The sequence below is a fragment of the Lutra lutra genome, chromosome 10 (assembly GCF_902655055.1).
Source record: "Lutra lutra chromosome 10, mLutLut1.2, whole genome shotgun sequence".
NCBI classification, from domain to species: domain Eukaryota; kingdom Metazoa; phylum Chordata; class Mammalia; order Carnivora; family Mustelidae; genus Lutra; species Lutra lutra.
The window spans coordinates 41,927,850-43,025,786 of record NC_062287.1 but is presented as its reverse complement, the minus strand read 5'-3'; the positions used below and the strand labels follow the sequence as shown (position 1 = coordinate 43,025,786).

The 1,097,937-nt window shown below is 37.5% G+C and overlaps 3 protein-coding genes and 3 long non-coding RNA genes across 10 annotated transcripts; 3 read left to right on the top strand and 3 right to left on the bottom strand.

Annotated features, from left to right (window-relative positions):
• Positions 1-70,573: 70,573 nt before the first annotated feature.
• LOC125078920 (uncharacterized) lies at positions 70,574-119,972 on the bottom strand. Its single transcript, XR_007121013.1, has 4 exons — positions 119,903-119,972; positions 113,763-113,817; positions 73,957-74,015; positions 70,574-70,991 (listed from the first exon to the last, which is right to left on the bottom strand). It is a non-coding gene; the product is annotated as an uncharacterized LOC125078920 (long non-coding RNA).
• A 50,441-nt stretch (positions 119,973-170,413) lies between these two features.
• Positions 170,414-874,874, bottom strand: GRM5 (glutamate metabotropic receptor 5). Of its 3 annotated transcripts, XM_047692184.1 has the most exons (16): positions 874,775-874,874; positions 861,596-861,710; positions 854,487-854,517; positions 766,471-766,554; positions 749,179-749,308; positions 714,713-714,877; positions 713,594-714,104; positions 696,095-696,956; positions 505,342-505,591; positions 317,407-317,642; positions 271,934-272,180; positions 258,307-258,475; positions 252,074-252,200; positions 227,355-228,294; positions 194,151-194,246; positions 170,414-176,065 (listed from the first exon to the last, which is right to left on the bottom strand). In XM_047692184.1, the coding sequence occupies exons 8-16, from the start codon at positions 696,753-696,755 to the stop codon at positions 175,141-175,143; spliced, it is 3,651 nt and encodes a 1,216-aa protein (XP_047548140.1). In that variant the 5' UTR covers positions 696,756-696,956; positions 713,594-714,104; positions 714,713-714,877; positions 749,179-749,308; positions 766,471-766,554; positions 854,487-854,517; positions 861,596-861,710; positions 874,775-874,874; the 3' UTR covers positions 170,414-175,140. The 3 variants fall into 3 exon arrangements, with proteins under 3 accessions (XP_047548140.1, XP_047548142.1, XP_047548141.1); XM_047692186.1 differs by lacking the exons at positions 713,594-714,104; positions 714,713-714,877; positions 749,179-749,308; ... (2 more) ...; positions 861,596-861,710; positions 874,775-874,874 and adding an exon at positions 711,432-711,702 and having other exon boundaries at positions 696,095-696,617; positions 696,916-696,956; XM_047692185.1 differs by lacking the exons at positions 713,594-714,104; positions 714,713-714,877; positions 749,179-749,308; ... (2 more) ...; positions 861,596-861,710; positions 874,775-874,874 and adding an exon at positions 711,432-711,699.
• LOC125078921 (uncharacterized) lies at positions 175,395-196,371 on the top strand. The gene is made up of 3 exons (XR_007121014.1): positions 175,395-175,500; positions 178,126-178,244; positions 196,284-196,371. It is a non-coding gene; the product is annotated as an uncharacterized LOC125078921 (long non-coding RNA).
• Positions 198,255-205,051, top strand: LOC125078922 (uncharacterized). Its single transcript, XR_007121015.1, has 2 exons — positions 198,255-198,759; positions 204,837-205,051. It is a non-coding gene; the product is annotated as an uncharacterized LOC125078922 (long non-coding RNA).
• On the top strand, positions 806,100-903,302 carry TYR (tyrosinase). Of its 2 annotated transcripts, XM_047692189.1 has the most exons (6): positions 806,100-807,553; positions 807,650-808,221; positions 816,875-817,091; positions 848,180-848,327; positions 893,773-893,954; positions 902,720-903,302. In XM_047692189.1, the coding sequence occupies exons 1-6, from the start codon at positions 807,403-807,405 to the stop codon at positions 902,947-902,949; spliced, it is 1,500 nt and encodes a 499-aa protein (XP_047548145.1). In that variant the 5' UTR covers positions 806,100-807,402; the 3' UTR covers positions 902,950-903,302. The 2 variants fall into 2 exon arrangements, with proteins under 2 accessions (XP_047548145.1, XP_047548143.1); XM_047692187.1 differs by having other exon boundaries at positions 806,100-808,221.
• Positions 903,303-926,663: 23,361 nt separating this feature from the next.
• Positions 926,664-1,094,700, bottom strand: NOX4 (NADPH oxidase 4). 2 transcript variants are annotated; one of them, XM_047692755.1, is made up of 19 exons: positions 1,094,671-1,094,700; positions 1,094,111-1,094,253; positions 1,093,348-1,093,443; positions 1,067,997-1,068,107; positions 1,066,345-1,066,429; positions 1,063,236-1,063,333; positions 1,059,324-1,059,351; positions 1,052,154-1,052,226; positions 1,047,284-1,047,364; positions 1,021,693-1,021,909; positions 1,018,745-1,018,909; positions 1,018,369-1,018,431; positions 998,672-998,732; positions 973,551-973,632; positions 949,907-950,026; positions 947,787-947,895; positions 941,166-941,234; positions 939,642-939,742; positions 926,664-928,736 (listed from the first exon to the last, which is right to left on the bottom strand). In XM_047692755.1, the coding sequence occupies exons 2-19, from the start codon at positions 1,094,165-1,094,167 to the stop codon at positions 928,616-928,618; spliced, it is 1,737 nt and encodes a 578-aa protein (XP_047548711.1). In that variant the 5' UTR covers positions 1,094,168-1,094,253; positions 1,094,671-1,094,700; the 3' UTR covers positions 926,664-928,615. The 2 variants fall into 2 exon arrangements, with proteins under 2 accessions (XP_047548711.1, XP_047548709.1); XM_047692753.1 differs by having other exon boundaries at positions 1,094,627-1,094,696.
• Between the last annotated feature and the right edge of the window lie 3,237 nt (positions 1,094,701-1,097,937).

Below are 1,097,937 nucleotides of genomic sequence, written 5' to 3'. Positions count from 1 at the left end.
CTTCTCATTGGGCTGTCCTTCTGATAATAAAGCTTTCTTTGCTGCGAAACAGGTGTTTCAGACATTAGCTTACTGCCCATTGGATGCATAGACAAGTTTGAGTCTGATAACACCAGGAAAACTGAGTACCTCTCCAAAATGGCCAAAGGCATCACCTTAAATACCATCTTCAGCTGAAGACAAAAGATATTCACGACGGGGAGTCAGTGATAGGAGGTTACTAGGAAAAGCACAGTAAACACGAGTAAGATTGTAATGGAGATTTAAGTCCCTGCCATCTCCACTGATAACAGTTTCTAGAGATGTAGAGTCATCCCCATCTTCCTGGTACAAATGGAGATTTCCCTTGTTAACTTCTCCTCTAACTTCCACTGGGTTTTCAGAACTTTACCTTTATCCGCTGTTTCTTAAAAATGGCCAGCTTAAAATAATGGATAGGCCAAAGAGGCATATTTTGGGGGAGGTATAATTGGTTCTCCTTCAGTTGCTATTGCTGATTTTTGTTCCTTATATTTAACCATATTTATCATATTATGTAATGAAATAGAAAATTCAATAAATTTTGTTTAAAATTACACCAAGTACATTTTGCTATTGTGCTACAAAGTTTCTTCCCCACTTCCACCCCTTTTCCTTTTCCTTCTCATCCTCACCCTGCCGTGCAAGGTAGTCTGTGTTTACTTCCTGGTGAGTCTGCTCCCAGATCTTTTACTAAACTTACCAGCCATTTACAAACATGCATAAGAAGCAGGGCCCATGATTATTAAGCCACAGATTCTAGATCCTGAATGCCATGGTTTGAATCCAGGCACCACCTCTTACTCTCTTGTGTGACTTTCCGAAGCTACCTTCTCTGACTCGGTTTTTACCTTAATAAAACTGGATCATAGTAGTATCTACATCACAGGGTTGTAGTGAAGTTTTGAATTAGTGAAAATGTGAAATGCGTTTAATAATGCTGTCACAGAATAAGCACTATAGATGTGCTAGGTGAGTATGGATTCTGAGGTTTATTTTTATGACATAGAAGCAGACTGGATATATTTCTCCTCGATCCAATTTCATTTTTTAATAAAAATTTTTTATTCTTGAGGCCTGAGTTGGTCTCTGGTCTGGGTATGGAGCCTGCTTAAGAGTCTCTCTCCTCCCCGTCCCCTACCTGCTTGCACGTGTGCATGCCTGCTCTCAAAAAATTTTGTTTTTCATTCTTAAAAATGAACTACAGAAATCTCTCCACATCAAGAAATTGAGTTTGTTTAAGGAAAACGGAGGCATGGTACTTAAGGCATATAACAACCAATGTAACTGTTATTTAATGGGCAGTTGGGTTGTTTTTAGGTATTTTAGCATTATTACTTTTTTACCATTGCAAAACATACTGCAGTAAGAATTTTTGAACATAAATCCTTCCTACAGCTGCCTTTCTTTCTTCTTTCCTTCCTTCTTTTCTTTTTCTTTCTTTTTTTTTTTTAAGATTTTTTATTTATTTGTCAGAGAGAGAGGGAGAGAGAGCAAGCACAGGCGGACAGAATGGCAGGCAGAGGCAGAGGGAGAAGCAGGCTCCCCGCCAAGCAAGGAGCCCGATGTGGGACTCGATCCCAGGACGCTGGGATCATGACCTGAGCCGAAGGCAGCTGCTTAACCAACTGAGCCACCCAGGCGTCCCCTTTTTCTTTCTTTAGCTGCTTTTATTTCTGTATGAAAGTGACAGCAACTCATTGCTGGGTCAAATAGATACTGCAGCACTGGATGTCCAGGAGAGCCCTAGCATATAGGACTTCTCCCAGTGTCGCCAGTTAGACCCCAAGACCTGACCTTTACTGCCCGTCTGTACCCACTGATCCTGTCACACTTTCCCTTAATCTCTCCTTTGTAGCTTATTTCTTAACTCAAGCAAAAGACCTGTTAGCCATCCCCTGATGGAAACCAGCAAGACCACCCCTCAAGCAATCATGACTACTCTGCGGAAGAGCTCTGGAGGCCCCGATCACCTCGGGCAGTTTGTGCTCAACCCCCAACTCACACCTGCTCCGTAGGTCCCTGAAGTGACTCATGGAGTGCCCAGCACTTACCTTTACCTCATTATAATCCTAAAATCTCTACCCAGGAGGAACACAAACCTCATTTACATAATATACAATGCAGGTACAGGCATGTTTCCTTAAGATGCTTGCATCACTGATGTCTGACTCTGTATATGATGACCAGGCTTCCTGTTCGAAATATCCATCCTACTCCTAAATAAAAGTAACCCATTCACAGGGAATCTTGGCTTTTGAAGTTATTCCTTGTGATCTCCTTATCTGCTGCAGATAACCTTTGCTTTGTGTGACAGTCCCACCTACCATAGTTTCTGTGATTCACCAAGGAGCAAACTCAAGTTCATTCAGTGACACCAGCAACATCAGAGAATCATCCCCCTCTCCAGTGCCTGGCCTGCTCCTTGCAAACTTCCTCTCCTCCCTGAATTATAAATCTTTTAAGTTGTTTTAAATGTAAATATTTTAAGCTGTTTTAAATTGGTTGAAGTACTTAAAATAATTATTATTTAATTTTAACTGTGTATCTCTGAAACACACCTAAGGTGTGTTTTTGTATATTGTGTGATATAGGAGTTCAGTTGTCTTTTCATTCAGGCAACGGGTACCAATGCTTTATTAAATCTTATTACCTCTAAATTTAAACACCGAATTTTAATATAGTCAATTCCCATAAACAATAGAATGCTTTGTTTTATTTTGTCTTACCGATTGACTTTAAAACAAATTTGATCCTTATTCTTTGTTTTCATATTTTCAGCTTTCTCAGGCATTTTCCCTCCTTCATAATGAATTTTAAGAGCACTTTATTTGTTTTAACATTTTTTTGCCACCTTCAAAATTCTATTTTGCAACCCATCACCTTTGGTTTACTTGTTTGTTTGTTTTCTTAATGGAGCATTCAATGGATATTATTTTATTTTTTACGTTTTTATTTTAATTCCAGTTAGTTAACATATAGTGTTATATTAGTTTCAGGTTCTCAATATCATGATTCAACAATTCCATACATCACCCTGTGCTCATGAGGACAAGTGTGCTTGTTAATCACCAACACCTATTTCTACTATCCAACCCCTCTTCTGGTAACCATCAGTATGTTCTCTTTAGTAGAGTCTGTTTCCTGATTTCTCTCTTTCTCTTTGAGTATTATTTTATCTCATTTTTAAATTTTTTATTTAGAGAAAGAGAGAGTGGGGTGGGGTGCAGGGGGAGAGGGAGAGAGAGAATCTTAAGCAGGCTCCATGCCCATCGCAGAGCCCAACTTGGGGCTTGATTTCATGACCCCGAGATCATAACCTGAGCCTAAATCAAGAGTCAGATGCTTAACTGAGCTACCCAGGCAAACTTGAGTATTGTTTTAAAAGAATTAACTTCGTATTTATTCATCTACCATAATATTCTTTGGGTTTCCTTTTTCTTTCTTTTTCAATTTGAGGATCTACTTGGCTTTATTAAATGGTATACAAATTGGGTAGCATCACATCTAGCCAGTAGAAGAAAGCTCTGAGAAGTTGTACAAAATAGGAGGTTTTTATAAAGGAGGATGGGGCAAGAAAATTATTAGCAAAAGGAAAAGATTTTTCCAGGCAAGATTTTTGTTTGCTTTGGTTAAACGTCAAAATAAACTCTTATTTTACCAGCAAAATATGGGTTTATTTGGGAATAACAGAGAACTAAGATCTAAGACCCAGCAAGCTATAGCAAAAACCATAGGCAAGTCTGCAGAACAGAGAAGAGATATGTTCTTTTATAGGGAAAAGCAGGAAGTTGGGAAAATTGTTATAAATAAAAGGTCCACTGGGATAAACTGGGAGTTGGAAGTATAGTGGCTTCTCTTTGGCTAAACTGTGGCCTTCTTTTATTGGCTGAGCTGTTGCCTGGAGAAGAAGTAAGACTTTCTTCTTCCTGCTGGGATAGTAAAGTAGTACCCATGAGCAAGGTCCCTGTCTTCCTGTTGGATTTGCCATTGATGAAGAGTGGTAGGGCATAAGAGCTCCCCTGCCAAACCTCCCTACTCCATTTTGATGAGGTTTCCCTTAATTAATTTTCACATTTCCCCATTTTGATCAAGATCTTTCTTTTAAAAGTATTGCTGATTAATAGTTGGATTGTTTATATTTAGTGATTTTGCCCCTCAGTACAAGGAAGGACCTTTTCTGGTTGTCATATCCTCTGTTAGAAGGAAGTATTTAGTAATTAGAAGCCAGTTAAGGTCATATTTGAATAACCAGAAAAGTTAGGAGGGAGAAACACTGAGGTATTCTAGTCTAAAGTCTACATCTTCTCAGGGTTGTAAGTGTTGGAGATCATCTTGAAGCCTTGAGCCAACCTCACCTCATTGGGTACTTTTTTTTTTTTTTTTAAGTTCAACAGTCAACAAAATACAAAACTTAAAATCATTATACAAAATAGACAAAGTAACATAACAATTCCAAATTGTATGATAGTTCTCAACCAGGACTCTAGGTCTGAAAGTAGCCAGCTCATTATTGGCACTTATTCCAACTTAGGGGAGAAAGGATCTCCTTATGAAGGCAAACCTGGGATCTCTGTGTCTAGAAGTCTCTGCTTAAAGCAACCATGAAAGCAGATGAGTGGATACAGCAAGAGCACACAGAAAGAATTAACGGACTGCATTTGGGAAGGTACAGCACAGGTATAAACATGAAGCAGTAGCTGATAAACCTTGCTGCAAAACAGCAAAACTTCAAAGAATCTTTTAAAACAACTTTGCCATCTCAGAGGTGTCTGGGTGGCTCAGTCATTTAAGCATCAGACTCTTGATTTTGGTTCAGGTCATGATCTCAGGATTGTGAGGTCAAGCCCTGTGTCAGGCTCTGTGAGAGTTTGCTTGAGATTCTCTTTCTCACCCTCTGCCCTTCCTGATGCTCATTATCCAAATAAATAAATAAAACCTAAAAAACAAAGCAAAACAAAACAGTATTGTTATCTGAGAAGAACTGTTTGGAACCAATTGTGTTATTGGTAATACAGCTTGTAAGATTGTGAATTCAGAGACCATGAATTTGGATATGCTTCCAAAGTCAGTTAATAGTTCAGATGAAAGATGACTTGGGTGAATTCTGAACCTTCTAACCCTTCAGAAAAAGCAAGTAAAAAATTAACTTGTCCTGAGTTCATGATTGAGGCTATTTGAAAACAAGAGCCCCCCCATCCCCACCCCTTCACAAGGGTTTGGGAAATGCAAACAAGGGGCTTCTCTTTCGAAGAAACAGAGAAGCAGCAACAGTGAGAAAAAGGTATACAGGCCTGCTCTGGACATTTTGGGAAAAGTCTTTCATCAGATGTCATCTGCTCCAATTCCAGGAGGTCTTCACTTTCAGGTCAGGAGCTGGTGGGCGGCTCCAGTCAGGGTTTGGTGCTCTCTTTAGATTTGCCCCGTGAACCCAAGAATCTGTTTCCTGGAGTTGACAGGCAAAGCGGTTGGTTTGCAGTTCTTCATAAAGGCCTTTTCAGTGAGGTTGCAGAGAATGTTTCTGGAGGTGTCTATTCCAATAGATGAAGTCTCCACTTTGCCAGGTGTGATGTTAAGGTCATTGTCTCATGGCAGTGCACTGTGAAAAGACCTTTCTACCAAAGCACAATTATTTCTAATAGAAATTTGTGCCGTGGAAGTAGATCTCCTTTTATCAGCTGTGGTTCAAAGGAGGCAGGGGCCAAATGCATTAGATGGCCTGTGACTATCTCAAAATCTAGGAGTCTTATGAGTTCCCAAGGGGGTAGATCTGAAATTAAGAAGGACTAACAAGAGGTGCCTGGGTGGCTCAGTGGGTTAAGCCTCTGCCTTCAGCTCAGGTCATGGTCTCAGGGTTCTGGGATCGAGCCCCGAATCGGGCCCTCTGCTCAGCGGGGAGCCTGCTTCCCACTCACTCTGCTTGCCTGCCTCTCTGCCTACTTGTGATCTCTCTCTCTGTCAAATGAATAAATAAAATCTTAAAAAAAAAAAAAAGACTAATGAGAAAATGTTGTCAGTGGAGTCTTAATACTGTCATTAGTGAGTGCACCTAACTCTGAAGATTAAGGATGTTATGTATGTTGAAATATTACAAAAATTTGCCCAACAACACAGATTTGAAGAACTTGACTGGTAAAGGGGTTCCCCACTTTTGAGAGGCATTTCCTAGGTAAGAATAATCTTCTCAAAGAGAATTTTAGCCATAGGAAGTGTTGATCTGTCTACAAGGGAAAGCTTTGGTCCAATAAAAAGGAAACACAAAAATGACTAAAACATTTATATCCATGATATTGGGAAAGGTATATGAAATCCATTTACCAAACCTAAAATGATCCATTGTTTAATTTAAAATGTTGACAAGTGGTTCCCAGGATTATACCTGATTAAGTGGGACAAGCAAGATAGGCACTTTTTGTGGCCTTCTCAAATTTCTCCACCAATACTGGTTCATAAGCATGATCATTTTTCAGTAGAAAAATGGTTTAATGTATGTACAGTGGTTAAGTAGTGGGAATTTTAGGATTTCCGAGAGGTCTGGATTGTTATTTGGCCCAAACCCGAGTTCTCTTTTTATTGAGGCAACAGTTACTAGATTGCCAATATTGTTTCTCCCACCCTGGGGCCTATTTTTCAATGTCTTTTGTCAATTTTACCAAATTCTCATTTGGGAGAAGATCTCTTTGGCCCATGACGGAAGTTCGGCTATTAGTTTCCTTGACAGCAAGCATTTTTGGTGGAAATATCAGTGAGGTGGATTAGGTCTCTAGAGACTGCCTGGAAACCTTAATAACCAGAGAAGCCAACAAGAAAATGGCTTCTAATGTATTTTGGATATAGGAGCCATTTTGAATTTTATCCTCCTTGGAGGTAAACACATCTCACAGTTTCCCTAATACTCCAATGTCAGGAGCTACCCCAAATGTATACCAACTATCAGCATAAATGTTTGCTATTTTACCCTTTGATGTATAATTCAGCATTTTGGGCTGAAGTACCAAAAGTAAAGGAGCTGTCTCAATGACTTCATAAGACTTAAAATAGCATATCCAGTATAATATTTACCATGTTTGTCCTTTAAGTAAGAAGCATCAGTAAAGCATGAAAGATCTGCATTAGTGGGTGCCTGGGTAGCTCAGTTGGTTAAGTGATGGCCTTTGGCTCAGGTCATGATCCTGGAATCCCAAGGTCCAGTCCCACATAGGGCTCTCTGCTCAGCAGGGAGTCTGCTTCTCCCTCTGACCGTTCCCCCTCTCGTGCTCTCTCTCAAATAAATAAATGAAATCGAAAAAAAAAAAAAAGATCTGCATTATTAGAGGAGTTTCTCTGTAATTGTCACAGAGAGTCAAAAGGTGAGCTGTCAGTATTAAGCAGCCATGAGGGGTTTTGTCTGACTCCAAATGTAGTCCCTGTTTTGAGATCAGATGCCTTAAGTATCTAATCTGAGCTTCAGCAAACTGTAATTTGTCTTTGGAGACTTTATGTCCCTTTAAGGCCAAAAGGTACATGCTGCCTTCCTTGAAGAAGTTTGAAAAAGGGGGTAAGGGAAACAAATCGTCTATGTATTAAAGCAAGGTAGAGCCTACAGAAAACTTTGTATCATCCAAATCAGCTTTTAAGGTTTGTGAAAAGTAAGAAGGACTCTCTTTGTAACTCTAGGGCATTACTTATTGTCCAGCTTTATTTCTCTTCTTCCCAAGTGAAAGCAAAAAGATATCAGCTATCCTTCTCTACAGAATACTAAAAATGCACCACCTAGATCAATTACAGAGACAAATTTGCTTTCATGGAACGGATGTTAGTAGCATGTGGGGGTTAGGAATGATAGGGTCCCTAGGGATAACAGTATTATGTATTTCTCAGAGGTCCTGCACAAACCTCCATCCTCAGTCACACATTTCTCCTGTGTAAAATTGGGGTATTAGAGGGGCTAGTGCAGGGGATATTGAGGCCCTAGGTCTTATAATCTTCTATTATGGGCTTAATGCCCTGAAGGAATTCTTTATTTATAAGGTATTGATTAATTACAGAAAGGGATTTTGGGGGATCTGTTTGAATATTGATGGGAGGTGCACTGTGGATTCTGCCAACATCAACTGAAGATTCTGCCCTTAAAAAGGATGGTGGCTGATTCAAAAGGAACAAATGATTATTGCCCCAGACTCAACTATAGTGTCATTAGAGACAGAGCATAGAAAGATGTCAAATTCCCCTGGTAGGCTATTTTGATTACTACTTTTAGCCTACTGAGCCACCCAGGAGCCCCTGATCACTACTTTTAAATTATAGAATCATTTTCTTCTTTCAGGAGAAATTCTGACATGATACTTTTTTTTTTTTAAGATTTTATTTATTTATTTGACAGATAGAGATCACAGGTAGGCAGAGAGGCAGGCAGAGAGAGAGAGGAGGAAGCAGGCTCCCTGCCGAGCAAAGAGCCCAATGTGGGGCTCGATCCCAGGACCCCGAGATCATGACCTGAGCCGAAGGCAGAGGCTTTAACCCACTGAGCCACCCAGGCGCCCCTGACATGATACTTTTTAAGAAATCTCAGACCGATAAATTTATAGAGGTGGAGGAACTAAGGAGAAAAAGGATGAGTGTCTCTTGAAAGACCTAGACAGAGGGATTAGGTTCAGAGACAGGGAACTGTTGCAGTTGATTCGACTCCCACTATTTGAGCAATTTTTACTGCTCCAATGCAGGTGCTGCTTTATACCAGTGGGGTTAAGCACTATGAGTGTATCTCCATTGTCAATACGGACAGAGATTCATTCCCAATCCGAGGAGTGGTTTCTCCAAGCTGATTAAGAGAGAGAACTGGGAAAAAATCCTCAGTTCCTAATGGAGTACCTGAGAGACATTCCTCAAAGCTCCACCACTGGGAATTAGGAGGACACTAGAAAGGTTGGTTAGAAGGTTCCTGAAGCACTTATAACAATCCTTTTTCCAATGTCCTGTCTCTTTGGAATAATAGCAGAAACTAGAAGGTTTGGGAGTTTATTGGGGGCTCCATTTGCCAAAGTTGAAAAAGGGATATTAGCGGTCTTTCTTCTTTTAGGTGGCTCATCTAGGATGCAAGTAAGCTGGTTTGCCATATTAACTATATCTGGAGTGGACAATTTCCCATTCCATCCTGGTCCTTTTGACTAAGAGAAAAGATTCTAGCTCAGCTCATTAATAAATAGAATTATGTGCTAGCAGGTAGAGAAAACATCCAAATGAAGACCAGAATATTCTTTTTTTTTTTAATTTTTTTTTTTTAATTTATTTGACAGACAGATCACAAGTAGGCAGAGAGGCAGGCAGAGAGAGACAGGAGGAGGAGGCAGGCTCCCTGCTGAGCAGAGAGCCCGATGCGGGACTCGATCCCAGGACCCTGAGATCATGACCTGAGCCGAAGGCAGAGGGTTTAACCACTGAGCCGCCCAGGCGCCCAAGACCAGAATATTCTTAAAAGACAATTTGGAGTTGATTATAATAGTCATGAAAAGACAGGTTCACAAGGCTTCTGTGTGTAAGCCTGAATTTTGTTCCTATCAACAGGCTTAGGAAAAGCTATTATAATAGCTCAGCAGAGATTCCCAGTGAGTTTTCTAGCTTTTTACCCAAAAGTTAGGAGTCTGTTTCTCTAATTCCCTTTCAGGATGTTCCCTTCTGGGTAGTTTCATAGAATGTTTGTCCTGATCCTCACCAACTGGTATGCAGACTAATTGATATAAACCTGAGAAATAAGGCAGATAAATTTCAATAACTATGCTAAATTCTTCAGCAAACTTATGGGGGTTCTCAGTTACTTGAAGAAACTCCTTAACTATGAGTTACAATCTAGCCTTAGTCCAGGGAACATAAAATATATAAGGTTTATTTAGATCTTTAAAGTTAAGAACTTTAACTTTAAAAAGGCAAGTTTCAGTAGGTTCAGAAGAGGAGTGAGTGGGAGAAATGCAGAAGAAAAGAAGAGTTCAGCAGAGACAATAGAGGAAAATAGTGCTGGACGTGGAGCCTGAGCACAAGATGGCCACCATGTGTCTACAGACAGAGAAGATGGAGGGGGACAAAAGAGGCCCCAGAAATTGTTTTGACTTATTGCAGTGGTTTGCCTCAGTTAATACAGAAATGGTATTTTGCAAAGACACAAACAGAATCCTGAAAACATCTGTAACTTTCAAGGTACCATTTAAAAATAGGCATCCCATTCAGTTGCTCCCCCCACCCTTCCCCCAACCACAGCTTTCTAATTTAATTTTGAGTAGAATAAGTTTGGGGAAATCTAAAGTTCCTCATAATGGCCACTGAAGTTCTAAATTGTTTTTGGCTAAGTTTTGGTCCACTTAGTGAGAAATTCACATGAAGAGGGACCATAGTTTTTGTTTTTGTTTTTGTTTTTGTGCAAAAAGATGTTTTTTGGGGGGGGGGATTTTGTTTTGTTTTGTTTTATTAATATATAATGTATTAATAGCCCCAGGGGTACAGGTCTGTGAATCGCCAGATTTACACTTCACAGCACTCACCATAGCATATACCTTCCTTAATGGGACCATAGTTTTTTAAACATAAAACCAGCCCAAGTCTGAGTTGCCCAGGAGGCACCCTCAAAGCACTTGGTGACCGAGATCCCATTTTTTAAGAGTTTTTTCTGGAGAAAAGACAAAAATTTCCAAATACCAGTTTCAACAGAAACAGCCTGGTTCCAGAAGAAATCAGACCAAGTGCTGGAACAGGGCCAGTAGGAATAGCCCAGTTCTGAAGAAAGTGGACCAAAGGCTGGCATAGGTCCATCAGGAACAGTCCCATTCTGAAAAGAAGTTGGGCCAAACAATGACTCTGAGATTAAAAACACAAACAAAAACCAAGACCTTGAAAGAGATCCCCAACAAAGGCTGCCAAGCTCAAACACAAAGCATGGAGCTCAAAGCCCAGGAGAAAACATAACCTCAACTCCACGGTCAGTGAGAAAGGAGTGAGCCCAATAGGCTCTGTGGGCACCATCACCTGTTTGCTCTCCAGCCTTGTAGTTGTTGGAGGTCTTCTATGGATCCCACTTCTGGTCACCAAATAATATTAATATTACAAGTAAAATTGACAGTTATTTTATTGGCAAAAATGGTTGTTTTGGGGAAAGAGCAGAAAATTGCCATCAGGGACAAACTACAGTGAAAACCTCCTGACTTCATTTTAGTGTGGTTTCCCATGATTAATTTTCACAATGTTTAATGAATTAATTTCATATTTGTAAGAATTTTTCCTCCCAACTTCATTTGGTTCGTTTTGTCTTTCTTTCCTTAATTTATTAGCATGAGTACTTAGCAGCTATTTTCACTGTTTTCCTTTAATAATTAAGGTATATTAGGTTCACATCTTTTTTCCAAGTATCCCACAAGTAAAAGTAGGAAGTCCTTTTTTTCTTCCTTTTGTAATTTAAAAGCTTGTAATTTAGATTTAGTTTCCAGGTGCCTCTATAGGTTATTTAGGAGTCTCTTAATTTTGAGTAGTTAAGTTCAAATTTAACTTGTTTTCTTCTTTTATTAGATTATGTTCTATAAAATAGCAGCATTTAAAATTTTTTTAGTTTCTTTGTGGCAAAATTTACGGCTGAGATTTATAAAATAAATATAAAAATTACATTTTCTTTACTCAAGGCAACTGATACACAAAGTGATTAATTCTTCCTGTGGTTATGATTGTTATTTATTGTCTCTCATATCTTTCAATTATGAAGAGTGACTGAAATATCTCAACGTAACTTCATTATAATACAGTTCTGAGTTATCTAATTATTAATATTTTAATTGTTTTGTTATCTGGTACATTTCCATGTAAGTATCTTATATCTTCTTTGAAACCTATGCTTTTTGCGTGTTCATAGATGTTCCACAGTAGCTCTTGCCTCTGGAAATTCTACCTAAACCTGCAGACTCAAAAGTACCTTCTAAAACTTGCTAGCTTGCCATTCCTGGGTGTTGTTTTGCTTTAAGACTTAGTTAACTTTGAGCAAAGAGGGAGAGAATGCTTGGGGTGAAAATCCACACTGCTATTCGACGCTTTGGGTTTTTAATTTAGTTTTTTCTAATTGGCTCTTATGATTTTAATGGGCCTTCTCACCCATGTAGGATACAGAATATTGATAAGAGTTATTAGTAGTAAACTAAGAGGAACAGAGAAATCGAATTAAAAGTGACAGCATGGAGAGAAGCAAAAATGTCCAGGTATAATTCCTTTTTATGATAACAATGACCATTTATGATGTCCACTATGTGTACACATTATGTACACTTGCACACTGTTTAATCCCCATAGCTGCACTATAACATAGGGATTATTCACTGCATTTAGAAATGAAAGAGTGTTTAGAACAGAGAGATTAGGTATCTTGCTAACTGCTATGCAAGTTAATAAGTGGCTGAACTAGAAAAGTCTGGCTGATTCCCAAAGTATGTCTGAATCCCAATGCCCATTTCTATCCATTGTACCCACTGCCTTACTTGTATGAAAATTAAGAGGATATCTGAATAAATGGTCATCCACAGATAATAAAAGAAGTCTAATACTTAACCACAAAAATTGCATTTATTCAGTAAATATTTGTTCAGCATGGTACTAGTGTTGCAACCACTAAAAGCAAGAGGAAATAATGGTGGAGTAGGTGTTTTGGGAAGAAAGCCAAATGGAAACGTGTTATTTGAAGTACCTGTGGAATATCACAGTGGAGATGTCTACTGATAAGCTGGGAATATTGGTATAGGACTCAGGAGAGAGGCCATTCAGTCATTCAACAGATATTTATGGGGCATCTTATCTGTTCAAGGCATAGGCAGGCTATGAAAATAGTTGCAGGTGTTAAGACTACTATAGGTATTACTGAACACAGTTTTTATTACTATCTCCAAATAAATGACAGTTGGCCCTTATAGGAGTAGAGAAGATCATCCAAAGAAAGTCAAGAGAATGCAGGGTGTGCAGGCATAGTTAACAAGGAAAGGCTGAAGACAGCTATTACAATAATTACCAAAATTTAAGAGATAAGCTCAAGAAAAAAAAATTCATGAAAGAAAAATTAAAAGAATCAGAATGAGGACCAAGAAAGATAATAATATTTTGAAAGTCAGAAAGAGCCACTTTGGAGTCTAAATTTTAATGAGTGGAATTTTGCTTCAACTATCTGTAAGTCACGATCAACTGTGTCTTCCTCTTCTGGGTCCACCACCAAGTTGGTGCTCCATTTCTTGGACTCAGGGCAAAGACTCCCAGCTCTCTGGGAAACTGATCAGAAACCTGGGGTTTGACAGTCCCCAAATCCCCTAGAAAACAGAGGGCTCCCTGAAACTGTAGCATGGCTACTCCTGATGGACATTACTGTAAGTATTGTTTATATGTTGTGGTTCTACGGTATACACATTGAGTAGTGTCCTGAACCTGCTCATTTCCATTATACCATTCTACTACAATGTGGCACATACTGACAATTGCTTTAAAAAGTAAATTTCACATATGAGCTTATTTATCATTGGCCTCCCCTTATAAAAGGATACAGATACATTACCATAATTTGCTAGTTGTTTAGAACCTGAATAAATAGGAATTATTGTGATATGTTTCAATTTTTTTATTGATTTTTTTTTTGGGAAAAACTTAAGTTTAGTCAACAGACCTGTTGCATCATTGCAAGAGCTAATGAAAAAATTCATCTGCATGATTCACATGACATGTCTGAAAGTCAAAAATAAGTATTTCATTTTCTGTACAATGTGACATTCAGCGTGGCTCCCTAAAGACCAGAAAAACAACTCGAATAATTTCTGATGGGGTTCAACTGAATCTGTTAATAGGAAGTAAGTGATATAGAGGTATTAATATCTCTATAGGCAGAAAAAATGATGTATTTAGAGAATCGTTGTAATTATCCCTAATTGAGAAACCAATTTACATGAATGTTCTTTTTAATAATAAAAATAATCAGAATTTCCCCAAAGTACTGACTGTATTTAAGGGGGAAAAAAAGTATCTTTTAAGGGCCAGGAAAGCTGGGTTATAACTGTATCACTGCCATTAATTCACTTGGGGAGTTTGAGGAGATTAATTCTAACTATCCCTGTGACTCTTCCCTTGTTCCTCTTCCCTTGTTCCTCAAATTAGGAACAATTGCCCTACCAACCTTAATTTGTTGTTATGAACTTTGAAAAAGATGAAAAAAATAAAAGGAAAAAAAAGATGAGTTCACTCCGGTAGTATTTACTAAGTGTTTACTGTGTGTCAGTAGTATTTACTGTGTTCTAACACCAGAGGTTCAGTGAAGAACACAGCAAATGAGGTCCCTGCTTTCCTAGAGCTTAAATTCAAGCCAAGAATAAAATCATTACACAGTTACATGAGGATGAGTACCATGAAGGGAAGTATCAGAGGTAACAGCAATGTACAGTAGTTTGGGAAGTCAGGGAAGGACTCTCTAAGGAAAATGACATTAAGGTGAGGTGTGCAGGGTAGGGGTTGTATATGTTAATGGCATTCTGAGTAGAGGCAAGAACATATATAGAGGCTGGAGGAATTTGAGGAAGTGTGCAGAGTTCGGAACAGCAAACACAAAGAGCGACGGGGAAGAAGTGAAAAATAATGATTATGCAAACACACTGTGACATGGCTAGTGAGAACATAAATTGGTTTAACTTTTGGAAAGCATTTTGGTAATATGAAATAAGAATGTCAAAAAAGTATTTCTAGCCTCTGACTCAACAATCTCACATCTGGACATCTATCCTACTAAAAACCAGATTACATACAGGAAAAAACTAAGAATAAAGATATTCATTAAAGTAATAGAGAATTTATAACTGAGAAAAACCAGGAAAAAAGTATCTAACTCTAAAGAAATGAGCAAAAATATGGTGTGTGCATATTAAGAAATATACATAGCTATTGTTTGCTTTTGAAGAGTTCATAGTAATTTAAGAAAACATTTGACATAATATAATTTATTTAATAATACTAAGAGAAGAAGGGTCAATGAAGGAGTGGGCCCAGATAAATACTGCTCACACCTGGATCCAGATCACAGCCGAGGAACTGTCAGAAGAGGGTATCCCAATCTTATATAATACAAATCAGCCTCACACCCCTCCAGAGAAATAAATTATCTTCATTACCCTGGAATTTCACTGAGAAGAAGAAGGAAAGAGCTCATCTTTCTTATTCTGATCAGCAAACCCCGTCCTTTTACCTGTAGAGAGACCCAATTTCTAGCTTCCAAGGCTTTCTGTTATAGGAACAACCTTGCAAAGATAGTCCACAACAAATGTGTAGAAAGGCCATGGGGTGGGATAACTGGCTCGCTCAGTTGGTGGAACATGTGACTCTTGATCTTGGGGTTGTATGTTTGAGCCCACACTAGGTATAGAAATTACTTTTAAAAAAAATGCAATGGAGGATCATCTCCCTATAGCCCCAAACTTTTTATGATTTTTTTTATTATTTCTACTGCTAGTATTTCTTTTTTAAAGGTTATTTATTTTATTTGGTAATCTCTACATCAACATGAGGCTCTAGTTTGTGACCCCAATATCAAGAGCCACATGCTCTCTCAAATGAACCAGCCAGGTGCCCCACTCCTAATGTCTTTTTTTTTTTTTTTTTTTTTTTTTTTGAGAGAGGGAGGCAGCCCAATGCTGGGCTTGATTTCAGAACCCTGAGATTGTGACCTGAACCAAAATGCTTAACCAACTGAGCCATCCAGAGGCCGTGAATAATAATTCTTCATGCTGTTTTAGCAAGAATTATTATAATGAGCACATGATATTCATAGTCATGTGGAAAATGGAAAGTTGGCTACATAGTGACATTCCTTCCCATAAGTATTAGTCAACCTATGGAAGTTTCTGCCATTAATTAGCTGTTAAAATTTCTCTGGGTTCCATTTTTGATTAAATGATTTTTAGGCTAGTTGGTCATCTAAACTCTAATCTACTTTAAATTCTATGATTTTATTATTCCTTAAGTAGAGACAAAAGAAAAAAAAAACACTCTATAACCTAATGAATGAAAACATATTCAAATCACTTTATTTGAAGGAAACTGTCCAGTTATAATCACAATAGTATAAAGTCAAGTTAATCAAGTCAAGTGATCTAGTACAGCCTCCATAAATAGATTTTAAATAAAATTCAGGTAGGTTTTTTTTTCCTATGCAGAAATTAAATTCACGGACTATTTATAGAACAAAACAGAGCTGTGGTATTGGAGACAGATATTAATAAGATGTGATAAAGATTATGGAAAACATAAACATATAACAGGCAAAGAAACAAAAAAGTTGAAAATACACAGCTTATTATTTTCTCGATTTAGACCCAGTATGATTTTTCTCAATCTATAAGATGTTATATAAAGAATTTGGTCTCATTGTTCTCTTGTGGAAAGAACACTAGAGTTAGAAGACCGAATTTTGGCATCTGTTTACTATTTTTTTTTTTTTTTTACAGAGTTAATATTTTTAATCATTACCTTTAATTTTTAACTTTTTTAAAAACAGTTTAACTCAAGAGGTCCTGAAACAGATAGACAAATATTTCTTTGCATCTCATATTCTACCCCAGAGGGCATATCCTTTACAAACTTATAAGAGCCAAGAATATTTTCCAATAATGTATCAACACTGCATAAGTTTCTGCAAAAAAACAGAAACTTATTCAACTAATTTAAGCAAAAGAAAATAATATTGGATGACAAGGGGGCATCTGTTTACTATTAAGCAATGTACTATCTTGGAGAATTACTCTGAGGTTTAGATATACTCATTATAAAACAAAGACAATTCTTACTTTAAAGAGCTGTATTAGGATCACATGTGATGATGATATATGTGACAGTGTTTTGTAAAGTATAAGATCTACAGTAGAAATGTAAATAAAGGTTAACTGGGTGGTGATGACTCTCATAGAGTTCTCTGAGAAGGGATGTGTGAAGAGAGCCTGAAGGGAGAGACCATCAATTCTTCTAAGGGCAAGGAAGGGACCTGAATCAGATGAGATGAGGTTCTGCTAATCCTTGATGGTGGCTGGCTGTATTTAAGGAGAGACTTAAGGGGAAGACTGAGACTCACTGACTTAAGCAGTACACCTTAGGCAGGAGGAAAACTTATGCAGGCAAAAGAGGCATGAAAGATGCTACTTTGTTTGGAAAAAGTTTTGACGTGATAAGAAAACAGAATTTAACTTCTTGGTAGCAATTTCCCTCCTAGTTCATCACTGATGTCTGAAATTTTACTCACGTGGTTAATTCTAAGTCCTCCCTGTTATATCAACTATACTTAATCATTCCTTCTTCTGCACAGCTAACTGCCTCATAATGTACCTGCTTCCACCACCATACCAATCACAGGGTTCATTTAATTCATTTATATGCCTGTGTTCCTGAGCATCACCTGGGCTTGGGCCTGGTACAGCGGAGGCTGTAACTAAGTACTATACAGGAGTGGAATCGGTTTCAAGAAAGGATTATTGAATTGAATTGCCCCTGGTTAAGATGTAAACACTTCTGAGAACTATAACTAAATATGCCTAAATCATGACCTCTCTACCAGTAAAATTGTATTTTAATTTTTTTTAAGATATTATTTATTTATTTGTCAGAGAGAGAGAGTGAGCACAGGCAGACAGAGTGGCAGAGGGAGAAGCAGACTCCCTGCGAAGCAAGGAGCCCGATGCGGGACTCGATCCCAGGACGCTGGGATCATGACCTGAGCTAAAGGCAGCCGCTTAACCACCCAGGTGTCCCACCCACCAGTAAAATTTTAAAACATCACTTCTAACTTCACAGTGGTTAAGATTATTTTTTTCCCACAACCTCTTTAGTAATAATAGCAGACAAAGTGATGAAAAAGGGATTCATACTTGGATAAGGCCCAGAGAGAACATCGTAGCGGGGGAGGGGGGGCCCTCACGTGTTGGGGGTTTCCTGAAAGCTAACGAGAAGGAAAGGGGAAAGCAACAGGAACAACATTGGTCTTCATATTTTTTCCACTAAACTGCCCTACCTGCCTTCAAGAAACTCACAGTTCTTTTGAGAAGAGTGACATGAAAAACAAACAACAACAAAATGAAGAACTGTATATAAGATTTCCAAATACAGATCATGTGAAGTTGTTTTATGGGGTTGGGGGAGCAAAATGCAACAAAACACACACACATGGATATTATGTCTCATACTCACATGCATGGCTCTTTTTAATAAGCATGTTGTGATTAAGCTACAAATTCATATAAGAACATGTATAGAAATATATAGTCAACAGAGAGGGAGAAAAACCATGAGATACTCTTAACTATATGGAACAAACTGAGGGTTGCTGGGGGTGGGGTGGGGAGAGGGGTAACTGGATGATGGGCATTAAGGAGGCCACATGATGTGATGAGCACTGGGTATTATACACAACTGAAGAATTACTGAACTCTACATCTGAAACTAATGATGTAGTATAAATTGGCTAACTGAATTTAAATTAAAAAAATATTTAGTCAAAATGTATGGTAACAACTAATTCTAAAGGTAGTGAGATGGAGGTGAAATAGAGATTGACAAGGACATTAAGAAAAATCATTTGGTTATTTTTACTAGAAAAGGTGGAAAGTACTGCTGCACAGCATGTTTGAGAAGCAGCTGCTGGCATTCTTTGCCCAAGAGGCAGGAAAACCAGGTTTCAGGCCAATATGACAACTATCTGGCTGATGATACCGGGCAAGTCATTCTGCTTAACTGGGTATGCCTTGGTTTACCTTTTATGTGTTAATCAGAGCAGAGAGCCTGATGTGGGGCTCCATCCCAGGACCCTGGGATCATGACCTGAGCCGAAGGCAGAGGCTTTAACCCACTGAGCCACCCAGGCGCCCCTATTTTGCATTAATTTTTAAAAGACACAACCCTCATAAAAACATGAGAGAGGAATAATAATACGCACATTATCATCTTGTAAATAATCCACAGCTTCTAAGTAGTGGTGTCAGCATCCAACCTAAGTCAACACCCCATCTATGCTCTTTCATTATAACACATGCCTTATGTACCCAATTCTTTTTTATTATTATTATTTTAAGATTTCATATATTTATTTGAGAGAGAGAGATCACAAGTAGGCAGAGAGGCAGGCAGAGAGAGAGGGGGAAGCCAAGCAGAGAGCCCGATGTGGGGCCCAATCCCAGGACCCTGAGAATCATGACCTGAGCCAAAGGCAGAGGCTTAACCTACTGAGCCACCCAGGTGCCCCTACCCAATTCTTTATTGTATAAAAGCAAACGGAAAGTTTCCTGATTGCCAAGGCCTGAAAAAATCTAACATTACCACAAGCCTCTATGTCTCTCTGCAATTTGTCCCTTAAGAAACTCTAACAGTTCAAGAAGCATTTATATTAAACAAATACCTTCTTCATTCGAGAAAGCTTCAGATTCAAAAAGCTAAACAGTTTGGCAGAGCTAGCAAAACCACAAGTCAAGATCTCTTACTTTTTGGTGGGTAGTGTCGTTTTTAACTTCCTCTGTTTTAAAATCAGAGCAACTACCATTCTGCAGCTCATCAGGGTCTACTGTGGGATATGAGAAGGGGTGAGCCACTCTCAAAAGTAGAGTAGTGAGAAAGGGGAACCCTCTTACACTGTTGGTGGGAATGCAAGTTGGTGCAGCCACTTTGGAGAACAGTGTGGAGATTCCTCAAGAAATTAAAAAATAGAGCTTCCCTATGACCCTGCAATTGCACTATGGGTATTTACCCCAAAGATACAGATGTAGTGAAAAGAAGGGCCATCTGTACCCCAATGTTCATAGCAGCAATGGCCACAGTCGCCAAACTGTGGGAAGAACCAAGATGCCCTTCAACGGACGAATGGATAAGGAAGATGTGGTCCATATACACTATGGAGTATTATGCCTCCATCAGAAAGGATGAATACCCAACTTTTGTATCAACATGGATGGGACTGGAAGAGATTATGCTGAGTGAACTAAGTCAAGCAGAGAGAGTCAATTATCATATGGTTTCACTTATTTGTGGAGCATAACAAATAACATGGAGGACAAGGGGAGTTAGAGAGGAGAAAGGAGTTGAGGGAAATTGGAAGGGGAGGTGAACCAGAGAGACTATGGACTCTGAAAAACAATCTGAGGGTTTTGAAGGGGCAGGAGGTGGGAGGTTGGGGGAACCAGGTGGTGGGTATTGGAGAGGGCACGTATTGCATGGAGCACTGGGTGTGGTGCAAAAACAATGAATACTGTTACGCTGAAAAGAAATTTAAAAAATTAAAAAAAAAAAGTAGAGTAGTGATTCAAAGAAGAGTAAACAGACACTGGAGTGGCCCTATAGAAGAGAAAATGGTTCTACAGCTGCTGATAAAAATCTCACATGCTCAGAGTATATATGACATCTGGGCGCCTGGGTGGCTCAGTGGGTTAAGTACTGGGCTCTTGATTTCTGTGGCTCAGGTCATGATCTCAGGGTTCTGAGCCCTGTGTTGGGCTCTGGGCTGGGCCTAGAGCCTGCTTGAAACTCTCTTCCTCTGCCTCTGCCCCTTCCCCACTCCCTCTTTCTAAAAAACAAAAACAAACAAACAAAAAAACATACACCAAAAAATGATATTGAAACCCTGTAACAATTTCCCCTTCACTTATCTTTATTCCTTCCTTCATTTTTTATTTTATTCAAACAAAAGGTTTGAAAGAAAGGGAGTAGAGTGTTTTGAACGGAAAAGAGTTTTAAATCTTTTGAGTCTTGCTTTCTTCTAAAAGGAGAGAATTCGACTAAGTTTATTCTTTTAGTTTTGGCATGCTAACATCGTAGTTTCAAATTTAGAAATTTATTTTAGGTAGGGATTTATAAAACATTTTAAAACATTTCCCATTTTTAGGGATAGACAGAAATAGGCTTAATTCTTCAAACATGGAAAGCACTAAGGATCTATCAGCTTTTCTGACAACTTAATACACCTAAAGAGATGAATACTGCTATAAGAACTGTCTCTCCCTTGAATGCAAGCAACATCTCTGGAATGGGGTGAGGAGAGCTAGGGAGGTTTAACCCACAGAAAACTGAGCCAGATGAGAGAGAAAAAAACACAGGGACTGTTTTTGATGAACTTTGCTAAAAAACTAATAGGAAATAATTCAGTAAATGAATAATATGTTAAAGTTTTCATTGTTATATTCGGTAAATAATAGCCCAAACGCATGTTCACCAACCCTGCATCTTTTGTCGTTCCCCATTCTGACAAAGAGTTTCCCCAAATGTACCAACCTGTATACTCATCCCTGTCCACCTCTGCCCCTCATTTACCCCCCTGTTCTTACTCCTCATCCTCCACAGAAGACAAGGAAGAAGAATAGGAGTTGTTTCTCTCTCAGGTTTACCATCATTTTAGTGAGGGCAGTTACAATGTCTGTTTTGTCCTGTTGTACCCCATTAACTAGCAATCACCTGTCGAAGGGATGAACTGATATCCCTTCAAGCTGAAGAATGTGTAGGACCCACAGAAGCTTCCTTCCGCAGTGGAAAATTGAGAGCCCCATCTAATCCTCAACTCCCTGCGTTTGAGCTTCATGAATAGAGAGTTTCCTCTTCTTATGGGGAAGGAATAATGGCAAAGCCAGCTCTCACAATAATTGTCAAGTTTGAATTCTCACTCTTTCTGCTCCCCTCAGGGTTTTTCTTCTTTGCACAGCTGTAAATGATTTATTTCTCCCAGGGAAAAGACATAAATTTAACAAGGCTCTTTGGTGATTGCATTTCAATTTTCCTTTTGAACAAATATACATTCTTCATTAATAATGAAAGAAAATCCATAGAAAAATGAACCAGGGATATGAATTAGCAGTTTAAGTGAAATAAAAATATTTAGATTCTTACCAGTTAATTCATGATGCAAATTAAATGGAGATATTTTGCCTAGAAGTGATAAAAGTGTAATAGATTGAGCATATCCACTTTGGGTAAAGATGTGGGGAGATAGATATTTTGCTTTCTTATTGATGGGCACAACAATGGAAATAGCCCTTCTCAGGAGTAATTTGACAATATTGATAAAATGTAGTGCTTTAACTCCCAATTCCATGGGTTATGGGTCCATTATATTATTGTTTATAAAAGTGGAGTTGTGAGTAATAGGAGAGTGGCTAAGTCAATTAAGGAAAATCCATAGTAGAGAATATTTTTGGAGCTGTTAAAAGAAGAGTAAGATAGACCTTTCAATATAGACATGGAAAGATGGCCATAATACAAGGTATAAAAACAAATTATGTGGTAAAAGAATATTTATAACTTCGTGTTTGTATTTACAAAGAAATAAACTGTGCGGGATAATCAGAAAATTCTTGGCAGTCATTGCTTGGAGGTGGAGGTGTGTGTATGGGGGGTGGGGGCTGAGATACAAGCACTGCAGCAATCCAAACAGAGGACTCTAACATTCTAGGAGGCGAGGATTTTTGTCAACTACATTTTTTAAAAAAAAATTTTATTTATTTATTTGACAGACAGAGATCACAAGTAGGCAGAGAGGCAGGCAGAGAGAGAGGAGGAAGCAGGCTCCCTGCTGAGGAGAGAGCCCAATGTGGGGCTCGATCCCAAGACCCTGAGATTATGACCTGAGCTGAAGGCAGAGGCTTTAAACCACTGAGCCACCCAGGTGCCCCAGTCAACTACATTTTTAATTGTAAACTCAATAGAGAAAATTTTAAAAGTAAATTTCAACCTTAATTCGTTGAAGACAATTGTTTTTTATGTTTTTATGTTCCTTTTTACCCCCTGCATATATTATTTGAGTACTTTGTGCCCTGTGGTTTGATGGTGAATTCTAGTGAATGTGCTAGCACACTTGCCCACACATTCAGGTTCCTACTTTTATAGAGCTAACAGACTTTATCTCTGTGCATACATGCTTTTCTTCACTGTGGCACAGAACTTATACCTCCTATTATTTTGCTTAACATCGTATCTTATTCCTAAACACAATAGTTATTATTTTGAATAGAGCATCAAACACAAGCCCTGAAATATACATTATTATTCCCCTATAAGTAGACATTTAGGATATATATGCATCGTTTCCCAATTAAGGGATCTACCATCTAGGAGGTGTTAGTATCTACACATACATTTTTGAGGGTACTGGAAGGAAAATTACAGATGGAGTCCAAGAGATGTTGCCTGGTACTGCACAGGGTGACCCTAGAACAGAAATAGTTACATTGATACCTTTTACTTCTTGTGCACCTCCTATGAGCCAACCTCTATCCTGTACACCTCTTAATTCTCACAATAAGACAACAGTATCAGTATCTTTATTTTACCAATGAGAAAATTGAGTTCCAAGAGATATTGTGACAAGAGTGTGATATACCATCACTTAATTAATTTTTTAAGATTTACTTATTTGAGAGAGAAAGAGGGGGAGAGAGAGAGTCCCAACCAGACTCCCCACTGAGCACAGAGCCTGACTTGGGCCTCCATCCCATGACCCCGTGATCATGACCTGAGCCAAAATCAAGAGCTGGTCGCTTAACTGACTGAACCCCAGGCACCTCTACCACCACTTAAAAAAACACTTTTAGGGGTGCCTGGGTGGTTCAGTGGGTTAAAGCCTCTGCCTTCAGCTCATGTCATGATCCCAGGGTCCTGGGATCGAGCCCCACATCAGACTCTCTGCTCAGCGGGGAGCCTGCTTCCTCCTCTCTCTCTGCCTGCCTCTCTGCCTACTTGTGATCTCTGTCTGTCAAATAAATAAATGAAATCTTTAAAAAATAAAAAAAAAACAAAAAATTAAAAAAAAACACTTTTAAAGATTTTTATTTATTTATTTGACAGAGAGAGATCACAAGCAGATGGAGAGGCAGGCAGAGAGAGAGAGTAGAGGGAAGCAGGATCTCCGCCGAGCAGAGAGCCTGATGCGGGACTTGATCCCAGGACCCTGAGATCATGACCCGAGCCGAAGGCAGCGGCCCAACCCACTGAGCCACCCAGGCGCCCAAAAAAAAACACTTTTAAATTGCCTCTTTCGAAGGAGGAAATTGACAATCACATTTAATCCCCCCCAAACTCCAACAAGATATGTATCTTTATCTTAAATTTGCATTTGAGGAAATTCAGAAAACATAAAGCCCAGGTTTTTCAGGACCTAAATTGGTAGACAGGTAGCAAGGGTGTCAAGCAACACTAGTAAGTGATGGCATCTCACAATGAGAGTAGATTCTCCTAGTACCATCCCAAGCATGGGGTAAGGCAGGGGGACTCTCTGTTCCAAGTTTTTCTCAATTGTTGTTTCCACTACACTGTCTATCTCAAGTTATTCTTAGGTAGATTCTTCCTCCTTAATATGTCCCCAAGTTTCCCTTTCCATTTTGGTTGAAACCAGAAGGATGAAAAGAAAGCAGGACCAGTCATGGCTGAGTACTTGATGCATATGGAGCAAAGGCAAAAGCAAGGTGACTTTAATGGAGAGGCTGAAGATAAACATATCTTTGACATTGCATGGTGATAAGATCACCTGTAAATAAACGCTCTGCTGTTATTCACACAAAATACCACATATTCTGCCTCTGAAAAACTCCCTGCCAGGACAGGGTTTCTCCCTGCCAGAGGCCATAACCTAGAATGTGTGGTCTTTTTCTCTTCTGCAGAACCCCTGTGTTTTCCAGTCCACCAAAGAGAGCTCAGACTGCCCCTCACCCCCCTGTGTCAGGAATCCTGGAGTTCAAGCCGCACTTACTCCCTTATTCAAATGACAGTCATGTCAATCATTTCAGTTGTGCCTAAGGATATAGACATGTCCTCAGGCTACTTTACTCCTGCAGAGTCAGGAGAGTGGCAGTTATGAGTATAAAACTTCAAGTTAAAAGATTTTGATTAGAACAACCAGTCTGTTCCTGACTAGATTTTGGCAATTTATTACACCTCTCTGACCTGGTTTTGTAAAATGACAAAGCCAATATTATGTTTTTCATAAAATTATTGTGGAGAGTAAGTGTGGCTACCTAGCGTCAATGGCCGCCATCATCATCATCATCATCATCATCATCATCATCATCATGGTTGCCATCATGATTTTATAGGTCTAAAAACCTTTACAGCTTCCATGTTGGGTTATACTGTCTATTTTTTTCTGATCCCCAGGCTCAGAATTTTCTCTCAAACCTTTACTCATTTCTCACCTCCCTGACTTCCTTGGGTGTACCCCAGGTATTCTGGTCTTTCTCCAGTCTTCAGACAACCTTGTTTTCTCATTGCCCTTTGACACCTGGATGGCAGTGCCTCTGCTGAGTCCCACATGGACCCATAAGAGCAAGCCTCTGTTTCTAGCACATGGTCCAGGAAACGTTTCCAAGAAATGTTTTTCTCTTTTCTGTGTGCTAAATTTTCAACCTTCTAACTCCATACTTTCTCAATTGCAAGCTTTCCCCAAACTTTAACTGTTGCCTTTAGTTTATTCTGACTCAGGAGTGATCTATGGTGAAAATTCTTTGGGAAATACAAAGTGCTATAGAAATGTCGAAAATGTTACTGCTTGTCTTCTGGCCAGCTGTTAGTACAAAATTCCAAACATTAAAACTAAAGCATTAAAAATCCCATTCACATTTTGATTTCTTCTATACTTTTACATGTAAAGCAGACAGAGATACATTTTTACTTTTATTCCTTTTCCAGACATTTGAGGACATATGCAGTCTGCTTTCAATTCAGCAAAGCCTCTTTAGCTGTGCAAACCTAAGAATAAAGTTGGGCTTATGAAAAAATTGTACTTAATATTTTACCAAGAAAAGCAGTTTAATTAGTTTCTATTCATAATCCCAAGCTTATTAATCAAGTGCTGGCAATCCAGGATCTTTAGAAAATTACTGTGATGAATAGATATAGTTTATAACTTATTACAGAATATTTTTATTTTATTTTACTTTCATTATGACAAGTGCACTCCTTAATCCCCATCCTCTACTTCACCCATCCCTCCACGAACTTTCCCTACTCCCCCAACCATCAGTTTGCTCTCTATAGTTAAAAGTGTGCTTCTTGGTTGATCTCCCTCTTTTTTCCCTTTGCTCATTTGTTTTGTTTCTTAAATTCAACATGTGAGTGAGATCATATGGTATTTGTCTTTCTCTGACTTATTCTGCTTAGCATAATACTCTCTGGCTCCATCCCTGTTGTTGCAAATGGCAAGATTTCATTCTTTTTTATGGCTTAATAATATTCCGGGGTGTGTGTGTGTGTATACACCTAACTTCTTTATCCATTAATCTATCCATGGACGCTTAGGCTGTTTCCATAATTTGGCTATTATAAATAATGCTGCAATAATAATAGGTGTGTGTGTATCCCTTTGAATTTTAAGTAAGTGTTTTTGTATTTGGGGGGTAAATACTTATATGGTAGTTCTATTTTTAACTTTAGGAGAAACCTCCATACTGTTTTCCATAGTTGCTCTCCCTGTTTGGATTCCCACCAACATTGTAAGAGGGTTCATTTTTCTCAGCATACTAGCCAACACTTGTTTCCTGTCCTGATGATTTTAGTCATTCTGACAAGTATGAGGTGATATCTCATTGCAGTTTTGATTTACATTTCCCAGATTAGTGATGTTGTGCATTTTTTTATATATCTGTTGACCATTTGGATGTCTTCTTTGGAGACATGTCCATTCATATATTTGGCCCATTTTTAATTGGATTATTTTTGGTTATTGAGTTGCATTAAGTTCTTTATGTATTTTGGATATTAACCCTTTACTGAATATGTCATTTGCAAATGTCTTCTCCCATTCAGTAGGCTGCCTTTAGTTTTGTTGATTACTTCCTTCCCTGCACAGAAACTTTTTATTTTGATTTAGTTCCAATAGTTTATTTTTTCTTTTATTTCTCTTGCTCAGGAGAAATGTTGAAAATCCAGAAATCCAGAAAAATGTTGCTGTGGCCGATGTCAGAAAAATTATTGCCTGTGCTCTCTACAAGGATTTTCATGGTTTCAGGTCTCACAATTAGGTCTTTAATCCATTTTGAGTTTATTTTTGTGTATGTGTAGGAAAGTGGTCCAGTTTCATTCTTTTGATGTAGCTGTCCAGTTTTACCAACATCATTTGTTGAGGAAACTTCTTTTCCCATTGTATAGTCATTCTTCCTTTGTTGAAGATTAATTGACCATATGATTGTGGGTTTATTTTTGGGTTTTCTATTCTATACCTTTGAACTATGCATCTATTTTTATTCTAGTACTGTATTGTTTTAATTACTACTGCTTTGTAATATAACTTGAAATCCGGAATTGTAATGCCTCCAGTTTTGTTGTTCTTTTTCAAGATTGCTTTGTCTACTCAAAGTTTTTGGTGGTTCCATGCAAAGTTTAGGATTATATGTTCTAGTTCTGTGAAAAATGCTGTTAATATCTTGATAGGGATTGCATTAAATGTCTAGATTGCTTTGGGTAGTATACGTATTTTAACAATATTTCTTCTTCCAACCCATGAGCATGGACGGTCTTTCCATTTCTTTGCATCACCCTGAATTTCTTTTTTGGTTTTATAGTTTTCAGGGTACACGTTTTTCACCTCTTCGGTGAAGTTTATTCCTAGATAATTTACTGGTTTTGATGCACTTGTAAATAGGATTATTTTCTTAATTTCACTTTCTGATGCTTCATTATTAGTGTATAAAAATGCGACAGATTTCTATACATTGATTTTTGTGTCCTGGAACTTTACTGAATTCATTTATCAGTTCTAGTAGTTTCTTGGTGGACTCTTAGGGTTTTCTATGTATGTTACCATGTCGTCTGCAAATAGAATTTTCCTTCATCCTTACCAATTTGGATGCCTTTTCTTTCTTTATGCTGATTGCTGTAGCTAGGGCTTGCAGTACTATGTTGGATGATATTTTAAAGCATTTTATGCAACAAATGACTGTTACCAGATCAAAACCTTTTTTATGGGTCAAATAATATCACCATAATATTATTTCAATTATATTTTGTTCTGTTAGCTCATAGACATAGTAATTCAATATCCATTTCACATACTAATAAAAAGCCAAACAATGCTGTAGAAAAACTGAGAAAGTATAAATAGCCACTAACAATAAAAGAAATTTAAATAATCAATAATGCTTGGAAAATGCTTGTAATTTGAATAAAACATCAAAATTAAAATGAGACCTTGATAAATTAGCATATTGATCAAAACATATATGATCCATAACATCCAATTTTTGGTTGTATTTTGAAGTGGCACTGTCTAATAGAATTTTCTATGATGATGGAAATGTTCTACATCTGTGGTATCCTAAATGGTAGGCACTAACCACATGTGATTATTGATCACTGGAAATATAGCTAGTGTGACTGAGAACTGAATTTTGAATTCTATTTAATTTAAATTTAAGCAACTATATGTAGGTAGTGGGTTCCCATATTGGAAAGCACAAGTTTGAGAAGATGGGAAATTCATTAAATCTTTTGTGGTGGTATAAATTCACATACCTTTTTGGGTGAATGATTTGGAGAAATCAAAATTTAAAAGGCAGACACATTTTGACTTAGCAGTAGTAACAGTTGTGATTATGAGCACATTAATGAATACTTGAAAATATGCAAAAACTCAAATGACATTTACTGGAGTATAATTTTTAAGAGTTAATAATTAGAAACCCAGTTAAATATCTATTAGTTAAAAATAGCTTAAGTAAGTTATGATAGGTTTGTAGCATGCATTTTATAGTTGTTCATAAAAGTTTATGTTAGATTTGAAATATTGATTTGAAAAGCTATCCATGATAGTCTGTTAGACTAAAAAATTAATGACATAGCTTAAAATATACATAGTATAGCAATTTCATTTCCCAAAGAAAAGAATGTGTGTATATGCTAGTCTATGCGTAGAAAAATGCATGATAATATATTAAACCAAGTGCCAGTGGTGGTTTTCAATGGAAGATGGTTTTATATGCTGATGTGCTACTTAAATATTTAAAAAAGTGTGTTTTCTTTTTGAAATTAAACGTAATCCATAGGAGAAAGAAAAAAAAAAGTCTACTGATGTGCTCATTAGAATTCAAATTATGTGAAATTTGTATTCTACCTTTTAAGATTTTATAATTTCAGACATGAAAGAAATGCACTTATTAACAGTTGTGAATGCTGGGATGTTGACTACACCAACATACAAAATGGAGAAGATACATGATGGTATACTTACTCTTGATGTGTGCAGGCGGTATTACTGAAGGTAGTTGGCAATCTTCGTGCAGAAATGTGGGTGAAAGGTCACTGTGAAATCAGCTGTCTTTGAATGCCAAAATCATGTGGTATTTATCCTACATATAAGCCCCAGGGGGATGCCAACCAAGCCTAAGCCTAGACTTTTGCTGATTGATATCTTTTCTTTTAAGCTTCTGGTTATCACAAAGTGTTGGATCAAAGGAAAGGCTTTTTCTAAAATATAAATTTGATCTCCTCAGTCTTTCAAATAACAATCTTTAGAAGTCTCCACGTAGGTTACAGAATATTGTTTAAGTCCAAACTCCTTAGCATCATGTACCAAGACTTCTGCAGTCTGGCCCCAATTTTATTTTTTCTCATTTATCTTGCACTGCTTATCCATTCTCCTCCCTTATACAAGAGACTATGCATTCATTCCTGAAATATGCCACCCAAACCTTTATGTTCCTTTCCAGATAATTTTTCTCATAATAACCCTGATTACACCCTTCTGTTCTTATCTACCTACTGAACTCAAGATCTAGCTTAATGTCACCTCTTTGAGTCTCTCCCTGATGCCCCTAGGCGAACTAATCTCCCTCATGCTCTCTGTTTTCTGAAACTCTCTGTAATTACCTCTATCCTAAATTAGAGATGTTTACATATTAAATTAGAGATAATTATTTGCATTACTCATTACCATTTTCCCCTCTCATTGATGAGTTCCTCAGGCTGCTATCATGTCTTATTCATCTGTGTATGAGTTAATGTATACATAACTTGGCAAAGTGTAAGCCCTTGATATATAGAGTTATTATTTTGTTGTGTATATTCTTAGTGCCTCTTCAAATGTATATTACAGATTTCATATTTAATTGATTTTGCCTGAATTAGTGAATTCCTCATAGCGCATACCTGAATGACTTGTATATCATCTAAACCCTAGCTGAAATTGTACTGTCACATTGCTCATCTATGCTTCTGTGAATGCTAAAATTTTCTGATCTTCCCTGGTTTTAGATTACCATCTTTCTCCTTGTCTTTATATCTTCATTTAATTTGTTCATTTCTTATAGAAACATGTACTGAACACCTGTTTGAACCAGAGAGCTTACTAGGCACTGGGACTATAGAAGTAGATACAATGAAAATTATTCCTGCCCTCATGAAACTTCAGCATCTAGCATAAAACATAAATATTCAATAAAAGTTTATATAATTAAAACTTGTTATCTGCAATGTAGGTAAATCAAAGGATATTAGGAATGCTTATTTTAAAAAGACTAATTTCATCAGATGAGTTAAGAAATACTTCTTTGAGGAAGTGATATTTAGGTTGATATCCAAAGAAAAGATAAGAATTATGTAAAAAAGGCGGGGGAGAGATTGAGAAAATGGGGAAAAATTTCGGACAAAGGGACCTAAACTCAGAAAAATAGATCCTGAGTGAGAAGAAGGCAGTAGGCTTTATAGGGCCCAGTTGTTCTGTAAGGAGTATGACTCCCTTTGCTGGGATTTTATGTATACATAACCATGCATGATATTAATGGAACAGTCAGGATGTAGCATCAAAGGTCCATGGAGTTCAAAAGCAAAACTGTTTATTAAAACTTTGGTTTAGTCAGGAGTTAGGTATGTATTTATCCCATTTATCACGTTTAGTTTTAATCTCCCCAAACAATGAATCATAAGGAAGTCCATCCACTTCCCATGAGCACTCTTACAGATGAAGAGGATAGATTTATAGCCTGGTACTCCAGTGTTTCCCACCACAATGTATACATCTATCATGATAAAGACATATATTTCTATCAGTTTTTAAATTCAAATTCTAAAACTGAGTTTTAAGTTCTTCCCCACAGAGGTCTGTTTTGCTGAAGCTGTAACTGTTCTTTTCTGGCATAAAACTTATCTAAGTCTGAGCAATAAATAGAGTCTTTTTGTCCAGGCCCAGAGAGGCAAGTATAATCCCCACTCTGGGTTCTGGAACCTACCTATTTTCCTGAGTCTACTTGAAAAGAGATATTAAAAGAGCTGATTCAATCATGATCTTCCCCCACTTAAATCATCAGTACCTTCCCTTCAACACAATGCTTTACTTTTCTTTGGGTAAATTGAGGTACTAATATCTCTCTGGAGTTAGAGCTTATGGAGACAAAATATGTAGTTCAGGTCTGGTTAGTATTGATCTTGATGAGTGAAGACATGGTATTTCCACAGTTTGGTGCCTGCAAAAGTCCTTTTGCTATGCATATAGAGAAAAACTAATCTGTGGTCACGGGATGAACTGCTAATCTTAGTTGGCCACCTTACAAATGTGGGCCCTTGGTCACAAGATTGTACAACAGGAAAACCACGGATAGTGGATCACAAGTGTCATCTTTATGGGGGGAAAGGGCAAAATATTTAAAATAAGCAAGAGCCCTCTCCAAACTCACTTCCCACTCCTGATAAAAAAATTATGTGCCAAGATATTTCCATCTTTCTTTGAATACAGTGCAATCAATAAAATTGAAATGAAAAGAATATGATGGAGGCAGGGATGACTAAAGTAATTCCACTGAACTCATTCAAATTATACTGCCAGTCACTGGGTAAGCAGCCAAACTGATTAGAGTTGATTCCTTTGTGATTCAGTTCGCTGAATCACAGGAATACCCAAAGAAGGATATTGTCTTAGAATGATACTTCACATGATCACAAGAACAGGAAATGCACTGGGCCTGGGTTCAGATTACATCAAACGGTTTATACTGAGATCTAAACTGATTCAGAATTAGTCTTTGCTCTCCTGCTGCCAAGTTCTATCTCTTCCTCTGTAGGATTAAGCATGTTCACTTTTCCAATTCAGCATCTTTTTCCTGAACCAGAATCAGGAAAATGTCTTATTGCCAGATAAGGGAGATATAATTTCACTGTTGCACTGCCCTTATTTAAAAAAAAAAAATTTTTTTTTTCCCAAGAATTTTACATGTATCATCAAATGTGACTGAAGTGTGAGTCTTGCTCATGTTTTACTGGTGTTTGTTTAGAAGTGGAAACATGGAGGAAAAAGAGCCTAGAACCCACAGCACTCTGAGAGAACATCTATTCATTTGTCTGTCTTCACTGTGGCCTGTTTGCTCCTCCAGAGCAGGGTATGTAGTCACACTTGCTACCGAATCCCCAGTGCCTTCCTCAGTGCCTGGTACAACAATGAATGTTTCTAGAATACATAAGCTTTCTGGAATAGGAAAAATAGTTGAAAGACCTAGAGATGTTTCACAGGACAAGGAAAGACCTAAAGGGGACACAAATCTCATCTATTAGTTCTCTCTCTCTCTCTCTTTTTTAAAAGATGTTATTTATTTACTTGAGAGAGAGCAAGGAAGTGAGAGAGAGAACACAAGCGGGGGAGAGGGGCAGGAGGAGAAGCAGACATCCCATTGAGCAGGCAGCCCGACATGGGGCTCAATCCCAGACCCTAGGACCATTACCTAAGCTGAAGGCAGCTGCTTAACTGACTGAGCCACCCAGTTGCTCCTCATCTATTTGTTTCTTAAGAGTGGATAACTAGAGGAGAGAAATGCCTTGTCTGTTTTACTATAAACAGTAGAGTCTAGAGTCAGGACAAAGAGTTTGTTCATGGAAAACGATTTCTGTTCCAAGGAGCTAATGCTTTTTAAAACTATCATCAAGACACATACATCAGCTACATCTGCTAATGTGAGTAAAGCATTTTGAGAAAATGGAAAGGAAGTCAGCATTAGAGTGTGATTATTATCACTCGTTTCAAAACGAGTGATAGATTTTATAGCACTACAGGCTCATTTGCCCTGTGTAGCTTCCCCTAACCTCCTCCCCAACTGGGAAGAAGTGATATCTCTGTGTTTGGATACATCTTTTGTCATAGCACTGCACCACTTATACACATACTTCACTTGCACTAAATCCAGATCCTTGATGGAAGGGAGGATGGAAAGGAAACTAAGGGTTAACTGGAGTTATTATGCTATCAGACGTAATACTAGATTTTATTCTTTCTAAAGTCTGTATTTTCATTTAATTGTTATAATAGCTTAATGGCATAGGTATTATTTCCCCCATTTTGCAGATGAAAAACTAAAGAGAGGTTAATAGAACCTGACCAGAGCCACACAGCTGTTTCCAGGTGCTGTTTCCAAGTGCTACTTCCAAGAATCTCAGGTCTTGCTGACAGCAGAGTCCAAGCCCGTTTCCCCCATCACACCTAGAGGGACTGGTTCTACAATAAGACTGAATGAGGTAGACCTCAACTCTTCCTCCCACAACCTGCATAACTTTTATTAATCTCTGTTATAGTTAACTGAATTGTAAATGAAAATATAATAATGGTACATACTTCATAGGATTGCTGTGAGGGACAAATAAAATAATACTTACTAATAATTTAGGAGAGTTCCTGGAAGATGGTAAAGGTTGAGTGAAGGTTAACTCTTGGAGGATGGATAAAAGGTTCTTTTCTTCAGAACTCAGTGTGGTGCCTAATTCAATGACTACCACTTAGCAAAACCTCAAAAAAAAATGATTATAGGACTTAATTTTATAATGATAGCATAAATTAGCAGAATTATCTGGAAGCTATTTCCCTGGTATGCTCTCAAATGTAAATTTTTCCCCCTCATAGTTCATATGTCTCAGGAAACACAATGTGAGGTCCCCTACTTATTTCTTGGCACTCCTAGTCTTTTTCACCTGTTTTCTTTTCTTTTTTTTTTTTTAAAGATTTTATTTATTGAAAGAGAATGAGTGAGAGAGAGCATGAGAGAGGAGAAGGTCAGAGGGAGAAGCAGACTCCCCAAGTTGCTGGGAGCCCGATGCGGGACTCGATCCCGGAAATCCGGGATCATGACCTGAGCTGAAGGCAGTCGCTCAACCAACTGAGCCACCCAGGTGCCCTCACCTGTTTTCTTTTAAAACAAGCTTTCAAATATCAATTAACAAATGTGGAAGGAATGATGAAATTAGAAAAATTTGTGAACATGATAGTTGTAACTATTTCAGGCAAGAACCATCAATTGATGCTAAAACTAGTAGATAAGGCTTTCCATTTCTGCTTAGAATGTAGAAAGTGGCAAGCAAATGTCACTTTTGTAGCAATGAGAAAGGTTAGATAATCTGCAAAATCATAAATTTTCTTGAAATCATAAGAGAGCTGAGGTGGCAAGGCAAACCAATTCAATTTCAATGAATGGCGTGCCCCTCTGAGAAGAGATGGGATTAAAGAACTATTTGATTTTTGACAGAACATGAGAGGAAAATATTGCTGTCGGCAAATCAGGTAAGAGGCAATCAGCTACAACATTACACATTCTTAAAGTCAATGAGTAGGAGAGCTTAGCATTTTGGAGTGATGTGAGAACCTTGACACAAGCAGAATTCACCCTAACCCACAGTTTCTTTTCCACAGGCCTCCAAAGATGTTCTGACTGAAGGCTGGATGCAGGGCTTCAGGCAGCATGGAGACGCCTGGGTGACAACAATGTGCAGGTGTTTCGGTAGTGACTGCTTACCCAGGGAGGAAGTTGGAAATCACCCCTCACTTCCCAAGATCTGTGTCTCATATATCACAAATTCTTAAGCCACCGGGAGAGGGGCAGGAACCACTCCAACACGTAGAGCCCTGGAAAAGGTCCTCCGCTTATGTGAAAGTGATGATGTAGATGTATCTTTTTCTGAGGAGGATTAAGAAACCTTCCCATCCCTGCACCCAGAGAAAAATCTACTCCTTCTGGGGGAAGGGTAGAATTAGAAGGTGAAAAAAGGGGCACCTGGGTGGCTCAGTAGCTTAAGCATCTGCCTTTGGCTCATCATGATCCCAGGGTCCTAGGATCCAGCCTATGTAGGGCTCCTTGCTTAGAGGGGAACCTGCGTCTCCCTCTCCTCCCTGCTCCTGCTTTCTCTGTCACTATCTCTGTCTCTCTCTCTCAAATAAATAAATATTTTTTTTAAAAAAAGTGAAGGAAAAGCTCCTGGGTCCAGGGTCCAGGACTGATACAAAGTAGAGATCAGCTACTACTGAGAGATGGATAGGAAATTCTTTCCTGCCCAAGACCTGAAGTAGATAGCAGAGGAGCCATAGGGAAGCAACAGGCATGAATGCTGAAAAGTTGTGGCTCCAAGGCCAGGTATATAGCCCCTTCTTAAGACTGAGGTATGAAGTTTATTCATGATTATTAATCATAGTAGTGACACTCTAATGCTGTGATCTTTTTTCTAATCACTTAATTCACATGTAACACATGGCCAAGTTTTGAGCCCTCGTTTTGACTTGCAAAATTCATTAGACTTATAGAAGTCATACCCAAGGTCTATAATCACACTGACCCACCCTCAATCATCATAGTTACTTTCTACTCTACCCCAACCAAATCTAGCTTTAACAAGCCTTCTAGATACCAAACATCACATCTTTTGTGATATCTTTCCTTACCATTCTGGGCTGAATTAATTTCTTTCTTTACTTTAGAAAATGACAGTGCCTCTCACATTGCAGTATGATGTCATTAATTTTGTAAAGCGAAGGCTGATCTCAAGCCTAGGATTCTGTAGTATTCAAATACTATCTCACCATAGAAATACTCAGAGTTCTTTCTTACTTTCTTAAAGTTTTACCCCCCACTGAACTCATTTAGATCCAAAAAAACTTGGGAGATAAAGACAAAATGTATTATTCTTCTTACTGTTTTCACTTTGATTTCTTTGGGATCAGAAAACAAACTGGGCTTCTTTCACATCTGGTTTTCATTACTCTAGCCAAACTGAAATGAAATTACTTTGTCCAAATAAATAATGCCAACAACTTTTATATGTATATACCTTTTATATTGGTTGGATATTGATATCCCTATCCAGAAAACTGCCTACTATAGCATGACAACAAGATATACGGGAGGAAACAGATTGCTTGGAACAAATAAACTTGAACAAAAGCAAAGGTTGTTGGATCAGACTGCAGGGTATTTTACTTAGACCAATGTTTCACAGACTCTGTCTCTGTTTCTCAAGCTGATAATAGATTTCCCCTGAAATGAATAATTAATTTCCTGATCAAGTGCATTGGGAAAATGCTGCACAGTGTGATTTGTAACACAAGTTAACTATTCAAAGTTTTTCAGAAGTCCTACTGAAAAGAAATCTGTTATACTTAAATACCTTTTAAACATCCCTCAGATCACTAATATTTTCAGATCTGTCTGGAAAACTCTATTTTCACAACTATTCCCAGGCATATTTTCCCTTTTGTTAATCATTTCTGTCAGTCAGCATTTGGTTGCAGGGTACTGAAATAGAAAGAAATTTACTGATGTGTAGTAAATGACCTACAGAATTTGGAGGAAAAATTAAGTAACAAGACATGAGGCTGAACTTCCATCAATGACTCCTAAAGCTACACCGAAGAACTCTAAGCACTCTAAGGGTGCTTCTGTTTTTTATCATGATCAGGAATACATCTGCTCAGTCAAGAGGCTGCTGCTTCAGATAATTCCATAACCACTCTGCTCTGCTGTGATCGACAACAGCAAAATAAATGCCTCACACCTGGCCTTTCCCCGCCACTTAACCTAATTTAAATTCAGGTTTCTCACTTGTGCATCTGACTGGTGAAACATAAACATATCCAGAGTCTTTGCTTCAAGGGAATCTGGAAAATGTGATTTTCAACTTTCCAGCCTCTGCAATACTAGTAGGTGATAAGAATAGATGTTGAAAGATTTCTGTTTTCTCCCAGAGGTTGAGACATTTCACCACTTCTGTTTACTCTCAGCATATATTAATTATATTGCAAGGTAATGAGATTTCTGATGATGCAATAATGAAATAATAAAAATACATATGAGTAAAGCTAGGTTCATGACGGCAGGAACTACCTAGCTCAGTGCCTATAACAGAATAGCTGACCAAGCTATAACTCCCCAATCAAATATGGGCCTGAAATGATTGCATGTTCAAAGAATGGCCCTCCAAAACCAAGTAGCTCTTGAAATCCCGACTGCAGTTCAAGGAGGTCCAGAAATATATGACTGTCTCCTAACAGGACCCAGTGGCTGTGCATTCCTAACTTGTGTCCACAGACTCCCCCAGGCTGGATAGGCCACTGTACTCTGGGTTTTGCCTGGATGCATGGACTCTACTAAAACCATCACTAACCCAGCCAACCTTCCAAATTTAAACAATGGTGGGCACAGTTTGTGTTACATTGGTATTACCACCTAGCATCCTCTTTGAGACTGGAGGATGTCTGGCACATGGAAACTCTTAATAAGTACATGGTCAAAGCCCTAAATGACCCTCAAAGTAGCATTTCTCTATTAAATGCTAAGGCAATACAAATGTGTAAAGCAGCTTTACAAAACAGAATGGCATTACATGTTTTAACTGTTGTACAAAGTAGACTGGCATTAGCATAAACAGCAGGCTGTACATACAGTCCAGATTACCACAAAATATTTCTGGGTTTCTACCTGACAAGAATCCTCAACTTGGCACTTTAAAGTGATCTCTTTCCTTTTAATGAGTGCTTTAAACTCCTGGACTGGAGGAAAATTATCAAAGGTCAACTATCAAAGATCTTTTATTCAGACCTCTCTCTCATAATATTAACTGTATTTTGTTGTCATTTCTGGTTCTCCCTGCCTAGTGCCAAGGCTCCTTCATTGCCATTATTTCCAGCTAACAGGTGATCCTTTCTACTCAAGGAGGTTCATATGCTGACCACGTTGGATTCAGCTGCCTCCCCACTTTGTAACTCCCCTATACATTCCCCAACTGACCAATATTGACCCATAGGTAGGGACATCTCTATGCCCCTATTCAGCAGGAGGACGTTACAGAAGATGAAACCTTCCAACTTCCACCTTAAAGATTTAAGGGTTCAAATTGTTCAGGGGAGAAATGATGAGGGCGCGGAAGGCTGACTGAAGACAAAGCACAAGCTAACATGCTGCCCGCTCCCCCTCCTCCTGGGTGGGACAGGTGTGACATTCTTCCATGAATCTCCCAACTATCTTAATGTTAATGTCTTGCTAGAGGGGAAAAACAACCTTAACTTGACAATGGCAAAGCCTCTGTTATCTTGCTGGTCTTCTTTAGCATATGAAAGTTCTTTTGAAACCTCCTTTTTCCTTACTTCCCCCAACCCCATAGTACATAATCAGGCGCCTCTCACAACCCCAGTGCAGCAGTTCTTTCTGCCCAGCAGTCCTGTCCCCACACTTTAATAAACCACCATTTTGCACCCAAAAAAAAAAAAAAAAAAAAAAAGGATAGCTGATCTAGAAAATGGCGTCATTTTAATGACTGAATGAGATTATAGGATCACCTTAACCAACCTCCCTGTTATCCTAAGGATAAAACTGAGCTCCAAAGAGATGAAATGATTAGTTCATATTCTCCAGAATGGAACCCATCCAAAGTCTCCTATCTTAAGCTTGTGGTCCTTTTATTGTTTCAAGGTTCTGATATTGTAATTCACCATATCAAATAAAGTAATTTGCCCTTTTTAATGGATTAGAGGGAGACAGCAATCTGTAATCAAAAGGAAACAAATCGAATCAATAAATACTACTGAGCTGTTAAAATATGTAGAATACTATGCTAGTTATTGTGGAGAACATAATTAAGAATATAAAATCCTGACCCTCTAAAGTATCAACAAAATGAAGTTCTCAGGGTAGACTTTCTCTCTGTTCTGTCACATGCAGAGTGTTAGAGCAAAATAACTATGCAATCCCTACAGCCACTTCTACATACACTTCCCAAGACCTGAAGGCCCAGGAAAGAAACAAACAGAAAGATAGTACATTTAAACCTAAAGATATCGATAATTACATCAATTCTACATGGTTCAAACATCTCAACTAAAAGAGATCCTAGTCAGAGATTTTAGACTTGATAAAGAAAACAAGGGGCGCCTGGGTGGCTCAGTGGGTTAAGCCTCTGCCTTCGGCTCAGGTCATGATCTCAGGGTCCTGGGGTTGAGCCCCACATTGGGCTCTCTGCTTGGCAGGGAGCCTGCTTCCCCCTCTCTCTCTGCCTGCCTCTCTGCCTACTTGTGATCTCTCTCTCTCTGTCAAATAAATAAATAAAGTCTTTAAAGAAAAGAAAAATGAACCAATCAAGTACCAATCTATAAGAACCCAAGTTTAAATTTAAAGATAGATTAAACGTACAAGGCTGAAAAAATATATAACATGCAAAAACTAATCAAGAGGAAACCAGAATGACTATGTTAGCATCAGACAAAGGGGATAACAGAACAAGCAATATTACTAGAGATAAATAGGTACATTTCATAATGAAAAACAGGTCAATTCATGAAGATGACATTATGATCCTAATGTGTAAGCACATTACAAGGCAAAAACTGATAGAATTGAAAGGAAAGACTGGCAAATCCATAATTAGAGTTGTAGATTGAACTCCCAGTGATTGATAGGACAAACAGAATCAGTAAGTGTAGAAGATTGGAATGACACAATTGGGCAACATGACATAACTGACATTTATAAAATAATATATCCCCATAAAGCAACATATACATTTTTCCCAAGTATACATGAGAGAATCACCAAGATATAACATGTGCTAAGCTAAAACAAATCTTAGCGAATTAAAAAGATTCCAATTAGTCAAAGTGTGATCTGGGAACATAAAGAATTAAACCAGAATATTAACAAAATGTTATCCAGAAAATTCTGAAATATCTGAAAATTAAACAACACTCTTCTAAATAATCTATGGATCAAAGAAGTATTTCCAGGGGGGAGATTATGAGATATTTTAAACTAGATAAAAATAAGAACATAACATGTCAGTGTTAGTGTGGTGCTGCTCAGAGAGTGCTTAAATGAAAAACTATAGCATAATACTTACATTAAGAAAAGAACAATTGTCTCATATCAATGGTCTAAATTTCAACTTTAAATATTTTTTTTAAAAGATTTTTATTTATTTATTTGACAGACAGATCACAAGTAGGCAGAGAGGCAGGCAGAGAGAGAGAGAGGAGGAAGCAGGTTCCCTGCTGAGCAGAGAGCCCAATGTGGGGCTGGATCCCAGGACCTTGAGACCATGACCTGAGCTGAAGGCAGAGGCTTTAACCCACTGAGCCACCCAGGTGTGCCAACTTTAAATATATTTTTTAAAGATTTTATTTATTTATTTGATAGAGATTACAAGTAGGCAGAGAGACAGGCACAGAGAGAGAGAGAGGGAGAAGCAGGCTCCCTGCTGAGCAGAGAGCCTGATGCGGGCTCGATCCCAGGACCCTGAGATCATGACCTGAGCCGAAGGCAGAGGCTTAACCCACTGAGCCACCCAGGCACCCCCAACTTTAAATATTTTTAAAATAAGAAGAGCAAATTATGTCCAAAGTAAGGCATGGAAACAAATAATGGAGCAAGTAAAAATTATTACAACTGAAATGGAGAAAAAAATAGAGAAAACCAGTAAAACTAACAGCTGCTTCTTGTCAGAGCTTCAATCAATTTATAAAACTCTAGCCAGACTACGCAAGAACAAGAAGAAACAGCACAATTTACCAACATCAGAAAGGAAAGAGGAGCCATAACTGCAGATTTTTCTGACATTAAAAGATAACAAGGGACTATTTTGAACAGTTTCATGCTGTAAATTCAAAAACATAGATTAAATGAACAAATTCCTTGAGAGGAAAAAAGTAACAAAGTTTACTCACAAAGAAATGACCTAGATAGTCACATATCTAGTTCACATAGTTTTTAATCTTAAAAGTCTGTTGAAGGGCACCTGGGTGGCTCAGTCCTTAAGCCTTCGGTTCAGGTCCTGATCCCAGGGTCCTGGGATCAAGTTCCGCTTCTGGCTCTTTGCTCAGCTGGAAGTCTGCTTCTCCCTCTCCCTCTGCCTCTGCTTGTATTCCCTCTCTTGCTGTCTCTCTCTATAAAATAAATAAATAAAATCTTAGGGGAAAAAAAAAAGACACACTACAATTCTGATTTATTTGTCAGATATTTTACATTTTTTTTCTTCTTATTCTTATGAGGGATATTAGTGTTCAGTTTCAGGGGGATGTTAGGTTTTGCCAGCAGGATAACGCTGACCTCATAAAATCACAAGTGTTATCTACTATACTAACTTCAGAATTTCAGGATAAATATGAAGAAAAACACACTTCCACAATTTATAGTCAACTTGCTAAAAAACAAAGATAAAGAGAAAATCTTGAAGTGAGAGAAAAAAGCAATATACAAATGCGAAAAATAGGCAGACTTCTCTTCTGAAACCCTGCCAGCCATTAGACAATGACTGGCTTATCTGATACACAGAAAAAAAAAAACCACAACTTCCCACCCAGAATTATGCCCAGTGAAAGCATTTTACAAATAGGAAAGCAAGGTGCCTTTTCAGACAACTAAAGGTAAGATAAATTATTTCCAGCAGACTTGCATGAAAAGACATGATAAGGACAATTCTTTTGACAGAGGAAGTATGATATCAGGTAGACTTCTGAATCAAAACATGCGCGTGCACACCCCAAAAGCTGGGGGTAGGGAGGAAGCAGTGGCAGCAGCTTGACATGGTAACAATATGAGTAAATATAATACACTTTAATTTTTTTAGTCCCTTTAAAATAAATTTGACTGTATTTATCCTGCTTTATGAGTTTCTCTGAGGCTTTTGGAACTGTGGCTTATTGTATTTCATTATATTTGAAAAAGTCTTGGCCTTCACCTCTTCAGATATTTCTTCTGCCACATTCTCTTCTTCCCAAAATTCTAATTATGGGTATTTTAAACCATTTGGTATTGTTTTACCACTCAGATGTTTCTGTTTGCTTTTTCACTTTTTTCCCCCTCTTTGTGTTTTAGTTTGGATAATTTTTATTGAACTATCTTCAAATTTACTGATTCTTCCCACTGCTGTGTCCCTTCTAATAAGCCTGTTGAAGTAATTTCTTCATATATTTTTTCTAACATTTACATTTGAATCTTTTTTGTACTTTACTTATTTATTCTGAGTCCTCCCCATCTTTTTACACAAGCTGCCATTTCTTTCACTACTAAATTCTTTAACAGGTTAATTGTAGTTATTTTAAGCTCCATGCCTGATAGTCAATCTTTGGGCCATTTCCAATTCTGGTTCTATTCATGCTTTTATTTCTTAAATGTAGGTTTCTTTTTTTTCTTACTTTGTGTGTCTCATAATGATTAAATAAATGCTAGACATGGTGACTGGAATGTGAGTTAAAGCTAGGTAAATAAAATTTATGCCTGGCAATGGGCAGCCTTTTCTTCTGTCAGACAATTTGAAGAGAAAGGTTGAGTAAATCTGATCTGTAGCTGAGCTAGGTTTAGGTTTCCTTTAGTGGTAGGGCAGTATTACCTTAAAGTTAGCACAAGATGCAGAGTGCTAGAAGTTTTCCTGTTGCATCCTTGGCTCTCTGTGGGCTTGCATGCCTATGACACATGGGTGTGGTTTCTCTCCTTGCTTTTGTCTCTTCCTTGGTGAAACAAAGACTGCTACAATTTGTTACTTGTTGTAAGAGCAATCCTTTCTTGGTTCTGCTGCTTTAGCCTCAATCTTAGGTAGACCCTGTGCACAAGTGTCTCAGTGGTAGGATTTTCCAGTGTTTCTTTTTCTTCCCAAGTGATAGCCAATCGCTACCTTATGATCATACAGAACCTATACACAGGTGGACTTCTCCAAGTACTCTTCCACTCACACACCCAGGTAGGCCCAGCATGCCTGTGCCACTAATAGGCCTCTTTCTGGTCCTGCCCTGTCCCCAGTTTTCCTCATGAGCCCCAGACAGATGCACACAGAAAAGAGCTGTGAAAGACAGTGGATTTCTTTGCATCTGAGACTCCCCGGAATAATAAACTGTCATGCTGGTCCATATACCCAGTCTTTAAGAATTAATTAAAATATTTGTTATATTCTACTACCCACTTTTATCATTAATTACCTTATCATCTTTTTGGGGGTGAAAATTCATTATCTGAAAATAATGAAAGGATATGAATGTTTCAACATCTATGAAATGCATTAACCATAACAAAGATATGATCTTATATTGCTTAATTCATGACACATATATATCTGGAAAGATAAGTTTATACCAACTTTATAAAGGAAGGAACTGTAAAAAACTGACATAAACTGTCACCATATAACTAACAAAAGGTGAATCCAGTTCTCACTATCCAGAATTACTTCAACCTTCATGTATCTACTCTCCTGGAAGGTTTCTTCCCAAATATTTACAGTAAGTGGACATTTGAGAAAATAAAAAACAAAACCATTAACGCCTATTAAATGAGGTGTGGAAGGAGGAGTGAATGATGTCATGTTTCAGAACCTGCCTACTCATATGATCTAAATAAGGGACAGAGATTGTTAGATGATCTTGCATTAAAATCAGTGCAGCATATGGGCTTTAGAGGCTGAATAAGTTCACCCTGGCCACATTTAAGGACATTTTTGAAATAACCAGCAGGGGGGCGCCTGGGTGGCTCAGTGGGTTAAGCCGCTGCCTTCGGCTCAGGTCATGATCCCAGGTCCTGGGTTCGAGCCCCGCATCGGGCTTTCTGCTCAGCAGGGAGCCTGCTTCCTCCTCTCTCTCTGCCTGCCTCTCTGCCTACTTGTGATTTCTCTCTGTCAAATAAATAAATAAAATCTTTAAAAAAAAAAAAAAATAACCAGCAGGAATAAACTTTGCAGCTTAAACCTAACCTTCTATAGAAAACCTTTTCTAAAACCCCTAGACTGACCTCTACACTCTTTCTCTGGGCTCCACAGTTCTTTTTCCCTTTTATCTTCATACTTGTACTGACAGTGTTTCATGATTCTTGCTTTTTGTGTCTCTCTGGATAGAGAATCAATTCCCCTCTTAGAGGTGAACTACTTCTTATTTTTCATGTACTGAACATACAGAAAGAACATGACAAATATCTGTTAAATGAACTTAATGTCTTTGTGATGTGAAAAGATATGTGTCACTATACTTCACCTTAAAAAATAAGCTATAGCTATAATATTTGTCATAGATAGCACGTCATTTTCTAAACATCAATGTTTGCAAAATATTAGGTTTTAGGAAGAATGACTTTTTAAAATTTACCCTTTGTATGAAAGAATGAAGCCTATTAACTTTGTACAAAACATAATGAAATAGTATGCCTTACTAGATACAATATAAATAAGATCGGCAAGTTGGAGTGATTTTTGTTGCACTGAAGAATGCTTATGTTTCTAAAAGAACCCTTGAGTATTTCTAGAATTTACCTTGATTACAGTAAAGGCCAAATGTAATAATTAAGAGAAGCAAAATAGTATAATACCATGCTTTCTCATCATTTTTAAGTCAGAAATGTCTTTTAATGAAATAGTACATGGAGGCCAAATATAAAAAATATATTTGGAGTTTTACTCTCCTCTGGTTGAAGTAAGAGTGGGGTGTGATTCACAAGGTGGATCCCTTTCTACCTCCTTTTTCTTTTTTTCTTTTTTAAAGATTTTATTTATTTATTTGACAGACAGGTCACAAGCAGGCAGAGAGGTGGAAGGGAAGCAGGCTCCCGGCGGAGCAGAGAGCCCAATATGTGGCTTGATCCCAGGACCCTGGGATCATGACTTGAGCCAAAAGCAGAGGCTTTAACCCACTGAGCCACCCAGGTGCCCCAGCCCTTTCTACCTCTTTTCCATTTACACACACAGAAACATATTCCCTGGAAGCTTGAGAAAACCATGGGACTCTGTGAAGGACAGACTGAAAACACCAGTGTACTAGAATGAGCCTTCAACAGGGCATTGGGAGACCTGGTTAAACAATAGCGTTTTCACCAAGACATTCAATATCTAGGTTTTTAGAAGTTCTTCAGGTGATTCTGATATTTAGCAAGACTTAGGGATCACTAGGTATGTACTCCTATGGTCTTTTAGAAATTTACTTTATTATTTTTTCCCCATATCTTATATGTCTTCTCTTTTCCTTCCTTATTAGTTTCTATTTTACTTGTCTCCCCACTTTACTTCCTTTCTCTTTTCTTCTCTTTCTTTTTCTTCTTTTTCCTTCCTGAATAATACAGTCCAAAAAACACGAGGTAGTATGTGTCTGTGGGGCGAGGAGGGCCACTGTAGCAGAGTGCAGAGTCAGAGCTCAAGGGAGTTAGGAAGGATGTCTATGCAGGAGGGTATTACAATGATGGCATCAGAATCCAAGAGTTGGGGGAGATGGCCCTGAATACTGTGCTGGAGCCAGAGCAGGGTGAAGAGGGCATACACATGCCAGGAGTTGGGAAGCAACAGTTCTCAGGCCAATATGGGAACCACAGACCCTTTCACACCCTTTCTTGCTAGACAGGTTGCCTAATCCCAATCCCTGGACAGTACAGCCCAGGGTATATAGTCTGAGTGGAGTTAGGGCAGTAGAGTGAGGAGGGTGTCCATATGAGGCGTGGAGGCAGGTAAGGGAGTATGTCAGAGCCCAAGCAGAGAGAAGAGGGCATCTGCAAGAGGGCAAAGTGGGCATTCGTACTGGAGGATGGTTGACATTCCTGGGGCTTGGACAAATAAGTAGACAAAGGATAATGTGAGCCAAGTTTATGCTCTCAGAAAAGAAAGTTACAAATATGGAAGGAGAGAAAACTAGAATGTACCTTTGGTGTTAGACTGGACTTGCAATATCAATGTGACCTTATGATAGTCAGTGTACAGGCAGATACAAATACAGATGTAATTGTGAGTATGTATGTATATCTATATCTATACCTAAGATTCATTTATTTATTATTTTGAGAGAGAGAAAATGTGGGGGGTGGGGAAGGGCAGAGGAAGAGGGAGAGACAGAACCTCAAGCAGACTTGATCTCATAACCCTGAAATCATGACTTGAGCCTAAATCAAGAGTCAGATGCTTAACTGACTGAGCCACCTAGGCACTCCTCTACATCTATATCTAACTCTAAATCTTTATATCTGTGTTCTTACCCTGTCCACTGAGGGGCCTAGGGCCAGCAATAACTCAACAGAAGTGAATACATCTAGCACCCAGATCTTAGTTTGTAAGTATCATTATACTTCCAATAAAAAAAGCAAGGAGTTCATGGAGAAATAGCTGGTTCCAGGTCTGGGGAAGGGAAAATACAAAATGAGTCCAGAATATAGATGTATATGCATGCAGAAATTGAAAGTTTCATGAGGAATGGAATATTAAAAGTTCAAAGTGTCTACTCACAAAATATTTACTGATTATGAAGGGAAAAATATAAATTTACAGTGGAGAAGCTTGGTGGACACCACCCTAATCAAGTGATTGAGGTGCACATTACCAGTAATGGGACAAATCAAAATTATTTGCCCTGTGATAGGATGCACTCAGCATCACTGCTGTTATTCCTGCAATAAATGGATTACTTGAAGCTAATTATGAGGAAATGCCAGATGAACCCTAGTTGGTGGAAGTGCTACAGAGTAACTAGCCTGGAATTGTCAAAATTATGGAGTCATAAAAGTCAAGGAAAAACTAAAGAACTACTGGGGATTGAAGAAAACTGACATGAAAACTAAACAGGAAACACGATTATGAGCTGGGTCTTTTTTGTTATTAGAGATCGTATTGGTATAATTAATGAATGTTAATGGGATCTGAAGATTCATTAGTGGTGATATTCCAATACTTAATTTTCTGACTTTAATCATTTTATTATAAATATATAGAACAATGTCCTTGTTTGTAAGAAATACATGCAAAAGTAGAGGTAACAGAGCATCATGTCAACAACTTACCCCCAAAAAGATCAGGGAAAAACTATTCCTATTATACTTACAACTCTCCTGTAATTTGAGGTTATTTCAAAATAAAAGTACATAATTAAAATGTATGTATTTCCAGACTTTAAGTTCTTGAAATGACAGAAAATGTTTCACTTTCTTTTAATCCCATCCAAATACCTAGGACAGCTCCAAGAGGTACTTAAAAAAAAAAAAAAGGGTTTATCAAACAAATAAATTTAGAAGACTGGATAGAAACCAATGATAACTAAAAAGTGACTGCTATTATCACTTCAGAGAACACAACAATTAATACTGATTGTTTTCACTAGCCTCTATATACTAATGTAATAACCAATAATATATTTTAAAGCGCTGAAACAAAAATGGTTGTTGATAAATCCTAAAACAAAGAATTAAACACAACCTTCCATTTCACTGAGCATTTCAATTATTTAAGATTTTACCGCACACAAATAATTCAAAGAACTGCTTTAATGTTATGGACTGGGGATAAGATATGAATATTTAAACACAATTTGCATTCAGAAGATGTAATGTATAGTATGGTGACTAAAGTTAACAATACAGTATCATATATTTGACAGTTGCTAAGAGATTACGTCTTAAAACTTCTCATCACAGGAAAAAAAATAAAACCACATGAAGTGATAGATGTGAATTAAATTTCTTGTAGCAATCATTTTATAATATACACATACATCAATCATCATGTCATATGCCTAAAACGAATATAACAGTAGTATAAATTATATCTTAATAAAACTGGAAAAAAACACAATTTGCAGATATTTTTGGTAGAGATAATTATATTCCTATCTCTACATCCATTTCCACTTTCTTCCTTAGTAACAAACCTCTGGTTTTTGAGCTGAGCACACTGCCACTAGAAGAAAAGACTGTATTTCCCACCCTCCTTTATAGTTAGGAATAGTAACCGAGTTTATGCAATGAACTGTTAGTGGCTATTGTCCAGAACTTCATGAAAGGCTTAAAGCAGCTATTCCAACCCTAGACTACCTAATGCTAGAGTTCTTTACCTAAGAGCATAAGTTTCCATCTTATTTAGGCTTCGGAATTTTTCTGTTAGATGCAGCTGAATATAATCTTAAGAAATACTCCATATGTTAACAAAAATTCTCAACTGATCCAAACATCTGTCAAACATATGTAAAGCATAGTTTAAATGTTAAGTCCATTATTTATTAGTTCTATAAACTTGCAAAGGATATTTAGTGTCTTTTAGCTTCAGATTCCTCATTTGTAAAAAGGAAATAATAATAATAATAATATCTACTTCTTAGTGGTTGAGTGGATATTCAATTAGATAATGGTTACTTCAGAATGCCTGAAACAGTAAGGATGCAATAAGTGCTAATAAATCATGCTGGTTCTTCTTTTAATGCACATTATTTTCTTTCCCTGTTTTGTAAACTAGGATTGTTAATGCTTTACTAGGTTCTTACCATGGATTTTATTTCTTCTTTAAAATTTTCACTGATACTCATGATATAAAAATTCTTTCCTTAAATTCTAATCAGTTTAATGCTGATTTTCTGATCTACACTTTTTTTCTTTTCTATCTAAAATCTGAATCATCAGTTTACCTTATCTGTAAACCATTTGTCTTAAGAAACAGGTGTTGTTGAGCTGGAGTTGGTTAAGTCAAATGAGGTCGGGGCAGAGGTGTGTTTTGGTGTTGGCCAATGCACTAACACAGCTCTTGGTTTGTCCTCTTCACTAAGGAACTGCATGCAGGATGGATTACCATGCAAGATTTTGATATGGCTTAAACCTATAAGCAAAGTTTGTGTGTCTCTATTCCACTAGTGTTCTTAGTATAAAATTATCATTCTTACTTCTCAGTGAGACCACCATTTCTATGTTCCTCCTCAAAACTGTGTGACACATACTGGAATGACAAATAAGATTGAAGATTCCTAACAAATACAGTAGACCAGGTCAGATAAGTTACATATGATTCTCAAATGGTATCTCCCACTGAAGGTGGGCTGTAAGTCCCATAGCACTTCCCTGCCTTCTGAGTAGATCTTGATGTTCTAGGAAGACTGAGCCAGAGCCCAACTCCTAGGAAGACTAAGGCAAAATCCTGGCAGTAGTTTCATCCAATCATAATCAACCCAATCAAGCTTTTGTTCTATTGTGAAGATTGCAAAGATGAAAAAACAAGATCTCCTTTTCTAAAAACACTTATAATTGGTTAGAGTCCATGGCAGCCATGACAGAGTCTAGCCAGACAGCCAAAGTGAAGTCTTTTAAGCTTCTAGGAATTTAAGAGATTGAAAACATGCCATGGAATTCAATATTAGATGGTTCATTAGGATCTGTTGTGGCTGGCCTTGGACATTTTTGGCTGATTCTAATTCATTTTGGACATTTTGGCTGATTCTAATTTGGCTAATCTAATTCTGGCTGATTAGCAGAATTAGAAGATCATGTGATGTTGGAGGATTTATCTTTGTGACTTTAAGATGCTGGTTCCAGGGGCGCCTGGGTGGCTCAGTGGGTTAAGCCGCTGCCTTCTGCTCAGGTCATGATCTCAGGGTCCTGGGATTGAGCCCCGCATTGGGCTCTCTGCTCAGCAGGGAGCCTGCTTCTTCCTCTCTCTCTGCCTGCCTCTCTGCCTGCTTGTGATCTCTCTCTGTCAAATAAATGAATAAAATCTTAAAAAAAAAAAAAGATGCTGGTTCCATTGCAGGTATAATTATATAAAGCCAAGAATCTAGGAAAGAATTGCCAGAGGAGGATTTAAAAGTAAGATTTCATATGAAACTACCTGCCTTAACCCTTAAAGAAAACAAACCAATGGCAACAGCAGCAACTGAGCAGAGACTCAAGCATAGAAAACCCAAATACAACCCACTGGAGTTAGTGTGAACAAAGCTGAGTTCAACTACATTAAATATCATATGTACCATAAAGTTTTCAATCAAGTAAATAAAGTATGTGTACATTTTAAAAAAACAAAACAAAAACAAAAAACTTGCAAGTGAAGGTCTTATTCCTTTTTGTATTTCCCATTCTTAGCCTAGTAAATGACAGGGCATTAAATAAATGTTTAATTAACTTAAAAAACACAAACTCATTAAGCTATAGTAAGAGGCAGAGTTCTTACAGAAATCTGTTCCTTAAGAAATGAGGCTAGGTTGTTTACAATTTTTTAAAATAAGATGGGATAGAAATTTCAGGGTATAAAAGAAAAAAAAGTCAAAGAATTCTTCTTTTTTAAAGTCTTCACCCAAGGAAATACTTATCAGTGTTCAAATGCCATGTACTTTGCTTTAAGTTCTCTGCTAAGGGGAGGTTTATTTTGCACACTTGAGCCATCTAGACATTTGAGCTGGTATATTTCCTTTGGAAAAGGAAGCAAAAATTAAGTTTGCCCACAAGTCAAAGTCCACAGGCAAGACTGCAGGATGCTTTTAAGTGAAGTATGCAAATCCTTTATAATCAGCTCCCCTATGGCAGATATGTTGGTATTCAATCCAAACTCTTTTAAGTTACTCAGGATGGTAAGCAGCATGTCTCTCTATATTCCTTAAAGAAATAATTCAAAAGCAACTTAAGACAATTTTTGGCAAGACAAGATTTCCCCCTTGGAATTCGGAAACACATAAAAATTTAATGTGGGGTGCTGAGAATGGAGATGATTTTCAGGACCCTAAAGTGGAGTATGTCAAAAGGTGTTCATCATGTCCATTCCACTATAGCTAGCTATAGCTAGTTGCTTCCTCTGTTGTTTCCTGAAAGAAACACAAGACTTCCAACTCTTTTTCAGATCAGGAAAATATTCAATTCCTAAATCTTCCTAAATTCCTCTATATAGGTATTCAAACTTGTGATATTAGATTAACAACTTTATAAAATTGTATATGTCTTCATAAGACTAATTTCCCACAGGGCATGAATCAATTTTTATAATGATAGGTATAATCATCATGGCTTCTCAGGAAATTTCATTACTTTACATTAATTAAATGCTCTGGGAAGAGAGATATAGAGAGACAGATAGCAAGATACACACACATACAGAAAATGGAATGATATTAACAGTGAAAGAAAGAGAAATTCAAAAGCCATCTGCTCTACTTATTGAATGAGCAAAAGGATTTTTGGACCCCATATAGTCTCTTTCCATATACTTAGCATAGGATGATCATCTTAGTAAATTGGAGTCATTTCAAGATTTAAAAACTTGTATGTTTTTGATACAGCATGGTCTCAAATGTAAACCAATTATTCTGCTGAATCATATAAAATTGTCATTTTTATAGGTCCAAACCTGTCAAATTCTAGCAACTGCCTATTGCTCAACTGTTCATATAATCTCTTATTCACTCTGTTGGTGAGGGAGGGATGACCCCCCAACTCCCACAAATAATACAAGATGATCAATCATATGACATTCAACCCTGGAAGTAAGGAAGATTGCTTGTCATGTAGGGCCACAAGGGGTTGTATTTGAGAGCACAGTGAACAAGCAGGGGCTGTGGAAACCAGGCTTTAAAGTAACAAGATGATGAGGTGCCCTTGGCTCGTATAGGAGAATGTAACTGGCTTGTTTAAATAATCCAAGGAACTGAAATAGTCAGGTTGAGGTACACTGGTAGCTGCTAGCTGAGGGATTCTGCTGGTTAGGAAGCGTATCTGGTGAGAGGAAAGATAAACCACCCTTGGGACCCTTTGGAACCCAGTGACCCATGTCAAAGTAGCACACACAATTTTAGATACTACAATACATCAACCTAACTTCAACTGATAATTCAACTGGGAAGAACTTCAACTGGAAAAAAAAAAGTTGATATGTTCCATTGTTGGAGAAAATGTAGTTATGTTGTGTACATATCTTTGATATGGAGCCTTCCCAATCATGATTTTTAGTATATATGATTTTCTGATTGCTAAGACAGATGCTACTAGTTGTCTACTCAAGATTGGTTCTTTCTTTCTTCTTTACTAACTTCAACTTTATTCAGGCAACAACATACTCAGTTAAAAAGTGTGATGTCACAGACTCCATTATATTTGTAGTGACTATGTGACATAACTTTGGCAAGAAGATATTAACAGGAAGCTACTGGGTGGGACTTTCAGAAAAGCAATGTTTCCCTGATAAAATATAACAGACTCATCTGGCACACATCTTTTTTTCTTAGCATCTTTGTCTTTTTCCTTTCTTGCTCCCTCATATGAACACGCAATGTCTAGAAATGGAGAATCATGACCATAAGACGGATGTAAATTATACATATATACGAAAAATTTCAGGAGTTAGTGTGGCATAAGGGTATACCTAAATTTAAAGGTTGACTTCCAGTCCAAGACTTAGCCAGATAAACATGAAAACAACATATAAATATATATATTATTATATATTATATATATATATATATATATATATATATATATATATAAATAAATCATTTTAGCCACTTTGGTAAGGATGTTGTAGTATAGAACTAGTTATAATTTGCCTTTCTTTAATAAACAATTGTTTACCATAGACTGGGTGGCATTTATTTCTCACAGTTCTGGAGGCTGAGAAGTCTCAGATCAAAGCTCTTGCAGTTCTAGTGTTTGAGGAGGGCCTGCTTCCTGGCTTATAAAGAGCTACCTTCTCCCTGTATTCTGACATAGCTGAGAGAGAGGAAGCACGCTCATTCTTGTGTTTTCTTATAAGGGTACTAATATTATCCTGTGGGCTCTATCCTAATGACCTAATTAACTCTCAAGGGCCCAATCTCCAAATATCATCACACTGAAGATTAGGGTTCCAACATATACATTTGGAGGGAACATAAACATTTAGTCCATTGCAACAATGAAATTGAGCGCTTTTTCATGTGTATATTTTTTATTTGGCTAGCTTCTCTTGTCTATTCAATTCTGTGACCATTTCCCTTTTGAGATCTCTCCCTTTTTCCTTAATTTATAGGTCTTCTTTGCATATTCTGAATATACTGCTTTGTTAATATATGTATTACAAGTATTTATAGGTGTTTTCATATATTCTGAATACCACTCCTTTTTTAAGAAACATAGAATACACTTTATTCATAAATAAGTCTCCATAAAGTTAAAAGCAGTGACAACCTCTTTTTGGAAAAAAGAATATAAGAAGACAACATATCACTTATTTTATATATGTATATATCTTATCACCGTCAGTGAGTTGCTTTTATCTTTCCTCTCTCTTAATGGAGTGTTTTGATAAAGAAAAGTTCTGGAGAAGAATTTCCAAGTTATTATTATGCATGTGTGGTGATTTTGGTGTCCTGTGTAAGAAACAGCTGCCTACTACAAGTTCATGTAGATATTTCTCTATGTTTTCTTCTAAAGATCTTTTTCCCCAGTAACTTTCAGTGAAGTATATTCTGTATGAACCAGATAGAGCTTGTTTACTTTGCCTGCAACTAAGAATACTATTATTTATAATCACCTAGATATACCAGTCACCCCAAACTCATCCAGAATAAAATAGAAATTGTTCTATCCTCAAAAACTAGGTCACTGCCTATATTCTCTGTAAAAGCATGTCAAAGTAGCTACAAAAGCCAGAAATCTAGGAATTATTTGTGATACCTTCTTTTTCACTTACCATATTTAATCTGTCTCCCTATTAATTACTACTGCTATGTGATACAGTGGCTTGAAGCAACAGTAACTATTTGTTATCTCTCACAATTACTATGGTTCAAGAATTCAGATGTGACTTGGCTAGGCAATTCTGGCAAGTAGTGTCTCTTTTTTTTTTTTTTTTAAAGATTTTTTATTTATTTGTCAGAGAGAGAGGAGAGCGAGCGAGCACAGGCAGACAGAATGGCAGGCAGAGTCAGAGGGAGAAGCAGGCTCCCTGCCAAGCAAGGAGCCCGATGTGGGACTCAATCCCAGGACGCTGGGATCATGACCTGAGCCGAAGGCAGCTGCTTAACCAACTGAGCCACCCAGGCGTCCCAGTAGTGTCTCTTAAGTAGGATGAAGTCCCATATCAGCTAACACTGCAGTGCTCGGAAGGCTTGGCTTGGGCAGGAAGATCTATTTTGAAGTTGGCTCATACACATGGCTGGCAAGTTGGTCCTGATAGTTGATTTAATGCCCCAATTCTCCTCTACACACACCTCTTCAAAGGGCTGCTTGAGCATCCTTATGGTATGGCTCCTGGCTTGCCCCCAGATGAGTATCTAAGATACCGAGGCAGAAGTTGCAATGCCTCATTTGATTTAACCTCAGTAGTAATTGTCACTTCTGTAAATATTTTATTGGTCACAGAGGTTAGTCTGATTCAATGTGGAAGATTTTATTTATTTATTTGATAGAGAGAGATACAGCAGGAGAGGGAACACAAGCAGGAGGAAGCAAGAGGAAGAAACGGGGAGTCTAGGCAGGGGATCAATCTCAGGACCCAGGGATCATGACCTGAGCTGAAGGCAGATGCTTAACGACTGAGCCACCCAGGTGCCCCTCAATGTGGAAGTTTTTTCAACAGGAACATGAATAACAGAAGGTGAGGATCACTGGGTACCATCTTGGAGGCTGGATACAACAATCACAGAGTTTTGTCCATTTTGTATGAGAAGTATCTCTCAACTCTGCGACTGCTGTGGTCTAACGCACAATCATTTATCTCTTGTCTAATGTGACATATCTTCTTTAAAACCCCTTACAAATCTTCTCACCAGGAGCCAGAGTGATTTTTCCAAAAGATAATCTGATCATGTTAGTCCTCTGCTTTTAATCATCAGTAGTGAAAATACTTACAATTTATAAAGATTATATTATAAAATATAAAGATTATATAATATAATCAGCATTATAAATATTTCCTAATAATTTTAAGAAAATATCTAAAGCCACTGAAAGACATATTGGGTCTTCCATGATTTGGCTCTGCTTTCTTGTACCTCTCCTTCTATCTACTGTACTATTGCCTCACTAGTCCTCTCTCAGTTACTCCAGTGCTTAGATACTTTTATTTAACTCTAATGCTTCGTCCTGGAATACTCTTCCCCCTCACCGTTTCTCATCTGACTAACTCCTAATCACTCTAAGATGCCCAGTTAAATACTAAGTCCTGGTCTATGGGAGACAAGATGGCGGAGAAGTAGGAGGAGGCGCCCTTTCAACCTATCCCCTAAAGTGACCTGATTATCTACCAAATAACTCTGATCACCCATGAAATCAGCCTGAGATTAGAATTATACACTTCTGGATCTCTACAGGGGCAGAAGACACCCATGGGCAGGTAAAGCGGAGTGGGAACATCAGACTGATGTCGGAAGATAAACAAAAGGGGGAGGGGGCCACCAGAAGTGACCCACTGGAAAGTAATACCCCAATACGAGAGTGCCCTGCGACTGGGGACCAGCATTAACTTGGAGTCTGGTCGAAAGCACTCAAAAAGAGCAAAGGATCATAGGGGGAAATTGGGGGAATCAGGATGGTTAGGGACAGGGGCTTAAGCCCGCCAACCCTGGACAGCCACCACTGGCACTGAGCTCGAGAGTGCAGCGAAGAAACCAGGTCTTGGTCCCTGAGCCACTGGCATGCCTGAGAGTGTCTGGGTGGCAGCGCCCGTGAGGCTGAGAGAGCCTTGCCAGCTGGCAGAACCACAGCCTTTTGCACTCTCCACGCTCGCAGCCTGTGACCGGAGTCTGAGTCGCGCCCCACACCCTCCCCTAAGAGAGGTCTGTGCAGGCGCCAACTGGCCCTCTCTCGGACACAGAGAGTCTGAGCATGTCCAGCCCAGGGCCAACAGGAAAATTTCAGTGTGCTATCGCTGCTTGAGACCTCTTTGGCGGTTCGGAGTTGCCCAGATAGCCGCAGCTAGTATTCCTCGTGGTTTTGGGTACAAGCTGAAGTTCCTGTGACCCCAGAGACCGTGACTACAAACGTGCTCTGCCAGCGGCAGAGGGGGAATTTATGTGCTCTGGAACACCCAGAGGGGAAAAAACTGAGGCTTCTCTCTGAGAGGGAGGTCTGGGTGTAGTTTGCTTTCCTCTAAACCTCCAAAAACTATCAAAAGCTGCCAAGGGGAGAGAAAACAAATGAACAAACAAACAAAAAAACTTCCAGAGAACAAAAACCTGAAAAACCGGTTTCCTCAGACCCCACCCCCTTGATGGGGGCAGGAGGACTTAACTCAGGGAACACTGCCTGAAAAACCATGTGGCAGGCCCTTCCCCCAAGAAGCCAGCCCCCCCCAAAAAGACAAGAGGACAACCACCATTAGTTCATAGATAGAACTTTTGTTTTTAATTCGTTCCCACTATTCTGGTTCTTTTCATTTTTTAAATATATAACTTTTTAACCTATTTACCATCACAATGAGATGTTCAGTGCATCAAATTCCATAATAACCTGAACTTTTTGATATATATACCTGTGTTTTTCTTTTGCTTTTCTATTTTTTTATTATTATTTTTTTAATATTCATATAGAGATGAGCTTCAAGGTAATCCTCTTTCCCCAATCAATGCTACCTCTATAGGTAAACCAGTTTTAATCCTCCTTTATCTCAGGAAAGTTGAGTCCTTTAACAAAGATATCAAGATACATCCAGGAAGAATCAAAATAAACTTCCTCGCCCATACTGAGAATTTATAACCACTCTCCCATCTTTTTCTTCTATCAGTGTTTCTGTGTATTTTTTCTTATCCTGGTAGTATATAAATCTTATACTTGGGGTTCTTTTTGTCGAGGTTCTTTTTTTTTTCTTATGTCATCTACTTTTGTCGGTTTTTTGTTTGTCTGGTTTTGTTTGTATACTTCATAAATCTTACCTTTGGGGCCCATTCAGCCTAGGCCTTCTCTTTTCTTTTCTTTTCTTTTTTTTTTTTTTCCTCTCTCTCTCTTTTTTTCTTTTTTCTTTCTTTTTGGTAGGGACTCTTGATTGCTCAGAAACCTTCCAGGGTACACCTTGCCTGCACCACAGTTGATACATTCAGCTACACATCTGTTCAACCATCTCTCACCAAAATGACTAGGAGGAGGAATGTCCAACATAAGAAAAATTCAGAGACTGGGACTTTTGCATCAGAGCTATTGGGTATGGACATAGACAGTATGTCAGAAAGGGAATTCAGGCTAACAATTATCCAGGCAATAGCTAGGTTGGAGAAAGCCTTGGATGACAAAATGGAATTGATTAGGGCAGAAGTGAAATCCACCAAGGATGATGTTCACAATGTTCTCAATGAGTTCCAATCTAATCTAAATTCTCTAAAAGCCAGGGTAACTGAGGCAGAAGATAGAATTAGTGATCTGGAGGACAAACAGATAGAGAAAAAGGATCAGGAGGAAGCCTGGAACAAACAGCTTAGAAGCCATGAAAACAGAATTAGGGAAATAAATGACGCCATGAAACGTTCCAACGTCAGAATTATTGGAATCCCTGAGGGGTAGGAGAAAGAAAGAAGACTAGAAGATATAGTTGAACAAATTCTCCATGAAAAATTTCCCAGTCTCACGAATGGAACCAGGGTTTATGTACTAGAGGCAGGAAGGTCTCCCCCCAAGATCACAGAATCTAGAAAGACCTCAAGACACCGGATAGTGAAAATGATGAATCATAATTGTAGACAGGAGCTCTTGAAAGGAGCTAGGGTGAAGAAATTCCTTATGTACAGAGGAAAGCCCATCAGAATAAGGTCAGACCTGTCCACAGGAACCTGGCAAGCCAGAAAGGGCTGGCAAGACTATTCAGGGCACTAAATGAGAAGAACATGCAGCCAAGAATACTTTATCCAGCAAGACTGACATTTAAAATGGATGGAGAGATAAAGAGCTTCCAAGACCGACAAGGTTTAAAAGAGTATGTGACCACCAAGCCAACACTGCAGGAAATATTAATGGGGGTTCTATAAAAGAGGAAAAATCCTAAGAATATCATTGAACAGAAATATATGGAGACAATCTACAGAAATAAAGACTTCACAGGTAACACGATGTCAATAAAAATGTATCTATCAATAATCACTCTCAATGTGAATGGCCTAAATGCACCCATAAAATGACACAGGGTTGCAGATTGGATAAAATGACAGGACCCATCCATATGTTGTCTACAAAAGACCTATTTTGAACTAAGGATACACCCAGACTGAAAGTGAAGGGATGGAGAAGCATCTTTCATGCCAATGGGCCTCAAAAGAAGGGTGGGGTAGTGATTCTCCTATCAGATAAATTAGATTTTAAACTAAAGACTGTAGTCAGAAATACAGAATGACACTACATAATTCTTAAAGGGACTATCCACCCAGAAGATCTAACAATTGTAAATATTTATGCCCCTAATATGGGAGCAGCCAATTACATAAGAAAACTGTTAATCAAGATAAAGAGTCATGTTGATACAAATACATTAATAGTAGGAGATCTTAACATGCCACTCTCAGTAATAGACAGATCATCCAAGCAGAAAATCAATAAAGAAGCAAGAGCATTGAATGACACATTGGACCAGATGGACCTCATAGATATATACAGAACGTTCCACCCTAAAACAATAGAAAAGTCATTCTTCTCGAGTGCACATGGAACCTTCTCCATAATAGACCACATACTGGGTCACAAATCAGGGCTCAACTGACACCAAAAGATTGAGATTATTCCTTGCATATTCTCAGATCACAATGCTTTGAAACTGGAGCTCAACCACAAGGAAAAGTTTGGAAAGAATTCAAACACCTAGAAGCTAAAGACCACCTTGCTTAAGAATGCTTGGATCAACCAGGAAATCAAAGAAGAAGTTAAACAATTCATGGAAACCAATGAGAATGAAGACACTTCGGTCCAAAACCTATGGGATACAGCAAAGGTGGTCCTAAGGGGGAAATACATAGCCATCCAAGCCTCCCTCAAAAAAACTGAAAAATCCAGAATATACCAGCTGTCTCTACACCTTAAGGAACTGGAGAATCAACAACAAATTAAGCCAATTCCACACACAAGAAGGGAAATAATCAAGACTAGAGCAGAGATCAATGAGATAGAAACTAGAGATACAGTAGAATGCATCAATGAAACTAGAAGCTGTTTTTTTTTAAAGAATCAATAAGATCAATGAACCATTGGCCAAATTAATCCAAAAGAAAAGAGAGAAAGCTCAAATTAATAAAATTATGGGGGCACCTGGGTGGCTCAGTGGGTTAAAGCCTCTGCCTTCAGCTCAGGTCATGATCCCAGGGTTCTGGGATCGAGCCCCGTGTCAGGCTCTCTGCTCCGTGGGGAGTCTGCTTCCTTCTCTCTCTCTGCCTGCCTCTCTGCCTACTTGTGATCTCTGTCTGTCAAATAAATAAATAAAATCTTAAAAAAACAAAACAAACAATCAAATTAATAAAATTATGAATGAAAAGGGAGAGATCACAACTAACACCAAGGAAATAGAAACAATCATCAGAAATTATTATCAACAGCTATATGCCAATAAGTTAAGCAACCTAGATGAAATGGATGTATTCCTAGAAAAATATAAACTTCCAAAATTGAACCAGGAAGAAATCGACAACCTGAATAGACCGATATGTAGTAATGAGATTGAAGCAGTGATCAAAAACCTCCCAAAACACAAGAGCCCAGGACCTGATGGATTCCCTGGGGAATTCTACCAAACTTTCAAAGAAGAAATAACACCTATTCTCCTGAAGCTCTTTCAAAAAATTGAAGCAGAAGGAAAACTTCCAGACTCTTTTTATGAAGCCAGCATTACCCTGATCCCCAAACCAGGCCAAGACCCCACCAAAAAGGAGAATTTCAGACCAATATCCCTGATGAATATGGATGCTAAGATTCTCAACAAGATCCTATCAAATAGGATCCAACAGCACATTAAGAAGATTCTCCACCATCACCAGGTGGGATTCATCCCTGGGTTTCAAGGATGGCTCAACATTTGCAAATCAATCAATGTGATAGAACAAATCAATAAGAGAAGAGAGAAGAACACCATGGTCTTCTCAATTGATGCAGAAAAAGCATTTGACCAAATCCAGCATCCGTTCCTGTTTAAAACACTTCAAAGTATAGGGATAGAGGGAACATTCTGAACTTCATAAAATCTATCTATGAAAAACCCACAGCAAATATCATCCTCAATGGGAAAAAGCTGACAGTTTTCCCGTTGAGATCAGGAACACGACAAGAATGCCCACTCTTGCCACTCTTGTTCAACATAGTATTAGAAGTCCTAGCAACAGCAATTAGACAACACAGAGAAATAAAAGGTATCCAAACTGGCAATGAAGAAGTCAAACTCTCTCTCTTTGCAGATGGTATGATACTTTATATGAAAAACCCAAAAGACTCCACCCCCAAACTACTAGAACTCATACAGCAATTCAGTAATGTGGCAGGATACAAAGTCAATGTACAGAAATCAGTTGCTTTCTTATACACTAACAATGAAACACAAAAAGGAAAATTAGAGAATTGATTCCACTTACTATAGCACCAAGAACCATAAGATACCTGGGAATAAACCTAACCAAAGAGGTAAAGGATCTATACTCTAGGAACTACAGAACATTCATGAAAGAAATCGAAGAAGACAGAAAGATGGAAGACCATTCCATGCTCATGGATCAGAAGAATAAACATTGTTAAAATGTCTATACTGCCTAGAGCAATCTATACTTTTAATGGCATTCCAGTCAAAAATTCCATCGGTATTTTTCAAAGAGCTGGAGCAAACAATCCTAAAATTTGTACGGAATCAGAAGAGACCCCGAATTGCTAAGGAAATGTTGAAAAAGAATCATGTTACCTGATTTCAAGCTTTACTACAAAGCTGTGATCACCAAGACAGCATGGTACTGGCATAAAAACAGAGTAGAGAGCCCAGATATGGTCCAGATATGGACCCTCAACTCTATGGTCAAATAATCTTTGACAAAGCAAGAAAAAATATACAGTGGAAAAAAGATAGTCTCTTCAATAAATGGTGCTGGGAAAATTGGACAGCTATATGTAGAAGAATGAAACTCAACCATTCTCTTGCACTGTACACAAAGATAAACTCGAAATGGATAAAAGACCTCAATGTGAGGCAGGAATCCATCAGAATCCTAGAGGAGAACATAGGCAGTAACCTCTTCAGTATCAGCCACAGCAACTTCTTTCAAGATATGTCTCCAAAGGCAAAGGAAACAAAAGCAAAAATGAATTTTTGGGACTTCATCAAGATCAAAAGCTTCTGCACAGCAAACGAAACAGTTAACAAATCAAAGAGGCAACCCAAGGAATGGGAGAAGATATTTGCAAATGACAGTACAGACAAAAGCCTGATATCCAGGATCTATAAAGAACTTCTCAAACTCAACACACACAAAACAGATAATCATTTCAAAAAATGGCCAGAAGACATGAACAGACACTTCTCCAATGAAGACATACAAATGGCTAACAGACACATGAAAAAATGTTCATCATCATTAGCCATCAGGGAGATTCAAATCAAAAACCACATTGAGATACACCTTACACCAGTTAAAATGGCCAAAACTAACAAGACAGTAAACAACATGTGGAGAGGATGTGCAGAAAGGGGAACCCTCTTACACTGTTGGTGGGAATGCAAGTTGGTGCAGCCACTTTGGAAAACAGTGTGGAGATTCCTTAAGAAATTAAAAATAGAGCTTCCCTATGACTCTGCAATTGCACTACTGGGTATTTACCCCAAAGATATAGATGTAGTGAAAAGAAGGGCCATCTGTACCCCAATGTTCATAGCAGCAATGGCCAGGGTCGCCAAACTGGAAAGAACCAAGATGCCCTTCAATGGACGAATGGATAAGGAAGATGTGGTCCATATACACTATGGAGTATTATGCCTCCATCAGAAAGGATAAATACCCAACTTTTGTATCAACATGGATGGGACTGGAGGAGATTATGCTGAGTGAAATAAGTCAAGCAGAGAGAGTCAATTATCATATGGTTTCACTTATTTGTGGAGCATAAGAAATAACATGGAGGACATGGGGAGATGGAGAGAAGGGAGTTGAGGGAAATTGGAGGGGGAGATGAACCATGAGAGACTATGGACTCTGAAAAACAATCTGAGGGTTTTGAAGGGGCAGGGCTTGGGAAGTTGGGTGAGCCTGGTTGGTGGGTATTATGGAGGGCATGTATTGCATGGATCACTGGGTGTGGTGCCTGAACAATGAGTTCTGGAACACTGAAAAGAAGTTTAAAAAATTAAAAATTAAAAAAAATACTAATTCCTAACTTATTTTTTTTCTAAGCTCCCAACACTTCATTAGATCTTACTGTTATCCTAGGGCGCCTGAGTGGCTTGGTTAGTTGAGCATCCGACTCTTGATTTTGGCACAGGTCATGATCTCAGGGTCATGGGATGGAGCCCTGTGTGGGGCTCTGTGCTCAGTGGAGAGTCTGCTTGAGGATTTTCCTTCTCTCCTTCTGCCCCTCTCCCTGTCTAAAATAAAATAAATAAATCTTTTTAAAAAACTAGACCTTACTGCTGTTCTTTATCACATCATATGATTCCTTTCTACCATAGCCCTTAGTTTAGTATATTTAACTATTTAGGTAACTACTTGATTAGTGTCTCTCTTTTCTACTAAAGTTCTGTAGGAATTGGAACCATATCTGCTTTGCATTCCATAAGGAAGTGCCTAACATAGTAAGTCAATGCATATTCTTGAATAGCTTTGAATAAATGGATGAATAGACACATGGACAAATAGATGGGTGGGAGTGACTGAGTACCTGAAAGGCCAGCTGAGTAGAGAGCCTTAAATATTGGGACATGATGAAGAAAAACAAGGTGGTAGATTTACCTGGACATATCTTTTCCCCAAGATAATTGGTTCCAGAATTTCTTTTATGGATATGTGTGTCTGCAAAATGGTGAAGGGATTGATGGGAAAGTTGTATTCCAGCCAATAGGGAGAATCTATAAACAATCCATACTTTATGTCATGGTTATCACTGAAAGAATGCCAGTTCATACATGCAAAAGAGTGACCACTTTGCAAACACATTTTGCCCTGTATGTATTATTGTTCATTATCAGAAGCTACTTCAATTTAATTAAAGAAATGAATAGTCCTGATTCTCTTGCATTGTGTTTAACTACAGAGCACCTAGAAGACTTCCCTAGAAGACTTCCCTTGAAGTCTTTAAAACTGAAAGGGCTTCTCTCTCTTCTAATCTTTATATAACATAATCAGAAGCAACCTAGATTCCCTGTCAGCTTAATGCTCTACAGAATAAAATGTCAATGACAGAGTACTTTCAACTAGAGCCGTAACATGAATTCTTTTTTTAAAAAAACAGTTTAGGGCTTCAAAAAATGAGGGCATGAACTATTTATAGTTGTCTTTATTTTTTATTTTAGCCCCAGTTCTTAATTCCACATACATCTCAGTAAGTTGTTTCTTAGAAACACTAAGGAACAGTAACTCAAAATGATAAAGCAACTTCTAAAAAGTAATTTTGGAAAGAAGATCTTAATATGAATACAAAGATGAAAATTACATACAGTCGATGCATTTGGTATATTTCTTTTTGTCAGTTTTGTGTGTGATGGGAAAAAAATTTGTGTATATAAAATACATAATATGCATCACAGACCACTCCTTTGCTGTAGACCCTCATTTTCTAAATCTTGTCTAGTTTCTCTCTAGTATCATGCATAATTGATCATATGCTGAAGCTTTTCTCTATTTGCTTAAACCAGATATCCATGGGCGTTCCTGAAGTATTTACAAAGAAGAGCAGCTACAGAGCTGTATTTGGTTCTATCAAGCAATTTCTTGGTGAGAATGAACAATGAGTTTAATTTCTCTCAATAGGGAATCATTTTGCCTTACTTCCTAGGGAAGAAAAGCAATGAAAGAAGAAGTTATAAACTGGAGAACACATAAAATTTTAACTTCAATTTTATTCTACTTTGTAATAATAATCTTTGCATTTGTATAACATGCTACATATAGCACTTTCATGTTTACTAAGATATATTATATGCTTGCTTATACAGGATTCTTTCTTGTTAAAAGTCTATGTATTTTTTATACTTACCACTTAGCTTAAATCTTTTCATTATCTACTTTTTTTTTTAATTGGTCTGTGCCATGAATAAACATGCTCAGTACTATTAAGAATTCACACATAGGGTGCCTGGGTGGCTCAGCAGGTTAAGCCGCTGCCTTTGGCTCAGGTCATGATCCCGGGGTCCTGGGATGGAGTCCCATATTGGGCTCCTTCCTCAGCGGGGAGCCTGCTTCTCTCTCTGCTTCTCTCTCTGCCTCTCCCTGCCACTCTGCCTGCTTGTGCGCTCTCTCTCTCTCTCTCTGACAAATAAATAAATAAAATCTTTAAAAAAAAAAAAGATTGTCATCCTTGTTTTTAAAAAAAAAAAAAAGAATTCACACATATACACACATATGCTTAAGAAAGAACATCTGCTCATAATCCAAAATTCAATGACAAGAACAGGACAAGTGCACAGACACCAATAATACTAGGGAAAATGTGGTAATGTGTGAAAGGATTCATAAAATGAAAATACTAAAGAAGTTCTGAGTAGAGTAGAAATTATCACTAGGATTCTTGAATGTTATTTACACACTAGATACTTTGTACTTTATTCACTAGGTTGAACATTTACCATTATTCTGTGAGACAACTATTATTTCCATTTTACTGATGAAAGAAAAAGATTCTCAAAGTTCTTGAGTTCCCAATCCCAAGTCAAAATAAATAAATGGAAGATCTAGAATCAAAAATCATGTCAAGTGCCTAGGTATTTGGCTATCATGAAAAGCTTCACATGGAAGTGTCATTTGAATTAAGCCAAGCTTTGAAGAAATCAACAGAATTTTGAATAGACAAAGAGAGGGACAGGAGAAACCAAACATTTGAGCAGAAGTATAAATCAGACCCCAGGCAGCTGGAATGGGTATCTGGAGGAGTGAGCTCAAGCACAACAGTGAGTTCTCAGCACAAAGCTGAGAGTTGACAGAGGAATATGAACTCTAGTGTACAACTGAGAATAATGCCAAGGATGAGGTAAAAATGAAGATTGGGCACTAAGTGCTCATGATATTAAGGAGGTAGGGGCATGAACTAGTTTTCAGGGGGAGAAATGAAAGATAGGATGGATAATACATGTCATTACATAAACTAAACTTGAAAAATTCCCATGTCTCTGTTTTTGACCCCATACTGAAAAATACTGTGGTATCTGATTTTTGCCATGTGTTTCAGAGACTGAAAGTAGTCACCAGTATCTTCAACTTCCTTATTATCTTCATCTCCCAGGAACCGATGATTTCTTTATCCATTTTCCTAACAATTAGATAAAGCCAATGACTAAGTCCTGGCCACTATCATGTGAGTTAAGTGATAAGCAGTACTTTCAGGCCTAGTATAGGAAAGCCCCCTGAATCTGCTGGATCAATGATGGTGGGGGGGACACCATCCACTGATGTATATTACTTGTCAAGTGGGAAACACCACACCCCCTGTCCTTTCTGTGGTAGTAAACCACTGGAATTGTGGGATTTATTGTCTCTGCAGTTATCCCACCCTGATACTCTTTGCTTAATATGTTGGCATGGTAACTACCATCTGACTTGGTCCCTAATTCTCTCCTGATTGCTATTCCTGAGACTGAATAGTGCTGGAGAAATTATGCAGCCCTATAGGATAATGCCTCAACTGGGCTCCCAATGTTGCTGGGTAATCCTTCTGTGTGCTTCTGGTCACGAACTGTTCTCATTTCTTTTATGGCCTATTTTGAGGATTCACCTCTCTCCTTAAGATCCTTCCTATTCTCACTTTCAGCAGATGAATCAGCCTTCTCTTTAGTTAAGTGTTTATTCAGGAATTGTGTCCATGCTTTTGTTGCCCTTTTCTTATTAATTTAAGCAGTCCTTTCCATATTATGGATATAAGACCATTATGTGTATAAGATTTTTAAAAAGGCTAAAATTAAAAAGACTGACCATACCAAAAGTTGACAATGATGTGGAGGAATTGGAACTCTTGTACCCTCTTGATGGAAATGTAAAATGCACAGTCACTCTGTAAAACTTAGGGTACTTTTTCAAAAAGTTCAGCTTCCATGTATTCTATAATCTAGACATTCCACTCTGAAGTAGTTACCTAAGGTAACTACTTCTACTTCTACTTCTACAGAGAAGATCCCCAGTAGTAGTCTGGCTGAGAAGAAGCTTTATACAGAGGATTTTTTGTGGTTCTGTGGCAGGGAGTGAGATGTAAATACTTTTCTCTATTTTCCTTACAAACTCTTCACTAAGGTTAATGTCTGTGACTAGTTACTGTGTGTAAACTGTTTTTGATGAAAAGACTGCTGATAATAGGGTTATATTAGCAACATCTATTGATTACTTACCTTGGTCCAAGTACTGTACAATCCACATTAACATATATTACCCTTTTCAAAACTTACAGTTACCTTGATTAATTATTCTTCTTCTTTTAGAAATGAGAAACAATGTACCTTGTACTAAAACCAAAATAAAACAAATAACAACTAAAAAGTTGCTAAGAATAACTGTAGTACTGGGTGATCCTAATACCCTTTGCCATCCAATTAAAGATAAAGCTGCTTATTATTATCTTTACTTGGAACTTGATTTTATTTTTAATCTCAGTTTTTGATTTGTCAATCTCAGGTTAGTATTAGTGGGAACTTACTTTGGGCTAGGCTTGAGGCAAACAAACAAACAAACAAACAAAGAAACTTAGAGGAGTGAGCTGAAAATAAAACATAATACCTACATTTGAAGCTTTAGAGAGGATGGAGAATAAAAAGATATTGCCTGGATATCTATAGTGAAGTCAAGGTCCAAAGAAACACAGAGGAAAAGTACTGATGGTGTGAAAAAAGGAGTCTTCCTAGAGGAAGTGACACTTCAACTGAATCTTAAAAGATATGTAGGTATAAGAGAAAAAGCAGGGGGAAGGGGCCCTGAGCTACTTCTGACAGAGGGAGTAGATGGTACAAAGGTACTGACATTACAAATCACAAAGTCACCAGAGAATAGTGGGTGGTTCAGAATGGCTGCAGTCTGGAACAGGGATTTCAATACATGGCGCATGGCAATAAATATGGGGAATGGTACAGAGAACACCAACTCCTAGGAAACTACTCTTGTGTTTAGCAGCCAACTGGACCTAAACCAGAATCAATCCCCCACACTCTATCTACAGGAATTTTATAACCATTTTTCCTTCCTAGACATACAATATGGAACACAGTATTCTGATTTTCATTTATTTTTATATATACACTCAGTTTAAATCAGAGAAGAACAGATTATTTCATGGCACAGAACTTCTTATATAGACAACTATTGTAAGATACCCTGATTTTGCCCTCAATTTTGTAGGTTCTTTAATGGGATTTGATCACCTTCCCCAGGGATAAGAAGACCCAAGAGCCCCTAGTGGACTGCCTCACATTAACCAAATTTACAACCACATTGGCAAATTAAATGTCCATTTATTGACTGATAACATAGGAATGCCTCTCCATTGGCCAGAATATTAGATCTGGGCATTCTTGGTAAAGGGAATGGCATTTAGTGAAGGACTACTCCATACAGCAGTGAGCACTTACTTGTATTATTTCAATTAGTTATCATCATAATTTTGTAATGTAGTTCAAATGAGAAACCTTAAATGATCTTCCTTGTTCTTACAGCTATTAAATCTTGAAGCTAAGATCCAAACCTAAGATTCTTTGATTTCTATCCCATACAATGGACAGAGCGCATCCACACTGGTTAGGGAAAAATGATAATAATCTAATTATTTTAATTTTAATTTATTGGATGCTTCCTTTCAGCCAGGTGCTTTTACATACATTATCTCTCTCTTTTTTTTTTTTTTAAGATTTTATCTACCTACTTGACAGACAGAGATCACAAGTAGGCAGAGAGGCAGGCAGAGAGAGAGGAGGAAGCAGGCCCCCTGCTGAGCAGAGAGCCTGATGTGGGGCTCAATCCCAGGACCCTAGGATCATGACCTGAGCTGAAGGCAGAGGCTTTAACCCACTGAGCCACCCAGGTGCCCCTTACATACATTATCTTATGTAATCTTCACAACACCTCTATTAGGTGGGAAACTACTTTCATTTTAGAAGTAAGTAGATGGATGTTCAGAAAGATTAAGTAACTTTTCCAACCTTTCAACCTGGTTAAGTGGAGGGGCAAATATTTAAACCAGGTCTTACTGCACTCAAAGTTCTTTCCACTGCTAGTCCAATAAGAATATTTGATGAATGAGAGTGGAGAGAATTTATTAGTGAGAGTATTCCATCTGGACTGGGGTAGAGGATAGAAAACCATTGAAATTGCCCTACTAGGGACTGATCATGTGTTTATAACTTGATGTAGCAGACTGAACAGTTTATACTAACAGTTTTTGCTTTTATTAAGGAGTCTTATTAGTCACAAAAAGCTCATCACCATCTTTATTCATTGTAGGAATTATACAGTATAATTTTCAGTTTATATATCTTTTTTCTCAGAAAAAATTTTAAGGATGACAAGGAAACAAATTTTCTCCAACCTGAGCAAAAACTTAATTACTTTTTGATAATATCCTAGAGCAATTTTTCTTTACTAATTGGTAGTATATCTGTTTAATGACCTGATCAGTGAAATTATAGTTTAGCCTTAAAAAATGGATATATATGTGATGGTTTTATAAACTTAAAACCTTTAAGCAGTCTTGGGACTATATCAATAAACTTTAACAGACATTCTTTTCTAACATCTAGACTAACAATCTTATCAAGACAGTGCTTTTTGTTTTGTGGGGGTGTGTGGCATTTTTTTTTTCTATAAAGGCTTTTTGCAGAAGTAAGATTTGAACTAGCTTTCTTTGAAGTTAGTACCCTTATGGCAAATTAGAAATAAATCTAAACCTCTGCTCAAAATCAATACATCTGAGAAAGTTCCTTCAACATTCTTTTGTCTCTTGAATTCAAATTCTTGAGAAAGTTCTTTTTTTTTTTTTTTAAGATTTTATTTATTTATTTGACAGAGAGATCGAAAAGAGCCAGAAAGCACAGGTGGGTGGAATGGCAGAGGGAGAGGGAGAAGCAGCCTCTCCACTGAGCAGGGAAACCATTGCAGGTCTTGATCCCAGGACCCTGAGACCATGATCTGAGCCAAAGGCAGGTGCTTAACTGACTGAGCTACCCAGGTGCCCTGAAAGTTTTGTTTTTTTCCACTGTAGTTCAATTATCTGGTGTGAGGTTTGGTACAAGTGAACATGTTTTCTAAATGTTAGCTGAATAAATGAGTATTTGAATGAATTTACCAACTATGGACTTGGCTTCATTTTTAAAATGCTTAGTTTTTGGAAAGATATCCCTGATAAAGGAAATTCATGTACAGGGACCCACAAAACGGAGGGTGCTCCAGTGGCCCAGATCACACTCCAGATCTAAACCAAAGTTAGCACACACTTAGGGGAAACACTTCGCTGTCTTAGAAACCTAACATATACCAATCACAATCCTCCAATTCAGATTTAGTGAGCTCACCTTACTACAGAAAACAGTATTTCTAGCCAATCACACTTTGTGTCTGTACTGCCTCCTGTAAATTCCATAAAGCTTGCTCTTGCCCGAAATCCCATGGGAAGAGTGCTTCACTACTTGTGAGGCAATCCCCCAGTCCATGGATTGTTTTCCCTTCCATAAAGGACATCAAACTTTGGGACCTCCTCTCCAGATTTCTCAGGTGTGCCCTGTCTTACCTGGCTTAGAGTTTTCTAGGCTCTGGTATTTTCTGACTGGCCTGGAACAATGCCCTCTCCCTCCAACCAATTAATTCACATCATATTCAAGGATAGTTTCCAAACCCCCTGTTCAAAACAACAACAACAAGATTTTTGTTGTTGTTGTTCTGTTTTACTTCTTAAATTTGAAAAGGATGGTGGAAATTTATTTAGGTAACTCAGAGAATATTTAAAACAAAAGAGAAAAAATAAAACAAAAGAGAAGTAGGTAGAAGGTTAAGAAAAGGTCACTATAGTTAGTAAGAAGAGTCTGACTCACTGAAAAGAAAAAAAAAAAGCCATTAGCTGAAAAAACAAATCAGAAGGAAAATAATAAGAACATTTTGGGTGTCTGGCCAAACCAATACCAAAGCTGCAAGTGATGAGAATGGGAAATTAGTCAGAAAACACCACAGGCACACCTCTGAGATACTGCTGGTTCAGTTCCAGACTACCATAATAATCTGAGTATCACAATGAAGCGAGTCATGAATTTTCTGTTTTCCCAGTACATATAAAAGTTATGTTTCCACTATACTGTAGTTTATTAAGTGTGAAATAGTACATCTAAATATATCTATACTTAATATAGATATATTTCTATCTAAATATATCTATATTTAATATAGATATATTTCTATCTAAATATATCTAAATATTATATCTAAATAGCATTATATCTAAAGACAATGTACATACCTTAATTAAAATATACATACCTTAATTAAAACATATTTTATTGATAGGGTAGTAGATGCTGAAGGTTGGGGTGGTTGTAGCAATTTCCTAAAGTAAGACAACAATGAAGTTTGCTGCATCAGTTGACTCTTTCATGAACGATTTCTCTGTAACATGCTATGCTGCTTGATAGCATTTTACTCTCAGTAGAACTTCTTTCAAAATTGAGTCAATCTTCTCAAACTCTGCCACTGCCTTATCAATTAAGTTTATGTATATTCTAAATCCTTTGCTGTCACTTCAACAATTTTCAAAGCATCTTCACCAGGAGTAGAGTCCATCACATGAAATCACTTTCTTTGTTCATTCATATGAAGCAATTTCTCATCTGTTCAAGTTTCATCATGAGATCACAATAATTCAGTCCCATCTTCAGGCTCTATTTCTAATTCTAGTTTTCTTGCTGTTTCCACCACATCTGCAGTTACTTCCTTCCCTCAAGTCTTGAACCTCCAATTTGTAAAAAAACAAAAAACAAAAACCAAAAACAAAACAAAACAACAACAACAAAAACAATGTATCTGTGAAATACAATAAAGCGAAGTTCAATAAAATGAGGTATGTCTGCTCTCATGAGATGGAGAAATTTGCATGGCTCCTAAAGGGGGCTCTATGTGTAGCTTTGTGTTGGCTGGCTATGTGATTTTTCGGCACCCTCATTTTTAAAAATATATTTATTTAGTTTATTTATTTATTTGAGAGAGGGGAGTGTGGAGAGGCAGAGGGAGAGGGAAAGAGAGTCTCAAACAAACTCCATGCTGAGCATGGAACCCAATGTGGGGCTCCATCTCACAACCCTGAAATCATGACCTGAGCTGAAACCAAGAGTCAGACACTTAACCAACTGTACCACCCAGGCACCCACTGTGCCCTAAGTTTTTAAAGGAGGAGATTGGATTAAATGATTCATAAGATCCTTTCCAATTCAAACATTTTATAAAGGACTAGAATTTTCTAGCAGATTAAATAGATTCTTACGTTTTAAGTCATACAGTCATATTTAGTCTCATATAATTTGGTCTTTATTTTTTCTTCATTATTTAAGCCACAATTATTGAGTGGTTGCATGGTGTTTGAACAGTGTTTTAGGTAGTAAGCATACAAGATGGGTAAGATAAAATAACTGCCATCTACTGCCTCACAGTTTTACAAACAGCAACAGAGCAATTGGATCAGAGAAGATAGCTGGGGGAGGGAGGCCAGGATAGAGACAGAGCGAAAAGGTTAAGAGCAAAAGAAAACATTTTGTGATTTTCTCAGACACAAGTGAGGCCACCACTTTAAAATAAAGACTGGGGGGAAAAAAACCAAAAACCTCTCCATCCCTTACTGTTTCAAACTGACTTTGGGTCAAAAGACAGCAGCAATATCCCTCCACTGAAAGCTCTGGTAAAAAGGCTCTCTGGAGACCACAAACTCAGACAACTTCTCAGACATGAAATTTTACCCATATTCCAGGACAGAGAGAAGTCTAAGTCCATGGTTAAGTAGGCTTCGCCATTCAGTATCTGTCTATGTTTCTTTTTTCAATCAACGTATCATGAAGTGAGGTTTCCCAATCACTGGACTTTCAAATTATCAAAACTCCTACTTAAGAGACTTCAAGTTCTTCCAAGAAATTATGCTTTTGCATTACTACTGGCTTGGGACTGAGCTTTCCTCATCAAGCAGGGATCCAAATAAAGGCCCTTCCCAAACAAAAATAAAATAAAATAAATAAAGACTGGCTAGGATTTTCATTTTCACTTTGGTTTTATGAGGATGGTTAGTGCTGTATGACTTCAGCCACTTAGAAGGTTAATTAGGGATTCACTGGACTTTCCATACCTTCTATAAGACAGGATAGCTGATTCTTAGTTGTGTTGATGTGGTCACTACCTAGCCTGGCCTACAGATTTGTGTTCAATGCACAATAGCTACCTGGAGATCTGGGAGGTTGCTCAGTGGCTCTCACGGAGTTTGCTGCCGACATGGAAATCTGAATTCCAGATGGAAACCCTGAGAACAGAAGAGCCTAGACCTGGCTGGGAATTTGGCCACCCTCTGAGGCCTGTGCAGGTGGATAAATGTGTGAAGCAAGTGGGCACAAGAGAATAGAAAGCAATGTGATTAGCAATTAACCAGAAAATATATTTCACTAAAAATCTTCAAATTCTCCTCTCTCTCTCTCTCTCTCCCCTTTGAACTCAATGCCTGGAAATGGCTCAGGCAGTCCCAAGTCTCAGTCTGAGATCTCTGGTGGCCAATAAACTTCTCCCCAGCATGATGACTTTTGATCTCAGATGCCTGGTCCAGTGCCTGGCACACTGTAGTACTTAACTAAGGAAGCTATTTCTGTTGTTGTTGCTTACTTGTTTGAAAAGGTATTTAAAGTGGCCAAAGGGTAAATACTATTACTAGGATAACTATTATAAGCAATGTAAGAGATTTAGGGCCAAACATATATAAACATTCGTTAAGTTAAAATAGTACATATGGACTACAGAAATACACAAAAAATTATAAAGAAAAATATACATAGATATACAAACTGAGTATGCCTACATCAAGAAACACAACATCATCAGCATCATGGAAGCACCAGGCTACTTCATGCTCATTTCTAAGGATGATGCTTAACATCAGTTAACCCTGTCTGCCTCCTAGAATGATCAGTGTAGAATCAAATTATTTTACTTATCTCCTCCGTCAGACTGTGAAAGACTTTAGTCAGGGAACCAGTCTTTCTCTCTGGTGGATCCATATTATCATTTCAATGGCTTATAGAGTCATCTTAAAGTCCACAGAGCCCAGACTAAGAAACCACAGAAAAATCCCATTTCCAGGTCACATCTCAGTTTCTGATTTTATATGTCAGATTTAGCTCTTTAGATGTACTTAGAGGTCTCCGAGAAGAGACATATTCTAAATACAGTCTCTCTGGTTAAGCATTAAAAACTGGAGTAGAGGGTGGTCATAGCAAAAGGGATTAATTAGCATTTTGTGTACATTAGATAACATAGCTGCTTCCAGTTCAATGACCAACATCAGACATTCTCTAGAAATGTGTTTGATGGAAATTCCCACTTACTCTTGCTTAAGTGGGTTGATAAAACTTTAGTTAGCAAGTTGCAACACTGGGATCAGGGGAGGAAGGAGACAAGTACCCACAAAGAAATTAAACTCAAGTGCTTTCTGGTACACCAAATAACTATGGGAAATTCAAGGCAGGATTGGAGGTTTCTGGCAAGCAGCCCCTCTAATCATTTTCCTGTCCGTCTTTAACTGGATTATAGCACACATTTTTAAATGTAGCTATTTCCTTTGTAGACCATTGTCTTTAGCTTAGGTTTACCTCTAATCAATTCAAACTATCCTCATGCCAGACCTGTGTTGAAATGTTACTGAGTACCAACTGAAAAAGATCATACTTTACTACAAGATGGGGATCCAGCAAACTGTGAAGGAAAGGTGCAATAGTCAGTCTGGAAACATCTGTGGGAGTAACCAGATGTTTTATTTAGAAGAGACAGGTAGGCTGAGTAAATGACAGAAAAAGGCAAAAGAGTAGATGACTCATCTCTGAGCAGATGAGAGCACAAATGCTCATGGATTTTCTTTTTGTTTAAAGCACGGTACTTGGATTAAGTGTCTGAAATCATCCCCCTCATACCCTGTACATTTTCAAACTGTTGAATTAAGCTTCTTGGTTCATGGCTCCTACTCAAGGATAACTGCCTTTGCATAGCAAATTTCTGATGCCTGGATTGGAAGAATCAGGCAAAGCCATCCCTGTTCATAAGCTGTGGTGGTGTTACTTTCAGGTCACTAGGAAAAACTTCATTCGTGTTTCTCTCTCCCTGAAATTCATAATCCCACCAAAAAGGATTCCTTCTTTGGACAAAATCAACCAGAATTTCAAACTTAGTTTTAAAATGTAAATCCTGATACAAGGATTAACAAGTAAAATTCTGTCTGAATCTCTTAAAAAGCAAATTAAGGGCCTAGGGAAAAGCTAGAGTTGAGTGAGAGAGAGAGAGAGAGAGAGAGAGAGAATATGTATGTGCGTGACTTTCTTGAGAATGTAGTTTATTAGGCACCTCTCTGACCCTGGATTTTGACATTCTAGCATAGCAGCAAGCAGAATAAGGAAAGCATTTGAGGAAGCAAAAAGGAAGACAAGGGTTCAGAAAATGAAATGAGGGAAGACAAATTTTGGATTTTGAACTGATGATTTGACTTTTTTGAGTCTCAATTTTCTCATCTGTAAAATAGAACCAAATATTTTTTCCCCAGCTATTTTTGGTCAGTGACCAGATGGGACTCTTTTTCCTTTGCCAGACTAATTAATTAACTAATTATCTTGTTCTTTCTACAAAACAACTAGAGTAAGATTTGGAATTTCAAGAGATGTATATAATCAAAAGAGTCTTTTCTGTTCTCTCCTATATTTGTTTCTTGGCCCTTCTCTGGTGAGAATTCTTTCTTACTATTTTTTTTCCCCCCAAAGGCATATTGAAAGAATAGTCTTTCTATCTTGGGTTAGAGACTGGGGACTAAAAGAAGTTGGTCCAAGTTCATGGTTACGGACATGATTTGATCAGTAATTTGAAAAGGTCACATGATTTTGTGTTTTTATTCTTTACTTATCTAAGCAATTTTTTGGAAGGCTTCTTTGATACTATCCTCTAGGTTACTTTCACTACTGACAGTTGGCCAAACCCAAGATTTTTCAGGAATGGAAAGATTTCATATCAAATGTCCATCAGTTTTGGCTGCACAGGTTTCTAGAGACAGCTCAGGATCCCTGCAAATTATACCTCTAGATTGAGAAGAGTAAACATGATACTAAATGTAAAGCACCTAGCAGAGGACCTACATGCAATATGTATTCACAGCAATTTACATGCTGACAATTTCAAGAGTAGCTTTCCTGGATTTTTTGGAACCACTCTCTTTTATGCTACAAAATTCTTTATCCTTTTTCATTGATTGAAGGGGTAAAACATGAGCTTACAGAAAATTCAAATTTCAAGACACATGATACATATTTCTATGGGCACCCAGAAGTATTGTTACTACTGAATTATCAGTGCATTGGCTATTAAGGTATTAAGGCCCAGGTTACCTGTTTAAAAAAAAAAAAGCTAAATGATTATGACTGGGGACTTAGGATATCATAAACTTTTTCATTACCAGTTGGTTTGGAGCCAATTCCATCACTAATTTAGACTTTTTCTGAAGCAATTTTCAGTCTCTACCACCACTTGAAGTAATGAGTTTCACAAGTGTGCTTCATAATATAAGTCTTTGCTGCGGAAGTCTTCCTCCTTCCCTTCCTCCTCCTCTTCCTTCTTCTCTGTTTATTTATTTTTTTCCTCTTATTCCACTGCCTCTTCCTCCTTTTTCTGCTTCTTGAGGTCAAATTAACTATCAAGCTCAAAGCAGAGTTTCCTAGCTCTGATAGACTAGAACATCCAAATTATGTTTACCCATGAATAAAATCAGATTTAGGGAATACCTTTAACTATTTGGTTGTCAACATCTCCAGGCTATTGACAAATATTTCATTTCTTATCCTGTCACACAGAAAAATTGTGTTGCTCATCTACTTTAATATGGGGCATATTCATGTGACTTATTCTTCCCAATGAAATCTGAATGAAAGTAGCATATGGCCACTTCTGAGCAGAAGTTTTAAGAGCCATGCTCAATTTGTCCCATCTCTTCCCCTGATGAAATAACCGTTGACAATTAAACCCTTACCAGCATAGTTCCCTGACTATTATGAGCAGTGCTGACCTGCACTGGAAATATACAGTGAAGAGAGAAATAAATCAGCTGTTAGGCCATTGAGATTTGGAAGATGGTTGTTACTGTGGTGCATAATCTAGCCTATTGTAATAAAATACAATTGCATAATAGATTCTTAGCCTTTATCTTCTCAGACTGCAAAGTTAGTTTCTTTTTTCCTTTTTAAGACTTTGTTTATGTTGAGAGAGAGAGAGAGAGAGAGCACAAGCAGACAGAGAGAGAGAATCTCAAGCAGACTCTAGGCTGAGTGCAGAGCCCCATGCAGGGCTTGATCTCATGATCCTGAGATCATAACATGAGCAGAAATCAAGAGTCAGATGTTTAATCAACTGAGACACCCAGGAGCCCCTGAAAAGTTAGTTTCTAATGATGGTTTTCAAGTCAATGTAAACATATGCCATACATTGATAAGAAGATCTAATACTCATGGCTGGTAAAATCCTGACTTGAATCCCTTCACTTTTCTTCATCTTCATCATCATCATCATCATCATCATCATCATCATCATCATCATCATAACCAGCATTACCAATGATGTACTTAATAGTAAATTACAGACTTTAAAGTTAAGAAATAAAATGAGTTCTCTTTCTATCAGTCTTATTCCAGAAATGAGAAAGCTCAAATTTTCCAGAGATAAGGGATTTCTCTAGGATGATATAAATGTTTCTTTTTAATTTTAACTTGTAATATTTTTCTAGATCTTTGCACTTTTAAACTCATGCCATTCATTTGTGTATCCAATTTTTCAATTAAATTTTTAAAAAGTGAGTATTTCCTGATTAGTGGAATAACCAAGATTAGTCTTAATATCTTTTACCAGAGACCAATGCTAATTCTACATGTATTAATTTCTTAGGGCTGCCATAACAAAGTACTACAAGACTCAGTGGCTTAACAGAAATGTATTTTCTCATGGTTCTAGAAACTGGAAGTCCACAAGATGTTGGCACCTCAGATTTCTTCTGAGGTCTCTCTCCTCATTGTGAAGATACTCTTCATTTTGTATCCTTTACATGAACTTCCCTCTGTGCATACACACCCCTGGTGTCTCTGTGTTCAAATTTTCTTTTTTTTTTAGAGAATACCAGTCAGACTGGATTAAGGCCCACTTTCACAGCCTTATTTTACCTTAATCAGCCTTTAAGGTCCTACCTCCACAAATAGTTACATTTTGAGGTACTGGAAGAGCTTCAACATATCAATTTGGAGGGGGGGACTGGATTCAGCCCCCAACACTAAGATGACAAACTGATAGTATTTTATATTAAAAACAAACTAAAACAAAAGTTATGGTTAGAATCCCACTGTAATTTTCACTAGCAGTGATGTTTACAGAGTATCAGGTGGAGGAGTTGGACAGAAAATATCTGGAAGACTAATATATCTGCCCACGTTACAAAAGGCATTCTACACCAGTGCTGAGACTGTACCCCAGTTTAGTGCAACTGACAGCTGAGCCATCTATAAACTATGTAAGATTGACCACACCTCTGAAGGGGAATTCTCCCAGACGCTGAATGGAAAGAATCTCACTCCCAGTAATAAAAGTCATAATACTTCTCTCTTCTCTCTCTCTTGGTCCCTCCCTTCTTTCCCTCCTACCCTTTTCCCCCCGGCATATGGCTCCTGTGAGTACAATGCCAGTTTCAGGTACTATGCTAGGAATCAAGTTTGGGTAAACCATAACCCTGTCATCCAAGGGCTCATAGGACATAAAACAGACAAGAGATCTCACAATTAGAAATAATGTAATATGTGCAATGCTCCAGGCTATATGAAACCATGGAGGAGGATTTTCCAAGTCACAATTGAAGGAGGTGGGAAAGAGTTTTATCCCTTTCATTTCTACCACTGTTTTTTCTTTTTTAAAAGATATTCCTATGTTATTGTCATTATATACCAAGAGATAGAGCATGTCATATCAGGCACATATGCAAAGCATAGGACAAAATTTCTAACTAATGAACTGGGAAATATGCTTCAAAAGAAGTTAGCCCCTTTAAAGTTATCCCTTTGAGGAGCTACCCTATAATTCCAAAGATGCTGCCTTTCCTTCAAGTATTTGGAATTTACATTTGGTGAGACTGTGAACTCTTCTAGAACACAACAAAAATGAATTTAATGTATGGTGCATGATTAGGGTTTATAAAACAAGTCAATAAATCCAGAGACAGTGGCACATTTTTTGTATCATGTCTGGTGGATAATACTTGTTCCTGCATGTTCTGGGTTTCTAGAGAGTTAAGACATCCAGATTAAACAAAATCATGATCAGGTGAAGAATGTTTAGAGTTCACAATGAAGTATGACTTACAGTAACAGAACTGGATTCCTTAAGCAGCTCTGAAGAAAACCAGAACAAAGGCAGGAAGACAAGAAAGCAGGGTTTGGTGAATAGCGATGTCATTCTCAAATGTGAAGAGTGCTAGGTGTGATGTAGGAGGAGATTGCTATATAAAACCATAAGTACTTTTTTTTTTTTAAAGATTTTATTTATTTATTTGAGAGAGAGACAGTGAGAGAGAGCATGAGCTAGGAGAAGGTCAGAGGGAGAAGCAGACTCCCCATGGAGCTGGGAGCCTGATGTGGGACTCGATCCCAGGATTCCGGGATCATGACCTGAGCCGAAGGCAGTCGTCCGACCAACTGAGCCACCCAGGCGTCCCCCATAAGTACTTTCTAAGAGAATTAGATTGTATTAGGGATATAATTTCTTCTGAGAACAAAAGCGCCATCCCAGGATTACTCAAGCCCTGGATGATTGTGAACAAACAAAAGTGCCCTAGAGTCGAATTTCTGGATTGGACCTGGAGAGTACTGCATTAATATGCATGGTGTTAAAAGAATTTGAAGTTCTTAGGAGCAACCCAGAGGAAGCCCATCAGGAAGGAGAAGAAAGGAGAGATACCACCAAGATGAAGAAAGTACAAGTGACACCACTGTGCCTGGGTTACTAGGGGGCAAAGGTAGATTGGTTCACATGGCGATTTGTTTCTTTGCTGATTATACTGTTGTTGCAAGTATGAGCACCATACCTGCATGATTTTATTGTTGGTGTGTTTTAAAGTCAAAGAAAAGATCTGAAATCTTATAATTGAGTCAAAGTGCTACAAATCAGAGACATCATGCAAAGAAGATGAGATAAATAAAATTGATGTGTAGGAATAGTTCAGAGCTAGAAGTGACAACGGAAACCTAAATTCTCCAGGATTCATAGAACCCTCAGAAAAGGCTTTCACTGTGGCATGGGAATTCTGAGAAGTCTCAGCTTAATGAAGGAGTAGGGTTACTGCAGCTGACATGTGGGTTTCATGTAAAAGACAGTACTAGACAGACTTTTTTTTTTTTTTAGGGAGAACACTTAATTTGAACAAACAGAACTGCATACTGTAAAGTTTTGCAGGTGAGGTAAACACAACACCAGGAGAGATAGTCACAAGGCAAGATTTATTAAAGGTGCTCTCCGGTGAAGTTTCAGGGCTCAGGAGAAGGGGAGCCAGGAAAGTAGCACCGGGAGGAGGTGGGCACTCTCAGGTGAGGTTCCCCAACTCCCGGAAAGGGGAGTCGGGGGAAGTCACAGTGGGAGGGAGTCCGTGGGGTCTTTTATTGGGCCACGGCAGGGCAAGGGCTCACATCCATATATGGTAAGGTATTTGGTGATCGGAAAGTATGGGGGGGGGGGCTCCTCATACTCCTGTTTCCTGCATAGGTATCGGGTTACCTATGGAGCCGTGACCTAGCCATACATCCTTTTGGCAGGAGAGTCAAGGGTTAAGGAGGGGGAGGTTGCTGGAAGATGGCATTGTTCCTTCTGCATTCCCGGAACCGCTGACCAAACACATACCTTCCCTTAAATCCTTCTGTTTATTTTGTACATTTTGTTTCCAAGAATCTGTGGTATAATCTGATCCCAATGAGGGATATGATACCATGTGCAGAAAAAATGGGATGAACTAGACATAAGATCTGAGCACCTCAGTTCGGTTATAGAAAAGTGATCCCAGAGCTCTCTCCCTCTATCCCCAGAAATGTCCTCCTTTTCCTTCCTTTGCTTTATAAAGAAAGTTTCCCATCCAGCTACTGCCACTGTTACAGAACTGAACATGTCTGCTGGCATCCCATTGTATTCTCTCGAAATTTCTATTTTTAGCACCTGTATAATTTTAAAGAACTTATGTCTTTACATATATATTTTTCTTCCCCTTTAGAATGTGAGCTACTTGAGGGCAGAGAACATATCTTACTTATTTATGTTTACCCTGAACCTGTTATTTATATGAATCATCCAGGAAATGTTTACTGAATAAATGAAGGAAAAAGTATTTAAATGTATGCATGCATAAGTACATGAATGAGAATGGGTATCTATATTCCTAGAACTTACAATCTAAATATAGAAAAATCTGAGTAACAAAGGATGAGTGAGACTGCAAACCAAGTCAAAACTTTACAAAAGTCAAAAAGAATTTCACTTGACTTCCTTCTTAGAGACTATCTCGGTTTGCATGTTTTAAACATATTTCATCTCCATGTCCTTTTCCTTAGAATTTCTGTAAACTATCATCCTCACAAAGCAAATCGTTTCCTGAGAAACAAAAGAGGAAATAAGTGAAATTGGTTTACATGTCTTACTGAATTCTTAAAATGAATAAATAACCTGGAAACACTTTCCCTTACACTCAGTTGATTATTCTCCAATCTACATAACCCACTAAATCATAAGCTTGATATATTGTTAAGAATGAAGCAAAATCCAAAGAACCAATTACATCTCCAATCAGGGTTACTGGCAACATGCTCAGCAGCTGGTAAGAGAAAAAAGGAAGTGGCTAAACCAGAAGATCTCATCAGCCTGTTGATCATGTGAGGGAAACTCATAAGCTTTCTTTCTGTTGTTCTCATAGATGCTCTGTGTCACCCAAAGGGAGACAAGAGACCTCTTTAAAGAGATCACATAAAGCTGATAATAGGAGTGCATGGGTAAATCTGAACCTCGGGGAGGGATTAATGACAGAAAACTAGAATCATCAATTTGCCCTGTTCCTGGTCTTCTTCAAAGACCTGTTTCGAAAGGCAGCCAGCATGAGCTATTGTTGCTCTGCAGTCAACCAGAACACATTCTATTGCTGGAGAAAAAGCGGTATAATATGTGGGAAGGAACCCAGCACTCTTTTGTGGGCCTTGGCTTGTGACTGCACAGCAGAGGACCACAAAAGGAAACTAGCTTGCTTCAGGGTTTTTTTTTTTATTATTTTTAGGAAGAATTGATTTGAACAAACAAAGCTATGTATCCTCCCTTAAATCCTTGTGCTGATTTTGTGCAATTTGTTTCCAAGGATCTATGGTATAATTTGATCCTTGTGAGCATGTGATGTCATGTGAGCACACACACACACACACACACACAAAAGACAAAGTAAAAAAGAAAGGCTTATATTAAAAATTATTTTAAGATTGGAAATAAATGTGGGCTAGAAGGAAAGGATGTGGTTTGGTAGCTAAGAGGACCAGGAGGAAAGAGGGTGTGTTAGGTAGAAAGCACATGACATTTGAAATACCAGAAGTTAGAGGGCCTAGTGTTTGGGATGGGCAAATACTGGAAACCACTGTTGGGGGGACGGGTGATTATACCCCCAGACAAGAGATGGGTAGAGTCTCTAAAATCCAAGGTCAGATCCAGAGACCTTTGTTTCATTTTTGGCTTTGACTATATACTGAGATCATTTTAAAATGACCAATGCCCTGATATTAGAGGAAGCTCTCTAGGTGATTTTAGCATACCACGAGCTAGAGGATGCACCCTCACTATACCCTGGGCAATTTCAGTCTTGTAATACTCCTGACAGTATTTCCTGACTTCTTTTGCTTTAATGACCATTTGTAGTGCGTCGCCTGCTGGTCCACCTGCCCTCTAATCATGTGGTTTTTCAAATTTAAGATACAGAGGAATTTCCAGGGTATTTTGTAAATTAATTTTTAAAGGACATATTTTGATTTAGTAAATCTGGGGAGAGTGTGAGCCTTAACATTCTAACAAGTTCTTTGCTGGCCCTTTGAACACACTGAATAGCAAGACCTTAAATTATACCTACTCACAGCCTTGTTCATACTTCAATTTTGCCGTAGCTTTTAAGAGGCCAGGCTTTGGTTTCTGACCACATTGACTTCTACCCTTCTACTCATTGATTGAGTCTAAACTACTAAACTAGTTTCCTCACCTATGAAAGGATAAATGGTTTTCTGAGGATTATAAAAGATTTCTAAAGTGGACTTACATGCAGGGCATAGCACAAAGTTAGTGTCTAATATATATTCAATATTATTATCTCTAACTCCTTAAATACTTTCTCTCATCAGAGCTTCTTTCATTGTTTTTCCTCCTCTGCTCACTCACTTCCATTGAATCTTACAGAAATTCTCAGTACACCGAGTTGATCTCTAGTTAGATGAATTCCCCCAACTTCCCTAATCCGCCGCTTCTCCCTTGGCCTCTCTTCCCTTTCCACCCACATGTGTTCTCTGGTCAATCATGAAGACCAGGCCTTCCATCCATTCACTCATTAAACAAGTATTTTCTGAGTACCTGCTATGTGTCAGGCACTGCAGTAAGCCCTAGGAGTATATTTGGTCGCCCGCTGGTAAATTTTAATGGACATAAACATGTATATGTACATATGCATATATACAGACATACATGTTTTTATATTAAACACTGATACAAAGAATGGCAGCACATGATGTTCAATACTCTTTATTGTAAATTTCATAGAGCCAATTTGTTCCCAAACAATTTTTTGGGGGGGGGGGGAGGGGCAAACTCTTGTGTCTTCAGCCAATTTATGGCTGTAACTGATCAATAAAATAGACCATAGAAGAATGTCACTTGAGTTTTTCAATATATATTAATGAGTAAGATGAAAGCAAAATGAGGACAAATGTTGTAACTTCATTTGTTTGCCAACAACAAGCTTCCTTGCTAATCTCAGGTTTTTGTTTGTTTGTTTTGTTTTGTTTTAAAGATTTTATTTATTTATTTGACAGACAGAGATCACAAGTAGGCACAGAAGCAGGCAGAGAGAGAAGAGGAAGCAGGCTCCCTGCTGAGCAGAGAGCCCAACACGGGGCTCGCGCTGGGCTTGATCCCAGGACCCTGGGATCATGACCTGAGCCGAAGGCAGAGGCTTTAACCCACTGAGCCACCCAGGCGCCCCTAATCTCAGGTTTTGAATACCAGAAGAACATTTCCTAAAGATTTTGTGTAACAGCTATAAGCACAGTCCATTTTTAAGCTTAATCTGTGTTATTAATATTTTCACCTTTTTTTAGAAAATAAATAATAAATCAAGTCATCAACTAGTGTTCACTAATTTCTGTGGTAGAAATACTTCCACTATGGTTTATTTCAAGCTCTCAATGTGACATCACTGAACAGGCATTTGAATAGAGATGTACAGTAGCACACCAATAGTGTTTCTACTATACAGATACAATCAATGAAAATAACCTCAAGAGAATAGATAAAGGGATGCAGGGTATGATAAATAGGAAGTGATTATTTACTAACTTTTGAAATTATACTTTATGGGACACCTGGGTGTCACAGTTGGTTAAGCGTCTAACTCTCGGTTTCAGCTAAGATCATGATCTCAGGGCCATCAAATAAATAAATAATCTTTTTTTATTTTTTAAGATTTTATTTGTCAGAGAGAGAGAGAGACAGGGGGAGAGAGCACAAGTAGGGAGAATGGCAGGCATAGGGAGAGGCAGACTCTCCACTGACAAAGGAACCTGATGTGGGACTCCATCCCAGGACGTTGGGATCATGACCTTACCTGAAACCAAGAGTCAGACACTTAACTGACTGAGCAACCCAGGCATCCTAATAAGTACAAAAATCTTGAAAAAAAAAAAAAAAGAAAGAAAGAAAAAGAAGTAAAGGTGGAAACGAGGTAGGTCCACTTATGAAGAGTCTTTTAAGCCAGGAGAATATTTTGAACATTTTCCCCAGAGCAAAGGGAATCAAATTATTTAGCATGATCAGTTTGCATTTATAGAGAATAGATGAAAGGAAGGGTAGACTGGAAGCAGGAGGATCAATTAGATCAGAGGAGCATGGTAAGTTTGGGGAAAAGTGGACTGGGGATGCCTAACCCTGGATACAGACTATCACCTGCTTGTTTGTTCTTTTTCACTTCCATTCCTCAGTTCAGGTTAACAACCACTTGTTTGGTACCAACTCTCTGCCAGGTACCATGCCAGCAGCAGGATATCCACCCCAAGCTTCCAATCTCAGCACTGTCATCCTTTATCCGCAGTCACATGGGGTAAGATAAATAAGTTTATGGATTCCCTAAAATCATTCTGCCACTTATTAAGTGCACAATCTAGGGTGAGTCACTTACTCATTCTGAATTTTCCTCTCCTGATATGTCAATAATTTTAGAGTTATTTCAAGAGGCTATTCTGGGAATCAAATATAAAGTATACAAAAACTTAAAAAGTCATAAATGATTTATTCAAATGATTTATTTCTTCTCTTTTATTTTTTTATATCCCATGTGCTCTAATTCTTACATTCTTTTTTTTCTTTCTTTAATTAACATATAATGTATTGTTTGTTTCAGGGGTACAGGCCTGTGAATCATCAGTCTTACACAATTCACAGCACTCACCATAGCACATACCCTCCCCAATGTCCATCACCGAGCCACCCCATCCCTCCCCCTACCCTCGTCCCCTCCAGCAACCCTCAGATTGTTTCCTGAAATTAAGAGTCTCTTAGCCTCCCTCTGTTTTCTTCTTGTTTCATTTTTCCCTCCCTTCCCCTGTGATCCTCTGTCTTGTTTCTCAACCAATTCTTATATTCATTTTAAATTTCCTCTAGGTCATATTTCTCATTAAACTAGGTCAACAAATAATTCTTGAGAGCCTGTTATATGCTATCCACTCACCTGAATTTCCCTCCGTTTTTGTTTTATATATGAGTTCTACACACACACTCACACACACACACACACATATAAACACAATTCTTGTCCTTCACTGGAATTTATTCTCTGAACATGTAAGTATATATAACAAAGCTCATATTATGTTTTTAAATGGAAAAGAGAAGTGATTACAAAATATGTTGGATTGGGCAAGCATGTTTGTGTGTATATGTGTGTGCTATGTGAAGGGAAACAGGACAGAAAATATATAAATTTATGCATGGAACCAAAGATTGGAAAAATATACTTCAAACATTAGTAGATTTCATTGCTGGATGATTTCATTTGGCTTTCTTTTCATATTTTCTAAATTTCCTGTAATAAATACATTTTACAAATTGAGAAGTATCACCACACATTTTAGTTAAGAGTATAAAGTGCAAAGTCCTATGAATAACTTATATATAGGATGTTATAGGAATGGATATTTCCTTTTTTTCTCTTCTTTTTTTTGTGGGGGGGTAGGGGTGGAGTAGATTTTTCTAAATTAAATGATGCTTGACTGGAATCCCATGCTCAGCTCTGAGGGATAGAAAGTTTTTTAGGAAAGAACCTAGGGAATGACATTTCAGAAAGAGGACCCAGGGGGAAGAGAGGCTCAGCATGGAGTGCTCAGAGGATGATATTTTTTTTTTTTAAAGATTTTATTTATTTATTTGACAGAGAGAGATCACAAGCAGGCAGAGAGGCAGGCAGAGAGAGAGGAGGAAGCAGGCTCCCCGCCGAGCAGAGAGCCCGATGCGGGGCTCGATCCCAGGACCCTGAGATCATGACCTGAGCCGAAGGCAGCGGCTTAACCCACTGAGCCACCCAGGCGCCCCTCAGAGGATGATATTATATGTATAGTTCCTACCACCTGAAGTGTGCCTTGGAGTGAAGCAGGAGATGGGAATTGAATGCCATGTTATGGATCTTAGATTTTATCCTTTGAATGCTAAGGCATTTGAGCACAGAATTCACTCAGAGTCAGACCTTCACTTTCAGTAGATTATAATGGTAGCAGCATGAAACATGTTGAATAGAAAGGTTAGAGGCAGATGGGAAGCGTGGAGACTTGTCAGGAAGCTAATGTCCGAGTTAAAAGAAAATGATAGAGGTCTGGACCAGGACAATGTAGTAAGGATGAATAGAAACATTTTATAGATAATTAAGAAATATCTTGGGCTTATATCCTACTCTGCCAATCTCATACTACAGTGCTAAATTAACAAGACCACTATTCAGATTAAGAGAACACACGTGGTGCCTACATAAAATGCCTACATGATTTTCTAAGTAAAGAAGAGTGTCAAAGCAGATGGGAAGGCCAAGACTGAAAGACCTTGGAAGAGCTCATAATCTGGGTGAGGGCTAACTTCTGCAGGCACAGAGGAAATATTTAGGGTTAGAAACTGCCATACTCTGACCCAGGACGAGGCCACAGAGAGATGGGAAAAAGCATTGAGCCTGAGAGACTCCTGAGGAAGACCCAACAGGCCTCAATAGCAGATGAGGAGTAGAGCCGCTGTGGTCCTGTGGGCCGTCAAAGGACAGGCTGTGCAGATACGAGACTTGGAAAGGGGGAGAGGGAGTTCTGTTTTTGAGTCATGCTTAGTTTTTGTGGCAGCACGATTTCCAACTGGCGTAAAGTGAGTCAGGAATTAACAGAGAAAGCAAAGAGCCCAAGTATGCATGAGAACAGGATGTCAAGACATGTTTGCTGGCAGTGAGAAACAACTTGGCTGTCCATGCTAAGGAAGGGCAGAAGGCACAGGGAGGGATAGATTCTCAAACTCTCTTTGGCCCATGCTTTACCTCATTCAAGGTCTGCTTTATGTTTGTGCCAAGAGAGCAAAAGCTTTCCTGGTGTGATTTTGAGGCTTTCTCTTCATCATCTCTCCCTGATCATACACGTGGGAAGTGTCTAAAAACTGTCCAATTAAGAGACAAATCTTCCTCTTCCATATAAACGAGTGAATGTAGGTGTAGAAATACAAACCAAGTTGTGACTGATCACTGCCTTCCTGCTGGCAGACCTTGATGAGTGTGAAGACCGGGGTGTGAGAGGGGAGAGAAGCCCTAAAGCAAGATGTCAGGAACACAGGGAGGCTTTACAGTAGAATGCAAAGAGCCTGATATCAGAAGTCAGGGGCACCTATGACACATGCCTTCTGAAGTGATGCCCAGAGAGGGCCACAACCTCATGTCTCTGAAGAACCCGCTGAATTCTGCTACTGGGGGAAGTCAAACCTTGAGTGAGGTCTGAGGGGGTTAGATAACCTGACTTAGATAATCCCTAAGATTCCTTTCATTTTCACATTTAGATTCCATGGACCGGAAGGATTGAAAATAACAATTATCTGAAGCTTTTGCTGAGAGGAAGCTACAAAAGTGACCTTTCCACAATAGGATAACAGAAGGTTTTAACTGAACCAACATAGAAGGCCACAGGTAAAAATCACAGGGCTGCCCTTTTCAGTGAGGCCTATTTTGAGTTTCAAAGGTATGTGCCTCACACTAGCCCTACATTAAAATACATTTGGGATTTGGCAGGGTGGTGTGTGTGTGTGGGTGTGTGTGCGCGTTTATTTCTTTTTACTCAAGTGAAAATTTTTTCTTCAGCAAAAAGCCCCAAGGTACAGGAAATATAACGAGGAAGCAGTAGGTGATGATGGGGTATCAGATTGGATACCAGGAAATGACCTGTCACACGACCTCCAGGAACCTAAAGACTTGTGGAACGGCTTTTCTGAGAAGACTTGCCCGGCAAACACTCACCTACAGCTTCCTCTTGCTAGCTAGTCCTAAAGGAGTTCACTGTTAGCAATGCAAGAGCGGCTACCCTGATGCCCTTCTCCCCAAACTCCAGTGTGGCTCAGAGAAGGCCGCCTATTTCCTTTACTCCTCAGAGGGGAGCTTGCTCCTGTGGTAAATACTTCCCTGGGAGCTTTTTTTCCCCCCCTCTGGTTTATTACAATCTTCCTAATCCTTTACTGTCAACAGATTTTCTTCTTAAAATGGAATTGTTGCTGGGGCACCTATTTGGCTAAGTTGGTAAAGCATGCAACTCTTGATCTCAGGGTCTTGAGTTCAAGTCCTACAGGGACCCTACTTAATTAAAAAAAAAAAAAAAAGGAGTCTGTAAAATGGAATTGTTGCCAATGAAACAAAATGAAGCTTGCTTTACAATTTCATCACTGGTTAGGCCCATGGTGATACACAGTAACATTTCTGAGGCCTTCTATTTCTTTCATAAAAAAAAAAAAAAAAAAAAAAAAAAAAAAGTACTTGTTTGGGCTAGTTCTTTTTTCTGGGAGGAGATGTAACTGCCCTGGGGATGGATGTGGATGAAATAAAGTCGGAAAGGCAGAGTAGGATTTCTGCACCGACTGGCAAGAAAACTTTTACCTGTGTGTGTATGACCTTGATTTGGGGAAGGTTACCACGTTTCCAAAGGTTAAAAGCAGAGCAGATGATTCAGTGAACAAATTTCAAACTGAATTTTGATATTCTATTTGAAATTTCCCTGGAACAAAAGCTTATGGGCCAATTCCTACACTGACTCTAAAGGTCCTAGTCTGTGAAATGCTGAGTACTAGACAGACTAGAAATCTTCAGATTACTTTCCCTTGCCTTCCTCCCACTGTTGTCTCTTTCCTATGGAATTCCATAATAGAAGTCGTAAGGTCATCCGAACTTTTCTAGGACAGTCAGCTAGCAGAGTGTGTCTGTATTCTTCTCTGGGCAGAAGAAAACTCTGCCATCCTTCTCTTTGTCTCTCTATGTCCACCTAGCCTTCAAATCACAGAATATACTTTCTTCATCATAAATCCTCCTTTAATTCTTCCAAAATAAATTTTGAGAACTATAGGTAAAAGATTTCTCTCTCCTAAACTTCCAAAGAACACAAAGCAGTGTTTTGTTCATCTGTAATTAGAATTTAATGGATTCCAAGCTATCAATTAAGCCCTTTACAAGTATTAATACTGTAGGTAAATACACTTTGTAACTGATAAAGAGATGAAAAGATGATTAGGTGACTTGCCCAAGGCCACTGGTAACTGGTAGAGCCATTTCTTTGCTGTATTGATACAGGTAAATACTCTTTAACTTTACTGATGTTTATATTAAGTCTTATCTACTTTTTTCCTTGCAACAATAATTAACATTTGTAAAAGGCTTTTACATTTTGCCCATTCATGAGCTCATTAACAGCAAGAACACTATTGTGATGTGGTATTACTATTTTCCTCATTTCATCAACGAGGGCTCCCCACTTTCCATGTGAAGTTCTGTTATAGTGCCTAAATTGAGCCAGGTGCTTTGATTATAGATTTCACTCTTCCTCAGACCGCTGAACTCTCTTACCTAGTCTCATTTGAGGCCCTTTGTAGGGCCAGGCCTTTCTCCTCATCATAAGTGCCTGAAGACCAAAGTTGTGGGGACAAGGGAAGGGGCGTGTCCAGCACTGGCTCAGGGTTCAGAGAAGGCCACATATTCCCTTTACCCCTAAAAGCTGCCTTAGGGAGAGAATATTCAGATCTTTCTAAAGTTGTATTACTTCCAACAGGATTAAGGGATATCACTTTACATTGGACCATTATAGGAGGTCATAGAATGTTAAGAAGCCAGGTCAGTATGACCAGTGGCTTTATATGACCAGGTCAGTAAGTAGTTTATACCAGCCCAAATCTGGATATTGGTTTACAGAATGGTTCCTTCTCTTCTCTGAGTTTAGAATAAAGCTCCAGTTCCATTTGGCCAACACACACTAAGAAAAACTAATGTGGAATAAAGAGTTATTTAAATGAATCCCTACATTAGTTAAAAGACATGTTATAGGGGCACCTGGGTGGCTCAGCGGGTTAAGCCGCTGCCTTCGGCTCAGGTCATGATCTCAGGATCCTGGGATCAAGCCCCACATCGGGCTCTCTGCTTGGCAAGCAGCCTGCTTCCTCCTCTCTCTCTCTGCCTGTCTCTCTGCCTACTTATGATCTCTCTCTGTCAAATAAATAAATAAAATCTTTAAAAAAAAAAAAAGACATGTTATAGTTCGTTTATCCTTTTAGTCAGTCACCAACTTGAGCACTGTGTGCCAGACTCAGTGAATTTTAGAACTTAACAGGGAAAACAGTGAACAAGAATATGTCCACACCCTCAAGGATTTCATAATCTTGTGAGAGAGAGAGAGATACAAGACAGTTATGGTTTATGCTTGTGATGGTTGCTCACAATGACAAAAGCAAGATGCTTTGCATCGAGAAGAGGGTCACCTACATGGCAGAGAGTTGGATAAAGCAGAAGGTGACAATGGAGAGGAGGAGAGTGATCTAAAGAATGAGATACAGGGGACAGTATTCCTGGCAAACGGAATAGCATGCACACGGGTGAGAGACAAAAGAGGACACGCAAGGCTGGAATTCAGCACTTGAGGAATATATTTGTATAGTAGGACTGGAATGTCTTCTGCCTCTTGGGAGGTTAGAGCGACTGCTGGTCTCTGAGGGTTATATCGCTTCACCATTCACTCACCTAATAATGTCATTACACTTTAAAGGAATTCTCTAGGCCTTGGGGCAAAAAAGTTCCAACTGTTAAAAAACAACTTATGCTCCAGCGCCTGGGTGGCTCAGTCACTGAGCATCTGCCTTTAGCTCAGGTCATGATCCCGGGGTCCTAGGATTGAGTCCCATATCAGGCTCCCTGCTCGGCAGGAAGCCTGCTTCTCCCTCCCCCACTCCCCCTGCTTGTGTTCCTATTCTCACTCTCTCTGTCAAATAAATAAATAAGTAAAATCTTTTAAAAAACAAACAAACAAAAAAACCCAACAACTAATGCTAAAAGGGCCTAGTATCTTGCTTCAGAAGTAAATGGATGGAGGATAGTGTTTTCTGGTTACTATACTCTGTAATAAACTGCCCCAAATGTAGTGGCTTGAAACAACAAGCATTTTATTATGCTTAGATTGTGTAGGTCAGAAGCTTATGAAGGACCAATGAAGAAAGCTACCTCCCATAAAATATAAGAATACGTCTTGCGATGGACCACTGGGACTGTGTAGTATGAGTATGGCAAGCCAAGGCTATGTAAGAGTCTTCTTGGAGGCAGACTTCTTCCTCTTGTTTCCTTGGTCAAGTCCTCAACTAAGCCTTGGGTGTCCTTCCATGGCTGGACTCCTGGCACCAGGTGATGTACCTCTCATTCTACACAAGATTTTACAAATGGACTTTTGTGAATGGATGATCTGTTGAGGCCACAATGGCCCCTCCTGACTACCTTTTATCCTGTTTGGCCTCACCCTTTTTCTGTTAAGCTCAGAAGTAAGCCTGAGTTGAGATATCCAGATTCTCTCATAAGGACTAGAGTCTGTACCCCTGTTAGACTCCTGAGAGTTCTCAAACCCTCAGGTTTTTTTTGTTTGTTTGTTTTTCTTTTTCAACCCTGGTATAATTTGAAGGAATTTAACAAAGCTATGGGTAAGAACCATATTTCATTGATTTCCTTTTAAATTTTTAGTTAAGAATGATTTTTTTTGAATAGGCAATGCATTCACATAGATAAAAGTTCCAAAATGACGAGATAAATAGGTTCCCTTCTACACCATCATGTGCCTCATAAATGTTTCCAATTTTTCTAGTATAGGACCTCAAAATACTTATTGAATTTTAGCAGTCAAGTTCCTAGCAAAGTACACAAAGTACATGAGATGGATTTAGCTAATGAGCCTTAAGCTTCAGGGCACCTCACTTGTCTGGGCCCTGTCCTAGTTTGTTTGGGCTGCTATAACAAACTTCCATAGGCTGGGTGGCTTGTACACAACTATTTCTCACAGTTTGGATGCTAGGAAGTCTAAGATCAAGGTGCCAGCAGATTTGGTGTCTGGTGAGGACCTGCTGCCTGGTTCATAGTTATTTTTTCACTGTGTCCTCACATAGCGGGGAGCTCTCTGTGGTTTCTTTTGTAAGAGCACAGATCCCATTCATGAAGGCTTCACCTTCATGCCCTAAACATCTCCCAAAGTTCCCACTTCCTAACACCAATACACTAAGAGTTAGGATTTAACCTAAGTGTTGGAGGGAGACACAAACACTGGCTACAGCAGGTGCCTTCCAAGTCACCTTCCAGGAGCACTATCAAATTGTCTTTGCAAAATTTGTAAGCGTAGTATGTTTTTACCACATTATTTGAGTCTATTGACTCTCTCCACTGGTACCTAGTGGATAGGGGGCAAACTCCCCTTGCCAAAAGGTGGAGTGGGAGAGTACCTGTGGGTAATTTTAGGATCTGGTCAAGGAGAAATTGAAGTGGGAATATATTTTGTTTATGTTTAGGGAGAGATGTTCACAAGCTTTACAGTCTCTTCTGTAAATAGCTAAGTTATTGTTAAGTGTAGCATTGATTTTCCATTATATTCTTAGTGCTCACTCACCTACTGTCATAATGTGGCAACTCACCTACTGTCATAACGTGGATCTGTGAGGCTAGAGTTATCTGTTATATAAAAATGTGTAATGGCACCTGGAGTTGGACGTATGTGTGAGAAAAAAAAAAGTATTATAGTGCTGGGGGAGACCATTTATTAAGGAGAACATTGTGTTATTTTTCTAAACTTTGTGATGTTTGTACTGTCAGCACTGTTACATTTGTAATTTTTTCCCAAGTCTTTTGTCAATTTAAAAACATGTGTTTACACTATTTTTTGCTATTTTGTGTTCTCTTCCTTAGTATCCCCAATTGTAAGAACTTCTGGCCCCACAGACTATTGATCCTCTCCTAGACAAATAGCTCAGCAGGTGTCTCACTACTTTCCTTTACTCCTCTGCCCATTTGTCCCCAGGGAATGACCCAACAATAAAAGGATTGGCTGTGTTTCCCACAATATAGTCTTAGCACTTTCTCAGTCCTTGCCAAAGTCGCCAGATCATAATCTCCATTATTATCGTTCAGATTAAAATGCAATCTTTACAAGTCATCTTGGCTATGCCAATGCCTGAGTTAATGAATTGAGAAAAGGACAAAAAGGAGAAACCTAAAGGCAAAGTGAGGTGAGGGTGAGAGACAGCATCTCCTCTGCTGCCCATTCTCCACAAACTTTTCTAGTTTTACTTCCAGTTTAGTCAGTGTGTGTTCACTCTTTCTCTGACCTTGAGAGGACACTGTCAGATATGCACAAGGGAGGAACATGAAGAACTCCAGGTAAACTAGACACCGACACAACACACCGAATCGGAGTCATTTGTCTTCTTTGACAGTGCTTTACCGCGCTGGATGGAAGGAGAAGAGATCGTCAATAAAGCAAATTGCTCAAATGGAGTTATAAATCAGCTCTGTAGTCTTCAGAGGATGTATTCAGCTAAAGACATGTCCAATCCAGGCCCTCATGGCTTTATTATTATTATTATTTTGCTTATGTGGAGAAACAGTTAATACAGTTAACTATCCCAAGGCAAAGGAGTAGTATTAAAAAAGAGTATGTAAAATGTTATTGATTTCTCAAATATTTTAAGGTTTGGATTTAATAACATATAATACAATTTCTTTTTATGGGATCTTTATGTTTTCCCAATCTTTATTACACCATGTGTTTCATATTTCAAAATCCTAATAAGATCAGTTGAATGGATCATGATCTGAGTTACAGAAATCTATGGCCTTTAGAGTCACATTCCCCCAGTCATTTCTTTCTACATGACTGAATCTACTTTACGCTTATTCATATTTTTCTATTTATTAAATATACACAGTAAAATGTGATATGTTCTATAAGAGGAAGGATCGGAGTCACAAGGATTCCCACGCTGCTTTGCGGAAATGGGTGAGGGAGAGAAGATGAGAAAAACTTAGAAACGCATCTAAACTGAATTTATGCCTTTTTTTTTTAAAGACCACATCTGTTTTGTTCTCCATTCCTTGCCCAGTACATATGAGTTCCTGGCATATGGGAGTTATTCTGGGTGTAGGGGAGGGATGTGGGAGAAGAAAAAAAAAATTGTTTCACATGGAGACAATAGATATCTTCAAAGGAGTAGGAAGCACAGAGATTAACATTAATAATTTACTGAGGCCCTAAAATGTGCTAAAATTGCTATGTGGATGTGGTGAAAGATACATCTGAAAAGTGATGATCAGTTAGGAATAATATTTAAAAAGAGGTCATTTACTTGGAAAGAACCAGGTAGTTGGCAACATAATTGGGGTACAGCTGAAGCCATCAAACCTCTGAACTATGATTTGTATGAGGAGATAAATTCCCTTTGTTATTTAAGCCAGTTTCTTCTATTTGCAACTGAAAGCAGCTGAGCTTTATGTCAGAGGCTAGATGGAGGGTAAATGCAGAAAAGGGACCTGCTCCCACCACACTGCTCTAAACGTTCTGTACAGCAGCCTCACTGGCAGTGTCACCATGGAACTCATTAGAAAAGCAAATTCTTGGGCCCCACCCCAGGCCTACTGAATATTTGTGGCAGGACCAGGGATCCTTTTGAACAGGCTTTCCAGGTGACCTTTATGCTTGCTGAAATTTGGAAAACCACGGCTGTCCTGAGAGGTCTCTCCTATGCATCTCCAAGAAGTAGCAGGTACTGCAGACACCCCTGGAAGGTAGACCGGCCTTGAGGAGTACAGCTGTAAAATATTCTCTTTCCTAAGTGCATGTGGAGGTACACACGCCAGAGTTTCAAGGGATGCATACTAAGATTTTGTTCTTACCAGAGGTTTGTTCCCAACGATTTGAGAATTAATTCCAGCTGGTTTCATTGCAAAAGAAGGGTGAAACAACTGGAAGAATATTTCTTCTTTACTTAAACATTTCTTTATATAAAGAAAAGTATATCCTATAGTTTCTTTGGCTGCTAGGAATAGTACAGGTCTCTAATGATTTTATTTTATTTTATATTAAAAATTTTATTTATTCATTTGAGAGAGAGAGTACTAGCAGGGGGAGCAGGAGTGGGAAAAAGGGAAGCAGCCTCCCTGTTGAGCAAGGAGCCTGATGCAGGACTTGACCCTAGGACCCTGAAATCATGACCTGAGCCAAAGGCAGATGCTTAACTAACTGAGCCACCCAGGCATCCCTCTAAGGATTTTAAATAAGCTGAAGATATTCAGTGGAAGGACTGCCTAATTCACAGAGGATTCTGTAGCAGCAGAAACACGGACCATTCTCTTTTGAGTGTTGCCACTGGATGAGGCAGTTAGAACAATCTTATACTCCTCTGTCTTCACTGAAGTGTGTACTCAAGTGTCATTCCCACTGTAAAATGACAGAATGGCCTACTTTTGGGCCCCATGATCACACATGTGTTCTATGAACGATTGGCAGACTCATAACAATCACATGGATGGAGTTGGTGAGATGCCGTTCCCCCACAGGAAAAGCTGCTGGATGTAACAAAAACACAGATACCGTGTTAATGCTTCCAATTCAGAAAAACGAGGAAGAAGAAGAAAAAAAGATTGTATAAGAAAGTCAAACGTGGGGCGCCTGGGTGGCTCAGAGGTTTGGGACTCTGCCTTCAGCTCAGGTCATGGTAGTGGGGTCCTGGGATCGAGTCCTACATAGGGCTCTGTGCTCGGCAGGAGGCTGCTTCTTTCTCTCCTTCTGCCGGCCATTTCCTCTGTTTGTGTTCTCTCTCTCTGTCAAATAAAATTAAAACAACAACAACAAGAAAAAAAACTTAAGAGAAAAAAAAGCCAAATGTGAATCATGAGAATAAAGTTTGAAAAGTTATGAATCTTTCATAGATTCATAGAATGAATTCATAGAATGAATTCACAGAATGAATGACCTAAAGAGATGTATACATTTAATAAGCAACAAAAATAGTTAATCAGCATACGCTAGTTATTGTGCATTCATGGCAAGTATGAGGCTTGCTTTATATACAGCAGGGTTTTTCAATATCTGTGCAATGTACAATCATTCTCTGTTGGGGGTGGGGGATGTAGCCCTGTGCATTGTAAGATGCTTAGCAATATCTCTGGCTTTACTCCAAAGGTACCAGTAGCTGCCCCCTCTCCCTCGAGACAATCACAGATGTCTCCAGACATTGTCAAATGTCCTCTGGGTCAAAATCGCACCTGGTTTAGAACCACTGATTTAGAGATTTCAGAGCTTCTGGAAAAGACATGATCCAGTAAGGATGATTTTTAAGCACTGGGGAAAAGGAAAGCTTGCTGTTGATCACAGGAGACAGGGATAAATTGGCATGACTATTGTACTTTCTACTGATTCATTTAGATATGAATGAATGTAAACATCCTTATCAACCAGAGATGCTTTGTTCTTCCAAACCATGCATCATATAAGGGAAGGAAAGTTTCAGGAAGATGGCTAACCATTTCTCACTCCTGCTGACTTGTATCAGGATTAAAGACATTTAAAAATAGAATTCTTTCTAAGTGTTGAGCAGAAAGTTAAAGTAAGTGAAGGGACTACAGATCTCAAGTGGTATTTTTGATATATCTTCCCAACCATGAGACTTAAGAAGAGAGAAAAATGGCCTCAGAATTGAACATTTGGCTACACAGATGGTACTGGCAATCATTTGGACTTCTGAACAATAGCCCAAGACACTGGAATGTTGGGATCTTGGATGACATCTATTTCCCTAAAGCAGGAACATTTGTCTGTGAGGAACAGTACTTCTCAAAGCGTTGTCTCTATCAGAGTTATTACCCAGAATACCAGAGTCTGGACCTTAACAAAGACCTACTGAGCCCACTGGGAAAAGGAGATTGTAAGTTACTGAATTTGCAACTCAAAATTAGTGCTATAGGTCCTTAGACATTGTGAGCTTTGAGAATTTATGTTCTACTAGATACGTTATCTGTCAGTTAATTACACAGCATCAAACCAGGTAAAAAGTGAGGAAAAATATGATAAGAAACTTCTAATGTGGGGCTCCTGGGTGGCTCAGTTGGTGAAGTGTCTGCCTTCAGCTCAGGTCATGCCCCTGGGTCCTGGGATCAAGTCCTGCACTGGGCTCCCTGCTCAGTAGGGAGTTGGCTTCTCCCTTTCCCACTCTTCCTTCTTGTGCTCTCTCTCTCTTTCAAATAAATAAATAAAATCTTGGGAAAAAAAAAGTAAGTTCCAATGTGAAGAAAGGAACATATATCAAGTATCTGGTAATTCTAAAAACAAAAAAAAAAGCAGAACTAAAAACAGTAATAAAGAGGACAAGCTAATGTATATCTACATATTAACTTATAAAATTGAGATTATTACCTCAAATAATAAGCATTAATCTTATAAGGATTACTGAGACTTGCTGGGTTTAAGTGTGAGCCCTATTTAAAAAACAATCTATGTTTTAGGCTAGAATTCAGAGATTTATTGTATATTAAGAAATGTACTGCAAAAATCTGCAAATTAGACTTTAGAGTCCATTTTCATGAGGACAGAGGGAGGGAAATCAAAGTGATATCACAGTGGAGATACATTAGAAGCAGCAGGGACCAGTTATAAAACTGAGTAATATATTGGGGCACCTGGGTGGCTCAGTGGGTTAAGCCTCTGCCTTCGGCTCAGGTCATGATCCCAGGGTCCTGGCATCGAGCCCCGCATCGGGCTCTCTGCTCAGCAGGGAACCTGCTTCCCCCCCCCCCCCCCCCCCCCCCCCGCCTCTCTGCCTACTTGTAAAGCCAATCCTGCAACATCTGCCAAAACACTACTCTGGCCCAAAGAAAGGTTTCTGATGAATTCTTTACTACCTTTTGGATAACTGCACTCCTGAGAAGGAGGTAAAGTTTCTAGGGTAACTGATAAATGGGGCCTAAAGATATAGTGAAATGAATGAGATTTGCGTTGGGTAGAAAGCTGCCATGTTTGTTAGTTTATTATAGCCAGGAAAGGAAACACCAAGCATAGTCTGAAGTTAGCTTTGCAAAGCAGATTTCAAGTTCAGAGGAAAAAAAAAAAAATCAACAACGCCATGACACAGCATTCTGAACATCTGGAAGGGAAGTTTACTAGAGAGAATGCAAAACTCTCAAAAAAAGCAATTGGCATTGTATGGTTGCAAGTGGCCTTAACAAAGAACAGAAGGGCATAATTTAAAAAATCAGTGACATTGTACAGAGTGTGTGCTGAAGTGACCAGATTTTCAAAAAAAGTACTACATGAGTGGCAGAATAATTTATCAAACCATTAATATGTTTACTCTTTTTCATCTCTTATCCCTAATTCACTTCCTCATAAATTTTTCTAGAGTGGGAAACAGAAGCTTCTTTCGTCTACGGATCTTCTTTATTTTTCTGTAAAAATCCCTTAAGATTATTATAGAGATTATACTAATGAATGTCCCTGAATGTCAGGCCTGAAGAGTGTTGTAAAAACACTGTTAAGAGATTTTCTCATCCTGGGAAAGGGATAGAGTTTAATGGGTTCTGAAAACAACTGCATCTTCACAACATCCAACAAAAGACCCCTGTCTAGTAAGTTTCCCAGACCACAGAGAAAATGCCTGTGTAGTACAGCTAAAGAACATGGATAGCAACCACTGTCATTACCCACACTAGAAAAGATACCTGTGCCTTAGGGAATCAGCAAGGTGGGGTCCTGTGTTTCAGGTCAAGGGTTTGTCAAAGACGTTATCAGTATGAACTGACAAACAAGGACTGGAGGGGCATTCCTAATCCTTTGGTGCCCTATGTTGGAATCTTTGCACAAATTTTGATCGAAGACTAAAGAATTCCAATAAGACATTGTAATAAATTCCCCCACATGGACTAGGTATGTGATACTGGGAAACTTAATCTGTCTCTTTGTGCTTCAGCTTCTTCTGTGAAGTAAGGAGGGTCCATATCATAAAGGAGTAAAGAGATTAAATGAGACAATCAAATACTGTGGCAACACAGTGTCAGAGATGTATAAGGACTGGGTCAATAACTTCACTGTTCTTTTTTCTTTTCCAAGTTAAAAAATATAAGCATTCTTGAGATTTCTGACTGGGCTGACAACAGCAGGACTATTTAAAAGTCTACAAAGGAGGACCGACTTAGTCTACCTAGGTCCTTCCTTCACCAATGAAGGTCATTGGAGGTATATGTTCCTGAAAAATTAAAGCAGAGAGGCTATGGATTTGGGGACACCCAGCAAAGAGGTAAAGCTCTGTACTTAAAACAGAGTGATTACTGGGAGTTATATATTGGAAGGTAAGATTTCTCATCCTAGCCTCCTTTGTCTATCTAGCTTCAAAGTATCAGTAGCTAGACTTATAAATTCCTGATAGAAGTTTAGGGGATTATTCTTGAGAGTAAATAAAATAACTGATACAGAAAAAAAGACCTGCATATATTGAAAATTGGAGAAGTCTAATATAAAGGCTGGGATACTTTCCAATTTCCAGTTTAGATTGATGTGTATCAGTTAAGAAGCCCTGAATATGTACATAATACTTCCAACCAGCTCTTTAGGACCCCACTTTTAAATATGAGAGGGAAAGAAAGGATTATTAAACATTATAGGAAATATCTAAAATGAAAGAGAGAAAATAGAAACAAAAAAATCTACTTAGAAAAATAAGAGACAAGAAAAGAAGAAAATTTGTAAGAGATCAAAAATTAATACCACAGAGATAAGGAAAACTACTTTAGCCATTCTGAGAAGTGAACAGGAAGCTTTAAAAAATGAACAATCAGGGATGCTTGGGTGGCTCAGTTGGTTAAGCGTCTGCCTTCAGCTTGGGTCGTGATCCTGAGGTCCTGGGATTGAGTCCCACATCGGGCTCCTTGCTCGGTGGGGAGCCTGCTTCTCTCTCTGCCTCTGCCTGCCACTCTGCCTGCTTGTGCATGCTCTCTCTCTGACAAATAAATAAAATAAATCTTTAGAAAAAAAAAAAAGAACAATCAGAAAGTAAGGAAGAGTTGCCAGAAATTAAAATAGGATATCCAAAGTAAAAGAAAAATGCTTGTAAGATAAACTCAATGAAATCATCCACAAATACAAAAAAAAAAAAAAAAAAAAAGGCAAACAGATAAAAACAGAATAAATAAAATTTAGGGAATCAATCTAGAAGGTATTATTTTTAAAAAATACAAACTTGGGGGATAAAACAGGAACTGAAAAGAAGTAAATTATCAAAGACATAATATAATGAAATCAGGATATGGATTTCTAGTTGAAAAGGTCCACTGAGATTTCACCAAAACAAATGGTCATGAATTTGCAAACACCGAAGATAAAATGTTAATTCAAAATTGATCCAGACAGTCAAAATAGTATATATAAAGATTTTGTGTTAAGAATGGTAGTTTGCAGATAATGGACTATTGCCTCCTAAATACTGAGAGGAAATGTTTTTCGACATAGAATCATTATGTCCAACTCAATATTCAATCAGGTGTGAGGGTGAAGGACAAGAAGTTTCAGTTAAATACAATCTCAATCTGCATGCACCTCTTTACAGAAAGCTCCTGGAAGATGTGCACCAGACCAAAAATGGGTAGATATGTCAGGACACAGGAGAACATGGTTTTGTGGGAATAGATAACCCAGAGCAGGAAAAAGAGGAGGTGAATTCCTAAAATGGTGACAGAATCTCCAGGACCTCCACAGTGCAGCAGGATTTCTGTAGACCAGCCTCCCAGCCTCCAGAGTGGAGTACAGGACAGAGAATCTCAAAAAGACTCCAAGGAAAAACTGGAAAAAAGAAATGGATTTGGTTGAATGATAGATTTTATATGTGCAAAGTTGTAATAGAGCTATTTAAAAAAGGGTAGGAAGAAGGCTTGGCCATATATTCATGTAAGCAAATGAAAAAAAAAAAAAAAAGAGGCCAATTTTAACTCCAGTAAAACAAGAAACTTGTATAAGAAATGTAATGACAAGACACTATTTGGTTCAGCAGTAATATTTGTGTCATCATAACAATAAAAACACTATACAAATTTAACCAATAATAATAATGATAACTATAATGGGGATAACTTGGGATAAAAGGTAAAGGAGAATGAAAAAAAGCCAACATCTTCATTTTCTATATTAGGAAGGCAGTTGAGATTGTATAACCATGATGATATACAAGATAATAGTAAATGTATATTTTTAAATGTTTTTGCTTTGGAATAATAAATTTATATAAAGTTGCCCAAAAATGTCCAGATCAGCTCACTCTTTTTCCAGATCAGCTGACTGGTTTACATTTCCACCAGCACTGTATGTGATCCAGGTTTTCTGCAACTTGTCGCTTGTCGGCATTTGTTGTGGCAGCACTTTTAATTTTAGTCATTCCGACAGGTGTGTGATAGCATTTCACTGAACTGTTTTTTTAAGTTTTTTTTTTTTTTTTTTTTTTTTTTTAGATTTTATTTATTTGTCAGAGAGAGAGGGAGAGAGAGCGAGCACAGGCTCGCAGGCAGGCAGAGGCAGAGGGAGAAGCAGGCTCCCCACCGAGCAAGGAGCAGAATGTGGGACTCGATCCCAGGACGCTGGGATCATGACCTGAGCTGAAGGCAGCTGCTTAACCAACTGAGCCACCCAGGCGTCCCTTTTTTCTTTTCTTTTTTTTTTTTAAAGCAGTCTCTACACTCAACGCGCAGCTGGAACCCACAACCCCAAGATCAAGAGTTGCACGTTCCAGGCACCCTTCATTGAGGTTCTGTCTTCTTTTAATGTCTACAGATGTTGGCTATCTCTGCCTGTGCTTATTTGCCATCTGTATATCCTCTTTAGTAAAATGTCTATTCGTGTCTACTGCCTATATTTTAACTGGATTGTGATTTTTTTTAAAGATTTTATTTATTTATTTGACAGACAGAGATCACAAGTAGGCAGAGAAGCAGGCAGAGAGAGAGAGGAGGAAGCAGGCTCCCTGCTGAGCAGAGAGCCCGACGTGGGGCTCGATCCCAAGACCCTGGAATCATGACCTGAGCCAAAGGCAGAGGCTTAACCCACTGAGCCACCCAGGCACCGCGTGATTTTTTTTTTTACTGTTGAGTTTTAAGAGTTCCTTATCTGTTCTAGGTATTTGTCTTTTATTGGATATGTGGTTTATAAGTATTTTCTCTCAGCCTGCACCTTATTATCTGTCTTTTCATCCTCTTAAAAGGATGCAGAGAAGTTTTTACTTTTTTTTTTTAAGATTTTAAAAATTTATTTACCTGACAGAGATCACAAGTAGTCAGAGAGGCAGGCAGAGAGAGAGAGAGAGGAGGAAAAGCAGGCTCCCCGCTGAGCAGAGAACCCGATGCGGGGCTGGATCCCAGGACCCTGGGATCATGACCCGAGCCGAAGGCAGAGGCTTAACCCACTGAGCCACCCAGGCACCCCGAGAAGTTTTTACTTTTACTTTTAAAGAAATGTAATTGATCAGTTTTCCACTGGAGCATGTTCTTCATGTCAAGAACAGGAAGTCTTCACATAGCCCTAGTTCCTGCAGACTTCTTCCCTATATTTTCTTTCTTTCTTAAATTGAGAGGCTTGTGTGTTTGTTTGCCTACAGATGTTCAATTGCTCTGGCATCATTCATTGAAAAGACTACCATTCTGCCAATTAAATTTACTTTTGGATCTGTGTCAAAAATCAGCCATATTTGTGTCAGGTTTATTTCTGCATTCTCTATTGTGTACTATTAGATTGTCTATCCCTTTGCCAGTACCATTGTCTTTGTTCCCAAATGTTATAATGTTTTAACTTCAAGTTGAGTTACTCCTCCCACTTTATTTTTTTTCAAAATTGTTTTAGCTATAATAGGCCCTTTAAGTTCCACATACATTTTATTTTTTTTTTCCACATACATTTTAGAATAATACTGTCTATAGCTATAAAAATTTTTTTTGGTGTGATTTTGATGGGACTTTTGTTAAACCTGTCGATCAGTTTGGAAAGAATCAATGTCTTCATTATCCTGAGTCTTGCAATCAATGAACATAGTATGGCTCTCCACTTATTTAGGTCATCTTTGATCTATTTCATTAACATGCAAGTTTTAGTATATAGCTCCTACACAGCTTTTGTTAGATTTATACTTAAATATTTTATTTTCTTTGGAACAACTATAAAAAGTATTTTTTTTAATTTTGATACTCACAATGTGTTTATTGCTAGTATGTAGAAATGCAATTGATTTTTAAGTGTTGATCTTGTACACTACACCCTTACTGAATTTGCTTTTTAGTTCTGAGAGGGCTGATTTTGTTTTTGCTTTTGTTTTGTTGTTGTTACTTGTTTGTTTTTGTAAATTCTTTGGTATTTTCTATGTAGACAATCATGTCATCTGCAAATAGGGACAGTTGTATTTCTTCCTTTCCAATCCATATTGTAATTTGCTTTTTATTTCTTTCCCTTGCCTTATTGTTCCGGCTAGAATTTCTAATACTATGTTAAATAAGAGTGGTGAAAGTTTATTTTAGTTACTATATTTTTCAGTTTTGTAACTTTTATTTCTTTTTTATATCTTTTATTCATTTGGTGGTATTTCTTTTTCTTAAATTTTCCAAGAGTATTTATAATATTCTTATTTTTAAAATTCTGGCTATAAGTCTGTGTCAAATAATTCCAGTATTTGATTCATCTCAGTGTCTTTTGATTGTCTTCTCTTTCAGGTTGAGATATTTTTCTGGTTTTTGGTTCGGCAGGTGATTTTTGGTTGGATCATCAGAATTTGGAATATTAGAGGAGATTCTGAATTCTATTTATTATTTTCGGTAATAATCAACCTTTTTAGTCTTAACAAACAGGTCATAATCTACTTTTGTGGGCTGTGTTTCCAATGACAAATGAGTTTTTAGAGCTCTCTCAGTGTGATTTTGGTCTGCTTCCCTTATATGGTGCTGAAGGAAGGGTCTTTGTTTCATTTCTACCCCTGGAGTGGGAGACATGCACTTCCTGGACCTGGTAACTCCAAGTGGAGAGCAGGAGAGATTGGGCTTATAAGGGTAGAAAGTTTTTCCCGTGGCCACCAGATGCCAACAAGGCCTTTCAGTCTCTGCTGGTGTGCCTCGGCAGTCAGAATGTACTGCCCAGGCCTCCCTCCCTGGTTCTGTTCCTGGGAGAGATGGGAGATGCCAGGCTACTATCTTTTCCTCAAGGCCTGTGGTCTCTAACAGCTCTTCTCTCTTTCCACATTTCAGAGTCCTCCTATGCATGACCATCCTGCTCTTTTATTTCCAGGTTTCTCAGTTGTTCTTAGTGGGGAGGAACAAGCAGAGATGAGTCTATTCCATTGTGTCCCAAACTAAAACCCCAATTATCAGTAAATGCATTTTTTTAAACATATGGAAGCAAATTTTAGAACAAATAGCAAAATAACTGAAAATAGTTGGTCTGGTGGAACACAATGCAGAGGAGAAAGTCTTTAAGACAGAATACAGGACTTCCCCCCACCACCACCCTTAGTCTTCTGACACTATCTGACTTTTAAAACTATTTGCAGCTACTATTTAGGTGTGGTAAGCAGAATGATGGCCTCTAAAAATGTCCTGCCCTAATTCCTGGAAACGGAATGTGATGAGATACCCTTTCGTGAATATATTAGTTACATGGCAACAGGGACTTTACAGATTTAATTGAAGCTACTAATTAATTGACCTTAAAATGGGGAGTTTCTCCTGGATTATCCAGATGGGTCCAGTATAACCACACAAACCTTTTAAAACATACGGCAAGGACGAAAGAGAGCAGTAGAAGACAAAGAGACCTGCTCTGCAGATGTAGAAGAAAGCAAACATTCATGTGGAAAACTGCGAGTGCAGAGTGCCAGCCTTCATTTTAAGCAGCTAGGAGTGATCTCTAGCTGACAGAAAAGAGACAGGGACCTTAGTCTCTATAGCATCCAAGAACTGCATTCTGCTAATTCTGCCCAGAGGTGGATTCTTTCCCAGGGCCTCCAGATAAGAGCCTGGCTTGCAGACACCTTGATTCTCTTATGAGATTTTAAGCAGAGGAGTCATTCAAGCATACTTAAACTTGATCTACTGAACTCTGCTGTAACAGATGGGTATTGTGTTAAGCCACTAAATAAATAATAAATAAATAAATAAATATTTATTTATTTATTTATGTCAGGAAAGAAGACATTGGTTAAAAATTCATTAAAAAAGAAACATGCAAACAAGAGAAAATAAATTGCCATACCTTTGTATATAGTCCTCTTATTATATTTAACCCACTATATAATGATTAGTTCTATTTATATGGCTCCCGTTCTAGATTATATGTTTATATCCTTTAAGATGATGCTAATGTCCATGACAGTGCTAATGCATGAGAACTGAAACAACAAATTCTAACATGGAATAATAATAAGAGCTACTAATTATTAATATATTTTCTAAATGCTAAGCTGGGATTCAAAGACTAAAATTAGTGAGTTCCCTACTATAACAAACTTACCTCTCTTATAAAAAAGCACTTGATATTTGGTTTCTAAATATTCTTTCTTGCCAAAAGAATTTTGAAAAAGAAAACCAAAACTGGAGGCATCACAATCTCAGACTTTAAGCTCTATAACAAAGTTGTAATGGTATGTCAGCTTGGTACTGTTATACCAAGGAAATACCAATGGAAAGATAGTATGGTACTGGTATAAAAACAGACACATAGATCAATGGAACAGAATCAAGAACCGAGGAATGGACCCTCAACTCTATGGTCAACTAATCTTTGACAAAACAGGGAAGAATGTCCAATGGATATTCACACAACAAATGGTGTTGGGGAAATTGGACAGCCACCTGCAGAAGAATGAAAGTGGACCATTTCCTTACACCATACACAAAAATAGACTCAAAATGGATGAAAGACCTCATTGTGAGACAGGAATCCATCAAAATCCTAGAGAAGAACACAGGCAGCAACCTCTGTGACACCAGCCACAGCAACTCCTTGCTAGACACGTCTCCAAAGGCAAGGGAAACAAAGGCAAAAATGAACTATTGTGACTTCATCAGATAAAAAGCTTTTGCAAAGCAAAGGAAACAGTCAACAAAACCAAAAGACAGCTGACAGAATGGGAGATTATTTGCAAATGACATATCGGATAAAGGGCAGTATCCAAAATCTATAAAGAACTTACCAAACTCAACACCCAAAGAACAAATAATCTAATAAAAAATGGGCAGAAGACACAAACAGACATTTCTCCGAAGAAGACATCCAAATGGCCAACAAACACATGAAAAAATGCCCAACATCACTCGGCATCAGGGAAATACAAATCAAAGCCACAATGAGATACCACCTCATATCAGTCAGAATGGCTAAAATTAACCAGTCAGGAAATGACAGGAGTTGGTGAGGATATGGAGAAAGGCAAACCCTCCTACACTGCTGGTGGGAATGCAAGCTGGTGCAGCCACTCTGGAAAACAGTATGGAGGTTTCTCAAAAGATGAACATAGAGCTAACCTATGACCCAGCAACTGTACTACTGTGACTGGGTATTTACGTCAAAGATACAAATGCAGTGAAGGGGCACCTGCACCCCAGTGTTTATAGCAGCAATGTCACAATAGCCAAACTATGGAAAAAGCCCAGATGTCCATCAACAGATGAATGCATAAAGATGTGGTATAGATAATACAATGGAATATTACTCAGCCATCAAAAATTGAAATCTTGTCATTTGCAGTGATATAGGTGGAACTAGAGGGTATTATGCTAAGCAAAATAAGTCAATCAGAGAAAGGCAACGGTCATATGATCTCACTGGTATGTGGAATTTAAGAAACAAAACAAATAATCATAGGGAAGAAAGGAAAAAGTAAAAGAACATGAAATCAGAGAGGAAAAGAAACCATAAGAGACTCTTAATCATAGGAAACAAACTGAGGGTTGCTGGAGGTGAGGGAGGTGGAAGGGATGGGTAAGTGGGTGATGGACATTAAGGAGGGCATTTGATGTAATGAGTATTGGGTATTATATAAGACTGATGAATCACTGATCTCTACCTCTGAAACTAATAATACATTATATGTTAATTAACTGAATTTAAATTTTAAAATATTTAAAAACAGATAAATAAATATTCTTTCATGAATTTGGCTAAAAATCTTTTCCTCTGAGGAATATGGGCTTTTTACATATAAAGATTGGATTTATAGGGACTCGTGTGTAGCTCACTCCACTAAGTGTCTGTCTTCGGCTCAGGTCATGATCCCAGACTCCTGGGATCAAGCCCCCATGGCAGTCTCCCTGCTCAGCAGGGGGCCTGCTTCTCCCTCTCCCTCTGCCTGATGTTCTCCCTGCTTGTGTGCTCACTCTCTCTCTCTGTCAAAAAAATAAATAAAATCTTGAAAAAAAAAAAAAAAGAGTGGATTTATAGAAGTCTGTGTTAAGGGCACTTTGTAACGATCTCCAAAGGCATTTGTTTGGTTTCATAAAAATCTCAACTTTGTCATAGTGCTTCCAAAGAGAAACTGATTATTAAGGGACAGGATTTTCTATCTCACAGGAAAAGACATGATATGTATTGGTTTTTCAAATCAAACTGCCTAACATCCATTTTTGGCCCACCATTTACTAGCTGTGCGACACTGAACAATTTTCTTACGCTATCTCAGGTTTCTCATCTGTTGAATGGGAATATTAACTGTACTGTCTTTATATGGTGCTTATTAAAATAAAATTATGAAACATGTAAAATCTATCACAGTGCCTAGCACACAATAGATTGTCAAATATGTATTAACTAGCTGTTATTTTGATATAAAATTTCATTCTGCTTAGATGTACATAAAATGTTAACATAAAATGAAGTTGAGTCTTTAACAGCTATTTTCACCTACTTAAGTCTTCTATGTGTTATCTCAGATGGCATGGCTTGCCTATATAACAGCTATGTATCTCTCCTTTTCTTTGAAACTACTGTATGCCTTCTATGAGAGAGATTTAACATTCCATACATCCACGTGGCCACCCATGCTTACACAGAGAGCATGAAGATGTGACACACAACTAACCAATGGGACCTGATGACCTTCTGGGGGACCTAAAGCTAAGTTTCTGTGCTGGAAAAGGAATTTTTTTTTTTTTTTCTTAAAAAAGAGGTACACCAGGAGAAATTATCCTCTTTTCTCTTTTTGATATGGCAGGAGATGATCCTTAGGACTATAGTAGTCATTTAGTAGTGAGTATGCAAAGGGACTGCCATAAAGAAGAAAATTGAGGATGGCAGAGTTAAAAAAACATGTAGTAGTTTCCCAGCTATGGGCTGCCATAGCGAAGTACCATAAATTGTGGGGCTTAAAACAACAGAAACCTACCATCTCACAATTCTAGATACCACAAATCTGACATCAAGGCATTATAGAATCATGGTCCCCCTGAAACCTATAGGGGAATCCTTCCTTGCCTGTCCCTAGCTTCTGATGTTCCTGGCAACCTTTGGTGCTCCTTGGCTTGCAGATACACCTCTCCAATCCTCTATCTTGACACAGTGGTCTCCCTGCATTTGTTTATATTTTCCTTCTCTTCAAGTTCATCTCTATATCCAAATTTCCCCTTTATAAAGACACAAGTCATATTGTTTTAAGGCCCACCTTACTTCAATTGGATTACCTCTATTAAGATCCTATTACCAAATAAGGTCACATTCTCAGGCACGGAAGAATAGGGCTTCAACATATCTTTTGGGATGGCAAACTCAACCCACAACACAAGTGGAAAAGGCATGGTCCCTACGGACATCAACAGGACATATAGCTCTAATCCTAATACCACATTTACCCTTGATTTCTCTGTTGTAAAGACATTATGTTACCATAGCTTAAGCCATTTTTAGATGGGTATTCTCTTATTTTCAGCTGGAATCATCTTAACTGAGCCACATACTTTAGCCTTTTTATTTTTATAATAACACTAAAGTACGTTACATAGAACAATGGAAAATTCAAGTTATGAATCCACGTCTATCTGGCTCCAAAGCTCTAAAGCATGTAGTTATTCTTCTACATTGCCTCTTTCATTTATTCATATGACTTCATCTGTCCTTTACAATTCCAACTTGGCACAGTAAGTTACATCACAGTAAACACTTAATAAGTGTTTATAGAACTGAATTTTCTTAAATTGAATCCTTCATAATACAAAGTTCTCCTCATCCCAGAAAGATAATGGAGAAATAAAAAACAACCATCAACTTAAGATTTTTGATTTTCATGTCTTTTGGGATGTGTTCTTCCCCCCAAATCTAGTTGTCTGGATAAGTACCCTTCCAAAGGGAAGTATGCTCTGATAGAAGCAATGCTAGATCAAATCCAGCCTCTTTTACTCTTTACTTGCTCCCACAAGGCAGACTAAGTCATCTTTCTCTGGGAGGCAACTTAAAACCATTTCTTTAACTCTATTTGGTGTCAGAAGCAAGTTGCTACCTACCCCATATCTCTAGCATTTTGATCTAAAGTCCTTTAGCTTCCTCATCCTTTTCTTCTAGGCAGGTGTCCCTCTTATGGATAGGTAAAAAGAACATTTTTGTTATAGCTATTTTAAATCAGAAGAAAACATTCCCAGAGGTTATTTAAAGTAAAATAAAGCAAAACAAAACAATACTTAATGTAGAGCTCTATTTTAGTTCTTTGGATTCAACCTATGAGAAAGGAGAGTGTCTTTAATAGGTATTGATCTCTCCCTCAATCTCTTTCTCATACATTTAGTGTATTGAGTAAAGGCACATCCCAAACCACCAAAAACTCATGGTGTAGTGTGGAGACAACCACATTAACAAATAATAATGGTATGCAATTATGTGATATTTCTTAGATATGTGTAAGGTCCTATAGAGACACAGAGAAGAAAATTAACTGTGCTAGGGCCCAAAGAAGGGCCCATTCAGCTTTTGAAATTGATTTCATGTCAAGGTATCAAAGGTTGAAGAAAAGTCTGTCACACTGGAGAAAAGAAAGTCTACTCCAGAATGGGGATAGTGTGAGCAAAGTCACGTGAAATGACACAGAGAACTTTCAATATTTCCTTTCACTGAAAGAGAATAGCACAGGGGAAGGCAAGTTACAGGAGCTGAGGCTGGAAAGGGAGGCAGTGTAGAGCCCTTCCTGCCTCCCTTATATTCTCGCTCTGTCTCACCACAGGGTCAATGAAGAGCTCTGCCCTCACTTTATACAACTGTCCTCCTGAAGCTTCCTTGCTACCCACTCTTTGCACCGGTTCTATCTGTTCGGTTCAGACCTTTCCCATTTGTGTCTTTGCTTTTTTCCTCAACCCTTCCTATTTGATGCTAGGCACTTCTGTTAGCTTCTATACACATCCTATTGTATGTGACTCCTGTTCTCTCTCCCAAGAGCATTTCTGAGTACTTCAGATAAAGACAACTCCCAGTTTTTGTAGGTTTTTCTCTTTAGGCCTTCTACTGGTAACACTCCCTCAGGCCATACTGCAAAAGGCTTTGTGCAATATGCTAAGGCATTTGGATTTTACTTTGAGGCCAACAGTGAACAATTAATGATGTGTCAGCAGAGGAGTAACACAAGCAGATCTGCATTTTGGTAAATACCCCTCTAGTTGAAGTGTAGAAATGAATTGGAAAAACAGGCAGGAAAATCCATGGAGAGGTTCATAATGATTAAGACATGAAGAGTGACAGGCAGATGATGGAGGAAGACGGGGAGGTAGATTCAAGAGTCAGTCAGTAGATATCATGTCATGTTATCACCAGTCACTATACTCAACTTAGGTCAATTTTCTCTTTTATTTCTTTTCTTTTTTTTTTTTTTAAGATTTTATTTATTTGACAGAGAAAGACACAGAGAGAGAGGGAACACAAGCAGGGGAAGTGAGAGAGGGGAGAAGCAGGCTTCCTAATGAGCAGGGAGCCCAATGCAGGGCTTGATCCTAGGACCCTAGGATCATGCCCTGAGCCGAAGGCAGACGCTTAATGACTGAGTCATCCAGGTGCCCCTTCTCTTTTATTTCTTAAAAGGACCTGCCAATGCCTATAGGTTTATTCTTGTTTTATCCCTTAAATCCTTCTCTCCAACTAAAATAAACAATTATTAATCCACAGAAATAAACTTAGAGCTGACTTTGACATCATTGAGGCAATTGATGACAGAATGGAGGTCCCACTGTGAGAGGCCACATGTATGGTTGTTCTCCTGCTTTCTAATCTAATTTTCATGCCATTACATAATGACTTTTGTTTTTATTTCCACTCCTTATTTTCACTTAGGTACATTCTCAATCAAATAAAAGTACACATTGCTTCCATACTCTACATTCTTTCTCTAGGGAGTACACAGGGCTTAGAGAGGAAGTTGGAAGAGGGACACAAAATCCACATGTGTGCAGCAATGACACTACTTATCCATTGAGCCCCATCCCCAAGTCACTGGGCTGGAGAACTCTCTCCTGTATTATTAGGTTCTGCATTATAATCTTGCCTGCTTCCAGCCCAATTGTTATGCCTCCCCTTGGAAAGCTCACACTATCTGTTTGGGGGTGACTTTAAATGGAATGTCACTCCAGTGGCACCTTTGTGGCTTGCCATCAGCATCTGCCATTAAGTACAGCCAGAAGAGTGTCTGATGGACTGTATGAAAGAGGCAATTTCCCAGTTATAAGGAACTTCAATTGTTTTAACAGCCCCAAGCCCTGTCACACACTTCTACTGAAGGAAGATAATGCTTTTTAGCTTGTCACAGAGTGTGATTCCCTTATATGATAGCTTTATGTACCTCACTGTTTACTTTTAAAAGCCCACCCGCTACTTCCATATCATTGGCAGCTGTTGTTAAATTAAATTTCTAAGTAAAACAACCATTTTGAGGGAGATTCGGACTGAAGAGTTTTGTGAATGTCAAATTACTTTTTCTGAGTTCACTCTAGGAAGCGCTCATTTCTTTTTGTCCACTGTCTATAACTAATTCCAGACTATGAAGATGTCTCAAAAATCTGTAATGAATCTATATTGTCTATATTCCATTGTCCTTAATGCACTTTAGCATTTCTTTAATCTCTCCCACAGAGAAGAAATTCCACTTAATCTTATTGTTTTCTTTCAGTGGGATCTCTGCTTTGTATGAACTGAGACACATGAACAATGCAGTAAACAGCATTTCTCTTTCACAGCTAAATACATTTACAGCTTGGGGGAGGAAAAAAAAAAAAGGAAACGTTGCCAAATGCAGCACATTAGTAAACCTCAGGATCTGGAATGGACTTTAGAGGTCTTGCCATCTGATATTTTGCAAACCAAATCATACTAAAGTTTCAGTGGTCACCATCCACCAGGTAAAATCTAGAATGTAAGATAGGAAGAAAGGGAATCTGAGCCTCATTCCCAGAGGGGAATGGTGAAAGGAATAGTCACAAAAGGGCAAACAATTTGCCATACTGATCAGTAAATCAGCAGATGGGAACTATAGATCTAATCTGCAGATAAGGAAAATGGGACACAGAAAGAATAAAGATTTGTTCAAGGTCACACAGCACACCATTGGCTGTTTGAAGATGCATCCCTGAGTCTCTTTACTGTACTCCTTGTACATGATACCATAGCTGCTATTTGACCATTTACTTACACTAAGTACCTTGTCAGTAAAGAGAGATCTTTCCTTAAGAGAATAGTTACTAGAGTCTGAGAGGTTTAAGTTCTTCTACACTCTGTGACTTGGGGTAAGTTAAGATGTTTTAGCTTTCTAAGCTTCAATTACTTCACATTTAATATCGTAATACTGATAATACCTATGTTACCATACCAGGAATACGTGGACATTAAATAATAAATGCATGCAAACGTTTTTGCTGAAGCCTGACACTGTGCTTAATAAAAGCTAAGATTATTAAGATTTTTAAAAATTATATGTAACTTGTCCAAGACAGTGCATAACAAATAAATGATAGTAAATTACTGAGTTTCCACCTCATTTTATCTCTAAGTTGGAAGACTTCCATTGCTTCCTTCATTCTTAGGATCCTCACCAAAACCTGCTTTTCCACTCTCACTTTGGTGCTACCAAAAAAGGCAATCTTATCAATAGACTCTTTGAAATTCTCTTGAGAGTCTTCACATTTCCTACTAATCCATCATGAGATTTTCTTAGAATATAATCAAATATCATCACTCTAAGAAAACATTGCCTAATGCCTACATTGTCTTCTAATAATACAATCAATTATCCTTAAAATCACACTTCTGTCTTAGACATGAACATAATCTTCCAAATACTTGGTAGGCATATTTTCATGTATGTATCATTTTTTTTAAGACTTTATTTATTTATTTGACATAGAGAGAGAGATCACAAGTAAGCAGAGAGGCAGGCAGAGGGAGGAGGGAAGCAGGCTCCCCACTGAGCAGAGAGCCCGATGCAGGGCTTGATTCCAGGACCCCGAGACCATGACCTGAGCCAAAGGTAGAGGCTTAACCCACTGAGCCACCCAGGTGCCCCGGTATTTATCATCTTTATCATCTTAACCATCACCCAGTTTTATTAGGTCTTAAGCTCCTTCCCTTCAATGTCACCGTTACAGTGTTTTGTCATTCACTGTTTATTTTTCTCTTACCTCTAGTGCTTCTCCTGGAAAGTCAGGTCTTCACACTGGTTCCAGAGTGGTCTTCCTGAAATATAATGATAATCTCATCATTTCCTACTTACAACTCATCAGTGACTCACTGTGGGTTGTCTCACTATCCATACTTCAGAGCTCACTTTAGGGTAAATATCAAGACCCTTTATGAAGACTAACCCCTTATGTCTAAAAGCTGGCCCATGGCCACCTCTATAGCTTTGTCTCTTGCCATATTTCTTGATATCTGAGCTCCCATCTAGTCCCCTACACCACTGTTGAAAATTATGTTTTATCTGTTTGAAAGGCCTACAACTCTATTTATAGCCATACTCCCCTCCTTTTCACTTCTGTCTTATTTTACTCCATTCATTCTTCACATTTTTAGATCTTCACTGTGGTAGGCAGAATAATGGCCCTGCAAAGATGTTCACCTGCTAATCCCTGAAATCTACTTCTATGTGTGATGGTTAATTTCATGGGTCAACTAGGCCAGATATTTAGCCAAATATTATTCTACATGTTTTTGTAAGGCATATTTTACATAATATTTAAATTTGAATCAGTACACTTTGAATACCCTCTATAATGTGGGTGGGTTTCATTCAATCAGCTGAAGGTTTAATTAAAGACCTTCTCCAGTGAAGAGGGACTACATCTATAAATCTATTTCTATATGTCTATTGGTTTTTGTTTCTCTGGAGAACCCTGACTATATACCACGTTACCTAACCTGACAAAGGAAAAGGAACTTGGCATATGTGATTAAATTAAAGATCTTGTGATGGGAAGATTATCTCAAATCATTCAGTATGTCCAACATAATCACAGGGAGGCAGGAGAAGCAGAGTCAGAAAGAATTTGAAGCTCCTGCACTTGGCTGACTTTGAAGATGAAGGAATGGGCAATAAGCCAAGAAATTTAGGAGGCTTCTAAAAGTTGTAAATGATAAGAAGACAGATTCTCTCCTAGAATATCTGGAAATACAGCCCTGCCAACACCATGATTTTAGTCAAGTGAAAGCTATTTTAGATTCCTGGCCTCCAGAACTATAAAATAATAAATTTGTATTGCTTTAAGTCAATAAATTTGTGTCATTTTGTTATAGCAGCAATAGGAAACTAATACAGATTTTGGAACCTAAAAGTGGAATGGTGCTATGTGAATACCTAAAATGTGTAAAACAGTTTAGGAATTGGGCAATGGGCAGAAGATGTAAGAATTTTGAACAGCATGAGAGAAAAATCCTAGATTGCCTTTAATAGACTGTTAATATAAATGTGGACATTAACAACTCTGCTAGTGAAAACTCAGAATGAAGTGAAAAGCATAGTAGAGAAAAATTATATTGTCTTAATGCATGCATAAATCATTATCATCAGATTATTGGTAGAAATATGGACATTAAAGAAACTGCTGGTACGGGATCAGAAGAAAATTAGAAATTATTAGAAATTGAAAGAAAAAAGATCCTTGTCATACTGTGGTGGAAAGCTTAGCTGAATTAAGTACAGCTATGTTGTAAGCAAAACCTGTAAGCAATGAAACTGGATTATCTACCCAGGTACATTCCAAGCAAAGAATGAACAGTGTGACCTGGTTCCTTCTTGCTACTAAGTTAAATAAGGAGAAAAAGACAGACTGAGGGGAGAACGGTTAAGGAAAAAGGAACCAAGACTTCATGATTTGGAACATTCTCAACCTAACCAAACAGCAAAAGATATAAAAGTTAGAAGATTCATTGTCAGGGAAGTGTACTCTGGACTAAAAGTCAACAATATACCCAATAACTTTTTTATAGTGGATAGGAAGGATTTAAAAAGTCGGCATATTCAGTCACACAGAACACTTTTTGAAGAGGTTAGGCATGTGACTCCTGGATTCCCCTCAGCCATCTAAATAAAATCCAGGAATAAAGATGGGTTTACATAAGGAAGATTTGCAGAAGCACTTCTTGCTTAAAGGAGTGAATCCCTAAGAAATACATAAAAGACCCCTGAAGTTCTTGAAAGTGTTGTAATCATCAGAAATCCTGATGGCCTGGACTGAAGGAAAAAAAATAAAAACAAAAACAAAAAACTCCAGAAGGAAGACTTTTAGATTCACAAAATTCTCTGAGAGGAAACAGGCAAATTAAAATTTACTAAGGGAGTAGACTTTAAATGTTCATACACAAAAAAAGAAAGGAAAAAAGGCAAATATGTGAGATTAAAAAAAAGTATATATACACACACATACACACACATATTTTACATATATGTAATTTCCAAATCTGAAAATGTGTCAGGGGAATATAAAGAGAAGGTAGACACCCTTGAGATGGTTATTAGTGTTTTGGAAGAACAAGGAGAAATATATGACCAAACATATAACAAAATATACAGAAATGGAATCAAGAAAAGAAAAGATAAAGGACTTGGGAGAAAACCTGAGGGAATTTTATTTGCTAACGATGAGACTTATAGAAATGAAAGGAGCTAGCATAAGAGTAATGTTTAACAAATGACAGAAGAAAATCTCGATGAATTTAAAAACATTTCAGTCTTCTAATTTAGAGTCCTCACAATGTTCAGGCAAGATGGACAAAACAAAGATACATATATATATATATATCCTGGTAAAATACATGAACACTAAAGATAAAGACTTTTTTTTTTTTCAGATAAAGACTTTGAAAGATTAAAACATAAAGATTAAAATTTAAAAGTTTCCTGACAGAAAAATAAGTTTAAAAAAAAATAAGTACTAAAGTGATATCAGATATTTAATTTAAAATAGCAGAATCTAGAGGATAAAGAACAACAGCTACCGATAATGGATTAAAGAACTTCTATACTGGACTCTTTTTATTTTTTTAAGATTTTATTTTTAAGTAATCTCTACACCCAACGTGGGGTTCAAACTCATAATCCCGAGATCATGAGTTGCATGCTCTACTGACTTAGCCAGTCAGGCACCCCCAGAGCTATTATACTGGACTCTTATACCTAATCAGGTACTATTTAATTGTCAGGATAAAAGAAAAAAGTATAGATATTCAAATATTTAGAGAATATATATCTATTTGATAAAAAATACTCCTGAAGGGATTCTAATAAATGAAGAAATGAAACCAATTAGAGAATTAAGATGGGAGAAACTGAGGTGGTTAGCAATGACTCAATCTCTCATTCTTAACCTCCATGTGTATAAATGGATAATGATAGTGTGTGAATGTATACAATTCTAAACAAGACCTCTTCAACTAATATAATCATATTGCAAGGGGAAAATTTGATAATCACCTGTGATTAAAATTTCTAAGTTAACTTAACAAATACCAGGTATTCAGGAAGTTGGAGACTGGGAGAAATCTTAAAACTTTCTAAATTTCTTATCCTGGGGTAGCTAAAGGTTAGGGAAATAAAATACACTAAAATGTTTATCATAACACAGAGTAAAACAAAGCAAGAGAAATAGGAAATATAGAGATGGAAAATACTTGGTATCTTGCTTTCATATAATACTGAATATACAGATTTATAAATATAGAGACACATAGATGTCTGAGTTTTAGGAAATGAAGGGTAAACACAATAGTTTGGAAGAATACAAATATTCCCTAATAAAAAAGGGTGAGATGTTGAGTCAAAACCAATTAAAACCAAAATAAAATGAGGAAAATGAATAAGAAAAACGAGCATGAGGAACATAAAGTAAAATGGAAAGAAAAAAACCAAGTACATCAGTTGTTACAGCAAATGTGAGATAACTTATTAAAATAAAAAGCAATGGGGAAAAATGTACTTTTTAATAAATGTTTTGGTCAGTTGAATATTCATAGGGAAATAAATAAAAGTGGATGCTTCTCACACATAGAACAAAATCAAAAACATTAACTTCAGGTAGTTTATAGACCAAAATATAAAAGGAAAAACTACATTGAGAAGATCACATGATAAAATATCATCATGTAGTATTATAGAAAAACTGCTTAAACAAACAAAAATTAACCATTTGCTAATACATTGACATCTACAGAAAGTGATAAAAAGAAAAAGGTACGTGCAGCACATATACCTAGCAAGTGGCTTGCACTAGACTATTAAAAAAAAACAAGTGAAAAAGTAACAAGAATAAAAGAGAAAACTCAAAAGAATATTAGGCAGAAGACTTGAACTACTATTTCTAATAACAGGAAATCCAAATGGTCAATAAACATTTAAAAGTATACACTATCATTAGTAATCAGGGGAAAAAAATTAAACCACAGCATTATACCAGAGTGGCAGACACACAAAAATAAGAAAGTCTGACAATAGTAAGTGTTATCAAGGATATCAACTAGAAGATATTTATATTCACTGTTGGTGATCTTGAAATTAATTCAGTTACACTGGCACATGGTTTGGCATTATCAAGTAAAGTTAAAGATGCACATGATCTATGATGCAGTTGATTTACTCATGTTATACATCCCAGAAAATTCATGCATATATGCTCTAAGATACATGATAAAAGTGTAGGGCAGCATTGTTCACAATGGCCAAAACTAGAAAAAAAAGTCCCTCAACAGGAGAATGGATAAATAAATTGTGATGTATTCATAAAAGAGAATTCTGCACAGTGATGAAAATGAACTTGAGCTATATGCAAGAGCACAGATGAAACTTACAAATATACTGCTGTAAAAAGGAGCAAGACATGAAATAATGAATATAGTAAAATTCAAAAGCAGGCATGACATTTCAAACTTAAGGGTGTTAACAGTGGCCTCCCTCAAAATCTCACTATACCCTGTTCACATGTTTACAGTATAAACTCTTCTCAAAATTAGTAATTTTTGTATGCCATCTCTTCCTGATGTATTTCTATCTGATTCAAAAGTCAAAGTTATGGTAAATTTGGTTTGGAAACACTACTATTATTGATTGTATTTTCCAAGTCAGCCACAAAATTATTTCCCACCACACATGCTCTTCCTACATGAGATTCTTCCCATAGATAGGTGAGATTTAGGTTCTCTCCTCTTAAAACTGTTTGGGTGTGTAATGATTGGATGGAACTAGAGGGTATTGTGCTAAGCAAAATAAATCAATCAGAGAAAGACAAGTATCATATGATCTCACTGATAAGTGGAATTTAAGAATCAAAACAGAGGATCATAGAGGAAGAGAGGAAAAAATAAAACAGGACAAGCCAGAGAGGGAGACAAACCATAAGAGGCTCTTAATAATCTCAGGAACAAACTGAGGGTTGCTGGAGGGAAGGGGAGGGAAGGGGAGAGAGGTCAAGGGAATGGGACAAGTGGGTGATGGACATTGGGGAGGGTATGTACTCTAATGAGCACTGCATATTACATAAGACTGGTGAATCACTGACCTCTACTTCTGAAACCAATAATTATTATATGTTAATTAATTCAATTTAAATTTAAAAATGTTTAAAAAAAAAACAAAAACAAAAAACTGGTTGGGTATGTGCCAGCTAAGTGGTGCTACATGACCTCCAAAGCTAGGTCTAAAAATGTGATACAGCTTCCTCCTTATTCTAGTAGGACCCTCATTCCTAGAACTCAGTCACTATTCATGAGAAAGCCTAATCGGCCATATAGAGTGTCATTTTTAGGGGTTCATATGTAGGTATGAGGTCCCAGTTGATAGCCAGCAAAATCCACTATGCAAACATTCAAATGACTCTAGATCTCAGTTACTAAGTCATTCCTAGCCATTGAGTCTACCCATCTGAGGTCCCAGACATCACAGAGGAGAAACAACCTAGCCCCACATTATATTTATGACTTCCTAACCTACAGAATCCATGAGTATAATACAATAGTGGTTGCACTACGCCACTAGGTTGGGGTTGTTAGGAAGCAAAGGAATAACTAGAAGAGATTCTGGTACCATAAGTTGTGTGTTACCATCACAAAAACCTAAAATAGCTATCACTGACTTCAGGACTATGCAGTGTATGAAAGCCAGAAGGCCTCAAAAAAGTATTAGTGAAGCCAGCAGAGTTTGAAGAGGCCATAGTAAGAGTTTGAAGAAAATAAGTAACATTTAATTAGTAGTTGGAGTCACAACTAATAAGTTGTTACTTATTAGTGAAAAGTTTGGCAACACTGTCACCTGCAGTATAGAAAACAAGATACATACCTAATAAACTTGATGACATAACTTAGATTTCCAGGAGAACCACTCAAAGTGCCACCTGGCTTTTTCTCACTGCATAATAAATGTGAGAGGAGAGAGATGAGCTCAAAAAATATTAAATCTAAAAGAACCAGGACTTGTTGGGTTCAAAAATATAACTATCTCATTCTCACCTTCTCCAGGTGTCAAATTATTCTGAATTTAAGAAATGAGCTCCAGTCAAAGATCAAAATTAAAGTAAGGCTGACAGATCTTTTGTTAGGACATCAAAAATATGTAACACAATGTTTTACAGAACCTCTCAGACTGACAAAAAGTTCATCTGAAAGAGGGTGCCTTGAAGATTTTCTCCAATAAGGTTTATAGACATACTGTGATTAAGAATCTTTTCCAAATTTTCATTTTTTTGATTGTTTTATTACATGAAATTGACTCATGTTCTTTTAAATAAATTATCCTCATTAATAACTATACATATTCATCTAATCCACAAATTTTAAACAAAATATAAGTACTATTCTCAAAGAAATAGTAAATGCTTGCTTTCAGTTACTAACCATAAAACTTTGGAGTATCGGGGCGCCTGGGTGGCTCGGTGGGTTAAGCCGCTGCCTTCGGCTCAGGTCATGATCCCAGGTCCTGGGTTCGAGCCCCACATTGGGCTTTCTGCTCGGCGGGGGGCCTGCTTCCTCCTCTCTCTCTGCCTGCCTCTCTGCTTACTTGTGATTTCTCTCTGTCAAATAAATAAATAAAATCTTTAAAAAAAAAAAAACTTTGGAGTATCACTATAACCAAACTTTATGTTACCAGCAATAATAAGTCACTCATATTTTTCATTGAAAGAATCAGCTTTTCTTTCCTCAAAAGGAAGTTACTGATTTTTATTTTGTACTCTCTTCCACATCAACAAAAGACATTCTAGGCTCTTCTAACTTTTGCATGGTAACAGAAAAATGTATAGACTACAGTTCATTATTAATGTCATTTTGTTCTCCCCTATAGATTCAGAAGAATCAATCTAAACTAAGAATTATCAGTCACATCATAATTCAAGGATAATGACAAACTAATGCTTCATCTAAAGAGCAATGTGCTTCATAAACAATCCTTAGAGCAGCCCTGCAACTCATCATGACTTAGGCCACCTGGAAGACAGTGCTGCGTATTTTGCAGATGCAACCATGATGGGAATCCAGTCCCATAGTGGTCTTTGTGGTATCCTAAGACAATCAGCATAAACCAATAAAATTTGGCTTTCTTATTAATATTGCTGCTTACAATTACCATTACTATTACAATTACTACTACATGAAAGAATCTCAAGGAAAAAAAAAAGAGCTGTGCAATCATTTCAGTACTAAAATATGAAAATGAATTTTTGAGAACTTAAGAACCAAGACAATACATGGGTAGGAGCAGGTAGACTTAGGTGGCTATATTGAGTCCAGGCAAAAAAGAAAGACAATTACCATATGGTTTCACTCATATGTGGAACATAAAGAATAGCGTGGAGGATCATAGGGGAAGGGAAGGAAAAATGAATGGGAAGAAATCAAAGAGGGAGACAAACCATGAGAGACTTGACTCAGGGAAACAAACAGGATTACAGAAGGAAGGAGGGTGGGAGGATGGGGTAACCGGATGATGGGTATTAAGGAGAGCACATGATGTAATGAGCACTGGGTGTTATATGCAACTGATGAAGTGCTGAACACTACATCAACAACTAATGATGTAGTGTTCAACGATTCATCAGTATGCTGGCTAATTGAACATAATAATAAACAAAATTATTAGAAAAAAGTAAAAAATTAAAAGTTCAAAAAAAAGGAAAAATATAAGCATTTTCTTCATTTGGCAATACATAAATTTTTGGGTAAAACTATAAATGAATTATAGTTCTAAATGGATACAATGCAAATATTTGTGTATGTAATTGAAACTTATAGTGAAATACATTTTGAAGCAAAAAAAATTTTGTTGATACCAAAAAAGCCTAAACAAACAAAAGCAAAAGCAAAACTAAAAAACAGCAAAAAGGAGAGAATATAAAAACACTGAATTTATATTCAAACATGTTACTCCACTCTTCTGATTTATTAATCCTCATTATGTCCCTAGGACACTGAGGTCAATAAATGCAGAACTCAAGTAGACAAAAGTCAAAAATTTTTATAATCTTTAATATTCCCTTTGTAAACTTAGCTCCACATACTTGGAACTGAAAATACATATGGTACTTCTGGAAATGTTTAGGATTGTTTTTCAAACTAATTGTTAGGAACATAACTAGATATGTTAGAATTCGGAGAATAATATCCAAAATAACCAAACAGCACAAGCAGAGCTATGAGAATATAAATATGCTACCATGAGATTAAACTTTACATTAGGATCTATTGATATTTCACCTATAAATCAACATACTGTGAACTCAAAGTTATGAAAATAATTCACTGCAGTCAGTGAGCTTGGGACCACTCACCATAATGTTGGCACATATATATTCTGATACAGATGAGCACAGGTATCAACTGGTAAATGAGTGCTCCCAATACTTACTGCATCAAGAAAATTACTTTAAAACTTGTTCTAAATCTTTAAAAAGGGGGGGGGGGCTCCTGGGTGGCTCAGTGTGTTAAAGCCTCTGCCTTTGGCTCAGGTCCTGATCTCAGGGTCCTGGGATCGAGCCCCACATCAGGCTCTCTGCTCAGCAGGGAACCTGCTTCCCTCTCTCTCTGCCCTGCCTCTCTGCCTGCTTGTGATCTCTCTCTCTGTCAAATAAATACATAAAATCTTAAAAAAAAAAAAAAAAAACTTGTTCTGACTCTTTATACAACAATAAAATCAAAGCAATTGTTAGGATGGCAAAAAAAAAAAAGAAAATATATTCTATGTGGGATGGGATAAGTGTTACAGAGAAGTAAGAGGAAGCAGGAGTGCTGGGGTACACTGAGACTGAAGTTTTTGTTTAATACGGAATACAAAGGAAAAGTTTTCAAAAATACTGGGGGCACCTGGGTGCTCAGTTGGTTAAGTGTCTGCCTTCTGCTCAGGTCATGATCCCAGGGTCCTGAGTTGAACTCTGCATTGGGATCGCTATTCAGTGTGGAGCCTGCTTCTCCCTCTGGCTGTGCCCCTGCTCATGCTCTCTCTCAAATACATAAATAAAATCTTAAAAAAATATATGTGTGTGTATCTATCTATCTATATATAACAGGTTCTTCTGTGATAATTTATAGAGCTATATTCTATGCACCTTTCTGAATGTGTTTATTATACTTCAAAAATGTTTTAAAAAATCCAGTCATCATCAACAATGTTTCAACTACTTCATTTATTTTAAAAATGTACTTAAATGTAAAATTTATGACTTCAAAATTATTTTTATGGCTTATGTTGATCCTCTGGACTAGAAGGGACATTATCTTAAATAATATACTAGTTTTACTATTTATGACTAAGAAAAGTGGAGTTCTTGAGAACTCTGAAAACTACATTAAATCTTTGTGCAGATGGTACAGTGTAATACTAAAGAGGGAGACTGAAGTTTCAGCCAAGATTCTGAAAATTTCCAGATGTTTTAGTTGGGACTATCTCCAAATAAAAGTATCTCTAGATAATGCAATCACTGGTAAATTATTCTATTATTCTAGTCACCTTTTTTCAATAAACTTTCAATTTGTTTTTAGTCAACACATAAGTATCAAAGAGGATTAAATAATACATCTGAAGATCTAGAAATCAGCAAATGAAAGAATATACGTGCAAGTTGAGCTGGCAGCAACTTGTTTTCTAGCTGTGGAAGTAGTTTGGACATTCTGTCAGACCTCTGATAGTCACTCGTTGGAAATAATGAAATGGAGGTCACTAAAAATGTTTTATGAAAATCTTAAATTAAACTTGGCTTTTCTAAATGATATTTTAACAGAGATGTTAGTATTTACTTTCTTTTTAAAAAGAAGGAAACATATCAGTTGTAAAGTTGATATATTAATTCAATAAAAAGAGTGATTGAATGTATAAACCAAAGCAAAGAATGCATGAAAGAGAAGTGGAATTCTAGAAATGAAGAAATATGACATACGATTTGAAACAAAACAAAGCAACAACTTCTAGAGGCTTAGATCAATAATTAATTATATGAAAATATGCTTGTAAGATGACAAACATGAAAGCATAATAAAATTTTGTATTTCTTCTAATTTATTGAGTCTTGAAAGTTGGCCCAATAATGTCTGCAAACCTCTATGAATCAGTGGTAAAAAATAACTTATTAAAATTGGGGTAACTAGGGATGCCTGGGTGGCTCAGTTCGTTGGACGACTGCCTTCGGCTCAGGTCATGATCCTGGAGTCCCGGGATCGAGTCCCGCATCGGGCTCCTAGCTCCACGGGGAGTCTGCTTCTCCCTCTGACCTTCTCCTCGCTCATGCTCTCTCTCACTGTCTCTCTCTCAAACAAATAAATAAAATCTTTAAAAAAAAAATTGGGGTAACTAAGTATGATAATATAAGGATCATCCCTTAACATAATCTAATAAATGATTTTCTTCACTTAGTCAAAAGTAGAGAGATTAATACTACCTGAGATTTTAATATGCTCAAAGGTAGTAAAAAAAATCATTTTGAAAGTAACTTTTTCTATTCATCTTGGGTCTATTATCACCTTAAACATTATCTTTTCTTTTCTTTTTTTTTTTTTAAGATTTTTATTTATTTATTTGATGGAGAGAGCTCATAAGCAGGCAGAAAGAGGAGGAAGCAGGCTCCCCACTGAACAAAGAGCCCAATGCAGGGCTAGATCCCAGGTCCCTGGGATCAGGACCTGAGCTGAAGGGAGAGGCTTTAACCCACTGAGCTACCCAGGTGCCTTTTTCATTCTCTTTTTGATAACTAGTTGATTTGAGTTACATTTTTTAGGTTATTTTTTAACATATTTGTTAGGAAGTTATTAATTTTTTTATTTGAATTTTTTCCCTGAAGAGTTGCATATAATATTTATTTAATATGTATTTTAATTTAATTTAATTTTTTATAAACATTTGATTTATTTTTATCCCCAGGGGTACAGGTCTCTGAATCGCCAGGTTTACACACTTCACAGCACTCACCATAGCACATACCCTCCCCAATGTCCATAACCCCACCCCCCTTCTCTCAACCCCCCTCCCCCCATCAACCCTCAGTTTGTTTTGTGAGATTAAGAGTCACTTATGGTTTGTCTCCCTCCCAATCCCATCTTGTTTCATTTATTCTTCTCCTACCCACTTAGCCCCCCATGTTGCATATCCATTTCCTCATATCAGGGAGATCATATGATAGTTGTCTTTCTGGTCTGTTGGCCATCTGGATGTCTTCTTTGCAGAAATGTCTGTTCATGTCTTCTGCCCATTTCTTGATTGGATTATTTGTTCTTTGGGTGTTGAGTTTGCTAAGTTCTTTATAGATTTTGGACACTAGCCCTTTATCTGATAGGTCATTTGCAAATATCTTCTCCCATTCTGTCAGTTGTCTTTTGGTTTTGTTAACTATTTCCTTTGCTGTGCAAAAGCTTTTGATCTTGATAAAATTCCAATAGTTCATTTTTGCCCTTGCTTCCCTTGCCTTTGGTGATGTTCCTAGGAAGATGTTGCTGCGGCTGAGGTCGAAGAGGTTGCTACCTGTGTTCTCCTCAAGGATTTTGATGGATTCCTTTCTCACATTGAGATCCTTCATCCATTTTGAGTCTATTTTCGTGTGGGATGTAAGGAAATGATCCAATTTCATTTTTCTGCATGTGGCTGTCCAATTTTCCCAACACCATTTATTGAAGAGGCTGTCTTTTTTCCATTGGACATTCTTTCCTGCTTTGTCGAAGATGAGCTGACCATAGAGTTGACGGTCTATTTCTGGGCTCTCTATTCTGTTCCATTGATCTATTTGTGCCAGTACCATGCTGTCTTGATGATGACAGCTTTGTAATAGAGCTTGAAGTCCGGAATTGTGAGGCCACCAACTTTGGCTTTCTTTTTCAATATTCCTTTGGCTATTCGAGGTCTTTTCTGGTTCCATATAAATTTTAGGATTCTTTGTTCCATTTCTTTGAAAAACATGGATGGTACTTTGATAGGAGTTGCATTAAATGTGTAGATTGCTTTAGGTAGCATAGACATTTTCACAATATTTATTCTTCCAATCCAGGAGCATGGAACATTTTTCCATTTCTTTGTGTCTTCCTCAATTTTTTTCATGAGTACTTTATAGTTTTCTGAGTATAGATTCTTAGCCTCTTTGGTTAGGTTTATTCCTAGGTATCTTATAGTTTTGGGTGCAATTGTAAATGGGATGGACTCCTTAATTTCCCTTTCTTCTGTCTTGTTGTTGGTGTAGAGAAATGCAACTGATTTCTGTGCATTGATTTTATATCCTGACACTTGACTGAATTCCTGTACAAGTTCTAGCAGTTTTGGAGTGGAGTCTTTTGGGTTTTCCACATATAGTATCATATCATCTGTGAAGAGTGATAGTTTGACTTCTTCTTTGCCGATCTGGATGCCTTTAATTTCCTTTTGTTGTCTGATTGCTGAGGCTAGGACTTCTAGTACTATGTTGAATAGCAGTGGTGATAACGGACATCCCTGCCGTGTTCCTGACCTTAGCGGAAAAGCTTTCAGTTTTTCTCCATTGAGAATGATATTTGCGGTGGGTTTGTCATAGATGGCTTTGATAATATTGAGGTATGTGCCGTCTATCCCTACACTTTGAAGAGTTTTGATCAGGAAGGGATGCTGTACTTTGTCAAATGCTTTTTCAGCATCTATGGAGTGTATCATATGGTTCTTGTTCTTTCTTTTATTAATGTGTTGTATCACATTGATTGATTTGTGGATGTTGAACGAGCCTTGCAGCCCTGGAATAAATCCCACTTGGTCATGGTGAATAATCCTTTTAATGTACTGTTGAATCCTATTGGCTAGTATTTTGGCGAGAATTTTTGCATCTGTGTTCATCAAGGATATTGGTCTGTAGTTCTCTTTTTTGTTGGGATCCTTGTCTGGTTTTGGGATCAAGGTGATGCTGGCCTCATAAAATGAGTTTGGAAGTTTTCCTTCCATTTCTATTTTTTGGGACAGTTTCAGGAGAATAGGAATTAGTTTTTCTTTAAATGTTTGGTAGAATTCCCCCGGGAAGCCATCTGGCCCTGGGCTTTTGTTTGTTTGGAGATTTTTGATGACTGTTTCAATCTCCTTACTGCTTATGGGTCTGTTGAGGCTTTCTATTTCTTCCTGGTTCAGTTGTGGCAGTTTATATGTCTCTAGGAATGCATCCATTTCTTCCAGATTGTCAAATTTGTTGGCGTAGAGTTGCTCATAGTATGTTCTTATAATTGTCTGTATTTCTTTGGTGTTCGTTGTGATCTCTCCTCTTTCATTCATGATTTTATTTATTTGGGTCCTCTCTCTTTTCTTTTTGATAAGTCTGGCCAGGGGTTTATCAATCTTATTAATTCTTTCAAAGAACCAGCTCCTAGTTTCATTGATTTGTTCTATTGTTTTTTTGGTTTCTATTTCATTGATTTCTGCTCTGATCTTTATGATTTCTCTTCTCCTGCTGGGTTTAGGGTTTCTTTCTTGTTCTTTCTCCAGCTCCTTTAGGTGTAGGGTTAGGTTGTGTACCTGAGACCTTTCTTGTTTCTTGAGAAAGGCTTGTACCGCTATATATTTTCCTCTCAGGACTGCCTTGGTTGTGTCCCACAGTTTCTGAACCGTTGCGTTTTCATTATCATTTGTTTCCATGAATTTTTTCAATTCTTCTTTAATTTCCTGGTTGACCCATTCATTCTTCAGAAGGATGCTGTTTAGTCTCCATGTATTTGGGTTCTTTCCAAATTTCCTCTTGTGATTGAGTTCTAGCTTCAGAGCATTATGGTCTGAAAATATGCAGGGAATGATTCCAATCTTTTGATAATGAGAAATGTCTTATTAGAGATTTTCTCCTGCCATAATTTTATTCATTCATTCAGTCATTTATTCAGCATCTTCTACTGTGCTAGAAACTTTGGGACTCACCAAAAATTTTAACCTAACAATTTTTTATGAGTATTAATTTAGCTAACACATACAATGAACCCTAGGTGAATATCCCTTCTACACAAAAAGAAGCTAAAAATCAGATCAACTAAGTTATTTGTCCAAAGCTAAACAGGGAAAATATCAAGGGCAGACAGGAATTAGGCTTCTCTGTTCTCAGTTCATTACCTTTCTTAGGAAGTTTCCAAGGTGGGGGCTGCCTGGGTGGCTCAGTGGGTTAAGCCTCTGCTTTCGGCTCAGGTCATGATCTCAGGGTCCTGGGATCGAGTTCCGCATCGGGCTCTCTGCTGGGCAGGGAGCCTGCTTCCTCCTCCCTCTTTCTCTCTCTCTCTCTGCTTGCCTCTCTGCCTACTTGCAATCTCTCTCTTTCAAATAAATAAAATCTTTAAAAAAAAAAAAAAGAAGAAGATGATGATTCCAAGGTGGTTATGCGTCAGAATTCTCTGGGAACCTTTTTTCTAAAGCACAAATGCCTGGAACCTACTCACTTTCATGACTCAGTGAGTTTGGGAATTACCACTCTACCTTTGGTATTCAACATGGTAGCCACTAGCTATATGTGGCTACTTATATTTAAATTAAAATAAAATGAAACTTAAATTCAGTCCCTCAGACACACTAGGTAGCTACATTTGAAGTGCTCAATAGTTATATATGGCTAGTGAGTACTGCATTGTATCACACAGATTATAGAATATTACCATCATTGCAGAAAGTTCCATTGGAGAGAACTCTAGTCTATCTCATTCTGCTTCCTAGGATTTTGTAGTCAGTCTTACTGGGTATAAATAAAAATTTTTTGCTAACATATGCTGATCCAGGGGAGAGTAGGGGGTGGTGGTAGTGGAGCACAATGAATTGCTCAAGAACTTGGAAATAAGATGTTCCTTTGAGAAGAAACCTATAGAATCAATGCCATCTCGATCATATCAGAGAAATGAAATATCTAGTGGTAGTGGCTCACCAGCCAATGAACTTAACTATAACTTGCTTGATTATAGTAACATATTAAAGATGGACTATCAGTCACTAAAGAGTAGAGAAGAAGAATCACAGAGATGAGCTTTGGGCCATGACCACTTAAGTACCATCCAAGGAGTAGGAACTTTCATCAAGAAAAGACAAGACCGAGGTGCCTGGGTGGCTCAGTCATTAAGCATCTGTCTTCAGCTCAGGTCATAATTCCAGGGTGCTGGGATTAAGCCCCACATCAGGCTCCTCGGGAGAAGTAGGCCTCCCAATTGCATTCCCCCTGCTTGTGTTCCCTCTCTTGTTGTCTCTCTCTCGCTTTCTCTCTCTCTGTCAAATAAATAAATAAAATATTAAAAAAAAAAGACAAGACAAGACCTTCTCTAGATGTTTGCAGCATGTCAATATATACAAATAATGCTATACAGTTACATGTTGTTGATTCTATATAATTCCTGTTTTTAATTTCATGCTTTAAAACAGCATTATTAATATTTGTTTCATGAAGGCCAAGGAAGAGAATATGACAGAATTTCTCCTTCATATTCAATTCTCATTGATTGCTATGTCTTTCTATAGATTAGAATACTGGAATTGTTTTCTTTCCTGTTTTATTCACTTGTATATGTAAGTCTACCACTGAGAAATGCATCTGTCTCCTCTGTGCTGAGCCTATAAAGCTAAGGACCAGACTTTGACACATAGTAAATTAAACACACCAAAGTGGTGGTGAACTGTGATATGATTTCTTGGCACCTGGGCCCCCTTTCCTTGCTATAGACACCAATGATGCACCCTACATAGTCCCTGCATGTGCTAGCAAAACTGATCAGCAGACAATGAAATCATTTCTATCTGCAGTGTCTCACTTACTTTCATCACAGAATCACAAAAGTTATATTTAGGATAATTTGACAAGGAAATTGAGGTTCAAGGAAGTATAATGATTTGACCAGTCATGAAATTAGCTGGAGAGCTCAAACACCTAGTTTTTCTAAATCCCAGCTAAGTACTTTCCCCATTATTTTCTTTTCAATCTGTCAGAACTTAACAACTAACCTACAACCATGTCATATCAGAGTTCTGTAGCATTCAAAATCTGTTCTGGAAATTAACTTATAATTGACTTATCGAGTTCATTTACTCCTCACAGTGAATTTTTGTTTATTTCTCTGATGATCAAGTACAATAGAATTCTCTGATGTGTGTGTTTTAATTGCTTTGAGGCTCATTAACTAGAGCATTTGTCATTGTTTTATGCAGCTCAATAGGAAATCATCATTTGGAAATTATACTACGGGCTAGTTGAATATCAGAAACACAGTATCATCAAGATTTCCTAAAGCTAGTAACAGACCATTGTATGTCAAATGAATCCTTGCTACCCTAGACCAATGTTAAAATCATATTCTGTCATGCACATGTTAGATACCTCCAACATTTATTTACTGGATGGATGCATACCCTCTATCTCTTTTCAGCCTAGAATTTTTACCCAATCATATCCAAATTTCGCCCAATGAAATCAAATCTAAAAATCACCCCTGATGATATGTGAAGTTCATGACTCCAAAATTTACACCTCTCCTTGGGTTCCTAAGTACAAGATTGTTTTAAATCTCAAGCTGTATATTTATGTGAATATCCTTTATATACCTTAAAACCCACCTAGTATGAAGCAGACATGACTTCCCTCTGCAAACCTGCTCCCCATTATTACTCAACTCACTTTCTAATATTTAATAAGAAATGTTGGAATCATCTTTTCTTTTTTCATCTTATGGCATCAAGTCTTTTTCCCTAAACGTTCCACTAACTCTTTCTGAAATGTCTCTTCATTCATCCCATCTTTACACTACCTTTGCCAATAAGGTGGTACTTGGCTATATGCAATATAAATATATACATTTATATACATAGATATATACATTTAATCCTCACAATACACCCCATGAAAGTAGTCAGTAGCATTATTTTCATTTTTTCAGATGAAGACACTGAAACAGTTTCAGTAACTCCCTGAGCCCACATACTTACCAAACCCTGGAGAAAAGATTCCAACCAGGCAGTCCAGTCCTAGACAGCAGGCTCTTAAAGACTGACTGCATGATGCTACAGTCCTTCTGCCTGCCCACCCCAGGGCTGCTAACAAGATTTGGGTTCTGCAACCTCCCAACTGGTCTTTCTGCTCTAGTAACTCTCATTTCTGAACCACTCAAAAAAAAGCAAGGGGACAGAGATGAAAGAAATCCTTTTGCTCTTATTATTTTGTCTTCTTCCCACTTAAAACCTTTTTAATTTTTTTTATTTTTTTCAGCATAACAGTATTCATTATTTTTGCACCACACCCAGTGCTCCATGCAATCCGTGCCCTCTACAATACCCACCACCTGGTGCCCCCAACCTCCCACCCCCCCACCCCTTCAAAATTCTCAGATCGTTTTTCAGAGTCCATAGTCTCTCATGGTTCACCTCCCCTTCCAATTTCCCTCAACTCCCTTCTCCTCTCCATCTCCCCTTGTCCTCCATGCTATTTGTTATGCTCCACAAATAAGTGAAACCATATGATAATTGACTCTCTCTGCTTGACTTATTTCACTCAGCATAATCTCTTCCAGTCCCGTCCATGTTGCTACAAAACTTGGGGATTCATCATTTCCTTCTTTTTTTTTTTTTTTTTTTTTTACAGCTTTATAAACATATATTTTTATCCCCAGGGGTACAGGTCTGCGAATCGCCAGGTTTACACACTTCACAACACTCACCATAGCACATACCCTCCCCGATATCCATAACCCCACCCCCTCTCCCAACCCCCTCCCCCCATCAACCCTCAGTTTGTTTTGTGAGATTAAGAGTCACTTATGGTTTGTCTCCCTCCCAATCCCATCTTGTTTCATTTACTCTTCTCCTACCCCCTCGACCCCCCATGTTCCATCTCCTCTCCCTCATATCAGGGAGATCATATGATAGTTGTCTTTCTCCGATTGACTTATTTCGCTAAGCATGATACCCTCTAGTTCCATCCACATCGTCGCAAATGGCAAGATTTCATTTCTTTTGATGGCTGCATAGTATTCCATTGTATATATATACCACCTCTTCTTTATCCATTCGTCTGTAGATGGACATCTAGGTTCTTTCCATAGTTTGGCTATTGTAGACATTGCTGCTATAAACATTCGGGTGCATGTGCCCCTTCGGATCACTATGTTTGTATCTTTAGGGTAAATACCCAGCAGTGCAATTGCAGGGTCATAGGGTAGTTCTATTTTCAACATTTTGAGGAACCTCCATGCTGTTTTCCAGAGTGGTTGCACCAGCTTGCATTCCCACCAACAGTGTAGGAGGGTTCCCCTTTCTCCGCATCCTCGCCAGCATCTGTCATTTCCTGACTTGTTAATTTTAGCCATTCTGACTGGTGTGAGGCGGTATCTCATGGTGGTTTTGATTTGTATTTCCCTGATGCCGAGTGATATGGAGCACTTTTTCATGTGTCTGTTGGCCATCTGGATGTCTTCTTTGCAGAAATGTCTGTTCATGTCCTCTGCCCATTTCTTGATTGGATTATTGGTTCTTTGGGTGTTGAGTTTGCTAAGTTCTTTATAGATTTTGGACACTAGCCCTTTATCTGATATGTCATTTGCAAATATCTTCTCCCATTCTGTCAGTTGTCTTTTGGTTTTGTTCACTGTTTCCTTTGCTGTGCAAAAGCTTTTGATCTTGATAAAATCCCAAAAGTTCATTTTTGCCCTTGCTTCCCTTGCCTTTGGTGATGTTCCTAGGAAGATGTTGCTGCGGCTGACGTCGAAGAGGTTGCTGCCTGTGTTCTCCTCGAGGATTTTGATGGATTCCTTTCTCACATTGAGATCCTTCATCCATTTTGAGTCTATTTTCGTGTGTGGTGTAAGGAAATGATCCAATTTCATTTTTCTGCATGTGGCTGTCCAATTTTCCCAACACCATTTATTGAAGAGGCTGTCTTTGTTCTATTGGACATTCTTTCCTGCTTTGTCGAAGATGAGTTGACCATAGAGTTGAGGGTCCATTTCTGGGCTCTCTATTCTGTTCCATTGATCTATGTGTCTGTTTTTGTGCCAGTACCATGCTGTCTTGATGATGACAGCTTTGTAATAGAGCTTGAAGTCCGGAATTGTGAGGCCACCAACTTTGGCTTTCTTTGTCAATATTCCTTTGGCTATTCGAGGTCTTTTCTGGTTCCATATAAATTTTAGGATTATTTGTTCCATTTCTTTGAAAAAAATGGATGGTACTTTGATAGGAATTGCATTAAATGTGTAGATTGCTTTAGGTAGCATAGACATTTTCACAATATTTATTCTTCCAATCCAGGAGCATGGAACATTTTTCCATTTCTTTGTGTCTTCCTCAATTTCTTTCATGAGTACTTTATAGTTTTCTGAGTATAGATTCTTAGTCTCTTTGGTTAGGTTTATTCCTAGGTATCTTATAGTTTTGGGTGCAATTGTAAATGGGATGGACTCCTTAATTTCTCTTTCTTCTGTCTTGTTGTTGGTGTAGAGAAATGCAACTGATTTCTGTGCATTGATTTTATATCCTGACACTTGACTGAATTCCTGTACAAATTCTAGCAGTTTTGGAGTGGAGTCTTTTGGGTTTTCCACATAGAGTATCATATCATCTGCGAAGAGTGATAGTTTGACTTCTTCTTTGCCGATTTGGATGCCTTTAATTTCCTTTTGTTGTCTGATTGCTGAGGCTAGGACTTCTAGTACTATGTTGAATAGCAGTGGTGATAACGGACATCCCTGCCGTGTTCCTGACCTTAGCGGAAAAGCTTTCAGTTTTTCTCCATTGAGAATGATATTTGCGGTGGGTTTTTCATAGATGGCTTTGATAATATTGAGGTATGTGCCGTCTATCCCTACACTTTGAAGAGTTTTGATCAGGAAGGGATGCTGTACTTTGTCAAATGCTTTTTCAGCATCTATGGAGAGTATCATATGGTTCTTGTATCTACTACTTTGAGGGTCTCTCTTTGCTTAGAGGACCCCTTTCAATATTTCCTGTAGAGCTGGTTTGGTATTTGCAAATTCTTTCAGTTTTTGTTTGTCCTGAAAGCTTTTAATCTCTCCGTCTATTTTCAATGATAGCCTAGCTGGATATAGTATTCTTGGCTGCATGTTTTTCTCATTTAGTACTCTGAATATATCATGCCAGCTCTTTCTGGCCTGCCAGGTCTCTGTGGATAAGTCTGCTGCCAATCAAATATTTTTACCATTGTACGTTACAGACTTCTTTTCCCGGGCTGCTTTCAGGATCTTTTCTTTGTCACTAAGACTTGTCAATTTTACTATTAGGTGACGGGGTGTAGACCTATTCTTATTGATTTTGAGGGGGGTTCTCTGAACCTCCTGGATTTTGATGCTTGTTCCCTTTGCCATATTGGGGAAATTCTCTCCAATAATTCTCTCCAATATACCTTCTGCTCCCCTCTCTGTTTCCTCTTCTTCTGGAATCCCAATTATTCTAATGTTGTTTCGTCTTATGGTGTCACTTATCTCTTGAATTCTCCCCTCGTGGTCCAGTAGCTGTTTGTCCCTCTTTTGCTCAGCTTCTTTATTCTCTGTCATTTGGTCTTCTATATCGCTAATTCTTTCTTCTGCCTCATTTATCCTAGCAGTGAGAGCCTCCATTTTTGATTGTACCTCATTAATAGCTTTTTTTATTTCAACTTGGTTAGATTTTAGTTCTTTTATTTCTCCATAAAGGGCTTTTATCTCTCCCGAGAGGGTTGCTTTAATATCTTCCATGCCTTTTTCAAGCCCGGCTAGAACCTTGAGAATCATCATTCTGAACTCTATATCTGACATATTACCAATGTCTGTATTGATTAGGTCCCTAGCCTTTGGTATTGCCTCTTGTTCTTTTTTTTGTTGTGAATTTTTCCGCCTTGTCATTTTGTCCAGATAAGAGTTTATGAAGGAGCAAGTAAAATATTAAAAGGGTGGCAACAACCCCAGGAAAATATGCTTTAGCCAAATCAGAAGAGATCCTGAATTGTGAGGGGGGAGAAAGGGGATAAAAAGGGGTTCAGAAAGAAAGAAAAAAAAAAACTATTAAAAAAAAGAAAGCCGATAAAGAAAAAATATAAAAAGAGGAAAAAATATATATATATTAGATAAACTATTTAAAAAACGTTAAAAAAAGAAAACGGTAAAAGTTAAAAAAAATTTAGCAGAAGAAGAGAAAAAGAAAAAAAAATTGAAAAAGAAAAAAAAATTAAATTAACTGCAAGGCTAAAGAATCATGTGGAGAAAGCCATGAGTTCTGTGCTTTGCTTACTTCTCCTCTGGAATTCCGCCGTTCTCCTTGGTAGGTGAAGTTGGTCCTGGCTGGGTTTCCCGTAGATCTTCTGGGGGAGGGGCCCGTTGTAGTGATTCTCAAGCGTCTTTGCCCCAGGCGGAGTTGCACCGCCCTTACCCGGGGCCGCGCTGAGTCATCTGCTCGGGTTCGCTTTCGGGAGCTTTTGTTCCCTGAGCGCTTTCCGTAGAGTCCGGAGGACGGGAATAAAGATGACTGCCTCCCGGTCTCCGGCCCGGAGGAGCCGAGAGCCCGGGGCCCCACTCCTCAGTGCGCCCTCAGAGAACAGCGCCAAATGACTCCCGTCACCCTGGTCTCCGGCCGCGCTCCGAGCTGACCGAGCCTGCGACCGGTTCAAGGCAACCCCGAGCTGAGAGTCACTCCTCGGTTCTGTCTCTGCAGCCGGCTTCCCCGTTCTAATACCGGTAAGCTCTGCGACACTCAGACACCCCCGATCCTTCTGCGACCCTGCGGGACCTGAGGCCGCGCTGACCCCACCTGGGCTTCCAGTTAAGCCTCTGGAGCGATGTCCCTCAGCGGAACAGACTTTTAAAAGTCCTGATTTTGCTCGGTTGCTCCGCCGCTCGCCGGGAGCCGGCCCCTCCCCCCGCGGTCTATCTTCCCGTCGCTTTGGATTCACTTCTCCGCCAGTCCTACCTTGCAGAAAGTGGTTGATTTTCTGTTTCTGGAATTGCTGTTCTTATTCTCTTCAATCTCCCGTTGGATTTGTAGGTGTTTGCAATCTTTAGATAAGCTATTTAGCTGATCTCCCGCTACCCGAAGTAGTCTCAGCCTGCTACTTCTCCGCCATCTTGACTCCTCCCCTCCCACTTAAAACCTTTTAAAAACTCTCATCACCTACCCCTCTCCTTCCCCTCTCCTTCACAATTCCCACAACTTAGAAATTCCCTCCGTAATATGATCCCAACTTGCTTACTGTCACTTTCCTTGAAGTAGTCTTATGTCAGTTTCACCTGTGTACTCTGTCCTGCTTCAGTGCTCCTCCTTATGCTGTTTCTGCTTTTCAAATGCCTTTTTCCACATCTTGCCCCATGTCCAGGACCAGTTCTTCAGAGTCAAGTTCATCTTTTATAGCTCTCCTCCAAAAAAAACCCCTCTCTTCATTCCCAAATAATTTACTCCCCAGCCTGCCACTTCTCTTTCTCTCTCCTTTGGGTGCTCTCATGGTCCCTCATTCTGGAAGGTGAGGAAAGATAGGGGCACACAAAACTAGAAAGAACGATTCAAGGTAGGACATGGACGAAGTATGGAATGCCAATGTTAGGGAAGTTATTTACTTCAAACACCTCATTTTATAAGCAGGGACCTTAAAAACTATGAGAGAAAAGGACTTTGCTTTGACAGAAATTGCTGACTCTGAGTTCAGTATGTAATGAGCACTATTAATATGACTCATCAATTCATATGATGAAAATGTTAAGCAGTCACTAAACATGATAATGGAAAACTTGGAAAGATATCCATGGAAACTTGCAAGAATGATTAATAAAGTGTTACATATGTTTGATTCCATTTCTATAGGATGATGTGAGTGCATGCATGTGTGTGTTTGTATGAGAAGACAGAGACACAGAGGGGATGTGTGCAGAAGAATGTTCATCCAAGTGCAAACAATGTTTATGTTTAGATGATGACATTTGTTCTGTATAATTCTGATACTATTTAAAGTATATACAACAAGAATGCATTATTGTTATAATCAGTAAAAGCGCAAAAGGGCTGAGTGAATGCTTAGAACAGAGAAGGAAATGAGCTCCTCCAAATATTTGTTTGGGAAATACATCACAGATTAAACTAAGGGATCCCTGTCATTTTCTTTCCTTTTACAGTTTCCATTTTTATATTTTTTCCATAAGAACTTTATTACTAGGTTGTTTAGACAAACTGCCTAGTTTTTCTACTCCTTTGAAATTCAACTTTAGTTAAATTAACAAAGTTGCTGTAGCTCTACTCCCAACTGAAAAAGAAAAGACATCATTTCCCAATAAAACATGTTCTCCCCCCCTGAGGTATTCTATGACCATATTAACTGAGAGGGCTGGAATTCTCCTACATGCTTCTTTTAATAAGTCATGTGACATTTTTATAAGCAATTTAAGAATACTGCCAAAAAGGACACTGATGGACTGAAGGGTCATACTTTTTTTTCTTTAAAGATTTTATTTATTTCTTTGACAGACAGAGATCACAAGTAGGCAGAGAGGCAGGCAGAGAGAGAGGAAGGGAAGCAGGCTCCCTGCTGAGCAGAGAGCCCGATGCGGGACTCGATCCCAGGACCCTGAGATCATGACCTGAGCCGAAGGCAGCGGCTTAACCCACTGAGCCACCCAGGCGCCCCTGAAGGGTCATACTTTAAATGAGGCTCACTTAAAGGTCACACTATACTTTCAGGGTCTTCCTGAGACCGGGCATACTATAACTCTTAACAGCATTCCTGATGGCCTCACTAACTATTTCACTAAATCTCTGATGCTCCTCATTATAAGAAAATGCGGCTTCTATTTAAACAAAATGTTTTAACATTTTAAGAGCAACAGATTTTTCTTCTCATGAGCACATTCTTTGATTGTTTGTCCTGGTTTCCTTCAGACAGTACACATACTTCTGCCTCCTGTCAGCATCTGTCCCACCCACTTCACACAGCCCATGCCAGTCTGCTTGCCACACCTCCACGTTATGTTAATTTGGGAAGCATCTGTTGCATCACATGGTTGAGGCAGTGCCACATGGTGCAAAGAGCATGAGCCTTGCAGCCAGACATACCTGGGCTTGTGCCTTGGTCCTACTCCTTGCCAAGTGGCCTTCGCTAAGATACTTAATGTCTATGAATCTCAATTTTCTCATGGGAAAATGTGAGCAATTCTAAATGCTGGTGTTTGTGAGGATTTAGTGAGTCAGGAATGTGTTTGTAAAGTGCTTAGCAGTGTCTGGCATATTGTAGAGTCTCTATAATGTGTAGCTATTAAGAATCAAGTTAAAACCACTCTGGCTTCTTTCCTTAGTGATGCCACAAGGCTTCTCCATAGTCTTTTCTACAGGAAAACTAAACATTTGGATTTTAAAAGCATTTTATTTTACACAGTACCTCTGCAGGCAGAATGTTACCACAACACTACAAGATATATGTATACAACATATCCCCATTTAACAGTTTAGAACACTGAGGCTCAAAATATTAAGTCTTGAAACTCCTTAGGTAGGAAGAGAGGAAAGCAGTAATAGAACCCAGGTGTTTAGAAATGAAGATATATTTTCTTTATGGCACATCCATGCTGCTTCCCTGCTTTTAATTGGTGACTTACAGTGACAGCCACTTGCTTGAGCCACAAACACAACTACCTACTTATATTCAAAATATATACAAACCTGAGTCCCTACTATATGTCAAAGCATACTACATGGCTTTTGTACAAACTTCATACCAGGTAACCTGGGTAGTAGTACTCCCTGGGGTAGCAGTAACCTCTACTTCACAGAAAGGCCGTCAACTTGCCTGTGGTCACACAGTCACTAAGTGTTGGCTGGATGACAAAAATGTTTGAAAAATATTGGATCAGATGGTTGGTAAATCTTAATGAGCTCTAAACTTTAAAACTTCTCTCTTAAGACAATGTTTCATGTGAAATTCTCTTTTCTTCTTTTTTTTAAATTTCAGCATGTTTCTTCACATGACAAAGTTGGAAATATTTCAAGTGTGCTATATACAAAACTGACCAAGGCATTAATTCGGGTTAATGGAATTAATTGTTAAGAGTAATTTCTCATCAATAATGTACTGGTACTCACATAATTCTGATTTAAATGCTTATAACCATTAACACAGAATCAGAATGCTTTTAAAAACAACTATAGGAGGGGTGCCTGGGTGGCTCAGTGGGTTAAGCCTCTGCCTTCGGCTCAGGTCGTCATGATCCCAGGGTCCTGGGATCAAGCCCCACATCTGGCTCTCTGCTCAGCAGGGAGCCTGCTTCCCCTCTCTCTCTCTGTCTGCCTCTCTGCCTATTTGTGATCTCTGTCTGTCAAATAAATAAAAAGAACTCTTTAAAAAAAAACTACAGGATTAAAAATATATTCACTCTTTCTCCAGAACAGAGTAAGATTTTGATTAATGATCTTTGAACAAGTAAGTGAATATTTAAACAGTGTGATGTTTGTTCATCATTTTCTAACTATAAAACTCACTAATTAAAATGTGAACTACAAGGGAAGATGGAGATACCACCATGGACAGAGATACTTATTTCACTTTAAGAATGAGGTTGAATCTGAGTAAGGATTTACTGTAAAATAAAAAATATAATCATACCTCAACTGCCTCGACTTAATGGACCCAAAATCCCCATTTGAGAAAAATCACCCGAAACTTGACAACAGCAAAACTGAATTTTCCATCTTTCAACTATATTTGGGTGACAGCCACAGCCTAGCTGTTACAGTTTTTCAGTTCTGCTTCAGTTAAAATTATTCATTTCAAAAGGTAAAATCCTACTAACACTGAATTGCAGAGGGACCTTGACATAAAGCCCTTGTTGTCCATAGACACTTCCACTGGAGCAGATTTTTCTAGGTTAGGCTCTCTATGAAGAATGTCCACTTACTTCCAGTGGAAAACAAGAGTTTTGCAACCAGGATCAAAAGGAATGTGTATTACAATTTTTTCTGTTGGCTGAAGAAAGAGGCTTAAGAGTTGGAAATATTTCTTGGTAGACAAAGGTAGTATTTTGGCAGGAAAGAGCATACTTTATTTTTTAATGTAAGTTGGCTAAAATGACCTTTTCTGCTATAATCTAGATATATGTCATTGGTGCTGTACTCTCAGAGTACACTTTACTCTGTGGGTGAGTAACAAACGTTTCCCTTGGGGTAGGGGGAAATGAGGCTGGCATTCATCCTAGGTAACTGGGCTTTGTTCCCCATCACTCTCATCTGCTCAGCCACGACCATTAATTCAGTAGGTCAGCCTCTGCTGGGAGGAGCCCCAGTTAGTAAATCAATGCACAATAAAAGAATTATGCATTCTAAAGGAAAACAGTCAGCAGTTCCATGCCACACAGGAGTGCCTTCAATTTTGAGATAGCCAAGACTTCATTCACTAAGGATGTGAAAGAGCCTGATGTTAGACCTGTTTCTTTTCTCTATATCCATTGGAAATCAGGTGTCAGAAATGAGTTAGGAAAAAAATACAAAGGAACAAGAAAATATATGACCTGACTGTGTCATTAACTGGGTTATAATCAGGGCTGTAAGTTTTTCCTATGTTCTGTCATTCAGAAACTTACTGAAACGTATTTGTCCTCCCAACCCTCAGTTTCTAAGCTCTCTGTCACTTCTACTTATGGCATAAAGACCTCAGAAGTATCACTGATGCATTTTGTCTTATCTTCATTCTTTAGAATATCATTATGTTAGTTTCTTCCTTTCCGTGCCCTGCCAACAACCTGGACAGGGTCCTCAATAATCCACACCAAGTCTGTGACCATTTTCTTCCAGCTGGCATCTCTGTCTCCTGGTTCAACTCTGTCTCAGCTCAATTTGCCTTCTTTCAATGCTAATTTCATCATGACATTTCTTAGTTTATGCACCTTTAATAGTTTTCTGTTTCCCAAAGTCCCATGGCCTGGCTTTGGGGCTTCTCCATATTATGGCCTCATTTTAATGTTGCCTCTTCTACTGTTCTTTAACACATTTCTCCTAACTTACGCAGATTCATCATCCATCCATCCATCCATCCTCATAAACCTATGGAGTGCCCATTCACATGTGTACACCCAGCATAGGGTCTTCCACATAAGTACAATTATTACTTTCATAAATGGGTCTACGAATCTAAGAGTCCTTTCCCACACTTTCCTCAGTGGACTGGCCACAAACCCAGTGATCCTTCCATGCCCAGGATGGTCCAAAGCTCCTTGGGAAGCCCTTTCCTACTACTCTGGTCATTGGGCTTTGTTTTTCTTTGAGTTCTCAAGGCATCTACTGTTTTTACTATACCACAAAGTACTCCATTAGACTCCAATTTCTTTTCACTCTATTTTATTGCTTTTTTAGATAGTCTGATCTTCCAAAAGAAAGCCCAAGTTATCTGAAGAAAAATTATTTGCCTTGTGCTATTTTGCATCCCTTACATATACCCACAATAAGTCAGGACTAGTGAATGGTATTGGAGAGGTCAGTGTGTCTATCTAGTCGCAACCTCTTCTAACAGAACATTTTTTTGTTCACAGTTTTGGCAGAGTGACCCATGTGTACACCTTGAATATGTCCATAGAAATAGCTTGCTAGCTCAGGTGAACACCTGGATCAAATTCTGGCCCTCCAAACTACTGCAGAAAGATAAGCTATAGTTTAAATTTGGCTTATATATATTGATAAATTAGCTGAAAGCAGAAAAGAAAGAGGGAAATTTGTTGCACACATAATCACTGAGTGACATTAATGGAGGGCTTGTGGTAAAGACTCTTCCCTCTTCTAAGATCTCTAGTCCTAGCTTCCAGGCTGCCCAGCTATCCCACAGGTCCTATATTTCATTATGCAAGCCTCGCCCAATCCTGACAACACTCCCTTCCTTTTGCTCTAAGTTAGTTTAGTAATGTTCCTAAGAATAAAAGAGTCTTGATTAGTCTTTTCTGAGAAAGCATGCTCCTTTGGGAAGTGACCAAGATTCTCCTCTCCTCCCTGGCTCTCTGCCAGAGTCCTTTGGCCCTTTGTTCCTTGATGCAATCATTCTCACCATTTTTCTCATGCGTTCCTTTTCTTTTGTCTTGGAACCTTACTCTGGAATTAGAACTGAGTAAAACTGAGGGCCCAGAGTGCCAATAAATTATAGTACACATTTTATGAGTCATGACACTGAGTGGACCCAAACGAATTATGAATTTCTGATGGAGGCATCAAAATATTTGTCATAAAAACCAAACAAAATGTTTTCCGAAAGACTCTCATGGAAAAATTTGAGCCAGAATTGAGTATGTAGCTTTCCTATTAACTATTGAAGTAGAACAAAACCAGAGTTCCAAAATTTGATATAAACAAAGATCCAAATATTCAATCATTATTTCATTTGATCCTCTTGATCCAACACTGTTTTCTGGTGTTAAAATACAGTGCTTGACAGAAATAACAATATCTTATGTTTGAATTGTGCTTTGTAGATTACTAAGTGTTTTCACATCCACATTAGAAGTGGCTGAGAACATGGACTCAAAAGCCATGTCCCTGATTCACTGCTTATTGCTGTGTGAGCTTGGACACGTTTTTCTTAAATTCCCTGTTCTTCAGTTTCTCCATTTGTGAAATAGGAATATATTAGCTTCTGTATCATGGGGTCAATGAATAATATGCAAAGCCTTTAAAATAGTCCTTATGCATGATAAGCACCTTATTAGTCTTAACTACACTAACCATGGATGGATGATGAATCTGCGTAAGTTAGGAGAAATGTGTTAGAGAAAGTAGAAGAGGCAAAATTAAAATGAGGCCATAATATGGAGAAGCCCCAAAGCCAGGCCATGGGACTTTGGGAAACAGAAAACTATTAAAGGTACATAAACTAAAAAATGTCATGATGAAATTAGCATTAGCATTGCCCTCTACTTGGTTTCCACAATCACCCTGCAAGGTAGGCTGAGCATGGATAATTATAGATACTTTACTTTTGAGGAAACCAACACCAAGAGAGAACTAATGACTTGTTAATTGTAGTTGTTTAACAGAAATCTAAATTCAGGCCTTTTAAACTTCAACTCCAAGGATGTTTGATGATAGAACTGTCTTCATTGGAAGTGTCTATTCAATTCACAGTGATTGCCAAGGAATAAATGCTTCTTACATACAGAGATAGTCCCTCAAGCAGCTGTATTAGTAGGCACCCCATCCCCAGTGACAGGCCAGAGTTGGGCATATAATCATAGCTCAGTCAAAATTCCTTGGCTAGGAATTTGGAATCCAGAAGGAAGGAAAGACTAAAAATAAATATAAAATTGAGAGAGAAAGAGTGAGAGATCCACTGTGGCTTGAGCTCAGTCATGTGCTCTTGGGAACTCTAAGCAGCCATTTCCTCCAGCATCACCATATTCCACCAGGGGGCTAAGGAAGCAGAGATCAGAGGGAAGAGGTGAATACAACTTTACTTGCCAACAGTTTTCCCATCTCTATTTGTAGCCCTTCCTGAGAGCTGGCCATATTCCTTTGGAGAGGGGGAGTATTCTGAGACAAAACTTAGCCATGGCAAGGAAATGTTCATAATGAGTTAATAGCACCAACTCTGTTTGAACTCAAATCCTATCTCTACCACTTACTAGCTATGTCACTTTGGTTAAAAGCTTTGGTGTCATTTTCCTCATCTGTAAAATGGGGATAACAACTGTACCTACCTCATCATTACCACTATGAGGAAAAAATGAGATAACTATAATGGTTTTAGAATAGTGTAGGACTTAAATGCTCAATAACTATTAGCTGCTAAATTCCCTTCTGGGGTTAAGCCAGGTCAAAATAGTTGGCATTGAGTTGGTTTAGCATATTATCATCTTCCAAGCAATCCAACTTGGAAAATCATAGTCATATGACTTCTCTTTTTCCTTAATTTCCCAAATCTAATCAGTCACTAAGTCCTATTAGGTCTAACATTGTGATTCCTTTTGCTACAGCCCTATTCCTTAAATCCTCATTTCATCGTATTTAGCTCTCTGGATTGTTAATGTGTTTATCTGTTTTGTACATTGGTTCCAGAGTAGATGACTGCAGGCATAGAACAGCATTGTAGAATGGGGTTGATTGCCATATCTGAGTAACAACTATTCATTTTAGGTAGGAAATATGCTGTCCTACTCTCTTCAATCTCCACTTAGAGAACAGATGTCAAATATCACAATCTAGAATTCAAAATCCTTTATTATCTGGCCCCTATATGGTATTCAATTCTCAATGTTCAATTCGTGCTTGACATCACTTACACTCTATCTTCACTGAACTGATTATTCATTTTCCTTAAATTTACATAGTCCTTCCATATTTTGGTAACTTGTTTCCTCTGGAATCTTTCCTGCCTACCTATTGAAATTATCATTCCACAAACCCAAATCAAGGACTTTGTTTTCCAAAAAGTCTTTCAGAATGTCCCAAAATGTTGCCTCTCTCTGTTTGCTGATCTAACTGAACTTGAGAGGAGAGACCTTCTCTGGGTTAACTCTGCTGCTCCTTACCCAGCTCCAATGCACATTTGTCAGTTTCTTCAAGCAGTGGTATTCAAAGTCCCCCAGAAAGCAGATAAATTTAGATGAGTAAAAAGGCTGTGTGGGGGGAAGTAAACAATGTGGAAGGTGACATTCTTCATATGCCAGATTCGGTATTAACTAAAACGACAATAATTTGGGTGGAATATATGAAGAGAAGAATCAGTCCCTAGAACATCCCATTCTTCTGCTGGCTCTTATTTGCTTGCTCTAGGCTGCAAACATGCAGACATTAGGTAGGTACATATCACTCAGGTAGTGTGAACTGACACGTTGCTGAAAGGCTACAACTGAGGGATTCAATTTTTTTAAATCCCAAAACAAATCATGAAAGAAAGTTGCAAACAGGTAAACATTGGATAGTTTAAACTATGCTATTTTCTACTTAATAAAAAGAGAGGACTTCTGCATGTGTTATCTTCAGGTCAAATGCTAGTTGCCTGAAAAGAAACCATAACTCAGACATGTTGAACAAAATAGAGATTTGAAGGCAAGTGCTTTTCTCCCCAAGGCATGAAGTGTGTTACGTGTGAACCATTATCTCTGTCCTTTCCAAGGATCTGGGTCACATTCTATTATTTAAGAGAAAGAGGCAGTTGGGAAACTGCTCTTGTATATGCCTTGGGGAAAACCATTTTATCTATCTACCTTTTATTTTATGCCATGCAAACATTCTTCTTGCACTATTAATTCTCACTATAGCCCTGTGAGGAAGGCACCATTGTTATTTCCATTTTGTAGTTAATGAAACTGAGTATTAGGTGAAGTAACTGGCTCAAAATCCCAGTTTAAGTAGTCTGTCTAATACACGGTACTATACTAAGTGGAAGAGCAGAGATTTTAATGTAGGTTTGTTTTACTCCAAAGCTGTCTCTCGTAGAGGTCCCCCACATCTCTCCCAAGTCTTTTATAGTCTACTTATGCTTAATATTTAGGCAGACATGGAGAGACCATTTAATTATCATCTAAACTGGGATATTTTTGAGACAGAAAGTAGATATAACCAGAACTTGTGCTGGGATAACAGGCATGAATTGGGACTGCCCCCAAGGGAAACCAAGGTGTGTCATCTTGGTTCTGTATCTATTTGGGGAAGAGCACAGATTTAGGAATGAAATAATCTTGGGATCAAATACAATTTTAAAGGCTCAGTTTTCTCAGCTCTAGGATGACCATAATCAAATCCATACATGATTTTTATAGACTACCTGGCATTATCAAAGTTCACTGTAACTAATGCAAAAAGAACACAGGACCTATTTATTGTCCCCCTTTCCCTTCATATGTTATTTTTTTTAATCCTGCATTTGCATAAATTATTTACATCTCCATTTACATGCCCCCAGAATTTAAGGTGTAAATCTTATAAAATCACATTGCCCACTCCCAAAGTAAATAAAAAGTTCACTGGCACTCAACATATATTTGATAATTTGACTAATGGGGAAATAAATTACATGCAGGTTTTGACAATAATTATCTTTCTTTTTTTTGAAAAATGAATTATGTCTAGATTTTCTTATAAACAAACAGACTCTTGCCTTTTTCTATATATTTTCTATGTATTTCTATATATATTTCTATATATTTCTTTTCTATATATTTTTGGGCATTCATATGGGGTCACTTGTCTAACTTGTTATATCATTAGTATCCCATAAATTTCTCCAGCATCACCATATTAGGATTAGTTTTTAATAGTTTAAAAACTATTAAGATTAGTTTTTTTAAAAAGAGAGAAATATTCAGTAATCCTTAAATGGTCCAAAATGTTCTTTTACACAGATTTCCAGCAGACAGCATCAAAATCACCTGGGTTCTCTAATAACTACAGATTCCTTAAGCTCTATCCCTGAAGATTCTGCTTCCATAGATGTAGGGAGTAGTGCACAAGGTTTCTTTCTTTCTTTAAGCCCACGAGCTGATTCAGACAAGCAGACATGGTTATAAGTGACTTCTTTAAAGTTTCCTCATGGCTCTTCTAAACCAATTATCACAGTAGTTCAATCATTAAAGAAACATGTATTAGGCATCTATTAAATGGTAGGCGCTAGGTACAGAAGATACAGCTATGAATAATATAGGTCCTGATTTCATAGCAATTAAAGACAGTAGTTTCCTTAAAGCCTAAATTTTCAGATAGTTCTAATCATGGGAGAAATACTGTCCGAAAGAACCTTATGATTCATATGGCATGAATTTAGATTTTCACAAATTCCCAAAAACTTGGAAAGAAAACAACAAAGTCACAGTGAGAACGACTCATTCATTCAAACATCAGAGACCTTCAAGTAAATTATGAAAGAGCTGAAATCAAGACTATTAAATTTGTGAATGAAAATTTCTATTATACTCACAACAAAATAAGAGTTTGTCATCAACTCATCTCTCCCCTGTCTATTTTTTGAGTACCATATAATCTCATTCAAAGCATGTGTTTCTATAGTTGCAATTTTCCTACTGGTATGTGTAACTGATAAATTTATCTCTACCACTGGATTAGATGACCCATGAGGGTCATGGCCCATGTTTTCTTTCACTATTATACCCCTAGTGCCTAGCACCATACTTCATATACAATAGATAATCAAAAAACATTTCTTGAATGTATAAGCGAACGAATCCATGAGACTTTTCTGCTGGCCATACTATAACATTCATGTTCTAAAGGACTGTACAGTATTTCTAGGTAGCCTCCTGGGGGAACTTCACATTTTCCTGATAATCTAGCATTTCCAAATCTTTCCTGGAAGTCTAGAGAGCCTGTTGTGCATTTTGTTAAATAAATATCTACAGTGGCAATAAATATCCATAATTTAAGGGAGGCTTTCATTTTTTTAAAAAAGTGTCAAAGGTCACAGTTGTGAAATATCTGAAAAAAATGAAAATACTTGCGTATAAATTTTGCTCTGAATTCTTGGGTAAATAGTCATTGCCCAACTTTTTTTTTAGAGAAGCTGTATATTTTATCTTCCCACCATCAGTGTACAAAGACGCTTGTTTAATTGCTTTTCTCCTAATATGAAACATTATCATTTAAATATGTTTGCTAATGTGTCAGAAACAATTACCTATCATTGCAATTTGTAATTCTTTTACTTCTCATAAAATTCAACTTTCACCTATTGTCATTTGCATTTTTCTTAATAATCAAACTACTGATTTTTTTCCCTTCATAATCTCCTAAGCTTAAATCGTCATTTTTCTTCCTAGTTTTTTTTTAAGATTTCACTTTTTTTTTTTTTTTTAATGCTCAACAGTTTAATTGTACTTAAATATAGAGTGGTGTATGGTGTTTTTCAAATTCTCTAATTTTGGTTTTTACATGCTCTATTTTTATGTGAGGAGTATGTGTTTGTGCCTATGTATTTCTTCTTTATTTAACCTTTATTTAATTATTAAACAAAATGCAGAGTTGCTGCTTTGTATGAAAAGCATTTCTCTTTTTTCATCTCTTTCCTCTGGTAGGAGAGCTACTTACTTCTGTTTTATCCTGTTTTTAAGGAGTCTTAAGGTTTCCCCCATATGTGAGTGACTTTGAAAGGGAAGCAAAAGACAGGAACAATTTAGCTTGTTTAAAACTCATGTTTATGAGTGTTTATCAAAGATAAAGAGATTATTTTCTCCCGTGGAGCTGCCTGAATTGCAGAAAAGACCTCAGTCAACCCTTGGCTATAGATTATCAAGTGTTTCCTGATGGACTATAGGAAAAGGTCTTTGGTTTGGGTTCATAGAGATGAAAGGAAGAGAGAATTTACTTAAATCACCTAGTTTTTAGATACAGAGAAACCCAAGCATAAAGGATAAATGAGATAATTCAGTATACGTGACAATATCTAGTACAATGCCTGGTACATAAAAAGTGTCAATAGATACAAGTTTGTCTGGTCTACACCAAAGGAAAAAGCAAAATAACTTTTTTTTTTTTTTTTTGAGATCTTATAGCATAGATTCAAAAACAGTGGCCTTAGAATTGTATAGCCAGGTAAAGAATATCTCCTCAGTACTTAGCATAATATCTCAGTAAGTTATTCAATCTCTTTGTACTTGATTTCCTGAATCTAAAATGAGAATCTAGTTCTGTAGCACTTTCGATTATGTTTAGCAGCATATAATTATAGTAGTTTATTTATTATGTAAAAGAAATCACAGAGGGAGACCATCCATGGAATATATAGTGTCTTTTAATACCCTCAGAAACCTAGGCTATTTCTATTCTGCATGCTTAAGAAGTGGCTTCCATCCCCCCCAAAAAACTGTAGGCTTCATCCTACAGTTGAAGAGAGCAGATAGAACTCTAGTCATTTTGTTTACAATTTGTGCATCAAGAACCTGAAATTAAATTGGGGCTCTCTTTCTAAGCACAAAGGAAAGAATTACTAACCATGTAAGAATTTAGTAGTATCTGCCACATAATAACTCTTTTGCAGGGTTGGTGACATCATTAAATAGGATGAGTTATGTAAAGGTGTCAGTGACAATGCTTGGGGCAAAGGAATAGAGTATTATAAGTGGTATTTACTACTGATCAACATTACAAAGAAAATCCATCAGAATCAAGACCCGTGTGTAGGTCTCTAGCTCTTCCCTACATTTCATTTCTCAGGCATTAAGGATATATTGATGAGTAAAATGTAGGGGGATTTTTAGAAGTTTCCACCAGCTACTAACGAATGTGTTTTTAATGAGATGTACTTCTGCTTGGTCCTTTCTTCTGCAGCCTGGGAAGTCTGCAGATTCAGAAACCTGATTTTGTTGACATAATGATAATAGATGTGTCTTAGAAGAGACCCACGGTAAACAAGCCTACATAGGTTAATGTATAGTTACTAGGATGTCAACTTATTGATTTACACTGAGAAATATAACTTCCAAAGGAAAGGATACCATAATCTTTTGCCGATATACTCATTCCCTGAGAGTGATCTAAGCCTAAACCAAAATTTTATTTTAGAGTTATTAGTGAATATAATGGCAAGAAAAAAAAAATGAGCTTAACCTGGAAAATCACATCCTCTAGCTAAGAGCCACCTTCTTTCTGGTGCCATGCTAGGGCCATACTGACAACTTTCCACATTTGCTTTCCCTTTTTTCTTTTCCCCCCTATCATGTATAGTTCCCATGTTCTCCTAAGAACTTATTAAAAATAGCATCTAAGTCTGTTATTGCCAAACTTTGCTGATTATTTGATGCTAAATCTTATACCTAGGTCCTGGCCTAGATCTACTTAACCTGAATTTCTAGAAACTTCAAGAGAAGTAGCTCAGGGATCCATGTATTGAAAACTATCTCCAGATGTTTCTGCTGAATGACACTCCCTAGCCTGCTACTAGGAATCACTGCTCTAATCTATAACTTTCCTAAGACAGCTCCGGCACTGAAATGAGAGCCAGAAGGAGGCAGCTGGGAAAGGAAGAACACAAACATTTTTACCCTACAGGGAAGTGCTTATCTTCTCCCATCCCCATTTAATTTTCAGTCTGAAATTCTGAAGGAGCTTCTTCCTACCTGCCTGGAGAATTCTATTATAATAAGCCACTGTGACTCATTCTGTCAAGGAAGGGACAATCTATCAGTACTTAGCAGACATACTTGGTAGATTAAAATGCAGAAAATGATTCATAGGCTAAGCCAGAAGGAGAAATTTTGGTGGGGCAGGAAAAGGAACACCCACTCTTGACTGGATGGATTAGGTAAGGATCTAAGAAGGCAATGATATCTAAATGCAGCCTTGACCAGTGGGTGGGATTTTGACAAGTGACCAATAAGAAGTATCAGTCCAGGCAAAAAGAATACTGTGTACACAGTACACAGAAGTCTGACACTGCAGTATCATCTCTTTGAATTTACACCAGAGGTCAACTCTGTTCCCTCCCTCCACTTGCCTGTAAGATAATTCTTAACTTTGGAAAATTCCCGTGGGTATGTGATGCTGCCCATGTTGAAAGGTCAGTTTCCAGAGCTTTGAGAACCTGATCCAAAGCCGTGTCTTATAAACTAACAAAGAAATAATAACAGAGAAGATGAAGCCAAGCCCTATGGAAGGTTAAAACTAGAGGTGAATGGTTTCATTGTCTCTTAGGTAGTTCAGAGATCCAAGAATTGGGCTGACATAGATGTTCTGATTCATTAGCAAAATGTCCTTAAGGTCATGAGAAGACCTTGAAGCTATTGTAAAGATTTAGCTTTTAGTCTTAGTAATGTGAGAGGGTCTTGGAAGGTTTTAAGCAAAGGAAGGTCAGGATACAACTTAAATTTTTAAAGGGATCACTCTGGCTACTATGCTGCAATATGCTGGGGTGGGGGGAAGGGACATATGGTGGCGGCAGGGACCAGTTAGAAGAATACTGCTAAAATCTAGACAAGAGACAATTGTATCTTGAACCAGGTAGAAGTAGAATGCTGTTAAGTGTTCTGATTCTATGTTTTGAATGTATATCAAATAGTTATGAAGGTATTGAAGAGGAAAGAGAAGAAGCAAGGGTGTAGTTTTTGACTGAGCAATTAGAATAACAGATTTGACAGAAACATTTTGGTAGTTTAATGCTTAGTATAAGAGCGAACAGCTAATCATTTTATAGTCCTCTGTACAAGGGAATTTGTAATGTTATGACATTATTTTATCAGCAGAACCTCCTTGAGATAGGCTTCGCACTATTATCAACTCTATTTTACAGAAAATAAAACTATGGCTGGCTCAAGGAAATAAAATTATTTGGCCTTAAATCTCACAGCTAGTTGGTGATGGGACTCAAATTTTAACTGAGGTCTGACAGATCCATCCAAGTCATACTCTGGCTGTTTGCCTTTTAATTTACTATTTATCCAGTATTTATTCAGTCTAGGAGTAATGCTGTTTTCACACTGATTCGTTATACTCCAATCTATGTTACCAAAGCAGCTACAGCTAATGCCATTCTGGGGAGATGCAGACACAACAGGAAAGGTGAGAGAAATGCTTAACTGTGTTACTGTGCTTCTCTAACACACACACTTAGCCATGTACACTTGGGACCTTAAGTGGTGGCAACTTCTTCTGCAAATTGCTGAGATACAAAGGAGTTCAAATAAAAGGAGGCAGTAGGGTGTCATGAAGAAGCCCGCACATCAGGACCTGATAGAAGACCTAGTTCAAGTTTCAGCATTCCAAAAATTAGCTGTCTGATTATGTCCCTATCAAAAAGCTAATGAAATTTTATTTAGGATGAAACATTATTATTAATGTTAATAAAAATAATTAACAACTTATGAATGGCACTGACCACCAACATTACTTTGCTTTAGCCACCATTAATCCTGCAAAGAAGGATGTCTTATTGATGAGAATTCCTACATTGTTAGTAAGCAGAGCTGGGAGTGTTAGTAAAGAGAGCTGAGGGCATGTTAATTCCATTGCTCTTTAAAGAGTAGGCACTCTTTTTTTTTTTTTTAAAGATTTTATTTATTTATTTGACAGAGAGAAATCACAAGTAGGCAGAGAGGCAGGCAGAGAGAGAGGAGGAAGCAGGCTCCCTGCTGAGTAGAAAGCCCGATGTGGGGCTTGAACCCAGGACCTGGGATCATGACCTGAGCCGAAGGCAGCGGCTTAACCCACTGAGCCACCCAGGCGCCCCTCCATTGCTCTTTATAAGACACTTTCTTTTTTTTTTTGTCAGAGAGAGAGGGAGAGAGAGCAAGCACAGGCAGACAGAATGGCAGGCAGAGGCAGAGAGAGAAGCAGGCTCCCCGCCAAGCAAGGAGCCTGATGTGGGACTCGATCCCAGGACGCTGGGATCATGACCTGAGCCGAAGGCAGCTGCTTAACCAACTGAGCCACCCAGGCGTCCCTATCAGACACTTTCTATAGGGTCACCTGGGTGGCTCAGTCTGTTAAGCGACTGTCTTTGGGTCAAATCATGATCTCTGGGCTCTCGGATGGAGCCCCACATTGGGCTCCCTGCCCAGTGGGAGCCTGCTTCTCCCTCTCCCTCTGCTGCTCCCCCTGCCTATGCTCTCCTGCTCTCTGTCAAATAAATAAAATCTTCAAGAAAAAAAAAAAAAACTTGCCATATTGAGTCCTCTGAAATGCCTGGGCTAATCCTCTATTTCTTCCAATTGCCAAGAATTTTGGCTTGAATTCATGAATCCTTGATCTAATAAAAACCCTAAAATACAAATGTTAGTTAAAAACTTGCTAAGCTTTCTCCTTAGCTCTTCTTCCTCTCTGTCCATTTGCTATCCCAAAACAACTTGTCACTTCAGTCAAGGACAGATGAATGGCACGGTGAATTTATATTCAGTTGTTTGCCTGATTCAGATAGTTGTATGTTTCTTAGCACTCCTAGTGTCCCTCTGAAGTTTTGCATGTGCTTCCTGAGCAACAAAAGGATGTGTTGGTTAAAAATGAGTTAAAAACAAAGTAATCAAAATGGTCCCAAGTAGGGGAGGAAGGGGTATGATGGAATAATCCTGAAAGAGGACCATTTTCCCTGGGTGTCTAGATGCTATCACATGCAGCCTTGACCATCTGTCAGCAGAACGGATTTTTAGCATATTGTCCACAGATGGATGATGTTAACAGTGGCTACAATCCCTTGCCCAGGGCTTCTGAGCCAGAAGTGTGTCAGACTCATCTCTGGAGAATGCCGAGAGAAATGCTGTTATATAGCATGTCTCACTCCTTTGCTGCTAGTGTTTTCCAAGTTGGCAACAGCATAAGCACATGATATTTGTTATTTAAAAAAGAAAAAAAAAAGTGAGAGTCATTTGGGACCTTCCTAAATTATTCTCTCTAGGAAAGAAGCTGGAAGAAAGGTTTTCAAATCTGATTCCAATCTTCCAAATCATTTAACCTGAGTGTCTTGCTGACTTTGGCCAGCCAGCTGCTCTGTTTTGTCTCTCCTGAATCCCATTCATTTATGATTTTCAAGCCACCTGTCAGTACAGTAAGCAGGAGAGAGGCCACAGTAAGACAGCAAATTAGATGTGAATGTCTCTGTGAGCTTCTCTGTCATTGGAAGCTAATGCAACTGCATGTTGAGCAAGCAGAGGATCCAAACCAGAGAAGCTGCATGCTGGAGCAGAAAGCCACCAGAGTGGGACTAGGAAATGGGTTCTAGTATAATTCACTAGGCTTATGCTGGATTAAGTGACATTACATATGTTCTATGCCCAGTTATAAACACAGAGCAGATGTTCAATCTTTCCCTTTCCTGGTCCTGACTCTTTCATGAACTAACTGTGGCACTGGACAAATCAGCCATACTCTCTGCAATTTCATCTCTAGTGGAAGAAGAGCTGAGAATAAAGGATGCATATTTAGATACTCTGTTGCCAAGAACTGTGCTAGGTGTTTTAACATAAATTATTACATTCAATCTTCATAACAACCCTTTTGGTAGGTATTATAATCATGAGTCAAATGAGTCATGCAACATAGAGTTTAATGATTTGCCTAAGTTCATGCAAACTATTTTTTTAAGTTATTATTTTAATTCCAGTTAGTTAACATGGAATGCTATATTAGTTTCTGGTGTACAATACACTGATTCAGTAATTCCATACATCACCCAAAGCTCATTCTGACAAATGTACCCCTTAATTCCCATCACCTATTTCATCCATTCCCCTCCACAACTGTCAGTTTGTTCTCTATCAAGACTGTTTCTTGATTTGTCTCTCCTGTTTTCCTCTTTGCTTGTATCTTAAATTCCACATATGAGTGAAATCATATGGTATTTGTCTTTCTCTGACTTATTTCGCTTAGCATTATATTCTCTAGCTCATCCATGTTGTTGCAAATGGGAAGATTACATTCTTTATGGCTGAATAATATTCCTGTGTGTGTGTGTGTGTGTGTGTGTGTGTGTACCACCTCTTCATCCATCCATCAGTGTGTGTGTGTGTGTACCACTTCTTTATCCATCCATCAGTCCATGACATTTGGAATGTGTCCATATCTTGTAAATAATGTATGCTTCCCTTTGAATTAGTGTTTTTGTGTATTCTTTGAGTAAATAACCAATAATGTGATTGCTGGATCAAATGTAGTTCTATTTTTAACTTTTTGAGGAATTTCCAGAGTTTTTCAGAGTGGCTGTACTGGTTTACTTTCCCACTAACAGGGTACAAATGTTCCTAGATCTCTACATCCTTGCCAACATCTGTTGTTTCTTGTGTTGTTGGTTTTAGCCACTCTGACAGGTGTAAGATGATAACTCATTGAACTTTTGATTCACATTTCCCTAATGGTAAGTGATGATGAACACCTTTTCATGTGTTTATTGACCATCTGCATGTCCTCTTTTGAAAAAGGTCTATTCCCGTCTTCTGCCCATTTTTTTTCATTAGATTGTTTAATTTTGGGGTGTAGAGTTTTATAAGTTCTTTATATATATTGAATACTAACCCCTTGTTGGGCATGTCATTTACAAATATTTTCTGCCATTCAGTAGGTTGCCTTTTAATTTTGTTGTTTCCTTTGCTGTGCAGAAGCTTTTTATTTTGATGCAGTGCCAATAGTTTATTTTTCTTTCTCCTTCCTGAGGGGACCTACCTAGAAAAACGCTGCTAAGGCCAACGTCAGAGAACTTACTGCCTGTGTTTTTTCCTAGGATTTTTATGGATTCAGGTCTTACATTGAGGTCTTTAATACATTCTGAATTTACTTTTGTGTATGGTATAAGACAGTGGTCCAATTTTCCCAAAACAATTTGTTGAAGAGACTCTCTTGTTTCCTGTTGGATATTCTTTCATGCTTTGTCAAAGACTAAATGACCATATAGTTGTAGGTTTACTTCTGGGTTGTCTATTCTGTTCCAAGGATTTATGTGACTATTTTTGTGCCAGTACCATACTGTTCTGATCACTATAGCTTTGTCTGAAACTGTGACACTTCCAAACTTTTTTCTTTTTCAAGGCTGTTGTGACTATTTGGGGTTTTTTGTGGTTTCATACAAATTTTAGAATTGTTTGTTCTAGTTTTATGAAAAATGCTGTTGGGACTTTGATAGGGATTGCATTAAATCTGTAGATTGCTTTAAGTAGTATAGACATTTTTAACAATATTTGTTCTTCCAACCCATGAGTATGGAATGCCTTTGCATATCTTGTGTCATCTTCAATTTCTTTCATCAGTGTTTTATACTTTTTAGTGTACAAGTCTTTCACCTCTTTGATTAGGTTTATTCCTAGGTATCTTGTTATTTTGGGTGCCATTGTAGATGGGATTGTTTTCTTATTTTCTCTTTCTGCTGCTTCATTCTTGTTGTATAGAAATCCAACAGATTTCTGTACATTGATTTTATATCCTGAGACTTCACTGATTTTTTAATATCAGTTCTAGATTTTGGGTGGAGTCTTTGAGGTTTTCTCTATATAGTATCATGTCTTCTGCAAATAGTGAAAGTTTGAAATGTTAGTTACTGTTCTGGATGCCTTTTATTTCTTTTTATTGTCTGACTTCTGTGGCTAGGGCTTCCAGTGCTATGTTGAATAAAAGTGGTGAGACCAGATATCTTTGCTTTGTTCCTGACCTTACCGGAAACCCATTAAGGATGACAGTAGCTATGGGTTTTTCATACAAGAGCCATGTAAACTTTAAATAACATTTGGGATTTGTGGACTCCATTAACAAGGCCAATGAGAGAATTGGAAATAATGCTTCTCAAATTTTTCCTTATCACAGAGGAATGTGAATGCATGAAATTACTTCACATCTTCTGTTTTACCTTTAAAACTCACATGGGTTTATTTTCATTCTATCCTATAACACATATGTGATTGTTTTAATATAAAATGAATGCCTTATAGTTTTGTTTATTCTCTGTTCCATGTGTTCCCTTCATAGTGTTAGTTCCTAGAGACATGCATATTAGAGATGTGGTAATAATCAACTTTAGTAGATAATCTCTATGGTTCCTTCCATTTTAATGATTTACAGGTTTAACCAACTGCTCTGATATTAAGCAATTAGGATTATATAGATAAATAGTTGTCAGTTATACTTAGAAATGTAATGTTATATTATTCCAAAGGTAATTGGTTAAAGTATTGCTAATATTAGCTTAGTCTCCATAGGCTGATGCAAAGGACAAGCTATTAGAGTTGACTGGCTACCCTTTCCTGAATAAGTGTATTTTATACAGTCATATGTTAAAGTTCTAGGCAGCCCATGTGAGATGTGTAAAGCTTTGAAGAAAGGGAATGTGCCATTTCCCAGCTCCCAAAGACCATGGTGCCCTCAGGAGGCCCCCTCTTACAGATGCAGCTCTTACCCATTCAGGACTCTCTTTCTCCTCTATCTCCTTAGGTCCAAAGATTCATGGCCACTTTCTACGATGACTAGGCCCCACTAAGCTCTAGTTAGTTGTCTAACCCTGCTCATACTTTAGCAAATTTTTCCTTCATTAACACCTTTTTAATTATCTTTTTAGGTAGGCAACCTGTTTCCTGCTGAGATTCTATTAGTTCTGCCCCCATTATCTGTTACCTACTGGACTTGTTGACTATAGTTTCAGAAAATTCTCAACTCTCAAACAGAACTTATCACAAATCTGCTCCTCCCAATGTTTTGCCTGACAATGTTTCAGACATCCCAGTCCTTTCCATCTCACTCACTTCAGTTAGCCAGTCACTAATTTATATCAGTTCTCCTTCATGTTTCCTGAATTTACCACTTTTTCACCATCTGTACAGTTTCTCCTCTCATTATTTGTCAAGTAGTTTGCCTCCTCATGGATCCATCTGCCCCTAGCTTGCCTTCCCCATTCCTTTTCCATTTTTCTTTCCTATCCCAATCATATTTTACAAACAAAAAAATCTATTCATGCCAATCTACTCTGTAAGTCCTTTCAATGGTTCCTTATCACCTTAAAGATAAAAGTCTAAACTCCTTAGCAAAGCATACAAGCCTTTCTTTCTTTTCTTTAACCTTCTTAGTCACTTTCTTGATACTTCATAAGAACTCTACACTTGAATACTGCCAAATCCCTTTATGTTTATCACAGATGGCTGAACTTCACACCTATATGTTGTACATGCTATTTCCTTTGCCAAGAATATCCTTTGTGTTGTAGTCTGACCTCCAACATCACCTGCTTTAGGAAACTCCCAGATAACCTTAACCCTCACAAGTGCTTTGGGTATATCTTAAGGATTCCAAAGGCCCCCCTACCAGGTGATGACATGACCTAGGCAAGGTGCTCTATTTTGCTGGATAAAATACAATCCCTGTGTCTGTCCTGCTGTATGCCAAATGAATACCAGAAACCTTATGCTTGCTCTTCTCCTTAAGATGTTGTCTCTTGACTGGGCTTGGAACTCAAGTGTGGGCTGTGCTGGAGGGCAGCACTTCAGTCAAGTCTCATAGGGTATGTGGGAATCACTGAGAGACTTTGGAGTCAGAGGTGGTGTTGAACGCCAGGTCTCCTGCTTTTAAGGACAAAAAGTCCAGAGAGTGTTATGCCAATGAATAACTTGCTTAATAGTTATGCAAAGGTCTCAAGTTAGAGTGCAGTTTTGAGAACTCTTATAAGTGAAACAGGCTTACAATTTTGCCTTTGAAGTGTTAGGCCCATCTCACCTTATCAGTGAGATAAGTGAGAAGTTCCCTTTGTTACCTGTAAAATATTACTGGTCAGGCAAATGTAATTTAAGTTTCCATCCATACTGTAAAGTTCATTAATTTTTAAGCTAAAACTAACCATAGGAATAATTTAGGAATATATTAGGAAAATATAGTATTTTTCAATCTTTGATTTGTGAAGTGGTATATAAACTCACAATTCCCCCTAGGAATTAAAAAATCAAAATTTTTAGGTAGCAAATAAGGAGGAATTTTTAATTAAATAATTTATTTTTTATCTTTACATATTCTGCCTTAATTATGTATTTTTTTTATTTATTTTTTTTTTTAAGATTTTATTTATTTATTTGTCAGAGAGAGCGAGGGAGAGAGAGCGAGCACAGGCAGACAGAGGCAGAGGGAGAAGCAGGTTCCCCGACGAGCAAGGAGCCCGATGCGGGACTCGATCCCAGGACGCTGGGATCATGACCTGAGCCGAAGGCAGCTGCTTAACCAACTGAGCCACCCAGGCGTCCCTTAATTATGTATTATATACAGTTGTCCCTTGAACAGTGTGTGGGGCACTGACCCCACATAATCAAAAATCTGTTTATAACTTTTGATCTCAAAGAACTACTAATACCCTACTATTGACTAGAAGCCTTACCAATAATATAAGCAATTAACACATCTTTTGTATGCTATATGTATACACACTACATTCTTACAATAAACTAAGCTAGAGACAATGTTACTAAGAAAATCATAAATAAGAGAAAATATATTTACAGTACTATAAAAAATCTGTGCATAAGTGGACTCATACAGTTCAAACCTGTGTTGTTCAAAGGACAACTGTAATAGCATTTACTCTTATATTATCTGTATTATCTTCTAGAATTGATATATGTTTTAAAGCTCTAGCTCAGACTTCTTCCCTGAGCTCTAAACCCTAATACCCACCTACCTTCCCTTAGAGACATCTCAAATTCAGTATGTCCTGATTCACCTTCAAAAATTTGTTCCAACTGCAGCCTTTCCTAACTCAGAGGCTGCTCCATCCTGGTCTAAAAATTTTGGACTCATCATTCTCAATTCCTCTTTCTTTAGCAGCCCACTTCCAATCCATTATCAAATCTTGATGATTCCATCTTAGACACATATACAAATTATGACCTCATCTCATGACCTCCACTGCTACCACCAGTCTACAAGTCACTCTCAGTTTCTTGTCTGTTAATTCCAATAGCTTCTTAACAGCCTCCCTGCTTCCTAAGTCTACCTCCTAAAAATTTATTCCAGGGCTTCCAGACTGGTCCTCTTAAAATATACTACGTAAATTAATCTTTTGCTAAAAACCCTAAGAGAAAAAGCCAGTCTCCTTATTATGGCATGCGAGGCTCTATAGGAGTTGACTCTGAGCTTACTGACAACAGCAGCTACTCCAGGATCAGTCCCTTAGCCACACTAGACTTGTAGTTCCTTGTAGTTTCAGACTTGTTCCTCAGGGTCTTTGCATTTATCATTCCTCTGCCTGGTGTATTCTTTCCCAGATATGTTCATGATTTGTTTCTGTACCTCCTTCATGTCTTTGCTCAGATACTACCTAGAAGTAAAGTCTTTCCTGATGAATTTATTTAAAATTACTCCCCCGGGGTGCCTGAGTGGCTCAGTGGGTTAAAGCCTCTGCCTTTTGCTCAGGTCATGATCCCAGGGTCCTGGGATTGAGTCCCACATAGGGCTCTCTGCTTGGCAGGGAGCCTGCTTCCTCCTCTCTCTCTCAGCCTGCCTCTGTGCCTACTTGTGATCTCTGTCAAATAAATAAATAAAATCTTTAAAAAAATAAATAAACAAAATAAAATCACTCCCCTTTAGGGGTGCTGGGTGGCTCAGTCGTTAAGCATCTGCCTTTGGCTACAGTCATGATCCTAGGGTCCTGGGATTGAGCCCTGCATCAGGTTCCTTGCTTGGTGGGAAGCCTGTTTCTCTCTCTCCCACTCCCCCTGCTTGTGTTCCCTCTTTCGCTGTGTCTCTCTGTCAAATAAATAAATAAAATCTTAAAAATAAAATAAAATCACTCCCCTTTCCTGATATTTTCTCCTCTAATTTATTTTTCTCCACAGCACTTAATACTTTCTAATATATGCTAGACTTTGCTTTAAATTTTCTCTCTTCTATCAACACACACACACACACATTCATATGCATAATAAAAAGGCCCCAGTAAACATAATTTTTGTTTTGTTCATTGCTAGACCTCCCAGAATCTAGAAAAATGCCCTGGCACATAGCAGGCACCCATTAAGTATTTGTTGTTTGGATGAATTACATATATATAAAGACAAACCTCAACTCTTTTCCATTTATCAAAACATTTCTTAAAATTTATGCTAAATTATATCTGGAAGAAAAATCCATGTTTTGATGATGAAATAAGATGAGATTATTTCATGTTTAGCTTACATATTAAATGTAATTTAAAATAGGTTGAAATAGACTACATATGATGACAAAAACAACCTGTCTTCATGATCTGTGTTAAGAACTGTATTTGGGGGGCGCCTGGGTGGCTCAGTGGGTTAAGCCGCTGCCTTCGGCTCAGGTCATGATCCCAGGTCCTGGGTTCGAGCCCCACATTGGGCTTTCTGCTCAGCAGGGAGCCTGCTTCCTCCTCTCTCTCTGCCTGCCTCTCTGCTTACTTGTGATTTCTCTCTGTCAAATAAATAAATAAAATCTTTAAAAAAAAAAAAAAAAAAAAAAGAACTGTATTTGGAATTATGGGGCGCCTGGGTGGCTCAGTTGTTTAAGCCACTGCCTTCGGCTCAGGTCATGATCTCAGGGTCCTGGGATTGAGCCCCACGTCAGGCTCTCTGACTCTCTGAGCCTGCTTCTCCCCCCCCCCCCCCCCCCCCACCCCGGCCCCTGCCTGCCTCTCTGCCTACTTGTGATCTCTGTCTGTCAAATAAATAAATAAAAATCTTTAAAAAATTTTTTTCAAAGTAGTATATTTGGAATTTAAATAATCAATTTGCTTATATTTCTAATGTTCATGATTTGTTTCTAAGTCCCCACAAAGGCAGAATTGTGGAACAGACCACCAGACCGCCTCCCCTGACCTCACCATCCTTCTCCTGGTGTCGGTTATTCTGGGTTTGACACCAGCGTTGGGGTAAGCCTCTGGCAGGCGACCCTGTGTCCTCGCCAGTACATTTTAGACCAGTCATTGTGTGGTCGCCTGCCGTGTTGCGCGCATTCCGTCCCCTCCCGGGACCCACCTCTGGCGGGAACCAGGACAGGCCTGCCGCCCTCTTCCAATCTTTTTCTTCCCTACCTCCCCGGCACACCCCGTTGACTGTGAAAAGGGCAGTAAACAGGTTCGGTTTTGAACTGGCCCCAGGGAAATGGGTCAGGAGCTGTGCGTGCGAGGGACGCTTCAGAACCACTGGACGACTGAGAGTGAACTAAAATGAAACAAACTCAGTGGAAACAACTCTTTCGAAGAACCCGCAAGGTGATGTAAGTGAAACAGTAGAAGAGGGCGACTTTTCACAAGTTCACCTACCCTGTCATGGAGCTGGACCAGTGGCTGGACATGGCGTAGGGGCGTCTGAGGCAGCTGAGCGCCAGGTGAGCCGGAAGCACCTGGGCGGGAAGCAGAGGGCCTGCTGGAGCGCCTGCGCACTACGCGCAAGGAGGCATCACCCATGGAGACGCCCAGGTGGTGCAAAGGCATCTGTGGGCCTACCTGGTTTTCCTACCGCAGGTAGAGGGCTTCTGCAAGGACCCGACCTTCAGTGAGGTGGAAAGCAAGCCTGGATTGACTGGCCACTCCCTAGGTGAGTTCTCCATCACCTACAAAGCTGTGAAGCACATCCAGGCTACTCGGTACAGCTGCTTTGTAGCCTGCATGCCAATAAAGGCATAGCCTTCTCTTAAAAGGAAGGAGGGAAGGAAGGAGAAAGTAAGCTTCAAGATGGGTGTTGGGTCACATGGATCTATATACTTAATTTCTCTTTAGTTATTTACAGTAGCCCGGATGTGGAAACACCCTAAATGTCCATCAACAGATGAATGGATAAAGAACATGTGACATAAATACAATAGAATGTTCTTCAGTCTAAAAAAAGAAGGAAAGACTGCCTTTTATAACATACCGGGTGAACCTTGAGGACCTTATGCTAATTGAGATAATCAAGTCACAAAAGGTCTAATGCTGCAAGATTCCACTTATATGAGGGATCTCAAATAGTCAAACTTGAAGAGTAGATTGGTGATTGCCAGCGGCAGGGATTGGGAGAAGTGAAGAGTTGCTTGCTATTCATTGGGTATAAAGTTTTAGTGTAAGGGCCTATTCAGCCAGAGCAGCCCCACCCCGGTTGAACTGCCATTTTGTTGTAAAACTTAAATTGACCTCGCCCACCCCCCCCCCCCCCCCTCGCTCCCAGGGGAGCTTATTTAAAAGCAAGTCCGGGAAACCAGTCCTAGGTAACAAAGTCCAAATACAAGGGTGGGTCAGGCCAGCTGGAGGTATTCAATCAGTGGGGGTGCATACTGTCTCCTAGCTACCGAGGAGTATGGGCTCCACCCTTTGGGCACCTTTTGGGTGCCAATTCTGAACTAGGTGATAGGCTGGTTCAAATGTCTACTAGGGTAAATTGTAATTCAGTTGGTCGCCTAGCATCACTGTGGGGTTTCCTGTGTGTGTTACAATCTCATTGGCCATCTGTGTGTGGCCAGGCCCAACCACTAGCCTTTGCTCTATAAAAGTTAGTCTGGAAAGCAGGGAGGGGTCGTCCTCTCTGTAGGGGTGGCCCGACCGGTCTGTTTGACGGTCAATCTGATTCCTGATGCTTGGTGCAAAATAAAGCTTTGCTTGACCTTTGCTTTGTATCAGTCTCACTCCTTTAATCACGGACCCATTATTGGGGTACCCAATTTTGGGGGACCCAACATTAGTAAGGCAAGATGAAGTTCTAGAAATCTGCTGTACAACATTGTGCTTATAATAAAAAAGACCATATTATACACCTAAAGACTTTTTGAGAGGGTGGATCTCATGATGTGTTATTGCCGCAATAAAAAAAAAAAAGGGAGTTAAAATGGATGTATCTACTGTCTTAAAGTGCCTTAAAGAAGGCACTTGCATAACTTTGAAAATCTTAGAAATATTAATATAAGACCACTGTTGCAGCTCCCAGAAGAAAAGAGAAAGTATAGGGAAGGGGGACTGTCTGAGTGGAGGAAACTCCAGAACTGAAGGAGGCTCTCGTCCAAAGTCATACACAATGCAATTTGTATTCTTCTAAAGTGCTTCCTTTTTTGCCCTCCCCAGTTCTAAATATCCTTTTGTTTTAAAGATTTTATTTATTTATTTGAGACAGAGAGAGAGGGAACAGAGTGGGGGGGAGGGGCAGGGGAGGAGAAGCAGACTCACTGCTGAGTAGGGAGATCTACACCTGGGCTTAACCTAGGACCCTGACCAAGATCAAGACCTGAGCCCAGGGCAGACACTTAACCAACTGAGCCACCCAGTCCCCCCAATTTTAAATATCCTGATTCAAATACTGCATCTTTGTTATATTCTCTCTCATTTGTTGTTCTTTTTGAGCATTATTTATCTGTATTAGTTACTAACCAGAGGTGATTTAATAGTTCACTTTTTCATCTAATCTAATTCGGTTGTAAATGTTTATATCAACTTCTTTCTCACATTTAGTTCTGATATTTGCTATAGTAAATGGTTGTAAGCCTGTGGTGTGGGTGAGAGAGAGAATCATGTGTGTTTAAGATTCTGAATTCTGATGGGTTGAATTTATTTATGTACCGCCTGTTCAAGGAAGATGCATAAATGCTCAGGAATAAAAGTAACAGTACCAATTTTGCATCGGTGTATTATTATGTGCTTCATATTTTACATAGTATTTTATTAAATCTGGATACCCAACACTACTATCACTATATGACTACTGTTGCTGTAGCAGCTAACATTGAGGGAACATATTCTGTGTGCCAAACACTGTGCCCTTCACTTTCTGTACATTTTCTCATTTAATTGTCCCAGTGAGTTCTAGTCAAATCAACTAATGGTGAATACTCCTGAACATACCATGCACTTTCTTATGTCAGTGGATATGCTATTCCCTATTCCTAACCATTTTCTTCTGTATGCATCTGGTCAGCTCCCACTGATCCTTTAAAATTTTGTTCTTTGGAAAGAAAAATTATTTTCTATATCTTGGAACATATGGATCTCGCCCACATCTTTCCCCTTTACTTCCTCTTTGTCAGGCATAGTTTACTGTTCCTCCTGCCCCACAATTAAAAAAAAATTACCGTGTCTATGTCTTTAATTTTCTCTGCTAGCTTAGCAGATTTTACAGTGTTCACGAGCAATCTGTGACGTGAAATTGCTTGCCCAAAGTCCAAACTCATCACTAATTTTTCCCTTTTTGTTTTTTCATTACACTTCCTTTAATATTTTATTCCTTGTTTTATATTTTATAGGTTGATGAATCTGCTTATAGTAGATTTATTTCTTTCAATAAAGTATTAAAATCTGCTTTCTCTTTCTTGACTTATAATTTATCTAGCTCTTCAAGTATCATACAAAATAGTTGTGAGTTAGAGTGAGCCTGTTTTGGTTTGCCCAGGAAAGTCCAGTTGTTAGTATTTGCCCCAGGTAAAGCCACTTGTCTCAATATAACTAATGCTTACACTTTAATCATAGTCACACTTTAGAAATTGTGCATATATGGCGTATTTCTCTCATTCCTGATTTAATGGGAATTCTAATATTTTTCTATTAATATCATGTTGGTTATAGGTTCTAATAGAAGTTTTCTCATCTTAAGAAACTTTCCTTCGGGCGCCTGGGTGGCTCAGTGGGTTAAGCCGCTGCCTTCGGCTCAGGTCATGATCTCAGGGTCGTGGGATAGAGCCCCGCATTGGGCTCTCTGCTCGGCAGGGAGCCTGCTTCCTCCTCTCTCTCTGCCTGCCTCTCTGCCTACTTGTGATCTCTCTGTCAAATGAAAAAAATCTTTAAAAAAAAAAAAAAGAAACTTTCCTTCTATTTTTAGCTGCTACTTTGTTTTACTTTATTTTAAGATTTTATGTATTTATTTCAGAGAAAGCAAGCATGAGCAGGGAGAGGGGCAGAGAGAGAGGGAGAAGCAGGCCCCTCACTGAGCAGGGATCCTGATGAGGGGCTTAATCCCAGGATGGGGAGATCATGACCTGAGCCAAAGGCAGACTCTTAATCGTCTGAACCACCCAGGTGCCCATGCTACTTTTTTTTTTTTAAATTTTAATCAGGAATTAGTATTGACTTATCAACTGTTTTTATCATATTTATTATATAGATTATAGTTTTCTCTTATGTTAATATAGTATACTAAGTTAATAGATTTTCTAATGTTGAACAACACTTAAAATCTTACAATGAACTATGTTTAGTTATGAAGAATTACTAGTTTGTCAAATTTCACAACTTGATGTACAGTTTATTTGGAATTTTAAAACCTATGTTTATGAGAATAGCCTATAACTATTTCCCTCCTTGTCTGATTTGTCTTCCAAGGTTATAAAAGCCTCAAAAAATTAGTTATAGATATTTCTATGTTTTTCCATGTTATATATTTATATTCTATAATAAAATTCACACATAAAGTATTTAGGTAAATGCTTTTTAAGGTAAGATATTTAAAAAATTTCTCTCATGATATTTTATCATTTTTGGCTTATCTGCATTTTCTACTTGTTTTTGTTTCAATTGATTTTATATTTTCCTAGAATAATATTCATCGATATTTTCAGGTTTATTAGTAAAATGCTTTACTTAGTATTTTCTTTTTTTTTTAAGATTTATTTTTATTTTTATTTTTTATTTATTTGACAGAGATCACAAGTAGGCAGAGAGGCAGGCAGAGAGAAAGAGGGGGAAGCAGTCTCCCCGCCGAGCAGAGAGCCAATGTGGAGCTCAATCCCAGGACCCTGGGATCATTACCTCAGCTGAAGGCAGAGGCTTTAACCCACTGAGCCACCCAGGCGCCCTACCTAGTATTTTCTTATATGTACTCTCTATACATGTAGCTGTGACTCCTTTCTTATTACTAATATTCATTGCAAATTCTTTTACTTGATTAAATTTGACATGTGTTCATCAGTGTACTAGTCTTCTCAAATTAGAAGACTTAAACTTTAATGATCACTTTTAACTTTCTGTGAGATACTTGTATTATTTTTTTGGAAGATTTATTTATTTAATGGGAGGGGGAGTATTAGAGGGAGAGAGTCTTTCAAGCACTCCCCACTGAGCACAGAGCCAGCCATAGGACTCCATCTCATAACCCACCAAGATCATGACCTGAACCAAAACCAACAGTTTGACGTTCAACCAACTGAGCTCCCCAGATGCCCCAGATATTTTTATTTTTGTATTAATTTTGTTTTAATCAGTATTTGTATTTTCTTTCTTTCTTTTTTAATTTTTTTATTTTTCAACATGTTCAGTTGAATGTTTAATTAATTTATCCTCAGTCTATTTTTTGATGTATACATTTAGTGTAAAACATTTTCTTTGGAGTACACTAGTGGTTATACAGATTTTAATATGCAGGATTTTCACTAATGTTCATTCTGAAGTAAGTTGTAATTTTAGTTTTCTTCTTCATCATAAGAAAGCTCTTAGAAAAGAGATCCCAAATTAACACATTTCTTTTCCATATCTTTTTTTAATTTCAAAATTTATTTTTTTAGTCAGTGAATGTAGACTATATGATTTTTACTTTTTGGGATTTGTTAAGATTTCCTTTGTGGTTAAATCTAAGTTTAATGCTTATAAATATTGCGTGGATGATGAAAAGAATGTCTGTTATCTGTTAAGAAGAAAAAAGCTCTAAATAAATTTGATTATTTCTGGTATTAATGTTACTTGAATCCTCTAAATTCTATTTCTTTTTTTTTTCTTTTTCCCTCAGCTTCTTGTTGTATTTGTGAGTTAAATATATTAAAAAGGTTCATCGTGATTGTGGGATTTTTATGTGTGTATATTTCTATTAGTCTTTCTTTATATGTTTTGAAGCCATATTGTTGAGCCCATATAGGTTCAAGATTGTTGTGTTTCCCAAGTAGATTTTTATCAATTCAAAATGTCCCTTTTGGCCCTCTAAATTAATTTCATTTTGAATTACTTCTTGTCAGACAATATTCCTATACCCACCTTTGTTTATTTAGCATTTACTCTCTCAGGGTTTTTGTATATATGAGGGTTGGGTTAACTGATGGTGCTGGTTAATATCACTCAGTAACACAATTGCATTATTTTTTTTCTAGGCCTTAGCTTCCTTTAATCTTTTATCTGTTGGCCTAGTCATCATGATTTCTTTTTCTTGTGTCCCTCATTCCCACTTTGTCCATTTGGAATGGCTGTATCTCGGCTCCTTCTTCTTCTTCTTCTTTTTTAAAAATTCTTTTTATTTTTATTTAAAAAGATTTTTTTATTCATTTATTTGACAGAGAGGGGGAGAGAGAGCACAAGCAGGAGAAGTGGCAGACAGAGGGAGAAGCAGGCTCCTCACTGAGCTGGGAGCTTGACACAGGTCTCTATCTCAGGACCCCAGGATCATAGTCCAAGCTGAAGGCAGATGCTTAACTGACTAAATGAACCAGGCACCCCTTGGGTCCTTATTTCTTAAAAATTGAATTTGGGGTTCTTTGTTATAATACAAAGAGCAAGAAAGCATTTCTACTGGCTTGTCTCTTACTGACCAGATAGAACTAGCTAGGGTGTTCTCCTAATTTTGCTGCTCAATTTCTCTGAGATCATTAGGGTGGGTACTTGCCTTCCTAGAATAAGAACTTTTCTCTCTGTATACATTTCCAGTTTTTAATACCTCCTTGGAGTGTGGGGTGAGGGGTATATACTAGGGTTAATGATATGATTTGAGCTCTTCAGAGACAGAAAGTATGTGACAGAGAACCACAATACATAGGGAAGTAAACGTTGAAATCATTATTCTGCATATGCAGGAGTAGAAATGCATTATTATGGTACATGTTATAGACACACCCATGTAACTTTGCTTTTTTAGGTAAGTTTGAAAATAGTTTCTAAAATAACTTCTGGATAACACTCTTACAGTCATCTACTGCTCCTGGCATACAGTTCACTGGTTCCTTAATATCTCCCAATACTATAGTGTCACATCCAAAGCTGTTGGAACTGAGAAAGCTGTCCAACATATCCGATGAAAACAAAAAACAAAAAAAAGAAAGAGAAGAAAAAGAAAAAAAACAAATCCTCAATGTGACCCCTGAGAGTAAAGTTAATGTGCTGGTAGAGACCTGAGGAATCAGAAAATAGAAGGAAAGTGGATAATAAAATTGAGTAAGACTTCCCATGGCTCAATAAAATGGCTCTGAAGGTGACACTACCAATCCTTTTTTTTCCTTCTCTAAAAGCCTTAGGAGATCATTATGGAAATAGCAATTAATTTTCAAGACTGAAGAAGAAAAGTGTGTACAAATTATAAATTTTATATCATAGTATTTTCAAAATTCATTCTATGAAACTCTACTCAGAGGAGACTACTCATAAATAGTAATAAAAAAAATCTTCTAAAGTTACTGTACATTAACATATTTAAAGAGTGGCAAGTTCTGGGGCTGCCTCGGTGGCTCAGTCATCTAAGCATCTGCCTTTGGCTCGGGTCATGATCCTGAGGTTCTGGGATCAAGACCTGTGTTGGGTTCCCTGCCCAGAGAGGAACCTGCTTCTCCCTCTCCCTTTGCATGCTTCTCCCTCTGCTTGTGCTCTCTCTCTCTCTCTTCCTGTCCAAAAGAGAAATAAAAAGCTTAAAAAAAAAAAAAAGAGTGGCAAGTTCTGAAGCAAATGTAGTCATTTAACTTAGAGTTACTGTGTTTTCCAAACTTTTAAAACTCTAAAATCTTTTATTTTATGAAACACCTATTACTACTTAGCAGTTTAGAAAAGCCAATTTACTATATTATGTAATTTTCATAGACATACCATTCATATAATTTATTATTTAACATTTGTCCTATTATAGAAACACGATAGCTATGTAAAGCTTTCTTTTATGTCAACTGGTAAAAATACAAGCTATATATAAATAAGCCAAATGTGTCTGATATATATACCACATAACTAGTCTGCTTATATAACTGTTTATATGGGTCATGTCCCTCAAAAGACTCATATGTCACAGCAAAAATAAATGTCTTTGGTCTGGAGTAAAAGCTAATTAAAAATATTGGCTCATGTGGCTGTTCTCCTATAATACTTTTTGTTTAGGACTCTAAGAATAGTCAGAGGCTGAGTCTACAAGTTTCCCTCATAGAATTTACTAAAATCCTCTTTAAAAAATAACGAACAGGATAAAATGTAGTAACTAATTCTGAATTTCAAAATACTTTGAGAAAAAATAAAAATATTGTATTTAAGAAGATAATTTCATTAATATAATTCCATCCATTTACCTACTTATGTATCTAGCTGACTACCCTGAAACAGTAAAGGTTTGAGACTTATTTTTAAAAACTGATCATTCATGTATAGTATAACCAAAAAATTGGCCAGTATCCAGCATAGATGATAACAGAAGAAAAGCATTCTTTCTGTGGTGTTTAAGATCATTTGGCTAAGTCATCTTAGATGGACAATTCCAAGGTTGCATGAATTCCAACCTCAATAGGCTTCCTCTCCACCCCTGCCCAGTGACATATGCTATAAGTTGGACAAGAATTTTTTATAGTTCCACAAAAATATGAGATATAACATATCTAAGCTGAATATTAACTGTATAATAAATTCCATGTTGCCATGAATAAAAGCTCTTATCTACTGACCATTTGTCCTGTACCAGGAATGCTGGAAATGAAAGAAATCCTACCAGTTATCGTAATTCATTTCTGCATTTAAAAAAAGAGGAACTGAGTTATAGAGAGCTCAAGGTAATTTTCCAAGGTCAAATGTACCAGGGTGATGGATTTTTTAATTCACTGTTATTTCTATTGCATTGGCTCGTTTTGACTGGCCTACCATGAGTCTATGGAGTCTTAGAAGACTCATTTGGTCTTTAGAAAATGATTTGCTGTATGTGTTCCAGGTATCTCACTTCCACCCTAAGTTTATATAAACATATGCCCATTTATATTACTTCAGAATAGAAGACACTGAAGCAGTAGAATCTGACAAATCACACAAAATGGTTTTCTTTTTTAAGATCAAACATATTTTGTATCAATTTCCATATGTATAAGAATATATGTTATACATATTATATGTGTATAAATAATACAATGTAGGGAAGCAGAGAGAAGCTATGTTTTAAAATCTACATTGTTTTTCTCTTCCACACATCATGCTTTTATGTTTTAGATAATCTGTGTTCAAGGAGTGTAAATTTGCTTAAGAATCCATCAAAGTAGAAAGTGATTTGACAAGTAATTTTTTCCCGTAAAATTATACAGATATGCCCATACATGCACACACAAACATACACACATAGACACATATATAGATGGACTCAAAAGTAAAATGTCTATATAGATGTGTGTATGTTTGTATACACAACCAGACATACACAGATATATAAACACCCATAATCTATATTATTTTTATGATGTAACCTCTATCAACACAGATAACTGTGGAACTATAATTTGTATTTATATTTCCAGACACAAAGTCAAGGTTTAATCCCTACATGCTTCATGGTTTAAAAAAAATAATATGTCTTAAAAGATGTTTGTAGATGTCTTTGAGGACAGCATCTCTGGTTGGTTTGTGGTTGGTTTACATTTTTAATTTAATCTATTGTCCATAGGCTACTATCTAAATCCCATAATTCAAATGTGTAGATCACTCAGCATTTAAAGATGAATTAATAGTATGGCTCTCTGGGTCTTGGAAAAACAGTATTAAGACAACATTCTAAACATTTAAGGGGAAGAATCTTAAAGTCATACCATAATTTCTTTTTTAATATTTTTCAAAAAGTAACTGACTTCACAAACACCAACTATAACATGATTTAGACAACTGAGAAACAGGCAAAGGTACTTTCAAATGCTAAAAGAAAACACATTTATACAAGTACAAAGCAAAACAATGCTGATAAAAATGTTAAACTTTATGAAAAAAATCATTTGCAATTCACATCAAAATAATTTAACATTCTCTATTGTTTTAATAGTACAAGCTGCAACAACAGAAAAAGAACAGATACGCGCACACAATTTTAAAACCAAATCAGTTAAAGTGCAGAAAAAAGTAAATACAAGCACTTGTAGCCCACACAAATCTTTTAGGATTGGCACCATCTTTCTAAAACATCTATATTCTATATAGATTTCTAATTACAACACCACCAGCAGCTGCCATTGAATTCTAGAAGTACACACAATATACATAGTATATTTGTTCACATTGGGAAGATCAGTGAAATTCAGCCAACTATTTTATACATACCTCATTCTTCAACAGATAGTAGAGAATCTCCCAGGCCTCAGACCCTCTTGAGAATGAATTTTGATTTATCTTTATGCTTTTCACTGATCTGTATTTTTTCACAGTATAAAATTGTAAATGGTTAACTATAGAGATTCTGCCAGCTCAAGGGTTATTAAGAAGCTGTGGCTAAATGTGAACTCAGATAATACTTTTGAAGTCTCCAAAACATGTACATTTTGCTGGGAGACTAGCATAGGAAGTGTTTTTTGGTTTTTGTTTTTTCTTAAAAAGTGTTTAATTCCTGGTTTGGAAGTCCCAGAACTGCAGCAGAGCCATTGTAACAACTCATTCACAGTCAGAAATAGCTCCTAGTCTTCCTGATGGCTTGCTGGGAACAGCAGAAGCTTGGGAAAGACTTTAACTAACAAGGATTAGCACATTCGGGGATTTACTGTTTTTCTTTGCTTCTTTCAAATCTCATATGGTTTTCCTTTGCGTCCTCCCTCTCTGTTCCCCACCCCTCACCCAGAGAGATGCTTCTTCCCAATCCACTTAGGGTCTTCTCTGCCCCTACTCCTCTCCCAAAACAGAAGAGTGAGTGGACTGCTTAGATGGTCCATATAACTTGATCAAACTGGGTCTTCTTTCTTTCATCCTGGGACCAAACTGTCCTGTAGGGTCACTTTTCTGAATCTTAGCATTTCACTGTACTTTCCCCTTCCTTTTGGTCATGCTGGTCCAACTGAATTATCACTGGACACCAGGAACAGACTGTTTTCAAGGAAATTCAATGAAAATAGGTACCCAAATGAATTGCGAAGTTCATATCCTAGCCCTAGAATGAATATTCAGTTCTCCTTGTAGATTTATTACTTGGAACCTGGTATTAAAATTGGCAAAGAGACAGAGCTAGCATCATTCCAAAATAAAAGATCCCAAGAATGCATTACGAATAATATTATGTATTATACAATGTACTGAATGAAATGGCAAAGGGTGCAGAAACACAGAGAAAAATACATATTGTTCTCCTTCAATTGGATAAATTATTTTTCTTATTACAGTTTATCATAATTTCATATAGAATTATCAGATGGAAATTTAATTTTGCATTAAATTTTAATTTCTGATGAATTTTCTCATAAGGTAGTGTACTTTTTAACGAAATACGTCACTAAAAATTTAGAAGAGGAATTTGCTCATGGAAAAAGTTTTTAAAACTGTTTTTCTATTGGTCAGTACAGAATAAAATGGAAATCAACCGCAGGGTTTAAGAAGCAAATTTAAAATTTAGACAGTAGAGTATATTTGCAAAGGTTTCAATGTTTAAGAAATCAAGATGGTAATCCCCAGGTGAATGCCACCCTTTTCAAGAGGATTGAGGGGTGTTAATGCTTCAAAATATTTACATTTGTTTTTGAAGTAGAGGCAGACATTCGCTTTCAATGAAACCACAAAGTTTGGCTAAATTCACTCTTTCAAGAGTCTCATTAGAACATGTGGGTTTCAGGGTGCTCTGATGACGTTATTTTCAAATCTGGCATGGGAAGTTTGATTTTTGAAAATTTATATTTTACTAAATTAATGTGTGCTTTTAATATTTTATACTGGGAGATTTGATTTAAAGATTTAAGAACAGGTATCAGGAAAGTCAAGCAGTATACATATTATAAATTTTAAAACTGGGGAATGATAAGTTATGTGAATGGATATATTTCCATTCCTCAATTCCTTTTTTAAAGTAGACGTACAATAAAAAATACATGCCAAAATAAGGATATTGAGCTAAAGAAAAAGGTTTCATTTATTTTTCTTCCTGCTAAAAATATACTTCTGCCTCAGCAAATCATTTTCATAAGGCTATCTTTAGTATAAGGCTAGATCAACTAAACTCTAAATTTATAGGATACCTCCTCCTTTTATTACTATCCTTATTTAAAAATTAAAAATGAAACCAAAACCAAACCAAAACAAACAAACAAACAAACAAACAAACAAAAAGAAACATTTGGCACCTGAGGATAGCTGTAATGGGAAGAAGAAAGAGATGACAGTGGATGCAGGTCTCGAGCTATGAATACTATCTATATGAGCCTATTAAAGCACATGTATTTCTATTGTATCTTTAAATCTCTTTTCTGCAGTATTTAAAAAGTGACAGTATGAAGTGCACAAAATCATATTAATTATTTTAAAAAGGAAATATTAATAATTGCTTTGCCTCTTTTTGGAATGGCTAAGAAAGACTGTGTGATTTATATTCATTAAGGTTCCTCTGTTTTAGTATTCTGTATTGCTTTGAAAAATCTACATTTGTCATAGTTCATAGCTGCCCTATTTAAGCAGCCGAGAAAAGTTAAAATCACTGCTCACTGGCATAGCTAAATCTCTGCTAAGCCGACTTGACACAGTTTAAAATTTCCAGTGTATTAAGATTGTGTTAACTTTTTGAACAACAGTCCCTTCAATCATGATGCTGTCTTCAGTGGGTCTATAGACCATTCTTCCAGTGGTGGGACTTGAAAAGAACAGAGGAGCTCTTTGTGCATCAGGTTCTCAAAGAAAAGGAATGAAGAAGCCCAAATGCATATATTAATATTTTAGCTGGCAATGCTAATGGAACAGCATTCGTAAGGAGGAGTGACCACATTTCATGAAAGAGATAGCCAAGCTGGAGCTCAGGAATTGTTATTGTTATTGTTATTATTATTATTATTATAAAGAGAATTTCCAGCTACACAACGTACCCCAGTGAGGGAATTACAAAACAGTATTCCAGAAAATATTTTTTTGCTACTCCAGTATTGATTGGCAACATGGTGAAATAGTCAAGAAATCTTCCACTGGTTTTCTTGGTTAATGGAGGTGAATTGAAATAACTAGGTGGACTCCTGGATGCAGGCTTCTGGAAGAGGATTTCAAACCAAATCGGAGAGGAATGTCTCTGGTAAAAGTCCTGCACACGTCAGCGCAGCACTCATTATCCCGTTGTGTGTTATGCATGGGACACACTCAGAACAACGCCTCAGTAAATACTGGGCCCAAGGTACTGCTTTTCAAGGTCTTTACAGGACAGAAAAAAGAAAGAAAAAAAGAGAGAGAGAGAAAGAGAAAGGTTGACGTTTTGGTCCCAGATTTTGAGTTTGTTAGAAAATGTACATTCATGTTTGGTGAATCAAAGAATCTTCTGGGAAAAGAATTAAAGTAAACAAAACTTTTTACAGTTGCTTATTAACTATGCTCTTCCCCCTCCATTATGCTGTTTCACGCTCATTGCTTCCCTAGAGCAAAGCACTTGGTATGGAACTGGTTCAACAGACTCCTTGTCAGCCCTCAAAAAGATAAGCAGTGTTTCTTAAAAGCCCGTGTTTTCTAAGGCCACTAGAAGAAAATCTGCCAGAAGATTTGTAGTTGGTGTCTTCGTCGGTTCATGTGAAATAGCACTATTAATCTCATGTTTCCGTTGCGGGTGCACTTGGCATCTTCCACCTCGGGTCTTAACCAGGCGACTATGCTTGTCACTGTGTCTGCGTGAACGCGGGAGGTCTCGGCTCCGTCAGCGGAAGCCGGCGTTGGTTTCCGAGGACATTCACAACGACGAGGAGCTCTGGGTGTAATCTCTTATGATCAGTGTGTCATATTTGGGAGACGATGGGATACAGAGGGCCGACTCCGACACTGGCGAGTTGGGGGTGGTACTCCCAGAGTCCACCGAGTCTCTAAAGGGGGACGGCGGGGTGAGAGCCACCAACTCTTCCAGGTCCGCCTTCCCCGCCGCAGCCTCGGGCCCGGCCGCCGCCGGGGGCTCTTCGGCAGCGCCCCCTACCGGCGGGGCCGCCGCCGCCACCGCCGCGGGCGGCGGGCCACCCGTGACCTCGATGGCGGGCAGGGGCTGGATTTCGGCGAACGTCGTCATGGTCGTGGGCAGCTGGATCTCTTTGGGGATCAGGTAGGACGAGCAGAGCGGGGCGCCCACGCCGGGGCCGGGCGCCGCGGTGGACAGCATCATGGAGTTGAGCTCGCTGATATTGGCCGTGAAGCGGGTCACCACGCTGCTGATCTGCTCCATGAGCGAGCCCTGCGAAGAGCTGCTGCGCGCCGCGGGCTCCGAGTGCAGCGACGGCACGTCGTCGTCCGTGCGGCTGGCCGAGCCCGCGCGCTGGCTCAGCGTGCTGATGGGCGACGGCGAGCGCGGGCGCGCGGGCGCGGAGAAGTGCTCCTCGGCCTCCGCCACGTCGTACAGCGCCTTGGGGCCGGCGTCCGGGGGCTCCGCGCCCCCGGGGCCACCGCCCGCGCCCCCCGCGCCCCCGCCCGCGCCGCCCGCAGCTCCCGCGCCGCTGCCCGCGCCGCCGGCGCCCAGGCCGCGGCTCTCGGTGCTCTTGGGGAAGGGCTTGATGACGGCCGTTTGGTTGGGGTTCTCCTTCTTGTTGATGTGGATGGACAGCCGCTGCCACAGGTGCTGCCCCCGGCTACTCTTCTCGTTCTGGGCCCACGTGACGGATTTTCCGTTGGAGCTGCGGAGAGAAGGGAGACCAGAGGTAATTCGGAGGTTCCCCAGTGCTGGGTGATGGGACTCGGATCGGGAAGGACTTCTCCTGGTCTTTCAGGAAAGAAGGCTTCAGAGGACACCCCGGGCAGAGGTCTTAAAAGAGACCTTCGGGGGCGCCTGGGTGGCTCAGTGGGTTAAGCCGCTGCCTTCGGCTCAGGTCATGATCTCAGGGTCCTGGGATCGAGTCTCACATCGGGTTCTCTGCTCAGCGGAGATCCTACTTCCCTCTCTCTCTCTCTGCCTGCCTCTCCATCTACTTGTGATCTCTCTCTGTCAAATAAATAAATAAAATCTTTAAAAAAAAAAAAAAGAGACCTTCGGTTTATCATTACCGCGGAAGTGTGTGGCAGGGGATGGTAGGAAGGATAAAGGATGGAGATTATTGGAGATGTAGCAGCAGTTCTGAGCCCGCTCAGGAGCGCAAGGGCTGGTTATGCCGCAAAGCTGGAAACCAAGCCTTGCAGTATTGTGGCGGTGTGCAGAAGTGCCTGGTACTGGGCGCGGGCTTCCTGAAGTTGGCGGCCTCTGAAAGGAAACGGTAGAACTAGGACCTCAACTCACCAGCCCAGTCATCAGAGGGAAGGAAAAGGGTGGGAGTCAAGGGTTACCAGGAAATAGACAGTGGTTCCGGTTCACTTTTTATCCCGCAAGCCAACTATTGGTGTATTTGACTAGGGATTTCTTTCGCAACTCCAGACTTTGAACATGGTTTTAGTTAGCCTGGCTTATCTGCTGGAAAATAGAAATTCATTGAACACATACACACATTTCTAATTAATTAGAGCGTTTCTACTTCACCCAAAATTTCCTCCCAAATTTGTTTTTAGGCTTATAGCTTGAATCACAGTTCTATGAGACAGCATATTGCCTTTGGCACCTCGCATATTGATTTCCAATTAGGGTCTTGATGAGTGTTTCTGGCTCACTCGACTTCTTAGGACCTTTCTTCCTCTTCCCTTTCTCCTTAGCAGTCCATTTTGGTTTCCACCCTGGGGTCTGAAAGCGCCTCTGATGAAGATGGAATTGGTGCCTCAGCCTCAGGTCCTGACTGTGTCCTCCTTACCAGTAAATAAGACACAACTTCTGAAACCACAGACCCTCTCTCAGGAACCTCACTAGGGGTCAGAGGATGTGGCCAGACCTTCAGGAATGTTCTGTGGAGAGAGTGTGGGGGATATTTGGCATTTCTCATGACAAAGGAATCCGAGATCTCTGTAGGGAGGGGATCTCTTTCTGTCCCAGGTGGTATGACCAAGTGATAACCTTGAGCAGTCTATGAACAAAAGGCTTTGGCCACCCAGTTTTCTCATCTCAGCCAGGGTTGATGAAACTTAATCATGCCTAAGACTCATATAGGGCATTTGTCCGCTATTCCAGGCAGGACCCCCGGAAGATTCTGATGGTCTGGATTGGGTTCCAAGGATCTATGCATTTTACAGCACTCCATCCCCAAAGTGATGACACTGCAGGTGTTTCCCAAACCGAGAAACTCTAGCAGGAAGCTCTCCTTTCTTTCTGGGTTCCCACTGCTCCCTTGGCCTCCTTGCTGGAGGGCTGAACTGCTTTTTCCAGGAAGGGGTCTGAATTGTATTTGGAGCCCACCTGCCATGGGCTGCCAGATCCACTCTGCCTGAGACACCTACTCCTTTGAAAATAGACCCCTGTTTCTGCAGCTCCTATGACAGGAATCTTCCTCTTTCCCATCCTGCTTCTCATTTTTTACATCTGTCTCTTTCCTCTTTGTGGTCTTCCTTTTTCTGCTCTTCCTCATTCTATTTAGTCTACCCAATATTTTGCAACCTGGTGTCGTTCAGAATTCTGGAACGAGATAGGTCCACCTCCTCCCCTGTCCCTCTTCCTGCAAAGGATGGAAAATTCTTTCCAGGTGTGGAGGCTGACGTGCATCCCCAGTAGCAGAATAGGCCCTGCCAACCTAACTTTTCCTTTGCGGATTTGTTTCTACATTTTGCATTAACCTGACCTGCCACCTTTTATGTTTTTAGTGCATTACTTTCTTCTTCCCAGGTGTCTACTAACTTCTGGAACATGACATAGAAGAAATGGGCCAGACTATTTATGGGATTTCATTGGGAGGATTGTTGCCAACAATCCCTTTTCTCTCCTACCGGCAGGATAAAAAACAGGTATGTTGGAAAGGACAATTAATCTTTCAGGTTGCTGAGGCCACTTTTAATACAAAACATGGGCTAGAAAATAGAAGCCTAACTGGATTTATCCTACCAAGCTTTACTGTAGAAAGATTCTTGCTTCCGACATAGAGAGGTTTTGATGGAACATCACTCTGGCTATTAATGGTGACAGGAATCACATGTAGTGGTGCCTAAAAACATGATGGCACATTGAAAAGCCTTTGGATGAATGTGCGAGAAGGAAGCTATCCTACCCAGCCAGTCTGCACAGAGTACTGACATTGCGGCCGGCCATGCCTTTGTCTATGTGTCTATAGTCATATGGGAGAGAGAGAGCACCAGACAAGCTGCATACCAATGGAAATGGATGCAGGAGACACCAGAGAAATGGAGGCCAAATCTGAACACTTCCTTTCATTCCTTGGGTCATGACAGGGTTTTTGTTTTTGTTTTTCCCTCCAGAAAGGGAAATTTTAATAAGCTCTTTTTGGACAAATAGGATTTTCTTAAGCTAACAGGACCATTGCGTGGTGTCCTTAAAGTTCAGTAGACAAAGGAACCTAAAATCTGGGTTCTAATCCTGGATCTTCCAGCCTGGATGTTTGGAAAATAATAGTCTGAAAGCCTTGGTCAAAAGCAGAGAGGATGTAATTTAGCAAAGGTGGTTGTGAAGATTCAATGAGACAGACTGTACAGGTGTGAAAGGTTCTTGTAAGGAGAAGGTATCTAAGAGTGTTAGTTTTTTCATTCCATGTGAATATTGCATTTCAGAAAATAAAAACAATATACTCATGTGGTTTTGAGCTCTGGCTGAGAAACAGGGAATTCAGTGTAAAGTAAAATATTTTATGTGGTAAAGCCATAAGATATTTTTGGTTGTTCCATCGGGTTTGGTCTGTGGTCTTTCTCCATGCTAAGTTGTCTACTTAGTGATCGCATCCACTTCACTAAATTCTACAATATTCCACAGTTTACTTCTTCCCGAAATACTCTTTCATAGTGCTCCCTCCTCTCCGTCTCTTCCTTGAATTTTGACTAAGCTCTTCCTATCAGGTTTTTTTTTTTCAGATTTTACTTTGATTGCTTTTTCTTGAGATGCTTTTCTGACCCCGCCTCGACTAGGTTAGAACTAGGGTTCTTCATATCCTGCTATAGCCAGGGTACCCAGTGCATGCGCTCCATAATATGTTTGAACTAATAATTGAGTGGATACATGCATTTCATTTCAAAAAATCTATACTGATTGTTTTTGTTAGAATTACTTTTTAAAAATAATTCAATATTAAAAAACATTCAATATTAAAAAAACCTATTTCTTTTGTTTTATGGATCGATCTACTTTTCATAGAACTTACTGTAATCAGTAGTGCTCAGTGTACGCAAATAAAAGATATTTAATTAATTAAGTACAAAAACACAGATCTTCATATCTACTATGAAAATCACAAAGGATTTGTTTCTTTTTTGTAATTTATATACATATATGTATATATGTGTACGTATATGTATGTAGGTACAATATGTGTGTGTGTGTGTGTGTATTTGTTTTAGTGAAATTTCTCAGTGATGGAAATTTATGGAGGCAGTATTGATAGTAGCCCCAGAATGTGGGTGTATGATCTGGCCCTGAGTGATGGTGGCAAATCACTTAACACCTTTGTGCCTCTTTGTTCTTTCATATAAAAAGGAAGAAATAAACCTCCCCTTGCTTACCTCACATGATTTCTGGGAGGAATCCAAATGGTAGTACACATGAGGATAATTTATAAAGCACAGCACCTCTACAAACTTCACCATCAAATCTTACAACCAGTTGAGATAAAACCATTATTGTTGCTGTTGTTGAGATTTTTTTTTTTGGGGGGGATCAGGATTATACATTTGCCTTAAGGGCCCTGAGGTAAGACAAGAGAAAGCAAACTTTTCCTTACCTGTCTATAGCACTTGACCTTCCCCACTGAATATTTTAGGCATTAGAGAAAAAGGAGGAGAGAGGAATGGAGAGAGACAGAAGAGATGGTTTGCTACATCTGGAAAGGATAGTTTGGCCAAAAAAATCTGTAAAAAGTGTGCTCTTTCCAGGCACCAATTAACCCTTTGCTAAATATAAAACTATGTTTTCTAATGTTCTTTCTACTATACAATTGGTTCTTTTCTGGGAGGGAGAAAAGAACATTTTGATAATGTTATTTGAGGATTGCATTTTTTGTTTTTGTTTACAGTTTGTGTCTGCCAAAATGACACCATCTACCCTTATTCTCAGAAATTTATTCTTCCTTTTTCTATTCCATGCATGACACATAAATAATTTATTCACTTCAAGCAGGCTCTGAATGTCAGCTCAATGACCTCTCCCAGTTTCTCTATTCATCTGCCAAAACCTGTAGGAATTAGCATTCTGCCATGGCAAACCATCATTAGGAGGCAAATGTTAATAAAGAGAGTTTGACCATTCAAAAAGTCTATGGAATTTAGAATTTTTGTGTTCATTTTATTTTATTTATTATTATTATTTTTAAAGAATTTATTTATTTATTTGACAGATAGAGATCACAAGTAGGCAGAGAGGCAGGCAGAGAGAGGGAGGAGGAAACAGACTCCCTGCTGAGCAGAGAACCCGACGTGGGGCTCGATCCCAGGACCCTGAGATCATGACCTGAGCCGAAGGCAGAGGCTTAACCCACTGAGCCACCCAGGCGCCCCTTTTGTGTTCATTTTAAATGGCTGTTGAATTAAAAAAAAAAAATTAAAAATGACTGTTGAATGGCTGGTGTGGTTTTTTCCTGAAAAATTGTTTAGGGTTTTATTAAGGTCATAGAAACAATTAAAATCCTCAGAACACTTGACTGAATGAAAAAACTATGCCTTTATCCTCTCTTTTGGTACATGGTTTAGTAGTACCTTCATGAGTTGTACAGATTTAGGGTATCAGAATAATCAAATATATCCTTTGAAAATTTGCACATTCTTTTCATGAAAAAATTATCTTCATTACTACACCTCTCTTGTTTATGATTTTGAGTTTAGAGGTAGCCAGGAGAAAGGAATAGTAAGATTATGAGCTTCCTAATACACAAAATATATATTTTTAAAAGGTTTTATTTATCCATTTGACAGAGAGAGAGAGAGAGCACAAGCAGGGGGAGCAGTAGAGGCAGAGGGAAAAGCAGATCTGCTGAGCAGGGCGCTAGTGCGGTGCTCAGTCCCAGGACCTTTGAGATCATGACCTGAGCTGAAGGCAGACTCTCAACGACTGAGCCACCCAGGCGCCCCTACAAAAAAATATTTTTAAAAAATTTTAAAAAGCTTGTAAATGTCTTTAGCAAATATGTCTTTGGAATGACTTCAGAAAATACTAGGCCAGTAAAAGAATTTCATGAATTAAGAATATTATAAGCAGAAAATTTCCAATTGCAGTTCATTTTTCTGCACATTTTCTTAAACTTTTATCAGTATATTTTGCTTGCCATAATTTGCTTTGAATTACAAAGTATGGAAATACGTTTTTAAAAAGATAATGAAGAATTTGATATTGTTTACATTCAGACACTCTAAATTAGATGGAATAATTTCTTTCTGAGCCTTGCCTAAAATCTGACATCTTGATTTTGACAATTACACTGGGAAATACACCACATATAAGAAAATGGCAGAATCATCCATATAAATTTCCCCAGTTACAGCATAAATGGATGTAAATAGCTATCTTGCTGACAAAAACAAGTTAAATGGCTGTGATGATGTATGCATTAGAAATACACATATAGACAAAAACACTTGAGTAAATGGAAATGAATTACCTACAGTGACACAATAATTGGAAGCACTATCACCTTATATTTGCATCGTGCTTTATAAAGTACTTTAGGAACACTGATTGTCAAAGTTAGATAGGATCCATGTTTTGGTCCTTCTTTCAAAAATAAAACTGAGGCTCTGTGAGATAGGCGATTTGCCCAAAGTTAAGCAGTGAGAAAATGACAACGTGGAACCAATACCATCTCATGATTTCCAATTCACTTTTCATGAAAGTACACCACCCATATTTGTTTTTTGAAGTAAGCTGTCCTTATTTCAAGCCCTCAGATATTACCTGGTAATGATACGCATTTTTAAGTCGATAAGTTAGTCATTTGATTTATGTTCTCTATTACCATATGTCTTCGTTCTTCTTAATCATATACTTTGAAGTCTCAAGAAAGCACCTTATATCACTCTTTGGTTGTTAACTCAAATATCACAGGTTGACCCGAGCACTTACACTTGGCAAGGACAATATTGGATGCCTCGATGACGAAGGCACTTCTTTATACCACCATATAAATAAAGAGCATAGAGAAATTTTTAGCCCCTCTTTTTCCCTCCATGCTATGATCTAGTAAAAGACAGTTGTCTTATGTGTAGCACACTTATTTTCTCTCTTATTTTGGAATGCCACTGAATGAGAATGGTGTAATGTCAAGGATAACTATTTTGCAAATTTTGACATTTTAACTGATTGGTAATAACTGATATGTGATACCTTGGCAAATGATTGTGATTGATCAGTATTTTTTGGTACTTTGGTGGAGAGTTGCTGACATGAGACTTCCCTCAAAGAGGGCAAGAGAGAAGATGCACGTAGAAGGCTAGGAATATGAGTTATTTCTAGTATTTTTTTTAAAGATTTTATTTATTTATTTGACAGATCACAAGTAGGCAGAGAGGCAGGCAGAGAGAGAGAGAGAGAGGAGGAAGCAGGCTCCCTGCTGAGCAGAGAGCCCAATGTGGGGCTCGATCCCAGGACCCTGGGATCATGACCCGAGCTGAAGGCAGAGGCTTTAACCCACTGAGCCACCCAGGCGCCCCATTTCTAGTATTTTGATAGAAAGAGGTTGTTTATCTTTTCCCTAGGTCCTGGAAAGAAGGAAGCAGATGGACAGTTGGAAGGGTGCTGAGGACAGGAGAATGAGAGATTGTGGAGCATGGGAGCAAGTAGTCAGTTCATTGGATAACTGTAGAGTTCAGAGCACAAGGGATTCAAAACTTCACAAGAGGAAGAAATCATTTCTAGTAGAAGGGAAGTGGCCAGGGAATGATGCTTGCCGCAGGAGACAGATTGTATCTACACCTGGAAAAATTAGTAGATGATGGCGAAATCCAAAAAGAGCAGTAGGCATTGCCCTCCAGGAAAGACAGCAGTGACATAAGTTCAGGAATCTACGAAGGATATTCTAAGATAAGCAGTAGTCCTATATGGGGATGGATAAAGCATCAGCTGGTTAAGAGTTTGGACTTTCTTGTTTACTATAAAAATGTCTTGGGGCACCTGGATGGCTCAGTGTGTTAAGCCTCTGCCTTTGGCTCAGGTCATGATCCCAGGGTCCTGGGATCAAGCCCCACATCAGGCTCTTTGCTCAGCAGGGCAGCCCTCTGCCTGCCTCTCTCCCTACTTGTGATCTCTCTCTGTCAAATAAATAAAATCTTAGAAAAAAAAAATGCCTTGTGGCCACCCATGACCTACAAGGATCTTCTTTCTTTTCCTTTCTTTTGCTATTTTAATAACTCATTAATAATTAACCTCGGACTTCTTATCAGTATAGAGAGATGGTCTAATATATTTAACCAGAGAGATATGGTCTAATTATTAGATACATATGTAATCTACATACTCGATCAATAAATGAATGAATATTTAATGAAATACTCATGGGTTCTTTTCTGTGATATTCTTCAACTGTAAGAATTCTTTTGTGTTATTTAATCTTTTAGGTATTCCATATTTCTGGAGCTCAACAAAATAATTAAATGTAGAAAGCCTGCCAAAATCTGCTTTAAAACCTCACTGCAGATTCATCAATTCACCTTATTCCTTGTCTGCTCCAGTCCTGGTCGTACTTCAGGAATATGATAAGGCCTAATTAATATCTGTTAAGTTAATTAGTCCTTCAGGCAATAAGGAATCAAGAAGATTGAAACAAGCAAAAGAGTGGTGTCCAGGGTAGATTTAAGAAGCTGTTTTCAGGGGCGCCTGGGTGGCTCAGTGGGTTAAAGCCTCTGCCTTCAGCTCAGGTCATGATCCCAGGGTCCTGGGATCGAGCCCCGCATCGGGCTGTCTGCTTGACAGGGAGCCTGCTTCTTCCTTTCTCTCTGCCTGCCTCTCTGCCTACTTGTGATCTCTGTCTGTCAAATAAATAAATAAAATCTTTAAAAAAAAAAAAAGAAGCTGTTTTCATAGTGCGGGGACACAGTGTTAAGATGATAACAGGTGTGGAAAAAAATGAGGACGGAAAGGAATATACCGATCTGAAAACTTGTGAAAGAAACGACATTTGTCCTTGCCTATTGGTATCAGAGGAATGCAGAGAAAAGGTTGCTCACTGGGGAAAGAAATTTCAAGGAAGGATTTGCAAATAAAGTGGAGATTAACAAGGCCTTAAAGGCTGGGGAATGTTAAAATAACATGTATAAACAAAATTCAGTTAATATGTGTGTTGCATATGTGGCAAAACAGCTAATGCCACATGCTCAATCCCAGGAAACTCTTCCAACAACCTTGTGGAGTGGACTTTTGCCTCCCTTTTAAGTAGCTGGGAGTGAGCTACTGGCTGCCTGCTTCTATGATAATTTCCTCAGAGATCATCTCTTACTAGGCATTTAGTCCCTAATAAAAATCCTTGTGGAACAAGAACCACTTAGCTCTATTTTAACTAGGCTTGGGTTCAACAGGATGCTTTTTTAACAGGTTACAGTCCATGGCGTTCCCCATGCTTCTAGGTGCTACTCCCCTCCCCACCATCCTCATAAGGAGAAAGCATCTAACGAAGGCCATAAGGGCCGTAAAGCAGGAACATGTGCCAAGCAGAGGCATTCTGTTGGATCACCACAGTCTCTTCTTTCTCAAGTGAAACTATTTTTTTTAATTTAAAATTCAGTAACCCGGGCTCAGACCTCAAACTAAACCACTCTTTGTACTGAGATATAATTTCTAGACTTTAGTTGAGGTGCTTCAACTAAGATTAGAGGATTTTTTTTTTATCCAAACTGGAAATTATTTTCTTCCAGCAATTACCATAAAGCCCAGATTATAATTTCATAAAGAGGGAGCAACAGAAGACATGGCTATTTTGCACCCGTTGGCTGATACCACCAAGATGACTTGGTGGAGGAATCCAGCTTGATTTAAAGCTTGAATAAAACATGGGATTGGGATTGATGACTAAGAAGAGGAGAATCCTGGGAGGATAATAGCTCTCCTTGGAATAAAACTTTACATCTCACAAGGTGTTTCCATCTGTTTTATTATATTTGACCTTCACGACAGCTGTCTAACATAGCACTTATTGCATGGTATTTTTAATCACTTATTTACAAATCTGTTTCTGCACGAAGCCTTAAACACTCCAAGGGCAATGACTATGAGCATTTCCTATGCTTGGTTTGGTGCCTGGTGAAGGGTAGTGGGCTGGGAGTATTAGGGAAATGAAGCAAATTCTATATTTGCCTTGAAGGCCTCATATAAACATATTATTAGGGATGCCTACGAGGCTTGGTTAAGCAGCTGACTTTGGCTCAGGTCATGATCTCAGGGTCCTGGGATCCAGTCCGCATTGGGCTCCCTGCTCAGCGAAGAGTCAGCTTCTCCCTCCCCCTGCTCCTGCTCTCTCTCTTGCTCTCAAATAAATAAATAAAATCTTTAAAAAATAATCAGATATTATTAACCTGCACTAGATGCAAAACCTGAGGCTTATGGAACCTGTGCCCAAGTCAAATTAAGGCAAAACACTGCCTTAAATCGGACCTCAAATCCAGAGTCATTGCCAACATGTGGTATTGTTTGTGTGCTAAGGACACACAAAAACTAAAGGGCTAACAAGACACATCCTAATGGAGCATCCAGGGAAATGAAAACCCCCAAGTTTGTATCCATAAAATGACCTGATGATAAATGCCAAAGCTCTCTATTAACATTGACCTGAACATTGCAGAAATGAATACTGAGGGAGTGGAGAATAAGACATTTGTCTCAGGATTGTGATAATAGTTGTTGAAGAAATGATTTCTGCTTAGAAAAAAGATTCCTTATGCTAAGTGGTGAAGTAACATTTTTTTTTTAAGATTTTATTTATTTATTTCACAGAGAGAGATCACAAGCAGGCAGAGAGGCAGGCAGAGAGAGAGATAGAGGAGGAAGCAGGTTCTCCGCTGAGCAGAGAGCCCGACGCGGGACTCGATCCCAGGACCCTGAGATCATGACCTGAGCTGAAGGCAGAGGCTTAACCCACTGAGCCACCCAGGCGCCCCGGTGAAGTAACATTTTTAAAAATAAATAATTCTTATGTTAAGGAATCCATTCAAAATGACTCATGAAACATTAGGTGACACAGTGATTCAAGTTTCCAGAGCACTTAGCTCTGCTGAATAGTTTGTCCTTATTTTGATATTATCCACCTAGAGGGAATATGGTGATAAGATTAGGTGGACATTGCAAGATTTTATCAGTATTTTGTGGCGGGAATAAAAGCAAGTATGCCTCTAGTATTGACTTCTTCCTCTAGAGTTCAAGAATTTGAACTGATAACTCCAAGAATGCTCCCTTTGTGGCCTTTGTTCTATGAGATAGTTCTGGTTCCCCTTCCTCCCTTTTATAAGAAATTATAAGCTATTGGATCTTTTGTCTCAATATGTATATAAATACTAATATTTGTATATAACTACTAAATTATCATATATATGTATTTCATGGGCAAGGACAGCAGCCTTACAAAAGATTTTGAGCAGCTCCATTTTTTTTTTTTTTTTTGGCCAACGAAAAGGATGTTAGACAAGAAGAGGACTGAGGGAAACTGAGAGCAGAGAGCCAGGGAACCCAAGCGGTCCTGTTACTAAGTCATACTATGCCACATATGTATTACGTATATATTATACCAGGCTGAAAGAAGAAGTAGAATATACTCACAGCAATTAGTGATTCTTCTGGAAAAACAAGCAAAGGAAATTAAGAATCTGGTTTATATGCTTTTATATTTGTGGCAGTTACTGAAGTTAATCATTTCTAGTCTGATCACAAGACATTAGCTGAAATCAGTTTTTGTCAGACTTCCAAAATATTTCCCTAAGAAATTCTTATAATAAGATTCCAGGAAATTATTATAAGTTACTCAAAAATCTATAACTTTGTTCCTTTGCTTTTTTAAAAAAAGATTTTATTTGAGAGAGAGTGAGGGGAGAGAGAGAGAGAGAACAAGTAGGGGAGGAGCAGAGGCAGAGGGAGAAGCAGACTCCCCACTGAGCAGGGAGCCCGATGCGGGGCTCTGGGATCCCAGGACTCTGGGATCAGGATCTGAGCCAAAGGCAGATCTTAACCAACTGAGACACCGAGGTGCCCCGTTCCTTTTTTTTTTTTTTTTTTTTTTTCTGATCTATATGCTTTTATAAAACTGGTTGGCAAACTATAAAAAGTGAGAATGACACCATAGGTTGTTCATGAATAAATGGCTCTATGGTCAGATAAGTTAAGTAGATTTAAACTGCTTTCTGTGGAGCTTCTCAAGTCCGTCTGTCTGTCTGCCTGCCTTCCTAACTTCCTTCCTTCCTTCCTCCCTCAGAGAGTGCTCACTGGTTTCCCCGGAGGTGGGGTTGAAGGAGAGGGAGAAACAGAATCTTAAGCAGGCTCCATGCGCAGCCATCCAAGTTCCCCTCGAGTCTTTGTTTTGTAAGGATTTACTGAAAATCTCCAAGAAGAGCATAGAGCATGTAATGTTGGCTATGCTAATTTGATCCAAAATGTCCACTTCTGCCTTTTCTTCTCTCTTGCTCATCTAACATTCTTTGGAATATATTTTGTGACATTTTCTTCCAGGGATTCTAAAAACCTGAACTTGAAACATGTTGCTTTCTTCCTCCCTTATTCAAATCTGGGCCTTATTATCTGGATCATAGATATAACTATACCTTAATATAGCCGATTGCTTCTGCAGTTTCCATCAGAATGAATATTATACCTTTATTAAGATTGTCAGGAGCACATGGATGGTGCAGTCAATTAAGCGTCCATTGTGATCTCAGGGTCATGAAATTGAGCCCCATGTCAGGTTCTACCCTCAACGTGGAGTCTGCTTGAGACTCTGTCTCCCTCTCCCTCTGCCCCTCCTCTCCATGCACTCTCTCTCAAATAAACACATAAATCTTTTTAAAAAATAAAAGAAAAAGACTCTCAGTTCTTTAGGGTGGAGATTATTCCATATTTTCTGGAACACCCCATGGTCCCTAAAACAGGGCAGCCTACATACAGAAAGGTTCTCCTTGCCCTCTTATTGATTGACTTACTGAATCTGCAGTCCCAGAGCACTTTTGGGTACTGAGAGTGGAATATTGAACAGGACATGTTTTTGTCTTCAAAAACTTCCAGTTTAGTAGGAAGAGACAGGTGATGAGATAATATGGCAGTATTGGAGGTAACTCAAAATACTGTAGAACTATGAGTTTGGGCAGATGTAAAGTAGAATGTAAGAATTTTGGAAAGGTTTCAAAGAGGAATTGACATTAGATTTGGGTTTTGAAAACTGAGTAAGAGTTTGCCAAGTAGAATAGGAATGGGGGTTGGAAAAGATGGATTAAAGGAGCAAGGAGGGGCAATTCAGGGGGAGACACAGCATGTGTTAGGGAGTGAAATTGTAGGAAGGAGTCAGCTTTGTTTGGAGAATTGTAAGAAATTTGGGGTTTTGGAGAAGAGAACATATGTGACAAAACATGAATAAAAGGTCAAAGAGTTAGAATAGGGTTAGTGTGTGAAGTTCCTTGTATTCTGAGTGTGTGGGTTTGGATTTTATCCCAGGTGACAGATATCATAGTGATTAGAGCATGAACTCCAGAATCACACTGAGTTCGGCTCCAGTGTGGACTTTATTGTTTACCTTTTTAAAGATGAAGTACGAGACCATATAGGTTAAGACACTTAAAGCCAGTGTCTGGTGTATCTAAACACCAGGGAGAACCATGGGAGAACATGAATTTTAAGGCAGAGAAATTATATCATTGAATTAATTTCATTGATACTACTAGATTTTGTTCTACATACTTTTCCAGAATTGGTTGTTGAGAAAACAAGGGTGATGGTAGGTGGAGAATGGTAGAAAAGACCCCATAAAAGGACCTTCTAAGATGAGTAGCCTTGGGGAACAGTAATACTAAATAGAATCTATTGAATGCCTGCTAAGTGCTTTGCTTGCATTATCTCATTTAGTTCTCACAGCACCATATAGGAAGGGAAATGCTCTATTATTATCTTCATTTTACAGACAATGGAGATTAAAGAGGTAAAATGGTGCTTCAAGGTCACACTGGCTAGTGCTAGAATCAGGTTTTAAAGTCTTTGACCTCAGAATTTTCACTAAATCACTCTACTGTGTAGTTTATTTAATATCCCTGAGCCTCATTTTCCTCATCTGTACCATGGAAAGATCATTGTTGGGAGAATTTAGTGCATAACCAATGGGAAGGGACCGCTGCAGTGTTTGAGGCATAGTAATTACAGCAAGGGGTAATGAGTGATTATTTTTACTTGCTTTAGAATATCTCTAAATGTAAGTTAGAACATTAATCTGAAACTGACTCTGGGGAGGAATGAAGAGAAGACTACTGCAGCAGTTCTATCACTATGAAACTAGCTAGTTTCATACTAGAAAGATAAATCCTTTCTCTCTGTGGCTCTGAATTTTATATAACTCTGTGTGTAGTCCTTTCTGAACACTCAGTTCAGGTGACTATTACTTAGTTTATATTACTCTTAATATTATTTGCACTGGCTTAAGCTGTAGTTTTTGATATCAAATGAGGAGTTAATTGGACACATAAATTTTCCTTTAGGACAGGGGTTTCTCTTGCATTGCAAGTATCTGTGTTTTTTGTTTGTTTGTTTTTGTTTTTGTTTTCTGTTTTTTGTTTTGACTCTGTTCTCCTGTGGACTATGGATTTTCAAGGACATCAGTCAAGTCATTGTTACCCATTTATCTCCAGAGTCTTGTAAGTGCTTGGCTCATGGTAGTTGCTTAATAAAATGAGTGTTACATGAAGGAAGAAATAATCGAATCAATGAAAGGCAAAACAGTGTTAACACAGACATCACATTTTAGGATTGCTTTACAAATCTGAGTTCCTCATGACTATGACGTTACCATTACCAGATTCTCTGAAGGCTCTATGAAATATTTATACCCATTAAAATTAAATGCTACACCTACTAGGTGAAAATCAGTTACTCAAGTGATTGAGGATTAATACCTTACGTAACTGATATCATGACATTGCAACAGTAAAAATAACCACGTACCACCCTCCTTCCTTCAAGCACCGGAGGGGGACTATAGATCTATCTATTTCATTTGATTAGGGAGCCCTTTTCCAAAGAGAGACAGGGAGACTCAGAATGTTTTTACTTCTTCATGGGGTATGACATAAGCACTTCAGAACGCAGACTCCAATGAGGATTCGGATGGAATGGCCCTGATGAGACAGGAAATAATAACATTCATTGTTGAGGTTTTAGCCATCTCAGAGGTGGACCATCTTGGTATGAACTCACACGATAATAGGGTTTAGAGAATTTCCGGTTCTTAGAGCACCTCCCTGTTTAGGACTGTCTTTCACTTCTCCTGCAATCAGGAGGTCTCTGCTCTGAAACACACTTAGACTGTCCACTGTGGGAATATGAAAAGATGACAAGTTATGCTAGAATCTGACAGAAGGGAAAAAAATTCGCATAAAAGGAAAACAACAACATAATATTTCAGGAAGCTAGAGTGTTAGGGATACATATAATGTTCTTATTCCTTTCCAAATGTTGGAGTAGAGGGAAAAGGGAGAAGTGAGGGAGTGTCTCTAAGACCCTGTCATCATTTCAGGTGAGATGATAGTGTTCAGCTCTAGGGCAGCATGCCCCAGAAAACTCCCTCCCCTGCCAGGTAACTTGGCTCTGGAAGAATCACCCCTGATGTGAATTCACCAGGTCCTGTCCTTTGCATAGTTTCAGCATAGAAAACATAGGCAAATGAGATGCAAGGCAACACTCCAGGTTTTCTGCTGTTGTTTGAGCTTCCTTTAGCCCCTCCCTGGGATGGATTATTTAGTTAAGGCTACAGAACCAGCCCAGATGTTTGCAGAATAAATATGCTTGACTCTGACTCTAGGAAGCAATGAAGGGGAGGGCAGTGGGAGCTCATAAGAAGGAGGGCATCCACAGCTGATGCCAAAAGTATCTGTAAAAGCAGAGTAGTGATTCTTTCCCCAGCCCTTCTATTCAATTCCAGAGGAAGCACACTGGAAATAACTACTGAGCCGTCTTATTTAGAAATGGTTTACATTGCCGTTGTCTCCTCTCTGATATCTTTTCTCTTAATATTCATTTTCAACTTATTTCTCCTGGATAAATATCATTGTGTATGTATGTGTGCATATTTGTATAAACAAATATGAGGCTGGAAAAAAAGATTTGACAGTCTTAGACATTTTGGCTTCTCCTTTCATGTGTCTCTAGGCTTTTTCTCCTCCCTAATGGAAAGCTCTCTTTACAACACTGAAGGACTTGATTTCCCTCCCGAGTACTTTCACTCTCTTCTATCTTGTTTTATTTAATGCTAAATAAATGGGAAGGAAGAAAAAGTAGGACAGGAAGACCATTTGTTTCCAGTGAATTACATTTATCCATGGAGCTGAGGTGGTCATTCCAAGAGAACTCTCCTTAATAGGGCATGCAGTAGTCCCCTGGGCTTCACCTGGATGTATCAGTGTAATAAGCCTTGTCATTACCTTGGCTATATCCAAACAAGTGAGGGAACAAAAGCTAACTATTATTTTGCTGTTATAGAGAAACTTGGACTATTCCCAGTATAGATACATTGAATTGCTATCTCTGAAGATTTGGACCTGACCCGAGGAATCTTGTCTCATTAACCTAGAGTCCCCTTACCCTCTGTGTCCCACTTTCTCTTTACCCATACTCAATCAGGACAGCCTTGAGCAAATGTAATCAATCGCTGGGCTGCTTGGATCGGAGATTTCCAAACATTGACTAAACACTGCCAAGACCAATGCATGACCCAATGGAGACCTAACGTTTACCATGAATAGCTCCATGTCATCTCCTAGACAAATGGATTACTCCACCATATCAATTTATAGGTTTAAATTAGAATGACCTAGGACAATTGCTACAGTACAGATTTTGTTTCAGTATATTTGATAGTCAGCCAAGTTTGGGAAGTCCAGTCCTAGACAATTGCTTCAAATCAGAAGTCACTCTGGACAGAGCCCCATATTCATTTAATACAGTCATTTCATCTTGTCCAGCCAACTCCAGTGCTGTCTGACTGATTTTCAAGAACAGGAATTATGGCACTTTGTCATATCTGAATGAAAGGAAACCAGAAGGCCCAATAGCGGTCTGTTGAGTTACTCCCACAAAATGATCCACTGAGGCTTATCTTCCAGACAGACTGAGATCCAAAGATGGCTGTATAAAGGGATCACGGGCATAAGTACATCAGATACACTAATGCATAATGCATATATATATGTCTACACAGGTACACATGTTCTCAATGCCTTGTCCCTGGGAGCCATGGATGAAGCTGGCCAACCTCTCTGCCAGGGCTGCTATAAAAGATTGGCCAGACTGTACACTACTCAGTTCCAGGCACCATTTTCATAGACTGCAACATGAATTCTGCCCCCCTCCAGAAGTTGTGCAATGTGGTGGTCCTTGAAGAAAGTTAGACATTATTTTGAAAACCAGAAGGAGTCTACTACAGAGAAGCCTACAGAGGAAGCAAATACAATATTTGGGGTGAAAATTCAACAGGGCTTCACAGGATCTTCTTCTTGCTGGGGAGCTGGATCCCAAGCTCTGGTCTCTGCACACGCACACACACATGTACATGCTGTACTTCCTGAACTTCCCCTTTCCTTTTTCACCCAGGCTGACTTTCAGGAGCTTCCCTTCCACACCTTTGTACCACCGATGGATGGGGGAAATGCCACAACAAAGTAGAAGTGGAGAGTTAGTTCATGGTGAGTGATTCCCCAGCTCAAGACTCCTCCGAAATTCTGGAACTGTTTGATGCCAATCTTGACAGTATTTATCTCCAGAGCCCTTTTCTTGAAACGCGGTCCCATGCAATAAAGCACGTTCACTTCATGCAACACAGCTAAGTTGATGCTTATAGTTCTAAATAACCCAGTTGACTGGGCACAGCTCAATTGGGAGTGCCTAGTAGGAAGGGACATGCACAGCGCAGCAACAGGGGGTGTTGGCCACCAGACACAGAGAAAGAAAGGAGCTGCAAAGCTATGGTAGCTAGAGGAGGACTAGCTTTCCTGATTTCAGTTCATGAAGAGCCTCTTGCCTCTACAGCTTACTAGTTTGGCATGGCATTTGCCCTTGGCTGTAAGATGATGTTATACTGAAAAAAGAATAATACCCAGGTTTGTCTGGGATCAGGGCTGGAATCTTCCCTCATTACAGTCCTTCCCTCAGAACCAGTCCTAGGCTTTTACATTTGTTTTACTGATTGGTCAGTACTGAAATGTGAATTTCCTCCAATCTCTTCCACTTTGCAAACTCCAGAAGCATTTGACCAATAAGCTAAACTCCATGGGAGAACCAAGTGTGAGCTAAGGCTTCAGACATGCAAAGCACACGACCCTGGGAAACAGCAGCATCTGGGACAGGAGGCTCCCATCACTTCACATAAGGGTGGCATGGGTTTTGCAAATCAAACACACACAGAAAACCAGTGGTGGCCCCGGTTGGACACACTGCATGGGGTACACAGTGGAGCGAGGACCTAGACCAGGGAGCCACCTGTTCCTCTAGCTTGCGGACATTGAGTTCACACCACCTCAGGCCACTCACAGTTTGCTTACCTGCTCATTGTTGCTCTCCCACCATTCCCCACACTCCCTTTGGGGGTGAAACACTCTATTTCCGACTTGTGCTGGGCCAGTCTCCTGTCTTTGTACCTGGTGAGCATGAACAAGGACAGGAGCAAACAGAAAGATATGATTGTGTGCTTAACTGGCCAGGCTGAGGAAGGGCGGTGGCTGCAGAGGGCGTTCCCATGGTAAAGCGGGCTTCTGCTCTTCCCTGCAGTGGCTGACCTGTAACACTCATTAGATGCTTGTGATGGCACGTGGATCATGTCGGGCATGATTTTGTTATGCTTTTAAATCACACATGATCTGCTCTTCTATATGGCCTATTAATCTAGGATTTCATCACATTTTTTTTTAAGATTTTACTTATTTATTTGAGAAAGAGAGAGCATGAGAGGAGAGAGAGGTCAGAGGGAGAAGCAGACGCCCTGCTGAGGAGGGAGCCCAATGTGGGACTCGATCCCAGGACTCCAGGATCATGAGCCTGAGCCGAAGGCAGTTGCTTAACCAACTGAGCCACCCAGGCGCCCCGGATTTCATCACATTTAACTGTCAATGGTAAAAGGAAGGCAATTCCTAACCTCTAAGGAAAAGAATAATATCAATAAATTAGAATTCATTTAGTGTTTACCATGCGCCAGACATGGTGTTAGGATTTTACCTATATTTAATCCTGGCGACAACCCGTGGCAGAGGCTCTGTTATGATTATATCCATTTTACTGAAGAAAAGAAACCGAAGATTGCAAGGATTAAGTAGATTGATCAAGGATTTTGAACACAGGGAATCCCAGTTTAGAGCTCACAATTTTAGTCATTGTAATGTGCTGCCTTCCTTTGTGTGTGTGTGTTTCCAAATTGTTCTTTTCATTAACAAAGCTTTGTTGAGCAGCATTATGTCTGAACATTCTGTTAGAGACTGGTGGTGATGCCGAAAGAGAAGAGAGGCTTCTTGGATAAAAGAGGTTCATATACCATTAAGCTGGACAGTCAGTATTGGACTGTCTGCATTGTGGAGGATAGCTCAGACAGCTTTTGTATCAGAACTGGCGATTCACCACACCTAGAAGTTACCAGATGTTTCGTCCAAGATAAGTTATAAGAGTCCCAACGTTAGTCTGCTCCATGGTGAATCAAGACGAGCCTTTATATCTGAATGACCGTTTTCAGAGCCAACACGCTTTCACAGAAATCATCTTTTTTTTAATCCATCAACTTATGCCTGTGGGTAGCTAAAGACAGTGTTGCTCATTTGCCAGATGAGGACCCTGAGACTTAATTTAACTGACTTGACCAAAGTCACAAGCCTCACTAGTAAAGAATAACTGTTAGTAGAGCATGCAAGGCCCAAGACTCTTTTTTTGTTTGTTTTTTAATTATTTTATTTATTTATTTATTTTGGAGAGAGGATGAGAGAGAGAGCATGAGAGGAGAGGGGTCAGTGGGAGAAGCAGACTCCCTGCTGAGCAGGGAGCCTGATTCGGGGCTCTATCCCAGGACTCCAGGATCACGACCTGAGCCGAAGGCAGTCACTCAACCCACTGAGCCACCCAGGTGCCCTAGGCCCAAGACTCTTAAGGTTTATTTCCTTTTTCCCTTCTAAAACTGGAACCTGAGATGATGTCATTTCCTCATGCCCCTGGTGTTCAATAGGCAGTGATAATAGGGACTTGGTATCAAAGACTTGTTTACCCCTGGAACAATCATTTTTTCCCCTAAGTTTCTTTTTTTGCTGTCCCAAAATGAATATGAAATAAAACAAGGTGCAACAAAAGCAAATTTTTTTTTAGTCCTGGATAGAGGTCTTCCTCTTAGTTTTCCTTTTTTAAAAAAGATGTTCAAAATATTTAGTATTTGAATAAAAATGGCTCATTAAATTGAGCCAAGTGGATGGACTGGATTACCTTATTCAATAGACTTTAATTGAGCATATGTTTAATTCTAGACAATGCACTTTGGCCTGGAGATAGAATCCACAGGTCCTGCCTCACAGAGTTCACAGTGTAGGGGAGAAGGAGGGGAGGAAGGTTCGTGTTGTTTATCAGTTTCGGCCAATTATCATGAGAGAGGGTCTTCTGGAGATTTCTAAGAACAGTTTTTTGTTTGTTTTTTACCCTTGGCAAAGAAAACACTGGAAACCATGGTGTCTTTTTGCTATGGACAATTGTCTGGTGTGGTATTTAACAATGCTACAGCCATGTTATAGGCACGAGAGAAGGAAGGTAAGCCGACATTCTAAAAATTGGTGTCATGAAAGATTAGAAGAATATAGGTCCTAGACAATATCTCTGAGAGATGGAATTAGCCTGTTTTGTCTCAGAACTTCTTTTTATGTGAGTCTTATCACATCAGCCACTTTGAATTAGGTTTTAAATTCTCTGATGCCAAAATCCTCCTAGCCTTTACTTTGCTTTTGTTACTTTTTCTATCACAGCCCAGTCTGCGAATTTCTAAGGTTGTTTACAGCATTAGGTCTGGATATTTATAAGTTCTCTCCATGTGTGTATGTGTGTGTATTTATGAAGATCCTAAAGAAGCAAGTTACTAACAAATGCTTTAGTCTTAACTGATCATTTGTCTTTTAAATATTGTTCCTTTTTATACATACTATTATATATAGAAAAGTATAAGAATCTTCACAGAGTTAAATTTTGTATAGGAAGAAAAAGAGGGAGACTGACTGGGTAAAACAAATGATTATTTTCTCAATAACCCACATTTAGAGAACATCTAAACAATAGGCTCTTATACCCATGGTACAAACACCACTGTTAAGTTATTAGAAGCCATGCTAATTACAGTTCTAATCCATGTAATATGTTGATTTAAAAGACAAATATTTGGTTATTCAGATGACCAAATATAAATAATTTAGATGACCAAATATATATGAGAATATATATATTTCTTTGATATATGTGGTCTTCTTCCACTCTTCAGGCTCAGAGTTCCCCAAACCCTTGGAATTTCCTAAGTATTGAGGGTCATAAAGATGCCTTTTGTTATGTTAATAAGCCAAGTCCGGAAAGCACTTAAGGATGGAGGCTGGTTACCAGCGGATTAGTTGGAACTTCCAGTCCCACCCCCTTGCCCGCTGGGAGGGGAGGGGAGGTGGCCTGGAGACTGAGTTCAACCACCAGCATTCGATGATGTAATCAATCATGCCTTTGTAATAAAACCTCCATAAAACCCCACATGGACGGGTTTGGAAAGTTTCTGGATTGGTGCACACATGGAGATGCCAAGAGGGGGGCTCACCCTGAGAGTGTACAGAAGATCCACACACCTGCCCTATGCGTTTCTTCCATCCGGCTCTTCCTGAGTTATGTCCTACAAGAAACCTGTGATCTTGTAAGTAAAATGTCTCTCTGAGTTCCGTGAGCGTCTCAAGGAAATTACTGAAACCTGAGGAGGGGGATCACGAGAATTTCTGGTTTATAGCCAGCTGGTCAGAAATTTAAGTAACAGCCTGACTTGGGACTGGCTAAGAAGTCCAAGGAGGGGGTTGTTGGACCCTCCAACCTACAGCTGGTTGGTTAGAAGCCCAGGTGATAGCCTGGGCTTGTGACTGGCATCAGAGGGGGTAATGGAAAGGAGGGGCAATCTTGTAGGACTGAACCCTTAACCTGTGGCATCTCCAGGTTGAAAGTGCCAGAACTGATTTGAATTACAGGACACCCAGCTGGTCAAGGGAATTGCTTGTTGGTGTGGGAAGTGCCCACACCCCCAGCACACACTTGCACCAGAACTGGGTCCACGAAACCAAAGCAACCAGTTACTCTGGGTTTAGTGTTGGATTGTCAGAATGATTAACTAATGGGAACTATCACAAGTCAGAGCGCTGATAAGTGCTTCAATAAAGCTTTTTGGTTATATGTTTGCAGAATCGGCCTCGGTCTGCATGGATTTCCCAAAGATTTTCCTCAATCACCTTTCCTGTCACTATACTAAGAAAGTATCAAGAAAAATGAAATGACGAATACAAAGCTGTGTCTCTGTGCTCGTCTCTTACGTAGTCCAGTTCTAGAGCCATGTAAAGGTGGCCCTGGCTCACTGATGATTTTGGAATTCTCTTCCAGATGCCATCATGTCTGAGCTTGGGGCCAGATTTTATTTCCTAGTTTTCCCTTTGCCTTCCTGGCTTTGGACAGAATGTTTTTGCCTTTACTTTTCAGTCACTGTTTCCCTTTCCCTCTGTCCCAGTATGGGCCTTCCTAACCATTCCCCTCCATCCCAATATGGACTTTCGTAATGTATATTAAAAAAGTATAAGAATATTCAACTCTGTTCCCATGCTGGCTCCTCAAATACCAGCCTACCCTTGGCTTTTGGACTCCAGACACAGCTCAGATCAGACACCTACCCCTGGGTTACATCCTTCATGATCATCCAAAAACAGTTTCTAATTTTAAAATGTATGAGGCAGAGTGCAACCCACTGCATTTTATTTTCCAGATTTATGGCCATGTCGCCTTTAAGATTATCCTAATTTTGGATGCTGACAGTGATAAAGTAAGGAGAAAAACTGATATACATGTGAAGAGCATTTCCAATATTGGAGACAACTTTCCCTGTACCATGTGATTCTCTCAACAAACAAAGTAATTATTATCCTCATCCTTTAGGAGAACCTGTGGCTCAGAACACTTTACAGCCTGGCCAAGTCTCCGTAGTGGCCACAGAAACAGGGCTAGAAGCCACATGTTCTACCTCCAAACATCATGCTTTTTTTCTTTTTTTTTTTTTAAATACCTCTCTTCTTAATGTCATTTTACTCTGAAAAAATAAAAAAACAACAACAAAAAAAAACACAAAACCTTTTCTAAATAATCTGATAACCCATTTGAGGGACTGAAAAATGTCATCCATGAAGGGAATAGTGTGCGCTTAATACACCTGGGCTTCTGACTATACCATGGCCAGGGAGAACAGATCACTCTCCGGGCTGCTTGCTAACATGGAAACAGACTGCCATTCCTCTGACTGGAGTTTAGCGACAAGAGAATACACAAAAATCTGAAGGTCCAAGAGGCACTGCTGAGAACACCTGTCGGTCACTGTTGATGTATGGGATATTGCACAGTATCAGAAGACACACAGGATGAGGGGGTGGACTTTTTCAACAACTCTAAAGTGTTACAAAGAGAACCAAAGGAAATGTCAAGTCAGTCTTTCAAGTCAGATTGCTAAAGGGAGAATTCTAGGGGAAGACAGAAGGGAAGTCCTTACAGATCTTCACTGTAGAGGGGAAGAGGAAGGCCAAATCTAGTTCATGGTTACAAAGTGATTCCCTGCTTCAGTCTCATCCTTTGCCCCCTGTGTGTCTGTACGCAAGTAAATATATTCAAATGGTTTACTACTTGCTCCCACAGATCTGGTGGCCCCCGTACCCAGAAAAAAATAGTTTTTGTCCAGACTTGCAATGTCAAGCTGATTCACTCGGAGATGTCAGATTAAACACAAAGAAATAAGCATGACTAATAGCCTGAGAAAATAATGCCAGAGATGAACGTAAGTTGGGAAAGTTTATTTGAGAAGCTGCCAGGGAACATACTGCTCTGTCCTCTATAAAATAAAAAGAAGGTGGAAGTTGATAGGTGGGGAAGCAATGCAAATAAGCAATTAAAATGTAAAGAATCAGCTATGTTGGCCCAGTAACTCTTTTCATAGGAATTTATTCTAAGGCAATAATTCAACAGAAGCTCAAAGGCTTTTGTACAAAGATTTTCCCTTTCAGTGTTATAGAAAAATAGCAGAAACTAAGCAAAACAAGAACAAACCGCTGGAGAATGGTTTAATAAATTATAGCATAGCAATATTATGGAAATGTGTTAAATTTTGTATTGAGTAAAACCTTCATTTGGCTTCCAGAAAATTCCCCAAGGATGTATTTTAATCCCACTTATGATGAGAACTTGTTTTCAGATATGAATCATGTGACGTCATTGCCTTTTGCCATGCTTTTTTTTTTTTTATGTTATTTGTTTCACAATAGAAACCCAGGAAGATACAGATTTTAAAATGAATTCTAAGGTGCTTTACAAGCTTACACAACCTCCTCAACGGGGAAAACTTTTCAGGGAGGAGCACAGCGTTGACTGACCAGAGGGAGGATCTTCAGAAGAGAACAGGATGAGCCTAAAGAATTGTCGTGGCAGGGGCACCTGGGTGGCTCAGTGGGTTAAGCCTCTGCCTTCGGCTCAGGTCATGATCCCAGGGTCCTGGGACTGAGCTCCGCATCAGGCTCTCTGCTCAGCGGGGAGCCTGCTTCCCCGCTTCTCTCTATGCCTGCCTCTCTGCCTACTTGTGATCCCTCTCTCTCTGTCAAATAAATAAATAAAACCTTAAAAAAAATAAAAAGGAATTGTCGTGGCAAAGCATTAATTAAAAGTTGCTGGCTTCTCTCTTAGGACTGAGGGATTTTCAGACAAAATAATTTATTCTTCCTGAAAACCGATGAGTTGTTTTCCAACAGGAATTTTTCCTAACATTTTTTGTGCATAAACAGCTGGAAAAGCTTTGGAACCAGACAAGCTGGTTAATGACAAGAAGAGCCAATATTTACTGAGCCCTGGGAATATACCAGACAATATACCGGCAACTGCACTATTTTTTGAACCCTTTTATGTTTTTTTCTGATCTCCTGGTTTAAGCCCCTGCCTCTGCTCTTCTTTGGACCCTTTTCATGCTAGTGGACAGGGAGCCTGTTCCCTTGTCTCCATCCTGTACTGATCTCGGTTACAATCTGCACTTAGTAACTTCATTTTCTCAGCCCAGGGTCCGTTGGAGCCCAAACCTCAATGCTTCTCGGTGGAAGCAGATTTGCTCTGAAAGTGGGTTAGATGCAGGGGACCTCACAACAGTCCCTTGCAAGGCCCTGTTACTATTTTTGTATTCACATTTTGTTATCTTTTCTTAAATAGAGTCCCTTCCCCAAATTGTATGACCTTAAGTCTCACAAAACTTGAATCTACTGGGGTGCCTGGGTGGCTCAGTCGGTTAAGTGTCCGACTCTCCGTTTCGACTCAGGTTGTGATCTCATTTGTTGTGAGATGGAGCCCCCCCATGGAGGGGGGTGTCTATGCTCAGCAGGGAGTCTGCTTGAGATTCTCTCCCTCTGCCCCTCCCTCCTCACCTGCTTGCTGGCTTGTGCTCTTTCTCTCTCTAAAACAAATAAATAAATGAAGAACACCTGGGTGGCTCAGTTGGTTGAGCCTTTGGCTCAAGTCATGATCTCAGGGTCCTGGTATGGAGCCCTTCTCCCTCCATACCTCCTTCCACTCATGCTCTCTCTCAAATAAATAAAATTTTTGAAAAAATTAGAAGTAAAATAAATAAGTAAATCTTAAAAAAAACCCAAAACCCAAAAAACTAAACTTAAGTCTACTGCTTCCCAGAGTTTGCCTCCCTCCTCTCACTCAAGGAAACCATAAACCAGCTGCATTGTATTAGTGGACATGCTAATACTCTCCGAGTTATAATTGCCCCACCCCACCAAACGGGCATGTTGGCGATCAGGTGAAGGAGTTTATAGAAAATCCTTAATCTTAACAGGTGTATATTAGTGGTACTTTTATACCTGTCACTTTTTTTTTTTTTTTTTGCTTCTAATAACATCCATAACCAGACAAGTCTGATTCAAAATATTTTGTCCTGTTTTCTCTACATGCCCCGTAATACTTAGGAAGACATGGGTCCTCCTATGGGACAGAAGGTGATCCCGATTACATCTAGTGGGTAAATGAAGCTTTGATTTTTCTCATCGTCCAGACTTCGTTCGCAGGACCTGGGTGCTCCCACATGCCCTAACTCAAGCTGCGGGAATATAGGCTGGATTTGAGAATGGAACGCAGACAGAAGACATTCTTTTCTTTATCTTAACCCTTCTCTCCTGTTGGTCTTTGGTAACCTCCTGTTCTCTTCCTTCAGAACACTTATTTCCGATTCTAATTAGGTATCAGTTTGCCTACGAGCTCATTATGTCTCTCACTAAAGTGTAAACTTCACAGGAGCAAGGGCACGCGTGTTCCTTTTGCAAGCACCTAGTACAGGGCCTGGCATAGGGCAGCAACTCAGTGGAGGCTTTTTTGTATGATTGCAGCTGCAGAAATGGTAAAAGCAAGAACAGTGAGGCGGTACTATTTATGCAAACCTAGCTCCATCTCACCTGCCTTTCCCTTTCTGTTGTACACACACAGGGTCATGGTCATTCACCGATCCTGATAGCAACAGACTTGCTCTGTTGGCCACCCTCCTTTCTTCCTCTGTCCTCTTCTTTCACCTTCGTTGTTCCAGTCCCACAGACGCACACAAAACTTTTCCTTTTCTTTCTTTCTCTGTCTCTTGACTACTGAGGGATAAATAAAAAGTGTTTCCATGTATGGCCAAAAAGTCTTAGTTCCCCTTCCTCGGGTTTAAAAATCACTTGATTTTGACAGGACCAAAAGGAGGTAGGGGTGACGGAGGTTGCGGTGTTCCTGGTCCCTGTATGCATGTGAGGGGCTGAGGAGTGCAGGGAGGTCATGCTTCAGGTGACTGTGACAGCTGTCTGTGAGTGGGGACAACCCCCAGAGAGAGGGGAGCAGTCGTGGCAAGTCTGAGTTTGCTGAGTTGTGCTCTGACTCACGTGAGCTTCACAAAAATCACCTCTACTCTAGTACACTGGACAGAATGTACTAAAATCACAAGTCTTGGACGTTTCTACCTCCTTTCTACCTCCTTTAAGGTCTTCGTTTCATTGTTTTAATAGTATCATTTTAATAAAGGCAATTCTGCTTCTCCTGGTTTTAAGATAATGTCTTATCGTTTATTATAATCACATATAACTACAACAGATGGATACACTAATTTTGCCATTTCTGATCAGATTCCACATTGTTCAATGTCTGTCACAATAAATTGAAAGTGAGATTGCCTTAATTTCATAATGGGAGACACCCGAAGAAACATTTCATAAAAATGATGCTACGAAGTCTTGTCTTAGGTACTTGTGTCTTAAGTACACATTATACACCAGGTACTCAACTAGTAGTTGCATGGTGATCTAGAAGTGTATGAGTTTATCATGGCAGAGTGTGATAAATGAATGTATGCATTTACATAGTGTCATATATACTACATACATACATACAAACACATATATGAACACACACATACATACATACACACAATTGCACACACATCTCTAAATAATCATATACAAACACACACATAGAGCTAGATATACAGTACGCCTCCAAATTTTTCTAAACATGTTGGGTTTTAGTTTGTTTGAGATAGGCAATCAGTCGAGGTAATTAAGTGTACTGGCTTTGGAACTTGTCAACATGAGTTTGATTCCTAGCAATACCACTTACTAGCTGTATGATTTTGAGTAACTTATATAACTTTTCTTATATTTTCTCTTTGAATAATGGGAGCAATGCTACTTAACTCATAGTGTTGATGTTTTGCATGAGGATTTTAGTATTTGATTTCACAAAGACATTATGAGATAGGTACTGTTATCATCTTCATTTTACAGATAAAGAGACTGAGCCACAGAATGGTTAAGTAACTTGCTGAAAGTCACACAGTAAGAGGAGGCAAAGCCATACACATATCTGAGCTGTTGAACTCTAAAGCTTGTACTCTAGAACACTAGAACTAAAATTAATAAAGGGATGATGGAAGGGAAAAGAAAACACATTTTAAAAAAATCAAAGAGAAGCCAAAGAATAGGAAGAGGAAAGGGAACAAATGTAAGTTCTAGGCACTGTGTTAGGAGTTTTTATATATTGTCTCAAGCATCCTTACATCCCTGGGGAGGGGTAGTGATGACTTTATTCAAAATGAAACAAGATGGGATCCAGGAGGCAGACAAACCATAAGAGACTCTTAATCTTAGGAAACAAACTTAGGGTTACTGGAGGGAAGGGAGGTGGAAGGGATAGGGTGGTTGGAGGATGGACACTGGGGACAGTATGTGCTATGGTGAGTGCTGTGAATTGTGTAAGACTGATGAATCACAGACTTGTACCCCTGAAACAAATAATACATCATATGTTAATAAAAAAAAAAGAGACCAGTGTTCACATGGCTGATGAGTATTGATGTTGGAATTCCGTTAGGTCCTGCTTATAAATAATATCCTCAGACACATATTGTGTGTCTTCTAGATGCTTAGCATAGTGCTTGGTTCTGTAGCTGACAGTAAGAAAACACATTTCACAGCCTCTGACCTCAAAGAGCTTATAATCTAATGGTGATGACAAACATTGACACTGTAAACAGAGAGCCCTAAATCCAGGGCGAAGATAACACCACATGTGGACAAGACTGACTGAACATAGAACTAAAATGGTGAATCTCGTGATGGGTTCTAATTTAACCTGGGCTGGGAGGCACATTGTGCAGTTGTGGGCTGTTGTGTGCATAAGTAAAAAGACATGATGTTATTTTTTTTTTCCTTTTTATTTATTTATTTATTTTTTTAGTTTGAGATAGTGTATGCATGCACGTAAGTGAGCTGGGGGAGGGACAGAGGGAGAGAGATCATCTCCAGCAGACTTCCCAGTGAGGGCAGAGTCCTATCTCAGGACACTTGAGGTCACGACCTGAGCCAAAATCAAGAGTCAGATTCTTAAGCAACTGATTCCTATTTCATGATATTTTTTTCATTTCCTTTCTTCTCACGCAGGACCTATCAGAATGGAGGGCTTAAGCTCTCTCCATCCCTAGAAAGAGGGTGAATTGAAGGGGAGGAAGAGAAAAACCAATGGGGGCAAGACCATTGCTCTGCCTGTTAGCTCCATGTCAGAGCCACATCTGTATCCTGTGCCCATGACGGTGTCTAGAACCTGGCAGGGTTTAATGAAAGAAATGTGCTGGTGGAAAAAAAAAAAAAAAAAAAGATGATTTCAGGGAAGATGTAGAGAAATCACAAGGAAGCAAAAGATAAACAACACTACAACCAGGCCCATGGTACCGTGTTGTCCTTCGAGGCCTTTGCTGTCTGCTCTTAGATAACTATGTCCTTTTCTGTGCCCCTGACAAAGACTTGAAGCACCTATACAGCTCTCTACTGACATTATCTGTTCACATCTCTGGCTCCACTTTGAGGAGAGGCATTGTACAGGGAAAGGACAGTATTATATTCATCTTGATTACCTCCAGTACCTAAAATACCATCTAGCTCACAGCAGACAAGGTGATGAATCATAGGCTCTCAGCAAACGCTACCTGTGTATTACTACAGTCGGGATGATAAACATGCACTGAGCAGAGAACCTTGCTTTCCTGTGACTGACTTCCGCCCAACTCGTTCCACCCAACTTGTTTTTGCTGTCTGGTATACAATTTAGAGCCTCCTACCTCTACTGACTTCAATTCATTAAGTTTATTTGGATCCCATTCTGCATAAAAGCATGCATTGCCCCCTTGTGTCTCCTCTAGTGAAACACCCCATGACCCCTTTTCGGTATTTCTCCCCCTTCCTGTGGGGCTCTGCTGCCCTCTAGGGGGCCTTGTTCATCTCACACTTCTCGGGACCCAGTTCGATCTGCATTTGGCAGCACAGTCCTTGAGTGGGATGGCCATGCTCTGGGCGGGGCTGCCAGCTCCCAGGGCTCCCGTGCCTGCTCTTCTCATCCCCATCTTGTAAGTGTGTGGCTCTATAGTGTAATCAGTTTAGGGGTATGGTACTTGAGCTTCGGCAAGCAAGGAGGATGTCAAGAAGAGAAACTCATCACAAGTGGAGGTTTGGAGAGCGCTGCCATGGGGTCTCCATTCGGTTGGTACCAACAGGGTCCTCAGTTACGGGTATCCCACTTGTGTCACAGTAGTTTACATATTGCATCAACATGTATTCCATGGAATCCAGTAGCCGACTAATGGAAGTGTTCGACCTGATGAATGAACAATGATTTCTGTCTTTGTCTCGGCCTCTGGGGACAAAGAACTTCCTCAAAGCATCTGGGGACTCCATTGCTTTTTGTCCAAAGCCCAAAGTAACATCTGGCTGCCACATCCAGTTAGGATGACCCTTACTTCTACCTAGTTTGACTGTACTGGAGCTGCTGACCACTTCTTCGTTTATGAATCACTCTTTTTCCTTGTGTGTCACCACTTGGATCTGGGGGTCTGGGGTATATGGTCTATTCTTCCAGAATTCTTTGGTCTGCAGACTCCCTTTCCTTATCTAATTTCTGGTTTTGCCCTTGGTTCTCCCACATTGTACTTCAAACACTAAACTCTCCTGATTTTCAGGCCAGTATTTCCAGCAGCTTCTTGGACTTGTTCACTTAGATGTGCTCTTGGGAATCTTGAATTTAATAATTCCAAAACTAAACTCGTGTTTTCTTCAAACTTTCTCTCCTTTAACTTGGGATCATCTCTGGTTCCAAATTTCTTTTAGTTCATCCTTTTTTTTTTTTTTTTTTTTAAGATTTTACTTATTCATGAGAGATCGAGAGAGAGAAGAGAGTGAGGCAGAGGCAGAGGGAGAAGCAGACTCACTGCTGAGCAGGAACCCGACATGGGGCTCAGTCTCAGAACCCTGGGATCATGACCCAACCCAAAGGCAGATACTCAAGCGACTGAGCCACCCTGATGCCCTCATTTCATCCTCTTATCATCATATGTGGATGGCTCCCCCCCAGGCCTTTTATTTTAATTTCCAGCCTGGACTTCTCTAAGCTTATAAGACATAGTATTAATGTGTCCAAAACTGAATACTTGATTTTAACCTTCAAAACTCTCTTCCCCAAGTCTGAATTACAACACTCCCAATCATCCCATTTACACAGATCAAAAACCTGGAGCTCATGTTTAATTTTTCTCTTTCCTTTATATACAACTTAATGATTAAGCCGTCTATCGTTACACTTTCTACTTGATATCGTCACAGTCTCTCAGCTAGCCTGTCTCAGTGAATGTCTGATTTCTTTCTTTCCTTCTCTTCTTCCCACTCTACATTCTATTCTGTCTCTAGAAACCAGAAGGGTCTGTTTAACATATTAGTCTCATCATGTAACTTCTTGAAACTTCCAAAGTTCTCCATCACATTCAGGACAAAAAAACAACATCTGTACTTCACCTAGTCTGATCCTCAAGTGCCAGTTCACAATTTCTCTTACTGTTCACCCCACTTCTTATTTTACTCCAACCACAATGGACACATGACAATCTTGTTCCTGCCTCAAGATCTTTTTACCTGCCGTACCCTCTGCCTGGAACACTTAGCTTTCACCTCCCAGACCTTTATGTATCTTATTTTCTCACTTCATTGTGCTCTCTGTTCAATTGATTGAGAGAGGCTCTTCATGACACCGTATCTAAAAATATCTAAAATAACTTGCCAAAGCTCACTGTAGTCTCTCACCTTTTCTCACTTTTCTTTAAAGAAATTATACCTACCTGGAATTATAGGATGTATTTTTTTTTAGCATCTGGAACTATGCTATGTATTTATTTACTTTTTGTTATCATTCTCTCCAAATATAATTGAAATTCTGTGAGGATTGAAATTTTGTTTTGTTTCACATTTATCCTCAAAGCTTAGAGCAGTTCCTGGTACATAGTACATTCTCAATTAATTGCCAGATGTACTCAATTAATAATTTCAGGGTATTGAAATATAATCTGAGTCCTCATATAACTCATATAACTTGGACTTGATCTTCAATGGGGTGATGTATATAAGATGTATTATGTATTAGTTTGAAAATATTTTAAAAATAGCTTATAATATCTCAAAAGCATCTAATATCTGATTAAATATGTTTAAGTTGAGGACAAGGACAAATTAAGTATGGCTACCATTTTGAGACTGGAAAGTGGCATTTGTTACATTTAACAGAAAGACAGAAATAGTGAAACTATTACAGAAGAATTTATTTTATATAAAGAGTGAGTTTTGGACATGCTGAGGTTGAGATGATGCTAGTTATGAAGATGGTACTATCCAGTTGCCATGTGAAGACTAACAACTAGAGCTTAAGGAAGAATACTTGAGAATTGAAAGTGCAATGATGGTTGGGTTTTCCAAAAAAGAACACAAGGAGAAAGGAGCCAAGGACCATGGACTGATCTTAGAGAGACAACTAAGGACAGGAAGTGGCCCCACGTAGCCCTAAACTCGGTACCTTTGTGCCTGCTGTTACCTCTTACTGGAATGTCTTCCCTAATGAGCAACTCAAACATGTCTACTTAGCTTTCTTTTTAGTGCTACCTCCTCTGTGTATTTTTTTAGTAGATCATTGAGAGTTGAAATTGATAACTGATCCCCCCTTTTGAGACCAACAGGAATTTTTTTTTCAGCTCAAGAGTAATGGAGAATATAATAAGGCAGAGTACAAAGAGCATGAGGAGTAGCCTGGTAGTCATGGGTTTCATGGGTTTCAGTCAGCTCAATCATAAGCTAAGTGTACGATCTTGGAAAAATGATTTCATCTCTCTGAGTCTTCATTTCTACAGCTATAAAAATTAGTGTATCTTTACTTTTCAAGGCTGTTGTACAAATTGAATGGCGTGTAATAGTTCAGAGCACACTGAAGGAGCTCAAAAAACATTCATTTTCTTCGTGTGTGTGTATGTGTTGGGGGTAATTGGGAGGAGTGCTAGAGTAATCAGTGGCCAAATGACTCAAAAAAGGTGGAAAACTATTTTAGCCAAGAAGCTAGAGAAAAGGATATTCTTATCTTCCCACTGTTTATTTCTTTCTCAATAATTCCATCTTTACCAAGGGAATGGAGTTTAAGAGGAAGAATCATTAACTCACAGAATTATGCCGAAGGTGTACTTTCTTTTGGTATGAAGTGTTACGTTCTGAAAGAGATATGACTTGTATACCCCAGATATGGTGTAGCTAGCTCACTTACAAGCAAGGCTACTACAAATGAAAAGAACATTTCTAGAAACAAAATTTTAAAAAAGTGCTTAATTTGCCCTACCACCCAATTTATATCAATTAATTGAAAATATTTTTATCAAATTCAAGTAGTAACAAATGAAATCACTAATGTCATTTGCAAACTAAGATTCACTGTAATCACAGCATTCAAGAATATCAATTCATTATACAAAGGGAATGTTTTAGATGCAATTCATCAAAATCATCCAGACATAGTCTTTTATAGTTCCACAAATATACTTTAATTATTGCAGAGCCAAACAATTTAATTAATCATTTCAAAGCATTTCTCTTCCCCCAAAATAAATACCTGAATCATGTCATTCGTACAACCCACCAGATCTAAATCTTCTTAATTTACCTCTACCTACCTGATGAGATATATTTAATTTCTGTCAAATAAAACAGAAATATATTTAATCTCTGTTAAATATAGTAAATATATTTAAATGGTATATTATCAGGCAGTGGTAGAACAGGACTTGACAAATTGACTTATTCTGTTGGAAGATAAACTACTATTGATTGCTGATTCACCATTAGGTGAGGAACCAGATCTTCACGAGAGGCTAGAAAAGTGAATCTTTGCTGGTCACTCACATATTTATCAGAGAATTTTTTTTTTTTTTTAGTTTGGGAGAAAGAGAGAGAGAGAACACAGAGGGAGAGGGAGAAGCAGACTCCCTGCTGATCATAAAGTCTGAAGCAGGGCTGGATCCCAGGACCCTGGGATCACGACCTGAGACAAAGGCAGATGCTTAACTGACTGAGCCACCCAGGCACCCTTAGAGAACCTTTTATTTATTTCTACTTTTTTTTCAAGATTTATTTATTTATTTATTTGACATAGAGAGAGAGAGAAAGAGAGAGAGAGAGAGAACATGTGGGAGTGGGAGAGGGAGAAGCAGGCTTCGCACTGAGCAGGGAGACAGACATGGGGCTCGATCCCAGGACCCTGGGATCATGACCTGAGTCAAAGGCAAATAAATGCTTAACAACTGAGCCACCCAGGCGCCCCCCTACAGAACCTTTTAAAACAGTCACTGTGTTAGTTGCTGATGATGAAGACCTAGAAAGCAATGCATACAGGAAACTTACAGTCTAGCAGTGAGAAAAGCAAATAAATAAAACACAATTTCAGGGGTTCTATATGAAGGGACCCAGCAAGTCCAATGGAAATGCAATTTATAAAAGAGGTATAATATTTGGGTTAGGGATTGGAGGGTAAGAAGGTATTTTTTAGGTAGAAGGAAGATAATCACAGGTATTAGTAGAGGCAAAAAGAATAGAATATACACAGGCAGGAGCATACCAAACAAAGAAATAGCTGAAGCCTTTCAGCACTGGTGGAGGGGACATCAGGAGCGGGCAGGATATGTAGTATGTGGTTGGAGGAGTGCTGGTGGAGGGGACCTTTGGGGATTGGTGGAATAGACTGGTGGCTGGCCCTCAGGTTGAGAAGGTCAAGTCTTGAAGGGCCAGGTCTTTAAGGGCTTAGTGAGCTATGTAAAAGAGTTTTAGGTTTTTATATTTTATGGCTTATAGACCTACTATTTGAAGGTTGGGTAATGTGATCCAATTTGTGGTTTGGGAAGACGGCTCTGGCAATTGTTGGGACAGGTTGGCGTATCAATAATAGAGATTTAGGACCTTATGTTAGTAGTTCAGACAATAGGTTATGGAATTCGGATCCATGGCGGTATCAGTGAGAACGCAAGAGATAAGGTAATGTCAGTAGAGAATGTGATTGATTGGATGTGAAGCATCAAGAAAGTAAAGAGTCAAGATTGACACAGGCTTGGGCAGCGAGGTTGAGGTGTAACTTTTATCCAGAGAGGAAATGTAAAAATAAGAAGAGCCTGCAATGAGAATGTTTAGATAAGGGATAATGAGGTTATTATTTAATTTCCTGGTCAAAATAATATTTTCCTCTCATGTCCTGTCTTATACATTATAATTATCCAGGATGTCAAAAACACTGAATTCTAAAAATGGACTTAAATGTTTGCATGCAATAAGTGCTTGAGAAATATCTAGTGAATTTCAACCGTACCTGACCACTTTTATTTTTATTTTACAGATTTTATTTATTTTAGACAGAGAGCATGAGCAGGGGTGGAGGGAGGTAGGGGATGAGGGAGAGAGAGAATCTCAAGCAGACTCTGAGCGCAGAGCCCCACACAGGGCTCAGTCTCGGGACTCTTAGATGGTGACCTGAGCCAAAATCAAGAGTCAAACGCTTAACTGACTGAACCACCCAGGTGCTCCAACCTGAGGACTTTTTAAAAAGATATCTTCCACCATCGCACATAGTTTTAAATGACTAAATTTAGAAACAGTCTTTATTTGAAGAAAGGAAATAAAGATAAAAACATTAAAAAATTGTAACTGGTAAAAATGTAACCATGTTCTTAGTCTGCTGCTTCTTTTAAGAAATATATCCTATTCCTTGCATTAATTTAGTTCAAGTAAGTGCTGTCTGCATTATGTGGCTATTTCAGCCAAAAAAACCCTAAAATGCTTTTTTGTGCATACTTGCTTTGATGACCAAACCGGGTTGACTTAGGACCTTAACTAGATCCTAACTCAGCAAAGTACTCTAGACAGTGGCTTTAAGTTTCACAGTAAGAGAAAATACTAAGGGAGAGGGTTAACAAAAGAAAATGGGGCAATGGTTATCATTTCATTTGTCAAAGGGGTTTAAACGGGAAGGTATCCAACCTAAATCAAAATACAGGGAAGATGACACTTTTTACAAATCACTTTTTTCAATCCTGACCTTTCACTGATGACTACAAGCTCTTCACTGCCCTTTCAAATATAGTATTAGCATTTATAATTTCTGGTAGTTAAGGTCTAAAGCCAACTCTGGGATTAGAATTGAAGGTCCAACTCTTTCTAGATATCTATCCTTAAGCAATTTGCTTTCCTTGCCTGTGCCTCAATTCTCTGGTTTATAAAGTGAGGCTACTAATGTTACCTGCCTCATGGGGTTGTCTTAGGATTTGACGAAAGTTTCTGAGGCACTGATAATAGCACCTGCCACATTATAAATGCTGGTTAGATTTTAGCATCAGCTTTATCATTCTGGTCATCCCACATCCACTTCCTACACTCCACCTTCTCTTCTCTGGTTTCCACCTGTTTACACTTTGGGCTGGAGGGCTGAAAAGCTTGATTTTAAATCTAGCAGTGGTGACTGCCTGATCCCATACTTGGCGTCCTTTCTCATCTGCGTCCTACTGCCAGTCCGTAGCCTCATCTTACTTGCACTGTGTGCTCCACGACAAAATGCTGCAGACTCTGACTCGTTAGGTTTTATGGAAGTAAAAGGCTATCTGCTCCTTCATCATGCTTTGGTGCGCTCTGGAAATGGGATGACTCAGGGCAGATTGGCTTCTCAGTCAGGAGGTCAAGCTTTTGAGAAAGCCTTACATTTACGTCTAAAGTTCTTAACTGCAACAGTGGTGTTCAAACCCTGGTTGAGCCACTCACCTCTTTGGGCAAGTGTCTTCATCTTTCTAAACTTTGGTGTCTTCATTGGTATAATGGGCATGAGAAGTCTTCCAAGCAGGATCATGTAAGAAATGTAGTGGTCTAACAGAACAAAAGACAACTTACTGAATGGGAGATGTTGTTTGTAAAGGACATATCCAATAAGGGGTTAGTAATCAAAATATATAAAGAATTTATGCAACTCAACATCAAAAAACCTCAAATAATCCAATTAAAAATTGCCAGAAGCTATGAACAGACATTTCCCCAAAAATGACATCCAGATGGCCAACAAACACATGAAAAGATGCTCAACCTCACTCATCATCAGGGAAATGCAAATCAAAACCACAATGAGATACCACCTCACACCTGTCAGAATGGCTATAATCCATTGATTATAGCCATTGATTATACTTTCCACAAGAAAGTACAAGTATTGGGCAGATGTGGAGAAAAAGGAACCCTCACATGCTGTTGGATGGAAATGCAAACTGGTGCAGCCACTGTGGACAACCTGGTGTAGCCACTGTGGAAAACAGTATGGAGGTTCCTCAAACATTAAAAATAGAACTACCCTATAATCCAGTAATTCTACTACTGAGTATTTACCCGAAGAATACAAAAACACAGGATCAAAAATGTATATGCACCCCAATATTTATTGCAGCGTTATTACAATAGCCAAGATAAGGAAGCAGCCCATCTATCCATGGATAGATGAATGGATAAGGAAGAGGTGAGATACACACACATACACACACAGACACACAGACACACACACACACAAAATGGTATATTACTCAGTCATTAAGAAAGAATGAAATCTTGCCATTTGCAACAACATGGATAGATCTAGAAGGCATAATGCTAAGTGAAATAAGTCAGAGAAAGACAAATATGTGATTTCACTCACATGTGCAATTTAAGAAACAAAACAAGTGAACATAGAAAAAAAAAAAAAAGAGAGACAAATGAGCAAACAAAAAACCCCAAACTCTGAACAACAGAGAACAAACTGGTGGTCACCAAATGGAGGAGGGTGGGGGGATGGGTGAACTAGGAAAAGGGGATTAATTTAGGATGAGCACTGGGTAATGTATGGAAGTGTTGAATCACTATATTGTACACCAGAAACTAACAGCCCTGTATGTTAATTATACTGGAGTTAAAAAAAGAAAAAGAAATGAATTGGATTAAATACATAGTATGCATGGGCACTTGTATCCCCAATAAATTAAAGATCTTGATAGAAGTTGGTTTGATTCCTGAAGAATAAACTCTGGAATCCTAATCAATTGAATTCCAAAAGGCAATTTCTGGTGGCAGAGTGTGTGGCAGGAAAATATTTAAGCAAGGCTCCTCTACAGCATATAACAATATGTATGTTTTTAAAATCTAGCATCGCTATTCTAGGAAGTGATGCTGATTTTTCCCCCCAGTTTTTTTATGTCACACCATTTTTATAAGCATGGAAATGTGTTATCAGTGATGATGAAAAAACCACAACAGTACATCTGGGAATCAGCACATCTACTGTTCGCACTGCTTTCTACAAAAGTTTGCCTCCAGCTGCTCGCATCAAGCTGTCCGTGTAAGCCCACAGTGGTGGTCTGCATTGTTACCGCACAAGCTCTCTGAAACCCTCGCTCCCCTGGTGCTGCCCAGAGAACCCCGCCTGCCACCTAGTGGCCAGGAGAGGGACTGGTCCACTGCTGCCTGGGGCGGGCATGGAGGGTTATGGGCGCAAGGAAAAGAAGAGAGAAGAGGCGCAAGGAAAAGAAGAGAGAAGAAGACAGTCCGTAAACAGTTGACGCACTGAGCCCGGTTCTTCACTAGCATCACTGAGGATGGTTAGAAATGCCCCGGAGTTAAAGGTTGTCTGCTCCTTTCAGCTCACGACTTGCTCTCTGTCTGGCACTGTTCTCCCTGGAGATGCAGTTGCAAAGCAGTGTCTGCACAGTGAATACAATTAAATGAAAGCCTCTGGAAATGTCCAAGGGGAAATTAGATAACATGTGCTTTGATGCAGGGATTTGGAGTTTGAAGGTGAAAAAGACAGGCAAGACATCAGAAGTCTGCATCTGCTTAGCCCCAGTTCAGCCATTAGCATTCTGCTAATGTGTCTTTGTAAGTTCTTCACTGAAGTCAGTTTGCTCTGTTTCTCTCAAATATCATCAGACGTTTCAAACATCTTTTAGATTAAAAGAAGTCCTAAAGTTAGTCTTCTGTGATGAGTGGATGCTGAGATCAATTTTTTCTTACATTTTTATTAACCAACAAAAGGGAAAAAGTGCTTGCTGGTCCATTTGGGCTGGAACATTTGGTTCCAAATATGCTGTCCTGGCAGCCATTAGAGCAGTAGAGATGTCTACTTTTGCCCTGGTCCATTCTTTAGTGGGCTGCACTCTTGGCTGTACCCCATGGCCAGACAGTCCCTGGGAGAAGCATCCTGAACTCAAATTCCCTCTTATTTCCTTCAGATGTTCCTTCGGAGACTTTTCCCCCTCACTGTTATAATGTGTCTGCCTGAGTCAGAATACACTCTTGGGAGTGCCTGACTCCCACCAACAGGTCAGGTGTTCCCTGCTGTCTTCAGTTTCTGACCAAGACACTGGTGGGACCCAGAGTGAAATGAACAGGCATATCATAGAAGTAGTTGAGATGGATGATGGAGGACAGTGGGAACCTTCTATCCTTTGAGGAGCATAAGTAGGCGGGATCAGTAGGGCTTGATTTCCTTTTTACCTCCTGTATCCCCACAATAGCAATTTACTGAGCTCCTACCCAGAGCCATCCTAGGGATAAATAAGAAAATGTTCTTGCCCTCAGGGACTTCTGGTAGAATGTGTGTGTGTGTGTGTGTGTGTGTGTGTGTGTGTGTGTGTGTGAGATATGACCACAGTAAACCCTCATAGAATGAGGTTTATGAGGATTTACTGTGGTCATATATCATACACACACACACACACACACAGACACAGAGTAAACCAACACAGAATGTCATGGAACCTCACCAGAATTTCACGTAGAAAAGACCAACATCTCCTCTCTCTCTACCTGAGCCAAGATATCTTTTAGGGAGTGTAATGGTCAAAATAGAATCATTTAGTTGAACTCCAGAGCTTACAGAGTAACATCTTCAAATCTGTCTCTGACTCTGATACCCCTGCCTTCCTGTTATAACACTTGTTGTTATAACAACCCTTGTGACTACCTTGGTTCCCCCTGAATAATCCAAGATAATCTCAAGATCCTTAACATAATCACATCCACAAAGTCCCTTTTGCCATGGAAGGTGACATATTCAGATGTTCCAGGGAATGGACTGTTTCCATGCTTGAGGGTCATTACTCTGCCTACCAAAGAGGACCATCCATGTTGATATTACACTACTCTCCCTTGTTCTGCCCATGCCATCTAAAACTGAAGAAAGTGTCTTTGCTGGTTTGGTTTTGCTTTTCTTTTTATGGCAATATTATACGGTGCCTTTCCCAGTCTCCTCCATTAGTTCACCATGCTCCCCCATGTTGCACTGACATCACTGTTGGGGGATGAGTATAGGGGAATGGCAGATGATCTCCTCACTGGACACTGGCTCTAGTGAGGTAAAAGTGTATGCCCTGCAGTCACTGAGGCAGAGAGTGGGAGACTGCTGTAGAATTTATGAATGGAGTGTGGGAAGTATGCTTCATAACCCAACCAATAGCAAAGCTCCGGTAATAGCAGTGTTATTACCTTATGCCCAGGTGGGCAGGTGATGACATAGAGTTTGAGTCCACAGAGCAAAAGTCCTGATATGGGGCAAACAGGAAGGAGGAACAATTACCCACTTTATATATCCTCTTGAAAGCTTGTCAGTCATGTTATTGTGGGGAAAAACATGGTGTTTTGACTTTGAATCCCACCTGCATCCCTTATGAGCCACACCATCTTGGACAAATCATTAAACCTCTCTGCACCTAAGTTTCCTCACCTTTAAAACAGAGAGTAATAATTATATCTAATTCATGGGGCGGGGGCACCTGGGTGGCTCAATCAGTCCATCATCCAACTCTTCGTTTTGGCTCAGGTCCTGATCTCAGGGCTGTCATGCTCTGCACTCAACAGGGAGTCTGCTTGTCCTTCTCCCTCTGCCCCTCCCCCAACTTGCACGTGCTTTCTCTCTTCTCTCCTCAAATAAATACAATCTTTTTTTTTTTTAAAGATTTTATTTATTTATTTGACAGAGAGAGATCACAAGTAGAAGGAGAGGAAGGCAGAGAGAGAGAGAGAGAGAGGGAAGCAGGCTTCCTGCTGAGCAGAGAGCCCGATGTGGGACTCGATCCCAGGACCCTGAGATCATGACCTGAGCCGAAGGCAGCGGCTTAACCCACTGAGCCACCCAGGCGCCCCAATAAATACAATCTTTTGAAAAATAAAATAAATAGGGGTATCTGGGTGGCTCAGTGGGTTAAAGCCTCTGCCTTAGGCTCAGGTCATGATCCCAGGGTCCTGGGATCGAGCCCCACATCGGGCTCTCTGCTCAGCGGGGAGCCTGCTTCCTTCTCTCTGCCCTGCTAGTGATCTCTGTCTGTCAAATAAATAAATAAAATCTTAAACATATAAGATAAATAATATCTAATTCACATGGTTGTTATTGGCTGAGAACATGTAAGCCTGTGGTTCTCAACATGTGATCCCTATGTCACCATACATTCATCAATATGAAATCCTTATCACCTGGGAGCTGGTTAGAAAGGCAAACTCTCTGGCTCCACCCCAGACCTGCTGTATCAAAAACTCTGCAGTTGGGGAGCTTTATTCTAGAAGATACTCATGTGTAATCCACGTAGTATAGTGTCTCACACATGACTGGGACTTGCTTAGCAGATGTTGACTGGAATGATCTTTACCTTCTCTGGGAGCTTCATTGGGGTTACCGCACTTTGGTTTTTAGTTACCATTCATTTTAGAAGAACAAGCAAGGTCAGTGACAGCTCTGTTTGTTTACCGAGTCATGATCTCTCTCTCTCTTTTTTTTCCTCAAAGTAAAAAAGCCACCTGAGTTACAGAAAACAGTGCTATTAGTCTGCATTTTGGCCATGCCACTTTAACTCAGCAGAGGGAGAGTCACAGTTTCTGGCAACTTCTGTCATCCAGAGTGTGCAGAGAAGGAGCCCAAGAATAAGGCCAGGCAGCAAGCTTGTACACAGGAGGGATGTTGTGACTCACTCTTTCTCTCTCTCTCTCTTTCTTTCTTTGACTAAACAGAAGTGAGCAAGTGAGTACGCACATGCCTTCCCAAAGAGAGCTTCAAATCATGTGATGTATAAAATTGACCACAGTGATTCATCACTTAGTTTCTAAACATTAAGTAAAATGGACCCATCTGGGCCAAGTTAAAAATCAAAATAGTTTTTTCATGAAGAAATATAAACGCACTGCCAAAACCACAAGGGGAATGAGAAGAGTGGCTAACACTTACAAATCTCTTTTAAACTCTGAGGAAAGCCTAACTTTTTTTTTTTTAAGATTTTTATTTATTTTTTTGACAGAGATCTCAAATAGGTGGAGAGGCAGGCAGAGAGAGAGAGGAGGAAGCAGGCTTCCCACTGAGCAGAGAGCCCGATGTGGGGCTTGATTCCAGGACCCTGGGATCATGACCTGAGCCTAAGGCAGAGGATTTAACCCACTGAGCCACCCAGGTGCCCTGGAAAGCCTAACTTCTGAAAAAGCACTGTCACAGAGACTCTGTAAACTTCTACTTAAGAATATAATGGAAATTTTGAGGACCATTTGCCCCCAGGATGTAGCCATGAGTTACTAGTAATTCAGGCCAGGTTCCCAAAGTCAAATGTTTCCATTTCAGTAAATTTCCTGAAGACTGATGTCATGGAACATCATATTAGGTCACCAGAGCTATATATTAGGTGGATGGGAACTGAGATCACCCCATGATTAGGAGAAAGGAAACTCATATCTCATGAACCTGCCTGTGGAACATACTCTGTATAATGCTCATGATCCTATGAGCATAGCGCACAGTGGAATACAGAGTATCATCCTCATCTTCCAGAGGTTCTGAGAATTAAGGGATTGGTCTCAAGTCCCAGCTGGTGAGTGGCAGAGCCAGGAATGGAATCCATATCTTTGCTGACTAGGCTCCCTTCCTACACCACAGTATTCTGTCAAGTTATAACAGGATTGACACCGACAGCCTTGTTCCATGATGTCACCTTGACTGACTGGCCTATATGCCAAACAAACAAACAAACAAAATCACCTTTAGGGTCTTTTCTCTGGGAGTAAAAAATAGAATCAAAATACTAATCAGTCAGACTTTTTCCACACAAACAAAATCTATATAGATAGTTTAAAATCACCATTAAATAGGAAAGCTATCAGGCAACCCTTTCAAGTTCAAATTTTACCTCAGAGGCTTCTGAGATAAAACACAAGTCAAATCAGGCTCAGCTGAGGGAATGACCATGGCAAGAAAGTACAGGGCCATAAAGATCAGGGAGCAGTTTTCAGGGAAACTCCTAGAGGCAAGTCACGTCCTGCACCCATTCAGTCTCAATTTTCCTCAGCTCAGGCGACAAAATAAGAGCTGGGATGGGGACCATTGTTGGATGGTTATCTGCATGTGCCTGGAAGCCAGCGTGTCTTTATGGGAAGCCTGCCTCTTCTACTGACTCTCTTCATGGATTTGAGCAAGTAAATTACCCTGGGATAAGGTATCCCAGTTGCCTTATCTAAGAAGAGGATTGTTTGGAGGATATAAAGAGTTAATCCGCATAAGGCTCAAAGGGGCCATCACCAAATGCTCAATGAATATAATTATTCACAATCCTCCATCCTCCTTTGTGTTCACTGTCAAATGCCAGTGTCATTCACACATCAATATTCATCTACCACCGGCCCTCCCCCCCCACAGCTATCCATTTATTCAACAAACATTTTTGAGTGCTAACCAGTGCCTGGCACTGGGCTGGGTTCCAATGGCACAGGAAAATGAAGACATGGACCCTGTGCTTAGTAAGTTCATGCGACAGTGTGTGTGTGCATGTGTGTGTGCACGTGTGTGCCCTCATGCATGTATATGCATGCATGTAAAGGAGTCTTACAGTTAAACATGGAATTATAACACAGGATGATGAATGTGCTAGAGGGAGAAGCACATGGCTCGCTTGGATCATGAAGAGTGGGACCTAATGTGGTCTTAGAGGGTTAGGACAGGCTTGCCAGTAGAAGTGGTATCAAAGTTGAGTGTGATTTGGCCAAGTTGAGGGTGGTGGGGCAGGTGTATTTTGTAACACATTAGCTGCACTGATAGCAGCCTGAAAGCAAGAAAATTGAGTGTGTCCGAATGGAAAGTCAAGCAGGGAGTGACCAGATCCCAGGCTGGCTGGGAGAAGGCCCCTACCCCCAGGTATTCTGTAGCCTTTCCTGCCACAGAAGGGGAAGGAAGTTTGGCTTTATCTTATCCTCGCTGGTGAAGCCCTGAGGATGGCTAAGCAGGCATAAAGTATTTAAATAGTATCTACTGTTTAAATTGGATCCTTTGGGCGGTTTTCCAATTCTCCACATGTAGAATTTTGCTGCTTCTGCCTCTGGGTTCCTCTGTTCCCCTGTGGACTCCTATCACAGCACTCCATCACGTTATGAAACCTAACCTGTGTCCCGTTCTGTTTCGGGAGACTGAGAGCTCCTCAAAGAGTGTTTCTTACTTATCTCTGGATCCCCAGAATCTACTTGCACTCTGTGGAAGCTTGATGAAAAACAACAAGTTTGCTTGTAGCATAAAGCATTTTTTCTTATATTTTTTGAACCAAGTATTATCAGAGAAAATCTGGGCAACCAAGTCAACAAAGTGAGTAGCTCTTCTTCTTGTTATGGCAGTGTGAGCCCTAAGAGCTTTGGCCCACCTGCATCAGAATCTGTCACTGAGCATTGCTGTGTGTCAGGCACGGTGCTAGGTGCTGAGGAAGACAGAAAAGACAGCATTAAGATAGTTATGGAAATAACACATGTCTACCCAAGACAACCCCCTAGGGCCCTTAAGGCCTACCACAGTGCCTGACAATGTTCAGTTTGTTCATATAAATAATAAACAAAGAAGATGTGAGGCATGTGTGCTAAATGTTCTGAGTTCAGATGAGGGAAAATCTGTGAGACAGTCTCTCTGACAGGGTTTCAGTGGGGAAGCTGCACCCTGGAAGAGAAGAACCACCTGGAAAGACAGAAGGAAGAGGCAGGGGATTCTATTTTTTTTTTTTTTAAGATTCTATTTATTTGACAGAGAGCGATCACAATTGGGCAGAGAGGCAAGCAGAGAGAGAGAGAGAGGAGGAAGCAGGCTCCCTGCAGAGCAGAGAGCCCGATGTGGGACTCGATCCCAGGACCCTGAGATCATGACCTGAGCTGAAGGCAGAGGCTTAACCCAGTGAGCCACCCAGGTGCCCTGAGGCAGGGGATTCTAAAGAGGAAGAGATACACGAACGTCACCTCATATGGACTCATAACTCCTTAATGGTATCTAAGCAGATGGAAATCCTCAAAGCTCTGAGCACACTTGGGGTATACTGACCCATACTGACATACAGAGAACCAGTTTTCCAGGCAAATTATAATTTGGGCAAAGGACGTGAAAGGGTTAGCCATTGCTTTAGCAGATAGTCTGACTGGACTCTCATGACCATGTCAATGAAAGCAAAGTTCATTAGTTAATTAAAACAAAAGCGGCAAATGATAGTTTCTAAAATTAAGGTGGAGGCAGTGCTGATGTTTCTGCCTCCTGAGGAGAATCTGCAGCGAGGCTTTTACCTTCTGAGAACATGTATGATCTAGAGCTACAGCCTCTGTCATTCATTTAGCCATGAAATGCCCATTGCATCTGAGAGCCTCATCCCCAAGACGCTGGAAATTCTGAATCTTGTAGAACCAGAACTTTAGACTCAACACGTTCAGTGCTTTATTTAGGTCAGAAGTGGTTTTGTGTTCATTTGTCAATTTGCAGCTGAAGTGAAGGCCTTACACGGAAGCATGGCATCATCTGCTTGACAATGATTTGATGCTGTGCCATGTCGTGCTGGAGAATTAGTGTCTAGAACCAAAATGTTAATCACAGGGACTGCTATACATTGATGGCATAAATAGTACGTTTCTATATAAAAAAAAATCTATAGTGACTCACTCCCGTTTAAATAAAAATCTCCCTTTGCAATTTCAGTGAATTGAATGACTGACTCTGAGCACTTTTCTTTCTGGGGCGCTAGGGTGAGCCTATTTCACTTTCCAGAAAGCTGCTAGATCTCTTGGTCTTGGCTCTATTTTTCCCTTAGGCGCTTAGAGGACACAAGTGATTCTCTCTCCATGACCAGAGGTGGAAATTGGCTCTTTCTGTCCCCCTTCTCACTGAAGAAAGGAACGACTCTTCAGTCTCCCAGAAACAGATCTTCTCTTTGGCTGTGATATTTTCCATCGTAAGTCCCCTTTGTAGTATCAATGCTCCAGAAAGTTAAGAGAGTTACCTGGAAGTAATAGTCCTATGTTCAACAAGCTTGGGGAACGATTGAAAAGAATGAATGAATGAATGATTGGTTTCTACATTGCAAAACTTCTCAGTGTTTATCCCTAAACACAGTCACACTATTCTAAAGGAATAGTCAGCATGCTTTCAAATTTGTTTGACCAAATACCTTTTCTTTTTTTTCCCCCATGGAACAATTTATGAGACTAGCTCTCCAAAGAATACATTCTGGGGAAGGCTCAGCTCTAAGGCCAATGAGCTAAGGTCTGAGTTGGTAGCTGAGTGTAATTGACTGGTCACAAGACTGTGGGCGAGGGTTCTAACCACGATAACCCAAGTTCCCTGTTTGAAAAATGGGAAAGATTATTGCTCCTTCTTTCAATATTTTCAATAATTACCACTAGGTGATTCTCCTACCATCTCCACTACCCCTGCCACTACGAGGTACTATCACTTTCCATGGTAAATGCTATTCATGGGCTTATCCAACAAGCACTTGACACCCCCATCTCCCCCTCAGTTTACATTATAGAAGATGTGAAAGGTAAATGCACGCTTTTTTTCCTACTCTCTTGCACCTAGGAGACAGCAGGAGACCATTTTGGCCAATGAGACAGAAAGGGGTCCTGAGAAACCATTGTTTTCCCTAGTGAAAGGATGCAACACATAGAGCCATTGTGCAACCATAAGTAAAAAGGCCTGGAGAGGATGCCTGGGTGGCTCAGTCGGTTAAGTGTCTGCCTTCCGCTCAGGTCATGATTCCAGGGTCCTGGGATTGAGCCCCACATCAGACTCCCTGCTCAGCTTCTCTCTCTCCCTCTGCCTTTCCCCCTGGCTTGTACACTCTCACTCTTTTCCTCATTCTCTCTCTCTCTGAAATAAATAAATAAAATCTTAAAAAAACAAAAGGTGCAGAGAAGAGCAGAGATGTTGACTCTGGCACCACTGAGAAGAGGAAGACCATGTCTGTCCACATGTTTCTTGTAACACGAGGGAAGTGAAACCCGTACAAATCATATAAGTCTCTGAAAATCAGGCTTTCTCTTACTTGCAGCTGAACACATTTCTAAACATTTATCTACCATTGACTGAGTGCTATCTATACACTAATACTAAGCATTTGACACACATCACTTCATCTACTCTCACAATAGGGATCATTGTCTACCATTTTACAGTTGAGGAAGCAGACTGGTGTACCTTATTCAAATTCACACAACTAGGTTTGAATCCAGGAGTGGCTCCAAAGCCAGAACTATACACTAGTTTGCTATATTTCCATCTACTCTCTCCACATCCGCTGCTCCAAGAATGCGTCCTAACTTTTGGAAACATAGTCACTATAACCTTGGGAGGTATTACTTTCATTCTAATGTGTGCAATTAGTGTCATCTTTAAAATGGAGCCCTAGCTGTCTGCCACGAGATGTATAGGACTTTTCAAAAATAGCCCAGACCCAGTCTGGGTTTATAGGAAAATAAAAAGATGGAAAAAAAACAGAACCAGGCTGGGAATAGCATAGTAGCTGCTTCTCTCCAAAGACCCAGAGTCAGATATTTAAGCTAACTATTTAAGGCCCCTGTAGATCCCAATAAATGGGCTCATTGGCATATTATAGAATTCAAGCCCGAGAAACCCAACTAATGAAGGTAATTCAGAATAAAACATGAAAATATTAGAAGCATCCAAGTTTACTTCTTGCCCACTAGTCCCATTAAGTCCTGGAGATAGATAATGTGATACACACTGGCCTTTATAAAGTAAAAAGATAAATCCATATGTAACCAGTTATATCTTACAATGTGATAAATACCACAGTAACATTCTGAATGTCTTGATGTTGGATCACAGAGAAGAAATACTCAGTGTGAGAGCTCATGGGAAACCTAGAGGAAAATAATTTTAGTTTGGATCTAAATTATTTCATAGAGTTATAGCTAGAAGAGGATGCTGGTAGGGGATGTGTGTGATGCAAGGGTATTAGAGCTTTTCTGGGCTTTCTTCTCCACATCAAAAGCAGGGTCCAGCCTGAATATGCCAGTTAATGACAAAAAATAAGTCACTCTCTCAGCCATAATCACTAGACCAGCATTTGCCACAACTACATGTAGGAAACTTAACAAATGCCAAAGGTCCCTCCTTACCATCTTCAATATTCTAATACCTAAACTGCAAAATCGAGGACTACATGGCCCTGTAGTGAAAAAGGTTAAAATATTGCCAAAAATCTCAAGAATTTCTATTTTCTATTGGCCCAATTAGTAAATTTTGTTATTTATGTTGCCCCTTATTTATTGAAGTAGAGATGAAATAGTTGAAAAGAGTAACCAAATGTTACTAGAGATAGGTTAGAATTAGAGCAAAAATATGAGGTCAATGGATGGGAATGATGACTTTATTCTTGAGCATAAACTGAGGGCCATGGGAGTGCAGGGGATATTTGTAATAGAGATCACAGTAGGCTTCATGTTATAAAAGGCAATAAAACCACTAGGGGATAGTAGTATGCATACCTAAACACAAGCAAGAAATACCCACCACATTCCTACCTTCCCAAATTTATTTGCTCAGTAAATATACCAAAGATTATTAAGTGTCTTCTATGCATCAAGAGCCCTTGTTGACACTTGCAGGCACTGGAGGCACAGTGATGACAAGGGAGACAAGGCTCCCACTCTGAAGGAGCTCACCTTGCTTAAATTAGGCCAAAGGGTGTGCTGTACAATCTGACAAGGAACCAGACCATGTCGAAATGGAGATGCTTTGGAAAGCTCAGTCTGTGTAATCAATGTGTCTATAGACCTCTCCTGCCTTTTATGGTGCTCTCTCTGTTATTAGGGTCATCCTGGTTGCATTCCTGATACAGAGACTTACAGGGGTGGAAGAAGATTGACAATTGTTAACACCGTTAGAAATAGCAAATATAGATTTAAAGTGCTTACTACATGGCATATACTTTACATGTATTTACTCATGTAGTCTCACAACCCTGTCTGAAGGCTGTGGTTCATTATCTCCTCCATTCATCGGAGGAGGAAACCAAGGCATAGGGAGGTTAAGTGATTTGCCTACAGTTCCACAGCTGGTAAGTGATGCTGCCAGTATTAAATCCCAGAGCCGCCTGGTGCTGTACTCTGACACCTTCTTCAGTAAAGCCGCTACTGTGTACCTGGCCTTTACACATAATTATTTCTTTCACTCTTTACAATCTTCTGAGGTAGGTGATCTGATCTAAATTTGGCAGATAAAGAAACTCAGGCTCAGAGAGAAGGAACGGCAGTGCCAGGGTTCAGACTCAGGAGAAGCTGGCCACAAAGCCAGTGTTCCTCCCCATTGCTTCACACTGTCTAAGGAGCCTGCCCAAAGCAAGTTTTCAGGGTGCTTAAGCTAGGCTCGCAAGTCTGTCTTTCTAGGAGCCTGTTTTACCTTTCAGGAAAGGTTTTATTGGGAGAGAGTTGGGTAAAAGAAAAGTCTGAAAAATAGATCTGCTTAGACAAAATAAAAGGCTGATCTTACAAAAGTTTTGGAAAAAGAATATTCTAGAGAGGTGTCAGGAAAGCAGATGGAAAATATTCTGGCAGTTTAGAGAGATGAAAGGCCTTCTGTGGCCAGACCATGACATTGCCACGATTTACTGAAGAAACTGAAGACATAGTTGTTTGCCCCAAGATTTATAATTTAGTTAAATACCTTGCTTGGTGTACATGGAAAGAGATGAGAGGCATACAGGGATTAGAAAAAAATTAAAAGAGGCAAGGATACAAGTTAATAATGCAAATGAATTAAGCTATGTGATTAATTAAGTATCTTGTGTTTCTCAATCCTTAGAAGCACAGTACCTTTACCATCACCGTTACTCAGGCTTTGAAGAATAAGGGCTGATAGAAATGTGGGACTTTCCATGCAGGCTAAATTATGGTATAAGAGAATTGTTCAAGCAATAATATTTAGCTATTTATCTTCAATTCAAAAGATGTTTATCTTCCATTTATGTATCTAGACTTCAGGAAAATTGTAAAATCTCTGTAGAGTAAGCAGATGATATCTTCACTAGCTCTTTCGGTATGTACTTCTTAAAAGGAAGGAGTCCTTATTCCCAGTAATAACCCATGTAGCCTTTTTAGTACCTCTAAATTTGTTCCCAAGCCACTGATAAGATGATCTCATTTCCCCCATGTTGGGAAGTTATTAGTTGCACTAATTTCACATTGGCCCCTCACAGAGGCCACAGTCTTCTCTTCCCCAGAGAAGCAGGGAAGGAGAAAGTGGTTAATAGCCAGGCTTACCACTGGCATAAGTCTGAGCAGCTCTATGGGGTGATCGGTTACACTTTAAGTTCTTAGAATTTATCATATTCAAACAGATTTTAAGGAACCATAGGTCTCTGAGATAGCATGCAATATAGCAATCTATACTACCAGTATTCTCTAGATGTTTATTGAAGATACAGCTCTCAATTGGCTAAAAGAGAGAGAGAGAGAGAGAGAGAGCAGCGCTCCTTGCCTTCCGAAGTGCCTTGGAGGTATTTATCACAGAAGGAGGTCCCTCATGGTGGGGGAATCACTGGCTGTTGGCTCCAGATTCTTTTCAGATGGAAATTACCCACAAGTACTACCTGGGATACTGAACTTGAAGGGTGGGAAGGGACGCTGGGCAACAGAGAAGATGGGAAACTGGCTGGTTGTTGTGGAAGATTATATGCAAGGTCACTTTTGGAAACTTAGACATTTCCCAAAGAGTTCAAGTTGCCCATTAAGAACTAAAACACAGAGTCTATATTCACATGTCTCTATGGGATGGGCAGTCGAGGGCTCTTCTGGGCTTGGAAAAGTTCAGGCACACAGCGCAGCCAGATATATAAGGCTCGTGGTACTCTGCTCAGCATAATCTTCTGTGTTAACAGTAACCTCTACTCTGTTCTGGTGAATTAGAATTTGGTCCACGATGTATTTCTGTCCCCTCAGGACTTGGCTTAATCACTTGCCTTGCCTTAGCTTAATGACTTAGCTGTGCTCTCCCTGCCCTTTTGGACCTCATCTCCTTTCTGCTGAAACTCTGCTTTTTCTCTCAATCCCAACTTCTCTGTTTCTGGCTTTGGCTTAAGTAACTGGGGCCACACCCAATTAATCCCATAAAAACCATTCAATGAGAATGCCCAAGGCCCCTTTCCCCACCCCCACCCCTCCTCCCAGAGTTTGATTCATTCAGATATTTCCCACTTAAAAGACCAGGAAGCAAATACCATTGCTTCAACTATAGAGGCCAGTGCCCCACAACTCCCCATTACCCCATTTTACCTTAGGGTTTCCCCAGAGGAGCCCCTCCTCTTCCACAGGTTGACCAGGCTGCTGGATCTGCTGGCTGCCGAGGATGACTTGCCGTCCCCCACATGCATGCGCACTACGGTAGACGTGGTGAAGGCGCTGCGCACATTCCTCTCTGGTTTGGCCAGGATGATGTACACCTTCGGCACAAACATGCAGCCCAGCGCCACTGTGGCACTGAGACTGACGGAGAAACACATGGTGATGATTTTGTAGTTGCTACCAAAGTAGATTGGCACAAAGGCCAGCCATATAATGCAGGTGGTGTACATAGTGAAGGCAATATACTTGGCCTCGTTGAAGTTAGCTGGAACGTTTCTCGTCTTGAAAGCATAGAAGGTACAGCTCAAAATCAGCAAGCCGTTGTATCCAAGAGGCGTGACAACCCCCAGGTTGGTGGTATTACAGATCAGGTACACTTCTCGAATGCTTGGGTAGTCGTGCATTATATCAGGAGGCTCCATTATAAAGAGGGCAACAATGATGCCCAACTGAATGCATATGAGAATGAAAGCAATCACCAGCTGGGCGCAGGCACTCATGAATCTGGGCTTTTTGGTACAGATCTTCTTCTTGCTGCCGGCCAGGATCCTTGCAATACGATTGGTCTTGGTTACAAGGGCTGAGTAGCTCATGGCTGGGGAAAGACCGATACCAATTCTCTGAAGGTAGCAATAAATCTGTTTGGGCTTTGCAATGAGGCAGAAGGTACATAAGTAACCCAGGCAGATGCCAGCAAGGATGATATAGCAGAGTTCCCTGCTGGAGGACTTGACTACTGGCGTATCACGGTAAATGATGAAGACTGCAGTGACAAATAGGGTGGCCAGTAGGCCAAGGCAGGCAAACACCACAGCTGCAATGGGCTCAGGATCACCCCAGCGGAGATACTGTACTGGGATCAAGTCACAGCCTGCAGAGACACAGACACATTGGAAAAAAAAAAAAAAAAGGAAACATTTACTTGGGTCACCTAAGTGAACTGCCTAAGTTACAGCAGCTGCTAATGACCCTTTTCAGGACACTTTTACTCCAATCTACCTTTCCAATCTCAATATCCCATGTTACTCAGTTCTTCATATATTCATTCATAAAATATGTATCTTTATAGTATCACACATCCTGTGAGAGGAGCTGTTCTAGGTTCTGAAAACAAAATGGTGAAGAACATGCGCCCTGCTCTCCTAAGAAATAATTGGGGAGGGAGTGCTTCTAAATAATTACTTACAACTGTGATAAGGGCCATTAAGAAGGACAGCATGGTTCCTAATGCAGTCTGTGGGAGCAATCAAAGCCTCCTTCAACAGGATTGAGCAAATGGAAGTGTTGGTTCGATGACTGGGCATTCAGTAGGTACAGCATATGGGGATTAATTATAAGGAAAGCTAGGGGGCACTGGAGCCATGAAAGGAGGCCACCGTACAGGTGCAGTGAGTGGCCTAGATAAGGCTGGGAGGTAGGAAGGAAGGGCTCTTGCAAAGCAGAGAGGCCTAGACCAATAGGAAATCATTGGAGGGATCTATATATACAGGAAAGGAAGGACATGGTCACACCAGTGTTAAACATTCCTTTGGATGCTGTGTTGATCTAGGATGAGATAAAAGTGTGGAAAGATTTGAAAATTATTTGAAGCAATAGAGAGAGTTTAAATGGATGTGGGCTCCTTGAGAGTTCAAGACATCAAGGATGACCAACAGTGGATCCATCTATGCTGTCCTTGAATCCACTGTATAGAAAGGTTAGGATTTTCAGAGAACCACATGGTTCCATTGTTATAAAAGAGAAGATTCTTAATAAAAAAGGGGGGGGGGCAGCAGAGGCAAAATGACCCCAAAGGCAAACAACTGGTCTGTGTGGGAAGTACCCACACTCCACACTCCAAAAACTATTCTTAACTCATGGCTTGCATGTTTTTATATCACTTCATTACACATCAGGGAAAAAAAAATGACAGAACTTGGCATCATTTGGGGTATGCACCTTGTTTTCACATTTCTTTATGATCGTGATTCTCAAACTTGGCTGCACACTGGAATCACCCAGAGGCATTTTTAAAAAATACTGTGGCCTGGGTCTCGCTCTCGGAGTTTCTGATTTAACTGGTTTGGACATCAGGATTTTTAACAGACACTCCAAGTGATTCTAAAGGTACAGCTAAAGTTAAGAACCACTGCTCTTAGAAGGGTCATTTCTCTCTCTCTCTCTCTTTCTCTCTCTGTGTGTGTATAAAGTAACATTTGTTACATTTAACAGTAATAAAGAAATAAAGAAACTGTATTGAGTGAGCAGGAAAGGAGTTAAACAATCTGGAGCACTGGACATTTGAGGAACATGGCAGAGATAACTAATTGCCTGCAAATATCCATTCTCCCTTTTATTCTCAGCAGCAGATCGCTAATTTCATTTGGGGCTGGTAAAGACTGCAGCCACACTACATTTTCCAGCAACCTTTTCAGTCAGATTGCTATGTGACTAGGTTTTAGCCAGAAAGATATAAACAGGGAACTCCTTATAGAAAAATGACTAATCTTGGAGAATACCCTTTTTGTCCTTCTCGGCTTTCTCCTTCCCCTTCCTGGAATATAAAGATGGTGGTTAGAGCTCCATCAGTTATCTCGGAATATAAAGTAACTTTAAGAACAGAAAACGTGTCCTAAGTTTTGGAAGAGAATCCCCATTAACCATGGAATCACTCACTAGCTCTAGACTACAGACATCACATTTATCTTGTTTAAGCTACTTCTTCCCCCCTCCCGCCCCCGCCATATATGCTTCCAACCCTAATCCTAATTGTTACAGGTGTAAGATTTTCCAATTAAATTCCCATATCTCACAGTCAAGGGTGTTGCAGTAAGAGGCTTTGAGTATCAAAGGTTACTTGGAGGTAAGGGAGACAACAATAAGTAATAATAGCAAAGAAACATGTGGTTCTTTCAAAATATGTCTAAGGGCAGCTCTTGTAAAAAGGCAAAGAAATATTTTTATTTCTGCCTTGTCAGTCTCTTCCTTCAAGATCTCAGGCTTGAAATAGTACCATTAGTATTACTGTTAAATTCATTATGGGTTTAATGGGACTTGTGAGTTAGCCTTGGATCTTTGGTACATTTTACAGAATTGTTTCTATGGGAAAAGCAGTCTTATTTTAAAAACCTGTGTATTTAGAGACACCCGGGTGGCCCAGTCAGTTACGAGTCTGATTCTTGATTTTGGGTCAGGTTATGACCTCAGTGTCATGAGAACAAACCCAGCTTAGGGCTCCAAGCTAGGCATGGAGACTGCTTAAGATTTTCTCTCTTCCTCTCTCTCTGTCTCTTTCCCCTGCTTGCTCTCTCTCTCTAAAACAAAACAAAGCAAAACAAATAAGAAACTCCCGTGTATTTAATATTGAAACAAGGTGTTTTTAACTTAAAAAAATGTGGATGGCCCAGACTAAATATGAGACCGTTATTTTACATAATGTTATTAATTATAAATAAACACATATCTCATTGCTAATGAAGATATTGTATCCTTATTTTTAGGCATCTGTGTTCACATATGCGGCTTATATGTGGGAATTCCATCTCTGAAATTTTAGTATACCACGGGGTTTTGCTTCATATTTATAGATTTGTTCCTGGTAGAGACTATTTTATATTAGGAAAATAGGGATTAGTCAATTATTCCTATCTTTATTCTTCCATAACTGTTTATTTAGAACAGTGATGTGACAATGAAATCTATTATCTATTGCAGTTAATTCTAACGGGGCCTGTTTCCCCTCATAGGTCATGAGTTGTGAATACCCACAGTAACTTACTGGCATAGGAAACAGCTTATGTGGTGCATGAAGTGGGAATTCTTTCATTAGCTAAAAAGAATCAACTGAATAAAATGTATAAATGTTTACTTTAAAGGCTCTCATTTTACTCCTTTTTCTCTGCTGTTCTGCTAAATCTTAATTGTTTCTATTTAGATGTAATTAGCACCCTAATCCTAAATGTTTTGCATATGATAGCACTCACCACTATTTTTACATCAAATTCTTGAACTCTTCCCATGTAACCCATTAACATCATGTGTGAAACTAAAGAAAATGCCATTAGATATATTTGTTGGAAGAAATGTGCATGAGGCATGCCTCTAATGTGATGTGATTATTGTCACAAATTTGCCAGATTTTATACATTCAAATGTGTGTTTTTTCTTTAATGTGAACCACTCAGAAGGCTTTATGTTTAGTTTAATGATGCTGCCATTGCACAAAATACTTTTGTAACTATTCTCTTGGAATAGCAAATTGGATTCTGATTAGAGTGTTATAATCACTGAATCTTATAATTGGATAAGTTCTTAGAGTTTCCAAAAACGGATGTGCTTCACAATCACTTGCAGCGTCTACAAAAATTCAATCCAAGGGTCTAACTCAGATTTTGAATCAGTGCATTTTGAATCAGGACAAAGGAATCTTATTTTGAATAAGTAAGCTTAATGACTATACAACTGATCCTTGGTCCTTGGTTGGCAGCCCAATCTTACAGTATCAGACTGACTTCTTATCCAGTCTGTGAATGCCTTCTTTGATAATTCCAAGGTGTGATCATCCACACTGTACCTAAGACTTTGTTTCAAAGATTTTATTTATTTATTTGGCAGACAGAGATCACAAGTAGGCAGAGAGGCAGGCAGAGAGGAGAGAGGAGGAAGCAGGCTTCCTGCTGAGCAGAGAGCCCGATGCGGGGCTCCATCCCAGGACCCTGAGGTCATGACCTGAGCCGAAGGCGGAAGCTTTAACCCACTGAGCCACCCAGGCACCCCTGTACCTAAGACTTTGAACTATATCTCAAGGCCAAGATTAGTGGTGGGGGAAGATAGATCAGAAAGTCAGGAGGTGAGGATGGCAAGTGGAGACTGGAGGTGAATAAACTGATCAGAAGGCTATCACAAGAGGATGATGGGAAAAAACTAAGTCATTGTACTGAAGAAGACATTGAGCTGGGAAAGACATTTTAGAACTGGAATTGAAAGAAATTATGAGGTAGACAGAAGTTTCAGGAAAGGGGCTTCTAACCAAGTTGATAGCAATGCTAATAAAATAACTAAGACGAGTTATTATAATAACTAAGACGAGGAAGAGTATATGTCAGGAAGGAAGATATAAGGTAGAACAGATAGAAGGAAAGAAGAGTATCAGAAGCCAAAGGGAAGTCGTCAGCTGGATGGCCCTCCAACAATATCACTGGAGATTTTCTTTAAAAAAAAAAAATCCTTACCCAGAGGGCTGGCACAAAGTTGTGAGCTTCAGGTTTGCAGATATCTCTTCTGGTGGTTTATCTTTCTCTTATTTCTTCCCCCACTTAGTACTATTAGATCTATTTCTTTTGAACAAGATGGTTTCCTTCTATTGTTATATTCTTATCATGGAACATATTCTTCCAAATCTCAGAATAATGCTAATCTTATTATGATATAAATTTAAATTCCCATTAACTACCACCTCTGCTGTGTGACTTGGTTTACAAACATCTGAATGCCCTGTTACTCTTCCTAAAGCCTTCTTTATTTCCTTCTGTGAATTACTGTGCATTTTCTCCCTTACTATTTGTTTGTTTTTTAATCCCTGTTTCCTTCTTAGTGTAATGGTAAGTTATTGGAAGTACTCTTAGTGTACTGGTCAATTACTGCATACTGAAAGGGTATATGGAGGTTAACTAAGAGTACAGTATATATATTTTATCATTTTAGTATAAATTTAATCAATTTAACATATATCTTGATTAAGGAATCTTGATCACGAGAATGAAGTTACTTCCTAGCAAGCATATTAGAGCTTCACAGATGACACACAACAACACAGTTCTTTCTAGAAATGCAGATGATTGACAGAGTAGAAAAAAAAGACCTATTTTCTGATAAAATCTATTTAAGTAGCTACCCATTTCTCATTTTTCTCCTCTTTCATGCTTGATCCTTTTTCTATTGTTCTCTAGTATAGTTCTCTAGTTCTCTCTCTCTATATATATCTATATATAGATATAGATATATTAGTTCTCTAGTATCTATGCTTTCATAGTTTGGAGTGATAAATACTGAAAATACAAGATTTTTTTTTAAGGGAAAGTGAACTGCCAAAAAACTGTATTATCCACATTCATCCTGTGATTCCACCAATATGCTTTCCATAACTCTAACGGGAGAATGGATGGTCCACTGATTTCCTGGACACCTAAAAATGATATCATTGCTCAGTAATAACTGGTACTCATGTTTATTTTTCAGGTATTAGTCTTAAAGGATTAATATTCCTGTAGTTAATAGTTCCTAGACTATTACATTTCCACATCCTTTTCCAGGTGTCTGTTTAGGTAGAAGGAATTGAAGAGTCAAAGATCCTGGATGGATGTCTGATATTCTATAAGTCAGCGAGGCAGGAGCTCCCTAACAAGTTCCATATGTACGTGTCCTCGGCCATTTCAGGTGTACAACACTGATGTGGGGCTATTGTGGGACTATCCTTTGATACCTGAGCAATAGATCTGCCCAGAGTACAAGGTGTTGACTGGTGACTAACATCATGCTTCCTTTCAGTCTGTTCCATGCATAGACCATTTTTCTGTCTTTAGTCTAGATTTTGGTTTCTAGGATGTTGAGCCCAGATAGCAGAAGAACGCAGACTCAGAATTCTTCCTGCATTGTTCATACCCCTGAAAAGAATCTCTTCACATAGCCTGAGCTAAAGGTGTTTTCTTTATCACTTCCATTGTTCAGAAGAATTGGAAGTGGTGAGTGCATGTGTGTGTGTGTGTGTGTGTGTGTGTGGTATTTAGGTACCTTATTTTTCTTTGTAGCATTTACTATAACATCACCTATTTTGTGTGTATGAGAGAGGGAGTGAGAGAGAAAGATTATATTGTTAAGGTCTATCCTCTTTCCTTGACTATAACACTCTAATGTTAGGGAATTTGTCTCTTTTGCTCACAAATGGATCCCTGGTACTGAGCATGTTGCCTCACTCATATTAACATAGCAATTCACAAATTAATATATACACCATACAATCAAAACTTATAATTTTCTTCCTGGTGTATGGATCAAGTTATTCACAGCAAACATTTTTTGTTGGCTTTAGGAAGTTCCAAGTTACAGAATTCCTAGTTACCATTATAGATAGAAGTCTAAATTCAGTAATGATTCAGTAAATAAATTCAGTAAATGGAATAAAGATTCTGGTAACCAGAGAGAGCAAAACTAAATAAATACCTCAAAAGCTTACTTCTGCATAGAGGTAACCTGTTTCACATTAGAAATATTCCTGGTACTAACTTGGCAATGATAAATGTTTTATATTGACAGACTAATGTAGCTCTGAGTAGTTCATTGGATCTGGGAAGCATGGGTAGAAGAAAGAGAAAGGCAGGAGACAGAAGTCATTCTTTAAGAAGTGCCATCTAACTATAAAGTTCAGGGCACTCTTCTCAAGAAGGCTATTAATTGCAACATGTTTTACTTTAGGCCAGGAAAAAAAAAAAGTCCTCAGTGGGGAAGGCTTGTCTAGAGTTGATTGATTTTTACCACTATGTCATCATAAAACAAAACATACCATGATTACTCCCTGATTTAGTTGGTATCCAAAATGTTGGGTAAGTTTTAACTGAAGCTGCCTCCATAGGAAGTTACCTCATTCCTACTTATGCGAGCATTACAAAAAGGTCCAGGAAACTAACATTTATTGAGTGCCTACTATATGTCAGATGTTATCCTAGATATTTTATTAAACAAGTCAGGTAAGTATCATTAACTCTGTTTTATAGAGGAATAGTATAAGGTTTGATATGCTAACTTATTGGGGCTGAGATTAAAATCCTGTGGGATTTTTGACTGCTTGATTGATTGATTGATGGTGTATCAGGAGAGGGAAATGGATCAAGTACCCCTTTGAAAGGGGTCTTGAGTCTTCTTAGTAGGAAAGAGAATCATGAATGATTAACAGTGTCTGCTCATGGGTGAGGAGGGGCTAGTGGTAGCATACATATTTGATATTAGTTATCCTAACAGAAGGTCATGCCTCCTTCTGAGAAAATCTCATTGGTTCAGAATCATCAACAATGTCCTCATCCTGGCACGTATGTCCTGAGTTGCTGGGCAGAGACACCAATTGTTGCCTTTGTGTCTCTAAAGTTTTCTAGTGTAGACATTTTCCTGAATGGGCACCGGATCCCCACAGGTGACAAGAACAAGGATTGACTGTGGGACATTTCTAACATTGCCACACAGGAGACTCACAGCCATTCATTTTTCACTGGACCCAGCCTATATCATGCCCTTCATAGTTTATTAAATATTTGTGTTTTAGATTCCCTTAATCAAATCCCCTCAGAGAGCCGACAACACAGGGCTGTAGCTTTCATTCAAAATTTTCATTTTTTGTTCTTTTTTATTGGTTACATTTTACAGGGGAGTTTGAAAATGTATGCAAAGATTTATTTCATAATTAAAGCTTAAAGGATGGTTTAATGGGACTGCAGGGTGCTAAGGGGAAGGATTATCACAGATGTACATTTGTAGGGAACAGCTTTGAAAAATATGACTTCTGGTCATACTGCAGATGAAGAAGAGAGGAAAAACACAGCATAGGGATTTCAGTAGTAAAACATTCTGACTAAAACATTTTGGTCCATTTTTATCTTTCCCTTTCCCTTTTCCCTAGCTGACTCCTCCTTCCTCTTTCATATGCCAGGTTTTTCTGATCTCCTGAGCCAGAAGAACAGGTCCCTCCCAGGTGGTCAGCCTCTGGGCCTGGGTCTATCACCACAGCTGCACACCAGTGTTTTTTTTTGCACATAATAGCACAACCGTCATGCTCACAGTGAGTTTGCAGCATCTGTCTTACCCGGTGGACTGTGAGCAAATTTGAAAGCAAGAGGCCATGGCTTTGCTTTTGTACTGTGCTTGACATGTAACAGGGAGGGAAACAGGTGAATGAATGCATGATTACATTAAAGAAGAGGAGGGACAATTGAAGAATCAGGAGAAGGCACTTCATTTTCAGCTTGCACACATCTTTTTCCTGTTACTGTGAAGCTTTTACTCTATTTCTGTCTCAATTTTCCTGCATGTGAAACAGAAATAATGCAGAAATCCATTCCTTTCTCGTCCCTATAATGAGAGCTTTGATCTCGAGAAACCCTTGGAAAAGAATTCACATGTGAAAAATTAGACTGATTACCTGAAAAGCATGAGTGAAGCAATTTCTCAGGACTTGGTCTATAAAAAGCTTAAGACTATTTTTGTGTTTCACTAGAATAAAACACTACAGTCATCACTTTATTCTTTTCTTTTTTTTTTAAAATTTTTTTATTTTTTTTTTTAAAGATTTTATTTATTTATTTATTTGTTAGAGAGAGAGAGGGAGCAAGCATGAGCACAGGCAGACAGAGTGGTAGGCAGAGGCAGAGGGAGAAGCAGGCTCCCCGCTGAGCAAGGAGCCTGATGCGGGACTCGATCCCAGGACGCCGGGATCATGACCTGAGCCGAAGGCAGCTACCTAACCAACTGAGCCACCCAGGCGTCCCTACAGTCATCACTTTAAAACCAACAGACTCTCAATAAAGTTTTACACAGATATTTTCACTTCTAATGAGTGTTTTTACAATTAATTTATATTTCTTTCTATTAAAATTATGGCTAGCCAGGTCCTTTGGCTTTAGTCAGACTCTTATAATTTTTTTCAAATACTCTGCGTACTAAAAGGCATTTTCTTCCTGTCTTCCATCAAAACATTCAGAGGCTTTTTGATTTTATGACTTGGGAGTTTTTGCAGACCCCACAGTATTCCTTCTGTGTTCCCACAGTCCCTGTTACATGATCGTGATTTTTGGGGGCGGGGGAGTGGCTCAGAGACATAAGAAGAGTATTCTAAGGCCTGGGTTTACATTACCTTGCCTAAGGCTGATTGCAGAATTGTATGTATATTCTGCCATAGATTTTACCTCTCCTTTCTCTTCCCAAGACTACTAATTCCTGAATTTTACGTGTCATAATATTTAAGTATTTCTTAATTGAGCCGCTGTTATATATGTTATTAACAAAATGCTCTTATTTACTATAAGAAGAAAATATAGGAACACCCCCCCCCCCACATATAAATGTGTAAGGGCCAAGATTAATACCTCATTTTACCATTAAAGAGATTAAAAATTTGTTCATTTAGCCCAACTAGAGCACGTCACTCACTTCTTAGTTGAGCGCACATTAGGAAGCACCCACTCCATTCAAGATACGTGGCCCACACCACGATGACACACAGACAATCATTCATTCCTCTAAAATGGTGGCTTGGGCTCAGTTTGTTAAACGAGCCTTCAGCTCAGGTCATGATCCTGGAGTCCAGAGATGGAGTCCCACATCAGGCTCCCTGCTCAGTGGGAAGTCTGCCTCTGACCCTCCCCCTTCTCATCCTCTCTCTCTCTCATTCTCTAAAAAAATAAATAAAAAAAAAAATAAAATGGTGGCTTGGTCAAAAACACTCAGGCTCTGTGACTCTATTCTTCTAGGCACTTACATCTTCTGCAGGTCCCCACATTCTAGTAGGTGGGCACCATTACTTCATGGATTTTTAATAAAGAGAACTGAGGTCAGATTGGATGTGGAAAGCATCTGAAGGAACCACAGGAGGAGAAGAACAGATGTGGAAAACAGAAGAAATGTAAAGAAAAGTGTGAAAAGCAGAAGTCAGATGTGCAGAGGCCTATCTCTATAGCCTCATGACAGAATGTCGTAAGAGAATTCTAATATTTCTGGCAATTATTGCTGAGAGTTCCAATGGGAAGTTGATAACAGCTTTAGGAAGGAAGATAATAGTGCCTTCCTGCCTACATCTCAAGGATTCGACCAAGGGCCATATAAAAAAAACATGTAACTTGAAGAGTGGCATGATAATTATGAAGTGAGAAAAGGAGGAAAAAGAAAATCTGTGTATAAAAAGGCAGTGACTCAACATCTGTTAAATTGTCTTTGTGTTTTATTAGATTGTTCTATGTTCTTCTAGGGAAAAGCCAGGCCTATTTCATCTTTCTTGCCTGTTTATATATACACAGCCCCAAGTAAATGGTATTATGTTGTCTTAAATTGTTTGTAAGTACAAGGCAGCACATATGCTCTCAGAATTTTTCACTTGACTTAATGTGATTTTTAAGAGGTGGCAAGTAGGAGACATTTATCTATTTCATATTACTCATATACTATACCACTGCCTTATGAAGTATTTTCCAAGTGGGTTAGATAGTGTAGTGGTAGGCATTGTATTCTAATGTTTTATGTTATTGGGGGGAAATGCGATAATTTATTTTGGGTAAGCTCTATTTATCAAGAACTGAAATCAATGAAACCACATTATTTTCTTCAGTCTGGTTATATCAGAGTGGTTTCTGACCACGAGGACATTGTTTTTAGCCAGACCACAAATTTATCACTGCGAAGAATACAGGACACATTTTTCATTGCATGGTTTCTGGCAAGATGAAAACTGGCTTATGTTCTCTTTGAGACTTGTTTTGAGAAGGTCCATTGAGAGAGGGCCTTTTAGCAATTTTATTTTTTCCTGGGCACAAATGGTATTGTGCTTATAGATATATCATCTTTTTGACTTCTCTGGTGGGATAAACAAATTTATCAGTTAATGAAAATTGAGAAATTGGAAGAGTAAGAAGGCATTTTACAATTTTTTGATGCATGAGCCCTGGAATTTCACTTAAAAAAAACAAACAAACAACACAACGCATTGTTCTTTCCAGCATTAACTAAAACAGCTTTATCAAACTTGCTATTTGAAAAAGACCACTGTACACAATTTTTCTTTGCATTTTAGAGATCCTTTCAGAAGGAATCCAGTGATTCATGTTCATTTCCATATTGCCTATGGCATCGTATCAAGGAAAAAGTACAGAGTTTTACATCAGGGCTTTTACAGTAAGGCTTAAGCCTTTTTTCTTTTACTTACTTTGTGACCACAAACACTAATATTTTACATTTTCAACCTCAGTTTTCTGTAAGATGGAGATAATGATTCCAATCTTTGGATTAGTTAGCAGAATAAGAAGTTCATATTGCAGTGGGTGACAGACACTCTCTACATAGGGATTTGTTTTCTTCTATTCTGTAATTTATTTCTTCAGTAAATATTTATTATCTATTATGTTCTAGGAACTTGATATTCCAAAGTGAACAAAACAGACAAGGAAAAAAAAACCTAATTTAGCTTTTATTCCAAGTAGAGATATTGACAATATGCAAATAATGAGTAAAAATAAATTAATACATAAATAACATAATAGAATAAAAGTTAAATATGAAATGGAGAAAATAAGAGGTAGAAGAGGGTAAGGAGGGACAACTGGTAATATTAAACAAGTTGCCCAGGCTAGACCTTTGAGCAAGGACTTGGAGGAAGGAAGATTAATAGTATGTGTGTCTGGGCTAGAGCAATCCAGTATAGAACAGCTAGGGCAATGACCCTAGGATAAGAACCTTCTAAATGTTTTATCAGAAATAAATAAGGACAAACGTGTTAGAGGGAAGGGAAGGTGAAGTGAAGGGAAGGTACTTCAGAGACATAACAAAGGACCAGATTATACGGAACATGAATTTGCAAGGACTTTGACTTTGTTTTTTGTTCCTTTGTTTGTTTTTATTTTTGTATTTTTTTATTATGTTAAGTTAGCCACCATATAGGACATCATTAGTTTTTGATGAAGTGTTTAATGATTCATTAGTTGACTTTGAATGAGATAGGATTAAAAGGATTATCTACAATGACCAGGTGGGATTTATCCCTAGGATGCAAGGGTGGTTCAACATTTGCAAATCAATCACTGTGAGAGAACAAATCAGTAAGAGAAGAGAGAAGAAACACAGGGTCCGCTCAGTGGATGCGGAAAAAGCATTTGACAAGATACAGCATCTGTTCCTGATTAAAATGCTTCAAAGTATAGGGATAGAGGGAACATTCCTCAACTTCATAAAATCTATCTCTGAAAAACCCACAGCAAATATCATCCTTCCAAAAAAAAAAAAAGGAAAGCTGTCGGGGAAAACCCGACAGCCTTCCTTTTGAGATCAGGAACACGACTAGGATGTCCACTCTCACCACTCTTGTTCAACATAGTACTAGAACTTCTAGTAACAGCAATTAGACAACAAAAAGAAATAAAAGGTATTCAAATTGGCAAAGAAGTAGTCAAACTTTCTTCTCAGATGACATGATACTTTATATGGAAAACCCAAAAGACTCCACCCCCAAACTACTAGAACTCATACAGCAATTCGGTATTATGGCAGGATATAAAATTTATGCACAGAAATCAGTTGCTTTCTTATACACTAACAATGAAAATATAAAAAAGGGAAGTTAGAGATCTGATTCCATTTACTATAGCACCAAGAACCATAAGATACCTGGGAATAAACCCAGCTAAAGAGGTAAAGGATCTGTACTCAAGGAACTACAAAACACTCATGAAAGAAATTGAAGAAGATGCAAAAAGATGGAAAAGGATTCCATGCTCATGGATTGGAAGAATAAACTTTGTTAAAATGTCTATACTGCCTAGAGCAATCTATACTTTCAATGAGATCCTGATCAAAATTCCACCGGCATTTTTCAAAGAGCTGGTGGAAACAATCCTAAAATTTGTATGGAGCCAGAAGAGACCACGAATTGCTAAGGAAATGTTGAAAAATAAAAACAAAACTGGGGGCATCGTTTTGCCTGATTTCAAGCTTTACTACAAAGCTGTGATCACCAAGACAGCATGGTATCGGCACAAAAACAGACACATATACCAGTGGAACAGAGTAGAGAGCCCAGATATGGACCTGCAACTGTATGGTCAACTGATCTTCGACAAAGCAGGAAAAGATACACAGTGGAAAAATGACAGTCTCTTCAATAAATGGTGCTGGGAAAATTGGACAGCTATATGTAGAAGAATGAACTTGACCATTCTCTTATACCATACACAAAGATGAATGAGATAGAAAACCATCATAGGTTCTCAGACAATGGAGTAAAATAATCTGGCTTACTTTCCAAAAATATATCTCTGCCTGAGGTGTTAAGAAGTGGCTGGGTGTGGTGCATAAACAATGAATTTTGGAGCACTGAAGAAAAATAAAATAAAATTAAATTAAAAAAAAGAAAAAAAGAAGTGGCTATAGGTAGGGGGCAAGGGTAGAATCAGAAGACTACTTAGGAGGTTATTTCAGTAGTAAAGGTAATTAATGATGATTACTAGGATAAGGGATCTTGCAGTGGAGGTAGTGAGCAGTGGTAGAATTCTGTTTGAAGAGTCAGTGGGATTTTCTGATCGACTGATTAAAGGATATGAAAGGAATCAAAAGATGATTCCAGGGTCCCTGGGTGGCTCAGTTGGCTAAGCAACTGCCTTCGGCTCAGGTCATGATCCCCGAGTCCTGGGATCGAGTCCCATATCAGGCTCCCAGCTCCATGGGAAGTATGTTTCTCCCTCTGGCCTCCCCTCTCATGCTCTCTCACTCTGTCTCTCTCTCTCAAATAAATGAATAAAATCTTAAAAAAAAAAAAGAAAAGATGATTCTAAAGTTATTGTCTTGTGAAAGAATGGATTTGCCATCAATAGAATGCTACTGATAGAGCAGCCTTGGGGATCAGGAAGGTAAAGACCTGGTTTGCATCTCTGGAACTATACAATTTGAGATATCTATTAGACATTCAAATAAATAAATATTAGACAGTTGAATATTCAAGTTTGGAGATTAGATGAGAAATCTGAGCTATATATTTAAACTCAGAAATTTCTTCAGTGTGTAACTGAGAACAATAACATGAGAGTAGGTAAGATCACCAATGAAGCAAATGTAGATAGAAAAGACTAAGTCTTGGGACACTACAAAACTTTATCTTTAACTTAATTTCAAACACATAGCTGGATATAAATGTAAAAATACTGAGGCAATAGATGCTAAATCCCTTTGGGAAGAAGATTAAAAAAATATTTTTTCCTCTTGTGATTGAGAAAAATAGCAGAAGTGGATAATGATGCCCTCGATGGAACCAGAAAACTCTTGATTACAGAGAGTGGTTTAAAAAAATGGGTGGGGGAGGCTGGGTGGCTCAGTCGGTTGAGCATGTGACTCTTGATCTCCTCTCAGGGCTTAGTCTCAGGGTCCTGAGTTCAAGCCCCAAATACCTTTTAGTATTGTTATAGATCATGACTACTTTTCTGGAGTTTCTAGATTACTGTTAACCTGAATAATCCATTCATTTAGAATCAGAAGGCCTAAGAAGATCATCTGAGTGACCTTAAAAGAAATATTCAACAGATAAAAATTCACTGCCCATTCTGTGCCATTCACTGGGCTAGACAGACCTTGACTTAAAGGATCTTACTGTCAATCGTGGAAGACACTAAATAGAGAGAGTTTCGAACTTTTTCTGGATTTTCTCATTCATTCATCTTTAATCAATCAATCTCCATATTCATTTCTCATTACTATATATTTTTAAAAATTTTATTAACATTAGAATGATTATATAATTGAACTGTTAACAGGTACTAAACTCCTTGTACACTATTTCATCTCTCTAATACTTCTTTGAATTAGTTACTACTATTACCTTCATTTTATGTAAGAAGTTGAAGCTCAGACATGGAAATTTGTTTATGTAAAGTCTCACAATGAATCAGCTACAGAGTATAGATTTGAACATGGATATGTCTGAGTCCAATTCCTTTTGATTTAAACCACTAGCTACTGCAAGATAATAAAGATGAATTGTTACAGACACGGCCTCATCTGCATTTTTTAAACTACATTTGTCATAAATTTACCTTCCTCAAATTCTATTGGTGTTTATGTAACAAATTTAAGGAAAATCTAGAAAATGCTCAGTGACCTGGGAATTCCATTGTTAAACAAAGTTGTCTCTTACACCTGGTCACCATTACGATGTTTGGTCTTTAGAAAAGGATAGTCCCCAGCACTTGGATGGCTCAGTTGGTTAAACGTCTGTCTTTGACTCAGGTCATAAACCTAGGGCCCTGGGATGGAGCTACCCTCAGGAGGGACCCTGCTTCTCCCTCTGACCCTCCCCCTGCTCATGAGTGTGCTCTCTCTCAAAGAAAGAAAGACAGAAAGAAAGAAAGAAAGAAAGAAAGAAAGAAAGAAAGAAAGAAAGAAGAAAAGGTAGTTCCCATAATACAAGCTTTGTTAGAAGGGTGAATGTGAAATAGTGCTTCCCTTGCCCCTGAATAGCTTTGTGATATTAGAAAAAATATTTTCAGACACATACATTCTTTGATAGGACATGTAACATTCCTCAGGGTCTTTTTTTTCCACTTAAAAATTCCTCTCCCTTTTACCTGGTTAACTTCTAAATTCACATTCATTGATTCCATTTCCTTCCAGAAGGTACCACCAAACTGCCAAGACCTGGTTAATTTTCTCTTCTCAATGCTCCTATAGTAATCCCTACTTCCTCTCATCCCAACACTTTCTTTCCTCCTTTGTTCCTTTCCTTTGTTTATTCATTCATTCTCTTATTTCCTTCTCTCTTGTATTCTTTCAGTGGACAAACATTAAATCAATTTCTACTATATGTGGGGCATACTTAATATATTACATTGAAATTGCCTTTTTATTAGTATGTTTGTCTGCCCAGGCCCTGAGATATTTGAGGGTAGGATCTGTGTCTCCATGATCACTGACTGTCTGGTGCCCAGTGCTATGTTTGCACCTGGTTAGAATTATTCACTCATGACTACTATCCTCTGTACCACCAGTGAACCTGGCATAGGTTCATTTGTAACATATAGCATAGGTAATACTTTCAATGCAATTATTTCTTTAAGTCAGCCCTCTTCTGTTATAGACAGTTGAGTCTATATAAATGAAAGTCAGGTACCTTCCATTTACATCTCTATCGATAGAACTTTGCACAGTTGACAACAGTGTAGCAACCTGATGAACTTTTGTTGAATGAATGATAGAATAACCAGATGGTATAACATCTGTTCTTATTCAAATTTCTACCTAACCTAGAAGCCAAGAAATTAGAGGTCACCATTTTTGAAAACCTGTTGTGTTTTTATTAACAGAAACTATTATAATGACAATGATAAAAATAAACCGATTTCTCAACTAAACTCATAACAGATCTCCCCTAAAGAATCAGAAGCAAATAATATTTAATACATGGCAAGGATCTTTTACCCCTTTCCTCAGCCAAACTGAATTGGAATAAACAGGAAGCATATTTTAAGCACATTTGAAATGAAAATATCACAGCAACTTGGAATAATTAACATGTGACCAGCTTGAAACCTGAATTTTTTTCTTTTCTGTAATTTCTGGATAATATGGGACTCCAAAATGTGATGGTGGAGAAAGGAAGGCAGTGTAGCATAAAACAGTGAAATCACAGTAGTTAGGCTTGATTTTCTACTAGTTTTGTCAGTTAGTCACTAGTTTGAACAATTTACAGAATCTTCCTGGGTCTTAATTAACTCAGTTATAAAATAGTAATATCTATCTCATAGGATTCAAAAGGGTAATGCTTAAGATAGTTATAATTTTTGGTAATGAAAGTCAGTCTTCCCTATATATTTTTTAAATGTACTTATTTTTTATAGGACAAAAAAAAAAAAAGGCCCAAGAAAAGTGGGACAAACCTAGGAACACAAATGAAGTAATTATTTGTAAGAAGAGAGTAAAACTGAAATGCAGGGAGTTATAAAACCTGAGTGGTTAGTCCCCTTGGAGCTCATCCTCCAATCCCTCCCAGGTTCCCACCAACTCCCTTTTGTTTGACTCTCCTCTTTTTTTCTTCCTAAATGAAGATACAAAGGTTCCAATCTCCAAAGCAATTAGGTAACTGGGGGAACCAAAGAAACTTCCTAGAGAATGTTCCTATTGACATTAAAATGTTGATATGCCCTGCCTTCTTTCTATTTTACAGCTCTGCCTTGAAAATAAATAAGATACATTTCCTCATAATTGAAAAGCAGGAAATCATTCTAACTTCCTGTCATAAAGCTTCACATTGAGTTACTTTCTGGAAAGTCATTTTGTTTTTGCTTTTTCCTTTCAGTTAGGTTTGTTTGAAGGTTGCCAGACTTGGCAAATCCACCTGAAAGTGTTTCCCATGGCTTTGGCTTTCAACAGAGGAGCCAAAGATCTGCTACTTTCAGCCCATCCCAAATTCTTTAACAGAAACAAATTAAAGATTCTTTCTAGGCAGTTTTTATATTTATCTGGTGGGGAATAGTGTGCAATGAAACAGTTGTCTTGGCAGAAGCTTTTAAGGAATTCTCTGAATACTGAACCCGAATTGTTGCTTTCCACTATTTTTTTCCTCCTTCCTTGCTCAAACCACATTAGACAGCAGTTGCATTCTTCTGTCAGGGAAACAATTACCTTCTCCTTTTGATTTTAATTCCTAACCAGATCTCTTCATTGCTCTTTTTTCCCCACCACATCGTCATAGTCTAAACCGCAAATAGCTTCACATTGTAATCTGCAAAATTTCATTACTGTGGTTTTTCTCTTATCCTCCTTTTAAAATCCCCATTTTAATCTTTATTTTTAAATTGTATCTTTCAGGATTCAATATTTGAATAGCTCAAGTAGTGTGAAGTATTTTCAGTTCTAATAATTGTAAACACACACAGAATTATAGAACAAACATAAAAAATCCAGGTTTGATAAATGGCAATATTTTGTCATACTTATCTCAAATCACACACACACAGCTTACAGACAAAATTAAAACCTCTTTTGTAACTCCCATCTGACTCCCTCCCTTCTCTCTCTGCAGATGAAGCCACTGTTCCGAAATCATGTTTTTAAAAAATATTCACTCTTTACATTGCAACTATTTGAATAATATTTATAGAGTAGTCCACCATGATTGCATTAACTTCCTTCAGTTTTTGGGCATTCCTGGAGGTGACAATTGCCTTGTTCCAAACTATTCTTTCCACTAGAACATAAACATCATAAGGGCAGAGAATTTTATGTTTTAGTCATGGAAATATTTTCAGCCCTTAGAACATTGCCTGGGGCAGAAGAAGTTCTAGGTACATATTTGTTGAACAAATGACTAAATGATTCAATAATTATTTTCAGTTTCCCTTAGAATAAACTTCAAATTACTTACCATGGCTCACAAAGCCCTCCAAGCATTGGCCTCTGCCTCACTTGCCCCACTCATTCCCTCCATCCCATAGTCTCTGTTCCTTTTAAATTCTTGTATTCTATGCCCCAAACTCTTCTCTCTCATTTTAGTTTGGTCAACTTCCACCTTTCCTTTAATTCTTGTATGACCAATGTTCATGGAAGAGGCAAACTTAAAACTCATCTAAGTTGCTTCCACTGATACAGGATCCTATGCCCTTGGGTGTTCTCTGGTGTTAACACTCAGCATTTCACTATCCTCTGTCAATATTTAGATGATCGTCTCTAAGAGGGCAGGGATTCCAGCTATCCTATTCCCTGCTAACACAGACATCGGAAGAGTGTTAGACAAAGAATAAAAACTTGCTGTCTCCATGAGAATAAGTTGGATTAGGGCCGTTGTGTTCTGCCCTCCCTCATCCTCCATTTTTAAATCTTTTTCTTCTTCTTCTTCCTGGTTTTCATGCCAGATTCTCTTTCTCACTTTTCCTCATCCTGGTTCCTGCCAATTTATGATAGCTATTAAGAATATAACTAGCTTTGGGGCGCCTAGGTGGCTCAGTGTGTTAAGCCTCTGCCTTCGGCTCAGGTCATGATCTCAGGGTCCTGGGATCAAGCCTCACATTGGGCTCTCTGCTCAGCGGGGAGCCTGCTTCCCTTTCTCTCTCTGCCTGCCTCTCTGTCTACTTGTGATCTCTCTCTGTCAAATAAATAAATAAATAAAATCTTAAAAAAAAAAAAGAAACTGGCTAGCTTAAAATTTATTTTAATGACCTAATTAGTAGAAATACATTCTCATAACATACTCCAATATTGTATGCATATATGTTTATACACACCTATGTGTGTGTGTTTATGAAAAAGTCACCCACAATCCCAGCACTCACAAACACCTTTTCCTACCAATGAGTCATCTACATTTCAACCATCTATCATATGAATAGACACAAATATACAGATATATGGATAAATATGTAGACAGATATTTTCTTTTAAAGATTTTTATTTATTTATTTATTTGACAGAGAGAGATCACAAGTAGACAGAGAGGCAGGCAGAGAGAGAGAGAGAGAGAGAGTGAGAGAGGGAAGCAGGCTCCTTGCTGAGCAGAGAGCCCGATGCGGGGACTCGATCCCAGGACCCTGAGATCATGACCTGAGCTGAAGGCAGCGGCTTAACCCACTGAGACACCCAGGCTCCCTGTAGACAGATATTAATGTCAGTTTATTGCCACTTTTTGTTGTTTTTCTGAACAATTATTCAATTGTTAGTTGGCTCATATCTTTTGACCATGCTACCATTCTTATAGAATTGGTATACAGGATTAAATAAATTAACACTTGTAAGATTTCAAACAGTTCCTGAAACATAGAAAGCATCATGTATGTGGTAGTTGCTATCTATTATCACAATGAGGGTACTGACCCAGAGGTGACCTGAGCTGTCATGTTATGGGGCTGCAGTAGAGTAACTACAAGCCAAGTGGGTGGAAGGAAGACTTAAAATATTCCCTGAAGCTAGCCTCAGGCATCTCTGTGGTGGCTTTGGAAGAGCTGAAGTCATCAGAGCAGTTTTCTGGCTAGAGAGCAGCCCCAAGGGATCTGCTACTTTGATTCAAAGTCAGTGAGACAGAGTCACAAACACCTATAGGCTACTTGGAAAAATGCCGTAGATCTCAATTAAAGGTTAAACTTCACATGATATCAATGCAGAGACCTTTCCAAGTTTGGCAGTTATTGCTCCCACCTTCTCCTCCCCTACTCCCACATACCCACCCACTCACATGTATGCATGCAGCCAAAGGAAAAGCCTCTCATTCTGCTTGAAAACCTCTACTGGCCCTACACTGATTACAGGATAAAGTCCAAACTCTTTAGTTAAAGCCTATTGTCACAGGATGGCCCTAATATGTACTTTCATCTTCATTGTTACACTCTCCACAATCTTCCTGCTGGTTGACATACATTGACTGAGTTTCTCCCCTGTGCTAGGCATCATGTCAGATGCTGGGAATGCAAATATGATTGAGATAGAGTTACATCCTTGGAAAACTAATGATTCAGTAGGAGAGGAAGATAAAAATAAAGGCCATTAAAATCCAGTTTGAAAACTGACCTAAAGAGGGAAGGAGAATTTGCTTTAGAAATACGGTATAGGGGACTTCTCAGTCTAAGTACATCAACAAAGAGTTCAGAGAGAAGGTGACATTTGAATAGCATAAGAAAGGATTGAGTCAGAATTACTCAAGTAAAGAAGAGTAAGTGCCTTCCAAGCAGAGAAGATAACACAGGTATGGACATAGAGGAATAAAATGGTATTGTGTATATATAATGTATTATAAACAGTCCTTGATGCTAGGAGGTAAAATGAGAGTTGCCAAGTGGTAGTGACTAGAATGAGAAAGGTTATAGAAGGGTGGAGATGAGAGGGAATTTTGTATGCCATGTTGAAAACCTTAGAATGTATCCAGTAGAGATACAAAAATTGCTAAGTGTTGAACAATGAAGTAAAAGGACAACTCTATTTTGGATACATTATCCAGCAGTAACATGAAAAGTAGACTTAGAGTTATGTGGCATACATTTGGGAATAGGGAAGTACATTGGGAAATTACTGCAATGCTCAGATGTGAGATGATGAGAACCTGGTCAAGGGAAGAGTTGTACAAATGGAAAGGAGGGGAGGGAATAAGAATATTTAGAAATTCAAATAGCCAGGCTTGACAAGTGAGTGGATATGGGTGGCCAGGCATAAAGGAGTCTAAGATGGTACACTTCATTTTGGTTAGGGCACCCAAGAGAATGGTGGTGCCATTTAAAGCCTTGATGTTGCACACACCTTCCAATATGAACCTCTTCACTTTTTAAAAAAAGTGAGTTGAAGATTATGCCTCAAGATTATACTTTTTTTTTTTTTTTTTTTTAAATCTCCCCACTGAGCAGAGAGCCTGACGCAGGGCTCGATCCCAGGACCCTAGGATCATGACCTGAGCCAAAGGCAGAGGCTTTAACCCACTGAGCCACCCAGGTGCCCCAAGATTATACTTCCTCCAACTCCCCATGTTAAGTATGCTCTCCTTCATTTTTCCATAGTACTTTGTTCATTCCTCATCTACCTGCAGCACAAGTATACTGTGTTGTTACTATTTATATGCTTTCCCTCCACTAGCTTTTAAGTTTCTTGAAAGCTTTTACTATATTTTGTTTTTCCAGCTCCTATTACATTTTCTGGCTCAAACCAAGGAGCTTGTTAAATTAATTAATTCATACCTGAAAATCTCAAAGACATGTCAAATTGATCTAAGACAAACCAAACTATTGATCTTTATCAAAGAATGCATTTATTTCTTCAGTCTTCAAGGCAGAAAATTTGGTACCTTTACATAATATCTACTGCAGCCAGTTCACTTGTATGTCTTGTCGATTCTACTTCAAAAGTGTATCTCCAACCTTCCAATGTGCTATTTAGTCCAGGACACCAAGAACCCCTGCCTGCAGTAGCCACCCAACCTGTATCCCTTTCTCCCACATTCCATCCCTCTCCAAATTATTCTCTTGGACAGCTACCAGAACTATATTTTTGAAAATATACATCCAGTCATGTTGGTTTTTTTTTTTCCTACTACACTCCCTGCAATGGTTTCTCATTACACTTCATACCAAACACTCAAATCCTAAACATGTTCTAGAAGGTTATATATGATCTAGTTTCTGCTACCTTTCTGATTGTCCCATTTGGTTACTCATACACAGACTGTGCTTTTCTCTCAGCCAGAAATGCCCTTCTCACCATGCTTAGCTAGCTATTTCTATTTCTTATTTAGGCCTCAACTAATTTCCACTTCTTCAAAGAAGAACTGCAAATTTAAATTATTTCTTCCCTAATGCTTTTATTTTTTAAATTCTTGTTCTTTTATTTCATATTAAACACAATTTGTGTGTGTGTGTACGCTGTAACTCATCCATTCAACTAAGTCTATTGAAGGCTTGTGTTCAGCGCTGAGTTGGCTCTGGGAATACCAGGATGTATGAGTATCAGAAAGCTGATGGTCTGATGGTGAAAACAGGACTCAAATACTATTAGAAGGCACGTGGATGTTTTATTTATTTATTTTTTAAAGGAAGTCTTCCATATAAATACTAGTCACTGAAGCAAAGTCATTAATGTGAACTGATCTCAAAAGGTCCAGGATCACAGGATTTGTAGAACCAGGCTTTTGGAATTGCTAATATGACTACCCTGGTTAAGCTCTCACCCTGTGAGGGATGGAGTTTAACACTGATTTTTATAGTCTCTCAGCTTCTAGGAGATCTATGTTAAATGTAAAACCACTACATGACCTGACATCCCACTCAATGGGTCCTCTGCCTGGACTGTTTTTTCTCTTACTTTTCTTGAAAACCAAATTGTATAGGTCCTTTCCTCATATTCCATGTCCACAAATCTTCCCTTTTATTATAATTGTACTAATATTTTTACCTTTTTGCCTCCCTTATTAACTTCTTTTTAAAAAAGATTTACTTATTTATTTGGGGAGGGGTAGATTCTCTACTGAGCATGGAACTCAGTGTAGGGTTCAGTCCAAGGAGCCCGAGATCATGAGGCAAAATCAAGAGTCAGCCGCTTAAATGACTGAGCCACCCAGGCACCCCCTTTTTAACTTCTTTAAGATAGATGTTAAGATAGATGTTAAGATAGATGCAGCTTTATTTCTTTATATTTATTTTAATGGTAGGCAAATAGGCATGTAACATATGCATTTAACAAATGTTTACTGAATAAATTGGAAGAAAAGATGAAGGGTATTATATTCTGTTTTTGTACTGTAAAAATTAGAAATAGCTATGAAATATAATCTTGATAACACAACGATGTATCCCTTTACATGTTTGTGAAATAACAAGAACCCAAACCAAAATAACACAAAAGCCAAACAGAGAAGACAAACAATAGTGGCAAAAACAAAACAAAACAAAACAAAAAAAAAAACAAGCAGAGATGAGTTTTACCTTGTGCTAACATTATTCAAAAACTCATTAGTTAGAGCTTCCGGGTTTAGACTAAGGAAAAGTATGAAGAGTATCAAAGTTTTAGACCAACTTCCACCCAACTCCATGCTACGTTTTTGCTCTTGGATATGTCTTTTTTAGTCTTTTCCTGGCTAACAGCTCTCCCACTCCACTTCAAATGATGGTTAACTGGGGCCCTGCTTAGGACCTTCTGGGAAAATCTGGAGAATGGGGTGAAAAAGTCCAGTAGAAAACCTAGGAATTCTGATCTACTTTGGGGGTGAAGGTGGGAATATTGACCAATCTCTTCCTGAGATGTTTTTATGATTAGCCCAGGCATTGGGAAGGCTTCTGTCACTAAGGGAATTCTTCATCACATGAACAAGACAACCAAGATGAGAAATACTTGGAGTTGTGACCCCATCCACCCATGTCTTTGTCCTTTTGCAGTTGATTTTGAGGTATGTACCCAAGCTGACAATGTGATACATGTACCTGTAAGGTCATCAGTGGGCCACGACCCCAGCTGGCATGCCTTGCAGGTGTACTCATCAAAGACATACTCATTTTCTTTACAAGGTGTACAGGTCCAACAACAGCTGACTTCCCCCTTCCGGATCACCTAAGGTAAATATTTAAAATTTTGATTATTTTTTTTGTATAGAGAAAAATCCAGCAATCTGTTATTCAAATATGCTGCTTTGCAAAACAGAAATGGCTTTCACATAAATTATTTCAAAAGATATCAGATAGACAGGATAAGTATTAATATTCTCATTTTATAATCACAGAAACAGAAGCTGAGTTTAAGTGATCAGTTCGCATCATAAAATTAGTTGGTGATAGGGTCTGGAATTAAATTAAATGCAAGTCTTTGGATACTTAGCTTTAGATATCTATATTTAATTAAGTGCCTGTGTTTGTGCTCATATATAAATACAGTCATTTACATATTTATGCGTGTAACTGAATTTTCCCCAGAGTCTGTGTCCATCTTTACCTGAAATTAAGAAATTTTACTCTGTGAATTTACCTTGACTTCCCTCCAGTAGTTGAATAATTGTTAGCAAAAAACATCATATACCTGCTACAGTTCAGAAATCTACCCATATCGATTAAAAAATCATTAAGAATTTCTACTGAATTAAGAGGTAGATCATGATTTTTTTTTTTTCTGGAGTTCATCTCTTGGTCTGTTTCTACTCAAAATCTGCATCAATAACTCACCGCTCATTCTTTCCTACTCTAGTAGCTTTGATTTGCTTGGGATGACAGTGGATAAGGTCTTTGAGGCTATTATATACCCTTCATCCATTAGATTTTTTTTAAGGCAATAGGAAATAATTGAAATAATTTAGCAGCTGAAGGAGTCCCAGATGTTATTCTTTAGAAATGTATGTCTTTTATTTTTTTCCACCACTGGTGCATGCATAGCCTCTGTGGAGTAGAGACAGCATTCATTAAACATTCCTATAAATAATTAAAACTGTGATTAATCACCAGCAATAACCAGACACAGCGATGATTATACCATAGATTCCTTGTCCTCCATGCTGACTCTATTACTGACAGTAACCATGTCTGGATACTGATAGCCAGATACCGTTGGAATCTGGCACCTCTTTCTTTACATTTTCTATCCCTTTTGTTGGCTCTTGACACTGCAAGCACACACGGAGAGAATGATGATGAAAGGGTCTGAATGGTCCTTTCTTTAAAGTAACCAGATAAGTGAGGCAGAATCACTAATTAGACCTGCTTAATCTATCTAAAGTATTCTTCATAATACTACTATTCATTGACTGTTTTCTGTATGCCGCATGCAGTTATCTCATTAAAACATTACAGGGGCTCTGTTTAAGGTGGTTGGTTTTATTTTGTTCTTTTTTTTTTTTTTTTTTTTTTTTTTTAATTTTTTTATTTTTTTCAGTATAACAGTATTCATTATTTTTGCACCACACCCAGTGCTCCATGCAATCCGTGCCCTCTACAATACCCACCACCTGGTGCCCCCAACCTCCCACCCCCCACCCCTTCAAAATTCTCAGATCGTTTTTCAGAGTCGATAGTCTCTCATGGTTTACCTCCCCTTCCAATTTCCCTCAACTCCCTTCTCCTCTCCATCTCCTCTTGTCCTCCATGCTATTTGTTATGCTCCACAAATAAGTGAAACCATATGATAATTGACTCTCTCTGCTTGACTTATTTCACTCAGCATAATCTCTTCCAGTCCCGTCCATGTTGCTACAAAACTTGGGGATTCATCCTTTCTTTCTTTCTTTCTTTTTTTTTTTTTTTTTTTTTTACAGCTTTATAAACATATATTTTTATCCCCAGGGGTACAGGTCTGCGAATCGCCAGGTTTACACACTTCACAACACTCACCATAGCACATACCCTCCCCGATATCCATAACCCCACCCCCTCTCCCAACCCCCTCCCCCCATCAACCCTCAGTTTGTTTTATTTTGTTCTTTTTTTTAAGGGAGAAAACTGAAGTATAGTGAGCTTACAATGGGCACCAGGTGATGTATGGAAGCACGGGATCACTATACTGCATACCTGAAACTAATATAACACTGTATGTATAACTAGCTGGAATTAAAATAAAACTTAAAAACAATATAGATAGGGTTCATGATATTTTGAAAGATGTAGTAGAGAGTCCTGGCCTTGAGAATCAAGAGGCGTTATGGTTCTAGTCTTTCTTGTCGCCACTAAATAAATAGTTGTGCAGCTTTGAACAGTCCCCCAGCTGACCCCAAGACCAATGCTTTTAAAATAATATCTAGCTGTATAGGCTTTCCTGAGGATTAAATAAAATAGCACAGTGATTTGTAAACTGTAGGACACTCTAAAAATGTTAGCTGTTTTATTTGTAATATGCATATAAATATATACATAGAGAAATAAATTTGATTTTAAGGTAACTTCAACCACACTTGGTAAAACTATTGTTGGACAATTACTAGCTTTGTAATGCAAGCAAGCATTTGAAATACCGAAGAATTCTCTTTCTTAGCAAGGCAGGGCATAGAAAAACAGTTGCATTTTTCTTTCTAAAAATATGCTCACTTCCATGCTTTAGTTTGCACTGGTGTGTAAATTTCAGGATTTTTTTCAGTTTTTTTTTTAAAACCAAAATAATCTCATTTCCTTTTCCAAGTAATTCCAATATTACAGGTTTTTTTTTTTTTTTTTTTTTAAATTCTGGTGACAGCTCTGTATGTCTGCTTCTGATCATTCAGAATTGATTTTTTTCACTTGATATGTATGTTCTGTTTCACATTGATTTTGAGTATAAGAAGTGATAATTCTGTTACATAGTGATTCCCATTCTTTTTGAAGACTGTGGAAGTAGTGATGCTTCCTTTATGAATAACCATATGTAACACATTTGAACCTTTGCCAGACCAAGTGTACTTCCATCGACACTGTTAACAAATCTGAACAATGGCATGAGGTGTTGACATCTTTAATGAATTTGCTCAATGACACCCTTAAACCATATTAAGAAAATGTTGTCAATTGTATATTTAGTGAAAAATGATATATGGTTAGGAAAATAAAATTTGGGATTAAAAAGACTAAATAAACATTACAGATTAACTAGTATTAAAAATATGATACTAGGGAGTCAAATTCTTCCATCATGTAAGTTATTCCCCATAGAATGGGATAGAAAAGTATGTATTAAAATATCTCCCAAATCAGCCATTCAGCATTTTGAAGTTATACGTTCAAGCTGTCTTGCTGTGAAAGGTCAAAACAAATAATGTCCAGGTGATAATTTACACAGGCTTTTCTTTCTGCATGAGGAAATGGAAATTACAAACAATCAATATTCTGAGTGAGTCTAAAAAGAATTTCACATACAGAGTGTAATTGCAAGATGATTGGGCAAGATGCAGACCGTCACTGAATATTAAGGGTTGGCAAACTTTTTCTGCAAGAGACCAGATAGTAAATACTTTTGGCTTTGTGGGCCAGATAGTCTCTATTGGAATTCAACTCTTCAACTCCATTCATTATAACATGAAAGCAGGCATAGACAATACATAAAGAAATGAGCATGGTGTACTTGAATAAAACTTTATTTTTAAAAAGATTTATTTATTTATTTGAGAGAGACAGAGAGAGAGAACATGGGCACATGAGTTGAGGGAGACAAAGGGAGAGAGAGAGAGAATCTCAAGCAGACTCCCCACTGAGCATGGCGTCCAATGTGGGCTTGATCCCAGGACCCCTGAGATCAGACCTGAGCTGAAATCAAGAGTCAGACACTTAACCAACTGAGCCACTCAGGCGCCCCTCAACAAAACTTAATTATAAAACCAGGCAGCAGACTGAATTTGGCACATGGATTGTGGTTTACTAACACTTGTTATGTACCATAACAAAACATACAGAAATTTTTAGCTATTCTATAAGCTACTGTGCCATTTAGCAGATACTAATAAATTTATATTTATCTTTATTTATCTTTCTTCTTTCTGGTTTTATGCTTATCAAATCTTCAGAACTACCTCTTAAAGATCTTACAATTAATACCGAATTACTTCAGTTTCATTTGTAATCATTGATGAATGAACACCTCAAATGTTCCAAACAGGGTAAACCCGAGGTTGACTGAAAAGAGTAAGTCCAACCTCTCTAGGTGTATACACTGCCTGAAATGTTGTACTGTAATATTTAAATAAGTATTTGATGCATAAATAATGGTGATATCATTTTCCTTCCCCTAGGTATTATACCCCAATAACTAAACTTACTGTTTTTATTATATCTTCATTCTTTCTTTTCTGACTTTTTATTTCCTGTAACTGTGGCCAGAACTTACTCAGTCTAAAAGTAACTTTTCAATGCCCTCAAGCTACCAGGACTGCCCCTTACCTGCTTCTTCTTGCTGCTCAGTTGCCCTTTTATCTTGTTTAAGATCCAAGTTCTATTTTCAGAAGGCTCCAGATGAAGGGCTAACTCCAATTTTCCTGTCTTTCCCTCAGTTCTTGTCTTCCTTGACCTCTCTCTTCCACTGATCACCACTTAACATAATAGTGTGCTCTCTCATTCTATCTCTCCCTGGCCTTGTTGTCTTTCACTCTACCTTTTCTTCTTGCTTTATGCTTTCAAAGCAGATCTTCAAGATCTATTCTTGGTCTACTTTTATTTTCTCTTTCAGGGTCAGTGACTGATCTACTTGAACAGCTCCAACTGCAGCTCTAGTCAGTTAACTTCTAAATCTGTATCTTCAGCCTTCTCATTGTTGTAGACCAATGTTTCTATCATTGGCTAGATATCTCAAGTTTATTGATATAAACTAGCCCATTATTTTTCTCTAAAACCATTCCCATTTTTCTATGCTTGATAATGACACTTTCTAGTTACTAAGATGAAATGGTGATTGATTGTCATAGACTTTTTTTTCTTCTCCAACACTACATGCAATTGGTATCCAGGGCTGACTGAGAATACCTGTCTATATAATATTTCTCTCAAACATCTCCCCTGCTCCCTCTCCATTCTCACTGCTCCCTCCATAATCCAAGCTTCTTGTCACCATTATCACAATGTCCTTACTTGTCTCTTCTTTCTCTATTTATGTTTCATAGCTACTCATACCTCTCACCTACTATAGTCTAGCTTATCTCAACATCTTTGTGAAGATTACTCTGACTCCTGGTTAATAAAAATTAAGTTCAACCTGCTTAGTATGACATTCAAAACTCTCCACAAATATGGCTTCAGTCTATCATTTTGACTTTTTCTTTAATAATGACTATTTAAAGCAATGAACCCTAGATTATTCAGTTATTCCAGAACAATCTTCAATAGACTACTTCTGTATTTTTCCTATTACTGTTCCTTCTATATAAGTGATCATTTTTCCACATCTCTCCCTGAAATCATATCAGTTCTTCATGGTCTGATATTTTACTCAGAATAAACCTTTTCCTTTATTTTATATGAACTTATATATGTGTTTTTTTTCTTTCTTAATGAAGTCATTGCATTTTATATGATGTTGCTTATTTGTGCCCACTTTTCCCTCAGCTAGACTATAAATCTTCTGGCAGTGAATGTGTGTTACTTATTTTTGCCCCATTGATATAAACTATTACATTAGCAGGAGTCTGATAAATATTTGTTAAGTTAATTAGAAATTAATGTGGTTTCCAACTGTGAACTATTTATCCCCAGGAAACACGTCTTTAAAAGGCTTACATGAGTATAAAGGGTGTGGGGAAGCATGACTCAACAACTGGTTCAATCAGTCTGACTATTAAGATTATTGTGGGTCATACTATCAGGAGGAATTAAGGAGAGAAAAGTAAACAAAACAAAAACACCCCCCAAACCCCACAAAACACAATTTCTGACATTAGAAGCTTATAATGTAAAAAAGCAAATATCTAAATGTGTTAGAAATAGCCAGTAATGGGGCACCTGGGTGGCCCAGTTGGTTGAGTGTCCAACTCCTGGTTTCTGCTCAGGTCATGATCTCAGTGTTGTGAGATTGAATCCTGTGTCAGGCTCCATGCTCAGTGCAGAGTCTTCTTGGGATTCTTTCCCTCTTCCTCTCCCTCTGCTCTTCCAACCTCCCTCCACTGCATGCACACCCATACATGCATTCTCTCTCAAATAAATAAATCTTTTTTTAAAAGAAATAACCAATGATAGTGAACACTTTTGAATTTATGACAAAAATTTAAAAAAAGACTCCATTTTACCTTTATCTGGCCTTTCTCACATGGTTCACTGCACACGGATCTAATGATGTTGTTTTTCTTGGACCATACTTCATCATCATCCATTTTTAATTCTCCATTGTCCCAGCTTCCAACATTGATATAATCAAAATAATCTTTTCCCATTTCCTTGAAATTCATTATTTCATACCTTAGGAACAAGAATATAATGATAAGTCAGCTAATGATATAAGTTTTCAGTGATGAAAAAGCAATAGATTTCATTTCCCAAAAATGTATCTACTGTCATATTAGTGACACTGGAATTTTCCATGATACTAAGCTGAGAATAACAAAAAAGCCTGTTTGCTTCACTTTCTCTTAAGAGACTTTTTTTTTCTTTTTACAATCAAGCTTATACCTGAAATAGAAGATAATCCCATGTGAGAAGGTGACTTGACCTCAGCAGGATGAAAGACAGTTTTGAAATAACTTCAAGAAGTTTAAACAAGTACTACTGTTAGGCTTCTAAAAAAGGTAGAAAGGTTTTGTTTTTTTTTTTTTAATCTCCACTCAAATAAAATGACAAAATTTTCCTTTACTAACCAAGTAAGAAATTTGGTAAACCTCTAATCTTGTCTTCAGCTTTAAGGAATGTGGATATAATCTGGATAGGGCCTGATCTTACTTTTCCTTTTATCAACAGCAAAACTTATTATATAAAAGATACTTTCAGGAATGATGTTTACAGTAAGTCTGAAAAGAATTTATGAGGTTGGAAGATGACAGCAGAGTAGGAGGATCCTAGACTCATCTTGCCCCTCAAGTACAATTAGATAACTATCAAATCATCTTAAATACCCTAGAAATCAATCTGAAGACTGGCAGAAGAAATTCCACAACTAAAGATAAAAGGTAGGAAGCATGGAGACTCAGTTTGGGAGAAAGAGGTTATGGCTGCTGTGGTGAGGAGGCAGCCACTGTTGCAGAGAAGGGTGAGAGACAGACTAACACACAGGGGACTGCATGAGGAAAACAAATCCCCATACCAATGGACTTGAAGGGTAAGAAGGCATGAATTTCATGAGTTCTTGCAAAGGGTGGGGTTTAAAGCTTAACGTTCTAAAGATCAGTGGGCTTGGGCCCAGGAGAACCTGAAGGATACTGGGGCTACTCTTGTAGAAGAGGCAGGTAAATAACCTGCAGACATGCAGCATGGAATCAGATAGCTGAAGAGTGTCTGAGGCACAGAGTGGTGAGGTTATCTGCTCATTTTGGAGCATGTCTTAAAGAAGCACCATTCACAGAGAGACTCCATGAGGAATGAAGGAAATGGGAAGTGCCATTTCCCTGCACTGCCCTTCAGCATAAACACAGAGCTACCTGTGGTAACCAGCCCAACATGGACCACTCATTACCTAACTTTCTTAAGAAACTCCGACCCATGCTTCAGTGCAACTGCCCTTCCCAGTCAGTCTTGCCTAAATCCCAGCATGACAGGCCACTTCCTCAAGAAGACTGGACAAAACCCCAGCTCATACCACATCTCCCAATGCAGGACTTTTTTGATAATTTGATAATTGACTTTTTCTGCTTGACTTATTTCACTCAGCATAATCTCTTCCAGTCCCATTCATGTTGATGTAAATTTGGGTATTCATCCTTTCTGATGGCTGAGTAATATTCCATTGTATATATGGACCACATCTTCTTTATTCATTTGTCTGTTGAAGGGCATCTTGGTTCTTTCCACAGTTTGGCAACCCTGGCCATTGCTGCTATGAATATTGGGGTACAGATGGCCCTTCTTTTCACTACATCTGTATCTTTGGGGTAAATACCCAGTAGTGCAATTGCTGGGTCATAGGGTAGCTCTATTTTTAAATTTTTGAGGAATTGCCACACTGTTTTCCAAAGTGGCTACACCAACTTGCATTTCCACGATCAGTGTAAGAGTGTTCCCCTTTCTTTACATTAAAGGGGAGTGTTTAAGTGGAAAACACAGCTAAAGGTGAAAGTATAATGGAAACACAAAAGAAGTAAAAATTAATATTCCCATAAAAATCAGTCAAGGAACTCACAAAATAAAAGGATGTACAATATAATAACATATATCTATCTAAAAATGGATTCAATCTTAAATGGACCATCGACTCGATATAGACTGCTATATGAAGAAGAGGTTATATACAAACCTAATGGTGACCATATATCAAAAACCACTAATAAATATGCAAAGAATAAAAGAAAAGAAATCCAAATATATCTCTAAAGAAAATCAGCAAAACATAAAAGAAAGAAAAGAAAAAGGAAAATTTTCAGAAACAACCACAAAACAAATAATAAAATAACAATAAGTACATATCTATCAATAACTACTTTAAATGTAAATGGAGTAAATGCTCAAATCAAAAAACATAGGGTGACAGAAGGGATAAAAAACAAGACCCATCTATCTTCTGCCTACAAGGGATTCCTTTTAGAGCTAAAAACATCTGAAGATTGAAAGTGAGGGGATGGAGAAATATTTATTATGCAAATTGATGTCAAAGGAAAGCTGGAATAGCTAATACTTATCTCTGACGAAATAGACTTTAAAACACAGACTATAAAAAGGACAAAGGGGACATATAATAATAAACGTACACCCAACATAGGAGCACCCAAATACATAAAACAGTTACTAACAAATATAAAAAACTAATCTATAATAATACAATAATAGTAGGGGACTTTAACACCACACTTTCAACAAGAAAATCAACAAGGAAACAATAGTTTTATATGACACACTGGAGCAGATGGATTTAACAGATGTATTCAGAACCTTCCATCCTAAACAGCAGAATACAAATTCTTTTTTAAGTGCACCAGGAACATTCTCCGGAATAGATCACATATTAGCCCACAAAACAAACCTCAACAAATTCAAGAAAATCAAAGTCATACCATGCATCTTTTCTGACCACAACACTATGAAACCAGAAGACGATTACAACAAAAAGCTTGGAAAGACTATAAATACATGGAGGTTAAATAACATGCTACTAGAAAATGAATGGTTCAATCAGGACATAAGAGAAAGAATAAAAAAAAATATGGAAACAAATGAAAACGAAAACACAACAGTCTAAATCCTTTGGGATGCAGCAGAAGCAGTTCTAAGAGGGAATAGCCATATAGGCCTCCCTCAATAAGCCAGGAAAGCCTCAAATAAACAACCTTACACTGAAAGGAACTAGAAGAAGAACAAACAAAACCTAAAACCAGCAGAAGGAAGGAAATAATAAAGATTAGAGCATAAATAAATGATATGGAAACTAAAAAAAAAAAAAAACCCACAAAAAAGAAATCAATAACAACAACAACAACAACAAACAAATTAATGAAAGCAGGACCTGGTTTTTTGAAAACAATTAGTAATATTAATAAACCTCTACCCGAATTTATCAAGGAAAAAAAGAGAAAGAACTCAAATAAATAAATTCATAAGTGAGAGAGGAGAAATAAAAACCAACACACAAGAATGCAAATAATTTTAAGGCCATATTAAGAAAACTATATGCCAATAAAATGGACAACCTAGAAGAAATGGGTAAATTTCTAGAAACATATAAGCTACTAAAACTGAAGCAGGAAGAAATACAAAATTTGAACAGATCAATAACCAACAGAAAAAGTGAATCAGAAATCAAAAAGTCCCAACAAAGAAAAGCAGAACCAGATGGCTTCATTGACAAATTCTACCAAACACTTCAAGAAGACTTAATACCTATTCTTCTCAAACTATTCAAAAAAAAAGAATAGGAAGGAAAACTTCCAAACTCATTCTATGAGGCCAGCATTACTCTAATACCAAAACCAGATAAAGAAACCACTAAAAAAGAGAAGTACAGGTCAATATCCCTGATGCACATAGATGTAAAAATTCTCAACAAAACACTAGCAAACCAGATTCAACAATATAGTAAAAAAATCATTCACCATGATCAAATGGGATAATTCTGGATTGCAAAATTGGTTCAATATTCCCAAATCAATCAATGTGATATATCATGTCAATAAGAGAAAGGATAAAAACCATATAATCATTTCAATAGATGCTGAAAAGGCTTTTGTCAAAGTACAACATCCATTTATGATAAAAACCCTCAGCAAGGTAGCTTTAGAGGGAACATACCTCAACATGATACAGACCATATATGAAAAATCAATAGCTATCATCATCCTTAATGGGGAAAAACTGAGAATTTTCCCCCTAAGATTAGGAGCAAGACAAGTATGTTCACACTTAACACTTTTTAAAAAGAATTTTATTTGGGTTGTCTTGATGGCTTAGTTAGTTGAGCATCTGACTCTTGGTTTCAGCTCAGGTCATGATCTGGCAGCAGGATGGAGACCTGCAATCAGCTCTGCATACAGGCAAGTCTCGTGGAGGTTCTCTCCCACCCCCATCTCCCTCACCTGACCCCTCCCTTCTACACACTCTAGCATGCTCTTTAAATAATAAATAAATACATAAATAAATAAGATCTTTAACTAAAAATTAAAACATTTTTTTCTAACCAATCTCTTACACCCAACATGGGACTCAAACTCATGGTCCCAAGATTAAGAGCCACATGTTTTACCAACTGAGCCGGCCAAGCACCCCACATGACTTTTGTTCAGCATAGTACTGGAAGTCCTAACTACAGCAATCAGACAACATAATAAAACAACAACAACAAGGCATCCAAATCGGTAAGGTGGAAGTAAAACTTTTACTATTTGCAAATGACATCATACTATATAAAGAAAATGCAAAACATTCTACCAAGAAACAGCTAGAACTGATAAGCAAATTCAGTAGAGTCATAGGATGCAAAATCAATGTACAGAAATCTGCTGCATATCTATGCCAATAAGGAAGCAGCAGAAAGAGAAATTAAGAAAACAATCCCATTTACAATGGCACCAACATAATAACATACCTAGGAATAAACCTAACAAAGAATTTAAAGACCTTTACTCTGAAAAGTATAAAACACTGATGAAAGTAATTGAAGAGGACACAAAGAGATGGAAAAACTTTCCATATTCATGGGCTGGAAGAACAAATACGTTTAAAATGTCTATACTACTGAAAGCAATGTATACATTTAATGCAATCTCTATCAAAATACCAACAGCATTTTTCACATAGCTAGAACAAACAATGCTAAAATTTATATGAACCACAAAAGACCCAAAACAGCCAAAGCAACCTTGGAAAAGCAAAGCAAGTTGGATGTATCAAAATTTTGGACTTTAAGTTATATGAAAAAGCTGTATTGACCATGACAGTATGGTGGTAGCATAAAAATAGACACAGAGATCAACATAATAGAATAGAAAACCCAGAAATAAACCCACAACTATATGGTCAATTAATCTTCATAAAACCAGGAAAGAATATCCAATGGAGAAAAGACATTCTTTTCAGCAAGTAGTGCTGGGAAAACTGGACAGCAATATGCAAAAGAATGAAACAGAACCACTTTCTTTTACCGTTCAGAAAAATAAACTCAAAGTGGATTAAAGACCTAAACATGAGACCCGAAACCATAAAAATCCTTGAAGAGGGGACAGGCAGTAATTTCTCTGACATCAGTCATAACAACAGTCTTCTACATACGTCTCCTGAGGCAAGGGAAACAAAAGCAAAAGCAAACTGTTGGGACTTCATCAAAATGAAAATCTTCTGCACAGTGAAGGAAACAATCAACAAAACCAAAAGGCAACCTTTTGGGAGAAGATGGGAGAAGATATCTGCAAGTGACATATCTTATGAAGGACTGGCATCTAAAATATATAAAGAACTTATAAAAGTCAACACCAAGTAAACAAATAATCCAATGAAAAAGTGGCAAAAGACATGAAAAGACATTTCTTCAAAGAAGACATTTAGACAGCTAACAGACACATGAAAAGATGTTCATCATCACTTGCCATCAGGGAAATGCAAATCAAAACTACAATGCAATATCACATCACACCTGTCAGAGTGGCTAAAATCAACAACGCAAGAAACAACAGGTGTTGGCAAGGGTGTGGAGAAAGGCGAGCTCTTGTGCACTATTGGTGGGAATGTGAACTGCTGCAGCCACACTGGAAAATAGTATGGTGGCTCCTTGAAAGGTTAAAAACAGAAGCGTCCTAAGATGCAGCAATCACACTACTGAGTATTTATCCAAAGGGAAAAAAAACACACTAATTCAAAGGGCTACATGCACCCTTATGTCTGTAGCAGCATTATTTACAATAATGGATATTGCAGATATAGAAGCAGCCCAAATGTCCATTGATTATATTGATTGGTAAATGGATAAAGTTTAATGTGTTTGTGTGTGTGTGTGTGTGTGTGTGTGTGTGTGTGTATGACACATACACACACTGGAATATTATTCAACCATAAAAAAGAACAAAATCTTGCCATTTGCAATGACATGGATGGAGATAGTATAATGCTAAGTGAAGTAAATCAGTCAGTGAAAGACAAATACCACATGATTTCACTCAAATGTGGAATTTAAGAAACAAAACAACTAGCAAAGGGAAAAAAGGGAGAGAGGGAGATATAAATCAAGAAACAGTTATAGAGAACAAACTGATGGTTACCAAAGGAGAGATGGGTTGGGGGGTGGGTGATTTAGGTGATGGGGATTGAGGAGTGCACCTGTTGTGATGAGCACTGGGTGATGTATGGAATTATTGTTACTATACTGTACACCTGAAACTAATATAACACTGTATGTTAATTAACTGGAATAAAATAAAATAAAATAAGTCTGAAAATAGTTTCTAAAGCCCTCATGCAATGTAAAAATACTGGAAGATAATAATACCTTGTGAGTTCTCAGCTTTATTAGCTATTGTTCTCATTTTGAGTATGGGGATAGAGATGTAAAGAGGAAAAATTAATGCTCTTATTTGTAAGATTTTTCTTGTGTGCAAGAACATTTCCAGAGAAGCATTTTTGAGATAATTTCCAGGACAGTGGATTGGCAATACCATCACTATCAGTTCCTGTAGACATAAATATGGGTATGTTTTAGGTACACAATGTCTTCATGTAGAAACCTATGCTTTTACCTCCCAGGATTTATAGGATTGACAGATGGGCTTTGATAAATGCCCCCTCCGTCTTTTTTTTTTTTTTTTTTTAAGATTTTTTATTTATTTATTTGACAGAGAGAGAGATCACAAGTAGACTGAGAGGCAGGCAGAGAGAGAGAGAGAGAGAGAGGGAAGCAGGCTTCTTGCTGAGCAGAGAGCCCGATGCGGGACTCGATCCCAGGACCCTGAGATCATGACCTGAGTGGAAGGCAGCGGCTTAACCCACTGAGCCACCCAGGCGCCCCGCCCCCTCCGTCTTTACATGTTCAGCATAGTTAGCTATCTGGAAATTGACACGGATGGAAAACTTTCTAGCTTTTGGGTTCCAGTGACCAGATTACCATATTCAGACCAATGCTCAGTAAGGAAATGTTAAGAAAAAATCTGACATAGTATTTTTGGATCTACACCATAAAATGATACCATTCTGTTTTTACTCCCAATCACAATATTTTACAGTAGTGTCTTTTTCAGAACGTTAATTCATTCTTAAATTGTGTTAGCTCTTCAGTAGCGTAAGGATCATCCTAAAATGTTTTATTTGCAGTAAGTAACAATTTTGAGTAGATATCTCAAGTTCACTTCTAAACCCAAAATACCAGTCTACAGGATACATAACTGAGTCCTAAACCTTCCCACTTTATCACACTTTCCAATGGCTACTATGCATACAATGAGTTGAGATATTCAAAAATAGAACACTAATGCTAAAAAAGAAACTTATATATATGTCACTGACTACTTCAAATATATGGGCTCCTGAGACTTTCAAAAGAACTCTGTGTGAGCCAATAAAGACTCTGTGAGCAAATAAAAGCTTTGAACTTTCTAGGCTGGGAAAAAGAAAGAATTATTGGTGTCAGCAAGCTTCTTTCTTTGCTGCTGCTGATTTGAAGGGCTGTGGAAGTTTCACTGCTCACGCCAAAGAAGCCCTCATGCCACTCCTACCCATCTTTAACTCTCGCAAGGTCTACTCATACTCTGAATTTTATAGATAATGGAACCGAAGCTTGGTGAGGTCATTGAATGGTACCATATTGTGGAGTGTGCAAGTGACAGAGCGAAGAGAAAATCAGCCTTTAGACTTCCAGTCCAATGTTCTCCGTTAGACTGCTCTGTATCTATCTGACAAAGTGAGGAATCAACTTTCATTGCTCCTTGATTGCAGAGCTGTTTTATGTACGAGAAACGGTAAAATGTGGAGAGATCCAATTTTTGCAAAATAAATATGAAAACTGTATAGAGTGGAAAATGTTATATTTGACAGGAAGGGATTTCAAGAAAAGTTAAACCTTAATTTTGGTTCAAACCTGTCAACCTGTTTTAACTGTGTTAGAGGTAATGAATCCTCCTCAGGGAATTAGCCTTTAGATCTCTGGTAATTATCTCTTATCTACAAGAGAAATACCGAGATGGTATCACTAGTCATTCTGTCAGTGAAATTATAACACTGCTGTAAAAAATCTCTGGTCACTGTACATTAGAAAAAGAAACAGATAAAAATAATTCCCCATTAAAAGATTTCTCCCTTCACTTGTCAATTGGTATGAATCCTTTCAATTTTCAGAGATGGGATATAGATTTTATTCTCCATCATAAGTGAGAGAAAGTGAGTGTTGAAAAATACTCTTAGATTCATAAGTGAGAGAAAGTGAGTGTTGAAAAATACTCTTAGATTTTAAGTAAAAATTTTTTTTTTAAAGATTTTATTTATTTATTTGACAGACAGAGATCACAAGTAGGCAGAGAGGCAGGCAGAGAGAGGGGGGGAAGCAGGCTCACTGCCGAGCAGAGAGCCCGATGCGGGGCTCGATCCCAGGACCCTGAGATCATGACCTGAGCTGAAGGCAGAGGCTTAACCCACTGAGCCACCCAGGCACCCCAGATTTTAAGTAAAAATTAAAACACATAATGGCTTCCTGTAGTTGTTTCCCATTATTTTTTCTCACTGTCTTGCTCTCTTGCTCTCTTTCACTGAGCCTCCCTGTTTTCTACATCTTTCTGCTCTTGAAACTTCCTTCTCAACACTGTGTGATATGTGTGACCTGTCTTCTGTAATATCTCTCTTTCTCCTTTCTCTTTGCCTCTCCTTGTATCTCTTCCTTAACTGGCCATAGTTCAGAGTCAAAATATACTGAAATTTTTTAAAAATGAATTTTATATGGCATTCAAACCAAAATAAAATAGATAAAATCTGTTTTAACCCAAAAGAAAAAAAAAGTCCTATTAAAGCACTAAATAGAAACTAGAGGCAGGCAGGTTTCAGTTTAGCAGAACTAAAGAACTTTCTAAGTGGTTAAACTCTCTGAAAATTAGAATAGGCTTCCTTCCTCAGAAGATAATGAGTTTTTGTTTTGTTTTGTTTTATTTTTATCCCAGGGAGCTGAAGCAATATGTAGCAATGAGGGGGAGGGGCTATGCAGAAGTTTAGATTTATATAGCTCTTAAAATCCTCTCAGTCGATAATTCTAATGCTTAGGGGTGTGTGTGTGTGTGTGTGTTTTAAAGTTTGATTCTTAAATGTGTGATAAATTGTCTGTTGGTCAAGAAAATAGACACTTCAAGCACCAGTCCACGCAACAAAACAATTATAAAGATCCGTGTCTTTGGGGTTGGATTATTGGAGATTAAAGAGAAAGCACAAGGTGGCTTTGACAAGTCCTTTAATGGTAACTAATAATGAAATCCTTTTCCAGGATACACGTAGAACCATTTCATGTGTAACATAAAGAAAACGGTAAAAAAAAGAAAATTAAGTTACATCCTCCTCATTTGAATTTAATGATTGTGCCTGGGAATTGCTACTGTCCTTGTTCTGTTATTGACTACTTGAGAGTGGGTGCAATTCTTCCTTCCTCTGAGACTCCAGTTTTGTCCCAAGGAAAGTTAAGAAATTAAAAAAAAAGTAATCTCTGTGATCCTTCTGTGGGCAGAGCCACACATTAAGAACCTTCGTGCAAACCAGCTCAGTATCTTCAAATTTCTGGAGTTCTAGCCTTACTTTCTACTTGTCACATCTGCTCTGTCCACCCATTCCTCTTTTCTTGCCTCTTGGATTAATCAATTCTTTAAAAGTATTCTATTGGCTTTTTAGCTATTTCTCTTGTTAGGGGATTAAGCATACATTCTTTCTTTATCTTCTTCTACTTCAAGTTAATGTTTCGTCATTTAATGTAAATTATACAAAACTTGCCATTGTAGAATTCTAGACCCCCTTTCTTTATGCTGTGTTGCCAAATAGTTTACATGCACATATTTATTAATCCCACAATATAACGTTAAAATTCTTGCTTTAAATTGTTAGTTGTACTTAGTCTGATGTTGCCCTGCCCAGTTATGGTCAGTCCCAGGCAGTGGACTCTCTCTAAGAGGGTCAGAAATCTTTTGCTGTGAAGGGACAGTCAATATTTTGAGGCTTTGTGAGATGGTCTTATTTGAAACTCCTCAACACTTCCCCTGTAATGTGAAAGCAGCCAGAGACAGGCTCTAAATAAGTGGGTGTGACTGTGCTCCAATAAAACCTGATTTATGAAAACAGACAGCAGACTCCATTTGGCCTGCAGACCACAGTTGGCTGACCTGTGGTCTATACTATTGGTGGTAAATAGTCAAGGTCCATATTTCTTATCTGTAGTTCTGAAATCCTTAGAGCTCTGAAGATTATATTTTTATGCCTCACTTGGCAGCAAAACATGACCCAATCTGAACTTCTCTGATGGGAGAACTTGACCTGCCCTGTAATGAGGCTTTGCATTGCCTATTTATCACACTTGGGGTGACTATTGGTATGTTTTACTACAGAGATATTAATAAGTTGATTAAAGAGTCCTGTTCCACAGCATGCTGGTGGCATTAGAGGACTGTGTTTCCTTTTCTAAATGGAAAAATGCTCAATTCTGAAACACACCTGGCCACAAGGGTTTCCCTAAAGAATGTGGACTGATGGTGGTCTGATTCCCTGTGAGGTTTAAGGACAGTGGTAAAAAGGAACTCTGTAACGGTCTGTGAGAGCAAGTTGCTACCTGTCCCTATTTCCTCTGTTTAAGACCTTCCTCCTGTGCCTCTGGCATTTTAGGGGACTCCCTAGTCACCCCAGGAGTCTCTGGTTCATTGCCCAGTTTGGAATGTCTTTGGCCCAGTAGAATGGTAAATTTTACTCCACAGAAATAACAATAGAATGTCTACCAATATATTTCTCAGAAGACAGTGGCTTTTTAGTTTTTGTCTGGTCGATTAATTGGCAGGCTGGTGTATAAGGTTAGGAGTGAAGTCCTGGAGATTGAATTAGAAGCTTGGGTTGTCATGTATTATACTGTATCTTTGGGGAAGTCACTTAATCTTTGTAAGCCTCAGTTTGTGAGGCTTTAGCTGGAAAAGAGAATGGTAACATTACCTCATAGGATTAAAAGGTAGAGTATTTAGCTAAGTGTTTGGCTCAGAACACATGTTCAATAAATATTAGTTTAGTTATTTTGTGAATAGAACTGGATTAATTGTAAGAATAAAAAGCTGCAAACCACCTTCCGGAGTCTGGTTCATGTCCTCAGAGGCCAATTAAGATTATTTATTAATGGGTTACTGTAACACCCAGCCTTTGAAATATGTGTAAATTCTCTGAACAATTGTGAATTCTTGGAAATTGTTTGCAAAATTTTATGCCTGTTGTCCTTTAGAGAATATCTATAAATTTCATCTGAGTCTCACAGAGCTTCATGTTCTAAAAAAGTTAAGAACCAAAGTCCTAAGTGCACCCCATTACAGCATATTTGGAGGATTATGAGTGAGACAGTGATGTTCTGTCTGATCCATTAAGGTTTCCCATTGGAATAGAGGTGAGACATTTCTTCACTATCTGGTTTTATGGAACTGGCTTGGGTGATGACATGAAAACTCTTTGAATATTTGGAGCTATAGTCATCAAAGTTTATGAGAAAGCCCCAAGCTGATGTCAGTTCCTTAGGTATGCTCACAGGAATAATAAATCCATGTGTACATATAAGGGACTAGGCCTTGACTTGAGCCTACAGACTGAGCTCTTTGGTTGACCTACCCTATGAAGCCTTATGACAAATGTGAAATTTTCTGTGGCTCTGATGAAATGCTTGTATTCCCTGTTCCCCATGGGTATACTAAACAGCCAAAAAGAAGAAAACTATATATGAAAAGTCAGCTTATCTTGGCAGAGAACCTGCTTGGAGCAATATTCTTCAAGTCTCTAGAAGAGAGAAAATATATAGCTTTCCTCTTGGCTGCATGACTTGGAACTAGCTGTCACTTAGCAGTTCAGCTTGTGACATGGTAACAGCTGCCCCAGGGACCAGCTCCAGCTCACCTCAGCAGTACAGAAACCAGCTAGAACCAAGGTGGCTGGTACGCGGGTGGGCACGTGGGGTGTGAGTCATGGAGGGAGTCGCGAAACTTCTCTTGGCAGGGTCTGCTGCAAACAGAGTGTAAAGACACCCTCTCCAAGCATACATGTCGAGCATAAACTGTTACTGGAAGAATACTTGTGATTTTTATAGTGGGAGACCGCAGGACCCTGATTGTGCCGACGTAAGGCAGCGTGAAGAGCCAGCCCTGCTACAGCTCAGAATATCATTTCAGTGACAATATCCGTCATGGATTAAAAGTCTCATGTGTAGGGACGCCTGGGTGGCTCAGTTGGTTAAGCAGCTGCCTTCGGCTCAGGTCATGATCCCAGCGTCCTGGGATCGAGTCCCACATCGGGCTCCTTGTTCTGTGGGGAGCCTGCTTCTCCCTCTGCCTCTGCCTGCCACTCTGTCTGCCTGTGCTCGCTCTCTCTCTCTCTCTCTCTGACAAATAAATAAATAAAATCTTAAAAAAAAAAACTAAAAAAAAAAAGTCTCATGTGTAGAGTCACTTAAAAATTTAGAGTATGAGATAGATGTGAATTCTGGTAAGTTCTAGTTACCTAATGACTTCCCTGGAGGCTGATCTGTAATAATGAGTAGGTTCCTATTTCTGAGGCTCCTCTATAAATAACGAAAGGTGGAATTTCAGAGTAAAAGGCAATGTAGTTCTTGAGAAAGGAGAAAGTCCTCTAGCTAAAAGATAATAAAATAAAATGACTTATAACTTACTATAGGTATGGCAAACAACCTAATAGCACCTCAGCCAGATTTCTGAATTCCCAGAAATGGAATTGTTCCTGTTTCAGAATAGATCTATGGCCCATGAAGAGATCAGAGTACAGGGAATAACATGGAAAACACGTACAGAGAAACTATAGAGCTGATTTTTGAGTTTCTACCATAACATGAGGCTCCTGTCTCTAAGGGTGGGTGTCTGAAATGGGATGATTCCAAGAGCCTGTTTTGGAAGTCAGCATCAATATGTATACCTGGCCACAGAAAATGGGGCTCCCCTTCTCAATCTTTAATCCTTTTGTGATGTCAGAGTTGGCCAAAGATGACCAGTAAGACTAGATAACCACAGAAGAGAGAAACAGGCATGTCAGGATCAACGGATGACTGTTCACATGCTATTGTCTAAAGGAAAATAGTAACAGTACCTTCCTGGAGAGTCTCCATTCTCATCAAAGAGGATCATATCTCCAGAAACCCCAGTAAAATTGGTTTTCATCAGGGAATCCAAAAGTTTCCGTCCATCGATTGGCTTCATTGCATCACAGAGGCCCGCATAGCCTGGACAGAGGGACATCTGCATGTTGTGGAGTCCATAGGCCATGGAATAGATCGCATTGATCACAAATCCCATTTTGGAATCCTGAACGTGATGTGTTCTCAGAGTCAGAGAACCTGTTAGGAAACAAATTATGGATTAACTATGAGATTTAATTCTACTCTAGCTCTCTCCATGGATTCTGAATAATTGGAGAATTCACAGGAATAATTTATCACAGTTAGAACCAGACTAAATGCAAAGATACAGGTGCCAGCATAGTGTGCTTACTAATTGTCTTCTATTTCCAGGTTTCTCTCCCCTGAAAACCTTGAAAAATGACCTGAATTCCCAACAGTAACAAGGTTTAATTCCTCTATTACCAATCTCTGGAGATAGATGCAGGAGAACACTGTATTTCTGGACCAGAAAATTTATCCTAAGGACAGATTAATCTCCTTAGTACTCAACAATGATAACATATTTCTTTGGTTTAGAAATCCACAACAAATCTCTAGTTCCCAAATTATTAAGTTCTAGCTTAGCAAATGCGATTTTCTACCATCTTGCCTCAACTTACCTGTTTAGATTTATCATGCACCACTTCCAACCTCAAAGCATATGCTCTCCATAAACTAGCCTATTTGGAAATTCTAAAATATAATCTAACATTTATGCTCCATTAATTAATTAATTATTGGAGGCTGACCTTAAGGAAAAGCTGTGTGGTTGATGATCTAGGAACAAAAAGATGAAGTGGGTATGAATTCTGCACTTAAGAAGAAAGTTGTTCAATAATAGAGATAAATTATTTAACTCCAGGGAAAGGTCAAAGGTGATCAATCTGTAACACATGTGGAGGTAATCCATGGAGGCCCAAAGAGGGAGAGACCCCATCCAATGGAGGGCTCTTGGGAAAGTTTCATTAAAGAACTACCATTTGGTCTGGCTTACTGAGTCACTAAGTATGGAATGAGTGCCTATTACTTCTGACTGCTCAGAATGTGCTGGAGTTAGGGACATAATGTTGACCAAGATAAATCTAATTCTTGCCCTAGAGCCTAGACGGCACAGGAGCATCTAAGTGGGCCATTGCAGTGTGGTTTGATAAGTGCTGTGGAGGACTGAGTCAGGGGAGGGGCACTAGACCCAGAAGCTCACTGACGCTAACTATTATAGCTGAGTATCAGTTGAGTGAAGAGTGGAGGGAAGAGTTTGCTTGAAGGTTCATAGATGAGATAGAGCATACTGTGCTTGGGAAATTTTAGGAAGGGTGGCATGACCAGAACATGACATGGGAGATGCAAGAATGAAGAGAGCTAAAGGAGCAGAGAAGGGAAGGACTACTTAAACTACATTAAAATTGCTGCATTTTATCATCAGATCCTTGGGATCCTTTGAAGTTTTAACTAGCAAGGGGCGTGACCAGATTTCTATTTCAGGAAGACCAGTCTGACTATGGTGTGGAGAAAGATCGAAAGGCCCTGCCTCTGGGTCCTGTACTTGCTGTTCCTTCTACCCAGAATGCTCTGCCATAGAGATCTGCAGAAACTGTTTCCTCCTCAGTGCAGGTATTTGCTCAAATATCATCCTCTCTGTGACACCTTCTGGGGACATCCTGTCTAAATCTCATCTTTACCCGGTCCCCTCCACACACACATACTCCCTACCTCCTTTCCCAACAATATTTTCCTCCTTACTACCATTAAAATCCTACATGCTTGTCTTTTTATTGTCTGTCTCATCTACCCACTGAAATATAAACTCCATTGAGGCCAGGGATTTTATTCCCACTTTTATTCACCACTCAGCACCTAGACCAGTGTCTAGCACATAGTGGGTCCCCAATAAATATCTGTTCAATGAATAAAAGAACTGTCCCTTCTAACTAGATTATCCCTTCTATTTTCTCTTCCTTCTTGACCCTACTAACACTTATTCTATCCATTTTCAAAGGTTCCAAGAACATTTCCTTCATGAGGAACACCATGATTGCAGGTACCACAATTAATCTTTCTTTCTAAACTCCCTGTCACTTTCTCTATATCTCTCTCAGTCATCCTGCCCACCATACTATAGAAATGTGGGCATACTTAGGGGAGGGAGAATTTGAAAAATCCATTCCCAAGTCAGTCCATCCCCTACCTTCCTCTAACTCCCTAAATGGATGTGTGTTACTCACACATCACTTCAGCCTCCCAACCCACTATCAGAGGTCAGGAAAGGTTGCTTCTACAGCTACTGGATAGGTGGTGGTTTGATTCTCATTACCTTACTTTTTTCTCTTATGAGCAGAGGAGGGAGATGTAGCCATAAATTCTTGCTTTATGTCTTCCTAGCTCTGTGAATTGGGCAAATTACATAAATTCTCTAATATTCTGTTTAATCACCTGTTAAATGGTGATAACTCATAAATACCTCACACAGCACCAGGCACAAGGTAGATGCTTCATAAATAGTCACTGTACCAAAATGTAAATCATAATGACCTTTAGCCACTGTGTTGTGTGGTCAAGACTGTGGAGAATGAAAGCAAGCCAAAGGTCTCGCCTGATAGCATGTGCAGTAGAGCTCTCAGGCAGTCCTCTTTCAGGTTCCGTCTTAATTTTTTCTTTATGCCTTGTCTGTGATAGACAACAACTGTCACAAAGGCAACATTTGAACCTTATTCATTTGTAAATCAAATCCCAGTGCTTAGGGCATGGTTACTGCACTGTTTGTTGAATTGAATGGAGCAAGAATGAAAATTTGCATTTTTGTTTGGCACTTCTCAAAATAAATTTTGCATATATCAGTGATGTGCATCGATACTGTATTCATACTGCAGAGATAAAGATGCTGAGGTATACACAGTTTAAGTACATTTTTCAAGGTTATGCAAAAAACATCAGAAGTAGACAAGAATTTCTAACACCAAGACTGGTACCCTTTTTGCTATACTATATCACTTTCGCTAGAAGTAATCTCTGTACAATATTACTGTAATTTTCTAATTAAGAGATAAAGTGAGGGAAAACAAACCCACAACAAGATTGGATCTTTCCTGGAAAGTGCGATGTTTCTGTTCCCTTGAGTAATGCCCACTAGTGTTGCCTAAACCCTGGGCCCAGGGATATATAAAGGGGCTGACCAAAAGGAAGGGCTCAAAACGAAAGGGCACACTGGTTGTGCCCAGCCTGTTGAGTCATTTGTTGTTACTGGGCATCTGGAAACAACTGGCCTGTTTGGGCAGCTTTTGGTTCTTGCTGAAATCCCTGGTAACTGTTTTCCCTTGTCATTTGAAATACCAAAAGACTGCAAATTCAAAAACAAACACACGAAGCCTGCCAGAAGACAACTAATGTAAATTTAACCTTTGTAATTTCTCCTTAAGTCATTTTGATGCAAGAAAAACATCTTAATCTGTTTTAGCATTCTGGATGCAACAGGGGGTCAATTAATAGAAATTCAAGATTAAATTCTGCCAACACCACTTCACCTGGGTACCAGCCTTTTTCCTCCATTAGAAGCAGCAGCTCAAGGCTGAGTTATCACCTTTCGGTACCTGAGAGAGCTCCGGTGCAATGTGTGACAACAAAATAAATACTTTGAAAATGCTTTAATTTCATAAAACTCAATGAGCTTTAGGATTCTTTCCATGATAGATGAAGAAATTAAGGAAATCAAGATGCTTGTTAATAGCTGGCAAGCCTAACTTCTTTGTGCAGGGGGTAGTGGTAGCTGTATTTGAAAGCACTTATGCAATAGACTCAGTATTTGTATGTGTAGGGGGGATACTTGGTTAATTATGAATTCTTTTGCCTCTCATCTCTTTAGGCTTTGAGCTCTGTCTGTATATACCTGCTCCCTACACAAACACATCCAAAGGAGGTGAACCTGCAAGGTACCTTACTTTGTGTTAGAGATGCATATGCCAACTACTAGGAACAGCAGAGCATAGAGGATTTAGAGTACAGATTCTGAAACAAGGCAGCAGGTTAGGATCACAGCTCTGCCCACTACTTACTAGCTATGTGACTTTGGCCTAGGTCATGAACCTCTCTGTGCCCAGGAAAAAAAAAAAGTGTTTTTTTTTTAAATATTTTATTTATTTATTTGACAGAGACAGTGAGAGAGGGAACACAAGTAGGGGGAGTGGGAGAGGGAGAAGCAGGCTTCCTGCTGAGCAGGGGGCCTGTTGCGGAGCTTGATCCCTGGACCCTGGGATCATGACCTGAGCTGAAGGCAGATGCTTAACGACCGAGCCACCCAGGTGCCCCCCAAAAATGGGTTTAATAATCCTATCTGATTAATAGATTTATAAAAGTATTAGATGAGTTCGTATTTAGAAAGCACTTGATAAAATGATTTATGTTGCTTGGTCCCTGATCCAAGTTCTGTTACAAATGATCAGGTTTGTTTCTTCACATTCAAAATATAAAGATCTGGAAGAAGAGGAGGGGAGAGGCATTTGCTGGAGCAAGTGTGTCTAGTGTGTTTTTGAGGAATAAAAGAAAGGCCAAAACTGTGAGTAAGGGGAAGACAATCAGGATATGAGCTAAGGGAGCTAGACAGGAGCTGTATGATATAGGACTTTGGGGTGTTTCTATCAGAAAAATATCATGATCTTTTTATCTTAAAAATTTTAGTTTGAGGGGGCGCCTGGGTAGCTCAGTGGGTTAAACCTCTGCTTTCGGCTTGGGTCATGATCTCAGGGTCCTGGGATGGAGGCCTGCATCAGGTTCTCTGCTCAGTAGGGAGCCTGCTTCCCCTTCTCTCTCTGCTTGCCATTCTGCCTACTTGTGATCTCTCTCTGTCAAATAAATAAATAAAATCTCTAAAAAATTTTTTTATTTTGAGGATGGAAGATGGAATAAGAGTGGGAAAACCTAAGGAGTATGGAAACAGCATCTCAGAGAAATGGTGCCTTAGTATAGGATAGGATTCTAAGTATATTTAGGAAGCAGGGAGAATAGGATATGAGCTACCAAAGAAAAAGAAGAGTCAAGGGTTTGTCCAGGTTTTCATTTTAAGCAGCCAGATGGATCAGAGTGCCCTTGAGGTGTAAGAAATAGGGCGGTGGGGGTGGGGAATCCAAAATGCTGTCAGGGGGAGTTGAACAGGGAGGAGTCAGTGGCCAGAGTGACAGACCAGGCAACAGACCCTGGTGGCTTACATGAGGGCGACAGCAATAGAGATGGTGAGAAGAGTTCAGATTCAGGGCACATTTTGAAAACTGATATGAGTTTCATTTTGAGAACTGATATGAGCAACTGACAGATTGGATCTATCTCATTCATTGGACTCCTTCTTGAGTTCCTGGGGCTGCACTATTTTACTAGCTGCATAGTGTTTCCTTATGTGGATATAGCATGATTTATTTTTTATTAGTCCCAGAACTAATTACATAATTTCTTACTTGCATTATTACAATAGCCTCCTAACAGGTCTTACTGCCTCCCAGCTTGCTCTGCTGGAATCTCTGTATTCCCAGTGTAGAAAACATAAAAATTGGCCTTTCTAAAGCACAAAACTGATTTTATTAGTCTCCTTTTAAAACCATTCAGTTGATAACCAAACTACACCCTAAATACTTTGCCCTGACTTTCAAGACCCGTCTGTTCTCTTGATTTACCCCTCAATTTGGATCCATGATCATACACCAGGTATTTGGAACTTCTTGTAGCCACATAATAAACTCTTCTCCCTTATATCTGGGCCTCTGTGCCTTTCAGTCCATATATCTGGAGCTTACTTTCCTGCAGATTTTCTAATTTTTAATTTGTGTAGGTCTAAGACTCATCTCCACTCAGAAATCGGTCATGACCCTCCTCCAGTATGGAGTTAAGGATTTGCTCTGCTCTCCCATAGCAGTGATGCTGGCATTTATCACACACTGAACTCCCAAATACACAAATTGCCTGTTTACCTGTACATCTCTACTCTAGACTTAAGGCTCTGCTTTGTTCTCTTGTAGCACTGGTAGTGACCTCTGGCCGGTTTCTAGTACACTCTGGACTGCCCAATGACAAAGATTCTGTGTCATTCACACAGGTAGCCCTTGTGCCAAGCACAGTACCTGACACATAAATGACACAATTAATAGATGTTAAGTACATGAATGAGGCTTGATGAGTGACAGGATATCTCATGGGCTGTCACCAACTACCAGGTCTGGACTTTAGATCTAGTAGACTAAGCAATCATTTTTTTGTAGAAGAGCACTCAACAAAACCAATATTGCCAGTTTACAATAAGATTTACCAGGTGGAACAGGCAATCCCCTCAAGCAATCTCATGGGTTTTCCCCATCTCATAAAACTACATGAGAAAAATTCTGGCCCAGTCAAGATGGAGTAAGTCCTCTCCATCCTGGTTCTCCCACTGAGCGCAGCTAAAAGCCTGAGGCAGAAGGAGTGGGGCAGCTTTCAGAGAATTCTGAAAAGCAAATGGTAAAAGTTGGGTTGGGGAAGGAAAGCAGAATTTAAAGCACCACTGAAACATGCATGGGATTCTTGGATACTTTCCCTCCCATATTTCCAGGCTCAGCTGCAAAGATGGCCCAAAACATGGAACTGTGCACTAGTTTGAGGCATGGGCAGAAAGAACTCCAAGAGAAGTCTGAAGTGTGGAAAAGGGCACCTCATAAGTCAGAAAGAGTGGGAGAAATTCCATTTTTGTTTGTTTTCCTGTGTGAGCCTCAGGGTAGCCCTGCAAGGGTGCTGGTGACAAAGGCCAACAGTGGCTGAGCAGGCTCCTGACCCTTTTGGGATGTGAGCCCTTCTCTATGACCAAAGGAACCATGTCCCAAGAGTACAGGCAAATGCTTTTTTCCTTCCTCTGGCCTCTCCGCATGTGGCTCCCATGGCAATCCAGCCAAAGGAACAGAAGGTAAGAGACTGAGGTAGAGACTAAGGCCTCAGATTTCTACCCACCAGGACCAGGATAGGATGGGAGAGGCTGAAAATTGTCAGGGAGACTGGGGAGTTGGGAGAGACTGGTGTAGAAATGTCGGTCTCTACAGCCAGACTGAACTGGGGTTGGGGGGGTATGCAGGACAATGATCCTACAAAGTTGCATACGAACTGCTGGACTCCCACCTGACTTGGACAGCCATGGATTTGACCCTAATTAGCTGACCAAAGTTCAGAGACGTGACCTATGGGGTAGGACACTGCCTGGGTTCAAGACTGGCCACTCGGTGAAGCACGTGAGCAATAAACTCTGAGAAAGCACTGCAGAGGCTTTGGAACTGGGCTGAAGGTGGAACCACAGCCCACAGTAGGTGGGTTCCGACTTGCAGCCAGATGCTAACCAGGCTGATTTCCGGTAATCAACATTCTCTAGAAGATAACATTATATATGAAATGTCCAGATTCATGGGATGATACCTGGGCTATGGGACTGTCTGTGATCATTTGCAAGAGCTGTAAGGGTCCCAACCACCTTTTACTGATCTTTTGTCTACACTTTCAAACTCTTTACTCTCTGTTGGTTGACGCTACCTTTCCTCAGATGTCTTAAGAGAACTTGGAGCTCTATGTAATTCCTTTGTTCTGGCTGCTTAGGCCCTAGAGAGAAATTCCAGTTCTTAGTTAATTTATTCATTGACTCATTCAGAGATTAATTAAGTTATTGATTAAACAGACATTTATTGAGTCCATACTGTATGTCAGACCCTGTGATGGATGCTGGTGATACAAACATGAGTAACAGCATCTCTGTCCTCAGAAACATTCAACAGGTAACACTGGGCTCAGTGATACACGTTTGTGGGGGACCAAAGAGTATGACCTTATCTGGGAAATGTTAAGGTCTGGAGTGCACATAGTAAAACAGCTCACTTTATTTAGACTTCTTTTCACACTCACAAAGCAGTCGGAAAGAGAGGGCATGTTAATTACTTGGCATGTAGAGGCACGAAAGAACTGGACTCTATTCAACAGTATTTACTTTGTTCGAGGATTATTTCTTAGGGTCTACTCTGGGCCAACTCAACGTGGGCATGAGAATTTGTGCCAATCCAAACTGGCCAGCTGCTCTCAGGCTGGATCCACCTCACAACAGGCTGGAGAGAAGAAATGGAAGCAAGGGAAGAAAGGTGGTTCCCTTTTTATTTCTCTTCTCAAAACTGGATCTCAGATTTAGAATGCTTAATATTGAATCCTAATTTTACTATTGTTTAATTAAATGAGAAGACTCCAAAAGGATTAGCCAAACTGAAATCTTCCAATATATGATAACAATTTAGTTTTACAGTGCTTAAAACATGTTCTTTGATTCATCTGGGGAATCAGAATATTGAACCTTAGTAGCTTCTAAACATAGGGAAATCAGACTGTCTTCACAATGCAGAACCAGAGAAGATGCAGGGACTTTAGGAAGCATCTAATCTAGAAGGGACAGAGAGGAAGCCCTTGGGATGAACTGGCCTTTAGATATGTTTTGTTTGGCTAAATGCAATTTTGTAGAAATTTTACAGGAGAATCCAGCTTAGTAGACTCTCTTGAAAAAGAAAACTAGAAAATGTCACAATACTGGCTTCACATTCTCACATGGTAAATGCTTCTCCCTTCTTTATCATCTCTTTGGCCCCTATGTTCCTCTGATCTTCAGAACTCCTGATTTGGTCCAGTAAAATCATTTTATAAATGAAGAAATAAGGCCAAAGGAGGGGAAATGATCTCCCTAAAGGCACAGCTTTGGTTATGGCAGCTGGCCTCAGATCTCTTGTGCTTAAATTTTTGGACTAGTGCTATTTTCATAGGGGAGGCAAAGGAAACCATGATTTAAAATTCTTTTAAGCAGGGTGCCTGGGTGGCTCAGTGGGTTAAAGCCTCTGCTTTGGCTCAGGTCATGATCTCAGGGTTCTGGGATCGAGCCCTGCATTGGGTTCTCTGCTCGGCAGGTAGCCTGCTTTCTCCTCTCTCTCTGCCTGCCTCTCTGCCTACTTGTGGTCTCTGTCTGTCAAATAAATAAATAAAATCTTTAAAAAAATTCTTTTTAGCAAACTAACTCATGACCATAGAGTAATGAAACTGACAACATTTACTTAAAAAAAATTTTTTTTAATCCCAAGTCAACTCTTTGCATTAGTCCTAAAACTACATACTGAAATACTTCTGGATTGTCCTCATTATTTCCTTTCTACCCACCAGCAGGGGAAGGATAGTAGAGAGAAGGAAGATGTAAAGAAGGGATTCAAATATTTTCTAGGAAGGAGATTATAAATCTGGAAGATGCCACTTAATAACATACTGTAACATTGCAAAGAAAAAGAAGTAGTAGGGAAACAAGTTCTCCCTAACTTCATTTATTTTCTGAATCCACTCACTCCTTATGCATATGGTAAATGGATTCCAGTTATACTCAGTGCCTGACATAATCATTTGCTTTTACTGTGACAGAAGGGCAGAACATCCCCCAAGCCAAAATTAATCTTTTGTTTTTACGTGCTCCCACAGAAATGTGTGTATACCTCTATTAAAACACATAATACTTTCTGCCATGCATTAGAATTACCTATGTGCTTGTCTGTGCCCATCACAGAGTATTAGCAGCATGGCTAAAACTGTCTTGTTTACATTGTATGTTCCATAGTTCCTAATGCTGGGGCATAGAGTGAGCAAACCATTCCTTCATTTAACATTTACTCAACAACTATTTTGTGCAAAAAGTCTCAAAACAGACCAGGAGATTCAGAGATTAGTTCATACGAGGCAATGAGTTCTATGGAGATGGGGCCCACATCGATCTTGTTTTCCAGCACCAAGAACAGTGTTTGTAATGTTGTCAGGGATGGTGGGTCATATCAGTGAGGAAAGAATACGAATGGACCTTCTATATGGAACTTAATATATGGTGGACCAGACAGAAACATGTATGTTCTAATGAAGATGAAGCTGGCTTCTTGGGAGCAGAGGTTAACATTAATAAAATAAAGGACAGGTTAAGTGATCTGGTGCTTGAATCAGAGATTAGTGACATCAGGAAGGAAAGAAAGAGTCTGAGAAAGGCCTGGATTGACCTCTGACATCACATAACTCATTCACACTCTCTCTTAACACTGTGGCTTCTCTGTGCCAGGAAGCTTGGTGACACTGACACCAAGAGCCATTTCCGTACACCAGTAGAGACACAAATTTCCAATACCTGCTGGGACTCCAGTTTATAACTGTGCCTGAAATTCAGGCAGTTGACCTCTAAATGTTCATATTGAAATGCAGATGAACACAGCAGCTGCAGAAGGAAGACATGTCTTCAGGGAGCTACAGAAATTCAACAGGGATTGCACACTTCTATGTGCAGAACACCAAATTTTAAATTTAAATGATTCCCCGTGAACAGCTGGTTGGCAGCCCTCTGATGGATGTGTTATTTCAGATAGTGTATCTCTTTCATTCACATTACAGTATTTTGAGGAACCTCCATATGGTGTGTAAATGAAGGAAGACTTCCAAAGGGATATGAAGGCTGGTGGTTATATTATTTAAAAGAGTACATGGCAAAGAGCCATGGCATTACATTCTCCTTACTATACTAAGACCAGACTCCTGGGCTGGAGCTTTCCACTTGGCCCTACCTGTCTATCCATCTTTGATGCCACCATTCTTTTCCATTTGAATTGTTTCACAATATTTCCGTAAGATGTGGCATTCTTATCTCTATCTGCTGAGCTTCTGATCACATTTGAAAACACAGTTTAGTGATCTCTCCACTGTGAAGCCTTGCTAGAGTTTCCCAGTACAGTTGAATAATTCCTTTTTTCAGGACTTCCCCATTTGGAAAACAAGTCAAATAATACCTTCTTGTCGAGTTGTGAGAATTAGAGATAGTACATATTGACATCGTGACCTCATAATAGCTACCAAAAACTTGGAAGCACTTGGTTGGTGGTGTTGCTTATCTGGTACAATTTACAAGAAGTCACCAGATCATTCAAAGGTATTTATAATATTAGTGCTCCCCATCTTTGAAAATTTGAAAATTAGTATACCTTTTAATTTACAAAATGTTCCAGAGTTTATACTTCTGAAAGTAAGAGATGCTAAGAATTCAAATTTCATTAAGCCTTTTATGTCTAATTAAAAATAACTAACATGCTAAATGGAAACCCCATCTCCTATAATAAGCATGGTGATGGAAATGAAATAGAAAATTGAAAAAAATGAATTACAATTTAGCATACAAACCTTCTGTATATAAGCAAAATGCACAGGTCACTAATTGTCCATGTGAAAGATTAATTATCCTGTCTAATACTAGATATTTGATTAGAATGGAAAGATTTGATAGATATTGGGCCATGTTTATCAGAAACTATGAAGCTTCCTCTGTGAGTGCGCCATTTACTAGCACTTGCTTCTTCATTATAGATATTGCATTAAAATCTCATTTATGCCACTTTCAACCATGACAATGATTATTTTCTATAAGCCATTTTATTTTGAAATAATTTCAAAAATAGGCATTAATGGAAAAGAGACGGGAAAAGAAAGTATCCTACAGATGCTGGATACTAGGTGCTTTATCTTCATTATCTCATTTAATCCTCACAGCAGACATATGAGCTAAACATTATTTTCTGTTTTTGTTTGGATAAGAAACTTTGGACTCAGAGACTAAAATGCCCAATGACATAGAGCTAAAATGTAGTAAGATGGATTTCAGACTCAGTTCAGTCTGGTGCTATTAGATGGACTTTTTTATACCAGTATCTCCCTTAATTTTTTATGAACATAAGAAAGCCACTTTTGTAATTGCCATCTTTCCCTTGAAAATGAGACTCACCATCCCTATTATCTTTGGAGGGTTAAGACTTAAGGAGAAATGAGAATGTATATGTAAAAGTTTCAATCAGTAGTAATGAGTAATATTGGGAAATTACAGTATTCTAATTTAGCTATTACAAAAGCCCTGTGGGTAGACATTACAATTAGCCGCATTTTTATACAAGGAAACTGAGGTTCATTTATGTTAAACAACTTTTCTAAGGACAAACAGATTGAAAACATCAAAGTGTATAATTTCAGAAGGTAAAATTCTGGTATGCCAGAAATTAGGAAATTCCTGCCTCAATAATGTATAATTAGGACATGTCTTAATTAGAAATATATTCCTAATTATATTACTATGAGCTTAGTCTAAATAATAATAATAATAATTATGACATATAAAAGATTAAAATATAAAAATAAAGCAAGTTTATGTATCCACAATTTGGGTTGAGTCTAGATATATTATATAAAAGGGTAGAGGAGAAAAAGGGAAGAAAAATACAAAGTTATCAAATGCCTACATGTGTCAGTTTCTAGGTTTTTAAAAAATATATACATTTTTAACACTTTCCTCTCACTTCTTCATCCTCTAAAGTACCTATATCCAAGTCCTCTTGAGTCACCTCCAGTCTCCATTCATGTGTCTATATCTCTACCATCACAAATTTAATCCAAATGACCATAACCCCTCACTTTTGCTATCACAGTTACCTTGCAACCAACTTAGCTTTATCCACACTGGCCACCAATCAATTTGTTCTCAATATACATAAAGAAAGTGTCTTTGAAAAACAAATATGATGATGTTATCATATTGTCTTCCTTGATTCACCTCACTCATAAAAACTTTGAATGAATTCCCATTGTCTTAAGATAAAAATAAATATGTTGCTCATTCTCCGCCTTCCTTTCCAGGCTCATCTAAGGTGACTAACCTATGACGAATCCCAATATTTATTAGATTTCTATAGTATATAAGATGCAACAACTGTAATTGAAAATAGTTGCTAGGTACCCTCATGCACTGTTGGTGGGAACGCAAACTGGTGCAGCCACTGTGGAAAACAGTATGGAGGTTCTCCAAAAACTAAGAATAGAACTGCCCTATGAACCAGTAATTCTACTACTGGATATTTACCCAAAGAATACAAAAACACAAGTTTGAAAAGACATATACACCCCTGTGTTTATTGAAACATTATTTACAATAACCAAAGCATGGAAACAACCCTCCATAGGACTATTACTGAAGCATCCTTCAAGATGTGGTATGAATATAGAGAGAACAGAACATTACACAGCCATAAAAAAGAATGAAATCTTGCAATTTGGTATGATATGGGTGGAGCTAGAGAGTATAATGCTAAGCAAAATATCAGTCAGAGAAAGACAGAAACCATATGATTTCACTCATATGTGGAACTTAAGAAACAAAACCGATGAACAAAGAAAAAAAAGAGACAAACCTAAACACAGACTCTTACCCATAGAGAACAAACTGGCAGTTACTGGAGGGGAAGTGGGTGGGGGGGGTGGGTGAAAGAGGTAAAGGGGATTAAGAGTACAGTTATCTGAGGAGCACTGAGTAATGTACCGAATTGTTGAATCACTATATTGTATACTTTAAACTAATATAACACTGTGTGTTAACTACAGTTAACTACAGTTTTTAAATTAAAATTAAAAAAAGAAAGGAGGAACATAACTAAGTGGAATAAGAAGCTGAAAGTGACTAAAAACGAAACAAAGGAAAAAGCAAATGGTGAAGCACTGTTAGTATCTGGACTGAACACTGTTTCAGATACTCTTGCACTGTGTTAACATAGAGAACCATGGAAGGGAACACTCTAAGAAACCAGCCTCTGGAATACTAAGTGTTTTATCTCCTAGGCTTCCTCCCAACTTTGTGTCATCTTGCCCTCATACCCTCAGAGTCCCAGATACCACACACCATAGGCCCTTCCCAGTGGACTCATATTTAATGCCATGTGTTGAAGACAAAACCCAATAACATAGAAACCATGAAGCTAAATCTCCTTGAGACAACTCAGGGCAACACTGATATTTCCTGTTTTCCATCATTCTGCAAAATTCCAAACTGCGTTCAACAGTGGCTTAATGTTATCAGCTAGCTAACTACTTACTAATTATTTGAGTTCTAATTCATCTATTACTTTTTAAATAATTATTGGTTTGGTTCTACCTAGTGTGCTACAGATGTGTTTTGCATTTATAGAAGGCAGCACAGTATAATAAAAATGACAGAATTTTAGAGCGTTGGATTCAAATTTCAGCTCTTTGTCGGTGATATGTCTGACCTGGGCAAGCCAGTAAGCCTTGTAGCCTTAGTTTGTTCATCTGTAAAATATCAACAACGGTAATAATTTCTGAGGGCCAAAGCAGAGCAAGCGAATGAAAGAATAAGAGGAAACTGTTTTATAATTACTACAAATTAATATTACTATTTTATAATCTATAGTTGAGAGAGCAGGCTATACCAGTTTTCCAAAGAAATGTGTGAGTTCTCCAAAGAAATGTGTCTGCCTGGTGGCAAGATGACACAAAGTTGGGAGTAAGCCTAGGAGATAAAACACTTAGTATTTCAGGCTGGTTTCTTAGAGTATTCCCTTCCATGGTTCTCTATGTTAAGCATGATATCTGTAGTGAGGCAAATGAAAATTGAAACATTTTTGTCATTTGAGAAGAATCCCTGCTTCTTAGGTTTAATTATTGCTGGAAGTCAAGGTGGGACCTGCCCTTGGGTATATTAACTGTGGCCCACCTATAGATATTTCTGTCCTGGGCCCAAAATACTCCTCTTTCCCTGCTCTGTCTCTAGGGCTAATCCATTTTTTTTTTCTTAAAAGATCAGAGTAGAAAATGATGGAGTTAAAAAATTAAATGATTCACAAAGACATTTTAAACTGTATACAATTTCTTGTCTAAAAAGAATATTTTCTAAACTCTTATCCTTAGAAAGGATAAAGATAAGTTACTGCTTAAAATACACAGTTCATCTTACCATTGTGAATATACATTGATTTCATTATAACCTAGACTTCGATCTCTTTAATTCATAGTCTCACCAACTCAGCACAAAGCTCAGAGCTGCATGCTAGGGGAAACTATGGTCTTTTAATAAATATGCAATGTACATTCCTTTCTTTATTTAAAAAAGGAGTTTCTTGAGTACTGACTATATGTCAGGGCTGTTCTAGCCAGGGTTTTCTGTAAACATTTATTAAGCCCTGACTGTATTCAACAAGCTATACAATTGCTCGTGGGTAGCAGAGAAGTTGTGTACATGCACATGAGTTAGCTTATTTGGAACTGTACAGCCTGAGGTTTGAGACCTCTTTGCTATTTACTAGCTGTGCGATCTTGGGCAAGTCACTTAACCTCACTAAGCATTTTTCTTCCATTGTTTTATAAAAGGACTCTAACCTTAGCCCTCTCATGAGACTGATGGAAGCATAACATGAGATCATGCTGGGCAAGTGTGGGTAAGAATAAAGCCTAGCAAGCAAGTAACTGCCAGTCAAATGTTAATTATGATAATAATGATGGTAATGAGACCCTTATGGTATTCCCAGTTGTTGAATCAATTTGTCATAATCATCATTATTTGGCCTCAGAATCAAAATCCCCTTCCCAATTTTGATGAACTCATTATACCAGGATTCTGGTATGCTTTATAAAGCTCCTTTCATTAGGGAAGTTGAAGGAGCCTTAGTCCATGGCATTCTCTGGGCCCTGGTTGCCAAGTAATGGGAATGTAACTCAGGCTCAGTAAGTTTAAGCTTCCTCCCAGGAATCTGGAGAAAGTGAAGTAAAGCAAAAGGATAGCTGGTATTGATTCATAATGAAGTGAGCAGTGGGGGTCAAATGCAGTTAGACTCCAGCCGAACTGTTAAAATAGGTGCTTCTTGTTTTGTGGCCTTAGGGAGCTGGTCCAAGTTTTCAAACTTGGCCCTCCAGCAACCAGTAGATCCTGAGAGGCCTCAATATTCTTCCAAATCATAGTATTTATTTATATTTATATTTATTAATTTTACCTTCGAGAGCCAAACTAACATTGGCTTCCAGTGATTACAACCAAAACCTCTGACATGAGTCAAACTGTTTGCAAAGCAACCTGTTATCAGCAGGACAACTACTCACTAATTATATGAATTCCAATTCTCTGTTAATTTTTATAATAATTACTGGTTTGGCTCTACCCAGTATTTCATGGGTTTATGTGGGTGCCTACAGTCCAACAGAGGCAAATTATTTAATTTTAAGATTGAAGGAGAGCTACGGACCAAAACATTGCCCGAGTTGAATTATTAAACAAAGAATGCAATCATCAAATTTGGTTCCCTACTCCTGTGTTCCATTGTTGGGGAGAGCAGAAGCTTTGCACCCCGGAATCGGCTTTCATAAGAGAGAACACTCTTTAATTAGCTGTGACTTTATGAACAAGCTGATGCAGTTTAGAGAAAAAAATCACCAGATCAATTTTCTTCCGTTGGTGTGTCTCATTGCAGATGGAGTCTTAATTAAATATTACCTGAAAGCACAGAGGAAAACCCTCTGGTCCTTGCCTATTTCTTTCCCTCCTCCAAAGAAACTGAGAAACGTGAGAGGAAGGGAAAATGACAACAGAGAAACTGGAATAAGAAGCTGAAAATTTCAGGCGTCAAGGGAACTCCTACTAAAGAAAACTTGCCATGTGCTTCTGAAATAGTCTGATTGAATACCAATTTTGTTTTCTAACTCTTCCACGTGATGACTGGTAACAGCTAATTATCCAGAATTTTTAAAAACACCCCCCCCCCCCCACTTTGAAGCAATTTACTATATGGCAGATAAGGTCTTCTAGAACCATAAAACACTCTTAAATATTGTTTTAATATTTTGCTAGAATTTCCACATGTAGCATATGACAATTTAGCAGAATGTGGAAAACATTTTGACCTGGAACATCCCTGGAAGCAAGAGTTTGCATGCAGTTTACAGATGCACAAACCAAACCTTTTGTGTTGTTCTCTACTGCGGCCTATCGGGGCTTGTGATTTTGAATTGTATTTTTCATACAGTGTTATTTTCAGCTGAACTCTTTCTTAGAATCGCATTCTTTTTATTTGTTCTGCAGTGTTGGGATTCTTAGCTCTGTAATGTTGCTAGAGAAAAAATGTGGTGTGGAGGAAAAATACTGAAAATGATAGGATTTATTGAATTTTAGTAAAGGCCAGAGACTGTGTGCCATGGACTCAAATATGTCCTCTCAAAAGTCCTAAATGCCCACATGATATTTGGAATAAGGCCTTTGGGAGATAGGCCCTTTGTAGGATATTTGGGATAGGGCCTATGAGATCATGAGTGTAGAACCCTCATGATGACATTAAGGTCCTTACAAGAAGAGACACCAGAGAGCGTGCTCTCTTTCTCTTTACCACGTGAAGAGGCACCTGTGTGCAAACCAGGAAGAAGAGATTCTCACCAGAACCTGATCATACCAGCACCCTAATCTTGAGCTGGCAGCTTCCAGAACTGTGAGAAAATAAATTTCTGCTACTTAGACATCTTAGTCTACGGTATTTTGTTATGGTAGCCTCAGCTAAGACACCATGTTAAGTGCTTCATAGGTCCTATCCCATCTTCTTCTGTAAGATCTCTAGTAGGTAGGCATTTAACATCATCCTAAATTTATATCTGGAGAAAGTGAGGAAAGAGAGTTTAAGCAACTTGTCCAGTATCCCAGAGATATAAAGTGGCAGAACCAGTATATAAATCTAACCTGTTGAATGCCAAAGCTGATCCGTAACCACTCTACCTTAATGTCTCCAGTGTGTACAAATTTTTATGTAAAATTGCCACTCATCAACCAATTTGATAACATCTGTCATATTTATTAATTTGTGAGTTTATATCCTATTTCCCTGTAGAACAGTTTTAGGTTGAATGGTCTGTGCTATTTTGCCATTACTGTCTGAATGATGGGCACTAAAGACAACTGTCAATGGCCTCTAGCCTTGAGTTCTCTATGCTTGTGTCTAGCCTCCAATCTTGAATTTACTATAATTTTATATCAGGACTTCCTCATTACCACAGCATGTCACTAAGCTACCAGCCCCACTTCTAGTTGTCCCTGCACCTGTGTAACTTCAAACATGAAATATTTTAAGGGAAATTCATCTTCTCTTCCTAATCAATCCTCTTTTTCTATTTTCCCCAATTCTCTATCAATAAAATTTTCTCAGTCACCTATAATTGAAGTCTTGAAATTACCCTTGACTCTTTCCTTTTCCTCAGCCCCACAGAGGGTCACCAAGTTTGTATCACTCTCCTGTCATCCAACAGTAGCTGCTGTGACATCCTCAAATTCCCAGTGGATTAAAACAATTAAAGCTTATTTCATGCTCACTTCCAATATTAACCCTTCCATTATCCCACAAACTCCCAAGGATACTGTCAGATTAAACTTTTTAAATATGATTTTTTATTATATCATTTTATTGCTAAAAAAAACTTCCAAAAATAAAAATAAAAAGAAAAATATTCAAATCATGGCCTAGCATGCGTGATCTTTAGGAAATATTTCCCCACTTTCATTGACAGTGAGTCTGTTACCACGTATGACACTTCCACTCCAGTTGAACAAGGTCATCCCCTGTCACCTGAAGAGGCCTTGTATTTCTTAACTCCGTTCTTCAGCTTCCCTAGGCTTCAGTGCTTAGAATCAGACTCTCCCTCTCAACTGAACTTCTGGTCTCAACTCAAATGCCGGCTGTATCATTAAGCTCTCGCCTCCCCAGACACAAGCAATCTCTACCTTTCTAATGCCTAAAGCTCATAAGGCCTATTTCACTAATTTTCTACTTAACAGATATAATGTTATATTAAAAGTATCCCCAGCTGAATTATAAGATACCTGAGGGAAGAGGCCAACTACTAACTAATTTTTGCATCCTCTCTTACAACGTTTGAACTAGCCCAAGATCTTATTTAATCGATGTTGAAAAAAATGATAATTTGATAAAGAAGATATAATAAAAATTTATATAAATGCCCTGAAGTTGCATCAGTACATTATTTCTTGAAAAGAAATCATGGGCCACTTAGGTCATAATATCACCTCTGATAGTCCCAAGGCTTTGAGGTAATCTGCAAGATTTTTCAAAAACAACAGCTCAATATCCTAGATATATTTCAGAGATTAAATTGAGAGGGTCAGTGGGAATCAACACAGTAACAGATGGAATTTTTCCCCCCCATGGGTGTAGCTTTTTTTTTAAATTAAATTTAATTTTTTTTCAGTGTTCCAAAATTCATTGTTTATGCACCACTCCCAGTGCTACAGATGGAGCTTTTAATTCTTGTAGTCACTTTGGAGTCAAGTAACATTTAAACACCACGACAAGAATCAGGAGCCACTGTCCATCAGCAGCAGTAGGTGGTTGTATCAAGGTAATTAAGGTTATATCAAGGCAATCAGGGTAATTAACAGTACCTTCTGTGACAACTCCTGAATATCTAATCATGTAATTAATACAATGGGCTTATTCTTGCTCATACCACAGTCTGATATAGATGGTGAAGCTGTCCTGAGTCTTCCAAGTAACTTGGAACCAAGCTCTTTCTATTCCATTAATTGTGAATTGGAATGCTGTTATCGTCCATAAACAAGTAGAAGCCCTGTTCATAAGGGACTCTTCTACTCCTTCTTGCATGACTTTCCCATTTGCTCAGGCTCATCTCTCTGCTTGACCTTTCCTCTCCACTTACCTACACCAAGGCCAAGCCATCCCTTCCAGTGATCCCTGAATACCCTGATTTGCACTGATTTCTCCTATCCATAGACCTCCATGATTCTTTCTAGTTGAGTCACACATTCCAGCAATGCTTTAAACCTGAGAGACTTTGTGGCAGAGTGGGTAGCCTGGGGACTGTGGAGTCAGACTGACTGCAGAGACTTGCAGTGTAACTTGTCCTGGCAAAACTAGTAAACCTCTCCAAGCTTTAGTTTCTATTGAACACAATAGTTGTACTACTATTACCCAACAGAATGATAGGAAGAATAAGTGATACAACTGTACTTGAGTCTCTCTTCCACAGTGCCTGGCATATGGAAGTAGTCAATAAATAAAGGTTCCCTTTGCTTTACTTCCACTAGTTAAAAATACCCAGTGCTTCCACTGCTACTGCCTGGATCTCAGCCATCATCTCTCATTTTATTACTGCAATAGCCTTCTAATTATCTCCCTGCTTTCTTCTCTGCCCACACTTACCATCTATTCTTTTTTTTTTTTTTTAAAAGATTTTATTTATTTATTTATTTGACAGAGAGAAATCACAAGTAAGCAGAGAGGCAGGCAGAGAGAGAGGAGGAAGCAGGCTCCCTGCTGAGCAGAAAGCCCGATGTGGGACTCATACCCAGGACCTGGGATCATGACCTGAGCCGAAGGCAGCGGCTTAACCCACCGAGCCACCCAGGCGCCCCCTTACCATCTATTTTTAACATGACAGCCAAAGCGATCTTTAAACAAAACAAAACCAAATAAAAAGCCAGTTCAAGTCCTTCCTTTGCCCCAATCCTTTAATGGTTTCATGTTTCACTTGAGTAAAAGCCAAGGTCAATGCTATGCCAACAAAGCTTACAAGATCTCTGCCTCTATTACCTATTTGCCATCATCTCCTAGTTTCCTCCAATTAACTCTGCTCCAGCCACACCTGCTTTCCAACTCTTGCCCCTCTCTGGACTTTTTACCTGTAATTTCCCACTGCTGTGGTCATCTTCCCTCCCATCCACCTGCATTACTCCCTCATCCCCACCTGGGGTTTGTAGAAAGTCACTTTTTTAGGAAGGTTGTCTCTGCATGCTCCTTAACATTCCAAATCCTGCTTCCCTACTTTCTTTTTCTCTTAGCAATTATCACCATCTAATATAATACATAATTTACTTATCTATTTTGTTTTAGTTTGTCTCCCCCTAATAAGAATGCAATCTCCATGAAGGCAGGAAATTTAGTTTACTGTTATAGCTCTAGCACCTAAAAAAAAAAAAAAAAAAAAAAAAAAAAGATTGGCACATAGTAGGCATTCAGTTAAGTATTTTCTGAAGAGATAAAGTATTCAGTTTTAATAGAATATCTTTTATTCTTTTATGTTGATATCCTAAAGTCAAGTACCACATCATATGCTTCCCATGAATTCCACCCCAGTATTACCCAGTGCTATAAGGGTACACCAATAATTTACCAATGTGAATTATCTTTTAATAGTCAAGCACTTTCACATCATTTTCTCAGTGATCATATCTTTGACAGAAGGCTCTCTTGTCACCTCAGTGCCACATCACAGCTGTGGGGGACAGTAGCTTCTTTATTTAGTAGCCATCTGGCCTGGGTGTCAGTTCTCTACAATTTTTAAAGGTTGTGACACTGGCAATTACTGAAATGTCAAAACACTAGGCCATCCATGCAGGCTGTGACAACAACCATCCCACATAGTTACCATGGTGACATGGGTAAACTCATATATAGCATCTGACACTCTGACATAAAATTAAAGATAGCTCTATATATTGGCTCAAGGAATGGCCCCTGTTATAAAGCAGGTACACTAGACTAACACACCTAAATTAATATGAAGACTAAGGCCACCAAAACACAGAGGAAATGTGTGTGTGTGTGTGTGTGTGTGTGTGTGTGTGTGTGTATGTGTGTGTGTGTGTTTCAATATGCTTTTAATCATCATTTCTAGCCTGGAGATTATTGGAAAATATGTTTACTAATACCACCTGGTGCATTTCATATTCCTTTTCAGAATAATGTAATACAAATACCTTTAAAGCAAAACCCAAATTGATAATTTGGTTAGCACAAAGTTTTAATACAACATTTCTAGAGATCTTTTTATAGGACTTCTACATGCATCATCTTATCTTCATAATGAGTCTAAAATAGAAATATTATTTAAATTGTGTAAGTGACAAGGCAAGGCTAAGTAACTGGCCCACAGTTACAGAGTGAGTGAGTGGTGGAGCTGTACTTAATACAGTTTCCTGCCCACCACAAAGCTCTCCTGTCCACTGCACAGAGACTACTGAGCCATCCGAACAATTAGCACAGAAGGCTGCATGGGACGCTCAAAGGGGATGAGCTTCAGGATTAAAAAAAAGAGGAAAAAAATCCTATATAATGAATATCTGCTTGGTTATGGCATCCAAAATTGGAAGAGATAGAAGAGATAAAGAATTTGGTTATTTGCTAGAATTCTCTGAAGCTGAGAGTACATCTGGCAATATATATTTATATATTTGCACTTGAAAACTTAAAGTATAATTGACATAGATTAAACTACACGTATTGAAAGGGGCCAATTTAATAAGTTTTCATATATTTATACTTTTGTGAAACCATTACGACAATCAAGATAATGAATGTATCAATCACCTCCAGGAGTTTCCTCATGGACCTTTATTTAATCCCTCCCATTCCCAGGCAAACACTGATCTGCTGTCAGTGTAGATTGCTTTACATTTTCTAAGGCTTCAAAGAAATTGAATCATGCAGTATGTACTCTTTCTTTTCCTGGTTTCTTTCACTCAGCATAATTATTTAAAGATCTGCTACGTTGCTAGGTACACCAATAGTTCATTGCTTTCTGGTAATGAATAATATGCCCCTGGACCTACAAGCTATCCAAATCTTCCAGTGCCATTTTTTAAAAAGTCTATCTTTTCTCCACTGAATTGCTTGCTCATCTTTGTTAAAACCAGTTTTCCATATATGTGGGGTCTGTGTCTGAATTCCCCATTGATCTAGGTGCCTGTCTTTATGATGATACTACACTTTTAATTACTCTACTTTTAGACTGAGTTTTAAGATAATGTAGTCTTAATCCACCAACTTCATTCTTCTTTTTCAGAGTTGTTTTGGGTAATTTAGTTTTTTTCCATTTCTATACAAAATTTTTAATCACTTTGTCAATTTCTACTTTAAAAAAGACTGCTAAGTTTTAATTGGAATTCTTTGAAACTATGGATCAGTTTCAGCAGGATTGACACATTAACATTCTTGACTCTTCTGATATGTGCAAACATTGTCTCTCTCCATTTATTTAAATCTTCAAATTTCTGAGCAACATTAGAAATATATGTGTATGTATATAAAATATGTTTTCAACATAAAGATTTGGATATTTGTTGCCAGATTTACCCTTAAGTATTTAATATCTATTTTTAAAGATTTTATTTATTTATTTATTTGACAGAGATCACCAGTAGGCAGAGAGGCAGGCAGAGAGGGAAAGAGGAGGAAGCAGGCTCGCTTCCAAGCACAGAGCCCAATATGGGGCTCGATCCCAGGACTCTGGGATCATGACCTGAACCGAAGGCAGAGGCTTTAACCCACTGAGCCATCCAGGCGCCCTGAGTATTTAATATTTTAATATTATTTTAAATGGTACTAATTTTTACTTCACTTTCTAATTGTTTACTATTATTATATAGAAATACCATAGATTTTTATTTATGTTTCAAGTTTTTATTTAAATTTTAGTTAACAGGTAGTGTAGTATTTGTTTCAGGAGTAGAATTTTGTGATTCATCACTTATATATAACACCCCCTGCTCACCACAAGTGTTCTCCTTAATACCCATCACTCATTTAGTGCATCTTCCTGCCAACCTTCCCCCTCACCAGCAACACTGTTTTTCTCTATAGTTAAGAGCTCCTTATGGTTTCTACCCTCTCTTTTTTCCCCCTTTCCCTTATGTTCATATGTTTTGTCTCTTAAATTCAACATATAAGAGAAATCATATGGTATTTAACTTTCTCTGACTTACTTTGCTTAGCATAATAACTCTAGTTCCTTCCATATCATTACAAATGGCAAGATTTCATTCTTTTTGATTGCTGAATAATATTCCATCACATATATATATATCCCTCACATCACATCATCTTTTTTTTTTTTTGATATTTTATTTATTTATTTGACAGACAGAGATCACAAGCAGGAAGAGAGGCAGGGAGAGAGAGAGAGAGAGAGGAGGAAGCAGGCTCCCCGTCGAGCAGAGGGCCGGATGTGGGGCTCGATCCCAGGACCCTGGGACCATGACCTGAGCCGAAGGCAGCGGCTTAACCCACTGAGCCACCCAGGTGCCCCACATCACATCTTCTTTATCCATTCATCAGTTGATGGACATCTGCGTTCTTTCCATAATTTGGCTATTGTTGATAATGCTACTGTAAACATTGGGCATGTGTGACCCTTTGAATCAGTATTTTTGTATCCTATGGATAAATACCTACTAGTACAATTGCTGTGTCATAAGGTAGTTCTATTTTCAGCTTTTTGAGGAACCTTCCACCAATGGTGTAAGAGGGTTCCCTTTTCTCCACATCCTCCCCAACACCTGTTGTTTCCTGTGTTGTTAATTTTAGCCATTCTGACAGGTGTGAGGTGGTATCTCATCGTGGCTTTGATTTGTATTTCCCTGATGATGAGCGATGCTGAGCATCTTTTTATGTGTCTGTTAGTTTTCTGGATGTCTACTCTGGAAAAAATGTCTATTTATGTCTTCTGCCCATTTCTTGACTGGATTATTTGTTTTTTGGGTGATTTTGATATGTTCTTTATAGATTTTCAGATACCAACCCATTATCAGTTATGTCATTTGCAAATATCTTCTTCCATTCTGAATGTTGCCTTATAGTTTTGTTGATTGTTTCCTTTGCTGTGCATAGCTTCTGATTTTGATGAAGTTCTAATAGTTTATTTTTGCTTTTGTTTCCCTTGCCTCAGGAGACATATCTTGAAAAATGTTGTACAGCCCACATCAAAGAGGTTACTGCTTGGGTTTTGTTCTAGGAATTTATGGTTTCAGATCTCACATTAGGTCTTTCAACCATTTTGAGCTTATTTTTATGTATGGTGTAAGAAAGTGGTCCAGTTTTATTCTGCATGTTGCTGTCCAGTTTTCCCAGCACCATCTGTTGAAAAGACTCTCTTTTTCCCATTGGATATTCTTTCCTGCTTTATCAGAGATTAGTTGACCATACAGTTGTGGGTCCAAGAAATACAATAGATTTTTACACATTAATCTTGTATATTACAAACTTAATAAATTCACTAGAACTTTTTGAAGATCCCACTGGATTTTCTAGGTAGTGATTATGTCATTTGTCAATAAAGACAGTTTTACTTCATCATTTCAAATATGGAGATTTTTATTTCTTTACTTTAGTTGCTGTAGTCTAGTTTCATTGACAGAAATTGGTGGTAAGAGCCAAACTTCTTATTGCCTGATTATATGGGGAAATTTTACTAGGTTGAGGAAGTGCTGTCTATTCCTAGTTTGCTGACAATTTTATCATAAATTAATATTAGATTTTGGCACTTAACCATTTTGTAGACAAGTTTTTTTTTTTTTTAAGATTTTATTTATTTATTTGACAGAGAGAGATCACAAGTAGACAGAGAGGCAGGCAGAGAGAGAGGGAAGCAGGCTCCCTGCTGAGACGAGAGCCCGATGCGGGACTCGATCCCAGGACCCTGAGATCATGACCTGAGCCGAAGGCAGCGGCTTAACCCACTGAGCCACCCAGGCGCCCCAGTAGATAAGTTTTTAATACAATAAATCATACTGGCCAATTTTTGAATATTAAATCAAACTTACAGTTTGGGATAAACGTTACTTTGCCATGATATAGCGTATTTTTTACAACTAATTGGATACAATTTGTTAAAATTTTCTTCAAAATATTTACACTAATGTTTCTGAGGTATGTAGTTCTTTTTTGTGATATCTTGGTCTGGTTTTATAACAGGGTAATATTGGTCACATTGATTGAATTGGGAATTATTTCTGCCTTAATTTTCTGGTGGAGTTTATGTTAGAATTTCTATGAATTCTTTCTTAAATATTTAGTAGTGATTCTCAAATGAAGTCATCTGGTCCATAGTTTTCTTTGTGGGAAAATTTTTAACTACAAATTTAATTTCTATAATAGATATAGGACTATTCAGGTTGTCTATTCTTCAGAGATCTTAGGTAGTTTATGCATTTCATTTTTTTAAAAAGATTTTATTTATTTATTTAACAGAGAGATACACAGCGAGAGAAGGAACATAAGCAGGGAGAGTGGGAAAGGAAGAGGCAGGCTTCTTGCTGAACAGGGAGCCTGATGCGGGGCTCTATCCCAGGACCCTGGGATCATGACCTAACGAAGGCAGACACTTAACAACTGAGCCTAGTTAGTGCTCCTAGTTTGTGCATTTCAAGGAATTTCTCTGTTTTCTCTAAGTTGACTAATTTATTGGATAGAATTGATTAAAAAAAATTTCCTTATTTTCCTTTTTGTATTTGTTGACTCTGCAGTGATGCTCTACAACTCTCAATTCCTGATATTTGTAATTTTTCTTTATTTTCCTAATCAATCTCTTTTTTCTTTTTCTTTTTTTTTTAAGTTTTTTTTTTAAGATTTTATTTATTTATTTGTCAGAGAGAGAGGAGCGAGAGTGAGCACAGGCAGACAGAGTGGCAGGCAGAGGCAGAGGGAGAAGCAGGCTCCCTGCCAAACAAGGAGCCCGATGTGGGACTCGATCCCAGGACGCTGGGATCATGACCTGAGCTGAAGGCAGCTGCTTAACCAACTGAGCCACCCAGGCGTCCCTCAATCTCTTTTTTCAATTGTATTGATCTTTTAAAAGAACCAGACTTTAGTTTCATTGGTTTTCTCTATTGTGTTTCTGGTTTGTATTACATTAATTTTCTTTTCTTTTTTTTAATTTTTAATTTTTTATTAACATATAATGTATTATTAGCCCCAGGGGTATAGGTCTGTGAATCAGGTTTACATACTTCACAGCACGCACCATAGCACATACCTTCCCTAATGTCCATAACCCAACCACCCTCTCCCAACCCCCTGCCTCCCGGCAACCCTCAGTTTGTTTTCTGAGACTAAGAGTCTCTTATGGTTTGTCTCCCTCTTGATCCCATCTTGTTTCATTTTTTCCTTCCCTATCCCCCAACCCCCCAACTTTGCCTCTCAACTTCCTCATATCAGGGAGATCATATGATAATTGTCTTTCTCTGATTGACTTATCTCGCTCAACATAATATCCTCTAGTTCCATCCACATCATCGCAAATGGCAAGATTTCATTTCTTTTGATGGCTGCATAGTATTCCATTGTATATATATACCACCTCTTCTTTATCCATTCATCTGTTGATGGACATCTAGGTTCTTTCCATAGTTTGGCTATTGTGGACATTGCTGCTATAAACGTTCGGATGCATGTGCTCCTTTGGAACACTACATTTATATCTTTAGGTAAATACCCAGTAGTTTGATTGCTGGGTCATAGGGTAGCGCTATTTTCAACTTTTTGAGGAACTGTTTTCCATGCTGTTTTCCAGAGTGCCTGCACTAGCTTGCATTCCCACCAACAGTGTAGGAGGGTTCCCCTTTCTCCACATCCTCACCAGCATATGTCGTTTCTTGACTTGTTAATTTTAGCCATTCTGACTGGTGTGAGGTGGTATCTCATTGTGGTTTTGATTTGTAGTTCCCTGATGCCGAGTGATATGGAGCACTTTTTCATGTATCTCTGTTGTCCACTTGGATGTTGTCTTTGCAGAAATGTCTGTTCACATCCTCTGCCCATTTCTAGATTGGATTATTTGTTCTTTGGGTGTTGAGTTTGATAAGTTCTTTATAGATTTTGGATACTAGTCTTTTATCTGATATGTCATTTGCAAATATCTTCTCCCATTCTGTCAGTTGTCTTTTGGTTTTGTTAACTGTTTCCTTTGCTGTGCAAAAGCTTTTGATCTTGATGAAGTCCCAGTAGTTCATTTTTGCCCTTGCTTCCCTTGCCTTTGGCAATAAATTTCTAGGAGGAAATTGCTGTGGCTGAGGTCGAAGAGATTGCTGCCTGTGTTCTCCTCAAGGATTTGGATGGATTCCTTTCTTACATTGAGGTCTTTCATCCATTTGGAGTCTATTTTTATGTGTGGTGTAAGGAAATGGTCCAGTTTCATTTTTCTACATGTGGCTGTGCAATTTTCCCCACACCATTTGTTGAAGAGACTGTCTTGTTTCCATTGGACATTCTTTCCTGCTTTAAGATTAGTTGACCATAGAGTTGGGGGTCTATTTATGGGCTCTCTATTCTGTTCCACTGCTCTATTTGTCTGTTTTTGTGCCAGTACCATACTGTCTCAATGACAGCTTTGTAATAGAGCTTGAAGTCTGGAATTGTAATGCCACCAACTTTGGCTTTCTGTTTCAACATTCCTCTGGCTATTTGAGGTCTTTTCTGGCTCCATATAAGTTTTAGGATTATTTGTTCCATTTCTTTGAAAAAAAATGGATGGGATTTTGATAGGGATTGCATTAAACGTGTAGATTGCTTTAGGTAGCATAGACATTTTCACAATATTTGTTCTTCCACTCCATGAGCATGGAACATTTTTTCCATTTCTTTGTGTCTTCCTCAATTTCTTTCACTAGTGCTTTATAGTTTTCTGAGTACAGATTCTTTGCCTCTTTGGTTAGGCTTAATCTAGGTATCTTATGGTTTTGGGTGCAATTGTTAATGGGATTGACTCCTTAATTTCTCTTTCTTCTGTCTTGTTGTTGGTATATAGAAATGCAACTGATTTCTGTGCACTGCTTTTATATCCTAACACTTACTGAACTCCTGTATGAGTTCTGGCAGATTTGGAGTGGAGTCTTTTGGGTTTTCCACATAAAGTATCATATCATCTGCAAAGAGTGATAGTTTGACTTCTTCTTTGCTGATTTGGATGCCTTTAATTTCTTTTTGTTGTCTGATTGCTGAGGCTAGGACTTCTAGTACTATGTTGAATAGCAGTGGTGATAATGGACATCCCTGCCATGTTCCTGACCTTAGCAGAAAGGATCTCAGTTTTTCTCCACTAAGAATGATATTCGCTGTGGGTTTTTCATAGATGGCTTTGATGATATCGAGGTATGTACCCTCTATCCCTACACTCTGAAGAGTTTTGATCAAGAAAGGATGCTTTAGTTTGTCAAATGCTTTTTCAGAATCTATGAAGAGTATCCTATGTTTCTTGTTCTTTCTTTTATTAATGTATTATATCACATTGATTGATTTGCAGATGTTGAACCAACCTTGCAGCCCTGGAATAAATCCCTCTTGGTCGTGGTGAATAATCCTTTTAATGTACTGTTGGATTCTTTTGGCTAGTATTTTGGTGAGAATTTTTGGATCTGTGTTCATCAGGGATATTGGTCTACAATTTTCTTTTTTGATGGACTCTTTGTCTGGTTTTGGGATCATGGTAATGCTGGCCTCATAAAATGAGTTTTGCAGTTTTCCTTCCATTTCTATTTTTTGGAACAGTTTCAGGAGAATAGGAACTAATTCTTCTTTAAATGTTTGGTAGAATTCCCCTGGGAAGCTGTCTGGCCCTGGGCTCTTGTTTGTTGGGAAATTTTTGATGACTGCTTCAATCCCTTTATTGGTTATGGGTCTGTTCAGGTTTTCTATTTCATCCTGGTTCAGTTGTGGTAGTTTATATGTCTCTAGGAATGCATCCATTTCTTCCAGATTATCAAATTTGCTGGTGTATAGTTGCTCATAGTATGTTCTTATAATTGTTTGTATTTCTTTGGTGTTGGTTGTGATCTCTCCTCCTTATTCATGATTTTATTTATTTGGGTCCTTTCTCTTTTCTTTTTGATAAGTCTGGCCAGGGGTTTATCAATCTTATTAATTCTTTCAAAGAACCAGCTCCTAGTTTCATTGATTTGTTCTATTGTTTTGTTTTTTGTTTGTTTTTTGTTGTTGTTGTTTCTATTTCATTGATTTCTGCTCTGATGTTTATTATTTCTCTTCTCCTGCTGGATTTAGACTTTCTTTGTTGTTCTTTCTCCAGCTCCTTTAGGTGTAGGCTTAGGTTGTGTATTTGAGACCTTCCTTGTTTCTTGAGAAAGGCTTGTATTGCTTTATATTTTTCTTCTCAGGACTGTCTTTGTTGTGTCCCACAGATTTTAAACAGTTGTGTTTTCATTTTCATTTGTTTCCATGAATTTTTTCAATTCTTCTTTAATTTCCTGGTTTACCCATTCATTCTTTAGTAGGATGCTCTTTGGCCTCCATGTATTTGGGTTCTTTCCAAATTTCCTCCTGTGATTGAGTTCTAGCTTCAGAGAATTGTGGTCTGAAAATATGCAGGGAATGATCCCAATCTTTTGGTACCTGTTGAGACCTGATTTGTGGCCCAGGGTGTGATCTATTCTGGAGATTGTTCCATGTGCACCAGAGAAGAATATGTGTTCTATTGCTTTGGGAGAGAATGTTCTGAATATATCTGTGAGGTCCCTCTGGTCCAGTGTGTCATTTAAGGCCTTTATTTCCTTGTTGATCTTTTGCTTCGGTGATCTGTCCATTTCAGTGAGGGGGGTGTTAAAGTTCCCTACTATTATTGTATTATTGTCGATGTGTTTCTTCGATTTTGTTATTAATTGGTTTATATAGTTGGCTGCTCCCATGTTAGGGGCATAGATATTTAAAATTGTTAGATCTTCTTGTTGGACAGACCCTTTGAGTATGATATAGTGTCCTTCTTCATCTCTTATTATAGTCTTTGGCTTAAAATCTAATTGATCTGATATAAGGATTGCCACCCCAGCTTTCTTTTGATGTCCATTAGCATGGTAAATTGTTTTCCACCCCCTCACTTTAAATATGGAGGTGTCTTTGGGTCTAAAATGAGTTTCTTCTAGACAGCATATGGATGGTTTTTTTTTTTTTTTTAATCCATTCTGATACCCTGTGTCTTTTGATTGGAGCATTTAGCCCATTTATGTTCAGGTAACTATTGAGAGATGTGAATTTCATGCCATTGTATTGCCAGTAAGGTGATTATTACTGTATATTGTCTCTGTTCCTTTCTGGCCTACTACTTTTAGGCTCTCTCTTTGTGTAGAGGACCCCTTTCAATATTTCCTGTAGAGCTGGTTTGGTGTTTACAAACTCTTTTGGTTTTTGTTTGTCCTGGAAGCTTTTTATCTCTCCTTCTATTTTCAATGATAACCTAACCAGATATAGTATTCTTGGCTGCATATTTTTCTCATTTAGTGCTCTGAATATATCATGCCAGTTCTTTCTGCCCTGTCTGGTCTCTGTGGATAAGTCTGCTGCCAATCTAAAATTTTACCATTGTATGTTACAGACTTCTTGTCCTGGGCTGCTTTTAGGATTTTCTCTTTGTCACTTAGACTTGTAAGTCTTAGTATTAGATGATGGGGTGTGGACCTATCCTTACTGATTTTGAGGAGGATTCTCTGAGCCTCCTGGATTTTGATGCTTGTTCCCTTTGCCATATTAGGGAAATTCTCTACAATAATTCACTCCAATATACCTTATGCTCCCCTCTCTCTTTCTTCTTCTTCTGGAATCCCAATTGTTCTAATATTGTTTCGTTTTATGGTATCATTTATCTCTCAAATGCTCCCCTCATGGTCCTGTATTTTTTTGTCTCTCTTTTGCGCAGCTTCTTTATTCTCTGTCATTTGGTCTTCTATATCACTGATTCTCTCTTCTGCCTCATTTATCCCAGCAGTAAGAGCCTCCATTTTTTTATTGCACCTCATTAATAGCTTTTTTAAATTTCAGCTTGGTTAGATTTTAGTTCTTTTATTCCTCCAGAAAGGGTTTTTATTTCTTCAGACAGGGTTGCTCTAATATCTTCCATGCCTTTTTTTTTTAAAGATTTTATTTATTTATTTGACAGAGAGAGAGATCACAAGCAGGTAGAGCAGCAGGCAGAGAGAGAGAGGAGGAAGCAGGCTCCCTGTTGAGCAGGGAGCCCGATGCGGGGCTTGATCCCAGGACCCTGAGATCACAACCTGAGCCAAAGGCAGAGGCTTTAACCCAATGATCCACCCAGGCATCCCCTTCTACGCCTTTTTTGAGCCCAGCTAGCACCTTGAGAATCGTCATTCTGAATTCTAGATCTGACATATTACCAAAGTCTATATTGATTAGGTACCTAGCCTTTGGTAATGACTCTTGTTCTTTTTGTTGTTGTTGTTGTGAGTTTTTCTGCCTTGTCATTTTATCCAGATAAGAATATATGAATGAGGGAATAAAATACTAAAAGGGTGGAAAAGACTCTAGAAAAATGTGTGTTCACCAAATCAGAAGAGACCCCAAATCATGGGAAGAAGAAAGGGGTAAAAAGAAGTTAAAAAAAAAAAAAAGTCTGGTGAATAGAACAGAGCCACACGGGGTGCCTGGGTGGCTCAGTGGGCTAAAGCCTCTGCTTTTGGCTCAGGTCATGATCCCAGGGTCCGGGGATCGAGCCCCACATCGGGCTTTCTGCTCAGCAGGGAGCCTGCTTCCTCCTCTCTCTCTCTGCCTGCTTCTCTGCCTACTTGTGATCTCTGTCAAATAAATAAATAAAATCTTAAAAAAAAAAAAAGAACAGAGCCACCCATTTGGTTTTGGGAGTATTTTGGTCTCTTAGAAGAACCTACCTCCCAAAATTTTAAAGAAAAAATATATATATACACACACAAAAATAAGGGTAAACACGATGAAGGGATGGAATATGACTGTAAAGATCTGGTCTGGATTTTTTTTTTGATCTTTTGGGAGAGGGGCCTGTTGTAGTGATTCTCAAGTGTCTTTGCCCGAGGTGGAATTGTACGGCCTTGCCAGGGGCCAGGCTAAGTAATCTGCTCGAGTTCACTCTAGAGAGCTTTTGTTTCCTGAACGCTTTCTGTAGAGCTCTGGAAAAAGGGAATGAAAATGGCAGCCTCCCAATCTCTGGCCCAGAGGAGCCCAGAGCTCGGGGCCCCACTCCTCAGTGCACCCCTGGAGAAAAGCACTCAATCACTCCCATCTCCCTGGTATCCAGCCATGCTCTGAGCTCACCCGGCCTGTGACTGAGCGTTTCTGTCTCTGGCACACAGCCCCATTTGGAGTCTCTAAACCCAGCAGATACCCGAGCTCTTCCAAGGGTGTCTCCCCGGATCTTGAGAGGTCCCTTCTCAAAGAGCAGTTGCCTGACTATGCCACGGATCACAGTTTAAGGTAACTGGAAGCTGAGAGCTCACTCTTTGGCTCTGTCTCTGTAGCCGGCTTCCCTGCTCTGTGACACTCAGACACCCCCAATCCTTCTTTGACCCACATAGGACCTGAGACCATGCTGTCCTTGTGAGGGCCCACCCCCGCTTAGCCTCTGGAGCAATATCCCCCAGTGGAGCAGACTTCTAAAAGTTCTGATTTTGTGCTCCATTGCTCCGCCATTTGCTGGAAGCTGGCCCCCTCCCCGCCGTGGTCTATCTTCCTGTCGCTTCTGATTCACTTCTCCGCAGGTCCTACCTTGGCAGAAAGTGGTTGACTTTCTGTTTCTAGAATTGCTGCTCTTCTTCTCTTCGATCTCCTGTTGGATTTGTAGGTGTTCGGAATGGTTTGATAACTATCTAGCTGAACTCCTGCTACCTGATGTCCTCTCAGCCTGCTACTTCTCTGCCACCTTGACTCCTCCCTCTATATTGATTTTCATGATGGTCTATTACTTCCTTTCTTCTACTTACTTTGAGTTTAATTTGCTCTTCCTTTCCAGATTTTTTAAGGTGGATCTCCGGTCATTAACTTGAGATATTTTTCTTTTCTGATGTAGTAAGTTAATGCTATACAATTTCCCCTGAATGTTGTTTTAGCCCTCTGAACTGTAAGTTTTTCTAGTTAGACAGCTGTGTACAGACACTGCTCCTTGTCCCATATGGGTGGCATACTGTTCTCTCTAATCTTATGGCTCCTTCCCAGGTCTGAAGTATTATCCTCATACACGGGCAGTGGTCAACACTCAGTTGCATACTCAAAATGGAGCCTTGCTGATCTCCAGAGTTCTCACTTCCTGCACCTCTCCACTCTTTGTTTCTGTGCTCTGAGATCTCTAGCTTCCGTGGTTTCTCTGAACTCACAATTCCATCTTCTTAACTCAGAGGGCTCACCTCATTTATTTCCTATTTCTTAAGAATAACCATTCTTCATTCCCTGATATCCAATGTCTTGAAAACTATTGTTTTATATATTTTGTCTTGTTTTGTTTTAGTTGCTATTTTAAGAAGGAGATTCAAACCAGGCTGTTACTTCACCTTTGCTAGAAGCGGCATCCCTTCACATCTTCAAGTGTCTTCCCATTAATCATCATACTTAAGCCTCTCTCGAGTCCTCTGCCAGTTAGATATCCAGTTTTAATACTCATCTCATCTCACACATGAGAAAATAGAGATCCAGAGACAACCAATAGTGGCCACAGGTTGAATTTTTTAATATAGATCTTTTGGGTGTAAATCTAATGCTTGTTACAGTGCACCTGTATATCTTAGGTGACTGAGTCACCAAGCTTGTCTGGTCTCTCTTTGTTTTATCTTAAATATCTTTAATACATCATGCATTCCATTTCCAGTGTCTTAAGAGTCTGAGCACCTTGACAGTTGACAGTTTCTAAGGCAAGGGTTTCTTCTGGGGATCTCTTTGAGTATTTTTTGATGGTAGCTACTCATCATGAAAAATTATATACACTGACACTTACTTGGATGGATAATTACTCTTATTTCTTAAGCTCTGGAATTCAAATAAGAAATATGACAGATTATGTTTCTTAAAAATTTGATATGTTAATATCTGGGGCCTTGATCTGGCTCTATGTTCCCTTTCCTTAAAGCAGAGTCCAAGATGGTGAAATTTTTCCCTCCTGGCAATGAAAAGTATCAAAATGTAACAAATCCAAGAATTGAATTAAGCCAAAACTGACACATCAAATTCTAATTAACTTAGTTCTTTGGCTGATATAAAGACAGAAATGGGCTTCTGCTTAGCAGATTTCATCACATACTCTATGATAATGTGGTCAAATTTCTTTTTCAATATATGGTTATTAAATTGTCCTAGTATAGTCTTTCCTGAAGTATGGTGATAATAAATGTCATATCAGATGAGTTCATAGTAAAACAAAACAACAGAGGAGATGCTGAATTAAAGAAAGGTATTTACATTTTTTTGCAATGGGATTTGTCCTTTTCCAACATGTAGATATACATTATGAATCTCTAAAAAATGGATACAGAATATAATAACTCAATATATGCAACCTGGAATCCTTTTTTCACATTGGATTAGTTTTCAAGTGCTATCTTGGATATGTTGAACAAGGATGAGAAATCTCTAATCTAGGGGTTAGGTATGGTATTTCATTTATTTGGCCATTGTGATGCCTCTACTAGAGTTCAGCTTCTCTTATCTAGATAATTATTTCCTCTCAATTTCCAGGTTTACTCATTATGTTTTCAGAAAGAGATGATGAAGTGTTTTGAACAATGTCTAAACAACGAATAAGGGTTTTTTTCCCCCCCCCTTAAGATTTATTTATTGGGGCACCTGGGTGGCTCAGTTAGTTAGGTGTCTGACTCTTGATTTTGGCTCAGGTCAAGGGCTCAGGGTTGTGATATTGAGCTCTACCCCTGGCTCCACACTGGATGTGGAGCCTGCTTGATATTCTCTCTCTCCCTCTCTCCCTCGTCTCTTTCTCCCTCTCTCCCTCTCTCTCTCTCTCTCTCCTTCTCTTAAAAATTTTTATTTATTTATTTATTAGAAAGAGACTGAGACAGAGTGAGTGCCCACAACACGGGAGGGGCAGAGGGAGAGAGAGAGAAAATCCTCAAGTAGAACCCTTGGTAAGTATGGAGTCCAATGTGGGGCTCCATCCCAGGACACTGAGATCATGACCTCAGCCAAAATCGAATCAGCTGCTTAACTGAAGCAAACAAGATGGAAAAAAAAAAATCTCTGATGCATAAAGAAGTATCCTTTAACTGGCCCACCTCAAATACTTATGACATGTATTCATCAGACAAAATGTGGACACCTTGGCTGGAAACGCTGTAACAAAAAGGGAAAGAGCCAACTCCAAGCTAGTGAAATTAACCTTTTTGAATACAGGAAGTGCTTTTAATGTAAAAAAAATTTCACACACCATAAATGCGATTTGTACTGTTAGTGTCTTTTATGTAGAAAACGTGTAATGGCAATAAGCTACCATGATTTGAGCAATTTAAAATTAATTTGTAATTTGTTAACTGTAACAGCTTGTGCATGAAAATAAGGTACTTATGTCTACAAACACACACATGTTCACAGAGGATATGCAAGGCACAGTTCAGCTCACTGATAATGCTAAACCACATAAGAATTCTAGATCCAGGCAACAAACCAACAGTGAGTAGCCTTGGGACCTGCAGCCCACATATTGGGATCCACTGTTTTAGGTCCTCTAGCCTTATAACACTACTTGGGTCTAAGGGAAATGAAGTTAAATTCATTTAACAATATTTATCACATACTAGCTCTATATAAGGCATCATGCTAGGAATTGGAAAACACAGATGAGTAAGACAGTTCCTCTCCTTGAGAAATTTATAATTTAATGGAGACAGATGGACATAAAATGTTTACATACTGGTGTAACAATGTGAAAAATCTATTTATACATTAGTGTAATATAGCGGAAAAAATTATATTGTTGTAGCTGTAGCTGCTTTATCTCCTCTGAGGATGGCATCGTGTTTTCTCTGGAGTAAATGGCTTTCTGTTTGGCAATGTAACTTTAGCAGCAGCTTTGCACTCAAAAAGTGAGCAACCCTTCCCCAAGGGTAGAATTTTGAAAAAGACAAGAAAACAAAGAAACAGTTCAACAGCTCTACCTATGAAATGGAGAGATATTTACTGTGACAAATAAAAATATTGAGAGGAAAGGGGGTAAGGGTTCTAGAGAAAGAAAGGGAGAGGAATCAAGCAACATAGTGGTAGAAATCTGGTGGGAGTGGGTGTGTATGGGGGAGAGTATTGTGAGAAATTTGGACTGGAAGGAATGTTAGGCAAGATATAGTGGCAAGAGGAACTTTATTTGGAGGTGGGGTAGTTAAAGTGAACTCATTAAATTAGAACATGAGCACAGAGAAGTGCTAAAATCTTAACTATGCATCAATTTTTTTTTCTAAAGAAACACATTCTAGTGATCATCACTGGCTCAAGAAACAGCACATCGCTAGAGTCCCAGAAATGCCCTCTTGGCCAAAGGACTTTTATGTTAATCTGAACCCATTTTTCTCATCTTCATTTTATTGATAATAGTTTGGCATAGACAGAAATGCTCATGTGAAAGGTGACTTGGTGGCTTAAAAATAAAGGGAGTGGAGTATTTACATTTAATATCTGAATTGGTATGTAACAAAAAGAAGACAAAAGGTGTAGGAAGTGACCTGAGGAAAAGTGGCGTTTTTTTGAGAACAGGATACTGAAGTCATCCAAAATCATGAGAATATAAGCTCAGTGGAATTGACAGATATCTTGAGGAAAGTCTTTCACTGAGCAAAAGCACATGTAAAAAAGTTCAGGGACCTAGGTAGGCATGCTACTCTAAACTGAACAAGCACAATCTGTGAAGTGCTTGAAGCATAGAGTTCTTGGGCTTAAGGAATAGAAGATGAGATCTGAAAAACATATATGGTGAATTTGAAGAATTTTGGGGCAAAGAGGTGGGTATTCTTTTTATAGATACAGGAGAACCATGGAAGATCATTAAGAATGGCAGTAACAAAGATGAAATTCATTCTTTAAATGGACTCCTTTGGGGCTAGTTGTCAGCATAAAATGGAAGAGGAAGAAGCTGGTATCAATAAGATTAGATAGGAAGATTATTCTAATATGTGAGGTGAGAGATCATGAAGAACCAAATCACAGCATGGTATAAAGATGTGAATTCAGCCAGCAATTAAGAACAGAAAACAGATGTGGAAAATGTACAAACAGTAGAATTAATGGTATTTGGTCATCAGTGGGCTGAGAGGGTGCTAGAAGGGGAACAGGAGAGGACCCCTTATCCCTGCATCTTGGGAGACTGGGTAGATGGGTATATCATTTACTCAAACTGGAGATGCTAAAAGGAGGAGCTCAAAGTTTGGGCTGTGGTTGCAAAAGTTATAATGAGGTGAGTTCTGGGTATGTAAGTTTGAGGTGCCCTCAGGACATCCAGGTAAGAATGTTTGTGTGTTAGTGTCATAAATGACACCTCTGGAAGCTACTGGAAGTGACAGAGAGAAATCACAGAAAGGAGACAGTAAATGAATGTCAGTGCGTGACAGTGTAACTATAAAGGAAATGGGTCCTTAAATTGGTTCAAAAATAGAATAGCATACAGTTACTAGAAAACAGTTTTAATTTATTTCTCCATAGCTTTTATTACTGGGTTGCTTAAATAAACAATTAGAAAAGTTAAACTATATTCTTCATACTTTTAATTTATTATCATTATTAACCATTTCATTTATAATTCAAGTCTAACATAATTGTCCAATTTAAGTAAAACTTACTGAAATTGGGCTCACTGTTAATAGCATATAAACCTAGATTCTGTCAAAACCACATAGTTAAAACACTGAAGAGTTATACTAATATTTTGATTTAAGTTTTTAAATGCTTAAAAATAAAGCAAAAACTTAAAAAAGTATAAGTATTTTGGACATTATAAACTGCAGGTTTCACTTATATATCCAAACTGGGATTGCAGGGGTAGTGATGATTAAGAATACAAATAAAAGAGGAGACTTTGGTGTTGGGTAGGATGGAGAAGAAAGCAAATGAAAATTCTTTTACTGTATAACTTTAATAGGCCAAAGAAATGCAAAATTAAGAAAAATTAAAGGCAGTGAAGATGTATGGACAAAACAAAGACAGGATGAATGAACAAAGAGGAGACCTATGAAAGTGGGTAGGTGTCACCCACTGCTTTCTCATCTGAGGGAATCTGCAAGTTCTGAACCAGGCTGCCAATCTAGTTTGGTCTGAATGAAGGGACCTTAGTTTACTAGGGCAGCCATAACAAAGTACCAGAAACTAGGTAGCTTAAAACAACAGAAATTCATTCTCTTTTAGTTCTGGAGTCTGGAAGTCAGAAATCAATGTGTTGATAGGGCCGAGCTTCCTCTAGACTCTTGGTAGTATCCTCTCTTGCCTCTTCCTAGCCTCTGGTGGTGGCCTTTGATTTTTGGCATTCCTTGTCCTTGTGTTGCATCACTCAAGTTTCTGCCTTTGTCTTCCCCTGCTGCTCTCCCTGTGTCTTTCTGTCTCTGTGTCACTTCTCCTCTTTGGAGGTGACAAGAGACCACCCTACTCTACTGTCTCCACCTACTAACTAATTACATCTGTGATGATGCTATTTTTCAATGAAGTCACCTTCTGAGGTTCTAGGGAAGGACATGAAGTGTGGCTGGGAGAGGGAGAGGTGTAACTCCACATTGTACATGACACTTCTGGAAAAAAGAGAAAACAGAAGTACTTTTCGATATTGAAATGATCTGGTATCTCAGTTTACAAATGGTAGGAGCCTTAAGTGCATGATAGTTATTTTCCCTTGTGATTCATTTGCTGATTCCAGAGGCTGCATGGAGGCTTAATAATTTGAAGAGGAAAACTGAAATCTCCCATTGTTTTATATTATCTGAAAGAAAAGCCCCACCTGAGGAAAAGAAACTGCTCAAACTTCAATTATTCCTTTCCTCCAATGCATGCTAAGTTTAGAAACAGTATAGTACAGGAGGCTGGAGAGCAAAGCTCAAAAATAGTAAAAATCTGATTAAGTCAGTCAGCCAGGGCATGGGATACACTAGGCTCTCAGTGGAAATTCCATGTCAGTTGTCCCTTAAAGACATTTTTAAACCAAAAGTTGACTCCTTCTGTCTTATATTATAACTTACCTCATCTCAATTTCTTTGAATCTGGAAAAGGCAAACCATCACAGGGGGGAAAATAATATAAAATTCAATCTGTATGGTATTATATGCTCAATGTCTAGCACAAAAGAAAACATATGGTAGATGTATCAAGAAGCACAACATGTAAACAATATGAAAAACAAGTCAATAGAAGAAGATTGACAGAAGATTCAGATGTTAGAATTAGAAAAAAGGGACCATAAAATAGTTATAATTAATCTGTTCAAGGAAATAAGATAAATGGTTGAAAAAAGTAGACAAGAAACAGTATTTCAGCAGAAAACTGAGGATTATGAAAGAAAGAAAATGGACATTCTGTGACTATAAAACACCATATCTGAAATTAAAAAAAAACTTCTTATTTTGGTTAACAGCTGACTGGACATAGGTGGAAATATGATTGGAATAATCAGAGACAGAATAATAGAAAAGAATCAAATTGAAGCAAAGAGAGGGAAAAGATAGAGAAGAAAGCCCAGAGAAAAAGTCACTTCTGTGACACAGCCAAATAAGCTAATAGGTCTATTTGAGCACAAGAAGGAACAGAGAGAGAAAAATGTGACAGAAGTAATATTTCAGGAAATAATGGCTGGGAAATTTTCAAAGCTGATACAGGTTTTTCCTCCACAGGTTTAAGAAGTTCCTGAAACCTGAACAATGAAATATATAAGGGAAATCACACCTAATCTCATCATAGTCAACTAAAAACTTAAAAAAAAATCTTAAAAGCCTAGAAAAAAGACACATTGCCATCAAGGGAACAACATCAAGAATGGTGGTTAAAGTCTCAATGAAATCATGGAATTCAGAAAACAAAATGGAATGTTGTTTTCAAAGAAAAAATGAACTGAAGAAGACCTGACAATACAGAATGCTATACTTTGCGAATACATTTTTCAAAAATAAAGGTGAAATATAGATATTCTTAAGGAGAAAAAGCTGATAGGGCACCTGGGTGGCTCAGTGGGTTAAGCCTCTGCCTTCGGCTCAGGTCATGATCTCAGGGTCCTGGGATTAAGTTCCCACATCGGGCTCTCTGCTTGGCAGGGAGCCTGCTTCCCCCTCTCTCTCTTTCTCTGCCCACCTCTCTGCCTACTTGTGATCTCTGTCTGTCAAATAAATAAATAAAATCCTAAAAAAAAAACTATAAAAAAAGAAAAAAGCTGATAAATTTGTTGGCAGTAGACATACATTATAAGAAATATTAAAAGAAATTCTTTAGGCTGAAAAAAATCACAGGCGAAAGCAAGGAAGTACAATAAGGAATGAAGAACACTGAAATGGATAAGTATGACTGTTGACATTTAGGGCAACAATCCTAGCAAAGCCTGTACTGTACATAATCCATATAGAAATAAATTATATGGCAATAGCAAAAAATAGTGTGAGGGGGATAAACAGATATAAATATTTGCAAGATTACTGAATGTAAACAAGGACCAACTTAAAATTGTTTGTATAAATTAAAGATTCATTTAGTAATTTCTATTGAAAACTAAATGAATTATACTGAAATGAAACAAAAATATTAAGAGAAGTAATAGAGTAAGATAAAAATTATTGGTGAATCTACAAGAAGGAAGTAAAGGGGGAATAAAGAATTAAAGAACAAGTGGACAAATAGAAAACAAATAACAAATGAGAGAAATAGGAACCAGTAATAAGCCATGGTTTAAATGGGCAATTTTCACTATATGAATATCTAACAAAGGATTCATATCGACACTATACAAATAAGTTTTATTTTTTTTATTTTTATTTTATTTTTTTTAAAAGATTTTATTTATTTATTTGACAGAGAGAAATCACAAGTAAGCAGAGAGGCAGGCAGAGAGAGAGGAGGAAGCAGGCTCCCTGCTGAGCAGAAAGCCCGATGTGGGGCTCGAACCCAGGACCTGGGATCGTGACCTGAGCCGAAGGCAGCGGCTTAACCCACTGAGCAACCCAGGCGCCCCAACAAAGAAGTTTTAAAATAGATGTTAAAAAATAATCAACTCAAAGAAATGTGCAAAAGACTTGAACAGACACTTTATAAAATAAGATGTCCCAATTTCCAGTAAGCATATGAGAAAGAACTTACCTTGGTAATAGATAATGGAAAGCCCATCAAAATCACAATATGATACAAATGCACACTTGTAGAATGTTTTAAATAATAATAAAAGAAAAAACAGATAGTACCAATGTTGACAGAGTGCAGAGCAACTTGAACTCTCATACATTTCAGGGAAAGTAGAAATTAGTCCAATCACTTTGTAAAACTGCTCGGGACTATCTACTAAAGCTAAATGCATATGCAGAGCCTATGATGTAGCAATTCCATTACTAGGTATACATCTAACAGTAATTAGGATATAGGTCTGCCAGAAGATACATACATACTTGTTCATAAAACTTTAATTTCTAATACCTAAAACCATAAATAATCCAAATGTCCATCTACAGGAGAAGTGATAGCTAAATTCTGGTAGTAAATCCATACAAAGGGACATGGCACAGTGATAAAAAACAATAAACTACTAATATATGCAATGATGGGATGAACTCCACTACATTATTTTGAGGGGAAAGGCCAGACACAAAAAAGCAAATAAAATAAGATTCCATTTATGTGGTATAAGAGAAGAGGCAAAATTAACAGGCATTGAAAGAATTCCTATGAATGGGGCATACTCTCTATAAAGCTACTGCTCATTCTGGACTACTAGGTTTAGATAACTCTCCTAACTTTTATACTTTGCCTTCCAAGAATCTCCTAAGAAAAATAAGCAGTAATCAGCTATGAGTATTTCTATTCTATTTTTCCCGTTGAACTATCTGTTAGATTTAAGGTACTGTAGACAGTGAGTAAGGTAAACCTTCTTGACTGGCATGAAACAAACTCTTAATACTCCTTAACACTCCATTTTAAAAATGGTTCTCTTATGCACACGGCCTGATGAAAGGGCTTAAGTACATTGTATTTAGGAAAGCACTGGTAACATTCAATAGTGTTAAATGTGAGTAAACTACTGGAGCCTCTTTGAAGATGGGGAATAAGATACAAAAAGGACATTTGAGTAAATAAGGAAATATGGTCAGAAGTAGAGCATAGTGAACATTTGGGTGTGCGTCACTGCATTCCATATTTATACACAAATAATTTAAAGATTTTTCTTTTTTGTATCTTTGACCTATATATTAACTAGTATATAATGCAAATTTGATGGCAATTTTTTAAAAAAAATGTCATATTCTATCTCTTTAGTGTATCATATTGGTTAAACTTTAGACAAACTGAGTTAAAAAAATTTTTTTTTATTAGCATATAATGTATTATTAGCCCCAGGGGTACAGGTCTGTGAATCGCCAGATTTACACACTTCACAGCACTCACCATAGCACATACCTTCCCCAATGTCCATAACCCCCCTACCCTCTCCCTACCCCCTTCCCCCAGGCAACCCTCACTTTGTTTTGTGAGATTAAGAGTCTCTTATGGTTTGTCTCCCTCCTGATCCCATCTTGTTTCATTTACTCTTTTCCTACCCCCATTCCCCCATGTTGCCTCTCAACTTCCTCATATCAGGGAGATCAGACAAACCGAGTTTAAGTTCCAGAGTTTAGTAGTTAGGTGACCTTGAACAAGTGATTTTTTCCTCTCTAAACCTTCGTTTTGTTATTTTTAAATAAGGATAATCATAGTGCTTTCCTTATTGAAAGGATAACAGAGGTATTGCATATAAGTGTCCATGTTTATGTACAAAATGACATCCTTTGTCAGATAAGATTCCAGGGGTGGCAGAGTGGCTGAAGAGGGTTTTCTAGTAGGATAGTAAGGGACCAATTCTGAACAGAGAAATTATATCAGGGTCGTCATGTGAAAGACATAAAACTATAGTAGTAGGTTGAAAGGAAGGCTCTTACAGAACAATTGCCATAGAAATAATATTCCATAGAAATCAATTAAGAGTTTTTCAAGACTATATCTATGTAAGATATCCAACAGTGGAAAAAAAAAAAAAAAGAGAAACAACTATTTCAAGGAGAAGACATTTCAGACAAAAAGGCAAAGGAAAAGAGCATTGGTACAAAAGAGGGTGAAGACCAACTGGAAAAATTCCCTTAGCCACACTGGTTAGGGACTGGCACTAACTCCTTGGTAAAAGAGAACTGAAGATGAGATCAGATCTATTGTTTACTTTCTATGATTCCTTAAATGTAGCTCCATACAGTAATCTGTACACAATCACAGAACTGGATCCCAGAAGGGAAGAGGTTCCCAAATCTCAAGAGAGGAAAGAAGTCTATGTCCAATAGACTGGTGAATGGTGAAAAATATGAAATTAGCTATATGAAAATTAGAAATTATGTAACAGAAGTCACAATGCTATGTATGCTCACACAGTTTTCTTTCCTTAAAATAAAAATAAAAACAAAGGAGGTGAACAAACATTTGAAGATTTTGGACAAGCAGTATCTGAAGTGAGAGAGAAACAAACACAGGCTCACACCATAAGCCTTCTGTGATTTCTGGATTTCAGTGACCAGTACAATATCCCACACTCCAGCATCCCTCCCCTCCCTCACTACCTTAATAGGAACTGACATAAGGTTGCCAAGTTCTTAATTTAACAAGTACTGACATTTAAAAACAATCACAAATCACCATTTACTCCCTTCTTCATTTTACAAAAGAATGAACTCATACCAAAAAATATAGGATGGACATGAACTGGGAGGGAAAGTGCATTATGAAAAACTCTCTATATCATTCTCATTATTCTTATTTTCATGCTGGTATGGGACAACTTCTCTGTGGATGGAATTGGTTTGTGGGCCAGGATTTCCAACCTACTGCCCCAAAGCACTTGTTGTGTTCCAGCATCGTGGATAAAGGCACCTATACTACCAACTCAAACATTTTATTCCTATGCAAATGCATATAGGGTTCTTGTTATACAATGTGGGGATAAGGCAGTCTCAACAAATCCCTTATCAATTTTTAACAAACCTTTATTTTTGCAAAATTTGACATATAGATCAATTTTGGCCCTACTTCGGTTATTAGAGTCGAGATTCCCTTTCAATGAGCAACCAATAATAGTACCAAGACCCTATGTTTAACTTATATAATATCACTTACAACAGTGGATTGCAACATCGGCTGCCATGACTAGCTCCCTTCTAGACACTGAACCTCTTGAGGGCAGTAACTAGTTTTCCTTACAACCAAAGCAACAGTTGGGACAATGTGAGCCCTTATACCTATGTAAGAATGAATGGCTTTGCTCAGATGATGTCTCCTGAAACATAATAACAATACACAACAAACCCCTGCTGCTATGTTCTAGTTTATTGATGAAAAGAGGAATTGGCTCTGTCCTTCAAAATTTACTGATTCATTCTTCAGAATACACAAAACCATTACTAAGTGTTTAGCGCTGTGCTAACTGCTAAAGACAATCAAGACGAGCAGAATGGAGCTCTTGCCTTCAAGGGTGGCAATAGCACTTGCTCTCAGGAGCTCACATTATCCTCTTAGCAAAGTGCCAGCTTCCTGAATGATATAAATTATAAAATTGTTTGTGATCTCCATGGAGTAAACACTTGCTCTGATATGCTTTTCTTAGTGAGAATAAGGTCCATTTTATCACTGTAAGTAGCAATACCCACTCTATTTCTCTACGAGTCCTCTTCTCTAACAAATTATAGCCACTATCCCCCGACACACTTTACTTAAATTGGAGCCTTAGCATTATCCACTATAAATGAAACAATAAATCTGCTTACTATTGCAAGTCTTGTTGTATTTGCTGTTCTCCTGTGCAAACCCTTCCAGCCGGCACTGAAAACGATGCTGCCAAAATTCTTGAAACCAAGGGTTTCGAAGGTTTGTTTCTGGACGGAGCTTCAGATAATAATCATCAAACCACTTGACATCGGGAGATTGGAGCTTGATTGTGATTCCACCGACAGCTTCTCGCTGATACCCATCTGTCACATCATACCTGTCAGCCCAGCCATCACTGTGGGGAAACAAAAACCAGCTCAGCTTAGAACAGATACTTTCTAAGGAAATGATTCCATATTTGCTTTCCTTTTGAAAAGATCAGTCATTGAAAGGCGCCTCAGGCCACTTCAGGGTCCTACATTATACCTACCTGATTACTGAAAAGAAGCTTAGAATAAAGAGTATAAAACACCAGGGGAACTTTACACCTAAGAGGACTAGAAGGTACCAGTCTCACTAACCTCAAACTGTGGGGAATAATCTAATGTTTTTGGCAGAATTTTACTGGTTGCAAAACCGGTATATGTATGGAAATTGCATGATATCACCATTCATACTATTAACTGTTTATTTTATTTTTTTTTAAGATTTTATTTATCCATTTGACAGACAGAGATCACAAGTAGGTAGAGAGGCAGGCAGAGAGAGAGGGGGAAGCAGGCTCCCCGCTGAGCAGAGAACCCTATGTGGGGCTCCATCCCAGGACCCTGGGATCATGAGCTGAGCTGAAGGCAGAGGCTTTAACCCACTGAGCCACCCAGGTGCCCTGAGTGTTTAGTAGCTAGGTCAAGTTAAATTTAAATCCATTCTGTTCCTTTACTTTATTATAATTATTATAATGATCATAAGGTAAAAATGAAAATATTTTGGAGCACCTGGGTGGCTCAGTGGGTTAAAGCCTCTGCCTTCGGCTCAGTTTGTGATCACAGGGTTCTGGGATCAAGCCCAGCATTGGGCTCTCTGCTCGGCAGGGAGCCTATTTCCCTTCCTCTCTCTTTGCCTGCCTTTCTGCCTACTTGTGCTCTCTGTCTGTCAAATAAAATAAAAATTTAAAAAAAATCTTAAAAAATGAAAATATTTCTAAAATACACCTAGTATTAATTTAGCCATCCTACAACATGATATTCTTTTTTTTCCCACATTTTACAAGTAAATTATAAAGAGGTTAAAAAAAGCTTCTGATTATGGTGATTCTGTCAAGTATAGATTCTTCAGCACTTCACACCAAAGTCCCATAATCCACAGTCCATATACTCTTTCCCATCACAAGGTACTTCTTTAATATATTTATTTTTTATTTTTTTTAAAAGATTTTATTTATTTATTTGACAGAGAGAGATCACAAGCAGGCAGAGAGGCAGGTAGAGAGAGGAGGAAGCAGGCTCCCCGCTGAGCAGAGAGCCCGACGCGGGGTTCGATCCCAGGACCCTGAGATCATGACCTGAGCCGAAGGCAGCGGCTTAACCCACTGAGCCACCCAGGCGCCCCCTTTAATATATTTAAAATGCACACATGAAATCATGTTTTGTGTCGGACAGATTAGAAAACTTCTTAACAATGAACCATCAAGGATGGTGACAGGGACCGTCTACTTCAATATTACTATCATTCTATGCACTGATCACCCAAAGTAACCTAGTGATTTTAAAATAAAAGAGAGTTTGAAACCAGAGAGTTCATGATACAATGGTTTAAGAGTGTGAAAGAATAAGGGGGGAAGTATTCTAAGCTTATTCGGAAAATATGTGAAACAAACTTTGGAAATAAACGACATAAAAAGATATTTATATCAAATTTGGGCACACCTCAGGGCAGGACAAAAGATACTGATTTTTCCATCCTCTCTCCCATTGGAAGATGCACAACTTGTGCTAAGTACCTTCTGGGACCCAGTGGGGCTGTCCTTCCTTTGAAGACAGGCAAGTGCTTTTTCGGGGAAGATAAAGAAAATCAAGGGACATTATAACATTGAGAAAAAGTAACAAAGAGGGAAGAGAAAGAGTTTGGAGAGAGCTGAGCGGAAGAACAGGATGGAGCCTCCTGAATGTGAAGCAGGAAGTGCTTGGAGGTTAGAGGGGGTGGGGTGAGGGTGGACACTGGAAAAAGGGGGAGAGAAAGGATTTACATTCACAATTATTGTTTATTTCATACATATTAGATATATTTATCAGAACGTGAATCTCCCTTTATCTTCCTTCAAATGCATTTTTCTCTTTTTAACTTGTTTTGGAGGTGGAGAGCATGCTCCAATATTTTGCATATAAAATCAGTGCTGGGGAAGGTATTACGTAATTAATTAAAATAAGTATAAAAAATGTGGGGCGCCTGGGTGGCTCGGTGGGTTGGGGCCTCTGCCTTCCGCTCGGGTCATGGTCCCGGGGTGTTGGGATGGAGGCCCGCTTCGGGCTCTCTGCTCAGCGGGGAGCCTGCTTCCTCCTCTCTCTCTCTCTGCCTCTCTGCCTGCTTGTGATCTCTGTCTTCCAAATAAATAGAAAAATAAAATAAAAAAAATAAAATAAGTATAAAAAATGTACTTTTATTCTAGCATGCTCTGCTATGGTAACTCCGACTTAAAAACTGATAATGAGAGTTTTTCCAAAGGTCGCAGATTACTCATTAAAATATCATAGGGGCTCGCCATAACTCGAGATGTTTCCTACGGCATCAGTGGGTGGAAGAGGAGAAACAAACAAACAAACAGAACGAACCATTTCTTCTTCTAAGTCGTCACTGACAAAAGAGATTTCGTTAAAAAATTATGGTAAAATTTCAAAAACTTTTGTGGCAGCTCAGGAAAAAGACGAATAAGTCATGCAATATGTTTTGTCCCAGTGTTGAATTTGGTTACTTCACACATTCTCTTCCCTCAAATTTCTCATTTTCAGCTGCAGAAGATTTTATTTAAAGCTGACAAGTTGAAATGATGTGGGCTTGTTTGCCTCATTTTCTCCCTCTGTTGTGGAGGGTTTATTATATCACTGGTATGAGAGTGTGGGTCTCACTGGCGCCGGAGGAGATGCAGGGGCGTGCTGCAAACGGGGCAGGAAGGGCTGTTTGTCAAGCAGAGCCCCATTCTCCAAGAAGTGGGAATTTAAATTGCTCCTTTTGTTAATGCTAGCTTGCTTTTATGTAACACTATGATTATGAATATTACATAAGAAATGTAAGATTATAATGGGTCCAATTTACCCTTCACAATTCATTCATTGAATTTAATAGGGATTGTAAAAAGCTTGTCTTGATAAACTTTTCTGGAGGAAATATTTCCATAAAAAAAGTATCTATGCTGGAGTGTGTTAACTGACTCAACTCACACCATGTTCTTCAGCTTATTTTTGGTTCAGGTATAAATTTCTTCTCCATATTTAAGAAGTTGGCAAAAGATGTTTTATTAGTAGTCTATAAGTTAGAGTTGTGCAAATGCTCTACCACTGAGCTATACCCCCTAGAGTTGTGAATTTAAAAGTTTTGTTCCAGATGTTTCCATTCAACAGCAAAGTAAAAAATCATAATGGAGTTTGTAATTAAACAGAAAATTCCAATATCAATTTGATAAACCAAGGTATTCTATTTAAACTTAGTGAGGAATATCTGCTATATAAGTTTCAAGAAACTTCATTCCATGATGGCTAAGTTAGATGGTGTCGTATTGACTTTAGGTTATTAAATATTAACATTTTCATAAAAATGTGCTTTTAAGATTTGTGTTAAGATGACAGGGTATCTCTAAGTAAGAAATAATAAATCCAAAAGCAAAATGAAATGCCAAGAAAAACTTACGCTACTTTTCTAACATCTAATACTTTACATTGATTAGACTGTCAAGTACTACCTAAATACTTTTGGGAGACATCTATTTTACCAAAGAAGGAATAAAGAGTGGGGAGGAAGATAAGGGAAGAAACTAAAAATACACCATATTTAAAATACCTCTCCCCATTTAGTATCTATCTATCGACCTACCTGCCTGTGTATCTCCACCCATTCATCCATCCATTCATCCGTTTATCTAATTTCTCTTCTCACTGATGGGCATTTTACCCATCTCCCCATAATCCACTTCATTATTTTCCTTCTGATTCCTTGATATATAGTCAGTCTTCATTATTTGCAGATTCTGTATGTGCAAATTCATCTACTTGCTAAAATTTATTTGCGAGCCCCAAATCAATACCCATGGCACCTTCATGACACTTGCACACTTGCACAGAGTGGCAAAAATTGTTGAGTCTCTGGATATGCACATTCCCAGCTGAGATTGAACAACATGCTCCTCTGCTTTCTGGTTGGAGCTCTCATATTATAAACAAGTGTCCTTTTCATGATCTGTTTAGTAGCAGGGTTTTTTGTTGTTGTTATTGTTGATTTCACTGTTTAAAATACCCCCCCCAGCATAGTGCTGATAGTGCTGATTTGTTATCTAGAGTTCCCAAGTGCAAGAGGCTATGATATTGCCTACATGGAAAATGCATTTTTAAAATCAGCTACATTCATGCATGAGTAAAGTGTTATTTGTTGGGAGTTCAATATTAATGAATCAACAATATATTTTAAATAAGGTATCTTTAGACAGGACATGCATAAAGCAAGGTTATGTACTGCCTACTTGATGGAAATGTTGTGAAAGGAGGCCCACAGCAATTTAAACCTGTCCTTCTCCTGGGGACAGTGGTCACTATCCACTGATTCAATGTTTAGTGCATGTTTATGGCACATAACTTCTGTGAAAAACAAGAATTCAGTGTACATATAATATTCTTAATTGGAGTGTTATATTAGGCCTCCACCTTTTCTTTGACTATAGAAACTGAGTGACTTGGACATTTAGAACAGGAAAAACATTTTTAGCTTACTTTAGGTTGGCTTAACTAAAAGAGGAATCTTTAATATGTACCCATTCTCAAAGAATCTAAGGTATTGGATTCTTTAAATTCTCCCTGAAGACATCTTAAGGACATGCTCATCCAGCAAGAATTTATTTTCATTTTCTTTCCAAACTACATTACCAAAACATATATGCCTCCTCTATTATCTACATATCCTCCTTTCTCCTCTCAGCCCTCCATTCCCACTATTCCTCCTAATTAGCAATTCACAGAAATTTAATTTTTATCTGTTTTCAACAGAAGGTTGTTGTTTAACAAAATTGACTCTGAAATTCTCCAGCTAGAGTTCATCTTCCATCTCTCTATAGTTTTTCTTATTTCTGCCAACATTTATTAATACCTGCCTATCTTGGACTAAATTATTTTGTAGCAATAAAAAATTCCAGTGTCCCAGTGGTTTAGTACAAAAGTTTATTTCTTGCTCAGCCTTTAGATTCATTGCAGAGGGTTATAATTCTCCTCCATGTTGCCTTCATTCTGAGACGTAGTCTGAAAGAATAGTTTCCTTCTGGGACATGGCCAATCTCATAGAAGGAAAAAAACATCCAATAGTTCTTTTTTTTTTTAAAGATTTTATTTATTTATTTGAGAGAGAGAGAGAGAATGAGAGAGAGAGCATTTGGGGAGGGAGGTCAGCAGGAGAGGCAGACTCCCTGCTGGGCAGGGAGCCCGATGCAGGACTCGATCCCGGGACTCCAGGATCATGACCTGAGCCGAAGGCAGCTGCTCAACCAACTGAGCCACCCAGGCGCCCATCATCCAATGGTTCTAAAGTAGTCCACTCAGAAGTGGTACAGGTCACTTCTGCTCATATTTCATTGATGAAAGCAAATCATATGGGCAAGTCTTACCTAAATAGGACAGGTGTGTATGATTTTTCCCACACAGGGGATCAATGAATGTTGTGAATAAAAATTCACTTCACCACATTTATTATGTATTGAAACTGTTTTGAGATTGAGAAAAAGAAGTTAAGTAAGTTTTACACACTATACTCCAAGACTCAGTCTAGTAGAGGAATGAGAGAGGAGGACAGACATATAAATCAATGACCTCATACAAATAAATATTGTTGCAGGTGTGAAACAAATGCAATGGGAGAGAACATCAGCAAATAATTAATTCTATTAGGAAAATCAGATTTATCTATCTATCTATTTATTTATTCATTTATTTATAAAAGGAAACATATTTATTTGAAAGAGAGAGTGTGGGGGCAGAGCAGAGGGAGAGGGAGAGAGAATCTTAAGTAGGCTCCACATTCAGCATGGAGCCTGACTTGGGGCTCCATCTCAGCACCCTGAGATCATGACCTGAGATGAAATCAAGATTTGGATGCTTAACAAATGAGCCACACAGGTGCATCCAGTTTTATTTATTTTTTAAATATTTATTTATTTTATTATGGGGGGCAGGGAAGAGGGAGAGGGAGAGAATTCCAAGCAAACTCCCATTGATCTTGGAGCTCTGCTTAGCTCTGTCTCAGAACCCTGAGATCATGACCTGAGCTGAAACCAGGAGACCAGAGCTTAACCAACCAAGCCAGTGAGGTACCCTGAAAGATCAGTTTTAAATTGAGTTTGACAAGTATGGATAATATTTATATATATATATATCATATATATATGATACATATATTATATGGTGTGGTAACGGTATTTTGAAATTTTATTTTCTAGGTAGGGAGAAGGTATTTGGGAATCTGGAAAAAGTGACTAAGAAGCAGTGCAGCTACGTTGATCACTCAGGACAGTGAACCAATGAGAAGTAAGCAGAGGAACACCAGTTGCGAATGGTCTTTTGTGTCATCCCAATGGTTTGGACTTTTTCATTCAGACAACAGGGAGCCAGTGGTGGCTTTTAAGATGGGAGATGAAATGAGGAGATGATGAGAATCGGAGGAAATATGGTAGCAGCATGAACAGATCAGAGTGGTCATAGATGAGTGTTCAGGGAATCAAGTTAGAAAATGTGTTGCAGCGGTAACGGAAACCACTGGAGGCCTGAATTTAAAGCAGGAGCAGGAGGGCTGCAGAGGCTTCTTTATAAGGAATACCAAGAATTCCCTAGGAAGAGATGTATGGAGAATAGGGGTAAAGGGGGAGTTTTATGGTTTATGCTGTCATGAGGATATTTTTGTTCCATATCCTAAATGTAAAGTAGAGGGAAACGACAGGTCTGAGGTGAAAAAAAAAATGAATATAAGTTGGAGTCTGTGATGATCAGATTTCCCTTTATATGCTCTCTAGTGGTGCTTTTCTCCTGCATTTCGATCTATTCTCTACATATACAACTGATTTGAATGTTAAAAAAATTAATAAAGAGGTGCCTGGATGGCTCAGTGGGTTAAGCCTCTGCCTTCAGCTCAGGTCATGATCTTAAGGTCCTGGGATCTGCCCGGCAGGGAGCCTACTTCCTCCTCTCTCTCTCTTTCTGCTTGCCTGTCTGCCTACTTGTGATCTCTCTGTGTCAAATAACTGAATAAAAACTTTAAAAAAATTAATAAAATTAACAATTTTCTTATCTTTTGGCCAGTACCATATTAACCTACCCTATTCTGTTCAGTTTCTTTATAGGCTGAACAACAGCTATTGGCAATCAGAAAATGAGAAATACTAAAAATAATAGAACTCTAAAGGCTTGATACTCTCTACCACTATGTCCTTATAATATAAATATTTTAACCTTAGAATTATTATTTTATCATATATTTTATTAAATCACTGATATGTAAAGCAGATCAGTACTTATGGTTATAAAATAATTACCTCAGGGTTTACAACCAATAGATTTAATATCAAAATATATTTCTGGAATGTTGAAGCCCATGAAGTCTACATGGTAACAGGAATAAAAAAAAGTTGGAAAATTATGAAGAGAAAAGTTTATGAATTATTAAATGTTAGAGATGTTAAATAATTTAAAAATTGTTTCTCTTATCAAAATCTAAATCTGTATAATGTAGATGATATAATCTTCCTTTCCTCATCTCCTGTTCATATATTTTAAGTGATTGCTATGGAAAACAGAAAAATACATGTAGCACAGAAAATTGCATTGGATGATCCTTTAGTTACAGTCTCTGTGTACTACTCATTCCAGTTCATTAACTAGGAAAGCATTTGGAATGCCTCTTTGGTGTGTTCAAATTGCACAGACACTGTGGTAGGTTCTAGTACGTGCCCTTAAGGAGCCAACAGTCCGTTAGGCATGACCTGGCTGAATGGGCAATCCTGACTTATGAACCCATTGACACTTTCCTCATTTCCTTTTCAGACTGAACATGCCCTTTCCTTTTTCTTCAGTCTATCTGCAAACAGTCCTACCTCTCTGTTCTTAACATTTACAATCTCTTGATTTATTTACATGGAAGGCTAATCACATACAATGGGTATGGATTTCATTAGTTGCACTCTCAAATGGCAACCCAAAGATTCAGTATAACTCCACAGAATTCTTGGGGAGGCATCTGTCGTGGGCAAACAACATGAAAAATCCCCTCCAAGTCTGTTTCAAAAGAGTAATACCAGACTAAAAATATGAGCATCAGAATAACTACTCTTCCGAGGGAGCAGTCATTAAATTAATGGAAGGAGATGTGGGTTGGGGTGCTGTGCCAGGCACACGTGGTCATTCTTCAGTCCTGTGTGCCAGAATGTTGGTGCTGCACAGAGTCAGCACACACATGTTGTATCCTGGAGAGGTAACACATGGATTCCTTTGCCTCATATGTATCACGTGTTCCCACTTCCAGGCCTTCTAGAGAGAGTGCCACCCCTTAAATGCGTCATGTGTCTTAAAATCCAGTTCATCTGTCAAGCCAACAGACTGGGCTAGAATGCAGCCTAGTAAACCTTCTTGAGCTCCTCTGGGCTGAACAGTTTCCTCCTCTCTGCTTCCAAAATGTCGGGACTTTATTCCTTTATTCATTGAATAAATTCATATTGGGTAACAAATATGCTAAATATAGGGGTATAGTGGTAAACAGGAAGACAAGACTTGCTCTCATGGGGCAATATTATGATGCTTTTAGTTTTGCATGTGTCATCACATTTATTTCTGTTTTCTCTAAATAGACCAGAAATGTTATGCTTTGGACAGCTCCTCATCTTTATGTCTATTATAAAGGCTGGCACATAGTAAGCACTCAAGAAATGTTTTATATAACATATTAGAAAATTAGATCTTCAAAGGCAAACTTCAATTTATAGAGAATTATTTTAAGATAACTGGATATATTAATTTTTAACTGGGGATGCTGTGCTGTCAGATGCACCTTGTAAAATGACTGTGAAAGGCTGAATTGATTCCCCCTCCAAAATGGTCCTTTCCAATCTCTACCTGATGCTATTAAGGTTAATGAGTACATTCATTAGGCCGCATCCCAGCATTTTTTTTTTTTTCAAAATCTGTTCACAACCCACATAATTATTATGGAAACTGCTGTTCTACCCACATGTAATCATCATCCTGCCAAATCTTTTACCAATAGCATTTTAACAGATATTTCAGGATTTTTTTTTTTTCTAATAGTGGGAGTCTACTGACTGGTTGGCTGTCTTCATATAATATATATTTTTTTCTCTTCTGGGGGAGTAGGAGGTCTTAGAATCTCTAAATAATAGTGAAAAGCATGAAAGGATATTGTGCTTTCAGATAAAAGTTCTTATGAATATACACCATTCAACACTAATGAGTTATTTAATTCTATAGAGAAGTACAATGTAGATTTTTTAAGAAAATGGTTGGGTTACCTACTGAGAATTAAATTATCTCTGGGGTTTATAAATGTGAGTTTTTCCCATTTCCAAGGCTTTATAAAGAATAAGTAGATGTGGATTGCAGGAACTATATTAGGACATTCGAAAGAAAGATTAAAAAGTTAGGAATCTATATTTTGCTATGTGTCTAGAGTAGATCAGGTGATTTCTATTGTATTACTTTCCCTAATTCTCTGTAGGCTTTGGAGTTGACTATTTTTAGCCTCAGTTTTTACTGCTCAGGAAACAGGCTCTGAGTGATTAAGGAACCTACTCAAAATTTCACAGCAAATATAGAGGGGATTTAAACCCAGATATTTGCACTGCAAAACTCCTGTGCTTTCCATACCTCCTAGAGCCTCCTAAGTAAATTAGTGAATTACAGTGATGATAGCACAGAGAAGAGTTTCTTAAGTGGACCCTATTTAAGAGGCAGGTAAGGGAGGATAAGGAGCAGAGAGTAGGGCTGGGGCTGCATAGGTAGAATTCTAACATGGCGCCTGAGATTCCTGGTGTTTGTTGATTCCTCTTACCTTTTTATTCAAACACTAATCTAGACAGGTGCTGCTGTGAAGGGATTTTCAAGATGCAATTAAGGTCCCAAATAAATTGACCTTAAAAATACAAGGAGATCAACCTCAGTGAGTCAGACCTAATCAGGCAATCCCTGAAAAGTGATTGGCTCTTCCTGGACAAAGAGACTCCAACATGAGAGGGATTTGAGGAGAGAGAGCTGGAGGAGAAGCTCCGTGGCTGGCTTTAAAGATGGTGGTAGCTCTGTGTAAAGAAACACAGTAGCCTCTGGGAGCTAAGAGTGCCACCCGGTGAACAACCAGCAAAGAAACAGGGACTCAGGCTCACGTCCAAAAGGAACTGAATGCAGCCAAAAACTTCAATGTGCTTGGAAACAGATCTTCACAAAACCTCTAGAAAGGAATGCAGTTCAGCCAACACTCAGATTTTAGCTTGTTTAACCCTCAGTGTAGAACGCACTTATGCTAGGCATGAACCCCTGACTTCCAGAAAGCATGAGATGATAATGAATACTGTTTTAAGCTGCTAAACTTGTGGTAATTTTCTACACAGTAACTGAAAGTTATTACATATTCCCCACCTCTCTGCTACATTTCCTCACTTGGAAGGAATGTAATTGTAGGAAGTTTGACCGAATTCTTGGTTTGGTCACAATAGAAAGACTTCCAAAGGTTTGGGGTTTACCAAAAATTACAGAGAGTATTGGAGGGGGCACCTGGGTGGCTCAGTGGGTTAAGCCTCTGCCTTGGGCTCAGGTCATGGTCTCAGGGTCCTGGGATCGAGCCCTACGTCGGGCTCTCTGCTCAGCAGGGAGCCTCCTTCCCTTTCTCTCTCTCTCTGCCTGCCTCTCTGCCTACTTGTGATCTCTGTCAAATAAATAAATAAATAAAAATCTAAATAAAATAAAACAAAATATTGGAATAGTTGAAATATCCAATTTGCTTCAATTTAGACTTCAGGATGGTAAACATTCTCCCCTCTGGTTTAAAGATTTCTTCTACCGGGGATGCTTCCTTATCATACACACCCTCCACCGAGGAGAAGCTGAGAAAGATCTTTGTGAATAGATTATTTTGCGAGTTGCACAATCTATTGTTTCTCTTCTCATGTTATAGCCATTTGGAGAAAAGCAAAAATCGAGGCAATTGTGTAAGATGTGCAATATGGTAAGATAATTCAGTTACATGGAGAAAGCACATTATGAGTAGACTATTGTACCCACAGCTTTCTATAACCTCTTCTATGTTTTCTCATGAAGCTTCCTTTCTTAGGATAACCTCACAGTTTTCAAACTCCTTTTCCACTGACTTGAACTAATTTCTTCTGTTATGCCAGTAAACTAAGCATGATGTTCAGAATAATTATTTCTGGAACATCTATTAAGTTCCAAGCAATAAGGCCTATTTCATGGTGATGCTGGTGAATATACCCCCCCCCCCCCAATATACACACAAAATTGTTTTCTTCCCTTATATCTTAAAACAGATAATTGGGGATTTTATAATTTCAGATCCAACTGTTCCAGTTAGCAGTATTTAATGAGTAGCATGGCACATGCTAAATTCTCTGCAGAGTGTCGCTGATGAGGATAAAAGAAGAAAAGCTGTCATTCCTTACCCACTCTGCAGCATTAGAGACAGAAATACGAACTTACAGAGTAGTAATGGTCCTCACATATTTAGGGTTTGCTCTTTGCTAGGTGTTGCTCTAAGCAGTTTTTATGGGTGCTTCCTCTCGGCCAGATACTATTTATATATTCATATTCATCATATATTAGAGAGGCTGGGTGGGGGAGGGGCAGAGGGAGAGAGAGAATATTAAGCAGGCTCCATGTCCAGCACAGAGCCTGAGATGGGCTTGATTCCACGACCCTGAGATCACAACCTGAGCCAAAATTAAGAGTGGGATGCTTAATTGACTGAGCCACCCATGTGACCCTCATATGATATTTTATATCTTCACATATCATATGATAAAAGTTCAGCTGGAAAAATAATAAATCACTCAGGGTTATATAGGGTTCTACCTCAGTCTACCTAAATTTTGAAATCAAAACTGAATCTGTACAACCCATTAATGTGGTCTTTGATCCAAATTGACGTTGCCTGGTTTTGTACATGAAAACATAGAGAGACCAGTTATTTTAATTTCTGTTAAACACACGCATGCATGCATGCACACATTTGGAATTTCTTTTTTCCTTCTCCCTGAGACTGTAAGCAAAGAATTGCCTTAAACCTCTGCATTCATCTTCTGGAAAAAAAAAATGCCCATCTTTGTAGCATGAGAATACTCTGGCACAGTTATTAAGGATCTTTCTACTCACAAAGAAAAGAGCTATTAGGAGAAGCTCAAGAGACCTTGATATCTGTACATAAACACAGAACGGACTCTCTTCAGTACATATTTCACTTTGAGGCAACATGTTTTTCCTTGACAAAATATCCCCATGACACCCACTGAAACCAAGTCTGTTGTTAACTTCTCACATCTATCAGAGATGGTTTACCATTGAACACTTACAAGCTGTGGAAGACCAGTAAATAATCAAAAAATGCTCTGGGTGTGAGACTAAGGTTTAGAAATAGTTTTCACTAAAGAAGCCAGATAAAAGTCAAAACCTAAAAACCTGGAAATTTAGATGAATTTAGATGCTACAGGCCTAATAATTAATCCAAATAGACTGAAAATGTAAGTCACATATTAGAAACTGAACAGCTCCTTCCACTTCCAGCTATGATAGATTAGACAAGCCCGCCACTGAAGACAATTAGAAAAGCTAGATAAACTTTGAAAAATTTCTGCTAATGCTGTAAGAAAGCTGTTCAAGTCAGCCATGTCTCAGGGATGAAGATTTTAGAGAGAAAAAAATTGTACTGAGGTATAATTTTCCCTATGAGTAGTAATAATTTACTGAAAGGCAGGGATGAATGGCTAAGGGGTCGGAACAAAAGCATAAAGTGAGGCTCAAAGTTTTTTAGGTTCTGGGCTAACATTACTCCAAAACATGATCAGGACATATCTGGGAGAGAAGACAACACAGATGTGACAAAGACATTTGGTACTATCCCTTGAGCCATCTGCTTATTTGTAGGCAGTTGGTGAGAAGCTTAGAAGTTGAGCATAAAGCAGTGGCAAACAGGCTGAAAAGATGAGCAGAGCTTTACACAGTTACAGTGGATTGAAGAAAAACTAATTGGAATTTTGGACCTCCAAAAAGAAATACTCCCAGTAAATACTCCTGGGTTTCATTTGCGATCTTTAAAGGCTATACCCTCCTTGTCAGGCCATATCAGAAAAAGACAAGCCCCAACAAAAAAGGGACTCAACTTCAAATCACTTTAATAGTAAATTAGATTAAAATGGTCGCTCTCTAACTGCTGGAAAGCAACAAAAGCAAATCTTTGGATGTACATACCATTAGACTTAGCTTCAGATGATCTCTACATTGTCTATCATTCAATTAAAGTAAATTTAAGCAGTTTTTTTGGGTAGGGGTGAGATGTATAGGATGTTTATGAGCAGATTCTAAAATTTGCATAGAACTATAAATAACTAAGAGTAGTTACTATTATATTGATAAAGGGAACAAAGTTGGGAAAATATACCATTTAGATGCCAAGGCTTAGTATGAAGTTAAAACTATATATAATTTTTAGAGATCGATAAACAGACCAATGGGACAGAGTCCTATACGCTTACAAAGATTTGATTTCTGACAAAGTCAACAACACAAAGATGTCCAAAAGAATGTTCTATTAAAAGTGATAAATCTAGAGATCAAGGGGAGGAGTCAAGATGGTGGAGAAGTAGCAGCTGAGACTATTTTGGGTAGCGGGAGATCAGCTAAATAGCTTATCTAAAGATTGCAAACACCTACAAATCCAACGGGAGATTGAAGAGAAGAAGAACAGCAATTCTAGAAACAGAAAATCAACCACTATCTGAAAGGTAGGACTGGCGGAGAAGTGAATCCAAAGCGACGGGAAGATAGACCGCGGGGGGAGGGGCCGGCTCCCGGCGAGCGACAGAGCAACGGAGCAAAATCAGGACTTTTAAAAGTCTGTTCCGCTGAGGGACATCGCTCCAGAGGCTTAACTGGGGTGAAGCCCAGGCGGGGTCAGCGCGGCCTCAGGTCCCGCAGGGTCGCAGAAGGATCGGGGGTGTCTGAGTGTTGCAGAGCTTACCGGTATTGGAGCGGGGAAGCCGACTACAGAGACAGAGCCGAGGAGTGACTCTCAGCTCGGGGTTGCCTTGAACCGGTCGCAGGCTCGGTCAGCTCGGAGCGCGTCCAGAGGCCGGGGTGACGGGAGTCATTGGGCATTGTTCTCTGAGGGCGCACTGAGGAGTGGGGCCCCGGGCTCTCGGTTCCTCCGGCCCGGAGACCGGGAGGCCGCCATCTTCACTCCCGTCCTCCGGAACTCTACGGAAAGCGCTCAGGGAACAAAAGCTCCCGAAAGCGAACCCGAGCGGATGACTCAGCGCAGCCCCGGGTAAGGGCGGTGCAACTCCGCCTGGGGCAAAGACGCTTGAGAATCACTACAACAGGCCCCTCCCCCAGAAGATCAACAGGAAACCCAGCCAGGACCAAGTTCACCTACCGAGGAGTGTAGTTTCAACACCAAGGAGCGCGGCGGAATTCCAGAGGAGAAGAAAGCAAAGCACGGAACTCATGGCTTTCTCCCCATGATTTTTTAGCCTTGCAGTTAACTTAATTTTTTTTTTCTTTTTCAATTTTTTTTTCTTTTTCTTTTTCTCTTCTTCTGCTAAATTTTTTTAACTTTTACCGTTTTCTTTTTTTAACGTTTTTTAAATAGTTTATCTAATATATATATATTTTTTTCCTCTTTTTATATTTTTTCTTTATCGGCTTTCTTTTTTTAAATAGTTTTTTTTTTTCTTTTTGAACCCCTTTTTATCCCCTTTCTCCCCCCTCACAATTTGGGATCTCTTCTGATTTGGCTAAAGCATATTTTCCTGGGGTTGTTGCCACCCTTGTAGTATTTTACTTGCTCCTTCATAAACTCTTACCTGGACAAAATGACAAGGCGAAAAAATTCACAACAAAAAAAAGAACAAGAGGCAGTACCAAAGGCTAGGGACCTAATCAATACAGACATTGGTAATATGTCAGATATAGCGTTCAGAATGATGATTCTCAAGGTTCTAGCCGGGCTTGAAAAAGGCATGGAAGATATTAAAGCAACCCTCTTGGGAGATATAAAAGCCCTTTCTGGAGAAATAAAAGAACTAAAATCTAACCAAGTTGAAATCAAAAAAGCTATTAATGAGGTGCAATCAAAAATGGAGGCTCTCACTGCTAGGATAAATGAGGCAGAAGAAAGAATTAGCGATATAGAAGACCAAATGACCGAGAATAAAGAAGCTGAGCAGAAGAGGGACAAACAGCTACTGGACCACGAAGGGAGAATTCGAGAGATAAGTGACACCATAAGACGAAACAACATTAGAATAATTGGGATTCCAGAAGAAGAGGAAACAGAGAGGGGAGCAGAAGGTATATTGGAGAGAATTATTGGAGAGAATTTCCCCAATATGGCAAAGGGAACAAGCATCAAAATTCAAGAGGTTCAGAAACCCCCCTCAAACTTAATAAGAATAGGTCCACACCCCGTCACCTAATAGTAAAATTTACAAGTCTTAGTGACAAAGAGAAGATCCTGAAAACAGCCCGGGAAAAGAAGTCTGTAACGTACAATGGTAAAAATATTAGATTGGCAGCAGACTTATCCACAGAGACCTGGCAGGCCAGAAAGAGCTGGCATGATATATTCAGAGTACTAAATGAGGAAAACATGCAGCCAAGAATACTATATCCAGCTAGGCTATCATTGAAAATAGACGGAGAGATTAAAAGCTTCCAGGACAAACAAAAACTGAAAGAATTTGCAAATACCAAACCAGCTCTACAGGAAATATTGAAAGGGGTCCTCTAAGCAAAGAGAGACCCTAAAAGTAGTAGATCAGAAAGAAACAGAAACAATATACAATAACAGTCACGATACAGGCAATACAATGGCACTAAATTCATATCTCTCAATACTTACCCTGAATGTTAATGGGCTAAATGCCCCAATCAAAAGACACAGGGTATCAGAATGGATAAAAAAACAAAACCCATCTATATGTTGCCTACAAGAAACTCATCTTAAACCCGAAGACACCTCCAGGTTTAAAGTGAGGGGGTGGAAAAGAATTTACCATGCTAATGGACATCAGAAGAAAGCAGGAGTGGCAATCCTTATATCAGATCAATTAGATTTTAAGCCAAAGACTATAATAAGAGATGAGGAAGGACACTATATCATACTCAAAGGAACTATCCAACAAGAAGATCTAACAATTTTAAATATCTATGCCCCTAACGTGGGAGCAGCCAACTATATAAACCAATTAATAACAAAATCAAAGAAACACATCGACAAGAATACAGTAATAGTAGGGGATTTTAACACTCCCCTCACTGAAATGGACAGATCATCCAAGCAAAAGATCAACAAGGAAATAAAGGCCTTAAATGACACACTGGACCAGATGGACATCACAGATATATTCAGAACATTTCATCCCAAAGCAACAGAATACACATTCTTCTCTGGTGCACATGGAACATTCTCCAGAATAGATCACATTCTTGGTCCTAAATCAGGTCTCAACCGTTATCAAAAGATTGGAATCATTCCCTGCATATTTTCAGACCACAATGCTCTGAAGCTAGAACTCAATCACAAGAGGGAATTTGGAAAGAACCCAAATACATGGAGACTAAACAGCATCCTTCTAAAGAATGAATGGGTCAACCAGGGAATTAAAGAAGAATTGAAAAAATTCATGGAAACAAATGATAATGAAAACACAACGGTTCAAAATCTGTGGGACACAACAAAGGCAGTCCTGAGAGGAAAATATATAGCAGTACAAGCCTTTCTCAAGAAACAAGAAAGGTCTCAGGTACACAACCTAACCCTACACCTAAAGGAGCTGGAGAAAGAACAAGAAAGAAACCTTAAACCCAGCAGGAGAAGAGAAATCATAAAGATCAGAGCAGAAATCAATGAAATAGAAACCAAAAAAACAATAGAACAAATCAACGAAACTAGGAGCTGGTTCTTTGAAAGAATTAATAATATTGATAAACCCCTGGCCAGACTTATAAAAAAAAAAAAGAGAGAGGACCCAAATAAATAAAATCATGAATGAAAGAGGAGAGATCACAACGAACACCAAAGAAATACAGACAATTATAAGAACATACTATGAGCAACTCTACGCCAACAAATTTGACAATCTGGAAGAAATGGATGCATTCCTAGAGACATATAAACTACCACAAATGAACCAGGAAGAAATAGAAAGCCCGAACAGACCCATAACCAGTAAGGAGATTGAAACAGTCATCAAAAATCTCCAAACAAACAAAAGCCCAGGGCCAGATGGCTTCCCGGGGGAATTCTACCAAACATTTAAAGAAGAACGAATTCCTATTCTCCTGAAACTGTCCCAAAACATAGAAATGGAAGGAAAACTTCCAAACTCATTTTATGAGGCCAGCATCACCTTGATCCCAAAACCAGACAAGGATTGCATCAAAAAAGAGAACTACAGACCAATATCCTTGATGAACACAGATGCAAAAATTCTCGCCAAAATACTAGCCAATAGGATTCAACAGTACATTAAAAGGATTATTCACCATGTCCAAGTGGGATTTATTCCAGGGCTGCAAGGCTGGTTCAACATCCGCAAATCAACCAATGTGATACAACACATTAATAAAAGAAAGAACAAGAACCATATGATACTCTCCATAGATGCTGAAAAAGCATTTGACAAAGTACAGCATCCCTTCCTGATCAAAACACTTCAAAGTGTAGGGATAGAGGGCACATGCCTCAATATTATCAAAGCCATCTATGAAAAACCCACCGCAAATATCATTCTCAATGGAGAAAAACTGAAAGCTTTTCCGCTAAGGTCAGGAACACGGCAGGGATGTCCGTTATCACCACTGCTATTCAACATAGTACTAGAGGTCCTAGCCTCAGCAATCAGACAACAAAAGGAAATTAAAGGCATCCAGATCGGCAAAGAAGAAGTCAAACTATCACTCTTCGCAGATGATATGATACTCTATGTGGAAAACCCAAAAGACTCCACTCCAAAACTGCTAGAACTTGTCCAGGAATTCAGTAAAGTGTCAGGATATAAAATCAATGCACAGAAATCAGTTGCATTTCTCTACACCAACAACAAGACAGAAGAAAGAGAAATTAAGGAGTCCATCCCATTTACAATTGCACCCAAAACTATAAGATACCTAGGAATAAACCTAACCAAAGAGACTAAGAATCTATACTCAGAAAACTATAAAGTACTCATGAAAGAAATTGAGGAAGACACAAAGAAATGGAAAAATGTTCCATGCTCCTGGATTGGAAGAATAAATATTGTGAAAATGTCTATGCTACCTAAAGCAATCTACACATTTAATGCAATTCCTATCAAAGTACCATCCATTTTTTTCAAAGAAATGGAACAAATAATCCTAAAATTTATATGGAACCAGAAAAGACCTCGAATAGCCAAAGGAATATTGAAAAAGAAAGCCAAAGTTGGTGGCCTCACAATTCCGGACTTCAAGCTCTATTACAAAGCTGTCATCATCAAGACAGCATGGTACTGGCACAAAAACAGACACATAGATCAATGGAACAGAATAGAGAGCCCAGAAATGGACCCTCAACTCTATGGTCAACTAATCTTCGACAAAGCAGGAAAGAATGTCCACTGGAAAAAAGACAGCCTCTTCAATAAATGGTGTTGGGAAAATTGGACAGCCACATGCAGAAAAATGAAACTGGATCATTTCCTTACACCACACATGAAAATAGACTCAAAATGGATGAAGGATCTCAATGTGAGAAAGGAATCCATCAAAATCCTCGAGGAGAACACAGGCAGCAACCTCTTCGACCTCAGCCGCAGCAACATCTTCCTAGGAACATCACCAAAGGCAAGGGAAGCAAGGGCAAAAATGAACTTTTGGGATTTTATCAAGATCAAAAGCTTTTGCACAGCAAAGGAAACAGTGAACAAAACCAAAAGACACCTGACAGAATGGGAGAAGATATTTGCAAATGACCTATCAGATAAAGGGCTAGTGTCCAAAATCTATAAAGAACTTAGCAAACTCAACACCCAAAGAACCAATAATCCAATCAAGAAATGGGCAGAGGACATGAACAGACATTTCTGCAAAGAAGACATCCAGATGGCCAACAGACACATGAAAAAGTGCTCCATATCACTCGGCATCAGGGAAATACAAATCAAAACCACCATGAGATACCGCCTCACACCAGTCAGAATGGCTAAAATTAACAAGTCAGGAAATGACAGATGCTGGCGAGGATGCGGAGAAAGGGGAACCCTCCTACACTGTTGGTGGGAATGCAAGCTGGTGCAACCACTCTGGAAAACAGCATGGAGGTTCCTCAAAATGTTGAAAATAGAACTACCCTATGACCCAGCAATGGCACTGTTGGGTATTTACCCTAAAGATACAAACGTAGTGATCCGAAGGGGCACGTGCACCCGAATGTTTATAGCAGCAATGTCTACAATAGCCAAGCTATGGAAAGAACCTAGATGTCCATCAACAGACGAATGGATAAAGAAGATGTGGTATATATACACAATGGAATACTATGCAGCCATCAAAAGAAATGAAATCTTGCCATTTGCGACGACGTGGATGGAACTAGAGGGTATCATGCTTAGCGAAATAAGTCAATCGGAGAAAGACAACTATCATGATCTCCCTGATATGAGGGAGAGGAGATGCAACATGGGGGGTCGAGGGGGTAGGAGAAGAGTAAATGAAACAAGATGGGATTGGGAGGGAGACAAACCATAAGTGACTCTTAATCTCACAAAACAAACTGAGGGTTGATGGGGGGAGGGGGTTGGGAGAGGGGGTGGGGTTATGGATATTGGGGAGGGTATGTGCTATGGTGAGTGCTGTGAAGTGTGTAAACCTGGCGAATCGCAGACCTGTACCCCTGGGGATAAAAATATATTTTTATAAAGCTGTAAAAAAAAAAAAAAAGAAAAAAGAAAGGATGAATACCCAAGTTTTGTAGCAACATGGACGGGACTGGAAGAGATTATGCTGAGTGAAATAAGTCAAGCAGAGAGAGTCAATTATCATATGGTTTCACTTATTTGTGGAGCATAACAAATAGCATGGAGGACAAGGGGAGATGGAGAGGAGAAGGGAGTTGAGGGAAATTGGAAGGGGAGGTGAACCATGAGAGACTATGGACTCTGAAAAACGATCTGAGAATTTTGAAGGGGTCGGGGGTGGGAGGTTGGGGGCACCAGGTGGTGGGTATTGTAGAGGGCACGGATTGCATGGAGCACTGGGTGTGGTGCAAAAATAATGAATACTGTTATGCTGAAAAAAATAAAAAAAAATTAAAAAAAAGTGATAAATCTATATGTATATGGGAAAAATCTTGATACTTAATCCTTGAAAATTAATTCCAGGCAGATTATAGATCTAAATGTAAATGATAAAACAATAAAGCTTCTAGCTGATAACAAAAAGCTTCCAGATATAACACAAGGAGAATATATTCATCATCTTAGGGTAAGAAAGATTTCCCAAACACAGTATAGAAAGGACTAACCATAAAATCAGGATAATCAAAAGTATTTATAATAAAGTTGACATCTATCTACCTATCTATCTATATATCAAAAGATGTCACTGAATGAAAAGGAGACCACAAATTAAGAGATCTCTGGAGTGTGTGTGTGTGTGTATGTATAAGTAGATATATAGATAATAGATGGATTAATATGTAGGTAGGTAGACGATAGATAATTTAGAAAGTACTCATCCTTAGAATACATAAGAATTCATATATATTAGTATAAAAATAAGTCCCATAGAAAAAAAGATCAAGAAGTTTGAACACTACATTTCTCAATACAGCTTTGAAATGGCCAGTAGATAAAACAAGAGCTCCACTTCATTCATAAGGGCAAAACAAAGGAAAGCCATAATGAAGAGCATTATACACCAACATAGATCTTAAAATCTCAAAATCTATTTTTAAAAAAGATTGATATAGACGAGGGTTAAAACTGAAGCAATTTCATTTCCCAAACATTGACGGTAAAAGTATAATTTGGTATAATCACTTTGGAAAACTATTAGTGTCTTTTCTTTTCTTTCTTTTTTTTTTTTTAAAGATTTTATTTATTTATTTGAGAGAGAGAGAGATCCAGAGAGAGAACACAAGTGGAAGGGAGGGGCAGAGGCAGAAACAGACTTCCCACTAAGCAGAGATCCCAATGTGGGGCTCAATCCCAAGATCCTGGGATGATAATATGAGCTAAAGGCAGACGCTTAAATCACTGAGCCACCCAGATGCCCCTAGGCAGTGTCTATCTCAACTGAATATAAGCATACACTATGACCAAGCAATTCTACTCTTTGGTACGTCCCCAGTAGAAATGCTGTCATATACACACCAAAAGTCATGTAGAAGAATGTTTACATGAGCACTATTGCAATAGTTCTGTTTTTGAAGACAACCAAAATCTTTTTTTTTTTTAAGATGTTATTTATTTGACAGAGAGCCACACAGCGAGAGAGGGAAAACAAGCAGCGAGAGAGGGAGATAGAGAAGCGGGCTTCTCGATGAGCAAGGAGCCCGATGTGGGGGCTCTATCCCAGGACCCTGGGATCATGACCAAAGGCAGACGCTTAACTGACTGAGCTACTCAGGTGCCCCAACAACCAAAATCTTGATTGCCAGGTAAAAAGATCATAAATTGTGGCTTACTTCACATAATTAGTACGGATAGAACGAAAATGAACAAGTACTGGTACATGAAGCAAAATGTATAATATAAACATAATATTGAATGGAAAAATACACACAAAAGAGAAAAACATATTCTATTTATATTAAATTAAGACAAAGACAATCTAACCTACAGTATTAGAATTAAGATAATGGTTCTTTTTTTTTTAATTTTATTTTTTATAAAAATATATTTTTATCCCCAGGGGTACAGGTCTGTGAATCACCAGGTTTACACACTTCACAGCACTCACCATAGCACATACCCTCCCCAATATCCATAACCCCACCCCCTCTCCCAACCCCCTCCCCCCATCAACCCTCAGTTTGTTTTGTGAGATTAAGAGTCACTTATGGTTTGTCTCCCTCCCAATCCCATCTTGTTTCATTTACTCTTCTCCTACCCCCTCGACCCCCCATGTTGCATCTCCTCTCCCTCATATCAGGGAGATCATGATAGTTGTCTTTCTCCGATTGACTTATTTCGCTAAGCATGATACCCTCTAGTTCCATCCACGTCGTCGCAAATGGCAAGATTTCATTTCTTTTGATGGCTGCATAGTATTCCATTGTGTATATATACCACATCTTCTTTATCCATTCGTCTGTTGATGGACATCTAGGTTCTTTCCATAGCTTGGCTATTGTAGACATTGCTGCTATAAACATTCGGGTGCACGTGCCCCTTCGGATCACTACGTTTGTATCTTTAGGGTAAATACCCAACAGTGCCATTGCTGGGTCATAGGGTAGTTCTATTTTCAACATTTTGAGGAACCTCCATGCTGTTTTCCAGAGTGGTTGCACCAGCTTGCATTCCCACCAACAGTGTAGGAGGGTTCCCCTTTCTCCGCATCCTCGCCAGCATCTGTCATTTCCTGACTTGTTAATTTTAGCCATTCTGACTGGTGTGAGGCGGTATCTCATGGTGGTTTTGATTTGTATTTCCCTGATGCCGAGTGATATGGAGCACTTTTTCATGTGTCTGTTGGCCATCTGGATGTCTTCTTTGCAGAAATGTCTGTTCATGTCCTCTGCCCATTTCTTGATTGGATTATTGGTTCTTTGGGTGTTGAGTTTGCTAAGTTCTTTATAGATTTTGGACACTAGCCCTTTATCTGATAGGTCATTTGCAAATATCTTCTCCCATTCTGTCAGGTGTCTTTTGGTTTTGTTCACTGTTTCCTTTGCTGTGCAAAAGCTTTTGATCTTGATAAAATCCCAAAAGTTCATTTTTGCCCTTGCTTCCCTTGCCTTTGGTGATGTTCCTAGGAAGATGTTGCTGCGGCTGAGGTCGAAGAGGTTGCTGCCTGTGTTCTCCTCGAGGATTTTGATGGATTCCTTTCTCACATTGAGATCCTTCATCCATTTTGAGTCTATTTTCATGTGTGGTGTAAGGAAATGATCCAGTTTCATTTTTCTGCATGTGGCTGTCCAATTTTCCCAACACCATTTATTGAAGAGGCTGTCTTTTTCCAGTGGACATTCTTTCCTGCTTTGTCGAAGATTAGTTGACCATAGAGTTGAGGGTCCATTTCTGGGCTCTCTATTCTGTTCCATTGATCTATGTGTCTGTTTTTGTGCCAGTACCATGCTGTCTTGATGATGACAGCTTTGTAATAGAGCTTGAAGTCCGGAATTGTGAGGCCACCAACTTTGGCTTTCTTTTTCAATATTCCTTTGGCTATTCGAGGTCTTTTCTGGTTCCATATAAATTTTAGGATTATTTGTTCCATTTCTTTGAAAAAAATGGATGGTACTTTGATAGGAATTGCATTAAATGTGTAGATTGCTTTAGGTAGCATAGACATTTTCACAATATTTATTCTTCCAATCCAGGAGCATGGAACATTTTTCCATTTCTTTGTGTCTTCCTCAATTTCTTTCATGAGTACTTTATAGTTTTCTGAGTATAGATTCTTAGTCTCTTTGGTTAGGTTTATTCCTAGGTATCTTATAGTTTTGGGTGCAATTGTAAATGGGATGGACTCCTTAATTTCTCTTTCTTCTGTCTTGTTGTTGGTGTAGAGAAATGCAACTGATTTCTGTGCATTGATTTTATATCCTGACACTTTACTGAATTCCTGGACAAGTTCTAGCAGTTTTGGAGTGGAGTCTTTTGGGTTTTCCACATAGAGTATCATATCATCTGCGAAGAGTGATAGTTTGACTTCTTCTTTGCCGATCTGGATGCCTTTAATTTCCTTTTGTTGTCTGATTGCTGAGGCTAGGACCTCTAGTACTATGTTGAATAGCAGTGGTGATAACGGACATCCCTGCCGTGTTCCTGACCTTAGCGGAAAGCTTTCAGTTTTTCTCCATTGAGAATGATATTTGCGGTGGGTTTTTCATAGATGGCTTTGATAATATTGAGGCATGTGCCCTCTATCCCTACACTTTGAAGTGTTTTGATCAGGAAGGGATGCTGTACTTTGTCAAATGCTTTTTCAGCATCTATGGAGAGTATCATATGGTTCTTGTTCTTTCTTTTATTAATGTGTTGTATCACATTGGTTGATTTGCGGATGTTGAACCAGCCTTGCAGCCCTGGAATAAATCCCACTTGGACATGGTGAATAATCCTTTTAATGTACTGTTGAATCCTATTGGCTAGTATTTTGGCGAGAATTTTTGCATCTGTGTTCATCAAGGATATTGGTCTGTAGTTCTCTTTTTTGATGCAATCCTTGTCTGGTTTTGGGATCAAGGTGATGCTGGCCTCATAAAATGAGTTTGGAAGTTTTCCTTCCATTTCTATGTTTTGGGACAGTTTCAGGAGAATAGGAATTCGTTCTTCTTTAAATGTTTGGTAGAATTCCCCCGGGAAGCCATCTGGCCCTGGGCTTTTGTTTGTTTGGAGATTTTGATGACTGTTTCAATCTCCTTACTGGTTATGGGTCTGTTCGGGCTTTCTATTTCTTCCTGGTTCATTTGTGGTAGTTTATATGTCTCTAGGAATGCATCCATTTCTTCCAGATTGTCAAATTTGTTGGCGTAGAGTTGCTCATAGTATGTTCTTATAATTGTCTGTATTTCTTTGGTGTTCGTTGTGATCTCTCCTCTTTCATTCATGATTTTATTTATTTGGGTCCTCTCTCTTTTTTTTTTTATAAGTCTGGCCAGGGGTTTATCAATATTATTAATTCTTTCAAAGAACCAGCTCCTAGTTTCGTTGATTTGTTCTATTGTTTTTTTGGTTTCTATTTCATTGATTTCTGCTCTGATCTTTATGATTTCTCTTCTCCTGCTGGGTTTAAGGTTTCTTTCTTGTTCTTTCTCCAGCTCCTTTAGGTGTAGGGTTAGGTTGTGTACCTGAGACCTTTCTTGTTTCTTGAGAAAGGCTTGTACTGCTATATATTTTCCTCTCAGGACTGCCTTTGTTGTGTCCCACAGATTTTGAACCGTTGTGTTTTCATTATCATTTGTTTCCATGAATTTTTTCAATTCTTCTTTAATTCCCTGGTTGACCCATTCATTCTTTAGAAGGATGCTGTTTAGTCTCCATGTATTTGGGTTCTTTCCAAATTCCCTCTTGTGATTGAGTTCTAGCTTCAGAGCATTGTGGTCTGAAAATATGCAGGGAATGATTCCAATCTTTTGATAACGGTTGAGACCTGATTTAGGACCAAGAATGTGATCTATTCTGGAGAATGTTCCATGTGCACCAGAGAAGAATGTGTATTCTGTTGCTTTGGGATGAAATGTTCTGAATATATCTGTGATGTCCATCTGGTCCAGTGTGTCATTTAAGGCCTTTATTTCCTTGTTGATCTTTTGCTTGGATGATCTGTCCATTTCAGTGAGGGGAGTGTTAAAATCCCCTACTATTACTGTATTCTTGTCGATGTGTTTCTTTGATTTTGTTATTAATTGGTTTATATAGTTGGCTGCTCCCACGTTAGGGGCATAGATATTTAAAATTGTTAGATCTTCTTGTTGGATAGTTCCTTTGAGTATGATATAGTGTCCTTCCTCATCTCTTATTATAGTCTTTGGCTTAAAATCTAATTGATCTGATATAAGGATTGCCACTCCTGCTTTCTTCTGATGTCCATTAGCATGGTAAATTCTTTTCCACCCCCTCACTTTAAACCTGGAGGTGTCTTCGGGTTTAAGGTGAGTTTCTTGTAGGCAACATATAGATGGGTTTTGTTTTTTTATCCATTCTGATACCCTGTGTCTTTTGATTGGGGCATTTAGCCCATTAACATTCAGGGTAAGTATTGAGAGATATGAATTTAGTGCCATTGTATTGCCTGTATCGTGACTGTTATTGTATATTGTTTCTGTTTCTTTCTGATCTACTACTTTTAGGGTCTCTCTTTGCTTAGAGGACCCCTTTCAATATTTCCTGTAGAGCTGGTTTGGTATTTGCAAATTCTTTCAGTTTTTGTTTGTCCTGGAAGCTTTTAATCTCTCCGTCTATTTTCAATGATAGCCTAGCTGGATATAGTATTCTTGGCTGCATGTTTTCCTCATTTAGTACTCTGAATATATCATGCCAGCTCTTTCTGGCCTGCCAGGTCTCTGTGGATAAGTCTGCTGCCAATCTAATATTTTTACCATTGTACGTTACATACTTCTTTTCCCGGGCTGCTTTCAGGATCTTCTCTTTGTCACTAAGACTTGTCAATTTTACTATTAGGTGACGGGGTGTGGACCTATTCTTATTGATCTTGAGGGGGGTTCTCTGAACCTCCTGGATTTTGATGCTTGTTCCCTTTGCCATATTGGGGAAATTCTCTCCAATAATTCTCTCCAATATACCTTCTGCTCCCCTCTCTGTTTCCTCTTCTTTGGGAATCCCAATTATTCTAATGTTGTTTTGTCTTATGGTGTCACTTATCTCTCGAATTCTCCCTTCGTGATCCAGTAGCTGTTTGTCCCTCTTTTGCTCAGCTTCTTTATTTTCTGTCATTTGGTCTTCTATATCGCTAATTCTTTCTTCTGCCTCATTTATCCTAGCAGTCAGAGCCTCCATTTTTTTTGTACCTCATTAATAGCTTTTTTGATTTCAACTTGGTTAGATTTTAGTTCTTTTATTTCTCCAGAAGGGGCTTTTATATCTCCTGAGAGGGTTTCTCTAATATCTTCCATGCCTTTTTTGAGCCTGGCTAGAACCTTGAGAATCGTCATTCTGAACTCTGGATCTGACATATTACCAATGTCTGTATTGATTAGGTCCCTAGCCTTTGGTACTGCCTCTTGTTCTTTTTTTTTGTGGTGAATTTTTCCGGTTTGTCGTTTTGTCCAGATAAGAGTATATGAATGAGCAAGTAAAATACTAAAAGGGTGGCAACAACCCCAGGAAAATTTGCTTTAGCCAAATCAGAAGAGATCCCAAATCGTGAGGGGGGAGAAAGGGGATAAAAAGAGGTTCAGAAAGAAAGAAAGAAAAAAAAAGAAAACCAATAAAGAAAATGTATAAAAAGGAAAAAATATATATATTAGGTAAACTAGTTAAAAAATGTTAAAAAAGAAAAGGGTAAAAGTTAAAATAATTTAGCAGAAGAAGAATAAAAATTGAAAAAGAAAAACAAAATTAAATTAACTGCAAGGCTAAAGAATCATGGGGAGAAAGCCATTAGTTCCGCGCTTTGCTTTCTCCTCCTCTGGAATTCCGCCGCTCTCCTTGGTATTGAAACTACACTCCTTGGTAGGTGAACTTGGTCCTGGCTGGGTTTCTTGCTGATCTTCTGGGGGAGGGGCCTGTTGTAGTGATTCTCAAGGGTCTTAGCCCCAGGCGGAGTTGCACCGCCCTTAACCGGGGCCGGGCTGAGTAATCCACTTGGGTTTGCTTTCGGGAGCTTTTGTTCCCTGATTGCTTTCTGTAGAGTTCTGTAGGGCGGGAATGAAGATGGCGGCCTCCCAGGCTCTGGCCTTGGGGAGCCAAGAGCCCAGGGCCCCACTCCTCAGTGCGCCCCCAGAGAACAGCGCCCAATGACTCCCGCCACCCTAGTCTCTGGCCGCGCTCCGAGCTGACCGAGCCTGCGACCAGTTCAAGGTAACCCCAAGCTGAGAGTCACTCCTCGGCTCTCTCTCTGTAGCCGGCTTACCCGTTCTAATACCTGTGAGCTCTGCAACAGTCAGACACCCCGATCCTTCTGTGACCCTGCGGGACTTGAGGCCACGCTGACCCCGCGCGGGCTTTACCCCGGTTAAGCCTCTGGAGCGATGTCCCTCAGTGGAACAGACTTTTAAAAGTCCTGATTTTGCTCCCTTGCTCCGCCGCTCGCCGGGAGCCGGCCCCTCCCCCCGCGGTCTATCTTCCCGTCGCTTTGGATTCACTTCTCCGCCAGTCCTACCTTTCAGAAAGTGGTTGATTTTCCGTTTCTAGAGTTGCTGTTCTTCTTCTCTTCGATCTCCCGTTGGATTTGTAGGTGTTTGCAATCTTTAGATAAGCTATCTAGCTGATCTCCTGCTACCTGAAGTAGTCTCAGCCTGCTACTTCTCCGCCATCTTGACTCCTCTCCCGATAATGGTTCTTTTTGATGACTGTGCTCCAGCTTTCCTCCTGTTATTGATTTCTTATTTCATTCCACTGTGGTAGGAAAAGATATTTGACATAATTTCTATCTTCCTGAATTTGTTAAGACTTGTTTTTTTGGCCTAATATATGATCTATCTTAGAAAATGTTCTGTGTGCACTTGAGAAAAATGTGTATTCTGCTGCTGTCGGAAGGAATGTTCTGTATATGTCTGTTAGGTCCATTTGATCTATAGTGTTGTTCAAATCCTCTGTTTCCTTATTGATTTCCTGTCTGGATGATATATCCATTGTTGATAGTGGGGTATTAAAGTCCTCAACTTTTAATTCTTTGATGTTTATTTCTCCTTTTAGTTTGTTAGTATTTTATTATACATTTAGGAGCTCTGATGTTGAGTGCATAAGTATTTACAATTGTTTTTATCTTCTTAATGGATACGCCCGTTTATCATTACATAATAACCTACTTTGTCATTTCTGACCATTTTTAACTTAAAGTCTATTTTGTCTAATACAAGTATACTAGTCTACTACCCTTGTTTTCTTTTGGTTTCCATTTGTTTGAGATATCTTTTCTATCCCTTCACTCTCAGTCTATGTGGGCTTAAAACTAAAGTTACTTTTGTATGCATATTGTTGGATTTTGTTTTTTTATCCATTCAGCCATTCTTTGCTTTTTGATTGGATAATTTAATCCAGTTATGTTTAAAGTGATTATAAAGATGTTAAGATAAAATTGTAATTTTGTTGTTTTCTATTTTATTTTTCTGGTTTGATGCCTTGTTCCTGTGTCCTCTCTTGAAGGGTTCATTTGTGATTTGATGACCTTTTGTAGTGGTATGCTTTGACTCTGTTAGCCTAATCTTTTGTGTACCTACTATAGATTTTTCCTTTGTGCTTATCATGAGGTATACAAAAAATGCCTTATAACAACATAATTTCAATCGCATATGGAAATTTTAGCTTTTACTATTCCCCTTCTCATATTTTTGGTTATTGATATAATTTCCATCTTTTGTAATATTATGTACCAAATAAAAAATCATTGTAGCTATGGTTTTTTTAATGTATATGTTTTTAAACTTTTAATCTAGAATTGTGAATGAATTATGCACCAGCATTACAATATTTGAATCTGACTTTATCTGTTTACCAATGTCTGTGAGTTTTATACATTCAGATATTTTTACAGTGTTAATTAACATATTTTTACCTTTGCTTGAAGAACATCCTTTAGCATTCTTGCAAGGCATGTCTAGTGGTGATGAACTCCCTTAGGTTTTTTGTTCTGGAGAGAGTTTATCTTTCCTTCATTTCTGAAGGACAGTGTGCCTGGTATACTGTTCTTGGTTGACAGTTTTCACCTCTGGTCGGGTTAGGTTGTTGGCTATGTTCTGTTGGGGGTGGTGGCACTGGTTAGACTTCTTGATTGAGCTATGGGCTTGGCTCTTCATTTGCTTCTGGTTGTGTGGAGTCTCAGGCCACGGTCTTTCACTGGATGCTGTTGTTGGCTGGACTCTGTTCAGGTGGGGCTGCAGGCAGAGCTTTGTGGTAAGACAGGATCTCAAGCTATGCTTTATAATCAGGTGGGGACACCGACTATGTGCTGAAGTTGAGTGAGACTACAGGCTGGGCTTCCCAATCGGAGAGGCCAATGGCTCTGTTCTGATGTTGGGCAAGGTCACTAGATAGGCTCTTTGGTTGGGAGAAGCCTTCAGCTGTATTCTACAGTTGGGTAGAGTTAGAGACAGTGTTCCACACTTTGTGGGGCAAGGATTACTTTCCAGGCTCCTTTGTTGGAAAGAGGAGTCTCTGGCTATGTTCCAGGACTGGACTGGGCCACTTCTGAGGCTTCCTGATGGCTGTGTTCAGCAATCAGGTAAAGCCATAGGTTTCCTCTATTGTGGGATGGGGTTATTGGCTGGGTTCCATACTGAGTGGCACTGAAGACTGGGTTCCAAGACTGTCCAGGGTCACCGTTTAGACTCCATAGCTGCCTGGGCTCTCTGATAAGGCTTCCTAACTGAGCAGGACTTAAGGGTTTATTTATTTATTTAGATTTTATTTGATATATATATAGAGAGAAGAGAACAAGCAAGGGGGAAGCAGGCAGAGGGAGAGGAAGAAGCTCCCTGCTCAGCAGAGAGTCTGATGCAGGGCTCCATCCCAGGCCCTAAGATCATGACCTAAGCCAGAGGCCAATCCTTAGCTGAGTGAGCCACCCAGGTGCCCCATGGGTATATTTAGCTCCTAAGCAAGGGTTCACATTTGCTTCCCCACCCAGACAGGGCCATTTGACAGGCTCCAGGGCTGGTACAGAGTTTTGCCTGATTCAGGCTGGTGATGTGAATCGGGAAAAAATCTCTCACTGAGTGCCAGACAGGGCCACAGGCTCAATTCTATAAACTGGCTGAGGCTTTGTCTGGGCTCTCTGCTCAGGTGCTCCTGCAAACACAGCTGTAGGATGTGCTATGGAGTTGCCCAGGTTCTCTTGTTAGACCTTTCGGTCAATTGAGTATGGAGGTTATATTCAGCAGTAGGCAGGGCTTCCAGTTTGGTTCCTCAACTGGGTGGAGCTGTAGAACAAGCTCCACAGCCAGTGCAGCTCACTGGCTGATAAACGAAACCAGGCAGAACTGCCCCCTGGGCTCCCTGGTCAGACAGGACAACTGGCTCCTGCAGCTGGACAGAGGCACTGTACAGATCTCTGCTCAGGTGTAGTTACAAAGAGGAATGTGGTTTGCCAAGATCTGTGTGCTAGCTGCTAAAGAACTCTAACTCCATTCTCTGTTTCTGTCTGATCCTCAGCTGTCAAGCCCTGTAGTTTTTCCAAGGATCCAAACAAAGTGAGAAGCTAGTGAGAAGTGAGAAGCTAGTCAGGAAGAATCTTGCAACACTGGGGGAGCTAGATATCCACCTTGGGTTCTTTATTCCCCACTGGAGAAAAACCTAGGTTCAGGGGCTCCTCTTGTTCTGCCACTGTGCAGGCCTGGGGCAGGGGTGATGAGGCCCGCATGTCGCTGCTCTTCTGGCCCTTCCATTGGGTGCAGTGTTTCTCAGTCTCCGTGCTCCAGAGGTGCTTCAGTGGCATCTTTCATTCTGGGATTTTCACCACTATGTCTTGTCTACTCACAACTGCTAGTTGTGAGGGCGACTGGAGTCAGGAATGACCTGTGTCGCTATCTTGATGACATTACTCTGGCCAGCCAGTTTGGTTTTCTTAGAAGTTTTAAACATGAATGTGACATAGTTCAATGTGCAGTTTTGATGGATTACTCTTCTCCACAAGCATATCTGAAGAAAGGCAAGAATTACTAGAAGGAAACTGAGGACTTATAATGCAGATGAGGTCAGATGAGCGTTTGAGAGAGAAAAGAGAGCACAATAAAAGTAAAGGACTCAAGTCCTTCAGGGAGGCAGGGCTTGTGGATTAGTATTCTGTAACGTGGGAGTAAGGTGAAGGAGTCTAGAAGGACTCTGAATTTTCTTATTTGTGTGACAAGTACCATTTAGTAAAGAGAAATGTGTATTGGGGCTTTAGTTTTAGATATGTTGACTTTGAAATGTTTGTAAGATATTCAAATGGATTTTGTCAAGAATGCAGTTACACAGATAGTCTGAAACTTAGAAAAGTCTGGTCTGAGATATTTAATTTAAATGTTGCCAACAAGGGGTTCCTGGGTGGCTCAATCATTGAAGCATCTGTCTTCAGCACACATCATGATCTCAGGGTCCTGGTATTGAGCCCCAGGTCAGGCCCCCTGATCAGGAGGGAGCCTGCTTCTCCCTCTCCCACTGCCACTTCCCCTACTTGTGCTCTCTCATTCTCTTTCTCTCTCAAATAAATAAATAAAATCTTTAAAAAAAATCAATGTTGCCGGGGCACCTGGGTGGCTCAGTGGGTTAAGCTTCTGCCTTCGGTTCAGGTCATGGTGTCAGGGTCCTGGGATCCAGCCCCACATTGGGCTCTCTGCTCAACGGGGAGCCTGCTTCCCTTCCTCTCTCTCTCTGCCTGCTTCTCTGCCTACTTGTGATCTCTGTCTGTCAAATAAATAAATAAAATCTTAAAAAAAAATCAATGTTGCCAACAAATCAGTTTATGGTAGAATTGTTAGAAGGTAATGTGATCACCCGATGAGAGTGTTTTGTGTGACATAAGCAAAGGGAGAAACGTCTAAGTCCAGATGATACCTATATTTAAGGAATATGTGGAGGAAAAGATACACTTTTAGGAATCTGATAAAGAAAAGATAAAGAGGAAAGAGAATAACAATGAGTATAGTGATAGGAGTAGGGTGCTAATACAATGCCAAACAAGGCAAGAGCTTCAAAAATAACAATTTAGCCACCAGTTGAGCCATTATAAGGCATAGGAGTTAAAACTGTCCTTAGGCTCTGACAACACAATCAGGACATTCTAGTGGAGTGGTAAGGGCAGAAGCCAGAATTTAGTAGAATGAGAATAAAGGAAAACAGACTGAAGGAAAAGATCCACACCAGGGTTTGTGTGGATCATAATGGAATGAGGTTGCAAGCTTTTCTCTAGTATTTCTCAACAGTTGAGAAATAGGGCTGCTGAAGGTTTATTATAGAATGGATTTTGCCAAATGAGTGAAATGTATAGATCAGGTTTGCAAGCCATTTGAAGGTTTGGCTGAGAAACTGGTTTGAGTAATCAACTCTGGTACAGGATGATTAAGAAACTCAGGCTGGCCTGGAAGGAGCTGAGATATTGGGGGGGGGGGTGGAGACATCATAAAATAAGGGCCTTCTATGAGAGCAAGGGCATATGAAGAATCATGGAAGATGATAAAAGTGAGATTAAGGGATGATAAAATAGGATAAAAACAGAGAGGAAGGCAAGCCTTAAGAGAGTCTTAACTATAGAGAATGAACTGAGGGCTGCTAGAGGTGAGGTGGGCAGGGGATGGGCCAAATGGGTGATGGGCAATAAGGAGAGCACTTGTTGGGATAAGCACTAGGTGTTAGATGTAAGTGATGAATCACCAGATTCTACTCCTGAAACCGATACTATACACTATGCTAACTAACTTGAATTTAAATAAAAAATAAATAAATACATGCTTTACTAAGAAAAAGAAAAGTATTAAAAGGAATAAGGCAAATACATTCTGCTGGCTTCCAAAATTATAGTAGTGGGATTTGTTTCCGAGGTGAACTCTATAAACCTAACCCAGACTATTTAAAAATAAGTGAGAATGAGTTACATTCTTATTAGTAAGCATTAGAAGACCCAACAACAATAACAACGCAAAAGAGATGATAGAAGCATGTTTGTTCAGAGAATGGAATATTGGATTTAGGATTTCTAGGTGATGGAAGAATTGAAGATGTGCCATTAGGCATTTGCTAGGATAAACTGGACATTTATTTCCTTTACTCCCCATACAACAATATTCTTTTTAATTAAATTTCACTTCAACCAATTACGTTTAAGCACCTATATATTATCATGTTTGATTACAATAAAGAAATTTTACAACTAGGGCAGTTCTCAAGCAGATGTCAGCAAGCAATGTTTTAATAGCAAGGAGGTTATTTTCTTTGTTATTGTTATTTGAGGCTTATTTGTTGAGTTGTTTGAACGTAATGTGATGTTTGTCTCTCGGACAGAATGTTTTTACCTAAATGGTAACATTGACCTTCTTAGCTTTTCTGCTAACCAGAAAATCACTGTTAGTATCTGTTCTCTAGAGCAGTTAGGGTCTTACACATACAGTCACACTCATGTCCACACATACCAATACATACACTAACACATATAAACCCACATACATGCATGTATAGCACATGGATGCAGATACATTTGCACGGGAAAAACACAACCAGTGTTCAGTGTAAGCATCACCTTACCTGAGACATTCTTCCTTACAGGATATTTTGGGAAGGGACAAACAAAAATTCATTCGTTCCAAAGAACTGAAACAGTATGATGACCTCCAGCTCTAAAATTACTGGCAGTGAGCAGTGCACGATTTTAGTCACAATTCAAAACAGAAGAGTCAGACAAAAAATACACTCAAGATGTGAATTTAGGCAGTTCAGTGATTCTGCCTGGACCTATGTCTAGTTATTATCTTCACCCCAGAGAAGCCTGGCAACTTAAGAATAATTTATTTCTGAGAGGTAGATTCATTTGTTCCTCGTCTTACCAAATTCACTTGCTATAGATTTTTTAGGGGAATAAAATTCACTCTTTTAGTTTGATATTGCTGCTAAAATTGTTTAACAGTGGCTCTTCATGCCTACATGTCCAGTTAGAGCAAAGGTTATGTTTCAAAGTAGAAAGGAAGAAAAAGTTGTCGAGGGAGGTGTATTTTATTTTTAGTAGAAAATATGAACCCAGACAATGTGAGAGGAGTAGAAAAGGGATGGATAGGGCTGGTTGGTTCATAGTTTAATATCTCTATCAGACAGGAGACACATTATCCTCTCTCACTTAGATTAGGTGAGATTAGATTAGGTCTTCCTTTGCTGTTACCAGTGAGATTTTTAAAACACAAACCAAATAATACCACATCCATGCTGAAAAATTTTCTTTGGCTTTCTCTGGCTTTAAATAAAGTCCAAACTTCTTAACAAAACACACAGATCCTTCATGATATTGTCCTCGATCAATATTCTCTCTTATCTTCTCCCTTTCTTTCCCTATGCCCCGATTACTTCAAGTTTCCAGAAAATACCATGGTTACTTACTAATTCTCCCCAGTATCAGTTTTAATAATCACTCATGTTTGCTTAGTCCCACCTTTCTTCCCTTCATTTTGCTAATTCTACCTGTTTGCTGACCTCTTTTCAGGTGCATTCTCTTCTAAGCCTCTTGTGATCCCACCAGTCTGAAAGAGAGGCTTTTGTATCTTAATTCCAGTTTTTTATGCATTACATTGAATTTCATTCGTTTATATGCTTCACTTCCTCCAGAAATGGTGAACTTCTTAAGGATGGTGCTTTAGTTCTGTAGCTCTAGCATTTAACTCATTGATTGTTGATGAAGCAGAGACTACGTCTTGGATAAATGGAAGGAGTGTGGCAGTGGTTAAAGAGGAACATTTTTTATCAGAACGAACAGAGAGATATGCTCGCAGTTTAAATGGATAAGGATTGGAGGTTATGCTGAGGTTTCAGGCCTGTGGGGCATTTGAGAGGGAAAGTAATATTTTCTGTTTACAGGAAGATTAAAGCCTTTTTGGTTGATAAACTTTCGGTGCATGAAATAATTTTGAACAACCTAAGGCTATCTCTAAGCAAAGGTGCTGTGCACCAGAAGAGAAGTGCAGCCATGGGGAATATTTACAGGAATAAGTGTAATCAGGTCAGGGTTTAAAGAAAAGAAAGGATTTGAACTGAGTTTTGATTATCCATAGGTTTTGTGTAGGCTGAGAAAAACAGGATTTTTTTTTTTTAAGATAAAGGGATCATCAGGCACTAGAATGGAGATTTTCATGGCACGTGTAAAAGGTGGTAAGGATTCCATCTTAACTTTTGCCTCCATGAAATATCCAAACTCCCTACATGGAAAGATCCATGAAGATCCAAACTCCCTACATGAATTCTGCCCCACGATCATAACTGTTTCCCAGATGGTTCTATCTAGGTGTCCCAAACTTTATACTTAAAGTCAAACTCATCTTCTTTCCTCCCTAGTCAGTTTTTCTGTCTTGACCTCTCTCTCAAGTCATCCAGAATTCAAAGTTGGGACTCATTAGTTCATGTCCTCCACATGAAGAGTGAGTTAATGGTCTTGGCACATACTAGGCATTCTGTAAATGTTTACCAAATTGACAAAAGGAAATAATCTGGAGTCCAATGTGATCATGTGAAGGTTAAACACAGGAATGGATGGATGTAGTATGGAAGGGCAGAAAGAATAGATAGCCATAATTGAGGGTCTGGGCATCCCAACATGTAGAAGAATCAAACATAGTGTTTGAAGAGTTAAAAACATTAGGTGCTAGGAACTACAGCTCTGGTTTCATGAACCCTTGGATAAAAGATCTGAAGTTAATTATAACAAAGAACCTGGCAACAGGGATCATTAGAAAACAACATATTTTATCCTCTAGGGAAGTTACCAGCATTACATAAAATTTAATTTAATGTCTTAAATTTTGTTATAATACTCTCATAAAATTCAATCTATCTAATTCAGTGTTTTATTTCCCTTATTGATTAGTTTTATGACTGTGATTGACTTGAGTCCCACTCCCAACCCTTCCAGAAGAATTGAGTGAGCTATAAAATTCTCCAAAGGATATTATTAATTCAGTCTTCAATGAATTATTTGTAAACTTCAAAATGTTCATTAGTACTATGTATCTATGCTATCATTTGAGTTACAGTGACAAATACTATATTCTTTATTCATTCTCATCCCCACTCCACATATTCTTAAGTTCCTTGGGGGCAGGTATTGTGTCTTTATTATATTTATGTCCCAGTACTTGGCAAATAGTGAACACTGAATAAATATTTGTTGAATTAGCGAATGACAAATTACACATTTAATTGCTATGATTTATATATGCACAGAATGCTATAGGAAGTATAATGAGAATGATAATTACTTATTGCCTAGAATAGTGTATTTCAGAGGGATTTTCAATTTTGTTCACAAATTTTGGATAGAATGAATGAGACAGAATGAAGCCCTCAACTCAAGTATTTCACCATTATCAAGTTGCTAGATAATGAAAGTAATTATTTTTAAAGTGGAAATTACAGACTTGATAAGTTAGTGAGTTTAAACCTGAAGTTAATCCATTCATCTAATCAACATGTATTTATTTAACACCTACTGTATGCCAGACACTGAACTTAATGCTTCTGGTCAAATGGTGACCAAAATGTGGTCATTTGGTTCAAAGAACTCAGTGATTATTAATCTGAAATTATAGAAAAGAAATTTATATTTTAAAAATGAAAATAGGGCCACCGGGATGGCTCAGTTGGTTGAGCGGCTGCCTTTGGCTCAGGTCATGATCCTGGGGTCCTGGGATCAAGGCCTTCATCAGGCTCCCTGCTCAGCAGGAAGCCTACTTCTCCCTTGGCTTGCCCCTCCCCCTGCTCATGCACTCTCTCTTTCTGTCAAATAAATACAATCTTTAAAAAAATAAAACATGAAAATAATATCTTCTGCCTAACCAACTACTTGAAAAAACTGCTAAATGAAGTTAGAGTAATAAGGTAATAAGTTTTTCTATAAAATGATAACTTTAAATCTTTTTATTGGTGGACAACCTGTCACTTCACCTTTTTATTTATGCTATGTCTAATGATGTTGATTTTACTATATGCATTTATGTGACTAGAAGCTCTCTTTCTCTCTCTCTACATATATATGTATATATAATAGTTTTTATTCAGTTGTACATTTGCAGCATTCTTCAGAAGCCCTCACTCACAGTGGGTAGTGGTTTCCTGTCAATATTCACTTTTGTCTTCCTCTGTAGTAAGCAAATATTTTAACTCCAGAGGTATGACCTGATTAGTCTCAGTTAATCATGGTAATCTATCTTATTGCCACAGTTATGGGTTTAGGTAACCTTAGCCAATCTAGTTAGAATTTATATTTTTTTCTGGCTTAATCAGAACTTTTGCTAGGAATTGTGTGATGTTGATATTCTCTTTCCCCCTGAGGACAATGTCATATGAAGTCGTAAAACTGCTAATTTCTATTCTGGCATGAGGGAGGAACCAACGCAAGAGAGAATCTGCTTTGGCTTCATGTTTCATGGAAAGTCACAAGGAAATGGACTCAGAGTTTCTGGTCACAACATACCTAAAACTTGACCACTCTGGACTTTTTAGTTATATGAACTAATTATATTCTCTTTAATGCTGCAGCCAGTCTACATTGAGTTATCTGTTACTTATATAAAAAATAAAAACATTAAAAATTATAAGCAGGTGCTAAATTGATATGTGGCTATGAATTCATCACTTATCATAAAGCTGTATCTTTGTACTTAGTGTATTGCCTTAAACATTTAACTAGAGGAGACATTTATTTCACTGAAAACTAAAAATTGGCAAGTTTTTAGATTCATATTGCATACTATCACAATACATAAAATGCTATTATTACTACCAGATAATCAGTTACAGACAATTATGTTGTATAAATTTCATGATATTGGGATAAATATATAGCATTAATAATGAAATTGTGATCCTTAGCAATTTAAAATTTACAATATACAGGATAATGTGGACTTAAGCTTGCAAAATGATGGATTTTTAATTGGTCTAACCCTTCCTGAACCTCTCCTCACTTGCCCATTATCTAAACCATGCCACAGAAATCGTTGCTTCCTTAAGTCCACTGACCATCAGCACCCATTTTCCACCTTTTAAGATATTTCAACAATTGACTAGTTCTTTCCTCTCCATAATCTTCTCATTTATTTTTTTAACTCATTCATTCAACACATCAACACGTTTATTTAGCAACTCCTCCATGCCAGACAATGAACTTAGTTGCAAAACATTTAATATAACAACAAAAAAGATATATGTGATGCCATTATAGAGAATAAAAGCATTTATACCAAGATCACATAATAATTTTAAATTACAAATTGATTACAATAAGAGAAAGAGGTACAATAATGAAGAAATATCAGATGCTTACTTGACCTCATCTGGGGGCCAGGATGACTTCCATGATGATATGAACATTTAATCAGATCTTAAAAGATGATATTTAAAAATGAAAGAAATATGCCAATAATAATTCAATCAGGTAAAGCTGGATCGTGAGAAGAAGTAACCTATTTGAAGCTCCCATTGAAGTCCCTAAGATAGGAAGACAGACAACTCATTGAAACAAGTGAAAGAGGGCCAGGGCAGAGAATGAGAGGGGAGAGTGGCAAATGTGCCAAAAACCACATCACTGGAACCTCACAGGCCACTTGAAAGATTTTAGTCTTTGCCCTAAGAATGAAAAGTCACTGAAGAGATCCAAGTAAGCAATGGCAGGATCAGATTTGTATTTTAGAAACATCACTCTTTAAACTAGTTAAGAAGAATAGAATAGAAATATGAATTCTATTTAAATATGGTGATTTTCTAATATATAATTGAAGTTACTAGGTATATTAGTTTGGGATTCCAAAAATTTGGTATTGTACACATGAATCTGAGAATAAGGAGTCAGTACTCTCAGGTTACAAAAGAAATAAAATACGAACTAGCTTGTCTTAATATGTGTATATATATACACATACTTATCTATCCACCCATCCATCCATCCATCCATCTAGATTTTATTCCCTTATATTACCAGGAATCTCACTCATAGAGTTAGCTTCACATATCACTATATTCTGGGATTCAAATAATTTTATTAACCCCTTCTATTTAGAAGTTGGGAGACAACTTAAATTCAATTAGGTTAAAAACAATGTGGAAGGTGAATAAATTGAACAGCAAGTATCATTATTCTGAGGGATATCTCTGTTGATGCCACTTAGCTTGTTTCTTTTTAATTAATCAATAAATCAAGTAAGTCCTTTTTAAATTTAAATTTTAGGTAGTTAACAGTGCAATATTGGTTTCTGGAGTAGAAATCAGTGATTCATTACTTACATACAACACCCAGTGCTCAATCATAACAAGTGCCCTCCTTAATATCCATCCCCCATCCAGCCCATACCTCACCCATTTCCTTCCATCAAATCTGCTTGTTCTCTATCCATCAAGAGTTTTTATGGTTTGTTTCCCAATCTCCTTTTTTTTTTCTTTTATTTTCCCTTTCCCGTATGTTCCTCTGTTTTCTTAAATTCCATGTGAGAATGAAATCATATGGTATCTTTTTCTGACTTATTTCACTTAGTGTAATATACTCCAGCTCCATCCGTGGTGTTGCAAATGGCAAGATTTTATTCTTTTTTGATGGCCGAGTAATATTCCATTATATATATGTATGTGTGTATGTGTGTGTATATATATATACACACATTCACATACATACATACATACATACATACATACCACCTCTTCTTTATCCATTCATCAATCAATGGACATTTGGGCTCTCTCCATGGTCTGGCTATTGTTGATAATGTTGTTATAAGCATCAGGATGCAGGTGCCCTTATAAAAAAGTATTTTTGTATCCTATGGAAAAATACTTAGAGCAATTGCATGGATTGTAGGGTAGTCCTATTTTTAACATTTTGACTAACCTCCATCCTGTTCTCCAGAGTGGCTGCACCAGTTTGCATTCTCAGTAAAACCCAAGCTTGGCCACATATTGGAAAAATCCTTTTTAAGTAAGATATTTTTCTGCTTTTGAGAATTGAATTTGGCACTCACTCCCAGAACCCTGTTTCACGACACCTTCCTTACTCTTCATCTTTTTCATCCATTTAATAGGAAAAACCCAAAGCCCTAAGAGTTGCTACAATTTCAATGATTAAACCACTAACTTTTTTACATAAACCAAGTCTATCATCCTTCTCCTGGCTTCTCCAGATACTGGATAGGGATGGGCAGTGATTTCAGTGACGATCATCATCAAACCAAAATTTCACACATTTCCTCATGTTTGCATCTCACTACTATCATATCACTTTCACCATTTTTCTTCTTGAGCCTTCTAGATGGTCTGAAAAGCACTCAGAAAGAAGTCTATAAGGAAGATAGTGAAAAAGGAATGATGGTATGAGTTCCACTCTGGACTGTCCATGATACAAATTTCCCACTTGAATTTTAGAAGGTCTGTGATGAGGCTACTTCTTTATATGTAAGATTTACTTAAGTCCCGAGCTTGACTGAGAGACCTCTTGAATGGAAGCCTACATCACTTAACAAAAGAGAGTATACTGGATCAAATTTGGGAATTTGGGAATCAAAATTTCATCATGGTATGAAACACTATGTGAAAAAGGTAGATGAGAATTTTAGATAAGAGACAATTATAGGACTTTTGCAAAACTCTGTGCCTTTTGTAAGATTTTCATGACTGATTCTAAGCCTCAGATTCAATGACCTTTATTGTGGCTAGATCAAACCTTCCTCTTCAAAACACTTGAATGGACTTGCTCTCAGAATCCTTGTCAGCATTTCAATTTTTTCTTTGCATTCTCTCATTTCTTGCATCTTCAAATTTGCATAGGCCTCAACATGCTTAAAAGTAGTCTTAACTTGCTCTTATCCCTTGATAAGCTATGTCATCTGTATTCCTTTTTGTTCACTTTCAAACTTGTCTTAATAGACCCTACTTCACACTTTCACTTCTTCATCAATCTCTTACCTTTTTTAAGTTGTTTTCCCTTCTACTCTTACCCACAGAAATTACTTTGTCAAAATAACTAAGTGCGTGTAAACACACACACAAACACACACACACACACACACACATCCCAAATTTTGTAATTTTCTCCTTTGACCTATCTGGAGCCCTTTCTTGAAATTCTTTCCTCTTTGGTTTCATGATCAGGTCTATTCGGTTTGGAACTCATCTTCTGGTTTCTTTTCTTTCTTTCCATTGTTTCATTTCTGGATTATATTTCCCCTCTTGTCCACAAACTCCAGAAGTTGAGTTCTTTTCTTTTTGTTTTTCCTATTGAATTTTTTTTTTTGAGAAATCTAGCTATTTTCCTGGTGATCAAATGTCCTACTCATTGAATGATCCAAATCGTAGTCACCATATATATTGTCATATGTTTATATATGAAAAATCTAGTGTTCACATAGAACAACAAGATTACCAATATTGTTAGCATGATTTAAAATGTATGATTACTATTTGATTTAAATTCAGTGAACTGACTTTAAGTAGGACTCATGGCCCAGAATAGGTAACTTATTATCTTATGTGTCAATACACATCCATGGGGCTACTGGGATGGTGGCTCAAGTAAAGAGGTAGATGCAAGGATGTCATGCTACTTTATGGTGAATATAATATAAAAAGTCAGCAAAAATCTATCCTTGGAGAATAATGATTTTAATAAATTACTGCATTTATTCAAATCAGAAAAAGTAGACATTGATTATAAATCAGGTATTGTGCTGGATGTAATCATGTGTAGCAATAATATATAGGACAGTGGGCTACCTATGTATTTAGCTGTATGGAAACGACCACCACAATATCAGTTATTTGACAACTAAAAGAAGTTCTTGCACTACTTCTTTTTTCTCTTTAAATCCTGCTCTTCCTCCAAGGACACATTCTAGCATTAATTACCTCCTGACACCTTAATCAACCTCCCTTTGCTCTTAATAATTAATCATTTTTTAAAATATATCTGCTTATGATGTTTTGTCTGTCTGCTTATTAATTCAGTTACCTGAAATCACAGTTGGACAGGTTATGGTCATATGTTTACTTGTGTATATTACTACTAATTGGTGATCTCCATGAATTAAGGCATATTCTTTCCTTCCTTTCTTCCTTCCTCCTTTGTTCCCTCCTTTCCTCCTTCATTTCTACTTTTTTTTCTTGATATTTCCCATATCTGGTTCATTACAGCTACTTCATAACTTACTGGTATTTACACTGAATAGCCTTTTTGATCAACAAATATTTTAGGCAACCATTTTTTACTGAGCATCTTCAAAGATGTCAATTTCATTACCACCTTGGTTAATTTCTCAGCTCTTAAACAAAAGCATGATACTTTTCTCCCAACTCATACAAAATAAAGTTTCCATCCTATTTTTAAACTACTTTTCCTCCTAACAATTTAGGACAATGAGTCATAGCTACAATGCCACCACAGGCAGGTCTCAGGGGATCATTGTCTCCACAAGGAAGTGCATTAATTTCACACTGTGGTTCATTAATGGTATTGTCAATGCCCCCATGAGGTATGGGCATTTGTGAATCCCTGATGTTTCCTGATTACTTGGCTTGCACTCTATTCCTCTACCAAGAAGTTCTTCCCACTAAGTTGTCACTAGAGAAAACAGTGCGAAAATGGCACATCATATAAACTATGCACACAATCATCTACTACAGTAATTTGTATGTTAATTGTATGTACATATATATGTATATATTTATCTATTTTTCACTAGACTAAAGCATGTTAATGATTTCCTGGGCACAATGTGATAAGCTATTCAGGGAAGTATCAGAATGGAGGCTGTCAGTTGGCATTGTCCTCCAACTCACTAATAACCACTCAAAAAACCCAAAGTTTATTATTTAGAAATTAGTTTTCTGGATAAATACATATCTAGTTGGTAGTTCAAAAATAATTCTTTGTGCTCTCATTCAAGATTCAGCACCTACTTTGGATAAATGAAAATTGATTACACAGGAAAAATCCTTCACCAGTGAAAAAGTACTTAAGGAACCCTCATATGTGCCAAGCACTAGTCTAGGCCCTGGGAAATTTAGTAGTAATGACTTAACAAGGGAGCCTGCTCTTCTGGAGCTTCTTTCAGAGGGATTTGCGAAAAATAAATAGCCACACACAAACACACACTTGTGCTATAGTAAAAGAGAGGGGAGTCCAAGAGTCAATAATAATTGTGGCAGGGATTGTGGTACTTAGCAAGAGTGATCAGCAAAGAGTCTTCTGAGTTTGTGACATTTGAACTGAGACCTGAATAATGAGAAGGAAGCACTCAGAGGGAAGTCTGGAAAGAGAATACTCTGGGCAGAGAAAACAGCAAATATAAGGGCTCTGATGCAGAAATAAGTCCTGGTATGTTCTTAGAATGAAGAACAGAGTAGCTGAAGCATAATGTACAAGAGGGAGAGTGGTAAGAGTTTACTCTCTGGAAGTAGCAAGGGATTGGATCATGTTGGATTTGTAGGCCATTTTATTTTAAATGTGATGTGTAACCCAATATGTGAGTCCAGGTAAGGGATATTGATGGCTTGGAACTGAGAGGTGAAAATACTTGTGATACCAATTATTGCATTAGGTATGTATCATGAAGCTTAAACGCTGTGCAATTTACTGTTGGTTAGATATGAAGAGTTACACAGGAGAGTAAGAGGTAAGCCTAGAGGTTTTTGGCTTGAAGAAGGCATGGAAGAAATATAAATAAAGGGGAGCTATCTGGGGGTGGAGGGTGGAACAAGAGGTTCAGAGACACAGATCAAGTTAACTATATTAACATGCTAAATTTAAAATGCCTCTTAGATATTCTAATTGAAATGTTGCAAAGACAGCTGAAATATGTGTCTGGAGCTCAAGGGGAGAGGCCCAGCCTGGAGACAATATATTTCAGAATGAGCAGCAATGGAGGTGGCCTTCAAAACCACAGGAAAAATGAGAGCATGAGGCAAAGAACGTAGGACACTATTGAGCTTTTCACAAACTCTCTCCTCCTTCCTCCTTCTCCTGAGTGTTCCCACCCTCCACATATCCCCACACTCTCCTCTCTGATTGCTCAGCTGGTCCTTCTTCAAACTCCCCTCAAATCATCCCTTCCCTATCTCATGGTCCTCATGGCACTGACTAGATTTTATTTTCTATTACAGTTCTAGTTTAGCTTTATCTCCTCTACTAGACCCTCTTATGATAACAGTCCCACCTGGAAGCTTTCTGTCTGATTTGCCTGGAAATGTTATTTCCTTTCCCAATCTTTGCTCTTTCCTAATATTTTGCCTGGTCTGCACTTATCTTCTGGGCAAGACCTTTCCTCCCTAATGCCTTCCCTAGCCATCCAGTCTAAATGATGCTCTGGTACAACTCTAGATTTACGATCTCTTATGGTAAGATATAGCCATATCAGGAGTTCATCATTAAACAATATGTATTCCAGGGGCTCCTGGGTGGCTCAGTTTGTTAAGGGTCCAACTCTTGGTTTCAACGCAGGTCATGATCTCAGCGTCCTGAAACCAAACCCTGAGCCCTGCATCTGGCTCTGTACTCAGAGGGGAGTCTTCTTGAAGATTCTCTCCTCTGCCCCTCCCCCAACTCAGGCATGAGCACGTGTGTGCACTCTCTCTCTAAAATAATGAAACAAATCTTTAAAAAATATAAAAATAATAGAATTTCATTATCTACACATGCTGGTAGAAAATAAATTTTACATATTTTGCATCTAAATTTCTATATAGTTTCACTGAGGAAAATGGGAATTTTCAATTCAATATGTATATCTGCATGGGCTTTATATTTAGAAAAGCCCCTTCACCAACATTACTTAAATAACTCATTAGCATTTTAACATTAATAATATTAATAATTATAAAACTAATAATAACTATTAGTAGTATTATGCTATATATGAGAAAAGTTAGGAAACTTTAAAAACTTTATCTAAATTACAGATAAGTGACAATATTGAGAGTCAAATCCAGAAGACTGTTTATCACTTTAGTCTTCCTTCCAGTCTAACACAGCTTATTCAAAAGTCTCAAATATTCCATTTAAGCCTTCATTTAAATTTAACCTTTTCCTTCCATCCACTGGATGTATTTACATACCCCCATTCACAGGCATTTGTATATACATACTCACTCATATTAAATGGTCAATTAGGCTATACCATTTTTTTTAAAGATTTTATTTATTTATTTGACAGACAGAGATCACAAGCAGGCAGAGAGGCAGGCAGAGAGAGAGGAGGAAGCAGGCTCCCTGCTGAGCAGAGAGCCCGATGCAGGGCTCGATCCCAGGACCCTGAGATCATGACCTGAGCCGAAAGCAGCGGCCTAACCCACTGAGCCACCCAGGCTATACCATTTGTAAAGGTCTTGGATGAGAATTGAAAAGGGCAGTATGACAGGTATGATTATAAACGTATAAACTGAAACTATAAAGATCAACTTTCAATACTGGACTTAAATACTAAAATCTTAAACTGTTAGAATCAGATCACTGGGTATTTAAATAAATGTCCTAAATGCACTAAGTAGGGAATGAAATAAACTTTATATCTTAATATCTACTTGTTATATAATCTCTTTTAATTTTCTTTAATTGTATTTAATTTTAAATCACTTTATTCCTAATAGCTATGATTAAGGTGCAAATGGGCAAGTTATTTTTTGATGCCCAGGCTGTAGGAAGCCTAAACAAGAGCTAAGAATAATATTCCTCAGCAGTGCCTGGGTCGTTCAGTTGTTTGAGCAACTGGCTCTCGATTTCAGGTTGGATCTTCAGCTTGGATCATGGTCTCAAGGTCCTGGGATAAGGCCCTGTATGGGTCTCTGCATGCAGCAGGGATCTGCTTGGGATTCTCTCTTTCTCTCTCCCTCTGCCCCTCCCCCTGATCACTGTCTCTCTAAATAAATAAAATCTTTTTTTAAAAAAAGGAATAATACTCTCTAAATTTCATTACAAAATTCAAAAGCATCAATAAAATATTGACCAAAGTGGGACTTCTTATATTTGAATAAAATCTACTTGATTTCATAATACAGTGTAGTAAAAATCAATTTTTAAGAAACATAGGAAGATCCAACCAGAAACACTTTTACTTATCCTCAGACTATTTTTTTTAGTTATTTTTCAAAGAAACAAAATTACCCAAATATTTTTTTTTTAAGATTTTATTTATTTACCCGACAGACAGAGATCACAAGTAGGCAGAGAGACAGGCGGGGGGGGGGGGGGGGAAGCAGGCTCCCCGCCGAGCAGAGAGCAGGATGTGCGGCCCAATCCCTGGACCCTGGGATCACGACCTGAGCCGAAGGCAGAGGCTCCAACCCGCTGAGCCACCCAGGTGCCCCAGTTACCCAAATATTTTATTCACTAATCCAAACCACATCAAAGAGGAGCCCAATTGAATGCAAACTCGTGTAACCACTATAGAAAACCTTATGGAGTTTCCTCAAAAAACATTAAAAACAGAATTACCATAGGATCCAACAATTCCACTACTAGTAAATTCCATTTGCCCCAAGAATATGAAAACACTAATTTGGAAACATATATGCACCGTTATGTTTATTGCAGCATTATTTACAATGGCCAGGATATGGAAGAGGTGATATATAAATATAAACAAAAATATAAGTATATATAATGAAATATTACTCAGCCATAGAAAGAATGAAATCTTGCCACTTGCAACAACATGAACGGATCTAGAGAGCACAATGCTAAGTGAAATAAATCAGTCAGAGAAAGACAAATTGTTGAATCACTATATTGCACACCTGAAACTAATCTAACACTGTTAACTACACCAAAGGGAATTAAAATAAAAAAAAGGAACCCAATCTCTACCCTTTATTTGCTCACCAAATGAGAGAATTACATTAATTACTAGCAAATAGTTATAGGAACACAGTAGAAAAAGAACTGTCTTTGAATCAGACAGATGTGAATTTTGATTCCAGCCAGCCCCTTGATTTATTAGATTGGAACTTGAGCAGTGAGTGAGCTTCCATGAAGCTCCTTTTCCTCATCTGCAGAATGTGAGACAAAGGACCACCTTTCATGGTTATTGTTATAATGAATGTTAAAATATGAGAAGCACTCATCCAAAATGACACTAAATGACAGGATCATTGCAAAGATAAAAACGTACAATGTAATGCTCACAGCATTGTGGACGGTACCTGACACCAAGCAGGCACTTGATAAAGATTTATTGAATGAATGAATACTAGAAATTATTAACTGAGATCCCGAAAAGACTCAGTGTTTTAACGGTTTTTGTCCACATGTAAAAACAAACCATTCCTCCTATTTCATTCCGTAAATCTTTATCAAATGCCTGCTTTGTGTTAGGCACTGTGCCAGGCTCTGGGTATGGTGAATAAGTGTAACTTGCAAAGAAGTTAAACAGATCCTTGAATAGGCCACTCGCTCACACTGAGGTGAGATTGGTAGCACAAAGACTGATGTGAACTTGCAGGAAGGGTACACAATCTAGTTTAGAGGAATTTGTTAAGACTTCTCAGAGAATGACCGCGAGGTAGAAGTCTGCACAAAAAGAGTGACAGAACCGAGAGGATGAAAACCTGTTATAGAAGGGGGAAGGGCAGCCTACACAGGAAAGGAAGCCTGGATCACTGCAGGCCTGCACTGCTCAACAGTGAGGAACCTGTACCCTGCAGACATGCTTGCTAATTTTCTTCAGTTTCTAATTCACTAACCTCTCTGGATCCTGATCCCAGACAGTCCCTCAGGCGCTATTCTCACTTGCATTTGGACTCCCCTTTACCAGGTCATTTTCTGATCCCCAGCCCCGTTTTTTCTTCTCCCTGCTCAGCTTTGAGGTCATGCTTATTCGTTATGGTGTCTGACATCAGTTCATGACCATTCCTCGGCTTCTTTCCTCTGCACTGCTCTTGGCATGAAGACAGAGGCTTGTCTGTGTGGTGTGCTGATACAGATGACCACCAGACACCACCCAAGACTAAGCTGGGAGATCCTTAATTAAAAAACAAAACAAAACTAGTTTCTTTTTTGTTTGTTTTTTCCTTAATTGAGGAGACATGTTTTAAGTTTTTTCTTTCTTTACACAAGACACTAAGGAATCCAAACAACCTGTCCTCCAGGAGCTCACTACCCAGCTGGGTTGAGTAACATAAAAACAAATGCCTAGCACAGCAAGAGAGGTGCTAATAAAAATTTGCACAAAGGCCTAGGACATCAACAGCTTATTAATGCAGATAAATAAGAGTAGAGTTGAGCATATATAACACTGACACATATATCAACCATCACAGTATTATTTTTATTTATGGTTAAATCAACTTTTCTATATTACAGAAATGGTTTTAGAATATGAGAAGCTTTCTTGACCCTGACTTTCAGATATATGATACAGAATATTTGATTCTAACTTAATAGCTCACATTTTATTCTTGGAACAGAACTCAATCTGTTTTTGGGGGAGAAGAGGAACTCCATCATTGTGGGAAGGCATATTAGAAACCTTGAACAAAGAAAGGAAAACTGTCACTATTTGCAGATGACATGACATTATATATAGAAAACCCTAAGGGCTCCACCAAAAAAGTATTAGAATAAAGGAATTCAGTATAGTCACAGGATACAGAATTAACATACACAAATTGGTTGTGTTCTGCACACTAATAATGAGCTATCAGAAAGAGAAATTTTTAAAAAATGATCTTATTTATAATTTTATTAAAAAGAATAAAATGCCTAGGAATAAATTTAACCAATGAGGTGAAAGACCTATATGCTGAAAGCTATAAGACATTAATGAAAGAAACTGAAGATGACACAATTAAATGGAAACACATTTTATGCTCATGGATTGGAAGAATTAATATTGCTAAAATGTCCACACTACCCACAGCAAGCTACGGCTACAATGCAATCCCAATGAAAATACCAGTGGCATTTTTCACAGAACTAGCGCAAATAATTCTAAAATTTGTATGGAACCACAGAAGATCCTGAAAAGCCAAAGTGATCTTGAGAAAGAGCAAAGCTAAAATTTTCACAGTCCCAGATTTCAAACTACACTACAAAGCTGTCGTAATCAAAGCAGTCTACTGGTATTGGCACCAAAACAGACACATAGATTAATGAATAGAGCAGAGAGCCCAGAAATAAACCCAAACATACATGGTTGATTTATCCACAACAAAGAAGGTAAGAATACACAATAGGGAAAAGACAATCTCTTCAAAAGAAGATGGGTGTTGGAAACACTGGACAGCTACATGCAACAGAATGAAACTGGACCATTTTCTTACACGATATATCAAAGTAAATTCAAAATGAAGCAAGACCTAAGACCATAAAACTAGAAGAAAACAATGACAGTAAGCTCTTTGACATCGGTCTTAGCAATATTTATATATTTTTTTGAACTAGTTTCCTCAGGCAAGAGTAACAAAAGCTAAAATAAACAAATGCAATCACAACAAACTAAAAAGTTTTTTCACAACAAAGGAAGCCATCAACAAAATGAAAATACAATGTTCTGAATAAGAAAAGATATTTGCAAATTATGCATATGACAAGGGGTTAATATCCAAAATATATGAAGAACTTACACAACCTAATATTAAAAAGAAATCTCGACTAAAAGCTGGGTAGAGGGTCTTGAATCGATATTTTTTTCCAAAGAAGACATCGATGGCCAACACACACAGGAAAAGATATTTAATATCACTAATCATCAGGGAAATACAAATCAAAATCACAATGTGCTATCACCTCACAGCTGTCAGATTTACTATTATAAAAGACAAAAAATAACAAGTGTTAGCAAGGATGTGGAGAAAAAGAAACCCTTGTCTACTTGGTGAGAATGTAAATTGGTGTAGCCACAGTGGAAAACAGTATAAAAGTTTTAAAAAAAATTAAAAATAGAACCACCATATGATCCAGCAATTCTACTTCTGGGTATTTATCCAAAGAAAACAAAAACACTGATATGAAGAGATAATACACCTCTCTGTTCACTGCAACATTATTTATTATTGCCAAGATATGGAAGCAACCTAAGTGTCTATCAATAGATAAATGGATGAGGATTAGGTATGGGCGTGTGCGTGCACGTGAGCGTGCCTGCGCGCGCGTGCGCGCGCGCGCACACACACACACACACACACACACACACACACTGGAATGTTAGTCACCAGAGAAATGAATGAAATCTTGCCATTTGTGGAAAGCCTGGGTGGATCTAAAGGGTATTATACTAAATGAAGTAAGTCAGATAGAAACACAAATACTGTATGATTTCACTTACACGTGGAATCTAAAAAACAATACAAATGAACAAGCAGAACAGAAACAAAGTGTTGGTTACCAGAGTAGGGAGGCATTGGGGATTAAGCCAAACAAGTGAAGGGGATTAAGAGCTACAAACTTCCAGTTACAAAATAAATCAGGGGGGATGTATTGTGCAGCATAGGGATTATAATCAATGATGTTGTAATAACTTGTACGGTAACAGATGGTAACAAGATGTATTGTGGGGATCATTTCAGAACATGTAACATCATTAGGATACACACCTGAAACTCACAGGATATTGTATATCAATTATACTTAGGTAAAAAAATAAAAAAAAAGAAAAATAATTAAAAAGAAAGTGATAGAATGAAATAGATTTATTCATTAAAATAGGGTATTATATGCAATTCCCCAATGACATTTTTATTCACAAAGCTTCACCTTTTTAAAAAGATGAATTCTGGAATGAATTACAATTTGTTTGAAAGAAATAGCTCCTAACTCATATGACTTGTCATGGTTTGGCACTGATTGATAAATACCTAAATCCCTGTTCTGGATTTGAAGCTACACTAGGTGCCGAGGCAACTAAAATGAATGTACATTCCCTCTCCTGGAGGAAGAGTCACTCTGGTCACAGAGATCCACGTGGTTCTGAGGGAGGAGGGTAAAGTTCTCTTCTCAGTCAGGCTGGGGCTGGAGGAGAGAGGGGCCATGGAAGGTTTCCAAGGCTAGAGGTGCAACCTGAAGTAAGCCTTGAAAACAAACTATATAATCATTGAACCCACATTCCATCCTGACCTCACATCTTTATTCATCTCTCTGCTCAGTGAGTTGAGGTAGCTTTACAGCTGGAACTCACATATGTGAAATTTGGAAAAGAACCAATCTCAAACCAGCATATAGATAAGTTTACTTAACCTGATATGCAGAAGTTACAGAACAGAAAGAGGATCCTGCCCTGTGGGTTCTTTAAATAAGTTTCCAGTGGCAGGAAGAGAGAACTCTAGCTAGAGAGTAGTTCTGCAAATTGCAGAGGGTGATGGGTGGAAGGGTGGTGGAAGGTGGTGTAGGAGAAGAGAATACATTTCTAATAAAGTTAAATATGGGCTTGAGTCAAATGCCTCTTCTACTGTGACCACAGTTTTATTTTTTTCCCTCTATTATACTGTAGGAAGGATCACATTTAACATATTTTAATTATTACAATGACCCATGTAGTCATTTTTCTGTATTCCTAAGAACAGTGTGTATATGTGTCATCACTCTGGTATTTGGTATTTCAAAAGAATAATAGTTACTTTGCTCAGCCATGTAGGAAGCCCCAAGAGTGACCTTCATATTGGAAGTAAGAAACGTTATCTCTGCAGTCAAAGCAATTAGATTTATGGTCACATGTAGAAAAGATTCTATCTACACCCATAATTTTAACCACTATCTCTGTATTGAGGATTATTTTATGCCCTGCTGACTAACGTCCTCAGCTGCTCTCTACTCTGTCTGCCCACTGCAGCCTGGAGAGTCCACAAACACTCCAATCTCAACATCCAGATTTCTCATTTATCTCTCCACACTTACCCATCACCTTGTGTTTCCTGGCACGGTTAATAGATACTACCACCTACCCAGGAATTTAAGCCAGACTTTATCTACAGTTCCCACCTCTCTTATGCTGTCTTTCCTATGAACTCCCAAAAAACAGTCATTTAATCAAGATCAAGTCTTGACATTCAATCATAAATACCCCTCACACAAGACTCATGTCCATCTCACGGACTCTTCTTAGACAAGAATGTTACAACAGCCTACATTCTGTTCCCATGGTTCCACAATGAACTCTTTATGATGTAATTGATAACATCATCCTCTTGCTTGAGCGAGCTCCTGAAGAGCAGAATGATAGAGTCTAAATTACTTACTTAGCATGACCTCCTCCCTTCCTTAGTCCTGACATGCTATCAATCTCCCCAGAGGAATACTATGCTGTGGGAACTCTGGAAGCCCTGCACCATTTTTTTCAGTCTCTGGAGAACTCCTGCACAAGCCCTCCATGTTGAGCTCAAAATGGATCTTTTAGAAAACTTTCATGGACCTCGGGCTAGTTAGAGACTCTCTTTCACCCTCCCATCACATCCTTATCTCATTGCCTCTGCACTCTAATATTTCCTTTTCTGATCTGTCCTTCCCTGTGGGCCCCTTCAGGGCAGGCATGATCATCTGTTCACCTCTGTCTCTCATACCTCTAGTTGTGTTCTGCATAATGTAAATGTTCTGTGATGGCTCTTGGAACATATTAAAGCATGAATGCAGGTGAGGGAATGAGTAAAAGAATGAACCAGATCATGATTAGCTGCAGAATGAACTTCAAATAAAAAAAAATTATGCTGAATGAGTGGAGCCCAACTTTCACCCAAAGCCCTCATGACATTCAAAAACCCTATCACTGATCTTCTCTGTGACCTCCAATGAGTCACTTCGTTTCTCATCTGTAAAGCTTAATTAGTGTTTCAGCAAGAAGAGCAAGCTCTCAAAATGCTAGGTGTTAAATTCATTGCTTCAGAAACAGTGTCAAGCACATAGTCATTCGAAATAAAACTATAAGATAGGCAACAATACTCCATTTTCAATTAAAATGCTAGGTTCCCTCTTGCCTAAAATAGACTTAAAGGCAGCTGGCTCCCAGCTGCTGCTGAAGATGCCTCCGATTTAAGTATGGGAGTGCTCTCATTTCTGAGATACAAAGTCACTTCTCTTAATTCCAGGGTAACCTCTCATGATGGTGGCACCTGGGGGCCTGTGTGGGATGAGTGCTCAGAGAGAATGGGAGGAGAGGCAAACAGGCAGTTCTCCTAAGGGAAGCGGTTGATTGGCTCACTGTCAGCCAGAAGGCCAGCAATTTTACAGTCTCTCCACTGGGCCTGAATCTATGGCAGAGGAGAGGAAATGGAATTTATTTTAGCCAAGTGGGGAATTAAGGAAAGTGAAAGAAAAAACTGAAGTTTAAAGCTACACACAAAGATGGCATCATATGAAAGCAATTATATTCAATTCACTTCAACAGATATCTTTTCGAGAGCCTACTATTTACAAAATGCTGTGTTAGGTTCTGTGGGAGATACACTGATGAGTGGAAGAGCAACAGTTGGGAGCCTCGACAGTTTCACACAGGCAGTCATAAATGTGTCATTATAAGTCATTATAATGTGTCAAATATAAGTGGACCTGAAAATGGAAATATAAAAGATGGTGGGGAGAAGAAAAGGACTTGGTTTTGGAAAAAAGGACTTGGGTTTGGAAAAACCTTCTCAGAGGAAGTAGAATCTAGGGTCTGGGCAGGCTCCCAACCTGCACCTCTCATCTCTTCTCCATTCTGAAAAATTTGAGAAATAAAGAGTAACACAGTGTGGGGTAAATTATCACCATAATCACTGATGACACTAAACTGGGAGATAACTCTCATGGAGAAACAAGTTCTTAAAATGGGTCCCCAGAAGTAGGTGGACTTACCATTCATCAGGTAGCCCTCAATGGGACATACCTTTCCTTATGGACAGGCTGAACACGTAAGATTTAGGAACTTAGGGCAGTTCTTACTCTAAAATAAGGATTGCTCCCCACAGAAGATATGTAAAGATGAGGTGGTACTCATTATTCTTCCCATAGTTACCAGAGAAGTCACCTTACCTCCTCAGAGAGAAGCCCAGAGCTACACTAATTAAGCTCCCTCTGAGGAAGGAAATATTAGGACTAGGGAAAAAAATGTTTCCAACATATGCTAGATCTAAGTGGTGAAAGAGAAGGAAGGGTTACAAATAGGAATTTTGTAAGCTAGCCCTGAGAAGATGGAATGGGACGATTAAGAACATGCTTTTGAGTAAAAGAGACATGGGTTTAATCCTAATTCTTCTTGATATAAACAAATCACCTAAATTCTCTCACCCTTGGTTTCTTCATCTTCAAGTTGGGACTAAGAGTACCCACTTCACACAGAGCTCAATAAATAGTAGCTATGATAACTTCTACTACCAGAGCAACTGGACAAGAGGATTTGCTGAATAATAAGAAGCTTCCTTCACAAACTGATTTGGTGATTTTAAGTTTTATTAATAATCTATTTCTTTCTGATATAACAGCTTGGTGAACCAAATTTCTGGGTAATGGGTTTTCTTGACGTGAACTGGGCCTATTAAACACATTTAGTCCACCATAGTTCTGTAGTGTATTAGCTTGTGAAAGAAGAATGTTACAGGCAGGTACAAAGAACGGCACAAGAAGTACAGTATAGGAAGCACACGGATGGGACCCGGTTTAAGTGAAGTGGTGTGAAGGCAAATATAAGACTGCCAGAGGACCCAAAGGAGGAAAGAACACTGGGCGTCATTTCACTTCCAGTTCCACACTTTTTAGAGCACCTAACTTTCTTGATAGGACCAGGTGAATGAGCCTGAACAAGCTTAAACAAAACCCTGCCTGTTTCAGGGCTCTAAATGCCCTTATCTGCATGACGGAGCAATCAGAAGAACATTTATGACCATGCGAAGGAGGATTATTCAGAGATGCACTTTCTTGGTCTTTTAGAAAGCAATGTTATGGGTATTTTTATTAAATAGATATGAGTGTTTATGGGTATGTTGATTACATGTGACTTAAGGGAAGGTGAACTATTTCTCCTGTTTATGAATGTGCTAGAATGCTAAAAGACATCCATCACACACGGTTATTAGAAGACTACCTGACAAACTGGGGTCTTCAAATGGAAATGTTTTTAAGCTTCCTGATGAACTAGTTGCTCATAAATGAGCTCTGAATTTAACTGTATAAACCTTGGCTCCGTGCTACTTCAACAACTGACCTCAGAATTCTGTGTCTAGATCTAAGGTCGCAGAATAATTGGGAGGGCTGATTTGCAGCCATCTAGGTGTGACATCTGACAAGGGGAAAGAAGACAGCAAAGAGCTAGCATACCTCTTAATTTTCATCAACGAAATTTTCAGAAAGGAAGCCAAAAGGACTTGTCTGGCTGCAATTTAATAATCTCTAGAAAGGATTATGTAACCATGTAGCAGTGAGTTTATCTTTTAAAAATGTATGGTTCTTAGATGTTGAAAATATCACTGCTTGACCAGTTAACTTAGCCATCCTCCAAATATGGACTTCCATTATTTCTAAAGTGCAGCCGTCCTACTTGCTTTTAAGACCAAATGCTGACATTCACTAAGAAGAAACTTTTCACACAAGAGCCTATCTCTACTTCGTGTGATCGTATCACTGCTTTGAAAGGCTCTAGGTCAGTATTTTTAGGAAATAACTATGTTAGAGTTTCTTTTACTTCCTTTTCTTTTCTTTTTTTTTTCTTTTTTTTCAGGATTTTCTCCAGGTCCCAAGTAAGTCTACCTTTTCCCATTACCAAAGAAGCATTAAGATTCTAACATGGTGCCTTCCTCTTCATATTTGAATATTTCCTTGTGGGGTTTTCTATGTCCTCCAGTTACAATGGTCCTGAAAGAACATATGAGGTTTAGTTTTCAAGTAAACTAAACACATATCTTGATAGTTGTGTTACTATGATGACAAGAATGACTGATGATTTGAGAGAGGGGGAAAAAAAAAAGGCTGACAGATGATTTGGATATTGAACTACTCAACCTAAGTTACACTTAGGTGAGATGTGTGGTTTAGGTGAAATGGTCATTTATAAGATAGCACTTTGGCAGTCCAAGTCAGACACGCCTGGATCTCATTATGGCACTTGGTATTTAATAATGGAGTCCCCTTGGGGCACCTGGGTGGCTTGGTGTGTTAAAGCCTCTGCCTTCAGCTCAGGTCATGGTCTCAGGGTCCTGGAATCGAGCCCCACATTGGGCTCTCTGCTCGGCGGGGAGCCTGCTTCCTCCTTTCTCTCTGCCTGCTTCTCTGCCTACTTGTGATCTCTGTCTGTCAAATAAATAAATAAAATCTTTAAAAAAAATGGAGTCCCCCCGAGAAACATATGTGGCATTTCTGACCTTCAGTTTAGTCCTCAGTAAAATGGGTTTTATACTGTTGCCTATTTGATAGTATGCTTGTGAAGGTTTCGTGGGGGTGATGTATATAAAGTACTGGCACAGTATTCTGCATATTTTCCATGCAGTAAGCCTTTAATATGTGTTTGGAGTTACTACCTTTGAAAGAGAGAAATAGTTAAAAAATATTTGAACTTCATCAAAGTTCTCTCTAAGCTCCATATTATGGTTACACTTCCTGTCAGATGATTATATACTTTTAAAAGACTCTCTGGAGAAAGTGATAGTGCATCTCCTTGTGTGTGATTTAATTTTTTTTCCTCCCAAGCCTGCCAGCTACAATTTAAGCACTTATTCTCTTTTCCATTATTTGTGGATTGGCCCAAGAGCTGATTTAGCATATAATTTATGTCTCATGTGTATACAGCATGTAGTGCATATAATTGCTATATGTAGTATGTTTATAAAATGCTCATCATGGAATCAAATCCTAAGTCAGCAGTTCTTTTTCAGATGCAGCTGCATCCAAATGACTCTATCTCTTGGGAAGGAACTATTTTACCCCCCAAGCCCCCACAAGGCCACGTGAAGCCAGGAACTCAAAGAGGAGCTGACAGAGGGCAGTGTTTCTCTGAGGGAGAGCTGCTTTTTCCTGACGGTAATGCCAACACAACCCTTGTGTTTGGTTCTGTCATTAAGGATTAATGTGCTTTTGCATGGGTTCCCAGAGGAGCATTTTATGTTTTGTGATTCCCTGTGAGAATTAGGATAGCGCTTTGCAAGTGCCCACTAGATACTCATCTGTTAACCAACAGTAAAATACAAAATAAATGGATAACTGGAGCAGCTGTGGGAAGTCATGTTCCTTCTCTTCCAACGTTGTGTGGTGTGGTGTGCAAGTGAAGCAACAGGGTATGCATTACAGAATAAAGATTTGGTAGAGCTTTTTTTTTTTTTTATCTCAGATCTATAGACCACATGAATTCCACGTGAACTGAAATTAACATGGGTGAAACTGATCTACAATACATGCAAAATCATGAGTTGATGGGAAAGCACTTTTTTGGGGGGGCGGTCTGGAGAGAAATTCATAACTGTCATCAATTTCTTATAGGATCCACAATTCAAAAACTAAGGACCATACTGAAGACTCAGCCTCAAAATTCATAAAATTCTCTTTGTATGTAAGTAAACTCATTAAATATTTAATCACATTTTGTCTGGACCTGTTTAGATGTGTCTGTCTTGGCTTTCCTTCCATCCAGTTATGGCTTTATAATGCTGCTTTATTTTTATATATATTTTTAAAGATAGATTTACTTATTTATTTATTTGTCAGAGAGAGAGAGAGAGGGACAGGGAGAGAGAGAGAGATCACAAGTGGGCAGAACGACAGGCAGAGGGAGAAGCAGGCTCTCCGTTGAGCAGTGACCCCCAGTGTGGGACTTGATACCAGGATCTTGAGATCATGATCTGAGCCAAAGGCTGAGACTTAACTGACTGAACCACCCAGCACCCCTGTAACCAAACCCTGAAAGTCATTCTGGACATCTTGTCTCTCACAGGTAATCTAGCAGCTGGTATTGTCAATGTTACTGACTGAATACTTTTCAACCGCCTCCACTTTCTCCAACTCCATGAGCTGAGTGTCATATCATCATCCTTAATCTAAACAACTGCAATGACCCCTTACTTCTCCATCACCACCCAGCCTTGTCCCCCATCCATCCTCCACAGGGCAGTTAGAGGACCTTTTAAAGATGCAAATCTAATTTTCTATTTTCCTGATTAAAATGATCTAGTGAATTCTTCAGGGTAAAGACAAAACTCCTGCATGGTCTGGCCCTTGCTTACTGATCCCACTCTACTGCATACACCTGTCTGTTTTTTCTACTCCAGCCAGAATAACCTTTTAATCCTTCATATGGGCCATGTCTTTCTCTGCCAAAGGGCCTCAGCATGTAGGGTTCCCTCTACCTTGAGTACTCCTTATTTTCTTCATCCATTCCACACTACTAAAGCTTTGTATCTCCATTCAGTAAGTGTTACTGTTGCAAAATCTTCCATGACATCCATGATTAGGTCATTTCCACTTTTATGCACGTTCACGGAACCGCATTTCTCTATTTTAGAACACTTAGCGCAACTGTAAGATTTTATTTACTCTGGGATTATTTGATAAGTGTGAAGCCTCTCAATGGGCAGAAATTTGGTGGATATTCACTTTATGTGAGAACAGAAGTTCCCTGACATAGAATATATATAGATTATTAGCGGCAAGGAATTTAAAGGAAAAAAAAAAAAAAGGAAATCCATAGCAACAAGGAGGTCTGGGAAAAGACAAATGTATGAACTTATGGGAGTGTCCAAAGTGTAAAGAACATTATGTTGTATGTTAAAGTTCATCAGAAAGCATCACCATGGAAGGGGCACCAAACAACCACTTGATACCAGCCATTCTGCCACTGGCCACTCCATTGCTGGCATAATGGGCTCAAGAAGACAGTAGCTATGGGCTATGCATGGATTTTACAGCATGGGCTTTCATTCTCCAAGACTGATCTAGTTAGTTACACTGTGAAAGCAGCTCTAACTTATAAACAAAGAGACTAAGTTCAAGTCCCTAATATGGAACTATTGCTCAAGGAGACTAACCAACTACTTGGGATATGATGTCTGTATTGTACTTCTTCTACCTTGAAAGGGAAAACAATTTATTTTCAGTGATATTAACACATAGTCCAAGTATGGATGTATCTTTCCTGTCCACAGGGCTTCAGTTAGCACCTCTAAATAATGGCTCACAGAGTATTTGATCTACCAATGTGGGATCTTGCATAATGTTGCAGTAGACTAAGGTCCCCACGGATCAGCCAAAGAGGTGTGGTAGCAGTCACATATCCATGGGATTCGATGGTTCTATCACATATTTCACCCCCCCAGAAACTGCCACCCATATAGAGCAATGGGACAACATCTTGAAGGCACAACTGAGGTATCAGTTTGGAAACAATGTCCTCCAAGGATGGGATAACATTCTTTAAGATTCAGTGCATCTTTAATCAATGAAGTCATGGTGTGTCTTTTGTAGGTAATGTGTATTGGCTCAGCAACCAAGGGTGGAACTACAAGTGGCCCCACTTATCAGCGCTCTATGTGTCTCACTTGGGGTATTTGTGTTTTCCCTCCCCCACACACCTAGGTTCTGTGTCTAGATGTCCTGGTTCCCAAAGAGAGATGCTTTTAACAAGGGACATAGCAAGAGTCTCAAAAAACTGTTAGCTTAGCTGCTACTCAGTCATTTTAGATTTATTGAGTGAAGAAAGCTGAAAACAAGGAAAGAAACCACCATCCTGGTCTGGATAACTGACCAAGTCATCAGGAAGAAGAGCTGCCAATACATGATGGCCACAATGATAGGAAATAATATGATTTCCACTTGAGTGAATCACTTGAATGTCTTTTGGTACATCCCTGTCCCAAATTGAGAGAAAATTAATGAGTGCAGTAGCCACAGACTATAAAGGACATAATAATCAGGAGCTCAGACTCCTCAGGGATGAAGCTCTGTATCACAACTAGTAGGTAAGCCATCAAAACAAGCATAGCTAAGGATGCGTGTAGAAGTGAGGAAATCTAGAACATAAATATACAAATCTAGAATAGGTAGTAGCAGAAGGAAAGAATGACAATAGTATCAGTGAAAGACTCAAGGTCAGCTATGGTTTGTTCCATCAACCTTCCTTTTGCATATTTCCCTAGGAAAAAAAGACCAATCAAAATCTTGGAGCAGATATTTCTAGCAGAGCAAACTTAGTATATGAAGCCACTGGATCCAAACAGTATAAGAAAAGACTGCAACAGATACAGGAAAGCTACTTTGTCCAAAATACTCCCATCCACAGGAATAGTTGTGTGATTCAAGGGCACAAAGAGGGATGATTTGCTTCAAAAGGGGAAAGCTCTGAAAGGTTATCTAGCTCAAGAGTCCTAAGGATCAGAGAAAGTTCTCCACTCCAACTGCCTCACATTTCAGCTTCTCTTTCTGTTCGATCCTGCTTTGTTTTATCCTTCACAGTTGTTACCAAGATCCTCTCCAGCAAAGCCCCTACATGCATTTTTCAGATTTATGGTGTCTGTTTTCCTGGAGACCCAGATATTGTGTTATGATCCCAAGAGGAAATTCAGCTACTCTTAAGTATTTGGAATTCACTTGATTTTATGGGGAGGCAGTGTGTACTTGAACGTAACTTAAAAGTTGGTTTTGGACAATTTTGTAGAGTCAAAAACCATGTGACTCATTGAATTAAGGCTCACTGATAAGGTGTTATTGGCTGAATTGTGTCCCCTAGAAACTTGCATATTGAAGTGTCAACCCACAGTACCTATGAATGCCAGTAACGTCTTCTCTACATAGAGCATCGGACCTAGGATGAAACCATTGCATACTCTCCTCCCAAAGCCATTCATAGCTGCTTCTGGCAGAAAAAGAAACTCAGTATTTAAGTGGAACTGGATATTTTGAAAATTATTATTTGAACATTATTATTGGAAAATTATTTTATCCCTGAGGCTGGTCAGAAAGATTTAATGGCCTTGAGAGAAAAAGTGAATGAGTGACTCTGCCTGACCCTTTTGTTCTCCTTCCATCCCTTCCTTTCTTCCATTTATTTAGTCTTTAACTAAAGCATGGAACTAGTCTACTTGTGAAGGGCTGCCCTTGACCTGGGGATGCAACAATGGAGAAGACTGACATAGTCTCTTGCTTTCATGGGATGTTTTTTTTCTTATCATTATGCTTTTTTCTGTTCTCTCATAATTACCCTTTCCCAACTACCACAGGAGGAAACTGATTATATATAATTTATTAAGGCTTGTCTACCCTGGGTTGGTGGAATATGTGGTCTTATTTCCTTTTGTTTACATAAAATTCTTCCTTCCTCTCTTTGTTTTCTTATTTTAGCAATTTTCTTTCTGTGGATCTTGTACCCTGCCCCCATTTCTAGCTTCAGCATAAACTTATTACAAAACCAGACTACGAGACTACGTATCAACTGCCCAGGAGGTTCCAATGTTGTTATATGTACATAAGAAACTATGTTTATATATTACAGGTGAGACGGGTAACACAATTATCACCCACATCCTGAAAAAAGCATGTCTGGGGCTCACCTGCTACCTGTGTTCAACATGGGGGTTGTATGAGGTCAGTGGTGGTTTTCTGCTGTCTCTTGGCTGCACATGAGAATCACCTGGGGGGCTTTGAAGACCCATCAGTGCTTGAGCTTCCCTCCCGCAGACCTTACTTAAGTGATCAAGAGTGGCACTTGGGGATTGGTATTTTTTAGAACATCCCAGAGGATCTTGATTGTAGCCAGGGTAGAGAACCACTGGGCTGGATCATTTCTTTAGGTCTCTTCTAACTTCAACACTTCAGTCACCCCTAAATGTAACCTTTATACAAATAAATGCTAAGAGTATTATTGTGTTGAAGGCTCAAATTACATCTCCACAACCCTAACGTGGTTAACTGGCATTTGTGGTGAGGATTTCCCACCAGTATGGTGAGGATTTTGACATGGGGTTAAGTGATGCTGCTACTTAACCATCTATTGAAATAACTTTTCTCTCTGCCTCCCACTCATTTCCAACCCACCCTCTGAACACTTGCCGAGAATCACTACTGTTAAAAATCGAATCTGAGGGGCGCCTGGGTGGCTCAGTGGGTTAAAGCCTCTGCCTTTGGCCCAGGTCGTGATCCCAGGGTCCTGGGATTGAGCCCCACGTCGGGCTCTCTGCTCAGCAGGGAGCCTGCTTCCTCCTCTCTCTCTGCCTGCCTCTCTACCTACTTGTGATCTCTGTCAAATAAATAAATAAAATCTTAAAAAAAAATCGAATCTGATTGTTTCACTCCTCTCTGTGCCGCACCCCTTCCGTGATTGCTCTTTCCCTCTGGATCAGGTGCAAACTCCTTGGGTCAGTCACACAATAAACTGCCCTCTTCTCCCACTTAGGATATTCATATATACATACTCTACGTGTTTCAATGTTATTAAACTTTTTAACTTTTTTTTTTTTTTACATACGTTAGCTTAGTGAAGTCTCCTAACAACCCTATGAGTTAGACACAGTTGTTCTTCATTTTATCCACTTAGTAATAAAGACCCAGAGAGGTTCAATAACTTCCTAATGACACACAGCTAGCATTTCAGGCTTTGTATTCAAAATCTGACACATTGATCCCAAATCCCAGGTTTCTTGACCCCTAAGTTTTGTTATCTCCCTCACATATCCCATCAAGTTTCATTTGTTGTTCTTCTATTATGAATGCTCATCCTTCCCTAGATCCTCAACTACTGATTAATATCTATGGTCCTTTATGAGTCAGCTGAGGCGTTTTCTCCCTGAGAATTAGTTCCTAAGCCCTCACACTGCACTCTACACTGAGTACCTCACCTCTACTGTCCAGGCATCTCATCTCAACATCTCTATCCTGGCATTTACTGCACTCTCCTATAATTTTATTTTTATGTATCTCCTTCAAAGTGGGATGAAATCCACCCTGTGAAATCCTTGAGGGCAGGGACTGTGTCTCTTATCTTTGTACTGTTACCATCCCCCACAGTGGAGAATGAAGTCCCTGACATGGGATGTTCTCTTAGATAAAGTAGCCATATAATTTATCATTCCAACCCATAGATGAAAGAAGCATTATTAATAGTTGTCCAGGGATTATAGATATAAACTTGGATTCATACTTACCTTATTTTACTGTTTCCTGAGGCAACTTCCCCTGGGTCTTAATGATCAAATTCTGGCAATACAGATATTGGCTTACCTTTAAGTAAATGTCTTTATTGTAAAAAAAAGATTGTATAACTTCTCCAAGATATGAGTGCTTATAATTTTACAACATCTATACTTTTGCTTACAGCTAAGTTTAAATTAAGAATCAATAGCTATATATAGAACTGGTGTCTCATTAAAGGGAATGGTATTTAGTTAGTGATGACAAATCATTGGCATTGTTAAGGGAAAACTCAAGAAACTAGCGATCTTTCAGTAAAGTTAACTACTGACTGACATGGTATAGAGGTTGCAGTGTTTGAGGACTGATGATGTTTCTCTCTTTCTCTCATTCCCACTGGATGAGGACCAAGGAATAATTCTGCAGCTCTTTCTGTGCCTTGTTTCCAAGTCCCTCAAGGGGAAACCAGTGGATAATCTGACTGGTCCTCATTTAGTCATTAACAAGATGGTTACTGGTGCTTGGAGGTCAAGGGTTGACTTCCAGTTCTGCACCTGTTATCTGTGTGATCCTGGGTAAATTATTTAATGTGCCTCAATTTCCTCATCTATAAAATATGACAAACCTACCTCATCTATTATCATGTTGATTAAGTTAATATCTAAAACTACTTCAATCAATGCCTGGAATTTGGTTATATAGAAGTATATGGCAGATAAAGACATGAGCAGTGTCATTTGGGTGTAAAGGCCATGAACATGTGGAAAGCCCTCTTCTCTTTTCTATGTAATGAGTGGGTACTGGTTGGCTGAAGCCAACCAGCCTGACCATCCCCAATGACCAGCTCTCATATAGTACACCCACTTAATAATTCCCTCCACATTTGGAAGAGTGTTGCTATTACTTCGACTTTTCAAATCATGAGGCCTCTGGTAGGTGATACAACACTGAGGTTTTGATTCAAGCTGAGGAAAAAGGAGGACCTTTAATCTGAAGTTTCAGCTATATATCAGGAATGCTATGGACTGTGGTCCAGTTAATAAAGCAGGGTACTGTAGTACCTGGGTGGCTCAGTCAATTAAGCATCCAGCTTTTGGTTTTCGCTCAGGTCATGATCTCAGAGTCCTGGGATCGAGCCCCACATTGGGCTCCATACTCAGCCTGGTGTCTGCTTGAGATTCTCTTTCCCTCTCCCTCTGCCCGTACCCCCACTCAGGTGCTCTCTCACTGTCTCTCAAAATAAATAATAAATAAAATCTTTTAAAAAAAAGGGTACTTTTATTCTCTGTGCACACATTCTTCAGGATTCTTTGGAGAAGAACATTTTTCCAGTATGGAATTTCAACATTCTTTGTGCCTTTAAACAACTTCCATATATATACTTCACACTGTAACCCTTTCGCAGTGGTGCATCAACACAAAGGAAGTAGCCTGACTGGATATGATTGCTTGTCAACATGTTCAGCAAAGGGTGAGTGTAGATATCAGAGATTCCCAAAGGAGAAGATGCTGATTTATCTGGAAGGATCAGTGAGTGGCCCAAGAAAGGCCAGTGACAAGGAAGGGAGTCACATGGGCAAAGACACAATCAGAGAAGTGATCATGGTCTGCACCCCGTGAAGGTGTGAAGTGTTCTGGGTAGCCGCAGCATGAGGGAGGGATAAAGCAGAGATCCACCATGAGGCTAAAGGGCTGATTAGAGGTCAGGCTTCTTTCTGATGAGCAAAAAGGAGTCCTTTAACCTGGGTATGGCAAGCTTGGATTTGCAATGCTGATAGACTTCCATGGACCACTGGCATGGAAGCAGGTAGGCAATGCCAGTGAGGCCCAGAATGAGGACTGGCTTCCTTGGAAACCGAATCCAAACCTAGTTGTCTGAAGTGAGGGAACCCAAACAATGCCCTAGAGAGGAGGCTACCTTAGTGTCATCCTGACCAATCGCAGCAGAAACCAGCACGAACCCACCTCACCGGATCCTGGGCTGTCGGCTCAAACTCTAAAGCAACAGAGGCTGTATTTCTGTGACTGTTCCCAGGCAAGCCTGTGCTGCTGGCATCATCCCCATGTGCCCTGGGGGCAAATTTAGCTGGGTTCTGAATGTGTGAATGCCCCATTATAGCTGAATGTCTGAAAATCTCTCTTCACAAACATGCCCTGAACAAACGGAATCTGTTCTCAATAGGAAATAACTGTGCCACTGGAGTTGGCACAGCAAAGTTGGAAAGCGAGCTAGGTATAGCCCCGCAGCCTATTGAGCTGCCTCTTCCAGCTTCTTGCTAAAGGCCCCTTGGCTTCTCTCTCCACCACAAACCAGAGGGGAAATGCTGTGCATTCACATTCACAACTCCAATTGGTTCCAATTAAACTGCCCCAGGAGCTGAATTACCTCAGCCAAACGTTTCTCAGTATTGTGGCACTCTGCAATTGAGAGGTTTCAACCAAGATTCCCTAAAGACAGGCATTATTCCTCCCTCTGCTCCAAAAGAAAGCACTTGCAAAGTTGCAATTGCGTTCCCCACAGAAAGTGTTGTTTTGTTTGGTTTCATGAAACTGGTGGGTGGGAAGAACATTCTGGCAACAAAATAGAAAAAAAAGGTCTAGAGAAGAATAGTCTCTAGGACATCCCTGAAAGAGTTGTATTGAAGTTCCTTTTATTCTTAGGACCTCATAGAAACTTCTCCTAAGCAGGTGACCATGCTGGCCTTGGCTGCTAACAGGAGCCCAAGAAAGGAGGTAATAATAGGACATGGATTGCCACCAACCTGAGATTAAATCATGGCTTTGTCACATACTGCTTGTAGCAAATTAGACAAGTCACTTGAGTTCCCCCAGCGCATTTTCTCCACCCGCACAGAAGAAGTGTGGTTGAAAATGTAGCATGCTATTATAAATTGCTTTGCAAAATATAATGAGCTTCTCAACTCTAAAGGCTCAAAATTGTTTAATAAAAGTTTGAAGAACATAGTCTTTCTTTGGCTTCTGGTTTCATTAATTTATTCAAAAATAATTGAAACCTGTTCAAAATAATCCCCCAGAAAAGGAGCACACCAGAGGAATAAATAACACAACCTCACTCTTATCTCCCTTGAACTTCTTGCTCCAGCCTCCTAGTGGCTGAATCCAAAGGCAAAAGAGCCCACTATGAAGTTCACGTGTGTTAGCTCCCGGGGTGCTGGGTCGGACTGAGAAGAGACGATTGTGAATGGGAAGTGGCAACTGCGAGGGATGTTCCTAAGAGAATGTGTCTTTATTTTATTTTATTTTTTTTTAAAGATTTTACTTATTTGACAGAGAGAGATCACAAGTGGGCGGAGAGGCAGGCAGAGAGAGAGAGAGGAGGAAGCAGGCTCCCTGCAGAGCAGAGAGCCCGATGTGGGACTCGATCCCAGGACCCTGAGATCATGACCTGAGCTGAAGGCAGAGGCTTAACCACTGAGCCACCCAGGTGCCCCAAGAATATGTCTTTATTTTAAAGGCAGAGGAAGCTTTCAGCCTTAGAACCCTTTGCCTAAAGCTCCCCTGGTTCTCACACTAAAGTATACTTCTCCAGGACACGTGCTTTGGGTTCTGAGTCCTTGGGTTTACAACCTGGACCTACAACTTGTTAGCTCTATGGCTGTGAGCAACTTGTTTAAACTCTCAGTTTCCTCATCTATAAAATGAGAATCATAGGAGTAACTTTTGATTAGGACTACTGAAGGGATTAAATGTCATCTTTCACTTAAAACATTTAGAAGAGTGTCTGGCAAATAGGTGGTATCAAAAAAACACTTACTCTCCTAATTCATATTAGTGACATTTCAAAGAATGAAGAAGCAAAGTTTAGAGACTTTTCCAGAAAGTCACACAACTAGTCAGTGTCAGAACTGAGGGAGAGAGATTATAACCCATCGACTCCAGTAACAGTAATCTACACTTTCCTGTAAACTTCCTGAGGGCAAAGATTAGATCTTAATCATTTTGCATTCAAGAAGCCATCATAGTACACAACTTTTGCTCAGTAAATGTTGGATAAATGAGTATATAAAGCACTGTGTCAGAGATACAGAACTAATTACTGAAGGAGAGAGGAGAGTTTCCCTTGCTAACCTAAAATTCTTCTCTCTTGTCCTATATAAATTGTTCTATAAATAACAAAATGTAAATTGCCTTCTTCAAGAAGGTACTGAGATTTAGTAATAAATTACAAACAACTGATACATTGTATGACTGTTCTGAGGTCTGTTTCTTTGGTTGAAATATTTGAGTGACCATTTCTGAAGTCCTCCCCTCCCCCATTCCATATATATTAGAAGGAGAGGTGGTCTATAGCTTGTAGGAACTCATTAGAACCAACATTCTCCAAGGCTAGGGTTTTTGCTATTGTTTTGTGGAGGAATTGATGCATTATTCAATGTGCTTTATTCATTTAATCTCGCATTGACTATAGGGATAGCCTGGGGCTTCTCTGGGAAAATTGAGACTGTAAGAGTATAATCAGAGTTGTGACCTTAACATCTCACTTGCATGGGTGGTAAGACAGGATTCTTAAATAACCGAGGTAACTTAGTCATCTTGGGTTAGAATGGTCTTAGAATAAATCTTCTTCATAGTGTGATGTCAATAAATCCATAAGGAAAAACAGACTAAGAGTCAGAAGACTTGGGTCATATCATTGACGGTTGGCTAGGGCAATTTCACTAAACTGTAAAATGAAAATAATAACCTCCTTTGTCACCCTCTCAGGAACATCATAGAATTGGTGCAATTTTTATCCTGTCCATGCTGTGAATAATATAAAGAACAATACAAAAACCAAGAGTTATTATTTTTCTGTTTGTAAGAAATTGACAATTATACATTGTTTTCCCTATTTGGTGCCTTTGGTATTGTATTCACCAAGGCTTCTTTCTTCCATTTGCTCAATGTTTGCCTCTATGTTTGGGTATAGAAAGGCCCTAGGGCAGATAAAAAGAAATGCCTGCCTTCCCTTCACTTCTAGATTTGGGGAGATTGTAGCAGATTATAACAAAATTTTGGAACACTCACAGTTTTCAACTGCATTCCAGAAAGCATAGTGTCACACTGTACCTCTAATTCACTTTGAACATTTAGTCAAAATAAATATTTACTAAGCAGGTTCTAAGAGCCAGGTTCTGTGTTAGTCAAGTGGTTTCTAAATAAATATTAATAAAAATGTCCTCTTTCCTAAGAGAGTTCATGGTTTATTATAGAAAAGTGAAGGGATTAACAGTAAGAGCTTTGGGTAAGTAACCGGATCCTCTTTCCCCAAGCCTCCATTTTTGACATGTGTTAAATAGAGATAATTGCATCTACCACTTAAGGTTGCTGTGAAGATGAAAGAATCTTGATAATTATAAAGCTTTGAGCACAGTGTCTGTCACATAAGTGCTCAGCCAGTGATGGCTGTTTTTCTTAGGGAAGGCAAGTACAGAAACAGATCTTGCTGTGCCATTTGCTATCCAGTGACAGAACAGAGGCGTCTTTACCCGTTTCCTTCCAATGTCCAGGAGTACAGACATTTTTTTCTCTATAACCAAATACTAAAATGTCAGAGACATGAATATGATGTTGTAAATGTTCCACAGAAGGAATAAGACTAGTCTTTTTCTCCAAGAGGAAGTAAGCAATTTCACCTCTGCAGGCTTGGGCAACCTGGCTCTGGCACTCTGGGCCTTCTTTGGAGACTAAAATTCATTGTGGGCCTTAAATGTTAAAATGCTATAGGAGATGCTCAGGTCATGATCCTAGGGTCCTGGGATCGAGCCCCACATCAGGCTCTCTGCTCAGCAGGGAGCCTGCTTCCCTCTCTCTCTCTGCCTGCCTCTCTGCCTACTTGTGATCTCTCTCTCTGTCAGATAAATAAATAAAACCTTTAAAAAAAATGCTATAGGAGAAAAACATTTCCAATTTTTCCTAAAAATAGCCCCAAATTGTTGACAGTTCTTCATGAAAATGAATAAACCAGAATTTTTTTTTCTGTTGAAAACAGTACATTTTTCAAAGACAATAACAGGAAAAAGATCGACACTGTGAAATTTTAAGATTTATGGATCTTATGGCCTATAATCAACTTATCAAAGATATATTTTTTAGCTTTCAAATAGGTGGATTTTTTTTGTGTGTGTGCCGAATATGGATTTTAGTTTTCACCTCTTTCAATCATGGTGGTTAATTTGATACGGACTTATGGGTTTTGCTTTGCAGTTTCAGTTAACTAGTGAAAGAGAGGCAGAGACAATGAATTCTGGAGAATTCAAGAAGTTAGAGGAGCTACTATGGGCTACAGAGGGGCTGTGGAAGATTTTCAAAAGGATGCAGGCTGTGAACTGGGTTTTTAATGAACTATCGGAATACAGTTGGGTAGAGGCCGAGGGGTAGGAAGCTTTCTCAGAGAGCAGATTAGGTGAGCCTAATGTTAGAAATGCATGGAAATGTTGGGCTGGGAGTGTCAGCTACAAAGTCAGCTTCAAAAGACGACCACACACAAATTTGGGAGCATTTACTCATTTGGGGTAAAAATGGAGGAGAATTATTTTGATGGAGACATTCTGGGAAACAGCGATAGAAATCTGGACCATGTCTTGCAGCTCACAGGTATGGCCATATAGCATGGAAGAGTCTGGCAGTTTTGCAAATCGCTGGAGTTCCTTCTTCAAGACATAGCTGCAGTTTGATCCCACCTAGATGGCAATCACTTAGCCTCTGCTGCTTGCAAGTGCATCTACAGTCTCTTCTTAATGTTCTCAAGTAATCTGTGCAAGGGAGTCTCATGTACACAAGAATGAGACAGATGTAGGTTTCCTGTTGGTATAGATGAGAGTGTCTATAGTACAACTGTGTCTAGACCTCTGTAAAGACGTGACTCCTTGCTTCTCCCTGGGACCCGTCATGGTGAAAAATCCCTAGAGACAATAAATTCCACTAGTTCTGCATGAAAGAAAAAACGTCAGTACAAGTTAAGGAACTTTTTTGGATCCCAGCTTATGCCTGATTTGTCTTCAGAATTAGAAGTGTTTCTAAAATGGGACATTTGGAAGAATTATTTTCCCAACTAGATTTTGGGGTGTGTATATATCACTTGAAAAGAATCAAAGGTGAGGAAGACAATTAACACTTAGGGAATGCTTGGAAATATACAAAGCCTTTATGTACATTTCACCTTCATAATAATCCTCTGAAATAGAGTTATGCCTTACAGAGTAAAATCATCACCAGGACAGTAGTTTTCTGTTTTATTCCCCTGAGTGCTTAAAATAGTACCTGTCATATGCTAGATGCTCAAGAAATATTTGTGAAATAAAAATGAATTGAGTTGAATCTTGTCAATGAAGAAGTAGTAGTAAAGAACAACTAAGTCTATATGCCAGGACTGTGGAGCTATTATGGGCTAAGCATGGTGCATATAGGAGGATCTGAGTATAGTTTTATCTTGACTGTAAGACACAGGATTTGTCAACCACATCACAGTATCTTTCCGTGATGGCATTTGTATGTAAGAAAAAAAAAACCCTACGAAATTCTCAGTAAGGTGGATGTTACTAATTTAGAGTGGAATTTATCCAGGAAGCAGGTATTGCTTCTGATCCTTCCTGGATTATTCTACAGTTGAATTCTCTCCTAATTCAGAATGGGGAGAGATTTTACCTGAATATTGGTAAGCTGCCTTAAATCCTTTTTTGGAACAAGGATGAGTAAACAGAAATACAAATAATGCTGAGGATACACTGTGGTCTCATTTTCACTTCAACAGGTATTTACTAAGTGCCCACTCTGGAATTTTGCTTTGGGTATGTAGCCTCAGGGATCAGGGACACAGCGGAGAAAGGATACAATTCCTGCCTGAAGTAGCACTCAGCTTTATTCTAGATGGGAAGATGAGTCAAATCAGTGTTTCCTAAACCTGGTTGCATATAAGGATAACCCTGTGGCGCTTGTTAAAAATACAGAATTAAGCTATCTGGGGTTGGGTCTGAGAATTTTTGTTTTATCAACAGTCTCAGATCATTCTGATTCACAACCAAAATTAGGAAACACTGAATTAGATGCACACTCAAATCCCTTCCAGCTTTGGAATTTTGTGATTTTTCTATTATTCTACAAGTGGCCTACAAAAATAGAGAGGAAAAAAAAAAGAAGAGGTATATGTTTCTGCCAGCAGAGCATTGTTCTGAGAGGGAATGCTAGAGTGAAAAGAATGGGAGCTTTTAGAAAGGATGAAGTTTGGTCTGGAAAGTCATGGGCAGTGCTGGGTCAGTACCAGCCTAAGCCCGGAGTGACTTAAGCCAGAGGTAGATTGCCTAGGCTCTTCAGGTTTGGTAACTGGGTGTGAGTTGGACTGATTATGGAAACTAAGCCAGCCTATGGCTTGCTTGCATTTTTATTCTTTCCTATTTAGAAAAACAGCAAATTATCATGTATGTCCGTGCCTTACCAGCAAAGCTACACAATGCAACTGCTTCCTTCCTTTAAAGAAAAAGGGCTCCATACAAAAACGGCCTTCTCTAGACCGAGACATTTAAACAGGAATCAGTTCTTTATCACAGAAAACCAGGATTAGTGACTACTGAGGGTTATATATTAAAAAAATTCTGCTAATCTTTGTGTATGTTAAGATTACTTCATAAGCACTGAAAGATCGGAAAAATAGTTTTTACTATATACAATAATAACATTTATTAATATTGTTAATGAGTATAGTAGTTAACATTTATTTATTAATATTCCCAGGCACTATATTTTGAAACATTCTCCACAATTGATTTAATTTTCATAACAACTTTATAAACTAGATCCCTTTTCAAACTCCATTTTACTGATGAAGAAATTGAGGTTTATAGAGATTGAGTTCCTTGAAACATCCAGCTGACAAGTTCAAGGCAAAAACTCCAGCCTACTTCTCTTTGAATCCTCAGCCCATGTTTTTAAAAACTATATTAAATAAGCTAAGTAAATAAAACAGATCTTTCCATACAATAGAATATTGTTCTCTAGCCATTAAGTTGTGTTTTTGAAAATATTCAAAGGCATGTGAAGATATTTACGGCATAGTCATAGGTATATATGACACATACTAAGGAAATATACATACATACATATTTAGGAAAAGGTTTGAAGAAAATACATCAAAATGTTAACATTTTTCTCTAGGTGGTTGAATTACAGATGTATATTGTATTGTACCTAATACTTCTCCATTTTTTAAAATAATTTCTATAATAAATACTTATAGTTTGAAGGATACTTATGTGTTATTAATTAAAATACAAACTTGTGGCACATGGGTGGCTCAGTCAATCAAATGTCTGCCTTCGGCTCAGATGATAAATCCAGGGTCCTGGGATGGCATCCCATGTTGGGCTCCTGATCAGCAAAAAGTCCTCTTCTTTCTCTCCCTCTGCCCCTCCTCCCTGCTTGTGTGCACTCTCTCTCCCTCTCATAAATAAATAAAAATCTTATAAGGTAAAATAAAATAAAATAAAATAAAATGAAACCTTTTAGTGCATTAGAAAGATTATAAGGAAATTTATCAAAATATTGAAAAGGCTCTTATTTAGGCAAAAGAGCTATGAACTCTCAAAAATGTCACTTTTAAAAAATAATTTCTAAAGGCTCCTCATAGAAAATATTTTTAAAAATCCAAATACCTTAGTTATCATACCAGATTTTTACAATCTAGCCCTTGGCTCTCTTTCCAGATAACATTTATCTTTCCAGAAAGATTTATAATCTTTCAAGACTTAATCCCTAGAACTCTCTGTAAGATCTATTCTACTTTCTGGTTTTACCAAAACCTTTGAGGGTGACATGACCTATTTCTCCATATGTCAATCCCTGTCCATATGGTTCCTGGAATCACTGGACTGCAGCCTTTTTGAGGCATAGGTCCTATTGTCTTAATCCCCTGTATTCAAGGTACCTAACATGGTACTCATGACCCAGGAAGCCTTCCGTACATACTGGTTGAGTCAATAGAGCGGGTAGGTCCAGACTTTACCACCAGTTCAAATGGAAGAGTAGTGTGTGGGTTTCATATTCACCCTATGCATTTGTTTGAAAGTCTGACAGTAGAAATATATTCACTTACTGGTTATGTAATTTGAAATACAGAGATGAAAAAACTGTTTCATGTCATTTTTCTTGACAGCAAAGAAAAGGTTAGCTGTTATTAGTAGCCATTATCATCTTTTAATCCTCTGTTCAATATCATCTCTTTCCTAAAACATCCTTGTATTCCCCTTAGGCTCAGTTAATTTCTCTACCTTCTTATTGTTCATTTTGCTTTTTATGTCTCCGTACCTACATATTTTACTACATTGAAATCATTTATTTCTGTTTTCCCTATGTGATGTGAGGCAGAGCATAGCGTCTAATTCACTTTTATACTCTAAGAGCTTTACTCATAGTATACATTTGTTTAGGACAGAACATGTACAGGGCTCCTTTTCTCAAATAACTGACAGACTCTGTGAAAGACGTCACTAAGAGGACAACATCTGACTGAATTCCTCCTCTCCTTCCAGTTGTTACCCCCTTGCCCTACCCAGTGAACCATACCCAGCCCACCTGCCTAAAACGACTTCATCCCATCCCTGTCCAACACACTCTACTCTATTCCCCTTTCCTGAAACATTTTTCTCCTTAGTACTAACACGGTGTATACTTTACTTATCTCTTTGTTACTTTTCTCTCCTCACCAAAATGTAAGCTCCATGAAGACAGAGATAGGTGTCTGGTGTGCTCACTGCTATATCTCTCAAGTCTAAAATAGGCCCAGATGTACAGGCAATATCCGACTGATATTTGTTGAATAAATGAATGCCATGTACAAAACTATGGAGGCATGCACAGAAGCTGTTCTTCTGTGGATGGAGTGCTCTATTGTACAAAATCTAAGCCTTTTTCTCAAATACTGTTTTGACAACAAATGAGTGGCAGTGAACCTAAGATAATACTCCAGAGAGAGCTTCGAGTGGGAGTTACGTATATTGACTGATGAGTGCAGATCTAACAGGATCTTAACTGTCCCTAGCAGATAATTAAGTGAAGGGGAAGGTGAGCATCCTTTCATAAAATAGGAGTTATTTATGAAGCAGTTACCCTCAGCCTCTGTTACAAAGTGCTTGAATGAGTACCTACCTGCCAGCCTGCCATCCCCCTTAAAAATTGCTTAGGACCCTGCCTCTCACACAACAACAAGTGAAGAAGACTGTAAAAATTTACCCCACAAATGGTAACCAAAGTAGTCTTAACTTTAAACATACTTGTTATAGTTATACAAGTATAACTAGATACTCATCCTAGCCAGGGTTCAGTCCCAACAAAGCCCCTTCTAGAGCAGCAAGCGACACCATAGTAGAAGTTCTTCCATGTAGCCCACCAGGATAATGGAGTGAGCCATAGTGCCGTTAAGTAGCTGAGGTAATTTATGACAGCCTTGGCAAAAGATTGGGAGCAAGAACAAAAGATACATTTTGTTTTAGAATATTTGCTGTCCCTTATCCCATTTTCCTTTAGGCAACATGAAGCAAGTATGATCTGTTGTTTACTCAGATCTTTTCTAGTTTTACTTAATAAAAATCAGACTGTATGGTATAGAATACCATGGGTATTCTTTTCTCCATAGCGGGGATACATATCTGGTTTCCCCAAAATTAAGTCAACATGCTGTAAAAGAGTTAAAAAGGATGCTAGAATTAAAAATAGAGCTTCCCTATGACCCTGCAATTTCACTACTGGGTATTTACCCCAAAGATACAGATGTAGTGAAAAGAAGGACCATCTGTACCCCAATGTTTATAGCAGCAATGGCCACGGTTGCCAAACTGTGGAAAGAACCAAGATGCCCTTCAACGGACGAATGGATAAGGAAGATGTGGTCCATATACACTATGGAGTATTATGCCTCCATCAGAAAGGATGAATACCCAATTTTTGTAGCAACATGGATGGGTCTGGAAGAGATTATGCTGAGTGAAATAAGTCAAGCAGAGAGAGTCAATTATCATATGGTTTTGCTTATTTGTGGAGCATAACAAATAGCATGGAGGACAAGGGGAGATGGAGAGGAGAAGGGGGCTGGGGGAAATTGGAAGGGGAGGTGAACCATGAGAGACTATGGACTCTGAAAAACAATCTGAGGGTTTTGAAGGGGCAGGGGGTGGGAGGTTGGGGGAACCAGGTGGTGGGTATTGCAGAGGGCACAGATTGCATGGAGCACTGGGTGTGGTGCAAAAACAATGAATACTGTTACGCTGAAAAGAAATAAAAAATTAAAAAAATATATATTTAAGAAAGGCATGTATAGGCATAACTTGGATACAGTGTAAGTTCAGTTCCAGGTGATTGCAATAAAGTGAACATTGCAATAAAAAAAAAAAAAGGATGCTGGAGAGCACCTTTCCATGTAACTTAGTAGAAAGTAAAAATAAAAAGTATCATGTGCCCTCTCCAAAGACCATTTCTGTGGACTCAGACTCACGCCATGTTTGTATGACAATTGTTGTCAGGAATGCTTGCATGTGTGGTGGAGAGGGGTGGGGTTGGACCATGTTCAGCTTACACTACCTAGCTCAAAACCAGTCCCAACTGACAGTGACAAGTATTCAGTGATCTCTACAACTCTCAGATGTGTTTTTCCAGAAGTAGAAACAAATATACCTGATTCATATAGGGTAGCCATGATGTAGCCATTTGATACGTGGATTCAAATCCAGGCATTTCCACTTTACTACCTGCGTGAACTTAAGCACCATTCTTAATCTTTCTAAAACTTACTCCCTTCAGTTATAAATTTGGTAATAACAGAACCTTAGTATAGGATTACTGGAAAGGTTAAATGGGAGAACACATATAAAACCTTTAGTCTCTTGCCTATGACACAGAAACAGAATAATTGTTACCTATAATAGTATTTTCATTATTCAAAGAGCAGCTAACTTTCTGTCTTTCTATAAACAGAGTATTTTGGTGGGACTATGGGACTGAGAAGTGTCCACAGAAGAGGTCGCATCTGATCATTATGGTCACCTCCACAATATTTGGGAATCTGAACACCAGAATGCATGGCTTCGTATTTTCTTGATTTTATTGACTGAGAAATACAGAATGAGGGACTATTCAAAAGTAGACAAGCATGTTTAATGTATGTTAGCAACAAAAACACACTTTAAGTTTTCTGATTAGAGCATTCTCTTTCATTGTAAGTGACACTAATCATGTATACTTTATTACTGTTATGTATCCGTAATTATTCCAAACACCAATAAACCTCTCCAGAATCAAACTGTTACAAATGCACAGGCACATCTTGATTTGGGGCCATCTAAGTAACTGACAGTTTGTTGGAAATGAGTCCAAAGCATCTATCTGTGAAGTCTCTGTCTGTAATGAAATTTTTATGCTTCTGAGGTTAATATAGAAAGAATGTCCTATTGTACCAAGAACTTCGAATATGTGAAAAGAAATTGACAAAAAAGGCAGCTTTTGTTCTCCACAATACTGGATGCAAATTTGAAAGACTGTTCACTTTTATGAAGACACACTCCATTGCTTCCTAATTTCTTCCCAGAAAAACAGACTGGGGATGTAAGGTGTGACTGAATGACTAGTGATATCTAATTATCACAAGCTGAACACATGGCCTGTCACTGAGTATTGGGTCAATTCACATTTCTAAATTAATTAGCAAAGCAATGAGAAGAAAACATCAAATGACCGAACATTCTTTTGGTCCACATTTAGCCAAGATTACATGGCATTGCTGAGAATTGCTAACAACACCTGCACATTTAACCTGTAACCATACTCGGCGTTGTATTTGCACCCTTCTTTGGTTTTGGCCTTTTGGGGGTGATGGGGAAGGTAGAAGAGCAGAATGGTATTAATAAACTTGTAAGACTGTGAATTTGAGTTGGTATCACTGTGGAGAAGCCCAGCTCCATTTGTAGCTTATTGGGAAATCTCCTGAGATACTGACACAGCTCCATCCTACCCCAGGGTCCTTGCTGTGTCTGTCATTTGGACATATCTCTAAGTGATGATCTCAGGGAAAACCCAGAAATGAGAGGAATCACTTCACGGTGACTTTTGTATTTCTCAGAGACTGTAACATGCAGAATGTTCAGTGCAGCTGCTTCTGTTCCTCGATCCCTCACATTTGTTGGGAGGCAGTGGCACAAAAAATTCTCTCTGCACTAAAGACCAGGGAGATCCTTGGCAAAAAGCCAGGGATATCCCATTGTGTGCTATATAACAAAATAGTCTGTTTAGTTTGAGCTTTCTAGTAATTCATGGGTATGGCATGATTTATTGATTTTTTAAGTTCACAGACTTTATTGTTTTAGAGCAGTTTTAGGTTACAGAAAAATTTATCAGAAAGAACAGATATACCCATTTTATTGTACTTGGCTTTATTATACTTTGCATTGTTTATTGTGTTTTCTGCAAATTGAACATTTGTGGCAGCGCTGCATTGAGCAAGTCAATTGGCACCCTTTTACAGTAGCGTTTGCTCACTTCACATCTCTGTGTCACATTTAAGTCATTCTCACAATATTTCAGACTTTTTCATTATTGTATTTGTCATGGTGATCTGTGATCAGTGACCTTTGATGTTACTACTGTCATTGTTCTGGAGTGCCAAAAACCGTGCCCATAAAAGACAAAGAATTCAACCAATAAATGTGTTTGTTCTGACTTTTCCATCAGCTGGCCATTCCTCCACCTCCCTCCCTCTCCTTGGGCTTCCCTATTCCCCAAAACAGAACAATCTTGAAATTAAGCCAATTAATAATTCTATAATGCCCTCTAAGTGTTCAAGTGAAAGGAAGGGTCACACATCCCTCACTTTAAGTCAAAAGCTTGAAACGATTAAGCTTCATGAGGAAGGCATGTTGAAACCAAAGACAGGCCGAAAGCAAAGTCTCTTGTGCCATACAGATTGCTGAGTTGTGGATGCAAATGAAAAGTTCTTGAAGGAGATTAAAAGTGCTACCCCAGTGGACACACACATAACAAGAAAGGGAAGCATCCTCAACGCTGATATGGAGAAAGTCTGAGTGGTCTGGAAAGATCAAACCTGCCACAACATTCCTTTAAGCCAAAGTCTAATCCAGAGCAGGGTCCTAACTCTCTTCAATTCTGTGAAGGTGAGAGGGTGAGGAAGCTGCAAAAGAAAGTATGAAGCTAGCAGAGCTTGGTTCATGAGTTTAAAGGAGAGAAGCTACTTCTATAACTTAGAAGTTCAAGATGAAGCAGTAAGGCTGATGTAGAAGCTGCAGCAAGTTATCCAGAAGATCTACCTGAGATAATTCATGAATGTGGTTACACTAAAGAACAGATTTTCAATGTAGATGAAACAGCCTGCTATTGGAAGAAGATGCATCTAGGACTTTCAGAGTTAGAGAGAAGTCATTGTCTGGCTTCAAAGCCTGAAGGGGCAGGCTGACTCTCCTATTAGGGGCTAATGTCGCTGGTGACTTTCACTTAAAGCCAATGCTCAATTACCACCCTGAAAATCCTAGGGCCCTTCAGAATGATGCTAAATCGATGCTGTCTGTGCTCTATCAGTGGAAAAATAAAGCCTGGATAACCGCACATCTGTTTGCAATATGGCTTACTGAATATTTTAAGCCCACTGTTGGCACCCACTGCTCAGAAAAAAGTCTTCCTTTCAGAACATTACTGCTCATTGGCAATGCACTATGTCACCCAAGAACTCTGATGGAGATGTACACCATTGATGTTGTTTTCATGCCTGCTAACACAATATCCATTCTGAAGCTTATGGATCAATAAGTAATTTCAACTTTTAAGTCTTATTATTTAAGAAATATGTGATGTAAGGCTATAGCTGCCATAGACAGTGATTCTTTTTTTTTAATTTTTTATTTTTTCAGCATAACAGTATTCATTATTTTTGCACCACACCCAGTGCTCCATGCAATCCGTGCCCTCTACAATACCCACCACCTGGTGCCCCCAACCTCCCACCCCCCACCCCTTCAAAATTCTCAGATCGTTTTTCAGAGTCCATAGTTTCTCATGGTTCACCTCCCCTTCCAATTTCCCTCAACTCCCTTCTCCTCTCCATCTCCCCTTTAGACAGTGATTCTGTTGATGGATCTGGGCAAAGCCAGTTGAAAATCTTCTGGAAAGGAGACATTGTTCTGGATGTCATGAAGAACATTCGTGATTCATGGGAAGAAGACAAAATATCAGCATGAAGAGGAGTTTGGAAGAAATGGATTGCAACCCTCATAGATGATTGTGAGATGTTCAAGTCTTCAGTGGAAGAGGCAACCACAGATGTGTCACAGAGAACTAGAGTTAGAAGTGGAGCCTGAAGATGGGACTCAACTGGTGTGATCTCATGTTAAAACTTTAATGGATGAGAAGATGCTTCATATGGTTGAGCAGAGTAAATGGTTACTTGAGATGGAATGAACTCCTGGTGAAGATGCTGGGAAGGCTGCTGAATGGACAATGGAAACATTTAGGATATTACATACACTCTAAATCAGTGGAAGTGTTTGAGAGAATTGACTTCAATTTTGAAAGTTCTACTGTAGATGAAATGCTATCAAGCAGCTTCATAGACTACACAGAAATCATCTGTGAAAGGAAGAGTCAATCAGCACAGCAAACTACATTGCTGTCTTACTTAAACTGCCACGGCCACCCAACCTTCACCCTAACCCCTCAGCAGCCATCAACACCAAGGCAAGACCCTCTACCAGCAAAGAGATTATGACTGGCTGAAAGCTCGGATGATGCTTAGAATTTTTAACAATAAAGTAGTTTTAAATTAAGGTATGTATTTCTTAGACACAATGCTATTATTGCACCCTTAACAGACTACAGTATAGTGTAAACCTAACTTTTATGCACTGTGAAAAAAAAAATTCATCTGACTCACTTTATTGCAATATTTACTTTAGTGAAGTATTCATTTTACTGCTCTGGTCTGGAAAAAAACCCTGAAATATCTTTGAAGTATGCCTGCATAGAGTTCTTATGCACTGCCTCATGCCACTCCCAGTGTCCCCTGTTATTAACATACTGCATTAGCGTAGTACACTTGTTGCAACTAAGGAACCAATACTAACAAATTATTATTGACAAGAGTTCATAGATTACATTAGACTTCACCCTTTGTATTGTACATTCTGTGGGTTTTGACAAATGTAGAACATGTACTCTGTGATCATGTGGTACAGAATAGCTTTATGGTATAGAATAGTTTCATTATCCTAAAACTCCCCTGTATTCTACCCATTCATCTTCATCTCAAGCCCCTAAAACTGTTGGCAAGCCCAGATGTTTCTATGGTTTCCATAGTTTTGCCTTTTCCACCATGTTATATAGCTGGAGTCATACAGAACGGAGCCTTTTCAAATTCATTCATTGTGCTTAGCAAGAGGCTTTCAAGGTCTCTCCATGGGTTTTCAGAGTTTGATGGTTTATTTCTTTTCATTATCAAATACTATTTTATGTACCCCAGTTTGTGTATCCATTCACCGACTGAAGGGCATCATGGTTGCCTCCAAGTTTGGACAATATGACTAAAGCTTCTATAAACATCTGTGTGCAGGTTTTGGTGTGAACATAAGTTTTCAATTCATTTGGGTAAATAACAAGGAGTGTGATTGCTGGATTATATGGCAAGAGTATTTTTAGCTTTGCAAGAAACTGTTAAACTATCTTCCAAAATGGCTGGACCGTTTTGCATTCCCACCAGCACAGAATGAGAGTCCCTGTTGCTCCTTTGCTTTTTTCTTGCTTGTCTCTCCAATCAAGTGGTTGTTAGTGTTGAAGGAGTCATTAAGCTATGTGAATTCTAAAAAAGACATGGGGAATATCTGAAAATTCCGGCAACTGGGTAACAAACAACTGTTCAGTGTGGGCATCCTTTGCCTGTGATCTCTGACATTCTGAGCTGCAGTTCCCCTGTGGGTAGTATCTCCAGGTCCCTCCAGCCCTGCAGTCATAACCCCCATCTTGGCCAAGGTCAAAGCATTCTACTCTAACCACATGTCTGCTCTTCTAGTACCTATTATAACTCTTTACTCACTTGGTAGCCAGAGTGAGCATTTTAAAATGCAAATCCTAACCTAAACACTTTCAAGATACAGTTCAAATTTTTTTTAGATGGTGGGGAGAGAGAGAATCTAAGATAAATCCACTTAGAGCAATGCCAGACATGGGGCTTGATCCCACGAGCCCAAGATCATGACCTGAGCTAAAATCAAGAGTAGAGAGCCTAACCCACTGAGCCACCCAGCACCCTGAGAGTTCAGCTTCTTAATACAATGTAGGAGGCCTTGCACATGTTGGTAACTACCTAAATCTCCCCATCCATCTCTGACCACTTGACTGCTCAGTTCTGAGCATCTCTACTGGCTGTCTCCATCTTTCATAAGAATATTGAATTGCTAACCCACCACAAAGCCTAAGCACATGACATTCCTTTGTGTGGGATGTCCATTCCCTCTGCTCTTCACCTGTTGAAATCATATTCATTTTCAGGTCTCCACTGAAATGATCTTTCCTCAGGAGACCTTCTCGGGTAAGCTGCTCATCTTGGCCCTAAAGTTACTGGCTTCTCAATACCCCATATTATTTCTTCACAGTGTCTCCCAAAATTGTTAGTTTATAATTAACTATTTGATAATTATTTCCTTCTCTAGACAGTATGTTTTATGAGAGTAGGGTTGCTTTATTCTCAGAATCTATAATAGTGATTGGGTATTATAAGAAATCAATGAATACTTAATAAATGGATGAATAATAAACATATAAATATTATACTTCCAGATGGTAATTACTATGAGTTAAAAAGAAAATCTTCATCCATGTACTACTGAAAACAGAAATTTCTGATATCCAGAAAAAATGACACTTTTTTTTTTTAATGACTACAGAAAGTTCATAGAGTTCTTTATCATACGGGCTTAGCCATAAGTATAAGATTCTTCACGACTTCCATCCTGCCTGCTTCTCCAGCCTCAGCACCTGCCACTCCTCCCTTATATGTGATGTTCTAGTAATGCTGGAATGAACTGTTTGGTATTCCCCACAGGAACCATGTTGCTTTACAGTCCTGTGACATTGCTTCCTCTTTTTCTACTGCTGAAAATACCCTCACTGTCTGGCAAATCACCTGTGATTCTTCTTGGTACGACTTACTTGCTGCCTCCTTCTGGAAGCCTTCCATGAATTCTCAGCCCAGGCCAAGTGTATCTGTGTGCTCCCACCTCACTCTATGTAGTCCTATACCATGGCTCAAATGTTCAAAAAATGTTTAATGAATGAGATGAATATCACTTATCAAATTACGCCACATCATTGGAATATGTTTTTATCTTTCCATCTCCCCTAGAGTAATGAGACTCTTTCCTTGTCTACTGTTTTATCCCCAGTGCCTGACATGGAGTGGCCACCTGATCTAAATGAGCTGAATGATCAATACCAAAGAGTATTAAGTAGGTTAAGATTTTCTCAAGCATCCTTTCTGTTCATCCTTGGTCCATAAGGGCTTATAAATAATCACATTATCCTTTTTGTCCAGCTTTGATAACCTAAGCAGTTATAAAAAATACATGAATTTGCTGACTCCCCTAAAAGCTGTATGAATTCATCTCTTGTAGACTATAAGAACAGTGACTCTGTCCCAGCTATAGTCTAAACTTCTGTAGGACCCCTGGATCAATGCTCCTGTTACAGACACGTTTCAAAGATGAAACCAGAAGAAATATTTGTTCAGGTGTTCCTGGATCTTGTTCTAGGTCTCCCTTCAATGACAGAGCCAATAACTCTTCATCGGTTTCTTCTTTGAAACATCCCGGCCAGTCACCAAATGTGAGCACTCCCTCCTCTGAGCCCTATCACACTTTGTACATGTCTTCATCATAGGACTTACCAAGTTGTATTAAAACCATTCATTGAGGGGCGCCTGGGTGGCTCAGTCGGTTAAGCATCTGCCTTCGACTCAGGTCATGATCTCAGGGTCCTAGGATCAAGCCCCACATCCGGCTCCCTGCTCAATGGGGAGCCTACTTCTCCCTCTCTTTCTGCCCCTCCCATGCCTGTTCTCTCTTGCTCTCTCTCATATAAATAAAATCTTTAAAAAATAAATTAAAAAAAAAAACACTTGTTGAAATACATGTCTCTCATGGTTGATTGCAAGCTCCCTGAAGGCAGGATTCTGTCCCATCAATCTCTAAATTCTAAGATTCTAATCCAGTGGCTAGCCCAGGCACATAACAATCCATGGTTTTTGAATACATAAACCAATAATGAGACATACAATGGAATATGGATAGTGTAATAAATAGGTGTTATAAATACCCGAAAACCAAGAATGCCGCAACTTTTGAGAAACACGGTATAATCTTTAACATCGGCTCTGCAGAAATAACTGATAGTTACTGAACGCCTACTGTGTACTGAACATGTGGTAAGTTCTGAGCACTTCGTCAATGTGCTTGTTTCATCTTTATAATAACCTGTCAAAGTAAATGCAATCAGCTTATTTTTTAGATGGGGAAACCCGAGAATAGGGTTATAAGTATATGAAATGTCTGTCAGCAGGGCGCCTGGGTGGCTCAGTTTGTTAAGCATCTGCCTTTGGCTCAGGTCCCGATAGCAGGGTCCTGGGATGGAGTCCTGCATCAGGATCCCTGCTCAGGGGAGTCTGAGTGTCCCTCTGCCTCTCTTCCCCCTGCCCCCAGCCCCCAACCTTGGGCTCTCTCTCTCGCTCACTCTCTCAAATGAATAAATAAAATCTTAAAAAAAAAAAAAGAAATATCTGACACCAAAGTTCCTTTTCCTGCTATTGAGACACTATCATTTAAAGAAAAAAATATTTAGAATGGGAGAGAATATGTGGAGAAAGATGAAGCAATCTCTGATTAACGGCCCACAGTAATCCTCCTCACATAAAACTTGTCAGCTTCAGAACACAAAGTCCCATTGTATCCCCTTGACTGTCCCTGCACATCTCTCTGTGTCTAAGCAGATAGAACTCAGTCTGCCCCAGAGACACTGGGAGGCTATACTTTTCCAGGACTGGGTGGCATCATAGAGGCCTTAAACGGGGAGCTTTGTCAAAGGATCCTTTCAAAGCTGTGGTGACCTAAGTGTATTTTCTACTTTTTTCCCCTGAATTTCCTTAACACTTTAATTTCACTACAATGTATTAGTTCTGCTAAGTAGATTTCATAGGGATAGCCCAATAAAAATACTTAGCAATAACGGATATAATGACAGATGAAAAAAATTTTAGTTTTTATAGGATCAAACAATTCTTTGTATTAGTGTGCTGTTTCTCTGGGTGTTTACTCATTTGCTTCGTTACAAGTTTTTTGAAAGTAGGAACCACATTCTGCTTAGCTGTGTCTCCCCAGCATCTGGAACAGTATCTTAAATGTAATAACTGTAAATTAAAGTCTGTCATTGAATACTTAAGGCATATATATCTTCCATCTGTGATGGAAGTTTCTGGATAAAGGTTCTGGATAGCCTAATGAGAAATATACACTTTGAGATGAAGAATAACACACACACACACACACACACACACACACACACGATAAGAGAGAAGATGAGATTCAGTGAAATCAAATCCTTTCCTCAGACCATGCAATGTGAGGGTCAGAACCAGGATTTTCTGGTTCTGAATCCTCTCTGTTTGCAATGTAATCACCTTGGGGGGTAGGGCATTCTTGATATGGCATACCTTGAGAGCCCAGCAAATTTCTTCTTTAATTCCAAGAAAATAAGCAATGTTGCTATTTATGCTATGGTAGTTGGAGACACATTAACAAGTGAAAATTGAAAAGCTAGAAATAGCAAAGCTTTTGTGGTTCAATGTTAAGATTTCTGGGAGTTGACCCCACAGGACTGCAGATGTTTTCTCTGCTTATCTATGTTACATAATAGCAGAGAAATTTCTCAGGAACCTGAGCAGATTTTATTCTTGCAAATGTTCATGGTTCAGGGGAAGCTCAAGGTTATTAGTAAGCTTTGGAGAAGGCAATCGGCTTCCATAAGAACAAAATGCAGTAGTGGAAGAAAAGTGGGGGGAAAGGAGTGTCTGTGGTCAATCCCACCCTTACAGTAACAGTTTCCCACACTTTCTAAATCAGTGAATCTCCTGATGCCTGCCTGCTAAGGCGGGTTGGATAATTCTAAGAGGGTTGGGTAAGTGGTATTTACCAAAGTGTAGTGTGAGGGCCACTGGGAATCTACAGGATGATTTTAGGTACTCACTGGTGAATAGTTTTATTTCAATACTCACGTATTTTTATGGCTAATTTATATTTATTAAAATTACTCTACTCTTCCATTTATAGACGTAAAGCAAAATTTCCCTCTAAATAAACTAATTTCATTATGGAATTTATTCAGAAATTACAAAGAAACTAGTATAGGTAGTACATGGATATGCAAAATTATTTCTGAAATATGAAACACTTGTGACTCACATTCAAGAAACACTACATTACAGCATAAGTTGACCCTAGTAGTCCTATTTTCTAATTTCCTTTATAAAATAAAAGTCTCCAGGAGTTGTCCTTCTCAACAAGTTGAATCTGTTTTTAATTTCAGAATATCTAGATCCTTTTTTTCTGGCCCCAACGTGAAAGTGTCATGTATTATTATTATTATTATTATTATTATTATTATTATTATTATTTACAAAAGGCAATACCTAGTACAAAAGGTGCTAAGTAAAGGCATCAGTTATGCATTTTTAATGGGTCTGTGAGTGACAATATATAGGGCAAATTGGAAGTAGATTCCAGAGCTGGAATTAACACTGCTTGGTAACCAGATGGCTATAACAGATGACCAGGGAGAGACATCTAAATGGGTTCTAGGTTCACTGAAGTACCATTTAATCAGGTAATTATATATTAAAATAAGTGAATTCTATAACTTACTGGTCTCACTGAGATTTTACATTTGATGTGCACATTCAAAATAAACATATTTTAAGCTATCACTGCTTTTATAACACTCGAGTCACTCACTCTAAATGAAATCCTCTCATTATATAACACCAAGAAATATATTAATTTTTTAAACTTTTATTTTTTTAGTAATCTCTACACCAATGTGGGGCTCGAACACACAACCCCAAGATCAAGAGTCACATCCTCTTCTGACTGAGCTGGCCAGGTACACCATGAAATATATTATTATTTTTTTTAATGTTGGTATTTACCACATTCTCACTCTTATCTTATGGGCTTTTTCTTCACTTCCCCAAAGATAACTGTTACTTTAACAGTGCAATGAAATCTCTCAGCTTCCCTGGCACTGTGTGGTCAGTAAACTTAGTCTAAAAATGTAGTTTCATCAGGATTCCATTTTGCCAGAAAAATGAAATAAAAGTAGTTGTCAGGACAAACATTCTGTGACCATTAACTTGTTGCTTGGTTTCACACCGGTAAAATGTTTATTTCATTCTATGTCACTTCCTACCTGTCTCTCTTCATCTCTGCCAGCTCCACACAGCAGTTTCCACACTGCTGTTTCCACACAGCAGTCCATAATAACAGCCTAGCAAGGAGTGAGCTTAGTCCTCGAGACCCTGAGCCAAGGAGCATCTGGAAGTAGGTTGGGGCCTCTTTCCCTTTGAGGAGTAAACAGGGTCTGAAATATGTCTGCTGCCCACACACCTGATATCATGGCTATGGAGAAAGTGCCTAAGGGTACCTTGTACCATAGCTTCACACTCCATGAACACCAGTGTATGTGTGCTTCTGGCTTTCCACTAGTTTATAACTTGAAAACAGCTCATCAGTTTTCACACTATTCTCAAATCTGTGGTGTGATAATGTCAAATGCCAGAGTGTCTGATGACCCTTCTCCATACTACTGACACCAAACATCCAGCTACAGGCCGTCCCCCACAGTCATGAAGGGGGTGCACTCATACAATTGCCGACAGTCAAATCCAAAAAATATCAGTATTCATTATTTTTATGTCTAGAGTAACCATAGGGCCTCATTTCCTGTGGTATCTCCCTCTATGCATGTAATGCTCTTTGGCACTCGCAGACTTGGACTGATTTAGACAGTCAATGGTGGTCACTCAATTTAAATCCTTTGAAACACCTGTTCACCTCTCTTAGCCTCAAAGGGACTGAATGCTACGATTTTTAAAGATCCTTCCAGTTCTAACATTTCATGAGAAATAAGGCCCACATGAAGTACACAGAAAAACAGTGAATTAAACAAACAAAAAACTTCCCTAAATCCCACACACTCCAAGTAATAATATGAAATTTACTTTCTTTTTGACCTCACAGATTAACTTTTCACATGCAAATTGATCTTATGCCTATTGAACCCTACACAGGTAAAGAAATATAAGTTCTGATGTCCCTGACATTTAGCAAGAAACTAAAAGAACAGGGCCGAGTCAGCTTAGAGACAGAATAGGCTGATTTCAGCAGTAGGACTCTGGGGACCCCTTTCTAACAAGGCTATTTCCTCAACCAATAAACCTCTTTTATTACCTAGGGGAGTTGATGTTCCCTGCCTCTCTTTCCAACTTTCTTACAATTATGTGAATATTGAGGAGGATAGGGTCCTCCTTTGCTAGCATTTTCCATGGTGCCTTCAACTGGCCAGCCTAGGCACATTTCTCTGCAGAACAAGAATGGATGGGGAACCAGCAGAATTTGCTGATTCTCTGTGGTTAAATCCCCTTGCATGGCAACTATATAATCCACCATGACAAAATGAAAGTGCTCTTTTCATTGGATCAGCAGCCATTTCACCAGTGATGAAAAAAAATTTTTTTTTTAATCAACAATATGTGGAGAATGAGGCAGCACAGTTTAGCCAAGTGCTGGCCTACCTCTGGCCCCTGTCCCAGGGTGACAGCTGTGCAGTCTTGTCATCTAGCCTCCAAATCGGTCTATTTATCCAGAAAAGAGATACACTGGGTAGATGAAATTAAATTCTGGACCATGAAGCTACCTATGTAAATTGATTATGGAAGTCAGGATTTAAAAAAAAAAAAAAGAAGAAGAAGAAGAAGGCCCCTAGGGGAAAAGAGAGAATGTGAATCCTCAATATTAAGCCTGGATATGAGCTTGGAACTTTCAGTTCACGTCTTGAAAAGATTTCATGCCAGCAGAGAGGAGCCAATTCTCATCAAGTGTTGCCCCATATGTCCAGACACAGATTTCACAGCTGGTGGTTCTTTCCAAAGGTACAATGTCATTAGGGTATGCATCTAGGTCTCCACATTTTTACAGGCAGGGTGAAGAGCTGAATAGATCCTGCCTGTCCATCCCCCAGAACTAAGCTGACATCAGGGACAGTCTCTCTCTCTCTGGGAAAACGTCTTTCTCTCCATGCCTTACATCTGGGAAGTAGTCAACAAATCTTAAATGTTGATGAAAATTAATGAAATGTAGGGGCATGGGTCATGCATTAAATGTCTTTTATGTGTTGTGTTCTTTCATGTATTTTCTTTTTTCACAGGTAGAACACTAAGACTCAGAGAGATTATAATACCTGTAAGTGGTAGAGCAAGAGTTACTGATTTTTCATTCCATATATGGTGGTCTTCTGCACTGACCCACTGGCACTGAGGGGTTCAACAGTTGGTTAGCTACATGACATGTTTTTACAGAACATCTTTTGGTGTTTTATCCTCCAGTTCTATGCAAAACAAAAGATGGGGAGGGACTATCTGAGGGTTTCAGAGGGGAGGGTTGTTGAGAATGGGGTAGCTGGGTGATGGGTATTAAGAAGGGCACTTTGTTGTAATGAGTGCTGGATGTTATATGCAAATAATGAATCATGGAACACTATATCAAAAACTAATAAAGTACTGTACGGTGACTAACATAACATAATAAAAAAATAAAATTACATATTGTACAAGTGAAGTAAAAAAAGGTGGGGAGGGGCACCGCGTCAGGATTTTACATTCTAAACTTCATTCACATCTAGCTCTACTATAAGTTACACATTCCTTTTTAACAGATTTTAAAAGACTAAGTGAAATTAAAATATTTTGAAATATTGGAAACAAGCCATAAGAGACTCTTAATTGTAGAGAACAAACTGGGGGCTGATAGAGGGAGGTGGGTGGGGGATGTGCTAGATGGGTGATGGGTATTAAGGAGGGCACTTGTGATGAGCTCTGGGTGGTGTATGTAAGGGAAGAATCACTGAATTCTACTATAGAAACCAACATTGCACTGTATGTTAACTACCTAGAATTTAAATAATAAAAAAGTTATCAAGTTATATTTGAGAACTTTATAAATGGGAGCAGTAATTACATAATCCCTAAACTGCACAGTTACCATGTCCATGAACCTTTCAAATAAATGGAACTGTTTACAAATGGGCTACCCAGAGACAGTGGTTTCAATGCATTGAAAATTTCTCATGTTTGCTTTTAATATAGGAGTATTTTCACTGGAACTTTTGTATTTTCCTTACACCAATAACAATATAGACCAGGTTCACTGTCTATACTGTTAACAATGGGTGTTGCATAATTAGTGTCTCCACAGTACTGGTTTGCCCAGAATGGCTGGATTTAAGCCTGTTCTCCTGGTATAATTAATAATAGCACTTTCAGAAATGAAAGTGATAAGGTATGCTGGTTGGCTTGTCTTGAGAATACTCATCCTTTCAGCCCTCAGCCAAGCATGAGCCAGAGACTTCCAGCCATCCATGTATGCATTTTGTCATGTCAACTTTACTGTTTTTCTTTATGTGCCATAGCATTAATATGGTTAACACATCAACTGAGCAATGCAAGTCTAGGCAAAGAAAAACATCCTCCAATTTTTAAAAGTGCACAGGACAAATGTAATGGATTACTTTCCCTGAGTCCGAGACTTCAGGGAATTAGAAATCTATATTATCAAGTTTATTTGGGGAGTCATAAAAATCTGGTCAGTAGTGTTGGTGTTTCCAATCAAGCTCATAGATACAGAGAACAGATTGGTGGTTGCCAGAGGCAAGGGGGTCACAAGGTATAAATTTTCAGCTATAGAAAATAAGTCATGGGGCTATAATGTACAGTATGGTTACTATATTTAATAATACTGAATGGCATATTTCATTGTTGCTAAGAGACTAGATCTTAGAAATTCTTATCATAAGGAAAACAAATATTTTCTAACTATGTAAGGTGACAGATGTTAATTAGATTTATTGTGATTTCACAATGTATATAAATATTGAATTGTTATGTTGTACATCTGAAACAAATACCTCCATTAAAAGAAAAAGCAATAATACTGGTTTTTCAATAACAGAAGGGAATCTGGAGTTATGGGCTTAGATTTTATTTTATTTTTTATTTATTTTTTTATTTGAATTCAATGAGCCAACATATAGTAATCATTAATTTTAGAGGTAGTGTTCAATAATTTATCAGTTGTGTATAACACCCAGTGGTCATCACATCACATGCCCTCCTTAATGCCCATCCCCCAATTAACCCATTCCCCACTCACCTCCCCTCCAGCAACCCTCAAGATCTTAGATTTTAATCTTGACTATGATGTGCCCTTTGGCGATTAACTCGCTTTTTCTAATTTTTGGACTCCTCACCTATTAAATGGAGATATTTTTACTTATATCTCATAAGATTATTTTGAGAATTAAAATCACACATTAAGAATCTAATACCAGGGGTGCCTGGGTAGCTCAGTCAGTTAAGCATCTGCCTTCAGCTCAGGTCATGATCCCAAGGTCTTGGGAACAAGCCCCACATTGGCCTCCCTGCTCAGCAGGGAGTCTGCTTTTCCCTCTAATTTGCTCCCCCTGCTTGGGCTCTCTTTATCTCTCTGTCTCTCTTTCTCTCTCTCTCTCTCTCTCTCTGTCAAATAAATAAATTTAAAAAAGAATCTAATACCAAATACTCAAATAGATATTAATAGTTATTAGTAAATGATACTTGGGTGTGCCCTTCCAGTAGAACCCACTATCATTGAAAAAAAAAAGTCAATGTTCTTATCCATTTTCTTCTGTAGATAGTAACCTTTTTTGAGGGCCAAGACTAGGTCTTACTCATCTGAGAACCTGAGAGACTGCAGTGGTGAGTGTGGTTCATGTTAAGCATCTGAATGTTTTGAAAGAAAGGTTATACAAAAAATGGGAATGTTAGTTGACTTTCCTATCTTCTGTATGAATATATTATGTGTCTTTGTAAGATTTCCTTTAAATCTCTGGACTTCAGAATAAATGTATTCACTTTCAGTAATTTCAACCAACATGAACAATATTAATTATCAATATTGAAAAGCCAATGACAAAAATGCCGCATGTTTTTTTTGATCAGTTAAGTAAACTAATTTTGTTTTTAGGAACTAGAATATAGCTTTAGAAGTGAGTGCTTCTAAATTTTTTTTTATTTAGAAAAACTATTTACATGCACAAGAGTATTTGTTCTAGCGTTGTTTGTAAAAATTAGTAAAAATAACCTAAATCTCCAGTGATAGAATGATTAAGGTAGGTATGTTTAGCCACATGATGTAACATTTTGCTCTCAAATAAAAGAAAATTACATGCTACACAGAAAAATTTAAAGTGATTTTAAAAGCTGAGATAGAAAATTGATAATTACAATGTTTTTGAAACATGTATATGAAAATGAATAAACCAGAATGAAGAAAGTTAGAAAGTTTTAGCTAGTGAAAATAGATTTTTTAAAATTCAGTTATTCAGAGAATAGTTTTCAAGCCAAACATTTTGAGCTATTACTAACATTTGAAATCACAGGGCATTTTTGAAATGTTTAAACTCCTGTTTCTGTATTTTATAGTGTTATTTTATTATTTGTACTTTAGCATAGTTATAAAATCTCTTCTGAACATGAAACATGCCAGAATCGAGTATAAAAAGATTTATTATGTAATGCAAAGCTGGTAACCTAAATATTATGTCTTAACATTTGTGCAATATATGGATATTTAAGAAATGGTATGGAGAAATTAATGGTCAGAACCTTAGTAAAGTGATGTTTTCGAGTTCCTGAATTGCACTTGACAAGTTGCCTTCCTTAAATATGCATTAAAATAAAAGATTCATCCACTTCCAAGCCTTTTTTTAAAACTGCCCCATCCATTGTTTGGAACAGCTGGTAGCAAATGTCTTAGTAATCTGGTTGTTCACCATCTGCCTTTGTGAATGTGAAGATGTCTGAGTTCACAATTCTTTATTGGTTTATTTAAACATGAACAATTATTTCATAGTTTCGAAAACAATGCTCTAATCCTCCATGTTATTTCTTATGTTTCACAACTAAGTGAAATCATATAATTGACTTTCTTGGCTTGACTTATTTCACTCACATTAGGAGAAGGAAAGGAAAAGTGAAGGACAAGAAATCAGAGGGGAAGAAGAACCATGGGAGACTGTGGACTCCGAGAAACAAACAGGGTTTTAGAAGGGAGGGGTGTGGGGGAATGGGTTGGCTTGGTGATGGGTATTAAGGAGGGTACGTATTGCATGGAACATTAGGTGTTATATGTAAACAATGAAACTTGGAACATTACATCAAAAACTAATGATGTAATGTATGGTGACTAACAATGTATGAACATTGTATGGAAACAATGGCCATAGCTGCAGACTTTTTCCTTCTCTGACTACTGAGGGTTTAAATAATATAAAGTAGACAAAAGTTTATACCCTGATCCTCACCTTCACCTCCTCTAACATGGTCAACCTTATACATCTTTGCTGACTGATCTTGGCATTACCTTGTCCAAAATCCTTCCATGGTTCCTAATGACTACTGGATGAAATCAGTACATTTTGCAATTGCATTCAAGACCCTCTTCAATACCTACCTCCAGCAGCACTCCTGCAAATACTCCATGCTCCATGATGAACCTATCCCTGAAATTACCTGCTCTTGGCTCTTTGTTGTGCCATTCCTTTACCCACATTTCCCTTCTCTCCCCTATCTTTACATGTTCTGATTCCAAATGTCCTTTGAGGTGCATCTAAAATGTAGCCTTGCTCATGAGATTTTTTTTTTATACTTAAGGGATTTCTCTCTTTCCAACTTCTGCATGGAAATACAGTTAAATATGTCATAGCATTTAGAACTTTTTATTTTTATTTTTTTATTTTTTATTTTTTATTTTTATTTTTTTAAATTTTTTAAAATAAACATATAATATATTTTTATCCCCAGGGGTACAGGTCTGTGAATCGCCAGGTTTACACACTTCACAGCACTCACCATAGCACATACCCTCCCCAATGTCCATAACCCCACGCCCCCTCTCGCAACCCCCCGCCCCCCATCAATCCTCAGTTTGTTTTGTGAGATTAAGAGTCACTTATGGTTTGTCTCCCTCCCAATCCCATCTTGTTTCATTTACTCTTCTCCTACCCCCTTAACCCCCCATGTTGCATCTCCTCTCCCTCATATCAGGGAGATCATATGATAGTTGTCTTTCTCCAATTGACTTATTTCGCTAAGCATGATACCCTCTAGTTCCATCCACGTCATTGCAAATGGCAAGATTTCATTTCTTTTTTGTTTTGTTTTTTTTTTTTTAATTTTTTAATTTTTTTCAGCATAACAGTATTCATTATTTTTGCACCACACCCAGTGCTCCATGCAATCCGTGCCCTCTACAATACCCACCACCTGGTGCCCCCAACCTCCCACCCCCCACCCCTTCAAAATTCTCAGATCGTTTTTCAGAGTCCATAGTCTCTCATGGTTCACCTCCCCTTCCAATTGCCCTCAACTCCCTTCTCCTCTCCATCTCCCCTTGTCCTCCATGCTATTTGTTATGCTCCACAAATAAGTGAAACCATATGATAATTGACTCTCTCTGCTTGACTTATTTCACTCAGCATAATCTCTTCCAGTCCCGTCCATGTTGCTACAAAACTTGGGGATTCATCCTTTCTTTCTTTCTTTTTTTTTTTTTTTTACAGCTTTATAAACATATATTTTTATCCCCAGGGGTACAGGTCTGCGAATCGCCAGGTTTACACACTTCACAACACTCACCATAGCACATACCCTCCCCGATATCCATAACCCCACCCCCTCTCCCAACCCCCTCCCCCCATCAACCCTCAGTTTGTTTTGTGAGATTAAGAGTCACTTATGGTTTGTCTCCCTCCCAATCCCATCTTGTTTCATTTACTCTTCTCCTACCCCCTCAGCCCCCCATGTTGCATCTCCTCTCCCTCATATCAGGGAGATCATATGATAGTTGTCTTTCTCCAATTGACTTATTTCGCTAAGCATGATACCCTCTAGTTCCATCCACGTCATCGCAAATGGCAAGATTTCATTTCTTTTGATGGCTGCATAGTATTCCATTGTGTATATATACCACCTCTTCTTTATCCATTCGTCTGTTGATGGACATCTAGGTTCTTTCCATAGTTTGGCTATTGTAGACATTGCTGCTATAAACATTCGGGTGCACGTGCCCCTTCGGATCACTATGTTTGTATCTTTAGGGTAAATACCCAGCAGTGCAATTGCAGGGTCATAGGGTAGTTCTATTTTCAACATTTTGAGGAACCTCCATGCTGTTTTCCAGAGTGGTTGCACCAGCTTGCATTCCCACCAACAGTGTAGGAGGGTTCCCCTTTCTCCGCATCCTCGCCAGCATCTGTCATTTCCTGACTTGTTAATTTTAGCCATTCTGACTGGTGTGAGGTGATATCTCATGGTGGTTTTGATTTGTATTTCCCTGATGCCGAGTGATATGGAGCACTTTTTCATGTGTCTGTTGGCCATCTGGATGTCTTCTTTGCAGAAATGTCTGTTCATGTCCTCTGCCCATTTCTTGATTGGATTATTTGTTCTTTGGGTGTTGAGTTTGCTAAGTTCTTTATAGATTTTGGACACTAGCCCTTTATCTGATATGTCATTTGCAAATATCTTCTCCCATTCTGTCAGTTGTCTTTTGGTTTTGTTCACTGTTTCCTTTGCTGTGCAAAAGCTTTTGATCTTGATAAAATCCCAAAAGTTCATTTTTGCCCTTGCTTCCCTTGCCTTTGGTGATGTTCCTAGGAAGATGTTGCTGCGGCTGACGTCGAAGAGGTTGCTGCCTGTGTTCTCCTCGAGGATTTTGATGGATTCCTTTCTCACATTGAGATCCTTCATCCATTTTGAGTCTATTTTCATGTGTGGTGTAAGGAAATGATCCAGTTTCATTTTTCTGCATGTGGCTGTCCAATTTTCCCAACACCATTTATTGAAGAGGCTGTCTTTTTTCCAGTGGACATTCTTTCCTGCTTTGTCGAAGATGAGTTGACCATAGAGTTGAGGGTCCATTTCTGGGCTCTCTATTCTGTTCCATTGATCTATGTGTCTGTTTTTGTGCCAGTACCATGCTGTCTTGATGATGACAGCTTTGTAATAGAGCTTGAAGTCCGGAATTGTGATGCCACCAACTTTGGCTTTCTTTTTCAATATTCCTTTGGCTATTCGAGGTCTTTTCTGGTTCCATATAAATTTTAGGATTATTTGTTCCATTTCTTTGAAAAAAATGGATGGTACTTTGATAGGAATTGCATTAAATGTGTAGATTGCTTTAGGTAGCATAGACATTTTCACAATATTTATTCTTCCAATCCAGGAGCATGGAACATTTTTCCATTTCTTTGTGTCTTCCTCAATTTCTTTCATGAGTACTTTATAGTTTTCTGTGTATAGATTCTTAGTCTCTTTGGTTAGGTTTACTCCTAGGTATCTTATAGTTTTGGGTGCAATTGTAAATGGGATGGACTCCTTAATTTCTCTTTCTTCTGTCTTGTTGTTGGTGTAGAGAAATGCAACTGATTTCTGTGCATTGATTTTATATCCTGACACTTTACTGAATTCCTGGACAAGTTCTAGCAGTTTTGGAGTGGAGTCTTTTGGGTTTTCCACATATAGTATCATATCATCTGCAAAGAGTGATAGTTTGACTTCTTCTTTGCCGATCTGGATGCCTTTAATTTCCTTTTGTTGTCTGATTGCTGAGGCTAAGACTTCTAGTACTATGTTGAATAGTAGTGGTGATAACGGACATCCCTGGTGTGTTCCTGACCTTAGCGGAAAAGCTTTCAGTTTTTCTCCATTGAGAATGATATTTGCAGTGGGTTTGACATAGATGGCTTTGATAATATTGAGGTATGTGCCGTCTATCCCTACACTTTGAAGTGTTTTGATCAGGAAGGGATGCTGTCCTTTGTCAAATGCTTTTTCAGCATCTATGGAGAGTATCATATGGTTCTTGTTCTTTCTTTTATTAATGTGTTGTATCACATTGATTGATTTGTGGATGTTGAACCAACCTTGCAGCCCTGGAATAAATCCCACTTGGTCGTGGTGAATAATCCTTTTAATGTACTGTTGGATCCCATTAGCTAGTATTTTGGCGAGAATTTTTGCATCAGTGTTCATCAAGGATATTGGTCTGTAGTTCTCTTTCTTGATGGGATCCTTGTCTGGTTTTGGGATCAAGGTGATGCTGGCCTCATAAAATGAGTTTGGAAGTTTTCCTTCCATTTCTATTTTTTGGAACAGTTTCAGGAGAATGGGAATTAGTTCTTCTTTAAATGTTTGGTAGAATTTCCCCGGGAAGCCATCTAGCCCTGGGCTTTTGTTTGTTTGGAGATTTTTGATGACTGTTTCAATCTCCTTACTGGTTATGGGTCTGTTCAGGCTTTCTATTTCTTCCTGGTTCAGTTGTGGCAGTTTATATGTCTCTAGGAATGCATCCATTTCTTCCAGATTGTCAAATTTGTTGGCGTAGAGTTGCTCATAGTATGTTCTTATAATTGTATTTCTTTGGTGTTAGTTGTTATCTCTCCTCTTTCATTCATGATTTTATTTATTTGGGTCCTTTCTCTTTTCTTTTTGATAAGTCTGGCCAGGGGTTTATCAATCTTATTCTTTCAAAGAACCAGCTCCTAGTTTCGTTGATTTGTTCTATTGTTTTTTTGGTTTCTATTTCATTGATTTCTGCTCTAATCTTTATGATTTCTCTTCTCCTGCTGGGTTTAGGGTTTCTTTCTTGTTCTTTCTCCAGCTCCTTTAGGTGTAGGGTTAGGTTGTGTACCTGAGACCTTTCTTGTTTCTTGAGAAAGGCTTGTACCGCTATATATTTTCCTCTCAGGACTGCCTTTGTTGTGTCTCAAAGATTCTGAACCGTTGTGTTTTCATTATCATTTGTTTCCATGTACTTTTTCAATTCTTCTTTAATTTCCTGGTTGACCCATTCATTCTTTAGAAGGATGCTGTTTAGTCTCCATGTATTTGGGTTCTTTCCAAATTTCCTCTTGTGATTGAGTTCTAGCTTTAGAGCATTGTGGTCTGAAAATATGCAGGGAATGATTCTAATCTTTTGATAACGGTTGAGACCTGATTTAGGACCGAGAATGTGATCTATTCTGGAGAATGTTCCATGTGTAGTAGAGAAGAATGTGTATTCTGTTGCTTTGGGATGAAATGTTCTGAATATATCTGTGATGTCCATCTGGTCCAGTGTGTCATTTAAGGCCTTTATTTCCTTGTTGATCTTTTGCTTGGATGATCTGTCCATGTCAGTGAGGGGAGTGTTAAAGTCCCCTACTATTATTTTATTATTGTCGATGTGTTTCTTTGATTTTGTTATTAATTGGTTCATATAGTTGGCTGCTCCCACGTTAGGGGCATAGATATTTAAAATTGTTAGATCTTCTTGTTGGACAGATCCTTTGAGTATGATATAGTGTCCTTCCTCATCTCTTATTATAGTCTTTGGCTTAAAATCTAATTGATCTGATATAAGGATTGCCACTCCTGCTTTCTTCTGATGTCCATTAGCATGGTAAATTCTTTTCCACCCCGTCACTTTAAACCTGGAGGTGTCTTCGGGTTTAAGATGAGTTTCTTGTAGGCAACATATAGATGGGTTTTGTTTTTTTATCCATTCTGATACTCTGTGTCTTTTGATTGGGGCATTTAGCCCATTAACATTCAGGGTAAGTATTGAGAGATATGATTTTAGTGCCATTGTATTGCCTTTAAGGTGACTGTTATTGTATATTGTTTCTGTTCCTTTCTGATCTACTACTTTTAGGGTCTCTCTTTGCTTAGAGGACCCCTTTCAATATTTCCTGTAGAGCTGGTTTGGTATTTGCAAATTCTTTCAGTTTTTGTTTGTCCTGGAAGCTTTTAATCTCTCCTTCTATTTTCAATGATAGCCTAGCTGGATATAGTATTCTTGGCTGCATGTTTTTCTTGTTTAGTGCTCTGAATATATCATGCCAGCTCTTTCTGGCCTGCCAGGTCTCTGTGGATAAGTCTGCTGCCAATCTAATATTTTTACCATTGTACGTTACAGACTTCTTTTCCCGGGCTGTTTTCAGGATCTTCTCTTTGTCACTAAGACTTGTAAATTTTACTATTAGGTGACGGGGTGTGGACCTATTCTTGATTTTGAGGGGGGTTCTCTGAACCTCCTGGATTTTGATGCTTGTTCCCTTTGCCATATTGGGGAAATTCTCTCCAATAATTCTCTCCAGTATACCTCATGCTCCCCTCTCTGTTTCCTCTTCTTCTGGAATCCTAATTATTCTAATGTTGTTTCGTCTTATGGTGTCACTTATCTCTCAAATTCTCCCTTCGTGGTCCAGTAGCTGTTTGTCCCTCTTTTGCTCAGCTTCTTTATTCTCTGTCATTTGGTTTTCTTTATTGCTAATTCTTTCTTCTGCCTCATTTATCCTAGCAGTGAGATCCTCTATTTTTTATTGCACCTCATTAATAGCTTTTTTTATTTCAACTTGGTTAGATTTTAGTTCTTTTATTTCTCCAGCAAGGGCTTTTATGTCTCCCGAGAGGGTTTCTCTAATATCTTCCATGCCTTTTTCGAGCCCTGCTAAAACCTTGAGAATCGTCATTCTGAACTCTAGATCTGACATATTACCAATGTCTATATTGATTAGGTCCCTAGCCTTTGGTACTGCCTCTTGTTCTTTTTTTTGTGGTGAATTTTTCTGCCTTGTCATTTTGTCCAGATAAGAGTATATGAAGGAGCAAGTAAAATACTAGAAGGGTGGCAACAACCCCTGGAAAATATGCTTTAACCAAATGAGAAGAGATCCCAAATCGTGAAGGGGGAGAAGGGTCATAAAAAGAGGTTCAGAAAAAAAAAAAGAATTAAAAGAAGAAAATGAATAAAGAAAAAATATAAAAAGGAAAAATATATTAGATAAACTAGTTAAAAAACGTTAAAAAAGAAAAGGGTAAAAGTTTAAAAAATTCAGCAGAAGAAGAGAAAAAAATTGAAAAAGAAAAAAAAATTAACTGCAAGGCTAAAGAATCATGGGGAGAAAGCCATGAGCTCCGGCTTTGCTTTCTCCTCCTCTGGAATTCCGCTGCTCTCCTTGGTATTGAAACTACACTCCTTGGTAGGTGAACTTGGTCCTAGCTGGGTTTCTTGTTGATCTTCTGGGGGAGGGGCCTGTTGTAGTGATTCTCAAGTGTCTTTGCCCCAGGCGGAGTTGCACCGCCCTTACCAGGGGCCGGGCTGAGTAATCCACTCGGGTTTGCTTTCGGGAGCTTTTGTTCCCTGAGCGCTTTCAGTAGAGTTCCGGAGGGTGGGAATGAAGATGGCGGTCTCCCAGTCTCTGGCCCGGAGGAGCCGAGAGCCCGGGGCCTGACTCCTCAGTGTGCCCTCAGAGAACAGCGCCCAATTACTCCCGTCACCCTGGCCTCCGGCCGCGCTCCGAGCTGACCCAGCCTGCGACCGGTTCAAGGTAACCCCAAGCTTAGAGCTCACTCCTCAGCTCTGTCTCTGTAGCTGGCTTCCCTGTTCTAATACCTGTAAGCTCTGCGACCCTCAGACACCCCTGATCCTTCTGTGACCCTGCGGGACCTGAGGCCACGCTGACCCTGCGTGGGCTTCACTCCGGTTAAGCCTCTGGAGCAATGTCCCTCAGCGGAACAGACTTTTAAAAGTCCTGATTTTGGGGGCGCCTGGGTGGCTCAGTGGGTTAAGCTGCTGCCTTCAGCTCAGGTCATGATCTCAGAGTCCTGGGATCGAGCCCTGCATCGGGCTCTCTGCTCAGCAGGGAGCCTGCTTCCTCCTCTCTCTCTGCCTGCCTCTCTGCCTGCTTGTGATCTCTCTGTCAAATAAATAAATAAAATCTTTAAAAAAAAAAAGTCCTGATTTTGTGCTCCATTGCTCCGCCGCTTCTCGGGAGCCAGCCCCTCCCCCCGCAGTCTATCTTCCCATCGCTTTGGATTCACTTCTCCACCAGTCCTGCCTTTCAGAAAGTGGTTGATTTTCTGTTTCTAGAGTTGCTGTTCTTCTTCTCTTCGATCTCCCGTTGGATTTGTAGGTGTTTGCAATCTTTAGATAAGCTAGCTAGCTGATCTGCTACCTGAAGTAGTCTCAGCCTGCTACTTCTCCGCCATCTTGACTCCTCTCCCGCATTTAGTACTTTTTACATTGTCATTTTATACCTTTTACTAGACTATAAGATCCTCGAGCATAAACCCCTAGTTTTGCTTTATAATAATCATCGGAGAAATACAACTAATATTCTTGGCATATGATCAATAGGCTCAGATTTATGAAAGTCCCACTACTTGTACAAATAATTCTCACGTAGTTTTTACCAGATTCCCTAAACACTAACAGATTACAAAACCAAGTATAACTTTCAAGACCAGGGATTTGACCATAACTCTAAACTGATAACCAGTCTTCTAAGTATTGTCAAAGTTTGTCCATTTCCCCACTAACGTCTTTTCTCTAGACGAGGACTCAGTCTGGGATCATTTTGTTGTTAGTCACTTTACATTTTCTTCAATTTAGGACAGATTTTCAGTCTGCCTTTGTTTTTTGTTTTTGTTTTTTGTTTTTTTTTTAAGATTTTATTTATTTATTTATTTTTTAATTTTATTTTTTATAAACATATATTTTTATCCCCAGGGGTACAGGTCTGTGAATCGCCAGGTTTACACACTTCACAGCACTCACATTAGCACATACCCTCCCCTATATCCATAACCCCATTGCCCCTCTCCCAACCCCCCTCCCCCCATCAACCCTCAGTTTGTTTTGTGAGATTAAGAGTCACTTATGGTTTGTCTCCCTCCCAATCCCATCTTGTTACATTTATTCTTCTCCTACCCCCTTAACCCCCCATGTTGCATCTCCTCTCCCTCATATCAGGGAGATCATATGATAGTTGTCTTTCTCCAATTGACTTATTTCGCTAAGCATGATACCCTCTAGTTCCATCCACGTCATTGCAAATGGCAAGATTTCATTTCTTTTGATGGCTGCATAGTATTCCATTGTGTATATATACCACCTCTTCTTTATCCATTCGTCTGTTGATGGACATCTAGGTTCTTTCCATAGTTTGGCTATTGTAGACATTGCTGCTATAAACATTCGGGTGCACGTGCCCCTTCGGATCACTATGTTTGTATCTTTAGGGTAAATACCCAGCAGTGCAATTGCAGGGTCATAGGGTAGTTCTATTTTCAACATTTTGAGGAACCTCCATGCTGTTTTCCAGAGTGGTTGCACCAGCTTACATTTCCACCAACAGTGTAGGAGGGTTCCCCTTTCTCCGCATCCTCGCCAGCATCTGTCATTTCCTGACTTGTTAATTTTAGCCATTCTGACTGGTGTGAGGTGATATCTCATTGTGGTTTTGATTTGTATTTCCCTGATGCCGAGTGATATGGAGCACTTTTTCATGTGTCTGTTGGCCATCTGGATGTCTCACAGGGTCACAGAAGGATTTTATTTATTTATTTGACAGAGACCACAAGTAGGCAGAGAGAAGGTGGGGGGAGGAGGCTCCCTGCTGAGCAGAGAGCCCGATGTAGGGCTTGATCCCAGGACCCTGAGATCATGACCTGAGCTGAAGGCAGCGGCTTTAACCCACTGAGCCACCCAGGCGCCCCTCTGCCTTTGTTTTTGATGACTTCTTCACTTTTGAAGAATATTGGGAGTTATTTTGTAGATTATTGCTTAATTTGGGTTTGTTTATATTTGTTCTTGATTAAACTTGGATCATGCATTTTCGGTAAGAAAAAAATCTTTTTTTGAGCCTTTTCAAGGAATCATATCAACAGGCATGTGATATTGATATGTCTCATTACTACTGGTGTTCATTTTGATCAGTTGGTTATTTGTCAGATCTCTCTAATATCCGGTTACTATTTTTCTCTTTGTAATAGCTAAGTGCAGTATAGAGAGATACTTCCAGAATATGAAAATATCTTATTTCTCATTATTTTAACACATTAATTTTAGCATCCACTGATGATATTGCCTGATACAATTGTTGCTATGATGTTCACCAAATTGTTTTTCCTATTTTCATCACTCTTTTTCCACTCACTAATTGAATTCTACCATGAAGAATAGCTTCCCACACCCACCCTCACTTACCTATATTTAGTCATTTACTTCCATTATTTATATTTGTAATCTATTATTGACTCATGGATATTTTTCGATTAATATTTTTAATATCATTACATAGATCTTTTTTTTCTTTTCTTTTTTTAATTTATTTGACAGAGAGAGAGATGTTGTGATCTCACAACTAAAGAGGGAGAGGGGGAAGCAGGCTTCCTATTAAGCAGGGAGCTGGATGTGGGGCTCAATCCCAGGACCCTGAGATCATGACCTGAGCTGAAGGTGGAGGCTTAACCCACTGAGCCACCCAGGCGCCCTCATTACATAGATCTTGGAGAAGTGCATATATATATATATATAAAATATATATATATTTGAGGATATTGGGGCAGAATGCAGCTGGGAACTATTCTGAATGTTACAACTATTTCAACTCAATTTTCACAGTAATGCTCTAGGTAGGTGGTATTACCATACTCCTTTAAAGATGAGGAAATTGAGACACCAAGAGCTTAGATGACTTGCCCAAGTCATTCCATCAGTAGGTGACACAGGTAGGATCAGAACCTCAGCAGTCTGGCTCCAGAATCCATGTTTTAAACCAAAATAATAAAAAAAAAGAATTCATCAAATAAGGTATGGTGAGAATGAGAAGGAATTTTTTCTCTCCTGTCATTCTCATTTCTCTAGCCAAGATCAGTAAATGCACAAGGCATGTAAGGACCTCAGCATCATGGAACCAGAAGGTAGAGCTTGTTTGCAAGGGGGAGGTTGGAGGATGACAATCTGGCTGCATAGGCAGGTTCTAGCAAGGATAGTAGAGCAATTGGAGATATAACAGAGGATGGTTTCATCATGCTCCAGTTATGGTCTATTAGTAGTATTTTCCTCTGTGCTGTCTTAACCATGCTCATTGCTGTAACTGACTAGGAGTGTATACCATGAGTGCAAGATGGGCGAATGTATATACCTGAGGTAGTTAATTAGTCAAATCTAGAAGGAAGACCAAGAATTAGAAAATTAGGTAGCAACCTCTGTTGATGAGATGGTAGGTGACTGAAGTATACATATGATAAAAAGAATTACTATCAAGTCTAGAAATAGGGCTAGTCCAAAGTAGGTGACTACCAGATCAGTGGTCTAGAATAGCAGGCAGGTAGTCAGGATGATTACAGAGCAAAGAATTGGAGCAAAATTTCATTTGTACAGCTGGGCCAGAACAGGAGAAGAAAAGGGAATGTTACAAATTGGAAACCTTCAAGACCCTCTCTTTGGTAGACAGAGCTGCACATAACTACACAACCAGATTAGATCTAGTGATTAGATTTCAGACTAAACTTTTCTTGGGGCTGAGAGTGCTGCCATTTCTACTGCATCTTCCAGGAAATATCTCAAGAACTGGACAACACTGAAGTGATAGATGGGGCTCTTTCATTCATTCTTACATCCACGCATCCACTCTTTACAGAGTGTCACCAATGAGCCATGCATACATGCAGGGAATAAGTCATGATCAAGACATGATCTACACCCTTGAAGGATCCATGTTCCAGTGAGGTTGTGCTTCAGTTATGAATAGTGGGTGCACCTGGGAGGGACTGGCCCCTTAAACTTGTAGTGGTATGTCTGGACAGGAGAGTTAAGACCAGGTTTCATGGAGGAGACAGTTCCAACTGTGAGGATAATCGAGGCAGAGAAATTGAGACAAGTGAAGCACCACAGAAGCACACACCTGTTATAAATGCCAACACATTAAAACAATATGAAGTGGCCCATGTTAGTGAAAGAAACATCATCAAAACCACCCACATTACCATCTCTGATTAACATGATCAGCTATTGTAGAGTGAAAGGAAGGTTAGGCTGTGCTTCAGATATTTATAGACTCTTAAATAGCTGTAAAGCATAGCACTGAATGACATTTCTGTGACCCCTTCCCTAATAATAGGAATTAGAGCTGTGTAAGATCTAGACGGTCATGGAGTTCAATCTCTAATTATTTCTAATTCTAGACAAGGTATAATAATAATTATTTACATTTGCATAATCCTCAAAAACACCTTCATAACCATTATCTCATTTGGTCCTCACAACAATTTAATGAAATAAGCAAGAAAGATATTATTAAAATCCTAATTTCCCAGAGGAGGAAACTAAAGGAGTTAGAAATTTTAATGACTGCAAAAGAAAAATCCAGAAAGTAGAAGCAAATCTGGAAACAGGTTTCTAATTTCTCTTCTAGTTTTCTCTCTGTAATACCAACTTCCCTAATTTGCCAGCTAATCAAGGAGGAGCTCACACAGGTGGTCCCCAACTTACAATGGTTTGACTTATAATTTTTTTTTTTTACTTTACAACAGTTCAACAGTGATACATATTCAATAGAAACTATACTATTAATTTTGAATTTTGATCTTTTCCTGGGCCAGTGATATTCAGGATGATCCTCTTGTGATGCTAGCCAGGGGCAGGAGCAGGGAGCTGCAGCTCCCAGGCAGCCACGTGATTATGGGGGTACACCACCTGCAACCTTTATAACCATTCTGGAACCTGAACACTCATTTTCCTTCTCACTTTCAGTATAGTATTCAATAAATTACATGAAATATTCAATATTTTATTACAAAATAGCCTTTGTGTTAGATGGCTTTGCCCAACTGCAGGCTAATATAAGTGTTCTGAGTACCTTTAAGGTAGACTAAATATTGTTATTCAGTAGGTTAGATCCATTAAATGCATTTCAACTTATTATATTTTCAGCTTATAATGAGGAGTCTATTCGGACATAACCTCATTGTAAGAAGACCTTCACTTTGAAATGGGGAGTCTGATATTCTCTCTTAGTGATTCCCTATGCATGCATCCTTCCTATTGAAAGGCTACGAGGAGGGGGAATAATAATGTTGCAGAGAGAAAGTCTTTCAAAGTATGACCTCTCTGGAATAGCCATCTTAACATGTTCTCAGGAGTTTGCTGAAAAAGCATATTCTTATCTTTAGGTCAAATATAAAAATAGGAAGTTTGTTATTCAAACACTGCCTTAAAGTCTCCTAGGCTCTCCTTCTAATGAGATTGCTACCCATTAAGTCCTATTTGATATAAAATCCATATCTGCTCCTGCATGGGCTATGGATATCAGACCCAGGGTTTTCATGGGACAAGCTGAGGAGCCATCTCACCTTCCCTACAGAACTTCAAAAGGCAAGCAAATATACAAAGCTCTGAGGAAAATCCCAACCAAAAGTAACCACCTAAACTGCCTTATTTGGCACAGAATCTGGGTATAACATAGGTCTCATGATTATGCTTTTTTAGTGACATGGGATTTTGGGAGTGGGAGAAGGGAAAGTGGTGGGCAGATGATATTCTGATAACCAGAGCATGTGGAACTTTATATCCTTACCTCAGTTCCCAAGCCTCTGGGACATACACACTGTACCTTCCACACCATTCCCTCTCCACTGCTGGATATGTTCAGGATGATTGGATATGACAGAGCCTGGGCCTTTCCCAAAATAACCCTCAATGGTAACCTCTTCAAAAGTACTGTCTCTTATTTTGTGGGCTCCAAATAGCAGTGGACTTGCAGGATTCAGTGACAGTAAAGGGGATATGATTGCAAAGCCTCAGGATAGGCCTTGGGCCATTTTGGCAGGATCCAAATTATCAGTGAACCCAACAGCCTGTCTGTCTAGAAGAGATGTGAGGCAAATAAAATCCTATTGCATCATATCAGAAAACTAACAACAATTCCTACAATTAATCACTAACCCAAAATGGCAGATTATGGCCCCCAGAAGCAGCAGATACTTCTAATTAGTGCTAGATGATTGACCACACACACTGATTTGGCCATACATGTTGGAAGGAATTACAGTTAATTGCCAATGGTAATGAAGCTCATATTGACTAGTTAGGTAAATATCAAAAGCAAAGTTCAAAGCTGTTTCAAGAAAAGATTGAAATGGTGCTGAAGGCTGATGAACAAGGAAGCTGTTTACTGGTTTGTCAAATGAACTTTAATATGAGAAACATGCCAGTGAAATTATAGAAAGGGGTAAACATGTCCTGCCTATTTACTAAGTTCTGTATTTATACAACTAGGATAATGGTTGGCTAAATAAATTTTCACCTCAACCTGGTAGGAAAGCCAAATGAGAGCAATTTGATTTACATTAAATATCTCCAAGTGAAGAATATTAATGAAATGCCAGAGGAAAAAAAAAGGCAAGACAAGAAAAAATGATAGTGAGGCTTAATAGCAATGCATTACAAACAGACAGGGAGACATTAACAGCCAGACATTCTGTGCAGTAAACCATTATTTATGACAAGGTCACCTTTGCTATAAGGAGATTTTTAGCAACCACTGAGTTATAGGCTGGCGAAGACCTTAAAAGTTACAAAATCTATTCTTTTCATTTTACAGTGTCTGCAACTGAGGCCCAGGAGTAGGGGATAGAAGAGAAGAGAGCCTGTTGTGGAAAAGTATACATTTCAGTGTCTTTCGCAGACCCCACTCATTCAAACCCGTTATAAACCTTGGAGGGCAGGTGTCATTAGTCCCAGGTCATACAAGAGAAAATTAAGGCTTCAGAAAAGTGGTAGAGCTTGTCCTGCCACTCCTGCTGCCTTTAGGGAGAATAATGTCTGGCCCATTTGGTGAGCCCGTGGCAGCTGGGGGACCGGACTCCAATCTCAGGAATTCATCCCTGACCCAGGGGATAATAACACTTCTATCAGAGGCATTTTCTAGGATCTCAAAAGTAGTACCTGGGAAACACTTAAAAAGTGCAAGCGTTGAAAAACCATTCGGTTTTAGGACTACTTATCCCAGAAGAGTCACATGTCTATATACCAATTTAGAAATAAAAAAGTTCCCTAGAGAATACTGACTAATAATGTTGGTTACCATTGATTGAAGGCCAGCTATATATGCTTGGCTCTATGGTAGACAATTTACTTTTATTCATACCTGATAGTCTAATTATTACTAGACCTTGCACATGAAAAAAAAAAAAGGAAAAGAAAAAGAAAGGAAAAGTATTGTATTACAGAGTGGTTAGGTGACTCCCACAAAGTTTGGTGGTCAACAAGTGACATAACCAGATTTTATACCCAGGTCCTTGGGCCCCAACACTCCTGTTTTTGCTTCTCCACCACTCAGATCTCTTAATATCCCTAACTCTTCACTGAGCCTTATAGCATTCTCAGTCTGAAAAGTTCACTTGGATGTTGATCTTGGTACATAGCCTGTATTTCTAAATTCCAAGTTTCTTTCTGTGCTAGTCCTGTCTCCTTGGCATGCTTGGATACCTCCTTCTATCCTCCCCAACCTGAATGATGGTACCTTACATCCTGCTGACACAGCTTATGCCAATAGAATAGCTGTGACTGAGGGCTGCTATAGGCAAGCTCTGGGGGGAGGTTCCCCCATATCTACTCCCAACACTAGATTTTGTTGATGTTGTTGTTAGTTACTGTCCTTGCTAAGAACTGCCTAAGGCTTCAAGTGGGAGTCTCAGAAGTAGTGTCCATTGCTAAACTATAAGGGTTTGATAACATCCAGTTAATCTTGGACCCATCTTTCTATGAACACTTCAATCTATCTTTCTTTGTAGGATAGGTGGGAACTAACTTCGACTGACTGGATCTCCCAAATGATTCTGTTTAGAAAGTTTGGCACCCTTTATCTCATTTCCTCATCTCTCTCATAATCATGTTACATTTCCTTCAACTGCTTCTCTTCTTTGCAGGTATTCCCTATCCCAGAACCCTGGCTAGAAGAAAATCCAGTAACAGTGAGCCCTGGTCCTCTGGGAAAGCAACAGAAATGAAGAAAACACTTTAAAATGTAGAAGCAGCAGACAGATCTCCCAATGCTAATGAGGTCAAAATAGAAAACTGTAAGTAGACAAGTACTTAATGGCATCAATCAGTGATCCAAGGCTAAGGACTGATAAAATTTAGGAATAGAGTTAAAATTCAGAATAAAACTGATTTCCTTTTAAGAATGAGAATAAGAATTAGAATTTAAGAATAAGAATTCAGAATAAAACTGAATTCATTTTAAGAGACAAGCTTGAAAAGAAACTTCCTTGGATTAAGGCATTGAAAAGATTATGTTCTCTCTATTTTGGTCCACCCCCCCCCACCCTTGAGGCTAGAAGCAGACTTTTTGAAAGATATATTTTTCTGTTTCTTTTTTTTTTTTAATTTTTTTATTTTTTTCAGCATAACAGTATTCATTATTTTTGCACCACACCCAGTGCTCCATGCAATCCATGCCCTCTACAATGCCCACCACCTGGTGCCCCCAACTTCCCACCCCCCACCCCTTCAAAATTCTCAGATCGTTTTTCAGAGTCCATAGTCTCTCATGGTTCACCTCCCCTTCCAATTTCCCTCAACTCCCTTCTCCTCAACATCTCCCCTTGTTCTCCAGAAAGATATATTTTTCAAGATTTTTTTTCTTGTTCCCTTTAGTCTTCATACAAAAATGCTATATAATGTGATCTCAAATATATTTAAATATCATAAAAGTAATTATATTTTGTTTTCTAGTCTTGATAAAAAAATGGGTATTCTTGATTACAATATTTGATGTGCTTAATGAGCTTTAATATATGTTAAATAAGACTTCATTTCAAGTTACCTTGCTGAGTTGGAGACTACTGAGCATATAGCTGTTGTTTGAGATAAAGTTACCCAACTCCATCAACAATAAACATAAAATCTTAAAATGAACCTTCTTTTTTAAAACTTTTTACTGTGGAAAGTTTCAAACACATACAAAGAGAGATAGGATAATAGAAAACGGATTCCCATTTATCCATCAGCTGGCTTCCTTTCTCTTCAAAATGTTGTCAATCATCTTGTCCCACCTAAACCTCTCTCTCTCTCTCTTTCTCTCTCTTTCCCCATCGTCTGTCCCTCTCTTATTGTAGTATTTTAGAGCTAATACTTGATATCAAGGCATTTCACCTGTAAAACATTAGTCTTTCTAACAGACATTTAAAATAGATACATATTTCAAAATATCATAATCATACCTAATAAATTATTAAGAATCATTTATTAATATTATTTAATACTTATTTCAACACTGAAATTGAAAAGTTGATGAAACCAGTTTTTATTGTGAAATGTAGTCAGGATATCTCTGGTATAGTAAGATGAGGAATTATCACAAATGTGGCCAGGGTTAGCAAGACTAAGACTCTTGGACGAGAAGCTTCTCTGATTCTGTTTTATAGAAAAGAACTTCCTGCCTGTATTTCCTAGCTGACTTAGGTCCAGATTATCTTGCCTTTTTTCTCTGTTTTCTGAATTAATTCTCCTAAATTCGAATTGGTGATTGAGATTTGACTCTCTACTTTGCAACATGCATTCCTGTATGAACACTTATTCTAGATTTGATTCTAGTACTTCAGTTAACCTGATCCCCATTTTCTATGGAGACTGCAAAATCCACTGGTAAGTCTCTGCCATCACACAGTTTATGTTAAACAAGTTTTACATTCTCCATTTATTACTTAAGTGACTTTGGGCAAATTATTTATCTTCTCTGTGCCGAGTTCCCTCATCTGCAAAATGAACACAAGAGTACTTACCTTAAAGAGTTGTTTGAGAATTAGAAGAAATAACTCTTTGTTGAGTGCCTGGTATATATTAAGCACTCAATAAATGTTCGACATTATGGTCCCCCTTGCTTCCAGCCTTTGCTGTGGGTTTGATAATCCTGGGGTTTCCTTTATTCCTCTTTGACTTCTTTAGCATGTCCCAACAAACACCTTAATTTGGGCATCATCTCTTTGGGGATAGCCATTCTCATTATTGTCACTCCTACCACCCTGTTGACATTGCTCATATCTTCTTTTGCACTTTCTCTGAAACATTAATAGATTTCCATAATGACCTAAAAGAATAAAAATCCCCATCTTTAATTTGCCTTTTCTTACTATTAGGCAATAAGCTGCTTAACAACAAGACTGGTATTTAAGGCACCTTTGCTCATTGTGCTTCTAGCATAGGATCTGTCATAAATGTTTACTGAATGAATCCCTACTTATTATATATAAGCGCACTTTTCTTTTCTTGCTATTTTTAGTAATAGTTCTTATCTTGTCCCAGGGACCCAGTGCTCCCAGAATCCTATAGTATTTCCTTCAGTAACCCCTAGAAGTTTTCTATTTTCTATCACATCATGATTGAGCTCTATGTGGACTTCAAAGTCCTGTATAATCCAGCCTCACTATATTGACCCAATTGTATCTTACTCTACTTGACAATTATAATTCCTCGGCTGATAGGCAGGACTCTTTCCATCCTACACATGATGATACAATATTTATTTCCATTGTTAAGCACTTTTCAAAACAGAACTTCTATCATTCAAGTCCCTAAGTGAGAAAATGGTATTTTTTTTTTGTCGTACTCCTTATGTTTAAAAGAGACATCTTATTTTGATTTCATGGTATTTTATTGGCTTCTGTGACTCTTAATCAAACACTCCATTATATGATGGATCAAATGGCCTACATTTAAATTTTGACTTTTTCACTTGCTAGCTGCAAATATTTAACCCCACGAAGCCTCAGTTTGTTCAGTTGTGAAAGGGCAGGAACATTAATACTCATCTCAGTGGGTCGCTTTGAGGGTTAAATAAGACAATGAGGTTAAATATTGCAAAGGTTAAATAAATGCTAACTGTGATGAAGATGGTATCAATAGCAGAGTCTGTTTCCTTGGGATGACACTGGATTCAATTTGCACCCACTGCATTTAGAGACGACCAAACAAACACAAAGGTAAGCCTACATACTTTTTTAATATATAAGCTGATTGATTTTTCTCCTGCTTTCTTCATACTAATTGGTTTAAAGGTAACAGATTTTCAGAATTCCTGATCTCTTGTTACAGCCAAAGAAAGTGCCTACTGGTATGGGTAGAATAACCATTTTCTATATATACACACATGAAAGCTAACTGCAAGCAGAAAAAGTACATAGCATGTAAGCATTTGAGAATGAAGGAGAATTATGGTTGCTATTGCTTATATAAAAATTTAAAAACTATAATAAAGTGAAGAAATCTAGCTATAAAAATATAAACTTGAAATACTATGAATAGCTCTATGTCCACACATTTGATAACTTAGGTAAATTGTAATAACTACTTGAGAGGTACAAACTACCAAAATTCATACAAAGGGGAGTAAATAATCTGAATAGGTTTATGACTAAAGTACTAAAGAAACTGAATCAGTAATTAATAACTTAAAAAAAAAGCAATTACCCAGACAGATCATTTCCATGCATGCAAGGCTGGTTCAACATTTGAAAATCAAGTGTTGTAATTCATCACTTCAACAGAGTAAGGAAGAAAAGTCATGTCATCATATCAAGGGATGCCAAAAAATGTATTTGACAAAATCTATAAAACTTTATAATTTTAAAAATATAAAAAACTGGAGGGAAATCCCCTCAACTTGATAAAGAATGTCTATAAAAGATCTAGAGCTAATATTATAATTAATTATGAGAAACTGGGTACTTTTCACTTAAGATTAGGAACAAAATAAGGATGCACCTGCCTCATCACTCCTATTTCACACCACACGACTCTGGAAGTCCTGGCTAATGTAGTAGAACAGGAAATGTATACATATATGGAAGGTAGAAATAAAACTGTCTTTGCTCAGAGACTACATGATTGTTTATGCAAAAAGGGTCAAAGAATTGGAAAAAAAGATGCTATAATTAAAAAGCAATTAGAGCAAGGTCACAATATGCAAAGTTGGTACACTAAAGTCAATTGGTTTCTTTATTACCAGCAATGACCACTTAGAATTTTTTTTTTAAAGATTTTTTATTTATTTATTTGACAGAGATCACAAGTGGACAGAGAAGCAGGCAGAGAGAGAGAGGGAAGCAGGCTCCCTGCTGAGCAGAGAGCCCGATGTGGGGCTCGATCCCAGGACCCTGAGATCATGACCTGAGCCGAAGGCAGCGGCTTAACCCACTGAGCCACCCAGGCGCCCCTAGAATTTTAACTAAAACTGTAATACCATTTATAAGAAGAATGAAGTGCTTGGGAAATAACTATAACAAAAAATGTACAGGATCTAAATGTGGAAATCTATAAAATTATGATGAAAGTGATCAGAGAAGATCTAGACAAGTGGAGAGATGTTCTGCATTCATGGATTAAGAGTCAATGTTGAGATGTTAATTCTTTCCAAGTTGATATGCAGATGCAAGTCAATTCCAATCAAAATACTTTGTATCATTTCAGTCTTCTTAAATTTGTTGAGACTTGTTTTGTGACCTAACATGTGATCTGTCTTACAGAATGTTCATATACTCTCAAGAAAAATGTGTATCATATTGCTGTTGGGTGGGAATGTTCCAGATGTGTCAATTAGAACCATTTGGTCTAAGCATTGTTTAAGTTTGCTTGCTATTTCCTTATCAGTTTTCTCTCTGGATGTTCTTTCTAATGTTGAAAGTGGGGTGCTGAAGTCTCCTGCTCTTCTTGTACTGCTGTTTATTTATCCCTTTAATCTGTCAGTGTTTGCTTTATATGTTTAGGTGTGCTCGTTTTGGGTGCATGTATAATTGTTATGTCTTCCTGATGAATTGAGTATTTTATCAATATATAATGGCTCTCATTGTCGACTTTGAGAATTTTTGGCTTAAAGTCTATTTTATCTGATATAAGTATAACCACCCTTGCTCACTTTTTGGTTACCATTTGTATGGAATATACTTTTTCTATCCCTTCACTTTCAGCCTCTATATGCAAGATATTAGTGGATATTAACAAATTGATTCTAAAGTTTGTATTGAAAGACAAAAGACCCACAATATCCAATATAATAGTAACAAAAAAGTATAAAGTTGAAAGATAGACATTACCCATCTTTAAGAGTTCCTATAAAGCTGCAGCATACTATGGGTGGAAAAATATACACATAGATCAGTGAAACAGAATAGAGAGGTGGAACTAGACTCACACAAATGTATTTAATTTATCTTTGATAAAGAGCAAAGGCAACTCAGGGGAGAGAAGATAGTCTTTTCAACAAATGGCACTGAAGAATCGGACATCTATTTTTAAAAAAATTAATGTAGACACAGACCTTAACAACTTTCACAATAATTAACTCAAAATGGTTCATGTAAAATGCAAAGGCAAAATGCAAAATTATGCAAATGTAAAATGCAAAACTATAAAACTTTTAGAAGACAACATAGGAGCAAATTTAAGTAACCTTGAGTTTGGCACTGATCACGCAGTCTATGGGAACCCCCCCCAAAGAAAGATGAATTCACCTTTATTAAAATTTAAAAAATTCTACTCTGAGAACAATTCTGTGAAGAGGATGAAGAGACAAATTATATAGAGGGAAAACAGTATTTCAAAAACATATATGATAAAAGATTTCTTTTTCAAGATTTTATTTATTTATATAAGAGAGAGCGCGAGTAAGAGAGAACACGAGAGGGGAAAAATGTCAGAGAGAGAAGCAGACTCCCTGTGGAGCTGGGAGCCCAATGCGGGACTTGATTCAGGGACTCCAGGATCATGACCACAGCCGAAGGCAGTTGCTTAACCAACTGAGCCACCCAGGTGCCCCTGATAAAAGATTTCTATCCAAAATACATAAAGAACTGTAAAAGTCAGCAATAAGAAAACAAACAATCCATTAACAAATAGCATGGAGGACAAGGGGAGATGGAGAGGAGAAGGGAGTTGAGGGAAATTGGAAGGGGAGGTGAACCATGAGAGACTATGGACTCTGAAAAACGATCTGAGAATTTTGAAGGGGTGGGGGGTGGGAGGTTGGGGGCACCAGGTGGTGGGTATTGTAGAGGGCACGGATTGCATGGAGCACTGGGTGTGGTGCAAAAATAATGAATACTGTTATGCTGAAAAAATAAAAAATTAATAAAAAAAATTTAGCAAAAAATTTGAGCAGACATCTCACCAAAGAAGATATACAGGTGGCAAATAAGCATAAGAAAAGATACTCAACATCATTTGTCATCCACCGCGTACCCTATTAGAATGTCTAAAATTTAAAAAACTGGCAATACTAACTGCTGATAAGGATTTAGAGCAACAGAAACTCTAAGACATTTCTGGGGGAATGTAAAACAGTACACTTTGGGGAAAAAAGTTTTGTAGTTTTTTACAAAGCTACTATATGATCCACTAGTTGAGTTCCTAGGTATATTTCTAATTGAGTTGAGAACTGACATCCACATAAAAGCCTGCACCCAAATGTTTATAGAAACTTTATTAATAATGTCCAAAAATGAGAAGTAACCATGATATTCTGCATTAGGAGAATAGACAAACCATGGTACATCCTAGCAAAGGAATATCATTCAATGATAAAAAAGAAATGAGCTACCAAACCATGGAAAAACTTGGAAGAATATTAAATGACATAGCTAAGTGAACAAAGCCAATCTGAAATGCCAGATACTGTGTGATTACAGTTATATTACATTATGAAAAAGGCAAAAATTTAGAAATACCCAAAAGTATTGTTGCCAGGGATTGGGAAGGCAGGAAAATGAATATATGAAGCACGGTGGGATTTTAGGTCAGTGAAACCATTCTGTACATGGATAGATACATGCCATTATACGTTTGTAAAAAACCTACATAAATTCGCAACATGAAGAGTGGATTGTAACATATACAAATTTAAAAAATCATTTAGGATTTTGGGGATGCCAGGAAAGAATGTCAATTGTAACAGGAGTATCTAATCTTATTAAAAATGTATGAAACAACCTCACTGAAGGAGGGGTTAGCCTAAGTATTTTCGGAAGTAAATGGAGTCTATATGTCAAAAGAAACTGCCCGCAAGTAGTATGTTGTAGTCAATGTTGTTTCACATGGGGATGTGGCTTAACTATGCATAAGTATCCCTCAATTGAATAATTAAGTAAATGGATATCAGCAGATTGTGAGAGCCAACTTTCTCACTGTTGGGTGGGATTTTACAGATTAGCAAGGTGAAGGGGCTAGAATAATCCATGTGGTAATAGAAGAGAATTGGAGACAGCAAGAATGCATGCTCAATTTAACATTAATGCAGACTGTTACATACAGAAATATTTATAGTTATGTGTATACATGGGTTAGTGTACACACAGGCGTTTCTCTGCTCTGGCGGTTGCAAGGGTTCAGCAGTAGTAAGCACACCTAGCATCCGGATTTTTTTTTTTTTTAAGATTTTATTTCTTTATTTGTCAGAGAAAAAAAGAGAGAGAGTACAAGCAGGGGGAACAGCAGGCAGAAGGAGAAGCAGGCTCCCCACTGAGCAGGGAGCCCAATGTGAGACTTGATCCCTCGATCCCAGGACTCTGGGATCATGACCTGAGCTGAAGGCAGACGCTTAACCAACGGAGCCACCCAGGCACCCCCATGAGACTATTTTTTATTTATTGTGTTGTTAGTCACCATAAAATGTATCATTAGTTTTTTATGCAGTGTTCCAAGATTTATTGTTTATGCACCACACCCAGTGATCCATGCAATACATGCCCTCCTTCATACCCACCACCAGGTTCACCCATCAACCCCCTCCGAAAACCCTCAGTTTTTTCTCAGAGTCCACAGTCTCTCATGGTTTGTTTTCCCCTCCTACTTCCCCCTATTCACTTTTCCTTTCCTTTACCTAATGTTCTCCATATTATTCCTTATGTTCCACAAGTAAGTGAAACCATATGATAATTGACTCTCTCTGCCTGACTTATTTCACTCAGCATAATCTGCTCCCATCCATGTTGATGCAAAAGTTGGGTATTCATCCTTTGTGATGGAGGCATAATATTCCAGTGTATATATGGACCACACCTTCTTTAACCATTCATCTGTTGAAGGACATCTCAGCTCTTTCCACAGTTAGGCTATTGTGGCCATTGCTGCTATGAACATTGGGGTACAGATAGCCCTTCTTTCCACTACATCTGTATCTTTAGGGTAAATACCCAGTAGTGCAATTGCCAGGTCATAGGGTAGCTCTATTTTTAATTTTTGAGGAGCCTCCACATTGTTTTCCAAATTGGCTGCACCAACTTGCGTTTCCAGCAACAGTATAACAGGGTTCCCCTTTCTCCACATCCTCTCCAACATTTGTTGTTTCCTGCCTTCTTAATCTTTGCCATTTTAACTGGTATAAGGTGGTATCAATGTGGTTTTGATTTGAATTTCCCTGATGGCTAATGATGGTGAACATTTTTTCATGTGTCTGTTAGCCATTTGTATGTCTTCATTGAAGAAGTATCTGCTCATGTCTTCTGCCCATTTTTTGACATGTTTATCTGTTTTTTGGGTATTGAGTTTGAGAAGTTCTTTATAGAACTTAGATATCAGCCCTTTGTCTGTAGTGTCATTTGTGAATATCTTCTCCCATTCTGTGGGTTGCTTCTTAGTCTTGTTGACTGTTTCCTTTGCTGTGCAGAAGCAAAAGTTGTGATGAAGTCCCAAAAGTTCATTTTCACTTTTGCTTCCTTTGCCTTTGGAGACGTGATTGAAAGAAGTTGCTGTGGCCAATGTTGAAGAGGTTACTGCCTATGTTCTCTAGGATTTTGAAGGATTCCATTTTACATTGAGGTCTTTCATTCCACTTTGCGCTTATCTTTGTGAATGGTATAAGAGAATGGTCAAGTTTCATTCTTCTATACATAGCTGTCCAATTTTCCCAGCACCATTTATTGAAGAGACTGTCTTTTTTCCACTGGATATTTTTTCCTGCTTTGTCAATGATTATTTGACCATAGAGTTGAGGTTCCATATCTGGGCTCTTACTCTGTTCCACTGGTCTATGTGTCTGTTTTTGTGCCAGTACCATGCTGTCTTGGTGATCACAGCCTTGTAATAAAGCTTTAAATCAGGCAACATGATGCCCCCGGCTTTGTTTTTCTTTTTCAACATTTCCTTAGTGATTCAGGGTCTTTTCTGGTTCCATACAAATTTTAGGATTGTTTGTTTCAGCTCTTTGAAAAATGCCACTGGTATTTTGATTGGGTTGGCAATGAAAGTATAGATTGCTCTGGGCAGCATAGACATTTTAACAATGTTTATTCTTCCAATCCATAAGCATGGAATCAGACTTTTTCTATGAAGCCAGCATTACCTTGATTCCCAAACCAGGCAAAGTCTCCATCAAAAAGGAGAATTTCTTTTTTTTTTTTAAGATTTTATTTATTTATTTGACAGACAGATCACAAGTAGGCAGAGAGGCAGGCAGAGAGAGAGAGGGGGAAGCAGGCTCCCTGCTGAGCAGAAAGCCCGATGCAGGGCTCAATCCTAGGATCCTGGGATCATGACCTGAGCTGAAGGCAGAGGCTTTAACCCACTGAGCCACCCAGGTGCCCCCAAAAGGAGAATTTTAGACCAATATTCCTGATGAATATGGATGCCGAGATTCTCAACAAGATCTTAGCTAATAGGATCCAACAGTACATTAAAAAGTTTATCCACCATGACTAGGTGGGATTTATCCCTGGGATGCAAGGGTGGTTCAGCATTCACAAATCAATCAATGTAATAGAACAATCAATAAGAGAAGAGAGAAGAACACATGGTCCTCTCAATTGATGCTGAAAAATATTTGACAAAATACATTTCCTGATTAAAAGTCTTCAAAGTATAGGGACAGCGGGAACATTCCTCAACGTCATAAAATCCATCTATGAAAAACCTACAGCAAATATAATTTTCCATGGGAAAAGCTGAGAGCCTTCCCATTGAGAAGGGGGAACATGACAGGAATATGACAAGGATGCCCACTCTCACCACTGCTATTCAACTAGTACTAGAATTCCTAACAACAGCAATCAGAAAACAAAAGGAAATAAAAGGTATTCAAGTTGGCAAAGAAGTCAAACTCTCTCTCTTCACAGATGACATGATACTTTCTGTGGAAAACCCAAAAGACTCCACCCCAAATTACTAGAACTCATATAGCAATTTGGTAATGTGGCAGGATACAAAATCAATGTACAGAAATCAGTTGCTTTCTTATACACTAAAAATGAAACCATAGAATGGGCATTTAGAGAATCGATTCCATTTATAACAGCACCAAAAACCATAAGATATCTTGAAATAAACCTAACCAAAGAGATAAAGGATCTGTACTCAAGGAACTATAGAACACTCATGAAAGAAATTAAAGAACATATAAAAAGATGGAAAAATATAGCATCCAGATCTTGATTTCTATTACCATTATTCAATAAGAGTATGCAGGAGTTCTTGGAGGTATAGCTGATTCTAGGAGAAGCCTGGAGCATCTTGTAGTACCGTCATAAAGTAAGGAAGATGTCACAAAACAATCACAACAAAAGACATTGATGGGAGTATGTCCGGGTGCACAAGAACAAACTGGAAGAACTCCTAGTGGACAAAGTTGGATAATTTGAGCAATAGAATACAGTATTATTGGATTACAGTCTAAAAAATAAAAGACCATAGTGATAAAAGTAAGTGAATAAGTTAATAACACAGATAAAACTCCTCTGTAGAATTCCAAACAAACTATGTAAGTATTGTATCATAATGGAAGGGGAGCAAAGCCCTACACTCTTAAAGTGATAATATGTGTAGTGTCTTCCTTCCAAAGAGTAAAGAATGGAAGCAGGAGCGGAGAATAGCTTTATAGTGGGGAAAATGAACGTAAACATTCCTTTAGCAAGGTGACCAAGGTCAACATCAACAGTCATAAATCACATCGATAATATGCACCCTTAAAATGATGTGATTAAAATGTCACTTTACTTCTATGATGTACCCTCCAAAACCCTTTAACCCCAGTTAACCATGAGAAAAACATGAGACAAATCTCAGTTTTGGAATATTCTACAAAATACCTGACCAGTGCTCATCAAAACTCTCAAGGTCATCAAAAACAAAGAAAGTGTGGGAAATTGTTACAGCCCCGAGGAGCCCAAGAAGACATGATGACCAAATAAATGTATTCTGGATGGGATCCAGGAACCAAAAAAGGACATCAGATAAAAACTAAGGAAATCTTAATAAACTATGGACTTTACTTAGTGACATATCAATATTCTTCATTAACTTTAACAAATGCACCATATTAATATGTGTAATGTTATTATTTAGAACATTAATTTAGGGTAAATTGTTTATGTGTGTGTTTGGGAGGAAATAGGGAACTCTATACTATCTGTTCAATATTTTTGTAAATCTCAAACTTCTAAGAAATAAAGCCTATTCATAAAGAAATTTATTGAAAAAATTCTTTGCTCTTAATTACTTGATGAAGCATGCATATAGTTTCTGTTTTAATGATGTAGGACTCAGACACTGTGTTGGCTTGGTTATATACTTGTTTTATTACTTTGTGATTGATAGTGTGTGTCACTAAAACTGAATAGAATTTTATCACATGAAAGGAGTAACAGGAATATGTTTCCAACAGAGAATGTACTCTTGACAGAAATTGATAGGGTTACAATTCTGGGGCATCTAATGATTTAAATAATTTACAGCACATGTATTAGTAGAATTTGGCAGAGTATAATTTAAACATAATCATTTGATAATGTATGCAGTTCCAAAAAGAATAACAGAGGGACATTTGCCACTTAGCCTCAGAATGGATTCCTGGACAAATATGACCATATTGTCACTCAGCAGTTGCTAAGCAATTTAAATGTCCTTTTCTCATTTTTAACTCAGTTAAATCAGAAATTCATCCTTTAACTACATGGTAAATCCATAGGCTCATGAAAAATAACATTTGGTAAAAACAGAAAAACAAAGGTGGAATTTAAGAAACAAGACACATGAACATGAATCTGGTATAAACCAGTTCTTTAACTACAGGGAAAAAACTGAGGGTTGCTGGAGGGGAGGTCTGCAGCAGGGAGGGTTAAATGGGTGATGGATATTAAGGAGGGCACTTGTAGTGATGAGCACTGGTTGTCATGAGACTCACTAAATCCTACATGTAAAACTAACATTGCCATATATGTTAACTAACTGATTTTAAATAAAAGCTTGGAAAAAATAAAAAGAGAAACAAATTCTAAATATGTGGTTAATACCACACAACGTCTGGTATGGAAAGATCATGATAGGCCATCCAGTTCCAGGGAGTCTAGGATGGTGGTTTCTCTAGCCACTTGACATGTGGCTGGTCTGAACTAAGATGTACTAAAGTATAAAACACACTCATGATTTTGAATACTTCGCACCAAAAGAGAGAAAGCAAAATAGCTCAATAATTTTTATATTGGTTACATACTGAAATGATAACATTTTAAATACATTAGATAAAATACTAAAATTTTCACCTGTTCCTTTTCACTTTTATAAGTGTTGCCATTAGAAAATTTAAAATTATACATGTGACTTATACTGTATTTCTCTTCATTATATTTCTTTTGGGCAACACTGATCTAGTCTAATTTGATTTTTATATAAAGGAAGAAACTACGACCTGGAGAACTTATTCTAATCAATTCAAGGTCCTGTTCTCATTTAAGCTGGGTATTTTTAAACAAAAATGTTTCTCTGTTAGATTCAGGAGAAAAGCTGTTTCAAATTATGTATCAGGATATCTTCACTTAGGTTTCATAAAGCTTAAATATACTTTACATAATAATTCACTGCTCTCTATTGAAGCAAGATCTTGGCATGCTTCTCTTCTGGGTTAAATAAAATAAGCGACCATTTATTGAGTGCTTACTTTATCTACAGCAGGGGTACACTTTGTATCATAAATAACTTGTCTCATTTATTAGTTTAATTCTCACTAAAATCCTTTATAGATGGTGAATCTGATTCCCAGAGAGCAATTTGCTTAAGAAACCAGATTAGTCAGAAAGTGGTAGGCATGGGATTTAGACTGGGATGTTCAATCTAAAGCCTGTGTTATCCACTGTTCTCAACTGCTTCATGCATACGTGAAGATGTGTCTCGCTAAACAGCTGGCGCTGTCAATAGGAAACCTGTTAAGGAGAATTTAGCCTTTCACAGCTATTCGGGAGCAGAAAATCCCTTCAATTCTTCATCTGGCTGAATCCAGCCACATGTCATTTGCTCTAAAGAAAATGAGCATACTGTATTTTGTTCTCCGGTGTCTCAAATTTATCAGGTTCTGCTCGGTATAAAGGATCACATGGAAACAAAGGCTAAGGAGAAGGAGAACAGTAGTTTGAGTTTGGATTGGTGTTCAATTTTTTCTGCTATTTAGAAAACCCCCAATTATCTGAAGATTTCAACAACAGAATTTTGTTCTGTGCTTTTTCAGGGGAAAAAGGAAATGACATCAGAGATTTCTAATTTCAGAATTAAAGAAATTAATATCCTTGCACACCCACACTCATGCCCACCCACACATAAGAGCTCTGAAGGAGGTTCATCACCCCTGAAACTGTTCATCCCTCTAACTTCTATATTGCAGCTAAAAATCTTCCTTATTTGGGTTCTTAGTCACCAAAAAATAAAAGCCACAGCTCATTTGCTTCAAATCAATCATTTTTCCTACCTCACACATCAACACTATTACCAACATCCATTAATGTCAACTCCATGATGTCTCTTGCATTATCTCCCTCTTCTTTAGAATGAGAACCAACTAGTAATGACCTCCATCACCTTTTCCTAGTCTGTGACATGTCTCCCTCTTGCTCTCCATATTCTAGCCACTCCAGCTTCTTTCATTTCCTAGAAAATGCGATACCGCTCCCTATGCCTGGAATGTTCTCCCACATCTCCTTTCCCTAGCAAAGTATAACTTCATTCTTCAGGTCTCAGTTCTTCTGCTGAATCCCTTCTGCAGAATGAAGGAGATGATGAAGATCATATTTAAATAGTCCCTTATGGTCTTTTTTCAGGATAGCACTTATTATGTTAATAATTAATTGTGTACTTACATTTTAATTCCTCTCTTCTCTGTCGGAATGCTCTTAAATGTTAGGCTAAGTTACTTCTCCACTATACCATACTGCTTTTTTTTTTCTTCTTATCAATGATATCCTCTATTAATTCTATTGGGAAGTATTTGAACATTTTCAAAATACTAGCAAAAGTATCAAGTTTTTTATATTTAATTCTTTTAAATTTTAATTAAAAAAACTTAAACCACAGGTGGCTGTGAGCATGGTTTAGACTAGTTATGGTTTGGGACTCCTTTTCTGGGCCTACCTTGATAAGGCTGACCAAGCTACTTTCTAGTTGTATGATATTGGAAAAATATGTTCTCTGTGAGTCACTTTGCTCATCTGGAAAATGGGGATAATAATACCACTAAACCTCAGAGTTTTTGGAGCAAAGAGAGATAATCCAGGCAATATATTTGATGGTACATACATAATATCCGTGAATGTTGTCAAGTATTAGTTTGCATTTTAGGATATCTATGTATTTAGGAAATACATACACATATCTCAATGATTTATTAGACACATAAAAAAGTGATTAAAACAAACTCTCAGAATTAAACTCCCATTACTAAGGGGAGCACCTCTCAAGAGTGAGACACATTCACAGCATCCTTTGATCTACTCACATATTACATTTCTGTAGTTATCAAAACATGGAGTTGTTTTTTTTTTTTCACTAGGAAGTCTTAAAACTTCTTGAAACCACCTCAGGCTTATTCTAATTTTTTTTTTTTTTTTTGAGTAGCTCTATGTTTGGCATTCAGGGCTGGAGAAACAAATAAATGGGACAGTAGAGAAACAACCAAGCAATTATGTTCTGTATTTTCTTTGATGTAACCTTTTGTGCAAGGCTTATTTTGCAAAGCACACAGGGGTACCGGTGGCTAAGAAAGGAAGCATGAGGGGAAGAGAAAATATAATGTCTTTAAGATACATTTCTCTAATTATCAGCACTGCTCCCATGTGACTCTGAAGAATGCCAGAATGCGCTGTGCGCATCAGCAACAGAGAACTGAAAACTGCATAAACAGAGAGGGACCTCAGAAGCTACACACACACACACACACACACACACACACACATCCTTATTATGTAGGCATGCACCTATCATTTGTTTACAGATACATGAAGAACTCAAACCAGTCTATTTTTACTGCACTAACTAATATGTATCCATGCTTCTGTGCATATATAATGTCAGATGTACAGTTAAGTGAAACAAAGGTGTGGCACAGCCTTTTGCTTGGCATTTTTAAGCAGGATGGATTTTCCTGGCTGTGATTCTGGCCATCCCAACTACATTTTATTCTCACAGATGGTCCCCTGGTTGCTTCCAGCTAGGTCCATTTGTCAGGCAAACAGGGAGCTTGTTCTGCTGCTCAGTGACTTTCAGAAGGGTCCCTGGGTTCCTGCTAAGTGTGAACAAAGAGGGGAACCATCAAGGTGCTGACAACAGAACAACCCTGGTATGGAGCTCTGCTAGGGGAACAAGAGTTCTGGGTCTAATCGCCTCTTAGCTCAGTGACACCTGTTGAAACAGACAAGCCAACAGACCTGAGATCCCACGCTGAGCTGAGGAATTAGGGATACTCCTAGCTGCCAACAATGTGGCTGCATGACAGTAGGAGCCTGAGAATCACATTAACACGGTACTGGATTTATATGTGTGTTTCTAAGCCTTTCTTCTATGCTATCCTTCTTGGATAAAAATGTTGCATTTATGCATTGAAAAAATATTATGATTCACAAAATTATTATTTATTTATTTAAATGTTTACAGATTTTGTCCTTGTATCACGTTTTTGAAAATGTATGTTATTAGATCCGTTTTGTTTCTAAAACTATTTAAGAAAAGATGAATTCTGATGAGAAAATGTCAGTTATTCTTGTATTATTATTAGTAGTAGCAGTGATGGCTAAGTTTTATGAAGTACATGTTGTTTTGCCAGACACTTCCTTGTGACTTTACATGTATTGGTCCATTTAAGATTGTCTCTATTATAAATGAAGCTGTACAACTTTATGCTCTGTATATTGGAAAATGTTACATTTCACCACATTATAGGGGAAAAGTTGTCTTTATCAGCAAAATGCCCAAATAACTGTCAATTCAAATGGTCCAAGACTGACCATTTGTGGTTCTAACAAGTTCCAGAAGAAATATAAATAGTGATTAATGGATGCAATTGCTTACAGACCACACACTATGGATGCCAGGCAAGGCAGAAGGCCCTTTGCTGATTTTGTTGTTGTTTGAGAGATGAAGTTATTTGCCCAGGATCATTCTGCTAGACTGTGGTAAAGTCAGGGCTGAAACTAAAGTCTGCCTGATTCTAAAGGGTGGACTCTAAATTATTATGCTAGCAAGGTCCCAATTTAATTATTTCCTAAATATTGCATTTGTTTCCACACTTTGAAAATGGAGTGAATCTTTAAATATAGTTTGAGACATGGATGCCATCTATTAGATTTAGTGAGGTTTAACTATCTCCTTACAGTAATTTGTAGATACCTTCAAATTAAACTCAGTATGATTGACTTTATTCAAACAATGTATTCATTAGAGTCATCTCTGAATCTTAAGAAACTTGTAAACAATCCAGCATTAAATGGTGGGTCTCCAGGTACCTCGGTGGCTCAGTCTTAAGCATATGACTCTCGATTTTGGCTCAGGTCATGCTTTCAGGGTTGTGACATCAAGCCCAACTTGGGGTTCCATCCTCTGCTGGGAGTCTGCTTCTCTCCCTCTGCACCCTCCACCCCTGCTTGCAAATGTGCACTCAAACACACACACATTCTCTCTCTCTCTCAAATAAGTCTTTAAAGAGTGGGGCTTTTCATCATTGCCTACCTATAATTATGACTTGATGACTGAACTTCATTATATAGTAATAGTTGTCTATTTAAATATCTGCAGGATCTAAAATACTACTTCACTAAGAAAAAAAGAGAGCGAGAGAGAGAATGTAGGTAGGTAGGTGTGTCTGAGCAGAAATGAGAGTATAAGCAAACCCAAAGGAAAACAATGAAGTACAGGTAGTTAGAGCAGGGCGTCTGTCCCATAATTATGTCTCCTACATAATAATGGTAACTTTCCAGGAGTCTGATTTTTGATCCTATTTTTCTTCTTTTCCTCTTTCTGGATAATAAGGACAATTCTACCCATACTCATCTTGGATGCCAGAACATTTCTGTGATTGAGACAGCACATGATAAACTATGGCAGAAACAAAGAAACACTTCTATTTCTTACATTTTTTTCTTGTTTGCACTTAGAAAATATCTTACACACCTAGTTTATAGGGGTTCGGAAGGATTATATGAGCTAGTGCTTATAAAGCATCTTACACGCTGGCTCATAGGAAACACTAGTGATTACTTTTACATTCCATCTTTTGATCCCATAAATCTAGCAGTGAGTCCTTCTATATACAGAAGAAAAAATAATTCCCCTAAATCAGTGGAGTGCTGGTTGTCAGCCTCATATCAGCTTAAGGAAACCCAGTAGGCACATTTCTTCCTAACTTCTCCTAATGCTACAAATCAAACCCCCCCATGTCATCTCCCCAATTCTTGTTATTTGCCCCAAGATCCAGTTATACATCCACTAGTATAAGAGATAATTTACCTTTCATATTCTTCCATCAAGGAAATCTTAGAGTAACAGGGTAGAAAGCAAAAATGGAAAGAAAGCAAGGAATTATCTTACTTGTGCTCACAGCAATCTCATGCTCTGTTCAGGTGTCAAAGATAAAGCAAAGTCTCCTAATCATATACCGATCCATCAGATAGGATATCCAATCATAGTGGAAAAGTCTGCTAGTTTAGAACCTTCCACTGGAGCCACATGTCTACTCTCCATCCTTACGGCCCCTGGAGAACTAATTGATCATTGCATTCTTCTCACTGAGCCCACTCTCAGGTGTTAGATATTGTGCTGAGGGCTTTATTAAATTTTATTTTTTATACACTTATATTTTTATCCCCAGGGATACAGGTCTGCGAATCGCACAGAAATCAGTTGCATTTCTCTACACCAACAACAAGACAGAAGAAAGAGAAATTAAGGAGTCCATCCCATTTACAATTGCACCCAAAACTATAAGATACCTAGGAATAAACCTAACCAAAGAGACTAAGAATCTATACACAGAAAACTATAAAGTACTCATGAAAGAAATTGAGGAAGACACAAAGAAATGGAAAAATGTTCCATGCTCCTGGATTGGAAGAATAAATATTGTGAAAATGTCTATGCTACCTAAAGCAATCTACACATTTAATGCAATTCCTATCAAAGTACCATCCATTTTTTTCAAAGAAATGGAACAAATAATCCTAAAATTTATATGGAACCAGGAAAGACCTCGAATAGCCAAAGGAATATTGAAAAAGAAAGCCAAAGTTGGTGGCCTCACAATTCCGGACTTCAAGCTCTATTACAAAGCTGTCATCATCAAGACAGCATGGTACTGGCACAAAAACAGACACATAGATCAATGGAACAGAATAGAGAGCCCAGAAATAGACCCTCAACTCTATGTGCTGAGGGCTTTAAACGCAAATCACATTACATTATGACAGTAATTTAATGTGGTAGATATTACCTGCAATGAAATACAGAGGAGGAAAATAAAGTTCAGAGAGACTACATGAATAACCCAATGTCAACAATATTCTAAGTATTTGAGTTTGACTGTCTATAATATAGGTAGTCAGACTCCAAAGCCTATATTCTTTATCACTACATCATCTCCTCTCCTATTTGGTTGAATAAAAACTGTGTTGCCATGGGTAGATGTTACTCGTCTTATAAGTGAAGATAACTGAAGCATTAGGAAATGAGTGTCTTTTAAAAATGATTCCATAAATGTAGAATTTCATGTCTCCTTACAGAATTATACAAAATACAAGACAAGTCCCTAAATCCGATTAGCAGATAAAAGGCTGTCCATTTTTGGGAATGTTAATCTCTGGTCACATGTTGCAAATATTTAGCTGCTATCTCCATCATATAATCCCTTCTGGTAAATTTATCTTGAAATATTTTTACAGCTTTATGCCATATAATTCACAGGAGAAGACCTAACTTAAGCTAATATTTTGAAACCATTACCAAGAGGTCTTGCAATGTAAAATTCTATATTCAATTTACCACACTATGGCAACTTACACACTAAAAAAGCAGAACATTTTGATTACTAGCATTAAGCAGAGCTCTTAAATGTATTCTGCAGAGGACTGTCAGTGGAGGTGGAGTGTATGGGATTATCTTTCTATCTCAACTGAAATGATTCCACCATAAGCATTTGGTTACTTAGTAACATTAAAATTGCATTTATGTTTCCTTATAATTAACGACTTTCAAATAAATACTTTTGTGAACAAATTACATACTTCACCAGAATTTTATTCTTTCTATCTTGGTAATTATTTCACTCAATTCTTAACTGTAGAAAGCATGATTTTCCTTTATAAATACTTTCTAAAGAAAGGTTGAAATTCTAAAGAAAGGTTGAAATTTTAAGAACTCTACCAAAAAACTACTGGAAGTGATAAATGAACTCAGTAAAGTTGCAGAATACAAAATTAATACCCAGAAATTGGTAGTGTTACCATGCATCAGTAAGAAAGTCACAGAAAAAGAAATTAAGAAAACAACACAATTAACAATTGCACGAAAAACATTAAATACCTAGGAATAAATTTGACTAAGGAGGTAAAATACTTGCACTTGAAAACTATAAAACACTGATGAAAGAAATTGAAGATGACAAACAGATGCAAATGGTGCTGGGGAAACTAGACCGCTACGTGTAAGAGTGGAATTGGACTACATTTTAACATAACACACAAAAATAGATCATAATTTCTCTGTAATCCCTCTGACACTCATCATAGCAAATTCTTCTAGCTATGTCCTCTAAGGCAAGGGAAACAAAAGAAAAGATAAACTATTGGAACTACATCAAAACAAAAAGCTGCACAGCAAATGAAATCATAGACAAACAAAAGGACAACCTACTGGATGGGAGAAGGTATTTGCTAATGATATATCCAATAAGGGGTTAACAGTTTAAATAAATCAATAAGGAGTTAATATCCAAACTATAAAAAGAACTTATATAACTCAACACCAAAAAACCAAACAAGTCAATTAAAGAATAGGCAAGGACCTTGAATGGACATTTTTCCAAAGAAGACATACAGATGGCCAACACACACATGAAAAGATACTCAACATCAGTAATCACCAAGGAAATGCAAACCAAAACCACAATGAGCTATCACCTGTTAGAATGGCTAAAGTAAAAAAGACAAAAAATAACAAGTGTTGGTGAGGATGTGGAGAAAAAGGAACATTGTACATAGTTGGTGGGAATGTAATTTGGTAGACTCACTTGGAAAATAGTATGCAGGTTCCTCAAAAGGTACAAATAGAAAAACCATATGATCTATAATTCAACTACAGGGCAATTACCCAAAGAAAATAAAAACACTCATTTGAAATGGTATATGCACCCCTATGTTTATTATACCATTATTTACAATAACCAAGATATGGAAGCAACTTAAGTATCCATCAATAGACTAATGGATAAGAAAAATGTGGTATGTGCATGCACGTGTGCAGGGGTATGTGTGTAAAATATATAACAGAATATTAAACAGCCATAAAAAGGATGAGATCATGCCACTGAAGATAACTTGGATAGACTCAGAGGGTATTATGCTAAGTGAAATAAATCAGACTAAAAAAGACAAATACCACATGATTTCACTTATAAGTAGAACCTTAAAAAATAAAAAATAAATAGTTAACATACAGTTTTTATCAGTTTCAGCAGTAGTATTGAGTCATCAGTTGCATATAACACCCAGTGCTCATTATAACACTAGTGTGAATTTATTTATTTGGGAGGGCCTTATTCTGCCTACTACAAAGTCTTTTTCATAAGTGTATTATTTTAGTCACTTAAGCAATAAACACAGAGTTGCAGCCTGAAAAAAAATAAACAAATAAATAAATAAGTAGCAGAATCAAACTTATGAATACAGAGAACAAAATGATGGTTGGCAGAGGGGAAGTAGGAGGGGAGTTGGGCAAAGTAGGTGAAGGGGAGTGGAAGATACAGGCTTATGGTTATGGAAAGAGTAAATCAAAGGAATAAAAGGCATAGCATAAGGAATATACTCAATGATATTGTAGTGAAATAGAAATAGAAAAATAGAAATGTGTAAGGACAGATAGTAGCTGTGGTGAATACAGCATAACATATAAACTTGTTGAATCACTATGTCATACATGTGAAACATTGTATGTAAGCAATACTCAAACAAAATAAAGGAGAAAGTTTGGTTTATGTTGAAGTTCAATGTGCAAATGAATAAAGAGGAAATAGACCAAAGATTTCTCAAAGAACTGAGAAAGATGTAAAGAAGATGTGTACCCTCATATCCTTATGATTCCAAAATACCCATAGTGAATGGCACCAGATACTGAAGGTAGTTGAACAATCATGTCCAAGAGTATTGTGTGTAGTTACGTTGTTAGAAACACATTTTGGTAAATGATATATAATACTTTTACACTCAACATTGTGCAGTCAAGTATTCAGTTGCTTGATTCAATTAGTCCATTTTACTAAACATAGTTGCAAATCATGTGCATTTAATTAAGGCTAATTATGGGGCACCTGTGTGTCTCAGTGGGTTAAATCCTCTGCCTTAGGCTCAGGTCATGATCTCAGGGTCCTGGGATCGAGCCCTGCATCAGGCTATCTGCTCAGCGGGGAGCCTGCTTCCCCCTCTCTCTCTGTCTGCCTCTCTGCCTACTTGTGATCTCTGTCTGTTAAATAAATAACATCTTAAAAAAAATAAGGGACTCATTAATATTGGTGAGGTGAAGCTTCCAATTTTTATTGAAAATTTTAGCATGAAAGAAATTAACAAGCAAAACAGTAGCTATGTTTTGTCATTTTTTGACATGGCTAGTGACAGTGACCCTGAATTATTTACTGCAGGCGTCTACTGGAAAGAAAATACAGTAACATCGTGCTTTTATTGGCAGCATTTTCATTCTCTCCTCAGATGTCAAAGATACTGTGATATCGTCTAACCATATACTGACACATTAGATGAGATACCCAATCTCTCAGTTTAAAAATCTGTTATTGCAGAAGCACCAATAGGAAGCACACACTTTCTGTTTCCACTCTTACATCCAAGAGATATCAAGGATTTGCCATACATTGGGCCAGGCATTGGATATATAGGCATGAATAAGACATGGTCTTATTGGCACCAAGAAGCTCATGGCCTAGGAGACAAACAGATTATTTAAATGTAGAGCATAATGAAATAGAAGTATACATAAGATGTATGGACAGGGTGATGGAGGTGACACTTGGGAGGGTTCTGAACGATATGTATGAGTTTGATAGGTAAACACCTCAGTTACCACTTCCTCCAAGAAATATTTGCTGCATCTGTCTTCCCTGCACCAACCAGAATGAATCTGAAGTGATGGCTCACAAAATGCTTAATGCATTGTACTGCCATGATTTGGTATAGATAACACCGCATAATCCTCTAAGGGCTTTCCGTTTTTTTGTTTTGTTTTGTTTTGTTTTTTTGCTTTCCATTTTCTTAAAAGTAAAAGCCAAAGTGGTCATAAACCCTGCATTATTCAATCAATTCTCTTTGGCTTTTTGTACTTGTCCCTTTCAACTCTTCTGATAATTCCTGCCATGTCAGCCACCCTGGAAGATGTACGGACTATCTTCCACTTCTGATCCTTTGTCTTTGTACCATCCTCAGCCTAGATAGCTCTTCCCATAAATACCAGTGTGGCTGTCCCCCTCTCATCTCTTTTAAGTCTTCTCAGATATTAACCTCTCAGTAAAGCCATTCCTGACTATCTTAAGTCACCACTTTCAATACACTCTGCAAATGTCCTTCCCTGCCTTATTTTTCTTATATTCAATGCTTTACATTTATGTTTATTGTCTGTCTGCACTCCCTGACATTAATTGGGCAGGTAGAAAGGACTTCTATAAAAACGTGAATCATATTTTATCCAATAATTCCATTTACTCATAAATTAGAATTTAAACTCCATGAAGTCAGAGAATTTTGTTTGCTTTGCTCACTGTTGTATGCCCCAGATCAGGAAGAGGTCCTGGCACACAGGAGGCCCTCTAAAAATATTTGTAGGATGAATTAAAACTAAAATCATGTGTTTATTTGTTGAAAATTCTAAACCCTTACAATGTTTCAGATGTCCTTTAGATAGGACCTTCAGATGGAAGAGACAAACAAATGCAAGCATGTAAATGAAAACTGATTAGTAATAGATATACAATAAAAGAAATAAACATAGCTCTTTACTTAAAAATATAGTATGTGTTTGTGTGTGTTCACATTTTAATCAAGGCAGTCAGGAAAGGCCTCTTGGAGGAGATGATGTTTTAACTGAGACCTGATGTCTAAAATGGAACACTAATTTACAGTGATGGTGAGTAGAGATCAGTAACATTCAAAGCAGGTATTAGGCAAGTATGAATGTTTAGTAGAAGAAAGAAGTGGACATTCTTTTAAATGCCAGGACAACAAAAATGGAGAGGTTGTGGAGGACTGTGGGATGAGTACAGTTGTTTGTAGAGGCCACATCATGAAAGGCATTAGGAGACATAAGGCAACGGGATTTATTTGAGGAGTTTATGGAAGGTGTCGACTGGCTTTGATTAGAAAAATGACAGGATCTCTTACAAATTCCAAAAAGAGTCTTTGGGATTCTGTGTGATGAGGGACTGCTAAAAAGAGCCAGAATAGAAGTCTCCTATAGCAGTCCAGGTATGATCCAACTGTTTGGATTAGAAAGGTAATAGAAACAATGGAAAAGAGCAAATATATTTAAGTTCCACTTTAAAAATAGATTAACAGATGGTGCTGATGGGTTGAATTTGGGAAGTGAAGAAAGGGGTTAACTTCCTGTTTGGGTTGTGAATTAATATCACTTACTGAGATGGGGAATCTGACTTGAGTTGGGGGTAAGGAATGGAAATCTAGTTTTGGTGTGTTTTTTTTTTTTAATTTTAAGTTTGAAGAGGCTTTATGATACTCAAGTGGATATCACGTAGGTAGGTAGATACATGGTTCAATTTATTCCTGTCTTAACCATTATGCTATCAATTTCTCAAGGGGAGATATTTTACCTCATTCATCTCTATGGCAAAGTAGGTGTTTTATAAATGTTGTTGTAAATACTATTGACATTGTAAATGCTATTCTCTTTATAACCTGCTGGCTTATATTAGGTTTGCAAGAAACACCTTACTCTTCTTATCTCCGTAGATCAGAATAGGCCATTATACATAAATGGTGGGTTCTAGAATAACTTTTTAAAAATATTTCTCTTTTATAAAATAAACGCTTTGGATATGACACAATAAACCTGATGGAAAGTTTTTTAGAAGAAACAAGGCAGATTAAACATGGGGTAAAAATTGTATCCCATAAGGACACAAGAATTTTGGATTGGAAGATCCTAAGAATAAACAGAAAACATTAAGAATAGAGTGAGGAGAGGCCAAGGACCATGTGAGGAGATAAAATACATGAAAAGTCAGGGTGTTAGAAAGGACTTTTATGAGTAAATAAATCATATTTTATCCAAAAATTCCATTTATAAATAAAGTTCTGGTTATATATTGTTTTTCCCAGCCTCCATGTTTCATATGACATCTCTTCTATTTGAGAACAAAGAGAGACATGGTCAGACTTGGCTATAAAAATAGTGAGAATAAATCACTGAAAATCTGTTAAAACTATTTGAGCTCTCAAAAAATGTGACTATGATGGGAACAGGTTAAAAAATTTTCTTCTTAACTTTCAGTTCTGTTTAAAGTAAATGCAGTTGACTTTTGAATGAACACAGATTTGAACTGCGTGGGCTTGCTTATATGTGAATTTTTTAAATATAAATACAGTATAACACTGTAAATGCATTTTTCTTCATCATTTTATTTTTATTTTTAAAATTTTTTTATTTTTTAAAAGATTTTATTTATTTATTTGACAGAGAAAGAGATCACAAGTAGGCAGAGAGGCAGGCAGAGAGAGAAGGGGAAGCAGGCTCCCTGCTGAGCAGAGAGACTGATGCGGGGCTCGATCCCAGTACCCTGAGATCATGACCTGAGCTGAAGGCAGAGGCTTAACCCACTGAGCCATCCAGGTGCCCCTCTTCATCATTTTCTTAACATTTTCCTTTCTCTAGCTTATTGTAAGAATACAGTGGATAATACATATAACATACAAAATATGTGTTAATTGGTTATTTCTGTTATTAGTAAGACTTTCAGTCAAGAGTAGCTATTAGTAATTAAGTTTTGGGGGAGTCAAAACTTACACATAGGTTTTCAATTGTGGGGGTAGTCAGAATCCCTAACCCTCAAGTTGTTCAAGGGTCAACTGTGTTGTTTCAAATTCTGGCAATTGCTAGGGAAAATGGAAATGTGGTTATAAAATTGTACATGGAAAGCTAGTTGCAAAACACATCAAGTAGAGATTTACACAGTTAGATATAACTTTTCAGATCCAATATAAAGTGTAATAGCCTAAGGGAATGGTGAAAACCCCCAAATTTGGTTGGAGATTCTATGCTACATTTCCCATAAGTCATTGGTATTTTTACCATAAACCACTGGTTTCCATTTTTTTATTGGCCTCTTGGGGAGTATATTGTTTAGGAGAGGGGGTAATTTTAGAAGAAAAGCCAGGGTCTTCTTGGACTGATAACATAATTAAAGGAAAGAACAGTGGACTAAGAAGTAGAATCATGTTCTGCACTGGTCCCAACTCTAAATTTAGGGAAGTTTGTTCCCCCATCTGTTTCTTAGTTACAACAACTGGATGATGAAGAAGGGACAAATAATTGTTAATGTTCCTTCTATTTATAATAATCAAGTCTATGATTGACAGAAGAATGGCAAACTAAGAAGTGGAGGATAATATCCTTAATAAGGAAATTATAGGTTGTGAGATAAATTGTCAGGATTTGCAGGCAAAATTAAATTTAAATAGCACAGAAGCAAAAAGGAAATTATCTTTTTTAAGTGAAAGGTTAATGAGTTGTTTAGGTAAAGCCTTTCTATCAGTTGAGATATTTGCTATATACAAAAACTTTTCATTTTGTCATTAATAGAAATGACATTTATTGTTAAAGTTCACCATATTTAACCATTTAAAAATATTTTTTAATATAGAAGAGAATTTGTAAACACTTCAAAAATACTGTCATGAATCTTACCTTTTGGAATGATAGAAACCTCTTAACTACCTCCTTCTGGTACCATGTTAAAGACTCAAGGGGAAATTTCAAAATCTTTAAACCATATGCCAGTAGCATTCCACAGTCTATGGGATAGCAATTAAGCTAAAAAGTTCACTAGTTCCAGAGATTTTTTTTCTTTTCTTCCACTTCTCCCTATAGTAAATTCTGTGTTGTTACAGTATCAAAGTGTTTGCTGCTTCCCAAATAGACAATGCTCTTCTGTTCCTTGTCTTTGCACATACAATTCCTCTGACTTACTACATACTTCCTTTCCTTGTATTTCTACCCAAACCTTGCATATTCTTCTTATTACCAAATACCAAATGAAGTCTTCCTTGACTCTATTAAAATCACTATTGTCTAAAATTAATTTGCTTAACAATTATTGACCATCTATTATGTGTCAGGCAAGTTTTAAGTATTATTCTAGACTTTCTATGCTGTTTTTGCACTGTATTTATCTTCCCATCTATCTACCCATTCATTAATTCACTCATAAAATGTGATTCATATTATTTGAACACATGCAACAACACTGTGGACTGTACTTACCAATTTAGGCAACTATTTTTGCTACCAAACTCTGAATTCTTTGAGTGCCTAGACTCTATCTTATTCATCTTACTGAGTCAGAAAATGAATAAAATAAGCTATACATGAAAACATTTATATTTTATTATTATGTAACAGCCAATATGACTAGAAACATTAGCATCATAAAAAACCTTACCACATAAGATTTATAACTTTAGATGAAGCATAACATTTTTCTTTTTTAAAACATAAACAATATCACTGGGATATAAGGTATAATAAATCATTTTAAAAACATGTATGGGTTTACATGTATATGACATACAGGCAGACTCTTGGGATAGTATGAGAGGACAGGATGCCTAGGATGGAAAAGAGAGAAAAAATAATGAAGTCAAAATGAGGAATAATGACAAGGGGTAGAGCATTTTGGAAAACAGAGGTAATGATTTGGAGTTAGGAAATAACCTGAGGTACTCTGCAAAGGTGAGGCTGGAGCATTTAACAGTGAGAATGAACACCGAAAAAATAGATTTAGAAAGGATGGCAAGGATTAGACTATGAAGAGCTTGAAATGCAATGATAGATAGCCTGAACTTTATCTTGTAGGCGGCAGGGAGCCTCTGGAAATTAGAGCAGAATTAAATTTTAGAAAGATCACTCTAGCAGCAATGAGGAAGATGAATTGCAAGGATGGTAGAGGGATTGCAGGGAGACCATATAGGAGACTATTGCAATGGCAAGAGATAATGAAGGTCCGAAAACACTGGCAGCATGAATGTAGAGAAATGGACTGAAGGGTCAGTCATTGATTAGACTTGAGGGTTAAGGTTTCAAAATAAGATTGTACGATGACTCTCATTCTTCAGGATTCAAACTTCTGAAGGAGAAGGCAGGAGGAGCTCTACACAGTAAGATAATAACCTGGTTTCATTCTAGCTGAGTTTGAGGTACCTATCAAAATTCACTGAAAATGTCATATGTGGGTAAAGAAATTGTGTGCTGAAAATTTAGATATGAGGTAACATAATAGGATGCTTAAGAACAACTCTGATTTTTCTGTATTTTCAATGTCAAATGTAAAGCCTGGAACCTTCAATGAATGCTGAACCGTTGCCATTAATGCTAAGATGATACCAACACCAACATCCAAGCTCTCTTGATAAGACAGTAACAGATGCGAATCTCCTGTCACAAAGTAGAGGCTCAAAAAACAGACATTCCACAGATAACTTGGACTGCTGGGATTGTTTTGATTTGTTTACTAAATTGCATGTCTTATAATTATAAAATATCAATATGTGTTAAATGACCAACATTACAACATATACAGATATATACAGGATATTATTGAATAAAGGGGGTTTAAATTATGTTAAGGCATTATATTAATATTTTTAAAAAGCTTACAATTTTATGGCATAGTCAGAAATGGAACAGATGCTAATTCACGTTTAACCCCTGGCTAGAAGTTTTTGTTGGCTGGTTGGTTGGTTGGTTGGTTGGGTTTTGTTTGTTTATTCAGTGTTTACCCTGTGTTTTATAAACTCATTTGCTTTTCTCTGGGCTTTTATGTCATTTATTTCCTATTCAGTAATTTGTAACATTCTGTTTCAGCCTAGCTAAAAAATAGTAAAATAGATTTGAAGACATTGATCTGCATATGACCTAGGTTGATGTGCAAGCTAGGCAGAAGGACATCTGTAGAAATAAAAGAAAGCTGGGAGAGCAAGTTAGATACAATGTGGAATTTCAGATAATAAGACTGTCACCATCCATGCTGCTTCATCTCACCATCCAATTTTATTGTCAACAATCTGATTTGTTGTTGTTGTTGTTGTTGTTGTTCTTGCAGTGGCATTAAGGGTTGAGTCCTGTGATCAAACTATTAGCACTGTTTCAGGTATTTTTGCTCTAGAAGTAGTCCATCTCATGATTAGATGGTTTACATGTATGAATCTAATCTGGGCAAAACCAGTCATGGGTAACTTAACATATTTGTTCCATTATTCTAATTTGGTTTATAGGATGGAAAAAGCACAATGGAGGCCAACTCTTGAAATAAAAAAAACAAAACAAATGTGTTGGCTAGGGAAACTACTCTTCCACTAGTTGCTATTAACATGCTTCATTCAAAAAGTAAAACATATTTAAGATAGTGCTTCTACGATTTCTGGTACTGAGAAGATGACAGTGACATTGAAAATAAAGGGGATTTCTAGATAGACTAATAAAGTTCCAAACTATATCTCTGTTGTAAGAAGGAAATATTAAAGACAGGACTTTCTAACAACAACCCAATCAGTATTTAGTCAGTACATATTGTCTGGCCTACCTAATGTATTTCTGGAATATATTTTTGGAAGAGGTAAGAAAGATAATAAAGTTTTGATTATAAAATAATATCACCTAATAGCACTTTCTTGAAAATTTTTTTCTTGTGATCTTTTAGGAAATAATATCTTTCCCTATTCCCATAAAATTAAGAATTCTCATAGACTTGAGAATATGTGCATGTATTTGTAAAAATTCTCTAAATAATTCTTTAAAAATTATAAAGTGTCCAACAAATAGCACATATTGGTGAGGATGTGGAGAAATAGGAACTCTCATGCACTGTTGGTGGGAATATAAATTGGTACAGCCACTATGAAAGAGAGTATGGAGATTCTTCAAATAATTAAAACTAGAACTATCCAACAGTCCAGTAATCATATTCCAGAGTATTTACCCAAAGGATAGGAAAACACTGATTCAAAGGGATACATGCTTCCCTAAGTTTATTTTAGCATTATTTATAATAGCCAAATTATGGAAGCAGCCCAAGTGTCTAGCAGTAGATGAATGGATAAAGAAGAGTGTTATGTATGTACAACAGAATATTACTCAGCCATAAAAAAGAATGAAATCTTGCTATTTATAACTACATGAATGGATCTAGAGAGTATGATGCTCAGCAAAAGAAGCCAGTCAGAGAAAGACAAATACCATATGATTTCACTCATATGTGAAATTAAAAAACTAAACAAATGAACAAAAGAAAAAGAAAAGAGACAAATCATAACTCTTAACTCTAAAGAACACACTGATGGGGTGCCTGGGTGGCTCAGTGGGTTAAAGCCTCTGCCTTCAGCTCAGGTCATGGTCTCAGGGTCCTGGAATTGAGTCCCATGTCTGGTTCTCCGCTCAGCAGGGAGCCTGCTTCTTCCTCTCTCTGCCTGCCTCTCTGCCTACTTGTGATCTTTCTCTGTCAAATAAATAAATAAAATCTTTACAGAGCAAATTGATGGTTACCAGAGGGGAGGTGGGAGAGGGGGATGGGTGAAATAGGTGATGGGGATTAAGGAGGGCACCTGTTATGATGAGCACCGGGTGATGAGTAGAAGTGTTGAATTACTGTATTGTAAACCTGAGCCTAATATAACAGCACATAATAACTACATTGGAAATAAAATAAAAAAAATAAAAATCACAAAGTACCAATCCTAAAATGAAGATAAAAATGAGAATGTGTTTCTGAGTAAGGGGGAGTTTTTATTATATAGTCATTACTTAATTTTTTAGAACTAGAGCCCAGACAAACCAACCAGGAAGGCCAACCCATGTTTGCTCACACTGAAATAGGGACACTCAGGTGATGAGGTAAAAAGGAAGGAAGTGAAGGCAGCAGGGACAGATTGGGAAGTGCAGAGAAAGAATAAATAATTTGGCACTTGGAATCTTCAATGTATCTGGATCACACCCATACAGAATTAGGTGAAAAAGTATATTCACATCCCAATGGATATAATCTGATGGGGTACATGAAGGTCTATATTCTCCATGAGTCTGGAGCCTAGTTAGTATGAGAAAGAGCTAAGATAACTTGACAATTGTAGATATAAAACCTAGAGAACTCTGACAGGACATAATCACTGCCCTCCAAGGTGTGTTAAAAGAGAAAGAATTTTGTCCATGTGGCTTTAATGACCAAAGACCAAAATGCAAGGAGTAGCACTTACAAAAATTATTTAAATAAGCAAGAGTATTTAATAATCAGAACCAGACATATAAAAAGATGGTAGGATCCACATCACTGGAATATGAAAATGTACTAAAAGTCATTGGAATCTCCACCTATAGAATTTCACAAGGGAGATTATGGCAAACTGGAACTGAATGAGCTCTAGATTTCACAAGAAAAAGCAGTGTCCCAGAGGGAGGGAAGAAACTGGGCTAGGTCTGAACAATTGGTGACATATTCTGATGCCATTTAATTCACAGCCTATGCCCTCCATACTACATAACAGTGGCTGCTCAACAGTGTTGTGATTCCTTCAGGGACGCCAAAGAGGGAAGTACTGAACTGGACAATTAAGCTGGAAAAGAAGGACAAATGAATTGACTGAACATAGAATATCCTATTATAATAGATTATATAACAGGGGAAGGCAAATGAAGATTTGTTTTTTTTATGACATTATTGCTTGAAGCCATCTGAGAAGTCATTAGAAATAACCAATGGTGGTAGTGGTAGTAGTGGTCTTAGTAATGGTAACTAAAGGATTGTACACTTATTTGTGCAAGGCTCTGTGACAGGTTCTTAGCTTAGACAGTACTCTACAGCAGCCTTATCAATTGGATACTATTATTATTATTTCTTGTTTTACAAATGAGTAAACAAAAACTTAAAGAGGTTGCATTACTAGCTTGAAATAATTTCTCTACTAAGACTTAGAATTCAGTCTATGTCCTGAACCATTTTGCTTTACTTCCAATGTGCTTATCACAGTATGTCTCTTAGTTTGAGAAAACAAAATATTTCAGAGTTACATGTGTCCTTACTGAATAGAAGGGCCTTTGAGAGACATTTCAGAAGTTTTCTTGGTAAAAAACAAAAATAATTAGCCAATCTTCTGGATTGTTACTTATTTAATGAAATGTATTAGTAATTTGAAATGGACTACAATGAATTAGTCAGAGAAAATGGGTTCAACTAATTGGTCCAGAAAATCATCTGAAGGATATAATTAAATTGCCTAGTGTACTATTACTGCTAACATAAACACTATTAGAGATCTTCAGGATTGCTTGCATTTCCAGCATAATTAAAAATAAGTGGTGAGAAAGACAAGATCCATGAACAAAATGTGGTTCAAGGAATCAGTCATGTGGTTAGCTAATGAAAGCAAAGCAAGGTCAGTATTTGAAACGTTTCCAACATTTGGGTTTGCTGCTATGTATTTTAGTTCTTAAGAATCATTCATTTAAAATAATCATCAAACTCTAAGTGTTTTGTTTTGTTTTTAGGGCAGTTACCATCTTTGTTAAGACCATACTTCTGGGTTGCTTGGAACAATAGATATTTAATAGACACATGTTGAATAACTGAATTCAATTTTTGTAAAAAGTACCATTTTTCTTCAAATTTTATGGAAGACAAAGTCAAGACATACATACACTACATTATTCAGTGAATATAGTGAATTTAATTTGTTTCAAGCTAATGATAGATAATTGGATCAGAAAATCACATATAACTTCAATTCTATTGTTACTTCTATAGAAATTCATGGTGATAAAAAAGTCAGGTAACAAATAGTAAAGAACGTAATTATGTTTAAGTGTCAGGATATTTTCATGACTGATTTCCATTTATGCATGAGAGGTCACAGAAGAGAGATCAACATTTGCCATGCATCCTGCATTATATATGCCTGATTCATAGCTAAAAAAAAAAAAAAAATTAGAACTTGGTAGATGGAAAACAATACTCTTGGTATCTTACTTAGGATCCTATGTGTTTCTTCTTTGTCACAAGTTACCTTCTGTAAGAGCCATGAAGTAATATTGCTCTCCAGGGAAGATGCAGAAAAAGCAGGTGCCTGCATCTCTTTGCCTGATGACACAAGTGAGAGGAAGGTGTACACATATATCTTAGGAAAGGCAAGTAATTTTATTATACTCTTAGAATCTGGATTATTTCTTGGTACACAGTAGGCAACCAAGAAATGTTTGTTATTAATGAATTCCAAATTAATTTCCATGACTGCGTTAAGCTTGGGTGTCATCTCTGCAGAATTTATGTATTCAGCATAAGAAGATGGGGGTTTTCATTATCCAGTTTTTTTTTCAGCAAATGCAAATCAAAGAATCAACTCCTGAGAAATGCTAAATATAATAAGCGTGCCTTAAGTGATCTAAGCAATAGCCTAGAGGGTTTTACCGTTAAATTCTTCTGAGGTTTGCTTAAGATCATACCAAAAACACTGTGAGCCAGCACAACGAAAATTTAATAAATTGGGCAACACTAGTTTCCCAATAATACTCTCTTTTAAAGCAGGTTTTAAATTTTCTAGGTTCCCCTACCTGTCACAACATATACCATGTTGTGGTATGAGACAGTTGAAATGGGTGTCAGGACAACTATATTCCTATCTTGATTTTGAAAATAAAATTTACTCCGTGAACTTAGTTTCAAGAATTGCTGTTGTTAAGCATGAGCGTTAGGGAAGTTTCCTGCTTGTGCTCACTCTCTTGCTCTCTCTCTCTCTCACTCTCTTCACACCTCTCCAAATTTCATTGGAGGGCAATGACATAAACATAGAAATAATAAACCTTAAAATGTTTTGGTGTATGATAAAATACTATGTTGTCATTTTTCCTTTTCTGCATTTTATAATACTATTAACAAAACACTGTGCTTAGCTCCTCACTGACTGGAATCCCATTTCCTTTTTCATCTGCTCTTTCCTCCTTCACTTAGCAAACAACTAACTCCTTTAAGTCCCCAGGCCAAGTATCAGTTTCTGATGGAAATCTTTTCTGACACTAAATGCTTTCCTTCCACCTAAATCAGTGTTAGGTGGCATTCAACTATGCTCTCAATTTTATCATTGAATATGACAACAACATTCAATTAACTTTCTTCCTCCTCTCCTCTCCATTTGTCTGAAAAATCCCTTGAGGTCAGGTGCTTGTCTTATTAATCTCTCATCTACTCATTCCAAAAACTTTTGTTGAACACTTGTTATGTATAAGTCATTGGATTTGGGGTTAGGAATTCTTGACCCAAATTTTAGTACATTGAACAGAAAACAACTCTGTGGAATGAACGAATTAATTAATGAATGGTAACTTAAATCAAGGAAATTTCAAAATGCAGCTCACTAGAAAAAAAAAAAGACTTAAATGGAGAGTTTGTTATTGTAGGGTGGCTGTTCTATCAGGCAGAGAACCACGACCCTTACCTTACATCATTAAGCTCATAATTCTCCATTTTAAAAAAGTGAACTTTCAATCTTTAAATGTCATTTTTTTAATAGTTTTAACATTGTTAGGGAAAACAAATGAGAACATAACAAATACAGTGGATTTTGAAAAGCATATGTTATAGCAAGAAGTTATATTATGATCAGAATGATTGCTTCACAGGTTGGGATATTTGGGAGAGAGTTGAGATTTAAAATCCTGGCTTTTGAGTAGAAGTTGCATTTCTGTGCTCTTTATTACTTTTAGAAGAGCATAGAAAAAGTACAATAATGGATCCTATTCTATACAAAAATTCAGAGAAGATGCAGGAGTTAAACATGCAACTTTGGCATTTGTTCTAAAGCAGCTCTGCATGTATACTAAGTGAGAAAGGTATAAAGTAAAAAAAAAAAATTAAATACTTCTAAATGAATTACTATTTAGTATCCAATGCTGACAAAGATGTGAAAAACAGGAACCCTCAGGTCCTTTTTTTGAGGGCAAATTGGTAATATGCATCAAGAATTCTAAAAAGTACATGTCACTTCATTCAAGAAGCTTGCTCTCAGATATTTGTCTTAAAGAAAATCATCCATATCTTTTCATATGAGGATTTTCATTGCATTTCTGTTCATAATAGTAATAATCCAATAGTAATAATCTTATCCAACCTAAATTTTTCTTATTGATTTCCTAAATAATTTATGAAGATTAAAAATAAATATTTAAAACTAACCATTTAAGATAGAAATGTATCAGCAATAATTAAGGGGCTACAAAGCTCTATATGTAGTGTTACTTGCTTTTTAAGTCTGTATGAATGTATATATATTAATTTATTGAAGTATAGTTGACCCAAAGTACAACATAGTGATTCCTCATCTCTATGTTATGCTATGCTCACTATAAATGTGGTTATCATTTGTATAGAAATGAATAAAGAGAATTACATGTAATATATATATATATATACACACTTGTGTGTGTGTCTGTGCATATATACACAGACACACACATATATATGATACCCATATGTATGCAAATGGAAAATTTTGAAATGTATGCACCAAATTACTAGTCCTATTCATTTGAGGGCACTGATGTTGTGGATAATATTGATATATGGGAAATGAAATAAATGCTACAAAGAAATAGAAGTGCATACCACTGAGATATTCCAAGCTTAAAATACCATACACAGTACCTTTAGTGGAAAACATATGATTTCAGCCTAAATTTGCATATGAACCTATATGTCTACCTGTCTTGGGGTTTTTTGGAAACCTGTTGGTTTTCCTGTGTACTAGGCTTATAGCAGTACTACAATAATAGAGGCCAAAGATCTCTCAATCCACAATTTCTTACCCTTTACCTACAGAAATGAGAACTGTATGAATAGTTTAGAAAGTGCCCAGCTCAAACCAAATACTGGATAATGTGCTGAAGCGCCTATCAGCAATCCCAATTGAAACTGTCTGGGCTTTGGTCCCAGACTTCCTGGCAAACAACAGACTCTGTAGGCTCTGTAGGCCTATAGACAATGGAAGTTAGAACCAGCTTCCCAGAGAAAAGAGAAAGTGACATCATGAATGAGTTCCTAACTGGGAAAAAATCTTAGCAGCAATTTCTGAAAAGAGCACTACAGGGAGTTTATGCACATCTGTGAGAAAAGTGAAAAAAATAAACAAGTAAACCTCAGGGCTGGAAAGGAACTTACCTACCATTTAGCTCAACCCTTTCATTTCACAGAGGAAGAAATTGAGGCCGAAAAGGGGAAAAAGTTGCTAAAACCACTCTGTGAACTAGTTCTTTAAAATCAAATCTCCTGATTCTCAGAGAGCCAAGTAAATGGTTATATAGGCCTGAAAGAATGACTGTGCAGAGGCATTATCAATAGACCTTTGACATGCGAGAGTGACACAGCCACAGACTTGGGGATCCCCATAAATTTGAAATACCTTAAATTCCAAAAATTTCTCCTCAAATGCATAAATAATTGCAAGTGGAGGATAAGAAAGATGTTGCCATATATGACCTTGACAACTGGCCAAAGGAGTTGTTCCTATATGGCCCTGGATTGGAGATTCCTATTTATAGATCAGTAAGAAGAAATTAACTAATTAACTAAATTAATTAAGTACATGGCACAGGCTGCTAGGTTTTCTTTTGCCTGACAGACATTGGAGATGTTAAATTCAAGAATTCCAACATCCTGCTGTGGCTGTACAGACTGATGTACTTCTTTAAGGCAAATAAATCTATTGTACTAATCATCTGTCCAAGTCCTACTGGAAGAAAATTTAGGAACATCTCATCCTCTAAGCATATCACCTAACCTAAATTCTGTGCATTGATTTCAGAGATTCATTACCTCTGGCTTAAGCACCAAAGTTGTGTAGCAAGAGGATAATGGAAGGAAAGTGAGGCATAGGGGAGAAACCTGTATGATAGGAAAATTAGATTTCTTTCACAGAGATAGTGAATGTAGAGAAATAGAAGGCACATTTGCTTTGGAAGCAGAGATTCCTAAGTCTGGATTTAAATTCTGGTCCTGGCATTTGATAGATATACAGTCTCAGTTAAATTTTATAACCTGTAGGAAGAGAAAAACTTACATAGGCCACACTGACAGGGGTAGAAGAATTTGGTATGCTAAGCACAGGTTAGATCTTTCCCTGGTTGCTCCCATTCGCTCAATGCAATAGGCCAGTAATCTTCCCAAGCTTTGGGAAATCTCTTCCCTTAGTTGACCAAACAGGGAGTGGAGTGGGGAAAGAAGACATGGAGGGATATTCTAGGATAGTTCTTCTAAGTTTCAGGGAGATAAATTCTCTCCTTTTTCCTGGATTTACTTGATGTTATTTATTTATTTATTTATTTTGACTCTTGCAGTGAAAGTGATAAGAACTCATGGATCAAGATTCAAGAGTAAGGACACAGAGGGAGTATGAAAAACAAAAAAGGGATTTCTTCTGCAGCTGGTTCAGGCTCTAAGACTATGAAGTCTAGCTCAGTTCACAAAAGAACTGAAATTCCAAATAGAAATTGATGCCAAAAGCTGAACTATAACAAATGTGGTGATTTTGGCCTAGGGTCTCCCCACATAAACACATGCACTGCAGACCTAATGGGGGCTGTTGCAAACATTAGTGGGTAGTTTGTTAGGGAGCTGGACCCTGAGGTATCACATAAGCTTTCACATGTATCACCTCCTGTGTGCAGGCATTTCTCCAAATAATTATAGAAAACAGAAAATACTGCTTCTTAAAACATTCAGGGCTAGTTTATAGAAAAATGGGGCAGATTAACCATCTATATAGCTTTACTATAATGTAAAAGAGAGACTTCAAGGCAAATTGAACATTATTGACCTATGAATCTTCATTCTTCTAATCAAAAATACTTAAGAAAATTAAACACCAAAGAGTAAAGCCTAGACAACATCATTTGCATCCTCCCCCTTTCCTGTTCTCAGTAATCAGCACACAATAAATGCTCAAAAATTTTTTCAATGAAGGACTCCATTAATCTCACTAAAAACATATCTCTCCAACTTACTTTGTTGCGGTTGAGGGGTGTTAGATCTTTTTAGAATACTTTCTTCTCTGTGCCTTCTTCCATCATTGTCACTGTCATTTAAAATTTCTGGTAAGGCTTCTTTTTTTTTAAGATTTTATTTATTTATTTGAGAGAGAGCATACACACAGAGGGAGGGGCAGAAGGAGAGGCAGACACCCCGTTGAGCAGGGAGCCCGACGTGGGATTCATCCCAGGACCCCAGGATCATGACTTACCCCAAAGAAAGACACTTAACTGACTGAGCCACCCAGGTGCCCCAAGGTTTCCATTCTGCAAATGTCTTTGACCCACTACCTCTTTCTAAGATCTCTAGAGGTCAAGTCCTTCACAGGCAGCTGTCGGGTACTGACAAGAGCACTAGGAAGGAAAATAACAATTCAAATCCCATCATGACATTCACTAGCTGTAAGGCCTTGAACAATGCACTTAATCCCTCCTGACCTCAGTTTCCATACCTATGCAATGTAAAGAAAAAACTTTAACTATGACTCTTAACCAGGAATATACACTGATATCACTGGTGGAACCTATTACCATATCCAAACCCAGGTCCACCCCCAGAGATTCTGACTAAGTAAGTATGAGGAGAGGGAGACAGGGGAGACAGCCTAAAACATCTGTACTTCTAAGTTGGTCCATAAGTTTCCTTCAAACATAAGTTTGAAGTTTTAGAACTTCCTGCATTCTCAATTATTTATTCAAGAATTTATTAAACAGGAATGGGGGTACTTTGTATTATTCTAAATCCTCTGGAAGAAATGCATTGGATATTTGAACATTAATCTAACCATTAATTTTAATTATTCTGTTACTCATTAATTTTAATGGTCAATTTAATTATTAACAAATGAGATCTAATTCTTTTGGTCTCTGCTTCTAGCTAATCAAGTTCTGGAGCCAAGGAAGTTATATGCAAACTACATTCTATCTTTGGTTGATCTCCACTGTGGACACTAACTAGTTAACCAGGAACCAACTGATGGCTGGAGAGGACATAGCTCTGCGGCTGGTACTACTCAGGCCACTTTACACGGAGCTGGATTTACGCCTAATTATGAAGCAGGTCACACTTACAAATTCTGTTGCCCTTTATTATCTTCCACACAGAAATACAGTCTTGGGCTGCCTCATTGGTGTGCTACAGAATCTACCCTAACTTCTTATACCTGTATTGGTTTAATATGTATGAAGGTCCTCATAAACTAACCGGTCCTCAGGGTCACTAATGGCTAATACCCTTACCTCATTTCCTTATCCTGAACTGTCAGATACAACATAAACTTTAAAAGAGAACTTCAAGACATCAATCCTCTTCCTTAAAGACTTGATTTAAATGTTACTTCAGTGAATTCTTCCCTGCCTTGTCCAGGCAAATCCAAATCCTACCTCCCCTGAGCTGCTTCTACATTTTATATGCTGCGCTAATTATCTTTTAGCATGGATTTCTCACCAGACTATAGGTCTCTTGATGTCAAAGGCATTGCCTTTTTATCTGTGCATCTTCATTGCCAGCTGTAATCCCTGAACACAGTCAGCCTCCCAAAGTTGCTGGGTGAACAAAGGATGAATGGATAATATAAGAATTTCAGAAAGCTTTTAAAAACTGTCTTTTTACTAAAAACTTTCAGTAGCTTTTGAAAGGGAATTTCTAAAATCTCCTCATAATTGAACTTATTGGTGAGTTTGTAGTCTATCTTTCCTGAAAGAAAAAAAAAATGGGCCATCAAACGACTCTATTGTTTAGATAAAGACATGACATCCATTCCCTCATGCCTTTATTCAGACACACTGTGTCTGCAGTCCTATTCAGATAGGCACTGTGAAATGCAGAGATGAGTCTGAAATGGACTCTTTCTTCAAGTGATTTATAATCAGTGGGGTGGATAAAAACATTAATGAATAGGAGTAATTCAATGTTATAAGTCAGGTACAGAGAAAGTTCTGCGAGAACTTAGAGAAAGTGATCAAGGAAGGAATCATAGGAAAAGTGAACTTTGAATTGGATCTGGAGAAAATACAGTATTTGATAAGCAGAGAATTAGGAAGGGTATTGCAAGCAAACAGAATACATATACAAAGACAAGGAGGTGAGGAAAACATGTGTGGGGTACACATATATTTCTACTGTTGGGGAGAAAAGTATGAAAAGTTGTGTAGAATGGAGGCAGATCATATTCAGCTCTTAGTGAGCACAAGAGAGTTTGAATTGTATCTTCTTACATCAGTGGGGAACCACTGGATTTCTCAGCAGGGAGTATGACATTACCAGAAATGGAAAGTCCTCTCCCTAAGATAAACCTAAATTCAGGTATCAGCTCTACCATTTATTAACTGGGGTGACCTGAAGGTAGTTACTTAAACACTTTGACACCGAGTTCACAGTCTGCTTTGTTAGTTACCAAAATGATTAAAGAAACAATCACTTGAAAGCAGTGAACACTGCTCTTAGCTCAGAATATTTTATTTTAGGAAGAATATTCTGTCTCCAATGAGGATGCTATTTTGAAATCTAAAGAGATGGGAAATAGAGAAACTGTTGAGGAGACTTTTGTTCAAATGGGGGACAACGAAGCCTGGGCTAGTGTCTAAGAGAACAATAGGACCTATACCCCATATGTGCTTAGTACATGGGAAGCCAACCCTAACATGGCTTCTACCGCGGTTATGTGAAACCTGCCCCTGCTCTGCTAAGGGCCAATGTGACATTTACCCCTTAATCAGACCTGCAAACCACCACTCTGTTAAGCACTCACAACTGGGCCGTGTGAGTCAGGAATGATTGATGGTCTGCCGTCGTTCTGAGAAACCTAAAAACTGCAAGTAATTATTGCCTATCAGGCTGTTAAGCAAGTCTTCACTAAAAGAAAGATCTGATATGCAAGCTGTTTTTAGTGTTTCTCAAGAACAATTAGACAGTAAGCAGGAAGAATCTCTTCATATAAACTATCATTTTTGAAGGATCCAAAAGTTAGGAAATGCATCTTTCAAATAAGACCTTTTTGTATTATTTGACTACACCATGTTAAGAAATTAAGTTGTATCTACTATCCAATTAGCAAGCTATTTCTCACTTGCCATTGAGTTTTTATAACACTTTAGGATATTTATTTCTCAGTATTTGTTATCCTTTATAGAATGCCAATTTTAATCCAAAAATAAGCACACAGGACATTTTATAGCATATATTTTGGTAAAATATTCAATTATGAATTTCTAGATTTGAGTTATTATTTTAAGAAATGCATGTGTATAAGTGACATTGTATAATATCTATTATTCAATCATATTCACTCAGTCATGATTGCAATTCATTCATATTATAAGGAATTGACATTTCCTCATAAACACATTTTATGTACATATATGTGGAATGCATTTGGACATGAATATTAAAGACTTGTTACCTCATATTTCAATTTGTTACTCGAAAATAAATTTTAGAATGACATTATTTCCCAATTTCTAACTAGTTATAGCACTAAAATTTTGCAAGATAAAAGAATCTGACTATCCTTAGACACTGCATATTATTTTATAGCTATACAATTTTACTTTTTTAAAGATTTATTTATTTGTCTTGGTGGGGAGGGGCCGGGGGAGAGGTAGAGAGAATCTCAGGACCCATGAAATCATGTCCTGAGCTAAAACCAAGAGTCTGACACTCAAACAACTGAGCCACCCAGATGTTCCATAGTCACAAGATTTTCAATGTAATATGCAGAGTGTGTATTTACTATGAAAACTGCTTTTCTTGAAAGAACATGCAAGCACACAAGGAAACCATACTAAAAATGTTATGCTGTATTTGTATTACGATTTCTAATTTCTCCCCTTTAAATAAGGGAAAGAAAAGAAGAAAATGTCATGGATTCTTACAGTCAAATTGCATGGCATTGTGAAAAACAGCTTCCATGATGTGAAAAAGAAAGTTTCCCCAGACTTTACTAAGAGGTGACAAATTTCTCAAAACACATTTCAACACAGTGACCATGGAAAATGACACTCCTACGGTGTCGGCATGTTATGTTGGAATCTAAACTATCACTGCCAGAGAAATAATAGTAATAGCATCAGAATTAGCTATTTTAACAGCTCTTCTTTTCAATCTCTCAATCTTCCTAGATGAACTGCTGGCTTGGCAGAAATCTCTGAATTCTGCTCATTCCATGTTCATGAATACTAATCATGTACCTTGAAATATGATCCCTGAACATGAATTCATTCTGCTCCCCAGGACATATTTTTATTTTTCACATTTCACAAAGATTTATGAGAGACACTTCTTTGGCATTTGTTGGCATCAGTGTTTCACTAATTAACATTCTTGTATAGCCACAGAGGAGAATGGACAGAGATTTGCAATCCACTTCCTTTATCTTTGAATAGCTCGTTTGTTCCTGTGTGGAGACTGTTAATTAGTTTAACCAAGACTTCTTAAAAACATTTTCCTTCTTCTTCTTCTTTTTTTTTTTTTAATTCTCAAGTCACTGAGGGGAAAAAAAACACAGAGCAACTGATTCAAATGAAGAACATTATCTCATATATTTCCTGTAGTTGAGGAACTACTTGGAAAATAGTCTCATCATGAAGACATGGGAATATCCAAGTGAAGGAAAGAATGTGATGAGTAAGTCTATTTTCTTAAGCTTCACGCCGAGCTTCCTTTACTCTCTATGGAGCATACTGCAGAAAGTCTTTAACTGTAACTAGTTGATTCAAGTTTAAGCCCCGAGCTTCCCCATGCCTTGGCTCTGTGATCTTAAGCAAGTTAATTAGGGTGATGACAGAGGAACGTGGAGGTTAAATAGGTTCATTCGATCATTTATTTTCTTTTCTCTGTCAGCGAATTTGCCTTACGTAGTTCATCCCATTTAATCTTTGCAACTATTCATCAAAGTAAATATGATTAACTCTATGTTACATCCTAGAAAACTGAAACCCAGAGATACTGAACAACCAAGGTAATAAGTGGTAAAGAGAATAACCAGACAACTTCAAGTAACAAATGTGCTTTGTAAACAGTGCAACATTACTGACATGCAAAGTACTACATCACATAAAGACAAAAAATCAATACTAATTGAGACCAGGTATCAAGCAATTAATATGTCAAAAAAGCTGGGGTGGTGGGAATTCCCCAGAGATAGGGTTGTCAGATTTGGCAAATAAGAATATAGAATTACCTGTTAAATTTGAATTTCATAAAATAATACATACTTTTAGCATGAGTATTTTCCATATAATATTTGACATAGTTGATAGTAGACAAATGTGTTTTTTTTTTAAATTTGACATTCAAATTTGACTGGGTGTCATATTTTATCTGACAGCCCTACTCAAGGAACCTCACCTATGAAAAATAAAGGTTAGAAAGACTATTAATACTGAAGACAGAAACCACTGGAGGAGTTTGTACAATAGGATTTTATGTTTTGGTTAGACCTCTGATATGACCATTATTAGGAATGAGACCCCATGAATGAGTATGATTTCAGAGCAAAATAGTTAGATAAAACTAATGTCTGGATCAGCAAGTTTGAGTTAATGGAATAATACTTTGTGGTAGTCTCACTGGGATCTAGGAAAGCCAGTAATTATGAGGTTAAGGTAGATGAGAAAGGTTTGATGAGAAAAACTTGGGCAAACTCTTCAAAGACGAGTAGGATTCAGGAATATGAAAAAAAAAAATAAGGTAGGGTTAGTAACTCTCTGTGGCAGCATTAGCAAATACACACACATGAGACTGAGCCTGTATTAAACACCAGTTCTGCCCTAATATTCCCTGTAGCCCTATAAACATAGTATAAAGAAAAAGCTAAGATGAGAGTAAATGCCCATAAGTAAGCTGAGCAAGTTAGACTCTTGGAAACCAGGGACTGAGTTAGGAAAAGAAAAGATACTAAAGATCAGTTAAGGGCTATTGGAGTAAGCATGCCACAGAAGACATCAACTGGGAGAATGAATCCCTCCCCCCATTTCTCTAAAATTAAGACTGAGCAGGAAGAAAGGAAACAGCTTTTATCAGTAATTTTATATGTTGCCAGATAGAATACTCAGAATTAAATCATTGTAAAATATAAATGTAAGTTCAGAGATGTTCATTGTCCACCCAGGACCATTGTATATATTTTTTCCTAATCTATTTAGGAATCATGGCCAATCATGGCCAAGGAGGAAGTCAATAATGACAGATGGTCTCCTTGCCCTCAAGGAGTTTTCAAATTTATCTCAGTATTTGAAAGAAACAGACTGAAGTCAGGAAGCCTGCTACTAAAAAGTTAACAGAGTTCATTCACCTATAAAATGGAAGTAAGACTACCTACCTTAAAAAAAGATCATGAAGACTGAATTAGATAATGTTCGGGAAAAAATTATCTTAACTGTAATATTTTATGCTCCCAGCTTTGAAAAAGCCATTGATCTAGAAATACTTCCAGCAACCTTTCCAAGATACTATGATTCTATGAGAGATTAGAAGTACAGCTTAAAAGAACAACAATTCAATTATTCAGACATGTCCCCAGCAGAACATGGATGAAGCTGGTGTCACTGAAGACAAATAACAAAAGATATTTTCTGAAAAACATTCTGAATACATTTTATGACAGACTAGAGAAAGGGGACAGAGAGAATAAAAGGCTTAAAATGAATTTTAAAATATAAAGAAACGAGGACTTTGATAAGCTGAATAAGGAATCATAAACCCAGTTTTGCATATTTTATAACAACAAAAACCTTTATAGAACCCACAGCATTCTCCAGTATTCTGCATATATAGAGAAATTCTGACTCTTTGTCCTTCCAGACAAAAGGGAAGACAGGATTCCTGGAGGCCTCTCAGAAAGGTAGAAAAGAAAATGGTTTTGTCTGATATTAGCTTTGGTGTACTTTTGTTGATTGAATGAACCTACTCTGTTTCAGTCAGTGAAAGTAGAATGGGTTTTTTCAGAATTAGAGAGATTTGGCTCTGTAACTTAATACTTATAGGATAAAACTACAGATTTGACAAGATGGGGAAGTAATGATACATAATATATATACTGTTATGTGTATTAAATGAGCTATCTTATATAAAGCGTACCACAGGCACACAATAAATGATTTCCTTCCTTTCTTCTCTAATCAAATCTACCCCACCAGGCCCAATGCCTGTTCTCTTCCAAGGGTTTAACATGCCAAAAATCCCAATGCCTGGCGGTACAAATTTACAACATGTGTCAGAGATAATGGGCAGGAATGACATGATACTTTCCCTGAAGGAAGTCTTTTTTTCCAGTGTGTAAAGGGAGAATTGCACCATGATGCAATACATTAAATGAGTATATTCTAGGGCACTTTGGTAATATTGCTAATGTTACTGTCTTCAGTGGTAACAAGAGGAAGGTGAAGTTAATTTCCCTTGCTTCTGAAGTAGTATGTTTTATAAGTCTGAAGGGTACAATATTATAATAATAACCTACATACAATTTTAACCATATTCTGCCAAAAAATTACATTTCAATAGTAATTCCATAAATATCCAAGAGAAATTGTTCCAATATCCATATATATTGCAGTTAGCTCAGCAGGAAAAACCATTTTAGTGATGAGACTCTGAAGCTCCTCCACAAACTTGAGATAATTATATGTGATCCATCAACTACCAAAAGCATATTGGTGAGAGCTGCCCAATTAGGTATGAATAAGAATTTTAGAATTGTAGAATGATTTAGCTGAAGAGAATCTTCCTAATGCATTCATTGCAGAGATAAGGAAATGACACCTAGAGATTATTTGCTTAGGCTTGCCCAGTAAGTGGAAGAGATGATTCTGAACAAGCTCTTTTGACTTAAATGCTTTCCATTAATAAACTAGCATCACTGATACGAATACAGCTAATACTTTGACTCTACCTTGAAGAGCTTTATAAGAAGATACAAAAAAAAAAAAAAAAAAACCCTATGAAACCTTTTCAATAAGGAAAGACAAAATTACATTTAATTCCCCAAACCTAGATTTTAAAACAGAAACCCTGAATTCTAGGAATTACAATACTCCTTTTGAAGGCATAGTATACAACTAGTTTTACATGTGGGGAAATGGAAACAGTAATATTTTAAATGTTTTGAGCATGGTTTCATAGCTAGAAAATGACGTGAATCCAAGGCCTGTGAATCTCAGTCTATGCATTTTCCTCTCATGTCATATATCCTTTTTCACCTAAATGCTGGCAACATTCCTACATCTGAAACTAATATTACACTGTATGTTAACCAACTGGTATTTAGATAAAAATCTGAGAAAAAAGGAATTAAGCAAAGCAGATACACAAATGTGTACCTACATATTCCCACATACAATACATGATGCATGTAAAATATTGGATTATCCAGATAGTTCCATGTTTGAGCAAGAATTTACAATGCTGAATAAAGTAGCTCAAAAATATTTAGGAAAGAAATATGCTCTCTTTATTCCATTTCAATTGACTCCACATCTATATCCTACCTAGAATTTTTATAACAACATTTACTTTCTTGTTTAGCCTTTAATTAAAAAGATAAAGAAAAGCAAGATTTGGTATGTAATAGTTATTTCAACTAGAAAATGATTAAAAAATTAGAGCCGTTGAACTCTGGCTTCTGACTAAGCTGTTGTAATAAAGATGAAATTTACCCTCCCATCTGAAACAGCAAAAAAAAACTGGACAAAATATACAAAAAAAGTAGTTTTCAAGAAACTGTATATAAATCAGTGGAGGATAGTGATCCATGAAAGATGGGAAATAAGCAAGACAGACCCTATAACTGCCCCTAGCCTACTACTTAAGGGAATTTCCAGGCCATTGCCCAAGGAGTCTGGGGAGACAAAGGCTGCTAGACTTTACAAGATACAGGACTACAGAAGAGGACCCTAGAGATCTACAGAAGTCCTCCCTGAAGTATTTACTAGGGTACTGAACAGTACATGCATGTGGGCTAACTACTAGAGGTTGTGTAATATGTCATGTGAAATGATTGTATTGCATAATACCCAGAGAGCATACAGGGCATGGAATAGTGCATGTTCCCATATGCCAGAGTAGGAAATCATAATTTATAGGCATTGGGAAGAAATCAGAGAGAGACAAACTATGAGAGACTCCAGACTCTGGGAACCAGACAGAGGGTTACAGAAGGGAGAGGGATGAGGGGATGGGGCAACTGGGTGATGTGTACATACATATTCCATACATAGGAGGGCATGTATGATGATGAGCACTGTGTGTTATACCTAACTAATGAATTGTTGAACACTACATCAAAAATTAATGATGTGGGACGCCTGGGTGGCTCAGTTGGTTAAGCAGCTGCCTTCAGCTCAGGTCATGATCCCAGCGTCCTGGGATCGAGTCCCACATTGGGCTCCTTGCTTGGCAAGGAGCCTGCTTCTCCCTCTGTCTCTGCCTGCCACTCTGTCTGCCTGTGCTCACTCTCGCTTCTCTCTCTATGACAAATAAATAAATAAAATCTTTAAAAAAAATAAAAAATAAAAAAAAAATTAATGATGTACTCTATGCTGGCTAATTGAACATAATAATAATAATAATAATAATAATAATAATAAAGACATTGGAAAAACTCATAAATTAGCAGGCATTGAGTAGAGTACTCTTGCTTCTGTGATGGAGAATAATTACCTCTAGACTAAGCACAGATATAGTCCTGCCTGAGAAATTATGAAACAGGACCAGTAAGGATCATGCTGCTTCCAACTAACTTCATCCCAAGACAAAACTGAATGCACATACATATACACACACAACCACCACCACAAAAGTAAAATTTACATGATCTAGATTCCAATAAAAAAGTTACCAGGCTTGTAGGTTTGTAGGAAGTTACAAACCATAATGAAAAAAAGATTAGTCAAAAAAAAAAAGACTAGTCAATTGAAACAGACACAAAACTATGAAAAATATTACCATGTATCAATGTGTCAAGTCACCAAGTGGACATGATAATCCTAAATATCTAAGCACCTAATAACAGGGTTTCAAAATACATGAAGTAAAAATTTATGAAACTGAAAAAGACAGAGATGAATTCACAACCATGGCCAAAATCTCAATACTCCTCTCCAGTGATTGACAGAACAAAATGGCTGAAAAATAATAAAGATAGAGAGGACTTGAACTCAGTCAACCAAAATGAGCTAGCTGAAATTTATAGAACATAATACCAAATGACAGCACAGTATGTATCCTTTTTAAATCAACACAGAATATTTGTCAAGTCAGACCATATTCTAGGCAATAAAATTAATATCAAATTGAATTAAAACAATTTAAGTCATGCAAAATATACTTCTGGCTACAATGAAATTACATTAGAAATCAATGCCAGAAATATATATGAAAGTCCTTCACTATTTGGAAATTAATAACACACTTATAGTACATTAAAGAAGAAATCAAAATAGAAATTAGAAGACAGTTTGAAGTGAACAAAAATAAAAATACAGCATATCAACATTTGTGGGATATCAATAAAGAACTACTTAAGGAAAAATTTAGGGGACTATATGTGTTTATTAAAAAAGAAGAAAGGTCATAAATCAAAAGCCACTTTACAAAATTAGAAAAAAAATGAAACAAAAAGTAAGCAGGAAAAAAAAATTAAAAAGAAAATCAAAGCAGAAATCAATGAAAGAGAACACAGAAATCACCTGAGAAAATCAATGAAACAAAAGCTTCTTATTAGAGAAGATTCATAAAATTGATAAGTCTCTAGCCAGATTGATCAAGAAGAAAAAAGAGAAAAGACACAAATTACCAATAGGAATTTTAAGACAAGTGACATCATTATGAATTCTATAGATATTAAAGGGATCAAAAAGGAGCATTATAAATAATTTTATGCTAGCAAATTTGACAACATAGATGAAATAGAAAAATTTCTTTACAACTCATTTATGAGCAAATAGATAAGTACACTTACAGTTCTTTAAAAATGAATTTGCATTTCAAACTTATCAAACAAAAACCATTTAACTGCTTAACTGCTGAAGTTTATTACAGTAACTTGAAATTGGTTTGCCACACAAAAATAAATTAAATACTATAGATTAACACACAGAAAAATAAAAATATGATCATTTAAATAGACACAATAAAGGCATTTGACAAAATCCAGCATCCATTCCTGATAAATGCTCTCAGTAAACTAGGAATAGAAGGGATCTTACTCAACCTAATAAAGGGCATCTATAAAAAAGTTAAAGCTAATATCATATGTAGTGGTGAAATACTGAATGCTTTCCCCGTAAGATTAGAAACAAGAAAAGGATGTCTCCTGTCACCATACTTATTTAACATTTTAGTAGAGGTTCTAGACAATGAAATAAGACAAGAAAAAAAAATTAAGGGTACATGGATTGGAAAGTTTTTGGGGTAACAGAAGTGCTCATTTGTATATTTTAAAATATGCAGTTAGTTGTGTCAATTATATCTTAAGAAAGCTGTTAACAAAATACTACCAGGAAACATACACATATACAAAAATAAATTAATGCCCATGAAACACAACAATAAATTAATTAAATCATCACTTGATTAAGGCAAAATCTGACTCTGTAATTTTCTGTCATTGTGGTTCACATAGTTGGTCTTAAAATGTCTCCAAATTGGGGTGCCTGGGTGGCTCAGTGGGTTAAAGCCTCTGCCTTTGGCTCCTTCCCTTCCTCTCTCTGCCTGCTTCTCTGCCTACTTATGATCTCTCTCTGTCAAATAAATAAATAAAATCTTTAAAAAAAATGTCTTCAGATTGGATTGAAAATTTGAAGTAGGAACACAGATGGAAATTTTTCACAAATAATTTTGGTTATGTTTGCTAAGTTATGTCAGTGAAGTATAACCAGTATTTACATGTCTTTTTGATGTAGGACAGTTTAACATTGGACAATATTAAGATTTTTTTCTTCATTTTTTATCCATGTCTATGTGTTGTTGTTGTTGTTTTTCTGTTAGACTTATTGCTTCATGGCCTTAAACTATGACTTATCCAATTTTTAGCTGTACTTAAGATAATTCCCAGGCCCTGAGGAATTTATTTCCAGTTTGGTATAGTCATATGACATCAACTCAGAAAAGTAATAATCTTTTCCTATATTTAAAATTTTACATTGATTTCTAATTTATTTGACTAACGTTACTAAAATTAACATCAATAGATTAAGGATATTTTTACGATTTCACAGACCAGCCAACCAACAAACAAACAAAAAATTACTTTGAATGTGTGAGGAAACAAATTGTAAGTTCCTTGAGAAAGAGCTAGTAATATTTAGTTATTTATCAAATTACTGAATGCCTACTTTGTGCTAGGCTTTGTGTTAAATTAAATGAAAAAAAAAAAAAAGAGGTTTAGATAAGTAAGTTGCCTGACATCTCACCTGGTAATCCATAGAACTAAGAACTAAAATTAAATTTGTTCTACTTTGAAGTCTGTATTTTTAGCCACCACGCTACAGTATTTCCCTAAGCCTGTTTCTTTCTATAGCTTCATCTACAATGGAAACTTAGAGGTAGTAAGCACTCATGGACTACTTATTAAATAATGAGCACATTGCTCACTGACATTTACATTATTTAAATTGATCAAACCTTAATTTCTTTTTCCTTTGAAAAGTCAGAGAGCTTATGAAGCATGAACATAAAAGACAATAAATCCACCTCCATTATAAAAAAGAAAAAAATAAAAATTAATAGTCTAAAGGATTTGTAGCAATCCCATCTTTGTGTTGCCTTGGAAGACAGATGGAATCCTGTATGTCTTAAGTTGAAAGAACTCATTTGGTTTACTTGCGACCATTATCTCTGGCTTTATTCAGCAATAGGTTGTAATCATGATTATGACAGAAAAAAAATCAGCCTTTGATATTCTAATAAATATCTTTATTTTGTGCAAAGCATATGACCAACCTATATCTTAAAAATATGCTCATGAATGATGAATATGTATTTCAAATATGATTAAGTTATGCCCTTTCTAGTAGCAAGATTAGACTTATAATGTATGGCTGCTTTGATATTCTGTAATTTTCTCATTGCTGTTAAACATTCATTATACATAAATTATAGTTTTGCAAATTGTAGCAGAATAACACATTCAATTAGTATGTATACAATAGGCATTATTCAACCCTAAGTCTTTCTACATCAATTTTTCAAATTATTCTCCTCAAAGTAGCTGTAATCATTCAGTTCATTTGCAGAACAAAACTAGTACTCATATTATATGCCTCTAAATCATTGTTTCCTATATAAATATTCTATAAAATCAGTAGATATCAAAGGTAAATGCAGATTTAAATTCTATAAAATAGGAAAGGAAATAAAAAGAAAACATTAAGTTTGACAGAATCTCCAAGGTCATTGAATGCATTAAATGAACCTAATTGCCAGAATTTATATTTATCACTACTAAATTTCAACTTCTAGTTTAAGTTTAACATTTCAATTGGGAAGGTGTTTTTTCTTCTAATTTTGATTCTGTCACTAGTCACAGAAGTTGAAACTTCCAGTGCTTTGTGAAGGACAAATATGATAAGCAATGCTTCCATGACTTCATACAAATCACTAATACAAATGTTTTCAAGAGAGAGAAAAAAGGCAGCCTAAGTAGAGTGGAAAGAATATAGAGCTTGAAATCAAAATAACTAGGTTTGAGGCTTGATGCCACCATTTCTGAGCTGGTGACCTTGGGTAAATCATATAACACTGAGAGTTATAGCTTATTCCTTTAACACAGAGAAAATGTACAAAAAATACTTTGTCATGTGCAAATGCCAAGTTTATAAATGGTGTCCATAATATATAGCAGATGTATCACTGAAGATATCTTTTTTTAAGACATTTTCTGGGTTGATATTAATGTATAAATATTATTTAACTAATGAGTTCAGCTAAATTCATATTTAGGTACCAACTTATCTATTTTTTACATCATCCTCAATAATATCCGTCCAGATTTTTACCAGATATCTTGCTAAATTCAATATCTCAATTGTCATTTTTTGAAAGAAAGAATGAATGAAAAGAACACATGTTGTTGGGGCGCCTGGGTGGCTCAGTGGGTTAAAGCCTCTGCCTTCAGCTCAGGTCATGATCCCAGGGTCCTGGGATGGAGCCCCACATCAGGCTCTCTGCTCAGCAGGGAGCCTGCTTCCACCTCTCTCTCTATTTGCCTGCCTCTCTGCCTACTTGTGATCTCTGCCTGTCAAATAAATAAAGAAAATCTTTAAAAAAAAAAAAAGAACACATGTTGTTAATGGCAATACCATAATTTGCCCTTCATTCCTATTAAAGTTGGCAATCATTCTTAGTTAATTCATGTGATTTCTGTGGCTCACATAATTCCTTTTTTAAGGGCCTCAAACCAAAAATTTTAAAAATAATCCAATATAATCAGCAAAATTAATGTTCCTATTATTTCTATCCTTTTATTCCTCCAACCACATAGTTTTGAAAATGAAGTATTCACTGGCCACCTGATTCATCTGTAGTTAGGCATAAGGAAAAAGAATGTTGGAGTTTGAAAAACTCTGATTTGAACTTGGTTCTGACATTTATTAGTCATGCAAGTAGCCTGGCTTCTCAGAGCATCTCATGCAGAAAATAATTTTTATTTTGCCAGTTTGTTATGAAAATTAAATTAAATAACATGTGCACAGTGTTTAATCAATGTCTGACCACAACAAATGTTATCTCCACAATATTCTGTTCCCTCATCCCATTTCCTTTCTGAAACAGAATGAAATATTTCCTAGTTTGTCTTTTAGAGGCATAGATTCCTAAACATACACTCCAACTAGTAAATATGGTGAACACTAAGAGAATGGCTTTTCTAAAATTTTCATAAGCCAACAAAAGTACCAGATTGGCTCTATCAACAGCCCTTTCTTTGGGGCACTAGACAATTCAGCCTCATACAGGAAAGGAAAAATTCTCTGTATTCAGACCTGTAGGATCTCATTTTAGAAATATATACAAACAGAGGGCACAGCCAACAGATATACATTACTGAAGTCAGGAAATTTGTCAGCAAAGGTAATGATCCGATGGCCTCAGCTGAGTTCCTGAAAGGTCTCTACAACAGTGTTAAAATGGCCATAAATAACAAGATAATTAAGCATCTGTGCTGAAAATCCTTTTGAAAAGAGCTGTTCTAAGTTTCTGAAGCAAGTCATCAAAAAGAGAAGTGAAAGTAGAGTTTGGGCTTCTTAAAATCACTAGCTTCCTGTTTCTTATTTAAAAAAAAAAATGCACACAAATCTGCTTCTCCCTCTGCCTGCTGTTGCCCATGCTTGTGCATGTGGTCTCTCCCTCTCTCACACACACACAAATAAAACTTAAAAAATAAATTAATAATAAAATTAACAAATAATTAATAAAATTAATAAATAAGGTAAACTGAGTCTCTTGTAGGGAGCATATAAATGAGTCTTGGTGGTTGTTTTTTTTTTTTTTTTTAATTCATTCTGACACCCTACGTCTTTTGATTTGAGTATTTAGTCCATTTTGCAGTCAGAGTTAATTATTGATAGATCTAATTTAGTGCCTCTTTCTTACCTGTTTTGCCTGGAAATTTTCTCCATTTCTTTCTGTCTTTATCAATTTTGATCTTTTCTTCCCATCAAAAAATCCCCTTTAATATTTTTTGCAGGACTGTTTTTGTTTTTTTAGTTTTTGTTTTTATTTGCCTGGGAAACTCTTTATCTCTCCTTCTATTCTCAGTGATAGCCTTGCTAGATAGAGTATTCTTGGCTGGAGATTTTTCCCATTCATCATGTTGACTATATCATGCCACTCTCTTCTGTTTTGCCAAGGCAGATTTCTCTGAAATCCATGGCAGCTTTATGGGTCTTCCCTTATAAGTTAGGGACTTGTTTTTGTTTTGCTGATTTTAGGATATTTTTTCTTTATCATTATATTTTGAAAATTTAAGAACAATATGTGTTGGTGTTGGCCTGTTTTATTGACTTTGATGGGAGTTCTCTGTGTTTCTTGGATTTGGATATTTGTTTCCTTCCCCAGATTAGGGAAGTTTTCAGCTATAATTTCCTCAAACAAACCTTCTGCCCCCTTTATTCTCTCTTCTCCCGGGACTCCTATGATATGAATGTTATATTTGATTGAGTCACTGAGTTACCTATGTCTACTCTTGTGATCCACCATTATACTCTTTTGTTCAGCTTCATGATTTTCCATAATTCTATCATCTATAGCACTTATTTATTCCTCTACTTGTTCCATCCTTGTAGTTATTATATCCAGTTGGTTTTGAATCTCAGTTATTGTACCTTTCATTTCTGCCTGAATATTTTTTAGCTTTTTTCTCTGAGGGAAGGGTCTCCCTGATGTCGTCTATGCTTGTCTCAAGCCCAGCAAGTATTGTTATGATTGTTGTTTTAAATTTCATATCAGGCGTATTACTTATATCTGCTTTGATTAGATCTTTGGCCATGATCTTTTCTTGTTCTTTCTTCTGGGATAAATTCCACCATCCATCTTGGCCGTTTGTCTAGGGATAAATTCCACCATCCATCTTTGCCTTTTGTCTAGGTATCTGTATTCATCCCTGTGTTAAAAAATCCTGTTATGTTTCCTGCTCCTGAGAGTAATGACTTTATGAAGAAGAGGTCAGTAAGTGTCTGTGGTGTGCTCTGGGTGCACCCCATTGCTGTATTTTGTGTGCTCTATCCCTCAGGTCAATCATCTGAAGAGGTTCTCCCTGCCTGAGGTGGACAGTATTCAGACTTTGGCCAGAGTGTGGCAAGTTTTAACTAGGTGTGCTGTGGTCTGTGTTTTAAATGAGACCTGATCCTATTTCTTCTAGAATTGAAGCTTTGCAGAACCCTATGGTCAATAGACATGTTGCATGTGGGGGTTTGTGCTGTTTTTCTGGGGGAATGGCCTGTTGTGCTTGTCTTCTGGCACACCTGCCTGAGAAAAGCAGTACCAGCAGAATGCAGTCGGAATGGCACTTGGTGTAAGTGGTTTAGGCTGCCACTATTAGTGCTATGTGGCTTACTGAAGTTAGTTTATGTTGGGGGTGGGGAGGAGAAATGGCATCAGCCAATTCCTTTGACCCCGGATAGGGGAGTTCTTGCTTGATATGTTCATGGAAGGACTCCCCAAAAAGGTAAATAATTTCTCCTCATGTGTTCTAGGCATTTCTCAGATCACTGTTTTCATGCTGTCTCTGGGTTAAATGACTGCCTGAAAAAGTGCAGTGTATACTGGGCTCTATCCCATCCAAACCTGCTGACTTTTAAAACTTCAAATCTTAGGGACTTAGTGTGGTGGGGATCTGTGCTGGTCCTCTGGGAGAGGGTCTTGCTGTGCTGGGACTGATGCACACATTTGACCCACAATGGCAGTCACACCAGAGTGCGGGCACATGGGATTAGCTGCCTCAGCAGGTGTCTCCTTGCCTATACTAAGGCAGGAGGGGGCAGAAAGTAAAATGGTGCCTGCCACCTCTTTTGTCCCCAGAAAGGCAATGCCATTTCTCACAGATGCACTCCAAGAAGAAGGAACAGTCTCTCCTCTGCCTCCCACTGTACACTTTAGGTGATCCTCAGATCACTCTGTCTGTCCCCCAGAGTGTTTGCCTGCCTTCTCTCCAGGAGTAGGACAGTACCCTTAGGTGTTTTATCCCAGGAAAGGCCACTGACCTCTAAAACCAGTCTTTGAACACTGCTGGTTGCAAAAGTTCACAAAAATCAGTATCTCTCATTTCCAAGACAATGGTTTTGGGGATGTGTTTTCCTTGTGCTTATTATCCCTGTGTGCTCCACTCTCTCCTGCCTTTCTCTGTGACCAGGGCTCCCTCCCTTCCACAGCACTTCAGATCAGTTTCTCCCCCAAACCAAATCTCTGCATTTCCTACCTTCCTCGAAGTGGCTTCTTCTCTCCCTCTAGTTGAGTGTAATTTGTTCTGTCAGTCCTCAGGTTGATTTTTTCAGTATTCAGAATGATTTGATAGTTATCTAGCTGTGTTCAAGGGATGAAGCAAGCCTAGGGTCCTCCAACTATGCCACTATCTTAGCTCCCCCTGATTTCTATTCTTTTTAGTTCTCTCTGTGTGCTCTACCTGCCCCCAACTCTCTCTCATCTTTCTCTGGAAGTTTGATATATCTTCTCTTTTTCTCCAGTTATCTGAAATTTGACAAAAAATGTGCCTCAGTATGGTGGGGGTGATTTCCACCCACTGAGGTATTCAGCAGGCCATTTTAACCTTGAAATTTGTATTCTTCAGTTCTGGGAAAACTTTTAATATGGTAAACATGGTTTTAATGATTTATTCCTTTAATTTTCTCTATTCTTTTTCAAATTCTTATTAAATGTTTGTGTATCCAAATCAGTTCTCTAGTTTTCTTATATTTTCTCTTCTATGTACCATTCTTTGCCTTTTTGTCTTACATTTTTAATATATTTCCTGAATTTTCTTCTCATATCTCCTCTTTCACTGTTTTACTTCTATTGCTACATAGACTTTTATTTCTGACTTTTTCTTATTCTATTTATTTGTTCTGTCTTTTCTTCTATTTTCAAAGATGCAATATCTTACCATGTCTTTGAAGATATTACTATTAGTTCTTTATTTGAACTTTTCATCTCCCTGAAGAGTCTCTGTTTCTTCCAAACAGCCTTTTATGTTTATTGGTTTTGTGCTTTGTCTTCCATGTTAGAGGCTTTTCTCAGATGTCTAGGGATATGCAATGGTTTCTTTTTATTTAATGATGGGACTTAAAAAAAATTAAAATGGAGATTCTGTGCCTGTGGCTGAGGCCTGTCTGTTGTGGATTTCTTATCAGGCAGTCCTGACTGGGCTATTCATTTGGCATCCCTGAAGCTGGGCTGCTCACATGTCTCAGGAAAGAAGTTAATCCCACTCTTCTGTTTAGGGAGAAAGATGTGGCTGCCTGCATGTTAGGATCCCAGTGAGGAAGCAGATTAAGGCTGTTAACATTTGGCATGTGAAATTTTACCTATTTCCTCATTTAAGTATAGCGCCCTGTATCTCAACCGGCTTGGGCCCTTCAATCCAGAGATTCTCTTTTTTGCCCTGTACTCTGAATAAACTTCAACTTTTCTGCCAGAATCTAGGTGGGATTCTGGATTTGTTTAGAATTATGCAAAATTTCAATTACTTCTGCATTTTTTAAAGCCTGTCTTCCAGAGGTAACTACCATCAAAAATTTCTGAGCTTTTGGGGGTTCTATATTGTATATTTGATTGTTTCTTGGCTAAAAATATGGCTATCTTTCTACCACTTGTCCATTTAAGAATTTGTGTTGCTGACATCTCTTCCTCCATTTTTTTTTTTTTTTTGGTCTTTAAATAATTTATGAAAAAAAATCCCTTTATTCAATTTGGAGACATTCAGGAGAAAAAGAGAATTAAGCATGAGCATTCAAGTTTCATTATTGGAAGTTGTTTGGATCAACTTTTAAAGCTTCACAGAATGTGCTGGGGTGGTGGAGGAGAACTGTGGAGAACAGTGGTCTTTGATGAACACATCAGGAACTGCAGGAACTACAGGGCTGGATTATATGAAGGGATCCTTTCATCTTTTTGAACCTCTATAAACTTTGTCCTTTCCCCCATCAACCCATAGACAAGGCCTATGGCTTATTCAGAAAGTTCTAAATCATTACAGGTTCTGCATGTGTCTGTGTATGTGTGTGTGTGAAGGGGGTGTTACATTGAACATTCTTAACAATTATTGTTCTTTACAAATCATATATTTGTATTATATACTTATTTTTAGATTTATAAATACTGCATGCATAATCATTTATGTAAACCTAAGCAACATGTTTCTAATCTTAGATATATAAACACATATAATTCAAAACTCATGAGTTCTTGTGAAAGCTACCACTTCTGACCATGAGTGTAGTCTAAAGCAATTGTGTGCCTTACACAATTATTAGTACCTCAGTCTGATGTGTTTCAGTTTTTTCCTTACACTTTTATCTGCAACCTTTAATTCTTTTCATGTTTCTGTTGGGTGTTCAATTTACCTTTAGGATCATCCATTATTTCAATTAACGGGTTAAAGATCAACCGATCTGGATCTTGAATCCTTTGAGTTAAGGTTTGTTCCTTTTTAAATTACTGCTGAGTTTCTTCTTCCTTGATTTATACCATTTCTGCCAGTCAATAAAGCAAATGCCACCTAAACAAGGTTGAAAGATTTTCACTATTTCACCCAGTTGCCTTCAATTTTTCCCTCTAGAGGCATTATGTTAGCACTAGTCCAATCATTCAGGAAAACTAGAGGCAGTTCTATTTGTTTTATTTATCACTTTGTCATCTTAATTATATTAATTCAGAAATGAGTTATGTCTTAAATCAGCAAATCAATCTTTCTATGACTTTTATCAAGATAAGGGAATAGATATCACTTAACACACACTTGTGGGTATTTCTCAACAATCCTGGTAAAATGAGATTGACAACATAAATCACAAGTGGGGTGCAATAAATGAAAGACACTTGAAAAAACTGCTTTGTGTCTTAAACATGAATAAATCATTCAAAATATGAAAGAAGAAAGATAAGTTGGGCTCAGAGGATCATGGCTTTTGGAATTAAGTAAATTAGGGCAAATACTGGGTCTAGCCATTAGAAAGATTATCACTGTTTATGTATCTTTGAAGAAACACCAAAAAGAGTTAGGGTGCCTTGGATTAGAGTGTGAATGATACTACGTGCTTTCTTTGATATTTTCATTCATCCTTACTTTATTTCATCTTAACACACTGCAAGCTCAAACACTACTATAAATGTTAACTATATTCTGCATTGTAATTTGGAACACAAATGTATTGTAATTTTTTGATAGTTACTGGGTTATGTAATAAGAAGTGATTATTTTTATGTAAAAGAAAAGGACAAGTCTCACTGTAGGTATCAAGCTGGCTTTTAAACTCATTGCTACTCCTTCAGGGATAGTATCTTTAAAGGTAGAGGCACATCATGGGAAAGCCTTGTAACACCACAAACATCATTATGGTAACTAAATAATTTAGAGTCAACAGAACATTGGCAACTAAATTTTTTCCAATTTTAGTAAAACATATGATCATTAATTAAGACTATCTTACTTCTGAAAACAAGCAAAAAAAAATAATTGTTTACTGCATTATTAGACTTTGTTTCTACACAGAAAAAAAATCAGATTGAAAAGGTGTACTATGGAATGGGAGAAAGTACTTTCAGATCCCTTATCAGATAAGGGGATAATATGCAAAGTATATAAGAAACTCACATAATGCAACAGCAAAAAATCCAAATAATTCAGTAAAAAATGGGTAGAAGACTTAAATAGGCACTCCTGCAAGGAAATACAAATGGACAACAGGTATATGAAAAGGTGATTTTCCTCACTAACCATCATAGATATGCAGATCAAAACCATGATGAACTATCATCTTATCCCCATTAGGATGGTTCTTATGAAAAAGGCAAGAGATAAGTATCAATGAGGATGTGGAGAAATTGGAATACTTACATGCTGTTGGTAGGTATGCAGAGAGGTGCAGTCACAATAGAGAAACTGCCACAATGGAGGCTTCTCAAAAAATCAAAAATAGAAGTCTCATAGGATCCAACAATCTCACTTCTGGATATATTTTCAAAATAATTGACATAATTAAATTATATTAATTATTATATATTATAATAATTCATTACAGCTTTATTCATAATAATAAAAATATGGGAACAAAATACAAATCCACTACAAATGAATAAAGAAAATACGGGGGTGCCTAGCTGGCTCAGTCAGTTAGGTGTCTGACTTTAGCTCAGGTCATGATCTCAGGGTTCTGGGATCGAGCACCGCATTAGACTTCCCACTCAGGGGAAGTCTGCTTGTCCCTCTGCCCACTCCCCTTCTGATACTCTCTCTCTTTCTCAAATAAATAAATAAATTTAAAAATATGGTATATATACATATAATGGAATATTATTAAGTCATAAAAAAGAAAGAAATCCTAACATTTATTACAACACAGATGCATCTGGAGAACCTTATGCTAAGTGAAATAAGCCAGTCACAGGTGGACAAATACTGCATGATTCCACTCATACAAGTTATCTAAAAAGTTCAACTCATAGAAAGAATGAATAAAATGATGGTTGCTGGGGAATGATAGGAAATGAAATGGAGAACTGCTTTTCAATGGATATAAAGTTTTAATTATGCAAGATGAATAAGTTCTTGAGATCTTCTGTATCTATAGTTATAACATAGTCCCCATAGTTAACAATACAATAAAGTTTAAAAAGTTTAAAATAAGTTGAGAAGACAGATCTTAAGTATGCTCACTAAAACACACATAACATGCACAAACACAAGGACATTTTTGGAAATGATAGGTATCTTTAGTACCCTGGCTGTGGTGATGGTATCACAGTTTAGGCATATACTCAAACTCCTCAAGAGTTTCAATGTGTGCAATATGTTGTATATCAATTATACCTTGATAAAGATAAAAAAATAGAATAAAACATTTTTTTGTGTTTGCTTAAATCCTCCAAAAGAACAGGGTTACACGGGTCATTTTTGCTACCTCACAGTCAAGGTATCAGGGTGGCTCAGTCTGTTAAGCATCTGCCTTTGGCTCAGGTCATGATCCCAGGGTCCTGGGATCAAGTCCCGAATCAAGCTCCTTGTTCAGCAGGGAGCCTGCTTCCCCCTACCTGCCACTCCCCGCTGCTTATATATGTATATACATACATACATATATATATACATACATATATATATATGTATATATATTATGTATATACACACACACATATATAAAAATGAATAAAATCTTTTTAAAAATAAGGACAGACAGCAACTGTACATACATAGACACAGATGAATAGATATATGTGTGTAATTGTTTAATTTCATTTCTGACCTTTGAAATTTTCACTTAAGCTTTCTAAGGGCCCGTGAGCCTACATTTGGTGGCCACCAGTCTAGTGCTTATTTTGGTGGCTGATGTCCATTTTCAGCCATCTGGACACATATTCACTGATGGCTATCATGCATTTCCTGAGCGAGGAGGATTAAATTGCCTAATGCACATGAAAGCATTTGTAATCTTCAAAGCAACTACAGAAATATAAGGTATTAGCACTGTTATAGCTATGATATTGCCTCAAAATGTACAGTAGCAAATTCTAAACCAAGAAAACCCCTTGTCTATTTAGAAATCATAGAATTATGCAACATTTTTTAAAAATGAAATTTTCCCACTGGAGTTTCCACCACTGTTTTTTTCAATTGTTTTGCCACATAATCTAGCCTGCCATAAAAACTGCAAAAATGTAAAAATGGAATTGTCAAGCTATTATAATCTCTTGAAACAACCATATTAAACGTAGTTACATCTTATGAGTTTTTTGGCATATCTTCAGAACTAAGATTCTATTGTGGGAGACAAAAGCTTTATTTGTAATGGATTTTTTTTTTTTAATAATGTTCTCTTTGGCTGGATAAGTTATTTGTACAAATGACAAATGTCCTTTTTTTCTTTCTTTGAGATACGAGAACACCTGAACTAAAAAACACAGAAACCCTGGTAAATTCAACATTTCTGTAAGTAATGATCAGTGAGCAAATGGCAGTACCATCCACCTCCACGTTAACTCAGTCACCCTCTCCTAGGGCCACCTCCTAGGCTGTAACCTCATTTGGCTCTGCTCATTATCAGCACTGTTGCATTTTAATACCCTAATCTTCAAGTACATCTCATTTTTCTGGTTCTCACATGACTCATCCCCACATGCGTCCTCGTATTTCATGGAGATCTCTAGAACTCTTAGCTTTTAATTTTACTCTAATATATTAGGCCCCTCTTTCTCTCCACAGCTTTGTTTTGAGACAAAGGAAGAGACAGCTGTTCAAAGAGGTCGGGGTGGGATGAGGCTGGTGAGAGCAAGGGAACTAGCCCAGCTGTTCTGAAATCATATAAATACTTATTTGGCTGATGATGTGAAACTTCCTTTATCTCCCAGATACACTATCTCTGATCTCTGACTATTCCAGATTCTAAGAGGGGAAATTTTAAAAAATTTTACCTGCCAGAATATGGGTTAGGGGTTCTCCAGCTTTTTAAAGATGATTTTATTAGGTGCTAATCAGAAGTTTTTCCAGGGACAGAGGATAGAGCAATAAACAAAATGATAAAAATCCCTGCTCTCCTCGAGTTTATCTTCTAGCACAGACTAGAAAGAAAATAAACCCAGTGAATAAGAAAATTATGTATCCTAGTAAAAGGTAATAATGTGCTAGACATAGGTAAAGAATCCAGTGAGGAAGGTATCTGGGAGAAGACTGTTTCAGGCAAGGGAAACATTAAGTACATAGGCCTTGGGGTGGAAATGTAACTCAGATCTTTTGAGGAACAGTAGGAAGACCTGTGGCTGGGCTAAAGTCAGAGAAGAGAGAAGCAACAGGACATAGGTGGGGAGACACAAGTGGGAGTCTGGTACAGTATTGAAAAGACTGTGGCTTTTACTCTAAATGAACTGGCAAGTCAGTTTGATGGGTTTGGAGGCAGGACTAGGTGGAGTAAGGCTAAAGTAGTGTGTTTAGGTTGCCATCTTGAGCCAGATCCCAACATCATTTTTAAAAGTATTCTTTATGATAGAGCAAACTGTAAATTCGGCACTTAGGCTCCTAATTTCACATCTCATTTTATATGTTCTAATGTGAGTTTGTGAGTGAGTGTGTGTGTGTGTGTGTGTGTGTGTGTGAGCACGCATTCTTTAATTTGTATGTTTGTATCTGAAAATATGAGTGCTAATGCTTACTAAAATGACAATGTAAAAAGAAGAAAATAAGTAAATATGCTAAAGACAAAAATTTAAAATTTCATTCTAAGTAGTAAAATAACAAATTAATCTCATCAAGTACAGGGAAGGCTACTTGTTATAATTACTACCATACAGCAGTGTTAGAGATTTTAGATTTTAGAAATTTAGAGTAAATACAATAAGTTGAGAAAATAACATAGTATAAGTAATGGAGAGGAAGTTATCAATTATTTTGTGTCGATAACATTATTGCATATCTCTTCTGGAAAAAGCTAAAATATTGAAAAAAGGAATTTGAATTATACAAACAATTGCTTTTCTCTATACTAGCAATAATTAGCTAGACAAAAATATGCTAACAAAACTACAATGCATAGTTAATAATTCAATAAAAATACAATATTTTCATAAAGTAATATTTATGGAAGGATATAAAAATCTGATAAAAATTCATTCCCTATTTTTGTCACATCTAATATCATTAAAATTTCAACTCTTCAAAAATTAATATTTAGAAACTCAATTTTATAATTAGAAAAATAATCTTAAAGTTGTTAGGGATGAACAATATTCAACCAAAAATTATGGAAATAATAATTAGTATGGCATGTTTTACTAGTTATTACAGTTCACTAAAAAGATAATATAATAAAAGTACTCTGCTACTAACAAAAGTGGTACTAAAGAGAAAGTCTAAAATTATATACTAGTATACAGAATATAATTAATTTCAAAATGTAAAATTTAATATATGAAGCCTTATTGTTTTTCATTAGGAAATGATTATTTATTTAATAACTCTTGCAGGCACACTTGAGAATCTACCTTAAAGAAAATATGCTGTATCTCATACTGTATAGATTTAATTAAAAAAAATTTTCTGATTGGATTAAATGAATAAAGGTATAAAAAAATAAGCAGTACTCTCCTGGTTTCAGAGAAAACATTTTTTTTCTTTTTTTTTCTTCAGAGAAAGATTTTGATCAAAGAAAATCCAGAAGCTATAAAAGAACCATATTTAATTATGTACATGAAAAAAATGACAAAACATATTCAGAGTAACAAAAAAATATGTACCAAAACCCCCCAAAAAACCTAAAAATAAAGAAAAAATTGGTATGGTGGGAATGTGTATGTTATAAGAGCAAGACTGTGGAGCAATAGGAAATTTTACTCATTCTTGATATAAATATAAAATGATACCATCACTTTGGAAGGTAGTTAGCAATTTCTTACAAAAGCAAATATACCCTTACCATATAATCCAACAATCATACTCCATATTTACCAAGATGAATGGAAAACTTATGCCCACACAGAAACCTGCACAGGAATTTTTAAAACAGTTTTATTTGTAATTGCCAAAACTTGGAAGCAACCAAGATGTCCTTCAGTAGGCAAATGGATAAATAAACTGTGGTACCCAGACAATGAAATGTTATTCCTCACTAAAAAGAAATGAGCTATCGAGCTATGAAAAGACATGGGGGAAACTTAAGTGCACATTACTAAGTGAAAGAAGACAATCTGAAAAGGCCACACACTGTATGATTCCAACTACAGGACATTCTGGAAAAGTCAAAACTATGAAGGGAGTAAGGATATCACTGGTTGTGAAAAGTTAGCAGAGAGAAAGCAAGAGCAATGAATAGGCAGAGCACAGGGTAGTGCAAATGCTCTGTATGACACAGTATGACTCTGTAATTATACACTTTTCTACACTCATAGCATGTACAATACCAAGAGTGAGCCATAAATTAAACTATGAACTCTGGATGATAATGACTTATCAATGTAGGTTTATAAGTTGTAATAAATGTACATTTGGGTGGGGAATGTTGATAATGGAAAGACTATCAATGTGTGTGGGAGTAAGATTATGGGAAATGTCTGTACCTTTGTCTCAACTTTGCTATGAGCCTGTAACTGCTCTAAAAACTAGTCTATTAAACAAATAAAACAGATTAAGGGGTCCAAGAATATTAAATTTAGAGTGTCTACAAATCATCTTAAAAAATAAAGATTTACATTCATGTCTTGATAAGACAGCAGAAGACAATAGAGCTTTCAGGTATTCTGAACAGATAACAGAACCATTTCTAATCTACATTCACCATAGTTGGTAAGGCTAATGCATTACAGAGTCCTGAAAAAACTAAACCTATTTTCTTTCCCTTCTCAAGGAGCTAAAACTTTGCAGCCTTCCTCTGAAATGGCACACACGTGTCCAGATATGTGCATGGAATTCCTTATCTCACTGTTTTACTAATCACTTCTTTTCCCATTGAAAGTGATTGATCAGGGGTACCTGGGTGGCTCAGTGGGTTAAGCTGCTGCCTTTGGCTCAGGTCATGATCCCAGAGTCCTGGCATTGGGCTCTCTGCTCAGCAGGGAGCCTGCTTCCTCCCCTCTCTCTGCCTGCCTCTCTACCTACTTGTGATCTCTCTTTCTGTGTCAAATAAATAAACAAAATGGAAATACATCCCTTTAAAAAAAAAAAAAGAAAAGAAAGTGATTGATCAGTTGATCACATGATTTAGCCTCATAGTGCCTCATTTTTCATTGATGTATTTTGTGAGGGCCAGAAGATTAGCATTCTCTATGGAAACCTATGAAATAGACCTTTCTTGTGAAATCACAGAGAGTGTGTCCTAGGAATTCCCTCTGCCCTCTGCCACAGGGCTTTTAGTTGGTTTCCTTCCAGAGTGGCCTGCATTCACAAGATTCTTTCTATTCCATAAATAGCTTTGAAAAAGAGCTTCCATAAGGAACCTGCCACACTTGATTTTCCTCTGCGGTCACAGCTGTTCTCAAATGTTCATAATATGTTAGGTACTGGATGTCACAGAGATTAATAAACCTTTGCCCACATTCAGGGAGCTCATATTCCAATGGAGAAGAGAAAGAGGAAAACAGAAAAATAGAAATGACAGTCACAGAGGCTTTAAGGGATCTGTAGAAGTCCTACTAGAAAATGTTTAGGAAGTCTTTGAAACTGTTGGGGAATGTCTCACATGAAAAACTTGAGTTTCACTGTAAAAGACAGAGAGGTCACTCCAAGGAGAAGACCATCTAGATGATTCTATAAGCTTGGTATGTTTCAGAAATTAAAAGAATATCGCTATAGGAAAGATAAGGAGTTGGTAGTGGTGGGAAGAGGGTAGAAGTATAATAATTCCACTATTTAGGTGGCATGCATTGGCACTGATTCACCCATTGGTTATTATTCTCATCTGCTGCAGTTGGACCCATGTCTTACTAGTTGTCAAGTATTTTAAATTTCACCTTTGAGTGTAATAAGAAATGACTGGCAGATTTGGCCATAATTTAAAGGGCCATGCATGCCAAATTAGAGATTTGAATATGAAAAAGAGAGTTAAGATTATTATGCAGAAGATTACATAAGTAAATTTGTTTTGAAAAAGTAACTCTCAGGAAAATGGGGAAGACGGATAGAAGGAGAAAGGATAAGCTTTTAATCTATGTCATCAGTTCGATTTAGCAAATGAGAGGAATAAAGATAATTTTATTAGAAAGATTAATATTTATAACCAAACAGGGCATTCTTTATTAAATTTAGTACATTCTTTTATTTTGGATAAAATTAAATCACTCAGGATTGGATAAAACGGTATTTCAAATGCATCATATGTTTCAATTGCTTTGAACATTATGTTCCAGAATGATAAAATTAAAAAAAAAAAAAAACTTCTTTGTTCTTGGTCTCCTCTCCATGATAAACATAGCACCCAAACCTGTGCCTCTAATTCTGACCAACATTCCTTGGGCTGTCTGATCCCATGACCAAGCAGTGGCCTTCAAATCTCAAGGAGAATTAAAAAGAATCTGGAGTTTAAGTGCAAACCATGACTACTGCTGAATAAATATTCAAAGTCCCAATATGTATGTAAGTAAGCAGAGCTATCTCAACAGATGGGGGACAAAACCCTCTAGATGAGGGGTCAGCAGACGTTTTTTCTTCCTCTGTGTGTGTGTGTGTGTGTGTGTGTGTGTGTGTGTGTGTGTGTGTGTGTAGGGCCACACAGTAAATATTTTAGGCTTTTTGGGACATGTGGTCTTTATTACAACTAGCTCTACCAATGTAACGCCAAAACAGCCATAGACATTGTGTAAATGAGTGTGGCTTTTCCAATAAAACTATTTACAAAAACAGGAAGTGGATTTGACCCATGGGAGTTAGTTAGCCAGCCACTGTTTTAGAATGATTTATCACAGCATCCTCCAACTAACAGAAACATGTACATAAAATAGTCACTTCACCAAATCATATTAGTCTTCCAGAAAAAGGTGGAAGAGTAAATGAACATCACCTGGTTCCACCACAGAACAATATTTTATGTTTGCCTCTTTTTCTTCACAGGTGTCTGATTTTTTTTTTTTTTTTTTTTAGATTTTATTTAAGTTTAAGTTAGTTAACATATAGCATATTATTAGTTTCTGGGGTCAAATTTAAAGTGATTCATCAGTTGCATATAACACCCAGTGCTCATTATATCACATGTCCCCCTTAATGCCTATCACTCAGTTACCCCATCTCCCACCTACCTCCTCTCCAGCAACCCTTAGTTTATGTCCCGGAGTTGAGAGTCTCTTATGGTTTGTCTCCCTCTCTGTTTTCATCTTATTTTATTTTTCCTTCCCTTCCCCTGTGTTCACCCATTCTGTTTCTTAAATTCCACATGTGAATGAAATCATATGGTATTTGTCTTTCTCTGACTTACTTATTTTGCTTAGCATAATAGCAAAAAATGTCTATTTCCATGCACATTATTGCAAATGGCAAGATTTCATTCTTTTTGATGGCTGAGCAGTAGTCCATTATATATATAAATCACTACATCTTCTTTATCCATTCATCAGTTAATGGATGTATGGGCTCTTTTCATACTTTGGCTATTGTGGACACTGCTATTATAAACATTGAGGTACATGGATCCCTTTGAATCATTATTTTTGTATCCTTTGGATAAATACCTCATAGTGCAATTGTTGGATCATAGGGCAGCTTTATTTTTAAATTTTTGAGGAACCTCCATAGTTTTCCACAGTGGCTGTACCAGTTTGTATTCCCATCATATCCTCACCAATACTGGTTATTTCCTGTATTGTTAATTTTAGCTGTTCTGACTGGTATGAGGTGATACCTCATTGTGGTTTTGACTTGTATTTCCCTGATGATGAGTGATGTTGAGCATTTTTTCACATGTCTCTTAGCCATCTGTATGTCTTGGAGAAATGTCTGTTCATGCCTTTTGCCCATTTCTTGACTATAGATATGTATTTTTGTTGTTGTTGTTGTTGTTTTTGGGGTGTTGAGTTTGATAAATTCTTCATAGTTTTTAGATACTGGCCCTTTATCTGATTGATCATTTGCATATAGCTCCTCCCATTCCAAAGGCTGCCTTTTAGTGTTGTTGATTGTTTCCTTTACTGTTCAGAAGATTTTTATCCTGAAGAAGTCCTAATAGTTCATTTTTGCTTTTGTTTCCCTTGCCTACAGGGACATGTCTAGTAAGAAGTTGCTCTGGCCAAAGTCAAAGAAGTTGCTATCTGTGTTCTCCTCTAGAAGTTTGATGGATTCTTTTCTCACATTTAGGCTTTCAACCATTTTGAATTTATTTTTGTGTATGTTAAGTAAGAAAGTGGTCCAGTTTCATTCTTCTGCATATCGTTGTCCAATTTTTCCAACACTATTTGTTGAAGAGACTGTCATTTTTCCATTGGATATCTTTCCTGCTTTGTCGAAGATTAACTGACCATAGAATAGAGGGTCCATTTCTGGGTTCTTGATTCTGTTCCATTGATATATGTGCATGTTTTTGTGCCAGTACCACACTGTCTTGATGATGACAGCTTTGTAATACAGCTTGAACTCCAGAACTGTGATGCCACCAGGTTTGGTTTTCTTTTTCAATATTACTTTAGCTAATCAGAGTCTTTTCTCTGTCCATATAAATTTTAGGATTGTTTTTTCCAGATCTGTGAAAAATGCTGGTGTTATTTTGACAGGGGTTGCATTAAATGTGTAGGTTGCTTTGGATAGTATAGACATTTTAACATATTTGTTCTTCCAATCTATAAGCATGGAATGTTTTTCCATTTCTTTGTGTCTTCCTCAATTTTTTTTTAAATTTTTTATTCATTTGAGAGAGAGAGAGAGAGAGAGAAAACATGAGCTGTGGGGGTGGGGTGGTGGTGTGGGAAGGGCAGAAGGAGAGGGAGAAGCAGAGTCCATGCTGAGCAGGGAGCCCAATGCAGGGCTCAATCCCAGGACCCAGAGATCATGACCTGGGCCAAAGGTAGATGCTTAACTGACTAAGCCACCAGGCGCCCTCTCAATTTCTTTCATATGTGTTCTATAGGTATGAGAGTACAAATTTTTTACCTCTTTGGTTAGGTTTATTTCTAGGTGTCTTGAGGTTTTTGGTGTAATTATAAATGGGATCAATTCCTTGATTTCTCTTTCTGCTGCTTCATTACTGGTGTATAGAAATGCAACAGACTTCTGTGCATTGATTTTTATATCCCAAGATTTTGCTGAATTCTTGTATCAGTTCAAACAATTTTTTTGGTGGAGTCTCTTAGGTTTTCTACACAGAGTATCATGTCATCTGCCAAGAGTGAAAGTTCAACTTCTACCCAACTAATCTGGATATTAAATCATTCCTATAAAGAAATCTTAAACTTTTCTATTTGCTGAAAACTAAATTTCATCGGACTGTTTCCATGTAAAAATAGTAATGCAGACTGAAAAATCCATCCAATCATTGTATTCTTCTGGTTTACATAATGTTGGATTGCTCCAGGTATTATTTATCTTCGGAAGGAGGAGGATGGGGGGAGGGGAATCTTTCTTTTGCAGTCATCTTAATGGCTAGTTTTTCTTTATTAAAAATTGTCTATTTTAATAACAGAGAATTAATTAATTCTCTGTAAATTAATCTTTTATACCATAAGAATCAAGTTTATTACTGAAATAAAGAATTATTGAAGATCCAACAAGTTTACCATAGTGGTTAAGGATACAGACTACCTTCTAATGCCCTCTCTGCCACTTACTGCTTGTGTGCTCTTGAGTGAATTGTTTGTTTCTTTGTGCTCAGCAATAAGGTAATAATAACAGCTTGCAAATATGATTGTTATGAAAAGTCAATAAATTAATACAGGAAACCCAAGCAGTCAGGGCAGTGTTTGTTACACAAAAAGCTCTCCACAAAGAGCTATTATTAACACCCAATTACTTTTAATTTTACTTAAACATATTTTGCAAGTGCAATGCATCTTAAAGCTATCAGAACCCTCTGAGATGCAGATGCCTCTAAAGCACAAGCCCTGGGACTGTAAGAGGCCTTTGAAGTCATCTGTTGTTTTCATCACTCACACAGAAATCTTTCTTTGTCCAATAACATCCAGGCCTTCTGTTCTCCTTCCGGGCATTTTCAGTTGTGAGCTCCATAGCACCTTACAAAGCAACTGGTTTCATTTAAATTTCAGCTTCACATCTAATAAGCACAGTGATACTGATGAGACAAGTGATGTCTCTGAGGTCAGTGTCTTCACCTGTAAAGTCAAGTTAATATTCTTTATCTACTTCAGAACGGGCTTGAGAGAGAGAAAAATATTTCTCATGCTTTATATTTCACAAAGGAGCATTCCAGAGAGATTTCCAATCTCCAGGAGGGAAAAGCATGGAAAGAAAACACACAGCTTGTCCTCACCATCTTCCTTCCTTCCCTTGGGAATGAGTGACGGGCCTGTCTGGTGAGGTGGAGGAAGAACTGAGCAGGTGTGACTCAGCCTCTTGTTTTTATGGAGCAGTCTGTGCTCTAACAGTTTTCCTAATGTCATTCTGAAAGCCATCTTCTTTTCTTTTTTTTTTTAAGATTTTATTTATTTATTTGACAGAGAGAGATCACAAGTAGACAGAGAGGCAGGCAGAGAGAGAGAGGGAAGCAGGCTCCCTGCCGAGCAGAGAGCCTGATGCGGGACTCGATCCCAGGACCCTGAGATCATGACCTGAGCCGAAGGCAGCAGCTTAACCCACTGAGCCACCCAGGTGCCCCTGAAAGCCATCTTCTAAAGCAGGAAAGTCCTGCTATTGTCCAGCCCTGCCTGTGACTCTAGGTTTGGGGGCCAGTTTTAGGAGGTCCAGTTGTCACAGATCAAAGATGTGGTCTCTAATTAACTGATATACATTAATCTCTATGACTCACTCCCACTGATTTTTAATTTGAGAACAGGGCTATTGTTTAATCAACCTTTAAAACCCTAATGTTAAGAATTCATTACAATTCTTGATCAGACAGTACATATAGTTATTTTAAGAGCCATTTCTCCAGGACAGTATACCCAGATCTTTCTCTCCCTACTGTTTGTAATAAATGGAATAATATAAAATAAAGATAATACATAAAACCACTTATTAACAGTGTAGTTTTCCAACGTTTACTGACAACTTCTCAAACCACTGATACTCCCCACTCTACAACATACACACATTCCCTTCTTGCCTCCAAAATTATGAAGAAAAGAGGGGCTATCAAGTAACTTTTGTATTTTCAAACCTTTAAACATACCTATCTCATTTTTTAAAAAATTTCTGTTCCCTGCTAGAGTTGACTTTTCCTCTTGCTCCCTCCATCTACACTTCAAATGTCACTCATTCCCATATTTAAGGGGTTTTATGCAATTAATTGTCCTCCCTCATTTATTAAATTCTCTATCCAACCTTGATCCTAAAATTAACTGACTAGACCTCTGTGACTGGCCTCTCTATGTAATATATAAATCCTTAATAAAAGAAAAAGGTTGGCAATGTCCAAAATGTCGTAAACAAAGTCAAAATTAAATAACAAGAGGGAAAATATTTGCTACACGTCAATGAACCACTCTCTTTAATTTATAAAGTACTTTTGTACAACCAACAAGGAGAAAAAAAAACAGAAAAAATTGAAAGGCATGAAGTTTGAAGAAAAATAAATATATCACTTATTCATATATGAAAGATATAGAATATCACTCATAATTAAAGAAGTACCAATTAAAATATTATGATGTGAGTTTTCACCTATAAAATTAGCAAGTGCCAAATAATTTGTTAATACCATGTATAGACACAGACATAAAAATATAAGCGTTTTTCACTATATAGCTTTGTTCATCATTAAAATTATTTTCTCATGATCACAAATTATGTTTTTTGGAAAAAGTAACTATTAAAAACCTGTCTCTTGACCTCATATTTCCTTAAAAGTTTTATCACTCCCCATTTCTTACTAGTTTAACCTCACAAAACTATATGACATGGGTTCATTTTCTCACCTCCTTACATCTTAGCTACTTCATTCTTAATTTACTTTAATCTCTCCATTTGTCCATCTGTTGCTAAATGACCTATTAATAAATCTACCTCAAGGGACGCCTGGGTGGCTCAGTTGGTTAAATGTCTGCCTGCCTTCGGCTCAAGTCATGATCTCAGGGTCCTGGCATTGAGTCCCGCATCAGCCTCCTTGCTCAGCGGGGAGTCTGCTGCTCCTTCTGCCTGCCTCTCCTGCTGCTTGTGCTCTCCCTGTCTCTCTTTCTCTGACAAATAAATAAATAAAATCTTTAAAAATCAATCAACCAATCTATCTATCTAACTCAATAAAACTAAAGGTCCTTTGAGTATTATTTTCACTGATCTAGAATTATTTGACACTGGTGGCCCCTCCTGTAAACATTCTCCTCCACAGGTTGGGATGACACAACACTCTGGGTTTTCCTCTTCCATCTCTGGATTTGCCTTTTCCCTATCACCTTTTCATAGTTCATCCTTTTTCCAATCATTACATTTCGAGATCCCTTTCAAAGCCAAGTTCTGAGACTTCTTCCACTTGAATTCTCCATGCTCATGTCTTCCATTCATAAATCTAAACTACTCAAATGATTCACTCATTTTTTATTTACAGACTATATATCTCTTCTGAGCCCCAGACTCACATATTCTTCAGCTTTCTTAGCTATATTTATGTTTGAAAAGGACATCATGCCATTATATCAAAAACTGAACTCATGATCTGTTTTCTACTTCACACTTGATTCTTTTCCAACTCTCTCCATCTTGGTAAAATTATCTCATTCATCTTGTTATAAAACATAAGAATCTTACGAGTCAATCTTGACATCCCCCCCCCTGCTTCTCTATAATACTCAATGTGCCCAACTGTTCCTACTTTTTCCCAACTTCCTGAGTTGTACATAATTTACAAAAAGTTACATATATTTAATGTATACATTTTAATGAGTTGGGCTTATGCATATATCCTGATAGCATCATAACAAAAACATAATAAATATATTTTAATTAGTAATCTACTACTTATTCCATGATCATATCATTTTTGTTATGGATACTGGTTCCTCTGCATCTACCCTATCTTTTCTAATCCATAATGCACCCAATTATCTTTTGAAATAACACACCTAACATATTCTTACCTCCACAAAAAAAAAAAAAAAAAAAAAAAAAAAAAAAAAAAGGTTTCTCCAACGATGGGATAAATATCAAAATACTATAAGGCTGAAAACATTGTCTTCTAGCTTCCTGTCCAAACTTCTTCACACTTGTTCCCCTTACCTTCTTGCTAAGCCTTCATGGTTCATAATCTGAGACAGACATAACTAGACTACTGCTTGTTTATAAACTGAACTTCATGCAACTAGTCTGGTCTTTCTGACTCAAGTGTAGATAAGCAGAAAACAACTCCAGGCCAAATGGAGCATAATTTGGCTAGCTTTATTTGTACTACAAATTCATCACAAAAATTTCAATAATTTTCAAGGCATTTTACTAAGTTTATTTAATTTTCAAAGGATAAACCTAAAACAACAAAAACAATAAAGCAAAATTAAATGGAGCTTATCACAAGTATAAGAACATTTTTATGTTCCTAAGCCTTCTCTCTTTGTGATAATTAGAATGGCCACTTGGATAAGAAACTGGTATAATCTTGTCCACTCATTTAACTTCTAAGTCTCGATTTTTCTCCCCTACAAAAATGGGGTCATTCCTACCAAACTCAAAGGTATCTAAAAGTTGACATATTCAACATTGCTGACAGCACTAAATTAATCTCTCTCTCTCTTGCTCTCTCTCTTCCTCTACTCCTCCCCTCTTATCTCCTCTCATCATTTCCTCTCCCTTCCTTCCCCCTCTCTTTCCTTCTTCCCTTGTCTCCTGACACATAACAGGAACTCAATGAAAATAAGTTTTCATCATGATTAAAAGATACTGAGTGGCCCACTGGAACACAAGTATACTTATTTTAAAAGGAGCTGTAATTTAGAATGAATACTCTGATAATATGCAAGGATAAAGACTAATGTTTACTTCTGAATAATACCTACTGTAATAGCTTTAATAGAACAATTATTTGTAATTCTATCCACAAACATATTTGTTAGAATAAACTCTTGTCCTTTCCACTTTGAAAAATGTTGATGAAGAGTGGCCTCCTGATAAGAAATATAGGTTATAATTCCCAATTTCCTCTTGCAGCCTGGTAACAATCATCATATTGAAGGACAGAGATTCTTAATTCAAATGGATACATAGTTTTAGTTAATTATAGACAAGATATAAAAAGATCTTTAAGTAGCTAATTTGCTAAAAGTTGGCCCTTGTTTCCAAGTTAATATTTAAGTATATAATAATATGCAATAATAATAATAAGTATATAATAATATATAACAATAATATAATATGATGTTTTCTCAGGTCAAAAACTAACATTGTATCCATTCTAGGAAAAAAAAAAACTCCTTTAGAAATGTCATTACTGTGCAGATTATTGATCCCATTCTGCTGTCAGGGCCAGAGTGTTCAGCAAGACTATTTCAGGGACCTGGACAGGACATTTTTATTGGCAATGAGACAACAGATTACCCTGAGTTCAAGTGAGAAGACCCAGTGGCCACGTCTATATCACTCTAACATTCTTCTGATGTGCAGCACAGATGGTGAGATATGTTGATGGATGAGGTTGTCTCAGCAGCACAGTTATCTTCCTAGTCCCGCCACACATTTCAGCTGAATGACCTATTAAACATGGCTGTCCCAAGACAACTGGACAGATTTATAACTATAGCTGTTAAATGGGACCCTCTAGGAAGTTCTGAATATAGATTCCCTTCTCATAACCTTGACTTTAATTTTTTTTCTTTTCTTTCTTTCTTTTTTTTTTTAGAGAGAGAGAGAGCAAGCATGCATGTATGTGTGAGTGGTGGGAAGGAGCAGAGGGAGAGAGAGAATCTTAAGCAGGCTTCACACCCTGTGCATAGCCAGATGGGGGCTCAATCTCATAAACCTGAGATCATTACCTGAAGTGAAATCAAGAGTCAGACACTTAACTAATTGAGCCACCCAGGCATCCGCTGACCTCTAATTTCTAAGAACCATCTTGAGTTGGGTCTGAGTTGGGTAGGGGAAGGAAGGAGCATAAAGGGAGACTGGGGGAATATATGCAATAAAATAATCTCAAATTATTAAGAGCACAACATAAAGAATATAGTCATTGATATTGTAATTGCACTGTATGGTGACAGATGAGAGGTGCACCTAAGGTGAGCTTACATAACCCATAGATATATTGAATCACAAATGTGTACACCTGAAACTAATGTAACATTGCGTGTCAGCTACAGGAATTATAGGGTGAATTGTATTTTTAGAAGAGAGCATTAAAATGAAAATGCTAATTTAAATTTGAATTATCTAGGATAATTTCTTTATATACTCAGGTTTTTTGAAGAACTGGGAGTTTGCTATCAGACAACTTCTCCACTGTTTCTATTTACAGGAAATAGGCTAGTAGAGAAAAGCACTTAATTATGGTCCTTGGTAATCAGGTTCTTGTGTGACTTTAACCATGTTACCTAAACTTTGGGGGTATCAGTTTCCTCACTTGTAAAATGGGAGTGAATAGATGTGCTAAATTCTCTTTTAACTACTACATTTTACATTTCTGCTCACTGCCCTAGATCTCCATTCTTATGAATAGGAATACTTTTAATTTCCTGAAAAATAACAGAACACAGCACTAAATGTTCAGTTTCTAGAATTACACATACTTATATTTAATTTTTTCTTCAATACCTCCATCCATATAGCTTCTATTACTTAATATAAATTGAGTCTTAGAGTCCTTGCCTATAAAATGGAGATAATAGTACTCAACATGAAGTTGTTCTTAGATTTACTTATTTTTTTTTTCATAGCACTTACTACCTTCTATCTAACTTGCCACCTGTAAGGTCCATAAGGGTAGTTAAGTATTGTCTTGTTTTATTCACATATACATCCCAAGCCTCTTAACATATAGTAGCCAGTCAGTATCTATCAAATGAATATATAAAACAATGAATGTACAGTTTAGTGTAGTAATTGGCAGAAAACATTTGATAAATGACCCCATAAATTATCTTGATAAATAGTCTCATTAATACCTAGAGTGTCATTTCACCATGAAGAAGTAGAAATGGAAGAAGCAGGAATGTTTCAAAAAGATAAAGGGAATGGATGACCATACCATTACCAAATATCTGCAAGAGTACCACACATGACTTTTAAAGACAAAAATATGAGCCAAGGGATGGAAACTACAGGCAGACATTTTTTTCTTTTTTTTCAGAGTAAGAAGAGGGGCACCTGGGTGGCTCAGATGGTTAGGCATCTGCCTTCGGCTCAGGTCATGATCCCATTGTCCTGGGATCAAGCCCTGCATCTGGCTCCCTGCTCAGGCGGGGAGTCTGCTTCTCCCTCTCTCTCCCCATTGTCTCCCCTGCTAGTGATCTCTCTGTCAGATAAATAAATAAAATCTTAAAAAAAAAGGAGTAAGAAGACTTTTCTAACAAAACTCCTCTAAGATGAAATGAACTGAATTACTCTTAGCTGATGAATGAAGGGATTAAGAAATCTAATTAAAGGTTATGAATCTATTATTGCATGAATCAAATAATGTGGAGAGAACTTCTTATAAATAGCATATACAAAATAAATTTTAAAATATATAAAATAATGGCACCTGGCTGGCTCAGTCAGTAGAGTGTGTGACTTATGATCTTGGGATTGTAAGTTTGAGCCCCACATTGGGTGTAGAGATTACTCAAAAAATAAAATCTTAATTTATTTGTGTGTATATATATATATATATATATACACACATATATATATATAACATTATTAAAATTGTGCATGTATGTTATATAGATATGAAATTTTGGCCTTGTGGTGCTGTTGGCAACAAAAATAAAGATGGAATATGGCAAATATCATGAATACCTACTTATTTTCCTTGTGTACATATGACCGAAAAGCACTTACTTCTTGACAAATCATATGGGCCGGAAAATAAACGCTACTGATTTGTCTTATTAACATTGGCAAAGGCAGAAGATAGGAGCTACAAAATCTCATGCCCCAACAGAAAAACAGGACTATTTAAATCCAGCTTCTTTCTTTCCTGTTCTTTTTACCCCGGTGGTAACTGCACTTTGGAATTTAATACTGGAGTGGGAGTGCTTCTGGGTTGTATGAAACTAACTGGTGCATCACTCTTGCCAGCTAGGGATGATTTTAGACAAAATGCATGACATCAGTGAAAAAAGAATCTCACTCAATATCATTTTTATGAAGGATAGTTGGCCTCATACTAAAATAGTCCCATCAATCTACTGCCATCAGGTCAGACAGAAGAGCATTAGGTACATAAAATGGCTGTCATAAAATGTAGCCAAGCAGGAGCCAAGTCTGATCACAGAAGGTCAGTTAGGCATTTAAAAAATAAAGGAAGCATGTTTTCTTTAACGAGCCGTCAAAAGTTAATAACAAGTGAGTTAGCTTTCTGTTTTGGACAGAAATATTGAGAAAGATGCAAGGGTTCTAAAGGTTTTCTCTATTTTTTAAATTGGCTGCCTACTTAAAAGATGTACTATAATAAAAACTTTTTAAAGTTCTAGAATAGTGAACTACATTCACATGGTCAAACTGTGAGGTCCTTTTATGAATTGTGATGGTTAATGTCATGTGACCACTTACTGGGCCATGGGGTGCCCAGATACTTGGCTAAACTTTATTCTGGGTGTGTCTATGAAGGTGTTTCTGGATGACATTAGCATTTGTACCAATATACTAAGTAATGAAGATTGTTCTCCCTAATGTTAGTGGATCTCATCCAATCTACCAAAGACCCGAGAAGAACAAAAATGACTGAGTAAGAAGGAACTCTTCCTGCATGACTGCTTGAGCTGGGATGTTGGTCTTTTCTGGCCTTCAGACTTGAACCCAAACATTGGCTCTTCTTGGATGCCAAGCCTGTTGGTTTTCAGACCAGAACTATACCACTGGGTCTTCTGGTATATCATCTCACCTCACCTCATCTCATATCTCTCTCTTTCTCTCTCTCCCTTTCTCTTTTTCTCACACACACACATACACCATTATATCCGCTTCTCTAGAGAACTCAAATATACTGATTCAACAGCATCAGCAGGGAATGAGCTGTGCTGTACCCATCAAGTGGATTATCCAGATAATTAAAATCAGTCCCAGTAGAAGTCAATGTTTTAGAAACTTGTCCGACAACAGTGTGGATGATCAGGCAATGTAGTAACACTTTTGTAATGTAAATAATGAGCCAATTTTCCAATGTTTTAAAAAAATTAGTCCTAAGGCAATTCCTCACTTTCAAACTCAAAATTCTATGACTCTATGTTATAACACAAGTTTAGGTAGCCTTTCTCAAAATCAATTTCAAAAAGTCTGAAAAAATGCTTATTTCTCAAGGGAATTATGAAATGATCCAAGTATCTAAGAACCCATCTCATTTTCTTATAGTCATTTTGTTTTCAAGACCTACATACTCACCACCTTCATGTGTTGATTACTGTCATCATCATTAATCAGCACATGGCATATCTACTTATTTTCCATGATTATCTCCAGGCTCTGGTGTTTTATGATACTTAAGTTCTACTTCTACCACACAGATGAAGTTTCCAAAGCATCTGTCCTTATGCACCAGAAGATACCCTTTGATTCTGCCAAATTCCTGGCATTACATTCATGTGAATTTTGACATTGTCACTCACCTGCCCAGAAGAAGAAATTCGCCTGCTAGACCCAGGCGCCTCATGGCCATCAGCAGACCTCTCACCGTCATGCCTTCACAGAAGCAGGCCACCACCCGGGCCTTGGGCAAGTGACTCCTGAGCTTCTTCAGCAGTTTATCAAAGCTCTGTTCCCCTGCGTTGCTATAGATTTTGTAAGAGTGAGCGATGCAAATTCCTTCCTTGGCTGACATATCTTTGAAAGCTTCCATCCCACTCTCTCCATAGTTGCCTGTGTGAAAATAGATAAGCAGAGAAGTAGTGAGATGGCAGTTGTGGGTACACTGGGACCAATTAAGAATGCAGAAGCACTGGGAGCATGAAGGTCACTTGGTAGTATTGAACTTGGAGCTGGAAGACCTGTATGAGTTTTTGCTCTTTCATTGACTTGTTCATTTAGGCAATTTACAATGAAACTACATTACACATATATGTCTTGAACTGCAAATTCTGTTTTTAAGGAGAGAAAGAGAAAATAGTATAAAAAGGAGAAGCAATTCAGCTTCCTTTCTGACTTAAAAAGCTCATACTCTAGTGTGAGATGATGGAAGAAATTCATCTGCTATATTTTCATTCTATCTCCCTTCCCTTGGCTCATCTCATCCTACCAGTTCAGATTCCTGTGTTTAAAGGCACAATATATACACTTAATATGGTATAGATGCCATTGTAAAAATAACACATGTGTTATATTTTTATAGACTATTATGCTACTATTTTATTCTATTAGCAATCATAAGAATTTGCGGCTTTATCCCAACTGAAAATTCCATATCCTTGCTTGAGATTACCTGCTTATGCAGGTAAATGCATAAGCTTCAAATGAAACATTTGAAGTTTCACTCTGTACAATCATAGGGAAGTTAGTGATTTGGGGGAGTAATTCCAAAGTTTTCTACAAACCTGGGGAGCCTAAGGACTGATGGTGGTCCTTTAAATTAGTGAGAAGTTGTGATCAATACTGATAATCAACTTGTATGCCAGGAAGTGTACCAAAACCTTTATAGATGTTATCTTATTTAACTCTCACAAGAATATACTGAGGTATGCATTATGAATTCCATTTTGCAGATAAGAAAACAGATGAAGCAGTTGGGTTTACACCTGCCCAAAGTTACATACTCAGAGGTAGAATTCTATACTACATTCTCAGTTCTAAGATTGCAGATTCTGCTTCCTCCACTTGTCCATGGCTGACTTTTGGAAGACTCAAAAGTCCAATTATATCTACATTTCTTTTTCCCATTTAAAGGTCATGATACTTTAATTTTAGATATTTTTAGAGCCTCTTAAGGCTCTATAAATCATACCAGACTCATTTTCCGAGTTTCCAAAAGATTAGGTGGGTAGGGGGGAATGATTTAAAGAATACAGGAGCCTATTACAAGACAAGCATGCTATGGAGCATCTAAGGATGTAACCAGCCTCACAATCAGCAAGACCAAGCAATGGGAATTTCATCAGGAAGACATCTTCAATGAATAAGGGAGTAAAAGGCATTTGGTTGCATCAGTTTCAATATATGACTCTAATAGAGGTCATTTATAAATCACTATACCTGTATAACATTTTGATTTTTGAAGTCACTTCATATAGATTAGCTCATGCTCCTTACACCAACTCTGTGATAGAGGTGATATAATCTTCCATGCACAACTGATAAAACTGAAGTTCCCATTTAGCAAGTAGGTGGCCGAGTCTTGGTTTGAACATATAACGTCTCACTCCTGACCCTGTGTATGTTCCACCTAGAGCAGGTAATGAGATCCTCTTGCTGGAAATGAGATCCTCAGACTTTGAGCATGGATTTTTATGTGGTTTTATCTTCCAGAACGAACTGTAAAGTGCAAAGCAGAACAGGATGGCTTAAGTTCTAGCCAAAAAACCTGATGGGCCAGCTGCATCTTTCTTTTTTCTTTTTTTCTGGAGAAAAATCCAGAAATAAAATAACAAGAATCCTCTATGATGATGGAAAATGGGCAATGTAGTTATTTTGCAATTAGCAAAGTTTAAAGGACCCCCTCTGAAAAACATACCCAGGGGCCTAAATTACTAGTTTTATACTAATCTGAGTAATGTATTATTCTCTGTTTTATTTTTAGCCAACTCTATTTTCCAACTGACTGTCTTGCACTTAATGCTTTCATTAGTACTGGGGTATTTGCATAAATAATTTGAAATTAGGTACATAGTGATTGTGATGGCAATGATAAAAATTCTCAATTTATTTGCAGTTAAATAAGAAAAAAAAAACAACTGAGGAATTATAATCTTTAGCTTCTCTCCCAACAATTATTTTTGTTTAATCAGTAAGTTAAAAAAAAATAAGCAGTAAGTTATACAGAAGCAGCTTGTAATAGAGAATCTTGTTATTAGAGTGATTTGAGTTCTAATTCTGCTTGGATAGTCTCTCTAAATCTAGCTTTTTCACCTGAAAATCAGAGGTAACACTGCCTAATATATGAGTATTTTGTATATTATATATGTTAAGTATTATATATAGTTTAATTATAATAAATGCTTACGATTATTATAATATATGTTAATATGTTCTATAATTAATTACATATACTATGCAATAGTATATATAACATGTATGAATATTATATATAGTTATAACAGTTACTATAAAATAGTATAGTTATAGTAACTATAATAGTAACTATAATAGTTACTATAAAATAATATATGTTAACTATATGAAATATTTGATAGGTAGCCTGAACCCAATTAATTGTACCTATTGGCACTAAATGTTCTAGATATAGTGAAGCTGCTCTCTCCTAGAGCATGTAAGATAAATAATGGAGCAAAAGGCATTAATACTGAACACTGGATTGAAAAATGAACTTAAACTAGTTGGGGAAATATTATTTTATTATAACAAAGCCCAAGTCATACTCTTTAAATTTAAAAGAGGAAACAGTTTTAATATATGTGTGATGTAAAAATTCTGCAGCATAATTTTGATTTAATAAAAGCCACTATAGGCTGAGAATTAAAAACGGGAGCATGTATTCTAATAAAACTAGGAAGCCTAAATTCAGTGTTGAGATCTTTCAGTAGTTTATATAAAGACTGGAATTACACATTTAAAAATAAAGAATAAACTACTGAAAAGTTCATTAGCTTCTCATAAGAAATGAAATAGATTTCAAGCAATGTACAAGATGAGAAAAAGCTGAGGAAACAAAGATTAATTTTTCCAACAGGGTAACAAAAACAATAAAGGAAGGTACAATGTAAAATATGATACTAGCTGTGGCTTCATTTTAACTAACTGGTAAAAGCAGGAAGGAATCCATCAGACACTCTTTTTTAAATAGCAGAGGGCTGGTGATTCGGAATTGTGAGGAAAAAAATGTAATCAAGGCTTTACTGCAACAATGCAAATGCCAATTATTGATTTTCAGCTTTATGAATCCACACAGGGACAAAACAAAAAACTCATTATGCAATAGAAATAAATCTTATCAACCTTTACCAAAAAATTAAAGGAAAAGATGATAGGTTGAGAGACAGAAGCTGGGAGAGCTGAGGTGTTAAAATCCTTCATGTACAATTTGGAAGTCAAGATACACAGAAAACAAAAGATGAATTATTTGAATCTAAAAAAGTAAGAGACTAATCTAAAACAGAATTATATTTAAGGGATGATACATAAATTAAGAGATGCTTATTTTCCATAAATTAAAAAGAAGGCGTTAAAAAAAAGCATATTGAAATAAGCCAATCAGAGAAAGAAAATTATCATTTGATCTCTCTGATATGAGGAATTTGAGAGGCATTGTGGGGGGTTGTGGGGGGTAGGGAGGGGAAAAAATGAAACAAGATGGGATTGGGAGGGAGACAAACTATAAAATACTCTTAATCTCACAAAACTAACTGAGGGTTGCTGGGGAGTGGGGGTAGGGGGTTAGGGTGTCTGCGTTATGGACATTAGGGAGGGTATGTGTTATGGTGAGTACTGTGAAATGTGTAAGGCTGATGATTCACAGACCTGTACCTCTGGAGTAAATAATACATTATATGTTAATAACAAAAAAAATTAGGGAGGGAGGAGCAAGATGGCAGAGGAGCAGGAGACCTAAATCATCAAGTCCCAGGAGTTCAGCTAGATAGTTATTAAACCATTCTGAACAGCTACTAACTCAACAGGAGAGAGAAGAGAAGAAGAACAACAATTCAAGGAACAGAAAATCAACCACTTTCCGGAAGGTAGGACATGTGGAGTAGTGAATCTGAGGTAACATTTGGGAAGATAGACCATGGGGGGAGGGGCCAGATCCTAGCAAGTGAAAGCAGTGGAGCACAAAATTGGAACTTTTAGAAATCCGCTCCACTGAGGCATGTTGCGCCAAAGGCTAAGCGGGGGTGAAGCCCTCCCGGGGACAGTGTGGTTTCAGGACCCACGGGGTCACAGAAAGACCAGGGGTGTCTGAGTGTGGCAGAGCTGCCAGGTACTGGAGCGGGGAATCTGAATATAGAGAATACAGAGATGGAGCTGAGGAGTGAGCTCTCAGCTCTGGGTTACCTTGTACTGTGCTCCAAGGCACAGTTGGGCCACTGCTCTTGGAGCAGCAACCCCACACGTAACAGATTCAGAGAGAAACCCTCCTACCTCCTTTGGGAGGAGCGGCACAGGAGCATGAAGCAGCAGTCTGCTGGGCTTGGAGACTCTAAATGGGACCAGGCACCAGAGATAGAAATGCTCGGTCACAGGCCGGGTGAGCACAGAGTGTGGCCCAAGACCACAGAGACGGCAGGGACTGACCGTTTTTCTGTAAGGTTGCATTGAGAAATGGGGTCCTGTGTTCACTTTGGCAGCACATATACTAAAATTGGAGAAATGGGGTCCTGAGCTCTCTGCTCTCATTGGGTTGGAGATTGGGAGGCTGCCATTTTCATTCCCATTCTCCAAAGCTGTATGGAAAGTGGTCAGGGAACAAAAGCTATGAGAGCAAACCTGAGCAGATTGCTTAGCCTGGCACCTGGCAAGTGTGTTGTAATTCAGCAAGAACATCCAGCCAAGACCAACTTCAATAATCAATGAGAAGTGTGAAACTTCAGAACTAAGGGAATGCAACACATAAAATTCATAGCTTTATTTCCATGACTCTTAAGTCATTCAAAGTTAAATTTTTTTAATTTTATTTTTTTCTTATTCTATTTTTTGAAATGTTTCCTCTTTCCTATTTTAACATTTTAAAATATTTTATCTTACCAATACCTTTGAAAAAATATTTTAAAATTTTCATTGTTATATTAATATTTTATCCCTTCACTGTGTTTAACCTTACTTTTTGTATACAGACAGGTTTTTTTTTTCTTTAAAATTTTGGGATACAATTTCTTCTAATAGCTTAAAAGATACACTAAACTTAGCACATGGCTTTGTTCTAGTCTCCAGCCTGATCACATTCTTTCCTCTTTTTTTTCTTTTCTTTTTTCAACCAACTTCTTATTAATTCCTTTTTAGAATCTTTTTTAATTTTCAACTTCAGTCATATTCTACCTCTTCATTGTGTTTACCCTTATTTATATATATATATATATTTTTTTTTCTTTCTTTAAAATTTTGGGAGGTAGTTTCTTCTAAAAGACCAAGATACACCCAAAATCAAGTGTGTGGCTCTATTCTATTCACCAGTCATATATATATATTCTCCTACCCTATATATATATATATATTTTCCTACCCTTCTTCTTCCCTGGTTTTGGGTCTCTTCTGATTTGTTTAGTGTATATTTTTCTGGAGTCATTGCTACCTTTTTGGTATTTTGTTCTCTCATTCATCTATTCTTATCTGGGTAAAATGACAAGGCAGAAAAAATCACCACAAAAAAAAAAAAGAAAAGAAAAAAGGAGCAAGAGGCTGCACCAATGGCTAGGGACCTAATCAACATGGACATTAGTAATACATCAGAACTAAAGTTCAGAATGACAATTATCAAGGTGCTAGCTGGGCTTGAAAAAAGCATGGAAATTTTCAGAGAATCCCTCTCTGGAGAAATAAAATCCCTTTCTGGAGAAATAAAAGAGCTAAAAACTAACCAAGTTGAAATTTTAAAAAAGTTATTAATGAGGTGCAATTAAAAATGCTAGGCTAGGATAAATGAAAAAGAAGAGAAAATTAGTGACATAGAAGCAAAATGATGGAAAATAAAGAAGCTGAGCAAAAGAGAGACAAACAACTACTGGAAAATGAGGGGAGAATTCCAGAGATAATTAATACCATAAGACAGAACAATATTAGAATAATTGGGATCCCCGAAGAGGAAGAAAGAGAGAGAGGGGCAGAAGGTATATTGGAGCAAATTAAAGCAGAGAATTTCTCTAATTTGGCGAAGGGAACAGGCATTAAAATCCAGGAGGCACAGAGAACCCTGCTCAAAATCAATAAAAAATAGGTCCACACCTCGTCATCTAATAGTAAAACTTACAGGTCTCAGTGACCTAGATTTTCAAGAGAAAATCCTGAAAGCAGCTTGGGACAAGAGGTCTGTAACCTGCAATGGTAGAAATATTAGATTGGCAGCAGACCTATCCACAGATATCTGTCAGGCCAGAAAGGACTGCTATGATATATTCAGAGCACTAAATTGGAAAAATATGCAGCCAAGAATATTATATCTAGCTAGCCTGCCAATGAAAATAGAAGGAGAGATAAAAAGCTTCCAGGACAAACAAAAACTAAAAGAATTTGCAAACATCAAACCAGCCCTACAGGAAATATCGAAAGGGTCCTCTAAGCAAAGAGATAGCTTAAAAGTAACAGACCAGAATGGAACAGAGACAATATACAGCAACCGTCCTTTACAGGTAATACAATGGCACTAAATGCATAACTTTCAATAGTTACCCTGAATGTAAATGGGCTAAATGTCTCAATCAAAAACACAGGGTATCAGAATGGATAAAAAAACAAGACCATCGATTTACTGTCTCCAAGAAGCTCCTTTTAGACTCAAAGACACCTCCAGATTTAAAGTGAGGGGATGGAAAACAATTTACCATGCTAATGGACATCAAAAGAAAGTTGGGATAGCAAACCTTATATCAGATAAATTCGATTTTAAGTCAAAGACTATAATAAGATTTGAGGAAGGACACTATATCACACTTAAAGAGTCTGTCCAAAAAGATCTAACAATTTTAAATATCTATGCCCCTAACATGGGAGTGGCCAATTATATAAATGAATTAATAACAAAATCAAATAAACACATCAACAATAATACAATAATAGTAGGGGACACCCCCCTCACTGAAATGGACAGATCATCTAAGCAAAAGATCAATAAGGAAATAAAGGCTTTAAATGACACACTGGACCAGATGGGCATCACAGATATATTTAGAACATTCCATCCAAAACAACAGAACACACACTCTTCTTTAGTGCACATGGAACTTACTCCAGAACAGATCACATCCTGGGTCACAAATAGGGTCTCAACCAGTACCAAAATATTGGGATCACTCCCTGCATATTTTCAAACCATTGTGTGTTGAAACTGGAACTCAACAATAAGAGGAAAGTTGGAAAGAACTCAAACACATGAAGGCTAAAGAGCATCCTACTAAAGAATGAATGGGTCAACTAGGAAATTAAAGATGAATTAAAAAAATTCTTGGAATTGAAGGAAAATGAAAACACAACAGTTCAAAATCTTTGGGACATGACAAAGGCAGTCTTGAGAGGAAAGTATATAGCAATACAAGCCTTTCTCAAGAAACAAGAAATACTCAAATACACAAATACACAACCTAACCCTACACCTAAAGGAGCTGGAGGAAGAACAGCAAAGAAAGCCTAAACACAGCAGGAGGAGAGAAATAATGAAGATCAGAGCAGAAATCAATGAAACAGAAACCAAAAGAACAGTAGAACAAACCAAGGCAACTAGGTGCTGGTTCTTTGAAAGAATTAATAAGACTGATAACCCCCTGGCAAGACTTATCAAGAAGAAAAGAGAAAGGACCCAAGTTAATAAAATCATGAATGAAAGAGGAGAAATTACAACCAACACCAAATAAATACAATTATAAGAACATATTACAAGCAACTACATGCCAGCAAATTTGACAATCTGGAAGAAATGGATGCATTCCTAGAGAAATACAGACTACCAAAATTGAACCAGGAAGAAATAGAAAACCTGAACAGATCCATAATCAGTAAGGAGATTGAAATAGTCATCAAAAATCTCCCAACAAACAAGAGCCCAGGGCCAGAGAGCTTCCCAGGGGAATTCTACCAAACATTTAAAGAATACCTATTCTGAAATTGTTCCAAAAAAATATAAATGAAAGGAAAACTTCCAAACTCATTTTATGAGGCCAACATTACCTTGATCCCAAAACCAAAGACCCCATCACAAAGGAAAATTACAACCAATATCCTTGATGAACACAGATGCGAAAATTCTCACCAAAATACTAGCCAACAGGATCCAACAGTACATGAAGAGGATTATTCACCATGACCAAGTGAGATTTATCCCTAGGCTGCAAGGTTGGTTCAACATCCGCAAATCAATCAATGTGATACAATACATGAATAAAAGAAAGAACAAGAACCATAGGATACTCTCAATAGATGCTTAAAAAAAGCATTTGACAAAGTAAAGCATCCTTTCTTGATCAAAACTCTTCAAAGTGTAGGGATAGAGGGCACACACCTCAATACCATAAAAGCCATCTACAAAAAACCCACAGTGAATATAATTTTCAATGGGGAAAAACTGAGAGCTTTTTCCCTAAGGTCAGGAACATGGCAGGGCTGTCCACTATCACCACTGCTATACACCATAGTACTAGAAGTCCTAGCCTCAGCAATCAGACAACAAAAAGAGATAAAAGGCATCTGAATCAGCAAAGAAGAAGTCAAACTATCACTCCTCGTAGATGATATGATACTTTATGTAGAAAACCCAAAAGACTCCACTCTAAAACTGTTGGAATTCATATAGGAATTCAGTGAAGTGTCAGGATATAAAATCAGTGCACAGAAATCCGTTGCATTTCTATTTACCATTTACAATTGTTACTGTGGCTTAAACATACTTTCAGATAAAGATAATAAAGTATAGGAACATAGATAAGATATATACATACCTAGTAAATGAGAGATTTTTCTAGTAGAATGTACATTCGGGATATGGTTCACATTTATAAATTTTGTCTGTATTGGGGAAGTGATCATAAGAATCAAAATTAATAGAATTATACTAAAAATACTAAAATAGTTTTCTTTGGTATTTATTTCTTTTTCTCCATCAGACCATCTTTTCTTTCCACTGAAGTTTATGTGGTCATGTACAATCTCTTACCATCTCCTATCTTTCATTTCTTCAAAACTTTACCAAATATTATATTTGGGGGTCTTATTTCTTACTATGCTCTTCCATATGTCCTTTGGATGTCCCCATTCATTCCCAGTTATTTACTTTTCTTCATGTTGCTCTTTTCACCCTGAAAGAAATCTTTCCCCCTGTTTCCATGTTGAAATCTTGGCCATTCTTCCTGGTCCAATTCAAATGCCCAGACTGTAAACTTACTTAGGAAATAGATCACATTCTCCATGGCACCACCCAGCAAAAGTTTGTGGAACTAAACTGACCTACCCCACCACAGTTTTCCAAAAATTTCCCTACAAGGAACAGAGTGGCCTATTCATTTAATAGACATTACTGAAATAATTAAATACAGGTTTGATAGTAGCACATGGTAGACTCTCGAAATTTACCTATTTCAGCTATTGATCTATTTTATAATATGAAGAGATTTAATTTTTGTTACTTGTAATTGTTAGAGAAATTTCTAATTACGGTTCCTTCATATTTATGAAAAGGCTGATCACACTGATTTTTTTTTATATTGAGAATTTTGTTAAAATCCAATCCAAGATATTAAAATTTTTTCCTTAAGAAAATACAACCCACTTCATATATGTGTTTTATCATGAGATTTCTAAGGAGAGTTCCTCAAGTCGGATAATGAGTTATGGTGCTATTTGGGTACTACATTGTATTAGGCTCAATTAAAATACATATTCTGTATTCTATGTTATGTATGTTTATGTATGTATATAAAGTATATATACATGCTGTACATACTTACTTATATTTTGGATATATTATATATCCTATTTTCAAATACCGCAAGCCCCTTGAAGTTAGTAAATCCATTTAAACGTATCACCACACAATAGAAACTCGGGTTCTTGAACAGAAAATGTGGTCAGAAAGATAGGTAAAGAGTAAAATTTTAGGAAAGTATGTTTATTTGTTCAAATATGATCATCAAGCAGATGCTAAAACAATGTCCACATCTGAACTTTTAGTTTTCCTTTTAGTTGGCCCAAATGATCATTTTCCGAAATGGAAATGAAGATTCTCAATATAAATAGTAGTTTAAAAGTATTCTCATTTGCTTCTACTACCAACATCTTATTACAATTATAAATAGTGTATTCTTTATTGACAACTACTAGTGAAGAAAAATGCTACAATTTCTCATGGGAGCTACTGCCTAGGATGATACCATCCCCCAGAATATGTATGAATGGGATCAATAAATCAGTGCCCAAACACCACTTCCTTCCCTTTCATGGGGCCATAAATGTTCTTCAAGGGGTTTTAGCTAAAACTGCCCTTATTGAGTCGGCTATGCCTTAGTTAAACTAGTGGTTAACTAAAACAGCTAAGAAGGGAAAAAAGCCAGGGAGACAAACAACTCTTCTCATTGTATTAATATCTCTTTTGTAAAGATGTTCCTCTTTTTAAAAACTATGTCTTCTCCCCATTATAGCCATCTGTGCAACGAGTATAACAATTTCAAACTCTATATTGCACTTGTTTATATTTGTCACATACTACTAGACAATTATGTTCTTCAAAGTAGGTATTTATATTCTCACACCAAAAACAATAGATGTACATATTTTTGTTCAATGAAAAGAAAGAAGTTAAGTGTCCCAAGGAATATTCCTAAATAAGCCTATAGAAATGAGATTTAGATATTTGGGATACTGGAAATATTATTAATGGAAAGATTTTTAAAGCTAAAGGACTGAATTACATAAAGCATTATTATCATCTATCATGTACACTCATTATGGTTCCATGGATTATTGTAATAAATGTCTTTGATATGAAAACCTTGGCTAACAAACAGATTTCCAATGGACCAATTATTTCAAATCCTACCCTGGAGTGTTTCTATGCCATGACCCATATAACACAGCATTCAATGTGAGATATGACATTATTAGATCTGATCCAGAGTGTTTTATTATTGAAGGTACTAGAAGGATCTCATTTAGCAGAATCACTTTAGGCATTACTCTAGGCATGGATTATGTAAGCAACATTTGAGCAATATTCCAATAGTAAATTCAACAGAAAAAAATAACTATTGTAACATAACTTAGTAACTTGGATTTTGAAATATATATACATATATGTGACATATATGTATATATAATATTATTTATGGGAATACAAACCAGGGCTATTGAATATTGTCAGAATAGTATGTACCAAACAATTGCTGAGCGGTATACTATCTTGGTGAACTTTCCTACTGTCTACCATGAAAAAAAGCTAGCAAAAGAAGTTTGATCTTAAAAGCAAAGATATGGGATGCCTGGGTGGCTCAGTCAGTTAAGTGTCTGCTTTCGGCTCAGGTCATGATCCCAGGGTCCTGGGATCGAGACCCGTGCATCAGGCTTCTTGGTCAAGGGTGGCGGGGTTGGAGGGGAGAGCCTGCTTCTCCCTCTGCCTGTCACTCCCCCTGCTTGTGCTTGTTCTTGCTCTTTCTGTAATAAATAAATAAAATATAAATAAATAAGTAAATAGCGAGCAAAGACACAAGTTGACTTAAATCCATACACAGCAGAGGACATGAAATCACACCAAGGAAAGAAGAATACATGAGAGTTATAGCTGCCACAGATGTGAAGTACAACAATTCTGAGTCCCACCTATTGTTCTATACTGTAGGTTGCTGAGCCTTAGAACCAAAAGTTGTGAGATACACTGCCTTCAGTAACTCTAGTCCATATAATTGGGTTGAACTAACAGAGTAGACAAAACTGAAAGGGAACCAAGTTTAGAAAAAAAAAAGAAGATAAAGTTTTAGAATTTATTTTTAAATCTCTTTGAAATAGCTAAGTAGGAATGCCAAATAGAAAACTGAATAAGGACATTCTGGCTCAGAGAATAGAAGTCTAAATTGGAACTATTTGGGATCATCAGTATATGGACAGCAACAGTAAGAACTGCAACTGTAGGATATGAAGAGAAGAGGGATCTGATTATATCCTAAAATATTCAAATATTTATGCATTAATTGAGAAGGAAACGTTGACATAGACAATGAAAAAGAAGAAACCAAGACAATGTATTGTCATGGGAGCCAAGATAATAAGATGCTTTTATTTTCTTTTGTACATTAACTGTATAAATAGCAAAGTAAGATGCGTGGTGAAAAAAATTCACTGATTTTAGCCATATACTAAAAGACATATAGAAGCAGGTTGTGTGTGAATGGGAGTAAGAGAATGAATACAGCATATTTATATACAACATTTTGAGACATTTGGCAGTGAAGAGAAACAAAGAGGTATGGTGGTAATTGGAAGAGAATGTGGAAATCAAAGGAGAAGTTTTATTTTCTGATAGGGGTCCCTTAGACGAAGTGCTGAGCCCAGGACACGGGGCAGAATAAGCACTCAATACATGTTAGTTTCTATCATCATCAGTATCATTATCATCAATCTAAATCCTGTAGAATTAATTGGTAAAAGGTTAATAATAATATTATTGCTCATTTCAAATACTAAGACTACTAATAATTTATTAATCACTATTTAAACCCACAAATCCTATGAGGTAGCTATTATTTCTTACATGTTATAAATAAGGAGTTTATGCTGAGAGAATTTGCCAAATAATTGATAGGTTCATCTGTCATATTTCAAAGCCTATGCTTCCTTCCTCCTGTATATTATACCCTTAAAACACTAAAGGAGGGTTGGTCATTTATTTCTGTGGTTCTTCTAAAATCATTTACCCACCACTAAACATTTCATGTGACACCAATGCCCAATACTGCTGAATAGAATTCGTCTCAGCAAACATACATTATTTAATAATTTTTCCTAGTTACTACAAATATGATAGACATACATGATTTAGCACTAAATGATCCAATCTGTGTCACTGCTGAGAACTGATGTTTAAACATCAAAGCCTTCCTTGTACAAAATATACAATGTTTAATTATAACTTTTCTATAGACAAAGGCCTGTAAAATAAGAGGGGGCTTCTGGAAAGAGATATGCCATATCATCTGTCATTGTTACTTAGCAAAATCTTTACCAGGAAAGGAATCTCTGCTGGGACTTCAGAGGGACAGAAGAAGAGAAAAAACTAATTTTGCTATTAAAAATATTGCAGTGTTTTTCATAAGTGACTCTTAATCTCACAAAACAAACTGAGGGTTGATGGGGGGAGGGGGGTTGGGAAAGGGGGGGTGGGATTATGGACACTGGGGAGCGTATGTGCTATGGTGAGTGCTGTGAAGTGTGTAAACCTGGCGATTCACAGACCTATACCCCTGGGGATAAAAATATATTATATGTTTATAAAAAATAAAATTAAAAAAATATTGCAGTGTTTTTAATTTTTACCTTGTGAATATAGCTTAAATTGAGATTTGTAAAATGAAAAAAAAATCACTTTATTAATCAGCTCAAAAACAGTGGAGTGGTTGACTCATTTCTTTCTTGGCTCTTCTTCTTAAAGTAAAATAAAAAGTTGAGACAGAAGCTGTGACCCAGATTCCTGCTCTAACCCTCCAGAATTCAACTTCCTTCTTTCTTTGTAAGGGGTCAACTTCACAGCTAAAGCCTGCAGTGCATGTCTCATTAAGAGTGATTCTGTATCCACAGAAAGGACAAACCTCTATATAGAACTGTGTGTCAATGGGTCGGGAGGGTTGGTGAGCTATTCATTTTGCTTGTTTTAGCTGGCAAGTCACCTCTGAACCTGGATTCTAACTGGATCTAATGACAACCCGGAAACTCTCCCATCTCAGCGGAAGGCCAAAAATCTCGGCAGTACAGCCAAAGCCATTCAAGCTTGACAGACTTTGCTGAAAAGAAGCAACTTCTCTGACAGCCACTCCCTGGCCTGCCACTACCTTCTCCAGTTTACATCTGTGCTGTCTGGCTTCTGAGGCTGCTGGATTCTCTCTGGAAGTACTGTAACTCCCACAATACAGACAGCAGGGACTCAGTTTGAAAATATCTGCCTGGCGCATCATTTACTGCAGGACTGAGCAATGAGTAGAAAGAGCTGGAATGCAGTGCCTTGGCTGTGGTGTTGTGGTCAAATGAGCTTTATTCAGAGGGGGTCAACCACGCTGTCTGCGTTTAGCATTATGGTCTTGGGAACTGTCTTCTGTAGTGCAGACCTCTGCTGTCCAACATGGTAGCCATTGGCCACATGTAGCTATTAAGCATTTGACATATGACTAATTCAAATTAAGATATCCTAGCCACAATAAAACAAAATAGACTTCAAAGACTCAGTATGAAAAAAAAAAGATTGTTAAAAAAACCATTAATATTTTATAATATTGATTACATGTTGAAGTGATAAAATTTTGGATGTACTGGGCTAGATAAAATGCATTTTTTAAATTAATGTCACTTGTTTCTTTTCACCCTTTCTCACAATCACCCACATAAAATTATATACTCATTATATCCTTATTAGAGAGTACTGAATTATACATTCAGAGAAGATTGACCTCCTATATATTTCAGGTAGAATCTAAATCTCTTAAGAATACTTTATAATGTCCAGGATTTTTTAAAATTATCTAGTGTCTAATCTTTTTCTCTAGACTCACTGTCTACATTTTCCTTATGTACATAGCACATGCTTTAGCCATACCAAAGAATAAACAGATCACCAAATACACCATGATTTTTCACATCTCCAAATTTCACACAAACTCCTTTTTCCTAAAATACTCTTCTGTGTAGCTAATTTTGGCTCATCCTTCAAAACCCAGCTGAAAGTGACATAACTCTCTAATTCTCTAGTTCTAAATTGATACCCTCTGCTGTGCCCTTCCTGCCCACCTCCACTCCAACACCACAGGATTTTTCTTATTTTATTATAATTATTTATGTCTCATTACCTAAGAAACTGTGAACTAATCAGCTAAAAGAGGTTACATCTTAGTTACTCCTTTTGTCCACAGTCTGGGCAGCCTAAGTATTTGTTGAATAAATTTATTTTAGAAAACAAGTACTGACTTTCCCCGCCCAGGTCATGTATAATTGACATATAACATTGTGTAAATTTAAGGTGCAAATGTGGTGACTTGACATGCATATATGTTGTTACATGATTACAGCAACAAAGCTAGGTAACATATCCATCATCTCACATAGTTGCTTTTGTTTTTTTTCAGTGAGAATATTTAAGATCTACTCTCTTAGCCACCTTCAAGTATACAGTATAGTATTGCTAACTACAGGCAATATGGTGTATATTAGATCCTCAGAATTTACTCATAACAGCAAGTTTGTACCCTTTGACCACCCTTTCCCCATTTCTCCCATTCCCTGGCCCCAGCAACCACCAATTTCCTCTCTGTTTTTATGAGTTCAGCTTTTTTAGATTTCACATAGAAGTGAGATCATACAGTATTTGTGTTTCCCGGCTTGACTTATTTTCCTTAGCATAACGCCCCCAAGGTTCATTGATTTCTCATTTAGAAATTACTATTGAGCATCTAGTATAAATAGTAGAGCAAAGCAGCTCTGCTGTTGAAGTTACCCTGCATTCACCATGATCTGGAAGGACTGAGAAAGTCGAGGATGAAGGGCTGCACAGCTCAGGAATGTGTGCCCTGAACAGAATTTGCGGACAGTGTCTGAAACTGGTTCTTCAACTTAACACCTGCGGGATCTTTGAGAAACCACATAACTTCTTCTGTGAATCTGACTCTGTATCTATAAAATGATATGCACTCTGGGGATACTTTAAGTTTTCAATCTGCCTCCTATGTTGTTTTGTTATTTTGTGATAAAGAGAATTTGAATAATTTTCTCCTTCCCTTTTAAATGTGCTTGCTTCAAATTCCATTTTTTTTCACTTCTCAATATATGCGTCCTGAGCCTTGTAGATGATTCCTAAGTTAAATTTGCTTTGTAAATTTAAATGTTTCAAGAGCCAGAACTTCCACTCAATGCAGTTATTGGAAAGGTGTCTGATAAAATGCCTCTGGTAATATATGAAAAATAGTCATCATTAAAGTGGGAAATTTTGCAATTTATTTAACTATACTTAATTCAATCATCTGTTCTGCCTATAGTTTCCAGACATCATATCAAGTATTAGCTGGTCTTTTTGGATATCCCATTCTTTGTAAGATATGCTTAGTCCTCTAAAACTTTTTTCTCTCTTTCTTTCCTTCCTGCTTCTCCTTCTCTTCTCTCCCTTCCTTTCTTCCTTCTCTTTCTTTCTCTTTAATGCACTCATATCAATTTGTTCAAAGATTCCAACAATGTAATAAACATTCCAACAGACACAACACATGCATTTTTATATGTATCAAACCAAAGGAGAACAAAATTCACTAAATACATGTCTAAAAGAACTAAAATTGCTTACTGATAATTGAAAACCCAGGGGGAAACCTATGGGGGAAATGTGTATTTCTTTATAAAAGAGATTTAACAGCATGTGTGCATGCATCAAAAGTTCCCCAGGAGTGTCCAAGAGTCTGTTCTAAGACAAGGGCAAAAGCTCCTGGCCTGGGATAAGGAGAAGTTGTGATTGTAGGTCTCATTTAGAAGGAAGCCCAATTTCAAGCATTAGTAAGTAAACTCTGGTTTTATATACTTTCTAATGCCACTAAAACTCTTGCTTAATATGGGGGAAAGAAAGGGGTAGGTGGTAGAAGGCTGATACAGCTTAGTAGCTTCTTAATCGTAGGTAGTTTCCATGGATCCCAGATTCAATATCTTTAACAGAAATAGGTTCCATTGTACTCAATATCCAAGCATTTGTTGAAATGAATTAAAAAAAATAAAAACTATATTTGAGATGAATAAATATGTCTATTAATATAATAGTAATTAACATATGGAGGACTGATAAGCTAATGTCCTTATATATATAATGATCATGGTTCTTGTATGTGATTGTTATGATATTCATAAATGTATATGAGACACACATATACATACATATGTATACATATGCATGTATGTACTGTAACAGCAGCACAGAGTCCTGAGTTGGATGTAGGTAGTAGAGGTGAAAGAAGAGATTTTCTTCTAATTGGACACATTGGCCTTACATACTACATCCTTTTGCTCTTTTTGTTTCCTCCTTCAATTATATCTGGGTAATTTCTTTTTCATTATTTCAATTTTAATTATTTTTTATCTGAGTGTAGCTCATGTAGAATGCTACATTTGTTTCAGGCATACAACACAGAGATTCAATTTTTCCATATATAGGCTATGTTTGCCATATTTAACATGGTAAAGAGCTTAGTTACACCTTATTTCAAAGGAATAGCTTTGTCACCAGAAGTAGATGTTATCAAACTTTTCTCCATCTGCCCCCAATGGTTATAGGAAGTACCCTGGCCTGCTTCCTCCATATCATAGGGTTGAGGGAAATCAAGAGTGAGGTAGGAAAAGAAAGTTAGCCAATACAAGAGTGGATGACTGAGGCCATGGATTGCTCATTTTGTTGGACCATCATTCAAGAGGCCGTATAAAGCTGCTTCTCAAAGCCATGTTGACGAAGAAGAGAGAAGAGCATGTCCACTGTCTCTCATTTGCCAATGGTTAAAGATTACCTGCTCTGGGCATTAGTTCCCCTACTCTTCTTTCTTATCATGAATTGGCTCCAACAAGTCTACCTCAGCAGAGCAAGGGAGCTCTTAAGTAGAATGTGAGAGGTATGTGGAGAAGATGCAAGGGAAGGCAGTACTGAGCTGCACCTGTGAAATGATTTCAAGTCCAGGTAAAGCAGATTACTGCACTGTTGGCTGGGAGTGAAACTCAAAACAAAGGCCTGGAAATAAAGGAAACCAGGAAGATCTGAATTGGTATCTTAAGTGATATCTGATACCAGAGAGGTAAAACACTGGGTTATTTTAACTATTTGCTGGTGCCTCTGTTTTTTTTCACTTTTGACCAGATGTCTGGTTGGCTCCCATAATATGCAGGATATTTGGTGGTAAACGTTTAACAACGACCTCTTTGATGGGAAATCTGTGTGTGTGTGTGTGTGTGTGTGTGTGTGTATGTGTGTGTGTGTGTATGTGTATTACAAATGTTCCTGAATATACAATTAACGTAGTACACCCTTTAGAAATAATAATAAAATATACAATGTACTTTATTATAAATTCCATACAGGTGATTAACTATCACAAAATACTTTCATTGAATTTTGCCTAAATCTTATATCCATAGCCAATGTATGTGTACAATTCACCAATCAGGGTATTTCTGATATGAATGTTGACTAAAACTTATATACATTAAGGTGTTTGATGAAAGTGAAGCTGAATAAGTTGCAGTGAGAACTTTGTTTACCAATCAATGATACATATAACTTCTTTGCTGAATCACAAAATAGTCTCAAGTGCTAGAAGAGTTTTTAAATATATTGTGCAATCACAATGTGATGGTTATAGATTTGACATACTTTTAAGTTTAATCTAAATTGTTAAGATCCTCTCCATCAAATCAAGTCTTGATTGTTAGTGTGCCAGTTTCTATGGCTTAAATATTCTCACCATGACCAGTTTTCAATCTACTAATGTGAGGTCATTAAACATGGAGTTAGTTGGAAGGGAGTGCACAGTAGCACATCAATACAGTATATTGACCATATGCTGTCACTGTAAATTGCCTAAAGAGTCAGAAAACTGTAAAATGTGGTGAAATAATTAGTAATAATCTGTTTTTCATTAGAATGCACTGATATTTTACTTTTTAAAATAAATTATAAATGTATAATTTTTAATAATGGCTCAGCTTAACAACAGGCTACTGAAAATTTAACAATTCTCTTGTTCATACCTCTCTATGAGCTGTTGCTAACACACTCCAGATATGCCAATAAGCTCTTTTAAGATTCTGCTGGCTGGGGCACCTGGGTGGCTCAGCTGGTTAAGAGTCTCACTCTAGGTTTGGGCTCAAGTCATGATCTGAGGCTCATGAGACTGAACACTGTGTTGGGTTCTGTACTCAGTGGGGGTGGGGAGTCTACTTGCAATTCTCTTCCTCTGCCCCTCCACTATTCACTGACTTTCTCTGTCTCTCTCCAATAAATAAATAAATAAATCTTAAAGATTCTGCTGGCCAATGGTCTCTGTGTTTTCAGTTACTCCAGGACTTTGAAAGTTACAGACTCCCTTTGAAAAGATCCAGATCCAATACAGTAAAGGTGAAAGATGAATGGTGGAAAAAGGAATATTATATCATTTTTGATACGGTTCAGGAAAAGGTCTGCTCATGAAGTAGAATTTAAGTTGGGTCTTGCAGATGGAATGGATTTGGACAATTGGGAGATGGCACTCCCGATGGAGCTAAAAGAACCAGCACAGGTTGAGGTGGATAAGTATGCGATGAAGATCCAAACTTCCCACCTCAAAGGCAGCAAGAAGGAACGGCCAAGTCCAGTCCAGGATCACAGTGGAGAGGCCCTAACTTGATAGATAAAGAGGCACAATAGAAGGTGTTTGAGAGAGCAGATGACATTACCTAAATGCACTTAGGAAAGAGTACCATCTTAATAACGAGCCAAGAGGGGCACCTGGGTGGCTCAGTGGGTTAAGCCTCTGCCTTTGGCTCGGGTCATGATCTCAGGGTCCTGGGATCAAGCTGCACATCGGGCTCTCTGCTCAGCGGGGAGCCTGCTTCCTCCTCTCTCTCTGCCTGTCTCTCTGCCTACTTGTGATCTGTCTGTCAAATAAACAAATAAAATCTTAAAAAAAAAAAAAGCCACTTAAAATAATGAGCCAAGAGAGTGGAGTGGCTGTCCAGGGAAAAACTATAGAGTACTGTAATTACAAAGTTTAGAAATAATAAGGGACTGAATGAGGCTAGTGATAAGGGAAACAGACGCAATGGTGTGTGGGCCACTATGTAATATAACTCAGGGGGACCTAGGATTCACGTGGAATAGAAAGTGAACGATGGTCTTTGGGATTATGCTGTGTGATCTCATTTTTGTTTGTTTAAGATTTTATTTATTTATTTGAGAAAGACAGAGAGAGCAAGTGAGCATGAGCAGGAGGAGGGGCAGAGGGAGAAGCAGACTCCCCACTGGGCAGGGAACCCAACACGAGGTCTTAATTCCAGGACTGGAGATCATGACCTGAGCTGAAGGCAGATGATTAACTGACTGAAGCCACACAGGTGCCCTGCCATGTGGTCTCAAAAAAAGTAATTGACAGATGATTACTTCACATGAGATTAGAGAGCAAGTAGGAAGCTTGGTTAGGAGGTTAATGCAATAGTCCCAGTGAGAAATGAGGGAGACTTAAAAGTAGCAGCAGTGAACATTATATTCATACACTGAACTGTGTGTCTCTAAAATTCATATTTCAAAATCTTAATCCCCAGGGCCTCAGAATAGAACTGTATTTGTAGATCAAGCCTTTGAATAGGTAATTAAGGTAAAATGAGGTCATATGGGTGCTTCCAAATCCGATAGGATGTGTCCTTATCAAAAGAGGAGATTAGAGCACAAACATGCACAAAAGGAAGATGATGTGGGGACACAGGGGGAAGACAGTCATCCACAAGGCAAAGAGTCAGGCCCTGGGAAGGAAACAACCCAGCTGATACACTGATTTTAGGCTTCTAGCCTCCAGAACTGTAAGGAAACTAATTTCTGTTAAGCCACCCAGTTTATAGTTCTTTGTTATGGATGCCCAAGCAAATGAAAGCAGCCCTCTGCCCCCATCCTTAGGCAAGATAAAAAGTAATCTAATTCTGTGGTCAGACAAATCATGAGTATTTGGAAAGGACGTTGTTTGTAATACGTGGACTGAGTTTGTTCTTGCATCAGCAATTTCCTAAGCACATGAGCCTAGGCAAATTGTATAAATATATCTCTGAGCTTTGGTTTCTTAAATCACATCAGAGAGGATATGACAGCCCAAAGTCTGGCACAAAACACATCCAACTGAAGTTAGTTCTTTGTTCTCTTATAGTTTTTCTTCCTAACAGTCACAAAACAGATCTCAAAAGAATGGCACTAAATAGACTAGGTTTAAATCTCACTTGAATCTGTGAAACCTGGGTTCAAATCCTGGCTCTGTCACTTACTGGTGTTTGGGCAAGTTACTTAATCTTTCGAAACCTTTGTGCCTCATCTATAAAATTTTCATAAAGGGACTATTAGGATTGAACGTGATTTTGCATGTGAAAGGCTTAGAGCATAAATATTGTTTAGTACATAGAAAAGGCTCAACAAGTATGGCTATTATTAATCACAAGCAATTTTATAAGTTCTTTTTCTGTAAGTTTTCTTAGACACTGGTATTTGCCATCATTGTCTATGACCAACTTCTCTCAGTAGAAATTCTTCCTCTGTGGTTTGCCTTTATTCTCAATGCTTCAGCTAACACCTACGGCTCCCAATTTGTATCTCCAGTTAGATACCTGGCAAATGTTAATTCAGCTGTTGCCAGGCATTCTTCCCAGACATTTAAAACTAGAGCTGTTCATTAGCTATGGTGGTGCACTGAGTGTTCAGTAGTGTTGCTACTAAGTAATAACATTTTAGTGTTTCTTAAAAACATGGTCCCTATCCCTGTTGCCTATGTAGGCACCTCACAAAGCAAATTAGAACAGGCATAACCTCTGTCATCAGGGAACTTAATAGCTAAAGCATCTTGATTGGATTCACCCAGTGTTTTAATAAAATCACTCACGGTCCAATTCTCTTGTCCTCATTTTGTTGCTGATGAAATCCCAGGACAGTACCGAAGTGTTGGCTTTTTTCACTTTGTTGCACTAATGTCTGCTCGTTTCCCAATACTCTAATCCTTTAATCATACCTTTGGGATACTAAAGTGTAGTAAACCATTTGGGATTATCTCACACACATGAATAGCAAGTTATTCTCTGAAGCATATGGAGACTGCCAATGTGGCTTATTTCCTTCCTGTCCCTCAAGATATCTTTGATTCCTCCCAGGGCTCCACAGGGCACTTCTGGCAAGAGAAATCCCTGAAATGGAAGTCCTGACTATTCCCAACTTTGCATTGTAAGAGCAAGTCAGATTTAGAATGATCCCAGGATTCAGGGATATATTGAGTCATGAACTTTTAGAACTGTAGGCCAGTTTCGAAAAAATTTGAACCATGATGGTCATGATTCATGAACTCATTCTTATTAATACAAACATGGTATCTATCTAGCTCCGGAAAAGTGCCTCAGTGCCATCTCTGTGCATGGTCCCTTTGCCAGGCAACAGACTCCTCTGCCTATTTATTGGACATGAGTATATAATCCACTTTATGCTTATAGTTCTTCAGCCCCTTGGCCTCAGTGATTAGCCTAAAGGGGTGAGATGTTACCTAAACTGGTCATCAGGTCTTTTCCTTGGATTTTTCAAGCCCAATTTCAAAACTTATATAGAGAATGTCTTTATTGCCTGCAAAATCTCTTCATTCTCTGCAAAAATGTAAGCCAAGCATACAGCATGGTTCTAGACACATGAAGAAATGGAAAAAGAGAACAATGCCCCCACTAAAAAAAAAAAAAAAAAAAAAGTGGGGCAAGAAATTAAGGGGCAGAGAGTGGATCCATCAAAATTGGGCTCTGGTTGTCCTTCCTAGTTTTCTCCTACTGCATCCCTGGCTTTCACAATTACAGAGATAAATGAATCCCTTTTTTTGCTTAAGCTAGCTTGGTTTCAATTTCTGTCATTTGCAATGACAGTGTACTGACTGTTATTCTGTTCAAAGCAAGAAACAAATAAAAGATAGCAGAAGAAATAATTCCATAGAAGTATCAGAACTTTAGTTATGCCATAGGAAGGGTAGAAAAAAGAAATACTTTACTAGATGGTACAAAATTCCAGATATGGGACAGAACTTTATGTCAGCTTGAGAGAAGAGATATTGGATATGAAATATATTTGTGGTTGTTACCAGATTTTTCTAAATTACAGGGTCCATGTGTGTTATCAATGGGAAAAAACACTAAAATACAGAGAGGTTTCAAAGCCAGACAGCAAGTTTCAATCTAATCCAGAAGACAATAAAACCATTTTTATGTTCTAAGCAGGAAAGTTATAGAATGAAAATAACACTTAAAAAATCTTTTCCAGGAAGTAATTTGTAGTAATGGCTGTAGACAAGAATATAGTGCAAGATCTCATGAGAGGCTCCTGAAAGAATCCAGTTATGAGATGACAAGAGCCTGAATTGGACATGGATAGCAGGAATGGAAAAGAAAGAGTTAATTGTGAAGGCACTTCTAAGAAGAAAACAGTGTTTTGCATTACATGAAATAGTGGAGTATAGACCACACTCCAGAGTGCAAAGGTAAAATGAGAATAGGAAGTACAAAGTGTGCTTATTGTCTGTAAATTCTGGTACATGGAAGTGAAAGGAAGGATGTAACCAATCTAATTCAGGTAAATCAACATTAGCAAGAAGACACTTGCATATTAGGGAACCTTTCATTCACACAATATTTTCCACTCTTCAGAGTAATATATAATGCTAATTAGTGAAAAAGAATTTACAGATATTAAACCAATATCTAGATAACTAACTTCAATTGCATTTTACTGGCAACTAAATATATTATAATTCCAAAATAACCACAGGAGAATGAGTTAGACATTATTACACCCTGTATACAGTTAAAAAAAACTGAAGTTCAGAAGTTTTCAATAACTTGCTAAAGATCACAAAACTAAAAAATATTGGGAATAGAAACTAGGCTTCTGGAATTTATCAAGTTCTCTTTCCATTATAGCACAGAAACTTACAAATCCAATTACCATTTTGCTATTAGGAAAGCCTACATTTTCATTTAGAAGAAAAATGAAGACAGAAAAAAAGAAATTAATGCTATTTAGCATTGTCAGGGTATCCTGGAAATCTTCGTGAAACTAATGAAAGCTACATGTTCCAGAAGATATTATATTATCATATATGCAAAGAATCATGAGCAATAAAATTAAGAGCTGAAGAGGAAAAGCAAGTCAAGATACAGGTAACAATACACAGTACAATGTGATGAGCGAAATTGAATCATCTAAGAATTATAATACAGAGAAATGATGGAAATCTGGGATAATTTAAATTTCATTGAAGTGAGTCTTCTAAAAGGTAAATTCATAATAAATTAAGGTGAAGCTGAAATTTCTTTCTCCTTCAAGAACTCTATATTTTAAATGAGGGATTTTTTAGAATAGATCAAAATGAACGTAGGATGTTAACTATATTCTGAATGATAATGAAAACAAAATAGACTATGTAAAATATTTTAAGCTAATCAGATCCACCTTACTAAGAAAAGGTATGCTATCATAGTGCTTTGATTCTAAAGTTTTCTATTAAATGATAATAAACTAAAGGATGGACAGAACAAAATTAAACAGTAAATATTTACTAAGCATTTACATTTGGGGTCCCTGGGCATTGAAAAGCACATAGAAAGGATTGAGAAAGTCCATGCCTCGAGAAATCTATACTATGGTGGGGGGAAAAAAAAGCAAGCTTACTTTAAAATGGAAACAACAATTTGATATAACACATAGTATAATAAAAAAGCAGAGGAGAATTTAGATTTTGTAAAACGTGAAGTTCAAGAAGGATCACATTTCAGGTGAAGAAAGAAAGGCATAGAGATGAGACAGTGTAAGATCATTAATCAATGATGTATAATCCACTTTGACTTGGAGAAGAATAATTTCATAGTGTAAGAGAATATTGTTGACTAAAAACACAACATAAAGGCATGTTGTAGAGGATGGTGAGTGTGGGCTGAGCAAATGAACTCCAAAGAATTGATCTGAGCATCTTTTGCCCTGATAGCCAGCCATCTGTCATTTATTTCTATGGAGATCATTCAGTGGAGAAGAGATATTTTATTTGCTTCTCTTGGTCTACTCCACATTTACAGGATTTCTTACCTGGTCTTCATGGTTTCAAAGGGTCTGTGGATAGAGTTCATAGCATTCATGACATTGATTAGGCAAAAATGAGAAGAAACATACCCAAATTTGTGTTTAATACGGTATACCAGTGTTTAGAAGGAAACTGATCACATGTGTGCTTAAATTTGAAATTAAAAGAGGTAAAAAATAAATAATCTAAGTTTCACCTTAATAAACCAGGGAGAGAAAAAGATCAAATTAAACCCAAAGTAGGCAGAAGGGAGGAAGGAGAGAGACAAATATTGATAAAAATCTAAAACAGAAAAACAACTGAGAAAATTAATGAAACTGAAAAGCTGAATCACTAGTGATATTGACCAAGATTAAAAGGGAGCTAGCATAAATCACAAATATCAGGAATGAAACAAGGACATCATAATACAGCATACAGAAATTAAAAATATATTAAAGGAATAATACTAAAAACTCTATGACCACAAACTGATGACATAGAAGAAATAAGACAAATCTTTCAAACACACATCTACCAATAGTCCCTTAAGAAAAAAGGGATAATTGGAATAGTTCTAGATCTAGTTAAAAATATATTAATACTTGACATTCTTCCAAAAAAGAAAGCTCCAGGTTCAGATCATTCCACTACCCAATTCCTTCAAACATTTAAGGAAGATATAATACCATTTCTGTAAAATCTCTTCTAGGAAATAGGATAAGAGAAAGCATTTCCCAATTAATTTTAAAAAACCATAACTGGTCTAATACGAAAGTCTGAGAAAGATATTACAAGAAGACTACAGACAGGAAAAATCCTCAATAAAATGTTAACAAATCAATCCCAACAATAATAAGAGACAATATATCACAACAGAGTGGGGCTTATTCTAAGAATGCAAAGCTAGCTTAAGCCATATAATTGGTCATAGTCAGATAATAAAGAAAAAATAATATGATCTCACTATTTGCAGGAAAAGCATTAGATAAGATTCAGTATTCATACATAATAGAAATTCTTAGCAAAGCAGGAATATAATGAAACTTCATTAACATGATAAATGACATTTACTAAAAATATAAGGATAACCATGCTTCTGTGAAAGACTAAATGCATTGCCATCAGATCAGGAACAATGAAAGTATGTCCCCTCCTATCATTATGATTAACATTAAACTGGAAAGTCCTAACCCATGCAATAAGGCAGGAAAATTTTATAAGATAAATTCAGATTGGTAATTAAGAAATAAGACTATCTTCTTTCACAGACATCATCTCCCATAATTGTCTAGGTAAAATATCCCAAGGATTATAAAGAAGCTCCTAACTTAAAAAGTCAGTTTAGCAACATCACAGAATATAGAATTGTCACACAAAATCAGCCACATTTCTAAACATTAGCAATAAATAGCTGAAATTCAAAGTTTAAATAATAGTGGCATTTATAATAGCACCTTGCATAAGTTAAATACTTACTACATATCAAAATATAGCATAGGATCTGCATACTGAAAACTACATAGATTAAAGAAATCATAAGAGCTAAACAAATGGAGAGATACATATGTTCATGAATTGGAAAATTCAATATCGATAAGATGATATTTTCCCCCAGATTTAGTCAAAGATTTGACAAAATTTCCATCAAAAATTCCAAGAGAATTTTTTTGTAGATAGTAAAAAGTTCATTTTAAGATTTTTATGGAAAGGAAAATGACCTAGAATAGCCAATTTTTTAATATTTTACTTATTTATTTGACAGAGATTACAAGTAGGCAGAGAGGCAGGCAGAGAGAAAGGGAAGGGAAACAGGCTCCCCGCTGAGCAGAAAGCCCGATGTGGGGCTCGATCCCAGGACCCTGGAATCATGACCTGAGCTGAAGGCAGAGGATTTAACCCACTGAGCCACCCAGGTGCCCCTAGAACAGGCAATTTTTTAAAAATGAGTATTCACCCTGCCCAATATCAAGGCTCACTATATAGTTACACTGCTCAAACATTAGTGGTGAAAGTATAGACACAGAGGTCAATGGAAGAGAAAAGAGAGTCCAGAAATAGACCCAAACATATATGGCAAATTGTTGTTTGACTTAGTTGCAAAGGCAACTAAAGTAATTTCAAGGTAAAAGGATAGTCTTTTTAAACAAGTGGTACTGGAATGATTGGGAATTCATCAGTAAAGAAAGAGACTTCTATGCAAATTTTATACCTTATTAAAAAGTAACAACTATATATATATATATATACATATATATATATATAATCTAAATCATAGATATAAATATAAAATCTAAATTAGAAAACAGGAGAGTGGAGAGTATCTTTGTGACCTTCAGTGGAAAAACGTTCTTAGATAGCATACCAAGACATGATTCATAAAATTAAAACAACCCTGGCATATTAGACTTTATGAAAATGAAACACCCTTGCTCTCTGAAAGATATTCTCAGAATTTAAAGACAAGCAACAGACTGGAAGAAAGTATTTGCCGGTTACAAATCTGACAAAGGACTTGTACTGAAGTATGGGAAGTGCTCTCAAGACTCAACAAGAAGAAAACAAAGAATTCAATTTTAAAAATGGGTGGGGAAGCTTAGGAAGATGGTGGAGTGGGATGATCCAAGGCTCACCTCCTCCTATAGAAACTTGTTTGAGACACATACAGTGTAATTCACTCTGAAGATGACCTGAAGGCTAGTGGAACAGCTCTTCTACCATTAAGGATATAAAGAAAGAGCCCAATCAACAAGGGTCGGAGGGGCAGGGATATAGTAGGGAACCAAACCCCTATATGGAAACTCACAAAGAGGAGGGATATCACATGCATGGAGGTCCTGGCAGAGGGACAAGGGCATCAAGTTCTGAGGCAGGCCCCCTGACCCTGGGGATTTGCACAGAGAAGACAAGCCTTCATAACATCTGACTTTGAAAATCAGTAGGGCTTTACACTCTGGAAAAGTATGGAGGTTCCTTAAAAAGTTGAAAATAGAGCTACTCTACAACCCAGCAATTGCACTACTGGGTATTTATCCTAAAGATACAAATGTAGTGATCTGAAGGGGCACATGCACCGCAGTGTTTATAGCGGCAATGTCCACAATAGCCAAACTATGGAAAGAACCTAGTTGTCCACCAACAGATGAATGGATAACAAAGATGATATATATATCATAATATTAATATGTATGAATATTATGACTATATATTCATATTATTATTATGAATAATTCAAATGGATAATTGGAACAGTTCATTGAATTCCCCTGTAAACCTGCTCTACCCAACAAACCAGCCCTGACAAGTTCCCCTCCAAAGCGACTCTTGCTTTGGGGAGATGGAGGGGGAGGAGGAGGGGAAGACCTGCCCACTGGTTAAGAGACCTCTATGGCAACATCAAGCATACTAACATTTGCATTATCAGGGACTCAGAAGGAGAAGAGATAGATATATGAGAGATATATTACTGTGTAGTCTACTCCAGTGAACAGCAAATATTTTTATAGCAAAAACAATTTATAATAGTTTAGAATGTTGACATTATTATTAATTAAAGATTACCACACATGTCAAGAAACCAAGTAATAACTATTCATTGGTTCCTCAGATTTATCTCTATTTCTGCTTTGAATAATAGGCAGAGTGGCTTGTGGAAAAATAATAAAGATAAGCAGCAATATTTTATATTCCTTGTAGTTCAAAAATATTTTTATGAACCAATTATGATAGTCAACATTTATTATTAGCTGTGCAAACTTCTTTACTGTATTATTTTATTTAATACTCATGCTATAACTAAGAGATGGGTATGTCTATTATTCCCTCCTTACAATAAAAGACACAGCCTTATTGACATTATATTATTATTAAATCACAAATCTACAGATTAGGATTGAAATTCCAGTCTGTCTGTTGTCAAAGCTCATCATCCCTATAACCTAGCTGAGAAGAAGTTTTCAGAATTACCTCCCTTCTACAGATGATGAAAATGTGTCACAGAGTCTGTTATGTGATCCTGTGACACAAATTTCTCCAATCTAAAAACCACTGGCATTGGGGTGCCTGGGTGGCTCAGTTGGTTAAGGTTAAGCATCTACCTTCATCTCAGGTCATGATTCCAGGGTCCTAGGAGTGAGTCCTTCATTGGGCTCCCTGCTCAGTGGAGAGCTTGCTTTTCCCTCTCCCTCTGCCTCTCCCCCTGCTTGTGCTATTTCCTTCTGTGTTGAATAAATAAATAAAATCTTTAAAAAAATAAAATAAGACCACTGCTGTCTACAAAGAAGAACTCAAATCAGTCTTTCTTTAAACTATTTTTTTTTTTTTAGTGTTTCCTATAGGGCTTACAATATACATCTTAACTCATCAAAATCTACTTCAGATTTATACTAACTTAATTCTAGTAAAATGTAGAAATTTTACTCCAGAGTTAACATTGTCTATAGTTATTTATCATCCAAATAAGTATTTATTCAAACAAGTATTTTACCTCATGTTGTTTGAGGTTTCACAACTCAGATCTTGATAAATAAAATGCTTCTTTTACCTCTGTATTTGAGAGGACATTTGAACTTATTTTCTGCCTGTGAAAGGCAAAATGATAGCACTCAACTATGTCTGCACCCTAATCCTCAGGTCCAGTAGATATGTGACCTTACATGGAAAAAGGGACTTTGCAGATGTGATTAAGGTTAAGGACCTCATGATGGGGCACTTATCCTGGGTTATTGAGATGGTCCCCCTCTAATCACTTGAGTCCTTTCAAGTGAGGAAACTTTTCTGATTGCAGAGAAACAGAGAGATGGCAGAAAGAAAAAAAAAAAAAAAGGAAAGAAAAGTGTGTTCTCATTGGTCATATTGCTATTACAAAGACCAAAACAAAGCTACAATATATCTGTCAAAAGGTCAGAAATATAATAAAGTTTATTATAAAAGAGTTGTCATTTTTTCCATAGAATTGGAAGAATATATATAGATAAAACTTTAGTGTATTCTCTAAATATTAATCAAAACGCAGAATTAAGATACCTTTTTTATAGCTAAATAAGTTTAAGATAAATTAATCATTATCTTAAAAGAGCAAAAACTGCTAGGGAAATAAGAATAGAGTTTGTAATAAGCTCTGTATGTATAAATTTATTTCTACTTTAATTAAGCATGAATATTGCAAACTATTTGGATTTTAAAGCAAGATTTTTCTTTTAAGATTTTATTTATTTATTTGACAGAGAGAGAGAGAGAGATCACAAATAGGCAGAGAGGCAGGCAGAGAGAGAGCAGGGAGCCTGATGCAGGACTCGATCTGAGGACCCTGAGACCATGACCTGAGCCAAAGGCAGAGGCTTAAACCACTGAGCCACCCAGGTTCCCCAAAGCAAGGTTTTCTTAAAAATCAATCAAAATACCAAAAGCATATTTGTTACATTTTTTAATGTAAGACATAGTATTACTATAATGTTTGGGATCATGAAATTTTGCTTGTATGCTTTTTTATACATGTTATTGAAATACATCCTTCATGTGGTCACATAGATTTTTAAAGTCTTCATTCATGTGTGATAAAGTTTATTTTTGTATATAAAAGTAGATGCATTTGGCTTTATCCAATTATCAACAGAGGTAAGAGGGAACAGACTCTTCTTCCTTTCTGGAGAGGAACAGATTTTATAATTATTTCAGGATATTGAACACAAATGCACTGTTCATAAAAACTTGCTAATAAAAACTACCCACCACATAATCAACATGGGGTTTAGGTCTTACTATTTTGGACTCTGAATAGGAAAAAGAAAAATAGTCTGGAAATATTTGAGGAGTGCTAGGTAAAATGTGGGTAGAAAACCAAATATATCTGTTTTTAGAGCAGTTACCAGAAAGAATGCAGCTGTCAAAATTGTAGCATTTAGACAATTAAGTGCTTGAGTACTGAGTTTCAGGCAGTTATGATAGTCTGGAATCATCAGAAAATAAGTTTTTTAAATTTTTATTTTTTTAAAGATTTATTTATTTATTTGAGGTGGGGGCAGAGAGAGAGAGAGAGGGAGAGAAGCAGACTCCCCATTGAGCACCGTAGGATCATGACCTGAACCAAAATCAAGAGTGGATCGTTTAACCGACTGAGGCACCCAGGCGGCCCCAGAAAATATGTCTTTATCCCTTTACCATTCTACATACGAGTCATCTGAGTTCCTATTCACAAATTTAAAACCAAAATTTAAAATTTAAAAACCAAAACACAAATTTGGTTTTTCACAAATTTAAAAACTAAAACAACAAAACTCTATGGACTATCAGCCATGTTAACAAACTTTTTCAAATTAAACTGAGACCTATAGGACTCCTTAAGCCAGAGCTGATTGAATAGGTGGGTCATTCTTTGGAGCCTTTAGAATTCGCTTGAACTCAGAGTTTTCTAGTAAAGGAAGGTACTTTCCTTACTTTGCCACCTTAAACTAATGCTTAAAGATTTGGGTAAAAATCACTTCCTTTGTGTGGGAAGGAACATGTGGGCTTTGGAACCAGAAAAGGATTGTTGTGAGTCACTACTTACTAGCCCTATATTTTTTACCAACTTTATTAGTTTCCTAGGCTGCCATAACAAAGTACCACAAACTACGTGGCTTTACACAACCAAAAGTTATTGTCTCATAGTTCCGGAGGGCAGAAGTCCAAAAGACAGGGTCATGATCCACTGAAAGCTGTATTTGCCTATTCCTAAATTCTGGCTGATTTGACAGTAATCTTTGGCATTCCTTGTCTTTTAAATACAGCACTCTCATCTTCCACCTTCTCTTGGCATGCTCCACATGTGTCTTCACATTGTCTTCTTTATGTGCATTTCTGTCTCTGTGCCCAATTTCCCCCTTTTATAAGAGTATCAGTGATATTAAATTGGGGCCAACCTTACAGTTTACTTTTAACTTGATTATCTCTGTAAAGGCCCTATTTCCAAATAAGGTCACATTCTGAGGTACTTGGGGTTAGGACTTTAACATATCTTTTGAAATGGACGCAATTCAACTGAAATGCCACTTACTTAATTTCCCTAAGCTTCCGCTTCTTCATCTGCAAAATGCAAATAATCCTGTCTGCATTATTATTGAGAAAGAAGCTATGCAAAGCCAACTAGCAGCTGTGTACCACAGGTGCTCAAATATATATAATTTCCCCTTTTCATTTACATTTCTCCCAGATATTTATATCTCCTTTATGCTCACCCCAAATATGATGCAATTTTCCTTCCACTTATTATATTAAAACTGTATATCTATTTATTTGCCTGGCTTGCTACTATATTTGAGTTAGGAGATTGTTACAGTAATTTTTAGATGCTCAATACATACCTTAGTCTACTCACTAAGGGGACTTATTGATAAAAGGAGGAATCAACAAATGGATAGATGAAAAATGCCTAGGCCAAAATATTCCTTTTAAACCTCAATTTCTCTTGGTGGGTCAGAGTCTAGGGAGTACCAGAAGTAATCTAAGGAATATACATGTTCTGCTTTATTATTCCTTTGTTTATATTCTTATTCTTGTCACATGAGTTTCACTAGTTATCTGATAGTGATCTTGAGATTTTTTTTTTTTTCACTACAAGCTTGGATTTTTAAAATCCAATGGTGTTCACTGCAGTTTCCCAGGAGTTTCTTTTTAGAATATCTGCCAAAATAATTCATTGTTCTCTCAAGTTATTTCATCTTTAAAGACATCAACTTTCTGCCTGCGAGGGGGGTGTGGAGAGAAATCTCATCAGGAAAGATGCTGGTTATAATCAGGCATCTATCAATCAGAGTTAAGTTATCTCACACTCTGAAATGGCGGAGATGCAGAACCCATTTACATTTTGCAATAAAAATTCCTTCTTCCCCATTTACTATATTTGGAAGAAAAACCTAGTAGCTTCACTGGTTATTTATGAGAAAACAACAACAACAGAGAACAGTATTCTAATAGAATTTTAAAAGCACACCCATATTCTTGAATGCTTCTACCCTCAAGTAACGACAGAGGAAATGGACTGATTTATAACCAAAGATTGCTTTATAATAATGACCTGCAGTTTGAAATCCAGGCTTCATTTAGCAACATGAAACAATTATTCATAATACTGGAATAGCCTGAAATAATCTTTTATTATCCTGAATATAAATCTGAAGTTAAGGGGAAAAAGCCTACACATTTTCTATGCAAAGGAGTGTAAAATATTCTCAGCCTTACACACCAGAAAAAAATCTGAAGAACCAACTTAAGTCCACATTTTTTTTTTTGTCCAAATAATTAAGGCAAAGGAAAGTTTTGGTCAGCGGATTATATTTATCCGTACTTTTAGCACGATCATTGTTTTCTAGCTCCACAAATATTCTCTCTCCAGTTCACTGAACTTTGAATTTGATCCACTCACAAAGCTGATTCTCCTAGCTGCTACCTAATAAACCCAAAAAGACTTTAAAAGATACATCAGGAAAAAACAAGTTCTAGAGGGAGACTATTTACCCACATTAATTAATTGCTTATTTTATGGGTGTCTGCTGTCCATGCAAACAGTTCTGCTAGGAATTATTATTTATCGACATGTAGGTGGTGTAAAGAAGGAAATGGAGCGGGACCTGGGCGGCTCAGTCTGTTAAGTGTCTGACTCTTGGTTTCCACCGAGGTTGTGGTGTCAGGGTCCTGAGATCGAGTACCGCACCAGGCTTCACTCTCAGCATGGAGTCTGCTTGGAATTCTTTCTCCCCCTCTGCCCCTCCCACTCATGTGTGCTACACTCTCTCTCTCTCAAACAAATAAACCTTAAAAAAAAAAAAAAGAAGAAGAATGAAATGGACCCAGAGAACTAGACATAGCTTCAACTTCAGATAAAGCCATGAATGTTTTATGAACTATACAAATTGGAGTAACATGTTGGTACGTGTACTACCACCTGCTCTCTGGGAGATAAAAAGCCCTGACATGCAGCATTTGTTGACTTCCATGGCCTACACATGCCCATCATTGCCAGTTTCAAGTTTCCAACATGAAGTTGCTGAACATGGAGTTGGGAAGGGAAGCACATAATTGGCCCTGAGAGTTGGTGGGAACAAACCTCAATGGACCACTGCTTAGATTTAAGTGTGTAAATGATTATTGTGCCAGATAAGATATTAAAGAATTTATGTAGTATTTAACAGAGAGGGTCTTCTATGTCCAAAAAAATGACAGTCAAAATTACCATTTTGAATAGCTAAATCTGTGGCCATCCTCATAATGCTAATGCAATTAAAGCAGTAATAACTTTCTCAATGGAAGGTATATTACCTTCAACAAAACATATTATTAGATTATAATAAATTTTATAGAATACCTACTATGTATTATATTGGACCCTTGCTATGAACACATGATTTGGAGATGAGTGGGGCACTGCCTTTGTCTTTACATTCTAGAGAGGGCCACTAAAAACTAATTCTAGTAGATAATGGAACAAATAGTGACTACCTGTTTGTAGTGCAGAGAAGGGATATTTAGCCCAGTCTGATTCACAGTGGCTTTCTGGGAAAATGATATTGCCATAGCCAGCATTTATAAAACACAGACTTTATAGAGTCCTATACTTTAGAGTCCTTCTAGTATTGCCAACCACATCTGTCCCCATATTTGAGGTGAACTCTGAAGACTTGACTTGAAGGCAAAGTAGGTCCCTGATTTTATGAGGATGGTAAATACAGGCTGAAAATCAGACAGAATTTTTAGGTCAGGTATAAGATCTTAAAAGGAACAGAGATCCATTTGGTAGTGATGCTGAGATGGAGAGCTCAGGGGTAGCTGGTGGATTAGGTAATTAATAAGTTCCACTTAGTCATTTTCCTTATCTGTTTTTTAATGAATGGAATAAAAGGTTTGGGCTGAATACTAACAAAGTAACAGCTATTGTTTACTGTCCGACTTCAATGCCTTTAGGTCCTTTCACATACAATAATGCATTTAATTGTCAAAATGAACCTATCAAGGGATATAAAGATATCTATCTTTCTTTATGTACAATATTTGAGGTAATTGTAAGCTGCCTAAAATCCCCAAGTTAAGAAGGGACAGAGGTAGAATTCTAATCTAGTTCTTCCTGACCATTCTCTTAGGCTTTTCCTGAGGTAGTTTCCAGCCTCATGTTCTTTGATTTCTGATTTATCTTGCAATGTTGCCTTAATTGCTATATTGGCCACACAACAAAGACTGCGGGAACCAGGGATTCGGGCTCTGCTCCCTTCACATATATGCACCCTTGTGCAATAGCTTGGGAAATGACATGGAATTTTGCTATCAAGTAAGTTTTCCCATTAACTTTTCAGCAATATTCCCCAGTTTACCAATGAGAAGGGAGGTCTGTCTTCTCCTTGGCCTTTGAAAAGTGATCATTTGCTTGATCACTCTCAACAGAGATCTTCCTATCTCTGATATTTTCTTTTCATCTCTTCTGGGTTGTTTATTTTTAATTACTTAACATTTTTGAAGCCTCCTCCTCTGTGCATCGCAAACCTATGGCTAAAAAAGCCAAATGCTTCTATTTTGTTCCCCACTTTCCGTGCAAACAGCCAAAATGAATTTCACAAATGAGCCATTTTTTTTTTTTCACAACTCTTGAATTGCACAGGCTGTTTTCACTTCTGGGAGTGGTTTTATCCTTTCACCCATTTCTTTACACGGTGCTTTCTCATTAGTTTTGATTTAGATGATCCTGTGAGAAACTCCCCAAGGGTCTCTCATCTTTACTCTGCTGTAGTCCTCATCCTATTTTATTGTGTGATGCTTTTCTTTTTTTCTCATAAAACCACAGACTTTCTAAAAGCAGAGAAAAATTGACCTCTTGCCTTTGGTGCAATTCTGCTATAACATAATGTGGAAGAGCTTGGGCTCTGCAGCTAGGATATCTGGGTTCAATTTGCCCTCTGCCACTTAATAGCTGTGTAGCCTTGAGAGAATTTCTCCATTTCTCCCAGCCTCACTTAATCATTTGTGAAGAGCACATACTAAGACAACTCACCTTGTTAGGGCCTATTTAACCAGAGCGATTCCATCTCAGTTAAACAGTGATTTTGTTGTTCATGCAGTAAGCTTAAACTGACCATCCCCCCCTCTCCCCCCCCCCCCCCCCCGCCCCATAGGAACTTACTTAGAAGCAAGTCTGGGAAACCAGTAAAATATGGTCGACCAGTTCCTGATAACAGAGCCCCAAATACAAGGGCGGGTCAGGTCAGGTGGAGATAGCAGACCCCGAATGCAAGGATGAGTCAGGCCAGGTGGAGACATCCAATCACTATCTCCCTAAAGAATGTGGGCCCCACCTTTTGGGTGCCTTTTGGGCACCAATTCTGACCACGGTGATAGGCTAGTTCAAATAGCTACTATAGGGTAAACTGTAATTCAATTGGCTGCCTGTGTGTGACCTAGCATGACTATGCAACTTTCTCTGTGTGTTACAATCTCATTGGCCACCTGTGTGTGGCCAGGCTCAACCACATGGCCTTTGCTCTATAAAAGTTAGTCTGTGAGGCAGGGAGGGGTCGCCCTCTAAGAGGCAGCCCCAACCTGTCGGTTTGATTCTCGATGTTTGGCTCGAAATAAAGCTTTGCTTGACCTTCGCTTTGTATCAGTCTCGCTCCTTTGATCATGGACCCTAACAACCTCAAAAGATGTTTGTCAGGATTAAATGGAAGTAAGTAATCCATGTAACTTGCCTGGCACATTTGTGGTACATACTGAGAATTCAACAAACATTATTATTAGGTGCTCAAATACTGAATGATAAGAAATGAATATATTTACTTATTGAGAAAATATTCATTGAGGTTGACTTTATGCTAGGCACATTTCTAAGTCCCGAGTAAGAGGCAGTGAGCACCTGAGAGTTATTTCCTAGTTCTATTGCACTTACGTTCTCTTAAAGAGACACAAACATCAAACATAAAAATAAATATGTATGGAAATAAAAAAGAGTAATAGAAAATAAAAAAGGAAATTCTACTTTAGATAAGGTAACCAGGGATGGCCTTCTGATTATGATCAGTCTTATTCACATACCTGAATGAAGAGAGGGGTATATCTGTTATCTCTATCTGGGAGAAGAGTAAATGCAAAGGCCCTGAGGCTAGAGGATTTCTGACATTTTTTCACAGAAAAACAAGTCAACTGGCTGGTTTGTTAGAAAAGGAGTGATCAAAGGGGAGTTAAGTTGGCAGAGGGGATATTAGAAGTAGAAGGTGAGCATGATAGTGTGACAGGAGTTTAGGGCTTACTAACCATGTAAGGACTATGGATTTCACTATGAGTGGCACGGAAAGCCATTTCAGAATTTGTAATAAGATTACAGGATGAACTAATAATGCTTCACTTGAAAAAATAAGATAAATAATTGGCAGAAGGGGCACCTTCAGTTAGAGAGTCAAGGGTCTAGTAGCCAACTGATAAAAAAAGATACACTAAAAAGATGAAGTTCATGGAAAGGTGAGGAATTCACAAATGAAATATTAAGAACAAAACTAAACTGAACTTGTACAAAGGAAAGTGAAGACAAAGGCACTGTGATAGGTATGAGGCTGTGAGAGGACATATGCAAGTTTGGGTCTAGTGATCAACCCCTTACCATGTAGAGAACCTTTGAGCATTTATTGTATTATCCTCTTGGACCCCATACTCTGAAACATTTTATTCACCAAAAATAATTATAATTAACTCATGCTACCATACTGTATTCATCAAAGCTGTAAATAATCATCAATCTGAACTGATTGGTGAGAGCAAACCAATGTCATCCCCTCTTAAAGTCACCATACTAGCCAAGAGCAAATGAACCTACAATTTTCATCAGCCTGTGCTACCTGATGGCAAGTATCACACGCTATCTCTTTGGCTTGTTTAAATACTGGAAATAACTTGTAGAGAACCTCCCTCTCCCTCTACTGCTCCCCTTGCTTGTGTGCATGCTCTCTCTCTCTTAAATAAATTAATACAAAATATTTAAAAAAACCTCTGCATTATTTTGATCTGTTTCCATTTTAGGCAGAGGCAAACCTAGATTCCTAGGAGAAATAGTGTTGGTAAGTTCTTAAAAAATAAATGCATGCTAAAATTTTGGAAATTATGTGTTAAAAATAACCATAATCATGGTATAATGAATATAATACCTTTCTTTGAATTAGGAAATGTGGCATAAATGTGACCTTTGTCACGTAATAGCTATGCGACCTTGTATAGATCACTTAATCCTACTTAAACATCATCATCCTCTGCTAAAATTGGGTGAATTAACATGGAGCAGTTAGATAGACTAAAACATGCTACCATGTTTGAAGGCGGTAAGGGATCCAGTGGTGCCTGAATGGCTCAGTCAATTGAGCATCTCTGACGCTTGGTTTTGGCTCAGGTCATGATCTCATGGATTGTGAGATCAGGTCCCACACTGGGCTCTGCAATCAGCAGGTAGTCCACTTGATGATTCTCTCCCTCGGCCCCTCCTTGCACTGGTATCCTCTCTCTAAAATAAATTAATAAATCTTTAGAAAAGAAAGTGGTAAATGATCCATACTGGAAAACGTTAAGGTAGGACATAATCAGTATTATTTTTTAAATATATATTTTTAAATTGAGGTATAATTAATATGTAGTGTTATATTAGTTTCAGGTATTCAATATAAAAATTCAACAATTCTATACATTATTCAGTGCTCATCACTATAAGCGTACTCCTAATCCCCTTTATCTACTTTGCCCATACCCCCTCAGTTCCTCTCTGGCAACCATCAATTTGTTCTCTGTCTTTAGAGTCCACTGTTTTCCTTTGTCTTTTTTTTTCTTAGTTTGTTTTGTTTCTTAAATTCCACATATGAGTAAAATCATAAGGTACTTCTCTTTCTCTTAGTTCACTTAGAGTAATAGCCTCTAAGTCCATCCATATTGCAAACAGCAAGATCTTATTTCTTTTTTATGGCTAAGCAATATTCCAGTGTGCATGTGAGGGGGTGTGTGTCTATTTATATCTGATTCCATTTTGGAAGCTTACATGCTTCTAGGAAATTATCCACTTCTTTTAGGTTGTTCAATTTGTTGGCATATACTTTTTAATAATATTCTCTTACAGCCCTTTGTATTTCTGTGATGTCAGTAGTTATTTCTCCTCCTTCATTTCTGATTTCATTGATTCGAGTCTTCTTTCTTTTTTTCTTGATGAGTCTGGTGAAACATATATCGATTTTGTTGATCCTTCCAAAGAACGAGCTCCTGGTTTCATTGATTTGTTCTATTGTGGTTTTTTTGTTTTGCTTTTTATTTCTTTTATTTCTGTTCTAAAACTTATTATTTCTTCCCTTCTATTGGCTTTGGGCTTTGTTTGTTCTTCTTTTTCAAGCTACTTTACATTTAAGGTTAGGTTGTTTATTTGAGATTTTTCTTGTTTTTTGAGGTAAGCCTGTATTGCTATAAACTTCCTTCTTCGAACAGCTTTTGTTGCATACTAAAGACTATTGTGTTTTCATTTCCATTTGTCTCCATGCATGTTTTTAATTTCCTCTTTGGTTTCTTGACTGACCCATTAAGTGTTTAGTAGCATGTTATTTGACCTTAATGTATTTGTGTTCTTTGCAGATTTTTTTTTTCCTAATTGAACTGTGGTTGGAAAAGATGCATGATATGACTTCAATCTTTTTTAATGTATTGAGGCTTGTTTTATGGCATAACGTGATTGATTCTGGAAAATGTTCCATGTGTTCTTAAAAAACTGTGTATTCTATTTTTGGATGGACTGTTCTATACATATATATTAGGTCCATCTGGTCTAACATGTCATTTACTGTTTCCTTGTTGATTTTCTGTCTAGATGATTTATCCACTGATGTATGTGGGGTATTAAAGTCTCCTATTATTATTGTATTACTGTCAATTTTTTCCTTTATGTCTATTAATAATTGATTTATGTATTTACGTGATGCTATGTTGTATGCATAGTTATAATTGTTATATCCTCTTGTTAGATTGTTTCCTTTATCATTACGTAGTACTCTTTCTTAAGAGATATTTATTTATTTGAGAGAGAAAGAGCATGCACATGAGTGGGGATAAGGGCAGAAGGAGAGAATTTCCAAGTAGGCTCCCTGCTGAGAATGGACCCCCCCACCCCACCCCACCCCCAGCCAATGTGGGGCTTGATCTCACAATCCATGAGATCATGACCTGAGCTGAAACCAAGAGTCAGATGCCAACCAACTAAGCCACTCAATTGCCTCATTGTAGAATCCTTCTTACCTCTTGTTATAGTCTTTATTTTAAAGTCTATTCTGTCTACTGTAAATATTACTACCTCAGCTTTCTTTGTCCTTCCATTTTCATGATAAATGTTCCTTTATCCCTCCACTTTCAATCTACATGTGTCTTTAGGTCTGATGTGAGTTTCTTGTAGGAAGGATATGAATCTTGTTTTTTTTTTTTTAATCCATTTACTCACCCTATGTCTTTTGAGTAGAACATTAGTATACTTATATTTAAAGTAAATATTTATAGATATGTACTTATTGCCATTTTGTTACTTGTTTTACAGTTGTTTTTGTATTTCTTCTTTGTTCCTTTCTTTTCCTGGTTTCTTCTCTTGTGATTTGATGGCCTTCTTTAGTGTTATGCTTGAATTGCTTTCACTGTTTTTTTGTGCATTATAAATTTTTTTTAAAGATTTTATTTATTTATTTGACAAGATCACAAGTAGGCAGAGAGGCAGGCAGAGAGAGAGAGGAGGAAGCAGGCTCCCCGCCGAGCAGAGAGCCCGATGCGGGGCTCGATCCCAGGACCCTGGGATCATGACCTGAGCCGAAGGCAGAGGCTTTAACCCACTGAGCCACCCAGGCGCCCCTGTGCATTATAAATTTTTGATCTGTGGTTACTATTCAGTTCATACATAACATCGTATGTGTATAGCACTTTATATTGATGGTTGCTCAAGTTTGAACTCATTCTAAAGGCACTAAATCTTTACTTTCCCACCATGTTTTATGTATGATGTTGTGCTTTACAACCTTTTATTTTGTGAATCCCCTGACTGATTTTTGTAGATATAATTGATTTTACTGCTTTTGTGCTTTAACCTCCATACTGGTTTTACAAGTGATTAAACTATGCTTTTATTATACATTTGCTTTTATATGTGAACATTTTTCCTTTATAAGTTTCATATTCCTGGATGCCTGGATGGCTCAGTTGTTAAGTGTCTGCCTTTAGTTCAGGTCATGATCCCAGTGTCCTGGGATTGAGCCCTGTTTAGGGCTCCCTGTTCAGTGGGGAACATCCTTCTCTCTCTCCTCCCAGCTAGTGCTCTCTTTCACTATCTCTGTCTCTCTCACTCTTAAATAAATAAAATCTTTTTTTAAAAAAAGTTTCTAACTCCTGCTTATAGTCTTTTCTTTCCATTCAAAGAATTCTCTTTAACATTTTTTATAAAGTTTAGTGGCCATGAACTCCTTTAACTTATGTTCGAAAACCTCTTTATCTCTCTTTCTATTGTGAATGATAACTTTGCTAGGTAGAGTGTTCTTGGATGCAGTTTTGTGGGGTTTTTGTGTGTGTGTGTGTTTGTTTGTTTGTTTTGTCTTCTTTTGTTTTGCTTTTTCCTTTTAGCACTTTGAATATATCATGCTACTCCCTCTGGCCTGCAAAATCTCTGCCAAAAAATTACTGATACCTTTATGGAGTTGCCCTTTTATATAACTGTTTTCCTTATTGCTTTTAAAATTCTCCCTTTATCACTCCCTTTTGACATTTTAATTATTTTGTGTCTTGGTGTAAACTTCCTTAGGTTAATTTCATTGGGTGCTCTCTGTGTTTCCTGGATTTGGATGTCTATCCTCCCCCTGATTAGGGAAGTTTTCAGCTACTTTATTTGAAATAAATTTTCTGTCCCCTTCTTACCCTCTTCTCTTTTTGGGATCCCTATAATGTGTATATTATTACATTTGATGAAGTCATTGAGTTACCTTAATCTATTCTCATTTCATAATATTCTCTTTTCTTTTAGCTGTTCAGCTTGGTTGCTTTCCATTACCATGTCTTCCAGATCACTGATCTGTTGTTCTCTCTTCTCTAATCTGCAATTGATTCTCTCTAGTGCATTTTTTTAATGTTGGTCATTGAGTTCTTCAGCTCTGTTTGGCTCTTTTTCATATTTTCTCTCTCTTTTCTCAAGTCCAGTGAGTATCTTTATGACCACTACTTTGAATCCTTTATCAGGCATATTGCTTATCTCTGCTTCATTTAGCTCTTTTGTTGCAGTTTTGTCCTGTTCTTTCGTTTGGGACACATTTCTCTGTTTCCTTTTTTTTTGTCTAAATTTCTGTGTTTATTTCTATGTATTAGGAAAGCCAGCTATGTCTCCTGATTTTGAAAGTCATGGCCTTATGAAGAAGAGATCCTGTGGTGTCCTGTAGCACAGTGCACCCCATTCATCAGAACCAAGAGCTCCAGAGGTGTCTCCTATGTGGATCGTGTTCACCCTACTGTGTGGTTAAGCTGTATTCGCTAGCAGTCTATTTGGCTGCAATGACCCATTTTGCCTATTCATCATCAGTCACTATTATTAATAAAAAGAAATATTAAGTAATTCCAGGTGTTCATTAATTATTCTGAACACTTATGACTGCCAATGACAATCTTTACTTTGTCTGGCTATCCTTATAATTTAAGAGTTAGTTTGAGGATTTTAGATAGTTTGGCCAATAGGTAAAGATGCTGGCGAGGATGCGGAGAAAGGGGAACCCTCCTACACTGTTGGTGGGAATGCAAGCTGGTGCAACCACTCTGGAAAACAGCATGGAGGTTCCTCAAAATGTTGAAAATAGAACTACCCTATGACCCAGCAATTGCACTACTGGGTATTTACCCTAAAGATACAAACGTAGTGATCCGAAGGGGCACGTGCACCCGAATGTTTATAGCAGCAATGTCTACAATAGCCAAACTATGGAAAGAACCTAGATGTCCATCAACAGACGAATGGATAAAGAAGATGTGGTATATATACACAATAGAATACTATGCAGCCATCAAAAGAAATGAAATCTTGCCATTTGCGACGACGTGGATGGAACTAGAGGGTATCATGCTTAGCGAAATAAGTCAATCGGAGAAAGACAACTATCATATGATCTCCCTGATATGAGGGAGAGGAGATGCAACATGGGGGGTTAAGGGGGTAGGAGAAGAGTAAATGAAACAAGATGGAATTGGGAGGGAGATAAACCATAAGTGACTCTTAATCTCACAAAACAAACTGAGGGTTGATGGGGGGAGGGGGGTTGGGAGAGGGGTGGGATTATGGACACTGGGGAGGGTATGTGCTATGGTGAGTGCTGTGAAGTGTGTAAACCTGGTGATTCACAGACCTGTACCCCTGGGGATAAAAATATATTATATGTTTATAAAAAATAAAATTAATAAAAATTTAAAAAAAAAGTTGTATAATTAGAACAGCATTAAACTGATTCATGAATTAAAAAAAAAAAAGAATGCTGGCTTGGAAGCAGATGCTGGAGTCCAAATTCTAGTTGTTCTGTCTTTCCAGTTGTGAGACCTTGCATAGATTATTTGGCTTTTCTATGCCATAGTGTCCTCATCTATAGAATGGGGATGTTCATGACAATCCAAGTTCCTGGAGGCTTATTGGGCATATAATGCCTGCCCCATTAATGTTAGCTAGTAGATGTCATTGTAGAGTTTGGCTGGAAGCCTGCTAACAGCCACAAGGTCACAGCTGGTCACATTTTATCCTCCCACAAAAGCCCCATGAAACACCCTCTGGTCTTCTGTGTTCCCGCTCTGCCCAGGTATGCTACCAGGTCATGCATGGACACAGAAAGAGACTAGGTGCAACTGAGAGAGAAGACTAAGAAAGAGAAAATTGTGGAAATACAATAAAATGCTATTTCATCACACCAGAGTAGACTTTTAGAAGGCAGAGTGCTGGGCCACAACTCAAGGCAGGCCTCTTATGCTGAATCTTATCACTAAATGTTTGTACAGCTTTAAGATGTCACAATTTCTCTGCAGCTGTTTTTACTCATCTGTATATTTGAAATTATTATAATTACATTGAGTAACTGTGTAAAACTTTACTATTTACAAGGGAGAAGGGCAAAATAACATAACTGTGAAAACATAGAGTTTTGGAATCAAGCAGATAAGGATCAAATCCCAGGTCTGCCATTCTTAACCATATAATCTCTGCAATTCACTTAACTTCTCTATGCCCCAGTGTCTTAATCAGTAGAATAGCAATTAAAAAATATTCCTCATAGAGGGCACCTGGATGGCTCAGTCATTAAGCATCTGCCTTCGGCTCAGATCATGATCCTAGGGTCCGGGGATCAAGTCCCACATTGGGCTCCCTACTCATTGGGAAGCCTGCTTCTCCCTCTCCCATTCCCTCTGCTTGTGTTTCTGCTCTTGCTATCTTTCTGTCATATAAATAAATAAAGTCTTTAAAAAGAAAAAGAGAAATATTCTTCATAGAATTATTAACAATTTAAATAAAAATGTATAAACACATATACATGGTTCCAGAATCTCACAGCAGAAAGTTTGGCAGTAGCTTTAAAAACACCTCATGTGTTTGCTCTGTTGTATGTGATTCATGGCATTTGCACAGAATCCCACCATAACTAGAAATAATATTAATTGACAGGACTAAAAGCAAAATAAGATAATACTGGTAAAAGTGTATTATAAAATAATGCTATAAAAATAGAATATGTACTAAAGTATTAACTATGGTTGTCAAAATGAGATAAAACTTGGGGCAATATTTCTTATTTATCCTTTCCTATATTTTATTATTTTCTACAAATATTACATTTTCAATATTTGATCAAATGACATGTGCAATAAAAATAACTGTAACTAGAGTTACAATAGCCTGTCTTGCAGTGCCCTTCGAAGTAGAGCAAACCTGCTGTTCCTGCCTTCTATCTGGTAGTTGCAATAGGAGGTATTGCTTCTCAAAAGCCTAGAATTATATAATAGGTTTTTTTTTTAATGAAAATAATAGTCATGATTCATCCTCTTTTTACATGATAAAAGAGAAAACAAATTATTAGACTTTTTTAGTAATGTGAATAAAAATCATTGCCTCAAGTCTGGTCAGTAGTGACAGCATTCTTGCAACCATTCCTGGGGTAGTCTCTTTCCTCTGCAATCCATCTTTCACATACAGCCCCCAGCACAGACAAGATAACTGTTTTCCTATGAACTTGAAAATGATTGCCCAAAGCATAAAGAGGGTAATTTTTTGCACTTTTTTTCAGAAGTAATATGGTCTCAAGTTTGATTATCAGCTTATTATCCGATTATATCTTCTTTTACTCTTGTATTTTATTTTCTAGGTATATTGAAGTACCATCTCCAGTGCTTTGGTCATTCCCCCCCCCCAGTCTGGTTATGCATTCCTAATCCCCTATTATTTGCTTTTGAAAACCTTTTCAATATCTCAGATTAATCTAACATACCACCAAAGAGTAGATTTTAAACTAACTGGTCAGATTTTAGGATGCCCATTGAATAATGGGTCACATTAACAGAGTGAGGTCACCCAAATGCATGTGGCTCTCTCTTCTCTCCACTCCCCAAGGAAACCCATCCACTTTGCCTTCCTGGCTGCCTTTTACTAGTACTTTAGTGCTCAGGAATATTCATCACTTTGAGCTCTGCAGCCAGCTAGTACTTAGATTTGGATACTGAGATACAAAGTTTTGCTTAGGAACCTTGAGTCTAATTCACATACTTAAATCCAGCTTTCCCAGAGAGTTTCACTGGCAGTTATAGGCACTATTCCAACTAAAAGTAACGTGGAACTTTGATTTCTCATTTGCCATTGTTCATTGAGTATATAATTGCCTCTGAAGCCTCAAGGGAAATAGATGATTTGTAAGACATGGTTCTAGCAGTCTTGGGTTGCTCTGGTCAAATACCATTAATAACAATCTAAAACTCATCTTACACTTACACTTAACAGATTAGCAAAGTTGGCACCTTGTTCTTGCATATCTACCTCCTCCTTCAGCGTGGCTGGTGTGTGAGGTAAACTGGGTCATCGTTGTCGTCGTCATCGTCGTTGTCGTCTTCTTTTTTTAACCTACCACTAACCTATAGTTGAATGGCTAGACAGACCTGCTTTCCCTATTTCCTCTGATTTTGTGTTTGATTTTTCTCTTCACTCTGAATCTTACGTTTCCTTTGAAAGAGGGTCCTCCTCTGCCCATCCCCATCAGTGCACACATGTACTCATGCATGCACACACACTAGTTCATAACTTTGACTTCTTTCCTTTATGGCAATTATTACAACCTGCGTTTTTCTCTTTTTGTTTATCTATTTGCTTGATGTCTCACAGGCTTCCCCGCTGTGTATATAAGCACCACAAGGGCTCACTTGTATATCCATACAGCAGTGCCTCTCAGGGATAAGGACCACAATAATAATAAATACATTCTCACCTGATATTAGGTCCTCAGACTCCCATGGCCTCAGTTATTTCAATAATGGTAACTTTGGGGGTAAATAAGATTTTTCCTGCTGCTTGTCTTCATTTTTTCTCTAGGAGATGGTATACTTTATTCTTTTCTTTTTTTGATTGTGGTAAAATATTTAAAATTACCATTTTAATGACTTCAAGTATAAAATTCAGTGGCATTAATTACATTCATAATGTTGTACAACCATCATCACTATCTCCAAAACCTTTTTCTCCCAAATGGAAACTCTTTATCCATTAACCAATAACCTCCCATTCCTTCTTTCCCAGTCCCTACTTTCTGTCAATGCCAAAATATCTATTCTAGATATTTTCATATAAGTTGAAAAAAACAATGTTTGACTTTTTGTGTTTAGCTTGTTTTTCTTAGAATAATGTTTTCAAGGTTCACCCTCATTGTCGCATGGAATGGAACTTTTTAAATGACTGAATAATAATCCATTGTAAGGATATACTGCCTTTTGTTCTCAATGTGCACTTGTGTTGTTTACACCTGTTGGCTATTGTAAAATAGTGCTTTTACAGATACTGGTGTATGAGTATATTTTTGAGTCCCTGTTTTTGATACTTCTGGGTGTGTACCTAGAAGTAGAATTTTAAGGTAATGTGGTAGCTCTACAGTTAACTTTATGTGGTACCCCCAACCTGTTTTCTAGCAGCTGCACCATGTTACATTCGGGTGAGTGTAGCTGAGACTGGCTTTTCTTCTACCTAAGCTTATAAGCCATGAATGTATTAAACAAAATCTTGAAGCAGTTTCTCATAGATATGTCTGAAATTGTCAAACAGACAATGAAAAATATTTTCACCTATGCCACTTAAATCTGAAGCAGTTATAAGCAAAAACATGACAAACCAGCAGAGGTATTTAAGACTTATTTCAAGCAAGAATGCAACAGTTGAAATACCTATGCACATAAATATATAGCCACATAAATGGGCTCAACACTTAAAGAAATAAAATGCAGAATATATTTTATTTCTATTTGAAATAAAAGTCCTAAAATTCCATGCAACCTGAAATTTTAAAACAAAAATGGAATTCCTGATCTTTGCCCCTTTTGGTAGCTGGAGAACAGGGAGGGAAAGAGAAATTCAAAGCCTTTCTAATTCTTAAGGATTAAATCTTTTACTGAAATGAGCATATACCCTAAACTAATAGTAAACACCTCATGTGATATTTGGAACAAAATGTTTTTTTATAAATAAGAACATTTTTTTTTCCTAGCCAGTTCTTGATTTTTCCATATGACTCACCTGCTCCCAAAGAAATTAAAAAGATTAAAATACGCCATATAGAGTTTAATAACAATAAAAAAATAGGACTGGTCCCCATTGTGTACACAGCTCAGCTCCAGGTACAGGGATAACTGGCTGGACTCTGGGGAGTCATAAGAAAAGAGATTCATTTTTAACAAGCCTTTCGCCTACACAACACTATAATTGCACAGCATGTGTGGGTGTCTGTATCTTTCTTTCTTTATCCTGTGTTCCCTGCTCATTTCCTACTGAAAAAAAAAAGTAATAATAAAATAAGCCAGGTGAAATTAAAACAAACAAATTAGAAAGCATCTAGGTATTTTGGATTCAAAGGTAAAACTCCTCCTCCCTGCTGGAAAACTTTAAATGTTTCTATCTGTAGTATTGGCAGTGTGAGTAGTTCATTCATGTACCAACAGGACTTTAACCCAGGTCACATACAGTACTCAAAAAAGCACTGATGTTCGCAGCCTTGTTCTTCAACCTGGCTCTAATTCTAATAAGCTGTGTGATGTTGAGAGAGACATGAAATCTCTCTGAGCTGTGTTTTTTTTTATTTGTAAACTGAAGAGGTTGAACTAGATTGTTGGTTTACACATCATGTTATCTCAGAAGTTAAAATTAGATGTGAGGGGTTGGCAAATTGGTAGGGCTCTGGGCTCCTTATCCTCCCTTCAAACACAGTGCTTTACCTTTATTTGTCTGATGCTTTTGGAGTCTGTGCACAATTCTGTTTGGGAGAAGAAAAAGTTCTCTTATTGGAGGTAGTGGGGGGGGACCTAGAAATATGAATTATATAGTACCAATAAATTCTTTACCCAAGTAAGAACTTCACCTATTTCCTTAATATAAACCAGTGAAAATGACAGCATCTCCCAGTTGGGGGTGCTGGTGAGCAATCTATAAGTAAGGGCTATATGATACTGTAAGTACTGGTGAGGTTCAGAGGAGCATATATCCATATGAGTTCATAAAGGGACCAAAATGAAGAGTAGCAGAGTGCTCAAAAGTCAAGATTGTGGGGAACAAGTCAAAATTCTAGTCTTCAACAGTTTTTTTTTTTTCTTTCTGTGCATCAAGATGATACATTAAATTATAAATTGACTTTGCTATAATTAAAACCATAATTGTTGTTGATAATCTACTATCATCAAACAAATCCATGTCTATTATTTTCATAAACGGTGTGACTCATACTAAGGAACTTCTTTACTTCCTATTTCATGAAAACAACTTTAAGATGGAAATCAACATGCTCTGATTCTGGTCTTGGTTCCCTAAACTAACTCTACAGTCAAAGGCTGGCCTGTGCCCTCTAAGCATGTGTCCTATATTTCTGTACACTGTCACAATTTTGCCATAGTATAGTTATACAAGTGTTACAAAACATTAAAAAATAATAATGTGAAAGCAAATGTCTAATATTTGGGTATCACAACTGTATAAGAAAAAGACTTGTAAGACCTCTCCATAAGAAAAAGCCTATAGAAACACACTTCATTGCTGTTTTATCTCTTTCTCTTTCTCTGTATCTACCTATATATCTATATATAATATATATCTATCTCTCTATATACAGATATATATATATATATATCTCAGGTTAATCAGTCTACAATTGAGGATAATATACAAGCTCTTGATGATATTCTCGTCCAAGGATATATTGGATTTATAATCTTTAGAGTTAGAAACATACATGTTGGTCATTTTGTCCAACATCTTGCTTAACATGAAATCCTTTCCACACCATCTCTGACAGATTGTAACTAAACTCAGCCCAGAGAATTCCAGCTATAACAAGGATATTATTATCAAACAGATTAACAAAAAAAAAAAAAATGAAAACAAAAAAAAAAAAACAAGCAAATGAAGAACACTTGATAAAATGCCATTCCGTGGATGTGGATTTCACTGTCTTAAGACACAGACTAAGCTTTACCCACTGACCGCATCATGCACATGCCAGTCCCTTAAATGTGTGATGGAGGCTGACACAGTGCCAGGGTTGTCCACATGGGCACTGAACCCGGGAGTGTGACTTAGCAAGGCAACATGCTCAGTTTAATCCTCTGCTGTCATGGTTCTGATAGTCTTAATAATTTTAGAACAATGATGCCACAGCTTGATTTTACAGTGGGCCTTGCAAATTATGTAGCCAGTTCTGTATGTTTTCTTAAATCCTATGTTCCCAAGCTTAATAATCCCTGGTCCCTCATTCACAGTGGCTTGCATTAAGGTCATTTGTCAATAACCATGTTAGAAGGTGGTGTCCAGAATTAAGCCTGGTACTCTAGGTATGGGCTGCTCAGCGAGGAAATCAGAGAAATAATTGTGTCCTGTGCTGATTATTCCTTGTGTCTCCATGTCCCCACCCACTGCAGACCAAATCTCCAGACTTCTTTGTCCTGCTTGGTGCCCAAAATGTTGACCTTTGAAATGGTATCAGCTGTATCCCTTCTTGCTTGGCTTCTTCCAGTAGGGGCTAATGGGAGGCAATAAGAATGGAAGGGTACAGAAGAGAGAGTTCAGGGTATTTCTTTCTCCCTCTTTCCCATCGCAGAGCTGCACCTCTGACAGAAGCTGCATCCTTCCCTGACACTTCCCTCTGGTTGGCCCCTCTTCCACAACTCCATATCTCACTGGGCTAATAATACTATTTCTCTCCTTGTTCCTTCAGTTCTAGTGGGTAATACTGTTTTCCAGTGCTTGGTGGTCCCCTAGTGTTAACTATACTGTATAGTCCCTTCATTAAAGTATCTTCTTTTTTTTTTTTAAGATTTCATTTATGTTTTTGAGAGAGAAACAGAGAGCACAAGCAGTGGGGAGGGAGGTTAGAGGGAGAAGGAGAAGCAGATTCCACTGAGCAGGGAGCCCAATGGAGGGCTCGATCTCAGGACCATAAGGTCCTGCTGCTCTTCCTGCTGCTCTGCCTACTTGGGATCTCTGTCTGTCAAAAAAATAAAAATCTTTAAAGGAAAATAAAATAAAAATAAACTTTTATGAAAAAGTGAATGTCAATGTTTTCCAGAAGATAGAATAATCAGTAATTATACAGAGCACTAGGTATGGCTACCACAACTTCCACTTGATAAAACAAAAAGTTCTTAATTTCTAATAATGTTGAGAGCAAAAACAATTGAAGAGGAGATAAAGAAGGTGGAAGCAGAGGAGGAGGAGGAGAGCGGAAATATCAACAGCTATGCTCCAAGCAGTTCTTCAAGCTGCCCTATAAAGCTTTTCTAAAATAACATATGGTTGTGATTTTACGCATAAACCATAGAGCGATTCACTCCTTAAAGGGCCTCAATCTAGAAGCCACCAAAATATAAGTCCCACAAGGGCTGCTCCATCTCTCTGTTCACTGTTGATCCTATTCCCAGAATGGCTCTTTGCACATGGTAGCTACTCAGCAAATAGCTGTCAAATGAAAAAGTGAATCTAACCTCTGTATTTTAAATACACAAATTAATCAAAATTTAGCAGTTACACTTCCACTATTTAACATTTAATGAACAGTTAAATACTCATAATTCAACTATTCACCTATGTAAGCCATTTACACTAAAATGATACAATCTATTGCTTTTCCATTTCTTGTAGCCTTTCTTTTGGCCTTTTTTTTTTTTGGAAGGCTAAAACTCTAAGGCGTACCATACTCATTCATGGTCAGCCTCATGATGTCATGCATAAAGAAAGCCCTTTTTATTTCTCCGTGGTTTGGAAGAACAGAGCTGAGTGCACCAGGACTGAGGATGTACCAAAAGGAAGCAAGTCAGCATAGACCACAGACATGCAGGAAGCTTCGTCCTCCTAATGGCCCTCCCCCAGTTCTGTTAGTGCTATTTGCACACAGCCAACTATCCCAAGACTGAAAATTAAAGCCTTCAGAATATTTGGCAGGAAAAATGTATTTTAGAAGTAAGACCTCAGTGTTAGACTGTTTTGACTGTGAGAAGGCATCATTATTTAGAGTGTACAATGTGCATGCTAACCCCCCAAAAAGAGAAGAAAAAAAAAAAACTTGATTTGAAAGCTGAACATATTTGTCATTATTTAGAAAGAATATTACATTTTAAAAGGCCTAAATGTTTTCAATAGAAATTTTTCAACCACAAAAGACTTAGCATTTTGTCATAAATTTGGCATTTGTCAGACCACTGAACTTAATTTAAATGGGCCGAACTTTGTCTCTTGGCAACGAGAATCCATAGGAATCGGTAGTCACTGTCTCTGGGGGGAGATCATGCTCCTCAATATTTATGAGCCACATTATTAACTCCTCCATCTTTTCTTTAGCTGAAGCCTGGCATTACTATTGAAAATCCCACAAAGTTAAACCACCAATATAGGCGGGAAGGATTTTCACTCTGTTTTCTCTAGTTTTGTTTTGTTTGTATGTGTGTTCAATTAAGTTTAATGTAATAACAATGAGATTTAGATTTCTTAAAAACATTCTCCAGAGACATTACTCATAGCTTAAATGAAATCTCTAATAAATGCACATTATATTCAGTGCTTCCTGCTAAAATCTGGGGAAAATGCACATAAAAATATGATCTAAAAATTCCCTCAAACGTTGGGATTTCAGACCCAGATTCTGGGCTACCACACTCACTCCAGCTTCCAGACTAGTTGGCTTTTAACATAGAAATAAAGATGGTAGCCATGACAAGTGTTACTACCTGGGGCTTGTGAGTAGCTTCTAATGGGACTGTGAGCTCTCTTGGGATTATGGGCAGTATCTCATATGGATGCACACACAGACGTTTTGCCAGGCTAACAGTCCATCAGATTCTCAAAGGGACCATGAGTAAAAATGATGAGAAATTTTAATGTGGGGAAAAGTGTATCAGACTAAAATTTAGCAAGTCTGGTTTCTGAATATAGTAGGGTGCTCATTGGTTATATAATGATGAATAAATCACCCTCTCTCTGGACCATTGTTACCTCATCTCTGAAATGGGAATAATAAGCCATCCCAATGATTCCCCACTGTGCAGTGCAATCAACTGCATGTAGCACCAAAAAGAGTAGATGTGAGGAGTCTATGAACCTATAAATGCACCAAGCTCCATCTATATATCGATGTGCCTCATATATGTGTTTCTAGAGAATGGTGACTTTCCTGTGATTAATAAAACAGAAAAGTATTTAAAAGCATCCCTCAGACAGGTCTTGGAAAGGATTCGGAGAAAAGGGAACCTTCTTACACTTCTACACTGTTGGTGGGAATGCAAGCTGGTGACAGCCACTCTGGAAAACAGTATGGGGGTTCCTCAAAAAGTTGAAAACAGACCTACTGCATGATCCAGCAACCACTATTGGCTACTTACCCTAAAGATACAAATGTAGTGATCCGAAAGGGGTACTTGCACCCCAGTGTTTATAGTAGCAATGTCCACAATAACTAACCTGTGGAAAAAGCCTAGATGTCCATTAGCAGATAAATGGATAAAAAAGATGTGGTATTATAAACACACACACACACATACACACACACACACACACAATGGAGTATTATTCAACCATCAAAAAACCAAAATCTTGCCATTTGCAATGACATGGATGGAACTAGAGGGTATTATGCTAAGCCAAATAAGTCAATCAGAGAAAAACAATTTTCATATGATCTCACTGATATGAGGAATTTGAGAAATTCAAAAGACAGAGGATCATAGGGGAAGGGAGGGAAAAATGAAACAAGATGAAACCAGAGAGGGAGACTAACCATAAGAGACTCTTAATCTCGGGAAAAAACTGAGGGTTGCTGGAGGGGAGGGAAGTGGGAGTGATGGGGTAACTGGGTGATGGACATTAGGAAGGGTATGTGTTATGGTGAATGCTGTGAACTGGGTAAGTCTGGTGAATCACAGACCTATACTCCTGAAACAAATAATATACAATATGTTAATAAAAAATAAAAAATAAGCAAAAGCATCCTCAATTAATGCTAGTTTTTGGGTACTCTGTTTTCTGAATCAACCAATACTGAAAAAAAAATGACAATTAAGAGTTGGCTCTGCCAAAACATACTGGAAGGGTTAGTCCAGATGACCCCCATGATATGTGCAATTCAGTAAACATAAAGTTCAAACTTTTAATTAAATATCCCAAATATGGACCTATAATTTTATGTTTTAATTCTGAAGTTCTGTTTACATACATCAAGATAATTTTAACATTTAGACCATTTGTTAGCAGATGCCTTTGCAGTAAAATGGTATTAAGAGCTGCGGGTAGAAAAATTCTTTCCCTTAATGTTATCTAGAGGCATGTACCTATGTTATATACATCCAAGTGTTTATTTCTTAGGTACTTTGGTTGCTGAATATAAGATTTAGTGTCAGACACACTTAAGTTCATATTCTAGCTCTTTCCCTAGCCAAATAAGTAACCAAGTAAATAACCATTTCCAACTTCAGTTTCATCATGTGAAATAAGGATAATAATAACCATGTTATACTACAGGACATACAAAAAAATTAGACTCTATATCCCACGTCTGAGAGGTTCTTGGTTCTGGATTATTGGTTCAGTCTGCACGTTCAAGGATATATGCATCCAACTACGATCCAAGTAAACTCTTACACTGTTGTTGTTGTTGTTGTTTTAATAGAATTTCATTTTCCTCTTTTAAATCTTTTTTAATTTAAATTCCAGCTGGTTACTATATAGTGTAACCTTAGTTTCAGGTGTACAGTATAGTGATTCAACATTTCATACAACACCCAGTGCTCAGCACAAGTGCCTTCTTTAATCCCCATCTTCTATTTCATCCATCTCCCTGCCCACCTCTAGTAATCACCAGTTTGTTCTCTATAGTTAAGAGTCTGTTTTTGGTTTGCCTCTCTTTTTCTTCCCTTTGCTTGTTTGTTTTATTTCCTAATTCTAAATATGAGTGACATGATATGGTAAATACCATAAAATAAAGTCTTCTCTGACTTACTTTGCTTAGCATTATACTCTCTAGGTCCACATGTTGTTGTGAATGGGAAGAGTTCATTCCTTTTTATGGCAGAATCATATTCCATTATGTATATGTATATAATACATTATATCCATTATGTATATAATGGAATATGATTACATTCCAATGGAATATGATTCTGCCATAAATATGTGATATACATATATATCATATTTTCTTTATGTATTCATCAATCATTTATACTCTTTTAAATTACCTTTTTAAATAAAACTGTAACTAATTACTCATATTAATAAATCTAATAATAAAAGGATTAGTAACAACTAATTACTCATATTAACAATCCAATAATAAAAAGCAATAATATTGCTTTGTAGAGCAATACTTTAAAAAAGCACCATGTATAATTTCCTTTACCACTGATCTTTAACTATTGTTAAACATAAACTAAATACTGACATTTTACAAATTTAATTAAGAAATTCCTTCATTCAGACTCAGATTTTCCTATGTACATGCAAAAGCAAGATAAAAAATCTGAGGTTGTTTTAACTTATCACAAAAAGTTTTTGTTAAGGATAATGGTCTACTTAAAACTAATAAAGAGCCTGATAGAATTTGGGTTTATTAATCTTTTTTTTGTGATTTTAAGCATATTGTCTATCTATAAGTATTTTATAAACTGATAAAGTGAACCTACATTTATAAATGAGACCTTTTAGATTTTTTTAAAAATACATTACAAATGATAAATTATTTAATCCACCAAACTTAGTTTATTTTATTATCCTAGTTTCTCTTAGACACTTCTCCAATGAAGACATACAAATGGCTATCAGACACATGAAAAAATATTCACCATCACTAGCCATCAGGGAGATTCAAATTAAAACCACATTGAGATACCATCTTACACCAGTTAGAATGGCCAAAATTAGCAAGACAGGAAACAACATGTGTTGGAGGGGATGTGGAGAAAGGGGAACCCTCTTACACTGTTGGTGGGAATGCAAGTTGGTGCAGCCACTTTGGAGAACAGTGTGGAGATTCCTCAAGAAATTAAAAATAGAGCTTCCCTATGACCCTGCAATTGCACTACTGGGTATTTACCCCAAAGATACAGATGTAGTGAAAAGAAGGACCATCTGTACCCCAATGTTTATAGCAGCAATGGCCACGGTTGCCAAACTGTGGAAAGAACCAAGATGCCCTTCAACGGACGAATGGATAAGGAAGATGTGGTCCATATACACCATGGAGTATTATGCCTCCATCAGAAAGGATGAATACCCAACTTTTGTAGTAACATGGACGGGACTGGAAGAGATAATGCTGAGTGAAATAAGTCAAGCAGAGAGAGTCAATTATCATATGGTTTCACTTATTTGTGGAGCATAACAAATAGCATGGAGGACAAGAGGAGTTAGAGAGGAGAAGGGAGTTGGGGGAAATTGGAAGGGGAGATGAACCATGAAAGACTATGGACTCTGAAAAACAATCTGAGGGGTTTGAAGTGGCGGGGGGTGGGAGGTTGGGGGAACCAGGTGGTGGGTATTGGAGAGGGCATAGATTGCATGGAGCACTGGGTGTTGTGCAAAAACAATGAATACTGTTATGCTGAAAATAAAAAAAATAAGATTATTGGATAGTTCAAAGAAATAAATTAAAATATAAATATTTGAATAAAGTTGTTAAACAAAGAGAAGAGACTGTCATCTCTCCCAACTTTACTACTGTGTATGTGTCTCAAGCCTCCCCAAAATAAGACAAGTCAAAGAATGGCTGTGTTAACTCAGGCAAAGGAAAATGGTGGATTAAATAACAATCTGGCATACTACTCAAAGGAAAAGAGGCACAGCTTGGATTATTTGGCCCTCCAATATGATTTCATATCATATTCTTAACTCTTGGAAGGTAAAGAACAAAAGGAAGTAGCCATAAGAACCACTTTTAATTATTGATGAAGTGAAAGTGTGGTAGGTTTTTTAAAAAAATAAAGGTGAGGACGTGTGGTTTCTGATTTTATTACTTCTAGCTATGGAAAGTTAAACCTAGTTTATAAAAATGAAGGATATTATTCTAATGACAGAATGGGAGAAAAATGTTATTATATGTACTACTGATGTGTGACTACTTCCAAAAACAATTGCAAACTTTCCCAGAAACATTTTTTTAAAAATTCTCCAAAGACCTTAGAAAATTATGGGCTATAAGAATAACCATTACAAATAAACACTATTTCTTATTCATTCAACAAATATTTTTTAAAGATTTATTTATTTATTTGAGAGAGAGAGACAGAGAAAGTGCACACATGTGCAAGTCAGGGGAGGGACAGAGGAAGAGAATATTTGAACAGAGCCAGATGTGAGGCTTGATCCCATGACCCATGAGATCATGACCTGAGCCTCTGAATTGAAACCAAGAGTCAGATGCTGAACCAACTGAGCCACCCAGGTGCTCCAACAAATATTAAGTATACACTTTGCTAGGCACTGTGATGTTGAGTTCTGGTTATTCTTCAAAGGAGGATATAATATATCCCACTCAGGGAATATACATCAAGATGGAAGAAATAGACTTATTAACAATTAACCACATAAAATTAAAACTTAAAAGAGAGAGAAACAATATTGGGAAACCAAAAAGAAAAATAAATCAATGCTAATTAGGAAGATCAAGAAAGCTCCAAAGTAGACAGTGGCATTTGATTTAGGTCCCTGTGATAAGTAGAGTGTGAACAGGTAAAGAAACCTAGGCAGACCTGGAAACCAGGTTGAGGAAATAGCATGATCAAGGACAGAAATTTATAAATTCTAGGCCTAATTTACACTCTGAAAGAGATAAAATGCAGTTACTACTGTTTTTTATCTCTTGCACTGCCTCTATGTTATAACCTGGACATTTTATTGTGTATGATGTCATACCCCATTTGGGGAATAAATGCCCTTATATCTTAGTTTCACTGTCATTTGCTATTTGTGTATAGATAGAAAGTATGCTGAAATATTTTTGAGCCATTTTTCATGGTTCACATTTGGACTAAAGTGACAGCACTATTTAAATCTTCTCTTCTGTCTCCCAATATATAACATTATTTATGTTGTGAAGGGACGCCACTTGGTCCATTTATTAAGATATCCTAATGTATGAACCCACCTATAAAGTAGAGAGAGTAGTAATTCAGTGACTCCACAAATAAATCCACCTGGATCAGGTTCAAGGTTGACCAGCCTTATCAAAGATTGAAACACATGATAATGACAGTGTCAGCAAGAATGCAGGGAAAGAAGTCTCATGAACTATTAATGGGGATACAAACTGGCATGAGAGTACTGGGTGATAATTCATCCACCCACATCAAAACCTCACTGTTTTTTCTACCTTTCTGATATAACAGTAAAATAATGATGTTTCAAATGTATATGTAAATGTTCTGATTCAGGAATTATGCTTGTAACGATTATCCCAAAGTAATAATGTAAGATGTAGGAAAGATGTGATTATGAAAAAAATTGCCTTATGTTTACATACAAAGCACAGAATATTTGGAAATAAAAGAAAAGCCTCGTGACAGTTATGGCACAGTCATAGTATGCTATACTGACATGCTAGGCAGATAGTAAAAATTGCAATGTCCATATATACATTTAGTTAGTGACATGGAAATGTTCAAGATCTGTGTAAGGGATGCTCAGCACAGTTCACTGCAAATAGCAAGCACTTGATCCTGCTTAGTTATTATTATTGTTCTTGTCTATCAAAATGAAAATATAATAGAATATAAATAATATGAAACAGGTTTTATAAACTCTGTGTATACAAGATAATCATAAAGAAATAGTTATATATGTAACAAACATGCTAAGTGTTGTTATATTTAGTCCAGGTATTACAGCAATTTAAAAATCACTCTTTGTTAGCCAAAGCAACCTTGAGAAACAAGAGCAAAGCTGGAATTATCACAATTCTAGATTGCAAGATACACTACAAAGCTCTAGTAATCCAAACAGTATGGTACTAGAACAAAACTAGACACATAGATCAGTGGAAGAGGATAGAGAACCCAGAAATAAATCCACACTTACATAGTCAATTAATCTATGCAAAAGGAGACAAGAATATACCTTGCAGAAAAGACAGTCTCTTCAATAACTGGAGCCTGGATGACTGGACAACTATATGTAAAAGAATGACCCTGGACTGCTTTCCTACACCATACACAAAAATAAACTATTGGGACGACACCAAAATAAAGAGTTTTAGCACAATGAGGGAAACCATCAACAAAACAAAAATGCAACCTACCAAATGGGAGAAGATACTTGAAAATCATTTATCTGATAAGGGGTTGGTATCTAAAATATACAAAGAATTTACATGACTCAACACTAAAACAAACAAACAAATAAATCAATTTAAAAATGGACAGAGGACCTAAATAGATATTTTTCCAAAGAACATATACAGATGGCCAATAGCCACATGAAAAGATGCTCAACATCACTAATCATCAGGGAAATACAAATTAAAACCATAGTGAGATATGACCTCACATCTGTCAAAATGGCTACTATCAAAAGGACAAGAGATAGCAAGTGTTGATGAGGATGTGGAGAAAAAGGGACTCTTGTGCACTGTTCGTGGGAATGTAAATTGGTGTAGCCACCATGGAAAACAGTATGGAGATTCCACAAGAGATTAAAAATAGAAATATCGTATGATCCAGTAATTCCACTACTAGAGATTTACTCAAAGAAGATAAAAACTAATTTGAAAAAATATATGCACTTCTATGTTTACTGTAGTGTTATTTACAATATAGTCAAAATATGGAAGCAACCCAATGTCCACTGATAGATGAATAGATAAAGAAGATGTGGAATATTACTTAGCCATAAAAACAAGACTGGGGCACCTGGGTGGCCCAGTTGGTTAAGTGTCTGACTTTGCCTCAGGTCATAATCTTAGGGTCCTGGAATCAGCCCCAAGTCAGACTCCCTGTTCAGTAGGGAGTCTGCTTCTTCCTCTCCCTCTCACTCTGTGTCCTCTCTCTCTAATAAATAAATAAAAATCTTTGGGATGCCTGGGTGGCTCAGTTGGTTGGATGACTGCCTTCGGCTCAGGTCATGATCCCGGAGTCCTGGGATCGAATACCGCATCGGACTCCCAGCTCCATGGGGAGTCTGCTTCTCCCTCTGACCTTCTCCTCGCTCATGCTCTCTCTCACTGCCTCTCTCTCAAATAAATAAATAAAATCTTTAAAAAAAATCTTTAAAGAAAAAGAACAAGATCTTGCCCTTTGTAACAACATGAATGGATCTAGAGGGCATAATGTCAGATGAACTAAGAGAAGGAAAAATACCATGTAATTTCACTTATATGTGGAATCTAACAAAACAAACAAAAAAAAACCAGAAACAGACTCTTGAGTACAGAGAGCAAACTGGTGGTTGTCAGAGGGGTGTTTGGTTGTAGGGATGGGGCAAAACAGGTGAAAGGAATTAAGAGGTACAAAATTCTAGTTATAAAACAAATAAGTCACAGGGATGAGAAACACAGCAGAGAGAATAGTCAGTAATATTATAAAAATACTATATGGTGACAGATGGTGACTACACTTACCGTGGTAAGCACAGTGTAACGTACAGAATTGTCAAATCACTATGTTGTACACCTAAAACTAATATAACCTTGTATTGTTAATTATCTGTAAATTTAAAGAAAATCGTCTTTGTTTTATATATACTTGCTAGTCTCTAGATATTTTCTGAGATTCCCAATACTTTTAAATTGCACTGGCCCACTTCAAATTGAAATCTACTCTAGATGAAACAATATTACATGGAAGTTTCATTGCCCTGTTGATTTGTTAGATAAAAAGTCTTTAGGGACACCTGGGTGGCTCAGTTGGTTAAGCAGCTGCCTTCGGCTCAGGTCATGATCCCGGCGTCCTGGGATCGAGTCCCACATTGGGCTCCTTGCTTGGCAGGGAGCCTGCTTCTCCCTCTGCCTCTGCCTGCCACTCTGTCTGCCTGTGCTCACTCTCGCTTCTCTCTCTATGACAAATAAATAAATAAAATCTTTAAAAAAAAAAAAAAAGTCTTTAAAACCCGATCTTGCCAAAATGCCAGGTAGGCTTTCATTAAAGACTACCTAAACTGTTAACATTTAATTTGCAATTACTTATCTACTTGCCTTGACCCATATGTCTCTAAATCATGTAGATGACCTTTTTACAAATCAATTTTATTTGGATAAACATACTCTTTTGAGATTCTTTTAAGTTATCTCAGAGACAAGCCTTCTAAATGGGTAATTCAGAAAGGTCACTCATAAGTAATTAACATTTAAACTTTATACTACTTTGTATCTTTTAATAAACTAGAAAACTTGGAAGGTTTTCAGAAAATACTTTGGTGTGCAGTACAAATGTTTGCACAATTCCTTTTGTTAAGCACATGCTTTGACTTGCCAGTGGAAAAGAAATGTGTCATTTTTCTCCTCTCAAAGAACATCTAAATAATATAAGGCTCAAGAAAAATAAATAAATAAAATAACAGCAATAAATGTCGAAGTGTAAGTACATGATCTGGTGTTCTATTTGTGAAATGTTTCTTCTACCTTGGCCATGACTGTCCCGTCCCACTGTTCATTGCTAAATTTCAAATGGATGTATTAGAGATAAACTGCATGTTAATAGCTTTTCAAATGTTCATATTTTCTCATCTCTCAAAATCCGTGGGCACGCTGCTCTTTGGATATTTTCCCTCACTTCTAAAAATTTAAATACTTTCATTAATGTTCTCATTTATCATTCCACATCCTATGTTCCATTCAGTCTTACTTGTAGGATCGTCTTAGTTTGGGTCTTAAATCAGTGTACCAGCACACAATTGTCTAGGTCAAATTTGACACTTTTCCTAATTCTCTCCATTACGTACCCTTGTATTAGACCCAAATCAGGAAGAGCCAGAAATCAAATTAAAAAGTATTAGTTAATTCATTCATTTCCTTACATGTTGGCTGCCTAAACTGCTCCAGGGAGATAAAAATAAAGCCCCTTTTAAAACACTCTTCAGAGATTAAAATCACTTCTTCCTTCAGTAAATGGCTTGGAACATTCATTACATATGCCAGGCATTCAAGGGAATATAAAAGTGAACCTCATCTGGACCTATTGAAATAATTGTACCCTCAGATACTAGCAAAAAAGGCAAGGACTTCCAGTGCTATGGTCCTAAGATTGGTTTTATCTTTCCGATATTTTTTTCTTCTTTTAAAAAGGGGCTTAACATCAATAAAGTCAGGCTTGCTATAGCATGACTAAAAACTACCAAAAGAAAACAAACAGAAACTCATTTCACACAGCTTGTTTCTTCTCTAGCTTTTTCCTTCTTAATAATGTCATCAAAACAGTTAGGAGAGGTTCATTTGTTGTTCTTGCATCTTTTTGTTTGTTTTGATCGTTGAATAAGGCCATATAATCAAAGAGGGATCTGCTATCTACAAATTTGTCAAATTTGTCACAGTTAATTTCAAGAATAACCCACAAAAGCTAATAGGTCTTCTCTTCTGAATGAGAGTCTAATAGCTCAATACTGTTGCACGTTTTGGAGCCCAAAGCCATATCTGATTTATTTGCCATGTGTTTTTGAGAAATAAAACAGTGGCATATGGAATGTAGAGGATCATTTGCACCAAGAGAAGGTTAAATAATACCAGAACCCAAAGTAAAAATAGGGAATTTTTTTTTTTTGGAGGGGAAAACTATGTTTATTTTTTGAAAGACTCAATTTTTTTTAAAGACTCAATTTTATCAAGATGGCAACTATTTCCAAATTGATCGATAGATTCAATAAAATCCTTATCATCCTCCAAATATGTATCTTATGGAAATTAACTCACTGTCTCATACATATGAAAATGTATAGCAACTTAAAAAAACAAGAAGCTATTGAAAAAGATAGCAAAATTCGAAGACTGGTACAAGATAGATATATCAAGATATATGTAGTTACTTACAAATCTATAGTAATTAAGACAGTATATTGATTATTACATATGTAAATACCAAAACATTATCTTGATATCTATAGCAACTTGGCCAGGTTGAACTATATTCCCCAGAATTCAAAAATAGGGAATTTTAATAACTGATGTAAAGGAAAGTGACAGGAGACTCAAGTTATCACATAGAACAATAAGGTAGAATAAGGCTAAATGCAAAATCATATTCAGTATTATACTCGTGTTGTACACCATGATTTAATTTCAGAAAAATATTGTCATCAATCATATTAAATTCATAATTTTGTTAAAGTTTTATTGGATGTTAATTTCATTTAAATTTTATTTGAAAATCTGCTCTACTTAAAACTGAGGAGGCATTACAAACATTATTATTTAATTCATAATGTAGTGCTGTTTCATTTTAAACATTAAGATAAAAATAATGTGTATGCTTTTCCTTTAGAAGGAGTTGAAAGTTAAATCTAAAACACGCTAGGCTACAGAAAGAGGCTCTCGATGTGCCAGAGAGTTTGCCAAATTCTGAGTGAAAGCTCTGGAGGAGGAAAGGGATGGGGCAAATTAACATCCATCAGATGCTTGTTGTGGGCCTACTATGTGCCAGGTACTGCACTAGCTTTTGTTGTAATTAGCAGTTTCATTTAATTCTCACATCAACACTAAGTCTGTAGCTACTAATATCCCCATATGACAAATGAGAAAATAGGAGCACAGAAACATCAGCTGACTTCGTCAAGGTCCCAACCGACTAAATGACAGAACTAAGATTCAGAATCTGATTTTATTTTTCTACAACCCCGTATTCTCCTCCAAAGGAACTGTGTTGTGTTTTGGCTCTCAATTTTCAGGTTAGAATGTGCCAAAAATAAAGTAAGTGAACAAGATGACAAGGGTGAATTGGAACAGTGAAGAAAGAAGATGACACAAGTGATGACAAGAAATAATTCGTATTTTTAAAATTACCACTCATCCAATCCTTGTTACCTGGAAGTAATGATTTCCCAGTTTGAAAATAAGGAACAAGACTGGGAAGCTGGGGAAGTTACATGGTTCAAAAGATGGAAAGAAGAGCTACCAATCTTGTTTGTCTAAGCTCTGAACTGGCTCTGTAGTTATTACAGGCAACCATGCTTCCAAATAAATAAGGAGGGATTCCTGCAAGCTCTCAATGTGGTCTGGACATTAAGTTCTCCCATTACCAGATGCTGTCATAAAAGCAAAGGGCTCAGAGGTCTCATTTTGAGCCTCATCCCTTCACAGGATTAATGGAAGGAGACACTCTTGTCAAAGAAACCCAAGAAAATAGAAATTTTATAGGATGAATAATCTTTATATATAAAATATACATTGTATGTTTTCATGTCTTCTGTTAATTATACTCTTTATAAAAAGTCTTTATAAAATATATATTCTACTATTTCTGGAAAGAGCTGACTCATATAGTATATGCTTGGCATAGGAATAATTAAAAGTAAAACTAAGTAAGTCACAACTAATCCTGATGTCTTTGGGCAATATTCAGATGACGTACAGATTATATCTATTTTAATGTTTTGTTCAACATCTTTTACCAAGTAATCCCACATTTCCTTTTTCTGATTATCAGAAATCAATAGGAACTTCTGAATATTAGTGGATACAAATATCAAGACTATAGGCAGTCATGGAAACAGAGTCTCAGAAAGACCGGTGTTCAAATCTCACTTCAGCCACCTACTAGCTCTATGACTTAAGTAAGTTATTAAATTACCAAAGATTTGAGTTTCTCATCTAAACAATACATTCCTTGCAAAATGATTGCACAGATTAAAATGACATATGTAAGTTTGTTAACCAAATGCCTAGAATTGGCAAGAAGTCAATATATAGTGAATAGCATTATTAGTCAGAAGATCACTGTTTTAAACGTAAGTCAAATCTTAATATATAAAAGCACTTGTTGAGGGAAAGAGAAGCTAGACTCTTAAGCCAATAGCAGTAAGACACATCTGAGTCACACAGCTCTTTCTTATTATCATTTCTCACACTTTTCTTCTGTTTACTACCGTGTCGAAGAAAGAAAGGGAAGTCGTGAAAATGTGAAAAACAATATGAAATAAAATGGCATTTAACATACAACTAAGGAAAGCTGACATAACTAGATAAAATGTGTGGTAAGGACAAACACTTTAATACAAAGGATATAACTATGGATATGTAAATACCAGCTTTTAAGGATATTAAAGCCAGAATTAAAGATCGCCCCATAATATTTTTAACCTGCTAATTTTAGATCATTATGAACGGTAACAGAAATATTCATCCATTTGTTCACAGAAAATTAGCAAGCTGTAAGACACCAAAAGGGTCAGTCCCTTCACTCAATTAGTTTTATATGAACCAACTGGACTATTAAAATGTAAACCTACCCTTGAGAGAAGAATGTAGCCTGGGCACAATTTATTAACTATTAATCGCTTTGAACACTAATGGTATACTTGACTGCTCTAGGATTTGAGGTATAGAGAGTAGAAGCTGGAGAACTTAGAGGCAAGATTACTAAAGAAAGAGCAGTTTCAATCTTGGCCATGTTATATAACTTACATTTTATTATAGAAAAGAACAAATGATATCGGTGGGAGCGACAAAAAAATTCTCGAAGTTATCTAAAGAAAAGAATGTTTCTTTGGGTCTTCTCAGAAAGAATGTAAGTATTGAGCCCAATTAGAGCACTAAGGAGCCAAGTGGCCTCGATCTTTTTTTTTTTTTTTTTTAAGATTTTATTTATTTATTTGTTAGAGAGAGAGAGAGAGAGAGCATGAGCACAGGCAGACAGAGTGCTAGGCAGAGGCAGAGGGAGAAGCAGGCTCCCCGCCGAGCAAGGAGCCCGATGTGGGACTCAATCCCAGGACGCTGGGATCATGACATGAGCCGAAGGCAGCCGCTTAACCAACTGAGCCACCCAGGCGTCCTGACCTCGATCTTAATGTGTGGGGATGTCCTCATGATTTCTCATATGAAACATCCTACCTATCAGACCTACTTGCCTTGAAAGTGCTTAAAATCAAATAGTAAATGACATTATTAATAATGTTCTCTGAGTAGAACAAGGAAAACATAAAAGTAATTTAAGGACCTGATAAAGCAATATTTACATAAGCTCTTCTTAACAATTCTCTCATTTCCTCATTTACAATGACTGAAATCTAATTGACAGATTTATCATTCTACCCAATGACAACATACCTTTCTGATAAGAATTTGTATATCACCATTTATCAGCAATAGTATAATAAATGAACCAAATGAAAACAATTATAGTAACATTTTCTTATCCAGCATTCATATGCCTCAAACTCTAAATTAAACAAATTATACTCTCAGTAAGTAGAAGGGGAAAAAAAAGGTTTCTGAACAAAATCTGTGCCACAAAATTCCTGCACTCTGCACATCTCCTTCAAGAGAGCCTTTCAGTCACTCACATACCGTATATGTCTCTTAATTTATAGACAGATTTTAAAGCAAACTCAACCCAAGCATACTTCAGAATAGAAGCAGAAAATGAGAAGAGATGGTTGTGGCCAAGTCACACTTATATCTCTGAGCAAAGGCAACAAAGGTACAAACAAAAATGACAAGTAATGAATAAGACTGACATAATCAGTGTCGTTTACAAAAGGCCAAACAGTTGTCATGACTCAAAAACTTCAGAAAACTGGGCTGTATCAAAACAATTACAAAGGATCATAATGACAAACTTTATAGATAAGATATTACTTTCCATACTTTTTACTCATGTTAGGAAGATGCAGAGTGTGGAATACAACCATTTGTTTTTTTAAAAAAATATATTGTTTTTTAAAAGGTGAAGAAATGTTTTATATTTTTGACCTTTGAAGAGGTAAACATCCATTATTTAAAAAATTAAGAGAGGGGTGCCTGGGTGGCTCATTGGGTTAAGCTTCTGTCTTCAGCTCAGGTCATGATCTCAAGGTCCTGGGATCCAGCCTAGCATCGAGCCCCTCCTCAGGCTCTCTGCTCAGCAGGGAACCTGCTTCCCCCTCTCTCTCTGCCTGCCTACTTATAATCTCTCTCTCTATTAAATAAATAAATAAAATCTTTAAAATAAAAATAAATAAATAATTAAGAGAAAAAACCTGATCTTCAACAAGAAAAAAAAAAAGAATCACTACTGAGCATGTATTATACTTCAATTCTTGTGCTAATGCTTTTCACATATTTTCTAATTTAATCCGTACAAAAATCTTTTCAAGTAATTATTAGTATTAATATTATTATTATTTTATTTTTTAAGGGAGAGAGAACGTACATGCACGTGTGTGGGTGGGGCAGGAGGGGCAAAGGGAGAGAGAGAATCTTAAGCAGGCTCCATGCTCCGTGCAGAGCCCCGCATGGGGCTCAAGCTCACAAACCTGAGATCATGACCTGGGCCAAGATAGAGTCTGAGGCTTCACCAACTGAGCCACCCCAGTGCCCCTGAGGTAGTTATTACTATTTCTTCTTTTTAGGAGAATCAACTATGCCTGGGAGAAGTCATGTAATGTGTCTAAATCTTTTTTTTTTTTTAAGATTTTATTTATTTGACAGAGAGAGATCACAAGTGGGCAGAGAGGCAGGCAGAGAGAGAGAGAGAGGAGGAAGCAGGCTCCCTGCAGAGCAGAGAGCCCGATGTGGGGCTCGATCCCAGGACCCTGAGATCATGACCCGAGCTGAAGGCAGAGGCTTAACCACTGACCCACCCAGGCACCCCATGTAATGTGTCTAAAGTTACACATTCAGTAAGTGGTAGAACAGAATTCCATTTTTCTGACTGTAGAGTACCTCTGTCTGAAACATTCTGTCTTGATTTACTATCTTTTTATCCCATCTGCAGCACAACAGTGTTTCAGTAAAGGCAGGTTAACCATTCGAAAGCAACATTAAACTTTTGTTATATTATTACATCTGCATGTTTTGGCATCAGATAGATAAAATTTAAATTTGTTTTTGATTTCCTAAGATACATTAGTGTTACTTCTTGAAAACAGACCATTTTCATTAACATGCTCCAGGATGGATTCTAGTCCATATTCCCTTTTATCACCGTAGCTGTGAATTGGTACTGGGTTTGCTGCCCTACTGATACTTGGGCAAAAAGTTCCTGATTGCACTATAGTTTAAATACACGATTGCTCTATTTTTCCTCTTCTGCAATAATTTTCCTTGCATATTCTATATTTTTAGTTGATGACTAATTCATCTGTGGATGACTCAAGAATCCCTTTTTATTCTGGCACATCTAAATAATTTCTTTTCCCTTGAGATCACCATAACGTATATTCTAATTTCATTCCCCAAATGTCCCTGCTAAGATCTGAATTGGTTACTCAATTTTGTTTTGCTTTGTTTTTTTTTTTTTTAATCTTCACAACTCTGGAGCCAGGTATATCTACTTTAAACTAATATCTTTACAATACAAAGCAATTAGTTTTCAAATCAAAAAACCAAGTTTCCCACATTAATTGCATTTTTATGAAGCTCAAACAAGATGTACCAATGTTACCCTAGAGACTAGGGAAAATTATCATAACACTAGAGAAAAATAGGTCAAAATGATCAAAGGACAGTAAAAGCTAGTAGCTTTTAGGAGTTGTAGTTTGTGGGCATATTTTTTCCTCCACATTCAGGCTATAAAGGAAGAGAGCATGATCATTCCTCTTTGGTAATTCTCACATGGCCTTCTAACAAGTACTTCTGGGACACCCCCATGTGTTAGGCATTAGGCTGTGCCCTTGAGGCCTGCCCTCAAGGAGCTCACAGTTTAAGAGCAGATAAAGCAAACACAAAGTCAGATCTGAATCATTGCAAGTATGTATATGTTTGGTGAAATAATATAAGCTCACCTGACATTTAGTAGCTAATGGATAAATAGTGTTGAGGGGTAGGAAGGAGATAAAATACCTACTATTTAAATAAAGACTGGTATTTAGAAATGGTAGCTTCCAGTTGAAAAATAAGCCAGAGGAGGGACATGCCAACCAATATTTATTCTGTAAAAATATAGAAGTCAGAAGTAAAGCCTGTGTGCAAAGGACAGTGCCCAGTTGGGGTAGCTGTGACCGAAAGAGCAAAAATGACACAAAGAGCTGAAATGCAGAAATAGAAGGAGACAGACTGAATATCACTCAATGAGATTTAGCAGAGCTGAGTAGCCTACTTTCAAACTTGGAGCTTCTTAACACAAATAGGTAAACCTGTCCAGAAACACCAGAATGGAACTTATTAGTGGCCCAGACCTGAGCTGACACATTCCAAAATTCCCCCAAATAAACCAATTGTTATTTTCCTTCTCCGTGCTTTAGCTTCAATTTGCAACATTACTGAAGTGGCCCTTTTCCCCCTGATCTGAAATCACCCCACATACCGTGATCTCATCCTGGATTTGTTATCTTTTTGGAAGAACTTGTAAAAACATTTCAGCCTCATTGGACAGTCAACATTTTTTTTTTTTACTTCATTTCTTTGGTACAAAGGAGACTTTTTGATCAAAATAAGATTGAAAAAAGAGTTCTCCGGGTTTTTATTTTATTAACTTTTGAAAAATGGAAATGGCTTAATTATTCAAAAATAGAACAAACACAAGAGGAAAAAACAAATTCTGAAAGTGAATAAAAATAGAAATAAATAATTCTGATTCCATGCAAAACTGATAAAATATTCACACAGGGAAAAATTAATTCAAACTATTTTGAACACAGTATTTTTATTGTAAAACCAATGTAAAATATAGCATGAGACTAAAAACTAAAAAACAATCTCAAACTTTATTTAGATGGTTTCTTCATGATAATCTGGGTGGACCAAATAAGAAACTATATGGGCACTTTCTGTGATTGAAGAGATGATTAAATATGGATATTTTGGGGGGAGCAAGATAATTCACTGCGGGAGTAGAGAAATACAAATATCATAGAGAGGGAGATAAGCCTGAATCCTGTAGAGTTGTATGTCAATGTGAACCACCCTATAAATGCACTCATGTATTCTCGTGGGCAAGCATGTGCACACACACACAATTTTTTTCCTAATTAAATCCCCTGAAAGGGCCAACAAACGATGACATACCAGAGGCAAAACAACAACAAAACCCAAACAACAACAACAATAACAACAACAAAAACCACTTCAGAACTTAGATTTTTGTTCCTAATTAGCATTTTCCAATAATAAGAACCAGAGCTTCTTGGAGAAATGGCTGATTCCAGTCTGGGGCAGGAAGAGTACAAGGTGAGCCTGGAACACCTTGTTGTGCCAGAAAATAAGGAGATGCTGAAAGCCTAATGGGGATATTACAAAAGAACACAGAAGCCAGTGTCAAAGGAGATCCCACTAACAAACTGGAACAACTTGCACATCAAAAAAGAATGATGATACTAAGGGAACATAACACATTCAAATTTAAAAAAAAAAAAGAAGAAAAGAAACCGTGTGTACATAGCAATAAGAGAAGGAAATGGACAGAGAAGAAGAAGAGAAATTAGAAAAGAACAGAGGAGGGAAGGGAAGGGAAGAGAAGAGAAAAAAAAGCTCCTTTGCAGAAAAATGGCATCCATAACTGTAGAACCACTGTATTGGGAACCACAGTATCAATTTTAGTTTTGCAAAGTGGAAAACGCCTTTACCATGGATATTATCTCATGGTTTTAGTCTTAACCAAATAGCATCATGTGTACATGACGTGATGCCATGAGACCTACCCCACCAACTACAGGGTGTCCTTGCCTGAGATGTTTGCCTCGAGTTGACCCCGATTGAGAGAGACAAATGTAGACTGTGAGATATATGGAAGAACAACTGACCTGGACTCTCAAATAATGCAATTGAGATGAAAACAATGCAAGTGAAAGAGACTCTTACTTGATCAAGAGAGACTGAGAAGAAATAATGTGAATATATGAATACTGATTGAACATATAAAAATAAAAAATAAAACACAAAAAAAAAAAACCAAAATAAAATACAGTCATAAAGGACATTTTTTTTAGATGACTGGGGTAATCTGTATGGGCTGTGTATTGGGGATGTTATTGAATTAATGCTGACTTTCTTAGGTATCATAAAGGTGCTGAGGCTACGCCAGGGAAGTCACTCATTCTTGAAATATGCGTGCTGAGGTGTCTGTGGGTGAAATGTTATGACATCTGCAGCCTATTTTCAAATGGCTTGGCAAAAGGGAAGTCCAGGGTAAGGTTTTAGCAGATGGCGAATTTGGTGAGAGATATATGAGTATACGCTGTACCATTATTTCAACTTTTAGTTTGTTTTAATTTTTTTTTTTTGAGAGGGAGAGTGGGGGAGGTGCAGAGGGAGAAAGACAGACAGAAACATCAAGCAGGCTTTATTGAACTTGACGTGGGGCTCGATTTCATGAACCTGAGATCACGACCTAAGCCAAAATCAAGAGTCAGTCACATAACCAACTGAGCCACCTAGGCACCCCGGGTTTGATTTTTTTTTAATGAAAAAGTATAAACAAGCCAGAGACACTGTTTGAACAATTAAGTCCATTCTAAATCCCAGATTAATGTAATCATTATCTATTTCCTTCTCAAATGAGAACTGCACGAAGGACAGCTGCTCCTCTCCCCCAGCCACAAGTTTCTAATGACCCTCCAAAGTTCTCCTAGAATTTTACATTCATAAATTAAATCTGAGCACGTCACTCACATACTTAAAACATTTTCAGGGGTTCTGTTGCCCTACAGGATGACTTTTAAGCCTAACACAGCATATAAGATCTTCTATTCGAAGATCTGATGACCTAGATTTCTCATCTTCCTTTAAAATGACAGTGTTGAAATTCAAAATCAGTGTGACACTGCTGAACTTTGAAATTACTTTGATGTTTTGAGTTTAATTTATTTTTATATTATTGCATTTGCTCTGTTAGTATCTCAACAAATAGGTTTCAACATCTGTGATATCCCAGTGCTCTCATTTTTTATTGTAATAGCTGCAGGATGCAAATTAGAGGCCCACACCAAAAATTTCAGAATAATACACGTATCATGCAAGCAACTCCAACTGCTCTATTAATATGGAACCATTTCTTGAATCCTTACAACTCCCTACGAAGCAAGGGGCAAGTGGCCCCATCTGAGCACATTATTGCTATCGTTATTAATAACTGTTATTACTCTGAGGTTTAGAGAGATTAACTGATTCACTCTAACTGCTTCTCATAGGTATCGTTAGTAAAAAAACTCCTGAACCCTATGACCAATATTGTCTCTTTTCCCACATACTAAGCAATTAAATTTTGATGCCAGTATAGTTTTTAAAGTTATAGTAGTAATATAATCAAAACTAACTTTCATTTCTGAAAATTAGATTCTGTTCAAATATCTCCAGACAACTAAACATCATCATAAAGTAAACCTAAGTTTCTCTTCTATACATTAGCCTCTGAGTTAGCAGCAACTGGATAATTTCATCCATTTCTACCATTTCTTCTCCCATGTAAATACTACTAATTCTGAAATCTGAGTCTAAGTCTGACTGTGAATGGCCAATTTTCTATTGAACATCTCTATCTCAATATATCGCTACTACTCACTAATGACATTTCAAAATAAAAATAAAGTTTATTTCCTTCCTATGAAAATCTTCTTTCTCCTGTGATTTCCTTATCAACTAGTAATATTATACATGGCTTCCAAGTGAAAACTCTCAGTGCCCCACAGGACTTCTCCCTTTCCCTCTCTCTCACTTGCCATGGAAAGTAGTTGAGTAGAAACAGAATAGGTACTAATAGAACTGGATTTTGTGTGAACAGACATGAATTCGGATTCTGGCTGCATTTCTGAGCACACACCCTCACTTGTATCAGGCCTCTAAAACAGAAGTAAAATTCTCTAAAATAGAGATAACAAACTTCACCTCAAGAGGTTGTTGTGAGGGGCACCTGGGTGGCTCAGTTGGTTAAGCAACTGCCTTCAGCTCAGGTCATGATCCAGGGGTCCTGGGAACAAGTCCCACATCAGGCTCCCTGCTCAGGAGTCTGCTTCTCCCTCTGATTCTCCTCCCTCTCATGCTCTCTTTCTCTCACTCTCTCTCAAATAAATAAAATCTTAAAAAAAAAAAAGAGGTTGTTGTGAATCATAACTATGAATAATCAAGGTCAAATGTGTGGCACATTAATAGTGTTGGATGGAGAACAGATGTTCCTAAATTATTTGACCTAAAGAATGATACATTTGAGCTCCATCTTGAAGGTTAAATTGATCACTGTTCTAACCTCATTTTTAGAAGGGGGTTGTTCCATCCTTACAGCCTTGTCTTGTGATGAGATTAGTGAGTTTGCTTTGATGAGGTGCAAAGGATGTGGAGACACAGAGGTTAAACTTGAAGCTGGAAAGATACGGAGAGGCCAGGTTAGACAAAGTCAAGATTTTGGATGACAGAACCAAGGAAGGTTTATAAGTGGGAAAAATATATAATTGAGTTGTGTACATTTGTGTGTGTATGTGTGTGTGTGTGGACAGGAAAATAAGATAATAATTTAATTATTCCTTTATTTATTTATTTATTTTTATAAAGAAGACAGCTGGGCATGCCTGGGTGGCTCAGTCAGGTAGCAACTGATTCTTAATCTCAGCTCAGATCTTAATCACAGATCTATGAGTTGAAGTTCAACACATATTGTGAGTTGAAGCTCTGTGTTGGAGCCTACTTAAAAAATTAAAAAATAAAAATAAAAAAAAAGAAGACACCTGTGTCCAGTCTATAGCTACATTTCTACCCTAACTTTTAAAATTCTTGTTTGCCATTTTGACTCAAACTCCAAATAGAAAAACACACTGAATTAAAGAGTTAAAAACAGACTTTAATTCGCTATGAGGTTTCAAATTTGTATTTTATCACTTAATTAAATGCAAACACCAAATTTCCTTATAACAGCTTCCTTAAATTTTCTTTGTCATATATTCTGGATCTGTTCATGTGAACGGAGTAATCAGTTATTTTAGGGAGCACACTGTTATGACCTTTTCAAAAATAATAATTATTAGTAGTAGTATATTTAATAATATTTAATATTATTATTACTCTAAGTTAGTTATTCACTCTGGCTTCCCTATAGGGTTGTGGAAGAAAATGAGAACACAATAGAGTTCATATGACTGACAGAACACCAGTCAATGAAATCATTCAGTTATCACCTGGAGCATTCTTAATCTAACTGCCTTATTATTTCCTGTTCTTTAATCAGAGTGAGAATGTTTATCTACAGGGCAAGTCTGCATGGGTAGACTCACTGAGGAATCTAACAGCTCTATCACTAAGGCGTTCTTTGGCTTTAAAAATGAATTGAACATGGGGCACCTGGGTGGCTCAGTGGGTTAAAGCCTCTGCCTTCAGCTCAGGTCATGATCCCAGGGTCCTGGGATGGAGCCCCACATCAGGCTCTCTGCTCAGCAGGGAGCCTGCTTCCTCCTCTCTCTGCCTGCTTCTCTGCCTACTTGTGATCTCTGTCAAATGAATAAATAGAATCTTTTAAAAAAATGAATTGAACATACTGAATTTTTTAAAGAAATAGGAAACACATGATCAAGAAATGTTTTGATAGGATGGCTAAGTGAAAGATTATAGCTAGAATTATGAAAAACAACTTCCTTTTATTGTATCACGTATAAAACCTCATGTGTGACTTAGTCTTCCCATTTTATCCCACCTCTTGCTTTAATATTTTGACATTTTGGCCTGTTAAAGTTGATAGAACTCCCTATTTTCAGCTTTTTTTTTTCTGTTGAAAATGTTTGCTGAATTAATGCTAGCAAAACAACTTTAAACAGCTTCCCCCCAGACCTATTTCCGCACATGCCAGTGCCTTCCACAGAGAGATCCATGCAAACTCCTCATTAAGACAATAGTCCTTCAGGCCCATGGCCTTCTGACTCCACTGCAGTGCTCACCAATGCACACTATGGAGGTTTAGACACATATAATGTATTATTCCCCCCCTCCTTTGTACCCTAGCATTGCTATTCCCTTTTCTTAACATCCCTTCCACACTCTGCCTGGTGAACTCATCATTCAAGGCTCTGCTGTAACTTTCAAACAGTATCTCTGTCTTTTAAGTCCTTGCTGACAACCCTCTCTACTGTTGGTATAATCTTGGTTGATTAATAGATTAATATCATCTATCAGTAATGCAGGAAAAGACCTACCTTTCCAAGGTGGAGGAGGGATTACCAGGGCTCCCTCCTCCTATTGAACAACTTTGTGCAGAGTTAAGGAAAAAGGAGTAAATAAATATTCTATTATATATAAATTACCTCATTCCCACCTTCTTTCTCCAAACCACTGATAATAATATCAAAAATCCAAATGAGTGTAAAGACGTCCCCAGGAAACAGCTGTAATTTTAAGGGCTAAATTCTAGAGCCAGCACTAGAAAATTAGAGGGTGCAGCCCTTGACTTTTATTTTATTTTTTTTAAAGATTTTATTTATTTATTTGACAGACAGAGATCACAAGTAGGCAGAGAGGCAGGCAGAGAGAGAGGAAGGGAAGCAGGCTCCCCGCTGAGCAGAGAGCCCAATGCGGGGCTCAACCCCAGGACCCTGAGATCATGACCTGAGCCAAAGGCAGCGGCTTAACCCACTGAGCCACCCAGGCGCCCAGCCCTTGACTTTTAAATGGGATCAGCAGGAACCTTGGTTCCGTGAAAATTGGAGGTAACTGGGAGAGGAGAAGGAAGAGTGAGGGTCCAAAGGGACAGGTAGTGGTGAAAGGAAGGGGCTTTGGACAACCTAAGTCCACCTGGGCCAGAATGATCTCACTTCTACCTCTTTGATATGCTGGCCTTCTGTATAAGACTCCCTTTCTAAAAATAAAGAAGACAACAGCTGCTTTTTTTTTTTTTAATTTTGAAAATAAATGGTATAAACATTTGACTTCCCATATTAGGGGTCCAAAGCATTAGGAACTTTTTTCTCCAATGAATGAATCAGGAATTGGTATTCAAAAGAGTGAGTTGTGTGCAGGTTTCTTTAGTTGAGCTCCCACTGTGGTTCACAAAGGACAGATGGCTACCATTTCATGCTTTGGTTAGAGATGACGTGCTCCTTCAGTTTACACAAGTCTCCACTGGTTAGAAACAATTTTATCCATGACAGTAAAAAAAGTAGACCTTAGTAATTCTCTCCTCCTTTTACACATTCATGAAATTTCCCTGACATGGGGGAATACATTATGTTTCTTTGTTAACTGAGGTAGAACCCAGCTGGACACAGTCCAAGTCTACAATATCTCATAAAGTTCCTTGAAGTTATGAGTCTCTGCTACATGTGGCAAACATGTTTTCCCCTCTAACATATCATAGCTAATATACCTCTTTTTTTGATCATCACTGTTCGGAACATGTTCATTTCCAAAAGATTACATGAATTCAAGAAATAGTTACTGTTCTCCTATTAGGTGCTCAGATCTCAGAGAAAGTTAATCATGGAAATTGTTCAAAAAGCACAATTTTTAAAAAAGGGAAAATCAGATTTGGACCCAAGTAATATAAGGAAGAAAGAAGATAAATAAAAGCAAGTGGAGATAAGGGAAAAGGGAGTTAAAAAAAGAAACAAATGTTTTCAACTGGGGCACCCAATGGGAAATTAGGCATGGCCAACTTCCCATTTTATATCTGGAATGGCATTACTCTGTTTCCAACAAAACAGCAAGCCCAGAATCAGCTTGCTTTGCTCCATCTTTACTTTCTGGATTGATGACTGATGAGCAGATACTTGATTCTGTGGCTGTCCCTTGAAGCGACCCTCCTAAGATGTACCAGCAGCCTTTGGCCACTGTGGTTAGTGTTAATAATAAAAATGCAATGGATAAGGAATAAGACCCCATTTTAAATCTGAGAGCAATCTAGAGGGAAGCCACCTTCTTTCATCCATGAATGCACACTCTTTCAATTGTTTTCCCTTCAGTGTTATGCTTTTCCACCTGTGTGCCCATTTAGTTTTGAACATTTTCCATCAATATAATCATTACACTATGTTGTAACTACTGGTTCCCTGTGTCTCTTCCATTACTGTAAACTCTGTGAGGGAGATACTTTGCTCTACTTGATTTCCTGTACTTCCCAGGGTATACCTCAGTTTTGAAATATAGTAGGCATACTAAATAAATATTTGGACATTTGAACAAATTTTATCAGAAAAAGCACAATCATGAACTATTACCCTATTTGGAGACATATTTCAAGTAATTGAACAGATCAATGAGTGAGCCTGAGGCAATGTAACATGGACAATTTATGGAGTGTGCATTCATTACTACAAGATATGAAATATAAATAGAATAAGGTAAAAAGTTTTAGTTTAAAGAAACTGAAGTCTAAACTTAAGGAACCTTTGAAATATATATTTTTTATAATTAACATATAATGTATTATTAACCCCAGGGGTACAGATCTGTGAATTACCAGGTTTATACACTCATAGCACTCACCATAGCATATACCTTCCCTGATGTCCATAACCCCACCACCCTCTCCCTGCCCCCTCCCCCACTCCCGGCAACCCTCAGTTTGTTTTGTGAGATTAAGAGTCTATTATGGCTTGTCTCCCTCCAGATCCCATCTTGTTTCATTTATTCTTTTCCTACCCCCCAGACTCCCCCACATTGCATCTCTACTTCCTCATATCAGGGAGATCGTATGATAATTGTCTTTCTCTGATTGACTTATGAAATATATTCTTTTTTAAATATTTTATTTACTTATTTGACAGAGATCACAAGTAGACAGAGAGAGAGAGGAGGAAGCAGGCTCCCCGAGGAGCAGAGAGCTCCATGTGGGGCTTGATCCCAGGACCCTGGGATCATGACCTGAGCCAAAGGCAGAGGCTTTAACCCACTGAGCCACCCAGGCGCCCCTGAAATATATTCTTATAAAATAAATATCAGGGGATGGATAAACAGATGGAACACAGGGCATTTTCAGGGAAGTAAAAGGAATTTTTGGATGGATACTTATCATAGATAAAGACATCATGTCTGTCAGAACACACTGAACTGCAGAATACAAGGAGGGAGCCTGACATAACTATGGACCATAGTGGATAATAATGTGTTGATACTGTCTCACTAATTGTAAGGAATGTACCACACTAATGCAACATGTTATCCTAATGGATAAGAAGACAAAGGGTTACATGGGAACTTTCTGAACTTTCCACTCAATTTTTCTTTAAACCTGAAACTGCTCTAAAAAAATAAAAAGTCTAAGTAAAAAGAAAAATCAGATCAAATAAATATAGAGTTATTACAGAGTTATCTCTAAGGATATTCATGGCAATGTTTTTCAAACAGATATATATAGGTAATATATAGGTAGAGTATGTAATCATCAAACAAAATTTGAGAAGCCAAAAATGATGTATGTATCACTTATGAGTCAATATTTCATCTGTTATCTCTTAGATCTCATTAAGAACAACTACTCTTTCTCATTTACAATTCTAGAATTGTCTTTATTTAGCAAAATTCCTGTCATATAGTATAACTCAGCAGATTCTATGTTGTACTGGCAATTGAGAAAAAAGGTAACTGAAAATATTTATAAGAACCTATTAAGAGACATGTGTGTGACATATGTTTGTGTGTGTGTGGAAAGAGAGAGGATGTATATGAGAAACACATTTGCATATATAATATGCATGGACAGAGAGAGAGAGAAACTCAGTAAGAGATAGACAATAGCATTATCTCCAAGGGTTTTTTTCAAAAAAATTTTTTTATTTTTTAATAAACATATAATGTATTATTAACCCCAGGGGTCAAAAATTTTTTTTAACTTAGGAATATTTTCTAGATTTTCTGCGATAACAGATTAATTGTAAGGAAAATATAAAGAACTAGAAAATGAGTTACAAACTACTGAAAGCAATGCACGTATTTATGAAGTGATATCCTTTGACACGGGGCAGTCTACTGCTAGAATGGCAAGGCAAATAGAAGTACAAGACCAAAAAATTAGAAAAAATACTAAGAAAAGCTATCAGGAATTCCAGCCAGAGAGTCCAAAATGCCATCCTCTTGTACTACAAGAACACTTCTTTGGGCCTTATTTTCTTTGAGAGTCCCAAGCTAAAAAACTATTTTATAGCAAAACCCATTCTATTGTGATCATTGAACAGAATTTTCACCTCACAGGCCTAACCCACATTAAATTCCCAGGTTTATTGTTAGGATCAAAGGAGACACTCCTGGGGAGAGAAGCTGGAAATGTCTAGGCGTACAAATGCACGTATGAATGATACTCCAGTCATTTGATACACCAGTGTTGGCAAAGAACCAGGACTGAAACCAGAAAATTTTTATTATAGAAAGTCAGTCTACTAATTCTTGCTTCACAGTTCCTCTTTTTCAATGCCAGGATGTGTTTCTATGAGAGAGAGAGAGAGAATAAAGACTTCCGTCACGTGATGTGATGAGCACTGGGTATTATATGCAACTGATAAATTATTGAACTCCACATCTGAAACCGATGAAGCTCTATACGTTGGCTAAATGAATTCAAATAAAAAAATAGCCTGATAAGGACTAACAAGTAAATTATGAATTTTCTGGTTCTTTAAAAAAAGAGGGGGGGCTGCATTATTTAATAGGGAGGCCCAGGCAACGTGCTTATCCCTTCTGAACTTCAGGTCTCTCTGAATTACAAACAACAATATCTAGACAAGAGGGATTGTCTGAGGATAAGACACTCTATGGGCAACTGCAGGCACATGCTGAAATGCTCAATAAACAAGTGCCACGGGATGACTGAAAAATCATTCAAAAAGCACAATTTTTAAAAAAGGGAAAATCAGATTTGGACCCAAGTAATATAAGGAAGAAGAAGATAAATAAAAGCAAGATCCCCTAAACTTTCCCCAACTTCCTTTGTATGACTTTTTCAGAAGGTGGTTAAGGTTGTACAGGGGTTGAGGGGGGAGCTTTGAGTCATGCCCTCGCATACTTCAGTGTTAACTCTCAGCAAAATCTTTCTCCTCTATCACACACACACACACATATACACACACATACACACACACACACACACACACACACACACCATGCTCTCTGCTTTTTCTCTGAGCTTATTCACACGATCTTCTTTCTCTGGAACACAAACCTCTGAAAACACTTCATTTTTTGAGTTTGTTCATTGAAGGCTTTTCTGATGGCTCTCTGTACTTCCCATTGTCACTGCTGTGACATTGGTCACACTGGATTATAACCGTCTGCTAATCATGTGTCTCATACATGAGCCGGGAAGCTGCCCAAGAGTAGAGGTCCTCTCCCTTCCTCACCATTTTATTGCCAGTGAATTAGAGGGTAAACAGTATGTGGTGTACACTCGGTTAATATTGGATAAATGGCTGAATAAATACATTAATGTTCTAATGCAAAATTTATATTCCAAAATGAGCAGAAAAACTTCTATCTTCAACTTAGTCAACTATTTCCTCTACATTTCATGGAAAGAGGGAAATGTTTCTGGCCAGAGGGCTCTTTATCTCCAGCAGTTCTAATGTGGAAAATCACAGGGGCTCAGATGCTGTCTGAATGTCTACTGTCCTACCAATGTTAAATGCCTAGAGGAAAATCAGACAACGGGGATCTTTTAAAAAAAATCAGAACAATTTATCTTCAGTCTTGGGAAAGCATTTCCATTTCTTACACGAGAATAAAAACATAGAGGAGTATATATCCATTTCCATCTGCTATCCCATGATTGTTTTTATCTGTAAAATCTTCTAAAATGAATACAGAGAAGATGGAAAGAAAAATTTAAAAATGCAATGGCCACTGTAACTATATCTGAGTGTTGGGACTATGGATGATTCTTTTCCAAACTGCCTATTCTTTTTTTTTTTTTAAGATTTTATTTATTTATTTGACAGAGAGAAATCACAAGTAGGCAGAGAAGCAGGCAGAGAGAGAGAGGAGGAAGCAGGCTCCCTGCTGAGCAGAAAGCCCGATGTGGGGCTCGAACCCAGGACCTGGGATCATGACCTGAACCGAAGGCAGCAGCTTAACCCACTGAGCCACCCAGGCGCCCCCCAAACTGCCTATTCTTAAAATTATCTCTATGAAAATTATAATGTAAAATGAATAGAGGTTGAAGAAAGCACCCAGTTTTCTGAATTACTACTTCTCATATTGCAAAGACAATAACATAAAAACCTTGATGTTACAGATAAAACTCATGGCACTCCATTATAGTACCTTGCAGTTTGTAAGGGTTCCAGTTTACTGACTGAGGGCCATGAAATGAGAAGAGAGGGATCAAGATATGAACATCAACAGTCCGGTTTTTAAATGAATGCATTCACTCTGATGTGTACACACACACACATACACAAGCACGCACATTTCTGCAAGTAGATCAAAAGCTCCTAGCATAAAATTGGGCACAAAATAGGTTTTCAGAATGAGACCTTGAGAAGTACTGCTTCTTTATGTTGCAAAAGCCTACTTTATCATATTTTCCTCATTCAGATAGTATTTTTAAAGGAGTACAGAAAGGTATGTTAAAAGGACTATAACCTGATTACGTATACTCTGATGGTCCCTCAAAGTCACATATCCTAACCCATTATAAGCCATAGACCATACAAGTCTGCACTCTCATTGGCTTCCCTGTCCCTTGTCGTGGGCACTACTGCCAGGTTCTGTGGAGTGTTCCGGACCTTGAATAAATATTAGTTAACCAGCCTCCTGTAGACAAGCTCACTATCCACCAAATAATTTGATCCCCATATCTATGCTGCTTAATCACACAACTTGTGACAAAAAATATAAAATGTCATTTTATGGAAAAAGAAAAGTTCATAAAAAATTAATAATTTACAGTGAGGCAGAAAATAATATAATTCAGTGTTTTATGCTGATAAAGATATTTCAGCAGCCATTTGCTTATGGCCTCTGTAATGTGGTATCTTGCCTTACAAGGTTTCAAGAGAAGCCTTTCACCTAAATGGGCATGACATGGAACAAAGACTTATATAAACATCACTGAAAGAAACACATTATATTTTATGTTAATTCAGTGTTTTGGATTATAAATGATGTAGACAAAGTTACTATTCAAAGAATGGTTATCAACATGCTGGTCAACTTCCAGACTTAGCTTCACATTCTGGCTGTTTCTGAGCAGTCTCATCCAATGCTAAGTACAAGTCCCTGGTCTGAGTGCTTTCCTTCCCAGTGAAGACTGAAGAAAGCACAATAGGAAATCATGTTGGCACTGTCCATATTAACAGTCCCCAAAATGGTCCATTTGAGATGTAACCATGCAGACCTAAGGGAAAATCAGTGCAGGATTCAAAACTCTGCCATTAACATCATGAGACTCCCAAAATGATGCAGTGACACCTGACACTTTATAGTAACTTGTTAACATAATGTCAAAATAGGTCTTTAGCTGACATTTCTTTGTATCCTCTTGCAGGCAAGTAAAGCCACTGTTATCACTTTTATTATAACGTTATATAAAGAAAAATGAGGCTCAGAGAGAAGAGATAGTTGATGGAAGATTATTTAACAACTTAATATTACATGAGAATCCAACACTGTCTAAGAGAATTTTCTACAGTGATGGAAAGGCTCTCCTAATCAAAGCAGTCTTACATCTGTAGCTACTGAGCACCTGAAATGTGGCTGAAACTAAGGAATTTTCATTTGTTTAAATTTAATTCATTTAAATTTAAATAGCTGCATGTGGCTAGTAGCTCCAATACTGGACAACACAGGGCTGGCCAATCCCTCCTTGCTCTGTCCTGCAACCACCTGGGAGAGAGTGTTAGCACTGCCCAGAGCTCAGTCGACTTGCAGTAGGGGTCCTTCCAGCCTCGCTGTCCAGTGTCATGCATGAATGCATGGTGGGGAAGACACTGGAAAGGGTGAATGGAAGAAGGTTGCAAGGCAAAGGCTGAAGGAACAAGATCTAACAGAAGAGAAGGAAGTCTTTTATCTATTATGTTTTCCATAATAACAGAACCCATGGAGATACTTTCCCATTTATTAAGTTTCCCCAAAATAATGTGAACAAATTTTATTAACAATTGATGGCCTTCCTCACAATGTAAGTGTGCATTAACAACAATGAGAACAATGAAGTCAACAAATAAGCAACAGTGTATTGTTTTTACACAGATATAAATTCAGGCTAAGATAAGGTAACTTGTTCAATAACATAACTATGAAGATATGCAATGCTGGGATTCTTAAAGAATAGCAGGATGGAGAAAATCTTTTAAAATGTGCCATACAAGGGGCACCTGTGTGGCTCAGTGGCTCAGGTCATGATCCCAGGGTCCTGGGATCGAGCCCTGCATCAAGCCCCACATCAGGCTCTCTGCTTAGCAGAGAGCCTGATTCCCTTCCTCTCTCTGCCTGCCTCTCTGTCTACTTTTGATCTGTCTGTCAAATGGATAAATAAAATATTTTAAAAAATAAAATAAAATGTGCCATACAAAATACTTTGAATGGTTCAACCTATGTTTTGTAGATTGATCACGTCTGTACATTAATGAGGATTCAGAAAAATCTTATGCTGAATATTTGGGTTTAACCCTAAGTTAGTGATGAGCATGTATGTTTATATTCTATCTTGAAAATCAGTACAATTTGTATGCCATGTATATTACTGCTTCATAACTGTAATACATATACATAACTATGTTATTATAATTTTGTTTAAATCTGCGTTTCCCTAGCATGTACAATATAATCTGCCACATCTCTTCCTCCACCCTCTACTGGTTCATTAGCTTTAATACCCATATTCTTCCTATCAAGTTTCTTTACATTTTCCCTGTACTCTAATAATCTCTGTTCCTCTCCCTCTTCCAAATTTCCCTGAACTTTCTTGCTTTTCTACCTATACAGTGGTGATCTCTTGGAGCCCTGTTCCCACTGCCCTGCAACCACTAAGTCTTGCATTTTCAGTACGTAGACCAGATCCCTCCCACTGAAGTCTTCTCTCCCATCAGAAGTCATCACTCCCCACTCTGTGTTTTCTTAGCAATTCTGACCTTGACATCATGTTGTGCACAGTAAATCAATGTCTGAAAGTCCACGTTTCTAGTTAATAGTCAAAAAGCACCTTGAGGTGAGGACCACTCAAATCCTTCCAAAGTACCTGCTTATGAATTTAGTTCTTAACACCAGTTTTAAGGTTTTTTTGTTTTTGTTTTTTTAATCAGGTGGGAAAACAGCACTTGTTTTTGTCACACTGACTCTAAACCATCAGTTTCACAAAACAGCTTCAGAAGGAAATGCAAACTCTACTCCAGCTACTCCTGATACTACCCCTAAGTGAGAATGTGAAAGCACAGAGCTTAGAGTAACACATTGGCACAGGATCCCCTCCGCCTGATAATTTCGTTAGAATAAATAATCACCTAACACTTCGCCTTCACAATCTCTGCACAGAAAAACTAGAGCGCTTGGAAGGCAACTCCCATAACAAGATTCTAAGTAGTCAGAGAATAAAATAAATCTTAGTGATAGGTGGCATTTATCATAATTAAACTTATTCTAATTAAGTGAATAATTTTCTTGCTCAGTTATTATTCTATAAAACATATTTTATCATAAATATGATAAGCATTTTATTCATTTATTCAACAAATACTCATTAAGAACACATATGCTAGACATTCTGCTAAGCTGGAAACTGATTATAAATATTACATTGTCCCCGTTCTCAAGTACTCAGTCCCATAGGAGAGGCAGAATTACATAATAGCTTAAAGCACAACTTTAAGTACCTTGACTTCCATTCATTTTCTGGCATGAGCAACTGATCATTTAAATTTGGGCTTTCCCCTTCACTTCTCTTGAGCCTGTTCATCTGTAGAATGGGGGACACTAAAAGGACAAGACTCACCAGGTTATTTGAGAATTAAATAACACAGTGTGCATAAAGATGTACAGTATGTGGTTCAATGTTTGGCATGTATTGAGTGCTTTGTAATCAGTAGTAATACTAACAGCAATTCAACATGAAGAGTGCTATGACCAAGGAATACAGAGTCTGCTGTGCACATGTGAAAGAACAAGGACCTCATTCTGTCAGAGTGAGCTGGAGAAGGTTTCCCAGAGGGAGGAGTGGAGAAATCAAGACCTGAACTATAAGTAAGGATTTTCCCAAAGACGTTATTAGAAATGGATGGCTGTTTTAAATTAAAGACACGTCCTCAGAGAAATATATTCAGAGATCTGTAAGCACCACAGGATGGCTCAACCATAAGGCATCTGGAGAAGAACCTAGAGATCATGGCAAAGAGATCCAAGAAACATTCAGAAGAGGAGGGCTTTGAGTGGATTTCCATTTTACAAAGATCATTATGGCCATAGCCTAAAAAACATATACTTTAACGAGCTGAAGTTTTAAGTGAGAAAACAAGTTGGGAAGTTACTTCAACTACCCCACACTATGGATGATAAGACTTTGAATTTAGTTATAAATGTCATGGCTGGAGATGAGGGAGGGATGAGGAAGCATCAAAATAAGGTCATGATTGGTCCCATATCTTGGCTATTGTCAATAATGTTGCAATGAACAGAAGGGTGCGCATATCTTTTCAAATTAGTGTTTTCATTTTCTTTAGGTAAATATCCAGTAGTGGAATTACTGGATCAGATAAATAAAGAGGATGTCATACACACACACACACACACACACACACACACATACACACACACACACACACAGGAATATTATTCAGCCATAAAAAAAAAAAGAATGAGATTTGGCATTTGCAACAACATATATGGTTCTGGGGGTATAATGCTAAGTAAAGTAAGTCAGGGGGAGACAGACGAGTATGTGATTTCACTCATATGTAGAATTTAAGAAAAAAAACAAATGAACAAACTAAAAAGAGACAAACAAAAAGACTCTAAAATACAGAGAACAAACTGGTAGTCGCCAGAGGGGAGGTGGGTGGGGGGATGGGTGAAACAGGGGAAGAAGATTAAGAGTACCCTTACCTTGATGAGCACTGAATAATGTATAGAATTACTGAATCACTGTACTGTATACCTGAAACTAATACAATACTGTATGTGACTTGTACTTCAGTAAATAAAGAAATTTATATGATGTCATGATTGGTAACAAGGGTTGGGATATCACCATAATATCACAGCAGAAGAAGGTACATTGCTCAGTGAGTTATTTTTTGCCCATTTGCTATAATAAAAATGGACATACAAATACTTGAGTTGCCATTACCAATAATAAATATATTTCAATCCCTTTTGAAGGTCATCTATCCTTTCAGTTTATTCATATATAAATTGAGGATAATAATACTGACATGCCTGGGTTGTTGAGAAAACGAAGTAAACTGTGAATTTAAAGTAACTGGCCTAGTACAGCTATGTATTAGGAGCTAAATAAATATGTTTCTTTCCCACTATCATCTTTAATAGCCAGAGGGAACACGTATCCCAGTTTTTCCCAAATTGTCTTTGTTTATCCTTGTGGTTCTGCTGTCCTTGGTTTGTTAAAAAGTGAAAACTCCCAAAGAAATGCTACTGTATCATTTTTAATGACAGCATTAAACCTCAAGAAAAATATTGTAGGGGCCCTTGGACATATTTATGCATAACATAAAGTATTTAATGTGATTTGTTTCTGAGGCTGGGCTGGTGAGGACTCTCCTTCCTTTTGATAGTACAGTTCATGTCATTGATAAGTTTTGCTATTGAATTGTGTGGTTGTTTCCCAACAACTCCCATCCTCTATTTCTCAGGCTTATTCACATCTAAAGGTAGCCAAGACTATATATTCTTTCAAATGGAATGTAAGCAGAAATGATGTGTAAAGCTTTGGTATTGTCTCCTTTTCCTTCACTGTCTTTCTTTTCCCCTCCTGCAGGCTCAACTGTGGATGGTGACCATTAGCCAGCTTCAACCATAGGTGAAGGGAATACCCTAAGAGATGACAGGGCAGTAAGAGATGCAAACTGAATCCAGCAGTAATCCCATAGAGCACAGCTTCTCCTTGCTTTGAGTCACCTACCCACCTTTGAACAGGTACCTTTCTTACCTGCATAAGAAAGAACAAACTATCTTTCTTGTTTGGAAAAAACCCTGCATTAAAGGAGTAGAGATGGTTTTGATAGATATACCTTTTTTACTTCTACCTTTGTCCATGATCTCATCTGGTAAAGCATGAAATAGATGTGCAGTTAACAATGTTTTCACTTTAACAGATGGTTAAATATGAAAGACAATAGTTTCTCTTCTGTTGACTTTTCAGACAATAATTTTTTTTTCAAGGATAGTATACAGGACTCTTGCTGACAAAACGGTATATTTTGACATGAGTAGCTAGGGATAGGTGACTCCTGGTCTAGGCCTGTCATAGAGGAAGTCTCTGATGCTCTTGGTATTTGGTGTATTAGCTGGTCTGTAGCACCAGGGGAAAAGTGGAAGATGAATAAGCTGGGTACACATGAAATATGTTCAGTGAATAGAGGTCAAGCAATCAGTCTTGTTGGGAGTAATATGAACTCTTTTATTGCAGTGGTTTGGTCATTTGCGAATGGGATATATCTACAACTATGCATGCGTTTAATTACATTGTAATGTTTTATTTTGTTTTTTTTTTTTGTTTGTTTGTTTTAAAGACTTTATTTATTTATTTGACAGATAGAGATCACAAGCAGGCAGAGAGGCAGGCAGAGAGAGGAAGGGAAGCAGACTCCCCGCTGAGCAGAGAGCCCGGTGCGGGACTCGATCCCAGGACCCCGAGATCACGACCCGAGCCGAAGGCAGCGGCCCAACCCACTGAGCCACCCAGGTGCCCATGTAATGTTTTATTTTGTAAATGAACTGTTTCAGTAGCAATGATCTAAAAAATGAGAGGTACGTGTTTTTTTATTTATTTATTTATTTTTTATTGGAGAGTTGTTTTTTTTTTTTTTTTTTTATAAACATATAATATATTTTATCCCCAGGGGTACAGGTTCTGTGAATCGCCTGGTTTACACACTTCACAGCACTCACCATAAGCACATACCCTCCCCAATGTCCATAACCCACCCCCCCCTCTCGCAACCCCCATCCCCCCAGCAACCCTCAGTTTGTTTTGTGAGATTAAGAGTCACTTATTGGTTGTCTCCCTCCCAATCCATCTTGTTTCATTTATCTCTTCTCCTACCCCCCCTAACCCCCCATGTTGCATCTCCTCTCCCTCATATCAGGGAGATCATATGATAGTTGTCTTTCTCCGATTGACTTATTTCGCTAAGCATGATACCCTCTAGTTCCATCCACGTCGTCGCAAATGGCAAGATTTCATTTCTTTTAATGGCTGCATAGTATTCCATTGCGTATATATACCACCTCTTCTTTATCCATTCATCTGTTGATGGACATCTAGGTTCTTTCCATAGTTTGGCTATTGTAGACATTGCTGCTATAAACATTCGGGTGCACGTGCCCCTTCCGATCACTACGTTTGTATCTTTAGGGTAAATACCCAGTAGTGCAATTGCTGGGTCATAGGGTAGCTCTATTTTCAACATTTTGAGGAACCTCCATGCTGTTTTCCAGAGTGGTTGCACCAGCTAGCATTCCCACCAACAGTGTAGGAGGGTTCCCCTTTCTCTGCATCCTCGCCAACATCTGTCATTTCCTGACTTGTTTAATTTTAAGCCATTCTGAGCTGGTGTGAGGTGATATCTCATTGTGGTTTTGATTTGTATTTTCCCTGATGCCGAGTTATGTGGAGCACTTTTTCATGTGTCTGTTGGCCATCTGGATGTCTTCTTTGCAGAAATGTCTATTTATGTCTTCTGCCCATTTCTTGATGGATTATTGTTCTTTGGGTGTCGAGTTTACTAAGTTCTTTATAGATTTTGGACACTAGCCCTTTATCTGATATGTCGTTTTGCAATATCTTCTTCCCATTCTGTCAGCTGTCTTTTGGTTTTGTTAACTGTTTTCCTTTGCTGTGCAAAAGCTTTTGATCTTGATAAAAATCCCAATAGTTCATTTTTGCCCTTGCTTCCCTTGCCTTTGGCGATGTTCCTAGGAAGATGTTGCTGTGGCTGAGGTCGAAGAGATTGCTGCCTGTGTTCTCCTCAAGGATTTTGATGGATTCCTTTCTCACACTGAGGTCCTTCATCCATTTTGAGTCTATTTCTGTGTGTGGTGTAAGGAAATGATCCAGTTTCAGTTTCCTGCATGTGGCCTGTCCAATTTTCCCAAACACCATTTATTGAAGAGGCTGTCTTTTTTCCATTGGACATTCTTTCCTGCTTTGTCGAAGATTAGATGACCATAGAGTTGAGGGTCTATTTCTGGGTTCTCTATTCTGTTCCATTGATCTATGTGTCTATTTTTGTGCCAGTACCATGCTGTCTTGATGATGACAACATTGTAATAGAGCTTGAAGTCCGGAATTGTGATGCCACCAACTTTGGCTTTCTTTTTCAATATTCCTTTGGCTATTTGAGGTCTTTTCTGGTTCCATATAAATTTTAGGATTATTTGTTCCATTTCTTTGGAAAAAGATGATGTACTTTGATAGGAATTGCATTAAATGTGTAGATTGCTTTAGGTAGCATAGACATTTTCACAATATTTATTCTTCCAATCCAGAAGCATGGAACATTTTTCCATTTCTTTGTGTCTTCCTCAATTTCTTTCATGAGTACTTTATAGTTTTCTGTGTATAGATTCTTAGTCTCTTTGGTTAGGTTTATTCCTAGGTATCTTATAGTTTTGGGTGCAATTGTAAATGGGATTGACTCCTTAATTTCCCTCTTCTGTCTTGTTGTTGGTGTAGAGAAATGCAACTGATTTCTGTGCATTGATTTTATATCCTGACACTTACTGAATTCCCTGGAAAGTTCTAGTAGTTTTGGAGTGGAGTCTTTTGGGTTTTCCACATATAGTATCATATAATCTGTGAAGAGTGATAGTTTGACTTCTTCTTTGCCGATTTGGATGCCATTAATTTCCTTTTGTTGTCCTATTGCTGAGGCTAGGACTTCTAGTACTATGTTGAATAGCAGTGGTGATAATGGACATCCCTGCCGTGTTCCTGACATTAACGGAAAAGCCTTCAGTTTTCTCCATTGAGAATGATATTTGTGGTGGGTTTTCATAGATGGCTTTGATAATATTGAGGTATGTGCCCTCTATCCCTACACTTTTGAAGAGTTTGATCAGGAAGGGATGCTGTCCTTTGTCCAATGCTTTTTCAGCATCTATGGAGAGTATCATATGGTTCTTGTTCTTTCTTTTATTAATGTGTTGTATCACATTGTTTGATTTGTGGATGTTGAACCAACCTTGCAGCCCTGGAATGAATCCCACTTGGTCGTGGTGAATAATCCTTTTAATGTACTGTTGAATCCTATTGGCTAGTATTTTAGTGAGAATTTTTGCATCTGTGTTCATCAAGGATATTGGTCTGTAGTTCTCTTTTTTGATGGGATCCTTATCTGGTGTTGGGTCAAGGTGATGCTGGCCTCATAAAATGAGTTTGGAAGTTTTCCTTCCATTTCTGTTTTTTGGAACAGTTTCAGGAGAATAGGAATTCGTTCTCTTTAAATGTTGGTAGAATTCCCCCGGGAAGCCGTCTGGCCCTGGGCCTTGGTTTGTTTGAAGATTTTTGATTACTGTTTCAATCTCTACTGGCTATGGGTCTGTTCAGGCTTTCTATTTCTTCCTGGTTCAGTGTGGTAGTTTATATGTCTCTAGGAATGCATCCATTTCTTCCAGATTGTCAAATTTGTTGGCGTAGAGTTGCTCATAGTATGTTCTTATAATGTCTGTATTTCTTTGGTGTTCGTTGTGATCTCTCCTCTTTCATTCATGAATTTTATTCATTTGGGTCCTTCTCTTTTTCTTTTGGATAAGTCTGGCCAGGTTTATCAATCTTATTAATTCTTTCAAGAACCCAGCTCCTAATTTCTTGTGATTTGTTCTATTGTTTTTTTTTGTTTTGTTGTTTCTATTCATTGATTTCTGCTCTGATCTTTATTATTTCTCTTCTCCTGCTGGTTTTAGGGTTTCTTTCTTGTTCTTTCTCTAGCTCCTTTAGGTATAGGGTTAGGTTGTATACCTGAGACCTTTCCTGTTTCTGAGAAAGGCTTGTACCGCTATATATTTTCCTCTCAGGACTGCCTTTGTTGTGTCCCACAGATTCTGAACTGTTGTGTTTTCATTATCATTTGTTTCCAAATGATAAAAAATTCCAGAATTTTTTAATTCTTCTTTAATTTCCTGGTTGACCCATTCATTCTTTAGAAGGATGTGTTTAGTCTCCATGTATTTGGGTTCTTCCCCAATTTCCTCTTGTTATTGAGTTCTAGCTTTAGAGCATTGTGGTTCTGAAAATATGACAGGGAATGATCCAATCTTTTGTACGGTTGAGACTTGATTAGGACCAAGAATGTGATCTATCTGGAGAATGTTCCAGTGCACTAGAGAAGAATGTGATTCTGTTGCTTTGGGATGAAATGTTCGCATATATCTGTGATGTCCATCTGGTCCAGTGTGTCATTTAAGGCCTTGATTTCCTTGTTGATCTTTTGCTTGGATGATCTGTCATTCTCCTAGTGAGGGGAGTGTTAAAATCCCCTACTTATTGTATTCTTGTCGATGTGTTTCTTTGATTTTGGTATTAATTGGTTTATATAGTTGGCTGCTCCCAGTTAGGGGCATAGATATTAAAATGTTAGATCTTCTTGTTGGACAGTTCCTTTGAGTATGATATAGTGTCCTTCCTCATCTCTTATTATAGTCTTTGGCTTAAAATCTAATTGATCTGATATAAGGATTGCCACTCCTGCTTTCTTCTGATGTCCATTAGCATGGTAAATTCTTTTCCACCCCCTCACTTTAAATCTCGAGGTGTCTTCGAGTTTAAAATGAGTCTCTTGTAGGCAACCTTTTGATTGGTTTTGTTTTTTTTATCCATTCTGATACCCTGTGTCTTTTGATTGGGGCATTTAGCCCATTAACATTCAGGGTAACTATTGAGAGATATGAATTTAGTGCCATTGTATTGCCTGTAGGTGACTGTATTGTATATTGTCTCTGTTTCTTTCTGATCTACTACTTTTAGGGTCTCTCTTTGCTTAGAGGGACCCCTTCAATATTTCCTGTAGAGCTGATTTGGTGTTTGCAAATTCTTTCAGTTTTTGTTTGTCCTGGAAGCTTTTAATCTCTCCTTCTATTTTCAATGATAGCCTAGCTGGATATAGTATTCTTGGCTGCAAGTTTTTCTCGTTTAGTGCTCTGAATATATCATGCCAGCTCTTTCTGGCCTGCCAGGTCTCTGTGGATAAGTCTGATGCCAATCTAATATTTTTACCATTGTACGTTACAGACTTCTTTTCCCGGGCTGCTTTTGGGATTTTCTCTTTGTCATTAAGACTTGTAAATTTTACTATTAGGTAATGTGGTGTGGACTTATTCTTATTGATTTTGAGGGGGGTTCTCTGAACCTCCTGGATTTTTATGCTTGTTCCCTTTGCCATATTGGGGAAATTCTCTCCAATAATTCTTTCCTATATACCTTCTGCTTCCCTCTCTCTTTCTTCTTCTTCTGGAATCCCAATATTCTAATGTTGGTTTTGTCTTATGGTGTCACTTATGTCTCGAATTCTCCCCTGGTGGTCCAGTAGCTGTTTGTCCCTCTTTTGCTCAGCTTCTTTATTCTCTGTTTTGGTCTTATTCTCTCTTATTGGTCTTCTTTTTTTTTAATCATTTTTTAAATTTATTTTCAGCATAACAGTATTCATTGTTTTTGTACCACACCCAGTGCTCCATGCAGTCCGTGCCCTTTCTAATGCCCACTACCTGGCTCCCCCAACTTCCCCACCCCCCCACCTCTTCAAACCCTTCAGATTGTTTTTCAGAGTCCATAGTCTCTCATTGTTCACCTCCCTTCTATATCACTAATTCTTTCTTCTGCCTCGTTTATCCTAGCAGTGAAAGCCTCCATTTTTTATTGCACCTCATTAATAGCTTTATTGATTTCAACTTGGTTAGATTTTAGTTCTTTTATTTCTCCAGAAAGGGCTTTTATATCTCCCGAGAGGGTTTCTCTAATATCTTCCATGCCTTTTTAAAGCCCAGCTAGAACCTTGAGAATCGTCATTCTGAACTCTAGATCTCACATATTACCAATGTCTGTATTGATTAGGTCTCTAGCCTTTGGTACTACCTCTTGTTCTTTTTTTTGTGGTGAATTTTTCAGCCTTGTCATTTTGTCCAGATAAGAGTACATGAAGGAGCAAGTAAAATACTAATTGGGTGGCAACAACCCCAAGAAAATATGCTTTAACCAAATCAGAAGAGATCCCAAATTGTGAGGGGGGAGAAAGGGGATAAAAAGAGGTTCAGAAAGAAAAAAAAAAAAAAAAACAATTAAAAAAGAAAATGAAAAAAAGAAAAAATATAAAAAATAAAATATATATGTCTATATATATTAGATAAACTAGTTAAAAAACATTAACAAGAAAAGGGTAAAAGTAAAAAATTTGGCAGAAGAGGAAAAAAAATTGAAAAAAAAAAATTAAATTAACTGCAAGGCTAAAGAATCATGGGGAGAAAGCCATGAGTTCCGTGCTTTGCTTTCTCCTCCTCTGGAATTCTGATGCTGTCCTTGGTATTGAAACTGCACTCCTTGGTAGGTGAACTTGGTCCTGGCTGGACTTCTTGTTGATCTTCTGGGGGAGAGGCCTGTTGTAGTGATTCTCAAGTGTCTTTGCCCCAGTCGGAATTGTAGCGCCCTTACAAGGGGCGGGGCTTAGTAATCTGCTCGGGTTTGCTTTCGGGAGCTTTTGTTCCCTGAGCGCTTTCTGTAGAGTTCCGGAGGACGGGAATGAAGATGGCGGCCTCCCAGTCTCCGGCCCAGAGGAGCCAAGAGCCCAGGGCCCCACTCCTCAGTGCGCCCTCAGAGAACAGCGCCCAATTACTCCCGTCACCCTGGCCTCTGGCCGCGCTCCAAGCTGACTGAGCCTGTGACCGGTTCAAGGTAACCCTGAGCTGAGAGCTCACTCCTCGGCTCTGTCTCTGTAGCCGGCTCCCGTTCTAATACCTGTAAACTCTGCAACACTCTGACACCCCCGATCCTTCTGTGACCCTGTGGGACCTGAGGCCACGCTGACCCCACGTGGGCTTCACCCCGGTTAAGCCTCTGGAGTGATGACCCTCAGTGGAACAGACTTTTAAAAGTCCTAATTTTGTGCTCCGTTGCTCCGCCGCTTGCCGGGAGCCGGCCCTTCCCCCCGTGGTCTATCTTCCCATCGCTTTGGATTCACTTCTCCGCCAGTCCTACCTTTCAGAAAGTGGTTGATTTTCTGTTTCTAGAATTGTTGTTCTTCTTCTCTTCGATCTCCTGTTGGATTTGTAGGTGTTTGCAATCTTTAGATAAGCTATCTAGCTGATCTCCTGTTACCTGAAGTAGTCTCAGCCTGCTACTTCTCCGACATCTTGACTCCTCCCAGAGGTACATATTTTGTGACAAGTCACAAGTTTCCATTTCCAGAAAGTTCCATTAATAAAAATTAATGTATAATATGAACTTCGTTATACAACAATTTTTAAACACTTACCATCTAACATGACAGTCGTATAACTGACATGAACTTGATGACACAAAACTGAGGAAGTCAGCATCTGCTTCAACGGTTAGTCATTAGTTTTAGAACATTGCACCTGAGACAATAATGCAACACATATATCAATTCAGAAGTTGCATGACTTTTCATTAAGATCAAATAACTGTGCTCTGTGTTAATTTTGCCCACTTTCATTTCAAGTTGTCTTGTGTGGATAAAGGAATTAAAATGGTAGTGTTAGCTCAATTAACGGTAGCAGTTTAAGATGCAATTCATAGAAGAATCATTAGATGCCTTTTATTTTTCCCTTCCAGGTTACAGAATAAACTTTTAGAAGTTCTTTCCACTGAAAGTGAAATATCTAGCAGTACTGTGAATGCTACCACAAATTCAGTTTAAAAGATAAGCACTGAAGATAAAGTGACTTGTTTTTATGATGTCAATAAAAGTACAAATTTTGATGGAGCACAGCACCATGAAAAAAATCATCTTACTATACAAAGAAGAGTAAGAAGCAGCAATATATTTGCAATTTGTTGCACTATAAACATAATTCATAAGAGCATCAAAATAAGCTTCAACATTACATCAATCCAAGTAGAATCTATAGTTGTCAAAAGCACAAACATACAAAGCGTAGCTAAACTTTTAAGTATTTGTAATGTAGCAGACATTGAATAATTTTAAAAATAACCTTTAGGATGCTTAAGTATGTCCTTTGTCTCTTTACTATCCACCATCAAGCAAAATTTAAAAGTGTCAGCTTTTGAAGAACTAACTTTACATAAATCTTAATCTTCTTCCTTGATAATGAATGAATTTTGTAAATCAGCTATAAAATTTTGGTTGGATTTTGATTTCAGTTTATAATCTGTGATCAAACTATTCAATTAATAGAGTTCCCAAAAAGTTATCTTTTAAAAATAAATTTTAAAAAAATTTTAAAATAATGATAACAAAGCTTATCAAAAAAAGTACTTAAATTTATGCTACTAAAGCAAAAAGAACAGATTAGAAGGAAAGCTCAAACTATGCATAGTGCTCTAATTCTTAAATTCTGTAATTATGTTTTTTACTATTTCAAACCATGGAAAGAATTTAATTTAATTTAATTTTAGAGGGAAAGAGAGAACACATGTGTGTACTAGTGTGCATTGGGGAGGGAGGGACAAAGGGAGGAGGAGAGAATCCTAAGCAGGCTCTACTCTCAGTGCTGAGCCTGAAGCAGAGCTGGATCTCACAACCCTCAGATCATCACTGGTAGAACATGACATGAATCGAGATCAAGGGTTGCATGCCTAACTAACTGAGCCACCTAAGTGCCTCTATGGAAATAATATTTTTACGGACTCCTATTTTTTAATTTGGGAAACTTAAAACACAAAGGATTGAAATTGAGAAGATACAGACTTTTCCAGCATCTAAAATTATTTAGGTAATTAAAATAATCATAGAAACAATTTGTTTGATGAGTTTTGTCTTATAAAAATATTTCTCAAAAAAATATTCTTAAGAAAGGGGAAAAGACCGGGTGCCTGGGTGGCTCAGTGGTTTAAAGCCTCTGCCTTCAGCTCAGGTCATGATCCCAGAATCCTGGGATTGAGCCCAGCATCAGGCTCTCTGCTCAGCAGGAAGCCTGCTTTCTCCTCTCTGCCTGCCTGTTTCTCTGCCTACTTGTGATCTCTGTCTGTCAAATAAATAAAATCTCAAAAAAAAAAAAAAAAAACCTAGCCATCAGGGAGATTCAAATTAAAACCACATTGAGATACCACCTTACACCAGTTAGAATGGCCAAATTAGCAAGACAGGAAACAACATGTGTTGGAGAGGATGTGGAGAAAGGGGAAGCCTCTTACACTGTTGGTGGGAATGCAAGTTGGTGCAGCCACTTTGGAGAACAGTGTGGAGATTCCTCAAGAAATTAAAAATAGAACTTCCCTATGACCCTGCAATTGCACTACTGGGTGTTTACCCCAGAGATACAGATGTAGTGAAAAGAAGGGCCATCTGTACCCCAATGTTTATAGCAGCAATGGCCACAGTCGCCAAACTGTGGAAAGAACCAAAATACCCTTCAACGGACGAATGGATAAGGAAGATGTGGTCCGTATACACTATGGAGTATTATGCCTCCGTCGGAAAGGATGAATACCCAACTTTTGTATCAACATGGACGGGACTGGAAGAGATTATGCTGAGTGAAGTAAGTCAAGCAGAGAGAGTCAATTATCACATGGTTTCACTTATTTGTGGAGCATAACAAATAGCATGGAGGACAAGGGGAGATGGAGAGGAGAAGGGAGTTGAGGGAAATTGGAAGGGGAGGTGAACCATGAGAGACTATGGACTCTGATAAACAATCTGAGGGTTTTGAAGGGGCGGGGGGTGGGAGGTTGGGGGAACCAGGTGGTGGGTATTAGAGAGGGCACGGGTTGCATGGAGCACTGGGTGTGGTGCAAAAACAATGAATTCTGTTAGGCTGAAAAGAAATAAAAATAAATAAATAAATAAAAATTTTTAAAAAGGGGGGGGAAGACCATAACTATAAAACTATGTTTGCTTAAATATTTATACATTTCAATATAAAAATATAACTGAATACAACTTTCATTTGGAATTTTTTGATGTCTACTAGGTATATTACTGAGTACCCAGAATGACTTCTGTTTTGTGGATGATATATATTGATATTTAGCATATTAAAAATTTAAAAAAATTACTTTACTTAAAAGAATAAACCCATTATATGTTACTATAAATCCTTTGATAGAAATTGGTAGAAATTTCTATAGAAAAATTCTTAGTGAGAATAGAGGTGCTTTTATTTTTTTCAATTTTTGTAAAGTATCTGACTTATAGAAGGCAGTTGGGATTTTCATATTTGCTTCTGCATTCAATCTGTTGTGATATCATGTGAGTAAGCCTATGGAAAACTCTACCATACGTTCATGAGAGAATGAGAGCAAAAAAGGTAAATGACTGGCTAGTCTTACATAAAAGTGGTTTTGATTTCATGGGTGCTGCAAAAGACTTTGAGTCCTCTTGAAATTTTTATATTATATTTTGGTAATTGTTGCTCTTCAAGACAAAATCAGTTGAAGGTACCAACAATTTAAATTTATTAACTCAAAATGCAAGTCTGAAGATGTTTATAACAATTTTGTAGAAAAAAATAAAAATAGTGATATCATAATAAAACAAATATATTCAGAAAAATATCAGTGACTATTAGAGACAGATATGTCTGAGAAACTGATAAAATTTTGTAAAATTTTACTAATATTCAAATTATATAATTTTTAATGTTCACATACTCAATATAATAATTTTTAATTAGCTTCAATTGTTGATTTCTATGTTACCATAGAAATGTTATTTATAGAAATAATTTTTTGATATTTATTGAATGTTATTTTTAGAAATATGTTACTTATAGTTTTATTTTTGTATGCATTTAAATCTCAAAATTTATTTTTAGAATATGAAATCTTAGAGTATACAAAGTTTTACAGGTCTGAACTGATAAACTATTTATCTCAAAACTATAGTTCTTTTAAAGTTTTGAGATGTTCTATTTTGGGAACACACCAAAAGACCACACTCCCCCATACCTGCACATGGAAACACACAAAAACAAACACACACTGTTTCATCTCTGATTTGGGAGAATGCTGAGTTATTGACCTTGGTTGAGTCAGCCAGAGCCAGAGAGTTCTGAGTTAGAACCACTGCCCAGCCAAGAAGAAGGAAATGTGATAAGATGTCAGTGCTTTGGTATTAATCATACTACTGAATTTATGCTTAGATGAGATGGGGAGGAATAAATCATTAAAGTCACTAGCCTTTTTAACAGGATAAAAATATACAGTTAGAACTTGGAAAATTTTTCATCTCTTATTTTCCATAAGGAAGAAATTTTCAACGAAATTTATAATACTCAAAAGACAAAAACACTAATTCAAAGAGACACATGCACCCCTATGTTTATAGTAGTGTTATCTATAATAACCAAATTATGGAAATGCCCATTGATAGATAAGCTAGCTAAGTGAATGAAGATGTGGTATGTATATATAGTATTTCATTATTTTATGAAATATTATTCTGCCATAAAAAAGAATGAAATCTTACCATTTGCAACAGTATGGATGGGGCTAGAGAGTATAATGCTAAGCAAAATAAGTCAGTCAATAATTTCACTTACATGTGGAATTCAAGAAACCAAACAAAGGGGTAAAAAAAAAAAAACAGATTCTTTATTAGAACAGACTGATGGTTACCAATGGGGAGGAGGGTAGGAGGATGGGTGAAACAGTGATGGGGATTAAGGAGGGCACTTGTTGTGATGAGCACAGGGTGAAGTATGGAAATGTAGAATAACTAAGTTGTATACCTGAGACTCATTTTACACTGTATGATAACTATGTTGGAATTAAAATGAAAACTTAAGAAAAAATATGGTGTTCAACAAAAGTTTCACTGATTAAGATGATGGTTGAGAACACATCTGGATGAGGTGTGGGAGCAAGACATGCAGACTACTGGGAGAAAGCACATTGTAGGCAGAGGGAACTTCATGTGCAAAGGACCTGAGGCTGACTTGTACTTGGAGTTTTTGAGGAAGAACAAGTAATCAATTTGCCTAGAACAAACTGAGGGCATGGTAAAGTAAAGGCATGAGGTCAGAGAAGTCATGGGGATCAGAATAATGTGTTGGTCAATTTGCAGTTACTAAGAATCAGTTTGGGAACTACTAAAAGGTTATAAGCAAGGCAGAGACAATATCCAATAATTAACACTTTTAATAATTACTAAGTGTCAGGCAGTATTCTAAATACTTCCTATAAGCTTACTTAATTCTCACAAGAGTTGAGAATATTCTTACATAATTGCAACTGTGTTTTGCTAAAGGAATAGATTTCTGGTATTCTTATCACAAAAAAGAGGTTACTGTGTATGGAGATATGTTAATTAGCCAGATTATATTAATCATGTCTATATATATAAAATCATGCACATCTCAAATACATACAATTTTGATTTAAAAAAAGAATATTGCTAAATATTAAAAGGGAGTTATTGAGTTCTTAAGATTGACATTGTAAACCACTCTTTATAGATAAAGACAAAGTTTTCTAGGAAGGAAGATTCACTGTTAACAAGTTGATTTCTGACTAATGCTTCATGCAACAGAACTAATTTTTAGTGTAAAAAGATCACACTGTATGGTGAGAATAGACAGTAGCAGAGCAAATGTGGAAGCAGAGAGATTTGGCAAACTAACAATATCCAGGAGTTCTGGTACACTCAGGAAAATATGAGAGATGAAGATGTTTTTGTTGATTTATCCTGGATTCTTCATTACTATTGATGACCCAATAATGTCAAATGTTGTATTTGATAGCATGGGACAAAAACAAGAGAAAGAGGTTCAGTAGAATTAGAGGATAGAACTGAAACCAAATGAACCTATAGGACTGTAGTTAGTATAAATAATAAGCCCCAAGTGATTCTGGTAAAGTCACCTATTATTTCTGATTCTATTTTTTGCACAGAACAAAAACACAAATCCTAGACTCATCATAGTAAATGAGTCAACAGATACTGGAATTTCTAGGATACTAATAAGGATGCTAACAAGGCTCAGAGATATTAGACAATATATACTAATGGACACCCAGCTAACAGTTGTCAGAGTTTAGATTTGAACCCGATTGTGTTAGACTTCAGAGCTTAAAATAGCTGCTAACTTTTAACTCTAAAACTTTGATTTATACTTGCTCAGGAACCTCTGGATCTCTGGGTGGTAATTTCTTCAGGAATAACCTAAATATATAAATCAAGTCAAATCAATCTAGGAGGCTTGACCAGAGCCAGGTGGGGTGAAAGGAGAACACTGAGACCTGGCAGCATAAATGGATCACTGTTTCAGAATATTGTTCTGAGCAGACAGGCAGATAAACAAGTGGGCGCAATGTTCAAGCAACTCAGGTGTCCCCTGTGATTTGCTTTTTTGTTTAAGTCAAAATAATTCAGCCAGGTTGTCCTCAGAGAACTGTTACAGCATTTTTAAAAGACATTTTGCTTATTTTAAGGATACTGGCGAATCCAAAGAGACACAGCAGCCAAGAACTGAGGCTGCCATTTGCAATTGTGCCAGGGTCAAAGTCACTGCTGTCCTTGGGCCATTCATTTGGGTGTTTTGAGACCTCATTTTCTATTTCACAGTAAAATGGACTTTTTGCTACTTACACATTTTTACTTTTAGATTTTCAGATAATTTGCCATTTAATAAGAAGTGTAGACAAGATGTTATTATCTTTTCTCTGTTAATTTTATCTTCCTTCTCTTTAGCTCCCATATTTCCAACCTAACATTCCAAGATTTGCTTGACTTTTCACGATCTCTTTTTTTTTCAGTTCCTAATAAATCTGTCATCTGGCACTGAATATTCCCTTTATTAATGGTGGTTATCCTTTAATGCATATGTCCTATCTACCCACAGTAGCTGGAAGATCCTAGAAGGCAGAGAGCCACAATAATGAACATATTTCTGTATACATCCAGGGATCAGTCAAATACTGCACAGGAAATAAGAGTTGGCTCAGTATTTGATGATGATGGTGATTACAGTAACAATTACCGTTTATGGAGGAATGAATGGTACCAGTCACATTATATAATACCTTATTTTACCCTTACAAAAAATTCCAAGATATTATTATGACTTAATTTTAGAGATGAAGAAATTGAGATGTACAGAGTTTAAATAATTTGGGAAAATCAGAGAAAAATGGCAATGATGTGATAAAAATCTAGACTTTGTGGGGTGCCTGGGTGGCTCAGTCATTAAGGATCTACCTCTGGCTCAGGTCATGATTCTGGGGTCCTGGGATTGAGCCCCACATCACCCCCTGCTCATTAGGAAACTTGCTTCTCCCTCTCCCACTCCTCCTGCTTGTGTTCCCTCTCTTGCTATGTCTCTCTCTGTCAAATAAATGAATAAAATCTTAAAAAGTCTAGATTTTTCTATATCCTAAACTGATGCAGTGTGGCAAAAGTATCAATTAAAATATATATATATATATTTTTTAATATATTATATATATGTATATATATACACTCACCATTCATTCACCAAAACATTTATGCATCCATTTGTCCATTAATTTAATGATTCATCAATTCATCTCCCTTCCCTTTTATTCATACACTTATCCCTTATCCGTTCATTCACCCACCTTTTAATCCATCCATCCACTCGCCATGTCATCCATCCCTTCACTCACTTACCCAGCCATTCATTTAACCATATATGTACACACTAAGCAATCCATTCATTCATCAATCTACTCACCTATCCAATGACTCCCTAACTCATTCATTAATTCCCTCAGCCATCTGTATGTTGATCCCCAGAAAATCAGTCCATTTATTCAGTTAGTCACTCATTCATTTAGCTATTTATTCATTCCTAATCCATCTATCCATTCACTCACATATTTACCTAATAATTAAAAATACATTCACTGTTATCAAGCCATTACATTGTAGCACATCCTTGTTAGACACATAGAAAACCAAAATGAACGAAGCATAGTCTCTGCCTTGAGTTTAAAGAAGTTCAAGAATCTAGAAAAGTATTGTGTGGCAGAGGAGAAAATAGCTTTGTTGTATAGTTGGAGGAGATGGTTCAATAAAAAATTCTCAAAGTAGGTGATATACAAATGCAGTTTCAAACGAAACATGAGTTGACAAGTTAGAAAACAAGAGAAACAGTTATTTCAGACAATGAGAAATGGCAAAATAAATGCAAATTTGCATTAAATAATGGGATACATATAGCAAATTGTTAGCCATTCCCTAATATTCATTACACCATTCTCTGTGATACTAATAAAACCACTAATTAGTAGCAAGGCAAACAATTACCTAAAATCAAAGTTACATTTTCCAGCCTCTCTTGTAGTTAAATATTGCCATTTACACAAGTTTTGATAATTGAGTATGAGCATGAGTAATGTATGCAACACGCATGTTATGTTTTAAATTTAACATAATGTCCTTCTCTTTTATCCTTCTTTTGGCTGGAATACCATTATACTATTGAGCCACCTTGGATCATGAAGAAAAAATCAACCTGCTAGATATGGCAGAATAAATAACAGGATAGAAAAATTCAGAGCCCCTGATGACTTCAGGCTTTTGAAAATCTTCTAGCTTGGGTTTTTACCCTCTCTCTGTGTTTAAGACACTTTTAGTTCATTGTTCATATTTTTAATAGTATACGAACCTATACTGAAACAATTTAGACTTTGGTACCTTAAAATGGGATGCTTCTTTAGCAGAATATTAAATATGTGGCATTTTCTTTGAGGAAACAGAGTTAGCTGTGAAGATCCAGGTAATACACCCTGGAAAGTTGACAACTCTTAGTATATTGTGGTAAATAGTTGTAAAACTTGTCATGATATTTAAAAAGAAGAGCACTTCGTAAGAGAGAGTCAATGCTCAAGAGGAAATGAACAGAAATATTCAGAATATTGGTATATATCAGATCCTTCCTTAATATTTTAGTAAGAGCTCAGTAGAGATGGAGGACATTGGACTGGAAGTATGGAGTTAGCTCAGAGTGAAGACTATACAAATAAGCTAAGTAATAAGCACTCTCTCTATATGCAGCTTGAAATATAAACTGATAGAGAATTTGGTAGTTTATGGCCTTACAGCTTGGAAAAGTTAATTGATTTTTTTAAAACTTAGATTGAAACAGAAATATTAGGAAGTTTCAAAAGAAGCATCTTAGCTGGAAGAAAGGATGTGGCACCAAACCTTTTTAATTAAAAAATGTTAGCTAGACACTGGAGCTACTGCAGTAGCAAAAATCAAATTATCTTCCCACTTAAACCTGTTTTTTCCAAAAACTATCGAAGATAGCTGTCATGATTTTGAGAAACAGTGGGATAGACAGGATTTATAAAGGATTAAAAAGAAGGCCAGGATTTTCCAGACTTAATACCATATTAAAGCCACATTTTTCTGAGGGATGTAGGGAGCTAGAATGTACACCACTCCCAATCTAACAATAAAAATATGCTGGGCAAACATCCAGTTCACAAGTTTTTTGACCTCTTCAAAGTGCTGTTGTTACATGGCAACGAATGGCCCCCAATCTACAAATGCAGAGATAAGTGAAGCACAATCATTTTCTAAAATTATTGACAGACAACAAATTACTGATTCAAGAAGCTCAGAACAAAAAGCAGGATAAATACCAGAAATACCAGATCTAACCACATCATATTCAAGCTGCTGTAAACCGAAGACAAAGATAATTTCTCCATAGTCACCAAGGAATGAAGTCGAATTGTATACAGTGCAACAATACTAAGAATTACAGATGTCTCTTCTGAAATCACACACTCTGGAAGATAATGGAGTAACATGTTAAAAGTGCTTTAAGAAAACAAACTGAAAATTTCCTTTAAAAATGCATGGTTAACCAAAGTAGTCAGAAAAAGAAGAAAAATTAAGCAAAACTAAGATGGAACAAATACAAAATACCTAGCAGTTCATAGATTTTAATCCTACCATATCAATAACAGCATTAAGTGTGAATGTATTAAACATAATGGTCAAAAGATTGTCAAACTGCATAAAAGTCTAAGACATATGGTTATATGTTATCTACAAGAACCTCATTTTAAATATAAAACCAAATAAATGATAAAGGTAAAAAGATGGAAAGAGATGTAATAAAGAAACCCTAACCAAAAGAAAGTGGGGGTGGCATTATTAATACCAGATAAAGTAGATCTCAGAAGTAGGAATATTATCAGAAATAAGAAGTCACATAATTTTGCTTGGAAGACACAAAAATTCTTAATTGTATATGCAATGAACAACATAGCCTCAGAATATGTAAATCAGAAACTATTAGAAAAGGGAAATAGACAAATCTACAATTGTAGTTGAAAACTTTAATACTCTATTCACTAATTTAAAGAACAAGTAGGCAAAAAATCAGGATGCTTATAGAATACCTCAAAAACACTAGGACCCAACTTGACATATTGTATTCTAGCCCCAAAAGCAGAATGCACACTGTTCTCAAGCACACATCGGACATTCACCAAGTCAGAGTACATACTGAGAAATTCAATAAACCTTAAATTTTATAAAAGTAAAAATGAAACAAGGTGTATTCCTGTGCCATAGTGAATTTAACTAGAAATGAAATACAGAAATATATCTGGAAAATCCTCAAGTATTTGAAAACTAAACAACACACCTTTATTTTAAGCCTTGGGTAATTAACATACAGTGTTACAGCTGTTTCAGGTACATAATATAGCAGTACAACAATCCTCTACATTACTCAGTGCTCATCAAGGTAAGTGTACTAATTTAAGAAAAAAAAACAGCACTTCTATTTTTTAAAAAAATTCATTTATTAGAGAGAAAGAGAGAAAGTGAATGAGTAGAGGGAGAGGGAGAAGCAGGGTCACTGCTGAGCAGGGAGCCCAATGCAAAGCTGGATCCCAGGACTCTGGGACCATGACCTGAGCTGAAGGCAGACATTTAACTGAATGTGCCACACAGGCGCCCCAAGAGAAGTGTATTCTTAATCCACTTCATCTATTTCATCCATCCACCCCAACCCACCACCCTTCTGGTAACCATCAGTTTGTTCTCTCTAATTAACAATTTATTTTTTGGTTTGTCTTCATTCCCCCTTTGTTTGGTTTCTTAAATTCCACATATGAGTGACATCATATGGCATTTGTCTTTCTCTGACTGGCTTATTTTGCTTAGCATTATATTCCCTAGACCCATCCATATTGTCACAAATGACAAGATTCCATTCTTTTTGATGGCTGAGTAATATTTCAGTGTGCGTGTGTGTGTGTGTACCACATCTTTACCCTCTCATCTAGCCATGGACTGCTTCCATAATTTGACTGCTGTAAGTAATGCTGAAAAAAAAAAAAACCCACACCTTTAACTAATGCCAAGGGTCAACATGGAACTCTGAAGGAAAAAGAAGTTAGACTGAATGAATAAATAAAGACAAAACAAAATTTGTAAGATGCATATAAATAAGTTTTTAGAAAGAAAGCTATAGCATTAAATGCTTATCTAATAAAAGAATAGATTTTAAATTGATAACCTAAATTCCAACTTAAGAAAATAAAGAGACAGTTAATCCAAACCAAGTAGAAAAAATGAAGTTATGAGAAGAAACCACTGAAATTGCAAATAGAAAAGCAACAGAAAAAAAAAAAAAACAATTTAACAAAAACTGCATAACTGGAAAAAAAAAAAAAGGATAAAGCTTTAGTCAGGCTGGTAACCAAAAAAGAAAAAAGATGTAAGTACCCATATCAGGAATGAAATAAGGGACATCATTATATACTCAGACATTTAAAGTATAAAAGGGGAAAACTGAGCAATTCAATGACCATGAATTTGACAAGTTTGATGGTTGTTTTACTCTGGCTGCACTGTTCTTTTTTTTTTTTTTTTTTTTTTTTTTTTTACAGAGACTAAAAATGCATGAAGGGGGACACCTGGGTGGCTCAGTCGGCTAAGTGGCTGCCTTTGGCTCAGGTCATGATCCCAAGGTGCTGGGACTGAGTCCCACATCGGGCTCCTTGCTCAGCAGGGAGACTGCTTCTCTGCCTCTGCTTGCTGCTCTGCTTCTCTCTCTCTGCGGTCATGGTGTCCACATCCTTGGCTGCCAGCTCCTCCACGTCGGACCTCTTTCGTAGCTCAAACCTCCGGGACAAGCCTTCTCGGGGTTTCCATAATTCCTGGATCAAGAGGGGCTTCTCGTTATCTCCAAAGACCCGAAAGCACTCAGCCTGCCACTGCTGCCCCGAGCCCCCGGCCTGGCCCACCACATTGCACAGCACGTACTGGCTGGCGCACTCGGGGCTAAGGGCGTAGCGCTCCAGCGCCTCCTTCACCAGCTCCTGGGCGCTAGACATGCTGGTGGCCAGGACGCTCCTGTAGTGCGTTCCCGTGCAGACGCTGTCCCCAAACACCTTCAGGACCACAGGGGCCGAGAGCTGGGTGGAGAGTTCCGCGGGGTCGTCGCTGGCACCCAGACTGGAGAAGGTGGTGTCCAGGTCCCAGTACTTGTAGCTCAGCGTCCTGGACAGCATGCTGGACAGCAGCTGGCTCTGCCGCTTCAGCTTGCTCTTGGTGGGGGGAGACATGATGAAGTGGGTCCCATAAAACATGGTGGGCCAGTCGTCATGGACAAGGGCGGGCGGCTCTGGCCAATGGCATGGAAAACACTGCGTCCTCCGCCACAGCCCGCCACCGCCGCCGCGTTCCCGCGCGGCTCGCACACCGCTGTTAGCCCGCGCCCCGCCCGCGCCCCACGCCCCGCCCATGGCGCGGCGCCTCCTGCCGGCCGCCCAACGGACGGGGCGGGGCCTACAAGGGGCGGGGGTTCTGGCTGCACTGTTCTTATTTTAGTGTTGCATTGTGGGTATGTAATGGGCACTGGATAAACCAGAACTACAGCTAGACCTGATATAGGTAAGTACTTATAACCTTCATGCCAAATACAGTCATTGGATGAGTCTTTGAGACTGTCTCTCAAATGAGGTATGTTCTCCATGTACAAGGAAGTGTACACAAATGTATTTGGGTAATCAAGGAGCACACTCGCAGGTAACACTTATTGTTCTTTAATTTTTACTGTATTCTCTCATAGAACAAGATCCATGCGTTTTCGCTGTGTTCAATGGCCATCCAGAATAAAAAATTCTATTTCTCACCATCCTTCAAAGCTAGCTGTCATTATGCATCTAGTCCAAAAGAAGTGCCAAACTGGTATATGGAATTCAAGGTCCTGCACTTTATCAGGCATAGCTTAGCTATTAAAACAGAAAACAGTCTTTTAACCAAAAGGTATTTTTAAAAAGATTTTACTTATTATTTAAGAGTGAGCGAGAGAGAGACATAGAGCACATGAGAGCTGGGGACAGGGGCTAGAGGGAGAGAGTCTCAAGAAGACTCTGCATTGAATGTGGACCCCAATGAGGGCCTCAATTTTATGACCCTGAGACTATGACCTGAGCTTAAACCAATAGTTGGATGCCTACCCAGTTTGAGCCATCCAAGTGCCCCTTAATCAGAAGGTATTTCATGAAACAACTTTGTTAAATAGTGACAGATGATCTGAGAAGTCAAACACAGTCAATTCCTTAAAAAAGAAACACTATCTAAAATCATCCAAGAAGATATAGATAAGCTGAATGATCCTCTATCTATTAAGGATTAACAACAGAAGGACTCCACTATACCTCATAGGATAGAAGAATAACAGGAGTCCAGAAACCTAAGCTCCCAGTTGATGGTTGCTTGAAAGCTGAGAGACTGGAGTTAGAGGGGTGTAGGCCACTGGTTTGAGGCCAAAAGCACAGAAGAAATGCAGCTGCTGTGGATGTCACTTAAGGCAGGCAGGGAGGGGGAAATACCCTACCTGAAAAAGTCACCTACCAGATTATACAGCAGAACAGGTACAAGCGAGGAACATACCTTAAAGCATCCCATAAATGACCAAGAAATACACATGAACGAGATAGCTGGGCCTTACCCTTCCTTTGAATTGGAATTTAGACATGATGGGAAGCCATCTGCTGATGGTACAGCAACAGGACAGAGAGGGTCCCTGACAATTTCATTGAGGATTTTCTATGAAAAAGCTCAGCCCAACTAACACCAAGGAAATAGAAACAATCACCAGAAATTATTATCAACAGTTATATGCCAATAAGTTAAGCAACCTAGATGAAATGGATGCATTCCTACAAAACTATAAACTCCCAAAATTGAAACAGGAAGAAATTGACAACCTGAATAGACCGATATCTAGTAACGAAGATTGAAGCAGTGATCAAAAACCTCCCAAAACACAAGAGCCCAGGACCTGATGGATTCCCTGGGGAATTCTACCAAACTTTCAAAGAAGAAATAACACCTATTCTCCTGAAGCTGTTTCAAAAAATTGAAACAGAAGGAAAATTTCCAGACTCTTTTTATGAAGCCAGCATTACCCTGATCCCCAAACCAGGCAAAGACCCCACAAAAAGGAGAATTTCAGACCAATATCACTGATGAATATGGATTCTAATATTCTCAACAAGATCCTAGCAAATAGGATCCAACAGCACATTAAAAAGATTATCCACCATGAACAGGTGGGATTCATCCCTGGGTTACAAGGATGGTTCAACATTCTCAAATCAATCAATGTGATAGAACAAATCAATAAAGGGAGAGAGAAGAACCCCATGGTCCTCTCAGTTGATGCAGAAAAAGCATTTGAAAAAATACAGCATCCGTTCCTGATTAAAATGCTTCAAAGTATAGGGATAGAGGGAACATTCCTGAACTTCATAAAATCTATCTATGAAAAACCCACAGCAAATATCATCCTCAATTGGAAAAAGCTCACAGCCTTCCTGTTGAGATCAGGAACACAACAAGGATGCCCACTCTCACCACTCTTGTTCAACATAGTATTAGAAGTCCTAGCAACAGCGATCAGACAACAAAGAGAAATAAAATGTATCCAAGTTGGTGATGAAGAAGTCAAACTCTCTCTCTTCGCAGATGACATGATACTTTATATGGAAAACCCAAAAGACTCCACCCCCAAACTACTAGAATTCATATAGCAATTCAGTAATGTGGCAGGATACAAAGTCAATGTACGGAAATCAGTTGCTTTCTTATACACTAACAATGAAAATACAGAAAGGGAAATTAGAGAATCAATTCCATTTACTATAGCACCAAGAACCATAAGATACCAGGGAATAAACCTAACCAAAGAGGTAAAGGATCTGTACTCAAGGAACTACAGAACATTCATGAATGAAATTGAAGAAGACACAAAAAGATGGAAGCCCATTCCATGCTCTTGGATCAGTAGAATAAACATTGTTAAAATATCTATACTGTCTAGAGCAATCTATACTTTTAATGCCATTTCGATCAAAATTCCACTGGTATTTTTCAAAGAGCTGGAGCAAATAATCCTAAAATTTGTATGGAATCAGAAGAGACCCCGAGATGTTGAAAAAGAAAAACAAAACTGGGGGCATCATGTTACCTGATTTCAAGTTTTACTACAAAGCTGTGATCACCAAGACAACATGGTACTGGCATAAAAACAGACACATAGACCAGTGAAACAGAGTAGAGAGCCCAGATATGGACCCTCACCTCTATGGTCAAATAATCTTCGACAAAGCAGGAAAAAATATACGGTGGAAAAAAGACAGTCTCTTCAATAAATGGTGCTGGGAAAATTGGACAGCTATATGTAGAAGAATGAAACTCAACCATTCTCTTATACCATACACAAAGATAAACTCAAAATGGATAAAAGACCTCAATGTGAGACAGGAATCCATCAGAATCATAGAGGAGAACGTAGGCAGTAACCTCTTCAATATCAGCCACAGCAACTTCTTTCAAGATATGTCTCCAAAGGCAAAGGAAACAAAAGCGAAAATGAACTTTTGGGACTTCATCAAGATCAAAAACTTCTGCACAGCAAACGAAACAGTCAATAAAACAAACCCACGGAATAGGAGAACATATTTGCAAATGACAGTACAGACAAAAGGCTGATATCCAGGATCTATAAAGAATTTCTCAAACTCAACACACACAAAACAGATAATCATGTCAAAAAATGGGCAGAAGACATGAACAGACACTTCTCCAATGAAGACATACAAATGGCTATCAAACACATGAAAAAATGTTCATCATCACTAGCCATCAGGGAGATTCAAATTAAAACCACATTGAGATATCACCTTACACCAGTTAGAATGGCCAAAATTAGCAAGACAGGAAACAACGTGTGTTGGAGAGGATGTGGAGAAAGGGGAACCCTCTTACACTGTTGGTGGGAATGCAAGTTGGTGCAGCCACTTTCGAAAACAGTGTGAATGTTCCTTAAGAAATTAAAGATAGAGCTTCCCTATGACCCTGCAATTGTACTACTGGGTATTTACCCCAAAGACACAGATGTAGTGAAAAGAAGGGCCATCTGTACCCCAATGTTTATAGCAACAATGGCCACAGTCGCCAAACTGTGGAAAGATCCAAAATACCCTTCAACGGATGAATGGATAAGGAACATGTGGTCCATATACACTATGGAGTATTATGCCTCCGTCGGAAAGGATGAATACCCAACTTTTGTATCAACATGGACGGGACTGGAAGAGATTATGCTGAGTGGAATAAGTCAAGCAGAGAGAGTCAATTATCATATGGTTTCACTTATTTGTGGAACATAACAAATAACATGGAGGACATAGGGAGATGGAGAGGAGAAGGGAGTTGAGGGAAATTGGAAGGGGAGATGAACCATGAGAGACTATGGACTCTGAAAAACAATCTGAGGGTTTTGAAGGGGTGGGGGGTGGGAGGTTGGGGGGGCGCCAGGTGGTGGGTATTATGGAGGGCACGTATGGCATGGAGTACTGGGTGTGGTACATAAACAATGAATTCTGTTACGCTGAAAAGAAATTAATAAAAAAAAAAAGCTCAGCCCAGACTTTATGAAAAAAAGAAATACACATGTCTAGTTAGAGCCACTGTTGATTTTGAATGTCTGATCCAGTAGTTAGTCTGTATTTATACAGTACATTACAATTGGAACTGGAATCAAGGCTATGGGAGACGGAGTTATAAAAGAAAGAGGGCATAAAAAGCAGGCATGGACATACTGTATGGAATCTATTATGTGAAACATCCAGGATGAGCAAGGCTCCAGAGACAGAAAGTAGATCAGTGGTTTCCAGAGGCTGGAGAAGTAATTGCTCATGGGTTGAAGATTTCTTTTTAAGGTAATAAAAACAATATGGAATTAGATAATGGTAATGTTTGCACAAGCTTGTTAATATACTAAAAACCACTGAATTATACACTTAAAAAATAAAAACTGAATTTTAAAAAGTAGGCAAGAGGATAATCAAAGCTTGTATCAAAGCTTATATGCTAATTCCAAGACATCTTGGTTCCTTCTCTAGGATATGGATAGAAATTGTAGGGTTTTTCAGAGGTAAGAAAAATGAGATTGGATTTTTTAAAAGAAAACTCCCACATCAATGTGGAAGATATATTGTGGACAGAAGAGGACAATCCTGGAGGCAAGACAACAGTCATTTCACTCAAGTGGGAGACAATGAAGACATGAACTAGAGCAATGACAATGAATACAGAACAAGTCAGAAGACGATAAGGGAAGAGGAAATGAAATGGGGAGCACAGCAAGATATTTTAGTCATTTAACTCCTGTCCCCATTAACTACACATTCTGTAAAATGATCTAAAACATCTATGCTTTTTTTGCCCAAGTTTTTATTTAAATTCCAGTTAGTTTACATATAGAGTAATAGAGGTTTCAGGAGTAGAAGTCAGTGATTCATCACTTATATACAATACCAAGTGCTCATCACAAGTGCCCTCCTTAATACCCATCACCCATTTAGCCCATTCCCTGCCATTTCTCTTCATCAACCTTGTTTGTTCCCTATCATTAACAGTCTCTTATGGCTAGCCTCCCTCTTTTTTTTCTTCCTTCCCATATGTTCAGTTTCAATTTTTTTTTTCAAATTCTGTCATTGACTATATAATTTACCCGCTATGATAACTTAGCTTGGGTCACCAATCATGTGAGGGCAATACTTGCAGATACCTATATCCACAGACCAAACTTAATACTCTCCAGGTAGATTTTGGGACCAAAATAACTGCCTTTGCTAAACTTAGTACACTATGCCAAGATGACTTTTTCAATTACCCTCTAAGCTAAGATCCAAGTGTTTCTTATGAAATATGACCAGTCTAACTTTTCCATCAAAAGAACCTCTTCATGTCAGTGATTTCTTTACTGAAATAAATCACCCATCTCCTGGAACTCCCATTAAGAAAAGGCTCTTGCGGGGCGCCTGGGTGGCTCAGTGGGTTAAGCCTCTGCCTTCCGCTCAGGTCATGATCTCAGGGTCCTGGGATTGAGCCCCGCATCAGGCTCTCTGCTCAGCAGGGAGTCTGCTTCCCTTCCTCTCTCTGCCTGCCTCTCTGCCTACCTGTGATCTCTGTCAAATAAATAAATAAAATCTTAAAAAAAAAAAAAAGAAAAGGCTCTTGGGTGCCAATAAAATAGATTGCAAGCCAATGAACTGAAATTACCTTTAACTCTTATTTGTCAAAGATGTAATATGTAGATCTGATGTTAATAGCTTCATCAATACTCCGATGTTTATAGTGGTACTAATTCTGCATGAAAATTTGTTTTACATCTAATTCTTTAGACATGAGATTGTAATGAACATGGAAGAAATAAACTGATATCAAAAAATGAAATATAGGAATACCTTTGTAATGTTCCACCTGAATGAGTTAGTTCCATATGCAGAAAGAAAGTTAGCATAAAATATATAACTCTATCTATGTTTCCATCCAGTCTTCATACATTTTGAGTTATAGCCATTTCAAGAAACTTGACTTCCCATGAATACAACTTCCATTTGTGTTCATGGGAACACCCCCTCTGAACCTTTACTAATGCTGTTTTCTCTGATGAAAATTCTTTCTTTTGCCTAGTTAATATTTATTTTTCAAGACCCAAGTAGGTATTCCTTCCTCTGGGAAACCTTTTCTGAATCACTACCATACCCCAATATAGGTTCAGTGACCAAAATTATTTATTCGCAAGATACACTATTTAAGGAAAATATTAACTTAAAAAGATGTATTCATTTGGGTAATTTGATTTACCTTCTATAACAAATAAATGTTTGAAAGTGGAGTGGCTCAAACAAAATGGAAGCTTCTTACTCATTACCCAGTAGTTCAATGTGAGTGGCTCTGCTTCACACAGTATAATTCAGGCATTTCTGCTTCTTATATCCTCTGGTTGCTACTTTCCCTAACTTTCCACTGGTATTTGCATCAGGCAGACAGAAGAAGAAAAAAGAGGAAAAGGAAGTATAGCTTTTCCTTTAAAGTTTTGGTCCAGATATGCTACACATTACTTCTACTTGCATTCCAGTGGTTAAATTTCCATATTTTGGCCCCTCTTATCTAAAAATGAAGTGAAGCTGAAAAATGAAGACTTGCTGTATACACAGGAAGAAGAGATGATGATTTTTGCTGAACAGCTAGTAGCAGCATTAAACTGAAAGTAATTAAGTTAACAGATTAACCGGGATTTTGGCTGGCATGCCCTCTGAGGATAGGTGACAGCATGTCAGGATCCAGCTCTGAGCCAGCACACTGTATGTCTGGAATCAATATTTCTAACTGTTCCATTCTCCCATCCAAGAGTACTATGCTAAGCGAAATAAGTCAATCACAGGAAGACAAATACCATATGATTTCACTCATATGTGGAATTTAAGAAACAAACAAATGAGGATGGGGGAAAAAAAGAACAAAACAAACCAAGAAACAGACTCTTACCTATAGAGAACAAATTGATGCTTACCAGAGAGGAAGTAGGTGGGGAGATGGGGTAAGTAGGTAATGGGGGTTAGCATAGTACATTTGGATGGGAAAATGTTCTTATACAGAGGATACACATATTTGAGAATCAAAGATATGGCAGGCAAATGATCCCCTAAGGGTTTCAGGTTCTGATACTTACAATCTATAAATATCACCTCATAACAAAACATCTTTGCCGATGTGACTAAAGTAATAATCTTGAGATGGTAAGATTATCTTGGATGATCCAAAAGCCTTTACAAGTATTCTTATCAGAGAGAGGAAAAGGGAGATTTGAACAGAACAGGAAAGACAATGTGAAGATAGAGGCTTTTCTTAGAGTTATGTGGACATAAACCTTCATGTCAGCACAGTAATGTTAATTTTGGTCTTCTGGCCTCCTGAACTAGGAGAAAATAAATTTCTGTTGTTTTAAGCATCAAGTCTGTGGTCATTTGTTATGGCAGCCAAAGGAAACTAATATGAAGGATAATGGGACCTTATTTCTGAAACTTCTTAACTTTTTCAGAATATGAGAAACATTAACAGGCATATCTGGGTGAAAGGCATATAAGAGCTCTGGATATTTTATCAACATTTTTTATAAATTTGAAATTATTTCAAAAAATTTTTTAAAAGCTCTAAAATTAGAAGGTTAAATTGGCAAAGGCTAAGAGCTACTACTCAAGCAACATGAAACTGAAAGAAGCTAAAAAAAAACTGCAGAGAGATTATAACCCCTAAATTTCTATTTCATCCTTAGAATCTTGGTCTTTTATTCTAAAACTCTTCACTTCTTAATTGTAAGGTGGCTATAATATCTATACGTACCACGGTTGTCTTCAAGATCCAGAGTATAGTGAAAGAGGATAAGGGGTCCTGTCAGTTGATTCTATCCGTTTTTTCAAGAAAGCAAGTTTTCTATCTACTGCTAGAAAATCTCTGTAGCTAGAACTTTAGTCACAAGAGAGTTTGGAGAGGTGAGCAATCACTTTCCCAGCTTTTTGTGTAGATATGGCAATGGCCGAAAAGACTGAAAATATCTGTTGAGTAGACTAATAAAAAATATGTCTTACATGTACTTGCCTATCACCCTCTTTAGATGGTTAGGTCCTTGACAATATTTATATTTGTACTTAAAGGTCTTAGCAGAATGCTTAAAATATGTACTTAACGGTTGTAGAAATAACCTATGTATGTGTCAGTGAATGTGTGAATTAATGGATTAATGAACCTAATACTCTAAGATTATATTAGCCATGTGAATAAATATCTGTTTTATCAGAACATAGTTTTCAATATAGAATCACACTGATGCATAAAGAACACTGATATTTCAGAATACTTTGACACCTATGCCATCATTTGCCTTTTGGTATATAAGATTTGTATCATGATGATTTGTCTATGGATTTCTCTTTTGTGCCCACTGTTATGGTATCAGATTAAAACCATATAAAACTTTTGCCTGAATTGTTAAAATACCTCTTATCTCTCACCTCTTTAATTTTTTTTGTCTCTCACCCCATCAAATGAGGAAGTAAGTAGGCACAAGAAAGGCAAACTTGGTAAACAAATGTAAGGAGTGACTCTACGGTACTTAATAAATATTGTGAAGACCCTTTCTTAGATACCCAGGGGATGGGAATACCAAACACAGGAGAAGAGATTAATTGTTATGAAACAGATTATGTAAAATTGATGAGTGATGTTTTAGACAGAAATGTGATGTGCTTATGGGACATCCTGGTGCAAATGAATAGTCAAGGATCAGACACTTGAGGCTTGAACCAAGATAAATTAAAACATGAGATATCCATTTGACATTCTTCAGCACGTAAGTGATAGTTGAAGCTTGAGGACAGATGAGAAGAAGAAACCATGTACAGTGTGAAGCAAACAAACTGAGTAAAACCTTGAATATTTACAAACCCTAATGGCAGGCGGAGAATTGAAAGTAAAATTGTAGGGAAACAATGATAGCTGCCACTTACTACAGTGTGCAAAGCTCCACGATGCTAGGTGTAGGCAGAGCTCCATTATGCACCATATAAGATTACTAGCAGTACCTCAGGTTTTATAAGTGAGGAACGAGAAGCAAGAACGTTCCAGCTCTTTGTCCCTGGGTAGAGACAGAACCAGCCCCTGCTACTTGACCAGAGGAAGGGGTACTGAAACAGAAGCAGCCTATGATGGCCACAAGAAGAAAGAGTTTAGGGTTAGACTGAGTTCATGAATCACATGAGTCTGTAATTTGACAACTACTGGTGATAACTGCCAGTGAAATGTCAGTTCAAAATGAACTTTAAAAGAAATTTAAATGATTTTAGGACGAAACAGGAGGCGAGGACATAACAGAAGATCACAGATTTGGTTTTGGAATACATTCATTCCAACATTAGTTGGAACAATGGTACCTAACATGCAGGAAAAGCAGAGAACGAGCACTATTTTGTGAGCGCTGTAAGGAAAATGTGTGGGAAGGGAAAAGACAATGCACCAAGCCTCAGTAGTGTAATAGGCCTGCTCAAGTCAGTCCAACTGCACACCAGCTAAAAAATCTTCCACTAAAGGAAACCCATCCCGGGAAATAAATATGTGGGTTCTGCTGTCAATTTTTCTTTCTGGGTAGCCAGCTATATTACTCAGAAGTACAGCAAAATAAGGCCCCATGAATGCTGCAGACTCAGAGTGTAATGCAGGAAAAGCTTTAGTTCCTAACCCACGTTTCCTTCACTATGGGCACTGGGTTCTGAAAGTTGAGGAGATGTGTGTCCTAGATAAATATTTCAGATAAGAATAGCTAGCATTAATTAAAAATTTACCATGTGTCCATCTGTGCTAAATCCCTCAAATGACTCATTTTTTATGGCCGTCGGAGCATACTTTGACTTTACTACTATTCTTAAGTCCATGTGCAAATGAGGAAACTGATGCTGAGAGGTGTACAGTAACTTGCCCGTGTTACGTACCTTGTAAGTGGCAGAGCTTTGATTCTAAGTAGATATGAATGACTCCTGATGATATACTCTTACCTCTCTACAGTGTAATGTGCTATGTTGTTCGGTGGAAACTCATCAATAGCTCTCAGATGAAAGCAATAGGCATATATCAAAATACGGACTTCCCTGAGCCTTGAGGGGAAAGAGCATAAAGAGGAGACAACAGTGCAAATGTCATGACATTAGAATTTAGTATTTCAGGGACCTTGGGAATCATCTATTTTAAAGTTCTCAAAACAGAAACCCCTCTGCAATATACATTCTCAGGGTACCTAACCACAACTTGAACACTTCCAGTAGCAAACAACAGTCCAGTTAATGGGCAAACCCATGTTTTCCATTCATTCATCTCTCATTTTTCTTTTAATTACTTTCTGAACCGTCATCTGCCTCCCTCCAACTTGGTCCCAATTTTATAGCAGTTAAAAAAATATTCATTATCTTTAATCAGCATCTGCGTACTCTCAATGTATGTATTTTAACTTGTAATTACCTAGGACTCAATTTTATTTCTCTCTTCTTGAGGTTAAAATCAATAATCATTCGCTGGAATCATTCCACTTAGAGCATCAGTAAATCTACCAAATTAACTAATCAAACAGGTGGAACCAACATAACAAGCAATTTCATAAACACCTCTGTGCTAACTGCAGCCTGAATATTCATGTAAAAGAATATTCATGTAAAACCAATGTCAGACCATAACTCCCTGTTCAAATGGATATGAAGTACATTATATTCAGAACATTATTTCATTCTTACCCTAACTAAGGGAGGACACTCTTATGATCCCCATTTATCCATGTGGAAACTAAGGCTAGTGGAAGCACAATTCAGTCTGACATGTCTGGTTTCAAACCTCAGTTTTTCATTCCATGGTTTGTTGCAGTTGAAATGAAATCAACATCACCCCTTTAATAGATGTGAAAACTGAGGTCCTGATATGCTAAGGACTGTGGTGCTTGCCACACTTTAATGTCCATATGAATCACCTGGAGATCACGATAAACTGTTGTTTTAGATTCAGTAGATCTGAATGGGAGTCTAAGATTTTACCTTGCTACCATGTGACACTGATGTTGCTGGCCCACGGGCCACGGGCCACATTTTGAGGAAGAAAGTTAATTAGTCTTGAGATTTAAAATGAGTCCCACCCAGGAGCTTTGGCATGATCTGAGAATTTCTTAGAAATTCAATCTGTCTGGCCTTGCTTGAAACCCACCAAATTAGAAAGTCTGGGCACAGGACCTGGAAATCCAAGTTTTAGCAATATTTCAAGGTTTTTGTGTTCACACTGAAGTTTGAGAACCATTAATTTAGATTGCACATTGAATTAATATCAGAATAAAAATGGTGTCTCCTCACACTCCTGAACAGTGATCTTTCCTGTATCCCAGATGGGTGCTCTCAGAGCTGGAATTAGCGACACTAAGCCATATTGGTCTATAAATGCTCCTCCCTTCAGATACCCATGTGCTGGTTTTAAAATTATGCCAACAAATTCTTTGATACTCTTCTCTTCAATAAATAAAGCTGCTTAAACTGAATTTCATGAACTTCAATAAATAAAGCTGCTTAAATGTTGGCTGAGTTGACTGCCGCATAGCTAGTGAATAGATACAATCTAAGTGATGACCTATTACTTCCATGAACAGAATATAGAGAGACTAAAGCTTCCATCTTGGGCACATTATGTCTCCCAGAAACCTGAGGATATGTTGTGAGGACATTCAGGTAGCCTAAGGAGAGACCCATGTGGTGGGAAACTGAAATCTCCTTAGGCCTGCCAACACACACATGGGGAAGCTTGGGAGGGACCGCTCCTTCACCCAGGCTTTCCCATGAGGCTCATGAGAGAACCTTGGCCAGAGTTACCCAGCTATGCTGCTCCCAGATTCCTGATCTAGTGAAACTGTAAGAAAACTAATTTTTGTTGTTTTAAGTTGTTGAAATCTAGGGTTATCTGCTACACAGCAATGGAAAAATAATCCAGTTCCTCAGCAATTGGTTTCCTGTGAAGTGATCAAGCTAACAGGGTAATTCAAAGCTTCCTATATTCTGGCTGTTTCTTGAAGAAGCAACCTATGGGACTTTCCCCCTCATACTGCTTTTATTCTTCACTTTTTAAAAATATCAACTGCCTCAAAAAATGACCATATTTTAAGAGTGACTTCTGTCTGGAAATAATACTAGTAAACTTGACATAAAATATGGGTTCAAGAAATGCCCGAGACTTACCAAATTACAGTGCAAATGCATCAATAACTATTCAAAAAAATACTAACATCATCCCAGTCCCAAAGAGCACACTCATGCCTTAGTGAATTTTCAAGCCCTTCCGAGACTTGAGAGATGGGATTTTACCAGCTAAAATGGATTTCGTGAAATAGGTAATACAAGTATTCAAATCATTCTAGAACATGAGAGCTAAACACTTAAATGAAAATTTTACTTTCAAATACCGTTTCTGCAGGATGAGTTTGAACTTCTCTGTGTTTCAGATTCATTAGCCTAAATAAAAGCACTGACAGGGCTGTTGTGGTCACCATAGTCCCACACAGTCTAACATACTATCCATTTCCAGTGAAACAGACCCTTGAAATACACATTGAGAAATGATTGCAATAACATCCCAATCTTAGGCCTACTTTAGTCCCACAGACGTATATTTTGAAACTTGTATTCCTGAGGAATTAGCCAAATAAGGTTAAAAGCCTTTTGCCTAGTACAATCATCAAAGCAAAGCCACTCATTATGCAAAATACCCGCAAAAGTTAAATAAATTTCTGATACATTAACACATTTATGACACTGAATACATTGCCAGGATAAATCAACATATTACCAGGGTATTGATGAGAAAACTGCCTTCTGAGCCACCCACCTTGACTTCCTGGTGTCTAACAAGGAACAGTCGCAGAGAACAGCTGAACTGGGCTAAGAAGGAATGCTAATGCTGGAAACGTCATGCTATTTTGGTTTTCTAAAGTTGAAATGGAATTTTTAGCTTGCCTGGTTTTCTATTTTTTTTTCTTTTTTGTGAGATGATCATTCAGACTCTGCTTAAATACTTCAATGTTATTACATTAAAGGCATCTCATTCCATGTTTCATCATCCTTCCCTCCTCAAGGACCCTCACCTCATAAATCTAAGTACTGCTTCTCTGAAGATTTCCCAGGATTGGGTTAAAAAACACAAAAGATGACCAGAGGTTGAGTTAAAGATAATAAAAGGACAATGCCTCACACAAGGTTTTGCAGTGTAGTCTGGGGGACTGTTCAGAAGGAGTCAAGATGGGAGGCCTGTTAAGAAATATAGTTCTGGCCCAGATCCCTCGGATAAGCACAAAAGAGGTCACGTCAGAAGGGGTACAAAAGACCTAAACAGTCTAGCTCATTTTAGCCCTAATGGGTTAACAAGGTCCAGAGTCAAATGAGGTAAGGGAATACCAGTGTTAAGGGAAAAGTTAAATAAAACTGGTCTTAACTCAGCCCCCATTTGCCTTCGCTTGCCTTGTCCCCAAAGATTCCTAGATTCCCTGGGGGAACTGTGGGTATAGATAATATTAGGAAAAGAGTAAAGGCCTATAAGGTGAGGATTGCCATTGCTTGCAGTGGGAGCAGATTGCAAGAGCACTACGATGGCCTCCCTCTGAAGAACAAATTATTGAGTCAATGCTGTTGGATCCAAGGGTATTACACATTAAAAGTAATCTAAGAGTTTTCATACAGTTTTTTCTGTGCTTTATAAAACGCAATCATAGCCACTGCCTATAGTATGTAGTACCTCTTTTGTTCCAACAATAAATGCACTCTTCTTTTGTAAACGTCACAGGATCTGGTTACCTTTGTGCCAGCTGAGGCTCTGAAATGATATAAGAGGTTCACCAGGAATTCAAAAAGAATGTCTTTCAGTTTTAAGATATAGAAGGGATTGCTGGGCAAAATTTACATTTTGATGATTTATTGCTTTCCTCCATAACCTTAAACTGGCAAACACTATAAATAATTTAATTTTATACATACTTCTGATGTGTGTGCAGGTTCATGTATGTGTGTGTATGTGACATAGTGTATATAAATGTACATAAATTCCCAAGAGGAAAATAAAAACATAAAGAAGGACCATTAATTCTCCTTTAAGCCAAATATCTCTAGTTCCTTCAACCCAGGCTTAAGTGGCACAGAATTGAAACCTATAGAGTCACTCATCTCTGAGACATTTAATGGTTTGTTTGGCCCCTTCTTACAGGAGAATCCCTCAACCCAAAATGGAATACAATTCTACTAGGGTGGGCTACAGTAGAGCCTACAGTGGTTATCATGAAAATACCACCATACCATTACTGATTCAGCTTTAATTTACAGTAAATTAGTCTATGATTTTTAAGAAGTTATTTATTTATTTATTTAGAATATGTAAGCAGGGGTGGAGGCAGAGGGAGAAGGAGAGAGAGATTCTCAGGCAGAGTCTACACAGAGCATGGAACCTGACATAGGGCTCAATCTCAAGATCCTGAGATCATGACGTGAAGCCAAAATCAAGAGTCAGACACTCATCTGACAGAGCTACCTCGGGACTCCTCTTTAATAGCTTTTAATGAGAGTTTTAGAAAGCCACAGATGCATTATTCTATTCATATTCAAGCACAGTATGCTTTAAACTAAAATAAAATTTATCTCTATAAAATATCATCTCATTAGAGACAGCAGAATGTAACAGAAGAGTTTGAGCTTTTGTGTGAGATAGACCTGCCTCTGTACCTCTAGAATGCTACTGGCTGTGTGACTAAGGGTCAGTTCCTTGACCTCTCTGTGCCTCAGGTCCTTCATATGTAAAAGAGAACAACAAATGCTAACCCTTGTGGGTTAATGTGATGGTTACAGAAAATACATAAGAAGTATTCTGCAGGGGTCCAACAAATGGTATATTATCCTTTCATTATTACTGTTATCATGATGTTTAACAATTTTGAAGGACCAGATCTCAAAGATTTGAATCTTTCCAAAGCTCATCAGTACTCCATCTCTGTCAGTATCCAAATCAATAATGCAAATGTCCGCAGGACATGACTGCAGTTAGAGTCTGTGGTCTACCACTAGGTAACAACTTCTGGGTTGTTGCAGATTATTTAATCTAAAATAAGAGCTCACATGTATTGATTCTCAGTAAAATCCAGGACAGATACAGTATAGCTATTCAATAAGTTATCTCAATTTTACAAAGAAACAGAGGTACAGTAAGGAATGCAATTATGATTCTGAACATGGAACTCAAACTCCCAACCCCCACAGAATTTGTGTGTTTCTTACTATTACCAAACAGGTTCTGAGTCTGCATTAACAATCCATACAGTTTGTCATCTGAGATGTGTGAATATTATATCTTGTTAAACACCCTGCCAAAATCCAGATATAGTGTGCCTACAGAGTCTTATAACTTTGTATTTCTAAACTTTCTATTTTTTATTTAAAAAGGATAAAAAGTTTAAACTTTATTATGGTTTTGTTTCCTTTTCAGAGTTCTCAAAAATACCTTGAATAACAAGGTCTAAACTCTTGTTGAAATTTACTTAAGTTTTAGGAGTCTTGTGAATCTATTTCCCTCCTTCTGTAAACTCTATTTTTTATAGGACTTCTGTAGCTTGATTCTTATTTTCCAAAGACTTTGTTTCTTTATCTAATAAGTGGAGATAATAACATCTAATAAATGACGTTGTTGTAAGGAATACATTTAAAAATCCAAGTGCTGAACACATGGCTTGGCATAAAACTAATCAATAATAGCTATTGTTATGTAAATTTTATTCATAATAGATTTGTGAGGAAGTTGATGATGCTGTTTTTCAACACTGTATTCTTTATTATTAGCAGCACTCTATTATACACAGAAGCAATGTTCAATAATTGTTTGCTGAATTAAGCACCCAGAGTAAGTTTTTATATTGCACCAGTGCAATTTAGTAGCAAACCTGAACACATAAAACATTTTACTTTTCAGAAATAAAAATAGAATTCTTTTAGACTACTTGTGGAGGCTTATTTCCACTAAAGTTGTCCTACAAATAAATAAAAATATGTAAGTATGCTGATTTTTTTCTATAGGCTTAACTTAGCATATTTCCCCTAAATAATCCTACTGGAGAAGACAGTAAATGAATAATTTCATCTCTAGTAAACTGCTCAATAATGGAGCAAAAAACACTCAGTTTGTTCTAATTTTCTTACATATTGAATGAAATAGTATTTCTCCTGTGCAGAGAGTAAGATTCCAGCAAAATTGTATTTTCAAATAATAGATTCACCTGAGGGGCGCCTGGGTGGCTCAGTGGGTTAAACCTCTGCCTTCAGCTCAGGTGGTGATCTCAGGGTCCTGAGATCCAGCCCCGCATGGGGCTCTCTGTTCAGCAGGAGTCTGCTTCTCCCCCCACCCTGTCTTTCTGCCTGCCTCTCTGCCTACTTGTGATTTCTCTCTCTCTGTCAAATAAATAAATAAAATCTTTTTAAAAAATAGATTCACTTGAAAATATTAAAAAGACCCTTGTTCTAAATGAAGGAACATTTTAAATGATTGGGGAAATTCATCACAGATGGTTTCAACATAAGACACCTTTAACTGTTTGATAATTATTGATAAATTCTTTAAAAACTGGGCTCAATTTTTAAAAAATGAAGTTCTGCTCAGAATGCACAAATTTGAATTTCAAGGGTGCAGTCTACTTGTTATTAGATAGGAAGGTTTTGGATATCTGAAGCAGTGTCACCTGCAAGAGGTCAAGACTTGGTCTGAGTAAGTGACTGCGGCAGGTAAGAAGCACACTTTCTACAGTGACAAGATTCAGATTTTAATTTGAGCTATCACACGGACACCTTCCATGTTTCAGGAAGGGTCATATGCCTGTAAAAGGAAATTTTCTAGAGGAAGACAGATTTCATAAGATTCCCTCAAAACTCTGAGGCTCTTGTGCTGGCATTTGAAGGGAGTGTTGTTTGATTTCAAAATGCCCCAGTAAAAATGGGTAGAGAGAAGAATTACTTCCTCTTGCCCAGCAACCTAACTCCAATCACCAAAGCATCCAATCTCCTAGAAATCTTGCACAGAACCTTTTATTTCCCCTGACATGCAGCATTTCTGTTCATAAATCCTTAGACTAGCATCTGCTCCAACTGATACCATATAGAAAATTCTGCATGTTTTTATTCATAGTAGCTACGTTTTTCTTTCACTTGTACCAAATCAGTCCTCAGATTGGCCTGCTCTGGGAGGTTGATGTTGGAGAGGAGGAAGAAGGCAGCTGAAGATGTGAGCGCCTCATAGGGTCGGTTCCTACACAAGGTGCTCCTAACTATTTATGTCATGTAATCCTCACATTCTCTATTGTATGCATTGTCTTCATTATTCTGATAAGAAAACTGGGGCTCAAAGAGGGTCAGCAGCTTATCAGAAGACACTGACCCAGTAAGTGGGAAAGCCATGATTCTGTGCATGATTCCTAACTTTAGCTCACACACCTTTAAGTCCGCACAGAATTTTACTGTGTCAGACAAGACATCCCCACAACAGGATGTCTTGGTGCCCTTCAGTAAACTCCCACTTTCCCTAAAACTGTCCTGGTTTCTTATAAAAATCCATTTCACAAGGACCCAGGATTCTTTTTCTTTTTCAGCAGTGTAGTTTCATCCCTAATGCTGCTCATAACTCTTAAATAATCTAAACCTAGTGAACAGTGGCAAGAGCCACAGACAGGTGAGAGAAGAGTAAGGAGCCTTGGAGTGCTGTGCTCAATGCTTAGCCTACTCTGCAGAGGACAGCCTCTTAAAGTAACAGAAGCCTCTCGAATCATGGAGGGTCAAATGGGTCTTGCCATCATGCTTTCCAAAGTGAAGGAGGGTTTATCAGGTCATTAAAATTACTTTCTTATGTTCATTGCGCAGTTTTTTTTTAAAATAATCTGAAATAGTTCAAAGAATTTAGTTAGTGTCATTGGGATAACAGAATTTTTTTCTAGCCTACCTTTTTATTTATGTAAACAGTATTCTGTATCCCTTGCATTTATAAAATTGAAACATAGGAAAAAGAGTGATATATATTTTGCTAACATTTCAATTTTAACATTAAGTAATATTTAACTACAGGTTTATGAATAATAGAGAAAAAGAGATTCTTCCAGCTTATAAAAAGCTGGCATTTCTAAGAAATTATTTTATATGTGTAATAATTAGACTTCCTAATTTGTACTATTTTTTTAAGATTTTATTTAGTTATTTGACACAGAGAGAGAGAGCACAAGTAGGCAGAAAGGCAGGCGGGGGCGGGGTGGGTGGTGTGGGAAGCAGGCTCCCTGCTGAGCAGACAGCCAGATGCAGGCCTTGCTCCCAGGACCCTGAGACCATGACCTGAGCTGAAGGCAGAGGCTTAACCCACTGAGCCACCCAGGCACCCCCCTAATTTGTAGTATTTTATCTTTTAATAAATTCAATACTAAAGTATTTATGAGAATATCTTAATCCAGGATAATTCTGTAACCACAGGAGGAAAAAATAGATACAGATAGATATAGACATATACAATTTATCTGCATTTTTCTTTTAGAGACATACAGTAGATTAATAGTAACATATATCACATTAAGATACAAATTTTGTGAAGGAAGAATAATGGAAATACACATTCAAGAGTAACTGGAGTGGTGCCTGGGTGGTTCAGTGGGTTAAAACCTCTGCCTTCGGCTCAGGTCATGATCCCAGGGTCCAGGGATGGAGGCCCGCATGGGGATGGGGGGCTCTCTGCTCAGCAGGAAGCCTGCTCCCCCCCACCCCCCTGCCTCTCTGCCTACTTGTGGTCTCTGTCAAATAAGTAAATAAAATCTTAAAATAAATAAATAAATAAGAGTAACTAGAAATGATGTTAATTTTATGACAGTTGATGAAAAATGGTTCAATCCTGAGTATCAGATGGCTAGTTTTTAGATCCCACTTGTTACATTTAAATCAATGATATTATTAAGCTTTATTTTAAAATGTAAATACAATGTAACAGAAATCATGTCCTTTGTAACTAAAGTTATTAGACATTTTAGATAACAATATAAAAATGAAAGTGTGTGTACCTATTGGACAGGTATGATTTGGGGGGGCATATATATTCTTTCAGAATCTATAGGAGCAAAAAAGTCTGAAAAAAAATGAGATAAAGCTAGATTAGTGCAGTAGTTGATTTTTAAATAGCTGGTTTTAAGTATTTAAATTTAAGTAATTCTGGGGCAATGTGGAAGACCAAAGACCCATGATCTCATAGGAGAAGGACCCTGAGGCTAGAAACTGACTGCATCTTATTTGTTGTTCTAGGCCTAGCACATAGTTGGAGCTCATTAAAACACGTGTTTTATGAATCTCTAATTTATAGTAGGGGAGTCTATGTTAATCCACATTGTTTTAGCTTCAGTTAAAGCTATAAATAAAGAATTCTCTTATGTGCATCTCTGCTGATTTTCTTCTCCAAAGAAGTTAAATCTTAAGCTAACTTTCATAATGTGACAGACCCTGCTTTTTCACTTTTTCTTTTGCAAGAATTTCACCTTTCCAAGTGTATGCTTTAATGCTAACAGATGACTTTGTGTAATGTGGTCATATTAACATTTGGATTAATTCATTAAAATTTTTCTTCCTCACAGCAATTCTCTTGCTACTTTAATAAATTCACACACAAATAAAACTCTATTTCCCCCTTGGTTGTTTTCACAATTTATCTTAATTAGCACCTAAAGCTACTATGTGCTGGTGACTATATGTATATTATACAACTAATTAGCAATATTTTCTTAATTGTAAGAGAGTTTCTTCCCTAAATTTAAACAAACAAGTAAAAAAGTAAAACCTGGCTAAATGAAGTTCACTTTATACTTGTTAAGAGAGATATTTTTAATCTAAATGTTTTCAATTCTATATAACACTAAGCTTAAGGCCAACATCAGACTTGGAGTGTACCAGTGGGGAACCTTTGAGAGACTTGAGGTACTTTTATTTTCCACGGCATAGCATCCCAAAGAAATATTCCATTCCATGTCTTCAAATTCTAAGAACATCTGCCTGATAATATCAAGAAAAGGAAATTTTACATTTATATTTAAGATTTTGTTCAATTGTCATTTTAACAATTTTATCCATTGTCTTTCTAATTGCATTATCTGTAACTTAAACTCTGGTATTGAGTTTGAATCAATGCAACTTAATCATTTACTGAGTGCTTTTGACCCCAGGCCCTTTAAGCACAGAAAGTTATAAACACCACCCACCAGGACCAAGTCCCGCTACCCCACTCCCATCCCCAAATCTCTGTCTCCCTATGTTCTTTAATACCTGGTTGCAGTGCTGTCATTTTTCTGGGGCTTTCTTTCTGACTATCCCCATGCCCACAACTCCAGAATGCTGGTGTGACTCACCTCATGCCACCACAGCTGGACAGGACTCATGCTGTTTATTTATATCTCCAGAGTCTGGCAAATAGTAACTACATAATAAACATCCTTTAAATTGTTTCATTTTAATAATGATTGTGGGAGTGGATAAAACAAGGCAATTCTCTAAAACAACTATAAGATAATTAAAGCTGTAACTCATTTTAACAGGAGAGTTCTATGGCTCTCAATCACACCCTACATCACACTGGTCCTCGGATTTTGATCCTGCAGAACCTAACGGACACTTAGAACAATGGTCTAATAAACAAAAACTTCTGATATAAAACAAATTCAAGTCCTCATCATGATAGGAACACCAACAGATAGTGTTTTTTTTTTTAAGATTTTTTTATCATTATTATTTGACAGAGAGAGAGGGATCACAAGTAGGCAGAGAGGCAGGCAGAGAGAGAGAGGGGGAAGCAGGCTCCCTGCTGAGCAGAGAGCCCAATGCGGGGCTCGAATCCAGGACCCTGAGATCATGACCTGAGCTGAAGGCAGAGGCTTAACCCACTGAGCCACCCAGGTGCCCCAGTGTTTCTGTTTCATATAATGCTTCAATTCAGCAGTTTTCTAAGAAAAGACATAGGCACCTCTTTCAGAGAATCTGCAATGTCCAAGTTCTTTTCATGGTATTACTAAGACATTGTCTATCTTTTTTCTGCTGTATGAACACTTGCACTGATGGTGCAAAAGCTGTGGTTAGGAAAACTATGGGGCCTTAGTATGAACTGACAGCGGTACCAAACTGTAAATGTTTGGGTTTTCTTTTTTTCACCACCATACACGTGTAATAAAAAGCTGAAAAGAAACTCTAGTTTAACTCATATCAACTCTTTTTTAAGATTTACCCATTTTAGACAGAGAGAGAGAGAGAGAGAGAACATGCGCAAGATCAGGGAATGGGCAAAGGCAGAGAGAGAGAGAATCCTGAAGGAGACTCCCCACTGAGTGAGGAGCCCAGTGATGCTGGGCTAGACCCCAGGACCCTGAGATCATGACCTCAGCTGAAATCAAGAGCTGGCCATTCAACCAGCTGAGCCACCCAGGTGCCCCATCAACTTATTTTTTTTCAATGCACATCTTTAAAGTGTTCTGTATGATAAAATAGAAAGTACTCATGAAGCTCTTTTGCTGCATACCAAAATAGGATGGTTGCCTCTAGGAACGGCACTTATGAGATTGAGTTATGAGATGAACTAGTCATTTCTTTCATAGAATTGCAGCTTTATTTGAAAGAATGACCAACATACAAATGATGGTGACTTAGACTTGGATATTTAGGTGATACTTTTTCCTTTTTTTTTTTTTTTTTCAATTTTTTAAAAGATTTTGTTTATTTGAGACAGAGAAAGAGAGAGAGAGAGAACACGGAGGGAAAAGGAGAAGCAGACTGCCTACTGAGCAGAGAGACTGATACGGGATAGATCCTAGGACCCTGGGATCATGACCTGAGCCAAAGGCAGAAGCTTTGACTAAGCCACTCAGGTGCCCCTATTTTCTATAAATTCAATGAAGTGCCTCTATCATTTCAAAGGAAACAACTGGCCATATTTTATGCCAATGATAAAACTTGCAATTAAAAGAAAAAGAATTTTGGAAAATTTTTTATACATTGTCATGAATTTAACAGTTTTTCAGTACTTGAATACTATTTTAATGAGATCAATGGTGACATTAACAAATAAGATCTTTTGAAAGAACATAATAAAATGTGTCAATGCTTAGAATAACTTCATAACTTAGTCAACCAATATTTTCCAAGTGACCAATGAACAGAATTACAAAATCAGGCAAGGGTAAAAAATTCATTCAAAGTAAAAATTTGGGGGCATCAGGGTGGCTCAGTGGGTTAGGGTCCTGGGATCAAGCCCCACATCAGGCTCTCTGCTCGGCAGGAAGCCTGCTTCCCTTCTTCTCTCTCTCTGCCTGCCTCTCTGCCTACTTGTGATCTCTGTCAAATAAATAAAAAATCTTTAAAAAATAAAAAAAGTAAAAATTAGCCAATTGATTTCATTGTAAAAGAGCTCAAAATTTTCATTGGTGTGCTTATCAGATGCTATATTGCATTTAACCTTTTAGGAGATACCATTTGTATATTTTCACTGTAGAGTCAATGTGACATATCCATTTATCTAACTGCATGATGCTAGAATTTCGTCAAATACTTGGATCAAAACAACATATTGAAAAGACTGAATGTTGAAGCAGCTATGAGAATTGAGATGTCTTGTATGAAGCCAGACATTTAAAAGATTCACAAAGACATTTTAAAATACCCACTCTTTTGAATAATTATTTTTGTTTTGGTAGAGAAAACGCTTTTTAATAAAAATTGGTATTTCACATAATTATTATATTATTGTCTTAAGTTTATAAATATATTTAAACATTTCTCTGTTCATTTTTAATATGGTGAATATCAATATATATAAACCACATAAACAAAAGCTCTTTGGGGACCCGCTATTTTTTAAGAACGTAAAGAAGTGTGGAGATCAAAAGTCTGAAAACAGCTTTTTAAATTTACCTTACTTTATTTTGGACTCATAACAGCCCCACCAGGTATGTTTTTAGGAAACAAGACTGGGGGCACCTGGGTGGCTCAGTCAGTTAAGCAACTCTCTTCGGCTCAGGTCATGATCCTGGAGTCCTGGGACTGAGCCCAGCGCTGGGCTCCCTGCTCAGTGGAGAGTCTGCTTCTCCCTTTCCCTCTGCTTCTGCCCCCAACTTGTGCACTCTCTCTCTCAAATAAATAAATAAATAAACTTAAAAAAAAGGAAACAAAGACCCACAGAATTTAAATGAAATAATGAAAATAACAAGCCAGAATATAAAAAGGCCAGAAATTAAACCTAGATTTATGTCCAGAACTCTTTCTATGAGACCTCATTCTCACTTTCAGGTTTATAGAGTTAGTAAAAGTCATTTGCCTTTGGTTTGGGTCCATAATATAAAATACAAAATGAAAGTGAAGATAGCTTTTGCTTTGTGTGTGCCTTTAAAAATCTATAGCTAATCAGAGTAAGGTCTGTTTAACTACAGTACTCAAAACAAAAAGGTATTGGAGGAAGAAAAGATAAAAAGACCAATGGAACAGAAAACTCAGAAACAAAGTCACATAAACATGCTCAACAAATTTTGACAAAAGTAGAAAAACAATGCAATGGAGGAAGCATGGCCTTTTAAAGTAATAATGCTAGAGGAAATAGATATTCATTGGCCTAGAAATTAAGCTCAATCTAAGATACAAAATTAATTTAATAGATAACAGGCTTAAACTTGAATCACAAAATTATTAATCCTTTGGGAAAACAAAAACATAAAGAATAGCTTTAGGATCTAGGGATGGGCAGAGTTCTTAGTCTTGCCACCAGAAGGATAATCCATAAAATTAAAACTCATAAATAGGGCTTCATCAAAATTAAAGCTTTTGCTTTGTGAAAACCCACATGAAGGAAATAAAAAGGCAGTCTACAGACTAGGAGAAAGTATTTGCAAACCATATCTCACAAAGGACAAATTGCTACAATTTATGAAGGATTTTCAGAGCTCAACATTAAATTAATAAAAATAATAATGCAATTAGAAACTGAACAAAAGATATAAAGAAATATTTCACTTGGATAAAAGATCTCAACGTGAGGCAGGAATCCATCAGAATCCTAGAGGAGAACATAGGCAGTAACCTCTTCGACATCGGCCACAGTAACTTCTTTCAAGATACGTCTCCAAAGGCAAAGGAAACAAAAGCAAAAATGAATTTTTGGGACTTCATCAAAATCAAAAGCTTCTGCACAGCAAAGAAAACAGTCAACAAAACAAAGAGGCATCTCACGGAATGGGAGAAGATATTCGCAAATGACAATACAGACAAAGGGCTGATATCCAGGATTTATAAAGAACTCCTCAAACTCAACACACACAAAACAGATAATCATGTTAAAAAATGGGCAGAAGACACGAACAGATGCTTCTCCAATGAAGACATACAAATGGCTATCAGACACATGAAAAAATGTTCATCATCACTAGCCATTAGGGAGAATCAAATCAAAACCACATTGAGATACCACCTCACACCAGTTAGAATGGCCAAAATTAGCAAGACAGGAAACAACATGTGTTGGAGAGGATGCGGAGAAAGGGGAACCTTCTTACACTGTTGGTGGGAATGCAAGTTGGTGCAGCCACTTTGGAGAACAGTGAGGAGATTCCTCAAGAAATTAAAAATAGAGCTTCCCTATGGTCCTGCAATTGCACTATGGGTATTTACCCCAAAGATACAGATGTAGTGAAAAGAAGGGCCATCTGTACCCCAATGTTTATAGCAGCAATGACCACAGTCGCCAAACTGTGGGAAGAACCAAGATACTTTTCAACGGATGAATGGATAAGGAAGATGTGATCCATATACACTATGGAGTATTATGCCTCCATCAGAAAGGATGAATACCCAACTTTTATATTGACACAGATGGGACTGGAAGAGATTATGCTGAGTGAAATAAGTCAAGCAGAGAGAGTCAATTATCATATGGTTTCACTTATTTGTGAGCATAAGAAATAACATAGAGGAAATGGGGAGATGGAGAGGAGAAGGGAGTTGGGGGATATTGGATGGGTAGATGAACCATGAGAGACTATGGACTCTGAAAAACAATCTGGGGGTTTTGGAGGGGTGGGGGGTGGAAGGTTGGGTGAGCCTGGTGGTGGGTATTAGAGAAAGCACACATTGCATGGAACACTGGGTGTGGTACATAAACAATGAATTCTGGAACACTGAAAATAAATTTAAAAAATAAATAAAAATTTTAAAAAATTGCCTGATGACATGCAAAACAAAAAAATATTTCACTGAAAATTTTGTGCAAATAGAGAGGTGATTAATACCATAGCTAACAGGAGAAAGCAACTTAAAACCATAATGAATTATCACTGCACAACTACCAGGATGGCTAAAATAAAAAATGGTAACACCAATCATTCATACATTGCTGGTGGAAATTTAAAATTGTACATCCACTGTGGAAACAGCTTGGCAATTTCTTAATAAAAATAAACATTCCGGGTGCCTGGGTGGCTCAGTGGGTTAAGCCGCTGCCTTCGGCTCAGGTCATGATCTCAGGGTCCTGGGATCGAGTCCCACATCGGGCTCTCTGCTCAGCAGGGAGCCTGCTTCCCTCTCTCTCTCTGCCCACCTCTCTGTCTACTTGTGATCTCTCTCTGTAAAATAAATAAATAAAATCTTAAAAAAAAAATAAATAAACATTCCACTACCATACAACCCAGCAACTGCACAAGACATTTATCCTAGAAAATGAAAACTCATGTTCACAGAAAAATGTGTACACAAATCCTCATAACAGTTTTAATCACCATAAGTAGAAACAGATGTCCTTCAGTGAGTGAATGTTTAAATAAATGATGAGAAAAAAAGAAAAAATAAATAAATGATGATACATCTATACCATGGAATATTACTGGGCAACATGAAGGAATAAACTATTAATACATGTAATTTATATAAATCTCCACAGAATTTTGCTGAATGAAAAAAACAATACCCCAAGTCATATATTCTATGGTTCCATTTATACGACATTATTGAAAGGATAAAAATATAGAAATGGACAACAGAGTGGTGGTAGACAGGAGTCAAGGAAAAGAAAGGAAGGGAAAAGTGGCTATGGTTGTAAAAGGCAATACGAGGCTGGAACATGGTGATGGAACTCCATGGAAACCCTTCTTCTTGACAGTAAAATGCATTATAGTTTGTTTTTCTCAGGATTTTTTTTTTTTTGTTTAAATTCAATTAGACGACATATAATACATCATTAGTTTTGTATGTAGAGTTCAATAATTCATTAGTTGGGTATAACACCCAGACCTGGCCTACAGTTTTGCATGGTATTATCATTGGTGGAAACTGGCTAAAGGGTACAGGGGTTTTTTTTGTATTATTTTTTAACTGTATGTGAATTTACATTTATCACAAAATAGTTTAATTTTTTAAAAAATCTATGACTGCGTAACACTCTTTCAAAGTATGGCAAGGTCATGAAAAACAAGGAAATCCTGAAAAACTATCCAAGACCAGAGGTATCAACACTACGAAACACAACATAATATCCTGAATTTGATCCCTGCACAGAAGAAGAGCAATTAGTAGAAAAATTGATGAGATGCAAATAAAGATTCTCATTTAATGATATTAAACCAAAGTTAATTTTTTTACTCTTTGTAAAGATTTTATTTATTTATTTGAAAGAGAAATTCCAAGTCGGCAAAGAGGCAGGCAGAGAGAGAAGAAAGCAGGCTCCCTGATGAGCCGAGACCCTCCCCGCCAGGACCCTGGGATCATGACCTGAGCCAAAGGCAGAGGCTTAACCCACTGAGCCACCCAGGTGCCCAATTTTTTTTTTACTCTTAACAAATGTAGCAGAAATATGTAAAGTGTTAACATTAGAGGACACCAGGTAAAAGGTAGGCAGGAATCATGTTTTATCTCTGCAATTTCATTGTAAGTCTAAAATTATTCCCAAATAAACAATTTAACAAAAACCTGTGGTTAAGAATTGTCCCCTACCCATTGTTTCTAGTCAAATACCAAGCATTTTATCTAGGCAAACAAGGTACTCTGTCATTTACCTTCCATCTTCCTTCCAGACTTATCTCCGGCTGTTGGTTCGTTGTCCTTGAAGCTATTTCAGTACAGAATGCCCTGTAGTTCTCCAAATGTGTTACATTGGATCAACATTTATTTCTTTTTTTTTTAATTTTATTTATTTATTTGACAGACAGAGATCACAAGTAGGCAGAGAGGCAGGCAAAGAGAGAGGGAAGTAGGCTCCCTGCTGAGCAGAGAGCCTGATGTGGGGCTCCATCCCAGGACCCTGGGATCATGACCTGAGCTGAAGGCAGAGGCTTAACCTACTGAGCCACCGAGGCGCCCCCAACATTTATTTCCTCATACAGACTATTCACTAGGACAAGAGTGACTTTCTATTCTCCCTGCTCTTCCCACTTGTTAAAATCTAGTCATCGTTTAGACATCCAGCTCAGACAAAATATTTTTCATGAATTATTCCTTGATCATCTTTACAACAGCACTGATCACTCTTCTGTTTATCTTACATAGAAAAAATACTCTCATATGACTAGTAATGGCTTTTTACCATGTTTTTTTTTTCCTCCATAAAATTTTGATGAAACAGTAAAGTAGTGTAGGGCAATGAACAGACTTTGGGTTAAAATACACCTAGATCTGAATTTCTCCTTCACTATATTTTAACTCTATAACCTGAGGCATGACACTTAACTCTGAGCCTCAATTACTTCTTCTATTAGAAAACCAGGACTATTATTTTTACTTTATAAATTTGCTGTGAAATTAACTGAGAGAAAATAATAATACAATAACATGGTATGGTGACAGATGGTGACTACACTTAGCATGATGAGCATTGAGTAATGTAGAGAACTGTGGCATCACTATATTGTACACCTGAAACTAATATAACATTATATGCTAATTGTGCTTCAATTAAAATAAAATTAAGCCAAAAAAATACTTAAAACATCTAGTAAGATACCTGGCAAAAATTCAATTATATTATTATTTTCATTATTACTTTTAAGTTATTATCATTATTACATATTATATGTTTGCAATGCCTTAGTATTGCTGTGAAAATAATTTTGACATCATGGATCCTCTGAGAAAGTCTCTGGGACACCCCGTATCCACTGCCATTGTTTGAAAAGTACTGAATTAAAGCATGTAAAATAGAAAAACACTCAGTTGGTGTTTGATATGGTTAGGATTTGATTAAGATGAGGATTTGAATTAACTTTCTGTCATAAGGTTTTCTTTACTAAATCACTGTCCCAAGTAGGGGAACACTGGATCAAGATCCAAGGACCAGTGAGGTAGGGTTTGACTAGATGCCCCTGATTTCAAGGAGTTGTGACTTAAGTTTTCCTAATTACCTTAGGGAATGCTTTACCAATAACTTACCTCTTATGTTGTACTCAGAGCATTCACTTACCTCTCATTTGTTTTCATAATCATTATTAAAATCGAATCATTTAAAGAATGTTTATTATATACCTATAATTTGCCAGACTCTAGAGGTATAGAAATGAACAAAATGTGTCCTGTCTAGCTGTGGGGCACCTAACCTTTAAAATTAAAAACAAGTTAAAAAATTACTAGTAAAAAAAAAAAAATTCCCAGAGAATTAATGACATTATAATTAAGATTTAAAACACACGGAGAGCTTTGGGTGTGAGACTAGAATAGGAGGTTTCTAAACAGAGAGAACAGGAAACAGCTGATCTCCACATGGAAAAAGACATGAAACAGGAGAATCACCAAGGACAGTTGAATAGAACAAAGTCTATGTGTGAACATGTGACTTAAAGTAAGGCCAGGGAGGGGCACCTGGGTGGCTCAGTGGGTTAAAGCCTCTGCCTTTGGCTCAGGTCATGATCCTGGGGTCCTGGGATCAAGCCCCACATCAGGCTTTCTGTTCAGCAGGGAGCCTTCTTCCCTCTCTCTCTCTGCCTGTCTCTCTGCCTACTTGTGAACTCTGTCTGTCAAATAAATAAATAAAATCTTTAAAAAAAAAATAAGGCCAGGGAGGTATATAGGGAAAAGTACAGAAGAGGAGAGTAGGCTAAATGTTATGAAGGATGTTTAATGCATTAATGATGTAGGATGTGGCCCCAAGCAAGGACAATTAGAAATCATCAGGATGGGCTTAATTAATAACTATGATGGCTGCTAAGCTACTGAGATCTCCAGGGTGCAAATCATCTGGCATTCTCTAAATGCCAGAGAATGAGAATCTGGCATGCTCATTTCTAAGAATATGGTTGAAAAATAGTATGTAAGTTGCATCAAATATGGGAAGGGCCTCCAGCAAGCTCCAGTTCTTGAGATGTCAAATGATAATATACAAATGAGTGAGCATAAACTAGAGCCATGGGCATGGGATAGGGAGGAACTGTGATTGCTTTCTTTTGAATTCTTCATCCAGAGACTTTCCAGCAGGTGACATCTACCCCAGATACAGTCTTTAAAATAAATGACAGAAGAAAAACAAAACCAAAAAATTTTAAAACCTTCACAGAACAGATGGACAATGGTACATGGTTTTTATCAAAGTAAATATTACACTTACGTGAGAGCTGATAGCTTCACATTTTTCAGGAAAATTTTAATTATCACTCAATTTATTAGTTTCACAGTTCAACTCAGCACCAAAAAAACACCCAAAAAACCCCTATGGGATAGTTTTACTATAAAAATGGCCTATTTTCTATGCACATAATTTGATTACTACTCTGTCTTTGTCTCTGTAGTTCATGAGAAATGTTAACCCTATCCATAAAAAAACACTCCATCTTCAAAACCATGAAGGAACATGCTGATGAAATTCCAAAGGACTTGCCTGAATGCCACTGAAGAGAAGAAATGATGGCATTTGGTGCATTTGGGCTTCATAAACCATGAAAAGATAATTCAAGTTGAAACAACACACACTTAATACACACAAGCACGAACAGACACATAGGCGTGAACACCTTGGATGACTAGAGGAAATTACCTAATAAATCTGAAAGGTGGTTAAATTCAAAACAGCATAAATCGGTGGCAACCCTATTTCCTTCTTCACTTAAAGACAAAAATAACAAAAGAAAACATCTAACATCTGCGTATTTTTTAAAATCTAAATTCTCTTGGTCTCTTCTCACCTGCTCTACTTCGTCCATTTTAAGCTATCTGGGGAGTATCTGAGTCATAAGGGGAGCTATATTAGGACAGGAGCTATACTGAGATATGTCAAAAACGAAGAGAGTGATAACATGCTACACAAGACCTTATGATGCTAGGAGGAGGAAAGAATTCCACATAGTATCAAACCAAAGTTCTCCAGAGACAGATATTAAAGCAGAGGTCTGAAGCTAAGAGTCAGGGCTAGGATGAAGGAAACCAATACTAATGAGCTGGAAGCATAGGGCAATGTGAGGAAGAATTAGTGATAGGGTCTAGTATACATGTCCAGTAGAATTATTATAATTCAAATATTGCATTTATGGATGTGCGGTGTATGGTTTAAAGCTATACTTTCAACTTCATTAATCTGTGCTAAGAAACATTTTCCATCATGTTCATTGTGTGTGTGTATGTGTGTGTGTGAATTCCATTTAGAATGAAAAAATTCATGAAATAAACTTTTTACAACATTTAATGCACTCTGATATTTCCACAATATTGTGCTATGTACTTTTTTAAAAGTTTATTTAAAATATATTTTTGTTCACTGAATTGTTTTTACAAACCATTAATGGGCCTCATCTGGCACATCCTCTGGCTAGAAGAAACAAAAGCAAATTGGATATTCAAATATGGCAAAGAAATCTAGTTTTCTAGAGGGAAAGAGTAAATAGTAGGTGAAGAATATAGTGTTTGTATATTCTTTTAGAATACTAAATCTAAAATTGGCATTAGGGATTTTCTAGTTATAGACCTTGATTTGACAGATGGAAAAAAAAAGTCACCAAATAGAGTCACTTGTCCAATGTCTCACAGTAAGCGGCAGAGTTGTATTTAAAACTCAAATTTACTATCTCCTGGGACTCTTTCCAGTATAGGTACATATACATAGTTGTCTAAGAAGTTTCACAGAGAAGCAAGGAAGGATGCATTGGAATTAGATTTATAAGGTCCCAAAATTCCAGGTTAAAGCATATTATACTTAATCTTGTGGGTCATACCAAGTTATTAAACAATTGTTATCAAGAAAACCACATGAAAAATTGTGTGTTTATAAGATACATGTGGCAATTTTATGGGAGTCGATTGACAGAAAAAGAAAGACAGAAAGACCAGTTAAGGCAATTACAGCATTCCAGGAATAGATTAGAGACTTGGGGTCTGATTGACAGAACTCAAAATGTAAGGGAAAACAAAGATGACATAGCATCATGAAGAAGATTTGGCAAGAGTTGATTGATAATGGGGTATGAAGGGTGAAGAAGAGAGTAAAATTAAGTACAAGTGGTATTTCCAGCCTTGAAGACAGGGATAAGAGTGGAATCTCTGACATTATAGTTGGAATCAAGAAAAGAAAAATATTATTTTCAATATAGAGATGGTTGGTTAAGTTTAAGATGTGCAGATTTGAGGGCAATGATACAAATCTAATGTATATGTCCTTTTACTGGCTTTCTTGAGCTATCCTTGACATATAAATAACTGCACATATTTAACACACATAATTTGATGAGTTTGATCATATGCAAAACCTATGATACCACCACTACAATCAAAGTAATAGACATACCAACACCTTCCAGAATTTCCTTATTATTCTTTGTTTTTTGGTTTTGTTTATTATGGCAAGAATATAAAATGTAACCTACCTTCTTTACAGATGCTGTACAGTTGATCTCTAGAATGTATTCATCTAGCAAAATTGAAATTTTAGACTCATTGAACAACACCTCCCCATTTCCTCCACTTCCCTTTGCCCTTTAGCAACCACTATCACATTCTTTTATTCTATGAGTTTGACTATTTTAAATATCTCATATAAGTGGAATTATGCAATATTTGTTGTTCTGTGAGTTAATATGCTGCCCTCCAGGTTCATCCATATTGTTATAATATATCTATCTTATGAGTTAAAGCCTAAAAATAGGAAAGAAGCTGGCATGGGTGATGAACACTTGGGAGGAATCAAAAATGGATAGATCTCTTTGAGAACAAATGTTTTGGAAGAAGCCAAGCACACAAGCTGAACCAGGGCAGATACTTGCAATCACAGGTCAGAGGCAGGACCCATCTAATCAGAGAAGGAGGAATTCAGATGATTTAACTACCATTTTTTGAGGAGCTAATATATTCCAGAGACTCTGGACTATAGTCCAGAGACTATACTATATAAAAAAAAATTTACAGATAAATATAGTCAATGGAATTATAATATGTTTGCCAAGCTATAATGAGATACCTAATCCCCCTATCATGGTAGTGTTAGGGATGAAGCCAGGATAGCAACCAGGATACTGGAGCCAGGATTTTCCTTTCTGCCAAGCAGTATTAAGGAAGGAACACCCGCTTTAGTGAAAACCATGTGAGGAGTATGAATTTCTACTCTCACCTAGTAAAAATGAGGTACTATGACCTTCTTTGATGGACTGGCACCAGAGAGACCTCTTGGACAGTCAGAACTTTCATCACCACCCAGTGGTAATGAAGATACCACCTCCTCCTGACTTCCAGTGGTGTCAGTGGGAAGGCTTATATGGAGTTTGAACTTCTAATCCTGCTCAGCAGTAATTGACACCCAGCTTGGGTGTCAATGGAGACCAAATGGGGAACCTGGAATTCTACCCCACCTAACAGTAACAAGGTGACACCCTATCTTCTTCTGCTAGAGCAATGTCAAAGTAAACCAGTTAAAACAGAAGATTTCATTAAGAAATCTTATAACATAATGCCCCAAATAGCCAGATTTCTATAAAAATCACTCAAGCACTCATATCATGAAACAGGAAGATCTCATATTGACTGAAAAAAGACCATCAACAGATCCCAAGAACAACATGACTGAGATATTAACATACGTTTTAAAGTAGTCATCTTAGAGAGCAGGAGGAGGGAAGGTAGGTAAGATGAGTGAAGGGGAGTGGGAGAGACAGGGTTCCAGTTATGGAATGAATATATCATGGGAATTAAATGCACAGCATAAGAAATATAGTCAATGATATTGTAGTAGTGATATACTTGGACAGATGACAGCTACACTTGTGGTGAAAATAGCACAACATATAAATTTGTCAAATCACTAGGTTGTACACCTGAACCTAACGTAACATTGTGTGTCAACTATACTCAAATTTAAAAAAATATAAAAAGTAGTCATCTTAAAATGCTTCAATAGGAAATTGTGAAAATAATGAAAAAAATGAAAGTCTCAGCATAGAAATGGAAGATATAAAGGAGAACAAAATGAGAAATGAAAAACACAATAACAAGAAAAAACCAAAACCCCTTAATGGATGGGCTTATCAACAGAATGGAGTGAAGAGGAGAATCAGTGAGTAGGGAAGCAGAACAGAACTACTCAATCTTAATAAGAGAAAATGGATTAAAAAAGAAAGGAACTTCAGGGACCTGAGGTATTGTAACAAAAGATGCTTAACTATCATGTCATTGAAGTCCTGGAAAGAGAAGAGAAAGAAAATAAAGCAAAATGTATTGAAATAAATAATGGCTGAATACTTCCCAAATTTGGTAAAAGATATAAGCCTAGAGATTCAAGAAGCTGAGCAAATTCCAAACACAAATCCCATAAAATCCACAACAAAGCACATTATGGTTAAACTTTTGAAAAATAAAGACAAAACCTCTTAAAAGCAATTAGACAGAAAGGGCACATTACCTTTTATGAAAAAATAATCTGTATTGGCAGATTTCTTATCAGAAACCATTGAGGCCAGAAAGAAGTAACAAAATATTTTTCAAAGGCTGCAAGAAAAGAACACTGGAACTAAAACCTATATTCAGTAGAAATGTTCTTCAGAAATGAAGGGGCGACAAAGTAAAACCAGGAAAATGTATTGTCAGAAATGTACATCAAAAGACCATCTAGAGTATATTCTCTAAACAGAAAGAGAAAGGAAAAGAAGGATCTTGGAATATCAGAAAGGAAGAAGAAACAGAAAAAGTAAAATATAAGTAAATAAGTTACATTTCCCTTCTCTTCAATTATGTGTAACAGTTGAAGAAATTACATAACATTGCTTAATATGGTTCTAAATAAACATAGGGGAAATAATTAAGATAATTATGTTATAACTAGGGAATGGGAAAAAAGATATGAATATAGGTACATTTCCTATAATTCACTTGAACTTGAAAAATAACATCCTAGACTGTGATAAACTATGTGTATCTAATGTAATGCTTAGAAGAAAAGCTTTTCAAACAGATCCATTAAAAAACAATATAAATACATCAAAATGAAATTTCAGAGTATTCAAGTAAACCACAGGAAGATAGGAAAAAAAAAACCCACAAAGAAACCAATACTAGAAAATCATCAGAAATCAAAAATAATGGGGCATGTGGGTGGCACAGTCAGTTAAGAGTCTGACTCTTGGTTCCAGCTCAGGTCATGATCTCAGAGTCCTGAGATTGAGCCCCACACCGGGCTCAGCCTGGAGTCTGCTTAAGACTCTCTCTTCCTTTCCCTCTGCCCCTCCCCACCCAGCATACACTCTCTCTCTAAAATAAATAAATCTTTTTTTTTAAATCAAAAATAAAATGGAAACTTGAACCATAATATAGCAATATTACACTGAATGTAAATGATCTAAATACACCAATTAAAAGAGATTGACAGAGTGGATTAAAAAACATGGGCCACAATATACTGTCTATAAGAAACTCCAAATACAATGATATAGGCAGATTAAAAGTAAGAAAAAATGGAAAAAGATATATTATGCAAACCATAATCAAAAAAAGCAGTAGTGGTTATATTAAGCAGACTTCTAAGCCAAGAAAATTACCAGAGATAGAGCAAGACATTATATAATAATTAAAAGGGCAATCAAATCCTAAATATGTATGCAATAAATAATAAAGCTGTTAATTATGTGAAGCAAGAGCTGATAAAATTGAGAGGAGAAATGAACAAATCCACAATTTCAGTGGAAGACTTCAACACTCTTCTAAACATTTCATTGAATAACCAGCAAAAAAAACAGTAAGGATAGAGAATTGTTCAACATCATCAAGTAACAGGATTTACTGAACATTTATAGAACATTCTGCTTAACTGTTGTTGAGAATTATAATAAATAATTATTTATTTATTATTAATAATAAAGGAATAAATGCTTTCCTAAGTTTGAGAGCAGATCAAGGATGTCAGATCTTGAATAAGAATATATTCTTATTCAAAATAGATCTAGACATTTAAACCAGTAGAATAGGCAATAAAAAGTAGAAAGATTAAAAAGGAAGAAATAAAACTATCCTTATTTGGGGATGACACTATTGTCTAAATAGAAAAATCTCAAGAAATCTACAAAACAACTCCTCACCTAGCAAGTGAGTTTAGCAAGGCTGCAGAAATTAACTGTATTTCTATACACCAGCAATAAGCATATGAACACAGAAAGTAAAAGTGCTATACCATTTACCATCCATGTACCAAAGTACATGAAGTACTTTGGTCTAAATAAGAAAAAAAAAAAGGTACAGATGTTTTTCATAGATACAGACCAAAATAATCCTAAAATTTTTATCCAAAGGTAAAGGAACTAGAATAGCTAACACAATTTTGGAGGGAAAGAATAAGGTCAGTGTACTTGGTTTCAAGATCCGGTATTTAGTTACAGTAACCAATAATATCTGATGTTGGCAGGAGGACACGCACACAGATCAATAGAACAGATCAGAGAATTCAGGAATACACCCACACAAATATGCAAATATGCCAACTGATTTTTGAGAAACGGGTAAAGGAATTCATTGGAGGAATAGAGCCTTTTCAACAAAAGATGTTTCAGTAAGTTGTCATGCACAGGCAAAACAGACAGACAAACACACAGAAAGCAAGACTTATAAAAGGAAATGCTGATAAATGAGACTTTGGTAAGATTAAAAACTGCGTTCTATCAGGACCATATTAAGCATGTTAAAACAAAACAAGCTATAGACTGGAAGAAAATATCTGTAAACCAAATAACCAACAAAGGAATACTGTCTAGACTATATAAAGAATTCTCAAATTTCAACAGTAAAAATGAAAACATGAATAAATAAATATTCTAATTAGAATATGGGCAAAATTCTTGGTCAGACATTTCACTGAAGAGGATACACCGATGACAAATAAGCATATGAAAAGGTGTTCAAAATTAGTAGCCATCAGGGAAATGCCAAAGAAACTAGAGACATCATTAAACACTTTACAGTAAACACTTCACTTAAAAAAATTTTTTTAAATGAATGACACCACCAATTGTTCATACATCAATAGTAGGAATATAAAATGGACACAGCCATTCTGGAAAAGAGTTTGGAGGTTTCTTGGAAAAAAAGAAAAACTAAATTAAATGAAGCTTTTCACTACCTTACAAATCAGCAATTGCACTCCTAGGTATTTATCCTAGAGAAATGAAAACTTATGCTCACACACTAAAACTGTACTGGAATGTTCATAGTGGCTTCCTTAGTCTTAGCCGAAAATGGGAATCAGATCAGACGTCCTTCAGTGGGTGAATGGGTAAATGGGTATATCTATACCATGGACACGGACTATCTATAACAAGGAACAAGCCATTGATACATCCAACAATCTATACAAATCTCCAGAGACTTGTGCTAAAGAAAGCAAGCTAATCCCACAGGGCCACATACTGTAGGGTTCCATTTACGGAACACATCTGAGATGACAAGATGGTAGAAATGGTGAAGAGATTAGCAGTTGCCAGGGGTGAGAGGAGGACACTGCTAGAAAATGGAAGCATGAGGGTTCCCTGGGATGGTGAACCAGCTCTGTGTCCTGACTGGACTAATGTCACTAGCTGGGGTATGACCTGTATTGCAGTTTTGCAAAATGCTATTGGAGGAGGCTGTGTAGAGTACATGAGGTCTCTCTGTATATTTTTTATGACTTCATGTGAAGCTGTAATTATCTCAAAATTGAGAGCTTATTTTTCAAAGCCCTGACATCAGCATCCTGCTTTATTAAAAATAAATCATTCAAGGACTTTAAATAACAACACATTAATCATAATAAAGCCAACAAAAACAAAACACATATATTTAAAGCAGATTGTCATTACTAAGACAAAAATTATAAGTCCTATTTTTTTCTTAATGCTCTCACTTCAGCATGATTTTTATTTATATTGAAATAAGAAGCACCCATGTTTCTTGGAACTAGGAGCTGTCTTCTTCTTCCTCAGGAGAGTTCTGGAAATATGGTGATAACAACATTTTAAAAGGCATGTGGGCATAAAGGAAGTGCTTGGAGCACATGTTGTCTTCTAAACCTCTTGGCTTAAATGCAGTGGCTTCTATTTCAAATTTATCTATTTTCAGCTTGCTTTCCTAACTGTATTTAGGTTAAGAAAGATGTAAAGTGCCAAAGTTGGAAGACAATTAAAAATTCCAGAAGATTATACTTTAAATAAAGTCATAACAAGGAAGAGAAGAATTTTATTAAAATGTGTAAGTTATTTGCATCAGGGAAAGAGTTGGTGGATATATTTAGCAAACCGGATATGCATGATCTTGCCATTCAAGAACATTAGAAAAATCCTGTTTTAGAGCCCTTACTTCCTAAGAAATACTCAAAAAGGAGAAGCTGCTAATACAAATCACCGGATTTTTTTTACCGTGATTCCCAAATAAAGACAGGCTTGTTTTGCAATGAATCCTGGTAGACTAACTTTAGCAACAGCAACCTGTCATTCAAGTTCATTAGCTCCTTTATTCACCAAATATATGATGTGTGAAGTTGGGACTATATTCTCCAAATACACAAGCTGCAACAAGAGCAACTTCTGTTTTGCATGTGTCCACATCAGTGAAATACCCAGGACCAACAGAAATGAGTGCTTAACAAAATCAACTGTTGTATACTTGACAATCAGTGTACGTTCCTGCATTTTTGTTTATGTATTTTAGCGAAATCAAATAATAATCCTGATCTGTTTAAAACTCTGCAGGGAATTCCCTTCTCTGTCACTTTTCTGCACTTTTCCCCAACTGCTCAGAACTCTCCTCCCTAGATAGCCAAGTATCTCACTTCCTCCGCTCCTTGAAATGGTTCTCTAAAGTCCCCTCCCCAGTGAGGCTTGCCCTGGGAACCTTCCTTAACATTCAGTCTAGGTTATCCCACACTCACACACTTTAAGGTTCATTGATTATTTGTCTTTATAGTCTTTCTTCACAATAGAATATAAGCTCCAAAAAGCAGGAATTTTTTCCTGTTATTGTTCACTGCTCTATCTGCAGTGTCATATTTCTTATGACAAGGCACAGATTCCATACTTGAACAGTTATGTTAAATAAATGGAAGAACTTATGTTTTTCTTCCCTTGCCATGTTTCCACTAACATTTGCTTAGTATTTATTATGCTGATGGCATCAGGCTAGTGCCGGAAGCGACTACAGGCTAGACCCAGCTCTGTTCTCACAAGTTTTGCTGTGGAGGGAACAGCTGGAGTGGGGTCAGGGAGGGGTATTGAGAACAAACAGACAAGGCAGTGCTTTGGGCCCAATCCCCGTTATAGTGCCAACCTTCTTCTTGCTAACACAAGACGCAAACAGATCACAATAGAGCCTTTAAAATCCTTACTCTTGGGGAATCTGTCTAATGAGGGGATGGTGGAGAGACAGAGACAGACAGAAGGTGTACAATGTCATGTGCATTAGGTTGAATTTAAATAATGGGAATTCTTGGAACATGGAGAAAGGACTGTCTGGATGGCATGGAAGACTCTAAGGGCAACACTTGAACTAGGTCTTAAAGGATTAATGACTAATTTTTAAAAGTCATCTCCAAATTGGAAAGCTTGAATGAAGTGGGAAGTTGTTGAGACATTATCTTGAACCTTTAAACAAGCTGTTAATTTGAAGCACAAGGCTAAGTGGTGCATTACCGTCAAAATTTCAGTGGGAGCCTCTCTCCCCACCTTGCACTGGATTGGAGCAATACAAAGCCTAGGCAGCTGACCATGTAGCCCTAATTCTGACAAAGTAATACTACTTTTCATGCTAAAATGTTTTATAATTTAAAAAACATATTCACATTTGTTATCTCATTAAGATCTGATAATATGGGTAGTAGATATTGCTGCCTCTTTTTTTAAAGTCAGGGAAATGGGGTTTAAGAGATATATTTTCACCCACTCCCAAAATTATGTAGTTAGTTAATGACAGATGTGGAACTTCGCCCCATTTTTTCTGACATCAAGTCATACCCAGATATCTGTTTAATTCCTACTACCCTCACTAGCTAATACATTCAATGAAGAAAGGAGCTAAATCCCCAGAACCATAATAATCCTTAAGACCGTATACACAGTTCATCTACTAAAATAGCAGAGAGAGCCAAGTATATGGGGAAAAATTCAGGGGTCTTGGTGGATGTGTTGGTAAGAGAATTAAGATCTCACCTGATTTTTCTCCATTTTCTCGGTGAAATAAGGAAGGAAGGTCATATTGAATGTAAAGAGCCAGATAAATTTTACAGGTATCAGAAAAGAGGAGCAGGTGCAAAGCAGTAATCTAGGGCACTGGGAGGGTGAATCAACTAACAAAATGTGGTTGTAGGATTGACAGGCGGTAAATTGGGGCCACATAAGGTTTATGATAATAAATTAAAGCAAAAGTCGTCAGGATCATTGTGTGTTTTCTCTGGCCCTGTTCAGCTGCTCAGGTGCACATATAAAAAAGGAGAAAGCAGGCTCAGCCGAGGCAGTTGTACCAGCCAAGTACGGTGGCAGGAACTACACATGAGGAAAAATAAAGTTATGCCAGTGAGTGCACGTGAAGTTGAACTTGAAATACAGGCCACATGAGTGAATGAATTTCATATGAATGAAATGGTCATGAGGACTTGAGAAAGAAGATGGAGATTAAAAAGGTAAGTAAAGTCAATGAGTTTTAGGTCTTCATGGAATGAAAGAATGACTGGAGTTGAGGGTAGTGGAGGAATGCAATTAGAAAGAAAGAAGGTAGGAGAGATCCTGGCATATTAATAGGTGCTAAATTCTGCATTTTTTTAATGAATGAATATCCCACAACTCTCTCCTAAATGCCAGAAGCTACAGCAAATAATCTCCTTTTATCTTCTCTGTTAAATTCCAAGACACTTACATTTATATTTCTAAGGTAAATTTCTCATTTATTCAGCAAGAAAATATGGCTTATAATATTTTGTCAAGATTTTATTTATTTGAGAGAGAGAGAATGAGAGAGAGAGAGAGAGGGAAAGAGAGCATGAGATGGTGGAGGGTCAGTGGGAGAAGCAGACTCCCTGCCAAGCAGGAAGCCTGATGTGGGACTCAATCCCTGGACTCCAGGGCAGTCACTTAACCAACTAAGCAACCTAGGGGCCCTGGCTTGTAATATTTTGACATCATCTTATTTTATCAGGGATAAACTATAAGTACAAAGTACAAAGGAACCTGAAAATATTTAATATTGACATTTCTATTCTACAACTTAAAAACTGGATTTCTCACATTGTTTACATTTATACTTTCAATTGTCTCTGTTAAAGACCTCCAGCACTTGGTTAGAAGGAGGAGGCAGTCCTTTTTTCTCCCATTTAGTAACCAAGGTTGGGGACCATTGGTGAGGACAGAATAAAGATACATCATCTGAGAGAAGCTCATAGGATTTGGGGATCTTTAACCTGAAACCAAAAGGAAAAACAAAACACTCCTAATATAATGAAGGAAGGCATCCGCAGGACAAAGTCTTACTGTTTAACAGAGCTTAGGCTCTGGGATCTTTAGACCTGGGTTTGAAATCCACCTTTGGGACTTGAAAAAGTTACTTCTATCCTTCTAAGAACCATTTTGCTCTTCTATAAAGCATAGCCAAGTGCACTGTTTGTAAGGTTGGTGAGAAAAGAAATTTGATTACATGAACTTTCAGGTCCACTCAAAATCTACAATTTTTTGACCCCACATCCAACTGGGTAAAATATTCGTGGTTTTGAGACTAGAAATCCATTCTCTTCTATAGCTCTGCTTGGTTCCTCAGTCCACTTAAAGAGCTATGAAGCCCAGAGAGATAATGTATGGGTTACATACAGTTGAGAACTCCAGAATTTTACCTCAAGAAGTGGAACACACTCCAGCAGACCCAGCCGTAGCTGGGTTTAGGACATTACTGCCTTCTGTGACAGAAAGATTTCATGTGCTAGAAGCAGGGCCAACAAGGCTCTTACTGAGGTGAAATCTATCTTTAGATTGGTGCTGACAAGTCAGATTGCGCAACTGGTTTTTAAAATATTTTACCGTGTCTTACCGTGTTTTATGTATTTGTAAAAGGAATAGCTTTGAAACAGTTGTTGCCAAAACTTGAAGGATTTCTCATCAATTCAGCAAAAGTTGCATGCACACCACTCTAAATAAATAAATAAAATAAAGCAAGCTATATTTTCCATAAGTAGAAGGGCCTGGAAAGAGCAGAAAAGACAGGGGCCAGAAAGAACCACCTATTTCTGTCAGGTTTGTTGGACTTGGGGAAGGTATGTAACTTGGGAGGCTGGGGTCAGGAAAGGCAAGATGTTATTTCCTATCTGGCACCAGATAGCTAAGAAAAGACCAAACAAATGTAACAGGGAATGGACGCATTGTAATCTAGGTCAAAAATCTCTGAATTCAGAATGATTTAAGTTTGAATTGTGAGCTTGGCAGTCTTTTTTTCTTTTTTTCCTTTTTTAAAGATTTTATTTATTTATTTGTCAGAGAGAGAGAGCTCACACAAGCAGGCAGAGGCGGACAGAGAAGCAGGCTCCCCGATGAGAAAGAAACCCAATGCGGGACTCGATCCCAGCACCCTGGAATCGTGACCTGAGCTGAATGCAGCGGCTTAACCTACTGAGCCACCCAGGCGCCCCTGGACTTGGCAGTCTTAGATAAATTACTCAGTTTTCTCATCTGCAATATGGACGCAGTAACACCAATTTTTAAAAAAGATTTTGTGAATATAAAATAGGATAATGTAGCCAGTGTCTAGTTGAATGGCTGGCACTTAGAAAGTGGTCAATAATTTATTGCCGAGGGATGTTTTCAGTGACCCTTTGCCAAAAATGTCGCACGGAGGATCCAGGGGTGTCTGAGTTGCTTGATCTGGGTGATTATCCTAAACATTCCTTTTATTTAAATTTTATTTCATACCTACTATACTTTTGCCATCTTGCTAGGCATCCGGACTATAAAAATAAAAGTCCGACCCCATCTTTAGGAGCTTATGAACTATGAGAGAAAGAAATAAGGAAACAGCAGGAAAGCACAATGTGCTAGGAAATCATGGAGGACAGAACCTGACAGGGACCGGGAGCCTGAAACAGCCGTGGTTGGAGAAGATTTGCAGGGATTCATTACATGGAAGCCCACTACAAGGTGAGGAAACAGTAATGAAAGATTATAGCAAAGTGAGACACACAGCATGACACAATATGGAAAGAAAACAGCAGAGTTAAAGAATACGATTTAGAATTCAGACACTTGGTTTCTGTGATCTGACTATGCCACATATTCCTTCAGGACCAAGTAAATGTATATAACTCCCCTAAGCCTAAATGGGCTGATCTGTGAAGTGGACTTCATTGCATTGTTGTCAGGCTTAAAGGAGATAATATATTTCACTTCTTCTTACAGCCATCATTTCCAAACTAGTATAAGTAAGAGTAGACGTCCTCTCTCAGACACTTCCTTACATTCAGCTGGACCGTGCTTCTTACCTATGTTCCACCATGAAGCTCAGGTACCTTTTCAAAACAAATACCAGGTAAAGTCAGACTTCCGTTTAAAAGCCCCAAGTGATTTCCATTGCCTCCTGAGCCAAATAATTAATGAAGGGCTAAGTGATTTGTCCCCTGTCTCACTCAAGACAATTTCATGACTCACCTTCCCGAATGCTCTGCAGCCCCACTGGCCTTCTGGAAGTTCACATGTGTCAGTGCCTCCTCCTATGCCTCCTCCACTGCCTCTGCCTTGTACTCCTGGGTCTCCCACCTGGCCTACATAATTTCTAGTCATTCTCTACCTCTTATGTCAAGTGACCTTCCCTACCCTTCCTGATTAGGTCACATGCTCCTATCATGCTTGCTCCCTTGACTTTGTAGCTCTTGACAAATATGAAACTTTGCATTTGCTTGGGTGAGAATGTGCATTCCTCTCCATTCCATGACGACTACCCGAGGAGAGCAAGGAATGTAATTGTCATTGCCTGATCTAGATGATTAGTGATCTTTGCTTGGCGATGGATCTCTCCACTAAGTATAATGCCAAGTATATGGTAGGCATTCAGGAAGTATTGTCTCAAATGGATGTATTAAGTCAAAACTCCAAACTCAGTGATTGATCACATTGTTGCTATTCAATCAATGGGAGTGGTTTTTATTACTGTCATTGTTTTTCTCAGTTATTTCATGTTGTACGGGATTTACAAGTAGATAATAGGTGTAAGTCAATGAGGGAGAAAAAGAAATACTACTTGGGGAAGTAGGAAGGGAACAGATCATGGAAGGCGTGTATGCCTTTCTAAGTACCACGGGTTTCACCCAGAAGAAGTAAAGGGGTTAAAGCAAAAGAGCATTGTGAACAGGTCACTATTTAAGAAACTTCTGATTTCCAGAGTACAGAACTGATTGGAAGAACAAAGTGAAAGGAGGGAGGCCAGTTAGAGGGCTCTTATGTAATCAAGGTGAAAAGTAAAAATGGGTCCTGATTCCCTACTCTTACTGGGTTCACTGCTATGTCATTAACAACTACACTTGGATGGCTTCAGTGACAACTTTTATTCATTATTTGTTACATCACTCAGAATTTTAAAGCATCTATAACTTCAAATTTTAAAAAAGGAGTCCTGAGAACCACTTAAAAACAGAATTTTAAACCAGTATGATTATAATATACTAAAAAATATCTATTTTACTTTTAGATATGGAATAAAATTATATTTTTTCTTTTTGTTGAGTCTTGATTAAGAAGAAACCTGTAGAAATAGTAGCATTGTATGAAGGAGAAAAAATTGTTTTGGGCCAAAATTTGTTCACTGGGATCCTATGTATGTTGCAAAAAAAAAAAAAAAAAAAAGAAAAAAAGGAAAAGAAAGCTTTATCCAGTGCTGATACATAAACTGAAGGATATAGAGCATTTACTACCTAAACTACTGACTTTGCTAACAAAAGTAAAAGTCATGGTTAGCTGGATAATTAAGCAAATATTCCAAGTAAAATTAAATTTGACTATGCTCAGATTGCTATAACAAATAACATGTTTTCTCTCTTATTTTCTCTATTATACATAAATCAACAAGAACTATTTTCTTGTAAAATTGTTTTACTAGTCTGTTTTTACCCACCTAAATGTTATTCCTCATGGCTTTGTTTGTATAGAAATCAAATAGCATATACTCAAAACTATGGCTAGAGTAGATGATGATAATTCACTAATTGCTAGTCTTTTCACTTAGAACTCAGGGAATACAGAAGTTTTGTTGTTATTATTGTTTTCTTCAGAAAGTGAAGTTCTCTACTTTTACACAGCACAAAATTTCATCATAATTTCTGATACTGAGAATATAGTTTGGTCTCCTCTACTTTCTTTCATTCCACGGTGTAAGTTTAAGATTTTATTTTATTTTATTTTATTTTATTTATTTTATTTGACAGATAGAGATCACAAGTAGGCAGAGAGGCAGGCAGAGAGAGAGAGAGGAGGAAGCAGGCTCCCTGCCGAGCAGAGAGCCCGATGTGGGGCTCGATCCCAGGACCCTGGGATCATGACCTGAGCTGAAGGCAGAGGCTTTAATCCACTGAGCCACCCAGGCACCCCCCATGGTGTAAGTTTAAAAGATATCTCTTGGGGCACCTGGCTGGCGCAGATGGTTAAGCATCTACCCTTGGCTCAAGTCATGATTTCTAGGTCCTGGGATTGAGCCCCATGTGGGGCTCCCAGCTCAGTGGGGAGTCTGCTTCTGCCTCTCCCCCTACTTGTGCTCTCCCTGCCTCTTTCTCTCAAATGAATAAAATCTTCAAAAAAAAAAAAAAAAAGATCTCTCATTAACTCTGATTCAAACTCTGGGCAAAATTTTGTTTCTTCAAAATATACAGTAAGTTATGATTTCCTTGTGGTCATACTTAAGCAATGGTTTTGGTAAAAGCAATCAACAGAAAACACGTTTAGAGGATAGAAGGAACAATAAACGTGCATGGATTCTTTTAAAATACCTGCATGTCCATCTGCCATTGTTATTTCTTTAGAGTTTGTTTCCTAATTAAGGGCATTTGGGCATCATTTTTTTAAAAAGTGACTGACAGGGACACCTGGGTGGCTCAGTTGGTTAAGCGGCTGCCTTCGACTCAGGTCATGATCCCAGGGTCATGGCATAGAACCCCGAGTCAGGCTCCCAGTTCGACAGGAAGCCTGCTTCTCCCTCTCCCTCTGCCTGCTGCTGCCCCTGCTTGTGCTCTCCTCTCTCTCTGTTAAATAGATTTGAAAAATCTTAAAAAAAAAGTAACTGACAAACATATCACTAATGAGTCTAAGTTGCCTTTAACCCTTTCACCTTAAACACCCCGTAATAGACACAGTCAGTATCTAATCCTTTTTACGCATTTCTTCCTCTTTTGCCCCCTTACAAAAACAAAATACAAACAAAACTGAAATGTAAAGAATAATCCCAGTGTTTATAAGTTAATTTCAAGTGTATAAAATAAATTTGTTAAAACAAAGGTAAGTTGACATGTCCGTATGCAGGGATGGAATGACACTAAATTGTAAATCACATATGTTTACTTCTTATTCTTAACTCTTTTCCTTCTTTGGTATTCCTTAGACTTTCAACTTTAATGACCTATTTTTTAATTGTGAAAAAATTGAAAGGTGAATAATTAGATCATTATTTTCATATCATTTCAATCACTCATTAACCTAAGTTTCCTTCAATGACAAACAGCAGTCCATTGATAAAAACTAAAGCTTAGCGAAATGGAGCAATTTACTCAAGATCATCTAACAACTGACAAAACTAGGACTCTGCCAAAACCATTGTATGTGACATGATGGCTATATGAATTAATTAGATGGGAGGAATCCTTTCACAATGTAAATGTATATGTATATCAAATCATTATATACTTTAAATCTCTTATGTATACTTTAAATCTCTTACAATTTAAACTGTCACTATACCTCAATAAAGCTGAAAAAAAAAAAAAACCCATAGTGCCATTGTAACCACCAGGTAAAAAAATAAAAATAATATACATATAAAATTTTACAAACTACCAAACAACTTAAGACCTAAACAAACCAATTATTGTCCTCAAACCATAAAATAAAAATGTGAAATCAAAAGGTTTATGATTTTAAGGAGATATCTGCAAAATGAAACATACATCAAGTAATTAGGTACATCTCTCCACATACATATGTATATACCTGATACACACCTAAAAATACGCATGCACTCCTATGCATACACTTATTAAAGCAACAGAAAAAAAAGAACTTATTAAAACGCAAACCTCCAAATTATAAGACATAAAAATATTTTCACATTTTTAGCAACAGAAAACTTTTAAATGTAGAATGTGAGTATATTTTATTTGGGAACAGCAGGTGTACATGCAAGGGTTCCTACAACTTAGGCAAGTCTTAAGATGGCTTTGACATGTATGATGGCTTCTATCTAAGAGCCTGAGCTGCTGCAAGGACACCAGACCACAGGCTACACCTCAGTCAACACAATAAGTCTGAGGACTTGGAAAGAGTCGCGCCAGGACTGAGGCTAGGGAAGCAAAGGGAGAAGAGGAAGGGTGGATATGGGGTAACCACTGCCAGTGCCTTCTTAGACTTGACAGGGAATCAGTTGCATGGGATTGAGGTAAATACTGGGCAAATAGGTTTTTTTAATGTGAGTTTTTTAAGCCTCAAGACCACATGTGATTAGACAGATCTATATATGGTGAAAGCATGCCCAAAAGCACTTTCTCTTAAAGTTGCATGATGAGTATATGAAGTAACCAGAATGTGGAACGAGATCTGATTCCAAAGTCTAAGATTTTTCCACTGTTACCCTACCCTATAATGATGCCCAGATTTCACAACAAATCTGAAGCTAGAGGAAGTAAAAATGTACAAACCCCAGTCTCAGAATTCTTCCCTAGGGTCTTTCCACATACATACACTTTCCTATCACTCCCTATAAGGTATAAACTATTTGAGGGAAAAATGTTAAATGTCTAAAGATCACGGAATTACGGAGCTCTGGTAGACAGCAGCAACTGTCTAGAGTAAGGGTCCTTAGCTGAGGGTCCACACAGTTGTAAGAGAATCAGGGTAGCACAGAACAATTGAAACTGCGTATGGGTTGATAAGATTTCCATATTTCAGGGGCACCTGGGTGGCTCAGTGGGTTAAAGCCTCTGCCTTCGGCTCAGGTCATGGTCCCAGTGTCCTGGGATCGAGCCCCACATCAGGCTCTGTGCTCTGCAGGGAGCCTGCTTCCACCTCTCTCTCTATCTGTCTGCCTCTCTGCCTACTTGTGGTCTCTGTCTGTCAAGTAGATAGATAAAATCTTAAAAAAAAAATATTTCTGACAAGAAAATTCATAGGTTTTGTAGGTATTCTCAAAGGGACTGTGACTGAAAATGTTTAGAACTAGTGATAGAAAACAAACAACTTTTTATAGATAAGAATTGCAAGCACAGAGGGTTACAGTGACCCTGGGGGAAACACACAGCCTATAGGGGAAGAATAGCTCCTAGAATAAAGTCTCTTCCTTCCTATTCCAGCACCCTTTCCATATCAAAGCGCCACATATAATGCCCCACACCATGAGGTTGCTGGTGTCTGAGGAGTGCAGCTCGTAAATAGGAGAAAGTGAGAAGCCTTGGTGTCTTAAGTATCCTGGGGGACCATAGGTCCCTCCCTCGTTCATTATTAAGAAGACTGATAAGAAAATCTGTGTTTAGTTTTACATGGTTCAATTTGGAGAAACAATATCTTCTGTTTTATAAATTATGGTGTAAGTCTAACTGTGACCATTTTCTAAGAGAACGCCAATGACTTAGGACCTGCTCACTTCAGTAAACAAAACCTCAGTAAGAGGTAATTAATGTTCACAGTGCATCTGCTCAATTTTCCTAATGCATTGGCCTCTCCCCCCTGCCCCTTTTACAACTCCTATAATCCCTCATAAACCCTACTTTTGGTAATTTACAGTCAGGTTTCTTATTGTATTTTAACATAATAATGCAATGCTAATTTAGGTGTTAGTTTTTAAGGGCAGACAGATTAAAAACATTTTACTAATATATTCCTCAAGGTTTTCAGGCTAATGCATTTGTGGATTTTATAAAAAAAAATTAAAGGAGAGATGACATCTATATTATCAGTTCAGTGTCTTTAGCTGAACTTTTCTATATTGTGGAGAAATTGTCAGGAGCTACAAAAGAATTTTTCAATTTGCTTACATGTAGGGATTAATCCTGATTAATGAAAACCAGAACTTCACAGAAAATTGCCCTTTTAGTCATAGTGGCATCCCAACACTGACGACTAGAATTTTGCAATCTACTTTCAGAAGGAAGTGGGTATGATACACTTGAAAAAGCACAATGATCCATCTTTGCTGTCACCACTACCAATGACAACACTCCTGTCAACGCAGCAGTCATAACATCTTGACCATTCACTGAGATTTCACTGGGAGCAAGTCTGTTAAATGCACTGCTTCCATTACTATAACTAAGATTCATGCCATTGTTATTATGTGGATGCTATCACTCCTTTTAATATCTACAAGATACCAATATCATCTCACAGACGTTTTCATAAGTGAGGAAATTTGCTTTGATGAAGATTAAATGACTGGCCCCTTCTTCCATAACTGGTAAGGAACCATGTCTGGATTTGGCCCCCAATTACTCTGATTCCAAACATAGTTCTACAAACCACCAAGGTATTTTGTCTCCCCATTTGTTTTATTTCATAGCAATAATGCATAGGTTAATTGATGTGTTTTCTACACTGATTCAAAAGGAAGGAAGGAAGGAAAGAAAGAAAGGGAATACAATCATAAATTTAAAATAATAAAGTGGAAAATGTATGGTCAAAGGAAAAGATATGAAAAGTAAAGTGAACAGTAGAATGAGTAGTCTTTTGTTGCAATGGACCTCTGGATAAAAGAAGGCAAAATATACCTGCAAAGTATACTAGCAAGTAAACATCTGTACAAGGTAGAAGGAATTTAACAAGCTGGTCCGCATTCTTTAGGTTAGAGCACCCAGATCCAGTTCAGTGGGCCCTGGGATTGAGTTACCTCGGGCCGAATGTGGACCATTTAACTTAGCATGCTGGGAGAGTGAATTTGGTTATCTTGCGTACTGCAAACAGAGACCTTGGTAAAATGCATGTAGAAAAATACAATTACTTTATGACTCTGCCTCCAGTGTGTATAGAGTTCTGTGTCTAGAGCCGAGCCTACTAAAAGAAGTATGAGCTACTGCTGCACCGTTTTTGGCAACCCACACCCTAACATGACAAGGAAAGAGATGCATAGAAAGAGACAATGTATTCAAAGCATGCACAACACTGAACAAAATCTGTAGACCCCAAGGAGACCAATGATGTAAAAAAAAAAAAAATCCCTAAAACCTCAGCACATCAGCATCATAGCCAGCCCAAATGGTCAAAGAGCAAGCAGGCAATGCTCAAGAACATGAAGAAATCTTTCCATACTGTTTGAATAATCTCATGAAATTCACTTGGTGCTCTATTATTAGCCAAAGCACTGAGAACTTATTTGCCATTACAGATGGTGGAGGATTTCTAGTTTGCATAAAATCAACATCCCATGAAGTCCTGGAAAAAACATATGTTTGCAGATGATTATTCAAAGACAGCACCAGACACCAGAACATTCATTATTCATTAGCTGCATCATTACAAATTTAATATGATCCATTCTCCATATTTCACTGAATCCAAGTCCCTGTGGACCAAGTTGATACAGGCAGTTTTATTTCCCTTTTCAGCTCAGATTAGATGAGTCTGGAGGATGATATGTTAGTTCGCCTCATGTGAGAGCTTTGTAAATATGATAAATGACAGATGCTGGAGGTAAAACAGATATGTATTGTTTTTCGAGATTTGTCAATAGCTACTGTAGGAGAAACTAGACTCTCCGCACTAGTGTTCCTGCCTTGGCCCACACAGAACAAATATCTGTGAGTACTTCTACCTTCTGGAGAATATAAGAAGGAAACGTCTGTATTTGTCTCTAACTTCTCTTTTGTTATTTAAAATAGCCCCAGAAGAGGAAGTGTAGAACGATCATGTGACACCTGTTTACAGCTGACTTTTGGATCTCTGCATTTCACTTTATGGACATGTTTCAATCAGGATACTTATGGAGAAGAGAGTAAATAATAAAAAATCAGGTAACAAAATTCCACCATAACCCCCCAACAACTCAATATATTCTGACCTGCTTTCAAGTCTTCGCTCTATGAGGTCAGATTTACTACCCCCAAACTACTTTCAGGCAGAAATCCTTTTGCTTCTGGCTGTGGCAATAGCTATATGCTGTGAAAGCTGCTCATCACCCCATGTCACCCTCCTTTTCATAATTAAGGGTTTAGCCAAATGTCATTTCTACTGAGAAATGGTTTTTACATCTCAAGTCTAAATCTAATGTCCCTTCTGTGACCCTTTAGCAATTTTAACCCTTTTATAGCACTTATGACAGCCAGCCAGATTATTACTGAAATTATTTGACTATGTACCTTGCTCAATGCCTAGAATGTGAATCACTCATAAGTAGAGTTTACATGATAATTGTGTGCTCCCTCAGTTCTTACAGAGCACATTATATATGAAAGGTATACAGAGATTTGAATCTATGAATTTACATGTATCTCCATATATATCTGTAAAGATATAGCTGTAAAGTATATATATATATGTGTGTGTGTGTGTGTGTGTGTGTGTGTGTGTGTGTGTGTGTGCGTGCATATATACACACACATTCTAATTCAGGAGTGGCTAACATCAATAAACCAGGTCTTCTATTAAGAGATTCAGAAGTATAATCACTAATGACACCCTCGACTACATGCATATACATGAATAAGTGTGCACACATCACACACACATGCACACATGTCTCTATATACATGCACAACACTCCACACATCTTCTCTCTTTTTTTTTAAAGATTTTATTTATTTATTTGATAGAGATTACAAGTAGTCAGAGAAGCAGGCAGAGAGAGAGAAAGAGAGGAGGAAGCAGGCTCCCTGCTGAGCAGAGAGCCAGATGCGGGGCTCGATCCCAGGACCCTGAGATCATGACCTGAGCTGAAGGCAGAGGCCTCAACCCACTGAGCCACCCAGGCGCCCCCACACATCTTCTCTTATCTTTCTTTAACTATGACCAGTAACTCAACCTCTATTTTTTTTAAGATTTTATTTATTTATTTTACAGAAAGAGACACAGTGAGAGAGGGAACACAAGCAGGGGGAGTGAGAGAGGGAGAAGCAGGCTTCCCACTGAGCAGGGAGCCCAATGCCAGGCTCAATCCCAGAACCCTGGGATCATGACCTGAGCTGAAGGCAGATGCTTAACCAACTGAGCCATCCCTCTATTTCTTTTTTTTTTTTTTTTAAATTTTTTTATTTTTTTCAGCATAACAGTATTCATTATTTTTGCACCACACCCAGTGCTCCATGCAATCCGTGCCCTCTACAATACCCACCACCTGGTGCCCCCAACCTCCCACCCCCAACCCCTTCAAAATTCTCAGATCGTTTTTCAGACGATTCACCTCCCCTTCCAATTTCCCTCAACTCCCTTCTCCTCTCCATCTCCCCTTGTCCTCCATGCTATTTGTTATGCTCCACAAATAAGTGAAACCATATGATAATTGACTCTCTCTGCTTGACTTATTTCACTCAGCATAATCTCTTCCAGTCCCGTCCATGTTGCTACAAAACTTGCATCCCTCTATTTCTTAATCAAAAATTTCTTTGCAGCAAAATTGCCAAGATCATGAGTCATTTTTAGAATGTAGTATCCCAACACAACACAACACAACATAAAATGTGTGCTAATGGTCAACAGTGCTGGCATGTCATAAAAGCATGAAGAAATTTCACTGAGCTAATCTGAACTTGGCTTAGAAGTTGTTGCCTCAATTCACTGTTCCTGCGCATGAGGCTCCTTCTTCCTCCTTGTGTCCGTTACTCTTAAATGTTCAGTTCTGGATCTGCTGACTTCTTGGGAACAGATTGCCCACTGTGGGTGCTCAGGCAACCTGCACCCATTAATCTTTTATCAAGGCTGGTTCACAGGGTGGCCAGCCCCCTGTGAAAAACCACAGCTTGGTGTTTACATCAATCATCTGAATCACACAAAACACGGTGTCACAATGTTCAGCTGAAAGAACACAGAACTAGGTGTCGAAAGATCTGGGTTTAAATAACATTCCATGACTTACTATTTATTTGAACTTGGACTGGGCACTTAGTGTGTCTAAATTTCAAATTCTTGGGGCACCTGTGTGGCTCAGTCAGCTAAGTGTCTGCCCTTGGCTTAGATGATGATTTTGGGATCTTGGTGTCAAGCCCCATGTCAGGCTCCATGCTCAGCTGGGAGTCTGCTTCTCCCTCTCACTCTCTCTCTGTTCTCTTTCTCTCCCTGTCTCTCTCAAATAAATAAATAAATAAATCTTTAAAAAAAAAACCCTCAAGTTCTTTATTGATAAACTGAGCACAATTCTAAAGTTTCATAAATACACGTCATAAGATTGCTATGTTATGTAATTTTGTAAAATTTTATTCTACAAAAGTCAGTGATTCCAGTGTACACAATTTAAAATTTATATCTCATTATTTTTGTTTCTTTTCAATGTGAGGTACCTCATGATATCAGTTTGGTGCCAGTTCCGAGGAAACGTGTTGGCTGTTCATTTTATTGTTCCTCTTCCTGCCACTTGCGTTCATGACTGAAAAGAGATCAATGGGTGTCTTGGCAGTACTGGGAAGATGTATTCCTTAGGTAATATTTAGAGGTAGTTAACTCACGGCAAACAGAAATGTTTCTAGATATGAGTCTGCCCTCATGTGGATATCTGAGCCTTATTCTTCATCTGGCAATTGTCAGTTCATTTTTTTTGCCTGAAGCTATTAAAGAGAAATGTATACTTTCTTCTGTGCATTTCTGAAGAGTACAGATAGCACCAGCTGCCATTTCCCAGTATATGTGTTAAGTACTTTGGAGGGTGTTCATCGAACTTTCCATTAGAAAATCTTCCTGAGTGGGTGAAAGTTATTTGATTGAAAATAGCTTCATGAGCTCTCATTAAAACTTTGAGTGTGACTACACAGACAAGTTTGGAAGAACACCAGTCATCACCTGGTTATTCTTACCTTGAGCCTCCCATTAGCTAACAATGTGATTTAAAGAACATGTCATTTAACTTTGCCAGTCTCATTTTTTCTCTTGAAATAGAAGGCATGATATGTGTGTAGCTGAGGTCTTCATTCCTTCTAAAAGTGATCTAATGTGGTTTATAATAAAAGGAGCAGATTGCTGAAACTGAATAATGAAAATCCAGTTGGAAGGAAAACGAATTAAAGGTATCAATCATCTAAGGAAAAAATAATACTATCTTTAGAAATTTATTCTAGCACTGAGCTCCCTGGAAATTTAGGTAAAAAGAAAAAAAAAAGTCTATCACCTACACCTACACACACACATATATATTTATATAATACCATGTATATATAATACAATGTATAACACATATACTTTATATTTATTACATATTTATGTTATATGTATATTTATATGTTATGCACATGGAAAAATATTGGTTTTCCATATATATGCATATTTTCATAAAATTTGTTCCAATTTGAAATTTTCATGTTGATGTTCCTTTATATAAGGACTTTGAGCAACAAGACTGATAATGTCTTTAACATTAGTTTTATAGAAAGAAATTAATAATTTTTTCAGTATTTTGAGAATGTGGTATTTGCTGACCAATGTATAATCCTTTACATACACTCTCCACAGTCATTTAAATATATCTAAAAAGTTGTTATTATTATCTCCATTTCTAGATAGGATGAAACCAGGATTTAAAGAAGTTAAGTGATTTCCTTATGGCCAATGAGCTGGTATAATATAAAGTCATTATCATATGCTATTTTAATGCATCTGGACATAACTCAGCAGACATGCTTCTTCTGAGAGGTCAAACCAATGATGAACATATTGGCACCTCAGATTTGGTACACAGATACCAATTTCTACCTCTCAAGGGATAGAAGGTTAAAATAGTCTTGAATATATCCTAAAGTAAATATTGCTTTCACTCAGTTTTCCATGGGGAAAAGGAACTGGATAATAGCCATTTACACATAAACTTTCTAATAAGATTATAAAATAAGGGTATTTTGCTTCATTTTATTTTTAAAGATTTTATTTATTTATTTGACACAGAGAGAGATCACAAGTAGGCAGAGAGAAAGGGGGAAGCAGGCTCCCTGCTGAGCAGAAAGCTCGAAGTAGGACTCAATCCCAGGACCCTGAGATCATGACCAGAGCTGAAGGCACAGGCTTAACACACTGAGGCACCCAGGTGCCCCTAAAATAAGGGTATTTTAAATTGCTGGTAAAATATGATTTCACGGGGCACCAAGGTGGTTCAGTTGGCTAAGCATCCGACTCTTGATTTTGGCTCAGGTCATGATCTCAGGGTCCTGAGATTGAGCCCCGCATCAGGCTCTGTGCTCAGTGGGGAGTCTGCTTGAGATTCTTTACCTCTCCATCTGCCCCCTTCCCTACTTGTGCTCTCTCTCTCAGATAAATAATTTTTTTTAAAAAAGAGTATGATTTCACTTATATGTGGAATCTAAAAAAAAAACAAAAACAAACAAAAAAAGCAAAACCAATTAACAACAACAACAAAACCAGAGTCAGACCTATAAATAGAACAAACTGGTGGTTGCCAGAAGGGAAGGGGATGGGAGGATGGACAAAATGGGTGAAGGGGAGTGGGAAGTACAGACTTCCAGCATGGAATGACATAAATAAATAAATCACAGGGATAAAAGGCACAGCATAGAAAATATAGTCAATGGTACTGTAATAATGTTTATGGCAACAAATGGTAGCTACACATATGGTGAGTAAGCACAGCCCAAAATACAAACTGGTCAAACCACTATGTTGTATACCTGAAACGAATGTCACATTGTGTGCCAATGAGGGTCAAATAAAAATACAAATAAATAAATAAATAAGTAAATAAATAGCTGGTAGAAAGAGAAGCTACATATTTTTATTACAAGATATAAGAAATGAGATTGCCACTTTCAGTAACGCCAACAAGTCATTCATATTCTCTCATGAATGACTACACATAGGCGGATATAAGGGGAATAAACCTGATGAGCCCTCAAGTCCTTGCAACTCTAAGAGTCTATCTCTGTAAAACAGACTATATGGAAAACCAAGCCTGTACTTGACTCCATTGACAATCAGGAATTCATCAATGCACCTTGTTCTATGTATGACCCTCAGATCATCAAAATTGCTAGACTTCTGGCATGACCATGGCTTTAAGCCATGCTGAACAGAAGATAAGTAGACATGTCTGCTAATACTGCTTTCTCCCCTACAACATAATCTTTGTTGAGAATGTTGTCCATGGGGCAGGCTCATTCAGCTAAGATTAATATTCAAACAAGGCCCAGGAAAATACACAGAGTGAAAACTGGCCTTAGCACAACCACTCCCCCTCCTTCCACCAGTTACTATGCTTTTCATATCCTCCCACATGTAACAAAAATGCCATTTACCAACAATCAAATACCTACCATGTGTCCAGTGTTTGACACAAATCATTAATCTTCCCAATTGCTTTGCAAGAGAAGAACGAGAATTTCTACTTACAGGGACAAAGCTGAAGCTGATTGGCCAAGGTAACAAAGCTACTAACTGCAAACCCAGGATTCCAGTCCACATCTATCTGATCCTGGCTTGAACTCTTTAAACTAACAATGTGCTTTCTCTAACAAGCACTGTGTCAGGTGTGCAATTCTTACTGGGTATTTGCTGAGTCTTCACTACATAATTTCTATTAAATAGGAAAAGTAAAAGTCACTATGCCCACCATTATCACTCCGTTTCCACTTCCTATCATGCCTCCCTCCACTTTGTCTTTCCCGCTCTTCTGGTTGTATATCCAGTTTTTGGAGCATAGTAGACCCTTTCTATGCAACCTTACATAAAGTTGCTTAACTTCTCTGCCTCAATTTCTTCCTCTGTAAAATAAGAACAATGATATCAATCTACAACACAAAGTGTTGGCTGCCATCAATCTATTTTAGCAGCCAGCACATTGTAGGACTAAATAAACTATGTAGCAAGTATTCAAATAAATGCTAGCTATTCTTATGACCTTGTCATTACACATTTGTTAAGTGAATTAATGAATGAAACCTATAGGCAGGATGCACTGTCACTATAGAGGAAATGGCTATGCTTAAAACCAACAGGCACGTGTGGACCATCTCCAATCGCTAGAATAGGGTCCTGCCCCTCAAAAATGAATCACTTTTTAGTGATTATATTATCAGTGCTGCAACAATATGGGAAATGGGCTGCAGCCAGGACCTTCAGTTATTGTTCTTCTCCAACAACTTATAAGCACAATCCCTGTTCAGAGAATCTGCTGGCCATAATAACCTTGTCTCTTTGGTTATTTGTTCATTTTAAAAATTCATGTACTTTTTTTAACAGTGATCTGTTCCATTTTTCCCCCACTTATTCTACTACTTGAGTAACATCTATCAAGTATCTGAAACACTGTGGAAAGCACCAGAATATGGAGATAAAAGACCAAACACCTGCCCTGTGAAACTATTGTAATACAATGTGATATGAAATAGACAGGAGATACTAATCCAGACCATGGTGGTAGGGGAGAGTGGGAAGATGTAACATTATAGGCTTACATAAGAGGAAGGTTTCCTAAAGGAGGGAGTTGAGTTTTGAAGAATAACAATTTTTAGAATAGCTTTAGATTTATAGAATTATCATGAAAATAGTACAGAGAAGCCTTATGTGTTTCATACTCAGCTTCTCATATTGTTAACATCTTGCTTTAGTATGGTTCATTTGTCACAAATAATGAACCAATACTGATACATTATGATTAACTAAACTCCACGCTTTACTCTGATTCCCTTAGTTTTTACCTAATTTCATTTTTCTTTGCTAGGATCCCATCTAGTGTACCATGTTATATTCACTTGCTATGTCTCTTTAGGTCCTCAAGACTGACTGATTCTCGGATTTTTCTTGGTTTTGAATGCCTTGACCCTTTTGAGGGGTACTAATTAGAAATTTGTAGAACTGTCCTTCATCTAATATTTTTCTCATAATTAGACTAAGGTGACACATTGTGAAAAGAAAGACCACCAAAGAAAGTGCCATTCTCTTCACCTTATACCAAAGGTGCATACCATCAGCATTGCTGATGACTTAGTTTTACACTTGATCACCTGACTGAGGTCATGTTTACTAGGTTCTCTGCTGCAAAGTTACTCTTTCCCACCCTTTTATACCATGTAAGCTTAATGTCAAGAAAAACGCAATCTTAAAAACATCCTTTTTCATCTCAAATACATCTCAAATTTGAGAGTTGAGGCATTATTTCCGATGTTAGAAGCTGCAGAAATTTTTCCACTATAAAATAGGGTGATGAATTGAAGACCTTTGGTTTAACCATTCATATGAGTTAATGGCTGAAGGTGCCCTGCCTGAAAGAAGTGACCCGACTCTGGAAGCCCCACTTATTACAATTTTCTTCACTCACACATTGAGCTCTGTTTTATGTGCTGCAGCTGCAGCAACCTCAGGACGTGCCTCATAATCTTGTCTGTGCAAAATCTGGGCAGGAGAGGGGTGGTGCACAGCTGTGCGTGGAAGGAGGAAAGCAAAAGCATTAACAGTTGTTAATTTCTCACTTTCGAGGTGCTGAATATACATTATCTTATTTAATTTAACCCACATAAGAACCCTGTGAGGTAGGCATTACTGGCCCTATTTTACAGCAGAGTCGTAAAAGTCTCAGATCACACCAGATGGTAAGTGGCACAACTAGAATTTAAACCCAGGTGTTTGGAGTCCCACTCCCGCGTTTATAATACGAACAGGTATTTTAAGCAAAGATTTAACTTTAACAATATATTACATTCTTTTCACCACCACAGAAACTGCAGAGCATGCTTGCTCTCAGAAAGCATTCTTAAGCTAAGTTGTCATCTTTCTGACAAGTGGCAAAGGAAGAGAGATCCATACTGAGAATGTGAAGAACCAGTGCAGAATTTAGGGATAGACTATTGGAATTATGAAAGATTAGTGCGTGTTAACAGGAAAATCTGGGGCACCTGGGTGGCTCAGTGGGTTGAGCCGCTGCCTTCGGCTCAGGTCATGATGACAGGGTCCTGGGATCGAGTCCCACATCGGGCTCTCTGCTCAGCAGGGAGCCTGCTTCCCTTTTTCTCTCTCTGCCTGCCTCTCTGTCTACTTGTGATCTCTCTCTGTCAAATAAATAAATAAAATCTTTAAAAAAAAAACCAGTTAGAAAAATCCAATTATAGAATTATTAAGTAGAGGAGTGAAACCAAACCAGAGTGTGGTCATGATGGTCTTCCTTCGATTAAATTAGTAGGTACCTTCCTTAAAGTCTTCCGGATACTCCTATGAGGAACATAAGGAATAGTGCGGGCAACTACAGGGGAAGGGAAGGAAAAATGAGTGGGAAGAAATCAGAGAGGGAGACAGACCATGAGAGACTCTGGACCCTAGGAAACAAACTGAGGGTTACAGAAGGGAGAAGGTTGGGGGGTAACCGGGTGATGGGTATTAAGGAGGGCATGTGTAGTGATGAACACTGGATGTCATACACAACTAAAGAATTGTTGAACACTACATCAAAAACTTATGATGTACTATATATTGGCTAACTGGACATAATAAAATTAAAAAAAAAAAAGACCTCCAGATAATTTGGCCTAACACAGAACTAGAGGCAACATCAATTCCAGCCCTTAGCCCCAGCATAGTTTTGGTAGATTACTAATTCATTACACCTGGGAACTCATGTATCATTATGTATCATCCTATGTCAAAATAGTAAGTTCAATCATTTATGCAGTGTATACTCCATGCCAGCCAAAGTCCTAACGGCCTTCACAATCACTATCTCACTTAATTCTGTAATATCCCTGCCATGTAATGACGACGAATCCCATTTGACAGAAAAGGAAACTGAGGCTTACTGAGGATAGGAGCTTCCTAAAAGGGCCTATCTAGGATTCAAGTCCAGCACATTCTTACGAGGCCTGTTTCCTTTCTAAAGCACAGTGAGACTCCGCATGAGGAAGGAATTGCCTCATTTCACCATCTCGGCTCTGTGTCATAGCTATCTTCATACAGCCTAAGTGGTCTATAATAAATGAATTTGTTAGTAGAACAATATGATACTCAATATTTTAAAACTAATGAGAAAAGGTCAAGTTTAAATGTCTACTCTTTATAAAAGAAATAAAATGAATGAGATCCAGTGAATACTTGGAATCCTGACAAGAAGAAAAAAATCTCCTTAAAGTTCTTCCCGAGACTTCTGATTCCCTCAATATCACAAAGAGAAAGAAAAATACTCAGAAAAGGGGAAAAACTGTCACCACCAACAAGCTCATCCCATTACCTGCACAGGCCTCTTTATTTTTATTTTTAAAGATCTTACTTATTTGAAAGAGAGAGAGAGAGGATATGCAAGAGAGCAAAAGCAATGGAGAGGGAGAAGCAGGCTGCCCACTGAGCAGGAAGCCTAATACAGGGCTCGATCCCAGGACCCTGGGATCATGACCCAAGCTGAAGGCTGCTGCTTAACCAACTAAGCCACCAAGGTGACCCTGCATAAGACTCTTTAAAAGACGCCCACGGCCAAGGCTCCTGCTGTCAGTTCACTGAAGCAGCAATCCATTGGCTAACTCCTTCCTTAACTGTACCTTTCTGCTTCCTTGACTTGGTTCAAGGATGCTTTCACAAGCTGGGGGTGTAGATACCAAAACCATTGGGAGAGCTGGTTCTACGCAAGGTTGAGCATTCCTAGGTATCTTAACTCAAACACTTAATTGCAAAGTTCCCTGTCCTTTTGGAAAGACAATTTTAAAGCACAGGCAATCTGTACTGACAGCTGTAGCTCAAATTCCTGTGCACCCTTGAGAAAAGAGAGACAGAGACACTACAGGGGTAAAATCCTGTGGAGGTGCCCAGTGCAGCTAAGGAACACAAGCTTTAGAACTGGAAAAAAGTTAGCCTGAGTTCCAGGCTCTACATCCATTCAGTTAAGTTCTTAGAATCTCAGTTTCTTCTCTTACATAATATGGTTTATCCTTTAAGTCATCCATCCATTCAAAATTATCTCATAGATGAATATTATGTACCAGGTTCTCTTTCAGGCATTGGGGATACTGGGCAAGGTCCCTCCTCTGACAAGTTGGGAGAGAGCAGAAGAGAAACAAAAGAATAGCAATGATGAAAAGCACATGAAAATCTGAGATAATAAGGGTTCTTAAGAAAATAAGTTATGTGGGAGAGAGTGTTGGGTGAGGCCTGGCCTAGGTAGGACGGGATTGCCTAGACAACATGAGAGATGTAAGCAAAATTAGGATTTGTTTCTTGGTTATTTTTAAAGATTTATGTATTTATCTTAGAGAGAGAGCAGGGAGGGCGCAGAGGGAGAGGGGGAGAGAATCCTGAAGCAGATTCCTGCTGAATGGGGAGCCTGATGTGGAGCTGGATCCCAGGACTTTGAGATCATGACCTGAGCCAAAATCAAGAGTCAACTGCTCAATCAACTGAGCCACCCAGGGGCCCTGAGGCTGTATGTTTCCCTAGGACAGTTGCCTTATCATATTTTTCCCCAGGATAACACACTGAGGCCTGATTTACAGCAGATATTCAACATAGATTTTAAATGAATATGTGCCTGGTCCCCAATAGGTATTCACTTCATGGTTTTTCTTTTTGTATCAGTGAAAACTGATTTTCATGGCTAAAGGATTCAATGTACACTACACAGACTAACTAATATTTTAAGTATTCTGATATTGTAGAACCCTGACTCCATGGTCACCATCCACCAACTACTTAACATGATCTAGGGTAAACTACAAGGAAGACGAAGACGAAGACAAAGACAAAGACGAAGAAGATGAAGAAGACGAAGAAGACGAAGAAGAAGAAGAAGAAGAAGAAGAAGAAGAAGAAGAAGAAGAAGAAGAAGAAGAAGGAGGAGGAGGAGGAGGAGGAGGAGGAGGAGGAGGAGGAGGAGGAGGAGGAGGAGGAGGAGGAGGAGGAAGAGGAGGAGGAGGAGGAGACAAGACGAAGACGAAGAAGAAGACGAAAACGAAGAAGAAGGAGAAGAAGAAGAAGAAGAAGTGTAATTACAACAGTCACTGTCCTTATTTGTCTGACCATGGGGGTAAAATGTGTTCAAATGGAACTACAGTACAAGACAGCACCTTCTTGGGTTGCTAAGTGTGGTATGAAAAACTTTCAGTATGTCAAAAGCTCACTTATGGTGGGACTCCAGAAGGGTTAAAGGAGGAGGGCTTTGAACCCATTTTAGAAAGATTTAAAAATGAAAATATAGGAGCAACAACTTTTCAGAAATTATGTTTAAAATGAAATTTTTAGAAACTTAATTCTCAAATGTAAGCCTGCATCAGAATGCCTAAAATACAGATAGCTGCCTCTACTCCCGAGTCCCTGATTCCAAAGTCTTGGATAGGGTCCAAAAATGTGTATTTCTGACAAGTTCCCAGATGATTCCCATGAAATTTTCCAGTTATTTCTCCCAAACAGTGATACAGGATATCCCAGGGTGTTATCACTACACTCCCCTGGTCAATTAGGGATAAATGAAATAAATAACAGGCACATGCATGTGTGTGTGTGTGTGTGTGTGTGTGTGTGTGTGTGTGTGTGTTTGTGTCTGTATTCATTGAGTGGGCAGATGTAGAATACTGTTATAAAGTTGGAGAATGGTCTGTCCTCTACTACCAAGGGAAAACATTATCCCTTTGTTTCTGCTTTCCATTTTATACAACATGGACCTAACCATTCTTCCACTGACTTCTTCCTTCTACTTCCCAGACTCATGCTACCTATCATAATGTTAAAGAAATAAAATGTCTCTATGAAACTAGAAATAAGAGCCACTGAGGTCATGAGAAAGTCTAGTCTCAAGGTGATACAGACTAGATTGTATCTCTCGTCCCAGATATAGCAGGATCTTTCCTTGACTAGCCATCCATGCTCCATCATTTCCTTGATGCTTTACTTTATGGTGGGTTCCTTTGTAAATTTAAAAATGTTAATGTAAAAAATTTATTAATGAAATAATATGATTTTATTTTTCAGTGGAGGACCTTACTAAACCAAAATACCTGCACAGATATTCATTCATATTACCATGCTACATTTTTAGCCAAAAGTTCTCAAAAGAAAAAAATGTATTCTACACCAATGTATAATGGCCAAAAATATTAGAAAAACAATGTGTTCTACCATGATCAACTTAATAAAATATTTTCAATTGTTGTTTGTATAATTGAAAAGAGCAAATTGAATATCCTGGCCTAGGCTTGAAATTTATGGATCAAGCCTTGCAATCTAATATTGGGCCCTAACGCTGTTTATAAATTATCTTTTACAGTTTGACCCAACCCTGACTTATAGCAGATTCCCTAAATAACCAGAACTGGCTGTTCTACAGATGATGATCACAAATGACAAGTAATCAAATCAGTTCTACACCATGATTAGGCAAGTTTTCCACCGTGAAAAATTAATTTCTTTCTTCTTGATGCCTTTCCTTAGCCAGAAATCTCTAAGATGTTGGCAGGAGAACCTGAAAGCTGAAAACAAGTGTAGTGAGAACGAAATCTAGAAAGTCTTGTTCACGTTATACTGGTCTCCATTTCCCTCTCCATCTTGTGAAAGGATGTGTGGAGTAGTGGGAAATGAGAAAAAGGAAGATAAACAATACTTTGCTGCTCAGAAGGGAAAACCTCCATTTGTGTCCCTGACTGCCAAGAGAAAATATAGTTCTGGGCAAATGATAACACTTTCTATCTGTATTGGTGGTTGATGACAATGAATTGTGAGCTCAGTATCTGAGATGGACATGAAATTAATATCACAGTTTAGAAGTTGCTGAGGATGGCAACAAGAGATATGGAGGAAAGGAAAATGCAATCCAAATGCTGAAGACTTCATCAACAGTGAAAATCTGAGACAAAGGTAATGCAGACATATGGAATGCAGAGTCAATAAAATTACAAAGAAGAAACATGATAGCACCTAAGAATGACCTGGAAGTAATTTACAATAAAAAGATGCAATTAGTAGCATTAGTAACTAAGTAGCCATTAGTAACTATGTAACTAACTAGTAGCAATTAGTAACTAAGTTAGAGTGCCCAATAGACTACTGAAACAAAGAAGGTCAAGGAGAGTTGTTTTACTAGACAAAATTAGTTTATGACAAAGTTTCAGATTTTCAAACTTCCACATAAAGTAAGAAACCATAAATCCAAGGTTGCAGTATAGACAAAGATCTCATGAATTAGTCATACCAATCTAACCTCTAAGACTGTGACCCCTAGGTCTTAAAAGGAAACACTTCATTTTTCTGTCCTTCTTAGACTATATAGTTATATTTAAATTCAACTTTGAATAAATGTAATACAACATGTGTTTATTTGACATCCATGTACTCAGAATTTTGACAAGTGCTACGAAACACATAAACAAACTTGTCATTCTTTATTACAAGTAGCTTCCACTGTCATTAATGATAACTAAAATTCATATAATACCATACTCCAACAGAATTATTACTTAATTTTGAGCAATTCAAATACAAGAATTGAACCATTATATGACAAAAGTGTTTAGTGGAATTAAATTAACACACAACCTAATGTTTGGTGTTAAAAAAGAACAGTGCCTCAATACATCTCCAATGATATATCTTTTTTCTGATCAAAACATAGAATTTATAGCAAAAATAAACCTAAGAAATTAGTAAGGGAAGGAAAGCTACACATTATTTTGTAGATGCACAATTAAAAATAATTTTTGATTATTCTGTCAGAATAGTATTTTGGAGGAATAATTCGATACAAGAAACAAACTAAATATGAAAACAATAACATCTAAGAAATGCAAATACATTAGCCCATTGATAGAAACTTAAGTTTCCTAATAATTAGTATTTTCTTCCTAAGATTCTGATATATTTTGACAGTAGGTCACATTCACTATCAGAGGTAACAGGCCCCCCCCAGGCACATATATTTAAATAGATGCAAAAAAAAAAAAGCATTTGACAAAGTACAACATGCATTCATGATAAAAATCATCAACAAAGTAGGTTTGAAAGGAAAACACCTCAACATATTACAGGCCATATTAAAAAAAAAAAAAAAACCCACAGCTAAGATCATCCTCAATGGGAAAAAAACTAAGAGCTTTTCCTCCATAGTCAGGAATAAGACAGGTATGTCCTCTCTCATCGTATTTAACATAGCACTGGAAGTCCTAGCCACAGCAGTCAGACAACAAAAAGAAATAAAAGGCATCCAAGTCAGCAAGGAAGAAATAAAACTCACTATTTGTAGATGACATGATACTATATATAGAAAACCCTAAGACTTCATCAAAAAACTGTTAGAACTGACAAACGAATTCAGTAAAGTCACAGGATATGAAATCAATATGTAGAAATCTGTTGTGTTTCTATATGCAGGTATAAAGCAGCAGAGAGATAATTAAGGAATGGAATTCATTTGCAATTGCACTAAAAACAATAAGATACCTACGAATAAACCTAACCAAAGATGTAAAAGACCTGTAATATGAAAACTATCAAACACTTATGAAAGAAATTGAAGAGGATACAAAAAAAGTGGAAAACATTCCATGCTCATGGATTAAGAACAAATATTGTTAAAATGTCTATATTACCCAAAGCCATCTACACATTTAAAATAATTGCTATCAAAATACCAGCAGAATTTTTCACAAAGCTAGAACAAACAATCTTAGTATTTGTATGGACAAACAAAAGACCCAAAATACCCAAAGCAACCTTGAAAAGGAAAACCAAAGCTGGGAACATTAAAATTCTGTATTTCAAGTTATATTACAAAGCTGTGGTAATCAAGGCAGTATGGTCCTGGCACAAAAACAAACACATAGATCACCACGACAGAACAGAAAACCCACATAACTATGTGGTCAATTAATCTTTAATAAAACAGAAAAGAGTAGGTAATGGGAAAAAGACAGTCTCTCTTCAACAAATGGTGCTGGGAAAACTGGGCAGCAACATGCAAAAAAAAAGAAACTGGATGCCTTTCTTTTTTTTTTTTTTTTTTTTTTTACTGGATGCCTTTCTTACACCATACACAAAAATAAATTCAAAATTGATGGAAAACCTAAATGTGACACAAGAAATCATCAAAACCCTAGAGGAGAACACAGGCAGTAACCTCTTTGATGTTGGCCAGAACAACTTCTTTCTAGATATGTCTCTGGAGGTAAGTGAAGAAAAAGCAAAAATAAACAATTGGGACTTCATAAAAATAAAATGCTTCTGCACAAAACTAAAAGGAAACCAACGGAATGGAGAAGATATTTGCAAATGACATATCCAGTAAAGGATTAGTATCCAAAATATATAAAGAACTTAAAAAACTCAAAACAGGCAGAAGACATGAATAGATGTTTTTCCAAAGAAGACATACAGATGGCAAACAGACACATTGAAAGGCGCTCAACATCACTGATCATCAGGGAAATGCAAATCAAAACAAGATACTACCTCATACCTGTCAGACTGGCTAAAATCAACAATATAAGAAACAATAGTTGCTGGTAAGGATGTGAAGAACAAGGAGCACTCTTGCACTGTTGATGAGAATGCCTACTGGCACAGCCACCATGGAAAACAGTATGGAAATTCCTCAAAAAGTTAAAAATAGAATTTTCATATGATCCAGCAGTTCTACTACTAGGTATTTATGCAAAGGATATGAAAACACTAACTCGAAAAGATATATCCACTCCTGTGTTTCTTGCACCTTTGTTTCCAATGGCCAAATTATGGAAATAGCCCAAGTGTTCAACGACTGATGAGTAGATTAAAAAAAGAAGTGTTATATACAATGGAATATTACTCAGCCATAAAAAAGAAGGAAATCTTGCCATTTGCAACAACATGGATGGAGTTAGAGGGTATAAGGCTAAGTGAAATAAGTTGGTCAGAAAGATAAATATCATATGATTTCACTTACATATACTTTAAGAAACAAAACAAATGAATAAAGGAAAAAGGAGACAAACAAAAATCCAACTTTTTTTTTTTTTTTTTTTTTTTTTTTTTTTTGTCAGAGAGAGAATGAGAGAGAATGGGCATGCAGGGTGTTAGTTGCAGGCAGAAGGAGAAGCAGGCTTCCCACTGAGCAGAGAGTCCAATGAGCGACTCGATTCCAGGACTCTGGGATCATGACCTGTGCCAAAGGCAGATGCTTAACCAACTGGCCACCCAGGAATCCCCAAAACCCAGACTCTTAACTACAGAGAACTGATGGTCATCAGAGGGAAGGCTGAAGGCGGGGAAGGGATGAGTGAAACAATGAAGGGGATTAAAAGTACACTTACAGAGATAAGCACTGAGTATTGTATAGAATTGTTGAATCACTGTATTATACGCTTGAAACTAATACAACATGTAATATGGTATGTTAATTATACTGGAATTAAAATTAAAAAGAAAGAACTCCTTTAAAATGTATAAACTAAGTCCTTAAGATGGATTATGTGATTTTCCCAAGTTAGTATAAATGTGAGAATCTTAGATCCATATTGTTTGACTCCAAATTTTGTGCTCTTATGCCCTGCTATATTTCATTAAGACCATAGGATATAGACACAAAATTGCCAAGTATTGTAATCATGTGGACATACACTGTTTAGGAGAGAAAATAGAGAAGAATGACTGGTGAGTTTGATTAAATAGCCCATGGAGGAAACAGGACAGATACACTTCCAGAGATGGATAAAATGTGGTTAGGAAGGAGAAGGTCAGTCAACATTGATGTTTTTAAAAAAACAGTCTCACCAGCATATGCATATGTGCAAACTCATCAAACTGTAAACATCAAACACATGCAGAGTTTTGTGTATCAATTATATCCCAATAAAACTGCTTTTACAGGACTATCACAAAAGCTGCAATATAATTTATGTGTTTGGTAATGGGTAGGGCTTACAAAGGAAGATTAAAGGATGATTTACCCTCGAGACAAGGTCTAACAAAGGTTTAATAACAACCTCATGCATGACCCATGGTCACTCTATATATTTAAACCTTCCAAATTCTATTTCCTAGTACCAAACTTTATTTTGAAAGCAACTTGGATAGGGTTATGCAAAGACAGAGAGATATACAATGTTTTGCTTCTTAAGCAAGGTAGTCATTAGGTAAATATATTTATTTATTTATTTATTTTTTAATTTAAAAATATTTTATTTATTTATTTGACAGAGAGATCACAAGTAGGCAGAGAGGCAGGTAAATATATTTATATTTGCCTAAAATTTTTAGGCCAGCAATTATTTATCTAAAAAACTTATAATCTTGACATTATACATTTTAAGAGCCTTAAAAATTGTTCATACCGTTTCAAAGTTGTACAGTATTTTAATCTCTTGCTTTTTATGTTTGTTCTGTTTAGTTATTTTTTTATACAGAGGTAAACATCAGATAAAATATGTTCATTTACGTGCTTTTTAGGATTGCAAAAAAATAGAAACAGCTCCAGATCTCCAAATCTATCATGTTGCAGCAAAGATAGATTATATATTCATAGACAGCAATGTTCGTAAATGGTATGAGAAATATGGGAAAATTCTCTCTACAATGTTAACAAAAAATACAAACAAAAAATAAATGCAAACTTGTGGATAATCAGTTTTAAATTAGTTACAATTAGTTTTTAAAATTGTGCACAAGAAAGGAAAATGATATTAAAATGTCTTTGTTTCTCTTGGAATGTTAATGATTTTCAAAATTCTTTTGGTGTATTTTTCTTTTCCAAATGTTAAATAATATTTATGTATGGCTTTTAAATTTGGAAATAAGATATATGTTTCTAAATATGCCATTTTTGCCTTCCTTATTTTTACTTAATGAATACCATTTATTTTTAGACACCAGATAGAATAAATTTTTCTTTTCTTTTTTAATTAACTTATTTATTTATTTATTTATTTATTTGAGAGAGAGAGAGAGAGAGAGAGAGAGGTGGGGAGAAGGAGAATCTTGAGCAGGCTCCATGCCCGGCATGGAGCCCGGAGTGGCACTCAGTCTCAGGACCCTGAGATCATGACCTGAGCCAAAAACAAGGGTCTGATGTTTGACTGAGCCACACAGGTGCCCCGATGGAAGAATAATTAAAAGTGCCAATGTAATCCAAGAAGTTATATTTGAACCAAAGCCTAGGCAAAATAAATAAATAAATAAATAAATAAATAAAGGCAATTATAACAACCTAATTAGTATTAACAAATGATGTTTGCTGACTGCTTCCTATGAATGGCACATCAAAAATGTTTATTTGTGAAAGCTTATTTAGTTAGCACAAATATTTGATGTAGGTCTACCATTATTCTTTTTTTCTGACTCAGTTTCCTCATCTATAAGACAGAGGATAACAGTACTAGCTCACAGGATTGCTATGAGTGTTAGATGAATTAATATGTGTGCAAGTACGCAGAGTAGTGCTGGGACAGCTGGTGAATGTCCTGTCAGTGTGTCCCATCAGCAGCGACAGCAGCAGCATCACCATCAGCATCAGCAATCCCTTATTTTTTAATTTTTTAAAAAGATTTTATTTATTTATTTGATAGAGGGAGAAAGACAGAGAGAGACAGGGGATACAAGCAGGGGAAGCGGGAAAGGGAGAAACAGGCTTCCCACTGAGCAGGGAGCCTGACTCGGGGCTTGATTCCAGAGGCTGGGATCATGACCTGAGCCAAAGTCAGATGCTTAACCAGCTGAGCCATCCAGGTGCCCCTCATCAGTCCCTTATAATTGATGAAGCTGAGATTTATAGCAGTCAAGTACCTTGCTCAAATGTTGCTCTATTTGACCATAGGGTCCAAGCCCTCAAACTCAAACAGGGGTAAATAATATTTCAATAATAACAAATACATAATTCCTTGTGAGACTGAGTTTTCTTAAAATAAGAATTCTCTGGACATTAAGCCTACTTTCTAATCAGTGTCCTGGCACCAGGAGCTGTGTGACCTTAGATAAGTTGCTTAAATTTCCAAGGCCTCAGTTTCTCATTTACAAAATGAGAAGGTTGAAAAAAAAAACACACACATACACAAAGTAACAGCAATCAGGATATTTTGAATTTGTGTGTGTGTGTGTTAGGTATATTACTAAATCAATAATCAGGACTATCCAATGAGCCAAAAACATTGATAATCATTCCTTTTTTGGAAATGATGTAACTGATGGTTAGAAAATTGGTGTTACATCCACAGCAAGTAGGGTTGGGGCTGAGATTTGAGTTCAGGTTTCTCTGAATTCAGTATCTGAGCTCCTTCAACATACCTGTGCTCTCACTGCTAGAAGTCCCAAGCTATATCAGATCTGACACTTCATCAATGTGTTACTTATGGCCCCGTACATGATGTGGAAAAGAAGTCCCCTATCCCCCAACCACATCTAGCCAGCAAAATCTCACTCTTTTTATTGTGGTGGAGACATCATTAATGAAAGGTCTTTGATTAGCATCTGATCTTCAGACTACTCTACTCAGTATTTTAGAAAAGCCTAGCCCAAGCATATAGATCTTGGCACACAGTAAATGTTCATTTAATATTTCATTAATATATCAAGCAGCTTTAGATTTATAAAGCACATTAACTGATTATTCAATTGACCATCATAACAAAAGACTAGTATGGAGAGTGCGGATATAACCATCTATCATCTTACAAATGAGGATCTGCGGATTCAGAAATGTTAAGTGAACTGCCCAAGGTCATCCTCAAGTGGGAAATCAAATACAGTCTCCAAAGTAATTCTAAGATTAATGCTCTCTCCACTGATCTCAAAACCAAATTCTTTGACACTCTAACTAGATCGGAGGTAAAGTTTCCTAGACTCAAATTAAATCACTTCAGTAAGAGTTTCAGCTCTTTTTCAGCTAAGACTCATTTCAGTTACCTTTGATTAGAAAATGTGTTGGGATGCCTAGGCGGCTCAGTTGGTTGGGCGGCTCAGGTCATGATCCCAGCATCCTGGGATCGAGTCCCACATCCCCACATCGGGCTCCTTGCTCAGCGGGAAGCCTGCTTCTCCCTCTGCCTCTGCCTGCCACTCTGTCTGCCTATGCTCACTCTCTCTGACAAATAAATAAATAAAATCTTTAAAAAAAAGAAAATGTGTACAATTTCTGAAAGTCCACTCATGGTCACTTTCATATATTATATATTAAAATTTTGAGAACCTACTTTTCTTTTTCATGTCTCTCAATGGTATTCTTTCTTCCTATGGATGGCACAAGTTTTATACTCTCCTCAACCTCTTTAAACCTTAAAGTCCTATGCAATGCAATTTGCCATCTGCTGACAGAATGAAGGTAAAAGCAAAGGCACGTAACAAGCTTTAAGCTCGCAGAGAAATTTCCTGCCAAACAAACCCAAAGTACTATTCTCTACAGTCACAAAACAATACTGCCTCCTTCAAGGATGATGCTTTTCAAGTAAATAAAACCAGTTCAGTAAAACCATTAATTCTATTGATTACTCAGAAGAATGTGAAAGATATTATAGTTCAAGATTCCGAACTAAGACTCAGAAAGAGAGAAGGTTGAGAATTTCAAGGAAGATGCAAATACCAAGAAACGTCAAAATCAGAGATAGGATTGAGTTTATGAATAATTTTACTCAAAGAATCTATATTTGTATCAAGGAAAAATGTAGTATGATTAAAAGGAATAAAAAAATGTTTAAATTTTCCCAGAGTTCCGTATAATTAAATTATCAGAGGTCTAAATTCATTAAAAGAAATTACTTCAATTTTGTTAAACAAACCAAAGAATGTCTCAATTACTAGCGATTATGCCTTTTATGGTTTATTGTTTGAGGTTGTATCTGCAGTATCTGTTAATGAGGGAGATTAAAATCTTATTACTATATATAAAAATATTCTTAAGCATACCTAACTCAGACTATCCTGAATGGAACAATACTTATCAACTTTGTCTTAGATCAGGGGGCACTGAATAGTATAAACAAAAGGGAATAACTAGGCAACCTATGGTTCCTCAGCACAAAAAAATAACAACTAATTATATACTGTAATAAGAGATGAATGGACTAATTTAGGAATTGAAAACAACAAAATTAAGTTGATAATGAATAATAGAGCCAGATAACTTGCTTAATTTTTTCTGTCTTGATATATTTTTTCCTTCTTTTCTCAATTTACTTCAATAGAAACATATTAATTACCAGGTTCATTTGTAATTCAATTTTTTTGAAATTCCATGAAAATGAAAGTAAACTAACATGACACTTCAATATGACTTACTTAACTTGTATATTTCTTTAGCTTCTTGAAAGATAAAAATTCACCATATAGCAATGCAATAATTCATATTTCTGAAAAAATAATGACTCCCTATGCTTATTAGGGAGAGTCGAGGCTTGAAATACCAACCTTAATCTGGTGAAAAGTAGATATACGACTTTTGAAAATAAGTTACATAACCAAAGGAATATCAAGAGGTTGTGAAGAAACTGGCAAAGATACAATATTTCTGTTTTTAGACAGCTTAAGGAACAAAGACATATCCTTTTTACACTCTATTCTATTTTTATTGCAACTATGGGTAGGACTGACATTCAGATAACAGTAATAATAATATGCCAGTAATAGTACCAAAATTTATATCTGGTATCAATTCATAGATTTTAATAAAAGTTGATAATTTCTGATAACAGGACATGCCTGACAAATAATAATTACTATTACTGTCACTGTTATTATTTGAGCTATAATGATCTGTAAGAGAGCATTAGTTTAGTTTTCCATCTAATATGGCTATTAATCCGTTTTATATCCTAAGGTCCATATTACCTCCTTTTGGTTTTATACTCAGGTCTCTGGAATGTCTCAATGTGTTAACAACTTAGCTCTTATCGGCAAAGCTGCTGTCCCAGACTAGTTAAGGGGCAAATTTACAAAGAAATGTTGTATCCATTGTAGGGTCTTTTTTACTACAAAAGATGTTCATGCTTGTTATAAAAGTTAGCATAATTCAGAAATACTTAAAATACAGTGTTAACTTTCCATTTTCAACTTCTCTGTTCCCATACCTCCACCCCCTACACACACACACACACACACAGTGAAGACAACCATGTGAACTGTCTAGCTCTGGGATTTTCCAGACTGCTCATTTTGTTGCACCATAATGCTTCTCAGCAACTGAAGGAAGAGTTTGTGGGATCTAGTTATAATTGTACCAAAGTACTAAACACTCTATATTGTATTATGTGATGGCAAACCTAACTTCCAAAATGAAAATTGGTAAAACTCTAATACTCACTGCATTTACTGGTCACTTTCCTAACTCTCCACCTTATTCATTAGTCAGTTTTAGCTAAGCAAAGCCGAAGTGAAACATTTAGTTATAGGTTTTCTCTTCATACCCAAATAAGGCAAGGCAAATTCTTGGTAACTAATTTATTTTTTTCAGTATTTCATTTATTTTACAGATTGAGAGAGAGAGAGAGAGAGGATGTGAGCACACACAACTGGGGGGAGGGGCAGAGGGAAATGATGAAATGAAGGGGAAGAGGGAAATCCAGATGGTCTGGATCTCAGGACCCTGAGATCAGGGCCTGAGTCTAAATCAAGTCTTCTTTTAAGTGACTGGCAAACTAATTTAGAAGACACTTGTTGAGCACTTACTATGTGCCAAGGTTGACACTAAAATCTTTATATTTATTTTTCACAACAGTCTGTGGGGTAGGTATTATTATCTCAATTAAATAATGAGAAAAATAACTTAAGTGGCTTAGTCTGAAGTTCCTCTACTAGCAAGAATATTAATCAGGATTTATACTCAAACTTGTCTATGTTCCCACTACTTAAATAGAATGGTTGAAAAGTAACAGGAAACTTTGATTCCCAATATGTTTTTGCAAGAAACTTTGTAAATTTAAGGTCATGACCCCAATGTAGTTTACTCACATCATGGAACTACTTTTACTTCTTAAAAAGCCATCTCTTATCTTACTTCACTGTATCTTATTAATAGTGTTTGATCTCCACCTTCTCAGAAGACCTCAGATTTAGACTTACTACATATCAAATGAGATTGTACATGTAATCATGAGAAAACTTAGAGTAAACTGAAAGAAGACTATCACTTTATATGTTTAAACTTGTACCTTATTATACACCCCATTACATGGGGTTTATCATGATCTGTTTTATGTAATAAGCAACTATCTTGGGAATATTATCACATTGTAGTGTGTGTCTTGTGTGTGTGTGTGTGTTGGGGGTAGATCTATTAATTTGATATATGTACAATATTAGTGCCAAAATTATAATTAATATCATTTGTATTTATTTTTAATGTACTTATGGGGATATTAAAAAAACAAATACATAGTGTTCCCAGGCTTGTCTTGATGTCTGATTAAAAACTTGGACCAGAAACTTGCCTCTGATTTCCTGGTTTTGTGTCCTTGCCATTGTCCTATGTTGATGCTTATGTCACTTTCAACAACATATTAATTAGTTACATTTTCTCAAAGTCTTCACCATTTCCTACCATGAGTGTCTTAGAATTCTTGCTTATTTTTAAGAAGAAGTCTTAGAACCCACCCATCCAGAAGAGACAAGCCACACAACATGGTCATAGAAGAATGAATATGTATATTGCCATTCCCTACCAAAAAAAAAAAAAAAAAGTATTAACAATGTTAAAAAGAAGAGTAGAGTAAGTAGCTTTCAGGGTTTTTTTTAGATATACGACATAGTAAGAAATATATTTTTTAAGTGGTAACCCACAGGACACATATGGTTATGTGCAACTAAAATAAAAATGTATAAAACAATACCTACTCTTACTATCATGTAATACTCCGATGTTTACATTCTACTCTATCCTTTTTTATTCATCTCTATATTAACTGCTGGTCTCAACCCAATAAATAGGTTTTTCAAATGACATGTGGGTTTTGATGCACTTCTTGAAAAAAACAAAAACAAAAACAAAAACTAGGCAATCTCTTTCTCTTAAAAGCCTTCATGAGTATATGAAAGCAGATACATAAAATGCATCATTGGGGCATAATCACTCATTTCAAAGTCCCCTCAAATGAACATAGCTGACTATCACACCTCTTGCCAAAAAAATCTCCTCAACTCAACATTTGGTTAAGTTGAGAAGTCTTTCTGGAGTACATGCAAATGTGCTAAAATGAGGATTTCATAACTCCTCATCCTGATGAATTCCAAAGAAGTCTTTCATACATAAGGCTACATCACTAACAATATGTTCTCCTGTTCCTAAAAAATGTGTACCATCCTGCTTCCTCCTATAACTGGCATCTGAAGGATGGAGTGTGGCGTCTGCAATGAAGATGTGAATAAAAACAACCAGATACAGTCTGTACTTATCATTAGACTCACACAAAGTTCTTCTGTGAGGTCAACTTGTTGCCACAAGCAACCTCCTTAATTTATCTTCTCTTTACTATAATTAATTCCTTCCATGGGAACAAACAAAGGTGTTGCTTTCAAAGCTGAATAAAAAGATACAAGAAACATGCTCAAAGATTTTTCTCAGTGGGAAAACAAGTAGTTTTCTTATTTCCTAGGGAGAGAAAAGGAGTCAATAAAGTTCCACACCACTCTTGCTTGAAGCCACCACTACCCTAATATAAAAGGAGAAAATCTGGGTTGATTTCAAAAGAATTGCCCTTGGGTCCAAATCCTCACTCTGCCACTAACTGGATGCGGCATTACTGGGGAAATTACTTCCTCTTTCCATACTTATTCTCTAACCTATGAAACAATTACTTTATCGGAATGTGTTATGGAATAAATAAATCAAGTAACAAATTAATGAAATATCACAGTATATGCAATCATGTTTTAATTCACAGAATGTATTCTCAATTACATGACATTTAATTGTCATCAATATTAGTAGTTATCAAAAGGAACAAAGAGTCCAACTCCCTCCTTCCCCCAAATGAGGCTTAAGTTCATTTTTCCATAGCTCCTCCAAGTGATTATCTGTTCCAGGCTGTGCATAGGACCTACAGAAAACTGACTCACCACTTTCTAAGAGAGGCAATTCCTTCAGTGAACAGTTATATGAGTGAATAAAATAAGCTTTTTAAAATTGAACCATAATTTGTTACTCTCATATTTCAGTAATTAGCTCTTTTTGTAATGCTCCTGGTCATGTAGCGTGACTACGGCTTCTTTTCACCTGAATTCTCCAAACAACTACAGGTAGCAGTCAGGTACCTGCTATGTCTTATCTTTTGTGTGCCAAATTCATTCTCTGAAGACACGGTTTCAAGTCTTATAACCATTTCTGACCACTCTATTTTGAACAGATCATACTTGGTTGTGTTTATTTTAAATGTGATGCCCAACATTTATAAAAATCCATTCCAGGTGTGGTTTATGGAAGCATAAAATCAACTCACAGAAAGTCAGTCTTGGAAAGCACCTACAAGAACATCCTTTCTAGCACCTCTTCATACAACAAATGAAGGAAGGAGCTGAAGTCATTTTCTCAGAGTCACACAGTAAACACTCCTACCTCTGATGCCAGTGATATTTCTTTTAATTTTATTTTTTCCACCTCCAAAATATCATTAATGTAATCAATTTTCACATATTCATTTCCAAATTAATGGAATAATGAGGCTATTACCCTTGACTAGACTTATTGAACAACCTACAAAGTATAAAAACTGCCAGCATCTAAAGAAGGGATGAGGAAAATATGGTACATAAGAGAGACAGAAAGAAAAAGAGAGAAAAGGGAGAAAGGGAAAGGATCTCCAGTTTAGACTTTTGTGGATATCTTTCCTTGCTTTTTCATAAGTACTCACTTCATGTATATTGGGCAAGGTTTGCTGTGCAGAAATTGTTTTAATTGGAACGTGAACACCTCATACCATGCCCTCCCATTCCACACTAATCTTCAGTCAACAGCAACTTTTATTACTCAGACTAAACTTTATAAACCTAGAAGCTATTAAGGTTCTAATGACTGAGGAATGGAGTCACAAGATCATCTCTTTAACAAATAGAATGAGTGAACTTTCTGAATATTCAAACTCTAAAGCTCAGTAAATAACATTATCTCTTTGGGATCTGGAATAAAGGAGACAAAGGAAGAACACACAATGTGGGCTGCTCACATCCATAAAATGAATAAATGCTAAATATTTCGAACAGGCATACATACTAAGAGCTGCTTTTCCTTAAAGGAAACATCTGATTAGTTGAAACTGTACATCCCCCCTCCCACTATGTATCTGTGTGTGTGGAAGCATCAGTGCAAAAATACCCTCTGAAAACAAGAGCCCTTCTAATTTAGTCATCCTGGACATGGAGTATTTCGGGGTCGGGGGTGGATATCCGGTATTTTCAGCAGTGAATAGACAGTAATAGTGCATGAGAAAGTGGAAATAGGGATGCTATGTCCATCAGGAACCTTTAGAGGTGAGTTAGAGTCAAACCTGGTCTAAAGTCCAACCTTTCAGATCAAATCTATAAACAGGGAAGAACTTGTCCAAGCCGCAGTTAGATATGTCAAAGGAGCCTATGTTTTCCCTGATCAAGGCAATAATAACTCCCTCAGAGGCCAGCACTAATAGACCATATGCTATCTATCTGGAAGGGAAGGTGAAAGCAGCGTCCCCTGAACAAATTTTCCTGGGCTACCTGTATTTCTTTCATTGCTAACAATGAAGTTTCTGACAGTAATGTATGAAACGAAAAATTACTGAATTACTATTAAAGTTGCCACTCTATTTCCCAGGTTATAGTTCTACAATCAAATCAATTTAATGGAGAATATTACAGACCTAAAAGTCTCTGCATCTTCTGTTTTTTTTTTTTTTAATGTGTTGTTAGATCAGGGTAACCAATATAATTACCCAATCATTCCATAATCACAAAGATTTCTGGGGGTCTCATGTTTTCAGAATTTTTGTGAAGCCAAGAAAAATATTTCAAAGTTCCTGCAAACCTGCAATATGACTCAGGTAAAGAAGCAATTCATCTAATTCATAGGTCAAGAGCAAAGGGGTCACATCATTTCTCAAAGCTAACTTCCACATTAATGAATTCATTTGTAGTCCGTGTTATTACTTCAGATAGATACTAAAACTTTCAGCATAATGTACTATATGGTGAATAACATAACATAAAAAAAAAATCTTTCAGCATATTGGCGTAATTGAGATGAAGGAAAAGGAATAGAGCAATGACATGGAGAAGTAACACAATAACAAAAAAAAGAGGGGGGGAGGGTGGAGAAGAAGAAGAATTTGAGTAATTATCCCTAACAATGATGTAGGAATGGAATTCTGGGCAGGAATACTGAGTTCCAAAACCTAACCCTATAACTAACTACACACAAGTAAGGCCAAATTACTTGTCCTTACTGTCTCTGTTTCCCCAGCTGTAACAGAGGTGTTAAACTATGTGCTCACTTAAGACACCTCCAGTATTAACATTCTACAAGATTAATAACAGTTTGTATCTGAATTATTATTATGATCATCTCAAAATCCATTTCAACTCTCAACACTATTCAATCCCTAGAGAAACAAAATGAAAACCCTTTAAAAAGTACTACTAAGGCCCACAGTGATATTTCTCATCTTAGCATACTAAATTGTTGTCTTGATATAATCCCAATTAATAGAAAAAAAGTGACAGGAATGATGTCCCATTTTTCAGAAATTAGGCTAAGCATATAGACTATGAATCACATTGAAGATCTTTCAAGCAGGGCTTGACTGTTATCACCTGTTAAAAAAATAAATTGATGGAAAACCATATTACAACTTGAAAGTGGTACAACATTGCTATATGCGGGTTAGCCTGAAGACAATGTTCTTAATGATGTCATTTTACCAGTACAACTTATTGGTACATTTTTCCCCAAAAGCATCACTGACATGTTTTTTGACTAGAAAAAATTAACATTCCTATATCATTAGATGGAAATAATAAATTCAAGAATGAATGCAAACAAAAAAGTAGTAGGGTATGGGTAACATTTTACAATTAATCAAGGGAGACATTGTGGCAACTCATTTTTATAAAGAAGCAAACCTGAAAAATTACAAGTGCTGGCTATTTATCTACATGCTATATGTTCATAAATAGTGAGTTAAGTACTATTCTAACACAAATCCATCCATTCAGCAGTCTTTGAACACCTACTATGTGCTAGGTACTCCAATAAGCACAAAATCAGCAAAAATTGTGAAGTATAAAAATCCTGTAAGTCACACATAAAGTACAAAATACATGACTTTATACATAAAATCTAGTCTAACTATTTTTCTCAATGAAATAGAGCTAAATCAAGGAGAAGCATGTAATAATGGAATGTATGCAAGTGTGTGATTACTTAAACATCAATGCTTTAAGGGAATTATTGAATCTTTAGTCATGGGAGTATGGATGAAAGACTTTAAATGTTCCTTCTTGCCAACAGCATTTATTTCACAGTTATAAAATAACACATTATATTTCATTTCACATTTAAATACAAAGAGAGTAATTCATTTTAATACATGTATTTTGTTTTGATTCTGAAGTGTTAATGTTATAGTAGTATCTAGTTGGGAGACGGGGCAGTAAAAGTCATGGGAACACATCACTGTTTATATATGCTTATACAGGACTGTCTGGAAGGTATTCATTATTGTTAGCTGAGTAACATTTATGGCTTCCGCTAGGCTCTACGTGTGATTGCCAGTAATGTGGAGTCAGGAAGGCAACTGTGTTGGATCTTCATTGGGTGCTCTCTCATAGTTGAGGTCAAGTGGTCTAAGACAGCCTCATCTGGAAACCCTGGGTGCTCTCATCCTCCACATGGTGAGGATAGTGTTCCAGGACAGACAAGAAGGGAAGTCCTCACTTCTACCACATCTTATTAACCAAAACAGTCACAAGGCTGGTGCTGCTTGGGAGCCGGAGGGAACTGCCAAGTCACAAAACAAAGGAAGTCATCAAAGCAGCAGGTCTGCCACACCTCCAAACAGGCAAGCACCACTGATCCTGGGACATCAAATGGACCCACATACCAAGGTTTGCAAAAGGGCTGAGGCAAAAGACCCCTGAGAGCAGAGAGAGTGCTGACTGGATTGATGCCTCTAAAGGACTAACGTTTTTTCTGCTGAATAATTCCTGTTCCTTTCTTACACACAACTGAAGAACTCGTGTGGTCTGCATTTTAAAAAGAAAAAATTATTTTTTTTTCTTTTTTCGCTTTCATACTATTAACTTGTTTTCCAAGAAGGCCTAGGCACAATTTCTGCATGGTTCAACAAGCCACCATAAATACTAATCCTGTAGCCTAGGAAAACCACACATCAAGGAAATGGCAAGTGTAAGAGATTAGCACTGAAGCTAAACCCCAGATCTCGTCGTGCTCTCCTCTGGAATTCTGTGACAGCAACACTTTCTGGAAGGAACACCTTGTGAACCCTGCCAAGGGGACTGTACTACCATGTTTAAGTTTGACGTAAATGACCAACTTGTGGGGTGGGGGAGGATAAAGGATTTTTTTAATGGGACAAAATCTTTTCATAGACCTCAATGCGTCTTGGGAAAGTATTTAGAAGCTTCAATGCTCTTTAAAAAAGAAGAATATCAACTGGGCAAAGGCAGATAATTATAAGGACATGGGAATAGTTTGAGATACTGGGGCTGAGAGACCCAGGGCTAGAGAACATTATCCCACTTCATCCAAGAAAGAGGCTGAAGGAAGAACTGGTATTACCATTTCATGAAAAATCTCTCCGTGCTTTCTGAGAGGCTAGACCACAGAAAACCAGGCATCATCCTGGGGAGTTTCCATAGCACCCAACAGAGCTGTATCCCCTTATACTCCAACACTTTTCTGACCCCAGATGTGATTTCACCTTGTGAACTTCCTACCACCCCACTCCTATACAGATAAATTATGAGCTGCAACACCATATAACCTCATTATCCACATAATTGCTTGGGATCAAAGCAATAGAAATACTTTCTGACTAAGCCACATAAAGAAATAAGCCAAAGAGTATTTCTTCCTGCCTTTGTCCATACTTGAAGCGTGTTCTCTCCTAAATCCTGTTGGTATCCAAATATTTTGCCAGTATTTAGCAATATTTCAATTTGACCTATTTTTGGCAAAATAACTAAATATGCCAGGATTTGGCAATGAAATTTTTATTGGCTTATTTTTTTTACCTACATATAGAATGTTCCCTCCTAATGTTTAGTTTCAATAGGTGGTTTATGCTTATAATTCACAACTTCAAATGTTTGCATGTAAAAGTTATACAAGAAAAGTAAGTCTCTCCTATTCTACCTGATCCCCTAACTCTTCTATTTCCTCCTCAGAAGAAGCAACTATTACCTGTTTTGTTCTTCTCTGAGAGCAATTCCTTGAATCCAATGGTTTACATAAACTCCATTTTGCACAAATAACATGCCATTACACAAAACTACACCTTGCTTTTTTCACTTAAAAAATGATCTTGGAGTTCATTAGTATGATTTCATTACCTACAGAATGCTTCATACATTTTAATAGCTATGCAATAATGCTTACATGAACAAATCAATTTATTTTATTAGATCACTATTGGCATACATTTAGGTTAAAAAATTTTAAATTAGAAACAGCCAATGGTCATAATTATGAGTTTCACTTGGAGCACAATCTTGAATTGGCCTGTCCTATATAGAGACCGAGACTTACTCTTCAAAAGCTAGAGGGGGGCGCCTGGGTGGCTCAGTGGGTTAAGCCGCTGCCTTCGGCTCAGGTCATGATCTCAGGGTCCTGGGATCGAGCCGCACATCGGGCTCTCTGCTCAGCAGGAAGCCTGCTTCCCTCTCTCTCTCTCTCTCTGCCTGCCTCTCCGTCTACTTGTGATCTCTCTCTGTCAAATAAATAAAATCTTTGGAGAAAAAAAAAAAAGCTAGAGGGAAGTCCCTAATGAAATTTATGATTTGAACCAAAACATAATTTTATCCTTGGCATTTTTAAAACATTTTTTACTTTCCCAACTCATATTTCCTCATGCCCTTTTCTGGAAATCCATCTCTTCTTAATTTTCACCATTTGTCAGTATTCTTCCTATCAACATCCAACTCAAATTCCATTTCCTTCTTGACGAACTCCACCATGGGGCCCATCCCCATAGAACAGGACTTGATTTTTTTCCATGTCAGTTTACTTTAAAGTCATATTTGTAACTTCTTGTCATCATGAATGATGGTTATATAAGTATTAATGCATGCCTCCTGTCCTTGGCCAGACTGCCTACCCATTGAAAGTATTAATATATAAAACAGAGGGCTGTCCCTTCACAGGACTATCAGAAGTCCTTACATGTATCTGTGCTTAATAAATATGCATTGTGTAAATATATCCTCAGGTGTGATTACATTGGATTATGTTCAATTAAAATAGGGCCCTAAGCTAGAAGTCAGTAACGAGGAGTCCTACTCTTAAAATTACTGTTAAGTATATATTGGATGGACCATTTAAATGCTAAAAGCATTTGTATTTTAAAATGGGAATAAAATACCTGGATTGCCTATATCACTGGATTGTTGTGAGACTAAAGTGAAATACTGGTTTTATAATGAAAATCTCAGCATTAGAAAAAAATCCAAAGTCTCCTCAATCATCTATCCATTGCTCAAAATCTCCACATACCAACATCTCAATAAGTAAACTACAAACTTATACACAAGAATTTCCATAGGCATAAAAACTCAGTCTAGTATGGGAGACCATTTTATGTTTGTACAGCTTTGAACATTGTTAATGAGTGGGTACACAGTGAAATCTACATTATGCTACTTCATAATGAAGAGCTGGCTATAACTGACTGGGGATTGGTTACCAACATCCAAAGTACGTTCATTCTGATCATTTCATAAATTGCTCAATAACTCAACCCCACATTTTATAGGATTGGATTGTTTGGACCATACTGATAATGTTATTGCAAGATTCTTTCATCTTAACTAATCCTTACCATGCTTCCATGAACTCTAAAAGTATTTTGTACCTTCTGGCCTTAGTATAGGCAGTATGTTGTGCTACAAAGAGTGTTGTGTAATTAGTGAGTCTCACATTTGGGTCACTTAACCTCTGTAGTCAAACCAAACCTATCCCAAACAGCCTTGGTCATGAACTAATAAGTTATGTATATGAAAACATTTTTGAAGCACTGTAACAAATAAGAAGGACTAATATTGCTATTGTTATAAAACCTTGGTCACATTTTGCTCCTTTTTTGCTTTGAGCATAAAGAAACAATAAATTTCAAAGCAAAACTAATTTTGAATTGTTAAAAACTTACACTAAGTATGTTCTAGACAAGGGCTATATTAATTCATACATATCTCTCTTCCAGATTTAACTATGCTGTCTTTTGAAAAAAAAAAAGTAGTTGAAAGACTGAACTGTTTGGTAATTTTCTATTACAGTAGACCTGGCCAGAACAGACTGCCTCCAGTACCTACCTGCATTTATGTGTACCTCTCTTTATCAAAAACAGTCGGAACAACTTTAAGTGTGAAAATTATGAAATGTTAATTAGATTTCAGAAAACTTAAAAATCTCTAGAATCATCATAGCAGAAATACAGGTAATATAATACGGTAATAGAACGCAAAAAAAAAAATCATTTCACCAAATGATGGCCACATCAACATTCATATTAGCCTAAATCCAGACCTCTCTAGACATCTACCACTTGACCCCTTATTTTATTACTGGGATAACCAGGCAACTCAGAAGATCCCAATAACCAGGAATATTTTAGCCTTCCAAAATCTGAAATTATAACAGGGAATCTGCTGAGTGCATAAAAAGACACACATCAAGGGATATAAAGGATGCTTACCTTCTGTGTGCACAGCTGACACATAGGTCCAGTTGTACCTCTTCACTATGTCCACCATGGCCCGTGCCTGCTGAGCATCTGAGGGCACAACCCTCATGAAGTACTTGAACAGAGTCTTGTCACTCAGATCCATGCTTGTTGCTGAGTAAGCAATCTGAGGTATGTTGAAAAGCTGGAGCAAGTTCTGGACCTGAATGGCCACAGAACTGGAGCCAGGCCCAATGACCCCTACGATGGGCTTCTTGGAGCGGAAGGAAGAGGAAGACCCATCCACGCAGCGCACCAAACCTTCTTCTTCTTCTGAAGATATGAGGGAGTCCCTTATGAACTCAATGCTCTGCTCTAGGGCCACAGCCGAATGCCAGCAGGAATCCCTTATCTCACAGCCCAGGGTGATGTTGGGCAAGAGGGTGGGGTCTGAGTTGATCCTTTCCAGAGTATGCAGCATGGCCTCCACTCTCTGAATGCCATACTGTTCACGAACTGCCCCACACTTCCTCTCATGAACTTTGTCCACTGTGGGCTGGTGGTGGACAGAAAAGAGAGCTCCAATAATGATGTCACCTGGCATGTGAGCCACCACCCTCCTCTCACTGGACTGTGCACTCCCACGGACATCTTCTTTCAAAAGCAGAACTGACAGGATCAACAGAAGGACCATTTTAGGAAAGGAGTTCAGGCTAATAAAGATAGCATGGTGGGGAAAATTTAGGAGAGTTCTGATAGATAGAATCAGACAACGTCCTATGTTGGGTGGCAAACCAAGGAATTAGCCAGTAATTTAGATGTGCTCTCTAAAGGACCACCATGTCCCCACGTACCATTTAGTTAGATGCATCCATGTGATCATGATCTTCAAAACCTGGAAAAAAAATAGCATGGGTATTTAACAACATAAGTACAACTACTTTGGGAAGCTCTAATGGTCTATACTAGTAGACTTTGATGATGTAGATTAGGAATATAATCTTTTTGAAAAAAACAATCTAAAAATCTTTAAGACTCTCTTTTGTCTCTTTTGTAATTGTGTAATTTGATGAAGCAATCCGATAGAGCTTCTTGATCCTACTTTACATACACTAATACTTTTTTCATTTGTTCATCTGGAGTACACAAAAGCAAATCTATGTGTGGCAGGCCAAATGATATTCTTACGTGGAGATGAGAGAGAGCATCTTAAAAACAAAACAATGGCATGAACAGAAAACTTCAGGAAGCATGCAACCCAAAATAACCACCATTAGTTATCTCTGGGTGATGACAGTTTTTGTTTTAGAAATACTTTTTATTTCTTTCCAAATTTTCAGTATTAGGATGTATTAATTATGCAATCACACAAAAAAGTGACTTTCTAACAAAAGCTACATAATCCCTCTTCAACTGCAAGGTAAGGCAAGCTGAGTAATCTTCCCAATAAGTAAGTATCGTGTCTAGTTTCCATATAATATAGAACAAAGTCAGTAGGTATTTCTAAGCTAAATGAACTGTAGGGAAAAAAAAAAAAGAAGAGGGTTGGGGTATTGCAGAGTGAAATGTTCCCAAACTAGGTAGAAAGACAAAGGGAAGTGGGCACTGGTTTGGGGCAAAAATAATATTCAGTTCAAGTTGCAGTTCTGCTATTAAGAATTATTAATAAATTGTTCAACCTCTTAGTACCAGAATTTCCTCATCTGAAAAGTCCCATCATATGTACTAGGCTACTGTTATGGGAAACAAGATAAGATAGCAACTATGCAGTTGTTTTGTATATTGAATAGGACTATATATATATTCAGGACATGACCTTTTCTGTTATTACATTTCTAAGGGCATTCTGTAGCTAGGTGGTGAAGACAGAAAATTCTCTGGCAACCCGCTCAGTCCTCCAGAGTCTTCAGAGTAATTACAGAGTCTTGTAATAAAATTCACAGTAATCAGTCCTCTATCTCTGATCCAGAAAAAAAAAAATTCCATATCACAAAGAATCCAAGGGCTAGAAGGATGCATATTTAGAACTATCCTTCCAAGTAGAAACTTAGCACCGCTTTGAATGTAGTCATCTATTTCAGTTTAAACTCCCGGGAAGAAGGAAATTTGTCCCAAATTGCCTACAGCCAATTCTAGCAGAGTTTGTAAAAGGGAACTGACAAATTAGTGATTTGGGTTATTGAAAGTATTGTATAAGAGACTTGTTACGTTATCCTCTCTGCCAGCAAACGATCTCAAATTGTTTTCAAGTGACTAACTTCCTAAACAACACCTTTCAAAGACAGGTGATGCTTCTTCAGGAATTTATACAAGCATGATGCTTCCCCAAGAATACTAATGGTTTTCAAAACCCATCAGGTCTGCAAAAATTCTAGTCCAGACACCAAGTGAAGATGACCTGAATCACAGTTCTCCTCATTCCCCACATCCCACCATTTCTACCACTGCCTTCTACTGTCTCCTATGGCAACAGAAAAAGGCTGCCTTGCATAGGACCAAACATTAAAATAAAAAACCTTATCAAATAACCAGATGTTCCAGGATAACTAGATGTTTAGCAATATTTAGGGCAAAAATCAGTTTTGGTATGGAATTTGGCATTGTAGACAAGGAGAAGGGAGCAACGGCTGATATTAATTTTCTCATTTGGGAAATTATTTGAATAATCTCAAGCTTTCCCTTCACTTGCTTAGACCAAAGACCTAGAGACCAATGCTTATTCTCATGAACATGTGAATTCTACTGCTTATGAGGATATCTCATAACCATATCTCATATCTCATAAGCATATGAGCATATCCATATATAAAGAAATCACAGTGTCTTATTAAATCCAGAACATTAGTGAGAAAACTCAATAACAAAACAGGACTCATTTTTATTACATAAGACCATCAAAGTGATAAGTGAGACTAGAAGTGGCCTATCAAAATGGTGAAACTAAAACATTCTCATGAATTTTGTATTAGAATTATTTTAGGCAAGCTCTGTATATATTGAGACATACTCAATACACACACACGAACACATGCACACACACACACACACACACAAAACACTAAAATATTGTCTTTCAGTTATAAGCTAAATTAATTTTTTACTCATTCAAAAAATATCTACTAACTATTGAGTGGGAAAGACTAATGTAACAAAGAAGTGCAATGATGCACACTGATAATTGCCATCATTATCTTTCATTGAACACCAATCATATGCCAGGCACTTGTTCATTAACTCATTTAACAAATATTTATGGCATGTCTATGCTATGACTCTGTCCTGGAAATTAAGTATTCAAGAGAGAATAGGTGATATTTGCTTCCTACAGGGCTCACAGATCAGTACTCTAAAAGATGACTTTAGCTAGAGCCTGGGAAATGCAAAGAACAATAAAATAAAGAAGGCAGTCATGTGAACAAGTGTGGCTAGAGCATAAAGAATGGGAGCAATCATGGTACAAGATGAGGTGCAAAAATTAGAAAGGGCCAGACCATGTAGGATCAGGTAGATGCTTAAAAGGAAGTTGGATGTTAAGTGCAACAGAAAACCACTGAGGAGTTATAAACAAATGGCTGGCAGAATTCAATCTTTTTTTTTAATATTTTTAAAAAAATTTTTAAATTTATTTTCAGCATAACAGTATTCATTGTTTTTGCACCACACCCAGTGCTCCATGCAATCCATGCCCTCTCCAATACCCACCACCTGGTTCCCCCAACCTCCCACCCCCCACCCCTTCAAAACCCTCAGATTGTTTTTCAGGGTCAGAATTCAATCTTACAAAAGATTGTTCTAGGTGCTCATTGTTCTGGATAATGGGCAGAAGAAATCTGATTAGCAGACATAAATAATCTAAGTAGGGAATTACAGTGGCTTGGCTACTATTGGGGACAGCAGATACAGAAAGAAATGGACATCATCAGACATATTTTGCAGGTAGAATCAACTGGACTTGTGATAGACAGGGTGTGGGTTATAAGGTAGAGAAAAATTAGGGTCTACTCTTAAGTTTAGAGTCTAAAAATGAGCGTATTTTACCACTTAAAGATATGGGATAGACTGGTACAGCAACAGATGAAGGCAGAGAAAACCTGAATAATTTTCTCTTGAACATGTTAAATGTGAGATAATCTTATTTTATTTTATTGTTAAAGATTATATTTATTTATTTGACAGAGAGAGAGGGATCACAAGCAGGCAGGTGGCAGGCAGAGAGGGGAGGGGGAAGCAGGCTCCCTGCTGAGCAGAGAGCCCGATGCAGGGCTTGATCTTAGGACCCTGAGATCATGACTGCAGCCAAAGGCAGAGGCTTAACCCACTGAGCCACCCAGGTGCCCCACATGTGAGATAACTTTAAAGCACCTAGGTGCAGGTGCCAAACAGGAGGGTGGGTCTATAAGGCTGGATCAAGATGTGTGTTTCCAGTTAGATATATAAACTGAGGGTCACCAATACATAAAACTTTTGCAGTGAATATAATCACCTGAACAGCAAGCATAAGTAAAGAAAAGGCGGGGATGGGAAGTCAGCCCCACATACGGGCCAGATTGTGGAAAAGCCCATTAACAGAACAAAGGCAAGTCATAAAATAGGGAGAGAACATAAGAACACGCAATGGAAGAGGAGCCAGAAGAGAATGTCCTGGGCAATTTATATTTACAGACACACAAAGGGCTTTCATGTTGCAAATAATAAAACACATCCTGTTCTCCCAAAGATATTATTTTCTATGTGCATTGACTATCAATGTGCATTGATATTTCTATGCACATTGACTATGTGCATTGTGTGTGGATGTGTCTGTGTGTGGCATGTGTGTGGCAATAATCCTTATAACAACCTTGAGATGTAAGTATTATTTTATTATCTCCATTTTACAAATGATGGTAATGGGTTTTGATAAGTTACAAATTGCCTAGTCGCTCATAACATATAAAGGTGTCTAATCACTGTATCGTATGCCTGAAACTAATGCAACATTGTGTGTCAATTATACTTAAATAAATAAATAAATAAATAAATAAAGTAGCCAATACCTTAGAAAGTGATGGACCTAGAATTTGTCTCTGCTTAGTGATTACATCACATACACTTTTCTTTTTTTCTTTTTTTTTTTTAAGATTTTATTTATTTGACAGAGAGAAACACAGCCAGAGTGGGAACACAAGCAGTGGGAATGGGAGAAGGAGAAGCAGGCTTCCCATTGAGCAGGGAGCCCGATACAGGGCTCAAACCCAGTACCCTGGGATCATGACCTGAGCCGAAGGCAGACACTCAACAACTGAGCCATCATATAACTTTTCATTATCCCTTGCTGCCTTACTGCCCCTTCCTTCAAGAAAGGTATTTTCCAAGGTCATAAAAAGATGAGAAGGGCCACCCAAACATAGTTTAAACATCCCAGGGATATAGAACACTACAGGAGTTTCCTTTAAAACTAGAGGGTGAAGAACATTCCAGGAAAAGAGATGATTCAGTGCTTAGAATGTAGAAGTGTGTATGACTGTCCAGTACAAACGTGTTTATATTGCCCTGGCAGCCCCCACTAGATTATGGCCTGCTGGATTATAAAGCAATGACTGTTAAAAAAAAAAAAAGCAATGACCACCTGCTGTGGGTGCACACAACGGCTGTACTTTATCAACATCAGCTATGAAGCTCACATTCCTGGAAAGTACATTCTGAAATATATTTGTGACTTGGAAACTTGACAGAATCGTGCCACAACTTAGCTTATTATAAGGTTAAACAAGAGATCACATGTGCTTCCAAAATACAACAAATTAATGGAATATAAATTCCAGATAGACCAATCAGGTATACACTAGCTCTAGCACCATCACTCATTTGTCAAATATGTGTTTATCAAGTAACTACTATGTAACAAGCACTCTTCTAGGTCCTGAGGCTTCAGTTATGGACAAAGCAGACAGACATCCATGCCCTTCCAAAACTTAGACTCAAAATGGGGGGTTGTCAGACAATAAACAACATAAGGAGGTAAAATATTGTATGTACACAGTAATAAGGGTTAAAAAGAAGAATAGAGCAAGAAGGAAGTTAGAAAGAGTCAGAGCTGTCGGAAAATTTTAATAATGTAACCAAAGAAGTATACACATTAAAAGTAAAATCTGGGGCACCTGGTTGGCTCAGTGGGTTAAAGCCTCTGCCTTCGGCTCAGGTCATGATCCCAGGCTCCCGGGATCGAGCCCCACATCGGGCTCTCTGCTCAGTGGGGAGTCTGCTTCCTCCTCTCTCTCTCTCTCTCTCTCTGCCTGCTTGTGATCTCTGTCAAATAAATAAATAAAATCTTAAAAAAAAAGTAAAATCTGGGGGCACCTGGGTGTCTTAGTTGGTTAAGCAACTACCTTTGGCTCAGGTCATGATCCTGGAGTCCCTGGGACCATGGGGCCAAATCTGGCTCCTTGCTCAGCGGGGAGTCTGCTTCTCCCTCTGACCCTTCCCCCTCTCATGCTCTCTCTCTTTCTCTCTCTTTCAAATAAATAAATCTTAAAAAAAAAGTAAAATCTGGGTAAAGACCTAAAAGAAGAGAATGAGTTGTGCAAATATCTAGCGAAAGAACATTTTAAGTAAGGCCAAAATCAAATGCAAAGCCCCTGGGGCAGACTTCTGCTTTGTATGTTGAGGAACAACAAGGAACCAATATGACTCCAGTGCAGTAAAACTGAGGAGAGAGAAAGTCAGGTCAAGAGACAGTATGATCATGTGGATTCTTTCTGGACTTTAATAGGCTAGGCTTTAATATCATGTGAGAGTGATTTTCCAGAAGAGTTTTCAATAGAAGACAGACACACAAAGACCAACATTTTGCACAAAGGCAGAACTGAAGAGGCAGTCAGGAAATTACTGCAAGAATCCCAGTCGGAGAGATGACAGTGGCTTGGATCAGGGAGACGTGGCCTTCTCAGTGGAGAGAACGAGTGGAAGAGAGAGCGGAAGAGCATGCTGTCAGATGGGACTTGGGATGTGAAGGAAAGATAAGGTTCAACGAAGACACTCAGGTTTTTGGCATGAGCAAATGAAAGATGGTACCATGTTAACTGAGGTGGAGGAAGCCATGGAAGAGCAGATTTGGGTGGACTTAATAAAAACTAGTTTTGATGTGTCAATTTTTAGATATATGTTAGAAATTCAAGAAGAGACATTCAATAAGCAGCTGGTCATAAGAGGCTAAGGTTCTGAGAGAGGTCTGTGTAGGAGATATAAATGGGGGAGGCATCACTATACAGATAAGCATTTTTTACAAACCATGAAACTAAAGGAAATCACCTAGGAAGTGCAGATAGAAAGGAAACTAGTTCTAAGACTGAGTCCCAGGGAATTCCAATGATTAAGTTCCCAGAGATAAGGAGAAACCAGCAAAGGAGACTGGAAAAAATTTTGGTACTATTTAAAATATAAATCTGATATAAATATAAAATACTAGGTGTGTATGTATGCACGAGGTCTGGAAACATACATAGTGGACTAGAAGGGTGCTCTCTGAGTGGTGGGAATACATGTAACTTTTCACTTTTTCTTTGCCTTTATCTGTTTTCCAAATTTCTACATTTGCTACGAAAAGATATTATTTGTGATATTACTTGAAGTGTGGGACTGAGGGGCCTGACATCTAAATTTCTGCCCCAGTGCCCCCTGTGGCCCTTATCTCTCTTGAATCTGCCCTTCCTGGGGAGTAAACTAGTCAAGCAAATTTGTGTCCCCTTCAGGTATATACTGCTTTACCCAATGGTCTTATTCATGCTCCTTCTGATCCCTTACCTGCTCTTGCCTGAGTAGCCTTTAAGGCGGAGTGTTTAAAGAGCATGGGCTGGAATCGAGTGGACCTGGGTTTGAATCCTAATACTGCCAGGTGTTGGCTATGTGCCCTTGGTCACTTAGCCTCTCTGAGCCTAAGTGGAATGACAATAGTATTACTCTAAGGAGTTTTAATGAGGACTGAATGAGATAATATTTTAAAATAGCCCTTTTATAAAATCATCCCAGATCCTTCACCTTGTCGTATTGCTCTATCCCCTGAATTCACGTCACATTTTTATTGATACTTTGTGTTTATTACTAAGCTAATATTATAGCTATTTCTACACGTTTCATCAACCAACAGAATTTGGATCCCTTAAAGGTTAAATTGGTACTATATACAGCACCTGGTATAATCTTTGCACAAAATAAACATTCAATAAATTCTGCTAAATGAACAAATAAATATAGTGAATTGCTTCCACTGGGTTTTCTGGTCAACTATCTGATTGAGGTTCCAAGATACTATCCCTTGTCCCACCCTGGGAAATTGAAAAGTGGATAATAAAACTTCCTCCGTCCAATGGGTTCAGACACCAGAGGTCCTCAAAAAAAGAAGCAGGGACTGCTTCTTTCCAGCAGGTAGAAACCTTTAGTGTTCCTCGTGGCATTTCAACATATTAAGGAAAATAACATCACAGAAGTGGAGAAAGCCCTGTAGATAATTCAATTTAATTGAGACTCACAAAGATTAAATGATTTTTGGCAGGTCTGGGACCAGAACTCAGCAAAATCCCATCTCAAAACCCAGGTTTAATCACATTCTACAACTTGGTATCTGCTCTTCCATAATTTTCCAAGCATAAGATATTTTTATCATATTTTTAAAGTCAAATAGTGTTAGTTTGAAATCAATATATTTTATTCTACTCTCTAAATATATTTCCATATTGGTTCATTTTGTTGATGGAGACAACAATAATAATAATTAAAATACAGAGAGAGAGCTCACCACATGTTAGGCACTATGTTTAGTGTTTCAAGTGAAAAATATCATTTGTCATAAAAAACTGTAAGATGAACAACTTTATGCATATTTTACAGATGGGAGATCTGAGGCTCAGGTAGGTATCAATTTAGATTTAGAAGGTAACATCAACTTCCTGTACAAGTTCATGGGTGAGGCCATTCCTCCTTAGGTGTCTCACCATGAGGTATATTCATTTACTTAACAAGAGTCTTAGAGGGGGGGAAAAAAAGGATGGGAAATAGTAATACTGTATTATTTTTTCAATTTATAGAACCTTTTCCCATTATTAATCTCACTTCAACCTATGACAAAATTACTGCCAAGAATATCTGATTATCCCATTTCATATATCAGGAAATAGAATCTATCAGAGAGACTAAATAGAGAATAAATTATTTGCTTTAAGTTATAACTCTGATACAGTAGAGGTTATAGATTGTTAGCAAAAAAAAAAGAAAAAATCAGGTTCTTGTTACAGATATGGAGGAAGAATTAATACAATGATTTAAAAAGGTTTCAAAATGTTATAGATCTACAACCTTACATATGGAGTGCTTTAATTCAATCAGAAACAATAAATGATAGGAGTTTACATAAATAGTGTAACATATAATAGATTGGCTTAGGGTCTTATTTTTAGAACCACTAGTTTGCTTTATTCAATAATATATCTCTTGGCTCACAACATAATAAAATTAATCACTATCCCATTATAGAAAAGAGTAGACATATATTTGGTATGCATAAAGTATTTTTGCCTCCAGTAACCATACAGTCTTCTATTGTATCCTAACTGAAGAAAAAACGTTGGTGGGTAGAATTTGCATAAATGGCAACTTACACTGTAACCAGATTCACAGCTCACATTGTCTTTTATTTTCAACAATCTTCTCAAACACTGACCATCTTTCTGGCACAGATGTCTCTTATATAACTTAATCCCCACACAAGCAAATCACACAGTTCGGGACATCAACACTAAAATGATTCCTTCTGCCTGAGGAATAGTCTCATCCCAAAGAGACAAGGGTGTCAATATTGCATATGCCATGAATGCCTTTGATGTATTTTCCTGAAAACAAGTGCATCCCATAGATGAGAGAGATTCTGAGGTATGATACCGAGAGCTTTATAGTCTAGGAAAGCTCCATTGTTGGAGCTATCTCAAGCACACATCTGTGACCTTGTAAACAAGGAAGCCCAGCACCCTCTCTGTTTAGCCAGATCCAAAAACATGCCATATTTTCAATGAAAACCCCTTAAACCGAAAAGGGGCCATAAAATAGCATTGTACAAAGGTGAAATCTGTTATTTTCTGCATTAATTAAAAGGTGCTGGTACTAGAATAAAGCTCACTAAATTATTGTAAATCATTAAACAACTGGTTTAGTAGCCCATGAAGACCTGAAACAGCTTCTACAGCAAAGCAATAAAAATGATGTAATCTACTGTTAACTAGTTTCAATTTAATTATCAAGCAGGGATTCCAGGCGTCTTCCCATTTTGCAGCCTTCAGCTGCTTTCTTGTTATTTATGGCATACCTCGAAAGACTGTAAAACATTATTGTGCCTATTATATTACGTATCATCAGGTGCTTGAAAATGTGCTTTTGCATTTCTAACTTGATCTCTAGTTACTTATCAATGGCTAATATTTATTGAGTGACTACTTTGTGCTAAATAATGTACAAGCATTATTTAACATCAGTCTCAAAATGACCTGTGAGGTAGGTGTGATTACTACCTACATTAAATATCTCTAGAAACTGAGATTTTGAGGTGAAGAATCTTGCCAGGAGTCCTATACCTATAATAAATGGCAAAGTTAGGACATGAACCCAACTCCCTCTGGCTCCAAAGCCCACACTCAACATAATCAGATGATAATATCTCCCAAAAGACCAAATGGGTTGGCTGGTTAAACTTTATGCATTGACTCCAAAACATTCTGGAGACTCTCTCTGCTTTCCATTACAAGTTTATGTAATGCCAGCCAACTACATTTAGATGCCATACAAGCCAACTAAATAAATAGAGGTAACTCTATTTCCTGGAATCATTTAGATCACAGTTCCCCAATCTTAGCGACATACTGTGGAGGTTTACTGTCCTGTGCCTTGTAGAGGTCTCTAGATGCCAACAGCAAACACACCTCCTCTAGTTGTAACAAATGAAAATGTCCCCAGACACTGTCAAATGTCCCCTGTAAGTCAAAGTCACCTCCAGCTGAAAACTGCTGATCTATATCCTGGCAACATCTACATAAGCATCAGAAAAGAATATAACTAAGAACTAATCATCTGGATTTGTCAGTCCCAGAAAACTTTTTCCTGAAGCATCCTAATAATTTAAGAACAGTAGTTTGGAATAGGTTTGTCTTATGCCTTCTTTAGTTTGTAACTTTTTTCTGGCTACATTGTATTGTTTTAATGCTTACAATTGCAATTTGAGAAATACAGATTAAACCCTGAGAATGAAGGATGATATTGCCTCACATTAAATAAGCATGGTAGCATGGTTCTGAGTGGTCATAAGTCATTTACTATATAAATAAATGAGAAGAGTATCCTGTGATATACTTTATCATTTCAAAGACCATTTTTAATATGAAATATCAAGTTCATTTTAACTTTGTAACAAGACAAAGAAAATTTTATATAGTAATTATACATTGGTTTTTCAAAATCCAATTTTTATTTTTAAAAAGGTAATTATTATATTATTTACCTTTCTTCTCAGTCTTTAAAGAGTTCTACCTTATTGTGTATTAAGGCAAATTGGTTTTTAAGAAATATTTTTCAATTATTCTTTTGTAAAATATTATGAATGTAAATAGGCTACATTATTATTATTATTATTATTATTACTATTACAGTGCCCACTAGCACCACTATGATTATGATCTTTTAATTTTCCTCATAACATTTATGTTTAAGAGCATTAAGTTTATGAATAATGGCCTATAGCCAGAGTTACTGTGAAAAACGATCATTAGGGAATTATTCATAGGTCTGATATTTTTATAAGACCAACAAAATAATATCTACATAAAATACATTTTTCACATCTAAGTCTTTCCTTTAAATTTCCCAATTAGTTTGACTAAAATAAGAGAAGATATTGGAAACAGCAATTATGTACCAACCACAGGGTTGCTGAGAAGATTAAATTCAGAAACTAGGGAAAGCTAGGAAACATTTGATATTCAAAGTCCTAGATGAGATTAATAGTCACAACTATGATTTCTACACTTCTAATTGTGGTCTGGAACTTTGCTTATATTTGTACAGTTAATTCATCATAATTATTCAATGCACCTTATAGTGTTACAACCTGTTCCCCATTTTTTTAAAAGCAGAGTCCATGCCCAGCATGGAGCCCAATGTGGGGCTTGAGCTTAAGACCCTGATATCAAGACATGAGCTATCTTCAAGAGTCTGACATTTAACCAACAGAGCCACCCAAGCGCCCACTCACCCCCCGCTCCCCATTTGAAAAATAAGGAAAACAGAGGCAGAGCAGTATTAAGTAACTCACCCTTGGTTACACAGCTAGTAATCCCATACAAAGATGGGATTCAGACTCAGGCAATCTTGTGTGAGTGTCTGCCTTTCCAAACATACCACAACTCATGGAAACCACAAGGAAACAATTCCATAATGTTCTGGCACACCATAGATTAAAATTACCTAATGTGATGAAAGAGGGTAAGTTTGATTCCCAAACCAATCAGATGTGTGTATTTACTCATTTTTCGCGTTTCCTTGTCATATGACAATGGAAAGAAAACAACAACTCGGTTTTAACAACAGAGAATTAAGAACAAATATTGCCTTGCATAATTGTTATGAGGATTAAATAACACCAGGGCATGGCATGTCACCCAACATGCTCAAGGAAGGGTAGTTGCTGGAGCAGGGATGAGCCTGAATAAAGACTTCTGTTTGGTTACCATTCTGACTAAAGTTGGATATATAATTCAAACAAAACTAGAACTGGTAAAATCTAGATGTTTTTTCTTCCTCTGTGAACTTAAAGGAAATGAAAGCAAGCTTATGGCATAATGTTTTTTACAACTACGTTTTGACTGACTGAGATGAAGAAATACCAAGAAAATACTGCCTTTTACAAATAGCCAAAAATTCAAAATCAAAATTCAAATTTTATTTTTCACATCATGAACTAAAAAAGATTTCTTTTGGTGCTCTTATCTTGTGTCCTCCTAAGCTCCACTCATTAACGAAAATAATGACTAAATGATGCTTCGAGACTAGCATTAATATTTCTCTGAATTTTAAAAATAACATTTCTAAACTGTAGGATGTCCCTGCTTTGTATTACTACACCTTCAGCATATCCAAACTCCAAACAAACCAATTAACTTTAGCATATCCCAGTAGATATCAAAAGATAGTCTTTAATATTTTATAAAGTTAGTTTATACTCTATTAAAATAACAGAGCAAAGAGGGTAAGGAAGAATAGTTGGATGCATGTCTTTCTTCATCCCATAAGGACAGACAGCCTGGGAGAGAATGGTATACAAATAAGTACAATATTTTTCATGATTACTGTCATGTCATATTTTCCATCTGTAATTTCACCTATGCTTTACTGACATTTAATTTAGTTTTTTAATCTAAAATGCTCTAAAAATTCCATAAAAGAAAATGTAAGACTCCTATAAATCTTTAATGTGTTTTGAACAAAAATGAGAACATTAGAAGTATTAAAATCCTTTAGTCACAAACGTGATATATATTTTGTGCTGGTTGGACAAAGTTTTCACGTTGGTGTTTGTCACCATGTCCATCACATGGACTCTTAAGTGATGGAAGAGGCCTGTGTCTCCCTACAGAAGTACATATTTGGATTGTTGAAACATCACACCCTCTCCCAAATAATCTCAATAAGTCCTTTAAAAAATCAATACTGCAGTTTGGTTTCTCTTTGGGTACAGCCCACAGCCAGAATACTGCCATGTGATGGCAGAGATCTAGGGGGTGCAATGAAAATATCCAAATGATACATTGTGTCAAGCAGAGTGTAAATGACTAGGGGAAAGCTTTTCTTTTATAAGAAGCAGTTAGGTGGAAAGTATTCTACCCACATTCTTCTAAGAAACCCTGAAGGATCTGTCCGACGTGCTGAAACGGTCCCCCCTGGAGAAGCCTTTGTAGGATGTGCATTAACCTGATGAGTTTAGGAAGCAGTATTTTCAAGTCCCAAACTAAACATCCTTTTAAACAGAAACCGAAATCTATAAAGGACAGAAATAGTCACAATTGATTCTTAAATGTGAAATTCATAGATATACGAGAGAAATTACACGAGAAAATTCCTTGTGCTCTACGGTGGTAATGAGGGGCACAAAGCACATCTAACAAGAGGTAGCATACCTAAACACATCAAAACTCAAAAGAGTGTCTAGAATGTTGTATAACTAAGAGGATTCTACAGAAAACCTTGGCTTAACCCCACTGGGAGAAGAGGCTGAACGTAGTAAAAGGCAATGTTAACTTGGCTGTCTCGAATGGCCAGAAGCCAACATTAAGAATACAGATTAGCTCTGGCCGAGTCTCAAGGGACTTAGAACAATAAAACAACATGTAGAGAAAGAAGCAAAAGGTGGGAGGAAGATTCTGCCTTCCCACAGCCTGTGTCAATTTCTTAGAGGGAAGTAAAGTGTTGGAGAATCTATCTGCCTGGTTACTCAAGCTTACAATTCAGCTGAGGCAGCACCAGGATTGTGCCTAAATAAGCACAAGTGCTTGTTAACCTCTCTTCAATTTCCCTGCCCCACAGCACCTGCTCCGGAGGGAAATGAGGGTGATTGGAAATTGCAGCACCAGTTCCAAGAGCCTTCCAGGCAGACTCTTGATTTCCCTTTGTGAGGTCCCAAGTCTGGGTTAGGCTCCGGTCACCGGTTAGCTCACGGGCCTGACTGGGGTTCTTTCCCCAAGTCACTGTAGCCTGGGTGCCCTCCTCGGCATGCTACTCATGCTGCCAGGTAACTAGCAGGCTGTGTTTCCAAAGGGAAAGATGCAACCACAGGAGAGGAAAGAGCGAGAGGGCGCAGAGTGGGGTTCAGAAAGAAGCACGCTAGCCTGAGTGAGAGCTGTGATTTCAGCACCACCCGCTGTCCCCCCTCCTCCTGCAGCAGGCGCCACGGTCGCGGCATCTTACCGATCTACTGGGAAGCGATTCTCCTTCCTTCCCTCTCCACCTTTGCTTCTCCCAAGTCCGAGCCCTCGGGTGGTTTGGGGCAGCATAATCTGCATTCTAAACATGCGCACCTGGCCTTAGGGAGCGGGAACTCGGATCCGAAGGCATGCAGGATCCGTTTCTCAATCCTTGCAGCCATTCCCTTCTTTATACCCCATTGCTCTTGCTTTTTCTCCCAACAGGTTTAACTAAGGCCATCAGCAAACAGAGCAGACTTTAAGCTCAAGGTCTGACCAACCTGCTCCACGCTCTTCCCACTCCCAAACCAAACTGTGAGGTACCCAGCAAGCTGATAGCTCCTACATCCTTCCCGAGCGCAGGGACACTTGGACACACAGACCCTTAGCAAGCTTACCCCCCTGTTGGCCGCGCAGCGGGCAGTGAGACGCAGTCTAGCTAGCCCCCCATAAAGTTGGGCTGTGCTGATCAGCGGGGCAGAGCCAGCCTCTCCATTCCCAGGCTCCTCACTAAGAAGATCTTAAGCTCATCTCCTGTGTTCAGTGCGCACAGAACAGCAGAGCTGAGGGCGGCGTGTGCAGCAATCTCCCTGCTACTGAGAAATGGGGGGGGGGTGGGGGGGAAGGGGAGCTCGCGGAGGAGGGAGGGGTGGTAGTTTGTATTTATAGAGAACAGAGTTCTCAGCGCAACTTTTTGGTGCCACCAAGTGGCACAGTGAGTTCCTTTAGGAACACAGACTTTGGGTAGAATCTGGATGGGTGAACCAGCTCCGAATCCAGATGCTCACATGATAAGGGGAATCAGGGGCACCCATAAGACTTGAGTTTTCCCATGTGCACCTTCATATCTCAGCATCTGGGATACAGATCCCTGAGTTCTAGGAGCTTGCATTAAGGGGGAAGAAATACTGTGCCCTCCTTGGACAAGTGGCAGAGGTGTCAAAGACAATGGGCAGATGCCACTTGCTTCCTAGGAGTCTAGGAAACCTTATCTCAGGAACACTATCCATTCTCCTCTCCCTCCTAACCTCTCTGCCCAGATTACAGCATTCTCAGATCGCACTCTAAAACCTTCCTGCCATCTGGAATGCCCAACCTTTCAAGTAAGATGCCATTCATTTTCCTTGTTTAGAATCAATTCCAGATTATTTCCCAAACCCTCAGATTCAAAAAACTTCACATCTTGCCACCAAACCTCCTTCTTTATTTGTTACCTTAAAAAAGCAAGTGACTTTAGGCTCTGTGGATCTGAATCTCTCCAAACAGCACTCAGAACTCTAGGTTCCCTTGGTTATAGTCTAAGTGTCTGCTTGTCCTTCTCAACCATTTCCACAGACCTCTCAGCATGCATTACACCAACAGCACAGCCAGGAGCTTGCAAATGTCTTTGGTACTTTCAGGGAGAATGCCCTAAAGATTCATATATCTGGATTTTCTGGGTGCTCTTCCTTCCTTGTATGCAGATCTAAAAACCCATAGATCACAGAAAGACATTACTCCACAGAACTTCTGTGCCCTCAAACACAGAAGAATCTCTATGATTTGCAGAAATGAAGGAAATGGAGAAACTGAGTACACAAAGGTTAAGGGACTTCTTCAAGGTCACACATTTTCCTAGACACCAAATCCAGAACTACCCAGGGTGGAACTAAATGAACACACTGATACCAAGCCTGACTTCCAGGCTTCCTCTCCTTCTCCTCCCCCACCCCCATTCATTCATACTCAACTCCCTTTCCTCCCCAACCCCCACCCGTTCCTCTCTCTGACCCCATCCTTTTCCAAAGTTCCATAAAGAAACCTAGTGTAGGGATGTTTCCTTATCCCCCACTAGGAGTACTTGAACCTGAGCTTATAGGTCCAGAGTTACAGGTATACCCCCTTAAAAATGGCCCCCTGTTCTAGAAAACCTCTTCCTCCGTAGTGCAGTCATGCAAGTGTCATTTTAGAAATGGAACATTGGCATTCGCACCCCGCCAGGTCTCTCTTCTGCTGCTTCTTTTCAGGGAAAAGCATTAGCGAATGCTCTTCCTAGCCCCCAAACACCTAATGGTCTCAAAGACCGATAAGCTCCCTTCTCCCTTGTTAGGCACCCTTTTGTGCACATGTATTGGTATGCGAGAAAGAGAGAGAGACCGAAATCCAAACGCCTCCTTTGGCTCAGATCTCTATTTTCTCCTCTGCTTTTTTTTTTAGTTCGTTTTCTATGGAAACGAGCCCACTTAAGTCCCTCACTTATGCAAATAAAATCAAAATGATCTTCCTAAACCTCTCGTTGGAGCGACGCCGCGGTAGCCTGGGCTCCTGACTAGAAATTCGTGTCTGATTCACACAGCACACGTCCTTGCAGGGTGACTTTTCTAAACTTGCAGGACGTCTCAGCGTCCCTGGCTCCACCATTCTCCACCTGCCCACCACCTGCCCTCCTGGGTGCCTTTGCCCGCGCTCCCGCCCCTCGCCTGAATGCTGTTCGTCCCCGTGCTGGGGGAGGGGCTCCGGCGGTATCCTACGGCCGCGGTGGACTCTCAAGCTGAAAGAATGAAAACCGCGCTGTGCTTACCTGGCGCGCGCCCTGAGCCTGGCGCCCCCAGCCAGCCGCTCCTCGCGGGCTTCCTGCGCTCGCGTGCCGGCCTGGGCTGCAGCTGGAGCGCGAGTGACGGCGACGGAGGCAGCGGCGGCAGAAGGCAGAGCGGCTCCGGGGCCCGCGGCGGTGGCGCTCTCGCGCGCGCCAGCGCCGGGAGCACGTGCCGCGCTCGGGCAGACGCAGCTGGAAGCGCAGCGCAGGGCCGCTACCTACTCCTGCAGCGCGCGGCGCGGCGCGGCGGGGTGGGGGTGTGGGCGGTGGACTGAGCAGGGCACAGACTCTGTGGGTAATCTGGAACGTGGAGCTTCGTGGTTTCGGGGGTGCAGGCGAGAGTAACCTCGGGCTCCCTCTGCAGCGCTTCAGCTTCCTTCTGGGAGCCGCGGAAGGAGAAGAGCTGTGCGTGGAGGCGTGGGTGGTGTGTCACTCAGAGAGAAGCTGGGGGAGCAGATAGATAATAAGCTTCATCCTGACGATGGCACTTAAACCCCTGACAACGATTAGGAGAAGGGGCGTCACTGCTGGAGGGTACAGGGAACTAGGAAGTCAGGGAACCCCAAGATGATTCAGAGGTGTGAGTGCTGAGAAAGAACGGTCTCTTTAATGGCATTACTTATTGATAATGCCATTTCGCGTTTGTCTGCACTTCTTACAAACGATTCTTTCTATATCCACTAAAATTTCTCTCTCCGTAGTAGTTAAATATGTTTTACTTACTCAAATGACTTTCCTTTCCCTCCCCCACCACCCCCATAACTACCAAGACTGTAAAAAATGCTGAAGTTGTCTTTAAATTCCAAAAACAGACTTCATTTCCGCCCTTGAAAAAGAGATTGGTATAAATTAATTGCATGGCTTAATTTAAAGAGAAGAAAGACATTGCAGCAATAGGATTATTACTATTCCCATTATACTTCCCTAGCTGAATTTTAGGAGCCAGGTGCTTGCAGCAGTTGAGTGAAAGACTGAAAGCTGAGGACACTCAGGTTGAAGCGGATGGTCCTGATGAATACATTACTAATGTAGATTTCCCAGGAGACCCTTGAAAACAAAACAAGTTGTTCTTTGATTGCTTTGGATTCAACCAGAAAAAGATACCTTATCTACCACACCTTGTTGATCTTCACAATGGCATCTTTCTTCTCCCCATTTTCTTGTGCACCCTGATGGTGGCATTGTTAATTTCTCAGATTCTTCTATTGCAATCCAGGAAGCAAGCTTTAGTACTTTGTAGACAGGCCAGCAAAGGTGCAGTTGACCTTCCTGAATGAGAAAGATGAGAAAGCTGGTATGGATGAGAAAATACAAAAATAGTGAGAGTACCCAGGAAAATAAAGGGGAATTAATGGCTAGCTGATTCCGGAGATGTGTTTAAGTTTGATGTAAAAAATGATTTGTTTGCCCACTTGTCTGGGGCACTGATGATAAGGAGGTCACAAATTTGATCCTGGCCTGGACTACTCAGCTTTGAGTGAGCATAGGACACACTGTTTCCCATCCTTCCTCCTCAGCTGGAACTAGCTCAAAGCACATCAGTGAGTGAGCTAAACCTAAGTAAGAAGGGTTTCTCATGGTGGCTACTTAGTTACTTAAACTCTTCAATTTCCTATGCATATTTCCTGCCCTTCTATCTGCCATTGTTGTGGAGAGGATGGGATGAGATAACACATGTCACAGCATGTCAGAAATGATAAAGTACTCCATAAATAGAATACATAGTTTATTTACCAAGACATATCTACTTCTGAAAGTTAAATGCAAAGGACATTCCCCATGTTGAACAATAGTGATATTTTCAGCAGAGAAGGAAAACACAATTATATAATCTTGAATTGCTCAATGACAATTTACAGTATAGCTGTAACTCACAATGGTAGTGTGCTGAATTAGGTAAAATTAAAATTTAAAGGAGCAAAGAAACAATGTTTTAAGTCCCCAAAATAAGTTTTCATTGTAAAATGTTCAAAGGTATTTCTTTTGCCTTAGGATGTGCTATTAATAATCAAAATATTATAAATCTTATGTAGAATAGTGTAAAGAAATGAAAAAGTTATTTATACTTATAACTGATTAAGTTTAAAACTTGGAATTTTCTTTGATTCCTTCCTTTCTTTCACAGATGATAATTGGTCAGAAACTGGCTCTACCTTTGATATGTATCCAAGAATGCTACCACTTCTAACCACCTTCACAGATACTGGTTGAATCAAACTATCATCATCTTTTTACCCAATTACAGCAATAGCTTCCAAACTGGTCTTTCAGCTCCTTCATTTTTCTCTATAGGCTATATTCAACACAGCAGCCAGAGTGGGTTTTTTGTTTTGTTTCGGTTTTGTTTTCTAAGGAAGTTAGCTTAAATCAAAACCCTCCAGTAACTTTCCATTTTACTCAGAGTCACACACAAGTCTTCACTATGACTCCACATAATCTGTCCCCACTCCCTTACCTTTCTGACCTCATTTCCTAGTACTCTTCCCTTTTCTTTGCTCCTTCTGCTCCATCCACCAGGACTCCCTTGCTATTTCTTAAACATGCCTGACATGCTCCAATCTAATGGTCTTTGCATTAGCTGTTTCTTCTGCTTGGAATGCTTTGTTCACAAGTTATCTTTGGGCTAAATTCTCTCCTTCAATCTTTGCTAAAATCTTATGCCAAACAAGTGTTTCCCAGACTACCCTATTTAATAGTACAAACTATTCTCCCTCAGGATCTTGGTGTTTCTGATCCCCTTTACCTAATTCTGTTTTCTCCCATAGCTCTTAATACAGTCCCGTATACTATATCCTTTTCTCATTTGTTATGATTATTGTTTATTGTCAGTCTCTTCTCCTCCCTCCCATTAAATGTGAACTCAAGAAAAGGAATCTTTGTTTTATTGATATATTCCAAACACTGAGAAGAAAATTCTAGCACATAGAAACGATTCACTATGTTTGAGTGTTTAAATGAATCTGTAAATAGAGGTATACATCCTTCACTTCCCTAGTTGGCATCACTGACAGTAAGTCATGTGACTATTTGCAGGAGGTCTGCGAGACTACTGAGGCACAGCCCTTGTGCCCAACCTGGGCACACTACCCCACCTCTTACCCTCTTCTCTCTTTGCATTTGTGCTTCATAAACTTAGCCAGTTCATGTTCTAGGCTCCAAAAGGATTATTGTAATCCTAAATGTTTCATAACTATCTGGTTATCTCAATCCATCAATTAACAGATCATAAGTAACCTTTTAAAATAATTGGTCTAAGTGAATTTATTTTCATTCCTTTAATGGTAACTCACCAAGCATGTATTTTTTCTTTTTTTGCCTGTTTCTATAAAAAGAACTGCAGTAGAATGTTGAACAAAATATGGGCTTGACTTTAGAAAACCTAGTTATTAAGTATATGTGTACGAGCATATTGATTTATTCATACTATTTATTGTATATTTATTAAACTACCATGCACCAGGCATGGCTACGTGTTGGGGATACAATGGTAGATGAACTAGAATTGGTCTTTGTCCTTATGGAGCTTAAAGTCAAGTAAGGTTTGGGTCACACAAAGTAATACGTCTTGCAGCTTGTGGGATGGGCAATGAAGAACTAAACAAGGTAAGTTATAAAGTGTGGCATGAAGAAGAGACTGGATATCTTTCCATAGAATGTTAAAAAAATAAAACATAAGGAAAATTCTCTCTGGGATAGTAATATTAGGTAAAGATCCAAAAAAGTCAACTATGCAAAGGATGTTGTATGTGTGTTTGCATTTATATGGGTTGGAGGTGGGGAGAAATGGTTGATAGTGAGAGTGAAGAAAGGAAGGGGTTTACAGTCATAAGGAACAACAGCTGGAACTTCTGAGGCAAGAGAACACTCGCCATGTTTTAGAAAGTGAAAAGACTGGTGTCATTGAACTAGAGCTTGGAAAACCTTCACTGTATCTCAATATGCTCAACTGCAAAATGGAGGCTGTTATTTTATCAGGTCTTATTTAATAAATTTTAACTGGCTATATTTTAATTTTAATTCAATTAATTAACATATAATGTACTATTTGTTTCAGGGGCACAGGTTTGTGATTCATTAGTCTTATATAATACCCAGTGCTCATTACCACACATACCCTCTCCAATGTCCATCACCTATCCACTCCCTCCCTCTCACCCCCCCCAACCCCCTCCAGCAACCCTCAGTTTGTTTCCTGAGATTAAGAGTCTCTTATGGTTTGTCTCCCTCTCTGATTTCATCGTTTCATTTTTTCCTCTCTTCCCCTATGATCCTCTGCCTTGTTTCTTAAATTGCACATATCAGTGAGATCATATAATTGTCTTTCTCTGATTGACTTATGTGAACGAGGCAATTATACATAAAAGTCACTAGAAATAGAAAATGAAAGCCATGCAGAAAGAGGAGGTGAAAAACACTCCAGTATTTTTGACTAGTGCTGGATCTGTGGTCTACCAGGAAATATTTAATTATGAGTTCACTATCAAACAAAAAGAAAAGGGCAAATGTCTTACCTAATTATTATTATGTAATGTAAGAAAATGAGTTTGTTTTTCCAAAATATTTTTGTTAGTAAGTGCTAATATCATTATATAGACACTTGTATAAACTGTCCTTAAAGACTCAAGACCTTCAACAAGGATTTTAGACAAAAATACAAACCTTTTTCATAGGTTTGTATATACACAAACTTATATATTATATAAAACTCCAATCTAGCTTCCAGGCAAAATATGGAAATTTAACTCAAAGAAATTGTAACTTATGGGTCTAGGGTTATTTATCTCTCCATTCTCTAAGCATGCCAGATTTAGAATATGGCCCCAGGAATTTTTTTCATTTGTCTGATACTGGGTAAAAAAATATAATAGAAGAGTTTTATTTCTCAGTACTTGAGAAACTACAAGTATTTCAGTCAGTGTTTTCCAGGACAAAGTCCTGTCCAACCAGTGCTCTTGGAAACTCACCTCCACTCTGTGATCACTGGCCATATTTCACCCTGTCATTATGATAGGCAAAACCCTTTCTTTCCTGGACGCCCAGAGTGAAAAAGGAGATCTAATTAGATTTTGAGCCTGAACCCAAAGGGTGTTTCATAGTGCCTACTGGATTTCAAACCTAACAGATTCACACTTGAAAACTGGCTCTGACTTTTTGGGCCAGAGGGGATTGGGCAAGCTACTAAACCTCAAAACCTCATTTTCTAATGTGGAAATGAGAAAATGGAAAATATAATTTGAAAAATACCTTGTTCTCTTGGTTATATAGATAATCATTTTGCAAACCAAAAAAGCAGTGTAGTAAATCATGGTTCTTTTTTCTCACATTTCTTTAAAATTTAGGTTTATTGTTCATTACAGAAGTATGTGTAGGCAAACTTGTTGACAATCATGTTGGATTATTAAGGCCTTAAATAACAAAAATAAATTTCCTCTCTGAACTATCTTTTTATATTGACTAGAAATTCTTATTTCCCCTCTCTAAAATATAGATAATATTATCTTTCTAGTATGGTTGCTGCAAAGATATTAGCAATATTGAGGTGAAGCAATTGTACAGTCCCTGAAACATGGTAAGTACATGGTATTTGGTGATGATAATGATGTAAGAGAGGATTCATTAATTTTAATTTCTAGTTATTTACATACTGTACATTAGAATGGGTAAAGTAGTAGACATATAGCTTGGAATTTGAGGCTCGCTCTTTAAGACACTTGGAAATTTGAAAACCACTTTCTAGTCTGGTAGTGTTTGTGTCTTTGTAAATGTACTTAAATTGTAGGGCAAGGTCTTGTGGTAATTCTTAGTTAATAGTTTTGGTAAAGGAAGTGATTAGTTTCAACTACAGTAAAAAATATATTAAATCTAATGGCAGCATTCTGTTTTGCATTTTAATGACCAAGTAAAGTTACACAAATTTTATCCTTCAAAACAGGGTTTAGAATCATTGCTTAATAGAACCCCTGGAAACTTTGCACCAGAATCATTGCTTAATAGAATCTCTGGAAACTGCACCATATACATAAAAGACAATTATGTTCTTAATGATATGCATACAAATGTTGCAACTATTCATAAAATATTTAAATATAAAGAGTCCTAACCACTTAAAATCTAACATTGTATGTAAGATTCACTGTAGTGATTTAGGTGCTTTCTGTTGTTTTTCAATGTTTCATTTTCTTATAAGTAGTTTATTGAGCTAAAGTCAATAATTTAAAGTTATGTAGTAATCAGTGCAATGCTAGAAGCTTGAAAATTGATGAACTGATTGCTTCTTTTATTTTGCTAAATACTTGGTTTTTACATCTCTTCAGGATTTAGCAGGGATGTTGAGCGTGCTAGGCATGTGGATGTAACAAGAACATTGACTAATGACCCAAGAGCCCATGTGCTACAATTGAAGTAATAAAGTATTCAATTCTGTTCCTTAACTTTTATAATCTATAAAATGGGGGAAACACGGGTTAATCGTGAAAACTCAATAAACTATACTTGTGAAGAACAGGTCTTGGCATATGGTAAACATTCAACACATTGTCAGTCATAAATACTGAAGAGAAGCCAGATAGACACTTACCTGAGTAAGAGCACAATCTCTGAATTCAATCTGTATGGATATGATCTTGGCAGTGTTGCTTACTGGTTATGTTTAAAGTGATTATTTAGGGGCACCTAGGTGGCTCAGTGGGTTGAGCCTCTGCCTTTGGCTCGGGTCGTGATCTCAGGGTCCTGCGATTAAGCCCTGTGTCGGGCTCTCTGCTCAGTGGGGAGCCTGTTCCCACTCCCATGTCTGTCTTTCTGCCTACTTGTGATCTCTATCAAATAAATGGGTAAAATCTTAAAAAAAAAATAAAGTGATTATTTAAACTTCCTGTATCTTAGTTTCATCTATAATGTAGTCAGAGAAGAATGGGAACTACTTCATAAGATCATTGTTGGTATTAAAAGAATTAGCTACTGTTAAGTTTTTAGAACAGTGCCTTGAACATTGCGAACATGCAGTGTTCACTATTATTGACATAATATAGTAAACATTTTAATCCATAGTTACTCATTTAGGTTCCCATATTCTCTGATATAATGCAAACTTTTTGGGATAAGCATCATATTTTATTAATTCCCCAACCTTAGTATTGTGCCTAGCGTGCAGTGGTTACCAAACATATTTAATGAATAAATCAATGAAAACATTATATCAATCCATCCAGATTCTCAGAAGCTAGGTTTTAAAGCAGCCTAAAATGAGTTCAGATCCATAAGTTTCTGAGTTTAGGGGTTCTACACATTAGAATCATTTAGGAGAGTTTTTTAAACCACTGATTTAATTAGTATCATGTATCATCACGGGAATCAGTGTTTTTAAGAGTGTCACAGATGATTCTAATGTGCAGCCAATATTCAGAACAACTGCCCAGTCCACTTAAACCCTATGTGTTCATTTTAAATATATAGCATAAATTATATCATAAATTAGAGTAATAAGAGTATAGGTACCATATTTTAAGCAAAGCATAATTTGAAAATAGGTTCTGTGAGATTTATGGCCTGTTAACCCTTGCTGAGAATGCGAATCTTTTAAGATAAACTGCATTTCACATTTATAAAGATTTTAAAGGCATGCTTTATAACAGAAAGACACGTATCCTCTCCAAATATTCTTCATACCAAAAGTGGGAAGTAGATGGTAAAACCCAGGGAGCTGAAGTAGTTTGCCCTTATCACACAAGTTTAAAATAGCTACTTGAAAAAGTAAAATAACATCCTGAAAACCAACAGTCATGTTATTTACAGTATTTCATGCTGCCTCTTGTCCCTGCAAACACCCCATACTTTGACATGTAAATTGTGAATATTTTCATACTTGTTTCATATATTCTAGAAAAAATATTTTTATTATAAAATCTCAAAGAAAGGGGCACCTGGGTGGCTCAGTCAGTGATGCGTCCCACTCTTGATTCTGGCTGAGGTCGAGATCTCAGGGTCATGGGATTGAGCCCTGCTTTGGGCTCCCAGCTGGGCTTAGAGACCACTTGGGATTTTCTTTCTCCCTCTCCCTCTGTTGCCCACCCTCCACACACACACATGAGCTTGCTCACATCCTCTCTCTCGAAAGAAAGAAAGGAAGGAAGGAAGGAAAGAAGGAAGGAAAGGAAAGGAAAGAAAGAAGAAAAGAATCTCAAACAGATATCTTGCACTTTTAGGAAATAAAGGAGAAAAAAAGAAAAACATATTAGTAATTCATTTTATGAAAGTACATTCAGAAATAACTATGTTCAAAATATTGCAAGATCATCGATTCAATGTTCTATGTAAAGAAAAAGAAACAAAAATATTTAATTGTCCAGTAACTTCAAAATAAACTAGCTTTATTTATTTACATTTTATTTTCAACTTTTTAAAATTATATATATCTATGTGTGTCTGCATGTGTGTATGTGTTTTGTTGTATTTATAGACTCTAAACCAAATAGTACTTGAGCGGTTGTTACATGTCAGGATTTGCACTGTATACAAAAGTTACAATTCTGGATTCTGAAGGTCTAGTTGCATTTATATGATACATGAATATAAATTGTATTCTGGTTGTCTTACTTGAAATTTTTCTAAACACTTTCCTGAATTTGTAATTGTACTGGCTGATGATTATTTTTTTTACTACATTCTATTCATATTCAAATGAATTATATAAGGAAATCCTCAAGAAAGGGTCAAAATTTTAGAAAAACTGTGAGTTCACTCTTACTAGTTGGAATAATCACTTAGAATATTAAATGATCTATTTTCTAGTTATTGCTTTCTTTTTAGATTTTTAATGTTGTATTATTTTTCCCATTTCTTAGTAATATTCTTCAGTTAGAAAACCCAGTAGAGTTTTGTCCTATCTTCTTTTTTTCACATTTCCCACCATAAATCTTCACTCAAAAAATAGGAAGATGGAAAATAAAGGAGAAAGAAGAAGAAAAGAAAAAAAAAACTGAATGAAGAAAGGGAGAAAAAGAGAGAAAAAGAACTAAGGAGAGAGAAAAAAGGAAGGGATGGAAGGAGGGGAAAATAAAGAAAAGAGTACAAGTAGAATTTTATAAAAATTGTCAAGTCTCAAGACTGCATAATCTAAAATAAATCATATAATTTATAAAGAAGTTATCCTCAAATGAGGGTTAAAATTTATGTCAGCATTCCAAATTTAAGACTCAGAGGCTCAGCTCAAGACCTCTTCTCCTGATCTCTTGATGTGCCATGGACTCCTGTCTGGTTTCCATGGTGACCATTTTCATGAGTCTTTTAAATAATAAGAAAAATCTCTTTTCTCTCATCATTTATTTCCAGAATTTTTGAATTAGAATATTTCCCCTCTCCCTGGCATACCAGAGAAGACTGTCTTTAACTTAAAAACCTTTAATTTAGATAATAAATTATCATCTCAAGAAAGAACTACAAGAAAGAGAAATAAACATACATTGGGCATTACAAATTTAAGTTTTAGACAGATAGATGATAGACAATAGATGAATGGAACAGCCTTATCTTAACTTCCCCGATGAAATGCATATAAATATACATCTCCTTCTTCTATGGAAATAACATCTATAACACCAGTAAAGAGCTACTGAGGAAATAGAACTTGAGGGCATAAGCTGTGCTTCAGGGAAATTAAGTTAATAACCTATAGCTGATTTCCAAATTCAAAACATTCTAAATATGACGCTCTTGCACCAAGTAATATGCAAAATATAATTAAGAAGTTCCCTAGAAACCTTGGCATTTTCTACTATAAGCATATTCTACCTAAATTTAAGCTTTCAATTTTGTAAGATCCATTATTGTTACTTCAAAGTTTTAATCCAATCCTTTTATATTTGATTATGTTATGTATTTTATTATGAGTTGTTGATTTCCAATTAGATACAGATAAATATACATTGAATAAATATATGAATATATATATGGTTTTTATAGTTACATATATATATTTATATACATATATATATATCTGTTTTGTTTTTATATATAAATGTAATTATAAAGGCAACATACCCAGACAACAATATTTGATAATAGGATTGGTATAAAGTTGAGTTTTAAAATTCTCATTGCTAGTGATTAATCTGTGATCTATAGTTAAAAAATATTTAAAGGCAGAATTATGCAACCTTCAGGTTATAAGACATCTTTAAAGTAGTGTTATCTGAAAAAATATAGGAAACAAACTTAAATTTGAATTTCAGATTAATGAATTATTTTCCCTAATATAATTATGTGCCAAATATGTCATGGGACATACACTAAGCAAAAATTTCTTTTCCTAAAGTTAAAATTTAACTGGGTGTCCTGTATTTTTATTTGCTAAATCTGGCAAACCAATTTTTAAGCCACATACTCAAACTGCCCTATGTTCTGGGAATCTCACAGTGGAGTGGGGAACATGGAGGAGAAACAGTGACAAATGGTTAGATGAGAGCTGTGATAGAACATTGTACAAGCTAGTTGAGAGCTGTTTACAGGGGCTTTGAAAGCACCCAGGAGACACAAATTTAAGATCTGGTGATCAAATGTTAGAAAGTTATAGTTATACATGGTTACATGTTCTAAAAGTCAAATACATGTGACTGGGAAGCAAGAGCAGGATCACAATGGAAACAGAGCTTTTTCCTCTTGAAGATGCCTCCTGGGCCTACAGTTCATGATATCAAAGAGCCTCCATCCTGCAGTAATTACTTACAGTTGATATCAAAGAGGCATCATCAAAAAGCAACACCCAGACTAATACAACATAGCCGTTGATTTTTTTTTAATGGATGAAAGTATCAGTTATGAAGCCTCTGGCAGTTTCTGTGAAAATTTGAAAATAATTTTGATAAAAGTAGCTCTAATAATATCTGAGTGCTTGAGAACAGCAATGGGGCCTTACTCATCTCAGTACTTCTAACACAACACTGTGCCTGGCAATCAAAACATATTTTTAGAGTAAATAAATTAATACTTCTTTACTCCCCTACTGATTCTGCTTATCTGTTCTGTTTAATCTAATTCTTGGCGTACTTTCTTCCTCATGTTGGCTAGTATTCTTTCAGCCAAGAGGCTAACTGAGAGATTGTAGATGTTCATGTTATAGAGCTTGCCTCAAGGACACAATACAACTAGAATCTCTTTCTACACTGACCAAAGAATGGTAACAAAGTCATGTGGGGTTTGGGTGGGCATCACCATCTAGCGGTAGCAGGTTGGTATGGATACAAGGACACTGAAGTGTCTGATGATCCTTGATGTAAGGTAGATGGAGACAGTCTAGTGCCGGATGATCTACTGAGGCTCTGAGGAGAAGCAAACATCTACTGCCTCTATAAACATCTATATGCCTCTACTGAAGACGGTCAAGCCAGGGTTATGCAATTGTCCCATGAGACAGGTATATTGGGTATATTCATGGCAAGACTCAACCCTAACAAGAAGCTTCAGTATGGATACTACACAGCTAATATGACATGAAAGTAGAGGGAAAGAATGTCATCTGTGGAATGAGGTCCACTGGATATTGTGTGTGACAAGTTATTCCAGGATGAATTAAGACCCTAAAAAGACCCTAAAAAGGGTCCCCAGAGAATAAAATGATTAAGATGTATACCCATAAAAAACTCAAAATAAAATCAATATCTATCTGTAAAAACAGTGCAAAAAGTCCTATAAAGTTATTTATCCCAATGATAGCTGCCTCAATATTTATTTTCCAATAACAAGTATAAAGTATAAAGTCAATTTGAAAGAAGACTGCATATTTGCTATGCCCCTGGAATGTTCATGATTGGTTTTCCATTTGAGTAGCATAAGACTGGGCCTATAATGGCAAAATTAATTTTATCTAGTAAGTCTCTTCCTACTGGTGAAGTAAGGCTAGTAACCTCCATTGGTTAGGTCTGATTCTGAAACAGGTTACTCCAATTAAAGGGTCAGCGGAGAGACCACACTGGATATACTCAGTTTGCTGACTCTGGATGCTTTCAGCTACTATGCCTTTATGCATTTTAAAATTGTATGTATTCCTTTGGAATATTTTTAAATACATATGATATACCATTTATAAGGTAGGATGAGTGAAAGTGATGAGTGAAACTAGGTATCCCTCTTATTAATCATGTCTTTCCAAATATAGTCTGAAATGTTTGTGTTATTTTTATTTTTACAGAGTATTAATAGAGTATTAATAGAGCATAGTAAATGCAGTGTTTTGCACCATTTTTTATTTATAAGTACAAGTTATCCTCTTTGACTTTTATCGTTGCTGCATAGATTTTCTTTATAGAGAGGTACAACAATTTTTGAACCAGTATCTACAAGTAAACAATTAAGTTGTTTCCAGAATTTTGGTATTGCCAATCAGATGATAAAAAGTACTCTTTCTGAACATAACATTTCACACAACTGTGAGTATGTATCATGGATATACCCAAAGAATATTTTCAGTTATCATTTTGACAGATAGTCCTAAAACTCCCTCCATACAGGTTGTCCTAGTTAAAACTTCAGCAGGATGTATATCCTTTCAAAATGCTCTTAATTTCATCCCCTTCTTTTCCTAATGAGTGTATCTTTATCTTTCAAGATAAACTTGCTTCCCTCACATTCATTAAAACAGTATGCTCATCATAGGTATGATCTTGACAAATACAGTAGGAGAAAAATGACATCTCAGTATGGTTCTAATCTGCATGTCTCTTATTAAGAATAAGTCCAAGTATCACTTTTATATACTTATGAGTCAGTTGTGGTTCTATCAGCCATCCTTATCCTTCATTTCTTTTTTCTGGAGCTTATTATGCTTTCCTTATTGATTTGTAAAAACTCTTTTCATAACAAAAAAAAGTAGATTTTTGTGATATGAGTTGCAATTTTTTTCAGTTTTTCATTTATCTATTGATTTTGTTTTTTGTATTGATTAAATGAGATTTTTTAAAGATTGAAGGAATCCAATTGGTCAAACTTTCCTAATATTACTTCTGGGTTTATACCCTATTTAGAAAGATTATTTTTTATTTACATATAATGTGTTATTTGTTTCAGATATACAGGTCTGTGATTCATCAGTCTTACACAATTCACAGGACTCACCATAGCACATACCCTCCCCAATGTCCATCACCCAGCCACTCCATCCCTCCCACCCTTTCCCCTCCAGCAACCCTTAGTTTGTTTCCTGAGACCAAGAGTCTCTTATGGTTTGTCTCCCTCTCTGGTTTCATCTTGTTTCATTTTACCCTCCCTTCCCCTATGATCCTCTGTCTTGTTTTTCAGATTCCTCATATCAGTGAGATCATATGATAATTGTCTTTCTCTGATTGAGTTATTTCACTTAGCATAATGCCCTCTAGTTCCATCCATATGGAACTAAATATCTTTTTGATATCTTAGGCAAGATATCTTTTTGATGACTATATGGTATTCCATATATATCACCTCTTCTTTATTCATTCATCTGTTGATGGACATCTAGGCTCTTTACATAGTAGTTTGGCTATTGTGAACATTGCTGTTATAAACATTCAGGTGCACGTGCCCCTTCAGATCACTACATTTCTATCTTTAGGATAAATACCCAGTAGTGCGATTGCTGGGTCATAGACTAGCTCTATTTTAAACTTTTTAAGGAAACTCCATACTGTTTTCCAGAGTGGCTGCACCAGCTTGCATTCTCACCAACAATGTAGGAGGGTTCCCCTAGAAAGATTTTTTTTTTCTAGTGCTTTTATTGTTTCTATTCTGTTTCTGTTGCTAAGCTTCAGATTATCAGACTTCCTTTTGTTCTAAATGTTTATTTTGTGCTAAATCATGAGGTATACATCTAACGTTGTTTATTCCAGAAAGCCACCCAGTCATACCAATCATGGCATTAAATATCTATCTTTCCTCCTCTGATTTGAAAGTCCACCTTTTTCATATACTAAACAATCAATTATAGTTGGATTCATTTTTATATCAATAGTTGTCAACTAATGGCAACTTTGTCCGTTGGGGAACATTTGGAAATGTCTGGAGGTGTTTTGATGGTCATAACTTGGAAGTGGCACTGGCAGGTGTTGCTCAGAGGACACATTTGTGGCAAAATATCCTACACTGCCTTTGACAACTATTGTGTATCCTAAGAGGTCACTAGTGTGGAAACTGAGAAACCCTGCCCTTGATTTATATTCTAGTCCACTGAGCCGTCTGTCCATGAACCTCCCTCATACAGCATTAACTATCATAGTTTTCTGATATAATGCCTGATAAAGTTAATTCCTTTTCAGTATATATCTTTTCTTGGAATTTTACTGGTTATTCCTGATTGTTTATTTTACAAAAAACAATCTCTTTCTCTAACCTCCCCCCGGGCACCCAATAAATCTCTAGGCATTTTTATTGGCATTGTGTTAAATTTTAAGCAACTTGGGCAGAATTGCTGTCTTTATCTTTTGTTTTCCTTAAAAACCTTTTTTTGTGTCATTCATTTGTCCTCTAAGTTTTTTTTTTTATCTTATCAAAACCTTCTCTGTTTATAAGTTTACTTTCCTTTAATTTTTATTTGAAATGGGAGTCTTACTTTCACTATATTTTTTGGTGTCCTTTGTTTGAAGCTAATGGGTTTTTATAAATTAATTTTCAGCTTAATAATTCTTATCTTTTGTAAATATTTTATTTAACTTTAAACAGTTTTGCAAGATTGATTTGCTTTTACATAAATAATTATATGATCTCCAGAGAATGATAATTTTATATTTCTAATTTATATACCTCTTTTTTTCTTTCTTTCTCCAACTGTACTGCCTAATAACTCACAAATGATGCTACATAATAGTGGTAACAACTGGTAGCTTTGTTTTATTTCCAATTTTAACAAGAAAATGTTTTCCAGCAAACATGATGCCTGCCTATCTATTGCTATTCTATCAAAAATAGATATTGAATTCTGACAATTTTTGTAACATTTTTGGAAATTATTTGTCACTCCTAGTAAAATTAGGTAGTGTTACCCAACAATAAAACATTCTTTTGTTTCTAGAATAAGCACCATTTGGTAATAGTTTGTTATGCTTCTACTATTTTGCTCAATTCTACTTATTAATCTTTTATTTAGAATCTGCATTAATACTCTATTGTATTTGAACAAACAGAGGAAAATACTGTTTTTATTGTACGATGCAGGCATGCAACAACATTAGTGTCATGTTACTAGCAGCATCATTTCTTTCTTATGAGATTTGAATTCTAAATGTTCCCATCCAATAATCCCATCACTCGGGAACAGACCAAGAATCCACAGATCAATTAGTTTTTGTTAGTGTAACTAACCCTTGCTCCTGGAACAGATAAATCCCTAAACCTCAAAAAGACTTACTGGTTGCTCATGTTAGTCAGCAGGGACAGTGGAGCAATTGGGGTTGAGATGCAAGATATGGTGTCTTTTCTGCTACATATTAACTTAGGACCCAGGTAATTTTTATCTTGTGGCTCTGCTATTTATGATACATAGTTTCCAAATGTCTCTGGAATGGGAAAGGAGACAGTGAGGGTTTTATGATCCTAATTATGATGTGTATCAATTTCACCCACATTCTGTTGGCCAGAATTAAGTCAAATGGCGCAACTTAATCATGAGGGAGATTGGAAAACATAATCTTCATTTACACCCAGGAGGAAAATGAAACAAATTGTTTAACACATTGGCAGCGGCAAAAAATAAAAGCAAAAACAAAAACAAAAACCTTTATCATCTAATCCACAAGAAAAGCAGAAAAGTGAGGAATCTGAGAGTCAGTAACAAAACCAACAAATAACAAAAAAAGTCATATACCTTAACTTTTTCTATGTCTGTTCATAATATAGTTTTCTAAATGCTATCTTGCCTGAATTTCAAGGCCCCAGCTGTTAAAAATATACTACCAAGGGGCAGGTTTAGTCCATTCCCCCAACTAGGTCCCTATCAGGTTCTCATGCTCCAGACCACTATACATCTGCCCTAACTGTCCCAAGACTAGATACCAGATAACCAAGGACAGCCTCTATTCCCCAGAGCATGCTGAAATGATCCAAAGTAACTCATCCCAAACTTGTTTCCCATGGAAACCACAATAAAGGCACTTGCCCACAGTTCTCATCTTCCCTTCTGCTTTGTGGCCAGTCTGGTGTTTCCCTTGAGTAGGCCTGCTCAGCATGCAGTATTCTCCTCAGGGAACTGTGAATAACAAACTGTAAAACTCAGTTTTCTTTCTCCTGATCTGTGGTTGGCTTCACCATACCTCACCCAAGATGAGACACTTAAAACACTCTTAAAAGGGCACCTGGCATGGATGGGGCTAAAGAGTAAAATGCTAAGCAAAATAAGTCAGTCAGAGAAAGAGAAATGCCATATGATTTCACTCACATGTGGAACTTAATAAACAAAATAATTGAGCAAAAGAAAAAAGAGAGAGATAAGTCAAGAGACAGACTCTTAACTACAGAGAATACACTGATGGTTCCCAAAGGGGAGGTGGGTAGGGGACAGGTGAAATAAGGGATGGGGATTAAGGAGTGTGCTTATCATGATGAGCCCTGGGTAATGCACAGAATTATTGAATCACTATATAGTACGCCTGACACTACTATAGCACTATATGTTAAAGATACTGGAATAAAATAAAATAAATAAAATAAAACAAAATGATTTTTTTTTTTTAAAAAAAGGGCTTATAAATGCACCATCCATCTTCAGGAAAACATATTCATTTTCAGAGCCTAATCAACTGAAATGTCTCAGAACATCTTCTTTGTCAACATGGCATTATTAGTCTAGGTCCAAACTGATGAAGGAAACAGATATTTACTTGCATTATCCAAGGGAGAAAGCCCAAATAGTCAATCAGTTGAATGCCTCTGTCCAAGCCAGTTCTTTTTTTTTTTTTTTTTTTTTTTACAAATGCAACATGAACACATTTATTTTGTTTAACTCATTAATTAATAAGGAACAAATAAGATGTTACAACTGGTTCAGAGGAAAACTCAAAAGTTTCATACATTGTAGTCAGATAAGGAATGCTGATATTTCAGATCTGCAAAACTGTCCAATGTCCATAGAGTGATAATCTGTTTGTTGCATTTCATGGATATGCTTTGCATTTCTGAAAATAACAATCATTTGTTTACTGCAACTTGCAGTGTTATAAAAGCACTCAAAGATAATAAAAGGCAGAGATAACCCTGATGGATGAGCATCTTACAAAATATTGCACATTATTTTCTTAAACTCAAAATGTGGTATTCTCTGTTGCAGAACACTACACTCTAAAGAGCCAGTGATATCCTTTTCTTCTTCGTAACTAACTAACTCCATAACTGATCCAAGCCAGTTCTTAAATGAAAATTCATTCAATGTCATCAGCCAATAGGGGCATTGCACTCAATTCTCAAGAAGAGAAAGGAAATATGTTTCTAACTGACAAGAACATTTATATTTTGATAGCTTCAAAACTATATTAAGAAAACTTACCTAAAATTTGTTGTAAGCTATGTCCTCTAAACTATGCAAGTGTGTCCAACTTAGAAAATCTACCACAAAATCTATGAAATAATAACAGTCTAATTTATAAAACTAACTGAAGGTTCAGTGCCAGTTCATTTAATGGCTATTTTTCATTTCTTGTTTCAGTGCATCATTTCCTGAGATTTATTTATTTATTATTTTTTCTTAGAAAGAGAGCATGCAAGCAAGGGAGGAGGGGCAGAGGGGGAGGGAGGGAGAGAATCCTAAGCAGGCTCCACACTCAGTGTGAGCCCCACACAGAACTCAATCCCACAACCCTGAGATCATGGTGGTCAACTGACTGAGCCACCCAGGCACCCCACCTAAGGTTTATCTTTATAAACATGATTATCTTATAGGACGTGATTCTTTCCTAGAGTTCTCCTTGAACCTCTTCTGTAGCAGTTGTGTTTCTGAGGCATCGATATAGTTTCAGGTTTGACATAATAACACCATGAATCACTATTAAACGTACTTACCGGATTGTGTTATTAACCTAGATCTAAAGGTCCTAGTTAGAAAGTACTACCAAATATTTTTTAATTTGATTTGTGTTCTACTCAGAACTTGGAGTATCAGGTATTATGGATTTCATCCTCTACTAGGTAAGCCATATCTTGGTTTGTTTGGCACATTTTTGTCAAATATTATTTAGCTATTCTTGTATTTATGGGAATGCTGTACCAAGTTCCCTGGGAGAAAAAGCAAAGCAGAGGACCTCTAGATTAGTGTGTGGTTAACGTCAAGGATCTGACTTGACTTTGAATTCTAGTTCTTAGATTTAAATAGCTCCTGCAAGCTTCATCTGATCACTTAAAATCTATAAATGAGTTTCGTATCTTTAAAATATCAACACTGATATCTTTCTTTAACCATGTCAGAATTTAATGAGCTAATGTGTATGACATAATTCAAATAAAGCTTTCTAAAGAGGGGATTCTGGATAATTGAGAGATTTGGATGAAATTCACCCAGATTGTACATCTCTACATTTTAATGTCAATTTAGGCCAATAAAGGAAATATTCGTCTATCCATGCCAGACCTTCTATGAAGTCCTAAGCCTAAATATGCTGTCTCAGACATCCAGCAGACCATGTTTCCTGATACACTGAACTCTTGAGTGCTTGCCCAAGTTTCTGACACGGAAGTGATTGTTTTGTTGTTTAACAAAATAAAAAAAATAATGTTACCATTGGTTGGGCATATAATAAGGTGTAAGCATCTTACTAGGCATTTTGCTTTCATTGACATAGGAATCCCATGATTAGGTATTCACGAGTCAAATCTTTCCCTTCTTTCCTCCCTTCCTTTCTTTCTTTCTTCCTTTCATCCTTCCTTCTGTACCTACACCCCACCACCCCCTTTTTATTTTCCATGTAGAATTCCCACAGAAAAGGACACCTGGTCCTCCTCATACACAAGTTAGAACTTAATTACCTAATTAACAATCTATGCATGCTAAACTCCATGGTTCATAGATTGTAACTTTAAAAATGAACAAATTAAAATAGTAAATAGTAAAATTTACCATTTAACACACCTTCAAAGGAAAACTGTGTATGTTCCATGAAATAGTTGCCTAGGAAACAAATAATTTCATCTTATTTTTGGCATAGAACTGTAGGTGTATAAATGCTGTGAATCAGTCCCCAAACAGCATGAAAGCTGGTATTTATGAAGCCAGCAAGACAGTAAAGGAATTTCTACCTCATGGTAGATTAGGAAATCTAGAGAGGAAATGAGGTCTAAAATTTGTCTAAGAATTCTTTGAGAGATCCATTAAACAAGAACATCCCCTCAAGTTACTTGAAGATGGTAAGAAGGATTTTAATAGATATTTTTCCAAAGAAGATCTACAAATGGCCAATAAATAATATGAAAAGATGCTCAAAATCACTAATCATCAGAGCAAGGGAAATTAAAATCATAATGAGATATCCCCTTAAACCAAATAGGATAGCCACTATGAATCATCATCATCATCATAATTAATAATAATGTGTTGGTGAAGGTGTGAAGAAATCAAAACTCTTATACATTGTTGGTGGGGATGTAAGATGGTGCAGCCGCTATGGAAAACAGATGGTGGTTTCTCAAAAAATTAAGAGTCGAACTTCCATATAATTCAGCAATCCCATATCTTGACATTTACCTAAAAATACAGAAAAAATCTTGAAGAGATATTTACGCATGCCATTCTCATTGCCATATTATTCACAGTAGCCAAGAAGTAGAAGCAACCCACATATTCATCCTTGAATGGATGGATAAATTAAATGTGATATACACATACAATGGAATATTACTTAGCCTTAAAAAAGGAGGAAATCTTGTCATTTGCCATAACATGGATAAATCTTGAGACCAGTGTGTTGATTGAAATGACACTGTCAGGAAAAGACAAATATCACATGATTCTATTTATAGTAGATACCTAAAATAGTCAAACTCTCAGTAGAATCATAGTTGTCAGAAGCTGGGGTGAGGAGAAAAAGGGAATAATTAAATGAGTGTAGGTCTTCAGTTTTGCAAGATGAAAAAGTTCTAGAAAGCCATTGTAGTAACATATGCATATAACTGATATTGCTACACTGTGTAGCTAAAAATGGCTAAGAGAATAAATTTTATGTTTTTTTACCATAAAAAATATAAAACAATTTTGGACTATTCAGATCCTTTGCCTTTTCATATAAATTATTGTCTCTAATAAGTAGAGTGTCTTTTTTATTCTTAATAATGATAATTTGTATTTTTTTCAATCTGTCTAGTCATTTATCAAGTTTAGTCATCTATTCAAAGACCAAACTTTTGGTTTCATTAAGTTTTCTCTATTATTTTTGATATTTCTATTTCATTGATTTTTTACTTCATTGATTTCTTCTCTTACACTTATTATTTCCTTCTATCCAGTTATTTTGAGCTTAATTTGATCTTCTTTTAGTAGTTTCTTAAGTTGGAGTCTTAGAACATGGATTTGAGGCTTTTCTCTACTGGCGTTTTTAGTGCTATAAATTTCATTATAAGCTGTACCCAACAAATTTTGATATATTAGACATACATTTTGACTTGTTTTAAAATGTTTTCTAATTTCCCTTGAGCTCTGTTATTCAATCATATGTTATTTATAACTGTGTTCTCTAATTTTTGAATACTTGAAAAGGTACCCTATTTTTTTTTTTAGTTCAGTTCCATTGTGGCTTACATACATACTCATGATTTCAATCTTTTTAAATTTGTTGAGACATTTTTTAGATTCAGAATCTGATCTATCTTGATGTGTTCTACACACAGTTGAAAAAATGTGTTTTATGTTTTGTTGGTTATAGGATTCCATAAAAACAATTGGGCCAAATTGATTGATAATTCAGTACCTGTCTTACAAATTTTTGTCAATTTCTTTTATCCACTACTATGAGAGAAACACAGAAGTCTAAAAGTATAATTGTGGATTTGTCTATTTCTCCTTTTGGCCCTATCAGTTTTTCATTTTTTGCAATTTGAATTTCTGTATGCATACACATTTCAGATCACTATATATTCTTGTTAAAATGACCCCCTGTAATCATATCATGCCCATTGTTGTCACTTATTGTAAAGTCAATTAGCATCAAATTCAGCTAATATTTTCCTGGTGTATGAAAGCAAATTGAGTCCATCAATATATTCAAAAGTATAACATATCACGATAAAGTAGGTTTCATCTCATAAATGAAGCATTATGTCAACATTGGAAAATAATTTAATTCAGTATATGAACAAAATATGAAAAGAGGAAAAATCTATAATGACCTCAATAGAGGTATTAAAATATTTGACAAAAATCAAACATTTATTTATAATAAAAGCTCTCAGTACACTAGAATTAAAAACGAATTTTCTCAACCTGAAAAAGAGCACCTATGAAAAACTTTCTCCTAAGAGTAAAGGATTAAATGCTTTCTCACTTAAAAATCAAGAACAAGTAAAAATTGTCTTCTGTTACTAAATCTATTGAATATTTTACTGGAGGTATATCTTAACTAAAGCAGTATGACAAAATAGCATGGAGGACAAGGGGAGATGGAGAGGAGAAGGGAGTTGAGGGAAATTGGAAGGGGAGGTGAACCATGAGAGACTATGGACTCTGAAAAACGATCTGAGAATTTTGAAGGGGTGGGGGGTGGGAGGTTGGGGGCACCAGGTGGTGGGTATTGTAGAGGGCACGGATTGCATGGAGCACTGGGTGTGGTGCAAAAATAATGAATACTGTTATGCTGAAAAAATAAAAAAATTTAAAAAAAAGCAGTATGACAAGATAAAAACAAACAATGCACATAAATTGAAAAGGAAGAAATTAGTATTTATATAGGACATTATAGTCTACATGGGAAAATCACCAAAAATACAGCCCCAAAAGCTTCTAGTACTAATAAGTGAGTTTAACAAAATTAGAGGATGTAATTCAATATATAAAATTTAGTTGTATTTTATATATAATTCAGGGAATGTTGAGGTAAAGCAAAAGAGTCACCTAGGATATAAAATTTAAGATGGTACTCATTTTTAGGATTAGTGGAACAAGCAAAAAACAATATGAAATTTAGGGGCACCTGGACAGTTAAAGCCTCTGCCTTCGGCTCAGGTCATGATCTCAGGGTTCTGGGATGGAGCCCCGCATTGGGCTCTCTGTTCAGCGGGGAGCCTCCCCCCTCTCTCTGCCTGCCTCTCTGCCTACTTGTGATCTCTCTCTCAAATAAATAAATAAAATCTTTAAAATATACATGAAATTTAAATAAAGAAATAATATTCATAATAACACCAAAAATCTGAAATACTTAGTGATAAGTCTAATAATATGTATGAGATTTGTATGCTAAAAATTGCAAAACAAGAGAAATTAATAAAGATTTAAGTTGATGAACAGGTAAATAGTGTTCATCAATTAAAAGACATAAATTCTCCTCAGATTGATCTATAGATTAAATTCTAGCTACATCAGTCTCTCAGCAAGCTTTTAAACTTTTGGTAGGAATTTATAAGCTTAATCTAAAATTTGTTTGGAAAGTGAAAGAACTGGAACAGGCAAAACACCCACAATTAAAAAAAAAAAAAAAAAGTTGGAGGACTGAGACTCACTCCCTGATTTCCATGTTGACTGTAAAGCTACAAAAATCAAGACATGAAAGGCAACATAAAGCATGGTTCCACTTATATAAATTCTGGAAAAGACAAAACCATAAGGATAGAAGCAGATCGTCTTTTGGCAAGTGCTCATGGTGGGGGAAAGGGAATAATTGCAAAATGGCACCAGGGAATGTTTTGGATGATGGCAAGTTTCTCTATCTTGATTGTGGAAGGATTTACACAACTACATAGAGTTGGTCACATTATGTATGTACTACATGATGATCACTGGGAATAGTAGGTAAAACCATGAATAGAGGAATCGTGGACTGCAGATTCAGGATTTATTTTGTTTAAGTAACAGCTCACCTCTTTCTTGTCAGTGTAATCTCAGGGACTTAGATAGTGGGTGATTCTCATTTTTCTCATTTGTAAAATAACGATGGTAATTGTAAAGCTCTTTTGGCACAGTGCCTAGCACATGCATGTGATATATATTTTTTAATTTCCCTTCACTTCCTTGCTTTTTATGCCAGTATTTCTCAAAGTCTGACTTTTGAGCTTCTGCCATCAGAGTCTCTTGTATATTAAAATATAATCTTTGAGAATCAGATTGCAAAAAGTACATTTTAACTAGTGCTGAAATTGAGCAGACAATGATGCTCTGATACTCTCAGGCTTCACTTGTCCCCAGTCAATGTACCCCCTTTTTTTCCATAGGCAAAATCCTTACCTGCAGGATCTTCCTCAGTCTCTAAGAATGATTTTAATCTGGAGCCATGAAGGATTCATTTGTTTTCTCAAAGTGTCATCTGAGGACTTTGTGTATCAGAATATCCTGAGAGTGCTTGTTAAAAATCCAAATTTTTGAACTCCAATCCATACCTACTAAATTATAATCTCTAGGGATAAGGATTCAGGACTCTGCATTTAAACAAGTTTCCCAGGTGATTCTTATAAACTGTAATATTTAAGAACTCTAGTCAAACCCACCAATTGCATTTACTCAAAGTGTGACTAATATTGGGTTCATTTTGGGGTAATTCTACTGTCCTGTGGCTGGTTCTCACTTTCAAGCAGCAGGAATGGAGGAATTCAGTGTATTTATGTTGGGCAGATTCTGGCCCCAGCCTACACCTAATGACCAGGTGCTGATTCCTACTGACATTTCTTTATTATGCACCTGTTTATTGAGCTGATAGTAGGTGTCAAGCCCTAATCTATGTGTTGGGGATATAGCAACGACTACAAGAAAAGAAAAAAAATTTTTGTGAAGATAATTTTCTAATGCATATACGTACAATTAACAAAATTAAACAGTTAAGTATAGCCTTTTAGATGATCAAACATTGTTATGGAGAAAAATGAACCAAGGATGGAAATAGAAGTGTGAAGACTATATTTTAAATAGGACGATCAGGAGAAGTCTTACAGGAAGTTGCTGCTCTTCCTGCTTCTTGTGTTTCTTAATACGGCGTAATGAAAAAATAATCTTTTCATTACTAATGTCATGCTTACGCTCTTTTAGGAAGTATTCCTAAAAGGAAGCATACCTCCTAAAAGAGGTAACACAGAGGTAACTATTACCATCATGGGTTCAGGACGGTTTGGCTAGCCCACCCTCTAAAGTCTCTTACCATAGCCTTCAGATGTGAAATCCTGGGACAGGACTTGGTTTTGCCTAGAGCCTGGAGCTGGGTCTGGCTATAACATCTGCCCCAGATCGGTTTCCCTAAACCAGCCATTACCAAAGGCACCTAGAGATGGTAGATTCACCTAGATTTGGAGGATCATTGCAGTAATAGACTCCCACCAGAAGAGGGTAGCAGAGGGTTGCAGAGTAAGAGCTTCTGAGAGCATAGGTCTTCCCCCATGGAGGTTATGTTCAGAGCATTAATTAATATAGTCCAAGTCAAGAGGTGAGTTCACTGGGTAAAGCATTGGCCTGAGAAAGATGTCATTTGTAAGAGTTGGGACTCATCTGGAATTATACATGCCCTGGTAGAAAGGGAAAGCAAAGTGTATCAGAGTGACAATTCCAGAACACTTTTCTAATAAGGTCTCTTACCTGCTAACAAACCTTTGATTTCTTGCTAAATAAAGTAGATCCCATGACATAAATGTACTGTGGTTCCTATTTATTAGCTTCCTTTCTGGTCACTTTCACATACTCCACTCCTGTTAAGTTCTACCCCATTAAGTACACAATGGCCTCTTCACATGCCAGGAAACTTTCTTTTCCTTTTTCTCTGTAGTAAACATTTGCATGAGTTCTTTGCTTACTCAGAACATATAAAGGATTAAAACTGAAGTCTCAGAGCATTCCCTTATTTCAGAATAACATAAAAAAAGGGAGCAAGACCTCCTTTGGGGTTCTCACCTGCAACTCCAGCAACTAGCATAGCCCCTGTACATTATAGACACACACACACACACACACACACACATATTTAGTGTAAGCATTCATCATTTAATTACAGAAGACAATTAATCGAGATGGCAATTTTTACAGCCCTTCTTCTTAAGGGGTCAGCAGTATGATGAATTTCATTTCTACCTTATGCTCTACAGAAAACAGATATAATGCCTCCTTTGTCAGCAGTACCAAGCAGAAAGCCTGTCACCTACTAATCTCTTTGAGTAGTAAGCTGACAGTGATATCAAACAGATGAAGCTAAAAAGCCATCACCAGAAGGCAGAATGTTCTTAAAACAATCATCCCCATGAGCCTTGGTCCAAACAGGGCCAAAGGTTGTACTATCCCCTGTGCTTCCAATGGCCAGGACACTGACATCTGTCATCTGCAGCAGATTTACCAACATCTCTCAGGACATGAACTAACAGATAATAGTCTTGACTTCTAGAGCCAAATATATGAGAAGGGAAAAGGACTGGGATTCACTGAGCTTGTTCTTTTCAACAATGTTATGAAAAAAATATTCAAAAATATTATTTTTCTTAGCTTTTTAAACAGAGTTGTAGAAAGTTATTATTATTTGCTTTATTTTTAGGAGGCAGTGAACTGAAAGGGGGTGGTAAAAGGACCTGTTTAAGGTCACTCACCAGTTTTATTGACATTAGAGTCCGTATTTTTTTTTCTATTCTGCTGTGCTGTGCCAGTTCAATTCAGTAGAACCCATGTATCATGTTTTATAATTTATAATACATGTTAATATTGGTTTTCTAATTTATCTGGCATGAGCACCATATTGGACAGGTAAAATGTTAGTTTTCTCTTTGGATAGATAAGATACTAAGACCAGAATGGGGATACATGAATTTTAACTTTAAATCCTATCTTCCTTAAACAAATGGCGTGCCCTTGTAAAATAGTTCAGACTGTTCAAATTATAGCCAAGAACAGGCAAAAATTTGCAAGATAAGATCTGTCCTTTTTGTCTTAGATAAGTGCTTAATAACAATTCAACCTATCCACATATAAGGTGATAAAAACCTAACAAAATTGCATCTCCCTTACTCAAAATGCTGAGAAAAATCAGAAATAAATTTTGTCCTTTTAAACACTAAATAATCATGGTCCTTACTGTTTTCTTACATGGTAAGATGGGCTAGGAGGGCAGGAACAGGTGGCAGTGACATAACTATTATTAGATAAGGAAGAGAGAGACAGAAACCAGGTGGGGTCAGTCCAGATGTTTAGCAGAGTACATTATTTTTTTTTAATGATATGGTTATTTAAAAAAATGAAACTTAGGGCTGCATTTGGCAGTAGAGTCTAGTAGGGATTAAACTTGTCATATGAGAATATTAAGGGGATGTGCTTTGTTCTGCTAAAATTACCACTAAACAGCAATAAAGCAAAAATCCTGAAATTAATACCAAAGGATAATATTTAGCAGACATGAAATCCAGAGCAAAACATGACTATGAAAGTAGACCTCCCTCAGAATTTCAGAAATATTGAAGAAATTTAGTATATAACAGAGGGATTCAAGCTAAACTAATGCAAGTATTAAGAAGCAAGGGGAGCCAAATTGATGTCTATATTATACCTGCCATTCACAATATGATTAGCTAATGTTTATTGAGCAATTATTACATGCCAGCCTTGTTTAATGCAGTCTCATACACAGTTTTATCTAATTCTCACAATTCTATTAAGTGAATGTAACAATCATTAATATCTTACAGATGAACAATAAGGCTTAGAGGTATTATGCAATTTTTCTCAAAATCCCGTGGGAAATAGAATCAGAATAGATCGGTAGGTGTATTTGATCCCAGTGCCTATGACCTTAAAACTCTTCTATGATGTAACTTCAAGAACCAGCAAATTATAGTCACAGCAGAAACTTATCTCTAAATTATTCATTAATTTAGATTCAGCTCTGTCACATAGAGTTAACAAGATTTCTAAGAAATATGCTAATAGAGCCATTACTTAGGATGCTTCCTTATTATCACCATTTTAAAAATAATCAAAATGAGCTATTCTGATGAAACCCTCTCACAATTTGCAAACTTCTCCTTATTATATCTAGGAAATATATGTATTTGTGAAGGAAATCTTCGGTTCCTAACTTCTAGAAATTTTAACCTCTAAGAATAAACTAGTATGCTAGAATTGTTTAACAAAAACCCTCAGTTTCTTTTTTGCATTTATGTCATGGAAGTGTGATGCAGCTTTAAGTACATGAAGGGATAGTGATAAGGAATAGGGATAGGGATAAGTTGTTTTTTTTATATTTTTATTTATTTATTTGACAGAGAGAGATCACAAGTAGACGGAGAGGCAGGCAGAGAGAGAGAGAGAGAGGGAAGCAGGCTCCCTGCTGAGCAGAGAGCCCGATGCAGGACTCGATCCCAGGACCCTGAGATCATGACCTGAGCCGAAGGCAGCGGCTTAACCCACTGAGCCACCCAGGTGCCCCGGGCTAGGGATAAGTTTTACACTTGAGGGTAGTTTGGAAATATTCAATTCAATAAGCACATTCTCTGAGCTGGGCTCTTACTGAATGGGAAGTGGGATTGGGGATAAGAGAAATAAATTGAGTAAATAGAAGATTTGGGCCCTATCCAGGAGGGACTTGTACTCCAAATAAAGTAGTTCATTACATATTAAATAACTTGGGGGGGATTTTTAAAGAAAATCCACTAGGAAATGATAATGTGATGCAAGAATACATAAACAGCCACTAATGTTGAGTGATTTCTATTGCCAGGTACTATGGAAGAACATATCTATACATGGTTGTGTTCATTCTTCACAACAGCTTTATAAAGTCATTATTACTTACTTCCATTTTACCAATGAAATGGACTCTCATGGGAGTTGAGATAAAGGGAATGGAAGGTACAGGCTTACAGTCGGAGTCTAGGAGGCTGCTCTCTCTTCCCTACTCCCAATCTGGAATCTAACCAGCCATTGAGGTATTATCTTCTGAAACAAACGGGGCCTACTGCCAACTATCAGAATCTTCCTGCCATGTAATGTCTGCTACATCTTAGCCATTCTGGAAAGTCTTTGCTGGGTGGTTATCAGATCATACAGGAATATTCCTGGATACAAGTAAAGAGAACTTGTTAAATAGTGACAAGACACATGGATACATTTTTTTTTTTTTAAAGTACATGGACACATGGATTGTGACTCTCAGAAAAAGTGCAGTCCTGCAGTAAGATGCTGCTGGCATGGTTCAAAGGCTCAGTGAAAATAGGGTGAGCACCTCTATCATCATATTTTTCTCTTGGCCTTTTCCCAAGATCACATGGAGGCTCCTCTAACTTCAGGCATCATGTTGGCATTCTAGCAGTATAAAGCAGTAAAGGACTAAGTTCATCTTTACAGGTCTCCAGATAGCTATAACAGTAGTAATAATAATAACTATAAAAGGAGCACTAATAATGACTTCAGTGCATTTGTTGCTACATTTGCACCAGGTTGTACAATATTTCTCCATAGATTTTCGTACATAATCCTTATGACAACTTAAGCAGTATTAGTATTATCTTCATTTTATATATCACAAAATTGAGACCCAGGAAGGTAGCACCATATATGCAAGGTCACATAATTAGTAAGAAGGAAAAACGGGATTCCAGATGTTCCGACTCTGACTGATGCGGTTAATCCTACACTAGCTACCCTCATGCTTATAATCAATGAATGAGTGATTGAATACATGTGTGTGTCGACACTTCAAAACCTCTTTCAGATGTCACATTCTCTATCATGCTTTTTATGATCCACAATTCTTCTGAAGTCCTCTTTCCTTCTCTGTTTCTATTTATTTGTTATATCTCTCACACCCTTTAATCCGTCCTTCTATCAAAGTCATTTTCCACATTCCCTTATTTCTAGTATTCAGTTGTAAGAACCTAATGGACATCGTCTATGTCCATTATTAAGCTTAAGCACGTGGTAGGTATTTAGTAAATGTGTGTGGAGAAGTCAGCTGAAGCCCTCTCCCTGGCCCATGCTATTTAATGAAATGTGCCAGAATCTGGGATTCAATTCAGCTAAGTCCAATTGCTTGGACTCTCTTTGGCCATTGCTAAGTATGCCTGTCATGAAATGTAATTTATGATCTCTGGAAATATAAATAAGGACCCAACAGTTCTATAACTATTACACTCAACTTGTCCTACCAATAATCTCCAGAATAGAAAACACAGCTGTCCCCCACCCCACAGGAAGAAATGTCCAGTTCCAATTCATAATAAATCAAGTTGTCTGTCTTTGCGATATGTTAAATATTTGTAATTTTTAGGGTAGTAGTACCTTAAAAGTAATAATTACCTTAAGTAATACCAAGTTGGATATTACATCTCTTTATTCTAGAACTTCAAGTTATTACACTTTCATTGTATATTTCATATTCATCAGTTATGTTCAGAGTTTTGTTTCATCTGTTCACCTTTCCTTAACCCAGAATATACTTTATGATAATGCCTTTCCTGTGCATAGCACTGTATGAAGCACTGGGAATATAGAGATGTAGTATGATAGACATTAGGAAGAATTATATTCAATTGTGCATTAATAGACAAAAGAAGGAGAACATTTTCTTGAAAGCATTATAGAAGGTGTTCTAGAAGGGGAAATATTGGGATAAGGTCTTGAAAGATGAGAAGTTTATCAGCTAGACAAGAAGACATTAGGGTAAAGGAAAAATCAGATACAGACATATCTAAAATAGGACACACTGGGGAATTATAAATCAAAGAAGCTTCTGGCTTGCTCACGTTTTCTCTCCTCGTGCTTGAGGCAGTCACTTTGGGAAAGCCAGCTGCAACTATGCTATCGTCAGAGACCTAAAATCTTCAAAACAGCCAAATCTGTTTTTCATTACCTTCCTTTATTTACCACCATTCTTTCTCACTTATGATAGCCACCGAGGTGGGTGGTGGGGAGGAGGCATTTATAACATTTTGCCCAGAAAACTCCCTAGCTGGATCATGCAGTTCAATAATAACATTTTCTGTTTTCCATATTACTGTAGACGAAAATATTCCTCAAATTTCAGCTACCACATAACTAGGATCTTCCTTCTTCTGTTTTCCTTTATTATCCTCACATCCCTTTAAGCCATCACAGGATGCATTCTCAGAGTCCCTCATGTTTGGCAGACAGTTTCCTCACTAATACTCTTCCTACTATCATTCCAGCTTCTACCCACTGCCTGGTCCCAAAGTCACTCCCCAGTTTTTAGATATGTGTTATGACAGCACTCCCACACCCAAGTACTGAAGTCAGTAGGAGTTATCTGGTCTGTATAAAAAAATTACTCCAAAATTTGGTGATCTGAAATGTGAAATATTTAACATCTAACACGGTTTCTGAATATCAGGAAACTAGGAGCGTTTTACCTGGGTGGCTTTGACCTAAGATCACGCATGAGGCTGTACTCAAATGCATGCTGCAGATAAGATCACGCATGAGGCTGTACTCAAATGCATGCTGCAGATGTGATCATCTAAAAGCATGACTGGGACAGGAAGATCCGCTTCCGAGTCACTCATGTGGCTGTTGGCAGGAGGCCTCCGTTCCTTGTGACGTGAACCTCCCTGTATGACTTCTCAAACAGTTGCAGTTGGCTCTCCCAGAATGACTGCCTCAAGCAAGAGAGAGAGAAAACATGAGCAAGCCAGAAACTTCTTTTATTAACGATCGTCTCCATAGTTTCAGGCTGTCATTTCTTTCTTTGCTTTACTCTCTTGAGCATATAGACCAGCTCTGATATATTGTTGAAGTCAGGTAAGCAGGGTCCTGAGCAGCAGGGGGGAGGGTCCTTGGGCTCTTTTGGAGGCAGGTTACTACACAGGGACCTAGTCACAGACTACCTTTGATACCTTTATATGCGAAGGCGAACCACTTACATGTGAGGTACAAAGCATGGTAAGCCACTCACTACTCTCATTCTGTTTCATTTCTGTGCAGTCTGGAGAGAAGGGTAAAAGTTTTGAGTCCAAGCCAACAAAGATAGTGGAAAGGATGTCTTGCTGCTACATTTTTAAGATGAAGATTTTAAGGGAGAGAATTATCCTCCATTCCTTACTTCTAAAAATAGTAAGTCACCTTATCAGCTACAGTACATACTCAAGTTATCCTAATTTATTCTTGAATAAGCAGAAGGAACAGAGGACAGAGACAAACATTTGGTAAGTCATTGATAAGTAGAGACATTATACCTGTAGACGACATGGTCAATCTCATTTAATCCTCGCAACAACCTGGTAAGGTATCCTTCATCTGACACTTGAAGCCACAATTTGAAGGGACAGATACCAGAACAAAGAAAGCTACACAGAATGGCAAAAACTATATATGAGGCTGAAAAATTCTACAGTGTTCCCCTTGAATCTTCAGCTAAGTGTGGAGCTGTGCATGGGTGAGAGTTCCTCAGGGTCAGGGAAAGGACGGCCATAAAGGAACAGGTGGAGAAACTGTAGAGCTCACACATGGCCAGAAATCAGTTTTCCTCACTAGCTGGAGTAGAAAATGCAATACTTCAGAAGGCATCAGTTAGAGGACTCAGGATGATAATACCCAAATAGCATTCAAAACTTGGCCTTGCTCCAGACCAACTTAATGAAGTTAAAAAGTAAGTCTCACAAGATGAGACTGATCCTAAGAAAATTAACTGCACCACAGAATAAAAGTTAGCAATATTTTAAAAATCCAATTACTCAATCAGACTAAGTCCACCATACCTCCCATCTAATAAAAAAATAACAGGTATCAAAGAAGCAGGAAAATATACACTAATAAGGAGAAAAATTGACGGAAACAAAAAAGACACAGATAATAGAATAAATAAGGACATGACAGAGTTATAAGTACACCCCATATGTTCAAGAAAGTTGACAAAACCATGGCCATGTTAAGAAATATGCGAAACTGGGGCGCCTGGGTGGCTCAGTGGGTTAAGCCTCTGCCTTCGGCTCAGGTCATGGTCTCAGGGTCCTGGGATCGAGCCCCGAATCGGGCTCTCTGCTCAGCAGGGAGCCTGCTTCCCCCTCTCTCTCTGCCTGCCTCTCTGCCTACTTGTGATTTCTCTCTCTGTCAAATAAATATATAAAATCTTTTTAAAAAAAAGAAATATGCGAAACTGAATTTCTAGATACAAAAATGTATTGTCTGAGATGAAAACTGTAATAGATTAAGAGCACAGTAAACATTGTGGGGATTTGTGAACTTGATGCACTGTAAAAGAAACTATCCAAATGAAGCACAATGGTAAGAGCAGTTTTTAAAAAATGGGGCAAACTAATTCAGTCTAATATTATGCATAAACAGAGTCACAGAAAGAAGGAAGCATAAAAAATGGAAAAAAATAATGGTCAAGGTGCATCAAATTGCTTTAACAGTAGAAAGGATAAAATTTCAAGAGCAGCTGAATATAAAAGAGACATGCTGTGTACAGAGGAACAAAGAGAAAAATGACAAGGAACTTATTTATTGCCAGAAATAGCTTTAGCCAGAACATAAAGAAAAAACAACCTGAAACTATTCTCAAGTGAGAATACTGTACCCAGTACAAATATCTACTAAAAATGAAGGTGAGGGGCACCTGGGTGGCTCGGTGGGTTAAGCCTCTGCCTTCTGCTCAGGTCATGATCTCGGGGTTCTGGGATCGAGCCCCTCATCGGTCTCTCTGCTCAGTGTGGAGCCTGCTACCCTCCCCCCTCCCCCGCCTGCCTCTCTGCCTACTTGTGATCAATCTCTCTCTCTCTCTCTCTGTCAAATAAGTAAAATCTTTTAAAAAAAATGAAGGTGAATTGACAACTTCTGACATACAAATGTTGAAAGAAACCACCATTAGCAGACCTTCCCTACAATGTACAGGAACCTTAAAAGAAGTCACTCAGACAGAAGAAAAAACTAACAGGTGGTAAATACATGGGTGAATATAATTTTTCCCTTTATTTATTTGATAGAGAAAGAGAGAGAGCATGGGGGTAAGGGAGGGGAAGCAGAAGAAGAAAGCGAAAGAAACTCTAAGCAGACTTCACACAGAGCACGGAACCTGACGTGGGACTTGATCTCATGACCTGAAATCATGACTTGAGCTGAAGCCAATAGTCAGATGCTTAACCAACGGCTCCATCCAGGCATCCTTATAATTTTTCCTTTTAAAAAGTTCTCTTTGAAAAAATATTGACTAAATAAGATAATAATGCATTGTAAAATATATGACATATTTAGAAACGAACTGTATATTAACAAAATTAGAAAGAATGTCATCACCTCACATACAGTATATTATTAAAATAGTTGAGGAAATGAAAGACATATAATGTCAATCCTAAAAGAACAGCTAAATATGCAAATAAGTAATTTGCAAATAAATAATTGCATATTTGCAAAATAATAAAGGTAAAAATGGAATGATAAAAAAATATTGAATTAATCCAAAACAAGGCAGAAATTGTAGAAAATTGTGATAAAGTACAAAGAGGACCAACTGAAACAAACAGCAAGATGGGAGATTTAGTCCAAATCATATCAACAAACATTGAATGTTAAGTGATGTAAACATCCAAAGTACAGAAAAGTCATACTGAATTTTATAAAGAGGCCCAGCTCTATGCTGCTGAAAAGAAATTCACTTTATAAGGACACAAATCAAATGAAAGGATGGATAAAGATATATCATGTTAATGTTAGCAAAAGAAAAGTAGAATGGCAAATTTATTATCCAAGTCTATTTCACAGTAAAGATTATTACCAGGAATAAAAAGATCATGTTATAATGATAAAGGAGTTAATTCATAATAATCTCTGTTATTAACTGAAGAAGATATCACAATTTTCAATGCTTTTGTGCTTAATAACAGTTTAAAAATACACATGAAACATAAATTTATACAAATAAAAAGAGAAACAAGTCCATGCATATAGTTGAGGATATCTCTAATATTTTATGGAACAAATACACGTAAAATCAGTACCTATACAGAAGAACTTCACTTCCTTATCTTTATCAATAACCTGACCTATTAGACATCTATATAACATTCCATCCAACGACATCAGGATACACATATTTTATAAATGTACATGCAACGTTACTAAGATAGCCCATATTCTGGTCCATAAAACAAGTCTTACTAATATAAGTATGCTTACTGACTACAATGAAATTTTTATAAAAACTAATGAAAGGCACCTGGGTGGCTCAGGGGGTTAAGCATCTGCTTTTGGCTCAGGTCATGATCTCAGGGTCCTGGGATCGAGCCCCATATCTGGCTCCCTGCTCAGCGGGGAATCTGCTTCTCCCTCTCCCACCATCTCAGTCTCTCTCTCAGATACATAAATAAAATCTTAAAAATAAATTGCAGACATTCTAGTAGCTGTACAGTGTAATTCACTGTGTTTTTAATTTGCATGTTCCTAATGACTGAAATTGAGTGTCTTTTCATGTATTTATTTTCCATATGTACATCTTTTATGGAATGTCTCTTCAAATCTTCTATTTTAAAATTGGCTGTTTATTATTGATGTGAAGTATAAATATATTCTTTATATATTTAGATATAAGTTCTTTGTTAAATGCATGTTTTGCAAATATTTTCTTCCAGTCCATGACTTACTTTTTTCCTTGTCGTTAATGGAGTCTTCTAAAGAGTAAAAATTTTTAAATTTTGATAAAGCTGAATCTATCCTTTTATATCTCTTGTTTTTTCATGTCCTGTTTAAATACCTTTGCTGAATCAAGATCTTCTGTTTTCTTGTGGATGTTTGATATTTTTTAGTTCTTAAATTTTAGGTCTGTAATTCATTTTGAGTTAATTTTTGCACATGAAATGAAGAAAGTATCTCCATCATACATGTTGCAAATATTTTCTTTCAGTTTGTGTTATAAAAAAAGTTTTATAAAGTTTTTATAAAAAAAAAGTTTGTTTAAAATGGTTTTGTTGGTCACAAAAAAATGTGCTTTCTAGTTTGGTGCAAAACAAATTTTAATCTTTTTTTTAATATCTGGATTTTGATTGATAGCTGGAATATCTTTATCTGCACCTAGGTTAAAGAGGAATGTATTTTAAGTTTAAAATTTTTTCAATAAAGATGAATAAAATCTTTTAAATGATATATCCTTCTAGGACTTGTCTGACTCGCTGTTTCCTATTATATTGATGATCCATTTAGAGCTTATTTTTGTGTAGAGTAAGGGATGAATCAAAGTTCATATATTTTTTTTCCAAATGACGACCTACTTGTTCTGAGCCCATCTTGGTCCATCTTTTTTTTTTTTTTTTTTTTTTTTTTGGTCCATCTTTGAACCAGTGGTTTGAGCTGCCACTCCTCACATATTTGAGTTCCACATAATATGGGCTCTACTTTTATTTTTTATTTTTCTATTCCACAGGCCTCTCTACTCTTGTTGCCAGTGCCACACCTGTTTAGTCAATTCCCATTAACACATAATTTGATGTTTCACGTATGTAAGAGTAACAGCCTTTCCACCAACCTGCAGGAAAGTCTTCGCCAAGTTTAGGCTCCTTCCTGGATTACTGCTAAATTACATCCAGAATTTAACTTTGTGATCATTTCTTCTCCTCACTTGCCATGTGAATCCACTGATTTCCTCTTTAGAGATCCTGAAAAAACAGCAATCCCGTAACTTCATTACTTTACAGTAAAACCACTTAACACAGAAGGAATACTTCTCCCAGGGGATGTGGACTTCTCAGTATTCAGTGTCTCCTGGATACTCTTCTCTCCTTAACATTGTATCCCAATTCCCAGTGGTTTAGCTTCTACCCAGCAGGTTTCTGGCACAGGAAATCCAGGGCTGGAGCTTGATGCCAAGATGAAATTTGGAGTGGTGACCCTACTGATTTTGTGGAAATGTCTGAAAATCCATACACATCACTCAAAATGACTTCTGTCCCCCTATTCATTGATTGGTGTTGCAATTTTTTTTTTTCAATTGTTAGCACACAAAAGGGGAGTGGCCAATTCAGCCAGAAATTAAGCAGCAGAGAAAATCTCAGATGTGGTATTCTTTTCTGCAGTTGTTATCACAAGTGTCACAGAAGAAATATAGATTTAGATTAAGGTGTTAGCTATTTTTTATTTTGTTGTTCAGTGTCTAGGAACCCATCTATTAAACTCTTTTCGAAATTCGGTGTCAGGAAAAACATTTACTCTTCCCAAGACCAAATACATTGTATCTAAATAGATTATTTTCTAAGCTTTATCAAATCTTTTTTTTTTTCTTTCTTGGAGCGGGGTGTGTGGTATAAAAGAACTAGCCAAATAAACTGTTCTTTTGGTAACTGGAAATAGGTTAATAGTCCCTTGCTTAACATAATCACTGAGAGGAGTACCATGATAGCAGGACAAGGAGAGAAATCTTACCAGAGAAAATTAAGACTGTGAGAGGTAAAATCAAGCACACCGGTTATTTGACACTACAAAGTCAAACACATCTAAAGGCCAACATCACTAAAAAAATAAATCTTTTTCATAAAACAAAATTGCTCTAGGTTTGAATTCACTGGAAAAGAATTAGTCAAAATGTTAAATGACAAATACATTAAACTTCTTGTTTATGCTTTCCACAATGGTAGAAGGCAGATTTTCAAATTATTGAGTATAGTATCGAGATTAGTAAAAACATAAGAAGCAAAATGACTAATTATGTAGACTAGCTACGTTAGGACTAGGCATGTCACTTGATAATTAAAGTGTCAGTGAAGTCAGGAAGATTTATAAGTCTTGTGTAATGAAATTATAACTTGAGAACTCTTGATTTTCCATATAAATGGTATCTTAGGGGCACCTGGGTGGCTCAGTGGGTTAAGCCTCTGCCTTTGGCCAGGGTTATGATCTCAGGGTCCTGGGATCGAGCCCCACATCAGGCTCTCTGCTCAGCAGGAAGCCCGCTTCCCCCTCTCTCTCTGCCTGCCTCTCTGCCTACTTGTGATCTCTCTCTCTGTCAAATAAATAAAATATTTTTTAAAAATGGTATCTTAGAATGACACATGCATGTGCCACCTAGATTTTATTTAATACATGTTAATATTTACACTATCAGTGTTCTAAACTACTTCAGGATCAAATCTTTAGAACAGAGAAGATAAACCCTATAAGAAATTTTATACTATATTGTCAAAAATGGGGGTCAAGGGGCCAAGTTTCTACATCCATATATCTATTCTATGTCCTTTCCTTAGAAAGCTCATCCATTTAATATTACCTCCATCTTCAAAATTGATATCTTTAGCCTTCATTTTTTTATGTGTGAATTATCAACACCAATTTTCAGTTGTCTGATGGATATCTGCGATAGTGTACAAAGTAAGTCCTGCAAGTTTCATTCTAGCAACTTCCAATTTCTGGTCTAACATGTATGAGGCTAAGTAATGACCACTCCATCCCTACAATTTGTGAAAAGCTGAACAACCTGAAAACTCAAGAACTCCTTTTTGTATCCATAAGAAAGTGAGGTCACGAGGAAAACCATTGTCTCCAGAGTTAGATAGACAGGCAAGCAAAACAGAGAATCACAACTTGCTGGAGCAGAATCCATTAGAGGAACCAGTGCTGGGATAGCAAATCCTAAACCATAATTGATGAATTGCTGGAGGTCAGTGTGGACGAGTTTGAAAGTCAAAAGCTCCATGGGCTCAGCCACAAAGGAGGGAAGATGGAAGCTCCTACATTTTTATGAGTTTTACCTCAAGAGCTTGACCAGGTTCTCATGGGGAATATCAGTGAAAAATCCCCTCATTCTTTCTGCAGAGAAAGCAGGAAAAGTCACCATTTTGAAATACAACAGAGTGCTCTGTTCTTCTTCTTCTTCTTCTTCTTCTTCTTCTTCTTCTTCTTTTGATATATATATATATATATATATATATATATATATATATATAATTTTTTTTATTTCTTTTCAGCGTAACAGAATTCATTGTTTTTGCACCACACCCAGTGCTCCATGCAATGCATGCCCTCCATAATACCCACCACTTGGCTCCCCCAACTCCCACCCCCCCGCCCCTTCAAAACCCTCAGGTTGTTTTTCAGAGTCCATAGTCTCTCATGGTTCATCTCCCCCTCCAATTTCCCTCAACTCCCTTCTCCTCTCCATCTCCCTATGTCCTCCGTGTTATTTGTTATGCTCAGCAAATAAGTGAAACCATATGATAATGACTCTTTCTGCTTGACTTATTATTTCACTCAGCATAATCTCTTCCAGTCCCGTCCATGTTGCTACAAAAGTTGGGTATTCCTTCTTTCTGATGGAGGCATAATACTCCATAGTGTATATGGACCACATCTTCCTTATCCATTCATCTGTTGAAGGGCATCTTGATTCTTTCCACAGTTTGGTGACCGTGGCCATTGCTGCTATAAACATTGGGGTACAGATGGCCCTTCTTTTCACTACATCTGTATCTTTGGGGTAAATACCCAGTAGTGCAATTGCAGGGTCATAGGGAAGCTCTATTTTTAATTTCTTAAGGAATCTCCACACCATTTTCCAAAGTGGCAGCACCAACTTGCATTCCCACCATCAGTGTAAGAGGGTTCCCCTTTCTCCACATCCTCTCCAACACATGTTGTTTCCTGTCTTGCTAATTTTGGCCATTCTAACTGGTGTAAGGTGGTATCTCAATGTGGTTTTAATTTGAATCTCCCTGATGGCTAGTGATGATGAACATTTTTTCATGTGTCTGATAAGTGCTCTGTTCTTCTTAACATCTTCTGCCCTTAGGAGAAACTATTCAACCAGAGTCTAATATACTTTTCTTTCTCTCTCTCTCTCTTTCTTTCCTTCCTTCTTTCCTTCCTTCTTTCCTTCCTTCCTTCCTTCCTTCCTTCCTTCCTTCCTTCCTTCCTTCCTTTCTTCTTAGAGCCTAGCTGACTGGGAAAAGGGAAATACCTAATTCCACTCATCTTTAGACTTCAGAGGGAGGAAGAGAAATATGCACTTCTAGACACTTCTAGCCTTCTGTGCGGGATAAAGGAAATACCCAGCTCCAACCCACTCTAGCCACCTTTTCCCATGTAAGTACAGGAGGAACTGAGAAGCACTTGTGAAGTTCACAGTGCTGTGGCCCAGACCCACTAAAAGACCAAGACTAGGGGCGCCTGGGTGGCCCAGTGGGTTAAGCCTCTGCCTTCTGCTCAGGTCATGATCCCAGGTCCTGGGTTCGAGCCCCGCATCGGGCTCTCTGCTCAGCGGGGAGCCTGCTTCCTCCTCTCTCTCTGCCTGCCTCTCTGCCTACTTGTGATTTCTCTCTGTCAAATAAATAAATAAAATCTTAAAAAAAAAAAAAGACCAAGACTACTCAGAACTATAGAATGTTTCCCCTCCCCCCAACAACTCACTACCACATTAATTAAAGGCCTATTTACAGCAGTTCCTTAACCCAGTGCATCATGTCCAACTACCAAGAAAAAAGTACAAAGCACACAAAAGACCAAAAACCCTACAGTTTTAAGAGACAGAGCAAGCAACACAAACGGATTAAGATCTAGCACACATGTCAGAATTATCAGACTAAAAATTTAAAACAACTGTGATTAATATGTTCATAACTCTAATGGGTAAAGTAGACAGTGTTCAAGAATAGATGGGGCAGGACAAGTGGAGAGATGGAGTTTTGAAGAAAGAATAAAAAAAAAAGATGTAGTAGAAATAAATGAAAGAAAAATAAAGAATGTCTTTAGTGACTTAGTTAAGCATCCAGTTCTGGATTTCAGCTCAGGTCATGATCTCAGGGTCCTGAGACTGAGCCCCGTGTTGGTCTCCTCACTCAACCAGGAAGTCTGCTTGGATCCTCTCTCCTTCTGCCCCTCCCCCAACTTGTGGGCTCTCTCTCTCTTAAAATAATAAATAAATAAATGTTAATTATTAATCAATTTAATTAATAATCTTTAGTGGTTTTATTATTAGAGTGGATAGCTGAGGAAAGACTCTCTGAGCTTGAGGATAGCTAAATAGAAACTGCCTAAACTGAAAAACACAGTGAAAAAAATGACTGAAAAAAAAAAAAAAAACCTCAGAATGTCCAAAAACTATGGGACAACTATAAAAGCATAACATACATGTAATGGGAATACCAGAAGAAGAAAGATAGAAAAGAACATAAGAAAATCTGAAGCAATAAAAACTGAAAATTTCCCCCAATTTAATGCCAGACATCAAATCACAGATCCAGGAAGCTCTGAAAACACCAAGTGGGATAAATGCCAAGAACTTTCACCTAGGCATATTATATTTAAATTATAAGGCACCTGAGTGGCTCAGTTGCAAGAGCATGATATGCTTGATCTTGGGGTCATGAGTTCGAGTCCTGTGATGGGTGTAAGATTACTTTACTAAATAAAAAATAACAAACAAACAAAAAAACCAAAGACAAAGAAAAACATCCTGAAAGAAACCAGAGGGAAAAATATCCAACTTCTCAGACACCATGTAAGCAAGAAGAGAGTGAAGGGAAATGAGAGATGAAATGAGAGACTTGATGAGAGGAAAAAAATGCTACTAATGTAGAATTCTTTATCCTGCAAAATGATCCTTCAAAGGTGAAAAATGAAAAAAAGTAAAGACTGTTTTGTGTTTTTCAGCATGATGTATAAGGCAGAGAATGGTGGGAGACCATGATAGTTAGGTGGACAAAATGCAAATTAAAGGGGGTTAGACAAGTCACATAAAAAATCAACTTAATCCCAGAATGCCTGAGTGGCTCAGTCATTTAAGTGTCTCATGCTTGGTTTTGGCTCAGGTCATGATCTCAGGATCCTGTGATCAAGCCCCACATTTGGCTCAGGTCATGATCTCAGGGTCCTGAGATCAAGCCCCAGCGGGTGCCACACTGAGCATAAAGTCTGCTTGGATTCTCTCTTTTTCCCTCTCCCTCTGCCTTTCCTGCCCCACTTGTGCTCTCTCTCTCTCTCTCTAAATAAAATAAAATAAAATAAAATCAACTTAATCCTGTAGTCAATGATATTAGTCAGTACTTTTTATTCCTGCCCCACTTGTGCTCTCTCTCTCTCTCTAAAAAAATAAAATAAAATATCAACTTAATCCTGTAGTCAATGATATTAGTCAGTACTTTTTAAGTGCTTATCATTTCCTGAATATTGTGGTATTTTTACATATATAATCTTATTTAAATCATCATACAATGCAAGCAAGAAAATTGGGACACAGAGAAATTAAGTAATTTCTTAATAACAATGCAATGGGGAGTCATTAGAAGTTTTTAGCAAGAAAATGATGTCGCTATACACATATTCTTTGCCTCTCTTACTGACTCTTTAATGGGTTCAGGAAATATTAAAGCTAAAACGGACTTGGGAGACAATGTAGCTCAACCAGTTTAGTTTACCCAACAAGGAACAGAAGCCCAGAGAGACACATTAACTCACAGATTCAGTGGTAGAGTATGATTAGAATCTAGGACTCCAGGCTGACTCTACAACTTTACCACACATTCCTTCCATTACCAGTCTCTGCTTGATTTTAAAGATCATCGATTCAAACCAATAACAATGACTATAACCCTAGCCCTAATAACATCTTTTTTTCCTTCTTTTTCCACATTTACCATATCTGAAATGTATTGTGAGACAGAAAATAAAAAGACATTGGTTTTCCTTCATGTGGAATTAGAATAGTTGACATTCTTTGATGCTCACATAGTCATTTCAAACAGAATTGATTTCATTTTATTAGAGCTTTTAGGATAAACTCTTGATAATGGCCTCATTAAATTTCACTCCTCCAACATGCTCCCTGGCAAATTGTGGAGCAGTTGTCTTTGAAATGGTGTAGGGAAAAGATCCTGGACTTAGGAGCCAAGATAACAGGGCTCAAGATCAAGTTCCATTATTTGTAGGTCAAGTGATCTTGGACCAATTACTTAAGTATTTTGGTGAATTAGTGGCAGCATTAATAATAACCTTGCCAAGTTGTTGTGAGGATTAAATTCTATCATGATAAATAGGCATATCTTTGATGTTCAAATGTTTTAGGACAAAAACTTACTTTTCTTTTTCTTTCTTTCTTTTTTTTTTTTTTTTTTGTAGTCCACTAACTTGCTGAAGGCTAAGTGGTAATACAAGCAGATAATTAGGAAGTTTAAGACCTTGGTTCTTTATAATAACATGTAGCTGGGAATCTGCCAATGTAAAATTTTTAAAATTTATTTTTAAGTGAGAGAATTTTCCTTTTTTTTTTTTTAAAGATTTTATTTATTTATTTGACAGAGAGATCACAAGTAGGCAGAGAGGCAGGGAAGCAGGCTCCCCCCTGAGCAGAAAGCCTGATGCAGGGCTGGATCCCAGGATGCTGAGATCATAACCTGAGCTGAAGACAGAGGCTTAACCCACTAAGCCACCAAGGTGCCCCAAGAATTTTCCATTTTAAAGACAGATTTCCTTCCTAAAGCTATTGTTTATGCAGCATATAACTTTAAAGGGAGTAAGATAAAATCCAAAATGCAGAAATAACACAAAAATATATTTTAGATTTTTCAGTGTCATATTAAGGAACATAAAACAAGCCCATCTAAAATTTCAAAGACTATTTTAGAAATAAAGGCTTATATAGTTAGTAAGAAAATGAATGCAGACATAAGTTTGCTAAATTAACCACAAAACCCAGGAGTATTTTATTTCCTTCGTGAATGTATATTTGACTTAGGATTTACTAGTGATTAGGGCCCTATTCATAGATTCTGTATAGTTGTAAACTTTTTTAAACTTTTAGAAAATTGCTAAATTACAAATATTTTTTGGTCTACAAAAAAATTAATTCTTATCCAGAAGAAAAGATAAATCCGAAGGTTATAGTTTTAATGACATGGAAGGTATTAGCCACTTTTGTGTCTAATACAGCAAATATATTTGCACATTTCTCTTCTAGCTGAATAGATAAATATGTTCTACACAAGTTCTTTTTCTGTAGGGGGAGGGGAATTATGTATAAGTGTCAGCTTAATGAATTTTCACAAACTGAACCTACCCAGGGTAACCAGCTCTCAAGTCAGGGTGCAGACTATGGCTCCAGTCTAGAAGCCCCTACAATTACAGCCGAGCCATAGAAGCATAACCACTATCTGACTTCCAATCACATAGATTAGTTTTGCATATATATATATGCATATATATATGTGGATACATATATAATTGTAGTGCATTGCATTTTATGTATATACGCAATGCAAAACTTACCTATGTCATATATATCATCATCATATATATATATACTGTATTTGATTATAATAATCATACAGTATGTGCTCTTTCTTTTCTGACTTGTTTAAAAATTCAACATTAAATTTGGGAGACTCATCCAAGTTGGTGTGTATAATCATAGATTGTTTATTCTTATTGTTGTATAGAATTCCATTGTATGAATCTCTCTTTTTTAAAACTATAATTGGAATATAACATTATATTAGTTTCAGATATACAGCATGATTCAATATTTGTATATATTGCAAATGATCATCACAATAAATCTTGTTAACATCCATCACCATACATAATTGCCAATTTTTTATGATGAGAATTTTTAAGATGTACTCTTTTAGCAACTTTCAAATATGCAATATTATTAACTACAGTTACCATGCTGTATATTACATCCCCAAGACTTTTTAATCTTATAACTGGAAATTTGTACTTTCCCTTTGCCTTCATCCATTTTGCCCACCCCCCACTTCCCATTTCTGGCAAACACCAGTCTGTTCTCTGTTTCTTAAGATACAACAAATAAATGTTTTTTGAACAGCTTTACCAACTTGCTATTTCCTTTAAATAATCAATTTTTTGAAATGTATTTGATATATATTTATGCAAGAGTCATCATTTTTTAACATTTAAAAATACTGTTTTGAAGGAGTGGAACTTTCTGATGTCATTGTTGTTCTAGGAAGAATCCCTTGAATGCTCCCTCCAGCTAAGGTCACAAAAGGAAAGGTGGCCCTTGCCACTCCAGCAAAAAAGTGGACTGAACCATTATAGGAGAGTTGTCATTAATTGATAACATCTATCCATTTTATATTATTACTAAGACAGTTAATATAACTGCATAGAAGCAAAGAGCCTCAAAGAGAGAGATGTAGGCTAGATCCTATATTGAACCCTTGTCCTTTTGCAGTTCAATTTTATTAAAATCTCTCTGATCCCATGGCTTGAAGTCAACCAGGTGAGGAATGTTGGCAGAAAGAATATCAAGGTCATCCCAGTGATACTCAGTTGGAATAGTCAGGACGAGTGAATCAGGCTCACTTCCAGGACTGAATGACTGTGGAAAAAGGTAGTATCACAAAAGAAAAACTGTATGGAAAGGACAAAAACCTTCCACCCTCCTCTTTTTGCTCCCCCAATTGCTCTAATACAGCAGCAGTGCTCTGGGAATAGTCACTCAGTATATAAGGCTAAATAAAAACAGTAATCCTGGAGACCCAATGCAGAGGCTTCTGGCTGTTCTCCAACTCAGCGTTACCACAGATTGTGAGGGGATCTACATCCATGGCTTGTTCAGGGGCAGTCATCTTGACAGCCCAATCTGTCCATATGGCTACTATGGGCAAACATCATACTTAGGAAAAATCCTTTCTCTCTTCCTTTCCTATAACCTTAGAATGTCCTATAACCTTTTCCTATAAACTGGAATAGTGGACAATGAGAATATCCAGGCTATCTGCGACACTTTATAATAGCAGCACTGAGAGCCCATGACAGAAGAAATGGCAGCTGGAGAGAAAGGCCATAATAGACTGATTAAATTCATTAAGTTTCTTGCTCTGAATATTCTCAGGCAGCCCTTCTGGATTGAATAAGTTGTGGGATTCTGAAAATACACAACTCAAGGAAGGAAGTCACATTTAAAAAGGATAGTACGTTTTCTACTAACATAGAAAAGGTGAAAGAAGAGTGTATTATTCAAAAGAGATAGGAACTTTATGAATCTACAGCTAAATTTTCAGTGAGACCTATTCTAGTTATTATGGGTCAAGTTGTGTCCCTCAAAATTTCATATATTGAAGTCCTAACCCCCCAGCACCCCAAAATACACCTTATTTGGAAATCAAGTCTTTACAGAGTAATCAAGTTAGAATGAGTCCTTTGGGTGAAATTTTATCCAGTATAACTGGTGTTACACAAAGGAGAAATTTGGACACAAACATGTATGTGTACAGGGAGAATTCCATGTGAATATGAAGATGGCTATCTGCAACGCAAGGAGAGTGGCCTGGAACAAATCTTCCCCCATAGCCTTCAGATGGAACTAATCCTGACAACATGCTGATTTCAGGTGTCCAGCCTCCAAAACTGTGAGAAATTTCTGTTGTTTAAGCCACTCAGCTTGGGTATTTTGTTACAGCAGCCCTAGCAAACCAATATACAAGTTTTTATTTGAACAAATGAGTTATCTAGATCTCTAAGAAGATATAAATGCATACTGCATAAAATATTAACATCTATTTATTATATTACTAATATAGCAAATTGTATATGTACAAATGTTATCCCCTTAAATTCCTCTTTCATGTGGAGGGAGCTCACTTATGCCAATATGTAGCCCTTTAATCAAAACCATTTGGGGACCTAATGTTAATGTTATCATTGGCATTGAATACACTTCTTTGCTGCCTCTTGGGTCATAGAACAAGACTCAAACACAAGCACAAATGTGGACATGTGCTCAAAACTGACCAATTATATTATTGCCTGAACCTAGCCATCACAGTCCATCTGGTCATGAAATGTATTTAAAAGTAAATGCCTCCAATAACAGGCTTCCATATTGGCAAAGAAGAATCCAAACTCTCACTCTTTGCAGATGATACGGTACTTTATGTGGAAAACCCAAAAGACTCCACTCCAAACCTGCTAGAACTCACACGGGAATTCAGTAAAGTGTCAGGATATAAAATCAATGCACAGAAATCAGTTGCATTTTTATACACCAACAGCAAGACAGAAGAAAGAGAAATTAAGGAATCAATCCCATTTACAACTGCACCCAAAACTATAAGATACCTAGGAATAAACCTAACCAAAGAGGCAAAGAATCTATACTCAGAAAACTACAGAATACTCATGAAAGAAATTGAGAAAGACACAAAGAAATGGAAAAACGTTCCATGCTCATGGATTGGAAGAACAAATATTGTGAAAATGTCTATGCTACATAGAGCAATCTACACATTTTAATGCAATCCCTATTAAAATACCATCAATTTTTTTCGAAGAAATGGAACGAATCATCCTAAAATTTATATGGAACCAGAAACCTGAATAGCCAGAGGGATATTGAAAAAGAAAGCCAAAGTTGGTGGCATCACAATTCCAGACTTCAAGCTCTATTACAAAGCTGCAGTCATCAAGACAGTATGGTACTGGCACAAAAACAGACACATAGATCAATGGAACAGAATAGAAAGCCCAGAAATAGACCCTCAACTCTGGTCAACTAACCTTTGACAAAGCAGGAAAGAATGTCCAATAGAAAAAAGACAGTCTCTTCAACAAATGGTATTGGGAAAATTGGACAGCCACATGCAGAAGATGAAGCTGGGCCATTTCCTTACACCACACATGAAAATAGACTCAAAATGGATGAAGGACCTCAATGTGAAAAAGGAATCCATCCAAATCCTTGAGGAGAACACAGGTAGCAACCTCTTCGACCTCAGCCACAGCAACTTCTTCCTAGAAACATCGCCAAAGGCAAGGGAAGCAAGAGCAAAAATGAACTATTGGGACTTCATCAAGATCAAAAGCTTTTGCGCAGCAAAGGAAACAGTCAACAAAACCAAAAGACAACTGACAGAATGGGAGAAGATATTCGCAAATGACATATCAGATAAAGGGCTAGTATCCAAAACCTATAAAGAACTTATCAAACTCAACACCCAAAGAACAAATAATCCAACCAAGAAATGGGCAGAAGACATGGACAGATATTTCTGCAAAGAAGACATACAGACACATGAAAAAGTGCTCCACGTCACTCGGCATCAGGGAAATACAAATCAAAACCACAATGAGTCAGAATGTCTGACACCAGTCAGAATGGCTAAAATTGACAAGTCAGGAGACAACAGATGTTGGAGAGGATGTGGAGACAGGGGAACCCCCCTACATTGTTAGTGGGAATGCAAGCTGGTGCAGCCACTCTGGGAAACAGCATGGAGGTTCCTCAAAAAGTTGAAAAAAGAGTTACCCTATGACCCAGCAATCACACTACTGGGTTTTACCCTAAAGATACAAATGTAGTGGTCTGAAGGGGCACCCACACTCGAATGTTTATAGAAGCAATGTCCACAATAGCCAAACTATGGAAAGAACCTAGATGTCCATCAACAGAGGAATGGATAAAGATGTCATATATATATATATATATATATATATATATATATATATATATATATATATGATGGAATACTATGCAGCCATCAAAAGAAATGAAGTCTTGCCATTTGCGATGACTTGGATGGAACTAGAGGGTATCATGCTTAGCAAAATAAGTCAATCGGAGAAAGACAACTATCATATGATCTCCCTGATATGAGGGAGAGGAGATGCAACATGGGGGGTTAAGGGGGTAGGACAAGAGTAAATGAAACAAGTTGGGATTGGGAGGGAGACAAACCATAAGTGACTCTTAATCTCACAAAACAAACTGAGGGTTGATGGGGGGAGGGGGGGTGGGGGGTGGGGTTATGGACACTGGGGAGGGTATGTGCTATGGTGAGTGCTGTGAAGTGTGTAAACCTGGCGATTCACAGACCTGTACCCCTGGGGATAAAAATATATGTTTATAAAAAATAAAATTAAAAAAAAAGAAGAAATGAAATCTTGCCATTTGCAATGACATGGATGGAACTAGAGAGTACTATGCTAAGCAAAATAAGTCAATCAGAAAAAGATAATTATCATATGATCTCCCTGATATGAGGAATTTGAGAGACAGAATTGGGGGCTTGGGGGGTAAGGAAGGAATAAATGAAACAAGATGGGATCAGGAGGTAGACAAACCATGAGAGACTCTTAATATCACAAAACAAACTGAGGGTTGCTGAGTGGAGGGGGCTGTGGAGAGGGTGGTTGGGTTATGGACATTGGGGAGGGTATGTGATATGGTGGGTGCTGTGAGGTTGCACACTTAACAATTGACAGACCTGTACCCCTGGGGCAAATAATATATATATGTTATGTATTAATTAAAAAGGAAGATGTGGCCCATATACACTATGGAGTATTATGCCTCCATCAGAAAGGATGAATACCCAACTTTTGTAGCAACATGGACGGGACTGGAAGAGATTATGCTGAGTGAAATAAGTCAAGCAGAGAGAGTCAATTATTATATATATGGTTTCACTTATTTGCTGAGCATAACAAATAGCATGGAGGACAAGGGGAGATGGAGAAGAAAAGGAAGTTGAGGGAAATTGGAAAGGGAGTTGAACCATGAGAGACTATGGACTCTGAAAAACAATCTGAGGGTTTTGAAGGGGCGGGGGGTGGGAGGTTAGGGGAACCAGGTGGTGGGTATTGGAGAGGGCACGGGTTGCATGAAGCACTGGGTGTGGTGCAAAAACAATGAATACTGTTATGCTGAAAATAAATTTAAAAAATTTTAAAAAATAATTAATTTTTAAAAAGTAAAGGTTTCCAGGGGGACCCCGTGGCTCAGTCAGTTAAGCATCCAACTCTTGATTTTGGCTCAGGTCATGGTCTCAGGCTACTGCGATCAAGCCCCAAGGTGGCTCCATACTTAGTGGGGGGTCTGCTTATGTTTCTTTCTCTCCCTCTGTCTCTGCTCCTCTTCCTGCTCTTTCTCTAAAATAAATAAATATTTTTAAAAAATTAAATGACTTCTTAGCTACCAAGAAATCCCTCCACCACCTATTTTATTAATTTACTTTAAATTGTGTTTCTGGAGGCGCCTGGGTGGCTCAGTGGGTTAAGCCGCTGCCTTCAGCTCGGGTCATGATCCCAGAGTTCTGGGATCGAGCCCCGCATCGGGCTCTCTGCACAGCGGAGAACCTGCTTCCCTTCCTCTCTCTCTGCCTGCCTCTCTGCCTACTTGTGATCTCTCTGTCAAATAAATAAATAAAATCTTTTTAAAAAAATAAATAAATAAATAAATTGTGTTTCTGTCACTTACAACTGAAACTATGAAGCTTTACTCAATACATTTTTAAAAAAATTTCCTTTAGATTAATCTCTCAGTGATTAATTGTAGATTATATATCTCAGATTTTTAGAGAGGAGCCATATGGCTTTATAGATTTAGACATATGAATGACTCATCAATGATCACATAATTATAAGTGGAGTTAGAACAAAATGTAGGCCTTGTAATTGATAAAATAACAAATTAATGAGTTTTGGGAGCTGAAAATAGCACTGAAACTCTTCTTAACTAATTTTGTCTAATACTTGAATGCTCTTGATGATATTTCTAATAAATATCATATTAAAAATGTTATGTTTATTATAACACATTGTTTTTCATAATGATGGGAATAATAAATGGTATTTAATTCTAAGTGTACTACATAAGGGATATAGTAATGTTATTTGACACCAGACATGTGATATGTCTATAAAATAATGGATTTGCTTTCTATGGGGCTTATAGTTTTTATGAAGTTCAGAATCTTCAAAGATGCTCCGTTTTCTTGATTGGATAGCTAATTACCAAGTTCCTCATGTAGAAATAATTAATATGCACAATGATAATGGCAATTATATAATCATAGTGATTTCCTATGACAGGTTAAAAATTGATATATAGTACACCTGGCCTTTGTTTTGAGATATACAAAGATATATTTCCTTGGTCTGAAAAATTATAAAAAACATATTAAGAACCCTGCCTCTTGCATTAAATAGAGTAATATAGGTGGTATAAGATAATCACTATACAAAAATTTTTCCTTTAGTCCAAATCTAGAATATCTCTTCCCATGTAGTAGAGGAAAAAGTAGTATCTAAGCCTGAAGTCCCACACAGATGGAATGCTTTTCAATTCTAAAAACTAAAGTTCGCATGCTGTAATTGTGTCAACTAGCAAGTCCTTTATTGCATACCTAGTACCGTGGGAGAAACACCTATGAATCCCATTCTGTTAGATTAGATAATTCTTATCAATGTGGAATTCAAACACATTATTTATAAAACAAAGTTACATGGGATAATTAATTTATAACTGTGTTATATGTGTATACAAATCCAAAAAGTAAAATGTAATACACATATATATACATACATATACACATACATATATGTATATTTAATCAATTAGGTTTGAATTGAGAACTATACAAAAAGACCTTAAGTAAAGTATAAATTGTGTTGTAAATCATTTCCAAAACTATAATCTGATTATCTGGTAGCAGTCTATATATGAAATCTCCTGCAAGGTAGAGATATTATCAGAAATTACTTACAATACAATTTATACCTTAAGCATGATCTACTTAAGGTCTTTGTACATAGCTTTCAACTCAAATCTAATTGATTAAATGACTGTGTGTAGATATGATTATATGCAGATATAATGTTTTTATAAGGTTAGGTTTACAGAAAAAATTAAGGAGAACACCACAGCATGAGTATACAGCATTAATAAGTTAATTAAGGTTAGAAACATTCAGACACTAAAGAGAATTACTGAATTGCAACTAACATTTCCATGAACAATTGTAATAAGCAAACTACACATGCAGCAATGATCTTCAATAGCATTTACCACAGATATCTTTTCACTTGGTGCAAACAGACGACAATCAATAATCGCCATGGAATACTTGTGTAATCCACTCAACCAGACCATGTCAGCCTACGGTGACACTGATAAGGCCCTTGCAGTGGCTGTTTATCATGTCTGGTGTTGCAGAGAAGGCACTGGATAAAAAGTTTGAGAGTTGTTCATCGAGGTGAAAAAGAATTATGATCTTAACAACTCATAATGTATTTTCTCTTAGGGAGTGAGTTATACTTTAGGAAACATTTTGGAAAGTCACCAAAGGTATCTGTAGACAATAAATGGAAAGATGACAAAAAAGACAGTTAATTTGCTCTATGTTAGAACTGAACAGAAATATCAGACTAGAGGATAAGAAAAGAGGAAGAGAGAGAGGAGGGAAAGCCAGAGACCACATTGCAATAGCCAGGGAGTGAATCTGCGAACAGGCATTTCATATCTTATTTGGTCTATCCATACCTGATTTTAAGTTATTTGTGTTGCTTTAGAGAGAATATGAACAGCTTACATTCTCATACTCATAGTTATCCTCCTTATTGATAATGAATTTAGTTTGTCAAATGGCCTCTCTACATTTGGAGTAAGTTCTTTTCCGTAAGGTTCCTCAATGGATCCCTGAAGGGCTAGGTACAGAAAAGTTAATTACCCTAAATTCTCTAAGAGTAAGCAACATGAAATTCGATCTGGGCTTCCAGTGTGTTTGTTCCCAGTTCCAAAGATGGCCTATGTTTAATTCCTAGAGATTAATTTCAGAGAAGTTAAAGACGTTGTTTTCCTTGTTAATCATGTCTCCCTTTGCAATAGGACTGGGGAGATGGGGATTCAAATATAACACGTTTTAAAAAAAGATTATTTATTTATTTGACAGACATCACAAGTAGGCAGAGAGGCAGGCAGAGAGAGAGGGGAAAGCAGGCTTCCAGCTGAGCAGAAGCCCGATGTGGGGTTCAATCCCAGGACCCTGGGATCATGACTGAACTGAAGGCAGAGGATTTAACCCACTGAACCACCCAGGCGCCCCCAAATATAACACTTTTATAGAGCAATTGCAATGTCATAATGTGCACCCAATTCCCTCCATGGGAAAGCAGGCCAGGGGAAGGGATGGGGAAAGGACAGATCAAAAGATGAAATGAGTGTGGTTGTCTGTAACTTTAGGTGAAATCAAAATCAAGAGAAGAAACAGAAATGAAAGTCCACTGGGTGATGGCTCAGGCAAGATTACTAAAGCAGAGAGGGGAATCTAAATAAGACATCAAAGACAAAATCAGGGCCAGATAAACACAAAGCAGTCTAAATAGAGATCAAAGAATAAATTTATTAATAGAGAAGTTAATTCATAATTATCCCAAAAGGTAGAGAGTGTGGATTTACACTGGTATGATAATGAGGCATCTTACTCCCTTCTTAAATCTATAAACCTTGGGGCATAATGATGGGGACCAGGGATCCATAGTATAAGCTTTGCTTGGGAACCATTCACTAAATGACCTGAGAAATGGAAAGCTCAAGAATGGCAGGGCAAATTTTAAAGGGGAGTAATGTAGTCAGGAGATGGATTTGTCCTTGTCTGATAACATGATTATTGCATGAAAGCAATGCATATTTGAGAAGATAAGAGCACATGAGCACTCAATGTGCCTGAGAGCAAATATAGTTCCAATAAAAGACCATGTATTGCATGACTGGTGAGTTCAAGTAAAGCACACCAACTGGTAGAGGAAATGTGGCCTATTGAATGACAAATTCTTACCAGTCCAACTATTTGCTGTTATTGCTACAGTGAAGAGTGAGTGAAGGGAAAGATGGGGTAGTAAAACAGAAATTCCCTTACAGAAATTCTAAAGGAGCTAAAGGGAGAATATCAGAAAAAGGAGGTTTCTTTTGATGTTCCTCAGATTTTGTTCTTTCATCCCAAGGGCCATTGTAATATCCATGGTCAACCAGGCATATTTATAAGCCCATCAAGGAGAAAGACTAGCAAACAAATCATGTGTGATCTGTACTTACCTTCCTCATGTTACTTCCTAATCTCTATTACCACTGACACTTTCTGTTCTCCTAGGACAAGACAGTGTTTATGTTCAGAGGAATCTAAAATAAGTGAAGAAATAATATTAATTATACTTTATTCCAATTTAATTTCCCATCTTCCATTTTCCTTCTCACATAGCCCAGTTTGTCTCACCAGGGCATGGAGGACAGCATGTGTTCTTCGACAGTGTAAGATTATTCAAAACAATACAGTTTTTGTAAAATAAAAAAAATTAAATAATATTACTTCTGTCCTCAGTAAGAAGTTAAATCCCCAAAATGAAATCACCCACCCTTTGTAGACACCCAAATCAAAAGTTTTGAATGATTTAATATCTTACTATGCTCTGTTTCAACTCAAAGAATTTCTCTCAAGTAATATCTGGATTCCTCTGCATAGCTGTGGCTCCTTCAGCATCTTCAGAGTTATATTAATCCTACTCTAAGAAGGTCCACTTTTATAAATAATTCAAAATTCAGTAGGACCCAGAAGAATATCACATAATCAGCTCTACAACTGCACATGTTCTTTCGCTCTAAAAAATGCAAAAACAATATAGTACTTTCACAAATCATGCTAAGCAAAATTGTGTTTCTAGCAACTAGGACTTAGTGTAGTTCAGACTGTCATTACAAAGAACTCAACAAAGATCCAGATGGTATTTGGGGAGATGGGAATTAGAGAGGAAGAGCATGTGAAGAGTCTCAAATGCTCTTGTACTCTTTCAAAACCTAAAAATTTGCAATAATGTCACATCTAGACACCAGCTTTTACTGAGGTTGCCTTTTCCCCTATGGTGTCTTCCTATAACAAGCCCAGATGTCTTCCAACACCAATATCTTAGTTTTCTTGGTCTCGTCCTAAGATGGTCATACTTAAATGGAACCTGCCTTCCTTTGTGATAGTTGCCTTCTGAAAACCCAACCTTTCTGATTTATTCTGCATTTCCAAAGAATCAGAATCAGTATAACCACAAGACAGCTGCTCTTATCCTTTTTTCCTAGCACTGCCTATGACCATCACCCTCTAAAACACAACGTGCTGGAGATTAAGTCAGAGAGTTCTCTACATCTAATGGAAAGCCTACAATGAAGAAAATGAAATGAAAGTGAAAAACTTTTACTCAGTCAAGCAAGAGCTCAGTAACTCCAAAGTACAGGTCTCTAAAGGTAAAAGCAGTTTGAAGAATGTGGCTTAAACTTAAGTCTGATAGAATCCTTCTACAACCCACCCATATTTGTAGCCTGGAACACCCATCTAAGGGAGGAGTTGACTTTACCAGCAGGCCTTCTACACTTACCAACTACTCACAGGGCAAAAAGGGAGGAAGATAGAGTTAGAGAGCAACACACACAAATGGGCAAGTAGAAAGAGAAGACAAAGAGAAAAACACACTCAGAGGGGCTCAGAGGTACCAGACAAAGAGAAAAAGAGAGAGATTGAAATTTCTGTCTTTAGAAGGCAGTTTTAGGACCCTGACTCAAACATTCTCACCACAAAGAAGTCGGAAACAGAATAATCTTTCCATCGGTCTTCTTACTCATCTGTGAGACAGGAAATAGAAGGAAAAGAGTAGAGTGTTTTTCCTCATATTTAGACAAAGTAACTCAACAGCTAGTGGAACAATGTTGCTCATTACATGCCAGTCCCATAAATTAGATTAACAACTGTTTCTTCTCTATGAGCAGGGACAAGTAAACCCCCTCAGAGACAATGAAATCTGCCTTCTCAGCATGATGCTGGAGGACACAAAGTTTGCATAAATTGCTCTCCTCAAAGAGCCCAAAGGGAACATGGGGAAGGTAGAAAGATCTCTGCCACCATACCCAGCACTCATTAAAATCCAGGTGGTTTGCTGTCATGGATGGAGTGAGTCTTAAGGCATGAGCAGAAAGAACTGACTGGGAAGCAGAAATGTTGGGGAATTTTTTGCAGAGGAGGTGACATTTGAAAGATGATTTGAAAGTTAAGTAGGATTTTTATCAGGCAGTCAAGTAGAAAAGGGCATTCCAAGTAATAAGAGCAAAAACTTAGAGATATAAAGTATATAGCTCATTTGGCAAACAGAGAGAATTCAGTCAGAAAAGGCTCATGTTATTGGAATTGACAGAGAAATTAAATAACATGTGAACATGAGTGTACAGTTATCTATGGAAAAGGCAATTTGCTCACATATTATGCCTCTTTTTAAATGTCACACAAAGGATCTAGACTTTAGTCTTTAGCAATAGGAGATCAATAAAGGATTTTTCAGTATGAGAATGACATAATCTGATCTGTGATTTAAGAAAAAAATCTCTGGTAGACATGTGGAAGGTGAGGATGGAAGACTAAGCTTTATGTGATCTCAAGGTCTTTCTGGTCCAGGCAATCCCATCCACATCATTGGTGCAATGCTCCCCATCAGGAATGAAGTTCTGTGATCTTTGCATAGGGGAGGACCCTCCAACAACCTTGGGTCTCAGTGACTCTTAGAAATGCTATGAAAGAGGACTTAACCAATCTATGACATTAGGAGTTATCAGTGTTTTACATAATGGTCCAAAGACAACCAAAAAATTATCTAGACCAATGTTAACATGGCTCAGATTCACAGTGAAAATCTGATTGGTAAATTTAATCTCCCATAATCTCTGTGCCTAATGACCAGCTATAAAATAGCTCATAACCTGGGGAAGCACTACCTCCCTGAGAGTGTTTGGTAATTTATGGGTGTATTTTCAATGACCAAAATCACCAGAAAGTGCTGCTTTTAGTGAACAGGGTTCTGGGATACAAAACTTCCCAAAATGCTTAGGACAGGCTCTTAATAATAACCGTCAATAACACTGTGCCACACCCAAAATGCCAAAAGTTCTCCATTGAAAAACATTGTTATACCAATATTTACTAAAGTGTGTTCCATGGAACATTTTAATCAGAGAAATTCTATGAAAAACAAGCCAACAACTCAAAAAAAAAACAAGTACCAGTGTATTATGCTAAGTGTGGTCAATTCTGAATATCCCATCTCTTCTCAGAGAATCTTTTTATAAATTTGCATACATCTTCCTAATCCAATGTTTCTTAAATGTGTTTCTCTGTAACAGCCCGTGGACTACTTTCAGAAATTGCTTGAGAAATACAGAATCCCAGACCACATCCCAGATTTTGCATTTTTTATATATTTATATTATATTATATATATCATATAATATATATAATATTTATATAATAAATATAATAAAATATATTTATATAATATTTATATAATAAATATAAATAATAATATTTATATTATATTATATATATTATATATATATTAATATATAATATATAATAATAATATAAATAAATAATATAAATATATAAAATGTATATATTATATATAATATATATAAATATAAATATTTAAATATATATAAATATAAATATAAATATATATAAAATTATATATATTATATTAATATAATATATATTATATTAAATATATATATAAATATAAAATATATTTATATTTATATATATTATATATATATTTATATATATATATTTATATATTTATATATTATATTATATATATATTTTATATATTTATAAACATATAATGTATTTTTATCCCCAGGGGTACAGGTCTGTGAATCGCCAGGTTTACACACTTCACAACACTCACCCTAGCGCATACCCTCCCCAATGTCCATAACCCCACCCCCCTCTCCCAACCCCCTCCCCCGAGCAACCCTCAGTTTGTTTTGTGAGATTAAGAGTCACTTATGGTTTGCCTCCCTCCCAATCTCATCTTGTTTCATTTATTCTTCTCCTACCCCCTTAACCCCCCCATGTTGCATCTCCACTTCCTCATATCAGGGAGATCATATGATAGTTGTCTTTCTCCGAGATTTTGCATTTCTAACTAGCTCTGAGAATAACACTGTTACTGCTGGTGGGAGGATCACACTCTGGGGAGCAAGGGAGACTCTTGCTTCTCAACCCTTTCTGTGATTAGAATTGAATAGGGAACTTAACATAGGTATATATACTGGTGTCTGCATCCCATTGCTGGAGATTCTGGTGAAATTTATGCATCAGCATTAAAAAAAAAAAAAAACTCCCTAGGTGATTTTTAAAAAATTAACATATAATGTATTCTCTGTGGGTTTTTCATAGATGGCTTTGATGATATTGAAGTATGTACCCTCTATCCCTACACTTTGAAGAGTTTGATCAAGAAAGGATGCTGTACTTTGTCAAATGCCTTTTCAGCGTCTATTGAGAGTGTCATATGGTTCTTGTTCTTTCTTTTATTAATGTATTGTATCACATTGATTGATTTGCAGATGTTGAACCAACCTTGCAGCCCTGGAATAAATCCCACTTGGTCGTGTTGAATAATCCTTGTAATGTACTGTTGGATCCTATTGGCTAGTACTTTGGTGAGAATTTTTGCATCTGCATTCATCAAGGATATTGGTCTGTAATTCTCTTTTTTGGTGGGATCTTTGTCTGGTTTTGGGACCAAGGTAATGCTGGCCTCATTAAAATAAGATACCTAGGAATAAACCTGACCAAAGAGGCAAAGACTCTATACTCAGAAAACTATAAAGTTATTCATGAAAGAAATTGAGGAAGACAGAAAGAAATGGAAAAACATTCGATGCTCATGGATTGGAAGAAAAATATTGTGAAAATGTCTATGCTACCTAAAGCAATCTACACATTTAAAGCAATCCCTATCAAAATCCTATCCATTTTTTCTAAAGAAATGGAACAAATAATCCTAAAATTTATATGGAACCAGAAAAGACCTCAAATAGCCAGAGGAATATTGAAAAAGAAAGCCAAAGTTGGCAACATCACAATTCCAGACTTCAAGCTCTATTACAAAGCTGTCATCATCAAGCCAGTATGGTATGTAGTGATACAAATGTGTCACTACAAATGTATCACTACAAGATACAAATGTTGTGATCCAAAAGGGTATATGCACCCCAGTGTTTATAGCAGCAATGTCCACAATAGCCAAACAATGAAAAGCGCCTAGATCCCCATCAACATATGAATGGATAAAGAAGATAAAGAAGATGTGAAATACACACACACACACACACACACACACACACACACACACACACACACTATGGAATATTATGCAGTCATCAAAACCGCCCAAATCTTGCCATTTACAACAATGTGGATGGAACTACAGGGTATTATGCTAAGCAAAATAAGTCAATCAGAGAGGCACAATTATCATATGATCTCACTGATTTGAGGAATTTGAGAAACAAGACAGATGATCATGGGGGAAGGGAAGGAAAAATGAAACAATACAAAACCAGAGTGGAAGACAAACCTTGAGAGACTCTTGATCTTAGGAAACAAACTGAGGTTGCTGGAGTTGAGGGGACTGGGAGGGATGGGGTGGCAGGCTGATGGACATTGGGGAGGGTATGTGGTATTATGAGTGCTGTGAAATGGGTAAGACTGATGAATCACAGACCTATAGCCCTGAAACAAATAATACATTGTTTTTTTTAAATTTTCTATTTTTTATTAACATATATGTATTATTTGCCCTAGGGGTACAGGTCTGTCAATTGCCAGGTTTACACACTTCATAGCACACACCTTCCGCAATGTCCATAACGCCACCACCCTCTCCCTACCCCCTCCCCCTGGCAACCCTCAGTTTATCTTGTGAGAATAAGAGTCTCTTATGGTTTGTCTACCTCCTGATCCCATCTTGTTTCATTTATTCCTTCCCTACCTCCCAAGCCCCCAATACTGTTTCTCAATTTCCTCATATCAGGGAGATCATATGATAATTATCTTTCTCCGATTGACTTATTTTGCTTAGCATAGTACTCTCTAGTTCCATCCACGTCATCGCAAATGGCAAGATTTCATTTCTTTTGATGGCTGCATAGTATTCCATTATATATATATATATATATATATATATATATATATGACATATATATATATATATATGACATATATATATATATATATATGACATCTTTATCCATTCCTCTGTTGATGGACATCTAGGTTCTTTCCATAGTTTGGCTATTGTGGACATTGCTTCTATAAACATTCGAGTGTGGGTGCCCCTTCAGACCACTACATTTGTATCTTTAGGGTAAAACCCAGTAGTGTGATTGCTGGGTCATAGGGTAACTCTTTTTTCAACTTTTTGAGGAACCTCCATGCTGTTTCCCAGAGTGGCTGCACCAGCTTGCATTCCCACTAACAATGTAGGGGGGTTCCCCTGTCTCCACATCCTCTCCAACATCTGTTGTCTCCTGACTTGTCAATTTTAGCCATTCTGACTGGTGTCAGACATTCTGACTCATTGTGGTTTTGATTTGTATTTCCCTGATGCCGAGTGACGTGGAGCACTTTTTCATGTGTCTGTATGTCTTCTTTGCAGAAATATCTGTCCATGTCTTCTGCCCATTTCTTGGTTGGATTATTTGTTCTTTGGGTGTTGAGTTTGATAAGTTCTTTATAGGTTTTGGATACTAGCCCTTTATCTGATATGTCATTTGCGAATATCTTCTCCCATTCTGTCAGTTGTCTTTTGGTTTTGTTGACTGTTTCCTTTGCTGCGCAAAAGCTTTTGATCTTGATGAAGTCCCAATAGTTCATTTTTGCTCTTGCTTCCCTTGCCTTTGGCGATGTTTCTAGGAAGAAGTTGCTGTGGCTGAGGTCGAAGAGGTTGCTACCTGTGTTCTCCTCAAGGATTTGGATGGATTCCTTTTTCACATTGAGGTCCTTCATCCATTTTGAGTCTATTTTCATGTGTGGTGTAAGGAAATGGCCCAGCTTCATCTTCTGCATGTGGCTGTCCAATTTTCCCAATACCATTTGTTGAAGAGACTGTCTTTTTTCTATTGGACATTCTTTCCTGCTTTGTCAAAGGTTAGTTGACCAGAGTTGAGGGTCTATTTCTGGGCTTTCTATTCTGTTCCATTGATCTATGTGTCTGTTTTTGTGCCAGTACCATACTGTCTTGATGACTGCAGCTTTGTAATAGAGCTTGAAGTCTGGAATTGTGATGCCACCAACTTTGGCTTTCTTTTTCAATATCCCTCTGGCTATTCAGGTTTCTGGTTCCATATAAATTTTAGGATGATTCGTTCCATTTCTTCGAAAAAAATTGATGGTATTTTAATAGGGATTGCATTAAAATGTGTAGATTGCTCTATGTAGCATAGACATTTTCACAATATTTGTTCTTCCAATCCATGAGCATGGAACGTTTTTCCATTTCTTTGTGTCTTTCTCAATTTCTTTCATGAGTATTCTGTAGTTTTCTGAGTATAGATTCTTTGCCTCTTTGGTTAGGTTTATTCCTAGGTATCTTATAGTTTTGGGTGCAGTTGTAAATGGGATTGATTCCTTAATTTCTCTTTCTTCTGTCTTGCTGTTGGTGTATAAAAATGCAACTGATTTCTGTGCATTGATTTTATATCCTGACACTTTACTGAATTCCCGTGTGAGTTCTAGCAGGTTTGGAGTGGAGTCTTTTGGGTTTTCCACATAAAGTACCGTATCATCTGCAAAGAGTGAGAGTTTGGATTCTTCTTTGCCAATATGGAAGCCTGTTATTGGAGGCATTTACTTTTAAATACATTTCATGACCAGATGGACTGTGATGGCTAGGTTCAGGCAATAATATAATTGGTCAGTTTTGAGCACATGTCCACATTTGTGCTTGTGTTTGAGTCTTGTTCTATGACCCAAGAGGCAGCAAAGAAGTGTATTCAATGCCAATGATAACATTAACATTAGGTCCCCAAATGGTTTTGATTAAAGGGCTACATATTGGCATAAGTGAGCTCCCTCCACATGAAAGAGGAATTTAAGGGGATAACATTTGTACATATACAATTTGCTATATTAGTAATATAATAAATAGATGTTAATATTTTATGCAGTATGCATTTATATCTTCTTAGAGATCTAGATAACTCATTTGTTCAAATAAAAACTTGTATATTGGTTTGCTAGGGCTGCTGTAACAAAATACCCAAGCTGAGTGGCTTAAACAACAGAAATTTCTCACAGTTTTGGAGGCTGGACACCTGAAATCAGCATGTTGTCAGGATTAGTTCCATCTGAAGGCTATGGGGGAAGATTTGTTCCAGGCCACTCTCCTTGCGTTGCAGATAGCCATCTTCATATTCACATGGAATTCTCCCTGTACACATACATGTTTGTGTCCAAATTTCTCCAGAAGCCTCCAGCTTCATCTTCTGCATGTGGCTCTGATACCTGGGAACTCTGCTGCACTCAGGGACCCCTGGTCTTTCTCTGACCCTGAGGGACCTGACATCACACTGTCCCCACAAGTGTTCCACTCCCCGCTTAGCCACTGGAGCAACATCCCTCAGAGGAGCAGACTTCTAAAAGTTCTAAATTTGTGCTCACTACTCCACCACTTGCTGGGAGCTGGCCCCTCCCCCTGTGGTCTATCTTCCTGTTTATAGCCTCGGAATCACTTCTCCACATGTCCTCCCTTCCAGTAAGTGGTTGCTGTTCTGTTCATAGAATTGCTGCTATTCTTTTCTTCGATCTCCTGTTGAGTTTGTAGGTGTTCAGAATGGTTTGATCACTATCTAGCTGAATTCCTGGGACCAGATGAAATTTAGGTCTCCTACTCCTCCATTGTCTTGCTCTTTCTGTCCAGGTGATTTTAATATCCATCCAGGTTGACAATTGAATTGCTTCTAATTGTTACTGCTTTTTATTTCATGGGTACCCATTTATCATAACTGATACCAATGGCTTTTGTTTTTTGTTAATTTACTTATTTAGAAGAGGTCTGAGTTTAAATAAGTATAGACACATGTTAAGCAAAAAAAAATCTGGATTATAGTATTTTTAGATCTACTTTCAGGTCTCAGAGCAACCTCAGGCTTTTGTCTCTCAAGTTTCACTTTTGTCATTTGAGAAATGACAAAACAAGTTGGCATTGATTTATCATATGATGATAATGATTTGAAGGAGAAATAGAGCTTATGTTTAGTGGAGCACACTTTAAAGAACCATTGCAAAGAGTCCATGGGTAAAAGAATGACATGTTTAGGCCTGTGTTTTGAAAGACTAATCTACCAAAGTATCCGTTAGAGAACTGAATGCAGCAAAGAGAAAGTGAAGGTGTGTAGAGCATTTCAAATGTCCATTCAAGAGATTATGAAGTTTTAAAGAGAAAGAAGCAGTGTATGTAGGCAGAAGGAAATGAATCAGAAATACTTTGGGGTTAGTCTTGTTTAGATGTTACAGGACAAGAAACATAATTTTCCCCTTACCCTACTAGGTTCTTGGCTGAGACCCACCCTATAATAAAAAGATTAATAGGAGAAAACAAACAGAAATTTAATAATGTGTACACCTCCTCTATACATGGTAGAGACATAGGAAAATTGAGTAACTCTGAAATGTACCAAGCTACCACCACAAAGACTACCTTCAGATAAAGATAAAAATACTTTTAAGTGGGGGAAGCCAGTTATGAGAGCTATCAGGAAAAGCCCAATAAACTGAAACCCCTTAAAAGCATAAAGTTGAACAAAAATCAAAACAGCTGTACTCATGCTGTAGGGAAGCTCGATTTTAAACTAAGTAACTTTTTCCTCTCTTCTACAAACTCCCCTCCTCCCTTCTCAGCCTTTGTTTCAGGAAACTGATACCATCCTGAAGACATGATCAATGAGGCTGGCAGCAGTACACAATTCCTGTTGAAATCAGCTAGACTCTCTATTTCCCTATAAACCCCCACCCCTAAACCCTTCCTCTGGATGGCTTGAATTTTTTGAAGGCTGTAGCCATCTGCAGCCTCCTTTACCCATCAAAGCAATAAAGCTACTGTTCCTCTTTATCCTAAATGCTATTTTCACATTATATTTTGGCTACCAAGCAAGGAGATTGGTTTTCAACAACAAAACAAAGGCACGATTATCTCATAGCTTTTAGACTTTGCCTTCTTCACTGATAAGAGTTTCGAGAGATTTAGTTATTCTCCTTTTTCTGTTACGAGAGAAGGAGAAACCCTCACAAATGGAGATCTGCCTTATAAGTGTCAATGTAGCTTATAAAAGGGTAACTTCTACTTGGTTTTCAGAGCTCTTTCTTGTTTCTCAAAAAGTAATCAGCTCAAGGAGCATATATTAAGATGATAATTCTGCTCCCCTTCAGTGTTTATTTGTCTAAATGTAGATAGAGTGAAATAATGGACAATTTTACAAATACCTCCCAGATTCTTTTTCTTGGAAAGCTAAAATACAGAAGGAGAAATAATTTAGGAGATAAAGGTTTGGAAATATATATATATATATATATATATATATATATATATATATATAAATTTTTTTAAGAATATGTACTTAAAAAATAGATATTTACGCCTATAGCCATACCACCCTGAACATGCCTGATCTCCTCTGATCTCAGAAGCTAAGCAGGGTCCAGCCTCACTAGTACTTGGGTGGGAGACCACCTAGTAATTGCAGCTGTCACTGGCTTTAAAAAAAAAAAAGGTGAATAAAACTGTAAAAGTTTAAATATCCTCCCAAGGAGAGAAAATAAATAGATGAAAGGAAAACACTAAGAATGAAACTGTATGTTAACAAATGCTGAACAGTTCTACCCTAAGAAAACTCTGTTATCCTGATGGACTTATAAGCCTGTCTTACAGAAATCTGACTAAACACTGAAAGACCAGCTAAGATTGGAACTGGGAAGAATTCTTGCACTTGTGCAGAAGGGAGCAAGCGTGAATGAAAATAACGTCTCTCAAAGCAGGAAAGAATGTCCAATGGAACAAAGACAGCCTCTTCAATAAATGGTGTTGGGAAAATTGGACAGCCACATGCAGAAAAATGAAATTGGATCATTTCCTTACACCACACACGAAAATAAACTCAAAATGGATGAAGGATCTCAATGTGAGAAAGGAATCCATCAAAATCCTTGAGGAGAACACAGGCAGCAACCTCTTCGACCTCAGCCACAGCAACATCATCCTAGGAACATCACCAAAGGCAAGGGAAGCAAGGGCAAAAATGAACTATTGGGATTTTATCAAGATCAAAAGCTTTTGCACAGCAAAGGAAACAGTTAACAAAATCAAAAGACAACTGACAGAATGGGAGAAGATATTTGCAAATGACCTATCAGATAAAGGGCTAGTGTCCAAAATCTATAAAGAACTTAACAAACTCAACACCCAAAGAACAAAGAATCCAATCAAGAAATGGGCAGAGGACATGAACAGACATTTCTGCAAAGAAGACATCCAGATGGCCAACAGACACATGAAAAAGTGCTCCATATCACTCGACATCAGGGAAATACAAATCAAAACCACAATGAGATATCACCTCACACCAGTCAGAATGGCTAAAATTAACAAGTCAGGAAATGACAGATGCTGACGAGGATGCGGAGAAAGGGGAACCCTCCTACACTGTTGGTGGGAATGCAAGCTGGTGCAACCACTCTGGAAAACAGCATGGAGGTTCCTCAAAATGTTGAAAATAGAACTACCCCATGACCCAGCAATTGCACTGCTGGGTATTTACCCTAAAGATACAAACGTAGTGATCCGAAGGGGCACGTGCACCCGAATGTTTATAGCAGCAATGTCTACAATAGCCACACTATGGAAAGAACCTAGATGTCCATCAACAGACGAATGGATAAAGAAGAGGTGGTATATATACACAATGGAATACTATGCAGCCATCAAAAGAAATGAAATCTTGCCATTTGCGACGACGTGGATGGAACTAGAGGGTATCATGCTTAGCGAAATAAGTCAATCGGAGAAAGACAACTATCATATGATCTCCCTGATATGAGGGAGAGGAGATGCAACATGGGGGGTTAAGGGGGTAGGAGAAGAGTAAATGAAACAAGATGGGATTGGGAAGGAGACAAACCATAAGTGACTCTTAATCTCACAAAACAAACTGAGGGTTGATGGGGGGAGGGGGGTTGGGAGGGGGGTGGGATTATGGACACTGGGGAGGGTATGTGCTATGGTGAGTGCTGTGAAGTGTGTAAACCTGGTGATTCACAGACCTGTACCCCTGGGGATAAAAATATATTATATGTTTATAAAAAAATAAAATTAATTTAAAAAAAAAGAAATACCATAGTGCACATAAAAAAGCAAAAAAAAAAAAAAAAAGAATCACATGGTGGGAATGTAAGTTGGTGCAGCCACTATGGAAAAGATTCCTTAAGAAGTTAAAAATAGAGCTATGCTATGACCCTGCAATTGCACTACTGGGTATTTACCCCAAAGATACGGATGTAGTGAAAAGAAGGGCCATCTGTATCCCAATGTTGATAGCAGCAATGGTCATGGTCGCCAAACTGTGGAGAGAGCCAGGATGCCCTTCAACAAAAGGATGGATAAAGAAGATGTGGTTCATATATACAATGGAATATTATGCCTCCATCAGAAAGGATGAATACACAACTTTTGTAGCAACATGGATGGGACTGGAAGAGATTATGCTGAGTGAAATAAATCAAGCAGAGAGAATGAATTATCATATGGTTTCACTTACTTGTGGAGCATAAGGAAGAACATGGAGGACATTGGGAGATGGAGAGGAGAAGTGAGTTAGGGGAAAAGCTAGGGGGATACAAACCATGACTCTGGAGAAACAAACTGGACTCTGAGAAACAAACTGAGGGTATTGGAGGGGAGAGGTTGGGGGGGTTAGGAGGGCTTGGTGGTGGGTATTAAGGAGGGCATGTCTTGCATGGAGCACTGGGTGTGGTGCTAAAACAATGAATCTTGGAACACTGAAAAAAAAATTTTTAAAAATACAGTGGAATATTACTCAACCATAAAAAAGAATGAAATCTTGCCATTGGCAACAATGTGGATAGAGCTAGAGAGTATTATGCTAAGGGAAATTAGTCAGTCAGAGAAAGACAAACACCATATGATATCATTCATATGTGGAATTTAAGAAACAAAACAGATGAATATTGAGGGGCAAAAAAGAGAGGCAAACCAGGAAACGGACTCTTAAGTATAGAGAACAAACTGGGGGCTACTGGAGGGGAAGTGGGTGGAGGGATGGGTTAAACAGGTGATGGGGATTAAGGATTTTACTTGTGAGGAGCACTGGGTGGTGTATGTAATGTCTGAATTACTAAATTGCACACCTAAAACTAATATTACACTGTATCTTAGCTAACTGGATTTAAATAAAAATCAGGCATAAGAGGGACACCTGGGTGGCTCAGGGGGTTAAAGCCTCTGCCTTCAGCTCAGTCATGATCCCAGGATCCTGGGATCAAGCCTGGCATCGGGATCTCTGCTCAGCAGGGAGCCTGCTTCCCTTCCTCTCTCTCTGCCTGCCTCTCCACCCACTTGTAATCTCTGTCAAATAAGTAAATAAAATATTAAAAAAAAAAAACAGGAGAAAGAAAAACAACCCCTGCATATCTGGTATATCACTATAAAAACATGTGGTTCTTTGTCAAAGGGATTAAGGAGTACACTTTTAATGATCATTGGGGTTTTGTATGGAAGTGTTGAGTCAATATATTGTACACCTGAAACTAAATTACACTGTATGTTAAATAGCTGGAATTTAAATAAAATTTTAAAAAATCACAAATCTGGGACACTGGGGTGGCTCAGTCAGTTAAGCATCTGATTTGGGTTTAGGTCATGATCTTGGGGTCTTGGGATCAAGCCCCGCATCAGGCTCCTTGCTCAGCAGGGAGTCTGCTTCTTCCTTAGCCCCTCCTCCTGCTCATGCTCTCTCTTAAATACATAAGAAAAATCTTAAAAAACAAAATCCCAAATAACACCTTCAGCATTCCGACCTCTTCATGACCACAGAACAGATGACAAGAGATATTATAGGCATTTGATTAGAACTGGGTCATTAGTTCAGTAACCACCCTACCGTTGGTGTGACTGTGAAAGCTCTTGTCATCTGAGGGGAAAAATAATCCCTGTCATCAATTTGCAATAAGAGTGATTTTGACACCTCCTCAAATACTTCAAAAAGAATTTTCAGGTGATTTATTACCTGTCATAACAGATTTCAGGCTCAAACTCTGAATACACCTTACTCAGTGTCAATCTAATCTGCAAAAAGTTTCATGGACAAGGAGGGAGAAAATCAGGAAAGGGGAAATTAACTATAAAGATGGCAAATTTGATTTCTCATTGTTCCAGTACCTATTCTTATAGCATACTTGAATAGAAGTTCAGAAAATAGGATAGCCCAAGGAGAAAGCACTGTAATAAATAAAGAAAACAACATGCACAGGGTAATCGTAAATTCCTCTCTGATAGATTTGGGGTATATCAATCTTTAAACCCCCAGACTTCATTTTAAAATCTTCAAAAGCCTCCATTCCAATTTGCAATTCTTTCGCCTAATGAGATTTTACTAAAAATAAGATGAACAATTAGAGTTGACTTCGTATCAATTATTGATGCTATAGTGTCCCTATATTGATTACCATCATAATCATGTTTATTCCTCTGAGAATCAATTATATTTCTGTTGTAAATACCCACACCATCCCCCCCTTTCAGTAGATGTGGCCTTTTTGAAGGGAGGAGGGACATCCTGGGGTGAAAAAAAAATCATATAGAAAGAAATGGAAGCCATTTGCTTTTAGTATCTTTTCTTGATACATGGCCTTGCCGAGTCAAAGTCGAACTGATGAGAAGATTTCATAAAGATTTGATATGTTGAAATAGATAAAAAAATACCATTGGAATCCTCCCATCCTTTCATTTTTCCATCATTATGTCAATTTATATAATACAAAGGATGAAGAGCACAGTTTTCTGGTCTTAACTTCTCCAGTTGTCTTCTCTTACCTTTCCAAGACTTACTCCTTTGCCAAAAATGTGGGCACTGGGTTTTGAAGAAAGAAGTTACTAAATTTTACTTCTTTGAAGGGTTGGTTTTTGTGGAACTGTGAGGATTAAAAATGTGACAAAGGTTTTCTAAAACAATTTTTTAGAAAAACAAAGAATTGTGGAATATTCAGACAAGCTATGATTTCAACAGTAATATTCACTTTCATTTCTTGAGGAATCATGGAGAAATTGAGGGAAGACAGCTAGCCAACATTAATTCAGAACATATTTCTTTAATATTGTTTAAAATATATTTGGAAATCATGTTAAAAGTGATGCTATAATTCCAACATTTATATTTTAGTTCTATAAAAAAGTTAAAGTCACCCTTCTCAATCCTATATAGCCAGAAGCAAATATAATTAACAAGTTGAATGCACATTCTCAAATTTTTTCTTGAACTCGCAGAAGCATATTCATATTTGCAATATCCTTGTACTTGCTAACCCTCCAACAAGATAGAAAGTCTATTTCTCTATTCATTGGAATCAGGGAAGCCCTAAGACTTTTTTTTTTTTAACCAAATGTTTGTAAGTGAAACAACAGTAGTCTAGTTACAGACCTGGCCCTTAATTAGGTTGGGAGCACCTACTTTGTTTTTCTGGGACACACTTTGGAATACTCCCTTTTTGAACCCAGTTTCTGTGTTGTGAGAAGTACCTGCCATGTGGAGAAGTTATGTATGAGCAGTCTATTCAACAGGTCCAGCTAAGCTTCCATCCAACAGTCAACATCAACTGCCATCCATGTGAATGAGCCATCTGGGACATCCATCCCAGTGATGTCTTGAATTACTATAGTCAAAATTCTCTTTTGAATGTAGTTATTTGAGAAAATCCAAGAAAGGATGACTCAGTTGAGCCCAGTCAACCCACAGAACCATGAAAACTATCAGTAAATTTTTATATTAAGCCACTAAATTTGGGAGTGGATCATTATGCAGCAACAGATAACCAAAGCAGCCTTTTTTTTTCTCACATTTTAACATTGTTACTATTAGAATTATAATGAATGTGGTAATAGAAGGCAGCATACCATAATTTGCAATAACAAATTTCTCTCCTGGCAGTACATAAGCTAACGGTGCTACAGATAATGCACTGTAGTGTTTTAGATATAGAGAAATATATTTCTTTAAGATGCCATTAATTAGGAAAAAATAAAGAAACTAAAAAACCAAAAACAGTGCCATGAATGAAAGTCCTAGTAGCTGTGATGTTTGAGATGTATTGGTTTGTGTGAGGAGGATTAGTAAATAGGTCATGCAGACCCCAAATATTTAAGGTTTCAGGATTGAACAGGATTGAACATGCAAAGGAGAAAAGAGAAGAATACAGAATAGGGTATCAAGGAGCACAAAAATAAATCATCTATGCCAACTTACAAGCCAAAGTGTTTGTAAGAAGGCAGGGTAATGTTAAGAACACTGATTCAAAGTTAAAAATGTTATATTCCAAAATGACTGGTATACTAAAGTGCAGTCCTCTAGTTATCAGTTAAATTTCATAAATGGTGAGAACTTGAGCAAGTTACTTCATCTCAAATTTCAGTTCCTATGTCTGAAAAATAAAAAAGAATATTCCCCCATAAGTTATCTTGTGAAGTAATGCTTATGAAGGATGTCACAGTGTAAATTGATAATCAGTGCAAGGAATTTTTATTAATTTAATTTAATTATTAAAGTTTTAAAAATTAATTATTAATTACATTTAAAAATTAATTTTAATTAAATTTTAAATTAGATTTTTAAATTAAATTTTAAATTAAAAATTTTAATTTAATTATTATTAAAATGAACAGCAATGGTTTAGAATGAATCATATCCCACATTCTGGGCCAGAATTTAGTCCAGAGCTCAACTTAATCTCTCAATCTTCTCCTTATTTTAAAACATTTAACCTATAAACTCTACTCTCATATTTAGATTACAGGATGCAAAAATTCCTAGGAAAATATAAGCATATCAAATACAATATATATAAAAACTATATACACACACACACACAAACAACATACACACATACATACATATAGTAAAATGTGCCAAATGGAGTTTATCTCAGGAATAGCTTATCCCATAAATTAATCAAATTTCAAAAATCAATATTAAAATTCACCACACACACCAATTAAAAAGAAAAATTATATGATCATTTAAATAGATGCAAAAATAAGTTATTTGACAAAATTCAATATGTGTTCATGAACAACATCCTGCCGCTGAAAATTTTTTCCAATATCTAGGAATAGACGGAAACTTCCACAAACTAATAAACGGTATTTACAAAAATCCTATAGCTAAAATAATACTTTATTTCCCCCTAAGATCAGAAACAGGGCAATGACATCTCTTCTAACCACTCATATTCAAGAGCATACTGCATATCCTAGTCAGTTCAGTACAATGGTGAAAGAGATTAAGACATAGATTGGAAAGGAAGACATGAAACTGCTCAGTTGATTAAGCTTCCAACTCTTGATTTCAGCTTAGGTCATGATCTTGGGGTCATGAGATTGAGTCCTGCCTCAGGTTCACCAGCCAGGTGTGGAGCCTGCTTAAGATTCTCTCCGTCCCTCTCCCTCTCTAAAAAAACCATGCTTCCCCCCCTGCCACATGACATTACTGAATGTACAGAAAATTCCAAAGATGCACAAAAATATTAATTCAATATTTATATAGTTTGAAAAATGAAATTAATTAAATGGTACCATTTGTAATTGTATCAAAAGGCATAAATGGAACATAATATGTGCAAGACACACACAAAACTTGTATGCCCCAAACTATAAAATATTGATGAGAGAAATCAAATCTGGTTTCAAACCAGTATGAGAGTCATCTGGGGAAATTTTCAAAATTAAAATTTCCTGAGGCACCTGGGTGCCTCAGTCATTGGGTGTCTACCTTTGGCTTAGGTCAGGATCCCGGGGTCCTGGGATCTAGCCCCGTGTTGGGCTCCCTCCTCAGCGGGAAGCCTGCTTCTCCCTCTCCCACTCCCCCTGCTTGTATTCCCTCTCTCACTGTCTCTCTCTCTGTGTGTGTCAAATAAATAGATGAAATCTTTAAAATAAAAAAATAAAAATAAATAAAATGTCCTGATTTCTCCCTGGTTCTCCTGAATGAGACACTTTGAAAATGAAGCCTAAATATCTGTACCTGCAGATGATTGTCCTACAGACAAGTCTGCATTCAGATATAAATGTTATTTTATCACTGAACTAAAGTAGGGTTATATTTTCTATTAGTTTGAGAAGAGGCTTTTATTCCCTCTCTCTTCCCGTCAAATACCTCTTCAATGTGTTTCTTGTTTCCTTGAGCTTTTATGTTATTTTTTCTAACATTTTCTTTATTTACTCAGAGAGAGAGAGTGAGGGGAAGGGTAGAAGGAGAGGGAGAGAGAATCCCAAACAGACTCCACACTGGGCACAGAGCCCAGTGCAGGGTTCTGTGCCGGGCTTGATCCCATGACCCTGATATCATGTCTTGAGCCAAAACCAAGAGTCAGTTGCCCAACCAACTGAACCACCCAGGAGCCCCTCTTGTTCTCCCAAGCCTTTAGCAGATACCTATATCTAATAAATAAAGGCTGGCTTGAGTAGAGTGTTTTCACAGTAAGTACCAGTGAAAGGGTAGTAACTAAAAAGAAAAGGGTATCTGGAGGATCCTGGTATTCAACAATGTTCTTTTTTTTTTTTTTTTGTCACTTGAAAATTATACTCTGACTTGCAGTCCAGAGTCCCACAAACTTGCTGAGAGCGGCAACGCGGTGGTCACTGCACATGGAATCAAACTGTGGCCCGAACAACATCTGGTAGTGAGGAGAGAGGTCTCTGGAAAGAGGTAAAAAGACTGCATGGATAGCCGCCACACTAAGGTAATTATCATTAATGGGTTTGAGGGAGAAAGAAATGGGGATGGGACACAATCTCACAATGGCACGGGCTCTGGGGTGGCTCGCAAAAGATTCATGGAGAAGTTGCTCTTGGTTTGAGAGACAGGCAATTTTCAAAGGCTTCATATCTTAAAGACTTCCAAATTTCTCACCACAGATGGTGGGGGGGGGGGTGGAGAGTTTAAAGAGTATTAAATTGTACACCTGAAACTAACATTACACAGTACGTTAACTAACTGGAAATTAAACAAAGACTTAAAAATAATAAAAAATAAAGAGCATTAAATAAGGGTCAGGAAGACTTGTTTCTGATGCTTGTTCTGCTTCTACATGTAATCTTGGCTGTTTCATTACACCTCTTTTGTCCTTATTTTCCTGCTCTATAAGATGAGTGGGTAGCATGAGGGGAAATTATCTTTAAGTTCCTATACTGGTCCAAAAAGAGTCTGTACTTCAAAATATGGGAAGTTTATACAAAATGAAACATACACAAAACTGAGATTTGGGTGAATAAGAAATGAGTCATTCAGCTCTTGGAAATGGACACCAAATCTTAAGAAAATTATTTCTTAAAGGAAATTCTTTCTTAAACCTGAATAAGCATAAACATTTTTCCAAGAAGTATAAGAGAGAGACACAGAGAGACAAAAACAGAACATAGAAACACAGTGTCATAGTAGTGATAATCTGTGCTGTGGTGCTGAGAAAGATACAGTGTAACCTAAATCTTGAACACCTTGAAACACTGGTAACAGCTGAACAAGGAGAAAGAATTTATTGTCCACACAGCAATGACTGCAGTTGTTTTTCTCTTTACTATATCCCTGTTGGTTCTCCACTGGCCCCCATAGAGAACAAGGAGAGACAGAAGAAAGAGGCAGACCACTCCAGATTAGGAGGAAGCAGGCATCATGAGCAAGGAAATTTATGAGGCATCTCTTGGGCAGTAACAAGATAAGTTGATCACTCCACCTGAGTGCCTGAGTCTTAAGAGTTTATAGAGACACACTGATGAGGTTAAGTCATGTGTACCATCAGGACGGTCTCAATAACACATTACCCTCTCAAGACTACATCCCTCGAATGACTCTGGCTGTGGGAACTGTGAGCAGAACATCCGTTCCAAGTGCTGTGGAGGGGGAGAAGTGAAGTCCTGCTGCAAGTCAACCAGCGGTCATGTCCTCTAGATGACCTCCCCCAACAATCCCCATAGTACCTCTCATGGTAGCGGGGTGGGAAGGATTTATGCTCAGCTAGTTCAAATGAAGAGATTTTGTTTCCTCCTTTGAATGAAAGTTGCTATACTCTTGAGTTGTTTTTTCTTTTCTTTTCTTTTTTAAATTTCTCCTCAACCTGGTGAATTTCTGAATGGTAAAATAATCTAAATCAAGGCCAGTTCCATAACTTTATATTTTCTCAGACAGGTCTCTGATCTGAGTGACTTGTGGGAAGATTTTGGAAGGAGAATGAGGGAGAGTGTGTGCAATATTGTGACTTATAAGAAATATATATTTGGTCTTTTTCTGTGGTTCCGGCTCCTAAGCCCCCTGGAATTTCTGAAGTGATGAAGATTTAAAGTTATTATATTAATTATATTAATGAGGTGACTTATGGACCTAAAGATGGTGGCTGGTCACCAGAGGAGCCAACCATGTGATTAGAGGGTCAAATATTTCAGTCCCACCCCCTGACCTCCAAGGAGAGGGAGAGAAGCTGAAGGTCAAATGCTTCCTCAATGGCCAATGATTTAATCAATTATGCTTATGTAATGAAGCCTCCGTAAAAACCAGAAAGAATAGGTTTCAGAGAGCTTCTGAGTTGGTGAAGACATGGATGTTTTGGGAGAGTGGGGTGCCTGGGGAGGGCACAGAAGTTCTGCATCTTTTCTCACACCTTGCCCTTCACATCTCTTCTATCTGGCTTTCCCTGAGTTATACCCTTTTATAATAAACCGGTGATCTACTAAGTACAATGTTTCTCTGAGTTCTGGGAACAGCTCTAGCAAATTAATTGAATGGGAGGAGGAGGTTGTAGGAACCACTGACTGATAGCCAGTTTGGTCCAAAGTACAGGTAACAACCTGGTGTTTCCATTGGCCTCCCAAATTGGAAGGGATCCTTGGAGCCTCTAGCTTTTAACCAGTCAGTCAGAAGCCAGGGAAGAGCTTGGGCTAGCTACTGACATCTGGAGTGGCAAGGGGGTGGCAGGGGCACAGTGGTAGTCTTGCAGTCAACTGTAGAACCTGATGCTATTTCCTGGTTGAGATTGTCAGATAGGAATTGGGTCCAGAAATTTCATTCAGTAAGCCCTGGTAACAATGCAATGCAGAGCAGCAGGAGTTGGTGATGATGGTAATCCTAACCTGTTTTGTGTCTCTCATTCTCACCATCTCAGAACACAGGAAAAGAAGCTTGAGACAAGACAACTACCTATGTATCAGTACACCATTCCTTTTTATGGCTGAATACTACTGCAATATAGGGATATGCATTCATTTTTTGATGGACATATGGGGTTTTTCTCACCTTTTTATACTATTATGAATAATGTTGTAAATGTTCTCATACATGACTTTGTGTGAACACATGTTTTCATTTCTCCTTCCCTATCCCTAGGAGTAACATTGCTGGGTCACATGGTAACTCTATGTTTAGTGAAAACATTATGCTAAGTGAAAATAGTCACAAAAGAGCACATACTTACTCAAAAGTTAAAAATAGGAAAATCTACAGAAACAGGATGTATATTAATGTTTGTGTAAGGCAGAGAGTAGAGGGGACTGTATAGGAGAATAATAGGTAAAGGGTAAGGGGTTTCTTTTGGATGTGACAAAAATGTTCTAAAATTGTGAGGATGCTTGCATCTATTTGTGAATATATTAAAAACCAACAAAGTACAGTTTAGGTGAATTGTGTGGTATGTGAATTGTATCTCAATAAAATTATTAAAGATAAATTGGAAAACACATTCATATCAAACTTTAAAAAAATGTACATTGGAGACTTTTGTCTTACCCAGAACCATCTATCCATGCTTGACCTTGGTTATTCCTTCCAAGTAATCCTATGTTGGTGTAAGCAAGGCTACTCTGTGTTTGCCACTGTCATAGCGTCTTCCACTTGCACCAGATTTGTGTGTTTCATGGCTATCTTTACATTAGATTTCTATCCCTTTGGGAGGTGAAGTGATATCATACTAATAATTATTTCCCTAGGGCCAGGCACAGAATCTGGAGTACAATGGATAAAAAATCAATATGTTACATGGACAAATACCCCAAATCATTTTCCCTACTGGAGATTTAGAGAGTTTTCATAAGGAAGCATACAAGAGAATTTCACTTGGAGTGGCCAATTCTGTTAAGTGACAACTTAGACTTCTCATTAAAGTGGTACTCGGCTAGCAAGCTTCAGACACAGCCTCTTAAACTTATGACCAAAATACTTAGAAGGACATGGTTAAAGACAAAAATTCACACCATCATTAAATGGCCACTGATGGTTTATGAGCTAAGAATTATGACTGAGAGAGAGGATTAAAATAAACCAATACCCAAACAAGCAGACGTCAGTAAATGTCTGTTGTTGAATCACCTTTTCAGGTAGAAGAGTCTGTCTCTCCCTCTGCACCTGCCACCCCCCTGCCCATGGGCACATGCTCGATCTCTCTCTCTCAAATAAGTAAATAAATCTTTAAAAAAAAGTACAGAGAATTTGTATATTGCTATAAAGATTTAGAATTAACGTAAGTGCTATAATTAAAATTTATGTTACTCATTTGTAAGTCTTCTTTGGAGACGTGTCTGTTTATGTCTTCTGCCCATTTTTTGATGTGATTATCTGTTCTGTAAGTATGTTGAGTTTGAGGAGTTCTTTATAGATCTTGTATATCAGCCCTTTGTCTGTAGTGCTATTTGTGAATATCTTCTCCCATTCCTTGAGTCGCCTCTTTGTTTTGTTGACTGTTTTCCTTTGCAGTGCAGAAGCTTTTGATCTTGATGAAGTCCTAAAAGTTCATTTTTGCTTTTGTTTCCTTTGTCTTTGGAGACGTGTCTTGAAAGAAGTTGCTGTGGCCGATGTCAAAGAGGTTACTGCCTATGTTCTCCTCTAGGATTTTGATAGACCCCTGCCTCACGTTGAGGTCTTTTATCCATTTTGAGTTTATCTTTGTGTATGGTAGAATGGAGGAGATAGATTATGCTGAGTGAAATAAGTCAAGCAGAGAGAGTCAATTATCATCTGGTTTCACTTACTTGTGGAGCATAAGGAATAACACGGAGGACATTGGGAGATGGAGAGGATAAGTGAGCTGGGGGAAATCGGAGGGGGATACAAACCATGAGACTGTGGACTCTGAGAAACAAACTGAGGGTATTGGAGGGGAGGGGATGGAAGGTTTGGTGAGCCTGGTGGTGGGTATTAAGGAGGCATGTATTTCATGGAGCACTGGGTGTGGTGCAAAAACAAAGAATCTTGGAACACTGAAAAAGAAAATAAAATTACAAAAAAAAATTTATGTTACTCAAATAAGATAGTTTTAAATGGAAATGAATAGCCTTGAATTCATATGGTAGGGGACTCTTCTTTTTATTATCAACAATAGTTTTATCCTTACTAAGTCTTTGGGGCTTGAAGTCTATTTTAACGGATAATAATAAAGATACAGATTTATTTTGATTAATAATTTCTGTTTTCTTTTCTTCTATTTCAATATTTAGGTACCTCTACATTTGGAATCTTATTTGGGGCAATGAACCGGTATATACAAATTCAAGAAAAAAATTAGCTTTCTAATAAATGAATTAGTCTTCCAATCTTTAAGTGATATCTCTTTATCCTTAATAAAACTTATATTTTAAAGTCCATATTGTTTGTTATTTTATACTATAGTTCTACCTCATTTTTAAACCACTCAAACTACTTGATATTGTTACTGATATTATGGTCAGTATATTTATAATTTCCTATATCTTTTACCCAGTTGTATTTGCTCACCATTCCATTTTTCTGGATTTTTTTGTTCTCCACAATGAGTACTTGGTTTAGTCACTCTTTCACTGGGAAGCTGTGAATGGTAAATCTTCTCAGTGTTTCCTTCCAAGCGTCTGTATTTAATTTCATTCTTACCTCATAATATATTAAACTATGAAACTGTATGTTTGGAGACTCTTTTCTGTTAGTATTTTGCATATGTCTTTGTATTGTCTTCTGTACTTAATAATTAGCTAACTTTTTAAAAAAATTAATCTGTTTTTTTCTACCAGGTTCTTTTTTAAGATTTGTGTTTTTATTTGGTTTTCTTTTGTTTTACTGTAATACTTTTGGAAGTCTATTTTACTTGCTCTGTTTGCAGCTCACTGTGCTTCTTAAATTGAGAACTAATGTTCTATAATTCTGTAAAAATTTCACTCATCCATAATTATTAATCATCTTTGCAATTTCCCTGAACCAGGGGGTATGAAGTCCCATCCAGCCTGTCCCTGAGGGGCAACCTTTTCACACTGCTGACTGCAAAGTTTCATCTCTCCTTCTTTTAGAGGCTTAAGGCCAAATCTCTGCCCTACATAGGTGTGGAAACCTTGTCTCTTAGCTTTAAGTTCCTATCTGGATTATTGTTTTCATGGGCACTAAGTGCAACAGATTGATAAATGACCATACAAGCTTTTGATTCTCTATTCATGTCTGGAATTCAGGATTTCCCTTTCTGCCTTTTTTCCTTCTTTTCTTTCTTCCTCTCCCCCATCCTTCTACCCTTTCTTTCTTTTTGACTTCTACCAATTAATTATTTTTTAAATATTTTTGCATAATTTAAATATGTTTTAAAGCATGATGGAACTCTTTAGTTTTTCTCTTCATATTTCTATGAGTACATATTGTATTTGTAATCCAAAAAAGGAAAGGAAAATAATCACATATATCTTAAGGAATCTAATAAAATAAAGCTTATAGCTGACAGAGTCTCATAATTTTTCTTAATTTAGATACTAAAAGAAAAATATGACTTTCATTAAGAAAATAAGGCTGCTAACACAACTCTTGGCTGAAAAGATTCTAAGCCATCAACCTGCAATGTAGACACATAGGCTGACTGAGGTAGGGTCTAGGCTATCAGATCAAAGAAAATCTTTCCTTTTTTCTGTCTTTCTGACAGAGCCCTGATGTCCTCAGCTCACCCTTTGTAGAAGATGGCCTTCTTTGGGCTTTACATTTAATGATTATACCTCAGTGAATTGAACATACAGTTGGTATGAAAATCTATCTGAAAGCTGTCAGCTCCGTACATTCCTAGTTTATTTAAAAAAAAAAAAAACAACTATCATCTCTTGACAGGGTGAAAGAAGGGAATCAGGATGGTTTTGTAGTCATACGATTAGAAAGACACAGTTAAAGTTGTGTATAACATGGCATAGGTGGAAGTTCTTGCTTCTGAGGAAAACCAGCAAATTTTTCCAGAGTCTCTCCTTCCTCAGAACTACTTGCAAAATGAGTTGAATGCAGGGCATTTGCCTCATCTCTTCTTTCATAGTGACATAAGTCCGGTAAGTTCAGGCTGCGTCACAGTTGTTTTTCTAGTATGAAGCATATGTTTTCTCTGTGTTTCAATGCCTCTGATCATGTGATGCCTTTGTGCCCAGCAGTAGTTTTTAAAGGGCTTTACAAATATCAGATCTTTGATGAGTAAGTGATCAGAAAGAATGAAGCATTCTATGCCTGGGAATTTAGTTATAACTATAAAGTACTCAGAGGATCAAGAAAAAGTTTCTCAATCCCTTAGACTGTCTGATCTTTGAACCATTTAAAATAGAAATATTAGGAAGCAGAATCTTAGTAGCACAAAGATATTTGTTCCTAAGCTTAATTTTTAATAAATTGAGATAATGTGGGATGAAAGAAATTGATATCATAAAATTTTGTATAATTCTTTCATATTCATTTTCTAACGTTTCTTAGAACTGCTTTATATAAGGAACAAATTCAGTATATATGAATTCCACTTTTTGAATTTTATCTTTTAAGTAATGGCATGTCCTTCAGGAAAGAGATGCATAAAATACAAGGGAAAGGATATGTAATTTTTGAAGAGCTAGGATAGAAACCTCTTATTTTAATGATATCTAACTTAATTGTCACAGTAATCCTGTTAACTAATTTTATTATCCCTATTTTACATACATATATACATAAATAACAAAATAAAATGAAGCTCAAGTGAGGTTAATTACTGGTATAAAACAAAACTCCCTTGTTTTAAAGCCTATTTGTGTGTGTTTGTTTGTTTGATTTTGCTATGTATCATATTGACTCTAGATAAAAGGCTATATTATTGGCCACTGGATAAAAGGAAGATATTTGACAAAAGTAACAGTGTTTACATCTAAGTGAGGGAACCAAGCTCTAGCAAATGTGCTATCACCAAACTTCTAGTTCAGAAATCTTGCTAATTCCCTTATAGACTTGACATTATTGATTGACTTTTTTTCACACATGCAATATTTATCATTGATTTAGTCTGACAGCCACTTGAATAGCACAAAATCATTACACTGTGTCCATAATAAGGGTTATATATTTTGTAATGAGACGACATCTATGAAATGTTGGCTTAGTCCTCAATGGTGATCAGTCAGGGCCAATGGTGAAGGAACTGCGTTGCAGTAATGAGGAAGCACTTTTTCTTGTTTGTCATGACCTTGCTATATCTCCTTTTCTCTTATTTTCACTTAAAGTAATCCCATCCATTTGTCCACATGAGCCCTAATATCTATACACCATGAAGTATATAATATGCAGCTTTTAAACTCATCCCTAAATCATGTCGGTTTTCACACTGCTAAAACAGAAGTCATATCTTCTCACTAATTGTACTTTTCAACCATAATTAGATACTTGAAGTCTTAAATGCATCTTGTCATCTCTGTATTTTGCTGCTCCCTACCTGGGCTATACTCTCTTCCCCTACACTTGTTTACCCATACCATTTTTCCTTCAAAACTCAATGCAGGCATCATCTCTCCCCAGGAAGCTGTCTGACAGTCTTGTCTCCCCGGGTCGCTTCACAGATGAGATGGGGAGATATGAGATGGAACATAGGTCTCTACCATGTTCCTCTCATTCCCTGCACATAAATGCCAACAGAGAAAGATCGAGTGAGAACAGAGGTATTATAACTGCATTGGTATGTTCAGACTCCGGATCCATCAGTTCTTAGTTGCATGCCCTTCGGTAAGTCATTCAAACTTTCTGGACCTCATTTTCTTTATTGGCAAAATTAGAATAACCATTTTATTCAGGTTTGCCCTGAAGATGAATGACGGTATGTGAAAAGCACAGAATAGGGGTTTTGCTGGATGTCGTTCTTTGCCTTCTGTGCCTCATTCTGGGACACATGAGGCTGAGTACAAAAACCGCATTAATGGGCTCCTTGTTCCTCTGGCTTGAGCTTGGCTTCACTCACAGAGGTACACAGAAATAAAGATCAAAGGGCAGAAGGAAAGTGAAGTCAGAGGTCAAGGTATTTAGTCCCCAAATCCTTTTTTGCTTTGTAGCCAGAGGATGTCTGCATCCTTCTAAAAGGCCACAGCTCCTGTCAGCTGGCTGTCAATACAGTGACCTTCTCTGTGTTCCAGCAATTGTTCCCTCCCCTTGCCCTTCATGCCCAGGATGCTGCATTATCTCTTGTTCATTTCCTTTAACTCTTCTACCCAAATTGTAAATAGTTCCTTTATTAAACCCTCCTCAAAAAGCCAGCTTCAGTGTGTCAGCTGTTTTCTGCCAGAGCCCTGACAAATATCACATTCAATATTATTAGCAATGTGCACTTAACAAACTGTTGTATAATTGTCTCTTGATTTCTCTGAATCCCTTGCCAGACCATGAACTACTTCAGAGCAGGGATCATAGTTTATTTGTCACTGTTATTCTCTGTTATCACGTACAAAGCTTGGCAAAATATAACCACTCAATAAATGTTTGTTGATTAATTAGATGAGGGAAGGAATGCATATTATTCTGACTCCCTAAGAGTAGACATTGCCCTTTATTCTTGAGCACAGTGCTTCCAAATGGGTGACTTAAATACAAGTCTGCTATAATGAATGTGAATTTTTCCAGATATCAGAGTTTAAGATGATTAAAAGGAATGTTTCAAGGCAAATTATTCTTGGGGACAGTCGACAGACTATCAGGGTAAGTGCCACCTGAAAATAACTTACAAGGATAAGCAGAACTGAATGAACTCTAGAGAGGACACAAAAGTTGAGTTTGGGAGAGCATCTTCATAAATCCATACTTAGTTTTACAATCTATGTAATCATTTGGAGAAAACTGTGTTGAAAAGGGAAACATTCTATAGATTATTTAGGTAAACATTTTTTCAACTGTTGCCTCGTTTTGAACATTACCATGGCTCATTCTTTTGGGACAATACCACTTGAAGTATAATCACTGGGGTAATTTTATTATCCCTTCACCACAAGAGATATGTTAATTTTGTTAATTTAGTGGGGGTAGGAATAATTATGGGAATTACACCTTTAACTTTGTTCATCACAGGGATAAGTGGGTGCCCAGGAACAACAGGAGCAGCTCAGAAAAAGGCAATGGGTTTCAAATGGTCGATTAGAAATTCTGGGTTTTGATGGGGGCATTGATTCGGGATGAAATAGTTTAAACCTTAAGAGACAAGAAGATTGAGTCTGTGAATATACTTTGTTGTCTGAATCTATGAAAAAGTAGCATCATTCAAACAACCTTTGGAAGTAGACCAGTCAGGCATTGTTACTTCTATTTTATAACTGTGGATGGTTAAAATCAGAGAGGTTAGGTGCTTTGCCTGAAATCACATGGAACATGGCAATACCAGAACTAATATGAACTAATCTGTGACCCAGTGCTTCCCACTTTACCAGGATGACTCATCCCACCCAGAGTTGACCACTTGTTTACCAGACTTTAATGAAGGTACATTTATCATAGGCTTTTTTTCCCCAAAGATTTTCTTCTAATAGTTCTATGTGTTTATTTCTTATTATGGTGAATTTAATTTATCTATGTTGTTTTTTGGCACTTATATGAAATGCTTTTTTTTTAAATGATTTTATTTATTAATCTGTCAGAGAGAGAAAGAGAGAGAGAGAACAAGCAGGGGAACAACAGACAGAGGAAGAAGCGGACTCCCCACTGAGGAGGGAGCCTGTTGCAGGACTCAATCCCAGGACCTCAACAGATTGAGCCACCCAGGTGTCCCATATGAGATGATTTCTGATAATAAGAGATTATCTTTACTAAAAAAACACTTGGGGATTGCTCATGTTAACCCTCATTTTTTTCTTCTTAAAGAATTTACTTATTTATTTGACAGAGAGAGAAAGAGAACAAGCAGGGGAATGGCAGAGGGAAAAACAGGTTCCCTGCTGATCAGGGAGCTCGATGTGGGGCTCAATCCCAGGACCCCAGATCATGACCTGACCTGAAAGCAGACATTTTACCAACTGAGCTACCCAGGCGTCCCTTGGTTTAAGTTTTGATGTCCTCCTAGAGCCACCCTTATTCTTTTTTTTTTTTTCAGCATAACAGTATTCATTGTTTTTGTACCGCACCCAGTGCTCCATGCAATCCGTGCCCTCTCTAATACCCACCACCAGGTTCCCCCAACTTCCCACCCCCCACCTCTTCAAACCCTTCAGATTGTTTTTCAGAGTCCATAGTCTCTCATTGTTCACCTCCCCTTCCAATTTCCCCCAAATGCCTTCTCTTAACTCCCTATGTCCTCCATGCTATTTGTTATGCTCCACAAATAAGTGAAACCATATGATAATTGACTCTCTCTGCTTGACTTATTTCACTCAGCATAATCTCTTCCAGTCCCATCCATGTTGCTACAAAAGTTGGGTATTCATCCTTTCTGATGGAGGCATAATACTCCATAGTGTATATGGACCACATCTTCCTTATCCATTCGTCCGTTGAAGGGCATCTTGGTTCTTTCCACTGTTTGGCAACCGTGGCCACTGCTGCTATAAACATTGGGGTACAGATGGCCCTTCTTTTCACTACATCTGTATCTTTGGGGTAAATACCCAGTAGTGCAATTGCAGGGTCATAGGGAAGTTCTATTTTTAATTTCTTGGGGAATCTCCACACTGTTCTCCAAAGAGGCTGCACCAACTTGCATTCCCACCAACAGTGTAAGAGGGTTCCCCTTTCTCCACATCCCCTCCAACACATGTTGTTTCCTGTCTTGCTAATTTTGGCCATTCTAACTGGTGTAAGGTGATATCTCAATGTGGTTTTAATTTGAATCTCCCTGATGGCTAATGATGATGAACATTTTTTCATGTGTCTGTTAGCCATTTGTATGTCTTCATTGGAGAAGTGTCTGTTCATATCTCCTGCCCATTTTTTTTTTTTTAAGATTTTTTTTTTTTTTTTTTTTTTTTTTGTCAGAGAGAGAGGGAGAGAGAGCGAGCACAGGCGGACAGAATGGCAGGCAGAGGCAGAGGGAGAAGCAGGCTCCCCGCCAAGCAAGGAGCCCGATGTGGGACTCAATCCCAGGACGCTGGGATCATGACCTGAGCCGAAGGCAGCTGCTTAACCAACTGAGCCACCCAGGCGTCCCTCCTGCCCATTTTTTGATATGATTATCTGTTTTGTGTGTGTTGAGTTTAAGGAGTTCTTTTAGATCCTGGATATCAATCTTTCGTCTGTACTGTCATTTGCAAATATCTTCTCCCCTTCCGTGGGTTGCCTCTTTGTTTTGTTGACTGTTTCCTTTGCTGTGCAGAAGCTTTTGATTTTGATGAAGTCCCAAAAGTTTATTTTGGCTTTTGTTTCCTTTGCCTTTGGAGACATATCTTGAAAGAAGTTGCTGTGGCTGATATCGAAGAGATTACTGCTTATGTTCTCCTCTAGGATTCTGATGGATTCCTGTCTCATGTTGAGGTCTTTTATCCATTTTGAGTTTATCTTTGTGTACGGTGTAAGAGAATGGTCGAGTTTCATTCTTCTACATATGGCTGCCCAGTTTTCCCAGCACCATTTATTGAAGAGACTGTCTTTTTTCCACTGTATATTTTTTCCTGTTTTGTCAAAGATTAACTGACCATAGAGTTGAGGGTCCATACCTGGGCTCTCTACTCTGTTCCACTGGTCTATGTGTCTGTTTTTATGCCAGTACCATGCTGTCTTGGTGATCACAGCTTTGTAGTAAAGCTTGAAATCAGGTAACGTGATGCCCCGTTTTATTTTTGTTTTTCAACATTTCCTTAGCGATTTGGGGTCTCTTCTGGTTCCATGCAAATTTTTGGATTATTTGCTCCAGCTCTTTGAAGAATACCGGTAGAATTTTGATTAGAATGAGCCACCCTTATTCTTAAAAGCACACCCAAACCATTGGATGGCATTGCCTTTCTGGTGATTCCTAACCTATTAGCTGAAGAGCCCCTAGGGAAATTAGTTAATGTATGGGGTCCTGGATGTTAAAAAACAACCCATGTTATGTGTAGACTGAGCAATTTCTTAGACTTAAACATGTATGCTAATGTTTTACAAATGCATATACTCACTGCTAGAAAAAGAAAATATAAATTTATATGAGAGAATTATTAAACCAGTAGGTTTGTGTAATTATTTATGTTTAATAAAAACTGAAAGATAATGTGCTTTCTCCCAGAGGATCTGCACTATCTAGTAACATGAAAATAAGTTGTTTTTGTTTTTGTTTTTTCACTTGCAAAAATGCTGTGTATTTTAGTTTTACATTTTGGTTCACTAGCTAGGTCTGCTTTAATGTCATCAGAGGCTGTCTTTCAGTCTTTCAGTGGCCACTCTGCAATTTTATCTTTGTACTAACCCATTTTCTTTTCTTTTCTCTTAAAGATTTTATTTATTTATTTGAGAGATAGAATGAGAAAGAGCATGAAAGGGGAGAGGGCCAAAGGGAGAAGCAGACTCCCTGCTGAGCAGGGAGCCTGACACAGGACTTGATCCTGGCACTCCTGGATCATGACCTGAGGCATGACCAAAGGTGGTCGCTTAACTGAGCCACCCAGGCACTGCCTATTTTCTTTAAGCATCTTAAATTACACTCTCTGTTCTTATAATGCAGGTTCTGCTCTTTGTTCTTACAATGCAGGTTCTGCTGTTTAGATAATTTCTTTTTGTTTGTTTGTTTAGATAATTTCTAATAAAAATTTAATTAAAATGGGATCATGGGGCACCTGAGTGACTCAGTGGGTTAAAGCCTCTGCCTTCAGCTCAGGTCATGATCCCAGGGTCCTGGAATCGAGCCCCGCATCAGACTCTCTGCTCAGCAGGGAGCCTACTTCTCTCTTTCTCTCTGCCTGCCTCTCTGCCTACTTGTGATCTCTGTCAAAAAAAAAAAATAAAATAAAATAAAAAGAAATTAAATAAAAATAAAAAAATAAAATGGGGTCATGCATTAAGCAATAGCTGAACTAGCTTTACACATGGAATTATGAACACTCAAGAAATGGACACACAAATATTAAAGCCCTATGCCTTTAGGATAATTTATAGATGGGAGAACTAAAATAAAGAAAATAGGAGCCATTTGGTATTGTGACCAAGATTTACCTAACACCCAACAGTTTTATGAGAACCAGTTTTGAAGGGAGATTTAGTATATGATTGAAGTATTCTATCACAAAAGACCACCTTCAGACTGAAGCAGAAGATGGCTAAGTTTCATCTCTACTCTAGAAGCTTATCAAGGATACGGTCAAGTATCCAAGGCTGGCCTTCACCATAGTTATGAGAATGTGACAAGCAACATATGAAGTTAAGATTAGTATAAAAGCAGGATTAGTATAATAAAGTGCACTCAGCAAGTAAAATTTTATTGGTATAGAAGATAACACAATAAAATAGAATATCTGTGAGATTTGGAGTTATGCAGATAGATATGGCCTCTGAGATTCTCTATTAGTTTGACCTTAAGCACTAACATTAATTTTCTTAACTATATAGGGCTATAATATGTTCCTTCTAGGTTCATTATAAGGATTAAATTTTGGACAGGGTGAAAAAATTTTATATTTAATTTAGCCAGATGGACTATATAGATGATCCCACTTTTGTTGGCAACATCCAAAACATCATAGGCAGTAGCATGTTGAACATATACTTCCTTCTTTCCTTTGGGGCTGATCAGGGTGTTGACCTTGGCCACATCAACATCATAGAGCTTCTTCATAGCCGTTTGATCTAGTGCTTGTTGGCCTTGACATCCACAATGAACACAAGTGTGTTTTTGTCTTCAATTTTCTTTCTGGCTGACTCTGTGATCATGGTGGAACTTGATGATGGCATAGTGGTCAATCTTGTTTCTCTTGGGGGTGCTCTTTCCAGGATATCTGGGCTGCCTTCAGAGATGCAGTGTCTTGGTCATGGGAAGATGGGTGACATGCAAATCTTCTTTTTTTGTGTGTGTGTGGCTCTGGACACCTTTTGGCACCAGTTTCTTGGCCTTCAGTGTTTTTGCTTTGGCTTTGGTGTTGGCTTTATGAGGGGTAGGAAGTTCTTTCTTTGCTTTTGGCATCATCTTCATGAGAAGCAAAGATTATTATTTTTTTTAATTATGTGTAAAAAGCCTAGCCCAAAGTAGACATTTAGTAAATAACATTGCATTAAAATGACTGTTGAATAAATCCTAGATAAATACTAGTCCTTTCTCTTCAAGTAGGGAGGCCTCTAAGAGGATGTTGGGAAATGCGTCCCTACCTCTCCCTGTCAGTATCTCTTCACAGTGGGCCTTCTCACCTTCCCTACACTATAATGAGATTGTATGATGTGATCTTAAAAGTTCATCCATTAACCTAAACTGCTATGATTTATTAACTCCGTGTAGTGGATTTATGGTTGCTCATTTTATTATTTATCTTTTTCTGAATGTTTGAAATATTTTAGAACTTTAAAACACACTTCACAAAATAAGGACAATAAAAGAAGAAGAAATAGACCTATCCATTTATCAATCTGTCCATTCTCCCTCAAATCATGTTACAGGTAAAGTGCCAGGTACTCTATCAGGTACTTGGCATTAAACCACATTTTGTCCTCAAAAGATTCATGGTCTAAAGAGGATGTGAGGCAAATTGATATCATTACAAAGTATTCTGAGGAGTGTAATGTCAAAGATGAAACTAGGGAATGATGAGAGAATAGAAAAAAGTCCCCCCACCCATCCTTGGAGGAGTCCTGTAGAAAGCATAGGCTTAATTGACATCAGAGTTAAACCCTTACAGTGTGACTAGATTATGCAAATGAATAGAGAAAAGCATTCTTAGTAGGGGGAAGGGCATGTACTAAATTTAGAATTCTAAGGAAAGCAAGACACCTTGGTGTAATGGCAGAAGCTGAGTGTCTTAGAGAATAAAGTTTTAATTAGAAGAAAAGGGCAAATGAGGATGCTGGTTAAAGAAGAAGGGGTAATTTATAATAATGATATCAAATTATATCTAATAAAATAGTTATTTCCTAGCTCTTAAAACTGGAAAGTCCTAGACATAATGAGAACCCTGTAGTGATGAACACCATAAGCATCCAATTTGTGGTTTTTAATAGTAATATTTAACATTATTGGGTATTTAATACATGTCAGAACTTGTATGGTGTGTTTAACATATATCATATCATATAAAACTCGAAAGCAACCTATGTGATAGAGCTAAGTTCACTGAAGTCATGATAAGTGATATTATTGAACAAATCATAAGTTTATGCTTATTTTTCCCCCTTTTTTCTTCCCATGAAGTCTAAGGACTGGCAGTCCTTGGATAAAAATTCAGTGACTCCAAAGCATCAAATCACAGGCAAGGCCTGTGACTTATACAACTGTGTACTTCCCAAGTATCTAATATAGGTTCTTGGACATGGTAGATACTAAATATTCATTGAATAAATGAATGAGTCTAACCTTCAACTGTAGAGAGTTGGTGGTTACACGTTTTTCCCTTCAACTCTGCACATACATACACATAAACACAGTTATAATTATTACACAACATATCATAATGTAGATTGGCTTATGTCTACTAATTAACTGAATATTGGGACAGATGCATCAATTTTTTATTGAAATATCATTGAAAAGATGCATCAATTTTTACCTCCAAAAGAGACACAATACATAAACCAATAAGAAATCAAATACATAAAATTCTAAAAGTCTTCATAATAGTTAAAACAAACGTGTAGGTTATGTTTACAGATTGTTAGGGCACTGAATCATTTCTGTGAAAATAGATAAATGACAGGAATTGAGCATCTACTCCATCTTTCTAGTATAGAATGTATTTCAGAGTAACCAAATAATTGAAGAGGAAAAGTTATTCTTACCAAAAAAATCACAGTTAATAAATGCAAATAGAATTACAAAATTCATTGTAATCTTTACTGAAATAATGTATATAGGAAACTATTGTCAATGAATAATAAAATTATGGGGTAAAGTTTGTCAGAGAACTATAGAATAGATGTGATGGTCTGACATCACCTCCAACTACTGTTAAATTAAAAAATTAAGAGTGCAAAAACCAGACATGTTCCTCTGATGTCCTTGAAAAAGTAGTACACGACAACATCTGTGAAGAAATTCTTAACAAAAACAACAAACTTGATCCTGAACCTAATCAAATCTCTGCTAATTCCCTAATTATAGAAACTCCAAGAGGTTATGACTGAAAGTCCATGAGGTGATAGAAAATAAGAATAAACAAACAGGTTATATATTACTGCCAGGACAAAATTAGTCATCCCTGAAGACTGGAGAATTCTACCTAAGAAAATCCAGTTTCTTCCATTAGCAAGTTGCATTTAAAAAAAAGAAAAAAGATGAGAGGGTTGTCTGGGTGGCTCAGTCAGTTAAGCGTAGGACTCTTGATTTTGGCTCAGGTCATGATCTCAGGATCATGAGATGGAACCTCACATTGAACTTTGCACTCAGCATGGAGTTTGCTTGTCCCTCTCCCTCTCTCCCTCTACTCCTTCCCCTGCACTCTCTCTCTCCCTCTCAAATAAATAAATAAATAAATAAAATCTTCTTTTTTTAAAAAAGATGGGAAACAGGTTTTTTTTAAATTTTATTTATTTATTTTTGTGAAAGAGAGAGAGAGAATGAGTGGTGGGGAAGGGCAGAGGGAGAAGCAGCTTCCCTGCTGAGCAGGGAGCCTGGTATGGAATTTGATCCCAGGACCCTGGGATCATGACCTGAGCTGAAGACATATCTTAACAGACTAAGCCATCCAGGTGTCAAAGAAACATAGATTTTCAAAAACAAAAAATATATTAACCAAAAGCAATATATAGACCTTGGTTGGATCTTCAAAAAAAAAAAAAATGTTTAAGATAAGTAAAGTAGACTGAGCATAGACTTGAAATCAGATGATACTAAAGATTTATTATTCTGTCTTTTTGTCCATGATGCTATACTGGTATTGTAGTTATAAATTTAAATCCTTAATTGTTACTTGTATATACTGAGACATTACAGAGAAGATATGTTATCTGACATTTATTTTAAAATACTGAAGTTTTTTTTTTTTTAATGTTAGTGAGACAGAAGAAACAATGTTTACAGAAAGATGATGGTGGTTAAAGCATGATGATGGGTACATGCCAATTAATTATATTATTTTTTCTGGTTTGAGTATATTGAACTATTTCCACAGTAAAATTTATTTTTAAAATGGTAAATATTCAAATTGAGCTCATTATGTTACTCATACTCAGTAAAGGGCAGCTACTATTAAAACTGAGAGAAGGAAGCTAAAAAATGAAGCTGGGGAAGAAGGTTCAAACTATCATCAAATAATTGAGCAAAGACAAGAGTAAGGGAAAAGAGCAAAGTTAGTTGGCCAAAACCAACAAGTGGATGAATGATCAGTGCAAACACCACAAACCAGAAGACAATTGTTTATGGCTAGACTATACCTTAAAGTCTTAAATTCAGCATGTCTAAAATTGAACCCATATTCAGTTTCCACAAAATTTTACCCTCAGTCTTTCCTCATTGTAGATAATGACAGAAGCTAGAAACCTAGACGTCAACCCAAAATCTCTTTCCTCTTCACCTCTCACTCTTTTTGAATTCGTCACCCCTGTATCTCTCAAATCCATTCACTTATGTCCCTCTCAGGGATTATCACTCTGGTCCCAAGCCAAATTTCTTGCCCGAGTTATTCCAATAATCTCTAATAGTGATTTCTATATTTACTCTTGCTCCCATCCCCGTGTGTGGTGTCATCTCAGCAGCTTGAGTGAAATGTTTGCAATTCACATATGAGAACATCACAGCTTTGCTTCAAAACCATCAAGGACTATGATCTCATCCAGATGTACACCTCCACACTTACACCACATCTCTGCAGTCTTGGGGGTTATAGCCACGTTAACTGTCTTTAGGATCCTTGAACATGTTATGCTCTTTCCACTTCGGAGCCTTTGCCTGTAATATTCCCTGCCTGGGATGTCTTCAGACTCACTGTTGTCCTTTTCACCAGACTTCTAACCTCTCAGATGTCACTTGGAATGTAACTTCTTCCAGGAAACCTGCCTTGACTATGCTTCATGATTAGATAGGTCCCACTGCCATCTTTCCTAGTAGCTCTTTTTTTTTTTTTCCCTTTTATAGCAGCTTTAAAAGTCATTTAACCAGAAAAAAAAAATTGAAACACACAGCTATAAATGTTACTTAAAATTATTAAAATTAAAATATTATTTTAATAAACTATATACTTTATTGTTGGAGGCTACGGTATGGTTGGAGTCAAGGATCAAACCAGGCCCTGACTTGTGTCTCCTTCAAAGTCCGGACACCTTGACAAGGTTAAGGACGGGAAAGTTGAGTAACACTGAGAAAAGGGTCTGTGCTATGTGTCGTGCGCTCGCCTACATGACTTCCCACACACTCTCCCTACAGAAGGGAACAATGTGGTCAGGGTCAAGAGTTCTTAGTTGGTCCTTGTTGTTCCTGTATCTCCCATAACCCACTCCGTGGTTGATTGTCTTGCTAATGGCATTAGCTGAGACTACCTACCATCACAAGTTTTGCTTGTAGTTAATGTAAACTTGTTATAGAAACTTGCGGTCATCTGACTAGGTACTGATTATTACTCCTTCTCTTGTGGTCTGCCTTATAAATGCTTGTAAGATGTGGAATAAAATCGGCACTGTTGGACATCCTCCTCAGTGTCCGTCCTGCCCCCATCTCTTTGTCTCTTAATTTCTTTTCACCATCCTCTTACCCTCACGTTCCCTGGTCAATTTGGCACGTTGGCCATGGCACTTTATGAGGGTAGAATCCTCTCTGTTGTATTTACCATAGCATCCCTATCTCTCTGCATATGCCTGATAATTGATAGTCAATAAATACTTGCAAGGTATTTACTGAGCCCTAATTCTGGCTAATAGAGATTGCATTAGCTTAGGTATTACAAATATAATAATCTCCTAGAATAGGATAGGACACTTTCAAACTCTATAAACTAGAGACACCTAGAGAATGTACATCTAGAGTTTAGGGAAGAACCAGTTTAAATGGGGTTTGATATGTAGGAAGTTTGTTTTGACAATATATACATGTGGGCCAGAGTAGATGTTGTTTTATATTTGATAGTAAGAGGTCTGTCAAGTTAAAGAAATCACTTTGGTAAAGGAAATTAAGAGGACAACGTACATTTTTGCCATTCATCTAAGCATGCTTGGAAGGCTATAAAAAAACAGACCTGGGAGAATTGCCACAGAGGCCCAGTGGCGTGATGAAGGCTTTGTAAGTTGTTCACTGGGAAGCCTGATACGGGGGCAAGTGTAAAGCAAAATTCTTAATTAAATTGAACATTAGAAGTTGAATTCTGTCTCTAAGTAGACGGAACAGAATTACAAAAGGCCACATGTGGTTACAAGTAATACAGAACCAAGACTCCCCAGGGGCAAGAAACCCTGTGTTAATCTCTCAGTGGCTCTGAAAGGAGGAAGAAAAAAATATTAAGCCTCCTTGTGGAGATCATGTGATGACTTCCTAATCCCAGCCAGAGGCAGCATTTCCATGGAAACTTATCTTCCCTTCTTCTTCACCCACACACTGCTCCTTCCACCTAGAACGCCTGCTTTTGAGTCCCAAGAGAGGGGTATGGAAGCACCTTGACGTTTTTCTAAATAATAAGACAAACTCCAGCAGAAAGCAGAAGGAAGCAGAGGCAGGCACTGAGATTCACGTGCAAAGTGATGGTCTTCCCTAGAGCCCCACAGCAGCTCCAGGACCAGACCCGGCTGCTTTCCTTGGAGCTTTCCCTAACGTTAGATTACTCTGTATATGTGGGGGGACCACCCAGCTTCACGTCTGGAATAGGATAGAGGAGGAAATCTGGCAGGGACAACTGTGGTGTGAATACTCTTATCCTCTAATCCTTCAACTCACCTTAGTTTAAGCCACTTAATTTTTGTTTTTTTGTTTGTTTGTTTGTTTTAATTTAATTTAATTTTTTCAGTGTTCCAAGATTCATTGTTTATGCACCACACCCAGTGCTCCAGTAATACGAACCCCCAGGCTCGCCTAAACTCCACCCCTCTCTCCTCCAAAACTTAGTTTTGTTTTTTTTTTTTTTTAAAGATTTTATTTATTTATTTGACAGAGAGAGATCACAAGTAGACGGAGAGGAAGGCAGAGAGAGAGAGAGAGGGAAGCAGGCTTCTTGCTGAGCAGAGAGCCCGATGTGGGACTCGATCCCAGGACCCTGAGATCATGACCTGAGCCGAAGGCAGCGGCTTAACCCACTGAGCCACCCAGGCGCCCTCCAAAACTTAGTTTTTAAGCCCCTTCTTTGACTGGTCCTGGGTTTCATTTCCACTGGTGTTGGGAGCCTACCTGAATCCAGTTCTCTGGCTCTGCCTCTGTAGTTTTCCCCCTGCCTGAAGGATTATTTCCAGTCTCTTGGTCTTTCCAACTTTTGCCCACCATTCAGTTTTTATTCAAGGGGCATCCTTTTAGTAAAATTTGAATACTATTATCCAAAATGATGCAATCCTTTTCAGTATCTTCAGTTCACAAAAATGTCCCCTCATTAAAAGTCTGATATACGTAATATCTATACTGTTCATTTGAAAACGAGCCTAAGTGGTAAAATTAGATTTTTATCCATGCCTTTCAATTTACCTAGCTCACTATACACAGAGAAAGAATTCTGGGATGCGTATGACCAATAAATATTTGCTGAATGAACATATTGACCCTATTCATTCACACCCTAAATTGAGAATTCTTTTACAAGGCCCTATGGTAGACAAAATTTCAAAACACTTTCTGATTTCTAGAATTTACAAGTGAAACAAGGTGGCTACAACATTTAAGTAAAAAGAGTTTCCTTTGGAATATTAGCTAGTAGAAGTCTCCACAATAAAGCAGACCACCTACCTATCCCTAGCAATAGTCAGAAAATAAACAGATTGCTAGAAAGTAGTCAACTGAATCAAGATAATCAAGGAGACACAGCCAAAAGATTTTTTTTTCTTCAGATACTTTGTATGAAATAAATAATCTGCAATATAACCAGAGATAAGACAGAATCTCTAGCCTCTGAAAAGCATCTCTGTCTGCAAAGCTGAGTTTTGCAAATTCTGTGGCCTACTTATTACGGTCTCTGAGAAACAACTACCGTGCACCTATAATCTTTAATCTCTAACATTGCCTGAACTTTCTTAATAAGAGAAGCTCTATTCCTGACACCACCTCTTGTTTTCTAATTCAGATCTTCATTAATCTCCTAGTCAACTAGCTACCTTTCCTCAGATCAGGAAAAATTATTATTATTATCATTATTATTACCATGTGAATTAAACTATTAATGGTGAATGGTGTTTCTCACTTTAACATAGGCCTGTCCCACTGGTGGGATTCGTGCCAACTCTGAAGAAATGTTAGTCATGTGGTTTTTAGAAGATGAAAGCTTAAGATAAAGCCCAAGAATGTTTGATGCTGGAGGTGGGACTCGTATTATATAGGTCTCAGCCAAAACATGTGATAGTCACTGTAGGGGTAGCTGGAAAGAGAAGTGCGTGGCTCAATTAACTGGCTCAAGCCGATCTGTGAGGTCTAGGGGAAGAATGCTCCTGGCTGCTTTGTGCTTCCTGCTCTGGAGTTTTCGGACCTCCACCGGCCATTTCCCTCGAGCCTGTGCCTCCTCCAAGAGCCTGATGGAGAAGGAATGCTGCCCACCGTGGAGGGGTGACGGGAGTCCCTGTGGCCAGCTTTCAGGTAGGGGTGCCTGTCAGAATATCGTTCTGTCTAATGCCCCCCGTGGGCCTCAGTTCCCCTTCACAGGGGTGGATGACCGGGAGTCTTGGCCTTCAGTCTTTTATAATAGGACCTGCCACTGCTTTGGCAACTTCATGGGATTCAACTGTGGAAATTGTAAGTTTGGCTTTTGGGGACCAAACTGCACAGAGAAACGACTTTTGGTAAGAAGAAACATCTTTGATCTGAGTGTCCCAGAGAAGAACAAATTTCTTGCCTACCTTACTTTAGCGAAGCATACCACCAGCCCAGACTATGTCATCCCCACAGGCACCTATGGCCAAATGAACAATGGATCAACCCCCATGTTTAATGACATCAACATTTATGACCTCTTTGTCTGGATGCATTATTACGTGTCAAGGGACACACTGCTCGGAGGGTCTCAAGTCTGGAAAGACATTGATTTTGCTCATGAAGCCCCAGGTTTCCTGCCTTGGCACAGACTCTTCTTGTTGCTGTGGGAACAAGAAATCCAGAAGCTCACTGGGGATGAGAACTTCACCATTCCATATTGGGATTGGCGAGATGCTAAAGGTTGTGACATTTGCACCAATGAGTACATGGGAGGGCACAACCCAGCAAACCCTAACTTACTCAGCCCAGCATCCTTCTTCTCCTCTTGGCAGGTAAGGCATCCTGGACATCCAATATTAGAGCATAAAAGAACCTTAGCAATTAGGTCTTTATACACCTCCCTCCCCATCTCTCCTGCCGAGAGCAGAAAAGATCTCCTATTAAAAGTTCTCAGCGTACCTCGTATTTTCCTTTATAGCACACTTCACAATTGTGATTCCATAGACATGTGTGTGTTTATTTGTCTAATATCCTCTACCATGTTCCTAAACTCTAATAAATAAAGAGTGTTTGGTTCATCACTGTATTTCTCAGCACATAGAATGGTACCTGGCAAGTGGTTAAGGGCTCATTAAGTGTTTGTTGGACGGATGAGTGGATATTTAGATGATTAAGTTAATGATCTAGGTCAGTGTTCCTGAAATTTTCTTCACAATAAAATTCATACAGTGTACAAATTACAAGTCCCTGCTCCTAGCTCTTAGACCCATTGATCAGAAATTTAACAGGGAACCTTTGGGAAGACATCATTTACTAAATATCTATGACAATTATTATCATCAGGGACATTGGGAGAATATTATTTAGATTAAATCTTTTTTAAAAACACATGAGGACCCTGGGACCCAAATAGGTAAATAATGAAAACAGCTAATTTACATTGAGCATTTAGCATGTGTAAAGCCCTGTTGCAAGTGTTTCTGTGTAGTTAACTCAATTAATATTTTTACTATCCTTTCCCTTTGCTAAGGTTTAAAACACTGAGCTATAAAGGTAAACTGTATATGATCACAGGATCAATAGAAACTAACAGAGATGGGTCAGGCTTGGCTGCCTGATCACCTATACTGTTCCCGAGGACATGTCTGCTATGATGTCTTCAGCCAGAGGATGTAGCTTACTCTGTCTCATCTTTTTTCATTAGCTTGTGGAAGAAATTAGCTTTTTTCCTAACTATGTGCAAACTTTAGAGGTACAAGGTAAGGGATTGCAATTCTGAAATTTAATTTCTATTTCTCCTATGCTGAATTTTTCACTCTGGATTAGGGACAAAATGTGAGCAAAGAAATATGCTTTTAATTGTTTATCATTTTAAAACCATAAGGAGGAAGAAATGTTTTTCTGTCTGCATTCCAGACATTTCTAATACAGCACTTTTGACTAGCAGGGCTTTATGGAACTGAGCCCAAAGTTTAAATGAGATGGGAAGAGTCTGGCATTCGTATCTTACGCTCTGCAAGTTTAGAGTGTGAAGGGCTTCCTGCCCTCCCCACTAAGTTCACACACCTTCCAAGTGGAGTCTATTGAAGCTCATTGAAAAATGGTCATGGTGTAATATCTGGTATCACTAATGTCAGCTATTTACCAAAAGGAATGAGTGTATTTATGGAGGAAAGGCTGGAAAAGATGAGCTTGAAAAAAAATCTATTTCAATAAGCCTTCAGACCTCCTGCCTTAATTTATAAAGTGCAAAACTCTCATCTAGTTCTCTCATCCTCTGTTACTGCTTAAAATACTGCTAAGCGAGGACAGGGATTTTGAGTCCACTATAATTCTTTCCTTAGCTGTACCACCTCACTTGATCCAGAAAGGCTGGTGGCTTACCTAAATCACCAAAAATGTTACAACATCCACATGGAAGCTTAACAGACAAATGCTAATAGATATTTGATTACATGAGATATATGCTAGTTGGTGTTACTAGAATTATAGATGCATTTTTTTTCTAATCATTTATTGAGTGGAAAATTCCTCCCCATCTCCTTTTTTCTTTATGATTGTAGCTGATTTTATTTCTAAATACATCTTTCTGGGTCTAGTGGGTAAACACTGGACTGAAATTATGATATTAGTTTCCATATTCCTCAATGATTAAACTGCTTTGTGGTAATTGGTGCTAAAATTCAAAATCAGAAATAGAGTGAACAAAGGTCATTGAAGAAAAACAAGCAAATAATAGTTTAAATAAAAAATAGAAAACAAAAAATAAAAAAGAGAATTTGTGTCTGTCTACTGTGAGTGGTGTCACTGTGAGGTGACAGCTGCTGTTTCCATTTCTGGTTACCATCCTTCAAAAATGAAGATCAGTTGTTTATAGCCATTTAATTCAGTACTTCTTAGTATCTAAACGACTTAGGGAACTTAAAGAAAATTGCATGGATCTACCCATCTAATTCCTGCTGGAAAATCCTCTTCAGGTGGTCTACTAGGAGGAAGTCCAGGCATCTGCACTTTTAAACATTTTTTTAAAAATTTTATTTATTTATTTTAGAGAAAGAGAGAGTGGGAGAAGGGGCAAAGGGAGATAGAGCAAGTGAATCCTCAAGCAGACTCCCCACTGAACAGGAGCCCCTCTTGGGGCTTGATCTCACAACCCCGAGATCACAACCCTAGCCAAAACCAGAGTCCAGCACCCAACTGACTGAAACACCCAGCCACCCCCAGGCATTTGCGTTTTTAAAACAGTCTCTTGTGGGACGCCTGGGTGGCACAGTCAGTTAAGCCTCCAACTCTTGGTTTCAGCTCATACGGTGAGATCCAGGCTGTCGCCCAGCCTCATGATCAGCATGGAGTCTGGTGGATATTTTCTCTCCCTTTCCCTCTGCCCCTCCTGTTTGTGTTCTCTCTCTGTGTCTCTCTATCTAAAATAAATATTTTTTTAAAGTCTTTAAAAATTAATAAATAAAACCTTCTCTTGTGATTCTAGTGTGCAGCCAGCATTGAGAATCACTGATTTAATGAATCTGGAAATTGTTCTGGTATCTATTTCACTTTAGAAACTTAGGTTCTGTAATAAACATACCCCTAGTTTAAATGTTTCCGCCTGAATTGTACACTCAAATCAAGATGGGAGCTGCTCTGTGTGAAGTGAGAATCAAACAGCTTCCGGTGCGGATTCACAGGACCTTGGAAATCTTCTTGGAGTGCCAAGCCTCCATCTCTTCCTCAATTCCAGGAGTTTTACAACACAAAACAGAGTTTTTAGAAATTCATAGCATTTACTAACTGTGAGCTAAGAGATACTCAGTGGTGTGTGGTATAGTGCCCTTATTTTACAAATGAAGATAGAAGCCCCCAAAAGGTGGGATTTGTCCAAGGTCACGCAGCAGACGACTGAAGCCTTGTGTCTCTGACTCCAATGCTGTTTCTCTGTTAATAAGAAACCATTTATGCTCAGAAGAGATCATTTAGGTCACTGATTTATGGATATAAAATTTGACTTGTAGCCACTTGGACTCCCTTAAAATTCAGTTGCACAGACAACTAGCATCAATATTCTGATGTAGACCTTTTCATTTATGTTACAATAAAAATATTCCATTAGATTCTTTCTGATCCGCATCCTTTACTCAGGTAGAACTGACCCTCACCCTTTTGAGTTATCATTACACTTTGTACAGATTTATATGATAGAAACCAGTTCATGTCATTGTTTTCAAACCTGCCTTTGTCTATCAGAATGTCAGCTGCTACAGGGAAGAGACCACTTCTAATTTATTTGTGTATCCTCAGAGCCCAGAACCATGATATAGGCATAGAATGGGCTTTATAAATGTATGCTGAATTGAACAAAATTAAGAATCATAGAAATGTTAACTCTAACAATAACATACATTAAAAATTAAACTCTGCATGCCTAGACTTCTAGAAACTTCGACCATACTTCTTTATAGCACTGGATCCCCAAGGCCAAGGACACATCAATACAAAATAAGTGCTGACTCACTCAACATGTAGAATAAAACATTTTATGTAGTTCTCTCTGGGCTTCAAATATGTATGTATATGCATGCCGGAAAAAAAATACAATAGAGAAAATCAAGCAAGTTAAAATATATCTGAGTGTTATTTAAGCAAGATTAACAATATTTACTGATGGGATTTTCTATTAAATAAAATAATATATGAATTAGTGATAGTATGTTTAGAAAACAATTTTTCTCAGATTCAGAATTCGTGTCTTTTCTGTATATATTTTTTCACCTAGTTCTTTAATGCCAAGAGCTTTTAATGTAGAAGCATGTTTGTGATCAGTTAAAGCAGTCCAATATTTTTAGAGATGGGGGTTACTTAATAACGTTAAAGTACAAACACACCTGTGCTCAATGCAATCAGATCCAATGTTATGCAGGCAGCAGACAGACCAGCCATAAAAAGGAAAGGTGTATCAAGGTAGCTGTCATGACAGACCAAAACAGAGAGAAATAAACATTCCTAGATGATACACATGAGTGAAATGTGGCCAGGGAATCCACTCATCAGGGGAAAGCACATCACATGGAAGCAAACAGTGGGAAGAAAAAAGAAAAAAGTCACATTTCAGCAGAGAGTCATGGGTTTTAGGTAACCATGACAACAGCTCAGTGAAATAACAGCTTCTCTTTTTTTTCTTTATGAAAAAGATTCTGTGGAATGTCATATGGTTTACTTTTTTTTTCTTCCCCAGATAAATCTCTAATGCCCTAATAGAATCTTTGCTCCTGACAGCTTTTAATAGCTGGTAGTTTGTTGCTATATACTTCAGCTTAAGAGAACACTATCTAGGTTCACTTCCATTAATATGTCTGTTTCTTCTTTCTATCTCTCTTTTTTCATTTGCCTTGGAACATTGATTCTTTCCCCCATCCTATGCTATAAATCACCTGTGTTGAAATAGAAAAAGAAGAACTTCCTCATCAGAGCACCTCTGCCACTTGCCAAGTGATATTGAACAAGTTATTTAGAGTCTTTGACCTTTGGTTTATCGCAACAGAAAAACAATGGACTGCAATTATTATATATGCTTGTTTTCTGCGTTAATGAAAGCAATAAATGCAATGGAAAGCAGAAAAAATGTAGTGGAAGGGTATAATCTTTTGAGTCGCAGTAACACGAGTTTCAGTGGACTTTTGTAATTTTGCTACAAGATACTGAATAAGTTACTTATTCTGGGAAATGTTTTCTTTAAAATTAGAATAGTATTATAATATATCTTAAGGCATTATTGTGGAAGAATTCAATGGGATCTGTTAATGTAAAATGACTGGTTTAGTATCTGACATATTCTTTCAGTTCCATGGGTGGAAATTATTACTATAACATCTTTATGTATCAATATTCATTATTCCCATAATGAATATTCAGCCAGTTATAGAGCTGGGGTTAAAAACAATTTGGTAGCATCCCCAATGGTCTTGTATTCAATAATAGTATAATAGCTGTCATTATTTTAAACAAAAAGATTTTTTTAGAGAGAGAGAGAGAGAGCGTGCACCAGAGTGCAGTGGGGGGAAGAGGGAGAAGAGAGATTCTCAAACAGACTCCCCGTTGCATGCAGAGCCTGACTTTGGGCTGGATCCCACGACCATGAGATCATCCCATCGTCATGAGATCATGACTGGAGCCGAAATCAAAAGTCAGACACTCAACCGACTGAGCCACCCAGATACCCCAACAGCAATCATTATTAAACACTCTATTTGAAACTATATAATAAGTGCTTTGCATATGTTACATTATTTGATCCTTCATAAAAAGTTGTTATAATCCCCATGTATAGATGAAAAACCTTAATACTCAGAGAGCTTAAGGGATTTGCTCAAGGTCATGTAGCTAATAATAGCCAGTACTAGAAATCATGTCTGACTGTAATCTCCATGATTCTAACTACCATGCTAACAATTTCCCCTCCCTGAGTCTCCTGTATCAAATACAAACATGATGACTTGGAACTAAGTTTTTCAAATTATTTCTGGAACCAGGGAAGATTTCCTCCTTGTTACTAATACATCCAGTCATCTGAACACTTAGTCACTTGGCAGTTGGCATTTCAGCAAAAATAGTTCCATTCAAACCTCTCTAATTTAAACAAGTCTGCTGTAGGAGTTTTTGAGGCACTAGGATCTTTTGAAAAAGTCCTGAGATGGTTTATTATTCCAACAGGAATGAAAATGATTTCATTTATGTACCTGCCATGATGTCTAGGTAATCGACTGATAAAGGAATCCAATATATTATGTTCAATGCAAAAGCTAGTTTAGCTTTATTCAACCATTCCTAAGCCATTTACAGGCAGTAATAAATGTCGTGGATATATACATTTCAAATCAGCACAGTGTATTAATGTTCTAGCTCTGGCTCTAAACATCATATGACCTTAGATAAGTCATCCAACAGACCTAGTTCTCAATTACTACGTGTGGATAAAATGATTGAGGACTGTCATAAATTGTGAAGAACCCTGGAAACTGACATTTGCTGGGCAAAAAAACTGTGCTATTTTCTATTACTATTTTATTATTAATATAGTAAAACTGTGCTACTTTCTATTAGTATTTTATTTTATTATTAATATAGTAGATGTGAATTATACATTACTATGTTATATAATGGTATTTTTTATTATATCCTATTATATTTAATATTATTTCCTATTATTATTGAGAAAATTGAGACTTAGCAAGTCTAAATAACATGCTCACTGACACATCACTAGTAAGTAGCGGAGTCAGAACTGATGCCCACATCTCCCGGAATTTGGCATCCAGCTCTTTTCCACCACACAACACTATTCATAAGTGATATCTTAATGACCACAAATTAAAAGCTTCTCTAAGTGTCTCTCATTCAACACAGTAGCAGCCATTCCTAGGGGGCACGTCTCATTCAGTTCCATCGCGTGGTAATTGAATTTGCTTTTATGTTTCTCTAGAGGGCAAACTCACTGGAGCAGGAGACTGATAAGATTGTCTTGATTATTTTTAACTGTGAAGCGAACAAGTGACCAGGAAGCCTTTTCACTTTTAAAGTATTGTTCCATGTCTTGCCTGTTGTCCACAGAAGAATTCATCATAAAACAGGGTTTCAGTTGCTACTAGCCTTTTGTATTCTTCCCTACTCAGACTGCATTTCTTCATCATTAAAATAGGGGAAAAAATCATATAAATCTACAAGGTGGTTGTGTGAAGTTTTAAAAGTGTACACAGTGATGCTCTCCTCATGATCTCGATCAGAAAAGGGCCTCATTGTATGTTTAATACAAATGATATGTTTAAAAAAATATCTTCTAGGGCAGAGGTTGGTACCAATTACAGGATGAGTTAAAAAGGCTGTTGAACACGTCTGTAGTTTGTAGACGATTCATTGGTTCGTCCATTGATTTGTTTATTCATCCATCAAATATTGATTGAGCCTGTATTCTAGATTCTGTGGGAAGTCCTAATAATAAAGTTGTCCTCGTGGAGACCACATTTTCTAAGGGAGATGATACTGATTGTTTATCAAGGGAGTCTAAAGTAAATGAAGTCTACATTTGGCAAAGAATAATGTTATCTACTCAGTGGGCACAGGCCTCCTGTGGAAGTATGTGACTGTTAGGAAAAGTCTGTCATGGCAGGGTGGTTCTTGGGCACTTTTTATTCTGAGTTAAGATTAATATCTTGCTACTTAGTTCATTGCTCTCACTGAATTTAAGGCATCAATGATTTTAAGATGAATTAATTTATATAATACTGAGATAAAAGATAAACCTGCCTATTAAATTATTGTGATATTTTTAATTGTTTACAATTTTTATTTTGTATTTATACTGAAAGAGATCCTTTTGACTTCTTTAGTGAAATATTTTTATCCTAGTTTACTGTTCTGCCTACTTATAAATGAAACTATGAGCAAAGTAATTCAGTGAAGATTTCCTCAAAATTCTTCATATTTAGAGTCAGATCCTTTCAAATTTCTTTCGAAGTGAGAGTTAACAGGGTCGATTTTTTCTAAAATACTGCCTTGGCCTTGAAGATGAGGTCAGATGTCAGATCCATGCCAAGGAGTGAGCATGCTTAGACATGAACAAAGTCGTGGCAGGGAGAAGCACGTGTAATGCTCAGAGAAGGCTAGCCAACCTGACTTTAACAGTCAGATCACAACATTTGTAAGCAAACTGAAGAGTGGTACCCAGACTCCAGCTATGTTCTGGAGGTACAATTGACAAGACTGCCTAATGATTTCAATCATTAGCGGAAGACTCAAGAGAATGAAATACAAATGAAAACTCACCAGTTTCTGGCTTAAAAAGGATGACTCATGGGTTTGAGTGGCAGGACAGTTGGTGTGATAGGAAATACGGGGAGAGGAACAGAGTTTGGGGAGTCTAAATGTTACATGTGAGATGCATGGGAGATAACACTGAAATGGGAAGTCAGAGATGAAGATACAGGTTTAAAGTTCAGAGGAGTGGTTTTGAACTAGAGATAGGAATTAGGGAGTTCTCACCAGGTAGTGGGGATGTAAGCCAGGAAACCTATGAGAGCCAAAAGAGAAGATATGTGGAGAGAGAAAACAAGAGCTGGCACAGATGTAAACTCAGGACCAGGGCTAGCTTTGTGGGCATACATCCAGCAAAGTCCTACAATGGATGTTTAACAGACGCTTGTCAGATTAATGTTCTCAACAAATACATATTTGACACAATTATATGAAGTCATTTTTATTATCCTCCTTTGATTACTGAGGCCTAAGCAATTTAACTCATTTTCTTAAGTAGATGCAAGATGAGAATTCTGTTCTAGATTTTAGCTTTCATTGCTTATTCTACAACCCTCAGAACGCTGTTTCCTTGAACAATTTCCTTTAAAATATGAACCTTTAGGTGAATCTCCCTGCCCTCCTTCCCCACCCCCCGTTTGATGTTGAGGTGGTCACAACTCCCTTAACATAAAGGTTTTTGTGTAGATCATCTGCACCCGCCTGGAGGAGTACAACAGCCGGCAGGCTTTATGCGACGGATCTCCCGAGGGACCGTTACTGCGCAATCCTGGAAACCACGACAAAGCCAGGACCCCAAGGCTCCCCTCCTCCGCTGATGTGGAATTCTGCCTAAGTCTGACCCAGTATGAATCCGATTCCATGGATAAAGCTGCCAATTTCAGCTTTAGAAATACACTGGAAGGTAATCCCCTTTTATCACTCATTTAAAATTTCCTGTTTTTTTTTCCTGAACTCCTATTTGTAATCTCTTATTCAAAACCCCAGATATGTTTAAGAATTCAGAATTTTCTGACTAAGGACAAGTGGCATATATGCCTATGTGGCCAACAATCCTCACAGAATCTGAGCAGCACACCGTAATCTGACACACACGACTCTTCAGTAAAAGGTACAAATACACCCGTTGTCACGATAAAGGCCATTGGCAGCCCAATGGTGAATAAGGTCAGCTTTTTCCAGTGACAGAGTACTGACACTGAACAAAACATTTTAATACCATGTGGTGTTTTGGAATTATGGATAAAAGACTGTGGATCTATCATACTTTGCAAGTTTTAGTATTTTACCTAGTTTAAAAACTTTGAACACTAGGCTTTTTTAGCCAATTCCATTCTTTTGCCTATAATAGGGATAAAATCTATACTTCAGGTTAAGTTGCCATCTCATTATCCCCCAAGATTGCTGTACTTTGTCAGAGATTCCTTCTCAGAGGCTCTTCTAGATCTTACTCTTCCTACAAAGCTCTCAGTCCTGCTTGCTTTTTTTCAGCACCTGTTGATTCTTCCCTGCTCATGTGGTCCTGGTCACAGAACCCACTTTTTTTTAACCTCAATATGCATTATGGAAACAAACTGCAAACAAAACAAAACAAAACAAAACCAACCAACCAACCAACCAACCAAGAACATTCGCTCAAGTCACAGATTTAATGGGAAGTTTGGTGAGAGAGAGGGCTAACTTGTTGAAAAGTCAACAACTCCACATTTAACACTAAACAGCCTACCTCTTTGGCACCCTACTGTGTAGACAAAACTTTCTCTCATTTCTTCTAAACTTTCTTTTTTTGTTTTCTTGTCATTGTGGTTGTTGTTTTATCTTCTAACTTCTGTTGCTCAGCTATATAGAATAGTTTTACTGTCTCTTTCACAACCCTGGGTCCATCCAACCATAACCTTTGGGCCTTGCTCTCCTTGAGAAGCAGTTTAAACAAGGAGTATATCACCTATATCACCCTAAAGAGGAATCCTGCTTCCAGTCATTAAAATAAAAATTGTGTTTATCTTCTGAAAGTAATATTAATGATTAACATTTTACAGCTAATCACTGTGCCAAACACTGTCTCACTTAATTCTTACAACCATCCTCTGAGAAATAGAGCACTATTATTTTGAGTTAAAAGAGAGAAGATAGAATTAGAAATATTATATAATTTGGCTATAAGCATTCGTTAAGTGACTGAGCTTTGTCAATTGCCAAAACCCAAGAGTCCTTTCCATTGTACTCTAATGAACCAGAATGGGTTGAGAGTTTCTTGAGAGTGAACAATAAATATATCAAACTGGACCTTTAATGATATAATATTGGAAAGCAGTGCATGGTGCCATGAGTCTCAGAGCCTATACTCTGAGACAAAGGTGCACATACAAGTTGGCAGTTACCATCTGGGAGGATTGGGTGTCCCACTGGACTATGCAGAGGTTAACAACAGGACTCCAAATTCTGACTTAACGACACTGCAAAGTTGGGCCTCATCCTTAAGGAAACAGAAGTAATCTATAGGTTTTTCAGGCAGATTTTCTAGAAGTGAGAAAGCATGAATTATGTTACTAAAAAACATCAAGGAACATGGGCTGGTCACAGAAGAAAGGTAGCAGAGCTACACTTTTCTGGAACTAGTTGTGTCAACTCAGCCAGTGGCTTCCAAATGAGTTCCTAATGCAGTTATTATTCTTATTCACACATAGTCTAGCATGCTTTCAAGGAGAAGAAAAAAGGCACACCATACCATAGCACATTGTCTGGCACATGACAGGTGCTCAGTAAGTTTTTGATAACTGAATACATAAGTAAAACTGAATGCATTTCAAATTGCATCTAACCCACCACTTAGCTTATTTATCCCTGTTGTATGTTGCCAACATACTGGTGGGAAAACATTAGCAAACATTGATCTGAGCTATAAATGAAGGCTTTCCCTGATCAAGGGCACTTCTTTTATCCCTTTCTTTAAACTTTTATTCAGAAATAATTTCAAGCCTATAGAAAAATTACAATAATAAAATAATACAAAGACACACATAAACCCATATTCACTCAGTGTGTACATTACATCTCGTTTGCTGTCTCTCTTTCCCAAACTGAACCACGTGAAGGTGAGTTGTATGGATTAGAACCCTTTATCCCTGGATACATCAGTGTATTTTTCCTTAGAGTAGGAATATTCTCATACATAATCACAGACCAGTTATTAACTCCAGTAAATTCTATATTAATATAAAGTTTTATTCTAATCTAATATTTATATTCTGTTTTTAATGACCTAATAATGTCCTTTATATCATTTTTTCCCTTCATAACAGGATCCAGACTAGAGTGGGTAACCTTTGGTTGCCATGTCTCTTTAGCCTTCTTTCATCTGAAATATTTTTACAGATACGCCTTTTTTAATTTAATGAGATTGGCACTTTGGGAGAATACAGTTTCTCCTGCCATTTGTAAATAGGATTACCTTTTTTTTTGAGTCTGTCTAATATTTCCTCATAAATGGATGCAGGTAATGCCTTCTTATCCAGAATTCTCTGTAGGTGGTTTTGTGTCTTTCTATGAGAGTATCCCTTTGGGAGGCAGAGGACAACCATCTGTCTCACATTGGTGAAGTGAAGTTTGATCATCTGCTCCAGATATGGTCCAATTTCCCCACTCCATAATTACTTATTTTCTCTCTCTCAAAATAATAAATTGACTACATGGAGATTTTTTTAACACTATGCAAATATTCTACATTCTCCTACAGTTGCCGTCCAGTGGTGGTTACAAAATGATGATTTTCTATCTTCAGCCCTTCCTTTACATTTATTAGCACTCAAGATTCTACAGTTAGCAAGATCCCACCTCCCTGGTGGGCTTCCTCTCTATCATCTATCCATCTATCTATCTATCTATCCATCTAATTATCTATCATCTATCTTATCTATGTAGATAGATAATATATCAATCTATTTTAATCCACCTATGATATCAGTAAAGACTTTCAGCTCTCAGGATTTCTTCAATGGTATATAATTCTTTAAGGTGCAAAATTATCTTAGTGCTTAGATGGTCCAAGATTCCATCTATGAGCACCCCATTCAATCTGGCTTTTGTGTCTCTACTTCACCTCCCCATTATTTTTTTTTTAGCATTTTCTTTCTTTCTGATATAACAAAGTGTTCTAGAGTCATCTTGTATCTGCAGTGCCTCAGGCCTGGATCAGTCATATTTTTTCCAGAAGCAATGGTTCCTTTCTGTGGGGAAGGATATCAGGAACAAAGATCTGGGAGCAAGCCTTGCTCACTGGACACAGTTTAAAATCAGAATAGGGTGGGATGTGGGATATCTTGACCTACAAGGAGTGCTCAAGTGAGTATAGCTGTGAGGAGCAGAGGGTGGGAGAAGCAGGAGCAAAGACAGCTACTGCATTCTTCTCTCAATAAATGCAGGTGGAATGGAATGGTCAGTTTTGATTGATCCTCACAGTTATTGCTGCCCTTTGATTCTTTCCAGCCTTGTGAGAGGTGTGTAATGTACATCTCATGGAACACATTCTCACAGCCAGTCCTGGGATGGAGGAGCTGTTGTGTTTTCATCTGCTGAAGTTATTTTTGTAACCTCAGCTTTCCTCTTAGATTTAAATGTTGAAATAAATATTGAAAATGTGCCACTTGTGAATTGTGTAAAAGAGGCTCATATTCTTCAATAAAGCAAGGAAAAAATAAGTATACATTATAAAATGTAGTCTTATGATTAGGCTAAATATTTGGTCCCCGGGCAGTGTGGGCTATTGGATTCAAAGAAGAATCTTCTCACATCCAAATCTCTGACTGTCCATGGTGTCTTGTACTTCGCAGTTTATAATTGTGCTAATGCAAAATTAGCAGTGGCATGTGTGTTGGGGGCTGAGGGAGGAATGCCAGTTTAACGAAGTGGTTAAAAGCAATCAAACTGACTGGAAGTTGATCCAAACTCCACCACTTCCTAGATATATCACGTTGAATAAGTTATTTCACTTCTGGGCCTTAGTTTCACCATATTTAAAATGTAGATAAGAATAATAATTTATGGGGTGCCTGGGTGGCTCAGTGGGTTAAGCCTCTGCCTTCAGCTCAGGTCATGATCCCAGGGTCCTGGGATCGAGCCCCACATTGGGCTCTCTGCTCAGCGGGGAGCCTGCTTCCTCCTCTCTCTGCCTGCCTCTCTGCCTACTTGTGATCTCTGTCTGTAAAATAAATAAATAAATAAAAATTTTAAAAAAGAATAATAATTTATGGGGTTTGTGTTAAGACTAAATGATATAATACATGTAAGGAACTTATAACATTTCTTTAATAATGGCAGCTATAATTATGTTAAACCAGGGTTAGTTGTTGACAACTCAGTTATCACTCATTAATTTTTCTTACAATTAGCTTAGAAAACAAGTATGGACTGACTCCTGAGAAAATGGGCCGTGATGGGCTAGGTGTAGTAGAAAAATGGGGAGGGGGAATGATGGAAAAAATTTCTTGAGACAGACCGAGAGATAGATAGCATTTTTTGAGACAAGTAACTTTTCAGGGGTAGTTCCCAAAAACAAGGAGATAAGAGAAAAGGCAGCTCCTGTGACCCCAAAAGGGAAAAAGGTACAAAAACAAGGAACAATTCTAATTTAAAGTTGTGTTCGCAACCCTAAGCACAGTGCAACTTAGGATCATAGAAACTTAGAGCTGAAGACACTTCATGTGTTCACGCCAACATCCAGTAATGTGCTGAGACGCCACTATGAAAACATTCCTGGGTGGCCATTCAAGGACAGGGACTAACCTACCTCATATGATACAACAAAAAGCTCCAGGTTGAGGGAAAAAAAACAAAAACACTTAGTTCTATTTAATTTAATGAACACTTTTATGATCCCAATACTATAGGAAATTATGGATGCTTAAAGATGTATAAAGATGACAGTTACATGGTTTCTGACCTCAAGGAAGCTTACTCTCCAATGAGGAAATCCCACACAGGCACATGGGGAAAACACAATGTGACAGGCAGTATAAAATGAGGTAGGAACCCAGAGATAAACCAGACATGTTTCCCAAGAAAATAGAACTGGGTCTTGAAATATCAGTAAATTCTCACCAAGAAGGGAGGAGGAAAAGCATTTCCAGCAGAGGGGATAATGTGCACAGGGAACAGAGATGTGAAATTAGTTACCAAAAAATAAGAAGTTGTGTATGGCTGAAATATTAATTTTGCAGTGGGAGAGAAGAAGGGGTGTAAAGACTTTAGAATGTATCACAATACCCCTTTATCTCAATCTACTCTAGAGGAAAAAAAAAGTGATAGGCTCCTAAAAATAAGCCCACAGATCCCTAGAGAATTAAGAAACTAAAGTTTGTTCTATGTAAATGTCTCTCATAGCTTCCCTGTAGAAGAGAGATATTTGAAAACCCAGTGTTTAAAAACCATGATACAATGTTTGTATCTTCAAGAATATGTCTACATACCTTGTTTTATGAAACATTGCTCTATAAAATGTGAGTCAGGAGAGGTAGGAGGAAGTTGTCCTTTCTGTTTTAATAAGGTCTGAAGCCAGTGGCTGTAGCAGAATGCGGGATGATTAATCAGTGAGCCATTGGGGTGGACGATGGATGGTGAAGGCTTGTTTTCAGGTAGGAGACTGAGATGCAGATGAGTTGGTTGGAGTAGAGCAACTTTTGTACACTCCAGAGTAGAGAGGATCAGGAGCTCTCAGTAACCAAATGAGAGGTGGACAGGTAAGAAACACAGTGAGGATGGTTATGAGATTGAATCGCTCTTCCATCGATTTCTCATAATTTGTCCTTGTTTTGTCCTCTTAAGCTATACACCATTAAAAAATCTAGTTTGTCTTCTTATAACAGCTCTTCAAAAATACCTGCTACTGTGATTCTCCAGAACTTTTCTTTCTGGCAGCCCTTCAACCCGATTTTATTGTGACTGACAAACATATCATTGAGGGACGCCTGGGTGGCTCAGTTGGTTAAGCAGCTGCCTTCAGCTCAGGTCATGATCCCAGCGTCCTGGGATCGAGTCCCACATCGGGCTCCTTGCTCATCAGGGAGCCTGCTTCTCCCTCTGCCTCTGCCTGCCATTCTGTCTGCCTGTGCTTGCTCTCTCTCCCTCTCTCTCTCTGGCAAATAAAAACAAAACAAACAAACAAACAAAAAACATATCATTGAGAAGCCTCTCACCTCTTCATTTACTAGGATTTCTTGAGAAGCAGTTCAAGGAAGAAAAAAAAAAGAAAAAGAAAGAAAGAAAGAAAGAAAGAAAGAAAGAAAGAAAAAAAAAAAAAGAAAAATAGCTGTGGGCTTTACTGAAAGAAAATGGAAGTTTTGGCATTTTGAATGACCTTCTGTAGCAATGTGCATGTTTGAAGAGAAAGGCAAGTCAGAGTGAAGTCTCACATGACTGTGTTTTCAGTGTCTGTGTTTGAGAAATGGACTTTATTAGGACATCCAGAAATGATCATACAGACTCAAAAACTAAATTCTATTGAGACCAACTGTATAAATCTTAATACCAAGGAGATGGTTTCAGTGGGATGAGACATTCTAATGATGGGAAGGCTCCAGTCCTCTCCTGCACACATTTACCCATCAGGAGGGAATCGGAAAGCTGAATAGCTTGGTATAGATTGGTGTTCACTGACTCAGAACAGAGGTAAAAAATTTTGAGAAGCTTAGAACAAGAAAACTTTTCCATGCCTGGGTTACTGACCTCCCCAGAATTACCACCTTGCCAGCTCTATTGGTATTTGGATCAGACAGTGTTCCTGATCATAATAATAAAAATAAAAATGTCTGTGTGCCAGACATTCTCATTTTGTACATGTTATATGATTTAATCTTGACAATAGTCCTATGATATTTAAAATTCATTGATCAAACTAAGGCACCATCTTAAGTAGTTATTCCAATGAGTTTAGAAAACAGTGTGTCTGCCTCCAGTTGAATGAGCTGATTCAACTCATTTGAGTTGAGGGTAGCCTCTTTTCTCCTTACTCCAAATTCTCAGGGAAATTAGGACCCTTCCAATAACATGTAGGGAATTCAAATAAGTATCCTGTGTATTACTTTCCAAGTGGGTTTGCTTTGAATGTGCTTCTTAAATCAGGATATAACATTACCTTTTTAAAAGGCTGATATAAAATAAGGACTGTTATATTATGGAGAATGCTTTGTGGATATATATACATGTTTAAGAGATGTAGGGCATTAGCTGCACTCAGGGTAGAGTCAATACTGACGAAATAGGTTCATAAAATATAAGTTAAGTGTAATTCCTATATATCAAATGTATGTTAAATTCTTAATCAGTGCCTTTTTCCCCAAAGCAGGAAGGTGGTGAGGTCAGAATTGAGGTCAGAATACATTTATTTTATCTGGCTGTTAGAAACTCTCTAGCCAGGATATAGTGATAGCCTGGTAGAAACTATGACTGTTTGACCATTAAGGGGCACTTTAAATTTTGTGTAAACAGATTTCTTTAGACTTAGTGTCATTGTTCAGACATCTGGGTAGTAGAAATTCACAGTTTTGTTTTGGTTTGTTTTTTTGTTTTTTTTGTTTTTTTGGTTTTTTTTTTCAGAAAAAAATACCTTAAAAACAAATAGTTTAGAGTGTTGGGATATGATTGCTTGATATTCAGTAAACTTTTAGCAACAAATGTGATAATGACATATCCTGAGATCTCTTTGTAAACCAAACCAAAACAAAACAAATTGGAGTGTTAGTCCTCATTTATTTATTTATTTATTTATTTATTTTTTTTAAAGATTTTATTTATTTATCTGACAGAGATCACAAGCAGGCAGAGAGGCAGGCAGAGAGAGAGAGAGGAGGAAGCAGGCTCCCTGCGGAGCAGAGAGCCCGATGTGGGGCTCGATCCCAGGACCCTGGGATCATGACCTGAGCTGAAGGCAGAGGCTTTAACCCACTGAGCCACCCAGGCGCCCCAGTCCTCATTTATTTAAACAGTTTTAAACGATTCTTCAGTTTCTACCCTCTCTGACTTGTTGTAATGCTATGCAAATTGTCTTTGCCAAATGTGAATATTGAGAAAGTAAAGAAATTTATTTAAGGCATGTGTCATCTTTGCTATGAATTAAGAGATACTGTTATTATGTACTGGCAAACACCATCATGGAAAGCTACACTGGAGAGAGAGAAGAACTTCCCAGATCTCTATAAAGTGGATTGAAACACTGATTTTTTTTTAATATTTTATTTCTTTGTCAGAGAGAGAGAGCACAAGCAGGGGGAGCAGCAGGCAAAGGGAGAAGGAGAAGCAGGCTCCCCACTGAGCAGGGAGCCCGATGTGGGGCTCGATCCCAGGACCCTGAGATCATGACCTGAGCCAAAGGCAGACACTTAACCAACTGAGCCACCCAGGCGCCCCGAAACACTGATTTTGAAGGCGTGTAACAATATATAGGAGTACTGGTTTTAACATTATGAACATTCCTCATTTTAAAAATCTATTTAATAACAACCTGTTTAGGCTATTGTGAGAATATACACACACCTAGCTCCTATTATATACACATGAAATGTTTCCTTTTCTTTACTCCTGTCCTTGTGATTTGCAATAGTTGTCCCAACTTCCCTTATAATTTAGTAAGTTACTAGTCCTCCTCATATGTATTTATTCATAATAGATTTATTTATTTTTTCGTCATTTGAATTCACTTTCGAAAATGGCTATTTGCTGAAGGATAATCTTATTTTCCATTTAAGGTCACAGAAAATCTTTAAGGAGCAAAATAATAATGCACCTGTTCTAAATGTAGAGTCAGGCATTAGGACATATGGAAATTTCACTTCCTTGGGACAAATCTTGGGGAAAATGCCAGCACTCATTAGTAATAAACACTGCAAAGAAAAAGCAGGATTCTATTTTTATACATTTATTTGTTTATTTAACAAATATGAGTTGAGAGACTTCAGGACACAAAGACAAAGTAACTATGTCTTATGAAGGACTGCCTTGTAATCTTCTACAGTGGGAAGTCTAAAATATTTTGGCTTCATTATCTATTTACAGCTATTACAAAATATGGAGAACGCCATAAAACTTTGTTATGTGGGTTATATCTATAGTCACTTACCATTTTTAAAACTAAAAACTAAAAAAAAAGAAAATATTTGATTCATTAAAATAACAAAAATTATTAAATCCATATAAATAACATAATTAAGTATATTGAAAATATATTAAATATATTTTGAAAAAACAATGGAAAGTGGCATGCCACTTCTTAATATTTTTGCAAAAAAAAAAAAAGACATCTGGATTCTATGTCTGCTTCTACACTCAGTGATATTATGATATGGTGTTGGTGGAAAAACCTGAAGAAAACCCAGCCTCACACATATATAAAATTAGAATAAGCAGAAATATTTTTAAAAATATATTCTGGTAATTGTGGATTTTTTTAAAAGATTTTATTTATTTATTTGACAGAGGGATCACAAGTAGGTAGAGAGGCAGGCAGAGAGAGAGATAGAGGAAGAACAGTCTTCCTGCTGAGCAGAGAGCCCAATGTGGGACTCGATCCCAGGACTCTGAGATCATGACCTGAGCTGAAGGCAGAGGCTTAACCCACTGAGCCACCCAGGGACCCAGTAATTGTGGATCTTAATTTTTTTTATAAACCCAAACTTGACAAACGGTAATTTATTTAAAGTTGAATTGCATTGTCAAATATGAAGCCATAAAATGAAGTTTTTATTAAACCTATTAAAATCTATCTTATATTATGAGGGGATTCCCCCATATTTATTTTTAATATCAAGCACATATCACTTGCAAAATATGGGTTCCCTTGGACTTATTGATCTTTCATATTTTGAAATATGTCTAATATCAAAAAGTCACATTCATCCAGAAATGTTAAAGGTATTGAGAATCTCTTGAGCTTACAGTGATGGGATTAAATTTTTCATAATTCTAATTTTTGCTTAAAAACTCAATTTTATCATGGGCAAAACATTATCATCAGGTCTTGGGGTTTTTTTTTAAGATTTACTTATTTATTTGAGAGAGAGTGGAAGGATCACTACCCAGTGATATTGAGGGAGAAAATCTCAAGTAGACTCTCCCCTGAGCATGAGACTCAATGTGGGGCTCTATTGCAGAATCCTGATATCATGACCTGAGCTTAAACCAAGAATCAGAGGCTTAACCAACTCTACCGAGCCACCCAGTGCCCCCATCAGCTATTTTCTTTTAAGTGACATACTTATCTTGTTCAATATCAAGAAAATTTCTGCCAAATGCCTAAGTCTTAATAACCAGAGTTTATGTCTCAGTTGGGCATTCAGGTAGAAATGGATTCCATAAAAAGCATGGTTATTTCAGTTCTCAATGCAAACAATGGCACAACTGCTTTTCTTCTAGATAACCATCATACTTAAGAGTGCAGCAGAAGTATTACATATGTATGTTCCTTTCTGGCTTCTCTAGGTTACCAGAACAGAACTTTGGTCTCTGATATCCTCTCAATCATATTTCTGTTCTATGGCCCAGCACTAATCACTCCGCTCTGTGTGGGTATCTTAGAAGAAATCATTGTGCAAAAACAATGGACTTTTTAGAAGACCAAAAATACAGAAGAATCAGTCAACAAACTAATAAATGTACATAGACTTCCACTTCTGGGAAAGGGGAGTAGATACACATTTCCTTATTCCCCTCTCTCAGTACAACCAAAATCTCTGTATATTGTACATAAAACAGAATAATACAAATGGTGAAGATAAGGCAGACTTGCTAGAGAACCTGGGACCTCTTGATGTGGTAAGGAGTCCCTTGTGCTTTCTTTTTGCCTCATATATCCAAGATCTAGAGCTGAAGAAGCCTGGAAATAGTAAGAAGTTTAGAAAAAGACAAAAACAAACTAAAGAGCAACAAATATTTGCTCTCTTTAGCCAAAAGAAATAGGGAAGAAAGTTTTTAGGCAATAACCACTATACTCCATTCAAACAATAAAAATACAAAAAAAAAAAAAAAAAGGAAAAAAGAAAAAAGGAAAGGAAAGGAAAAGAAAGAAAAGGAAAGAAAAGGAAAAAAAAAAAGAAATGTGGTAGAATCCCCACTCATACTAGTAAATGTTAGCTGGGGTGACTAGAACTTCATCCTTAACAGACTAACTATGTGTCCCAATCCCGGGGATATTGAGGCCTTCCAATCTGCAGTGTTAGTGGAGGTCTTGTAGGGGGCAGTAATGAGGCATTCCTACCTCTCAGAGCCAGAAAGTATAGAGGCTTCCTAGAGAACAAGTCAGGTGGGGAAACCAGACTTCTATCCCCACATTACATTTATGAGGCAATATTTTGTTTCCCCTTCCCTTACTGGACTTGAGTTAGAGAAAGCCAGTTAAAACAGAGTTTAATAAGATCCAGAGTTTCAGAACATAATACCCAAAATGTTTAGGATTCAGACAAAAATCATCACACCAAGTAAATCTCACGCTCTAGTGAAAAAGGCCATCAGTGGGCAGTAACAATGAGATGACAGAGAGGCTCATCATATAATGATAAATGAGTCATTCTCCCAAGAAGATATAGCAATCCTAAATATGCATGCACCAAACAAATGAGCTCCAAAATATATGGCGCAAAAGCTGATAAAACTGAAAGGAAAATAGACAAATCTACAATTACAGTTGGAGAATTTAATACCTCTTTCTCAACAACTTATAAGACTTGACAGAATATTGACAAGAATTTGGAAGAACTCACAACACCATCAACCAAAAGGATCTGATTGACATTTATGGAACACTTCATCCAATAACAAAAGAATAAACATTCATTTTGAGAGCCCACAAAACATAGACTAAGATAGACCATATTCTAGACCAAAAAACAAACCTTAACAAATTTAAAAGAAGTGAAATCATACAGATTGTATTCTCTTACCAAAATGGAATTAAACTAGAAGTTAATAACATAAAGTTAACAGGAAAATATCATTTAAAAAAAAGGATAGAAAGAAAACCATAGTCCTTCATACAAGTTATTTCACTATATGAGTGTCTTCTATCTTGACTATTACATGGGCAATATTTTGACTGTAATATTATAGTATAGTTTTTCAAGGTGATACCATTGTGGGAATTGAATAAAGTGCACATCAAATCTCTCCTTATAATTTTTTATAATTGTATGTGAATCTACAATTATCTGAAAATTTCAACTTTAATTTAAAAAATAACAAAACCAAGAAACAAACAAACATTTTTAGACCAATATTTGAAATCTACTTTTAAATAGATGGATGTGATAAAAGACCCTAATTTTGAGTCCTTTTGGTCAAGAAATTGATGATACTTTTGTGTGCTAGCATTTATTCATAAATCAAGAGATACAATTAGTAGCACCATCCAAGATAATATTACATTTATTGATATGTGAGAAAGCAGGCTTAGGACAAACATAATATAGATTTTATTCTAAGTGTCACATTCCACAAATAGCTATTATCACTTTTTTTCTTGCCAGTTTGAGATTAATAGAATTATTGCCCAGAGAATAAAGTAATTGCCCAATAACTGGTATACAATTCATCTGAATCTATAGATTGTTTACAGAGAATTCCCTTAAATATACATCATGGTTCTAGTAGACCAAAAAATACCTGCATCTCTAATTTTGCAAATACCTCTAAAACGTCTTTATTAGCTTACAAACCATCCTTCTTAGATATCCTTACCTTGTTTTGATTTATACAAACAGCATTAATATTTAGTTTTATTTTATAGTCATATATTATGGAGGAATAAGTTTCCATATAAATTCGTAATAGCTACTGTTTATGTTATAGTGAAGTAAGACCAGAAACATTTTAATGAGGCAATGGCTAAGTAGATGACTAGCCTAGCTCACTGGTTAAGAAAGAGCCTTCCTCCTATTTTAAGTCCTGCAGTTGTCAAATTTCTGGTTTGAAGAAAAATGTAAAAGGTTATATGTCATTAGCCTTGGGAATCTGAGATACATAGTCTAAATAATCTATGAAAAATCTATTTTTCTTTTAAGGAGATATGTAAATAGTAGGATAAATAGAAAAGTTGATCATTAGACTAAAGTATTTGGGAAAAATAAATGGGACATACTCTTTTTAACACATCCTAGAATAAGAAATCTGAGAAGTTCTACAGTATAGAAAGCTGTTTTGATTTGTTTAACTAGAAAAATTTCTGACTAATTGGACCATAGATCCCATCATTACCATCACCTTATACATTTTATTTCTCCAAATACTCTTTTAAACTCTTTTGATTTATACATTTCAAACACTTACTTGGGAAAATCTGGCCTAAAATTAAAATGTTACACGTACAAATAACAAGGATTAACTCTAGTCTCCATCTTTTTAGAGTCAATCAATTTCATGCCAGAGACTATGAATAATTATCCTTTTCTTCTTTACTGTTAAGTTTAAGAGGATCAATGTGATTATTTATTCTCAAGCTATTCCAAGAAACAGAAAAGGAAGGAAAACTTCCAAGTTCATTCTATGAGGCCAACATTACCCTGACATCAAAACCAGATAAAGACTCCACTTTTAAAAAAGAGAACTACAGGCCAATATCCCTGATGAATACAGATGCAAAAATTCTAAGTAAAATAGTAGCAACCCGAATCCAACAATACATTTAAAAAAATCGCCCATGATTAAGTGGGATTCATTCCTGGGTTTTGCAAATCAATAACATGATCACATTAATAAAAAAAAAAAGAATAAAAATCACATAATCATTTCAATAGATTCAGAAAAAGCGTATGACAAAGTGCAACATCCATTCATGATAAAAACCCTCAACAAGGTAGGTTTGGAGGGAACATAACTCAACATAATAACGGCTATAAGAAAAATCAACAGCTGTGATCATCCTCAGTGGAGAAAAAAAAAAAAACAACAACAGAGTTTTCCGCTAAGGTCAGGAACAGGACAGGTATGTCCACTCTCCCCAGTGTTATTTAACATAGTACTGGAAGTCCTAACCACATCAATCAGACAATAAGATTAAAAGGCATCCAAATCAACAAGGAAGAAATGAAACTTTCACTATTTGCAGATGACAAGATTCTCTATACAGAAAACTGGAAAAGGCTCCACTAAAAAACTGCTAGAGCTGATACACAAATTCAGTCAGGCCGCAGGATACAAAATTAATGTACAGAAATCTGTTGCATTTCTACACACCAATAATGAAACAGCAGAAAGAGAAATTAAGGAATCAATCCCATTTACAATTGCATCAAAACCCATCAGATACCTAGAATAAACCTAATCAAAGAGGTGAAAGACCTACACTCTGCAAACTATAACACTGATGAAAGAAATTCAAGATGACACAAAGAAATGGAAAGAATATGCTCACAGGTTGGAAGAACAAAAACTGTTAAGATGTCTATACACCCAAAGCAATCTAGACATTTAATGTAATTCTTATCAAGATACCACCAACATTTTTCACAGATTTAGAACAATGATCCTAAAATGTGTATGGACCCATAAAAGGCCCTGAATAGCTAAAGCAACCTTGAAAAAGAAGAGCAAAGCTAGAGAAATCACAAGTCCAAATTTCAAGTTACATGACAAAGCTATAGTAATCAAGACAGTATGGTACTGGCACAAAAATAGACACATACATCAATGGAACAGAATAGACAATCCAGAAATGAACCCACAACTACATGGTCAATTAATCTTTGACAAAGCAAGAAAGCCTATCCAATGGGAAAAATAGAGTCTCTTCAATGAATGGTGCTGGGAAAACTGGACAGTAACATGCAGAAGAATGAAACTGGGCCACTTTCTTAAACCACACACAAAAATAGATTGAAAATGGATGAAAGAGGGGCGCCTGGGTGGCTCAGTTGGTTAAGTGACTGCCTTAAGCTCAGGTCCTGATCCTGGAGTCCCAGGATCAAGTCCTACATTGGGCTCCCTGCTCAGTGGGGGAGTCTGCTTCTCCCTCTGGCCCTCTACTTCTCGTGCTCTCTGTTTCTCTCTCTCATTCTCTCTCTCTCTCTCTCAAATAAATAAAAATCTTAAAAAAAGAAAATGGATGGAAGACCTAAATGTGAGACAGGAAACCACTAAAATCCTAGAGAATACAGGAAATAACTTCTCTGATATTGGCTATAGCAGCTTCTTACTAGATGTGTCCAAGGGAAGGGGAAAAAAAGCAAAAATATATTATTGGGACTTCATCATAATTAAAGGCTTCATGGCCACAATCACCAAACTGTGGAGAGAGCCAAGATGCCCTTCAACAGACAAATGGTAAAGAAGATATGGCCCATATATACAATGGTATATTATGCTTCCATCAGACAAGATGAATACCCAACGTTTGTATCAATATGGACGGGACTGGAGGAGATTATGCTGAGTGAAATAAGTCAAGCAGAGAGAGTCAATTATCATATGGTTTCATTTACTTGTGGAACATAAGGAATAACATGGAGGACATTAGGAGAAGGAAAAGAAAAGTAAATTGGGGGAAATCGGAGGGGGAAAAGAAGCATGAGAGACTGTGGACTCTGAGAAACAAACTGAGGTTTTGGGAGGGGAGGGGGGTGGGGAGATGGGAGGCCCTGGTAGTGGGTACTAAGGAGGGCATGTGTTGCATGGAGCACTAGGTGTGGTGCATAAACAATGAATCTTGAAACACTGGGAAAATAAAATTAAATTAAAAAAAAAAATAAAAGGCTTCTGCACAGTGAAGGAAATAATCAACACTAAGAGGAAGCTTATGGAATGGGAAAAGATATTTGTAAATAAACTATCTGATAAAGGGTTAGTACCCAAAATATATAAAGAACTTACAAAACTCAACACCTCCCAAAAATGAAAATCCAATTAAAAATGGGCAGAAGACATGAATAGATATTTTTCCAAAGAAGACATACAGATGGCCACCAGACACATGAAAGTGTGCCCAACATTACTGATCATTAAGGAAATACAAATCAAAACTACAGTGAAATACCATCTCATGCCTGTCAGAATGGCCAAAATCAACAACATAAGAAAAAACAGGTGTTGATGAGGATGCAGGGAAAGAGGAACCCTCTTGCACTGTTGGGAATGCAAACTGGTGTAGTCATTGTGGAACACAATATGGAGGTTCAACAAAAATTTAAAAGTAGAACTACCCAATATCCAGCAATACTTGATATTTACCCAAAGGATACAAAAACACTGATTCAAAGGGATACATGCACCCCAATATTTATAATAGCAGCATTACGTACAATAGGCAAACTATGGAAACAACCCATCAACTGATGAATGAATAAAGAAGATATGGTACGTGCGCGTGCGCGCACACACATACACACACACACACACACACACACACACACACAGAGGAATATTATTCAGCCATAAAAGAAAATGGAATTTTGCCATTTGTGAAGATAGGGATGAAGTTAGTGATTATTATGCTAAGCAAAATAATCCGTCAGAGAAAGACAAATACTATATAATTTCACTCATATGTGGAATTTAAGAAACAAAACAAATGAACATGGGATGAAGAAAGAGAGAGAGAAAGGCAAACCAAGTCTTAACTATGGAGAACAAACTGATGGTTACCAAAGGGGAGTTGGATGGGAGGGATGGGTAAAACAGGTGATAAGGATTACGGAGTGCACTTGCAATGAGTACCAGGTGTTGTATGGAAGTGCTGAATCACTAACTTGTACACCTGAAATTAATATTATGCTTTAACTAACTGGAATTTAAATAAAAACTTTTTAAAAAGAAAGGGAGAATATCCCAAAGTGATTATTTAGTTCATTGGTTATAGATTTCAGTGGAAATTTATAATAGAGCTTTAGCTAGATCCAGGGGCAAACATGTGAAGTAGTAGATTGTTTACAATGCCAAGTATGTGTGAGATAAAAAGGTCTTTTAAAAAATTCATTAAGGTTGCTGCTTATACAACTCTAGGGATGCCATCCAATTTTTATTATATTGTGCTCCAGAGAAGGAAATTATAAAATAATAATCTTAATGGAACTCCCTAGGGTTGTACATTTTTATTATGCTATAAATCTATCCTCCCTTAAAACTAAAACTTAAAAAAACCAATAGCTAACAGTTGTTGAGAGGTTACTAAATGTTAGGTACTTTAGTAAACATTTTTTTCTACCTTTTATCAATGTTATCCTAAGTGGTAAGTTTTATTTATTATCCCCATTTTATGGATTTAAAAAAAGAGTATGTCAGAAAGGCAAGGTCATCTGCTTATAGCAACATCAATCATAAGTGGCAGAGCTAGAATCCAAAATCAATACTGAATTCTGAGCTCCTAATCTCAATTGGAAATGTTTAGAAATTTGACAAGTATACTACCATCCTTGCAAAGAGATCCCTAGAACTCAAGACATGAGACCCTGGGTAAGCTATTTACATTCACATATCACATCTTTTCATCTACAAAATGGAGGTGATATATCTGTACTACCTATCTCCAAGTGTTCATTTGAGTCTCAATAAGAATGGTTTGTTAAATATGGGAAGCCTCTGTTATACTGTGATGAAGAAAATTATTTTATTTTTTTTAAGATTTTATTTATTTGACAGATCACAGGTAGGCAGAGAGGCAGGCAGAAGGCAGGGTGGCGAGGGGAGCGGGATCCCTGCTGAGCAGAGAGCCCCATGCGGGACTCCATCCTAGGACCCTGAGATCATGACCTGAGCCGAAGCAGAGGCTGAACCCAGTGAGCCACCCAGATGCCCATGAAGAAAATAATTTTAAAGATTTATTCAGAGTATTTGAAATCTATTATCTTTTTATCAATAATTTAACCCAAACTCTATTAATTTTTATTTTTCATCCTCCAGTAAATTCAGAATCTTGTGATAGTTGTCTCATAGTAATTGAGTTATCAATAGAAGCTTTGAACATTAATGAACTTGGAATTATTATCTGAGTGTTTAAATAAGTAGAAGAGAATATACTGATAAAAAGGATTAGTTTTATAGGCAGAGATACTTGAAATATGATAATTAAGGATAAGAAGCCAAAAGCAACTACTCTCTAAGTATGCCTTCCAAGATTCTACAGGTCATTAGTTCCATAAGATATTGCTGAATTAATCTATTTATTTCTCCTTCCCTTTATTAGTGCTCACTTTAAAATATTGTAAAAAGAAAACCCAAATAATTCAGCTTAAAAAAGACAGGGTTTTTGTGTTTTGTTTTGTTTTTGTTTTTTGTTTTTTTTTGTTGTTGTTTTTTTGTTATCATGAAACTTCAACAGAAATAGATAATTCAGGATTGGTAGTGCAGTTCTACCATCCTCGACTCCCAACATCTAGACATTCTAAATCTTCATTTCAGGGGCCCCTGGGTGGCTCAGTTGTTAAATGTCTGCCTTTGGCTCAGGTCATGATCCCAGGGTCCTGGGATCAAGCTGCTTTGGGCCACTTCCGGCCCCCTGCTCAGCAGGAAGCCTGCTTTTCCCTGTCCCACTCCCCCTGCTTATGTTCCCCCCTCTCGCTGTGTCTCTCTCTGTCAAATAAATAAATAAAATCTTTAAAAATAAATAAATAAATCTTCATTTTAATATCTTCATCTTAATCAGCAAGAAGAGCACAAAGTAGGAAGAGGAATGTGTGTCCGTTTCCCTTTAAATGTGTGTCCATTTCCCTTCTAACATAAGCTAGAAGTGTCTCTCATCAATTCTGTTTTATCTCTATGGTCAAACAGACATGGCCACACTTAGCTCTCAAGGGCAATTGAAAAATGTCATCTCCAGCTAGTGCCATGTGCCCCACTACATTTAGGATATTTATTACTAGGAAAAGGAAGAAAACTAGTACTGGTGAAGAAAATACCAGTTTCTTTATGATCCTTTTCCCTAGTGCTTGTTGAAATAATTTCCTTAGTGTTTTTTGTTAATGAACATCAAGTATGTTCTGTCTACTATGTGTCATATAAGACAACAGTAAACCTGTAGTGGTAAGTGAAGTACCAAAATATTCTTTTATTCCAGAACTTTCAAGTTATTAAATTGGAGAATTTATTATATAACTTAGGTAATTAGAGTAAGGTGCTAGAATGCACAGACCAAATATTTGTGTCCCCCCAAATTCATATGTTGAAATCTTCCCCTCCAGGTGAAGTGTTAGAAGGTGGGCCTTTGGGATTTAATGAGGATTAGATGAGGTGATGAGAATGGAGCCCTCATGAATAGGACTCGTCTCCTTATAAGAGTCACAACAGAGCTTGCTTCCCTCTCTGCTCTCTGCCACGTGAAAATACAACCAGAACTGTAGTGTGCAGACTGTAGGAGGACTTCACCAGAACTTGACCATGCTGGCACCCTCACCTTACAACCTCCAGAACCGTAAAAAATAAATTTCTCTTGCTTATAATCACATGGTTTATGATACTTTGTTACAGTTGCCCACACGGACTAAGACATTAGAGCCATAACAAACAAAGCCCCAAATCTTAGTGGTCTAACTAATAAAAATTGATTGATTGCTTTCTCATGCCAAGTCCAGTTTGGATAATAATGGTTGGGGAGTGGCCTGTCATGTGGCTATTTTAGTGATTCTACCTACTCTCCCTCAGTTCTCTGGTGGATCTTCTGCATGTTCTTAGAAGACAAGAGAAGGGAGTGTTTGGAGGATCCTAAGGGAACAGTATATGGGTCAAGCCTAGGAGTGGTTTACCTACCTTCTGCCCATGTTTCATTAGCCCCAGTTCATTCACAGGGCCACACCTAAATAGGAGGTTGATCGTACATCTAGAGTTCAAAGAAATAGGTTTTGTGAACACAATGAATGGATGTGGGTTGTCTTTCCTTTTGAGCCTTTTCAATTTTTTTCTTCTGTAGGATTTAATAATTGCTGGAGGTTTTAGTTTTGGACTCACAATGAAGCCTTAATTCCTAATTTATCTGTTCTCACTTGCTATTGCTTTCTTCTTCCCACCAACCTTTATACAATATTTTCCCACTTTATCCCATTTTCCACCAAGTAGAAGAAGGCCATGAAATTCTGTTCTCCCTAGCCATTAAAAAATTATATATTCTTCTTTCTCAATACCATCTCTCAAAATGTATCCCATGACCTATGGATGAATAATTATTTCTATTTGTGTGATTTTTCTTTTTTTTTAATTTATGTGTTTTTTTCAATGAAGTATATCACCCCTCTCTTCTTTCCTAACATCTACTGTTATCTCTCCCAGGTGGAACAACACCATAACTATTTTTCATACAAGCTCCTTGACCCTTTCTCTATATACAGTTATTTATTGCATCAGGAGAATATTGAGAGAATGGCCTATTCAATAAAAACATAAAAGCCAGATTCAGAGCCATGATCCATCTCACGCTATCATAAACCCAGGAACATTAGAGGCACATTCTAAGAATTTTAGCTTAACTGACTTTATTTTTTTTTTTAGCTTAACTTATTTTAAAATTATGCTAGCAACTGGAGTTACATGTTTGAAAAGGGAAAAAAATATAATGTATTTATTTATTCAATAGATAAAGTAGATAAAGCATCAACTTTGTGTAGTACCCTAGGAATGACTCTTGAATATGATGCAGATCCTTCTCTCTTGGATCTTATAGTCTGATTAAAAATTGGACCATAAATACATAAATTTAATCCAAAGAAAATAAATTATTAAGAAGAAGGAAGTATAATTGTTATTAAATAGAAAGATCTAACCAAGTGTTTATTGTTAGAGATACTCTGTTTGAAGATCTGATATTTTCAAGGATGAGTTGGAGTAAGTCAGATAAAGTACGAAAAATAAAATGGGAAAAATTACAAACTCTTTCCAATATCTTAACAAAATAGTCTTATAAATTCTCAGAGACTCCTTATAATTAATAACAATTGCTGGTGTCAATATAGCCCTACTTTTTACTCCTAAAAACTTTTCAGATCCATTATCTTAATTGTTCCTCTCTAAAGCTTTATGCCACCTTTATTATTACACTTATTTTGGAAATGAGGGAACTGAGATTCAGAATAACTTGACCAGGTCACACAGATAATAGGCAGCAAAACCAGATCATCAACAGGGGAGGTTATGTCCCCAAGTTGTTCAAACAAAGAAACAAAGTTTTAGAGGAAATAGAGAGTAGAGGTTAAGAATCAGATTGCCTGGGTTAAAATTCTGATACTGTCACTTATAGCCAGATGATTCTTGGTAAGTTTAATCTGTCTTTACTTGAAATCCTCTATTTCCAAAGTGAGGATAATCACAATAACTACTTTGTGTGGCTATTACATGGGTTACTATTTATAAATTACTTAGAAGAGTCTCTGTAATGGGAAAATTTTGCTAAATAATAAAGTTACTGACTTGCATGCTTATTTTCTAGTTCCATGTACAAACCAAATTCTAAGCAATGGAGTAGACTAGTGTTTTAGATCTCCAGTGGACAAAAATTATTTCAGGGAGTATTAATCCTAAACTGAGTTGACATCCAAAATGTAACAACATGATAATACTTTCTACTAAAAATGACTTTTAAAGTCAGACTTTGAGATGGAATTAAACCCTTCTACAAACTTCTGAAATTCAGTAAGGGAATTCAGTTTGACAGAAACAAACATGGGGCTTAAGGAGGTAAACATCTGGCCTTCTGTAATGGTGGCACTCCCAGAGAATGCCAGCCTTCTCTGTCTTATGACAGGAATCTGATTGATTCAGCTAACTGTATACCATCTGAAGTCCTGTGATCAGAAGCTTATAAAGTACTCATCCAAAGAAAGAGGGAGAGTGGGAACCACCATGATAGGGCATTCTCAATCTTGAAAGAGAATATTATGGAAAACTGGGCTGGATCAGATGTCTCAGCTTTTTCACTGAAAAGAATTAAAGGAAACAAGGATACTGCTGGAACTAGGAAAATGTGTTGTGATGTCAGTGATTTTATATTTTAGTACAACTGATAGCTCTATATCAACTAAGAGTTACAGCATGACTAAGAGCAGAGCATTGAAATCTAACAGATAATTAGCCCAAATCCTGACTCTGTCATTTACCAGTTGATTGACTTTGGATAAACCACCATACTTTTTTCCATCTTAGTTTTCCCACATGAGAGTGGGCTTGATGATATCTTCTTTACAGAGTTACTATGAGGATTAGATTCCATAAGAACATTAGGAAAACAGCCTCGTGCCTACCACACAGAAATCAAAAGTGCTGTAACATCAAAAATCTTTGTTGCCAAGTGGTAACTAAGTAGCAACAAAGGTGAGTAAAATATATCAATCATGTTTCTATTATAGTTAAATTGTGGAGAGGAAGCTTTGCGATATGCAAGCACAAGCCTCTAGTTGAAATTGGAGGTTGAAAATGCAAACACACTTGTGAAAGATTCAATCATATTTTCAAGTGATTTTAATCAAAGGTATCTTAACAATAATTACCTTGGTACAACACAGAGAATATGGTCAGAAGTACTGTAATAGTGTTGTAATGTGACAGATGGTAGCCATGCTTGTGGTGAGCATAGCATGACATAGACTTGCAGAATTGCTGTGTTGACCACCTGAAACTGATATAACATTGTATGTCACATATACTTCAACTAAAGAAAACTTACCTTTAAGTAAGAATCTTTATTAATTTTGCTTCCCTACAACTAACTTTATTTGATGCTCTCTTACATTCATGGCAATAATTCCTACACACAAATATATAGATATGAGTGATGAGAAGGAAAGAATGGCATAAGGGGAAGAACACGGAATTTAGAACGAGAACATTGAAGAGATAGTTTTGGCATTCACCACTCAAAAAGCATGTGATCTTCAATGTCACCTAGATGCCACAAACTTTTCATTTGCACTGGAAGCATGGTGGTACCTATTCTACCTCCCCTACGTGAGGAACATCCAGTCACATGTTGGAGCTGACTCATGTCTGCTGTGATAGCTGAAGTATCTTTTCTCTACTCTTTACTCAAAGACATCAAGTTGATACCTTGAAATTAACAATCATAGGAATATTTACACCATGAAAATTGACAGATGTTACAAAACAACATATTCTGCCCCTTCCCCATATTTCCCTCCTAAGATCTGGTTATTGGGGCGCCTGGGTGGCTCAGTGGGTTAAAGCCTCTGCCTTCAGCTCAGGTCATGATCCCAGGGTCCTGGGATCAAGCCCCGCATCAGGCTCTCTGATCAGCAGGGAGCCTGCTTCCTCCTCTCTCTCTGTCTGCCTCTCTGACTACTTGTGATCTCTGTCTGTCATTTAAATAAATAAAATCTTTAAGATTTGGTTATTAATCTTTTGCTAACATACTGCTGGGAATGTCCCATGAGAAAATGTGCCTGAAAGTGTTTTTGCGAACTATAAAATATAATGCAAACATGTTAAAATATTCATTATAGAAAGTCATAGATATATAGGTAATTTGTGACTTGCATATGAAAATGATCTTGCCTAATTAAAAATCAAGGCATAAGTAAGATAGTAGGACGCATTTAAATCATTTAACTTGTATTTCACAGAATTGCTCTATTAAGTCACGCCAATGACAGAATGTTATATAGAACCTTTGGAGGGTGACTAACCATCTCTGTTTGACTAGGATTATGGGGTTTCCCAGGACAAGGATTAGCTATCTAACTCGCAAGGCCCAATGCAAAATGAAAATATGGAACACGTTGTTCAAAAAATATTAAGAATTTCTAGGTAGCAACAGCAGAACATTAAGCCAAGTACGGGCAGTTCTGGGTGGGGAACACTCAGTTGCATGCTTGTGAAACCTGTCGCATCTATGACACAGGATTTTCAGCGCTAAAACCAGAACAGTGTGGGGCAAACAAGGACCAGGATGGTTGGTTACCATACCTTTGCTTTGAAAATAGTTGGCGCTAGCATTAGTATGCCATCAATTTTTTAGCATACCCAGTGAAATACACCAAGTGTGCCACTTACTATCAATTCAGTCGTAAGTGAAGAACAGGAAAGATAATACAGCTTGAATAACACTTTGTCTATAAAAGTCTTTGCTTATTTCAGTCTGTGCAATTTGGTGAACTAAATGACTCTGCTGTGGTTCAGTATTCCTGTCTTGCCAAACACACAAATCTAATCTTAGAATATAGAAACCAATTATAAAATTTTCCTTAAAAATAAGTTTCAGACAAATTTTAAATGAAGAAATGGACAATCATCTTTGATGTGTAAAATCATTTTATTGATGTGTCTATAAACTGGAGATAAGATCTAAGAAATGCTGAAAAAAATAGTGAGATAATGTAAATTATATATGTGTTGTGTATTTATAACATGTATGAAAAGAAAATGATCACATACGTGCATGCACATATACAACACCCACACACTGAGTTACTAACAGGTGAAATTAGTCTGATATTGAAAACAACAAACAATTTAAAGTGATGACACATGAAATAATTCTGTTTCTCTCTTTTATTGAGTTTAGGGAGATGACTATGACTACTTACCCATAGTCTTTGTATAAACAACGAAAATAATTAAAGCAGTGGTTCTCAAACTTTAGTGTGCATTAGAATTGCCTGAAGACTTGTTGATGCAAATGGTAAATCCCACTGATTTCATTTGCAATAGTTCTCTGGAGGGCAAGAGTATTTGCATTTCTGACAAATTTATAGGTTAATGCTGCTGACTCTGGGACCATATTTCTGAGAACCATGGAATTTGTTGAGCATTTGTGACCTTAACTATCCATCTAATAATTATATGGTAAGAAGCCATCATCCCCTGCTCCATTTGCTTCATTGCTCCATTCCCTCTTGCTGAAGGAATTTCCTGAGTCAAATTAAAAGTATTTTCTAATAAACATAAATGTTAATTAATTACATTTATGGTTGTAGAACTAGAACTTTATTTGAGAAATCTTGAAATTGGATTGAAAGTTAATGCTTCCATTATACTTAGGGACCTGCTTACAGCCAAGATCTTTTTTTTTTTTTTTTGATCTGCAATATTGTATTTCTGCTGTAAGTAGTTTAAAGTATAAGCCTTTGTTAAAGTACTCAGCCATGGGGCACCCGGGTGGCTCAGTGTTAAAGCCTCTGCCTTTGGCTCAGGTCATGATCCCAGGGTCCTGGGATCGAGTCCCGCATTGGGCTCTCTGCTCAGCAGGGAGCCTGCCTCCTCCTCCTCTCTCTATCTGCCTGCCTCTCTGCCTACTTGTGATCTGTCAAATAAATAAAATAAAATAAATCTTTAAAAAAAAAAGTACTCAGCCATGAAATACAACCCCTCAAAATCATTGGGTATAACCTTGTGAGGCTATGCACTTCATAGTTCCTGAATTAAGTTGCACATTAGGAGACTAATTAGGGGGAATGTAGCCAGGGGCCAGACAGTCACTTTGCTTCAATCTTCAAAAACACTAATGTACCTTTGTCTATCTTTTTGCTTTCTTCTCTCCATTTATATCACTGAAACTCTAGTATTAAAAGAGGTTTGAGATGCACTGAAAATAAAATTAAATTAAATAAATATACTCTGTTCTGAAGATTTAACTATGTACTTTTTCACATTTCAAAATCTACTAGGCATGATGAAGTGTAACCTCTATAACCCAACTTCCTAGAAAGGAGCATACAGAATTAAACAAGACGATGTATGTGAAAATGCCCATTCAGCGCCTGCCATGTAGTAGTTGCTAATTTTTTTAAACATTATTTTCAAGGGTACATGTTGGAGCTGTTATCAGCATGAAAATATTTTATCTCATTTTTTAAATTTATTTTTTCTAAGAGAGAGAGAGAGAGCGCGCGCATAAGCGGGAGGAAGCAGAGGGAGAAGGTAAGAGAGAATCTCAAGCAGGTTCCACTCTGAGCGGGGCTCAGTCTCACAACCCTGAGATCATGGCCTGAGCTGAAGTCAAGAGTCTAAACCATGAGAGACTGTGGACTCTGAGAAACAAACTGAGGGTTTTGGAGGGGAGGCGAGTGGGGTGTATTAAGTGAGCCTGATGGTGGGTATTAAGGAGGGCACGTATTACATGGAGTGCTGGGTGTGGTGCATAAACAATGAATTTTGGAACACTGAAAAAAAATTAAACAAAACAAAACAAAACAGTCAGAGGCTTAATTGACTGGGCCACCAGGCACTACAACATGAAAATATTTTAAGGCAGAAGTGTGTGGTGTGTGATTTTAAAGGCAGAAGCATTTTTGAGCTTCCAGAATATAGGAGGAGAAAATTTCAAGTGAAGGAAATAATACATTCAGAGGCAAAGTTTTTAAACTGTGAGCTCAGGTTTGGAGGATGGAAAGCAATTTAACTTAAATCAGTGAATTTCAACCCTGGTTTCACATTAAAATCACTTGGGTGTTTTTAAAACTCCAAGTACCTGAGCCCCAATCTCTACCAATTAAATCTCAATCTCCAAGGGTTGGAGAGACGCTTCAATATTAAAAAACAAACAAACAAACAAACAAACAAACAGAAAAACTCTCCAGAGTACTATTGGGGAGGAAATGAAAGAGAAAAGACACGGATTAACGAGATGAAGTTTTGTGTTGTTAGGATCAGCCAGAAACTGTGGTTATTGACTTCCCATAGGAACGCAGCACACAGACTTGAAGGCCTAACCCAGAGTACTTTGGGCAACTGTCACTGCCCTTCATGAAGAACTGGGAGCCATTTTGGCATCTGCAACTGCTAACAAGAACCACTCTGGCTTACAGGACTTCCCATCCTGGGGAATCCTTGGACAAGAGCTAAGCAGCCACCCATTCAGGATCTTGCTGTTAATACAAGTAAACAGCAAGCTCATAAATTCATTTGCTAGTCCACAGGAAAAAGGGGCTTCCAGGGTGAATCAGCAAGTCAGCACAGGTACAACCCAACTGCAGTGTACTGAAAATCACAGGTTTGAAACCAATCAGAGCTATCTTCGATTCCCTGATTCCTTCCATGACTAGCTTGAATTTAGATGTGGTAAGTAATATATGTATAACTTCTATATAAGAAGTTATCTTGGGGCCCCTGGGTGGCTCAGTGGATTAAGCCTCTGCTTTCGGCTCAGGTCATGGTCCCAGGGTCCTGGGATTGAGCCCTGCATCAAACTCTCTGCTCAGCAGGGAGACTGCTTCCCCCTTTCTCTCTCAGCCTGCCTCTCTGCCTACTTGTGATCTGTCTGTCAAATAAATAAATAAAATCTTAAAAAAAAAGAAGTTATCTAAGTTGTCTCATCTGTAAATTGGGACAGTGATACTATTTATGTCACAGGTAGCCCCAGGAATTAAAACGAGATCACATACATAAGAGATATTTCAAAAGCTTGATGTGTAAACTGTTTTTATTTCAGCCTGGAATTTCCTCTTTGACTTGCTCTTCCAAAAGAGAATTAAGTTCTCAGCAAGAGAACCTACTGATATTAGTGTAATCCTTTCTTATTTTTCCAAGGTGATTTACTGGCCAAAAAATGAATTGTGTGAAGTAAAATAGAGAATCATTTATTCAAATCTTCACACTATTCAAGTCCATGACATTTTCTCTATTTTGTCTCTTAACAAGCAGCAGACTAGAGCTCTTTGAGGGTCCCTTAAGATTTTATGGAGAGAAATTGAATTTAAAAAAAAAAAAGATTTCATGGAGAGAAATGTATCTTTCCTATTCCCAGTCTTTATAGACTGGTGTAAGTGAAGGATTTTAACATATTTTGTATTTGGTTTTCTTTCAAATACAAAGATGTGAGAGCCTCTGTCTTTGTGGACAATCAAAGTGAAATATTTGGTCCCTCCTCCTAAGACATTTCCAGTCTATTTGAAGAAACGATACGCACAGTTCATTTAAAAGAGTTAATATAATAAGTTTATCTATTTAATAATCTTGTTCCTATACAAAGATGTTGGGTGTTTGTTCAACATGTATCTTTGAACTATTTCTGAGCATATCACAATAGTCTGACAAACTCTATGTGCTTCTTATTCAGATGCCCTTTCTTAATAACTTTGGAGGCTTTCCCAGATGCGATATCTGGCAAATTAGCCAAAGAAGTGAGCAGAGAAATACTAAGCCTTGCCGAGAACTCTGATAGGAATGTAATCCCACTTCCTAAGATCACCATAACTTTGGATGAGGGCATGCAGCAGGCGGGGTCTGTAGAGCCATGGAGTTTAGGAAGGGGAGAGGTGTCCAGTGCTAGGATGGGTCCTGATGGTGGGTAGTTGTGGCAAGAGAGAATTTTATGCAGTGAAAGTGTCTCATATTCTTGGTTAGTGGCTTTCATGATAAGCATCCATTGATCAAATGCAATGAGCTGAGAGAAATAATAGGTACTACTGAGGAAGCCTCCATTTGTGCCAGATTCTGTACTAGCTGTATCACACCAGCAATCAAAATCATTCCTCATCAGAATCCAGATGGGCATTAATTATTCCCTCTCTTACCAGTGAAGAAACTGAGGCTCAAAAAAAGATAGCTATCTTGACAAAAGTTAGTAACAGAATTTAAAGTTAGGTCCTCAGAGCTCTAAAAATCTTTTCTCTATGGCAGTACCTTCAAACTGGGATAGACACTACTGCAGGTTCACCAAGACTTTCTATAGGATACATGGTACAGAACGTGTTAAAGAAATTTATTTCTAGGTCCTGCTCCCAAGTATATTTTTCTTTTCTTTTCTTTAATTGGTATTTTATTTATTTATATGACACAAAGAGAGAGAGCACACACAAGCAGGGGGAGAGAGAGGGGAAGAACCGGACTCCCCACCAAGCAGGGAGACCAATGTGGGACTTGATCCCAAGACCCTGGAATCATGACCTGAGCCAAAGGTAGAGGCTCAACCAGCTACAGAATCTGGCACAAATGGAGGCTTCCTCAGTAGTACCTACTATTTCTCTCAGCTCATTGCAGGCAGAGAAAAAGGAGGAAGCAGGTTCCCCGCTGAGCAGAGAGCCCGAAGGGGGGCTCAATCCCAGGACCCTGGGATCATGACCTGAGCTGAAGGCAGAGGCTTTAGCACACTGAGCCACCCAAGCGCCCCAGAGAAGTTGGGTTTTTTTAATCATGCATATCTTGTATAATATTTAGGAATGTTTCTGTGGGAAAATAGAAGGTGAGATGAAGTCCAAAAAGGAAACCTCATAAAATTACACGTGATAATAGGGTTTGTTTAGGTATTTTTGATATGGGTATAGTGAATGAGGTGGATACATTTTTAAAGCATGGTATTAAATTTTTAGTTTTGCATTTGAACTATTTGCAATATATCTGAAGTTATATCCTCTGAAAGTCTTTACAATTTTGATTAAAATAATCTGGATCTACTTAACAGTATGTGAGAACATATATAAAATGTGGTCTTAAAACTTTCCTTTGGTGTTATCAAGGGTAAAAGCTTAAAGACCTTGCTATACAGAAGTTTGTCTTCCATGATATGGGATTTATTGCTACATAGGAAAGGCAGTAAACCATTGCATATTCAAGAGCCTGAGCTCTAGAAGAAAACAGGCTTGTGCCCCAACCTTAATTTCTCTTATTTTTAAATCTTGCAAGTTACTTGTGTAATTTAATTTTTAAATTTTAATTTTTCTTATTTATTTTTAAATCTTACATATGTTACCTGACTTCTCTAAGCCCCTTTTTTCAAACTGATGTGATGGAGATAATAAGGGTACCTAATTTGTAGGATCACTCTGAAGGGTATATGAAAAATCATGTCAAGCTCTTAGAAAAATCTCTGCGTACAGTAAAAGCCTTATGTATATAACCATAAAAGTTTCATAGATGAGAGGGGAGGGAAGTGCATGTTCTTAAGCTAAGCTCCTAGTAGGAGCAAGGCTTAGCATGGTTTCTGAGAATGAGCACACAAGGTTCAAAAGGAGAGGAAAAAAATCACAGACTGAGGGACAGAAATACTGTGAGCCACAATGGTGGACGAGCACAACGCATCAAATGTAGAAGTCAAGATCTGCCCCTTTAAAAAATGAACGGGTTGGCAACAAAATAATCCTAATTGCATAAAATTAGCTAGACCTCCCCTGCCCCAAAGTGCCTTAACTGTGTGTATCCTACCATTATAATCATCATCTTCCAGTTTCTGTTTGATATTTCTAAATTCTGAGATTTAATAATATGCCCTAGGCCAAGGGCATCCCCCAACGAGGTTGCTGCTTATAATTTAACTTGGTAAATGGGACTTCCTTATCTGGTTCTGAATCTGAGTTCTACTTATGTTTTATGTTTTGCCTGAATGGACTCTGAAATGCTACCTTCTTCTTCCTCTTCCTAGGGACTGTGAAAGAGAACACAAAATAACCAGAGCTCAGGTCTTGAAGCTTAGTTGATCAAAGTTAAAATGGAAATAATTGACAGAGTTGCTGAAAAGATTGGAGGACATATGCCACAAAAAGCATTTACATGATTAATATTCAGAAAGTAATAGCTCACATTACCATTATTCTCCCATGATTAATATTCCTGATACCATGAAAGGAACCATTTAATGGAGCTCTGATTAATTTTGAAGTGAATAATTTGCAAAATCAAACACAATCTGACCTGATGTCCACTGGATTGTGATGCGGAAGGTCACAAATTTTCTGTTTTCTCTGGAACCAGAAACCAAAATTAAAAGTAACCACCAGAGCTGGGAAGTAAGGAGATACATAACAGGCTGGAAAGATCTGCTCCAAGTGCCATTAAAGACTGAAGGGAGACTGACCATGCTGATTAGTATAAAAAGGTCCTATTACTTTGCAGTATCTAAAGGAGATATAATGGGCAGAAGCAACAGGAGGCAACACGATTGGCTCCACTTACTCCATCCGGTTAATCAGTCCACTGTACCTAGATTAACAGCCTTCCATTCCACCAAGATTTATTAAATAAGCAGTGGGCATCCAAAATGTAAGCAATCTCAATAGAATCTCAAGTGTAGTCACAAACCAAATGAGATAAGCATTGAGGTTTTCAATTATTAATGCAAACTGACTTTTTTCTTTCCAATTTTCTTTTTGCCCACAGGATTTGCTAGTCCACTCACTGGGATAGCAGATGCCTCTCAAAGCAGTATGCACAATGCCCTGCACATCTATATGAACGGAACAATGTCTCAGGTACAGGGGTCTGCCAACGATCCTATTTTTCTTCTTCACCATACCTTTGTTGACAGGTTGGTTGACACTTTTTCATAAATTATGTGCTTGTGGGTGTTAAATGTAGGGGGACTTTATTACATGAAAGCTAAGAAATTATGGTAGTCTATTGTCTCAGATCAGATTCTCCCAGAAACAGCCCTGAAACTAAGGATTTGGATGCAAATGTTTTATTAAAGAGAAACCAGTAACAGAATGGGTAAAACACAGTAAGAAGGGGGGAAAAGCCAAATAAGAGTACAGTTTCAGTTGATGTCCCAGACTCAGCCAGATTTTGGTAGAGTATGAAATTACACTTCAGTTTGTCTTGCCTGAAAACAAGGGAACTGAGTTTTTCTATTACTGTATCAAATAGTCATCGGCTACAGGTTGCCCTGAGGTAGGAGCTGTAAAGCTTCCAGGTACTAGTCCATTCCAGACTGACTGTGTGGCTCCCAAGCCTAAGGGCAGTCTTCTGACGGTGGCAGTGTCCTGTGGCCAGGGGTCAAGCATGTAGTTTCAGAGAGGTGGGCGCACAGAGCTGGCACAAGGGGTCTAAGGCCACCTCAGCAGGATATAGATCTGCTATATCTCTCTTCAAAACATTTTCTTTCTCTCTGCCAATGTTATTTCTTCTTTTCCAATCTCAGACCCTCACATAGAAGCAAATAAGGTCTTTGATCTAAACCATTGGCTTGAGCGTTATACGATTAGCTCTCCAGACACGTTGCAATATGGCCCAGCCATCTTGTTTAATGTGCCTTAATTCTCCTGGAGCCCTTTTTACCCTTATTAACCCTCTTCCTCTTTGTTACATGTGCAGTGCCTTACCTTTAAAGAATTTAGACTTAATCATAGGTGATGATAGCAGAAGAGAAAGTACCTGGAGGAAGATCAGCTGTCTGTTTCTGGAGTTCTTCAGGAAGAGAGGAGGAAGTAAAGCATTGAATCATGACAGATGAATGTAGGGCTCTTTTTTCTTTCTTTTTTGTCTCCTCTTAGGTAATTTTCTCCAGTGTATAAAGGGCACAGATTTACACCTGCCATTAAGATAATACTTTCCTTCTCTGTGGTAAATACAACAAATTCTGTTTTTCCTGTTTTATTTTTTTTAAAGGTTTTATTTATTTATTTGACAGACAAAGATCACAAGTAGCCAGAGAGGCAGGCAGAGAGAAAGGAAGGGAAGCAGGCTCCCTGCTGGGCAGAGAGCCCAGTGCAGGGCTTGATCCCAGATCCCTGAGATCATGACCTGAGTCGAGGGCAGAGTCTTAACTTACTGAACCACCCAGGCACCCCTGTTTTTCCTGTTTTAAAGATAAAGAAACTGAAACTGAAAATTAGATGTTTTACTCATATTGTTCCCATTTCCTACTCACTCATTTCCCGAGGAACATGGACACAACATCAGATAAAAAAGTAACCAACCATGAGCATGGACTATTATTAGGCACATTGTTGTTGTCTGCAGGACAACTCCAATATTATAGGAATTAAGTAACAGCCCAAGTCAAGTTTCATTCAGAAATCAGTTTTTAAGAAAGTGTATAAACACCAAAATTATGATATTAATATCATATCATAATTACCTATATCCATATGGAAAAGAGGGAGCAGGAGGTTTGGAAAAAACATTTTATCAGAAAAGATAGATTGAACTCTTTTTATGAAATCATTTTTACATCCTATTGTCCTTGTGAATTCTTGGCATTTTTTTTTAATCTTTAGTGTCCCATAAACTTTAAAGAATTCTAGAATTCCTAGACACCTAGATGCTCTAAGCAAGAAATCAGCACACTATGGCTTATAGGCCCAATCTGTCTTCTAACTTATTTGTAAGTCAGGATTGATTGAAACCACAGTCGTTCATTTATAACTTGTCTGCGGCTGCTTTCATGCTATAAGGGCCGAGCTGGGTAGTTGCAACTGTGGCCATGGGACCCACAAAGTGGAAAATATTTAGTTTCTGGCCTTTTATAGAAAAAGTTTGCTGACACCTGCTAAACCACAGAATTCCATATTTATATAACAGATAAGAAAAAAAAAGTTGATCTTTAGCTAGCTTGCCTTTATCTGTCTTTATAGAAAATAGTACAATTGAATTCAGTGTGTAGAAGCATGTTTGTTTGACAGAGATAAAGCCATTATGCAGATATATGGATTTTAAGCCACTTTGTCACTCTAGAAAATTAAAATTTTCTACTCTCTTAGAATTCTCTGCTAATTCTATCTTACAATTAGATATCTGTATGGTTATTAAAATAACTGAAAAATAATAAACAAATGACCAAGTAGTTTCTCACTCAGCCCACAGAGCCAAGCTGAGGAAGATTCTGGGTATAGAGAAAAAGCACAATTAGGAAGGCTAGAGACCGTGGATTGCCACATAATACCGTAGCACGTGAACTTTCCTCTCAAGACTCTTCTCAGTCAGATGGTCAATTCACCACTATTCTGCTCTTCACACATGTATTTATTAGGTACCCACTGCGTGCTGAGTATATTTGCCTAAATAGTCCACATTCTTGCCTCGATGCATTGCTTATACCATTCTCCAAACCCGGAACATGCTTGTCCTTTAGTCATCTAATTTTTTTTAAAGATTTTATTTATTTATTTGACAGACAAAGATCACAAGTAGGCAGAGAGGCAGGCAGAGAGAGAGGAGGAAACAGGTTACCTGCTGAGCGGAGAGCCTGATGCGGGGCTCGATCCCAGGACCCTGGGATCATGACCTGAGCTGAAGGCAGAGGCTTTAACCCACTGAGCCACCCAGGCGCCCCTAGTCATTTAATTTTTATGGCAACTTTAAGACTAGTTTTAATTTTCACCTCCTCCATGAAGTTGACCCAGACCATACCTGTCTGTAACCATCTCTCCCATCCAGTGTGCTGGAGTCAGCCCACAGTGGCTAGCAAGATCTAATATGGACATCTTTCCCCAACTTTTCTTTAGGGCATCAAGCTATAGTTTGAAATTAGCCATGGTGGGAGTATTTATACCACAAAATTGGCAAATGCTGCACATCAAGGATTTTATTCTGACAGCTGGTTATTAAAATAATGGCCAGGACACCACTCTTCCATCTATGAACTCATGCCACATTCCCTCTTTATTCTTCATTTAGGACACGTCGTTTACATTGTTCTTGATTTATGTCGTTACTCATTTGTGCTTTGTCCCTCTCACTAATCTGTGAACTACCTAATTAGGGCTCATGCTTGGTATTATATTTGTTTTTCTCACAGTATTTTGTCTAGCCTACAATGAATAAATGTCTAATCAATTACTACCAAATAAACAAATGATTGGAAAAAAACCTTAGCACGCTACATTTGCCACAGCTACAAAAGGAACTACAGAGAAGCCATTTTAACTTAAGAATTTTTTTTAAGTCTTAAAAAGCAAAATGTAATAAGCATTTAATGCTATGAACATGTCTTAAGATTTTAGCATGTTTCTAGACGATCAGACCTGACTGTACGCATCGAGGAAACAATAGTGAGACAGGATCCCTAGTCTGAAAAAGCATAGTCTATTGGGAAATATAAACAAGCAAGCCATGGTAGTACATTATGACTCATGCGCAATCATGGGAGGCATTCTTAGAAAGCTCCATAAAACAAGGATGATATAAGAGCCGAGCCCTGAAGGGCAGCAGGCCTACAAGACAAGAATGAATATTCAAGGATCAGAAGCACAACTCCCGTCTCCTTGAGACCAGTCACAAATGAGGAGTATAAACTGAAGAAGAAAATGCAAGCTTGGCCTGTAAAACAGGGGAATAAGCCTCAAAGCTCATGGGAAGAGAAGCTCATGACGTTCGGGTGCCAAGTAGTCTGTCATCAAAATGTGCCAATGTTGGGAAAAGAAAGATGAAAGCTAATTCCAATTCTCTCTACCACTTAAAAAATATCAGAAAATAGACTCAATATAACAATTTTAAAAGATAATATACATTTAGTTTTTACTATATTTGAGGCACTATTCTACACTCTTCACAAGTTCTAGTTCATTCAGTTCACACCAAGTCTGTAACATAGGTTCCAGTATTATCCTACTTTATAGATTTAAAAAAGAGATATGGAGATTATATAGCTAGCAAAGGACAGAGTTGAGAGCTAAACAATGTAGTCTTTTTTTTTTTTTTTTAAACAATGTAGTCTTACTACAGAACCAGGTTCTTAACCATTATGGGCAACTGCCTGGGAATCTGAACTATAACTGTCCTTCTGATTGCTCTTAGGTTGAGGATAAAACATTTTCATTAAAAATTCACTCATTAAAAAAATTCATTCCTTCATCAAACATTTTAAGTTTTTACTATATTCCATACACCGTGTCAGATACTATGCCTGTTTTATTTGTTGAAATGAATAAAAACTCCTGAACTCGGGTGCTTGCCGTCTTCCAAAAAAGAAAAAAAAATTAGCAATCATAGCAATGTAGTACAGCCAATTAAAGAAACATGAGAGGTATATGAATCCAGAAAGGAAAAGCCTAACTCTGCCTTGAAAATTAAATGCTTTCCAGAAAAGACTCTCCTTTGATTTATTCTTAAAGATGAGGAAAAGTTACAGATATGACAAGGAAGGAAAGGAAGTGTATGTCATACTTACAGAACAAAACTGGTAAATCCTAAGATAGAGGAAATCATGATGAAGAAATTTTATTTAGCCAAGCTGGAGAACAGGTTCTCATAAGTAGTATCAAGATTAATATCAGATTTGAGGGCCCTGACATGTTCTTGGCTTCTTTGAAAGACTTCCTTTAAAAATAAAAAAAATAATAAAATAAAAAAAGTTAAAAAAAAAAGAAAGACTTCCTTTAAAGACTATACTGAAATATTTTAGTTTTTATTTTTGTTTTCTCATAAATTAAATAAAAAGATAATATAAAGTAGCAGATTAGGGGAAGTTACCTAAAATCCATTCTGCAATTTAGAAAATTCAGAAAAGTAGAGAAAGGAACAAATTAACAAGAGAAGTCTCACTCCACCATTCCAATATACACTAAAAGAATTATATTTGCACACAATTCTATACTTTTTGCCTACTTAGTAATCTCAGATATATTTCAACATCTGTGTATGTAGGTCTATCCCTTTCCTTTTGAAAGCTTTATAGAATTTCATCGCATATCAAGAGAATGAGATGAGTCACAGAATGGAAGAAAATAATTGCAAAATACATATCTTATAAAGGACTTAATCCAAGATATAAAAAGAACTCAACATTCAAGAAGAAGAAAATGAATCCAATTAAAAAGCGAGTCAAAGTCCTTAGTAGACACTTCACCAGAGAAGATATACAATGGCAAGTTAAGTATATGAAAAGATATTCCACATCATATGTCACCAGGGAAATGCAAATTAAAACAATAATATATACACCTATTAGGATGATCAGAATCTGCTGACATCACCAAATACTGGTAAGGTTGGAGTGGGACCAGACTCTCAATCATTGCTTGTAGAAATGCAAAATGACATGACCACTTTGGAAGATAGTTTGGCAGCTTTTTACAAAACTAAACCTCCTTTTGCCATGTGATCCAGCAATTACTCTTCTTGATATTTACCCAGAGGAGCTGAAAACACATGCCCACACAAATATCTGTGCATGGAAGGTCATAGCGACCTCATTCATACTTGCCAAAGCAGGGAGGTAACCAAAATGTTCTTCAATAGGTGAGTGGGTAAATAAACTGCGCTACATCCAGACAATGGATTGCCAGAGATAAAAAGAAATGAGCTATCAAGCCACATAAAGACATGAAAGAAACATAAATATATATTATTAAGTAGAATAAACCAATCTGAAGAGGATACCTATTGTAGAATTCCAACTGTACGACGTTCTGGAAAAGGCAAAGCTATGGAGACTATAAAATGATCAACGGTTGCCAGAGGGGAGAACGGGGGCAATGAACAGGCAAAGCATAGAGGATTTTTAAGGCAGTGAAAATACTCTCTGGGATATTATAATGATGGATATAAGTTGTTATACATTTTTCTAAACCTGAAAAATGTATACCACCAAGAGTAAACCCGTTTGTAAGCTATGGACTGGGGGAGGTAAAGATGCATCAATATAGGGTCATTAGTTGTACCAAATGTATCATTCTGGTGAAGGATGTTGCTCATGGAGGAGGTGAAGCATGTGTCGGGGCAGAAGGTAGATGGGAAGTCTTCGTACCTTCCAATTTTGTTGTGAACCTAAAACATCTCTGAAAAAAAGGAAAAAGGCTATGGGTTAGTTGATGTTTTAAATAACGGAAATCATGACATGACACTGTATTCTTTTTTCTTTTAATTTTTTATTCACATATAATGTATTATAAGCCCCAGGGGCACAGGTCTGTGAATCGCCACACGACACTGTATTCCTGCTGCTTAATATCAGGCAAAGCACTATAAGGACTCATAAGTAGAAAGGTATCAGGGACGTGGACAATGAAGGCATTGATGAATCTCTAGGAACTACCCATAAAACATACAATTTCTGAAAGACTTAATAGTCATTTACTTATATGAATATTAATAATAATGAATGTTAATGTTATTTACTTGTACAAATTTAACTTAAGGAAGGCTGAGTATCTCTTCCTCTTTGAGAGCTCTTCCCATGTAACTCATCAATAGTAACTAACAAATAAACCTACTTATTTCTATCTCTTGTTTCATCAGATGGACGGACAAAGCTTTTTGGTTTTTCCAGGAGCCCCCTAAGAAATCACAAAGAGAGTTTTAGGTGTAAAAGATATTCTAAAAGATTTATTTAATTTTTTCCATATTTAGGATCTGTTGTGGGCAAGACAGAAATTAAAGAAGTTATCAGAGGAGAATTGAACACTTGATTGAGATGGGATTATAGGTGCCTGAGAAACAATATTTGGTTATATATTTAATCAAAATGTCAATAAAACACTTTAAAATAAGAAAAAAGAAGGTAACATGATTATAAAGAATCTTAGCTCTTTTACAGGAAAGGAAAGAGAAACCTTTGTTCTTATGTTCTTTCTTATAGTCAGGAATATAATAAAGTCAACATAAAGTACAAAAAATTATTCTGGTTAGACACAGAATCTCTGCTATCCAGAAAGTAAAGAATAATCCTTCATATTGTAAGCAAAGGCAATAAGCAATAAACTAAGGAAGTAAAGCCATCAAAATGGAAAACATTTTGCTAAGATTTTTAATAAATTTTGTAACTGTTTTTCAAACTTAAGTATTCTAAATCAGGTCAAATAAAACTTACTTTCCAAATTTTGTCTTTTATTAGCTCTTTCATATTGTGGAACAAACTGACATTTAAGACAGAGTTTGGGTATTAAGGAGGGCATGTATTGCATGGAGCACTGGGTGTTATACGTAAACAATGAATCATGGAACACTACATCAAAAACCTAAGATGTACTGTATGGTGACTAACATAACATTTAAAAAAAGAGTTTAAGGGCTCCACGAGGTCAGTACTAATTTCATTATAATATTAAGATATTAACATGCAATGTGTTCATCATTGCTCTCTTTAAATGAATCAATAAATGTGTAAAAAAATTCCATTGTATGGATACACTTTAATTTAGTAATCACTTTTTAACAGGCATTTTGATTGTTTCTCCCTCTTTTTTTTTTTTTTGCTAAACAATGTGTTTATATATGTGTATGTATATACATATACCATATATATTTTGAACATCGTGAATATAACTAAAGAACAAATTCTTATCATTGAAATTGAAAGGTGAGAGGTTAAATACATTCAAAATTTGTAGGTATTTCTAAATTGCCTTTCAAAAACGACTGTGCCAACTACATTCCCACAAGTAGAGAATGAAAGTATTTCCTTCACCCTGTACCTTCACCTGCAGCAGAGAGAGGGCATCAGCTTTATTAACCTTTGCTACTCTGAAAAGTAGAAAAATATCTATTTAAATTTCTCTATTTCCTGTACACATTATAGATTTTTTTTCCTAAAATCTGTTGATATTTGTGGTTATTTTAGATTGGGTTTGGGTTTTTTTTTTTTCTTTTTATTGTTAAATTGTATAGGCTCTTCATAATATTTTTAAAATTTATTTTTATTTTTATTTTTAAAATATTAAAATATTTTTAATATTGTCATAAATATTACAAGTATTTTCCGCATTTTAAAATTATCTTTTAAGTTTTAATGATATGCTTCTCATTTAAGAAATTGATTGTTTTCATATAGCCTTTTTTTTACTTAATCTTTTGTTTGTGGCATCAGTGTGTTTACCTTCTTGTTCTGCGGTATTCTTATCTGTCAAAAGAATGGATTGTTATAAAAGTTCCAAGGTCCTTTCTGGACTTTACAATATCCTCGGTATTTTTTTTAAGAAATGACAGTAGAATGCATTAGCACAATTATAGCCCTTTCACAGGTTTCTTAGTGACAGTTTAATCATGCTTTTTAGTTATGATTAATAGGTAACTGACAAGTCCAATTCATAGTTGTTTTTTTCTCTGCCACTCAGAATAAGGAGCACAAGGGACTCTACTTATTCTCAGGTTTGTTAAAAAAACAAAAAAACAAAAAACAAATTCCTGGTGAAAAGAGAAGGTTGAGGCATGATAACCCTAAAAGAAAGAATAGGTTGGCGTGTAATTTCTTCTTTTTCTTGAAGAAGACCAGATTTGGGGCATGCTAAAAATAGAGGGATTTGAAACTTGAAACCAATCTAACACTACAACACCCATCAAGCATAGCCCATGCTTAAACAATGGAAGTCGGCGTTTTTCTGCTACAGTTTCCTCAGGAAGGAAGAAGAGCATAGGTGCCTACCAGATGGTGTAGAGTGGATAAATGTCAGAGCCATAGAAAAGGAGCTTTGGAAACACTTCCCTTTCCTTGACACATAATCCCTCCAGAAAGACTCCTGTGGACAAAAGTGAGCACACCTCTGCATGCAGGTGTTCATCTGTTAATTCCATACTACACGCCCTCTTTGTTTCATACGCCATAGGAAGCCATGGGGCTGCATCAGTCACTAAATACCTAATGGCACCCAGTCCAGACATGTAAATAAGCAACACAAAACAAGATGTAATTTCTTTAGTAATGGTGGTTTAATAGTCTGGGGTATGTGAAAGAACAGAAAAGATGTCAGGACATCTCTAGCCCCTGCCCCATGCCCCAGACAGCATGGCTGGTCTATGAACACTTGTTAGGGTCTCCTATGGGGAATACTTTTTTTTTTAAGATTTTATTTTTTTATTTGTCAGAGAGAGAGAGAGAGAGAGAGAGAGAGCGAGGGAGCACAGGCAGGTAGAGGCGGAGGGAGAAGCAGGCTCCCTGCTGAGCAAGGAGCCCGATGTGGGACTCGATCCCAGGACGGTGGGATCATGACCTGAGCCGAAGGCAGCTGCTTAACCAACTGAGCCACCCATGCGTCCCTCCTGTGGGGAATACTCTTATCACTGGTGACTTTATAAAGAACGAGTGGGATTTTGACTTGTGAATTTTGTAGTAAAAACCTTCCATGCATAAGGAACAAAACAAGAAAGGCACAGAAGTGTGAGGTTTAAAAAAAAAAAAAAAAAAACAAAACACTTCAGGGAAGAGATGAAAGTTAAAATACAGTTAAGACACTTAAGAACACAGCTAACAGCTAACGGGGCGACTGTGCGCCGAATGCCAAGTGCATCACGTGGCTTGACTTGTTCAACGCTTCGGGCGATCCTACCCGTGAGGCGCCATTTTCATCCCTAGCTGAGGGACGAAGAGACTGAGGCACAGAGAGGGGAAGTCAACTGTCAGGCTATGTTCTGAACCGGGACTACATGGTTCTTCATAAAGAATTTAGAGAGCGGAGGAAATGTATCTAGAGAGAAAGAAGAGACTCTTCCCTCAACAGAGGAGCAGGGGCTGCCAGAAGACGTGGTTATTTTGAGCAGAAGCAAAGCAGCATGGTTTAGTGCAGCAGGAGAGGATTCCAAAAACAAGTTGGTTTAAAAAAATACTTCAGGAGCTCAGAGTGGAGGGGGGCGGGGAGAAACGGGGTGCGGGGGAGGGGGGGAGTGTGAAGGAGAACAAAGACAGGGCCCGGAAATGGAGCGGGGAGGTTTCCATTGACATTGCCCAGAAGCTTAACTTTTCACTGATTGTTAAACCCCCTTCTGATGTGGGCGGGGCTCTTCTCCATCAGACTGACAGGGCAGGCACCGGGCTCTGGGGCTTAAGGAGGCGGCGGCAGAGAAGGCAGGCCTGGCACTCCCCCTGTAGGAGCTCATGGTCTGGTTCCCAGACTGTAAGTATGGAAGACAAGTGCTCTAGTCGATGAACCAGGACACCTCACAGGCCTGTGAGCATGTCCTGGCTCGGCTTTGTGATACTTGTGTGACCTTGGGAAGCTTGCTGAACCTCTCCCAGCCTTATTTTCCTCTTACAAAATGGCAGTAATAATAGTGACTTCCTCACAAGAATATTAGTTTACACTTTAAAAACTGTAACACATTATACAACGACTAGCTGTTGTAAAGAGGATGGAGAATAAGGGACTTTGAAGAGCTCATAAGGTGCTTTTGTTTTTTACCCATTGTTTTCCTTGGGTTCCTCAGTATTGATAACACCCCATCGGTTCTCCTGTAGCCTGTCTCTTGAGTGCATGGGAATCTCAGCTAGGTACAGACGTGAAGCAGAACGTTCCAAGGATGGCAAGCCTGCCTCACAACGCAGCTACAGATTAATTACATCTTTTGGAGAGGCGTGTTGGCTGTATTTGCTACTGAGGCTTCCCCTCCACTCTACTCCCCAAGCATCCCCTGGGCCATCCTGCAAGGAAGGCTACCTTGATGCACATGCCCATAAAGCAAATGCCTTGCCAACTTGGCAGCCTGGAAATAGTCTAGGCAGAAGGCAGGTCCCTGGAGCTTTAGGAATGAACAGCAGATTGCTTGCCTGCTGGTGAGTGCAAGGCTGAAACTTGCTCAGAAAGGCAGAAATCCCAGGGTTATAGAAGGAGGTGAGTTCAGAAGCCAGAGAAATGTCTTAAAGTCTGCTCTAGGAATCAGATGGGATGGCAGAGGAGGACCTGGCTGTTTCTTGGTATCCTTTCCTGTTGTTGGATTGTAACCAGCTTTAACAATATTCCCTGTTTGTTTTCTAAAGCAGGAGAATGAATTCCCTAGAACAGGGAGCCGTTGTAACATCATAGTTATACTTACCCATATTCCCATGGCTGATTTTGTTGTTGCTGTTATTATTCAATTGAGCTCTTATATTAGTCAGCTTGGTTAGACCAACTGCAGGTTTGTCTCTCTCTCTCTCTTCCAATAAATCTTGAGCTCCTTGAAGACAGGGTCTATGTATTGACCATCTCTAGCATCTAGCACAGAGCCTAGCACCTAACACAGACCCTGGCACATAAGACACCTTCATTAAATACTTATTAGACTAAAGCATGGTATGATAATTCTAAGGCAGGCAGCCATTTGCTGGGCTATCTATAACATTTTGTGGTGGGGTAAAATATTAATCTAAGGGAATTGAATTGTACCCTATTAGCTGATGAAGAAGCCATTTACTATGATAACCTAAAGAATGTTCCTCCTACAGTGTGGGATGTCTCTCTTTGCGGGATTATTTTTTTTTAGTACTAGGGGAATTAAATTGCTTAAAGTATTGGTAACTTAAAAATCCCAAATGAAAGACAATAAAGAAACATGAGTTGTCATAATTTTTGCTGGATTTTTAAATCTGAAAGAGAATTCCAAGATCAATCTGAACCCTTTGCTTTACAAATAAGGAAGCCAGGGACCAGAGATAGTGACCTGACCAAGGACACAGTTTTCTGCAAAGTAGAGAGAAAAGTATTTCAAGGTCTTGTGCCAAGCAGGAGGTCTCAGAGACAGAATGGAATTTTTTAACATGACAGGGGGATATTTAACCAGAGAAGGCAGAAACAGACTATAGGAAGATCCTCACCATAATTATTTAGCAAGCCAAAGGTCAGAATGGCTGAAATAGCACCAAATATTAGGTCCAGGGAATGAACAGGGCTATAAGATAAGTCAAAAGGCTGGAAATCAGAAGACTAGGAGGCAGTGAATCATGTGATTTAGATCACAGATTTTAGCATAGACATGCTTCATTTGGAATCCCAAGGCTGCTACATCTAGCTCCATGATTCCTGGCAAGTTGCTTATTGTCCCCTAAGCCTTCCCTTTCTCAGCCATAAAATTCTGCTAATATTAGTAGCTATCTGAAGTTGTAGCTTTGATAATATATTTTTACGAATGTATATGAAAGTTCTTAGCATACAATTATAAGACAAGGTCTTATAATTATAATTGTAAGACAAGGTCCTTGCCATTAAGATGCTTGCATTCTAGAAAGGGAAAACACAAATAAACCAGGAAATAGAGACATAAACACAAAATTCAGTTGAGTACTATAATGTGATATAAAATATGTATTTTTATAAAGAATTACTTGGAAGATTTACAGTTTAGATAGACTGGCTTCTCTGAGGAAATGAGCTATAAGTCAACACTGGACTTGTGAGGAGTCAGCCAGAAAATTCTTTTGGGAAAATATTTAAGGAAGTGAGAAGAACAAATCCAAAGGGCCCATGGCAGGAAAGAGCTTGGCTTGTCTCAGGGAAACCAATAAAGCAAAAGATGGTGTTTATCATCTTACATCCATAGGGAACCTGGTACAAAATGAAGCTAAAGAGCTAGCAGAAATCAGCAAAGGCCTAAGAACAGTGGAAGGATTTTAAATGATTTTATCAGGGTACTAAAATAAATTTAAGATCATTGACAGTTTCGAAAGTTATCCTGACTACTTTGATAAATGGACTGTTGGGGGCCAGAACTTCAATAGGGAAAGGAATTACTCTATTACACTATCCAAACAGGAGATCATAGTGATTTCAACCAGTTAGGTGATGACAGAGTTTTTTGTGAATGAGACTGAGTTCACATGTATTTCAGAGGTAAAACCAACAGGATGTGTCACTGGACTAGAGGATGATATAAATATATCTAATGCTAAAAGGAAAAAAAAAGTGAAATCAAGATGACTCTTAGGATTAGGAGCATTAGTGAAGACAAAGGGACCATTACTGAAGTATAAAAAACTAGGCAAGAAATTAATTTAGTAAAGAAAACTGAATCAAGAGTTCTCTTTTGGATATATTAGGGTCCTTTTTGGATACGTCAATGAGATATTGAAGAGAGGCTGCCAAGTGTGTTGGATCTTGGAGTATAGAACTCAAAAGAAAGAAAAAGTTTGGAGAAATATATTTGGTCATCTTTAACTTATAGGCATTATTTCACCTGATGGAAGTGGAAGAGATGACCCTGGCTCTCAGAATAAATAGGGAAGAAAATCCACAGTCTGGCAAACCCAATGAGTGGATACAGGTGAGTCAGCAAGGAAGGATGAGAATCACTGGCCAATGAAGGAGGAACAAAACAAAGATAATAAGTCACAAAAACCATGTAGGCAAAAAAATGAGGAAGTGAACAAATGTATGAAGTGTTCTTAAAATATTAATGCAGTGGGGAGAGAAAGAACCTATCAGGTCTGAAAACAGGAGGGGTAGTTTTGTCTCTGAGAGCAACAGTTACAGTAGAATGTGAGCATCAGGAACCAGATGAAGTGGGTTCCAAACAACTCCTTTGAAAACTTTTGACAAGAAAAGGAGCAGAGAGATGGGAAGCTGGGAAGGGGATAAGAAACCAAAGGAGAAATTTAAACTTCTTATTTCTTTTTAAAAAGAAAGGATATTAAAGAATGTTTGTATGCTACTGGAAATGAAAAACTACAGAGGAAGAGACATGTTAGTGAGAGGGAAAATCTGCCAGAGAAAGGTTCTTGACATTTGAGGTCCAAAATCCAGTGGAGGTGGGCCTTTGCAATGACTAGGGATGGGTCTTCCTTTATGCCTGAACGGACATAAAAAGTAGATGTAGATGCATGTGTGTTTGTAAACTTGGTATTGGAAAAATTAGGGTCTTCTGATTCAATTACTTCCATTTTCTGACTGAAATATAAGAGGAGGGTCATCAGTTCTAAGTAGGGTATGGTTTGACTAGAAGGATAAGGAAGAGTTTGTGGAAGGTTTGAGAAAAAGTATTAACTAAATTATCCTTAACTCAGTCATTCAAAATAGCAGCAGTCTGCTGAATTAAATAAACATGCTAATAGGACAATAGCAAAGAAACAAAACATAAGTTTCATTAATCTCTGTTGAATATTCTGCAAGCCACTTCCATATACACTATCTTTCTTAATACTTAAAGTATTTATTATCCCATTTTTAGAATCTTGAAAACTGAGGCTCAGAAAGACTAAATATTTCAGAACTACTAATTGTTGGAAATAAGATTTTAAATTTAAAAATTTCATTCATATGATATGAAAATCCCTATCTCTCAGTTCTATCATCATACCAACAAGGACGTCACCGTAATCACACTAGAAACACCATCCGTCGGGTGATAGATTAGTTTGCTACGGCTCCCAGTACCATAGCACAAGAGAAATTTATTTTCCTACTATTCTAGAGGCTAGAAGTCTGAGATACAAGTATTGGCAAGGTTGGTTTCTCTCTCCTTGGCTTGTACATGTCTGTCTTCTCCCAATATCTTCATATGGCTTTCCCTCCCTACATGTCTGTGTCTGCATTTCATCTTCTTATAGAAAGGATGCCAGTCATATTGGATATGGACCAATGATAACATTTTAACTTAACTACCTCTTTAAAGACCCTATCTCCGAAGGCAGTCACATCCTGGGGTGCTCAGGATTAGGACTTCAACGTATAAAGGGGGCCAGGGGTGGCATAATTCAGCATGTAACAGATGGTGAGGATGAGAGTCAAACTGTAGTAGAATGAAAACAGGATAGAAATTGAAAATGTCAAATGAGACCAAGCTTTTAATAATGTGATGACAAAATAAAATAGGACATTTTTTCTTTAACAATAAAAGATCCATGACTAAATTAATAACTTCAGAGAAATTTGCTAAGGAAATGAGAGGGGAGAAAAAGCATTAAATGTAAAGCACACTGAAATGCTTTAAAAAGTAAACTATGAAAAAAGATATATGGCTTCGATTCTAAAAGATGATTCTCTGGGGAAAAGTATCCCATATTTTTCTCCAGAGGAAAAAACTAATCTAAGAATTATAACTGATTATAAAAGATTCATAGGAAATGCTATCTTGATAATCTCATTTGTCAAATTATTCATAAAATGTCTTTTATCATATGACTTTGTTTTATTAAGTTACTTTAGATGATACAAGGGTTTCTGGAAATATCAAAATTTCTGCGTATAGGTTTGGCAAAGCAAAGAACAGAGAAAACTGAGGGTGTGCACTATAAATGTTATTTCTAGCCTGGAGTCAAGAAGGCCTAAGGTAACTATTATCATGTACAAAATGTCACAATGATCTACAAATAACAATGAGGGTGAGAATCTGTTGGAAACTCAGGAAAGACATATTACTAAATTCAAGAAGTCACAACAGCACTAATAATGAAAGGAGTTTTCTGTAGCTGGATCCTTATACAAAACAATCTATCAGGAGAAAGTAACATAAAAAAACATCATTTTTTTCTTTTTTTATTATTATGTTCAATTAGTTGACATATAGTACATCATTAGTTTTTGATGTAGTGTTCAATGTTTTACAATTAATTTGCATGTAACACCCAGTACTCATCACAACACATGTCCTCCTTAACACCCATCACCTGGTCACCCCATCCCTCCACCCTCTCCCTTCTGTAACCCTCAGTTTGTTTGCCAGAGTCCAGAGTCTCTCATGGTTTGTCTCCCTCTCTGATTTCCCCTGCTTCAGATTTCCCTCCCTTCCCCTATGGTCCTCTGCACTCTTCCTTATGTTCCACATATGAGTGAACCATATGATAATTGTCTTTCTCTGTTTGACTTACTCCACTTAGCATGATCCCCTCCAGTTCCATCCATGTCAGTGCAAATGGTGGGTATTCATCCTTTCTCATGGCTGAGTAATATTCCATTGTATGTATGAACTACATCTTTATCCATTCATCTGTTGAAGGACATCTTGGCTCCTTCCACAGTTTCAGGAGAAAGTTACATGTGTTTATCAAAAGAGAAAAAGGTTTTGAGAAAAATGCCTTAACCTCAAGAAAAAAAAGCAGTAAAGCCCCTTTAATCTCAGTGAGCTTGTCTACAAGCTTCCAGATTTGTCTTAGGGGGTTTCTTCCCGTGTCAGCACAGCCTGGAGCTTGATGGCAGAATTTTTAGTCCTTTCCCAGAGGTGCCTAATCTTTTCCTAGCAATAAGGCAGGGACTTGGGGCAGAGGTCCAAATGTTTCCTCCCATTTCCCAACAGCCAACGTCTTTTCCTCAAATCAAAAAAGGGTCTGTGACCTGAGCAGGTTTTCTGTGTATCCCACAGCAGCCAGTTAACACCCTGTGCTCTTGGAGCCTAGAGCACAGATTGGTCCTCCAGGGACATCTCCGGTGACTCAGAGCTCAGCAGCCCCAACGTGTCTTCTCTTGAGTCTCCCAGGCTTTCCCACAGGCATCCAGTGTAGCCTGTGGAAAAGAGCTGATAAGTGGTCATGTATTGCCCTCATGTCTTGCATTCTCAGGAATTAGAAACAATCTATTTGTTAACATTTCATTTCTTTCCTCCTTACCCCTTTTACCCCTTCCTCATATTCTGGTGAGCTGAAACAGGTCATATTTCCTGTCTCTCCTCAGCATGTCTTGTCACCCGATGTAATCAGTTTGCCTGCTTTCACTGTGATGCTCACTCACTGAGGAGGCAAAAACATATTTTTTTAAATTATGACTTATTTTTATTGTTAAATCAGGAATGATGTACTCTGGTAATGTTTTTAGCTCGTAAGCGGAAGCAGAGCTGATTGATGACAGGTATTAATTTTCTCCTCTCTTCTCAATCACAAAGGGAAGGTAATCCTAGTGTTAGTGGCAAGTGTCAGGATGGAAGTAACCAAGAAGAAAGCTTGGGGGTAAACACAGGGAGTGAGGAATGGATCTGGAGAGAGACCGAAGTAATAGCTAAGACATAAAAGGGTGTTCAGATGCTGATACAGAAGTGATGTCCGAGGAACAGCTAACTAGGAGCATGTAAACCTAAGAACCAGAGTTCACAAGGAAGTGTTAGAGCTCAAAACTGAAGAAATAAAGAAAGCCTCAAGAGCTGCTGTGGCCCCATTTTCCATCCAGAATAACTCCTGTGCTGCACTGTTATTACTGTGGGATTGACTTTGAAGAGCTGAGCTTCCCTTCTTGGTCAGTCTTGTGGGTATATGCAGAGGCAGAACACAGACGAAAAATGGAAATCCTGTTGAATAGTGGTATTTTACTTGTGTTCTGACCTTTGGTATCCTGCAACGGCCACGTGTGGTTCAAAAATCCCATCCGTAGATCATTGTATCATCAGGATGCAGTGTGAGCAGAAAAGCCAACAGTGTAGGTCTGCAAAGCGTGGCTACTGAGTACTTGAAATTTTGCTAGTACATCTCAGGTACGAAATCGTCAATTTTAATTTAAAAATGGATGTGTGCTTCTGTTGTTAGAGAACTTATATGTTCGGAACAACTTGAGTATTAGAATAGATGTTTTCACCTGTAAAATATATGAAATTTAAATACACATTGAGTATTTCTGATTCTCTCCTATGTCTTGTCTTCAAAGTATACTCTCCAGTTATTGTCTCAGTTTTTCTTAACTTTGTCTAAAATAAAAATTTAACCCATGGGGCGCCTGGGTGGCTCAGTGGGTTAAAGCCTCTGCCTTCAGCTCAGGTCATGATCCCAGGGTCCTGGGATTGAGCCCTGCATCGGGCTCTCTGCTCAGCGGGGAGCCTGCTTCCCTTCCTCTCTCTCTGCCTGCCTCTCTGACTACTTGTGATCTCTGTCTGTCAAATAAATAAATAAAATCTTTAAAAAAAATTTAACCCATGACCAATTAGCCAAAAAACACTTTTTTTTCTGTAGTTTATTATAAAAAAAAAATTGGCAGAGATGTGTGTGTGGGGGAGTGTGCATGTGAGTGTATGTGTCTGCACTGGTCAGCATTCAGTGAGAGATCAAATATTGCCAGTTATTTTAACAGAGAGAACTTTATACAAATAGTAGTGGTAGATGAAATAGATTTGAGAATTAAAAAGGAAACTGAAAGAATATAGGGATAGGAAGAGCAGGAAATCCCTAGGGCTGGGAGAAGACAAGGAAGTGGTTAGACATTAGAATCTGGTGGCTTTCGGAAGACCTTCACAGAACTGGCCTCAGACTTCTGACGGGGGGGTGGATATTGTTCAGTTAGTATTGGTACCTTAAGGTACTAGTTCATATTAGAAGTGGGGGTTTCATGAAGCAGGAACTCAAACCTCTGAGTAAGGGATTCTAAGTCAGTTGGTATTGATACTCAGGAGTTTATCAGCATTTTACAGAACTAGATATCAGACTTCTAGGGAGGAATATAACCCAGCTTATGCTGAAACTTCTTAAGGGGAATGACGACACTGATTCTGGGAGTGCTGATAAAAAGCTGGAGGCTGGATTTTACTGCCTTCTCAGGCTCAAGAACAATCATCAAGCCCCTTGTTCTTCTTTCAGTCCATGTCAACACGGAGGGATCCAGCTAGGAAAGGAGATAATTAGGAAGTAATTAGGAGATAATTAGCTTACAGAGACTCAGCCCCAGTATCACAAATGGGGTATAGGAGGATATCTCTAGGATTGAGAAACACTAGCGAATAACCAGCAGAGTCCACCCCTTGGCTGTTGGGAGTCAACACAGACACACCTTCCCACACACGGTTAAGTTTCATCTTAAATCTGTACCATGCTTATTTTTTTTTCTTTAAAAAATAAAGATTCATTCTATCCCCAAAAAGAAATAACTAAAGCCCCAAAAGCCAGTATATTCATTTCTGATTAATAGAGCATCCCTCTCTGGGAGATGGTATGTGATCCTCAAATTCTTTAATAGTCTATATGGAATATTCTGTGTACTAAAAACTAAAGTGTAAAATTAGATATTTTTGATAGTCCTTGTGTGGAATAAGAAGAAAGGAGATGTTAAAAGAGATGTTAGTTAATATGTCAAAATATATGGACATAGATAGACACAAAAAAAGTAGGGCATATGTAAAAATAACCTAGAATAGACAGGGGAGAAAACGTGCAGAGCTGCTGCTGCCCTCATTTCCCTAACAGGTGATAATGACTTGCTGTTAGTTATAATTTTTTCCACTACCCATAATGCAGTTTTGTTTGGCTTCAGCCAGTATCTCAGCTAGCCAAAGCTTTTTACCTAGTGCATGAACCCAACTTTTATTCCTAGAGGATATGAATTCTAAGTTACTTTATCTTTCTTTGGTTTCTATAGTCTTCCATTAAATTTTACCATTAAATATAGAAATGCTTGTTGTGAAGTGTGTAAACCTGGCGATTCGCAGACCTGTACCCCTGGGGATAAAAATATATGTTTATAAAGCTGTAAAAAAAAAAAAAAAAAAAAAAAAAAAGAAAGAAAGGATGAATCCCCAAGTTTTGTAGCAACATGGACGGGACTGGAAGAGATTATGCTGAGTGAAATAAGTCAAGCAGAGAGAGTCAATTATCATATGGTTTCACTTATTTGTGGAGCATAACAAATAGCATGGAGGACAAGGGGAGATGGAGAGGAGAAGGGAGTTGAGGGAAATTGGAAGGGGAGGTGAACCATGAGAGACTATGGACTCTGAAAACGATCTGAGAATTTTGAAGGGGTGGGGGGTGGGAGGTTGGGGGCACCAGGTGGTGGGTATTGTAGAGGGCACAGATTGCATGGAGCACTGGGTGTGGTGCAAAAATAATGAATACTGTTATGCTGAAAAAATAAAAAAATTAAAAAAATATATATAGAAATGCTAAAAAACTCCCCAGAGAATGCCCTGACTTTCATAGTCTTTCCTGCACTATTGTGTAGCAACAACCAAAACATACATAGATAATCAGGATCAATTGCATCAACCAGTGGAGTATAGTATTCCTTTTTCTTATACGTGTGCTCAGTGGCATAGAACATCTAAAATACCCTTCAATTAAACTTCAAATCCAGTGCAATATTTCTATGTAGCTATGGGAAAGTAGTTCTTCTACTTTGAAAAGTCATACCTGGAAACCAGACAATCTCAAAATTATGGTTGTAGGGAAAAAAGTTATGTAAGTGGGTTGTAAAATGCAATTGTGAAGGAACCATTCCCATTTCCACTCTAAGTTCCACTGCCTGTAAGGATGCACATGGGAGAAATATTACTCAGTAATTCAAAACATGTACTGCCTTTGTAGGACAGGACCTCAATTCTTCAGGATGTTTTCTCCCTCAGGTATCTCAACTGAATCCTCAGCAGTCAATCCACTATTTTATTAAGCCAGTAGCTTTTAGGTGATGGAGTGCATAGTAAAACTAGTGAATTCCACAGGAAATAGCACAATAGTGCATTTTTGCTATAAAATGAGTTCTATGGTCAGAAACAATGTTGAGTGGAATAATGTGATAATAAAAGAAACATCATCTGGGTCCATGTGTGGTGGTGCTGTCAGAGCATTATCCACAAAGAAAACAAATCTTATATAGATATTCATCTGTTTTGGTGAAAGAAGTTTCTGTATGCTTTATGATGATAGAAGTCCCATGTAATCAGTGTATCAGGTGAGTGAACTATGCCCTGCTCCCAAAGCATGGTGTTTTATCTGAATCTCTCACACCTGAGGGTATTAAAAGAATGTCATACGCCAGAAGATATTAACAGATTTGGCACTCCCTAGTGGTGGTAGCTAAGTCAGCCTTTTTGAGAAGGAAAGGTTTATCATTGAATTAATGCCTAACCTCCACCTCTGTCACTACAACTTTGCTCATGGGTTTTTTGAGCAACACTGTTGCAACTTGGGGAAAATGCTGAATGCCATCAACAGAATGTATAGCTTATTACCAAAAATAGGTCTGTGAGACATTTGAATCTGCATCTGGGTCTGTGAGACAATAGCTTAATAATTGCAAATGTTCTAAATATAAAATTCTATTATTCTAATAGCATCTATTTTCCCCTTTAATATAAGTTCCCTCAGAGACAACTCCCTTGAGAATTCTTTCTATGGAGAAAGGGAAATAAATTATTTTTGAAAATATCTTGTACTTCCTCTCAGATGGACAGATCCCAAAGACTTTGGTATATCATGATTAATCAGAAACTCCTTCCTATTTGCATACCAATTACCAAGAAAGGCTCTCACTTCAAAGGAGGGCAATATACATTCTTTGAGGAGAAAATAAAAAGATACCTTAACTCAAGGCCCTGAGAACTGAAGACAAATACATTCACCTACTTCTCAACTATGTTCTCCACAGTTGAATAGACTCATTGGGAATGACTGAGTTCTCCATCTTAAGTGGAATCCTTAGGAATGTGTCCCCCTCCAAGAGGCCTTTGTGAAAACTGTTATCTTTTCCTTTGAAATTCTCCAATCAGCCTTTTCTTCCCTCCCCATCTACCAACTAAGCTTCTAGCAACCCTTCAAACTCCAACTCAAACATTTCTTCTTGTTTTCCTTCCCTTCAGAATTGATCACTTCCTCCTTCTTACTTTCTTATACTTATGTCTATCCTAGTGTCTGTTAACATTGCATGTTCCTGTATTTGTCTTCCCTTCCTAACTGTGGGCACTTATAAGTTCAGGGACCAGAATTTCTGAGGTCTTTTTGTACAAGAATCAGTGAAGCTACTCCAAAATATTTGTTGAAATTTGAATGGGCACTTCAAGTTTAGGGATAAACAAACAATGACTCTTGATTGCAGATAGAGAATGTGCCAAATATAAGGCTCTGTCCCATGCAGAGGATGGCCAGATACCATACTATTAGCTGTAGCCAAAAGGCATAGTCTGCTCAGAAACTAAAATTGTCCACTCAAATAGGTTTACTTTGGGATAAGACACCCAGTGTTCAAAGAAGTTTTATTTTGGTAGATGGGGGACTCAATTCTAGAAAGACTTCACAAATAGGATAACAAGATAGTAATCCAGGTCAAGAAAAACATGGCAGAAAAGAAGAAGCACAGTTATTGGAATGTACATAAGTGGTGGTCTGTTCATGATCAATGAGAACTTAGGTACTGTCACAGTGGTCTACCAATCCTTTCTACTGAGATTACAATTAGTCCTCAGAACTGACACATGGTTGAGCCCGCGGGTGGATATTAAGCAAAATGTGGGTGAAAAGGTCTTGCAGAGGCTCAAAATATAAGCCAGGGCTCATTTACTTTGTTAATAAGTAAGTGTACAATAAGAACACTGTTTTTCTTCAATCTATTCAATAGCCATCCACTTATGTTTGCTTTTGTTTGTCTGTTTATTCACTCTCTGGATCATAATTTCATGGAAGTTTCCCCCAATATATTCTGTAATGCACAGCATCAAAGATGCCAGAGGAGGTGACACTTAAATCTTCATTTTTTTCCTAATCTAATACCTAACTCTAAAGTTGTCTCATTTTTCACACTGAAGCACCCCTAACTTATTTCACTGTTTTTCCTTTTTTCACATTTTCCTTTGGCCAGATGTTGGCATATAGGAGATGGAATATTTTCCTTATTTTTCTCTTAGGAATGAGTTAGTATATCCATCAGACTTCTGGCAAAGAAATCAATTTCTTGTGTGTTTTTGTTTGATTTGATACAGACAGCAAATATGAAGACAATTTTTCCTCTTCAGTGGCTTCAAGATATCAGGTATTATAATTCCTCAAGTTATAAATAGTAAAATTTTAAAAAACCCACAATTTTTCTCATCTGTGTTTGGGTAGAACCCATCTGAAAAACCCATTTTTTGTCTTTCACTAGCAATCAATATATATCTCATTGCCACAATGTCACACCCTCAAAACAAATTAATAGACATAAAAATCAATATTGTGAAAGCAATTAGAGAAATCTCTTGAGATACTTGTTTTCACCAAAAAACAGTTGTGCATTGTTAATTTTATCAGAAAATGAATGAATTATTTTTTTTTTAAATCAATGATCCACTCCCACTCAGCTTAGGATATTTAGTACATTCTACTCAATGTCTGTTTCACTCCTTTCCCAAATTAGACCTGACAGAAAAGGTAATCTACTATGAAAGTGGTTCTCAAACCTTGTTATAGAAGTCTGAGATACTTTTAAAAAATACCCATGTACAGGCCCCCTACAGACACACAGATTCTTATCTGATATATAGAGAGGACTGAGACTCAGCATGTTAATCGATTGAGAACTATTGTGTTCATGCCCACAATGAGTGGCTCTAGAATTGACAACATATATATAACCACAGATGTGCTGAAAGTGAATTTTAAGAACACAGATAGCCATCAGCTATCTTAACCTCTACTCTGCACAGCTAGACTTCTTTCTTTCAAGCTTAACATTCCTCTTTTCATATTGAAAGTTAAATTCTGCCCTGTTGTGAAGGATACTTGGCTAGGGCCCTAGTATCTTGCATAACTCTTCTAAGCTCCTTTTCCCAAGAAGGTTGACACTACTTAAACCTCTATTACTGATAAAGAAATGCCAAACAGACAGACCACCTAAAACTCAGCACCTGACTGTCCCTGAACCATAGATTTCACACTAAACTAGGTTCTTCTGTAAAAACAATTAATGATTAACACCAAATATGACTACACTGAACTATGTAATGTAGCTCAATTTTGGAAAAAAGTCATTCTTACGAAGAGCTAGAAGAAATAGGACCAAGGAATAAGTTTTCAAGGCCTGTGAATTCGAGTAAGGCAAAAAGTCAAATCAGAGTCCATCACATACTTTTGAATGCTCATGTTTAGATCTCTGGATTCCCTGCACAGTGGCTTACCTACCCAAGGCCAGGACAATTTCCTAGATTTACCTTATTTGTGACTCTACATCTCTTATCTCCAGACTGTCATTCCATCAATTTCCCAGCATGTCTGCTGGTCAACCCTTAATGGGTAATAAAGAGAAGCATTCAGGACTTTTAAAATATATTTCACTATTATTACATTGAACATCTCCTAATGTCAATTAAAAACCATTCTCATTATGTAAATCTATTATTCCCTTTTGCTAGGAGATCATAGGTGTATTACATTAATTGATTTTTGGATGTTAAACCAACCTTGAACACTTGGGATAAATCCCACTTAATTGTTGTGTATAATCCTTTTTGTATGTTGCTGTATTTGGTTTAGTCGAATTTTGTTGAATATTTCAAATGTATATCCATAATGAATGAAAAGTAAAAAGAAAGTATATACCATACATAAAGGGAGAAAAGCAGTCAATAGATACTATGCCTAAGGGAGTCTAGATGTTATTTCTAGACAAATTCTTTAATAAACTTTTTTTTAAAAGATTTTATTTATTTATTTGACAGATAGAAATCACAAGTAGGCAGAGAGGCAGGCAGAGAGAGAGGAGGAAGCAGGCTCCCCGCAGAGCAGAGAGCCCCATATGGGGCTCAATCCCAGAACCCTGGGACCACGACCTGAGCCGAAGGCAGAGGCTTTAACCCACTGAGCCACCCAGGCGCCCCTTTAATAAACTTTTTAAATATGTGCAATAATCTAAAAGAAATCATGTATATAAAACTAAAGGAAAATATGAGAATGGCATCTTACTAAATAGAGAATATTGATAAGGAAATAGAAATTACTAAGAAGAATTAGATAGAGATTTTAGGATTGAAAAGTATAATAACTGGAATAAAATATTAATGAGAAGGACTTAACAGATTTGAGTCTGCAGCAGAATCATTAAACTTGAAGGTCATACAATTAAGATTAATCTGTTTGACAAAGAGAAGAAAGGTGAATAAAAATGAACAGAACCTAAGAGACCTGGGGGACACAATCAAAGACATCAACAAATGCATAATAGAGGCCTCAGAAAAAGAGGAAAGTGAGAAGGAACCAGAAACAATATTTGAGAAAAAATAACATAAATTTTCAAAAATGTGATGAAAAACACTAATCTATATATACAAGAATATCAACAAACTCAAAGTAAGGTAAATGCAAAGAGATCCACCAATAGGCACATCATAGTAAAAATACTGAAAGCCAAAGACAAGGAGAACATCTAGAAAAAGCAAGAAAAATGACTTATCACATAAAAAGGATTCCCAGTAAAATTAAACGTTCACTTCTCACCAAAAACTATGAAAGCCAAATAACCAAGGAATGACATATTCAACCTGCTGAAAGAGAATATTGTAAATCAAGAATTCTATGTCCATCAAAATAGTCCTTAAAAAATGAAAGGGAAATTAAGATATTTTCCTGTAAACAAAATCTAAGAGATTGCATTGCTAGTAGACTTTCCCAACAACAATGCTAACAGGAGTCAGGTTAAAAAAGGACACTAGACAGTGACTTAAATCTTCATGAAAAAATAAAGGCGTTGGGGAAAGGTAACAGGTAAATATAAATGCATTTTCAATTTGTAACTTCTTTTTTTCTGTCTGATTAAAAGAAAAATGTATAAAGCAAGAATTATAAACCTAGTTTGTGGGCATACATTATAAGTATGTGTACTATAAGAAAATAATGATATAAAGATGAGCAAGTTCTCTATGGGAGGAAATATTTTGTATAATATTCAAATTAAGTTGGTATTAATTTGAAGTATATTGTTATAAGATGCCAGTGGTAATCCCAAGTGCAATCACTAATAAAATAACTCTAGATAGTATAGTAAAAGAAATGACAAAGGAAAACTAAAAGGGTAACTAGAAAATATATATTTATCATAAGTGAGGTCAGCAATGAAAGAACTAAGAGACAAAAAAGACCTAAGACATAAACGGAAAAAAATAGCAAAATGGCAGGAATAAGGACTTCCTTATTAGTAATTACATCTATGTAAATAGATTGAATTCTCTAATTAAAGGCAGAAATTGGCTAAGTGGATTTAAAAAAAGAAACAAAAATGACCCAACCTATGTTGTCTAAAAAACCCCACTGTAGGGGCACCTGGGTGGCTCAGAGGGTTAAGCCTCTGCCTTCAGCTCAGGTCATGATCTCAGGGACCTGGGATGGAGCCCTGCATTGGGCTCTCTGCTCTCTACACAAATAGGCTGAAAATAAAAGAAGGAAAAAAATTCATGCAAACAGTACTCAAAAGAGATCTGGACTAGTTATACTAATATCAGACTTTTAAAAAGAGACTTTAAAATAAAAATTATTACTAGATACAAAAGTAGACATAATATCATAATAAAAGGACCAATCAATCAAGAAGACTTAACAAGTATAAGCATATATGCACCTATCAACAGAGTAACAAAGTACATGAAGCAAAAACTTACCTAATTAAAGGGAGAAATACACAGTTTAACTGGAATGGAGACTTCAATGCCCGACTTTCAATAATTACTAAGCCAAACATCAGCAAAGGAAAAGAAGATTTTAACAATAGTACATACCAATGAAACCTAGCAGACATATATTGAACATTCCATCCAAAAGCAGAAAATGTACATCTTTTCCCAGTGCACATGGAATATTCTCCAGCATCAATCATATGTTAGACAATGAAATGAGTTTTAAAACTTTTAAAAGATTAAAATAACAAAATGTATGATCTCCAACCACAGTAGAAAGAAATGAGAAGACAATAGTAGAAATTTGGAAATGTTATAAATATGTAGAAATTAAGCAACAGATTTCTAAATAACCACTGGGTCAGAGAAGACATCATAAGAGAAATTAGAAAATACTTCAAGTTAAATTAAAACAAAACGTACAAAAACACATGGGATGCAGCAAAAGTGATATGCAGAGGAAAATTTATAGTTGTAAATCACCATATTAAAAAACAAGAAATATCTCAAATTCATAGCCTAACCACCAACACTAGAAATTAGAAAAGGAAGAGCAAATTAAACACAAGGAGGAAGAAATAATAAGAATTAGACTGGAAATGGGAATCAGAATTATTACTTATAGAGAATAGGAAAACAATGGAGAAAAATCAATAAAACCAAGAACCAATTCTTTGGAAAGCTCAACCAACATGATAATTGAGCCAGACTCAAATCACTAAAATCAGGAATGAAAGCGGGGACATTACTTCTGACTTTATGCGGAAAAAATAGGTTATGAGGAAATACTATGAACAATTGTAGAGCAACAAATTAGCAACCTAGATGAAAAGGACAAATTCCTAGAAACACATTAATTATGAAAACTAAGGCAAAAAGAACTAGAAAATGTGAAAAAACCTATAAAAATAACAATAGTGAGATAGACATTTTTTTTTAATTTTTTTTTATTTTTTCAGCATAACAGTATTCATTATTTTTGCACCACACCCAGTGCTCCATGCAATCTGTGCCCTCTACAATACCCACCACCTGGTGCCCCCCACTCCCATCCCCCACCCCTTCAAAATTCTCAGATCGTTTTTCAGAGTCCATAGTCTCTCATGGTTCACCTCCCCTTCCAATTTCCCTCAACTCCCTTCTCCTCTCCATCTCCCCTTGTCCTCCATGCTATTTGTTATGCTCCACAAATAAGTGAAACCATATGATAATTGACTCTCTCTGTTTGACTTATTTCACTCAGCATAATCTCTTCCAGGGGGATAGACATTTTTTTAAAAAATCCAACAAAGAAAATCCCAGGATCAAATAAATGGCTTAACTCATGAATTCTACCAAACATCCTAACACTACTAAGGTCTTTCAAAAAATAAAATATGAAGAAGCATTTCCTAACTTATTCTATGAGGCCAGTATTACCCGGATAGTGAAGCTGGACAAAGCAATCACAGAAGAGAAAACTGCAGAATTAAGTCCTTTATAGAAATGAAAATATTTTCAATAAAATACTGGAAAATTGAGTCCAACACTATATAAGGTTTAGACCACAGTCAAGTGGTATTTTTTCCAAAGATGCAAGGTTAGTTCAACATATTATAATCAATCAATGTAATATACCATATTAATATAATGAAACAGAATAATTTCAATAGATGCAGTAAAAGCAGACACTCTTTCATAAAAGAATAACTTACAAAACTAGGAATAAAAGGAAACTTTATCAATTTGATGAACATCTATGAGAAGAAACAGCATCACACTTAACAGTTAAAAACTGAAATCATTTCCCCTAAGTTTAGGAACAAGATAGGTTTGTTTGCCTTTGCCACTTCTATTTAGCATCATACTGAAGGTTTCAGCCAGGGCCATTAGGTAAGAAAAAGAATAAAAATTGTCCAAACTGGAAAGGAAGTAAAACCATCTCTAGATGCAGATGACATGGTATTATATAAAGAAAACCCTAAAGAATCTACCCCCACACCAAAAGTGGGGGTAAAGTAATGAAAGAAGTTCTGCAAATTTGCATGATATAAAATTAATATATAAAAATATATTTTATCTCGGGGCACCTGGGTGGCTCAGTTGGTTAAACATCTGGCTCAATTTCTGCCTAGGTCATGATCTCAGAGTCCTGAGATTAAGCCCTGCATCACTGGGCTCTGTGCTCAACGGGGAATCTATTTATCTCCTTCTCCTCTCTTTGTCCCTCCCCAGGCTTTCTCTCTCTCTCAAAAATAAGTATGTAAATAAATAAGTAAATAAATAAATCTATTTTAGAAGCAATAAGCAGTCTGAAAATGAAATTAAGAAAATAATTCCATTTGCTGTAGTATCAGAAAAAATAGAATGCTTAGGAATAAATTTAAACAAAGAAGCACAAGACTTGTACACTGGAAACTACAAACCTTGAATGAAATTCAAGAAAATCCATTTAAATGGAAAGACACCGCTTTCATGAACTGGAAGACTTGTTAAAATGTCAACACTTCTCAAAATAATCTATAGATTCAAAGCAATCTCTGTCAAATGAGAAGTAAAGGGGTCATGATTCAAATGCCAGAGGGTTTTATGCTAAGTGAAGTAAGTCAGATAAAGACAAATGCCATTTGATTTCACTTACATGGGGAATCTATAAAACAAAACAAATGAACAAACAAATAAAAAAACAAAAGCAGACTCCTAAATACAGAGACCAAACTGGTGGTTACCAGAGGGGAGGGGGCTGGTAGGAGGGCTGGGCTAAGCAGGTAAAGGGGTTTAGGAGGTTAAAGCTTCCAGTTATAAAATAGGAAAGTTTCTTGAATAAGTGCTTCTTGATTTTTTTTTATATGACCTCATGAAATGTTCTGGGAATTTTAAATTGTTGGGGTTGTTTTTCATGATTTTCATGACTTATGTTTGATTGGTGAACCAGGTCCACAGAGAGCTTCTTGCACTGCCCCTCAAGAAGTGGAGATCCCGGGGCGCCTGGGTGGCTCAGTGGGTTAAACCTCTGCCTTCAGCTCAGGTCATGATCTCAGGGTCCTGGGATCGAGCCGCACATCGGGCTCTCTGCTCAGCAGGGAGCCTGCTTACCCCTCTCTCTCTCTCTGCCTGCCTCTCTGCCTACTTGTGATCTCTCTCTGTCAAATAAATAAATATTTTTTTAAAAAATAAGGTAATCAAATCTCTGAGAAACTCTTGTATTTTTAAATGATTATGTCTAGTAATATTTTCTTAATAGAGATTCTCAAGTGTTTTGGACACAAAGAGAAACTGTAAAGCCTCACTGACACAGACAAGCTCAACTTTCAGAAGGAAACAAGGAAATCCTAAGAACACGGGACATGAAAGATAAATGGAATTACTAATCCTCCCTGTCTAGGAGTGTATAGGCAGTTGAAGGAAAGGCTTCAAATAGGATATTCATTCCCCTGCTTTTGAAAAGAAGAGAGAGGGATTGTCAGCTGGGACCAAGGAAGAGTTTGCAAATATGGCTGCCATGTCCATCCTGTCCTTCAGAATTCCTCTCTTTCTGCCACACGGTTATGGATTGAAATGATCTCCATGGTTCCATTTCCCTTGAAGTTCCTTAAGAGCATCCTTCTCATTTCATGAATTTTACTCCTAATCACTTGGGGGAGAAACAGGTAATAAGTAATAACAATTTGGGACATTTGTAGAGATTCTAAAGTTCTCACTGTCATAAACCCTTGTATATCTCCAACTTATTCAAGATGGTCTGTATTTGCTCCTTTGGTCTTCTACCTTGTTAGTCATTGTTTTCAGAAGGGGTCTCTAATGTCTCTTCTCTCAAGAGATCATTCCTTAGCACAGAAGACAGGGATTCTTTGTGTTCACTCTCTTCCCGTAACAAAGACCCAACACAAGCAGAATAATAGATTTCTCCTTTGCCTAAAGTGGCAATTTACATTTTTTACAAGATTGGTGACACTCAGAATCAGTAATCTTTGCAAGAAATACATTTGTCACAAACCATGACAGACTCTTGACTCTGGGAAAGAAACTGAGGGTTGCTGGAGGGGAGGTGGTGGAGGGTGGGGTAACTGAGTGATGGACATTAAGGAGGGCACGTGATGTGATCAGCGCTGGGTGTTACAAGCAACTGATGAATCACTAAGCCTACATCAAAAACTAATGATGTGCTATATGTTGGCTAATTGAATTTAAGTAAAATTTTTAAAAAGAAATACATTTGTCAATTGGAATAGAAGGCTAGAGGAATAGAAAAGAGAATTAGAAATTGTGGTAAATAAAGATATTTGGCTACAGAAAAAAAATAAAAGGGGTTAAATGGGTATATAACAACTACTTTAGAGAAATATACACAGAAAATCTTTTTTTTTTTTAGCCCTTGATCTGAGCTCCATGAGCTCCATCCTTCCAGCAGTCAGAATCATTTGTTGTGATTAAGATGTCGGGTTGTCAATGCCAGTTGAATTTGCTTTCTGAAAGATGTCTTACATTATCTTCTTTGTTCATTAGGCTAGACTTGCACACAATATAATTTTTCTCATCTAAATTGCCAATGATATTACTATTATTGCTTCATAAATTATTTGTGTATTTGTGTTCCATATGTTTCTATAATTATACATCATAAATATTCTTAGGCATGCATAGAATATTTGCTGTTCACTGGAAAGAAGCATTTGAGCTCATATTGAATTTTTCTTCTGCCAGATGGCATTCCTGGTGTTCAAACATTTGTGACCTTCTTTGCTTTCTTGTTTCATTTATAGACATTAACTTTGGTTTTTCTTACAGTGTTAGTATAGGACCTAGTTACTTAGCTACCTCATATGTTTTGTCGGTCCCTTGCCTCGCCTCTCCAACAACAACAAAAAAATCCTTCCTGGGCAACACTTCCTCATACATCTTCTCACGCACAACTTTTTGTAACTTCATTCACCTTCTCAAGTGACAGCAGTGACTCTGATTACATCTGGAAAAAATTCAAATGCCTTATGATGACACCCATAGATTTTTGCTATTTTGCCCCAATCTGTCCATTTTTCCTCACTATTCCTTCTTTTATCCATTTGCACCATATGAACATATTCTTTTTTTTTTTTTCATTCCATGTCCTGAAAAAGAGACAGAAAGCTAGGAGATATGCAGGCCAAGTATAGTATTCATGAGTTGGCACCTGTTCTATTAGTGATCCAAGGTAAAGAATGAGATTCAGGGGCCCCCGGGTGGCTCAGTGGGTTAAAGCCTCTGCCTTCGGCTCAGGTCATGATCCCAGGGTCCTGGGATCGAGCCCCGCATCAGGCACTCTCCTCGGCGGGGAGCCTGCTTCCCCCCCTCTCTCTCTGCCTGCCTCTCTGCCTACTTGTAATCTCCGTCAAATAAATAAATAAAATCTTAAAAAAAAAAGAATGAGATTCATAGTGATTTTTATTAACGAGGGCTCCTAGAACCTACAAGGAAAATAAAAGATATTCTATTTCATGGCAGATTGGCAAAAACTGATTAATGGAATTATTGCCTTTGTGCAGCCAAGAATGCAAGCCTCTTTAGGCTAGGAGATAGGCTGTTACGTGAAGAAATAATTCCATAACTTCTCTGAATTTCTTTCAAACAATACCAATTCTTTGTGAGGCTGAAAGCATTAGAAGTACATCTGAAGGGCCAGATGCCAAAATGGTAGTAATATCCTTTTGTCTGGAGAAAAGAGCTTTCAGTACAAATAAAGGAGTTCTCCATCTGTGCGGGTAATAGATGTGTGGTGAACTCTGCTGTAACCCTCAGAAGCAGGTAAAATCAATCACGATTGGGGAAAAGTAGTAAGACTGCTAACATCACATCGAAAGTTGATCCCTAGGGCCTAGAGACATGGTATTAAAAGCCCAATTTAGAGAGAACATTGGAAACCACAGTGTGTCATCTGGTGCTCATGATAACAATGCCAGGTCAGTGAAACGGTGCTTATACTAAGTACGCACACCTTGAACTTGTTTTACTGTTCTTGCCATAAATGATGACTTCTACTGCATGATACCTAAAGAGAGCTTTCCACATTAGATACAGGTCCTAGAGCTTCGGCTAAAGTAAAAATACTATACACACACACACACACACACACACACGTGTGTGTGTGTGTGTATGGTATAAGTAGCTTTTCTCACTAAAAGTTGCTTAAGGGAAGGACTCTCATTTGAGACATTTTATCTTGCACTTTACCATACACTTCCTATACTTGCCTATGTAGGTAGATACTCAATAACTATCTGTTAAATATGTTTTTAAAAATATGTATGTATATAATATATTCTCCTTCCCATGGGACAGATTCTAGACTAGTTACATATCAAATATTTATTGGGTGCCAAGCACTTACAGGTGCTACTTTACCTTTTATGGATATAGCAGTGAGTGGAGTAAGCTTTCATTTCTCATACAACATGCCACTGGTTTTTCTACTCACAAGCTCTTTCGCAATATTTTTCTTTTCCTGGCTAAATGAGAAAATGGGCAAATCATGCACGCTCGCTCGGTTTACAAAACATGCAGTTGGAAGCACTTGTTATCACGGAAAGTGCCCAGCGCAGCAAACCAGAGTTTGATTTCTGCTGCTCCATTTATTAACTAAATGAATTGAAGGAAGTCATTTAGACTCCTGGTTTTGGTCTGTTTGTTCGGTCTGTGTGTGTGTGTTTTCAAGCAAACACTGCAGTGAGGTGATACTTTGCCAAGGCTAAGGACAGGTATTGCAGTGAGATGCCCTGGTTTTGAATCCCTGTTTTGCCACCTTCCACTACACCAGCTGTGTAACCTTGAGCACGAGTCTTACCCTCTTTGCTTCAGTTTTCCCATCTGTGAGACAGGGATAATCAAACACTCCCCACGGGACTGTTTGGTGACTTAAATGAGTTCCTACGTGAGAACTTTCAGCAGCATCTGGCACGTAGTGTTGCATAAGCTCACTGCTACCAATACCTCTCTTGCAGTACTGTTGGAGAAATAATATAATGGATGTCAAAATCCCCAGCATAGTATCACATATCTAACTACTTAATAAATGGGAACGATTACCGAACTAATTGTTTGTCACTATTTTAGGAACCTTGGAAGCATCACTATAATGAGGAATAGTAGGAAGTAATGGAGAAGTTTATGTTAAATGAAGAGAAATTTTGTAAGGAATGGGGGCAGCATAGCTATCTTAAGTCTTATTTGTCTGCATATGTAGAAGTTGTCTTATCATTATTGGTCTACTGATACATCATGATCTCCAGTAGATGGAAATTGTATGTGTTGGTTTATTATTATTTAATATAGTATATAACAATACAAATAGCAACTGTAATCATATTTCTGAAATTCAAATTCAATCATGGTCACTCCTTATCTAAAGTACTTAGGTGGCAAATTAACTCTCAGGATCAATCCAGACTACACCCCCCCCTTCCCCTGTACTGTATATAGACCTTTCACAATCTGACCCTTCTCAACTTTCTGGTCTCACTCCCTATTAATCCTGCACCACTCTACATTCTACTCCCACACACCAAAAAAAAATTTTCAGTTTTCAATTACATCGGTGTCCAGGCTCCCTGTGGATCGCTAGTTTGAATGCGAATCCTCCAGGGTAATCCACTCCTCAGTTTAAATACCATCCCTGCTGTGAAAAGCTTTCCTTGACTCCCAGTAATTAGTTGCTCCTGTTGCAGCCCCATAGGATTTATACACATGTTTCCAAGAGCATCATGAACCTTGCTTTGATATTTTATGTATCTTTTTATCACAAAATTGAGTAAAGATCCATGAGGATAAGAATCATTCTGACCTGTCCATTGATTTTGACATGAAGTGGGTATAAGAATATTTAATGAATAAATGGGCAATTTAATGAAGGGGGCAAGGGAAGCTGTATTATCACCATTTCCCTGGGAAGAACACTAAGAATCTGGAGGTCACTCAGTAATATCTATTGAAATCCAGATGAAAAGCCTGCCCCATTTACAAAAAACGTTGTCTGGGAGGACTGGCCCTTATGGATAGTTTCATGGACTGCTCTGAGCAGATGTGGTCTGTGAGTGCAGCTGGACTCATTGAGTGTAACTTCTGCCTAACACAATGATTCTCGGTCCTGGATGCACATTAGAGTCCCACAGGGAGCATGGCAGCTTGCTTTTACTCCTCTTTCAAAACAACTCATGGCAGGGTGTCTTGCCACCTAATGACACCCTTAAGTGTTTATGGAAAAGGAAAAATACAACTCTGAAACTGCTTTTCATAGACTTCTAGGTTTTTGGTTCTTTTTGGTTCATTATCACTGACATTTTAATTCTTATCCTAAAATTCCTTCAAGTTTCATCATTAGCTTAAGTTATTTTAATCTGGTTTTCACTCCTTTACCCATTCCCCAAACACTTGTCTGCCCTTTCCCTAACTAACCTAAGAATTCGTAGAGCATATATTTAAAATTATAGTCAATTGAGGTGGGCCCTGGTTGAATTTTTTAGCTGTGGAACATGCTTATCATTTGCAGTTATTTATCCCTGACAATCTATGCTCCTAAAGTGTCTATTTCTTTTAAATAAGTTACTTTTCAGTAAAAATTTCCAAATATTCCATAAATGAGTTCTATCATTAGGCAGGTGTGTGAAGAAAAGGAACTTCAGGGAACTATTCATTTCGAACCCAGAGAGAGGCTCCAAGTTTTTGCAGGGGGTCTCAGGACAAACAAGTTATATATCTATTGTCTGGTTACTCCTTTGGGTCTGCATATTCAGCTGTTGATTTATTTAATTATACAGTCATTAAATATGGTTATGTCAATTCCTTGCTTAAAACCCTCCAAAGTCTTCTCATAGATTTCCAAATAATTTTCAGACTGAGGCAATACTGATGGCTAGGGACCTAATCAATACAGATATTAGTAAGATGTCAGAACTAGAGTTCAGAATGACAATTATCAAGGTGCTGGGCTCAAAAAAAGCATGGAAGATACTAGAGAATCCCTTTCTGGAGAAATAAAATCCATTTCTGGAGAAATAAAAGAACTAAAATCTAACTAAGTTGAAATTTAAAAAGCTATAAATGAGGTGCAATAAAAATTGGAGGGTCTTACTGCTAGGATAAATGAGGCAGAAAAGAGAATCAGTGATATAGAAGACGAAATGATGGAGAATAAAGAAGCTGAGAAAGAGAGTTAAACAACTACTGGACCATGAGGGGAGAATTCGAAAGATAAGTGATACCATAAGATGAAACAATATTAGAATAATTGGAATCCAAGAAGAAGAAGAAAGAGAGAGGGGGACAGAAGGTATACTGGTGCAAAGTATAGCAGAGAACTTCCCTAATTTGGGGAAGGGAACAAGCATCAAAATCCAGGAGGCACAGAGAACTCCCCTCAAAATCAATAAAAATAGGTCAACACCCTGTCATCTAGTAGTAAAACTTACAAGTCTCAGTAACAAAAAGACGATCCTAAGTAGCTTGGGACAAGAGGTCTGTAACATACCATGGTAGAAACATTAGATTGGCAGCAGGCCTATCTTCAGAGACCTGGCAGAACAGAAAGGACTGGAGTGATATGTTCAGAGCATTAAACAAGAAAAATATGCAGCCAAGAATACTATATCCAGCTAGGCTGCCATTGAAAATAGAAGGAGAGATAAAAAGCTTCCAGGACAAAAACTAAAAGTATTTGCAAACACTAAACCAGCCCTACAAGAAATATTGAAAGGGGTCCTCTAAGCAAAGAGAGAGCCTAAAAGTAACAGAAAGGAACAGAGACAATATACAGTAACAGTCACCTTATAGACAATACAATGGTACTAAATTCATATCTTTCCATAGTTACCCTGAATGTAAATGGGCTAAATTCCCCACCAAAAGACACAGGGTATCAGAATGGATAAATTGATATGTTGTCTGTAAGAAACTTGTTTTAGACCCCAAAACACCTCCAGATTTAAAGTGAGGTGGTGGAAAACAATTTACCATGCTAATGGATGCCAAATAATTTTCAAACTTCTTACCTTTCTTAATATGGAAAAAGACCCTATATAGTTTTGGTTTAGTTGTATGTATCCACATACATCCTTCCTTCCAGCCCTTTGAACTGCTTGCTGGGCCCCAAAAGCATACCTCCATTTCTTCATGCTTGTGCTTTATTCTTTCCTAGACTGCCTTTTCCCATTTATTACTTTGCCCAAACTTGTGCTATTCATTTTTCAAGAGTTGGTATGAGTGTCACCTAAAATAGGGTGTCTTACTCAACACCACCGTGATGGTTAATTTTATGTGTAAACTTAGCTAGGCCATGGTACCCAGGCATTTGGTCAAACATTATTCTAGATGTTTCTGTGAAGGTGTTTTTGTTGTTGTTGTTGTTGTTGTTTTTAAGATTTTATTTATTTATTTGGCAGAGACAGAGATCACAAGTAGGCAGAGAAGCAGGCATAGAGAGAGAAGTGGGGTAAGCAGGCTCCCCACTGAGCAGAGAGCCCGATGCGGGGCTCAATCCCAGGACCCTGAGATCATGACCTGAGCCGAAGGCAGAGGCTTAACCCCTGAGCCACCCAGGTGCCCCTCTGTGAAGGTGTTTTTAAAGATGCTATTAATATTTCAATTGGTAGACTTTTACTAAAGAAGTTTACCCTCCATAATGTGGGTAGATCTCATTTAATCAGCTGAAGCTCTTCATAGGAAAAAAATGAACCTCCCCAAGTGAGAATGAATCATGCTAGCAGACTGCCTTTGGATTTTAACTGTGTGTCTTGCCTTGGTCTGCTATCTGCCTGCCTATTCAGCAGATTTTGGATTTGCCAAGTTCTACAATCATATGAGACTCTCTCTCTCTGGATTTCTCTGTTACTTTCTCTTCCTCTCTCTATATTTTTCTCTGTGTGTCTCTCTGCAAGCACAGAAACATGCATATACCCCACTGGTCCTGTTTTTCAGGGGAACTCTAATACATCATCCATGCCCTTCTGAATCAGATGCTATCTCTTCATTCTTTGTTCTCCTAAGATGTTAATGGCCCTTCTTCTCCCATGGAACGCATACCATACCAAGCTGAGTGACTAATCACACGGCAGCTCTCCTGAGGATGAGACAGTTCTCCATTTGACTTTATATTCCCAGCATCTAACCCAATGGTTATTACATGCTAGGCATTGTGGTAACTGTTGTGGATCAGTGAATAGCACTATCTACAGAGATATCCAACTCAAAGCCATCAGCATCTCTTGGATTCTTCTTTTTCTCAGTTCTGTTATCTAACCACTAAATGATACCTTAATGTATTTAATTCACATTCTCTTTGAGAATTTAGTAAAAATTTGTGTGCTCTCCCAAGAAAACTCTACAACTCCCACTAAATTTCACATATCTTCAAAGTACATGAACCCAGCCCACTTGTTGTGTATGCAGTAAGAGGGACATTTGGCGAACCATGATCAATAAGACAACATCATTGCTCTCAGTGAGCTCCCGCATACACTATTAGAGTGATACATAATCAAATGATTACAACATGACAAATGCAATAATCAAAGGAGAGGAACAGTAACTTTGATTGATATCTTCATAGACTTGGCATTTGATCTAAGCCTTGAAGGAACAGAAGGTGTGGTAGAAAATAAATTTTAAGGAAATCCTATGAAAGGAAAATTCAAAAACAAGCTAATTATAGTTTTAATATAACAACAATACTTATCCTATTCTGTACATTATTCTAGGTAGTTTTACATATATTAACACATTTAATACTTATAAGAATTGCTTTAGGTAAGTACTATGATGTGTTACTTTTGCTAGGGCTACCATAACATAGTACTGCAGACTGGGTGAATTTGTTCCCCCTACTAGACCAGAATTTTGACTGGCTGGCTGTTGGTATCCCAGGCAGTGGGTCTCAAAGCAATGTGATGATCACTGCATCTGTATTGGCCTTCCAGAAAGATGAAACCTGAGAAAACTAATCCTCGATTCTCTTATCTTTTCATTGTCTCACTACTCTCATAGCTTCACTTATTAACAGGCTTATGGCTTCTCCATTTATATTTCTGGAATAAATCTTGCTCTAAAATCCAGACCCAAATATCTAGCTCCCCACCTGACATTCCCATTGGGATAGTTCTACAGTATCTTCAAGTACACAACACATCAAAAATCAGAATATTAATATCCTTTCCTCATGTCACCCTTCCTCTCCAGTTGTCTACATTTTGGGGAATAAAAATATTTTGTCCTACAGTATAAGCCAGAAAACTTGGAGTTTTCTATGCCACCTCATCCTTCAGTTGTGCTGATTCAACAATCACACACCATCTTTTTGCCTAGACCTTGCTTCCTTAGTGATTTCTTCATTCCTTGTTCCCTGTAAGGTATAGTAAAGGATCCCTTACTACCCTTCAGTCCCTTTCCACAGTGCAATCTGTGCAATCCTTTAAAAATGATCATCATATCAGTTCTTTAAAAATTATCACCTACCACCCCAGAGACAGTGACTCCATGTTGCTCTCTGGAAAAATACAAATATTTCTCACATGCCTTATGCTGCACTTCATGCTTGGGGTCCCACTTACCTCTCTAGCCTGATCTTAAACTATTTTGTCCCTGCTCTCCATTGACCCATCATCATTTAGTTCCTTGGACTTGCTATGTACTTCTCATCAAATGCCCTTTGCAAATTCTGAGTCTTCAGAAATGTTCTTTCACCATTTATCTAAATGTGCCTTCTTTAGCTCTGGGTTTAACACACTATCAGAGACTTTCCAAGAGGCTGCAGATGAAATGAAGTCTCCCCATCACATCTTCTTACCACGTTGCTTTCTTGGACAGTATTTGCCAGTTTGAAATTACTGGTTAGTATCTGTCTCCACCCCTAGACTTTAAGTACCCCAAGGACAGGAAACTTCACTAAAGGTAACTTGGGGAACATTCCCTTGCACAGAGACAGTTTGTTATAGATGCTTAGAATGTACATATTCATCTGTCTCTAAAATAGATGAATAAATGAAAACTTGTTCTGTTATACAGGAGTATGTTATTTTTTTTTCGTGGTGGTGGTGGAGGTAAAGAAAATCAGTTCCTAAATATCCACCTATATCAAGGCTTTCTTGTTAGTTGTTCTTTAAAAAAATAATAATAATAAACTCTTATTGAAGAATAGTTTTCTAGTTACAAAAATGTTGCCAAGAGAGAACCAAGTTCCCATATACCCCAGCTCTAACTTCCCCTATTATTAATGTCTTAACATTAGTATGGAACATTTGTCACAGTTATTGAAATAATACTGATCTATTATTAACCAAAGCTCAGACTTTATTAAGATTTCTTAGTAGTTATTTAACATCTTTTGCAGGATCCCAAGCAGGACACCACATTACATATAATCATCATGTCCCTTAGGCTCTTCTTGGCTGTGAAAGGTTTTCAGACTTCCCTTGTTTTGGATGTCCTTGACAGTTTTGAGGAATACTGCTCAGATTTTTGTAGAAGGACTCCCTGTTGGGATTTGCCTGGTGTTGCTCTCATGTTTAGACTGGAGTTATGTGTTTTGGGTAGGAAGATGACAGAGGTAAGCACCATTCTCTTCACATCATATCAAGGCTGCGGGCTATCAACATAACATAAGATTATTGATGTTAACCTTCATCACCTGGCAGAGATGGGTTTGGTCAGGTTTCTCAAACTGTTAAATGACTCCACTGCTCCTCCCTAATACTCTTTGGAAGGAAGTCACTATGTGCAGAGTTATATACCACCTGCATTAAGTATTTGGAGTATCTACATAATTATTTAAAATTCTGCATGGCAGACTTATGTATTCCCCCCATTTATTTATTTATTTATTCATTACTTTATATCAGCGAGGACTCCTCTATATTTATTTTACATTTTAGGTGATAATCTATTACTACTTTATTTATTCTGTGGCTCAGGTTGTTCCAGGTTTGGACATAGGGAGTGGTTTCAGTGGGTACCTCCGGGTCCTTTTATTGGAGAATATTTCTTCTGCTCTGTTCACTTTTTCTTCTCCTTCTGTTATTCCAATTACACGTATGTTACCCTCTTTTGAAATTATCCCACAGTTCTTGATTTATTTTTCCCCATTCTTTCTTTCCTTGCATTCTGGTTTGGGAAGTTTCTATCTCCAAGTTTACTCATTCTTTTCTAAGCTGTGTCAACTGATGAGCCCATCAAAGCCAAAGGCATTCTTCATTTCTGCTACAGTGTTTTTGATTTCTAGCATTTCCTCTGAGTCTTTCTTAGAGCCTTTCTACCAATCTGCTTCACTGCCCATCTGCTCTTGCATGTCATCTACTTTTTCTGTGAGAGCTCTTAACATATTATTCACAACTATTTAAATTCCCTGTCTGATAATTCCAATATCTATCACATATCTGAGTTAGTGTTTACTTTGCTTTGATTGCTTTGTCTCTTCAGACTTTTTCTTGCCTTTTGGCATGCCATGTGATTTGTTCTTTAAAATCAGATATATTTTATTGAGTAGTAGGAACTGAGGTAGCTAGGCCTTTAATGTAAGGATTTATGTTAATTGGCAAGAAGTTGGGCTGTGTTTAGTGATTTTTGTAGCTGTAGGTGCTGGAGGCTTCAAATTTTCCTAGGTCAGTCTTAGTCTTCACTCTTGGCTTTGGGCTTTCTTGTATACTAGTCTTTGGACTGTCTGCCTTGTAGCTCTTTTTTTTTTTTTAAGATTTTATTTATTTGACAGAGAGAGAGAGAGATGGAGATAGAGCTAGCATGGGCAGGGGGAGGAGCAGAGAGAGAGGAAGAAACATTCTCTCTGCTGAGCTAAGGAGCTCCATGTGGGGCTTGATCCCAGGACCCCGGGATCATGATCTGAGCCAAAGGTAGGTGTTTAACGACTGAGCCACCCAGGCACCCTATCTTGTAGCTCTTTCACTTGCAATCCCTATCATTATACTGGAGTTCTTTTGATATCAAGGTGGGGTGTGTGTGTGTGTGTCCTAAAATATTAAATTTCAGTCTTTTACTTGGCCAATGTCTTGGGGCTGTAACCTTCATGACTGTTTCTTCAATTGTATAGCTTTTTTTTTTTTAACCCTCTCCCTCCTACATGTTTGGTTACAGCAGTCCCAATTTGTTTCCTTGAAGTTCTGACCAAAGTGCCCTATGCTTTATTTTCTCTTAAGTGCGACAGAAAATCTGGAATCCCCTTCCCCTAGTTGGGATAAGACTCTGGAAATTTATTTCCTTTGAATAAAAGAGGTTTGTTATGGAGAAGTCTGGGGACTTACTTCATAATGGTCTCTCTCTCCCTCCCAGGAAAGGATTTTTCACCAGTCTTCATCATGAAAACCTGGTAGAGTTCCTGGAGTTAAAATCCCCAAATGCTTGGGAGTTCCCCTTACGCTATGGCTCCCAGGAGTTTCTCACTACCACTGTTAGGCCATACTCAATCTCCAACCATTCATCAAAATGTTCAGGTATCTCTACCGGTTTATGGATACAGCTGCTTCTGTTCCTGGTGAGCAAGTCTCAGCTGTGTTCCCCTGGATGTACTTATCTCTGCAGTTTTGAGGGGGGTAGGTGAGCCTTTGTCCTGTGACCTCATTCTCTCATGATCCAAGAAAAGTTGTTGATTTTCCATTTGTCTAGCCTTTTCTTGCTGTAAGGATGAGAGTGTCCAGAAAGCATTACTTTTATATCTAAAACACATTCCTTCCTATTTGCATCTGCAATCATCTTTACATTTTCCTAATTCCAGAAAACTGTCTAGATACAGTTTATATAAATCTTTGGTAATAAGTTCTTGCCAAAATGTCAGTGTGATTATTTAAGTTAAGCATCAGTATTCCAATGTGAGTCATTTTAGACATGGTTTGATGAAATTAACTGAGGATGAGAACCACCGATAAAGAATTTAATCAAGATTAATACCTTCATTTTAAAAGGTTGATAAGGTGGGTGAGCACATTAATGGTTTTATCCATTAAATCTTTTGGTGCTAAGAATTGATGTCCTTGTCTTATCTAGGTAAAGAATTTTTGTTTCTTGGCAGAAAAAAAGATTATTTATAAGTTGAACTACAGTAGTAATTTTTCTCAATTGACAGAAGGCACAATTTTTGCCTCAAACCCTTATCTGGTAGCTTGTTTAGAAACAGTAGGCTGTTTCTAAATCAAAGTTTAGTAGAAGTGGGGTGGGAGATTAATTTTATCAGAGAGCCTCCTTCTCATTTAAAAAAATTAGATTTGCCAATTGAAAAGCTGGTAAACATTGTTTAAGCATGTTTAAATATTTTTTAAACATTAAATATTGCATAATACAAATAAAATAGCCTTTAAAACATTATCTACAATACAATTCTCTTTTTTGTTAAAATATATGTAGTGTTATTATGCGTATTTTATAAACTAGATGGAACAGTTGAATTATGAAATGATTACATGAATTCTTCTCTCATTCCTGCTCATTTACATTTTCTGGATTGCATGTAATAAACAAGTAATGCTTTTATCAAAAGAAAAAACCTGCAGAAGTTAAAACAAAAAAGCTAATTAATAAAATTTTAGGACCTGAATAGAACGTAGGGTATGTTTGTTAGGCCAGTTACTAAGGCACACACAGAAAAACCAAACTTTTTGAATCTTCTTTCTCATTCCTGTTGGTCAGAATCATAACCCTTCTTAAAAAGACCCTGCTCAAAGGGGCACCTGGGTAGCTCAGTCAGTTAAGCATCCAACTCATGAGCTCACAGTTGTGAGATTGAGATCGAGCTTTGCATTAGGCTTTGCGCAGGGCATGATGTCTCCTTAAGATTCTCTCTCTCCCTCTTCCTCTGCTCCTCACCCCTTCCATCACGGCTTCTTCTAAAAATTTTAAAAAATAAATGTTTACCTAATTAAAAAAGAAGAAGAAGAAGGAGAAGAACCATCTCAAATATACATGGCTTTGGCATTTCTGTAACAGTATGTCTCTTCTCTCTTGCCACTTGTAACATTCTTCCAGGATAACATTAGTAGTGAGGAATGAGGAGAAGAGGAAGAAGGGAATGTGGATGATGACTGTTTCCACTTAGATTTGTCAAGTACTTAAATATACACCTTACTTATATTATACTAATTAATCCAGAAATATTATTCCCACTTCATAGGTGAGGAATAGGAAAATCAAACAGGTTAAGAAATTTTACAAATATCCTTTGTCACAACCCATGGAACTCAGGGTTTTATGCAAGCTTGTGTTTCTCCAAAATTTGGCATATAATAAGAACTCAATAAACATATTTAATAATTGAGCTATTTAGAATTTATGGGCCACATTTTCAGGACTTATCAGTGGCCTTCTGATCCCACAATTAATTCACAATTAAAAGCCAATTTTCTGGGATAAAAGCCAATTTTCTGGGAAACAAACTGTGGGTTACAAAAGGGAGTGGGGTAACCAGATGATGTTGCAATGAGCACTGGGTGTTATATACAACTAATGAATTGTTGAACACTATGTCAAAAACTAATGAGGTACTATATGCTGGCTCACTGAACATAAATCAAGTAAATAAATAAATAAATGAACAAATGTCAACTTTAAGCACGATGGGTTTTTGAAGTCCAGATTCTCTAAGCAAATAGAATTGTTCTCCATCACGGAAAACATGATCACCACGCTGCCATCCAGCATCATTGTTATCTTCTTTATTGTACTTCATAATGCTTTTTCAAATTTGTTTGTTTGTTTGAAGCTTTATCACTTTCCTTTATAGGCACCATCGCTTGGGCTATGCATGTACATTTTATCTCCTGGAATAAATTTTATAGCAGAGTAACAATATTTATTAGCACTTTCACAAATATTAGCACATTGGATAATCCCTTTGAAAATAGGACAGATACTATTGCTTTCATTTAAGGTTGAGGAGGCTAGATCTCCAAGAATTTCAGTGATTTGCTTAGAGTCATACACAGAGCTAGGCTCAAGGGGAGTTCTCTGACCTCAGATCTATGTTAAATGTTATATATATAAATACATATATATACACACACAGACATACACACATATATGTATGATATATCTATATCATATAACCTCTGTTATATGACCTGATAATACAAAATCTTTTTCTTTCTCACATTTTTAGTGACACAATATAAATTCTTCTATAGCTTGAGTATTCTTACTCAATCGTTTCTGTCCCTTAATTGTTTACCTTTTGTTCCAGTCAGAATTTTTAATTGCATACAACAGATACTAACTCTGGCTAATTAACAGAAAAAGTCTTTACTAAAAGGATACTGAATAGGTCAGGAAATCATGGAGAATGAGGTTCAGAAACAGGTGGGGACAAGGGAGGAGGAGGGTAACAACCATGAAATCTGCTAAAACCAAGCTATAAAACACTGGATAGTTCCTTGCTTGTTCTTCCAGTCTTGCAATCCCCCATAAGTTATTGCAACTGTTTTTGCCCACGCCCAGAATAGTTTTCCATCATTCTTGTTTCACTGTGTGTGTCACTATATCTGTTTCAAAGGCTTCATGGGTATATCTGACTGACTGAGAATTGATCGTATGGCCATATTCTAGTTTCAGGGGAAGTTGGGAAACCGGTCCAAGTATATTTAGTCTCCGTTGTTGGAGGAGAGCTCTTTCTCTCCCCACGTTTCATTAAGCATATTCTTCACAAAACACGGCAAGTTGGTTGAAATAATTGAAAATTACCTACTGTGACCCAAAAAATGACCAAATTCCAGAACTGATTCTAACTTAGTTTTATGTGTTCTTTCTTTGGGCTAACTTTCTTTGAGACAAGAAACATATTTAATTTACAATTTCAACCCAGCTGTCACTCAACCAATAATTATCCTTGCTTTGAAGCTTTCTGAAAGGTCTAAACTTGTCATGTAGATTCACTTACCTAAGAAATTCCCTTTCCAAAGTTATCCTCTCACACTTCTTTCAAATGAGTGAGTTTCATCAGGGCCTGATAGTATGAGCTAGTGCTTTACAAAATATTTTCAAAGCATGAAAAATACATCTGGGATTTTTCCATGTCTTGGGATTTTAAGATATGCCTTATTATTTTACTCCAAGAATTCTAAATATTTTATAAATAACATGTTTCTGAGTCTGAATAATCCTTTCCTCTACAGTATTTTTGAACAGTGGCTCCGAAGGCACCATCCTCTTCAAGAAGTTTATCCAGAAGCCAATGCACCCATTGGGCACAACCGGGAATCCTACATGGTTCCTTTTATACCTCTGTACAGGAATGGTGATTTTTTTATTTCATCCAGAGATCTGGGCTATGATTATAGCAACCTACAAGAATCAGGTAAAGTTTAATTTCTTTCATATGAATTAGTGAATCTAGCGTGACCAGCTTCTTTTGAGAAAGTACCTAGCCTTACATGTTTATAATGTTATCCCCAAAGCCTTTAAATTGGGAAAGCACATTACAACACTTAATTTTTCACTAATTTATTATTACATGAACTAAGTTGCAAGGATCTTTAAATTCACATCCAATCTGCTTAATATAGGGCATTTTGTATATGGCAACCATGAAAAGAACGCTAGAATTAAAATCAGGAAAAAAAAAAAAAAAGGCGAGTTTAAGGCATGACTATCGACTGACCATTAAGTGACCTTGGAAATTTTGCTTCGACCCCATGAATCTCAGTTTTTTAACCGAAAATATTGGGATCAGAATAGCACAAAGAGATACTGTGACAGTTTTTTAAAGACCTTATTTATTCTCTGAAAGTATAGTCTTTAAAGACCTTATTTATTTATTTGAGAGTGAGAGAGAACATGAGCTGGGGGAGAGCCAGATGGAGAGAAAGAGGCAGGCTCCCCACTGAGCTGGGATCCTGACGCAGGGCTTGATCCCAGAAACCTGGGATCACACCTGAGCTGAAGGCAAATGCTTAACCGACTGACCCACCTAGGCGCACCAAGATATTGTTATAATTAAATGAATATGATATAGTAAAGAATCCAATATGATGTGGTACAAGATAGACATCCAGTAGGTTTAGAGTTATCTTTGGGAACTTTCTCCTAGGGTTACCAAGAAACTATTATGATAATTGTTATGACTATAATTAAAGTAATAACATAAAACTCTAAGATTATAATTATATGCAGGTTTTAAATAATCTCCCTGAGTAGAAATATGTCAATATCTTAATAAATGAGGAATAGTTAACAAAATGCCTTCCCCCACCCAAGAGCTTGCTACATGCAGCTCTTATACATGTGTTATTAATAAATAATATATTAGATAAGTATTATTATCTCCAGAAATAGGTGAGGACACTAATACTATGAGAATTTTAGTGATTTTCCCAATAGCAGACACCAGTATATAGAGGAGCCAGATATCAGTACCACAAGGCCCTCTCTTCAATTCACTACATTATGCTTCTACTCTAACACAAGAGGGTCAACAACCAAAAACAGTAAAACAACATATGGCTTGTAGGTAAGAGGTATTCAATAAACATTTACATTTCATTAAATTCATTGATAATTCATAAAAATGATAAGTCATAAAAAAAAGAGAAGTAAATTAAACAAATTAATGACATTTACCAACTTCCAACCCTCATGCTAGATTTTAAAGACATAAACGACTGACATAGTTCCAAACCTCAAGCAACTCCAAGTTCAGTGTGGAAGCCAGACAATTGTGCAAGAAAGTACAAAACATCAGGCTGTGTTTAGTGCAGCAAAAGAGTCATAAACAAAAATCCGAAAGGAGCACTGGGGAGAAAGCAATAACTTCTGAATAATTCAGCCTAGAAAGACAACACCTTGAAGGATGAGCAGGCAAGTAGCAGATAGAAAAGAGCAGAGAATATTATAAACGAAGAGAATACCAAGAAAAATAGAGGTGGAAAGTGTACAGTGTAATTATGCAATGCTAAGTTCTCCTATTTGAGTAGTAGAAGTAATGGAAAATTTCCCTGTGGAGAGAAATGGAATCCCGTTATAATAACTAACACATATTGAGTATTTTTTATATGAATGGAACTCCTCTAGGAGTGCCCTGTGCATTATTTCCTTTAATCTTCATAACTATTATATAAATGAGGCACTATTATTTCTTTTTTCCTTTTTTAGGTGAGAAAACAGAGGCTTAAAGAATGCAAATAAGGAGTCCTGGGCCATCAAGTTAGTATGTGGCACAGCAGAACCACAGTGTAGGGCCAACAAGAGAACCTGTATTTTGTCAAATTTTACCTGCCCTTTGGGGGACCCTTAGCTGAACAAATATGGGTTTCATTAACCTGTATTGTTTTATCTGAAAATCATAGCCAGTGGAAGGAATACGAAAATGGCTAGCATTGGATATCAGTTTTTTGAAAACCTTGAGATCACTGAGAACGGGATTTTGCAAAGTGCAGTCATATTGTAAGGGGACTCAAAAAAGTGGCAATCTCAAGTAACATGTTTCCCCTTCTGAAAGGGAGGGAAAGGATCAAATTGGGAATGGCTTTTCGAAGATTTACCACTTAGGATTTTATGATCTCCAAAACATGCCAAAGTCTTTCGTGGGCACATGCTTTTAAACATATTGTTCCTTCTGGCTAAATTCTGACCCTGTTTATCCATTTGTCAAACTCTCAGATAGTAAATCATCTTATGCATATATATAGCCATGTTTAATCACTCCTTACTAGAGTTACATAGTAATTTTTTATATTTAAAATTTCCCCTGTCCATCATGAGTATAGTCCCACAAGATTAGACTTGACATTCTGCAAGTTTCTCTAGTTTAAGTATCAAATGACATCCAGTATCATTGGGTGAATCAGTTTGAGTACATGTGATATTGACCAGGAAGTGTGGTATCTCTTAACCAATATAAGTAAAGCTTGTTATTAATATGTCACCCCTTTTAATACCCAGGTCATTTTTAGATATGTATTTTTAACATATTTCAAGTCTTCTATCATGCTATGTATTTTCTAGGTGGTATTGTGATTAATTTATTCTTTCTATATACATGTATTTAGTAACTACCTAACCAATCATTGTCTTAGAATGGATACAGTGGTAAACAACATAGTCTATCTTCACAGGGTTTGCACTGTAATGGTAGATAAAGATGTTAAACAACTATGTACCTAATGACTTGTTTAGGGACATACCTACCTCTAGGGTTCAGTGAAGTGATATTTCAGAGGACAGTAGTATGACTGGAAGAAGTGATTAGTTGAAAAGGGGATCTTGATTATGGGTTTTGGCTACATTGTTAAAATAACAGAAGTCATTGATAAATTCTAAATGGTTTGAGTTTGCAAAACCTTCTTGTTGCTGCAGCATATAGGAAATTCTGTAGCAGCTGTAAAGCATCTTCAGAGAAGGACGTGATGATGCTGTTACAGGCATCCAGTAGAGAGGTGAAGACAGTGTGGGTGGCTGTCGTGCTCAGGAGAGGGCAGAAGGCATGAAAGAATTTGAACTATTTTGAATTTATATAAAATGTACAGAACTTGGAAAATGATTCATATATGAGATGAGAAAAGGAGGTATCGGGGATGCCTATAAGCTCTCTGGCCTATGAAGATGGTGGATGGTGACACGCTCACTGAGATAGGCACAGTAGGAGCAAGGCCAAACATGGAGGACTCTCCTGGTTGCACTAACCACACAGTGAAATGGGTGATAGGAAACATCAGGGCAAATATGTCTCTGGGGCAGGTGGATGGCCTTGAAACTCAGAAGACGTTCTGGCCTGCAGTTACTAACAGGCAATAAATTATAGACATCAGCATATGAATTGCTATCTCTGCTAATCTTCACAGTCTAATGTGAAGTGATTTTGATTTTGTTTTATAGGTAAATTGAAAACAGAAAGGTTAAGTGACTAATTCTGTCCTAGAGGTACTAAGTGGCGAATACCCCTCGCCTTTACTCAACAGTAGAGAGGGCTCTCTTTAAGTCCCCATGTGTCTTGTCCACTATGTTCTATCTCATGGTTCCTTCTCTGGTGTCCAAATGGGTAATTTTTACTGAAAAGGCAACAAAACCCATCCAAACGGAGGAGGGGGTGGAGGCTCAAAGAGTCCCATTAGGGCCTTATGGTATTTATTATTTCTAGTATGGTATCTATTATTTCTATTAAATATTTAAAAAATAAAATGGATTTGAAATGTTTTATCTATTGATGGTAATTTTCATAAAACTGTGAATCTACACCATTAATTTTAAGAAGGTTGACTTTAAAAACAACAACAATAATTGCCTATTTTCCTTTTACGAATTATTCTATTGCTTCTGATACACATTCAAGGAATTTAAAATTTATTCCTATTTCTTGCTAAACTTTAAGCCTACTAAAAAGAGTCCCTAAAAACTTTTTGATGTAATTTAGTTCTCAAGCAGTTTGTTACTCATCATTCAGGTACTCATGTTTGTAATTACTTAAGTGTTTTCCGTAAAAGGCAGCTGATGTCTGGCATTTGTCAAATATTTTCTCTTATAATTGAATTTAGTGATGCTTTTAAAAATTGAGCAGCAGGTGATTTTGTTGCACGCATAACTGATTCAAGGTGAGACCAAAAAGCTTTGGCAATGAAAGCTTGTGTCCTCAATGCTGTTGGTAAATGTAATCCTGCTTTCTATATGGTACTGCTCTGTTGAGAGCTTCCTAAACCCAATATATTCCCAAAGACCTCGATATTTGATGTTAAAAATGAGAGGAGGAGACATGATCATGGTAACTAGAGTGCCTCGTTCTGCAGATGGGATTTGATGATGGGCTTCTCTCATTCACAGATGTGTTCAATAGCTATGCTTGTCTACACAGAATCTTGTCTATGTATTAATAATTATTTTAATGTATCCATGCCAGGTGGTGGTCCGGTTTCCTTTGCCTGGAATGGCTTGCCATCAACATCACATGCTCAAGTTCTATTCATTCTTCTACTCAGTGAGAAAGTCTTCTGGGAAGCCTTCCTTGACTCCCCAGACAGATATAAGAGGTCTTACCACCACGATTCCATTGTATCTTTTTACATACTTTCATCATTGCAACATTACTCTTGAAATACTTAGCATGCTTGTCAGTCTTTTCTTACAGTTATTGTTTCCTTCAGGCCAGGACCTCTGCTTATGTGTCTTTTCACTTACAGTGCCAGGACCACCACTTGGCATATCATGTGTCTCATGGAACATTTACTGTATGAATGAATCGACGAATGAATAGAAGAATGAAAGATAAAACAAACAAGACCTAATACTTGCTCTCAAGAATTTATGATCAAGTCTGAAAAGACATACGTATAAATAATTATTAACACATAGACAATTGTGTCAAGTGACACAAGGGAGCAAAGAAACAGAGAGTCTGAGAATACAAAAGAAAGTTGAACTAAATAAGTAATCAAAGCAGGTTTGAGAGAGAAATTTTTATCAGAAGCTTGTTCCATGGAAATATCATTGAAATTACTATAGAATAATGAGAATTAGTAACAGTTATAAATTGCTTTCTAAGTGCTAAGGTATTATACCAAGAGCTATATATACATTGTCTCATTTAAATATTATAGGCAAACCTTTTAAGTTATAGATTTGTAATTCATTAAGTTACGATAATGGTCCCAAACTAACTGATATATTTGTTGTGTAAGTCAATCAGCATGTGATTCAAACACAGTAGAGCAGAAGACAAACAGAATAAACTATTATTCTGAAGAGAAAGGGTGACATGAAAAAATGGAACTTTGGGTAAAGATAGAAAAATTCTGATATTAAGAAAGAATTTAAAGGTGCACTGTTTGGATAGCTGATAGCTGAGAATGAAAGGCTGAATTTTGGTTTGGAGCCACTAAGAAATGTAAAGAGTGTTTCAAAGAAGACCCTTGGTGACAGTAAAAATTGAGACTACTTGGAGTGGCCTGAAGTAGAGAAATTGTAAGAGAAGCTGGACAGCAGAACAGATGTAGAAATAGTATTTTGAAATTGTGATTTGGGTTTAAGCAGAGCCAGAAACAGAGGAAATCAGATTTCTTATGTAACCTCTCTGTCCTCTGCAAGACATTTTAAATGTATTTTATATATTGAAGTAACTACTAGCAGAATAAGACAGACATTTGTAGTCACTCTTTCAAACTAATTTTAAATATATTGAAAACAGTAACATTTTGATGTTTCTTTTTAGTTTTAGCTTTTTGACTTTTATTGTTTAGATTTAAATATCAAAGTTTTAAGTCATTTGTATAATTTATTTGGTAATATTTATCCTTTGCAAGTTGTTATCCCTTACTGGTGAAGAGAAACTCTAAATTGCAATATTGTTCAAATTATGCTTAGTGGGCTCTTGGAATTATAGAGGTAACTTAGTGACAGCCGGCAAAAAGATGGTGTCAAGGACAGAAGAAAAAGTAATGGGAAAAATGAACTGGGTTTTAGCCCTTTAGCCCCACATAAGCCAGAGAAGCTCACTTTTATCTCCTTTGAATGAATATTGGGCTTTAGTACTATGATATTCATTTGTAACAAATTCTCCTGATTAAAAAAAAGAATAATCCTTCATTAAAAAACATTTAGAACATTATCAAGTTTATGGCCAACGGCGTGACTTCCATTTAAAATTTTTTTTTAAAGATTTTATTTATTTATTTGTTAGAGAGAGAGAGAGAGCATGAGCACAGGCAGACAGAGTGGCAGGCAGAGGCAGAGGGAGAAGCAGGCTCCCCGCTGAGCAAGGAGCCTGATGTGGGACTCCATCCCAGGACGCTGGGATCATGACCTGAGCCGAAGGCAGCCGCTTAACCAACTGAGCCACCCAGGCGTCCCTAAAATTTTTTTTTAAAAAGACCTTAAGTTGGGGGCGCCTGGGTGGCTCAGTGGGTTAAAACCACTGCCTTCGGCTCAGGTCATGATCCCAGAGTCCTGGGATCGAACCCCGCATTGGGCTCTCTGCTCAGAGGGAGCCTGCTTCCTCCCTTCTCTCTGCCTGCCTCTCTGCCTACTTGTGATCTGTCAAATAAATAAATAAAATCTTTAAAAAAAAAAAAAAGACCTTAAGTTGTGTACAGCTTTAAAGATTTATTTTTTTATTTATTCATTTGACCCTGGGACCCTGGGATCATGCCCTGAGCTGAAGGCAGAGGCTTTAACCCACTAAGCCACCCAGGCGCCCCTCCATTTTAAATTTTATTTCATGTTGCTATCCCTGCTTTCCAAGATAGGTTATTAGATAAATATTCCCTTTCTCATTGGTTTGTGTATCTCATTTTTATTATATACGGAGTTCATATATCATTGTAATTCCAAAATTTTGTAAGTTAATTACTCTATTGTCTATTGTGGTGGGTATAAAATCAACTTTTCAAAATAATTAGGACTTTCAAAAATGCAAATGACAGAAACTCCACAGGAATGAGATTATGTTAAAAAAGGGGATTTATTGGTTTAAAAAAATCCAAGGATGGAATGAACACTCAAACTCTGGGAAAGGCAGAAATGCAGCTGAGACTGAGGAACAGCAGGAACCAGGAAACTAAAAGCCCTAATTCATTCTCTCTCTCTCTCTCTCTCTCTCTCTCTCTCTGTATCTCTCTGTTTCTCTGTTCCTCTGTCGTCCTGTCTCTCTCTCCTCTAGCTCTCATCTCTATTTCTTGGAGTGCATTCATCCTGTCTTCCACAAGTTGAGATGTAAGCCTGTCATAAGCTCTCAAGCCACCTGACAACTCCAGCACAGTGAATTCTGAGTAAAGATTCTGATTGGCCCACCTTGTCAGTGGTCTACCATGTACTAAGCAATTATACCCAAGGAAAGAGTTCATTAAAAAATGTTATAGGGATACCTGGGTGGCTGTTAAGCATCTGCCTTCAGCTCAGCTCATGATCCCAGGGTCCTGGGATCCAATCCTGCATCAGGCTCCTTGCTCTCAGCAAGGAGCATGCTTCTCTCTCTCCCTCCACCCCATCTCCCTGCTCACGCTCTCTGTCAAATAAATAAACAAAATCTATAAAACAACAATAACAAAACAAACAAACAAAAAAAGGTTAAAATTTCTGCATCAGTGAGGACGGGAAGGTAGGGATAGGGAGCAGATGCAGGTTCAAAGATCAATGGCTTAAATATATTACTTGACTAACTGCTCAAGCAGCAGTCTTTGTATGTTGTTGAATATCAGCTCCACAATTTCAGGGACCAGAGCTGCTTCTTTCTTGTGATTCCACAAGACCTAGGGTTTAATCTGGACCACATGGTCCATGATGGCTCATGGACACACAATCTGCATTCCAGATAAGCAAAAAGAAAAAAGGAGAAAGGAGAAGACACAGCTTCTTATTTTTAAGGAAACTGCCGAAAAGTTACACATATTGCTTTTGTTCAAGACTTGAGTCACATAGACATAATTTGGTGCAAAAGAAGCCCAAGATGCACTCTCTGGTTTTCTTTGTATACAAAATGAATATGGAGTATCTTAGAGTATCTTATAAGTAGTGATGGTATTTTTAAATCAAGCAGAAGGATACAAGTTACTAACTCCCAAGAAAATATAATATAAAGAAATGTAATCATAGCACCATCTTTGTTTCCACTGTGAATATTTATATACTAAAACCAATGAAAATCTTTGATGTGGATTTGACCCCAAATCATGAATTGTTATACTGAAAAGATGGAGGAAAGAAAAAGGGAGTTGTAAGAGAACAAAATTATTATTTCTGTATGAAGAACTCCAGATAGAAACCTGATGAATTAAAAGATGGTAATATTTGCCTGTTATTTAGAAATGTGGAAGCAAATATCAGAATAAAGATCTAAAAGTTATGGTAGTTGACTTGGTTGTAGACACTGCATAATTTATAGGTTAGATATTATCAGTCAATTTTAAAACGTTCCAACGAGGTGGGGTTATGTTCCTGTTCTCCTGATGAAGAAACTAAGGCATAGAAGTATTAAGTGTGAATTTTCTGAGCTCTTACAGCTCATAAGTGGTAGAGCTGTCATTCAGCCCCAAGCATCTGACTCCATAGTACTCTGCAAGGATAATGATGATGATGTTGATGATGATGATGGTGCAGCTAATGATGACAACAGTCAAAACATGGGATATCTTTCTGTTTCAGAACGGGACATTTTTCAGGATTACATAAGGCCCTACTTAGAACAAGCAAGTCAAATCTGGCCATGGCTCACTGGGGCTGCTGTGGTGGGCTCGGTCCTCACTGTTGTGCTGGGAGGGATCACTCGTCTATTGTGTCGTCGTCGCAAGAGAAAGCAGCTCCATGAAGAAAAGCAGCCACTCCTCATGGAAAAGGAGGATTACCACAGTTTGTTGTATCAGACCAATTTATGAAATGCTTAGGTAATAGAGTAAGGCCAACAAGGCCCTCACTTTAAATCAAATGATGTTCGAGTTCCCAGGAGTTGTCCCCAGAGCAATCCCTGGCATTTGTTTATGAAGACTATTATCAGGATTGATACAAACTGTACCCACTCCTCCTCCAATTCAGGTAGAATACACCTCTGCTTGCCTCACTGTCATTTAATCATCCCTTTAATAGTTTTCCTCAAACCCATATTTCTAAGAAAAGGACGCCATTTAGTAATGAGTAACTGCTACCTGTATCTGAATAAAAGTGCTCTTATAAAAATGTGGGAATAATTTTGAACTTTCTTCCTGATTGTTTAATGAAATGTTTCCTTTTATTGTCCCCTTCCTTTGATTTTAATAAAATAGTAACAAATCCACATTGACTCCTTTGAACTTGAGAAGTACATTTCTATTTTCCTCAGAAAGCATAATGTTTCTTTTGTATTTTATATTCTTGTTCCAATGTGTTAGGGACTTCAAATAGTCAACAACTTTCAGCTCCTTCCTGCCATAGTTCTGACTATGTGTCTGAAGGTCACTGAAAATAAAGGTCACGCCTGTATGATAAATCTAAGTATCTATCTCAAGATATACTCATTAAATATGTTGATAACAGTGATAATCCTATTGAAAGCTTTTTTTTTTTAAGTTTCTAAGAAGAATTTTAGAGGACATTAAAATGCTACAAAATATGTGAAGTTTGAGAACTATTATGTGAATTGCCTTCTTGTAGTCCTAGTAAAATCACATTTTTGTTTCTCTTGGCTATTAATCCTTAAATTAGGATATGCAGATAATCCTGTTCCTCGAATTTTTGGTTCCCATTGAAATTCTAAGAATAGTACAATTTACATTACATTTCTATTATAGCTATGTATAGCATAAAAGATAAGGACCAGTTGTTGGAAGTTATAAGGGACCATTTTGGTCCAATAAAAAGAAAAACTGTCCAATACTCAGAGCTTTCCAAACCCAAAAGGTGCACCCTTAGAAAATCACAAGTGGTCACCACTATAATTCTTCACATAAAGGTTGGATGGCTAATTCAACTTGAATTCTACAAAAAGAATTTAAGTATTAAGTCTATAGTAATACTTACTTAAATCTCCTCAGGACTCTTAACAACTCCCTATTTAGAAACAAGGCCAAGCACGTTCCACAGAAAGTCCCTGTGATTCTTCCACAGTATTCCAGGGTGTTTCACCAGATGCCAATCTGCACTCCCACTGGATGTCCAGCCTCCTTTGCTCTGTCCTGGTATCCTCCATCTTTCATTTCTCTTATGCTTAGTCAGCATTTTCAATACAACTTTAGATTTGCTACTTGATTTGCCTTTCCCACCTCATCTCTGGACACTGTTTTCCCACTGTCTCTTGATGCCAAGATTTAATGACAGAGTTGTCTACATCTCTGGGAGAGTATTTAAAAGGAGACCAACAGACCTGTATGGTACCTTTCAACTAAAATATTCTATAGTTCCTGTTAAGCTCTGAAGCTCTGAAGATTGTTTATGAATGCATTTAAAAATGAGTGGACTGAAAAATGGAGCTCTTAAAAATGCCTTTATCTGGAAAAGACTGAATAGAGAGTTAAGATCATATAACTTTAAATGATTACATTTCACTTAGTCCCAGTTTCAATTTCAAAGAAGAGCAAGAATTAGCCTATTTATACAGATTGGTCAAATGATCTTGGCTAATTTTCATTTAGGATAAAGAGAAATTCACAATTATTGCTGAAGTAATATCTTTGACTCTCAGAAATTACTAATAGTTAATAAACTCAATTAAATAGAGTAATATGATCTTCTAACTCTCGTTAGTCATCAGACTTATTGACTAGCTTGTCTAATTTCAGATGCTTAGTGAAGAAAAGTCAGGCAAGGGATGGGGTACAGTGTATTTATTTAGACAGTGGAGGTTCTGGGGGGGCTTGAGGGCAAATATAAGGGATTCTCTCCTCAACTTGGGGTATCACCTACTAGAAAAAAAAATTTTTTCTTAATATTGGCATCTGAGGACTGGATTCAATTTAACTGGGAATTGGAACCAGTAAAACTGAAAACAAAAAGTGGGAAAAAAAATTTGGAAAATATTCTCCAGAAGATTCTGAGGAAGCTGTAATAGGGAACATGGTTGGTTGCCTTTAGTCAAATCTCGGCACACAATGCAGTTACTTAGCAAGGTTTGACTTGGAGGCAAAATTTTAGTCCAAGAGGTATTTTTAACCATTTTTACAAAGCACCTCAAACAGAAGTCCACCCCAGAAATTTTCATTGCTCCTGACAGTGGTCTGTCATTCTTTTATCACAAGACAATTCCCTTCTTTATCACTGCATTTCAAGATAGAATATTGTGTTGTTTCTCTAGAGGCGCAAGGTATTTACTTGTGTAGCAGCAATATCTGTGATAAAACCACCACCACACTGATTCTCAATAAGGTTTTCTCAATGAGGTACCCAAATTACCTGACTGATATTTGAAGATACCTGACAGTTTCATTAAATTCTTACCAACATTATATTCTGCGGCATTGTTTTAGAGTGTGGCTTTTACAAATTGCTTCATTTTTGGCTCTGTTTTTTTTTCTATTGCTACATTACAAGTCACATTTTGTTACAGAGAAAGGAATAAGCAGCTGCCACTCTTTTTGTTCCTCTTTCTGTGTTTTATTTTAAAAAAAGAGTATTTTTAGTAACCAACCTTTCCAACAAGTCAAATATATAATTCTCCATCTGTAGAAATAAGTATGTGATGGGTACAAGTCATTTCAACCAGTGTCTCTAGAAGGCTGACAACTGGCATTGATGGTTGATGTTTTTAAATAGCCTTTTCCTTGTTTATATGGGCTTTGATTTGAAGAACGTTTTTCTTTGCCATCATAAAAATGGTCTCATTGGAGCCTCCTATTGTTAGCCTGTGCTATTTTGGAGGGCATGTCAGTAGAACAAAGTTCCACTCCCCTTCTGATGAGACTCCTTCTGAAAGCTGCTGAAATGCAAGTAAAAAGTGGTTTTGTGTGTGTGTGTGTGTGTGTGTGTGTGTGTGTGTGTGTGTTTTACTTTATCCTGCTTATTTTCAAGAGCATTTGCTAGTTTGTACAGTATCATGAATATAAAATTGCCTATGGCAACTACTGGAGGTCTTAAGGGCTTTCAAATCATTCAGCTATTTAAAACTATATGGGAATAATTTGAGTATTTCTTTAAAATATAAGCTTTATTAAAACTCTAGATAGCCCATGCTTATCTAATTGTTTTTTAAGTTCCTTTCTTAATTAGCAAGATAAGAAATGATTCTTATAACTTCATGTTAATGTACCAATTTTGGTGTGCATTACAATCATAATCATAGTGATTTCCAATTTCTTATTTGAAAATAAATACCAGAGATGTTGCAATCTAGTGAGTAGTTATGATTCAAGAAATTCAAGAAGTTCAAGAAATGTGTTGAGTGCTTCATATTATATGAACTCATTTACTTCTGTGTCGATATGGGAATAAGTATTTATTTGTATTTTCAAATGAGGAGACAATGGCTTAAAAAGGAGACATACTTTGCCTAAGTTCACATGCCAGTTTACTAATTTCGGTAATTTAACTAGGGTCCAATTCCAATTCTTTGTTCATAACTATAAATGCCATTATTGTTTGTTACTCAATTATGCTGGTGTGCCATAACTTGCCAGTTCCTTGCTATGGGAAATTTAGGTTTTATCTAGTTTCTCTTAATTAAAAATTTTTGATTCCCATATAAATGCACAGGGTTACATTGGTTTCAAGGGCATGGTATAATGACTCAATAGTTCGGTATGTTTTATCTAGTTTTTAAATTGTGTTTAGTGCCGTATGGAATATCTGGGCATTTTTGGCGTCTAGTTTCTCTTAAATTATCTTCCAGGAGTTCAATCTCTGGATCAAAGCATATGAATAATTTTATGTCTTTTCTAATGAATTGCCACAGTGCTTTTGAAAAGGGTTGCACAGATTTAAAAATGCAGAGATGAAGTCTAAAAATAAGAGATCAAAAGGAATGAAGGAGAAAACGAAGAGGTGAAGAACTTTGAAGAAGGAAGAAGAGTTGCAATTCTTTTTGAATGGAAGACTCTAATTGCCACTTGACGCGTTGCTTCTTTTCATAAATCTTTTTTAGAATTATAACATCAATTTAATGGGCAGTTTTTTCTCTCACAAAAATTAGAAGAAAATCCAGACTCAAGCAATTTTAGAGAGATGGGGAATAACATGCATGTAAATTGGTCTCAAAATAAGATGTACATCTTGGCTAGATATAGAAGTGTGTGTGCATCAAGCTATCAGAATCATGCAAGAAAAACAAAACCAAAAGCAAAAAATTCCAGCAACACTAGAATCCATCCATCCTTGGAAGAATGAGCACAAGGCCTTAAAATAGACTGAATCAATGGAGAGTCAGAGTCAGCTACGCGGATAAATAAGATCATGTAAACAGGGGTAGTGAAGGCTGGGAAGACTCTGAAAACCAAGCCCCGGGACAAGTTTGAATGCTTTTATTTTTAGTGCTTTTGAGAAATACTCTGCCTAGAATTTGGTCAGTCTTTAGCAGACCATATCAGTTTTTAAATACTCTTGCAGAATAACTGCAAAGCATAGATGTATTTATATCAATGTGTGTGTGTGTGTGTGTGTGTGCGTGCGCGCGTGTGCCCGCGCGCATATGTGCCATGTACAGAGAAACAAAGAGAGAAAAAACAGAAAGACAAATTGACCTCTCTCCAAAATCAAAGCCAACTTTGTTGTTGATTGTATTCGTTTTTATTGCTACTGTAGTAAATTGCCACAAACAGTGGCATAAACAATATAAATTTGTTATCTTGTAATTCAGTAGATGAGAAGTCCAATATGGGTCTCATTGAGCTAAAATCAAGGTGGCAGTAAGGCTGTGCTCTTTATAGAGGCTCTGGAGAAGATTTCATTTCCTTGTTTCTTGGCTTCTAAAAGCCATCTACACTCCAAGGCTCCCTCCATCTTTTAAAAGCCAGATACATTATATCACTCTGGTCATTCTTCTGTAGTCATCTCTCTGATCTCAAAAAGAAACTGACAAATGAATTGAACTCATCAAGTTCACCCATTAGATGAGGTAGTTAGGTAGTCAACAAAATCATGGCAAGCACTGACAAACTGTAGCCCACGGCCAGAATGCTGCCTGCCACCTGTTTTGTAAATGAGGTTTTATTGGAACACAGCCACATCCATTCATTTATGTTACATACTGCCAATGGCTACTTTCATGCTACAGTGATAGAGTTGAGGACTTGCAACAAAAACCATATGCCCCCACCAAAGTTTATGATATTCACTACCAGGTCGATTACTGAAAATGTTAACTGACTCTTGGCCTAAATCAAATCAAGAAATCATGGAAGAGAAATAAATTTAGATTCAAAACCATAAAAGAGAATTTCACCTTAACAACTGTAACAATAGTTCCTTTTCTTGTTATTCTACTGTTTTGCCAGTTTATTAAGATATAGAGTTCTTCAGTAGAGAGAGAAATATAGACACAATTACAGTTTATGTGTGTGTATCTATATCTATAGTGTAGATTAGGAATGATTCACAAGGTTGCAATCTTAAATTATACATATAAGTCTATGAAATTACCAGATAAGAAATCCTTTATGTTTCTGCCAACAAATCAACAAACTTCCTACATTTTTATTCATCTTACTTTTATTTTCTCCTTTCCCATTTAAATATCTTTCCTGCTGTCAAAGCCCCATCTCTATAAACTTGAGATCCCAACCCTTCTGAACTCCTGGGTAACCTTTACTTCATTGCTTTTCCTCCTTTCTTGTGTCTTCAACTCTTCCCACTCAATAGGACTCTTGACACTTTAGCATTTATATATGCTCACCTTAAAAACAAAATCACTCTCCTTTGACATCACATTTCCCCCTAGCTTTTGCCCTATTTCTTGCCTCAAACTGTTTAACAGAACTCTTTAAAAATATGTGATGACCACTGGGTGTTATATACAACTGATGAATCATTGAACACTACATCTGAAACAAATGATGTACTATACATTGGCTAATTGAATTAAAAAAAAACAGAAATATAAACAATATAAGAAATAAAAATAAAAAAGGTGTGATCTCTATGTCTTTGCCTCCTACTTACAATTCAACCCAGTCCAATCTGTCCTCTGTTTCCACCTCTCCACTGTAACCCTTTTGGCCAAGATCACCAATGGTCTGAAAAGTGCCAAATCTGATGACATTATGGTACTCATTCTACTTGATCCTTGCTTGATCTCTTCTTAAACTTTTTCCTTAAGGTTTCTGGAATAGAACTCACTTCTTCTCAGCATCTCTTATGTGCTCAGCTCTCTATCTAGGCATACTGAACATTTCCTAGTTGGGCTTCTCTGAGAAACAGACCGAGGCAGAAGCTTACATGCAGGAGATGTGTTAGGAAGTACTTGTAGGACTCACACTGCTGAGAGAGTAACAGAAGCAGGTATGGAAGTAAGAGAAAATGGAATCCAATGGAAGCCTCACCAGCTCTACAAGGAGCTCTGCAGCTAGAATGGAAATGAATAGTAGATATATATATAATACACATGTGTGTATTATATGTATATGTGTATATATATATGTATTATAAAATAATATGTATTATTAGAATGGAAGTGTATATAAATTTATTACTATATATTATACAGAAATTATATATATAAATGTATAAAAATTTATGATAAGGAATTAGCTTATACAATATGGGTAATTATTAAATAAATCTGAAGTCCTTAGGGCAAGCAACTCAGGCAAGAGGATAACAAGCAAACTGGAATCCCAAGAACATGAGCTGAAATGTCTTCACAGGTAGGAGTCTCTTCATTCAGGAAAGGCCAAGCCCTGTTGAAAGGGCTTCCAACTGTTTCAGCCAGGCCCACTCAGAATAATCTCCCTTTTGACCGACTGAGTGGGGCCTTGGACGATACCTACAAATTCCCTTCGTGGAAGCACCTGGATTAGTGCTTAACCGAATAACTAAAGATGTGTGAATGGGACAAAATGCTTCTTCCAGTTCTAGCAGAGAATATTCCTTGTGGCTCATTTTAGGAAGCATAGCGGGAATTCTGGTGCAGGAGTTCATCATAACCAAGTTGATAGAGCAAAAGCTATTGCACATGGTAAGGAGACCAGATCCTCCCGATTTGGAGCCATTCTCAGGCTGCAGCTTCTAATGGATAAGCTGGCAGCTTCAGGGCAGTGCAGTATGAGATGGAGCCTTTGGATCCCATGGTCATGTGCTCCCTGCCACATCTCCTCTGCTGTACAATGTGAGCATCCCAGGATCCCTGCCGGAGTCTGTTCTAAAGCTACATCTCCTACACTTAGTTCTGACTTACAGAGCACAGACACCAGGGAGCTTCTCAAAACTACTGGTGCCCTTCTCAGAGCTTCTTAATAACTTTTGATATTAGACGTTTCTTGAAGACTTACCATGAGACAGTCAGCAGGTGGTTTTTCCCATCCTGTTCACTCTATCTATCCTGGTCTACCCTTTGATCCTTCCTCCACCATCAGCCATGTAGTTCTGACCTTTCACTTTCCTTTAAGGAAGCCCATCTTTTCCTCAAATATCCAAGAGTGGTCCTCGCATCATGTTAGCACTGTTTTCTGGGATTCTTTCAAAGATTTTAAATTCTGTATCATGGGAGATGCTCCTCTTTCGGTAAATTTTTCCTATCTTGACCAGCTTCCTTAGGATCCAGGCTCATATATATTCTCCCTGATCTCCCTGGGTTTGTATCAGCTAAATCTATACGTTGTTGGTATATATACTTTTTCCTCTTTTAACTGACTTAGTGTGTCTGCAAGCAGTTTCATATTGTTGCCTGTCCCTAATTAATTATCCAATGTCCATGAGGAGAGTTGGAGGTAGGTACTGGAAGAGGAATGTATTGTTTGCAAAACAAAGTTGATATCATTTTCAAGCAAGAGAAGAGGACTAGCCTTTAAGGGGGATGAGTGGGCCACTTTTGCAGCCCAGAGGATAAAGGGGAAGCTGAGGGTTTAAGATTTTTAAGTTCACTTGGGCGCCTGGGTGGCACAGTTGGTTGAACATCTGACTCTTGGTTTCAGCTCAGGTCATGATCCTCAGGGTCATGGGATCGAGTCCCACATCCAGCTCCTCACTCATGGCAGTATCTGTTTGAGATTCTCTCCCTCTCCTCCTGCCCCTCCTACTCATGCTCTCTCTCTCTAAAATAAATAAATAAATTTTTTAAAAAAGATTTCTCAGTGCATCAATGCAAATGTCTCCAACTTGACTCAGGATTCCACTCAGTTCCAACCAGAGTCCTGATCTTTAGGTATCAGAATTGAGAAGGTTAAAAATTCAAACTTTGTAACAATTCAGTTTCTGATATTATTAAGTCCGAGACTGATTATCTGGTGTTTCCGTCCTCTGGTGGCAGGGGCTGAAATCCCCTTTAGATTCTGCCAAGGAGGCTCTCTGGCTTTCACATATCAGCTTACATTGTAGGTTCACTGGCATTCACCATCCACCTTAAAATAATTACTCCTAGGCTTTCATTGTCTCTTTTTCAGTGTATCATAGTAGTTAACAAGAGCCATTTGCCTTGAATTTCTCAAACCCCTAAATCATGCTTGAGTTAGAGGTGTATTCCATGTGAAGTCTGAAGCAACTTCTCACTACAACAAGCCAGGAGTGACCCACTCTTCAAAGATGATAGAGTCTGCAAAGTGATAAAGTTTTCATTGCCAATTAACTGGTAGGTTTTCCCACAGCAAGATCCTATTTCAGAGCCTGCTTCTTAAGACGACTTCTGACACCAGATGTCTTTACGTGGTTTCCCCGATGTCTCATGTGATCCTAGAGCTATATGAAACTAACACAGTCCTTTAGAACTGTCCCACATCAAGGCAAGGGTCTTTTAACTTCTGTTTTTCCACCATGTCTGCTCATTGTGTATGAGCTATCCTGAGGAGGAGGTGGATATTTGGGCAAGAGATCCCCTTCTAGTTCCTGGAGAGGGACTCAGTATGCACATTCTGTAGCCAACAGTGCCAAGAGCTGGGGAAATGAGTTTGTCAGTCCTGAAGGAGCAATCTGTCTAATACAACATAGCAGCCCTACGATCCTCTTCTCTTCCCATTCTACTTTCTTCATGAATTTTCTTTTCCCAAATTTCCACAATTATTGATGATTCTCAAGCTTATATCTCTAGTCCAAGTTTTTTTTTTTTTCCAGATTTCCAGATGGATACATCCAACTGCTTATTTTTAAAATTTACTTAAATATCTTTTAGGAATTAAAACTTACACAAGTTCTTTCGGGACATCTGGGTGGCACAGTGGGTGAAGTGTCTGCCTTCAGCTCAGGTCATGATCTCAGGGTCCTGAAATCCAGCCTGACATCGGGTTTCCTGCTCAAAGGGGAGTCTGCTGCTTCCCCTCCCCCGCTGCCCATGTTCTCTCTCCCTCCTTCTCTATCAAATAAATAAGTAAAGTCTTAAAAAATAAATAAAAAATAAAATGAACTTAATACCTTTCTAAAAATTAGTTCCTCCCCCAAACTGCCACACACGAATAAACGGCACCTATACCCAAGCCACTGAAGTCCTTTCTAATATCTCATCCCCCTTTACCCTCCATCTTGGTTCTACTTTCAATATACCTTGCATGTGGAAGGTGTCCCTTTGTTTCACCTGCCCTCTGTGGAATAACATGCTCTCTACTGGTCTGGTCTCAACCATCATTGTCTCTTGCTCAAACTACTGCCGTAACCTCTCGGCTGGCTTCTACCTTCCTCATTTGCCTTTTTCTAATCCCCATAACATGCGAAGTGGCTGTTTTTAAGTGTGCTTCTAACACTTTGGAAAGCAAATATTCCGCTCTGGTTAATTCCCAGGTCCTCTCAACAAAGGTTTCCTTGTTGGGGGCTTGCCTGTCTTTCTAGGCCTATCTCATTCCATTCTGCTTCTTACCCTCACAGTGTTCCCACCACATGGTGGTTTGTTTGCTTTTGCTTGGTTTCTAGCCCATTAAATGTGTGATTCTTTCTGTCATCCTAGCATCCCAAATACCACTCCCCTCTTGCCCCAAATTCCTACTCATACTTTAGATCTCAAATGCCACTTTCACAAAACAGATCTTCCTCTCATATTTTATTTTTCTTTCACAGCATTTACCACAGCTTTTCACATAACTGTTTGTGTACATACAGTTTAATTTATTTTTTCCCTTAAAGCAAGAGCTCAATGAAGACAAGGCTGGCGTTGATTTCCAGGCATATTCTCAATGCCTGGCCTCTAGTAAGCACGTGATGAACATTACATGGAAGAACAAAAATGAAATCAACAAAAGTTAGATTTCAACCAACAGAGAAAACTAAAAACAGAATGAACACAATGTGTACATAGAAAATCGCAGCAGCCCCACTTCAGCATATAAAGGACTTGCAAACACCTAGGGCTGCTGATAGTTCTGCAAAAGGTCAAGCTTGCATTAAATTGGGTAATGCTCCTAATAAAGGAAAATGGAGAAGCCGGTGGAAAGAGTGACCCCGAAAAGAGAAAAGTGCTCCTGAAAAGATGCTCGGCAGGAAATGAAAGCGCGGTGACATGATAAATCTGCTAATGGCTCTAGAAGACAGTGTTCTTAGAGCAGATGGTGAGCACCTCCATTAGGGCTTCCAGAACATGATAAATCACGATGAAAAGGCCATTCATGATAGACAATACTGGAATAATTTATAAACATAGTTCAGTTCAGAACAATTCTTTGTAGGAAGCAATCAATAAAGTCATGGGCTGGAATTAAGCATCCTCAGGCTTGGATGTGTGGGCATACAGAAATGACGAGACAGAACTGCTGTCCTTAGAGTGTCTGCAGGCCAGGAAGAAATATAAGACATACTGACATGCACAGACTATAAAGCTACAGCAGATTTGACCTGGGGTCATTGGAGAAGTATTATAGAAGTTGAAAGACTTGGTGGTCTTAATATTTACAGAAGACTTTATCATATGTCATGTGAAGATCTGGGCATATTATGTATTTGAGCTCCTTCCACTGTCACTAACATTCTATAAGTTTAGTATTATTTTCATTGAAAGATAAGGAAGCTAGACTATCAAAATATTAAGAGGCATGCTTGAGGTCATATTGCTAATGTGGTGCTGGGATTCCAACCTACATCTGATTCCAAAGTTCATGGATTTTCAAATATATGTTGGTGGAGCTACCTGGCACATGTATGGGATTGTGTGTTGGGTGCTCTTGTGTGTGTATCTGTTGGTAGCATCAAGAAAATCTCAAGGAAGTAATGACATTTAAGCTAATCTTTCTGGTTATTCCAGTGACTGATATGCTTGAATCAAAGTTCGAATACAAGACAAAAAAGAGTATGTAAGAATTTTCGGTTTGTTTCCTTTGATAATAACAGAGCTTCTTTAACAACGCAAAAGAAAACCCTGTCCTCCTGTTCCCCAGATGACTACAGGTCACTGGAGTGAGCATTCTCTGAAACTTCTCACTGAGATGCTTCCTTAGCCGATGCCTCAAAGAATTTTGACTGTAGCCATTGATATGAAATAAAACAAAAAGGCTAAGAGCTATGGATAATGAATTTTTTTAATGAAAAATGTTCTCAATATATACATGCACGGAAAAATAATTTCTATTATGTAATGAGAGTAGTCTCTAATGCTCCTCTACATTTTGGCCAATGAATTAATAAATTGGGACTGAATCTGTATTTACATGTGAGATAGTAGCCATGGGAAAAGGACAGACATGAGAAACTTCAAAAAGAAAAGAATTAAGAGGACTTGGTTTCATAAGTAACAAAGAAAAAATCAAAATTAATACTCAAGTTTTGAAGTCTGATTCTACCTTTTCCCTAACTGGTCAAATAATTAAAGTGTAAGTGCTTTAAAAAAATATTTGATCATATAAATGATTAACTGATTCTTTTTGGTTTTTCTTTATAATATTTTTCTCTTTCTTGAGGACTATTTTAAGATTATTTCTATGCATAGAAGTACCTCTGGCAATACCCAATGTTTCCTATCTGTATGCTCCTCAGTTATAACAACACAATGAGAACTAGATTGAATTTAGTAAGAAGTTACTGAGAACCTATTGAGAATGCTAGGAACCAGAATATAAAGATGATTAAGGTCCTAAGACTGTGCACTTCATTAACGAAGTGAACAATTACTGGAGGTGTCAGGCAAACAGACAAATAACTATGAAATTGTAATGGAAATATTATCACCTCAGAGCAATATCTTAAAACACACTTTCATAAACGAGATCATTATACAGAAAAAGTGAAGAATTATCCATGGTCTAATTCTAGATTTCTTCAGGCTGGCCTAATTTCTTCCATAACACTTATCATAGTTACCTTTTTGTCTATTTATATGCTAGACATAATTCTAAGCACTATTATTATGTAATTGCTACTTTTCATATAAATTCTGAAAGTGGATATATTATCTTAATTTTAATAAGGTAGAAACTAAGGAACAGAGACCTGCCCCAAAATTGCAGAACAGACTTTCAATTCATACCTGTCTGCTCTAGCACCCTGCTTCTAGACTTCCATAATCATCTTTCTCTACGTAATAAAATTATCATTATTGACAGTATTGAGCACTTTCTCTGTGTTCCTAAATACTTCGTGTGTATTCATTCATGGAACTGTCATTTTTTAGATAAGAAAACTAAAGCTGAGAAAAGTTAATGAAAAAAAAAAAAATCATCCAAGCTAACCAGACTAAACTTAAGCAGGATTTTAACTTAAGCAGTATGATGTTAAATTTTAGGGAGTTTGTCTCAAAAGGAGACAAACCATTACATTGTATGGTCAGTTCTGGAATTCTGTAGGTCGAGAAAGACACTGATCTGTAAAGTCAATTGAAACAAGTCATTGGCCTCCATCTTGACAAAGTATAACATTAAAAATATGACACCTGATAAGCAATCAAATGGGCCTCACCTTGTCATGTGTTGACCAGACAAATGCGACCTCAGGTGCGGTAATTCTTCTGTATGAAATAAATCAAAGCATGGTGAGGAAACTGGTCTCCGATCCTTTTGAAAGTGTAATAAAAATGGCTGATGGAGTCAAGTCTGTTGTTCTGTAAGTTACGAGATTTGATATAAAGAGGTTGGAGAATGCAGGTAAGAGAACAGAGAAAAAGGCGTATCTTAGAAAAACTAATCTTCACAGCAGAGTCCACAAAGGAAAAGATGGGAACAGACAGGTTGGAGAAGAAGATGGGTAGGAAAAAGAAACAGATGAGTATCAGCATTGTGGGTTGTGTCTTTATGATAGTTAACAAGAGAATATTTGAATCCTGCTCTGACAACTACTTCTGTTTTGTGAGGTACTCTTATCTTGTCAGTATCAGGGATTGTACCTGAGGTCAACAAGATGCAAAGAAGAGAAAAAGTGGTGTTAGTAACCAGGCCAGTGTCTAGCCCCAATATGGAGCTCTCTGATTAAGCAAGGCTGATCCAGAGGACGTAAGCAATAGTTCTAAATGGAGCCCTCAGCTGTTAGTAAAGGATGATTCTGGATCCAGGGCATTATTGCTGTTAGTCTGTTGGTAGAGAAAAGAAAGTGAAGAGAAAAAAGACACACAGCAAAGAAGACAGCAATTTTCAGACAGGCTGCTTTAAGAGTCAGCCACGTGCATGGAATAAAGAAAAGGGAAGAGAGAGCAGAGAGTGTGGGTAAGGTCCTGCATCCACTTGCCTCCCCCGCACCCAGAACAACAGAAAGATACCAGGTAGTGAGAGGTATGCGGGTTATGTCAGGATGCCCAATATGACATGGATTTGGTGACTCTCTAGGAGGACTTGGCATATAGTTGTATTCGTAGCTAAGATTACAGCAAAAGGACAGAGGCAAAATCAATAAATGGAAAAGGTATGTGGGGTGAAGTCATAAGGAGGGAGGCACAAGCTTCCAGGAGCCCCTCCTAGTAGAGTCATCAACATACACAGAATCCCTCCAGCAACCAGTGGCTAGTTGCCTTTGTGTACTGTTGTCTACAAGGGAAGCTCATTAGAGATTCAAAATTTTTGTTGGGGATTGATCGCACAGGCATCCTGTGCCTAGCCCTTATTGAAATTCCTGACTCCCAGCAAAAAGCAGGTGTTCAATGTAAATCTTATTGCTTATGCGAACATTTAGTCATATTGAGCTACTCTTACCAGTTAGGGTGGTGGGAACACTCCTGGAACCTAAGTTCCCAGATGCCTACAAATGACCAGCCTTATAAGCAGGTCTTTCTAAGAAGGGTAGAAGCCGCAGGTCTTTCTAAGAAGGGTAGAAGCCACAGGTCTGGATGTTAACTTTTTCTGACCACAAATATATGCACAATCTTTTACACACAATAACCATGCCTACTAATGAATGTGAGCCAATAAAAATTCCAAACTCTGTCCAATCAAGTTAATATTCCCTATTTTTGAGGTGGAAGAAGGAAAAGGATTAGAAGAGAAGCAGGTCAAGATAGAGAAGTATTTTTCTCACCAATAGAAAAGATACTCCAAAAGTTAGCTCAAAATCAGTAATAAGTGGGAAGAATAAAGATGAAAGCTACAAAAAGGCACAGAATCTTCCTTCCCAGTTGCCATATCCAGGAAAAGTAGACATGGATTATTAGCCTCAATAACCCTGTTATTCATAGATTCCTTATGCATCAGTCACCCACTTGCTAAATTTTGGGGAACCCCCAAATCAATACTTGCTGTAGTTTACTGGTCATTTGCAGACCTGCACAGAACAATGAAGAATTGGAGTCACTTGGGGTCCATGTTCTCAACTGATGTAAAACATGGCATCTTTCTGCCTTCTTGCTTCATCTTCCATACTGCTGTCCTTTTCTTGGTTCATTTAGTGCCACATTTTTTGCATGTTTATGCTTTTTGTTTGTGATTTTGCTGTTTAAAATCATCCCCAAACGTCATGAATTCTTGTCTAGTCTTCCTAAGTGCAAGAAGGCTGCAGTGTGCCTTGTAGAAAACACACTGTGTTAGACAAGTTTCATTCAGGAGTGAGTTACAAGTGCTGTTGGCCATGAGTTCAATGTCAATGAATCAACAATGTGTATTAAATAAGAAATACACATAAGGTTATGTATTGATTGGTTGATAAAAGTATCACGATTAGAGGCTCCCAAGATCCTAAATGGGAGCAATGGTTCAGTATTCACTAATTCGGTGCATGTGCGGCATCTCTACAGAACAAAACTACGAGACAAAAACATGATTCAGCTATAACTAGAGCATCGCTTAGTTATAGATAGTTATACATAGAAATGAACTCTCTCAATTTCGCATAATGTTACCTGGTTCTATAATATACTGTGTGTGAATGGCAGCGGCTGTGACCATGGGCACAGAGGGATGTGGCTGGGCAGGTATGAGCCACGCCTGTGTGACTCCCCTAAGCCCAAGACAGAGGAAACTCAGAACCGAGGATAGTATGTTAGCTCAGGGGTTGAAAGGAAAAGAGACAGAAACAGAACCTAGGTTAATCCAAAGTCCCAAACAAATAGACTATAGGTACCAGGGGTTCCAAGATCTATAGCTGGGCCAGGATAACAACAGAAAAAAAATAAATAAATAAAAATACATGCTTGAGAGTCCTGATAAAGGTTCCAAGTTAAAGCTGGTTTCAAGGCAACGGGTGGAGAATGGAGTCTATATTAAATGATGGAAAAGAAAAGCTTTGGACATAGGACAGTTTCAGCTCGCAGCTGTGGTTCCCAGGGTTGTCTGCCCACTGATAAACTTTGGAGCACATTTCTGGTTACTGACAGAAAGGTTAAAGTGCAGGGCCAACAGCTCCAAAAGGCAAGCTTCAGGAAGTCCCCACAGTTGTAACACATTACTAGACATATTGTTTCCATCTGCTTTGAAAGACCAAATGTTTTTTCCCTTGCAAGTATCCCATCAGGGATTTAAAAATAAATAATTAACTACTTCTCACCACCACCTTAAAAGAAACCTAAAGCAGACAGACAGCTATTTTAAAAACTTGAAGCCTGCATTTGTTTGGTAATCAAAACCTCCCACCAAAGTCTTTTGTCAGAACATACTGGAAATTTAATTTCAGAACTCACCTTGTCAAAATGTGGGCAAGGTGACTTTGAAATCTGTCACAATTAACAGTCACTCTAAGTCAAAGAAGTATTTTTTACACAGTACCTTGTGTCTCCGTGTGAAATGCAAAATCAAGTTTTAGATGTTTGCTTACATCTCCCAGTTGGTGAGACATTTATCAGCAAGCTGCAAACAGGACCTCTGTAATACAAGCTACTTAAAAAGATTTCTTATAGATTTCATTGCCTAGTAAAAAGTCTGATGAGGAACTTTTATTGTCACACATTTTCATATTTTTGAGTTCTGGCAAACACATTCCTGACATCAGGGTAATCAACATGAATAAAGGAAGGCATTTTAGAGGAATTTTTAATCTTGAGGATTGAGATTTACATCAAAGTCTCCTTGATTTGTGTACCCCCAAAACATTTTTTCCCCAATTATCTTTTGTGGTTTTCCCTCACTGGTTGCTTCTGCTGAGTAATTTTACAACACTAATGCTATTAAAGCATGCACTCCTGACCCCATTGTGACACAAAGCAAATAATGCTCATAGGGAATGCAAGCACATAACTGCTAATCTTGCCTTTAAATGCATTTGAACTCGACCTATTGAAATGCCCATTACAGAATGCATGACAGCTTCACAAAATACAGGAGGCAAGACATGAAATGAGGAAAGCAGATTCTTTGAAAATAAATCACTAGAAGACTGCAATATGGTAGGAATTGAGAGCAATGCAGTACCACATAGTGAAGTAACCTGCTTCCCCTACAAACAAGGCACCACTTATAAAAACTCTAAGATTAGAGCACGGTAGCATCTGATTTGACCCATGAATGACTTTGAGATTAGGGAAAATAATGAATAATACTTTAATGTCAAGAACATACTTTTGTAAATATGGATGGTATAACATCTTTTACCCTGAAGCAAGTATCTTTTCACTCTGCAAAATGATGCAAAAAGGCTTTCCAACTTTGTGTACCTGGCAAGGCATACCTTAGGACCTAAAAGTGACCACAATCATATATACTGAAACATCTTCATTCATCCTATTGTCAAATTATACCACAGCCAAAGCACAAATACAACCTGGAATGAATCTTGGGCTCTAGTCTGTATTATTCTGATGGGGTGGGGGAACCACATGACGAGTTTTCAGATGGTGCTGGAACACAGTTGTGGCTCTGAGAACTTTTGGCAAGCTGCTCATATCCCACCTATGTAAATATCAGGCAAACCCATGAGTGAGGGATTCTATTAGTATTCTTTATTTTGTGTACTTCACAGATTTCTAGAAAGGGAGATAATACTCCTTGTCCACGAGGGAGACATTTGAAGACCCTCAGTGGGTGCCTTAAGCCACAGATAGTACCAAACCTTAGATATACTGTATTTTTTCCTATATATACCTATGATAAAATTTCATTTATAAGTTAGGCACAGTAAGAGATTAAAAACAACTGATAATAAAATAGGACAATATAACAATAAACAATAAAAGTTATGTGAATGTGGTCTTCCTCTCTCAAAATATCTTATTGTACTGTACTTACCCCTCTTCTCGTGATGATATGAGATGGTAAAACGCTGACGCAAGGTGACAAAGTTGGGTGAATAGTGCAGGCATCTTGACATAGCGTTATGCTGCTACTACATATTGACCTTCTGACCATATGTCAGAGAGAGGGTCTTCTGCTTCCGGAGCACGGGTGCCTGCATGTAACTGAAGCCAAAACCACAGAAAGAAAAACCACAGATAAAGGGGAATACAGTAAACAAAATCCTCTCAGCCACAGAAACTATGTGGGTGTAAATATTTATGGCAAATGCAATGTTTAGGTAAACTTGAAATCCTCAGTGATAAAGTATAAAAACTCAACATTTAGACTTAATAATGAACAGATTTTATTAGTTTTCTATGCAGAAAAAATATATAGTTTTGACATCTTAAAATTGTACAAATAGGGGTGCCTGGGTAGCTCAGTGGGTTAAGCCTCTGCCTTGGGCTCAGGTCATGATCTCAGGGTTCTGGGATCTAGCCCCGCATTGGGCTCTCTGCTCAGCAGGGAGCCTGCTTCTCCTTCTCTCCCTGCCTGCTGCTCTGCCTACTTGTGATGTCTCTGTGTTAAATAAATAAATAAAAGCTTTTAAAAAGTAAAAATACAATTGTATAAATATTTCAGTGGGCACGATTGTGAGATTTAGAAATAATATCCCCCAACGCCCCCCTCAAAAAATAAAACCAAAATTCCAAACCCACCATATTAAATTTAGAGTTTAGAATTCTTTATTTCCCAATTATACATTAGATGAAATGAAAGTTACAAGAGAGTTGAGAGGTTTGGAATTAGACCACTTTTGATTCTTCAAAGGAATATTTCTTAAATATTGCTTATTTAATATTGTCACAAGTAAGACTAGTGTGATCTTTCATTAGGATGAAAATAACACGAACGTGTTCTAAAAGTCCTGGAGACAATTCTTGATTATTACTGCCAAAGGTGCACAATTAGTTTATAATGAGAGGGATTTTAAGTACATTTGTCCAACCTTTATTTGTCTAGCTTTTAAACACTATGCCATGTTCTAAAACAATAAAGGTTTTCTACAAACATACCATGTCTTTACAATAATAAAATTACATTAAAAATAACTATGTATATATTCTTTTTTCCAAATCTATGCAAGTATTGACTCTGGGTTACTGCTTCCTCTCTAGCAAGGTATAAACTCACACCTCATTTTAGCCGGACAAGTATCAAATGCCATACTTGGATTGCCGAGCCTCTCATATTTTGATAGAACTATGCTTCCTCCAATTGCAAACCTGCCACCACGGAATGCTTATTATGAAAGCTGGAAAGCATCAATACACAGTATTATAGAATGTCATTTTCATTCAGGCAATTTACCTTCTCTCTCTCTCTCTCTCTCTAACACACACACACAAACACACACACACACACACACACACACACACACACACACACACACACACTTAAATACAGGTATCTAGAAAATAACCCAAGCTTTGATGAAGATACATACCATGAAATATCTTTGGTAAAAGTTAAAAAAAGAAAATTTTATTTCATCCAGGAAAAAAATAACTGCAGTGAAGTGCTTTTTTTCCTTCTACAGAATTTCTAGTTCTAAGATATAGGCCTTAGTTTTAATTCAGTGGAATGTCTCATACTCGCTTTCTCCTCCATGAAACCTTAAGTAGAATAACTTCCATCACCCTCCAGCAACTCCTAGCCTGACTGTCATAGATCAATACAGCTCTCTCTAGCCACATTGGGCCTGATCAAAATTTCTTATGAGGAATCCAGAAGGCAGTTGTACTGGACATAACAGGCAACTTTGTTTACGGGAATCTCAGAAAAACAAAGATAGATAGTGGTGTTTATTTGCTTGAGGATATTTCTTTACTTGCCCAGAACACGTAATTAAATACTGAGCCTTTCAGTTGCGATGGACAGTGACTCCTAAAAGCCTGCGTTTTTACTTTCTCAGAGCACTGTTTTGTTTTTAGTATGTTGGCAAAAAACTTACTAAGGACGATTTACCCAGGAAATTCCTCTTAACTCAGCATTTTTTCCCTCTTCTTCTCCACATGCTTGCTCTACCACATCCCAATAAAAATGATGTAGGAGGAGGTAGAAATTACATGCATTTTTATGTACAGAGTCTAATACTCTTCAGGGATAAAGCCTGTGAGTTTTCAGATTTCTAACCTAGGGTCTGTTTACCCTACACAGTGGAGGTGGCTGGATAAGATGATGACTCTGGCCCTCTCAGCGGAAAGAGAATTGCAGTCAATTATTCCTACTTTTGAAAGCAGTTTCTACTTTTTCCCACTCTGAATCTGAATCAAATTTTAATGAGGAGAGAAAAAAAAAGAAGAAGAGTTCCCTGTCAATGCCGCTTGGTCAGAAAATAGTGGTCATCTTTAAAACAAGGATATAATTGCCCCTGGTGGATGCCTACGTAGGTGGTTAAAGATGTTAAGCTGACTGAAGAGCTATAATGCTCCTGGGCAGTCCCTGGGCATCAAGAATAAATTGTGAAATATATCGAATCCCAGAACATGGAGTACAACTCAGGTCACATTCCAACATATGTGTGGTAAGGTAGTTTACATTCTTTTAAGACTCACTTGGAAAGGAAAACCTGGAATATGTAACTGTTTTCTCCCTGGCCAATGGATTGGCTGCCATATATATTTTTAGCAGACAAACAAGGCTCCCATTTTGTCCACTATGGAGATCTCTCATCACTACAATTAATTATATAGACATCCTAATTGAGAACCAGTTTCAAATGAATGTGCAGATATAGGTGAACAGATACACTGTTAACATACAAGAGACAACTTCTGTTTCTCAGGGTCTGCACTTGTGAAGAAGGTTTCATTCTCTGGGTGGAAGGATGAGAGCTGAGAAATATGACCTTGCAGTGAGAGAATTTTAATGTGCAGTGTATTTAGCTGAACAAAGGCCTGGCAGACTCCCCTTCTTTATTGCTACATATATTAGAGAATTTACATAGTGCTAGTTCTTGTCTAAATGGTGGGGTTGTGTCCAGGTCAACCAGCAGCTCATGAAAACTCTAATTCTCCTAGAAGCCAGATGCAATTCTGATCAAACTTAAAGCTTTTGCTACAATTCTAGTCTCAAAGAAAATGTGAAAGGACCCCTAGAAACAAACCAAACATTACATTCTTTTACATTTTCCCAAACCACAGTAACAGCCAGTTTTGCCAAACACTTGAATATCTATTGAGTTGTGATAAGAAACGCATAATCACATCCTGATGTGTTCAGTAATTTCTCTTTCTTTGACTCCTTTTTTTGTCTTCCTAGTTTTGCTCTTCTGAGGCATTTCTTGCCCTCACCAATACTTAAATTGTAGCCTAACACTGCAGGAAGATTACTGGTAATTTTGCCACAATGCTTAAAATAAGAAATCCACTTTTAGATTTTATCAACAGGAACATAACAGTTTTGTATAGGAGAAACTAAACATTCTGTGTATTCACTTCAAAGAAAATTTCTGGTCTCTGTTCTAAGGCAATATTTGCTTAACTCTTTGCTAATTTTAAGTGGCTGGCATGACCATTTTTCTCTTCTTGGCTAAGTATTGAAGGTCTTCTGCTTCTTTCTTTTGGAAAACTTCATCTAGCTAGCTTTTGCAACTTTGTCCTTTGAGAATATCACAGTATGGGATAAAGAAGCTGGGGTAATGGAGTGGAGATTTAGACAGAAGGAAACATAGAGTTCTCATTGTTCTGTGCTGGTTGAAGTAAATGCTCGTTATGCTTGATTTCATTTATTTCCTGTCTCACTTGTTAACAAAAAACTGCTTCTTTTCTCCTGAACATGATGCTCATGTGAGAAGAGAACAACAATCATCTGTTTTAATATCAACATTTCCATGGACATTTAGAAAGCTGGGAAGTTATGACTCCTGTTTATGAATCTAAATTTAAAATTAAATATTAGTTTTTCCTAGAAACCATACTATTCCATATTTCTTCAAAGTTCTGGAGAACATAACCCCTTCAGCATAATCGCCATATTTTAAAATGGATTTCTGGAAATTGGTTCTAACTGGCAAAACATAAAAGACTAACATATTTAGAATCAGAAGATACATAGGGAACAAGAGTGTGATTTTCTGCACCTGAATCTGGAATTAACCCATGGTACATTACTTTCCACCTCACACTAAATAGAGTTTACAGCAAACTCATGGGACCAGATGCATCTTATTAAATGTGTATGTGAAAGGGAGGGGGACAGAGCCCTTCAGTAGCAGAGAAGAGGAAGGATGAACTCCAGTTTCAGCTTTGTGACAAACTCAATGGTTGACTTTTTTCCCCTACCACCATAAGGTTACTGTGATATGACTAGGTACCCCCTGTGCTGTACATCTCACCCAGTGGATGACGAAGCAAGCTACCATTTCCCTTTATGCCTTGGTGTTCTTGACCACAAAATAAGAGTACTCCTAACTTCAGCCTTTTATGTTTCTATAACATTATTGGATATGAAAATATCCTGGACTGCACATGAAAAGGAAATGTTTATCATAAGTAGCACTTAAAAATGTATCTTACCAGTTTGTTTAAAAACAACATCACTGTTCAAGCTGGGTTAACCTTAAGGAAAAAAAATTTTCTGGGGCGCCTGGGTGGCTCAGTGGGTTAAGCCGCTGCCTTCGGCTCAGGTCATGATCTCAGGGTCCTGGGATCGAGTTCCGCATCGGGCTCTCTGCTCGACAGGGAGCCTGCTTCCCTCTCTCTCTCTCTCTCTCTGCCTGCCTGCCTCTCTGTCTACTTGTGATCTCTCTCTGTCAAATAAATAATAAATGGAATCTTTAAAAAAAAAAAATTTTTCTTAGATTTTTTTTTTTTCTCTCTCTACTATCATAAATATTCTTAGGCACAAGCATTATCTGTTGATGACAATGGCCCATTTGCCTCTGACCAGCCTCTTTAGAAATACCTTACAATTTCAGTCTATTACCTGCTCGAATGCTCCAAGGAAACAGTGATTTGGGGAGTAGTAAGTAACTTGGATATGGAGATTAAATCAATTCAGCCTATCCTTTGTCTATATTGCTTTTATTTTTTAATGTAAGTGCTTCTGTTATCACAATCACCCAGCTGGCATTTTAAGTTGCTACATGAAAAAAATCCAAAAAACAAAAAAAACCCCTATTATTTCACTTTTAATCTGACTTAAAAAAAGAAAAAGAAAAAAAAAGTAAGCCATGAATACATGTGTAGTATGTATGTATGTATATGAATCTGTCTTTTATTATTATGGGTATATAAAAATCACACCCTTCCTTTTCATAAAGCAGGAGATCTAAAATTCAAAACTGGGGGAACGTTCTGTTGGATTCTCTGTTTGAGTGAATATAAAGAGAATTTCCTTTCCTTTGTCCACAGAGTTAATTTCCTACTAAAAATCTTATAAAAATGGATAGTTTCTTGCAATGAAAAAAAACCACAAAAAATGTATAGGTAGAAAGAGCTATAGTGATGGATTATTCTGTTCAGAGTTTCTTAAATTGGAGTCCTTGGTTTGGAAGACTGTGGGCTCCCCAAAATTGTATGTAATATTTTATATTAATGTCATTATATTCACTTTTAATCAGGTTCTCAAAAGGATACACTACCCAGCAAAGATTAATAACTACTAATCTAGTCCAAATGAGAGATCCTAATCCCAGAGTGGGAGCAACTTGCCAGTTACACCACAGACCAGTGACATCTACAGCTGCAGAACCAAACTCTTAAGGGTCTGATGCTAGTCCAGATGCAAATAGATTTTTTTCTTCAACTTGCATCCTCTTGTGAAAAAAACACTGCCTGCTTTATTTGTTGCAAAAGTAAATGTACTTTATAGAGTTCCCATGATACCATTTTAATTTTAACATTTACTGCCACCAACATGACTGTTTTAAGACTTGTCGGACAAGACATAGGCCCAGAGGGGGTACAAAAAAATCCCTCAAAACAAAACAAAACTCTCTCCCTTCTACACGCATGATGAAAATCTAATTTATTATTACCTACAGAAGCAGAGATGACTTGTATTTAACACTCCATGTTTGAACATCAACTAGAATTTCAAAGAGACAAAGCTGTTCATCCAGAATAGCAGACCTACCTGGAAAAAGGTCTCCTTTTCTGAAAAAAATCTTCTTTTACTGAAATTAGGCATATTAATATAATCACATCAATAAACTATGATCGGCAAAGAGTCAGTATTGCACATCAAGCCTCTACTAATTTAAATTCCTTTTTACTTGTTCTTTCTGTGTTTTTATGAAAATTCTTTTTGATTTAGAAAGTGTTGCCAAGATGTACTGGTTATCAAATACGGCTTCAGAGCTAAATCTGTAGGAACATTGCACATTTCCCATATCTTTTTCTGACTTGTCTTCCCTCCGCAGAAGGAAGAAGAAAGAATTCCAAGGAAAAGAAGAAATATCTATAAGTAATATGTTCAGGGGCATTCAATGCTAGGTGGTTTACCATACTTGATTGCTATTGGTGAATCAGAGCAAAAATATGATGATAACATCTGTCATGTTCTGTGAAACCATGCACAATTTTAACAAAGGCAAGATAAGTCATTTTATTTATTTCAGCAATGTGCTCTACTTGATATCGATTGATAGATGTCTACAAAACAAAATCACTAACCTGCAAAAATGACTAAATTCTTAATGTAGGGTAATGTTTTCCTCTGAGCCAAGAATATAATGGCCAGTGAGCATAAAGTGATAGGATCATGCAGTATTGTCCCAACAGTGACTTTAAACTCGATAATTTCCCCTTCAAGACCCTGAATACCAGACAGTGCAACAAATAATATTCCTGATTCTGAACTTAAATTCAAATAATTAATGAAGTATTTCCTCTTGTGTAGAAAGTAAAGTACAGGGTTTGGTTGTTGGTGTTCAGGAACATCACTGCACTTTCCATGTCTCCAGTATAAACCAACGTGTGGCAAAAGAGAGATATTGTATATCTCAGTGACCACTGAGACACACAGTGCTCTTCAGTCTCAAAGTGCAAATTAAACAAAGTACCTTCAGAGGTGAAAAATAAGACAATCTATGTTGGGGAAGAAAGTAAATAAGAATAACAGAGGCCAAAATGCTGAACAAGAGAAAAAGTTATTAGTCTATATATTCCATTATGATTTACAGTAGTGATATTTTCCTCATTACTATGCAACAGTAATAGATTTAGCAAATTGCAGATGAAAAAGACCTATTAAATCATCGTGTCTAATGTATGCAAAGGAGGGCAGATTTCCGTAGACAAAGGAAAAAAGAAGAAAGAAAAATATAAAAATAGATACTCTAGCAACATCTACCAAAGTTCATTTGGCATTAAGGCCACAGACATCAAATAGAGGTATTAGCATCAGTAGTGAGGAAGAGAAGACACAAAGTACCCGTATTAATACAGAGTCCTGTGCTGTATCTTCAAACATCTACTATATTTGCCTGGAGCTTTCCTCAATCAAAGCTACTCTGTTTATACTCACATAGAAAATGTAATCTGAGTTTCAATGCATTTTTAATTTCATTCAATCTTGCATGTGTTCAACCAAAAACAATTTAAAGAGGACCAAGGCTATCAGCCTCACAGTGAGCAAGTGCGGTGCCTCCCTAGGGAGTTCTTGAATCTGCCATAAAAATCAACAGGGTGCATCTAATAGTTTTCTTTTCATTTGAGCACTGGAAAGTGAATCATCAGAGCAACTATTCTTCAGGGCCTCTTTGGTTTCCCGATTAAACATGTAATGTGACCTGTCATCTTGCCACATCCTCTGCTTTTCCATTTTAAATAATCATAAATAAGAAAAACTTGCTACTCTTTGGCATGGTACAGCTACTTGATTCAGCTGAGCTTCAAAGTCTTAGAAATTGCACTCATTCCTTGTTCAGAGTCCCGGCTCCTCTCAAAGGCTTTCAGCTGAAAGATTCTTTATTGTATTCAAATCTTGTCCCATATGGGTTGTTTTGGTTACTCAGTTTATGAAGAGTCTTAGAAATTGAATTGGGTCCGCAGCAGAAAACACCAACCGTTTTCCTGGTGAGAGAGGGGGAAAAAAGGGAAAATCAAGTGGAAAATTAGGCAGAACATAACACAAAGTATGGGTCAGGAGCATGTTGAAGGTATTAACGAAGTTCATTTCTTGCTGCTTTGCATACGGAATTAACTTCCCAATTATTTCCAAATGTAAATGATCACCATGAAGATATTTTATGTACTTCATGCTTTCCTGCTAGAATTCAGGATAATTCAAAGAATCTAATTCTGAGCACAGATTTGCTTATAATCAGACAGAAAGTGAGCAGTCTGCTCTCAGCCTTTCCATTAGATGCAGGAACCAAATCAAGAGGCAGCAGCGGATTGATGTCCATCCACACTGGATCATGTCAGTCTTCTCTTACTGGATGTCTTATATGCATTTTTCTAAAGATCCCATGAATTGTCATGGGCAGTGATGAGTAAAAGAAAGAAAGCTACTACCAGTTTGAAAGGATAATTCTAAGTAACTAATTTATATCCATGTTGAAACAAAAGCATATTAATCTGTATACATTTTCTTGTTTATTTATGCACTGTAATAACTACACCAAATGCCAAGCAGGTTTATTGTTGCTAACATAAAATTTTAGTAGATAAAATTATACATATCCCTAACAAATTGACTAAATAAATCCCAGGAAATGACTGGTATGTCACATCGATCTTCCCCCGAAGTTCGTTATTTGCGCTGAATTCTTCCTAGGATACCAAAATGATTAACAATTCATATCCTATCTTGGATAAATATAGTATGTCCTCATTATCTTATCTGAGAATAAGTGGTGCTGAAAAAAAAAACAGTAAATCCATTTAAATGGGTACCAAGATTTTGTAATAAATATTTAAAAAAATGGTTTTACTGTAACTTTCTACCTTGAAGAATGAAACAAAGAACTACAAAAATAGAACTTTCACTTGTGGCTATGGAGTAGCAGGGACTAGACTTACCCTCATGCATTGAAAAACTAGGGGGAAAAACCCAATATATGGAATAAGTATTTTCAGATACTAGACAGTAGGTAGAACAGAACAGTGATTCCTAAGACAAAGAGAAAAAACCAAGGTGAGAAAACCAGTTGCCAGCAACTCTTTGCTTATGGCCTGGAGGCAATCTACAGCCTGCAGCACAGAGAAACTCAAGCCAAGGCTGGGATTCCCATTGAGCTGAAGAGACAAAAGAATGGAATTCATGGACAACAAAGTGGCTGGAATTTGTGGAAGGGAAGAGAGATCCAAGGAAGGAAGCTCTATCCTCAAGTCTTTGGCTGAGCACTGATGTGCTTCTGTGTGAGAGGAAACTACGTGAATGTGGATAAAGAATTAGCAGGGAGAAGTAAGGCAAACAATTCCGAGTTGACACAAGGTTGTGAATAATTCATATTCCCACAAGCCAGAACGGAAAGATCTCCTTATCATACGTGGGCAATGGGTAGTGTTCTAGAAAGTTATCACCTTACTTGCAAGAGGCAGGATGGATGTTGGTAAAATTAGCCTTAGACTGAAGGTGCTCTGGATCTATACCCAGAAAGATCAAACTGAACCCAAGTCACAAAACTTCATGCCAGAAACAAATCCAATAGTATTGAAGAGATTGGAATTTGGCATTGAATAACTAAACTCCACAATGTACAGTACTCCACGAGAAATCACCAAGAATTTTATAAACCAAAATTGGGAGTGTTATGGGCTGAATTATGTCCCCTCAAAATTCATTATGTTGAAAAATCAAACCGCCAGTACTTCAGAATATAGCTGTATTTGGAGATGAAAGTTTTAAAGATGTGATTAAGTTAAAATAAGGTTTTAGAGTAGATCCTATTCCAATCTGACTAATGTCTTTATAAGAGAAAATTGGATACAGAGACATGAGAGAACGCAAATGCACACAAAAAAATATCATATGAAAAGGCAGCAAGAAGGTCATCATCTGCAAGGCAAGGAGGGAGGTTTCAGAGGAAATCAACCCTGCTGGCATCTTGATATTAGTCTTCCAGCCTTTAGGGCTTTGAGAAAATAAATTTCTGTTGTTTAATCTACTCAGTCTGTGGGATTTTGGTATGGAAGCAAGTCCTAGCCAACTAATACAGAAAGAAGAAAGATCAGTCAATAGAAACAGGCCCAGAATGACAAAAATGATGGACTTATCAAACATTTCATTGAAATAGTGATGAGAAACATGTTTCATTATATTCAAAGGAAAGCATCACCATGATGAGAAGAGGAAAAGAAGATTTTTAAAAGGCCTAAGTGGAAATTCTAGTGATTAATGGAATATTTAAGATCATAAATATTCTGATGGGTTAACAGACAAATAGGCACTGGAGAAAGTAAACTTAGGGGCCTGGTGCTACAATCTATCCAAAAAGACCACACAGAGAACAAAAATTAGGGAAAAAGATAAACAGAGGCTCAGTGACCTGTGGCACAATATCAACTATTCTAACATAGATGTAATTGTAGTCCCAACATGAGAGAAGACAAAGGGAAAGAGAAAAAAAAAACACTTAAAAAATAGTTGCCAATTTTCCCCCAAATTTGATGAAAACAAATACATAGATCCAAGGATCTAATGAACCCCAAGGAGAATACACACACACAAAAAAAAAACACGCAAGTCAATATAATAAAATGAATCATGGAATACTACATCGAAAACTAATGATGTACTGTATGGTGACTAACATAACATAATTTTAAAAATTTTTAAAAATAAATAAAATAAAACTGAAAACCAGTGACAAAGAGAAAAATATAAAAATAGCCAGAGGAGGCAAAAAGACACACTACAAATAAATAAACACAAGATGAAAGATGGAGCTCTTGTGAAAAACTATGCATGCAGGGGGGTGGGAAGTTGGTCGAGCCTGGTGGTGGCTATTATGGAGGGCACATATAGCATGGAGCACTGGGTGTGGAGCATAAACAATGAATTCTGGTACACTGAAAAAAAAATTAAAAAAACAACAACCATGCATGTCAGGAGGCAATAAAGCAACATCTTCAAAGTGCTGAAAGACAAGAGAAAATCCATCTATTCCATACCAAGCAAATTCTACACTAAACACAAATAACTTTCAAAACCAAGGATGGAATACAAGGTTTTCGAACAAAAAGGGAGAGAATTCATCACCAGCAAACCAGCACTATCAAGTATATTAAAGAAAATTCTTCAGGAAGGACAATGAAATGAGATGAAAATTTGAATCTACCCAGAGGAATGAAGAGCACAAAAATGGTAAATGTGTGAATAAATATAATGTCCATTTTGTCTAATTTTTAATCTCTTGGAAATATAATTGATGCCGGAAAGAAATGTACTAACAATGCATCATGGAGTTTAGAGTATATGGAAAAGAACGATGGATAAGAACAACAGCCAAAGATATGCAGAGGGAATAGAAGTACAGACAGTGGTATATTATTATTTGGAGTTCACTGTGATAAGTCAATGATGTACACTCTAAACCTAGAACAATGTTCCTCTGATTTTAGCTTCATCAGAATTATTTGAGGGACTTCACAGACCATAGACCAGCTGGTCCACAGACCATCCCTAGAGCTTCTGACACTGGAGATCTTGGATAGTGCTCAAGAATTCGCTTTTCTAACAAGTTCCAGGTGACGCTGGTCCAAGGAATGAAATTTGGGAGGTAATGCCTTAAAGAAATCACTAAAAACAAACAGACAAACAGAGAAGTATGGCTAACAGGTCAATATAGGAGGAAAAAAAAATGGGGTCATAAATGTACTCAACCCAAAAGAAGGTAGATGAAGAAAGAAACAAAGAAAAAGAACAAATGAGATAAACAGAAAGCAATAGTAAACTGCTGGATTTAAACTTAATCAAAGGGAGCCAAGAATACTCAATGAGGAAAAAAAACAATCCCTTCAATAAATGGTGCTGTAAAAACTGGGTATTTACATGCATAAGAATGAAACTGGACCCTTATTTTGTACTACTCACAAAAATTTACTTGAAAAGAATTTAAGACTTAAATATAAGATCTGAAACTATCAAACTTCTAGAAGAAAACACAGGGAAAAACTCCTCGACATTACTCTTGGCATTAATTTCATGAATATGATACCGGAAGTACAAGCAATAAAGCAGAAATAAATATGTGGGACTGTATCAAATTAAAAACCTTCTGTACAGTGCAAGAAATGATCAACAAAATGAAAAGACAGCCTTTGGAATGGGAAAAAATATCTGCAGTCTACACATCTGATAAGAGGCTAATATCCAAAATATATAGGAAATAATACAACAAAATAGCAAAAAAAGACAAGAAAAAAGAAGAAAAATAATAAAATAATAATAATTGAATTAAAAAATGGGCAAATCCTGAATAGAAGTTCAGGCTATTCAAAATAGCCAAAAGGCACCTGCCAAGATGTTTAGTATCACTAATCTTCAGGGAAATGTAAATGAAAACTTCAATGGGGTAACATCTCACACCTGTTAGAAAGGCTATTATCCAAAAGATAAAGAGGCAACTGTTGCCAAGAATGTGGAGGAAGGAGAAACTTTGTGCACTACTGTAGGAATGTAAATTGGTGCAGCCACTGTGGATAACGGTAAGGAGATTTCTCAAAAAATTATAAATAGAAGTACCATATTATCCAGCAGTCCCTCTTGTAGGTTTACATCCAAAGGAAATGAAATCATTATCTCAAAATATATCTGTACCTCCATGTTAATTGCAGCTTTATTTATAGTAGCCAAGACACAGAAACAACCTCAGTGTCCATCAATGACTAAATGGATAAAGAAATCATGATGTGATACACATATATATCACACACAAACAGAGCAGTATTATTCAGCCATAAAAAAGAAGGAACTCCTGCCATTTAAAACAACATGATTGGAACTTGAAGGCACTGTGCTGATACAAATCAGACAAAGAAAAACAAATACTGTATGAGCTCAGCTATATGTGGAATCTAAAAAAATAATAATAAATACCCCCTCCCAAAAAAACCCCAAACTCATTGAAATAGAGAGCCAACTGGTGGTTACCAGGACCAGGTGGGAGAGGTAGGGAATGGGTGAAGGTTGACAAAGAATTATAGACTTCTAGTCATAAGAAGAATAAGTTCTGGGAATGTAACATACAGTGTGGTAACTATAGTTAACAATACTGTGTTGTATACCTGAAAGGTGCTAAGAAGATAGATCTTAAAAGTTTTCTTCACACACACACACACACACACACACGCACAAATTGTAATCATGTGAGGTGATGGCTGTGTTGATTAATCTTCTTGTGGTAGTCATTTTGCAATATATATACATATATTAAATCATTACATTGTACATATTAAATTTACACAAAATTATGTGGTAATTATATCTCAATAAAGCTGGAAAAGTCCAACACTATTTTTACTCCATGAAATAATAAAATGTAATGTATTTTGTAATGAATAAATATAATAAAATGCAATAATAATAATAATAATAATATATAATGGAATAGTTCAAACACTACAACTAAATCCTCCAACTAAAACACTCCAATGGGGCGCCTGGGTGGCTCAGTGGGTTAAGCTGCTGCCTTTGGCTCAGGTCATGATCTCAGGGTCCTGGGATCAAGTCCCACATCAGGCTCTCTGCTCAGCAGGGAGCCTGCTTCCCTCTCTCTCTCTCTCTCTGCCTGCCTCTCCATCTACTTGTGATCTCTCTCCGTCAAATAAATAAAATCTTTAAAAGAATAAAAAAAATTAAAAACTCCAATATACATGAAACAAAAACCAATAGGACTATATATATAAATCTATAATTATAGCCAATGGTTTCAAAACTCTTCTCTCTGTAATTGACAGAACAAGTAGAAAATCAGTAAGCGTACTGAAGACCTGAATACCACTATCAAGCAATTGGAACAAATTGATATTTATAGTGTACTCTATGCCCAAACAATGGAATACAAATTCTTTTCAAGTGTGTGTGAAACATTCATCAAGACAGACCACATTCTGGATAGTAAAATGATCTCAAATAAATTTTAAAGGATTGAAATCACAAAGAGTATATTTTCTCAACAGAACCCAAGTGAACTAGAAATCAAAGCCAAAAAGATATATGCAGAATCACATGTTTGGAGATTAAACAAAATACTTCTAAAATAACTAATGGGTCAGAGAAGAAATCACGTGGAGAATTTAAAAATATTTTGAAGTGCATAAAAATAAAAACATACGAACATTTGTGTCATGTAGCTAAAATGTTGAGAGGGGAATTTATAGTATTGAACACTTTTATTAGAAAAGAACAAGGGTTTGAGATCAATGATAGAAGGTTCTACCCAAAGAGACGAGCAAAAGAAAATCTTATTAATCCCAACGTAATAAAGAAGAAAATAAAACAGAAGTGTGAAAATAAATTAAACTTAATAAAATTTAGATTAATATTAAAACCAGATCTAGACATGCTAGGTTACTTAAATTGAATAAAATTGAACCATTCAGTTTATACCACCAAAAAACAAAGACAAACAAAAAACATAATGTGGTTTCCATGAAAATGAGAAAGCACAGAGTCATTTTGTCTGTATACATTCTCCATCAACACTGCATTACAATAAGATACCATTACTTTCTTCATAGGGCAATTATAAAGTTCAATTTTCAATTTTTACAGACTTCTTGAAGGCTCCTCTTAAATATTCCACAACAAAATTATTATTTTTAAAGAACCCATATATCATATATATATTCTTACATTTTACGGTATATATATATATTTTTACACTTTATCATTTTAAAGCACCCATATATAATATGGATATATATATATATATATATACACATATATATATCATATATATAAATTTTTTTACATTTACATTACACTCTAGTAAAGTTCTGTGTAATTTGAGGAGTTCCCCAATGTCACTCTCACTAACAATGAGATCCTGTAACTTTTTCAAGATCTATACTTAATTTCTGCCAATCCATTTGCACTAAATTTGCATTAGGTCCAACAATCATCCAGAGATTTATCTACAAAAACTTTGCTTTGCTGCTCTGGGTAGAGATATATGCTAAAGCAAAGAATGCTGTTTGGAGTCAGATGTTAGGACCTAGTTCCATAAGTGTTCAATATACTTGTGCATATTTTCCTATTATACCAATCTTTGTTTTTCCATGGAGATTTGTAAGTGTGGGATCTTATAATAATGACAGCTTATTAACTCCTTGGAATACAAGCCCAGAAGGTTTGAGTGACTTGACCCAGGGACACAGATCAAATGTTGGACAGCAAACCTAGATATTCTTAATCTCTATTGCTTTTGAAACACCATGAGAAAGGAGAATGTAGACATGGTCTCAGGCATTTCACCCAATCCCAGAGTAATAGTTTTCTACTCCAAAGGCCACATAAAGTTAATCCTTTATTTCTCTTTTGAATAATGTATAAATTCGACTAATATATATGATATGATATATTTTTATTACAAATAATAGGAAAATGGACTTTGGTTTAGGTAATAAAAGAATTTCCTGTCATCTTATCAAATACTAAATATCTTATAAAGTAATATTTAGAATATCTTTTATGTTTTTGAAAAATTAGTTGTTAACACTTTTAGTATATTAGAGTTAACATTCTGTTGTAATATATATAGTGAACATGATGGTTTCTTTCAACATCTCACTGTCCCCAAGAGGGGCATGGTAACATAAAACTGCTACTCTTTCTACTTGTGACCATGCTCTGCTATAAATGAAGGCCATTGAACTTTACAGCCAGGATTCATTTCTGAATTCTGACTCATTAACCATAGCTTGAGAGAAATCGTCTTTTTTTGGGGGGGGGGGGGGGTCCTACCTTCTTCACTTATAAAATAATGATGAAAGCAGGTGACTTCAAAAGTTCCTTCACCTTCCTTGATCATACCATTACATAATTCATTTTCTGAATTTAAAAAAGGCACATGTGGAAGGAACCACCTCATACACATGTGTAAAGTAAATTGAATACAAATTGATTCAGCATTTTAGTTTTGATAGGACAGTATCTAAATCAATTACTATCTAAATCAATTACTCTTTGAGCCAGCAATTTCATTTCAAGGATCCTAACTTACTGCAATATTCCCACAAGAGCATGAGAAAGTGTGTGTAAAGAGAATTATCATAGCACTATTTGTAATAGTAAAGGACTGGAGGTAACCTAAATATCCCCAAGTAGGGATATTTAGGTTAGGGATAGGTTAGGGATACTGGATACTAAGTAGGGTATGGATCATTTTATCCATATTCTAGAATACTTTGGGGTAGAATCACATGGAAATTATCCATGAACAATATATGAGTGTACCTGAAAAAGACTACACTGAAGAATTCTATATTATAGATTGAAGCAACTTTTTATTTTTCTTCATTTTTTTCAATTTTTGTTTAAAAATGAAGGTTCATAATTTTAGTGTACAGATTTTAAATATGTATATGCATATACATACACATATATATATGAATATAGACTTTTATAAGTATGTATGTGTGTCTCTACAAATTCTTTCAGTAATTTATGTACTCAAGGGTAACCAAAATTTTACATCTAAAATAAGGAGTTCTGTTTAAATAGCATCTTTTTTCAAGTTAGTGAACCCTTAAGATGTTGATCTGTTCTTTTCCTAAATATGCCATGTAAACATTTTTTTTTAAATAATGCATTTTAGGTGCCTGTCCAGAGCAAAAACACAAAGTGAAAGTGTTGTACAAAATGTCAACAGTAGATGGTGCACACTTGTTCTTCTTAAAGCAGCTTTGCTGTTTGAAGAAAATAAACCACCAACCAGTAAACATACAAAATCTAAGTCATGAACAGTTTAACAAATTAGAATTCTTAAGGCGTAAATGAAGATATCAATAATCCCAATCTAATTTCTTATAAGTAATCCTCTCCTGTTTTAGAGTTTGGTTTTAGAATTGAGCAAAGACAATAGCAACAACAACAAAATGCCCAAGTTTTCATCAGCACACTATAAAAATTAATACAAGAATGCTTGTCAGAAGTCAGCCAAATATCATTAAAGAGAAAGGAGTCTATGGTACATTGCAAGACCCAGGTGAGTATGACAAGATTATCATGTCTTAGATGGAAGATACTGGAGAAAGATGGGAGAAGAATAACCAAAACTAGTGTGACATTTTTTTTAAGTCTATAGTTCACCTTTAACTAGGGCCTTAGTTACTACAAAGGACCTCTGTTTCCAAAGTAATGCTTCTCTCTTCAACCCAAAACTACTTCCTCAAGAGAAGGAAAATACAGAAATAGTTTCAAATATAACTACAACCTGACTTTCATGGGTAGCTATACTACTTTTTAAAATTTGCTCCTGGGGCTCCACACTATAATTCCTAAAACAAAACCTCTGAAGACAGAGTCAAAGGACCATGATGATCAGTGATTCTTTCAATAAATCATAGTCATCCAAGAACTCATGAGTTGAAGCGTTTTTAAAACTCTTCATCCAGTAAGATACTTCATTCATTTACAGATATCCTTTTTATATTTATAAAAATGTAGTTTTTAAATTATGAATTGACCAACTATATACTATTAGTTATCATGATAAATCAACCTAGAAGAGCCATAGGGTCTAAGGGAATTTTTAAATATTAAGTCTTCAATTTATCTACATTCTTACTGGAGAAGTATGGTTACCTAAGCAACAAAAATATGATTAGTTCAAATGTAAAAACACACTGAATTTTGATAAATTCTACAGGTTGAAAGGACAGAAATACAAGTTCAAGTAGAAAAAATAATGTAAAATTTCCAAATGCTAATGAACGCTTGTTTGTATATCTTTGCAATATAGGAGGTTGGTATCAAAAAAATTGATAATTCCAGTAGGCATGTTTAAAGAGTTACACTAATTTCAAAATGTCAACACGTGCAATGTTTTAGAAATTAGAGTTCTGTGACTATTTAAACTTTTGATGAAACTACTTCAATGCCAAATTTAAAATGTCTGAGTGGGTATATGGTTTTCAAATTGCTTTTAGAATTCTTACAGATCACTGCCCTGAACTACAAGTTTACAGAAGACAAAGGTGTTGGCTAGTATGTGCCCTCAAGTGAACGCTCTCCTTCCACAGTCATCTCTTCAGATCACGGATACATATTCCATAATGTTAAGATTCTTCAGAGGAGGGGCGCCTGGGTGGCTCAGTGGGTTAAGCCTCTGCCTACGGCTTAGGTCATGATCTCACGGTCTGGGGATTGAGCCCCGCATCGGGCTCTCTGCTCATCGGGGAGCCTGCTTCCCCCTCTCTTCTCTGCCTGCCTCTCTGCCTACTTGTGAGCTCCCTCTCTCTGTCAAATAAATAAAATCTTTAAAAAAAAAAAAAAAAGATTCTTCAGAGGATTATAGCTTCCAAGAAAAAAATAATTATGTTTGGTAATACTCCTGATTTAGAGACTGCATAGTATAACTAAGGGTTTTTTAAAAATTTATTCATTCTCATAGAAAAGTTCAAAAATCTGATTTTTAAGTGCATTCATTGTTGGAACTGCTGGTAGAACTCCTTTATTTGTCAGTGTGATTTTGAAAAGGTTTTCCAGTGATTACCTGATACAGGATGTTGGAATGAATACCCATTTTAACATGGGTCTACAGAAATTTGAAAGTCCGTAGGAGAGTTTCATTCATAAATACTTTAATAGACTATTTCAAAGCCAAATTCTAATGATTTGGCATTCCAGATATGTGAGGTGGTCCCTCCCTTGCCTCCTCCTTTGCTAGTGATAATTGAGTGTTTAAGCGACTTTGTAATTTGTAAACCCATTACCCAATTCATCTTTAAAAACTACATGTAATGACTTGAGAATATTTTAATTTGATCATTAGCCACATGGCACATTTCCTGAGCAACAGTACTTACCCTCTGTTACATTTTGCTATTTCATCAAACAGAAGTTTCCACCGAGGACGTCCAATAAAAAGTCTTGAATTCAGTGCTTGATATTTTTCTCCAATTATTTTCTGCCAAAAAGAAAGCACTATATTTTATATGACACAGAGTTGGACGAATAACTGACTTCTCTAACATCATTTCTACTGGTACTGTGGCTTCCTACCAAATTGCTGTGATATCAAGAATATAAGTATAAAATGGCAAGCTATTAAGTACAGTCATTTCGAAGCATCATTTCCTTCCTCTTTTCCTTTAAAATCCATTAACTTCTTGAGTGCCATTATTACAAATGGCTGATATTCCTAGACTTTAGTTTGTTGCTTCATTTTTAACAACCACAGTGTTAAAGAATGCATTTTAATTGCCTACTCTCAAAACGGGTGCTGCACATAAACGTTATTGAAGTGTTTTTGCACTGCGAATCGGTCATCATATTTGGCTCATTATATGAGTAAAATACTACAAACTGTCCTCATAAATTTGGGGAAATGATCCTAGGCAAGACAGCCTAAGACAAAAGGGCTCCAAATCTTGGGTCTATCAACAAATAACTTCTAAGGGGCTGGTGTTTGCAGTAAACAGGAGATTAGATCTGGATTGGCAATAAAGGGTCAAAGGGAAGTGAGAAGAGAGGGAAAAGTGATGGCAGGCAGACAAACTGAGAACCAATGCAATGTACCCTCCGAACCTTCATTACAGCCATAGCATTAGGAAGAATGATACTGACTTGTTTCATGAGAATAGTAAAAGTGAATCTTTTTTTTTTTTAACATACCAAGTGGAGTAGAAATCTGTCTAGAAAAAACACGGTTAGATTAGTTTTGAAGTAACTGACAAGCATTCGTACTTTGTATCCAAAGTATTCTAGAAAATGTATAATGGAAAATGCTAAAATATAACTTGTGAAAGCATCCATGCCCAGCCTGACACCCCTATGTAACCCTTCACTGTCATCTGTAAACATCAGTTTCTTCATCTATAACATGGGGATATCACCAACATCTATCTGTTGGAATTACACAAGATAATATAAAATGCTTAGCACAGTGTCTAGCACAGTTAATAAATAATGTGTGATGGCTATTACTACACTTTTAGGTTCCCTTGAAGAGAAGAAATAAACTTAATTAGGTATGTCCTTATCTTGTCTCTCCACATAAAAACTCCCCTTGATGAACACAATTATGAGACTGTTTGCTTCTGGTCCAATCTCTAGAGGTAAAGGATTTAAGACAACAGTGAAAAGGAGAGAGATGAACTCAAAGATCTGTACCAGCTTCCTGTGAGGAGGGCAAATGAAAGGCATAACACGGTTGGCTTCAAGGACAGCCCATGGGTTTTCTGGACACACTCCAAAAGTCCAAAAGAGGCCTTCCTCTGGGAAACTTCTCTTCAAACCACCTGCAGAAATTTTCTTCCAGCACAGCCCCTACAGTAAATCTTGTATTACCAAGGGGCTTGTTTAATTTATAAAAACATCCAACCACATACCTGTATCCCATCTGTTTGACTGAGGTACAACTGGATGTTGACATAGTCGGGTCTGTTCTCTTGCCAAAACTGAGAGGACATAAAAGTAAATAGACATGTGAATTCTCTCTGCAGACTCAGACTTTCTCCTCTTCTAACATACGTGATTCCACAATTTAAGATGTATCTGGTCTAATCACAGTCAACATTTACAAGCAATATACATGCCAGATTCTAGCATGTAACCTGTGCCTCCTGGCACAATTAGCATAAGCAGCAGTAGTATAAGAGAAGAATTCTGTTGTCGTTACAGATATAGAATCAAGCATGCTAAATACGACACTGATATTCCCCGAAATCCTTCCACATATCTCATATTTTATTCCTGAATCCCTAAATTATAGCCAAGAGTTCACTCATAAAGAGCATGATTTTCTTACAAAAATAACATCAACACACAAATAGTGATAAATAATATGCATGCTAAGAATCAAACAAAACAAAACAAACAAGACAAAAACGAAAGGCTCTGTTCCTGTTCCTGCCTTCCTCCTACTCAGCCCTGGTTTTCCTTGTACAGAACTGTATGAGGCAGGAAATACACCTGCCAAAGAAAAAATAGTCTGGGGAAAAAAATCTTGAACATTTCAATACCTTGAAAAGTAAAATAAAAAGGATACCATCTAAAGGAAAATAAACTCAAAAAAGAGGGTAAAAGGATGGTTGTTGTCCCTATATGCTTCCTTTTACCTTCTTCATTTTCATTTTAAAATAAACCTACTAGTAACTGACCTGACTCTGACTGACTCCTAACTCCTGAAATCTATTCTTTTAAAAAAATTTTTGTACCTGAAACTAACATTGCACTGTATGTGACTAACTGGAATTTAAATAAAAACTTAAATGAGAAAAATATTTTAAAATATATTTTAAAAAATATTATATGTTATTTAAATATTTTAAATTTTAAAAATAATTTTTAAGATAATTCTTTTATTCATAAAAGTATTCTTCTTAGGGCTGCCTTTCATGACCCTGAAATAAGGAGAAGTTAAAAGTTAAGGATCAGGCATCAAAAGTGGAAGAAGAGAAGGAGGGGCATATAAGAGCATGCTGGGCTCCTCGGATAAAAGGTGTGGATCTGAGTGTCTGAGGTGATAGGACCAGCACTTCTTCAAAAGCCAAATCATTTCTTGAGCCTAATCAGCATAGTGGGTTTGCTTGAGATGGAAAGGTTTGCTGGAGTTTACTGCAACAAGAAGATCGCTGATTTAAAGTACTACTTCTATATAGTATAATGATGTTTAAAGCACCATTATCTATAATAGCCAAATTATGGAAACAGCAAGTGCCCATTGACTGATGAATAGATAAAGATGTGATACACACACACACACACCCCATACATTATACACACATCCAGTGGAATATTAAAAAAGAATGGCCATCAAAAAGAATGAAATCTTGCCATTTGCAATGACGTGGATGGAACTAGAGAGTATTATGCTAAATAAAGTAAGTCAGTCAGGGAAAGACATATACCATATGATTTCACTCATATGTGGAATTTAAGAGACAAAACAAATGAGCAAAGGGGAAAAAAGAGAGAGGGAGACCAACTAAGACTCTTAGCTCCAGGAAACATGCTGATGGTTATCAGAGGGGATGTGGGCACTGGAATGGGTGAAATAGGTGATGGAGATGAAGGAGGGCACTTGTGATGAGCACTGGATGATGTATGGAAGTGCTGCATCAGCCCTCTGGAACACCTTACAGTGGAAGGTAAGAGCACTTGGCAGGTAACTGACTTGTTTCTATCGCCACCATTGTCTGGCCCTGAGACTTCTAAGGAGTTACTGATTCATCTAGGCCTCTGTTTCTTCATCAGGTCAGTGATAGATAGGGTTGAACGTCATCATTCCCCAGGTCTCTTTTCAGATCTGAAATAATACATTTTCTGATTGGTGGAAACTCTGAATATAAAATCCCAATAAAAACATATTTTACTTTAAGAGTGATGTGATGATTCTCAGCTCCCATAATATTCTTAAAATATAATCATTAGTTATATCCCATCGAATGGTTGCTTCAAGTTATATTCAAATGCTAAATTCATTTTAGGCCATTTCTGAAATGAATCAGAGTTTATGAGTTTTAACTGTGAAGAAATAGAAATTTCTACATGCAAGTAAAGAATAGCACCTCACAAAACACATGGCTTGTGTCGATTCTCATCTTAAATGTCTACCAGGATGCTGTTCTGAGATCGGTCCTGTGACTCCTGCATCGATAACTGTGTTTGGTGTCTACGGCCCCAAGTAAGAACTATGCAAATCTGGATAATGTTTTTTTAATGATTTCAATGTCTCCACTTTAACTTACCCATTACTGAAGACAATAATATCTACTCAAGGCACAATGTTCTCCAAATAATGGAACAGTGAAAAAACAGACATGTGGATCAATACAATCTTGCAAGTAGATTAGGATTGTAGGATCATGCACAAATATTATGTTTTTCAATTTTATTTATCTTGCCTGTACTCCTCCTCATTTTTCTCCCAAATAAAAAATAACAGGATGTGAGTCCTGGAAAGAATTTTACAGATCACTAATAGGAATCATAGCAATCATTTGTTAAATGCCTTCAAAATGATAGATACTTTAGGTACGTTAAAGCTGAGTCTCACATCAGGTTTCAAGTGCTGTTAGCGTCCTTTACAGATTGAAAACATAAATTGGGTTTATAGAGGTTAAGTGATTTACCCAAGGACTCACAGTTCATATAAGGTAGAACCACTGTTCCATTGTAAATGACAGACTCTGAATGCCTGATGGAGCCCTGATCCTTCATTTCGACTTTCCCAATATGACTTACAGAGGTAAAGTGACTCGAAGTAAGTCACACCATTGATATTGGCAGAGCTGGTACCAGATCACCTGACACCTGGCCCTGCACACTTCCATCATCAGGTTGGACAATCTGGCCAAGCAAGATCCACCTCAGATCCACTTTTATCACCACTGCAGACAGCCTGACACCAAGACAGAGTGACTGGGGCCACCAAGATAGCTTTGTCGGAGGCATTCTAGAATGATGTGAAAGAACTCACAGCTGGAACAAGATTGAAAGACGCTATTTTCATCTGGTTTTCAAAAACACTTTCAGCTACTCTTACACAGACTGTATGTAAAGTCCCTATGCTTTATTGCTATTGCTTTCTCTCTCTCTTTCTCTCTCTCTCTCTCTCTCTCTCTCACACACACACACACACACACACACACACACACTGAACTTGATAACACAGTTGCAAACACATCATTCTCCAGACACAACTGAAGGACCAGTGTTCACCCTGCTGATGGAAAAAATCAAAACACAGATGCAGAGGTGTTTGTAGAAGATAATCATCACTGTATTGTTCACATAGTTGTAAGCTTTTATATTATTTACTCCATGGACTCCTGAGGGTAAAGCACATCCATCAAAAGACATGAAATGGAAAGAAAACATAAATCTTAATAAGATTCAGCTCCTTTGAAGGTCCAGCCACTTATTCTTTTCTTTCTTTTATTCCTTTCCTTCCCCACTCCTCTGCCTTATAAAGCATCTATTATTCAAATGTGCCTGTCCACATCTTGGATCATTTTACTTAAAAAAATGTACAGGTTCTGTGTATCAGTTCAAGAAAGATTAAAAATTATAAAAATAGAGGCAGAATTAGGAAATCCCAGAAGTAATAAAACTGGTCAATAATCACAGGAAGAGAGTTTCAATCTCACTTGCATTTAGGAGAAAATAGAATGAGATCTCACTGTTTAAGAGATTGGTACAAATCTAAAATGCTGGTAATATAACATTTTAAATAAGTGCCTCTCATACTCTTTGTTTTTTTTTTTTTTTTAATTTTATTTATTTATTCAGAAACAGAAGGAGAGAGAGCACAAGCAGGGGGAGCAGCAGGCAGAGAGAGAGGGAAAACCAGGCTCCCTGCTGACCAGAGAGCCCAATACGGGGCTTGATCCCAGGAACCCACGATCACGACCTGAGCCAAAGGCAGATGATTAACTGACTGAGCCACCCAGACACTCCCTATCTTCCCCACTTAGGATGGAAATCACATGAGATAAAAAAAAAAATTGCTTTTTATTTTTATTTTACCTGTAGCTCCAGGTCCTAGAACAGCTTGTGATTTATAGTAGGCAATGAGTGAATATTTGATGAGTGACAGAATGACAGACTGAATAAATGAATATCTGAATAAAAAGACATGTATGATATTATATTCATTGCAGTGCTCTTTTTTTTTAATATTTTATTTACTATTTATTTAGAGAACACATGAGCAGGGGGAGGGGCAGAGGGAGATGGGGAGAGAGAATCTCAAAAACACTCCATGCACGATATGGAGCCTGATGTGGGGCTCAATCCCAGGACCCTGAGATCATGACCTGAGATGAAATCAAGAGTTGGACGCTTAACCGACTGAGCCACCCAGGGGCCCATCATTGCACTGTTCTTTGTAATAAAAAAGTAAATATCCATCATTAAGGGATGGTTAAATAAAGTACTGAGTACATCCATACTACAAAATAGTCTACAGCAGTAAAGAGAATGAAGTAACTTTATATGTACTATTATTAAAAATGTTTAAGACACAGTGGTAAGTTTAAAATAAACAATTTACAGGGGCGCCTGGGTGGCTCAGTGGGTTAAAGCCTCTGCCTTCGGCTCAGGTCATGGTCCCAGTGTCCTGGGATCGAGCCCCACATCAGGCTCTGTGCTCTGCAGGGAGCCTACTTCCCCCTCTCTCTCTATCTGTCTGCCTCTCTGCCTACTTGTGATCTCTGTCTGTCAAATAAATAAATAAAGTCTTTAAAAAAAAAATACTAAAAAAAAATAAATAAATAAAATAAAATAAAATAAACAATTTACAGAACAATGCAAATAGTAGGAAGAATTTATAGAACACTCATGAGTTGCCTCTGGTTATACAGATTGGGTGAGGAAAGTAGTAAGGGAGGATTTGGTTTATCTGAATTATATGACGGTTTTCAAAGAAGGCATACAGATGGCCAAGAGGCACATGAAAAAATGCTCAATATCACTAGTCATAGTGGAAATGCAAATCAAAATCACAATGAGATACCACTTCACATCTGTCTAGATAGCTAGTATCAAAAAGAAATAGTAAGTGGTGGTGAGGATGTGGAGAAGAGAGAATCTTCACATACTGTTGGTGGACATGTAAGCACCGTGGAAAACACGAATTTGAAAAGATATATGCACTCCTATGTTTACTGAAGATCATCTATAACAGTCAAGATAAGAAAGCAACCTAAGTGTTCACTGACAAATGAATGGATAAGGAATATATGTATATATATTTGATCTTGTCATTTGCAACAAGATAGGTTGACCTAGAGGGTATTACGTTAAGTGAAATGAATCAGAGGAAGACAAATGCCATACAATTCCATTTATATGTGGAGTCTAAAAAACAAAACAAACCTACAGAAACAGGCTCATAAATACAGAGAACAAACTGTGGCAGCCAAAGGGAAGGGGGCTTGGGGGGAGGGGTCAAATAGGTGAAAGGGACTGAGAGGTACAAACTTCCAGTTATAAAATAAGTAAGTCACAAGGTTGAAAATTACAGTATAGAGGATACAGTCAATAATATAATAATTTTACATGGTGACAGATTATCACTGCATATATCGTGGTGAGCAGTTTGCAATGTGTAATTGTTGATTCACTATGTTGTACACTTGAAACTAACATACTACTGCATGTCAACTATTCTACAACTAAAAAGAAAAAGGAAGAGCACCTGGGTGGCTCAGTCAGTTAAACATCTGCCTTTAGCTCAGGTCATGATCCTGGGATCCTGGGATTGAGTCCTGCACTGGGCTCCCTGCAAAGCTTCTCCCTCTGCTCCCCATTCCCCGTTTCTCATGAATAAATAAATAAAATCTTAAAAAAAAGGAAAAGGAAAAAAATTGCAGGAAAAATGCATGTGTATTACTTGTATAATTAAAAAAAATAAAATATACGTATATTAATACATAAATAAAAGGTTACATGTAGGATAGATGAAGAAGGCCTTTTTAAAAATATCTTTAAGAATTAAAACTTAGAATTTGGGATTTTGAAATTCTGCCTAGTATGCCAAAAGCCAGATGATGGTCCATTTGGAATATTAAAAGCAGAAATAAGAGGTTAGAGCTAACAGAACACAGGATGGAAAGTATAGTAACAACCATCTGCTGATGTTCCCCTGTCTGTCCTCCCTCACCACCCTCATACACATATATCATTGCCCATACCCCTACATTTCTATGTTAAAACACAAATAGTAACATATTCATGTTAAAACATATCTCATATATATATATATATATATATATATATATATATATATATATACTCTCACTTACCAATATCTGAAAATATGTTTACTAAATTATTAATATGCTACTTCTGTTCTTTGAAGTTTAAGAGAATGTTTTTTCCTTCTTTCAATTTCTCTGCCTTATTTTCAGATTTATTCTACAACGAACATTTATTGCTTTTGTAATTAGAAAAAATAATTTTTTTATTTAAGAACATTGCAAAAGGAAAAACAAACTTAATTTTACCTTGTTATGTAACATACAGAGTAAGTCTGCAAACCAACGGAAGGACTGGATGTCTCTGCACACCCAAATAAAATACAGTCTTCTAAGCTTGTATGGTTTCCAGTCATCCCTTTAAAATTAAAAGAACACAATAGTGATTAGGATGGCCAAAAAAAAATTAAGAATCCCCGTGTCTTTGAAAATTTGCTTTTCACTTACTAATGAAAAACCAGTCATTTACATGTATCATTTTATCATCTTTTATCATTTGTCATCGCACTTACTACAACTCCCAAATGAATTTAAAATGTCATACACAGACTCAGAGGCATGATGTACTCCATGAGCTTAAGTGTTTATACGTGTGTATATTCTAAGTATACCACTTATTTTCAGTTCAAGGCAATAAACTAAACTCCTGGATGGAAATAGGAGCCCCGGGTCTCAGAAAAAAAGTTCTCTATTTTCAGTGAATTCTATCACTCAGCAGGGCTCCAGTGGTCATTAGCCGTGCCCTAGCCTCCAGGCAAAATGAGGCAACACCAGTCCAGAAAGCTGGTTGTTTATTCCCTTTTAAAAATCACTAAAGAAAGAGCTGTAACAGTCACCTACTATGTAATGCATTCCAGGGCCTCATAATTCCAAGTCTGGATTCCTATTTATAATTATGAAAGTGGCCTGAGGTTAAGAAAATATTTTCTCCTTTTCTTAACTTTAAGTGTCCAAATAACTTGCAGTATGTTTTCAGAAACAAATGATTTCTGGCTTGGGATATGGTTATTTTTCTAAGAACCTCTAAAAAGTCCCAAATTTGTAACAAGTGCTTAAAATTGAAATAAAATATTATTCAAACACATCATTTCAATTTTATTATTTCCTTCTTTAGTACTCCATAAAAGACTCTTAATGCAAATGAGGTCTACTTGAAAAGGGAAAGGAATAGATTTGAGAATAATTTCCTACTGTTGTTTTTTTTGTGTTTTCATGACATTATTAATCCATTAATTTTTGCTTATAATCTTGGAACTAAAATAACTAAAAAGTATTTCCTACATAAGCAGTCTTACATTTGAAATTTCTATTCTTTGGTCTGTTATAAATTTGCAGAGTAACATACCGTGGAATCATGTGCTCATTTGTCATCCGCCCCAGCCAAGTTTTCCTGACCATATGTCTACAATGACCCCGCCCCTTTATTTCCATATCCCATTAATCTCTCTTCTTTTTATCAGACTTCTGATATTTCTGAAATAATGTTATTTATGCACGTCTTATGGGTTTATATTTGGTTTGCTCCATTTGAATACAAGTTATTTAAGGGCAGGGAACCTATTTCATGCAGTGCAGTATTTACCAGTCACTATAGGATGGGTGGGCACATAGGTGCTCAATATACTTGCTGACAGAATGGATGAAGATCGCCCCTTAGCTTTTAGGAGGAAGTACAGAGATGAAGGCTGCTGGAACGGCTTGGCAAGGATAGAGGAATGCCTGATTGTGATAATTTATAAGACAGCGTGCTGAAAGCCATGCACCACGTCCTGAGAATCATTGAATTCTCACCCTCATCAGTCAGTAAATGGAGTTCCATGCAAAACAAGTACAGTAGCCCTTCCTTATCGGTGGTTTCACTTTCTGTGGTTTCAGTCACCCACCGTCAGGTCGCCCATGGCTGGGAGGCAGAGGGTTCTCCATCTGGCATGTTGTCAGAAGATCAAGGGCAGCCTAATGCTTACATCATTCCCCTTACCTTATCTCATCACACGGGCATTTTACCATCTCACCTCATCATAAGAACAAGGGTAAGTACAATACAATAAGATATTTTGAGGGAGAGAAAGAGATACCACATAACCTTCACCACACTATAGTGTTATAATTGTTCTATCTTAATATTAGCTATTGTAGTTAATCTCTTTTTGTGCCTAGCTTATTAAATCTTATCACAGACACGTATGTATTGGAAAAAACATCATGTATGTAGGGTTCAGTACTATTGGCAGTTTCAGGCATTCACTGGGGATCTTGGGATGTGTTCCCCCGTACATGGGGCGGGGGTTACTGTAGACAAATTCTATGAGGAATTACCTCATACTAAGAATTCTCTATTTGAATTAATAAAACGGATCAAAATAACATACAGCAGGGTGTTGAGTATTGATGCAAATGGAGTTACTCCAATGCCTCCTGCCACACAGAGGCTAACCTCGTAGTTCAATGATTCCTCAAATGGACTTCCAAATGGACCGTCAATGTAGAGCCTGTGGAGAAGGCACACAAAGGTGGGGAAAATGAAATAAGTTAAATTAATTCTCTATAATAGGTAGCATACATGCTGAATCCTGTTTCCAGGCTTTGTATGGCTCAGTTCTTACTTCATTGTTCTCGTGCTGAAAAACCTAAAGTAATAAGAAATGTATATGAAGTCTCAATATTAAAACAGGTACATCTGTTTCTAAGCCTTCCCTTTTTGAGGCAAACGTTAATTAAAAGTACAGAGAAATGTATATAGGACCATGACAGATACCTAAGGACAAGTTAAAGGTCTGATCATATTATATTACTGTATTTAACTAAATTAAAATATCAATTGCTTTACTGCATCTAAATTCAATAAATAAGGTTCTCTTTAATGGCAAAGTCAGTAGGAGAAATATTTATTGTAACATTTACTCTGTGAACAGAAAAGTAATAGGAGAAAAATAAAAAGGAAACTCTTTCCCTCTTGCCCTAGTGAGGTTTATTAGTATAGAAACAACTGGAGAACAAGCTCAGAGGAATCTCTACTTATTTGAGACTGTATAGTCAAGTGTGTGTGTGTGTGTGTGTGTGTGTCTGTGTGTGTAGTCCTTAACTACAACAGAACTTGTTAATCGTTCACTTGATATTTTACCCCCTCCCCTTCTTTCTTAATAACAAAACATTAATTTATTCAGGGAAGCAAAGTGTCTAGCCAAACCACTATATCACCCAAACTCCATCACCCAAAACTGTACTTATTTTGACTGTGTGACTCTGTTCTGGTTAATATCATGTAAATGGCAGTGCTATTAGAAAAAACTAGAAGGCTTCCTGCAGAAAGCTGCCTTAGCTGAAAGTGGTGCTCTTTATCCCTCCCTTTGCTTCCTTCATCCTGATACCTAAAACGTTGTCCTGATGGACTTCATACTTACCATTGATGGCTGTAGAATTAAGATAGCCTCGCTAGACTACCTAGTTCCAGGTATCTTACTGTGAAAGATACCTTAAAGGCATTGCCTTGTCATGCTCTTTTTTTCTATTTTAAAACAAATAGCTTTTCTAAAACATAGCAACTATCCCCAAAAGTACATTTATGTCATCAGCCTTATGATATACATAGCTTTCACTGTGAGAAGCGACTGCAACAGTGCCTAACTTACTTTTAGGTATCTGTGGTGTTACTGGTTAAACGTTAAATGAACAAATGGACAGTCTTTTGACCTCGGAGCTCCATGGCATGCAATCTAAGTTGTATCCCATTAGTCATTGCCAATATTTGGTTTCGACTCCTCCTGGACACTTACAGACTATACTTCTTGGAATTCTTGTAATTATATTGAGCCATACATCTAATTCTGATCACGGGGCTGTGAGCAGAGGCAATACTTGCTATTTCGGAATAAGGTAGGGAAAAGCTCTGTCCCTTCCATGAAAACTAAAAGCCATGAGTAGAACCAGAAGACAAAAGCCAACTGAATCCCTGACTTATCACTTGAAGGGAACTGTTCTGGAGCCACTGGACCCACAAAAGTCACTTCATGAGTAAGAAAGAAATCTGTTTTGTGTCTTACCACATTTTCAGGATATTTCAAAGTTCACTAGTTACTGCAGCAGAACTCAGACCAGCATAACTACCACATGTACAGTTTATGTTTAAATCCTCAAAGGAATTTGGAAGAGTACTGATTTAAAAAAAAAAATACTGTAGCCTATTAAAAAGCTACTTGCTGTACCTCAAGAAAAAATAACCAAAGTTTGAATGCTTGAGGTAGTGTTCTAAGCACAGCAGAAATTCAGAAAATACTGATAGATCACATACAGAAAATATGCCTAATTCTTATTACATCCATCTCCTTTACATTTTACAGACTATTCACTCAACAATCATGCTCTGTGTACCAATGATTTCTGTGACGCTATTTTGGACTCAAAGATAAAATTGACACCGGGACATCAAAAATGACGTTACCGAAGTTTTTCCATCTTCATATTAAAATCACATTACATAGGTCGAGGGGATGAAAGAATGACTATGATACTTTGATCTTTTTAAAGATAAGATCTTCTTTAAAAATATCAATGATAAAATTGGCAGATGATTTTAAAGGGTACTTAAAGAGCAGAATTTAAGATATGACTGTTTATATTTGTCTGATGTACAATGCTTTCATAAAGATATTTTTACTGAACAGAAAAAGAACAACCTGAAAACAAAGCTACCAGAAGATATTTGAAAATTAATGATCAGTACATTAGATTCTTGATATAAATCTCAAAATATCAGTGGCCCATAAATAAGATATGTGAATTGATTTTACCACTTCTCACCATGTAAACAAATCTAGAATATAAACATTAAGTAAGAAAATTGGGTTTAAAAATAAATACTGCCAACTGCAAAAACAGATCTTTACAAATCTCTACAACTATTTTAGACTCCACTACACCCAGTGCAATCTTCTCTTAATTAGTCATTCACTTATTGAACAAAAGCTTTTATGCACCTTCAATGTGCTCGACTGTGTGCAAAGTGTAAGGGAAACAGAAATAAACAAGACAGAAAAAGTCCCTGGCCTCTTGGTTGATTCTAGTGGAAGAGGAGCTAGCCCACAAAGAAAGATATAAAAAGATCTATAATGTCATATATGATAAGTGCTTTTAAAAAAACAGGTAAAGCAGGGTGCCTGGGTGGCTCAGTGGGTTAAGCTTCTGCCTTCAGCTTAGGTCATGATCTCAGGGTCCTGGGATCAAGCCCCACATCAGGCTCTCTGCTCACCAGGGAGCCTGCTGCCCCCTCTCTCTCTGCCTGCCTCTCTGCTTATTTGTGATATCTCTCTCTCTGCCAAATAGATAAATAAAATCTTTAAAAAAAATAAAAATAATAATAACAGGTAAAACATAGCCATTGTTGGAGCTAGGTGACTGGTACATAAAAATTCATTTTACTCTTCTGTTTACTTTTACATATGCTTGAAATTTTGCATCAGCAGTTTAAAGGGATAGTCAGGGAAGTGCATACGACAATTGAACAGAGACCTAAATGAAGTGAAGAGGCAAAATAGAGACCTAAATGAAGTGAAGAGGCAAAATATAAAAACATCTGGAAAAAGAATCTTTCCAGCAGGAATAATGGGAAATAGAAATAAACAAAGCCTTCTGGCTTAAGGATGTATTCACGCCAGCTACACTTCCTGGGAATTTTCAGCTCAGTTTCTTCATTCAATCTCCTGCTAATTGTATTTATGAATTTTTCTTTGTTAGGACTGATGCTCTGTTTGGACCAATCCCTGTCATTTCCTCATCAACAAAATTTTTAGCATCTATCCTATAAAAGGCACTTTTCAGGCTCTGGAGATGACAGCAGTGAACAGGAGACAAATATCCCCGTCCTCAGAGAGGGCTTCTCTCTCGTGTGATTATCTAACACATCCATCATTTGCATATATTGATTATCTCCTGTGTGTAAAGTCCTAGAGATAGAAAAGCACAGGTCCTGTCCCCAGGAATTATGCTGCTGTCCCCTTTATTCATGTCTGCTTCCTATAAGAAAAAACAGACACAAGGACACCTTATTTGACCAGCAAAGGAGAAGAGCAGTTAGGAAACACACCTCTTTGCTTCTTGTCTGCTTTACGATCGACAGCCCCCACGAGCACCCTCCCTACGTGTTTGGTGTTCCAAAACAACTTTTGGCAAGGAGACAAGAATTCGGGGTTCTAGACATTTACTGGGGTTGAGCGTACAGGCCAGATAATTGTCCTTGCCAAATCTGATTTCCTTCACTTCGAAAAGGATCAATCAGATGTGGTGACACAGAAAAGGCTTGCTGAAGAATTGTGGAGGGCCACAAAGATCAGTTAATGGCATCAGTGAGCACTTGCCATGTCCTGTCAGGTCAACTGAGAGGTCCAGAGATGAGATGAGAAGCAGACGGGAATGTGGTGCAAAGGACTTGAGAGAAGCAGCTGTCTGGGTTTTATTTTTCACTAATTTTCTTTTTTCAAAAGTTTTTTTGAAATTTTAATTCCAGTTTAGCTGATAAACAATTCTATCAGTTTCATGGGTACAATATAAAGATTCAGCAGTTCTATACATTACACAGAGCTCCTCATGATAAGTGTGCTCTTAATCCCCATCATCTTTTTAATCCATTCCCTTCCCACTGCCCCTCTGGTAACCACCAGTTTGTTCTCTATTAGAGTCTGGTTTGGGTTTATCTCTCTCTCTTTTTTCTCCTTTGTTCATTTGTTTTGTTTCTTAAATTCCACATATGAATGAAATCATATGGTATTTGTCTTTCTCTGACTGATTTGCTTTGCTTAACATTATATTCTCTAGCTCCAACTCCATCCATGTCTTTGCAAATGGCAGGATTTCATTCTTTTTTATGGCTGAATAATATCCCATTGTGTGTGTGTGTGTGTGTGTGTGTGTGTGTGTGTATAAAACTTCTTTTCCATTCATCTATTGATGGACACCTGGGCTCCTGGGATGCTACTATAGTTTGGCTATTGTAAACAATGCTGCCATAAACAAGTGGGTACGTGTATCCTTTGAATTAGTGTTCTTGTTTTCTTTGGATAACTACCAGTAATGCCATTACTGGATTTTAGGGTAGTTCAATTTTCAGATTTTTGAGGAAACCCCATACTCTTTTCCAGCATGGCTGTACCAGTTTGTGTTCCCACCAACAGTGCACGAGGGTTCCTTTTTCTTCACACCATAGCCAAGACTCCTTTCTTGTGTTTTTTATTTTCGCCATTCTGACAGGTATGTGTTGATATCTCATTGTAGTTTTAATGTATATTTCCCAGATGCTGAGTGATGTTGAGCATCTTTTCATGTGTCTGTTGGCTTTCTGTATGTCTTCTTTGGAGAAATGTCTATTCAGGTCCTCTGCTCATTTTTTAATTAGGTTATTTTGATTTGCGGTATTGAGTTGTGTCAGTTCTTTATATATTTTGGATAACAGCCCTTTATTTGATATGTCACTTACAAATATCTTCTCCATCCCATAGGTTATCTTTCAGTGTTGTTAATTGTTTCCTCCACTGGGCAAGAGCTTTTTATTTTGATGAGTCCCAATACTTTATTTTGCTTCAGTTTCCCTTACCTCAGGAGACATTCCTAGAAAAATGTGTTATAACTGATGTCAGAGAAATTAATGCCTCTGCTCTCTTTTAGGATTTTTATGTTCTCATATTTAGGTCTTTAATCCATTTTATTTTTGTGTTTGGTGTAAGAGAATGGTCCAGTTTCATTTCTCTGCATGTTGCTTCTAGTTTTCCGAACACCATTTGTTGAAGAGACCTCTCTTCTCATTGCACGTTCTTTCCTGCTTTGTCAAAGATTAATTGGCTATACAACCATGGGTTTATTTCTATTCTGTTATATTGATCAATGTGTCTATTTTATGCCAGTACCATACTGCTTTGATTACTACAATTTGTAATATAACTTGAAGCCTGGGATTTTGACAGAGATCACAAGTAGGCAGAGAGGCCGGCAGAGAGAGAGGAAGGGAAGCAGGCTTCCCGCTGAGCAGAGAAGCCCAACACGGGGCTGGATCCCAGGACCCTGGGATCATGACCTGAGCTGAAGGCAGCGGCTTAACCCACTGAGCCACCCAGGCGCCCCTAGATACCTACAATTTTGTTTTTCTTTTTCAAGATTGCTTTGGCTATTTAGGGTCTTTTGTGGTTCCATACAAATTTTAGGGCTGTTTGTTTTAGTTCTGTGAAAAATGCCGTTGATATTTTGATAGGGATTACGTTAAATGCGTAGGTTGCTTTGGGCAATATAGATGTTTTAAAAATACTAGCTCTTCCAACCCTTAAGCATGGAATCTCTTCCCATTTCTTTGTGTTGTCTCAAATTTCTTTCATCAATATTTTATAGTTTTCAGAGTTTATTCCTATACATTTTTTTTGTTTTGGTGGGACTGTAAATGGGATTGTTTTCTTAATGTCACTTTGTGCTGCTTTGTTATTAGTGTATGAAAATGCAAAAGATTTCTGTACATTGATTTTGTATCTTGTGACTTTATTGAATTCATTTATCAGTTCTGGTATTTTTTGGTGGTGTCTCTAGGGTTTTTCTATTTATGGTATCATGTCATCTGCAGTTAGTGAAAGTTTTACTTCTTCTTTACCACTCTGAATGCCTTTTATTTCTTTTTGGTTGTCTAACTGCTATGGCTAGGACTTCCAGTACTATGTTGAGCAAAAGTGATGGGAGTGGACATTCTCGTCTTGTTCCTGACCTTAGGAGAAAAACTCTCAGTTTGCACATCGAGTATGATGTTTGTTGTGAGTTTTTCATATAAGGCCTTTATTATGTTGAGGTGTGTTTCCTCTAGATCTACTTTGTTGAGGGCTTTTATCATGAATGGATGTTGTACTTTGTCAAATGCTTTTTCTGCATCTATTCAAATGATCATAGGGTTTTTATCCTTTCTCTTATTGATGTGATGTATCATGTTGATGAATTTACAAATATTGAACCACCCTTGCATCCCAGGAATAAATCCCACTTGATCATGGTGAATGGTGCTGGTGAGGTTTGTGCACCTCTTCTTGGAGGAGGGGGCCTGTAGTACGGGGAGTAAGACAGATGTGACAGGGAGGGGCAGATCTGCTGAACCACAGGGGTATGGAGCTTGGTGTAAGGAAGTTAGGTAGCAGGGCTATGCTGGTTCTACAGGTGCCCATAAGTGGGTTATAAAAGGGGAAGTGGCTGGGACAATGCATAGGGTATAAAATGAGGCACAATTTGAGGCACAAATTACTTACATGTGTTGTATATCCATGTTATATATAATATATATAATATATTCACATATATATATCTGTATACACAATGCTTTGTGCTTTTTACATATTATCAGTCATAATCTTAACACTGTATGAGGTGGTTACAGTATAACTATCCCCATTTAACAAGTGAAGACCCTGGGGCCACGAGAGGTGCCATGACAGGTTTGAAGCTCCCTATGTTCAAAATGAGGAGGGAGAGGATGAGGTAGAGGAAAACGTGAGGAGAGACAGACCAGGGTTCTGTCTACAGAGAGAACCTCCCAGGTTGTACATCTCAGTCACAGATCTAAAAATATCGTTCCAGGCAGAAAGAAATAAGTTGTGCTTTCATGACAGCCATTGGTCAAATGTGAGAATAATCTGGAACTAACGCTACTGTTGGAAAGGAAGCACACCATTGCTCCACAGCTGCTCTGTCTGAGCAACCATGCAATCCACCCTACAGGAGATAAAAGTGGAAAGAATGTGTATCGACACTTTGCCAATGGTAGTCTTTGCAGTGAGAGCTGAAGAGGAAGCCATTGGGGGCGCCTGGGTGGCTCAGTGGGTTAAGCTGCTGCCTTTGGCTCAGGTCATGATCCCAGGTCCTGGGTTCGAGCCCCACATCGGGCTTTCTGCTCAGCGGGGAGCCTGCTTCCTCCTCTCTCTCTGCCTGCCTCTCTGCCTACTTGTGATTGCTCTCTGTCAAATAAATAAATAAAATCTTAAAAAAAAAAAAAAAGAGGAAGCCATTGACCTCAGCAAAAGCTAGATGGGCTGAAATGTTGGATCTGCTCAGTGGTTTTTAGATTTTATAGCTGTGCATGCACAACTTTAAAAAAAAAAAAAACTTTCATTACAATGATTCCAGCAAGGATTGGGGTGGGTGGGATAGAATGAACAGCTTTGAAGTTACAATTTTGTAATTCTCCATCCCTGACTTCCTGTCACCATAAAACTACTGTCCAATTACATTTTGATAAATGTAAGTTTCTTAGAAATTAAAAATGTCATGTTATAAGAGAAGAGGCTTTTCTCAATAAATATATTTTTAAAGAATAATCATAGGATATGATGTGCTAGCCTAAGACATAAAAGATCTTGGGATTATTAGCCATAGGCACTGGAAGAGAAGGCCAGTAGGCAAAGATAAAGTGAAGTAAATATTTTTTTCTTAATAGTCATTAGGTGGGTAAGAACCTTGAGCAATTTTATGGTTGTTTTTATGGTTATCTTTATTGATTTAAAGATCAAAAAACACATCTGTATGAATTTCTGATTTGATCTCAGAGCAATCCTGTGTCAGCAAAATATGGCAAAAATGGACATTCCTCCACATCTTCTCTCTGGGTTGACGTCAAAGATGTTACTTTTAATGAAGTTTCAGAGGACAACAAGCTTTGGGGGCAGTGAGGTTTCTGTAGGGAATAGCTATCTTTGAATTAAACTAGACAGCCCAAGGATTATTTTTCTGACCAAAATTAATTTATAGGCCTAACCTTTTTATTTATGGGAAGATGCTAAAATGTACAACTATCAACCTTTTCCTTGCCTATCTGGGCAACTATAGAGCTATGTGGTTGGCACAGTGCTAAATGCTTTAGATGAATTATTTATCATTATTAAATCAGAGTTAGATGATATTATTTGACTTCATTGATTAAGAAAGTGAGGTTCTGGAAGGTTAAACATCTAATAAGTGACTTATGTCTACCACCAGAACGAATTCCATTTTTGTTCAGAAAACAATCTAAAACTTCCCAAAACAGGAGTTTGTTTTAATTTTTCCAATCAGAGAAATAATCAAATGGACCTTTTCTAAATGATTAGTAACTCCCTTTATGCCTAGAATTATTTTTATCTTAAAGTCTATTTTATCGGGAATAATTTTGGTTTGGTTAGAATTTCTCTGCCATATTTCTCACCTTCTTTATGATCAGCTTTTCTTTATCTTTCAGTTTTTAGTCGATCTCTTGAAAACTGCCTATTGTTCTGTTTTCTTTTCTTATCCCAGGCCGACAGCCTTTTCCTTTGAACTGGAGAACTGAGTTCAGTTATGGTGAGTGACTTACCACAGTGTCATTGTGTCCTGTTTATCTGTCCCTCTTTGTCTGATTCTTCCCCTCCCCTTTCTTTCCTTGACTATATTTTTATTACATGTTAGTCTCTGCCTTTAGTTTTCTGTAAGCAAATTATGATGTTTTGCACTGTGAATTTTTGTTATATTGCTTGGGATTTATTGGTATCTCTGAATTTGAGCTATTTTTCTTCAAATATGATATAGCCTATACTCTTTCTCTTTTTTTCCCCTTTCTTATGGAAGGCTAATGTAAAGAAATGCAAGAACTCCTCCCCCTACCCACTCTATTTCTTCACTCTTTCTTATTTTCCATATCTTCATCTCTCTATGCCACATTTTGAATAATTATTTCAGTTCAATGCGACAGTTCATTTATTCTCTCTATGGCTATTTAACCTGCGAAGTTTATGATATTGTTTCTTTTATTTGGAGAAGCTCTATGGGCCCATTTTCCAAAATGCCCTAGGAAGTTTGATTGTCCTTTGTCCCTTGATCATTATTTTAATGCTCTGTTTTATTCCTTTAAATTTATGAAACATTTGTGTTATACTTTTTGGACATATGATTTGTACTAACATGTACTCGTGACATTTTGTTTCCTCATTTTTTAAAATACGAGTTCATTTTCCTTGGTGTCTTGTAGAGAGGAATCCTTTGGGGATTACAACGTGTCCTCCAAGAGAGGATTTTCGTTTTCCTCTTCCAAACAACAGGAGGGTGCCATGAACCTGGAATCACTCTAAACTAAATTTTTGTCTCTGGGTTTATTGGTCTACATACACATTAGGATTTTACCATTCTAATCCAAATGGACACTAGATATGAGGGGAGAATTTTTGTTTTAATCCTTCTTAGAGCCAAGGGGGAAATAATGCAATTGTCCCTGCTATCTCATCCTGCATAGCAGGATATTTATTCTCTATCTGATCCCCTGAGGATGGAGCACATGAGGAATTTAGGCCATTTGAGGGGTCCTCTGATCCACTCTCCCACTTCTTGGGGTCCAGGCCTTATCTCTTGTCCACCATGCATGCCTACAGTCCACTGAAACAAGGTCTCAACTTTGGGGATAGATAGATATATTGGTAAGAGCAAATATGAGCTCAAGTACTCCCTTCACTTGTTAGTCTCTATAGAAACGTCTCATGGTTTATGATACAAAGCAACGTCATCAGTTCATTTTCTACCAACTCAAACGTGCATTAAAAACGTGCATTAAGAAATGTGTGTGTGTGTGTGTGTGTGTGTTAGTAAACATTTTTAGTTTTTTTTGTATCATTTTGTATCATAGTAACATTATTATCTAGTATGCCGTATTATCTAGTATGTTATATGTATTTTTCACTCTTAGGTACACAGACACAGACACACACACACACATACATGAATCCTCATCATTAAACTTAGTTCCTACAGAAAATTAAGGAGAATTTTTTTTGGCCTTTGTATTTTGTTTTATGTGTTGGCTAATGTCCACTTGATCTGCCAGTATGCAACTTGACACTTTAATTCAGATGCAAAAAACAGTTCAAATAATATCAAAGAAAACCTATCAAACTGTTCAACTGTTCAGTACTTAAGTGGAAACATGAATTATAAGCTGACCAAACCCCTACTGGATTTTCTAAATGTAACATCGAGCCAAATTTCACACCCCACTCCAGCATATATTTAAACACAGCTGTAACACTTATGAAAATAAAATTACCTCTGAAATCTTTTAGAGGGAATAGAGTCCGTTAAAATAAACACCCTTTAAGACTGAGTTTAGATCTTTGAGACTTTTTTTTTTTTACCACAATTAACCTTTCTTTTTTTTTCTTTTTAAAGATTTTATTTATTGATTTGACAGAGAGAAAGAGAGAGAGAGCACAAGCAGGGGAGCAATAGAGGGAGAGAGAGAAACAGACTCCCTGCTAAGCGGCGAGGTTATCCCAGGACTCTGAGACCATGACCTGAGCCAAAGACAGACACTTAACCAACTGAGCCACCCGATGCCCCTTTCCAACAAAGAGTGCTATTTTATAAATTGTATTTAAACTGTTGTTTATTTAAACGGTAATGAATCCTTTTATTTCCTCCACTTATATGTCTTCAGACCCAAATATTTAATAATTTTTCTCAGACAAGTCATTCAATCCTTTTCCTGTCTTTCCTCCTTTTTCCATATGGCTACTGACCTTCCTGCTGAAAGCTAGGTGTAGAGCAGGCTTTTATCTTAATTGCTGGCTAATTTTAGCTTCTTTAACCTTTCATACCCCAAATTCCTTTGCACTATATTTCGGTTTTGCTACTTCTTTTCCATTAGTTTAGAGAGCTCAATTCAATTAAGAAATAGACCATGGCTTCTATCATAGTATGTATCTTCTTGTCTTCACAGCCAATTTAAAAAAAAAAAAAGATAGAAGTGGGGGTAGGGGGAAAAAAAACAGAAAAAGTGGGACAAAGAAACAAAATAATGTTGTAGAATATAATTCATTGTAAATGGACCAAAATATTTGGTTTTAAAGGAAAAGACTATGAGGCTGGAATAAGAAAATAGAGTCATAAATCTTTTCAAGAGATTCAAGATTCCATGTTTTATATCAGGATACAAAGAAAGAACTTGAATGTTAAGGCATAAAGATATGGGAGGGAAATTCTAGCAAAAGCAAAATAGCTGTAGTTACATCGATTTCAGATAAAACAGATTTGAAGGCAAGGCACTACTATAGATATACTGTTAGTAATTAGTTATAACCCAGCTGGCTATGCTTTCAGATTTTCCTTTGTAATCAGAGACAGACGGCTTTGAGGAGGGAAACTCTATTGTACTCTATTCTCTCCTGCTTCACATGCTGAGCACGTCTTTCTTCCCTGGCAACACATGTGGCAAAATGTGACTGTGAAGGGTATGAAAAGCCCTTCATTAGGCTGTGGCTAAGACGATATGGTTCGTTTCTATTTAAAATGTTGTTCTCAGACCAATAGCGTCAATTTTACCTGAGAAATTGTTGGACAGACAGAATCTTGGAACAACTTCAGATTTATTGAATCAGAATCTGTGTTTTACTAAGATTTTTGGGTGATTCATATGCCCACTAAAGTCTGAAAATCACTGCTCTACTTTATCTTTCCAGAGAATTCCACAATGTCAATAGAGAAGTGCGATTTTCCCCTGTTTTCCTCTTGTCCTCTGTGAATATTATCTTCTTTGAGCCTTTTTGAAAGTGATGGGTTAGTGATTTCAAGACCTGGAGGATAATGTCTACTACTTGAATATGAATATTCCCCAAAACTATATGATGAACAGGAATGTAAATAAAATTACACATAATCCATGCCTTCAGCATTTCTAGGAGATAGAGACTATCTGTTGCAGGAAAAAAAAATCACTAAATAACAACAGATAAAAGAGTGGTTGAAATGGAAGACAGGCAACTTATGTCCAAATTACATACACCTGTAGTCTCTAAAAACAAAACAAAACCACTACAATGGCATAGAACTAAAAAACAGAATCCAAGGAAGTAAGAATTCAAGAATACCATCAACAAAATCTCAATATATTAAGTTACATAGGCTTTGGGAATTAAATGTTAGTATACTTTGTGAGTACATGGATTTCAATATTCTGCCTCAACTTCCCCTGCCATCCTTTTTCCCTTCCCTAGGTGAACCCCAAAATGTTGATTTCAGCTGTGAAAACATTTACCAACTGCAACATTTTTCAGACAGAATGAAATTATCACTGTTTCTGTCAATCTAGCTTCTATTCTTACTAATCAATGGATTAGAGGTTCTCAATAAACAAGAGGAAAATTATATAATTAATAAGTAAAACTGACAGAAGAAATTGATTTAACAAACAAAATACGACACATGGAAGTGCTTTGGAAACAATAAAGCTCTGAAAGAATAAAACATAATTTTATAAATACAGCTGGCTTAGGCATTGCCAGATTTCCTGCTTGGGTTTTATTACTAACTCAAAAAACTAAGAAAACCAGGGTGCTGTGTTGAAATAGTTTGGCCCATGATTATCTCCAGTTGCTGGCACTTAATAGGCACCAAACAAATATTTGTTGAAAGAAGTATTGAAAAAATATAATATGTTCAACATGTTCATTTGCTTTTAAGACTACTACCATTGGGCACTTCATTCCCTATGGGGGAGAATGCTCTTAGTAGGGCAAAGTTTTCTGTTCTCACAACTTCCACAGCAATTCCTTTTAGAACAGAAATTTTAACAACAAAAATCTGCATTTTAAACTCCCAGTAGGAGAAAATATGCAACTTCAAAGAGTTAAGGAAAACTTAAGGAAGATTGGTATATTTTTACTGTATAATAATACAGTAAATATTATATGTTTTTACTATACAATAATATAGTAAATTAGAATGTAGGCTCTCCGAACTAGTTTAAATCATTGGGTTTAGCAGGTGGCACTACATGACCTTGAGCAAGTTACTGATCGCTCTCGGCCTCAACTGTATCCTTTGTAAATAGAAGGTGATCTAAATAATACATATCTCACTAGTTTTTGTTAAGGATTAAATGGGGTAATTCAGGCAAGGCAAAGACCACTTATTGTCTACTGTTTATCCCATTTCCCTTTTTCATTCCCAGTTTTGGGGTGGCGTGATAGTAATGTTTAGGATAACTAGGTGTCAGAAGTGCTGGGTTGAGATTCTGAGAGAATCTTTGCAAGGGAGGCTGACTCGGCATGCCTGCACCTTTCACGAGGGTGGATAAGGATGGGATGGCTGGGATGAGGATGTGGTGGCTGAAGCTCAAAGAGTCATCTTGCAACAATGAGAGGGGGAAGGAGGGGAACCCTCAGATGGGATACGCTAACAACAAATCCCAGCCACCAAGTATCTTGGTACTTCTGGTTACGTGAGAAAAATAAGCCCTCATCAAAGTATAAGCTGTTCATATTGTACCCGGACACACTAAGCATTTGATAAATCTTAGACATTACTATTAATAATAACAAAGGGTTGTAATTCACATCCACTTAATGCTAATGTAAAGTTTCCATATTTGGAAAATTATTCGCCTTTCTTATCTTTATCTGATTAGCTTTTACTCTTAAAATTCTTCCAATTAAATAAAAAAAAAGCATTCCAAAACAATCGTAGACCCTTACCTCCAAATCCTAAAATGAGATGTAGTAACAGATACTCTTCACTGAACATTTGACCCAATCCAGGGTCTACACTTGTTCTGTGTACCCCTTCCCTCCTAAGCCACACAACAGCTTTCACAGGAGATACACTCTGCCCCTTACTGCACCGAGAACTAAAACCCAAAAACGCTAAGTAATTTTCTCATGCCACACTTCTGTTAAAGGGAAAGACTCATCCAATTCGTTATGAGTCTGATTCCAAAGCTCACTTACTTAGTGATCACACACTAATCATTGCAGTCAGTTGTAAATTATTCTGGTTTGGGATAATACAGAAAGGCAAATAAAGTCTGAAAAGGGAACACTGTGCCAAGGAAGTCCTGGAAATCCTCCCCTGCAGGCCAGAAGTGGTCTTCATATAACAACTATTCTTTCATTCGGGAAAAAGATGGAAATCATGAATTGTCTCTCTGGAGACAATGGTGTTGCAGTTTTAGACCATTCCAATCCCAGGAGATAATCACATCACTAAAAACAGCAAGAAGCAGGAGGGAGTTAAAAAGCCTCGGATGGTCTTCAGAATCTTTCTATCTTGCACTAATGGTCCTCAAAAGTTAGCGTGTATCAGAACGTCCTGGAAGGTTTTTTAGACACAGAGTGCTGGGTCCCACCCCCAGGTTTTATGAGTCAGTAAGTCCAGGCTGAAGTCTGAGAATTTGTATTTCTAAAAATATCCCATGTTGCATTTTTGCTGTTGGTAGAGCAGATAAGAAGGATGGGGGGTGAGCTAGTACAGGTGATGATTTTGATTGTTGATCAGGGTAAGCCCTTAACATTTGAGTTAAGACTTGGTGAGAGTGGTGGGTGGTGGTCCCTATTGTTTGGACTTTTTTTAAAATTTAGAATTTTTTAAAATAAATTTATTTATTTATTTGAGAGAGAGAGTATGTGAGAAAGAAAGAGAGTACGAGCACAGAGGAGGGTCAGAGGGAAAAAAAGAAGATGATGCCCACACCAAGCAGGGAGCCCAATGACATGGGGCTCGATCCCAGGACCCCAAGATCATGACCTGAGCCAAAGGCAAGTAACTCACTGACCTACCCAGGTATCCCTTGTCTGGACTTTAGGAACAACTTAAGGAAAGAAACTTTACCAGGAGAGGGTTAAGAAATCTCTGCGGGTAATGTGCGACTATTACTTAATGCAATCTCATGCATAACTAAAAACAACACTGTTTAAAAAAACCACCTTGACTGATGTTTGTTTTTTATTGAAATTCTGAATTATTCAATCAAGGCCTTACAAATAGAAGCTATTAATTAATTTAGGGTCTGCAAAGGAAAGAAAAACCTCTTTGACAAGGAATTCCAATAAACAGACATATTGTTAAAATTTATGACTTGGTAAATATAAGACTGTTTTAAAATTCATCCCAGGCTATAGAGTTCATAAATTGATTCTGAAATCATGGCTTCACTCTGACATCTTGCTTTTGTAGAGCTGGAATATCGTTGAAGAGCTAGAAATCACCTATGCCAAAAGGAGGGCATTCCAGTGCAAGGAAGTTAAGGTGGGATTTTAAGATTTGTAGCAAAGGAAGAACTTCAGGTCACTTTCTCTCTCACCTGACAGACAATCTCTGAGTCAAAGCAAACAAATAAACAACAACCCCAAAACTTAAAGCAAATGCTCTCTGAGGAGATACGTAATGGTGGGGAATGGAGGGTAGATCAGAACAGAGAAAGCAGAAGGCTCTCTAAGGCACGAGGTAGAGAATCACATGCGCTTACCTTACGCCCTAGAAAGTGTTCACTTTCTCAGCTTGTTTTGAGATTTCACATTCTTGGCTTCCCAACTACCAGCTCCTCTTGGCCCTATCCTTGAACCAGTTCTCACTTGAATCCAAGATAAGCTATTCTCTCACTCAGCACCGAGGCATCCTTAAGTCTTGCCCACTAGACTTGCACTAACAGAGTTTCTTGACTTATCACATGTCTGAGCCAGTCTTTCCAAGTTCAGGACTACCTCAGTGTTTGTAGGAGTGTTTGCAGTTTGGGTGATCCACTTGGCTTTTGATGGCAGGGTTTCTACATGTGAATGTCAGCCCAGGGGTTAGGACCTACTACCTACTGAGAGACCAGCTTAATTCTCACATCTTGCTTGCTTATGTTCACAAATATTGAAAGAACTGGGAATCCTCATTATTGCATTCCACACTCTCGTCAGAATGTGAGCTTATTAGATCTCTTGCCAGACAGGTACTGGAATATCACCTATTATACAAAAGAAAACCTAAGTCTAGGGATGAGAATAGGAGAAACTAATTCCTTAATGAAAGGCAATACTACAACTGTAGGTATACTGGGAAGAACATGATGCAGAGCTGTGACTGTAGAATCCATACGGAACCACCTTTGTCAGGCAGAACAGCATGTCCTTTCTGGCAGGATCTGGACTGGACCAAAGACAGTAAGCCAGACCATGTGGTAGAAACTTTCCCTTGTCCTGAGGTAAAGCATGGCTTTGAGAAAAGGGAGAAGAGAGCCAAGAATGAGGATGATGGTGAGAATTCACATTTGCGAGACCAGGTACTTCCCATCATTTTATTGAATGATCACAAAGTCTAACTAGGGAGAATTATGCCAGGCACTGTGCATTTCTCAAAGCAACATCAGGGGAGCTACTTGTGAAATGATAAGAAATACTTATATTGTTCTCTGCTCCTGGTTCCTGACAGAGAGCTCCTAAGACCTTTGTAATTTCCTGAGGGTTAGACTCATCTGACACAGAGTTCCTAAATCTCTTGGAATTTTCTGGATGATGGGGACCTATTTTGTTCTAATGAGGTGACTCTTGGTAGGCTCATTGATGGGGGCTGCTTGGCAGAAACACCAAGCCAGGGGTGCCTGGTGGCTCAGTTGGTTAAGCGCCCAACTCTTGATTTCAGCTCAGGTCACGATCTCAGGGTAGTGAGATCAGATCGGTCCCATCACGCCCTGTGGGCTGTCTGCTTGAGATTCTCTGCCCCTCCCACTTATGTGTGCACTCTCTCTTTCTCTCCAAAATAAATAAATAAATAAATCTTTAAAAAGAAAGAAAGAAACACCAGGCCATGACTAAAATCTTGGAATGTTTAGCCCTACTCTCTATTTTCTGGAGAGGGAAGAGGAGCTGGAAATGATGTTAATAATCAATCATGCTTCTGTGATGAAACTTCCATAAAAACCCCAATGGTATGGGGGTTCAGAGAACTTCCAAGTTGGTGAACACATCTACAGGCCAGATGGGTGGCACACCCCTACTCCATGGTGACAGAAGTTCCTGCACTCAAGACCCTTCTAGATCTTCATCTGGTTGTTCATGTCCATCTATATTGTTCATCACATTCCTTACTATACAGTAAATTCATAAAGTATGTCTGAGATCCAAAAGCTGTTCTAGCAAATGATTGAATCCAAGGATGAGGTTGTGGGAATTTCTGATTTGTAGCCGATTTGGACAGAAATTGTGGGTAAATTGGGGACCTGCTACCTGCGACTGGCATTTGGAAATGGGGGTGGACCCCTGTCTAATGAGAATGAGCCCTTAACCTCTAGGGTCTGCCCAAACTCTGGTTAGTGTCAGAATTGAATTGAATTGTAAGACACCCAGCTGGTATTGAGGAATTGGTTGGTGCATGAAAAACTACACCCCATATCTGGTGTCAGAAGAATTGTATGTGAGAGTAAAAGCAATTGTATGTGAGAGCTTTTTCTATAGCACTATTATTACCTCCATTTGAAATAGAGACCCTGGAACTGCTGATACAGAATATGATCCAAATGAAAAAGTTTGAACGCCTTCTTTGAACTCCTTCTTCCCCCCTGTCCCTCCCCTCTCCCTTTTCATCTTCCTGCCCTTTGCCCTTTGTCACGTGCCTCCTAAAATCCTCAGATATCTACCTGCTTTTCCCTGTTATTTTCACTATGGAATCAATCCTTTCTCACTGCCTTCCTGAGTATGAAACTGCCAACCAGCTAGTGTGCCAGCCCCATGCAGTGCCACGTGGCCCTCTCTGGCTCCATGATAAAACTAGGAAAAGGCAAATACAATGATTTTTGCTCCTTTGCTTAAAGTTCTTTCATGACGCTCCACTGTCTTCACCACAGAATCCAAGCTCCTTTAAATGGCAAGCCGCGTCCTTCTTGGAGTGGTCCCTGCTCTCGTTTCTCCTTATATCCCAGCCCTTCAGTGTGTGTATATATATGAACATTTCACATACACTCGCACGTGTACATGTGCACACACACACATGCACGCACACGCACACACAAAGCTTTTTCAACTGGAACACCCACAGGTGATCTGTCAATGAACAGCCCACTTCACGGCTCTATATTCTGATGTGCTCTTGGTTCCATCTAAAAAGCCTCTTCTTCTGGTTCCATAGCATTTGTCCAGATTTTACTCCAAGGGAAAATGAAACTTTCCATGAATTACCAAGACTGGAAGACACATTGTCTTCTCTTTTCCCATTGAGTTTAGTGCATTTCTCTATAACTATAGGTCTTATCACATTGCTATAATTAATTTCTCCATTAGAGTCCGATTCTGTTTCCCCCCTCACCAGATTCTAGTTCCTCAAAGTCATATGTTATGTCCTCATTATTTTTGTATCCTCAGTAATTGTGACTGGTTCTAGTGCACAGTAATTGTTCAATAAATATTTGAAGAATGGACTAATGGAAAAATGGACAGATGAAAGGATGAGAGGCAGTATAGCATAACCGGGTATAATTTGGGGGCCAAGCAGACCTTGAATTTGGGAACCAGCTCTTCCATATGACTTTGGTTAAGTCACTTAACCCATTTAAATCCTCTAATATATAAAATCTGTAAAGCTGGGGAAATAGTACTACCTAACCTACCTCACAGGGAAATAACAAAGGTTAAATAATACCTATAGAGCACATAACACAATCATGGCAATGTAGAAAATGTTAAGTGCTAAGTGTTTTTATTATGAATAGGAGTAACTTAGCTCCAGTGACAAATATATTACATACATACAGATGGAACAGAAATTTCTAAAGAGAGAGAAGAGGCCTCTGCAAGAAGAGGAACCCAAAATTTTCTTTGGGAAAGAGAAAGGAAGACAAGTTGGAGAATAGAAGAAATCTAGAAATGTATTCTGAGGCTTTGTATTTAATCACCTGATATCACCGCTTGAAGCCATTTTTAAGCAGTCCATTGGAAACGAGAATGGGTTGAGGCATTGCTTTTATTGTCTAAATAATCAAGGTTATCCTCTGGTGGCAAACCAAGTCAAAAGGAATACTCTGAACTTGATCCTAAATAATATATCTTTCTCTAAAGAGTACTGAGATTAAGCATTTAGTACTTGATTTTCATGAGAACCAAATAAAGCTATGCCATATGTTATGCATACATTTTCACAATATTTTTTTTTAAAGATTTTATTTATTTATGACAGAGAGAGAGATCACAAGTAGGCAGAGAGATAGGCAGAGAGAGAGGAGGAAGCAGACTCCCCGCTGAGCAGAGAGCCCGATGTGGGGCTCGATCCCAGGACCCTGAGATCATGACCTGAGCCGAAGGCAGCGGCTTAATCCACTGAGCCACCCAGGCGCCCCATTTTCACAATATTTTTATACATAATATGGTGAAACTTCCAGAACCATTGAATCATGTTTTGCTGGTGTAATTGCTAAAATGGTTGCAAGTCATTTGTGAGCAAAATTATGCCAAATGTCTTCAACCATTTCATGTCTCCAAACTGCAAGGATAAGAATATTGATAGTTACCCTCTAGGTTAAATATGTTATAAACCCAAATGCCTCAGAGTTAACAGTGACACCAGCTAAGACATGAGTAACAAAGAAAGTTTCATTATCTCCATTTCTTTCCTCTAACCTATGAATCAACATTTATTTTATATTAAGTATACATTCCTTTTCTTCTTTTCATTCACCTGTTTCTGACAATGGTCACACCTATTCATGCTCCAAGAACTTTCATGAGGCAATGTCTTTGCATACATCTGATGAGAATGGATGTGCCAGGCTTTGGCAAAGTGTCAAATGCAAGATCACAAATGTAAGAATGTGATGAATGAACAGAACAATGTTTCCCAGCAGGGAACTTTTTTTTTTTTTAAATAGCTTTCCATAAAACACACACACACACACACACACACACACACACACACACACACAAACATATACACACACATTTCAAGAACTGGTCAGTTCTCTTCTCCATGGTTATGTCTCTACTAAGTAAAATACAAAAATTTCCCTTTTTTAGTATCTATTATATGTCTTTTGATAACCAGTTGCTTAAAATTATAGGGACAATATCCTGACTAGAGATCTTACGCTCAATCCAATAACCACTGTCCACTCACCAACTCATATTAACCAGGGCAGAGTGAGTCTGACTTAAAGAAGCTCAGCTATACCATGCTCTATACACATCACCCTGTGACACTTGATAACAGGGCAAACAAGCTGCTTCTCAAACCATATTTTAACTCCTAAAACATCTCTCCCTAATAGGGTCTATACTCAGTGAGGCATAAAACAAGCAGAAAAGATTGGGGGCACCAGGTGGTGGGTATTGTAGAGGGCACGGATTGCATAGAGCACTGGGTGTGGTGCAAAAATAATGAATATTGTTATGTCGAAAAAATAAAAATAAAAAAAAAAAACAAGCAGAAAAGGGAGGGAGAATAATCTCAATACAAATAGGTCTATGACATTGTGAATGAGAACAACAAACACTAAGGGTCTGATTAAATATCCAGCTTTCCAGAAATTTTTGCATGTCAGGAAATGACAAATTCCTTGACTTATAGCCATCCTCAGTAATGAATAAATGATAGTATATTTAAGAGTGAATACAAATGAGACTAAATGAGAATATGGAAAACCATGAATAATCCCAAAATAGTTTAAATTAGGTCTAGACATACACAGATCCCTGCCCCCTTATATTTATCAAGTGGCTCTTAATACAACTGCCTCTTCTTCTACCCCAGCCTTCTTTACATGGCCATTATTTACATGCCCAGAGTTTTTGCTCCTATGCTTTTCCTTGGACCAGTTTAACACTCCTTAGGCACAGCATAAATAGAACTATTACCCTTTGTCTGTTCATCAGCACCTCCTAAAATTCTAGCCCATACTAGACATTATATGGACAATGGGAGGATGCAAATTTTTAATATTCTATAACCTAAAATAAGACACTGTATTTAATCCAGAATTTTTATATAAATGTTATATATTATATACATTATATTTTATATAAACTATATTTTATATAAATATAAAACCTAAATAAACCTAAATAAGCCAATTGTATTTAATTCAGAATTTTTATATAAATATTATATATTTTTAATGTTATATATTTAAATAAATATATTCTATTTATATAGTTATTTTATATAAATATATAAATATTATTCAGACTTCTTAATTAAAGGTCTCTTTAATTAGCATGCTTTCATTGAGTAATTTGGAAAACTGAAACTCATAATGATTTTTTTCATTTTATTTTATTTTATTTCTTTTCAGTGTTCCAAAATTCATTGTTTATGCACCACTCCCAGTCTCATAATGATGTTAAGTGGTCACCAAAGCAGTGCCTCACATCAGCAACTAGCCATAATCTAGAAATATTAAATAAATAGTTCTTCCCCAAATATTATTAAGGGAAGAGTGATAAAGGCATCCTGACATAAGACCTATCCTCCAAGATCAATGAATAGTCTACTTCACTAACTTGTTTGGAAACATACAGATCTAGTTAATGCTATATGCAATTTTAAATGAGTAGCAACACTTGCAGCTACATATGAAGTATCGCTATGTGTCCAGCTAAGTTCTAAATATCTATTTGTTTATTAATTGATTTAATCTACATAACACCCCTTGGTGGTAGGTCTTATTATTTCTCCCCTTCCACCGAGGTGGAAACTGAGGTACAGAGGGTTAGGTGACCTGAGTCACAAAGCATGGCTCGTGAGGCAGTCTGCACTCCTACTCGCCCCAACATGGTGTATGTGGCATCAATGGGTGACTTTTATTCTTTTAGTCCACAGATGCCCCCACAAAAACAAAACAAACACAAAAACTACCCTAAGGATTAGACACTGACAAAGGATTGTCTCATGGTATCTCTGTTAAATATCAGAATGATATTGGAACATCACTATGGGAAAAGCAACCTAAGAGCAAGAGGGATACGTGTTAAAAAACATAGAGCTAAGGAAACCTAGGGAAATAGCGGGAAACAGATTACCATTGGGTAATCTGAGAAGCAGCTATGGTTCCCCTCTTCAACAAATATGTGAGGTGGATAGTAAGTGCAAGAGGCAGAAGATCAGGCATCACTACCCTCTGCAAACAGCAGCCGAGGGCAAAAATACTGATAGACATGCGTCAGTCCCTTCAGACTCCTCCATACTCCCTGTCATGAAAAGTAATATGCACAGAACGCTGTCCAGATTTTGTATGTCCCACAGGAGGGTCCCTGTGAGGGAACTAGAAGATTATTGCTAGATATTAAATCAGGATTAATATCATAGATAATGACCAGATAATTCAGATCCTGTATTTTTGTTATCAGAGGTAAGTCGCTATTATCAAAGCTAAGTTTTAGGGAAAAAATTATTCTAAAATTGAAGTCCCGTGGATACTTGAATAAACTACCAAGTCAATCAAAGAATGAGTCATTTAGCATAGTGATTGGTTTTGATGAAATATGTATAAACCAAGCTCTAATTCTTCAAGTTGCTGACCTTCCTTTTCTATATGAGAAATCAGTTTATTCCTTCCTCAGCTTGTTGTAGACTAGCTAGCAAATAGAGTAAGACAACCATGAAGTAGAGGGTACTCCAAGCTTGTACAGGAAGGATCAAGATATAGGCATCCATCAGCTTTTCAGGAATAAGATGCCTAATAAAAAACATACTTGCTGATTCTCTGGGAAGATGAAGGCATAGGCCTTCAACCAATAAGTACACTTGTGGCATCTAAGAGAAGAACAGTTCTGCCCCACATAAGAAAGGGTCAGGAGATTTCACTTCCCATAATCTTCAAGATAGTAAAGAAGAATATAGAGAAATTACTAAAATCATATCTAACAGGTGGTTATCTGAAAACTACTCATTACAATATGAATGAATCCTTGCATTCAAAGGCTAGAAACCAGGACACCAGATGAGGGATCACCCACAAAATATCTGTCGCTGTTGATACAGAATCAAGCAAAAAGAGGCATGACCAGACACCGGTGCAGGTAACTTATAGCTTGCCCTCTGCCAATACTCCTACTCGCAGCTGGGCTGTAGTGCAGGCAAGGCTCTTTTCTCTGACCCAGCTGTGAAGAGCCTGAGACATTACTGTGCAGGAGATGCCCTCCTTAAGTAGGTTGGAGTATTTTAGCTTTTTCAGAAATCCTTAGAAAGAAACTATTTTGTTTTTGTCCCCCCAAGCCTCCCCTGTCACTGCGCCCATCCCCACCCAATATCCAGTGAACTCCTAGTGCTTACTTGGGATACTTTCTAGATTGAATGAAGGGCAGAATCTCAGAGTCTTGATTAGGTGGAGGAAGTAGTAAATCTCGAAACCGTTCTGTCGAAAGAAAAATAAACATCAAGTTGTGAAAAAATAAAAGTCATGAAAATAATTTCAAAATGTAACTATTACCTATTGTTTTGACTTCTCCATTATTTTGAATGCATATCTTTTATTAGAAATGTGCCCACCATTTTGTATAGTACTGTCATGTCTGTTTCACGTTAATGACTATATCTTTTTAGATTAAGATATTACAACAACTGTCAGTACAAAAATAAAAAGTATTCGTTATATAGACTAATAAAATCTTACCTAATAATACCTAATCTTACCTAATAATACCTAAGAGATGTTCAATCTCAACAGTAACCTGGAAAGTGCTAATCAAAGCCACATACCATTAGATAGCATTCATATATTATGGTGCGTTTGATTGACAGAAATGAATCTCACAAGACCAAGTGTTAGAGAAGATATGCATCAACGTAAGCTCTCATATCATTCTGGTGAGATTGCAAGTTGGTACAATAGCTTTGGAAAACAACTTGTGATTATCTTCTAAGTTTAACCTCAGTGTACCCTATGAGGCAATATTTCCATTCCTGGGTATATACTCTGCAGAAATTTTCACATAATGTCTTAGGCAGCAAGTAAAAGAATATTCATAGCACTTTCATGACAACATAAAGTGAAACCACTCAATTGCCTATCTACAGGAGAATGGACAATTTGCCGCACATATACACAATGGAATATTAATTGAAGTGGAACTGAATGAAATCAGTCACAAATTAAAACATAGTAAAATGGTGAGTGGAAAAAACCCAAGTAGATTATATACAGAAAAATATCATTTGTTAACTTAAAAAGCAACGAAGCAATGTATCATTTAGAAATGTCATGTATAAAACAAAGAAAACCAGTGGAAAAAAAGCATAATATACATAATCCAGGATAATGGATATCTTTTAGAAGGGGTAAGAAGATGAAATAGGAGAAAAGCAAGAGGGAGGTCATCATTGTTAATATTTCACAACTATATTAAATATATAAAATTTAGTTATGTATATGAAATATATCTATAGCATCATAAAAGAGTAAATGAATGATTAAGGGTCAGGGATTGTCCAATGATGATATTAACCCACGAACCAAAACTTTTGACTAACAAGATTCTGTGCTTATTAAGCTCATAATGAAGGAAGGAGGGAGAGGAAGAAGAAGAGAAGGAGGAGAGAAGAAGGTAGGGATGGAGAGAGGGGTGAAAGGAAATGGGGGAAAAAAGGAAAAAGAGGAATGTGGACAAAGGAAGAATCCTCAGTTCTAATTTAGAAATAGCTGTACTGCATAATTATCTGCATTGCATAGCGTAGTCTATCACCCTGATGCTGGTCCCATGTTTCCAGAACTAGGTACTCATTACCTCTAGTCATCCCTATGGGAAGGTTTCCTTGATCCCTCCTCTTTCTTTTCCTCCGCCTTTAAAATCTGGAATAGATGGCCCTACTGTGCGTATTCCTAATATACTCCATGCTTACACTCTCAAAGAATGTTCCAGATTGGATTTTTTATTGTTAGATATAATTGTCTATCCACCACTCCTTCTCCTTCAAGTAGATGGGTATTACATCACCCAGATATGGAACATTATCTGATACCTATTAAGATGCTCGATAAATATTAGTTGAAATAATATTTCTATTTTTACTGCATAAAGGAAATTTCCAAGGTTAATCATAACGCCTTTCAGAAAAGCGCAACTGGTCATCTATCAACCATGAAAAATAAGGGTACTGGAGCTCCAGCCTTGACAGGGTCTCAGGCTGAGAGAGAGTGCAAAGCCGAGGCTCCAAGCTACAGTAAATCCATCATTAAATGAAGGTGCACAATTTCCACGAAATACTGAAAATTCACAGTTGATGACCATCGCCACTTCCCAGTTACTAAATAGCCATATGTTAAACCCTGGTGAACACAGTGGTTACAAAGGGTGCTGAGAAGCAGGATGGTGATTTATCTCCATATTTATTACAACATTGAGTCGATGTCTAACTGACTCTCTGCTGCTTGCTATCAGCACTCTGACATTCTTACCTACTGCACACTTGGGGAGGACCTGAGAAGACCCTAAGAGAGGTGCTTGTACTTTACAGCCCACAGATATAAGAAAGCACGTTTTCTTTTTCTCTTTTAAGTATACTTACTCTTTGAGTTCATATCTTAAAAATTAATTTATGCTGATAATGTTTATGTCAATGAAATGACTAGTAAATTCTTCTGATGTGACACTTGTCTTTCAGGACATGTCCCAATTTACGTAGCATTTCATTAAATGAGCAATTTGTAGTGTTTCTCCTTTTCTCCCTCTCCCCTCCATTTATCCCTTTCCTAAACAAATCTTGGAAAACAGAGCCAAAACACAGCCACAAACATGAACTTTTACATCAAGAAAAGAAAGAATGGTGCAATCAAACAGCTACATTGAATGCAATATATCCTGGGCTGCTAACAATATAAATTAAAATTTTACTGAATGATTCCCAAAGTGATGGAAATGCAAAAAAAAAAAAAAATCAGAATTCTTAATTTAAACAACCATAACATAATATAGCTGGAGGCTTTTCCCTGTTTTTATCATCACAAAAAATATTTGATTGTAAATTTGGAAGATAATCTCTGGAGATAACATTATATTGATAGGATTTAAAACACACACACACACACACACACACACACACACACACGCAGCAAAAGTAGCATATGAGAAATCACTTGCAAATCCACCCAAACTGTAACATTTAGAATGAATATTCTTACATTTGAAGCATCCTTTAATCTGATATCCTAAATGCAAGCAACACTAAGCAAACATGAAGATTCTTCACTAGCCACCACAAATGTTAAAAAAAATGTTCATACGTATACAAAGAAAAGAGCTGCTTAAAATTATGTCCTTCTAAAATGTTTATTTTTATTATTACATTCATAAATTCCTAAATATGAACAATTAACTTTATCCCATACAGGTATAATGATTATTTTTTATGAGAATAAAAATATACATAGAAAAGTATCCTTAGAAAAATCATAGTAAATGAAAGATTGCTTAGTCTCCCAGATTTCTGCCTATCAACTAATTAATTAGCATCTTATCGTTTATCTGATGCTGGGAAAAAAGACTGAAATAAACTGGTGTTTCCTCTGTTAAGCAGCAGAATTTTTAAAACACTACTTCTTCTCTTGCTGCAAATGTCACACCAGATGATCTGCTTTCTCAGGAGGCCCCAAGTCTATTTCTTAGGAAAATGGCAATTATCTGAACACTAGATCTCAATCCTTTCACTGGGTTCTTAGAATAATTTCATTAAAGCCACTGAAAAGAATCAGGGGATTTTCTGAAAAGTGATATTTTGATGAGTTGACTAATGATGAGATAATGTCTGAACATGATTGTCTACCAGTCGGGGATATATCTTAATTAAAATAAGCTTTTGTAGACTTTCACCCACTCTCCACTTCTCCCGTTGAGTCAACGAAGATTGTGAGGCTATCAGAGCTGGACAGCATACTACACGTGATTACACTAATTGGAACTCTCTGGACAATCAATTGTGAGACAATACACTTAATTATTTAAAATCAAAGATGAGAAAAATAAAATAATCTTTACAATTCGAATTCAGACTTCTTTGTATATTTATTGTGACTCAATTCTTTATCTTCCCTTTTGTGAAAAATGACCACTTTGTAGTCCTCCCCCAAATGCAGAATGTAACAGATGCAATACAAATTTGCATAACAACAAAAAAACCTGTATGCAAAAACGTTTCTGAAATGAGAAGACAATAAAATCTTCTTCCTACCACTATAAAAAAAGAAAGAAGTTAAATAAGGGCAGAAAATAAAATAAAAAATGCTGCCTTCCTTCTGTAGTACAAAAGTTCTTTGCATCTAAAGATGTGATCATAGCCACTTAATGGGGGTCTTCAGTAAGAACCTGAGAAACAGCTGTTGTTTGCTGGAGGAACTCCGTGGAGACTTTTACCAACTCTAAATCACTGTTTCTTTCCAAGTAATTTCCTTTCCTTACCTTTGCTTCTCCATAGTCTTCACTATGGAAATGAATGTTTTACCTACTTTAAGTATTACATTATCACAGGCAGGAAAGAAAACTAAATAAAACATCTCTAAAGAGTGATAATGCTGCTCTAAAAAGCCTGGTAAGAAGTTATTGGGATTTTTATTATTAGATACAAACTTTCTCCTCTTTCTTTTAATGCTCATATGACACTTGATTTGCCAGTTTTAATTTCTTTCTTCAAAAAGCATTAAGACAAAATCCTTAAGCGGTATTAAAGAGACTCATTGGAGACTTAAATTTAGCTTTAAAAATAACTAGCATCATGCAGCACAGTATTCGAAATTATAAGATAAGGGTTATAAGGAAATAGGCATCATCCTCATGCCCTTAGTCTTTAAGCAAAATCTGTAAATGATTACACTATAATATTCTATTATTTACAAGAAAAACTGAAGATTATCTCATAAGACAGGAAGTGTTCTAAGTGAGTCTGCATGATACAGGGTGTGCCATAGAATGAATCTCTCTTTACTACAGAGTTTGCAATACTTAGAAGCAACAGGGTATAATAGAAAAGGTACCAAATTGGTTGTCAGAAAGTCTGAGGTTCTCCACCTCCTTCTGTCTCTGATCTTAATTCCTTTTCTCAGTTGACAAAATGAGTTCAGTGATCTTTGAGCCACCTTTCAACTCTGAATCCCTTAAAGAACATAAGCTTAAGGACAGGATGGGAATCTTGCAAAAGCCACTGACGGGGAGGGTAGCTGTATGTCTTGGTTTGCGTGGGACGGTGATGGTTCACGCTTGCTAGCATTCTGTTCAATTTAGTATTCATCTCAGAATCTTATTTTCAAATTGAATGTTACTAATGAAATACACTAGGGGGCTGTGGTTGATACATAGAACCCCCCCCACCCCCTTATTCTGCTTCGGTGACGTGCTTGTCATCCTGTTATGATGAGTACAGTCAGCAGGTAGCCTCCGGCTGTCACTTCCATCAGGGTCCACTTCAGATGCAAGGGACAGAAATGACTTTCCCAGAACAGCTCATAGACAGCAGCTGAACAAGGCAGGGGTATTTCAGCTTTACAGAGGCAATATTACAGATGGGAAATACTTGTTTCAGAGCTTCCCACCAGTCTGGCTAAGGCTTGTAGACTCTGCACGGTGATTCAACTGTTGAAGAAGCTCAACCCAATCCCACATCCTTCCTTCTCCCTTTGGGGGTATTGATCCCTAATAAACATTTCAAATTCATAAATTACTTCTCAGACTCAGTTTCTGGTGAACCCAACCTGCAGCACATGGGCTTGCTAGACCCCCACTTTCCACTTAGAGCTTCTGCCATGTTCTCCACAACTACAGGCGAGATGCATGTGCCTGTGGTTAAGCCAGAATAAATCAATTTCTTTTCCAGCCCTTTCCAGAAGTAACATAACTAACACCTTCGTTATGAGTACAGACGCCCATTGTTAAAATGAAGTGCTCTCAGACACACATACACCTCGGGACAAGTAACATGGTCCAGTCTGGGCTTGGGGTGGCAGAACTAGATAAATACCCTACAGGCCCCTCAGCACGCCAGCCAGCTGCACTAGGCCCTGCGCTGCAGTCCAGGAGATACATGGGGCCATCAAGCCTTGAGGGGACAGTGTCAGTAGGAAATCATAATTTAGGTTGATGTGAAAGTTATATATAAAATTATATAGTACCGTGAAGTGTACAGAGCAGCCTGGACACTCTTATTTTGTCCTTTCTTATGAAATGCAATAAGTGTTTATAAGCTAAAATATAGGATGATTAATAAAAAAGTAAATGCTAAATTTATCTTACTTTGTCCAAAAAGTTGAATATATACCTTGAACAACATGTTTGTCAAGATCTGCCATATACCTTGGAGGCCATAACTGATTTCTCTGAACACATGAAAATGCTCAAATCTGTTGATGATGAATTGGCATCTATTTCACAAGTTACTCATTATTTTATGAAAACTATGCATAATGATGATAATTTAACATATAAATACACAGAAGGTCCAGTAGGTGATCAATGTTATGAAAAAAGAAATGAGCTTGACAGTACCTGGGATCCATCCAGGTAGCCCAATCTCTACATAATGTCAAGTTACAGATTGGTCATTCATCAAAAGATAATAATAACTCTAATAATTAATCTAATAATCTAATTATTAATTATTAATCTAACAATAATCTAATTAATCTAATAATAATTCTAACTTCATATTACTGCTCAGAAACCAATCACTGATACATGGGAAGGTGGGGAGGAGTGAAGAGAGAGTATGATTTAAGTGTCCACAAACATGTTATACTCTCTCTTACGCTCCTTCCATTGATGCCTACCTCAACATTCTCTACCACAAAGCAGCTTTTATATCCCAAAGGTCTCCAGCCTGTATGCTCAAATTAGGAAAGATAGGCAGGTGTTTCATTTCTCTTTTCTTTCCTATTTTTCCTCTCTCTATTCAATTTCCCATTCTTTCTCTCTTTTTTTTTTAATGAAAACCACTCATTCCAAAAAAAATTTCTTCTTTCTCACCTATTTAGTCATTTTCTACCCACCTCCTCTTGACTCTATCTAAAAAATGCAATAATAGTTCCAAAAGACAGTCTTCTCTTTAGAAAGGGAATTGCAGGGGCACCTGAGTGGCTCAGTTCATTACATGTCTGCCTTCAGCTCAGGTCATGATCCCAGGGTTCTGGGATCAAGCCCCACATCGGGCTCGCTGCTCAGCTGGGAGGCTGCTTCTCCCTCTCCCATTCCCCCTGCTTGTGCTCTCTCTGTCAAATAAACAAATAAAATCTTAAAAAAAAAGAGAGAGAAAAAACAAAGAGGAATTGCAGGGAACAAAGGAAGCTGGTAAAAACCATATACTGGTTAGTGAGGTCTTCAAAAACTTATCTTTAACAATATTTATACAAACAGAAAAGAATGGGGCTTAACTGTTGGACTTTAAGAAGCAAACAGTACCACATATGATGAAATAAACTTAAGACTAACAGTCAAACATGGGAAATATTCCCTTCTTAAAAGTGCAAAACATCAAGAGTAAATTTTTAAAAAATCATATTAAAGCGGGAGAAAAAGATTATATAAATAAGGGATTCTGACAGTGGCTCAGCATGTATTCCAATCATGCATTCTGGTGGATTCAGGGACTCACTGGGCCTATGGGGACACACACTGAAGGTGAAACTCCATGAGCTTCCCATAAGCCCCAACTGTTACTGGTCTACTACAGTAATGTTTTGGTTCCTCAGGATATAATAGCAGCTTAGAGTCAATGTCAGTTCACCAAAAATTGAATATTTCCCTTTCACCCATGCACTAAACCTGCCAAATCAGAAGAGGATCATTGTATAGTTTAATTTTGACATAGAGAAGGGTCTTTTATCAAAGGGACCTGACTATCCCTTTATTAAAGACCGTTTAGAACTGACTCAAGTCTGGGAATTGGAAGAAGGGCTATACTCTGTATTGAGATGATTCAGGTTATGCCTCTGTTTGCCCATCTTAGAGTTTTCTTCTCATTTGTGTAAATCAAGTAAGACTTTAATAGACTGTCCATCTATTTGAGTCCTACGGATGCCATGGTCATTTAGTCAATACCGAAGATCTCTACATATCAGTCTAATTGGAACGCTCTTCCAGCCATCTTGACTTTATCAGTTAAATGTGGTCTCTTAGCCCCTGCCTTTCGGGGCCCCATCATCTTCCCTGAGTTCAAGAAGCTCACTTCAGGGGCGGTTGGGTGGCTTCATTAAGCATCTGCCTTTGGCTTGGGTCATGATTCTGGAGTCCTGGAATCAAGCCCTGGATCAGGCTCCCTGTTCAGCATGGCGCCTGCTTCTCCCTCCACATCTGCCCCTCCTCCCTGCTTGTGTTTCTCTCTTTCTCTCAAATAAATAAATAATATATATATTTAAAAAAAAGAAGCCCAATAATTGGCCTCTCTCATTTGTCATTTTTGGCCTACAAATAGTCACCCCAGAGCTTTTTCAAGGGCTCTAGAATGCCTATCATCAGTGAATTTTATCAAAGCCACAGTGAAAAAATCCTTTACGGGAATTTAGTTAAGGAGTTGATAATCCATCATACAATAGTAAATCTTCTCCAGCATTCCAATCTCTCCAAGGTGTTGGATAACTTCATCTACAATATATTTAAGAATCTATAAGCATATATATATATATATCAAGGATGAATATGTTTAAGGATATGAGATGAAAGGAAAAATGTGTTAACCTTTATTTTATCTATAACCTGTTCATATTTTTAATATCTCAGGAATAATTTTTGAAAAGATAGATGTATATACTATCACTTGTACACACACATGAACATATCTTCAAAGGTACTTGTCATTCACATATCTTACACTCCAACTGTCCACTCCTCTATCTCCTAAGGAAGTCATAGCATCAATGAAGAAACACAACATGCGCATGTACAAATGCACACAGATATACACACATGCTACTTTAAAGAGAAGGTACAAGCTAATTTCCCCCATAATATTTAGGGAGCACTGTTTAAATATATAAACAAAATATGCACATCTAAAAATTACTTTTTTGGCAAACATTTATTGGCCAGGAATCAAGTTAGGTCCTCAGTAAGCTGAAGGTCTAGTACTGAGCACAGATGTTATCAAAAGAAAAGTGCACTACAAACAAATAAATGCTAAATGTATATTCCAAGAATCCAGAAGAACAGAAAAACCAATGTCTCCTAGATCTGTTGGTAATAAAAAGCAGAAGAATCAAGAAGGTTTTATTTAAAAAGTGAAGTAAAAAAGCCAAAGAAGAACTCCTTCTGATCCAATGTGCTAGATGAAGTAAATAATTTTGCTAATATTTCTGTTGTCTATGATATACCAATAATTGCTAATAGCACCAAATTTAAAGACTAGTATTTTGAGCAGAAAGAACTTTTATCAATTAAATCATACGTTATTCTTTTACTCACTCACTCAGCAAACTTTTAGTAAGTACCTATTATTTGTCACACACTCTGAATAAAAAATGATTCTTATTCTTAAGGGCAGCCCTGTTTATCACAGGGAAATTCCAGGACAACAAAAGAATTGCAATTCCATTAGAGCTACTGGAAAAAGGATTTAGAATGTAATTACAAAATTACTTAAAAAGGGAAAGAAGTCTGTTCTCTCTCCTAGGGATTTAAAGAAATTAATGGTTTGTAAAAATTCGATGTTTTATTTTGCTCAAAAAAAGAAAAATGCACACTAATCTTAGAAAAGCAAATTACTTCAAAAACTGGGAATGAAAGGGCAGAGTTACAGTGGTACATTCAAACCAACTAGAAAAACAGAGTCTAAATTTTCTTTTTCTGAAAAGTTTAAATCAAGTGAATGTTCTTTATTACCATGGTAACTCAGTATTGAATAACAATAGTTGCTATTTAAAATATTGCTTTCAAAGCAACATCAAAGGCATTCAAATTAATACTATTTTAGGTAAATTGAGAAATCTAACTGCAGGGCAAGAGTATTTTGCTCCTAACGGTATAGACTGTTGATAAAATTCAAATGGAAATTCTGCAATTCTAGGAGAAAAGGCAATCAGTCAAATGCTCTGGTTATTTAAACTACCTTCTCCACAAATATTAAGGTCAATGTCAAAGGAATATAAAAAACAATATCTCATACTTGTCTTACACAAAGAAAAACATTTTAAAAAAACAAACAAGCCCATACTTGCAAGTCAGAAGGTGAGGACAAAGAGCATATACACAACCAGAGCTAATAAATGAAGAAGATCCTTAATAAATGATCGGGGGAAAAAAAGAAACATAAAAATCCTGTACTTGGCATATATCCTTCCACAATAGTTCCTTTAGATTTTCTCAACTATACCAAAATCAATCTTTTCTCAGTCCTACTTATGTGGCATTAAACTATCCACATTCTAGAACTTATTTCTCTGAGAAGAATTATAGAGCTTTACAAAAGCAACGAGTTGAGAAATGAGAAAACTCCCGTAATGCAGTATGTTGTAGGCGAGGAAGCTAAAATACAGGTGGACTGACCAGCCCAAGGGCACATGGCAAGTAAGGAACAGAGACTTAACAAGGCACACACACACCCCACCCACCCCCAGCAAAATTCATGGTCCAGTGCTTTACAGTGTCTCACTGTTCTTTCCCTCATTCTTGAAAGAGAAAATGCTATACTCCCATCCTTACTTTCTTCTTGTCTAAGAATTACAAAATGAGAAGAAAAAAAAAAGGCATAGGGTCTATATACATGGACACCTGGTACTCTAACACCGTAAGGCCTGAAGGTAGACAAGGCAGTATTATACTATGGAAATTTACTTATCAGATGCTTTTATTTCCAGAGGAAGCACAGTGATAAAAGTCTGTTTCTTTAATACTCATTATTCTGGGTCCTACTTGTTAAACATACTATTAAAAAAAAAATCAAAAGCAGCTTTTGAAAGGACTTCTTGGCCTCTAAATACATCAGTGAAGCAATGTCTATCACTAGCTTTCTTATAAAATATAAATTCTCTTCCATTGCCATAGAGGCTAAACTACAGCAAAAACTGACGGGGGAAAATAAAAGAACAGGTTCAAGGAAAGTGAAAGCAAATAAGAGAAGCGTTTTTGGATAAACACATTATTGCTACTAAGCAATCCACCTTTTAGGGAAAATGTTATATTTTCATTTGTCACAGCAAATGCACTTTTTTAACAATGTTGGCATTCAACAAAAGAAACACCTCAAAGTGATCAAGGCTCAGCTTGATACTAATTCAGTTCCTGCTTTCTGTACAAAGTCTGAATACCTGCTGGGTGCATATTCTATAAGGAACAGGCAATTTTATCCAAGATCCAACGCAACTGGACATTTTCTTTTATGTTTTTATGAAGTTCTAACGAAAAACCCTGGGCTAACAAAATTAATGGCATGCAATATATGGTCCTTTCAAGTTTATAAAAACCAACCTCATAGTGAGAGTCTTCTTTTAAATACAGGACCTCCTGGTCAAAGAACAAGCTTATAAAATGGATTAAAGAAGAGCAACAAGCAAATATATGAATGTGTTTCCTTTGTTAGGTTGTTTCATTGGAAAAGTTTGGGTTTTCCTTGATCCCTCTGGTTTTCTTTTTTGCACATGCATTCCCAATGTCAGTATTTTGCATCTTCATTAACAATAGATATCGCCAACGAAAATATTTGTTAAGTGACAGACACAATATCGTATTCTAGTTATTCTAATTAACACTTATTTGAATACTATTGTGATTTTCTCTGTTCATACAATTCATCCATTTCCTTTTTCAGCTTTTTTTTTTTAAAGATTTTATTTATTTATTTGACAGACGGAGATCACTAGTAGGCAGAGAGGCAGGCAAACAGAGAGAGGAGGAAGCAGGCTCCCTGCTGAGCAGAGAGTCCCATGCAGGGCTCGATCCCAGGACCCTGAGATCATGACCCGAGCCAAAGGCAGAGGCTTAACCCACTGAGCCTCCCAGGCACCCCTCCTTTTTCAGCTTCTTATTGAATTGAAGGGACTCTATGTATTGACGGTATTAGTGTGTAACTGCTATAAACGTTTTTCTGTTCAACTCTGTTTTCTTTTCTGATTGGATTTTTAGGTTTTTATGTAGTTAAATCTATTTAGTTTTCACTGTGTATTTCTTCTAGGATAAACGGTCTTTTGTAACCAGAAACTGCTATTAATATCTCATTTCTTCTCATTCCTTGACAGAGTAACTTTTTTATGTAAAAATATTTAACCTATTTGGGATTAAATTAACTTTTGGTCTTCTAAAGTAAAGATGCGATTTTTTTTGGATAGTTAAGTGACAATTGTTTTAACTATTTACAAACTAATACTTCACATTGTGAATGTAACACTTCATATTGATTTATGGACCTTTCTTATCATATCTGATCATATCGATTTATGGACCTTTCTTTATAACATATCATATCATATCATATGTATTTTCATGTAGTAAAGGGTCTGTTTCTAGGATATCTATTTTTCTTTGCTGGTAGATTTCCTGTCATTTTTGTTCTAGTACCATACTCCTTAAACTATTTTAACATTATAGGAGGACGCATAGTAAATGAGCACATTTTTAGCATACAGTGAGCCTGAATTAAAATCTCAACAGATCCACTTCATAGCTTCATGTTCCTAAGTACATCTCTTATCCTTATGAATTCCTAGTTGGCAAAGTTCATTTCACTTTATAACACGTTTTAATATGGCCAGTTTTGTCATTTAAGACATTCTAGATTTTTTGTTATTTATTTTTAATTATTTTCTTCTGTTTTTTCAAATGACCATTGATAGTTATTTTTTACTTTGAATTTTGATTTTAATTGAAATCATATTAAGCCTATAATTTATCTTGGGGAGAATTAACAGTTTTAAATATTCAGACTTTATATCTAGAAACATAGCATGTCCCTCTACACTGGTCTATCCTTTTAAAAAAAAAACCTTCATTTTCTTGAGATTACTTGATTTTCAGTTCTCATTGAAGTTAAATCAGCTTTTTTTCTTCTGTGAATTCTTTTTAATATGGTAAAAATAATACATACCAAATGCACGTTTTTGATAGGCTTAGGGAGTTTTTTGTTAAAGGTTTACTTATAAAGACTACCTCCTCCAGCTAGATAAAAAGGTAAATATAATATGTAATCAATATAATTAAAAACCTCTTTCTGAAAGATAATTGGAAAATGCTGTCTTTTGTTCCTACCCTGTAGAAAAATTAGGAATAAGAATATTCATGTAAATTCCTTCCCTGACCTAAAGAAAAGAAAGAAAGGAAAGGAAAGGAAAGGAAAAGGAAAAATAAAGTCCCATTGGTATTGGTTTGGGTCTTGACCCTAGTTGCCTTTTCTGTATTTTTGTTGCCAGGCTTGAAAGTCTATATGGTTGAGTACGCTACCTCAACCAGAGAAGACAATATTCACATTGCCATTGAAGAGTCCACCATTCCAGCAGCAACAAAAGATTTTCACTCTTATTGTGAAAGTGGAAACTCAGAGGACTATGTCATAAATGAGAAGGAGTTGGGGTAATAAAGGATGACAAGTCACTTGACTATTCCTTGAAGGACGTCTAACTCTTAAAATACATTTATCTGTTCCAATTAGAGGCATAGCCTTCTACTAGGTATTGTCACTGAAAACGTTGGGATATGCAAAGTTTTTTATTTAGGTCTTCTTTCTTCTCCTCTTTAATTATGTTGATAGGGGCACCCCAAAATACTTTACTAGTTTCTCAATACAGTGCCAACAAAAAATGAGATAATCTCCTATCACACTACAGCAGACAATTTTTTTTTAATTTTTTAAAGATTTTTATTTATTTATTTGACAGAGAGAAATCACAAGTAGGCAGAGAGGCAGGCAGAGAGAGAGGAGGAAGCAGGCTCCCTGCTGAGCAGAAAGCCCGATGCAGGGCTCGAACCCAGGACCTGGGATCATGACCTGAGCCGAAGGCAGCGGCCTAACCCACTGAGCCACCCAGGCGCCCCAACAGCAGACAATTTTAACTCTACTTACTTAACAATCTATTGTACTACTCAATTTGGCACAATGCTTGGGGCTTTTTAGCATTTCATCTCCATTATTTGTCACCTCCAGATTTTTTTTTTTAACATATAATATATTATTAGCCCCAGGGGTACAGGTCTGTGAATCGCCAGGTTTACACACTTCACAGCACTCACCATAGCACATACCCTCCCCCATGACCATAACCCAACCACCCTCTCCCTACCCCCACCCCTCAGCAACCCTCGGTTTGTTTTGTGAGATTAAGAATCTCTTATGGTTTGTCTCCCTCCCGATTCCATCTTGTTTCTTTTTTTCTTCTCACCTCCAAATTTTCTAAAAATCTCATTTCATGAAAGAGTTTACTTTACCTTCTATTTACATCTGTTTATTATGCCCTACACCCCTCCTTTGTTAAAGCTGAAAAATCACAATAGTGGTACCATTTTCACTGGACACTATTCCCAAAACTCCCTGACTCAGTTGCCTTTGAATCCACAGAGGTTAAGCACCTTTCTTTGGTATTAACACACTTATTTAGATCTTAGGTGTATTCCTTTGAATGACATTTATGAACCTTATCTGCAACATTATAATCCATCAAGTTATAATTTTGCCTTAAAAATTAGAATACATTTAGAGAACAGTTACTATATTTATTTAGCTTCCCTTATAAAATGCTTAGCAAGTGCAAGAAACAAATGAGTACTTGCAAATGTTCCTCATGATCATGATAATGGCACATAATCATTGATTTTTTGGCTTCTTGGAAATTATTTAGTTCATTGACACTAGATTAACTTGGCAAAATGACATACATGTTTTTGGCTATCCAGTACATTACTGTCACATTTTTTACATTCTTAAGAAATCATATTACCAACAAAATTCCTCACTGTTCTTATTTTCTATATAGATTAAAATCGAGCAGAAAAAAATAGTAAGATAACCAGAGTCCAAACTTCTCTTAGGGACAAAACAATTCATAATAAAAACAGAATAATCCATGCAAACATACCACTTTGCTAAAATAACTCTACTTCCAGGTCCAAAAATTGCAGAATTTGCTTATTTCCAAGAATTAAAAGTCAAAATTTTTATTGGTTAGAAAACAAAAATTGTGCATTCCCCCTCATTTTGGGGATCATAAAATGACTGAACTAGAATAAAACTTAATGAGTAATGAATTCCAATCTTTTAGTGAGCTGTCTGTACATATTCAGTGGCATTATAAGTGAGCTGTCATCTGTGAAACAATGATAGCTCAGATTTCATGTTCATCAACCAAGAAACCAAAGGAAAACAATTCATCCTCTCTCCTGAGAGCAGATGGGTATTTAAATTATAATATAAATTACTCATTTCCCTGATAGAAAAATGTCCTTGACTTCTGAGGTTATGAAATATGAAATTTAACCCCACCTCATATTTATTGATTTATTATATTATGATAGCAAATGGGTTATGTTGAATTCTATCAAATTAACGAATTAATTGTCCTCCATGATTCCCACATACTCACATGAGACCAGAAATATACTGCTCTGTTATATAAGTAATATATAACATTAAGACATAAAATGTTAATCCTAAACCTAACCCAGACCCACCTAGATGGATACTCAAGTAATTGCATATGGATTTGCTACTCATCTCCCACTGCTAACTAAACTATAAATTCAGTCGCTCTCAGAGTTCTGGGGAAATTTAGAAATAGGAGGAATTTAGAATTCAATCCATTTGCTATTAGCTTCTTTTTGTATACTAACTATCAATTTACTGGTCTCTAATATACTCAGTAATTCACAGCAACACAATCATCCCCAAGCCTCTTCCCTACATTTTCCCACTGAAGTCATTTTTATATGGTTAGCAGTAACCCCCCCCCCATAGTAATTGTTTGGCCCTATTACACTGGACTCTATATATCATTCGTTCCACACAACTCTTTATCTCCTCAGCTTCCTTCACTCTACGACAAATCTTTAATTTGGTGTCTTTGCTTCTAACCTGGTCTTTCTCCCAGCCAGTCTTTGTGGTATCAGTAAGGAGATCCATATAAAACGCTAATTTTACTTCAGTTCCTGTTTAAAGCCCTTCCATTTTCAGCAACATCTTTAGGCAAAAAGACCAGACTTCTTAGCAATTCCAAGCTCCTCCATGACATGGCCTCTGGATACCATCCCATTTTGGCCTCCTGACATCATTGACATTTCCCTCACATTCCATGATAGTTCACACCTCTGAGCCATTATTCAAGCTATTTCTTTCCGTGGAATAATCTCCCAGTCTGGACAAGTCCTGTTTACCCTGACGCTGTTGGCCCTAGAAAGCCTCGTAACTCTCCTTCCCAGAAGCATCTACATCCTCCATCTTGGAGAGAACAGCATTACATTTTGTTTATATATTTGACTCCTGCCCACACTAGGTTGTGAGTGTTGGTAAAGCAGAGGATATGTCTCCCTGCTTGCTTTACTCCTTCCTCCTTCTGTCCATCGCTTTCTCTCTCCCTCCTTTCCTTCTCTTAACAAATAATTACATTTACTAGGAACAAGCATTTTAACTGACCTTTGACTACAATGGTGAGCTAAAAGATTACAACCATAATTATGTTGAGTCTATTGGAGGAAACTCACCACATCAATGACAATACTGAAAATATAGTTACCAACAGAGATAACGACCCATAAGAACAGAAATATCGCAGCATATAAGAAACAACACCTAAAACTGAGGTATCTAGGATGCTTCTCTGAATGACTCCTGAGCTATGATCTAAACATCCCAGGTACACGTGTTGGTAGGGGTGAGTAGGCTGGTGGAGACTGCTGTAAACATATGGATCAGGACAGATATAGGGTGGAAGGAAGCAAGCAAAAGAAGAATGAACCAAAAGCCAGTGTTGCTGTAGTGCAGAGAAGAAAGAGTTGAATCAAGAAGAGAGGTTATTCAGGACCAGAGCAGGGAGGCCCTTCAAGGTCATCATGAGGATTTTCTCTCTTTATCCTAGGAGCAATGGGAAGCTATTCAAGAGAAGTGATTTAATTTGATTCAGCTTTTGAAGCTTCTCTGGCTACAGTACAGAGAATGGATTGGAGGTGAGAGCTATCGTGAATTCAATCAAAAGTAGACCAACAATGGTAAAATCCAACACCAACACCACTCCTGCCTGCACAATAGCTAATCTGAAGAACTGGACATGCCTGGAAAAAACTGACAATTATTCTGAGTTGTCTCACTTGAGTTTTGGACCACGTGCCTTAGTAGGCTCCTTAGCACATCTCAGAAGGGCTACTATGCTTCACTCATTAATTCACTACTCCAAACGATACATGAAACCTCCTCCTTCTTCTCAAAATTCAGCACACCTTTCTCCATCCTCAGTCTCAGTGATAACCCATTTTTTTTTCACCAAGAAAACAGAAGGAACCAGGAAAGAAACCCCATTCCTCCTACTTCAAACCCCTCAATCCATCTGTAGTCATGCTCTGTAATCATCTTCTCTGTGCCCCCTCCTGTTAGGAAGCATGAACTGCCCAGCTGCCTTATCCATGGTCAACTCCTCCACTTGTACATCGAATCTAGTTCTTCTGGAATGCATTAAGAGGCATGTGTGGACCTTGCTTCTGGGATTATGCCCTCTATTGCTCCAGCAATACTGACTCTTTCTTCTCTACTTCATTCTCATTTTTCCCAGAAGTATCTACACATATTATAATTGCTCAAATGAAATATATGTATATGTGTACATATTTTATATTTCTACACATGTATTTGTTATATGTCCTCTTAACTTATATCTGCCTTGTCCCTATATCCTCCTTCCTTCAGCTACTGACTTATTGCTTTATTTCATTTTATATTAAAACTCCTTAGAATTTGCCCAGTGGTGTTTTTGGCAAATATTTAACAGCCAGGTCTTTAGAAACATTTTTTAAATCCATTTTTTATGATGTCTGTCAATTTTTGTGGCATAAATATACTATGATGATTTAAAGCTATTGAACTTGACCTCACGGAACATAGAGTTGGAAGAGGAGCACTCGATCAAATGAGCTCACAGGAGCTGGTCCCAACATATCACTGGATTTATCTATATGGACCACCTCTACCTCTCCTACTATCTCTTGGACCTACTTGAGACAGGCTTCTGTTCCCAATACTCCATTAAAAACACATCTTGCAGTGTCATTAAATCAGCCCTCAATTCACTCTACTTGTCAGAAGCAGCATTTGTTTCAATTAATCAATGCCTCTTTTTTTGAAACAATGTTTTGTTCTGTTCAGGATTCAAACTCTCCTGGTTCCCCTCTTATCTCTGTGGCCACTCCACCTTTGTCACCTTTGCTGGACTCTAAGTGTTGAAAGTCTCAGAATTCTATTATACTTCTTCTCTATCTATACAAGTAGCTATTCTTGATAGCACAGTGTCACTTTGGAGGTCCAGCTTTCAGAACTTGGGGAGGCAATCTGGTTCTCATAATGATGATCAGCAGTTACTAAAGTGTGGAGGGTAGGGGTTAGAGACATTCGATATCCTGTAACATTGTGGAGGAGGAGATGCTATGCAACAAGGAATTATCACACTTCCTGCTTGTTTTTCAAGTGACTTTTTGGACATTCATGTAAATGGAAAAACTCATTTGTCATAAATGCAAAGTATTTATATGACCTAAATATGTGCTAAAAAATCCCAAAATTGTAGCCACCCTGCAAACTGCAGTAATATTGTAAACTATTGTGCCTAGAACTTAACCAAAAGAAGTTCACTATTTTGGAAAATCACACCATAAAGAAAATAGTGCTCATAGTATTTCAATTGTATTGAGATCCTGTATTTAGAACTGTCTTATTCATGATCACTCTGTATGTGGGCTGAGTCACCTATTTCATTATGACTTCTAGTATAGTCATATTTGAAAATTTAAATAGGAAATATAAATTATTTATTATAAATTACTTTATTTTAATAGCTCCTTTATACTAAGGTTAGGATATTATATTGGTTTTTAAAAATAATTTGTGTACATAATATTTGCAATTTCATTTTAAGAATGTAAAGAGGGCTTATAAAATGCTATAAAATGAATATAAATTGCTATAAAAGGAATATTAATGTAATGACATACAGGCCAAATACATACAAGGTAAATACATAATACATACAATATAAAATATATATAAAGGTATATTAAAATGTATATAAATCTTACATAGATGATAATTATTGTAGCTGATCCTATCCAACTTCCCATTTTTAGATCCAAAATATCATAATTCCCAGGTTTGGATCTCTACCCTAACCTCCAGATTCACACATGCAATGATCTATTCAACTTTACATTTTGAAAGTCTAAGAGGCATCTCAAACTTAAACTGTACAAAACTGAATCTGAATGCCCACTCTTGTTTCCCTGATATGCCACAAAGTTCTTTAACTCAATACACAGAGCACTGACTGTCCACTTACTTACTCTAAATACCTTAGATTATCTCTGATTCCTAACTCTTCTTTTTGGAATTTTTAACTTTTTTAATGAGTTTATTTATTTATTTGAGGGAGAGAGAGTGGGGAAGGGGCAGAGGGAGAGGAAGAGAGAATCTCAAGCAGATTCCAACTTAAGTGTGGAGTCCAGCGTGCAGCTCTATCCCACGACCCTAAGAAAATGACCTAAGCAAAATCAAGAGTTGTCCCCTTAATCGACTGAGCCACCCAGGCTTCCCATGATTCTTAACTCTTCTTACATCCCACTTCCAATCCATCAACGATAGCTGTCAGATATACCTTCAGAATCCAACCACTTTTCATGACCCTGTCACTGTCACCCTATGTATAACTAGCACTTTCTCTTGTCTACACAGCAGCAAAGGCTTCTCTTTAAACTCATCTCCTAATTCCCACTCTGGCCCACCCACATCACATTCTCTATAGAGCGGCCAGAGTTACCATTTTATTTTATTTTTTTAAGATTTTATTTATTTATTTGAGAGACAGAGATCACAAGTAGGCAGAGAGACAAGCAGAGAGAGAGAGGAGAAAGCAGGCTCCCCGCGGAGCAGAGAGCCTGATGTGGGCCTCGATCCCAGGACCCTGAGATCATGACCTGAGCTGAAGGCAGAGGCTTTAACCCACTGAGCCACCCAGGCACCCCAGTGTTACCATTTTAAAATGTGAGTCAGACCCTAATCAAAATCCTCCAGGGATTCTCTACAACATTTAAAATAAAACTGAAGTGTGTAAGTGCCCACCATGTCTGGTCCATGGGTATTCTCAGATTTTATTTCCTACAACATTCTCACTCAGTTCATACTCAGTTCTAGCAATACTGCACACCTAACTGGTCCTTGGCCACAAACATTTGCCTGCTTCTGGGTTTTTACACTTCTTCTCATCTTCCCCAGCATTCCTCCGAATTCAGAGCTCTGCTCACAGAGGCTTCACTGTGAACTGGACTGTAATAGTCCAAATCCAACCCAAACCAGAAATGGCTACATAATTTAAGTGGAAGGAATTTAATATAGGAAACTAATGACTTAGGTGAGGGAAGAACTGAAGCTAAAAGACCACAAAGAAAACCAGAGAATAGAAAGAAGTTACTACCATCATGGGGGCTGATGGGGCACCAGGCTACCAGAATCCATAAATCAGGAATGTATGGCAGGAGATAAAACCACTCCTGAAGCATTATTAAAATAATGATACATTCCCCACCCAAACAAAAAGTTTGACCTGTTTTCTAGCACTCTGAATTCCCACCTTTTCCTCCCTCTCCCTAAACTCAATCATTTAAAACAAATAAATAAATAACCTTGGCCTGACAACAACTAGGTAGGGTGTATTAAAATAAAATGTATATCATTCAGATGTAGGTTTTTAAACAATGCCTATTTTCTCAATCACATAAAAATCCAATCCTCCCATAGCCTACAGTGTCTGACCCCCTGCTTACCCCTCAGTCTATTTCCTAGGAGTCATCCCTTCTTCATCTCTATTCCAGCCCCACTGGCCTCCTTGCTGCTCCTTGAGTATCCAAACATTCCTACCTCAGGGAATTTGCACTGTTTCCTCAGGATTTCTTCCTGAAATCCACCTGACATCTCCTAGTCCGTAACTAAACACCCCATCTAAAACAGCACTCCCCACCCTTCATCGTTCTTACTTCCTTACCTTTATTTTTCTTTATAGCATTTAACACTATCTAATGTATTATACCTTGGTTGTTTGTTGTTCTTATTGTTGTTCTTTACTGAAGATCTCTACTGACTAGAATATAGTCTTTAGGACAGCAGAGACCTTGTCTGTTTTGACCAATTCTGTATCTCCAGACACACTACATGACAGTGTCTGGTATACAGTTGGTGTTTAATAAATATCTAATTATGAGCCAAAATAACAAATAGTTTAATTGTTATCTTCCACAAATATCTAAGCATGACAATTTGCTAGTCAAAGCAGCAGTCACAACAACAAAGAGTATTTCTAGTCATTCCTTTGTAAATGTAGAAATTCGTAATTCATATTTATTATAGGCTTCAGCTAAAGCCTATACTATGTGAACATGCATTATGTAAAACCCAGGTGTTTCATATATCCAAGTATGATTTGTGCTGTTCAAAACAGCCAGTTTGCTCAAACCTATTTTGCATCTGCTTTTTGGGCATGCTTCTAAAAAATGGTTGGTATTCAATAGGAGTACTTCTGATCTTTTACTCTTTTTACAGCCACCAAAGCCATTCACAGATACGGATGGTAAAAGGTGGATGCCACAATTGTTCCAAAACATGTTCTCATTATGAAATAATAACATTATTATAATCTGTGTGGCCATAATCTGACTTGTAAAGAGCTCCTCCAAAAGAAAAAATATATACTTAAAATGCATTACACATATTCTGTTTTAATCTTTTCATAAACAATCAGCTAGATGAAGTATAATATGCACCTGGCTAATTTGATGACATAGAAATAAATAGAGAGAGAACTATTAACTCTTTTTTTGGTCTAGTCTTCAATTAAAATTTTATCTATGGTTTCTTGTACTATGAGTATCCGTGTATTATGTATTAAGACAAATTCATGATGTCATATGGCCCTGGTTTCCCACTTTTGATCCTCAAAGTGAACCATATCCTCTGATTATAGGAATATTTTTCATTAGCATTAAATTGATAGAAACTGATAACACAGATTCAAGGATTGTACAGGATATGTACAATAAGCCCTCATTACATATTTATCCAGTTGTCAATCCATTAACTATTGAATAGAAAAATGACAAAATTTTTAGAGTAATTTCAATGCGTATAATGCTTTTGTAGTAAAACTTAACCTCTCTAGAGTAAGTTGCTATTTAGACCACTAAAAAAACCAACAGTGTAACATTATCTCAGACATTATTCAATAGTAAGGACATCTAATGCACAAAATAACAATACATTTTGGATAGTTAGAATGATAAGCAAACCAGTAGGCAATCTGTGATCATGTATTTGAAATTAGAAAGTATGACTGACTCTAGAAAAGCAACAGAAATTAATTCGATGATAAATCCACTTGAGTAATTTACTCTATCTGTCCATCACCATCATTTCAAGGAAAAACCTAAATTGTGTTTGAGGTTTGAAGGGTCTTACAAACTTAATGAGTCTTTCACATACTTAAGGGGTGCAACAAAAGTCCTGATTAAAATAAAAGCTAGACAACAAATCTGAAACTTTGAGGCTGCTTGTCCTGAGCTATGCTCAAATTGCTTCTTGGTCACTTTGCTGCTGGGTATCATTGATTAGTCTTGGAAATACCATCCATGGGGCAGTCTAAAATTTGTTCTTTTGACCTGCCCAAGACAGAACATATTTCAGGGAAGAAAAAAAATAACTATAAAATATCTGTCAGTTTTGAGAAGCAAACCTCTGATATTCAACTTTTAAACACCTTTTTGGTATTTACTACCCCTGTTGCTCTTAGCACTAAGTTTTAATTAATTATTTTAAAACAAAACCCAATGATCTTAGAGTAATGTTCCCAGTTTTCCTTCCATAATTATAATTCCATTGTTTTAAGACAGTTAAACCTTTTTTTGAACTAAAGTGCCAGATATTATTTAGTGCAGAATTATTTAGGGGTTTTATGCATGAACGCTTGACACTTTTTTCCAAGTCAACAAATATTTAGAGTCAACAACCCAGAAGGTTTATTAATTGAAAAGCATCTGACTGGAACTGGACTCTAAATAGAATGATCTTATTTCTCCCTCAAAAAAGGAGAAAAAAATTAAAACTATAAGGTGTCCCTAATAGAAAAGATTGAAATAAATGATGAGGCAATCATTTATTTTAATGAGCTACTGACAATAGAAAATAACTTTATGAAGAAACTTAGTAACAATAGCTAGTAATAATCCATCATGAAGTTTCTCCTTATCATGATGAATTAAATTGTATCTTCATTGTACTTTTTCTCTTCAGATACAGAATTTTTTCAATGACCATTCATTATTGAAGTTAATTCTCATTTCATTGAGATTCTTAGCAAAGAACTTTACTTGTTCTTTATTTGTCAAATAGTGCAAAACAACTATGATTATATCAACTAGTTCTGGGGTTATCATGAGAATTACTATTTTCATGCTACACCAGTGTTTTTCTAACAAGGGGCTACCATGATCTCTTTTGATGCAATTAGATAAACTATACGTATTGAAGCCTGATTTTTCATAATTCTGAATGGGTCATTACTGCTCAAAGGTCTTTTGATTAATCTCATCGTTTGCTCATTAAATACTCTGTTGTTGTTTTTTCTCCATTTTCATCAAGTCTCCAATTCCACGCTGATTGTCCTTTCTATGGATAAAGAATTTACACACTATTACTTTTAAATGTCTGATGTAAGCACTTCAAATGTCCTTCTTTGTAAAATACCCCTTCTTATTACAAAGTATCTTGCCCTTTCCCGATTATTACAAAAATTAGTCCCCCCTTCCAGTGCTAACTTCTCAAACCTGTGCCAGCAAATCCATTCCTTCTAGTTCTCTTTCCATTCCCTCTCCTCCACTGAACTCTTCCCCTCTGCCTTCCAGTACCAGTAGATTCTAATATATCCAACTAGCAAATTATTAATGCTATTATTGTTACAATGATCCAAATCTCTCAAAAATTCTCTAGCATCTCTAAGTTATTTTATTATCTTGTCAAGGCATTCAAGATCTTCACTGTGGTAACCCCAAATATCTTTTTCATAGTACTCCCAAGAATGAAGTCTTTGCTTCTGCTAGGCTGACTAACTCACCCTTCTCAGATATGGTTTACACATTACCTTCCCTGATTTTTGACAATGCTGTGAATTTTACTAAAATGACCTACTTTCTTCTTCATATGCCTGATTTTCAAGGTTCAGCTCAAATTCCCTCTTCTCTGTGAAGCTCTTCATATAACCCTAGACTATTCTAAATCTACCTTTTTCGGATTCCTTCCTCCTAGTTTAGCACTCAATTAGAAAATACTTTTATTTACACTTGCATTCATGTCTATACCGCATTCTTTCTTTTGAGTAGCCAAACTAAGCAACTAGCCAACAAGTTAACATTTATTGAGCACTCACTTGTTAGTCACTGTATTGGACCAGGGGAATAGAGAATGAACAATGTTTCATTTATTTATTCAGAACTCTTAATACAACGCATGTCACACATAATATAAAAGTAATTATTGAATAAATGAGTAACACATCACTAAAAGATTTGCTATGAAAAATGACCACTATTCCAGGGGCACCTAGGTGGCTCAGTGGGTTAAAGCCTCTGCTTTCGGCTTAGGTCATCATCCCAGGGTCCTGGGATCAAGCCCCACATCAGGCTCTCTGCTCCGTGGAGAGCCTGCTTCCTCCTCTCTCTCCCTGTCTGCCTCTCTTGCCTACTTGTAATCTCTGTCTGTCAAATAAATAAGTAAAATCTGTAAAAAAAAAAAAAAAATGACCACTATTCCAAATATGCCATGGAGTTGTTATATTATACACATAGGTAATACCACAAAAAGGTCATGCAAGAACTGGAAGATTTAAATCTCAATAGAAATCCCAATCCCAGGTGTTGATTAATTTGAGAGTAAAATCAACTACTTATTTTAAAATCATATTTTCTAAAAAACACATTTCATTCTTCCCACTATTGCCAGTGCATTTGACAAGTAGGCAGAAACCAATGATTTATAAACACAGCAAACAATACATTAACAATTATTGATATCTAAGGAATTTGAATTCTAAAAATGCATCCTACAAGAAGAAAATATGACTATCAAAACTGTAAATGCAAAGAAAGAAAACAACAGCTTGAGAATATATACACATTTCTATATATGCTAGTTGTCCTACTACTTAAACACATGCAAACTATTGTATGACCCATTATTTTCAAAGCATGTACCTTAAAACTCTGTGTTCCACATACCTGTCCAGTCTCCTACTATTTTAAGGTGGACCCCAAATGTTGCTTTGGTTTCAGTAGGACACTAAAACAAACAAACAAACAAACAAACAAAAACCACTGGAATCAATTCTGAGTAATAGTTAAGTATTACCAAACTATGATTTAATAACAATTTTCATTCTCATAGCAAGTCCTCCAAATCAATAGCAAATAGAAAGGAATGAACTAAAAATCGATATAGATCCTCATTACTGGAAGAAAAAAGCAACTTCGACCAGTCAATAATACAATATACATTTCTCTAAAAGCCCATAGGAATCTATATAAAAAAAGACATATAGTCTAAAATTGTTAGTATATCACATTTAACAACAAAATTGCTAAAATGCCTTTTGAATCAAAATATTTAAGAGGGCACAGCTTTTAACCACAAAGGAAGAAATGGAGATTAATGATTTTAATGTCTTTTTCACTCCAGATATTAATATACACTTCACATCTTAACAAGTTCCAGGAATAAGGGGGAAAAAAAAAAAAAACATTTCCAAAAGTGACCTGAATTTTCCATGTCCGACAAGGAAACTCCTACTGAAAGAGTTCTATTTCATTCCCTCCCTTAATTCTCAGAAGAAATAACCTGGAGTGAACTGGCAAGGGTAACTGGGAGGGAATGAGTATGGTTATGGAAGTAAGAAAAGCAACCACAGCCCCATGTTTATGAAATGTAGAAAACACCCACATCACTGAAATGAGAGAATAATTTTGGCTCACAATAAAGAAATGCAGAATGTCCTTTTATTTTTCAGAACTCTAATCTCTCATCCATAATCATCAGATTCAAACCTTGTGAAAAGTAAGTATTTTCAAAACTCATTTGGTGGCACTATCTGACTTGAGTTTATGGGAGGGTAATGATGGGAGGCTAACACCTTTGTATAAAAATGCATACAGAAGTGTTTTCTATAGAAGTATCCATTTGTTGGGGCACCTGAGTGGCTCAGTAGGTTAAGCATCTGCCTTTGGCTCATGTCATGATCTCAGGGTCCTGGGATTGAGCCCAGCATTAGACTCCTTGCTCAGATTTTACTTAAAAATAAAATCTTTTTAAAAAAGTATCTGTTTGGGACGCCTGGGTGGCTCAGTTGGTTAAGCAGCTGCCTTCGGCTCAGGTCATGATCCCAGCGTCCTGGGATCGAGTCCCACATCGGGCTCCTTGCTTGGCGGGGAGCCTGCTTCTCCCTCTGCCTCTGCCTGCCATTCTGTCCGCCTGTGCTCGCTCTCTCTCCCTCTCTGACAAATAAATAAAATCTTAAAAAAAAAAAAGTATCTGTGTAAAAATGTTACCTCATATCCTGCTAGAGATCTTATGTAATATATGAAATATACATACCTTTTAAAATCCACAAAATTTTTAATTCTGAAAACATGTCTAATCTAAGGGTTAAGGACAAGAACTTTATACACATTATTATTTTAACTGTATGATAAAAGTTCTTTCAACTGTCCTACTTCCTAAAACATCCCTTTCTCATCACACAATATCTTGTCCTTTCCTGATTTTTACAGAAATTAGCACCTTCCCATTGCTAACTTCTCAAACTACCAAAGTTTTACTGAGTACAATTTACCAAGGGCAGTGCCAATTCCTTTATTTCCAAAATCTCACAACAACACCTGTCTTTCATAGTAAGGGAAACTGAATAATTCAGACTGAAAAATATGAACTTGCCCAAGATCATACAACTAGTAAGAAGACGAGACAGGGTTTGGATCCAAGTCTATCTGACTACATAGTTTTAACTACAGCAAGTCACTGTTCCCACTAAGGCAAACATGGAAAATGGGTAAGGGTTGCATGAGAAATCAAATGGTGTAGGAGGAAGAAAAGTTATTTGTTGAAGATTACTAGAATCGACGTACAACAATAAGAATTAAGGGGAAACATGAGCTGAAGTCCTATGTGGTCCTGGGGACTCTGTGATGGAGAATGGGTTGTATAAAGCAAGTCCAAGATCCTTGAGCTCACTGTGTCAACCAATTAGTGTAGGTCATACTGGGATGCTGTAAGAAGAGGAAATAAGAGGAAAAGAAGACACCATGGAGAAATGTAAAGAACTCGCAGTCAAACAAGAAAGGCAGCTTGGAAACCAGAGGAACACGAAAATAAAAATGTAGATATTGCTCACTTCACCAGAAATCATAAACATACTAAAAATACATGATCTAATAAAGGTTCAGGGTTGGGAATTGATGTGACATGGAATTTCCAAACTACTCTTTTGCAATCAGTGTTTCTAGTGAAATCATTACTGTATGATGAAAATACGAAACGAAGTAAAAGAAACTATAAATATATTATTTAAATATTATTTGTACTATAAAAAGTGCTATTTCATTTATAATGGTGACTCTAATATTTATCTCATTTGCATTCCAAGATCATTAAGTTTTGTTAACTAGTATATCTTAATAATTATACCATTCGTAAGATGGTGTGATATGTAAAAACCACCCATCATTTTCACTCTATACTATTTAATGCTGGCCAGAGCCTCTATGCAGTAAAATTTGTGCCTTATAGAAAGCAAGAACCCCAACAGAGTTCCAAGCTACCAATCTGTGTGTCCATGCATCACCTGATGTTTCCCTCATTGTGAACTAACCCTCGAATTATAAAAATAAGATCTAAGCCAAGAAAGTACCAGAATAGAGAGGAAAAAGTTAGTCTTGAGATGCCTGAGTGGGCATCTGGCTTGATATAATCTCATATTCTAAAGGAAAACGTATCTTCCCAAATATTCATATCTGTAGCCCATTCTTTCAGTGCGATTATAAAAGATACTCAGATGTGATAACATCCCCTCCAGTCCTGTAGGAGCCTACAAAACTCCACCTTGTGAGGCTGGCCAAATGCATCAGTACAGTTTTTAATGCTGATCTGATTGTGAATAGATAAAACATAGTAGTGTTTCCCTCAAACTCTGGGTATAATACCTTTATAAGTACTGATACTTTCTCAAACTAACTGGAAAAAGAACACAGAATTTAAAATAGTCTTGCCCAATCATATTGCTTCAAATATGAAGGGGTCCCGCCAGAGTAAAGCACAGAATGGTGTCAGCATGTGTGCTTTGAAGCAATGACTGAGGATCTTAGAATCACATTCTAGTAGCTTTGCACAAAAAATGTTCAGATTGGGGCGCCTGGGTGGCTCAGTGGGTTGAGGCCTCTGCCTTTGGCTCAGGTCGTGGTCTCAGGGTCCTAGGATTGAGCCCTACGTAGGGCTCCCTGCTCAGCAGGGAGCCTGCTTCTCCCTCTCTCTCTGCCTGCCTCTCTGCCTGCTTGTGATCTCTCTCTGTCAAAATAAATGAAATTTTAAAAAAATGTTCAGATTCACTAATGTTGCTTAAAACATAGTGTAGTGATTCTTTAATGCTTCCTCTTATCTTTTAATTTTTTAAAGTTTTTATTCGAATTTCAGTTAGTTAACATACAGTGTGACATTAGTTTCAGGTGTACAATACAGTCATTCAGTGCTTCCATACATCACCTGGTGCTCATCACAAGTGTCCACCTTAATCCCCATCACCTGTTCCCTCTTCTCCCCCACCCACCTCCCTTCAGTTTGTTCTCTATAGTTAAGAGTCTGTTTCTTGGTTTCTCTCTCTTTTTTCCCTTTGCTTGTTTGTTTTGTGAAATCATATGATGCTTGTCTTTCTCTGATTGACTTACTTTGCTTAGCATAATACTCTCTAGGTCCAACTACATCATTGCAAATGACAAGATTTCATTCTTTTTTATGGCTGAATAATATTTCTGTGTGTGTGTGTGTGTGTGTGTGTGCATGTGTGTACGTAGAGCAAGAGGCAAAAGAATGAAACCAGACCAAGACCACTTTCTTAGTCCATGCACAAAAATAAATTCAAAATGGTTGAAAGACCTAAATGTGAGACAGGAAACCATCAAAATCCTAGAGAACACAGACCTTTTGACATCGGCCATAGCAACTTCTTTCCAGATATGTCTCCTCACTATCTTTTTAATAGTGCTTAAAAAACTTCTCAAAGAGAAGAAATAGTAAAGTACAGATATCTATGGCTATCTACTTCTCCTCAAACATTAATAAGGAAATACGCTTATGACAAGTTTTCAGTCTAAAAAGTTTCAGGATAATATGTGTACTTAAGCCTGTATTATTAAAATAAAAACAGATATGGCTTTTTTTCTATACAGAGAAATAAGTTGAAGAGAATACATAGTATGGCATTAGGAATATTAACTTCTGGGATGCAAAACTGAAAACAGAAAATGAGAACTCATTTTGTATACATCTCTTTTTAAAATTTATTATTAGCCTTTGTAATGTTTATAATTTTAAATATTTTAAAGACCTAATTTAAAATGTAAGCAATAAGACATTGCTGAGTCTCAATTTAGTCTCACTTAAGTTTCCTACATGAAGAAAAAGAGTATGGATCATATTGACCATAAGATATGTACCAAAATATACATCACCCAGTTTAAGGATAAGAAAATAAAGTGACCAAATTTGTATGAGAGAACAGATCTGGAGGAATTTCTATTTTGATATCCTTGAGTAAAAATGTTTTCCTTCCAATTATTTGTTCAATATGGCACTGAGTTTTTAAAGTGCTCAAATGACTAATGATTTTATAACAGTCCCACAGAAATATAAACAGATATTACATAATCATCTTACATTTGAGAACTAAATGTAAAAATGATGTCACTGCACAATGATTTATTCAACATGGAAAAAGAAATTTCAAAGCCACAATGTGTTTGTTTTTAAATCAACATCCTGCAATAATAAATAAAAATGATTCTAAAGTAGATGGTACTTTATTAAACACTCTATTTTCAATATAACAAATTTATTAAGCCACAGAAAATGATCACAGAATATGAGTCTTTAATTATTATTGTCAGGTCTTATTTTTAACCCCTTTTTCCAAAGCTCTAACTTCTATGCCTGCTGCATGTTTCCACCTGAAATTCACTCTAAATGTTCTATGCTTAAAATTCTCAATATCTTACTTCTCAAATTGTCCTCTCTTTCTGATTCTCTTATGTCTTGGACATAGAACCTAGACCCTTATCAGGACAGAAGCTCAAATCTCAGAGGAATATTATGTATATTTCTTCCTGCCAGCATGCAATCAACTTTCAAGTCCTCTAAAATAATCTTACCAAAGAAAATGTCTGATTACAGCAATCTCCTATTGATTAACCTTTTGTGTCCGCCTAAGAAAAAACACCCCCTTCTTTTCTAGGGTCTATAACCAAAAACACCTGTTCCAAATTCTTTCCAACTTTATATTCCATATTCTTCCTTGACCACTCTAATCCACCTAAGCCAATATGGGTCAGCTAATACATTTCCCCGCTCTCTCACTTTCCCACTTATTAGTCTACTCATTTAGAATGACTCCATTCCCATTTCTCATATTGTACCCTAGCAATTCTTTAAGACCCATCTCAAATGCCACCACTTTGATGAACAAATCCTAATTTTCCCTGCCATGAAATTCCTCACTTCCTTGACCCCCTAAATTATTTTACTTTTATATTACAGTCAACCTCCTTAATTTTATATAATTTCTCTCTCTGCATTAAAATACATTTACAATGTCTTGAGGTCAAGAAATATTTCTAAGTCAGTACTGTATACTCCATAGCACCTTACCTACAGCAGGTATGCATTCAAATATCAGTTCGGTAAAATATTGGAGAATTAACCTGAGAATGAATAAGGATCTCAACAATGGGCAATTCTATAATTTATTCATACATTCAAACATGAATCCAAAGTGTTCCAGAGACTATACTAGGAGCTCATGCAATTTCACAAATGAGGATTGTTCTAAAAGTAAGAGAAGAAATAACGAGCCAGGAGCACAGAACCCATCACAATTAATGCAACATCATGACTTTAAACATTTTGACAAATACAATATTTTAATGTCTACTTGTTTACTTGAAGAAAAAAAATTAGTGTTTACTTGTATATTTGCATGAAAAAATAGATTGCATCTTAGAAAGATCCTGCAAGAGTATGTAAATGAAATGTTTGTGAACTCTGAAGGAAAGTGTGTATTTATCTCAACTCCCTCAAAAAAAACAAAACACTAAAATGATGGTTTAGGGATAAAAAACACAAACTAAAACAGCAAAGATGACATGGGGTATATCAACAATGGAGAGGTGTCAACAAAATTTGGCATGGTGAAATGTAATGGTGGCTGGGAAACTGATAGAAAGAAACATATAAGCTTAAATTCCACTATCTTTATAAGGGGGATCACCTTGAGAAGCAAGCCCATCTTTTCCTCACAACAGACCTTAGAGGCAATAGAAGGAACCTGAGTTTCAGCTTATGATTGGAAAAAAAAAAAGAAGACTTATGTTCACATCTGTATATGGGATAATCTGACCCCCAGAATCATCTGACCCCAAGCACAAGCCAGGCAACTCCTCCTCCCCATACCCAAAGACAAATAGAGGTGGGCCAGAAGGGGTTCTAGGTGTAGGAATAAACTGTACAGTGAAAAGGAGGGCTGTGATTGTTGAGATCAGTGACTTCACTGATTAGCCCTGCAAATATTTAATGAACCACTAAATGCCGTCTCAAATTTACATTCCAAAACTGAGCTCTACAAACATTCATCAGGACCTGCTCTCCCCATGGCCTTCCCTTGTTCAATGAGGTCCCAGTTGCTCAGACCAAATACCTGGGAGATAACCTTGACTCTTCTATTGCACATTCCATACCTAGGCTATTAGGAAATCCTGTTAGCGCTCACTTAAAATATACTCTGAATCTGACCACTTCTCACCTGCTCCACTGTCACCATCCTGGTCCAAGCCATCATCATACCTCAACTGGATGCCCAACTGGATGCCCTTCTACGTGGTCTCCCTCCTTCCGCTCATTTCCATTCATTGAATCTTAACACAGCCGCAAGAGTAACCCCTATTAAAAAGTAAATCAGATCATGCCGTTTCTCTACTCAGAAGCCTCCAGTGGCCCCTCCACACTCAAAGTAGAATCCAGAGTCTTCACAATATTCTATAAACTCCATATGATCTGACCCCTCATGACTTCTCCAACAGTATCTCCTACCATCCTCCCTTTTCCTTAGTGTATTCCAGCCACACTGACCTCCCCTCTCCCGTTCACACACATTGACACACACACATTTATACAGATGCAAATCAATAGCCATTAGGTATAACTCAGGGTGAAAACCAGCTAGTTTTGAATAGAGAAATGACATGATCTGATTTTCATTTTAAAATCATCACTCTGGCTGCTTGTTAAGAATAAATGTAGGTGAACAAGGGCAGACAGAGGGAGACGAGTTAGCAGGTTATCCAGATGGTGGTAGACTGGACCATGGGGCCACTTGGAAATGGTGGACAAGTTTTGAAGGCAGAGCAGAGGAAATGTGTGGACAGATTATTGACTATATTTTAAAAATGATAAAAATCAAGATTAATATACAGGTTTTCAGCCTGAGCAACCTGAATAATGGAATTGGCATTAACTGAGGTGGGGAAGTCTGTGGATGAAATAGATTTGAGAGATTGAAGGTTAGGAGTTCAGTTTTAGACATGCAAGGTTGTCCTTTAGACATCCGAGTGGAAGTTTCTGGCAGACAACTGGATACATGAGCTTGAATTTTAGTGTTGGAGGCAGGGCTGGAAATATACATTTGGGGGAAGATAGCACCCAGATGCATCAGTAAGCCTGCATGAGATCATCAGAAAAATGAGTTTAGCTAGAGAGGAAAGGGGGTTCAAGGAATGGACACTGGAGTGTTCTGATATTTAGAGGTCGTGAAAATGACAAGAAAGAGCAAAAAGAGACTGAGCAAAAGCCAGAAAATGAGGAGAAAAACCAGGTGAGTTGGATGTCCTGGAAACAAAATGAAAAAAGTATTTCAATAAAGCAAGTGATTGTGCCAAATGCTGCTGAGAGGTCAAGTCCATCGAGGACTGGGAACTGATCACTGGACTCAGCAGTCACATGGTCATTGCTGACCTTGGAAGTGTTTTTGTAGGGTGCTGTGGGCAAAACGCCAGTGGATTTAAGAGAAAATGAGAGAAACAGAGCTGAAGAACCAAGAAATGGGGCAATAGCTGGAAAGATATGTGAGTCTAGAAGGGAGCTTTTATTCATCATACTCTCTTTTGTACCTAGGTAGAAGGAGGCATCTAAAAATACCAATGGGATAAATCAAGTTTAATATTAAACAGCAGGTTTTCTCTAAATACACTGACCTATTTACGTTCATATTTATCACACAAAGCCTCATTAGGCACAAGAAGGAATATTTTCTTTTCCCCTGGAAAGGAGCCAAACTAGAGCAGTTAGATCATGTTTAATGTTCAGGGAGTTCAGCTATCCTGTTATGTTCCATGAACATTATTGACCTTTTTGGGGCAATTTCTACCAATGTGTCTGGTCTATGGTTAAGACACATCATTGCCTTGCTAATCTATCATCTATCCCAGCTGAGTTTCTAAGCTTCCTAAGCAAAAGATTTGTGAAGCCCTAGAGAAAAACCTTTTTTTTTTCTTTAAGAAATTACACAAATGAAAGCAAGACCCAAGATCAAAACAGCTGATGCAGACTTCCTGGTTGTATTTAAACCCATGAAATGAAATAAATAATCATAATAAAAACTTTGCCAATCTTTAAGGAATCCATGACGATTCTTGTCTGGTTTTCATTGAAAACTGGAAAGACTATTCCCAAAGCAACTGGTTAAAAGATTAAAAATACAAAGCAGCAAAATGATGGCAAGTGCAGGCTTGCTATGAAAAAGCACAGACAATAACAAACTAACAGCTAGACTTGCCTCTGACTCACGGAAAAATATGTGAAATCGGGTTATCCCGGCTTAAAAATAATGAATCACACAACTTCAAATACAGATGTTAGGAAAGCACGTGTTATTTCTGAATATGAATAATAACGAAAGGATATAGAGGTATTCACGCAAACTGCAATCAATTACACCCACAAAAAAGCAGAGTCTATGTCATTTCTTTAATCAAGAATCCATGAAGAATACCAGGGAACAGAATTAATGTCCATCTCAGGTAATTCCTACGAGATGCTCCATTTCATAGGAAGCAGTGGTTTTCATGCTTTCTTAAATTTGGGCTTTTTAAAATCCACATCTGATTTGCATATCTAAATGAGGTGAAAGCATGCCCTAATAGAAGATTTGTTTTGGCAAAAAATCCAAACTTTGGTAATTACAGAACATGGCTGAAAAGCACTGTTAAAGATTCATTACATAGTTGAAGAACAAAATAGAAAATTCTCCCCAGATCTGAAGCCCATAAAGTTCCAAAGAGGGAGAAGAATCTGGAAACATAAATTCTGGATCTAACTTTGTCATCAATGGTGTCACTTTGGTTCCTTTGATCCCTTAAAGAATCACCCTTTCCCCAATAATAAGCAAAAAACCAAAGTTGGTGTTTGGACTACAAGTTGATTTTTAATTGATGTATAGTTGACATACAATATTATATTGGTCTCAAGTATGCAACATGGTGACTTAACAATTATATACATTTTAAAATGCTCACCATGATAAGCGTAAGCACCATGTGCCACCATACAAAGTTATTACAATCTTACTGACAATATTCCCTAAGCTAAACTTCCCACCTCTGTGACTTACTTATTTTATAGCTGGGAGTTTGTGCCCCCTAATCCTCTTGGACTATACATTTTTAAAATTCAATGAATTTATATAGGCTAAGATTTTTTTATGTATCTCATATTCAATTTCAAGTTTTAAAAAAGAAGACTTTTCTCACAAAAGATATATTTACTACACTTCTTAATATATTCATAAATATATAATTGAGTATAAATAAATAGTTAAAGACATGCATTTAAATGTTATTTGTGGTGGGAACAGTGGTGCATTGCTCGGACCTTCTGTCTCCCCCAACCCCCCAATTCCCCGCACTGCCTCCCAATTTTCAGGATCAAAACACTAATTCCTCAATCTCCCAGCCGTTCCAAGGGTTTCCTGCAAAGCTCATTACTGAGGCCCTCCCCAGGATCTGCTCGCCACAGAAGAAACCCATGCCTCTAAGTGCCTCTCCCTAGGGATATCTGACCTCCAACAACTAGTCAATTGGAGAGTACAAAGGTTTGTCCTCTTGACCTCCACATAGAACAACTCTGAATTCTCGTTTTAGGCAGAGCTCCGGTCAGGCCTAAGGAGGACTCTGTTGAGACTTTATCATGGTTCGAATTCTGTGGTGTGTTCTCAGTCCCTCACTCCTTACCAACGTTGTCCTGAGCACACTCCCACAACCTCCCTCAGAAAAATCTTTACCTTTCAGTCTGTTTCCCAGGAAACCCAACCTAAGACATTCATTCTATAGGTTAGTGAAACACAGGAGGCAAATCTTCAGTTCTCTCAAATGTCTTGTTTCTCAGCCAATCTGTGGACAGAACTTAGTTACTGCATGTTGCAGAATGAGGCAAACAAAACAAAACAATTCAGTTTAACCCTGTGTTGGTTCTCCAGCCATTTCTGAAATAAGAACTATAACAGCTCGGGACACCTGGGTGGCTCAGTGGCTTAAGCCTCTGCCTTCAGCTCGGGTCATGATCTCAGGGTCCTGAGATTGAGCCCCACATCGGGCTCTCTGCTCAGTGGGGAGCCTGCTTCCCCCTCTCTCTCTGCCTGCCTCTCTGCCTACTTGTGATCTCTGTCAATTAAATAGATAAAATCTTTAAAAAAAAACAAAACTGTAACAGCTATTACTGAGAACTTAGTATATGCCAAGCACCATGCTTAGATCTTGATTATATCTTTCTAATGAAGATGGGGAGTAACTGTATGGAGAACTTACTATTATTAACCACATTTAATAAAGAAGTGAACCAAAGTTAAGGATGTCAGTAGTCATAGTACTAAATGGGGGATCTAGACCTCCAATCCAAGTTATAGGATCCCAAAATCCACGGTCTAACACTACACAATGGCCTCTGATCACCATAATCCTGTCAGCAAACACATGCTTGGTGGTTCTGCTGGAGAGAACCAGGAGCATTAGCAGGAAACAATCACCACTTCCTAGGAAAACCCAGCAGATTAACACGTCTTCCTTGTGTAGGAAAGTTAATGTCAAGTGTTAGAAACACTGAAGCACTTTAAGCAATTAACACTCCAACCTCTGGATTCCTAATTAAATCAGTACTCAAAACTTAGTTGTACTTTCACTAAAATTGTGAGACCTACTACAGTGCTTCCATACCTTATCTTTTGTACTTTTTTTTTTATATTTTCAGTTTTAAAAGCTTTATCTCCATGTTTAAAAATGAAAGACTACTGAATTTATAATTGGATATTTTACATGTTTACTTTTCTGTACATTGGCACAGTATATGAAAATAAGCATTAGGTTTTTTTTTTTCTAGAGGGGGAACTGGGCCTTTAATGCTCCACAATAGAGAAGAACTTAGTAGTATGGATAATCCAATACTTTGAAATGCATCTTTCTCTAACATTTTTATACTTTCAGTAAACATCTCTCCTCCGTGGCAATTCTTTTTTGTTGTTTGACTCCAGCAACAAGGATTCCCAAAAGCAAGAGGAGTTTCAGAAATATGAATGCCTTTGGGATGCCTGGGTGTCTCAGTCAGTCAAGCGACTGACTCTTGATTTCAGCTCTGGTCACGATCTCAGCGTTGTGGGATCCAGCGCTGCATCAGACTCCCAGCTCCACATCAGAGACTGCTTGAGATTCTCTCTCACTCTTCCTCTGCCCCTCCCCTGCTTGTGTGAGCACGCATGCTCTCTCTCTCTCAATAAATAAAATCTTTTATACACACACACATATACACACACATATGCCCTGAACGTCGATGGAGGGTGAGTCAGGTGAGAGCACAGAACAGCTAGCTACCACCGTGCCCTTCTGCCAAGGAGGTCCATGTTTATATCTCACCTGTGCCACTAACCAGCTGTGTGACTTTGGATATGTTATTTAATCTGTGGCACATTATTTTCTGCATCATACAAGATGAACAATACATGTCTCACAGGAATACAATACAAATTAAAACTATAATATTTTCAAAGTTTATGAGAAAACTTCTTAGGCACTTATTTAGTACTCACTATTGTCCTTAACAAAGATAAAGTGTTTACACACTTCTTAGTGGGAATCAGCAAATGGGAAATTGTTTTGTGTTGCTTTATTTCACAGGAACCCTTTAGGGAAATATTCAGTGAAAATGTTTGAGAAGCATGCATTTTACATGTAAGTGCCAAGTCGAAGTAATTAGAAAAAAAGAAAGAAATGGCAGGAAAAGAAAATACATTAACATAATAGCATGATGCAAAATTTAGCTTAGAAATGTTTGCTTTACTCAAATTCATTCCCAGGCAGCAGCAAGATTTGCCTCTTTTCCCTCTTATGAAAATAGAAACTCCCTTGGGGGATAGTAGGAGTAAGCCAGCCAGTAACCCCCCAAAATCTGGGAAGGCTACAAACCATTTCCTAAACCTACACAAGTACATGATACACAGATGGCCTGAAGAAAAGAACTTCCTTTGCCTCAACATTTTTTTTGGAAGCCAACTATTGTTACAATCTAAACTATGAGATACAGATACCCAAAAAAATGATATTTAAAATAAGAACAAATGTGAATACACAACCTATACTTACAAAATGAAGACCTATTTCCTAAGAAGTATTGATAGCATTTGTCAGATAAGCACAGAGATTAGAAACAAGGATTTTCCACTGTTAGCCCAGGTAATAAGGAACGGGAGGTGAAAAAGGACCTATTGTTTTTGACCAGACAAAACGCATGGATTGTTTCCTTCTGCCTTTGGTATTTCTCCCCCAACAACTTTGTCATTAGTACATCCCCCCTCCTCTTCTGAGCTAAAGAAAAATAGCCACCCTGACCTTATAGATTAGACTCAGAACAGAGCTGGCAATCTAGTCTTTGTCAGAAAACCACTTCAGCCATGAGCATTTCTCCTTTTTCTTTAATCGCTATAACTTCCTCTTCTCCAGCTTCACCTTCCAAATAAGAGTATGCCAAAACAAAATGACAACAAGACGGAGGAAAAGATAATCTATCTACAAAGTACTTCTCAAGCTAGATCACAAATGCTAGCTATAGATTAGGTGTTTTTTCACTCTTTCAACAAATTTGCATTGGGTTACTCTGTATCCCAGACACTGTGCTATGAATGCATCTTTTTTTAAAATAATTTTTTAAAATTTTTTAATAAACATATAATGTATTATTAGCCCCAGGGGTACAGGTCTGTGAATTGCCAGGTTTATACACTGCTGTGAACGCATTTTGAAAGGGCTCCTGGACCTTTTGGTTAGAAGCAAGAGGCATTAACCAAATAATCTAATGGCACTGGTGTTGAAGACAGTACACAGGCACATATAAGAGGGAAAGGTCAAGAAACAACCTAATAGGAAGGGTTTGTGAAGCCTTCTCAAGAAGTGAGTGACATTGAATGAGGTGGGAAAGATGAAAGGAGTTACCCAGGCAAAGAGAGGCTCAGGCATTGGGAGTGTGAATTAGTAGAAGAAGCAGAGGTTGGTTTTCAAGGTGAACAGACTAGTCTATGCCAGGACCCAAAAGAGGGAAAGTGAAAAAGTATTAAGTAAATAGGTGGATAAAATTTAATGAGATTGTTTATGAAAGAACTTCTAGAACTATTAATATGTTAAGAGGCTCTATGAAGGGGAGCCTGGGTGGCTCAGTGGGTTAAAGCCTCTGCGTTCGGCTCAGGTCATGATCCCAGGGTCATGGGATCGAGCCCCGCTTCGGGCTCTCTGCTCAGCGGGGAGCCTGCTTCCTCCTCTCTCTCTCTGCCTGCCTCTCTGCCTACTTGTGATCTCTGTCTGTCAAATAAATAAATAAAATCTTTAAAAAAAAAAAAGAGGCTCTATGAATTTCTAAGTGCTATATGTCAAACAGTACTTTCCAAACTACTTTAGGTCATAGAAAATTACTTTTTCTTTCTCCTTTTTTTCTCAGAGGATTTTCAAAAGACCACATTCCTTTATGAGACCTGAAGAAGTAGCCTGGAAGAAGCAGAAGGAATAAGGAAAAATCTTTTCTTGATTGACAAAAGTAAGAAAGAAGAAAAACTGGGAGGAATATAGAACTCCAGGCGCTCAAACTTTTGCCTCCATTCAATATACTCATGAACTTGAATCTTCCGAAACAAGCCTGCCCTGGACTCAAGACCTTAGTGCTGAGGACTCACCAGGCTGTCTCCAGAGTCAGGGGAAAGGGTGACGGTCCTTTGCTACAGCAGGCTGCTTGCTCTTAAGGAGACTCAGGAGTGCTGTATACCCAACAGAGCCTCACTGAAGTGAAGAGTTCGGCTGTACCCCCACCACCCAGGAACACACATCCTATTTCCCAAAGTAGGCACTAAACTATTATTTGTTCTCCAAGAATAATGTACTGTTGTTCCCATTCTCACATCTTAGGATTCCATAGGGAAAAAAATAATCTTTCATTCATATGACAAAAAGTTCAAATATCAGAGAATATTCTTACATCATTTTAGCTCTTGAATAACTTGTTTTATCTTTATATCGCTGTCTGAACTTCTTTTTTTTTTTTTCTTTTTTAAAGATTTTATTTGTTTATTTGACAGAGATCACAAGTAGGCAGAGAAGCAGGCAGAGAGAGAGAGGAGGAAGCAGGCTCCCTCCAAGCAGGGAGCCCGATGTGGGGCTCGATTCCAGGACCCTGGGATCATGACCTGAGCCAAAGGCAGAGGCTTTAGCCCACTGAGCCACCCAGGCGCCCCAATTGAACTTCTTTTTTTAAAAGATTTTAATTTATTTATTTACTTGAGAGAGAGAGAGAAAGACAGCATGAGCAGGAGGAGAGGAAAATGGAGAGGGAGAGGCAGACATCCCCGTTGAGCAGGGAGCCCGAAGTGGGACTCAATCCCAGGACCCTGGGATCATGACCTGAGCTAATGGCAGATGTCTAACTGACTGAGCCACCAGGCATACCATATCCTACCTTTTCTTCCAATTCATATCCAAACCCTATTATTTGGGAGTGGATGACTACAAATATGGAAAATAATTATGAATTTGAAAATGACTCAAATTTTCTTTCAAAGCTCTCTACCACATGATGGTATTCTGGAGCTCAGAGTAGCCAAAATAAATTCTATGGAACTCCAAAAAGGATTTTAGTTGAGTAGAAAAAAACATTTTTTTTTTTTTTTTAGGTGATGAACCCATGAGTAGAACCCTCATATGCAGGCTAGTTGAAAGAGAGGTGTTCCCACTGATGTGAGAGTTGGGTCCCCAGAACACAGTTAGGCACTGTGACCCATCACCTTCTCTACCACCTCCTAAATTCTCCCTTCTCATCGAGAGCACTGTAAGAACCATGGAAGAACTATTCTAAGGGCACTGTAAGCTGTGTTGGGCAACTACTAATTGAGCATCATGGTTCTCAACTGCTGGCAATTCTGCCCCTCCAGGGTTATTTGGCAATGTCTGGAGATATTTCTCATTGTCACAAGTCGGGGGTACTGTTGGCAGCTAGTGGATAGAGGCTACCAATGCTGATAAACACCTTATAATGTACAGGACAACACGTCACATCAAAGAAGTATATGACCCAAAACGTCAATAATGCCAAGGTTGAAAAGACCTGATCTAGCACAAAGCTCCTTTTCAACATTCCAGGGAGGTGGTTTTCTTTTTTTTTTTTTTTTTAAGATTTTATTTATTATTTGACAGAGAGAGACACAGCAAGAGAGGAAACACAAGCAGAGGGAGTGGGAGAGGGAGAAGCAGGCCTCCCGCTGAGCAGGAAGCCCAATGTGGGGCTCAATCCCAGGACCCTGGGATCATGACCTGAGCCGAAGGCAGACACCCAAGGACTGAGCCACCCAGGTGCCCCGGAGGTGGCTTTCTAAGTTTCTGGACAGGTGTCACTATTAGAAATGTCTTTATCATATTGAATCAAAATATATTTCTCTATAACTTTTACCATTGGTCTTATTTCTACACCTTGGGATCCCAAAGGAAAAATGTCCAATTCTTCATCTACATGACAGATTTTCAAAAGCTGAGACTACTGTGATATCCCCCAACTTTTTCATTTTCAGGTTGAAAAACCCTGTTGGATGTCTTATCCTCGCCGCTCAAAAAATAAATAAATAAAATAAAAATAAAAAATAAATAAAACAAAAAATGTAATTGCAGAAGTGAAAGCAAAAATCCAAAATTAAAAGGAAACATTCTGAGATGATTAAAAATAACAAGAGTGTAGGTACCAAATACTGACCACCTCCATATACACCCTCTAGGCACAGAACCCATGAGTGACAGAGCTGGGACTGAACTGTCAAGTTCGTGCTCTTTGTGTGACTACTCACTGCCATTTTGCATCAAACATAATTGTTCTCCTTTTCCCAACTCTGGCTCCTACTTTTGGTTGCTCTTCCTCTGGTCTGTCCCCTTCCCCAACTTTTACCTTCCTCCCAACTCTGCCTGCCGCCCGCCACAGAGCTATCACAGCCCCTGCCCCAATCACCTTCTTGGGAAGCAAGTCAGGCCACCGGAGTCCTTATGTCCTACAAACCACTCTTTTCTGAATTTCTCCTTTTGCCCTGTGAAAGGACTTTAGGACAACCCAAAGACAATGGATCTAGAAGCCTCTTCTTGGCATGTGCCATAAGAGAAAAATTCTTAGATTTTCTGTTTTGAGAAACATAAAGATTTTTAGTGATAAAATATATGCTAAAAAGTAAACTATCTTCTCTGTGTGTACTGAAGCTGGCTGTTGAGAACATGGCAGTCCATTACACCATTCTCTCTACTTTTGCGTGTGTTGGGAAATATTTTTGTAAAAACAAAAAACAGGGGCGCCTGGCTGCCTTCGGCTCAGGTCATGATCTCAGGGTCCTGGGATCGAGCCCTGCATCGGGCTCTCTGCTCAGCATGGAGCCTGCTTCCTCCTCTCTCTCTACCTGCCTCTCTGCCTGCTTGTGATCTCTCTCTCTGTCAAATAAATAAATAAAATCTTTTTAAAAAAAAAAACAAAAAAAACCAAAAAACAAAAAACCCTCTCTTCTCTGTATTTAGCATTCAGCAGCTACCTTCCTTTTTTATTCCATATTCTCTATTTAATGCTATGGTGAAGAAATTATTTTCAAACTAAAGTCTCAAGTCGCACACCTTAAATATATACAGTTTTTCATTTTTCAATTACACCTCACTAAAGCTGGGAAAAAACAGAGCCTCACACAAGGAAAGATTAACTTCAGGAGTAAATTTCATATGACCCCAAGAGTAGTCCAAACTCTTTAAATTACTTAAGGACAAACATACATGCACACTTTCTCCCTGTTGCATTCTTCCCCTTGTTTTTAAAGTTACTAACTTCATGTTTATGGGATGCATGCAGTCAGAGAAATGGAAATGTATCTTACAACTACCAGAACCAAACACGGTGCTTCTGACGACAGTGGATGAGATTGTGTGAGAATGCCTTCATGATTCAGCGGAAACATCCCACAAGCAGCTTTGTTTGTCATATTTATTTGCCAAGAATCCTAAGGTCTCCTGGAACTAGGCAATATTAAACCACATTGTAGGGCGTGCATATCCTAGAGCAGTGAAGGGCATGATATGCCTACTTGGCTCCTGGTGATGGCTGGGTCCTGGACTCTGAGGTCCTGACTTTGAAGCCCATGAGGGCAACTAAGTTTTCACTGTTCCTCATAACAACACATTTCCCCTTTCACTCTAGCTAGCTGCCCACATGGCTTCAGCTGAAAGGGTGTCTGGACAATACTCATCTATCTTCAGATTGAAGAAACAATGGTAAGTTAATTTCTTCCTCAAGGTAAGTCAGTGCGGCCATCTTTCTTGATAAAATGGAATGCTGTCGATCATTTCACTAGATGTTAAACCACCTTTCCTTAACCGCTATAAATAAGTTTGCTACCTATAAACAGAATGTAAAATTTGAACAAATTGAAGCAAAAATATATTTTTCCTTTAAAGAAATGCTGTTGAACAAATCATGTCTGTTTTTTTTTTTCCAACCACTTGACACTTCCTTCCTGTTTCTTTTATCCCTTAAATATAGATTTTTGGGGGCCTGTCTTCACAAGTACATGTTCTTGAGGGGCAAATTCACAATGAAAATAAAAATCATAATAATTGTTAGCATATATTTACATGTACCTTGCACCTTCTATGTTCCAGCCTTTGTTCTATATGCTTTACTTGTGGGAGTTCACTAAAACACATGACATACCTCGGAATAGATACTGTTTTTATCACAATATTACTCTGAGGAAACAAATGCACAGAAAGATGAAGTAACATGGCCAAGGTTTTTAAGTTTTCAACCTAACACATCAAATCTGAAAACAGTTGCTATTCTTGGAGCGCCTGTGTGGCACAGTCGGTTAAGTGTCCAACTCTTGTTTTGGCTCCATCTGTGATTTCGGGGTCATGAGCTTGAGCCCCACGTTGGGCTCCATGCTTATCACAGAGACTGCCCCTGTCTGCCCCTGCCTGGCCTCGCTCAAATAAATAAATCAATCTTGAAAAAAAAAAAAAAGTGGTTGCCATTCCCGGCATAGTCCCACCCCTACATTCCAGCACTTAAGCACCCAGTGATTTTTCTGTTCCCCCATCTGTTCAATTTTATTTGCATATCTTAAGCATATATTTAAACATGTGGGTCCTGTTCTTACTTTTGCTAGAAATTGGAAAAAAAAATCTCAAGTCTCCATCATCAATGGGAAATATTAAATAAATTACAGTATATCCTACTGTGAAATATTAGGCAGTCATTAAAAAAGAATGAAGCATATGCCAATATAGTAACATGGAAAGTTGTCCATGATATATTGCTGAGTGAAAAGAGCAAATTATAAACCAAATGATGTAGCAAATGAATGTCAAACATCTATATATGTCTAAGTACATAGGAAAATGTCTAGAAGAATATACGCCAAATTCTGGAGAAGAAAGAGAATTGAAAAGTAGGGGAAATGAGAAAAGGTAAATTGTTTACTTTTTAATAATAAGCTCACGCTATATTTATAATGCAAAAAAGAATGTTAAACAATGTCTGATAAGCTAAAAATATTTGGTGAAGCCATTATTTAGCTACATCTGTCCCCCACCCATTATTTATCCATTTTGCTTTTTCAATTTTATTCTCCTTTTCCTCCCTCACACACAGTCTGGGCACCAATTACAATGGGCTTTTTCTTTTCTAAACACTGCTTGGATTTTCTTACGCTCCCACCTCAACTCAGAGTACCCTCTTTGCCATTAAATTCTATCTCTCTAAAAAAAAAACATATATAATATATTTTGGTACAATTTCATAAAAGAAAAAATATAAATACCCAGAAAATTTTTTGCATTTTGAATCATTAGGTTTTAATACATTTTAATATTTTGCTTCCTGAATTGTAGTGTCCAAAAATAATAAAAAGCTACAATGTTTCTGAACAGATATTATTACTTTGTATAAAAAAATGCTTAAACATTTAGGATATTGTGATGACCTTGAATGATTTTTAGGATAAGGTAGAATATACACACGAAAGAAAAAGTTGCATGTCACTCTAAAAAATTTTAAGAATCAAAAACAAGTTTCTTACCATTGTGAGGGTAAATGGATGGTTTTCTAATGCAGACACACTGGGACAATGTAGAATAATATACTGAAAAACAACAAACATAATTTTTAAATGACCAAAAAGAAGTACAAGTATTCTAATGATGGCATGAATACTAATTTTTAAAAAATTATATAAAGATAGAGAATTTGGGGTGCCTAGGGGGCTAGTCAGTGAAGCACCTGACTCTTGATTTCAGCTCAGGTCATGATCTCAGGCTTGTGAGACCAAGCCCAGTGTCCAGCTCTGCACTGGGCCTGCTTAAGAGTCTCTCTCTCCCTCCGCCTCTGCCCCTTCCCCCTTTAAAAAAATTAAAATAAATACATACATATATAAAAGTTGCTGAACACTGACTCACCTGGCCAGGTCTTGCTTTAAAGTTTTCTTTAATCATTCGGATTTCCATGACATCTGAGGGATGACTTATGACCGAGATGATGGTAACTGGTTTATTGCTCCGGATACACCTGTAAAGTCTTTCAGCACAATATAGGCACAGGGGTCCAGAAATCCAAAGCCAAGTCTGATGGAGAATTTTTAAAATATACTTAAAAAAATTTGTGTTGTAGAAATATTTATAATCTGCTCAATTGTTAATTTCATACATTAAAATAATGGTATTATAATCTGTATTTTAAGTGATAAAATGCAAAGAAAAACCAGTAAAAAATAAGAAACAAACTGAGGGTTTTGGAGGGGAGGGGGATGGGGAGTTGCACCTGGTGGTGGGTATTATGGAGGGCAGGTATTGCATGGAGCATTGGGTGTGGTGCATAAACAATGAATTCTGGAACACTGAAAAGAAAAAAAATAAAATGAAAAAAAAAATTTTTTTAAAATGGGGTGCCTGGATGGTTCAGTGGGTTAAAACCTCTGCCTTTGGGGCGCCTGGGTGGCTCAGTCAGTTGAAGCCTTGCCTTCGGCTCGGGTCATGATTCCAGGGTCCTGGGATCGAGCCCCACATCGGGCTCTCTGCTCGGCAGGGAACCTGCTTCCTCCTCTCTCTCTCTCTCTCTCTCTCTCTGCCTGCCTCTCTGCCTACTTGTGATCTCTGTCAAATTAATAAAATCTTTAAAAAAGAAAACAACCTCTGCCTTTGGCTCCGGTCATGATCTCAGGGTCCTGGGATCAAGCCCCACATCAGGCTCTCTACTCAGTGAGGAGCCTGCTTCCCCCGCCCACCACCTGCCTCTCTGCCTACTTGTGATCTCTGTCAAATAAATATATAAAATATTTTTAAAAAATCAGATGCTCACTGCAACTTATTCAAACAAAACTAAATATAAAAATAAAATGTAATGTGACACATCAATAGGTATGTCTACTTTGTTTCAAATTTTTTCCTGTGCATACAGAATACATAATGAATGTATATAAAATATCTTCATCTAAAAAGAAGACAGGGAAGTTAAATGCTCAAATAAATCTGAAGACGGTTTTAGAAAAAAATGTGCCAGTACAATATTTGTTAAAAAAAAAAAAAGTCCTTGATATATGTATGATTGTTTTTATTTTAAGGTATTAAAATGTTTTCATTTCCAAGAGTAACTGGAATTCTTCAAAATATCAGGTAAGGTTTTTTTTAGTTTTTTCTTTTTTTTTACATCTATCTATTTATTTACTTTTTACTTGAGTGTAGTTGACCCAATGTTACATTAGTTTCAGGTGTACAACTTAGTGATTTGACAAGTTTATACATTATCCTATGTTCACTAAAGTATGGTTACCATCTGTCCTATTACATAACTATTACAATATCATTGACTGTTTTTCTTATGCTATACCTTTTACTCAACCTTGGCTATTTTTAATGCACATAATATACGTGCATAATGTACACATACATAATGCATATACAATATAAAATATGTATAAGAATTATTTTAAAATATAGGATATCCTAAGCATGTTGCTTACAACTTACTTTTATATAATAAAAATAATATGCACAGAAGGAATTATATAGAATTTGGAAAGTGTGACGATTTTGCATGCATGCCGGATGGATAGCCCCGATCCCAGGATAACCCACTGCATATGCTCAGAAGTACAGAAGCCTGTCCTGTGTGACCAACCCTTTTCCTAGAACTGCACACCATCTTTCCCCCATCACTGAGGGGCCTCTGACCCAAACTTATTTTAACGGTTACTTTTTAAAACCTTGTTTACATAGCTATTTCAGATCTTTCTCCTTTCACACAGGTGGATCATGCCTCTTCCTGATATTTAGCTAGTTGCTCTGTGGGTAGTAGGCATCTCAAGACAAGCCCTGTAATGCAGCAGGCTTGCACCTTTGGGACAGGCACTTACCCTTCGAGCATTAAGTTGCACATAAGTAAAACGAAGTCAACACCTGTCCTGCCTAACAGAGAGCACTGTGTGAAGCCAAGAAATCTGTGAAATTGTGAAGTCTATGAGAAACCTAGAGGATTATTATTACAAATAAACACAAGACTAACATATTCATTCCAAAGTCATCTACAAATTCAATCTACTTTTGGACTCTTCTTTCTTCCCTTCTGAAAAGAGACATTTGACATCACTGTCCCATAGGCAAAGAGTGTTAATTTCCACATGGGCGGTTCCCATACCCACATGGGAAGATTAGGGCCCTTATGGAACCACTTGCTGGGTATTTGAGCAAGAAGTTTTCCAAGAGCAAGCATTTTAGTCAAAGACCTAGTTTTGGACTCTACTTCTGCCTATATTAGGTTGTAGAGTTTGCTCAAGGTATTTTATTTATTTAAGTCACAATTTCTTCATCAGAAAATTAAGGATGATAGTAATTGCTTCAATGGGCTATTGTGAATATTAAAAGAAATTATGCATGCAATACATTTTAGTACAGTACCTAGCAGATGATACCATGCATTCAATAAATTGATTTTATGATTTATCATTTATTATATACATAATATCATACCATAATATTATGCTACACCATAATAATAATTACAATTAGTATTAGTTCTTTTGCTATTGCTTTTATTACTCAACCTACTTTTCTCTTGGATAGGGAAAATATCTTTGTCACTTCTCTTTTGGCAAGCACCAGTGCCACAGAATGCAAAGATTGTATGGCCATTTAAGGAGGAATTTTCTATATTCTGTAATATCATAGGTCTTTTTCCTTGAGCTACCAGCTGCCTTTAATGGAAAAATAGGTGCTATCTCACAGTTGAAACATCCTGAAATGTTTTATAATTCCTTTATAAACCTTCAAAATGTGTTTAAATACAATGCTGATCAATAATTATGAAAATATGGACTTTGAGGAGACCATCAAAGATATAAAATTAATCTGACCTGTGGAAAATTAGCTTGAAATCTGGGCTCTTCCATACAAATGTTCACAGATCTGTTTTTGGTAAGTTCATCTGGTTTTGAAAGTCCTCCAGAGAAAGAGTCATGAAAATGTTCCAAGCTGTGGTCTGGTAAGTGAACATTCTGGTACCGGGTTCCATTAGGATTGACGCAGCCAGGAGGGTGGGTATCTAAATTAGCTTGATACTTCAGCAACCCTCTGAAATTAAATTAAGGGGAAAAAAGGAAGATGAAAATGAAATTGAAATAAGAAGACACAGTGTGAGAAAACAGCCTCTTTTTTTTTTTATTAACTTTCCATAGTATTTATCTGAAAAGTGCTTTTCATATATCTTACTTAGGAGCAATTGAGAAATCCTACAGCTTTTAATGAATTCTTTACTATGGGACTAAACAAAGAGTCTTAGCCCTTAAACAAATACTACAAATTCATGGTAGGGAAGAACATATCAATCTTTCCAATTATGCTTGAATTTCACAGCCTTTATTTCAACTCTATTGGGCATGCATACAATTATATGCTACTTTTCACTTCAATATATACTATAATAATGAGTACTTTTGCTGTATCTTCAAACACAAATGGGAAAGTATAGGGATCATATTTGATTTGACTGAGACTGGATAAAATAGGCATTGCTGATTTACAGAGATGTTTTATACAAACATAGTAAGAGGAACTGGAAGCTTGCAATTCCTTTGGTCTGAAAATAATTAATATGCAGCAATTAGACCCTACACATGTGTACTTTTCAATTTCTCCTTAACCAAGACCACATAAAAGACTCTAATTAATCAGGCAGGAAAGCCAACAACCCTAAAATACCATTCTGATTGTTTCATATTCTGTGACCTAAGATCACCATTCAACTTTCTGTGTTTTGTGTTGTTATTAATGAAAAGTTAAGTAAGATCTACCTCATGGGGATAATGCATCAAGTGATAGATTGTGCAGAACATCAAAAAAGATTCCCACTGCAAATCTTGAAGAAAAATTAAGATTTTGAAAGCTTTGGAAATTTGACAGTGTGCTTTATTTTTATTTTAAAGATATTCAAATTTTAGCATCCAAAATTACTTTTCCTGGTTAGCTAAGAATGTATTTTTAAATTACTCTTCAAGTTACCAAATAATTAACTTTAGTATATTACAAAAAAATATATTTTAAGTATATCTCAGCTACGAGGATTTTATAAATGATTTTACAAATACAGTATTTTGAAACAACAAAAATTATAACATGAATAAAAAGACTGAAGAATATATAAAAATTAGAAAAGCAGTGACCAAGGCAGTCTTTGCTGGAATTCACTATCTACTCAACCTGACCATTCTCCTTTTGGTTATGTTCATTCTTTTCCTCTCTCTCTCTTTTTTTTTTAAGTATTTTATTTATTTATTTAAAGAGAGAGAGCAAGCAAGAGTACACAAGGAGGGACAGATGAAGAAGGAGAAGCAGACACCCCATTGAGCAGGGAACCCAAAGAGGGGCTCAACTCCAGAACCCCGGGATCATGACCCAAGCCAAAAGCAGATGCTTAAACAACTGAGCCACCCCCGGTGCCCTCTCTCTTCTTTTTATATTACTTTCTTCCTTATAACTAATCATAATGAGATTATACAGTATAACAAATACTATGTGCTCATTAGAGAGACGTTAGACTGCACACAGTATATATTATAGTATGTTTCTAAGTAGCAGGTTGTATTGTATAACATCAATGGCAGCCCACACACCCATTTTTTAAATCAATATTGTAGATATGGCCTGGGTGCAAAATAAATTAATGATTACTATAGAAATGTGAGCAAAGTACAGAACCCTTCATAGAATTCTAGTCATATAATACAGTCACTGTGGTATTATACTCAGAAAGCCTATGAATTTGATTCAGGTCCCATTACAAGTAAAGATTTACCCAAACTTGTTCCAATCCCAAGATGCTGACCATCCCAACACTGACAGGTGGGTAGGCCAAAAATCTCGGGCATTTATTCTACTGGCCTGAAATTAGACAAGCTTTGGAATAATGCACTTAGCACTATTCTAGGTGATTCTACAAAGTTCGATAGGAAGTCAAATCTGGTCCCTGAACATCAAATACTTAAAATCTAGTTTAGAAGACATCTTGGAAGATGCTGAATGGAGGTGAGACCACAGATACTGGGCTGGAGTATTTTAGTAAGACCTTAGTAATGTACAGTTGAACATCAGGTCCCCAAAGAGCAATTTATATACATTTCACATTATATGCACAACTGCGTGAAATAGGAGTTATTATTCCATTTTAAAAATTAAGAAACTATTTGAATAAATTAAATAACACCCCTGGGCCATGCAGCTAAGTGGCAGAGCCAATATTTGAACCCGGTTCTGACTCATATTCTATGCTCTTTCCCTGTCACTATACATCATGTTAGTTCATTGGATCCTTATAACGTATCTACAGAAAAGATAATGAGAGGAAAATTAATATTTAAGAAAGGATGTCAGGATTTTTTTAAGCATTTATTTCTGACTTAAACTTGAAAACAAAATAATCATACAGGGTAAGTGTTTTGATGCCCATTACACAGATGAGAGACTTAAGAGACTAACTAAATGGTCATCTAAGCATGGGATTCAGAAACCTCAACGCCCTCATTCCAAAAACCTGTATCATATAAAGTAAATCAGTTAGTTATAGAAGTCTACCTCAAGGAAAGAGATTCAAAATAACAAAAGCCTAGAAATAAAGTCAGATAACATGTGTGTGTGTGTGTGGGTGTGTATGTGTATTGAAGTGGGTTGCTTACCGTCAAGCAAAGGAATGCTATTTACTCTCCCTAAGTCTTAAGTGGTCAGGTGGCAGGACCCCATGTGCTAATAAGCCTCAGAATGACAAACATTGTTACTATGCAGTACAAATCTTCAGGCCAGCTCAGTCCAACATAGCATTGCTATTCTTGGTGTCTCAAAGGGTATGTAATATTCTAAAATCCCTTTTAGGGGTGCCTGGTATGTCTCAGTGATGTGGGCAACGAGGAAAATCAGCATTGTCTGGCATATAAACACCAAGCTGCATGTTCCGGAAACCTCAGTTGTATTTGGAAAGATCACATTAAGCTCTAAAGAAAGACATGCATATTATGTCTGTTGAAATAAATTTGATACTAGGGATTCAAAACAATCATAAACAATAAAACCACACATAAGATATAACTCAGTTTTAACAAATGTACTCACAGTGATGTGGAATAAAGAAATGATATCTAATATTTACCTATCAATACAAATATATTCATAACCTCTACTCTACATTTGTATTAAAAATTCTTCAGAATGAAATTATTATAATGGATACTGAATATAATGTTTTAAGAAATATTATATTCTAAAAATGCATATTCTAAAAATTCCAAGAAATTTTGTATTAGTACAAAAGGAATGAGAACTTCTATTTTTTTTATAACACAGTGAAAAAGCAAGTTATTGCCTTTTACTGGACTTGAAAAATAATGTGAAATTATTGGTTTAGTTAGACATATACTTCCTCCTTTTCCAAATTTATAACCAAACAGAGCTGTACAGTTTTGTTCCACACATACATTGGTCTTTAATCTCAGGATGTTGTCCATAGAAAGAATGGAGCAGTTGGGGAAGACCTAGTACAGGGGAAGGACTCTGTACTTTGGTCTCTGACCTGGCTGGTCACTGACTGACAGTGTGGTCTTGGGCAGATGAAAACTCCAAACATTCTCACTCATTCCAAGATGGGGCAACTGATCTTTACCACACAGGTTTGTTATAAATTTTATGGAAATAGGCAGTAAGGCATGTAGCACCTTACTGGTATGCCCAATACTTATCCTTTCAACGCGGAGTTCAGAATCTGCCAGTGTCCTTCCATGTAAATCCATCAACATCTCTGCCGTTTGTTTTGTTTTCATGAGCGATGTTTTTTTATTTGTTAATCATGGTCTGTCTATAGATCTTTTCTCTCTTATCCTTCTTTCTTTGATAGCATCAATTACAAAATGAGACCAAAAAAACCGTTTTCATAGGGTTTTAAGAAGAGGTAACATACACCATTTAGCTTGAGAGTAGCTTACAATAACATACAGCTCTCAAACTAAAAGGGATTTTTTTAAAGATTTATTCATTTTAGGGGGAGGGGCAAGGGAGATGGAGAAAATCTTAAGCAGACACCAGGCTGAGCAAGTGTGTGTCTCATGCATTTATATAACCCCCCCATGTCCACACTCACTGCCAAACCCTGTCAGCCTTCTAGCAAGTTTCTGGCACATGGTAGACCTTCAGTGCATTTCTAGTGAATTGATTTTAAAAGTAAATAATCACATAATTTGTTTGCATATGGCAAGGGCATAGAAGTTAAAATAAAGAGAACATTCTTGTGCATACCATTGTATTTTTCATGATTAAATGATAAATAATTCAAAAGGAAAAACAGGAAGGGAAAAAGATGTTCATGAATGGTAAACAAAGAGTCTTGCCAAGTTAAGATGGTGATGTAGCAGGGGTAGGGGAAGAAGAGAGACAACGTGGGAATAGGAATGCTAATTACTCACTTTTTTTAGTTGTATTATGTTCCAAAGGAGAGATTTTGAGAAATATATTTGGGATGTCTAGTGTTCTTCTATCATGAGAAAATAAAAAGATTTTATGGTATTTCTAAAGACATGGTTGTGAATGCTATTGTTTTGGTACTCATAGGATTTCAAGATGTCCTTTCAACACTCAGCAGAGTTCCAAAAAATAGTTCCTTTCTTTTTTGCCTTTTTTCCTCAAGAGGCATTATAGTTATACTACCCTGTTTTTAATGACAAAGTCATAGAAAATAACATAGTACACAGAATAAATCTCACTCAGTTACAACACAGAAATCATAAAAATATTTTATGGCAAAAATTAAATAGTACAGAATGCCATGTGTGCTGAAAGGAGAATCACAAAGTCATTCTTACTTGAATTGCATGTTAAAAATATCTAACAAATGCAGTGTCACTTATGTAACCTTTATGTTTGTGATTTTAATCCTTTTTTAAAGTAGAGAAAAAAAATCCTTGCCCCATGAGAAACCTATTTTTTTCCTAGTATTCTATAACACAAAATGTTTCTTTACAGAAAAAATAGAACAACCTGTTTCTGACTGTTCTTTTTACTTTGCTTCAATACCAAAAAAGAGCTTAAGAAAACACACCCAAATTCGTTATTTCAAAACCCACTGGAATTCACTAACTTCTGTGGAATCCACTAGAATGCACACTACTTAAGGTCAAGGATTCATCCTGTGTTTCAGCCATATTGCTGGTGCCCAGAACAGTGTCTATATGCTATAGCAAGTGTTCAATATATATTCACTCATGAATGGCTAGAAGTATACATACAACTTCTTGTTTGGATTGCTGTTGAAACACATGATTGAGGAGTCATTTGGCTTTAACAGACACAGAAGGGGGTTTGAACTTATAATCCAACTCCGAAAAACATGTCTATATTTTAGGAAATGGTATTTATTAATAAAGTAAACCATGTATACACATTCACTTTTGTAAGAAATACCATTAATTGGTCTGCAATTTACATCATCCTTCTCCACCCTCGAGTATTTCTAAGTTCACCCTGAGATCTCAGCCGTGCTCTGACCCTGATCCTATTCTAATCTCAGCAGACAAGTTATCAAGTGAGTTAAGTTGTCAACCTACTTGCTAACTGCATGTAGACATGGCATGCTTTCCTAAGCTAAGGATCCAGCATACATCAGGGAACCTCTAAGCATCTGAGTACGTATCAGATCAAAGCTATCACTGCCTACTTTGTCTGGTCTAGACAGGTGCTTGCCTCTTCATTCTTTCCTAGGCACTTGCTACTGATACCTGAGGAAACTCATATTCCACAGCTTGACTGGAGCACAGTCTAGCTCTTGAGGATGGTGTTGTCCAACATCAAGACTGGACAACACAGACAGCGCTAACATCGTGGGTATGTGACCTTTGCAGTTTCATGGAACCATGCTCTTAGAAAGACCCCATGATTGGTCCAACACTCTGTTGTCACCATCTTGAAATGCTTAATAATTTTTTAAAAAGATTCTGTTTATTTATTTATTTGACAGAGAGAGATCACAAGTAGGCAGAGAGGCAGGCAGAGAGAGGGGGAAGCAGGCTCCCTGCTGAGCAGAGAGCCCAATGTGGGGCTCGATCCCAGGACCCTGAGATCTCGACCTGAGCTGAAGGCAGAGGCTTAACCCACTGAGCCACCGAGGCGCCCCTAAATTTTTAATAATTTTTTATGAAAGGGCCTCACATTTTCATTTTACAGTGAGCCCTGCAAATTAAGTAGCCAGCCACAGACACTATGCAGCTTCCAAAACTAAACCTTGGAGCCTAAGAACACAGGATCAAGACCGGAACATTCCTTAAGTGCATAAAGTTAAATAGGTCATTTTACAAACTTTCCTCAGCTGAAAAAGTGAGATAGTTCATGTTCCTCTCTACTCCATGGGTATATAAAGTAAAGGACTTTGACCTCTTGGGAAGAAAAAATGTGTAAGCATCCGATATTTTTTAGTATATCCTTTGCTTTCAGGCCTCACTAAAATGGTGGTGGGAATAAAAGAATGATTTCACAGTTCAGAAAAACACTGTACTAAAGATATTTCTTAAACCTAGCCCTTATTCTTCTCCTTCCTCCTCAAATTTGTTAACCTTCACCCAGCCAGGACCACTTGTTATAATGAATAAGAGCCAGGAAGAAAAGTGAGATTAAAATTATGTGATAAAAGAGCGGGGGTGGGGTTATGGACATTGGGGAGGGTATGTGCTATGGTGAGTGGTGTGAAGTGTGTAAACCTGGCGATTCACACACCTGTACCCCTGGGGATAAAAACATATTATATGTTTATAAAAAATAAAATTAAAAAAAATTATGGGATAAAGTATTTGGTCTGAAACTCACTATTCTTATCCTCAAAGTAGGAAAGAAGTAAACTTACAATTTAGATTAAAAACTTGTGAACAAAAGCAGCTTCCAACACAAGTGAATTTATATACATGAAAATGCTCTGTATATCCTACATCTATCTACCCAGGCATATGGAATCCTTAAGGGAGAAAAACCCACATGACCTCAATACCTATCTCCACCTGCTTCCAAGATAAAATATCAGCAAAAGTACATAAATCATAAGAGCCTAGTCCAGAATTAATATACAGAAAAATCTTTTTTTTGCACAAAAACGAAAATCAATCCTATGCATGGGAAATTAGAAGTGGAGGGAAAAACACATCATAAAGACCATAGTTGCATAGAATATTATGTTATTAACATATGGGCAATACATAAATATTATGTGACAGAGATTTTAATTCCAGATAAGAAAGATTTAGACCTTTAGGAATTGTATTCACTCTATATATTCGGGTAAACAATTCAAAAGCCAAAAAGTGAAAGAAAACAAAGAGATGAAATTATTTTCTTCTGCAATCCAAAGAATTTTTAGCCACAGAATTACACAAAAATCCCCAACAAAATATGTGCCAATCTGCAAGATGACCAAAATAATCAAGTCTTAAAGACTAATTCCTCCGGTACAAGAATTGATATACTAGTTACCACAAGAACTTATGACCCAGAGAACACTGAACATGAGCAACGGTCCCCAAATGGGAATCCAATTACACTGAAACAAATACACAGATTATTTCTTATTATTATCTGCAATCTTTTGATTATTGGGGAAACCTGGAAGGGCCTAGAAGGACAACAAATTCCTAGCCAAAAACCAATTAATACAGCTCCACTTAATCCAGCACACACTCAATGGTGACTTGTGACAAGGATTCTGTTGATAAAGATGGGTAAGAAACATTCTTGCCCTCAAAAACAGTATAATTAACCTTGAATATATCACTGCTGTATTGTCTTCTCTCTTTCGTATGGGAACTCAAAGATCCATAATGCGGTAAGCAGAAGAGAGCACTAAATTCTACCATTCCACCACAACTCCAGCTGTAGCCCAACTTCTCCCTTTTATTTAAGATTTTACATAATGTATCTTATTCTGTACTCATGGATATACGGTATTTATGGGAATTACTCTCTTCCCTCAGGATACTTTCAAGGAGTATATATATATATATATATATATATATATATGTGTGTGTGTGTGTGTGTATATATAAGTTCTTTCTTTTTTTCTGTACAATTCCTATTCTCCTTAATCTATGTTGTGAGCAATGACAGGCAATGAGGCCTGGTAACAGATTTTGAAATATGTGGACCCCCTGTCTGCTGAACGAAGAGCCATATACACACACAGTGTAGCAAGAATACTGGTAAGAGTATCTCTTCCACTGTATTTTTATTAGCTCTAGTCTAGAATCTAGCTTTTTTTCATTGCTATTTTCAAGTCATCTGGAAGAATTCTGGATGTTAGTGTACCACATAGATATAATTATATTATTAGGGTTATTATAAAGTTGTATTTATTATGTACCATAACAAGGTTGAACGTTGTAAGAAACATTTATAAAACACAGAATTTTTTTTTTCATTTTCTTCTTACCGTCTTCTCGGAGGACTAAATTTCTTCAAAACCTTGAAATCTATGTAACTTGTAACAAAATTGAATTTCTTACTCAAAACCCACAAAATACACACTTAACACTCACCAACTTTTATAGATAAATTGGACAGTTACTCCAGAGTTTCACATGACATGAATATATTTCTTTCATAAGCAAAGTGCCTTCCAAGCCATGAATAAATAACTCATTAATTCAAGAAAAGATTAGAAATTAAATACATAGATTCTAGAGACAGACTGTGCGTCAATCCTTAGCCCTAGCAGGCCCTAACTAGGTGGTTTTAAATAGCCATTTAAAACCATTTATATTCAATCATTTAATTTAACCTTCTGTGCCTCATTTTCCCATTTGTAAAATGAGGTATATAAGAATAGTACTTACCGGAGGAGTCAAGATGGCGGAGAAGTAGCAGGCTGAGACTACTTCGGGTAGCGGGAGATCAGCTAAATAGCTTATCTAAAGATTGCAAACACCTACAAATCCAACGGGAGATTGAAGAGAAGAAGAACAGCAATTCCAGAAACAGAAAATCAACCACTTTCTGCAAGGTAGGACTGGCGGAGAAGCGAATCCAAAGCGACGGGAAGATAGACCGCGGGGGGAGGGGCCGGCTCCCGGCGAGCGGCGGAGCAACGGAGCAAAATCAGGACTTTTAAAAGTCTGTTCCGCTGAGGGACATCGCTCCAGAGGCTTAACTGGGGTGAAGCCCAGGCGGGGTAAGCGCGGCCTCAGGTCCCGCAGGGTCGCAGAAGGATCGGGGGTGTCTCAGTGTCGCAGAGCTTACCGGTATTAGAACGGGGAAGCCGGCTGCAGAGACAGAGCCGAGGAGTGACTCTCAGCTCGGGGTTGCCTTGAACCGGTCGCAGGCTCGGTCAGCTCGGAGCGCGGCCAGAGGCCAGGGTGACGGGAGTCATTTGGCGCTGTTCTCTGAGGGCGCACTGAGGAGAGGGGCCCCGGGCTCTCGGCTCCTCCGGGCCGGAGACCGGGAGGCCGCCATCTTTATTCCCGTCCTCCGGACTCTACGGAAAGCGCTCAGGGAACAAAAGCTCCCGAAAGCGAACTCGAGCGGATGACTCAGCGCGGCCCCGGGTAAGGGCGGTGCAACTCCGCCTGGGGCAAAGACGCTTGAGAATCACTACAACGGGCCCCTCCCCCAGAAGATCTACGGGAAACCCAGCCAGGACCAAGTTCACCTACCAAGGAGAACGGCGGAATTCCAGAGGAGAAGAAAGCAAAACACGGAACTCATGGCTTTCTCCCCATGATTTTTTAGCCTTGCAGTTAATTTAATTTTTTTTTCTTTTTCAATTTTTTTTTCTTTTTCTCTTCTTCTGCTAAATTTTTTTTAACTTTTACCGTTTTCTTTTTTTAACGTTTTTTAAATAGTTTATCTAATATATATATATTTTTTCCTCTTTTTATATTTTTTCTTTATCGGCTTTCTTTTTTTTAATAGTTTTTTTTTTCTTTCTTTCTGAACCCCTTTCTATCCCCTTTCTCCCCCCTCACAATTCAGGATCTCTTCTGATTTGGCTAAAGCATATTTTCCTGGGGTTGTTGCCACCCTTTTAGTATTTTACTTGCTCCTTCATAAACTCTTATCTGGACAAAATGACAAGGCGGAAAAATTCACAACAAAAAAAAGAACAAGAGGCAATACCAAAGGCTAGGGACCTAATCAATACAGACATTGGTAATATGTCAGATATAGAGTTCAGAATGATGATTCTCAAGGTTCTAGCCGGGCTTGAAAAAGGCATGGAAGATATTAAAGCAACCCTCTCGGGAGATATAAAAGCCCTTTCTGGAGAAATAAAGAACTAAAATCTAACCAAGTTGAAATCAAAAAAGCTATTAATGAGGTGCAATCAAAATGGAGGCTCTCACTGCTAGGATAAATGAGGCAGAAGAAAGAATTAGCGATATAGAAGACCAAATGACAGAGAATAAAGAAGCTGAGCAAAAGAGGGACAAACAGCTACTGGACCACGAGGGGAGAATTCGAGAGATAAGTGACACCATAAGACGAAACAACATTAGAATAATTGGGATTCCAGAAGAAGAGGAAACAGAGAGGGGAGCAGAAGGTATATTGGAGAGAATTATTGGAGAGAATTTCCCCAATATGGCAAAGGGAACAAGCATCAAAATCCAGGAGGTTCAGAGAACCCCCCTCAAAATCAATAAGAATAGGTCTACACCCCGTCACCTAATAGTAAAATTGAAAAGTCTTAGTGACAAAGAAAGATCCTGAAAGCAGCCCGGGAAAAGAAGTCTGTAACGTACAATGGTAAAAATATTAGATTGGCAGCAGACTTATCCACAGAGACCTGGCAGGCCAGAAAGAGCTGGCATGATATATTCAGAGTACTAAATGAGAAAAACATGCAGCCAAGAATACTATATCCAGCTAGGCTATCATTGAAAATAGACGGAGAGATTAAAAGCTTCAAGGACAAACAAAAACTGAAAGAATTTGCAAATACCAAACCAGCTCTACAGGAAATATTGAAAGGGGTCCTCTAAGCAAAGAGAGACCCTCAAAGTAGTAGATCAGAAAGAAACAGAGACAATATACAATAACAGTCACCTTACAGGCAATACAATGGCACTAAATTCATATCTCTCAATACTTACCCTGAATGTTAATGGGCTAAATGCCCCAATCAAAAGACACAGGGTATCAGAATGGATAAAAAAACAAAAACCATCTATAGGTTGCCTACAAGAAACTCATCTTACACCTGAAGACACCTCCAGGTTTAAAGTGAGGGGGTGGAAAAGAATTTACCATGCTAATGGACATCAGAAGAAAGCAGGAGTGGCAATCCTTATATCAGATCCATTAGATTTTAAGCCAAAGATTATAATAAGAGATGAGGAAGGACACTATATCATACTCAAAGGAACTGTCCAACAAGAAGATCTAACAATTATAAATATCTATGCCCCTAACGTGGGAGCAGCCAACTATATAAACCAATTAATAACAAAATCAAAGAAACACATCGACAAGAATACAATATTAGTAGGGGATTTTAACACTCCCCTTACTGAAATGGACAGATCATCCAAGCAAAAGATCAACAAGGAAATCAAGGCCTTAAATGACACACTGGACCAGATGGACATCACAGATATATTCAGAACATTTCATCCCAAAGCAACAGAATACACATTCTTCTCTAGTGCACATGGAACATTCTCCAGAATAGATCACATTCTTGGTCCTAAATCAAGTCTCAACCGGTATCAAAATATTGGGATCATTCCCTGCATATTTTCAGACCACAATGCTCTAAAGCTAGAACTCAATAACAAGAGGAAATTTGGAAAGAACCCAAATACATGGAGACTAAACAGCATCCTTCTAAAGAATGAATGGGTCAACCAGGAAATCAAAGAAGAATCGAAAAAATTTATGGAAACAAATGATAATGAAAACACAACAGTTCAGAATCTGTGGGACACAACAAAGGCAGTCCTGAGAGGAAAATATATAGCGGTACAAGCCTTTCTCAAGAAACAAGAAAGGTCTCAGGTACACAACCTAACCCTACACCTCAAGGAGCTGGAGAAAGAACAAGAAAGAAACCCTAAACCCAGCAGGAGAAGAGAAATCATAAAGATCAGAGCAGAAATCAATGAAATAGAAACCAAAAAAACAATAGAACAAATCAACGAAACTAGGAGCTGGTTCTTTGAAAGAATTAATAAGATTGATAAACCCCTGGCCAGACTTATCAAAAAGAAAAGAGAGAGGACCCAAATAAATAAAATCATGAATGAAAGAGGAGAGATCACAACGAACACCAAAGAAATACAGACAATTATAAGAACATACTATGAGCAACTCTACGCCAACAAATTTGACAATCTGGAAGAAATGGATGCATTCCTAGAGACATATAAACTACCACAACTGAACCAGGAAGAAATAGAAAGCCTGAACAGACCCATAACCAGTAAGGAGATTGAAACAGTCATCAAAAATCTCCAAACAAACAAAAGCCCAGGGCCAGACGGCTTCCCGGGGGAATTCTACCAAACATTTAAAGAAGAACGAATTCCTATTCTCCTGAAACTGTTCCAAAAAATAGCAATAGAAGGAAAACTTCCAAACTCATTTTATGAGGCCAGCATCACCTTGATCCCAAAACCAGACAAGGATCCCAACAAAAAAGAGAACTACAGACCAATATCCTTGATGAACACAGATGCAAAAATTCTCGCCAAAATACTAGCCAATAGGATTCAACAGTACGTTAAAAGGATTATTCACCACGACCAAGTGGGATTTATTCCAGGGCTGCAAGGCTGGTTCAACATCCGCAAATCAATCAATGTGATACAACACATTAATAAAAGAAAGAACAAGAACCATATGATACTCTCCATAGATGCTGAAAAAGCATTTGACAAAGTACAGCATCCCTTCCTGATCAAAACTCTTCAAAGTGTAGGGATAGACGGCACATACCTCAATATTATCAAAGCCATCTATGAAAAACCCACCGCAAATATCATTCTCAATGGAGAAAAACTGAAAGCTTTTCCGCTAAGGTCAGGAACACGGCAGGGATGTCCGTTATCACCACTGCTATTCAACATAGTACTAGAAGTCCTAGCCTCAGCAATCAGACAACAAAAGGAAATTAAAGGCATCCAAATCGGCAAAGAAGAAGTCAAACTATCACTCTTCGCAGATGATATGATACTCTATGTGGAAAACCCAAAAGACTCCACTCCAAAACTGCTAGAACTTGTACAGGAATTCAGTAACGTGTCAGGATATAAAATCAATGCACAGAAATCAGTTGCATTTCTCTACACCAACAACAAGACAGAAGAAAGAGAAATTAAGGAGTCCTCCCATTTACAATTGCACCCAAAACTATAAGATACCTAGGAATAAACCTAACCAAAGAGACTAAGAATCTATACTCAGAAAACTATAAAGTACTCATGAAAGAAATTGAGGAAGACACAAAGAAATGGAAAAATGTTCCATGCTCCTGGATTGGAAGAATAAATATTGTGAAAATGTCTATGCTACCTAAAGCAATCTACACATTTAATGCAATTCCTATCAAAGTACCATCCATTTTTTTCAAAGAAATGGAACAAATAATCCTAAAATTTATATGGAACCAGAAAAGACCTCGAATAGCCAAAGCAACATTGAAAAAGAAAGCCAAAGTTGGTGGCATCACAATTCCGGACTTCAAGCTCTATTACAAAGCTGTCATCATCAAGACAGCATGGTACTGGCACAAAAACAGACACATAGATCAATGGAACAGAATAGAGAGCCCAGAAATGGACCCTCAACTCTATGGTCAACTCATCTTCGACAAAGCAGGAAAGAATGTCCAATGGAACAAAGACAGCCTCTTCAATAAATGGTGTTGGGAAAATTGGACAGCCACATGCAGAAAAATGAAATTGGATCATTTCCTTACACCACACACGAAAATAGACTCAAAATGGATGAAGGATCTCAATGTGAGAAAGGAATCCATCAAAATCCTCGAGGAGAACACAGGCAGCAACCTCTTCGACGTCAGCCGCAGCAACATCTTCCTAGGAACATCACCAAAGGCAAGGGAAGCAAGGGCAAAAATGAACTTTTGGGATTTCATCAAGATCAAAAGCTTTTGCACAGCAAAGGAAACAGTGAACAAAACCAAAAGACAACTGACAGAATGGGAGAAGATATTTGCAAATGACATATCAGATAAAGGGCTAGTGTCCAAAATCTATAAAGAACTTAGCAAACTCAACACCCAAAGAACAAATAATCCAATCAAGAAATGGGCAGAGGACATGAACAGACATTTCTGCAAAGAAGACATCCAGATGGCCAACAGACACATGAAAAAGTGCTCCATATCACTCGGCATCAGGGAAATACAAATCAAAACCACCATGAGATATCACCTCACACCAGTCAGAATGGCTAAAATTAACAAGTCAGGAAATGACAGATGCTGACGAGGATGCGGAGAAAGGGGAACCCTCCTACACTGTTGGTGGGAATGCAAGCTGGTGCAACCACTCTGGAAAACAGCATGGAGGTTCCTCAAAATGTTGAAAATAGAACTACCCTATGACCCTGCAATTGCACTGCTGGGTATTTACCCTAAAGATACAAACGTAGTGATCCGAAGGGGCACATGCACCCGAATATTTATAGCAGCAATGTCTACAATAGCCAAGCTATGGAAAGAACCTAGATGTCCATCAACAGACGAATGGATAAAGAAGATGTGGTATATATACACAATGGAATACTATGCAGCCATCAAAAGAAATGAAATCTTGCCATTTGCGACGACGTGGATGGAACTAGAGGGTATCATGCTTAGCGAAATAAGTCAATCGGAGAAAGACAACTATCATATGATCTCCCTGATATGAGGGAGAGGAGATGCAACATGGGGGGTCGAGGGGGTAGGAGAAGAGTAAATGAAACAAGATGGGATTGGGAGGGAGACAAACCATAAGTGACTCTTAATCTCACAAAACAAACTGAGGGTTGATGGGGGGAGGGGGTTGGGAGAGGGGATGGGGTTATGGATATCGGGGAGGGTGTGTGCTATGGTGAGTGTTGTGAAGTGTGTAAACCTGGCGATTCACAGACCTGTACCCCTGGGGATAAAAATATATGTTTATAAAGCTGTAAAAAAAAAAAAAAGAAAGAAAGGATGAATCCCCAAGTTTTGTAGCAACATGGACGGGACTGGAAGAGATTATGCTGAGTGAAATAAGTCAAGTAGAGAGAGTCAATTATCATATGGTTTCACTTATTTGTGGAGCATAACAAATAGCATGGAGGACAAGGGGAGATGGAGAGGAGAAGGGAGTTGAGGGAAATTGGAAGGGGAGGTGAACCATGAGAGACTATGGACTCTGAAAAACGATCTGAGAATTTTGAAGGGGTGGGGGGTGGGAGGTTGGGGGCACCAGGTGGTGGGTATTGTAGAGGGCACGGATTGCATGGAGCACTGGGTGTGGTGCAAAAATAATGAATACTGTTATGCTGAAAAAAATAAAAAAATTAAAAAAAAAAAAAAAGAATAGTACTTACCTCATAGTGCTAGGAGATTTAAAAAAAAAAAAAACAACACCTCTGTGTGCATGGGGGGGGTCATTTATGTATATATGAATGTGTACATAAATTAATGCTAAGAATAGTACCTGTCACATACTGAATTATTATATAAACCTTGGAAATTATTATGATGAGTACCACTATTACCCTCTAAAATGATAATGTGATTCACAGGTTCAAAGCTATATTTATTAGGTAAATTCTCCTTACAGCACCATAATGTGAGAAGAAAATTGTCCCAGTGTTTCTTATGTTCCCCACAATCTATTGTTTTGAACTCTGGATAAAACTGAAGAAGAGATATAAAATGTATAAATGTAATATTACAGCTCTCTAGTAAAACTCTAGCTTTAAAAGGCTTCGTTCAGTTCAGATATTTTTGGGGCCACATACAGCCTTGTGAATCTAAAGAAAGCTAAAAGTGTTTGTGTGTATGTGTGTGTGTATATTAAATATAAATATATATATGTATATATATTTACACACACACAGAGGCTTGTATTCAGGAACTCATGGATCCCAGCAATAATTCAATGATTCTTAGAGATATGAATCCTAGTAGAGAACTCCCACTCTACTGAAAGAGAAGTAGTATTTTGAGGTAGAAGTAAAAGGCATCAAACTTACAATAATGATGTGCACCTATCAGAAATTAAGCACCTAGAAACTATTCAGAACACATTACCTATAAGAGTGGTAAGTAGTATACAAAAGATTGAGCCACAACCATGAACATGGAAATCCTCACCTTCTAACTAACATGGTAGAGGACATTCATTTATGATCTGTAAAGTGGGACAAAGCTACGCAAACTTACTGTGTTTATTATTTGAAGGTTCTAGTCTCCAAATACCTATGTAGAGCCCTTATTTGAGGTAAGGTGATCTTCTGTGGCTCATTCGCCCAGAACTTTCCCCTAATGCCTAGGAATAGATGGAATCACCGAATGTCCTGGTTTACCCACAAGTCACTGCTCAGTTATTAATAGCATTCCAATTCATTCTCAGAAATGTCTGGTTTGGACAATACATTATATGGCCAATTGAAATCTAGAGACAAGGAAAGGAACGTGGAAAAGTAGGTGTAGGAAAATAAATTCTTCTTCCCCGGTGCTAGAATAGAGTTGGCTTAACATAACACCTCTGGGCCTTTCTTTCCCTGGGCTCCACCAAGTTCCCTTTGACCTTTTAGGAGCAAATGCCTCTGACTAGTGGGAAGATCACCCGGGCCTGTGTGGGTAAAACAAGCTCTCAGTGCAAGTGGCTTCTGAAAGAAAAGATATTTGGGAATCAGCGACTTTCAACACTTATCTAAACTGCATAAATACCTCTACCCTCCAACAAGATGTTCTTAATTTCCTCCTCCTAAGGGCCTAGTGGAGGGAGGATAAGCCAGTACAGTAAGCCTAACTTCATAAATATTTGTCTAACCCTGGTTAACTTCTGGAGCCTAAACTCCTATGAAGCCAACGGTGCCTCTGGTTCATTAATGTCCTTGTGGACAAAGGCGGTCCACCCCGCCTGCCCTCGCTGAAAGAATAAATGATTTTAGAAACATGCACATAGAAACCCATTACTTTTAAATCCCCCTAGAAAAAAGGATTCAAGGAGAATATAAATCATGCTCTTCAGGGAACTCTTGCCAGGAAGTAGTCCCAAAAGGCAAAGAGCTCTGTTTGAAAGAACAATGTGCCATGTAATGAATAAGTAATATATATTAATTTATATAATAAAATAAGGTCTGAGAGGTCCAGCAGAACTAGCACAACAATATTATTTACACAATTAATTGCCATACATGCCTCGGAGGAGGCCTTTCCCCCTCCCTTTTTCGGAATCATGACATTTTGATTCCTCTCTCATGTAAATAAAAAAGTAAAATACAGTCACTATGCACCTAACACCCCGAGCTAGAGCCAGTGGGTGTTGACTCTGAGAAGCCAAGGTGCCAAATCTCATTTACAACGCATTCCCTCCACAAGCCTATCAAAGGAGTAGGGTTAGTCTCTCAGCTGAGGCTCTGTGACATTCATAATTGCTTTTCCCTCCAATATCCCTTTCATCAGTAAGTGAGAATGGCAGTATATATATCCTCCTGATGAGTTTTTCAAATGAAAATAAAGAAATGTCCAGTTACATTCGTGTCTGAAAAGAAGAAACAGTTTTGGCTTTTTTTTTTTTTCCCTCAAATGTCTTCTGAATTGAAATATCTTTAATACAGCACGCAAATAGCAACCTCCTAGAAAGGTGTATTAAAAATTAAAAAGAAAAAAAAAAATCCCCTCAGGAGGAGGCTTGTCTTGCAAGTTCCAGAGTAAACCTTTATTGTTAAAATCAATGGAATTTTTGAGACCTAACAATGTTATAAAAATTGTTGCCCTCTCAAGGAATATTCTTTAGATCTGCTAAGCAGTTTTCATTATACTTTCATCAAATTACTTTGTAGATAGGAAAATCTGGGCTCTTCAAAAGTGTTGTGTCTTTATAAAAACAAAAACAAAAACAAAGATTCTTCCAACAGTTAAATGTAGGGTTTCTTCCTAATATAGCTATTAGGTATTTGCAAAAGTATAATTTTTTTTCCTGCTAATCCTTGAATATGCCTATATAATGCTTACATTGCTATATTCACTTATTTAGTGAGTGTTCACTGAGACAACCTGATGATGTAAGTGACTTTATTAATCCCATCTAGTAGTAGTTAAGAAAAAAAAATAGGTCAAATTATCTGGCAAGGTGATACAGCTATTAATGATGTACCTCTTAATTGTCATGCTTTTTTGACCTCCTGGAAAGGAAAATTAGCATATTTTAAAGATACATTTGACCAATGAAAAGAAACATCTGAGTTGAGCATATATGAAATGTTTTTTTAGGGTTTCATGCAATAGATTTGCATATAAATAATTTTAAAAATCTAAGACACAGGTAACAAGTACAAAAACTAGGTTAAGATAAGGGATGGGTAATTATGGAACAAGACAACCAGGTCCTAAATAATGGCTGCAATATTTGGAGCAAAAAAGATAAACTTTCCATGTTACCAATGTCGTATCAAATACACCCAGAGCACTATATGTAGCGTGGTTTCCACTTTTTAAAGGGATCCAAGGGAAGCATACCAAACAGCAGCCAGCCTAAGTTAGTGGTGAGGAGTGTGGGCCCAGGAATCTGATCCCTGGGTTCAAACCCAAACTCTTTTACTAACTACCCATGACTTTTAACAAGTTACTTTGCCTGCCACTACTCCTGCTCTGTCACCTGGACAATGAGAATAATGATCACTGTCATCATCATCACAACAACCACAACAGCAACAGCAGCAGATTTTATCAGGGTTGTTGGGAGGATTAACTGAGATCAAACATTAGTAAGGAACAAGGTAAGCACTCAATGAATATTCACGGTTAACATACATATTTTTTTAAAGTTTGGAATAATGAGGAGATTTGATATGATCATCAAGCATGGAACAGATGAGCAGAATTTGAAGGAGATTTAGTCACAGCCACTGAAGTCCCTGATTTAAATTAAAGTAAAATAAATTCTGTCTCTAAAGGGAAAGAACTTTGTGAAAATTAGAGTTTCCTAAAGATAGAATTGGCTTTTCAGAATTAGATATTTACTTAGTTTGTATGGGAGACTCAAGGCATCTTACTCAAGATATCCTTTAAGCTTCCTTCAAAATTTGAGATTCTATGAAAACAAAACTGACCTTCAAAAAATCACTACTCCTCCTATTGCAAAAGTCTGCTTAGGCAGAGAAGCTAGCCAACAATCTCTGATCATTTCATCCTTGAAGCCTAAAATTTTCTTAAATTCCCAGTCTACATTGCCTCTTTAATTTTGAACTACCAGAATTCTTGAAAAGAAAATGTTTATACATGGAAAATACGCAGTCTAAAATTCTCTCTAGCTCTTTCAACTGATGTTTTAATTCTAAACTAATTACCAATGCTGGGAGACTAAAGATCATATATTATATTGTTCCACCATACCTCATTACTGTACTTAGCACACTGATGGAAACAGTAAATGCCCAGAAAATACTGATTTCCTGTCCCTACATAAAGCATACCCTTTAACAGAAATCTCAATATAAATCCAAGAAACTTATTTTTAATAATATGTTTATATGACCAAAGCTATGGTCCTTATATGACCAAAAGCTAGAGAATGAAATTATCAAGGTATTTCATAAAGCAAAGATAATCTATGTTCTCAACATTGGCACAAATGATAATAATTTCAATAGATTTACTTAGATCCTTTAGCAATTAAAAATTTTTTTGAGAAATATTCAATTTTGAAAAAGCTGTAAGTTTTTACCACCAGTAAGCTTTCCCATACCAGGAGTATAATCGATGTGGCTTTATTCAAAATTTAGCTTCACAGGTTTATAAAACTTTAGTTATAAGATGGAAAAGTTCTGAGGATCTAAAGTTATAAGATGGAAAAGTTCTAAATATTATTAACCATAGCATGATAACTATAGTTAATAATACCATACTATATACTTAAGATTTCCTAAGAGAGTAGATCTGAAGCAACCTCATAGGCAGGGGAGGTAACTGTAAAGCGTTGGATATGTTAATTCATTTGGTTCGGATAACCATTTCACAACATATATGTATTTTATCACGGTGTATACTTAAAATATATTACTTTGCAATATACAATATATATAATTTTATCAAATATACTTCAATAAAAACTTAATTTCATAAAAATGTATACTATAGAATGCTTATAGAATTATATATTTGTTGCATGACACTGATTTCAGTATTAGAAGAGGTTTTTTTACTAACAGTTTATAACAATTAAGTTAAAGAAATTGATTACACATAATTCACTCCGCAGATGCCTTTTGTTATTTCATTGCCTAAATTAAAGTCACTTTTTGTTTATGACCCTTGTTTTACAAAAGTAAAGTCATAATTTAAATATGCCTTCTTTTATCCAAAAAATGAAGAAAGAACTCTCAATACAAGCCTCTTTAAACTTAAGAAATCTGTTTGAACTCCTGAACCTTTTTTAAAAAATTGACTCTATTTTGAATTACAAAGAAACAGATATTTTCAGTTTTAACTTAATACAACATAAAGGCAAAAGAATGAGTAATTAATTATACTAACAAATGATTGCATTTTTCTCTCATCTGTACAGATAGATGAGAGAGACCACAATCCCAGATAAAACAAGATATTAACCTTTAAAAAAATTCTTAACACCCAGTTCTCAGTACAGAGCTCTCCAAAAACACAAAACCAATTATTAAAAAAAAATAATAATGAGTTTTTGAGTCAGAATGGCCAAATCTGAATCCAGTATCCATCAGTTAAGTAAACTTTAGCAAGCTACTTACTCTCCCTAAACCTCAGTTTTCTGATGTGTAAAGGGGGTTTAATAATATTATTTTATCCTTTTAAAACTCTGATCCCTGAAAACATAAAGCATCTAAATTATTCTGAATTTATCCTTGGCATATAGTAAGTATTATGTAATTATTTTAAATTACAGTTAACATTAGTAGCATCTGCTTACTCATAGTTCATTTTATGATAATAGCCCTGACAGCCAAACAAGCCATTTAAATAACAGAGTGTAAACTAAATTTGTACTGAGAGCTTTCTTGGTGTCCTAATATTCCATAGAACATATTATCCCTGCAAAAGGAAAAGAATAGAACCTAGAGCTTCCTCAGACCATGGCCCTCTTCTTTGTGTGGCAGGAATGACTAACCAGAAGCCGGGATAATAATGTGAGGCCATGTTTCTGATGCTCTACAACTGTATGTTCTGGAACCCAGTACAGAATAAATTGAGCCATATAGGGACATATAAGAACCATGAGGACATATAAGAGAGACCCATATAATACTGCTTTCTAAAACAGTAGTCTCCAAAATCAGAGGGAAAAAAAAAAAGCATTTTAAACATGCACCCTGAAATAAATACATAATTTATGTATGTTACCTACTGTACAAAGCACGTTAGAAAACATTCTGAGGAAAGGATTAACAGCAGATCTGAACCTTTCTCCGAACACTGTCTCCTTGGAAACATTTTGAGCTATGACAAATGGGGAATGCCAGCTGTGTTTCCAGGCAACATTGTTTATTATTGGTGGATTGCATCTGGACCAGGAGGTCTATGAGTGAACTATAAAATCATTCAGGACTCACAGACCTCAGTTTACTGTGTGAGGTGTGTTCTCACAACGGAGGGCATCTCTTGAGGAGACTGGGGCTGCTACCAAGATACTGGTTTCTGTGGAGCTTGAGCCTTATGCAAGGCAAGGTAGTCCATGCTTACCTATGTGGCTTATTCATCTTGAAACTAAGTTGGGGGGCGAGGGAGAAGAGGTGGGAAATGATGCCTAACCAACCAGAGGGATCTCCACAGAAATAGAACCTGACATTATCCTATTGACTTTCTATGTTTCCTATCCTCTATTACTCTACTCAGTCAAGCGAACCTGAAGTTAGACAATGGCCTATTGTGTCATATTAGTGTGAGTCTCAAGACGAAACCACAGTCCACTCTGGTGATCACAGAGATATATACATACATATAATGTACATATATTATTTCCTTCCTCTAAGCTAATGGATTATTTTAAATACTATACCGTTGAGTAAACTGCTTCGGTTGACACACTTTTCACAACACTTGGGGTAGGGGGCGCCTGGGTAGCTCAGTCAGTTAAGTGGCTGCCTTCAGCTCAGGTCATGATCCCAGGATCCTAGGCTCAAGCCCCACATCAGGCTCCCTGCTCAGCAGAGAGTCTGCTTCTCCCTTTCCCTCTGCTTGTCACTCTGCCTACTTATGCTTTCTCTCTAGCTCTCTGTCAAATAAATAAATATTTTTTTTTTAAAAAAGGAACTCCTCTGTTTAAAAAAAAAGAAGATATTTGGAGTATATTCTTTGTAACAATCTTAGGATATGCTCTTTTTTTCCTTTGTGATCTGATGTTTTTGACACATCCTTGTCTTTGGTCATTGTAAACCTTTGGCTTTCTTTGCAAGTATTATTGCAGCCAGGCCTTTTTGTTTTGTTTTTATTTTTATTTATTTCTTTTTATTAAGTTTTGTATTTTAATTCCAGCATAGTTAACATACAGTGTTACATTAGTTTAAGTGATTCAATAATTCTAATCTTTAATCAGTGTTCTGTGAACCCCAATGTTTATAGCAGCATTATCAACAATAGCTCAACTATGGAAAGAGCCCAACTGTCTATCAACGGATGACTGGATAAAGAAGATGTGTGGGGTGTGTGTGTGTGTGTGTGTGTGTATACATATATAACATGAAAAAGAACATGAACACAGTGGAAGGTAAAAAAGATGGGTGGGGGAAGCAAACCAAAAGAGACTCTTAACTATAGAGAACAAACTAAAGGCTGACAGAAGGAGAGGGCAGAGAATGGGCTAGATGCATGGTGAGTATTGAGGGCACTTGTGAAGAGCGCTGGGTTATATGTAAGTGATGAATTACTAAATTCTATATCTGAAACAAATTTTACCATACATGCTAACTAGAATTTAAATAAAAACTTGAAATTTAAACAAAAAACAAAACAAACAATAGTCAGTGTTCATCCTGATAAGTGTACTCTTTAACCCCTATTTAATCATTTATTTCACCCATCCCCCCACCCACTTCCCCTCTGGTAACCATCAGTTTGTTTTCTATAGTTAAGAGTCTGTTTTTTAGTTTGTGCCTTTCTTTTTTTTTTCTTTTGCTTTTTTGTTTTGTTTCTTAAATTCCACAGAGGAGTGAGATTATATGGTGTTTGTCTTTCTCTGACAGACTTAGTTCACTTTGCATTATACTTTCTAAGTCCATCCATAGTTGCAAATGGCAAGATTCCATTCTTTTTTATGGGCGAATAATATTTCAGTGTATATATATACTACATCTTCTTTATCCAGTCATCAATGGGTGGACACATGAGCTGCTTCCATAGTTGGGCTATTGTAAATAATGCTGCTATTAACATAAGGGTGCATGTATCTTTGATTTAGTGTTTTTGTATTCTTTGGGTAAATACCCAGTGGTGTGACTGGTAGATCATAGGGTAGTTCTATTTTTAACTTTTTGAGGAAAATCCATGTTGTTTTCCACAGTGGCTGCACTAGTATTCAGGCCCACCAACAGTGCAAGGCGGCGGAGGGGTTTCGATATCTCCACATCCCTGCCAACACTTGTTGTTGCTTGTGTTTTTTGTTTTAGCCTGAGGTGCGGAGTGATATCTCATTGTAGTTTTGATTTATACTTCCCTGATGATGAGTGATGTTGTGCATCTTTTCCTATGTCTGCTGGCCATCTGGATGTCTTCTTTAGGGAAATATCTGTTGATGTATACTGCTGATATTTTAAAGATTTATTTATTTTCTAGAGTGAGCGCGTGCCCATGAGCAGGAGGAGGAGAAGAGGGCAAGGGAGAGACAGAATCTCAAGCAGACTCCCCACTGAATGTGGAGCCTGATGTGGGGCTTGATCTCACAACCTTGACATCATGACCTAAGCCAAAATCAAGAGTCGACGCTTAACCAACTGAGCGACTCAGGCACCTGTTCATGTCTTCTGCCCATTTTTTAATTGGATTATTTGGTTTTGGGATATTGACTTATATCAGTTCTTTATATATTTTGGATACTAAATCTTCATCAGGTAAATCATTTGCAAGTATCTTCTTCCATTCAGTAGGTTGCCTTTCAGTTTTGTTAATTGTTTCCTTCACTGTGCAGAAGTTTTTGATTTTGATGTAGTCTCAATAGTTTACTTCGCTTTTATTTCCCTTCCCTCAGGAGACACATCTAGAAAAATGTTGCTCTGGACTGTTAGGCCTTTTGAAACTAAAAACTGGTAACTCCATTGCTATAAATTCTGCAGCAGCAAGACATAAGGAATTCCTAAAAATACAAAAACTAAAATACTTTCTTGAAGTCTTCTCTTCCTACTAACTTTCTCTTAGACATTATCAGAGCATAACCATAGAGCAGCCCCTGGGCAGCTCTGTCAGTTTACTGTTCAGCTCTTCATTGTGGCTCAGGTCATGATCTCAGAATTGTGACATCATGCTCAGTGTCGGGCTCCATGATGGGCATGGAGTCTGCTCAAGATTCTCTCTCTCCCTCTGCTACTTCCCCCATCTCCCTCTACTTCTCTCTCTAAAAAGGAAAAAAAAAAAAAGGATATAACTATAGAGAACTGCAATTTAAAAATTGCAATACTGTGGGGGCACCTGAGTGGTTCAGTTGGTTAAGTGTCTGACTCTAGATTTCAGCTCAGGTCATGGTCTCAAGGTCCTGGGATCAAACCCCACATTGGGCTTCACCTTCAGTGAGGAGTCTGCTTCTCTCTCTTTCTCCCTCTCTCTCTGCCCCTCCACCTGCTCACACACTCTCTCTCTCTCTCTAATAAATACATCTCGGAAAAAGAAACCTGCAATACTGTGGGACAAGTAACTCTTTCAGTTTTATTTTTTTAAAGATTTTAATTATTTATTTGACAGGGAGAGAGAGCACAAGCAGGAGGAACAGAAGAAGGAAAAGCAGGCTCCCCACTGAACAGAGAGCCAGATATGGGTCCAAGCCCAGAACCCTGGAATCATGACCCAAGCTGAAAGCTGGTGCCTAACTGACTGAGTCACCCAGGTGCCCCAATTCTTTCAGTTTTAATACATTTTTATACTACTTTCATTAAAATATGCTATGCTAAAAGTAGAACTATCTTTATTCTTGAGACAACTCTCAATTCTAAGTAACCAAATAATTTTACCACTTCCTATGAAAATTCCTATAATCTTTCATTACCCCATTTTTAGGTATACATGTTTTTAAAAATATTTTTAAAACTTACCCTGAAACATGTAATATCAGCAGCATGTAGAAGACAAAGAAGAGATTATGAGTATACCAGAAGATGTCATAGTTGGAAACTCTGAAAAAGCAAATAACTTCATTTCAATGCTACTTTACATTCCATCATTTCAGATACATGTCACAGTTGAAGAAAGTTAAAATAAGAGTTATCTCAGATTCATCTACTAGTATCGAAGTATTAACACATCATGCAGAGAGAACTGACAAAATTATAAATAACACTTTATAATTTTGAAGGTTCTTTGTATTTCAAATAAAGATACATGGAAGGAATTAAAATAAAATATTTAAAGTTATGATAATGTAAGATTGAGGAGTAGGTAATAGAATGCTAATATGCACCTTTACTGTCCTTTTGATCACTATGCTCGATTTCCAAATGATATCTAAAACAAATAATGCTCTTATCCCAATACACACTGTGGGAGTAGTCCAAAGGAAAGGTAAATTGGGAGGAATTAAAAATAAATGCTCATTAAAGTTTTCTATTCTTTTCCTGAACAGCATACATGCTAAAAATAACACTTTGGTGTTAGTGGCCTGGGAGAGAACCAAGAGCCTGAAAAGGAAAGGGTATGATAAGCACCATCTATTAAATTTTTGAGAAAAGTAGAAAGACTTAACAGTTACTTCATTTCATATGTCTGGGTGGATATTCATATCAGAATCTTGGAGGTGGAGGGCAGAAATTGGTAAAAGCTTCTCAGAAGATTCTGTTACAACCCCTAGACCCTCTTAGAAACCCTGATTTAGGCAGTATCCAATTGACTGGCATTTACTTTATCCACAGCTTTTGCTATCTTGCTAACAAGATCATTATCATCCTCGTAACATATGTCTTTTTTGCACATATCTGATTTCTTTTTGAACCTAAATTCCTAGAAGTGGAAATACTACGTCAAAGGACACACATTTTGTTTTTGATACACATTGCCCATTGCTCTCTGAAGACATGTATCAATTATAAACCGCACTATAGAGTAGGAGAGCCTGTTTCTCAAGCCCAGACTCCACTTAATATGTTTCCATTATTTTGTATTAAGTGGAATTGGGTATTATTTCCTTTGTGTGCTACTTGCTGTTAATTCTTCTGTGATTTATCTCTTCATGATAATTATCCATTTCTACATTTTCTTAATTGTTGTATGTAAACTATTTAAATTTTAAGTATATACTAGTTCCATATAATTACAATAATTTATTATCAGGCAAAGTTTCTTCTAAATTTTTAAACGCATAATTTTTTTTTACAGTTACCTCTAATTTACTAGAATTTCATTCATACAAATTTACTTTCCTCATAACTTTGTTATGGCATCTTTTTTATTCAACAGCTTCATATATATAGCAAAGTCCCTTCCAGGGCTTTCTATGAACTCTGTCATTAGATTCAATTCCTTGGTCATTTTTGCAATTAAGTCCTATTCTGTTTTAAGTTACTGAAGAAGCCTAATCATGCTAATGTTTAGTAAGCCACACTCCCCCTTTTATTCCTCTCTGGAACATGTACTTGAATGTTCCCTCAGATGAACTTTAGAACTGTTTTGCTAAGTTCAAAAACAAACAAAATAATCTATCTTGGATTTTGATTAGAATTGCAACAACCTATAAAATGATTGAGGAAGAACTCCATCTTTATGGAGTTATGGAATAAAGACAGTCTTTATTCAAATCTCTACTTATGTATCTCAGTGAAGGTCTGTGGTTTTTTTTATATAGCTTTCAATAGTTTTTCTTTTTTTTTAAGATTTTATTTATTTATTTATTTGAGAGAGGGAGTGAGAGAGAGCATGAGCAGGGGCAGGAGAGAGGGAGAAGCAGGTTCCCTAAGAAGCATGACCCTGAGATCATGACCAAATGCTTAACTGACTAAGCCACCCAGGTGCCCCTCAATAGTTGCTTATTAAATTTATTTCCAGATATTCTTTGTTCTTGTTGCAATTGTGAGTGGTACCTTTTTATTTTATTCAATTTCCAAACTGATAATAGCTGTTACATAAAAGCAATTTTTAGTATTTGTTTTTGTGTTCATTTACCTCTTCCAAATCTTTAATTAATTTGGTATAATACTATTCTTTTTCCCATAGTTCTTTTGGATTTTCTGGCTAGACGATTTTATATATATATATATATTATTCCATTGGGAATAATGGGAAATAATGATGACTTGTTGCATTCTTTCTAATGGTTCCATTTCTAATAATTAAAATTGTTTCATTTCTTATCATATATAAATAATGGTAGAATTAAAAATACCACTTAGGTTTTCCCATAATTTTCTTAGGAATGTATCTTATGTTTCTTTGGTAAGTATGATCTCAGTTCTGGTTTTTATATTTTTTTAATTCTATAAAGGAAATTAATTTCTAGTTTATTCTACTTATTCTGATTCAGAACTAGAGTTCAGATTTAATCACCACTTTTAAAAAAATCTATTGAGATGAAAATATGTTTGTATTCCTATCACCTGTTATTAAAAATATATTAACTTATTTTATTTTATTTAAGATTTTATTTATTTATTTGACAGAGATCACAAGTATGCAGAGAAGCAGGCAGAGAGCGGGGGAAGCAGGCTCCCTGCCGAGCAGAGAGCCCGATGCGGGGCTCGATCCCAGGACCCTGGGATCATGACCTGAGCCGAAGGCAGAGGCTTTTAACCCACTGAGCCACCCAGGTGCCCCTATTAACTTATTTTAAAAGATTGAGCACTAATGGACCATTGGTGAATTACTAGACTATATTCAACTACTCAAACAGAGGGGCCATTTGTTCACTCCACTTCTTTAATGTTTTATTTCCTCACTGGTAAAGACAAAAGGTAGAAGAAGATTATCTCCATGATCCAGGGAATCCCTGGGGATTCCATGATTCTCCCCAGGAACACATGGGTGGCTCAGCCATTTAAAGCATCCAACTCTTGATTTTGGCTCGGGTCACAATCTCAGGGTTGTGAGATCAAGCCCCACATCAGGTTCTGCACCAGTGGGCAATCTGCTTGAGGATTTTTCTCTCCCACTCCCTCAGCCCCTCCCTTTCCCCCTATCTCTATCACTCTAAAATAAATAAATCTTTAAAAAAAATTCCATGATTCCCCCAATAAAGTTTGGAAAAAGTAGAGATGATTTTATAATATCTTTTAAAGAAATGAAAAATGGGGCACCTGGCCGGCACAGTCTGTTAAGGAGCTAACTCTTGATTTCAGCTCAAATCATTATCTCACGGTTCTGCAAATGAGCCCCAAGTTGGGCTCTGGGGGCAGGTGGAGTCTGCTTGGGATTCTCTCCCTCTTCTTCTGTCCCTCCCCCCACTCACACATGAGTGCACTCTCCCTCTCTAAAATAAATAAATATATTAATCTTTTTTAAAAAGAAAGCAATGAAAAACCAAAGATTAATAAACGTTCTTTGAATTATTACAACCACAAATGTCATGGCTCAGTTGAAAATAGAAGCTGATCTTTATATTCCATTTTACAAAACTATCTCTCAATTACAGATTTTTTCTTCTAGATGTAGAACACTCAAATATCTTCAATCTTGCAAATAAATGTCAGATGCCCTAATTTTCCTTCAAGAATACCTAAATGAAATTTTTTAAATGAATGCTTTACCTAACTAAAAGAAAATTTCTCCCCACAAAACTGGCACTCTCATACACTGATGTTAGAATTTTGATTTGCCTTCTTGTAAGGTGATTTTTAATTCCTATGAAAGTTCATAGTGCTAATCTCTGAGTGGTGAGTTTACTTGTAATGTTTTATTGCATGTAGATATAAATACAGATGGGTTCAGAAGTGCAAGGATAGACTCATTTTAATACTCTGTTGGGTTGGGGCACCTGGGTGGCTCAGTCAGTTAAGCATCAGACTCTTGATTTCAACTCAGGTCATGATCTCAGTCATGAGATCAAGCCCTGTGTCCAACTCTGCACTTAGTACAGAGTCTCCTTGAGATTCTCTTTCTTCCTCTCCCTCTGTACCCCCCAACCAGCTTGATCACATATGTGCTCTCTCTTTGTCTCTCTAAAATATATAAATAAATAAATATAAATATAGAAAATCTTTTTAAAAAATACTCTATTGAGCCATTATTTTTAAAGTGTGTATATGTGCGCAAGTGTGTGTGTTTCCATTAAATTTCACATCTCAACAAGGAGAATGATCAGGGATTCTTGAATATTACGTATTATCTCTTCTTTTTTGCTTTCTTAAATAAAAAGTTTGACCAGAAACATAAGATGCTGTAAAATAGTATGAAATAGAGAATATATCTATCAGGAGGAACATGTGAAAGTGCTCATGAAAATGTATGCCTACAGTTGCTCAAAGCCTAGATGAATAAATATGTAACTAGATGAATAAATATGCATGCAGATATTTCTGATTATTTTAACAGATGTCAACTAACCATGTTTCCAAAGCTTCATTTAGAACACTACATTAAATTGCTGTAAAACAAACTCATACCAGGAAATGAGTTACAAAATAATTGTGATATATTCCTCTGATACATGTTGAATTCAATCTCATGTCTCATAGAGATACACTATCCTTCAGATGGAGGAACTCAAATTTCCTTAGTCATCCAAAAGTCTCCATATGTTTCCTTACCAACACAGAATATTTGACTCAAACAATGAGAATTTTCAAAAACAGGAAATGATACATAGAAATGTTTCTACTTCACTCTTAGTTATCCAAAATAGTCCATTGGCCAGAATGTTGATTGCACTGGCTAAGCATTCCAGTTAATCAAGGCTTTTTCTACATATGAAAGTGAAGATAATCTGAAGAAAATCTAAACACTCTGGCCAGTAAACATTGAAATAATGACTCTGACACTCACCGTATTGCGTATGTAGAAGCTGTAATCATTAGGAAGAGCACCAACACCATGCCGACACCCGTCAGCCCAGGAACTATAAATAATGGATATAAGGTCATTTCAACTTAAACCATACTGAAAAAAAAGTAGAAAAATTATTACTTTAAAAAATCCAAATTACCATGCCGCTCTGTGGGAAGCCCAATTCAAATCGCCTATCTCCTTGTATGTTCCCTCTCCAAAAAAGCCTTTTTAAAATTTAAAAACTTAAAAACAGTTTTAAGGTACTTAAGACAAAGCAGCCTTTCTACCTTTAACAGAAGAGTCCACCTTAGTATTTTCAAGTATTCCACTCAGAATGGTGAATGTGTACATACTTGGGACACGTTCTACCAAATGTACATACTATATCGAATGTCAGTGATGAAGACAACAAACAGTTTTGGAACACTGAAAAAAGAAAAGAAAAGAAAAACAGACAGAAATTACATATATGTTTAATGGAGAAGCAAAGAGGGACAGCAGGGAAAAACTTCCAAAGACATGAAGAAATGTGAAAGACGGAGTGTTAAGATATGTTCATTATATTGATAGTGATGATGGTTTCACGGATATATGCAAGAGTCAAAACTTATGAGAGTATGCATTAAATAGATACAATTTATTAGATCCTAATTATACATTAATAAAATTGTTTTAAAGGAGGGAAAAATACACAACAGGGCTGGGTTGACATGGAACACCATTTACTGTGTTGCTGTATTTTTTTCCTCACCACAATACTAAAACTCCCTTACTCTCTCAGCACCTCCCTCCCCTTTTATGGAACTAGTATCTGCTTCAGTTTCAATTCAAATAATTTCTTTTGTGCTTTACTATCTAGAATGAATAATTTTAAAGAAAAAATAAAACCTAAAGCTTCTAAAAACCACAATGTCAAGTGTAGAACAAAACAATAGTAGATCTCAAGGAAAAGAAAAAAAAAAACTAGAGTGCTGATGTTTCCTTAGTATGGAAAATATGCTGTAATCAGTGCTTCTGATATAATATAATACCATTTTTTAACAAAGAAAAAAACTGTGCAAACCTGTTGGTTTTCAAACTTAATGGTGATGTGATAGGTGGCTAAAAATCCAATGTTAGCCCATATAGCACAGCCTAAATGAATAGTTGATATGCTTTATCAAAAACAACTAAAATCACAATGGTCTCATTATCTTATTATCTTATTCTTACCAAATAAAATATCCTGTCGATAAGTTACATTATTTACTACTACAATCATACAAGCAACAGTAAGTCCCAAATAACCCGGAGCTAAGAGAGTCCATCTTAAATCTATATGGAAAGCTACTGAAACAATTTTGTCTCCAAAAGCACAGGTGTCCCCCAACTTCTCTCCTTGCCAAAGAACCACCTAGGAAACAGAAGGGCCATCATGAACTACAAGCACTAGCAGAAGCAGACAAGCTGGGAACAACAGAAGAGCACCATACGTAATGCTTCCTTAGAATCCCAACAGTTTAGAAACTCTGCAAAATAACATTAGAAATCTCAGTACAAGGGTGCCTGGATGGCTCAGTGGTTTAAAGCCTCTGCCTTCGGCTCAGGTCATGATCCCAGGGTCCTGGGATTGAGACCCGCATCGGGCTCTCTGCTCAGCAGGGAGCCTGCTTCCTCCTCTCTCTAACTGCCTCTCTGTCTACTTGTAATCTCTGTCTGTCAAATAAATAAATAAAATCCTAAAAAAAGAAGGAAAGAAAGAAAGAAAGAAATCTCAGTACAGTGGAAACAAGTTTCTACTTGTGAAGATCCACATGAGAAATTAAGGAATTAGTTTTTGTATACTTAATAGTTGGATACTCTTTCTTCCTCAGTCTTTCCACTGTACAGATTTGGAAGCCTAACAAGACTTCTATTCCCTGATGTGCTTAAACCAAATCATCTCTTCCCTACACTTCTTTCCCAGGGCACTTCCTTCGCATCTTTCCCATTGCCCCAGGTGAGTACTAACTTCCTAGGGGTCAGAAAAGAACAAGATGACTGTACTAGTTCACACTAAAAGACTAATAATACAGAGAAATGCTGTTTACAAAGAACAACATGTCTATAAAATGTCCCAGCCTTTTTATTCCCAAGTATTTCCCCAAAATACAAACATATATCTACATAAAAATTTGTTCAAAAATATTCATAGCCACTTTACTTTTAACAGTTAAGGCTTGTAGACAACCCGAATTTCCATCAGCAAATAAATGGATAGACAATTGTGGTAATATCTGTACCTGGAAAATGAATCAGCAGCTAAAAAAATAAACTGTACACGACATACATGAACCACAAAATTATTCCACTGAGTGAAAAAAGCCAGACACTCTCCCCCTCAAAAAAAATCCCAAGAGTATAAACTCTGTGATACCTTTTATATAGTATTCTAGAATATCCAAACTATTCTCCAGTGATAGGGAGCAGATTAGTTACTAAGAGGAGTAAAGGGCAGAATGCATTATAAAGGCACAAAAAACTTTTTGGAATGATAGATATATTTGTCATCTTGATTTTGGTCTTGATTTCATTAAGTGTATACATATGCCAAAACCAACTGAATAACATAACTTACATATGAATAATTTCATGTACCTCAATTATAACTCAATACATTTGAAGAAGAAAAAAAGAGGTCTTTCTCTCTGGCTTTAAGTAATTAAAACAAAACAAAACAAAACACCCTTATTTGGCCAAATGAATAAATAAATGATAGAATCCCAGATGGCTCCAAGATGTGAAATGTGTGGCTGGAGAGGCTTTTCCACTAACTGTCTTGGGGCTTCATTAAGGTCTACTGGATCTGCCCACAAGGTTTCCCATGTGGTTCTAAATATGCCAAGATTAGTTATGGAATGTCTACAAATCATTTCATGAGGACACCTGGAAAAACAGCATGTTAAATAGTGTAGAAGCATAATTTTTAAAGTATATTATTTGAATATTAGTTTCTAGAGATATTAATTTCTATTACTCAAAAGTGTAATAACTATTCCTTGAAGAGTCACAGGACACATTAGTAAATTAAAGTCTCTGGCAAATACTAGTATCAAGAAACCAGTTTAAATTTGAACGGATCTTTCCTCAAACATTTAACCAGAGAAATGCTTTTAAGAGCAGAACATGGAAAATGTATTGGAAAGATCTGGGGGGTGGGTAATAAAATAGTTGGCATCAGTCATTTGAAGATGAAGCAGACAGCTTAGCCAATGAGATACCCATTCTGGGATTAAATAGTCCTATTACTGTCCCTTAGGACAAACCCCAATCTCACTGGATCTCATCTGTAAATTTAGGAGAATCAATTCAATGCTTTTTAATATTCTTTCAGATTTACGAAGTTATCTTTTTTATCTAAAGGATTCATGTTTCCTTTCTAGCTCCCAGATGTATAAAAAGACCAAAGTTTGTAATTTACAAAGTAACAGACCGGATCAATGAAGATAAGTTACTTAAAATTAAAAATGAAGAGAACAAATTAGGGGTGCCTGGGTGGCTCAGTCAGTTAATCATCCAACTCTTGCTTTCAACTCAGTTCATGGTCTCAGGGTCAGGAGATTAAGCCCCATGACAGGCTTTGCACTCTACTTCTCTCTTTACCCCTGCCCCTGCTCACACTCTGTCTTAAATAAGTAAATAAAATCTTTAAAAAAATTATTACAATTACAATGGTCCCCCCCCCCCACCAAAATAAAGAGTACTTTAAGAAGCTATGATTTTCTGTCACTGGAATTAAACAAACAGAGGCTAGCTGATTATCTGGATGCTGTAAAGGAGATCTATGTATCAAGTAGGAGAGTTAAACAATTGGCTTTTATTTTCAGTGAATATTTTCTGGACATTTGTAATCTACTGTTAAGTGAGAAAAAAAAAAAAAAAGAATCCTGCTCTAAAAGAAATCCCCGTCCAGTGTGGGAGACAGGATAAGCAGATAAATGCAACCTAGGACATTAAGTGCTAAAAGAGAGCTAAGCTTGAGTGTTTTCCAGGTACATCAAAAGCCACCCTAACCTAGCTTTCAAGGACAGCTCAGCTAAGACCCAATATAATAGCCTCTATTACTACATACATTTCAGGAGTCAGGAAGAACAGGTTGGAAATGACTAAGCTAGTCAAAGCTTACTGGGCAAAGTCACTTGCCAAAATGAAGTACACTCTCTCTTTGAATCATTCAAATTATGAAGCAAAAACTATACTTGTTTCCTTAGAAAAGACATGTTTGTATGTTTATTCTTATTACTTTTTATCTATGCATATTACATTTGTAATTTAGTTGCCTTTAAAATGAATGACTACAGTGTACTGCCATTTCTAGATGAAACTGAGAGATCATTTTCATCCATACCCAGCTGTGGTCAGAAATATACCATCTTGTACTCATTATCCTGTTGTTTCTAATGTAACTGGAAACACAATATTATTTGTTTATGAGGGTTTTTCTAATTGAAATTGGATACTGTGCATTTTCTTCTCATCATACAAGCTTCTACCAAATTTGGAAATAATGTAGCAAATGTTTTGAAATGCATATCTGAACAATCCAATCTTTTAAATTTGTTTTACTTTATAAATTCCTTTTTTTATTTTATAAATTCTTAATTGGACTGTTTTTTAACATTTCTTATTGAGTGACCTAACTACCATATTTTATGTCACTTGAACTGCCACAGGCTTTAGTTTCTCTGAAACAACCTTAATTTCTCAGTTGTAGATTATGTTGAAAAATATTTAAGGACAGAGAGAGAGAGAGAGAGAAAAGACTCTATGTAACATTAAACAAACGAAAATCCAAGAAACATATTAACTAATAAAAAAGTCATTATCGCTAGAACATCTAAAAACATGCATGCATTCCTCTGTCAGAAATGTGGTTTTTCCTAGGCCTAATGATGTTCAAAGATAGCTATGAAACAGTATTAGTCATAGATGTATTAGTAATATAAAACTAGATCAAGTCTATTTGTAGAAAATGGTCTCTTATCCCTTGACATCCTTTGATTCTGCTTTGTTCTCTCACCTACTACTCGGTAGGGTCAATCAGATGCCCTCAAAGGTCTAGACTCATAGTTAGGGGTTCCAGGCTGGGTTTCAAGCTGAGAAGTGGATGGCTCCCTCTGGCTAACACACAATGTCTTTCATGAAATGATGTAGACTAAGACACTGAAATGAGGCTGACATGCTGATTTGGGATGAATTCCAATTGTTTGTATCAAAAGAAACTCCACCAAAAAATATGTACCTGGGATCCTGCATGCCCTACGGGGAGCTGTACCTCACACCTGAGAAGCTTACTTTCCAGTGGAAAAGATTATACCTGTAAGGAAAGAAATTATTCTACAACATAACACTTTATTATGTCTCTTTAGGAACGAACCAAGGCCAACAAAACAGACCAGCTCTGCCTACTGGAATCAGGGATGAATGTGCGCATGATGGGGCATGTCTGCTGAGACTCAAAGGAGGAGCAGAAGTGGGCTGAGTTTAAAAAGAGAGAGAGAGAGAATCAAGTAAGAGAGCAGACAAAAGTAAGGTGTTCCAGGAAGGGAATTACAAGAGTATGATAGGATGCCCAATAAGGGTGAAATGAGGACTCCCAGGGTACACGGGAAGCTTAATGAATCATACTGTTGGGTCACACCACAAAGACTCTCTAGGATGGTGCCAGGAAATTTGTGGGTTTGGGGTTTTGTTTTTAATTTGTCTTTTTAAGTATCATCTCTAGTTAGTCCAACACCATTCATGGGAACTTCTGGGAAATAACATAAGGATGGTGGGTTTTTATGCTATATGGAGAGGTCACATGTTTCTGTACAAGTATTCATTATACGAACCTTCTTAATGTAATGTCTTGGTCATATAAGAAATCTTTTTATATGTTTGAAAACTAAACTTTTTCAAACATTTTACATGTCCCAATGTTTCACCCAGACTTGGTGCTATAGAAGGTAATATTTAAAAAGAAAATATTAAAAAGGAATATAAAAAATATTAAAAATATTAAAAAATTGATTCTTTCTGTAAAATGAATTCATATGAACCAAAACATATATTGATTCACACATAAGGTTTTTTCTGTTTTTTCTCCTTCCTATTTCTCATCCAATTCTTAAAGCTTAAATTAAAAACATGCTTTCAATGAGCAAAGTTGTAAGCAAAACTAAAATTGTGTTCCTAAAGAGAAACCGTGAAATACCTTGTAAGTGGCAAACGTCATACATAAATAAACAGGAAAAAAACGTATTTTATAAATCTAAATATACAGTTCTGACAGGGAAGGGGAAAACACCAGAATTATTGCTATTTTTTTCATAAAACTGATTGAAAAGAAAAACAATACATTTGACAGATCATGCCTCAGTCTCCTATGCAATCCTGATCCTTAATGGGGTGTTAACGGTAGCCAAGCCTATATGACAGACCCTATCAATAACATAATCATCCTTATCCCTGAAATAATGTGCTAAAAAGCCCCCAAATGCAGTTTTTGGCTTTTGTCCTTATAAATGCAGAGTTGAGAAAAAGAAGAATTTTAGTAAAATTATACTAACATCAGGACAAAATTTTGAGATGTTTACATGTGCTTTAACAAATGAATAGTAAGACTGAGATTTCATGGACAATATGCTTGAGAAGAAAAAGTAAATTACAGTTGAAAAAGGAAACACATTTCAAGAAAAACAACCGATTTTAATGACTGTTCATTCTTCCTTTTTATGTAGGTTATAAGATCACCAAATGTCCTACTAAATTACTGAGTTATGAGAATTCCATCGATAATCAGAGTGCTTGGTGTTTCCTTCCAGCACCTTGAGGGTAGGAGCCTACTCCATGTGGATTATCTTCAGTACCACCTGCCACAGCCAGGGGCACAGAGTAGGTCCTCAATAACCGCATGGCATTGCACTGTTGTTATTGGAAGAACATATGGAAGGCAAATGTGTTTACTTCCTTTTACTCTTCATTCATTTGAACCCCACTATTTACCTTACCCCTCTGTTTTCACTGCAACTTAAGTTTGGTAACGTTGTTCTGATTGCAAATTTCCCACATTATATTTAACATACATTGAATTGCTGTGTAGTTCGATGATGCTTATTCTCAAAGATTTGCCTGAATCTTCAGAAAGAGCAATGAAAAACAACTTACCAGTTGTGAAGAGAAGTTTTCTAGGATCCTGAGAAAAAGGGAAAAAAAATTGACTGAAAAACAAAATATTGACAATGTAAAATTCTACAAGGAACCTTCTGGGTATGTGATCCATTAGGCATTTAAGACACTATTCTCTCAGTGGAAATGAGAAATTCAATCAGGTTTCATAATGTTTTCATGCAACACAGGTTCTGGAACCAGGATATTTGTGTGGGGGAGGTCCTGCCTCTGTCACTTACAAGCAAGTTTCAGAAATTCCCTAATTGTTTCTCAGCTGAAAAATTAAAAATATCTACCCCAGGGGTGCCTGGGTGGCTCAGTTGGTTAAGCGTCTGCCTTCAGCTTATTCAGATTATTCAGCTTATTCAGATCATGTCATGATCTCAGGGTCCTGGGATTGAGCCCCACATCCAGTCCCACAATGGGTTCCTTACTCAGTGGAGAGTCTGCTTCTCCCTCTGCCTTCCCCCTACTCATGCACAAACTCTCTCTCAAATAAACAAAATCTTTAAAAAAACAAAAAAATCCAACACAGAGAAGACTGTCCTTCTGAGATACAAAGAGCACTGAATAAAATCAGAAAATGTAGACTTTCATCTTAATGGGTAATTACAAGCTATTAACAGTGGCCTGAAGCCTACCCTTTGACCATTTGAAACTCAGTATCTTTGACTATAATGTTCTGCACCTACAAGATGTTGAGACAGTGAGAATCAAAAGTGAGAAAATATACAGGGAGGGTTGTCACTATAAATTCAGTGCAAAGAATACTAACTGAATACTTACAATGTTTCAAGTACCATGCAAAATAGTGATGATACTCAAATACAGAGAATAGGTTTCTATTACTCAGAATTGTAAAAAGTAATATTGCTAGTGTAATCTGTCCTTTAAACTACATCTTTCATAGTGAAATGGACCTTAGGCAACTCCCTTTCTATCTCTGGAAAACTGAGGTCAATCCCCAGGAGATCTGTAGATTTGTTTTTCATCCTACTGGTGCATAGTATTGCACAACTTTGGAAATTCTTTCCTAGGCCTCCATTGCTCTGGAATCAGGCCACCCTGTATCCAAAGTGGGAAGCCATTCATATGAAATAATTTCAGAAGCCACCTTCAGAAAGGGTGGCTTTCTAAGGGCCACCTGCCTCGCAAGAGCTCCTCATCCCACTGGGGCCAGATGACTTCTACCTCTGCCATTAGGACGCAGCTCAAGGATAACCTAGAGGAACCTAGTATATAAACAACTAGTGAAAATACAAGACGAGCTGAACAAAGTGGTAGTGCCAGAAATCTGGATACCAGAACAAATAGCCAAGAACTCAGAAGACAGAACAGTTACTACTGCCCGCGAGTGGAGATGAAATGTGAAAGAGACAGTTTCGAAGATGACAGCATGAGGCAGATTCAGCTAGGCCATCAAGAACATGCCACCCAGGAGCTGGAGGCTGGGTCATTAGAAATCTGGAGAAGACAGGGGCACCTGGGTGGCTCAGTGGGTTAAAGCCTCTGCCTTCAGCTCAGGTCAGGATCCCAGAGTCCTGGGATCCAGTCCCGCATCGGGCTCTCTGCTCAGCAGGGAGCCTGCTTCCTCCTCTCTCTCTGCTTGCCTCTCTGCCTACTTGTGATTTCTGTCTGTCAAATAAATAAATAAAATCTTAAAAAAAAAAAATCTGGAGAAGACAGAGAGCACAAAGCAAAGGACAACAGGGTACGTGGCACAAATCAGTCTTTCTCAAAGACAACTCAAGGAAGGCTGTACCTGTTTAGGCATGCGGTGTATGTGTGTGTGTGTGTGCGCGCATGTGTGTGTGCGCGCGTGCGCGCGCGTGTGTGTGTATGTGTGTGTTTTCATCCTCCTCTAGCGCACTGTCTGATGCCCACTAAGGGCTCAAAAACATTTATTAAAATAAAGAAGAGGGAGGGAAAAAAAAAAGGAAGAAGGAAGGAAGGAAACAAAGAAAGGGGAAATAAAAATTTAAATAATGAGTTACTATTTTTCATCTGTCAGACTGGCAAAAAATTAAAGAAAAACAAAAACAATTGAGGAGGAGATACAAGCATTCTGACAAACTTGGTAGAAGTGTGTCAACTAATGAAGCCTTTTTGAAAGGCAACAAGGCAATGTCCTTCAAAACTAAAAATGTACGCTTTGAAACCAAATTCTACTTCTAGGAATCTGCCTAGTGGAAGCATATAAAAAATTAATTTATTGGAGTGTGGTTCACTCAAAAACAACCTAATCATCTGTGAATAAGGAAAAGGCTAAAAATAAACCATCGCACATTAAGATGAAGAGAGTGATAGATCTATACTTTCTGATACAGCAAGCTACAGTCCATGTGATTATAGAAACAAGAAAACTGCTGAGGACTAGGTTTCATAAAATGCCCCTCAAAATATAAGAGAACAGAAAGTTATTAGCTGTGGCTACTTTTGGAGGAGAAGCTTTCATTTTCAAACTTCATTTGCTTGAGGGTTTTAAGATATTTTATTTGGGGTACATATCCTTCACAGAATGAAAGAAAATAACTAAAAACCTATGATTAAAATTTTGGAATATTTTACAATATTCCAAGTATATAACATTAAAATGAGAGAACCATTTTAGTTCTTAAAGACCCAAGATGACAAAAACAAAAGAGAGAGAAGCAAAGAAGGAAAGATAAACAGGCAGGTCCATGGCAGACATAGGAAACAAAGAAGTCCACGTTCTGTGGGCTGAGGGGGATAGAGGAATGGGGGGAAGCCGTGGGAGACAGAAACAGTGGTGTCTCCAGTTCTGGGTTCTGGAATCATTCCGTATGAAGAGCTTCTGGAGGAGCTGGTTTTCTCAGTGGCTCTTAATGCTGGGTGCTCACCCCAACTAGCTGGTGAACTTTAAACAAATATCAAGGCTGGACCCCAACCCAGACCAGTTACATCATATTGGTGTTTTTAAGAATACTAGAGTCTTATCAAAGGACTTATGAAAGGCTGCTGGCGATTTTGGTTTTGTGATTTGTTTCTGTGTTCATTGTTAGTTTTCTCTTTGTTTTATTCCAGGAAGGATATCAAGCACATAATCATAGCAGTATTAATCTCGGTAACTCCAGTGACACATGGAAGAGAAGAGAAACTAGGGGGGATGGAGAACAATCTTACAAAGTCCCTGCCAGACCTGGCAGAACAGGGCAGGGAGATCCAGCTCCATTCCCAGCAGTTTTTGATGTAGTCTTGGCGTGAAGGAAAGACAGACTGAGGACAATATAAATCCTGAGTGAAAGAGAGCTAACACGTGTTCATTAGGCTCTACCCCAGCACCCTGAACATACAATTTCATCTCATGGGTGCTGCCCCCTGGAGAAAAGCAACCCTAAGTCAGATATTACATGCTACAGGACTCAGCTCAAGTTCACCTGTATCAAGGATTAAAACAAAACAAAACAGAGGAACACTAAAACTCAGTGAAGTTTTTTAAGTCAAATAAACAGACGATTCAAGATCCTCAAAGAGTCAACCTGCTTTTCTGCCCTTCCCCTTCACCACCTCCAAGAATGGCATCTCACTTATTAAAAAAAAAACAAAAAACAAAAAACAAAAACAAAAACAAACTTGTGCCCATAAAGACACTGTGGACAGTCTCCACTGGATGGAAACCAGATAACGCTGCTGGGAGGCAGGAGGCAGGCCTGAGTGGCCCCCATTTGAACGCTGCAGAATATAAAAAGTAGACACTCTCGAACTCCCATTTTCAGCAGGAGACACTGTGAAATAGTAATTACCTGTATTTTCTATTGAAAAAGAACAAAACTCAACTTGACAACTGCATTTTAAAAGCACTCAAAAGGAGCGGCAAGGTACAAATTTTCCATGAAAATCACAGACCTTCATTAGTGGGCTCACGACAAGCGAAAGGAGACCACCCACCTCATCTCGGTATCTCGCTGCGTTCAGTTCAGCAAAATCCTCGCTGAAGTTCACTGAGAAGTTGAGGGCGTTTACCAGATGGGCAGCCACGTGCACACCTGCAAAATCACATGAGGCTCAGATCAATAGGATTTCCATATACGCTCCACGAAGAGGACTCCCTTCCTCTCCCTAAGTTAACACAGGGTCCAAACTTTGACAGCTACCTGAGCAAAAAAATATTAAATTGAAAAGGGAAAGTTTAAAGACATCAAAAGTCTTGATTACAGACACCTGGGTATTAGAAATCATGTAAAGAAACTGAATTTTCAAAGGCTAGAATTAAACAACTAGCAAGTCGGGGTTAGGAAACAACATGTTCCAGTGTGTGATAATATGGTCATGTATTTATTTATTTAAATAGCTCCTAGATATTAGAGTTTTTCTACACTTTTCACCTCTCCTCTAGCTCCAATCTGTTATAGGTCTTGTACACTTCAACCTAAAATAAAGGCTCACTGAAAGACTTTCAGGCAGTTAAAATTTCTCACAATCCATAACCTTAGAAGTAATTTCCTAAATTTCCTAAACCCCACAGCAAAAGCGTTGGTAATCACTTCATTGGGATTAAAAACTCAGGAAAATAAGAATTATCATTTCATCATCAGCTTACACTGGCAGAGTAAAGAGAGCTCAACCAATGCAGAGCTCACACAGAGGATGGAAGTATTAGGAAATTATAAGAGAGTTGAAGAAAAACTCATTTTGGCATAGCCAAGAAGGAAAATTATCTTGAGGAGGCTGGACAAGGAAGGAGCAAATGAACGTGTGCATTGGACAGGAATGCCTTCTCCCTTCCCAACCTCTTCTTGTAGGAGAAATAGGGTCTGAATTAACAGTACATTACAATGTACTAGAGAGGATGAAAGATAATTAACTGGAAATCTGGTTTTCTTGCTGCATGGCTACCAACACCTCAGGTTAGCTCTCTGTAAAATGACAATGACAAAAATAGGAGACTTAGTGAGATAAGTGACCTGAACTTCGCTAGTGAACCATTATAGTCCATACCAATATAGGGCATGGAGTTATTCAACAGAAAACGTGAGTAGAAACTGGAAAACTTTCCAGTTCTTTCCAACCTAGCACATGAGATGTAGGTATGCCAAGAGTTCTGAAGGACTCACAAAGACAAATAGAAGTGAGAAAAGGAGTAGAATGCTAACTAACTTCAAAGTTAAAGGATTGATAAGCTCCTGCCAGAGTCAAATTAGAGGAAGGAAAAAGGTCTCATAAAAAGTGGACAGGAAGTTAGAAGGGGGTTAACTAACAAGCAAGGACACAATTCTAAGGAAAATTTTAAGAGGCAGTCCAGGAGGGATTCGACTATGGCATAGGCATAAAAGATTATTTAAGAAGAACGTTCTGTGTCCTCTAGCTTTATCATGTCTAAAATGTTTAAGTTTAAAAAAAATCCCTTCATTTTAAATCAAAGGTTTATATGTTAACTACATGTTTGTGGCTCCTTCTTTCTGAATTCTTCTGGGAAAAAAAAAAAAGCCCTAGGTATCAGTTGTTTGAGATACACCCTTAAGGGATATATTCACTTTCTTTAAAGGACTTTCAGGTCAAAAGAAATTGGGGCTTCTAATTTGGGGCAGCAAAGAGAAAGCCAGGCTGGACATTTTGAGTAGATTTTTCTGATTTAATTCTCTCAACAAAACAATGAAATGGGTAGAAACATCCCTTTGTCACAGAAGGTCAGAAGAGGCCACCCAGCTAAGGTCAGACAACTAGTGAGTGGCAGAATGAAACTGTCTGGAATGCATGTTCATTCATGGCAAGACTCTACACGATCTCAGTCTTTTGGTTGTTCTCCAGTGGAACCAGAATATTTGGACACAACTACAGTGTAGCACAAACCAAGTTACAAATGTGTCCACATTCCCAGACCCTCCCGCTTTCCTGACCTTTCACTCCCTCTGTTCTAACCCAGCCCTGACCCTGGCCACACACTTGGTCCTCATCTCATTCTGGACTCTTACTCTGTCCCCAGCCTCTTGAGTGGTATGGAGTCCTGATCCCACCCAAACCTCTCCCCATCTCTTGCCTCCAGAGGCGGGACCCACCAATAAAATGTCCAGGGACAAAACAATGCAGATGCCTGTTTCAACAATACTTGGTAACTTTTTAAAAGTGGAGAGCTTAATGACCTCTCAATAGTGGCTGCACGAAGATATGCCTGATTCAAAGTAGCCATATATACATATCCAGACCAAATGTCCCTGGTGTAAAAATAGCTCTGTCCTATCAAATCATGACTAGAGGAAAATGTCAGGTGCTATGCCACTGAGATAATTAACCCCTGAGTTTGTAAATTATAAAAATTCCATCCTAAAAACTTCCCATGGGCGATCTTATACTGTCAATTATTTTATGATTAAAGCAACAACAAATCAAAGACCAGAGAGCTTATGTCACACAATAAGGTAGAAAGGCAGCTGGGGATAGATCCTACACAGCCTTGTCTCCAAAGTCCATATACTTAATTAATGTGTTTATCACCTGCCGTTCCAAAATTTGAAAAATACCACATAAATATTCAGGATAAAAACTTATTTTAAAATGACTCTTTTAAAAAGCCAAAAGACTCTTGCTTGATATTTTAACTTGGAACTGAACATTTGACATTTAATACCAAGAATTAATATCAAAGAAATATTTATCAAATATACTTCTAAATGGAATCACATTCTATGAATGTATGTTTCACATTCTAATTTGTATGCATTTAAAGTCCTATCATATCTTTATTTTTAAACCTTAAAAACATTTATTTTGTTTCTTTTAGTCTTTCTAAATGAAAGTATTTACTTCTAAAAAAAATTATTAACAGCTTGAAGGCCAACTCTCATATATTGTAATGTGAAAACTATATCTATAATGTGTAAGACATGCTCATTTTCTGTAGCACCATTAGGCAACTCTCTTTAAACACATGGAAGAGAAACTTAAGATATGGAATGAGACAATCACAAGTTGGTGACAGCAAATAATTTGCAGAGCCACAAAAATGCCATTCATAACATGTGTTCAAAGGTAGTATTTTCACATCGTTTAGTTTTCTCACCTGAAAAAATACAGATAGTCACACCACAGGTTATATGGAATGTTCGGCTTTTATCCAACAATCTTCTGGTTCTCCTGCTTGGAACCTAAATAAAATTCAATGTAGTGAAAATGAAGCAGGGAATAAGATATATGTACAAAGTTTTTCTCTATAGCATTGTTCATGATATCAAAGTTTTAGAAATATGACAGAGGCCTAGGAATTAAAACTTGGTGAGATAATTATGATATATCTAATCAGTGGAACACCTAAACCATTACAGAGAATGTGAGAAGACTTGTTATTTATATGGAAATATGTGTCATATATATGGCTAGGTAAAAGAAGGATAACACATATACTATACTATAGTCCTATGTTGTTTAAAATTAATGGCATTCTATGCAAATCTGAAGACCTTTCCCCAAATCCGTAATATGTGGTTGTTTTAGCACAGTATTAGGAGAAACTTTCACTGATTACTTTACTTATTTCTGGAATGTTTGAGTTGTACATAATAGATGATTTCCTTCTGTAGTCAAAAACTAAGATGATTTTTAAATGAAGCAATTCCATCTACGGGTTTAAATGCCTTCTTGATCTTATAAAGAAATAAAATGCCAAGCATCTTTGAATACCTATGTTTCACATCAGGGGAAAACTCTTTAAGACTTATTTAAATACTGAGAGACTTAGGTGGGCACTTTTCCTGCCGTTTATCTTCTCTTTCTTCACACCAAGCCAATAGCCAGCCATAGGAATCAGAACCTAGCATTTTACAATGGTAGGCAACCTAGAAAAAGAGTTATTTCCACAAATTACTGCATTAAAAGTAGAGTTTCTAAATATAATTACGGAAAGTTTGATCAGTTTTACTGCAGTAAATCTGCTCATATGAACCACACAGAACATCCAAGTGACCTCATACAAACAACTTCTTTTAGAATATCAGTATTAATTCTGCAGTAACTTATTATTTCAACAGAGAAAAGAAATACACACACACAAGGACAACCAAAGACAAAAAAAATATTTCGTTGAGTTTTAATTTCCAAAGTGCTTTACTTCTTTTTACAATATCACACATGACATCACATCTTAACCAAGACATCTCTGAGACTATTACACAGCTTAAAACATGCATGTGTTTGAAAAGGAGATAAATCGCCACCAACACCAGTAGTCACTGTATATTTTGCTCCAAGTGCACAGAGCTCTAGCTTCTAGGTTGCTCACCTGTTCTTAAATAATTGAGAAAACAGGATCTCATTGAGGTAAAATCTCAGAAATGGGACTGATCTTAACTCTGCCATTTTGCTAGTCTCGTGACATTGGTCAAGTTCCTTACCCTCTCTGTGCCTCAGCTCTTCATCTACAAGACCCACAGAATCATTGTGAGGATTCACACTTACCTCCGTGGAGTGCTTAGCACCATGTATGATAACACTATTAATAGCCATTTCTATTACCCACTGCCTCTATCTAGCATTGCAGAATAGCTCACTGATCATCTTGACAGGTGACGTGGTCTTTACAATCTTCTGGAAGATGACAGCAGATGCCAGAAGTCAGTCTATTAGAAGGTCAGACCATGAAAACTAAGTAGTACTAACTTGCTGCTGTTCCACTTGATTTTGATCCTAGAATCTGTGACCAGGATTTTTCGTTCTTACCTTCTGGGATCCTCGAAGGTAAGCCAGGAGCGTCCGACACACAGGTAAAAGGATAAGGCTGCAGTTGAGGTTAAGAACAGATGCGGAGGCTCTGCTTAGACACAATCCTAGCTGAACAAATAAGGCAAGAGTCAAAACACTGTCAAGGCAAAGACAGACTACCGACTCGCTGCAGACCTCACTCTGCTTCTTTTTGAAGGATCATGCCAAAATCCCAACTTCTTTGAGAATCTTGAACAACTGTCTTCTTCCCTCTCACCAAAAACCCCAAAAAGAAACAGGTCTCCCTCTGCTCTGCACTGCCATAAAACTTAGTCTCCCCACATTTCTACTAGTGTTATAAACACCTGAGCACATTTTTCTGGCATGAAGTCAATTTTTTGTTGGGCCCCCCACTAGACCATTGTGGGTAGGAAGGGCCCTCCAGACCCCCACACTGGTGCCCTTGAATCCTCTTTTCAATTTCAATTTCAAATAAAGCTTTTTCATTTGTGTTCTCTCTAGAACACTCTGACTACACAACCTCCTTCCAAACCACTGCCTGCCTGCCTTTCAGCTCTTCACCCTACTCACTCTCCCTGTCTTTCAGGTTTTACCTTGAGCGCTGCGCCTCTAGTGTTCTTCCATGACCCAAACCTAGGAGGGCTCCAGATCAGAGCTGTCCCATACAAAGATAATCATAACCACATTATGCGATGTTTTCTTTTCCAAAGAATCAGAACCCACAGTGTGGAGGCTACACTTTCTGGCAACTAATTCAAAATCAAACTCTTGCTAAATTGTCATCTGCTATTGTCTATTCCTACCTACATTCTTCATATAAATAGTGTATCACATGAAAACAAGAGATGGGGTCTTATCTGTCCTCTTGTCCTAAAATAAACATAAAAGTACTTTATTGACTAAGAAATACATATAAGTTGCTTTTCTTATCTTAAAATTATTCAGGCTCCTGAGATTTCCAGCTTAACTTCCGGCAAAATAGCAACTCTGTTACAAAATGTTAGTTGTCAGCACATGAAGTATTGCTCCTGAAGGGGAGATGGGGTAATAAGTCATGTCAGGAAAGCAATAATTTTCATTGACTTATATAAAAAGTAATTAATATTTCCAGTTAGGCTATTTCTACTCCATGAGTTAGAAAACCTTAGGGATATATTGCAATGAATATACTAGTAAGTAGACAAATAGAAATAATCCCCTCTAGACTATCTAAAAAAATACTAAATATAATATTCTCACTTTATGCAGCAAAGTTATTATCATTTCAGAGTGATGGGTTTTTGTTATCTAGGCCTCCAGAGAAATAGAATAATTGTTATTTCTTTGATCTGGCATCTGCCCATGATAAGAAAATTTTAGCACAGGGGATTTTAGATGATAATTTTATTGACAATTTTAATGTACCTGAACAATAATTCATTTAAAATGTATCAGCAAAAATCTCTCGTATAAGTGTAGGACTTAAGAGATACAAATAAATTACCCAATTTTCTTTTCTAGTTCAATGATTTAAAGAAAATTCTCCTATTGTTCATTTTCTAACCATGTATTGCATGTCTGGAAGTATTTGATTGTTGTGCTTACATTAAATCACATAGTAATCTAATTCAGAGTGGCTTTAAGTGTCCCCTTAGGATAGATGGAGTTTATCTTGGCATTCCACTTCTTCCTTAACGATGCTGTAAAATCTACCCGGAAGTCTTACCAAAGATTTATTTCCTCATGTATGCTTGCTCCAGAATATGCTTAGTTTCTCAACTAAGATGAAAATTTCTCTTTATTAGGTTATCAGAGTACAAAACTCCCTCGTTCTGAAGCAATGGGGAAAGTAAGGAACTTGGAGACAGGTCCCAGTCAAGTGGTGCAGTCATAGGATATCCCGTGATCTACTTACTATGTGCATGACATCCTACAGCGAAGAGCATTTGTTTTACTTAGTCCCTATTAGCGCATGACCACTGTAAGAATCAGCTACCTCAAATGTTCACTAAAAAGAAAGGACCGCCCCACGTTATGCCAGGTCCACTCTGTGACTGATTCATGTCAGCATTCCTAGAGCTCTTAACCGCTACTCTACTCTATCAACTTCATTCAAGTCTGTTGTCACTAGATGGCAGTATTACTTTCACGTTTAGAATCCTACCTGTCAAGGACTCTAGAACATAAATAAACTGAGAATTCCACGTGCAATTTTAAAACCACAAATATATTTTAGATGAGTATATACAAATAAAACATAGCTTACTCCTTTTTATGGACTGAATGTCTGCCCCCCCCCAAGTTCATATGAAATCTAATGTCAAGAAAAGAAAGGAAAGAGAGAGAGAGAGAGGAGGAGGAGGAGGAGGAGGAGGAGGAGGAGGAGGAGGAGGAGGAGGAGGAGGAGGAGGAGGAGGAAAGGAAAGGAAAGGAAAGGAAAGGAAAGGAAAGGAAAGGAAAGGAAAGGAAAGGAAAGGAAAGGAAAGGAAAGGAAAGGAAAGGAAAGGGAAGGGAAGGAAAGGAAAGGGGAAGGAAGGTAGGAAGGAGGCGGGAGGGAGGGAGGAAGAAAGGAAAAGGAAGGAAGAGAAAGAAAGGACGGAAGGAAGTAGGAAAGAAAAAGAAAGGAAGGAAGAAAGGAAGGAAGGGAGGGAGGGAGGATGGAAAGAAGGGAGGGAGAAAGGGAGGGAGGGAGGGAAAGGAAGAAATCTAATGTCATAGTATTTGGGAGCTTTGGGGAGGTAACTGTGTTTAGATAAGACCATGAGAGTCGGGCCCCCATTGCAGGATGAGTGTCCTTGTAAGAGGAAGAGGCCACAACTCTCCATAGACTCCGTGTCAGGAAACAGCAAACCTGGAAAAGGGCTCTCATCAGACACCAAATCTGCTGGCGCCTTGATTCTAAACTTTCCAGCCTCCAAAACTGAAATAAGTGTTCTCTTAGCCACCTGGTCTACAGTATTTTGTTAGAGAAGACTGAACTAATGCAGTCCCAAAGAACATCATAAGAACATATGCCATTTGAAGCAAGTTATAAAAGAATATAACATCTGGGTAGAACAAGTGCATGGCAATTTTCCTAAAATCTCAAACACATGGTTTCTTATCTTAAATCTACTACTTAATAACTATTCATCTTGAGCTAGTTAACTGTCCTTTTCTGTAAAATTAGGAAGGATAAATGTTCTTATCTGTAAAATTAATATAATATATATGATACAGTAATCCTAGTTCTTAGAACTTTTGTGAAAAGTAAAACCAGTCCAAAATATGCAGGCACTATATAAAAATAATTTATTGCCTTGGGGTCACAATATCACATCCTTTCTCTGAATGTTCTCCTCTGTGCTTCTATAGTAAGTTCCACTTACATTATTCACTCAATACATATTTATTGTGATATGCACATATGTGATGTGCACATATCCCAAGGCACCAAGAGTTCAATCATGAACGAAAAACAGAGAATATCTGTTCCTAGGATGTTTATATTCTAGTAGGGAAAACAGACATGAATCACATAGCTACATAATCAAACGTAAATTCTAGAATGATCAATGCTGTGAATAAGAAATACAGAGCATGAGCATGTGTAACAGGAAATGAAAGCCAAATAAGGTCAGGAAGGTTGTCATGATTAAGTTAAAAGTGAACTGAGATTTTGAGGGTGAGAGTACAAGTCACTCAAAAATAAGAAAGACACCCATACAGAAGAAAAAAACAGCATGAGAACTGATGCAGCAAAGGGGAGCATAGTGTACATATGAGAATTTAATAGTAGCTCAGCATGGTTGGATTGGAAATGGAAGGTGATTACAACATAAACCTGGAGAAGGGGGAGGCCTGCTGGATTGTGTAGGTCATATTAAGAATGCACGTCTTGGGACACCTGAGTGGATCAGCCCACTCAAGGGGGGTGCCTTCAGTTCAGGTCACAATCACGGGGTCCTGGGATGGAGCCGAGAGCCGGCTCATCACTCAGCAGACAGCCTGCTTCTCACTCTGCCTGCCGCTCCCCCTTCTTGTGCTTTCTCTCTCTCTTTCTTTAACAAATAAATAAATAAAATCTTTTTTTTTAAAGATTTTATTTATTTGACAGAGAGAGATATAGTGAGAGAGGGAACACAAGTAGGGGGAGAAGGAGAGGGAGAAGCAGGCTTCCTGCTGAACAGGGACCCCGATGCGGGGCTCTATCCCAGGACTCTGAGATCATGACCTGAGCTGAAGGCAGAAGCTTTAACCCACTGAACCACCCAGGTGCCCCATAAACCCTATATTCTGACATGTTTCCTTCTCAATTTTGCTTTGGCTAAAAGTTTTACATTCGTGTTTTCCACATCTTCACCTAGGTTCTTGACAATGCTATTAAAGTGTATCAAAACCCTGTTGAAATTGTTGATCTGCAAACTACCTTTTCCAGTAAATTAACTTTCAAATGAACATTTTGCTCTCAAATGGGAATTTTCTCAACAATTTTGAGGAAATATGACATTCTACATGTAAACATCTATGCAACACCCTTGCCCAAAGGGCTTTGAAAAGGCCGGAGAAGTATTAAAAGTAAGTTTTAATAACTGGTCATTTTTCTGTAGCTACCACTCGGTGAGTCAACAATTAGTCAACTATTTCCAGGAAAAAAAAAATAAAAATTACCATAAAGGTTTATAACAAATTATTTTATATTCTGGATTGGTATTTTGTATTTGTTTAAAACAATGTAATTTGTTTTATTTGTAAATTTATACTCATTAAGTACAAAAGTACTTTTGTACTCATTAAGTCATGTAAATCTGTACTCACTAAGGTCAATTTTGTTGATTCTTTTTAATCAAACCAAAGGAAGCCTATACAACCCCTAATTCTCACATATTGTATAGCCACAGAACTGTAGCTAGTTTATGGGGCTTTACACATCATCTGGCCCAACCTTCTTTTTGCCACTATTCACATGCTGCTTTGGAAAGAAACAGGGACTAGAACCCAGGCCTGCCTCTAGGCTATCTGACATTTCCTAAGAACACATCACTCCCCAGAACAGAGATGTGAATTCAGACATCTTGCCTAGTGCACTTTCCAGACCATAATACTTCCTTACTCTTTCAATTGCTTACCTTTTATCCCACCAGTATTTTTCCCTGTCATTTTGTGTAACTCTTTACAGAATATTTTCCTATCTGACTGAACACTAAAATCACTGGATGGACTATTTACAAATAAACACATCGCCGCTGTACTTTCTGAAATTTTCATTCTTTAGATCTGGAGAGGGGGCCCCAGGAGGTAGACCCAGGCTTGGCAATCGCTGTTTTAGAATGCACTTCAAAGTCAAACAAACCTGAGTTTAAAAGTTTAAAACACCTTTATGAGCTGTGTGGCCTGATGCATTTTCTTACCATGTCTCATTTTCTTCATCTATAAAATAAAAACAATACATCAACCTCAACAAGTTATTGTGAGTATTAAGTATATATAGTACCTACTGCAGTACCCAGCATCTAGTAAAAAGTCAGCAGAAGCTATTATCATAATCCCAGTCTCTGGCCATCCACTAACCTGCTCTAGTTTCAAAATGTAGGTGTTCTTAAGGCATGCCTTCCTACAAATAACTTCTTCCTAGCCTGTCTTTCCATCCTCAGCTCTGAAGAATTAAGATTCTAGTTGCAGCTATAGGAGCTGAGCTTTATTGCACTTGGCTGATTCTAAAGATTTCAAGAAAAGTTCTAAGCAATTAGTGGGTGTTCAATAACTTTAAGGTGGTTGAATGAATGAGTCTATGAGAAGACCCTTCAGTGTCCTCATTTTGGAAATTAAGAAATAAATAATCAAGACCAAAAGTGATCACCCAAGAAATGTAGTTTACATCTAGTGTTAGACTCAGACCTGTTCTCTCCATCATACCATATTGCCCAAGAATGAAAACCCTGCCTCCATTTCCCCAACTACCACCATTCTTGAGACTAGGATTTACTCGATGGAACTTCACGCCCAATTTAAAGATTTAAATTGGTATTTCTGTCTAGATTTTGTCTATCTTGTCTTTCCTGTGCCAAAGACCCAGAGAGCAGAAGAGATTCACTTCTAAACAATCTTTAGGACCACTATAGCTCTTTGATGAGTCTGTATAGGTCATCTAATCCAAAACTTTTTGTACCAACTTATATTAAAAGTCTGTAAATAAGCCAAATTGATGATCCCATAGGGCCCACTGGCCATCCTTTTAAAATTAATGCAGCTCCTGGAGGTATTACCAGATTAATCAGCTCCTCTTCTAAATTTTCACCACATATCTTCATTCACTGTCCCTAGCTCATGGTGTTTATCGCCATTTCTTCTATTTGTGATGGCATTCCACCTCTTCCAACCTTTATTTCCTTTAGAGTACTTGAGATGTTTTATTAGAATATTTTACCTATTTATCTCCTTGTTTTCCCCCAAAAGCTAGCAAGTGGCAACCACTGCTAAGTGCTAAGTGCTTTTGGGCAATGCCCAAAATGCCTCTTATTGTTGGGGACCTCAAAAGTGCATGCTCATTAATAGTGAAAATTATTTTGAAAAAAAAATACTCCTCAGAGAAAATATGCTTTTAGCAATGAAAGTCAAAGAAAAGTAGAAGTGAGACAGAAACATAAGCAAAAAGAGACTACTCCATAAAGTAGTCCATAAAATTTTCCAAAGCAATAGTAAGCACTTTTTGTTGTCTTTACAATCACCAAAATGGTCCATGGCAGAAAATCAGAAAATTTATTTTCCCTATCCCTTTAAATCAAACTTGTGGTCCTAACTTAAATTTCAGTGTGCACTATTAATATATTATAATAGGGGTATGAATTAAGAATATGATAGGCATTTCATACAGGCAGGATCATACTTAATGATTCTTAAAAATGACATTTCAATGAAAAGTTACTTCAAAAAGTTGATTACCTATTTTGTTAAGGCTTCATATGAAAACAATAATGCCATGAACTATCAGAAAGCAGTTAATAATAATTAGAGTAATTATTTCTTTAAAAAATTCCAAAATAAACTACCAATTCAGTGGTCTTGGGGTATATCCAAGAACTCATGAATGTCCCTTCATTCAATTATGAACTATAGTTCATGCCAAATGATCCTAGCTGGTTTCTGTCAACTAACTGCCCTGGAGATTTTAACTATGATGTAATTTTTGACTCATATTGACCTCTCTTTCAATCTATAAACCTCTTTTTTTTTTTAACACTGTTTCTAAAAAAGCTATCAGTTCTAAAAAAAAAAAAAAAAAAAAAAATGCAGCCAGGAATGGAGTGGAGAGGGGGTAGATTTTGTTTCCATATGATTAAAGGGGCCACCAAAAAAAAAAAAAAAAAATAGAATCCATCCTGACTTCATATGCGGATTTCCTTATGCTTAACTCAGATCTTCCCTTTTATACACCATCATTTATCATTCCATCCTTTCTAGAAGTAAACTTTCTTCCACTTTCAATAGGAATGTACTCCTTCCTTAGAAGTCTATCACAAGAAAGAAAGAAATACAGTTCTTAGACAAGAAGAAAGCAAGATTGTAACATGGTATTTCTGTCTAGATTTTGTCTATCTTGTCTTTCCTGTGCCAAAAACCCAGAGAGCAGAAGAGATTCACTTCTAAACAATGAGTCTGTCTGCAAAAGTTGAAGTTCAACCTAAATGAGATCCAGAACTGCATTAAATACATTCATGGGTTTCTACAGGCAATGCTGTCTACTAAACAGGTCACCACATTAAAAAGCATATTTTTATCACACTTAATACCTGTGACCCCTACCAAGGTTATTGTCTCCAAAACCTAGAATTAGAGAACTTAACAAAACACTAGTCAAAACTTGCTCCACTTTCTCCTGTAGAATTGTTCTAAAAGGTAAAAACAAATCAAATGAAAATAGCTTGATCTCTTTAGCTGACAAAATGGATTTTAATTCACCCATTATATTTCTATAGATTTTCATTCTCATCTCTTATAATCTACTCCTATCTACAGCACAAGAACAAGGGTCTCAAGAATTACAGCACATTTGCTTTTATGTCATTTTTACAGTTCCTCCTCCTACAGAAATTTGCCAGGCACAGGGAAAGGCACCAAGGAATGGCATGTATTTTGGAGAGCATGGTTGGCTAGAAAGCTGAGACAGGCCCTGTTTTTCTTCCGTCACAGGTCCAGCACATCTGATGACAATTACGGGATATTTATTTAGTCACATCTCAGCTACTCTTCATCAGGAACAATCATTCCAAAACCTTGCATCATTCTTCCTCATCCTTAAACTATTTTTAATTTCTCAACATTCCTCCTAAAACTTGGAAGCCAAACAGATATACTAGAATAATTTTGAAAGGAAGTAACAGTCATAGCAATGGTACACCCTCACTTGGTTAGGCTTGTAATCAAACTATCCATAACACCGTATATTAAAACTCATACAGTGGGTGTGTCTGGGTGGCTCAGACAGTTAAGTGTCTGCCTTCAGCTCAGGTCATGATCCCAGGGTCCTGGGATGGAGTCCCGCGTCCAGGTCCCTGCTCAGTGTGGAGTCTACTTCTCCCTCTGCCTGCCGCTCCCCCTGCTTGTGCTCTTTCACTCTCTCTCTGTCAAATAAAATCTTAAAAATTAATAAATAAATAAAACTCATACTGTGACTACAGAGTATTCAATATTAAGATTTTTCTCTCGTTACTCTCATTTCTTTCATTACCATTTTACTTCTCCTGAACTCAATCCTATTTGTTAACGACTCTTATTATTTTAATCTATGAAACTGTCTTTAAGTTCTATCTTGATCCTCAAAATATTAGCAATCTTAGCTAACTCAGCATGTCTTTTAACTATAACTTTCAACTATGAATCCAGTTGAATTTCTCTTAGCCTTTCTTTGGAAAAAAAAAAAAAAAACCACTGTCTCCAATAAGATATTAATTCTAAGAAAACTCTAGGTGTATCAAAATGGCCAAAATGGCTGAGAGAGTAGGTACTCAGTAAAATGGACTGAATGGATTGTCTGTTATAGACTATTCACCTAAACTTCCTGACACATACATTTCTTTTTTTTTTTTAATGATTTTTTTTTAAGATTTTATTTATTTATTTGACAGACAGAGATCACAAGTAGGCAAAGGCAGGCAGAGAGAGAGGGAGGGAGGCAGGCTCCTCGCTGAGCAGAGAGCCCATGCGGGCCCGATCCCAGGACCCTGGGATCATGACCTGAGCCAAAGACAGAGGCTTTAACCCACTGAGCCACCCAGGCACCCCTGACACATACATTTATAAGCATTAGACTCTTCTAACAAATTCTTCAGAGTTTAATTGGTCAACGCACAGTGGTCCACACTAGTTCATCTCCTGGTAGAACAATGCATTACATCAAATGTAAGATGATAAATAGGTATAAGAGAGGAAATATAAATAAAAAATAATCTTTTTTCCCCTAAAAAAACTAACATTTAATAGGTCCAAAATATCTCACTTTGGAATTTCTTTTTTTTTTTCTCCCCACCCTTCCCTCCCCCTCGCTTTGGAATTTTAAAAAAAAATAAAGTGGCATACAAAAATACTTGTCCAAGTGTACATAAAAATTTCTATAAGGATACTCACTGCAGTATGTCATGTGATAAAAACAAAAAGACTAGGACCAAAATGGTTAACAGTAGAGAAATTTAAAAAAATTATCTATACATTATGGGACAGTCTTTAGCCACAGAAAATAAGTTAAACTTGTATAATGGAAATGAATTAATAATATGCATGTGCAAAATGTGTATCTGTATATAACATAGATTATATAGAAATAAAGGAGAATTCCTGATTTTTTTCTATGGTAACATCTGTATTCAATGTACAGAAGCATGTGTTTCTTTTGAAATGTAATGAATTTACCAATTAAGTACCAAAAACTAAATGAATAGATCACAATGAAAATTTGCAATAAATAAAATTAAATGGGTTAATACACTTTGAATTTCTAATAATATATCCAAAGGACATGATGATACAAACAAAGGAGGTATTCTACACAATGATGTTTTTCATAGCATTTTCTGGGTTAATAGAGACCATTTGAATGTCCGAAATTTGGGGAGTGTTTGCAACAGGTATGTTTGTATTTATTCAATGAAATATTAAAAATAAAAAATGTATTTTTGTATTATATAACTATTTGTGATAATATAATAGAAATAAATCTAATATAATATTTAATGCTGCATGTTAAAAGAATAATATAATTGTTTATTATATATAAATAATAATATATAAATTATATATATATAAATATAACTGTTTATTCTGATCATGTTATTAAAAAAAAAAAGAAAAAACTTTTACTTAAGAAATAACCAAAATGTTAATGGTGTTTAGGTGTGTTTCTGAAATGTTTTTTTTTTTGCATTTTTTGCGTTTTCTATAACAAATATGAAAAATATTTAATAAACCTGAAAGTCACAAGAAAGGTTATTTTGTAAGTAAAATGGAGTGGGGGAAAAGTCTTAGAAGTACAATTTGAGCAGAAATATTATCTTAAAATACTGAAAATGTGAAAGGCAATTTTCCTTTTATTTCAACTTTTGTGCATTTCATTGTGCAGCAGGAATTTTGTGCATTTTTCCATTTTTTCCTTTAATTGGATGCATTATTTTCATACTGAAAAATCCATGACAAACTTTATAAATTATCTTGCAAATATTTCCGTGGCTTAAGGTGATAGTTTCCAGAAGAAGGACATTAAGCTACTGGGCTCTTTTTTTTCCAGCCTTTGATAAACAAGAAGATATTTACTTCAAGTTCAGGATCAATAAGACAGTATAAGATAGGACAGGACATGACAGTAAAGGGCAGAATAGGATGGGACAGGATAGGGTGGGACAGAAGAAGACCGAATAGGACAGGACAGGACAAAATAGGACGAGGCTGGACAGGATAGGACAGAATAGGACATAACAGGCCAGGAACAGGAAAGAGGGGAAATTATAATGAGTGACATTAGAGCTGGCAAGGAAAAGGGGGATTCCAAGCAATGAACAGAACTACCAGGGTAATGGAAGGGCATAAGAGACAGTGATTCTTACGCACCACTGCAACTTAAGTGGGGCCCAAACATTAAATATCATCCAAACCACAGGTCACTTGTGGCAGAGAGCATCACACATTTCTTACAGCTTGGTCAGCTTACGTGCTCTTAAAATATTTACCAAAGCATTCCAGAGAAAAAAATAAAGTATTTCTACATATATTAAAGTATTAATAAAGAAAGCCCTCATATACTACCATGAACAAAATAAAAAAAAACAACAAAAAAAAAAGAAATAACCTTCCAAGCACACTCCATCCCGCAACCTTCGTAACCTTGCTTGGTCTCTGGGTCCATACAGCTGTCTCTTATATTACACTTTGCAGCTCAGACAGTTCGGGTGAATCATTGCTGTGACACGTCTTTGTTTACTTTTCTGTAATCCATTCCACTCTATTCACCTATCCTTTTAATGTTTTCTCCTACATTTATTCCATTTCCTATATCTCTTTTTTTTTTTTTTTAAGATTTTTAAATTTATTTGAGAGAGAAAGAGAGAACACAATGGGCAGGGGCAGAGGGAGAGAGAATCTTCAGCAGTTTCTGCACTGAGTAAGGAACCTGACACAGGGCTCCCTCTGAGGACCCTGAGATCACAACCTGAGCAGAAACCAAGAGTTGGAGGCTTAACCGACTATACCACCCAGTGCCCCCCCCATTTCCTCTATTTCTAAGTCTGATGTTATACGTGTTATTATTATTGTTTTTACTGTAACTGTTTATATGGGTAGGTTTTTTGTTTAAATGGTTAATATCATGTGCAATACATAAGAAAAAAACCGTGGGAATACAGAAATCAAATAATAACTTAAAATACTTGCTGCATTCTTCCCTTTAGTTATCCAACAACCTTTAGACTTCTCACTGAAAACCAGTTACTACAACTGAATATCAATTTTTAAAGTTGTACTATGTGTGATCACATCCAATGTCATCTCAATCTCACTAAAAACCTTTATAACAAGTATATAGAAATATCCTAACAAAAATGGGTACTTTTGTTACAAGATGAACAGATGACTTGTCCTCCAGGGACTGGGCAAAGTTTCTAAAGCACAAAACCAGGAAACTAATGTATAATATCTGTACTCTAAGAATATGCTTTATGTTTATCACGATGTTTGGTCGTGATAAAGTCATGAGTCGTGATTAAGTCATAGGAAATCAGAGGAAATCGAAGGGTCCCTTTCTGGGAGAATGGGCAAGTACACTGTGGCAGATGGGAACCACGGAATACTGTGTAGCAATTAGAAACAAAACCCCAAGAACTGCATAGTCATATGACAGACTTTAAAAACATAATAGCAGATGGAAAAAAAAGCAAGAAACAGAATGAGTCTATGCATAATACCATTTCGATGAATTCAAAGAAACATGCAAATAAAATAACAATAGAAGGATACATGTCAGCATGTTAAAAATGTTCCTGCTGTCTGGAGGAAAAAGGAACTGGGGAATTGGAGAATGAGGAGTAATTACACAATGAATTAATAAATGAATGAATGATGAAGAAAGGAAAAGGCCCAGGAAGGCAGTCTGCTACGAACTAAGATACATGTTTCAATACTCAGTAACTGAAATCCAAAACATAGCTTTTAAAATCCTTTGTTTTTACAAAGAGTCACTGCTAATGTCCTTTAAAATTAGTTCTCTTTGGGGCGCCTGGGTGGCTCAGTGGGTTAAGCCGCTGCCTTCGGCTCAGGTCGTGATCTCAGGGTCCTGGGATCGAGTCCCGCATCGGGCTCTCTGCTCAGCAGGGAGCCTGCTTCCCTCTCTCTCTCTCTCTGCCTGCCTCTCCGTCTACTTGTGATCTCTCTCTGTCAAATAAATAAATAAAATCTTAAAAAAATAAATAAATAAAATAAAATTAGTTCTCTTTGCATGTACTTCAATCTTGGGTTGGTTTGACAGAAAGCTTTTAAAAGGCCAAAAAATTGAGATAAAATTTGAAAACCATTACCAGTTAAAAAGCAATTAATTGTGAGCTTCAATAGTTTTGAAATTATAATTAACAAAAACACACTGCCGCTTGCAAAATATCTCTTTAAATAATTCATAATATATACACTGTGTGAAATTACGAGTTAATGTCTCTTAGTTGCTGGAAAGTTTGTCATTAGCGGTCATTTACAAGTAGATTTCAACATCATAACATTCTTAACTTCAAAAGTGTCGCCTAAAAGAAATGACTCTAGCATAGTCTACTATAATTTGCCATTAGCAAGAAGGGAAGTCATACTTTTTGAAGGCTTCACACGCATTTCTTCCCCATCCTACTTAATCCTCTCTTCAAAACAAAACAAAAGCCTGTAAGAGATACTAGGTTAAACTATGCAAAACTGCCATCTTTTTTTTAAGTCAGACTATTTCAATACTGGAATTTTTAGGTAATTCAATTTCATAATATAATTCTCCATTTAAAATTGAGGAAACTTAAGGCTTTGGAGGTTTCAATAAATCACCTAAAGATACATTTCTTATAAGGTAAAATCCCGATTTCCACTTTAATTAACTTGTCCATAAAAATCCATGTTCTTATAGTCATTGTTCATTACATTGTATTGTTTCCATTAAACTTTGGAATTTTCCCAGGTATTACTATATTTGAAATTTAAACTAATAGTCATTACATGCTTAGGAAAATGTGGTAACAGGCAGTTTTTACAAGAATTTTTACACGTGTCATAGAAGACTTGAACAAATTTTATAAATCTAAAATCTGTGGGTTGAACAAAATATATTTTCTTCTTTGAGAATAACATGTCTAAGCTTTAAAACCAGTACAAGTCAAGGACTAGTTTTCTTCAGGCAAACCAAAATTAAGTAAACTCTATAGAGCCATTGTGATTGTAAACTCCTATAAGATGTTCATTGGACTCATTTTCCCCTCTCTTATGTTTTACAAAATGTACAAGATCAAAATAAATAGTTCAGTGATGGGTTCTACATAGTCCAAGCCAAGCTCCAACCCTACAGAGAACTTCCATGGGAGGTAACAAATGTAATACAGACAATGCCCAACAGCAAATGACTTTTCTCGAGTGGAATAACATGCAATGGAAGCTCTGCATTCTTGTGGCTTAATATGAGTCATTTTTTTTCCAACTGGAACCCATTAATATAGACCACTGATGATATTTGCTTAGTTTTCCCTTTAGATATTCTGGGCAGGGCGGGGGGACAGAAGGGAGGGGGTGGAGGTGGGAATAAAACATATTCTTTACCTTTGTTTGCATGACTCAAAGCACTTTACAAATGTTCTGTTGGGTCCATGCTTTTCAAACTGAGAGAATTAACAAAGCTCAAAGGCCCAAAGTAACTTCTCAAAAGCAACTTGGCCCAGGGAGATCAGTGAGAGGTAAATGCACTCTTATCATCCTATTTTCAGCATCTTCACAAAGGGTGGCTCTTTTCTTGTACCACAAGAGAGAGAAATGGGGGGTGGGGGGAATTAGCACAGAGAATCAAAAGAAATTTGTTTGGATCACTACCTCTTTGTATCCTTCCAATGCACCTGAGCTTTCTAAGATCACATGGAACAAAATTAGTGGCACTTTGAAATCAACTATTGGATAATCCTATCACCAGAAAAAGGAATCTAGTCAGAAAGGCATTCATCATAAATCATTTCTTAGATTTATCTTAGTACTGAAGTGTCCACTTTTCTTTTTAAATTTCAGGTGTATAAAATGTTTTTACTCTGTGCATCACTCATTTCTTCTTGCCTTAAACTATTGAAGACCTCTGATATCCTTGGGATGTGTCCGAAGACCTTTAACAATTTCCCAAATTCAGAAAACCATTAAATCATGTGATTTAAACCAAGTTCCCCATAGAACTTGTATTCGATTCATTTATCAAATGAAGTCATTGTCAAATTCAAGTTCCCAATTTCTAAATATGTAAACATTCTATTGATCATGCAAAGTCCATCTTCTCCTTAATCTTTTTCTTTAGTCCCACTGCCAAAGCACTAAAGAAATCAATTTTCACACGAATTTTTACCACACTGTTTGCTTGCTATCACATCACAAAGTTGCATTAGAATGTGAATACTAAGAAATGAAACCCACTCCCCATCTAAGTCATCTGCTCTTCTACTAAGGTCTCAGTCTTAAGTTCTTAAGGCTTAAGTCTTAAGGCTAAGTTCATGCCTTAGCACAATTATTAATTACAACATGTCACAAACCATCAAGATCCCATTTCAAGAGTCAATACTGTAATAAATGTAATACTGTAATATAATAAATGTAATGCTGTAATATTGATAATAATGTAATAATTAATAATGTAATAAATAATTTAAATTAAATTTAAAAAAATAATAATGTAATAAATGTAATACATTTACAATAGTGTAAATGCAATGCATACATCAAATGCATTATATTTGATGTTTCATGTGCATTTCATGCACATCAGAATGTGAAAGGCCATCTGACACTTGTCCCTCATTCCTTTCTCCGACAGGTACAGCAACAGTAAAGGATAACTATTTTTCACATCCATGATGTTTTCAATTCTTCAAAGTACTTTCCTATCCTTTATATCATCTAATACTTAACATGACACTCTGAGATAAGTAGAACAGTTTCATCATGTTTCAGTTAGGTGAACTATCATCTGTGGCTATGAAGGAGAGAAGAGGGAAGGAAAGAGGAAAATTGGCATCTGGGGGAACACCTGTTATATAATGGGTTTTATCCTTGGTATTTTATCCCACAAGCAAGTTATTTATAATTTCTGTTAGTTTTTCCTTATGTAATAGAATCTACCTTGTGGACTAGGTGAGTGGCTCTGTTGTTAAGCATCTGCCTTCAGCTCGGGTCATGATCCCAGGGTCCTACATCGGGGTCCCTGCTCTGTGAGAAGCCTCCTTCGCCCTCTCCCACTCTCCCTGCTGGTGTTTCCTGTTTTCCCTATTTCTGTCTGTCAAATAAATAAATAAAATCTTTAAAAAAATTGTATAAAGAACGTAATTCAGGATACCTGGGTGGCTCAGTCCGTTAAGTGTCTGCCTCAGGCTCAAGGTCATGATCCCAGGTCCTGGAATCCAGCGTGAAAGGGCTTCTTGCTCAGCAGGGAGCCTGCTTCTCCCTCTCCCTCTGCCCCTCCCCCTGGCTTGTGTGCACACGCGCGCACGCTTGCTCGCTCTCTCTCTCTCTTGCATGCAGCCTCTCTCCCAAATAAACAAAATCTTAAAAAAAAAAAAAGAACGTAATACAATGTCTGTCCATGAGAACATTTCAATGAATGTTGGCTCTCATTTTTGTTTACAAGCATAAATAATTTATAATAATCCTATTCAGTGCTATTAATACTATGAATGCTAAATAACACTACCTAATTACAGTAATAACTATCATTTGCTGAGTACCTATGTACCAAGTGCTAAGCATTTCACCCACATTTTCTCATGTAATCTTCACAACTAAACTGAGGGAAAGATTTAAACTCAACTTCACAAATGAGTTAAACTTACACTCAGAATAGAAGTTCACCAAAATCATAAAGGGAGATAAACGCCTGAGCTAGGATTCAAACTCATATCCATTTAGCTCCACAGTTTAATGATCTTCATTTGATTGGTTTTTGAATATTTTATTTTCTTCCCCAGAATGACCTAGGCACTTTTAAAATCAACTTTAAGATCATCAAATTGCTTAGCATGATAAATTAGAAAACTTGACTAAGATTAAAAGACTGGGTTAATAAAGGAGACATTTAACTTCACCAAGTTCATCTGTCAAAGGAGCTAAATGAACTAGATCAAACCTTAAGATCCCTATAACATTCAGTCATTCTACAAGCTCTTCTGCCTCAGGCTGGGTGTTCCCCCAGAGAAAGCATAAAGCATATGGCCTCCAGAATTGTGAGAAGATGCATTCCTGTTGGTTAGACGGCCCAGTCTGTGGTACTTTGTTATGGACGCCTGAGCAAACTAGCGTGGGAGGCACCAGTTAGGCTGAGGTGTACAGGTCTGTGTCAGGTCTAAGAATAATCCATAAACAATATTCTTCCCCTCATTTCTGATCAAATACTTATCGATACAAAAACCCACAAACATACATATAGACAGTCTGATACAGAGCCAGTGGGAGGACACATAAGAAAATTCCAGTTCTAACCCCATCTGTCTCAGAACCTCCCTGGGGGGGGCATAGTGATTGAGAACAAGGTCCTCAGTATGAGACAAATGTGGGTTCCAATAGGGCTTCTCCTGGGGTTAGTTGTGTGACTTGGGGACAATTACCTAACCACTCAGAATCTCAGTTTCTCAATCCCCTAAAAAGTGATGCTTCCTATCTTCCAGGGTTGTTACTTACAAGGATAATTTAAATATAAGGAGTAAGTGAAATTATATAAAGAAAGAGCAAAGAACTAATTATATCTGGCACATACTATGTGATTAGTAAATGGTAACATGTGTTATCAGGTTGAACTATATGAAATGGCTGTTATTTGATTATTCTTTATCTAAATAGCAATTCATGTAGTTCAGCCTAATATAATGTCACACAGAGGCAGAAGAGCACAATAACAATACAAGTTCTGGAACCAGGATGTGTGGGCTGGAGTCCTGCCTCTGTCACTCACTAGCAAGTCACAGAACTTCCCTAATGCAGTTGCTCAGGTGAAAAATTAAAAATATCTACTCTGGGCGCACCTGGGTGGCTCAGTCAGTTAAGCATTTGCCTTTGGCTCAGATCATGATCTCAGGGTCCTGGGATGGAGCCCCAAGTCAAGTTGAGCTCCCTGCTCAGCAAGGAGTCTGATTCTCCCTCTGTTCCCTCCCCCCATTGCTCATGTTCTCTCTCTCAAATAAATAAATATCTTTTAAAAAAAAATCTACTCCACAGGATGAATATAAAATTTTAAACAAATTAGCCCACAGAAAGCCCATTTCCTAGACAGTCCTCAATGAATATAACCTACTATTGATGTTATTAATATTATTAATAACAAAATGAAGTAAGTAGATTTGAAATTCTCTAAAATTAATTCTACCTTCTAATTCTACGCTATTTTGGCTGGTATTGATAAAAGACAATTATGCAGTGGACATTCAGCTATATATAATAAAGAGGTTAAACACTAAGTGCTGTAAGTCCAAAAAATATTATGGAATCAGAAATAATTTAAATAAAAATAAGTCTCATAAAAAATTCCTTGATAATTTGTCTGAAACAAATCTAAAACAACTATAATGCTGAAAGTTATGTTATCTTGGGGGTAATTTACCTTAACTTCTTAAATTGCTAAACATCTTTAAGTAACATTTCCCATAAGATGGAAAGCTAGTGGTCTACACAGTGTGGGGTTTAATTTGTTTATGTGTATGTGCATAGAGTTGTTCATCATAACAGACTATCTGTTGGACTGAGGATCAAAGACCAGAATAGTGACCAAGCCACTTATTCAGTGGGTGATGGTGAGCAAATGACTTCAACTTCATTTTCTTTTGGAAAAATGAGGAAGAAATCTAAGTAAAGATACCAAAGCTTAATTCCAAGTCTAAAATTCTGAGTCTCCAATACTGTAAAAGGATTAAGACTATAAGGATTGCATCAAAGTAACGTTTTAAGTCCTTTCACCCAGCAATAAACAGGAAGTAAAGTATTTTCAGATAGCAGAATGCTAAGAATAAAAACAAACAACAACAAAAAATCACCCATTCAGTTAAAAAATATCCCCTGAATTGAAACACACTGCATGCCTAGGCAAATCTAGGTGCTTTTATATTTTATGCAATAAATGAAAAGAATTAATGATCAAGCCTTTTCTGAAACTCATAGATAGTATATATTCCTTCTCAGCAGAAATAAAGCTGCTTGGGTCAGCTATGAAACCAATACTGACTTAAAATCCTAGGTGCATTTGTACAAGACAGTCTAATCTCTGACCTTAACAAATTCACAGGACATCAGATTTCTGTCTCCAAAAATTGTTAATTATGATATAACTTCTAGGACTTTTGAGAGGGTAAATTAGTTAATATTTCTTAATCACTTAAAGGATAATAATTAACCAAAGAAAGATCACCACTCGGAGACTAGAAAAAATCTCAATGTTCCCAGCTTTCTTCCAACTAACACAGGTATCTCAATAAAAGTCTTTAAAAAAGAAAAAAAAAAAGGGGGGGGGAGGGGGTTGGGAGAGGGCGTGGGGTTATGGATATTGGGGAGGGTATGTGCTATGGTTGTGAAGTGTGTAAACCTGGCGATTCGCATACCTGTATCCCTGGGGATAAAAATATATGTTTATAAAGCTGTAAAAAAAAAAAAAAAAAAAAGAAAGAAAGAAAGAAAGGATGAATACCCAAGTTTTGTAGCAACATGGACGGGACTGGAAGAGATTATGCTGAGTGAAATAAGTCAAGCAGAGAGAGTCAATTATCATATGGTTTCACTTATTTGTGGAGCATAACAAATAGCATGGAGGACAAGGGGAGATGGAGAGGGGAGTTGAGGGAAATTGGAAGGGGAGGTGAACCATGAGAGACTATGGACTCTGAAAAACGATCTGGGAATTTTGAAGGGGTGGGGGGTGGGAGGTTGGGGCACCAGGTGGTGGGTATTGTGGAGGGCACAGATTGCATGGAGCACTGGGTGTGGTGCAAAAATAATGAATACTGTTATGCTGAAAAAATAAAAAAATTTAAAAAAAAAAAAGAAAAAAAAAGAAAAAAAAAGATCTTCATGATGGTGCAGTAGATCTAAAATAATAATTGTGGGGGGGGGGTTCTGGCTGGCTCAGTTGGTAGCACATGAGACTCCTGATCTCGGGGTTGTAAGTTCAAGCCCCACATTCGGTGTAGAGATTACTTAAAAATAAAATCCTTTAAAAAATTTAAAAATAATAATAATAATTGTGAGACAAACAAAAAAATTAAATGTCTCATCATGGCACCATGAGAATAACTAGGTTGAAACTGAATGATCCATATACACACATTAGTTTGGGAGGAAAAAGATAGTAAAACCAAAACACATTGAATCTGGTACTAGAAAACACATTCTCTTCTCAAAGTAAGATGTTCTTACCAATTAGATTATATCTGTTAATTATTAAAACATCAAACATACAACTCAGAAATAGATGAACTTCAGTATGAGGGCTTCTATCCATAATATATTGAGTTAAACTGCCCAATATTTCAAAAAATTTAGGGAAGAAATCTAAATTTCTTAGGGTCAGTGACAACACATTGGGACTTTCTAGTAAAGTGCAAGCAACTACATTTTTCATTCCTTGAAAACAAATAAATCAAAAATAGATTTTATCTTAAAAAATCAAAGTACTCCTTTATTTAAAATTTTGTTATGGGAAATGGAGGAGGTTATTGCTTGGTTAGTTTATGTGTACGTGTGTTTGCTTTGGCTTCCCTCAAAAGAACTTTTTTTCTTCTTCTTAGCTTAATTTTAAGATTCCAAAACTCACAGCATGTCATAATTAAACATCTCCTAGGAAGTGCACAGTCTGATTAGCACATTAACTCAGGCATAAACCAGCCGTGACCAGGCTGCCTCCAGGTCTGGGTCAGACCAGTCTGGGAGAGAACAGTCCTGATGAAAACTCCTACGAAGACACATTAACCTCAACATTACTTTATCTTCCATCAGTTAAGATCTTCTTTTCTCAATCAGTTTTTACATGATTTTTTTAAACCATTAATCCTGGACGGAGAACAATCCACTAGCATCCCATAAATATAAATAAATATAGATTTAAAAAAATAAATCCACTAGTTCTGAGCATTAAATAATTATACCTTCACTCTCAAAGGTCCCCACCACCAAAAAGCTCAGATGATTAGGGAGAAGTCAGAGATATTCTTAAGGTTACACACAAATAACAAGAGCCCATGACTTCCCATCCGATATCAACTCCTGTTTTGGAGAGGGAGAGCAAGAACACTACCAATATCCCTATGTTTTTTTATTGGGCTGGTTGGTGGCCAGCTGTTTGCTGTAAAACAAAATGGTTAAGTGTGTATGACCATAGGAGCAGGAATATCTTCTCCCACAGTCTATGCTTACGCTGTCCAAAATGGTGACCACTAGTCACACACAGCTATTAGGCATTTGAAATGTGCCTAGACCCACCAAGAAACTGAATTTTTAGGTTTAGTATTTTTTTAATTTAAAACTTAAAGCGAATAGTTCTTTGTGTTATTAGAAAATTTTTTAAATCCGTTTGGAACAGCTTAGGTATGTGAATTCACTTTTTTATATGTAAAATTTTATGAAATCTAGACACAAGTCAAGTACTTCTGATGAAAATCTGGAGACTGAATTATAATGTGCACAAGTATAAAATACATTTAGACAACAGCCTAAAATACCTCATTGATATTTTTAAAAATATTGACTACATGTTGAATACTTCAATCCAATACAATAGTTTCGATAGACTATTTTAAATAAAATACATTATTACAATTAATGCCATTGGAGTTTTAACTTTTTTAACGGGCTACAGAAACAATTTGAATTGCATGACTCATATTACATTTCTGTTGGGCAGCACTGATGATGAGTAATAGTAACCAGTAGCCTAACTACCAGAGATGGGCCAGTGAAGTGTTTTGAAAATCTGTGTAGCATGAGGAAAGGCAAAAAGGTCAGACAGGACTGCAATCACATCCCAGCTCTGATGCTGAACAAGTCATCAGCTTCCTCAGCCTACCTTTTCCCATGTGTAAAATGGGAAGAATGGTTTCCTGACTTAAACCCAATATTTGTAGATTTGTTGAATACATAGTTGGTTTCCAGTAGAAAGCAGATTTCCAACTACTAAGAATTAACTGCTTGTCAATATCTATGCCTTCTTGCAAATGGGCTATATTCTGTATACCCTTCCCTCCCCCTCATACTTCTATGACCGTTACTGTAACCTTACTTTTAAAGATGAATACTGGCAACCTTTATACTCAATACTATTATCAAAATAATCAGCAACTGGAGGAACTCCTTCGATTTGTGTTTTAAAGTGGTAGTAATTTCATCTCCAGGAATACCATCATTATTTTTAGGAATCTAAAATACACCTTCAAGAGACTGATGGGAGAACCTGGGTGGCAGAGTCAGTTAAGCATCTGACTCTTGGTTTTGGCTTAGGCTGTGATCTCAAGGTCATAAGATCGAGCCCTACCTGGGGCTCTGGGCTGAATGGAGAATCTGCTTGAAATTCTCTCTCTCTCTCCTTCTACCCCTTACACTCGTGCTCTCTTTCTTTCTCCCTCTCTCTAAAATAAATAAATAAATATTTTAAAAAGAGAGAGACATTTGTAGTATCAGAACACTTATTATATTCCTTTCAGTCTTTCTAAAATTCATCACAGTGGGACCTTGTCCTCGTGAGGGTAGGCTCTAAAATGCGCTAAGCCAATAAGTTAATAATAATGAGGTATCAGTATTAAACATGTAAAAGATGGGAGTCAGAAGTATTTATTTTAAGATTAATTTATATCCCATTATTACACTCTATTTTCTTTGCCACTTGAAAAATGCCTGCAAATTCTTACACTATAAGGTAATACCATAATCATCAAAAGATTAGGAATAATAAGCCTAGGACAAATAAAATTAAGTCCTCCTTCATAAAGCAAATAGTAACACCATAGATAGAGTTCTTTTTTCACTAAAAAGTAGAGTAATACTGAAGTATTACTGAATACTGAAGTAATACTGAAGTAAGACTGAAAACATTCCAAAATGATGTAGATGAGTTAATGCTGAGAAAAACACCATATAGGTAACTACTGAAAACTGAGAAGTTTGGAAGTCACCTTTCATTTTTTGGGAGGATGACAAGGAGAAAAACCATTCCTCCCCACGGTGACTTTTCATACAGTGTTGACTTCTGACAGGATGGCCTAAGGGTCAACTCACTATGATCATTCTTAGGTTTCTATAAAAACTAATTTACAATGACCCCTCTCTTCTTCTATCTGTTTGTTGCACTTTGTACTCATAGTTTTCAATTTAGGCCTTTTATCATTTTTTCCTTGGCCTCACCATTGAATCTCCCTAGCCTGTCTTATTATTCAAACAAAAGCACTAAAATGTGATGGCAAGAAAAAAAAAAACATAACTTTTTTTAATTAGTTGGGCTATACATGTGTGTACATGTATACCCTTCATCATATCTGACTTGTCACCAAAATAAATTTGAAGTTGTCACACAGAATCCAAGCTCATAAAAATTAACTTGCTTATTTCCAACATAATTAATTTTAAGTAAGTTATTATTTTAGCTTACACTATATCATAGAGATGAAATCCAAAGTTCATTTCTGGCTTCAAGTTGCCTCTTCTTAAATTGTATATTAATACAAATATCACCTTTAAAAAATTTGTCATTTTTGACAGGAAAATTTGCCATCATAACCCTTTTGAGTTTTCTCCAAGTTATTCATATAGTTACATAATAGGTCAGATATCACCTACTGAAAAATCCTGTGTTCACTAATTCATACCTAAGGGGACTTACAAGGGGGGGTGGATTAAAAAGGTCAGAGATCTTCATATATTTATTAGAGAAAATTTTTCTTAACTTGCTTATTCAATTATAAGTATTCACTTGTTCGATTTTCCACTAGATTGTAAGAAACTTGTGGGCAGGAGCAAGGGCTCACTTTCTGTGTGCCCATTTGAAAAGCATGGGTTTCATGACAGTTTGATAGATGGTTAAATGGAAAGGTGGTTAAATGAGAAAGAGAAAGAAATGTTCAGATTTAAGAGTTACCAAGAAAATGAGGAGCACCTGGGTGGCTCAGTTGGTTGAGCACCCAACTCTTGATTTCAGCTCAGGTCATGATCTCAGCATCGTGGGATCAAGCCCAATACTGGGCTTACACTCAGCACAGAGTCTGCTTGAGATTCTCTTCCCTCCCCCCCGCCTCTGTCCCTCCCCAGGGTGTGCTCTCTCTCTCACGCGTGCTCTAAAATAATAAATAATTTTTTAACAGTTACCAGTAAAATAAGTTTCATCTTTGAGAACATTTTTCTTAACCCATTAGTTAAAAATGCAGGTGATGGATGGCGATAACATGTCAATGTAGGTTCATCAGCTGTAACTTATGTATCATACTGGTAGGGGATGTTGATAATGGGGGAGGCTATGCATGTGTGTGGGTAGGGGAACATAGGGGAAATCTCTGTACCTTACTGCCAATCTTACTGTGAACTTTAAATAGCTCTAAAAAAATAAGTTCTTTTAAAAAAACCGGTGTTAAACTTCAAAAAATATCAATTGTGTGACCGAAAGATAATGAAAAATAGTACTTTATTGTATAAAATAAAACATCAGTTAATTAATTAAATCTCAATTGATTGCAGTCTTACTTAGCATGTGCCAAGCACTACTCTCAGAGCTGAAGTTTGAAGATAAATAAGATCCATAAATGTAAAGTAGGAAATGGAAAGCTGGTTCCACTAAATTCACGTGAACTAATCCTAATTTTAAATAATCATTAAACCACAGAAAAGAAAACAATGCATCTCCTATTTAGAATGTGTTCTCTTCCCCAATGAAAGGGAATTTTAAAAAAATTTTTTTCAGATGCTCTAAAATTTTCAATACACTTTATACTTTTTGCTTGTTGCTCAGAAAATGCTAACTCTTAATATAAAGATGTCCTCAATGCCTCTGTCTTCTGGTAAGGAGTCAAGTAGGAAGGGGACGGAAAGAATGAGATCAGAAATGCCATGGAATAGAGAAAAGGAAAAATATCAACATGAGATAAATCAGAGCAAAGTTCTGCACAATATCATTCTCATATTAGACCAGAACACTGGAACCATAACCAACCAGTAACCTAGGGTAAGAAGCAAAGACATGGCTAGAAATGAATAGGTGCCTCAGACACATACTTTGTGAGAACTGGCAGTAAAAGGAAAGTGCAGAAATCCTCTGGATAAGCTTATGCCCACCTCGAGTCTTGGTTAGTGAAAACTAAAAGCCTGTCATCGGTGGGTCCTGCTGGAGAAGCAGATCCTTCAAGGCATTTGGCAGCTGGCAAGAGGCTGCCAACTTCTCTCAGGCACTACCGGCCTGTTCTGACAGGTTCATTCCTTGCATTTTAGCACATAGAATCTTTGGTTCTTGAAAGAGTCATTCATTTTAACCTACATGAGTGTAAATGATACATCAAGAAAACGGGGGAGAAGGACAAGCCTTTCTGAAACGAACAACCTGGGTTTCTTTAATAAATGGAAGAACTGACCAAGCCTGGTAGCAGTGTCCGCCTACCTTAAACCCGTTCTACCAGGTTACCCAAGTCCCACTTACCCCTAACATCTGATGGAGGTAGTGATACTCTGGCCCTTGGTTATACAGCAGGAAGGTTTTCCAGAAAAGCAAGACATTCAGGGAGAGCCAGATAAACTAAATCACAGAGAAAGAGAAAACAAAAATTAAAAATAAACATTACTTGATGAATGGAAACCTTAAGGACATTCGTTGGACACAATACTTTCAGATGAAGCTGGGTTAGTAATTGCAGAAAGCATTTTCAATTAACCAGCAAGCTGAAAACCTCTCAGAGCAAAACAAATCTTAACTCAGTCCCTGCACCTGAGATTAAGCATTTGGATTGCAATGAGGTCTCCTAAATGATCGGCAGACATCCCCTGCAGTACAAAATGAGCCTAAGAAATCAGTGACATCACCTCGTCCGGAGAATTGCATGTTGTTAAAAATGCAACACCAAACAGAAGCAATCTGGGGAAAGAGTAAAGGAGGGGAAGATGTTGAAAGGGTTAAGAAAAAGTTGTGTTCACTAAAAGTGATCTCTTCTCCCTTCCTCCACATCCGCTCTCCCATCAGTGTGCAGGAAAGTTCCCATGCCTTTGGAGCCGGGATGGGATTGGGGGGTGGGGGGATAGGTGGTGTTATCATCTCCAGGTATTAACAGCGGAAAGTTTTGTTAGTTGAGAACGTTTGAATTAGAGGCAAAACTTCTTCCAGCTTCCCACCCGCGCACGCTCAGAGAATGAATCAAAGTTGCTGCACGAGAGACAAAACGCAGGGAGAGCCTTGCCCGCCATCCTACCAGGCAGAGGTGTTTAACCCCTTCGTTGGCCAACCAGTTCCTCCAAGACACAGCCATGCCGCCGGCCACGCCGCGCTGCGCTCTCCGCCGGCCGGCCCGAGAAGGAGCGGCGGCGGCCGGGGCAGCGGTTACAGTGGTGCGGCCTGCGAGGGGGGAGCGGGCGGGGACCGAGGGTCAAAGACTGAGTGGAAGCCCGGAGCCCGGCGCCGAGCCAGCCCGGGCGGGGTCTGCGTCCCGGAGCCGGGTCTTCCGGGCGCCGCGGCTGCGGCCCGCGCGGGGTCTGCGCTGCGCCGTCGGCGGCCCCGGCCCGGCGCTCGGAGCGCGCGCTCCCGGTCCCCGCCGCCCGGGGGCGCGAGCCAGCCCCGCCGCTCCCGACCCTTTGTCTGCGGGCGAGCCTGTTGTGGCTGCTGCGGTTCAGGGTGTCCGGCTGGGGACCGTGGGCGGCCCCCGCGCAGCCTCAGCCCGGCCGGCGCGGCTCGCAGAGACCCACAAAGACGTGGAGAATGCTACCCACACCCCAGGTGGGGAAGCCCGCCGCACCCTCGTACACTCGCGCACACCTAGTTCTTTGGCACGGGTCGTTTTCCCCAAAAAAGTTCAACTCAAAAAGCCTCCGCATGGAAATTCGAGCCGGAAATAACCCTTCTGTGCACAAGTGTCCGCCTTCTCCCGCCCACCCTCTGCGACTCATCCCACCCCCAAGGAGCGCCTCCTCTCAACCCCTTACCTAAAGCTTCCCTCTGCCTCCCCCTTCTCAGTCCCTCACCCCCACCCCACCCCACATTCAGGCAGAGTTTTAAAGAAAACTCTGAATAAAAGGAGCCCAGCGGTTTCATGGTTAAAGCTGACGTAATTCTCAGGGGGCTTTAGGGAAGCTCAGATTCACTCTGTTTGGAAATGTGCGTTTTATTACCCAGTATCAGAATTTGTTTAGTAATAGGAATCCTCTGGAACTTGTACCAGAGGCCTGGCGAAAGGTGAGAATAGTATGGAATGGACACAGGCTACCTATCCTACACCGCAAATTATCAGTATCAGGAAAGGGGGGGAGGCGCATTTATATAGAAGAATGTCTGATGCAAGGTAAGTATTCAACAAAAGTTTATGAAATCAGGAATTTTCCAAACTTTAACAACTAACAAGTGGCAGGAAAGGTAAACCAGTAGGAGCCTAATTTCATGGCTTTCAAGCTTTTTTTTTTCTTTTTTAACAAAATCCATTTTACAACACATGCCATAATGTGTAATTAAAACTATAATATCATAAAATCTTCTCTTACTACAGCAAGGTACTTACCGCAATTAATTTGATGGACAGATGAATGACAGCAACCCTCTGTTCAAAACTTGAATTAATCCATATCAAGTGTGGTTTACATTTCATGCAGTTCACTCTCTAGTAGTTGTCATTTCTCTGTGATAGACTTTCCTGTTTCATGCATGATCAAATCCTGAAAACTGCTTTAAATCTTATTGGAGTTAGGAAGTATATTATTTATAAATAACACCTTTTCTTTGTATTTCCGATGTGATGCCTAGAGGACCTAAAAAAGACCACCCAGAGAACCCAGGGAGAGTCACCCCTGGGGAAGGTCAAATTCTGGGACACCCTGGTACTCCTCAAATTACACCCTTGAGTAACCATCTGAGAGCCATAAGTTCAATAGATGGGAGGTAAAAGAGTCCAGCAAAATGGTTTGGTTCTTGCCACAAGTTGAGAGGAATGAAACAACGAAAAAATAGTAAAACAAAAGACATTTTCTATCATATGATCTCCCTGATATGAGGGAGAGGAGATGCAACATGGGGGGTTGAGGGGGTAGGAGAAGAGTAAATGAAACAAGATGGGATTGGGAGGGAGACAAACCATAAGTGACTCTTAATCTCACAAAACAAACTGAGGGTTGATGGGGGGAGGGGGTTGGGAGAGGGGGTGGGGTTATGGATATTGGGGAGGGTATGTGCTATGGTGAGTGTTGTGAAGTGTGTAAACCTGGCGATTCGCAGACCTGTACCCCTGGGGATAAAAATATATGTTTATAAAGCTGTAAAAAAAAAAAAAAAGAAAAGAAAAAAGAAAGGATGAATACCCAAGTTTTGTAGCAACATGGACGGGATTGGAAGAGATTATGCTGAGTGAAATAAGTCAAGCAGAGAGAGTCAATTATCATATGGTTTCACTTATTTGTGGAGCATAACAAATAGCATGGAGGACAAGGGGAGATGGAGAGGAGAAGGCAGTTGAGGGAAATTGGAAGGGGAGGTGAACCATGAGAGACTATGGACTCTGAAAAACGATCTGAGAATTTTGAAGGGGTGGGGGGTGGGAGGTTGGGGGCACCAGGTGGTGGGTATTGTAGAGGGCACGGATTGCATGGAGCACTGGGTGTGGTGCAAAAATAATGAATACTGTTACGCTGAAAAAATAAAAAAATTTAAAAAATTTAAAAAAAAAGACATTTTCTCTTGACTTAATTGACCTAGTTCTTTTTTTTCCAGTTTTATTAAGAAATTATTGACACACATCATAGTTATAGCATACAACATCACGGTTTGATTCACATGTACTATAAAATGATTACCACAATAGGATCAGCCAACATCCATCGTCTCATATAGACACAAATAAAAAGGAAAAAAAAATTTCTGGGGATGAGAACTCTTAGGATTTTCTTTCTTAACTCCTAGATACCATACAGCAGTATTAGCTATGGTCATCAAGTTGTACTATATCTCTAGTATTTATCTTATCACTGGAAGTTTGTACCTTTAACCACTTCCCTCCAATACACCCCTCCTCCCATACTCTGTCTCTGGTAACCACAAGTTTGAGCTCTTCTAGGAGTTGTTTTCTTTGTTTATGTTTTTGTGGGAGTTTTGTATTCCACCGATAAGTGAGATCATACAGTATTTGTTTTTCTCTGTCTGACTTACTTCATGTAGCATAATGTCCTCAAGTTCCATCCTCATTGCCACAAATAGGAGTATTTCTTCAATTTTTATGGCTGACTAATATTCTATCAATGCACAGATATGTTGTTTTCCGTTTCTTGGCTAGTGTAAATAATGTTGCTATGAACATGGAGGCACAGATATCTTTTCCAGTTACTGTTTTCATTTTCTTTGGGTGTATTTCCAAAAGTGGAATTGTTGGATCATATAGTTGTCCTATCTTTAATTTTTTTGAGGATCCTCTATACTTCTTCCATTCTTGCTACACCAATTTACAATCCCACTAACAGTGCACAAAGATTCCCTTTTCTCCAAATTCATGCCTTTTCCTGTCTTTTGTTGATGGCCATTCTAATAGGTATGAGATGATATTTCACTGTGATTTTAATTCGCATTTCCCAAATGACAAGTGATGTTGAACATCTTTTCATATACCTATTGTTCTTTTATGTATCTTCTTTGGAGAAGGATCTATTCAGGCCCTTTGCCCATTTTTTAACCACCTAGGTTTTTTGTTTGTTTTGGTTTTGTTTTTATTTTTTGCTATTGAGTTGTATGAGTTCCTTATATATTTTTGATATCAACCCCTTTTCAGATGGATGGTTTGCAAATATTTGTTTCTACTCCATAGATTGTCTTTTCACCTTGTTGATAGTCAAATACCTTTTTTTTTTTAAATTTCAGCTACTTCTAGGGGGAAAAAAAGACAAAAAGAATGGATCTAGCTCTTACTATGATATATCTAATATATCTACTACTTGTCAGCCACTGTCCTTGGTACTTCATACTTAAAATCTCACTTAATTCACTTGCTAGCTCTCCCAGTGAAAGTCAGTGCCCTTACTTCAGAGAGAGAGAAACTGAAACTGAAAGAGA

Excerpts from the sequence above, each read along its gene's own strand:
- GRM5 (XM_047692184.1), bottom strand. The coding sequence starts at position 696,755 with ATGGTCCTTCTGTTGATCCTGTCAGTTCTGCTTTTGAAAGAAGATGTC. Across the intron at positions 252,201-258,306 it reads GTGAGAAAGGCCAGATAAAG|GTGATCCGGAAGGGGGAAGT; the intron begins GTAAAATGGAGT and ends TATTTACCTTAG. Across the intron at positions 194,247-227,354 it reads TCCTCTGGGGAAACCCTAAG|GTACAAAGACAGGAGACTGG; the intron begins GTAAAATGGGGT and ends CATGCTCACCAG.
- TYR (XM_047692187.1), top strand. The coding sequence starts at position 807,403 with ATGCTCCTGGCTGCTTTGTGCTTCCTGCTCTGGAGTTTTCGGACCTCC. Across the intron at positions 817,092-848,179 it reads CTTTAGAAATACACTGGAAG|GATTTGCTAGTCCACTCACT; the intron begins GTAATCCCCTTT and ends TTTTGCCCACAG. Across the intron at positions 848,328-893,772 it reads CACCATACCTTTGTTGACAG|TATTTTTGAACAGTGGCTCC; the intron begins GTTGGTTGACAC and ends TTTCCTCTACAG.
- NOX4 (XM_047692755.1), bottom strand. The coding sequence starts at position 1,094,167 with ATGGCTGTGTCTTGGAGGAACTGGTTGGCCAACGAAGGGGTTAAACAC. Across the intron at positions 1,068,108-1,093,347 it reads ACCTCCATCAGATGTTAGGG|CTAGGATTGTGTCTAAGCAG; the intron begins GTAAGTGGGACT and ends TTATTTGTTCAG. Across the intron at positions 1,066,430-1,067,996 it reads ACCTTCGAGGATCCCAGAAG|GTTCCAAGCAGGAGAACCAG; the intron begins GTAAGAACGAAA and ends AATTTTATTTAG.